The sequence below is a fragment of the Lissotriton vulgaris genome, chromosome 8 (assembly GCF_964263255.1).
Source record: "Lissotriton vulgaris chromosome 8, aLisVul1.2, whole genome shotgun sequence".
NCBI classification, from domain to species: Eukaryota; Metazoa; Chordata; class Amphibia; order Caudata; family Salamandridae; genus Lissotriton; species Lissotriton vulgaris.
The window spans coordinates 333,217,370-334,218,674 of NC_141696.1; the positions used below are offsets into that span (position 1 = coordinate 333,217,370).

At 44.9% G+C, this 1,001,305-nt stretch overlaps 1 protein-coding gene and 1 long non-coding RNA gene across 4 annotated transcripts; both read right to left on the bottom strand.

Annotated features, from left to right (window-relative positions):
* Window positions 1-86,720: 86,720 nt before the first annotated feature.
* On the bottom strand, window positions 86,721-873,032 carry F5 (coagulation factor V). Of its 3 annotated transcripts, XR_015299279.1 has the most exons (26): window positions 872,576-872,844; window positions 789,842-789,936; window positions 743,453-743,575; window positions 728,393-728,605; window positions 693,602-693,760; window positions 671,136-671,357; window positions 589,944-590,109; window positions 573,756-573,900; window positions 540,571-540,673; window positions 511,208-511,419; window positions 489,361-489,505; window positions 486,437-486,649; window positions 380,478-382,563; window positions 311,330-311,504; window positions 298,366-298,602; window positions 264,659-264,878; window positions 259,244-259,423; window positions 251,400-251,516; window positions 232,880-232,951; window positions 214,044-214,138; window positions 183,104-183,259; window positions 175,947-176,091; window positions 142,512-142,660; window positions 97,272-97,454; window positions 88,469-89,869; window positions 86,721-88,370 (listed from the first exon to the last, which is right to left on the bottom strand). XR_015299279.1 is itself a non-coding variant. In XM_086934096.1 (25 exons), exons 1-25 carry the CDS (start codon window positions 872,722-872,724, stop codon window positions 89,726-89,728), a joined length of 5,901 nt encoding a protein of 1,966 aa, XP_086790222.1. In that variant the 5' UTR covers window positions 872,725-873,032; the 3' UTR covers window positions 86,721-89,725. The 3 variants fall into 3 exon arrangements, 2 of the variants coding, with proteins under 2 accessions (XP_086790222.1, XP_086790220.1); XM_086934096.1 differs by having other exon boundaries at window positions 86,721-89,869; window positions 789,842-789,933; window positions 872,576-873,032; XM_086934094.1 differs by having other exon boundaries at window positions 87,097-89,869.
* Window positions 822,459-827,404, bottom strand: LOC147697016 (uncharacterized). The gene is made up of 3 exons (XR_015299132.1): window positions 826,634-827,404; window positions 825,156-825,989; window positions 822,459-825,109 (listed from the first exon to the last, which is right to left on the bottom strand). It is a non-coding gene; the product is annotated as an uncharacterized LOC147697016 (long non-coding RNA).
* Window positions 873,033-1,001,305: the final 128,273 nt, after the last annotated feature.

Sequence of the window (1,001,305 nt, forward strand, 5' to 3'; positions counted from 1 at the left end):
TCGTACAACTGGCTCCCATTGACTTCTATGGGAGTCGGACCGAACCGAGTCCGACAGCATACGGCTGCATCGTACTCGCTCGGTCGGACTGCAGGGGACCGGAGCGGTCAGAAAACACCCCGGATCCGCATCGGTCGGAGTGCTTTCCGACCCAAATCGGAATTAGCCCCTATATAATGATACTCGATCTTCAGTTGTAAGATTTATATTTTGCTTCTTTTACTCCCATACCCCCTCTCCCGATGATATTGGTAAAATTGTAAACAGCTTTCTCCTTTGCTTCATGGTCTATATTCTCCCTAATCTCATATTAAACATGTTATGACTATTGCTTACTGTTTGTCGTTTTTATTATTAATAAAGCTTATTAAACATAAAAAGACATTAATATGGCACGTTATAGCATTGCACTGAGAAGTACATATTAAAAGTGATAGTTTTGTAAAACTGGTAGTCTCAACTCACATTTTTTAAAGTGCTTTCATGTGCTATAATGAAGAAACAAGAGTTTAGGTGAAATAAAGAATTGCTTTAGATAACGCAATTGAATTGGGAAAGCTGCAATTTACCCAGGTTTTCTGGTTCCACCTTGTACCAATTGTAGCATCCTCTCAGCAGGATACCCACTAATGACTATGCCACACACGGAGCTTAGTAATACTCATCTTTATTTGTCTGTGTGTAACTGTGAACTCAACATTCTAAAGCAGCCTTCACTGCAATACACTCTATTCATTACGTCATAGCTCTATGGAGTTCACCAGGAACCAAAATTGTTCCGTCATTGTTAAGTCTCAAAACACTACATCACCCCCTCTGATAAATGAAAACTAGTCACTTTTCCAAAAAGATACACACATATGTCTGACCGTGCTGTGTGAAGTTGAGATTGGCCAACTAGGCCTCGACAAATTTACTCACCCACTCGCTGTGGCGAGTCATATTTTATCAGGGCCAATTTAGCGACTACTCGCCCCTTCTGGCAAGCTGACAAACAGGTGGAATGTTCACTCACAAATTGAAGGAGCATTAAAGGTGCCTTTAAACTTTGTTTTTATCTTGTCACATGAATTCTGTGTTTAGAGACAGAGTTCAAAAGTCAAATACTTTTCTTTCTCTGATTGCAAAGTGAACTGTCTGACAAAAAGTGTGAAATTAAAGGCTGTAGGATGTCAAGTTTTATTCTTAAACACATTTAGGTAGCTAAAAGTGAACTACACAAACATTTAAAATACATTTCAGTAGTTATGAAAGTCCCTGTTTTGTAATCTCTGGAAGATAATGTTTTTTGCATGTCGTCTTCGGTCAGTATATGTTTTCATCCTTTGTTTCTGACCCAAGTCCCTCATATAAATAGCATTCTAATCTCTTTCTGTCTGATTGGTCCACTGGGGTTTCTTGGTTGTCATTGCTCTGCCAAACATCAATGTTGCCGGACTTTCACTGGCCATCGAGTGAGGTGTTGACGATAAGCTTGCAAAGTAGATTTCAGTATGGCTGGAACACCTCTTTTTGCAAAGATGCCATCCAGTCTCTCAATAACTCGTTAGTGAGTGGTGGATGAGAGATCCTCAATTAAAGAAAATCATGAGTATTTGTCCAGTCACAATCAGGTGATATCCATTGTCGAGTGAATCGAAATAAATCAATGGCTATTCTCTCCCAGGCATGCTTTGGCAGTTCTGATATGTTTAAGGTGCGTTGAGTAACTTTTGTATATAGGCAGTTGCATAGATGACAGGCCTTTAATTCCTTCTCAACACACCCGTCTCGGAGAGCTCGTTTCATTGCAACAATTCCTTTATGTCCTTTGTGGGTGATATCAATATTTCTTCCGCAGACTCTCCGGAATCAAGATTCTCGACCCTTGCAATATAACTCACTTTTGAGTTATGGACAGCTCATCTTTGACATTTCTGTATTTTTGATATTCACTCTCACTGGTGAGAGGTCGAGTGTGCCGGTTCCAGGATTGATGTGAAATTATATCATTTAACTTTAGGCTGTGATAATCTGGGCTAACAAAATGAATGGTGTGTTTTTATTTTACAAAGAAGTTGATATAAAGTTCAGCTGACTTGGATGGACTCGCATAACCTTGAATGGACACTCTGGAAAAGTAGTCAGCCGGGTTCTGATTTTTTCCTGGATGATGCACATTGTTTTAATTGTACTCTTGTAGTCGTAGTCCCCATCATTCAGTGCGAGCAGGCAACTTTGCCTTTGGATTGCCAAATAGTGTTAGTAAAGCGCCGGGAAACTCTGTGGAATAGCCGTGCGCTTTACAAGTGCCCAGTAACATAACATAACATTACATGGTCTCTCATCTGCGTAAAAGGCTTTCCATACAGGAATACATGGAAGTGTTCACATGCCCACACCATGGCTAAACTTTATTTCTCAAATTGTGAATATGCACGTTCGGTTGGAACAAACTCCTTCTTGCATATGCCACAATATGCCTTAGAGCACTCTGGTTTCCACTGGGCTGTGCAAGGATAGCACCTAACCCGATTGGGCTAGCATCAACAACAACCTCTGTATGAAGTTTCGGATTGAAATAAGCCATTTCAGTAGCGTTCTCAATGGATGGATTGACTTTTTAAAAATTATTCTCACATTCATGTGAGCACTGAAATAAAGCATTCTTTTTCGTCAACTCTCTCAATGGAGCACTTACAGTGACAAAGTGTTTTATATATATATCTGGAATATTAGCTGGCTGTGCCAAGAAATGAACACACCATGGAAGCATCTTGTGGGGCTTCAGGTTTTGACAGCGCTTGTACTTTGGCAGAACCTGGTGTCATACCCCCATCAGAAAAGATATGGCCAAAGAACTTTAGCTTTGTCCAATGGAACTCACATTTGTCTGCATTCAAAGTCAACCCTGCTTATGCAAGTAAACAACATACTTGTGAAAGAGCTTTATCATGTTCTTTTTTGGTAGCTCTGAAAAACGCTGTAATGGAATGCATATGTGAGAGACTGTATGATATTTCAAATTATGTCATGAAACGGTTCTGCAGCAGATGACACACCAAAACATACCTGCATGTCCTTCTCATTCAATTGCCTTGTTTGCCTGATGCATGTCAAGTCATATGTTTACCACTCCTTCACTGTTATTTTTGGCACTACCATGATGGGAGAAACCCATGGCGTTGGACCAGTTGAACGCTCACTGATATCATGCTTAAGTAACAATTCAAGTTATTTTTCAACAGCATGTTGTAAATGAAAGCAATTCACCTTTGTCTCTGAGCAGCAGGACCCGGGCACTACTCCTTGGGTGCTGTGCCCAGTGCTGCGGTATGAAGATTCTCTTTAATTTCTTCTGGTAAGCAAACAAATGTTTCTTGCATCTAGTTTGCATTTCTTCAGATGTTTCTGTATATTTGGTTACACCTGGTTGACAGTGGCGGCTGATGACATTTGAAAGTGGCGGGCGTAAAAGTTTCAGGAGGAGTGTCCTATGGCGAGCGAGTTTGGAAGGTTCTCCCCCAAGGGAAATGTAAAACAAAGAGAGGGCTAATGGTGCATTTTCAAGCAAATTTGAGAAAGCAAGAAGATTTATAAAGCAATTGTGAAAGTGACGGAACCCGACCCACTTAAAGCCCTACGTTAGTTTACACCTTTTCTGTACTATAAGCCACATACACTGTTATAGGAAAGTCTCTCACATCACTTTTGTACTGTCCAATCCTAATACCTGGAAAATTGCACAAATGGATGGATGGATGAATGGCCACTCGGCCACATGAGTTCTCAGGAGGAAAAGATGCAAGGTGAAAGGGCCTGCTCCCACCTCATTTCACCCCAAGAACAGTGCTAAGCGCCCAAAGGTTAGTGATTTGGAACAAGTCTGATACGATACCTGGATTCGGAAGTTACAGCTCAATTAAATATCTATAAAAAAAAACTGTATACTTTTACTCACAGAGATATCTAAGGCACTCTATAAAAATTGTCCCCTTATAAGATAAGTGTATTCTTCTGTAAATGCGATAACTGATATAAAATAAAACAGTTGACCTGCCAATACCTGCAGGGAAATCGAATCGCAGGCATGCATTATATAAGTAGAACAGTTCATTGGGTCAGGAATATAGGACAGGGAACATACAGGCGATATTTGATGTTTTTAAAGTGGAAGTGATTGTGTACATTCATTTTTAGCTTCTAGACACTGTTTTATCAACACTACAAATGTGCCTATTGCTATATAAAACACCCCAACCTGGGAACTGTAAAGGCCCATTAATAGTGCCTCTTTAGATGCTACTTTCAGAGCTCGCTATGGAAGCACCTCAAGGGGCCTACCAATCCAGACATGTACAAGTCATTTAGTGTGCACACGGGCCCTGGCCGTACAATTAACTCCATCTCGTTTCACAATTCTTCGAGTATCACCCATAAACTAGCCCCCCTCTTCACAACCCACTGCAGACATCTTTTGTATTTAATGTTACTGCTTGCAGTGGACCTCTGTAAATCTGTAAAGAAAAAGGTAGGATTATATGGTCTGGGAGAAAAAGGGGAAAATTGAAATATATACGAACATGACCAACTCTAACTATACATTGACTAAAATAAGCTCTGTTGGGCTGTCCCTATGCTTGGAAATATCGAAAACAATCTACAAGAGATACATCTATTCACATTTTGTTTATTGTTTTCTCTCATCAATTATTTCTCTCTTCTTTTTTAATAATACATTTATTTTTGTAAATGGTAATACAAGTCACCATAATTTTCTCTGTGTCCATATGTACAAAACAAATCATAAATAATGCAACATCGATAAGATACTATTAAATGTGCAAATTTGACATAACTTGTGCTTAAAAATACAAATACATACAATATAACAATGTTAAATGTGTTCTAATACCATAATCACAAATACTAACCTCACATCCAGTCATAACATACCAAACATTCTCATACACACATCACATCACATTCATTATTTTCCAACTTAAAAATGGCTTTCAACAGAAAAAACTCATGGTGAGAATCCTTCTTTAGTATCCATGGTAATGCCGCTAGCTGGAAAAAAGAACAGGTCAACGCATGTTTCAGTGGATACCTATCATTCAATCCACCTCGTTCAGGACTGCTTGCTTTCTTTAAGTTAATGCAGCGGAGGTTGATTGGGGAATCAATTGGTGTATATATCTGGGTGGCTTCCTTTATTCAAAAGCAGGCCCATATATACTTCAGACGTGTCCCATTGGTCATAGGGTGTCCATCTGTTGTTAGTACTTCCCCTTTTCAGATCTCTTATGTTTTCTTTGATTTCTTTCGTATTATCTAGCGTCACAGTAGTTATATGGGTAAATTGTGCAGCTATGCTTAATCAATGTCTGTCATTTAGCTGTTAATTTTTCGCAACCTCTGAATAACGCATGACGCTGCCCAGACTCCCGACCGCGGACTCGCTATGTAAAGACAGAGACAGAGATGTAAATCTGTCCCACAGGCTTTAAATTCACAGCTCGAATCAAAGGAGGCGATATTTATCAACAAACATATGACGTGTGTGCCTGACAAGTATCTCAACCACAGAGTACACAGGAGGCACATAACTGGTTCCAGTAAGAGACAGATGCTACTTAACTATGCACAACATTTCGCTGGCCTCTATACATCAAGACTCAGATGGCCATAACCCCACTCAAAGTCTCAAACATGTGTGTCCTATTCGTACCACTGTGCACCAGCATAATGCACCGCCTGTTAGTAACATCAAGGGCCAATTATGTCTCATCCCAGCTCCCTCAATGCATGTAGCACATGTATATAGTAAGATTGTGTTAAGCCGATTAAAAAATATCGCTTTACTGTGGCTAGAAATTGTCAGTTGCTGACTTCTGCCATCTAATCTATACAGTGTTTTGCATAAGGCTGGGTCTAAACTAGGGTGGTATGGTGAGCAAAAGAACAATGGAGTTAACCTATATTTCTTGACTGGAGCTGAATGTTTATTTTGTTCCGCCTTTCGTTTCTTTTGCTTTCTCGTCCTAAGTGCGCCGAGCATGCCCATAGGTGGGTCCCGGGTTCACTCTGCTACTGAGGGCAGGGTCAAGACTGATTTACATATTGCTGGGTATAAATTGGGGTGGCATGGTGAGCACAAGAATGATGGATTCAACCCAGATCTCTTGACTGGGAATGAATGTTTAATTTGCTCTGCATTCCGTTCATCATTTGTGTGTCTTTTGCTTTCTCGTCCTAAGTGCGCCGGGTATGCCCAGACCTCTGTCCCGGGTTCACTGTGCCACTGGATCCAAGCTAGCCTTCCTGATGAGGGGTAATACTCCAAAACTGGTCCCAGGATGTTTTCTTCTGGTCAAGGGAGAACCTGGCATGACCGTTTGGACTGGACTGTTCCCATGAGGAGCAGGGTCAAGACTGCTTTGCATATGGCTGGGTCTAACTGGGGTGGCATGGTGAGCAAAAGAACAATTGATTTAACCCTGCTCTCCTGATTGGGGGTGAATGTCTGATTTGTTCTGCATTCCGTCCATCATTTGTGTGTCTTTTGAGAGCACATGAATATACAGCACACATATATAGTAGGCTTGTGTTTATCTGATTATAACACGTTGTTTTTCTGTGGTCAGAAATTGTCAGTTGCAGACCTCTGTACATTGTTTTAATTGAGAAGACTTGCTTCTCAATAGCCAGTGGTTCTTAACATTGTGAAGTGCAATATGCTGATATATAATTACTCTAATATCCAATCATTTTAATGACAATTGCTGCTAGATACATATACACTGCTATTAGTAGTATGCATTTTACTAAAAAGATGCTTTATGCACCCATCCTACCATACACCTATCTATCCATTCAACCTTCCATTAAGAATCTAGCCACCGTTCCATTAGGGATCCAACCATGAATCCACCTCTTCCAGCATCCTGTCCATCCATCTTGTCACCAAGACTATATGTTTGACCCACCCATTTACTCATAAATTCATGTCATCTCTCCATTCACCAAGTTATCATCCATCCAAAATCCCATTTGTTCTTCTCTGCATCTATCCATCCATCCCTTCCTTCCTGCATCCGTCTAGTCGCCCCACAACTTCATCCATCCATAACCCACATATCCATTCATTCACCCATCAGCACATTTGCTCATTCATTCATATACCCATCCATCCATCCTCCTCAAACACATTAATCGACTCACCCATCCATCCACATCACCAGTCATCCATCCATACATGCATACCTGCATGCATGCATTTACAACCCCTTCCATCCAACCGCCTTCAACCCACCCATCCAACCACCCTTCATCTATCGATTAATCTAATATTCAGTAAATGTATCCATAATTTACTTAACTGCCTACAAGACAAGCAAATTTGCGAACCCATTCATCGAACCATCCATTTGCACAATTTTCCTGGTATTAAATGCAGGTTTGGATGGTAAAAAAGTTATGTGAGAAACTTTGCTATAACAGTCTATGTGGCTAGCAGTACAGAAAAAGCATAAACTAACTTAGGGCTTTAAGTGGGCCGGGTCCCGTCACTTTTACAATTGCGTTTTTTAACTTGCTTTCTCAAATTTGCTTGAAAATGCCCTATTTGCCCACTCTTTTTTCACCCGAACCCATCTTATGACGGTCGGGCCCTCTCGCTACACTTGCTCGCCACAAGGCACTAATACCGAAACATTTACGCACTTTCAAATGTCATCAGTCACCACGGCAATTGTTTTGTAATTTTTTCACCAGATTGATCTCTGCTTGGCAGCACTTGTAATTTTCAACTGCTTCACAGCAGCCATAACTGTGCTTTGACTCTACATGCATTAAACAGGGATTCGTACTTCGATGTCTGCACACATGGCATGCACAAGCAGTTTGCTTGGACCACGGCAAACTCTCTAAGAGCGCACTGTCAATCTTCAGGTCTTATCCCCTACCTCGTCACCATTGGCAGCATTTTCCCAGCTAGGATACCCACCAGTGACTACGCCACACACAGAACTTAGTAATACATGCCTTCATTTGTCTGGGAGTAACTGCAAACTCAGCATTCTAAAGCAGCATTCACTGCAATACACTCTATTTATTAGGTCATAGCTCTACGGAGTTCATCATGAGCCAAAAAGGTTCCATCATTGTTAATTCCCAAGACACCACACAAATCAGCCAAGAAAAGGGTTGCTATTTGTCTTTCCGTATATTAAGGTTTTGTTTTTACCTCTTAGTTCATTTTCTGCAGTTTTTAATTACAGCATGAACTTGTCCCAAAGGATGAGTGCTTTAAATGAGCACCAGTTATATTACACACAGTATCATGCATTGTTTAAAGGCACAGGGAAATTAAGTGAAGTGCCCAGAACCACAAGATGGTGAGCCAACACCAAGACTCAAACCGGGTTCCCCAGTTCCAAAGTCGGCATCTCTGACAGTAATGCCACATCCTGGGTAGATGGGTGCAAGGAAAAGCTGCATGAAAGCTCCTCTTGTGATGGTCTTGAGGTTCCAACAGGACCTTGATCTGAACAAGCCCCAGGCTTCAGGTGCGAGCTTCCAGTAGCTCGCCCACCTCTAAGCAGCACCATCATCTCCCATTTAACTACCAATTTGCACAATCCTACTCAGGTAGCGCAACCAAAATTTGACTCCCTCATTACCTCCAAATCTACACACAGCACAACCACCTCGCTGGTGACTTTCCCCATAGACCTGAAAGCCCTTTTGCTCTATTGATATAAGACATTGCAATCAACTCTTGGCGAAGACCTCTGCACTACCTCAAACATTTTACTGCTGTATATACACACCTCTTAATCATTTTGTTTTTCTGTAATCTGCCTTTTTTGTAATTCTTGACCATTGTAATTCGTTTTGGTACTATTTTTTAATTTTAAAGCATCTGTAACTTTCAGTTTAACACAATATTTATATTGTAAAGTGCTCTAGCACCTTTGGGTAATGTTCACGCTATATAACCCTCTCAAGTGTTCACAAAAGTGATGGCCACCGGTCACCTCCCATCGTCAAAGGGTGGAAATACCAATTTATCTCTACCTCGATGACTGGCTATTGAAGGCAGGCTCACTACCGTCAGTCATAGATCACTTCCAGATGACAGCAAACCGCCTTACATAGTTGGACTTCTCGAACATTGAGCTGAAGTCACACCTGACTCCTTTGCAGATGCTTCTTTTTAGAGCTGGTCTGAACACGGTGCTGGTCAGGACCTTTCCTCTGTTATAATGAGTCCAAGACATTCAGGCTATAAATCTGAAGTTCAACCTCGGTCCTGGATGTTGGTGTGAGCAGCTCTGAGATTTCTTGACCTGTGATCTCATACATGCTGCTTGTCCACTTCACCAGGTGACATGCAGTCTCTGCATTGGGATCTGAAGTCACAGTGGGCCCAGCACCAAGGGAACCTGGTGGACATCATCCCGGATTTGGAGAAGACTTCAAAAGATCTACAGTGATGGCTGCTCCCCTTCATCACCCGGAGCTGACATTGGTGATGGATGCATCACTGCTGCATTGGGGAGGTCATCTAGGAGAGGTGCAGATTAGAGGGTTCTGTTCTCAGGCAGCAACCTAGCTCCACAGAAATTGTTTTGAGCTGTGGACCATTTGCCTGACATTGAAGGCCTTCCTGCCCCCATCAAGGTAAGGCTGATGCAGGTTCTCACGGACAACATTACTGCCATGTGGTACTGCAACAAGGAGGGTGGAGTGGGATCCTGGGTACTGTGTCACAGGCTCTGATCCTCTGGTATTGACCGGTGTGTCAGGGGATTTCTTTGATCATGAACCATGTGTCAGGACCTTTAAATGCAAGGGCAGACAAAACCAGCTGGCGATGCATGGTGGATCACTAATGGCAGTTACATCTGGAGGTGGCATGGGTCATCTTCCGACATTGGGGAGATGACATCACTGAGAACCCTGGCTGAATCTTTTCATCATTGTGGGGAATGTGTAGTGTCATAGCTTCTGGGTGTATGAGAGTTCTCTCTAGTAGATGCATTCAGGGTGGAGTGGAGCTTGAGACTCCTGTATGCCTTTCCACTACTGCCTCTCCTGCTCAAGTTCTGAAGGTAAGAAACGTCGGGGCCAACTCTTCCTGGTGGCTCTGCACTGATTAAGTACATTGTGGTACCCAGAACGTCTGTGCATGACCATCTGTCTTCTAATCAGGCTACCACTTTGGGAAGATCTTCCATTGCAACAGCAGGGCAGGGTTCTGCTACTGAACCTTTGCAATCTATATCTCCATGCATGGGGATTAAGTGATGGCAATTGACTGCATTTGATCTACCACCTGAGATTGTAGATTTCATCCTTTCTTCCAGGTGCCAATCCATGAAGTCTCTTTATGCCGTGCACTGGGACAAGTTTGTGGCCTTATGTGAAGTAAGCAAAACAGACCCTTTGCAACTGAAAATATTGGATTTTTGTTTCTTTTATTTTGGTCCAGTAAGATCTTGCCGTGGGCACTATTGAAGAGTATTTGTTGGCACTTGTGGACTACATCACCTTTTTTCCAGAAAAACTAATGTTTGGGACCAGGGAGGCCTTTCTGCAAAAAATCATGACTCATTTTCACTTTGACCAATCTATCACTCTCCCAACATTCTTTGCTCTGCCTCTAAAAGAGGAGGAAAGACTCCAAAGACTGGATCCCAAAAAGAAATTAACGAAAGGTAAGATGATGCAGGAAAGGACTGTTTTAATCAACCAGGGCCAAAGCGAATTCCACTGCATTGGCATGCCAAGTGCCCTGCCCTTGACATATGTCAGGCCATGACAAGTGCCTTGACAGCCAGGTCCGATGGGAAGGGAATTTCTCCCATTCGATCATAGAGAATGTTTTGGTCAGAACCCACTCCACAGATCCTCCACCTGGGAGGTATTGCTTTGGTATATATTTTAAAGGTGAGGAATTGGTAGTTATAAATATTCATCAGAGGACCAAGGGGTATATTTACAATGAAATGGTGCAGCACGGTGCCGCAAACAATTTTGCTGTGCCAAGCTGCGTCATTGAAAACAACACAAAGATGTGCCGTATTTACAAGAATGCAGCACACCCTTGTGTGGTCCCCTTTATTACATACCAATAAACTCCATGAATAGGTTTATAAGAGATAATGCTTCACAGATAAGAATCCAATGTATGTGATCAAGTTAATATATTTTTTAAGTTTGATGTGACAATATTCCCACAACTGGTATTCGAACTAGGGCTCTTCTTTCATTTGCTCTCCCCTTGTACAGACCTTAGTAAATATCTTTTTATGAAAAATAAATTCACTTACACAACCTGACAATGGAATAGAAGGTAATCATAATCAGGTGTTCTTAATTGATCAGTGTGCTCTTATCAAATATCGATAGGCGTGTTAAAGAAATAATTTTAAAATACGAAAACTTTATCACCGCTCTCTTTAGAGTAAGCATGGCGTCAAATGAACTCAGAATATATAAACAAGCGGAAATAACCCATTCTTTCCAGTACTCTGATAAATAATGGATGTCATCTGCCTGATGTTTTGTATATATGCAATATTGTATATTGAGATTTGTGTATCTGCATGTGTTTTTATGGAGCGTTGTAATATATTGTGGTTTTAAATGTGTGTATATATGAGCTGTATTTTTTAGCCCTGAAGAAGTCCTGAGACGGGACGAAACCCATTGGCTACTCTTGAAAGACTTAGGGGCAGATTTACAATGTCTGGCGCATCCCTGCATATCTGCAGGGATGCGCCAGTTATTGTGCACCATGGCTCTGCCACCATGGATGCGCCGCATTTACAATGCGGCGCACCATGGGGCAAAAACTGACAGATGCGTGACGCATCTGTGCCGTAAAGGCAGCGCATGCTGGAGTTGTGTTGCAAGCACGATGCAGCTCCAGCAAGGCTCTGGGGTGCCCCATCTTCACAATGCGGTGTCAATCCTTACGCCTGCTTCAAGCAGGCGCAGGGTTTGACACAACATGGGCTAAAAGTGACTGAGTGAAATCTTGTAGATTTCACTCAGCCACTTTTAGGAGGCGTTCCTGCACCAGAACGCCCCCCGCGCAGGAACGCTTACTTCTGGCGCATTGCTTTACAATGTGACGCATCTCCCAGATGCGTCACGTTGTAAATACCCCGCAGCATGGCGCTGGTTATGCGCCGCCGCTGCGTCACAAATGTGATGCAACAGCGGCGTAAAAGAGGCGCAAGGGGCTTGTAAATCTGCCCCTATATCTTTGAAAATAATTAAGGATTTGAAAACTTAAACACACGTCTCCATGGAACTATTTGTGACTTGGCTAAATGAGAAAATCAAAACTTTAAGGAAAATTGCAATCATTGGATATAGTGAGTGCTGATCATTTTATTGCTAATGTATGTGTGTATCTTTTCCCTACTTGGGGAATAGGAGGCTTTTGCCCCTGATCTTTGCACCACTTAGGTAATATCCCTACAGTGTAACAAGTGCGGTATTCTATGTCTAAGGTCTCTTTGTAAATCTCTCACCCTTGTGTTCTCCCTTGCACCAGCGCACAAACAGCAGCCATGAGCCACGCAAGCACTCTTGCACCATGGTGCAAGGCTGCCTGAATTGCAGGATCAATGCGTTTGTGCAGGAAGGAGCACCTTCCTGCCCAAAACACAGTCATTAATGGCATGTTGCTCCTTCTATGTGTGCTTCAGAATGCAGCACACATAAAAAGAACAAAAAACAAGGAGAAATAAAAGTATAGCTCCTTCTCGGCCACTTTGATGCCTCCCCCAGGAAAGGCATTCGTTTTTGGCACTGCCTCAGATTTACAGATCCTTGTAAAACAGGGGCAGCGTTAATAAGCCATGGATGTTGCACGGGAACACCCCCAGCAACACCCATGAAATGCCCCTTTGATGCAGAATACTGTGTGAAAGAGAGCCATATTTACAAGACAGCCTAAAGCCACGCAAAGTGGCTTTGTGTGATCTTGCAAATATGGGCCAGCACACAGTGCCACCAGAGCATCAAAAAAGGGTTGCTTTGATGGTGCTAGGGGCTTGTAAATATGCTCCATGTTACTTACCTTTGCTTTTTCTACTGGATACCTTATGTAGTCACAGATTCTCCTCGCTGCCCTCCCATTTCCCCGTTCTGTGATGTGGTCTTCTTTTACCATCTAAAAAGGTCACAATTCGAGATCTGCACATGTTTTGTGCTACATGTCCCAGAGCGTGGAAAGAGTGAAGCTGGTCAATGCGGTAGCACATGGCGCCACCTATAAGCTAACAAGAGCACAGTTATGAAAACTCCCAGATCCAGTCTTGTGGCTGGGGGATATCCTAAAGGCAGAGTTGAATTGGGATCACAATTCGGCCTGGGCACCCCAAAAAAGTGGCCAACAAGTCCCGGATCAGACACGTTTTTAAAATAACCCTTGGCTAGTCTCAGTCAGCTGATTTTTAGAGAAATGTTTGATAAATTATGTTTTTTAAAGCTAATAGGGCCAGAAACCTTGGTGAAAAGTAGAAGCACTACATTTTGGCTGGGCGAGTGAGGTGAAATAAAGTGGCCCAAAGGCAAAACTCCTGATGTGGCTATTTTTGCCACCTAGCTGTTTTTTTAACCGCCATTACCAGTATTTTAATGACCCGGTCGTTAGGAAAATGAAGTAAAATCACGTAAAGCTGGTATTTTCTACTGTGATCAATACGTACATTAAACAATAAACATAAAGTGAATGCAGTTTAAAATGTGGTCTAAAGCTGCTATAATGATCCATGACAGATAGTTAAAAACTAAACAAAGGCAGAAAACCATTTTAAGAAGGAATACAGACGTTTTTATTATTGTATAAAGAATCCTCTTTTATTATTATTCTAGCCTTTGCAGACTCTTAAAGCATGAGCAAACAGAAGGTTATTTTTTATTGTAGTTTTAGGTGAACTCAGCCCAAGGCCAGTGTTCAAGTTCAAGTTCAAAAGACCTTTATTCGAATTCCTTAAAATTCATAAAAGTACCGAACATATATCATCAACAACCATAAAGTAATTAAACATACAAATAGTAATTAAAAATCAATATACATGTGACATACCTTTTTATGCAGTGACAATACAATATATATATTTTTAAGAACAATATGCTAATTTCCATGATAATACTAACAAAGCTGATTTATCATGCTCATGGGTTTTCCATCATTTTGCGTGCTCGTATGGCCAGTCTTAAAAAAGAACTGACACGAAAAGTCAGTTCATCACTATCCAAGGCAATTAACATGTTATATGAGTCTTGGAGTGTCAGTGGTCTGGATTTTTTAAAATACGGAGTTAAAAACCATTTGATATACACAGAATAAAATTTACAGAAAAATAAAAAGTGCAAATCATCCTGAATGCTCACGCCATCACAGGGACATAAGGTAGAATCAACACTATGACAATGTCCTAGTGGAAATGACAGCATAAATTTTACTGTTCCTGCCCTTAAACGAAACAACAATGATCTCTCCCAGCTAGTCATAGGCAGCGAGAGATAGGGCGGTAAGATCGGTCCACACAATCCATTGCCTATATATTTCGTTACAGTTGATTTTTGTGATTCGCTTCTGAGCCTTTCATTATTGTAAAGTGCATATAGCGCATTCTTAACCTGAACTTTGTCCTGCAATTCTATAGTTGTGGGATCATTAAACAAAGTTCCTCTACCAACTTCATTCAAAGATTTTAAAACTTCAGACAACCATGGAATTCTCATTCCATGGTCGCTATTTAGACAGTCCTTTATAATATTCTGAGTAAGAGCAGCAGCTTCATTCTGCCAGATTCTGATCCAGAAGAGTGCCGGTCTTGCTCTAATAAAATCACTAATATATGGAGTGTTTAATTCATTATGACAGATGAAGGTTGATGAGGAGATTGGTACACCCAACACTTTCCTGCAGAAGCGATTCTCCTCACTTTGAATGCATGGACTGTTTCTTGATCCCCATACCTCTGCTCCATACGTGGCAACAGGTGCGCACTGTAATTTAAAAATCTTTAAAATAGCCCTAGTGGCACCTATTTTCTTTGGGCGAGGGAGACTTAAAACAGAGTTGTTGGCTTTCGAGAACTTGCTCGTGGCGTGGGCCATATGCCCACTCCACGAGCCGTTCGCAGCGAAAACCAGCCCTAAATATGGGAATTTAGGGACAGATATCAATTTATCTGTGCCTAACTGTATAGTATTAAGTTTCTTTTTGCCAGGGCCACAGGACATGATAAAAGATTTTTTGAAATTAACCTTTAAATCCAGATCCTCCATGAACTTAACAAAACTATGTACAAGCAGACGAAGGGCATTTGGAGTGCGGGCCATTAGCACCGCATCGTCTGCATATAAAAGCACTGGAAGTGGTTTCCCTAAAATAAATGGGACATCTGTGGTAACTTTATTCAGACAGGTGGATAAGCCATTAATATAGATGATGAACAACAGCGGTGCTAAAACGCACCCCTGTCTCACCCCCCTTCCTATCTCAATGGCTCCTGATACCTCTCCGCCCATCCCGATACGTACCCGTGCTCTCAGGTCCGTATGGAGATAGGCTAAGAAATTTACCAGAGTGTCATCAAGACCATTAGTTGAGAGAATGGACCAAAGCTTTGATCTATTAACAAGATCAAAGGCGGACGAGAGGTCCATAAATGCAAGGTAAGTGGGGGAGGAGCGGGCAACACTATATTTGTCAATTATCAGTTTTAAGTTTAGGCATTGCTCCACTGTTCCTACCCCACTACGGAACCCCATCTGACATGGATCTAAAAAGTCAGTGTCATTCGCCCAGTCCAGTATTCTATGAAAGATTATACGACCCAATACTTTCAAAGTATTGTCCAAAAGGGAGATAGGGCGATAGTTCGCTGGATCAGACCTATCTCCCTTTTTGTAAATAGGGACAATGATACTGGTCGCCCAAGTAGTTGGCATGGCTGTTACTGGTAAACTGTTAAAAACATTGAGGAATATGGGTGTCCACAAGTCAACATCATATTTAATGATGTCAATAGGGAGACCATCTGGTCCAGGTGCTTTATTTCCCAGGCTCTCTTTTATGGCTGTTCTAACTTCGTGCTCTAAAATTAATAGACCACCTGTTTGGTCAGGAATAGGTGGAGAATACTTCTCTTTAGGGGCTGCATAGATGTTAGAAAAATGGGTCTCCCATGCAGCACTTGTTATATTACAGCTGATTTGGGTAAGTTTCTTTCCCATTTCCCGTGTTTTTCTAACAGCTGACCAGAATGGGCCGCTACCACCCAAGTTTGCGCTGATTACCAAAGAGTCCCATTGGTCGGAAAGTAAATTGGCCTTCCGTTCTGATATTTTAGCTTTGTACTGTTTCCTAGCTAACTGAACAGTTGTTTTACACCTAGGTTTCATAGAGAGGGCCTTTCTTAATTCTCTATTTGCCAGGGAACATGCCGAATCGAACCACCTTGGCTCTTTACCTTCTGTGGGTAGTGGAACAGACAAAAGGGTTTTGATGGCTGAACACAAGGTTTCAAAATCAGCAATTAGTTGGTCATAGTTATTACTTAAAACTTTACAAGAGTCAATCAACTGTGGATATAACAGTTGTACATTTGTTAAAATAGCCTCACAATTCACTCCCCTCCATTTTAACCGCAGGCCATCAATTGATGGGGTAATGTCCCTTGCACCATTTAGATTTTCAAAAATCGGACTTGGAGCAAGATCCAAAATTACAACCAGTGGATTGTGATCGCTAAGGGGTGTTTGTAAAACAGAAGTTTCCACTATACAATCTATTAGCAGTGGTGACATAAAAACATAATCAATAGTCGAACTACTGTACCCACCAATATATGTAGGAGCATGATGGGAATCATATTTATGTCCTACACTCAAAGCATCATCTAAATCAAATTCAGTGAGTAGTTTGGATAGTTCAAAACCCCTACGCTCTGCCGGGTCAAAATAAGTTTGATTAACAGATCCAGCACTCAATGCTAATTTTGCGTTGAAATCACCCCCTATTAATATACATGACTTTTTGTCTACTGCAAGGGAACATTCCAAGTGTCTTAAAACTTTAGATAATGCCAAAAAGTTCTTGTTCGGTACATGGTAAAAGTCATTATTATAAAAATTTATTAAATAGATTGTGGTCTTTGACTTCAACTTATACTCAAGAATCTGGATGTTGGGGTTTGCCGGACCATCGTATTGCAGGTTTTCAATTGTGCCACCTGCAAGAATCTTGATCCCGATGAAAAGACCACCCACCGCTCGGCCAAAACATGGTTTTGGCGATGTTAAACTAAAGCAGTGATAGCCCTCAATATACAGATTACCAACAGCCCATGTTTCCTGAAACATAAGAACGTCCGCATCATTAATTATCTTAATCCATGCAGGGTCCGATAGTTTGGATTCTAATCCTGCAACATTCCAACTTAAGATTGTTAGCCCATGAGTGTTGCGATGGTTACCTGGCCTAACCCTAATACAACTACTCCCTACTTTTTCAGAAATAATATTAACAGCTGCGGGTTGATTGTCGTCAACAGTCATTAGTTCCAGTATTTCTTCAATATCAACCATAGCCTGAGCATGTACAACCGGAACCTCTAGTATATTAACTGTAGTTAGTCTATCGGTATCTTTTGTTGGCATTATATTCAGTCAGTCCTGCTCATCTATGTTGGAAAAATAGTCAAAACGATTATAAGTAGGGATGTTAAATGTTGACCTCGCTTCGCATGATGGTTGGAATGGATGAAGGTCAGAGGCAGGATAGGATCTATCTCTATAATAGTTAACTTGCTGCATGTTTGGGAGTTGAAAATGGTGCGGAGGGTAACTGGGGGATATTAACATGGGCATCTGGTTTGGCATTTGATTCCGCCAATTGTTATGGCCATTCAATGGACCAAAGTCCTGATTTTGTAAGAAGAGCGGCGATTTGAATCTTGCACCAAAATTCAAATCTTGAAAGGTGGTAATGGGATTGCTCTCCATGACTTGGTTCTGGGGTATCAAATGTCTATAGAAGTACCCTAAAGGAAGGAGTGTAGTGTTGAATTCCCGGTTTGAGGGTGATGGGGCGCTTGCTAGTGTTTTCTCTGCCCACTGTGGGTTTTTAAAATTGATTATAACACAGTCACCCTCAAACTTTTTCCTGAGTGGGCCTATCCAGCCCACCCGCTGAGTATTAATAATTTCTCTTGCACCTTCTATTGGGAAATTGCAATTTGCAATTAACCAATGTAGGGTTTTATTTTTAAGAGATGTGGGAGTTTCTTCTTGGTCCTTCCTTAGTTTGGATACATTAACTAGAACAAGGACATAAGCCCCGCATTCTGGTGGTAAATTAATGCGGGAAGGAGCGTGTCTAGATGTTTTTTGTGGTGGTTGGGCCTGGATGGAACCACCTCCAGAGTTTAGGGCTGGCCCACCGTAGGGACATTTACATGTTTTGTGATATTATCCTTCCTTATTACAGGGGCTGCCTTGTTACATCTCGCTATTGGTTGACTGACACTTATCCCCTTCAGTGGTGCCAGGGGAGGTTTAGGTAGATTAACTGTGTTTGTAGATAATACCTGAGTAACATTCTAATCGGGACCTGCTGCTTTATTAGGAGTAGGTTGACTTATATCATTTGCAACGGTTACTTTAGCTAAGCTCTTAATTGGCCTGGTTAGTTCTGCTAGATGCTTTTCTATCCGGGTGAGCCTGCTTTCGATAGGGGATAGATAAATACCAAGAAGTTCACCCAGTTTTGCCAATATATAGTCATTCACTAATTCAGTAGGGTCGATCATTTTACCATCTTTTACTGCCAACCCTTCCATGTGTTCCGTTTCTTTTCCTTTCCCAGCCTCATACTCATGACGATCATTAGCTGTTTCCACAGTCCTGCTTATATTTGAGTTGGGGTTAGTACTGGTTTCTTCCCCTTGGTGTTTACTGACCCTAGGGGCTTTTGACGAGGGTGCGCTTTGGTTATGGTGTAATTTTTTTTTTAATAGCACCCTCACGTCTGCCCCTTACTTCCCTAGCATTCTCTACTGATATAATTTCAGGTGAGGGAGTCATATGTAGGTCAGGGGTCTTCTCCAAATCTAGGCTAGTGTCTGTGTCGGAGTCTATCAGGGGAATGGAAGCAGATAGATTTACTTCATTGGGGATGGTATGAATATCAACACACGTGTTCAGTAAAGATCTATTATTAACAGCTAAAACCTGGATAGGAGTAGTAGCAGAAGCAATAAGTCCCAAAGAAGAGCGTCTTGCATGAGCAAGATCTTGTGAGACCCTACGTTCCAAAAGTGATATACCCTGATTTATGGCATCATTGGCCTTGATTATAAAATTATCAATAGGACCTGTTTTGCTAACTTTACTACTACCCCCGGCAGCTGCAGTTCTACTGCGACTTCCCCTTGGAGACATATTTTGTATTTTACGGTAGGTAGGAGTAAGTAGTAACTATAGTTATTATCACCTCATAGATCGAAGTGTAAGAACTGCGGCGATCAGTTTACAGGTTAGCAAGTGCCTGATGCCTAAAATAATATATACGTGGTCCCACAGTCTATGAAACAGCAGCAACAAATAGTTGGATCTCCCGATCCAATAGTCTTTAGAATGGTTGGCTAAACACAGAGTCAATCAAAAGAGGACTACCAAATACCTTATGGTGATGGCAACGTTAGGGGACTGGACCCGTCCCGTCCACCTTCGGCCGCTGACGGCCTAAGACGGCCCGCCCTCTGCCCGGGCTCAGCGCGGCGTCACCCGCGCGCGTCCCGCGACGCGGGCGGTGTTCCGCTCTGATAAGCGCTGTCGGGCGCTGCGTCAGCGTCTCTGGAGCGCCGAGGTGCCGGGGCTGCTGGGGGTTGTAGTGCTGCGCTACGCTGGCCGTTCCCCTCACGGCAGTAATAAGGTGATATTGGCCGTTCCCCTCACGGCTGGATTGACCAGGGCGTCGGCCGTTCCCCTCACGGCACACAGGTAGGTTTTCCAAGGCGTCCCCACTCCCTGTTCGGTGCTACGCGCTGATAAGCGCTGTCGGGCGCTGCGTCAGCGTCACTGGAGCGCCGAGGTGCCGGGGCTGCTGGGGGTTGTAGTGCTGCGCTACGCTGGCCGTTCCCCTCACGGCAGTAAGAAGGTGATATTGGCCGTTCCCCTCACGGCTGGATTGACCAGGGCGTCGGCCGTTCCCCTCACGGCACACAGGTAGGTTTTCCAAGGCGTCCCCACTCCCTGTTCGGTGCTCCGCGCTGATAAGCGCTGTCGGGCGCTGCGTCAGCGTCACTGGAGCGCCGAGGTGCCGGGGCTGCTGGGGGTTGTAGTGCTGCGCTACGCTGGCCGTTCCCCTCACGGCAGTAAGAAGGTGATATTGGCCGTTCCCCTCACGGCTGGATTGACCAGGGCGTCGGCCGTTCCCCTCACGGCACACAGGTAGGTTTTCCAAGGCGTCCCCACTCCCTGTTCGGTGCTCCGCGCTGATAAGCGCTGTCGGGCGCTGCGTCAGCGTCACTGGAGCGCCGAGGTGCCGGGGCTGCTGGGGGTTGTAGTGCTGCGCTACGCTGGCCGTTCCCCTCACGGCAGTAAGAAGGTGATATTGGCCGTTCCCCTCACGGCTGGATTGACCAGGGCGTCGGCCGTTCCCCTCACGGCACACAGGTAGGTTTTCCAAGGCGTCCCCACTCCCTGTTTGGTGCTCCGCGCTGATAAGCGCTGTCGGGCGCTGCGTCAGCGTCACTGGAGCGCCGAGGTGCCGGGGCTGCTGGGGGTTGTAGTGCTGCGCTACGCTGGCCGTTCCCCTCACGGCAGTAAGAAGGTGATATTGGCCGTTCCCCTCACGGCTGGATTGACCAGGGCGTCGGCCGTTCCCCTCACGGCACACAGGTAGGTTTTCCAAGGCGTCCCCACTCCCTGTTCGGTGCTCCGCGCTGATAAGCGCTGTCGGGCGCTGCGTCAGCGTCACTGGAGCGCCGAGGTGCCGGGGCTGCTGGGGGTTGTAGTGCTGCGCTACGCTGGCCGTTCCCCTCACGGCAGTAAGAAGGTGATATTGGCCGTTCCCCTCACGGCTGGATTGACCAGGGCGTCGGCCGTTCCCCTCACGGCACACAGGTAGGTTTTCCAAGGCGTCCCCCAAGGCCAGTGATTATATGAGCACCAGTCACATTACAGAAGATCAAATTAATTTTTATTTTAGGCCTTGGGCAATTAAGTCATTTGCCCAAAATCACAGGCTGTTGAGCTGAGGTTGGGAATATAACCTATTTCCATATTTCCATATTTCCAAATTCGGCAGCTCTGACTCTAACATCACATCCTCTCAATTTTTCTCTCTGAGAAAGGTGCCACACTTCGAGGCCTATGCGGACATACACCCCCCTCCACCAAGGCCTGAAAGACACTGGAGCAGAGGTGCAAACAACAGGATCTCAGAGAGGCCGATTCACATAATCTTTCCCCTCCCCAGTCAACAATAGGCTCAGGGCAATGGGCTGGCTGGGGTGGGGGAGTCGGGTGGGGGAGTCGGGGGGGGGGGAGGGGTGGTGGTAGAAGAAAAGCACAGACCTGCTGATGCTTCAGGGGAGCTGAGGTGATGGTGCACCAATGGCCACCTAACCTGCCCCCAGCCAGGCGCCTCAGTTTAACTGCACAGCGGGGGAAGTAGGACACTTCTTCTGAGCATCTGCTCTGGCCCCACTGACCTAGTGATGTTGCTGCAAGCTACCCACACCCAGCCTGCCTGCCCATGATGCTGACCCCACATTACAGTGGTCTGGTGGGGAAAAGACAGTAAGGCTCTGTGGGCCGGTGGACTGAGCTCCCAACAAAAACCAGCCCACAGGTGACCCTTAGGCACCGGCCCATCAGCCAATGCCCGACTGCCTGCCTTCCCAATCCGATGCCCTCTAAAGGTGATGAATCTGTAGTTAAATAAAGTATCCGCTAGAAAGAGTGTTATGGAAGATATGCAACTTGTTCTACAAATGTTTCCATGTGCATTAATGTTTGGTTTTCACCCCCATAAGCGGATAACATCATTCAGGCATTTTTGCACTGTGCTACATACATTTTGGATCACTCTAACTCTACAGAAGTCAAAATTAGCAGTTATTGTATTACTGCTCATCTTTTCCCAGCAGTCAAGCAGGCTTTGCTGGTGGATGCTTTCGCTATTTGGAAGGTTCTTGCCAGAGAGCTGTCTCAAGAATGGAGTCTCACTCAAAAAGCAGCTGGAAGCATCCTCACAGGCTCCAGGCCGCTCGCTATACACAGGACAGTGGCGCCTCTGCACTTTCCTTAGTGTCTGTTAAGGTGGTCACTTGAGTGAGTGGCCTGGGAAGCAAAGGGGCTTCAAATTCTGGGAATCCGTGTTAAATCTCCCATCTCTGAACACCACTCCATGGTGATAAACTATTTGTATCATTAAATTATATGGTTCAAAGAACCCTTGGCTCAATATGTGGTTTGCTTCAAGCCAGAATGGCCCATCTTTAAAGATCCTCAGTTGAACAAGGAGCGGCAAAAGAAAGGTAGTGAGAAGGTATAGTGCAGATCAATTGCTGGTAATCATCACTAGTGAGATTCTTCCCATTACTCTGATTCCTCCTTCCTTGTTCTTATGACTATCGCAAGCCAATCCTTTCATCGACGTGTCTGTCGCAATCAGGGACAATGTTAGCAATACGTGTTCCCTGATACGGTTCCTTCTAGAAGAGGAACATGGTGGAGATGGTAGAGTTTCTGTTTTGATTACTTGAAGTATAACAGATGTTCTCATGACCGAAGAGGTATTGTGGGTCACACCTGCGAAGTAAGGACTGGGACGAAAAAAGAGCAGTATTTTCTATTTTATTGGTAAATAATCGATCAACATTTCTATTTTAATATTTCTTCAGTGTTGAGCTTAGTGGGTTAAATTGCCCAAAAAACACAGGTGAACCCAGAAATGTATATGTATCTGAAATCTGGTCACAAATCTAAAGTCAGCAGTGTTTCTTAGCCCAAAATTCTCATACAGTTGACAAAGTAGAGAAAATTAACTTGAACAAAGCTTTGTACCCATCTATGAATATACAACATCACTACATTTCTCATGCTTATCCTATTACAAGGCCATAGACAATGCACTGTTTTTCCTCATTTGTTTTTATTTTCTGTGGCTAGAATTTGCAATGTGGAAACAATAAGGAGGACCCCACTCTACGTAGTAGAGGACGGTGGGGAAATTGTCATTAAAGAAAGAACAGGCGTCCAGGTTCGTGGGACAAGATGTTGTCTCTTGGTACGGAATCAATGGGTATCACTTACTATAAATGAGGGTGTTTGTTACCCTGAGGAAGGCAAGGCGAGTACACAACTATTTTAGCATTTTCAATCAGTACTGCCAAAAATTCTGCTGTATAGACATATTTGGTATTTACAATAACTTAGGAAAAATTGCACGTATGTGAATTTCAAAAGACAAGTACTAGGGCATTGACAAAGTTATGGGCTGTTAGTTCAAGTATCTATAGTCAAAAACCGTACATTTACTTAACAACTGCTCCCATACATGGGAAACTCTTAAATTAAAAAACATATATCAACTCAAACGTTTGGTCACAGAATTAAATTTTATTACACATTGCACAATGTAAAAAACATATTAAAAACATTTATCCATAAATAAGATTATCACAATGTTAAAAAGTCAAAGAATCACAGGGTCGACGCGGCGTTTCGGCTTTTTTCTAGTATGCCTTCATCAGGACAGATTCTTGTTTATCCAAATGGATCTGATTATCCATGTGGTTTGAACTTTATGGTTCTACCAGGAGTCCTTTTTGGTGATATGGACCTCGGTGCTTCGCTTCGCTAATATTCGCAAAGTTGCTCAAAGTTATGGGTGAGTTTAATTTCCGCTCCTTTAACTCATGCTTGTATTCCAAATATATCTGCCGTGTATTTTACTGCCAGGAGGAGCCACCGTTCTGTAATTTAGGATCCGGGTTCCCGTGGGAACTGTAGAAAATTAATTATGGACCTCAACCTCTTTCAATTAGGTAAGGTTAGTTTCTTTGACATCTTCCTCTGTCATTAGTTGATATCCGTGATTTGTTTGTCGGCCTCCTTGCTCCTTGTTCCCTGGCAGTCCTTTCCTTCGTTCACCGCACAGCGTTCTGTACAGAACGGTGGCTCCTCCTGGCAGTAAAATACACGGCAGATACATAGCCCCATCAAGGTAAACTTTCAGACTATTTGGAATACAAGCATGAGTTAAAGGAGCGGAAATTAAACTCACCCATAACTTTGAGCAACTTTGCGAATATTAGCGAAGCGAAGCACCGAGGTCCATATCACCAAAAAGGACTCCTGGTAGAACCATAAAGTTCAAACCACATGGATAATCAGATCCATTTGGATAAACAAGAATCTGTCCTGATGAAGGCATACTAGAAAAAAGCCGAAACGCCGCGTCGACCCTGTGATTCTTTGACTTTTTAACATTGTGATAATCTTATTTATGGATAAATGTTTTTAATATGTTTTTTACATTGTGCAATGTGTAATAAAATTTAATTCTGTGACCAAACGTTTGAGTTGATATATGTTTTTTAATTTAAGAGTTTCCCATGTATGGGAGCAGTTGTTAAGTAAATGTACGGTTTTTGACTATAGATACTTGAACTAACAGCCCATAACTTTGTCAATGCCCTAGTACTTGTCTTTTGAAATTCACATACGTGCAATTTTTCCTAAGTTATTGTAAATACCAAATATGTCTATACAGCAGAATTTTTGGCAGTACTGATTGAAAATGCTAAAATAGTTGTGTACTCGCCTTGCCTTCCTCAGGGTAACAAACACCCTCATTTATAGTAAGTGATACCCATTGATTCCGTACCAAGAGACAACATCTTGTCCCACGAACCTGGACGCCTGTTCTTTCTTTAATGGCTAGAATTTGCAAGACATAATATTTATTTATTTATGTATTTTATTTATTTTAGAGGTTTTATATAGCGCAGGCTGGACCCAGGGGTATCAGAGCGCTTTACATTTTTGAGACAAGAAGGTCAATAAGACAGGGAACATACATAGCACCAGTGTATATATACAACATATAAGTCTCCTCCTGACAGATTTCAAAATGATAAATATGGGAAATAAGCACACCAAAATGTGGAAGAAATGATAATCAAAAATATCATAAGGCACAAATTGAAAAGAGAGCCAGAAAAATTGCAGAGTCAGGATAGGGAGGTTAGTGGTCAGTTAGGTAGGTAAGGAAGAGAGAGGGAGGGACAGAAGTGGGTGGGGTTGGAGGGGATGAGGGCTGAGGGTGGACAAGGGAAGGGGGGTGCAAGGAAAAGTGAAGGTGGTAAACAGGGATGGGGAAGTGACGAGGAGGAAGGGCGAGTAAGGCTGATAAAGAGAGGTGAGGAAACTACTTCAAAAATTGCACCTCGATCACTTGTGGTCTGAAACCGACCCAGATGTCTTTCCTTCCAAGAATGTATTAAAAAAGCTATATTGGGAAATGATAAATAATGCCACATTGGTCTCCAGCCAATCCCCTGCCTTGACATCCCAGTTCTTAGAGATAAAAACACTTCCTATGTTTGAATTGTTCTGGGATTTGATCTCCAAGCCTCTAGATAGGAAATTGTTCTTTCAGTTCAGAGTTGGCACCCTACCCCTAAACGCCTTTACTGTAAAATGGTCCCCCGATAATGTTAGCACATGCTCTTATTGCAAATCCCATGCAGAAGATACTTTGCACTTTTTATTCGTATGTCCATTATACGCTGCCCCAAGGAGCAGATGGCTGAAACCTGCATGCAAAAACTTGGGCACAAGGAGGTGCCTCGAGGCTTACAGGGTCCTGAAATCAAACTGTGCCCCTCAACTTGTAATTGCAGTCGCCAAGTTCCTGGGTTGGGCTTGGATAATACGCACACGCACTTTAAAACCCCCATGATCTACATGAACTTCCATTGGACTGTGATGATTCTTTTTAATGACTAATTTTTAAAGACTTATTCGCCAACAAAGCAATATTGCATGTTATTTAATATGTTTTTTACTGTTAGATTAGTATTTATTATGTTTAGATAGGGATGAAAGCTTTTATGACAATGTTGTCGAATAAAGCATTTAAACTTGATAAAGAGAGGGCGGATGTATCTAGGGTCGGTCAGATGTGGCCGGTGGAGGAGAACAGATAGGGAGTAGGGTCCCGAGTATTTATTGAGGAGATGTAGTTGGAGTTCTTTTTTGAAGCTAGAGTAGGAAGGGTTGCAGCGCAGGTCAATTGGAAGGGCATTCCAAACGCAAGGCGCGTTGTCAGAAAAGGATTGTGACTGAGTGTTTTTCTTTTTTAGAAGGGGGGGGATAAGAAGGAGGGTGTTAGTACTTCTCAAGGAACGGGAGCCGCTGGCTTTAGTGAGTTTGTTAGCGAGGTAGGTCTAAGTGTTCTGATGGAGAATTTTGTGTGTAATGCAGGCTGTTTTGTAAGTGGACCTACCTTCAATGGGTAGCCATTTAAGGGTTTTAAGGGCAGGGGAGATGTGGTAGAATCGTTTGCAGTCTGTGGTAAGCCTAGCTGCAAGGTAAAGCACAGATTTAAGAGGTGCTATGTGGATCTTGGGCATTCCGGTGAGAATGGCATTGCCATAGTCGATGCGAGAAAGAACAAGGGATTGGACTGCTAGTTTGAAATCATCAATAGGGATGAAGGGCTTAATTTTCTTAAGGTGGCGGAGAGTGAAGAGGGCTCCTTTGGCAGAATTGTTGATGTGTACCTTGAGGGTTAGGAGGTTGTCAAGGGAGATCCCTAGTGATTTGACTGAGGAGGACAAAGATAAGGAGCAGTTGAGGGCATTAAGGTCTGGGATCCAATTCTGAATGGGGAGCTGGTTATTTTTATGGGAAAAAAGAATAATTTCAGTTTTTTTAGGGTTGAGTTTGAGGTGGTTAATGTGGAACCAGGCTTGAATCTTGATGAGAGTGTTGTTGAGGTGAAGGATGTCAGCATGAGTTTTAATCTTATAATAGAGTTGGGTGTCGTCGGCGTAGAGATGGTAGTTGATCCCGGCTTGTTTAAGAATGAGTGTGAGGGGTTCCATGAAAAAGTTAAAGAGAGAGGGATAGAGGATGGATCCTTGTGGAACTCCTAAGGAGATGGAGGTAGGGTTAGATAGGCAATTTTGGACTTTGATTTGTTGAGAACGGTGTTTTAGGTATGAGACGAACCATTTGTGTGTCGTACCATTCAGGCCGAATCGATCTCTGAGAAAATTGAGTAGAGCAGAGTGGTTAACAGTATCAAACGCTGCAGAGAGATCAAGGAGGATCAGAAGGCTAGATTCGCCATTGTCAAGTGAGTGGTGGATGTCGCCAACAATGTTTAGCATGGCGGTTTCAGTGCTTCATCCTTTCCTAAAGCCAGATTGGAAGGGGTCTAGTAAGTTAAAGTGTTCAATGCGTCTATCTAGTTGGAGAAGGACACATTTTTCCAGGGCTTTAGAGAGAAGGGGAAGGTTGGAGATGGGACGAAGGTTATTGAGGTCGTTTGGGTCTGCCAAAGGATTTTTGATAATGGGGGTGATTTGGCCAAGTTGGCCAGTTGCAATGAAGTGGGGACACAGCCGGTGGCAAGGGAGCTGTTGATAATAGAGGTCCAGGAAGGGGTGATGATGTGTTTAAGGTTTTGGACTAGTTTGCCGGGGAGAGGGTCTTTGGTGTGGGAGGAAGGCTTGAGTTTGGTAATGATGTTAAAGGCGTCTCTTTCAGTGACTGGCTGGAAGTTATGCCATGCGGCATTGTTTTTAGGAAGAGGATTAGGATTATTGGAGTCCAGGAGATTGGAGGGCAAGGGGGGGTGAGGGAGATCAGAGTTGTGATGGGTAGTGGTGAGTGCAGGTGGAGTTGTGATGGAGGGGGGATATTAAGAGAGATGTTCGGAATGGCGGTAGGGATCGCAGTAGAGAGGAAGGATTGCTCAATTTGTCTAATTTTGTCTAAAAAAAAGAGAGCTATTTCTTCACATCTAGTCGTCGAGGTAAGTGAAACAGGGGGAGTGGATGCAGTTTGATTGCGCATTATGCTGAATAGTTCTCTGGGCCTATTCTGTGCTCGATATAGTTGTGTCCTGAAGAAGGAAGTTTTTTGTCTAAAGATGTGTTTTTTGTAGGACGATCTAGCAAGTCTGAGGTGGGCCAGGTTAGAAGGAGAGGGGTGCTGTCTCCATAATCTTTCCGTCAGTCTGAGTCTGCGTCTTTCATTTTTTAGCTCTGTGTTAAACCATGATTTGGAGGGGATATTTCTTTGTTTTTTGAGTTTGAGAGGGGCTAGAAGGTCGAGGGTATCAATGACTGCTTTGTTATATTGTTCGGTTAGTTCATTCGTGTTAAGGGAGGGAGGGATAGCGAGAAGTTGGGCATGTAGTTTGGATTCAAGTAAGTCGGGAGGGATATGACTGAGATTTCTGATCAGTTTCATTGGTTTACTAGTTTTGGTAGGCGGGGGGGAGGCAGAGGTAGTTATTGAGAACAGGATAAAGTGATGGTCGGACCAGTCAATGGGAATGATATTAGATAGGAGGGCTAGATCCTTGCAGGTAATGATAGCATCAAGAACACCAATTAGTCATGAAGTAATTTTAGGTATTGTTAAATGAACTATATGAGTGAGAAAAGTTGGGTATGATTGATTACTGCATACAGTGCATCTATGAGACAGATTGTATTGTAATTGTATTTATATAGCACTTACGACCCCCTGACGAGGGGTCAAATCGCTTTTTCGGCAAGTATCACGCTACCCCAGAACCCATAAAGGCTTAGTGGTGAATTAGTATAGTGAAATATGAAATTAATTTGAGCGGTGGATATGTTAGTCTGTTATTTGGATTAAGAAGGATAGTGGAGGGAAAGAATAGAGAAAAGGTTTCCATTTATATAGCACTTGCTACCCCTAAATTAGGAACTGAAGCGCTTTTAGGCAAGTAGCACGCTACTCCTGAACCAAAATAAGATTAGTGGTGAATTAGTATGGGGAAATATTAAATTCATTTGAGCAGTGGACATGTCAGTCTGTTATTTGAGTCAAAAAGGATAGTGGAGGGATGGAAGAGGGATGGGTTTGCATTTATATTGTGCTTGCTACCTCTAATTTGGGGGTTGAAGAGCTTTTTGGCAGGTAGCACGCTATTCTGGAACCCAAACAGGATTAATGGGGAATTAGTAAAGGGAAATGTGAAATTAATTTGAGTGGTGGACATGTAAGTATGTTATTTGAATTCAAAATGAATAGTGGAGAAATAGAAGAGGGAAGGGTCTAGAAAGTTTTTAATTCTTTTTTGGAGTTCATACCAGCAGGAGGGGCTATAGGATGAGTTAAGAGGAGGTCGAGGAGGAAAGGAGGAGTAAGAGTGAAGTTTTAGAAAGGTTCATTTGGGAGATCTGAATAGTAAATTAGATATAAGATGGTGCAAGGAGGGGTAAGGGGGAAGAGTCTAGAAAGGGTTATTTTGGGGATCATAGTAGTGGTTTGGGATGAAAGAGAGTGGAGGTAGAGGATAGATTGATAAGGGGAGAAAGAGGGCAGTGCATTGGACAGAGTAGTAGAATGAGGTTTGAGATGGGTCAGAGAGTTGAGGTAGAGAATATATTGAGAGCGGTATAAGGTGAGAAATAGGGTAGTGCATTGCCGAGAGTAGTAGAATGAGGTTTGAGAAGAGTCAGAGTGGAGGTAGAGGATATATTGTGAGAGATATAGGGTGAGATATAGGGCAGTGCATTAGATATGCTGAATTAGAATCTAAGTAATAAATATAAACATACATAGGTACATAGAAGGTATATATATGCCTAAGGAAGGTAATATATGTAGAGCAAAGTTACATTTAATAAACTCAGACTTTCAATTGTTGTTGTACTTTAAGTTAATTTGTTTGTTTTTATTTTTTGCTATTTAATAGTGAAGCAATTGTAGATAAATAGTTATGATAAAAGATTTAGGGCCAGATGTATGAAAGTATTTTGCATTTACAAAAAGTGTGAATCGCAAAATTCTGCCATTTGTAAATGCAAAATGGCCTTTCCTTATGTATGAAATGCTTTGAATTCACAATTTAGGCAATCGCAATTTTTTGCAATTACCTATATTGCGAATGCAAATAGGGAATTGCAATTTGTGAATCCCTAATGCACATGCAAGAAGCCTTTCCTAAATGTGAACTGTGCATTTAGGAAACCCTAATTACCATCAACTTCAAGTGGTAACCATGTGCAAATTTTGAAAAAGGCTTGGATAGAACTTTGTCTATACCTCCGAGAGCATATTCTACTCCTAAAATAGGAGCATCCATGGCCTTTTTAGGTAACATTCCCATAGCTGATATCTACAAAGCAGCTACTTGGTCCACGCCACACACATCCACCAAGCACTTTTGTGTGGATGTAGTAGCACAACAACAAGCTAATGTGAGACATGCAGTACCAAGAACACTTTTTCAAACAACTGCAACGCCCACTGATAAGCCACCATTTTGGAGTGTAGTAATGCAGTAAGAATAAAATGTTTACAACGTTTAGAACATAGGAGTTTAGGCAATGATTAAGGGAGAAGAACTGTCTAAGAAAGTAATTTTGACATGTTAAATAACAGAACATTTGTGATTTGTGCACTTGGGCTTCGGAGCTCAGCCATAACGTAACAAGCTATTTTTTGTGGGTTTTACTGCCTGCCCAAAATTTTCTGCATTTCCTGAGCCTTTGTGCTTGTTTTTGACATTTGCCCACTCTGTCTACTCCTTACGGTGCGTCATCTCTTGTCTAGATTCCTGCACTCATTCCCATATGGTTTAAGTGCACCTTCTTGCTGAAGCCACGCATAGTGATTATCCTGGAGATTCCTCACTGTATCTCTTCATAGTGTCTCACTAACGCAAGGTGAGCAGTAACACAGCCGCATATCCAAAATAGAGTGTGACTCTCCTTCCCTGCCACATTTGCTAGTAACGCTACCCCTGTTGTGAAAAAACATTCATCTTCTGAGCAACAATTTGGTGGGAGGACACTTTCTACCTACTGATTTTGCATGAAGTATTACGATACTACCTGGTCCTATGTGCCTGTCATGGTTTCATTTTCAGTGGGGCGCTTCTGGATGTACCCAGTGGCTTGAGGGGTATATTACATACTCTTTGAGAAGGTAAGATATTGTAAACAATTAGTATCATACTAACACATATAACTATCTAAACAAGTGTGAGAAGTTTGCCTGGTATATACCGTCCACTAATTAAAGTGGGCACCCTGTACCAGTCCAAACAACCCTTATGGCGATTTAAGAGGTCAAAGATAACCTTAGAAAGTATCCAAGTGGTAGCTGTGGAGAGCAGCCTTCAGGCTTAATCTTGAAGGAATGTTAAGCAGCTTGTTTTACCAGAATGCAAATTGTATTGGTTAAATGAAAGGACAACCAGACAGTAGTTATAAAAAATATGTATTTATAATTATAACACACTCTAAATACTTCCCAGTATCTGCTACATGCAGATAAACACAAAGCACACAATCCTGTAATACAGAAACATTCGTAAGTAGCGCTAAAACACAATGGGCTCCAGGGGGAGACCAAACCATATGCTAAAATAGTGGTATAAGAACCACAACTCGAGTCAAGACAGTGTCTAAAGGATGTAGAATCACCAAAGGTGAGTAAGTAGGGACCCCATGGAGGATGGGTGCAGTGTGAGAACACGATCGAGTGTTCCGTACAATTCTATGGGAAAGTCGCAGTTGCAGTTTTAAAGTTTAAGGACCCTTCCCAGTGGATTACGAGGATGCCCTTTGGATCATAGAAGGTTGAAGAGCCACCCCACCTGCGGATACTGTAGTACCAGAGTTACCTATCCCAGGAAAGCCGGGTGCATCAGGCTCAATGGAGGACTTCAAGGAAGAGCCACTGCTGGGAAGAAGTAAAGTGTCAGTTGGAAATCAAAGGTGGATTCTTGATGAAGAGTACCTGAAAGCAGAGGGAACAGAGTCTGCGTCACTCAGGAGTGACCAGGGGCTTAGTACACAAATTCCCACCAATGTCGGAGCTCCAGTTGCGAAGACGGGGTTCTTGACTCTGCACCCACAGAGACCTAGAGACATCAAGGATGACCAGGAGGCGGATATAAGCTGTCCCACAAAGGATGTTGAGTACTGAGGGGTCGGTGGCCGGCGGGAGCACCAACACGCCTTGGCGAGGGCAACCCACGCAGGTAAGGGAATGCTAGGGTTCGAACCAGCGAGGTCCAGAAGACTCACCAAAGCAAGGGGAGTCAGGGCAAGCCTGGAGCAACCAGGGGAGCCCATGAAAAGCAAAGTTGACCCTTAAGAGGACCCAAGAGTCGGAAGGGGACCTCAAGCAGATTTACAAAGCAGCAGCCCAAGGAGCACTCAGTGCGAGGAGGCCGGAGTTCTTAGGTGGAAATGTTGCCAGAGGTCAGGGCTATTTAGAACCCAGTGCACTTGTTTTGGAAACGCCAACAGGCATATGCACTTGCAAAAGTACACAGTGCACAGGGGTACGGGTATTGCAGCCCCCACAAAGGATTATTATTATTATTATTCTGACCTCAAACTTGGTGAGTGGGCAGCTCAGACCTCGAGGGACTTGGAAACCCGCCTCCTGTGTTGCTGGAGCCTTCGGAGTCCATAGGAGCTCAGGAGCAGCATACTGCTCAATTGCAATGTGGTGCTTGCGGTTGCAGGGGAGTGACTCCTTCACTCCAAGGGAGATATTTATTTATTTATATTTATTTATTTATTTATTTAAAACATTTGTATAGCGCAGCTGTCACCTAGCAGGTATCCTGGCGCTGAGAGATTACTCCTAAGATAGCAAATATCGGGAGACTGAGAGCGGGTTGTCGAAGAGGGAATTAAGGAAAAAGCCAGGTTTTAGTCCTGATCTTCAGTTGTACTTGATGCTCCACAAGTCCTGCACGGAGCCTGTATAGTTTCCGGGCACAGAGGATGCTTCAGACTGAGAGGGATATGACGTCGGGCCTAAACGAAGTCCAGCAAAGTCCAGACGGTCGAAGTTCAGTGGTTTTTGGTTCAGAATCTTGTCCACATCGAATCTAGGGTCCTACAGCCAGGTAAGCTCTTTTGTACCCAAGGGAGAGGGCTGGACAGATTCAGGGGGCTCTCCCAGGGGAGGGTCTAGACAGTGGGGAGGTTACTCCGATGTCCTTTGTCCAGTTTTGCACCAGAGCAGGAGCCACAGGCGCCCAGGACTTGTTTGAACTGGACTATGCACAGGGACACCAAATGGGCCCCTCATTCAGACTTTTGGTCGCTGGCAAGCGCACCCACCCAGGCCTAATACACTAAATCCTGTCGGGAGGTGGTCACATCTCCCTGTGACAGGATGCCTATTGTTCTGCCTTCCCCTGCTCGAGCTTGGCTCAGCAGCAGGAGGGCAGAAATGTGTCTCTGGTCGGCAGCAAACCTTTTGGACTGCCCGGAACTAGAAGGCTGGTACAGGGAACACCAGGGACATCTCAAAGCTCGTTTCTGAGGGGTGGAATCATACATCCCACACCGGTTACCTGTGTGGGAGTATGATTCCACATTGTTTGATACCAAACACAATAGGGTTACTTTCAGCTAGTTAGTTAGTTATCACGCGGTCGCATAATGCCATTCTATATGTCGAAATGGCTGATGCACTGATAACCCGTGAGAATGGACTACCTAGGCTGCAGGGGTGTCCTGCTCGTGCAGGGACACTCTCTCACTTAAAATCAAGCACTCTGACTTTAGGATTGTTAAGGCCTGCCACAGGGGTGACTTGTAGGTTTTAAGTGCAGTGACCCTTCGATATAGGAAACCAATATCTAAATTAAGAGGTGCATGCACCATCTTACACAGGCTGCAATGGCAGGCCTGTAGTTTCATTTTGCATGAACTCTCATGGGTGGCATAATACATGCTTCAGCCCATTCGAGGCCTCTGGGGTACCTATGCCCTGGGTACATGGGTACCATATACTAGGGACTGACAAGGGTACCCCATTATCCAATCTGGAGTGTTCCTAAGTACATGACATACCATTTTAGGGAGAAAGCAGATAGATTGGGGTCCTGATCAGCAGAATTCCAGTCAGACTAGTAAAAAACAGTGTAACGTGAACGAAAAAGTGGGGGTAACAATAAGAACCAGATCCTACTTTCCTACAACAAGCATCCTTGTGATTGCTAACTATTGTTATATCATGAGCATTTGCCATGGATAATAATGGTCATTATTTTAGAATACATAGAAAAACACCCTTGAATTCCTAAAGTGATGTGTATACTTGCAATGTTGATTCATTTTTTCTTTCTTCTTTTGATTTTCTAGAACGACGCTGGACCCACCACACACACGGGCCACCATCTTTTTGTCCATCTTGTTTCTTGACTGGCCAGTATATTTAGTATTTATAAACACTGCTAACAGAGTGACTAATACTTTGGGTTCTGATGAATGCACTGGAACCCCTTTTGGGGACCACCTGCGGGCAGAAACATGTTGACCATTGAGAGGGGTATATTTGGTTTCCAAACCCGGTTCTCCTTTTAAACCTATCCCAGTGGACCTACGGAATAAAGTAATTTCGGCCCCCTGGAGATAATTTTAACGATCACCACACACTGTATATTCACTTGCACTCTGTCCCTCACTGACCTCATTCCATCACTAATCAAAACACCTCTGCTCCTCCCAAGTAGGGGAGTTGTAGCCCGCACCATGGACTTCTCAGTCCAGGTGTGAGGATGGGACCCAATGATGAAGCATGTCACCCTTGGGTGAGTGAGGGTTCTCGTCCTAAGAAGGATCTCTCCCTTTTGAGCAAATCCATTACACACACGTTTATCAAAATAGGAAACAGCTTGGGCTATGAACTAGCTTCTAGCCCATATTGTATGATGACGCCAGGCGTACTTAAGCGTGAGTTGCATGTTAAATTGGGAACAGTCCGCACCTGGTTGGACCAATTCCTATATCCCCAGTGTGAATATTATGCACTTAGCTAACAACATCAACTGGGTAACAACAATCATTATGCAGTGGCGGTTCCTCCGCAATGACAGAAGAGCGTCGCCCCCCCTGCCAGTCTCAAAAATTGAAAAATAAAACAGGTTTTCCTATCTTTTTATTTTTTAGGTTCTAAGGGTGGGGGGAGTCTTAAGGGTGGAGCCATTGCGAGGGCAGTGACAAGAGGGAGTGGTGGGCACTGCTATCAGTGAGCATGTCATTTGGCCAGCCGTCTCGGGACAGATAATTTAATTTGTAGGAATTTTTATTTGTAAAACATGAATCAAACTAGGGAGCAACAGAGTGCTGTACATCATGTGGGGTGCTAGCACACATGAGTGAGTTCTTTATGTTTCGCATTTTTTTAAGCACAGGGAGATTAAGTTATTTGCCCAGATTCACACAAGGTTGAGACATATCCTGAAGGCAGGATTGGAACCGAGGTCTCCTCGTTTTAAAGTCATCCGCTCTAGCTGCTTTGCAGTGTCTCCTGTGTGATGATTCAGTAGATGATGCTTTCAGTGTGATGATTCTGTGTACTTTTGAGGATAAAGTAGTCTTTCTTGCTATGCAACGCATTGCATATGGGGTGGAATGATACGTCAAACAATCAGCAGCATTAGGTGAAACAGAAATACTTCCGTGGGTGGGTCCAAAGCCTACTCTATAAATGTTGTAAAGAATAGGTAACAATATATATTGCCGAAAGCTTTATTATCAAGTCAGACATAATAACGTTTTTCTTTAACTGGATGAAAAGGTGGAAGTAAAGATTCAAGGCCTAGTTAATCACGCAACAGCAGCCAAAGATGCTTGATAATACCTACATCCTTTTGACATAAATCTACAATATACATGTTTGCTCAACTTCAGATTTGCTCTGAACCTCCCAGATAAAGTGAAGAGTTTCTAAGGATGTTGATGAGATTGAGCTGCTAGAGACACTGGGGCTGGATGTAATATGGCTAAGGTCACTGAAAGGAGCATGAGTCTTGCAAAATGGTGCCACTTTTGCTGGTTCTTAGTAAGTATTGTGTCTAAGTCAAGCAATGGTAGAGATTCTTCATTGATATCAAGCTTCTCATTATCTTCTTGTGGAGCGATTGACGCACTGCCATAACACAAAATGATGCCCCACCTGTAGAGTATAAAGAGGGGCCCTTGAGTTGGCGGTTGATGCCGTCCTATGGTGGTCTGATCGCTGAAGTCGTAATATGGCGGTTGGATGCCGGTGTGGCGGTCCCAACTGCCACTGCACCTCCACCATGGATTTGGCTATCAGAGGGACCACCGAACATGTAATTAAGCCTTTTGGCTTTATTATGTTTATGTCAAAAGTAATTTGCAATGAATTGATGAACTAATTATTGTGTAATGTATATGACAACATGTATACAAAAAACATTGTGGAACACCTGAATACTCACTTTTGATCTATTAAAAAATTGTGTTATGCTTGGAATCACTATTTACTTTATCTTTTGCAAGAGTCCAGAAATAGCACGGTACAACGCCAGAACCTTTGAGTGATGGGGAAAATATCAGCTGTGGGTCAGCCAAACTGCCCACCTGGGTGAGCTGCTCCTAGTAGTGGTGAAACACAGACCCCGCAGGATAAAGCCTATGGCTATATGTGAGATATATATATATAACAGTCTTGAAGGACCCTCATCAGATTCTGCAGAGTGGCACCACCCGAACGGATGGTACTTTGCAATATTTGGAGATCATGGCTGGCTGAGCGTTCCTCTCTGTATGCTGTAAGGAACCATCTTCATGATGATTCCCTTCAAGGTACAAAATGTTTCGTGGACATGAGCCTATGGTTTAGACAGCTGTCCTTACAACTTCTAACATATTTGGTTTTTTAAAAGCAGACTTCTAAAGTGAGAGTTTGTTTTTGAAAAGCAAACAATCAAAAAAAATAATAATGACTCTGAGCGTTTTCTGCCAGAGTATAAGAGTTATTAGAACATTGGAATGTTGGAAGCTACGTTGATAACAATGGAGTAGCTCAGGGGCTTTTAATGGCTGGTATAAGCCCGGAGCTCCTACAGTCCAATGTTTTTTTGACCACAGCTCTGGCTGTGAACAAAGGCTTCAGGGAGCCTGAGGGGATTTCAATCCCCTCGCGCCCCCTAAAGCCTTTGTTTAATTTGTTGGAACATTCTGCCCTCTAGTAGCAGAATGTTCTAATAGCCTTATAGCCCTTCGTAGCTGGGCTATACCTGTTTTTAAAGTTCCGCTCCCTTGTTAAAGGCCCTTGCCTTCACCTCAGGCCTTTAACACTGGAGCGGGCCTTTAATAGCAGGTATAGCCCTCTACGGCTGGCTATAAGGCTATATTATGTCTTACTTTCCCTGACTATCAGGTTTTTCCTGAAGAGGACAGACAGGAAAATACCATCAGGCCATGCACCCAAATAGAGTAAACACTGTAATTGCTTTAATCGGAAGGCTCCATCTCAGTCAGGCAGTTAAAGGAAGCTTTCTGTTGAATGTGCCAACAGGATCTCTGTCGACTGAAAGCTGATGGTCCTCCCAACCCTAAATAGGGTGGGTAAGCGATTAGGGACTCAATTACAATGAACTGGTGTAGGGCAATGCCCCAAGTCTTTTTGCTTTGCTGCTGCTCAATGCCTATTCAAAGGGGCAGGAATACACAGTATTTACAAGATACGGTGCATTCCAGTCCTTTCTGCCTGCACACAATTTGGTGCCAAGCACTAACGCAGACACCTCTGCACCATGGTGCAAGGGTATCTGCGTTGTTGAAAGGATTGTTTTCATGCAGGAAGGGACACCTTCCTGCACAAAAACAATCCATGTAGGCTATATCCTCTATCTATTAGAGGAAAGTATAGGGAGAAATAAAGATTTTCCCCTCTTTATGCCTCCCCTCGGGAGGCATACAGTTTTGACACATTTCCAGGTTTACAGATCCTTGTAAATCTGGGAATTACCCATGGGGGTTGCATGGGAAAAAGCACTGCAACAACCATGGAACGCACCCCTGACTTGTGCTGCGTTGCCTCATACTGAATCTACGAGGCCATGCCTCATAGATATGGGTCTGCAATCTGCACCGCTGGAGCGTCATGAAAAGTGTTGCACGGACTGCGCAAAGGGCGTGTAAATAAGCCCCTGCGTTTGTCGGACAGGGTACTCCATTGCTTCTGTGAAGGAGTAGCTTATCCACCAAAAGCAAAATCGCCCCCCTTAATTAATTATCTAGCATTTTCCTTGCAATCTATTTGAGAAACTGCAGGGCATATTAGCAGGAACGGCGTTAAAATTATCGCCATTTTGAGCGGCAGGAAATGTTCACACCAAAACATGGGCTTCTATGGGATTCTCAAGGGCATATTATCAAGCCCATTATCGCCGCTTTATCAGCAGTTTCCTGCCGCTAAAGAAGAGATAATATTAACGCCGTCCTTGATCATATATTGTGCTAAAGGTACGGTCTTTTTCAAGTTTAGAAGGGGTCACCATTCGTAGCAGCATAGACGTTTTTAGGGCTCGCGAAGCGAAAAGCCCTGTTGTATGGGGTTTGAAAATGGACCTTGAAATTCCACGCAGTGCGTGTGCATTTCCAAGATCCATTTTGATTGGGCTTTGTGTGCGTGCTGTTTTTTAACAGAACACGCAATAGGCCATAGGCGGTTTTGTAGCTCCACCTATGGCCTATTGGTGTCTGTTACGTGCACCAAAGCCCATGTGTCTTCAATTATCACGGCCTGACACGGCCGCGATAATTGAAGACATATGCCTGCAGTGGCGTGCGCGCGCGCACCACTCCTGTTTTTTTTTGGGATCCATTTCACGGCGAAGCGCTGACGTCTTGTTTAGCTTGCATTTAGGTAGCACTCCTGATTTTTCTGTATTCCCTTTCTGGGCCTTTGGGTCTCTCCCTTTGTAGAGGATCTTTACACTTTATTGTATTCTCCCGTGCGTTTCACTCAGGTTTCACCAGTGTTAGCGCAATGATGCCCCCTCCGTCTTTCAGAGCGTTCTGCAACTGGCCAGTGTATTTAAACCTTGCCCGCCGACTGCCTAGCTGATCCGGCACACAACCGGCTCGCATTCTTGTGTTTTGGAGTCTACAGATAGGTAAGCTCCCCGATCCTCGGGACCTGGGTAACCGTAACCTTACTTTTCTCGGCGGGACACTCCTTTTTACTTTATTCCATTTTTTTTCCTTTATCGTTGCTACCTTTGTTGCCCCTAGACGGAGGAGTGTCCACTCGACCATATTTCTTGATACTGCCCTTCTACTGCTCGGCGGCCTTATCAACCTGGCCTTGGACCGGCATTCATCATAGCTGTCTGTCTCTCCAACAAGTGAGTTTTCCAACTTTAGGGATTTCTGGCCTTCTTCCCCTGTGTGGCGCTTTCCCTGCATCATTGTTGCATACTGCACTTAGAAGTAGAAGTGCTGTTTTCTTGTATAGTGAGCGCTCTTCTTAGTGATATCTTTCTACATAGACATCTCGTGACTCTGTGGAGCTGTTTAGATTTGTTTTTTACTATGTTCATTGGCAAACCAGCCACATGGGCTAACCTTCCAAAGTTGCAGATCACAGGAAACAGAGTCTAACTAGGAATTCTTGGAAACTTAACAAATCAAGCTTGACTGGAGTCTACAGATATTAGGGCAGCATAGTCAGAGCAAAATGTATACAGCATCGCGTTCTGTCTTGGATCACTTCCCCCTCGAGTGGATGAAGTAAAACATGGCAGCATCAACCCAGAAGACCTATAAAGACTCCAAAGAGCACCCTAATCCTTCTCCAGTGAAAATCTCGTCTTTGGAGTTGTATCTCAGAGATGTAGTTGTGACCTGTTCTTTTCAGTTCATCTAGGTTTGCTGCACTATTTTAACCAAGCCCAAAATAAGACATTTCACTGTACAATAAACTCTGTATTCAGTCAAAGGTTTACGTTATTTACTGTGGCATTCTGCACCTGACGTTCTATCTCACTTCCTTCAACCAGGTCAAACTGGTCAGGTGACTCTGCTGCCCATGAAGATTTAAGTGAACAAAGGGAGTTACTTGGTTATCTATTTGGAGAGAAAAGTACCATATGGCCCTAAGACGCAAGCTCTGAATGACAGTTCCCACCAGATAAACTCTCTGGTAATCACTGACTGCTGCAAAACAAGCACTAACAAAGCCAATAGGTATTACCTGACCTTTAGGTTTGCTGATCCTTTTTGGCGATCTGTTCAGCATAGACAAAAAAGAAAAAAAATCTTGTTTTGTGATACTTACCAGCATCAATAAAAACAAAAGAATGGCTACTGTAATCACCTACACTTTACACATTCATTAACTCGTGCACATGTGTGCCAAGTAGAAGCTTTTCCAAGATGGTGAATGCTAATCTTGGAAAAGTAAGTTAAGAAATATGCACGAACCCACATCAAAGAGAAAGAAGCGACTTGAAAGCAAATAGCAGATTCTGGGCCCTTAAAAAAGACCAAAATACGATTTATCTAAAAACAAATGTGATGGGGAGAGGCAGGTGAGCAACAGAGAAGAGGGTGGATGGAGGGTGCCAGCAAGTCAAAGCCACCAAGCAGCAGGTACATGCACTCCTATGGTGTGGTGAAGAATAAAGGAACACAATAGTTCTCTAAATGTAAGCAGTGAAGTGAAACAAGGTATCCAATCAAAGGATGGCAAAGTAGATATGATCCCGGTAAGAGACAAAAACAAGAAGAAGAAGGAAAGCCATCAGATAGGAAGCAGGAAAACTTTATTGAAAAGAAGGACAACCAGTGATAATCAATGAGCTGACCTAAAGCTCACTGCATGTGCTGGTATAGTACACAGTGGGCCTTCAGCAACAGATCTAAAAGCTGTCTGAAGGCTAACAAGACCGGTAGCGCCTCCGTGTTCCAACAGCAGACTCTGATGTAAGCGCTAGCACCTCTGCCTCCCCAATCTCACACTGTGAACACGATTATTACTCGTCCCTGCTCTGATTTTCCATACGGAGGTAAGCGGGAGGCCACTGTGATCCAATACCACACTCTAGCGCGCGTGGGCCAACCCCACCCCCTCTGAGTGAGAACACCGAACAGCGCGGGTGAGAGGAAGAATGGAGACATCTCCAGGCGCTATTCACTGCTGGCTAGGAAGGGGGCCTTCTAAAGTGCAGATGTCACAGTGAACGACCTCCACCCGCTTTTTCGGGATCTATGACACCCCCACCACCCTCTACCCATCCATGCGTTGTGTATTGATTTACGGCTTGTGGTGCACTGGTACATTAGGCCAGGGTCTTAATGGGTGGATGAAAAGCGTGTACAACCTGGGTATCACGTTTTTAAGTGCTTGTGGACTGGCTCCACTTTTCATCCTAAGGAGACAGACATGAACCTTTTCATTCAATAGATGCTGATGAAAAGCCATTGACAATGTAGCCCAGGTTCACTGTGCGAGCAGGGCGCTGAGCAGTCACACTGATCCCTGTTAGAGTGATGTGAGTGAGGTCTGAGTGTATGAGATGCACATGGCATAATATGGAAAAATTGCTCAGCGAGTGAATGTGCCTGCGGATGAGAGCTGTGCACAACCTGTGAGCCATAGCGATTATAAAGAAACTAAACTCGATTTCTTTCTTCAGACGTTGATAAAATAAGTATCTCTGGGCAAGAATACACACATTTTTGCCTAGAACGCTGCAAAGATAGAGTTGCTGTCGCTGGTGAATGTTTATTATTCCATTCTTGAAACCTCTGACCTTCTCACAAGTTCCACCTGCTCTTCTGTTTTTTTACAGCTTTTATCTGAAGAACATATGATTTGTAAAGTCGTATATATTTATTAAAAGCTGCTATGAGATTGAAATATACTTGATTCATTCCTTTTGTTATGTATGATTTTAGACTATTCTCACAAGTGTGACTCGCTTTTCTGTCTTCACACTTTTATCTGATGAGCGTGTTATTTTAATGAAGTGTGTTTTTAGGTCTCGCGCCTAGCGCGATACACTGCGCAGCGAGAGTCAACCACACACACACACACAACCACACACCCACACAACCACACACACACACACAACCACACACACAACCACACTCACACGCACACACACACACAACCACACACACAACCACACACACAACTGACACACACACACACCACTCACACAAACCACACAACCACACACACACAACCACACACACAACCACACACACACAACCATACAAACACATCCACAACCACAACCACACGCACAAACACACACACAAAAAAACACACACATAAATACACACAACCACACCTAACCACACACACAACCACACACACACACAAAAGCCACACACACAAACCACACACAACCACACACACAACCACACACACACAACCGCACACACAACCACACACACAACCGACACACACAACCATACAAACACATCCACAACCACAACCACACAAACAACCACACAAACAAAACCACACACAAAAAACCACACACATAAATACACACAACCACACCTAACCACACACACAACCACACACAACCACACACACACAACCACACAACCACACACACACACGCAACCACAACCACCACAGTGCTCCATCTGAGAACGATGGAGCTGTGTATTTGCTTCCCCACCTCCCTGACAGCTATGACTGGGGAAGCCTGAACTGTACATGTCGGGCAGGCCATAAGCAAAATACTAGTCACCCTGACATGCGCAGTTCAGTCAAGAAACCCTAACTGCCGGGTGCCAATAAACAGCACCTACTAGTAAAACAAGCATTGGCATCGCCAATATGTCTAGTTTTTATCTATCTCCCTCACTTACTTTTTTGTATTTGTTCACCCCCTCTGTGTTTTCCCATTGTTCAATTGTAATAAAAAAAAAAATGTAATATATCTTTCCTTCCCTCTACATGCCAGCCCACCTCCCACGCCTCTCTGTCATGGCATCCCCTAACAGTGACAATCCCTCTTGTGTGCATATCTCTGTCTGCGTGTGTTTTTTGCTGTATCCGCGTTTCTGTATCTGTGTCTGTGTGTGCATCTCTATGTGCGTGTTTCTGTCTCTCGGTGCACATCTCTGTCTCGGTGTGCGTGTCTACATCTGCGTGTATTTTTCTGTGTGTGCATCTCTATCTCTGTATGTGCGTCTCTATATGTGCATTTGTCTCTGTAAGTACGTCTCTTCTCTGTGTGTGCATCTTTGTTTCTATGTGTGTCTGTCTCTGTGTGTGCCTCTTTACCTGTGTGTCAGTCTCTATGTGTGCGTGACTGTCTGTGCGTCTGTGTGTATGTTTCTATGTGCGTGTCTGTCTCTGTGTGCTTTTGTGTGTGTTTATCTCTATGTGTGTATCGGTGCATGTGTCTCTCTGTATGTTTGTCTCTGTGTATATGTCTATTGTTAGCGTCACTGACAATATAAACATGGCATGGGAACGCTATAATACACATACTTACTCCACAGATATATGCAAACCTGCCATTCCCTAACACACACACTACACAAACCAGCAAACATATCCAGCTAAATATAAACAATGCCAAATTCTCTAACTCTAACTAATGCGAGACCTGTTGCATTGCAAATGCTTGTTCTACCTTAGCCTGGTTTCAACTTATGCAGTCGTTGGATTGGGTCGTGGGTAGATTGTGAAGAATTGTGCGCATTCCAGTTTTAAACCGCTTCAGCTGATAAGATAAATCAACTGAGAGACACAAGGCATGCTTGGCAGCAAAAACAGGCACTCCTAAAGAAAGAATGCAGTTCACAAAGAGAGACTTCAGTTTAGTTTCACTGGAAGTAGTACAATGAGCCTCCTGGCTAGTGGAGACTTGTGAATGAACCACCGCAAACATGAAACTGCTACCCTGATAAATAAAGTCATTCACGCTGTGGATGCTTTGTCATAGGGGGAAGGGATTTTCTATAAACCATTTGATTTCTAAATGTAAATTCAAGCAAATAGTCTCTATAATAAAGCTACTCCTATATTTAAATATAAATGTATATGTAAGTATTACAGATGTGCAGTTGCGTCACTGTAAATATAAGGCTGACGTCACATTTCAAATGTAATGCAAGTTTCGTGCCCATAAGAACTTTGCATCCTCGACTAACTGGCACTTGAACAACAATGTCTTGGGGGTGTGAGGGCACACAGAGGGGCTGCAAGGGGTGGGAGGCACACAGGCTGGGGATGGGCCATGGTGGCACAGCAAGGATGGAAAGGGTAGAGTGGAGAACTTTGGGACTGTAGAGGCTTAGCAGGCATGGGGAGGGCAACACACACGGGAAGGGGGAGGAATGGGGAGGAATGGGGGATAACACAGGGGCAGATGCAGGAAACATGCACACCGACAGCAGGCTGCAGAGGTACACAGAGGGGCTGAAATAGAAGGGCATGGCGTCACATGTGGGGTGGGGGCAGACAGAAGGAGTGCAGAGGGGGCCCATAGAGAAGCTGTGGCGGGTACACAGTGGCTGAAGAGTCAGGGCACATTGAAGAATGTGGGGGAAGCTGAAGGCACACAAATGTGCCAGCATGAAATGTAGGTTATACATACAGGTGCCGCAGGGGTGGAGCAGGGTGGCACACAGAGAAGCGAGTTACGCCCAGCAACATTTGTCTACAGAACCTCCATCAGACATGATAACACACCCCACCATACTTCCTCACTAACACACGCTATCATATGTCATCACAACCAGCATAATGCATCAACAAAGCACCATAATATGCCAATATGTCCACCTTCATATGTGTATCCACCCACCATAGTATGTCAGCACACCCATTGTCATAAAGAAACACACCCAAAATAAGATACAACTGCATACTCAACGTTGAATGCCTACACAGACTCAAGTATATGTCCACGTATGCCCATCAATCACACAGCCAAATATGCTTCCATACAAACACCATGTAATGCCATCCTAACAGCTACCACAACACACACAAAACATTATAATCCAATTTAATAAATCCACACCCAAGAACATATGTACATACACAGAACTTTAAATACCCACGCAACCCCAATCACAGGCCTGTACTACCACCAGCATATGCTAACACATCTGCCACCGTACATCCAAACATCCACTACTGAAGCATGAACATCCAACATTATACAGAAAACACAACATCCCATATCAACACACCAACAATCATGCAAAAAACACAACCACCATTTAACAGTGCCATACAATGTCACTCCAAAAACGTAGCCACACACCCTTTTAAAAATGTACAATCCTGATCAATGGTTCTCTCAAATGCATCTAAGTTTAAGTTTTCTCAAGTTATAATAACAGGAGTGTGATTGAAGGCTGATTTATTACGGAGGGTTGTCACGCAATCTGAGGTAATATTTACAAAAATTAATTAAAAAAGAAATTCCCCAAAAAATTAAGTTGAAAGGGAGTTGAGGATGATTTATATTTTTCTAGTAGATTTGCGACAAAAACGAAAAAGTTCAGAAATTTCCAAATTAATGTGCTATTTTTATCTCGTATCCCAACCCCTCTGTTAGTCAACTTTAACTACCATTCCCAGCATATAGGTTTTGGTATAGGGTAATCAATTCAAACAAAAAGTAACACATTAAACAATGTAAAAAATAATACACCAACTCTCCACCATCACAAATTCCTTCACACAATCAACCACATACATGCCAACACTCCAGATTCAGACTGGAGAGTATGGATTTCAAGGCTAGTCTCCTGCCTCGTGATTTCTGCATACAGAAACCTGATTCGGATTGCCGAATCATGCATGACGTGATGGTAACAAGGCAGCTTGAGCTCTGAAATGATCTCCCTGCCACCTAGTAGTTGTAAATAATGCAGTGCTTAATTTGAGCCGGTGGTTCCTGGTGCTCGGTACCGGCACTTAATTGTCAGCACCAGCACTTATGACAGTCTGCACATGGTGGCACTGTCAGTCGATACGGACAACAGCATAATAAAGAGCTGTTTATTAATTCAAAACACAATTAAAAAAAGACTAATACCTGCCACCAAGGATGTTTTTATAGCTTTGGGGGCCTGGAATCGTCACACTTTTAAGAGTGCGTTGATTAGTAGTGTGTTGGTGCTGTCATTGGCACCTTTAGCAGAGACAAACGGTGGAGCAAGCTGCAGTGGCCTCCTCACGAGGGCCGTGGCAGTTATTTTTTTTAATCAAATTAAGCACTGGTCAGTATACCCTGATCCCACCATAAAGCTGTTGGTTTAAATGGAGGGTTCGGTGGACCCAGAGGCGAGGACTCTGGAATGGAATTACTTTGCCTGCCCACGCGCTGCGTAAAAGTATTCCTCAGCAGGCTTCAGCCGACAGTGACCGGTTTCCTGTGACTCAGTCGCTGGCCGCGCGACACAGAGGGGAGCATGGGCGAGACAGCGTCCTAGTCCCACACGTCGCGTGAGAGGAGCCTGCAGCGCGCCAACCCCCTTCCTCACCAACGGCCAATGGGAGGGCACTCTCAGGCGGGGGCTGTTCCCGGGGGGGTTTATAGCTGGCCCAGCAACGTTGCTCGGTCTTTCCTGCCGCGTCGGTTCCCTGGGCTGCTCTGCGCTGTTCAGGCGTCGTCGGGCATCGTCTTTCGTCCGTCGTACCTCGTACCCAGGTATTTGCTGCTGTCTCGCCTCCCCCCGGCCTCGTCCCTGGGCATGACCAGGTCGCACGGGGCCCCAGTGGTGATTACCACGGTGGGGTGAGTCGTGGCCAAAGTGCGGTCTCGACCGCATGGGCAGGTGGGCGTTTGAGCACGTCGAGTTGCTCCTCCTTTTAGAGCAATGGGACCACATGTAGTGGCGCGCCCTCGGGTCTGGGGAAAATGAAAAAATGCCGTCGGTTTTGGGGCCCGTTTTGAGCGCGACGCGAAAGGCCTTGCAGGACAACACGGCCGTGGTCTGGGGGTTGCGACGAGGTTAGTCCCCCCTCCCATGTGGGCCAGGTCCTTGATAAAGACGTGCTTTGCTCATTAACATGATACACATTGGACTTGCTGTCATCGACGGGGGCCTCCTCCAGAGCTGTGGCGGAGTCACAGGGCGATCTGGAAGCAGATGGACAGTAGGGGTACCTCTGCGGCAGAAGGATACAGTCTAAATACCTCTGCCTGGCACAGTAAGGGTGCCTGAGCCAAGAACCTGGAGCCGAGGGGGTTCCAGGAAACAGCGTCGGCGCCCCGTTAGTCCTTCGGGCGGTCGGGGGGCCTAGACCGACCGGGGGTGTGCCTCATCGCTCCGCCCTGACAGGGGGGGCGGGAGTACAATGAAATAACGTGATAATTGACTGCACCGTCAGAGCATCGACTCGCCGTGCAAGATGGCTCCTTAGGCATGCGGGTCAGCGAGGGGCTGCCGCATTGGATCGCCTGTAAGATGACCCACCTTATCAGCTACTTGTTGTACGAAATAAACCTGCACCACTGCTTTCCCACAATTATGTCTCACGAGTTTCCTTGGTATGTAAGTGTTAACGTGCGCAGTGTGGAGCGAGTGCTGGCGGTGTGGGCACTAAGTCGCTGGCCGCGCGACACAGAGGGGAGCATGGGCGAGACAGCGTCCTAGTCCCACACGTCGCGTGAGAGGAGCCTGCAGCGCGCCAACCCCCTTCCTCACCAACGGCCAATGGGAGGGCACTCTCAGGCGGGGGCTGTTCCCGGGGGGGTTTATAGCTGGCCCAGCAACGTTGCTCGGTCTTTCCTGCCGCGTCGGTTCCCTGTGCTGCTCTGCGCTGTTCCCACCCTATCCCTGACCCAGCGGCAGAGCTGAGGGCGAAGTTGTGAACTTTTAATGGTCATGTTTTGTGTTGCAGGCGGAGTCACAGGGCGATCTGGAAGCAGATGGACAGTAGGGGTACCTCTGCGGCAGAAGGATACAGTCTAAATACCTCTGCCTGGCACAGTAAGGGTGCCTGAGCCAAGAACCTGGAGCCGAGGGGGTTCCAGGAAACAGCGTCGGCGCCCCGTTAGTCCTTCGGGCGGTCGGGGGGCCTAGACCGACCGGGGGTGTGCCTCATCGCTCCGCCCTGACAGGGGGGGCGGGAGTACAACGAAATAACGTGATAATTGACTGCACCGTCAGAGCATCGACTCGCCGTGCAAGATGGCTCCTTAGGCATGCGGGTCAGCGAGGGGCTGCCGCATTGGATCGCCTGTAAGATGACCCACCTTATCAGCTACTTGTTGTACGAAATAAACCTGCACCACTGCTTTTCCACAATTATGTCTCACGAGTTTCCTTGGTATGTAAGAGTTAACGTGCGCAGTGTGGAGCGAGCGCTGGCGGTGTGGGCACTAAGAATATATGAACTGGCATTATGTAAACTGCTCCTTCAGGCCACTACACAACATTTTTTATCACACTCTCTCTGCCTGCCATAACTCTTTCTCTGTGCTCAAGAAAAATACAAACATCCCATGAAACCCAGCAATAACTGCTGGGAGAAAAAATATGTCTCAGAGAATTAAACTATTATTTTGTTTTAGCTTTGGAAAACTGCAAAAATAAAATGTTGATGTGTGTCATGCACTTCAATCTCTCCCTCCAAGAATGACCTCTGACATCAAAGGTCAATGCTTTGTCCATAATTCTTGGAGGGTGAGATTAGAGCCTTTGACAGGCCTGACATTGACTTTTTGGCACTTTTACATAGCGCAAACAAACAGAGTTTAGAACTTTACGTTTGTTTGTGCTATGGTATCACACTGCCGAAAATGAAATGCTGATTGTGCGTCACCATTCATACCTGTAAACTCGATTCAGGCAGATTTTCTCTTATTCAATATAAGTCAGAGGTGAAAATACATTCCCCCAGCTATTTTTTAAATCTCCCACTTGCCTATTCTAAAATCTAGGCATGTATGCAACCCATCTTCCTTGATACCTGCACCCACCCAACATCATATGATAACACACCCGCAACCATACATTCTTCACCTCAACATCAGCAAGAATGCCTTAACATGTGCGCAAAAACAGTAGAATAAAACACACCCCATACACCCACACATAGTAACATACATCTATAGATCCAACATCTAATGCCCACCGTCAGAGAGCTCTACCCCACAAATATACACACCATTATATAAGCACTTTCATATATCCAAGAACACATGCTCACAACCAGGGGCATTATGAACCCCCTCCCCATCCCCCGCTTTAGCTTCTACTGGGGGTCGAGTTTTTGATGGGCCTCTTCTGTTTGCAACTCAGTAGACTAAGGGCCGTGATTAACATGAAAGGGTGAATGGATAAGGGAGTGGTTGTATGAATGGATGGATGGATGAGTTAGTGAAAGAGTGCATCGATGGATGAGTGAAAGGGTGGATGAGTTAAAGGCTGCATGGGTAGATAAGTGACATGATGGATGAATGAGTGAAAGAATGGATGGATGAGTGAAAATGATGATGGATGAAAGTCTGGAAAGATACCTGAATGGATGAATGAAAGTATGAATGGATAGTTGAGTGAAAGGATGGATGGATGGATAGATTGATGAGTGAAAGAATGGATGGTTGAGTGAGAGTGAGGATGGATGGATGAAAGGGTGGATGGATGGCTGAATAGATGAGTGAAAGTGTGAATGTATGGATGAATGAAAGGCTGGATAGATGGATTGAAGGGTGGGTAAATGAGTGAAATAGTGGGTGGATGGACGGATGGACAAATGAATGAAAGGATGGAGTGATGGGTGAACGAATGGATGAGTGACAGTGTGAGTGGATGGATGGATGAGTGAAAGTTAGGGTAATGGATGAATGGACAGATGAAACGTTAGATGAATGAGTAAAAGAGCAAATGGAAGGATGATTGTGAGAAAGAATGGATGGATGAGTGAAAGGATGTATGGATGAGTGAAAGGGGATACATGGATAGATGAATGGGTGCACGGTTGGATTGAGTGTAAGGGTGGACGGATAACTGAGTAAAAGGATGGGTGGATGGATGAATGGATGCACGAAAGGGTGATTGGAAGAGTGACAGGGGGATGGATGGATGGATAAGTGAAAGGGTGGACAGATGGATAGGTTTGATGGAAAGAATGCTCAAAGACTGAATGATGAATGAAAGAATGAATGGATGAGAGAATGAAAAGATGAAATGGTGGCTATTAATTGGTGGATGGCAGGATGAATGGATAGATGCTTGGATGAAGGAGACAAGTGAGTTTTTCTGCGGAGGGTCGGAGGTCGGTGCTTTGGTCCAAGTAGGGGGTATTTTAATTTCCTAGCTACTCCCTTGCTAACAACCATAACAGAGCAACATACACTTTATCATATGCCAATACAAAATCCACCATACATACACACAGCCACTTTTTACTGGAGTTATGCACTGTGATTACAAGAACTATTTCAGACAATCATACTTCCTTTATCACATTTACAAATATAATAAACGGTTGGTTAAGACATATTACACTGCCACCATCATATACCCATACAACTGCAGTTATGCACTTATATAACTAGAATTATACATCTAGAAACACACAATTGTACAGGCACACATATGTCCACACTATCTCCAATATATATTAGTACCCCCCCAGCATGCATCCATACTGCCACCATGAAACAATGAGCATTGAACAACTTTCTCTGATCATCATAGAACCTATTACACCCTTAAAAACACATTCAATTAATACCTAAACACTTCTCATCATAAGTTTAAACAAGTAATAAGGGGTGGATGGGAAGGTAATTTAATATTGTGGGGTTGGAACACGACTTGAAGGTCGAACCTTATGAACATTAACTATTTAGTCTCAATGGCAAAACCACTATAAACGTATTTGTCAACCTTGACATCCTTTCAATTCTAGTTTTCTTTAAGGAAATCTGTCTGTCTGTCCATCTATCTTGCATATTAGCAGTTGCCACTGTGTAGTTATAGGTAGGATTGTGTTCCCATAGGATATGGAGTTTTTGGTTTGCTAATAACTTAGGTGCCGTTTGACAAATCTTCACCAAACTTTCCACAAAAAGGTTAAGTCAACTCCGCTCCTTCCTGAAATGTTTTGTGGAGTCCATTGTTTTGTGGAGTCCATCAAAAGAGGTGGAGAAAACACGTCCCTGCTATGCACAGTTATCTCAGCAATAATTTAATTGCAAATGTTGCAGTGATATGATCGATGATGTCCCAGAAAATGTCACGAGTGATGTAATATGCGCTGTAATTAGCAGTGCATGGCGAGGGCATGGATTATAGTTACCTTAGGGCATGAGTAATAGTTTTCTGAGGTAACTATAACTGGTGAATTACTGTGGTTTTATTGAGTGTCAAACATTGCGTTGGTACTAAACATTTCACTGTACAATACCATTACTTTAACGATTGGTTTTTAAGTGAATTCCTAGGGCTTTCGTTAATATAAAGTAAAATTTTGTTACCATACGCAAAGCCAAGCATCCGCCATGCAGTGCTTTGTGCCACACATGGTGGGGGCTAAAACGCCATGCTTCCAAACCCCCCCCCCCCCCCCCCCACCCCCAGAGGCAACCAACCCCAGTCTGTGCACGGCATTCAACCGTGTACAGCAGTGACTTGACCACAGGACTGGCCTGTGACCAGGACCTCTGGCTACGCCCCCCATCCACAAGAAGCCAACCCCATGCTGTGCTTGGCCAACAGGCCCTGTGGCCAACCCACCTGAAGGCATCCACCACCCCCTCACAGGCTGCCAACCCCACGCCACACTCAATCTTTTCTGACATGGCGTAAAGTTGGCCTTTGGGTCCCGAGAATGCCATCGCCTAGAGCCAAACTCAACAAAAAGGGAAGAGGGCTGGCTGGCCTCCTACCTGAGCCTTAATAGGTCCCGGGGACCCATCCCCAAGGCCAAATTCTAAGGGAAGGGGATACATGCATTCCTCCTTCCCAAGCCTCATCAGGCCCTGGGGACCCCATCCTGGGGCCAAAGTCAATTAAGAAGGGGACAGGGCAGCGCAGCCCCTCTCCCGGAGCCTTATTAGGCCTCGGGCCCCCATTACTCGGGCACGTATTACATAATAAAGGGAAAGGGGCCCCCCTCCCTGGCCCTTCATAGACCTCAGGAACCCATCCACTGAGGCCTTGCTTCATTATAGGTGTTGTCCCCTCGTGTCACCCACAAACAACACATTGCGGGTCGTGGGGGGCAGCCCCAGGGCCCTCGCACCCGCAGCCGGATCTCTGCATCCCCAGCCGGCTCTCCACGTTGTTCTGGAGCCAGCATTGCTCCTGCACAAAGGGGCCAGCTAATTATGCTTTCTCCCTCTGGGTGGGAGAATCTGTGCGGGCAGGCAAACAGAATATAAATGTACTCCCAGCCAGCAGGCCCATTTTTTAATCTCCTGCCGGCTGTGAGCAGACTTAGTATTTTCTTCCATTTGGTGAGAGATTTAAAAATGCACCAGCGAGACAGGAGCAAAAGCATGTTTCTGTGACAGCACTAGTGTGGGCAGAGAATCTAATGTGTCACACAGTAAGTGAATCAGCTCTGGCGGATGCAGTTTCCTGGGCCTTTTTAAGGCTTGGGGAGGAGGCCACCCTCCCAAATTATGCACATTTATGCTCTCGGTGAGGGGTCCTCCGTGCATAATTAGGTTCAGGGAGGGGGGCCACATGGCCCTTTCCCCTTTTTAAACCATTTTTTCCCTGGGGGATGGGGTCCCAGGGCCTCATTAGGCTCGGGGAAGGAGGGCCACATGCCCTCTTCCCCTTTATTAAAATGGAAGTCTGAGGGATGGGGCCTCTGGAGCCTTATTAGACTTGGGGAGCGAGCATGCGCCCCCATCCCCTCAAGTAATATCTGCCCCTCCCCACCCACTTATTTATTTATTTTATTTATTTTAGGTTCTTGTAGAGCGCGTAGTCACCCTCGAGTATCCCAGCGCTGAAACCTCGGACTCCTAAAGGAAGGGGCAGGGAGAAGCTACAGAAGTATCAGGGGAAAAGGAGGGTTTTGAGGGATTTCCTGAATCGTAGGAGGTTTGGTTCAGCTCTGAGGCTCGGGGGGAGCGCATTCCATTTTTTGGCTGTGTTTACTGAGAAGCGGCGGCCGCCTATGCGGGCCTTCTTCACCCTGGGGACAATGATAAGGTTTCCCAGTTCTGATCGGAGCGCTCTCGTCGGTTTGTATGGAGTGATCCAATTTTTCAGAATAGGGGGGCCGGCGTTGTGCAGAACCTTGTGGGCTAGGCACAGGGCCTTGAAAGCGACTCTTTCCCTCACGGGAAGCCAATGAAGTTTCTTCAGAGCTGGTTTGGCTGAAGTTCTTGCAGGGGTGTTCGTGAGTAGGCGAGCTGCGGCGTTCTGGGTCTTTTGCAGTATTTGGAAAGTGGCTTCTGGTGCTCCAAGGTATATGGCGTTGCTATAGTCTAGCCTGGATAAAACTAAGCCTTGGATCAGCAGCAGACGGGACTGGGGTGGTAGTAAAGGGAGCACCTTTCTGCATGATCTGAGTAGGCCATAGCAGATGCCGGCTGTTTTCCTAGCCTGTGTCCTGAAGGAGAGAACTGTCTCCAGCCATACTCCCAGACTCTTAACCTCTGTCTTGGGAGTAGGTGGTTCACCCATACAGGCGGGCCAGAGGTTGAGGGGGAGGCTCCTAGTTTTGTGGCCTAGGAGCAGGATCTCTGTCTTTGACCCATTTAGTTTGAGGTCAGAGTCACTCATCCATTGATGGACGTTGGAGAGGCAGTCTCGTAAATTGGAGAGCTCTAGCTTGGGGTGGGAGAGTGTCACCACCAGCTGGGTGTCGTCAGCATAGCTGACGATGGTGACTCCGAATGGTGAAACCAGCTCCTCCAGTGGGGCCATGTACACGTTAAAAAGTGTGGGGCTCAGTGAAGAGCCCTGAGGCACTCCGCACCGGAGGGGGATAGAGGGGGAACGGCTTTCTCCTTCCCAGACCTGGAAAGAGCGCCGGGAGAGAAAGGATGTGAGCCATTTCAACGCGCTGTCTTTCACGCCGATGTTATCCAGGCGCTGGGTTAGGACCTGGTGGCTGACAGTGTCGAATGCGGCGCTAAGGTCTAGGAGGACCACTGCCACTGATCCTCCCGTGTCGATGATTTCTCTTGCCCTCTCTACGGCAGCAAGGAGGGCGGTGTCGGTGCCCTGGCCTGGTCTAAAGCCTGTCTGGGAGTTTTTGAGGAGATGGTTCGCTTCTAGAAAATGAGATAGCCTTTTATTTGCAAGCTTCTCCGCGACCTTGCCTATCCAAGGGAGGAGCGAGATGGGTCTGTAGTTGGAAAGGTCCGTGGGGTCTAGTGAAGGCTTCTTGAGTAGTCCTTTGACGACAGCCTCCTTCCAGCTTTGTGGGACTTCTCCTTGAACAAGCGAGATGTTGATGAGGGCAGTAAGTTTCGCTATGATGGTCCGAGTGATGTCTTTAGCGAACCGTATGGGAACTGGGTCACTGGGGGCGCCGCTTTTAGTAGATGCTAAAGTTGCTGCCACCTCCTCTTCGGTGACTGGTCCGAATGAGGCTAAATGAGGTGCATCAGGATTAGCAGTGTAGTTCCCTAACGAAGGGGGTGAGACCTTGGCTTTTTCTGCGGAGGCAGAATTGGTAGCAGGAAGGGAGGAGAGGATTTTTTTAATTTTATCGTCGAAGAAATTGGCCAGGTTGGTACATTTTTCTTCGGCTGCTTTGGGGTCCATGGGTATCTGCGGGGGGGCTGGAACGTGAAGGAGCTCTTTGAGGATAGAGAAAGTCTCTTTAGCTGAGCAGGAGGAGTTCTTTATTTTTTCCTCATAGAAAGAGCTTTTTGCGTTGTGGAGGGCTAGTTTGTAAGCTTTCATGGCTGTTTGATAAGCATCTTTCTCCATCGCCAATTTGTTTTTCCTCCATGTACGCTCTGTCTTTTTGCACTCCTTCCTTAAAATGTTCAGGGGCGGAGTGTACCAAGGAGCATGGTTGATCCTTTTTACATGCTTAAGGGAGCTGGTTAGTGGGACAAGGCTGTCTAGGGGGTTGGTGAGCCAGCTGTTGAATTGTCTGTCGGCGGTGTTAGGGTCGGTAGAGAGGGGATCAGTAGATTCCCGTAACCTCGCTTCCCATTCTTCTGGTTTTAACTTGTGCCAACGTCTAGTTTGTATCCTAGTTTTCTGTTTAGGAGCAAGGGTGGGCTGGAGGGACCAGTACATGGGGACCAGTAAATGGTCAGTCCATGGGAAAGAAATGGGGTCTTGGGTTTGGAGGTTCCTGATGTTGGTGAAGACTGGGTCAAGGAGCTGTCCTTTCTCGTGGGTGGCTTTGGAGTTCTGAAGCAAGAGGTCAGCTGACATAAGGTCTGCTAGAAGGTTGGCGGCAGCGTTGTCCGCCGGGTCTAAGAAGTGAAGGTTCAGGTCCCCTAGGAGGAGGAAGTTAGGGGTTGATATTGTTTTTAGAAGAATGTGGTCCATCAGGGTGCTTGAGAAATCACCAAGCGAGCCTGGCGGTCGGTATACCAGGAGTCCCGATAGAGAAGTGGTTGGGGAGATCTGTAGGGTGAAATTACAGTTCTCACAGTCCTTGACCGTGCCGCCGCTGATTCTGCAGCTGAGATGATCTTTATGGAGAATGGCGAGCCCGCCACCTCTTCCGACCGGTCTGTTCAGACAGCAGATTTGGTAACCGGGGGGGGTTGCATTGACCAAGTCAAAGTCGTTGTTGGGGGTAAGCCATGTTTCGGTCAGAAACAGGGCATCTAGCGAGAGGGTTTGGGTGAGGAGGTTTATCTCGTGAGAGTGCTTCACCAAAGACCTGCAGTTAAGGAGGGCGAGTCGAAGCGTTTGGCTAAGTTCCGTGGCTTCAGGGGTGTCACAGAGAGTGCATCCTGTGAACGGCGTGTCCTCTTCAAGGATGAATTCACACTGTGGATGTTTTTTGGTATTCCAGATTCGGAGCGTATCCGAGGAGTAGGAAATGCGGTTCTGTGAGTTGGGCATAGTGGCTAGGTCTTTGGCGCGCTGACGGCGCGCCCGCTGCGCCCGTCCGCTGCGCGTACGGTGATTGCACATCTTTAAAGTGTAGAGAAAATGTGCGGGTGGGCGTGGCCTCAGAGTGGGCGTGGCCTCTCTCCCTCGCCGTCAATGGCGGCAGAATTGTTTGTTTCCTGGCTTAAAGTTGCAGCGAAGGGGTCGCTGTTTCGGCGATTCTGGCCCCGCTCCAGTGGTGGCAGACGGGTGAGTGAGTTTTAAAATACACTAATTTAGGCAAGTTGTGACACGGAAATACAATTTTTTAAAAATAGGTGCTAGTCTCCCGGCTTCCGCCTCAGGAGGTGACGAGATTCTGGTTTGTGGCGCTGAAGGCAGCGTTTATATACAATGCTCGGCGGGTGGGCGTGGCCTCAGAGTGGGCGTGGCCTCTCTCCCTCGCCGTCAATGGCGGCAGAATTGTTTGTTTCCTGGCTTAAAGTTGCAGCGAAAGGGTCGCTGTTTCGGCTATTCTGGCCCCGCTCCAGTGGTGGCAGACGGGTGAGTGAGTTTTAAAATACACTAATTTAGGCAAGTTGTGACACGGAAATACAATTTTTTAAAAATAGGTGCTAGTCTCCCGGCTTCCGCCTCAGGAGGTGACGAGATTCTGGTTTGTGGCGCTGAAGGCAGCGTTTATATACAATGCTCGGCGGGTGGGCGTGGCCTCAGAGTGGGCATGGCCTCTCTCCCTCGCCGTCAATGGCGGCAGAATTGTTTGTTTCCTGGCTTAAAGTTGCAGCGAAGGGGTCGCTGTTTCGGCGATTCTGGCCCCGCTCCAGTGGTGGCAGACGGGTGAGTGAGTTTTAAAATACACTAATTTAGGCAAGTTGTGACACGGAAATACAATTTTTAAAAATAGGTGCTAGTCTCCCGGCTTCCGCCTCAGGAGGTGACGAGATTCTGGTTTGTGGCGCTGAAGGCAGCGTTTATATACAATGCTCGGCGGGTGGGCGTGGCCTCAGAGTGGGCGTGGCCTCTCTCCCTCGCCGTCAATGGCGGCAGAATTGTTTGTTTCCTGGCTTAAAGTTGCAGCGAAGGGGTCGCTGTTCCGGCGATTCTGGCCCCGCTCCAGTGGTGGCAGACGGGTGAGTGAGTTTTAAAATACACTAATTTAGGCAAGTTGTGACACGGAAATACAATTTTTTAAAAATAGGTGCTAGTCTCCCGGCTTCCGCCTCAGGAGGTGACGAGATTCTGGTTTGTGGCGCTGAAGGCAGCGTTTATATACAATGCTCGGCGGGTGGGCGTGGCCTCAGAGTGGGCGTGGCCTCTCTCCCTCGCCGTCAATGGCTGCAGAATTGTTTGTTTCCTGGCTTAAAGTTGCAGCGAAGGGGTCGCTGTTTCGGCGATTCTGGCCCCGCTCCAGTGGTGGCAGACGGGTGAGTGAGTTTTAAAATACACTAATTTAGGCAAGTTGTGACACGGAAATACAATTTTTTAAAAATAGGTGCTAGTCTCCCGGCTTCCGCCTCAGGAGGTGACGAGATTCTGGTTTGTGGCGCTGAAGGCAGCGTTTATATACAATGCTCGGCGGGTGGGCGTGGCCTCAGAGTGGGCGTGGCCTCTCTCCCTCGCCGTCAATGGCGGCAGAATTGTTTGTTTCGTGGCTTAAAGTTGCAGCGAAGGGGTCGCTGTTTCGGCGATTCTGGCCCCGCTCCAGTGGTGGCAGACGGGTGAGTGAGTTTTAAAATACACTAATTTAGGCAAGTTGTGACACGGAAATACAATTTTTAAAAATAGGTGCTAGTCTCCCGGCTTCCGCCTCAGGAGGTGACGAGATTCTGGTTTGTGGCGCTGAAGGCAGCGTTTATATACAATGCTCGGCGGGTGGGCGTGGCCTCAGAGTGGGCGTGGCCTCTCTCCCTCGCCGTCAATGGCGGCAGAATTGTTTGTTTCCTGGCTTAAAGTTGCAGCGAAGGGGTCGCTGTTTCGGCGATTCTGGCCCCGCTCCAGTGGTGGCAGACGGGTGAGTGAGTTTTAAAATACACTAATTTAGGCAAGTTGTGACACGGAAATACAATTTTTTAAAAATAGGTGCTAGTCTCCCGGCTTCCGCCTCAGGAGGTGACGAGATTCTGGTTTGTGGCGCTGAAGGCAGCGTTTATATACAATGCTCGGCGGGTGGGCGTGGCCTCAGAGTGGGCGTGGCCTCTCTCCCTCGCCGTCAATGGCGGCAGAATTGTTTGTTTCCTGGCTTAAAGTTGCAGCGAAGGGGTCGCTGTTTCGGCGATTCTGGCCCCGCTCCAGTGGTGGCAGACGGGTGAGTGAGTTTTAAAATACACTAATTTAGGCAAGTTGTGACACGGAAATACAATTTTTAAAAATAGGTGCTAGTCTCCCGGCTTCCGCCTCAGGAGGTGACGAGATTCTGGTTTGTGGCGCTGAAGGCAGCGTTTATATACAATGCTCGGCGGGTGGGCGTGGCCTCAGAGTGGGCGCGGCCTCTCTCCCTCGCCGTCAATGGCGGCAGAATTGTTTGTTTCCTGGCTTAAAGTTGCAGCGAAGGGGTCGCTGTTTCGGCGATTCTGGCCCCGCTCCAGTGGTGGCAGACGGGTGAGTGAGTTTTAAAATACACTAATTTAGGCAAGTTGTGACACGGAAATACAATTTTTAAAAATAGGTGCTAGTCTCCCGGCTTCCGCCTCAGGAGGTGACGAGATTCTGGTTTGTGGCGCTGAAGGCAGCGTTTATATACAATGCTCGGCGGGTGGGCGTGGCCTCAGAGTGGGCGTGGCCTCTCTCCCTCGCCGTCAATGGCGGCAGAATTGTTTGTTTCCTGGCTTAAAGTTGCAGCGAAGGGGTCGCTGTTTCGGCGATTCTGGCCCCGCTCCAGTGGTGGCAGACGGGTGAGTGAGTTTTAAAATACACTAATTTAGGCAAGTTGTGACACGGAAATACAATTTTTTTAAAATAGGTGCTAGTCTCCCGGCTTCCGCCTCACTTGTTTTTTTTTGTGGAAATGTGTGGGAGTCCGTGACAATTTGCAGCAAAACGTTTTAAAAAAAGGATTTCTGGGCCCAGGCGTTCTCCCTCCACCAGGCCTAGGGGTCAGGGTATCCCTACCCTGCCCCCTATATCGTTTTTTGTCTTTTATTTAGGACTCTGGCCTTAGTCCCAAGTCCTAAGATGGCTGCCACCACTTCCTTCTTGATGTGGTGGCAAACAACCATGTCTCGATAGGAGATCTGTTGGTTCTACGTAGGATCCGCGTCCCTAGATATACAATTTCTTTCAGCAATAATTGCTCAAAAGCTACTGAACCGATTTATACTGAATCACCAAAAGCACTTTTTCTGACCATGAGAACGTTTTTTGGGACCCCCCCCCCCCCCCCACTGTCTCCGCCACAGCATGAGGGATCACCCTGAATCACTATACAACCATAGTTAGGGCTACTGCAGATAGGAATCCCTTGGATTTTTCACCATTCATAACTTTGTACCCATGTGACAAATCTCTAAAAAACTTGGTAGACCTATTCCCTTTTCGATACTGGTGGAGTAAGGAAAGTTTTGTGGTGACTACTCAAGGGGAGGGTGGGGGCAAAGATAAAAGAGGGGTCCCAAAATATGCTTGGGCACCTATGCATTTTTCCATAGACTTTGTACTCGCGCAACCTAGCGGGCATAGGACCAGTTGGATTTCAATGAAATCTGGCAGGAATACACATTATGGTATGCAGACTATGCGTTTGGGTGCTATAGGTAAGTATGGAACGTAGGTTTTAAGTCATAAGGTATTTTAACTTAGTGATATCTGTTGCCGTGGTACTATCATGGATATTATGTACCACGATACATAGCGATGACAAGCCATCATGAGATTGGCTAAAGACTGCCTTTGCAAAAAGTTAAAAGCAGACCTGTTGCTGTTAGGTATACTTTAGCTGCGGTTCTCATTTCGCCCTTAGATATAGGTAAATATTAGGTTTGATATTTTCCCTTACCAATTTTCATTTTTTTAAAGTGGTAATAGGTATTTATACGTTTCTATATTTTTTTTTTAATGTACGGAGTACCATGGTACTGCCTTGGGAGTACTGCAGTAATTTAAAAGTTTAAAAAAAGATGTTAAAAAATTCAGAATAAACTGTACTACACTATATTTTACAAATATAGTGTACTACAGAGTTTTTTCAAATTTTAAGATAAATAAATCTTCAGAAAAAAAGACTATGGGGTACCGTGGTAATACCAAAAAATTACTGAGCTATTTAAAGCATTTTTTTTAAAAAGGGCAGTTCTCCCTAAACTGCTCGCATATTTTTTTCTAAAGCATACATTTCTTTATCGATTAGCTATTATCACTTTTGTGAAGTGGTAATAGGTAGGGAACAGAAATAAAACCTAATACATATCTATATATAAGGCCCTGACCCAGAACGCAGTGAAAGTGTGCTGAAAACTACATGGCTGCCTTTTATGTTTTGTAAAGACAGCCATTAGCCGATTAAATACCGCTGTTTTGATCAGCATGTACCTCATTATACCGCGAAGTTACCGCGGCACAATATATACTAAAGTATTTTAACACAAATCTTTATCACTATTTGCACTATAAACACCTAATGCTCACTTTCACACCACTCCAATTTAATTCACTAGACTGTACGTCACTGCACTCCAGGCTAATCCACTGTATGCAACTCCACTGCATGCTAATCCACTGTATGCCACTCCACTCTACCACACTACTCCACTCTAAACCACTTCACCCTACGCTAGTACACTAAATGCCACTCCATTCTATGACACTGCAGTGTATACCGCTACACTGAATGCCCCTCCACTAGAAGCTAATTTACTCTACATTATTCCACTGTACACGACTCCACTCTAGGACAGTACACTCTATGCTGTTCCAGTCTATGCCACTCCACGACACTACAGTATACAACGCTGCACTGTACGCTATTTCACTCTATACAACTCCACGTATGCCACTTCAGTTACCAAACTCCATTTTATGAGACTCCACTATACAGCATTACAGTCTACACCACTTCATTCTACGCAACACTAATGTATACCGCTCCACTGTACCCTACTTCAATCTAAGCTATTCCACTGTACAACCCTAAACTCTACCCTACTCCACTTTAATGCTATTCCACTACTCGACACCACTGCACTCAATGTTAACTATAATTTGCCACTCTACCATGCACTGTGCTGTTAGAAACGTTGTCATGTGAGATTTAATAAGTGTTATTATGACTGCTATGATTTCACATTTAATAAGTTATATAACATGCAAGGGTATAAATAGTGCACGGAGAAAGGGTGAGTGATTGTTAATGTAGTGTGGTGAGTGATGCAACAAGACTGTGTATGGAGGTGTGCGACTTAAAGTAAATTGAAGGTTGTGCGTAAATTATAAATGTAAGTTATAACTGGTGATCAGCAAATTAGAAATTTAAGAGTTCTATAGTTTAAGTTAGGTGTTAAAGAAAGATTAAAAAAGATTTTTCCTAGCTATAGTTAAGCTTCAAATAAATATCACTATAAAAAAACAGAAGTGAAGTGATGGTTGCAAATTAAAACACAAAAAACGCTGATAAGGACTACAATCCATAACACGCAAACCATGACTCGCACAGCAAATGCAAATGCAATACAGTGGTGGTTTGACGCAGGGCCTGGTCTTGCATCTAATCTGTCACAGGCACACAACCTAGGTTGCACATAGCCTTTGCCTGTTCACAGTGTGTTTGGCTGCACCAGATTCATAAATCCTAAGACCACAGGAGGATACACGGATCCTAGGGAGGGTACTTCATTTAAGAATCCTACAATAAAAACAATAAAAATATTTTCTACATTAATTTTATTCCAGGAGTCATTTCTTCAGGGGTCTGTCACATCCAAGGCGCACCCACTTAGGCATTTTTTGTATTTTTCCGCTTTAAAAAATAAATACAGACGCACTTTGTTTTCAGTCTGTATTTATCTGAAAAAATCTGTAAAAATGGAAAGCCAGGAGCCTTAGTCATAATCTATATAATGTACAACATGTATGGTAAAGAAGCCAATCTTTATTAACATAGGAGGTTGACCTTTACAAGGCCATCGTCTCCCTCACCCTCCAACATGTTGCATGCCATGGTGGGCGAGAGTGTTGTTTCTACTATCATGCTGTAGTCATATTAGACACCAGCAATACCTAATGTCCATACTCAGGTAGTAACCCCATCTCACCCGGAGGTTGCAGCCCCAAGATCATAATGGCCGGATTGACGTGTAATGAGCAACCCGCTACTGACTGCATAAAAGCTGATGCTTCTAATAGATGGTCAATATAAAACCAGCCCACCACATGTGGAGAGTGTACCTTCTTCCCTCCCAACACCTGTACAATGTGTCTGGAAACATTTTGTGGAAGTTTTTTAGATTCTGATACCACCCCGTCATGACCTTTAAAGATAATACCATGTTTTAGGCAAAGAGGATACCTATTCACCCACAGCATTTCCCACTTCTACGAGGACACCTCACTGCCCAAATGATATACACATCATAATTTGCATTTCCACTTCTCTTATCACACTGATGAGTTAAGAAACTGGAATAGATTAGAAATATTGCCCCTCTTGCCCTGGTATGGAATGATGTGATTCATTTTTCACCTAGAAACAGCAACCTTGATCTCTGGCTGCATAACCAGCACCTTTTAACATGTAGTTTCAGGACTTTTCAGATACCACCTATTTGACCACAGGTCCCCATTGAGAAACATGTTGGATATCTTCCTGCAATCATCAAATTTCAGTTTCTGGAAAGACATGCCCTCAACTGCTGTTCTGAAATAAAGGTTATTGTGTCTTGGTGTTAAAAGAATGGAAATGATGTAATCATATATGTAAATGATTTCTTAACCTGTGTCCAATAAAATGAATCTGATTAGGCTGTACTGCATGTTTTGGAGTTTGTCTGCAAACATAAATATTGTATATCCAGAGATCCCAAAAGTAATGCCCTCAATGGCTCTGTCTGAACAAACTCTCGGGACTAGGTGCTCAATCGCCAGGATGACTGGTAAGTGTGACAAAGGACATCACTGCCTAGTGCTTCTATGGAGAATAACAGGCATTGAAGACACTCTATCAACAATAAGTGAACAAATGTTTGTGTTACTGCACATCTAACATTTTAGATCTGCCTCTCTGTGTAATATCATGCTATGAACTTGTATGCTTTCTTTGTCTAGAATATTATAAAGGATGTGCTATTTGGAGAAGAACCAAGATCTTTGAGGCTTTTTCGCTTGTTGCTTACAGAGGCTTAGATGCTGGTGGTCCTTTCTGTATTTTGATCTATTTACTATTAATGTGTTTATTTATAAGATATTCTGTGCTTGTTTAATTTATTAACGGCAAATAGCGTTTTGCATTAGTATGATTTTGGTTTTATATCTAATTATTTGTATTAGTTAACGTTTGTTTTTTATAATATATCTATCAATGCATATATCTACAAATACTTAAAACTGGAAAAGCCTTGTGCAGGTTTTCTTAATGATATTTGAACAGTCGTTAAAGTTCAGGATTCTCCCTTTCCTGTCTATTGACCCGCCTTAATTAAGGGTGGAGATGCAACAGTTTTTGACGGAGAATGCTGGCAATGACTAATTGCTGCTAATTTGGAGGCTGATTAGAGGATCATTAGGCCCTTAGGAGAATCTTGAATTGTGGTTCATGGGCAGTTCAAACTGTTAGGAGGGGTAGCGATGGTTCAGACATTGGGAGTCTGCTGAAGGTGGTGTTCAGAAGGTTAAATTGATATTAATAAGGTAGTATGTCCTGTGTGGTGTGTTTTGCAATGGTTGTTTGTGTGTTTTGGCGATTGCGTTTGTATTGTATTTTGGGTATTGTGTCATGCGAGGTATGTGACATGTTATGGTCTATTAAAGAGGGTGCATTGTTAAATATTGTTGATTAATTATTTGTTTTGACACTGTGCATTTCAAGTGAAGATATTTAATTTATTTTGAATAACGCAAGTTAGATAAAGGTGCTTTGGAAGTTTATAGGTTGAGCCAGGTTTAAATATAATAAGTTGAAGCTTATAGATTCCTGAATAGTCTGGTTGTGAGTGAGCACTAATTAATAGTGTAATAGTGGTAGTTTATTCTCTGCACAAGGGTAAACTATACTGATTTCAGGTTAGATAATCGCTGGTTGAATCATAGCTCAGTATGTATATGGTTGGATAGTACCTTAAAGAACAATTTCCTTCTTGTGGTAAATTCGATTTCCGTCATGTTCCTTGATACACAGACACAGGTTTTATTGTTTTTGGTACACAATTTATTATGCTTGCACTGAAGATATTGTTTAGTGATTACATTGGTGTTTTATTGCATGGAATATGGTTAATTTTGTTTGAAATTACAAAAGATGCAAATCTGAGTAAATCTAAGAAGAACTCACTGACAAAAGTGCAAGTTCCACCACCAGTTAGAAGTCTGCATCACAAGACGTGTGTAAGTTATGGCAATGAATACTTGCTTATGGCTTAGAGTGGCACAAAGTTACTGTGATTAACAAAAATTTAACATTTCTCATACCAGTGCGGTTGAATTGGAAAAACGAGCTTACATTAGATGTAGATTAATTGGTATAAAATTGCAACCAAGACCTGCAAAGTTTGAAGCATTGAATGAATGGGATTTGGTAGCCAATACGAAGTAAAACAGAAATTGTTGAGCAGCCAAGTTGGTGAGGCTGTGTATGATTTGACAGATACTAGGTTGTGTATGTTGCAAAAGGCATGGCGTACTGAAGTGCTGAAAACAGTGGGACCATTTCCTCTAAATGCCAATGATGCACCAAAGGGCAAATCTAAATACAATGAAAATGATAAAAACTGTGATTTGGATGAAGAAGATGAGTCGATGGAAGGATTGTTGACTGTGACTACTCCTGATAATGAGGTTGATAAATTGGAGTTAAGTCCAGAGAATGGAATGTCAGTGTTACAATTTTCACCAAAGAGTAGGACAACACTTGCTTAGGATGGTGCTTTAACAAGTAAATTTAATTTGCAACATATTATTGATTCAAAAGCTGATCAAAATAGGGTTTTGAAATTGACTTTTGATGAACTGGTGAATTTAAATTTGAAAGCCGGAAAGTGCGCTAGTTGTGCACATGAAAATCTTGAAAGTGTGTATGACATCTATAATTGAGCAAATAAAAATAAGATGCATAAAGGGACATTCATACAGTTGGGAGCAAATTTAAATTGAATTGCGGAAATGATTAGAGATTAGTAGAATATGGAAATGTACAGAAGTGAATGGATTTCAAAGTCATTAAAGAATCACATAAGGAGATTTATGAGTGACTGAGTGTGATACTGTGGAAGGAGAATTTGTGCATTGAAAATAGGTAGTAGTGAAGTGACCACATGAAGAACTGTGTAGGAGTCCACCTAGTTCTAAGCCTTCAACAGTAGTGATGGAAAGATATTTTGAAATGTTTGAACATTTGAAGGAAAAGTTTGCAGCTAAACCGGTTAGCAGGTGAAAAATCACGAGAACACCACAAAATGCAGATGAGTCAGTTCATGCATCTTATGAGAGAGCGATGTTGATTTACAGGCAATACAGTGGAATGGAAGATCCGGAGAAGGGAGGCGCCTCTGGTTATGTTTCAGCTTTTGTGTTGGGTTTGCGTTCAAAGTTGAGTTTGCAGCTTCAGCAGAGTGTAATGTGTTGGCAAGCAAAGCGTCTCTTTGAAATCTTAGCCTATACAAAATATTGAAGTGATTATTGGAAGTCTAAAAAGAAAGCATCAAATGAAAAATCACTGGTGACACAGACTGAATTATTTCAGCAAGTGGGGCAAGCATTAGCACATCAGGGAGGTACCCTGCAGTTTAAGGGTGTGCCAAAAAATTGAAGTGTTTTTCAAGGTAGAGGTTTCATTAATAAAGTCAAAGTCAAAGTCAAAGTCAAAGTCAAAAAGCTTTATTTCGATAAAATTTCATTATCATAAAAGCAAGTTAAAAAAAGATTTGGTAATTAATAAAATTAGTAGCACATATCCAGTTAATAACAAAAAGTATGACAATTACTAGAATTTATATTATTTAAAAAGAAATTAAACAGAGTATTTAAGCTTTCTGGCTCGAATAGCCCAAGCCCAGAATAAAAATTTAGCTAGGGCACAGGCATAGGGTACATAGCTATCCGAAACAAGTATCCTAATTGCCACATCATGGCTCCTGGTTCCCAGTTGCCGGCACAAGTTCTTCAGCCACGCCCTTCTTGGATTGGCATATTTCTTGCAGACAAATAAGAAATGGGCCAATGTTTCTGGGTGGGCTAAACATGATGGACACAGGTCAGTTTTGTCTGTGCAGGATTTCCATGTTTTGGTGAAAGTATTCAATGGCAAAGTACCCGTTCTAAATTTAAAATACAAAGACCGGGCAAACGGTTTCCCGATTATGTCTAGGTAGGGTTCTCGCCTAGGACAGTCTTTAAACACCAAAAAGTCCTCTGTAAGCCTGCCAATGGATGTGCTAGAATGCCTTTGGGAGCAAATCCAATCCCGATAAAGGTTTTTAAGTACTTGTTTTGGAGGAGAGGTTCTGCTTGACCAGGAATCCAATAGGCCCAAGTTCGACAATAAGGTTTTCATGTCTGTTAGCCATTTGACTCTGGCCCAGTGTGGTGACGCCATTATTTCTTCCAGACCTCTGGCGTAGGCACTAAGTTCCTCTACCCGCCAAATACGGGCCCATAATAGGAGAGGACGAAATTTCGCGATTTCGCCAATCTGGGTACAGCCAAGGTCCAAAAATAAGGGTAAAAGTGGGGTGCTTTGAGGGAGGGACATTATTTGTCTACAGAAATTGTTCTCAGATTTTTGTAGAGCTTGAGAAGATGCAAAGCCCCAAAGTTCAGCTCCATAAAGTGCAGAGCTGACACCCTTGGCAGCGTAGATCTCTAGGACTGTTCCTATTGGTTTGAACGAACTGGAGCGTTGCTCCCTCAATAGGGCACCTGTGATCCTTTTATGGTTCAGCAGCATCTTATCTAGATGGGGAGTCCAATCCATTTTGTCTGAAATGCGTATCCCTAAATAGTCAAATACTTTTACCCTTTCCAGGGTCTCGGTGTTTAAGATAGGGGGACGCACTTGCTGTTTAGGGGGATTGAGGACGAGGTATTTTGTTTTATTGGTGTTTATAACCAAGCCCCGGTCAGTACAAAAGGATTGGAAATTGTCCAAGAGTTTCTGTAGTCCCATTGGGGTTTTAGAGATTAGGAGCGTGTCGTCCGCGAAGAGGAGGGTCGGTATGCGTACCCCCGCCAGGGATGGTTCGTCGGATGGAGATTTAAGTAAGTGCTCAACCACCCCATTGATGTACAAAGAGAAAAGGGTGGGAGCCAGAACACATCCCTGGCGGACCCCTCTCTCGACCGGAATACAGCCCGTTTTCTCCCCTCCAGAGCCCCACCTAATTTGGGCAAAGCTGTCCTGATGGAGCCTGACTAGTAGGGATAGTAGATACTGTGGGAGCCCCATGTTGGCCAGAACCCTCCATAGCAAGTCCCTGGGGACAAGGTCAAAGGCAGTCTTTAAATCGATGAATGCGAGATAAAGACTGCCCTTGCCTATCACTACCACCTTCCAGTAAATCATCATAAGCCTGAAGGCCTGCTCTATCGTTCCAGTGCCTACTCTAAAACCGGCCTGAAAATCGGTAAGTATTTTGTTTTCATCTACCCAGTTGAGTATCCTGAGTAGAATAACTTTACTGACAACTTTTTGGCTTACGTCTAGCAAGCTAATCGGCCTATAATTGGACGGATCATCCCTTGGGCCTTTCTTGTGGATGGGAACCACCTCTGCCCCCTTCCATGACACTGGAATGGGGGCACCCCTACAGATGGCAAGAAAGAGGGAGTGGATTAATTTGCCCCAATTAGCACCATCGGATTTTAGCAGGTCCCCGGGGATGCCATCTGGTCCTGCAGCTTTTTGTGGAATGATGGAGTTAATAGCATATTCTACTTCCTTCAGTGTAAAGTCAGGATCACTAGGGAGAAGAATATAATTAGTGTAAGGAGAGGATTGGACAGACCCTCTTCCATTCAGGTCGTTATGGCAGGAATAAAGTTTGGAAAAATGAGCCTCCCATACCTGGCCCGGAATGTTGCAGGTTACAAGGTCGCTATCCGGTCTGTTTCGTGCCCTTATGGTGTCCCAGAAGGATTTAGAGTCTTTTTTCATACTGGCTTCCTTAAGGGTTAGCCAGTAGGCATCCTCCCACTCCCTTTTAGCTACCTGTAGGGCCTTTTTATGGTCTCTTCTGGCAATTTGGATTAGTGGGGGGGACTTCCCTTTGACTGCCTCTATTAGGCGTGATTTGGCCTTCCTGCATGTTGCCGAATACCAATCGTGTTTGCCTTTAGGTTTAAGTTTCTGTTTCCCTGAGGGCAATTGTACCCAAAAGAGGTCCCCAATGGTTTTTACAGCAGCTTCAAAAATAGCGGTGGCCTTGTCTGCTGCTATAGTTAGATCAATAGAGCCAATTTCGTCTTGCGTGCCCTTTACCACTTCGTCTATTGTGGATAGTTTGTCGGTGTTACACATAAACTTGCTCCACTTTAGACGCCTGCCACAAGTGGCAACAGTAATCCCCTGTGGGCGGCTTAGAGAGACTGGCAATACTTCAATGTGCCAAGGATTTTTTAAGGATAGGGAGAGTGGGTTATGGTCGCTCTCTATGGTATTGGTAATAACCATGTCGTTAACATGGCTCCAGAGGCCCCTATCCAGCAGAATATAGTCAATCCGTGTGCATTGACCAACTCTGTTAAATGTGGGAGCACCCAGGAGGTCAGATCGAGTGCGACCGTTGGCAGCTCTTAATCCAAACTCCAATGTAAGTGCATTTAGATGGATTGCACTGCGAGTCCAGCGCTTGATAGGTGGGATAGAGAGGGTAGGAATACCCCATCTACTATCCTCTTCTCCTAGGTCTGGTATTCCTTCTAGGGGGAGTGGTTCATATGTACAATTAAAATCCCCTGCTACTAGGATATGTCCAAGTCCACTCTGCTCTCCTAGCTGAGCCTCAAGCTCCATCATTGTGGGTGAAATGCACCCATTTTTTGTTCCCCTGATATAGACATTATAGAGGTCAACAGTTATACTTCCCCGTAGGCCCAGTAGGGAGACACCAAGAATATCCGGTGTTCCTGCCTTCTTGGTAATTATCCTGCAGTTGAGCAGGATACTTATCCAAATAATAAGCCCCCCCGATGGCCGCCCCTTCCCTGCCTTGGATTTTACTGCTGGTGCAAAAAGAGTGACAAACCCCACCCGGTGCAGTGGTTCAGTGGCCCATGTCTCTTGAAATATACAAATTTTATGGGCATCAACCAGGGCATTCCACTCCGGGAGGCCTAGTTTCCTTGAGATCCCAGCAAGGTTCCAACTAAGGATTTTTAACTCGTCATGTGCTGAGTTTCCGTCTGGGATCACAGTACATTGGGGGTTAGATGAATCTACACTGTCCCTAATTAGTGTAGGTGGTGACACCTCTGGGTTTGTAGGGAGAGATGTACCCAGCACTGCATCCTTCATAGCAATATTAGCATGAGGGAGGTTAGTATCTAAACCTCCCTTAGGAGAAAGTCAATCAACCTCATCCAATACACAGTACCTATTTGGATGGGCAAACTGTGTATAGGAGGGGTTAAAGGACAGGGATGGAGACGGATCCTGCCATGGCTGTTGCCATTGATGATTAGCAGTGAGTGGTGGCTGAGGAAGTTGTTGCCACTGCTGGGTAGGTTGGAAAAAAGGTGGTAAGGGGTGGAAAGGTTGTTGCCACTGGGGGCCAACATGGTGCGGGACAAAAGGTGGAAAGTTAGGCGGCTGCTGCCAGTGGTTAGGGGCATATTGGGGGGGACGTACAGGCCCTTGATTACTTGGAATAATTGGCCGGTGGAAGTTGGGTCTTGTCGAGTTGGGGAGGAAGTAAGACAAGGGGAGTGGTTTAATCTGGGTGGCGGGACCGCTGTTAGGTGCATTACAGATGAAAGTCGCAGCCCCCACATCCCTAAAATTAACAGTAATTACATCCCCTGGTATTGTTTTCTTACTCCTACCCACCCAATCCCCTCTACGCACAGTAAGAATTTCCCCACTCATGCTACTAGGTAGTGGTTTGTGTATTTGGAGCCACTGGGCACATTTATTTCTTTTTTTTTTTTTTTTTTTGGAAAACCTTTATTGAACAGTATGTGCAGACAAATACGGGCCTACAACCCTCAGGCCGGCCTCGACAATAATGGTCACATCAGCAAGTAATGGCAACCCCCAGCGGCAAAGCGATAGAACCACATATACGTCAAGTCACATCCAACGAAGTCATGCCGCTAGGCAACAGGATGATGAGGTTTAATTTTAAAATAAAGATCCAAAATAAGTCCATAGCAACAGGTCCGGAAGGAGATGAATCAGGGCAATGCAGTTAGGACTTATATAGGGCAGCAATCTCAAGGAGGACTAGCAAACATTATCCAAAAGGCAAGCGATCGCACTCAATGGAACCAGGATAGTTAAAAGCATAGCAAATGGCGATCTCAAAACGCTACCCAAAAGCACCCACTCCCCCCACAGACCCAAGAAAGAAGTGATGAAAGAGCTAGCCAGAAGAATAAGTGCAGGAGGAAAAAAGAGAGGAGGGAAAAAGAAAGAAAGGAAAATGAGGCCCATAGAAAGAAAAAACCAACAAGAAGATATACCCCCCACCCTACACACATGCAGAGGCTACGGCCTACCCCCCCCCTAGCAGAGTGTCTGTCGCCCCAAAAGAGTACCCGAAATATAGACGAAGATAAAGAGAAAACTAAGGAAAAGAATAAAATGTCACGGTTGATCGGAGGAGGGCCAAGGATTAATGTAAACAAAACATAATCGATACCTGCGGCCACCCAACCCCCGGCCCCAACCTAACACCCATACAACTTGTACCTCCAGCAATCACAAGTCCCAGTCTCAGTCTTATATGTCCCGGTGTGCAGCAAGAAAGTCCCCATCCTCAGCCTTGTCCCCTTCGAATCCGTAGTCCAATCGAAACTAGTCGCAGCGCAGCCAGTATGGACGAAATGGACCACCTTGGAGACCATCGGGAAAGTTGGGGTGCAGGAGACAAGGCAAACTGGATCGTTGCTTGACTGTAAGGAACCAGAGGACGTACCATCGCTAATCCACGGCTAAAGCTCCAGGGGGCAAAACGGTGTATAGGTTCCAAGATAGCAGCCGGCCGGCGCACAGAGAGCAAGTCCAGGAGGGCGCTCGGCAACATGGCACCCGTGAACAAAGCAAATGGGCGAGGCGGCGACGGGGACCCGAGCCCCGGCAGCACAAGAGAGGTAACATCGTCAGACTCCTCCAGAAAAGGACCGAGGAGTACCTCAGCGGGTTCTGGGACACGTCCCTCCGCCACCGATCCGCACCCCAATTCGGGCAATCCACCGACAGTCGGCTCTGGGTATGGCTTAACGCACCGCTCTGGAGAGTCATCTTGGCCATCCAACAGGGCCCCATCGAGCTGGGCCCCCAGATCGGTAGCAAGAGCACGAAAGTCCAATCTCAGGTCCCCCAGTGCCGCCAGGATGTCACAGAGCCTCAGCGGTGGATAGAGAACGGAGGGTGCTGCTGTGTCCGCCATCTTGGGTAATCTGCCATGGAGCGCCTTCGGGATCAAGCCCCCGGCATCAGCCATCGACATCAGACAAACCATGGAACCTCTGTGAGGCCCCGGTGGTGCAGAAAACGTGAAGGCAGCCAAATATGAAAAGGCAGGAATACTAGGAGCAACTGTAGCGCTGGGAGACCCACCGGCAGGAGCAGGGCGCCTGTTGCAGAAGATGGCGACCGCCGCTACAAGCTGCAACAAAGAAACAATCCCGGACCCTCGCAGCCGGGCCGGGATACATGAAGCAGGAGCCGGCAACAATGTTGCAATCGAATCGCGCTGGGCTGCTGGCAAGGAGAAGGCTGCTACGAAAATTACACCAGCGCCGAGCTCCGAGGCCGGTGCCCCCGCTCCTCCCTCTCCGCAGTGGCCGCCGCTGTCGCAATTGCCTCCGGCCGTCCCCACTAACAATGGCCCGGCCGCTCCCTCTGCTGAAGGCCGGAGTGGTGACCGGGGTGGAACTCCGCCCTGGCAGCTCCGTTTCGGACCGGGGACACTGCAACGTGGTCAGGAGAGCAGCGCCGGGAAACGTGTTGCCAGGAGGCACAGGATTTCGAGCAGGATCTCAGCGAAGGGCGCCAGGGCCAACGGAGCCGAGGAGCTAGGCGGCCATCTCGGCTGCAGGCTAGGCTCCTCCTCGGCACATTTATTTCTTAACTCTACATAGGTCTCTTTGACTCCTTCCTTCAGTGGGGGGACAGCAGTCAACACAACCACAAAAGGAGAAACTTCTGGTGGCAGACTAATAGACTTATAGCGGGTCTGCCTTGGCTTAGGGGCTTCAGAGTTATTGGTAGAGTGAGAGGCTAGGATATTCGTAGATTTCCCATTAGGATCCGTGATTTGGGAGGTGTTAGATTTGGTACCAACGGCTAATTGCTGCACGGATGAAGGATTGCTCACCGCTTTTGTATTGGAGATAGGTGGCGGTTGAGCAAGGTTGATCCCTGAATGGGGAGAATGTGATGCAGCTTGGTCCTTGGAAGACGGGAAGATTTTCGCTTTATCAGTTGTGGACTTAGTGACCTTAGCTGACAGTTGGGGATTGGGTGGTAGTTCTCTGTACCCTTGTTGCTGAACAGGCCCAAGCTCATTAATCTTGTTGGGCCATTTAGTATTAATGAGCGATGTTAGTCTATCGAGTTTAGAGATCAAGGGTTTGATTTGGGCCGCTATTGTAGCTTCAAGATCATGCTTGAGGTCCGTGACCATGTTTTCGACCCAGCATGGAATGCCAGGCGCTGTGTGTGGAGTAGGTGTTACCAAATTATGGTTACTAACTTTGGTTTTGGTCTTCTCCTTAGGTTTAGACTCCTTAGTTTTGGACTTAGTCACTACTTTTGTGGGGATAAAAGTAACCTTTCCCCTGGAATCACTGGGCACGTGAGGGGTCGACTTGGCAGTTAACCCATCCAGGCCCGGCTCCGTCTCTCTGGGTGTCCGACAGGCTTCTAGGTCTGGGGTCGCCTCCAGATCCACAAAGGACGGGTCCGACTCCGAACAGGTAACTGACAAGTCGACGGCACTCGGTACTGTAACAGTGCCTATGGTGGTCAAGGGCAAGGGCAAAGAGCAATTGTTCGAAGCTTGCTGAGAGGGTGAATTTGCATTTGCAAGGGAGCCCAGGGAAGAGCGCTTGGCATTCATGAGGTCCAGGGAGACTCTTTTCTCTAGGAGTACAATGCTCTTGTCAATTGTCTCATTTACCCGTGAGATGAAAAGGTCAATGGGACCAGTCACTTGTGCTACCTCCGTAGCTTTTTTGGTACAGCTTCTTGTTTTGTGCCGCATGGTTGGCGTTGACAATGAAAATGCTATACCAGGTATTGGATGGCTGTGGCCTCAAAGAAGGCTAAGTGACAATCGGCCTACCTGGATGGTGGTTTCAGGGCGATAAGACAGGGATTCAGGGCCTGGCCGTCCTCTGCCGTCCTTGAACGGCCTTAAACGGCCCGCTCTTTGCCCGGTCTTCGCCCCGGCCGTTGCCCCGCGCGCGTCCCGCGTGCGCGTTGGACTGCACGAAGTTATAGGAGGGACAGGTGAGGCGAAGGGGGCGGGAAGAGGACCAGCTGCGGCCGATCAGCGCCGCGCTGCACGCTGGTCCTCGCAGTCCCGCCTCGAACAGAAGGGTTGATGTTAACTCCCTGGAATCGCGTTGGTGCTCCTGTGCACTCCGAGGTATCCTTGGGCAGATTGGTCAGCAAAAGTCTTGCCTTCGAGCGGCACCCGCAGAGCAGGGGCCGCGAGGCGTGGAGATTTAAGCAGGCGCTGGAAACAGGGAAGAAAGGCTAAGAGGCAAGCAGGCAGCGCTCTCAGCGTCCCAAAGGCAGAACCCACACTGCTCACACACCGCTAGATCTTTATCGGTGGAGGGGGCGGGAAGAGGACCAGCTGCGGCCGATCAGCGCCGCGCTGCACGCTGGTCCTCGCAGTTCCGCCTCGAACAGAAGGGTTGATGTTAACTCCCTGGAATCGCGTTGGTGCTCCTGTGCACTCCAAGGTATCCTTGGGCAGGTTGGTCAGCAAAAGTCTTGCCTTCGAGCGGCTCCCGCGGAGCGGGGGCCGCGAGGCGTGGAGATTTAAGCAGGCGCTGGAAACAGGGAAGAAAGGCTAAGAGGCAAGCAGGCAGCGCTCTCAGCGTCCCAAAGGCAGAACCCACACTGCTCACACACCGCTAGATCTTTATCGGTGGAGGGGGCGGGAAGAGGACCAGCTGCGGCCGATCAGCGCCGCGCTGCACGCTGGTCCTCGCAGTCCCGCCTCGAACAGAAGGGTTGATGTTAACTCCCTGGAATCGCGTTGGTGCTCCTGTGCACTCCGAGGTATCCTTGGGCAGGTTGGTCAGCAAAAGTCTTGCCTTCGAGCGGCTCCCGCGGAGCGGGGGCCGCGAGGCGTGGAGATTTAAGCAGGCGCTGGAAACAGGGAAGAAAGGCTAAGAGGCAAGCAGGCAGCGCTCTCAGCGTCCCATGCTAACAATGGTATTGTGAGATGTGGAGGTTGTCACATTTGTGCTACAAAAGGGCATTGGAATAAAAATTGCTGATTTAATGAAAAGACATATGCTAATGAGACTCAAACAGTGCCTCAAATGAAACCTATGCAACAGAATATGATTCCAGTGGCACAGAATGGGGTGATGCAGTCATGGTCCCAACCAGTGGTGGCTGGTCTTAATGCGCAAATGGGGCGTTGCCCTACTAGCATACGCGAGAAGAGAGAGAGTGAATGTATACACTGTACACCATGTGGAGCAACTTTAAGCACTCACTCACTGCTTCGTTCTAAATCCGAAACAAATTCAAGGTTTTTTTAAAAGGAAGGGGTGAGGTCAAAGACGAGTCCTCCTGCGCATGTGCTGGCCGGGGGCGAGAACTATTGCTCGCCCATGAGGCACACTCGAAGAGAGCGATGTCAGCATGATGGGAGTGGCCGGAGAAAGCTGCAATGATTAACTTTTAAATAGGGCGCCTATGTCGTAGCCCAGGCATTTTCAGCCGAGCGCCATTGAACTAAATGGTAAGGGGCAGGGCTGGCCAACATCGACAAAGTGAAGTGGGTGGCAACAACTTGAGTACTCCCTTCATGTGTGCACTACTGTTTATGCCTCCTGATTGGACAAAGGAAGCTGGGAGAATGGGCTATGGAAGAGTTTGTCTCTACGCAGCTCCGATTTCATTTTCTTGATAATCAGCAGGCAGCAGGCCGTTTGTCGTTCAGGAGGGAAACCCGCATTGGTGCTCACAGTATTTACTGCAGTAGTCCCACAGTGGAATGCTCGGGTGAGAGAACACTTCCGTTTTTATTATACATACAACTACGGTTCACCTGTGCTAATTCCGTCAACTTCTCACAAGTGTCTTGTAGTTCACATTACATCATCCTGGCTTGAGGGACACGTGAGGTTAGCAACCTAGGTACTAGTTCATAGTACCTGGGTTTCATAGTGTCATAGCCTGAGGCTGTTGAGCAGGAATCGCAAGCACCCCCACCTGGGGGCACCGGAGGCCGCCAGGCGGCAAACTCAATGACAGCCAGGACTTCCATTTGCAGGCCAAACTTGATGACAAGTGGGTGTGAATTGTGCCTGATTCAGGAGTTTGTCCTCACAATTTGCAACAGCGAAAATCATTCCCATATTTCTCAAGCAAAATATTATTTAATGAGCCTGGATGTAGTCAAAATTATATGTAAATCGCATGTGAGTCCGGGAGGGGTAAACCTTAATACAGCGCAATTACTCAGTCTCTTAAGTGCATGTGAATAATTGTCGTGGAAAAGCATTGCCTATTATGCTGCTGGGAATTGCTGACCCTGCAGTGTGACCCGCCATGACCTCAGGTGAAATTTGGGGGATTATTTACAGGCCCCTTGCGCTGCTGGTACGTCACTTTTTCCCACATATAAAAGTGACTCACCGACAGCGCAAGGGGCTTGTAAATAAGCCCCTTAGTATCAGTGATTGAGGTGATCAGTTTAATTACATTACATGCAATATCTTGTTATATATAGCGCTTAACACCACACAGTATTCTGTATAGAAGCGCGGTAAATGGGAGCTGTTGATATAATTGATAAGCTATTAACCGACTTCGCAAGGGCGTAAAGATTACCCTGGTCCTGCTGGAGATCGAACTTGTTGGTATGACAGATGTATCAGTTACACACACTTACATACTGATTGTGTCTCCTGTTCCACTAAAGCACAGGTGATTTGTATTGTATCTGTGTATATAACCCATATAAGTAGCTTAAAAACATATATTGTCATCCATCCATTGAGATTAAGGATTTTATCAGGGGTTGAGACTTGAGCAGTCGCCATGATCTAAATATATTGTGGTAAATATAATGTTCACATTTAGATTTTTCTAAGCTAGACCTGCAGCCCATAGAATCATTGGAACAATTGAATAACTCCGAATGTAGTATGCCAACAAAGGCTTCTGGCGGTAGAAAGGGAAGAAAGAGTGTGAAGACGGGGTTTTTCCTCAAAAGAAAATCTGTTAACCAGAAATTACAGAGGTGACAGAATAGCAGCTCAAGGAACAAGTTCACACAGACATTTTTTCTTTTGTGCAAGCCACACTTCAAGCAAGAACAGACGCCAGGCAGTAGTATGATGTCACTTGTCATGTAAAGTTGCCTGATGTATTATGCAGTGTTTGTTAATGCTACAGTGATTATGCCTGCTTTGAAAGGGAATGCTTCAGAAATAAATAATATAATATAAGCAAAGTACAATGAACGCTACGATCTCTTGGTTTGTTTCTGTCAGCATTTTGGAAAGTCTGTCAGCATTTCCTCAAAGTCAAGCGCAAAGGGAAATATATATGTAAATAATGTCCTGAGAACATAACTAAATCACTACAAAAAAGTAATTCCCAACTTTTACGCCTCGCCACTTTCAAATGTCACCAGCCACCACTGGTCCCAGCCTCATCTGCTTTAGTACAAAATGTGCAGAATTCTATGTCAGGACCGGAGGCTTCAGATTATGCTATATCTTCCTTCGCTTTATTAACATAAAGACTCCACAGCAGCTTAGGAAAAGATATAATAAGAACAAAAAATGCTTTAAACATAAAGCATTGACGTAATGTTCAACAAATCAAACAACAACTCCCAAGAGTCTCTTTGCATAACAATAGTCCATAGTCCTTCCACTCTGTCCATCATCACTATATAACCGGACTTCTCATCATCTTCCTCCTCTTTCTTCGCTGCTCCCGCAGCCAGATAAGTGCTTTTCCTATATTTTTCCCTTTTTCAATGTGATTGATTGTATTGTGTACGATCGTTGGGGGGACTCATTGCATGGTTTATTCCCTTACAGAGTCCCCAGTTGCGGGAACGTTCTTCATTCCTACGCGACTTTATTTCCCACTTGTGTGCGGTGTGTACATAGACCGCCAGGGGGCGGCCTGTCGTCTCGCCGACCCTTCGGCGCGCCTCCGCAGTGCCAGGAGCCGCGCCGTGGAGTCTGCTTGCGCAGGAGCCAGCCCTCGCGTACCCCTCTGACACCTGGTGCCCCGGGTCTGTAATTTTCCTACTCTTGACGCCCCGTTGGGGTCTGTATGGCGGCTCGGACCGCGTGAATCACCTTCGGGTGTCCTTTGTGCACCTCTTTATCTAAAGTGTGGCCTAGCGCGCTTGAGGGGTGCGAAGACCCGGTCCCGGCGAGGAGGGTCTGCGCGCTTGGGGGTTGGTGCAGCCCACCTGCCATGTCAGTTGGCCCAAAACGTGATCGCAGCCGCTTGGCCTGCCCACATTCGAGAACTTTCTCGGTTGCCGCCCTCTTGGGTGCCCCACATTTTCCCTTGGTTCCGAGATGGAAGGGGAATACGAGGAGGAACCCTGCCCCTATCTGCAGGACGACGAGTTCTACCAGGCGGTGGACAATTCCATCTACCGCTGCGTGACGGAGGTGGTAGGCCCCATGGAAGACCGCCTTTCCGCCCGCATCGTGGAAGAGTGCGCGAAGCTGGCAGCGGCGCATGTGCCTCCGTCCCCCGAGCTCCCGGGGACATCCGGCGGGTTGCCACCCGCCCCGAAGAGGCCTTGTAAGGAGGGGCCGTCATTGGAGGCCCAAGGTGTGGACAGGGGCGCTTTTGAGCGTCTTCGTGACGCCTTCCTGGCTAAGGCGACAGCGGTGCCCCCTACACCCTTGGTGGATCCTAGTGCTTCAGGGGACGTGTCTACGGCCCCCGCCTCCCCAATCTATGACTCTCCGGACACGGATGACGACGGGGAGTCGACCCGATCTTGGCTTCCGGCGCCCTCTGCCAAGGAGATGCCCCGGGATGAGTCGGGCATGCTAGACCCGGACGAGATAGTCCACCCCCGGTCCGCAGCCTGGGCACCGGGGGAGACGGTGGCGAAATTTGTCGCGGGCAGGCTGCGCAAGCCCCTGGAAAAGGAAGCGAGGGGTTGCCTACGTGGGGAGTGCCCTCGGCCAACTTTGGAAGGGAAAGTGGCCATGACCCCAGAATTGGACCCCAAGATGGCCACCTTCCTGGCGAAGTTTATGAAGGACCCCAGGAAGGGGATTGACCGGTCCTGGCGGGCCTGCCAGGACAAATTGTTAGACGCGGTCGGGCCCGCCACGAAGATCCTCGACATGGCGGAGGAGGCTAGAGCGAATGGCACCGCCATTTCACCGGAGGTGCTCTCGAATTGGGCCCAGAGGGTGATTGTGTTCTTGGGCAACGCCAACTGTGCCCTGTCAACTGAGAGGCGGCGTTCGCTCCTAATCAAGCTGGACCCGAAGTTGGGGGACCTGGCCTCGTCGGAGGCGGGTGCTGTGGCCCAGGGTGGCCTCTTCGGCGAGCCCTTCATCAGGGAGCTGGGCAAGTTTGTGAATACGTTCACGTCGCTGGATAAGGCCCAGTCTAGCATCAAGAGGGTGTTCCACCAGCGTTTCTCTGGAGGGGCTGGTCGCGGTAGGGGCCGCGCGATCGGCCATGGTCAACAGACCAACAACAAAGGACAAGGCTCCGGAAGAGGTCAATACCAGACCTCTGCCAACTATACCAACTTCTACCCCACCAGGGGACAGCGCTTCGGCGGCAGAGGGTTCAAGAAGAACGCCGGACAAAGAAATGCCCCCGGTAAGTGTACTTTGTTTGGATCAGGTTCCAATTGGGGGGCGGCTGGCAAGCTTTTACGAGGAGTGGGAATTGCTCACTGCCGACGCTTGGGTTTTGCAGACTCTACGAGGTTTCCATATCGAGTTTTACGACCAGCCCACTCAAGCGAGGCCCCCGCGCCCGATGGTTTTTTCAGAGTCAGACGCGCAATTGATAGACGGGGAGATCTCGGACTTGCTGCGCAAGGGAGCCATCCGTCTATCAACGCGCCACCCGCATGGGTTCCTCAGCAACGTCTTTTTAGTGGACAAGACGGATGGGGGCAAAAGACCTGTGATCAATCTCAAAGAGTTCAATGGGTGGTTGGTCTACCATCACTTCAAGATGGAGGGGATCCACCTCCTGCGAGACGTGATCCTCCCTCGGGATTGGATGGTGAGACTGGATCTCAAGGACGCCTATTTGGTCGTCCCCATCCACCCCCCTCATCGTCGTTTCCTACAATTCCTGTGGGACGACAGGGTGTTCGAATTCACCGCTCTGCCGTTCGGTCTTTCTTCGGCCCCGTGGTGCTTCACGAAGGTCCTCCACCCGGAAGTGGAGTTTCTCAGAAGTCAAGGGGTCCGTATGCTAGTATACTTGGACGACATCCTCCTCATGGGGCAGTGCCCAGAGGTACTGGCGGGGCAGCTGCGTCAAGCTGTCGGCTTGCTCCAGAGACTGGGGTTTGTCATCAACGGCTCCAAGTCGGTTTTGGTTCCCACTCAGCAGATCACCTTTTTAGGTTTCGTGGCGGACTCGGTACAGGCGGTCTTAAGCCTGCCGGGTCGGAAGGTCGCAAAGATACGACACCTGCTTCGGCAGACGATCGCGAGGGATCGTACGTCCCTGCGCCATATCGCCAAGGTGGTGGGTCTTCTCTCGTCCTCCATCCAAGCGTTTTTCCCAGGCCCACTGCACTACAGGGCTCTCCAACGCCTGAAGGCGCAACATCTGCGCCGTGGGATGAGTTACGATCAGTGGGTTCCCCTCACGGACGAAGTGAAGGAGGAAATGTCATGGTGGCTGTCTCACATGGAGGCATGGAATGGTCGGGCGATCTTCGGTTCGGCTCCGGACCTGATCATAGAGTCCGACGCCAGCAGGTCCGGCTGGGGCGCCCGGTGCGGGGATTTTTCCACCGGCGGCGCCTGGTCTTCAGAAGAACAACATTTGCATATCAATTGTTTGGAGCTCCTGGCGGGCTCCTTCGCAGTTCGTTGTTGGACCAAAGATTCGGTCAAAGCTTGTGTCCTGTTACGGATGGACAATATTTCGGCGGTTCGCTATGTGAACCATCTGGGAGGTCCTCGGTCCCGCGCCTTGGCGGACTTGGCGAAGGACTTCTGGGATTATTGCCTGTCTCGTCACATTGCGGTGACGGCGGAGTATCTGCCGGGCCAGTGCAATCAGGTGGCGGACTGGCACTCTCGACATCTCAGGGACGCCAGCCAGTGGAAACTGCATCCGGAAGTCTTCCGGTGGCTACACTCCCTCTGGGGCCCCTTCTCGGTGGACCTCTTTGCGTCCCGTCTCGACCACCAGCTGCCGCGGTTTTACAGCTGGAGGCCGGACCCTCTAGCGGAGGCCACGGACGCGTTCTTACAGGATTGGAGTCGGGAACAGTCGTTTGCGTTTCCCCCGTTCTCCATGATCATGCGAACAGCGGCTCAAATACGCCGCCAGGGTGCGGAGCTGGTGTTGGTTACGCCGCTCTGGAGGTCTCAAGTATGGTTTCCGGTTCTTCTGGAACTTTCTTGGGATTTTCCAATCCTACTCCCCCTGTTTCCTCTGCTCCTGACAAATCCGGATCAGGAACCGCATCCTCTCGTCATGCAGAACTCTCTCCGCCTCGTGGCGTGGAGGCTCTCAGGAGACGCTGGTCGCTCCCGGGCCTTTCGGGGTCGGTTGAGCACTTGCTCTCCAAAGCATGGGCCGAAAGTACGATGAAGCGTTACAGATCCGCTTGGCTTAAGTGGATGCATTGGTGTTTACGAAGGGATCTGGATCCCTTGGTCGCAGGCCTCGTTCCCGTGCTGAATTTCCTGGCGCATTTGGCCGACAAGGGCCTAGAGTATAGGACGATCAATGCTATTCGATCGGCGATTTCGGCTGGCCATGACAACATCGATGGCCATCCAGTAGGGGAACATCCTTTTGTGTGCCGGCTTCTGCGAGCTATCCGCCTCGCGCTGCCTCCGGAACCCAGGTACTCCGTCCTTTGGGACGTCAATTTGGTTCTGAATTTGTTTCTGTCGTGGCCGGCCAATTCCTATCTGTCTCTTAAAGAGCTGTCGGCGAAGTTAGCCATGTTGTTATGTTTGGTTTCTTGTAGGCGCGTCTCTGACGTGCGCGCGCTGGATGTCTCTGCACGCATCTTTTCCCCGGATGGGGTTACTTTTACAGTAGGCCGACGCACGAAAACGTCGTCGCGTTCCATTTCATATCCAGCTTTTCTTGACACTCCTAAGTTGTGTGTCGTGCAATGCCTCAAAGCATATGAGGACCTGACCTTGGATCTGCGCCCTCCGGGCGAGCGTCAGTTGTTGATTGCCCTGCGGAAGCCACACAAAGCTGTCTCCTCCCCCACTATTGCTCGGTGGGTGCGGTGGGTCATGCAAGAAGCAGGCATCAATACTTCTCTCTTTGGAGCACACTCCGCCAGGGGGGCCATGGCCTCTAAGGCATTCTCGGTGGGTGCTCGTCTGGAGGACCTAATGCGAGCGGCGGATTGGTCCTCGGATTCCACCTTCAAGAGGTTTTATTTTAAGCCGGTGGTGGATTTGGCCCAGTTGGTGGTAAGTAAGCTTTGAACTAGCATAATCTGAAGCCTCCGGTCCTGACATAGAATCGAAATTTGCCTAGCTTACGTAACGGTAAGTTTCAATTCTATTAAGGACACGGAGGCGAGGATTATCCCACCCAGGCTACAGTGGTGTCTCTACCCACCCGTATGGCAGTAAGTAAAGCGTTTTCCTTTACATTGTCGGTACTGTGTTAATCACTGAATGCTCCTCGCCTTGTTGTCGCATTCCTGGACCACCTCGCTGATGCTGTTCCTTTTTCGACAGGCAACGACGGTGCTAAACAGGACCAATGAGGCTCAAGAGTGATCTGCGCGAAGAAAGAGGAGGAAGATGATGAGAAGTCCGGTTATATAGTGATGATGGACAGAGTGGAAGGACTATGGACTATTGTTATGCAAAGAGACTCTTGGGAGTTGTTGTTTGATTTGTTGAACATTACGTCAATGCTTTATGTTTAAAGCATTTTTTGTTCTTATTATATCTTTTCCTAAGCTGCTGTGGAGTCTTTATGTTAATAAAGCGAAGGAAGATATAGCATAATCCTCGCCTCCGTGTCCTTAATAGAATTGAAACTTACCGTTACGTAAGCTAGGCAAATTTCGATTCAGTGTAGTTCTAAAGCACTATGCATAAATAGTACAGTAGAGTTTTCACAGAGGTTTCAGTTTCAACAAATTGCAGATCATCCTGAAGTGAGACAATCAGTGAATAGTAATGTATTTCCACAATTTGCAACTACCCTCAAAGTTTCACAAGGACTAAGTCAGGCACAATGATGGTGCCTACGAGGGAAGGAGGACTATATGTTTGGTGCAGACTTAGGGGTAGACAGGAATGGCCCATTTGTAGAAGGAGATGTTAATGGTCATCCCGTATTATTTTTGCTGAATACTGATGCCACCGGATCCACTGTTAGTCTGGTGGAAGTTTCTAACCTACCCTTTTCAGTAAAAGAACTACAAGTAGTATGCACTTCAAATAAACATGTGGCTACAAGTAGGCAGCAAATGTTTCAGTAAAAATGGGTGCAAGCCATAAAATATCATACATTGATGACTAGTGAAACCAGTCTAGTAAACCAGTTGGGTCATGACCTATTGCGTAAATGTAATTTTGTTTTTCAGTGTACACAGGATGGTGTTTACATTCAAACAAAATATCCTGATTTTGACTTCAATATGATATCACAAGAATTGAGAAATAGTATATTCTAAGTTCTAACTAGATTTAAGATGCACAGTGAAAAAGTGGATTTAAGATTATACTGAAAAAAGTTGGGCTTAATAAAAAGGCAGAGCCAATACACATTTCTATGAAGACAACTGTTGGGTTGATTTTGGAAATGATGGGAACAGGGCAGACCAAACTACCAAGCCAATTCTTCACCAGAAAGGAGACAAGCTACCGGGGACCGGTTTCTGACATTTCTGTTCCCATCATGCACTGGGACAGGAACAGACTAATTTGCATATAGCCAGGTTCTGAGCTGGGATGGTGCAGTGAGCTAAAAAACGGTGATGGATCAAGCCCTGATCTCTTGACTGGGTAAGAGTATTCTGCATCATTCAGAAACTCTGTCCATCACCACCCCCTTTTCCAAAATCGACAACTGTTGGGTTTCCATGCATTTCCCAACATAGACTTTCTCGTGAAACTGAGAAAGGGATTGCATCTGTGATTGAAAGGATGGTAGAACAAGGCATTCTAAGGAAGTTATGGGGAGCCCATGTAATTTACCTATAATGGGTTTAAGGAAGTCTTATGGAAAATAGAGAATAATTTAAGATTTAAGATTCATCAATGAGATACTAGTTTTATGTTGTCCTGTAGAAGTGAATCCAGCAGTGATTTGATTCATAAATTCCAGCAAATGCAGAGTGGTTCAAAGTGATTGATTTGTGTTCCACATTTTTCACAATTCCTCTTCATGAGGATAACCAATAATGTTTGTCTTTCACATTCAGAGGTAAACTCAATGTTTGGTCGAGGATCCCACAGGGGTATATATCATCTCTTTAAATGTTCTTCCAAATATTTCAAAATGGATTTGGAATCCTTAACCACATCGCTGCTGCACATTTTCCCCTCCGGTGCTGAAGACTTCAGATTTACATCGTTTCATGACGAGCTCAGCTCGTCATCAGCACAGCTCCACTGTGCCTCATGACGAGCTGAGCTCGTCATGAGCATGGAAAGGGTTAAAGGTATTTTGCGAGTCAGTTGTGAAGCAACAGATAGATAAGTTGATGATTGGTACAAACACCAAACAGGGCTAAAAGTTGGACATTATTGCATTATGGAATAATTTGACTAATAATGGGCATAGAGTTTCTTCCACAAAGTTACAGTATTGCAAGACAGTAGTTTCTCACCTGGAATATTACACTCAGAGAGTAGTGAAGATGTCCAAAGATTGCAACTCAGTGATTCTGAGAAACAATTACAGATGGGGTAAATTATATTGATCATGAATGCGCTGGTGTAACAGAATAATGTACCTAGCCAAGACCTAATATTCAAGATGTACCACTCAATTTGGTTGGTTTTGTTTTATTTGTGGATAAGTTCATGTTTGAGAGATGTCCAAGAAAGTTTACGAGCAGCATATGCAGGTTGCACATTGACGTGTATTATGAGCTAGATATTTGTGATCCTTTTGTTATTCAAGCCTATGTTCTATTGTTTATTAGAAGTGATGTACTTGTTTAATATCTTAAATGCTCATTATTATGAATTTGGATCATTGCTTATTTCCTGATTATCTACATTCTGCTTTCCGCAATAATGATATTATTTGGATAAATCTACAAATACTGAGAATCAGAAGGGCCTGGAGGTGCAGGTTTTCCGAATCATTTTGATTGAGTGTTAAAATTCAGAGCTCTCCATTTTATGCCCATCGACCCTTCTTAATTAATTAGGGGTGGAATGTTGACACAAACACACAGCTAAATGTTTAGTTGTGCTCTTATCTATTGTGCATCCTTTTACTCTATACTGGAGGGCAATTGTTAGTCTGCAATCACATCACTACTCTATTTAATTAGGAATTATAGTGGCATTCTTTCTGCCATATTAAGGAAGTCTTCCAAGAAGCGGCAATCTACCTTTGTGACTCTTGTATATTATAAAAAACTGTCCATTTAGCAAATTAAAACTAAGGACATCAGTACGATGCTGTGCGGTCGGACCGCAGACCACTATCATGGTGGTCAGGAGACTGCCCGACAGGCAGTCGGCCGTCCGACCGCCGCATTACGATGTGATTTCCGTGATGGCAGTTGGAAACTGCTCCGTACCATGGCAATTTGTGCTGGGTCCATTGAAAACGGCCCCAGCACAAGCTGCTGTGGTATGGTGCACCTGCATGCACAATGTGGTGTATGGCACATGGTGCATGGAGTTGTGTTGGGGCCCACGAGGGACAGGGGCCCTGTTTGGAGCCCCCAAAACCTGTTTCCGACAGCCTTATCATGGCGGTCCATCTGACAAGAAAGGGCTGTCAGAAAGAGGCATGATAATCCCGATGGCAGTGCTTGGCTCAGCACCTCTTATCGGGACTATGATTCTGACTGCCGCCCGTTAGGATCTGAGGTCCTGGCAGAGGTGGCGGTCTTCCCTCCGACAGTATGTGGTCCGACTGCAAGCATTGTAATCCGGAGGTCGGGCCGAAGGGCTCTCGGTCGGTCGGACTGCCACAGATGCCGTGTCGGTGGCAGTCCAACTGACATCGAAATCAGGTCCTAAGTATTTCATATAAAGAGGGATCATATGGGACATCCACCCCAAAAAATTGTAGTGTCCTGTCTATAGTCCTCTTTGTTCAACTGCCTCATTTAGAGTGCAGGGTAAAACAGAGTTCCTGATGACAGAGCTATACCTAAAGCTCCCATTGGGAACCCTCATGCCACAGTCCTAATGCTGATGGATATTAGGTCAAAAGCATTGTCCAATTTAGGACAGCCCTGCCAATGTTTATTTCTGTCCAGAACTACCAGAGGATTCCAAACATTTAAAAAATCCTAAAATGACCCCCCATGCTGGGAGAAACCTACCACAAAAGGGGCATTGGTAATGTTATTCCCGAGGATGACACTAACATTGGAGTTCTCCCAGAATAGAATAAATGATGGAAGTTCTGCTAAGACAGACCTGTCAGCCCGCTCCATGTACGTGGGAGCCATTTTGGGGGTAAAACTTCTGCAAAGATGGCAGCCACAGGTAAACGGTGTCCCAAGTATTGAGCTGCTTAATTGTAAATACAATTTGAATACGCCAAATATCGTTTACATTTTTTAACTTGACATTTGTGAAGTCTGGCATTTCTAGACAGCCCTATTACTACATCTAAGTACCCAGGTTCTTGTTAAAACCATTTAGACCCCATAATTTTACTGACAGTGGCCTTGACCTGCCTCACCTCCTACAACACAGTTAATCGACAGACTTTGCTCCATGAATTAATGTAATTATTGTGGGTCGTACTTAGTTATAAAAAAAACACTTTATTTATATGTTGCATCTCCAACTTCATGGCCGGGCTTTACAATGATTGTACATGCTTTAACCCCGTCCTTTATTTGTAATCCTTGTCAAACGTCCATCATGTACAATCGAATGTCAGCACCGGAAATCATCCTTCCAGTATTTGTCATTGCTTTTCCATTTCATATGATGAGCATAAAACACTACGTTAGCACACTGTGAATACATTGCATTTGGTGTCTTGTTCGACAAAATGTTTTTACATCCATTAAGCAGGTACAATTGGAGACAAATATCACACAGAGCTCAATAATACATAAGTACAGGAAGTATATTGCATTTAGAACCGTTATGCACATGTTTTGTCATTATACTATTTTTTTCAGTTTAATAGATTTTTATTAAGTTTTAACAGAATACAAGTAAAACAATACAATAATGAAGATGTACTATTTTTAACATGAAGAAAGTCCCACATAAAAACCTATAGCACACCAGTATATAAAACGTTCTGCCTTGAACATAAAAAGTATTGACAGGTAGGGAATGCATAGAATTATATAGGCTAAAAGCGAGTGGCGAATCGATGCAAACCCTGTAACAGAATTGGTAATGTGTTCTTGTATAAAAATGTAATAAAACATGTTGAAATAAAAAAAATATTAACATTTCCGTCACCCTCTTTTCAGTGGCTTTTCTATAAAGTAAAACGTATTGTAATTTATAAATTGGCCCAGAAACTGATATGTACACGATTCCGCATCATCTCAGGAAGATCTACAGCTCGTCATCCACATTAAAAAAACGCATTATGGCAAGGTGGAAAGGTGGAAATGAGTAAGACAAAAGTATGTCAAAATAGATGGAAATTCCCTGATCAGAAATAATAGATTCCTCTCACTAGTTGAAGGTGCTCCGGTGAGACATGGTGAGTCATATTAGAATAATTTATCAATTTCATAATCAGGAATCTTTAGAAAATGAATATTAACATGCTGCGTTTGCGCCGTTTTGCAGATATTTCTGCAGTCTCTGTTTTCACATGAAACAAATTCAGGACTTAGTCCATGTAACATTTATATATTGCAAGTTATCTATTGAAGGAAATATTTGAGGCCAATATCTATCAAATGTGCAAAAAATACTATAGCAAAATGTATACTGTATACTTTTCAGTTTTACAAAGAATAATTCCATATATTCGAACCCCAGGTGATGCAGTCATTTTATCTCAAGTGACTTTTAACTTCTGTCATGCCTTTGGCTGTATTGCAAGTGACTGAACCAGATTTCCCTTGCCTCTCAGGAGCGGCTCATCCATGAGAGTGGAGGATCGCCGCCCCCACCTAAAAAAATGCCCCAGAGCAGCTAAAAAATAAAGTGGCAATAATGTTTATTTATTACCATTTTATTTTGAAGCAATCCATCCTGATCCGAGTGTCAAGACAGGGCAGGCCAGTGCTGCTGAGCGGCAGCAGGGAGCTGTGCACATATGTTGAAAGTGCGCATGTCTCTTTGGGCGGTCGTCTTGCTACGACAAGCCTGACATGCGCATTTTAAACTTCTCTAACCCGTGGTTAGAGAAAGCACTGGCCTCCAGTGCTCTTAGGAGTGATGCGAGAGGCAACTCCCTCCAATCCTTGCACATCTCTCATGCTGAGAGCAGGGGCGCAACACCCATTGGGCTCACCGGGCTTCAGCCCCCCCCCCCCCCTCGTTTCTGTCAGCCCGGGCAGAGACAGCTTCGCGTGCTGGTGCTGTAATTGCAGCCGTACTCATGTACTTCACAGGTCTTTAAAAGACCGTGTAGGCTTTTGTTGTGTTTTCATCCCTTTTTACAGCTGCTCTGGTTACGGCTGGAAGAATTAGCCCCCCCAAATCTTTTTCTGCCCCCCCCTGATCTGGAACTTCCAGGAGCGAAGTCACCTGAGCGAAGAGGACGTCGTGTGGCTCGTGCCTGTCCAGATGTTTGACGTTCTGGTGTCTGGTGCGTCACTTCCGGCTGGGAATCTGTGACCAGGAGCCATCCCCTGCTGTGTCTGGCCGGACCTGTGGTGCAGCAGAGTTTAGTGTAGTTAAATAACAAAAGTGCGTTACGTTGTTTAAGAATGTGGAGAAAAAGCAACGCAGGCCAAGACAGGGTTTACAGCGTAGTTAAAATGACATTCGAGTCAGATTGCAAATGTAACTCTTAAATAGGAAATGGAAAGATGGTAAATGAGGTAACTTGCACTAAAGGAAAACAAAGCCTGAATTAGATCTAGGCATTCGGATGTTCCGTCACAAATGTGACGGATAGCCCGCCCACCTTACTACAAGTGCAGCATTATGATGTAATGATCTTAGAATAAGGCGGGAGGGCTGTCGGTTACATTTGTGACCGAATACACTCACCTGCCAAGCTCTAAATCAGGCTCTTAGGCATTAATGAAATTAACAACATTATCTTATCAACATTTTGGATTAAAACAATCCTATTAAGTGGTGCAATGTTGACGAAGTCTCTAAAGTTTCACAAAAAGACACTAGATTTCTGGTATTCTTTGCGCACAGTGCTGCTTTTTTCAATCTTCCCAAATGTATTTTCCAGATAAAAAAAATACACAGCCATTAACTGATTAAAACAGTTTCCTTTTCAAGTTCTGTTACTATCAATGTTGAGGTTCGAATACATTTTCCATGTTGGAACAGCGAAGAACTGCTGACGTTGTTGGTAACTGTAGATCTTGGGGGTGAGTCTGAGTTAGGTCTGCCAGCTGCACTAAGATGGCGGCCACCAGTCCTAGTGCTGTTTGCTGAAAGGTCAGGCTAGGGTGATAATCACCCTCATGTTGATTACTCATAACACAGGTGGATGGCAGGTGCAGCCGAGAGCTCCTGCATCCATTTGTCACGGTAACCCTGGGGCCTTGTTGCATGTTATGGATGTATGAGAAAAGTGGAGCTGTGATACATGTCCCTGAAGGTCTTCAAGAAGTCAGTAGATATAGGGATGTAAGGCCCTATTAGACATCGCAGCCCATGAGTTCCAATCTAAGTGCAATGCTTTGGTTCCATGTTTTGGGAATGACTCGGATGAACCGGGAAATTATAGGGGGGTGGAATCGGTTCTTGACGTGTCCTTGGCTGTTCTCATTTCCAATGAATATCTGAAAGAAACATGACAGAGTAAATGTGTTACAGAATGCATTTGTCACCATTGTTAATTGATGCTTTTTATGCAATATTATTTGTATTGTTTCAGGGCAAGTCCTGATTAATAATGAGGGGAGAGGGCAATTAACTACAGTTATTACCCAAAAGCACCTGGGTAAAAGTGATAGTAGCACCTTAAGCTTCAGCCAACACACGCAGTCCTACACTTAAACTGTCCACATCTTCTTCATGCTCTGCATTGTCACTGAACTCAGTATGAATTATAATTAGCCGATACCCTAATTCTAAATATTGTTTGGCCGAGCAAATCTCAGCATTCCAAGGCAATTACATTTTTTTTTTGGGATTATTGCTGTTTTCAGAATGTGTAGATAGAACCTTCAGCACTGTATTCTCATTCTCCTATGAGGTACGTTTTACATTTTCTTTGATGACTGATGTGCCTTACTATCTGTGATACCTCGTTATTTGACCTCGACTACGGTTTGGTTATGAGCCTGCGGCTATTGTTTGTATACTCTGTTCCCAGGGTAATTTAGACATTCCTTTCTGCGCGAAGGGGAAACCTGAATCATTTTTGAGATACATACATACTGGAAAAAGCTCTTTTACGATAAAACGGTGACCAGAGACCAATACTGGTACGAGTTAGTTTTGCATTCTTCATCATGATCGGATGTTTTCCTGTAAATTAAACATGCCATCACAAATTCACAATCTGGTGCTTTTTAGGTCTGGCCTCGAAACTGCTTTAGTAGTTTTTCTAGGCTCGTGTGTTCCAGAAATATCATAAGAAATATATACGTCATTAATATTTTGCATCCACCCCACTAACTCCCCCACAGGATACAGCATGGAGCAACGGGTCAACCCACTCCAGCCATTGGCTCACTTCACTGCGAGTCATAAAACGTTCTTTGAGCACCTGCGCACATTGACCCAACAAATAATCCAGAAGGGTGGGTCGTGCTGAATGGGCTTCCTTTTTACCAGTGACTGGTAATAGCAATGCACATCCAGGGGTCTTCACATACAAGACTTTCACTGAAAGATGCAAAAATGACGACCAACATCTGAAGCCAGCATTGGGATGTTTATGTAGCCTGTAGAAATTAACCACAAGTCAATAGAGTAGCAAATGCAAAAATGCAAAATTATATGTTGAAGGCACGACATCTTGCAACAGCCTGCAATAATGGAGCTTCGTGAAATACCTTTCCGGTGCCTCTACCTGACTTTTGGGGGGCAATTAGTACTACTTTAAGACTGCAGATTTGTGAAACAACGTTCAATTATTTGAATGTAACCCTAGAGGTGTCAGTAGCAGGGTCTAGCATTACTACATCTTTGTGAAAGACATTTCAAAAGCTTTGATCAGACTCAATTGCATCTAGAAACAACTTTAGATACTGCACTTTTGTGAAACACCATCTATTTTGGGTTTGCGAATGCTTGTTTAATCAGTCACTCAAACCTTAGATATTTGCATAGTCTCCAGCCTGCATAAATTCAAAGTAGTAACGTTCTAACTATACTTAACAGAGAAAGGGCAATTTTTTTCTAGTACTAAGATACCTCTGGGTGATCTGTAGAGCTGCACTTACAAACAAAAAGATACAATACCTAAATAAACAATACAACTAAATATTAAATAACACAACAGGTTTGAAAACCGTTATTTGTTGTAGAAGGAAGTAGATCATGCCCATAGTGGTCTTCTTCAAAGAAATGAAATAAAACAAAAAAAGTCTATTGTGCCACTGGAGCCAAGGGCCAGATGTAGAAAAAGTCAGTTTTCGATTTTCTAATTGCAAATGTTTCGCGACTGCATTCACGGTCGCAAAACATTCCTACATACCAGTGGGACTCGCTATTCGGAAGAGACGCCCTTAAAACGCCCCCCTTACTAATAGCAACTTGCAAACCCTATTTTGCAAGTCGGTAATATACTGACTCGCAAAATAGGGTTTTCCTAGGGGATGGAAATCCCTTTAGTTAAGAGGGTTTGACGATTTTACAAACTCACCCTACAGATCTTTGTTAAAGTTTCTTCTGCAAAGCTCCTTGTAGCCCGTGCTAGAGGTGCTAGTCAGGAGTTGGAGATAGGCACTAAGCTGGCATCAACCATTGTTGGCACTAGGCTACAGCAGTTCAGTAGGATAAAGGTGAACCTGAACCACAGCAATGTGTATTCAGATGTGATGTTGAAGAATTCTCCTCTCACACATATCTTCATACCTTTCTTCAGGGACATTGTAGACTCTGCAGAAAGCAGTTAAAATGGCTTCTACCTGCACCTCCCAAAAGACATATGATTCCCAGACATTCCCAGCACCAGAGCAAAATCCTCATGGCTCTCTAGGAATGGAGTGTTCCAGTGGCTTCCTTTGCCCAAATGTCGCAACCATCGGATCATCTCACATCCAGCTCTGGTTCTGCTCCTAGCTCTTTACACAAGTCTCAGCAGCTTTGTATTGGCTTGAAATCTGTTTCTCTGATGTCTGCCCACCACGCTCTCCTTACTACAGATGTTAGGGGGGCCATTGCAAGCACCCCTTCCATCATCAATTAGGTCATCATGGTCTCTTCCGTTGGGGCTGGAGAAAGGAGAAGATCTTCACTTTGTGCAACAAACCACACTTCTTAGTCTGCTGTGGTTTCCACTGCTTAATCACAGCAAAGACTACCAATCCTCCACAGTAGACGCACTCCCATTGTCATAAACTGGCATGCGGAGATACAAAGCAAAGTACTCTGGAAAGCAGTGCCCCAATGTGCAGTCTAAAAATCAGCAAACGAAATTCAGCAAAATATGGGTGCCACCACACAGAAAAGGCAGTTTCTCACAGTGCAGAAATTGCACCGGATGCATGGAAGTTAAATGCCATATATGGGCTGCAGAGTGTATGTACATCACCAATATATGTGACAAAAATAGATGACTTCTAGGATCCCATTGAATTCTGCCTGTACTACAGTTTAAAAGAAGTGCAGCAAAACATGAAGTGGAAAAGTGCCTTATCCATGTAAAACACGTTTTTATATATTAAGTCACCTATAAAGTGCGTCTTCTAAGTTGGTATTCCCGGCTTTGTAAAGCGCTCTGATATCTGCAAAGATCTTGTTCGCGCTATATAAAACTTTCAAAATAAATAAATAAATAAATAAATGAGGCAATGGGAATAGCTATGGGAACACCTGTGAGGCATAATGTTTTAAGGAATTGGTGGACAGGCCTTTGATAGCTTGGGTATAATGAGCAGCAGGCCATCCTGGGACAAGGGTGAGACTTCCGAGTTGCGAAAGGCAGCAGCCTTATGTTTACACAACATGAAGGCTTTAGGAAGCTGCCTGGAAACTTTCCATACTCTATTGTTTTTCTGCTTGTCATTAGTTGTTCATCACTTCCCATCCCCTACCTTTGTAATATTCCTTGATCTGTCTTAAATGCTACTTATAAAGTGCCCTGTCACTCCAGACAGAGCATCCTGACACTATCTCAGCAAAATAATCACTCACTATCAGGGACAATGCCTATTTAGAGTTCACAAAAGGAAGAAAAGGACCTCATCAACGGAGGTTTAAATCAACTGGCTACACAACTCATCAGGTGCCGAAAAAAACCAGGTTGTTAGGCTTTTTTTAAAGACAGCTTCATTTTCCATTAATCTCAAAGAGCAGGGGAGCAGACACCAGGCCTTAGAGCCTAATGATGTAAAAGATTTTCCACTTCTGGTTTTAAGCCTAAAATTATGAATTCGTAACAGATTGGTGTTAGAAGATCTGAGAATCCTTTGAGTTCTGTGACTCATAAAACGATCTGAAAGGTATTTCAGGCCTGTGAAGTGGAAAGCTCTGAATTCCAAAGTCAGAGATTTAAAAATAACCCGCTTCTGCATGGGTAGCCAGTGCAATTCCCTGAGCCCCTGATAAACTGAGCGTTTGCGGGGAATCCTAAGAACTAGTCTTACTGTGTCATTTTGGACTAGTTGAAAACTTGTAAATGCTAGACAGTGCCTAAATACCTGCTGTTGGTGTAGTCCAGCCTTGAAGAAATAAGCGCAAAAGCTTCTGTTTTTCTCACCGCAAGTGGGAGAAATTCAAAAAACCTTTTGAGAGATTTATTCACAGAGAAGCATGTGTCAGATGCTCATAGAACTTGAGGTCGAAAAGACAAGGCACCATCACATTTGACTCCTTCCACTTCCACTTGAGGTAAAGAGGGCATTAGGGGGTTGAGCCCACCAATCCCTTAGGGAAAACACATCATTTTCTCTAAACAGAAGTATCTTGTTTTTTCCACATTACATCCTCTACTGTTCCTCAGTCATCTGACCCCTTTGCCTGTTATGCTGACCTTACTCTTTGGATTTATTTTTGGCTGTATAGTATTGCTACGACTTTCTTATTTCCGCTTCCCAACTCAGAAGAGCCCTGATCCGTTACTTCATTCTTGGACTTACTGGCTTCCCTACCATATGACTTAGGTTAACTGTGGACCGCCTTTCCGAAGCTAGTAAGTATACCTGTGTACTATTCACTTATTGTGAGTGTTTGGTGCTTCTCCCTGATTAGTGACTCTATTACTAGAGTGTCTACATTTATACCCATGCTGCAACCAGAGACGTAACACCTGAAAGAGCTGTGCAAAGAAGATCTGGGCATGCGGTCTTTCTTTCTCTCCCTCTATCACTCTCTCTCTTTATCCTCTCTCAGACGAATTCACCTTTCCTTTTGATGCTAGGCTTTGACTGGCATGTCCTCTTCGGTAGGGACATTCTAGTGAGTGACGCACATTGTTGTTATAACTCAGCAGATAACATTTGCAAAACCTGTCACTGTGTTCCTAACATATAAAAAAGGGATAATCTAAATATTTAAAATTGGTGCCCTCAATGTGGCAGAAGGCATAACAGCTGTTTTCACTGTTGCTTGGGAAAATGCTAGAGAAGCCAATCAAATCTTTTTCCACTTAATTTTTAAAATCTAATTCCATGGTAAAAACATATTTTTCTATAACTTTAGTGGAAAGGTTGCTATGTCAAAGTGTACTTTAAGCTAACTGCGCCAGAACTGGCTGAAAACCGGTTCTGCAACTCATCATACCTCCAGAGCCAATCATATATTCGAGGTTGAGTGATGACTTTGCCTGCCAGAGGACTATCGCCTGACCTCTGACCCCATGAAGGCAGAAGTATTAACAACAACTGGCCACTTAGGTGGAAGTAGCCATCTGAGAAGAGTACAGCACAGCTGACAGAACAAAGAACAGCCTTAAACTTCTTCTTTTGACTAGCTAATCCCAAATCGGGCGCACAGAATCTGCTTCTATTTATGTCCTGAGGCCTCCTAGAGCCTTTGGCTCCAACCCCAGAAGAACGGAGAGCCTGTTCTAAGCATGACAGAGGGGAAGAGAGCTTATTTAATGTTGGAGTGGCTAGGAGCCTGGCTGCAGCTCTTGGAGAGTGAAGAAGGGTTCGGCCATCCTGAATTTAGTGCTTCTGGGAATTTTTACAGTAAAATAAAAAGAAAATTGGCATTGGGTATGGAAGTAGCCAGGGTCGGGTAGGGAAATTCTCCAGTCACTTGTAAATTGCCATGATAAGGTAGGAGTAAACACCACCTACCTAGAATTTAGCTGGACCTGGGAAGACTACATCTGAAAAGGAGGCCTTGCTGGAAAAAAGACTACACCTGACACTTGCTCGTACCCAGGGACTGGAACTGTGTTCAAATGGTCAGGTGGCTGAGAACGTATTTATCTGCTTCGGGGACACCAAAGGGAGAAGTACCCTTGGCTCCAAGTGGACTCAAATGACCACAAAAGACTGGACCCTGCAAAAGCCCTGGATTGAGAGAGAGGGGTGCAGGATGGAAGAGAAATAACTTTTACAGCAGTTAGAGAAACGAGGAATTTAATCATTTTCCACCCCTGGAGCACTGGGACAAGATGCTGAGGGTTGCCTAGGGATGTCACAACCAAGATGGGTAGGAAAAACAAGGTTATCCATTTTGGAGGCTTTTGCAGCACTGAAAACAGGTTCAGCGCCACCTCAAGGTAATGGTATCTGTTTCAGAGGAGCCCTGCCTTGCTATAGCTTTTAGGTGTGCCCTGCCGCAGTATTTTGAGAACCAAAAACGTGACTAAGTCCAAAGGTAAAACCTTGGCCTAGGGTGAGGCAGCAAATCTTTCCCAGCAATGAAGCAACTACATTTGGAGCGTGATGATGATGACATTACTGACTTCAAGAGACCCTACATGATCTCAGCCTTGTACCTTTCTGGCTGAATGATTTTATATTCTAATTCAGATACTAGGTCATAAAGTAAAAACGTTGACCATGACTATATGCTTGCTGTACCCGAACTTCACTCCACTCCATCATGATCAGCCTGATATATTGCCTAGGTCCTGGTCAACTGCTGTTTTTTTAATGGTGCTCTGCTTTTCCTACAAGCTTTTTACCTTTTAAACTTAAAAACACACATATTGCCAATCCCCCTTATCAAATTTGACTGATTTTGCTTTTTTTTCCCTAATCACTTTTTTTCTAAATTGGTTTGGGAATTTTATTGCATCGTTTTCTTGACTTTAAAATTGTTACACTGCTTGAAGTTAACATGAGATTCTCTGGAGATTGCTTACTACTTGTGCCATATACCTAGCAAGGGCTGAGCAGGTATTTCCTGATAACTGCATTTGGGCCTAAACAGATTGTGTTACTAAGTTGGTGGGGTCACTGCCTCCCGAATTAAAAACCCAATTTAGGACACTAAGTATATATGATTAATGTAAGTACTCTACTGTTATTCTTTATGATCCATCATCTTTCACATCATCTGTGTGTATACACTTAAACTGATTTACATCCTATGTACCTAGTTAACATTGCTATGTACAGTATTTCTTGTGGAAATGGGTTGACGTGTGTGAATAAATAATAAAAAAAATACCTAAGAAATCATTTTGGCTTGCTGAGAGATACTCTGAAATTGGAACAGCTTATAGTGCATTGAACCCCTATGGCGCTAGCAGAATGGGCGTAATCTTTTCTACAAGCCCATTATCACTTTAATTCTTTTTTTCACATTGTAATGGACAATTATAATACTTACAATGAGGAAACCATGACAAAAATCATACTCAAAAAGTGAACCTAAATGCCCCGTTACACTGTAAACTTGACCATTTAGAGCATAAGTGATGGTGTTACATTGGCTCAGGTTTTGGAGGCAATGTTTCTTTGAGACACCAAAGAATTATAAATAGAACTGTGATTGTTACTGGTTTTTGCTACATTTTAACAAATTGTAAATTAGCTTTTTACATGTAGTCATCTTGTCAAGTCCCTCACTTACTTCATTACCACCTTTCCCTTAGAACTATAACTTTACCTTTTCCATTGAAGTGGATTCCTCTATATAGGGTTTCCAGTCTCTTCCGTTATCACTTGAGGCAATGGCAAAGTTCTTGAGAAACATTTCTGTTGTCAAGGACTTAGCACCTTGTGTTATGATGCCCGTAATCCTCTTGGGGTGAAGAAGATCAACCTGTAGCCACTGTTGGTTGTTATTTGACTATGACAACAACAAAAAAAGACAATAAAACTTTTGTTTAAAATGTATGAGATGAAAGTCAATCCTACTTGAAAAGTATTTAAAAGTATTTAATTCTATAAATGATTCGAAACATTAAAAAAGAGCAGTACAATTTAAATGGATATGACCAAGAAGTAGAGGAAAAACTGCAGCGCTTGTGGTGCTAAAATCATTAAGTGCAACTTTCCACACTCCGCAATATGTCAAGAGCACATCAGAAAGGTATGGAGCTTCCTTATTTCAACATACCTGTGCCTCTCTGTGTGCCTTTGGGAAGTCCCCATCCTTCTCTGCTCTCCACACAGTCGCCAGTTCACACTTTTTTGTTTTGAATTAAGGATCTAAACACATCTAAAGATTGGATTCCTCATTACTTTCCACTGAGACTACACAAAAATCTAAATGGAAGTAAATTAACATGGAGTTCAGTAGGCGGCACACGTCAAGGCCTTCTTTGTTTTGTCAATCTGTGGTTGTGTACTTCAATCACTTCTCCAATTAGGGGAAGGGCGCTTTTCAGCACAGTTGGCCAGCACAAAAGATTCCTGAAGTGATTCAGTAACCATTCATTTTGCCATGGTATGCACTGTCTGTGCCCCTCCACTAAGGTTAACCACAACAAGAGCGTTTAGCGAACTTGGAAATCGCTGGAATTATGTAATCTCCGATCGCTACTTAATCCCTTTTTGAAGGAGAGAAAAGCTTCTGTCGATGTAACAAGACATGCCTATATGGCATTTTCACTGAAAGGCAAAAAAGTTGACCTTTCAGTCATAGCTGCCAAGGTTTCAGATTGCCATATGTGACATTTTAAAAATGTGAGTGAAATTATGAGTGACATTTCAACGACTATGAGGGACACTTTCTCACGAGCAAAAATCATGCAATGAAGACGAGGGAACAACTGTAATAACAGCATTGCTGGCAGTTTCAAAACCCACAATGAAATAATCATCCAAGAAGGCCGAGAATGATAAGTGATGTTGCTTAGACATCTTACTCTAGTCTTCAATACATCACTTGCTTCCGGTTTCAAAGTGTGACAATGGATGTACGATGTTACAACGCATGCTTTTAGCACGCATGCTGTAACAACGCGGTTTTTATTACGCATTCTTTTACAACGCATAATACAAAGGGGTGTTGGATAGTGAATATTTTAATTTACTATTCCAACACCAGTCCCCGTTGACACTAGGGAAGGTGTTGGATAGTAAATTTAAAGTATTCCCTATCCTTGAGCGCCCCCCAGAGTCATGCGTTGTAATAGAATGCGATTTAAAAACCGCGTTGTAATAGCACTGCGTGCTAAAAGTTGCGTTGTAAACGACGTTCCCCACTAAATATAGATTTACCTTACACCTCACCTGTATCTGAGTCAGTGTTACCTCATTAAACACAGACCCGGTTACAATACTTTTGTTTCCACATTTAGTTGCCACTTACTTTTATCTTGCTGTGTACCAATTTTGCATGCATGATGCACGTGCTATAGATTACTATAGTGACTGACACTGTGGACTTTAAAATCACTTACTTAAAGTTGTTCAGAGAGTGACGACCTGACTGGTCACTGCACTGCTGTGGCCCAGCCTGCGTCGATGTGCACTCTGCCTCTTCACCCAGGCTGCTGGCCACTAGAGTCGATTCGTCCCGGCCCGGGCCGCCCCCCAGCACGGCCGCTCGCAGTCGCTGGCGGCCCAGCTGACATACTGCCGGCTCAGCTGCCAGGTGCCTCTTGGAGTGTTTTGCGCGGCGCGGCCGCCCGCCGCATTCGATCATGCCTCTTGCGCGGCGGGCGGGGGGCGGCCATAAGAGTCTATTTTTATTTATTTTATGCATTTTTGTATAGCGCGGAATTTACCTGAAGGTGTCAGAGCTCACAATAGGAACAGTATTGATACACGAGGAACAACCACAATGCCACAAAAGCAAACGCCACGCCACAGGAGGAACAAAGTGACGTGTGCATGCCACAAATGCGCACAAAGTACAAGCAGAGGCACAGCACTGCACCAAATGGAAGACACCCAAAACACAAGAACAACCGCCATTCCACATGAGGCAATGGCGGCACCCGCGCATTAAAGCAAACAAAATAAAATACAAGAGGCAGCAAACGACACACCACACGAGGGAAAGTGACGTGCGCATGCCACAAAGGAGCACACAATACAAGCCGAAGTACAACACTGCAACAAGTGTCAGACTCTCAAACCACAAGAACACACCGGCAATGCACCCCCACGGTCATGCAGAACAGAACCCCCAACAATGGAAGAGACAGACAACAGAGAGGGTGCGAATCAAACCTGGAAGTGTCTCCGAAGGAGGAGAGCCCAGAGGCCAGCCCTGAAGGCCTGGGAAGAGGTCGTGGCCCGGGAGACTTGAGTCTCGGGAAGCACTCCACTGAGAGTCCCCCGCCGCTTCAGCCAACTTCCACTGACTTCCTCCCAACGTGATGGCATCCAGGTAATTAATCCCGACCCCCATGATGTGCCACAATTGACCGACAGCAGTATTGACTGCTGAGAGGGCAGCCCCTCCCCAACCCCCCTGGAGCTGAGAATGTGTGAGTCACTGTAAGCCCGGCACCACGCTGGCGCCACAGGCAGCCACAGGCAGCCACTATTGCTGCATTGTTTTCAGGCAGCTGGGCCGGGTGAGATACACTGTGGCGCTCTCAGCCACTCCACAGAGCTGAGAGCACATGGTTTAACCATTTGGGAACTGACAGCCCAGCAAGCAGCACGTCTCTCGGAGCTGGCAGAGAGCCTGCACAGGTGCCGCTGGTGGCGCGCGCTGGCAGGTGCCCAAAATGCGTGACAATGCATTTCAGTGCGGTGATGCGGAACACCGCACTGAAATGCGTGAACGTCACACCTGATGCGTGATACTTGATAGGACTGTTCAGTACTGCCCTTCCTGGTTCTATCTCACATTTCAACATACTAAAGCACTAATGAGTACTCTCGAGCATAGTGGAGTTAGTCCTATTCACAGAGTGTCTGACAGTTTTAACAGTCACCATTCAAGCTACTGAACAATCACCTTCTCAGTAAAGAAGTGTTAGAAATTGGATTTATGGATGGTAGAGATATGCACCCTGTCCAAGCAGGAGGCACAATCCAAGTCAGAGTGAGACACAAACACACCCTAAATTAACCTGTGCCCACCCCATAGTAGCTTGGCACAGAGCAGTCAGGCTTAACTTAAAAGGCAATGTGTAAATGATTTGTGCAGCACTTCAAACAGTAAAACTCTGAAAACACCACACAACAAGATACCACACCTTGTTAGAAAAATAGTCTTAATTTAATGAACAAAACAAGACCCATAAGTAGAACCGGAATTATGATTTTTTAAAGAATAAACTGAAATGTAGTGCTTAAAAGCAATAAGTGCCACCCTGGACTACCTAGTTGTACTAGACTGGGTCAAATCCAAAACTTCAGGCCGAGTGCGATGAAGCATGGGTCAGTCACAGGGACAAGCCTTCCCCTGCTGAAAAAGGCCTTGTTTGCATCGATGCCGAGATGCGAGGAGCAAAGGAGGTGATACAACATCAATGATCCACAGGATGTAGGTGATGCGTTGGCTCCGAGTCAGGCAAAGCTGAAGAGAATTGATGTGCCGAGCAGACAGCGATGCGCTGTGGTCCATCTTCGTAATGGCAGCGATGCATCCATAATTGAAGAGATGTGCTGGTTCTGAGTCCTTTGAGTCAGGGATGCTGCGTAGATTTGGCTGGAACAGCACTTCAGATGAACTTCCAAGGGTCCAGGACTGGGTTGGCACCACTTGGCAGGGTAGACTCACATATGGCAGAGTACAAGCCCTGTGGCAGGGTGAGGTGAAAGTATTTGAGGTCCCTGAGACTTTAAAACAGGAGCAAGCCAGCAAACACTTGGAGTTACTCTGAGTTCAAGTGATGCAGGTCCAGTCCTTCTCACCCAGGCAGGGGAACAGGAGGCAGACGGGCAGCACAGCAAGGCAGGAGTCCAGCAAAGCAGAAGTCCAGCAGAGTGGCAGTCCTTCAGCAGCACATCAGTCCTTCTTCCTGGCAGAGTCTTCACAGGCTCAGAAGTGTACAGAAGTTGTGGTGTCTGAGGCCCAGTACTTAAACCCAATTGTGCCTTTGAAGTGGGAGAGACTTCAAAGATATGTCTTTGAAGTGCACAGAGACCCTGCCCTTCATGCCCAAGCTCCAGCCTCACTGCTGATGGTTATGCACCGCTTTGTGTGGGGACAGGACACAGCCTATTTAGGTTTAGGTGTGAGACTATTTCCAGCTCCTGCCTCCCATCCTGACCAGGTTGGGCCAACATTATTTGCTTGGCCCATCAAGTCACCCACTTTAGCTCCCTTTGTGTAGCTGTCTAAAGGGAATGTACAAAGTACATACGTGTATTCAGTCACTGACAGCGGACACCAAACGGCTAAAGTAAAAAAATACAATCTTTCTATAGGTGCCATTTTCAGAATCACAATTTAAAATCGGACTCCACTGTAAGTTGTGATTTTAAATTGTGATTCCAGCCAGAGACACCAAACTTGGGGTCCATTCTCATCCCAATTGGAAATTACACTTATAAAATGAAATGAGGCAATGCCAATGTAATCCTATGAGAGAGATAAGCCTCGCAGTGGCGAAAAATGAACTTAAGAGTTTTTCACTACTAGGACATGTAAAACTTATAAGTACATGTCCTACTTTTAAAATACACTGCACCCTGCCCTTGGACTGTCCAGGGCCTACCTTAGCTGTGACTAATATGTATTAAAAAATATGTTTTGGGCCTAGCAAGAGGTTTAATTTGCAAGGTCAACATGGCAATTTAAAGCTGCACACACAGGCTCTGCAAAGCAGGCCTGAGACAGGTTTACAGGGATTACTTAAGTGGGTGGCAGAATCAATGCTGCAGGTCCATGTAGTGCACTTGACTGGGGACTTATAAGTAAATGAAATATGCCAATCGAGGATAAGCCAATGTCACCATGTTTTAAGCAATTTAAGCGGTGGGCACATGCACTTTAACACGGGTTAGCAATTGTAAAGTGCCCACAGTCCTATAGCCAACAAAAACGAATTCAGCATAAAGGGTAGGAGGAAGGCAAAAAATATGGGGTGAACCTGCAGAAAGGGACAATTTCAACAATAAACAATATCAATCATGATATTCGTAAACAGTGGAAGAATCCACATGCTCAAAAGGAGTTGTTAAATGTATAGCTAGTTCCTTTACACTATGGCATTAGCAGAATATGGAAACACTCCGAAAATCGAAGCAGTGACCAGAGCAACTTTTTGTTAATGACGTAAGCCTGCATCTGCTGAGCAGCAACGGGGGCAACGAAGGTCTGCTGCAGGGAAATAGCGATTGAGTTGTGCTTGAGTCAAATAGGCTTGATGAAGAACAGAGACTTTCATACTGTTAAAGCGGACATTGCGAGAGACTTGTTGGGGGAATTTCAGGGCCAATCTGTGTCATTCAGCGCCCTCCGGAAGTCGCCTTCCCATTTGCCCTGCTCGCTGACAAGGGAACACTGGTGAGTCCGTGTTGGAGCATAGACACTCCCTATAAGGATGCACGAGCCAGCGAGTCAGCTCTCAATCACATGGGCGTCCGCAGGGGAGGGCAAGGGGGTGCGCTTGCCCCCCCCTGGATCGCCGGTCCCATTCCTTTTATCCTTAATGTTCATGATTACAGCAGGCTGTTCCCCTGCGAGAAGCCCCAGGAGTTTAAATGTTCTCTCACTTCGGGCCTTTCGCAGTTCTCTTTGAAATCTAAAGGCTGCAGCAGCCCCTCCCTGACCTCGAGCAGACTGTGGACAGGCCCATTGTCATTCTCTCTGCTGCTGATCACCACATAAAGAATGACAATGGGCCGTCTGCCTTTAATTTGCCTTGAAGGCGACTGATGAAGTTACAATTTTGCCCCCCCCTGGAAGGCGAGTGACGAAGTTAAAATGTTGCCCCCCCCTGGAAAAATTTCTGCGGACGCCCATGCTCAATAACAAAAAAACAATATTCCTTAGGCGATTTATTTACTTTACAGTTGAAGGATTGTCACTGAAGTGAACATGAATTTCAATTCATCAAGAGAAAATACAAATAGTGAATCATTTGCTTTTATTCCATCATCTTCATTTTAAATCATAACAATATGTATATACAATATAAAACAATCCACTCTCGGCAACAAAATGGTATACTGTTTCTTCAGTTGATCAAAATATATACAGTACCAAAAGACACTTTTGTAAAGAATATGGACAGTATTTACATATCTTCCATATATATACACAGTAATTTTGTACAAACTATATACAAAATTCCTAATCAATCAATGTTGATACTATTTACAAAGACGTGTTGTTGCGTCGACGTTTCGGTCTCATACAGTATAATATAACGAGACCATCATCAGGACATGGGTTGCACCATGGACCTATAGTGAAGTAATATAGATACAATCACTACTATGTTTGTACAAACTCTTGAGAATAAAGTCTAGACTGTCAGCCCACACCAAACCGAATGGTGAACAAATAAATAAATAAAAGGTGCCAACAAATGTGTCCAGGGACTAAAATGTCCTATTTACAATAATTACACAGTGGCCATGTCCCAAAACGACATGCACCCACACCCAAATATCAAAGTGAAACAAGTAGTGCAGTTAAATCCATACTCACTGAAAACCAATGGGAAAAACTCTTATCCTATTGGGAATATAACAAATAATAAGAATATATATATTTTTTGTCTGAGACTAGTATGCAGAGCAATGGCCAACATTAACTTGTATGCAGATAGCAGAAGGAAGCCATACCTTAAGCAGTGGTGAGTAGAACACAACACCGAGGGCATTTAATTTAGCTCCGTCGTATCTGTACCAAAAACAGAATCACGAAGGATAGCAAGACATAAATCAACGAAACGGCGTAATGTCAGTAACTAGAAGAACCGCAATATAGCTTACCAAAGTGCGAGTGAAACAGCACACTACTTGCAGTCTTTGTCGGTAAAAACGCGAACAGAGTCTAGCGTTTTCCCAGGATACCTAGCTCCGGGTCGCGATCACGTGGTCAAACGTGCTGCGTCATGGCAGCCATTTTGGGATAACCAAGGACGCCTGACCCTCCATTAGGATAGTATTCAGGAGTCAGGCAAGACGTCTCCAGATCATATGGTACATGTGACAAGATCACAACAAAGTATAGCCGGTCATGTAAGATAGAACAAAATTCGTCATGTAGAAGATTTAGAGAAAACAAACCAAATCCATAACAGCTTTTGGTATTGACACCACGATCCCACAGGATAACTATCAATACAACTGTGGTATGTCAATGAATGTATGAAATTCGGAATCTCTATCAAGTCGCAATAGACAGGGATCATATAAAATGACCATCCATTGGCAGATGCAGAAATTTAAAGAAGCCATTATATAGCTATACATAGTATGCAGAAATCAGCGTAGAGTTGCCAGTACTTGCCACTCAACAAAATAATTTAGTCCCTTGGACACAGTATTAGCTGACCAAATCCACCTATTTTCTTTCTGTGTAAGCAGGCGGTCGATATTACATCTCCGTTTTGACTTTTTAACATTTTCTAGAATACACCATTGCATATCACATGGCAAATGTTGTTGTTGTAGATAGTGTTCAACTAATGGTGCTGCTTCTACTTTACATCTAATTCTTGATTGATGTTGTGCGATTCTTTTTCTTATCTCTTGTGTGGTTTTGCCTATATAATATAGGGAGCAGGGACATAGCATTTTTAGTTAGACAGTTCGTATGATTTCTCAAAGTCCAATTTTTGCCATTTATGCAGCAGGTTTTTGTTATTATTGTGGTTTGACATGCAGTACATGAACCACAGGGGTAGTGTCCCACTATGGGAGGCAAACCCCAGATGATTTGGATGGTATTGACAGTCGGTTCTTTGTAGGCTTTTACTAAGTGGTCTCTTAAGTTGCGTGCCCTTTTGAACGCAAAACGTGGTAGTGGTAGCTGACGTTCGATCTTATGGATCAGATGTCAATTTTTTGGTTATGATTTTCTTAATACGGTTGGATTCTGATCCAAAAGTCGTGACACATGTTATCAGATCATTGGCAGTGTCTTGTTTCTTTTTGCCTTCCAGTAATGCCTGTCTGTCGTAGTACCTCGCCCTTTTCATTGAGCATTTAACTAATCTGTAAGGGTACCCTCTCATTGCTAGTTTAGTTTGTAGCACTTTTGCTTCTGTAAAGTAATCACTACGTTTGGTGCAGTTACGTTTTATCCTTAAAAACTGTCCAAACGGTAGGTTATCATGTAAATTACGTGGATGATGGCTTGTGTATTTAAGTAGCGTATTGCGTGCTGTGGGTTTTGTAAAGAGACTAGTTGCTAGATGTCCCTCATCATCCCAGATTTTAAGATCCAGAAAATTGATTGATTCTTTATCATACTCCATGGTGAATTGTAGGTTACTGTTTTGTAAATTCAACCATGCATGGAAATCCTGTAGTTTAGATAACGGACCCTCCCAAATCAAGCAGACGTCATCTATATATCTTAGATATTCTAGAATGTAGTCCTTAAATGGGTTATTGTTGTAGATTGCCTGTTCCTCAAAGGCAGCAACGTATAGATTGGCTATATCAGGAGCGAAAATAGCCCCCATTGCGACGCCCTTTATTTGTACATAAAAGGTGCCATTGAAGATGAAATAATTGTCATTTAATGCAATTTTGGCACATTCAGTTATGAATTCAGTTGGGACTTGGTGTGGACGTGGTCTATTGTTCAGAACGTCTGTGATCACATTAAGTGCTTCTGATTGGGGTATGTTAAGATAAAGACTTTCAATGTCCATAGTGACTAGGACATTGGCTTGTCTGTCATATACTTTTCCCTCTAGACGATTTATAACATTTGTGCTGTCTCTGGTATATGATTTTGTAAGTAATACGTCAGGCTTTATAAAATGATCAACGTATTCAGCTAGGGGTTGGAGTATCGATTGACAACCTGCTACAATGGGTCTGCCAGGTGGTTTTTTTATCATCTTTATGCACTTTGGGTAAAGTGTAAAAGGCTGGGATGGAATAATCATTTTTATTGAGATAGTCAAATTCTTTTAGATCTAACCAACCACCCTCTATTCCTTGTTTGGTAAGATTCTGGATCCGTAATCTGATGTTATCCGTAGGATCAGTTAGTAGTTTCTTATAATGTGAGACATTCTGTAGTTGTCTAATGGCTTCGTCATCATAGTAAGCTTTGTCTTGAACAATAATGCTACCCCCCTTATCAGCCGGTTTGATGATAATATCATCGCGGCTGGCAAGAGTTTTTAGGATCTCATGTTCCTCCTTTGAGAAGTTATATTTAATATATCTTCTATCATCAAACATTTGGTCAATCTCATTAAGTACCACATTTTCAAAGGTAAGTAGATCTTTGGGCATTAAATTAGTTGCCGGATAAAATGTCGAAGGGCAACGTAGACCAGTAATTGTTTTTTCAGGTGGAGGGGCATTATGAAATAAGCATTTCAGTCGTAATGTTCTGAATAGTCTGAACATTTCTACTTGTGTGTCAAAACGGTCATTCCTACAAGTAGGTATGAACGAAAGACCATGACTTAGTACATCTATTTCTTTTTTACTCAATACATATCTAGACAGATTGAAAATGGGTACTACTTCTAGATTACAGTTATCAGGATTCGTAATTCTAGGAATAGTAGTCATTGTTAGGTCAGTGTTTTCCGGGTTATCTACCACTCGTAGTAGTTGTTCCTTGTCTGTCTGAAGCCTGGTGTATATTGGTTCCTGTACCAACCCCGTCATGTGTTGCGTGTGCGTCCTCTCTGTGGGGTCCGGCCTCTCCCTAAAAAAGGAGCAGGATTCTGGCCTCTACCAAATCTATATCCTGAAGTGCTAGGTCTGTCAGTGTTATTGTCAGAGCTGGAAGACCCTGTCTCTGAGAAGTTAGTATGCTTTGGAGCCCAAGACGTTTGATTGGGAGTAAAAAAGTCTTTTTTCAGGTATGGATAAGTGCGATCTCTGGTGTAATTTTTTATATCCTTTTGTAACTTTTCAGTCTTTTTTAAGATGTTTGTCCTTTGAAAATCAGCAATTGTAGTTTCTAACTTCTTTAGAAAGCCTTGGTTATCTGTACAGTTACTATCCTCTAGCACTTGCTTTTCCAATTCCGCTATTTCTTTTTTCAATCTGTCTATATGTTTTTGGGCAGTCTCAATGCTCAGGACCATCCAGCTCCTTTAGCATTTGTTTGATACGAAACTGAATCCAACTTTGAAATCCTCGTCTTCAACAAATATCACTGGAATATTACGTACCTGTAAGCCTACAGGAATAATATTATTGTTCAGACAATCTGTCAAGAATTTTGCGTGTAGTTCGGTTCTTATAAGTTTTTTATGTAGTCTTTCTAAATTATTCCTTAGTGTTGTCTGTTGTGTGTTTAACCCTGTATTACCAGGTCGGTGTCCTAATAGAGACGGCCCTCCTGCTATCTTAGCAATATAATCATCTGTATACGTTAATGTTTCAAGTTCAGACATTGATACAAATAAATTATAAATGTGTATATACAAAACATAAATAGTTGGCACCTATTTACAAAGCAAAATACTAGACAGTATATTAGGACAGACTAATCAACAAATATATCAATATAAACCACTTTTTCAAAAAAGGGCCCTTGCAGACAGCGCCTGCGCATATATATCAGAAATTCAATAGGGCGACCCAATATTCCCAAGGAACTGGGTATATTCAATAACTGCTGGGAGTGTGAACTTGTACAGTGATTCCCCTATAGCCACGATGGGGAGACGCACGGAAAGGGGTGCCCCTGCGCCTCCACTATAGTCATAGTACCCCATATTGTTGTGTATCTAGTACCAAGACTGTGCTCAATTGTTGTGACTTATAGATCTACTACAAAGGGTTGGTTTAATAGACATGCCGGTTAGTCGGGATGGGCGGAGGGAGGGCTGTGGGAGGGTGGTGCAGGATGACCTATTATTGATTTGGTTTTATGATGTAACATACGGTGTTGGCTCAAATACCCTGGAGATTGAGTTGCATGCCTCACAAACGGAACCGATTGATTGCTTTTTTGTAACTTGGATTGGTCACCATGTACTATTGTTGTGGTAAGAAAATAATAAAAAATATTTTTTTTAAAAAATGGATGTTCAGGGTGAGGAATCGGGTGTTATTGGGTGGCGCCATAATGGGTGTAGTGATGGAGAATTGTACCAGGAGAAGTAGAACCTCTGAGGGTCCCCTTCGCATGCCATAGTCATGTCATTTTACCTGTGCGTGAGACGGGGTGCCTGATTATCTGGCCGAATCGTGTCGGGAGAAATTGCAGAAAGGTGTAAACAAGTAGAAACACCACCTCACAGGGCCCACTGCAAACAGCGGTGCACCTAAACTGATTGAAGTGGTGAACCATTTAGTAATGATGGGTAGTGACCAAACAGTTAGTGGCAAGGTCCAAGAGTGATATAGTCCTGTTTTTCGACATCTGAGGTGTACCGGGCTCGGCTGTGAAAGAATGAGGATTAACTCAGCAAAGTCTCTGCTCTGGTGGTTTGTGAGGTCATAGCCACACAGGTTTTGAGCGAAGAACTGGCAGATGTTGTGGTGTATGAGTCGAAACAGGTGCATTGATTGCTTGTGTCTAAACATTGGGGAGGTAGACTAAATTAGAGTGTATGCTGTTTGAAGAGTGACTAGCGACAGGGTCTGGGACCCCCTGGTTGGAGTCGTTTGATGAGGCAGAGTCTTCATCTGAGCAGATGATGTTGGGGCCACCTTCACCAGCTGAGATCGCAGTTCCGGTCCCCAGGATGGCCGCTGCTTGTTGAGTCCGTTGGCGATTTTCAGATATTTGTTCCAGTGCAGGGCACTTCAATGGTGGGGACTTTAAGGAGGGTCTCCGTCACGGACAAGTCTGTCAATTCTGCCCTGTTTGGGAGGAGCAAGGGGTCCTCTTGCATCCGCAGCAAGGGAAGAAGCATGGTGCTTGTCGGCCCAGTCCCATGCTTCTTTAGGACTGGTGAAGAAGAGGGATTCACCATCTGAGAGGATCTTGAGATGAGCCGGAAACAACAAGAAGCATTGTCTTCCGAGGCACCTTTTAACCTCCAGAAATGAGATACATTGTCATTGTACCACTTGGGTGTAATCTGGGAACATCATGATGGTCTTGTCTCTGGCTTTTAGGGTCTGGTCATTTTGGCAGCTCTTAGGATGGCATTACGGTCCTTGAAGTCGAGGATCTTCACCAGCATGGGTCGCGGAGGGGCGCCCAGAGGGGGGAGTCACGCCAGTACTCGGTGATCCCTCTCCAGGGAATAGAAGGGGGTGAGGTTTGATGCAGAGACAAAAAACTTGAACCAGGTTTCCAGAAATGCCAGCCAACTCCCTTTGGCAGACCTAGGATTTGTATATTGCTCCTGCGAGAGTGTCCTTCGGTGTCCTCCGCCCTCTAGAGCTTCCGCACACGATCATGAAGGTCTTGAAGAGCCTGTTGATTGTCCATGGCTAGTTGGTGTAGAGAGGCCAATGTTTTTCCCAATCAGTGGCTCTACCTACAAGTTTTTGGTGTTCATCACATAAAAAGCTCAACTCTGCCACAAGGGAGCAGAGTTTAGTCTCCTTAGATATCCAGGAACTCTCTATGGCAGCTAGCAGTGTGTACAGTTTGTTAGTTTTGGTGCAGGAAGGTACTGCGTCTCCTGGCATCGGGGTGTCTGCTACCACAGTTGTCAGGTCGCTCACCATGTGCGTTTGAGGCGGCAGTGCTGAGCTCAATCTACCCATAGTTGGACTTCGTGGGCTCCCGGTAGGAGCAGAGTCCTGAGCTGCAGCGAAGGGGTCTATGTGGGTGTCCTCCTGGGGCAACGGGAAAGGAGAGAAGGAAACGGCACCACTCAGCCCCTTCTGGTAAGCGGCAGGTGGGAGAATGCACTGCGTCTTCTGGGACGGCCTTCCCTTGTTACGAGCAACGCCGAGTCGTTCTCCCTTAGGACCGCGCCACTCCGAGGGGCCTTGTCACACGCCCATTGCGGGAAATGTCTGTCATGCCGTGCTCACGTGTTAGCTGCAGCACTCCAATCTCAGCACCAACATAATCCAGGCCGGTTACCCCAGGGCTCCACAGCTTTGTCCAGGAGGTGGTGACTCCTCCCCTCCACCTCGTCATTTTGTTGCCCAAACAGCCTTGTGGGTCTGGTGGTTAAGACCTGGTTGCAGAGTGTAGGCCGCCGCCAAGTCTGTGTGCAGGAGCTCCTGGGACTTGCAGAATGGCAGCCAAGTGCAAGTGTAGGGGCGGCACGTCATCATAGCGAGCTGCTGCATTCACCAGGCCGAGGAGTAGAATCATGGCAGATGGCAGGGCCGGTGGTATGGAGCTCTAACGGTGAGCGTCCATCATCTTTGCCTGTTAAGCCATGCTGCTATTGAATGTTATACATAAAGTGAGGTTGCTTACTGGTAGGACAAAGCCGTGCTGTAGAAAGATTGTCAAATCACCTTTTTGGCAAATTACATACTAATGATCCCCATTTTATTCATATTCAATTTTTTAAAGAAGAAAACTCACATTTTCTTTTTTTCTAAAACCATGACACGAAGCACATTGAACTCCTTACCACTGTTGGAAATCCTATGACACAGACCCATCTAGGTTAAGAGGTGTATACCATCAAAGCATCGCTGGGCATGTAAAACACCCTCCCTTATACCTACATGCCTCGGTTCTGTGGTGCGGGTATGACAGTCATTAACTATACATTTACAGCTCTAGTTTTCCACTATCTTTAAGTCTATAGATGTTCAAATTAGTTTGTTTTTTTGTTAAACAATTTTTAAATCAATCATTGCAGTAGTTACAGAGTATTAATGCAAGGGAGTTACATAGCAACTCTCATATTATAACCATACAGCCGCAATTGCGATGTCAATCAATGTAAACTCAAATTAGATTTTGATATTTGAGCTACTGTGATTGCTTGGTTTTCAGCAGGTTTCCTTGTATTCAAAGGACAACAACAAACATCAAAGTGCAGTTAATATCTTGGCTTACTAGGTCACTCCTAATCACACACAATTTCCAAATAATGTTTAACACAGTTTTGATTTCAATAAATGTTTCCAAAAGTGAGGTTCTTTGCACATTTCTAACTTCAAAGTTCCCTAAATTGATTTGAGGTACATATCAATTAAACAGCCATGCAATTAACTTTGCTAGCAATTTCACTGGGAGTCCCACCACAAGTTATCGGGCTTTTCATAGAATCCTTGACGTTTTGAGGACCACCTAGCACTGTCAAAAGGGACGCTACTGTGTTCTGCATTTAACAGGATGCTCAGTATTTAGACTGAGATTGAAAGCTGGTGTCAAAAGCCCACTTGTTTCTCAGAGTAGCTCTGTCAAGCAGTCCAGAAATAGCTTAAGGGACATGAACCCAGGTCTACCGCCTTTCATGTAACGTGGCGCAGCAATAGTGAAAAAGCCTAACATCATGATTTAGGATAAGTTGTTTGTCAATTACATCATTGATGGCACTTGACACTAATCCTCACTCCTTTGTGCAAAGGTGACCCTGCACTGTCAAGGTTATGATTTGTACTGAAGTTACATATTTAAGTACAAATCCCTAAGTGAAGACAACAGCACATGGGTCGGACATATGAGATGAGCGTTTTATAGTATAGTAAACACTACATGTGCATATTGCTGGTGAAATATCACTTGACCCCTTGCTTGCAGCTGCTTTTAATTGGTTGTTACTATTTGTGGCAAAAACACATTAAGGTAATTAAGTAGATATTGGTTTGCACCAAAACCTATGGTCTCTCCAGGCTTGCTCCCTTTACATACAATAACTGAGTAAGGTACATGAGTGGGAGGGGGGCACATTTACTTTTATAAATCTAGTCTGACTAACAGGGGGCAACAATATATTTGGGGGGATGAAGAGCAAATTTGCTATTCTATCTCCAGTGGGACAAATAATAGGGAAAGTAGATTCTTTGGGGGAGGGGGGCAGGTGATGATGTTTACAATTGTAAGTCTAGTCTGATCAAAAATAAGGAAAGTATATTGAGGGTAGGGTGGTATTAGGGGGTGTCATATGCACTTTTCTAACTCCAGCATTAAATATACTGGGGAATGTGCTTGTTGGAAATCGGGTTATTAGTTGTCTGGCCATCACAAGTAATAGGCCCACAATTGTCCTCACTGGGAACACTCCATTGTAGTGCCTAACTCTCATAGGGTAGCGAAGTGGAGCAGTCCAAGGCCTACTCAAGGGAGGTGGTGTGGGCTAGAAATTCGTAATCACTGGCATGCAACAATAACACTCAATACATGATTGTCCAGTGAGTAGTTTTTCTTTAGAAAAGGAGTAAATGTTTTTTACACACACTACTAAATACCATGCAATAATTGACAAATATATACATAGGCAGATGGAAAATACTGTATATGACATGTATCCTAACCTAAAGAAGTCACACAAACATATCAAGCAAGTCTGTTGGTGTTCAGGGGCGGCTCTAGGCTCATGGCGGCCCTGGGCAGGGAGCGTAGGTAGGAGGCCCTGGAAGAGGGGGTCCGAGTGGGGCGGAGCACGGAGGCCAGTGAAGAGGGGGGTCAGGGTGTTTGGAAGTTGAACAGAGCCGGAGGCCACCAAATCCCTGCCAGAGGCCGCCACACAAATATGTATCCATCCTCAGAGGATTATTATATTAAGGATATATATTGGTCTGGTGGCCCCTGGGGTTTGGTGGCCCTGTGCAGGTGCACAGCTTGCACATGCCTATGGCCGCCCCTGTGGTGTTGTCAGAATTGAGAAGAATAAACCACGTTAAAATATTCATTGTGCATCTAAACATATATACTGTGAGCAGTAGTCATTGACATCTTTATGGGAACCAGTAAGCATTTAAAATCCTTATGGTGAACCAATAAAGTATTTGAAATCAATTATGGTGAATCAATAAAGTAGCTGAAATGAATAAACCTCGTGCCTATGTGCTTTTTACACATTTTATACCATCAAACTGCAATAATAAAAAGAACCCCTAGAGGGCGAATCAAAACATGTATTGCTTTTAACCACCTTTAGACCTTAGAGATTGTGATGCATGTAACCATACACATAGCCCCTAGAGGGTACAACACTCCAGGCTGTGGAGCAAAATCTCCAACCTCGAGGATGCTTGAAAATATACAGAAAATCCAGGGGTGGTGATGGTTTGTGAGTCCGCCCAATTTACGGTGGGGAAATCCATTTGAGTGGAAATGCAGCATCCTTCCGAGTTTTTGGGTGGTAGCTCGGTCGTCCTGGGACTACAAAAAAGGAAGAAATAACATCAAAATGCAGGCAAAATGGCCTGGCTGTGCAGGGCATTGAGACGCTCCTTCAGGATTGTGCATATTATAGTAGCGACTCTCCTGCTGAGCCGAGGAGAGACGCAAAGGTTTTCTTTTGTGCCTTTTTTTTCCAAAAGTGGCCCGTGCCATGTTACTTCTGCTCAGGGCGCCTGGTCCCACCCAGACACCTGACGTGCATCAACAACATTAGAGAGCAGCCGTTTTTCTTCCATTTTCGGTCCGGGCTGGGGTGCTGCTGGGGGAAATTGTAGTGGTGAAAGAGCAGAGATGGTTAGACACTTCCGGAAAGAATACCGAAGGAGAAGGGCTCCGACATAGGAGATAGTACTCTGTGCCCTAATCGGCATGGTATAGCGACACGGCTAAATTTGAAGTTTTCCCCTCATCCTCTGAAACAAGGAGTTTGACAGCACACAAAGGATCACGAGATAATACCTAATCCTTTAATTAAAGCAAGTGGGACATATTCGCCAGTATTTGGAACCACATTAATAGAAACATCCAGTTTTGGAGCCATTGTAGTAACAAGATACGATACCAAGCCCTGAAGAAGCCCGTGTTGGGCGAAACGCGTAGGCTGTGGATTTTGGCTGTGGATTTAATGACACACAATAAAAAAGCTTGAAAATCATGTCACCGATTGGAAAACTATTACTCCTGTCATCTATGTTGATTTATATGTATGGCATTTAAAGCTGCAAATAAGTACTGATACGCTTTACCTCTCCATTGTTGTGCTAAACAGAGATGGTTAGACATCGTTTTAGTTACTTGGCTCCTTGGTGGCACAGCGGAGTCAGAGTCAGTTGAGGTCTTGTGCTTTTCATGGTGAACATTTCGCGGTAGTTGGGCTGTGCGCTGTAGCTCCTACAGCGAAGCCGCGGTCTAGGACCGGTCTAGGACAGGTCCTTGAAAGGGAATTCAGAGGTGGCCAAAGAGCTTGTATAGCAATGATGCAGTGTCTTCTTTACCTACCATTTGTTCGCCCTGGTCTCCAGTCAAAGGGAAGATGAGAGAGTAAGTACATGAGGACTCCACGTGACCGGTAATGGGTTCGGTCTCGCCCATGCCACTACCTCCTAGAATACGCGTTTTTTTAGGAAAACGGATGCCCCTGTGGTGATTGGGGTGGGGGCGCTAGGTCCGCATTATGCAGATCAGTAAATCAGACACAGGCACGGTTACTGGGGATAGGCAATGGGCCCAGAGCACGTGCGCTCGGCCCCTTTTATTGACCAGGGTCATGTGCTCTATGACGCCTGGTGGTGGGTGGGTGTTAGGTGCATTGTTACAGCAGGAACTCAGACACTAGACCGTGTCTTCCGTCAGTACATCCCTCCCAACCTTAGTTAAGAAAATTACCCTAACTAAAAGTCCAACCTGTGGGAAAGAAAATAGTTCACACCAAACTCATAACTTAAGTCACGACGACACCCACGTTGTCTTCTCCACTGCTGGTCACGTAAATTGCTGGCAATGTTGTCTCTTCTTGCCTTGGCAGACTTGCAGCTTGTAAGTGGGCTCTACAGTCTCTCTCGCTCTGTTCCACATCCTGTGAGCGTGCAGCCGTATAAATATATATTGAGTCCCAAGTGTGTTACTTTTCACGGGACCGTCCTGGTCAAAGTGCTTGGTTCAAACTGGTGTCTGTTCCTGTCGGGACCTTCAGCTGCAGGTTATCCCTCTCACGGATACCCCTCTCTCGTGGGTGTCCCCTCTCACTGGACGACCCGGAGGCCCTTCTGCCAGGCTTCCACTGGACCGGTGGGTATGCCGCCTTGCCTCTTCAAACATGTTGAAGGACGTCGCTACGGGTCCTCTTCTCCGTGTCCGAGTTCCACCTGAAAGGGTGCTGTTGGCGCTGGTTCCGTTTTGTGCGACCTTCAATCCTCCAGGATCTTCAGCGCGAGCTTCAACAGTCCGTCTCTCATTGGGGACCCGCTGCCACCAGTGTCCCGGAGGCCTCTGCCCCTGGATTTCCGCGGCCCTTATGTCCGTTCCATCCCAGAGGTGGGTGTTGCCAACAGACCGGCCTGCTCGCTTCTGTCCTTCCTGGATGACTGTCGGGTTCGCACGTGGATGCTTGCTTCCAATGATGTTACTTGTATCCCGGTCGTGCAAGTGGACTGTCGTGCACCTCTCACGTTCTCCTCGGTGTTTCCCCTTTTGAGTGTCGTAGTGTCTTGGTCCACACTCCTCTTGGTTCTCTTCTATCCTCTTGTCTTCCTGTCGTCGTGCTGCTTAGACTTCTTCTCCTTCTCCTTTTCTCTTTGGTGGTGGCAGACGTGCCACACAGACCTTCTCCTTTTCTTCTCTTCTCCTTTGTGGCGTCGTGTCACTCCTTCTCCATCTTCCTTTCCTTTGGTGGCGTCGTGCCACTCAGGCTTCCTCTCCTTCCTTTTCGCAACGCGGTCTGGTCACTTTGCTGTCTTCCTCTTCCTGGCCAGACTTCTCCAGGCAGCCTGCACTCCGCCTGCTTCCATCCGGTCTTGACCTGGTTCACGGACACTGTCTTCTTTCAGTCTGTGACTGGACCGGTCGTTGCGATCTTCTCTTTTCAGACTTTGGAAGTTGCGTTTTGGTTGTTGAAGTTCGCTTGTCGCTGATCGTGGACTGTGTCTTGGTGTTCGAACTTCCTGGACCTCTTGCCGGTCCACTCTGCCGATGCTGGCAGGCTATCTTCGGTCCTCTTGCGGGATACTTGCTGTGTTGTGGTTCGTTGACCCTTGCTTCGGTCACCTCCTTTCGCTACCCCCGGTGGGTCGGCTTTTGGTGCGGCCATCTGGCTGGCCGGCTTCTTGGGTGCGTCACATGTGTGACCGTCCGGGTTCTTCGTGCGACCGTCTGAGGGGTCGGCTTTGTGGGGTTACCATCGGGGTGGTCTTCTGCGTGAGTCCTCACGCTTTGCTGTCTTCTGTTTGGTCGCTGTTCGCTCCGTTCCGGTGCTGTAGCGTTGGCGCGCTTTTGTCCGCGCTCTTCTTGTGCTTCTTTGGGTGCGGAGGGTTACGTCACCACTCCTTGCTTCTTCGTGTTCAGGTTGCTCCCGTTACCTCACGGGGTGTGTTTCCTTTCGTTTGGGGACCCTGGAGCAGTGTCGGCGGTTGTCGCACTTCTTCTCGATGTCGCACTTGCCTGGTGGGGAGTCTCGGAACCACTGTACCTTCGTGTGGTGGTGCTCCTTTACTTTCCTCCGGCAGCGGTGACAGCCTGTGGCCACTAGGCGTCACCGTGCTTTCCGTTGGTGTGGCGTCAGTGCTTCTGAGGGGCTGCGCTTCTACTCCGTCGTCCTTCTTCTGGTGCATGGAGTTTCTTCACTCCTTGCGCTGTCCTGCGCAGTGCCGCGTTGTCCTGGTGTGGCTTCGTTGTCGCTGTGTGGCGTTCCTCTTGGGTGGCAGCGTTCTCTGGTGACCTGTCACCACTGTTCACCACTTTGTTCATCTTGGGGAGCTCTGTCGCTCCTACACGTGTGCTGTATGTAGCTATTGTGCCACCTTGGCTTGTTGAAGGCTTGTTTTCTGCATTTGCTGCAATACTTGATAATGTCCACTAGGTGGCAGTGTTGCACGTTTCAACATGATCCTGGCTAGTTCCTCCCACACTGCAAGCTCTGTGTGCTTTTCACGTTTGGCCCAGCCGTGTCCTGGGCCCATCCAGGCCTGTCCCCAGACTGGGGGTCCAACATTCCCTGACCAAGGGCGAGCGCAACCCCGATGGCCGCCCCTCAGGGCACGCAGGTGCATAGATCACCGGGGACTCCTCCTGACTGCCGGTGAGTTTAAAGTTCCTTTCCCATTCCGCTAGGGCTTTGTGTGGAGGGACGCTCGTGCCCTTCTTGCTCCCCCTGTGATCATTTGATGTGACGGAGGAAGAGGGGTCATGGCCTACGCTGCTCTGCGGTGCTTGGGGCTTTGTAGCACACTTCTAGGCGGCGCTGGCCACATGTAGTCTTTTCCCTAGTCCCCTGCCCCTCGCAGCAGGCCCTTTCAGTTCACGGCTGCGGGGGAGGAGGGGGGTTGCACAAACCAGCTGCTGGCCGCACGCTGGCCTCACCGCTCCTTTGCTTACAGCGGGTGGGCTCCGCTTTGCTTGTATAGGCACCCGGCAGCTCTCCACATGCTGCTGGCCTTCCTTTGGATATTTACCCCACCGCCGCAGCCTCCACTCACACACGCTGCGCGGCAGGGACAGAGGACGCTCCTAGCAGGCCGCGGGTGGGCTCCGCTGGCCTTTCTTCATTGCGCACTGTTGTGGCGGCTTTTAAGGTTCATAGCGGGTAGGCTCCGCTCTGTGTTTTCGGCGGCGCCGGCTTGCGGCCGCCACTGTCTCTGTTAACACCATTGCGGGTGGGCTCCGCTTTCGGTTTTTCTCACATTAGGGGGGTTGCTTCATGCTTGCGCGGCCCCTCGGGCACCTCTCTCCCGCCCGGGCTCACCTCCGGCCTACGGGCCTTATCGCTTCGCGGGTGGGCTCCGCTTCAGTCTATATGCATGAGGGGGGGTCTTTTCTGGTTTGTGCGGCCTCCCAGGCTCACCTCAGGCCCACGGCCTCTTCAATCGCTACAGCAGTGGCGGGTGGGCTCCGCCGTCGCTCCCTTCCCTGGGGCACAGTTGCGGCCGGCGCAGGTGGGCTCTGGCCGGTCCACTTCCTCGTCCAGCCGGCTCGAGAGGTGCGGGGTGGGCTCCCGGTCACCGTCTCATTATCGTATCGGCCCGGGGCTCAGCACACGCCCCGCGAGCCTCTTGGCGGCCGTCGCCATTCACAGGGTGGGGGGTGCCCTTCTAGGCGGGCAGCTCTCTCCACCTTTTCCCACGATTTTCTTCAGCTGTGGCACGCGTGGCACAGCTTCCGCCTCGTCGCCATTGTGGTGATTGGGGTGGGGGCGCTAGGCCCGCATTATGCAGATCAGTAAATCAGACACAGACACGGTTACTGGGGATAAGTAATGGGCCCAGAGCACGTGCGCTCGGCCCCTTTTATTGACCAGGGTCATGTGCTCTATGACGCCTGGTGGTGGGTGGGTGTTAGGTGTATTGTTACAGCAGGAACTCAGACACTAGACCGTGTCTTCCGTCAGTACAGCCCCCACGAGCAGTTTGGGTCTCAGTTGGCGGGACTAGCTCAAGTGCTTCACTGTCCTGGTCAGTCTTTCCGTTCAGTTTTTGAGCGCATTAATAACTTTTGTTATTTCCTGCCCGGCGCAAATGATTTCATGTGTCTCCAGTTCCCTGGGAAAATGTTTGGGGGGGCCTTGTTGATCTATGATGAGTCTGTACTCATTACAGTTTATGGTAAGCGTTTGAGAAACATATGGCTAGCCAGGGCGGCAGGCAGCCAACATTCCTTCGTCCCCAGAAGTAGAGCATTTCCAAGGTGCATCTCCTGTGCAATTCTTCCTTGTGGGGCGGGCCGCGGGCAGAACTATTCAGACAATGTGGTGGGGCCCTCGCATAACTAAACGGTGCCTGCTGGCCCTTGGCCAGTGGACGATTTCTATCTGCTGCTGCAATTTCACATGCACAGTGAGCAAATTCTTTTAGGGTAAAGAGCTGCCGAACTTGGGCACTGCACCCCCGGGAAGTTCAAGAGGGTGCGAGGTCTTACACTGTTGTGGGTCAGATTAGGCGACCATTGTGTAGACAACAATGCTACGGGGTCAACGCCTCTGCTCCCCTTCTGCCGTGGGACAGTTTCCTGGAAAATAAATCATGCGGCCCCTGCGTAACCCCAGCTTAGAATGCTCTAGTGTGCAGACAACAATAAGCATTCTTGAGAATGTCTACACCACATATGTCATTTAGTGATAGATTGTTGGGCAATGGGTGGGGCTGTCAAAAATCAAGAGCGTCTCACTGAGGTGGAGGTCCGTACAAAGGTGTGTAGGGAAGGAAAACACAAAGGAAAGCCCCAACAATTCATAGGTAGGTAAAGGCATAAATGAAACATTGGTCTCCTGCACCTGATATGGATTAATATGGGAAGGTACAGGGACGACTATTTCATTCATTTATCTACAGAGCAGTATAAGTTATTTACTATTGGTTTGTATACTGCAGGGAGAGGGGCTCAATCATTTTCACCCCAGCCAATATAAGCATAGTGATACACACTTTCCAGATTTGCCCTAAGTCCCAGCCTCATTTTGTTTAAACTCCGCAATGTGAGAAAGACAACAATGGACTTCCAAAGGTGCTGCAATGGCCTGCTAATGCTAGATTGCAGCATAAAGTTACCGGTGTTAAAGTTTCTCGGGTGGTTTGGTGCGCGGCACCACCACTTTGTCACCACTGGCTCTTGTGACAGTCTGCCAGTAGTTGGCACTGTCTGTCTACCCATGAGATGACCGTTTCAACAGGCATTGAGTAATTCAAGTCTTTGAAATTGCTATTGCTGTGTTACTTTAATGGTCAATATCAACAAGAGAGGTAGGGCATAAATAGGCACTCCTATACCCCAATAAATCTATATTAAACAACAAAGGAGTGACTGTGATAACAAAATGAACTAGTGAGGTTTAATATTAATCTGCTGTGTGTCGCAAATGTGATCAATGCTCACACACGTGCGTGCACACAGCGAAATCTCTCTAACTCCCTATGCACGCCCTTTAGGGTCCTCCTCTAGAGAAGAAACCTGGTGGGCTTAATGGTCACCCAGTGTGAAAAGGAGGGAAAAAAACCTTATTTGTTAGAAGGACCCTCACTCACCACTAGTTGGTGACATGCTTCATCATTGGGTCCCTGCTGGGGTGACCGAATGTCTCCCCAGCGTGCTACAATGCCTGGTTACAGCGGAGCAGGATGTGGTGAGTGCAACAGTGCCCAAATTAGGAGGTGACTAAACGTGAATGTGTAAGTGTATTAAAAAAAGCAGAAGTTGTGCCTTTACAAAAATCTTTAATAATGGCCAACCTGCATTGGATAAAAACAAAGTGGGCGGACTCCCCAGGTTCTAAGTTAAGGAACCGGAGTCCTAATTAGAATCAAACATTGGTCAACATGTTTCTGCTGTCAAATTGCATTTAGCTCAGCATTCTTCAGGGCCTAAGTAAAAGTCCTCCAGTGGTGTGCGCGCGCTAAGGCGTACCCTCCCGGGAGGCTCTAAATGTGAAAAATATAAACAATATATACAGTGTGGAATAACCCGATGGTTTCCGTAAGTAACCCACTACAATTTCAGTAGGGATATGAAAAAATCCGGTAGGGAGAGAAAAGACAAACAAAAAACATACATGAGGAGAAATTACATAGTTAATTTCTTCAGTGAGATGCAGTTTTATGAATGTGCAGGTATAAGCGTAATACTAAATTCCTATCACACCAAATGTGAGGTGCTGCCCCAGACTCTGGCTGTGGGTGCACACAGATTAACTTGAATGGCCGTCCATATAGTGGGACCGGTGTCAAGTAATTGCTTGGCTGTAAAGTCATGGCAAAGAATTGTGCTAATCGTTTCTCAGTCGTGAAACGTTAGGTAAAAAAATGCAGTGCTTTAAAGATGTTTTATATTAGTCTTTCACAAAGAGTAAAATCACAAAACACGGAGCTAACAGGAAACTCCCCTCTAATGGCGGGAGAAATACGAAACAAACACAGTTCTCATACAAAGTCTTGGAAACTCACTTCCTACGAGGCATTATCACGCCCCTTCGGAACTGACAGCGTGGGACTTCTTCACGCGGTGTACATCTAATGGAAGAAAGTGGCCCGCAGGAGGTCAGTACGGGTCAAATATTCAAAGGATCAAAGGTTCGCGGGGGGCGGCAGAGAGAACTTACTTGGACAACCGCGGCTCCCCTCAGTGTACCTGCTCTCTCGGCTGCTGTCTTCCGGGAGTACCGGAGCCAAGGAGAGATTGGCTTAAAGGCAATGCTGCTGATTGGTTGGGCGGGCCCTCGTGGGTAAATGACGTTTGTCGGCATAATGGTGGGCCCAAACGCCTTAAAGTTGCAAAGACCCGGAAGGTAGTTATAAATACCGGATCGAACCCCGGTTCTAATACAGATGTATCGCGGGTTAGATCGCCCTCGAAAACTGTAAAATGATCAGATTATTGCTGCTAAACGGGTGAGGAGGAAATGGCTAATTTAGAGCCCTATATGACGCTCTAGACGTCTTCAAGTTCATCAAACCCAAGACAGTGCATGATTGGCTGGACGGGCCCTCGTGGGTGAGTGACGTTGTGGGCTGAATAACACGCCCAAATGCCTAGAAACTACGGGGACCCGGCAAAAGGTTATGAATGCCGGTTCAGACATAGATGTAGTGCGGGTTTTTTTGCCCACAATAATTCTAAAATGCTGGGCTCAGTGTTACTAAAACGGGTGAATGTGAGATAATCAATTTAGAGCCCTGGGTGATGCGCTCAGACGTCACAGACCCAAGAGGATGTTCAAAATTAAAAGAAATTATAGCTAGACCCGCCCTGATTGTTGGTAAATCGAAAGGATGATATTCCCAAGGGAAGTCAGTTTTCCAATAATAGAACAAATATGGTAATGATTGATTTCTACATCAGGCAGACTAAAGGAAAGTAAGCAAGAGCGTAAGGCATGCAATCAAGTTTGGAAAGACATACCTGCTGTTATAGGAGGGTGGCTGTCCCCTAGTCAGGTAATATTAAGACATGGACAAGTGGGTTCGTCACCTCAGAGGGAGAATGTGACACCCAGATGGGTGTTGTCATCTGAGGACGTATGTCAGCCTATCCGATGTTAGCTATGTCTCTATGGATGGTAGATTTAAATGGTCCCAGGTTGGTACTCAGAAGTAGTAATCACAGGCTAGGAGACCCAGACAGTAGAGGGTGGTGGGAATGCTATCAAGCTGTAACACCTCACTTTAACACGCTACCCCATGGTATCTCATAATTGAGGCCCGTTTTATTGGTGCCTAGACGATACACCCAGCGTTGTTCCTTCTCAAATATTGAAGATTCTGAACTATTTTCCAGGTGCTCCAGGATTGTCCATTCTAAGTCATTTGGTGTATGATTGGTTTGTAGAAAGTGTGATGTCAATTTAGTTGTTGATTTTTTACACCGTATGTTGCTACGATGTTCGCATATTCTGATTTTTATGCGTCTAGTTGTCATCCCCACGTATTGTAATCTGCATCTGCAGGTAATCAAATACACCACATTCGAGGTGTTACAATTTGTGTAGCTGCGTTGTTCCCAGCGTGTGCCATCCGTCAGATCGAGGAACTTGGTGTGTGAGGTGAGATGGCAGATATTACAATTCCCACATGGGTGGTGTCCTGTAACTGGTGGTAATCCCCATGCGTTGAGAACACTCGGTGTCTGGTAGTTGTTTCTTTCTTCCCTTGGTCGCGTGTGGACCAGGGAGTCCTTGAGACTCGTAGCCCTTTTATATGAAAAAAGAGGCTTCTGCCAGTGTGTTTTATTGCTGGTAATGATTCTCCAGTTTCTGGATATGGACTTGCTCACTGCATTTGACAGTGGGTTGAACGTTGTCACACATGTTAAAGGGATTTCACCATTTTCTGTTGGGGGGTTATCTTCCAACAGAACATCCCTTTGTTGGTTTCTGGCCCTCTTTTGACTTTTATTTATTATCCCCTTCGGGTATCCTCTGTTTTCCAATTTGGCAGTCAACGTGTTAGCTTGTTGTTTGTAGGTGGATAAGTTACTGCAATTCCGCCGTATCCTCAAATATTGCCCATACGGAAGATTTTCGCGTAGGGCCCGGGGGTGGTAACTGGTGAAATGCAGTAAATTATTTTTTGCAGTTGGCTTGTAAAAAGTTTCGGTCTCAAGCCAGTTGCCTTCCCTCTTGATGGTTACATCCAAGAATGTTAGTTCATCCCGAGAGTGTTCATGGGTAAATCTCAGGTGGTCATTGCACGTGTTGACCCAGGAAAAGAACTCTAAAAGTGTGGTCTCATCTCCTTGCCAGATCATAAACACGTCGTCTATGTAACGTCGCCACACGGCGATGTTATTGCCGTATGGGTTCCTTGGGTTCAGGATGTGTTTAGACTCAAAATCGAAAGCGTAGAGCCCTGCCACCGATGGGGCGAATGTGCTACCCATCGAGGTCCCTGTTGCTTGTAGATAGATCTTCCCATCATATTCAAAAAAATTGCGTTTAAGGGCGAGGGTGGCACAGTCCACTACGAAATCGCGAGTTGTGTTAAAGTTCCAGACCGCTCCATCTAATGCTTCCTTGACCACCTTAATGGTCTCATCCTGCGGGATGCAGGTATACAAGCTCTCGATGTCCATCGAGACAAGGAAACAAGAGTCATTGGGCAAGGTGATTGTGCTGAGTAAAAATAGGAAACGCTTTGTGTCCTTAAGATAGGTACTGGTGGATTGCACAATGGGTCTTAGAAAAAAGTCACAATATTGTGAAAGGGGCTCCAAAAGTGAGCCCAATCCGGAGACAATCGGTCTCCCAGGGGGAGGTAGAACATTCTTATGTGTTTTCGGTAGCACGTAAAAATATGGTACTCGTCCCTCAGATGTTGTCAGGAAATCTGCCTCCTTTTTAGTGATCCAGCTATCCCTTTCTGCTGTTGACACAAGCTCGCAGATTTCATCTCTCAGGTCATCTGTTGGGTCCACTGCAAGGGGGATTTAATTGACGACATTACTAAGAAGTCGTTGACACTCAGTTTCGTAGTCTTTTTTATTTAGAATCACGATCCCTCCCCCCTTGTCCGCACTTTTGATGATAATGTCCTTGTTCTTTTTTAAGGACTGAATGGCCTTAAATTCCTCAGCGGTTAGGTTCTTAAAAGGGGTCGGTTCTTGCAACTGTTCCACTTCCTTAAACACAGCTTGCTCAAAGGCCAAGATCTCTGGTGTGACCGTGTGTGGGGGTGGTGTGAAAGTCGATTTGAGTCTGAAATCGGTATCACTTTCAATCCCTTCCGCTTGGTCATTCTCAGTTGATTCAAAGAAATTTTTTAAGCGCAATTTTCTAAAAAATTGGCTCAGCTCGCAATGGAGTTTAAAGCGATCAAGCTTTGGAGTAGGGATAAATCCTAGTCCTTTTTCCAAGACTCGTGTTTCAGGTTGGGAGAGGTTATGAGAGGATAAGTTAACCACTAGGGTTTCGCGTTGCTGGGCCCCGGTCTCTGGTCTAATGATGTTGTGTTGGTTAGATCCCCTGTTCCCTCTTGCATGTCCCAATGTACTTGGTTGGAGCCTTTCTGCCTCCCCCGGTTTCCCCGCCTGCCTCTGTCCTGAAAAGGATGCGGGTATCCTTGGGGGTTGAAATGTGGGTATGGCATGAAATGTGGGTTCCAGCCCATCATGGGAGGAAATGGTGCCTGAAATGGGTTGGGATGATACGGGCCCATTGTTTGTTGAGGGAATGGTGCTCTCCAATTTGGTGGGTGATATTCGTTTGGAAATTGTTGTTGCCCTCGCCCTCGTCCTTTGCCTCTGCCCCTCCCTCTAGGTCTTTTCCCAGTGCTCTCAGAGCTGGAGCCACTGGTATTAGAATCCACTGAGGTGTCGGAATTGTATCCTGCACTCGTAGCAGGACTGAAGTCAGGAGTAGAGTAGGGATAGACTTTGGCATAGGACCATCTCTTAAGGTCTTTCTGTAGCTTTTGTTATTTGGATTGGGCCAGGTTCTCTTTGAACTCATTCTGCTGTTTATTGAGCTCATCGAGTCTCTTTTTGTACCCCGTAATAGTGGTTTTGAAATGGGCTTCTGTGGTCTGTATTTCCACCAGTAGGGCATCAGAGAGGCGCAGTGCGGTTTTTATAATCAAAATGCCCCAGTCTCGTGTACAGTGCCACGCTATCTGTGCCCACTCTTTGCGAAAAACTGCATCCTCAAGGAATATTCTAGGTGCATTTGCTACTAATAACCCTTTTGGTGCTGCGTTGTTATTTAAATATTCTTTTATCATAGTACCATGCAGTATGGCCCTAATCCTGCTACGTTTCAGTTCACCCAGTTTTTCCCAATCCCCAGTCTGCGAGATGGCATGCACCAATAATGGGTCGGAAAAAAGGGAATCATCCCCTAGTATAGCTTCTGCTTCCTCCCTCGTAAAAGAGAGACCCTGATCCTCCATGTTATGAAGATAATACTGTGACACTGCAGCAAATTGTTATATTTGCAATAAAAAACAAAAGCAAAAAACTCTCACAGCTGCACGCTGCTCAGTAATGGTCAATATCAACAAGAGAGGTAGGGCATGAATAGGCACTCCTATACCCCAATAAATCTATATTAAACAACAAAGGAGTGACTGTGATAACAAAATGAACTAGTGAGGTTTAATATTAATCCGCTGTGTGACGCAAATGTGATCAATGCTCACACACGTGCGTGCACACAGCGAAATCTCTCTATCTCCCTATGCACGCCCTTTAGGGTCCTCCTCTAGAGAAGAAACCTGGTGGGCTTAATGGTCACCCAGTGTGAAAAGGAGGGAAAAAAACCTTATTTGTTAGACGGACCCTCACTCACCACTAGTTGGTGACATGCTTCATCATTGGGTCCCCGCTGGGGTGACCGAATGTCTCCCCAGCGTGCTACAACGCCTGGTTACAGCTGAGCAGGATGTGGTGAGTGCAACAGTGGCCAAATTAGGAGGTGACTAAACGTGAATGTGTAAGTGTATTAAAAAATGCAGAAGTTGTGCCTTTACAAAAATCTTTAATAATGGCCAACCTGCATTGGATAAAAACAAAGTGGGTGGACTCCCCAGGTTCTAAGTTAAGGAACCGGAGTCCTAATTAGAATTAAACATTGGTCAACATGTTTCTGCTGTCAAATTGCATTTAGCTCAGCATTCTTCAGGACCTAAGCAAAAGTCCTCCGGTGGTGTGCGCGCGCTAAGGCGTACCCTCCCGGGAGGCTCTAAATGTGAAAAATATAAACAATATATACAGTGTGGAATAACCCAATGGTTTCCGTAAGTAACCCACTACAATTTCAGTAGGGATATGAAAAAATCCTGTAGGGAGAGAAAAGACAAACAAAAAACATACATGAGGAGAAATTACATAGTTAATTTCTTCAGTGAGATGCAGTTTTATGAATGTGCAGGTATAAGCGTAATACTAAATTCATATCACACCAAATGTGAGGTGCTGCCCCAGACTCTGGCTGTGGGTGCACACAGATTAACTTGAATGGCCGTCCATATAGTGGGACCGGTGTCAAGTAATTGCTTGGCTGTAAAGTCATGGCAAAGAATTGTGCTAATCGTTTCTCAGTCGTGAAACGTTAGGTAAAAAAAGTGTAGTGCTTTAAAGATGTTTTATATTAGTCTTTCACAAAGAGTAAAATCACAAAACACGGAGCTAACAGGAAACTCCCCTCTAATGGCGGGAGAAATACGAAACAAACACAGTTCTCATACAAAGTCTTGGAAACTCACTTCCTACGAGGCATTATCACGCCCCTTCGGAACAGACAGCGTGGGACTTCTTCACGCAGTGTACATCTAATGGAAGACAGTGGCCCGCAGGAGGTCAGTACGGGTCAAATATTCAAAGGATCAAAGGTTCGCGGGGGTGGCAGAGAGAACTTACTTGGACAACCGCGGCTCCCCTCAGTGTACCTGCTCTCTCGGCTGCTGTCTTCCGGGAGTACCGGAGCCAAGGAGAGGTTGGCTTAAAAGCAATGCTGCTGATTGGTTGGGCGGGCCCTCGTGGGTAAATGACGTTTGTCTGCAGAATGGTGCGCCCAAACGCCTTAAAGTTGCAAAGACCCGGAAGGTAGTTATAAATACCGGATCGAAACCCGGTTCTAATACAGATGTATCGCGGGTTAGATCGCCCTCAAAAACTGTAAAATGATCAGATTATTGCTGCTAAACGGGTGAGGAGGAAATGGCTAATTTAGAGCCCTATATGACGCTCTAGACGTCTTCAAGTTCATCAAACCCAAGACAGTGCATGATTGGCTGGACGGGCCCTCGTGGGTGAGTGACGTTGTGGGCGGAATAACATGCCCAAATGCCTAGAAACTACTGGGACCCAGCAAAAGGTTATGAATGCCGGTTCGAACCCCAGTTCAGACATAGATGTAGTGCGGGTTTTTTTGCCCACAATAATTCTAAAATGCTGGGCTCAGTGTTACTAAACGGGTGAATGTGAGATAACCAATTTAGAGCCCTGGGTGACGCGCTCAGACGTCACAGACCCAAGAGAATGTTCAAAATTAAAAGAAATTATAGCTAGACCCGCCCTGATTGTTGGTAATTCGAAAGGATGATATTCCCAAGGGAAGTCAGTTTTCCAATAATAGAACAAATATGGTAATGATTGATTTCTACATCAGGCAGACTACAGGAAAGTAAGCAAGTAGCATAAGGCATGCAATCAAGTTTGGAAAGACATACCTGCTGTTATAGGAGGGTGGCTGTCCCATAGTCAGGTAATATTAAGACATGGACAAGTGGGTTCGTCACCTCAGAGGGAGAATGTGACACCCAGATGGGTGTTGTCATCTGAGGACGTATGTCAGCCTATCTGGTTTTAGCTATGTCTTTATGGATGGTAGATTTAAATGGTTCCAGGTTGGTACTCAGAAGTAGTAATCGCAGGCTAGGAGACCCAGACAGTAGGGGGTGGTGGGAATGCTATCAAGCTGTAACACCTCACTTTAACATGCTACCCCATGGTATCTCATCATTGAGGCCCGTTTTATTGGTGCCTAGACGATACACCCAGCGTTGTTCCTTCTCAAATATTGAAGATTCTGAACTATTTTCCAGGTGCTCCAGGATTGTCCATTTTAAGTCATTCGGTGTATGATTGGTTTGTAGAAAGTGGGATGTCAATTTAGTTGTTGATTTTTTACACCGTATGTTGCTACGATGTTCACATATTCTGATTTTTATGCGTCTAGTTGCCATCCCCACTTATTGTAATCTGCATCTGCAGGTAATCAAATACACCACATTCGAGGTGTTACAATTTGTGTGGCTGCGTTGTTCCCAGCGTGTGCCATCTGTCAGATCGAGGAACTTGGTGTGTGAGGTGAGATGGCAGATATTACAATTCCCACATGGGTGGTGTCCTGTAACTGGTGGTAATCCCCATGCGTTGAGAACACTCGGTGTCTGGTTGTTGTTTCTTTCTTCCCTTGGTCGCGTGTGGACCAGCAAGTCCTTGAGACTCGTAGCCCTTTTATATGAAAAAAGAGGCTTCTGCCAGTGTGTTTTATTGCTGGTAATGATTCTCCAGTTTCTGGATATGGACTTGCTCACTGCATTTGACAGTGGGTTGAACGTTGTCACACATGTTAAAGGGATTTCACCATTTTCTGTTGGGGGGTTATCTTCCAACAGAACATCCCTTTGTTGGTTTCTGGCCCTCTTTTGACTTTTATTTATTATCCCCTCCGGGTATCCTCTGTTTTCCAATTTGGCAGTCAACGCGTTAGCTTGTTGTTTGTAGGTGGATAAGTTACTGCAATTTCGCTGTATCCTCAAATATTGCCCATACGGAAGATTTTCGCGTAGGGCCCGGGGGTGGTAACTGGTGAAATGCAGTAAATTATTTTTTGCAGTTGGCTTGTAAAAAGTTTCGGTCTCAAGCCGGTTGCCTTCCCTCTTGATGGTTACATCCAAGAATGTTAGTTTATCCCGAGAGTGTTCATGGGTAAATCTCAGGTGGTCATTGCAAGTGTTGACCCAGGAAAAGAACTCTGAAAGTGTGGTCTCATCTCCTTGCCAGATCATAAACACGTAGTCTATGTAACGTCGCCACACGGCAATGTTATTGCCGTATGGGTTCCTTGGGTTCAGGATGTGTTTAGACTCAAAATCGAAAACGTAGAGCCCTGCCACTGATGGGGCGAATGTGCTACCCATCGAGGTCCCTGTTGCTTGTAGATAGATCTTCCCATCATATTCAAATAAATTGCGTTTAAGGGCGAGGGTGGCACATTATTTGACCCGTACTGACCTCCTGCGGGCCACTTTCTTCCATTAGATGTACACCTTGTGAAGAAGTCTCACGCTGTCTGTTCCGAAGGGGCGTGATAATGCCTCGTAGGAAGTGAGTTTCCAAGACTTTGTATGAGAACTGTGTTTGTTTTGTATTTCTCCCGCCATTAGAGGGGAGTTTCCTGTTAGCTCCGTGTTTTGTGATTTTACTCTTTGTGAAAGACTAATATAAAACATCTTTAAAGCACTACACTTTTTTTACCTAACGTTTCACGACTGAGAAACGATTAGCACAATTCTTTGCCATGACTTTACAGCCAAGCAATTACTTGACACCGGTCCCACTATATGGACGGCCATTCAAGTTAATCTGTGTGCACCCACAGCCAGAGTCTGGGGCAGCACCTCACATTTGGTGTGATATGAATTTAGTATTACGCTTATACCTGCACATTCACAAAACTGCATCTCACTGAAGAAATTAACTATGTAATTTCTCCTCATGTATGTTTTTTGTTGGTCTTTTCTCTCCCTACAGGATTTTTTCATATCCCAACTGAAATTGTAGTGGGTTACTTACGGAAACCATCGGGTTATTCCACACTGTATATATAGTTTATATTTTTCACATTTAGAGCCTCCCGGGAGGGTACGCCTTAGCGGCGCACACCACCGGAGGACTTTTGTTTAGGTCCTGAAGAATGCTGAGCTAAATGCAATTTGACAGCAGAAACATGTTGACCAATGTTTGATTCTAATTAGGACTCTGGTTCCTTAACTTAGAACCTGGGGAGTCCGCCCACTTTGTTTTTATCCAATGCAGGTTGGCCATTATTAAAGATTTTTGTAAAGGCACAACTTCTGCATTTTTTAAGACACTTACACATTCACGTTTAGTCACCTCCTAATTTGGGCGCTGTTGCACTCAACACATCCTGCTCCGCTGTAACCAGGCGTTGTAGCATGCTGGGGAGACATTCGGTCACACCAGCGGGGACCCAATGATGAAGCATGTCACCAACTAGTGGTGAGTGAGGGTCCTTCTAACAAATAAGGTTTTTTTCCCTGCTTTTCACACTGGGTGACCATTAAGCCCACCAGGTTTCTTCTCTAGAGGAGGACCCTAAAGGGCGTGCATAGGGAGATAGAGAGATTTCGCTGTGTGCACGCATGTGTGTGAGCATTGGACACATTTGCGACACACAGCGGATTAATATTAAACCTCACTCGTTCATTTTGTTATCACAGTCACTCCTTTGTTGTTTAATATATGTTACTTTAATGCCTGGTGTGCACATAATAAATACATTGATGTCGCGAGTGACCGTTCTAACCGGTGTGCAAGAGCGGGCGGCGATACTGGCTTTGTAAGTGCAATTTTGTTATGCTCTCACTGCCTGTTTTCTAATAGGGGGTCGCTTACCCAGCATTTTGGAGCCCACCGTCAGCAGAGAAGATGGCTCGCAGGAGAAGAGGCATGCACATGGCCAGAAGGATCCCCCCGCGCCGTGGTCCTGCCCGCACTAGGAGTTCCCTTCATTGAGCGAGGGTTGCATGTATGGCAACGTGCCCAGTGCAGAATATTGCCCAGCATTTCGTTGCAGATGGGGTTTTCTCCAGGTTGCGTTGGTTTGAGGGTGTACCGGACACAAAGGCTGGGGTGGTGGCTGAATATGGATTATTTTCACAAGGGACAGGTCTGTGCTGTCTCTAGCAGGGGGGTGTATCCAAATACCAGGGAATGGGTCTGAAAGTAGTTGGCAGATTAGACGCGGCACGGGCACGTCTACAGCCGGCTCAAGGGAAACACTTGTGCATTCATACTCTCTAGGAAAAGTGTGTCACACAATTTTGTTACCAGGTGGCACTGTCTTGCTGTTTACATTCAGTTGATGGTGTGTTTGGCAGGTGGGAGCCTACCGTGAGGACGGTGGGGCAAACTCGCAGCAGCAACACATTGTTTTTGACACAAAGGTTTGAAGTTAGTTGTTGTTTAGTATAGAGACAAGCATACTGCTGGTGGCCATGCAGGGGATATCCTTATCATGAGCGGAATCACAGCAAATGTAAAAATACCTGGCGAAGCAAAGGCCTGCCCGAGTTTGCCTGGGCCTACCATTGTTGACTACGGTTGCTCACTGTGGTTAATGCAGTGGTGTAGTTGAAAGTCCATGGCCTACTAATGCTAATCCCAGCATCAAGTTTACCTGACTAAAACTACGAATATAAATTGCAGGAACAAACCTTGATTGCTTGATTTTCCTGTCCATTACATGTCGCGAGAGGCGCACCGCGCCAACATGGACTCAAGACAGGTTGAGGAATGATGCCAGCAGGCATGGTGGGGGCCTTCTGTGACAGTATGGTAACTAGGTGAGAGGTGTATGCAGTCTCCTCTGTGGTGTGCCTAGTTTGCTACTGTGGGTGTGCGATTGGCACATAAAATTTACACTGCCCCTGGGATAAGCCCTAAGGTTCGGCCTAGCTACCTAGGGGGTGAGTAGGGGTTAGCTTAAGTGTGTACTCCCTTCTCCTGACTAGTGGTGGGTTCGGCCAGGCTCAGGTGCAGACCTTAGCCAACCAGAAACTCCACTTATAACATGGGTAGAGAAGGCCTAGGAGATGTTTGCAGGAAATCTAAACTGTTAGTTCTGGGTGACCTTAATGCTCACTTTGATGACCCTCTAGATAAAGATGCAGCTGACATATGCATGGAACTGCAATCGGTTCAAGTTGACCTCAAAAATAAAGAACCCTCACACCAACTAGGGCATCTATTAGACCCCGTATTTGGTAACTGGCTGGGAGTGTATACTACTGATCCCATACCCATACCCTGGTCGGATCATTATATCATTCCCATCTCAGTCCAACTTGAAAAAACTGAGCTCTTTCGGCAGCTGTCTCTGCGGTATAAACGCAGGAAATGGAAAAGTTTTTCCTTAGATTCCTTCACTCAAATTGTCAAGGATGAAGGTCCTCCGAAAGGAGCTGACTGTGAGGCTGCCAATGAAAGCTTGAACAATATTGTCACAAAGGCTCTGGACATTACAGCCCCTAGTCGCACCATGCCCAATGCTAGAAGGTCTCAGAAAAGTGCTCCTTGGTTCGGACAAGATCTACAGACCATGAAAACGGCCTGCAAGAAACTTGAGAGAGCCTGGCGTTATAAGTTCTGTGCAGACATAAAAACACAGTATAAAACTGCACAGAAAGAATATAACAAAGCCGTCCGCCTGGCAAAAGCTGAGCACTATAACATCCGTATTACGGAAGCTGGCAACTCCTCTAGGGAATTATTCCAAATATATAAGGAGATATCCATAGTGGAGACGTCCTCCTCTATCCAAAATGACTCAGTGGAATCATGTAACAACATAGCTCAGTACTTTGCCGGTAAAATAAGTAAGATCTATACCAGTTTCTCTAAACAGGGAGCCCCGGCCGCAGATTTCGTTGAAAATGAGAAAAGTGTAAACACACCGGCCTGTCTCAAATCTTTTGAAGTCCCTTCCTATGAAATGCTATCTAAGATGTGTAACAAGATCAAGTCGGGATCGCCCAGAGATCCGGCTCCTCCTAAAATATTAGCTGAAGCTTTCTCAGTTCTGGAACCTCACTTGAGGCACTTGTTACTAACTTCCTTCTCAACCGCTTGTCTCCCGGAGGAATGGAAACAGGCTATAGTGCTACCTATTAAGAAAAAGCCCAACATCAGTGTGGACGTAATGGATAATCTACGTCCCATATCCCTTCTACCGTATGTCGCCAAGTTGGCAGAAAAAATCGCTAACACCCAACTGATGGAACATCTGGAGACCTATAATGTTTTCCATAAATCCCAGTCGGGTTTTAGATCAGGGTTTTCAACGGAGACAGCCCTCCTGAGGGCCACAGAAACCCTACGTGAGGGAGCAGATGAGGGAAAGACAATGGCCCTCATCATGCTTGATCTCAGTGCCGCTTTTGACACTGTAGCACATTCCATCCTGCTACAGTGTCTAAATAAAGCCGGAGTCACCAATAAGGCACTGGGATGGCTGAAGGCTTTTTTGCTTGACAGAAGCTTTCAAGTCCAAAGGGGGAGCTTTCTCTCCGATAGGGTGAGGCTGGAGCAGGGGGTGCCTCAGGGCTCTGCCCTGAGCCCTACCCTGTTTAATCTATATATGGCCCCATTGGCAGAGGTAGTGCAATCGTTCGGCGTGGAGCTTGTCTCCTACGCCGACGACACGCAGCTCCTTATTTCTCTGACTCAAGCCCCTTCCAAGGAAGCTGATAATTTCAATGTCTGCATGACTAAACTTGCCACTTGGATGAACGACCACTGTCTGAAACTGAACGGGACTAAGACGGAGGTCCTCATCATGGGAGGCAACGAGGCTAAATGGACGAATGAGTGGTGGCCCAGCTGCCTTGGTCCTCTGCCCTCCCCATCCCGAGAGGCGAAGAACTTGGGTGTATGGGTGGACAATAAACTGTCCTTTGACAGCCACATAAGAAAAACGGTGGGCAAATGCTTTGGGGTAATGAAAACTCTGAACCGTACCCTTGACTTGTTACCTATTAATTCCAGGCGTACCATGACGCAAGCACTGATAACGTCCCGTATTGATTACGGAAACGTGCTGCTCATGGGTACATCTGAGAAAAATATTAAAAAGCTTCAGGTGTTACAAAATTCGGCAGCTCGCCTGGTCTTAAGGCTCCCTCGGCGAGCTCCATCTCGCCCCTCTCTTGTAGCCCTCCATTGGCTGCCCATCAGGAAGAGGATTGATTTCAAAGCTATGCTGTGGTGCCATAAAATAATTCATCACAGAGCTCCGGCCTACATGTCGGATTTGGCGACTGTCTATGAACCGAGCAGGTCGCTTAGATCTAAAGGTATGGGTCTGCTCAGAACCACACGTCCCAAAAAGGCCAGAATGGGAGGCAAATCCTTCCGGACTTTGGCGGCCAGGAAATGGAACCTTCTTCCTGCGGATATCAGGATGGAGAATAATGAAATCCTGTTTAGGAAGAAACTAAAAACCTGCCTCTTTACTTGGTGATGGGTTTTTTTCCTCTACTCCTTCTTACACTCTCTCCACAGCGCGGGGACACGCCGGGAGGCGTCACCAGGCGCTCTACAAGCTCCTTTAAATTAAATTGTGGAAATAAGATGTAAAGTAAGCGGAGGATGCTTGATGAAGTTGTTAGACCTGCTATTAGTTATTAAAAGAACTAAGTACTATGAACTAGTCATTTGTACTCAAATCATAGGACACACGTTGTTCAATACACACACCTTGGACAGGACTGCCCCCCACCCTCGAGCAAAGGGAAGTAAAACATTATATGGATTGATTGTCACGCTCTTGCAGACGGTGGTTAGCTCGCACACTTGGGTGTTCTGCTGAGTTTGGGGGCAGGTTAGCATGCTTCATCTTGTCACTTCTCTGTCAGAGCCAGCAGACCCATAGGGTGACAGCGCGCTCAAATACACGTCATGTTGGAGGTAGGTCCAGGATAAAAGGTTGTACTGGGTATCTTGCGAAGGGGCACATCTGGTTGGCAGTACATAATTTTAATGTACAACCGGGTTTCTCCTCATTTATGTTAGATCCTGGTTATTTGTTGTTTCCGCAAAATTTGGGACAGGTTAACAGGACTCATCTTTTCGCAGTGAGTTTGATGTTTGGTCGGGTCAATTGACTGAGTACAGCCATTTTCGCTTGGTATATCTGGGCATGAAGGAATGCCAGGCAAGATTCTAGCAAAGGCAGTTAGCGGGACTTATGGGGTAAGCAATGTATTATCTCACTGGCAGGCCGCCATGCAAGGGGACCATGTACCTAGGTCACACACATCAGGCAGAGGTGCCCAGTGGAAGCATGGGGGTGACGGCACAGAACAGGACACTGCACAGGTTAGACGCCGGCGAATTGTGGCTGCACTACTGCACATGGCAAAGTAAACCTGGACTGATTCCCATGCGGGGTATGGTGATGGTGGTCCCTACCTCTTTTCTCAGGATCACTCCCTGTTGGGCTTATCTAACGATCATCTTAATGGGCTTAAATTTACAGTCTCTCTGGTCTCTGCCATACTGTGAGTAGGTCAACAATGGACTTTAATAAGTGCTGCAAAGGCCCTCTCATGCAACATCTAGTTTACCAGTGCTATTTGTACCATCATTAGCACCAGCAGCAGCTCACAGGGGTAGCAGTAAAGCTTCCTTTTATTTCACCTGGGATTGGAGCCGGCAATGTCATCAAACTTTGCAGCCTGAAACTGATTAGGCAAAGACATACCTGTGATGGTGCAACGGGCACTTAGCTGTAGAACCAGCTAGTTTCAACATAATACTGGTATACCATCAGTGAAAAATGTAAGGTTGTGGGCTACATACGAATAGGCACTTTCTGTCAGCTGGGGCGTGAGTGTGCCATTCCCAGGACAGTGCAGGTTACCTTGTTAGTGCTGATATTAAGGGGATGGAGCACTTATACAAACAACTACCAGAGCACATTTTGCAGTCACATGTAAGGTTAAATTGATTATATTGTTGACAGGCTACCAGTTGCTTCAGTTAAGCGAACTTACCTTGGGAGTTGTCAGCGAACATTCGGACTACAAGGTTGGTGGTTAGCTGCTTGGCAGGCCTTTTAGATGTGGGTTTCTAGCTCAGGCACTCCAAGTATGGGTTATAGTGCCTAAAGTCTGCCCTGGGATACAAGTTCACAGGCAGGTGGAGCAGCTGAACTGGAAGGGGCTTGGGTTTGAGTGCTGGTCACAGGTTCAGATCCGGGTAGGTCCACTAAGCAGTTCATCCTCTGAGGTCAATAAAACGAGTACCATTTAGTTGAGTAACAATATCATGTGCATATTCTCCCACTGTAGCCTTGGCTGGGAGCCAGGCAGGTTGTGGAAGTTGTCATCCAGTGAGTGTGCTATGGTCCATAGGATTGGGGAAACCCCTGGGTCTAACACAAATGGCTACATAGTATTAAAGTACACTTGGCTTTCCCAGTATTCAAGAAAGAGCAGGTATTTATACTTGGTTCCCCTCTGGTTCACACTGTCCTGTGGGCTCCCTGGTATACTAGCAGAAGTTTGGGAGGGTAGGGCGTCACCTAGGGAGCTGACTGACTGAATGCGATGGACATACTTCGACAAGTGCTATATACAGATAACTGGGTGAAAGAGGAAGTGAGGCGGGCTTGTTAACTCTTCCACCCGCTTTGCCACTTCTTATCAGGAGTGGCTTGTCAAAGGTATTGCTCATCAGCCAGCCAATGTTAACATTGAACCAACACCAAACTATTGGTTTTAGGACATCCTGGGCGCATATACATGGAGGGCTGGGTGAGGCGGGTACCACGGATACTGGGTCCCCTTTCCAGTTGCAGACCCAGCAGGACATGCTAACAGGTGGGGTGATTGGAATCCCAAGGCATTTAAGGGGACAGCCGGCCGTAAGCCACCCTGGGAGGGGTGGTGTAATTGTGCAGGCACTGGAACAGCTTCTGTAGAAGCAGTGGCCTGGTTGGGGCGGGGGGTGTCTCCCTTCTCACCACGGGGGTCTGACAGCTGGGAGGCAATGATTTGACTTTCCAGAGTAGGAGGGTCCTGCTGCCAGAATTGAATTCCCCCTGGTGTAAGTTGTGCATCCATCCCTGAACAGAGGGGTTTTGTTTTATCAGTCTAAAGTCCACAGGGAGTTTAGAAAGGATGGGGGCTCCTGTCCAGAAGGGGCATCTGGCCTCCGGTCCGGTATGGGCTTGGACTTGTTTTGGCTAGACCTGGGAGAGGCCCAGTAATCAGCAGGATGTAGTTAAAGATGCCTACCTTGGTGGGGGGCCCTGGTTGTGACGGTGGCCCCCCCGAGAGCTGTGGAGGAGTTACAGGGCGATCCAGAGTCTGCAAGGTACAGAAGGCTACTACATGCTGCAGCACATTAAGGGGGCTAAACCAAGGATACCCAGGGATGTCTTAGCGTGTCCCCTGGAAGTACGACGGCGCCCCGTTAGTCCTATGGGCGGTTGTGGGCCTGAGCAACCGGGGGCTGCCTGGAATGCTCCGCCCCCTTTTGGGGGGGTGCGAGTAAGTGCGTGGACCGGTGGTCCACTGATGGGAGGGGTGGCCCCTCCCAAAATTGGTAACCACCGAGTGGCGATGGCCACGGTGTTATTTGGCTCATCAGGCGGGTAGGCGGCATAGGGGCTGGCCTGCCCTTGGATCGCCCGTAAGATAACCCACCATGTTGTAATATTTGTTATGCAAATAAACCTGCAGCAAATTTCTTCACTAACAAGGTATCTTGTGGTTTATTTATGTATGTTGCTGTATGAGAACTGAGGAGTGTTGCCGATATTGGCACTATGCTAAGGCTGCCCGGGGAGCCAAGGAGAGGACCCTCCAACAGGGCGGCTGCCTTAGTGCCACAGGAAGGCACATTAGTCAGCACACTAGTTCCCCCGGTCTAGGGACCAGAGGGTCAGTCGGCTGTGACACTTCTGGCCGTGGTGGGGGAGGACAGGGGTTCAAATACCCTCCCCCGCCCATGGTGCAGCCTCTTGTCTGCTGCCCGTCTCGTTGTTTCCCGCTCTACCGCTTACCCTGCAGACGGCCAGAGGGTGGTAAGGGGAGGGGAAGAATCTAACTTATTGTTTTGTGTTGCAGAAGGAGTTACAGGGCGATCCAGAGTCTGCAAGGTACAGAAGGCTACTACATGCAGCAGCACATTAACGGTGCTAAGCCAAGGATACCCAGGGATGTCTTAGCGTGTCCCCTGGAAGTACGACGGCGCCCCGTTAGTCCTATGGGCTATTGTGGGCCTGAGCAACCGCGGGCTGCCTGGAATGCTCCGCCCCCTTTTGCGGGGGCGTGAGTAAGTGCGTGGACTGGCGGTCCACTGATGGGAGGGGTGGCCCCTCCCAAAATTGGTAACCACCGAGTGGCGACGGTCACGGTGTTATTTGGCTCATCAGGCGGGCAGGCGGCATAGGGGCTGGCCTGCCCTTGGATCGCCCGTAAGATACCCACCATTTTGGCATATTTGTTATGCAAATAAACCTGCAGCAAATTTCTCCACTAACAAGGTGTCTTGTGGTTTATTTATGTATGTTGCTGTATGAGAACTGAGGATTGTTGGCGATATTGGCACCAAGAGATATGCCTGGGGGATGGTGTGCCCAGGCTAAGAGAGGAAAAAGGAGAGAGGATCCCACGCACACCCCTCTCTCGGCACACTTTATTTTGTACCTTCTTTGCACCGGGCCCTGGCCCACCCCAGAGGAATTTACCGGACATGCAGCAGAGCCCCACGCTCTTGGTAGTAGAAAATGCTATGACTTGGGCCCTGTTGAGGCGATTTGGACAAACCTGGGCTCGTTTTACTTCTGATGGCGTGGTCTAGCCACAACGAGTAGTTTCAATAACACTTCTAACCTCCAAAGAGGTGCAGTTCTTCAAAGAGCTGGTCTTCCTGCTTCCCTGTGCCAGCTCTCCTCTTGATCCTTGTTTCTGGGGGCAGAAAATTCCAGGGCTTTTCTCCAACTGGTCCTCAGGGAGTTTAAGGGGGCCAGCCTCACTGGCATTTGGAGAGACCCACTGGTCTTGGAGTCAACTGGGCAGAGTCTTTGGTCCTGAATGGGAGTCAGGGGGTTCCTCCTTCCAGTTCTCTATGGTAGTCCCAGGATCCAGTAGCAACGCATGGAAAAGTCCACAGGCAAGAGAGAGCCTTTACCCTGTGTAAGAGTTTATAAAGGGGAGAGGAAGGTTCCAGAAGACAGGCACCCCTGGCCAATACTAGGACACCACATCATTCTCCAGCCCTGTCCCAACACTCCTGCCCAGCATGCTGGGACAGTCCAAGATAGTGTATCCAGGAGATACTGCTCACATCGGATCCTGGGGTTTCAGTCCACCCCTCACTGATATCACTGTCAGGGACTTGCGTACTAGAACTTAAAAGAGGGCCCCTCTCTGGGTTGGCTCCAGTTGACTGGGCCTCCTCCTTTGTTCAGTGGACTTGGGCAGGCCCATCCACTGTACACTGTGACAGCTAAATGATTGATGGAGATCATTTCGCCCCACTTCTTTCCTCCCCCGGAGTTGGGAGAAGTACTGCTAATTGCGCCTTTTGTGGGGGCGACCTTTGTTCCTGCTGCTTGAGAAGATGTAATTAACTGGGCACAGTAGGGTGACACAAGGCCTGGACTCTGATCTTGAGCTGAGACAGGGAAATATGAAAATTCCAAATGGTCTCCGTAGGCTAAGAGGACGTGAAACTACACTTTAAGGCAGTTCCCTCCCTATGTGAATAATGGGGTGCCACTTCAGTTAAAACAGTAAAGCACACTGACTTTCCCTATTAGTGTACATAATCCTCATGAGGCCTATACCAGGTGAATAACTAATTCGGCAGAGTGCCCATTGCTCCAGGTAACCTGTGCATTGTTACCAGGCTGTGCATAACAATAGTCTCCCACATGCAGCCCACACATGCATGTACATGCGTGTGCACACGAGTAACCTGTCAAGTGCCCTTTACCCTTGCTGCATCTCCGCAGCATTATCTTAAAAGGCGGAAACTGGTGGTAAACATGAGCAGTCCATTTGCCATGTGATTACAGCGGGTGAGAAACCGGTAGTGAGACTCACTCATAGTAAAAAGGCCAAAACCCGGGTGATCAGAAGAGCAAACACTCTGGGTGTACTGCAAAGGCAAAACCCAGCACAGCAGTGCATAAAAGGGGACGTTTAAAAAAAATGCCATGATACCCTAACTCTGATTTTCTTTATTTGTCTGTCTAGCAATAAAAATGTTTAGTTAAAGGGCAACGTTTAATAATCAATACTACCCCTTAAACATGTTCTTTATTCAACCATTGCTCAACTGCAACACGCAAGTAGATTATGGAAAATGTTCTACCGCTGCCCAAAATTTTAGATGCCTATCAATAGATACTGCCAATATTTGCAAGATGGTCACAGTCTTTCAAGCAAAGTTTTATGACTTGTGTGTATTTTTGTTTCATAAGGCCAGGAAAATGCTCTATATATGAATAAATAAACAGATTATGGTTCCTTTCATAACTGTAACACTTAGGTAATTAATTTTTAACCTTTCTTGATGAAAGTTACAATAGTCCACAAAATGTTGTGGTGCTGTAGCAATGTATTCTCTGCTCAAGAACATTCCAGCAGAAACCGCAATAATTGGTGTATGCTTACTTGATATGCAGACTTGCTGTGCACCACCTGTGGGACAGTCCTTACTTTAAGTCTAGAAGTTTAATCATTTAATTCAACATAAGTTTTTTCCATCAAACTGTTGCTTCAGATACTTCAAAATCCTTGAAACACTCCATGCTCCACTCCAATGCATTTCAGATACCTGAATTGCTGAAATCTTCAATTTATTGCCCGAAATTCATTTCATTGAAGCAACATTGTTTACCCATTTTTATGCACTTGTGTAATGAATCAAGCATTTTCATTGAAACAACTCATGTTGAATTGAATTATTAAACTTCTGCACTTGAAGTATACATTTTGTGCATCAAGCATTTAATTTGGGTAGGGGCTGTCCCCCAGGTGGGTGCGCTGCAAGTCAGCATACCAAGTGCGATATACAGCATGTATTGCTAGATATGAATAAAATATTTGCATGTGCAATTCATATGCTACATGTGTTTCAAGACACAGCGTTTATGTGTATCAAGATCTATATGCTTAAAAGATATCTTGAGGAGACACGGCAGTCCACTTTGGCAGCAGTAATGCTTTTTAGTTCCTTCCAAGCTACGTATAGAGGCACCACATGACTAATGCACCGTAGAAGGCAGGTTACTTGACCCTCAGGTCTCAAAGATCCGGGGCCCGATTCACAAGGGTAAACTTAGACGTTTGGTCTAAACTTAGACCAAAAGTCTAAGTTTACGATTTGGGGAATATTCCCAAAGTCGTACATTTAGACGTTTGGTATAAAACGTATAAACTTAGACCAAACATCTAAGTTTACAACGTTGGGAATATTCCCAAAGTCGTAAACTTAGACGTTTGGTCTAAGAAGTCAAAACTAAGACCAAATGTCTAAGTTTATGACTTTGCCGTTTGGTCTAAGTTTAGACCAAATGTCTAAGTTTACCTTTGTGAATCAGGCTCCTAGTAAGCAGTAACAATGGCAAAACAAAACTATACGCACATGTGATTTCCACTCTGGTGACAGTGACCAAAGTCTCAATAATCTACACTCAATTAAAAGAATCTTCACTTTTCATTACTGTAAATTCTTAGTGGTGGAAAGTATTCCTTTAGACATTGGTGTATGGGTTCACACGAATCCGAACATAGAATAAAACAATTTATTGTGAAAGTTCACTGTGTCATTTCAAGGTAGCTTTAAATGTTCTAATTAGAGACTATCTTGAAATGGCTTAATGGTCTGAGAGCCAGCTCTATCCCTGAAGGTTTGTTCGAAATAGTCTACTGGTCAAACTTCATTCTCCTTTCCATCTTTGTGCAGTGTGTTTGATTTTTTGCGGGCTAACATGTAGCATGACTTTTATGAACGAGCCAATAGTAGGTTAAGTGTAAGGAAATCTACTCTACTAAATGGTAAAAATACAACATTACAAACTTCTGTTTTGTTTTTCTGCTACAGGGTGTGATGTAAACAGGTTTTCTTACTGTGAATAATTAAAGTGTTCCCTTTTACCTTTGCTTGCCAGGCGTTGACAGACTGTTGCTTATTAAGACGCGCCAGAGGTGGCTTCCATGAATTATACCATGAGGAATAATAGGAAGAGGCAGTTATCTGTTCATCTTTGATTGTTCCACTTTCCATACCCAGGGGTAGGAAGCAACCTGGTAAGGAAATAAATATATTTAACATTACATTTCCACATTACACAGCAAAAACATCTATGCATCATCAGCTGTTACTGCGATAAGTAGATGTAAAGACCATTTTTATATGCAATAATGCAAAACATGAAGATGTAAAGATTAACTTTCGGTGCCATGTAGACACTTACCACTACATAAAATCATACCAAGCCTCCCAACATATGTGATGTGGCTCCTAAAGGAAACCGAATGTAAATCATTGAATTCCTTGGATCTTAATAGCAATAAATGAGGAATCTGTTGCTTCCGTTTACGGTGGCCTGGAGGTGGGGGACTATGGGGCTGGCGCAATTGAGACATAATCCAGTGCCAAACCTCCTGTGGGTTGGAGAAAATAGAGGATCTACCATCCACCTCGATGCAGAGTCTTGCAGGGAACAAAAAAGCATATGTCACTCCTAGCTCCTCCAGTCTCTACTTGGTGCTTAAGAAGAAGGCTCGTTGACTTTGCACCACTGCTGTAAAGTCCAGGCAATTCGGCAATCCATTGTTGTCCACATGGAAGGGGCCAGATGTGAGCGTCTGCTTCAGAATGTAGTTGCGTTCTCTACAGTGCAACAGACATGTCACCACTGGGTTGGTGCACCCCCTGGTGAGGTGGTGCATCAGGACTTTGTGCACCCACTCAAAGGCACAATACTTGGAAATACCCTCTGGAGCAAACACCTCCTGCTGCCAGTCCTCGAGGATAGAGTTCATCCACGAGCAATTTATCCGCTCAGGCAGCCTGTATGAAGATGGCTCTGTATATACTACACCAAAGTAAGGTTTAGTGTGCACATAGTCCAGTGGATCGCCAAAGGCTTACAGAGGTAAAAGTAGATAATACCTTACTCTCTATTTGAGATAGTGTGTGCGAGCAGTAAGGCTTAATCAGAGGGTAGTGTTAAGCATTTATTGTACACACTAGTTTGTAGTTGTTTTTTATTTTCAGAACCAAGGAGGACTTGGTGCAGATAAGTAGAATTGTACTTTTCAAAACAGGTTGATCAAAATAAGCAAGCTGGATGAAATTGGATTTGTTACAGGTTTGTAAAACATTTAAAGACAATAAATATTTGTAATTACTTTGTGATTACTTTTCAGATCACTCTTAAGAGTACTTTTTAAATCACTTTTTCTACTCAGTGTAATATGCCTAGATATCACACTGGGACATTTCCTAGACAAAGGTAGGTAAAACACTTTTGCATTAAAACACAGTTGCTTGCAGGAAAATTATGTTATCGGTTTGCAGGTAAACAATCAGTCTTTGGGGTTGAGGTTCTGGGTGTAGAACAAGGGTGCACTCAAGGATGCACTCAAATAGCACCCTCAGCGACACTAGAGTGGTCGGGTGCAGAGAGCTGAGGCCAAATATTAGCCTATGGGACTAGGGCGCCGTCGGTTGGTGGATACTCTCGGGCAAGTCACAGGGTTGAGGGGGCAAAACTCCTAGGGTTAGCTCAGGGCAAGGAGGAATCTGAGCTAGCACCCAAGGGACACTCACAGCGGCACAGGGGTGGCCGGGTGCAGGGTGCTGATTTGGCGTTGGGTGCCCTGTTGGTTTCAATGGGAGATCTCCGGTCGGAACAAACACTGCAGGTTCGGGCAGGGAGGCTTCCTGGAGGCGACCACCATTTGGAGAGGTAAGTTGGGATGCATGGGGTTGCCTGGAAACCCTCAGTTGGCCCACCCAAGGCCATGGAGCGTCGGGTGCAGGGTTATCTTTAGGCGTCGGGTTTCTTTACCAATTCCGGTTCGGGGGGACCCTCCAGATAGAGGCTGCAGGTGTCGTCGGGAGGCTTGAGGTAGGTTAGGGATCACCAGATCCCAGGTCAGGTTCACTGAGGGACCTCCTCGTGGTGTTGGGCCACTTGAACTCGGGCCGTGGGCGTCGGGTGCAGACTCACAGATTTGGGTGGGGCCAGACTCTGGTTCTTGAGCAAGTCCGGTGCTCACGGGAGACAACGTTTTTGTAGGGAAGGCAGGGTAGGTCCTACGGGTTCTGTGGGGCTGCTGGCTGCAGGACACACCGGGATTCTGCTGGAGCAGGTCAAGGTTGGGACAGACTGTTAGGGCTGGGGCCAATGCAGTTGGTGTCCTCCTCTTCTTCATTCAGCACGGCTCTTCAATCCTTCTTCTTCTTCTTCTTGCTTGTTTGAGGAGGCAAGGTTCGGGTGGCCCCTAAATACTAAATTTAGGGGCATTTCAGGTAGGTACAGGTTGGGATCAATGGTTCCCTTCCTTGGGGTGGGTACACCCCTATTATGCCACCCTGCAGTAGCATACTAGGGGGCCTGGGTACCCCCATCTTCAAGATGGTAGGGACTGAGAGTTGTGTTTCGCCTCGCCTCCTCCACCTGATGGGAGGAGTTGGCAAAGGTGGGCACACCTTTCCTATCTTGTTTTCCTGCCGACTTTCCCTCCCAAAGTGGGGTTAGAACTGGTGGGAGTCAGTTGCTGGGAGCACCAAATGGTTGGTTCAGCTCAAAAAGGCAGCAATCCGTTAAAGCTTGCCCTTCGTGGACCCTGCCCATCCTGGGGGAGGAGGTTGGGGCCTCTGCCCAGAATGTGCTTTCGTTTCAGCACCCCGAGGGCAGGAGGCTCTCGACCCAGAGGTCCAGAAACATGTCTTGGGGTGGCAGGTGGTAAGCGGCCACTCAGCCAGACACTAGAGTTAAGCCGTTTTTCAGGGTGCATCTCTAAGGTGCCCTCTGAGTTTATTTGGCATTAAATCCCACACTGGCATCAGTGTGGGTTTAATGGGCTGAGACGTTTGATACCAAACTTCCTAGAATTCAGTAAAATGGTGCTGTGGAGTTCGTAATGACAAACTCCCAGACCAGCTACTCATTATGGCATTACTGCACTTACAATGTGTAAGAATGGACTTAAGACACTGCAGGGGTACAGACAGGGCTCATGCACCTGTACCCTGGCCAGTGATTCAGTGCACCCAGCTAGAGGGGTATCTTGCCTATACCATAAGCAGTTGGTTTTAGGCATGTCACACAGCTATGTGTGCCACGTCGACTCTTCATTTTCCTCTGCACCAAACATGCAGCCTGCAAGGGCAATGTGTGTGTGTTAAGGTACAGGGCCTCTAAGTGTGGCACAATACCCATGGCACCTTTTACAAGGCACTTACATGTGGCCAGGCAGTTACCAATTGTGGGTGCAAAGGTACAATTTTAGGGAAAGAACACACACCCTGGGTACCTGATTAACAGGAACTCAGGGCACACGTAGTAAAATAGAATCAAACCTCAGGCAAAAAGTGGGGGGCAACAATGCAAAAAGAGGCACTTTCCAACACAACCCCCCCTAAACGAAAGAGAATGAGACTAACCTTTCCCTAAAGACTCTTCATTGTCTAGGTGGAATAACCTGGAAAGTCCATCTGCATTGGCATGGGCAGTCCCAGATCTGTGTTCCACTGTAAAGTCCATTCCCTGTAGGGAGATGGACCACCTCAAAAGTTTGGGATTCTCACCGTTCATTAGCATTAGCGATTTAAGAGGTCTGTGGTCAGTATGAACTGTGGAGTGAGTACCAAACAGGCATGGTACCATAGCAAAGGCCTCACTCTCAAAGGCACTCCAACGCTGCTCCCTGGGGAGTGAACTCATGCTTATAAAAGCAACAGGCTGGTCTTGGACATCACCACTGATCTGGGATAGGACTGCTCCTATGCCTTGCTCAGAGGCACCAGTCTGCACAATGAACAGCTTGGTGTAGCCTGGAGCTTTGAGAATGGGCGCTGAGCACATTGCCTCTTTCAGGGTGTCAAAACCCATTTGAAAGCTAACTGTTCAGTTTATCTTCTTGGGCATTTTCTTGGGGGTAAGTCTGTGAGGGGTGTCACAATGGGTACCCTTTCACAAACCTCTTAGAGTACCCACTCAAGCCAAGGAATGCCCTGACTTGGGTCTGGGTAGTGGAGCCTCCCAGTCCAGAATAGCCTGAATCTTGGGTTGTAAGGGTTGCACTTGACCTCCACCAACAAGGTGGCACAAGTAATCAACTGTGCCCTGTCCTATCTGGTATTTGGATGCCTTGATAGTTAGGCTTGCAGTTTTCAGGTCCTGTATAACCTTCCCCCGGTGTACCAGGTGATCCTGGGACATCGGTGGAGCTAAAGACAGCAATATCATCAAGATATCCTGCTCTAAAGGTCTTCAGCCCAGCAAGGACTTGATTCACCAACCTTTGGAAGGTGGCAGGGGAATTCTTTAAACCAAAGGGCATAACAGTTAACTGATGATGCCCATCAGGTGTTGAGAATGCAGTTTTCTCTTTGGCTCATGGGGCCATGCCATTTTGCCAGGACCTTGCAATTAAGTCAAAGTACTAAGGAATTTGGCTACACCCAATTTATCTATCAGCTCATCAGCCCTGGGTATGGGGTGAGCATCTGTCTTAGTGACAGAGTTGAGACCTCTGTAGTCCACACAAACCTCATCCCTCTCTTTAAAGCCTGGGGATGGGGTTTGGGGACTAAGGCCACTGGGCTTGTCCAGGGACTCTCAGAGGGTTTAATAACCCCTAACTCCAGCATCTTGCTGACTTCAGCTTTGATGCCCTCCTTAACTAGGTCAGATTGGCGATAGATTTTGTTTTTGACAGGTACACTGTCTCCAGTGTCCACATCATGAGTACACCAGCGTGTCTGGCCAAGGATTAAGGAGAAGAACCCAGCATACTGCTGTAAGACTAGCCTACAGTCATCCTGCTGTTGGGCAGTGAGGGTGTCTGAATAGACAACTCTATCCACTGATCCATCTTTGGGGTTGCAAGAGAGGAGGTCAGGGAGAGATTCACTCTCTGTCTCCTGATCCGGATCAGTAACCATCAGCATGGTTATATCAGCCCTGTCATTGTAAGGTTTCAGGCGGTTTACATGGTTTACCCTTTTGGGTGTCCTGCTTTTGCCCAGGTCCACCAAGTAGGTGAACTCAATTTTCATTTCTAAGATGGGGTAAGGTCCACTCCATTTGTCCTGGAGGGCCCTTGGTGCCACAGACTCCAAAACCCACACCTTTTGCCCTGGTTGGAAGTGCAGCTTTTTGGTCATGCCAGTGTTTCTGGGACTCCTGTTTGGCCTCAAGATTTTAAGAAGCTTTTTCCATGCACTCTTTCATTCTAGACCTTAGGCCTAGCACATAGCCCATAATATCTTGTTTTGGTTCTTGGAGAGGCTTCTCCCAGCCTTCTTTAACAAGACAGAGTGGTCCCATAACAGGATGGGCAAACAGAAGTTCAAAGGGGGAAAGCCCTACTCCCTTCTGAGGCACCTCTCTGTAGGCAAAAAGCAAGCATGGTAAACGTACATGCCATCCCCGTTTTAGTTTTTCAGGGAGTCCCATGATCATGCCTTTCAATGTCTTGTTGAAACTTTCAACAAGACCATTGGCTTGTGGATGATAGGGGTAGTAAACTTGTACTGCACTCCATACTCATTCCACATGTTTCAGGTATACAGACATGAAGTTGGAGCCTCTGTCTGACACCACCTCCTTAGGAAGCCCTACACTGGTGAAGACACGAATGAGGGCCTTGGCTACTACAGGAGCTGTAGTAGTCCTAAGAGGAATTGCTTCAGGATACTAGTGGCATGATCCACTGTCACCAGTATTAACTTATTTCCTGAGGCTGTGGGAGGTTCAAGTGGACCCACTGTGCCCACACACCCCCTTTCAAAGGGAACCCCAACCACTGGTAATGGAATTAAGGGGGCCTTTGGGTATCCACCTGTTTTGCAACTGGCTTGGAAGGTGACACAGGAGCTGACAAACAACTTTACTTTGAGGACATCTGGGGCCAGTAGAAATGGTTGACAAGCAGGTCCCAAATTTTGGTTTTGCCAAGATGCCCAGCTAGAAGGATGTCATGGGCCAATATGAGTAATTATTCTCTGTACATCTAAGGCACTACCACTCTCCTGGTGACACCAGTGTTGGGATCTCTGGCCTCAGTATACAGGACTCCCTCCTCCAATAGGCCCTGTGAGTTCCACTAACATCTCCCTTTTCATGTACAGCAGCTTGCTGTCTCAGGCCTTCAAAAGTTAGACAGGACTGCTGCCCAAGGTACAGATGTTCCCTAGTGGGTCCTCCTGGGCCTAAGAGCTCAACCTGGTATGGTCAAGTTTCATGGGCTCAGTTCCCTCTGGGGCGGACACGCCCTCTCCCTGAGGAAAGGGGTCCTGAATTTTTAGCTGTCTAGAAGCTGGTTCTCTAGTCTTCTTGCCTTTTCTCTTGGAAGGTTGGGCCATTCTTGTAGGCCCGCACTTCTTTTTCACCTTGTGTCCTGCTCTGTGCTCTAGTCTTGACACACAATCTCAGGGATGTCCGTCACTGCTACATGAGTTTTCAATTTTATCTCAGCCCATGCTAAGGTCTCCAGGTCGTTCCCAAGCACACAGGCAGCTGGAAGTCTTGGAGACACCACTACCTGTTTCAGGCCAGTAACCTCCCAGTCTAATGTTACTATAGCCATGGCATGGTCTGTAGTAACACTGTCAGGGTTGGTGACTGGATTGGTTTTTCCAATCAGGTACTGCTCTGGGAAACCAGTGTATCTCTCATGGTGGTGACACTGGCACCTGTATCCCTCAGGGCTTCTATTCTAGTCCCATTAATCCAGGGGTATTGCAAATACCTTTTCAAGTTGGAAGGCCACACAGCTAAAGTGGCAAACTCAACTTCCCCTTCTGTGACTAAAACAGCTTCAGTGAGTGTGAACCCTGATTTGCTCTGGGCCAACTGTTGATCCCATCTGGAAATTGAGTAAACCATTACTAACTGGAGTAGAGCTAGGGGGCTTCTTGTCAGGGCAAGTAGCATCTCCATTCCAATGTCTTACAGTTGTAACACCAGGCTTTTTTGGATCAAAGTTTTTCCCTTTGTACCTATCAGTGGTCTGGGAAGAGTTCGGGGACCCACCCCCCTGAGCAGGTTTTGGGGCCCTTTTGAAGTTTTCACCCCCTTACCCCTGGGGAGGTTTGGTAACCCCTTTCTTCTGGGTACCCCCAATGGTTGTTTTTGTTACCCTAGTCTTGACCCAGTGGTCTTCTTTCTTTCCCAATTCTTGGGGAGAAATTAGACCTAGGTCTACCAGATGTTGATGCAACTTTTCATTAGTGCAATTACTTAAAATGTATTCCTTCATAAAAAGATTTAAAAAGCCCAGTAAAACCATGCACATTATTTCCAGTTAACCATCCATCGAGTGTCTTAACTGAGTAGTCTATGACATCAACCCAGGACTGGCTCTAGGTTTTGTGAGCTCCTGAATCTAATACTATATTTCTCAGTTGTGAGCCCAAAGCCCTCAATCAGAGTGTTCTCCATGAGATCATAAGATTCAGGTTCTGCCCCAGTAAAGGCCAGGAGTCTGTCCCTGCAGTTACCTGTAAACAGTTCCCAAAGGAGTACCCCCAGTATGACTTCTTCACTTTTCTCATTTCAGACCATCTCAAAGGCTGTGAACCATTTGGTGATGTCATCACCTTCCTCAAATTTGGGGACAATCCCTTTGGGGATTTTGGGATCATAAGATTGCTCTCTGTCCCTATTTTGTAAGCTGCTGCCATCATTGATGCGAGCTAGGCCCATCTCTGCTCTTTCCTTTGCTAGAGCCAGGAGTCTGGTCTCTAGGTCTAATCTTTTGCCCAACCTCGTTAAAAGGCTGGTCTCTTCATTGAGGCTGTCCTCAACGGCCTCAAAAGTACCTGATCTACCTTTATGGGATCTAGGTGCTGTGAGTAATATTCTTGGAGTCAGGGACACAGGGGCACTGTCCTACCTAGGAAGTGGGTGTTGGACCGTATTCTCATCCCTCCACTTCCTTCCCCATCTGAGTGATCCTAATCTTGTTCAGATGGGCGGTCCTTAGCATACCCTGCCAAGGGCTCTTGGATATTTTGCTTGGAGGGATGGGACCCCACTACAATGTTTTTGAGTTTGCATAGAGACCTTAACTCTCTCATCCCTAGACGGAGACAAGGGATGAGGTTGAGTTACTCAACCATGTTCTCTAAGGGCCAGATGCATCAAGCAATTTTTGCCTTCGCAAATGGCCGATTCGCAAAAAAAATGCATGTCTGATGCAGCAAACCCTATTTTGCGATTCGTTAACCTGTTACCGAATCGCAAAATGGGTTTGCGAGTCGCTATTAGGAAGGGGCGTCCCTTCCTAATACCGAATCGCATCAGTATGCATGAATGTTTTGCGTCAGAAATGCAGTCATTTTACCACCTACCCTAAGGGACCCCTTCCTCTTTATGAATGTATGTAAAAACATTTTCTAAGAGCAGGCAGTGGTCCCAAGGACCACTGCCTGCTCTTAAAAAATGAAAGGAAAAGTTTTTATTTTCCCTTTTGTAAAGCATCCTGGTTTCCTATAGGGAAAATGGTCTGCTTTACAAAAAAAATAAGATTGCTTTATTTAAAAGCAATCACAGACATGGTGGTCTGCTGACCCCAGCAAGCCACCATCCCAGTGATTTTTGCGATTCCTAGGGGGTTGCAAATTGAAACCTACCTCATTATTATTCATGAGGTAGGTCATTTGCAATCCCCAAGGAATTGCAGAAAGTGGTAAACACATTTTCATGCATTCCTTTTTGCGATTTTCTAATTGCGAATCGCAAGGTTTCGCAATTAGGAAATCGCAAAATGCCATTTTTTCACTAATAGGTGGGATCTTTTTAAGAGACCTAAGAACATTTTTTAAACCCTCTTACCCCTAACTATCATAAGTCTTTATTTTCTAAAAAATACTAAAGGGACGTAAACAAGGCCCTCACCAGACTTTTAGAAATTTTGGAAAATTGTCAATTCAAAAAAACTCTGAATTCTAAAGACAATTTAAGAGTTCTGCCATGTGATTAGGTGTTGACTAAGTCAGTCCAACAAATGCAAAGTTGGAGACCCCACCGCTGTTCCACCAATATAGGAAGCTGGCTCTGTATATAATATACCAAAGTAAGGTACAGTGTGCACAGAGTCCAGTGGATCCCCAAAGGATTACAGAGGTAAAAGTAGATAATTTCTTACTATTTGTAGAAGTGTGGGCGAGCAGTACGGCTTTATCAGAGGGTAGTGTTAAGCATTAATTGTACACAATCAGGCACGAAATGATGTCACACACTCACAGACTGAACTCAGACCAATTGTTTGTAGAAAAAAATATTTCTTTAGTTGTATTTTATTTTTAGAACCAAGCAACATTTGATACAGGTAAGCAGAATTTTACTTTTCAAAACAGGTTGATCAAAATAACCAAACTGGATGAAATTGCCTTTCTTACAGGTTTGTAAAACATTTAAAGACAATCGATATTTGTAATTACTTTGTGATTACCTTTCAGATTACTCATGAGAGTACTTTTTAGATTACTTTTTCTACTCAGTTTGATATGCCTAAATATCAAACTGGGACATTTCCTAGACAAAGGTAGGTAAAAAACGTTTGCATTAAAACACAGTTGCCTAGGTTTCCATACAAACACAACTCAACACTAAGAACTTTTTCAGAGAAAAAACAGACAATGCAATCTTATGGAGAAAAATGAGGCGATCAGTTTGCAGGTAAGCAATCGGTTCCACCAGGGTCAAGAATGCACTCAAAGAGCACCCTCAGCTGCACTAGGGCGGCTGGGTGCAGAGTGCTGAGGCCCAATGCTAGCCTATGGGGTTAGGGGGCCGTCGGTTGGTGGCTGCTCTCAGGCAAGCCATAGGGTTGAGGGAGCAAAGCTCCTAGGGTTAAGCTCAGGGTAAAGGGGGATCTGAGGTGGCGCCCAAGGGGCACTCACAGCACCACAGGGGTGGCACAGGGCTGATTGGGCGTCAGGTGTCTTGTAGGTTTCAATGGGAGATCTTCGGTTGGAACAAAAACTGCAGGTTCAGGCAGGGAGACTTCCTGGAGGCCACCACCAGTTGGAGAGGTACGTTGAGATGCAGGGGGTTGCTTGGACACCGTTGGTTGGGCCACCCAAGTCTGTGGGGCATCGGGTGCAGGGGTGTCATTAGGCGTCAGGTTTCCTTACTAGCTCCAGTTGTGATCAGGGGTACCCTCCAGATGGAGGCTGCAGGCGTCGTCTGGAAACTTAAGATAGATTGGACATCACCAGATCCCAGGTCAGGTTTGCTGGGAGGACCTCCACATGGTGTTGGGTCACTTGAACTTGGGCTGTGGGTGTCGAGTGCAGACTCGCGGATTCAGCAAGAGTATGGTGCTTGAGCAAATCTGGTGCTTACGGGAGATAAAGTCTGTGTAGGGAAGGCAGGGCAGGTCCTGCAGGTTCTAGTGGGCTGCAGGACATGCCGGGATTCTGCTGGAGCAGGTCGAGGTCATGACAGGCCGGTAGGGCTGGGGCCAAGGCAGTTGGTGTCTTCCTCTTCTTTCAGGTAGGTACAGGTTGGGACCTATGGATCCCTTTTTGGGGTGGGTACACCGCCTATTATGCCACTCTCCAGTGGGAGGAGGGCATAAGCCTCTCTCTGGTTGGCTGGTTCCCCCCATCTTCAAGATGGCAGGGACTGAGTATTGTGCTTCGCCTCTCCGCCTCCACCTGAGGGGTGAAGTTGGCACAGGTGGGCATACCCATCTTGGTTATTCCGCCAATTCTCCCTCCCAAAGTGAGGGTTTGAACTGGTGGGGGCCAGTTGCTGGGAGCAGAAAATGGCTGGGTCAGCTCACAAAGGTGGCAAGCCTTTGAAGCTTCCCCTTTGTAGACCCTACCCATCCTGGGGAGGAGGCTTGGCACCTCTGTCCAGGATGAGCTTTGTTTCAGAGACCCGAAAGCGAGAGGCTCTCAATCCAGTGGTTGAGAAACATGTCTGGGGTGGCAGCTGGTGAGCAACCACTCAGTCAGGACACTAGAGTTACAGCGTTTTTCAGGGGCATCTCTAAGATGCCCTCGGAGTGCATTTTGCATCAAATCCCTCACTGGTATCAGTGGGGTTTTAATGTGCTGAGCAGTTTGATATCAAACTTCCCAGTTTTCAGTAAAGCCATTATGGTGCTGGGGAGTTCGTAATGACAAACTCCCAGACCATATACTCTGTATGGCTTTACTGCACTTACAATGTCTAAGAATGGACTTAGACGCTGTAGGGGTACAGGGCTCACGCACCTGTCCCCTCACCAGTGGTATAGTGCACCTAGCTAGAGGGGCGTCTTACCTATTTTATAGGCAGTGGATTGTAGGCATGGCACACAGGTATGTGTGCCATGTCGACTTATAATTTTTTTCTGCACCAAAACTGAAAGGGCAGTGTGTGTGTGTTAAGGTACAGCACCTCTAAGTGTGGCACAATATGTGCTGCAGTCCTTAGAGGCCTTCCCTGGTCACAGTTCCCTTGGTACCCATGGTACCTTTTACAAGGGGTTTACATGTAACCGGGGAGGTGCCAATTGGGTGTGTAAAGGAACAGTTCTAGGGAAAGAACACAGACACTGGGTACATGATTAGCAGGAACCCAGGGCACACATAGTCAAAGAGTTTCAAACATCAGGCAAAAAAGTCACGAGCAACCATGCTAAAAGGGGCTCTTTCCTACACAGCCCCACTATTCTGATATTTTTTTTCTGTCCCTGCCCCCCAGGTCCTCTCTCTGGGCCTCCAGTATCTGAACTCTGCCTGCCAGTTCTCCCAACACCACAGAGTGATTTTTAACATTAGGGGCCAGGTCCCCCAGATCAGACCCCACCTGTTTGATCCTTTCTGTCATTTATTGGTGATCATCGCACAGAAGCTCCAGATCCAGCACTAGCGTATCAATCTTGGCCTCGAGGAAGTCTTTGGTGGATCTAATGGCAGCAAGGATGGCATCTAGTTTGGCTTCAGAGGGTGGGGTCACTGCAGGAGTGTTGGTGGGTGCCAGACCATTCGAGGGGCGAGCAGCAAAAGTCCCCATTTTAGCATGATTTGTTCTCCTCATAGTCAGGGCCCCCATTGAGGGGGGATTGAGTGATAGCAGGCAGAGTAATGTCCCACAGGGAAGCGCAAATGAGGCCCCAGCTGCTATGGTGGGGTGCTCGACAGTGCTATGTCTGCGCAGGTAAGCCATAGTAGTATCCAGGCGATCTGGCCAAAAATGTGCCCTGCTCAATGGCCCATCCACTGCTGAGGGTTCCCACACACCGAGATGCTGCCAGCATGGATGACCCACAGTGTGTCCGGTGAAAGCTGGGGTGAGCACTCACAGCGTGTCACATGGATGGGACTCTCTCACACAGCGGTGGATTAGATCTCCGGCAGCGTTGCTGCCTTTTCGCAGGAGGTTCATAGTGGGGAGCCCCAGAAGGTGTGTACGCATTCCCTCAGTATCTCCTATGGCAAGGTGGGTTGCAGTTTAGTGGGGCCAACACAATTCAGGCCCAGCGGCAGGACATTGGGTCAGGCCACCGCAGTCAGGTAGCACAGTGTCCATCACCATGCCTTCTGGATCACTCAGAAAGCAGCAGGGAAATGAGGCGTGCAGTGCTCGGCTACCTGGGAAACTTAGCAATGAGCTCCCGCAGTGGCGGCAGCCAGTCACGTCAGCATTTTTTAGCCATCTGTGCTGGTGGCCACCATCTTGGCCTAGCAGTCTAGGGACGGTGCTAAGGGATCACCAGCACTTTCCGGGAGTCCCAGAGAAAGAGGCATAGGAGGGTGCCAAGCGTAAGCACTGCAATGCGGTAAAAGGGTGGGGTGCCACAGACGACAGGATGGAGTGAGTTTCCTGGTGCCAGTCAGGGAGCTCTGCTAGAGCACACCAGGCAAGGTCCGCTCCCTACACTGATGCTTTAAAAAAAGACTATATTGTTTTTTACATTGTTAACAGTGGGTTGTTCATTTTCACATACAATACGGTATTTGGAGAGTGGCAGTTATTGCCCGTATAACTCTTCATGGGTACACTTACCAGTTCGTTTCTCAAGGGGTGTTTCAGTCACTTAGGCACAAACCATTTTATTCGGGCAGTCTACAACTCTGCTTTACAGTACTCACTGCTTCCCGGCTATCATACGCTCCGATGTACCAATACAGCATTGTAACTCATTAATTCAACAGTTAACCCACCAACTTCCCTGGTGGCAGCTTTAATTGGGCCTGGTTTGTCCTGTGGATCCTAACAGTTAACCCACCAACTTCCCTGGTGGCAGTCTTAAGTGTGCCGGGTTTGTCCTATGGATCCTGAAGTGCAATGGAGTTTTCTGGGTACGGCTGTCCAGCGTTTCGACTGGGCTCACGGATTGACTTGTCCAGTCCCCTCAGAGCAAGCTAGTCTACCACAGGTTAGATAGCCCCTTCCCTCCTAAGCTTCAGCCTGCTACCACCTTCCCGTTCTACCGCTCTCCTCCACTGATGTTTACATATATACAATCATCAGTTTGGAAGTCACACTGCAAAGCCACCCACAATACTTTGCTTCCAGCGGATACACTTGATGAGAGACTATCAACACAGAATTAAACACATGCTTCACCTTACAGCACTTTACTCCTTCTTTGTCATGTGCTTAGAATATGCCCGGGTAGAAACACCACCATTTTATTTGCTATTGTTTCTTAAGTTGCCTTCTTCCTTTCACGATGACATTTGACGAACATTTGCTTGCGTTTCTGTGCAGGATAATATTACTGTACAAGGGATAAAGTTATGTTGTTGCTTATTATTGTCTGGTAGGCGACAAAGCTATCACAATAGGATAAACAATAACGGCCTGACTGGGCTTCGGCATGGCAGCATGGGTGTTATTAATATATATACAGAATTGCTTCCCTTGTTTAAGTCAGAGGAGCATTTGGCTGACACCGCGAGGTTGCTGCATGATGGAATTCCAGCTCAGCTAATTCCTGTTTATCCCTGCGAAGAGGGATTTCCAGCTTAGGACCAAGAACGGCAGCCTGATGACACTTACCCACAGGTAATAGAGGGTTCGATCACCCAACAGGGATTTGGCAGATCACCCACCGTAGGCAAGCTTGGTTAGGAAGTCCTAGGTAGCAGAAAACTATAACACAGCAGTTTTATGCCAGCATATATTCACTGTTATAGCACAATGGTGGAATCGTTCATCTTTTTCATTATTCTCATAATGCTAATTAAGCAGTTCTGTTTCATTCTACTGATTATCGCAGCACACATATTCTATAATGGAATCACAATGATTCAATAAATATTGAAATGCCTTGCTGAGTATTTCTTGTATATTTCTTTGGGTATGCATGAGTAACCAAACAAAAGGGTTCTAGATCTGTTACCAAGATATCCTTGGTGATTCAGGGTTGTCATTTTCTGATGTTGCGGAATCCATCTGTTGCCTGATTGGTTTGGGGTGCCGGGGGTGCCGATGGTGCACCGTGAGCTAGCAGGACTACATGACAACATATCCTGAGGGTGTACACGGCATCAGTCTGGTATAATACTGACGGTTATCTTGTCTAACAAACGCACAGTTTTACCGTGGAGGTATAAGCGGCACCACATGCTGCTGCCAATGTTTTAGCTTGGGCTCTGATTACATGGATCGCCTGAGTAGTTTTCTTTTGTATACCAAAAGACCCCTACGCACCTGCTAAAGGGAGACGTTCTTGGTGTTTGGGTAAAATCCTCCTCAGCTGAGTAGGTAAACTCTTTGTATTGGCTGTAGGTTGTTCAAGCTTGAACCTTTCAAAGGATTGCCCCATAGTGGGACCCTCTCTGAATTAGACATATTCTTATGGCTGACCCAGCAGAACTAAACGTACCTAAAAACTGAAGACATGCAGTTACTCAGAAGCTGCTACAACATGATCTCACACTTATGGGTTGGAAAGTTACCTTTGTGGTTGAGGTTCACTAAGCATTTAGGTCAGAGGTATTCTATTCATAGGTTACATTCCCAGCAGCAAATGACTAATTAAAGCTGTTCACACTTACACTGCAAGTGATGCTCCAAACAACTATACAGCGTACGAATCTTTAGAAATACAATTAACTTACCAAGAACATAAAAATTAATTTGAAGGCACCCTATCACACTTTATAGAAGAAGTTAGATTAGATCCCCTTAGTATCGAGGGAGCAACGCGGGCAGTATTAGCTGGTTACACGCTACATCCAAATATAGCAAATATGACAACACCGCAATTTCACAGATTAAATATAAGTCTGGTCAAGATATATAGAAGTCTGACAGTTTGTTTTGTGAACAATGACAGTAAACCCTGTGACGGCTGCTCAAGCTGTACTACCACAGTTGGGTACACCGTGCATAAACCCACAAATGACCAATGCAGTTCTGGGTAAAGTTGCCATCTGATGGAAGGAAATTCTGTCATGGATTGCACAAAAAAACAAGTCAGGTTGAAGCAGTATTTCCCCATATGGGACCCCAGGAAAAACACAAAATACTTACAGTATGCTTACAAATAGGGATTGCTCCCCCAGTAGTGGACTGCACTACTGGGGGTACAGTCTTTGCTGCAGTATATACCAGAACTAATGGTACACCCTCATTAGCTGTTTTACCAGAGTTTCTTAAACAGATTCAAAATGAGTACAGGGCAGCCCCTGCCCTGGACTTGGGGATGAAACTGATGGGAAATTTTGCAGCAGTATCGTATCTGCCATTATATTGCGTAACATTAAAGGGGAAGTAGCAGTATTTGCTATACACCAGAGCCTTAAGGATTTAACTCTGGGAGAACAGGAGCGCAAATTACTTAAAATTAGCGAAGAAACTTCCGCAACAGTGGCTAGAGATCATTTGGGAGCCAGACCTAGTAAACCACAGATTATGAGTAATTCTGAAAAGGATAACTTTGTTTAAGTGCCCGAATCCTCAAAGAAGAAATGGGATAATAAAATAAAGAAATGACTAGCTCACAGGGCAGATCTCCTGAACAGAAGGCCACTGAAAACGCTATAATCTGCATAACCTTGATAATATTAAAATGCCTGACAGGTATCAGGATACTGATACATGTTCATCTTGTTCCTTTCAGGATTCATCCAAATAATGCTCGGAGAGAGGTGGGTGGTCAAAGCCCAGATCAGAAGAGTATGTGAAACCGAAGGACTCAAAAAACTCATCTGACTACATAATAAAAAAAGGAAGAGAAGCCTAAACTGTCTAAGCCTCAATTCAAAAAGAAGAAGGCAGCTGGACTCAAAGTCAAGTATGCCACAGATATTGAGGACACTGCTTCCGAGCGGGGAGTGGGCTCTGACTATGCTGGACAGCGCAGCAGAATCACAATAGTTTGCCAGGACCTGATGGAGTGTCTGGTGGCAGTAGCGATGAGAGACTATATCCAGGTGGAACCACTGGATATGAGGGTAAGCATTGTTTAAACAAAAAACAACTCCAATTGCAGGGGAATGCACGATGATATCTTAATGTTCTCTTTTGAGAGAACTTGGTTTCGGCTTAAATATTCTATTGACCAAAAAGGATTGGCCACATGAATTAGTGATAGATTGCTCAGTGGGAGAAATTTTACCTGGCTTCTCCTATCTTGTTTTAAACATGGTAAAACATTCATACGCCAAGGAGTGGGTGTTAGCGCCAGCTCCTGCATTATACCAAAGCCATGTGAGATGGGATAATGGTTCCCCTTATCATGTAATAACTGTGAGGTCAGCCCCGCAACCTCAAAGACAATACCCCATTAAAAATTAGGCTAAAAAACAAGTTAGAGAGATCCTCACACAACTTGAATACCAGGGTGTTTTCCGTTATGAAATCAGACCATTCATATTGTTTAGTGTTAGATTACAAACACCTGAACACAGCTACATGGACATTCATTGTACAAAACCTGCATAGCGTGGCACTAATGAACAACATAGTGCGAAAGAAATACAAACCCACATTAGATATCTCAAATGGATTTTTCTGCCAAAATTTGTAGCACCCAAAAGCAGGTATTTGACAGCATTTAGTGCTCTCGGTCTTCAAAAACAGTTCGGTCAATTAGCTCAAGGGTATAAGAATAGCCCTGAGCTGTTCTCAGCACATGTCACAGAACTTCAGCAAGAATTTGACAACTAGGCATTGTCCTATATCGACGACTTAATTTTGATGAATGGTGACCTTTCTGCGCACTTGACAAGAGTAGATCGCATAGTTCTAGGATTTACTCACTTGGGCTACATCGGTACATACACAGTAGGCACATTCCTTTCCGACAAGGGTCCACCATTCGCCTCTAATACTTACAAAGACACAATGGGAAAATTGGGTGTGACCATGCGTTACTCCTCCCCCTATCATTCCGAGGGAAATGCGGTAGTGGAGAGGAAGAATCAGGACTTAATGCAGTCTTTACCAGCTAGGGTAATAGGTTCAATTCACAGTTAGTCCATCAATAAATGTGGGGTCCAGAGAGCCTTCAACAATCTGCCTAGAAAATCCCTGGGTGGTCGGTCTCTTTGGGGTTAAGATTTGGGTACCAGACCTCGACAGTCCCAGTACAGTAACGGCTGAAATACCATTTGACATCAATGAATGTTTGGCTGTTTAACGGAACCGGGCAGCTTACGGGACGCACAGACTAACGTCCAAGTAAAACATACTGCCACTGGTGAAGTGAAGGAAGCAGACAAGAAATAATTTAGGCCATCTTACAAAAGCGCCTGTACCTGGCCTGGCTGTGGAAGGTACCAGAACTGTATTTTTACCACTGTTTGCTGACTGCAAACACAAGAGATTTGTGTCAATAGATGTCATCAAACCACATTATGTGGCCATTTCTACACAGTAGGTCACGCTGGCTCCTGGGTGATTACTTGTTTCCTCTCAATACCCTGCAGGGAGTCCATTTGGAAGCTATGACCAGCGATGAAGCTTCTTCTCCCTGGTTGGGGATAGCTCATCATGAAGTGGCACTTCTACCTGCTACATCAACAACTACCATATAATCAATTTGTAGGGAAACACGTATTTCAATTCTGAAACCTAACAGGGATGGTTTTTACATCAACACACTACAACTAGAGTCAACTACCATTTCTTCACAGCCTCCAGAACTGCCAAAAATAGATTGAAAAGCCTCAGGCTATTTCAACTTTGATGACTTTTCTTCGGATTCGTCTGACCCATCTCTGCTTCCACCCCTACGAAGTAGATTGCATGCATTTTATTTTTGGCTGATGAAGACGGTCTTTGTTCTTCCATGGCTATACCAGTGGATTATATATTTTTTTACTTTTCCTAGTTCTTTGAATTCTCTTTGTGACAGTCTTTTTCCTGCTTCTGAACAGACACTATCTTCCAGAAAGCAATGCTGTACAACTGGTGAACTTGGTTTTGGCACCACATTTTTCTTCACGCAATGTGCGAAGAGACCTTTCCCTGGTGAACATTTCTGCTGTTCAGGTTCCTGACTCAATTGTTTGGGATAGGCTATCATATGATATATTTGGTCCAACTATACTTTTTCACATCTCATCAAATGACATTATCATCTCTAGTACTATTTCAGGTGATTGGGACATTGATACAGTGCACGAAATGCTAGAAGATCTAGAGTATTCCACTGTATTTAACTCTGAGGCTATGCATGATAGCACGACTAATAATTATAAAATGTTCTGTTTTGAACATTATGGTCACCACTTATTGCATAAAGCAAGTACTCCACATGCAGTATTTAATTGCACACAATGGGAACACTGCCTTACACCACCACGGGGTAGTTCAAAAGCATCTGCACATACGTTTGTGTATTTTTCTGATTACAAAACAACAGACCCCGGGTCTTATTATTATAGGCTCACACCATCAACAGGAAAGAAAAATATGTTCCCTGATAGAGAGCTGATATATTCTGAAAATTTTCCTTCTCAGTTGTCCACACAAGGGTTTGCTTTTAGAGAGACACTGTTGATATACAATCTGTTTGGAGAACTAAAGATTGCCCAGTTCAGTGGAACTAGGCTTTATTTAGAGCATGCCAGATAAAACATCAACTGATTTTCGTGAACGAAACTGTGCAGCAAATATTGTAGTTTGGCCTATTTAAGATAAAAGATTTAAATACACCAAACTTTCCCACATTTGCACATTTTGCGAACTGGCAATGGTTCACAAATTACACAGAGGAAGCGTTAGACACCATGCTTCGCAACAGTTCATACAATTCTTCAGGGACAAATCATGAGGGATGGTTAGTGTAGCTATTAGATACTAATGGATGTCAGACATGTTTCCTAGGTAACACTCAAGGGTTTAAGATCAGTAGGTCCGACCTACGTTACAAGCAGACACAGCACTCGGGGTTGCTAACAACTCACAATGTTGGGAAGTTATGTCTAGATTCACTAAAAACCTCTACATTGTTTCAGGTGAAATACATGTCTCTTCTTTCTAATGACATGGGACTACAGGCCTTTTTTATTAGGTCCCCGAAAGCCACGTCAAAAGCACTTACTGCAATATACAACAAAGTGTAGAAAGTTTTACAGCAGGAAGCTGCTGAGAGACTGCACAAAATTGACAGGGCAAATTTAGAAAAGGCTCTAGCAGTAGTTGATAATGATATGACTACATTGTCCACTAGGACATACTCTCTTGGTAACATTATGTCGTCTGCAATAGATATCATACAGAATGACGTGTCTTCTTTATAACATGGGCAGTCACAGGTTAGATAGATCGTGTTACTAAGCTGGACTATTCAGACACTTCATGCCTGTCACATACCATGGTGACACCTTAATGCCACTAGCTTGTTTTTACCTTATAACTTAATGAAACAGCAAACCATCATGGAAAGAAAGGACGAAACGTACACTATTTTACACATGGAGAAGTTGGAGAAACTACCAATTACTATTGCAGAAATACCTCTGTGGCTTTATTTCTCTGCCAATTCCGACATTTCACTTCCAATGCTGTTTACAACACCATCATGTATGTAATTTAATGTTCTGATTTGTTACCTTTGCCTCAAATTGTAAAGCGCTCTGATATCCTTCGGGATCAAGTTAGAGCTATATAAAACTTTATGAATAAATACAAGGCGCTAGAAGAAGGATCTGTGCACAAGTCATGGATATTACCTTTTAGATACTGGAGTAGGAAGGGTGAAACTAAAGTTTTTCTTAGTGGGACTGACTGTGAGAGCACTTTAGGGCATTCCTTGGTATGTAGGAAAGTTTAGCTTCATGGTGCATGCAATGTGTCCTTCACACATTTGTCCTGCTATCTGAAGGATTCTCCAGCTGCTGTGATCCGTCAACTTTCAGAATGCTCTAGAATGGGAGTTATTTGATGTTGAATGATCAGAGCTGCGGTGGTATGAAACCAAGCATTGCCTATCTGGTTACAGTTTCTGCATTTGTGACTTGTTTCACACAAGTACTGTTTCCACCTGCCTGCACAGTGAGGGAGGCGATGCTATGGCCTTTGATAAAGCTTTTGAATGTGCACTTTGATGCTTTGAGCAGACTGAAAGCCTTATTATTCTAGAAGGATGTGGCCTTAACATCTGCAAAGGAGATGTTTGAGCTCCAAGTCACAAGGTCTTCTTCTGAGACACAGCTGCTAGCCCACACTAATTTCCCCCTAGATTTTGGGGAACTTGTGCATCTTATTTTTAACATGTCTTGTCATGCAGGAGTAGTTTTTAGTTTCACATCAATTGACTTTAGGTTGGTTAGCAGATTCCAGACAGTCTTCAGAGTTATACCATCATCCATACACTTGGTGCTTAGAAGCGTTTTTTTAGATCATCTGCTGATCCTGTTCCTGATGGTTGGGAACGCAACAGGTTCAACCTTTGAACATAGAACTGCTGGTGGGCTCCCCTAATGACTTATTTGTAGCGATGTCCTTCATGCTTGCCCTTGCTTTTGAACATATTTTACAAACCCTACTGGGATGCTTCAGCTCCTGGTGATCTGGATATTGGCTTCGCTTCTGCGTATTCTGCACTGGCTGTTCCTCCTTTGGCGGCTGCTGAGGGGGGTGGATTGGAACACATTTGCTCTATGGATCTGCTCCAATGGGGGTCTCTGGGAACATCGTCTGCGGTTTCTGGGAACAGCAATGTTTTGTCTATCTCTCGCAATGCATAAACAATCTGCCAGTTTCGAGTCATGGGAATCTGTTAAATTCGGCTTTGTTTTTATATGCTAAATTGCTTTTAAATGACTACTTTTTTAAATGATTACTTGATTTTCATATTTTAACACCTTGGCTTTCGCTATGCTCTTTACTTAAAGTAGCACAATGCTCTTTATCAAGTCAAGTCAAGTCAAATAGGCTTTATTTCGACATAAAAAATATCTTAAAAAGCATACATACATAGTAAATTCAATTTTAAACATTGCTAGATAAAAAGCATAAAAAAAACCCTTACGTACTAGGAATCAACGTTTTTTTCCTACAATTTCTGGAGGGGGAATTATATAAATTACCTAAAAAAGATAGGCCGAAAACAGACCATAAGTTTAAAATCATGATTAAACAATTTGCCTAAGTCTTTTTGACCGAATCCGCCATGCCCACCCAAGATATTTCGCGGTGGCGCATGCAAAAAATGTGCGAGAGTCTGTAAGTAGTATTCTTAGTGCCACGTTGCAATGTCTGGTGCCCATGGTGAGACACATTGGTTTAATCCATTTCATGCGAGAAACCTTGTAGGCAGGGCACTCAAATAAAAAATGGGGGACAGATTCACGGCGCTGAGGGCAGAAGGGGCACCATGGAGCAGTCTGATATGGAATTTTCCAGTGACATGTGAGCTCCATTACAGGGAGAAGACCTATTCTAAATTTAAAGTACAGGGATCTTTCCCAGGGGGCAGAGATAATGTCCAAATACAGTTCTCTGATGGAGACATCTTTAAACTCCACAAAGTTTCTGGTCGATTTACAGGTCGTTGTGGAAGAGTTTCTTTTGTTTGCCACCCATGACCAATAGAGATGTTTTAACGTAGCTTTGGGCGGGGCTGACTGCTGATGCCATGCTTCTTCCAGTCCCAGGTTGGCAAGTAGGGCCTTAATGTCCCTTAGCCATTTTATTTTTGCCCGACCTGTGGATTTGATTATCTCCCGAAGGCCATCCGCATAACTTGAGAGCTCTGGCACTCTCCAGATGCGGGCCCACAGTAGCAGGGGGCGTAACTTTGCTTGATCTTCAATCGCCCGACAGCCCATGTCCAGTTGCAGTGGTAGAATGGGAACAGATGGACCGAGAGACATTAAATTTCTCAAGAAGGTGTTCTCAGCTCGAGTTAGCTCTTTCATATTTGACATCCCCCAGAGCTCTGCCCCATAAAGTGCTGCACTTACTCCTCTGGCCGAGTAGATGTCCATTACTGCTGCTATTGGTTTTGTGGAAGCTGCTCTCTGCTCTTTCAGCAGGACCCCAGGCACTCTTTTCAGGCTCAACAACATTTTGGTCAAGTGACAGTCCCATTTCATGGAGTCCACCAGCCGGATGCCCAGGTAGTCGAACATCTTGGTCCTTTCCAGTGCAACGGGCCCCAGTGTTGGAGGGGGGCCGAGTTTTTGCGGGGGGTTCAAAATGAGATACTTTGTTTTATCTGTATTTATACAGAGACCTCTCTGCTTGCAAAAATCGTCAAAACCAGAGAGAAGCTTCTGGAGGCCCATTGGAGATTTTGACAGAAGTAAAGTATCGTCAGCAAAGAGCAGGTTAGGGATTAGACGACCTGCCAGACGGGGCGCATCTGCTGGTAACTTGGTCAGGAAGTCCACCACCCCATTTACATAGAGGGAGAATAGGGTTGGGGCAAGTACGCAACCTTGCCGCACACCTCTATTCACCTCTATTCTTCGGGTCTTTTGACCATTTGGCCCCCAACGTATTTGGGCGTAATTATTTTCATGGAACCTCATGATCAAGTAAAGCAAGTAGGGTGGCATACCAAGGTCACACAGTACCTTCCATAGGTTGTTTCTGGGTACCAAATCAAAAGCCGTCCGGAGGTCGATGAAGGCCAGGTATAAAGTACCCTTCCCAATCGTGACGACCTTCCAGTGGATCATGAGCAGCCTTAGCGATTGTTCCATTGTTCCTGTGCCAGCTCTGAACCCAGCCTGGAAGTCTGAGAGTATCTTGTTTTCGTCTGCCCACTGCTGAATTCTAGATAAGAGGACCTTGCCCGCTACTTTTTGGGAACAATCTATCAGGCTGATCTGCCTGTAATTAGCTGGGTCGTCTCTTGAGCCTTTCTTGTGCAGGGGGACCACCTCGGCGGCCATCCAAGAAGCAGGGAGGGGGGCCCCTGCCATGGCAGCGTTTAATAGCGATGCGATTAGCATACCCCAATCACCTGTGTCTGCGCGAAGAAGGTCGCCAGGAAGGCCATCGGGACCAGCTGCTTTGCGAGGGACCAAAGATTTTATAGCAATTTCAGCTTCTTTCTTGGTAAATAGACTTTCCTCGTAGTTCCCATCACCTCGGAGGATCTGTGGTAGTGGGAAGTCCATCGCTTCTACTGCAGATGCTGTGTACAGTTTTGCGAAGTGAGAATACCACAGATCTTCGGTTATATTACATGTGATGACAGTGTCTAGGGGTCTGTTTTTCTTCCGCAATAAGTCCCAAAAACCTTTAGCATTTTTTTCTACACTGGCGGCACGGAGTTCCTGCCAAAAGGCATCTTCCCAGTCTCTCCTTGCTGCCTTTAACACAGATTTGTAGCACTTGCGTTTGGTAGCTATTAATGTTGCATCACCGCTCTTTACTGCCAGTATTAGGGCTCTCTTACCAGCGCGGCACTCCGACGAGTACCAGCCTGATTTGCTCTGTCGCTTGTCAAGGTTTTTGTTTCCCTTTTTTAGTTTAACCATGAACAAGTCCCCAATCGACGACGAAACCTCGCTAAACATGGCTGAAATCTTGTGCGGGCTGGGAGGCTGACTTTCCAGAAGTTCACAAGCAGCAGCAGTAACGGCTCTGATGCAGGATAGTTTTTCTTCATCGATAGCCACTTTGTCCCATTTTAAACGTCTGAGGCAATTTGAGGGGACCACACCCCCCGATGACCTTAGCTCAGATATGTCACGGGCTCCACAAGATGAGCCGCTGTCCCGCCACCAGTATATTAGGGATAATGAGAGTGCATTATGATCACTATCCAAGGAAGGTAGAACTATCATATCCTTCATGTGGGCCCACAAAGGAAAGTTTAAAAGGATGTAATCTATCCTAGATGAGTGACCCACCCTATTGTACGTGTGTGCCCCCGCTAGGTCTGACCGTGTTCTCCCGTTAGCTGCTCTCAAGCCGTGCTCTAGTGTGAGGGAATTTAATTGAACAATTCTAGGAGTCCATCTTTTGACAATTGGAAGATCAAGGGACGGGACGCCTCTCCTTGAATCTTCGTCGTGCAGGTCCAAAGATTCGTCGGTCAACAGGGGCTCAAATGTGCAATTAAAGTCCCCCATAACCAGAATTAGGGAGTCTCCACAGCACTCCCCTAAGGCTGCCTCCAAGGCCATGAGGGTTGGTGACGAGGCCCTCCCTGAAACTCCGCGTGTGTAAATATTAAAGATCTCCAGCTTTTCAGCTTTCCTTGGGCATATTACAGTGAGCCGCATCAGGTCTGGGGATTTTTGGGGATGATGGTGTACTCTCCAACCTAAAGATATATCAACCCAGACTAGGAGGCCTCCAAATGGGTGCCCTCTTCCCGATACTGGGATACCTGCCGGGACAGAGAAGGTGGCGTAACCCACTCTATGCCTTGGTTCCACACACCACGTTTCTTGGAATGCACAGACTGCGTGGGGCTCAGTGAGCGCCACCCAGTCCGGGGCATCCAACTTGTTATTTAGACCTGCCACATTCCAGCTGATGGCTTTCAGGGTAGAAAACTCAACACGTCCAGCTTCCCCACCCTGTGCACCTAAAATTTGTACTACATCCATGGACTCAGTAAACTCAGTCTGATAGCCTGTGGAAGAGGGGATGGGGGGGTTGGGCGCGGGTTGGAGCGCAGGGATGTTAGCAGGTGGCGGGGAGACCCTCCCAGCTATGCTTGGTATGATAACCCTAGGTGGGGGGGCGTTTATAACCACTTTATCACCAAGTCACCAGCCCCAACCCTGGGATGGGGCTGCTTGAGTCGGTGTCCATGCCCTTGCTCTAACATCCAAGGTTGGGTAATGCGGGAACCATGCGCCTCTACCCCCATCCGGCAAAAACTTCTTGTGCCCCGATGAAGGGGGGGGGACGATAAAAGTACCCCAGGTCCCTAGTTTGAATGTCGCAGAAGTTATGATGCGACTGCTGGCTGCAGATAATACCTGCCGCTCTAGGATCGCTAAAATTAATCAGCACGCAGTCCCCAGTTAGGTCCTTACGTCTATTGCCGATCCACCCCACACGACGAACATAGGCTATTCTGCCATCAATGTGCCCTGGGAGGGGTCTGTTTGCTTTGAGCCAGGAGAGCGTCTTGTGTTTGAGGTCAGAATACAGCTCACAAGAACCCTCTTCAAGCTCCGGAACCCCAGTTAGAATTACCACATACGGTTTACAACCAGGGGGGAGGCTAGCATTGGGTGTGTACCTTTTTGCCCTGTCTGTTGGTGTTTTAGCCGGGGATTTAACTAAGGGTTTGGCTGGGGGTTTAGGCGCAGCCTGATTGCCAGGAGTGGAAAGGGATGGAGTTGTGTTTCCATTCAACGTGGTCGGCAAATTTCCTGCTGCTTTAGAGTCGGACGCTATGGGCTTAGGATTTGGAGCAAAGTTAACCTTAGGGGCCTTAAGCGCTTGGGTACAGGGTTTTTTCTTTTGGCGGCCCAAACTGGGCTCAAGACTAGGGGTTTGTGGGGCAAGGCTGGTTCCAGAGTTGGTTTGATGTAACTGAGTGGCCTCCCCCGGTGCAGGCGTTTTTTGGCGAGACATTGACTCAGAGGGAACTAAGGTGACAGCACCACTCCTTAACCCACCATTTTCTTCGCCCTGCGCCTTGGAGTGGAATTTAACCAGTGATTTCACAGCGTAAAAATTATCCAGCATTGACTGCTCGAGGGTAGCTAGTTTACGTGTGAGACTGTCAATCTTATCTACAAGGGGCATCACCACGGACCTGATTATGTTCTCAACATCTAGATCGGTATGCACAGCCTGGGGGAGTGTGGTGGTACCTAGAGAAGCCAACGGGCCTGATGTGCCCTCAGGTACAATATCTCTAGTATGGATGGTAGGGGTTTTTGGATGTGGGACATGGTTTATAGTGGTACCCCCTTTAGTCGCATTGTGCCTACTTACTTTACTGTGCGGCTTTTGAGAGCCCCCCCTGCGAGGACTGGCAGGACGCTTTCTCTTCTTGTGTGTAACTAGTCCTGAAGCTAGTTTCCCTAATGGGGTGGTTTTTGGAGCCACTGCTAGGGATGTGCTGGCTTCGATAGGTACGACTGTGAGAGGAAGATTTGGGGCTTCGTTGGACAGCGCAGAGGGGCTAGGGGCATTGTTGGTCTCGGAATCAAGATCATAATTTTGTGCCCCAGGCGAAGGGTCAGTAGGGTCGGGTGGATTAGGGTGTGTTGAGTCATTAGCAATGACTGGTACAGTGGTAGTTACCCTTTCTAGGCTTGCCCTAATCCGACTCACTCTCTCATCAATGTCCGGGGAGTCAATTACCACCAATGGTGTGGTAGGTACATTTACAGGGCTGGGGGCTAGGGCAAGGACGCCCAACGATGAGCGCTTGTGAGATAGGCCCCTGGAGTCCCGGGATAATCTTCGTTCAGCAAGGATTATCTCCTTTTCTACAATGGAGACAGCCCGCGTTATGAATTGATCCATTGTGCCTATGACAACGTCTCCCGCAGCTTTCCTTGATTTGCTTGCTCTGGTGCCTGTGGCCATGCTCTTGTAAGTCACGTGCCTGCTTAGCAGAGCCAAGAGATGTGGCCCGGCCCGGCCTCTTCTGGCCCCTGATGGCCAAAGATGGTCCCGCCCTTGTCCCCGGCTTCTCCCGTGATGCTCCTGCGTGCTCCCGCACAGCGGGATAGAGGCGTTCTTTTGTGGAGGCGTGAAGCGAGGGGTGGGAGGGGCAACAGGTCAGCAGGTGTGCCGGAACGCAGGGGCTCCTGGTTAGTGGAGTCCCTGCAGCGGCAGCGCTGATGGATAGAGCGTTTCCCTGCTCCCTCAAGTCCTTCCTGAGGGCTGTGAGCAAATGTGCTCCCAACAGCCTCACGAGCCAAGACTGCGACGCGGCACCCGCAGAGCGGGTGCAGCTAGTTGTAGCAAAGGGCAGCTACAGCAATGTTGGCAATATCGACAGCGATCGTAGGAAGACGCCGGTAAGCCCTCGGCGTGTAAGTGTCCCGCTGGATTGGAGGGTTCTGCTCCTTTTTCACCCTCTGAGCGAGGGGTGGGAGGGGCAACAGGTCAGCAGGTGTGCCGGAACGCAGGGGCTCCTGGTTAGTGGAGTCCCTGCAGCGGCAGCGCTGATGGATAAAGCATGTCCCTGCTCCCTCGAGTCCTTCCTGAGGGCTGTGAGCAAACGTGCTCCCAACAGCCTCACGAGCCAAGACTGCGACGCGGCACCCGCGGAGCGGGTGCGGCTAGTTGTAGCAAAGGGCAGCTACAGCAATGTCGGCAATATCGACAGCGATCGTAGGAAGACGCCGGTAAGCCCTCGGCATGTAAGTGTCCCGCTGGATTGGAGGGTTCTGCTCCTTTTTCACCCTCTGAGCGAGGGGTGGGAGGGGCAACAGGTCAGCAGGTGTGCCGGAACGCAGGGGCTCCTGGTTAGTGGAGTCCCTGCAGCGGCAGCGCTGATGGATAGAGCGTGTCCCTGCTCCCTCGAGTCCTTCCTGAGGGCTGTGAGCAAACGTGCTCCCAACAGCCTCACGAGCCAAGACTGCGACGCGGCACCCGCGGAGCGGGTGCGGCTAGTTGTAGCAAAAGGCAGCTACAGCAATGTCGGCAATATCGACAGCGATCGTAGGAAGACGCCGGTAAGCCCTCGGCGTGTAAGTGTCCCGCTGGATTGGAGGGTTCTGCTCCTTTTTCACCCTCTGAGCGAGGGGTGGGAGGGGCAACAGGTCAGCAGGTGTGCCGGAACGCAGGGGCTCCTGGTTAGTGGAGTCCCTGCAGCGGCAGCGCTGATGGATAGAGCGTGTCCCTGCTCCCTCGAGTCCTTCCTGAGGGCTGTGAGCAAACGTGCTCCCAACAGCCTCACGAGCCAAGACTGCGACGCGGCACCCGCGGAGCGGGTGCGACTAGTTGTAGCAAAGGGCAGCTACAGCAATGTCGGCAATATCGACAGCGATCGTAGGAAGACGCCGGTAAGCCCTCGGCGTGTAAGTGTCCCCAATGCTCTTTATGATTTTAGTTTTTTATGGCTATTTCACCCTATGTTTTAGCATAGGTTTGACAGCTTTTATCATCTCACATCCAAGGAGTGGGTGTCACATGGTTAGGATAGGCCCGGGTAGAAATGCCACCATTTTATATACTCATGTTTCTAAATGTGCCTTCTTCCCAATATTCCCTTCCTATATATCAACCTACACTTAAGAAAGGATTATGACACTGACCAGGGTACCACCCTTTTCCTTACTAATTCAGATTCTGACTTGGGTTTATGGCTTGTCATGAGATGACTTCATGTTTTCATATATGAAAAAAGACACATAACCTGATTTGCTCCTCTTGTCAGCTAATACTCCAGATAACAGAGCGCTTAGTGCCTGTAGGGCTGAACATCACTACAGGTGTTGGCTATTTCCTTTGACAATCAGCCACGATGTAGGTGGGCATAAAGACTATCTGCGTGCTCTGTCCCCAAAGGTCTTACATATTTTAGAGGAAGGTGCTGTTAGTGCTCTATAATAGTAATCCATATTTGTAAAGTGCAAACATATTAACCCTTTAGGTTTCAAGGCACTGGGAGCCATCGGAGAGATTAAGTGAGCTACTGTACAGAGTCACATGATGCTGAGCTGAGCTGCTGCCGGCGCCAGTGATTGAACCCAATCCCCGCGATCCAGAGTCAGCTGTTCTGGTCGCTGCGCCACATCTCTGCCATTCTCACCTCTCCCATGCTCTCACCTTCTGTACTCAGGGGGCCTAGTTTTCTGCTACTGCCAGATGTCTGAACGGGGTATCTGGAGGTAGGACTTCTACAGGCCTGCTGTGATCTGGTTGCCACTGCACCTCATTAGTTTGAAAGCCAGACCCCTACTGACTACACATCCAGCCTGTGCTATTAGTACATAGTTTTGCATTTTGGGTTTTCACCTCACAGCTTTACAAAAGGGATTATAAGAACCAACGGCAACATTTATCAAAGAGTTGCGTAGCCCCTGTGCCACGCAACAAGGTGCAAGAGCAACACAACTCTTAAGATAGATTTATCAAGCCAGCAAAGGCCACCACATTTGCTTTACTCTGTTCCAAGGAGGAATTTCCCGGGTGGAGCAAGTGTGTTCCCACATATCCACCCATGGATTTTAGCGCATTCCCAGATTTACCATTACTGATAGACCTGGGAATGAGTCAAAATGCTACGCATCCCCAGGGGGAGCATTAACAAGGAGAAATATCTCTATTTCTCCAGGTTTTTTCCTCTTTCTATGAGTGCTGTATTGCCACCAGGATTTTTTTTTTGCAGGAAGGTGTCCCTTCCTGCACAAAAACAATCCTGCTTACAACGCAGACACCCTTCCACCATGGTACAAGGGGGCCTGCATTGGCGCTAGGCAGCACATTGAGCACCAACGCAGGGAAAAGACAGGAATGTGCCGTATAATGTTAAAAACAGTGCATTCCTACCCTATCATGCAGTGCAGCAAGGTGGCATGCTGCGCTGCATGATGTTTTTATAAATATGCCCCTAATTTCCCCAATCTCTGTGAGAGAGAGTCTAGGGGAGACCTGTTTCTCTGCTCAAGGTAAAAAATAACTATCTGGCTGGGTGACTGTGCCTTGATCACTAAGCAAGGTCCTGTCCATGAGAGGCATCTCAACTTGTATAGACTTTTCTGAAGACTTGCAGCCACTGTCAATACTTACCAACCTTTCTTCTGTACACCAGGCTTTCAAGCCCTACATCATGAATCCTAACTTCCCCACTATCTTAATGCACCACTTTTACATTTTAAAATGGTGAGCACCAAGTGTAGGAGGACACTCCTAGAGAAAACCTAAACAACAGATTGTACCACAGACCTACATTATCACTATATGGGATTGTTTGTTGTATATTCACCATCTTCTAGATCATAGGTCTTCAAACTGTGGGGCGCGCCCCCTGGGGGGGCTCAGCGTCCCCTCAGGGGGGGGCGCGCACTCCACCTTACCACTTCACCTTTAATTATTGCTTCCAGGCGCCAACGCTCATTAGGCTGGAAGGGCTTCAGCCCCTCCTTCGTGTCTCAGCCCTGCGGGGCAGTGTCTGGAGTTTTTCACAGGTCTTTCACAAGACCATATGCATATTTACATAGCATTGTGAACTGGTTGCAGTGGCAGTTTGTATTCTGGTTTCAGTATCCCCTGGGCCCCCATTCTGCTATTACTTACTTTTGACAGCAAGGCGGACTTCGGATGCAGAGCCATTGTGCACATTCATTTTTACAAGGAAATGGCAAATGCGAGTCTTGGAAATCCACTGCTCTCCTTATTTTTATTTTTTAATACTTTTTATTGCAGTTTCAGGTACACAGTGTTCACATGTTAAATTTGAGCGACATATTAGAAAGTGGACATTATCAAAGCCTGAGCTGGGAGAGGATGGGGCTGCACTTTGCTGACCTACCAGCAGCCAGCTTAATCAGCATTCTCTTGAGGCACCGAAAGAGCAAGGATTTGTCTCAGGTGGCAGCTATGTGAAGTTGTCTCACCTCAATGCAACAGAATGTCCAAAATTGTTTTGCTCACTAAATATGCGAAAAACTGCAAAATACGGTTAATGCAAAAAAAAAAACACTGAAAATGATCAAGGAATGGGGACATAGAGCAGGAACAATGGTGGTGTATAGAAAAAGAGGGGGAAGAATAGAGCAGAGAGTAAAGGTGCAATTAGAGCGAAATAGAAGAGAAAGGAGGGGTATGGGGCAGAAAAAGAATAAGAGGAATGGGAGAGAGAAGGTAAGAGGGTGACAGTGAGCTGGGAGGTGAAGCATTGAAACATTAAGGGAGGTTAAATGGATTGGAAAAAAGAGCGATAGAGGGCACAAAGGGAGTGAGGTGAATATGTGTAAATTGTAAGACGGAGAGAGAGTTAAGGCAGTGACAAGATATTAAGACCATGGAGGGAGCCCAAAAGAGTGTGAGAAAGTGAGAAAGAAACAGCAATAGAACAAAAGAGATAGACTGTATAGGAGAAGAGAAGAAAGGGTGAGCGAAAAGTAGGAGGCAGAAGGGAAAGACGAAAGAAATAGGGGAAAATAATAAAACATATGGGAGGAGAAACAATGATGGGTGTAAAAACCTTAGTTTGAAATTACACAAATGTTGGACTTTGTAATTATTCCCCAGCTTCTGAAAATACAACAATTCTGCTGGAGTGAAAAACAAATTGCACATTTCTACAGATTACACAGGTCTGCCATTTGTCTAGAATTCAGACAGGCCAGAGACCTTTACATAACCATTCAAATAATCAGGAAGCAAAGACGTGGATGTACTAGTGAGTCAATTGAAAGGGACAATACAGGACCTGGAACAGATAGAATGCAAGTCATTTAAAATGCACGATAACTTGCTGCCTTACTGAATTACTGCCAAGGCTTTAATTGCTTGGACCATCCCTGGACTTTGGTTTAAGATAAAAGGGACACGTGCGTCACTCCCAAAAGACTACTCTAAAGGCTCAAAATGTTCCTTTTATTACTACTGGTGCACACTTCACTACAAACACTTGCAAAATCCACTCTCGCAAAGGAGGGGCTAACGTATACATCTTTTCTACCTCTTTCCATGGTTGTTGGACCTATTGCAACCAGCTCCAGCCCTACATGGAAAGTAAACATAACACCTGTTGACATCAAAGACTTTCAGAGAATTTCATTCCACAGGATAATTACATCAAATAGTTTAATGCCCTAGAATTTCTGCAAAATTATGCACTAACGGTCTGGAATTATGTCTAATTGTAGGCAGAAATCAGGCATTCACTGATAGAGGCCAGATAGCGCACTGGCTTCCTGTGTAGGACAGCTACCCCGTGCCACCTTGATTGTTACAAAGAACCAGTATATCACACACTCCAAGAACCAAACTCCAAGCAGAATACCTGGAAATGAAGGGGATGGTCTCAGAATACTGAGCGCATAAATTGCAAGAAGGAGACCAAAAGATGGGAGACATTCTAGGACTCTCGTTGCTCACTTGGGGCAACCTGCCTTGCCAATGAAAGCATTCAAAACAATATGTCTGTAACCTGATCATGAAACTGAGTGAAATTTGTGGTGTTCCCTGGAAATACTAGTAGGATAGATGCATGGGGTTGCCCTTTCCCATCTCACTGAGGGATGGCTATGATTTCAAATTGCTTACGACATGGGCTCCGCAGGAGGGAATGGCCATCAATGATGCAGAGTACCAGCTTCCAGAACTTTTTTGTCAGGTGGTGGTGGGGGTGGGGGGACTCGATGTGTAAAAAGTTTATGATGGGGGGGGCTCAGCCAACAAAGGTTTGAAGACCTCTGTTCTAGATAGACAAAATTATCCGGAGAACTATGATATTTCTCTATGTGAGATACGCGCTTACTAATGAACGGCTAATTAGGTTATTGGTATTGTGTGAAGTCCAGGATTCTGTTTCTTCTCACCTTTTCTAGATGCTATGTGCATGGACCTTTTAAAAGTGTTTTCTTCACAAAGTGTCTCTGGTGAGATACACTCAAATATTTAAACACTGCCCGGGTTGCGCTCGCCTACTCAAGCGCCTGCAGGCACGATCATATATCAAAGGTCTCACCCCAGGCACCCCCTATGACTCACGCTTCTTTCTGGGCACGCAGGATACAATGTGTTTCCCACTGTCCTGGGCCTTGTAATGGGCTGATTTATTGAAGTGCTGTTTATAAAGTGCACTATTAGCTGAGGCTGTCCTTGCGTAAACTGTAGCAACCCCGCAAAGTATGTAAGAATGTTGTGGAAACCATCTAAACCTAAAACTTATTCTCTACAAACACTCCATGCAAACTCTGCATATGCCCTTTATAAATAGTACTACTGCAACTGTGGAAAAAGTCACTTCGAATGCACAGATGATAAACTACTTCCACACTGACAGGACAGTCAAAGGGCAAGAAATATCTGAAAACCCAATAAATGCTTACCCTGCATTTCACAGCCTAGAAATTCCAAACGTAGTGTCGGTCTGTGGTAGCTATTGGTCGGGTATACTCTCAGGTACCGAGCCGTGATGGGTGGATCAAAAACATTCTCTTTTATACTAGATGCATCTTCATTGCCTTGAAAGACCTGTGTGAAAAAAATGAGCAGTGCTATACCCTTCAGCTGATTGAGAAGTCAGGTATATTTGCAAGAAAATGTAGCACAAAGGATCTGTACAAGGCGGTACATGATGGATCGTATGGTGCCAGAAGTATTACGTTAATCTATACCTAACTGATAGTTCTACTAGAACTTGATGTTTTAAGATGTTCATATTTCAGAAAAGAAAGACTACTATAAACATTTGCATTTCAGGTAAGGTTAGAGAAGAGTCCCAGTGTGTAGGCTTTTCTTATAATTGCATGCATACTTGAACAAACTCGACAACAGAATTTTGAATTAACTGTTTTCTGCCCAGACACATTGTCACATTCTGGGTAGTATATTCACCACTGCATATATGATCTTGCTGCATATTTCCCTGCTTTTTGTAAGCTTTAATACCGATCCTCTTTTTGTGCCTGGTTTAATCCACCCCATTCCCTGTCCTACTGAGTTAATTGTATTCACTTTTTTTTTACACATACCATATTACTGTCCTCATTTTTAATAATGCAACATTGATAAATAGAAACGGTCGGGTCATGGTACACATTCACCAGAACGCTCTTAGTTGATCAAGGTCCAATTAATTTATGATGATCTTCATTACATTAAGGGCCCGATGTAGGTAGGGCTTTACCGATCGGTATCGGCCGAAAATACCGATTTTTGGCCCTTACCGATCGGTAAACAGCCATCGAGATGTAGGGAACCAAAAACAGAACGAATCGGATAGAAAACCGATTCGGAATGTGTACCGAATGTGAAAGAATCCGATACGTACATACCGAAAATCGGATATGTAACGAATCGGAAAAACACCGATTCGGTTACAAAGACCGAATCGGTCCATGTACCGAATCGTTAGTGACACCGAATCGGAAAATCACCGATTCGGTCCCACTACCGAATCGTTAGTGACACCGAATCGGAAAATCACCGAATCGGTCCTACTACCGATTCGTTAGTGACACCGATTCGGAAAATCACCGATTCGGTCCCACTACCGAATCGTTAGTGACACCGATTCGGAAAATCACCGATTCGGTCCATGTACCGAATCGGAAAAAATACCGATTCGGACATGATCCGAATCGGAAAACATGCCGATTCGTATGAATCTCCGATCGGGAAATTCCCCGATTCCGACAGTTGGGGAGATGTAGGGAGGCACAGAAACACCGAAATCGGCTCAAAATCGGTAGAATTCACTCGGTATTTACCATGGATTGCAATCAGGTGGTAACCAACTCCAACCCATATAAACAGTCCCAAAATGCATTGCAACTTGCAGGATGGCAGCTTTCTATGTCATTGCGAGGCGGCTACGGCTACAGCAGGAAGGACTGAGGGAATGGCTAAGAAATGAACAGGTCTACAGACAGAGGATAACCCTGTTCATGCTCACTGAGGCTGAGATCCTACAGAGATACAGGCTGGACTCTGACACCATACTTGAGCTCATCAGGGACCTTAAGCCATACTTGGACCACCACACCCCAAGGGCACACGCCATCCCTGCGCACGTCCAGGTGCTATGCAGCCTACACCTGGTAGCGTCTGGCAGCTATCAAAGTGGAGTAGCAGCAGCAGGAGGGGTGAGCCAGAGCAGCCTGTCAAGGTTCTTCCACATATTCCTTGACGCCATGATAGACAGGATGGACCAATACATCTCATTCCCTGCAACCCACGCAGAACTGCTACAAACCAAAGCGGACTTCTACCAGATGGCACACTTTCCCCAAGTCATCGGTTGCATAGATGGCACGCATATTCCGATTTGCCCACCAGCGGACACCGAATACATATACCGCAATCGGAAATCGACACACACCATCAACGTGCAGGTGATCTGCAATGCCAAGTGCACCATCACAGACCTGGTAGCAAAATTTCCAGGGAGTACCCATGACTCCTATATATTCCAACAGAGCGGCATATATGCACGGCTGATGGCTGGCGATTTTGGAGAAGGATACCTCCTAGGTGAGCCACATCATCAGACCCCCATAACACATAGTAGGTAGGTGTAATACATGTATGCATGTGTCTAATGTGACCCCTTTCTCTTCCAGGCGACAGTGCATATGCCCTCCGCTCATTCATACTCACCCCCTACCTCAACCCCTCCACACCCAGCCAAAGGAGGTATAACCGTGCCCACATACGCACCAGGAATGTTGTTGAACGGACCTTTGGCATCTTGAAAAGTAGATTCAGATGCCTGCACAAGAGTGGAGGTGCAAGGCAGTATACCCCCATCACCTGCTGCAAGATCATAGCTGTATGTGCAATGTTACACAACCTTGCGGTCAAGAAGGGCACTGAGGTGGAGTTGTCTGACTACGAGGACTATGACGACGACGAAGCTGTGCCACTGACACAGCCAGCTGGGGTGTGTACGCCATGTGATGGCAGATACAGACGTGAGGAGATCACTGAGAACTATTTCTGACTGAGTACAGATGCAAAGACAGCTAAATGTTGCTTGGAAAATAAACTTTTTAATAGTGATGCACCACAGTTACATCACTGAAGTGCATAAAAAAATGGAGTCTGTCAAAACAAATAAAGTCCAGGGTTCTGGTATGATCATCCCCCCTTGCCAGCCTATTTTTTGGCCCGCTTTCCAGACCCACTGGGGTGTCCCTCGGCCCCCTCCGAATGGCCAGCAGCATCAGCGGAGCGCCTGGTGCTCCTCCTTGGCTCTGATGCAGCGCTGGCCGGGCTGCTGCGGCTGCTGCTGTCACCAGCATCACCCAGGTCCAGGGCAGGATTGGAGGCGGCGTTTGATATTAACATGGCCTCCATGGCCGTGGTGATCCTGGCCATCCCCCTGGTCAGCTCAGCAGTATGCTGACTCTGCACCGACTCCTGATTTGCGCTACGATGGCACAGCTGTGCAGTCGCCGCTGCAAGGCGGGCCATGGCCCGGTTGAGCACCCGGGCATCCCTCCTGCGCGCAACCTCATGCTCCTCCTGCCTGGCAGAGGAGTGGGTGATGGCAGTGGTCAGCCTGCCCAACCCTGCTGCCACCTCCTTGTTGCTGTCCACAACAGCCTGGAACCCCTTCACCAACTCCCCCATCTGCAGGTTGTGCTGCAGGAGCTGGCGTTGGCAGGCCATGGTGGATCTGGCCTGTTGGCGCTGGATTTTGACCATCTGGCCCTCCAGGCCCAGGAACACACTGCCCTCCCGTGCTGGTGCAGCAGTGGTGGTGGTGGTGGTGGTGGTGGTGGCACGGCGTCTGGCACTGCTGCCTCCGGCCTGCTGAGTGGGCTGGGGTGCCACTGGTGGTGGTGTGGTGCTGGCCGGTCCCGGAGCCCCTGCTCCCAGGACAGGTAGGACGGGTGGCAAGGCCACGGTTGTGGCAGGAGCTGTTGTCGGCGGAATGGTCTGCCTTGTTGGGGAGTTGTATGGTGAAAATTGCAAGGGGGGTGAGCTGGGCAGTACTGGGGAGTGCACTGCCTGGAAATCAATCACCAGGACTCCCTCCATTCCAAGCCCTGGGGTGTCTCCTTCCTCATCCTCTTCCTCCTCCTCCTGGCCAGGCTGGCTGGTGCTCGGCCCTGCCACTGCAGTATGTGATGTCGAAGCTCCCTCTGCTGCCACAGTGGTGCCGCCTGATGGTGCCCCTAGGTACAAAGAAGCATTTGTAAACTGAGTGCCGATGTATTACAGTCAGTACAATTATGGCATTCCACATGTCCTTGCATCTCCTTACACCGTGTCACACTGTTTCCTGTCTTGTGATTCTGCACTGACATATTTGGCTAACTTCTGCTGACTACATGTACCATGATGCTTGTCTCTTGTATGTTGGTGACAGTACAGTGCTGGTGTTTGCCTATGCATTGTGTCTAATGGGGAGGTGTCTGGTAGGGTGTGTCATGATGCGCATGCTTCTTACCTGTAGCTGTGGCCATCGCAGTGCTGTCCAGGGTCCCGATCCCTACAATGCTCTCCCTCTCGATGGTGCTGGAGACAATTTCCTCCAGCTCGGTGAGGGGTGGCGCCGGGTTCTTGCCTCCTCCGGTGAGTCCAGCCTGCCTTTGGAGGTCGGCCAGCTTCCTCTTGGTGAGGCTGCGGAGGTCATAGAACCTTTTCTTAAGTTCCTCAATGGACCTGGGGGTGACTCCAGCAGCATTGACCTTCTGGGCGATGTCTGCCCACAATCGCCTCTTGGTGCTGTCTGGCACGTTGAGGGACAGCTTGCCAAAGAGCTGGCGGTGCACCCTCACCACCTCCTCAACCAGCACCTGTAGTTCTGTGGTGGTGAATTTGGGCTTCCTCTTTTGGGAGGACTTCTGGCTTCCTGCCTGATCTGCCATATTCTCTTGCTCCTGCTCAGTCTGCAACCTCCTTCTCCCACTGCTGCTAACTGTGTGTTGGGCTCAGGCAGGCTTTCCAGAAACTTCTAGAAACTTCTTAATTGGCTGCACCTGCCAGGGTTGCCACTCCCTGTTTGGGTGGGGGAGGGGGAGCCACCTCATTGGCTGAATCGCCTATTGCCGAGTCTGCTTTTACCGATTCGGTAAAATCCGAATCGGTAAAATCCGATTCGGTATTATCCGATTCGGTAAAAGCCGAATCGGGTCATGCAATGCATTCCTATGGGCTTTTTCGCCATGGGTCTATGATTGCCGATTCGGTTTTTACCGAATCGGCTTTTACCGATTCGGTATTCGCCGAATCGGAAATATCCGATTCGGTGGTAGCCGATTCTGTATTTTCCGATTCGTTGTTGGCCGATTCGGTAATTTCCGATTCGGACCGAGCTGAATCGGAACGTACCGAATCTCATTACCGATGCCGACCGAATCGGTTTTCAGTCGGTATTTTTTTCCTACATCTCGTTTTCCGATTTCAGAATACCGATTCGGCCCGCCTCGGTATTTTGAAATCGGAAAATCCCGTTTACCTACATCGGGCCCTAAGTTCTTCCCTTCCTTGTCATACTTATTACTAGATGAGGATAAGCCTTTTTCTGACTTCAGCATTAATTTAAAAAATATTAGCCATTATTTGAAAATTTTTTACATTTTAGTTTCTTTCAATTGTGTGTGTAGTATGACATATCACTACGCCCTCTGTAACCCATACCACACAGGGACACAGACCATACCTTAGATTTGTGTATTTTTCCGCACTGGAATAGGTAGCTGTGTGTGTTGAAGACATGCAAACATCCTTACAAGCTAAATGCTGCTTCTGTCTTGGACTGGGGAGGCAAAAGGGATTCATGAAAATCCACAACACAACAAACCACTTTCTAAAGGAAAATAAAGTTTTCCATTTGGAACATGTATTGTCGCAAACCTCTATCCATGTTTTAATTATAAAGCAGTACCATCTCCTTCTTCTAGTTCCTCTCTCTCTCCTTCTAAAGCAGTCGATAGCAGAAAACTACACAAATTGTATATGTCTTTTAACATTGTCTAACAAATGTATGCTCTTTCCTGCTTGTAGTTCCACACAATAATGTTTCGTCAATGTGTGTCATTTAATTGCAGTACAAAGGTCAGCTATATGGATGTTACCTAATAAACCCATTACAGCTTCATCCTTGCATGAAATGTGTAATTTTGTGATAACTTGAAGTGTTTCATTTGTTTTGACCTAATACACCTGGACATGTCTAACAATTCATCAAGGAAGGTTTGCTTTAGAATGTATTTTCCTTGGTGTGGTTGTGCTGAAACAACAATCTGTTGAATCAGTGTGATGAATGTAGTACTTGATTGCTCTTTTAACAACCACTGTATGTAAGGATATTTGGGTCACATTATGGAGGTATTTACAAAATGTTGATTTAATACAGTCCATAAGAAGAATGCTATATAGACCCTGAACTTTCTTACATATTAAGGCAAACAATCTTCTTGCCAAATAATAATCTTTTATGATACTAGGAATGCTAACTTGAATGAGACATAAATCATACAAATTCCACAATGGCACAAAGGAAATTGATGGAATGTTGCAAGCCTTCTGCTTCTAGCTGTGCAAGCTTGAATGCTGACCTAAGTTTTGAATGATGTTGATGAGGTCCATGTGAGTGTATTATTAAGCCAGTCCTCACTAAAAGCCATCAACTTCTAATTTGGCAATAGGTTTTGTCCAAATTATGATGCTAATATATATATGGTCTTGGAGGCCCACATTTTCCCTCTTTCTTATTAGAAAGTATGTTGAATCATCAGTCTCCGTGTTAGCAAAAGGGAGCAAAGCGAGAAGTAACAACACTGGGTAATGGCAAATTAGCAATTTGTATAGCCACTGATTTGTATTATGCATGCAATATCATATTGACAAGCATTGCATGCTTGCCGTGCACTTCTGACACTCCCAATCTCTTTTTTTCATTGTCTTATATAGTTTGTGTACAGGATTCTCCCACGTCACCCGATTGATTTGAAGTTCCTATCCAAATCGGACATGTTCAACACATCTGCAAAAACTGCACTGAATGTGGTGATGCCTAGAACCAAATGTATTTTCATATGTATGTGACGTAAAAATGCATCTTCAGAAATTTAATAGCAACTTTTAAAAAACATTAACATATGCATTGGATGTTTTATGGTCACAGTCATATTGACTGAAAGTAGCTTTACCTTGCACCAGCACTCCAGGAGTCAGTAGTTAAGACAGCGTTCTGCAGGCTGGACATTAAGAAGCCTATTATGTTTACTCGCCCTCACAGTTACACAAGATACTACTGCGACCACCATTAGTCTAGAGGATAACAGTCAGTCAATTTGTCAGTCAGGTCGACTCAAAACAAAAAGTGTACTTATTTACACAGATGTGTGCATGGACAGAGAGGGCCATTGTCTTTTGTGATATGGCTACTGTCACAGGCAAAAGAAGACATCAGTGTGGAAAACAATTTTTTGAGAGCCATGTGCGAAATAAACAGATACAAAAAATGTTGATTTGCGATGGCTACTTAGCTGAAAGTTTGAGTCATAAAGCTGTGAACATTCCTACTGACCTTTTTGGATGTAGTACTGTTGCCTTTGAACAACACCCAGTGTCTTTTGTCATTGGTGTAGGTAATAAAAAATTCTGTGACATACAAATGTTTGAAAATTTGCCGTGCTCCTTGAGTTTGGATTCCAGTGATAAGAACCGGCTTTAGGAAATCCACCTGGAATAATAAGTGCATTTGTTTACAATGATTGATCAAATACTTTTACAATTATTTGTATTGTTTAAATAAAAAGGCACAGTGGAATCACGTTAGATTACAATAGAAATAATCTGCATTTTATATGAGTTACTATTCTATTTTTAACTTTTCACAATTTATTTTCTTAATATTTATTAGTAAATTATTTAAAACAAATATACAAATTGTACAGCTACCATTAGGAAATCTATTCATTAATGAACTTTGCACAATGCATGAAAAGGTCACAGTCGTATTCCCTCATCTTGCTCATTGAGGAAAATGTCCTGGGAAGGGTCCCCTAACTTTCAAACAGACCTAGTAATCTACTTCAACAATTTTTATAGTTAATGACAAAAGTCAAAACTTTGAACCTGATTTACAAAGAGTATTTTTAGCCTAAAGACCAACTGTCGTCTGTAAATGGAAGTAAACCCTGCATGCAAAAGTTCTACTCTGTTTACAGAAAATTTAGAATTGACGCAAGCCATCAAATGAAGAGTGCATCATTTAGTCACAAGTGCATAATTTACACTCTTTTGAGTGTAACTTCTGGGATTCCCCAAGGATTGGTTAGGGAAATCCTATGGAAGTTTAGTGCACTCCCACAAAATGATTACATACAAAACCAAATAAATAAATCATGATAAATAAATGAAAAGGACTGTGCCCATGAATTCCTTCTTGACGTGATACAATCAACCAATGGTTGGGATGGAAGAAGTGACTTGCTGCTCATAATTCTTGCATCTTGCTCTTCCATATATTTGATACTGGGAACACAAAATGTGTTGAGCACTGGTGTGGTACATGGAAAACAAGGGCATTTATGTAACTATGAAAATGGGCTGATGAGCAAGGGGTAAAGCATGGGTCCAGAACTAAAGTACCAGCTTGGCGACGACTAATTTGTCAATGACAGTACATTATCATGTTTAAGAGATTAGGAGAAAGAAGCCTATATTCAGAGTAAGCACTAATGTTGGTTCCTCATGTAAAAGAGCAACAAAATCTAACATCAAAATACTCCTCTTGTTTAAAAACGCCTTGCAGGTGATGGAGGAATTGGAGCACTATGTGATGTGGATGACAGGACTTTCAGCACAATTTGGAACTGAAATTTTGAACAATAACTGTACCCATCAAGAATATCAACAATCTATAAGCTTAAATGAGCAGCCAGACATCTTATTGCTACTACACCAGGGTGTAGGTCATGAAACCATTCCATTGGATCCTCCCTCCCACTGAGGAATGCAGCTTCTGTGACCCGCAGTTCAACTTGAGTGGCTGAAGCCTCCACAGGACAGAAGAACTAAAACTGATGGTTTCAAAAGAAGACATAGTTCGCCATTTATAGCAGAGGCCACATCACTCCCCTCCTCCCCCTTTTTCAAGCATGATGAGTGTCTGTCAAGCTGAGCTAAGCCAGCCTGACAGACATTCAGCATGTTTTGGTCAGGCAGTCAGGAGTTCTAACTGTGCTAATACACAGTTGCCTGCCAGCGTTAACCAAGCTTTGCTGGGCTGAAGATTTCACAGCCCTGAGGGCGTGACCTTATCAGTCCAGAAAAGTCATGTGGCAGCCTCCTCTCATGACAAGGGAGAGTGTCACAATAGACTCAAACCTGATTGCTTCAGTTTTAAGCTCTGAAGGTCCAGCGCTGGCTATATATCAATGTTGCCTTGTCACAGAGTGAGGTGGGGTCAGCAACTCTCGCTGACCCCATCCCACTCTGTGATGAGTTAGAGAAGGTACTTCTCTCATTGGCTGACCCATGACAAGGTCAGCCAAAGAGAGGAGGCAGCAGGATCTTCTGTCTGTCCCTTACTTACCTCCAAGCCTTCAGAAACCACAGAGCTTTCTGTTTTTCCACCTGAGGGTATCGCAGTGGCCAGATATGTGTTAGTTGAAGGCTGGGTGTGCATGTGTATTTATGAATATCTGTGTATCAGCACGTGCATGCTTTGAATGGATCTGGGCGCATGTATTGCTTGTGAATGGTGGGTGTATGTACACGCGCTTCTAAATGGAGTGGAAGTGAGCCTGCATGTGTGTGCCCACCCCACTACTCAGTCACGTTACAGGCTGCCACTGTTCAAGGGAATGTTGCAGTTATCTAACTGATGTATTGATTTTTTTACATTTTATTGCTTATTTTATAAACTAAGCGGTTTATCTTCGCATTCCCTTTCAAAGCATGATCACATACTGACTGATTTTTCAGTTTCCTTCTTTTTGTTCTACACTTTATCATGTTTGATATGTTTGCCCCTGATAATCTGGTTTTTCATGGTTCTTGTATATATTATAGACATATGCAGCCATAATATTTACCAGTTAAAGCCCTTATATCTGGCACATGCCTCATCATGTTCATTTTTAACAAGCTCTGGCAAAGCAATTTGGCTCATTTTGGGTACATGTGTTTTTAGCTGTAAGGGCCTATGTCGTGATGTAGTCAGTTTGAGTGCACAAGAAGAATATGTATATGCACATACATACAATTTCAAAATGTGCGCACACACATACACTCACAACACATATGCAGTCAGACAATAAACATACAGGTATATGCAGACCCTGCTGGATGCTGGGTGGATGCATTGATGGGATGGTGCTCCAATGGTAATATTTCAAGTACTGAAAAAGGCAGTTTACAAACCTACAGCTGGAGTAGGAGTTTTTTCTATCTTTGTATTTATGTAGTATTAAGTTTGTTTAACATTATTTTTCACTTTCCTTTTATGTATTTTTTTTAAATCCTAAATTTCCTTTCGGGAAAACTCTACCATGCCCACATACAGGAGAAGGTTATTAACACTAATTTTACATGTGCAAATACATACAAAGGGTCTCCATACCCTCTCCATACCCTCATTCAAGGGGGTGGAGTCTACATCTAGGTGTACATTTCCATTTGGAAATGGTGAATAATCAAAAAAGTGGATATTTATATCAAGGTGTAAGAGAGAAGATCTAAACAAGTAGCTCTACACATGCACATTTACTTTTGTGATCCTAGCCTCATGTTCAAAGTGGTGCAAATGTGTACAAATGTTCTACAATGAACAACAACATGAATGCACATAGTATGAATGACCTTTTGAAACTTCTTACTTGCACTGCATATTAATTTAACATTGGAAATACCCTAACTCATTATATTTAACAAAATAAAAGAGAGTAGGCCTATTCACAAAGGTAAGTTTGCATTTGTAGATCTCCTCATGTGTGGTCCCAGACCTACACCAAGGTGTAAATCTATTAGATGTAATTTACCATCTATTTTTGTAGATTTGCACCTAGGTGTAGACTTACCAGTCTCCATCCCCTCAATTGATGCCCACAGCTGAATTTATAACCAAAAAGTTACTATTAAAAACTTTATATCTGTTTGTGGAGATCTCCACCACTGTATCTTCCACTGTATCTTATTACACAAAGTAATAATGGATTTTAAGTAAACAATGTCTAATTAAAAATTAATATTAAAATATTGAACACATTTATTTAACGCCCATTCATCTAGGACTGCCACAGTAACAAGGGACAACATACCTGCACTAATTTACAGTTTAACAAAATTTAATTTTACTTTAATAAGTACTGGATAGTAGCAGGATCCAGGTAAGTATATACCAATATTTCAAGCTAAACCCAAAGGAAAATATATTTCTTGGTAGGTACCAAAGGTATGATTAAAAAGAAGACAAAACTACGGATGAATAAGGGTAATATGGATCAACCACCTTTAGTGGCGCCACAACAATCTAGTACGTCTTATCAAGAACTCCCTCCTACTGACGTTGAGTCCACCCTGATAGTATCATCTTAGCAGGGTAGATGAGGTTGCCTATGAAGAAGAATGCCACAAAATACAGGTGAGGCTTCCTCATCCAGTCTAAACTGCATTGTTCATGTGATCATTGTTGCAGGACTGTTGAATAACCTTAAGCACCATCTTATCTTTCTGTGGTCTTATGATTTGTTATTGGAGAACGTGCAATGGTTTTGAACTCTAACTCACACTTGGTGATATACTGCGTAACATTTGAGCCTTTGTAGTCTGTAATGCTAATGCAGTAGATATAAACATGTATTTTCTGAATTGCAATTGTCTTATTTGTATGTGGGTGTGTGCTGTTTTAGCCTATCTCTCCTTAAACCCCTCCTTCAAGCTACCTTAACCCCCAACCATTTTGCCGTAACTATTCCCATTTTACAAATTCTACCCCTTGTCCCTCCCATGTTTACTACTAAATTTTTGTGTGGAGATGTCAGGCATCAAGGTGGAGATCTCTGTATAAACAACATAAGAGATGCAGAGAGCTCTATCTGGAGGTTTGTGAATTGAAATTTGAAGTACCTAAAAGTATTACTTTCCATATTCAAAATAGCTTTTGTGAATAGGTCCCTGGGTTTTCTGTCATACAATATGCGGAAAATAAATATTGTAAAGTGACAATTTTGGAAGTTGAATTTCCTGAACACACTGTGATTTTTGCTGCAGATTGATTGGATTAAAATTAATCAAAATGATAACAAAGCCACTGTAGTTTGCTAGGAACTTTACAACTTGCATTTCATTAAGTGTGACTTAACAGCAGAGTTGTCCACAAGAACAGTTGTTACAGAATGAGTGGGCTTTGGCTATACCCCAGAGAAATATTTTACTCTCTTACTTTATAAGCATTTATGCAGTGCATGTACACCAAATGGTATCTTGGCGCTAAATAACAGAACTACCACACCGCACTCACAATTTTAATCATAGGCCTGTTTGAAAAGCCACGTTTTTAAAGCTGTCTAAATCTGATTTAGCAGGAGGACATCCTAATTTCAGCTGGCATGGAGTTCTATATTGGAGGGCCGAGTGTGGAGAATCTAGAACCTCCAAGACTTTTGTTTTTAAAGGGGGAATGTTAAGAAAGTTCAGGTGAAAAGATCTTAGATTTTGGGTCGGTGAGTATTTTTGAACACAAGTTGAGATGAAAGTTGGACTGTTGCCATATAAAGATGTAAAAATAATGCAACCAGTATTAAACAGAGTGCACTGTTTCACCAGGAGCCAGTACAATTCCCACAAAAGAGGGGTAATGTGGAATTTTGTAGGTTTTTGATAAATTAGCCTGGCCGCCTGTTTTTTTACCACTTGTAGCCTATGGTTAAGGCTTAAGTAGGGGGAGTTTGCAGCATGCCTGAATAAAAATACATGTATTTAGCCTGGCACCTAAAGGCTGCCAGGGCTCTAGGGTGCACTCTTAAATGAGTAAACTCTTAGTAAGCTTTCAACATTCAACTTATTCTTTATTCCATTATTTATATGTTGTGTTTCACCTATGCATCAAACATATTCAAATAATATTCATCTTTTTCAAAATTAAGTACATCGCATCACAGTCTGATCAAACAGAAAATACAATATAAAATACATCAACCCAATGCATTTCGGGACCATTAGGCCCCTTCGTCAGGGGTCTACGTAAACATACATAAGGGAAAAAAGGTTAGTAAAGAAGAAAGAAAAATAAAGGAAAAAGAGAACAAGAAACTCGTTACTCTCAATGCTTAGAGGTTTCACAGTTATTTTAACACTGAATCATTTGCAGTTTCTTAATTTAATGAGATTATTTCTCTCTTCATTTAACTTTGGGAGCTATTTTACTGCACAAAGTGAGTTACATTCACATTAGTTTATTTGAGACATATGATTAAATGAGTGCTACGCTTTATGTTAAGCCTGCCTACCGTTATTCAGAAGTTAATCTTGTTGGTATGCAGCTTGCCTTACGAGCCTATGTGTGGTACGTCGGTCTCGCTTCTGTGCTCAGGACAAATAAAACTTTTCTCTTAATGAAGTATTGACTACGCCTTTCTTCTCTTTGTATAACCAGCTCACAACAACCTGCGGTCCTAGGCGTGGGCGCTTCGGTTCCGCAGTCTGTGTTGGCAGCGTGGTCGATATGCTCATTCAGCACTCTGTCCTGCTGGGTTCTGTGCTCGGTACCGAGCTCGGTACCAACAAGATTAACTTCTGAATAACGGTAGGCAGGCTTAACATAAAGCGTAGCACTCATTTAATCATATGTCTCAAATAAACTAATGTGAATGTAACTCACTTTGTGCAGTAAAATAGCTCCCAAAGTTAAATGAAGAGAGAAATAATCTCATTAAATTAAGAAACTGCAAATGATTCAGTGTTAAAATAACTGTGAAACCTCTAAGCATTGAGAGTAACGAGTTTCTTGTTCTCTTTTTCCTTTATTTTTCTTTCTTCTTTACTAACCTTTTTTCCCTTATGTATGTTTACGTAGACCCCTGACGAAGGGGCCTAATGGTCCCGAAATGCATTGGGTTGATGTATTTTATATTGTATTTTCTGTTTGATCAGACTGTGATGCGATGTACTTAATTTTGAAAAAGATGAATATTATTTGAATATGTTTGATGCATAGGTGAAACACAACATATAAATAATGGAATAAAGAATAAGTTGAATGTTGAAAGCTTACTAAGAGTTTACTCATTTAAGAGTGCACCCTAGAGCCCTGGCAGCCTTTAGGTGCCAGGCTAAATACATGTTTTGCTAAGTGTTGCAGGCACTAATCAAAGGTAGCACTCGTACCGGATTAATCTTGTCAAAAATATAAATACAGAGTGCAGTACCCACACTCATACATTGTGAATAAAAATACAGACACAACCTTATGAAATATGAGAAAGTGTTTCCTGTAAAGGTGAAAATCACATGTATATGTTATTGAGATGCTTAACAACAATAGACCAAGGGACTCTCCACACTAATTCATCAACTTAATATAGATTCACACAGAGTGGCAAGGAACCGCAAAGACCGACGGACACGTTGTTTCAGCAAAACTTCTTCACCAAATGGCAACCTGCCACGTGGAGTCAATCCTCTGATAAGCTGTCCAAAGGTGCGATAACAGGAACCGTCACTGTCACTGAAGGATTGTTCATTTTTTTAGAGCAGATGTATGAAATTGATGTAACTTAGCCCTTTTTAATCTAAATAGATTTCTTATTTAAAGGGCTATAGAACCAGAGTTTTGGAAGCATAATATGTGCTGGAAGGTAACACAATGACATAATTAGATGCTGTACTTCAAAAGTGCCATTTAGATGCTTAATGGTCCTGGAAAAGAGGCTCAGAATGTAAGATTTTGGCCACCCTTTCTTTTATAGAAGATTGTTGGACCTGACCCTTACCCACAAACTATTTGCTTTCTTCCTCCCATTTTTGCTGAATTCGTTTTTGTTGGCCTCAGGACTCTGGGCATTTTACCATTGGTAACCAGTGATACAAAATGTATGTGCTCTCTACCTTAAACATGGTAAAAGTGGCATTTCCACAATTGCCATATTTACTTTACCTATAAGTCCCCAGTAAAGTACACTAAATGGGCCCACGGACTGTAAATTAAATATGACTAGGGGGGTGCATTATTGTGCCACCCACTTAAGTAGTTCATTAAACATATCACAGGCTTGCCATTGCAGAGCATGTGTGTGCAGTAAACTGCCATGTCAACCTGGCAAGGTAACCCACTAACTATGCCCACACCTTCCTTTTTAAAACATACAAATCACTCCTAAGGTAGGACCTGGACAGTCCTCCAGGGCAGAGGTCAGTGTATTTAAAAAGTAGGACGTGTACAAGGCATAATCTCTCCAACAGGTTAACATTGGGATTACCTTATTCAATTTTATAAGAGTAATTGCCCAGTTTGGTGTCTCTGGACTCACAATTTAAAATCACAACTTATGGTGAAGTTGGATTTTGAGTTGCAAGTCTGAAAATGCCACTTTTTTTATTTTTTTTTATTTTACATTTTTTAAAACCTTTATTTGAAAAAAGTGCACACAGCTATTCAGCCTGACATCCCGGAGGCAAGGCAGCAGAACTAAGCAGGAGAACAATAGTGCAGGAATCAATGTCACAGTACAGTGAAGGTTGATTTTATTTTTTGTCGTTTCATAGAGGAACATAGAGAAAGAAAAAGAAAGAGGGCGTCAGAAAAGACGCAAAGAAAGTGGCAATGGAACACATGAGACCAGTGAAGCGTCGTTAGAGGGGCAGGGGGGGAGCACAGGGAGCACAAGCATGGAAACAGGAGAAAAGGTCAGGAGAAAGGAGGGGAGAGAGGAAGAAACAGGATAATGTTTACAACGTGGTACAGTTGGTGTCACAGGCTATGGCGACATATGTTCCTCCAGTGAGACAGGTTCCGGGGGTACACAAATGTCTCCCCTGTATGCATTCCAGGCCCCCCATACTTTCAGCCACTTTTTGGGCTTACCCCTGGCAACATAGACCGTCTTCTCCCGGAACATACACCAATCCATGTTGGCTTTCCACTGCACCACCATGGGAGCTACTGAAGCTCCCCACTTCTGAGCAATATCACGTTTAGCCACCATGTTGCCAAGGGTCACCCACTGCGTCTGAGCCACATTGTGGTCCGTCGGTCCCCATATGTTGAGGAGGCACCTCCTAGCCTCCGCATCTACCACTACCCCAGTCACCTCACCCATAATCAGGTGCACACGTCTCCAGTAGGAGGCTATGGCGGGGCATTCCCAGAGGATGTGCATAAAAGTGGCAAGGGCACCACAGCCACGGCAACAAAGTCCGTCGAGCGAATAGCCCATATGCACAAGCCGGGGGCCGGTGACGTACACCCTATGCAGGATCTTAAGCTGCACCAGCCTGAGACGGGAAGAGATGGCAACCTCCTTAGGGGAGGACACCGCATTCTGCCAGTCCTCATCATCGATTTCCAGCCCATCTCGCACCCACTGATCACGTAGACCCAGGAGGAGGTCAGCGCGAACATTAATAAGCTTCTTATAGGACAGTGAAATGGCGCTGTCCGGCATGTGGCCGTCCAGCACCCTGTCTTCCAACGGGGAACTTTCCGGGATCGCCCCCTCCTCCGGCTTGGCAGAAAGCAATGCGTGGCGCAACTGGGCATACCGGAAAAATTCCGAGGTACCCAGCTGATATTCATCCTGCAGCTGGGAAAAGGTCTTAATCTCACCTCTCGATAACACATCTTCCACCCTAGAGATACCTATAAGGTCCCACTTATCGAAACCTTTGGTGTGCCACAACTTGCCCAGGATATCTGAATCGTACAGTGGGGTAAATCTAGTGAGCCTGCCTTGCCAGCCCTGCACCTTGGTGATAACCCTCCAAATATGGACCGCAGTTTTCGTTGGGCCCGACATCCGCCTGTCCAGAGACCTCGAGTAAAGCGCCCTATAATAATTACCACCACTCAAGAGCCACTTATCCATCGCGTATCCAGGGTTATTTTACGGACCATAAAGACCGTGATTGATGGCCGCTAACTGGGAGGCCCAGTAGTATCTACGCATGTCCGGTAGCGCTACTCCCCCATCGTACCACGGAAGCGTAAGCTTCGTGATAGCGATGCGGGGCCCGCCATCCCAAAGCAGGGCGCGTTGAAGGCCCTCGATCTCCCAGAAGTATCGGGCGGGAACCGGATCTTGAGTATTCTGCAGGGCGTACAAGAACCTGGGTAAGGACATCATTTTAAATAATGCCGCGCGCCCAAGTAAGGAAAGCGGAAGTTTGCGCCAACCCTCGACATCTCGCCGGAGGGGGAGAAGAGGGGGAAGCAGATTGTGTTCATAGCGCGCCTTCGCATTGCAAGAAATATAGATACCTAAGTACCTAAAGCCCTGGCTGGCTACCTGGATGCCGCAGCCTTTGGGGAGGCGCGGTGTGTCCCCTTTCAGTACGTACAGGGAAGACTTGGCCCAGTTAATAACAAGGCCAGAGTATCGGCCAAAAAGCCTCAGTACGTCACATGCCACAATAAGTGACGTGCAGGGGGAAGTGAGGTAGAGCAGAATATCATCCGCGTAGAGAGAGACTCTGTCCTCGAAACCAGGGGTCCAGCTGATACCATGTAGATCCGGGTGAGCCCGCAGCAAGGCCGCGAGTGGCTCGAGTGCGAGCGCAAACAAAAGCGGCGACAAGGGGCAAACCTGTCTGGTGCCCCTGTGAAGAGCAAAAGTCGCCGAAACACGGCCATTAACAGCAACGTTAGCCAGCGGTTCAGCGTACAAGAGCTAAACCCATCCCACAAACACCGGGCCAAAACAGAGCTTCGCCAACACTGCCCACAGGTAACTCCACTCGAGAGAGTCAAAAGCCATAGTGGCGTCTAAGCACGCAAGGACAGCCGGCTCCTCAAGGGTATGGGCCCTAGCCAGGGCGCCGTGAAGTCTACGCAAGTTAAGGGTAGTGTTGCGGTGTGGAATAAAGCCCGACTGGTCCGGATGCACTAAGTCGCCGATAACACCAACCAGACGATTGGCGAGTACCTTGGCGAGAATCTTAGGCTCAGCGTTCAGGAGGGAAATGGGACGGTATGACCGGCACAAATCCCTCGGCTTCCCTTCCTTATGGATGACCACGACAGTGGCCAACCTCTGGTCAAGGGGAAGTAGGCCATTCTCCCATGCCTCCAGGAACATACTGCGCAGGTGTGGGGATACCACATCCGGCCTGATCTTATACAACTCAACTGGGATACCATTTGTGCAAGGTGCTTTGCCCGGTCGCAGTGAACGGATCGCAAGTGCGATTTCATCAACAGAGACGTCCCTGTCCAGGTCATTGCGTTCTTCGTCCGACAGGCACGGGAGATCGACAGCTGAAAGAAATACTGTCGAATCTGTCTCAGACCGGTCCGAGACAGAGGTGTAGACGCCTCGAAAGTAGTCAGCGAAGGACTCAGCAATGGCACTTGGATCCGTAACAACTCCGTCCTCCCCCAATATCTCAGGCACAACACGGCTAGCCCTCTCTCTCCTATCCAGCCAGGCCTGCAACTTCCCGGCCTTGTCGCCAACGTCGTAAATCCGACCCTGCTGCTCTTTAGCTAGGACAAGGGCAGCGTCAGTAGCAAGAGCACGGTACTCCGACTGTTTGAGTGAGAGATCATGTAAGAGAGCGGGATCGGGCTCAGCCTCCAACTGGGAGTCCATCTCCATGATCTCCGCCTCGATGCGTACCAAGTCAGCATCTCTAACTCTACGGACTTCCGCTATAAGAGCAAAAGCCTCGCCCCTCAAAACTGTCTTAAACGCCTCCCATAAAGTTGCGGCCGACGTAACCGACCCCTCATTTTCAGTGAAATAGAGATCGATGGCCTTGGCTAGGAGATTACGAGTTTTGGGATTGCGGAAGTACCACGGGTTAACAACCACCGGCCGTTCCGACCTGATAATATCAAAATCAAAGGAGACCCACAGCGGGGAATGGTCAGAAACACCCCGTGCCAAAAAACGAGCCTCAGAAACAGCAGGCGCGTGAGCCGCCAATGTGAGGACGTAGTCGATTCTAGAAAGACTACCGTGGGCGCCAGAGTGGAAGGAATAGTGACATTGTGAGGGATGCAAGAGCCGCCAACTATCTACAAGCCCCAGCGTCTCAAGGAAAGTTGGCAGCTACAATTGGGAGCTATGGAGGTCTTTAGGCGGATGGCGGTCCAAAGAGCCGGAGCAAACCGAGTTGAAATCACCCCCCACAACCAACAACCCAGCAGGCAAATTCAAAATGGCGCCACCAAGGTCCTGGAAAGTGCTAGACTCTAGGCCCGGGGGGACGTAAACTGAAAGTAATGTCAGGGCACGCCCTTCCCATCGTCCCGCCACGGCAGCGTACCGCCCCCTCTCATCAATCACAGTAGTGTCAATCTCAAGCAGAAGGGACGTACGAACAAGGACACCCGCCCCCGAGATCCCGAAGAGAACCCTGAATGGGCCACCATTTTATACCCTTTATGATTAAGCGCCTTACATGTATTGCCAACCAGGTGTGTCTCCTGCAAGAGAACAACATCCGGCATATGTCGTTTAATCAATTGAAGCACAACCCCTCTCTTAATACGGCCACCCAACCCGTTAACATTCCAACTGAGAACTCGCAGTTTCCTACCCCCAATCGTCGTGACCCAGGCCCCACCCCAGCAAGCCTCAACAACAAGTGAAACAGATCAGTACACACAACCCATTGCCTAAAAGATAGAAAGAAAGAATAAAGAAAGAACAAACAAACTTCCCCACCACCACCCCCCACCCTGCACCCCTGCAGCAGACTAAAAAGCCCCCCCAACCAGCAATGTGCCTGTCGCCCCATAAACTAATCTACAAAAAGACCCTAGAGGAGTGAGGAATCTCCGCAACCCCCTCCCGCCACCCTCCATTAAAACAGAAGAAACAACAAGAACGGAAAAGCTTTGGTATTAGCAGTCACAGACGTCAGGAACACCAACCGCCATAATCGGCGCAGCAGAACCTAGTCCTGGAGATCAAGGCCACCAGTTGCACCTCCGGAGCGCTCGTTGTGCTCTTCTCGACGTTGCGGCAAAGTATCCAGCCAATCGCTCGCATTCTCTGACACATCGAAGAACAGGGCTCGGTCCTCGTACTCAATCTGTAATTTGGCAGGGAACAGCATAGAGTACTTTAAACCCATATCTCTAAGGCGCCGTTTCACCCCCGCAAAGCTCTGGCGTTGTCTCTGAACAGCCCTAGTGAAGTCCGGGTAGAAGTGCACCTCAGAGTTCTGAAACTTAAGTGGCCCATGTCTCCTGGAGGCTTGAAGGATCACATCCCGGTCTCTAAAGTTGAAGAGCCGGGCAATGATGGGTCTAGGTGCAACACCCGACCTCGGAGGGCCGGCAGGTATCCTATGAGCCCGTTCCACAGAAAAGAAGTTACTCAGTCCAGATGGTGCGAGGTGTGTCTGTATCAAGTCCTCCACAAAAAGGTCCACTGCCGCCTCTTCCGCTCCCTCCGGTATACCGATGATGCGAACGTTCTGTCGCCTTGCACGCCCTTCAAAATCCTCCAGCCGTTTGGAGAATTGATTGTTAACCGATCGTAGGGTCCGGACCTCCGCTTGCAGGTCCGAGACGTCGGTAGTCAAGCTGGAGGTCTTAATATCAAGGGATTTCACCCTATCATTGGTCTTTCCCAGGTCGGCCCTGATCAAGTTGAGATCGATGGCCAGGGTGTCCACCTTATGAGTCAGGACCTCATGTTGCTTTTGCATTTCAGTCCTACTGCCCACGATGGCCCCCATAATATCACTCAAAGTGGGCTCAGAGCCATCAGGCGAGCCCGCGCGTTGCGAGTCTTTAGAAGGGGCCACCACAGAGGGCGAGGTCCGTTGCTGGGCATAACGGTCGATCTTGTTCAATTGTGTCTGAGTTGTCCTCCGAACGCCTATGTTCGTCGTCTTGTCGGGGTCTCCTCTGCCAGCCATGTTGAACCCAAGGAGAACAAAGGGGCTACACAGCCCGGACAAGGGAAGCAGATGTGCAGACCAAGGGCGAAGCAAGCAAGTAATCCAGGCCGACAGCAGGCGACTCCGCAGCTACATGCACTTCGCCAGCAGGGATCGGAGACCTCCACTTCACATTCCAATCACGCGGCACGATCATCGGCCACCCATGGGACAATGGCGCATCCCTGGCACAAAGTTCAGCTCGACGTAACTTCATCTAGGAACAACGGATTTGAAAGCGGAAAGCAGTTCCTGCGTCCGCGACCTCTCACCAATCGAAATCCACTAACGTGGAACAGGATAGCCGGCAGGATATTTGCGGAGGGTCGGAGGGTCCGCGGAGCTCCAAGCTTACGCGGCCATCTTGCTCGCCCGCGAAGCTCCTCCTCGAAAATGCCACTTTTAATAAGTTGGTATTTTCTTACTTTAACTGTTCTCTGCCTTCTGCCTGTCTCTGAACACGCGTCTGGGGTGGCTGACAGCTGGGCTCTGTGCATCCCTTCCAAACAGCTATACACAAATGGAGCTTAGGCCTGACTGATGGGCTATCAACATCCTGACGGGCCATCCTGGGCAGATGGATGGGAGGAGCTGACACTTACACTTGAATAGGCTGTGCCTGCCCACACACAACGACCTGCATACCCCCTGTAGCGAGTCTGGAGCCAGGACTCCTACTTCCACAACAAGATCACAGACATACACAGCGGTTTCAACAACCAACCAACGCACACCACGACCGACCAGCCACCCCCGCCCACCACCACCCTCCACGCCTGGACCCCGATCAGCACAGAAGACACCATCCGCACGATGAACTCAATCCACTCCGGATCACCAACCGACCCCTGCCCCCACCACATCTTCAACAAAGCCGACGCTGTCATCGCACCCCACCTGCGAGACATCATCAACACATCCTTCGACACCGCCATCTTCCCCGAGAGCTGGAAACACGCCGAACTCAGCGCTCTACTCAAGAAACCAACAGCGGACCCCACCGACCTCAAGAATTACCGCCCCATCTCGCTTCTCCCGTTTCCAGCCAAAGTCATCGAGAAGACCGTCAACAAGCAGATGGCCGCCTTCCTCGAGACGAACGGATCCCTCGACCCCTCACAGTCCGGCTTCCGAGCCAAACACAGCACCGAGACCGCCCTCATCGCCGCCACCGATGACATCCGAGCCCTGATGGACAATGGAGAAACAGCGGCCCTCATCCTCCTAGACCTCTCCGCGGCATTCGACACGGTCTGCCACCACACCCTAATACGGCGCCTCAGCAACATCGGAATCCAGGACAAGGCGCTGGAATGGATCATCTCCTTCCTCGACGGAAGAACACAGCGAGTCCGCCTACCACCGTACAAGTCAGAGGCCTCCGAAGTCATCTGCGGCGTCCCCCAAGGATCATCCCTGAGCCCCACCCTCTTCAACGTCTACATGAGCCCCCTCGCGGCCATCGTACGCAAACACCACCTCAGCATCATCTCCTACGCCGACGACACCCAGCTGATCCTCTCCCTGACCAACAACCCCGCCGCCGCCAGAGCCAACCTACACGAAGGGATGAAAGAGGTAGCCGAGTGGATGACGACCAGCCGCCTGAAACTGAACTCGGACAAGACGGAGGTCCTCATCCTGGGCTCCTCTCCCTCCGCCTGGGACGACTCCTGGTGGCCTCCCGCCCTGGGCACCGCACCCAAACCGACAGACCATGCACGAAACCTGGGCTTCATCCTGGACTCCTCCCTCTCCATGACCAGGCAAGTCAGCAGCGTCTCCTCGGCGTGCTTCAACATCCTACGCATGCTACGGAAGATCTTCTGGTGGATCCCCACAGAGACCAGGAAGACCGTCACCCAGGCCCTCGTCACCAGCCGACTGGACTACGGCAACGCCCTCTACGCCGGGACCACCGCCAAGCTCCAGAAGAGACTCCAGCGGATCCAAAACGCCTCAGCCAGACTCATCCTCGACATCCCACGATCCAGCCACATCTCCGGACATCTGAGAGACCTTCACTGGCTCCCCATCAACAAGAGAATCACCTTCCGCCTCCTCACCCACGCACACAAAGCCCTACACGACCAAGGCCCGAGCTACCTCAACAGCCGAGTCAACTTCTACGCTCCCAAACGCCACCTCCGATCAGCCAACCACGCCCTCGCCACCGTCCCCCGCATCCGAAGAGCGACTACAGGAGGACGGTCCTTCTCCTACCTGGCCGCCAAGACCTGGAACTCCCTCCCGTCCGACCTGCGCCTGACCCAAGACCACCTCTCCTTCAGGAAGAAGCTGAAGACCTGGCTGTTCGAGCAGTAGCGGCACCCCCCCCCCCCCAGCGCCTTGAGACCCTACGGGTATGTAGCGCGCTTTACAAATGTCACTGATTGATTGATTGATTGATTGACATGAATGGCAGGGACTCTGTGCACTTCAACAGCCTCTATTTGACTTCTCCCCCAACTTCAAAGGAACAACTTTGTGTAAGTACTAGACCTCAAACATCACCAATTCCGTACACTTCTAGACCGGAGGACATTCCTCCTGGAAGAAGGACTGCTGTGCAGCTGAAAGGACTTTCACTGTGCTGGACTTTGCTGGACCCCTGCTCTGCTGTGCCTGCCCTGCTGCCTTCCATGCCTAGGAGTGAGAAGGACTGGGCCTGCATCTCTACATCCCCAGAACAAAAGTGACTCCAAGGGCTTCCTGGCTTGCCTCCTGTTCTGAAGTCTAAGACACATCAAAGACTCTCCATACTACAGCACCAGGACTTTGACAACAGTGAGTCTTGGCCTGACAACTGGTGCCAAACCAGTCCTGTGCCCTTGGAAGTGGGTTTTTTGTGCTGTTCCCAACAAAATCCATGCATTGGCCGGTCGGAACCGACTCATCTCCTTTAGTGCCGAAGCATCGCCTGCTTCAAGAACATTGCAGCTGTGCAGCCCCATGATGACACATTAGTTTTGTCTGAAGAAGTCGCCGCCCACGCATCTCGATTTGAACAGCACAGAACTGATGCATCGCTTGCATCCAGAGTAAATGACAACACATCGCCTCCACTGCTCCATGATTCTGATCCATCGACTGTGCAACAAGGAACTTTTCAGCGGAAAAAGGTTGATCCCTGTATCCAGATCCGCTTTCCGTCGTGGTCAGCCTGAACATTTGGAGTTATCCCGGTCAAGCTTGAACCAATCCAATCCAAAAATCTTTATTTCGGTCGTTTAGACCATAAAAGATACATGCAAATATATACAACAATATTAAAAAATCGATTAGTTAAGATACATACACAGGGAGCAGCACAGTTCATGTCATGGGAATAAATTTAGACAATATATTAAAAGGCATTTACCAACAGAAGCCATAGGTTACAGTGGGGCAATGGCAAGGACATTCATTCTATGTTGGTTTATCCTTAACCAACTTGGACCTAATACGCCACATGGCAAGGAGAAATTTTGAAACTGAAAAAACAATGTGGGGGGAGGGGTCAGATTTCAATATTCTGTAGGATGTCAAACAGTTCCTTATAGCCATGTTCCTGCATAAGGGCACCAACCAATATTTCCTTGGGGATTTATAGGTGGGGCAGAAAAACAGAACATGGATTTCCTCCTCATCACACAGGTTGCAGCCAGGGCATAGTTTATCCCCTCCATTGGTCCATTTACTTGTGAAGGATTTAATAGGTAGGGAGCCAAACCGCCACTGTATAAACAGCTTTCTTGCCATGATCGGATAGATAAAATCCAAAAAAGTTTCAAATTTATAAGAGTTTTTGGATTGAGTAAAACAATGAGTTAAAGTGCCAATGTTAAGTGCAGTCATGTGGGATACAAGACTTTGTTCCTTATATACTTTCACTAGTCTTTTCCTGGAGACCTTATTACAACCAATTTCTGGAGTCACCCACAGATCTTTAAAGCCAAGCCTAAACAATTCTTTTTTAACAAAGGCTAGCCAGGGGATCTTGTCATTGTGGTTTAGATTCATAACATGTACAAGATCTTGCCTATAGTGACTAAGCTCCATTGTTGACCAGAGTCTATGCCAGAATCTTATGGGCATGGATTTGAGATCCTCCCTGATGGAAGGTAAGCCTAGGTCAAGACGTAAGGGAAGCAGGGGAGTTGCAGTTGGGAGGGCCAAAAGACGCCTCATAAAGCTATTTTCGGCACTTACCAACTCTGTTGCCGCTTGGTGCCCCCAAAGCTCGCTACCATAAAGTGCAGCCGGTTTCACTTGCACTTTATACATCTCGACTGCAGGAGCTATAGGTTTATATGTTGAGGTGTTAGTAACCTTTAAAATAGCCCCGGAGAGTTGAGAGAGCCTTAATCGCGAGCTTGCGATCTGTGGGCCCCATAAGAGGTTCTCTTGGAGGGTTACACCCAAATACTGAAAAGTTTTAACCCTCTCTAGGACCGTAGAATTTAGGGATGGGTTGGGTCTGGTTGTAGAAGAGGGGTTGAAAATCATATATTTGGTCTTCCCTGCGTTTATCTCAAGGCCGTGCTGCCTGCAGAAGAGATCAAAGCCATCAAGGATTCTCTGGATACCCATGGGTGATTTGGAAAGCAGGAGGGTGTCGTCAGCAAACATGATTGCTGGTACCCTCCTGCCTGCCAAGACTGGGGCGTCATTATCCCCAACATTAGCTAAGTGTGAGATGACGCTGTTCACATATAGGCAAAAAAGAGTAGGGGCAAGGACGCAACCCTGCCTAACACCCCGGGAGACAGGAAACCTATTTGTCAGTGCTCCGCCCCGCCCACAGCGTACCTGGGCGAAGTTACCCTGGTGCAGTCTAATTATAGCCTGGAGTAAATTAGTGGGCACTCCCAACTCCTTCAAAACCTCCCAGAGCTTTCCTCACGGTACCAGGTCGAATGCTGACTTTAGGTCCACGAACACCATGTACAATCTCCCGCCCTCGATGGTCACCATTTTCCAGAAAAGGAGAACTAGGCGGAAGATTTGATCCATGGTGGACGTATTTTTCCTAAAGCCAGCCTGGAGAGGACTTAGGATTTCATTCTCCTCCATCCAGTCCATCAGTTGGTCCAGTAGGAGTCGCGAATAGATCTTCTGGGGGACATCTATCAGGCTGATCGGCCTGTAGTTGGATGGGAGCAGAGGACAGCCCTTCTTGAAGATAGGGACTATCTCTGCCCCCAGCCAAGTGCAGGGGATCGCCATGCCACGTGCAAGTGAGTTAAAAAGGATGTGAAGGTAGGGCGCCCAGATCTCTGGATGGGACCTAAAAAGGTCACCAGGTAATTTATCAAGGCCGGGGGCCTTATCCATCGCTAAGCCATCTATTGCGCTTGTCACTTCCCCTAGCGTGAATTCCAGAGTATCTCCAGGGAGAGAGAGGAGTGTTGCAACAGTGGCATCAGTATTCTCAAGGACATCTGCATAGAGTTTCCCAAAATGATCTTCCCATATTTGTGCTGCTATGTTAGGTTCAACTGCAGCTTTGGGTTCCCCTGAGCCAGTAGTAACCAAGGACCAAAATCTTCTTGAGTCCCTGGTTATTAGGGCTACTGAGAGGTCCTGCCACCTGTCCCAGTCCCAATCTGACCTCACGCGAGCCATTGTGTCTTTATACTGCCGCCGCAAAGTGGACACCCTGGTCCGGGGTAGACCCTCTTTGATTGCATTGATAAGGTCTGCTTTGGCCTTTCTGCAGTCAGAGTTATACCAAGTAGATGTTCTAGTATTGTGCTTGGGCTTAGGCACCTCTGGGTAGAGGACCTCTCCCAATGCTCCCACTAAATCTTCGTGAATAGAGGGTAGGGTTTTCTGCAAGACCTGGGTACTAGATAGACTAATTAGTTGTTCCAAGGCCTCAAATTTGGGCAGCACCAGATGATAAATTTTCCCAATATTTTCTTCCGATTTGAAAAATTTCTGCCATCTCACCCTACGCCTGTTTGAAGTTAGTACCAAATTTCCCCGTTCATCTCTTTCCTCTGGGGGAGGGGGTCCTACAGGTTCGGGGAGAAAAGCCAGGAAGAGTAAGAGAGCGTTGTGATCACTATCAGTACGGGGGATTATACTAAAATCATCCACCTTTGGCCATAGACTGGTATCAACAAAAATGTAGTCCAGTCGTGACTCGTGATTGGGTCTATTAAATGTGCACTTAGAAGGGGTGTCTGAAGGGGTGCGTCCATTGCAAGCTCTTAACGCAAAATTAAGAGTTAATGACATTATTTGAACCGCAAGTGGAGACCAGGATCTAGGGTGGGGCGAGTGACACACTGGTATACCCCAGTAGTCATCTTCTGTGGTGAGGGCCCCTTCCCTCAATCCCTCTAGGGGCTCAAAGTGGCAGTTAAAATCACCGCCCAATACCACCTTGATGTCTGTCGGCAACTGGCCCAAAAAAGACGCAAGATCTTCTAATGTGGTGGACTCCGCCGTTGGTCCTACTGGGCGAGAATAAACGTTTATTATTGCTAACTTAGGGGCGCCCTTCCAGTTTAGTAAAACGCACTGGATGTCTTGAGAAGACGTGGCTATAGTTTCTGCTTTGCAGCCAATATGAGATGCTATCCACACCGCCAACCCACCCGAAGGCCTCCCCTTACCATTCCAGGTAGCATGGATTTCAAATATGGCATAGCCAGTTTTAAGGACCGGCTCCCTCGCCCATGTCTCTTGAAAGAGGCAGATATCACTATCTGTTACTAAGGAGTCCCACTCTTCCGTGTGTATTTTGTTAAAAATACCTGCAACATTCCAAGATAGTACCCTCAGGGCTCTAGAAGGAGTGTGCAAATTAGGACCCTGTCCCCCTGAGGTATTACTACCTCTACATGCATTTGGGATGGGAACCCCTAGAGGGGAGGGTATACTATGATTAGATATAACTGGGAGGGGTGGGATCGTACCATAAGGGTCTCCTGACAACTGGCAAGGGGAGTTGGCACCGGGAACGTGGGAGTTTCCATACGGACCACTTAGGGCCCTCTCTGCAGAAAAATATCCAGGAAAAGACCCCAGGCGTCAATCACAAGAGTCCAGGCCAGATAGGACTCCAAATCTATTATTAACTTCCAGAGGTGTAAAGGGAAGCAAATGGTCCATCCCCCCTGATTGAGAAAAGTGATCCGTACTCCTATAATTAGTGCCATAGCCCCTTTGTGGGACAGGTTCCCACCCATGAGCATTCTTTAGGATCATGGGGCCTGGGTATGGAGGGAGATAGTGGTTAGTCTGTTTTGGACCGTTAATCCCAGTCGGGGGCAAGGGGGGCCATGGGCATGACATGGGGGCTACTAAGGCTCTAGGGTAGAAATAGGTGAGATCGCACGGCATAATTGATTTACCTAGGTTCCCCGGCATCCAGCTCAGAATATGCCTGACAGCTTCTGGGTCCCTAAAATTAATCACAATCAAGTCACCATCTATATCTTTCTCCCGCCCCCCTAACCAGGAAAGTCGGCGCACATGCACTATATCCCCATTAACATTTGCCGGAAGAGGTCTATTTTTGGACAACCAGTACATGGTTTTGTTTTTGAGTTGCTCTGGACCTTCTCGCTTATCAGGGTCCAGGGTGGGCACACCCGTGAGCACCACTACATAGGGTAGTGTTTCTGGAGGAAGTTCAACCTGGGGGATCCTACGTTTAAGTATGTTGCTAGAGGATACCCTCTCTCCCGCCGGGTGGCTTGGTCTTGTGGCTGTACTATTTCCACCCTTCGAGTTTGTACCATTCTTATTCGTGGGAGCTCTAGAAGGAGTGGCAGAGGTTGTTGTACCTAGGGGAATATGGTGCGCTGTTTTAATCGGAAGGTTAGGCATGGAAAATGGGGCTGTTGTGGTAATGGTGGAAGTTGTTTGGGCTGCCTTGGCTAGATTGGTAGATGTTGGATGGGGCGCGTTAGAAGTAGAGGGTTTTGAGGAATTAAGCAAACTGTCAGCAGTCAGAGCTATACTAGATGTTACAGGGGCCTTCTGATTGACTGGTCTGTTAAAATAGCCTGTTCCAAGTTCCCTAGCCATTGTTCAATGGCCAATAATCTATCTACAATAGGGGAAGTGAGCGTCCTGAGCATTTGCCCAAGGAACTCCAAAGTAGGGGCAACTGGGAGAGTGTCCTCCGGAATTGCAGTTGGAGGGGTAGTAACTAGAATAGGAGATGATGTTTCACTTGCAGTCACTGTAGAAGTAGTGAGTCTAGTACCTGCAGCTGGTTTGGAAACAGAGGCTGCACCCCCCCTTTCCCCTTGCCAAAATCAGAGTGGCTAATTTTGCCCTTATGTGTTGTACCCCCCTTCCTCATTCTCTTTTTGGGCGGAGGACCAAGGATTACCTGGGCCTCAGTTTTCCTCAATTGGATTTTAGCTGTGGTTTTTCCCATGAGGATAGGAGCTGGCGTAAGTTTCTGGGCTACATCAGAATTGCAGGGTAGTGGGGGAGCGACAGTGGGCGAATTAGATAAGTCCCCAGAAGGAGGTGGTGTAGAGGTAATATCCCTAAGAAGTTCTGGGATACCCTGGGATGTAAAGGGATCCTCAGTAATAGGGGACACCTCTGTACTGGGTAGTAAAATATGTGGGGACGTAGCCATGGGGGGTCTTGCCTTATAACCCTCGATAGAGCGTCGACGCTCCACCCTCCTCTCGGGCTTCTTCTTTTTCAATTTCTGAGATGGACTTCTTAAAATAGTTATCTAGGGTACCCTTGTTAGGATTAGCCCCCACTGTCCCAGGAGAGGCCATGTCCATTTGGCAAGAGGATACAGAACTGTGATGGTTATACAAAGGTAACTATCCTAGAGTAACCTAGCCAACAATAAAAAGGGAACTTTACTAGCACAAGATGGTAGGTCAAAAGCACAGTGGAACACTTAAGCAGAATATACACAACAATGTAGACCGTGGCAAGACCGGATATAGGTTGTACACATGAGTGAAAGGGACGGGGCCCAGCCCAGCCTCACCAGCCACTTAACGGCCACACAACGGCCCGCTCTTTGCCCGGTCTTCGCCCGCTTTCTCGTCCGCGCGTGTCCCGCGTACGCGTTCGAGGCGGGGTTGAAGTAGAGGAGGAGAGAAGGGGGCGGGAAGAGGAACCAGGTGCGCGCGATGGACGGCGGAAGCACTTCTGGACCTCGCAGTCCCGCTCCCTATGCAGGTGGCTTAACAATCACTCCCCCAGCCGAGGTGACCGAGGCAAAATGCTCCCAGGTCACTAGGAAGGACTGACACAGGGCTCCGCAACAGTTTGTGCCCTTAAGACGGCCAGAAGCAAAGTCCGATGTCCCTCACGCTGCACGAGCGGCTCCCGCGCCAGCGGGGGCCGCGAGAAGTTTTAATGCTTCCAGGAACAACCAGGGAGGTCGGAGGGAGAAGGGGGCGGGAAGAGGAACCAGGTGCGCGCGATGGACGGCGCAAGCACTTCTGGACCTCGCAGTCCCGCTCCCTATGCAGGTGGCTTAACAATCACTCCCCCAGCCGAGGTGACCGAGCCGAAATGCTCCCAGGTCACTAGGAAGGACTGACACAGGGCTCCGCAACAGTTTGTGCCCCTAAGACGGCCAGAAGCAAAGTCCGATGTCCCTCACGCTGCACGAGCGGCACCCGCGCCAGCGGGGGCCGCAAGATGTTTTAATGCTTCCAGGAACAACCGGGGAGGTCGGAGGGAGAAGGGGGCGGGAAGAGGAACCAGGTGCGCGCGATGGACGGCGCAAGCACTTCTGGACCTCGCAGTCCCGCTCCCTATGCAGGTGGCTTAACAATCACTCCCCCAGCCGAGGTGACCGAGCCGAAATGCTCCCAGGTCACTAGGAAGGACTGACACAGGGCTCCGCAACAGTTTGAGCCCCTAAGACGGCCAGAAGCAAAGTCCGATGTCCCTCACGCTGCACGAGCGGCTCCCGCGCCAGCGGGGGCCGCGAGAAGTTTTAATGCTTCCAGGAACAACCAGGGAGGTCGGAGGGAGAAGGGGGCGGGAAGAGGAACCAGGTGCACGCGATGGACGGCGCAAGCACTTCTGGACCTCGCAGTCCCGCTCCCTATGCAGGTGGCTTAACAATCACTCCCCCAGCCGAGGTGACCGAGCCGAAATGCTCCCAGGTCACTAGGAAGGACTGACACAGGGCTCCGCAACAGTTTGTGCCCCTAAGACGGCCAGAAGCAAAGTCCGATGTCCCTCACGCTGCACGAGCGGCTCCCGCGCCGGCGGGGGCCGCGAGAAGTTTTAATGCTTCCAGGAACAACCAGGGAGGTCGGAGGGAGAAGGGGGCGGGAAGAGGAACCAGGTGCGCGCGATGGACGGCGCAAGCACTTCTGGACCTCGCAGTCCTGCTCCCTATGCAGGTGGCTTAACAATCACTCCCCCAGCCGAGGTGACCGAGCCGAAATGCTCCCAGGTCACTAGGAAGGACTGACACAGGGCTCCGCAACAGTTTGTGCCCCTAAGACGGCCAGAAGCAAAGTCCGATGTCCCTCACGCTGCACGAGCGGCACCCCCGTACAGCAGTATCTTTCACACGGCAAGGTTGTGATACAGACCGCACAGCCAGAATTCGCTCATCACTCTCCTCTTTAGAGCTTGAACAGATGTCGCCCCAGTTAGTGCTTTAAGCTCTTAAGCACTACAAAACAGTTTATTCTTTAAAAATTCATAACTCCGGGTCTACTTATTGGACTTTTGTTGTTTTGGTTATTTTTGTGTGGTATTTTTACTGCTTTACTGGTTTAAGTGTTGCACAAATACTTTATGCATTGCCTCCTAAGTTACGCCTGCTTGTTCTGTGCCAAGCTATCAGGATTGATCACAAGTTAATTTAGGTTGTGTAACTAACTTACCTTGACTAGGATTGAGGTCCTTACTTAGACAGGGTGCAGATGCCTGCCAAATAGAGACCCCATTTCTAACCTATGGCTCATGCATTACTTTAAAGCTAAGCTAAAGAATGTTGACAGAATATAGCAGTCTAAGTATCGTTTAGCTAGAGGTTTGTAACTTTAGAATCCCACTTTCCGAGATTAACTTATTATGCCTAGTACTTGTTACCCATTCTACTTTGCTACACTGTTGAACATTACAAACACCAGTCACCAATGATTCCAGATTTCCAGTTTATCACATTGGTTCAGGAAGAGGCACCTACCATTATTCTTATTGCAGCTGCTCTTTCAACAACTTGCAAGCAGTGGTGTTATAACAGAGTGGGGTGGTGAATGGTCATTGATGCCATCTCAGTAAATTTACAGGGGGTTCTGACAATGCTGTATGTCCATCTCAAAGCAAACTTGTTAGCGTAAATGTAACCCGCCTTTGCCATGTTTTCTTGATCATGCTAACTTGGCATCACCGGATGGGCCTACGTCTTATCCTCCGATGAGCCACGTCTTAATACAGGAGACAAGCAATTTTTAAAAACCAGCTTGCTAAACTAATCTGTCTACATTTGTATTACTTATGAAAGCCATCTACTTTCCCACAAGCCCATCTAGGCACCTGCTGGTTCATTTGGTTGCAATGAGATTGATACTAAAACTGTGTGTGGTGTAGTAAGGTATATATTTGAGATCTGCCTCTTATCTGGAGCCCTGCTTTATTGCTGATATGTGGCGGATCCTCTTCTTGGCAAGCTCTGTGATTCACAGAATATTGACTTTTCTCAGTACTCTCTTCTAGACTGAAAAACATTAGATAGATTTTTCTTCCACAATGCAAACACTACTTCAAGAGCACTCTACAAAGTAACCAAATGTTGGCTGTGGCTAGAGAGGGAATGTAGTAGTGGTAGGTTCATTTATGCATATTGGAGCTCATTTTCAGTAATATATTAATGAAAGGAATTCTACTAAACTAATGGTAATTATAGGTAGCATATTATACACCCCAGAGTGCCAGAAACTATAACTTCAATTCCATATAGTTTTTGATGGGGACAGCATGTGTTCTTTAAAGCTTTTCACAACTGACAATGGTTTGTTTTGAACACAGACCTACAGAACCATGGTATCTCAAAATAAACTAAACTGTCCTTTGAACCTTCCACCTCCGGATGGATAGATTCTATCCAGCTTCAAGTGGTATAGTTTTATACCATTTGCCACTGGTGATTGGTTCATGTAAATATGTGACATGGGAACGGTTGCCTCAGCCCTACTCCAGGACTGTGTGTCTTGTGTGTACTAAACAACCACATGCATTTAACACATCCATAAAATTACACATGCTTCAGAGGACAGACTAGAGAGCAGTGTGACTGGTAAAGGAGTTTCCTCTCTCTCTTTCTTTCATGTAAAGGAATCTGTCAATTGGATTTGGACTTGACTTCAACACAAGAAGGTAGGGCAAATGTAGACAGGGTCACTTTTAGCTGCCGCTGGGATTGTAAAAAATAAATTCGTAAAAAAAAAGGAATAAATCTTAGTTCTCATTATTGTATTTCTCGTCATTGCACACCAGCACAGAGGCTTGGAGGATGATCATAGGTGCGAGTAGCAGGAGCACACCATGAAACGCAACCTATGCTGCTTTACACAGGGTAGGTAGTTGTCTTCGTCCTCCAGGTGCCTGTAGTTCACGGTTAGCCACATTTAGGACTGATTCCAAAAAACAGGATTGTGCTGACAGATGCATCACTTCTTTGTTATTCCTACTCCTTATAGAGAGGAATAAAAGGTACAGCAGGGTTCAGGAAAACATAATTCAGGTTGTGATGAAATCCTAAGTGATATAGCCACGCACTAATAAGGGGAGATATATACCATAAATCCCACTCACTTCTTTATAACCTAGGCCTTATCTTCAATAAAATACAATTTCAATGTTGTCCCTTTTGTAAAAAAATGGTAATTACTTTTTTACGACCCTTCACACATCCCAAAAATGTTTTCTTCTAATCAAGAGCTCTGCACAAGCATGCCTATCACCAGTTAGTGCTGGTGAAGGGGCACCCTTGTGATGAAGCATGCCATCTTTCTTACAGAGCAACATTTTTTTAATGTATCATCGAACTTTAAAAAAGTAACATCAGCGACTTTGGAATGTACAGAAAATGTTTTGTCTTTACAAATTAGAACCTGGTGGTCTTGTTTGAATTGTTTGTTAACTGGACATCTAAACCCAATAAACACAATAGGAATAGACAGCTCTCAAAATGAACTCAATACATCATGTATTACTTGATCATCCTCAACTGTTCACGGGATGCCTTAGTCCTCTGTTACTCTAAAAAGATTTCTGTTCCCGCAAGAAACATTATGCATGGACCTAGTTTGTTGTTTAATGCCAAAAGTCATTACTTTCAGGGAAAAAGTCTTGTCTGTGATAAATAGTGACTTGAAAGAAGAAATTTCCACCAAGAACAGTGTTATTGCAAAATAAAAATAAATGTTATTATGAGTAAAATTACTGCCATCAGAAGCACTGCGTACCCTGTATACAAATAATGAAAAATCAAAAAAGAAATAAATGGAATTATTAACGTATCTCAGCCACTGCAAATTACTCAGGGCTGCATCCCTGGCCATCATTTCTGTTCACCATGCTACCTCAGCTTAGAGCCGGCCATATGCAAATCAGCCTTGATGCTGCTCCAATAGGAACAGCCCAGCCCAAACTGCCAGGCCAGGTCCTTTATGAACCGGAAAACAACTATCCAAAGACTGGTTTCGTCCTAATTGGGTCTCTTCAATCATGTGCAGCTTGGTTGTAGTGGCATAGTGAGCACAGTACCCACTTCTAGTCATACCTGTCACACTTAGGGCGTTACACTGAAAATACACAAAACGGATGGATAGAATGTTTCAAGTAATCTCAGCCACTGGTCATTACTGAAGCTGCATCTCAGTCCATCTTTATTTTGCCCGCCATGTCATGTCCAATTAGACCCAGCCACCTGTAAGTCAGCCTCAATCCTGCTCGAATAGGAAAGTCCAGCCCAAACTGCCAATCCAGGTCTTTTCTAAACCAAACACACAAGCATCTCAAAACTGGTTTCCGACTAATTGGCAACTCTTCAGTCAAATGTAGCTCGATTCACACTTCTCGGCATATCCGTGGCATTTGGGGCATGATAGTGAACACATAAAAAAACAAGTATTAGAAATACAATAGGTCTAGCATTTTTTTGAGTTACAGCTATTGGCACAGCTACCAGACAGAAATTACCACTTTGCAGGTGCTGAACAGAGCATTGATCCGTGAAACGGCCTGAAAGCCTAAAACGATGCTGATACACTACAAAATAAAAAGGTAGACCAGGATGACAATGAGGAACCGCGGACTTATTGGGATGCCCAACGAAAGCAAACAATGAGTGAAATCGCCTGGGCGTGACCCAAACACGCAAAGGCGGGAGAATCAGACTCAATGCACCAATAAAAACCCTGTATTTCAAAATGGCACAACAACAAACAAATGGCAATTCTTAGGCATGCCAAAAGGCAATAGAGGAGATAACAACAGGTCTTGCAGACAGCGCATGCGCGCTGCCTAGGCTCGACCTAATGACTGGAGTAATACTTTAATTAATCTCATCCACTGGTAATTACTCCCAGTTGCTGGACTGCTCTGAATGAACATAACATCATAGAGTTGACACTGAGAAACAACCCTGCCTTCTTGCCCCCATTGCAGCCTAACCTGGGATGTTAACTGCAAAAGAAAGAGTGAACATGAATACGCTGTTGCAGATGGGAAAGTGAGCTAAAGTCAACCTTTTACAAAACTACAGAGCCTTTCTATCCCCCTAGTGAGTTGTGATAAATGAATATTGATTGACTGATGTTACTTTAACTCTTATTCATTTAGTTCTAATAAATTAGGAAGAAGGCGTGCATCATCCATGTAAAGTAGTATGGGGATGAAATCCCTGACTAGCCTAGGTGTGCCATAGCCTCTGGCCCTTGTTGGTAAAGCACTGGGAGGCTCCATTCTTCCCCTATCGGTAAACAACAGGGGTGGCTCCTCCTAAATGGCGGAGGGGCATTGCTGTGCCTGAGGCGAGCACTGCAGATTTTCAATTACATTTTATTTTGCCACCAGCTCATGCTGTGAAGCACAAGGGTGGGGGCAGGGCTCAATCCTGCGATTGCAGGATGACTGCTGCCCCTGCCAGTGAGCATTTCAGATTGGCTGGCTGTCTACAGCCGTACTATCCAACATGCATACTTTAGACCAAGCAATCCAAGGGCTGGGAAACAGCCGGGGGTTTGCTGGCACAGGCCCTCAGCCTCAAAATGAGGGCTGGTGTAGCCTGCTTCAACCAACCCTGGAGCTGCTGTCATACTGAAAACGAGAAGGTTCGCCAGACACTGATCTGGACAGCCTAATGCAATGCTCTAATCACTCAAAAGAGTGTAACTAAATGAATCTTTGGTGATTAACAATGAAGTTAAACAAATCAATCAATGAATAAACAAGATGTATGGACAACATTAGAATAAACGACGTGAAGTTCTCGCTTTTTTCAGTAGGTTTCTTTATAGGAAATCAAAAATTATCCAAGGAAAATGTTCAAAGTTCACATAATCCAGACGTGGAATGTTGAAACAAATCTTCATAAACAATTCAGCTTAAAAATCCCAATGCATTTCGGGCTAAAGGGACAGCCCTTCATCAGGGGTATCTGGAAAAACAATACCATATTTCAATGTCTTCGTACACGGACCGTTGCAGAGATAGCTTCCGCATTTCTGACCACGCCAATATCGAGTCCCTGGTACGCTGTTTTCAACTTAGTCACTGGTGAGCTGCTTAATATTCCTTTTTAAACCTACACATCATGTTTAGTCATTTCCTTTTACCCTCATGCATTGATCGTTTTTTTTCAGTGCGATTTTCCTCCCCGAGTACGCCCCACACTGTGCTTCCACGTACTTCCACGTAGAGCGTTTAGGTAAGCCCCCGCTCGACTATGCACTTACTTCACTTCTGTAAATTTGTGGATATGCGTCCTCTCATTTTTGACGCTCTTCTTTGTTAGACTCCATATTTATCTCGGCTACTTTTTGGCTGACCCTCTGGCACCGTGATTACGAGCGTTTCGCTCTGCTAAGTAAGTCTCTCCACTTATATGCCAATCTTCCATAGCCTACACTTCTAAACACGTGCATGATATTTTACCTACTGGCTTTCACTCATTTTTGCGCCTATGTTCCACTGAGCACCACCATGTTGCGTTTGTCAATTAAGGGGCTGATAAAGTTTTTTCACTGTCTTTTCACCCGTTTTTTGCACTCCTTTGCTTTCTATTCATCTAATCTTATTTCAATCCTTGCTTACACTTCACTTTCTATGTCTTCCTCGAATCCCTTTGAGCTGATAAATTGTCTGCAGCCTACGTACTTTCATTGAAATATGGTATTGTTTCTCCAGATTCCCCTGATGAAGGGCTGTCCCTTTAGCCCGAAATGCATTGGGATTTTTAAGCTGAATTGTTTATGAAGATTTGTTTCAACATTCCACGTCTGGATTATGTGAACTTTGAACATTTTCCTTGGATAATTTTTGATTTCCTATAAAGAAACTCTACTGAAAAAAGCGAGAACTTCACGTCGTTTATTCTAATGTTGTTCATACATCTTGTTTATTCATTGATTGATTTGTTTAACTTCATTGTTAATCACCAAAGATTCATTTATTTACACTCTTTTGAGTGATTAGAGCAGTGCATTAGGCTGTCCAGATCAGTGTCTGGCGAACCTTCTCATTGTATGAATACAGGCTTGCAGGGCCTTTTCCTTTTGCACGCAATTGTATATACTGTTCGAAATTGGATTTAATGTACTACCTTCCCCTTTGATTTTCATATATTGAGTGCATCTAGGTTGTTTTTGATCTTGATGTCATACTGAAAACAACATGAGTGCAGTTCCAGGTTTGGCTGGATTTGCATTCCACGAGCAGGAACAAAGTCTTTCCCTTTTCCCTTTCCTCCTTGAGGACCCAAGGATCGCCGGTAGAGAAGTGCCACACCAGACGGGAGCTGCTGCAGCATTTATGGAGAGTTGTGCACCATCACGCCCCACCATATTTTGTTACCGATAGCCATAACTTGAAAAACATATTGGGCCTAAATTCACAAAGGGCCTTTGGACTTGAGGTGGAGGCCCCGCAGTCGTGGGGGAGTCTTCACACTTGGGCAGGAATCTCTGCGATAAGAATTCTCACTGCAGAGAATACACACTGAGTGTTGGGCCTCTGCCATGAGTGCTGGGGCATTTATGAATCAGGCCCATTATGTTTGAGATACTAAAGATAATTCAGAAGATATTCTCAAACTTGGGTAATGATAGCTAAAAATTTGTGTTGGTTACTTTCACAGTAATTACCTCAGTTTTAAGAAACTGCAGTAAAACCTGAAAAGCCACTCACCAATGGGGTTCTCGAACCAACAATAATGGCAAACGATCGTGACATACCTGAATCCAGGGAAAGTCTGTCTTATTCATTTCCGTACTCCAAGCATTGTAAGATCCACCGTTATTTAGTCTTGCCAACTGAGGCTGCCATTTGTCTATAAAGTCAAAAGAAAATACCTTTAGTGTGAGAAAATTAAGAATGAAAGGCTTGTTGCTCACATTTTGATGGGCTGATTGTCTGTCCACTTTTTCAGGTAAAAAGGAAAGTACCGGATTGTGCATTTCAGCTATGAGATGTTGGGTGCTCTAATGCAGATAATGGAGTGGCAGAGTACCAATAATGGATGATATGCATTTTCTGCTCCATCATTCCATTGTACAACATCCATCCACAGTGGGATGAACGCTTAATCACCCTTAAGCCTCCTTACATGGCCTATGCCAGTGTTTGAGGGCCCCTTACAATGTCATTTCCCTCGCCTGTGGCTTGGGTCTATAATTCAGGAGGAGTGCCTCTAATGGCTAATATAGCCCACGGCAGTGAGCTACAATGCTATATTGTAATCTTTCTTGAAATGCTGGAAAAAAGATGCATTTTGAATGCCTGACGACAGACAATTAATTACATAAACTGCCTGGTGGTGGTATATTTTTTTTTAATACAAATTTTATTTGGTTTTCCTGATACAGTCTGGGCCATAGCCCTACAAGTACCTGTAGGAAATAATATGAGTCAGGAGTACCATAGCATTTAAACAATTGCAAATCCTACGAAACTTGCAGGTGGAACAACATGAACACAGTGCAGACAGTTCTAGATCCCAGTGACAGTATAAAGGTTACATTTGTACAAATACAGACAGTTACATAGTATGGAATGATTCGTTCAGTAGTCATTTGTGCGAGTGGCAATTCCTTTCAGGGGTCTAAAGATGGAAGGGGAGGTAGATCTATACCATGATACGTCGCCCAACTGGCCCATACTTTCCTATGTTTCTGGGGGCAGCCACGGGGCCAAAACACTGCAATCTCCGCACCCATACATCTTTCCAGTTCTGTCTTCCATTTACCTATGGTCGGAGGAGATGTCCCCTTCCACAGCTGGGCAATATTGTGTTTGGCGATGGTAAGGGCCAAAAAGACCAGATGCTGTTTGTACCTGTTGCCCCCTACCCCGTCAGTGCTGTGCATGAGTAAGAGTCTTGGGTCGAGCGGGAGCTCCCATTATAGTATGTTGCTTAGGCAAGACGAGACCTTCCGCCAGAATGGCTGCAGTACAATGCAACTCCAGACTGTACTTAGGAATGCCCCTTCTTCCCTCTCACATCTTAGGCATTTAGGGGACTGGATAACTCCCATCTTCCAGAGTCGGGATTGTGTGTAATATGCGCAGTGTATATCCTTAAATTGTATAAGGCGGTAGCGGGAGGACACAGCTGCGCCCCGAGGGCTGGCTACGGCTTCCTCCCAGTCATAGTCTGTCAAGTCTGGAATATCATCCTGCCATGATCTCTCGTCATGTTAAGTGTTGTTCGTGTATGCGTCTTCAACGTTTGATAAATTTGCAGGATTTTATGTGACCCCAGGTCCCCCATTAACAGGTGGCCCTCAAGAGGGTGGAATTCTGGTAGGGTTTCTACAGCATGAATCAAGGGGCCCAAAGCATTGTGTAATTGGAAATATTTATGAAAAGTCCTATGTAGCTGAAATTCTTCTTGTAGCCATTGGATTTCTAGGTGGTGCCCTGCATCACGTCTCCAAAAGTGGATATTCCCACCAAGTCCCACTTACCTAAACCCATCAGGGCTTTCACCTGGCGTAGGTATGTGCCTTGCCACAAATGGATCGCCTGGGTCAGGCTGCTGCGGCACCCCATCTGCCCCACTGAGTACTGCCAGAGCCGGATCACTGTTCTGCTTGCCGGGGGTAATACATCTAGGCTCCTTGAGCTATACAGGAGCTGAAGGAGAGGAACTCTCTCCATTGCCGCATGTTCCAGCGCAAATGCCGGGTCGGCTGGGGAATTATACCACAATTTGTTTATTATAAGCAGATGAGAAGCAGCATAGTATGCCTACACATCTGCTGCTGCAATACCCCCACAATACGTAGATTGTGCGCACGTGTGTAGCGCCACCCCGATCGCCCCACCATTCCACAGGAATTTATTGTGTATACCATTGATTTGTGCAAACCAGGTTCATCGTATTTTGTAAGGGAAATTTTGTATTCGATATTTCTAGGCAGAGTCCATTTTAAAAATCGCAGAGCGCCCATATAATGAGAGTGGAAGGGAGTACTATATTGTTGTTTTGTTGCCCAGACTCGTAAGTAGCGGGTTGATATTGTGACATGGCGAAATGAAGATGCCCAGATATTTAAAAAACCCAGTCACGTACGATAGCTGCATCGCCCAGGCGTCCCGTCCTTGGTCCCCACATACCAGAAAAGGCACAGATTTAGCAGGGTTAGTATGGTAGTTTCTCCAAACTCTCTGAGGATTCGCAGTAGACGTAGTCCCGGGATCCACGAGTCTGGCAAAAAGAAGAGGACGCCATCTGCATGTAGCGCGATGTGATCTGATCTCGACTGGGACCATTCAAATCCATGGAGTACCGGGTCACTACGAACCCATGCTGGCAAGGGTTTCATCGCCAGGGCGAATAACAGCGGGGACAGGGGGCAACCCTGCCTCGTGCCCCTAAAGATAGGGAAGGGGTCTGAGCGAAGTCCCGCTATGCGAACCAAGACCGTTAAATTGGTGTAAAGCAAACAGACTTATGCTAAAAACCGCGGGCCAAAATTAACCGCTTCAAGTAATTGGAAGAGGTAGACCCAACTAAGAGAATCAAATGCTTTGTCAATGTCAACTAATAATATAGCCGCGGGGCGACAAAGCTCTGGGGTCATTGCCATGGCCTTATGCACCCATCGGATGTTATGACGGGTGGCCAGGTGAGGCATAAGGCCTGATTGGTCTGGGTAAATTAGGTCTGATACGCAAGGCCACACTCAACTTGTCTGTTGTAATGGGCCCTCCAGTTGGTCTTGCATGTGGTCAGTAAGTCTTCGGGGTGGAATATCCCTGAGGAACTCAGCTATCTGAGCCTCTGAAAGCTACTCACGATGCTCATATAATGCGGAGAAATGCAGCGCAAATTCCTGAGTCACCGTTTCTGGAGATGAACACAGGACATTGGCGTAGCGCAGAGTAGGGACAGCAGCAGGGGATTTGTAAACTTGGCATAGTCTGTGGAAAATTTTACTCTCTTATTCCCCTCTTGGGTAGATCCGGTGCTGCAACGCCATCCAGATCTCTTTTGCTTCACCCATTAGATATTGCTGTATATTTTGTTGCACCTGCAACAAGTTGCGTTAGAGAGAGGGCCTGGGTTCCAGATTAAGTTACGTTGCCAGGGTCTCTTGGAGTGACTCCAGGTCAGCCAGCTGTGCTAATCGCATGCGTTTCTCTTTAGTACGATAGCTGATTTCTGCCCCACGGATTGTTGGCTTCCCAGAGGATACCTTTGGATGGGGCTGAGTCTACCTTAGTATGGGGCTGAGTCTACCTTAGTGTCTAGATATTCAGAAACTACCTTAATTAGCATGTCCTGAAAATCTGGATCTCGACGATGCCACGAGGACATCCGCCACCTGAAGGGGGTCTACGGGAACAAGTATAAGGTTTGAGAGTGACTGGGTAATGATCTGAAAGCCTTCTTGAGTGGTGGGATACATGTGAAAACCTATAAATGTATGCGGGAGGTGTAAAAAAGTAGTCCAGTCGGGACTGCGAGTTATGCACCTCTGACATAAAGATGTAACTTCATTCTGCAGGATGATATTCACACCAGATGTCGGCCCAGCCTAATGTAGAGGTAAGGAGGTTCAATCTGGAGAGACCTACTAGAGAGTGGCGGTCCGAGTTATGCTGTCTGACTAAAGGAGCCATGGTGCCGTCCACCCAGGAGGGACAGGCACTCCAGGAGTTCCCCCCATAGCCTGGCGATCTTGTCGACAAAGGTATTCCCCAGTGTTGGGGGTAGGGGGGAGCATAAATACTACCAATTGTGATATGTTCTCCATATAGCGTGCCTGTTAGTATGATGTATCAGCCTCCTGGATCCGCCCAGTGTTTTGTGTGCACGAAAGGGACTCTTCGGTGTATAAGAATGGCAGTCCCCCGTGACCCCCCTGGTGAACCCTGCATGATATATAGTGGTGTACCCAAATCTGGCCAGGCAAGCGATTTTGGTGCCAAGAAGGTGGGTCTCTTGCAAAAGTATGTCGGCCTCGTATCTCTTGGCCTGGCGTAGAACCGTGCCCCATTTAATTTTATTGAGTAGACCCCTAACATTCCAGGAAACCACAGTAAGGTCCTCAAGAGCGGATGAGCCTGTCTGTGCCATCATCCTATATCTGTGAGATCACTGTAATTAATGCGTCGTAATCTAGATAATGAGTCTGCACGTATGAAAACAATGAAACTAGCCCCATAAAAAAAAGAACTAGTTCCCCCTGTACCCCCTGCCCCCACCCGATACTGCCATGAACAAGGAGCATCGGTCGCAGCGTAGGACGCTCACAGCCACCAACAGGAGGGTCCAGGTCCCCTCCGCCAAAAGTACCCAACCCACCCACAAATCATTAACAGAGCACAGTGAAAATGTCTAGGGCCAGGCAGCTCCACGGCCTGGCGTCCACGCCAGTATAGTGGTCAGTGCGGAACAGGATATTCACTACATAACATATCCCTAGGGCTAATGGGATCTGCCAAATAATGCCAGTCTGGCAAGTTCAGGATGTGCATACTGGACTGGAGGAGCACCTATCTGAACGGGATCTGTGCTGTCTCTTTGATTTGGTCCTTCTGGATCTGTTCCACTGCGAGCCCCGGGATAAGTCCGATTCCAGCGGCGGTGGCGTATGCGATTTGAGGTACGTTTGTTCATCCATTCAGGTGAAAACAGCCTCCAGGGGTGTCAAAGAAATGTGACTTGGAATTGAATATGACTTACATCCGGGCTAGGTATAGAAGAATTTAATGCATGTTAAGGCCTCGTAATCTATGGTTCGCCGACACAAAGGACTGGCATTGCTGTTGCATCAGGCGTGTGTAGTCGGATAATACCATTATGGGCCTTGAATCAAAGAGGAGTTTATCTTTGTGTGATCTAGTGAACTGCAAGACGGCATCTCGATTTGCATAATTTAGCAATTTAGCAATCACCGGTCTCGGACTTTCCCCAGGGGGTGGTTTCCCCAGTGGGCCCTCTCCACCACGAAACTGGAAGATAGCATGTCCTCCAACATGAGATCCATGAGCCACAGGGTAACAAAGCGGGTCATCGAGGTACCCTCACATCCCTCTGGGAAACCAACAAGGCGGAAGTTGTTGCGCCTAGCACGTCATTCTGCATCTTCCACCCTGGAGGCTGGTGTAAGCGAGCAACTATGCGAGAAAGCACCACCTATAATTTAGACGCTCCCGAAGGGAGCCGGTTTCCTTCACATGAAGAAAGGGGCCCGGCCTTCCCTCACAGGACGCATTAGACATGAATTACACTTGTGAATCATCCCCAATGAAGAGTGGAACCCCCTCTTGTTGTCAGTTACCTGTAGGAAGGGAAACTTACCATCCTTCTATACATCAGCACCTGACTAACAATAAATTACACTCTCCTTCAGAAATGACAAACAAATGAGACTAATACACACTGGGGTCTCTTTATTACATGATGATAGAGTGACAAGAAAAGAAATAACGGAATATTATAGTAAGAAGTCACCAACACACACACACATATACATATACAACCTAGAAGCAAATATATGATTAGATACAATAGGCCAACTTGGAACACCTCACCATGATCTTGGACATGTTTGCATCAGCAGTCGAGCTCGTCCTTTTCACTCCCTTTGGCCTGGTCTGGACTCTCTGCTCCACAGCCGCAAGTGCACGTCTGCACCGCTCTGCTTTATCAGACTGCCATAACTCACTCTAACCGACCAAGAATCTCTCCCTTCACTAATATATAACACAGTTTCTCATCGAAGTCTCTAGCAAACTCCGCCCATGGTTCCCACTGAATTCCTGTACCAACTGCTCTGGGACAGGGACAGACTAATTTGCATATAGCCAGGTTCTGAGCTGGGATGGTGCAGTGAGCTAAAAAACGGTGATGGATCAAGCCCTGATCTCTTGACTGGGTAGGAGTATTCTGCATCATTCAGAAACTCTGTCCATCACCACCCCCTTTTCCAAAATCGATTTTGTCCACACTAAGTGTGGGAGGGTATACTCAGACGTGAGTCCCTTGCTCATTACACCATCAGGATTCAAGCAAGCCGGGCCGACGACGGCTGAAATGCCAGAAACCAGTCCCCGGAAGCTTGTTTCCTTCCCAGTGTAAGAATTGGCTTGGTAGTTTGGTTTGCCCTGTTTCCATGATGCTCTGGGACAGGGACAGACTAATTTGCATATAGCCAGGTTCTGAGCTGGGATGGTGCAGTGAGCTAAAAAACGGTGATGGATCAAGCCCTGATCTCTTGACTGGGTAGGAGTATTCTGCATGATTCAGAAACTCTGTCCATCACCACCCCCTTTTCCAAAATCGATTTTGTCCACACTAAGTGTGGGAGGGTATACTCAGACGTGAGTCCCTTGCTCATTGCACCATCAGGATTCAAGCAAGCCGGGCCGACGACGGCTGAAATGCCAGAAACCGGTCCCCGGAAGCTTGTTTCCTTCCCAGTGTAAGAATTGGCTTGGTAGTTTGGTTTGCCCTGTTCCCATGATGATCTGGGACAGGGACAGACTAATTTGCATATAGCCAGGTTCAGAGCTGGGATGGTGCAGTGAGCTAAAAAACGGTGATGGATCAAGCCCTGATCTCTTGACTGGGTAGGAGTATTCTGCATCATTCAGAAACTCTGTCCATCAACCCCCCTTTTCCAAAATCGATTTTGTCCACACTAAGTGTGGGAGGGTATACTCAGACGTGAGTCCCTTGCTCATTGCACCATCAGGATTCAAGCAAGCCGGGCCGACGACGGCTGAAATGCCAGAAACCGGTCCCCGGAAGCTTGTTTCCTTCCCAGTGTAAGAATTTGCTTGGTAGTTTGGTTTGCCCTGTTCCCATGATGCTCTGGGACAGGGACAGACTAATTTGCATATAGCCAGGTTCTGAGCTGGGATGGTGCAGTGAGCTAAAAAACGGTGATGGATCAAGCCCTGATCCCTTGACTGGGTAGGAGTATTCTGCATCATTCAGAAACTCTGTCCATCACCACCCCCTTTTCCAAAATCGATTTTGTCCACACTAAGTGTGGGAGGGTATACTCAGACGTGAGTCCCTTGCTCATTGCACCATCAGGATTCAAGCAAGCCGGGCCGACGACGGCTGAAATGCCAGAAACCGGTCCCCGGAAGCTTGTTTCCTACCCAGTGTAAGAATTGGCTTGGTAGTTTGGTTTGCCGTGTTCCCATGATGCTCTGGGACAGGGACAGACTAATTTGCATATAGCCAGGTTCTGAGCTGGGATGGTGCAGTGAGCTAAAAAACAGTGATGGATCACCCTGATCTCTTGACTGGGTAGGAGTATTCTGCATCATTCAGAAACTCTGTCGATCACCACCCCCTTTTCCAAAATCGATTTTGTCCACACTAAGTGTGGGAGGGTATACTCAGACGTGAGTCCCTTGCTCATTGCACCATCAGGATTCAAGCAAGCCGGGCCGACGACGGCTGAAATGCCAGAAACCGGTCCCCGGAAGCTTGTTTCCTTCCCAGTGTAAGAATTGGCTTGGGAGTTTGGTTTGCCCTGTTCCAATGATGCTCTGGGACAGGGACAGACTAATTTGCATATAGCCAGGTTCTGAGCTGGGATGGTGCAGTGAGCTAAAAAAACGGTGATGGATCAAGCCCTGATCTCTTGACTGGGTAGGAGTATTCTGCATCATTCAGAAACTCTGTCCATCACCACCCCCTTTTCCAAAATCGATTTTGTCCACACTAAGTGTGGGAGGGTATACTCAGACGTGAGTCCCTTGCTCATTGCACCATCAGGATTAAAGCAAGCCGGGCCGACGACGGCTGAAATGCCAGAAACCAGTCCCCGGAAGCTTGTTTCCTTCCCAGTGTAAGAATTGGTTTGGTAGTTTGGTTTGCCCTGTTCCCATGATGCTCTGGGACAGGGACAGACTAATTTGCATATAGCCAGGTTCTGAGCTGGGATGGTGCAGTGAGCTAAAAAACGGTGATGGATCAAGCCCTGATCTCTTGACTGGGTAGGAGTATTCTGCATCATTCAGAAACTCTGTCCATCACCACCCCCTTTTCCAAAATCGATTTTGTCCACACTAAGTGTGGGAGGGTATACTCAGACGTGAGTCCCTTGCTCATTGCACCATCAGGATTCAAGCAAGCCGGGCCGACGACGGCTGAAATGCCAGAAACCGGTCCCCGGAAGCTTTTTTCCTTCCCAGTGTAAGAATTGGCTTGGTAGTTTGGTTTGCCCTGTTCCCATGATGCTCTGGGACAGGGACAGACTAATTTGCATATAGCCAGGTTCAGAGCTGGGATGGTGCAGTGAGCTAAAAAACGGTGATGGATCAAGCCCTGATCTCTTGACTGGGTAGGAGTATTCTGCATCATTCAGAAACTCTGTCCATCAACCCCCCCTTTTCCAAAATCGATTTTGTCCACACTAAGTGTGGGAGGGTATACTCAGACGTGAGTCCCTTGCTCATTGCACCATCAGGATTCAAGCAAGCCGGGCCGACGACGGCTGAAATGCCAGAAACCGGTCCCCGGAAGCTTGTTTCCTTCCCAGTGTAAGAATTTGCTTGGTAGTTTGGTTTGCCCTGTTCCCATGATGCTCTGGGACAGGGACAGACTAATTTGCATATAGCCAGGTTCTGAGCTGGGATGGTGCAGTGAGCTAAAAAACGGTGATGGATCAAGCCCTGATCTCTTGACTGGGTAGGAGTATTCTGCATCATTCAGAAACTCTGTCCATCACCACCCCCTTTTCCAAAATGCACCTGGTCCCAAGGCCACTCCTCAGGGTAGCTAAGCCTTTGTTATGACCTCGGCCCGAGATGAGCACATTCCTTCGATAAGAACCGGTCCGCTCTGGTTCATAGGTAGCGAATAACCTATTGAGACTAAAATATAGCCTCTCACCTAAAAGTGTTTCTGAAGAATCATGGCAGAAAAGAACATGGCGTTTCTGGAGTATGGGCCTTTAGGGCCGAAAAAGAGCAAAGATCATAGCAAAAAGGCATAAGATCATGTCAAAGCAAGTAGGCAAGCCCTGGCAATGGGTGAGGTAAAGTCGGAAATAATAGAAGTACCACACATGTGCAAGTAAATAGCAGAATGTACTGAGATGGTGGTAAGCAACAGTCCTCACCAGGCCAATAAGTGCATATATCACCGCCACTACACCAACCAAGGGTGGGATGTTGAGCCAAAGAGAAACAGGTTTTTCACTAGTGTGTACCATACTGACAGTATCTGTGAGTCTCCCGGAGATTGTGTCTGGTTCCAGAGGTTACAGCTAGGATGAGACCAGCACAACTGCTGTGCAGCATGGTTGTAAGCAAAACAAAAAAAGCTCTATGATGCAGCCAGCATCGACTGTATCACATTTTGTTTACACTTTCAGCACGGTTACACAGCACAGTTGACCTGCTGTACAACATGACTAAAAAGATCTGACACCACCAGTAGATATCGCAAAGGAGAGACCTACTGGCATTGCCAATGCTTACTTTTTCAGTTCTCAATTCTACATTAAGAACGTTTGCTGCAGTGTTGTGTAGAAAACAAATGGGTTGGAGAATATTTTTTTCAGATTTACTGTAGTTAGGGGGAAGTGTGGGAATTTAGTTTTGGGGTTACCAATTCCTTGGTCTCTTGGGGCTTTACGCTTTCATTGGCAGCCTTGCCTTTAGGATCGTGCTTTAGCTGCTCAATCATTTAACCTTAAACTACATGTTTTGGGCTACCTGCTACTAAACAGATAATCTGCCAATGCATAAAAGGTAAGATACCAACCACCTTGTGTGGAGGGACTAGATCAATGATGGTATGTCAGTCCGATAACCAATAATAAAAAAGAACAACAATACCAGTGAAGCTTTCAGTTAAAATGCAAGGAAACTAGTTCTTTTCATATATACACTCCAAATATATGAATGGACCGAAACAATCCTAATACTCCACACACCCGTGGGGGCCCTGGCTCCTTGCAAACAGCACAGTATGAACAAAAACAAACTCTAAACTCGTGAACACGCACACTGGCCATCAGTCCTACCCACATACATGGGTGGCACTGTGCATGCACACATGGTGAAGTCAACTTCCAAAAACACTTTCAGTTTATCGGCGCCATACAAATACAGATAATGGCCTAGGCACACACGGCCTAAAACCATGTTGGGGAACACCAGGGAGAAGTCACAATACTTACACCGGGACAGTGACAGCTGTAGGGCGGGAGAGGCAGGGAGTGGTAAGGCCAGCAGGAATCAACGCTCTCTGCCACCCGGTGCCCTATCCTGTGGTTCTGATCTGGTTCAGCACGTGCAGTGCCTCCGCTTCTCCTTCTCGCGCTTCTCCTTAGGCCTCCCAGGTCTATGACTGCCACTCGGGGGTCGCTGAATGTCCAGGAAGCCACTTGGAGGCACAGGCAGAATCAAGACTGCGGCGCAGGGTTTTGCTGGTACGCCCTCCTCGCTGTTCACGCGCTCGGGTTTGGTGCCCTTGGCTTCAGAAAGCTGCATCTTCTTCGCCAGATGGGGATGTTGTTCCCGGGAGTGGGGGTGCGGCTCCTGTAACTGGGGGCGTGGCGGAGGCGGCTACCAGGGTTGTGGCTAGAGCTGCTGGGAGTATGAACTGGCGGGTGCGATCTTCGCTGCTGCCTAGTCGGCGGTGAGCGTTCCGGACAGCGCTGCATGGATGTACTGGGCAGTTCGGAGCAGAGGAAGAGTTGGTAAAAGAAATTTGATCCGTCTTCGAATTTTAGAGGGTGAGACAGAGGAAAGCGACCAAATACAATTTCACGCCGGCATTTGGTGTCCTAGGGATGGACCCTTGCATTGTAAACACTTTCAGTATTGCTCGATGGCGCCTTGCGAACACTTTCCTCAACGTTAATACCAACAGGATGAACTGCACAAAGCAGACAAAATAACACTGTACTTGGTACTTCTGCAGACAAACTAATGCTCACATTGGTTTTCTAAACAAAATAAACAAAAACAGGCGAGCAAAAAAAAAAAAAAATAGAACCACAAAGCATTTCCCTTGCGGGAGCGAGCAGTGGACCATCTGTTTGAAAGTTAATTACAAACAAATGGTTTCAAAGCTCGCTCCTGCAAGGGAATTGCCAAACGTGCATACGTTGCCATTGAAAGCAATGCAACGCATGCACGTTTTAGGGCCAAAAACTGAATCGATTTTTAAAGGTCTCCTCCTCCTATGCAGCACATCCGCGCTGCATAGGCAAGACCTAAAATGGCATGTTGAGTTTGTAACATGAAGTGCATTGTCGCACATTTTGTGTCCATATAATGTGAATGGGCATTTTCTCATTACTGCTTATTCGTGCACATGGGCAAAGAGTCCCTTCAGAGCCTCCCCATGTAACCTCCACCATAAGAAATGCTGGTCCTGTGAAGGGGAAGTGGCATTTATTGACTTTCTCCAGAGGCAGTCCAGGTTCCACCTGTAGTCAAACACTTTAATTGCTCCCCTCTCTCTAGCAGATGTGCTAACTCATAGTCATGGCACATCTGCTGGAGAAAGTAGGACCAGGGTTAATGAATTTTGGTGTGGCCCCTAACCCAGTACTGGTTCTCGTCCATTCTCTGATGATCGGTCCACTGAAACCTTCCCCTCCCACCTAGCTTTGGGCTAGTGTTCGGTCACCTAACCTTCTCATCACGGACCTCTGTCCCTTTTCCGTTACCCCAGTGCCTGGTGACACATCCATATAGGAGGTTTTTCCTAGAATTATCTCATCAACTGATGCCAAGCAAGGCCAGGTCACAACCCCACCAGTTACATCCCTTAAAGGCAATCTAACAAAAATAGGATGCTTTTTTTCTTACTGCACCTTATTAGCAATCAATTGGACTTGTTTACTGACTTTGATGGTATTCATTAAAAGCAACATCAAATAGGGGAATACAAGTGTGTGCCTTTGATTCAAACAGGTCACCTTTGTGGGTCATTAAGCAGAATCCAAGGCTATACTTTTGGGTTTATGAGGGATGCAAATACAGTTTAGAGGTAAAGAACCCTGGCACAACAAACAGTGCCTTGATCTGTCTATAAACAGGTCATCCCAATGTAAACATGTATCTTAAAAACCATACACAGGGACCTGATCAGTTCCGTCAACTTCAGAGGAAGCAGTGGTTTACAGTGCAAACAGACATACTAAGAATCATGCTCCCTGCAGAAACTATCATTGCAGCCTCTATTTGGCTTCCTTACAGAGGTACAGCAAAGGTTGCCACAGGATGAAATAGTCCCAATGGCTGAAACTGTTCGGATCATGATATTCTAGGCAAAAAGGCATGTTTCTCTTCCTTCATAAGAAGAGGATTGGATTTGTATCTTTCTCCAACACAATGCTTGAGGGCTGCCAGTTTTTTAACAATTAGACAATTGTTCGACTAGTTGTGCCTTATGTCATCTTTCAACTTTCAGCATCAGAACATCATAACAATACTATAGAATCCACATACGTTTATGGAAAGGCATCTAGTTCTTTGTCACTTCAGTTAGAATATGTTAGTATTATTCCAATTATATGGTTCTCATTTAATCAACTGTGGGACAATGAAAGGTGGAGTGGATCTGCCAGAAGTGAAATCTGTTATATGCAAGCTGTACACAAATATCTACAGCAGACATGTCGCGCAACGGAAGTCCCTTCGCACGGACCGCTGCCTTACGAACACAACCAGTTTCCCTTTAAGGAAAACGGGCTGCATTGAAAAAAAAGATTGCTTTATTTAAAAGCAATCACGAATATGGTGGTCTGCTGACCCTAGCAGGCCACCATCCCGATGATTCCTAGGGGGTCGCAAATTGAGACCTACCTCATTAATATTGATTAGGTAGGTCGATATGCGACACCCCTAGGAATCACTAAATGAAACTCTTGGAGTTTCATGCATTAGAAATAGCGATTACCTAATTACGATTCCCAGAAAATCGCAATTAGGTAACCGCTATTTCTAATGTTGCTACACGTGGCCCTATGTAAATAACGTTTGTAATTTAATTTATTCTTGTAATCATAGTTCTTCCTCCATAACTTATATATATATATATATATATATGTATATATATATATATATATATATATATATATATATATATATATATACATATTACCTACTGGCGGTCGCTAGTAGGTATTATAGTTAGGACCAAGTTTCCATAGGAAAAGCAGTTTTTGTTTTGCCAATAACTTTGGCGTCGCTTGATGAATCTTCACAAACTTTTCAAAAAACATCCCCTTTCTGGTTCAGCTGCTGTGTTGAACGTTTTGGGGTGATCCATCAAGCGGGCACCAAGAAAAGAAGGGGTTGCCAAAAATGCATATTCCCCATGTTATGTCCACGGGGATTTTTAATTTTTTGAACATGACTATAGCCAGAAGTGCTGAACCGAATTACCCCGAATTTTCCAGAAAGCTAGATGTTGGTCCAGAAAAAGTGCTTTTTGTGATTTGGTGTAAATGCGTCCAGTAGTTTCAGAGATATTAAAGTTTTAAAAATATGGATATCTGGGGATGTGAGTCCTTGCAGTGGACTTGCGGATCCTACTGAAATTTGATTCACTGCCAACAATTCAATCAGAAAGGAAAGTGTTAGGGTATGCAGAAAGTCCCGCTGTTCCTGGTTGCCCTTAGGAACTCCCAGCACGAACCTCCTGTCCTGATAACCACCATCTGGAGTCAAGAGGTTTGTGCTGGGAGTTCCTAAGTGCAAAGAGGAACAGCAGGACTTTCTGCAGACCCACTGGGGTGTTTAATGATGGATTTTGACATCGTAAAGCACCTCACGGAAGGAACACTTTGGCACTTCAGGTCCCAGCAAGCTTTGCAAACTGCTACTGGGCGGGAGCTAAGAACATTATAAAAGTGCCCATCATGCTCTGCGTGTGTCTTTTATCGCGCCTTTGAAAAAGTGAACGATTTCACGAAACGCGTCAGGAAATTGTATCCCTGCGAGGTGCCGGCTTTCCTTGTTGTAGCTTCCAGAATAAAGACACAGAAAGAAAACCTACCTGTGTGTGGCTGGTCTAAGGGGGTAACTCTTTTGAATGGATATATATATATATATATATATATATATATATATATATATATATATATATATATATATATATATACATGCATCCTTGTATCACTGTATACCATCAACATTTTAACGCAAGTAAAAAATGACGTTTACCACTTTTATATCTATTTCAACAAACTACATCTATCAGCTTGGCCCCTTGTAATGAATATCCATCTGCACGCTTGCTTCTTCACCAAATTATGCTGTTCCCTAAAAGTCTACCACTGACTGCTTACTGAAAGGCCTCTTCTGATTAAAAGTTATGATCTTACTACATTCTTGTGTCTAAGTCCTTCCACTTTGTCAATACTTGTTTTGTTTTCCTATAGTTTTTTTTAAACATCATTGTAGGAGTTGCCAGGCCCTAGCCAGTATGAAAATAGACACTAGCACTGAAGGGAACTACTCTGTATGTGGATATACTCCTTGTGAAAGAGCAGAATGCCATCACTCAAAGTGAAGGAAGTCAATGGCTGAATTAGGCTGACCCATGTTGTGTACTGTAGCAGGCAGAAGAAACATAAAAATTATACAACAAGGGACCAATGGATGAAGAGAGCAGGCTGAAAGCCAGTAATTAGGCATTATATATCTCAGATATCTAAACATGGACGCTAAGGATCCGCAAACCCTACCGGTCTCGAGCCTGCGATCTGATTGGCTGTCAATACTTCAAACCAGGCAGTGTTGGCAGCCATCTTGTGTCTCGGTTGAACCGAGTGACAAGAAAAAGATAAAAAAAGATAAAAAAATCAAGAAAACGGGGCAGGGTAGAAACACACTAGGTCTGCTGAGGGGGTCCCACAGGGGCCGCCAGAGGCAAAAACAGCATTTCTCTTTTTTAATTTTCAGGAGGAATTGGCGGTGGAGCAAAAAAATACAGTCAAAAATTTTAACTACTGGCAGATTGTGGGTATTTCTGGTGTGATGAGTCTCACTGCTGGCAAAATCATGGCAAATCTTAAAAGTGATTACTCGAAAAGGGGAATACTACACCAAATTTGTCGCTTAACAAAGCTAAGTTCTCCTGTATCTTTTTTACTGAGAATACCACACAGGTAACTTAGATTGTACGTGAGCGCACCTTCGAAGTCTAATGCTTTTAAGTAATTTAATTAAAAAAGGTGCTATAAAAATGCACAAATTGGCAAAGTTGTTCGTTTTTTTCAAGTGGCAAATCCGAAATTTCGATATTTTTAAAGTTGATTCACCAGTTTCCCACTAAGGAATGCTTACTTCAATTTAAAATCAAAGGCCATTTAGGATTCTACATTTTTGTGACGCAAACGGTTGTCGCTGGGGAGCTGCTGAAAGTTGAATAAAAATAGTGAGCACAACCAGGGGCGGCTACGAGCAATTGGAGTGTTAAGGCAAACGGTAGTGTTGTACGCCTGTGGCCATGGATTTAAAGGACAGGAACATACGGATCCGGGTGCGTGGAAGGAGAGTCAAGGGTGAAGAGGAAGGCAGCGACCTCACAGGGCAGCCGGGGCTGGCAAAGCTCTGCAGAAGGCGCTGAGGAGCCGCTGCGGGCTGCTGTGAGTGCGTCAGGATGACCCCGGAGTACTGCTTGCACTCCCTGCTCATGCTCATCTTGGCCAATGCCAGCAACTGGCTGTAATTTTAGATGTCATCAGTGATGTCACTGACCATTTCATGAGTGATGTTATATTATATGATGTCTTCAGCAGTGAATTGCGGGCGCGCAGCTAAATATAACAGCTGAATTTCACAGGTTTTGAACAAGTGAAATAGCCTAATTATAACGTCCCAGTAACCTTTGTTTTTTCTGTGAATTTCTAAGGTTTTTAAATGCTAATTCTTAACTATAATTATCTGTAACCTGAAATCTCTCTCTCTCTCTCTCTCTCTCTCTCTCTCTCTCTCTCTCTCTCTCTCTCTCTCTCTCTCTCTCTCTCTCTCTCTCTCTCTCTCTCTCTCTCTCTCTATATATATATATATATATATATATATATATATATATATTTATATATACTTCCTAAAATAAACAGGTTTTGTCTAACGCCAGAAGTAAAAATCAGCCACTCTGTGTATCACCATAGATGGAGGCTTCCCAAGGCAACCAAGGATGAAAATACTCACCTCGGCTTCTCTGTCCCTTGTCCAAGTAGATGGTACACTAAAAGGTAAACTTATTTTTTTTTTAAAGTTCTAAGGCCCTGATTTTGAATGGGTTGGAGTTCTCTGTTCACCTGCACAAACTCCTGATTGCGTAGTGTTAGACCTGTCAGCCTTAGGGTGGTCTTCCCCAAAACCTTTTGCCTTCACTCCTTCGGATTTGCTGAATTCTTTTTTGTTGGCCTTAAGACTCTGCACACCTTCCCAATCCTCACTAGTTCTTAAGTGCTTGTGCTATCACCTTTAAAAATGGTGAAATTGGCTCACACCCAACTGGCACATTTAATTCACTTGTAAATCCCTAGTAAAGTAGTACTACTGGTCCCAGGGCCTGTAGTTTTTTAAAATCATTTATAACATATTTTTATTGCATTTTCAATTACACATTGCAATAAAATAATCTTAGCACTTTACAATATCAAATTCAACCAGGTCTTGACATTGTCACAGATGGAGGAAGTGACAACGTTACATCCACAAATACATATTACAGAATTAAATGTATATTCCTCTATGCCCCCAATTGACCATTACTGTACAGTATGCCTCCAATCCTGAAGGGGGTCTATGTAATATCTCTGATCACTGTGCATGTCTACCTTGTTATTATACCTACTCTGTTGCCTTGCCCCTACCGTCAGTTACACCCTCTAATAATCCACCCCGTTTACTCCTGGACCTCAGCTTACAGTGCAGGATCCACCACTCAATTGCAGTACTTTGTAGGAACATTCAGAGGAACACCCAGGGCCTATAGGTTAAATGCTACGAGTAGGCCTGCAACACTGATTGACCCACCCACTTAACTAGCCTTTTAAAAACGTGTCCCAGACCTGCCAATGCAGTCTATGTGTGCAGTTTTAAACTTCTATTTCATCCTGGTAAAGTAAACCTTTTGCCAGGCCTAAACCTTCCTTTTCAATATATATACGTCACCCCTAGGGTAGGCCCTAATAGACCATAGAGCAGGGTGCATTCAATTTAAAACGTTGGCCATGTACTTATTACGTTTTTCATGTCCTGTTAGAGAAAAACTCTCAAATAAATGTTTCACTATTGCAAGGCCTACCTCTTTCATAGGATAACACTGGGTTACCTTTTTACATTTAATAAGTGATATCTTTTTTATTGGAAGTAGCTACAAAATAATGTTTGGTATCTAAGAAATTGTAATTTAAACCCCTCTTTGATGGTAAAGTAGGATTTGAAGACACAATTCCGAAAATGCCACTTTAAGAAAGCTGGTCTAACTTAATGTTCCACCAAATGTGGAGGGAAGCGCTGCAAACCCTTGCGAAGCCTCGCAGCACAACTGCCAGCCTCATTAGAATCGACTCCATGATGACTCGCAAAGCAATGACTCGCTGACTGCACACCAAGGACATAAGGTACAATCCTCAAAGAGCCTAGCTTGGTCCTGTGACCAGGTGCCCAGTCCCCCACGGTGGGCCTGAACTTGTGACTTTGTCCCGGTCATCAGGACCAGATATTCTAAGTTGGCGCTTTGTGTCATTTGGCAGTACTTTTAACTAGACCTTTAAAATTGCATATCTATAGTTCTGTTGATTGGATTTTTGTTGTTTTGGTCTCAAATAATTGAATACATTTTTACTCTATGTCTCTAAATTGGTTTTGGATTTTTCTTGTGTGGTGTTTTCACTTTTCCGTTTGTGTGCTGCAGATATACTTAACGCATCACCTCCAGGTAAACCTGGCTGCTTTTTGTGCCAAGCTACTTCAGCACAGATTAATGTAATGCCTTTTTTTGATTCACATGTGGCTGTTGCTTGAGAAGAGATCACCCAACCACCAACCCAATTTCCCACACGCAGGGGCTGTAATTCTGTAGTTAATTGTATGTTTTGCACCAAGTAATCATTAGGTGCGTTAAATACCTCACCCTTCTTTACATTTTGATAGGTCACGCCTGTCGATTTAACAGGAAAAAGTGTATAGTATTTATATTTTGCACTTTCTCCTGTTAAATTTCGACAGGCGTGGCCTATCAAAATTTAACGAAGGGTGAGGTATTTACCATACTATGTGAATTCTGGTGCATTAAGGACCAACATCTGCATGTTATTCCCCAATATTGAATAGTGCGCCCGCTGCCTTCCACACCCTACTTTACCACAAGATGGACACTGAAGGCTGCATTGCTTGAGATACGTCTACATCAATATCTCCACAGAGAGCACTGAACATGAGGGGCACAGGGGCCACGATTGTACACTTTGCTTATTTGAAAAGAAAATTGCAATACTGGCCCTATGTGGGTAGAAAGAGCCACTGTACAGGTCACACCTAGTGATTGCACTATATGTTGCAACACCAATATTGGCAATGACATAACAGTAGAAAGTAAAGGACCCGAACTCACCAACGTAATTAGATGCCGTGATTTGGCTATTTGATATTGCGCCAGTCATCAGGCCCATTGGCAGCTTGCATTCTGTGGAGAAAACATTATGCACATTATTTGTCAGACACGCCTCCTATTTATTATAAAGCAGTTCATAAACATGTTTCAAATTATAATTGCTTAATGCTCTAACATTGGTTAGACAACTGCTTCCCCTAACACAAGAGAACCTCATGCAATGCACAGTCTCACCCCGGATAACTCCATTCCATGCAGGGCTGAATTTAAGACAGCATTCTAACAATTGCTATTCCTCGATGCAAACTTTCTACATTATGGTATTACCATACATGTTTAGTATTTTTACAGCTATAATTTCATTGGATAAAGGCAAAAAAAGATGAAAAGCAAATGTACGAGTAATGTTCGATTTGGCATACAGCAGGATACCATTTGATAATTATTTTTTGCTTTCCCTAACAAGCATTTGCAATGCAACCGGTCTCGCATTTGCAAAAGTTTAAGCTATTGGCTTGGTAAATGACAATGTCTTCTATTTATGTGTTTTGAAAACCTGCAAGCAGTGTATAAACATGCACTTAAACACATAAATAAAAGGTATTGTCATTTATATCGCCAATAGCTTAAATTCTCGCAAATGTGAGAGCTTTTGTATTGCAAAGGGTTGTTTTAATGGCAATAAGAAGGAAAGTCTGATGGCTTCTACATTTCCAAATGTGGTGCGCAGAGATTAACTCTTCCTATTTAGCCGAGATACCACCACCACGGACCACTGATGATACTCAGGTAGCTGACAGATGGAGTGTACAATTAGACTTAAACTCTGTGATTCCCAACAACACTTGCAACAAAACCTTCAGGTGAGATGGCAGACTGGGGTGGTGGAGGGGAGCAGAGTTAGAGGTGCTGAGGTTACTAGATAGTGGAAATGAATATCGTGGTGTGACCGCCCTTGGGGGTAGCGATGTTGAACAAGTGTGGTAGATGTAGTACTTTTATTGAGGTAGTACTAGGCATAAAGGGCAACATGCATGGAGGGTGGGTGTCATCTACTAGGGGGCAGTACAATCTTTGTGCTATGATGGCTCTGTAGAGTGTATGCACAATGATGCATTGGCCCCCGAGGGTGGGCCACCGCCATGGGGAAGGAAGCTTAGCACTGCTGCGAGAGTCAAAGCTGCAAGCAACAGAGTTACCCCACTCCCTTTTGGGTGTGTGTCTGCGTGGAGCAAAAGAGGAGCAAATCTCGAGTTACATGGGGCCGCTGTGCTTCTGCACCAAGGTGGCAGAGATGCCTTCTGAGCCTGGTGCACGGATTTCAATGGCAGCGGCCTTAGGGAGCAGAGTAAAAGGGGTCCAAGAGTGAGCAGCGCATGCACTGCAAATCTATGCTTGACCTAAAAACAGTGAGGGGCAGAGAGAGGGAGGGAGAGTGCTTGAGATGGGGGAAGGGGGTGCTTCGATGGGGGTGGGGGGCAGTTGCTCACTTAACCCATGCCTTAAAATGTCTCTTATGGGACTTATGACATCGGATGCATAGCGCTGTGGAAATGAGCCTTTTTAGGGGACCACCGGTGCAGGGGTTCACCCTTATCTGTCCACTGGTCTTTAAACCAAACAAAATAGAGATTGGCACTTAAGCTGGAATATCAAATAACAAGTTTATTAATCACTCATGAGTGGGACTTCATCAATTCAACACCCTCGGGCACTGTATGAGATAGTACATGGAATACAGAAACCAAGGGTCTTATATACCCTGTTTGTTGCACAGTAAGCATGGAGACTCAAATGGAAAGCAGAAGCTTACACAAGAATAGCTATCGACTAACATGGTCAGACAGATATCACTTGGTCAGCAAAGTTGGAGGGGAGACAGAACTGCTTACATCAGTTGAAATAGCCTGACAGTTACATTCTAAAACAGGTGCATTCTAGCAACTACAGGCCTTTCTGAGCTTACACAGTGCTCTGGCTCAGTACTGAAGGATTTAACTACAGTTGATGACTCAAGCAGAATAGAAAGGCAGGCAACAGTGAAGACGGGAGAATCACATGGCTAAAAAAATGGGTGCCACAACTAAAATGGCTTCAGCTTATGCTAACGGTAATTTCTGCACTTTCCACAGCGCTCTTGTATTGGTCTTTAAAATGCGTCCTCACCTCCTTTTAGGCAAGCAGCTTCTTCAGGGTTTGTAGACACAGAAGTCTTGCACACAGAGCCACATGCAAAGGGAGTGTCTCTGTTCCACTCCCTACACCAGAATACCCCCACCCTGCCAGCAGTATACCCCCACCCTGCCGGGGCATGTGGGCGCTGGCCCCTTATACGAAAGAATTTCAATCCTGCTGCGAACTCAGTACACGTCTGGTGCTCTGAACGCCAGAAAGTGATTCCCCTCCCGCGGAGTGATACGTGAAACGAAATACTGGTAATGTCTTTATAATATGTAAATACACAAATGGGCTTTACGTGAACCCATGCTCTCGTCAGATTGTAAGATCTACGCGTGACTGACTGTGGCCCAGCCCTTCAGGGGCACAAGGCTATTGCGAAATCTTGTGTCACTTCTGAGTGCTATTTAGACCAGCCTGTCGCCATCCTTTAGATTTTCACTGACTCCGTCCCATCCCTGCAAGTTTTTCATCTGCATCATCCGCCCCATATGGAAGCCTCTATGTGTCCCTATCTGTACCAGCCCTGCCAGCTTTTCAAAAGCACCACCCGTTTGAATGGTCTCTGGATTTCCCCAGGCCCGAGATGAAATTTTATGAATGGACACCCTCCGTCTGCCCGGAGGCTGTAGGATGCACTAGAGTGAGACAGCCTGAAAAGGGCGCACTTGTGCAGCGCACACTCATGCACCTCATAATTTAGTTTTCTGTGCAAACTCTTGTTTGCACAGGGAAAGAAATGTAGCCATTGTTTTGTAATGTGGGCCTTAGTTCTCATTTAGAGGTTGGTGGTAATGGGAAATCAACAAAAAGCTGACAAGTGCCCCGTCCTACCACCTCTTGTTTCCCCTGCCCTATTTAAAAGTGAAGTGAACATGGTTTTCAAGATGAAGGAGCTACCACCTGCTCCTTGTCAGGAAAACTGTTGCACAGACACACTTATTAGGGAGGCACCTCCAACGCTGTTCACTCTGGTGTTTTTGTCCGTCCGATTCAGCCATGCAAACAATGGCAGTCTTGAATAGAGCAAGTCCACTACTGTCCTCCATGCACTAGGAGGAAATGTGTGATTTTTTTTTGTAGAAGGTGCCCTTATCTGAGAGTCTGTCTTTGTCATGAAATAAAAGTTCTATTTCCCCCGAACCTGATCTGACTATGGAGGCAGGAGTCAAGGGGACACAGGCTTACAGCCTGGTAGCGAAGTCTAGATATGATGGGTGAGCTGTAGTTGTGCAATTAGGGGAAGACTCAACCCCTGAAATTGGATTCCCCTGCCAGAGCAGGAAGAAGTGTTTTATCGCATGGCCTGTCCCCAGAGGAACTGGTGGACAGGAGGGTGGCAGAGAGGGAGTTTCAGCTGCAAATTGTCACATTAGAAATGGAGGAAAATAAGGCTGAAAAGGCCTTGGAGGAGAAAAAGTTGTAACTGCCTCACAAACTGAGTCTTAAGGAGCTGGACATCAAGGCCAGGCAGGTGAGGTCCTGCAGCATTGGTGGCAGCATATCTGTAGTGTCTGAAGGTCCACACACCCAAAGATCTGGTGCCCAACTATGTGGTAGGGGAGGACATAAACAAGTGGCTTGCCGCACATGACATAGCTCTAAAGGGACACAAGATTCCAGATGAGTACTGTGGTGATGGCTTGTGGATACACATGCCTCCAGTGGGGAGGGACACACTACTTACACTAGCAGTATAAGACCAAACCATATATGCCCCCATGAAAGCCATACTTGTCACCAAGTTTGGACTAACCCAGAGAAATACTGTATCAGTTTTAAGGACAGCTAGAAGATGCAGAATCAGTCTTGGGTGGACTGCTTGGATTATGCCAGCAATGCACTGAATGGGTGGATGCAGGGCAGCAAGGTTAATGATTATGTTGGGCTGTATAACTTAAGCTGTATAACTTAATCTTGAGAGGGTATATGCTTAGTACATGTTTTCCAGAGCTGCACCAGCACCTGGTTGACAGCAAGCTGCCTGATCCAAGGAAGCTTGCCGAGTAGGCGGACTTCTGGGTCAGCACCAGAGTGTCCAAGAAGGTACCTGGGAGTGACCCCAAGAAGGGTGGATTAGGTTCTCCCCCCAACAGAGTGAGGGGTATGTTAAAGATGACCCAGACAAGTCCCAGAGTAAGGGGGTTGGGGGGGGGGGGGGAAGGAAAGAATTCTCATGGCCCATCTGAGAACAGGGGGATGGTTCTGGTGGGCGGTGGCCCAGGGTGCTCCATTTCCAACCCCACTGCTTTGGGTGCTCCCAGTTAGGACACAAGCAGGGGAATCTGTCCAAAGAAACCCTTCACTGATGGGACTCCTACAGGGTTGAGAAATGTGGCCCTAGGGGTAAGTAGTCCCCAGGGGCGGATCATGAACCATGCCATTATCTCCTTTAGTTGGGAGATAGACTCAGATGGCGAGCATGTGATCCCTGTGTGTGGGAGTCGTCACTTCTACCAGGTCAAAGTGAATGGGATCCCAGTTTCTGCTCTGAGGGTCACCGGAGCTAGTCAGACCATGAAAATGAAAAAGCTAGCTTCTCCAGGGCAGTACACCAAACAGTACCTTGATTTAATCCTTTTAAAAATGCTTGAATGAATCAAAGACATTTTCAATCATCAACTCATTTAATCAGTTAAAGACTTAAAAAGTTTTAATACAAGACGTTCAGTAAAAAAGTCCTTTCCTACAAAGCATTGTTGCATATTGCAAGGACTGCAGATGAGAACGCGGAGATGAAAAAAGCAGGAATGAGATTTCATACACTTGTGAGAACGGAGGTGGGTAGGCAGGAGGAAAATCATGATTGGGAGCTGGAAGAAGGAAGTGTTGTGAACCATTTTAGGACACTATTGTAAATTTCCCGATTCATGCCCTTATATAGGTATAAATCACTATGTCCTTATATAGGCATAAGAACCATAACACTATTTAATCATAGCTCATGCAGTCCAAATACGGCAGGGCTACTTCCACTAGTTCCGAAAATCTACAACGATTTCTTGGAAAACTCGGCTTCAGCAGCTAGGGACTTTCCCTTGCTCGAGAACTGACTTGTCCAAGAACTCATGGAGTTTTCAAGGAACTGAGAGTCTTTAATGGCATTATTATGTTCACCTTTACGTCAAACTCGGCAACTTCAAGGTATAAATATGCCCACACTTGCCTTAGCAAACAAATAGTGGTTTGGAGCAGTTCGGCTATCTACTTGCCCGACGCATCCTGCTACAGCAAGTGCCGAAGGAAGCCGACCCTCCAACAGACGCACTGAGGGAGACGCTGTCTTTTCTCCTGCCGAGAAATCCAGTTCCAGTGTTTCCAAGCTACCCTTGCAGGTTGCTGGGAAATCGATCCCTGAGCCTGACCTTCTTCATTCCAAACTAAGGTACGGAGCTGATTAGACCCTAAGAGAAATCTTGGACAGATTCTTGGCAAAAGAATACTACATTTATGCTACACCTCACTTACTTCTTCCCTCGTACTAAGCTTAGGTTAGGTACATCGGGGTAGGTGTATTTTAGAAGCACCAGTTGAGAAATTTTAGTCTCTGTTATTTATGTATGTATTTATCTATAGTTTAGGAACCATACAATGCTCTTACAGTATTATTTTATTCTACTCTTTATACTGTATGCATTATATTTTACAACCAGTTTTACGATTGTAGCAGTTCATTTCTTATGCTTGAGAAAGAAGACTGTTCAATAAAACCTTTTTATTCAACACGCCCGTCTATCTATTTCTCTGCACCTCTAGTGAAACGAAGCATGCACGATTGACTGAGTGAAATATCTATCTATTGTTTCCACGACTCTGATGATCAGTTTTATTTTGGGGAAACAAAGTTGTCATGGTTATGCGGTTGTCAGAAACTAATCCCTTCTTGTGAATTCGAGAAAGTTTCTAGTGACCTCTGTGCTAGCTGGCACTCACAATTAAGTCTAATATATTTGATAGAGACCTAGTAGACCTCAGTACTACGTCTAACCTATAGGATATATTATTCCAATGCACAGAGCCTATTGGGAATATAAGAACTACACTACAGAAGAGAGTTGGGGAGGAGTGTAAGCGAAGTATGTATGTTCAGTTAGGGAGGGAAGGTAAGAATAAAAGAATATAACAAGCAGCAGCTGTTTTGAAGTGCTTGTGCTGGCCTCCGCCTTGCGGGATCGAGCAGCGGCAACGCAAGAGCCATATGTTTTCAATTAGCACGCGCGCCGCTGCTCGCTCCCGCAAGGTGGATGCCAGCACAAGCACGAGTGTGCTTGAAAAGGAGCAGACAAATTTCTAAAGGTCATCTCCTTGGGCAGCGCACGCGCGCTGCCTAGGCAAGATCTAAAAAGGGTGGGAGCCACGTGTCAACATGCATGTGGGTAGCAGTCAGAAGAGCCATTGTAACACAAAGTGGCATAAAACTGAGTAGGACGAAACATCGTATTTATTAGTTTTTGGTTTGTTCAACGTTGAAGGATACAGTGTTCCAAAATATTGTGCACCTTATCTTTATTTCCTTGAAACTTGCTCTGCAAACTTTCAATAAACAATGTCGAATAACGACAACACCGAAACCGGTGGATCTGGAAATCATCAACCAGGTCTTGACACCACAGGGTTTAATGAAGAAGACGTGGATGCTATAATCATCCCAGAAAACGTAAGGAGTCATATTTGTCATAGAGGCACATGAATATCGGCAGACAGAGGTATTCTATTCATGGATTGTCTTTCCACAAGCAAATCCAATAACACATGTGTTCCACTTCTATAAGATAGAGGAACATCCAGCGGAATACGTTCGTTTCGAAAATTACTCAAATAGAGGCAGTAGTACCCGATAGTACTCCTCATGAGAAACACAGGATTATTACAATCTGTTTACCAATGGGGATTGCACTACATGTAGAGGACTGTGACACTTGGGGTACAGTCTTTACTTCAATTTACACAAAAACATACGGTGTCCCGTCTATGGCGGTGATACCAGGCGTACTGAGACAGATTCAAAGTGAATACGGTCCAGAACCAGCCTTGAATCTTGGTATGAAATTACTGAAAGATTTCAAACAAGTCTCAGCTATTTTATTAGCTAACATTAAAGGTGAAGCAGCATCTGTGGCAATCTGCCAAAAATTAAAAGAACTTGATATTACTGAGCAACCGTATGAACTTGCCAGAATTATTGAAAAATCCTATGAAGAACTAGAAAGAGATAGTTTGGGAGGGAAACCTGTAAAGCCCGAATTAACAGAAAATCCTGAAAATGTTTTTTATCAAAAACAATCTAACTACTCCTAAAAAGAAATGGGAAAATAGTAGACAGTCACTTCTTAAAGAGACGCACTCTCAGTCCAGAGGTAGATCTCCTCAAAAGGAGCACTCTGAAAAGAGGTATAACCTTGGAAATAGGGATAATTTAAGAAAACCTGATAGATATCAAGATACTGATACATGATCCTCTCGTACCTTTCAGACTTCCTAGCATAAATCCAAAAGAAGAGGACGATCAGAACACAAAGAACAATGCGTGAAGTCCAAAGACGATCAACACGTTCCAAAAAAATAAGAAAATTAAATTCTCCAAAAAGAAGGTATCAAGTATTAAAATCAGACATGCCGAGGATCTTGAGGACACAACTCAAGAACGGGGAGTGGGCCCAGACAATGCTGGACAGCGCAGCAGAGGTTACCATAGCTCGCAGGATCCTGAAAGGTCATCTGGAGACAGTGGATCTGAATGAATGCATTGAGGTTGAAACTGCCAACACCAGGGTTAGTGTACCACGTAAGTTATATGAAGTAATACTCCGGATAGAGGGTGACATAACTAGAAAAATAAAAGCACTCTTTTGGGAAAAACTATCTAAGGGTTATGACATCCTTCTTGCTGAAAAAGACTGGCCACCTGAATTTGTCAGGGAGTGCCCACATGGCGAAGAAATCATTATGCCAGCCTTCTCAAACCATATTCCTATTCATAAAAAATACACCTATGCCAGAAAATGGGCTGTGCCCCAGGCTCCAGCATTATATAAAAATCATGTGGGATGGGATGAGGACTCTCCTAACCATAAAATCCAGTTAAAAAATCAACCTACTGCTCAGAGGCAGTACTCAGTAAAGCAGGAAGCTAAAAAACAATTCAGGGAGATCTTAGATCAACTTGAATACCAGGGGGTGATTGAAACATGCACCTCGTCCATGAACAATCCTTTGTTTCCTGTCTCCAAACCAGAGAAATTATATCGTCTAGTTTTGGATTACAGACATTTGAACTCTTGTTGCAAAACCTTTGCAGTACAAAAAGCACACAGTGCAGCACTGATGAATAACATTGTTCGCAAAAAATACAAAACGACATTAGACATTTCAAACGTTTTTTTCTGTAAAAATATCACACCAGAAAGCAGGTATTTTACCGCTTTCTCAATAATGTGGACACAGCGTCAATTTTGCCGTCTCCCTCAAGGATTCAAGAATAGTCCAGGGTTATTTTCAGCCAGAATAACAGAGTTAATACAAATGTATGATGATGAGGCATTATCTTATGCCGATAACATATATCTTACAGATGATGATTTGGACAGACACTTGAACAGGGTGAACACCATAATACTTGGATTCGCCTCTGAAGGGTATGAATTCAACTTTAAAAAATCATGACTTGCCCACCTCAACGTCCTATTCTTGAAGTACAAACTTTCAAGTGAAGGCAAAAGCCTAGCAGCCATATTTTTGGAAAAATGTACGCTGCTCCAACTTCCAAAAACACTGAAAAACTTACAGTCAATTCTAGGATTCCTAAACTTTGGAAGAACTTACATTCTGAATTACGCAGAAAGTGTTAAACCTCTATACGAACTAATCAAACCTGATTTCAAACCTACTAATTGGACTCAAAAACACACAGAAATTTTGCGTTCAGTACAAACAGACATGTTTGCGCTCGGCTGACGCCCAAACTGTTATAAAAGATGTGCGAGTCTTTATCGGCACATACGCAATCGGCACGCTACATTCTGACCAGGGTCCTGCTTTTAGCTCTAGGGCTTACAAGGAGGCCATGGCCAGCTTGGGCGTTGCATTGCGATTTTCAACTCCATTCCATCTTGAGGGAAATTTGGTTGTGGAGAGAAAGAACAGTGACATAAAGCAATCTATAACAGCTAGGGTATTAGGTTCGGGTGATGGGTGGGTCAAACATCTAATAAATGTCCAACATAGTCTTAATACCCTGCCAAGAAATTCTCTGGGTTGAATCACTCCACAAGAAATTCTTTTTGGTACTAAAATGTTGGTTGAAGATCTCGATGTCACACTTCAATGGTGGAACAAAAACCATTTGATATCAAAGATCATGTGGCTGTTTTACAGGACTTAAATGAAACAAGAAGAAGTCTAAGCAACACCAGTGAAAAGCCAACGACAACTGAAGAAAAACCACCTGTCCCAGCAAGACCTGTCTGGATTCCAAAGATTGGGGATCTGGTCGGGAAGAAAATAGCAGACAAGAAAGAATTTGGGCCTTCTTACAGAAAACCAGTACCTGTACTAGCAATCTACGGATCAAGAACATTGCTATTGCCTCACCTTGCTGGAAGAAAGGAGAACCGGTCTGTATCAATTGACCTGGTAAAACCACACCATGTGGTCGATAATAAGTAGTAGGCCCAGTGGGCTCCCAAGATGTAGCAGACAACCAAATCTTGCTACTATCCAAGAGGTTCAAACTGAACGATTCATCACCGTTGAAGATTCTAAAGTAAGAAAAGAAGGACTATGCAATAAAGGCATGGAACTTGTGCCTCTTAAAACCCAAATAACAGTTCGTCAAGAAACTCCCGTCTACAATGAAGTAGCATCTGACTATACAAACATGTCAAGGTAACAAGCAACTCCAGCGATTTCAAAGAATCCGGATGCAATACCAACTATTGACAGAACTGTCTCTAGCTATTTTATTAACTTTGATAACTTTTCTGAGGATCCCAGTGAACCTGAAACTACGCCAGCAAATAAAACTTTCAAGGAAAAGTTAACTGAACTTGGTCAAGAGCTTGCAAAAACATATCTGGTTTCACCATGGGTTGAATTTTGGATTGGATTAGGTGTGTTTTATCTCCTTCTATGGCTCATTCTTGTTTTAAGTTTGGGAAAGCTGATAGATGGAAAACACATTAAAATGGACACAGCAAGTAAAAACATCAACTTTCTACTGAAGCCACACAAATCATCTCATCGTGAACAACGAGACTTGTTATCAGTGGACATCACAGAGGTTCCTCTACCTGGTGGAATAGCTTGGGATACAACTGATTATGACATTTATGGCCCTGTCGAGCTGCTGAAAATTCAACACCAATTGAAGGTTTCCTTGAGAGATTTTGTTTCACCCAGCACATTCTCTGATGATTGGTACTTTGAAACTGTTAATAACATGATGGCAGAATTTGAAATGTCAGCAAAATTTACAAAACATGAATACTTAGAAGGTTCATCAAATAATGAAGAAATTTATTGTTTTAATCATTTTGGCCATCATTACTTGCATAAATCTGCAAACCCTAGAAATGTTTTAACTTATAAACAATGGGAACATTGCCCAACACCTCCAAAAGGTAGTTCTAAAACATTTATTAGAACATTTCCATATTTTACAGGTTTTATTTTTACAAACCCAGAAAGTTTTTACTTTAAAAATATTAATAAAACAGGCATGAAAAGTATGTTGACAAATACTAAACAAATTTATTCTGCGGCCTTTTATGCTCAATTGTCCACCTTAGGCTTTGACGTTTGGAAAGACAACATTGAGACAAAAACTGTTTGGGGCACAAAAGACTGGCAGGTACAAGCTTTAGAAGCATTGTTCAGAGCCTGCATCATCCCAGAACAAATACTGTTCTTAACTGAAACTGTTCAACAGACATCTTGTCTTGGCCTGGCTAAGATAAAAGATTTAAACAAACTGTCCATACCTAAGCCAACACCTGATAGTAATTTAACCTCAGGTGAGGAGGTAGACATAAATCATATTTTTCTACAAAACAGAACACATCCTGAATGGAAAAAATGGTTAATCTGGCCCACAGACACGAATAACTGTCAAGATAGATTCCTGAACAAGACACAAGGGTTCACAGTAACTCTGCCAAGATATATCCAAAGAAAACATCCAGGGATAATAACAACTTATAGTGTAGGAAAACTATGCCTTGAGTGGCTGCAGAGATCCACACTTCCAGAAATAAAACAAAACTTATCTTTGCTTAAAGATGGCGTTGATTTGTGAGAATTCTTACTGGGACCTTGTAATTCACGTCATAAACGTTTCATATATGCCGGTATATACGCTGCATACAATGAAGCATGGAAAGTCACGCAAATGGAAACAGCTGAAAGAATATGATAAATTGACCGTATTAATTTAGAGAAATCACTCTCTGTAGTTGACAATGGGTTAACAACTCTGTCGTCCAGAATATTTTCTTTGGACAGCATTGTATCCTCTGCCATAGACATAATGGAACAGGACTTGCTAATGTTACAACATGGCCAGTCTCAATAACCTTATATAATGCTGTTAGGATGGACGTTGCAAAACCTTCGCTCTGGCTATGTGCCTTGGTGTTTAATCAACACTACGTCATTGTTTACTGCATATAACCTTACAGATAAACAATTCGTGTTGGCACAGAGGGGAGCAGACTATACGGTGCTGAGCATAGAAAAACTGGAGAGATTACCATTGACCGTTTCCGAGAAACCATCAGTTGAATGAATAATACATGGTACCATCACGATACCAGTGACGACTTTCCAGTTTCAGTATTGCTTAAAACACATACCAGCAGGCCTGTATAAAAGGTTGGGTAAAGAATACATTAAGTTGACCTGGGATTTACCATACACACACAAATGTTGGAGTGGGGGAAAGGAGGAATTTCTTAGTGGTAAAAATTGTAAAAACTCACTAAGCGATACACTGTTATGTCAAGGTATTAATTTACACGGAGCCTGCGATGGTTCTTCCGATAACCTTTCTTGCCACCTGCAAGGTTGGCCCACAGCGGTGATAGATCCAATTTTTAGGCAGCTATCCAATGGTAGCTACATTATGTTAAATGATCACAGCTGTTGTGGAATGATGCCAGGAACAGGCTATCTCGTTAGTGTGTCAGCCAGGGTCACTTGTTGTATGCAAGTATTGTTTCCTAAAACCAAGACAGACGGGGAGTCGCCACTATGGCCTTCACTGAACATCTCTTCCATACAAATTGATACTTTAAGCAGAATGAAAGCCATTCTTTTGCAAAAAACTGTGCCACTGACCTCGTCAAGAGAGATGTATGATCTGCAAGTTTAAGGTCCTCTGCAGAGATACATGCATTATTATCAACAAACTGCCCAATACATTTCCCAGAAATGTTCGGTCGTATCTTTAACATGTCTGATACCAGCGGTATTGCACATGTATTTAAGACGATTTTTTCAGGACTGTTAGCACCCTTTGAAGCAGTCCTGGGCATTTTTCCTAACTTCGTACACTCGGTGTTCGGCGGCCTGCCTTTCATTTTGGGACTCGTAGCAGGGATACTATTTTTATTCCTCCTGCTCCGTTATGGCAAATCCGGCCACCAGCGATACCTAAGTCAGCATGGAGAATGCGCTCCAGGCCATGAGGTATCGTGACAGAATAACACAAATCCTTGGCTTGGCTCGTTTGAGAGATCTGAATACCACATGGTTCCTGTCATTCAGACCAATCTGGCAAGATTGCATCTTACCTGTTCTATGGTGCGTGCTTTGTGGAGAGGAATGCGTGTTAGATATCTGTCTAACACTATCATCGGCTATGCCAACGGATGTCGACGCATTACTGGGTCTGGTAACGGCTCATGTGTTGTGTTGCCCCCAACGGCTACCAATCCTGATGACAGCATTTATTGAGATCTCACCGGCAAATCCAACTGGAGGTGAGATACGTGGACCGACAGGCACACAGGTATCTTCTGCTATGAGCATTGCTAATGCGGCTGACGCTGACGGCGATGCTTCCCATCTGTGTACAATTGACCATCTTAATGAAGTAGTTGAACTTTCATCTACTGTGGTAGACTATTTCTTTGCCAGCCTGGATGACTTAATGTTTTCTCCTGACACCGAGAATAACTTTTGAAATTAGCTCACAGCATTCTTTCGAACTCTGAAATTCGACCTTCACTTTTTTTCAAAGCAAAAGCTTCCAAGTTTGGAACTCTATTTCACTACAATTTTATTTTGACTTTTTTCCAAAACAGACTGAACTTTGGCACAAAGCAATCTGCTTAAAGTAGAATTATTCTTAGAGAACAAGAATTCTTTGACTACTTCCTAGAAACAATATTGACCTAATGCACAAATTGAACTAGCTTGTATATTCAGCTATGGGATGGTCTCGACCTTTTTTCTGTATCTAGAGCCATTTCATAAATGTAAATTTCGTGATTCATTTGGTTAGCATTGCTAATATCATATCATATGCTTACAATGAAATCATTGCCCTTAAATGCATACTGTACAAATGCTCATTTTGTGTATGACCATTTTTTTTATACATTTCATGTATTTTTAGGGTGGGATTGTAGAAAAACACATGCTCTAGCTTTTATGTTTAGTACTTATCTTAGATGAACATGATAACGTGGAGTGGGTGGATGTTGTGAACCATTTTAGGACACTATTGTAAATTTCCCGATTCATGCCCTTATATAGGTATAAATCACTATGTCCTTATATAGACATAAGAATCATAACCATATTTAGTCATAGGTCATGCAGTCCAAATACGGCAGGGCTACTTCCACCAGTTCCGAAAATCTACAACGATTTCTTGGAAAACTCGGCTTCAGCAGCTAGGGACTTTCCCTTGCTCGAGAACTGACTTGTCCAAGAACTCATGGAGATTTCAAATAACTGAGAGTCTTTAATGACGTTATTATGTCCACCTTTACGTCAAACTCGGCAACTTCAAGGTATAAATATGCAATCACACAGTGGTTTGGAGCAGTTCGACTATCTACTTGCCCGACGCATCCTGCTACAGCAAGTGCCGAAGGAAGCAGACCCTCCAACAGACGCAGAGAGAGACGCTGTCTTTTCTCCTGCCGAGAAATCCAGCTCCGGTGTTTCTAAGCTACCCTTAGGGGTTGCTAGGAAATCGATTCCTGAGCCTGACCTTCTTCATTCCAAACTAAGGTATGGAGCTGACTAGACCCTAAGAGAAATCTTGGACAGATTCTTGGTAAAAGAATACTACATTTATGCTACACCTCAGTTACTTCTTCCCTCGTACTAAGCTTAAATTAGGTACATCGGGGTAGGCGTATTTTAGAAGCACCAGCTGAATACTTTTAGCCTCTGTTATTTATGTATGTATTTATCTATGGTTTAGGAACCATACAATGCTCTTACAGTATTATTTTATTCTCCTCTTTATACTGTATGCATTATATTTTACAACCAGTTTTACGATTGTAGCAGTTCATTTCTTATGCTTGAGAAAGAAGACTGTTCAATAAAACCTTTTTATTTCTCTGCACCTCTAGTGAAACGAAGCATGCACGATTGACTGAGTGAAATATCTATCTACTGTTTCCACGACTCTGATGATCAGTTTTATCTTGGGGAAACAAAGTTGTCATGTTTATGCGTTTGTCAGAAACTAATCCCTTCTTGTGAATTCGAGAAAGTTTCTAGTGACCTCTGTGCTAGCTGGCACTCACAATTAAGTCTAATATATTTGATAGAGACCTAGTAGACCTCAGTCCTACGTCTAACCTATAGGATATATTATTCCAATGCGCAGAGCCTATTGGGAATATAAGAACTACACTACAGAAGAGAGTTGGGGAGGAGTGTGAGCGAAAGATGAATGTCGAGTTAGGGAGGGAAGGTAAGAATAAAAGAATATAACAAGCAGCAGCTGTTTTGAAGTGCTTGTGCTGGCCTCCGCCTTGCAGGATCGAGCAGCGGCAACGCAAGAGCCATATGTTTTCAATTAGCACGCGCGCCGCTGCTCGCTCCCGCAAGGTGGATGCCAGCACAAGCACGAGTGTGCTTGAAAAGGAGCAGACAAATTTCTAAAGGTCATCTCCTTGGGCAGCGCATGCGCGCTGCCTAGGCAAGATCTAAAAAGGGTGGGAGCCACGTGCCAACATGCTTGTGGGTAGCAGTCAGAAGAACCATTGTAACACAAAGTGGCATGAAAGAACTCTTGAATTTCAATGCAAACCATAATGAGTTATGGTCAAAAATTCAAAATCCAGTAATGGAATAATTATTTGCCCAAAAATAATTTTTTCAATTGGCTGATGTGGGAGGAATAAAAAAGTTAAAAAAAAATACTTCACAATGTACAGGAATGCTATAGTTAAAAAGTAATTTATACTTATGCTAATTCAATCATTGTAACATAGTATGATATACCAAATTCAACAATCATATATTACAAAACTCACAGCACTCAAGGAGGAAAGGCACTGATTTAACTCCTTGCAACAACAAAAAAAACTTGAATTCCCACTTCATCGTGTTCATTGAGTCCCATAGTGAAGGAATCAAACCAGTGTATCCATTGACATCCTCTTAGATTTAGCATTAGTCATTTCTCCACCTCACAGGTTCAGTTGTACCTGCTCCAGTACTAACCACTGTATGTCCTCCACTCTGTGGATAATCATGCGGAATTTTTCAGCAAAAGCATTGCGCATCAGAAATGGCTGCAGAGCGGTAGTATTCTCTGCCTTGCTCTTTGTTGTGTTTAGGCCCACAAAAGGCAATTTACAGTGGCACATTATAAAATAGATGACATTTATGCTATTGAAATTGGTGTGGCTAAGCAGTTCCAATGTAGTGTCTCCATATTCCAACTCTTTGGTTTCCATGCATAACTAAGACACTTTTCAGATGCCACATTTATAACATTTATAATGGCCTGGCAAAGGTGGGAGATTCCAGTGTGAATGGATGATAGACTCTTCAGAAGAAGGAAGAAAGGACCTAAAACATAATGGCTAAAGTTACAACCCCTCTTAAAGGCAAAGGGCAGCTAGCTGTTCAAGTTCATCTTTTACCAGATTCCAGTGTTAGTTGATGACCTTTTTAATTGCATTAGTTACTTGCATTTTAATTGCATTAAGGTACCCCCGTTCAAACAAATTGTTGATCAAGTTATCTGATTCAAGGAAATAGTCTGATTTTACAGCACAGTTGCGTCTTTTTTTAACAAAAAGCCTACATGAGAGATTTTCCGGTAGGCTATGTGTGGGATGACTGGAGTACCCAAAAAATGTGGTACATTCCATGGGTTCATGGTAAATAGCGACATATAATGTCTATAAAATTCTATTCCCTGTTACTGTAAGTCTTAGTGAATTGTATGTCCCCTGATTGCTTGTTTAGCCAGTCCAGAAAGGAATTAAATATTGTGTCCATTACCAAATCATCAGCAAGCTGCTCCATGGCATTAACTTATGTCATGGAAAGCTCAGGCTTCGGTCTTCTTGTGTATTTGATGTCACTTGGAAGCTCTTGTTGAAAAGCCTCGGGCTACTTGTAGTTACTTTCTATAAGTCTATATGTTTAATGCAGGTTATATATGACAGAAGAAGAGAATATATTCTATATATTACTGCTACTGTAGAACAGAGACACCCGCCCAGTCATATACCAGCGGTGGTAAAGCTATGTTTATACACAATAATATAACCCACCGTTTAGTATGTGGGCATATTCACTACGACACCTGCAATGCTTCTGCTTAGATTACATTGCTTACATTTAAAGTACTGCTATATGCTGCAGTTTATGATACTGTGAAATTGGTTTTGCTCTGGGATGAATTACCTTACTCTAGACCAGGAGAAAAAAACAAAAGGAACAGCGTGTAAAGTTAAAAGATGACAGTTTGCTGGCTATGGCAAAAACACTATCTCAACTTTTAGAAACTGGTCCTGACAGCACAACAAACGTGCTCCGGTTTGATGAAACTACATTACACCAGCATAGATTGGATAATTGCCCATCAATTTTTTATCAGGAAGTGTATATATGCACTACCAATTATAAATAAGCTCAGATTTGGTGATGGCACCAGTTGTTTAGCAGTCAAAGCGCGGGAGTTGCTTCCAAGCATAAAATGGACAACATTTCCTATGTTGCGGCAAAGTTCATTTTAGTCATAAACAATAAAGACATGGCATTACCGTAGTATATCAAAGAAAAAAATTCGACAGTAGAGCAACGCATACTATACATCATCCAAAACCCTAACTGCCCAGACGCGTTCGTAATTTAAAGTTTCTACGCAGGAAGAGAACACATTCTGTAACACACCACGACCCAATGACCTAGGGGGAGGAAGTGAAGTAAGGGACAGTATTTCAAAACACCCAAAAAAGCCTAACAGTATTGGACACACCTCTTGGGACACATTTATCCTGAGTCCCCCATGTAACACGGGGTGTCCCGGCGTGTCCCCTTAGCGCGGGGACACGCCGGGAGGCGCCACCAGGCGCTTTATAAACTCCTATAATAATAATAATAATAACACACCCATCAGGACACACAACTATGAAGGCGGACATAACAAATATGACCTCCGGAACCATGCTGTACACGCTACCCCATTCAAACTTCAAATCACAGTCAGCCTCCCAAGCTTGTCGAGTCACTGACACTCTTGAAGATGCCTTGAGCTGCCGCCACCTGTTTAAAGACAAACTTTTCCCCCTGATTTTACCATCTAAGCTGAGTGGAATCGGTCAACATCGCTTTAACTCTAGACTCTCATCTGCTTCTTCCCAAATCTGACTGCCGCACAACTTCACATCCTGGTTGTCGGGTGAAAGCTATTGTGGCGCCTGTTACACAGTGGCACCACAATAGCATCCTCATCCTCATCCTCATATTTGGTTGCACATATTCCTTTCAGGTGGGGTCTGAGACGAGGAGTGACATCACTGGCCTCAGCACCAGTACAGAGAAAGAGGGGTAACTCTGACCTTCAGCCTAATGCCACACTCCATCTGCCAATCACAGCAAGAGGTGCTCCAACATGTGACCTTCCCATAGAATGGGTCCTGGACCCCCACGGAACATCACATAGAAGCTGTCATTCCCGATCCTAGTTGGCTCCGGCCCTGGAAACATTTCACAGTTTAAAGTGCATTTCTTTCCTGCTTAGACAGTTAGGTTAAAACTTAGTAATGGCTTCTGGGCTGTTAAGGGCAAAGGAACCTTTTGTGTTCAATTAGACAAATTAATATAGTATAGAACTGCCTAAATCACATCACGTCCTTACCAGAGCCCATGATTAGGAATGATGCCTGCATGCCCGCTTGCTGAAATTCTCCTACTTCTGTATCCAACAGCCAGGTACCAGCTTTTGAGGGTCTCATTTTCAAAGACGCAAAGGCACCTTTAGGAGAAGAAAAAGTAGAACAAATAATTATGAGCAAAGAACAAGAACTCAGTCCTTATTAAATCATGGTATTGCTATTCACAAACTTAGAAGCCGTTGAAAAGACCGTCCTTAACCCTATAATGATGACAATGACGTGACTTTTTGTAATCAATATGAGTTGTGATAACCTTGAAGCTCTCCGGATAATATACAAGGATGCCACATAGCCCGAGAGAAAGAATGGAATTGGCCCCTGCTCTATTCTTTTTTCAAGGAGATAAAGCTTCAGATCAAAAAGCACGAAGGGGGGGCCTGGTTTCGGCGCTGATGCAAAATGGCGGATCCCGTTTGAGCTCCGCTCGGTGGCGGAACTCGTTTCTTCATATGAGCCGTCTCTCTGCTACCTTCACATCTCAAAACACCGGGAACTTTCACTGGATGATGCTGTGAACATCTGTGCTTAATTCCGAGCACTTCCTTGCCCTGGTTATCTGCCTAGCAGCTCCGCTCCTTTCTCCTCAAGTTGCGAGCGACCACCATTTTGGGCCGTTGCGCTCGCATTCTCAACAGCCGGTAACTTTTCTTATCTTTCTCTTTTATGCAATGTGACCCTTTTGCCGGCGGAATGTTATTACTCACAGTACCTCAGGATATATTACATTAAAATGACTACTGCTCTCTACTATTCGACGTGGGAAAAAAGCTTTCTATCTTCATGCAGCCTGCCATCCTATTTCTTTACTTATGCTACCTAATATGCAGGCATGAAGCGCAACCTCTTCTACGGTATGGCTCACCATGGTTTTTGATTGCAGTTTGATACTATTTGTTGTCATTCGACTTTATTTTTGACTGTGAGCATACTTATCCTGTGACGTGTCTTTCTCTGAGACCCCTCTCAGGATTTTTTTCTTTTTTCCCGCAATCTCCTCCTGATATTTCTTTTCTTGAAGTACGTCTTTTGCGCTTATACTATTTTTGAATGACCTGATTTCTGCGCAACAATTTGGGCTGCGCTATTTCCAGTTTTTAATTCAGATAGCCTTATTTTTTGGCAAGGGACGTGGGCGGCCGCCATTATTGGCCGCTGAGCTCACGTTTCCATACTATATCTTTTTGCAGCAGGCTGTTGGTCTGTTATTTTTATTATGCCTGCGTACTTCACTGTCCTCATTAACTAAGAATAATCCTTACATCAGTGTTTTTTTTCAGAGGAACATATTCTGCACATATTTTACAATACCTTGTTTTCTTCATTACAATGGCCAATGATTTCCATTCTACTAGGTCCCCTACCACAGGCACGAAACCAAAGAGGCACAAGAATGATCCACCGTCACTTATTCAATCCTCATAGAATCCTGTTCTGGACTCTATTTTGGATGAGGTGCAAGGCCTTCAACCCTTCATGACTGCCACAAATGAAAAACTGAAACAAATAGAAGATAGATGGATTGTGATGGAGAATAAAGTCTTGGAGCTGGAACAACGAGCCAGTGACTTACAGGATATTTCTACTAAGATTCCAACACTTGAGCAGGAAATTCATAAACTGAAACTCCACACTGAGGACTTAGAAAATCGTAATCGTCGTAACAGCCTTCGCCTTTATGGCCTTCCGGAAAATGTTGAAGGCTCCAATATGGTCGTGTTCCTTCAGAAATTTCTTCCTGAGCTTCTCAATCTTCCTACTTCTGGATCTCCCCTCAATATACAAAGAGCTCACCGTTTGGGTCGTCTCGCTCCCAATCCTACCAAACCACGTGGTATCATTATGCTCTTTTTGGAGTTTACTGAACTTATGACTGTTCTGAAGGTTGTTAAACTAAAACGCCAAACTCAAACGCCGTCTCCTCTGGTCCGGTCATAACATCTTTATTTCCCAAGACATCTCTAATGCAACAAATGCTCGCCGGAAAGAGTTCCTTGCTCTAAGTCCTCAAATGAGACATCTTAACATTCAATATGGCATACTCCATCCATGCCTCTGCAAGATCACTCATGATGGGCGGTCCCGTTCCTTTGATGATCCTGGAAAACTTAAGCTTTTTCTTCAATCATTCTCTTCCAATGGAATGGACACTAACATCTGTTTCGTTTTTATCTCTTTGTATACCTCTAATTGACTTATCCAGATTATTTTTCTTAACTATGTTGCTTTACTTTTTTGCATTATAGTTTTGTGTTTCTTGCCTTTGACTTTGCTCTATTGTTCTTTCTTTTTCTTGTTTCTCTTTTCTATATTGTGCTCTTTTTATGGCTCTCCTTTTCTTATATCTCATTCGTCTTCGTGTGCTCCGCCTTGCTCCGCGCCACTATGCTCCCTCTTCATTGTCTTCTTCTCCTCGTTCAGGTCTGGCTGTTCTGCTTTGATCTGTTTGTTTGTTTGTTTGCCTCTCCTTATTCTATCCCTTCTCTCCTCTCTTCTTTCTTTTTTTGCTCTGTTTTCCACCTTATGCCCTTTTTTTCTAGCTTTATATATTTTCTCATTGTTCTTTTTATCTATTACTTTACCATTTGCTTCTTACTGTCTTCCCTACATTTTTCTTATCCGTTCTGTATTGTTAATTGTATCTGCATTATTCCAGGTGTGTGTTGACAAAGTGTGCTTTTCCCTACCATTTTTCACTTATAGATTCTCTATGTGGTGTGTTTTTTTTGTAGATATATTCCTGATGCGTATTACCTCCGTTCGTGTATTACCCTCCTTTCCCTCCAATATGTGTAAGTTTGTTACGTGGAACGTCCGTGGTCTTGGGAATCCAGTCAAAAGGCAAAAGGTACTATCCCATTTATCTAAACTTGGTTCTCAGATATCGTTTCTCCCAGAAACACATTGTACTGAGGCGGAATCTATTAAGTTAAAAAGGCAATGGGTGAGTCAGGTCGTTTATTCTTCTGCTTCGAGTAAGAAAGGGGGTGTAGCTATTCTGTTTCATAAATCATTATCAGTACAAATTTTATCTACACAAAGTGATGATGATGGACGTTGGGTAATGGCGAAGATTGAGATGCAAAATAAAACTCTGGTTTTACTAAATATTTATGTCCCTGTAAAACCGGACCCGACATTTTGGCACAACATTAACATTTTACTTTCTTCTGTAGATTGTCATAATATTATTGTTGCTGGTGATTTAACCAATGGTTTGATCCATTTTATGATAGATTATCTACCTGCAAGTTTAACCCTGATAAATCTCATAAAGCATTCCAGTCAGCCATTGCCTCTCGTTCCTTATATGATGTTTGGATAACTTGTAACCCTGATTTGCTTGAATATACTTTTTTTCCAATGTACACTACACTAGATCTAGAATTGATTATATTTAGTTAGTAAATCCCTGCTTCCTTCTATTCAATCTTCTGACATTGGTTCTATTTTTATATCTGATCATGCTCCCGTTCATGCTGTACTAGATCTATCACTCACATCATCTCATTTTAGTCGATGGAAACTTAATAATTTTCTATTATCTGACCCTGTTTTTATTAAAGAGTCTACCTCCTTTATTAATGAATTTTTTAGTTTAAATAATCCAGCAGACACATCTGTCTCTAACAATTGGGATGCTTTTAAGGCCTCATTTCGTGCCTTTACCATTTCAAATGTCTCAAAAAAAAAGAAAACCACAAGAAAAAAGTATGGTGATCGATTACTACACCTTAAACAATTAGAACATACATATTTCACTTCTAGATCACCTTCTGCTCTTCATAACTTGATTAAGGCAAAATCTGACCTTAATAAATTAGCTACGATCGAAGCCTGTAATGTTTTGCTTAAAATAAAATCTAAATATCATGGAGGTCAAAATAAAGCAGGTAAGATGCTTGCCAACTATTTGAAAATTAAATCTGATTGTAAAAATGTTGGCCCTATCATTAATGAATCTACTAACAAATTAGTGTCATCTGATGAAGATATTGCCGAGGTTTTTTATAAATACTATCAATCTCTGTATTCTGATGACACTTTTCCCACTGAACACAATTTGGATTCTTTTTTCTCTGTTCTCCCAGCCCCCCCGCTCTACTTGATGAATTTAATGCATTAGAGAGAGACATCTCATCTCAGGAGATAACTAACGCTATTAAATCCTTAAAAAAATCCAAAGCCCCGGGACCTGATGGTCTGCCTGTTGAATTTTACAATACATTTCTCTCCATTCTTGTTTCCAAACTTTTGACACTTTTTAATTCTTTTATTGCAGTTGCCAAAGCCTCTGGCTCCTTCCTGGATGCCTTAATCATTATAATTCCGAAACCAGATAAAGACCATTCCCAATGCAAAAATGATCGTCCTATATCTTTAATAAATTATGATTGCAAAATTTTTGCCAAGATTCTTGCATCCCGACTTGAAACAGTAATCCCCTTATTAATTAAAACTGACCAGGTTGGCTTTCTGAAAGGTAGATTAGCATCCGATAACGCTTGAATGTTTGCTAACATTATCTCATATGGCAAAACATACAAGTCACCCCTTGCAGCCCTGTCTTTAGATGCCGAAAAAGCCTTTGACCGTATTAACTGGCAGTTTATGTTTGCTACTCTCCAATGGTTTTGTTTTGGACCCTCTTTTATTTCTCTTACTAAGCTATTATATTCTGGTCCTCGCGATAGTATTTTTGTTAATAATCACTTTTCAAATTTGTTTTCCCTTTCCAGAGGTACAAGACAGGGATGTCCACTCTCCCATGTATTATTTATCCTATGCTTGGAACCATTCCTGGAATGTATTCGTGTTAAATCACTGATTACTGGCTTCAAATATAATTCTATAGAAACTAAAATATCTGCCTATGCAGATGATATATTGATTTATGTGTCTAACCCTGTTGAATCACTCCCTAATTTTATGAACGAAGTCCACTTGTATTCCAGTATTTCTGGATATAAGCTAAACCTCTCTAAAACTGAAGTTCTACCCCTGAACCCTTTATGTTACCAATTCATGTTCAAAGATACCAATTTTGCCTGGTGCCCCTTGAAAATCAAGTACCTTGGTATTTGGTTCTCTTCATCTCTTAATGCTACACTCAAACATACATTTCATGCTTTGCTCACTTAAATTTTCCTTCTCCTTTCATGGTCCCCCTTATTCCTCTCATGGTGGGGCAGATTGGATACTATTAAAATGATGATAGTCCCTCATGTTCTTTACACAATATCTATGCTAACCCTTCGGATCCCCCTTTCTTATTTCTCTCAAATTAACTCAGCCTGTATAAAATTTTTGTGGAATAAGAAACACCCATGAATTGCTCTTCTGAAACTTATTCGCCCCAAGGATGAGGGTGGTGTTCGCTTTCAAAATTTTAAAGCATATCACTCGGCTTTCTTGATTAAGCAATCCTTTGCTTTATCTTATGATTTTGCTGACATTCCTATTCATAGATGGATTGTTTTTGAACGCTCCTTGCTAAAATATTTCTCATTTTAAAATGTCATTTTTATGTCTAATAGTACTTTTCTGTCACATAACCTTATTCTAAAGTATTCTCAAAATCTCTTATACAGCACATTTTTTTTAATGGTTTTACTCCATTACAATGTTTTCTATCCTCTACTATATGGTATAATAAATCTCTTAAATATAAAGGCAAACCTTTCTATTACAAACATTGGACAGAAAAGGGAATTAATTATGTGTACCAACTACTGTATCACAATATTATTATCCCTTTTTCTGACTTACAAGTGCAACACCATTTGTCTGACTCTTGCCTCACTGAATATACCTTAATCTCCAATGCTCTACAATCACATCTAGCTACTTTTGATATTCCAAAACATTCTCCACCTCTTATTCCCACCACTCCGTTATTTCTATTGTTTCCAAAACACAGACCTAAAGCTGCTCTTGTATATAACTTGTTATTATCAAATTTTAATGAAAGACCCAAATCCCCTGTTGAAACTGTTTGGGAAGATGATTTGTCGACTTCTTTTTCTGTTTCGACTTGGGATAGGATCTGGTCTAAGTTATTCAAAGTTTCTGCTGCCGCTCGAATTACCCCGTCTCTGTATTTTATTTATAATACAGCTATTATTACACCTGTTTGTATTTCTAAATATTCTTCCTCCTCATCTTCACTGTGCTGGTCCTGTTTCAATGCTACGGGCACATTGAAACACCACTTTTATGAGTGTTCTACTGTTTTATCTTTTTGGAAATCTGTTTGGAATATTTGCGTGTCAATTTTTTAATTGCAACATTACATTATCGCTACTAAATGTATTTCTAGGTTCTTCTTCACCGGATGTTGCAAACTCATCACCTGTTTCTCTGTTATTTGACCTTTTTCTTACATTAGCTTTAAAGTAATATTATCATCTAGGAAAGACAATTCTAAAATATCTTTAGTACTTTGGTGGAATTTCATATGTGATGAACAGAGGATTGCCACTGCTTCCTCTGTGTCCCTTTCTCAAAAAATTAAATCTGATCTTTTATGGCTACCTTTTACGACATATCTTTCTACTCATACTCCTGTGCACTAGTTTCCTTTTCCTTTTATATTTACTTCTTTCTTTTACAATTTTTGATATTTTTCCCTTCTTTTCCTTCCCTTTTCTTCCTTTCCTCTTTCTTTCTTCTTTCTTTTCTTCTTCCTCTCTTCTTTTCTTATTGTCTGAATCTCATTATTCACTATATAATTTGACTATTATTTGCATATGGATTTTTGCTATATTATAATGTTTTTTATTTCATGATTGCTTTCACCTTTGTATTGTTCTGTTCTGACAAAAAGTTTTATTAAAACTTCTTAAACAAAAACAAAAAATGCAAGAAGGGGTTAGTCTACTTTATTTAGGAATAATTGAATATGAAAGCAAGTATTAACAACAGGTGCACATTTAGATTTGTATAGCACATGTAAACACATTACTAAATATAATTTAGTGATGTGACTTTTCGCTAGGTGGCAGCATAGGAGAACAACAGCCATATAAAATGTATAATTTCCTTTATTTCGAAATTAGTTGTCCTTTTTTGGCACGAATGACAGACAACACAGGGTCTAACAAACAACATCTTCTGTAGCCACACATTCTGCACATTTCTCAATCATTGCGACAGAAAAAGTTTTTTTTTACAATCAATTAAAGCCCTTTTGTGAGTTAGAAAAGTCTTTCCACCTCGCAAAAGGTAGTTTGAGATTCATAAATTAGGAAGAGCATGAAAGAGGAATCCACTCCTATTTACGATCCGTAATGAAACACATTTTGTGACCTCAATTGTGGGTTGGTAACCGTTGATCATATCGTGACTCCTGAGCTGGGGTGGCATTGGAGCGGGCAGGGGTTCACTGGACCACTGCCTGCTGCCCCCGTTGTCTTTCCAAACTGGAGACAAAAAAATCAACACCTGTTTCTTTAAGTTAGGAGTACCAAAGCAGGGACAGAGGTCTGCTGTCCCTTGCAGGCCGCCATTCCTGTATTAACAACCAATTACAGGTGGTCCCACAAGGAGAAATAACTACATGATTAATATTCATTAGGGCATTTTGCAAGCCTCTGTGAAGGATCATGTTGCGACGCCACCTATTAAAGCATAGGTCCCATTACAAAATGACAGATATGTCATAAAAGGTCAATTGCAATTTGCACCCGCTATTTGCTCCCTGCCTGTACATACATACGATCCACAATTATGAATAAGGCTCTCACCGAAATCTTGCCTGTTTTCTACAGCCCTCCAAGTGCTAGTGATTTCAGTAAGTGAAAGTGCTCACCTGGCAGCAAGGGGTAGGCACTGTGCTGGGATTCATGAGTTTGCTTTTCGATGAAGGTCTGTCCATGGAAGTGAACGACGTGAATGTCTTTGGGCCCGCCCATGTTCAGCAGGTGCCACCGCACCAGCTCGTTGGTGTACATCTTTAGGCCTTGCAGATTGTAGATGATGCCATTAATAGCTGGAAATAAACAGACACAACAGTATAATCTGGGGAAAACGAAAGGTACATCTACATTCAAAATGAAGACACACTATGGCACACTATGTCACTGGAGTTAAGCTATTCCTGGCTGTTGAGCCCTAACTAGAGTGAAACTGGCACTAGGGTACTTGTGTTCCACTTCAGGGTGGATCACATTGTTCTGTCCCCACTGGAGCAGGGTCAAGACTGATTTGCACGGCGGGAATTGTGTATCACATGGATTCTTTCCTGTTCCCCAACGGAAGAGGAATGGATGCATTCTATCCAGAGGGTAACCTCGTTCAGTTAAACAGGTTAAGAAAACAAAAATATTGGGAAATCTGGGATGACTGGGTTGAGAAAAACTTCACTTTAAATACACACTAGTAAGTATCACATATATAAAACTGCACTTTGGGCTCTTCTTATTTTTATTTGGTTTTGGATTGAAGGGCTCTTTCTCTATTAATTCACTACTTTTTCTTTTATACCCTGTCTTCAGTTTTCTGTTATTTGGTCCAATGATTATCAATATGCTAAGGAGGCTGCTTCGATGGTTTGGCCACTACAAAAAGCGCCTTGTCTAAAGAAAATTCTAAGATTTGGTGTCAACCTAAAAGCAAGAGGCTAAGTGTTGACCCGGAGATAAATATTATCTCTCTCTCCCTGGTGGAGTGACCGGATATAAACAATATCTGCCTAACCGGTTCGGTCTAAAACAAATATAGACTGATTTGCCTATAGCTGTGTCCCTACTGAGGTGACACGGTGTGCAAACTAACAATGGATTGGAATGCGGCCCGAGTAATTACCAGAGGCTGGGATTAATTCAAGCATTCCATCCATCACTTTTGTGTATGCTTTAGTGAAATTGTTACTAGGGCATGACTTTCTTCTGTCTCTTTCACAAATAAAGCAGTTACTTTTACAATAAACAAGTTAACTATTGAGGGTTGGCTAAATGATAAGACAATCAAGACTTCACTGAAAAAGGTTTCCAAAAAATGCCTTAATGAAGAGATTTGGTAGATATTAAAAACACTGTATGTATAATCCCACCCTACTATACTTGAATGCATTTCAAAGCTGTATAATGCATTGGTCCTGCTTTTGCAAGCATTCCTCTTTTGTTTTGCACTTCCCTTCTCTTCCCACACCATACATACTTAACTTTGGGTAGGAACTTACAAAGCGCACCAAGGACATAGCTTTCTGGAGCTAAACAATCAATGGCCGTATTAATACAGCTTGCCTGTAATATAGCTTCTGTATAGTATTTGGTATATGAGGTTTTCAAGATAGCTGGTGTTGTCTCTCTCTCCTCAAATTCCCCATTTTGATATTTGAGACTAATTATGCTGCTGTATATGATTTTAGAGCTGTACTTTTTTAAGTCGTAATGACCTAAATAAAGTTTTCAAAACTGAACTGAATAAAATCAAAGCAGTAAATACATTATTGATTAAAGTGCCAAGTTTTCAGCTACTTTTAATTGCTCTGGTAGTTTCTCATTCCTTAGTGCATTCTTATGGGCCTACTTATAATGGGTTAGATTTTCCACACTCCTGGAATAAACAATACTCACGATATTGGTAGGTCCTAGAGATAGGAAAATATGGCCTATATTCAGGCCAATAATTTTCCTTAATATTTTCACATGAAGATTTCGGCTGTTTTCAGCAGTTGAAATTTCCTGGTGAAAGTAAGGATCTGAGCGGCGTTCCCTTGGATCTAATAACTCAGCTGGGGCCTGACCTGCTGTTAAGAGTCCCATCGGAAAGAACAGGCCACTGTTAATGAGGGCCCAAGTGTGATAATCACAGATCCAACCTTTTACCGAAAAGCTTTTTATTTTTTTTACAAAAACAAACATGTCATATTAACTGTGGTAAAATGATATATATATATAAATGGTGGTATGACAACAACAGTTGTAATGTTTTTGTTTCCAAGGTTTAAAACATTTATCATAGATATGGCCTGGGTATCCGATAGAATCTTGGAGACAAACCATATGAAGATCTGCCCAAGGGTCACTTCTGAGGACAACCCAATCCTTCTTTCTTTTAAAATTAAGACAGGTAAGCAGCGACCTCTGCCTTTTTCATTTCCTAGATATTTATTTTCAAACACGGATTTCATGTCAAAACTTAAGGTACAAGAATTTCTGGAAATTAATATTGGCTCAACCTCACATATTGTGGTTTGGGACTCCTGTAAGGCAAGTATTAGGGGCTTCACTCAACAGTTTACATTGAGACAGAATTATGAATGGATAAAGGAGACAGATAAAACTATTGCAAGCATACTTATAGCAGAAAAACAGTTGGCTGAAGCACTTTTACAGGGTTCAACGGAGGTATAAGATTTGGGGTACATCCTAGTTGATCTTAAATCTGCTTTAAAAAATACACTAAGGGAAAAAAGCATCGCGAAACGGAACAAATATAATTTATCCCAGTATGAGGGTGGTTCGAAAATAGAAAAATATTAGCATACAAAGTGGCAGACGAAAAGGCAAAAACTTTAGTTAAGGTCATTAAAGGGCCCAATAATGCGATCTATAAAAGCCCCCAGCAGATACTTGAAGAATTGGCTAATTACTATAGGGACTTACATACCACGGAGAATCGACCATCATCTGATGATATCTACACATATCTGCAAATTAGCCTCTTGAATCATATCGAGGATGAACAATTAGATATGCTAACTAGCAATATTACACTGACTGAAATTAAATTGGCAGTGTCTGCCTTACCATCAGGCAAGGCGGCTGGAGAGGATTCAATCCCTCTGGAGCTGTATAAGAAATGCATTGATGAATTAGCCCCTCTATTTAGCATGGTAGCCGGGAATATTGGATCTGGAGGAAAAGCTCCTAAGTCATGGAATATCACGCAGATCGTATTCTTTTTAAAAGAAAATAAACCAACTGACGAGTGTGGGTCATATAGACCCATATCCCTTATAAACACCGATGCGCAAATATTCGCTAAAATATTAGCAACTCGCCTCGCACCGATAATGCCTGTCCTGGTGTCTCCACAACAACATGGGTTTATTTTAGTTAGGGATACCACGACCCATGTAAATACGGCCATTTGATGTAGCCAGGATTAGGTCAACCCCACTCGGTATGATATTATTAGATGCTGAAAAAGCATTTGACCGAGTGGGGTGGGACTATCTCTGGGCTACATTAAAAATATTTGGGATTAAAGGCCAGTTTTTACAGTGGATACAAGCTTTGTATGACCATCCTAGTGCAAAAATTACCTATACAGGGTTGCAATCGAAAATATTTTCTATACTGTGGATACTCGTCAAGGATGCCCTTTGTCACCTTTATTATTTGCCTTATCTATGGAGCCATTTTTAGTTTCCTTACAAAATCAATCACCAATAATCCCTTTTGTCTCAGGTTTGAATTCTCTTAAAATAACTATGTACGCAGATGATATTGCCATATACTCAGTAGATGTAGGAGAAGCTATGAAAGGGATCATTTTAGAGGCAAGAAGATTTGGGGCCGTTTCAGGCTATAGATTGCACACAAATAAAACCCAAGTAGTGGTGAACTATAAACCATTGACTTCGATACAAGGAGTCTGTAATACTGCTACTTATCTGGGGATTAAAATCTCTGCTAAATTAGAAGAGATAGTTGCATTAAACTATGAAGTACTACTGAAAGAGACAGTTATCTCATTAAAAAAATGGCACAAGGTTCCTCTGAGTATAAGTGGACTGACAAATTTAATTAAAAAGATCCTTCCTAAATTTCTTTATTTGTTTTGGTCCATTCCTACGGGTAATAATAATTCATTTTTTAAATGCTTAGATGGTATATTTAGCAGCTTTATTTGGGGCTATAAAAAAGTGTGTGGTGCAATTGAATTATTGAAACTTCCATTTAGTCAAGGGGGTCTTGATTTCCCAGATTTCAAACTATATTTTTGGTCAGCTTTTCTTGGACGTATGCGTAGTTTAGTAAGCCTTAGCAATAATCTTTTCTATTATGTATTTATGCTAGGAGAAGAATCTAATATGGTTCTATACAGAAATAATGATCCAAACTACTACAAACGGGTCAAATTCAAGACTACACGAGATACTGTATCCATTTGGCGGGCTATCCTCAATAAATATAAAGTATCGATCTACCACCCCAAATTTCCCTTATGGGATAATCCAGCTCTTCTGGGAATTTTCCATGATGGGGTGGGAAACAATGGGCCAATTCGAGTATTGAAAGCTTAGGGGATCTGTATAAATCTAACGGGTTCTCAACATTTGATAAACTGAAGCTCACATATAATATGCGATTAAAGTACTATCAGATTCGTGATTATTTTATACGTAATATGAAGCTCATAGCAGTATTGGACTCTGATATATAGGATTGCATTTATTTGCTAAAAAATAAATCAATGATTAGTGCTGGATACAAAAGTTTAAATTCTCATAAGGAAGATGACCGTGGGAGACTAGCAGCACGATGGAGTCAGAAAATGGGGACCAACATCTCTGCTAATATTGTCTCGTCTGCACTTAGTGGTATTTGTAAAGCAGTACACACTGCTAACTTGAGATTTCAGCAGTATCGAACTATTTGCTCATTATATTATACTCCTGAACGAATAGCAAAATGGGCATTAAATACTTTTACTAGTGATCGGACTAGGTGTCTAAAATGTGATTTTTCTGCAGCTGATCTGCAACATATGTTTTTTCAATGCCCAGCACTAGGAGAGTTCTGGCAAGGGGTCGCTAAAATTCTGTCTCAAAAATTGGGTAGACCTATATTTCTTACAGTACTGGATGTAATGTTGGGTGGACAGAATAGAGACTCTAACTAGAAAGACTTAATAATAATTCTATTGGCCTGTGCTAGAGTAACTATAGCCTGGGTTTGGATCTCGCGGAGCCCACAGGTGGTGTTGGAGTGGTGGGGCCTCGTTAAAGAAATATATATTATGGAACTTGCACTTGCTAAAGCCATGGGGATCCAATCACTTTGTAAATTGGAAAAAATCTGGGGAACATTTATGTAAAGATTTGTTTTATTTCTTATCTTCCTTCTCTTATGTTAAATGATTGTATCTATATTTCTTTTTTTTTTAGGATATTACGATGTAATATAATTGTTTATTACCTATCGGTTTATTACTATGACATCATGCTAATAATAAAAAGAGTTAAAATAAAACAAAAAAAACATTTAATCACCATGAAACTTGTGACACTTCTGAGCATCGGCTGCTTCCACCGCTCTCTCTGTGCATGTATTTTTGGATTTTCTTTCAAAGTACCAGCTTTTCTCCTCATCAAAAGTCATAAAGAGCAGAATAAACTCCCTGGCGTCCAAAGGCCTGTTGTCGAACTTGTCAAGTGTCCCATTTCTACAGATCAAAAGGGGACCGATTAGCCCTGAATGGATATCTTTTTCCTGCAAACAGACAATTAACAAATTCAGTTAATAACGGAGAACATAATTGAACTTTGCAAAGGGGGCATTAATATGCTTTCTGAATGTTCATATAGGATTTTATGTATAACATTTGTTGATAACACAGGGCGATTACATCTGGTCCCGAGGCAGCTTTAACTTTCTGTCAGAGCTAATGTCGTCCCAAAATGAAATACAGAGGGGGCTTTGGGTCAGCCTCCTTCAGCCATTTTCTGCTTTGGATCAGCCCCTTCCATCAACACTTGATGCAAGTGTCATTCACATTGTAGATCAGCACACAAGGCTTTTTTCCCTTTACTATCATTGCACTGGCTATTACGTGAATTATTCTGCCAACAGAGGGCTCACCTTGAACTACATGGACAGTGAAATGTCCGAGCACTGCAATGGAGGTGCCTGCTTTTATCTATGCCACACTACACCTAACTTTACACCTATTCCTTCTCTGACTCCTACCCCTAATGCTACTGTTATCACTACTTCAATTCGCACTATCACAAATCTATTTCCCATCCCTAATCCTAGTCCTACACTTTACCTATTCGCTTCCCCCACCCTCCGCAACTCTTACATGTACTCCTGGCTCTAAGTCCCATTCCAACCCTTATTATAACCCAAATGCATACTCCTAATGTTTGCCTCTTACTCATACCTCTCTCTATATACCTATTCTTACTTCCACCTTTATTTCTAATTACTTCTAATTCCACCCTTACACCTGTTTAATTCAATTTATTCCAACACTCACACCAACTCTTACTCCCACCTAAACATTCTTGACTTTCACCAGTGAGAGATATGCCTTTCAAATACATTGTAACAAACCAATGTGTTGTTGATCCCGATGCTTAATGTGTGCCGGTAATTTCCGGTGCTCGGAACCAGCACAAAATTCCCAACACCAGCACTTACGATAGTCTGCCACATAGGGGTGCTGTTTGTTTTATTTAGAGATGAACATACAACAGTCGTTTATTAATTAAATATACAATAAAAATTACTAATACCTGGCACAGCCATTCTTATAGATTTGGGGGCCTGGAATAGTCTGGAGTGCCACACTTGAAGGAGTATCATGTTTGTAGGGTTGTTTGTACTCGGACTGGCAGCGCTTGCCATGACAATGAGTGGTGCAAGCTGTAGAAGCCTCCCGACAACAGCCATGACACAGATATTTATACAAAGCACTGGCTGATCCTGTGTTTTGAGAGGACCACTGGGTATTTGTGGCTGTGCTTAAATAGAGAGGCAGAAGTTGAGGAGGGGAGGAGTGGACAGCCATTGCATGATATCCTACACTGTCTTGTATAGCCCCTGAGTCCAGCCCTTTAGCATCTGGGAGAGAAGAGAAATTGATATTCACCAGCTCTCAAAGAAATGCCCGCGCTGCAATAGAGGGGTGGAAGAACAGCTGTCAGAAAGGAAAAGCTTCAGTCTTGCTTGTGGCTCTCCTGGAATTTTATTTAACCCTGATGGGAAATGCTGGTCGTATGAGGAATTGAACAGGATTTTTAGGTCTTGCATAGATATAGCATGTGCTGTCTCTTCCAAACATATTATTTACTGTTAGTGAGCTTGGAGCCACCCTCCCATTACTTAGCATTGATGAGCTTCAAAGCCATTCTCGATTGCTTGCTTCCTGCTGGTCAGGTCTGCGGTTGGCACTTTCGTCTTCTTGCATGTGACCCTTCCTTAGAGTATGGCCCAAGTCCTTGTACCCTTACACTACTCACACTTTTGCGACCTAGTGTTTATTTTTTGTTGAGCCACTCTACAGAGTGTATCTTTCCTAGCTGGCTCTTTCGTTTGCTTGTTCCCCCTCCCTCCATCCCATTGTAGTGCCCCTTACCCTTGTTTATTTAGCTTTCACCACTGTCTGCAACTGCATCTGGGCCCCATCCTTACTGTGTTTTTTTTAATAATTTTAATTTGCCTGAGTTTATGTTTTTAAGGCGTGATGATGAGGGGACCTTGCATATGTTTGTTTATTCTGAGTTCAAGCACACTCTCACATTAAGGGGAATGCTTGCCTGCTATACACACTCAGTCACATTCCATTTTCTTTGAGATAAGAAAATGTGCTTCTAAAGCTCTCTTCAATTGCAATGTTAAGGGGAACATTTCTCATTCATCTTTTTTGCAGGATGTTTATGCGTTACGCAGCTTTAAAGGCCAGTGATCTGCAGATAACGAGACTCTGCATTGCTCTGTGGTTTGTTATGTGCAGGGCTGTGGCATTTGAAGCTGGGAAACTCCATTCAAGTCTTAGAAGCACCACAACTTCTTGTGACTGTGGTGCAAATAAGCTAATGTGGACATGTAAAAAACTGAATAATCCAGCCCCCTTAACATTGAAAGTGAAAGCAGAATGGGAAGCCCATTTTCTTATCTCAAACTAAAGGAACCTTGCATGTGAGGGCATGTTTATTTACCATTATTTCACCTCAGGCAATGCTGCCTTTGAATTGTTAAGTTAGACAGCATTAAACAATATTTGTAGCTGCATCTCACCACAGCCTAAATTCTATTCCCCTCGAACAACCATGTCTTTCAATTATTTTGTTAGACAGCTTTAAACAATAGTTGTGACTGCAAAAACACAGGAATGTGTGCAAGGTGCATGGGAAAATGTTACCCTTCACTTATATTACCTTATGGGTTTCCAAAACGAAACCAAGAAGACAACATTTACATTCAGCTTTAAACCTTAATTCCATCTCGAACAATCCTGCCTTTGATTTGTTATGTTAGACATCTTTAAGCAATTTTTCAACCCCAAACTAAGTTTTATTCCCCTCAAATAATGCCGTCTTTCAATTATTTTGTTGGACAGCTTTAAGCAATAGTTCTGACTGCAAAAACAAAGGATGTGTGTAAGGTACAGGGGAAAATGGCACCCTTCACTTATTTTAGCTTATGGGTGTCCAAAAAGCAACAAATAGGAAAACATTTACATTCAGCTTTAAATATAACTTTATTTCACCTTTGACAATGCTGCCTTTCATTTGTCAAGCTAGACAAGATAGATACATTTTATTGCACAATTAATTAAAATCATTGCAGTTGATACAAAAGAGCCTAAAAGCAAGTTCCAGTCTCTATTAAAACAGGAGTTCATATTAAAAGAAAGTTCAGGACTGGCATCGCTGAGATTCATGGCAATCGTCTACAGGTAAACTAAGTATGATCTCAGACATGGATTTTACAAAACGGGCGGCCATCTGAGCTAAGTCACCCTTCATGCACTCCTCTAGGGCCTCTTGACATGTCCGCACATTGAGGATGCGTCAGATTGGACGCAGCAAAAAGGTTTGCAAGGGGCGCAAGGTCTTGCAAATGCATAAGACATGAATTAAGGTTTCTTCCCCGTTCCCGAAGAAACGGGATTGAGAGTCTTCCTTATACTTCTGGCCATACTTGTACCCCATCAAGGGGATTAGGCCAAAGCGTAATCTCATTAAATGAGGTTTCACTGCTGGCTTCAATGAAGATGACAAATAGTGTGGTGGTGTTTCATGAGCATAGAGTTTTGAAGCCCAGCTACAATGGGAGACATTTTTCACATCAAGTCCATCATGTTCCACTGACAAGCTCTTTGCTTGTTTGGTCAGTACTTTTGCGACCACCCCTGTGGGTAGCGAGCTGGCCCATATATATTGGGCTTCTAGTGCATCCAAGCACTGCGTTAAGAATTGAGTCCAGGTGGTTCTTGGGTTGTTTAGCAGGGACCAGATGCAACTCTTTAGTGTGAGTTCACAGAAATTTCCTAAGTGTATCTACAATAGACAATAGATATACTGATGTTTTAAAATGTTTTAACTGTCTCTTTTTAAACTTTTTGATTGAATATATTGATTGTTCATGCACATGTCACTTTACAAATCATCGCCTTGACGATATGATTTATGACTTATTATGTATATATTTATTATGTACATATTCCCTGTGATTGTCTTCTTTTTTATATTTTGTGTGTAATCTTTGAATTGTATGCTGTGTCTTTTTATGATTTTCAAAAATCGAATAAAAGTGATTGACTGACTGACTGAGTTCACAGTCCATTTTAGTTTTGAGCAGTAGGCAATAAATCTTGCTTTAATGATCCAGTGTTGGGATGATGGGCTAAACTCCATAAGAAGTTGGGTGTGAGAGGTCTTGATTCTTAAGAAGGCCCCATCTAGGCAGCGAGCCACTCCTTGCATTGCAGCAATATGCGGAGCCAGTCTTCTTCTGCGATCTATCCAGACTCCCAGGTACTTATATGTGGCCACTACCTCTACTGATTTTCCTTCAATATACCAGAAGTGCTTTCTTGCTCTTTGTCGTGAAACTATCATCACCTTGGTTTGGTGATGTTGATCTCTAAAACGTTTGTTTTGCAGTAGGAGGCCAAAGAGCCTCTGGAGGCCCACCTGGGTTTGGTCGTGGAGAATCGTGTTGTCTGCTTATTGCATTGATTAAATTTTAATAGATGCGATTCTGGTAGGAAATGCTCGAGAGAGAGACAGCCACTGGGGCAGGTCTGCTAGATACAAGTTAAAGAGTAGAAGGGCAAATATGCATCCTTGCTTTAACCCTCTGTTGGTCATGTTTTTATTGGTTGTTGACCATCCAGAGTAGACTCCTATTTTTACCCAGGTTTCAGTGTACAGGGCGATGGCAGCATTCAATAGGGATTGTGGAATGCCCCAGTTCTTTAATTTTCCCCGCAGTCTGGGGCGAACAACGCTGTGGAAGGCTTTTCAGAAATCGATGAACCACAGATATAGCGATTTTCCTTATGTATCGAGCATGCCCTCAATCATGTGGGCTACACAGATCAAATTGTCTCCAATGTGGCAGCCCGTTTGGAAGCCTGTTTGAGTAAAGGGTATTAGTTTATGGTCTTCCACCCAGGTAGTCAATTCTTGAAGTAGAGCACTTGCATAGGCCTTCCCTTCGACATCAAGGAAGGCAAGCATCTGGTAGTTATGGGGCTGGAACGGGGGCCTTTTTTGTGGATAGGGACAAGGAGAGAGCCTGGCCAGGAGTCAGGGATATGCCCACCCATTCTGCTTGTCTCGAAAATGGTGGCCAAGAGTGCGGCCCACTTTTTATACCTTTGTTGATATGACATTTGGGCCGGGCGCCCCTCCAGGGCACATTTTTTTTAATAAAAAGTGTGACTTAAGTTGGTGTGATCTTGATGGTGGGCTCCAGTCTGATGTAAGAGTTAATATGACTAGAGCTAAGATGGCTAGGTTAGTTGTTTCTAATGAGCTCCACATAGAGTGGTACGATGTGGGCCTCCCATTCGGAAGGTGAGATGTTTGTTACGGTTGGTAGTTGGGCAGGTCTGGCACCCTTATTTACCCAGCTCCAGAATCTCCTTTGATTTTATTATTTCGTGAGCGGTTTTCCAGAGATGTTTTTCTTTCACCCTCTGAAAGGTGAATCTTGCCTTCCTGTAGTCCTTGCGAATGATCGATCTCTCCTCTCGTAGTGATTTGTGTTGAGTGTCGTTGTAGGCGCGCCTGCGCAGTAAGTGGTTTAGTTTGTGTTTGACGGTTATTGTAGTTTGCTTGTGCTCACTAACGAGGAGTGATTTTGGGGTGGATTTGTGAGGCCTTTTAGCTATTTTTGCGGCTAAGTTTTCTCTAAGGTTCACCACTGCCATTTTTCACGAAGTTGCAGTCAGTTGTCATTAGACTCTTGATTCAATTTGTCTAGGAAATGGTCCACCTTTTCTTCAATTATGTCCTGATGGTCCAAGGTCCACCGTACATTTCTTACAGATTCCAAGTTGACTTCCTGCCTAATCAGCTGAATTTCTGGGCGGTAGTACTGCTGGAATGACACTTTGCACATAAGAACTGCATGATCCCTTTCTGGTGTGGGGTTTAGCAAGAATTCCTGCACTAGATGGAAATGAACGACAGATCCATATGTAGTCCAGAGTGGCTATTCTGGTGGGAGATACGTGCGTGTAAGCAGCGGGCGAGTCCGAATCAAGTCTTCCTTTTAAGATGCAGAGGCCTAGTTGGTTTAGGTAAGCTGCCACCATTATCCCTTGACTGTCCTTCCGTTGGTACTGGTGCCTTATGTCCGGGATGGCCCACATTTGATCGTCCAGTGAAGTTGGGGAAGAGGAGTCCAAACCAGTCTCCATTAAGTTTGCATTAAAATCTCCCATAATTAGCCACATATTGTTAGGATAGTGAGAGAGAAGGTCTCTCACAGCAGGGAGCATTTTACTCAAGGTTGCCTCCCACTTGATTTTAGAGGGGTGTAGGGAGATGCAGCCGAGGATCCTTGTTTGTTGTATATAATTTTCTAATAGCTGTGTCTAGGTTTTGAGAAAAATATAATCTCCATGCCCTTTACAGAGTAACAAAACCTGTAAGGCCAGGTTGTTTTTCACTGAGATGGACACTCCTCCCGATGCGTTACCACCTGCTTTGGATGCTATTGCATAGGATTCATAAACTGTGAAATCCTCCCAGGCGATGGTTTGCAAGGACAAGTTTCTTGTTGGGAGATGATGCCATAGCTATTAAAGAGAGAGGTAGTTGTCCTTTCAGCTTTTTCCCTGGTTAGTCCACAGATGTTCCAGGAACATATTTTGAGGTGGTAAGCGACATCCTTATAAATGTTGTATTCAGCCGAGGTGCTGACTGCTTCACCCTAGGACCTGGGAAAGCCAGGAACAGTCTTTGGAATTCTGCAGTTTAGGTTTAGGAGCACACTGGCGTGGGCCTCCTACTTTGGTTGTAGTTATTTGCAGCACATTCTCTTTCCAGGACATTGTTTGAGCTCTTGCTAGGGAGCCACATAGGACTGAAGTTGGTGGCTGCCTGGTTGTGTTGCTGTCGGTCACGTTTTTGTTGTTGGACACCGTTAGGGTGTTAAGAGCTCAATCCTTTAAGAAAGCCTGGTACTTAGCTGGAGCCGCAAAACTAACCTGAATACCCCAGTCACGCAAGTGATTTTTGTGCTTCATTAACTACGGGCTGTGCTGTGGCGAGCAGCGCTTTGGTAAAGGCTTAGTTTTTGCTCTGTTTACGGAGGTCAATACTTGTTTTAACTTGCCGCACATTCTTTTATTTGGGGAATCTGGGGGGAACCTTTTTTATATTAGAAGTGCATTATGCTTTACAGGAAATCTTTTTAAAAATTGAATTTGCGGGGTGTATTGGCGAGGAATGATTTTTACGTGCAATATTTCTGCTGCTATGTTTTTAACTTAACTGGAGTGTGTTATACTCCTTAGCCTTCCTCCTTTTTGCACTTCCGAGGCCATTCCCGTCCAGCAGCCATATTGGACGTGCCTCGCACCTTTTGCTGGCAGCGCTCTAGTCGCTGCACGTTGCACGCCCCATCAGCCAAACACTTCTTAACAGGCTGTGCTGGGGAGAGCAGTGCTTTGGTAAAGGCCTAGTTTTTGCTCTGTTTACGGCGATCAATACTTGTTTTAACTTGGCACACATACTTTTATTTGGGGAATCTAGAGGGAACCGTTTTTATTTTAGGAGTGTGTTATGCTTGGCAGGAAATCTTTTCAAAAATTGAATTTGTGGGGTGTATTGGCGGGGAATGATTTTTATGTGCAATATTTCTGCTGCTATGTTTTTAACTTAACTGGAGTGTGTTATACTTAGCCTTCCGCATTTTTGCACTTCCGAGGCCAGTCCCGTCCAGATCTTGGATGTGCCTCATGCCTTTTGCCGGCAGCGCTCCAGTTGCTGCACGTTGCAATCCCCATCAGCCAAACACTTCTTAATGGCCTCTCCTCGGACACGCAGCGGGCGCGCGCAGTGGGCGTGCCAATGGCGTGCCTAAGGCAAGCCCGTCCGCACCAAGTCAGTGCCCAGGACCAGAAACGCTGTCCGTGAGGGGCTTGCAAGCAGTAAGAAAATCTACTTAAACAGTGAGTTCCTTATAAACTGTAGACCTCCTCCATGCCCCTCACATTGCAGCTGTTCACCGCTTTGTCATACAACGTTTGTATGTCTGGATTGCAGGTTTAGGCCTATATGTGAGCCTTTTTCGAGCACCTTGTCTATAAAATCACCTAGGCCACCATCCATCAAAGCTGCCCTGATTAATGCTAGATCAGTGAGGAAGCATTATGTGGATATTTTTGATCTGGTATCTGATCACTCTCTGGGCTTTCTTTTTATTACTGAAACTTGGTTGGATATTTCATTCAACCCCATTGTCATGCTAACTATTCTTGCTGACTATAAACTACATCAGGCCAATCGCCCAGTAGGCAATGGAGGCGGCCTCACTATTATGTATAGAGCTAATTGGGCTCTTCATAGCGAAACTTCCAGCCTCTGGGGTGAGTGTGAAGCTTTGGATTTTAGTGTAAACCTTTCAGCCCATTACACATTGGGTGGGTCCCTTATTTACCGTACCCCAGGTATGCCAAATGTTTTTCTTAAATCATGTGGAGACGCTATGGCAGAACGAGCTTTGCGTTGCTCTCATTATTTGATTCTTGGGGAAGTCAATCTTCATTTGGACCATCAGGAGGCCTCTGATTCTGCTGCTTTCCTTGACTCACTACAATCGGCCCAACTAATCCAATAGGTCACGTATCTGACTCACCAAGCGGGTCATATTCTTGATCCCATTTGGTCAAATTTTGCGATTCAGGTTGATAAACCTTTACCTGTCTCTTGGTTCGGCAATTTCCCGATGTTTTTTTCTTGGGAAACCTTGCGGTCAGCTCAGTCGGCTGGATGCCATCGCCCACTGGTCTATAGTAAAATTGTCCCTCACCAGTTTATCAGCTCCTTGGCTGCATCTAGGCCTCCCCCCAAGATAGCCTGGAGGTATGCATTAATGGGTTAAAAACTTGGATCTCAGACTCAGTGTCTGCTCTTGCAGTTCCCTGTCAACCCAAGTTGACAAGAGACTCACCCTCTAAACCATCGTTTTCCCATGATTTGAAGGCCCTTAAACATGAATGCAAGGTTTTGGTGAGGGCGTGGCGTTCCAGTGGCTATAGTTCCGTGTCCAAACTCGCACTTAGGGCCAAACAAAAAAGCTATTTGTAGCCACCAAAAGCCTCTACTATGCCTCACAGATTGCCTTGGCTAATAATAATTCGAAGGAAATCTTTGCCATTGTTCAAAATGTTATGTATGGCCCCTAGCGCACTGCCGCGAGCAATGCCAGTATCAGACTCCTGGTGCAACACTCTTTTTAAGTTTTTTGTGGACAAAATATGTAGCATCCAAGCTACTTTCTCTGTCCCGGCGGAAGGACTTACAGCTTCCTTGTCTGTCCATTTGATGGCTGGCACGTCTAATATGCTGTCAACTTTTGCGCCAGTAGATTTATCTGATACGTTAAAAATTCTTAAAGCCTTGAAATCTGGCTCTCCTAATGATCCTTGTGCTGCCAGACTTCTGGCCGCTGCTGCGGACACTATTAATCCTAAAGTCAACCAAATCATCAATATGTCCCTCCGCGAGGCCACGGTCCCAACGTCTTGAAAGCAGGCACTGTTTCTCCCTCTTCTTAACCCCTTCGCTGCTCATGACGAGCTCAGCTCGTCATGCAGTACACTGGTCGTGTGCTTATGACGAGCTGAGCTCGTCGTGAACAATGGGGATCCTGCAAATCCAGCGCAGGAGTAAAATCTCCCTAGCAGCCAAGGTGTTAATAAGCCGTCTCTTGATCCATCAATACCCGGGAACTACAGGCCAATCTCGCTCCTGCCGAGTCTAGCTAAGGTTTGCGAGAAAGTAGTCACTAATCAGATTACTAACTTTGTTGAGGCATTCAGCCTGCTGCATCCGGCTCAATCTGGCTTCCATGCGGCCTACAGTACAGAATCAGTCTTGGTAGAGGTGACCGAGGCAATCAGAGAGTGTTTGGATGATGGCGGGAGGGCAGATTTGGTTATGCTAGACCTCTTGGCGGCATTCAACAGAGTGCCCCATTCCCTGCTCCTTAACCGCCTCTCGGAAATTGGTGTCACTGGTTCGGTCTGGGGCTGGATAAGGTCCTTTCTCGAAGCTCGAACACAGCAGGTTTGGCTTCCTCCGTGTGCCCCGGAGCCTCAGCAGATGGCAATGGTGTTCCTCACTGGTCATCCCTTAGTCCCCTCTTATTTAACATCTATGTTACTCCGCAGGTTCTGCTAGCGGAATCATTGGGGGCTAAGGTGATGGCCTACGCTGACGGCACCCAGCTTTTGTTTTCTTGGCGAAGGGACAATGAATCTGTCCAGTCTTAGCAACACTGTCTTGCCTCCGTTTTCCACTGGCTGGCCCAGGCTCAGCTGAAGTGTAACGAAGGGAAGTCAGAGGTTCTCTTGTATGGGACCTTTCCGGTCGATTTTGGAGGAAAGCTGTGTCCCCCTGGCTTCCACCTGCCTAGTGCAGGGAACAATATTGCTAAAAATCTATGGGTCTGGTTCTCTGAGAATCTGAATGTCTCCACACAAGTTAAGAAGCTTGTTGGGACGTGTTTTGGCACCTTGAACGCCCTGGGAAAGTGTCTTCCGTTTCTTCCAGGACCTGCTAAAGAAACGGCGGCCCGCTCTTTCATTTTATCTCGCCTGGATTACGCTAATGGCCTGCATGTGGGCATTCCTGGTTACCTCTTAAGTAAATTGCAGGTTGTCCAAAACTCTGCTGCCAGACTCCTACTAGGCTTGTCCAGTAGGTGCAGTGTGCGTGCTCATGTGCGCTCTCTTCACTGGCTTCCTGTTGAGGCTTGAATTCAATTTAAAATGCTTTCCATCACCCACAGGACCCTCTATGGCAGGGGCCCTAGTTATCTTCAGAAGAGATTTGTCTTTTACACTCCTGCTAGACAGTTGCGCTCCTCTTCTCAACTTCTGCTCCAGACACCCAGATTCAATCGTCAAAGGCTGGGCGGTTGTTCACTTGTCAGGAAAGCCAGCCTGGCCTGGAATGCTTTGCCCTTGGCATTGCAGAGCATTCAAGATCTTGTGTTTTTCAAGAAAAAGCTTAAAACTTTCCTCTTTTAGTTGACCCTCTGGTACCCTTTGTCTTTACCTCTGCACGCGCCGGGACACTCTGTCGAGTAGCTGAGCGCAATATAAATTTATTTAACATAACATTAGGGCTGCAGCCATGTCTTTGCTGTAGAAGGTTACTTCCGAGGCCACGTTTATCTGGCCCTGTTCTGCGGCGACAAATGCCACACTTTCAATATCAGTTGTTTTTATACTTTCTAATCCCGGAAGGTACGAGCACAACTTTAAGATGTTTCCTCTGTTGAGGGTGTCCCATTTCCCTAGACAGCTTTAACCAATATTTGTGACTGCACCTCACCCCCAGCCTAAGTTGTATTATAAACTTTACTGTGCCAAAAAAAAAGCTTCAAGTACAAACCTTTGCTGTGCTTTTGAAAGCAAATAGCATTAATTCTTAGCTCAAACATTAAGTATCGCATTTGGGGAACTGCTTGCCTGTTACACATACACTCTGTGGTATTTGGTTTCCTTTGCAATATCAAAATGTGAGTCCCACCTCTGTTCACTTGCAATGCTACAAGGGAAATTTCATTCTTCTTTTTTACATGTGTAAGTTACCTAATTTCCACCACTTCCATCAATCTAAATAAAATAATTTCATAAATTTAAATTAAACAGCCCTTTCCACTAAACACAATGCGTATTTACTATCACCACCGGAGATGCCTGGCTGCACCTTGGGATGCCCAGTAAAGGGACCATCTCACAGGGAAAGCCAGGACGGGTTCCCCAGTGGTACAGCGCTGGGACGCTCCAGGGTAACCACGCGCTCTATAAATCCAACATTCATTCATTCATTCATTCATATTACCCATTATCCACCATACTTATTAACTACCAATTCCCATCCGATTCTCTATATTAAGCACTGCCAACCACCTTATAAAAGTGCAGTGTTCACTATATCATAGTACTTTTTTAAGACAACCTTTGTTCATGTTGCTACTTCCCTTCCATTTCACATTTTGACTCAAAGCTCATACCATCACTCACGCACTATTAAATACCAAAAGAATAAAGGCTGTTTCATAGCAATTTAGGATAAAACGTTAAACATACTGTACAACAACAGTGCTGTACAACACAGATAAAGTAAACTAAACCAATACCTCTCACAGAGGTAGGACCTATTAGGGTTGCCAAGCTTGTTTTTACCTGGTGTGATGCCACCTCATTCACCTCTGTTACTTTTCTATCTTATTGGGAATGCAATGCTCACACTCATCCAGTGGCAGTGTTCAGTGAGCCGGGGATGGAAAGTGAAAGTTGCTTTCAGCCTTGGTCAGTGCTCCTACCTGTTCTTTCCTCCAGCTTGTTTAAATTGAAATTCAAAAATGTATCGCACAGTTAATGAAAACACTTATAGATATAACAAATAACACTTTTTCCTTGTTTTTATACAAAAGTTACATTTTAGTTTCTCTCACAGACACGCATGATTAAAAAAAAAATTCTATTATTTTCCATCATCAATCAGTTACAGAACACCAATGCATCCTCTTTTGGTTATCCCTACCCGCCTCCCTGCCCACATTTCCACGCCCTTGTGCCATCCTCATCATACATAGCGTTATCCAATAGTATACTTTGTAACCACCCCTGTGTGTAACTTGAAGCCTTTCCCCCTCCCTTCCGTTCCCCTCCCTCCCCAGTGTGTCGCGCATTGGTCATCCTGTCCAACCTGTAGTTTGCATCTGTACTTCAGTGAAGCTATTCCTAATGTGTGCTCCTGAAGCTCGCTTTCCGCGGTCTTCACTCTGTCCTTTAATTTGGAATGGTCCACCCGTAATAGGCCCAGACCTGTCGCCTCTTGCGCAATGTCTTGTTGTAGGGCTGCACGAGAGTCTGCAATGGCCGCCAAGATTTGATCAAACTGTAGTTGTATGCTAGATTTGTGCTGAGTTTCCTGTATTTCCAGTTCAGTTTGAGACTGGGGTTCAGTATCCGACTGCTGCTGCATTTCCTCCTTTTTCGCTCTTGGTTTGCCCATGATGATAGTTACTTAGTGGTAGCGACGAAGGTTTATACTCCTTCCCCTCTTTTGGCGATATCAGCGGGGGCCAGAGATCTCACCTTCACAGGTTCGCCTTGAGTGTCCGGTTCCCAGCCTGCTCTCCTATGATATACCAGTTCGGTTCAGCTCCTCGTCGTCAGTCAACACCCTGCTATGGCCGCCTTCTGAGCGCAGCGTCGCCTGGGCTGTGGTCAGAATGGTGCTGTCCCACCGCTGTTCTTAATCGACTGTGAGGTGCTGTGCAGCCCCTGCCCGTCCCCAGATCATGCAAGTCTCAGCCTCGGTTCTCCCACCACTGCTGTGCTTCATACCTCGGACTTCTCAGAGGTCCCGTAGCCAGACTCTGCTATGGTGTTGTTTCCCAATGCAGGCAAAATGGCGTCCCGAGTCCCGGGCCTCCAGCTAACGATCCACGATAAGGCCCCCTGATGCAGCGGATCCGATGTGTCGGTCCCTCTTCCAACCCACTGCCGTTATCACTCTCCGCCAAGCTCGCGGACCGCAACAGTCCCGGGGTTCCTCGGCTGTCTTCAGTGCCTGTGGTTTCGATTTCCACCCTAGTTCGTGCACCAGGACCAAGTCCGCAGCTGCCTTCTTGACCGCAGAACCCCCCGGGAGCGAACGTCTCGATTCCACTCGTCGCAGGCGCAGCTCCCCGGCAATGCCAGTCTGTCCGCGTTTGGGGCGCCAGTGTTCGTTCTCCCCTCACTGCTGTTAGACCTCCACCTAGGGCCACCAGGCAGCGTGGGTCACGACCTATGGCTCTAGCTACAAGCTCCCTGATCTGTCGCTCCTCGTGTGCCCCTTCACCACCAGCCGTGTGCCGTTCCCTCCTCTGTACGCTGACAGAACCGTCTCAGCCCCCTCAAGTCCCGACTACTTCTTTTTGTTGGTTAGGACGCCGCCATTTCCTCCGTCCTTCCAGCCTCCTCCCTCGTTCCGCTCAGCTTCTCGACATGCGCGATTTTCAGCGGTTCAGGACCGGTTGTCTGCTCTGACTTGGTCCTCTTACTTTGCTCCGTCATCCAGAGGGGGGTCGGGGTCCAGTTTTTTTACTTTTCAGGATGTTTACAGGGTTTTCTCAGCAGAGCTCAGCGCTCACGCTGCCATTCGCATCGGCCTCCCAGCCACGCAACTCCTCACAGACACGCATGATAGATCATTATCCATTAGCAGAAAGAAAATGTTATAGCATAGTTTATAAATCGAAGTACAAAACCGGCTAGTAAAGTGTTGTTCTCACTCAAACAGAGATGCACAGCTTCTTTGAAAATGTTCAGTCCACTCTGAATGCTCAGTGGTTCTCAGTGGCTCATGTGAACTTTTGTGGAGGCGCTTGTTCTTGACGTGCATTGGTTGCATCACTGTACAGTGGGGATCTCTACACAAGCAGTCTTTATGAATGGCAGAACAATCAATTTCAGCTAACAGTAGGTGATGACATGTATCTGCCAGAGGTGCGCGGGATGTATGCAAAGGGTACTAAGCTAGGTAGATGAACAGATATGTTCATGCTGAGATCGTAACTACTGAATCACCTAGATAAGTAGAATGTCACAATCTTGTGATTCACATAGAGGCCACATTGAGATAATCACCTTGGGTTTTTCAAATTGGGGCTAAAAAAAGGTGTTGGCTATCTTCAATTGTATCTGAAGTAACAATGGAAAATAACGCTCCAAATTCTGAGCTTATAAATGTAGATGTGCTGCTACATGTGTAAGCAACCCTCTCCATGCATGACTATTTTTGTGGACTTCTCAGATATAATACAGGGAAAATGCTACTTACCAGTATGCATCTGTTCTTGGCATGTAGAGCTGCGGAGTTACACACTGTTGCAGATCACCATCTAGTGTTGGGCCCGGATGTTTGCACTTGTTTTTGTCCTGGAAAGTTCTTTGGAAGTCACAAGATAGGTGACTCCTTCTTTGGATCACATTGCGCATGGGCATCGGCTCCATCCTCAGATTGTTTTTTGCCATTAGGGAAATGATGGAGCTTTGTAAGAAAAAGGAAGGATGTCCATGTAAACTGTATCTAATTAAGATAATACTGGAACAGATAAAGGTAGCCGGGGAGGCGGGTGGGCGTATGTAACTCTGGAGCTCTACATGCCAAGAACAGATGCCTACTGGTAAGTAGCATTTTCCGTTCGAGGCATATGAGCTGCAGATTACACACTGTTGCATAGATTATATAGCAGTACCCTCTGTGAGCGGAGACCACCAGAATCTGTTGCAGTAGTTTGAAATAGTGTTTTGAGTAAAGCCTGGCCCAAAGTAGCTTGTTGTTTAGTTTGCACATCTACACAATAGTGTTTTGTGAATGTGTGCTGTGTAGACCATGTAGCTGCTTTGCAGATGTCTTCTAAGGGAATGTTCCCTAAAAATGCCATTGAAGCCCCTATCTTTCTTGTAGAGTGGGCTTTAGGAGGAACAGATAACGCACGTTTAGCTTTGTGGTAGCAAATTTGTATACATTTGACAATCCACCTAGCTATCCCCGATTTTGATATAAGGTTGCCTTTGTATGGTGGTGAGAAAGACATGAAAAGTTGTTTGGTCTTACGAAAGGGTTGTGTTTTCTCAATGTAATATAGCAATGCTCTTTTGACATCTAAAGTATGAAGAGCTCTTTCTGCGACTGTTAGTGGCTGCGAGAAAAATACAGGCAGTTCCACAGATTGATGAGGTGGAAGGGAGAAACGACTTTAGGAAGGAATTTAGGATTAGTTCTGAGAACAACCTTATTATGATGCATCTGCGGGAAAGGTTCCTGAATGGTTAGTGCTTGTAGTTCGCTAACTCTTCGTAGAGAAGTAATAGCTCCTAGGAAAGCAACTTTCCATGTTAAGAATTGTAGCTCATATTTATGTAAAGGTTCAAAGGGAGGTCCCATTAGTCGTGTGAGAACAATGTTTAAATTTCACACAGGTGAAGGTGGTGCTCTGGGAGGAATTATTCTTTTAAGGCCTTCCATAAAGGCTTTAATAGCAGGTACTCTGAAAAGTGATAGATGCTGTCTATTTTGTAGATATGCTGCCATGGCAGCAAGATGCAGTCTAATAGATGTATAGGTTAAGTTACATCTTTGGAGGTGTAGTAAGTAGCCTAAGATGTGTTGCATAGACGCATCTAGGGGATTGATATTGTTGTTGTCACAATATATTACAAAGCGTTTCCACTTGGCTGCATAGCACGCTCTAGTGGTTGGACGTCTAGCTTCTTTAATGATGTTCATGCAGTCAGGAGGAAGGTTAAGGTAACTGAATTTTAGGACCTCAGGAGCCAGATCGCAAGGTTGAGCTGAGCTGGGTCCGGGTGTCTGATCTCTCCATGGTTCTGGGTTTAAGAGGACTGGAGATTGGTATAGGTTTGGTGAGGTACTACGGAAAGTTCCAGCAATGTGGTGTGCCACGGTTGTCTGGCCCAAGTTGGAGCAACTAGAATGAGGGTTAGGGAATGTTGCTGTAGTTTACGCACTACTAGTGGAATGAGTGGGAGAGGCGGAAAAGCGTACGCAAATCTGCCTGACCAGTTTATCCATATCACATTGCCTTTGGACAGTGGGTGTGGATATCTGGCAGCGAAGCTTGGGCATTTGGCGTTTTCGTGGGTGGCAAAGAGGTCTATCTGAGGTTGTCCCCAACATCTGAAAGAATGGTTGAAGAACTTGTGGATGAAGTTCCCACTCGTGGATCTGTTGTGTCTGATGTCTTAACAGATTTGCCATGGTGTTTTGTACTCCTGGAACATGTTGGGCTAAGAGGAAAATGTTCTGAGGTATCGCCCACTGCCATATGCTCTGTGCTAGCTGAGAAAGTTGCAGAGAGTGTGTCCCGCATTGTTTCTGTATGTAGTACATTGTTGTCTGTGCGGACCCTTGCCTGATATTTGCTTTTGGGAATGCTTTTAAGGCTAAGAATTTGGCTATTAACTCCAGGTGGTTGATGTGGAGTAACTTTTGTTGTGGTGTCCACCTGCCCTGCATGATGTGTTGCAGTAGGTGAGCTCCCCAGCCGCAGAGAGCGTGAGTACGACCGTCCATCAACACTAGATCTGTTAACTGAACTTGACCTGGTTCCATTGTCGTGCTAAGCACTCTTGAAGGGGACACATCTGGAGTCTTGCATGAGGCACTATGAATATGCAAGAGGCCATCATCCCTATGAGTTGCATGAACACTCGAGCTGGAAGGGAGTGTTCAGGTTGAAATTTTGTGAGAAGAGCTTGCATGTTTGCTATTCTGACAGGAGAGGGGTAAGCTAGCTCTTTTGAGGTGTTTATTGTGGCATCAAGGTACTGTTGTATGTTGGACGGTTGCAGTTGAGACTTGGTGTGGTTTACTGTGAACCCCAGGTCGTGTAGAAGCTTGATAGTAGCATGGGTGTGCTGTACACACTGGCCGTATAAGCTGGCTTTTATGAGCAAGTAGTCGAGATATGGAAAGACGTGAATGTGCTGTCTTCTTAAGTGTGCTGCCACTACTGCTGGGCACTTGGTAAACACTTGTGGTGCTGTTGTGACTCTGAATGGGGGTACTTTGAATTGATAGTGCTGACCGTCTATTACAAACCTTTGATACTTCCTGTGAGCTGTGTGAATGGGAAGGTAGAAGTAGGTGTCCTTGAGTTTTAGGGTAGCAAGGAAGTCGTTTTGTGAAAGGAGAGGAAGGACCTGTTGAAGTGTGACCATGTGGAAATGGTTTGATAGTATGTATATGTTTAGGGGTCTGAGGTCTAGAATAGGCCTTAGAGAGCTGTCCTTCTTTGAGATAAGAAAGTACAGGGAGTAAACTCCCTTGTTTTGTTGGTGCAGGGGAACTGGTTCTATTGCATTTTTTGTAAGAGGGATATTACCTCCTGCTTCAACAGTAACAGATGCTCTTGTGACATTGGACGCTGTTTGGGTGGTATGTTTGGGGGGGTAGATGTTAGTTTGAGACAGCAACCTGCTTGAATTATTTCTCGCACCCACCTGTCTGATGTGAAGTTGTTCCAGACAGGAAGGAATTGTTGCAGTCTTCCCTCAACTGGAGTGGAATGGTGTGGGGGAAGTGGAGGGAAGTCATTGGGTAGGGGTGGAGGCAGATCAGGAGTTGTTAGTTTTACCTCTGCCTTTTTTATTGTTACCCCTGTAACCAGCTCTTTGATAGCCCCTAGTGAAGGTGGATTGGCTAGGGGTTTTGTAAGAAGTGGAGGGGCTATCTGAGGAGTAGCCTCTGGTGGTGCCTCTGTAGGATGAGCGACAAATGAGGGTCTGAGAGCAACTGCAAGGCTCCCATAGATTTAGCTGTGTCAGTATCCTTTTTCATTTTCTCAAGGGATACGTCAACATTAGGGCCAAATAGGTGTTGCTAATCAAATGGTTGATTGAGGATGGAACTATGAACTTCAGGTTTGAAACATGAAATACGTAGCCAGGCATGCCTACGCAAAAGGAAACTGGTGTTAATTGTCCTTGAAGCAGTATCTTCCACATCTAGGGCACAATGGATGGAGGTATTGGTGATAGTTTTACCTTCATGTATAAGTTCATTGGCCCTATTCTTGTATTTGTCTGGGAGATGCTGCATTATGGATTCCAGCTCATCATAATGTGCCCTGTCATACCTTGCTAACAGCACTTGAGTATTGGCGATGCGCCATATGTTTGCTGCCTGTGACGCTGTTCGTTTTCCAGAGGTGTCAAGGAGTTCAGACTACTTATCTGGTGGGGGGCCTCACCTGATGTTTGGGAATTGGCAATTTTTCACGCATTGGAGATTACAAGGGAGTCTAGTGGTGCCGGCCCCTAATGTAGACTGGATCTGTAGGGGCAGCCTTATACTTTTTCTCGATCCGGGGGTTGAGGACTCGAGCCCTGACTGGATCTTTAAATACTTCTTGTGCATACTTAATGACCATCTTAATAATGGGTAGAATTGAAGTGGACCTTTGTGTGGTGTCGAAAGTGTCCATGAGAAAATCTTCCTCCACTGGGTCTGTGTGTAGGTCAACCCCATGGTATTGGGCAGCCTATGGACAAGTTGGTTAAAGCCCATCGTGTCCTCTGGGGGGAAGGCCTGGAGGTGTATATATCATCCTGAGGAACCTTAGGGACGTCTGGGATGCTATAATCGTCGCAGGGGTTAGGGGAGTCAGGAGGAGTAGAGTTTCCTAGTGGTTCATCAGCACCTCCCCCTGTATCATCAGAGGTGTTATCCACATCATCGTCATCTTTTACTGAAGTAGGGGATGGTGTAGGAGAGAGATGTGGTAGGGGAGGAGGTGGAGATGGAGGAGGAGAAGGAGGAGGAGGAGGAGGAGGAGGAGGAGGAGGAGGAGGAGGAGGAGAAGGGTTCCTTAATGGAGAGTTTGCAATGGCTTTCTTTTTAGAATGAGGAGCCAGTGCAGGCGCATCTAGTGGTCACTTTTTGGAGCTAAGAGCCAATTGACGATGTTAGACCTGGGCTTACCAGTCTACATAGGGTAGCATAACACAGAGTGGCGAGACCTATCCCCAAAGCAATTGTGTTGTACCAGCGTCACACTCACACAGTAAGCCGGCGTCCATCCACTAAAAATGACGCTACACCAGATTAGAAAAATACAGTTCGCTTTATAAAAGTTCTCTAGAAAGTCTTTCCCTGGCAGGCATGGATTGTTTACATATAACAAGCACTTTCACATTTGGTTTTCTGGTTTCAATATGACTTCTTCATTACATTTGATTTTCAGTACCTTGGTAACTATTGGTAGGAATTCACTAATCCCCTCAATTGCTATAACCTTAGATCATGGCTTTGATGACCTGAATTTTATAAGTTAGCCAGAATTCACAACCACCTCAACTCCCAGAAGCTAGAGGGACAATTCATGAACATTTGGGCACATTCGTTACCTCACTTTTTATAATCTCAGACATTACATATTCAGTAATTGTATCACTTTCCTCCCCTCTCTGCGGATACGTATAGGCAGTAATTTTCAGCAAGACCCAATATTTGAATAGTTTGTTTGCAAGACCGATAACAGATGTACTTCAGAAAGGTTCCAGTCAAAGTACTACAAGTAGCGCCTTATTTCAGTTCAGGGTATCCGTTTTTCCAATATTAGGCTCCCCTGGTCTATTGATTAGCTCGGGAGAGGTGTGGCGCCGCAGCCAGGGTGACTGACTCCGGAATCTGGTGATCACAGTTCGATCCCCAGGGCCGGCTGCAGATTAGCCCAGCACCATGTGACTCTGGGCAATAGCTTGCTTAATCTTCCCGACGGCCTCCAGCGCCTAGAGACCCTTACGGGTGATTGTGCGCTTTACAAATGTGGATTATTATTATTCAGACATCCCCAAAGTACATCTCCCTCGCCACTCTTAATGAAGATGCCTCGGTGTCAGTTTCCTTCCCCAGCCCCGGATCCCAGCTTACTTGTGGTCTTCGGACTGAAGTTCAGTTATTCCGGGCAGCCGGCAGGCTACGCGTAAAGCACACACTTCTCCCTCCCCAGCTGAGGCCAAAGCACTTATCGGGCCTACGCGGGGAAGGAGACACTTCCGTTGACAGAGGAGGCAGGACTGGGTGAGGCCCACCAAGAGCCAGTTCCTCACACCAAAGCAGCTGTGAGAGAATGAGTCTGCGCGCGGGAAGCGCGTCTATGATTCGGCGCCGCCTCCTCAGAGTAGCTGACAGGAACTCCTCTGGGCCTGCGCCAGGGGGGGAACATGATCCGTCGGTGCCTCCCCCTCAGCGAAACATCCACAGACGCGGCAGCTGCACCGCGCTTAGTTCACCTCTCGCTCCCCACCTCCGGACGGGGACTCTTCACTCCTCACCGACTATCTCTTCTCGTGGGCCCAGGTCCGATGCTGCCAGACACGCTAACCCCTCCCCACACTACCACAGAACTTCAATTATTCTGTTGGAAAGGAGGAACTCCACAGCCTGTCTCCCTACTCCACCGGGGAGTTTGGAAGGGTTTCCAGTCCACCACCCCTCTAGGGATTCTACAGCTGGGCGGACACTGGGGGAAATGACCGAGGGGTTTTCCTTCCCTAGCTGGCCCTTAGGACAGTAAGCTCTCCTGCGGTGCGACAGTGCAGCTCCGGTCAAGCAGTTTGGGCCGCACAGTTACTCTGGTGGGGATCAAGGAGGATAATAGCTCCCTGCTAGATCCCGTTGGTCATCAGGACACAGTTCCTCAAAGTGATAGTTTGGCAAGGTCAGGTCTTGAGGCAGGGGCAAGGAAAGCCACAGGGAAGCAACCCCAAGGAGAAGTCAATCCCACTAGCGCTCTAACCCCCTGAGCCACAGCCTATACTCCAGCAAGTTCTCAGGTCACACACCAAAATGGCCGCCCAGGTACCGGCCTTTTATACCCCTGGACCCCAAGGTTCCAGAGTGGACCAGAAGGTTCCAGAACCTCTTCACTAGTCTATGGGCCAGTCCCTGAGGTAAAATTCCTTGTCAGCTGGCAGCCACCATTTTGTGTCTCTGTATTCACCACTTCTGAAAAGTGCGACAAGGCCTCAACAAGTTATAAGGACAAGGTAGCACCTAACCCCCAGGACAACACCAAAAATCTCAGTGGACATAAAAAGGCGAAAGGAGTTAGGAGGCAAAAAGGGAACAAAAATAAATAAATAAATAGAAGGGACTACCCAAAGGGCTGACGGGTCTAACACGCGTCCCCCCCAGCTGAAAGTGGGGAGAGCTACCCAACCCCTTGGGAGTTCTCATCACTAAGGCGGAAATACCTAGAGAGACCGTCTGCATTGGCATTGTCCACTCCAGGCCGATGTTCCACCCGGAAGTCCATTCCCTGTAGGGAGATGGACCATGTCAACAGCTTGGGATTTTCTCCCTTCATTTGCATCAACCAACGAAGGGGCCAGTGGTCAGTCTGAACCAGGAAGTGCAAGCCAAACAGGTATGGCCGCAGCTTCTTCAGAGCCCATACCACCGCAAAGGCTTCCCGCTCAATTGCACTCCACCTCTGTTCCCGGGGAGGCAGTCTCCTGGACAAGAAGACAACAGGTTGATCCAGACCCTCTTCGTTGAGTTGCGATAACACTGCCCCAATGCCATGCTCTGATGCGTCCGTTTGGACAATGAATTCCTTAGAAAAATCAGGGGCTCTCAGGACTGGAGCCGCACACATTGTTTGTTTCAAGGTGTCAAAGGCTTGCTGACAAGCCTCCGTCCAGACTACCTGTCGGGGTTGCTTCTTGGAAGTGAGTTCAGTTAGGGGTGTCACATTGGTGCCATACCCCTTCACAAAGCGACGGTAGTAACCTGTGAGGCCCAAGAATGCTCGGACCTCAGTTTGGGTCTTGGGGGGCTCCCAGGCCATGATAGCCTCAATCTTCGCCTGGAGGGGCTGCACAGTTCCCCTGCCCACCAAGTGGCCTAGGTACATCACCGACCCCTGCCCGACCTGACATTTGCTGGCCTTGATTGTCAAGCCAGCCTGTTTCAGGGCCTGGAGAACAGCTTGTAGATGACACAAGTGGTCCTTACAGCTGCTGCTGAAGACGGCAATGTCATCCAGATAAGCAGCGGGGAAGACCTCCATCCCAGAGAGGACCTCATTCACCAGCCACTGAAATGTGGCAGGAGCGTTCTTGAGCCCAAAGGGCATCACACAGAACTGGTAGTGGTCCTCAGGCGTGGAGAAGGCTGACCTTTCCTTTGCTCCATCTGTAAGGGAGATCTGCCAGTACCCTGAGGTAAGGTCAAAGGTACTCAAGTATTGGGCAGCTCCCAGCCGGTCAATGAGTTCATCCGCCCTAGCGATCGGATGAGCATCAGTCTTGGTCACTGAATTCAGTCCCCGGTAATCCACACAGAACCTTAGTTCTGGAGTGGTGCCCGGTGGGGCAGCTTTTGGCACCAGAACCACCGGACTGGACCAGGGACTACTTGAAGGTTCAATCACTCCTAGCTCCAGCATATTAGTGACTTCGCTATGAATGCTGGTCTTCACCTTATCAGACAGCCGGTAGGTTTTAGACTTCACTGGTGGACTGTCTCCTGTATCCACATCCTGGGTACACAGGTGGGTCCTTCCCGGGATAAGGGAGAACAGCGAGGAGTACTGCTCCAAGACCTGTTGGCAGTCCCTACACTGTTCAGGAGTGAGGGATGGGGAGAGAATCACTCCCTCCACCGACCCATCCTTTTCCTGAGACGAAAATAGATCAGGGGGAGGCTCACTTTCCTCTTCCTCTGCTCCATCAGTCACCATCATCAAGATGACATTGGGCCTCTCATGGTGGGGTTTGAGGCGATTGGCATGGAGCACCCGAAGGGGCTGCCGGGGGGTCTTAAGATCCACTAAGTAAGTGGCCTTACCCTTCTTCTCGATCACCTCAAAGGGGCCTGTCCAGCGGTCCTGGAGGGCACTCAGTTCTCCAGGTTCCATCGCCCACACCTTCTGGCCAGGCTCCAACTCCACAGGGTGAGCATTGTGGTCATACCACTCCTTCATCACTGCTTGGCTGGCTTCCACAACTTAGCCATTTGGCTCCGGAAGGCCAGCATATAGCTCACCACATCCTGGGGAAGCTTCCTGGGAGTCTTTTCCCATCCGTCTTTCACCAGGCTGAGAGGTCCTTGTACAGGGTGCACATACAAAATTTCGAAGGGGCTGAAGCCCACTCCCTTCTGTGGCACTTCCCTGTAGGAAAACAACAGACAGGGTAGGAGGACGTCCCATTTCCTCCGCAGGCTCTTAGGCAGACTTCTGATCATGCCTTTCAAGATTTTGTTGAACCTTTCCACTAGACCATTGGTCTATGGATGGTAAGGAGTGGTGAACCGGTAGGTAACCCAACACTCCTTCCACATAGCCCGCATATAAGCTGACATGAAGTTGGTCCCCCTGTCGGACACAACTTCCTTGGGGAAACCCACTCGGGTAAAGATCCCCATCAGGGCCCTAGCCACTGCAGGTGCAGTAATGGTCCTCAGAGGAATTGCCTCTGGGTACCGAGTGGCGTGATCCACCAGAACCAGGATGAACCTGTGACCAGCTGAAGTTGGTGGATCAAATGGCCCCACAATGTCGATGCCCACCCTTTCAAAGGGGGTGCTAACGACAGGAAGTGGTTCCAGGGGAGCTTTCAGCTTTACCCCTGTTTTCCCACTGGCTTGGCAAGACACACATGTCCGGCAGTAAGTGTTGGACGCCACCTTCATCTGAGGCCAATAAAAGTGGGGGACAAGCCTGGCAAAGGTCTTGTCCTGACCCAAGTGTCCTGACAAGGGTATCTCATGAGCCAGTTCTAAAAGAAAGGCTCGGTAACGTTGGGGAACAACCAAGGCCTGTGATGAACCGTGCACTGGTGCCTTGGGTTCACTATAGAGGAGTCCATCTTCCCAGTAAATGTGGTAGTTCCCAGTAACGTTACCTGTTGCCTGGGCTTCGGCCTGTTGCCTCAGTCCCTCAAGGGTAGGGCACTCCATCTGGCCCTTACAAAATTCCTCCCTGGTGGGCCCCCCCTCCACATGCCATTCGGCAGGGATTGGTAGGTTCTCCAGTGAGACAACATCCCCCTCCGCGGACTCCAGGTCCACCACCTCAGGTGGCCTATCCATCTCACGAGGCTTGGATGTCGAGGCAGGCTTCCCCTGTCCTCGGTTCTTTCCCTTCCTGGCAACTGGCTGTGCCTTTGTTTCAGGCTCCAGCCCTGGCGAACTTCGCCTCCGGGTAGTCGCGGACCTTGTGCTGGCACAGGCCCAGTCAGGTGTACCCAGCATCTCAGAATGAGTCCGGTATTCCACCTCCTTCCAAGCATTGTGCTCCATATCATTCCCCAACAGACAATCAACTGGCACGGCAGGGCTTACGGCAACTCGTAGTAGACCTGCAACCCCTTCCCACTCAGATGGAACCTCGGCCACCGGGTAGTGACCCATTCTGCCGTCAGCCATCGCGGCGGGGTGGAGTACATGTGGAATCAACTGCTCTGGAGACACCAGATGACTCCTTACCATAGTCATACTGGCTCCTGTGTCTCTCAGAACTTCCCCTCTTTGGCCATTGATGGTGACCCACTGCCCATACTTAGTAGTATTTGGGGGCACCTGGATCTTAGGAACCATCTCCCGATCTCCCAGGGACACTAAAGTGACTCACGCCCAGTCCCCCCCTTATCTAAGGGCAACTCCTCCCCGAGCACTACACTAGCTACTCCCGGGGCTTTTCCTCCAGTGGGAGGGGGTGGTCTCTTTGGGCACTTGACATCACCTTTATAGTGCCCAACCCCACCACACTTATAGCCGCGGACAACCCTTGGCTGCTGACTATGGTCAGGATGAGGATTTCTTGGCGGGTTAGCCTTGGGAATGAATCCTGTTCCACTTCCCTGGAAACTGTTTTGGGGGCCTCTTGAGAACTCCCTCTTTTTATCTCCCCCCTCTTTCTTCTGGGGAGCGCCCTGTCCGGTCCTTTGGGAATCCCCCCCTGGTCCCCTTTGAGGACACCCGTGTACTAGCCCAGATGTCCGCCTCCTCAGCAAGCTTCCGGGGGTTGGTCAGCTTGCTGTCCACCAGGTGTTGTCGCAGCTCGGGAAAACATTTCTCGAGTAGGTGCTCCTTGAGGATAAGATCATACAACCCCTCGTAGTCCCCCACCTTGCTGCCTTGCACCCAACCCTCTAGGGCCTTCTTTGCATAGTCCAGGAAATCCACCCAATTCTGTGTAGCCAGTTTGTGGCTGTTCCTGAAATTTTGTCGGTACTTCTCAGGAGTCAGCCCAAACTTTCTTATCAGCGCCACTTTCATGGTGGGGTAGTTAGTCTGCTTCTCCGGTTCTAGGGCCAGAAGCGCATCCCTTCCTGCGGGAGGCATGTATTTATACAGGCCATCCCCAAACCCCCCCCCCCCCCCCCCCCCCCCCCCCCCAGTCTCCAATATCCCATGGGCTCTTAGCGAGACCTCATAGGCAGCCAACCATTTCGCAATGTCGTCCCCTGCACTGTAGCTGGCGACTACGTCTTTTGGCAAATAGGGTATGGGCTCCCTGGCTATCTCTTTAGGTTCGCTGCCACCAACAGGAGCACTAGGAGTCCCTATTTGCAGGGCCTTGAGGTCTAACTCCTTTAAACTCAATTCATGAGCCACCCTCTGTTCCTCCCTCTCCTTCTCCATCTTAGCTAACTCCCACTTCAACTGCCTTTCCTCTCTTCGGTCAGCTAATTCTGCTTCGGTTAAGCTCCTCACAGAGACACTGCTGCCCTCCCTTGAAAGTGTCCTAGGACCTTGTAATAGGTTCCCCCTTTCGGTTTGGTACAATTCATCCACTCCGATGACAGTGTCCCTATCCCCCTCTTCTTCCTCCTTCCCCTCCGGGTGAGCTGCCACCCATGCTCTCAAGCTGGTTTGGAGTTCCCCCTTTTTAGCACCACGCTTGAAAAACACCCCCTTACTTTGACAGAATTCCCTGAGTTGGGCCGCAGTGTAGGTCTCCAACTCTTCCAAATCGAATTCCATTTTGCCACAGGGTCTCTGACAGTCACTTGGAAGAAGTCAAGAACGGGCGATAGTTAAAAGCTACCTCCACCCACCACCAGGAAATAATTTGGAAAACAAAACTTTTAATTAGGGAGTCCGATAGGAGAAACCTCCAGGTGTAGGCATGTGGTACACACAGCGTTACTACTAAGTGGACGCAAGCACAAGCTCTAATCCCACCACTGAACACCAATTATGTTAGACCTGGGCTTACCAGTCTACATAGGGTAGCATAACACAGAGTGACAAGACCAATCCACAAAGCAATAGTGTTGCACCTGCGTCACACTCACACAGTAAGCCGGCGTCCATCCACTAAAAATGACACTACACCAGATTAGAAAAATACAGTTCGCTTTATAAAAGTTCTCTAGAAAGTCTTTCCCTGGCAGGCAGGGATTGTTTACATATAACAAGCAATTTCACATTTGGTTTTCTGGTTTCAATATGACTTCTTCATTACATTTGATTTTCAGTACTTTGGTAACTACTGGTAGGAATTCACTAATCCCCTCAATTGCTATAACCTTAGATCAGGGCTTTGATGACCTGAATTTTAAGTTAGTCAGAATTCACAACCACCTCAACTCCCAGAAGCTAGAGGCCAATTCATGAACATTTGGGCACATTCGTTACCTCCCTTTTTATAATCTCAAACATTACATTTACAGTAATTGGATCACTTTCCTCCCCTCTCGGCGGATACGTATAGGCAGTAATTTCCAGCAAGACTCAATATTTGAAAAGCTCATTTGCAAGACTGATAACAGATTTACTTCAGAAAGATTCCAGTCAAAGTACTACAAGTAGCGGCTTATTTGAGTTCAGGGTATCCGTTTTTCCAATATTAGGCTCCCCTGGTCTATTGATCAGCTTCCTTCAGACATCCCCAAAGTATATCTCCCTCGCCACTCTTAATGAAGATGCCTCGGTTTCAGTTTCCTTCCCCAGCCCCGGAACCCAGCTTACTTGTGGTCTTCCGACTGAAGTTCAGTTATTCCGGGCAGCCAGCAGGCAACGCGTAAAGCACACACTTCTCCCTCCCCAGCTGAGGCCAAAGCACTTATCGGGCCTGCGCGGGGAAGGAGACACTTCCGTTGACAGAGGAGGCAGGACTGGGTGAGGCCTCCCTAGAGCCAGTTCCTCACACCAAAGCAGCTGTGAGAGAATGAGTCTGCGCGCGGGAAGCGCGTCTATGATTCGGCGCCGCCTCCTCAGAGTAGCTGACAGGAACTCCTCTGGGCCTGCGCCAGGGGGGGAACACGATCCGTCGGTGCCGCCCCCTCAGCCAAACCTCCACAGACACGGCAGCTGCACCGCGCTCAGTTCACCTCTCGCTCCCCATCTCCGGATGGAGACTCCTCACTCCTCACTGACTATCTCTTCTCGTGGGCCCAGGCCTGATTCTGCCAGACACGCTAACCCCTCCCCACACTACCGCAGAACTTCAATTATTCTGTCGGAAAGGAGGAACTCCATAGCCTGTCTCCCTACTCCACCGGTAAGTTTGGCAGGGTTTCCAGTCCACCACCCCTCTAGGGATTCTACCGCTGGGCGGACACTGGGGTAAATGATCGAGGGGTTTTCGTTCCCTAGCTGGGCCTTAGGACAGTAAGCTCTCCTGCGGTGCGACAGTGCAGCTCCGGTCAAGCAGTTTGGGCCGCACAGTTACTCTGGTGGGGATCAAGGAGGATAATAGCTCCCTGCTAGATCCCGTTGGTCATCAGGACACAGTTCCTCAAATTGATAGCTTGGCAGGGTCAGGTCTTGAGGCAAGGGGCAAGGATAGCCACAGGGAAGCAACCCCAAGGAGAAGTCAATCCCAATAGCGCTCTAACCCCTTGAGCCACAGCCTATACTCCAGCAAGTTTTCAGGTCACACACCAAAATGGCCGCCCAGGTACCGGCCTTTTATACCCCTTGACCCCAAGGTTCCAGAGTGGACCAGAAGGTTCCAGAACCTCTTCACTAGTCTATGGGCCAGTCCCTGAGGTAAAATTCCTTGTCAGCTAGCAGCCACCATTTTGTGTCTCTGTATTCCCCACTTCTGATAAGTGTGACAAGGCCTCAAAAAGTTATAAGGACAAGGTAGCACCTAACCCCCAGGACAACACCAAAAATCTCAGTGGACATAAAAAGGCGAAAGGAGTTAGGAGGCAAAAAGGGAACAAAAATAAATAAATAAAAAAATAGAAGGGACCACCCAAAGGGCTGGCGGGTCTAACAGACCAGTTGTAGGATCTTTCACAAGAGTCTTGTGGGTAGGATCTGGTTGAAATAGTTCCTCTGTATAAGGCAGATCCTTCGGTGTCGAGGTCTTTAGCTCTGAAGGTTTTTTCGGCACCGACTCTGTAGCTGTTGTAGGTTCTGTTGGCTTTGAACTGTGACCTTTTGCAGTGTCTTTGGCTGGCGGAACGTGTTCCGAGGCCTTTTTCGGCCCCGAGGCATGGGAGTCGGGCCTTTTGGTGGCAGTTTTTTGCTCGGCTCCGAGTGTGTCTTCGGTGTCGAGGAGCCGGTGCCAGACTTCGGCGCAGAGTGCTTGGATGTCAAAACAGCGGTCGACGTGGATGAGGAGTAGGGTGGCTTCTTTTTCAATGCCGGTAGGTGTGTGTCGGCACCGGGGGCAGGCTGACTCAAGCCCGGGTCGCCTGAAGGCTTAGTAGGCTTCTTTACCGAGCCCAAAGGCGGGGCATGGGAAGCAGTATCTCGTGTGCACCCGGGCCCGAAGGCGAAGGTGTGACTGAAGCCTTTTCCAAGGGTGTCGAGGAAGGGTCGGGGTCGACGTGTGCACTTACGACCCGCTGTGCCAGAGTGATGTCCTCGACATCAGAGTCCTTGACTTCGGAGTCGCTGACGTCTTCTTCGGCCTGCTCCTGTTCGGGTACGTCGACGCACTCTTGAAAGTTGTCGTTAGGGGATCGAAGATGACGAGCGAGCCATGGTCCATTGAGCTTGTCGGTCCCAAATTGTCTTTTCGGAGCGGAAGGAGGCGCAAGCTGAACAGAGCTTGGTCTCATGCTCCGGTGAGAGGCAAAGGTTGCACACCTCATGGAGATCGGTGTGGGGAAACTTCAACCCACATTGTGGACACTTCTTAAATGGCGTCCTTTCCATGAGCTAGAGGATAAGGCCTAGGTAGGCCTGAAGGCCTTCGTCGATGCCCGGGATCAAAGACGTCGAAGTTGTTAAGACTCGCGTCGATAGGGGAACACGTTTGAGGCAATACAGTCGAAACGGGTGAAGGACTGCGCGCCAAAAGTAGAATCGGTTCCACACCGGAGCGCAGTAAACACATCTGATCCCGATGGCATAAAAAAAATATTCTGAGCATGGAGTTGATGCCCATGCGCAATGTGATCCAAAGGAGGAGTCACCTATCTCGTGACTTCCAAAGAACTTTTCAGGACAAAAACAAGTGCAAACATCCGTGCCCAACACTAGATGGCAACAGTGTGTAATCTGCAGCTCATATGCCTCGAGCATATACTTACATTCTGCTAATGGTACCTCTTCTAATGCCCATATTTTTTGAAACAGTAGTTGGCAAAGCTCTTAACAACATAACTAACTTTCATCGAATACAATTTGATGTATTCCTCCAATGGTCTGGAGGTATTGGGGCAATACACATTATTGGTGACAGAAGAGGTTTACAGACAACAGTTCTGGGCTCTAGAACAGTTTTTATTTTCCTGTCACAACCAATGAAGTGACTAACCAGAACCAATCACATTTTTCACATCCGGTGTATGGACCTTACATTTTTGATATTTTTTTTACTCCCACACAATAAATACTTAAAGTTGAATCAATATACTCTGCATTTGGACATTTAATTGTGTAGATGTGCTGGGTTATATTGATTTGTTAGAGCTATGGGAGGTAGAGAGCGGACAGCAATTCAAGAGGGATAACATTCTACAGGCCACCTTAATACTCATATTGCCTATTCCCTGAAATGGTCTATATGCTTATAAACCAATTTGGCTATAGTTTTAGAGGCACAGGTAACTTATGTTGTTTCTTTGGTGTTAGAGCTGCAAGTTAATTTAAAGGAGACAGTGACGATGTTGTTTGAGCTAAGATGGGGTAATGGTTCGAGTGCCTTTAGCAGACATATGATTTGCCCAACTTAATTGGGTCTAAGCTCCCTTTAGACAATGATTTGGGGTTTAAAAGTATTTTATTTTTATTGACAGTTAGGAGGTTTGTAGAGTTTGTAAAGGTTTAGAAACTGATGCAGGTCTGAAATTATCAAATGGGCTGACTGTTGTACTATGTAACTACAAGTTCTGTGACACTTTAATTAGAGCAAACCAGAATTGTGGTTTCAGTCTTCAGCAAAGGAGAGGGTGTTTTCAAATATTGAAATTAAATTGTTGATCTTTCTTTAGAGAGTTTTGTCACCAGTTTGACAGTACTCAAATATCAGCCACAAATGCCTTGCTTGGGTAAACGTGAATTTGTTAGTGCTTAGAGGGTTAACATGCATGGATCCATGGGTCCCCTGAGCTGTACGTGCCATTTCTTGATTCACAGGCAGCATGGAGTTCCAATCTTTACTATCCTCTTGCCTATGTTTCCATATCTCAGACCCCACACAAACCAAATTCTGAATCCTAACATCAACCCCAAATTTTGACATGACCATAGCCCTTCAAGCACCACCAATTCTACCTATAATCCTATTTCCAGACCTAACACTAACACTAGCATGCTGAAAACCAGTAATAATGTCAACATGTTTTCAATGTTAATGAAGCGTTTTCATATTCCCTTTTATTCATTTTATTTTTCTCACAGGATCTCATTATGGATTGCCCTGTCAAACCGATAAGTCTGGTAACTCTTGTTACTGGCCAAAGTGGAATTACTCCGTCTACAGATTTACCATGGAATCCCATGTTTTTCACATGTTCGAACCAGGGAAAATCTTTGGGAGAAAAAGTGAGTGAAAAGGAGCAATTATGAAATCAATCTGATGCGCAATAGCCAGCCCCCCCCCCCCCCTCCCCCCTGGCAATTCCAAATTGCTAAGGGGACCCTCTGGGTACAGCTCAATACCTATGGGGATGGATTTAACAGTTGATTTTTCAGGGCACTCTTAATGATTTCATATTATATTGTTTTATTAACATATAGTAACAGATACCCATTCAGAGAAATTGGTGAACTGCCATATAATCACAGATCATTAGTGTGGAGATGGTACCATAGCAGGTAAGCATGGATGGTACACACACTGAATCCGAAAGAGGGTGCAGGAACTTCCAAGAACTGCCCGCCAGGTGATGGCCGAGCTAAAACAAGGACTGGACCGTCAAGGGACCCTTCCCTGTTTACTCCCATAAAATTAAAGTTGAAATAACTTAAGTTCCTACCTACAGTTGTTAAATATCGGCATAGTCACAATGCTGAGTCACGAACGTTTGCAAATAGTCTTTCACTTCAAATATTGGTGTAGCTGTGTTAGTAGAGTCATCAAAATGAGAAGGGCAATTTTAAGACCTGAAAAGAGTTTGGCCCCGAGTCCAAATCAGCGTAGACAAGCACAGGTTTGAGCACACTCCTTTCTAGCCGTGTTTTTCATATTTTTCCTCTTTGTTCAAAAATATAATTCTAATAAAAAAAAATATTGCTATAATGATGCTTGTAAACCTTCTATATATGTATGGCACCACTGATGAATTTACAATTTTTTTGTGAGAAATCCATTGACATGCATTTTCCTGAATAATTTTATGCAGTACAAGTTATTTATATATTTACACTCCCAGTTCTTGGTTCCTTCTAGGTCACTTGCTGTTCAGGGTACTTCTATGTCTATGTCTACACTGATATGTTCATGCCTACCCTTGGCAAAAAGGCATAAGTCCTATAAGCAATGCAGGAACAAATACCTATAGATCATTCGTGGCTAATGTGAAAGTGCCTCGGGTATTCTCACCCTGTCACACTCGCTCCCTTTTAATATGGTTGTGTAAACTCAAGTGAATTGCTTTAAGAGAGTTGTTAGGCACTGATTGACTTTTTGACAATGGCAATCACATTACACTGATGAACCTCAAATAGGGTTAAACATCTGTGCAGGATTAGTTTTTCTCCTACAGCTGCCTTTGAATGGCAAAGTCATCTTTTGAGATTGAAATCTTTATTTGAATAAATAACATTAAAATACATTTTGAGGCAGTGAGTATTATATAATAAAGAACTAACACAAGTCTTCAAATGGGGTCAACACGTAAAATGCTTTTTATTAACAGTCTTTACTATGTTCGGTTGTTTTTAGAGAATTCCAAGTATATTGACAGTGCTATACAAATATTATAAACAGGAATGTTCTGTTCATTTCTACAGTATAATGCTACGTTCACCAAGAAATGGTTATCTAAGAAGTTGGGCTAGATAGATTTAAAGTGAACTTTATCAACCCTGATCATCATCCCCGAGTTTGTGTATTAATATTTCAAGTGTCACTATTTCTTTAGATTATGAAATCTTTCTGCACTGCTTTTCAGCAATAATATAGGGGAGGCTCTAGAACGCCCCATATCACCATAATCAGGTGGTTCCTCATGTCGAAGGAGATAACTCTGGTTATACCCTCTTGCCGGCCGTCATGAGTCTTGGTAGGCGTGTGCTCATGACAGCCGGGAGCCGTCCGAATGTTGCCGCTCCTCCCACGCGGTGTTTATTACCCGCCTGCGCAGGAGAATAAATCAGTGGGCGGAGTTCGGGCGGCTCCCGGCAGTCATGCGCACACATCCACCGTTATTTATGTCAGCTGAGAGCAGTCATGAGCACCGCAGCATCACACCCACCCCCTAGCCCCCCAGCACTGCAGCGGAATTTACGCCACGGCGAAGGGGTTAAACTTTAGAGGGAGTGGGTTTGTATTTTGGTCTGGGAAAATATTTTGCTTCTAGCAGCATATCTACACAGGTATGTGATTTTCTCACCATGTTCACCGCTGAGTAGTAGGTCCATGTTTTGCATGCTGCCCCGTTTGCCTCCGGTCCAGAGCGCCATGTTGGATACCACAGGTAAGTGTGGGTGCCTCCTGGTTTCACAGCATTATCTTTACGAAGCCACTCGGGTGATTCATCTTCATAACCCCTTCCTTCAGAAGCTTTTTCATATGAGACTCCATGAGCATGCACAGAATAGGGCCTGGAGGCCAAGTTTTTAAAGTGCACCTGAAATAAATAGAGCATATGAGCTTACTATTGGGTGGATGTAGATCACAACAGCAGATTACAGAGAAATAGGATAACCCGACTTCCGCTGGGGAATCTGGGTATAGAAAATAAAGAAAGCAAGGGGGATCATTGGGATTATTTTTTTAATCAAATATCAATAATATATTAAGAGAACACATTCTACTACAGGAGCAGAATAATAGCGGATTTCTGTGAATTATTCTGTACGTCAGCATGCACAGAATGGGACCTGGAGGTCTCAGTTTTTGAAGTGCACCTGAAATAAAGATAGATTTGACATTAGTGCCAGTGATTGTAATGTGTCGGTGTCGAGAACCCGAAACCACGGGCTCAAATAAGTGAATAGTTAATCCCCAGACTGGAGTCTCCCAGTTCCAGCATAATTCCTGTATTTCTGTTGAGAATTCCTCAACTCTGCAAGCAGGGCAAGCAGTCTTAATTGATGCTTGAGTTAAGAACGTGTGTGTCCTCATTAATCTTCTCTCATAAACACATCCGGGTGCTGAAGTGGAGGATGCGCTTTAATGACCAGGCACTCAGTGGCATAACAATGTAGAATTAGGAAAGAACGAATCTGGCAATGATGAATGTAAATCTAGATTTTATAAATAAATGAACAGTCGAAGTGGTCATCAATGGTCAGGTATATCCTTTACAACCAACCATTTGGGGGTGCATTACTCCCTAGTTTAAACCTGTCAGTGGGTATATTATATAATGAGTATCATTTCTAAGGCTCAACTACAGACAGCTTCAACGATCTATTGGCAATCCTGTTTTTTCCAGTGTATAACATATGCTTAGGGTGGGCTTTGGGTTAGCTCCTTATTCAAGATTGGATGGCTTTATTGTCATGCTCAAGTTTTTAGTTTTGATTCAATGGCTTTCCTCCAACCTACTTGTGTTTGTCCTGTCCAGGATCGAATCAATCTCCTAGTGTTCTGATTGCATGAGTTGTATCCTTCACAGCTGACTTGATGGGAAACTTTTATTAATTTTACATTTAGAATTATATAGGAGTGCATGTGTTTCTTTGCTCTCCTCTGCATGTTCCTGTGCTCCACACCACTGCATGTTCTCTTTTCACTCTTGGCTCCTGCCCTCACTCCCTGATGTTTCCCATCAAGCTCCCTTCTGTGCTCCCTGTAGACAGTTGGCTCTTTATATAGTGGACCAAATGAGGGACACTTTGTAAAAGGTATATAGGCAACCCGCCGATTGGTTTACAAAGGCACAAATGCTAACCCAAATGCTCTCTTTTGCTGTAGTGTGGGCGAGCAGTTAGGATTATCAGAGGGTAGTGCTACGCATTTATTGCACACAAAAAAGCTGTAAGTAAGACACACCCCCAATACCAATTTGACACCATTTGATAAAAATAACACTGATTTTTATATGAATTCAGATACCAAGATCATCGGAATCAGGTAAGTACTTTTCGAGGTATGAATTTCTACAGGTTCAAAAGTTCACACTTAGTACAATTTCTGGAGCGGTAATGTTATCCTATGGGGGAAAAACATAAATTGCATTCAAGCACTTGTAAGCGACTTACGGGGCCCTTCTCCTGGACTTAAGATGAGTATATGGCAAGGACCAAGGCAACACCAACAGGTCAGAAGAATGAGCCTGGAGCCACGAGGGCTCCACCTTCCGAAGTCCCGGTCCCGAGATGGGGGACCGGGTGAAGCGTGGTGCGAACTCCCGCCCCGGAGAAGCAGCTGGTGAGTGGCGCTGCCGGGGAGGAAGGCGGGGGAGGAGAGAGCACCAAGAAGAGCCCAGGGAGAGTCCCGGTGAGTGCAGGGAGCGCGCCCGCATTAGTTCTTGAGCGGCCCCCGCCTGATAGGGGGCCTCTCCACCGAAGGGGCCACATTTGGATCTTCTGAGCCTGCGAGGCTCCGGGGGCATTTGGTGACTTTGAGTCCCCCCCAGGGAGGGACTCCAACGACCGGGCATATTTCCTCTTGAGCTGCGAAGGCTCCAACGCGCCCTATTTTTGTTAAAAGGCCCCAGTGGGGTCCAGAAGGCCCATGAGTGTTTTAGGAGCCTGAGTGCTCCGACGGGCATTCCTTTTGTTCACGAGTCCCCAGAGGGGGGATTCCAACGTTGGGCACGTGTTATGCCAGAGCCTGTGTGGCTCTAACGTGTGTAGAGTACCAGAGCCTGTGTGGCTCCAACAGGTGGCTATGACTTGTGCATATGTGTTTGTAGAGCCTGTGTGGCTCCAACGATTGGGCGCAGTTCTGTTCTAGGGTCAGTGAGGACCCTGTTGACTTTTTGATTCCCAGCTGCCCAGCAATTAGTGGGCAGCTGCACCGTTTAGGTCTTGTGATGTCTTCAGGTGCCCAGCAAGTAGTGGGCACCTGCAACGTTTAGGTTTTGCGCCAGTGGCGCACCCCTGATTGGCGCTGCATGGCAGCGCGCCCTGACATTCTGGACACAGGGCTCTTTAGTCCCTTTATTAGATGGGGGCTGGTATGTGATTTTATTAAGGCGCAATGTGATTATCTATTTGATGGTAATTGCCTAATGTAAGTTTTGCGCAATGTGATGTGGTGCTAGGAAATGTAATGTATTTAATATGATTACGCACCTGATCTTACACCTCTGAATGTTTTTATGCATCATGTGTTTTTGCGCTATTGAGTTATGTTCCGGCACCTCTGAACGTTTTTATGCATCATGTGTCTTCCTTGATTTTACACCTCTGAATATGTTGGTTGATGCATCATGTGTTTTTCCTTCCCTGCACCTCTGAATGTGTTTTTGATGCATCATGTGCCTTGTTATTACACCGTTGAATGTAAGTTTTATGCATCATCTGTTTTTCTTTCCCTACACCTCTGAATGTTTTTATGCATCATCTGTAATGTGTTCTTGCTTATACCCCTAAATGTATTTTATACTTAGGTGGTTGTTCTTTGTAGTACAGGTGGACCTAGTGAGGTCCTGGTTCTATGCGTGACAATCTCCTAAGGTGTTTAGGGTTGCGTAGGTGGTACTTACCTGTTCCCAGTAGTTACTGGATGTGATTTATAACTGTTATTTTGTGCTATACTTATTCTAAGTTCTAGAAGTGCTATTTCTAAAAGTGTTGATTCTGACAGTGGCCCATGTGGCCCTGTCCTGTAAATAATCCCTTGTGAATATTGCCTGTGCCAGTTGGCACAATGTACATGGATGACTTCTATCTGATATGTTTTTACAATACAAAAGTTATTTTATAATAACCTTGTGTGGAGTTCCTTTTGTGGTGTGCCTAGGATGTTGTTGCTGTTGTGTGCAGGTGCAAATGCCTTACACATTGCCTCCGAGTTTAGCCTTACTGCTCGTGCCAAGCTACCAGGGGGTGAGCAGGGGTTATCTTGGTGTGTGACTCCCTTGCCCTGACTAGAATGGCGGTTTCTGCCTAGCTTTGGCGTCAGCCTTAGCCAACAAGAAATAGCCAGTTCTAACATCAATATATTAAGAGAACACATTCTACTACAGGAGCAGAATAATAGCGGATTTCTGTGAATTATTCTGTATGTCAGCATGCACAGAATGGGACCTGGAGGTCTCAGTTTTTGAAGTGCACCTGAAATAAAGATAGATTTGACATTAGTGCCAGTGATTGTAATGTGTCGGTGTCGAGAACCCGAAACCACGGGCTCAAATAAGTGAATAGTTAATCCCCAGACTGGAGTCTCCCAGTTCCAGCATAACTCCTGTATTTCTGTTGAGAATTCCTCAACTCTGGAAGCAGGGCAAGCAGTCTACAGACAACGCTGTTATGCAGTGTCTGTAATTGATGCTTGAGTTAAGAACGTGTGTGTCCTCATTAATCTTCTCTCATAAACACATCCGGGTGCTGAAGTGGAGGATGCGCTTTAATGACCAGGCACTCAGTGGCATAACAATGTAGTATTAGGAAAGAACGAATCTGGCAATGATGAATGCAAATCTAGATTTTATAAATAAATGAACAGTCGAAGTGGTCATCAATGGTCAGGTATATCCTTTACAACCAACCATTTGGGGGTGCATTACTCCCTAGTTTAAACCTGTCAGTGGGTATATTATATAATGAGTATCATTTCTAAGGCTCAACTACAGACAGCTTCAACGATCTATTGGCAATCCTGTTTTTTCGAGTGTATAACATATGCTTAGGGTGGGCTTTGGGTTAGCTCCTTATTCAAGATTGGATGGCTTTATTGTCATGCTCAAGTTTTTAGTTTTGATTCAATGGCTTTCCTCCAACCTACTTGTGTTTGTCCTGTCCAGGATCGAATCAATCTCCTAGTGTTCTGATTGCATGAGTTATATCCTTCACAGCTGACTTGATGGGAAACTTTTATTAATTTTACATTTAGAAATATATAGGAGTGCATGTGTTTCTTTGCTCTCCTCTGCATGTTCCTGTGCTCCACACCACTGCATGTTCTCTTTTCACTCTTGGCTCCTGCCCTCACTCCCTGATGTTTCCCATCAAGCTCCCTGCTGTGCTCCCTGTAGACAGTTGGCTCTTTATATAGTGGACCAAATGAGGTACACTTTGTAAAAGGTATATAGGCAACCCCCGATTGGTTTACAAAGGCACAAATGCTAACCCAAATGCTCTCTTTTGCTGTAGTGTGGGCGAGCAGTTAGGATTATCAGAGGGTAGTGCTACGCATTTATTGCACACAAAAAAGCAGTAAGTAAGACACACCCCCAATACCAATTTGACACCATTTGATAAAAATAACACTGATTTTTATATGAATTCAGATACCAAGATCATCGGAATCAGGTAAGTACTTTTCGAGGTATGAATTTCTACAGGTTCAAAAGTTCACACTTAGTACAATTTCTGGAGCGGTAATGTTACCCTATGGGGGAAAAACATAAATTGCATTCAGGCACTTGTAAGCGACTTACGGGGCCCTTCTCCTGGACTTAAGATGAGTATATGGCAAGGCCCAAGGCAACATCAACAGGTCACCTTGGGTGGCACATGGGAGGCAGGGTGCAGAGGTGTGTTTCAGCGTCAGGTGCCCTGTTCACTTCAATGGAGAACGGTCCGGTTGAATAGAGGCTGCAAGCTGAGACTGGGGGCCAGTTCAGGTGAATCCACAAGGGGCGATGTATTTGAGATGCTCAGGCATGTAAGGACACTATGGGTCCACTTCTCCTCAGGCAGTGAGGCTTAGGTTATTTTAGGCATTGGGTTCATGCTGCAGGAGACACTCACGACTGAGGGGGTCTGCACAAAGAGGCTGCAGGTGGCAACTGGGGGTCCAGTCAAGGAAAACCCAAGGATGGGCTCTGCCTTTGAGGGTTTCAGGACCCCATTGGCACAGTCACCTTCCACGGACTTAGGCTTTGAGGAACGGGTGCAGAGGTACTTTGAGGTTTTCAGGTGGGAGCGTTTGGAAGCTACTCAGTCTTGGTTCTGCAGAAAAGGGGCAAAGAGGACAGTTGAGCCAATGTTGGTCTCAATGTCCCTGAAGTCCTTCGATGTACATGTTGGTCTTCCTTAGTGTTGGTGTCTGGTCTGGACACAACAAGCCTTGCTTGTTGCAAGGGGTCCGGTATCCCAGGTGTTGGTACTGTGCTTCTCTGGTCAGTCCTGACATCCCCTCACTTGGAGGGAGGGCAGATCGGACCTGTGGGAGCACAGCGACATCTTCCTGGGCAGCTGCAGCATTGATAGTTCCGTATGGTGGCAAGATAATTAACTGGACCTTGCTTCTTTGGTGCCTGCTGCTGCCGGGGAGTAGCTCCTCTAATGCAAGGGAGTGCTCTGGTGAGTTGCAAAGCACTGGCAGCCCTCTGGGTCTCTTAGAGTTTTCACAGTGACAGGACGAGTCGGTTTCTCCACGCGGGTCGGTGCAACAGGCAAGCTGGGAGGGTTGGCGCCAAGTAAGTAGTTGGTCCTATGATCTCATGTCAGCAATCTTCTTTGACCATTCCTTATTTGTGTCTGACAAAACTGTAGCCCTAGAATCAGGGGCGCCACCTAAATACTGTATTTAGGGGTATTACAAGGAGTGCCGGGCAGTAGCCAATGCACTATCTACCTTTAGGGTGACTACACTCTCTACATGACCACTTCTTGTGGGAAGTGGGCATAACCCTGCCCCAGAGGACCTAATTCCAGCAAAAACCAAGATGGTGAAAATGTCCTAGTTTTGTGCTCTTCGGGCAGCCCACCTTAAGGGTGAACACACCTACTGACTTGCTGATTTTCCCACCTGTCCTAGTGCCATATGGGCCATGGGCACGGGGTGGCATTCCCCGTCTGTGGGAAGCCAGGGTCACAAATCAAAAGTGGTGGAGGGCTTTGAAGCTTCCTGACTTGATATGCAGTTTACTAGTCATCCTGCTTGGAGTAGGTGACAACACCTCCTACCAGAGCAGGCATTGTTATCGACCTCAGAGAGCATAGGCTTTCACCTCCAGTGGGTCAGAAATGTGTATGTGGTGGCATGCTGGACAGGACCAGTCAGCCAATACATTAGAAGTCAGTAGGTTTTCATGGGGTACCTCTAAGGTACCTTCTGGGTACATGTATTGATAAATACATCACTGGAATCAGAGTGGGTTTATTCATACGAGGTTTGTTACCATACACCTTAGGTTTCAGTGAAGCCATTGTGTTGCTGGGAAACTCGTTTTGACCAGTGCCAAGTAAATATGGCTTCCCTGTCCACTTGCTTTTTTTTTTTTTGGTATTTGTAAGATACAAACAACACAGACGGGAAACGTTATATAGGTTACCAGCCTGGAAGCGTACAGTGTAAAGTGGTACATGTCAAAACAGCTTGGCTGGATCCCCCTTTGTTGGTTATATGTTGGTGGTAGGAGAAGGATATAGAAATATAGAAAGAAGAAGAGGAGAGTAAGAATAAGTGCTTAAGAAGGATAGGACAATAGCAAATCAGACATTACCTGGCATGCGTGATGAAGGATTCATATAAGCATTTGGTACAGAGTACATTCAGTAATTACAGTTTCTTTCCCTGAGTTGGTTCCCCCTCACCTCACCCCTGTGTTCATCGGGGTATAACCCCGTTATGGTTCATGTTATCTTATGGAGGCTCAAATGGGATCAAGTGCTTGTCCAAGGTTTCCCATAGGTTTCTGGAGGAGGCTTTCCAGGGAGAATATCTTAGCTCCAGAGTGTCCGCTCCTCTTAGGTAGGTGATCCAGCTGAGCCATCCTCTGTATGATATTTTGGAGGTATCTTTCCAGTTCGTAAGTACTAACTTCACCGCAGCAGTTAGTAGTAGGTCCATTAGTTCTCTTTCACCCTCTGTGGGGAGATCGGTTCGGATAAATGCTGCGGTGAGTGACGCAAAGTCTCTTATTATTTTACAGTTGAGCGATTTGTCTATGAAGTCAAACACTTCCTCGCAGAAACCCTTGACAGTCGGGCATAGAAAGATGAGGTGCTCTAGGTTTCCCCTGTCTGTGTTGCAGTTCCAGCATGTGGGGCTGTCTCTAAGGCCAAGTTTGTGTGGTCGGTCAGGGGTTCAGAATAATGTTTGCAAAAGCCACAATTTAATTTGTGCTAGCACTGGGGTGATCTTATTGCTGGTGGCGGAAGCCCACAGGGTGGTCCACTCCCGGTCGTTTAGGGGGGGTTGTGTGCTGTTGTTCCAGTATTCTTTTGTTCTGTTATTGATATTAGATGGTTGTGGCCTAAGGGGTTTTATATAAGAGTGAGGCTTGGTGTCCCAGTTTGTTTATATTTGTTACGTATTGGAAGATTGATGGCCGGGTGCTTGTTGTTTTGAATTTTGTTATGGCTGTTTTAATCTTTAGGAATCTATAAAGGTCTAATTCTTCTATGTGGTGGGAAGCTTTCAATTCAGCGAACGTCATCGGTGAGGCGTCCGTCTCAAGTTGATAGGGGTGCAAAATGCCCTTTTCTATCCAAGTGTCGAAGTTGAGCCTTTTCCCCTTGTATTTTATGCTGCTAATCGCCCATAGGGATTCAGATTTGGACCCTTTAATGCTGACCTCCATTTTTTTGTCTAATTTTAGGAGTGCTATCTTGGTGTTTTTCAGTATTGTGTTGTTAGCAAGTAGGTGTGCATTAGCCGTGAGTAGGGCTAGTTGGTTTAAGTTATTCAGTATGGCCTTTTCTAACTGTAGCCACGTTGGTGAGTATCCTGGTGTTTGCTCTTTCCATTGTGAGCCTTGCATGGCCAGAAAGGCCAGTTGGAAGACTTTAAAGTCAGCTAGGTTCACCCCTCCTTGATTTTTTGGCCTTCTAAGTTTCGTCAAGCTTATCCTTGCCTTTTTATCTCAACATTGGAATTTGGTACATATTTTGTCTAGTTTCTGAATGAATTTGTCTGTTAGGAAGATTGGTAGCATGCCTGTAATGTAGTTTACTAGAGGGGTGATCATCATTTTTAGTGTTTCGATTCTTCCCCACCATGTCATGAATTTGGGAGACCAGGCTTCCAGCTGTTTCTTACTTTTGTCTAGTAGGAGTTTCTCGTTGTGTCTTAAAGTGGATACCAGGTCTGAGTCGAAGTATATACCAAGATATTTGATGTGATTTGTCTGCCACGTGAGTCCTGAGTTTCCCAATATTTCCTTAGAGCAGTGAATATTAAGCGGCTTACACTCCAACTTATCGTTATTCAATTTGTACCCTGATAATTCGGCATATTCACTAATTGTGGATATAAGCGCTTCCATTGAGGTCTTTGGTTGCTGTGTCATTATAAGTATGTCATCTGCATATGCTGCCACTTTGACTGTCGTTTAGTTGATAACCACCCCTTAATGTTCTCATTGAGTTTTATATCTTGGATTAATGGCTCTGGGGCTAGGAGGAAAAGCGCGGGTGAGAGCGGGCACCCTTGTCTTTCTCCTTGTTGGAGTGTGAATGGTTCAGAGAGTGAGCCGTTTATCGTGGTATTTGCCCTTGGTGACTGGTATAGGGCCATTGTCATCTTGATGTACTCCTCTCCTAGGTTAAATGCATGCATGCACTGCTCTAGGAGGGCCCATGTTACTTTATCAAAGGCATTCTCTGCATCTAGTGAAATGGCTACTGCTTGGGTTGGGCTCTCTGAGGCTTGTTCTAAGACGTGGCATAGCAGGCGAGTGTTGTCGCTGGCCATTCTGTATGGCATGAAGCCTACCTGGGTGTTGCTTATCAATTTTGACAGTATCTTGTTCAGTCTTGCAGCTAGGATCTTGACATAGATTTTGCAATCGGCGCTGATGGTGCTTGTTGCAGGCACTGTGACCCTTGTGCTCTTTCAGTGGGTCTCCCGGAGCCCCTCTGTGCCTTTAAAAGTATCTATAAGGACTTTACTTCTGTTTGTGTTTTGCCCGCTTTTTTGTGGATGCCTGGTCCTCTTGCAGTGTTTTCCTTCCCCTCGTTTACCAGTGGTGCTTTACTTTAGAGGGTGTAATTACAGGAACATAGCTCTTCGTAGTTTGCGCCGGAGTAGCGTGGTTGGTTTTCTCTCTAGCCTTTGGTGCGCTGCACCCTTTTTGGTTCCCTCCCTTCGCTGTGTCACTGTTATGTCCTTACTTGCGACTTGGTTGCGACTGAGGTTGGAGGGGCTCGCTTCTGCCGGCGTGCCCTGCAGGGGTTACTGTGGGGTTATAGTGGGCCCCTGGAGGTCACCGGGCGTGGTTCTAGTCCGGGTCATAGGGGCTCAGTTCGTCGGTGATCTGCGAGCTCTCAGGCTTTGTGATGCCCCCATTCAGTGCCTTAGCGTGCAGTAGTTTGATCGATGTTGTTTCTGTCTGGCGTCCCCTTTACTCCTGTCCCCTTGCACCTCTGGTGTGTTTGGTTAGCTTGCACGTTTTGTCTTCCCTTTGTCAGCCTTTGTCCTCTTTTCCTTCGCACTGGTGCTCCTGTTTGCTTTCTACCCTGACCGCATCCACTGTCTTGGTTACTTGGTTCCTTGGTCTTTAGCAGTGCTCTTTGTTGTTATGGGAGCATTCCAACGGCGGATGTGGCACCAGTGTCTCTTGGCTTTTGCAGTTCACCCAGGCGGGCCCCCGTATAAGTGGGAACGGTGTAGAGACCAGACCTCCGTAATCCTCTTGTCATGATTCCTCTGTTTTTTTTAATATTTCCCTTTTCTTCCCACCTTCGTTAGTGGTTTGGCCCAGTTTCCAGAGTTCGCTCAATCAGGGGGAAGGGCTGGCACGCAGATGATCTCGTATCGCTGACCGCGTCTAAACTCCCCTTCCCCCGCCTCCTTCTGCATCCCAGTTCTACCGTTTGCGCAGGGCATTACCTCTGTTTTACTTATTAAAGAAAGCCGGATTCTCGGTTACTGGCCCTTTTTACTTGGTGTCGTCTCAGCAATCTGGCAAGTAACCTTTCGGGGTTGCTTCGGGGAGTTTTGGTGCCTAGGCGCTCTTGTAGCACTGATGACGCCTCGTCTTCCCTAGCCCCGCCTCCTTCTCCTTCTGTACCCCTGTTGCCTCACTGTCTCCCCTTTTTTTATATTAAGGATTCTCCGAGCCCGTAGCTACCGATACTGCCCCTCTGTAGTGGTCCTAACTCACAGGATTAGTTCTCTCTTACTTGGGCTAAGTTGAGATGCCTTTGTAAGGATCTGGTGATGGGCACCATCTTCCTTCTCTTCAGCTGAGTTTTCCTGATATCACTTAGAACTCTTCTCCTGTGTCACTTGGAGCGTTCGGCATATCCCACTCTGTGGCGGCATGCTTCCGATTTTGGCAGATGTCTTCTTTAGGTCTTGCTATTCATGTGTTCTCATTGTAAAAATTAAATCGCTATCTCCGTTCTGACGCGACGGCTCGATCAGGCAGCCATTAGCCTCTGCCATCCAAGCCACGCCTCCCTGTCCACTTGTACCATCAGTAATTGAACTGGACAGCAGAGGAGCATATCTGTTCATGAAGGTACGTCCTCACGGGTAAAACAATGCACCCTGCCCTAGGGCTGTAAGGCCTGCTGTAGGGGTGACTTACAATTACATGTAGCCTTAGGGGACATGGCACAGAGGTTGTGTGCCATGTTGTGTTTTCACACTTTAGAGCACCTTGTCATGCAGCCTGCAGTGGCAGTCTGCCTGAGTTTTAGTGCTTGGTCCCTTAGAGTAAAAGGAACAATTGATGAGCGGAATGATAAGCACTGCACACATTCACCCCCATCACAAAGATCTGGGTTGAATCCATTGTTCTTTTTCTCAACAAATCAATCTTGACCCTGTTCCTCATGGGAACTGTCCAGCCCAAACTGCCAAGCCAGGTCCTCCATGGACTAGAAACAAGCATCCTGGGACGGGTTTCGGGGCATCACCCCTCATCAACCAGGCTAGCTTGAATCCAGTGGTGCAGTGAGCATGGGACCCATGCCTAGGCATACCCTTCCCACTTTGGGCAACAAAAGCAATAGGAACAATTGATGGACAGAATGCTGAACAATGCAAACATTCACCCCCAGTCACAAAGATCTGGGTTTAATCCATTGTTCTTTTGCTCACCACGCCAACCCAGTTTGAACCCAGCCATATGCAAATCAGTCTTGGACCTGTTCCTCATGGGAACAGTCCAGCCAGAACTGCCAAGTCAGATCCTCCATGGACCGAAAACAAGCATCCTGGAACCAGTTTTGGGGCGTCACCCCATATCAGATAGTCAAACTCGAATCCAGTGGCGCAGAAAGCAAGGGACCGCGTCTGAGCATACCCGTCCCACTCTGAGTGACAAATGCAAAAAGAACAATTGATGGACAGAATGTTGAACAATGTAAACATTCACCCCAGTGATCTGGGCCTTAATCCATTGTTTTTTTGCTCCCCTTGCCTGGCCTGCCAGTTCAAGCTGGACTGTTCCAGCATCTGTCGAGACCTCTCTAGTTACAGGGACAAAAAGCTAAATATTATCCCCTTAAGTGCTGCGTGTGGGCGTTGGCCGACGGCAGCACTACCTCCCCAGTGCTGCGCACGACCATTGGACGTCCATTCAGCACTAGTCCCAATGGACAGCGCAGCACTGGGGAGGGATATTTGCGCCGCATCTATGAGGTTATGCACTTCTAGTATTATTATTATTATTATTATTATTATTATTATTATTATTATTATATGGGCTCACTTATTCCCTGAGTCAACTTGGAAAGGCTGACAGATGTGCCTGGCTGTTGTGCTACTATTTAGGGGATGAATCCCCAGGGTTATTTTGTACCCCAAAATGTCCTATTGATTAGAAAGAAATAGGCCCATTATGGTAAAATGGCAAAAAAGGCAGACTGCATTTGTTAGTTTTAAATAAGAACATAATTCACCCAGTGATCAAATACTTGGAAATGTGGCTTTCAGATGCGGTTGCAACGTTACGAAAAAATGTTTTAATCTGATCAGTTCATGCGTCTCTTGAAGTTGTGTTTTTAATTTATTTTTGAGAAATTGCTATTAACTCTGAGGACAGTAAATTGAATCAAAAACTATATTTTGATACAATGTGATATATAGTCCAGCATTTTTGAAAATATAAACATTGCTTAAGAAAAACTCTAAGGCCCTGAGATACAAAGACCCTCTTACGATCGAAAACCCTACAGATTGTGGCCTGTCTAATAAATATTACATTGGTCGTTCACAAAACAGTATTGCATTAGCAAAAAGTTATTGGGAAAATCACGCCAGCTTTTTAGCAAATGGAATTATAGTACATCAGGTTCTACTGTTTTTAAACTACACTCGTAGATATACAATTGACGTACCTGTATAACATCATCAACTTCTGCTCTGATGACAGGTCCAAGGATGCCCAGATGCTCCTCATATTCCCCTTGAGTCTTGGGTCTTTTAAAAGTACTATCCGTGTAACGCCGAAAAATCACCTTTTTGTATAGGCTGAAGTTTGGATCACTTCTAGCTCTTTCATTTCCAAGTGAGCTACAATATAAGAAATAATTTTATATAATTTCAGTCAATAATGATTCAAAATGAGTTTGTAAAGTTGCAAATGATAATATCTAGGAATATGAAGCCTACTTCACTGTGATAATAAAGTGTCATTTGTGGACATATGCTAAATGCAAAAGCCAAGCCAGCAAGGTAGAACTTAACACCAGTGTTGCATCTTGACAGTAAAGTTACATGTCTGTAACAATCGCTATTTTGGCGAGTTTTCACATGCTGTTGAAATATGAATTTAAACAGGGGCGGCTGGTGGATTTTGAAAGTGGTGAGGCGAAAAATCGTATCCTAGTATAACGAGCAATCGAACCCGAACTGCAAAATATGGATTCAAATGGTGGCTTTTACACCACATATTTACTGCAAATTGTTGCAAACACGGGGTCCAAATATAGCATTTTAAGGCACAAGAAAACATTAGAAACATATCAAAAATGTGCCCAATCCTCTAATTGGTTTGGTTGCAAAATGACCACATCTCTGCCTCTGTACTGCATTATTTGATGAAGTCATCAAGGCTCACACCGTTGGTAAAACAATGAATACTGTCCATTGCTACTGGAAACAAGATGTGGCTTAACAGCCTTTGCAACTGCCTCATAGCTGCCAAGGTTTCAGATTGCTATGTGTGACATTTTCATAATTTCAGTGTAATTATGAGTGACATTTCAATGACTATGAGTGACACTTTCTCATGAGCAAAAATAAAGCAATGGAGACGAGGAAAACATATAATTATCAGAAATTACTACGATTTGAGCAACAAGAAACTAAGAAGATCTTAAAATTGCCACAAAGCACCAAGAATTGAAGGACACTAGTCTAACTGACATGGCATACAGACTAATGTCATAATAAGAGTTGTTTTGTTTTTTCCATTCTGCACTATAATCCGCTTACAGTAATGCCTTTAAAAAGAATAGTCTGGGTTTCTGATGTGTATTCACTTGTGGCTAAGAGCTGCCAGAACTCACAACAGCCGTAAAGTCTGTCAGTTGCTGGTCATGTTACACATTATCTCCGGGTAAGATGAGGTATAAGTGTGAGTTACAACTAATCCACTCCTCCAGCTCAAAATGTATGCATTCGTCCATACTTGCACTTGGTAAAGCACCACAAAGGCTCTACCAGGCCGTGCTTACATACTGCTTGTAAAAAAGTAAAAACTTGTCCCCTTCTCCACTCAGATCGTTTGACTGAATGGTTTCTCCTTGGAGAGACCAGGTGGAACACTTGGTGTCTCTGTGTTCTTTTTATTACGTTTCCTCTCCCAGATGGAAGAGAATTAATTGTAATCCAACCTGAAATGGGAAATAAAGAAAATAGATTTACAAATAACAAGGGTGGGGTCTATGGAGGGGTTATGTGCAGTTGCTGGAGGTCCAGGTTTAGGTTGGAGATTATAAACAGGATTCATGGGCGTGTTCTGAGGTCGATGGTGGGCTCTATTCACCGGTAAGTGGAGGGGAGGGAAGTCCGGTCCCACCAGCAGGATTCAGCACTTAGCAGTGGTCACTGTGTGTGTGCAGGGTCTAGTGTGAGCAGTGCTGAAGTCAAGTGCGAACTTTGGGAGGGGGAAGGTGTTACTGGGTCCGGAGCTGCTCTGGCCGGTTTGAGTCTGGTCTGTTCTCTGGCAGTTTGTATCTGGAGGTGAGGGGTATTAGAAAGACCTATCTCCCGCCCTCCCCCGAGGAGGGCCTCAGGCCTGTTTATGAAAACACACACTGTGACCTAGGACGTGTGCAGAAAAGCACTAACATCCTGTAATGCTGACAAACGCTTCCGACACCCACTTAGAGGCACCCCGCTTCTCCACCTCAGAGCTCGTGTTTGCTTTGTTCGTTTGTGGAAAGGGCTTCGTTGTGTGTTTTTTAAGACTCGGACCTTGTTCCCAGTTTTAACAAGAAATCTGGGCAAAGGACGTCATGATGGAGTTGGGCGATTACGTCATGCAGTATAAAGTGCATATTGTCGGTTAAAACGGATATCTGGTTTTTTTAAATCTTTCATTCCGAGTAACCCTGGATATGCACCTTTTAATTTGCAGGCTGTTGATTCTCCTTCATGGCGGTGCTGCGCGCGGGCCCCTGCTAGTGTCCCCCATGGTGCTTAATCCCACTTCCCCGGTTTATTACAATGTTGTGTAGCGACATTTCTAATGTATGAAAGGTCTGAATAACAAAACCTACATATTTGTAGAGGCGGAGGGAGAAGAAACAAGAACAAGCGCTCGCCGCTTCACATTAATGGTAGATGGGGGCTTATTGGGTGGTTGAGAATGGAGCTATAGAAATTGAAAAACAATTAATTTGATGATGCTTAACACAGATTTGCCAGTGACTTGACAGATACGGACCTTATTTAGGGTCCTAGCTATTAGCTGCGCAGTAGTTTCAGTGGCACAGAAGCTCAATGATGTAGGATGCTGTACCTATATGTCGATTTTACTGCCTAATCTGAAGGTGCACATTCCTCTTGCTTGACTGGGGTCCGACGCCCCCTTTCCGGCGCCACTCGCTGCTTCTGCAAGCTTTTCAGAAGTATTTCACACACACCCTTACTCGCTGTACAGCATGGAGGTGTCCCTGGGCTTTTGGAATTCATTTATCTAGGGTCTACATTTACAGTGGAAAAAACAGATGACCCCTGGTCTGTGCAGCTCCGCTCAGATGACGCAGGCGCACAACGCTTTCCCCACGAAATCAGCTCTGCACGGGGCCTGAGGGAGCACCCAGTAAACTCAATGGTGTAGGACGCTGTACCTATGTGTCGATTTCGCTGCCTAATCTGAAGCTGCACATTTCTCTTGCCTGCCTAGGGTCCCACGCCCACTTTCCGGCGCCACTGGCTGCTTCAGCAAACTTTTGGCAAATATTTCACACACACCCTCCCTCGCCGTACAGCAGGGAGGTGTTCCCGGGCTTTTGGAATTCATCTACCCAAGGGGCCTACATTTACAGTGAAAAACAGATGACCCCTAGCCTGTGCAGCTCCCCTCAGATGACACAGGAGCATGCTTTTCCATTAAATAAGCTCTGCCCGGGGCCTATGGAGCACGCAGTAAATTAATGGACCCTGATTGTTATCTACGCCACTCACCAGGCCTGTACAACACCACCATGACAGGGCCTCATCGATCGCAGTCGCACTCTAGTCCCATTCACAGCCAGGTGACAAGTCTCGCACTTGAGGCTTACCTTTCTCTTTATCACCTTAGTGCTGTGAGTGTGACTGTCCTCCTCAACGTGGCTCTAGGACCTCCGAGCAGGACTGCAGCAGTGCAGAGTTGCAAAGACAGGAAATGCTAGATTTGGTCTTTGGACTCCTCCCCCAGATCCCAGCAACCAATTACTTGCAAAACAACAAGCAAGTTACAACTGTTGCTGGGTCTGGTGGAAGAGGCAAATGTGACTGCCACACCCCCACACATCTCGAAACCTGCCGGACTGCCCCGCCCACAGCCATTGGGATTAATGGAGGGCCTCCAACTCCTCCCTGGGCCAAGCTATTAACGCCCCAAATCAGGATGTTGTTCTGGCAGTGAGACACAGGCTGCACTCACCAGTGTGTCGTCACTGCCCTGCTTTGTAGCGCCAGGTCGAAGAAATCTTCTCCCAGCCAAGAGGAGGCACAGAGCAAGGGCCATCCTCCCCCACCCCTTAAGAAAACCACTGATTTGCCCATGTTTGTCAGGAGCAGCCAACCAGCACAATTTTTTGCTGCTAGCTGCTCAGTGTTCCATTAGGACTTTTTGGTTAGACCCCCATGGGTGGCAGGGCGACGCCCATCTCGCCCATGTACACCAGCCACCCCTGAATTTAAATGTGGGTAATTGACAAGATGAATTCAATGAGGATGAATTTATAAGTGTAATAAGTTTAATAAAAAAGTGTGTAATAAACTTTATTGTATAGTTAGTAAAAACCATTACAAAAGTAGAAAAAGGAGCAGCGGTTAAAATAAACGATCGATGTGCAAGATTACATACAAGGAACGTCAAGTGCCAAGTCAACTCATTATATATTCTCCATTTACTTGTTGTGGAACGGTGAGTGAAACTCATCTTCCATTGACTGGCAAAGAAGAAACGGCAGGTCCAAGTCTTGCGCGACATTAATAAAGAGAAAAAAAAAAAACATTCAACCTTGTGCGGTAATGCCTCTTTTGTTCTCAAAGTTCGTGACAAATTTGACTAATCTGCAGATTAATTGTGGATCCGCTGTACACAAGACTTGTATGACAGCGGCGTGTCATTTTGGCACAAACTCAGAATGCTTACGAAAACGCCCCTATATCTTACTGAGGGAATTCATAAGAACTGTCACAAGGAGGTAATCTTTTCTGAAAACACAAGAATAATTTGATGCCACATCACAGGGTGAGCAGAAATACAGGTAATGAGTACCACAAAGGTTCTCTTTACCACAAAATTATTAAAACACTTATACAAGTTCCAGACATATGCTCCAAGCCCACCAGTTAATAAACAATAATCAGTGGACATAATTCACAAAGGTTTATCTGTGATGTACTTTTTGAATTTAGAAGTTAGGCATGAGTACTACAAGGTTAAATCACAGCAAAATCTTTGTGAATCAGGAACAATATCTATTAAGAATCTATAGAGTGATAGCATAAGGAGTATTAGGCCTTATAAAAAGTGAACATATTCACAAATGCTCTTCCAGCTGACCCCCAGCACACCCAGGAGTTTCCGATCTTTAAAAAACTTCTCAAAACTTTCCTATTTAAACAGCGGATTTAATATCTCTGTACACGCATGCCACTGTTCACCTACACGCCAGGACACTCCAGAGTATTAGTGCGCTGTATAAATCTTTCTATAACATAACATAACATAACAAAGAGCGGTCAAGAGATACATTTGACAACATAAAAAATTCTAGGGCCACGATTTACTAAATCTTTACGCCAGCGCTACCATGGCGCAAAGCAGTGCACTCTATTTACTACCTAGCACTAAAGGAATTTTGCGATAGAAGGTGAACCTTTCACAGCTCCAAAAAGTCTTGATGGTGCGTTGCATCAAAGGGCGCTACTAAGACGGATCAACACAAACAGCCATATGTTTTGATGCCAAGTACGATCAACTAACATAGCAGGATTGTGCTATGGACGCCTATTTGAAGCAGACGCAAAGAAGCAGAAATGTGTTAATATTTTTAAAAAACGGATGCACTGTATATGTGAATCAGTGTGCAGGACACATCCAATGCCTGGGATCCTTCTGAGTTTGTCTACGCATAAACATTTTTACTGAAGGGGCATGTCTACAGAACAATTCGTATGCTAGACAATGCATTCGCAACTCTGCACCATGGTGCGAGGCTGTGCACTGTACAATGCTTCCTGTGACAGGGATGACACCACTAGCAATCCTACCTTTCTAGGTTTGGTGTTGCAATGTATTTCCCCCCAGCACAACAGATTCCGATGCTGTGCTGCATGGAAGATTAGTAAATTTAGGACTAATACTTAAATGCACAAAGACTCAAATGCAAAGGAGGTTTACTAGAATAATAGAAAAACCCAGAATACACCTTCAATAATCATTCTTGATGTGTTTTTTTTTTACCAGGTTTGACCTTACCTTTACTTGCAAATGGTTGGGAATACACCTTTTTAAAATCTGCAAATAAATCCAAGCATGAGCTTTCCTGTTAGACAAATGCATGGCTTCCTTTGAATTGCCCATACAGTATGACGCACAATTCATATATATATACACACTAAGAGGGAGAGAGAAGCAACTGCCTTAACATACCCTTAGCTGCCCTATGTATGATTCTACAACAATGAGAGGGTACTCCTACCTTCTCTATCCCCTACCTGGTGGTTAACAAAATGTGTAGGATACTCACCCACAGGTACCACCCATGGCATGCTTCATCGGAATCTCACCCACTACGCCTTGTGTGAGTGGGCGTACTCGTTGCAGATTGTAAGGGGAGCACTTATGTTCTAAGGGATTTATACTAAATGGTTAAAATTTCCTGCTGGTTCCTCTATACTCTTCTTTATTTTGGGTACTTTTGGCAAGATTAAAAACAAAATAGAAAGGTGACTTTATAAGAGTATATTATGACCCACAAGTCACAAGTCGATATGTTTCAGCCCTACTCTAAGCTCCTCTGGGTTATTTTGGGTCATTGGGCTTTCTTCAGGACCATTCTTGTCCCAAACCCTTTAGAATAATGATACATTTTACCACCTTAAACAACAATAGTTTGGACTATTCACACTTCTGCAAGCATGCATGTACACACCATAACTGGGTATTTAATCTGTCTACAACAACCCGGCTAGTAATCAAGGCTCCATAAGGTCTCTGGAGGAGGATGAGCTTTGTAGTCACAATTCTTCAAGAAATGCACAGGATGTAGTTCCTGTCCTCCGAGCCCCGCGTGCGAGGAAATACCCTGTCATGGTTTGTGCCACGGGTAGCACCTCTGTGTGAGGATCCTACAAAATAATATAAGAGATTTCCAGGTCTTCTAGTAACCACCCGGCAGGAGATAGAGAGGGCAGGAGCATCCTCTCATTTTGATAGAAGCACAATTCAGATAGTCACATTGAATGAGATCAAGATACATGCCTCCAAGTTCACTGATGGAAGGTTTAGGGTACAGGACCTGGCTTCTGAACTTGTTAAAGATATCCAGCCTGTGTGGCCACTCCCCGTGGTGGCTCTGGAAGGTGGAGAAGGATTATACTGGTTTTGGAGAATGTCAGCTTGAAGATTACTAACTATATCAGCAGTATCTGTGGAAATGTGTAAGAAACTTCCCTGACTGTTCAACCAAATGTGTACTCGTGCAGCTCAACGTCTTTTACGACTCAGTTGTGGTTTCCTTGAAGAACTTTGTAGAAGGAATCTGCTTTCTGCATTTCAAACACCTGGAAGTGAAAAGTGATCTGCAAACGTATGGCTATAAGCAATGCTTAATTTGTGAAAGAATGCTTTGTGATTGCTGTTGTGGGCCAGGAGGTCTTCTTGGGGACTCACTGTCCTAGGGAGCACTGCTTTGAGTGGAGGGGCTCCTTCCACATTGCAAGGAAAGCTGGACAAGGAAGTCAGTGAGGGCCGCATGGTCGGACCCTTAGTGGATTGAAGGAGCACTCCGAGGTGGTGCCAGGAATGCTGGACAAGGAAGTCAGTGAGGGCCGCATGGTCGGACCCTTTGTGGATGGGCCTATGGTTGATTTAATAGGGTCCCCCAGTGGGGTAGTGCCAAAAAAGGAGAAGGGGCAGTTTCGCCTCATACAGCATTTGTCGTGGCCCGAAGGTGGCTCTGTAAATGATTTTATGGATGAGAGAGTGACCACGGTGTCATATCCATCAGTTGACGCAGCCATATCCCTTTTGGTGACCGCGGGCGCAACGGCGATGATGGCAAAGTGCGACATTAAGTCAGCTTTCCGGCTGCTTTCAGTCCACCCAGATGATTGAGGCTTACTTGAGATCCAGGTTAACGGCCACTGGTACGTGGACAAAGCACTGCCGATGGTCTGCTCCATGTCATGCGCACTGTTTGAATGTTTCAGTACATTCCTACAATGGTTGTTCACGGAACGGACGGGTCACCAAGGAGTAACGCACTACCTAGATGACTTTTTCTTTGTGGGCACCCCAGGCTCCAAGGACTGCCAGGATATGCTGGACAGTTCCAAGAGATCATGGGTGAGTAGATAGGTCACCAAGGAGTAACGCACTACCTGGATAACTTTTCTTTGTGGGCACCCCAGGCTCCACAAACTGCCAGGATGCGCTGGACAGGTTCCAAGAGATCATGGGCGAGTGGGGTGCTGTTGGCACCAGAGAAGACAGTGGGGCTGTGTACGGCACTGTACTTCTAGGAATTGACTTGGATTTGGGGCGATGGAGGCTTGCTTACCAGCAGATAAACTGCAGCAAAGGTTGGGGCTGCTAGCAGATATGTTGGCACAGCAAAAGGTCACGGTGACGGAAATACAGGTGCTACTGGGCCACCTGAATTTTGCATGCAGAGTTGTGCGTGTGGGGAGGACTTTCTATGGGCGACTGGGCAGGGCTTTGTTGGCCGTATGCCGCCGCGTCACCATGTAAGGCTCTCAGCAGGAGTAAAGGAGGACTTGAGGATGTGGCAGTTCTTTTACAGAACTTCAATGGAGTGCCAATGACGAGTGGCAGGGACATGGTCTGGTATGCACAGATCTTTTCAGGCGCAGCAGGGAGCGAAGGTTTTGGGCTGTATTGGCAGGGAAAATGGTGTGCGGAGTGATGGCCCCTGGAATGGCGGGGGATGGTCAAAGCATAGCTTTCCTCAAATTTTTCCTGCGCTTAGTAGCAATCTCGCTTTGGGGGGACTTGCTGGTCCACAGGAGGGTGACGTTCAGGATAGACAACAGGGCAGGGGTGGAAATTGTGAATCGGCAGTCTGAAAGGGATGCGCAGGTTCTGAAGTTAATGAGAGTGTTTGTGCTGGGCTGCTTGCGGCATGATATTGCCTTTCTCGCAGTGCATGTGCCAGGGGTGGACAATGACATGGCTGATGTTTTGTCTCATTCGCTGTGGGGGAGATTCCGTGGGTTAGCCAGGGACACGGACAAAACCCCGACTAGCATGCCGCCGCATTTGTGCTACGTAGTCAACACAGGATGTTGCAGCTGGTTCTAGGGTCACTGTCACACCCCATAAAGGTGGCGTACACGGCGGCTTGGGAAGTCTTTGTGGCTTCGGGGGCAAGGAAGTGGTTTTCAGCAGCACCGTGGGTATGCAGGGATGACTGGGAGCTTTGTACATTTTCCACACTGATGTCGTGGATGTTTGCGGGGGCTTTTTGGGTCTCTAAATTATTGGGTTCAAATGGGGAGGCTGTTTGTTGTGTTCCGAGGTTTCCCTCCGGGAGAACAGGGAATGTCTGTGGCTGAGAAAATTAAAAACGGACCGGAGTAGGGGGGGGCGATGGGTCTCCTAACAAGCAGATGAATCGAGCTTGACCTGCCCCTTTTGGGTGGGGGTTGAGATGGAGGGCCCTGGCACCAGACGAGGTGGGTGTGCATGCATGCAGATGGGCGGGGAAAAAGGGTCATAGCTATTGGCCGTATTGAGGAAAGCCCTGTTATTACTGGGCTTGGATGGTAAATGTTTTGGTGCCCATTCATTCAGGATTGGCGCTGTGTCGGAGGCGAATATTCGGGGTTGGGGGCGAGGGGACATTATGAGGTTGGGCAGGTGGTTGTCTGACTGCTATAAGCATTACGTGCCCAGCGCTCCCAGCCATCTTTAGTGCGGTTGTGTATGTTTACCTATTCTCATTCATATTTCTCGTTTCAGGTTCGGTGATGGGTATCCTCGCCAGGGATATGTCCATATGGATTGTGGGCCATTCGTATGTAAAATGGGCCCGGGTCCAGGCCCGCTCCAGCTATTTTGGGGAGAACTTTGGATAACAAAGAACTGTTTAATGTTTGTAGGAAAGGGAAGGGGGGAATGCTCTGGAGAGCGCTGTTGGAAGTACTGAACGGGATGTTGGTGGCTGGTAGGTGCCCGGATGTCCTAGTTACTCACCTGGGGGAAAACGACATGGTCACGGAGACAGGTTGTAGCACTGATGAGGTGCAGGAAGCGGGGCTCGGAGGTGATTAAGCGGCAATGGGCAGGGTGTGCACTGGTGCGGACTGAGTTTGTCCCGTGTCGGGTGTGGAGGGGTGCGGTGAACCCCGCTGCAGTGGAACAAGGCCAGGAGGAATGTGAACGAGGAGATGGTGCAGTTTTGCCGCCATCTGGGCTTTTCCAGAATCAGGCATAAGGATATACGTTATGACACGCCAGAATTTCGGGGCCGACGGGGTAAATTTTTCACGGCTCGGTATGGACCTGTATCTATTGGATTTGAGGAAAGTGCTGGCCAGGATATTGGGTGTGCACAGAGGCTGAGCAGGCATCTTCTGGGGGGCTGTGAGGAGGATAGGCTAGCTAGGGGGAATGGGGGGCAGGGAGTTAGGGCAAGGGGGCAGGGGGGGAGAAAAAGGTGGAGGCAGGGTACTCGCCTACCCTCCTTACTTTTCCTGGGTGGTGGGGCTGTTTGGAAGTTGGCCAAGTTTGGCTGGAGGTTTGTAGTTTCTGGTTAAGTTTGGGGAGTTTGTGAACAGGAGCAGGGAAAGGTTAAGCAGGTTGGCAGTTTACATTAGAGGTTCGTTCGTTACAGTTGCAGGAAGGCAGGTAGGATTGTAGGTCATGGGAGGGTAGGAGTTGTAAATCATATGCTTTAAGATTGTGTAATATGTATTGTTATTGGAAATTATTTATTGTATGTTGCAGAGTGGAGGTTTATGATGTGGGGATCGTAGGGGTGGGGGGAGGAAAGACACAGGGTCAGGTAATTTGATGTATAGAGAGGTTTTAGTTTTGTATGGCAAAGTGCCAGTGTTAATAAAATTGTGATATGCACCTGTTCCAATAAAGCAGCCTTTTACACACACAAATGGTTGTCAGTGTGGCTTGCCCCCCTTCCCTCCCAATTGGGGGCGGGGGATTTTAACTGCAGGCTTTGTTCTATTACTAGCACCTCTGTCTGTGACCCCCTGGGTTGCAACAGCAAAAACTATTCTCAATTTGAGCATAGTCCTTGCGACGACAATCTTAACACATTGATTAGTAAGCACTTACTTCTATTCGTATTAGAATTTACTGGCACCCATCTAGGTAAACAGACAACCTTTCAAGGTAAAGGTTCTGGGAGCCTAACAGACTTATAAATATAGTCACAAGGTTGTTGATTCCTTGATCATAGACAACTGTTTAAGTGACCACAAACTACTTTCTCTGTGGGTAAAACCCAGCCCTCCATTGCCCATACTATGTTGCCCATAGAAGCGAATCGTTATAAAGGTATATGCCGCAAATGGGCAGAAGTGGACCCAAGACTTTTCTAATTGATCTGACAAGAACAAATGGGAACTAGCAGCTGACATGTCTAGAAGATTAAATAGATCCTGTCTGTACAATGAACGAGTTCAGTGAGATAAGTATCAGTTTAACTGAATTGCTAGCGCCGGCACCACCGCAAAACTTCAGAAAAAACTCCAACGCATCCAAAACGCTTCAGCCAGACTCATACTAGACATCCCCCGCACAGACCACATTTCTGGTCACCTGAAAGACCTTCACTGGCTCCCCGTCAACAAGAGGATAACGTTCCGTCTCCTCACCCACGCACACAAAGCCCTCTACGAACTTGGACCCGACTGTCTCAGCACGCGCCTTTCCTTTTACACCCCCACCCGCCAGCTGCGTTCCTCCAACCAAGCCCTCGCCGCTGTTCCGCGCTTCCACAAAGCCTCCATGGGGGGAAGATCCTTCTCCTACTTAGCGGCCAAAACCTGGAATTTTCTTCCCATCCACCTCCGCCTTACTCAAAACCACCTAGCATTCAGAAAACAGCTTAAAACCTGGATATTCGATAATTAAACCTCCCCCCCTTCCTCAAGCGCCTTGAGACCCTCTGGGTATGTAGTGCGCTATATAAGTTTTTTGACTTGACTTGACTTAACCCACACAGGGTTTGCCTCCCCCAGAAGTTGTTTGATGGTGCCTGTTCAATAGCACATATAAATCTTATTTATGCCCTTCAGAAGGTATCTAGGGAGGAGGGAGAAGTGAAGTTGTGCAGATGGCTGTATAAACAGGCAATCAGTAACAGAAAGTTAGCTGTAACACAGGACACATTGGAACAGCTCTATGAGACAAGTAGAAATAGCAACACCCGACCCGCCTGGAAAACAGTTAATGCCCTTTTCCTTGGAAACTTCCCACAACACCGTCTTGAATATCACCATCCCACAGCATAAGTGAGTGGAGCACTTCTCCATGCTATATGATAGTGGCTCGATTTCAGACAATTATTCTAACTCCTCTGTCGATACCCTGCAACCCAGTGACTCGTAGTTAGCTGTGATTATCTTAGAGGAGGTTATTTCAGCACTAAAATGGTGTGCTAGAAATAAGCCCCCTGGCCCAGATGTATCATTTATACCAATATACCAATTTATCTTTTTAAGGACTAGGTTGATCTTTGAGCCTCTCTAATTGTTAATTTCCTAAGCAGTGCAATGGTCATAGGTCCACCCAAGTTTTGGGCAAATTCCATCATCGTACAAATCTTTAAGAAAGGCGATAGATCTGACACTCGGTGCTATCTACTAATTTCTTTAATCGATTCTACAGCGAAAATACTTGGTAGGATTTTTCTGGATCACCTAGAAGGTTGGATTGCTGAAAGGCACGTTTGTTTCTGCAGTCGAGTATGGTTTCAGGAAGGGAATTGGAACCATCGAGCAGCGCCTGAACTTGCATCTAATTATCAGCAAATAAACACTGGCCAAGAATGGCTGTTTGCATTTAATGTTTATGGATTTGAGTTCTGCATCTGATTGTGATAACAGAGGGCAACTCTGGGTGATAATGTTAGAAATGGGGGTAGAGGCAGCACTGGTTGAAGTTTTAGCAAAATTACATGAAGATGTGACAGGTTGTATGGATCTATTGTAAATGCACCCCACCAATCAGGATCAATCATGGGGTGAGACAGGAGTGAGTACTCACCCCATTTCTTTTTTGCCTGTACATTAATAAGTTAAGCTGGATGCTAGCTTATCATTTGTGGAGGCAGATGTGCCGAGAGTGGGGTCTAGAGGCATTCTCACACTTTTATATGCAAATGACTGCGTATTAATCTCGAGAAAAAGCTATGGGGTTGCAGAGGCTGTTTGTTAAATACGTAGCTTTTGTGAGCGATCTCGGCCTCTGGACTAATATTGCTAAGTCACATACTGTGGTCTTCGGGCAACCATTAAGCAACTCAAAATTATAGTTCATTAATGAAATCAAACTTTTACGTGTCTGATCTTCTACATATCTGTGGGTACCTTTCAACCCTAAATGCTCTTGGTTACATCTTATGATGGTCAGAGAGCCTCAATTTGATAAAACAAGTGAGCAATCTTTAGGTTTACAGGTAAATTGGGATCAAAACCCTTGGATGCTATGATCAACATTTATAAGGCCTGGGGCTGTTATGTTTGTTCATATGGAACAGGAATATGGGGATATGCCAACATTTCAAGTTTACAGGTTAGGGAGAATGTGTTTATGAGGAGATTATTATTTATTCCTACTAGTTTATCCACCTACGTCTGCCATACTGAACTGAACTTATCCTATTAAGAGAACTGTGTTAAGATAGTACCTCTCTTGTTGTGGGACTCTATCTGGTCCAAGCAGGAAACTCTGCTGAATCAGGACATAATCCCTGACTGCTTAAAGCTGGATCACGTCCACCATGTACTGAGGCTACAGTATGTTAAGGAACAATGTATTTTGCTGGAGAGGCCGAAATGTTTTTCCACGTCACACAATATGAGTAACCTATCAAAACAATGTTTAGAAGATTAACTTTATTCAAAGCAAGGAAGGAAAAGGGAAAGTCTAGAATTTAGTCAAAAGAGTGTGACTGCCCATCATTTAATAGTAATGACTGTCTATATGGAGCCCTACTTGAACCTTTTACTGCATTACTATCAACATTTTTATTTGCTCAGATTGAGATTCAACATATCACATCTATGAGTTTCATATGCCAGACATACATAGATTGACCCAGCTCTGGAGCCATGTGACTCAAATGCAAATCAATATATGTATCATTTCCTTTTTTTTGCCAACTGTACGCTGTGCCCAAAAAATAATATATTTTACAATTGCTCAGGTCCTTGAATGTGTAGACCAGCCCTGCTTTATCTGTAGCTGTTACAACCTGATTATAGCTGCATGATGGTACATATGTTTGTTTTTGCTGCAGTTAGACTGATAAATATGATAGGGAAATGATACTTTGTTGCACATCACTATACTATATCTGAATTCTGGAATTTAAAATGATGATATTAAATACCTATTGTTTTATGGTGATATTGCTATTATGTATTACTGGACTTTATGTATTGTGCACTTTTATGGTTTATATAAGTCGAATAAAGACTTTTTGATTTGATTTGTAAAAGAATAAGTGCAGGGGCCTAAGGCTCTGCTCAGAAGCCTGCAGCCAGGGCTATTAGATATCAGTGCACAGAATAACAAGTCTGTGAAGTCTTAAATGCACTTCTTGCATCTTTAATTCACTACCAGTCATTCCCTGCCCCTTCATCTTATTCCTGCATACTCACTTTTTGACATTTGTTTTGTCTTTCTCCTTGGCCATTTTTTCCCTGTGTTTGTTTTTTCCTCTTTGTTCTCGGTCAATGTCTGGTGAGGAAAAATGGGCGCTGGTCCCCAAATATGTGTGCCAGTGGACACCACCTGCAATGAAATTAAGCACTGGGTACCAGCCTTTTTCAGATCTCCTGGCATCAAAACATGGTGTTCTGGATCTTGTGTCTCCCTCCCTATTCTTTCACTATTTTAGAATTTGTTCGGAAGGATGTAAAGCTACATGTATAGTAAAATATGCAAAGGTTGATACAGTATGACATCTCTTTCTGTAACCCTGTCCCTTGTATGTGCTTTCCATCCCATTAAGGAGGTGTCTGTCAAATTGGTTTGCCTTGGAATTTCCAGGTGAAAAGCAGCTCCCTTTGGCAGGTTCTTCAAATGACATGACCTGGTTAAGGGCTGGAATGCACCGAGAGACAGAGCCAGCTTGTCCTCCCAGCTGCCGGACTAGAGATGCCACTGATCTTCTTGGCACCAGAAAAATGCAAGACACCATGCATCCCAGTAGACATGTGATATGGCGCACATTTGGATTGTCCATCCTTTAAAGACCGAGACATTTTAAATGGATATGAGACGGTTTCTGCTCTGAAGGATTCATACTTGTGTCTTGCGTCTAGAACTGCTACCATGAAGTTGATTTATTGAACTGGGAGTGATATTGACTTGTCTGATTGACCTGCCAGTATAGATGGTGGGGAGTGGCTATTGTTGTTTAGAAGTGTTAAAGAGTTTCTTGAGGAGTTGAGGCTTTGTTGATACATTTCTTGAGGTAATGATAAATTACATTTTTTTACATTTTTAAGTGTGTGATGATAGGCCAAATAATAAAATGTCATATTGTTAGTGATCGTCAACTTCCTAGAAACTTCAGAAACTGTGGATTTTTCATTTAATTTTAGATGTGAATATGGTCTACTACAGACACTTAATCTCCTTGATAAAGTTGAGAGTAGATCTAATGGTAAAGAGCCAACTTCCAGCACTTTTCTTTCTTTATCTATGTATTGGCTGGCTGGGGGCGTGGCTTGCACGCCATCTGGAGAGGACGGATTTCCCGTGAGCTTCGCTCAGGACGGAAACGCGGATGCTGTGAGGACCTTTCCTGATGTTTTTCGAACAGCTTTTTTGGGCTGCAGTGAAGCCGGAAGGTGGGCAGATCATGAGGAGGCAACTGTGCAGTGTCTCCTGACGACGGAACGGCGGATATTGGTCCGGGTAATTTGAACCATCTACTCAACTCGGGCGGCCGCCATTTTGTTTGCCGATCCCGTGAATGTCGTCCTGCATCTGCTTTAAAGCCTCATTTCACCTTGCCTAATGCTGGTAACATCGGAGGAATACTTTGGCATGTCTATTATCTTTTTAAACAGTCTTTTACAGTTTTTCCGTGCCAAATGCATTTTGCCTCTCGATTTCTGATGTCACAGCAGTTTCTCTGAGGAACTATGGCCGCCATTTTCAGATTTCTGCCTGTGAAGTGCTCTGCTTCTTTCTGATTATCCCCATTCACATGTGTTTGAGAGAACTTACTTGATCTTATTTTTGCTGGTGTCCACATCCCTTGCCTCCCATGGTCTCTTGCTTCCTGCTTACATATTGGGAATGTTTTTCTTTTACTATGTGAGGAGATCACGGCCGCCATTTTAAGACTTGCTAGGTTTGGACTTCATTTTGCCACTACTTACTTCTTCTGACGCTAAGATCTTTAAAGTGACATTGCCTTTACGACATATCGCCTTTACTTGTGCTGGCTTTAATAGATGCTCCCTTTATGTGCTGTAGTTTTTCTTGACACAGTATTATTTGTTTTCTTTTTGCTATTCTCAATCCAGTTAGGGTATCAGCACTCAAAGGCAGTGCATTTTTTGGCTGCTCCTTTTTGTCGCCTTATTTTAGCCACGCTTTGTATGCCCCTCTTACTGCCTAAGCATTTCTAAGCCAGTTCAGTCCTTACAGTCACATTGGATCCTGCTGTTCTCTGTTAGTGCCCACCAGCTTCCAACGTGCCTGTGTAGGGCATTTTGACAGGTTTCTATTACCATGGCAAATAACTCTATCTCTCCAAAAATGTCACAAACTGGAACCAAACCTAAGAGACCTAAGAATGACCCGCCTTCCCCCATTGGGTCTTCTTCTAATCCTGTTTTGGATTCCATTCTTGAAGAGGTGCGTGGTCTCCAACCTTTTATGTCCGCTACTAATGCAAAACTTCAGCAAATTGAAGAGAGCTGGGTTGTCATGGAGGGCAAGGTTTTGAATCTGGAACAGCGTGTGAGCGATATTCAAGATGTCTCAGCTAACATTCCAATATTGGAACAAGAGATCCATAAACTCAAACTTCACACAGAGGATTTGGAAAATCGTAACCGTAGGAACAATCTGCGCGTTTATGGTGTTCCGGAAAATTTGGAGGGGTCCGACATGGTGTCCTTTATACGGAAATTTCTTCAGGAACTCTTGGATCTTCAACCAGCGTCGCATCCTCTTAATATCCAAAGGGCCCATCGTCTTGGCCGTATTAATTCCAACTCCTCCAAACCACGTGGCATCATTCTGCTGTTCCTAGAATTCACAGAGTTAATGTCTGACCTGAAGGCCGCCAGGATCAAGCTGTTGGAGGGAGAATTTTTAGCTGCACAGCTATCCAGGGACACACCTGTCACCTGCGCAACATGACCCCTGTGTGGGCCCTGCTGTTTAGAAGTTACAGGCCTCAGTTACGTTGCCCTGAGCACTGCCATTTTCTCTTAGCTTAAGCAGAAGCAGAAAGCAGGTCTGACCCAAGCTTCACCCAGCTGCTCTTGTCTGCAAAGCTCAGCACCCCTGCCAGGCCCCACATCATTGTATATTTCGCACACACTGTAGAAGTCAAGTTCCTCTATAAATCTTGCAACATGCCCCACGTCCCCCACCTAAGCCATGAATAGGATAAGGGAAGTTCCCACCACAGCTACGTCAAGCAAGATATCCGATAAACTCAGGATAACTGTGGCGAAATATTATCGCAGACTGCCTGATTGACACATGAATAGAACCCTTCAAAGCAATAATAACACATTTCTGATTAATGACAAACTTCCAGTCAGAATGGCAGGAACTCAGTCTAGGCTAGCATACGTGCCACACAATTACGAGAAGGTAGTCACATCTACACTAATGATGGGAAAGTCACCAGGCAGGGGCGTGAGAGGCGATAGAAGGATATGTGGTTCGAGGTGACGTAATATAACGTGACCATAGGCCCCTCACCCCTGAACAAGTATAAAAGGGTGGTCCACCAGATTATCGTTGAACTACTCCCCGTCAGCACATGGGTGGCGGACAAGAGTTTTTCCCAGGGGTTACTCGAGATAGCCCTTGTTTCATGTACTTAGGTTTCATGTACTTAGATTCTGCTCCATTGTATATTCTGCTGTAATGAAATGCTTTTTCCTTGTTGCATTTAAAGTTGTATTCCATTATTTGAAATGTTATGCTTTCTCTGACTTTGTTTTATCTCCACTGCATTTGAAGGTTTTTAAACTTATACTTTCAGGACATCATACATGCAGTGGTGAGTGTGCCCAATAATATGTGCTTAACCTCTTCTATGCAATATGCCTCATGCCTCACCAGTGTTCTTAAAGTATAGTCTCTCTCTCTCATAGCAGCTGTAAAATGTACTTTGCAAACTCAAACTGGTCCATGTGACTTTCAAGAGAATGCTGGGTACAGGACCAAGTACTATGTGGATTTTATGCTATCACTGATTATTTCTAGAAGCTGTGTCTTCAAATAAATTGTACAAACTCCAAGCTTCAGTCTCCAAAGCTCATATGCTTGTTTTTTTCCTGTTTTAGAGCAAGAGGTCCAGGTCTGCCCCGGTGCAAATTAAGCCGTCCTATTCCCCTTAGTTCTCACTCACGGTCTCGCCAGCGCGGCTTCTGAAACCTGCTGCACTGAGTCCCCCTGGCCCCTCGTGCCCCTAATAAATCATCCCCTCCAACAAGTGGTGACCTCGACGTGATAATAAGGAGTTAAACTGACAGGATGCAGCTGGTTCCTAAGGAGGAAGTGCTAAACTGCTAAACGACTCTGCAGCCGTCCTGCTGGACCATTGAGAGGGGAGCGCAGCTGAAGGGTAAGCATACATAATATTGTGTCTGCCCACCGCTGCGCTATCTCTCTCTTGGGTTCGGCCGAATGGTGTGCTTGTTGTGATGCAGCAGTACATCTGCCAATGGTCCAGGCTTCCTGTCTGTTAACCTTGTTATTTGATTCCGCGCAGAGGAAGGGATTGTGTACTAAGTGGAGACTGAACCTGACAGTTGGGTAATTACTGAGATACATGTGCCTTTTGTTGCTAAAAACAGCTTCATGTTTATACTGTTTCTTTTGTGATTGCTAAGAAGGATTGTAGCAGTCGAATTGTCAAGGCTTATTCTATATTTACTCTTAAGCGCGGTGCCTCTCTAGAGGGAGGGGACCTTTAATACATCTATTAGGCTTTTTTTTAAGTGACCCTCTGAAGTTTCAGGGAAGGAGGACCGCACGTGGCAGGTCTCTCAGCTTAGTGGAGCCTCTCCACAGGGGGAGGGCCTTTGATACATCTGCAACAGGGTGTCAAGGAAGGAAAGGGTTGCGTCTAGCATCTTTTTCAGTATATTCGTGCAAGTGATCCTCTGTTTGATAGGAGTGACAGAGACGAGGTAATCTCTCATGTCAGTAGTCCATGAGAAAGAAGGAGTTTCAGCAGGTCCGATTAGCTACCGTGACCTTTGATCTTTCCTTAATTTAGCGGCGATATCCCCTGCTGTGTGTCCAGGGAAGAGTTCTGTGCGGGACTAAGAAGTTTATTTACTCATATTGTAGGCATTATATTTTCGCCAAGCTAAACGTGATTTATTAATTATTGTTGGTACGCCTCACATGTATAAAGAACACTCTAGCACTCTAATGGCCATAGAGCGTGATTTATGAAAAATAATTGTTAAAGTGTTTACATTTTACTTTCCTCTTTTTAGATACCTGTTTAGGCACAGACCTGCATGTTAGCGCCTAGTGTTTAATGGTGAATGTATTTTTAGGTTCAGAGAACAAACTTGTGTGATTCTTACTGTTTTCATGGTCCTTTTTTGTTGGGAGTCACTGGCTGGCACAGAGGCTGACCATAGCGAGACTATACTATACTATTGATATATAAGCACATTGTGATTGTTCATCTTTCCTTGACTAATTATAAACTGTGAGCATCGAATTTCTGTTTATCACTGTGGTGTCTGGCCCCGTACCAATACTATCACTTAGGGGGGGGCTCGCTAAGTAGGGACTGCTGTGCACAACTGTGATGTCTGGCCCCGTACCATCATTATCATTTAGGGTGGGGGCCCGCTAAGTAGAAGCTGCTAATATATTTTGTGACCATCATTTGAAGACTGTTCTTTTAGCGAGATTCAATAACTAGGGAGATTGTAAATGCATTTTTGTGTATCCCATGTATGTTGATCTGCCACTGGCTAGCTGAAGAGAGTCTATAAGCTACAGCATTTCGAGTTGTCACACAGATATATATTGTATTCCTTTTTTCTTGCTGCTGCTCCCCTGTGTGCATCTGGCATTCAGGATTTCCCCTTCCCTCTACAAGCACTGCAGGCTCACGAGGGAAGTCTCAGGGAAGTGCTCTGCGTTATTTTTAAACTACAGATCGTTTAGAATAAATAAGAAATGTTTCCTTTTTAACTGCATTCCACACAAATGAATAGAATACATGACTATAGGACATACAAAACGACACACGCCATACACGTGCAGGTTTTTATGACAATACCGGGATTAGAGATACCAGTTATTGTGACATCATTGTGGCCTCGTCACACTCTGCATAGCAAGGTCCTTGAGGCTTGTTTTGGTAACCACCCTAGTGCCCTGCACTTTCCAGACAATTGCCCAGAAGGTATTTACAACGGTCCAGAAAAGGAAGAAGTTAGAGAAGCATTTTATTCTGTCCTTATAGAAGCATTGGGTGATGAGCTTGTGGTAAACAGCCCCACCCCAGAAAGCAACTGACAGGAGGTCAGCCAGATGTCCGGTACATATATGTACATATAACAAAGAAAGTACAGATGAGCTATAGGGGACAACAAGTTGAGGTAGTCCTACATATATTGAACAATAAAATTGTATCAGTGCAGAACGTGAGTGCACAAACTCATAGAGAATTTAACAGAAAGGAAATTTCCTTAATATCTAGGGCATGGGACTTGTTGGGAATACCACTCACACAGGGTACTGAGATAAGGGCATCCACATTGCATCTAGTGAAACTATGCCTCCCAGTGCCAACGTATACATCCCCCACTGATGACACACAACTTACACTCCAGTCAGTAGGTAGTGTAGTAAGTAACGAAAGTCCTGATACTGCTCACCAGTGTTCACTCACACCGCCTCCTCCAAGCACCAGCTGCCCGGAGGGGCAGGAAGAGTCACAGGATACCCTCACTCCACTAGGCTGTGAGCATAACGCCCACGGGTTGCATGACCAGCTGCAGCAGCAGCCATCACCAAGACTCACAGAACTGTTACAAAGACACCCTTCTACAACACATTATCCAGAAATGTGGGCGTATTTACAAAGCCGCATGCTAAAAGGAGATTAGTTTCGCCACATTCATTGCCACAGATAGCCTACCTCAAAGATAACTCGACTCTAGGAGATGAGCAGATAACCCACACAAGATCCAAGACTACAGATTACGGTACACATAGTGAACGGCTGTGTTGTTGCCCTTTCTGAGGATACAGCAACATCCCCTGAGTCTGTCTCACCCCTGACATGTACAGTCATTTTGACGCTAATCTCAGCCCTAGGAATTGACATAACATACTTGCAGCAGGTAAGGCTGACAATAATACCCGGTGGCGTTGCACACTTACGCCAGCCTACACACAACACAGAAGGATAATGTCAACACCCACAGTACATCCACCAGCCTATGACGCAGATGACTTTAATTTAGGACAGGGTATAAAGACTGACATAGAACTCTTATCAGATGTCCAGGCAGCCAGAGGCCATGACGATGCCTCAGCCCCAGACATCTCAGATAATTCACAAGATAGTATTTCAGAGAGTACATTAGGCCAGCTATCCCTAAGTTCGCAAAGTCCAATACTGCAGGATGCAGCTTCAGTAATGCCAGGTCAAATTCACACTCTATTTGCAGCCCCCAGCAGGAAGAAAACAAAGAGAGCCATGAGGCCTCTGGTGCTTCACAGCACAGCTCCTACATGACACTCCCCAGACTCGACAGCCCAGCACCCACTTCCCTCACTGAGGATCACGATACCCCAAGAACAAGAACAAGACATTATGGCCCATTCCGATTCCCAAGCCACCAGCATTACAATACACAGAGTCAGTATAATGAGTGGCAGCCCCTTAACACAGGTCCTAAAAGAGAGGAAGAACACCTGCTACAATTCGATGAAGTAAAGAAAGACAGCAAACAGTATCCCTCTGAGGTAGTAACTGAGGGAGACATTAGCAGGAATAGGACAGGAAGTGACCTATGCCAAAGAACAGGTAAAGAAGTAGGGGACGTGTCACACACACAGTACTCAGGAAGCCCCACAGAAAATACAGTAGCACTCCAGCAACTGTCATTATACCTAGCAAGTATAGGGGATAGAATGACTGAGCAGATGGGTGCAAAGAAACAGCAAGCACCAAATGAAGTAGCTAGTAGTGTGAAGGAGGTAGAGCCACACAGTGGTGGAGTCCAATGTATCATGCCACAGCAAGGGCCATGGATAGACTCACATCAGGAAGCACAAAGTGTAGCCCCACCACAGATCAACATAGCAGCTTCTCTCACAGCCAACTTAAGTGTGCCCCAAGCTCCGTCTACAGTCATTAATTGTAACACTCAGGTGACACGACCACCTATGCCTCAGACATCACCTCCAGTGGTTACACCACGTAGGCTAGAGAGACCACAGCTAGAGCGAGACAATTTGGATCTGCCAAAAATGTGCGAACAGGCAGAAGAGAGGAGAAGGCAGAGAAGAAGAGAGATAGAAAGAATTGCAGTACTAGGTGACTATGGGCGACTGGATGACGTCCAACAGGAATATGATGCATCAGGTACAGCAGGTCTGCACACCGCCAGATTTGGAATACTGCACCACATGACCCTTGACAGGCCAAGACCGCCACTGATCAATGGTCTGACGCCAAAAGAGATAGTGATACTTGGAGAAGGGAGTGACCTTTATGTCAATCCATTCTCAGATAAATTGGCAGACTGGACAGAAGCTAATGCATCTCGAATGAAGGTTTGGCCCAGAGAGGGTTCCTTTGAGCCAGATGAAATGGCCACTGCTGAAGAATGTATATTGCAGTGAAAAGGAAATGACGATTGGAACAATACCTACATGCGCGAAGGCCTAAGGGTCTGGAAGAAATACGCACGCAGGTATTGTCACACAAGACCCACAGGGGTAACACACCAGCTGCCCAAGGAGGTCAATGACCCCCCTACCTCAGTAACTTGGTCCCTAACGGACAAAGAAAATTTAAAGAGAGAACTCCCACCCCTCACGGAGGGTGCGGGAAAGTGGATAGAAGCCTTTGAAAATGACACTTCAAGTGTGTCATTGGCTATTTGGGATATGAAAAGTCTACTCACATCCCTGATTGGAAAGGATGCAGAGGATATGTTTTCACGCATCAACACAAGGCTTTGCACCACTAATTCAGAATTAGATGGTGATCCTTTCAATAAAATAAGATCAGCGCTATGGAACGAACTGCGCCAGAAGTTTCCAGATGTCTCAGACATCGGATCTCTAATGTCACAAATAAGGCAATTAGCTATTGAGAACACAACTGCTGAATTAGAACAGCAGAAATTAAAGAAAAGAAAGACTCTTGATGCAGTTAGGCTAGATACACCAGTGAGTCAAGTGACTACTGTCACCAATGTTTCACAAAGTGCCTTAAAAGTGCCAGGAGGTAACACACAGGTAACACAACATCAGATACAACAGGTACCTCAGCAACACATGCCTGCGTACAAAATGGTGCTCCAGACACAAGCCCCTGTATCACAAGGAGCTTCAGTCCTGCCCCCCATTGATTTGGTTTCACAGGGCACCATCCAGCAGCACAAGGCTGGAGGCAATTCAAGTCAGGATAAACCCACAGACAACTCTAGTGTGTCCCTTGTTGTCATGTCTCACAAAGATTAGAGTGGACCCAGTTGTGAATGTCATGATTAACAACAACACGTATAGTTTTTTGATTGACACAGGTGCCACATTCTCCTGTACAAAGGAGAAGGGAACTGCCCATTTCCAACTAGAGCATAAACACACTAGATTTCTCTGAAAAGATATTAAGGGTCCCTTTCACAGAACAAGTACGAATAGAAATAGGAGATAAAGTTATTGAGGAGCGTCTACTTCATGCACCACAGTCCACGTGATCTGATGGCCAAATTAAATATGAAAGATAAGAATATGTTTCAATGAAAAAGGCACAATGCCCTTTTCGATTCCCAAGTGTGCGCAGACTGTCAATTCTATGTTTGCATTTTTGTTTAGAAATAGATGTTATGTGAATGGTCAAATATAATTCACACTGTATATTTCGCCAAATATTGCGAAATTGAGCAACTAAATAAAATTATTTATTCTTACGTCCCAAAATTCAGCAGCAGCTGACACAGGCACAAGAAAGATATAAAATGATGGAATGGAATGCACACTAGTTGCATCGCATTTCCTTTCAGATGTGGACATGAGATCATGTGCTGCTAGGCCTATTGAGCATTTCATCCTTCTAAGGTGGATTCAAGAAATACCTTGAGTTGGGGACAATAGAGATCTGCTGTTTATCATAAATATACCATTCTGAGTGAACATGTGCATTACAAATAAGCCATCTTTATTTCTATAATACGATACGTATATTTTACATATTGCAAATAGAGACAGCACATGTTTTCAGATATTAAAAAGAACTGAAAAGACAACGCGGTTGTTTTTTTTTATTTTCGGACCGCGTTCACAAGTAGCTTTCCTGGCCAAGTGCATATTCTGGGCATAGAGCCAAACAGGAAAAAGGCTTCCTGTAGTCGACAGTTACCAATAAGATTGATGAGAAAGGGAAAAGTATTGTGTAATAATACGTTGGTCTATGGAAATGAGCAAGAGAAATGAGTGGCCCAAGATCACACAGTTAGGTGAAATAAATAGTAAGGAATATGTTAAGATGGATGAGAGGAGATAAGGAATAGGTTTTCAGATATGCACAGCTGTACAGTAGTTACTTCACACAGCCCCAGTGCTGGGAAAGTAAAAGTGAATACAGATATAAAGTAGATTTCAATGTTAAGAGGACGTATGCAGGGAGAAAGCAATGCTCAGTATTAAAATGTTGTCAGACTGAAATGTGCGGATTTTTGAGGTGGTCGTATATCCGAATTATGAATATGAAAGCAGTAGCCAGAAGGCCCGGACATGCACCATCTCTATCCCCAGCACAAACTGACTGTGCCCCCCATTCTGCTTGCCCAAAATACACCCTCAACAGTGCAAGAAGATACATCATGCCCATACACTATTGGTAATACACAGCACTATGATATCGTTCCGCAGCTGCACCTTAGAGAGACACAGAGAAGTGCCCCACCTGAAGAAAAAAGTTGAGGAAAGAGAGGGGAGGACAACAGGATATTTCATATTTTATTTTGCAGACAGACAATGACGGGAAAGCCTGTCATGCCACAGGCCCTTCTGCAAATAGCACTCAGTCAGTTGCACCTTCCTACACAGGCCTCTTGTGCTATCATGTCCACAACTTTGCAGACAGAGTGGTTCATCCCTAGTGCACATGAACAGATACAACCCTTTGTATCCTTTTTAGGGTCCTTTTTAGAGCTCCACATTAACTATGTAGACATGATTGACAGATGCCTAATAATAAGACACATCATGGTGGTGGTGTGCCCCTTTTTCACTATGGATTTAAGTTGGACCATGTGTCCATTATGACGCAAAGGCCGCAGCTAACTTCCTACTTCATGAGGTCATATGTCACTGAGGATTACTGGATGCCGTTGCAGTGACCCGCAGTGACAGTGACAGTCATTTTTCAGACATCTTTCTTTTGAATAACTGCGACAAATGTTAGGCCTGTTCAAGGCCAAGATCAGTAAGATAAGTGCCACGATTGGGAAGGAATGGCTATATTGCCTTCTCGTTGCTCTGTCTACACTTAGAAACACTCTCAGCTCTGATCATCACATCTCATCGGCTTGTCACTGACAGATCAATGAATATGGTTGTTCTCTCCACCAGACTTAAAATAAGATACTGGGCCCTCTTCTGATATTATAAACGATGAATCATTGTTCATTTATGTGCACTAATGCGTGCTCCAAAGTTCCTTTCCATCCAGATATCGAAGAAAAGAACAAGGGTCCTATCTCTGATGAACTTCCGCCTATCTGCTTTGGGACACACATCTTTGTAACGGAGCAGTCCGGAAGTGGAGAGACCTTAAATTCAACGAACACTTGCAAATGAACTTTTTGAGGTTCCACTCGTCACCATCCAAGATCTGAACATTGAAGACATCATGTACCCACAGACTTTACAGGAATGTGAAGATCGTGTGATGGCCTACGGACTGAGACGCAGCAACAGAACCACCCTCCATGTCAAGATTTTAATTAAAAAGATATGTACAGCAATTATTTTCTTTATTATGTTTATAGCTTCAGTAACAGCATTCCACTGGTTAGCAGTGCGATCTGAGAGAGAGAGAGAAGTTACTAGCAATATTAGATTTGTAACGACCACAGAGCTTCCCATGCACAAGACACTTCCTGCTAACAAGCAAACTGGGATAAGCACCAGTAGTAACTATGACACCTCTGTGCCTATCTTGACACCTTCTGTACCCCATGCTGACCCTACAGGAAGGGACTTGACACTCGATATCATCTTGATCCCTACTGTGCCAGGTACCCCAAGACGATCCCGCCAAAATAAAAGAAGTCTTAGACATAGAATGAGTAGCGAGATAGTGCCAGTTAGATATACATAGCATACCCGACTTATGGCAGACTGGGTTAGTAATATCCAAGACACAGTTGTTTACACCTTCAACCAGCACTCCATGCCTGATTTTTCCTCCCAGCGCCCTGGTGTGTCAGTACAGAATGATGGTACCCATAACGCATTGTTAGATAACATGTGGTACAGAGACATGAGGGAGGTGGGAAGAAAAGCTACAAATGAGTCATGCTTTGTATGTTCTCACATTCCACACGCTGTAGCCACAGATGAATTGATCTTTCCTAAAAAAGTCCCACCACCCACAGCCAAATGTCTTTTACACTTGTTTCTTTGCCGCATACATGGTCAGATACAGCTCCACTCAGCAAAAGTGGATGATGCATTTGTAAATACAACAGAGTGGGATGACAAGTATGAGAACATTTAGGGACATCACCAATACCTTGGAAATAGAAAGGAGAATGGAGGTTTACCGTGATATGAAAGTACCTGCCGACATAATGCAGGATTGGGAAGATCACTATAAGAAACTAGGGTACTTCACCTTCCCAACACCCCCATCGAAATGCCACTCACCTGAACATCACCGATGTAACCATACCCATGACACAAGCCCTTGTCAGTGTAGACCTATTCTGCACCTGAAGGCCAACATTTATTTCGACAATAAGTGGAATGGTCCACGTGACTTAATATGTAAGGCAGCATCCTTGGGTAGCACAGCTATAGGACGAGAGCACAAACATAATTTAAATGTAGAGATAGAAAGGGAGTGTGATGAGATATGGGGTAGGGAAACTAGAAGATACACGTCCAGTGAGGGTACACCATACACACAGGAAAAAGAATACAAGCTAAAGTCTCCTCTCCTTTGCTTCCTAGGTAATGGAACGGTACCTGTGGGCAGGAATGCCAATTACGAGAGCACTAGTACTAATTCGGACTCGAAGTACAGCACGTCCATCCTCATTGGCATCTATTGGATATGCGGAGAAAATCTGTATCTGCAGCTGCCTCCCCAATGGCAAGGACTTTGTTCTATCTTGACGATGCATGAATGGCATCTCGTCGTCCCAGCAGCGGACATTTCCCGCATCCACACACACCCAATGGCAGGTGATGTCACCCTGCCCCACCACCGAAAGAGAGAAGTCAATAAGTACTCCTCAGATGACACATTCCATGAGGTTCCGGAAGATTTCAATGATGCTGAACTTTTCTTTGGGGGAGTTATCCCCATGTTCCAGACAAAAGCCAATGCTCAATGGCTCCAAGTAACGAGATATGAACTGATGCAGCTTGCTAACAACACCCGTGATGGGTTCAACGCCGTGAAAGAAGAACTACAACTTTTGAGACTAATGGTTCTGGAACAACGCTATGTTCTAGACCAGTTAATTGCGATGAATAGTGGTGGTTGCGACAGAATGGGAAAATAGTCCTGCTGTGTCTTCATTTTGGCCGATGATGCTGATAACGGAACACTTACAAAGGCCATTGAGGACTTGGACAAGTTGGGGAGACAGATGCCTGAGGATGGAAGTGCAGAAGCAGATGTTTTAAGTAATTGGTCCAACTTGGACTGGATGCCTTCATGGCTATCTGCAGTACTAAATTTTATAATGCCTATATTATGTGTGCTTGTAGTTGTGTAATTTTGAACACAGATTATGTTGCATTATGTTAGAACATTAAGGTCTAAGATAGTTGAGATGAACTACACAGGTACACGCATGGGACAAGGGGAAGATGTAGAGATAGCAGTGCTGAACATAGAGCGTACAATCCCTGACCCTCACTTAGCGCAGGTCCCCTCTGAAAGTCAGTACCTCCCTATGAGACCATGTGTAAGAGATTGGACCAGAAGAGGATTTAGGAACAAATTCTTCATAAACTCGCCCTGGCCACCCCCCATCTCCAGCTAAGTATGCAGTTTGAATAGTGTTTAAAGATGTTTGATTAAGTTCAAATTTCGAACTTGAGGGGGGAATGTTGGAGGGAGAATTTTTAGCTGCACAGCTATCCAAGGACACACCTGTCACCTGCGCAACATGACCCCTGTGTGGGCCCTGCTGTTTAGAAGTTACAGGCCTCAGTTACGTCGCCCTGAGCACTGCCATTTTCTCTTAGCTTAAGCAGAAGCAGAAAGCAGGTCTGACCCAAGCTTCACCCAGCTGCTCTTGTCTGCAAAGCTCAGCACCCCTGCCAGGCCCCACCTCATTGTATATTTCGCACACACTGTAGAAGTCAAGTTCCTCTATAAATCTTGCAACATGCCCCACGTCCCCCACCTAAGCCATGAATAGGATAAGGGAAGTTCCCACCACAGCTACGTCAAGCAAGATATCCGATAAACTCAGGATAACTGTGGCGAAATATTATCGCAGACTGCCTGATTGACACATGAATAGAACCCTTCAAAGCAATAATAACACATTTCTGATTAATGACAAACTTCCAGTCAGAATGGCAGGAACTCAGTCTAGGCTAGCATACGTGCCACACAATTACGAGAAGGTAGTCACATCTACACTAATGATGGGAAAGTCACCAGGCAGGGGCGTGAGAGGCGATAGAAGGATATGTGGTTCGAGGTGACGTAATATAACGTGACCATAGGCCCCTCACACCTGAACAAGTATAAAAGGGTGGTCCACCAGATTATCGTTGAACTATTCCCCGTCAGCACATGGGTGGCGGACAAGAGTTTTTCCCAGGGGTTACTCGAGATAGCCCTTGTTTCATGTACTTAGGTTTCATGTACTTAGATTCTGCTCCATTGTATATTCTGCTGTAATGAAATGCTTTTTCCTTGTTGCATTTAAAGTTGTATTCCATTATTTGAAATGTTATGCTTTCTCTGACTTTGTTTTATCTCCACTGCATTTGAAGGTTTTTAAACTTATACTTTCAGGACATCATACATGCAGTGGTGAGTGTGCCCAATAATATGTGCTTAACCTCTTCTATGCAATATGCCTCATGCCTCACCAGTGTTCTTAAAGTATAGTCTCTCTCTCTCATAGCAGCTGTAAAATGTACTTTGCAAACTCAAACTGGTCCATGTGACTTTCAAGAGAATGCTGGGTACAGGACCAAGTACTATGTGGATTTTATGCTATCACTGATTATTTCTAGAAGCTGTGTCTTCAAATAAATTGTACAAACTCCAAGCTTCAGTCTCCAAAGCTCATATGCTTGTTTTTTTCCTGTTTTAGAGCAAGAGGTCCAGGTCTGCCCCGGTGCAAATTAAGCCGTCCTATTCCCCTTAGTTCTCACTCACGGTCTCGCCAGCGCGGCTTCTGAAACCTGCTGCACTGAGTCCCCCTGGCCCCTCGTGCCCCTAATAAATCATCCCCTCCAACAAAGCGACGTCTCCAGTGGTCTGGTCATAACATCTTTATCTCACAGGATCTTTCATCGGCTACGAATGCTCGGCGCAAGGAATTCTTGAATCTTCGACATTTAATGCGCCAACTGAACATTCAATATGGAATCCTACATCCTTGTTTCTGCAAGATCACGCATAATGGCCGTACCAGATCTTATGATGATCCGCAAAAATTCCACAATTATCTTCTGAGTGTCTCTCCTTCCAATATGGACACTGCTAACTAATGTTTTTCCTCCTTTCTACTTTAAATTGTAGCTCTTCTATTCTTTCTGACCTCTTTTGATCTTTTCCTTTATTCTTGATCTGCTTCTTGAGGTTTTGTTCTCACATCCTTGTGTCTTTCCTTTCTGTATATGTCCTTTTCTTTGGTAGCTCATGGGTTGAATTCTCTCTTTGGCCTATCTTCGCCTCAGATGTTTTGGTTGCTCTCTTTTTTTCCGATCAGGCCTTTGTGCCTTGATCTGTTCACTTTTTCTCTTTCTTTCTTCATCTACTTTTCCTCTTTCTCTCTTCTCTCTTTCCCTCTTTCTTTTTGGTTTCTTTGCTTCTTTTCCCAGTTTCAATGCTATTCTATTCCTAAGCGATCTCTACTTCTATTTTTGTTCTTCATATTGTCTTTTCTTCTATATATGGGTTTCTTTGGTCTCGATATTGTGAGCGTTTTGGGAGTCCCCTTTTTCAATTACTTATGTATTTTTTGTCTTCCCTTTTGTAGTGATCTCCTTGCCATGTGTCTGTTCCATTTGTCGCCTATCCTCCCCTCCTATCACCATGTGTAACTTTGTCTCTTGGAGCGTGCAAGGTCTTGGTCATCCTGTCAAGCGTCAAAAGGTATTGTCTCACTTATCTAAATTTCATTCACAGGTTGTTTTTCTTCAGGAAACGCATTGTTCTGATGTTGAATCTCTTAAGCTCAAGAGGCAATGGGTGGGCCAGGTTGTGTTTTCGCCTGCTGTTCACAAAAAGGAAGGGTTGCTATATTGTTTCATAAAGCTTTAAATGTTCAGATTGTTTCTTCTCAAAATGATGATGAAGGACGTTGGGCAATGGCTAAGGTTGTCATACAAAACAAGACGATGGTACTGCTTAATATATATGGTCCAGTCCGTCCTGATCCAAAATTTTGGAAAGATATTAAAGTTCTGATTTCATCTATAGATTGCCCCTATTTTATCGTTGCTGGTGATTTTAACCAATGGTTAGACCCTTTTTCTGATAGATTATCATCCAGTAAATTTCAACCTGACAAGTCCCATAAGAGTTTCAATCTGCCATTGCTTCTCGTCCTTTATACGATTCATGGAAAATGTGCAACCCGGATTTGCTAGAATATACTTTTTTTTCTAATGTCTACCACACGCGCTCAAGAATTGATTACATTATGGTTAGTAAGTCTCTTTTGCCCTCAATTAAAAAGTCTGTTATTGGTTCTATTTTTATTTCTGATCATGCTCCTGTGTACATTACCCTAGATCGCTCCCTTATTTCCTCTAAATTTAGTCGTTGGAAATTTAATTCTTTTCTTTTATCTGATGCCATTTTTATGAAAGAGAGTGTAGAATTTTTTAATGAGTTCTTTTTCTTTAATAATCCCTCGGACACCTCCATTCCGGTTACTTGGGATGCTTTTAAGGCTTCTTTTAGAGCATTTACTATATCCTATGTTTCTAAAAATAAGAAGCTTAATAGACAAAAATACGACGACCAACTTAAAAGGATTAAAAGCCTTGAACATTCCTATTTTTCCTCTAAGTCCTCCTCTGCTCTTCAGGAGTTAATCCTCGCCAAAACAGACCTTAACAAAATTATCACCAATGAAGCTTGTCACACCCTTCTCAAAATTAAATCTAAATTCCATGGTGGCCAGAATAAAGCAGGGAAAATGTTGGCAAATTATTTAAAAATAAAATCCGAACGTAAAACTGTTGGTCCTATCTTTAATGAATCTCTTAATAAATTAGTCACTTCCGATGAAGATATTGCCGAAGTATTTCATAATTATTACAAAGCCTTATACTCTGATGACACACATCCCTCTGAAGTGGAGTTAACAACATTTTTTGAGAGCCTCCCAGCTCCCCCTTCCCTTCCGATGGACTTTGCTCTTTTGGAACGGTAAATTACTCTCCAGGAAGTTATTACAGCCATTAACTCTCTCAAAAAGTCGAAGGCCCCTGGCCCTGATGGTTTACCTGTTGAGTTTTATTCCTCTTTTCATTCTTTTTTTGCACCTAAACTCCTTCAATTATTTAATTAATGTATTTCAGATGCCAAAGCCTCTGGGTCCTTTTTGGAGGCTCTCATTGTCATTATTCCCAAACCTGATAAAGACCACTCACAATGTAAAAATTATCGCCCCATATCTTTAATTAATTATGATTGCAAAATTTTTGCTAAAATCCTTGCATCTCGTCTAGATTCTATTATTCCCCGTTTAATTAAAATAGACCAAGTGGGATTTGTGAAGGGTAGACTTGCTGCTGATAATGCTCGCCTGTTTTCCAGTATCATTGCGCATGCTAAAAATGTTAAAGTCCCATTGGCGGCCCTATCCCTGGATGCTGAAAAAGCTTTTGATCGTATTAATTGGCAATTCATGTTTCGTACCCTCAAATGTTTTGGTTTTGGTCCATCTTTCATATCCTTGGTTAAACTTCTTTATTTTTCCCCCCGTGCCAGTATTTTTGTTAACAACCAATTCTCTAGATGTTTTCATTGACTAGAGTTACAAGACTAGGCTGTCCCCTTTCCCCCTTGTTATTTATTTTATGTCTTGAACCTTTCTTAGAAAGTATTCGTTCCAACTCTAATATTACTGGCCTTAAGCTCTCCTCCACTGAAACTAAACTGTCTGCTTATGCAGATGATGTCCTGATATATATGTCCAATCCGGAATCCTCCCTTCCACATTTTTTGAATGAGGTTTTTCTGTACTCTTCCATATCAGGTTATAAGCTCAATTTATCTAAAACGGAAGTTCTACCCCTTAATCCAATCTGTTTCCAGTACATGTTTAATAATACTGATTTTGCATGGTGTCCTTCCAAAATTAAATACCTTGGTATATGGTTTTCTTCCTCCCTAAAAGACACCCTTAAATTAACCTTTGATTCACTAATTCAGAAAATTCAATCCCTTCTTCAAACTTGGTCCCCCTTATTCCTATCTTGGTGGGGTAGATTGGATACCATCAAAATGATGATTACCCCACATGTTCTCTATACTGTTTCCATGCTCCCTTTGAAAATTCCCAAATCCTATTTTGCACGCATTAATTCTCTTTGTATAAAATTTCTGTGGAATAACAAACATCCACGAATTGCACTGCACAAGTTAATTCGACCTAAACATGAAAGTGGTGTTTGATTTCCTGATTTTAAATCATACCATTCTGCTTTTTTGATTAAACAGTCCTTTTCCTTGGCTTATGACTTCATGGATAACCCTGTGCCTAAGTGGGTTCTCCTAGAACGCTTCCTTTTGAAAGATTTCTCATTCCAACATATTGTTTTCATGTCAAATTGCTCTTTTTTATCCAAATATCCCATTTTGAAATATTCCCAATTTCTATTCCAAACTGTTTTTTCTTCTACTCTATCCCCTCTTCAGTGTTTCTTGTCCTCTGTGGTGTGGTACAACAAATTCCTTCGATACAAGGGCAAATCATTTTACTTTAAACACGGGAAAGAAAAGGGTGTCCTATTTGTGCATCAGTTTTTTGTTGGTTCATCCCTTATTTCTTTCCCAGTATTGCAAAATGTATTTCATTTGCCTTCATTGTTTATTACTGAATATACCATTATAACATCTTCCATTCAATCTTACTTGTCTTCCTTCTCCTCACCTGATTCTTTTTCTTCCTTCACCCCGACCACTCCATTGTATCCTTTATTTTCTACTCAACTACCTAAAGCTGCTCTTGTTTATTCGATTTTGTTATCTAATATTTCAGAACGTCCTAAATCAAATGTAGAGACTGTTTGGGAGACTGACCTTGATGTCTCCCTATCTGTTGCATTGTGGGATCGTTTATGGTCCAAACTTTTTAAAGTATCTGTTGCTGCACGTATTACGCAATCTTTATTCTTTATATATCATAGAGTGGTTATTACCCCGGTTAGTATCCATAAGTTTTCTCCAGTTTCCTCACCATTATGCTGGTCATGTTCCAAGGAACCTGGTACTCTTAAACATCAACTATACGATTGTTCCCCTGTTTTATCATTTTGGACTGAAGTATGGAATATCTGCATGCCTATGTTTTCTTGCTCCTCCCCATTATCTCTATTGAATGTGTTTTTAGGTTCCTTATCATATGATATTGATATTGTATCTTCTTCTGCTAAGTTATTAGACCTGTTTATTGCTCTTGCATTTAAAGTTTTTTTATCGTGTTGGAAGGATAATTCTAAGCTATCTGTCCACACTTGGTGGAACTATGTTTTTGATGAACACAGAATATCTATTGCATCTTCCACCTCTGTCCCCCTAAAAATTAAATCTGATCTACTGTGGCTTCCCTTCACCTCATATCTTTCTTCCAACCCTCCTCCTTTATTGCGTGCTATTATTCCCACGTAGTACATCTTGCTCTTCTCTTTCTTTTTTCTTTTTATTCTTCTACTTCTTTCTTTTCTTTTCTCTCCCTCTTTTCCTTATCATCTCGTTCACTATTCTTTTTCCCCTCCTTCTCATGGACTTCTTTATGATGATTTATGTCATTTAATACTATATTCACATGTACTTTTCCCTAATTATTTATGACATGTCCTTCGTATTACTTTTCAAATGATTAATAAAAATTTCCTGAACAAAAAAAGAAATCTATGTATTGGCTGTTTTGGGATTGAGGATGGGTCTGAATTATTCCTTGGGTCTAGTCCTTCAAACCATAAAGTAGAGCAAAAAATGTAATTTCCTTTTTAGTAAGTGGGAGCACACTATGATTTGCTTTTCCAGAAGAATGCAGAACTCCAGCTCTGGTCTGACCAATTTAACTGTCTCAACCTCTTTTGAGGCACTGATGGTGGAGGCACACTATTCACACCCTTAAGATTTTTGTGGCCTATGGACACACTTTGAAGTGATTTACAATACTTCTCCCTACCTATCTCTCTGAAGTAGATACCAGGCGGCTTTGGTCCTGCAGCTTATTTTGGAGTTAGATCTACCCCCTTCTTCATGATTCTACTGGATAATTACACACATTGCCAACAATCCTCTGGATGACACATGTTAAGTGAGCACACAATGCACTACTTCAGTGAATTGCTTTCTGCCTTTTTCTGTCACAAGGCAGAGTCACTTTCCCCAAAAAGATGCATTTCTTTTTTGAAAAATATATTTCCTGTCAGAAATTGCTGGGAATAAAATGCTGAAACACAAAACAGTTCAAAAGAGAAAGATTACCTTACATTTCGGAAGATTTCCAGGAAGAAAAAGCTAAAAGAGGCTGAGCTCAGTGCACCATGATCATATTCACAGCACCTGAAAAAATATCTGAATCAATTGTCACTGACAAAGCATGATGGGATACTCTTATTATGTGCTTCTGTAAAGGTATAATGTTATCTTTACATTAGAGTGTGAGTGCTACAACCTGTTTACCTACCTTGATCTTTTTATCCTTCATTTGTTCTGTAAAAGGCTTGTGAAGAGTTCTCCTTGTCACTTTTACTAAATTAGTGACATATTTAAATTGGGAGTGGCTAGTTTTTAGGCCACCACAGTCTACAGTCAGGCTACTAATATCATGTTTTTGTTTTTAAAATATCACTTCTTGAAGTAACAGTATTTAATAAAAATGTTTTGCGAAATAATGTATTCCAGTATCTTGTGAATGGGCAGATCTAGTCAGTATTTATGAATATCTATAAAAAAGAATAAGGAAGTAACAGAAATCACAAAAAAGTAAAATCAACTTTACAACGAGGACCAATCGCGCACACCGGAGTTTCAGGCGTGGTTGAGAGACGTGCATGAGTGGACACTAGCTGAAGAAGTACATATGAAGAAAAGTTGTAAAGATGAGAAGCTAGAAGAGGATGTAAGGCTCTGGAATGAGTTATGCCGTGATTTATTGGCTGAGGGCTCCCAAACAAATATGCAACGCAGAAATGTATGGGGAAATGATGTGGGATCTGAGGGAGGAGATGAGGAGGACAGTGAATAAAGTGAAGCGAATGTTCAGTATAGGCCACAGGAAAATGGGGAGGGGGTAGCAGAGGGCCTGATGTCTTGAATCATTACCACTTTAATTATTTTGTATGTACTGCTCTTGCTCACTGCTATATGCACAATCATGGTTATGCTGTTGAACAAGTTTAAATAAAGTTTATTTTAAAAAAAACTTTAGACCAACAGAAAGCACAATAAAACTAGTAGTAACATCATTAGATGCAAACATTCAAAAGCTTTTTGGAATGTACTACTGGTCAAGCATAAAAGTAAGAATGTTTAACAAAAAGAAACATTTCAACAAAAGAAACGTGGTTAACAATAACAGCCCAAGATAAAGAACTGATTACTTAAGGAAAATAAAAAAAAAGATACATGCAAATTCTGGGGTGGAGGACAGAAGCAGGAAACAATCCAAGGTAGCAAAGTGCAATACTCTACACTGTCGTAAATTTCCTAGGTTGGGTACTTGCACTATTGGCCTCTGGAATTTGTAAGTAATTGAATAAGCTGAAGCATGGATAGTAGTGTTTCCCCAGTTCTTTTCATTTGAACTGGATTTTTGTTTTTCTTGTCAAAACAAATCTTTATGTTTTTGAATTTTGTCAATTTTGTAAAACCTACTATCCCCAATAGATATAGGGGTTACCACCATTATTAGGGAATCAATCTTTCACATAAACCACCTAAGTCTGTTGAAACACCAACAATTGAAAATACAATTCAGGACACAAGAAAGGGCAAGAGCAAAATGATAAAATAATCTCAGAACAAATACTAGATCATAGTCAACATTTACATAATCCATACTAATATAATAAAGAGAGAGCCCAAACCTTTGAGGCGGGTAATCTCAGGAACCACAGCACCAATCACAACACCCAAAACAGCGTTAGAAAGGGCAGTTGCAGCAGAAGGACATAGGCTATGCAGACGCCCACCATATACATTTAAAAGGTAAAAGAACCGTGCCAGCAAAGTAGTCCCTTATGGGCGTGTCTGCGTTGTGCTGTGGGCGTGTGCTGTGGGCGTGTGCTACATTCCCCTGTACCCCAAAACCCAAACATAGCCCTGAACCCTAAAAATACCACTGTACCCCAAAACCCAAACCTACCCCTGAACCCTAAAATACCCCTGTACCCCAAAACCCAAACCTAGCCCTGAACCCTTAAAAAATACCCCTGTACCCCAAAACCCAAACCTACCCCTGAACCCCAAAAATACCCCTGTACCCCAAAACCCAAACCTAGCCCTGAACCCTAAAAATAAGCCTGTACCCCAAAACCCAAACCTACCCCTGAACCCTAAAATACCCCTGTACCCCAAAACCCAAACCCAGCCCTGTACCCCAAAAATACCCCTGCACCCCCAAACCTAGCCCTGAACCCTTAAAATACCCCTGTACTCCAAAACCCAAACCTACCCCTGAACCCTAAAAATACCCCTATACCCCAAAACCCAAAACCCAAACCTAGCCCTGCACCCTAAAAATACCCCTGTACCCCAAAACCCATACCTATCCCTAAACCCTAAAACTACCCCTGTACCCCATAACCCAAAACTGTATCTGAACCCTTAAAATACCCAAACACCCCAAAACATATACCTCAGTACCCAAAACATATACCCCTATACCCATACCTACCTTATCCAAACATTAAAAAAAACATGCTTTTACCATTCATACATTTACAACGAATTTCAAATGTAATGCCATGCGTTATAATGGCATTGCGGAGTCATGGTACTTTCGTAATCAAAGTATGCGGAGTGATGGTATGCGGAAAGAAAGTTGCGGAATAATGGGTGTTCACCCTCCCCCGGTAAGTACATTGATGGCACGGCGGCCCACATCTCCAGCAACATACTCATGTTTTTTCACCACCCATTTGAAAAATACACAGGTCTCTCTCATTGATGGCCAGCACCGACATGCACTTTTAGACACACCTTCCGCCACAAGTTATAGAATTGCGAACTTTAGAGCTGGGGGAGCTACGTTCGAATCTCGGCATCAGCTCAACATCCTGTGATGCCAGGCAAATCGCTTTGTCTCCCCGTGCCTACCACAAATGAATGTGTTCTTCTGTAATGTAAATTGTGCTCATGCCATGTTGTCGAGTTCGCGCTATATAATATTGCAAGGAAAAATAAAGTAGGGAAACTCGAGTTCACACACTACTGAACGCGCACTCATAAGTGCATCAGCAGTGCATTATGAATCGGAGCGTTTCACAGGCCTGTCACAGATAACAAGTGCTATCAAAACGAAATCCTACACAACAATATAGTACTGGCTGGCAGCAATTCTTACCCGGACAACGTCGGGACGGGCTGCTAGTCAGATATATGGTGACTGATTGCCAAGAATTTATCAACAGAGTCATCAATATGCTATAGACTTTAGTGCACAACTTGCCAAATGATTTAGGCTCAGCCATTGGCATATTTCACCAACTTAACGTCCATTGATGATCTATCCACCATACTACCTTTGATCCATATTGTGTATCGAAAGGACACAGCCAGTAGGCTACATCATGTGTTAGATGTCAATTCATAATCTATCCAATGTACTCTCTGATTTCTGTAATGACTTAAGTTAAAGTAATGCTCCATCTAATTGTAGGTCATTCCAGTTAAATTGCCATTTGTAAAGTGAAGTTGGGCAGCATTTTCAAGTTTAAATGACTGCTCATGTGGATGTCGGCTGAACGAACCCTCTTTTGCTGTGTTCTACTGTTTGAGGGGTTGGTTTGAGGACACTGCTGGTTCTAGCAGCTAAATGAGCTCCGGTTGGGCGTATAATCTGGTCAAGTTTATTAATTTAATTCATTGCGCATATGAAGAAAATATGAAATGATGGAATGTGCAACCTCTGTTTTGGAGTGCTTGATCCCCGGAATTTCCTAGTGCTTGTTGGGGATAAAGTAGGAAGAATAATTCAGCTCGCATACACCATGCCCATCTCCATTCTTGAAAGGGCACTGCCTGTGGCTGCCCTGAACATTAGTAGACCTCTGTAAATATGGACGCAGAAGGGATGGCAGGGGCAGGAAACAGGTTTCAACATTGTGGCCTGCGGAGAGGCCATTCTGTTTGTGCCTCCGAGGGCCGGTTTTAGGGATGGACGACCGGGGTCCATGCCCAGGGCATCAAGCTTCACAGGGGTGCAAGGAGTGGTCTGCATTAAGGTCAGCAGAGTCCCTGCCTCTGGCTCCGGGACCGGTACAAAAGGGGGTGGTGATGGAAGGAGCATCTGAATCAATCAAACACTCACACCCAGTCAAAAGATCTGGGTTTAATCCATCACCGTTCTTTAGCCCACTCTGCCACCCCAGTTCAGACATGGCTATATGCAAATCAGTCTGACCCTGTGCCTCATGGGAACAGTCCAGCCCGAACTGCCAAGCCATGTCTTCCCTGGACCGGAAACAAGCTTCCGAGGACCGGTTTCTTGCATTCCAGCCGTCTTCAGCCCGGCTTGATTGAATCCAGTGGCAAAGTGAGCAAGGGACTCACATCTGAGCATACCCTGCCACACTTATGGAGGCCAAAAGTAGTACAAAAGGGGGTGGTGATGAATGGAGCATCTGAATCAATCAAACACTCACACCCAGTGAAAGGATCTGGGTTTAATCCATCACCGTTCTTTAGCCCACTCTGCCACCCTAGTTCAGACATGGCTATATGTAAATCAGTCTGACCCTGTGCCTCATGGGAACAGTCCTGAAGATTGCGGCCTACGCCTCCGTGATGCCCGGCTGTTGAGTTGGCACAGTGCCCGAACTGCAGTTGAACAACATCGGCCTGAGGTGGTGGGGTCGACCGGTCTGGTTGACTTTCACTTTTGATTTGGCCTTTCCCTGAGGGAGATTCGATAGCAAGCGGCCCCTTAGTGCCGAGGTCGGCTATTCTCTGCTACATCCTAGTGTACCTCCTCACCGCTTTGAGACTCTCGCTTTGATACCTGGTGTGTGCCCTCCTGAGTGACGCTGGGCCACGGTCCAAGGTCCTGGACCGCCATCTTTCTACCTAGTCTATCTGCCTCACGTCGGTCTGTACTCCGCAATGGCGGGGAAACCAGAGGGTCAAAAGCAGAAGCTCAAGACAACCAGGCGGGGTGGCTATACCCAGACCAACAATATGGACCGTTATGCCTAAACTAAAGGATCTCCTAGCGGACCGGGCAGATCGCTAGAGGACACTAGAGATGTTCCGACTTTGGCAACCGAACCGACCCTACAAGACGTTATGGCCGCCATAGATGGGATCAAGTCCTCCCTTGGGCAACAAATGGAGACCCTCGCCCATAAACTCGACACTGTGGCGATCGATGTTAATCTGATCCGTACGGACCTGGCAAAAACTAACGAGAAAGTCAAGTCGTTGGACATTAAGACCTCCAGTTTGACGAGCGATGTTGCTGACCTGCAGACGGAGGTCCGCAATTTGAGGGCCTCCAATGATCTCTTCGTTCATCGTCTGGAGGATTTTGAAGGGAGGGCTCGGCGGAACGTTCGCATTATCAGTGTCCCGGAGCAGGCAGAAGACTCTGCAGCTGACCTCTTCGTCGAAAACTTGGTTGTTAACCATCTTGCACCCAAGGGACTAAGTAAATTTTTCATGGTCGAGCGGGCCCATAGAGTGCCGGGTGGTAGGCCAAAGGTGGGTGCCCCACCACGGCCTATGATCGCAAGGATTTTCTACTTTCGTGACAGAGACGCTATCCTGCAGGCTTCGCGGGTGAGTGGACTTACTAAGTTCGAGAACACTACAATCAACTTCTACCCAGACTTTACCCAATCTGTTCAAAGGCAGAGACTTGGTTTCCTGGGGGTTAAGAGGAGACTGCGTGATATGGGCCTAAAGTACGCTATGCTTTTTCCGGCCAAGTTGAGAATCGAACACGCTGAGCACACTTATTTTTTCGATCGGCCTGATGCAGTGGCCGACTGGCTTGACACTCTACCGAACCATCCTGCTCCAGAGGAACAATCCGGAGGGGCAGAAGGTGGACCGATGGAACAGGAATAGACACCTTTGCCTGGTTTCTGGGGTCCCCCAGTTGGCCTCGAAATGTGGTTCGCTACTATTGTAATATGAATGGTTGTGACATCCGGGGGGGTTGCGGGGCTATTGCTGGGTCTCTTTCCTCCTCTGACTTACTTTTTTGTAGCTTAGTTGATGTGGGGGCGACAGGCACACTGCAAGTTGGGGTGGCTTTTTAGTCTTATGCAGGGGTGCAGGGTGGGGGGGTTTGTAACGGGATGTTGGTGGGGGGAGTGGGGGGTTGTTGTTGGGGTGTGTGTTTGTTTTCCTGCAAGGCAATGTATTGTTAGACTTTCTGATCGAAGTGCTGGATTCTCGTTGGGGTTGGAACTTTCACTTTCGGATGGGGGGGTAAGGGGCTGAAATTGATGAGTTGGAATGTGAATGGGTTGGGGGATAGGATTAAACGCAGGGTAGTGCTACAATTGTTGAAATGTCTTTCCCCAGATGTAGTCCTTCTTTAGGAGACCCACTTGATAGGTAATACTTGCCATGCCATGAATAGAAAGGGGTATCGTCTGGTTGCCCATGCCGGGTTTTCCTCAGGCTCAAGGGGGGTTGGTATTCTGATTAAGACTTCTCTCCCATGGAGATCGATGCAACGGTCCTAGATGACAGGGGGCGCTATGTCGCTCTAACGAGTAGGTGGGAGGGTCGAATCCTTTCCCTGGTTTCCGTTTATGTCCCCCCTGGCCTACAGTCTACTACTTTCGCGGACTTGGGGTGGGTGGTCCTCGCTCTCCCCGAGGGGTCATTGCTATTGGGTGGTGATTTTAACGCTGTTGCTTCCGGTATGGCGGATCGGCACCCATCTAGAGATCTTAAGGGGGCGCAGAACTGGCTTCATGATTTCATTGATAATCTGGGCGTGGTAGATTGTTGGAGGTTGTTGCATCCTGTTCAGCGGCAGTATACCTTTCACTCGGGCGCACATGGTAGCCTTTCTAGAATTGATTATGTTTTGGTCCCGGCTGCACAGGCGCTTTCTGTTACTGAGGTCAAACATCTCGCTCGGGGGATCTCTGATCACTCTTCACTATGGCTCTGTATGGGGTCCATTCCTGGGACGGAGGGTCGGGTAGCCCTGATCAACCCATGGTACCTCCGGAACCCTAAAACTCATGCGGATCTGGTGAAATCTCTCGATCACTATTTTCTTGAAAATGATGGTTCAGTTTCGTCGGCAGTGTCCCTTCGGGAGGCTTTCAAAACTGTTTTTAGGGGCCAGGCCCTGTTGTTAATCGCAGGTGTTAAGAAACGGAGAGACAAGGAGGTGGTTAAGATTGAGGCGGAGATGGCGGATCTTGAGCTCGGCCTGGAGCAGGAGGTTACGCGTGCTAGGACGCATGTTTTGCTGCTCAAGCAGTTGGAGTATAGGGCGTTGGTTACTGACGCAGCTAAGGCAATGAGTAGAGAACAGCAGGGACGGCTTTATGACGTAGGAGATAAAGCTGGCAAATTGATAGCGTGGCTGGATAAGAAGGATAGGGCTAGTCGTGTGGTGCCCGTGATTGAGACAGCGAGTGGTTGCCGGGTTACTGACCCTAAAGAGATCGTTCAGTGTTTCGCAGATCACTTTCAGTCAGTATATGCCTCTGTGTCGGATAGGCCGGAGGAAGATTCACATCTATTGTTGCGTGATATTGCTTTACCGTGTCTTTCTGATTTGGATAGGGAACATATGGATGCTCCAATAACTGCAGACGAGGTGGCTATTGCGATTTGCTCCTTGCGTTCGGGAAAGGCTATGGGTCCTAAAGGCCTGCCTATTGAACTTTACAAATTGCGGCCTGACAAGATAGCGCCCTATGTAAGAGATATATTTTTGGAGTCTCAGGAGTGCGGTTCTCTACCCAGCGATCAACGTCTCGCGACCATTGTGGTGATTCATAAGGAAGGGAAGCTGAGAGACAGGTGTACATGCCGATTTCTCTTTTGAACGCTGAACCTAAGATCCTTGCAAAATTGCTGGCTAACCGCTTGATCACCGTTATCAGTGAATTGATACACCCGGATCAATCCGGTTTCATTCCGCATAGAAATACTGCTCTGAATCTCAGGCGTCTACACGGCGTTCTCGCGAGAGCTGCGACGTTGCGTGAGCCAGCCGTCTTGGCGTCATTAGATGCCACGATGGCTTTTGATACCGTGGAATGGCCATACTTATGGGCCGTGTTGGCTAAGTTCGGGTTTGGACCTGGTTTTATTGTCTGGGTGCGGCTTCTCTACGAAGACCCCCTTGCTCAAATTGTAGTGAATGGTCGTGTTTCTACTCAGTTTAGTCTTGGAAGAGGCACTCGTCAGGGCTGTCCCTTGACTCCGTTATTGTTTGCCCTAGAACCCCTGGCTGCGTGGATCCGATGGGAACCCTCGATGAAGGGTATTCAATGGTCTCCTGAATTCGAGGATCGCATCTCGCTCTACGCGGATGATATATTACTGTATCTGACCTCACCCCGGAAGTCATTGATGGTTCAGTGCGATGTCTTGGCCTCCTTTGGTAGGAATTCTAGTTTGATTATCAATTGGGCGAAATCCTACTTATACATTCTCTCTGGTGATGTCCCTCTTCTCCCACGTACCTGCCCTATTCAGGTGACTCTGACGGGATTTAAGTACCTCAGTATCTTTATCTCGTTGGATCCGATGGCCTGTTATGAACAGAACCTTCTCCCACCTCTGGCTAGATTGAAACAGGATGTCGCGGGTTGGCGTAAACTTTCGCTTTCGCCGCTTGGCCGTGCGGCCCTATTTAAAATGATGTCTTTGCCTCGTTTTTTGTACGCTCTACAGAACTCTCTTGATATTGTCCGAGCTAGCTACTTTTGTGCTGTAGAAGACCTTCAGAGGAAGTTGATATGGGACGGTAGACCTCATATTGCTCTTGCCAAACTGACGCTCCCCTGGTATGACGGGGGAATCGCTCTCCCTGACATCAAACGATATTACTGGGCTGCTCAATTGGGTGCCATCAACCATGGTATGTATGGTTCTGTATTAAATCCTGCTTTCGCTATGGACAGATGGCTGCTGCCCGGGGGCAATTATTATAGGGTGCTCTACTCAAAATCGGTGGTCAAAACTCTGTCGGGGCCTACAAAGATGGCGGTGCGTACGTGGCAGGACGCTAATACTTCCCTGGGGTGGAAAGATCGTTTAACCTTAGCGGCCCCGCTCTTCAGTTCGGACAGGCTTGGGAAGTTATGGAAAACCAAGGGGTTCGATAGATGGGTGCTTATCGGTATTAGTAAGGTGGGCGACCTCTGGGTGAAGGGCCAGGTGAAATCATTTGAGATGTTAAAGTTTGAATTGGGTGACACAGAGTACTTTCGCTACGTCCAGGTTCACCATGCTTTAACGTCGGTCTTCACTTTGGGTGAGGTGATTCCGGAGTCGTCCCCACTTGAGGATAGGCTGTTGGATGGCCATGTCCCCGACAGCACCATATTCCTTGTTTACAAGAAATTAATTAATAATAGGCCTGATCTCCTGCTACATCTCCGGGATTTGTGGACCCGTGATGGCCTGGAATTGGATGATGAGGACTGGCAATCTGCGATTTCCTCTCCCAAGGAGGTCGCAATTCCAGCTCGACTCCGACTGGTACAACTTAAGATCCTCCACAGAATTTACGTCACAGGCCCCGTTTGGTCCAGATGGGCTTTTCTGAGAAGGGATTATGTAAGCGAGGATGTGGGCAGGTTGCTACCTTTCTTCATATTATTTGGGAATGTCGCGAGATTGCTGCTTTTTGGAATGGGGTCCATGAGGTCATGAAGGAAGTGACTGGTGTTGCTCTCCTGCCGGAGGCAAGACGCTGCTTGTTGAACGTCTGGGAACCTACGGATTATAATGTAGCTCAGACTCAGTGGGCATCCCTGGGGGCCATGATTGCTAAGTGAGATATTGCTCAGTTGTGGGGGTCCCAGAGGCCTTCTACTGTGGACTTATGGAAGGAAAACATGGATTGGTGTATGTTCAGGGAAAAGGCTGTGTACCTAGCCAGGGGCCGTCCCCGGAAGTGGTGTAGAGTGTGCGGACCTTGGAATAGTTATCGTGGAAATATATGTATACCACCCGCAGTCGATAACATTGATGCTCCACCTTCCCCCTGACCCATGCATTTTGACCATTTTATTGTATTGTTTTTACATTTGACCCTTGTCCCCATCCCCTTTCTTTATATCGAATGCTGTTCAGTGTATTTTTCCTCCCTTAATTGAACTGACACTTTGTATAACATGTTTCATGCCTTGCTTGTTCGCATATTTCAATAAAAAGAAACAACAAAAAAAAAGCTGACAATTCATTTGCAACTGTGTGCAGCACTGGGTGTGAATTTACAGATGTCACACATGTTTACTCCACAGCCACGGGGCTGCCTGGTTCCCTCTCCTATTACTCTTGCCATTGTAACGGGGAGGCCTTCCATGTTCGTTGCACGGAAAACACAGGCCATATGACCGACTCGTAAAGAAGAGAGGCGGTGAGTGACGTACACATATGTGTACAATGTAATACTGTGAAAGGCCACATGGACCTCTAGATTTACTCAAACCTTGAGACTGTCGCCAGGTTCAGCCTGCGTCCTACTCGAAACACATCAAATGCGCAAGCCAGACAGCCTATAGCACCAAGTATTTCCTGGAGTTGTGTGGTGCTTGCAAAGCACATAGTTGAACTCACAAACATGATCATGGAGAGGGGTTGAGATGTGCAGTGGCATGATCTCACACACGACACAAGGGTTGAGATCATTCTATGAGACCCCCCGTGCTGCCGGGAAGGCCCGCTGCCACATCACTTCCGGTCCATGTCCCGCCTCCACACAGCAGCTGCTGCCAGCAAGCCTACCCCATCGCAGGAGAGGGCCGGGGGGACTCGGGCCCTCCGGCCTCCTGTCTACCAGACCCCGGAGCTCCCTCTGGAACAGAGCTGGCCTCTGCTCAGATAGTGCTCTGGGCAAAACCAGAAGAACGCACGGACACTGCACAACCGCTAGTTCACCGCCTAGAGTCTCCAAGTCTATCAGGGGGCGCTAGTTCCAAGTAGACAACAATACGCGTGAGCATCCCACCCTAGTGATAACCTTTAGAGCACACACAATAAAATGAACGGCGTCTAGGAGCCTGGAGAACAGGTGACATTGACGAGAACGTAAAATGTACATGCAGAATTGCAAATGGATAATTCTGCACAGAGATTGTCCATTTGTGTCAGCCTGCCCCATGAGAGTTCACATTTATCATGAGAGGCTTTTTCAGTGCCACCGGGACCTGGCCCACCTGAGGGCTTAAATTCAACAAAGCGCGGCAGAACGTGCTCTGCTTTTTTTTGGGCTGAAATTCGCGTTGGGTGCGCTAATCTTGCCAATTTGTAAAAACAAAATGCGTTTTTTGGCCCTGGGGGTACTTGTGGGATCCCCTGAGCAGGCCTAGGGGGTCAGGGTGTTTCTACACGGCCCCTTTTTCTTTTTTTTCACCTTTGTTTCCCTGTTTTCTTGTGACTCGGTTCTACCGAGTCACAAGATGGCCGCCAACACTTCCTGGTTTGGAGTGTTGACAGCCAATTAGAATAAATCTCATTGTCTGGAGGGTCTGCGGATTCACCGCTCCTCTAAATATCGAAACTTTTATTTTTTGATTTTCTCAGCAATTACTGAACGAATTTACACCATTTAAAAAAAAGATTGCTTTCTGAACCAAGCACTACCTTTTTGCTAAATTTGGTGTAATTCTGTTCAGCAGTTCGAGCTGTAGCCATGCCTAAAGTTTCCTATGAGAAATTCATTTTCCAACCTCTTTTTTTAAATTTCTCAGGAACTACTAAACGTATTTAAACCATTTCACAAAAAGAGTTCTTTCTGACACAAGCGCTACTTTTTGGCAAATTTGGTGTAATTCCGTTCAGCAGTTCGGGGTGTAGCTATGTCTAAATAACATGGAGAAAACACGTTCTGGGACCCCCCTTTTTTCTCGGCCCTACACTTACTGAATCACCCCGAAACTTTCAGGATTGGAGCTGACCGGAACGCCCCACTAGTTTTGCAAATTTTGCGAATATATATATATATATATGTAGACTGACGAAGGCAGCACGCCGAAACGCGTTTGTGGAGGGTGCCTGCAAGAAATAAATAAACCTGCACTTTTCGAAAAGTAACCCCCGAGTGCTGTCGTCTTTCTCGCATATGAGGAGGAATTGGAGCGTGATGATATATATATATATATATATATATATATATATATATATATATATATATATATATATATATATATATATATATATATATATATATATATGACTTCCCTTCGTCTCACAAGTTTCTATAACACGCTCTCAGAAATCCAAAAAACGCCAGAAATCAGCAGAGTCCAAGGGTGTTTATTGACACCTTACTACATGTTTCGGCTTCCAAGAAGCCTTGATCACGTAAGTTTGTGCATAGCATGTGTACAACGTAAATACTTTACAAAGAACATAAACAAAGGACTCAGGTCGCAAATCGAAAGGCAAAAAGTTTGTCGGCCATCTTGGAACGGTCAAATGCATGCCGATCATAAGGTGTTGTCAAATAATGCACATTACGAACCAAAAGCACATCAATTGTGAACATATACATGAATTGTATAATCAATTAATCATAGACATAATTGTAAAGTCCATATGTAGCATGCTGCCACCATAAGAGATGTCAATGCAAACAACGTGTAAAGGTAAACACGCAAGAGCAGATTCTAACGTGAAAGGAATACAAGTCACGTATCATATGAGGATAATATATGTCAGTGATGTCTACTGACGATCTCTGTGTAGCCATGCTGCAAGGTGACAAAACAATGTGTATATGAATAAATGTCTCTGTCACTGCAGAATGTGATCTCAGAGTGACTAACATGCAAGGCAAAGATATGCTGGGTAATGGACAAATGGAAATGAGAGGTGTGTCTCAGCCCAGCAGCAGAAATATTCAAACACCAGGGGGGCGCCCAATATGGAAGAGGAAGATGAAAGAAGGGCGGCTGCCCAACTATTGTTTAAAAGAAAAAAGACAAATCCCGGCTCCTCCATTGCAGCCAAATCTGACCCTCCACAAACAATTAAAGACAAAATTAACAAACTGGAAAAACTAAAAAGAGGGGAAATTTCAAAATGGTGGGAGGCAATCTCACTGCAGAATTATATTGACCAGGAGATGGTCCCCAGAGGACTTAGAATCTTCACGACCCCCACCTACGAAGCCCCTAATCCCGAGATGCTGGCGGAATGGTCGGAAAACTCAGCAAACAGTTCCAGGAGAATGCTAGAAATTCTAGTAAAATACGCCTGGATAGACAGGGATGGGTTACTGAAGGAAATTGCTGAACTGATGGAAGACATCAAGAAACATGCTGAAGATGACACAGTAACCAAACTGGTCGATGATATGAAAGATCGCCTTAAAAAATACAAGGAGGACATTAAAGCTCGCAAAGAGAGAAAATTAGACCGTGATTACAAAGATTACGACACAGGTCGCATCCTGTCATGAATGATGTAATATGTGACATCATTAGCAGTGGATTGCGGGTCCGCGATATATAGTTAGTGCAACTAACTATATATGGAATTTCAATGGTTTTGTGCAAATAAAATAAGGTTTTTTAAATGCTAATCCCTAACTATATATGGTCTATAACCTATGGTTTTTTCAGTGAATTTTCAAGGTTTTGTAAATGCAAATTCCTAACTATATATGGTCTATAACCTATGGTTTTTTCTGTGAATTTCATTGGTTTTTTAAAAGCTAATATCTATAGCTGTAAAATATATTCTTTATTAAGTGACGTATCACGTAGCCCGTGAGACGCCTCATGATGCATCGCATAACCGTGACGTATCGTCTCTGCAGCGCAAACCAAACCCAAAACGTAAGCGCGCCAGAACACTCTTAAAATTATATATATATTTTTTTAACCTTAATTAGACAAAATCCACACGTGCACATATCACAAACGTTCAAAAAACACAATATGTCGGACTCCCGTTACGCTGCCGGTTAGCTGCCCGGTTAACGTACCAGAAAGCACCTTTACCGCGAAAAATCGCAATTTTTTTTTCTTTTGCCCCGCAGGGAACTTTAATAGCCCCCTCATCAATCCTAGGGGTTCAGGAGGGGTCTGCCTTACCCCTTTCATTAATTTACACCTTTTTTTTTTCCACCTCTTGTCTCTCGATCCTACCGAGAGACAAGATGGCGGCCGCTCCGGACTGTTTACAATGTTGACAGCCAATCAGCTACTCCTCAGACTCCCGTTACACTGCCGGTTAGCTTCCCGGTTAGCTGCCCGGTTAGCTGCCCGGTTCGCTTACCAAGACGCGTCTCTACGGCGAAAAAATCAGATTTTTTTTTTTTGGGGGGCCCCGCGTGGCTCTATAATATCCCCCTCATCAATCCTAGGGGGTCAGAAGGGGTCTACCTTGCCCCCTTTCCTTCATTTCCCCCTTTGTTTTGGCCTCCTCTTGTCTCTCGATCCTACCGAGAGACAAGATGGCGGCCGCTCCGGACTGTTTAGAATGTTGACAGACACCGGAGAGCCAATCAGGTTCGCTTTGCAAAGTTCCGATACGCGAAAAGTTCGCTAACCGGAGCGCTACCCGGAGCGCTGTTACAGATATATATCTTGTTTTAAACGTTAATTTCTCAAAATCCACTGAAGCACATATATTGAGACCTAGCAAAGGCACATCGGGCTAACAGTCCCTACAATTTTGCCAAGTTTCGTGGAAATCCATTCAGCCGTTCGGGCTAAAAGTGAGGCCAACCGCCCTATGGAAATTAACATGGGAAAAACGTGTTTTGGGACCCCCCTTTTTTCTCGGCCCCCCCTTGACGAACCCCCCCCAAATTTCCAGGAGCTGCTCAGAAACAAAATGTGCCATTTTCCTGAAAATTTCAGCCAATTCCGTGCACAAACGCCAAAGTTATTAGGCATAGAATTTTCAAAAGTTCCATAGAGAAAAAATCCTAACTATATATACCTACTGGCTATCGCCAGTAGGTAATATATATATATATATTTTTTTTCAAACAAAAGAGGCGGCACAATCAGGATATTTTCTTAAGCCTTTTTAATCAAGACTTCACCCCACCAACGCGTTTCGGCCACAACTGGCCTTGCTCACGGTCCGTGAGCAAGGCCAGTTGTGGCCGAAACGCGTTGGTGGGGTGAAGTCTTGATTAAAAAGGCTTAAGAAAATATCCTGATTGTGCCGCCTCTTTTGTTTGAAAAATTTTTCCTGGGTCAGGATCCGACCCCTGGGAGGAGCACACACTGCTGAGCGCTCTCGCATGGCCTGTGGATCACTTTGTGTAAAGATATATATATATATATATATAATATATATATATATATATATATATATATATATATATATATATATATATATATATATATATATATATATATATATATATATATATATATATATATATATATATATATATTTATATAAACAGAATACCATTTCAGTTTTGCGATATATTCTGCTCCAGCCAAGGGGGCAGTTCGGATGGCCCTGCAGCACCAAGAGACCCGGATTATCATTGGCAACCGTCGTTGTTCACACAGCGATTCTTTCACTCGGTTTGGACGCTATGCAGAATGGCTGTCCCTGCTGACATTTCCTGCTAGGACGCCGAGTCAGCTGCGGTCCGAGGGGACACAGGGAGGCTTTGACGATTTTGACAGCATTTCCTGGGGTCTTCACTACCTACCTGCACTATCTGGACAAGCTATTAATCCACCATCAGGCACTCCCCACACCGCCGACCCAGATGCACTCAATTGGTGCATTCTGGGAGTTGAAGTCCGGACATTCATTCCGGTAACCAACAGGTGAACGTAATCAACCGGGTCTGGAGTTTCCGGATCTATAAACATTAGTATGCAGGACTGGGACATTGATGTGAAGCATTACCTCGTATGGTTGGGCGCTGAAGAAAGCTTGTATGCCGAAATGCATTCGCCACCATTACAGACTGCTGCCAATTAAAGCTTGGCTTTCCCTGTTAAACCCCCTATGGCCTCCGTTTCTTCTGTTGTGGAGGGAAGTTTTGCGATATATATATATATATATATATATATATCAACAGAATACCCTTTCAGTTCAATCATAGAGTTGTTATGGTTAACGTCCTCAGGATCGGTTTGAAGATTATGTTCCACCTCTCAATCTATCCAACAGCTGGAAATGCCGTTAAGGCACAGCACGTTGAACGGATTAAGCGAGGGACGTATGGGAAGAGGTTTAGGGGCCAGGAAGGAAAGGAAGGGGACAGCAGGGAGGGAGATCTGGAAAAGACAGAAAGAGAACAACAACTCATGAGTAACTGTCTTTTCTCACTACTGAATACAATAATGACAATTAGACCTAATATTGACTAAGTACCTGTAAAGAAAAAGAATTCTTCAGGGGAGAGATAAATGATGCCAGAGGTAAGGATATAGGTGCTGCTGCTATAACATAAGAGAAGACAATGACTTGTAACCTCCTGTATACCAACATTTATAATCTTAGTCACCAACTAATATTCAGACCATGACATACCCCTAGCTCACTCCTTGTGGGCTTCACAGGGATCGAGAGTTGAGAACCACTCCAAATCAATCCCTGTTAATTAAAGGAGCAAGAGACACAGGGATTAAAACAACATCCTAGTGGAACACCTCATCATCATCACAATGCAAATAATAATTGAAGCCGCCTCTATGTTGAAAGCACACAGAAACGATCACCGTTCAGTTCTTTCTCCCATGTACTGTACTTCAAAAGAGGAGCCAAGTTTTTCCCCCACAAAAGTATGTGAAGCAAGAGCACAATGGTTTAACCTCCGTGGATTAATCACCATCCACAACACCGTCGGCCGACAATACCGACCGGGACAATCCCATAGAACCAAGGAGGGACTTAAACCCTCGAAAACCACGAGTGAACAAAAAGCCCTGGAAACCTCCTACAGGACTCAACAAGGAAGTTCAAATGTCAAGACTTAAGCTGCCTAGGTGCAAGCACCCTTACCACACCAGGAACGGCTTGCAGAATAACGATCAGATCGGACCGGAGAATTCCCGATGCTGAGCGCTGCTCCCAGTCTTCCTTATGCTTCCGCGATCGTCCTCTCGCGAGAATGCAAAGGATCATGGGAGCGGTAGTTCTTTTGCCACGCCTGCCGGGAATTGTAGTTCACCCGCGCAGCGCGAACATGACAAGAGTGACGCATAAATTATGCAAAAAAAGAAGCTGAGAACTCTGGGTAGTTCTCAAGTTTAGGAGGAAAGCAGCTCCTGTAAACAGCTCCATCAGCACCAGCCACTCTCTAAATTTGCTCACCTCAAATGTCTGGATTGGATATGTAAACCCTCAGACAAGGGAGGAAACGTTTTCCTAATGTCTTGTGAATTTTACACCCAAGAGGCACTTCAACAACTATCAGATACAGAGTGTTACTTGAAGATAACAAAGGATGAACATATCATAAGCATTCACAAATATCATGAACTCATCCAGAAATGGGCCGATAAACATATGATCAACGACAATGAGTTCAAGTTCCTCACATGTCCATATCCAGTAACAGCGACTTTTTGCCACTTGCTGAAAATCCATAAGGACGCCACTAGACCACCAGGGCGTCCAATAGTTTCTTCCATTGGCTGTCTAACCGAGTCCATGTCCCAATTTGTTGATAATTTTTGGGCAGAATGTGTAAGGATGTTGCCCTTTTATTTACCTGACACTACCCACTTCATCAGAAGCATCATGGACACCCCATGGGAACAAGATATGGCGATGATAGTGGTAGATGTGACCAGTCTTTACACTGCAATTGAACATACTAAGGGCCTACAAGCCATACGTTACTTTTTGTAAGGGAGGTCATTACAGTTAACTGAACACAATGAAATGTTGATTGAATTCACCAATTTCTGTTTGACAAACAATATTTTCCTTTTTGAAAAACAACATTATCGCCAGGTACGGGGTACCGCCATGGGCACCTGCTTCGCCCCCATCTAGGTGAATTTATTTGTGGGCTGGTGGGAGAAGCAGGTAGCCTGGGCGGATAAGTACAGCAAATGGGTCAGTTGCATCATATCATGGTGTAGCTATATCAATGATTTGTTCATTTATGGAAAGGTCCACAAAGTGATGCAGAAGAGTACATCAGTGAACTGAATACAAATTCCCTAAACCTACACTTTAGCGGGCATTTGTGCCAAACAGACGTTTCTTTCCTAGATCTTAAAGTTTATGTACGTGAGGGTACGATCTGCATCTCCTTATTTAGAAAGAAGCCACCAAAAAACCCTTTACGACAGTATCCCTTATGGGGAGCTTTTGCGTATAAAAAGAAACTGCAATAACATAGACGATTTTCATGCAGCTGCACAAGAAGCAATAGATAGATTTAAAGCACGTGGCGAATGCCAGGACATATTGCTTAAGACTTTGGCTACGATTGGGAAAATTCTGAGACATTGCCTACTAAGGGATAGGGAGAGGTCTAATAACGGTGAGGATGACACAAGTCGGTTCATCACTACCTTTTCTAATGAGGCAGGTATTCTGAGTAAAATCTTATTTTGTAACTGGCATATTTTGAAGACTGATCAGGTAATAGGTAGGACAATCCCTGATTACCCACAGATAACATTCAGGCGCAGTAGATCACTAAAAGATGTATTGGTCAGGAGCCATTATGAAACAATTCCATTTGTTCCTAGAATCAGTAAAGTCACAGTGTTTTTTCCATGCTCTAAATGCAAGGCCTGCAAAAATAGTTCCAGAGTCCTCTCATATACAATACCAGGCATGAAGGGTGTTAAACTGATGAATACGTTTCTGACTTGCAATACCCCATTTTGCGTGTACTGCTTTGTATGTCCATGTGCTAAACATTATATTGGCAGTACCATACAGCCAACGAAACGGAGAATCCTGGAACATGCCAGAGCAATTGTAAATAGGGATTTTTCATACCCTGTGATGAGGCAGTTTGTCAAGTATCACGACAGCAATAGGAATCTTTTGAAGTTTTACTGCATAGATCACATTCCTGCCAGTGATCGCTGCGGAAACCGCAAATTGAGATTACGTAGACTTGAGTCTAGATTCATTATTGACATGCAAACTGTCATTCCAAAAGGTTTAAACACTGAAGAGGAGTTATCAATTCACTTAAACTGAAACGGTTCATGATGAAGTATGATGATTGGAGATATTTTGCTAAGCGTTATCTGGTTAGAAGTACATTTTTTAACTGAACATTGAATGTCTGCAATTCACATGAATGCGTCTGCTGGTCTATAAAAATGTTCTAATATAATCAATCATGTTAAGAGGCACCTGAAAAATGAATAAGAGGTTCAATTACATTTTTTCAAAGGTAGAGCTTGGTGGCATGCCCATTCAGGGCACAATTATTAATTATTACAGATCCCAGAAGGGATTGAGCTATTGAATGAGAATCACATTAATGAATTGTGGTTAGCCCATACAGGGCTCAATTTTGTGACATGGAATACGATCCAGACTGGGATTTTTTGTCAAAGAGTAGAATGAGTTATTTGACAAATCTTGATTTTTATGTACATTTACAAAAGATTATGCAATACCAAATAAGAGCTTGATAAGTTTGAAGAATGAACATGTTTAAAGATGGAGCCTCTGTTTGATTCACTGTTCACGGCGAAATCCGTGTTCTATGTTAATGAAATTCGCGCCGGAAACATTGCGAGAAAGCTAGATAAAATGGCATTTATTTTTGTATGCACTTCGTACACAGTTGGAAGAAGGCGCGAAAGCCGAAACGCGTACTGTGTTTGTTTTCTTTTATGCACAAATAAATCATCGGGTATATGACTCTGCGAGTGCGGCCCATTCTTTTCTTTGTCGGGAAATGAAGCTCTGAGCAAGATATATATATCAAAAGAATACCCTTTCAGTCATAGAGTAACGCATAAATTATGCAAAAAAAGAAGCTGAGAACTCTGGGTAGTTCTCAAGTTTAGGAGGAAATCAGCTCCTGTAAACAGCACCCTCAACACCAGCCACTCTTTAAATTTGCTCACCTCAAATGTCTGCTTTTTTCTCAAACTCTTTAGCATAGGATTAGCATAGTGCCATCCACACCGAGATAAAAAGGGACAAGTCTTTTGCCATTTTTACAGCAAAGGTTTTAAGCGTAGTGCACAGTGCCATCCATGCCGAGCTTTAAAATGACAAACTCCTTTTACCACTCCAGGAACAGTATTACAGCTGTCCCTTTCTATCTCGGCGTGGATGGCACTGTACCGATCCTATGCCTAAAGACTTTGATAGAAAAGCTGACATTTGAGGTGAGGCGTTTCATCTCTTTGCCTGGTCTCAGATATGCGGGCAGGGAAGGAGGTAAAACTATTGCTTCTGCATTACCAACAGATCCCTGCGTGCAGCAGCAATGCTGGCTCATGCAGGAGACGGAGAGACGGCTGGCATCATGGAGACCTTGAGTATCCCCAGCAGTCCCAATGCTGCACACTATGTGTCCTGGGTGAGCTCCAGGATAAGAAACAAAACGAAATCCTGAGGTCTAAATAAGAATGGTATATAAAGTTTGGCAATGCCACTACTATCTCTTTTACATATGTACTATATGAAATGCCAATCAAAAACCAGTGACTAGGCCCAACAAAAGTATCTTTGGGCATTTCCCTTTTAAGGACGAAATCCCTCACTCACCAAAGGTGACATGCTTCATCATAGGGATTATCCTCCCAGAGAAAAAAACTAGTTTCTCAGGGGGCTACAACCCCCTCTCTGAGAGGGAGGAGCTCAGGGATGTTTGGAATGTTGTCTAGGATGTACTAAATCCACAAATGAGGAGCTAATAGTAAAATACATTTCGTGAAAAACCATGAAGGATGTGAATTAAAACTAGCTTGAGGGCGTCCCAAAACCTTTTTATTATAGGACGTACTCGGCTAGGATTAAAAAGCAGTGCACAAGGAGTCTGGATTCAAAACCGCGGTGGTGTGGAAAAAATTACTTGGTCAACATGTTTCAGCCATAAACACCTGTATGTGGGCTAGGCTTTCATTAGGACCTATGATGCTGCTGCAAAAAGTGTAAATAGAATAGGATACAGAGACACAATTCTTTTTGGTGTGTCAAAAAATAGAGGAAAAAGTTATCTACAATCAAAAACACAAAGTACATTTTTCAGTGTCATGATTACTGGAATACCTAGACACAGGTGATGTGGCATAAAATATTTTTTTTTGTATAGAATAGACTTACCCGGAACTACTGGGTAAATCACGACCCCTCCCCCTGGCAACCGCTCAGGAAAAAGGCACTGCTCTGCAAAAAAAACGGTGATGAAGGTTTATTGTGAATAACACGTCTTGTTAACTTCCAAGAAAGAGAAATGAATATCTATATGTGTATGTACCAACACGTGTAAATCACACCAACAAGCGTATCTATAAATGTAAATGTACAGGAATTTATATAGCGCAAATCACCGAGCGGAGATAACCCCGGCAGGGTATCCGCAAGGTGAAAGCCAGGCATCCCGCTGCGAGGGGCCGTTGTGGAGATTAATCAAGCTATTGCCCAGAGTGTGAACCCGTGAATCGAGTAGGCACCTGAGCGAGAATTGTCGAGTCCATGGACATTTTTAGGACTCAAGACCCCGCGAGCCGGGAATTGAACCCTGGTCCCGGGCTGACCTCTGCTTCCAGGTCTGCCTCCTCTAACCAGTGAGCCAAAGTCTCATGTGAGGACTGTGCAAGGATAACTTAAATCAAAAAACTCAGAACGAGAGTTGCACCATTTGACATTGCATGATATATGCATATTGATTGCATTGAGGTGCATAACAATGGTCTAACCAGCGTGCTCTGATGAGATCTCAAACAAAAAATATATACAACTGTTTTCTAACAAATAGTGTTAAAGTGGCTTGCTGAATACGTAGCTGACTGCACAGTTGTACTGAAAGGGTACTAGCATATAGTGCAAATCAAGCGTTATCTGTAAACCACGGACTTCAGAAAGTTCAACAGAAAGTTCACAAAGAAAACTGAAAAGAAAAGAAACTATGCCAGCGACAGGCGTCAGTAAAAATTCCCGTATGGTCACAAGATCAGAATGGCAAAGTCAAGACGCCGAGTGATCAACTTGACAAAAACAATTATAATCATGGCAGAACAGCAGGGCAAGGCTTATCTATCCATCGGTACCTCGGCGAAGAATGAGCCTGAAGCCGGAGGTGACTCGAACCGGAAAGGCGCCTCTGTTTTAAAGGGCTGATCTTGTAATGGCAGCCAATCCCATGCATGGATGCTGCGATGCCCGTCTAAACGTAAAACTACATGGCTCATGTGAGATAAGATATCCACTTTGTTGAAACCTCGCGCATGTCTAATGTATTTAAAATGGCCTTTAACGCATGCGCAATTGCGTCTCGTGGTAGTGCACTCTTGTGCGCAAGCGCAATGGCAAATGTGCCTAAGCGATGTGAATAGTAGCGTTATATTATACATTAATGAGTGGAAACACACGATGTAGGATGAAAACATCGTTTTATGTGAAAGGACACAAAAGATACATAAAAAGAAAGTCATTGTGTCAAAACCGAACCAAAAACAAAAAACCACAGAATGAGGACATAGTGTGGCTGCCCTGGCAAAACCAATATTTAGGTCTCTAATTAATCATTCTTAATAAAAACCTAGCAATGGGCTGCAGACAATGGCTTTATCCATGTTCAGAAATGCGTTTGTGGACAATACTCACTAGGAAACTAGCTGTAGATGTTATGTGCGATATAAAACAAAGTTACATTTACATTTTAATTCAGATCAAGGGGTTAATGCTCATAGAGTTGTGACCATCTTGATTAGACCTTTACAGTAATAGCCACGGAATATCGTCATTCAGCCCTCTGTTATCAGTCTGAAGTTTATGCACCCACCATTGTTCAGGTCTGAACAAAAAAGAGGTACATCAGTTACATGGGACGGAATGAACGGTTTCTCCAAAACCGTCCATTTCAGATCACATGGACTATGTTTCACTGTAAAGAAATGATTGGTCAATTTTGTAGATGACTTGCCACAACGGATGGTGCTCTTGTGCTCAAGGATGTAGATTTTCACCCTACGAGTGGTCATCCCTACATATCGCATGGGACAACGGCAAGTGATCAAGTGAATGAGGTTGTCGCTGTTGCGATTGGTATGACATTTAAGAATCCAAGGTCGTGGTGATCCAATGTCGATCTCTTTTGTCACGGATGTATGGGAACAGGCTGCACAGGAGCTGCATGGAAAATGTCCCTGTACAGAAGATAACCCCCATAAGGAATCCTGTGTATCTCTGTTGTGAATGCGAGGGGGAGTATGTATCAAGTGATCTCTGAGATTGCTGCTCGGCTTAAACGCAAAAAGAGGACGTGGTAATGACACCCCTCCATAAGAAATGTCTTTGTGTCCAATCACTTACCTTAATTTTTCAATTAATCATGGCTGAAAGTCTAGGTCTGGCTTTCAATGAGACGACAGTACAGTCTCTTTTTGATACACCAAGTATAATCGACACCGTCAAAGGTGCTGTAACAGGTCAAGGTGATGATTGGACAAAACTTCTAGTACTCAAAAAATCACATTCACATGTGTTTATACACGGAGCAATAATGACTGAGTACCTTAGAGGCAACTGTGCACCCACTGGGCTGACTGTCACCAACGCTTCTAGATTATTCTTGGATGACGAGACATTTCTTAACGACTGGTCCTTGATAGCCTGGTGGTGCACTCGTGATTGGCTTATTCTTATTATTAAAACTGCCAAACGAGTCGCTGACACTATACTGATTGAAATACAGGCTTTAGAATCTCAAAATAAAATCACACTTACGGGTCTCTCTTCAAGAAACAGAATGAGGAATGTAACAAACATAATAAAGAGTTTGAAGCCTCTGTATTAACATCCAAGCTCAATAAATTAAAAAAATATCTTGCACGTTTCTCCATGGAGAGGGTTTATCCCTACACCAGTGCTGATTATGCACCCCCTGGATACAACCAACAGGGTCGGAGTAAGGGGTCTAACTATTCAACTTCAGGCAGCGAAGGTTGGTCTAGCAACTCAGATAATTCTAACCAAGGAGATACACAAAACAGAGGTAACATCAGAAGAGGTAGAAGCAATTGGAGAGGACAACGTGGTGGTCCCCAGTTTGTACCTCCCCCACAATGGTGGACACCAGGTCCTTTCAACTATCCTCCTTTTCCACCACATGGACAGATTTTCGGTACCCCCGGAAACTCAAATAAATCCCAACCAGCCTCTTTTAGGGTATGGTCGCGGCAGGTCCAGAGGAAAGAGGCGGCAACATTCAACTCAGGTCCACTGGACAGACAATCCACCATTCCGGTCGACGCAGGGTCCAATGGAACAGACAGCGGAACCAAGCTCTGAGATAGCCTCGTAATCAACTTGAGTGCCAAGATCCTGAACCCTGATGAATTTTGCCTTCTCAATAAGGGTTTGGGTTATAATTAGCTGAGCTAACTATAACTTACACCCCCACAATGCACTGCTTATGACCTCCCTTATTAAATTACTCATGACATGGTCAGTGACATCGTTGATGACATTATATGTTTGTCTTTGTTGGAGTACTCTAATTGCACAAAACCCCTTCGAGTGCAAGATAATTTGAGGTATCTACTATCTATCTATCTATCTATCTATCTATCTATCTATCTATCTATCTATCTATCTATCTATCTATCTATCTATCTATCTATCTATCTATCTATCTATATGTATGTATGTAACACTTATCTTAATTATACTTACCTTAGATAGGCTTTGCATGTGTGGTAAAAGTATGCGTGGTAAAGGGACATTCATGGGAAAAATTAACATGTTAAAAACTAGCATGGTAATTGGCTGCATTGTGTCGTCATACAACTCATATGATAGTGGAGTGTATCTAGTATTATACAGTGGTAGTATTTACTACTATGCCATGTGAGTATGTAGAGGTTGTGGTGCAAAGAAAACTTATGTGGGAAAATACAGATGCCACAAATCTACAACATGTGCTGAGCTGAACTTAGAATGATATCATGCCCTGGGTGAGTAGGAGCTGAATTGCAGTTTTAAGTGTAAGCCTGCCTAGTGTAGACCTTGCCCTCCCATGTAATACTGCCTACTGTGTGCTGCTATGTCAACCCTGGACGATGCAAATAAATGCCTACCCTTTACAGTTCAAGCTGCTACGCACTGACGCCTGCTGTAGAAAGCGAATGTACCTGCCCTATCTCACTAGTTGACTCTGTAGTGGATGTGAAGTGACATATATATGCTTATTGCTAATGTATGTTTAAAATGATAAATAAAATAAAAAAGTGTAAGCCTGACTAATCATGTAGCAGTTAAATAGCCCAGACAGGCCAGAAATACAGTAGCCGTCTGTGACCACACATTGAATAATTACTTTTGTAGCAATCTGCAGAAACAAAATTCAACTTGTCTAAATATAAAATAAGGTGACCTGAGAATCTGAAAATCCAAGTTGTAAATAAGTAATTCACTGATAATTGAAGTGTTATTATGACACTTAGGATGAAATTTTGGGGACAAGAACTTTGAACAATTACATACATCACCATTATGTAGAGGAGGTTAATAATATGCATTTTTATTTTCTGCCATTTGCATATGAGTTTAATGGGTGGAGGTACTGTTAAAGTCGTAGTTAGGATTTAAAGATAAAAACTTATCTCCATATTGTCATTCGCTCCTGTGGAAAATACTATAGAAAGTGTATTCATCCAAAATATGTTCCATTGTAGAAGTCTGGTGGATCCTTCCTCATCAAAGTTCATCTGTGTTAACGCTTCCAAAACTAGGAATCAGATTTGAACTACACTGTACTTTTTCCATGAAGTGTGGGGCCCATCCTGATTAGAGTTTAGTTTCTGATGCTACTTTTGTGTTCCTTGGAACTCTTTGACCTCTTCCAGCGGAGTTTTCGGAGGCCTCAGGTTAGTAACTAGCTATGGACAGATAGATGGATCGATCTGGAGTACTTTCACCTAATTCACCCTGAACTGAATGGGGTACCTATAGGCAATAATCAATTTAATATGACCTAATGTAGTATTATATTGTGATGCTAACAGCCTTGAAATAACCCTCAGCTGCCAAGCCACAGGGGGCGAAACACATGTTGGCTAACATTAAGGACCTATAACTGAGATCCAAAAACTGAAACTTTAAAGATGTAGCTCTGGATAATGACTGGACATACAAAAATAAAATATCTCTATGAAACAATCTATACAATGATAGATTATTTCCATAAATGTGATACCTACTCAATTCAAATATTGTCAAGCGTGTATACTTTTCAATGCAGCTGTCTAATATTGATTAAACAAGTATACATACATTTACTATTTTGCAATCATTACAGGGCCTGCATCTTTGTTTAAACCCTAGTAACTTAGTTAAAGCCTGTACCTTTCAATATAGGTTTGGGGCCTTAAACATAGGATAATTGTCAAACTCAGATAACATATTTAGGTGATTTAGCCACAGGTAAGAATATGGTGAAGCACCCCTAAATCTACATTGGAGTTTAATTGTGGGAACCTTTATACCCTTTAGTCTATTATTGTAACAGCATTAGGAAAATTAGGACTTTTAATTACATCAGCAACATTTTTTTTTAAATTGAGAGTTTTGCATTAGACCACATAGTCAAAATTAGGTGAACCTTACACAATGTTTTATTTGGGGTGGGTTGAGCACAAAAGTGCTTGCTGGAGACAATTTGGAACAGAAACCATATTTCCGGAGGCATCTTCTACTCAAACCTGTCACCTGAGAGGTATTTTAGTGATTTTTAGACACAAGGTTTGCCCTCACGTTCAATTTTCACTTGAAATATAGCAAACTGAATTTTGCAAAATAAAATGTTTTGATTTTGCATAGCCAAAACGGTATCTACCTTATATTCACAATCTATGTTGTGCCGCTATGACACTAACAGACTGCTGCAGCATGGTTAGTCCCTTCTCACCACTGTTATCAATTGTTACCAACATAGCTCTTTCATTCTGCCATATTTTATATTAATACCGGTCCACTAGCACATGAAACAGGAAGTACTGCTTTGTTCTTGAAGCCGTTTTTGAGGGACTGGTTCCATAACTGCATTCTAGGGTGTGACTTGTACTTAACCAAGAAAGGCTCTGGTAAACAGGTGACAGGACCTTCAGAGTGCAAGCACCTGTACTTCGGAATGCTTTTAACACAACGCATGCACAATGCGAAAAAATACCTAGAGTATCTCCAATAACAGAAGACCTGGTTGTTTGCTGATTGTGCCATACTGTCCCTTGTAGGTGTAATGGGCTGAAAAGGTTTTGTCTTACGGTTACACAAATCACCTCTGAATAAGAATGGTTTATAAAAAAATAAATGCATTACAAATCATAAGCTACATGAGTATTTATGAGGATTTCTTTGAATTCTGGGTCATTATTAATGCCCTTTAAATATTTTAGAGATGAATAGTGAGAAAAAGCACGCATTGTTTTAATATTCTGAGTTATTGAAGTGAACAGCTGTAAAGCGTGAACACAGTTTGGAATTGCGTTATCTCTTTTTGTAGACATATGCATGCATATATAATTCATATTTCTGAAGTACTGCTTAGAGTTTTCTTTTATTAAGTTTCAAGTTTTATTTGAACTCTATAAGTTTGTAATTACATGCCAAAATGTAAAACCGGACTAAAGGCGTTAAAAAGTCCCAAGTTTTCCCAGGCAAGGCCACCATCACCATCTACAACAATGGGATCATCCTACTCCAATCGACAGATAGGAACCTTAATCTACTCGACAACCTGTTCCCCACCTTCATTGAACATATCTCCAACATGCGGCTCCCCTTTCCTAACTCCTCAGACTACTCAACACCCTCTACTTCCAATCATCAATCTAACCGTTCACAACATCTGAGCGACACACTCCTCTCCTTTCCTCTCAGCGCCGCAGTCAGTCACCAATCCGTGGTAACTTCTTCCCCACTCTCCTCACTCATTGGCGAAGCTCACTCCTACACCCTCCATACCCTCACCCCCCTAGCCCACACTTCACACTCGCTGGCGAAGTTCACTCCTACACCCCCATACCCCCACCATCCCTAGCCCACACCTCACACCTCCTTCAAGTCCGTCAGAACCTACCTCCCCCCTGATCCCGCCCCGTGACAGGACCATCTCCCTCTCCCGCGCTGAGGAAGATCACTCCCCGTCATACACTCTCCATACCCCAACCCTCCCTACCCCCCATCTCTCACCTCCCACGAATCACGCAGAACCCATCCCCGCCCTTTTTTCTCCCATCCCCTGTGACAGATCCATCTCCCACCCTATCTCTCCCTCCATTCTTAATCACCACTACCCCACTCTCCCAACTAGTCTCACAGAACACACCTCCACCGCCCTGTGCATATCTCCCACGCCCCGCAACATGACCAACTCTCACCCTATCTCCCCCCCCCTTCTCACTCCCCACTACCCCACTCTCCCGGGCAGCCCCACTGAACTCACCACCTCCCCTACCCTAACCCGTTTCCGCTATCCCCCCCATTCTTAGCCCTCACTATCCTAACCTCACCCCCACCTGCTCCGGCCTACACTCATCCCCCAACTCACATGCGCCGCCTTCCACCAGCGCCATCACCTACGCTACCAACCTCCTCCCTTCCTCATCCACGCTCCTTACTCACAAACTCTCTCATCCATCGAATGCCATCCCTCCTGCTACGGCCACAGAGTCCTCTAATCCATCGAACGCAATCCCTCCTGCTACGGCCGCAGAGCCCTGCACTGGCGCGTGCACACCCCGCCCCAATCAGTCAATCGCTCACCCCATTGCCCCACTCATCCACGCACCCACTGCTCTCAGCCCCAATACCATCCCCAATCCAACCCTGGACATGATCATTTCCACCCTCCTACAAGTCAAAGAAGATCTTCACACCATCAAAGAACTTCTTCTCGCACACCCCAGACACCCACCACTTCCGTGTCCAACAAGTACACCAACCGCCCCTCAAACCTTTTCACTCATCGCTCCCCGCGTTGGCCCTCTATCCCTGATCGCAAGGCCACTGATCGCCCCCGGCGCACCCTAAACCCCCTTTCTGAGCGAGACTTATACACTCTACTCCGTTCATACGGCCCAGGTCCCACTAAACACCCACCCACCACACACCTTCCCATACCCACGATCCTCACAAATCCCCTCAGGCCCCCCACACTGAGCAACAGAAGCTCCGTCCCCAGTAACCTCAGAAAAGTCCCCCTCTCCCTAGATCACTCGTCCACTCCCCTCACCCCCAGACTAAAGTGTATCCTGCTCAACTGCAGATCGGCCCCGAGACACTCCTCCGACATCGCGGATTTCATCTTATCAATAGACCTCGATCTAGCCATTCTGATGGAAACGTGGCTAACTGAAGCCTCCACACCTATAATGGACATACTAGTCCCCCCCAACTATCACATTATTAGACTGGACAGAAATGGCAAGACGGGCGGGGGAATTGCATGCATCTATAGGAGCAACCTCGCTGTTACTAAAGGTCCCTCCCCCTCTCTCACCTCCTGCGAACTCATCTGCCTCGATATTACTAGCGAGGGCAAACCTGTATGCTCCCTACATGTCATCTACCACCCACCTGGGGAGAACCTCACCTTCTCCCAACAACTCATGGACACGATATCCACCAACGCCGGTCGACAGATCACTCAAATCTACTTGGGAGATTTCAACCTCCACTGGAACAACCAGAAAGACGCTGTGGTGAATAGCCTTAAAACTTTCCTCAACGCACTTGACCTCACCCAAATCTGCAACCGTCCGACACATGAAAAGGCTCTATCCTCGACCTTATCATCGCCAAAGAAGACTCTACCCAGCTGGAGGCAATCCAACCCTGTGACTGGTCAGACCACCACATTATCACCTTCTTCATCAACGAAAAGGTCAAACTGAACCCGGCTCAACTTACCAAAATCAAGATCTGGAAGAGGGACATGAAGAATCTTAACCCAAACTCCTTGCCTGCCTGCTTCCCCCGGCGGGCGTGTCTGATGTTCATTCTCTGACCGACCTCTACCTAGACACTATGACCTCAATAATCAATGAAGCCGCCCCCCTGCAACTGAAAAGAGTCTCCAGCAAAAACTCGAACCCATGGTATGATGGTAGACTCAATGAAGACAGACGTGCTATGCGCATGGCAGAGCGCACATGGAGATCTGACCCCTCAGCACTGCACCTTAAAACGCTTAAGAACAAGAGAAACGCCTACTTCCGAAAAATCAAACGCTCGAAATCAGTCTTCTTTAGCCAACAGCTGGACCAAGCAAAAAACCGACCAAGGAAGCTGTTCGAGTTAGTCAAAATCCAAACCAAAACTCAACCTCCACAACCTAACATCTCAACAAATGATATTCCAAGCTGTGAGGACATTTCTACTTTCTTCAAGCAAAAGACCGACAATATAAGATGTGATCTCCTCAAAGATGTAAGTCTATACTCCTGCTCCATCTGCATAACTAACACTCAACCTAAAAACAACGCTTCATGGACGTCCTTCGACACCTATTCTGAAGAATCAATTCACTAATTGCTCGGCACCTTGAAGCCCGATAATCACCTCACAGACCCACTACCTGCCAATGCTGTTAAAGCCCTCACCCCCCTGCTCCTTCCACTTTGGACTAAAATCATCAACGGTTCCCTTCAACAAGGACTCATCCTAGACTCCCTCAAGATAGGGCAAGTCACGCCTATACTCAAGAAACCCACAGCTGACCCGGCCGACCTAAACAATTACCGCCCCATCACCAATATCCCCACTCTGGCCAAATTGCTAGAAAAATGCGTTCAACTCCAATTGACAAAACACATTGATCAGTTTGACCTCCTCAACCCTCACCAATCAGGATTCAGAGCAAAAACGGAAACGGCTATGACACACATAATCGATGACGCCCTCCAAATCCTTGATCACAATGAGTCCTGCCTCCTCATCCTTCTTGATCTCTCCTCAGCATTCGATACGGTCAAACACGAGAATCTACTGGAGCTCTTAAAGACCAGAATGGGCATATCCGGGACTGTTCTCAAATGGTTCACGTCCTTTCTACACAACCGGTCTCAGAAGTTCAAGATTAACAACGCACTGTCCTCACCTGTGCCCGTAACACTTGGCGTCCCTCAAGGTTCCTCCCTATCCCCCACATTGTTCAACCTCGTCATGGAGCCACTCAATACCCTGCTTCAAGCATCAAATGTACACTTCCATATGTACGCCGATGACACTCAACTCTACCTCAAGCTACAATCACCGGAAGACATCAAGCTTTTGAACGCCACACTAAGAAACACCCAAGCATGGCTGGCCGATAATCACCTCAAACTAAACGCGCTGAAAACTGAGTTCCTTCTGATCTCACCTCCGGCGAAAAAGGCCATCACCCAAACCTGGCTCACTCATCTAACCGCACTCAATGTCCAACCCACCATCGTGGACTCTGCGAAATCCCTTGGCATCACACTTGACTCCAATCTCACATGCAGCAGCATATTAGCAAAGCAACTAAAGGAGCCAACTTCCAAATCAACACTCTGAGAAAACTCAAACCCTTCCTACCACCCAAGGACTTCCAAACTGTTGTACAAGCCCTAGTCATTCCTCACATAGACTATGGAATTGTGGCTCTCAGCGGGCTGCCCCTAACAACAACGGCACCACTAAGAGCCTCGCTCAACGCAGCCGCGAGACTCATCACTGGCTCAAGAAAACACTCGCATATATCCCCTGACTTAAAAGCCCTGAACTGGCTGCCTTTTGAAGCCAGAGTTCAGCTGAAAATTGCCTGTATGACACACTCTGCCGTGCACCACAAGTCACCCAACTACCTCACTAACAAGCTGACTGTATCAGGAGGCTCAAGATCCAACAGAAGCACAAAAAACCTCCTCCTGAAACCTCGTAGATTCCGGAAGGAAAAAACATACAAACCCTCCTTCTCAGGAATGGCACCTAGGATCTGGAATGCACTCCCGCCAGAAACTAGGCTTATCCCCTCCACTGCTCTCTTCAAGAAAGAGGTAAAAGCCATCCTTATGGCTAAGTTTACCTGAACACTATTGTTACTGGAACATTGACATTATACGGCCCCTATATTATCGGCTACCTGAGTGTTTATCTGTGTTATACTCTTTTTTGACTGCTACTGGATCAAAGCCATTGCACGGACTCTATATTATTGGTTTCCAGTTTGTTTACTAGGGTTTATACTTTGACCTGATTGCTCTACTATCACCTGCTAGGGTGCTAAAATCTTATTCGATCGCCACTGGAGCAAAGACACTGCACGGCTCCTATTTTTTTTGTTTCCTGATTGATATTAGTGTGTATACTCTTATGCGATTGCTACCCTACCTTGCAACCCTCCCACTACCGAATATTATAATGTCTCCAAGAATTTGTCTACCCCACCTCCTGTTTCTGTAAAGCACTCTGATATCTGCAAGGATCTTGTTCGCGCTATATAAAACCTTAAAAATAAATAAATAAATAAATAAAAACAATTGCATATATTTTTTTGCAGCTTGTGGAAGGATGGCATTTTTTCAGAAATGGGCCAGAATTAAGCATGGGAATGGACTTTAAGAAGAAATGAGATATGAAAGAATGGTAGAAGAATAATGGAAAGGGTGAGTAAAGTAAAATATCATACTCATACTCCTCTCAACAAAGAACATACTTTGCATAATGTTACTTCAAGATGGGAGCGGAAAGTGCAGTTTTAAGGTCTTCATAACTGCTGCACAAATACGATTACATTCACATGAAAAGTATCAAGATGTGTTAGCCATGTGCTCTAAAAAACGAATGTTCATTATTGAAAATATTATATTCCTTTGGAGACAACATGCACAACGTAAATTAACTTCCTGACATACTGAAAATTAGCCACCTTTTTCTCACAAGCAGCTTCACACTTAACCATGTTTGCTTATCAATAAGACATAAGAAGATTTTTCAGAATGAATGTTGTTGTATTTACTATTCTAAAATACATTTTGAATTCTCCACCTGATCATGTTGTGTGAGGTGAGCTTATATTAATCACTTTGGGGCTCACTCTGAGTTTGATGGAGTAGGATGTCACTGCAGTCATCTGCCAAACCCACCATTCCCCACACTCATTTTGAGGTGGAGGAGCCATCAGTTTTCCAATGGCAGAACTTTGCCTAGAAGACCTACACAAGTCCTATCCTACCAATGATGGGGCTCCATAGGTGTTTTTTTTCCTGCCTAGAATAGACATGGTAGGCATGGCAGACACGGGCAGGAAAAGGGATACAGATGTGTCTGATGCACCGGGAGACTGTACATCTGGGACATTTGTTTGTGCTCTACAGTGAGACATCACTGCATTGAGGTTTCTTTCTGCAAAACAAAAAAGTTGTGACATGTTTGAAGAAAGTGCTATCGACATGGTGGGGGGACATTTCAGCAAAAATTATCACTGCGGAGGTGCAGTTTTGTGAACTGCTGTCTGACTCCACTACCTTGGCAGGTTAGCATTACACATGGAATTTAATTACCCCATTCACCTTTGTGTACTGGAATTCCTTTGTTTTAAAAACTTAAAAATGCTATAAAAGAAGCTAATCCTGAGCATTGAGTGGAATATAAAAAAAACAGGCCATTTCCCTTAGATAGGATTTTGAAAATGGTGCCCTTTATGTTTGCAATTTGTTCTCTAAATAGACATTTTGCTAGCAAAACGAATGAACGCTGTAAAGTAAGGTCTATTAAAACAAGACAAAGAACATTTTCATACCTTTTTTTAAGTCCTGTGTAATCCCAAACTATCTCTTCTGCTGCAATGTAAAATATCCTCTTCTTTCCTTTGGTGCTCCGGAGATATCGATCTGCTATTTCACCGGCGTTCAGTAAAATCTGACTTTCAGTTTTCGGGTCCATATCATATGGCTCAATGAGAAAAACACATTCATAACTATAATCATCATCATCATCTGCATCACTGTTGACCGTATCGTAGTTACCAATATTTGGAATATATTCAACATAGTCTTCTCCAACAGGAACGCCTATTACAATGGAGGGTTTCAGACCACGTGGTGAGAACCCTGTTTGATTGAATTCACTTTGCATAGACTGATTAAAATTGCTTGGCAAAATTGTTTCATGAACTCTATCCATTCCCTCTGTGTGATTAAGCTCTCGCGAAATATTCATATGATCAAGCCCTTTTCCTTCAAGTGGGTCTGTCTGCCTTTTTGGATTCTTCTTTTTCTTCCGTAAGACCTTGCTGAAAGTATCAGATGCACTTTTAACTCTCTTCCTTTTCCCCCTTGATGGCTGTTTTTGGTTTGAGTCCGTAGCAGAAGTTGTTTGATTTCCCTGAGGTGCATCATCTTTGCTTGGAATACTTCGTGAAAAAGTCAAGGTGTCCTCCACCGAGTCATCATAGTCATCCTCCGCTAAGTCCAAATCATTTGTCTTATTTACAGTGTCTGTTTTATTCCTTTTGTAAATGAGCAGTGAATTACCCTGGGAGACCTCTGCTGTCAATGGGCTGGATGTAGAAACAGAGTCATTCATAACATGGTCAACACGTAAGCCATGTTCTAGCTTATTCTGAGATTCTTCAAATTGTGAAACATTACTTGATTTTGAAAAATTTCCTTCTGCCTTTTGCCAATCCGTAAAAACAGCATTGCCATCATGGTCAGATTTATCATTGTCCCCCATTTCATTTGGCAACTCTTCAAATGTTTCTGAATAATTTCCTACACAGTCATTACACAGTTCACGATCAATATATCCAGTTTTGGTAATGTTATTTGAACCATGAGATAATGAGTCTTCTGGTGCAGAGTGCCATCTATCTGTAAATGGTGTTGGTGAATCAAAACCCCTTTCTGAAACCTGATTAACATTTTCAGGCTCTTGGACAATATTAATGATTTTAAGCGGTTTGTCAATGTCAAGAGTGGTGGAAATGAATGCTGGCTCTTCTCTAGGTTCTTTTAAGCCAACATGTAAAGAAGCCCCTTCCAGGTCTGTGGTGTTTTTCCATTCAATTTCATTTAATACATCTAGAGATCTTTTATTCAACACTAGAGATCTTGTTTTTAAATGAACACCCACACTCTGAATTGTAGTCTTGTTGGTTTCTTTACTGGTATAATTTTGAACTGTATTATTTACATCATCACGTGAAAAGTTGATGAAATATTGAGGATTTGTAAGGTTTTGCGATGAATTATCATCTTTTGACAATGCCTCCTCCATTTCTGTTACACCACCTGTATTAGGAATTGAAGTATCTTTTTTTTCTAGTTTTGCAGTTTGGTTTACAAAAGCGAGAACCACGATGGGGGCATTCGTAGCATTCTCTACAGAATGAACATGATCTTCTTGAAAGTTGGAAACCTGTGTTATAGAGCTAGTTTTCTCATTTGAAATGGAGCTTGCTCCGTCTGAGTTGTTTTTCAGAGTCAATGACTGATTAAGATCATCGGTCTGCGATATCAGTATGTCTTCAAATTCTAAAGCATTTAATGAGTTGGTGACAAACGCATCTTCTTCGTAAAAATCAGTAAGATTTAGCAGATCCTCTTTCTCTAGTGCATAATGGTTTTTAAGGGATCGAAGATTAAGTGTCTCTGCCAAAAGGTCATCGTAGGTCAAATCCTCTGAATCTGTGCCTCCGATAGTTCTCGTTGCCATTGTGCCAGTCTCTACTTTATTTGGCTCAGTTAATACAGAGAATAGCATTTCATTATTTTCATAGCTTTCATCATTGTACTCATCCTCAGTTACACATTTTGCATCTTTGAACTTTAGCTTCATGTCTTGATTTTTCTTCGGGGAGTTCAGAGCTCCTAACATCCATACTCCTATATAAAACACAAATAAATTGACACATTGACTAATGCTCGTCATGCCCTGGAACGTTCAAGAAAGATTAGTCGTTCAGGTTCATATTAAGGTTCTGTAACAAATCCTGGATTCAATGAATCCACAGCCTGCCAAATATATAAATCCCCTTAAAAATTCTCAAACATATACAGTATTTGCCAAAAGCCATCTTCAGTGAAAGAAATCTGGAGTTCATTTGAATTGTTAAGAAAATGTTACAAGTGGTTCTCAAATCACTTTGTTGTTAGACTGGGTATTGCTAAACTAAAATGCAGAAACTGGGTCACTAATTGGTATTAGAATCAGAGTTTTAGGCAGATATTACACAAAGGTCTAATGCATTTTTCTTATGACATAAAATGGTTTCACTTTGGAAAAATTCTGATTTGCAAATATAAATGAGCAGTAGCATCGAGTTATTTATTTCAGCACACAATTTAAAAGATTTAATTTGCTTAAACCACAATTAAAAACACAGGTTATTTGCATCACAAACATTGCTTCGGGGTAATTATGAGTCCCAAATGTCTCTAATGATCTCTCCATTGGATATACGGTGAGTATAGACAATTGTGCTAACAAAATGATACATTCAATCAAAGGAATTATTCTATATATTCCATAATGTGACCAACCTGGAACACATCGAAAAAGCACCCTTTGCAGAACTTCTCATCACTGGGGAACATTCTTTAAAACAATACTTCTACTTTTAAAATTGTCACAAACAATGTCACTCATCTTCCATGCTAAATCCTCACCCAACTGCCTTTTTCTGGATGCTTAAACATGGAAATTAAGAAATCTTTAAATAAGAAGGATGCATGAAATTGATAGATTCCTGGCCAGCCTCCTACAACAAGGAATATTTACAGTTGCTTACCTTGGAAATGACAGACCTCAAACATATTTTGCTTTACAACAGAAGTGTGTACAACAATCTAAGGCAGACAGACATTATTCTGATTAGTGACCCTAAGCCTCCTAGAGGGTGAGCATATAATCATATTGTACATTTTGTGCATTGCACTTACGACCTGTGTAAACGATCTCAAAGACTCATTATTCCTATCCACTCCTGACTATGGTATGTTTCCAAGATGACCCTTGTGTATCTTTCTTTACTTTCCTACCATGCTGCCCTGTTGCACTGAGGCTTGGCTTCTTAGTTTCTCTTTGTAATTCAACAGCCACTGGTCGTGGATAGCATGGAAGGCTAGGGATCTGGCTTTACAGTTCTTGCTTGTTCAAGTCTATACACCAAGAAAGCTGCTTGATCTAGGTTACTGAAAAAAGATAATATTTCCTTTTTGTCAAAAATACCAAAATGGAGATTTTTCTATCTGGCATGTGAAGAGGATGAAACAGTGCTCTTTCAGTCTCCTACACCTCAGAACAAAGCAACAAAGTTGTCCAACCAAATGCAGGAAAATCGATCACATTCATACCTGCTTCAGAATCATTTTGTTGGCTCACAGACAAAGCCAATAAAATATTCCGAGCCTCATGTTGAATGCAAAAGGTGTTTTGTCAAGAATACTCAGGGGATATGCAGAATACCATGAGGAACCTCAGATCCGGTAACACACAGACGACCTGCTCCTAGAATCTCATTGAGAAACCTCAGATCCGGTAACACACTGGCTACCTGATACTAGAAATCCAAGGAGCAGGCTTCTCAGAGATCAATATAAAAGATACTGGATGCCCAAGGGACAACCTCACAGAGGGGCCGATTCACAGAACAATTCTGAGATAAAATCCTAAACTTACTACTTTTGGTATTCACAGAAGACATTTAGTAGTAGTAAAGCTATATGCAAATCAGTCGTGACCCTGTGCCTCATGGGAACAGTCGATCCCGAACTGCCAAGCCATGTCTTCACGGGACTGGAAACAAGCATTCTGGGACGGGTCCAAATCCTCAAATTTTAGTAAATGTTCTGTCAAGCCTAACGGAAGACGGATTGACATGTTCAATTAACGCCGCTCGATCCGCCATCCCAGCAGGACATGATTCGGTAGATGGGGCTCAGATTGCCAAAAATCCTTCTCTTTGGAGACTACTTTATTTATTTGTTTATTTATTTGGGATTTAAAATGCGCATGGCTGCCCCAGCAACAAGGCGTCCCAGCGCAACCAGAAACTAAAGAGAAAAGGCGAGAGAGCCCAGCCTAGCAACTAACATTTGAAAAAGGGAATAGCCAGGTTTTTATGGTTTTGTGAAACGCTAAGAGATTGGGCATAGCTCTAATGGGCGCTGGGAGCGAGTTCCAGAGCTTTGCCGCTAAATAGCGGAAGGAACGCCCCCCTGCCCTCGCTCTCTGGACTACGTAGGGGGATTCGTCTATCTCTTCCCCAGAACTGCGTTATGCGGCGCTTTGGGATATTAATTTGGTATTGAAACTTTTGTTGTCATGGAAACTAAACCGGTTCTTGTCCCGGAAGGATATTTCGGATAAATTGGGATACACTAAGTAGGCACACCGAGACCAATACCCCCACGATTTCTTATCCAGCTTTTGCAGATTCTCCGAAACTATGTGTAGTGAAATGCCTTAAAGCATACAAGAAGATGATTGAGAAAGTCCCTCCCGCAAAAGACAACAGAAGTTCGGAGCTTGATCTAAGTGCTCGTACTGGGGTGTATAAAGCTAGTTTGCTCGAGAGCTATGAGGGACCTAGGCCATTGATGGCTTTATAGATAGTGCAGCCTATTTTGAATTTAACCCTCTTTCTCACCGGAAGCCAGAGGAGTTGGTTAAGTAGGGGTGCAGAGGGTGTTCTGGTGGGGACGTCGGCAACAAGACGGGTGGCAGTGTTCTGCACAACCTGGAGTTTGTTGAGGGAGGCTTCGTTAGCTGAAAATGGCATTACAGTAGTCAATTCAATTCAATAGAGACTTTATTTCGGTTTTGTTTCACACCATAAAAGTACACATAAAAATACATCAAAAATTTCATTTTTAAAACTCATAATCACATAAAAAAGAGACATAATACGTATTTCATTAATGAGTAAGTAGACAAGATCAGCAGTAAAGTGCAATTAATACTGGGTTTACAACATGATATAAGATCTTTCAATAAATGAGCTCATCATCCTTCAGAGGTATAGAATCACTGGTCCTGGCAATTTCTCAGTTTGACAGTTAATTCTAAAAATTCTATTACATGAAGAACACTGTCACTGTGCAAAAGCTGTAAATACATAAGTGCTGGTCTTATTTGATTAAAATTAAGTTTTTTTAAAAGAGCAACAAGGTAACGTCTGCGCGTGTCTTCATAAAACCTACATAAAAATATAAAATGCAGCATATCCTGTGGAGACTTCCCGTCGCAGCCACAGGGAACAACAGTTTTATTAAAAATAACCGACTTTGGTCTAATTAAAAGATGATGAAGAATATATTAAACCTGAACCTCGTCTACAGAAATTTTTCATGAGAAGTAAAGGTGCATGTTAAATATGGTTCCATAGTGTCACAAGTTTTTAACATAACATATTTCCTAATATTAGGTTTCTTGAGCTCCTCCCCTTCTCTTTGGGCCCTCCTGTCCATATGAAAAGCCTGCTTGATTGCTGCCACGTCTCCCTTTACAATCCCGCAAGGGTTTTCAAAGAAGTTCAAACATCCAAGCCTTAAAAAGCAAGATTTCAGGTATTTTAGCCAGGGCACGCACATTGCGTTGTCCTGAGACACAAGGTCTTTCACAATCAGGTGGGTAAGCGGTATATCTTGGTTTAACCACAATTATACCCAACATATCAGTGGTCTTAGGGAAAATATATCACATAGGTACTGAGTCCCCAATTCTTCGTGTACCGCTAAATTCGGTGTGCTGGCCGGAACACAGAGGAGACGTTTTAGAAAATTGTTTTCAGTGACCTGTAACTGTTCTCCATTTACGTAGCCCCATAACTCGCTACCATATACAGCGGTAGCTATCAATTTAGCATTATAAAGTTTCATCATTGCAGTATTTGGCTTCTTCCCCAATTTCGTTGCAAAGTTAAAGATAGAGGCATTTACCCTTGTCATTTCCCCTTTCTTTCTAGCCAGGTGAGGGCCCCAGCTGAGCTTTGTGTCAAATACGACACCAAGGTATGAAAACGTTTGAGTAATGGGGATCAGAAAATCATCTAGTTTAAAAATAAAATTCTTTTTCGGTTGTCGGCCAACATGCATGATATATGATTTGGAATTGTTGACCAATAGGTCTCTGTTAGTCATAAAAATATTAAAAGCATTCAAAAGCGACTGGAGACCCTTTTCCGTTCTAGAAATTAAAACCGCATCATCTGCGTATAAAAGAACTGGAATGCCCTGCCTGCCAACTCTGGGGCAGTCAGATTGTACCTCCTGTAAAGCAGCATCTAAATCATTAATATAAAAATTAAAAAGAAATGGGGCCAGAATGCAGCCTTGGCGCACTCCCTTTTTAATGTTAAAATTGCCAGTGGTTTCCCCATTTGTTGAGTACCTAACATTTGCACTGGTGTTACTGTGCATGTCCACCAAAAAATCAACAATCCCTATGTCCACACCTTACTCCTTCATGATCTGCCACAGCCTTCCCCTGTTAACACAATGGATGGCTGATGACAGATCCATGAAGGCAAGGTGGACGGTTCCCTTCTGCACAACAGTGTATTTACTCAATATAAGAAAAAGATTAAGGCATTGGGTTATGGTGGAACGGCCTCTACAGAAGCTATATTGGGAGATGGACATAATATTGTTGTCAGTCATCCAATTTGACATTCGCTGCAGTAGGATCCTCCCCATAATCTTGACCATGGAATCTATTAATGAGATTGGACGATAACATAGGGGGCTGCCCTTGTCTCCTTTCTTAAACACAGGGACGATTGTTGATAGACCCCAGGACAAGGGACAGCCCGCTATAGCAGCTGCATTAAATACAGCTACCAAGATGGGTGCCCAAAAACTTGGATCTGATTTGTACAGATCCGGGGGGATTCCGTCAGGTCCAGGGGCCTTCCTAGCTGTGAGTCCTTCTATGGCGTCCATTACCTCACTTATATCAAATTTAATTATGCCTCCCCTGACATAAGGTGAAACATCAACTGTTACAGGGTCCACTGAGTGATACAGTTGTTTAAAATGAAGTTCCCACTCCTCCTTAGTTATGCAGGAATCTAGACCATCACCCGGGTCTTCTGCCAAAAACGGTCTATTAACTAACGCCCAGAATTTAGAGCTACAGTTTAAGGTGGAGGGGTCAAGTATCTTGTCCCAGGCCTCTTTTCTTAAAAACTCCTTATGGGATGCAATAACAGACTTATATTCTTTCCGACACAGTTTTACATCCTCCTGATTTCTCGGAGTAACTGACAGAGCTAACCCAAGATTATGTGCAGCTTTGGAACAATCGTGATTAAACCACCCAGGTCCCCCTTTCACCAAGTTCTTTGCGGGGACCATCATCAGTTCAGACTCCTTCTCCAACAAGTTTTGATATTAAATTAGGACCTGCCTGGGATCTCCCCCCTCATATGTACAGTTCGTAATATCCTCAGTACATTTATCCACAGTATTTTTATATAGTAGATCTGGGCTAACCATTGACCATTTAAGTCGCCGCCTCCCATCTGTTGTACACAGCCTACCTGAGCTACAGTTCTGTTTTTCCTTTTTAACCCAAGGACCCTTCAGTCGAATTATTAAAGGGTTATGATCACTAAATCACTGTGCTCAATACTGAACGAATCCAGAAAAGTCTGCATCGTCAGTGAGACTAACATATGATCAATAAAAGTGCCCCTTCCATGGCCTTTAAATGTAGGAGTATCAAAGCATTTTAACGGGTCCCTGAGTGACATAGCCAGTGAGAGGTCCAAGTTGTTCATTAGGTCATTACAAAGTTCCCCATCCACTGTATGTTCCATATGTAAACCACCCAGGCGCTCACAGCGCAAGTCTGTTAAGCATTTCTTCAGGGGATCACCACAGGGATGCACATTAAAGTCACCCATAATCATAAGATTATGACTAAAATCCTTCATAGAAGTAGTAATAAAAGAATTCAATACAGATATTTGATTAGAGCCTGCACTAACATTAGTCGCATTATAAAAATTCACCAGACCAGTCAGACAGTTTTCTCCATTTAAAACTAAACCCATCACTACAGAATGCTGTGATTCAATGATACGCATTTTACAAGGGACTAAAACAGAAACAAAAATCACAAGTCCCCCCTTTGGTCTGCCTCTTATTGATGGTGTAGCTGGCACGTAAAAATTACAGTAGTCAAGTCTATTTAGTATCAAGGCTTGCATTAACGTTTTCTTGGTGGATGAAGGTAAAAGGGGAAAAATCCTTCTAAGAAGGCTGAGGATGTAGAAGCATGCACCAGCAGTGTTATTAGCATGTGCCTTAAGAGTTAGTTTGTGATCAATTCTGACACCTAGGTTCTTGACTACTTCTTTAGGGGCAGGGGCAGGACCAAGTTCTTCCGGCCACCAGGTAGGTGACCAGCGTGTGACAGCTCCTCCAAACAGCATGATTTCAGATTTCTCAGCGTTAAGTTGTAAAAAGTTAGCCCGCATCCATGCAGCGATGGATTCCATGCCTTCTGAGAAAGTAAATTAAATATTGGGTCTATTTCTGTCAAATGTGAGGAGGAGCTGTGTCGTCTGCATATGAGAAGGGGTGAAACCCAGAGATCTCATGAGTCTGGCCAGAGTGGTGACATAAATATTGAAAAGGGTCGGGCTCAAGCAGGGGCCCTGTGGGACCCCCTTAGTGACTTTAGTAGTGGTGGATTTAATGGTTCCCAGAGTGACAGTCTGCGTTCTGTCAATCAGGAAGTCGGTAACCCACTTCAGGGCCAGCCCTTGAACGCCAATATCCTGAAGTCTATCTAGTAGAATCTGGTGGGAAATGGTATCAAATGCCGCTGAAAGGTCAAGCAGCACCAGAAGTGCTGCTTGACCCTTGTCCAAGGCCATACGGATGTTGTCAGTAACCTCAATAAGAGCGGATTCGGTACTGTGTTCGGCCCGAAAACCAGAATGTGAAGCGTCTAGATGGTTAGAGGTTTCCATGTACTCGGACAGGTGTTTGTTGATATGTTTTTCAATGAGCTTGGTCTGCAGGGGTAGTAGAGATATGGGTCGGTAATTCGATAATTCAGTGGTAGGAATCTTAGGGTTTTTACGTATGGGTATTACTTGTGTGTTTTTCCATGCTGAAGGAGACAACCAGAACTCAGGAAAGTATTAAGAATAGAGCAAATGGGAGGGGCAAGCTGGTCAGCAAATTTGGCCGAAATCTTGGCGGGGATGATGTCTAGGGGGGAGCCGGATTTGATAGTCGCCAGGAGGAATATGACTCCCATAGGGCTAAGAGGGGGAAAGGAGTGTAGTTGTGAGGGAATGTGGCGTTTGTCAGAGGGGCCTATAGTGGTAGGGGAAGAAATGGCATTGGCAGAGATGATATTCTGGTAAATGGTATCAATTTTTTTGGGTGAGATAAGATGCAACACTATTGTATAGCGACTGAGAAGGAGATTCCGCAGTATCACAGGCACTAGGGTTGGTGATCGACTTAACTATTTGAAATAGAGTCCTGGAGTTGGTTCCAGCTTGCTCCAATTGATGAGCAATATGGATTTTGCGCACATTTTTGATGTTTTGTAGTGTAGTTCCTATATTCCCAATAGGCTCTGCGCATTGGAATAACATAAACAGCAGTGTAGACGTAGGACTGAGGTTATCTAGGTCTCTGCTGACTATGTTAGACTTAATTAGTTTTTGCCAGCTAGCTCAGAGGTCACTAGAAACTTTCTCGAATGTTCAGGAAAGGGTTAACCGTCCTGATTTAGACAAGAAGGGATTAGTTTCTGACAACCGCATAAACATGACAACTTTACTCCCTCAGAATAAAGAGTGTATCTCTAGAGTCGTGTGAAAACAATAGACCGCTATTTCACTTAGTCAATCGTGCATGCTTCAGTTTCACCAGGATGCAGAGAAATAGAGAGACAGGAGTTTTCAATAAAAGGTGTTATTTTATTGAGCAGTCTTCTTTCTCATTCAAGAGAAATGAATTGCCACAATTGCAATAATTATCATAAAGTAAAGTGCGTACAGTAAAAGTAGTATTATGAAATAATACTGTAAAAGCATTGATATGGTTTCTTAGCCATATGATACTTTAAAATGGATAAAATATATACATACATAAAAACATTGACTAACAAACTCAACTGGTGCTTCTAAGATACGCCTACCCCAATGTACCTGACCTAAGCCTAATACGTGGGAAGGAGTAAGTAAGTTGCAGTCTTAAGTTAAGTTAGGTTTTGCCAAGTCTCGGAATCAAGAATTCTCTCTAAGGTTTTAATCAGCTTCGTACCTTGGTTATAGAATGAAGGAGGTCTTGTATCTCGCTTCTCAGGACTCGATCTCCCAGCAACCCGCGAGGGTAACTGGAAACACCGGAGCTGGATTTCTTGGCGTGAGAAAAGGCAGCTTCTTCAGCGCGTCAAAGGGGAAGGGCGGCTTCCTCTGGCTCTTGCATCAGCTGGGCTTCAGATAAGTAGATAGCCGCTCTGCTCCTCACCACCGTGTGTTTGCTTAAGGCAACGTTGGTATATTTATACCTGAAAGGTGCCGGGTTTGACGTAAGGTTGGACATAAGACGTCACTAAGAACTAACAGTTCTTTCTGGACTCCAGGAGTTCTTGTGCAAATCAAAACAAGAGCAGGGGGGATTCCCGGGCTGCTGGAGGCTTGGTTTGTTTAAAGAACGAGTTGTGCTTTCTGGGAGTCTATGGGAGTAGCCTTGCTGTGCTTTGGATTGCATGGGCTATTACTAAATATGGATAGGATTCTTATGCCTTTATAAGGATACTATTTATTATAACCACATAAGGGCATGAATCGGGAATATCGAATTAGGGTCCTAGATAGAAATACAACACCCACTCCACGTATTAATGTCCATCATTACTAAAAATAAGCAATATTAAACATGATGCATGTGTGTTTTCCAACCCACCCCAAAATAATAATTGCATTCGAAACGGTGTATGGTTTATACACGAAAAATGAGTATTGGTACTGTACGTTTTTTCAAGAAGGTTATCATTCAGTTAAATGCATATATATCAGCTGAACGAATTGCGAAAATTACAAATGAAATTTACACATGAAATGGCTCTGTATACAGAAGAGAAGGTCGAGACCATTTCATCACATATTATTTATCTGATAATGTACATGTGCTAGAGGCTGAGGTAAAATATTGTCTCTAAAAATAGAAGCTCTGTTCTTTAAGAATAGTTCTACTTTAAGCAAAGTATCATGTGCCGGAAAAAATTTAAATATTTTGAATTGAAAGAAAAATAATTTTGCTTTCAGGGGAAAAAATAGTTCCAAATGTTTTCAGTTGCTTTGTTTAACAGAACTGAAGGCCAAATTCAGAGTTCAGGGAACGCTGTGTGCTTGTTGTTTTTTAAAGTTATTCTCGTTGTTCAGGGGAGAACATCATATCAGACAGGCTTGCAAAAAATTGGTCTACCGCATCAGGTGAAAGTTCGACCAAGTTTGAAAACACTGCAACCGTGCAGTTCTCTGCGTGATTGCTATCATCGATGTTTGGATCAGCAATGCTCACAGAAGGTTGTACCTGTTTGGTGCTGCTTTCCCCGCAACACTTCGGACACAGGTGGCTGCGAATTTCGGGATTTCCGGACTTTGAGACCCGATATCTGGCACACTATGATCTAGAAAGACGGGTTGACATAGGCTTGTAGAAGACTAATAGAATAACTGAACTATCTGAGTTCTAACATATATAAAAATGGATATATGACAACATACTCTTCCTCCTCACTGAAAAGCTATGGGAAAGCTAGATGCATGATTGACTATAACAAAAACTTTACAGATATTTCCCTCGACCATCTAGTATACTTATCTAGAAGGACGCCCCTGCCATCGTTTGAACTGGGACATCTCATGATCCCGTACTAAGATTTATCTTTTGACTCTCTTTCCAGGAACCCTCAATATATTTAGACTCCCCACCCTTCTGTTTGTGGATATTGTTGTTTTTTCTTCGGCCCTGATGAAGGTGATATAAATACAAAGTCACCGAAACGTACGTAGGCCATCTCTGCACATCTGAGAGATACATTCCAAGAGAAACAACTAAAAGAAAGCTCCAGAAAAGCAAGAGGATGAAATAATGTCCCTTACATGAAAATGACCATTTGGCTCAGATCAGACCAGATGTGCCTCTCTTTTCTCTTTCATGTTCTTTTGAAAAAGTGTTATGTGTGAGTTAGTGAGCGTGAGTAGTGTGATTGCTTAGGTGGTGCACAAGATAAGAATGAGTTGTGATTACAATTTTATTGTGTCCTGTTTTGTTTGTGGGGGTCTCGGACTTTTGACATTTATAGTAAACTATTGAGAAATTTTGAAATCAATCATGTCTATTGAAAAATGAACTGTTCTTCCTTTTTTATGTACCAAAAAAAAGTCAAAAAAAGCTTTTATACTAAAAATATGAAAAAATACTTTTGTAGAAAATAAACTCAAATCACTTGACAAATATCATTTATGTTCTTATTCGGTTTTGTGCTGTCTAGATAATAGATTAATATAGAGCTATTGCCATATGTAAATTTATTGGGTTTGACAAGAGGTTTCTCTTACAGTTGTTCTTGTTCCTTCCCCCTCCTCTTGAACCCTAAAGTAACTAGGGGGTGCCTTAGCTTCACAGCTGCTTTCCTCTCGTACTTCACCGCCACCTACTCGTAATGGTGAAGTCTCAACGAATGCCGTCATCAGAATAGGTAGCCGCTGGGGACAACACGTTGCATGAGTCGTTACCAGACCTAGCAAAGTATCGATATCCATTGGTACTGCTGATGGTAGTGTAAGACAGACGTCCAACACGCATTCTTCTCCGCATAGCAGACATCGAAGCACAGCTAAGATGCAATCTTGCCAGATTGGTCTGAATGAAAGAAGCCAAGTTGCACTCAAATCTCTTAGCCGGGCCAATCCAAGGACCTTAGCGATGCGGTCTCGGTAGCGTATTGCTAAGATCGTTTCTTCCATTGTTGCTGGAGTCTTGTCTGTGGATTGGCTTGCCATATCGGAGCGGAAGGAACAAAAATAAAATTCCTGCCACGAGTCCCAAAATTAAAGGTAGGCTGCCAAAGACAGAATGGACAAAATTCGGGAAGATGCTCAGAACTGTTTCAAACGGTGCTAATAGTCCCGAAAAAATTGTCTTAAATACATGTGCCATGCTACTGGTATCAGACATGTTTAAAATTTGGCTTAACATTTCTACGAAATGCACGGGGCAATTTGTCGATAAAAGGGTATGTATCTCTGCTGCTGTCCTTGCAACTTGTTCTGTTCCCTGTTTTTAGGATCTGCTTCAGTTGATATTGATATTGTTCCTTCTAGTGTTAGATTATTGGATCTTTTTATTGCTATTGCGTTTAAAGTAATGTTATCTTGTTGGAAGGATAACTCCAAATTATCTGTTCTTACTTGGTGGAATTTTGTATGTGATGAACATAGGATTTCTATTGCTTCCTCTTCTTCTGTCTCCTCTAAAGTTAAGTCTGATCTTCTCTGGCTCCCCTTCTCCAACTATCTTTCATCACCCCCTTCTCTCTGATTACTGGGCCTGTATATCTATTGTTTTTCTTCCTCCCCTCTTCTTTCTTACCCTTCCTTCTTTCCTCTTCTCTCTTCCCCTCTCTTTTCTTACTCTCCTTCTATCTCTTCTATCTCTCTATCCTTTTATTTTTTCTTTTACAAATGAACCGTTATTTTGTAACTTTTTCTTTGCATCACATGTGTATCACTTGGTTCTACTGTACTATTACATTATCTTTGTATTGTACTTTCTTTAAACAAATAAAAATTTCTTAAACTGAAAAAATTTGGCTTAACATTTCTACGAAATGTACAGGGCAATTTGTCGATAAAAGGGTATGTATCTCTGCGGCTGTCCTTGCAGCTTGCAGATCATACATTTCTTTGGATGAGGTCAAGGGCACAGTCGTCTGAAAAGAATAGACTTCATTCTGCTTAAAGTTTGGATACAATACTTGCATACAGCAAACGACCCTGGAAGTAAGAGTCACGAGATAGCATTCTCCTGGCACCATTCCACAACAGCTGTGGTCATTTATTAAAACGTAGCTACCGTTAGAAAGTGGTCTGAAAAATGGTTCTATCTGTGTTGCAGGAGTGCCTTGTAGATGACATGAAAGGTTATTTGAAGACCCTTCGCAGGCTCCATGCAAGTTAATACCTTGACACAGAAGTGTACCGCTTAGTGATTTTTTACAATTATTACCACTAAGGAATACCTCCTTTTTCCCTTCACTATAACATTTGTGTGTGTAAGGTAAATCCCAGGTTGATTTGATGTATCCTTTACCCAACCTTTCATATTGGCCTGCTGGTATATATTCTTGGCAATATTTCAACTGGAAAGTTGTTATCGGAATTGTAATTGTTCCGTGTATTATCCATTCAATGATAGGTCTCTCTGACATTGTCAATGGTAATCTCTCAAGTTTTTCAATGCTCAGAATCGTATAGTCTGCTCCTTTTTGTGCCAAACTGATTTGTTTATCAGTAAGGTTAAAGATAGAAAATAATGATGTTATGTTGATCAGACGCCATGGCACGTAGCCTGAACGTAGGTTTTGCAACGTCCAGCCTAGCTGTACAATAGAATGCAATTGGGACTGACCATGTTGTAACATTAGTAAGTTGTGGTAAATAAATTAATTACCCTGTCAGAATTTCTATACATTAATAAGGATTATTCATATAATGAGAGGCAGAGTCCGTGGTGTCCGATTCAGAAGGGCTTTAATTCAGTGACTCGAGTTACTGGAGAATCAGGTTCCATCACCACTAGGGATCAGGAAGGATCGTCATCTGAATCTTTATTCACAGAACACATATATATATATAGTTAAAACATACATTAACCTGGATAGAGAAGGCAGAGCGCTCCAGGCGGAGCAAGTAAAAGAGAGATAAGAGCACGTGGGCGAGAAAGAGGGCGTGTATGTAGGCGTACACGTGGGTGTTCACTTGATGAGTCATAGGTGTGTCATAGGTGGGTGGATACATAGAGGGGGTCTGCATGGTCAGCAGGAACCTTTACCCTACTTGTGCACGCAAAATTGGTCATGACGTGGAATTGAAGTGTAACTGGGGAAAGCTGGGGGGAGCTGACTTTAGTGCTAGTAGAAGAGTCTGGGATGTCAGAACGACCTGCACCTCTGACATTATCTGATATCGTGTGTTTGGAGGATGTATTGTCTGACTTAAAGGTCGCTGGAGAAAAGGCTGCTCATTACTAAATGCTAGTGTGTGCCTATATGTCTTCGTGCATTGCGTGGGGCCATGGACTTTCTATGGATGCAGGTTCAGTAAATCACTTGAAATGAGACAGAAAGGCTAGGCCCTATCTTCTGCAGGCGGAATATGTTTACCCCTTTCGTTAGGCAGGAATGTGTTTCTGTGGAACGGAGCAGATAACTGTAGGCAAAAATACTGTCTTTGGCAGACCAGGCTGGGCACCTTTCGGCTGAGCAGGAAGTAAGTGAGAGGTCAGGGATGCATAACTATTCTGCAGTTTTCAGAGTCACAGGAGGCTTGAAGCCTGGATTCGGGTCCTGGCTCAGCTGAGCCACAAAACGAGTTCATCTCGACTTTTTAAACGTGTACCATGTAAATGCATTGGCAACATAGGCCTCAGTGCAGAATTAACGTTTCATTCATGGAGGGCCTGATAACTGACATGCTAACATTGGACAGAAATGCAGAAGCATTATTATTACAGGCATGAGAAGGGAATTGCATGATGACATGGACATACACGGGGTATATGTACATACATAGGGTGCATGTAGGGGATACACTGGCCACGTAAAATTTCTATTTCCTCATTCCCTCCTTGTCCCCTACTGTGCCCTTCAGGACACATCTATATTCATGATACCATATATCTGATCATACAGCATCATTTGCTCGTCTTTTTTCTTTTGTACACGTGGACGTGGACGAGGAATATAGGCAGTGGCACACAAGCCGCAAATCGCTGGGCCACATTGCAGACAGAGACAGCAACTGAATATCACGAGCAGTATCAGTCCTAGGATGGACAACACTGTCCAACCCCATCCTGATATTACACTCCAGAGCCAACCAGACCAAGACCATGGGTCTTGATGCATTTCATGAGCTATCTTGTGGAGCCTGGTTATTGCTGAGTATACGGATGGTGCGTTATTAGGAATAAACACACAACAACTGGAGCCGATCACTCTACAAGCCCCGCCCCTATCTGCCAAGATGACGTCAAGAACAAGGCGGTTCTGAAGAACAACAAGTCTCATAGCAGACTGCTCCTCGGTCAAGTTACCTAAAGCAGAAGTAGTCTCATTCACTACTGCTTCCAAAGTTCTTGTTAACCTACGTATGAGTTTACTGTTTTGGACGGGACCTACGAACCAGAAATATCCCTTAATGAAATCCTTATATTGTTCCCAAGCTGTCTCAGTCTGATCAACTACTGGGGAATCGGTCTCCCTCTTGTGTCTAACATGTATTAATCGTGAATCTCGATGATAACGGGATGGAGCTAGAAAAACAGGTGGCAGTAGGAACGCTATAAAACATGTCCCACCCCAGTCTAAGGGCAGACGTACATAGGCTGTCTGACCGCAAATGAAATAGGAATGGCTGGAAGCTTTGAAAGTAGACTTTCCTTTATCATTGAACTAGACCACAGTATTACAATCACTGTGTCCTAAGTGCACTGAACCTTTCTTTCTAACGCATAATTCTCCTTTTACTGGTAAGACTGTTATGAACGGTGAACCTGTATTTGTCTCAGACTGGACATTCAGAAACATAAGGTTAAGGGAAACATTTCCTTGTTCATACACCTCATTTTCTAGATCAGTTCCTTTCCTTTGGGGAAAACCATCTTTGTCTGGGAAACATGCCTTATTCATTACTATATTCAAATCTCCCCAAATCCATTCACTCTGGGAATCTGTGAATTTTCTGTCTTGTGATGATATTAAAGCAAACCATGCTCCGCATGAACCATTGTGCGAAAACGGAAAAGGAAAGAGGGGCAGAACTCCCTTCACTTTCTGATAAGGTGGGAGTCGGCCACATACCCAACAATTCGTTACATTGCTGGTCTGATGAGAATGGTGCAACATGCTAATAAAAGTATTGTTGCGCAGTGCTAGTCGATATGACAATTCATGGGGTGGCAGATCACTTAATGTGTGCTCTACAATGTCGTTAAAGGAAGAATGTATATGTGAACCAAGAGGAGGAAAGAAAACATGTAGCGTCAAGCTTATACATATAACCAATATACTTAAAAAAAACATAATGATCAGAGTTACTACGCATCTGCTGCGTAAGTTTTTGCAGTATTTCTCTTTCCTATCTCTCTGTCTATTATTCGGATCTACGATCTTATACATGTCAGGAACCTGTCTAACCGATTCACCACAGGGTGGACTTAAACAATTAAACGCTGTCTGACTTACTAGACCGTAGCTTTAATTTGTACTCCTGTTGCAGAGTTTTTCCTAACAAAGGGAGTTTAGAGTCACTGGTTTCTGGGCAGTCCTTAGTTTCGATTACAGTTCCGTGTCCATGGAATCTTTTAACGTGTTGGGCATGGATCCAGCCCTTCCTTCCCTCGAGCTTGACGGCGGTCCTCGTCGTCAGCAGTACTAACTTCGGTGCTCGCCAGCGGGGCTCGAGAGGACTTGAACGATCAAAGTTCCGTATAAATACAGTATCACCGGGAACGATGCAATGTTCTTTAACTTCGGTGTTGTCAGGGAAGGCGGCGGCAACCTGTGAACGACAAGAGAGGAGTGCAGACATCAAAGAAGCCAGGTAATCTGTCAGCATATTACTGTCAACATCGGTTATCCTCTTTGGCATAGGCGTACCCCACATGTTCGGTGGTCTACCAAAAACCACCTCGTAAGGGGACAGCCCTGTTCTGGAATGAGCTACCATACGCATGTAAAAGAGGGCAACCGGCAAGGCTACCATCCAATCCACGCCTTTTTCTGCACAGACTTTCGCTAATTTTGTCTTAAGTGTTTGGTTGTGTCTCTCAACGAGTCCGGCTGCCTCTGGGTGTCGTACACAATGGAACTTCCACTGGTACCCTAACAGAAGAGATACCTGTTTCATTAATTCAGAGGAGAATGGCTGACCGTTATCTGAGTACACGACACGGGGCAAGCCGTACCGCGGAAAAAATTCTCGAACCAACTGCCTGGCAGTGGTCACGGCAGTGTAATCTGGGACTGGGTACGCTTCTGTCCATCTAGATAGTGCACATACAACTACGAGGACATATTTGTATCCTCGACATCTGTCCATCTGAATATAATCCATCTGGAGGACTTCAAAAGGGTGGTCAGGAGGATGAAATCCACCTTGTTCCACTGGAATACCTTTGCCTGGATTAAACTGGCAACAGATCATGCAGGTACGCACTTTCTGTTTTGCTGCTGCACGCAGGTGCTTGTTGAACCAAATATTCTGTAAACTGTCTAGCATAGCCTTCTCTCCTAAGTGTGCAGGACTATGTGCTGTATTTATGATGACTTGTACCATGGAGTCAGGAAGAAACCATGTAGCTTTGCCTTTTGTCATCCAACCCTGGTCAGTCTGGACCCCTCCCTGTTCAGTCCATTTCTTTATTTTGTCGGAAGTGGCATGTGTCTGTATGTCGAGTACATCTTGTGAGGGATCCCTGACTGTCATGCAATTTGTCAGTGATGGTACTTTTGTCCTTGTCGTGTCTGTTGGAGTGTCTGTTGGAGTCTGGGCTGTAAGTTTAGCTGTTCAATCTGCCAGGTCGTTACCCTGGGAAATGATGTCAGTGACTTTAGTATGTGCTTTGCACTTCATGATGGCTATGGCTGTAGGCAAGTGTATTGCATCTAACAGAGCCTGGATAAGGGGACCATGCTGTATTTTGGCCCCATGAGAGGTCAGGAAACCTCTCTCTTGCCATAAAACTCCGAAGTCGTGAACGACCCCGAAGGCATACTGTGAATCTGTGTATATGTTTACTTTCAAGTTCTTGGCTCGCATGCAGGCTTGCGTCAGAGCGATGAGCTCTGCTGCTTGGGCTGACAGTGTGTCAATTCGATGTGTCTCTATAACTTCAGTATCAGTGGTCACTGCATATGCGGCCACTAACTCTCCTGTGCTTGTTCTCATGCATGAACCATCCACATAAAGTGTCAGGTCTGGGTCTGGTAGTGCAATGTCTGTCAAGTCTTGTCTTGGCTTCGTCACTGTATTAATTACTTCCACACAGTCATGTGGTGCAGTGTCTGCTGTGCTTGAGGGCAAAAGTGTAGCAGGCTTCAGAGTATTACATTCTCTGATCTCTATGTGTGGCTGGAACAATGTCAGTTCATATCCTGTCAGTCTCGCTACAGTCAGATGTTGTGTCTGAGTCCTGTTCAAGAGAACTTCCACTGAGTGTGGAATGTTACAAACGTTTCAGATAAAAAACATTTCATTATTAAAAGAAGGTTAATCAAAATGTGCAAGGTGCCGCATATAATGGATATAGCGTAGTTTTTAAAGACTTTTTCTATGTTTCATGATGCACTTTAGGAAACTACTAACAAAATAACAGACATTCACTGTTTCTAGCATTTGCAATCTTAAAAGAGCAGGTCTGCACTGTCTCAATCCCCAAGATTTGAGTATCGGTAAAAGCCAGATCTTTCTATGGGCTTGATGGTATTTGCAGAGCAGGATCACATGCAAGTTCGACTGCACTGATAAACCGTCACAAGGACAAGGCGGCAGTATAGCGTCCCAACAATTTTGTGACGGAAAAGTGACCAGTCTAAAAAAGGTGTTTAGCCTAAATCTTGTAATTAACATTCTCTCGTAAGTTGATATTTGGAGTTCCAAGTACGGATGAATGACGAAGGCTACTTGGATCATGTTTGCGTGGGTCACTGCTGTTTTTAGCGAGTTGGATGCGAGTCTTAACGATTCCAGGTGACTTAGTGCTTTCTGTTTAAGATCTTTTTTTGAAATGTCCGTAATAGATGCCGGGTCTAAATAGTAATTCTCAAGGCCTAGATCATTAAAAAAATTCCTAACATATAAAAGCCACTTTATTTTTGCAGAATTGTCCATACTCATTGAGTCTGCAATGATAGCTTGTGTCAGAGCATTTTTGTTTGACCTCCAAATGCGGCGCCACAACATCAGAGGTTCTATTTTAATTAGATCCTCTAGGTAAGGGATAGCTAATTCTAGGTGCATTGCGTAGGTTGAGGTGCCTTTGGGGGTAGCTAACAAAAATCTTAAGAAGGTGTTTTCCACCTTCTGGATGGGACTGATGTCTGTATACCCCCAGACTCCTGCACCATATGTTGCAATTGCCTGGCATTTGGCATTATAAATCTTGAGGAGCTCTACTGGTGGTCTTTTGCCTAATCTCTGAGAGAAAGTTATTAGAGCGGCAATTGATCTCCTGAATAAAAGTGCCCTAGTGTTCACTGCTTGCTTCCATCTGAGTTGATCATCTATCATGACCCCCAAATAGGGATAGTGGGGGGTACGTTCAAGCTTTTGGTTGTTCAGCAGTGTGGGATATGTTCTTTTTTGGCCTCTGCCAGCTGTCATAACGAACGTTTTTTTCACGTTCACCTTTAAATCTAAGTTGCCCATGAAGGACGTGTATCTGCTCACTGCTTTCTGGAGTTCTCTGGGAGTTCGTGCTAAGATAACGGCGTCATCCGCGTAGAGCAGGACAGGGATCAGGCGGCGATTTATGCGTGGGAGGTCCTGGGCCCCCCTCAACATCTCCTCCTCCAGGCCATTAGTGTAGAGTGAGAAGAGGAAGGGGGCCAGGACGCATCCCTGCCTGACCCCGCGCCCAACGCTAAACGGGGACGTCAACTCTCCGTTTACGCCAAGGCGTACTCTGGCTGTCGCCCCGGTGTAGAGCTCTCTGAGAAAATCTAAAAGGGGTGGGTCTACTCCCAATTGGGCTAAGACCTTCCACAGCTTTGTGTGTGAAACGCAGTCAAAAGCTGCGGAAAGGTCGACAAAGACCATGTATATCTTGGTAGGGATGGCCTGTGTATATTTCCCCATTATTAGGGTAAGGTTGAGGACCTGCTCTAGGGTGCCAAAGCCTTCACGGAAGCCGAATTGGATATCCGAAAATATGCCCCGATCCTCAGTCCACTGCTGGAGACGCTCTAGAATCACTCTCCCCACTACTTTCCCGAGCGAGTCCAGCAGTGATATGGGCCGCTAGCATTTTACATCTTGCCGGTCCCCCTTTTTAAAGATGGGGACCATTATTGATTTTGTCCAAGAGGTTAGAATTCCCTCACTCGCTGCCGCTGTACATACTCTAGTTAAAATGGGGGCCCAAAGGTCTTGGTTGCTTTTAAAAAAGTCCACCGGGACCCCGTCGGGTCCTGGTGCCTTGCCTGATTTGCTACTCTGCAGGGCGTCTATGAGGTCTGAAATGTCAAAGGGAACCAGAATAGGATAATTCACCTTGGGGAGTGGGGATTCTGTTGGTAGGGTGTTTTTAAAAATTTCCTCAAAGTGGGAAACCCATGTGTTCTCGTCGATAGCGACTTCTATTTTCGGGGTATCTTTTTGTGTAAGGTATGGGGTTCTGACTGTACGCCAGAACAGCTCACTGTTTTTTGAGACTGCGCCTTGGTGGAGATCGTCCCATAGTTTTTGTTTAAGTTGGGCCGTTCTCAGCTTTCTTTCCCCTGTATATTGGCGCCTCAGGAGCTGTATCTGGGCCGCGTCGCGTGGGTTATTTTTAAGTGCAGATTTTAACTTTGATCGGGCCGCTGTGCAGTTATGATTAAACCACTTTGGTTTTATAGCGCGGTTTGATTTAGATTTTGAAGTAAGTAGGTCCTTTATGGCATCTAATATTAAGCTAAAATTTCTAAGGACTTCCTTATGGCTAGTTGTAAGATCCAGGCATTTCACTATGTTTGGGTAGGACCGAGTTATTAATTTTTTCATTATGTGAGATGGGTTGATTTTGGCCCATTTGATTGTTAGTCCATTACGTTTACCAAGCTGGATCTTGTTCTGCGTGAGGGTAGTCACCATCTCCAATTTATGGGAGGCGTTGGCTGGCATAGACAGTGTTATTGTTAAGGCTGCGTGGTCGCTAAGAGGAGTGACAATGACCTCAAAGTCTTTAAGTTTGGTCATTAGGTTTTGGGAGAGAAATATAAAATCTACTGTGGTCTTATGTCCTCTGCCCACATAGGTCGGACTAAATTCATTCGGGTCTGCTTTTAGATGGTTGGCGATCTGAAGATCCAGATCTGATAGAGCGATGTTAATTATATTTCCTAGTTTAGTGTGAGCGAGGTGCGCTAGTGGGACGTTGAGTTCGTCCACTATCCCACAGCACAGTAAATTAGGGGCTGTGCAGGGGTGGAGATTAAAATCACCTCCCCAAATTAAATAGGTTGCCTTATTTGCAGGGCTCCGGTGATGAGCTTGTTTCAATTTGTCGGTTAGGGTAGTAAGAAGAATTATGAAGTTTTCTTCCGACAAATTGTTATATATGTTGGTCAAGATTATTGTATCCTTATTGGGAAGGATTAGTGATAGGATTTGGTGGTTATCATCCTGGGAGAGTGTAACCACTTTATTGAGGGGTAAGGAGTTTGAGATGTAGGTTGTAAGCCCGCCTTTTGGTCTGCCCATTATACTGGTTAGAGCTGGGACGTTATAAGTTTTATAGCCTTGTAGGTGTAGTTCTTCTACAGACCATGTCTCCTGGAGACAAATTATTTGGTATGGGGTTAGGAACTTCTGCGCAGAGCCATCCTCGATTTTATTTCGTAGGCCCGCAATGTTCCAATAGGATGCTGTGATAGATAGAGTGTCGACACCAGATTCTGCTTTTAGGGTTATGGGATCCTTGTTACCAATGGCTTGGGAGGTGATAATGGACTGTGACGGGGAGGATAGTTGGATGCCAGTGGGAGGGATTACTGTTGATGGTCAGTCGACCATTTCTAGGGCGCTATACCTATTGTTTAGCGGGATGTTATGCCATGGGTCCCATCGTGATTGATCTCTATGTGGGGGCCATTGTGTGTAAGGTCTTCTGTCGTCCCACCTTCCTCCCTGGTGGCGTTGTCTCACTGTGTGCCAGGAGTAGTCTGGCTCGTAAAGGTTAGGAGGGCCATGATATCTGATGTTTAATTGGTCTTCCTGCCTGGGGAATGGGACGGACCAAGGAGGTTCCTGCTCCTGTATGTATCCGTCCACTTGCCCAAAGGGATAAAAGAAGGAGAGTGACTTGATCTTAATTCCTCCATTTGGGGTAATGTCTTCCCAGGCACAAACATAATCCGCTATTCGAGGGTCCTCGAATGTAATTGTTATGCAGTCCCCAGGAATGGTTTTTCTAGTGTTGCCCACCCACGGTACCCTAGCTACAGATCTGATTCTTCCACGCCAAGAGGATGGGATTGGGCGGTTGGTCTGGAGCCAATGCTGGGCTTTATTTTTTAGAGACCAGACCGGTTCTGGGGTAAGGTCTGTTAGTTCAGGAACTCCAGCCATGACCACCACATAGGGTGAGGCCTCAGGGGGGAACTCTGCTGGGAGTCTTGGGGGACCAGGATTCCTCGCAGTATTTCTCTTGGGCCTATCCGCAGGTGTTTTTGGTGGTACGGGTGGAGGGGGTAAGGTTTTCGTTGTTGTTTTATTCATATTTTTCCCTGGGGTTTTATTGGCTGAACTACTAGGTGCCGTCGGGGTCATGGCAGTAGTAGCAGCCGCTGCTGGAGAAATCAAAGTGTTTGTCTGTTGTGAGTTGCTGGTGGAACTTTGGGCTGCTGCTGTTTTTGTTAACTTGGTCGAATTAATGGAGTTGTTATTATTGGGCAGATTTGGAGTAGTTATTCGGAGGGTCTTTTGTTGTGGATTGGGCAAGGATGGATTGGCATTAGGTGCATTAGTATTACTTGGTTTTTTACTGTTATTTCTGCCCGGTTTTTGGGGACATGGCGGAAAAGATGGCTGTTGATTTTTTAAAAATTTGGAAATTTGCGATTCTATAACTGTTAACCGATGTTCTAGGGGTAGTAATGCATGTTTGACTACATTGGCTATGCTAGAGAGAGTTAGTTCCTGGGCCTCAACAACATTCAAATCCACTTGGGGTTGTTTAGTGGGGTGAGGGTCCAAGACTATCGGGGAAGGTGGTTCCTTCTCTACCTGGTGGACTGATGCTAGAATCTCAATATGTGACGCCCTATCATCTTGGGTTTGTGGGATGGTTGGTGGTATTGTCAAATTTTCTGGTGTTGTGGGGTTTCTGGGTACCCTTTTTTGCTGATTGCTCCCTCCCTCCTACCCCTTTCTGCTCTTTTTTCTGAAGAGGAGATTTGCACAGGTGTTGTTGGAAGCAGTACTGGAGTTTTTTCTAAATCAAAGCTAAGTTGAGAGTCCGCTAGCTGAGATACTGACAGATCTACTGTATTTGGTAGGCTGCGTCTCTCTCTAGTCAGCGCCAACTCAGCATTTGAGGCTCCTAGTGCTGGGGATCTGGCTTCCGTAAGATACCTAGTGAGGATCTTTTTGCGAATGCCAGATCTAGGGAGACCCTTTCTTCGATAATAGATATGCTTTCGTCTATAAGAGTGTTGGCCTTCGCTAAAAAGTCATCCATGGGGCCAAGCAATTTGCCCGCTGCGCTGGGGGCTTTGGTTTTAGTTTTGTTCCCTCTCGTAAGGACCATTACTATTGCTATTGAGTTGTGGGTCTGGGGTAGTGCATAAAATGAAACAGTGGGGAAGGAACAGATAAAAATATAAATAACAGGGGGGTGGCCCAGTCCAGTCTCTACCAGCCTCTAACTGCCTAAAACGGCCCGGTCTTTGCCCGGGTCTTCGCCCCGGGCTGCGACCCGCGGCGCGACCCGTGGCGCGTTAGAGACTGGCTAGATATGGAGGAGGGAAAGAGGGCGTGGCCTCCGGGGGAAGAGGCGCCGGCTGCAAAGAGCGGTGGTTTCTGGGCCTCGCAGTCCCCCGGTAGGCTTTTCCAGGGCACAAGCAATGCACTGCAACCTGGGCGGGTCGCGCTGAGAGCGAGGTGGAAAACTGCCGATTGCAGTAACGCTCCCACCAGCCGACCTCTACCTCAGGGAATGCGGTTTGGGACTTGGACAAATAAAGCAGTTCCTCAGTTCAAGGCAAGTGAGCAGGTCAGTGAGCGGCACCCGCGCAGCGGGTGGTGCGAAAGGTTTTGTAGCAGCGTTCAATTCAGTGGGCGTGGCCGCCGGGGGAAGAGGCGCCGGCTGCAAAGAGCGGTGGTTTCTGGGCCTCGCAGTCCCCCGGTAGGCTTTTCCAGGGCACAAGCAATGCACTGCAACCTGGGCGGGTCGCGCTGAGAGCGAGATGGAAAACTGCCGATTGCAGTAACGCTCCCACCAGCCGACCTCTACCTCAGGGAATGCGGTTTGGGACTTGGACAAATAAAGCAGTTCCTCAGTTCAAGGCAAGTGAGCAGGTCAGTGAGCGGCACCCGCGCAGCGGGTGGTGCGAAAGGTTTTGTAGCAGCGTTCAATTCAGTGGGCGTGGCCGCCGGGGGAAGAGGCGCCGGCTGCAAAGAGCGGTGATTTCTGGGCCTCGCAGTCCCCCGGTAGGCTTTTCCAGGGCACAAGCAATGCACTGCAACCTGGGCGGGTCGCGCTGAGACCGAGATGGAAAACTGCCGATTGCAGTAACGCTCCCACCAGCCGACCTCTACCTCAGGGAATGCGGTTTGGGACTTGGACAAATAAAGCAGTTCCTCAGTTCAAGGCAAGTGAGCAGGTCAGTGAGCGGCACCCGCGCAGCGGGTGGTGCGAAAGGTTTTGTAGCAGCGTTCAATTCAGTGGGCGTGGCCGCCGGGGGAAGAGGCGCCGGCTGCAAAGAGCGGTGGTTTCTGGGCCTCGCAGTCCCCCGGTAGGCTTTTCCAGGGCACAAGCAATGCACTGCAACCTGGGCGGGTCGCGCTGAGAGCGAGATGGAAAACTGCCGATTGCAGTAACGCTCCCACCAGCCGACCTCTACCTCAGGGAATGCGGTTTGGGACTTGGACAAATAAAGCAGTTCCTCAGTTCAAGGCAAGTGAGCAGGTCAGTGAGCGGCACCCGCGCAGCGGGTGGTGCGAAAGGTTTTGTAGCAGCGTTCAATTCAGTGGGCGTGGCCGCCGGGGGAAGAGGCGCCGGCTGCAAAGAGCGGTGGTTTCTGGGCCTCGCAGTCCCCCGGTAGGCTTTTCCAGGGCACAAGCAATGCACTGCAACCTGGGCGGGTCGCGCTGAGAGCGAGATGGAAAACTGCCGATTGCAGTAACGCTCCCACCAGCCGACCTCTACCTCAGGGAATGCGGTTTGGGACTTGGACAAATAAAGCAGTTCCTCAGTTCAAGGCAAGTGAGCAGGTCAGTGATCTTGTGTAAGAACAGACAATGCTGTACCTTCTCGTTCAGTGACAAAAAGTGTAAAAGGCTTGCTGTAACAAGGAGTCGCTAAAACTGGTGCTTGACATAGAGCTTTTTTCAGTTCTTCAAATGCAAGTGTATGTTCTTGTGTCCAAGGGAGGACAGTCGAAGACGCTGCCTCCTGTGTTGTTAACTGTATGAGTGGCTTGGCTAGATATGCATACTGGGGAATCCATTGTCTGCAGTAAGAAGTGAGGCCAATGAAGGCCCGTACTTCCTTTTGTGTCTTGGGCTGTGAAAGATTTGCAATTAACTGAATGCGGTCTTGTGTCAGTTGTCTACCCCTCTTGGACAGCAAGTGTCCAAGGTACACCACTTGCTGTGCACAGAATTGCAACTTTGAAGGGGACACTCTGTGCCCCTTGTCTGCCAGAAAATATAAGACTGTCAGTGATGCATGTTCGCAGTCCTTTTCTGTTCGTGCTGTGATCAGGATATCGTCCACGTATTGGAGCAGTGCGGTGTTGGCAGGCATGTGAATACTGTCTAGTTGTCTTTTCAATGCTTGACTGTAAATACTAGGACTTTCTGTGAATCCTTGAGGAGCCCTCGTAAATTTAAAGCTGCGTCCATTTAAACAGAATCCGAAGAGGTATTGGCTCTCCGGATGTTTCGGGACACTAAAGAAGGCGTTCTTTAAATCGATTACAGTAAAGAACGTCGCTTCGGAATCAATTGCAGTCAATAATGAAGAAATGTCTGGAACCACTGGGTACTGGGGTATTATGCATTTGTTCAGTTCTCGAAGGTCAATAACTAGTCTGTAGACTGGTGGTGCATTTGGGTCAGTTCGTTTAAGAATAGGAATGATAGGTGAATTACATATATTTGAGTCAGTTTCTACTACCACTCCTTGTGCAATGAGTTCGTCAACAATTTTCAGTAATGCTACTACGGCATCAGGTGGTAACTTGTATTGTCGGATTCGTGGAAGTACTACTCCTGGTTTGAGAGTGACACGGTGTGGCGTAATGTGCATGTAACCTACGTCAGTTGGACCTTGCGCCCATAAATGCTGTGGTACATTCTGGAGTCTGGGATCAAAATCTCTCAGCACATAATGTCCTTTGAAATCACATAAAAAACATTCGCACTCCTTCCGGAGAACAACAAATAACTGCTCCTAGTTCTTTCAATGTCTTTATACCAAGCAAATTTTCTGGGCATGACTTAGTAAGTAACAAGTCTGTGGTACGGGACAATGGACCGACTCCTAAGGAAACTGGCTTTGACACTTTGTTAACAATAGGCTTTCCTGAAAATCCCAGGGAAATATTCTGTGAGCCTGAGAGGGGTGCCCCTGGAACCTCGTCATGACTGATGGTAGTTCTGCTCGCCCCTGTGTCAATCAGAAATTTTCTGTCTTCTCCCAATACACGACTATGTACATAGGGACCCTCTTGATCTACAGGAACCTCAATAAGTGGCAAGCCAACCTCCCTCTCTAGGCTATTTCATGAGTACTTTTGATATTCTGGATAGTCTGACTGTGCGTATTGGTACATTTGTTGCGTGACATGTTGTGTGGCAGCTATTGGTTGTGGTGTAGCTACTGTCTGTTGCGTGTTCTGTGGCGTTTGCGTGTTCTGTGGGGTGCTATTCTGTCTGGAAGGATGCGGTCTTTCTTTTGTCTTGCCTGTGGCTATATTGTGTTTCAGGACAGTGCATTCATTTACATAGTGACCTGGTTGCTTGCAATAATTACAGTTCCCTTTAACAGGTGCCATGCCCTTTTTATTCCCATTAGCTGGTACTGACTGTGCAACTAGCACTTTCATTTTCGTATCTTTCATGGGTCTCTTCTCATGTTCCTGTTCCTCTCTAATTCTGTTCTGGTGGTATTGTAACATTTGCAACATTTGGGAAGGGCTATTTGCTTGCCAGGTACTCTCAACCTTCAGTACTCTATTTTTGATCAGGGGTAAGGAATTCTCGACTAATTTCCTCACAAAAAGATGTGGGTACGATTCACTACTTGGTTTAAGGCCACTATTAATAGTAAAACATTTCTCGAATCTAGAATAAAAATCACTGGTGTCTTCATCTTGTTTCTGTTTACAGGCTGAAATAGCATCCCAATCTTCCTTTTTAGTAACCAATAATCTCGGCAGGACCTGTATCAATAGTTCAGGTAGTGCTTTTGCTTTGTCCCCAAGACCAACACCAGGGCCTCGGAGTTTATCCTCATCTTCCAATTCTGTCCAATTTATCTTTTTCTCTCCCACCTCCCAGTCTTTCTCTTTAAGCTTTTCATAAATGCCAGCTGGCAACAGTACCTTTAATAATTTAATGATGTCAGTGTATGTGTAATCCCCTATACGGAGAATGTCTTTTAATTCACGGTGGAATCCCCCTGGGTCTTTATCATGGCAGGGCAGCATCTTTTTCATTTCCAGTATTTCTATTTTCGTCAAGGGTGTGTAAACATATACTCGTTGAAGCTCATTCGTTGCATTTCTAACGGGATGCACCTCTCGTAGGGGGTTCTGTCTGTCTATGTGTAAGATCTTTCTGTTGTGGTGTGGGGCAGGAATCAGGTGCGTGGTCAGAAAAGTCAAGTACTTATGTCGTTGGTCTAGAATGACATTAATTAATTCGTTACCTAGGCCTATCCATCTCTCTAGGAGTATATCGTCCAGTAATTTATATAAAGGACCGGGATCAGCACGTTGATTCTCGTACAACGTGATCAGATGTTGAACCATGTAAATACCAGCCAAACGCTGTTCTTCCAAGGGAAGGCTCAAAAAGGTCTGAGCCACTACGTCACTGTTATATATGTTAGAATTAGACGCCCATTGAACGGCTGACCGGGCTAGTTCCTGTTCGTGTATGGTGTGTGGTCTATCGCACTCTACTCGTCTTTTCAGTGCGTTCTCAGTAGCTTGGAACAGATGTTCAAGAGAATATCTTTCTGGTATGGGAGGTCCATGTTTGCTGTAATCGAGGCCCTTGGGCCTGTCAAATTGTCTTGCCCTGCCTACATAATTCATTTTATCCACCTCCTCTGGTTCGGACTCAGCCTCATCTGAGGCTAAGTCATCCTCTTTCTCGTCTGGCTCTTTCCTGTGTAAGTTTAGAATTTATTTACGTATTTTCCTGCACATGCATTCTATCTTTGACTTTGTATCATGTTTACAGGCAGCTATATTGTCGCTCCATTCTGTCATACCTCTAGTTACTCCTTTATTTGGTTGGTCTTGTTCCCTGATCAGACAATTAACTACAAAACGTAAAAGTGCGCGTTGAACCTCCACTTTTCTTTGTGCCATGGCCTCATGTATACTTTCAGGTCCCTCCCCGGTTCTAATGAAGTGGTATATTCTGTCTAAATTGTCCTTCATGCCTGGTAGTGTGATCAGATAGTCTGCAACGCGTCTTAATCGTAGTGAGAACATGAGCATCGGGCCCACACCTGGTACCGGATCGTATATACAATGTGAAATCGTTACATTTTGTTTATGAGGTGATGCTGTCATTTTTGGCGTTTGTTGTAATGCTAATTCTTGTAGTGCTTGTGATGGTGGCGGTGTTTGAGGTATGTTTGTGGCCCCCCTCCCACTACCCCTTGTCCTGAATCGTCTTTCACTGTCAGTGTCACTGCTGGTGTGTGTTGATCCTGTGATGCGGGCGGAGGGTGAAAAGGATTGTTAGGATTGTTGCCAGGAGAAGTAGGGGGAGGAGGAAAACCTGCATTAATATAATCCGGGGCTGCCTCCTCTAAATAAGAGGAAAGAAAAACCTCAGCTTCTGTCTGTTTATGCCTACGTACTTTAGTCGGAATCAGTGGTGGCGGCAAATTACTGGGTACTTCCGGGGTCACTTTAGCTAGTCCTTCAGCGAGGACGGGATACATGCCTTGGATAAGGGAATTTCTTTTTCTATCTGCTTGTTCTGCCTTGACCCGTTCCCCTTCTTCCTTTAGTTCTTTTGCACTGGCTTTTTCTGTTGCTTCTTTACTTCTCTCTGCTTTGTGGAATTCCTTCTCTGCTCTCCTACGCGCTTCTTTACGCCATAGCTCAATGGCATCTTTCTGGGACTGTCTAACTTTCTTTTTCCATAGTGCTTCCTCTACTCTCATGATGCAATCAGCATCCCATGTTCCTGAGGCAGGCCATCTATATTTCTCTTCCAAATCCTTCGTGTAATCTACCCATAAGTCCAAAAACAGTATGGCATCTAGCCCGTGCTTCTGGTACATAAAATGACCAGGTGTGTCTCTGGGTGGGACGGGGACTGCCTCTTCGAGTATCCCTTTCCTGGTCCCTATCTGACGTAATTTCGAAAACAGTGGCATGTTGAAACTAACTTGAACGAAAACACCATATACACAAAAATAGACTGGAAACAACCATTCACGCTACAACATTAAAACATTAAAACAGATACATCCTAACTAGTACATGGAAATAAAAAACATGATCCTGAGAAACTGTTTACTTTATGCACTGAAAAACAGTACAGCCATACCGGTCTCATAAAGAGACACGTCTTTACCGTGTCCACCGAAATGGACACATCCTTACCGGGTCTGTGTACCCAGACCCGTCTCTACCGGGCTCAAATAAATTAACCCGTCTCTATGCGTTCCCAATAACGGTACTCACCGGGAAGCAGAACTGAAGGCCTCGGACACTCGATACTGCGTGACTGCTACTGCTGCGGCCGCTGTTGCTGCTGCGCATGCGCCTTGGAACGGGTGGGCCTCGGGATACCTCGGACCTTGCTCTCTCACGACTTGGGCTCTGGTTGGGATGGTCCGCAATCCTCACCGCCTCTTGTGGATGCCTGGTCGCAGTCTCCGTCTCCTCCATGGGCCTGAGGGAGTAGGCAGGAAGTCCCGCTGTCGTGTACACTTGAAGTCCGTCACGGCTGTAGAAGGGGTCAGGGGCTGGACCTACATCGCCGGCGCGTGGGGAAGGGGACTGGTCCCTGTTCGGGCGCCAGATTAATGTGGTAAATAAATTAATTACCCTGTCAGAATTTCTATACATTAATAAGGATTATTCATATAATGAGAGGCAGAGTCCGTGGTGTCCGATTCAGAAGGGCTTTAATTCAGTGACTCGAGTTACTGGAGAATCAGGTTCCATCACCACTAGGGATCAGGAAGGATCGTCATCTGAATCTTTCTTCACAGAACACATATATATATAGTTAAAACATACATTAACCTGGATGGAGAAGGCGGAGCGCTCCAGGCGGAGCAAGTAAAAGAGAGATAAGAGCACGTGGGCGAGAAAGAGGGTGTGTATGTAGGCGTACACGTGGGTGTTCACTTGATGAGTCATAGGTGTGTCATAGGTGGGTGGATACATAGAGGGGGTCTGAATGGTCAGCAGGAACCTTTATCCTACTTGTGCACGCAAAATTGGTCATGACGTGGAATTGACGTGTAACTGGGGAAAGCTGGGGGGAGCTGACTTTAGTGCTAGTAGAAGAGTCTGGGATGTCAGAACGACCTGCACCTCTGACATTATCTGATATCTTGTGTTTGGAGGATGTATTGTCTGACTTAAAGGTCGCTCGAGAAAAGGCTGCTCATTACTAAATGCTAGTGTGTGCCTATATGTCTTCATGCATTGCGTGGGGCCATGGGCTTTCTATGGATCATTAATTCACCAAGCACTCAAATTCAAGTCCACTTAGAGTTCACAAAGTAAGTAAGCTTCTTCAGATCTTTTCTTTATTCGGTCATCAAATTCAATGGAATTCTTGAACAGCAATACAGCCAACACGTGTTTCGTCTAGTCTTTGTTTGACAATTAGACTTCTTCAGGGCTGCAAGTAATTACAATAACCTATGTTTAAGTTTATAATATCAGCACTTATGGCAAACCACAAATTTATAATACTAACATAGTTCAAAATTATCTCTCAAAGTAACCGAACCGTGTAACATAGAGAAAACGTAAAAATTGAAGGAAGTCCCAAATACCAAGCGTGAAAATATGAATCACCACAGCGTAACAGAATATTTCGCCAAGTCGGCAGTCCAAAGTGTGAAGCCCAACAAAGGGTAGCTTCTTCAAATATCTACAAGCGAGGAGCTACTTCTATACAAAAACGGGGGGTGCAGGAGGGATGGCGAGATGTAAGATAATGGATTATTTGGGAAGTAATCTCTCATGCTCAATAAGACAGCTGTATGCAGAATTACAAGCTTACAAAACTGATGACAGAGAGAAATACAGCAATAAATGGAGAGAGCAGGTAAATGCACGACCTGAAGACTTACAGATCTCCTTAGATTTTGGTAGAACTATTTTATGCTCTGCTACACTCCAAACCCAACACTACAAAACAGTTTATTCGCTATATTATACACCAGCCAGAATAGCTAGTTGGGGAGGCTCTACGGGAATAACGTGCCCAAGGTGTAATTCAGCACAAGCTAATATAACACATATGTTCGTACAATGTCCACAATTATACACTTTAAAACTGGCAATAGAAGAGTTTCTAGAGAATTCACTGGATATAAAAATTAAATTATCTGAGGAGTTAATAATCCTGGGGGTAAGCTCAGAGGAAAATATAACCTACCCAGAATTTTTATTCATGGCCACAGCAGTATACAGGATAATTGTCGCAAAAGCATGGAAGGACAAAACTGCACCGTCATTCCAGACCTGGGTTGCAAGACTATTATCTACGTATAATCTGGAGAGGGCTATTTATGACAGAAAAGGAAGGAAGGCAAAAGCTATGGGGTGTAAGATATGGCTTCCTATTGAACAGTGGAAGAATAGGAAAAATGATCTGCGGCAATAATTGAGAAATGTGTTGAATATATAAGGTTAATAGACATGTTGTATTATGTGCCATATTTATGTCTTTGTATTTTAGTACTCTAAATCTGCATATTATTATTATTACTCAGCATTACAAATCTGTATTTGTTATAAAAGAATATGTAAATGCATAAAAACACACTGGTTGTAACAGAAAAATGGGGGGGGGGAAAAACTTCTTGAATAAAGATATTTAAAAAAAAAAAAAAGGAATTCTTGAACAGCAATACAGCCAACACGTGTTTCGTCTAGTCTTTGTTTGACAATTAGACTTCTTCAGGGCTGCAAGTAATTACAATACCTATGTTTAAGTTTATAATATCAGCACTTATGGCAAACCACAAATTTATAATACTAACATAGTTCAAAATTATCTCTCAAAGTAACCGAACCGTGTAACATAGAGAAAACGTAAAAATTGAAGGAAGTCCCAAATACCAAGCGTGAAAATATGAATCACCACAGCGTAACAGAATATTTCGCCAAGTCGGCAGTCCAAAGTGTGAAGCCCAACAAAGGGTAAAAAGATAAATCAGGAACGTAATAGAACATACCAATAAATATACGACCCAAATATTCAGCAATCCTCCGTATTAATGCAACCTCATCTGTCTGAGAAACATAATACCCAATTCACAAGCCATTCTCAGGGGTTCAATGGTGATTACAAACACAAACAACTAACTTAGCAACTCACCCAATAGGGTACAAAAATCTCTTGTAGCACGTCTTAATACCATCACCATCACATATATGTAGAGCAAGTAGTAACCTCAATTCTCAATAGTGTAGTTGTAACTGCAAATTAAACATAACAGAAGTAACTTAACCACTCTCCTGGCTCTACCTGTACAGACGTCGGCAGACCCCCCTATTGGAAAGCGAACGGAAGGCAACCATTAGATCCTTTCCGAACCGCCACATTCATGACGGCATCCGTTTGCTAAATCTCAGAAGCCCACAGACCCCCATTGGAAACACATTGGATGCAACTAACAGACTGTCAGCGCTATAAGAAACGTCCAGAGACCCCCATTTAGAGAACTTTTGAGGATAATTTGCAGGTCACCTGCATACCTCTCTCCTAGCGCCTGCAGCAAGTAGTCTTTCAACAAGACAGGACTATTTTTACAGCTCAGAATCCGAAACTGATACTAAAATAGCAGGACACCGATCCAAAGAGAAAAAAACGAGTAAAACACAACAAAGTACCCATTTCTCCAAGACAGACCGTCCTACACTTCAGACTACTCTATCCTCCCTTCCTGTGAGAATCTGCACCATCTTTTTTATCCAGGTTCATTTGGATACCCACATGGCTCCCTGATGAAGGCCCTCAGCCGAAACGCGCGTAGATGTCATACTTAGCCATGTTTTTATGTACAGTGTGTTAAAACAAGCTTCCACACAGCTTTCAAGCCAAAATCATTATTTGAAATGCACTGAATTAAACTAAGGATACAATAATATGTATATATATGTAGATCAATAATCACATGTATAGTGGAGGCATGCACACGACAAAAATTTGTAATAAAGTAATGATGTTTTTTACTATAATGATAATCTAATAAAATAAAATCCTTAATTTTGTACCATGCACTACGTTTCCCCATAGTATTTGCTGTCTCTTGTCCGCCTATGTCCTTCATTTAAAACTAGTTCCTAATCTCTTTTCTCTCAAATAGTATACCTATCCCGAATTAGGAACTCTAGTCGGGGATACCCCTTCCTTTTTACAAATAAAAATCACTATTTATACATTCCCCTTACCTATTTGCATGTAGCTTTTCTAAATCCAAAAGTATAAGTCCCACGAAGTAATTCGTCTTTCACTGTATTTATACCTGCCAAATGTAACAAAGTATAATTTCCAAGCATCTAACTGCTATTGCTCAAGGAATAACAGAGTATTAACACCTTTACATTCGTAAATGTAACTTATCTATTCACCTGCATGGAGTAGTCTCCAATCTTATCGTTCATCCGTAATTCCGCGTGCTACGCGGGCGCCATCTTGTAGTGGCTATAAATAGTAACCAAACGCGTGCGCCATCTTGGAACGGTACCTTCGTGTCGAAACACGCTATCTCATCAACCCAAGCTAATCTAATCTTCACTTAAGAATATCTTATAGGTTTGTTTCAGTATCCTCATTAATAACTAACTTGGAAAAAGTATAAATAAAAATTACGAGTGACTACTCTTTATCGATCGATAACACCAGTAATATTCCCGGAAAGTTAAATTATACAGACACCATCTAGTAATGGCTAGATTAGTTAGTATCCTCATTATTATCTAACTTGAAATGTAAATAAAGGTTACGAGTGACTACTCTATCTTGACAAATAACAGCAGTACTTGTCCCCAAAAAGGTTAAAAATTACGAGCACCATCTTGTAACGGCTAAATATAATAGTACAAGCCTTAAACTCAATCAAAACATCCAAACTATAATAGTAATTAAACACTCACTGCATAAGGGTAAAAATAACAATACCAGCTAAATAAGCAGTATGTCCTCCAATCTTCTTTCCTAGTATAAGTCCCATAATTCACACAGCTCTCAAACCAAATACGTATACACCATATTCCCCTGTTGGAATGGCTTGTTACACGGTAAAGTACCGCATATAAAACCAAGATCAGGGCAGATTGGCATGAGGAGATAGTATAGGGAGAAAGAGAAATTAAGAGCATCAGTAAGTAAACACAATTATGACAAATTATATATATATAATTCACAGATCACTGAATTACATTTTTTAAAAGGAAACAGCAGTAAGGACAAGAAAACAATCTTCATCTATCATCTCCTAAGAAATATTCAAATTCATGATCAACATTCATCCCTAGTTCTACGGCTTTCAGTTTCATTAGCCACATCACTTCTCTTCGTCGCAGAGCTAGTTGTCTATTTCCACCCCTAGGCTCTTGTTTCACATGATCAATCCCATGATAAGTAAACAAATGCTTTTCTTTTTCTTGGTAATTTCTGACCATATGGGAAGCTATAGGATAACGGGTATCCCCTGTCTTGAGAGCTCTAAAATGCTCAACTATCCTTTCTCTCAGTTTCCTGATAGTGCTCCCAACATAAATCTGCCCACATGAGCAGGCTATAATGTAAACTACAAAAGTAGTATCACAGTTAATGAAACAATTAATACAATACTAACCAGTATCATTATAATTGAAGCTCTTGACTTTAGGTCTAGCCCATCTACAAGGACTACACCTGCCACATTTGTAAAAACCTATTGAAGTAGCAGTCAGCCAATCTGGTTCAGTTTTGCTCATAGGGTAACTAGGACTAATACAATTAGACAGTGTCCGTCCTTTTCTAAAAGTCAATTCAGGTCTATTTCCAATAAATGGAAAAATGTCTTGATCCATGTTCAATAGATGCCAATGTCTATTCATAATACTGTACAATTTTGCACTATCAGTACTGTAGTTAGTAATAAATCGAATTCGCATCTCTTTAGTACTGACCTCACCAGTTTTCTTACTAAGTGTATTGGCTCTCTTTAGTTTCCTTGCCCTTGATACCGCATCCTCAACAGTTTTTTTCTGATAACCACGTTTAATAAACCTTGTAGACAGATCTGCGAGATTAGATTCAAATTCAATGTCTCTAGAGCAATTGCGTCTTGCCCTCACCATTTCACCATAGGGAATGGCTTTGATTTGACTATAAGGATGGCAACTATCAGCATGTAACACCGAATTGCAACTAGTAGGTTTTCGATACATTCGTGTACACAGTTTCCCATCCTCAATAACGAGTTCAATATCTAAAAACATGATGCTGCGAGTATCATAATGAGTAGTAAATTCCAAGTTCAGCCTGTTATCATTCAGATAATCAAAAAAGCCCTTCAATTCATCAATTGTACCTGTCCAGATAAGCAGGCAATCGTCAATGTAACGCCCCCAATAGTGGATGTGTTGCATCCATTTAGTACCTGATGGGCCCCAGATCCTCTCCGCCTCGAACCACCCCATAAAGAGGTTCGCAAAGGACGGAGCGAATCTGGAACCCATCGCAGTCCCAAGGCGTTGTCTAAACCATGTACCATCAAATAAGAATACATTATTTTCCAGAACCATTTTCGTCATTGTGAGAATCATCTGATTGTGGTCATAAAACTCAGCTGCTCTGTTACTAAGAAAGAAATCCAGTGCATGGATTCCTAACTCATGGTCTATGTTCGTATAAAGTGATACGACGTCTAACGTCACCAGTATCATCCTCTCATCCCATGTCAAATCACACATTAAGTTCAAAACATGCTTAGTATCTTCGATAAACGAAGGAAGATTTCTAACATATGTCTGTAGAAAAGTATCGACATATTGTGAGAGGCGTTCCGTTGGCCCTCCAATCCCTGAAATAATGGGTCTTCCTGGTGGTTGTGTTCTAGACTTATGAATCTTTGGAAGAGTGTACATGCATGGTGCTTTAGGTGCCACAACCTGTAAATAGAGATACTCATCATAATCCAACAATGTCAATTCGTACCAACTCTTCAGTTGATCATTGATAACCTTAGTAAGAGTCTGAATTGGATTGGCATGCAACTTCTCATAATATTTGACATTATTAAGCTGAGAGTAAACCTCTTCTTTATAGTCTACAGTATTAAGAACCACCACATTGCCGCCTTTGTCGGCTTTCCGTATTGTGAGTTCAGAATTGTTCATGAGCTCCTTAAGTGCCACCCTTTCACCAGGAGTAAGATTATCCTTATATCTCATGGGCCTAGCAGAGCATCCCGTATCAATGATTTTGTCAATTTCCATATTAACTGCTTTAAAGAAAGCATCAATGGTGCTACTTGACGAAGTTTTAGGTGTCCATTTAGATTTTACTTTCAAACCACTACCTTCACTAAGAAATCTATCTACCTCAAAGTCATCAAGCAATTTGTATACAGTGACTGGGTCATCCTCCTTTTCTGTTAGTGAAAGTAATAGCTGAGTCTCTTTCAATTCTTGAATGGTAATATTGCTCAATGGTTTAATTCTTACAGGTTTACTTTTTTCTGGTACATTAGCAAAGAATTTCTTTAGTTTGAGTCTCCGCACAAATCTAAATAGATCGATTTTAGTAACATACCAATCATTCATAGTCATTGGACAAAAACCCATCCCTTTACCAAGTAGACTTTTCATATCATCAGACAATTCAAATGAAGACAGGTTCACAACTTCAATATCATCAATATCAGCATCATCACCTATCGCTAGGGTATCGCATCACCTATCGCTAGGGATGAACGATAAGATTGGAGACTACTCCATGCAGGTGAATAGATAAGTTACATTTACGAATGTAAAGGCGTTAATACTCTGTAATTCCTTGAGCAATACCAGTTAGATGCTTGGAAATTATACTTTGTTACATTTGGCAGGTATAAATACAGTGAAAGACGAATTACTTCTTGGGACTTATACTTTTGGATTTAGAAAAGCTACATGCAGATAGGTAAGGGGAATGTATAAATAGTGATTTTTAAATATGTTTTGGTGCATCATCAGAGAGTGGTTAAGTTACTTCTGTTATGTTTAATTTGCAGTTACAACTACACTATTGAGAATTGAGGTTACTACTTGCTCTACATATATGTGATGGTGATGGTATTAAGACGTGCTACAAGAGATTTGTGTACCCTATTGGGTGAGTTGCTAAGTTAGATGTTTGTGTTTGTAATCACCATTGAACCCCTGAGAATGGCTTGTGAATTGGGTATTATGTTTTCTCAGACAGATGAGGTTGCATTAATACGGAGGATTGCTGAATATTTGGGTCGTATATTTATTGGTATGTTCTATTACGTTCCTGATTTATCTTTTTAACCTTTGTTGGGCTTCACACTTTGGACTGCCGACTTGGCGAAATATTCTGTTACGCTGTGGTGATTCATATTTTCACGCTTGGTATTTGGGACTTCCTTCAATTTTTACGTTTTCTCTATGTTACACGGTTCGGTTACTTTGAGAGATAATTTTGAACTATGTTAGTATTATAAATTTGTGGTTTGCCATAAGTGCTGATATTATAAACTTAAACATAGGTTATTGTAATTACTTGCAGCCCTGAAGAAGTCTAATTGTCAAACAAAGACTAGACGAAACACGTGTTGGCTGTATTGCTGTTCAAGAATTCCATTGAATTTGATGACCGAATAAAGAAAAGATCTGAAGAAGCTTACTTACTTTGTGAACTCTAAGTGGACTTGAATTTGAGTGCTTGGTGAATTAATGTACTGTTATTAGCCATCCTTTGGCTATTATAAGAGTCTTGGTGACAGACTCTTGTTCACTTTGAGCACCTTGTTACATTTATGATTTGATTGACTTATACACGCTGTGCGCTCCATGTAAACTGTCACCTTATTGTGTGGCTTTCTATGGATGCAGGTTCAGTAAATCACTTAAAATGAGACAGAAAGGCTAGGCCCTATCTTCTGCAGGCGGAATATGTTTACCCCTTTCGTTAGGCAGGAATGTGTTTCTGTGGAACGGAGCAGATAACTGTAGGCAAAAATACTGTCTTTGGCAGACCAGGCTGGGCACCTTTCGGCTGAGCAGGAAGTAAGTGAGAGGTCAGGGATGCATAACTATTCTGCAGTTTTCAGAGTCACAGGAGGCTTGGAGCCTGGATTCGGGTCCTGGCTCAGCTGAGCCACAAAACCAGTTCATCTCGACTTTTTAAACGTGTACCATGTAAATGCATTGGCAACATAGGCCTCAGTGCAGAATTAACGTTTCATTCATGGAGGGCCTGATAACTGACATGCTAACATTGGACAGAAATGCAGAAGCATTATTATTACAGGCATGAGAAGGGAATTGCATGATGACATGGACATACACGGGGTATATGTACATACATAGGGTGCATGTAGGGGATACACTGGCCACGTAAAATTTCTATTTCCTCAAAGTCTTGCTCTATTATATCAAAGGCAGAAGATACAATACTGTCCAGTGAATATATTCTGGAAGACAGAGTCGGTAACCCATTGTCCACAACAGAAAGTGATTTCTCCAAATTAATACAATCAATTTCTCGTATTTTTTCCGCTGTTTCAATTTGCATTACTTTCCAAGCTTCGTTGTATGCCGCGTATATACCGGCCGCTATGAAACATTTTTGACGCTGTTTGCGAGGTCCCATTATGAAATCTCGCAAGTCAGCACCTTCTTTAAGTAAAGTCAAGTGTTGCTTAATTTCAGCCAGTGTGGATTTCTGTAGCCACTCAAGGCATAATATCCCTACACTGTATGTTGTAACTTTCCCTGGATATTGTCTTTGGGAATATCTTGGGTCTGGCCTGGTCATTTTGAATCCCTGTCTGTTGTTCAGGAATCTATCTTGACAGTTGTTTGTGTCTGTGGGCCAGATCAACCATTTTTTCCAATCAGGATTTATTCTGTTTTCTTGAAAAATATGGGATACTTCTATTTCCACATCTGTAGTGCCATTACTATCAGGGTTGGGCTTTGGAATAGACGGTTTATTTAAGTCTTTTATCTTAGCTAAACCAAGACAAGTAGTTTGTTGAATGGTATCATTCAGGAATATTATTTGTTCTGGGATCATGCAGGCTCTAAATAATGATTCTAGACCTTGTACCTGCCAGTCTTTTGTTCCCCAGATGGTTTTTGTTTCAATGTTATTTTTCCAGAATTCAAAACGAAATGTAGACATTTTGTCATAAAAATTCTCAGAATAAATCAATTTAGTATTTGTTAACATTGTTTTCATTCCTGTCTTATTTAACATTTTAAAATAAAACGTTTCTGCATCACTGTTGTTAAACCCTGAGAAGTATGGAAATTTCTCAAAAAATGTCTTTGAACTTCCTTTTGGTGGAGTCGGACAATGTTCCCATTGATTATAAGTAAAAACATTTCTAGGTTGTGCAGATTTATGCAAATAGTGATGACCATAGTGATTGTAACTATAATTCTTCGTAATTTGATGAACCCTGTAAATAATCATGTTCTGTAAATTTAGCTGACATTACTAAATCTGACATCATATTATCAATATTTTCAAAGTCCCAATCATCAGAAAAAGAACTTGGTATCACAAAGTCACTTAAGGAAACCTTAAACTGGTGTGGATACTTCAACAGTTCAACCGGGCCATATATTTCATAGTAAGTTCTGTCCCATGCTATACCACCAGGTATTGGATTGGCTGTGATGTTCACTGATGATAGTTCTCTTTTCTCGATGTGAGAGGATCTTTGAGACTTTAGGACCAAGTTGATGTTCTGACTTGCTGTGTCCATTGTACTATATTTTCCATCAATGAATTTACCCAAGCATAAAACCATGATGAGCCAAAGCAGGAGGAAAAGTACACTTAAAACAGTCCAAAATTCAATCCATTGTGAAATCAGATATGTTTCTTTTAGTTGGTGAAAAAGCTCAGTCATTTTTTCTTTGAATGTTTTTGTTGCTGGCTTGTCTCCATGTTCACTTGGATCATCGGAAAAGTCATCAAAGTTGATAAAATAGCCAGATGCAGTTCTGTCAATTGGTGGGATCGCTTCGCTTCCGGATTTCCATTGATCTTTGCATTTTCTTTTGTTACGTTTGTACATTCTGATGCTACATCGTTGTAGATTGGTGTATCATCACGAATTGTTGCAATTTGGGTTTCAAGAGGCACCAGTTCCATGGCTTTGTTGCATAGTCCTTTTTTATTTACTGTTGGTTTATCGAATGTGATTAGTCTTTCAGTTTGAACCTCTTGGATTGTAGCAAAGTTTGGTCTTCTGCTACTTCTTGGCAGTCCACTGGGCCTACTACTTATTATCGGCCACATGATTGTGGTTTCACCAGATCGCTGGAAACAATTCTGTTTTCCTTTTTACCAGCAAGTGGCGGTAATACTACTGATCTTGTTCCGCTGACAGCTAAGACAGGTACTGATTTTCTGTAAGAAGGCCCAAATTCCTTCTTCACCGCGATCTTTTCTCTGACCAGATCCCCAATCTTTGGAATCCAGACAGGTCTTGCTGGGACAGGTGGTTCTTCAGTGGTTGTTGGCTTAGATTTTGTGTTACTTAGACTCCTTCTGGTTTCATTCAAGTCCTGTAAAACAGCCAAACGATCTTTGATATCAAAAGTTTTTTCTTCTACCACTGAAGTTTGACGATCCAGATCCTGGATAATCATTCTAGTACCAAACAAAAGTTCATACGGACTGAAACCTTTTAGAGAATTTCTTGGCATGTTATTAAGACTACGTTGGACACTTATTAAATGTTTGACCCACCCATCACCCGAACCTAATACCCTCGCCGTTACAGATTGCTTTATGTCACGGTTTTTTCTTTCTACTACTGCATTTCCCTCAGGATGGAAGGGAGAAGAGTACCGCAATGCAATGCCCATGCTGGTCATGGCCTCTTTGTAAGCTCGAGAGCTAAACGCAGGACCCTGGTCAGAATGTAGCAAGCCAATTGCGTATGTGCCGATAAAGACTGGCAAATCTTTTATAACAGTTCTGGCATCAGCCGAGTGCTGGGGCCACATCCAAATGAATCTCGTGCAGGAATCCACTGCGACCATCATATATTTATAGTTGCCATCCCTTTGTAAGGGACCACAGTGATCCAGGTAAACACATGCTAATGGTTTATCTGAGATTAGAAGGGGCGTCTGCGCTGGTCGTTTTACTGTTCATACTTTCATTCTTTGGCATATTTCACATTCTAGAACATAATTTTTAGTTTGTTTTCTCATGCCCGGCCACCAATATCTCTGTTTTAATAACGATGTTGTGGCGGAAATACCAGCATGTGCAGAAGCTAGACCTTCGTGTGCCGCTAAAATAAGTCCTAATCTGTGTTCCATGTTTGGAATTGCCCTATCCCCCACTCCAGGGATTCGAGCAAATGGAACATTATTCGCATCAATTATGTATGAGTACTTTACTGGAAAGCCTTTCTGGAGTGTTTTTCTATCATCTTTTACTGAAGCACTGACAGCTTGCATTATATCGCTGTCTATTTTTGTTTTTGACCGTGTGATAGCAGCTACGGAAGCCGTTTGCACAGCTGCCTTTGCGGCTTCATCAGCCAATGAATTCCCTGCAACGTGCACGGAATCACGTTGATGACTCAGAGTATGTATCACGTGAGTCTTTTGTAGTTCTTTCTGTAAAAGAACTGCTTGTTCCCAAAGCGTTTTATGCTTGATTGTGCCACCTTTTGCATCTTTGAATCCGTTTTGAACCCAGTTCTGCAAGTATTCATTATAAGATTGAACGCAGTAATATGAATCACACACTATTAGTGTGGGGAATTCGTGATCGGTATTTTCAAGCGCCATCTTAAATGCCAAAAGTTCCGCTCGCTGAGCTGTACAATCTCCTAGAGATTGGGTTCTAGTGATCAGTGGTCTAAATTTACCTTCGTGCCAACGACCTTTAACTATCGCGCACGCAGCACTATATGCTTGTTTGCCCCCAACTGCGGGTTGTGCTGATCCGTCTGTATATAATATACAGCCGTAATGTTCCAGAGGCAGGATTTCGGTCGGCAGAGGACATTCGTATTCATATTGGAGAAATTCTTGTGTTTTTAAATTAGGATCAAATTCGTATATTACGTCTGTTGCAGCAAGAGAATTAACCCATTGGATCCATCTCGGATGTAGAGCTTTAGCATTCGGAATGCTTGCCCTTGTTACTGCTTCTAGGGCAGGTACTGGTGTAACGATTATTATACGTTTACCTTGTGCGAGGGCTCTTTCTTTTGCTACAGCAGTTTGAACCGCTGTCAGAATTTTTTCTGTAGAACTAAATTTCATTTCAGCTTGAGTGTACAAATGTGATTTGTAAGCTATAGGTACCGTTTCTCCCTCATTAGAGGTCAGGTATGTGAATCCGCATCTTCCTGGGATGACTCGGATGACAAGGTTGCGTACGTTTTCGCGTGTTTGCAGTTTTGTTTTAGTTAACATTGTATTCAAGCAGAAAAGGGGAATGAGGCTGCTAAGGCCGCACAGAGGGTCAAGTTCCTACTGTTTTTATGGTGTGGGTGCAAATGGTCTGGGATACAATCCCCTAGATCCCAACATAAAACAAAAAGGCATTTGTTTTATACATCAAAATTCACAAGTTGACCTTGCACACCAAAAACAATATAATGAACACAATATTAGTGCTTAGTAGACATTTGTCTTGTCACAAGACAAATGTCTACTAAGCACTAATATTGTGTTCATTATATTGTTTTTGGTGTGCAAGGTCAACTTGTGAATTTTGTTTTAGTTAACATGTCTGTCTGTAATGATCTCAAAATTTCTGTGTGTTTTTGAGTCCAATGTATTGGTTTAAAATCAGGTTTTATTAATTCATAGAGAGGTTTAACCCTCTCTGCGTAATTTAGAATGTATGTTCTACCGAAATTCAGGAAGCCTAATATTGATTGTAAATTTTTCAGCGTTTTTAGTGCTTGGAGTACTGCACACTTCTCTAGGAAGTTGTCTGCCAGGCTTTTGCCTTCACTTGATAATTCATATCCTAAAAATAGGACTGTTAGATGGGCAATTCTTGACTTTTTAAAGTTGAATTTGTAACCCTCTGATGTGAACCCAAGTATTATGGTGTTCACTCTTTTTAAGTGAGTCTCCAGGTCATCGTCTGTAAGATAGATGTCATCGACATATGATAATGCCTCATCATCATATATTTGTAGTAACTCTGTTACCCTTGCTGAGAATAATCCTGGGCTATTCTTGAATCCCTGTGGGAGTCGGCAAAATTGTTTTTGCGACCCCATTATTGAGAAAGCGGTCAAATACCTGCTTTCAGGTGCAATGTTTTGACAGAAGAATCCATTAGAGATATCTAATGTTGTTTTATATTTTTTGCGCACAATGTTATTCATTAGTGCTGCTCTGTGTGACTTTTGTACTGCAAAAGTTTTGCAGCAGGAGTTTAAATGTCTGTAGTGCAAAATTAGACGATATGAATCATATGGCTTGGAGACAGGAAACAAAGGATTGTTCATTTGTGAGGTGCATGTTTCAATCACCCCTTGATATTCAAGTTGATCTAAGATCTCCCTAACTTGCTTTTTTGCTTCTTGTTTAACCGGGTACTGCCTTTGTGCAGTGGGTTGATTTTTTAACTGGATTTTGTGGGGAGGAGAGTCCTCATCCCATCCTACATGATTTTTGTATAATGCAGGGGCTTGGGCCACTGCCCATTTTCTTGCAAATGTGTATTTTTTATGAATTGGGATATGATTTGAGAAGGCAGGCATAATCATTTCTTCACCATGAGGGCACTACCTGACAATATCTGTTGGCCAGTCATTTTCAGCTAACAGGATGTCATAGCCTTTAGAAAGATTCTCCCAAAAGAGACCTTTTATTTTCCTAGTTTTATCTCCCTCTATACGTAATGTTATTTCATATAGTTTATGGGGCACGCTAACTCGCGTGTCTGCAGTTTCCACCTGAATGTATTCATTCGTGTCCACTGTCTCCAGATGATTCATCAGGATCTTGCGAGCTATGGTCACTTCTGCTGCGCTGTCTAGCATTGTCTGGGCCCACTCTCCGTTTTTCAGTTGTGTCCTCAGAATCCTCGGCATGTTTAATTTTAATACTTGCTACCTTCTTTCTGGGAAATTGTGATTTTTTACTTTGATGAGCAGGTTCTTTGTCTTTGGACTTGACGTGCTCTTCCTTGTGTTCTGACCGTTCTCTTCTTTCCGATTTCTGTGAGGAAGATCGAGAAGGATTGAGTGAGAAGGATCGAGAGGGACGTGTATCAATATCTTGATATCTATCAGGTTTTCTCAATTTATCCCTATCTCTCAGAATATATCTCTTTTCAGAGGGTTCCCTTTGGGGAGACTTGCCTCCTCGGCCAGGAGATCTTTCTCTCCGTTGAGGAGACCTTCCTCTGGACTGGAATCGTTTTTCCTTGGGAGTGGATTGTTTATTACCCTCTCAACTCTTTTTCGGAGTTTTTAGATTATTTTTAATAAATGTTTTTTCAGGATTTTCAGTTAGTTGTGGTTTTACTGGTTTTCCACCTAAACTATCTCTTCCTAGCTCTTCATAGGATTTTTCTATGATTTTAGCAAGTTCAAATGGTTGGTCTGTTATATCTGTCTCCTTCAATTTATGGAGGTCCCTTGCCAATTGAACGAATTCTCTATGTGCCTTTGTTAATTCTTTTAGTTTAACCAGAAGTTCTTCGCTCAACATTGTTTCAATGTCTGGGTGCGTTGTGTAGCTGGCTAGAACCGGCCACGTGGCTCCTGGTCTACCTAGTGGACCATGCCTGGTGATGTGATTTTGATGTTTTAGGGCGCCATTAAACAAGAGCCGGTGCTCTTGGTAAGTTAGTGGAATTTCAACTTCCTCGAAAGGAAAGTATTCCTCTGGAGCTTCCGCTATTTTGTAGTAGTGGAACTCATGTGTTACAGAATGTGCTACTGGAAAGTTTATCCAGGTATAGAATACTTCTGTCTGCCGAAATTCATGTGCCTCTACCACAAATATGACTGTACCACCTCTTGATGTTAATCCATTTTCTATAAGTTTTATAGTTATGGTTTTCCTTATATTTGACTGGGATGAGTATTGCATCCGGGTCGTTCCCTTGGACAAGTGTGTCCTCCGCTATGAGTTGAGCTGCTAGTCTAATTCTTTCCCTTTCTTCGTCACTTTGACATTTTTATTGACTGAAAGTTTTTGTTGCAGATCAAGTTTCAAGGAGACAAAGATTAGGTGCACAATATTTTGGAACACTGTATCCTTCAACGTTGACTTAACCAAAAACTAATACATAGGATTCTCATCCTACTAAGTTCCGCGGATATTAGCCTTTTACCCACTCCAGACGTCTATTGGAGTTTTTACGGGAAAAAGGGGTCTGTGTGAAAAGCACGACTGAGTTACTCTAGTGTCTTGTGTTAGATTATCGCCTTACCAAACGTTGGGCGCCATGTAGTGTAGTTCCTATATTCCCAACAGGCTCTGCGCATTGGAATTACATAAACAGCAGTGTAGACGTAGGACTGAGGTCATCTAGGTCTCTACTGACTATGTTAGACTTAATTAGTTTTTGCCAGCTAGCTCAGAGGTCACTAGAAACTTTATCGAATATTCAGGAAAGGGTTAACCTCCTGATTTAGACAAGAAGGGATTAGTTTCTTACAACCGCATAAACATGACAACTTTGCTCCCTCAGAATAAAGAGTGTATCTCTAGAGTCGTGTGAAAACAATAGACCGATATTTCACTCAGTCAATCGTGCATGCTTAAGTTTCACCAGGATGCAGAGAAATAGAGAGACGGGTGTTTTCAATAAAAGGTGTTATTTTATTGAGCAGTCTTCTTTCTCATGTAAGAGAAATGAATTGCCACAATTGCAATACTTATCATAAAGTAAAGTGCGTACAGTAAAAGTAGTATTATGAAATAATACTGTAAAAGCATTGATATGGTTTCTTAGCCATATGATACTTTAAAATGGATAAAATATATACATACATAAAAACATTGACTAACGAACTCAACTGGTGCTTCTAAGATACGCCTACCCCAATGTACCTGACCTAAGCCTAATACGTGGGAAGGAGTAAGTAAGTTGCAGTCTTAAGATAAGTTAGGTTTTTGCCAAGTCTCGGAATCAAGAATTCTATCTAAGGTTTTAATCAGCTCCGTACCTTGGTTATAGAATGAAGGAGGTCTTGTATCTCGCTTCTCAGGACTCCATCTCCCAGCAACCCGCGAGGGTAACTGGAAACACCGGAGCTGGATTTCTCGGCGTGAGAAAAGGCAGCTTCTCCAGCGCGTCAAAGGGGAGGGGCGGCTTCCTCTGGCTCTCGCATCAGCTGGGCTTCGGATAAGTAGATAGCCGCTCTGCTCCTCCTGTTTGCTTAAGGCAACGTTGGTATATTTATACCTGAAAGGTGCCGGGTTTGACGCAAGGTTGGACATAAGACTTCACTAAGAACTAACAGTTCTTTCTGGACTCCAGGAGTTCTTGTGCAAATCAAAACAAGAGCAGGGGGGATTCCCGGGCTGCTGGAGGCTTGGTTTGTTTAAAGAACGCGTTGTGCTTTCTAGGAGTCTATGGGAGTAGCCTTGCCGTGCTTTGTATTGCATGGGCTATTACTAAATATGGATATGATTCTTATGCCTTTATAAGGATACTATTTATTATAACCACATAAGGGCATGAATCGGGAATATGGTCCTAGATGGAAATACAACAGTTTTTGTGATAGGATGTTAAAGCAATTTTGTAACTCAATTTATCTTGTTCTCTGTGAGAGAATCACCAAGTACGTTCTAATTTCTTGCACCAACTCTTTTCAGTACGTAGAGCAGGAGAATACCAGTCAGAAGGAATGGATTTAGGGGAGTTTGTGAGAGGCTTCAGCGGTGCTGCCTCATAAAGAACGTTGGTGATGATGGTGTTAAAATATGATAATTGGTGTTCTACATCGTAGTTAAGAGTGTCTGTGTCCCAGGTTAGAAAAGAGGACATAAAGTGGTCAGCCTTGATTTTGTGCCAGGGTCTATACCATCTGTCCGTGTGGGATATAGGAGTCGGGGAGGTAGTAGGACTCGTCAGATGAAAATTAATCAAGGAGTGGTTGGACCAAGTCAGGGAAGTGTGACCTCACATAAGATATTCTGGGAGTTGGAGAGGATGAGATCTAAGGTGTGGCCAGCTATATGGGTGGGGTCATTATTAATTTTATGGAAACCTAGAGAGGCCAGGTCCTCTAGACAGACCGCAGCTACATGATTGGAGGCATCATTGCTATGAATGTTGAAATCTCCTAGAAGTAGGAAATTGCGGGTAGCAATTATATGGGGGGAGATAAATTCCAAAAGCCATCTGATAAAGTTATGTAGCCGGCCCGGGGGTCTGTATACAAGGGCCCCTTTCCAACTACGTTGGGGGTGAAGATCAAGCCTGAAAATCAGGCATTCAAATAGGTCTGTGCAGAGCTGGTCAAGGATGGTGACGGATATAGAGTCCTTATGGATTATAGCAACACCTCCACCAGCTCGTACCAGCCTATCAAGTCTTTGGATGCGGAAGCCGGGTGGGAGAGCCATAGCAATCGCCGGGATAGCAGAAGGTTTAATCCAGGTCTCTGTGAAAAATCAAATTTCAGGGTTTTTATCGTTTAAAAGATCCCATATATTGGTGGCGTGTCTGGGGAGGGACCTTACATTGACTAAAAGGCAGTTCCAGATATTAGTATTGGATGGGTTGAGGGAAGAACCAAGGGGAGGTTTAGTGTGAGGGACAGTACCTATGTTGGAAAAGGTGTCAACAATAGAGAGGTTAGGGGTACCATTAGTATCCGGGGAAGAGGTACCCTGATACTTGAATATTTTACATGCAAAAGGCCCTTTTGATACGCAGCCAAATTAAGTCGGCAACCCACAAGGGGCTGGTCTAAATCTAAGCAATAAGTCTCTAGATTAAGTGCGCCTAGTATAGATAGTAGGTGAAGTGTCTGGATATAACCTGCCAGGGGGCCTGGCTCCTGGCGACGACCAGGCACAGACGGGCGCAGACGGGCTTGCCTTTGGCGTGCCTTCAGCACGCCGTCAGCACGCCTGCTGCGCACGTCCGCTGCGCGTCTCGCCAAGCATTGGATTAAATAGGTTAGGCCACTAGACTGTCAACCTCCTTTCCGGTCTGAACCGGAAATGCCCCGGAAAGACCCGGACATGCCCCAGTTCGCTCCCGTCAGCACTGCCTCTCTCCACTCAACGGGCGAACCCGAGTTGGACCGGAGAGGAGTGCTTGTAAGGCGGCGCGGGGTAAGTAAGGAAGTACAATATTAAAAACAGAGATTAAAATGAGGACAAATTAGCAGGTTGAAATATAGCTGCAAGTACCTGGTGTTCAGCGCGTCCCTTCAGTCTTGACATTGAATAAAAATGTGCCTAGCTCAAGTGAAGGTAAGTTTCAATTCTATTAAGGACACGGAGGCGAGGATTATCTCACCCAGCAATCAAGTCAGATGCAGACCCGCCCGTACTGGAGTAAATAGTCTGTTTTCATATATCATTAGCATGGTTAAACTATGCCACAGAGTTTGCGTTTCTTGGTTTATCAGGTTGAAGTTTTGCATGACTGACATATCCTACTGCTGTATGAAGATCATGGTGGAACGGTCACTGACGCAATGTGTCTTTGCAGGAAACAATGGGTCTAAACAGGACCCACGAAGGAAACTGTTGGCGTGATTTGTGTGAAAAAAGTGGAAGAGCACAGTAACAGAGGACTTTGTTGACCCCTGCTCATGGACACTGAAGAAGGACTATCAAACTCTTGTGGGCTTTTTCCTTAGTGTTCATGGGAAAAGAAGTTTTATGGCTTTAATGGCTGCTGAGTTGTTAAATATTTGATTAAGGTGAAGAAAGAAAGCAAAATCCTCACCTCCGTAATCTTCATAGAATGAAAACTTACCTTCAGCTAGGCAAATTTCATTCTCGAAGACACTTTTTTTCTCTGATATAGGACCAACATGCCATCCCAGCCTGCCACAACCACCGCACCTTGGGTGGGATGCCCATAAAAGGGCATGTAAATAACCAACCAGTCATTTGCCGTATAAGTTGATAGGGCTGGCCTTTCTGGCATCATTGTTGCAACAGCTCATTGTCTAGCTATCCCCAAATGCCATCTGTATCTTCCAAAAGTCGCGTCCGAAACTCCTCGTCATATCGCACCTACGCCCAACTCTTGAACGTAACCTGAGCCTTACGCACTACGTTGAGTTATTTAACAAAAGCTACGCACCCCTTAGGGCACTTCTCACAATAATGCTTGCATAAATGAGAAAGGCAGCTGTCCAGTTCTCAATATTAACAGGCATCCTAGGACTGAGACACAGCTCATGCTCCGCTTCTTTAAAGCATTCCTTTGCCCTTACCTCCCGATGCAGGAGCTTAAAGATCCCCACATGCAACCCTTTTCAAATACGTTCTTTCGTAGATAAGATTAAATGCGCTCCCAAAGGTGTTGCAATACCCATGTAGGGCAGCCTGTTCCTTCTCACATCCTTACTTTACTTCTAATTCTCTTGGCTTTTTTTTCTGTTCCCTTCCTCCATTTGTATCTCTTGTGACTTAACAATCACCCCCTCCTTCACACACCCACAGTCAATGCCTGTGCCCTGATATTGCACATATTTCCCCTTTGACAGACAAAAGATTGCTTCCCCATGTGCTGGCATGGCAAACCCCACCTTCCACCCTTTTCTCAGCAGTGTCCCCCACACACCCATACCTGGCCTCAAGTTCAGGGCCTGCACCAAAGTTGTCTGTCCGAATGCCAGTCCTTTCTCTGTCTGGCTGGAAACTGCCCTTGTTGCTTCCATAGCCATAACAGGCCGCAAAAACACAAACACTTATCCTGCTATTAGAGTCACCCTGACCCCGCCGTACTTCCTGAGGTGCTGACCACTACGCGTTCTCATTCGCCTCATGTAAAAACTCTCCCTCTTCCATCTTATCCTCACCATAGTGTAGCTCCCTTTCTTCCTCTCCACACACTCCTCCACTATCTGCACTTGTGCCTAGCACCTCACCGTCACCCACACCTCCATCACCAAACTGCACATCATACAAATCCTGTGAAGGCTCAAAATCCTGCAAGGTTGACACATATTCTGACCCTTGCCTCTCCACCGCATGGCCCGCCCCCACCGTACAGATGCAAGCTCCGACTTTGGACCAGGGTCGCCAGGCAGCACCAGCCCCTACTGGCTGAACGGGTACCTTCTTCGCTGCCATCCCTGCCTGACCCACCTGGCTGACCATAGACAGTCCCTGACCTGCCTGTCCACTGCTAACAGAGGGTGGGTCACACACCAAACCCACCTTTCCGGGCCCCCATCTTGAATAGCCTACCCTCCACCCAAACCATAAAATGTGCCCTAGGCGCAAAAAAACTATCCTGACTACCCCCAACCCATGACTTCTACCAGAAATTGCAAAACCTGGGGAGTATCATTCCACCCGGGCTAATTGTGCAGTCACTCTACCAGACAAATCACTGGCCACACACCTACCATCACCAATGCTAGACCCCACCTGCTGGCTTCCCATTGTCATAGGTCCAGCTAGGCCACAACCCACCACATGCACCAACAACCCGGCCTGACTGCAGCTCAACATTGCTCCCTCTCTTTCCCCCTCCCTCTATGCATTCACATGAGGTAGAGTGCTTCCCTGGGACAGGCGCTGCATCTGCGAGTTGGAAAGATCCGTCAGCAGGCCATGCTCAGCACAGGCCACGCCCCACCACCTGCCCATCACAATCCCCGTTGCGGCACTACAGAGTGCGCCAGCTGACGACGGACCAGTCAATGTCTGTCCTGCAAAACACTGGCCCGCTGCACTCAGCACATTGCTCGCGGACCAGGCTCCTGTACCACCTCAATGACAGTAATCCTCAGCTCCATCACAGCTACTGGCAGAGGGCATGCAATTCCCCAGCGAGTACGTTCCTTGCCAGACCTGGTGAAAGCTCCAGCAAAGGGTCGGATTGGGATCACAATTTGGCCTGGGCACTGATGAAAAAGTGGCCCAGATTCACAGGGCTTGGCCCACATTCACGGGGCGTGGCCAACATTTGCGGGGCATGGCACACATTCACGGGCGTGGCCCACATTCGCCGGCATGCCCTTTCATGGAACACACAAGGAATGTAAGTGGGAGGATATTGTTTTTGGGAAGGACATAGGGCCAAGGTGACAATGTCCTACAAGCTGAGCAACTGAAAAACAGCAAGGCCCCTTTCTATTACAAAATTATTCCCCAGCCCTACAGCACAGGAGCACCTGAAAAACAGCGAGTCCCCCTTTCTAATACAAAATTATTCCCCAGCCCTCCAGCACAGGAGCACCTGAAAAGCAGCTTACTATTACAAAATTATTCCCCAGCCCTCCAGCACAGGAGCACCTGAAAAACAGCAAGGCCCCTTAACATTACAAAATTATTCCCCAGCCCTTCAGTGCAGGAGCACCTGAAAAACAGCATGCCCCAAATTACTCAGCCCTCCGCAGCCCTTCACTGCCTCAGGGCAATGGCCTGGCAGGAGAGGGGATAAAGTAAAAAATACAGCTGCTGGGCCATCCATGGGAGTTGGGGGGGGGGGGTGGCTAAGATGGTGAAAGTTCCCATCATTACCTGGCCCCCACAGAGAGACCCATTCTTCCTCGCCCACTATTCCCTGAATGAGAAGGGCTGTGGGTGAGGTGTTAATGCAAACACTGTTTCTGGGCTGCTTGGGCTCCAGCGGGCCGAGGTGAAAATGTCTCAAAGGCCTGAGCAACACCTGGCCCCCAGGGAGGCCGATTCTGGCACACAATCACCCCTCCCCAGCCCACCATCAACAGGATTGCTTGGCAGGGCAGGGGGTCAAGGAGAGACCACAGCTGATAACCGCTGAACGGCCTCCCAGGGAGGCTGCTTTCCTCTCCCTGTCAGTGCTCTCTGTGGACTGGGAAAGAGGCAAAAAAACGGCCACAGAGTGCACTGAGACACCGCCCCTTCGGCCCGTGCCCAAATGCCTTTAGTGCCAAGCCGCCCCTGTCCAACAGCCTGCACCATGCAAAGGGACCCCCCCGGCTATCATGAAGAAGCACTGGCCTTGGGCACGATAACAGCCCTGGAGCCTGCAATAAACACGCTCTGCCTCCTCCCCCTTCCTGCAGCACATCATATCGGCTTGCAACGGCTGGCCTGCCGCACTGCCTACGAAACCTTTCACCTAAGAGACACCACACCTCGCCTGTTGCAAAGGAGACGCACAGGCCATCACAGCAGCTGCTACACCAACAGGGCTGGACCTCCACATTAACCCCCTTCAAGGCTCCAACCACCAAAAGGTCTGCCATTTCTGCAGGACAAGCCTTGCCAGGCGTACCCCTTCACCGACATAAACCACCGTCTCAGTAACTAACCTCTAGAACTTGATCTAACCACAAGAGATTGCGAAAAAACACATGGCAAAACTAATAAATCCTAACACTCTCCCTTTCAGCCGGGATGCACCACAGACTAAAATGGCACCCAGCAGCCACTTGTTTGAACCTAAGCTACCACCTTGATCCCACAACCAATCATGGTCACCCTTTGCCCTTGGACTCTACCACCCGCCTGAAGATCCCAGAGGAGGGGGGGGGGAGCTAGGGTATCACCCCTTCAAATCCCCCATTCGTAAAGCAAAACTCTTTCACTCAGATACATTTGGTGCAATCTTGGAATTACCCGCAGCTATGTGAATGGACGTCATTCAGGAGTCGCAGATGCAACCCCTGGCACTGCAGTTGCGACCCCTGGACTTAGGCAGCACCAGGAACAGAGTAAGCAGGACATTTTCGTCTAAAAATAAAAGCAGCTTTGCAATTCCAAACGCAGTTACTGCACACTTCTCCTGCTGGGGACATTTACACTCAATACTGTTTTAATTAGTCCCACCAGCTAAAGGGGTTGCTAAAGTGTTGCCTAGCAACACGCCCTTAATAGCCTCCTAGGGCAAGGCTCCACCAGGTAAAAACATACTTCACCTGGAAGATTTGAATTGAATTGGATTGAACTGGACAGCATTGAAAGACGTTATAAAGGCTCCTGTCGGTGGTCTGTGCCAGTCATCCTGTGCTGCTAGAAACCAGCTGTTCATTTGGAGCCTTACAGTCACTGTAGGTGCTTTCATTTTTTTCATTTATAATAGTGGCTAGGTTTTGATATTGCTAATATGTGACATGTTCATGTTTTAAATTTGTTTAGGTGTGTTATGTACTTGCCTTGTGTGTGACACTTAGGGTGCCATTTTACTGCAAATAAAACTAAGTAGTGAAACATTGGTAATGTGTTCAAGTTCACAAAGAGCCCCGTCTCTCTCCACTGGGATCAATTTGAAACAGCATGTTGCTTTCAGGGCCTTGAAGGTCTTCTTTTTACATGTGTTATAGGTTTAGAAAACCTGATGTTGCTGAAAGTGTGTCACATTAATGAGAAATGGTTGGGGATTCCCAGGGGATTGTGGGCAGAGTTGCATCATCATCTACGTACAAGCAAAGGTAATAATGTGTATGATGGCACCACTTACAAATATTAACATATTTGGTGGAGTTTGTGTGGGAGGAAGACTAAACAGGCCTTTTGTTTTGTAGTAAATTCATTTTGCAATTCAAAAGGTGGTTACCAAATCGCAAAAAGGGTTTAGAAATAAATGAGTTTGTTGGAAGTGCGTGTTTAAGGAGTCCCCTCAAAATTGCAATTCGCAAAGCCATGTGGCCATGTTTTGTGACCCACAACTGGTCGTAAAATCACTGAAAAGTTACCGATGCCCAAGTTGGGTGGTAAAAGGGAACGGATCTTCTTGGGAAAAATTCCCCTGTATGAATGCCCAAATAAGGTTTGTGGAGCAAAGACAGTGGCGCAGGGGACCACTCCCTATACTCAGATGTAATAATAATAACAATAATAAAGAAAATGTATTTGTTAATCGTAGCCCTGTTTCCTTTACATAAAATAGATTAAAAAATCATTAAAAAAATATGTAAAAAGCAATTACAGTCATGGTGGTTTGCTAACCCCAGCAGGCTATTATCCCTGTGATGGACACCAATTGCAGTGAGTTGCTATTTGCAACCTATTGCAATAGTAACAAGGTGGGTCGGGTTGCGACTCACTCTGAATTGGAATAGAATTTGTCATACATCTGGCCCACTGAGTTTTTTATACATTCAAAGGAAAAATGCATTAAACTTTAAAGTGATTTAGAGGGCTGTTAACGTTGTCTAATTCTTAGAGCACTGTAGATGTTGTTATAACTGGTTAGCAGACCAGGCTGCAGACATTGATATGCTTAATTATTCATAAGTGGTGTAAAAGGAGCTATTTCTCTGTGATGGTGGCTAAGTAGTAGACAACAGTCTAATGGTGTTGCTTCACTTTTGCACTCAGTGTGCCAAATCACTGTCAAAGGTTTGGTGGCACGCCCTGCTGTCTTTGCTGGTTTACGTTGCTGGATCATTGTGGGTCGATGGATCAACAGCCACCTTGGGGTCAATGGAGCCTACTTGTCAGGTTTTAGAGTCAGCCATTGCAGAACACTCTGGCAGTACTGTGCCTGGTACAGGAGCCTGGTCCGCGTACAGTTTTCACTTCTGTTCATGGATTTCCAGTTACTGCCAGGCTAGACTGCCTTATGAAGTCTGTGAGAGCCCTGAACAGCAAATTACATGTGTTGGAGAGCAACACACTGCTAGTAATGGGGCCAGGCCAAAAGTTACAGTTATCTTATGTAATCCAGGCACTTGGGCATGTGTAAGGTGCCTAAGATGCTTATGGTCTTAGGGTCTTCAGCTTCTTGTGGAGCTCAAGAAGTAAGGAGGAGGCTCTAATGTGTTGAGGGAGGTTGTTATATGTCGTCGGTGCAATGTAGGAGAATGGGCAACCTCTGGTTTTGGTTTTGGTTTTGCGGATACAGGGAGTGTGTGTGAGTGGAAGTGAGGTAGAGCATAGGTGTTAGTGAAAGTGTATACGGCTGTTCAAGTATTCTGATCCTATGTTTTGTAAGGCTTTGTATGTGTGTGTGAGGGGTGTCAATTGGCTATGCTTGTGCATGGGGAGACACTGAAGTTACCTGAAGTGTGGTGTGATGTTGGTACGGCATGGGAGGTTGAGTACGAGTCTTGCGGTGGTGTTCTGGATGGTATGGAGTTTGTGTAGGAGTGGTTTGAAGATTCCAGCATATAAAGTTTTACTGTAGTCCAGCCTGCTGGCGATGAGTGCTTACGTGACAGTCCATCTGGCATTCTGAGGCAACCATTTGAAGATCTTTCGCAGGATGTGGAAGCATCAGGTGCACACTGCACTGACTTAAACCGGCATATTGAGCTGGCCATCTAGGATGGACTATGGGTGTGGCTGTTGGGCCTAGCTCTGGCAGCTGCCAGATGGAGTCCCATGGGGAGGTCTTGTTGTCAAAGACAAGTACTTCCGTCTTTTCAAAGTTGTGCAGTTGGTTCACATCCAGTCTTCTATCATTCTCATCTAGTTGCTGAAGTTGGTTCTAGAGACTGTTGTGTTGTCCATCAGACAGAGGATGAGTTGGGTGTCATTAGCAAGAAGATGATGGTGATGTCTTGTAATCGGATGATGTTGGCGAGCAGTTTCATGTATATGTGGTATAGGGTGGAGCTGAGGGATGATTCATGTGGGACTCTGCATATCAGTTCTTGGTCTCTGATGTGAAGGGTAGCAACCTGATTCTGTGGTTTCTTCCTGTGAGGAAGGAGCAGATCCATTTGAGAGCGTATCCTTGTATGGTAATCTTGTGGTGGCTTCTGATGAAGGCCTTGTGGGAGACAGTGTAGAAGATTGCGGAGAGGTTAAGCAGGATGAGGGCCGCTGTCTCTCCTCTGTCCAGGATGATTCGAATTTCGTCAGTGGCCGTGATGAGTGCTGTTTCGTGCTGAGCTTCTTTCTGAATCCTGATTGAGTGATGTCTGGAAGATGGTGAATTTGAGGTGGAGAGAGAGAGAGAGAGAATGTGGCCTAAAGGCTCGGGCAGTCGACCTCGGAGCTGGGGAACCGGGTTTGAGTCTTGGTAGAAACGCTCATCATTCTGTGATTCTGGGCAAATCACATAATATCCCCGTGCCCAACAAAAATGAATGTATCCGTCTATAACGTAACTGGTGCTCATGTTAAGCGCTCTGCTACCGTCCGGTCTAGTTTACGCTATATAAAACTCCACAAAAAAATAAAAATAAAAAAAGATGTGGGTTGTGGCTATTAGTTGCTAGTCAATCAGAGGTCCCAACTACCCCCACATAAACTTTTCTTACTTTGCAGGGCCCTTATGTATGGTGGGTCTGGTAGTGCCGTTTGTCAACTCCACTCAATTCCACTGGCCATACTTCTCAGAAAGCGGACAATCTTCTTGGTAATAAGGCAGACACTCCACTCTTCCATAGTTATTTCTTGTAATGATTGTCCCGTCCCTTAGTGGTTGATAAAAAGCACTAAACTTGTGGGGATGGTCCATTGGGAAACTTATTCATTGCCAGAAAGAGGAGCTAAGACTAAATGGTTACTGTCCAATTAGAGTTAAGCATCAGACTAAATGCACTGAATCTTGCCATAAATAGGACATGAGGTAAGGCTTGAGTCCGAGCAGCCTTAATGTGTCACAACTCTGTAGTGAAGTGTGCCACCACCACTAGGGCGGGTAGAGAGTAATACATGTAAGACATTCAGTTTTGGTTACACAGCTAGAACTGCATGAAACTCACCAATCCTTGTGATGATGTGGGCAAATTAATAAAAGGTATTAGGCAAACCCAAGAAGTGTGGCATTTTGCATGGTGGCTTTACACCAGTGTGTGTTTATGTCGTTCCTTCAGAGCCACAATAGTAATAAGTTTCCACTGTGACTGTGTCACATTTTCATGTTTCTACTGTACCCGTGTGTGATGTTGCAACATCTTACATTTGACACTGAGTGACAATTTATGACCACAGGTGTGAAAAAGTATAAAGATGAGCATTACATGCATGGGGGGCAGTAATTGGACAGTGAGGGCTCTAATTGGACAGCATAGCATGAGCCTTCGGCAAATGATGGCTGACCCTGGGTGTGTGCTAGCTATATTATTATTTATTATTATTATTATTTATTTTTATAAAGCGCATAGTCACCCGGAAGTATCCCAGCGCTGAGGAACCTAAGAGACATGACTGAGGACTGAGTTAACGGGAGGAGCATAAGGGCTAGGGGAAAAGATGTGTTTTTAATCGTATATCCCTGACATGGTAGCAACTCTATTGGTATATATTAAATAAGTAGCATAAACTTGTACCTCCTCTAGCATCTTAAGATTTTTTTTTATTATTCCTGAACATATTATTTAATTTTGCACATACTGTAATTTTCTATTTTGGTGATGTCACTTCCTGTATGTCATGAGAGGCAGGGTCTATGACATCACTACCTTTCATGTCACCAGCAGTGAGGTTATGTGATGTCACTTTGTGGTGAGATGTATTTTGGTGAATCGATGTCCGTAGCTATGTGCAAAACAAATAAAACTGTATCTGCCAAAATACAGGTTGTGTGAAAATATTGTATATGAATCCATAAATATATGTATTTCAGAATATGCTTCCTATGCTTCCTATGAACAAAAAAAACAAGTTATGCAAAAACAAGGTAAGCGTCCCTGCAAACTAGTATCAATGTATTAATTGATCCGAAAATACCGGAACCTTGTAGAACAGACTAGGGAACGAAACAAAAGATTCCTCTATAAATAGTATGCGGGGAGATATGTATTGTGACAAATGGGAAAGGATCCATACGCAGAAGGAAAGAAATGTTTGATAGGTGCAGAGGCAGAAATAAAGGAGACCAAAGCTGTGTTGGTGGTATAGTAATAAAGTAGAAACATTTGTTAAACAAGTTAAGTGACTAGTGTGAGAAAATAATCCCAGATAGTACAGTACCTAGTGCAAAACGATGCTTAAGTTATTCTCCAAAATTATATATGTCATCTCCTACAGATGAAAATTAAACCATAAGTAACAATTATAATTGTCAAAGCAACATCTTCCTTGGCTACAATGTACATGTAAGTGTTCGTTTACATGCTATGCAGTTACCATTGAGCATAACACAATTCAATAAAGATTCTTAATAGAGATCTAAAAAATATTTTGCCCCAAAACAAATTATTGTCCGTACATTACTTACAAACATATGTCTGTAACCTAAACAATCTACTTTGTACAACTGCATTCAATATAGGTAAGACCAATGGTCTTCAAATGTCCTAATGCCACACCCCTCCCCCCGCAAGTAAAAAAAAGTCATTGGGCCTCAGCCCTCAATTTTTCACAATTATTCTGTTAAATAGGCAATGTGTTTTGATACCCTTTTTACACATACTTCCAGTCAGGATATAAATAACAAAATATGTTATTGATCACCCAATACAAAGTGGCCTACTATTACTCATTTATTATCACGTAAAACAAACCACAACCTTGCCCAGTTACGGTTGGCATGATTCGCGGGTGTGGGTCGCGCGGAGGTTCACACAGTGGGGGGGCTTACCTCTAGGTTCACGCACCATCTCAGTTCCTGGCCGGGTCCCGTGGAACAGGAAGCAGGCAGCCTCCCTCCCCTTCCCTAAGCCAATCACAACATTGCAATGGCAGCGTTGTGATTGGTGGGGAAGGTGCCCAGCCAGGCGCCTATGGGGAGGCCATTTTCTCCATGTAGGCTGCACGCAGCCTACATGGAGAAAAGGGAGAGTGTGCATGACTGGTTTGGTCAGCCCCAGAGGAAGTTTTATCATTTTATGTTTCTGCTTCTCGCACTGCGAGAAAGCAGTGGGGCGACACTCCTCTGCCCTAAAGGAGGAGCCGCACCTACGTTTGACCAGACCCTGCCCCCCTGAATCACTTAAGATCCCCCCCCCCGGGGCTGGCCCCCCGATTTGAAGACCTCTGTGTTAGAGGATAGGGTGTTTTCTAAATCCAGACAGCCATCTTTTGTTATACCATGATCTTTTGTTAGACAAAAGGAAGGTACTTAAAGCAGATATGGGGGCGACATAGCGATAATGAACAAGAATGGTTATCTACGGGAAATAAATTAACAGCTCTGCGACAATCAGGCTAACATAAAATTGAGTCACAACCCCTTGGTATAGGTGAACATAATTACTGAGCAAAAACTTAAGGTATGAGATTCATGCCTCATCATAAGTTGTGAATTTAAAAACTTGCTCAACCCAGACCCTAATGCCCCATATATATATGGGATGGGTCGAGATCAGACCTCAACAAATTACTCCTTGACAACAATAGAAATGATGTGAATCTTAGATTCACTAGTAAGATAGATCCCGTGGAGATGGATTTCTTAGATGTCACAGTCAGGGTTGTGGAAAGGGAAATTGTAACAGACCTTTACAGGAAACCCACTTCGGGGAATAGCATTTTACATGCTAGAAGCCATCATCCTAACAGCTTAAAAGAAAGCATCCCATATGGTGAAATTTTAAGGGCAAAAAGAAATTGCAGCACCAATGATAACTTTGAAAGGGCACAAGGTAACATGATTCAAAGGTTTCGAGCCAGGGGTTACTCAGACCAGACACTTATGACAGCGAAAGAAAAAGTGAAAACAAGGAATAGGGCATCACTTTTAACCAAGAAGGTTAACAAACATCTTGAGAATTCTGGGTCTAGCAATGTTAGGATGATAACATCATACAATGTTGAGGCAGGCAGCATACGAGGTATCCTCAAGAAACATTGGCACATAGTGAAAAGTGATCCGACCATTGGGAAACTGATCAATAGTTCACCACAGGTTAGCTACAGGAAGGCACGTTCTCTACAAGACATGCTTGTCAGGAGTAACTTTGAGAGCCCAATAAAAACGAAACACTGGCTCAAAGAGCAAAAAGGGTTCTATACATGTGGCAAATGTAAAGCCTGTGCTACCAGCCGAAATGTGAAGTCCTATTTACTCCTTACGGGAAAAACTGAGAGTATAAGCAAATTCATGAACTGTAACACCGATCACTGTGTTTATGTAATTATGTGTCCATGTTCTAAGCTCTATGTAGGAAGTACCATCTTCCCTATGAAAAAGAGGATCCTTGAGCACATGCGTGCTATCAAAAATGTTGATTTGTCCTATGCAACTGCAAGACATTGGCTTCGTGTTCACAACAGTGATGTTAACCAATTTTCCTTTTTTGGCATTGACAGGGTCCCAGCAAAACCCAGAGGGGGTAACCGTCTCAAACAACTACGTGTCCTGGAATTCCGCTATATCATCCGCCTGGATTCGATGAACCCCTTTGGTCTGAACGAAGATGAAGAACTGTATGTGCATATTGGCTAAGACCCTATGTTGAGCCGAAAGATCTGCCTTTACCCTGCACCAGTTTTAACTGTGTCCTTACTCCCTCTGTTACCCAGATCCCCCTTCGTTGGTGTCTGTGTTTGTCCCCCCCTTCCCTCACTAACCTGCTCAGAGAGGGCTATCTCTGACACAGGTGGGTAAATGACATCTGTACCCTTATATCTCAAATGGGTTCTGAGTTACCTTACTTGGCCCAATCTGTCTGAAATGTCTGGTTTTGTACTATGATACAATCTATCATGTCTAATGATATGTCCCCTATCCGAATGAGGGTATCCGTGCTAATACCATTGATTTTATTAATTTTTCACATTCACACCATTGTGCTTGTCCTTGTTATACCTGGCTAGGTAAGCTTTCAGACAACACAGGGTTCACCTTTTAAGCTCACAGGGCTGAAAGAAGTATTTCAGTTCCTCACCCTTTAATTTTGTTTACTTTTTAGTTGGTTTGAAATGATTTCTATATAACGTTGGGAACTCCCATTATATATAAAGGGGTATTTCCCGGTCTTACCTTAGATAGAGAGTAGGTTCGGCTGCTTGAATTGTTATGAACAACCTAGACTACCAATTTGAAGTACTCACGACATTATTATTTGGCCACTTGGCCGTGATTTGTTAAACTTTCAACGTTGTTGTGAATTAGGCCACTTGGCCGTGATGGTATGGTTTACAGTACTATGCGAACCAAATGAAACTATGATAGCTTCAAACGGTCTAGAAAAGGTTTAAAAGCATTTTTGAAATGACATGCTTGTTATGTGCAGTGAAAAATGAACTGCTTTTTTGGCATATAAGTAGCCCATATTTTGTCGTACACAATATTGTGTAAAATTACCATTAACAGTATAGTGATTTAATTTATACCATTTAATCTGTACCCTGTATATATTTAACAAACTGTTATCATTAACTCTATTTTATGCTTTGAGACCGTTTTGGCAGAGTCTGTCTTCTACCTCCATGGTAGTTTACTTAAAATGTAGTTCCAAGTAATGGAGCAGTCCTACCTCTATTTTCTTTAATGTGTGAAACACTTTGTGCATAAAATGGTGATTTTGTTTACTCATGGTTGGCTTTGGAAGAAGACCGTTTGGTCGAAACGCGTCGCCATTAAAAACATCTAAAAACACAGACCCTGGAGTGCGAGTCTCTTTGTGTGGTTCCGGCGTGGATGTTTGCTGGGAGCCCTTTCGGACATATATATATATATATATATATATATATATATATATATATATATATATATATATTCGCTTCCCGAAACACCAAAGTATAGGTGAAAAACAAGTTTGTTTTTCACCTATACTTTGGTGTTTCGGGAAGCGAATATTGACAGCCGGCTGGTGGCTGGAACAAGACCGTCCGCGACAGCAGGCACTCTGCAACCAGCGGTGGTGGAAGTTATATATATATATATATATATATATATATATATATATATATATATATATATATATATCACGTTCACACTGCTGCTTGAACGACCCTCAACCAGACAACGCTGATGCCGTCGGTAGCAGCAGCCGCTACCTTAATGCTGTAAGTACTGGATCCCACCAATAGAAGGAAGCAGAGACGGCACACCAGGAAACCTTGCACAAAACCCTTTATTGTGCACTCGTTAACCCAAGACGACGCGTTTCGGCGTAAGCCTTTTTCAAGTCCGAAACGCGTCGTCTTGGGTTAACGAGTGCACAATAAAGGGTTTTGTGCAAGGTTTCCTGGTGTGCCGTCTCTGCTTCCTTCTATTGGTGGGATCCAGTACTTACTATATATATATATATATATATATATATATATATATATATATATATATATATATATATATATATATATATATATATATATATATGTATATATATATATATATATATATATATATATATATATATAGTGCCAAAAATACATAAGCCTAGATTATTTCCCCCAGGCAGTCCAGTCATTGCAACTATTGGCTTGCCAAAAGAACACATCTCTGAACGTGGATCTCTATTTGCAACCATTGGTACAAAACCTTCTAGCATAGGGGGCGTGGCTTGGACGGCAGTGGTAATGGCTCCCTAACCGGGAGCTCCGTAGTGCAGGAGAGCGACTGCAGCCTTTATCCCAGTGATTCCCTGCAGTAACACGATCGGAAAACATGGAACCCGATGTCTAACATCATGAGGTGCCCTCTGGTAACCTGATCTGCGATCGTAGATACCTATCTACAGACATTCCTCCAGTTTTTGGCTGACCACGCTCTGGCATCGGGAAACCTCCAAAATGTCGTCGCCCGGTCACAGAGTCCTAACCTGACATCGAGTGTTGGACCCAATACTGCAGCCAGCAAACACCCTCCACACGACCAGGTGAAGGAGAGGAACGCCTAATCAACACCACAGATCCCCTACGAGGTGAGAAGAGCATATAAAGCTGCCGCTGCAGCCCAAAATCGGCCCAAACGTGCCTGACCCCAAAATGGCGGCAGCCTCGCCGTTACGAGATACTTTAATACTCTGCTACTAACAAAGTGCCTCGCTCCTCACATCCACCACCCTACGGTGAAACCCTTTTACCACCATAAGACCCCCTCAATCTACTCAACACGAGGAGAGATGCCCTGCGAGCGGCGCTGACGGGCTTACATGCATCAAAGGTCTGCCCCGCACCTCGCGCTTTCCACACACAGGCTGAGACGCTGACCACCAAAAGCCCCTCGCTGCCTCCACACCGCGGGGAGAAATGCCTCATATCCAGCGCTTGCAGGCATTTGAGAACTGAGGATCTGCCCTGTGCCTCGCGCTCATCGCTCTACAGTATGTGCCCCTGCCCACCACAAGACCATCTCACCTGGAAAGAAGCCCTCTGACCTGCGTTTTTAGAGAGCTGTGCGATGTTCTTGCCTCCAACCTGCCATCCAGTGATTTGCTCGTTACCAACCTGTCTCCCCTACGGCTTACCGCACTCGCTTGGGTCGTCCGACCAGTCCCCTTATTTTGTGAGGGACCCTGGTGAGGGACCAATGATGTTACCATAATCTTAGATTCTTACCCCAGCTCACGAGGGGGTGCCAAATATTCGAGATCTTATTCTCCACACCATCGTACTCTAAACGAGCCATAGAGAATGCCGCTTTGAGCCAATCCTCCCTTTGCGGGGGTAAGGGGTCTTTCCACCTCTTACACACTTCCCTTCTGGCCAACAATATCAAGTACAATAATAGACCCTTATCTTTCTGCGAGAGAGTCTGACTGAGGCGACCATCATCTCCAAAGAATACCAATTGCATATTTAACTCTATGTTAGTGTTTAAGATGTACCTTAGATTGTCGCCCACCTCGGTCCAAAATCTTGCCAGGGTTAAGCCCTCATAGAAGATATGTAGGTCATTTGCAAGAGGTGCAGCACATCTAGGGCATTTGGGGGTGGGATCTGGGGCAAACTTTGCTATTTTTGCAGGGGTGTAGTAAAGTCTATTGATGACGAAGAAGTGTTTTTTTTTTAAACAGGCAGGTTTGACAGATCTATATAAGGTCTTTAATGAGGATATATACAAAGAGTCTGCTGAGGGCCCAAATATGGTTTCCGTCCACACTGCAGCAGAGGCAGTTGTCTCCTGGTCCTCGGCCTCCAACAAACTGTTGTACCACATAGAGATTTCCTTATTCAATGGGCGTGTCCCCTGCAACATATCTCCGATCCCTCTGTTTCCGCTGATTACCCCCTTTTCTGCCTCATACCAAGATGTTAACTGTATGTACTTAAATCTTGAGAGTCCCGGGCCAATCTTTGCCCTCAGGTACTCCCAAGGATATATCCCCCCGGAGTCCAATAATTCAGACCAGTTTCTGATACCTGCCCTCTTTATCGGTAATGCCAAGCTATCCTGCAGGCAGTCCGGGGTTTTTGGTGCATCCCATACAGGAGCGTGTTCAGAGTAGTATCCTATGCCCCAACTGCGCCTGAGCCTGCACCATAGCTCTAGAGATGCCCTTATGATCTTCAGTCGCACCCTCTTGAAGAACCTTGGTGATCCAAATTTATACAGAAAGGCCTCACCGTCTCCTCCTCCTTCCACCCGCACCATTTCACCCAACAACCTCCCCCAAGCTGACTCCCCTGGTTTCACTAGCAGCATCCGTATGCTTTTAAACTGGAAAGCTGCTGCGTATAGCCTTACATCTGGGAGTGCTAACCCTCCCTTTTTCAATCTGCGTCTGAGTTTTTTCCACGCCAGGCGCACCCCTTTATTACCCCAAATAAAACTGCTGATCTTACTCTGTACTTTTGTCAGACTTTTACTCGAAAATGTTAATGGGATTGAAGAAAAGAGATAGGACAACTTGGGGAGGATAACCATCTTTACTAAATTCGTTTTCCCATAGATGGTCAGTGGGAGATTTCCCCATCTATTAAACAGACTATCGATTTCCTTTACCACCCTCTTTAAGTTCAACTCGGGAATCTTTTCGATTTCCTTCACTACATAAATCCCCAAGTATCTCATCTCTTCACTTACTGTCCCTGGCCACTCTAGGTTCCAACACATCACCTCCGTCTTTGATCTATTAACAAGAAACCCAGAGAGCGATCCAAACTCACACATACACTCCTCCACCCTTGTGATAGCTGTGTCTGGATCGCTTGTATACAGTATCAAGTCGTCAGCATACAAAGCTATTTTTGAGCTGTATTGTTCTGATCTGAATGGGAGTATTGATTCCTCCAATCTAAGCATCTGGGCTAATGGTTCCACATACAGATTAAACAAAAGAGGTGATATCAGGCACCCTTGCCTAGTGCCCCGCTGAATATCAAAACTCGCAGTGAGGAACCCGTTTAGGAGTATTCGAGCAGAGGCACCCTGATAACAGTTCTGCAGGGTCTGTATAAATATTGGGCCAAATCCCATAGCCTTCAGTACCTCCCATAGATAAACCCAGCTTACTCTATCGAAGGCCTTGGCCGCGTCGACAGCGACTTTGGCCAAGGGTTCTGTCCTCCGGATAGCCAGATCAATGTTGCCTATAAGGAGCTGTGTTTGTTCCTGGATAAATCTACCTGCGACAAACCCTTTCTGGTCTGGATGTATTAACTTCGGCATCAATTTGGCCAATCTCCCTGCTAAAATGCCCATAAAGATCTTATAATCAGCATTTAGCAGGGAGATTGGACGGTAAGAGTCTGCCTTTTTTGGGTCTTTGCCAGGTTTTATTAACAGAACTATTGTTGCCTCCTTCCAAGTGTTGGGGACCTTCCCAGTTAAACTAAAGATGGAGTTAAAGGTGTCTTTCAACACTTCAAAGAGCTCCGGTTTAAGATGTTTATATATTTCACTCGGAAGTGCATCTGATCCAGCGGCTTTTTTATTCTTGGAATTATTTATCTGGGCCGCAATCTCCTCTAACGTGAAGGGGGCATCCAAGATGTTTTTACTTTCTTCTGAAAGTACGGGAAGTTGTTTGTTGCTAAGAAATGACTGAATCGAACTTGGCAAGGGGGCCAAGTCTTCCCTGTATAGTTCTGTGAACATAGAGAGAAGACAGGTCTGTATATCCTCGATCTTACTTGAAATGACCCCGCTAGCATTGATTTTAAGTTCTTTTATGTCATTCCTGGCTCGGTCAGATCTGGCTTTCCATGCTAATAAGGCGCTGGCCTTCTCCCTATATTCGTAGTTCTGCATCCTACTGGTGTCCCACTGCGCCCTACATTTAGCTTCTAATCTCCCTCTGTATTCTGATCTCGCCTCTTCCAGCTTCCCCAAGATCTGGGAGAGTTGCTCCCGGTCCCCGTTGCTAGCACCGTCTCTTTCTCTCTCCAACCCACTCATCTTCTCTTCAATAGCCTTCAGTGCCCCGGCCTCGATCCTGTTCTTATAACAGATAATTCCGTGGAGTTTCCCCCTGAGCCAGGCCTTATAGGCGTCCCAAACTACATCAGGTGTTGTAGAACCTGAGTTCAGTGAGAAAAACTCAGAGGACGGGGCCTGTACAGCGGCTATCACCTCTGGGTCCAGCAACTTGGCCCTATTAAGGGTCCATCTTGTTGATTGCCGCTGTATCTCCTTTATCTGATATAGGCAATGTAGAGGTGCATGATCAGACAAGTGACTCGGGCAAACTAAAACTTCTCGTATATTTGCCATTGAGCCTCTATCTAAAAAAATATAGTCGATCCTAGATGAGTGACGGTTCTTCTTGCTATAGTAAGTGAAACCCTTCTCGTCTCCTTTTATTCCCCTCCACATATCAACTAAGTCCATATTGTGTAGCATATTAACTAATGCCCGACGTACCTTTACCGCTCTTTCGTAATGGCTTAAGTTAGATCTATCCTTTAGGGGGTCAATCAGAACATTAAAGTCCCCCCCTATCACATATGGTGGGGGATCTAGCATCAACACTGATTGTAATTTGTGAATATAAGCTGGATCGTCCATGTTTGGACCATAGAAAGAGGCGCAGATCATATTCTGGTTATCAAACGCTAATGTAACAGTCAACCATCTCCCTGAGGAGTCAGACTGTACTTTTTTTTATATTACAGGGCGTCCCTTGTTTAATTAGGACAGCGACCCCTCTGTTTTGGGCTGTTTGTTTTGAGACCCCAAAACACTTTATCCACGCAGTCTTTGAGAAGACTGAGGTGCTTTCTTCGTAGCTCAGGTGTGTCTCCTGTAATAGGCAGATTTGTGCGGTTGATAGGTCCAGATGTTTGAGGATTAACCTCTGCCTCCGTGGGCACCTTAAACCGTTAACGTTCCATGTGACAAATATTAACCCTCTATTGTTTGAAATCACACCTGCCATCTCCCCTTTTTCCTACGTGAAAGCATCAACCCTCTTTGAGGCAAAAGTAGGTATAGATATGCAGAAGGTTCTGATGAGGTACAATTTTTTTCATTTTTTCCCCCCACTGCAACCCCACCACGTGCTCCCCCCCTCCCCCCTCCTACCCAAACCTCCCCCCTCATAACCTGTGCCCTCTCTACCTGTGAGGAACCCTCCCTACTAATAGGCAAAAGCCTATTTAGCCATCCCCCCCCCCCATGGAGCGACTACATCGTCCCGATTGGTTGCTTCCAAATTTCTTCCTACTTACGCTATGTTTTTGATTAACAGACAATTTTTGGACTGTCTTAATCCTGATTTATTGCTGCCCCTGCCCCCCTTTCCTGTCTCTGATGTTAACTATGAGAGCGTCAGCTTCCTCTCCTGTCCTGATATGGTGCATATGGTTGTTCCACATTACTCTCAACTGAGGTTACTAAGCTGTCTGCGCAAAACAAGGAACTTAAGGAAGACATCGAGCGGCTGGAGAATTATTCGCATTGCAACAATATAAGAATCTTGAATGTGCCAGAGTCCATGGAGGGAGGTGATATCAAGGGGTTTGTGATATCCTTACTGAAGGGGACAGTATTAAAAGACACACCAGAGGTGGATTTGTCGCACGATATACAGAGGGTACACCGCAACCCTTTCAGGAAAAATCCTACAAAACAGAAACCCAGAAAAATCCTGGTGTACTTTCTGACATATTCCATAAAAGAGCAGATTCTCTCTTCCGCACTAAAAGAAAGCTCCATACATTTCAACAGCTCCAACCCCTTCACCTTCCATATAAGATCTGATATATCACACATCACCGCAGCAAGGCAGTGGGAGTTGGGCAAAAGGTTGGAGGAGTTGAATAGCTTAGGAGCCAAGGCGCAGTTAAAATTTTCGGCTCAGTCGAGAGTAATGTGGAACAACCATATGCACCATACCTGCGACCAACCTTAGCCACCCAACCATGTCCAGTCGCTAGATACTAACCACTAGCCTCTAGGCACAGCCCAATAAGCACCGACCTCCAGCTGTGTCCTCCTGCCAGATCTGTGCACTGCTGACCTTCACCCTCCTGCGAACAACCTCACTCCGACGCCAAGCAGTGATCCAATAGAGAGTTGGGGTCTCACCTGCCAATTACAATACTGCCCGAATCATATTCAAGCACACTTTGGCTAAATACAAAGAGTGATCACCGCAACTAGAAGACACTCTCATAGGTCCTACGACAATTTTTACCGTCATAACCTCCACCGCCACTCTATTCTGCTACAATGACGGGCAGAGAAGAAAGAAATCTTACCAAGAAGGTGACACCAGACCCGGTGATTTCGGATTCCCCCATTAAGAACAAAACGGACATGGCGGCCACGATGGAAATGATCCTTAAGAAACTGGCAGACCTCCATGATCTCTCTAAATCTACCAAGGCTAACACTGACTCCATGCAGCTCGAGCTCACAGCGATTAGAGCCGACATGAGCGCACTGAATACAGGACTGGGGGTGGCTGAAACAACGCATTAGCGACGTGGAAGACCTATCACGACAATCGGCGACAAAAATCCAACGCCTAGAGAATATCACAACGCTGAGTTGGAGGATCGGAACAGAAGGGGGAACATTAGAATCTTTGGCGTACTGGAGAACTCTGAAAAGGACGCAGATTCATGCGTGGCCTTCCTGGAATCATGGCTCCCCATGATCACCAAAATAGACTTTCCGCACGGCCTCGAGCTGGACAGGGCACACAGGATCCCCACCTTCGCTAGTAAACACACTAAAGGCCCCAGGCCGTTGATATGCAAACCGCTCAGGTTCCAGCACGTCGAGATGATCCTTCAATATGCAAGGAAAAACCACTCCATTCTATGGGAAGGCCAAAGAATCATTTTCAAGCAGGACTTTTCCAAAGACACGGTGGAAGTTCGTAAAGGTTTTCTTAATCTCCGTGACAAACTCAGATCCAAAAACATCACCTTCTCCTTCGCAGGCCCCGCTAAATTCAAGATCATGATAAATGGCCGCCCCAGATTCTTCACGGACCCCAGAGACCTAGCGTGTCACCTCGAAGACCACCCTGCACAAGAAATGGATCAATCAAACGGACTCGCCAATAAGAGGAAAACGACAACTCTAACCCCTCATGAGGCAGCACATTTGACTAACTGACTTCCTGCTCTAGCCCGATTGTGGTTTGCTGTCTGCGGGCTCGAGATGTGCCTGACATCAAGAAACTCTATCCTGTTGTCAACCCTCCAACCACGAAGTCCAACATTCTGCCTGAGTGTTCTCCTGTACTGTGAGTTTATATACTAGGACGGTTGGGCCACTTCTGTGACTTTAGGAATCGGGTTTTGATTTGGAGTCCTGCTAATGTTCTATTTATGCTGTTTTGGTTTCAGCTACTGTATTCTTTTTATATATAGTGTGTCTACCGAAACCAAACAGGCTCTGACTACCTAGCCCCATAGTTCATATCAACACCATATCAATACCTAGGTCTGGGTAGCCTAATAGACTCATTATTTTGCTCAGATACTACTTAGAGCCAATGTGCTCACTCGATAGGATCCAATCTTAGCCCTACCAATCGATTTGGTTATTGGTTCAGATGACTTTATATATGGTACTCCGGTTCTTGCAGCGGGACTTAATCATGCCCAATTGCTTCCAAAACTGGGACTGTTACTATGTTATTGTTACTGTTACTCCTGTTCTGCCCAGCAAGGTACTGCCGTCGTACTCCCTACATACGTATTTGGGGGGAGGGGAGGGAGGGGGTGGGAGGGGGGAGACACTGGGTGAAATTGGGAGGGAGGGAGGAACAGGGGTTTAAGAAGATTCAGAGATCAAGAGATGTTACCTACATTTTGTACTGCCTTTTGCTTATATTTGTTTCTTGCAGGTACAGCATTCACTTTTTCTGCACCCCCACCTTTTGCTTACTTGCTCTATCATCCACCCTTTACTTAAAGTTGCATCTCCTTACACTGAATTATGCAGGCTATCCACACTGAATACAACGAGTCAAGGTCTGCATCCACCGCCCAATCCGCGCGGGCAACTCACGACACCCTGCACACCAAGCGTTTTTTCACCAGCTCACTACTTAACGATTAAGGCTCACACCGATGTCTAGCGCCAAATCATTAGCAGACGACCTTAATATAATCTCCTTGAATGTCAAGGGACTTAACCACCCGGTGAAAAGACGGAAAATATTTGAATACCTCGCTAAAACAAAAGGGGACATCATCTTACTTCAGGAAACCAAGCTGTCAGAGGAAGACTTGCGTTTTCTGAACATACACTGGTCGTCACACGTACTGAGCTCCCCTGCGACACACAAAAAAGGCGGAGTAATTACTCTATTAGCGAAAAAATCCAACTTGACACTAGTCTCACACACTCATGACACGGAGGGAAGACTATCAGTGACCCACCTCCTAAGGGAAGATGACCCCATACACGTGTTGAACATCTACGGCCCCAATTCTGATGACCCTGAATTCTGGGACTCGGTCTCTCGCTCAATAGAACACATTCCACAAGACGACCTACTGATAGTGGGGGCGACTTCAACCTACCACTGGACCCATTATTGGACAGACAATCCAAATGCACATTCCACTCTTCCCGTTCACATGAAGCCCTCTTACGCCTTTGCGAGCGATACTGCCTAAAGGATTCCTGGCGCCTCTAAAACCCTGATGGGAGGGACTATTTCTTCTATTCCGCCGCACACAAATCATACTCGCGCATTGATTTTATCCTAATTTCAAGCTCCTTCACACACCTGATAGAGGAAACTGAAATAGCCCCTAAATTATTATCTGATCATGCCTGTATCTGCACCAAACTTGCTGGATCCCGTTCGATCCTTCCCCCTAGAAGATGGCGATTTAATGAGGAAACCCTATCCGACCCCACCAACAAATTCCTCATAGCAAACGCCATTGAAGAATATTTATTATTAAATGATGTTCAGGACACTGCACCTAACACCTTATGGGACACACTTAAGGCCACGATCTGAGGGGTCATCATCAATATCAGAGCCAAAGCTAACAAAGCATTAAATAAGGACCTAGAACAACTGGAACAACAGATCGGGTTCCTAGAGTCCCGCCACAAATCCAATCCCCTCGACGCCACGTCTCTAGATCTATTGACCAAAAAGAAATATGAATACAACACCATCACTAGTAAAAGAGCGGGTGTATGGATCAATCGTTTCAATGCCCTAAAATTATGTGAGGGAAACAAAGCAGGTAAACTCCTTGCTTCCTACCTCAAACATAAACAGAAGCTAACTACCATTTCCTCAATAAAAGACTCCTCAAACCAGACAGTCCAAAATCCTAGACCCATTTAAAGCCTTCTATGAAGATCTCTATAAAAACGATAAACCACTAGACATGGCAGCCTGCACCGGCTATCTCGAGTCCCTACAACTCCCCAAATTGTCAGAAGTCGATAAGTCTCAGCTAGGGTCCCCCATCACAAGCGCAGAGATTACAGCAGCCATCAAAACATTGAAGAGCAATAAGGCCCCCGGGCCAGACGGCTTTTCTGCGGCCTTCTACAAAGCCTTTACTAACCAACTCAACCCCGCGCTCCAAACACTTTTCAATTCCACAGCAACCAGTGGAAGCATTTCCCCTTCGATGAGTGAAGCCACGATCATAGTTATCCCCAAAGAGGGGAAAGACCCTCTCCAAACCAAGAATTACCGCCCCATCTCTTTGATAAATCTTGATTGCATGATTTATGCCAAAATTTTTGCGAACAGATTAAATTCCTTCCTCCCAAAACTGATTAGCCCGGCACAGGTGGGTTTCCTGAAACATCGGATGTCGAACGACAATACCAGACTACTGTGTCACCTACTGGAGAAAGCTAAGAACTCTCCCTTCCCAATGGTAGCGATAACCTTAGACGCTGAAAAGGCCTTCGATAAGGTTTCATGGTCTTTTCTCCAACAATGTATGCATACTTTCAACCTCGGCCACTCCTTTATCAAAATGGTGATGGCCCTATACTCCTCCCGATCAGCTAGAATAGCAATCAACGGTACCCTTTCCAACCCGTTTCGACTCTATCAGGGCACCAGACAGGGCTGCCCGCTCTCCCCAGCATTTTTCCTCCTGGCCCTTGAACCCCTCCTAACTGATATCAAGAGTAACGAAGACATAGCGGGCGTCTCTTTCGGAGACACTCAGGTAAAGTTAGCAGCTTACGCTGATGATATCTTAATCGCAACAGAAGATCCCGCAAAATCTATTGCTGGACTCATGTCCTCAATCGGTAAATACTCAACCCAATCAGGTTATAAATTAAATTAAGACAAATCCGAAGTCAAACCCCTAAACGTCCATACCACCAAGGCGGTCCTAGGTGACTAGGGACTAGCATGGCAAACGGATGTTATTAAATACTTGGGGATAGAATTTACTGACACCCTTCTGAGCACACTCAGACACAATGAAACCACTACCCTTGCCAAAATCAAACGACTCCTTGACGGTTGGTCCCCCCGTTTTATTACATGGTGGGGTCGGGTGGAAACCATAAAAATGATGGTATCCCCTTTAGTCAACTATCTCAGCACAATGCTACCCCTTACCCTCTCCAAAGACTTCCATAACAAGCTGGACAAAATGCTTTCCTCCTTCCTTTGGCAGGATAAAAAAGCCAGAATTAGTCTGAAGAAACTAAGTATAGATAAAAGCCTGGGAGGTGTCAACTTAGCGGACTTTAAGCTATATCAAGCCGCCTTTCTGGCCAGACAGGGTTCATATTGGATAACTCCACAGACGGACTACACCCCGGTGTGGCTGACCGTGGAAAGATCCCTTCTCCAAGGCCTTGACCCCTCCGCCCTTCTCACCATTAAACTTCGCCCCACCCTTGGCTCAGGCCCCATCTTTAAGAATACCAAAACGGCCCTACTTCAAGTGAGCAAACACCTACCACACCAATTCCGGAAGTCAAAATGGGAATCGCTCTGGCAGAACAACACCTTAACATATAAAGGGAAGCCACTGCATAATACAACATGGATAGCAAAAGGTATACACTTACCTCACCAACTCTTTGAGGGCTCGTCACCGCTCTCCTTTAGTGAACTACAAAATAGATATCAACTCCAACACATAGAATTCTATAACTTCTTACACGTCAAAGTAGCACTCACAAAGGCAGACTTGAGTGATCTCACCCCCTCCCTCCCTGGCTTCCTCACTACGCTCAATAGACTTGGCCATCAAGTTTCGAGCATCTACAAATTAATCCGCCCACAAAGGTCCACCTTAACTAACTCCCTAAGGCTATTTTGGGAATCTTATTCGTCCACACCAACTTCAGAAATAGAGTGGGCCAAAACTTGGGAATCCACCACACGACACAAAATCAGCTCTACTCTCTCCCAAACTAAATTCTGGCTACTCCACAAAGCCTTTTGGACACCTAAGAGGCTCTTCCTACATAACATTAGGGACGACGATACCTGCTGGAATTGCAGAGAAGAAGGTGGGGACCTCGAACACTTAATATTTAAATGCCCATGTGTCACTACCTACTGGGACAGAATCTTTGATTTCATCACCAAAGTCTTACATATCTCGCTCCCAAGAGACTTCTCAACCCTCGTGTTGGGATTTACCAAAGCCGTCACACTTAATGATAATGACAAAGCCCTACTTGACCTACTACTGACGGCGGCGGTTAAGATCATACTGAATAATTGGAAGGACACTAGTAAAGCCTCTTTCCCCCATTGGCTTAACTGGATCTCCAATCTCAGAGGAGCCGATAATATATCCCTTGCCTCTACCCCTTGGCGCCCCCCACATAGGAAACTCTGGACCTCACTGGATGAATACTTTGACTTACACAAGCTGCCATGATTGCCTGTTGAATTTTCGCGCCACTTCTGTAGACAATCAGCCAGTATCACCTCAAGGTTAATCTTGGTGCGCTAATGCTAGATTCTATTCCCTACAGGATTTCATAAACCTCTGACTCCAGGACTGTTGTTAATATGTTAATATGATAATGTGTGCTTTCTTGCAGACTTACCTTCATATCAGTGAATTGATGCAACGTACTTATGTATATTTTCTTATGTATATTTTCTTATGTATATTTTCATATGTTTCTTTTATGTACACCACCATTGTGTACTCTTTTATATCCTTTATGTACCCTTTTACTTTGTGTTTATGACTGTATTACATGGCTTATCACTTCTTAAACTCCCAATAAAAATTTGTGAACTTAAAAAAAAAACCTTCTAGCATATATATGGGATATGAAGGATTTGCTAAACAAACTACTTGACATTATTTGGTCATAGGGACTTACTTTTGTAACCTTAGATGTTTTTTCTCTATATACAAGTATCCCCAAAGACAAGGGTTTTTAAGCATAAACAACATTTTATATCATCCTGACATGCAACATTATTGGAACACACAAACATGCTGGTGGACATGACCTCCATCATTTTGGAGAACAACATTTTCTACATGATGGCCAGTGATTCCTGAAATTCCATGGGGTGACAATGAGATCCAAATGTTCTCCTTCTTTTGCCAACCTGTACATGAGTTTGGTTTAAACAGATACACATTTGTACACATGACTACCCAGATCTGACAGAGCACGTTATACTGGGAAAGATTTATCAATTATTTAATTTTGATTTGGAGTGGGAACGGGGATTCTCTTCTAAGGTTCATTCAATATTTTAACGATAATGCCTTTAATATTTCATTTACTCATAATTGTAACAGAAAAAGTAAAAAACAATTGGATTTGGAACTCCATGCCCAAGGGGACAACATTTGCATCAAAAATATATAGAAAACCTATTGCATGTAATTCTATACTGCATGCTACAAGCGCACATCCTAAGTCACAGATCCACTTCATCCTCTTTGGGAAAATGACACAGTTGAGTTTAAACTGCAGTCTTGATAGAATCTTTGGCATTAACTTGCTAAAATTGTAGGAAAGATTTTTGGCAAGAAGCTACTAAAGATGTTCTAAATATGGCAAGACAGAGAATTATTAAGATAAAGCGCAGTGCACTAGTCACAAACAACATAATAATTCGGAGAGACAATTAACATTTATAACACAATCAACTAGCCATAGTGCATCAATATATGGCATATTGCAAAGGGCTTGGCATTTACTGGGTTTGGTTAACACTCTTTCTGCTTTCTTGCCACAGAAACCGTGAATAATGCACAGCAGGGGGTACAACATTAGGTAGACTGCGCTGTCATAGCATGCTACATTATCAGACAACAAACGCAGAAACCACTTGGCTGACACCACCAACAGGGTTTCATAAATGTGTTTTTTGTAACATATGTGAGAATTGAATTAGACAAAACTACCAGCTTCCAGTAAAATAGAAAAAGAGAATAGTAATTGAGACATTTTAAAAACTGCAATACCAATTACGTAGTTTACTACATTATGTGTCAAAGCAATCTGATATCCATGGGAGTATACTTTCATTGAAAGAGAGAATACAAGAACATGTTAGGGCATTAAAAAATAGTGATAACAACTATCCTCTTCCCTCACATTATGACAACCAACATAGATCAAGTGAAAATCTGAAGATTCACTTTTATGCCATTGCCTAAATGAAACCTCATCCAAGACGGGGTAACAGAACAATGGCCCTACAAGAGTTGGAAACAAGTTGGATAATTAGGTAAAGAGCTGGGGTCAAAGACCTGAACCAGGATGGAGAACTACTTGTATTCCTAACAGATTTAACACAATTGTACAAAGCACATTGCACACTTATTTGATTTTGTATGTTTTTATTGTTCAGTAGTTAGTGTGAAATAAAGATGTTATGCTTATAAGCCATGTTTTGTGTGTGGGAGAAAGACTGATCATATATGCATGTGAACTGCAGTGGGCAATGATACATGCAGATATCTTGTATGTCACTGATGGGTTCCCCAAAAAAGAAAGTTGGGTTGTGTGTGGGGTTTTCTGGAAGTCAATTGTGTTACGGCCTAAAATAAGATGCATTATGTGCACAGAAGCGTTGTTGGGGTTCACAGATATTATGCCTCCACGATACTCACCTTCTACAAGTAGATTTAGAAGCACTAAGATGGACATGGGGGGGACAAATAGTGGGCACTAGTTTGTCTATGCTAGCTAGGGGTACTCCCGGTGTAGGTGGCCCCTATAGCCCCCTTTCATAAATTGCAGTCACACATAGATCCCAAAGGTCATTGCACTTTGCAATATGGGACGTGGAAGGGATCCGCCTGTGTATAGCCAGGTAGACAGTCAAAATATCGAGTTGTTAATGTCGATGTACCATATTATCGAGTCCAAAATATCGATGGTAAGAAATTTCGAAAACAAAAATATCGTCGTAGAAAATATCGATTTATGTGTGTGTCAAAAATATCGAAGACATGAATTTCGAAATCAGTAATATCGATGCTGAAAATATCGATTGTCAAAAATATCGATATGTAAAAGTGATGTTTTAAAGTATGTTAAGTAATGATCTACTTAAATGTTGTTTATATATAAGGTAATTTTTACATTTAATTTTATTATTTTTAGTTAGAAGTCTAGGAGCGGGATGTAGAGTTTATAGGGGATAAGGGTGGGTAGTGTATTAAAAAAGTATAGTGTAAATATGGAATAATAAATTTCGCATTTGAAGTAAATTTTTAAATTTGCGAAATTTTAATCAAAATATTTAAGAAAGCGAAATTTTAAATAAAATTATTGAGTATTGTTAAATTATTTGTTCTTTGCTTTTGGATATATATTATTAAATTGTGTAAATATATCTAAATATTTCTTTTTTTACTAAATAATTGTATATTAATGTTAGGAGCGGGATGTAGAGTTTATAGGGGATAAGGGTGGGTAGTGTTTTAAAAAAGTATAGTGAAATTGTAAAATTTTAAATTTCGCATTTCCTTTAGATTTCAAAATTTCGATATTTAAAAAATATTTTTGGGAGTAGTCGAAATTTGATCGAAATTTAGGGAGTACATTAAACATTATGATTAATTTTTGTGTATGTACAAAAAAGAATTATAAATATTAAAATATTACATTACATTTTTATAATATTTGTACAATAAATTTAGGAGCGGGATGTAGAGTTTATAGGGGATAAGGGTGGGTAGTGTTTTAAAAATATATAGGGTAATTATATAAATTAAAATTTCGCAATTTCATATAAATTTGCGAAATTTCTAAAATTTAAATTAATATTTCGAATTATGCGAAATGATATCGATTTTATTCGAATATAGTACTTATTTTTTAAGTTTGCTGTTGTGTATGTACTAAAATATATTTGTAATTATACTATTTTTATATATTTTCTAAAAATATTTGTCTAATTATGTTATGAGTGGGATGTATACTTTCAAGGGGATAAGGGTGGGTAGTGTATAAACAAAGTATACTCTAATCATAGAAGTAAACATTTCGCCTTGTATTTCATTTTAGTTTCGATTCGAAATTTTATATAAATATTATTTAAATACGAAATTATGAACACTATTATGTTGCTGTTCTAAATTGAGGTATTTTGTGTATGTAGTAAAATGAATCAAAAATATATAATGTAGTAGATATTAAATAAATAAATGTATCATATTTTTAGGAGTGGGATGTAGAGTTTATAGTAGATCAGGGTGGGTAGTTTTATCAAAGGTACATTTTGTGCGTTTAGGGTCTGTTTTTTGTGTATGTGCGAAGGGGTATTTTAAGTGTTCAGGGTCAGTTTTTGGTTTGTGGGTGAAGGGGTTTTGTAAGGTTTAAGGTTCAGTTTTTAGTTTGTGGGTAAAGGGGTATTTTAGGTTTCAGGGTCAGTTTTTAGTTTGTGGGTAAAAGAATTTTGTGAGGTTTCAGAGTCAGTTTTTAGTTTGTGGGTAAAGGGGTATTTGTAGGTTTCTGGGTCAGTTTTTAGTTTGTGGGTAAAGGGGTATTTTTAGGTTTCAGGGTCAGTTTTTGGTTTGTGTGTAAAGGGGTATTTTTAGGTTTCAGGGTCAGTTTTTAGTTTGTGGGTAAAGGTGTTTTGTCAGGTTTTAGGGTCAGTTTTTAGTTTGTGGGTAAAGAGGTTTTGTGAGGTTTCAGAGTCAGTTTTCAGTTTGTGGGTAAAGGGGTATTTTTAGGTTTCTGGGTCAGTTTTTAGTTTGTGGGTAAAGGAGTTTTGTGAGGTTTCAGAGTCAGTTTTCAGTTTGTGGGTAAAGGGGTATTTTTAGGTTTCTGGATCAGTTTTTAGTTTGTTGGTGAAGGGGTTTTGTCAGGTTTCAGGGTCAGTTTTTAGTTTGTGGGTAAAGGGGTATTTTTAGGTTTCAGGGTCAGTTTTTAGTTTGTTGGTGAAGGGGTTTTGTCAGGTTTCAGGGTCAGGTTTTAGTTTGTGGGTAAAGGGGTATTTTTAGGTTTCAGGGTCAGTTTTTAGTTTGTGGGTAAAGGTGTTTTGTAAGGTTTCAGGGTCAGTTTTTAGTTTGTGGGTAAAGGGGTTTTGTGAGGTTTCAGAGTCAGTTTTCAGTTTGTGGGTAAAGGGGTATTTTTAGGTTTCTGGGTCAGTTTTTAGTTTGTGGGTAAAGGAGTTTTGTGAGGTTTCAGAGTCAGTTTTCAGTTTGTGGTTAAAGGGGTATTTTTTGGTTTCTGGGTCAGTTTTTAGTTTGTTGGTGAAGGGGTTTTGTCAGGTTTCAGGGTCAGTTTTTAGTTTGTGGGTAAAGGGGTATTTTTAGGTTTCAGGGTCAGTTTTTAGTTTGTTGGTGAAGGGGTTTTGTCAGGTTTCAGGGTCAGTTTTTAGTTTGTGGGTAAAGGGGTATTTTTAGGTTTCAGGGTCAGTTTTTAGTTTGTGGGTAAAGGTGTTTTGTAAGGTTTCAGGGTCAGTTTTTAGTTTGTGGGTAAAGGGGTTTTGTGAGGTTTCAGAGTCAGTTTTCAGTTTGTGGGTAAAGGGGTATTTTTAGGTTTCTGGGTCAGTTTTTAGTTTGTGGGTAAAGGAGTTTTGTGAGGTTTCAGAGTCAGTTTTTAGTTTGTGGGTAAAGGGGTATTTTTAGGTTTCTGGGTCAGTTTTTAGTTTGTTGGTGAAGGGGTTTTGTCAGGTTTCAGGGTCAGTTTTTAGTTTGTGGGTGAAGGGGTATTTTTAGGTTTCAGGGTCAGTTTTTTATTATAGGGGTACAGGGAAAACATAAATTAAGATTCTATTTAAATTAAATTTATTATATTAAATTAAATTTAATGATATTACATTATTCATTTTTTAACATTTGATTTTTTATAGTAATTAATTATTATTTAATGTCCTGCAGTTACTTAAATTAATTGTTAATTGGAGTTGGAAGAGTAAATTTAATATGTTCTGTGTCCTGCACTTACTCTAATTAAATGGTGATTGTATTTCGAATTGTAAATTAATCACGGTTTTTGAGAAGCAATTACCTAAAGTAAATGGTTATTGGAGTCGGAATATTTAAAATTTTAATTATGTGTCTTTCAAATATTGATATTATATGTATATGGGTGTATGAATAATAATTGTTATAACTTCAGTGTATAGTATGTTATTTATTTACATGTGGTATATAGAAATAGATAGAACATTACAGTTATAATACATTTGCAAAAATACATAAAAATGATTTTGTCATAGGTAATACAAAATAATGACACCAGTTTTCTTTCCTGTAAATTTTTTTATTCAACACTTGAAATATACGAACATATATACATTTTATTAAGCTATCTTTGGTATACATATAAACAAAAATGTAGGACAATGTTCTTTTAATAATCACATTTTACAGTAATTTTCTTGACAAGTACTTTTAATTTGTAGAGAAAAAATGGTTAGTTCACATAATGCAATGTATGATATTATACATACATAATACTATTATTGTTTCTTAATAAAACATCAAAATGTGTAATGAAAAACATAAGTCACAAATTTTTAATACATATAGTGATATACTGATGATGATATTAACATATGAACACTTTTAAATTTATAATATAATATAAATATCCTAATTAGAACATGTACATCATCATCAATGATTCTTTTAACATTACAATATTCTTATGTATGATTATTATTATTAATAAATACGTTTTAATAATAACAATTTTCACATATTAGTCATATTGTAAACAATTAAATCTGATAAACAAATACAATATTACACATTTAGTTATATAATAATTTTAATAAATATTACATTAAATATTTTTATATTTTCATACTTAATGTAATAAATATTAAAAGTATGTAATATATAATTAATATACAGGCAAAAACATTTTCTATTCACAATATACTATACAATTTTTTTAACATTACACATAATTTCGAGCCATATATATAACAATAATGGACATTTATAGTAGTACTTTTCACAGTTACATATAATTTGGATCGTTTATTTTGTAACCACTCTTTGTCTTTTTGCGTTATTTTGGTAAAGGGAAAGCCGCGGTTGGAAGCAGGTTCACTTTTGAGTAGGTACGAATCTACTTTTATATTGTTAAAGTATTGTAAATTAAAATTAAAGGTTATATTTTGTTATTTTGGGGTTGGTAATTAAAGTATGACTATTTACATATAATGGAGTGGAATCAATACGTATTTTCGTTCACGAATTTTTGAGCCATTTAAAATAGTTGGAGTTAATGAGTATGTGGTATAATTTAATTAAATTAAAAATAAATAGGAATGTTATGTTTATATATTCTGGGATACTCGTTAGTGTTATGTCGGTGGGATTGTTTAGCTGTTTTTTTTTCTCGTATTTTGAAACAGCTATTTCCGTTTCCGATAATTTTTTTTTAAGGGAAAGGAAGTGTGTTTCAGTTGTTAGAACGGAGATGATTTACATTCTTCCTTTATATTTTGAGTTCTGTGAAATATTTTTCACACTTTAAGATAACAGTCATTATTTTAAATGGCATTTAAATAGTCGTTTAATTTGGATGATGGATAGTTTTTGCAGAGTTAAAGAAAACATAATTAATGATTTGTTGGATTAAGTCTTTGATATTTACACATTGTATTGTCGGTAAAGGATTATCTTTATGATGTTCTATTTAAAGGTAAGTTAGAAATTTATGTTATTTTATTTGGATGGAAGCAGTTTTTAAAAACAAATATTGTGATATAATAATATATTTATTTAGTCTTTTTAGAATAGTGTTAAAAAAAAATTAGACTAAATAAATATTTTTGTATTATATTAAAATATGTGTTTTTTTACATTAAGGATATTGTTTGATCTCTATCAATTAATTTAGTTATAGCAATTAGTTCAATGTTTTGGCTATCATTTTTAAATATTCCAGTCCTCTTGTTGTAGGATATAGTTGGACTTGCTGTTGAAGATATAATTACATTTGAGCAGTTTGTCTAGAGAGTTTTGGTTTCAGTTGTATGACTGATTGCTGCATACGTAGTTCCTGAAAGCTTTGCTCTTTTTGTATAGCTGTTACTAGCTTGTGTAATGTGGGTGTTGTACGTCCAGTAGAAGAGAGGAAGGCATTGTGCCAACCTTCAACAGCATTGTTCGTTTTTGCCTCTTGGTTGAGTGTTGGTAGATAGACATTCCACCAGGGAATTGCAAATTTTGGCTGGCGTCTGTGGCCTGACCTATGTAGTCTTCCTACCCAGTTGTCCTCAAAGTAATCTAAAAGTGGGGCGAGTCTTTGCTAATTTTGGGTGTAGAAAGGACTTTCAATTAACAAATTGTAATGTTCGGCCACATCAGTTACTGGTACATATGCCAGAGCAATGAGATGTTTGATTTGGTATGCAAAAGTTATATTTGTTGCATACTCAACACTAAGGGCAGATTTTTGTAAATGTCTCCAGAGACATTGATTGAAATGAAAATAACATCCTTGAATGGATGTGTGTGGGTAAGTTTTCAAAATAGAATTAATCATAGCTTGCTCGAAGTCTATGATGATTTTCATTGGGAAGTAGTCAGAACTTTGTTCCTTTATTTTTTGTAAGATTTCTGAGTAAGTTGTGGCTTGTTTGTTTGGTAATAAACAATATATGAAGGGGATACAGGTATTATGATATTGCCCATGAATTGTGTATAACTGGTAGAAAGGTTTTGGGCATATAGAAAAAGTACCATCCATCATCCAAGTAGTACTTTCAGTTAATTTTTTTATATTGTTATTAGTTGCAAACATGATTATTCTTTTGTCCTTGCTATGATTATCATAAAATATAAATGGCTCGTCATTATGAGTAATTACAAGCTCTGGCGGAATTATGACTTCTTCAAAAGTTTTAGGAGTTGGTATATTGGGTCTACTTGCTTTTTTTGTTCTTGCTATTGTTCTTTTAATGGTAGCAATAGATGGTAGCTGACCTCTTGCTTCTTTGGGAACTTTAGGTAGTAATTCTTTCAGAATTACGTTGGTAGGTAGTTCTGATCTGGTACTTAATTCCTTGATATTTTCTAGAGTGGATCTCACTTCTATTTCCGAGATGTTTGGTGGGTGATTATGTTCAGTGGTATTTATAACACTAGTTTCCCTTGTTGTAGCACGGCCATAGCATTTATTGGAGTAATATTTTGTACACTTCCAATTCACTTTAAGGTCTTTTTGTTTCTTCTGAGTATAAATGTAGCCCATATAGCATAACAAAAATTTGCCTTTCTGAGATGTAATAAATGTTGCATCATCAGTCATTCTTGACTTCTGGTATCTAGAAAAGTTAATATACAAATATTAATACATTCTGAAATGTATAAAAGATTTTAAATAAAGCTAGTATTCTTCTAGTAATTTACTTACCACCAGTAATGTTCTATTTATCGAAAGTAGATGCTTGTTCAGTTAGATGTTGTTCTTCTATTGCCACGGTCTGTTGAGAAATAATTAAGTATGTTATAGGAAAAGTTACAATTTGTTTCTTGGTAACTTTTGATTTACGTTATAACGTCTCTAAAAATAGTTTTGTTTATTTGAATTTAAAAAGAGAAATTTCCAAGATTATACTAACAGATGCATAAAAAGAGTCATTTTTATTTCTAGTACATTCTATAGAGTTTATAAAGACTAGTTATGTTTTATTTATGAACTTACCAAGAGAATTATAGTAGTAGCAGAATGTTTGTTCTTTGATGTGAATTATCTGTTTTCTGTACCTTTGAGTTCTGTTTAGAGAGAAAGTTGATGAAAATTACTAATGCGTTTATATGTAATATAAATAATACACATTTGTTATAAAGCATTGTTACTTAATTGCTAAAAAGAACCGGGGATGATACATGTATTATGAGTAAAAGCACAAAAAAACATATTTAAGAACAGGAAGATTATACTAACAGATGCATAAAAAGAGGCATTTTATTTCTAGTACATTCCATAGAGTTTATAAAGACTAGTTATGTTTTATTTATGATCTTACCAAGAGAATTATAGTAGTAGCAGAATGTTTGTTCTTTGATGTGAATTATCTCTTTTCTGTACCTTTGAGTTCTGTTTAGAGAGAAAGTTGATGAAAATTACTAATGCGTTTATATGTTATATAAATAATACACATTTGTTATAAAGCATTGTTACTTAATTGCTAAAAAGAACCGAGGATGACACATGTATTATGAGTAAAAGCACATAAAAACATATTTAAGAACAGGAAGAAAATATTTTTTACACAGCATTGTAACGTTTTTTCCTCAAAAAATTCTGGCTTCACACTATGTATTAAGATTTACAGGCTAAGAAACAAAGTATAGAGTTTTAAATTAGGCCAATAATTGGCAAAGAACGTTAAGTAAATGTTAAACATATGTAGATACCTTTTTTAAATTTAAAGTGTCCTGTATCTTGAAGTTGAAGTATAACTTGATTTGTTTGTAGAGTCTGTTTAAAGGTAAAGTACATAAAGAAATAACAAATTAGGTTACAAATCTTGGTCTATAATTAATAGACAAAAAAATTAGAATTTATTAACAGAGCTATATGATTACTTACTTGTAGTTTCAGGACGAATTTTCTTGAAGAGAAGAATATAGATGGTGCTCCCAAAATTGGCAGTATGTGGTCACGAAGAATATTTCCTGCAACTTGTATGGCTGTTTGTGATTGGTTTATATAGTCTATGTGTAATTAAGTTTGCCATCTGATTGGTCAGATATGTAAAGACGAGTTACTATTGGTTAGTTTGAATTTTTTTTAAGTAAAACATTTAAGATATATCTTCTTATATAGTTTATGTTGAGGAATTGAAATGATATATTTATGTAAAAAAAAAGTCTTGTAATAAATAAAGATTATGTAAAATGAGTACTAAGTATTAAATAAGTATGTTTACAAAGAGTTTATATACAAATTTCGTCAGTTTGCGAAAACACAATTTTGTACACTAAATGTTACTTAATAATTTGAAAATACATTAGTGAAGTCATTAGAAATGTGTGTATTACTTAGAGAATAGATTTATTGGTGTTATATATAAAAAATGGAGTATAATTTAGCTATCGATATTTTGATATTGACGAAAATAGTGCTATCGATATTTTTGTATTCGATATTATTGTAGTGTGGTATATGTAGTATTGAGTGCCGATATTATGGTATTCGAAAATAATGCTAACGATATTTCTGTAGACGATATTTTTGTGCATCGATATAGTTTGCTCGATATTATTGTAGTTTTCATGTTAAGTATAGGGTGTCGATATTAGTGCTATCGATATTAGAGACTCGATGTTATAGTAGGTCGATTTTTTAGAAATCGATAATCTGTCAGTGATTCGTATAGCCAGTGTGCCAGCTCGCAATGTTAGACTGGTTTAGTTCCTAGATTTTATCACACCATTTTTGTTAATTATTGGGCCCATGGCAGATATGGGGTGGGGACTACAATATGGTGTTTAGTAATGAACTAGACAGATCTCTCCCACCAATATAGTTTTTAATGAGAAAATGCATCTGAAAGATAAAAGTGTCAACTGCGGCCATCTAGTCGCGCAAGACTGGGGCAAAAATCTTAAAATTATGGCTGACCGCAATAGAGTGAGGTCGGGATACAAGACATTGATAGTGCCCAGTCTTGTCTAACCTTCAGGCTTACAGGAATTCTGAAGAAAAATGCCTGAGAAGGTAAAGTTCAGGGAGGCAAGGCAGCCAGCAGTGTCGCAAGAGAAGTGTCGTCCTCAGGGAACTGTTGAATTAAGTGGCAGTGAAGATTCCTACGTTCAAACGTTGTCACTTATTTGGTAGTCAAAAATCTTCTTAAGGCCAGATATCCTTCCTGAGAGGTTCTCAAGAACAGAGGGGCATATTACCAGCAACTAGCGATAGTTTTTGTCTCTAACTTATTTAGAGACAAACATTATCGCCGCAAATCGGCGGTTTTTATCGCAGATAAACCTTGCTATTAGCAAGGTTTATCGCAAATGCGATAAAAAACGGCCGCAATGCATGAATATCGCTGAAAAGTCAGCGATATTCATGCATTATCGAGCAAATGCTCTTAGCCATGTTATCCACCTCCCATTGGATAACATGGCTAAGAACTGCTCAGGGCAGGTGTTAGCTTTTGGAGATATTCGCGCTTAGCGTGAATATCTCCAAAAGTTGGTAATAGGAGATAGCGATGTTAGGGACTGTTTCCAGTCTCTAACATCTTGGCACGCCCACTTTGCATGTCATTAGTGATAAATATCACTGACATGCAAAGCGGGGCCCAAGATGGTCGCTATCTCCTATTAGCTGTCACTAACTGGTGTTAGCGACAGCTTGGTAATAGGGAGATAATTTTATCTCCGTTTTCTTGGCTTTTAAAGCCAAAAAAGCAGAGATAAACCCCCTTGATAATATGCCCCAGAATTTGCTGCAGCATAAAAGAACCTAGTGGGACCTCCTGCACATTTAGGTCAACCGACAATGCACCTCAGGTGAATCAGTGAGCAGGTAGGTCTTGGTCTTCTGATGGTTCTCAGGCCACTTTATAGTGCAACATTTTTTACATCCCATATTTCAGGGGTTTGCCTGTTTGGGCACCTTTGGAAAACACATCTAAGGGTCCAGGACTGGCTGGTCACCAGTTGGAGGGCAGGACTCACTCTGGCAGGGGCCAGGTGCCGGGTTAAAGGTTATTGGAGCATTTGGTATCCCTGAAGCTCAGAGCAAGCGGCCTGCCAACTGGCCTTTGGGTCACCCTGGTAGTCATGGGTTCAAGCAGCAAGGCAGGCCTCAAGCAGTAGGGCAGTTCTCCAGAGGTACAAGGCAGGCTTCAAGCAGGAAGGCCTCCATCTGACAGCAGCACGGAGGTCCTCTGGAGTACAAAGAAGGCCTCACACATCAGGGCAGTCCTCAGAAATTCAAGGCAGTCATTCTGAGTGTCTTCCATAGGTCCAGGCGAGAACTGAAGAGCTGGTACGATGGTCCAATATATACCTGATGCCAGTCTTTGAAGTGGGAGAAACTTGTAGACTTTCTCCCATATCTGGTTCTGGAAATTTCCTTATTTCCCCTACCCAGGCTCCATGAGGTCTAGGTGATGAAAAGCTAGTGTCAAGTTTTGAGTGACTGTGATGGAGGGAGCCTTTTGAAATGTAAGTGGGGCAGGGGGCAGCTTCGTCCCTCATCCCGGTAGTATGGTCCATCCTGCCAACACATAGCCCACCTCTGCTTCACTGCCTGGGAGGAATACGCAAAGACCAACTGACACTATATTCACAGTCATGGGTCCCAGGACACAGGATGCAGGCACCAAATGGTTAGGACAAGACATGCCAGTTTTTGTACAAGTAGCATTTTCAGAATTGTAACTTAAAATCTGACTTTGCCATTAAATAGAATTTTAAATTACATTTAGTTTCAGACTACGAATGACTTTTCTCCCTCTTCCCAATCAAAAGTTAGAACGAATTCAATGTAATAAGGTACCCAATATCATCCTATGGAAGAGGTAGGCCAAACTGTAGTGAAAAACGAATTTGGGAGTTTGTCACAACCAGGACATATAAAAATGAAAAGTACAGGTCCAACTTTTTTTTTTTTTTTAAAACAGATTTTATTGGTAGCATGACTAAAATATAGCGCGTAATGCTCTGAACACCAGAGACAATTACTAGGGCAAATGATCAATAGCACATCATGCAAAAATTTTCTTACGCGATACGTCAGAAGGAAATTGTAAACAAAGAAATGTCCATTAGTAAACCCCTCTGCCCCTATCCACCCCCCTCAACTCCCCCCCCCCTCCCAAGCGTGCTGCTGCCTACTCTGCCCGTGCCATGCCAAACGCTGCATATTTTAAGCCAGAACAAAGGCCGTAGGGCCATCAATCGTACTGTAGGGCCTCCTCCTCTGCGGGTGGGTCCAGTTCCAGGCCCCGGTAGTCCGCCCACCTCTTCCAAATTTTATAGTGCTTGAGGGGGCATCCCCGTGCGACATAGACAGGCTGCTCCAGACCCATACAATAATCCATACCATTCTGCCAGGCCGTGACGGTGGGGGCACGAGGTGCCTTCCAGGATCTCGCTATGTCCCTTTTGGCCAGAGTCAGACCCAAAAGTAGTAAGTGACGCTTATATCTATTGCCCCCAATTCCAGCCAGAACATGAAGGAGAGCCAGTTTGGGGTCCCTCTGCAACTCCCAGGCCAGCACCTCACTCAAACACCGGAACACTCTGTCCCAAAACCTCTGAAGAGCCCCACAGCCCCACACAGTATGCAGTAGCGTGCCCACCTCAGAGCTGCATCTAAGACATGTCGGGGATGCAATCAATCCCGCCCTCCACAAGCGCTGTCTAGTGTAATATGTACGGTGGAGGTATCTGAACTGTATCAGTCGCAAGCACGTGGAGACGGCCGCACCCCTGGGCCCCTCCAGGGCCTCAACCCAGTCTTCCTCGTCAAGCTCCCCAACATCCCGCTCCCATTGGGACCTAAGGTGGGCAAGATCTGACGCGCTATGGTGCACCAGCGTCTGGTAGATACGGGATATCTTTTTGTCCGGCAATTCCCCCATAAAGACCTTGGCCTCAATGGGACTGAACTCCGGCAGGTCTTCCACGTCACGGATGTACGGGGCAAGAGCATGCCGGAACTGAAGGTACCTATAGAATTGGGTATGTGGCATGTCAAACTCCTCCCGCAGCATGGCAAAAGATTTGAGCGTTCCCCCGGACATAACGTCTCCAAGTGTGGAAATACCTATCATGCCCCATTGCCTAAAGCCCACCAGGGCCGCCAGTTGCGGCAATCTACCATTCTGCCACAGCGGAGTCTCCAGGGTCAGGACATTCCACCACCCCACCCTGCGCAGGGCCTGCCGCCAGATCTGGAAAACCACGCGCGTGACGGACGGCAACGATCCCCGGAGGGGCGCCGAGTACAACAACGTATGTAGGGAGGCAGAGCCCATAAGGTATCGCTCCACCGCGTATGCAGGATCCCCCCTGTCCGCGTACCACCAGTCGTTGAGTACAAGGAGGTGCGATGCTTGATAATATGATAATAAGTCAGATGTGGCAAGACCCCCTGTGTAGGTGGAGCGGAAGCACGTCCGCAGCGCAACTCGTGCCGCGCCTCCTTCCCACAAGAAGCTGCTCAAGGCCGCATTCAGGCGTCGAAACCAAGTGTGCGGGACCAACGCCGGGTGGTTCTGCAGTTGGTACAGTAGACGTGGGAGCGCGACCATCTTAAAGATAGCAGATCTACCCTGAATGGACAGCGGCATTCTGGCCCACACCTTGATATCATCTCGCGTACGATCCCAAACCGGGGCGATGTTGCGCTCCAGGGCCACCGCGGCATCCTCCGTGAGGTATACCCCGAGATACTTCACCCCTTCAGCCGTCACCTGCAGCCCATCGGCCCACTCACCCAGAGGATGCGGACCCCCTAGAGTCCAGAGTGTGGACTTCCCGGGGTTCATATAGAGCCCCGAGGTTTCTCCAAAAATTTGTAGGATCCGCAAGATACGAGGCCCAGAGCGATCCAAGTCGGAAAGAAAAAATAGCACGTCGTCGGCGTATAGGGCTATTCTATCCGCCACCCCCGGTGACCACTGGAAGCCCCTCACCTCGGCGTCGATCCGCACCCACGCCGCCAGGGGCTCCATTGCGAGCGCAAAATGGTATGGGGATAGGGGGCACCCCTGTCTCGTTCCCCTCTGGATTCGGAATGAGCGGGAGACACCCCCGCCGACGCGGACAGCCGCCGTCAGGTCAGTATAGAGGAGGCGTATATAGGCCAGGAAACGGGGACCCAGATTCAGTCGACCCAGGAGAGAAAACGGGTACGTCCAGCTCAGAGAGTCAAACGCCCTATCCATGTCAGCCAGCAGTAGCGCTACTCTCTCTTCCAATCCCCGCCAGGCCGAGATCGCCACCTGGGCTCGCCTAATGTTATGCCTAGTAGCCCGCTGGGGCATGAAGCCGGCCTGGTCCGGGTGTACCAAGTCCGTAATGTGCGGTTTGAGCCTGTTGGCGAGGGCCTTCGCCAATATCTTGGCCTCTGTATTGAGAAGGGAGATAGGCCTGTAGGACTCGTGTTTCTCCGGGGGGCGTCCTGGTTTCAAAAAGACTACCACCTCTGCATGTCGCCAGTCAGGAGGCAGCAGGCCTCTCTCCCGGGCCTCCTCAATAACCGGCCGAAAGTGGGGCGTCAACTGGGTCGCAAAGTGCCTAAAGAATTCGCAGGGGAACCCGTTCGGGCCCGGCGCCCTGCCCGGATTCAACTCGCCCAGGGCAGTGGCCAGTTCGTCGTCCGTCAGAGGCCGGTCCAGCAGGTCGCGGACCTCATCCGACACGGCCCGTGGCGGAAGGTCATCAATAAATCGCTGCACCATGTCAGCCGCCAGGCACTCCCGGGGCGCATAGAGGGACTCGTAATAGGAGGCGAAGCTGCCCGCAATCGCTCCAGGCTCCAACAGTGGCTCCCCATCAGGGGTGACAATCTGAGGCAGAGGCTGTGCATGTCTAATGCCCTGACACAGGCGATGTAGCATTTTGCACGACTTATCGCCCCATTGATAAATGCGGCTCTGAGTGGCCAGACAAGCCTGGCGGGCCTCATCTAATAAGATCGAGGTATATTGCTGTTGTGCCAGTAATAGTCTTCGCCTGAGCAGCGCGCCATCGTCCTCCCGACTCCTACGCTCCAGGTCCTCCAATTCCGCTTCCCGCCGCACCAGGTCCTTACGCTTTTCCCTCCGCGCCGCTGAGCACCAAGAGATATCAATCCCCCTCAAAGTGGGTTTCATGGCCTCCCACAAGGTCGCAGGGGATGCCACCGAGTCGACGTTGGCGGACAGAAAGTGAGCTATTTCACGGGTAAAATGGGCGCGGTACGAAGGCTGAGTTAACTGCCAGGGCGACAGGCGCCATCTGAATGGCTGTCTAGGACGCCCAGTGTCAACCACCACAGAAATCGGAGAGTGGTCAGACAGTGCCCGTGGCAAAATGTCAGCGGACATGAGCCTACCTGCCATCGCTCGCGGGAGAAAAATGTAGTCCAAGCGCGAGAACGAGTCGCGCGCGGAAGAGAAGTAAGTAAAGTCCCTACGCGCCCCGCGCTTGTACCTCCAGGAGTCAATCCAGTCCAGCCCCGTGACCAGTGCCCGCAGACGCGATGCTTGCCCCTCCCCTCCCACCACCCCGCCTGCAGCACCCCGCCATCTGTCGCAGGAGACATCCATGACATCATTCCAGTCCCCCCCAACAATTGACAATGCTGTCGGCATATCGACCCAGAGGGACATCAACTTCTCCACCAGGGCCCATTGCAGCGGGGGCGGAGCATATACACTACCAAGAACAATCATCTCACCACCTATCTCGCCCTTCACAAAGATATACCTGCCCTGCGCGTCCTGCCACGTGCGCCTATGTGTAAATGGAACCCTCCGATGAATCAGTATGGCCACCCCCCGGGACCCTCTCGCGAAACCTGCATGATATGTCTGTGTAAAGCCATTGCGCTGGAGGCATAACGCCTTTGTGCCTAATAAATGGGTTTCTTGAAGGAGCAAGATGTCGGTTCCCCTGCCTTTGGCCCATGCGAACACTGCCCCTCTCTTCACCTTATCTAGCATTCCTCTCACATTCCAGCTCAGTATTCTAGTCCCACCCGGACCTACCCGAGGGCCCCCAGCATCAGACGACATTGGGGTTTCGGCATAGAAATCATACAAGCCATAACGCAGGCACCAGCAGCAATGCTCACAACGGATCGGACGCAGCACACCCCCCCCAGACCCCACCCCAGAACCAAATCAAACTCACACCCCAACAAACCCCCCTCCACCCCCACCCCACACCTCTCAAACATGGAAGCACCTGTCGCGGTCAGGGAGTGGTCCCGGCCCCAACGGGGAGCCAGGGAGCACCCCTTCCAATGGATCCCCACAGCACAGCCCATGTCAAACTAGGCAGTGGCCCCTTCCCAACTCTGAGTAAGCGTGGCTCCCAGCCAAGCTAATACACCCTGGTCAACAAAAAGGGAACAAGCAATCAAGAGAGCAAGAGTCCATGTCCCCCAACAGTCAGGGCACATCCCCGGAAGCATTCTGCGTGGCCTCATCGTTGCGAGTGCTGGACCGTGACTTCGAGCTGCGGTGTGAACGGGACCTGCCTCGGCGCCTCTGCTGACCGTCCGGACCCCTGTCGGAGGGCCCCCCAGTCGAGGAATCCGATTCACCACCCCTGGCAGTATTGACGCGCACCTTGACTGTCTCATCTGTCCATTGGAAAACGGCCTCCGGGGTATCAAAGAAAAGGGTACGGGACTGGAAGACAACTCGCAGTCGCGCCGGGTACAGAAGGGCATACGGCAGCTTCAGGCCCCGAAGGCGGGCCTCTGCCGCTGTGAAGGACTGTCTCTGCTGTTGCACCAATCTCGTGTAGTCCGGGAAGATAAGGATAGGTGAGTTCTCATACACGAGCTGACCCTTCGCCCTCGCCTGTTTCAGGATAGCGTCTCTGTCGGCATAGTTGAGCAATTTGGCGATCATGGGGCGAGGGCGTTCCCCCACCGGGGGCTTCTGCGTCAACGCTCGATGAGCCCGCTCCACCACGAAGCAACGAGAGAGGGAATCGGCCGGCATCCACCCTTCCAGCCACTGTGTCAGAAAGCGCTCGGCGTTACCCTTCTCGCAGTCTTCCGGAAAGCCCAGGAAGCGAAGGTTACTGCGCCTGGCACGTCCCTCCGCCTCCTCCGCTCTCGCCACTAGGCCCTGTTGTGTCCGCTCAAGTGCCACGACCCTCTTCTTTAGGGTGGTCATGTCGTCCTCCACGGCCGAGATGCGCGTCTCCGCTCCAGTTATGCGCTCCACAGCGTTGCGCAGGTCTTGTCGTAGGAGCATAACGTCTGCGCCAACCGCCCCAATCTTGGCATCTAGGGCGTCTCTGGACTGCGTGATTGCGGCCAAGAGAGCAGCATTGTCAGGCGCCGGTGGCTGCGGCCCCTTGGCACCTGCAGCCTTGGTGAACTTGTCGATCGGACCCTGTTTGCCCTGGCTTCCACTGCCACCCCGGGTCATGGTGGACCGATGTATGGGCCCCACTCGGCCGTCCGCAGCCCACACCCCTCCGCTGTAGGTCAGGATTCCCACCCTATGGTCAGGCGGCAACTGCCTTGCCCCCAGTCAGAGACCAATTGCGGCAGGAGAACGCGAAGGGGGGAGAGCGGGGCCCCCCTCCACGCCAAGGACTCCACAAATGTCCGGCCCGAGGCCCGAGTCGACCCCCGATGCGCCGTGGGGACTCCGGTCACACTGGTGGTCCCACTATCTGGGCACTCAAAGTCCACTGCAGCTGTCCGTGAGCACCGGCCCTGTCCACCTCCCAGTGACGCGGGAACCCACCGTGCAGGGAGACAGGCAGATGTGGGCCCCGGGGCCCGATGCGACCCCCGATCCGCCGAGCAGCACCACACCTCCTCCACCTGTCCACCCCCGGAGTCCCCCTCTGACCTTTGCTTGTTGCAGCCTTACAGCTGATCCCTGGTAGGTGGTCTCCAAGGAAGCGCCGCTCTCCAGGGCCGGCAGCCCGATCTCCCGCAGGCAAGATGGCGGCCGCACCCTCAATCCTCCCGGCCCTCTGGATCTGCCAGGTCAGCCCCGCAGCCACCACTCGCAGCGTTGTCCCTCTGGGGCCGGCCCTCTCAAGTCCGGGGGCCGCCTGCACACTGGACGCACTCGGAGCCGGCGTTCAGGATCTCCGCACACCGCCCCGCCCACTCGGCGGGCTACTGCAGCAATCGAGGCCCCGGCTTCTCGGGCCTCACCACGCTGTCCAGCTCGCCACCTCTCCGGGGCACCGCGCCGTCCGATGACACCGCGCGGGCGGCTCCGGCAGCAGCAACAGGGGGACCCGATGTCAGGGGGTCAGACCCAGCCGTCGGGAGACGAAGTTTGTGACCAGGGCAGGATGCACGCAACAGGATGGTGTTTGGCTGGTCGGAGCTCCGGCTCTAGACGACCGCCATGTCCCAGGTCCAACTTTTTTAACAAAACGCGCTGCCCTATGGGCTGTTTAGGGCCTACCTTGGGAGGTAACTTATATATATTAAAAAGGGAGGTTTAGGCCTGCCAAAAGGTTTATTTTGACAGGTTGAATTGGCAGTTTTAAAACTGCCCTACAAGCTGCAATGGCAGGCCTGAGACATGTTTTAAAGGCTACTTAAGTGGGTGGCACAATAGGTGTCCACTAGTACTATTTAATTTACCGGCCCTAGGTACATGCTTGTACTACTTTACTAGCTACTTATAAGTAAATCAAATTAGTTAATTGGGCGTAAGTCAATTTGACCATGTTTTAGGGAAAGAGCACAAGAACTTTGCACTGGTTAGCAGTCCTAACACCAACAAAACCGAATTTAGAAAACAAGAGGGGTGTAGGAAAAATGTTTGGGGATCACGCTACAGAGAGGGCCAAGTCCAAGAGTTTTCTATAGTTCTTAGTAGGTAATGTTTTAATGTAGTTCCATAATCAAAAAAAATTATGATGTTGGTGATACATGAATGTTTCTGATGCGGTTTGCATGGAAAGTACCATGTGCGTGTTGCTGCTAGGTTTTATAGAGTATTTGATTATTAAGTGTGAATTATGTTTTATTATTCATCTGGAAGCTGAAAGAAATTTATATTTTTCATGTTAAAAATCAAATAAAGACCTATTTAAAAAAAAAAACTAGGCATGAAGGAACAAAGTTTGACTCTTCTGCAATCACTCAAGCTGGTGACGAGAGAAAAAAAACTCTGGTTTGGAGAAAATTGAAGGAGAATATTTATAACTAGCAGCCCGTCCCGACCTTGTCCGGGAGCAACAGGCTTCCCCGACCCCCGCCCGCCCCGACATTGTCCAGCAGCCTGGGCCTCCGCCCGGCCCATCCCCCACCTGCCCCATCCCCCGCCTGCCCCGACCTCGCCTGCCCCGACCCCCGCCTGCCCCTACATGGGTCCCCTTACCTCACCTGCCGCTCCTCCCGCCTGTCCGCTGCTGATATACTGCTTTAAATATGTCTGTTCTTCTTTGCAGAGGTGTACAGCTGACCAATCCGTTCTACAGAGTGTACATTGGCTGGGAAAGCTTACATCATAGCTAATCTTTTTGGCCTAGAGGTGTGTTAATGATTGCTGTTTCACCATAAAAACACAGGATCATTCTCTTTTCTCCTGCAGCCTGTGCCCCTGCCCAGCCCGTCCCCCGCCCCGCCCGTCCCCCGCCTGCCCCGACATGAGTCCCCTTACCTCAGCCGCCACTCCTCCCGCCTGTCCGCTGCTCGCACCGCCGCTGGCCTGTCCGCTGCTCCTCACGTCACCGCTCCTCCCCCGCGCCATGTCCGCCGCTCCCTTACCTCAGCCGCCGCTCCTCCAGCCTGTCCGCTGCAAGCACCCCCGCTGGCCTGTCCACTGCTCCTTACGTCACAGCTCCTCCCCCGCGCCATGTCCGCCGCTTCTCGTTGCGCCGGCGCTACTTCGGAGAGACAACTTTTTTTTTTACTGTAAATTTTTTAAATAACGTCAAAATTATATAGCCTATAACCATCTACACACCTTGACGATTCCAACGGTGTATCGGGTGTGTGGATTGGCGCTGTGGTTCCCGAGTTTACCCGCCTCAAAGGCTGAAAGTTCTTCCTTTATTATAGTAGTATAGATTATATTGTGGCAGTTGAAGATGGCAGTTTTACTCAACAAAAAAACGTTTGCTACTGTTTCCTTTCACCTTCCAGCAAACCAATGATGGACAGAATGCTGACAATGCAAACATTCTCCCCAGTCAAAAGATCTGGGTTAAATCCATTGTTCTTTTGTCCACTACGCCCCCCCCAGTTTGGACCTAGCCATATGCAAATCAGTCTTGACCCTGTGCCCCATGGGAACAATCCAGACCGACCTGCCAGGCCAGGCCCTCCATGGACCGGAAACAAGCAACCTGGGACCGGTTTCAGGGTATGTCACCCTTCTTCAGCCAGGCTAGCTTGAATCCAGTGAGAAAATTACAAAAAACAATTTGATGGACAGAATGTAGATCAATGTCTTACATTCACCCCAGTACAAGGATCTGGGCCTAAATCCATCGTTTTTTGCACTCCACACCACCCTGGGTCAGATAATGGCTTTATGCAAATCAGCTCTGACCCTGTGCCCCATGGGAACAGTCCAGTCCGAACTACAATAGCCATATCTTTCCCAGACCGGAATCAAGCATCCGAGGACCGGACCGGTTTCGAGGTAACACCTCTCATCAGCCCGGCTAGCTTGACTCCAGTGGTGTGGAGGCTCTGGGACCCACGTCTGAGCTACCCCAGTACACTCAGGGAGAAAATTACAAAAAACAATTTGATGGACAGAATGTAGATCAATGTCTTACATTCACCCCAGTACAAGGATCTGGGCCTAAATCCATCGTTTTTTGCACTCCACACCACCCTGGGTCAGATAATGGCTTTATGCAAATCAGCTCTGACCCTGTGCCCCATGGGAACAGTCCAGTCCGAACTACAACAGCCATATCTTTCCCAGACCGGAATCAAGCATCCGAGGACCGGACCGGTTTCGAGGTAACACCTCTCATCAGCCCGGCTAGCTTGACTCCAGTGGTGTGGAGGCTCTGGGACCCACGTCTGAGCTACCCCAGTACACTCAGGGAGAAAATTACAAAAAACAATTTGATGGACAGAATGTAGATCAATGTCTTACATTCACCCCAGTACAAGGATCTGGGGATGCCCAGACGTGGGTCCCAGGAACTCCACACCACTTGGAGTCAAGCTAGCCGGGCTGACGAGAGGTGTTACCTCGAAACCGGTCCGGTCCTCGGATGCTTGATTCCGTTCTGGGAAGGACATGGCTTTTGTAGTTCGGACTGGACTGTTCCCATGGGGCAACAGGGTCAGAGCTGATTTGCATATCGCCATTGTCTAACCCAGGGTGGTGTGGAGTGCAAAAAAACGATGGATTTAGGCCCAGATCTTTTGACTGGGGGAATGTGTGACATTGATCCACATTCGGTCCATCACTTGTTGTTTTTGCAATTGCCGCCCTAAGTGCGCTGGGGATGCCCAGACGTGAGTCCCAGGCACTCCACACCACTTGGAGTCAAGCTAGCCGGGCTGACGAGAGGTGTTACCTCGAAACCGGTCCGGTCCTCGGATGCTTGATTCCGTTCTGGGAAGGACATGGCTTTTGTAGTTCGGACTGGACTGTTCCCATGGGGCAACAGGGTCAGAGCTGATTTGCATATCGCCATTGTCTAACCCAGGGTGGTGTGGAGTGCAAAAAAATGATGGATTTAGGCCCAGATCTTTTGACTGGGGGAATGTGTGACATTGATCCACATTCGGTCCATCACTTGTTGTTTTTGCAATTGCCGCCCTAAGTGCGCTGGGGATGCCCAGACGTGGGTCCCAGGCACTCCACACCACTTGGAGTCAAGCTAGCCGGGCTGACGAGAGGTGTTACCTCGAAACCGGTCCGGTCCTCGGATGCTTGATTCCGTTCTGGGAAGGACATGGCTTTTGTAGTTCGGACTGGACTGTTCCCATGGGGCAACAGGGTCAGAGCTGATTTGCATATCGCCATTGTCTAACCCAGGGTGGTGTGGAGTGCAAAAAAACGATGGATTTAGGCCCAGATCTTTTGACTGGGGGAATGTGTGACATTGATCCACATTCGGTCCATCACTTGTTGTTTTTGCAATTGCCGCCCTAAGTGCGCTGGGGATGCCCAGACGTGGGTCCCAGGCACTCCACACCACTTGGAGTCAAGCTAGCCGGGCTGACGAGAGGTGTTACCTCGAAACCGGTCCGGTCCTCGGATGCTTGATTCCGTTCTGGGAAGGACATGGCTTTTGTAGTTCGGACTGGACTGTTCCCATGGGGCAACAGGGTCAGAGCTGATTTGCATATCGCCATTGTCTAACCCAGGGTGGTGTGGAGTGCAAAAAAACGATGGATTTAGGCCCAGATCTTTTGACTGGGGGAATGTGTGACATTGATCCACATTCGGTCCATCACTTGTTGTTTTTGCAATTGCCGCCCTAAGTGCGCTGGGGATGCCCAGACGTGGGTCCCAGGCACTCCACACCACTTGGAGTCAAGCTAGCCGGGCTGACGAGAGGTGTTACCTCGAAACCGGTCGGGTCCTCGGATGCTTGATTCCGTTCTGGGAAGGACATGGCTTTTGTAGTTCGGACTGGACTGTTCCCATGGGGCAACAGGGTCAGAGCTGATTTGCATATCGCCATTGTCTAACCCAGGGTGGTGTGGAGTGCAAAAAAACGATGGATTTAGGCCCAGATCTTTTGACTGGGGGAGTGTGTGACATTGATCCACATTCGGTCCATCACTTGTTGATTTGCAATTGCCGCCCTAAGTGCGCTGGGGATGCCCAGACGTGGGTCCCAGGCACTCCACACCACTTGGAGTCAAGCTAGCCGGGCTGACGAGAGGTGTTACCTCGAAACCGGTCCGGTCCTCGGATGCTTGATTCCGTTCTGGGAAGGACATGGCTTTTGTAGTTCGGACTGGACTGTTCCCATGGGGCAACAGGGTCAGAGCTGATTTGCATATCGCCATTGTCTAACCCAGGGTGGTGTGGAGTGCAAAAAAACGATGGATTTAGGCCCAGATCTTTTGACTGGGGGAATGTGTGACATTGATCCACATTCGGTCCATCACTTGTTGTTTTTGCAATTGCCGCCCTAAGTGCGCTGGGGATGCCCAGACGTGTGTCCCAGGCACTCCACACCACTTGGAGTCAAGCTAGCCGGGCTGACGAGAGGTGTTACCTCGAAACCGGTCCGGTCCTCGGATGCTTGATTCCGTTCTGGGAAGGACATGGCTTTTGTAGTTCGGACTGGACTGTTCCCATGGGGCAACAGGGTCAGAGCTGATTTGCATATCGCCATTGTCTAACCCAGGGTGGTGTGGAGTGCAAAAAAACGATGGATTTAGGCCCAGATCTTTTGACTGGGGGAATGTGTGACATTGATCCACATTCGGTCCATCACTTGTTGTTTTTGCAATTGCCGCCCTAAGTGCGCTGGGGATGCCCAGACGTGGGTCCCAGGCACTCCACACCACTTGGAGTCAAGCTAGCCGGGCTGACGAGAGGTGTTACCTCGAAACCGGTCCGGTCCTCGGATGCTTGATTCCGTTCTGGGAAGGACATGGCTTTTGTAGTTCGGACTGGACTGTTCCCATGGGGCAACAGGGTCAGAGCTGATTTGCATATCGCCATTGTCTAACCCAGGGTGGTGTGGAGTGCAAAAAAACGATGGATTTAGGCCCAGATCTTTTGACTGGGGGAATGTGTGACATTGATCCACATTCGGTCCATCACTTGTTGTTTTTGCAGCTTGAATCCAGTGGCACAGTGAGAAAGGGACCCACGTCTGGGCATACCCATCCCACTTTGGGCAAAAAGTTTTAAGGCTCACAAATGATAGACGGAATGCTTACAATGCAAACATTCTCCCCCAGTCAAAAGTTCTGGGTTAAATCCCTAATTCTTTTGCCCACTACGTGACCCCAGTTTGGACCAAGCCATATGCAAATCAGGCTTGACCCTGTGCCCCATAGGAACAGTCCAGACCGAACTGTCAGGCTAGGCCCTCCCTGGACTGGAAACAAGCATTCTGGACCTGTTTCAGGGTATGTCATCCTTCTTCAGCCTGGCTAGCTTGAATCCAGTGGAACAGTGAGCAAGGGACCCACGTCTGGGTATACTTATTCCAAACTGGGGTGGCGTAGTGAGCAAAAGAACGATGGATATGAGTTGTAAGAGAATGTGTTTCTCTTTTTCTTTAGATGTTGTAGTCCTGAGGAGAACCCTGGTATTCAGTGGGTTTGAAACGCGTCGACCTTGGGTTTTTCAAGTCAAGCAAACGTGTATAAATTTCATGTGAATTTTGGTGCACTGTAAATAATTGTCGGTTCATTGTGCAAATTGTTAGTGCATTCTCTTTTTGTGCACCTTGTATTTATTTTGTTGTTTGGCTGATTGTGCTAAGTTTCAACCCTGGTTTTACCTTCTTAAAGAAAATGAGCTATTTCGGCCTAACCTGTGGGTGATCTGTTTGTGGTGTGGAGGGGTCCTTTTTGTATGTAATAAATGTGGAATGGGTATAGGAGAGCATTGAATGAATGTGGTGTCTTTGCATTTTGCATTGTGGATTGGGATTAAGTGTAGTTTTGTATTCAAATGTAATAGTTTATGTTGATGTATTATCCGAAAATAATCTAAATAATCTTGCAAAATATATGAAGAATTTGAATTGATTCAGTAGGGGACCTGTGATATATTTTCATTGGTACCAGTTTATATGAGTATGGTAAGTAGTGTTCAGTACTGGCATTTGTTTTGGTTTTGGTTATATGGACTCAGCCTTACTGAGTAGAGTCAAGGCCCTTGGGTGTTTCTTGACTAGTGGGCCTGCAGCACTGATTGTGCCACCCACATGAGTAGCCCTGAAAATGTATCTCAGGCCTGCCACTGCAGTGTCTGTGGTAGTTTTAAACTGTGTCGCTGACTCACTTGCCAGGCCCTACCCTTCCCTTTTCTTACATGTAAGGCAACCCCATGGGCAGGGTGCAGTGTATGTAAAAGGCAGGACATGTACTGATGTGTGTGTGACATGTCCTGATAGTGAAATACTGCCAATTTTGTTTTTTCACAATTGAAAGGCTATCTGTCCCATAGGATAGAATGGGAGATACTTTGTAACATCTTATAAGTATAACTTCTCATTCGGACAAGATAAAAAATAAAGCTTAGGCTCACTGAACTCAGTATTTAATAACTCATCTTTTAGTAAAGCTAGTTTTTAAATTGTGTGTTGGAAAATGTCACTTTTAGAAAGCGGGCATTTTCTTGTTTAACCATTCTGTGTGCCTCTGTCTGTTTGTGGATTGACTGTCTGGTTTTGGAGTGGCAGGGGCTGGGATGTGCATTCACTGTAGACAGCCACTGGGGGGTTGAGGTGTGTCTGGACCTTCCTGAAGGACTCGGAGCTGTGCTAAATAGACCTTGGCTGCATTTAGAATAGTGGGAGGAGTTTTCCTTGCACCTGAATGGGGCCTGTCTCCCTTACACAATGCTGTCTCCACCCCCTGTGGTCATACTGCACCAGTGAGCACAGAACTGGTTTGGACTGGGCTCAGAGACCCTTGCACAAAGAGAACGAAGACAAAATGGGGTATAAGTAGTAGACCTTAAACCCCAGAACTGTAGATCACTTCTGGACTCAATGAAATGAAATGGAATGAAACGTCAACTTATAAAGCGCGATTGCTGCCTGAGGCGTCCAAGCGCTAGCAGTGAGCTGCAAAAAAAAGAAATTGCTTAAAGGCAGAAAAGAAGGAACCTTTGACAAGGAGAAGAGCTGAAGAGCTGTGAGGAAGAGTACTACCCCTTTGCTGTGTGCTGTATGGGATTGGCCTGCAGTTGCTGTTTCTGTCAAGGAAAGGGCAAAGACTGGAACTTTGCTGTGAACCTGCTCAAAGAAGAATCTCCAAGGGCCTGTGTGTGCTGGCCTACTGTTCAGAAGTCTCAGGGACATAGTTCACTCCCAGTTCCCCTGAACTCTATTGCTGAGAGTACTAACCTGCAGGTGGTGCAGATTTCAATGTTGGGCCTCTGGAGTTTGTTCCTGCTGTTGGAGCTGTAAGAAACCAAAGAGAAACAAGAAAACCTGTCTCGGACGCTGTCAGCAATGCCGCAGTGATGCTACGACCTGCACCGAGGCCAGGACACAACTCATGAAGTGAACAATGCACCTCCCGGCCTGCACCACAGCTCCGACGCCCTTCCACGCCTGCCAAAGCCTACAGTTGTCGGCATTTCCTGACACCAGTGCTCGCACCGACTCAGTCATCGCTAGCACCTGCCTCCTGTTATCGCTGTGCCAATAACCACTGAGGGGGACTCCACGAACTCGTCGACTTCGTGCTGGCACCATAACCAACGCCTCACTATGGACGCAACCAACCTCCCCTGTCCTGGATTCGACACATCACCTCCTCGTGGACAAGATGTCTCGCCTCCCCTGTGCCAGCCAGGGAGCTGGCCTCGAGCTCAGCACCAACGCCTCACCTTCACAAGGCTGTGCATCGTCATAGACTTCATTTCCAAGGTACTGTTTGTTTGGAGGTCCGTGTGACTCCGTGCCGGACGACGTGTACCTCTCCGTTGGTGCTGCACTTTGGATTTATTGCTGTCACGATGTTGTAATAGCCCCAGGTAGAGCTATTTGTTTTCTACAAGCTTTATTCTTGAAATTACTATTTTTAAAGTACTATTTTACTACCTGTATGTTGGATTTTTGTTGTTTTGGTCTTTTTGAGTTTAGATAAAGATACTTTATTTTTCTAAACTGGTGTGGTGTCTATTTGTGGTGTTATCACTCTATAACTGTGTGTTTTAAGCACAAATACTTTACCCATAGCCTTTGGGATAAGCCTGTCTGCTCAAGCCAAAATGCCAAGGGGGCGAGCAGGGGTTATCTAAAGTGTGTATGTCCCTTATCCTGACTAGAAGCAATGGTTCCTATTTGGACAAATGTGCCTACCTCTGCCACTAGAGACCCTCCTTTCCAACAGATACTAATGATGAGGATGTGTAAGAGAGATGAAGGGTGAACTTGCACTTCGGGAGCCCCAACAATGTGAGAGAAAATAAGACACACAACTGAATGAAAGATGAGTGAGGTAGGGCTAAGGAGGAAGGGTAATTACCAGAACAGTAACATTTAAAAGGAAGGTTGGATGAAGTGCTATTATTGAGGAAATTACTATCATGTAGTAACAAGAAATGTTCTGCCATTAAACTGCAGCACAATTTGCATCATGTGCAAAAGATAGCAGGAAAAGCATGGTATAAAGTGTGCTTTGGAGAATTCTTTCCGTGATAGCAATGAGAAAAATGTGGTGAAATAATGAAAATAGGGTGGAAATAAATCACTAGAGTGCAAGGTGATTTGAGGTATGACTGTTAAAATGCTAAAGGACTAGGGCTCTCCCTTTACAATAGTGTCAGAGTGTGGTGAGAGCACTTCATTACTTTTGGAACTTATTGCCACCTTGTAGTTCTGAAACGGGAGAAACACGGATTTTGATAATCACCATGTTAACACTTTCTTGACCGAGCGAGCCACTCCCTTACTGTTCCTTTTCAATATGAAAGTGTGCACACATGTCCCTCATTGTCCTTATTGAGCATGTCTTATTCCACTGGAATTATCTGTATTGCTGGTAAAATTATAACATATGGGTACGGTGTCACTAGGCACTTCAGTATCACTAGGCACTTCGGTATCTTTTTACTATTCATTTTAAATTAAATAATTTTAATGTTAGGTAGGGAGACTCCTCAGGCTGATCCTTTTAATCTTAAAAATACTTGATCCATCTGCTGATCAGTTACAAATGAGGAATTTCTGCGTTCCTGGCTGTCCTTAGCCCATCTCCAAAACCCTTTCGGTAGTTACAGGCATTTGCTACCACTCACCACCATTCTCTTACTTCCACGATTACAACATGTCTCATATCCTAGTGTGCCAAGACACCTCCTTGTGATGCAGAAGAACGTCTCCTACTATTTTCATATCCCTCCTTCTCATGTGCTAATACCTTTCCCATTCTCATTTGTCTCCACTTCTATACTACGTCATGCCCTCTCATTATGACCTACTACTTCCCTCTATTTACTAACATCGCCTCAATCTAAGGCTAGTCCTGTCAAACACATTTCTCTTATTTAAAAGCTCTTTCTGATGCAGTGTCTTTGGTTTTCGGTTTGCTTGCATCATTTGATTGTCCCCCTTTGTGTGCCTTTGCCAGGGAAGGATTAACAATTTACATTCCTCTCCTGAAATTATCCATTTTGTTATGCATCCTTCCCTTACCTCCTCTATTCCCTTAGACTTCTTACTCCCATTTCAGTCCTTGCCGGGTACTGCCACCACCACTGATCCAATACACTTCAGCCACACTGATAAACAATAAACAGTGCAAAGGCTTTTGCTTCATTTTTGCAGCAGTGCAAACCCTATCATACTATGAGCATGCTGGTTTGTGAGTGGCTGTTGGGGGAGCATGTTCAACATAAAAGTTCAAGTACTTACCAAGATTGTCCATTTCTACAGTAACACTTTCTGAATCCATTGGAAAGATGTTGAGAATGTCTTCGTTCCTTCCTTTATACTTAAAGGAGTGGCCAGCAATGTCTATTGCTAGTATATCATCCTGAGCACCCATAGTGGTTATGTGCCAGCGAATGACCTCATCGTGGCAGAATATTAAGGTTTCAATGGCCTGATGCATGTAGCCGTTGATTGCTGTAAGGTAAATGAACAGGTTAAAACATGTCGTCCAAGCTCTTCTCAGTGCACATTTTCATTATAGAGCTAAACACATGAACTCAATTTGCATTTGGAAAATGTCGCTGCAATTCACAAAAAAGCATTGAACATTGCAAAGTAGACACTGCAGAACTCTGCTATTCAAGGGAAATCGTTGCTGCAAAGCACTGCATGGCCTTCACTTGTGGTAAGCATTCCCCAACACTGGGGGAATAGGAGGACGTCTCTCAGGAAGCTGAGCCCTCTCTCTGATATCAGTTTTGCATTCTGCCAGTCACTGCAACATTATGACTCTTGTTCACTGCGCGAGAAGCAAACTGTTGTAAATTGTAATGCTGCCTGTGAATCCTGTAAGTCCCTGTTCCTGGTTTTGGGGCTAGGAGAAATTATGTTTTCAGAAAAAATTTGTATCAATAATATTCATGAAGTAGGTCGTATGTACCTCAGTGTATACACTCCTTTTTAATGGGCAGCGTTAGTTCGTCGATAATTGCGCCAAGGTCGGAGTGGCCACAGAGGTGTAACGGTATTCTACTATGACAAAACGTCTTGGTGCACCATCTCCGACGTTGGTTTACAGATGGAACGTTTTTATTTATATGCGAGAATAAACACAGAAGAGGAAAAACTACATGCTAATTTGATAGTGTTCTTGTTGCGTTCTTAATATCTACAAATAATTGTCACGAAAGACATAGGGTAGTGAATAGCCAGAAACTAGCAATCAGTAGGTAGGTAGCAGTTAAATTAAAAATACAAATCATATACATGTAGTCTTTCCATTTCCACTATCTACTAACCTGCGGTATCCTCGCATTCGTGTGAGTTTTCTCCACATTCTTCTAAATGCAACTTTATCTGGAAATAAATCAGCCAATTCCTTCTCTCACATATTTAGGAAAGCAGTAATTGGTATCTTCAGTAAAGGAATATTCACAAATGATTTGAATCAAAATGGATAGAGGCCAGACCGGAGGGAATAACTGACAATTTAACGTAGGCAAGAGAGGTACTTTATAGTAAAGAGCTAAATCTCGAACAACTTGAGAGCTGGAAGAAGTGAATAGTGCAAAAATGCATGGGTGAAGCGCAATGTGAGCCTGAGAGAGTGGTGGAGTGTGGCTGCTGGGGTTGAGGGACTGAGGTGGAGCAGCAGCAGATAAAGTGGAAAGGGTGTCTCTGATATTGGTGTCCTTTGGGGTGTGTGCGTACTGAACAGATAATATTATTTAAGTATTTTGCTGAAATGTGTAGAGGTTGCAACATTTGTGGTAAAATGTGAGGAATTGATTATCATTTTGGTTCCTTTCTTGGCCTCCTTGCCAACGTTCTTTGTCTTTTCTTTTCATACTTACATGGGATGGATTATTTCGGTATTGAAATTTTCGCTTCGTTTTTCAATGAGGATGGATGCAGTCTTGAATTTTGAATGCGTAGGCATTACATGCGTGGTGAAATAACTTGTTATTTCTGATTTAGGATAAAATCCTGTACAGGCGTACATGATTTTTTTATTTTTATTATTAGCTGTCAATATTCTGCATGTCCAATTCAGATTGTGAGGGTCATGGAGGGGAACATGATGTGCCCTGTTCACATTGGATTGCAATGAAAAACACATGAATATAACGTTTTAATACGAAAACCCAATATGACTGTACTAGACACAAGATGCGTTCTGCTTTTTCTGGGCACGTATTAAATCAGTAGTAAAGTGCTATATCTCTCTTATCTACATTTGATATTGATTGAAAACAATGTTCTCTGGTTACCTTGCCTCTCTCTTTTTTTGGGAGGGGGAAGGGGCAATTGATTTACTGCCCTTTCTAGCATGTGGGAGTTTGCTTATTAGATTGGCAGGGTATTATTGTGAAATGGATTGTTGTTTTTTAAATTGTCTATATAAATATGCTTCAAGTTGCCTATGTGAAATGGTGTTTGGTTGAGGGTCTTGGATGTGAAGTTTTGTAATTTATAATAGATATGTACTTTTATAGATGTATGTTTTACATACTGTCTTTGCAACCTTTTAGAAGTTCATTATTAAACTAAATATGTTGCTGAGGCTGTATTTTTAACAAAATAATTGGACTTACAGAATTCCGAATGGCCCTCAAGACCCGGCTGTTCGATTGAGCCTCTGGGGCCTGCAAGTGCCTGGTTACACTATCGGGTAATTAGCGGCCTTTAAAAATCCTGATTGATTGATTATGATTAACGGCATGGAGAGACACTCAAAAAAAATCTAATTTCTGTATTTTTTATTTTAAAAATTAATACAGATAGGCGGTGCTTATTTGAGCCTGTGGAGTAAATGATGACAATGTACGTCTTGTTAATCAAAAACTGGAAAAGCTGTGGGCATTGGTCCTTAGCAAGAACATCCCTGGTGGTGGTGCAGAGTATTACAACTCTACATGAAGTCCTTACTCACTCAGACTCACTCGGGTCCCTGTAAATTGTAAATCAACGTTTTGCGGGTAATATTATCAAGTGCTTGCATTACAGAAGTGTCCTTTTTATTTTGTAACAACTATCTTCTCGTTTTGTCCCAATCATGAAACAAATGCTCAAAGTGGAAGGAAACATGCATTGTTTTGGTACAACCAGTCCACAAACTCGTCATTTTCTAAATCTTAACCTTTCAATAGAAAGAGTATAACTAAATAAAAAAAGATGGCACTCACTGTACAAGACATTGGAGCTGTAAAACTTTGATTCATCTTGCTTTAAAATATCTTTGTGGAACTTCTTCATGTTTTCTTCCAGATACCAACTCTTGTTTTCATCAAAGACTGCAAACACAAGATGTTGTTCTAGGTCTGCCTTTTTCTGAAAAATAAATTATGTTTATAGATTAAATATAAGCATATCATTCTCGCGTCAAAATCAATGCAAATATTATATGGATTCAGACGCTAACAATGTATTCCTTTAGAAAGTAAAATTAATGATACTCAAGGTGTGCGGTGTTTAGTGCAGTTGAAACATCTATTAATATCTGCACATCACCCACCTCTTTTATGTTTTTCACTGACCAGCTGAGGGAGGCACTGGCAGGGATACTGGAAAGGGTTGTGGAAGGCGAGATAGGGGTTCCTAGGAGGGGAGACTGGCTTTAGTAGGGGAGCACAGAGTTGAGTGCTATCAGATAAAGCAACCATGCGTTTACTTTCTCTCCCAACTTTTTTAAATGGCAGAGGGCCCACACGCAATATCGTAGTCAATGGGCACAGGTCACTCTGCAGTGCAGTTGTGTGATACCACACTCTGCTGTGAAGTTCAACTGGGGCAAGCGGAATACCTCTGTATCCACTGTGCTTTCCTCCGTAGCACAGTACCTGTAATTCAGCTTTTCTCATAATTTTGTGTGACAAAGGATTAATCAAGGTAATCCATCCCTCAGTTTCAACGAGAGTGATTTAGGTAGATGTTGACATTCATCTCCTGCATCCAGGCATGACAAGTAGTCAGCTACTCTGCACATATGCCTATGCCCTGATTACAAGTTGGTCAGAAAATGGTAACCCCTGTTCAAATCCCTATTTGAGCAGAGGTCGTATTATTAGTTGTGCTTATTTTATTGCACCCAGTAATTTTTGCACGTGATAAAGTCTGCAACATCTGTTAAACTTCGTCCTGTAAAAATTGATGCAATTTAAAGGTGGAGAAAATGCCTAGTAGATACCTGGAATTCGGCTTTTGGTGCAATAAATACTAAAATCCACAAGCTATGCCAGATTTTCAAAGGCAAAACTTAGAGTAGGAGATAATTATCACACTGATGAAACACGAATCCAAAGGTATCATATTTTATCTGGCCACATAATCAGGGCCTTAGGCTTTTGTGCAGCTTTATATAAAAGATACCCCACAAATCTAATAGTGCAGAGCATTGCAAAGCATCTAGACGGCAGAACTAACAAATACATGCACAGCTCCTATATTAGGAAAATATTCCGCATGTTCCCAGTGATCACCAGAGCGGGCTTTGAAACCCTTTGGGTCTTATTCACAGTTGGGCAGAGCTAAACCTTCACCAAATGTTGGGGATATCTCTTTATTGTCTTTTTATTGAAAACCATATAAAATACATAGAATTACATCCAAATATCCATCCTTTACGATCCGTCCATTGCATTCGAAGGGGCAATAAATAACACCAATTAATCAATACACAACAGATATAATAATTAATACTTGATATGCAGGAGGATCTTAAAACACATTATCAAACCGTAAAATACAATTTTGAGACTTATATCTACTGCCACAAAAATAAAAATAAACTTATCAAATGACATGAAGTATACTATCCATGTTAAAATACACGGTTCTAAGATTCATAGAAAGAAGGTCAGATTGAAGGGATACAGCAGAATCTACACTAAGTTTAGAGATCACAGTCAAAGTGCAGTCCCCAGATCTTCTAAAATTTCTTAGGACCTCCAATTCGTGAAGCATAGGTTTGTTCGTTTCTTTTAACCTTACCCATTTTCCAAACCCATTCAATTTTAGATAGAATTAAATCTGTTCGCCATCTTTGAAGTAGCAGTGATCTGGCGACAGCCATGCCAATATATAAAAGTTTAGTCAGCTTCACGGGTAACTGCAGATCTGGGTCATACCCCCATACTATCAGACAATCGTTAGACCCGATTGATATCAAGCATTCTGTTACCAGATTCTCAAAAATATAGTTCCAGAACTTCTGGATCAGGGGGCATTCTAATATTATATAAGTCCAGAAGGCTGCAGGATGACTGTGGCACCGGAAGCACTGCCCCGATTTATTGGGATAAACCTTGGCTACAAAGCAAGGGGTCCTATACAAAAGCCACTTGCTAAAATATAACATCCTTCTCCAGTTAGCCCCTGGCTGAGCTAAAATTTAAATTACTAATTGTAGACCACATATTTGCTGTAATTTCCAAATCTTCATGTTTACCACATTTTGTTATAGCCTTGGCCTCCAAATCTAATTAATTAATTTTAAAATGTAATTAATTTAATTGTGGCAAAACATTTTTCCAATCCCCCGGCTTAACTACCCTACCTTCCAGCAAGTGGTAGACTGTTTCTGGCCACCAATCTGAAGCAAATCTAGTTTGCTAAAGAATTTACTAAGGATGTTATATGACCCTAGGAGGAGGAAATCGCCGCGGATTAATTGAGACATTTCGCTTACATTCATCCATCTATCATTCCGGAGAAAATCAGAAAGTCTCTGAAAAACGGCCTTGGACCAATTTTGTGTAATTAAAATTGGATCTCTAATACTTGCTGGCACAAGAAAATCAGTTATTGGGGTTGTGACATTAACAACCGGGATGGAATACCATCTAAAAAATGCCTGGCGTTTTATGAAAAAAACATTGTAAACACTTATATCTTACTAATTTAGGAGATCTAAATATTGATAATGGGCAGTGGATCTTATTTTCATTACATATTAAATTCATAAAAAGTTGATAAAAAGACCAGACTGTAAACCCTGCTTAAATCTAGACATATATTGTGCAAAATAGTATTCCCTCAGATTGGGGAGGGCTAAGCCGCCATCTTCCAATTTCTCATATAAAGTGCTAAGTGAGATTCTGGGAATTTTCCTATCCCATAGAAATGGTGTAAACATTGACTCTAATCTCGTGAAAAAGGAATTCACTAACACACAGGGAATTGTTGAAAAAAGGAAATTAAACAGAGGAAGCACCGACATTTTAATCAAAGTGACCCTTCCTAAAATGGTTAAAGGGAGAGAATTCCATCATGTGAATAAGTCCTGGACTTTTCGTAGCAATGGGACGAATTTAAAATCATAAAGATCCAAAATAAATGGCGAAAAATAGACCCCTAAATACCTCTTGGGATTCGAATTCAAGCACAGAAGAATGTCAGGGTGTAAAACCCTAGATGCACTTCGCACAAAATTATTTCTGTTTTTCTTTTATTAATTTTGTAGCCACCGAACGACTCATAAAGATCAAAAATCTGGAAAGCTTTTTCCTGCACTTTCTCCTCCGGCTTTATAATAAGCATAATGTCGTCAGCGTATACTTTAACTTTCACCATGGTGGGAACCGGAGGGCAAATATCCCCATTATTCCTGATGCTATCGCAAGGGGCTCAATGAAAAAAGCGAATAGCATTGGGGATAACGGGCTTTCCTGTCTGGTTCCCCTTTTGACTTTTGCTTGGCCGACCTGAGTGGCATTGATAATAATATTGGCCTCTGCGTTCATGTATAATTTCTCAACCTACCCTGTAATTTTGGAGGGTATGCCAAATTTAGTTAAAATACAAAATAAAGTCTCCCAAATAACCAAATCGAGTGCCTTTTTGGTGTCTAAAAAAAGTACTAATGCTGGAATTTTCCGGGTCTCATAGTAGTCCAGTACCTCCACTAAAAAATGCTTATTGGTTCCGAGCTGCCTCCCGGCTATAAAACCATTCTGATCAGGATGAATTAAATGCGAGGCGCTCTCATTAAAATGATTGGCTAAGAGTTTAGTAATTAATTTGTAGTCAGAATTTAAAAGTGTTATTAGGCAATATGAGTTAGGGTCCTCACTATTTTATCTTTCTTTTTTAAAAAACTGACTACATTCCCTTTTCTAATGAAAGAGGTATGGGTCCTCCTTCCAGAATTGAATTTGCCAATAAAAGGAAATAATCCATATTTACACTAGCAAATGTTTTTAAAAACTCAGCAGGGAGGCCATCTGGCCCACAGGCTTTACCATTCAAGAGGTTTTTGATTACCCTCCCAGCTCTTCTTTTGTGAATGGTCTCGCCATGTTACTTTTTTCTAAGTCTGTTAAGACTGGTAACTAATTTTCCTAGAGGAAATCTCCCAAAGCTGACATACCTATAGATTGATGTTGGCCATATATCCTCTCATAATGTTGTACCATGATGCCTCCTACTGCTCCCAAATCCTCCAAACGGGCACCTGAAGTGGAACATCTCAATCAAACTATCTTATTGCTTACAGCCTGTTCCCTTGCCTGTCATGCCAGAAATCTGCCTGTAAAATTGCTTTCCTCACAAATCTTTTGCCTATCCTTCTGAAATAGGGATTCACTTTTAGCATATTATTTATCTGCAAAATTCAGTTTAGCCTGATCCAGCTGTCGACGGTACGCCAAGGAGGGGCTAGAAAGGAATCTATCAAGAGACTTTGCACTTTTTCCTCAAGTTTTTGTTTTTCCTCCTTCCTACTCCTTGAGTTCTCCGCGTCTTTAGCAATAGCAAGCCCTCGGAAAAAGGCGTTAAACAAATCCCAGACCACATACAGTGGAGCTGAGCCATGATTTCTGATTTAATAAAAGGGACCAAATTTTCCTCAAATAAGTATTGTCGATTTAGCTGCCATATTTTGGCGGTTTTCTTGCCTTCGCCCAGTTCCAACTCTAAAATAACCAGTGCATGAGCCAAGAGCCCACTCTGAAGAAATTTTTGTGACTTAAAAACCAAAAGCCTGGAGATAAGGAAAAAATCGATATGAGAGAAGGTATGGAATCTCCCAGAAAAGCAGGTATAAGCAATTTCAGTGGGAAATGTGGCCCACCAAGGGTCAACTATATCAAGCATTCAGCTATAGCTTTGAACCGATGTAAAAGATTTTTGCTTTAGCTGTTTTTTTGCATTGGATGAGGAATTCATTTTTGGATTCATTAACAGATTGAAATCCCCCCCCCCCCCACAATTATCTCACCTGACACTTGGACTATTGAAATAATTCCTCATATGGGGTGGGATTATCCTCTACTGGGGCATATAAACTAGCGAGCGTCAAAGATCTGTGTTCAAGATTGCAGGTGACCCAACACCATCTTCCACTTTGACCACTCGCCGAATTAACTATCTCAGCCTTAAATTCTTACTGAGAAAAATCGCTGTGTCCCTATGGGCTGCAGAAGATGAAGAGACACCCCTATACGCAGCCCAAGATTTAAACATTGAAAAATCTGCTGTTTACCCTGCTGGAATATGGGTTAGGGATTCTCTGTCTTAATCCAGGCCTCAATGGCCCTCATTTTCCTCTTATTATTAAGACCATTTACATTAAAAGAAACCACCTTCAGTAATTCCTTATTTCCCATTTATCTTGTTTCCAATTTGTCATGTACGATAAAAGAGACACCCTTCTATATTCTCTGATAGATTAAAGAACAATTTAGAACTCCCACTTTGACACACAATATACACCTCGAGGCACGCAAGATAACTCGTCCCCCTTCTTCCTCCCTTCTTCATTTCTAAATAGCGATGGGCAGATGTATAAAAGTAAAAAATATGGTTTTAATTTTTTCCCACATGCTCCCTTTCCACCCCGTGTTCCCTCCCTTGACCCATTGTCGCTCGAGCAGATGGCCGTCCTTGCTCAAAGCCAGACAACCTATCCACCCACCCTTCTACTGGCATAATGACTTAGTGCCTAGTGCTGCTGATCAGCCCTCTCCCCCCTCGACCATCCCCTCCCCTCACCTTCTTGAGTAAATGAAAAGCAACATATTAACAGTATTTTGGCATCAAAAAAGAAAAACAAACTAGAAGAAGCAATAACAATCCACTATAAAAAGTAGCTCTTTGCCTTTCCAAGAAAAAGCCCCCACAACAACCTTACTGAGGACTAAATTAAAGCCATTAGGGTTTATCCATAGATATCTGCTGCAGTAATTCCTGTGCATCTGGGACACTGCAAAAGATTTGGAATCTATTCATCTTCAGCTTGCTCTGCTGGGCTATCATTGCTTGCGCCGCTTGTGCCTTAAACAAATGTTACATTTTGACAAATTCTTTCCGCCTTTTTGCTGCGGAGGCTGACAGGTCTGAAAAATGCGGCATACTGGCACGTCTGCCGAGGAAAATTGTCTTTGTTGGAGGGAGGTGTGCTGGAACACGATGAGCTCTCATTATCGTCAGACCCCCATTAAATTCTGGGAGAACATTTTTCTTTATGAATGAGTCAATCCATTATAGCATCTGTTGACCATCAATGCACTCTGGGATGCCTAAGACTCGCAGATTTGAGCGCCTAGAATGGTTCTCTAACTCCTCCTGTTGAGGATATACCTTCAAATTTAGAGTGCTGTTGACATCATTGCACTCTTAATATGGCAGACGGGACATCCCCCACTTAATATCAGAGGTTCTGCATCTGCCCAACTCTAAATAAGACTTTTGTTTGGTCTATATGTGGATTATTGGAGGCACCCCTAATAATCAATTCAATGTATTTAAACCTACTCGCTAGCTGTGCTTGAACTGTCTTCCAAGAAGAACTGCCTAATGTCCCCAAAACACGTTCAGAAATTAACTATAATTTCCGTCCTTACAGCTGGACTATTGCGTTCTGTTAAATCCACTCCTACATTGCCTTTCACAAAGCCTTGAAGAACATCTTTGGTTGCAAGCATTACTGATTATCCAGCACCGGACCAGCGAATAGAAGTGACTTACAAGTTGCTTTTGAGTTTGCAGATGTGGGAAATTTGACAAACACTGATTGATGTTCAATTGGTGCTATATAGTCTGGCAGATAAGACATCTCTCAGACACTGGCACATCTTCCAATATTTTGTGGATGTGGCAGATCTGGCACAAGGTAAATCAACCCCTTAGTTTGCTAACATTAGATATAAGTGTCCACTCGCACATGAAATATAGAAAGTTGCTTCTCTGTTCCACAAACCCAAAAGAAAATCTATATTAAAATGTTGAAAAACTTAATGACAACAATGCTTAACTGAACATACAAGACATCCTGGTCATAAACTAGATGGGAAAATAGGTTACAGTGAAAAGCAATTAATCTTATAAGACTCACAAAGGCACAGTGTAATAATAAAGAAATAAACACAAGATCTAACCACACCACAGAGAACATCCATTGCCTCCTAAGCATGTTATAGACCTTTTTTTATTTTTGTATATACAGATGAGTCGACTCTGACAACTTTAATGCAACAGACTAATGGCAGACATGAAAGTGAAGTCTTTGTTCTAATATGAATGTCAACAAAGTGTATTATCTCATTCAGATGCAGAAAGGGCCAAGACCATCTGAAAATACACGATGGCATATAACTCTCACACCACCTCACCCTCACACAACCTCACCCTCACACACCCTCACCCAGGTGCACGCTCACTCACCCCCACCCTCACACACCCTCACCCTCACTCACCCCCAACCTCACACACCCTCACCCTCACACACCCTCACCCTCACATCCCCTCACCCTCACATCCCCTCACCCTCACACTCACCCTCACACACCCTCACCCTCACACACCCTCACCCTCACCATCACTCACACTCTCACCCTCACACACCCTCTCACCCTCACACACCCTCTCACCCTCACACACCCTCTCACACTCTCAACCACCCTCTCCCTCACACCCCCTCACCCTCACACACCCTCACCATCACATACCCCCTCACCCTCACACCCCTTCACCCTCAGACCCCCTCACCCTCACCCCCTCAGACCCCTACACCCTCACCCTCACACCTACTCACTCTCACAGCCCCTCACCCTCACACCCCCTCACCCTCACACCTCCTCACCCTCACACAACCGCACCCTCACACACCCTCTCACCCTCACACACCCTCTCACCACTCACCCTCACACCTACTTACCCTCACACCCTCACCCTCACACCCCCTCACCCTGACACACACCCTCACACACCCTCTCACCCTCACACACCCTCACACACCCTCACCCTCTGACACCCCCTCACCCTCAACCCCTCTCACCCCTCACCCTCACACCCCTCACCCTCACACTCACTCACCCTCACCCCTGTCACCCTCACCCTCCCTCACCCTCACACCCCCTCACTCACCCTCTCACCCACCCTCACACACACCCTCACCCTCACACCCCCTCACACCCCTCACCCTCACACCCCTCACCCTCACACCCGCTCACCCTCACCCCTGTCACCCTCACCCCTGTCACCCTCACCCTCCCTCACCCTCACTCACCCTCTCACCCACCCTCACACACCCTCTCACCCTCACACACCCTTTCACCCTCACACACCATCTCACCCTCAAACGCCCTCTCACCCACCCTCACACCTCCTCACCCTCACACCCCCTCACACCCCCTCACACCCCCTCACCCTCACACACCCTCACCCTCACACGCCCTCACACACCCCCTCACCCTCACACACACCCTCACCCTCACACACCCCCTCACCCTCACACACCCTCACATCCCCTCACCCTCACCCCCTCACACCCCCTCACACACCCTCTCACCCTCACACACCCTCTCACCCTCACACACCCTCTCACACTCTCACCCACCCTCTCCCTCACACCCCCTCACCCTCACACACCCTCACCATCACATGCCCCCTCACCCTCACACCCCTTCACCCTCAGACCCCCTCACCCTCACCCCCTCAGACCCCTACACCCTCACCCTCACACACACCCTCACCCTCACACCCACTCACTCTCACAGCCCCTCACCCTCACACCCCCTCCCCCTCACACCTCCTCACCCTCACACAACCGCACCCTCACACACCCTCTCACCCTCATACACCCTCTCACCCTCACACACCCTCTCACCACTCACCCTCACACCTACTCACCCTCACCCTCACACCCCCTCACCCTGACACACACCCTCACACTCCCTCTCAACCTCACACACCCTCACCCTCACACCCCCTCACCCTCAACCCCTCTCACCCCTCACACCCCTCACCCTCACACCCACTCACCCTCCCCCTGTCACCCTCACCCTCCCTCACCCTCACACCCCCTCACTCACCCTCTCATCCACCCTCACACACACCCTCACCCTCACACCCCCTCACACCCCTCACCCTCACACCCCTCACCCTCAAACCCACTCACCCTCACCCCTGTCACCCTCACCCCTGTCACCCTCACCCTCACTCACCCTCTCACCCACCCTCACACACCCTCTCACCCTCACACACCCTCTCACCCTCACACACCCTCTCACCCTCAAACGCCCTCTCACCCACCCTCACACCTCCTCACCCTCACACACCCTCACCCTCACACACCCTCACACCCCCTCACCCTCACACACCCTCACCCTCACACACCCTCACCCTCATACACACCTTCACCCTCACACACCCCCCTCACACACACCCTCACCCTCACACACCCTCACATCCCCTCACCCTCACCCCCTCACACCCCCACACCCCCTCACACACCCTCTCACCCTCACACACCCTCTCAAACTCACCCACCCTCTCCCTCACACCCCCTCACCCTCACACACCCTCACCATCACATACCCCCTCACCCCCCTTCACCCTCAGACCCCCTCACCCTCACCCCCTCAGACCCCTACACCCTCACCCTCACACACACCCTCACCCTCACACCCACTCACTCTCACAGCCCCTCACCCTCACACCCCCTCACCCTCACACCTCCTCACCCTCACACAACCGCACCCTCACACACCCTCTCACCCTCACAGACCCTCTCACCCTCACACACCCTCTCACCACTCACCCTCACACCTACTCACCCTCACCCTCACACCCCCTCACCCTGACACACACCCTCACACACCCTCTCACCCTCACACACCCTCACACACCCTCACCCTCAACCCCTCTCACCCCTCACCCTCACACCCCTCACCCTCACACCCCTCACCCTCACACCCACTCACCCTCCCCCTGTCACCCTCACCCTCCCTCACCTTCACACCCCTCACTCACCCTCTCACCCACCCTCACACACACCCTCACCCTCACTCCCCCTCACACCCACTCACCCTCACCCCTGTCACCCTCACCCCTGTCACCCTCACCCCTGTCACCCTCACCCTCCCTCACCCTCACTCACCCTCTCACCCACCCTCACACACCCTCTCACCCTCACACACCCTCTCACCCTCACACACCCTCTCACCTTCTCACCCACCCTCACCCACCCTCACACCTCCTCACCCTCACACACCCTCACCCTCACACACCCTCACACACCCTCACCCCCACACACCCTCACCCTCACACACCCTCACCCTCACACACGAGTCACTATACTAATAAAAAAAACGGCATCAGCTGTATTGAGTGAAAGTATAGTTGACCCAGCAGGGAGATGGGCTATCGCTAAATTTAAAATCAATGGACTGGAATTACCTTAGCAGGTTATTACGGCCCTAATTTAGATGATCCTGGACCGCTATATACTTTGCTATCTCACTTGACAGACACCAGTGACTATACCATCTTAGGAGGGGATTTTAACATGGTTTTAAACCCAAGTAGTGACTCCACATCACACAGAGCCACATTAAATACACAAAAATGAGAAGAGCACTAAGACAATTAATGACTGATATAGGCTTAATAGATATTTGGAAGGATATGACCATCAAGTCTAAAACTAAAGGTGGGAAGTTTACTTTTCATAACAAAAAATGGGGACATAAGTCAAGGATTGACTTCTTCCTAGTCAGAACTATAGTAAGTAGAAACACAAGACAAGTCAGTCGTGCCCCTGAACATCTGGCAGACCACTAGGCAGTTATTCTAAAAATAACGATTAATAATACACAAGAACTAAGAAGATGCACTATTAATCGTGCGCTATTATTGGATGACAATATAATTGAAAAGTTAAAGATGGAAACTAAGGAGTTTTTTAACATCAACCTAAACTCTGCCCCAATCCAAATAGTTTGGGACACATTTAAAGATTTCTTAAGGGGGGTGATGCTAGCTATCTCTTATACGCAAACAAAGAAAATAAAAGAGGAAAGAAAAAATTGTCTCAAGGGAGATCAGGAGAACGCTACACTCTTAATTAATCTAACCTCTGCTAAACATGAATTAGCCGATTTCTTGAAAACTATCATAAAGAAGAAGTGGGACGCTAGTAAACTGGCAAATCACGAATATGGGTGGGGATTGTAGTAAACTCCTTGCCTGGAAAATAAAAACTGACCAGACAAGGAACTGGAAAAACGATATACGATGCCCAGACACTAACAACATAGTCTCAGAAGACGCTGAAATAGAGGAGGCGTTTGTCCAGTTTTAAAAAAATATATATACGGAGGATATGATTATGGAAGATACCATTGCGGAAAAATTCTTGGCAGAAGTGTCCCTCCCTACCCTTCAACAGGAAAATAAAGAGTTAATAAATCGCCCTATAAGGTTAGAGGGAGTAACCCAAGGAATTAAATCCCTAAGAAAAGGAAAAGCAGCAGGACCTGACTCCATTCCAAACGAAATTTATGATGTACTAAAGGAGGAATTAACACCTATCCTTCTTCAACTATTTAACTCCTCCTGCACAGATGGTGAAAACCCTCCCATATCCTGGTAAGAAGCAACAATAACAATTCTTTTAAAACCCAATAAAAACCCTCGTATATGCGAATCCTATCGACCAATTTCACTCCTGAACTGTGATCATAAAATCTATACACAAATTATTACTAAACGACTAGATAAAGTAATAGGACCTCTTATCCATCCTGACCAAAAGGGTTTTATGAAGGGGAGACAGCTTAGTGAGTTAACCTACGATCTGATTGGCGCCATAGACATGGCACAAAGATACAAGTCTCCCTTGGCGGTAATGACATTTGACGCCGCCAAGGCATTTGACCGAGTTAACTGGACTTTACTATTTAAAGTACTACAATCTTTTGATCTGGGTGAAAAATGCTTGGCAGAAATTAAGGCCATATATAAGAACCCCTCAGCTAGAATCCTGGCTAATGGGAAGCTAACCAGAGCAATACAGATTGGTAGAGGGACCAGACAGGGCTGCACCCTCTCCCCATTACTTTTTAATATGTACATCGAACACTTAGCCTGTAAACTAAGAACCTCTCAGAAAATCATCCCCTTTACTTGTAATGGATGGGAGAAAAAAAAGGGTTATATGCAGATGACCTAATTGTTTTTACAGGAGATTTGGAAAAGTCCTATTCAGAAATCTGGTTAAAATTAGAAAGCTTCGGAAAGGTTTCAGGATATCTCCTCAACCAACAAAAAACAGAGCTATTAAAATGGAATACAAGTTTTTATAGTGCCTATGAAAAAAAGGAGATCAGATATTTGGGAATCCAGATAGTCCAAAACATAGATAAAATTGCGCAAGTTAATTTTGACAGAGTAACAAAGGAAGTAAGTTCCCAATTACGCTCCTGGGGGGCTTTGGGTCTTTCCTTTCTTGGCAAATCTAATTTAGAAAAATTGCACTTCTACCAAAATACACATTCTTGTTCAATAACATTCCACTGGAGTTTCCAAAAATAGGGTTCAGGAAAGTCCAGGGGCTTTTCTCAAGTTTCATATGAGGGAACAAACAACGGCAGATTGCACTCAAGAAATTTAGAAAGAAAAAAGAATACGGAGGGATTTCAAGCCCAGATGTATACCTGTATATGTGCGCATTCCAATTAAAGAATGTTTGTCAATTGATGTTGGAGGATTCAACATTTTCTACTCTATTTAAAGCCCTCTCTAGAGACTGCACTCAACAAGTGTTATCTTCTAAAATTTGGGCACCCCAAGATCATGATAACAGTGGCTAAATTCTGGTCCCAAGTAACTTGAATTTTAAAAATACCATATTATAATGATATCAGCCCAATTTGGGACTCCCCCGGGTAGCCATTATGTATGACAGACGCTTTGGCGACCCCCTTGAGAAGATGCGGGATTAACACCTGGGGACAACTCATAATTGATGCTGAACTTGGCCACACTTAACTGAAATCACCGGAAATCAAATCTCAAAATTGAAATATTACCAGTTGTTGAGCTAGACAAGAGCAATAGAAAAAGAACTAAAAGGGAACTCGAACCTGGCATTTAGGATCTGCTCACATGGTAACAAAAAAGAAGAAGTAGCAGAGTGGTATTGGTTGCTTTATCACAACGGAGATGAGGAGCAGGCTGCATTTACAGAAATATGGAAGAAGTCTTGCCGGCTGAAGACCTGGAAAAGACCGGGCAAGTATCTATGCTTCTCCTTTGGACAAGTGTAAACGCTGCTTCTTTAAAAAAACAAAAACCTTTTTACAGTTCATAAGGCCTATTGGACCCCCACAAGCTATTGAAAATGGGTAACCAAGTGATCAAGAGATGCCCCAAATGTGGGGAAGAAAAAGCTACTGAGGTCCACATGTTTTGGAGCTGTCCGGTTATAGCTGCATACTGGAATAAAGTGGGTAAGACCATTTCTGATATTATAGGGTTGGAAACAAAAATAACTATTTTAACAGTAATTTTTGGGGTGCTCCAGAGGGAAGCAGATGAACGAGCATTTACAAAAAAGCATAAAGCACTTCTATTTATCTTGATCTTATTAGCGCATAGAGAGCTTTGTATTAAATGGATATTACCATGCTCCCCTACAGATGGAGAATGGATTCGATCCATACAGAGAATAGCTATGTTGGATCAAGCTAGTAATTGCTCGAAAAAGACTAAATTCTGGGAAATTTGGGAGGCCTTGCCCGAGATAGCGACGGTACACAAATAGCTACACTTAACGAACAATGGGAAAAGGACCCTGCTTTCTTTAACTCTATCTCCTCTTCTCCTTTCCTGCCCCCCTTTTCTTTTTCTTTCCAATGTTTAATATGTTCTGATTTTATACACATGATTTCCAAACCTATGATTAAATAATATGCAACAGACAACTGTCCAGGGGACGGGTCTGATTGGCCACCCTCAGAGGAAGGGGGTCATACTGGCCGCTAAAAATTCAGGATCAAGGTGGAAACCTCGACAAGTGGAAGAAGGTGCGGTTCTGGAGATACAAGGTATTCTTACTCCCCCGTGGGGGTGTAACCAGACCGGTAATTAAAAAAAAAAACATTTATCCTTTATACACTTGGAAGGGTTAGAGACACCAAATCTTGAATTATTGAGAATATTATATTTAAATGAGGACAAAGGAAATTAGAAGAAAAAAAACATGGCATAGCATAACAAAACACAACAAAACATAGCATAGCATAACAAAACAAAGCATAGGATAGCAAAACTAAACATGGCATAGCATAACAAAACAAAGCATAAGATAGCAAAACAAAAAATAGCATAGCATAACAAAACATAGAATAACATAACAAAACATAACATAACAAAACACAACAATACATAGCATAACAAAACATAGCAAAACACAACAAAACATAGCATAGCTTATCAAAACACAACAAAACATAGCATAGCAAAACAAAACATATAATAGCATAGGAAAACATAGCATAGCATACCAAACACAACAAAACATAGCATAGCATAGCATAATAAAACATAGCATACCAAAACAAAGCATAGCATAATAAAACACAAAAAAACAGCATAGCATAACAAAACATAGCATAGCATAACAAAGCATAGCATAGCAAAACATAGCATAGCATAACAAAACACAGCATAGCATAGCATAGCATAACAAAACAAAACATAGGATAGCAAAACAAAACACAGCATAGCATACAGCATCACTCAGCACCACCACAGCATCACTCAGGGGCACCACAACACCACTATGCGCTACCACAGCATCACTGAACGCCACAGCATCACTAGTTCGCCATCACATCCCTCAGCGCCACCACAGCATCAATCTGTGCAACCATTGAACAACAACTGGTTCAAATAAGTTCTCTCAATGTTTCAAGCTTTATTACAAATGTAACAAAAAGATGTTAATATTTAACTTCTGTTCTTGTATTTTCGTCACAATAAAATACACTGAACATAATCTTCACAAAAGTTATTTACAAAAGTTTAAGCTATTGCCATTATAAATTACAGTAACTTTTATTTAAGTATTAATTATTAAAAATATTTAAAGCCATTGTTATTTGTAATATCAATACATGTAAGTCACGTAAATACAACACATATTGCATTACAAATGCTATAGGTGTCACATTTTCGAAAGTTATAACTATTGGCATTGTAAATGACAAAGCTATTCATTTCGCTATTCTTAAAAACAAAACATAAATTTAAAAAAAATCATTTAAAATACCAATAGCTCAAATTTTCCTAATGCGGAACCTATTGCATTGCGAATGCTTGTTGTAAAAGCAACTGTTCCATATCGCCCCTCAGCTTTGTTGTTTAACATGTCGGTGCAATGTCCCGCGATGTCTTGCTTCCTATGTATGTGCATTTTAAAATATTAGACCATGGATGTCTTTATGGTCTTATATCTGATTTTGGACTTACGATTTTTTACCTATTGATCATTTTCCCAATGTAGTCTACTTAGCAATGGCAAAGAATGGCTTTTACCACATGGCACAAGTTTCAGCTGGTAAAACCCTCATGCAGAATCTTAATCTCACTAAATTCAATCTCACTGCCTGCGAGAAATTGTGGCCAACCAGTGCATATGCCAGTGCCACACCTTTTATGGGAGGTAGGCCATACTTACAAGTAGGAATACTGGGCGATATGTGTTTTCATCAGGGAATCTCTCAAATTCACATGCCTCCACAGAACAGATTTTGTGTAACCCCTTCTATGCTGATGACGGCCCCCGTCCGTCATGCAGTGTGGTGGACGTGTGCTGATGACGGCTGGGGGCCGTCATGAACCCGCCCACTTATTAAAAGCGCCGCACAGGCGCAGATTTGCGGCCGCGCCCAAGGGGTTAAATCAGTTCTAAAATATGTCATATATTTCACTCACTTTATAAACTGCAGTACAAAAGGGGGTGGTGATGCAGCAGAAACAAACCTTCGTCTCATGGAGGCATAAGAATTTGAGCATCTCCCTGGTGAAAGCACATCTTGCTTCCATAAGAAAGTGCAATGATCTTACACCCTCATGGCGCCTACCAGAATAGGAGTAGTACATGGAATAAAGGCAATAAAAAGTTTAGAACAAATCAGTACAGAAGAATAAGAAAAGAACAAAACTATTAAACAGCCTAAGCTTGAATATTGGAATAACACTGCATTCAACAGGACAGTACAAGTTCTGATGAAATTTATTTAACCTTTAAGCTACATTTAGCAAGGAGATGCAATATGAAATGCATTTGCAAAGTATGTTACATGTTGCTATTCTACACATACAAAAAAGGAAGGTAGCAAGAAACAGCAAAAACAGACATGAGAAAACAAGCTTTATGCTGTAAAAAAGGACCTATTATAAAAAAAACTATTAGGATATCGTATGTGCTGTTTTTTGATTCAGGAACCTGCTCCAGTAATCATTCTGAAAATTTAATTTGTGCAAAGTGCCATACGAAGTAAAGTAAGTTGCCCAGATTTCTTTTAATGTTTCTAACTCATCACTTAACATGTATATCACTCATTCACCAGGGGGCATACATCAATCTAATTATAAAGTACTGCTTTGGATAAAGACTTTTGCAAACACAAAGCAACGTTTGAGAAATCGTATGTGGTAAGGTTTTACGAAAAGATTTAGCCACATTTTCTGTACGGCGTCATGGAGATTCCTGGTCAATTTTCTGAGTTATCACACATTCCACCCAGTCCCTTCGCAGTTTTGCCTTTTCCGTTTGGAGAGATGAGTTTCCTTACATAGGACTATGTGTTTTGGAGCCCAAGTATGTCAGGATATTTTCCTTTGAACATACTTGAGAACTACTGACATAGAGATGGTTGAGCTACTCAAAGCTCGAGCCAGGCTCAAGCCTGAAACATGGCTCTGGCTCAGTTCGTCATGTTGGAACCTTGACCCATAACTAGTCAAACTTTCATGTGGCTTCTGTCTCCCTGCTCCCACTACCCAAGATGTGGCGTAACGGCCGGGATTGCTAAGCAGTTTTGAGTCTTGCGTGGACCCATTCAATCACTTAATCAATCATAGCATTTGTAAAGCGCACTACATACCCGTGAGGGTCTCAAGGCACTAGGGGGGATGCTGCTACTGTTCGAAGAGCAAGGTCTTGAGGAGATTCCTGGAGGTTAGAAGGTCTGTGGTCTGCCGTAGGGGGATGGGGAGGATGTTCCACGTCTTGGCAGCGAGGTGGGAGAATAATCTGCCGCCGGCAGTCACTCTTCGGATGCGGGGGATGGTGGCGAGGGCGTGGTCTCTGGAGCGGAGCTGGCTGGCGGGGTGTAGAGGCTGAGTCGTCTGTTGAGGTACGCTGTTCCGGTGTCGTGGTTTGCCTTGTGCATGGGTGAGGAGCTTGAAGGTTATCCTCCTGTTGATGGGGAGCCAGTGCAGGTCTTTCAGGTGGGGTGTGATGTGGCTGCGGCGGGGGATGTCCAGTATCAGGCAAGCGGAGGCGTTCTGGATGCGTTGGAGTCATTTTAGGAGTTTGGCTGAGGCTCCTGCATAGAGTGTGTTGCCGTTGTTCAGTCTGCTGCTGACGAGGGCCTGGGTGACCGCCTTTTAGGTTCGGTGGGGATCCACTTGAAGATCCTGCGAATCATGCAGTGTTGAAGCAGGAGGAGGAGATGGCGTGGACCTGCTTTGTCATGCAGAGTGTGGAGTCGAGGATGACCCTTAGGTTTCGTGCGTGGTTGGTGGGTGCAGGGGGTGCTCCTAGTGCCGTCGGCCACCAGGAGTCGTCCGAGGCCGAGGGGGTGGAGTCGAGGATGTGTTTCTGGAAAAATCACTTAAACTCCCTCAAGTATATACAATGAATGTGACTGTGTGTAATGTATTTAACGCACATATAAGGTGCGCCACTATCTTTGGGTCCAGTTCACGCAACATAAAAATTGCAGAAAAAGCACAAAGAGGTAAAAACAAAGCCTTAACTTAAGGAACAACAAATAGATATCCATATCCTGGCTTATTTGTACAAAATTAAACCAGAAACCCTAGATAAATCGCAACTTTCCTGCTTAAATTGTGTTATCTTAGACAAAAATGTTATCTCCACAAAACTCTTCTTCTTTATTAATGCGTATGAAAGCACTTTCAAATATGTGAGTTCAGGATACCAGTTGGAAAAAAACAATTTTGCTTGATTTAATAGACTATATTGCTGCTCTATAATAACCTGGGCCATGTACAGTATTTACATAACATTTGTCTTGCCTCTTAGTGCTCTAATGGCTCATGTTTAAAAACTATGGGCCGATTTACAAAGGCAGTCTAGTCTGAGAGTCTAACTTTGCGACTCTTGGTATTTACAGAGGTCATTTTTGAGTCGTATCTTTACATCCACAGTCGGGCCAGAATCTTCAGCTTGGGCCGCACTCTCTGCACTCGGCCCGTACTCTCCGCACTCGGGCCGTACTCTCTGTACTCGGGCCGTACTCTCCGCACTCGGGCCGTATGAAATGCAATCAATGGGCCGGAATGCAATTTTTACAAAAAGGAACATTAGGAACGTGTGATAAATTGTAGAGAAGGTCATGAAAATCAGTTTGGGCAGGGAAAAGGGTGTTTACTCCTTTGCATCATGGAGTACACAATTTTCACTCCCCTCAGTGTTGACTGCAGTGTCATAATGATGTAAAATGATGTAAAGGAATGTCACTAAATATATTGATAAGGACATTTTATAGAATGCAACCAACTAAACCTTTACAAGGGTGAGCAACTTTTAAAACCATTTTCAAAGATGATTTAGAATACTTAATACCTGTAGTTCTTGCATAAGGGTGTCTAGTGTTACAGAGCCAAGACAGACGGCACTGGGCAGCACCTGCACCCCTGTAGTCGTGGATAGGTACAGGACTCTACAGCCCTCGAACAGTAATGTCCTTGCCAAAACAGACAAGCATAGAACAGTTTGCCACTTCTCCAACAGGTGATTAGCTTGCCAGACAGTGAAAGCCTTGGGATACGAGTGATCGGTCTCAGATCTGTAAACTCCTCTTTGTCTGATCAGCTAGGTGCTGCGTTTTCCCATCATCAAATAGGCATAGCGATCACCAAATGTGCTCCATTAAATAGAGATTACGGCTCCCTGCAGGAGAAGTCCCAGACGGGCCCTCTAGGAAGTGGCCATCATTCTCTGGGCCCAGCTCTGCCCTCAAGACAGTACAAATTCTAAAGTTAAACTAACCATTCTCCCTCCATTAATGCCAAAAAATCAAGATCATAGCTATCAAATTCTCAAAGTAAAGGGCTGCACAAACATACTCTTAGGTTTATCCCTTTCACCTGGATCATTAAATAGATGCACATGCCCTCTTGCTCAGTTATTAATCTATGCCATGTACCATTTCTAATATGTACAGAGATCTATCATCTCCACGTAGTAGAGATATAAGGGAAATTGCCAAGATTTCTAAACCACATTAACCAGTTAATGAGGAAGAGATTGATATGCCTTTATGCCAAACGGATATCATGGTGCTGGGTTGCAGATGGGGCAAGATGACCAATTTCAAAGAGCCCTTTTCAAGGGTAAAGGCTCAATCCTTGCAAAGAAGATGAGGAATTAGTGAATAATATTTAACTTTGATCTACTCTTCTTCACTTTAAATGAACACATTCTCTTAAAAGTAACCAATTAAAGCTACACATGATCCACAAGATGTTAATACTGCTCCAAATGAACTATCAGAAGGATGAGACCAAAGCCAAATCCTGGTACATCTGGATTATTGAAATTTGAGTTACATTTACCCCCCTGCCCCAATAAACCTAATGATAGACTGCAAGTGATAAGGCCAGCAGCCCAACTGCTCCTCAATTCAATAAAAATTAGGCATAATCCTTCCCTCCCATTTAAAGCCCTCCATGGGTTTATATCGAGTAAAAGTGTAAACCTAGAGATCCCCTGCACCATTCATTAGGCATTTGAAACAAAGGGCTTAAATATTTTAAGAAACTAGCCCATTAGAAAACTAAGATTTGCATGTCAAAACATGGGTGCAGATCCCATGGAGGGTAGGCGAGTTCTATATCCAAGGACATTCTAATATGTCCCTAACTCCACTGCCAAATTGCCTACTCCTACCAAAACGTTTGAACATAAAATGTATTTAAAAAAATATTTTACTTATAACTGAGATATTGAGATAATATCACAAAGTAAAGCTAAATGATAATGCCACTATAAGTACCCCACTTAAATAAAAAAAATGTTAAAAAAATAAGCTCACCGGGTGTCAGCCACACAGTTGTGGGAAAGGAAGCAATTCCTTTTTGTTAAATAACCCTCACACACTCTAATAGTGTCATGCTCCATCATCGGGTTCACCCTGACTCTTAAAGGTTAGGGTGGGCTCAACCACATCTGAGGGAGAACTTAGAAGAATATGGCCAGGGGGTTTAAAGATTAAAATTCCTCCTGTGGGGATTGGTATCCCTTTATTAGCTGAACCGTAGGGGATATTAAAACTAGAAAAAGTATATGTGGGTCGTCAGGAGATGATGGTCCTAGGACCCTAGTGCCAAAATGTTTCAGTACGTTAAAAATGGGCCATCTGGGTCCTGGACTTTCGTCGGGGCAAAAATAATGAGGTCATCCCTGGTTCAATTAGTTTCAGGAATTTCCTATGTCTTCATTTTGTAGAGGGCAAAAAGCTGCACCTATACAGGAAAAGGGGAAACAGATTACTTATCTCTTCTCCTGTTGCGGCATTGCCGGGAGATGCGGACCAAGTAGGTGTGGCAGCGGGGAAGTACCTTTGAAGTTAGTCTGACTACAAGGCTGCCCCCCAGAGCACCGCAGTCTCTTAAGACGAGTTTATACCTCCAAATCAGGAAGGAGTGAAAACAATACCTGAAACTAATTTAACCAGGGAGGACATCATTATTTTTGCCTTGAAAAAGTCCAAGAACCAAATGGGCCATTTTTAATGGACTGAAACATGTTGGTAGTAGGGTCATAGGATCAACACCTCCTGACCACCCACATATACATTTTCTAGTATTAATATCCACTACAGTTCCGCTAATAAAGGGATACCAGGACCTGCAGGAGGAATTTTAATCTTTAAACCCCCGGCCAGATTCTTCTAAGTGTTTCCTGAGATATGGTTGAGCACACCCCGACCTTTAGGAGTCTGGGTGAACTCGATGATGAAGCATGACACTACTAGAGTGTGTGAGAGTTATTCAACAAAAAGGAATTGCTTCCTTTCCCACACCCAGTGAGCTTCTTCTCCCTACCATTTTTTGATTTAAGTGGGGTACTTACAGTGATATTGTGTTGACTTGGGAGGATATATCCCCACCAGGAACCCTCTCCGCCCTTCTGGGGCCGGAGAAGTTTTCTTCTCCCAGTGGCTATAGTTTACAAACAAAGATAAGCTCGACAGGTGCCTGAACTGACTATGGTGGACTTAAGCAACGCACAACCTGCAGTATATGTCTGCCACCTCCCACCTCATATCATATATCTGCTGACCGTTCAACCATGGACAGCAGTAGGGCCGTCTCAGTTCCCACTTGAGCCTAACTGATATCTTTAGACTTGCCCCTGTTGCTACACTAACGCTTAGCTGGACATAGTTAAATTTCACCCATGCATAGGTAGCAACATAATGGGCTGATGCGAAAGAGATGTTTGTTCAGTAAACAAATTACTCAAATAAATAACTAAATATGATACTATCTTACCTGCAGCTGCCTTGTGTTTACTGTCAAGGTCTTACAAATCAGAAGTTGTCCAATAAGCCCAGATGCAATATCGCTGGTCATGTCAACAGCACTATAATATGGCCTTGTCACACACTGGGCATCATTTTGAGTTGGCCCATCAGTGTCATGAATATACCACTCATAGGTAAATGTTTCTCCTGGCTTTACTGCATGCCTCTGTGTACTGTTGTCTGTAAGAAAGAATATCAGTTTTCAGTAAAAAAAAATACAGAAAGCATGGCAACTGAGTCGTTGATGACCAGTAAACAAAATGTTATGCTATTAAATCCTACACAAGATGATTAGCCTTCAGTGTGTAGGAACAGGGCCTAACCTAGAGTTGTTGTTGTCCTAGGCAAGCATGCAGGACTCCCCATCACACCTCATCCTTATTGGCACAAACATGTGCAAAGCTGAACAAAGAACAAATACAGTTCCATTTTCACCTAGTGCAAGTCACATGCATCTCCCGCACATTTAGGCCCTCATTCTTACAGCTGTAGTAATCCAATGAGGTAATACAACCAAGGGTTAAAGCAATGCTGAGGGGCTTCTACCTGGTTCAGTATTACTCCCTGTTCCCAGTACTAGAGTATGGAATGGGGAAATGTGATGCTACCACTCCGTTTTCCTCATTCAAAACTCATTATCATGCAGTTGTTCCACATGCAAATCTCACCACTTTGGGCCTGAATCACAAACTACACTTTGTAGTGAGTTTTGTAGTACTACAGTAGTACTAAACAGTTGACTGCAAAGCGCTTTTCACAAACTAGCCTTTTGTAATTAGTACTTTCACTTTTGAATAAGCTTACTATTCTGTCTTTATAAACTGCTCTTTTGTAGTGACTTACGTTTGTAGTAGCTTATATTATTTTCTATGGGAGAGTATTGTAGTACAGTGGTTGGTTATGTGTAGTGCTGGATTTACTACAAAAGTAGTAAATGTACTCAAAAGTGTAAACGTACACAAAAGTGTAAGTTACCTGTGTAACTCAGGATTGTTAAGTAGTAACATATGTCCAGGGAAACACCACTGGGTGAATTCTGAAATTTCATGCCTCTTGTAATACCTATTTGATAGCATACTCCTGTCTGCAATGTGGACTATGGAATCAGTGTCCTACAGGGTAATTGGGCTTAGAACTCAATCAAAGAGAAAACATTTGAAAGCAAATGACAAGTTAAATGGTTAGCACTACCCTAACATTTTACAACTGAGTTCTGACATCACAATGTATGTTGCCAGAGTTAGCAGCCAAGGGGAAAGACTGATCAGAGCAGCTGTTTAAGGAACAAAACAAAATGTTGCTTTTCATTCTACTGCTCTGTTTTTCTAGCTGTATAGTGAAATACAGAAAGGAGATATTTATGGAAACATTTTAGTTTTTTGCACTTCTGTAATTCTAGAAAAGTTAGAATTTTTCTGCATATTTCTACACATTCTGACCAACGTTGCCTCTTATAAAAAAAACCTGCCTTGTATTAAACTTATTCGAATATATTTTTGCAACAAATATCTAACTGCTTTTTTGATGGTTTAATATTGCAGTAGAGATTCTATTTGTATTATTTATGTTTGCAAATATGCTGTCTTTCATATGAAAAAGCTATGCAGCAACATTTTACATGGTTGTGGAAAGGCGATGGTGTGATCATGTCTTATAAGGAATAAAGTACCCCCTGAAGTACTCGATAAGGATATTACAAGTCAGCCCAGAGATCCATGACCTTACAAAGGAACTCAGTCTTCGGCCTCGTTCCTCTACATGGTCATGGAAATCCTTGCGACTTGCAATATCCTTATAATGTACTGCAGGGGGTACTTTATCCCATATATTAATAAAGCCATAATCAGTGCCCCCTGTTGTCGCATCATACCAGACAACTTCTAAGCATTTAAGTAAAATAGTTGCTATATGCTTTCCCCCAGTGCTCATTCATTTTGCAGAGAAAAGATGTGCATCTTTCTCTGGACTCAGTCTTGTAATCTCTTATCCTCAAAATGTCATTATGTAGAACCACTGTGTAGTGGTAGTTTGGACCTAGTTACCATAGGAAATAAATGTTTTGGTTTGCTAATAACGTTGACGTAATTTGACGAATCCTCATGAAAAAGTCCATTCACTTCAGCTCCTTCCTGGGAAGTTTTTGGGGTGATCCATCAAGCGGAGGCGCCGAGGATAAAAAGAGGGGATCCAAAAAAGCAATTTCCCCACTCAGTTCCTATATGGAATGTTAGACACCGCCACAGCTAAAACAGCTGGAAAATATTTTACCAAATTCAGCAAAAAGCTAGATCTTTGCCCACAAAGTGCGCTATGTTTGTGATTTGTTGCCAATCCGTTCTGTTTTGAGAAATTAAGGTGTGCATCTTTCTCTGGACTCAGTCTTGTAATCTCTTATCCTCAAATGGGCATATTTGTTTCAGAACGTGTTCACACTGCATCTGCAATCATGACAATTGCACAATCATTAAAAGGTTTACATTCATGAGTTTCTCCAATGTAGTTTGAATGTTCTATTTAAATGTTTGATGCTCTTCACTGTCAGGGTACAGGTGGCTCATAATCAGTCGTAAACCTTCCCTTCAAAGTGTCTCACCAAACACTAAGGTTGAGGTTCAGCAAATCATCACCACTTTATTACTGCAGAAGATCCCTGTGGAAGGCACTTGAAGTGTGAGAAAAAAGAAGTAAGGTGATGTAGGCAGAGAGACAAACGAGAGAATATTGATGAAAGCCAGAGAGATGGGTAGAGAGATAAATGAGGTAGAGGCAAGGGTAAAGTTTTAGCAAGAGGCAAGGTAGAGAGAGATGAGATAAAACAGGTTAGATATAAGGGAGAGAAGAAACAGTGAAAGAGAGGGAAAGCAAGGGAGAATTAGAGAAAGAGGCATTGCGGACAGAGGGAAGTGAGAGTAAGCTAAAGGGACATAGACAAACCATTCCGCGTTGAGTAAAGAACATGGCATGATGAGAGAGACCAAATCTTACCGGCTGAGGTAAAAAGACATGTTGCAAAGTTACAATTACTCATTGCCTAGTTGAACTTCATTCCAATGGTAGTTAAGCTAGAGTGTTGTTTCTCGGTGAGGCTATGGAGACAAACAGCGGTGGTGACACAAACAAAACTATGTTTAATGTGCCCTGGAATGCTTCATATCTCTTATGTTGCTCCAGAAAATGAACCAAAAAGGTCAGCTTTTCCCAACATGTTACATATAAATTCTTGCTGCTGTGTACTTTCTTTCTGGAGGAAAAGTTCTCATTAATGTTTGCAAAGAGGCTGCACTCTTGCTAATAATCATGGGAATGTTTAAAATCTATTCCATACTTAACCCTAAGGCCCTGTTTAGGAGCAGTCCATTAATATCCCCATTATTTCTTTGCACCGGAATTATGATTACCAAGGGTCGTTAATGCAAGGGACGCTTGGGGACCCAAATTTTTGTTTTTATTATCAGACTTAACCTAGAACAAGAATGACTAAGGCTGAAAATAGGGAAAGAAGGAGGAATATAAAGGCAGACAATCGTGATAAAAGGAACAAGCATTGGCATAGCCAATAGGTCTCGCCTTTGGGAGCTATATAGTGTTTAACCATGCAGCACTTTATCCTGGGTACTACAACATCTACTGTTACTTCATGTGCAACTGGTGAACGGCTACACACACCCAAGTTTGGACTTTCTTGCTAGTTGATGAAAACTGGAAATGCAATTCATGACCAAAAAGGGCAAGTCTGCAACCTAAAAGAAATTAAATGATGAATAAAAATAATGTTATTAAAATAATACCTTTACTAAGTGCACCAGTCGGTGATGCAATGAGAACAAGCACTTTCAATGCAATAGGTCTCGCATTTGCGAGAGTTTGGGATATTGGCATTGTAAATGTTAATGTCTTTTATTTATGTGTTGCGGGTTTTCAAAACATATAAAAAAGTCATTGTCATTTACAATGACAATAGCTCAAATTTGGTAATGTGAGACCTATTGCATTGCAAATGTTTCCCAATATTTGTTCCCTTGTAGTTCCGTGAGTTGTGGGTCTGGTTCGGTTGTTCCAAACCCGTTCGAATAAATTCATCAGAAATAGACGATTTTGGTGTCAGCAGACCGCAAATCACGAGTGTAGCGTGTATGAGCGTTTTCGCATGAATCGATCGATGAGAACACTCCGTATTCAAGGATTTCGTTTGAACCTTCGGGTTCCATTTTGTGTACGGCAGCCATTTTGTATGGTTGCCCTCACATAGGCTGAAGACTACGGCCGAACGAGTCCTTGAGACACGTATGTCTTAGCTGACTTTTGAATGACCTGGCCGAACTGACTCCGTGCTCGAGGCCGACCTCGCTGAGCCAGTTCCTTGTTAAGCAGCTGGTCAGATAAAGATCAAAGAGTAGGGCTGGCCCGAGTTTATGGTACACTGCTCCCACCTTTCTATCTCACTTCCAATCTGTTTCTGTTCCTTCCTTTACAACATAATCACTGATTTGGGTTGAGGGTTTATGATGGGTTTGTCCGGCCTGACTGAACAGGATAATAGAATGTGCTTGGTCATTTCTGGTGGGCTGGGCAACGGAAAATGGGATTGTCGTCATACGCTACTTTCAAAATGTCACTCTGCGATTGGTCAATTTGTATGAACCCAATGCTAATTTGAAATGTTGCTTGAAGCTTGATTTTTGGCATAAAAGACCATGCTCCGCTCATTGAATTTGTGCAGTCTCTAGCGAACCACCCGTGTGTGCTTCGTAGATCTCTGTTCCTGGTTGCAGCCAATAAACTTTGGTCCTTGACGTCATCAAGAAGTATCCTGTGTCTCTGTTTGCCAAGACAAGGGAACTCGAAGGCATCAGGCGTTTTCCCTGACGCCCCTGGGTTCTAAAACCCGGTCCAAGCCCGAAGATTGTGGAGAGCTTCTTGTGAAAATTCTGGAGGAAGGCCAACCACTTTATCGACCCCTGTATGTCGGCGTGGTCCGAAGGTCTTTGCTGCGAGGTTCCCCGCTTTTCGACGGCTACGAAGGACTGCTGCCCTGACTGTCGCCTTGTCTTGGAGCCTTAGACGATTTGTAGAGCGAGACGATTGACGGGTCTTCTGGTGACGCCATCGACATTTCAGTTAAGTATGAGTGGAGCGTCTCCTAGTCCTTAGTTTGTTTTTGGTATCCCTTTAGTGGATCGCTTTGATTTGGTACCTGCAGGCCCCAAAGCCAAGGGACTCGTGTATTCGCGAGATTATCGTTTTGAGATTTCCCTTGTAGTTAGAAGCTAGACTAGTGAGCAAGATGCCTGGTCTTAGCAGACTTGGAAAGATATTTGGTTGTGGTTGTTCTAAGGATTCCCGGTTAGAGGATTCGTGTCCGGTTCCTCCAATTGGAACTCCTACATACGAATTATACGTGAAACATGGTGTGGGCCCTATTAGTTATAATGAGATCTGGGTAAAGTATACGAGAAAAGACGGTGTCCTACAGTGGCCCCGTTACGGTAGTTTTGAAACTGAGATTTTAGACAATCTCGAAGTGAAGTTGTTCAAGAAGAAAGCCCGGCCGGCAATGTTTGACTCCTTCCGCATATGGCGCAAAGAGGCCAAACAGAAAGAAATTAATCTAGCGCAGAAGAATAAACGAGAACGAGGTATGTCAATGGTACAAGCTGCTGTTGTGTATAGGGATAATGAGGAAGAGCAAGAGAGCGAGCAGATGCTTAGAGTGAAGAAGTTAGCGGTAAATAGATGCTACCCAGTTTTGCCGCCTAAAGAACAGGAAGACAAGAAAGATCTTGCGAAAGATCCTTTAATGTCACATCTATTGAGTTCACCACCCCCTTATGCACAGAGTGCTACGGCACCACCGCCACCAGTTGTGGCTGTGCAACATCCGGTTGTTGTGCCACCTGCGATTCCTCCACAGCCAGCTCCTCTTCCGTTGGCTGCTGTTCCTTTGGCGCAGCCTCCTCAGGGGCCGCCAACTTTGCCTCCCCCTTTGTCTGCTACTCCTACGCTTGTCTATAATACTCCTCCTGTTCCGACTTTGGATTCTTCTACTATTGTTCCGTCTTCCCTTATTCTTCCATCTTCTCCTACTAGACAGCGAATGACTGCTGCTTTTTCTGGTTTCTTTTCTCCTTTGTTAGGACAATTGGGTATGTCTCCTGTGAATGAGCAAAGACAATCACGTAGTCAGTTGCCTGATACAGATGAACGTGCAGTTTTGGATCATATGGCACGTAGATGGGTTACGTATACCTCCCAGTATGATCTTGAGGGTATTATGGATGTTTTCTGGCAATGGAAAGCACCAAAGCAACGGTACGTCTTTGAAATGATGTGTGTGTTCCTCCATGAACAATGGATGGACGAAGTGGGTAAACCTCCTGAAGAATTGTATCGATTGCGTTCCGAGTTTGCGAAAGGGACGATTGTGAGTCTTCTTGACATTGAGAGAGCAATTGCGACGTTGCTGTCGTTTCGTATTAATTCTCCTTCTGAGCAGTTGTTTGAGCCTGATTCGTCGGTTAGGAGAAAAGCGCGTCAATATCCGATGCGTGAGGTTCCTCTGGTATGGAAGGAAGCAGTACAGGCTGATGCTGGATTGGGTATTGTAGCTGCGCCTGTGCAATTTCAGCGAGTATGGGTACATGTTCCTTGGAAGCGTGTTGAAGTTTTAGCTATTAAGCAGTCTTTACCTGATCCGCGCAAAAATCCGGCGGGATATTATAAAGAGCTCACTCAAACTGTGGGTTCGTGCATCATGACTTTAGCAGATATAGACATGTTGTTTGGCAATGTTGTTCCACAGCCTATCTGGAACGTGATTCGACATACGGATCATGATAATGAATTGGGTGATACATGGGTTAATATTGTTGCTGCGAATGACAGACAAGTTGGAGGTGCTAAACCTGAAGAAATATTTGCTCAACTCCCTGGTAGGATTATTAATTTTATGAAGACTTTGATGCCCGAAGTGCATGTTAATTGGGACAAGTTGTCTGCATGTAAGCAGAAGAAAGACAAGACTGTGTCTGATTTCTTCACGCGGTTTGAAGAGACTTTTGTAGATCATAGTGGTCAGGATATGGCTACCGAGGGTGGCCAGAGGTTGTTCGTCGACAAATTTGTACATAATCTGCTTCCCGAGTTGTGCACTAAGTTGAAGGATTCCGAGAGTACTTGGGCAGTCTCTACGCAAGCGCAGATTTTAGCTACGGCTCAGTACTATGAGAATAGGCGCAAAGATGAGTTAGAGAAAGCGGATAAGAAGACTAAGGAATTGAAGACTAAAGTTCTTCTACAACAAGCTTATCCACCCCGTACTAATAGTCAGCGCGATTATCAGCAACCTCAGCAATAGTCGAGAAACTCACAAAGGAACAAGTCTTCTCAACAGTGTTTTCCGTATGGGCCTAATCAGTGTGCGTATTGCAAAGAAGAGGGTCATTACAAAAATAGTTGTCCGGTTTTGTTACAGCGCACAAATGGTGTTTCTGGTGTTAGAGGTCGAGGTGCTCAACAAGTGCTTAGAGGTAGAGGTCGCGGACAGAGCGTACGTCCTTTGCCTCCACAGAACTCGATGAATAGTTTTGATCAACAGCAAGGTTCGTCTGGTAGGACAGCACAGTACTATATGGATGATTCCTATGTTGAAGGTGACGAAGTGCACGGTAATGATTGTTAGGACAGCCATGGACAAAGAGAGGGAGTTGTTTCAGTTCCAGTAGATCAGAATGGACCTTATGTAGAAGTGATTGCATCAGGTGTGTCAGAGCCTTTTCTACTAGATACTGGTGCTACAAAGAGTTCAATTATGCACTCTAAACTCCCTGGCTTACCTTTGTCTGGCTTTGATAATGTTTCTGTAGGTTTTTCTGGTGCCCCCGTTACAAATCCAATTTCTGCTCCATTGTCTCTTTCTGTTGGTCCTCATAAGTTCGAAGCACCCTTTATTTTGACTACAGGTTGTAATGAGAATCTGTTGGGATTGGATTTATTGAAGAGATTGTATGCGACACTGTATTGTTCTCCGTCAGGAGTACATCTTACCTTGGGTGAGAGAGTGATCTCTCCGATGTACCTGTCGAAAGACAGACTTCCACCTGAATTGTCCTATTTACCAGATTCATTGTGGGCTACTGGTCCGAATGATGTGGGCCTCCTGGAAATTCCTCCATATGTTGTGACACTGAAAGTGAATGCTAACTTACCGCGCATTCCACAGTATCGTATCTCGAGTGATGGTGAGCGTGCACTTTTAGCGATTATTTATGATCTGATCGAAAAGGGTGTTATTGAGGAAACAAGAGGTAATGTGTGCAATAGTCCCGTTTTGCCTGTTCTGAAGAGAACTGATTCTTCACAGCCTCCAGTATATAGGTTTGTCATCGATCTTCGCGAAGTAAACAAGATTGTTGTTCAACAATTTCCTGTTGTGCCTGATATAACTGCTTTGTTGACTCTGATTCCGGCTACGGCCACATGGTTTTTGGTGATCGACTTGAAGAATGCTTTCTTCAGTATCCCGATTGCCATGGAGAGTAGGGACATCTTTGGATTCTCTTTAGGAGGATGAAGTTTCCGCTTTAAGCGCACTCCTCAAGGTCATTGCGAGAGTCCATCCATCTATAGTGAAGCTTTGAAGACACAACTTGATCTGTTGGTTTTACCTGATGGTGCAGCCCTTATCCAATATGTTGATGATTTGCTAGTTGCCGCTGATACTGAGGAGATTTGTAGAGATGCCACTTTGTCATTGTTATGCCACTTGTCTGATTTTCATCACAAAGTTTCTCTCTCCAAGTTGCAATATTGTCGACAAGAAGTAACCTACTTAGGTCACCTCTTATTGAAGGAGGGAAGGAAATTGACCCCAGAGAGAATTCAAGCTATTGCTAAAATTAGTGTGCCTACGACACAGAGAGAAGTACGTGCGTTTTTGGGTATTACGTCGTACTGTAGACAATGGATTCCTAATTTGTCTTTGTTAGCGAAGCCTTTGATAGCACTTACTGTTAAGGATACTCCAAATCCTATTCCTTGGACTGATGAATGTCAGAAGAGCTTTTCTGAATTACGCAATGCGTTGTGTTCGGCTCCTGTGTTGGGTACTCCCGACTACAGTAAGCCTTTCACATTGTATGTCCACGAGAGAGAAGGATGTGCATTGTCAGTGTTGACTCAACAGTTTGGCGATAAGCAACGTCCGTGTGCTTATTTTTCATCGACTTTAGATCCTGTAGCTAGAGCGTTGCCGAGTTGCTTGAGAGCTACGGCGGCATTGGCTGTTTCAATTCGACAATCTGCTGGTTTAGTTATGGACAATGCGTTAATGGTTATGGTCCCACATGCAGTGGATACCTTGTTGAACCGTACAAAGACACAGCATTTAACTAGTGCTCGGTTGTCTGGTTACGAGTTGACGTTGTTAGCGAGTCATGTGCACATTAAACGATGCAACACGTTGAATCCAGCTACGTTGTTGCCAATTATAGTTGAAACAGATGTTGAAGAACAGCATGACTGTTTTCTAAGAACTGAAGTAGAAACGAAAGGGAGAGTAGACCTTAGGGACACTCCTATTCCTCAGTGTGATGGTACTTTGTGGGTTGATGGTTCGTGTTTTAAGATGCCGAATGGTGATACGACTGCAGCATATGCTGTTACGACTTGGCATACGATTGTTGAAGCTGCATGTATCCCACATAATTCAGCACAAGCAGCAGAGTTGATTGCATTAACGAGAGCATGTGTGTTGGCGAAGGGAAAACGAGTGAATGTGTATACTGACAGCAAATATGCCTTTGGCGTGGCTCATAGCTTTGGACGTTTGTGGCGGGAACGTGGGTTCCTGACTTCGCATGGAACGAAGATCCAGCATGGACAGTTGGTGAATGAACTCCTTGAATCTCTTACTTTGCCATTACAAGTAGCGATTGTCAAATGCAGTGCCCATAAGAAATTTACGGATGATGTTGGTCGCGGAAATGCGTTTGCGGATGAAGTTGCGAAAGAAACTGCGAAAAATGTGATGAGTCGAATGTAAGTTGCAGGTCCGGCGAGATGGGTTCCAGAGAAGAGTATGTGTGAAGATACGATTGAGAGTGTGAAATCCATTCAAGCTGAAGCTACAGAGAAAGAGCTTAATGAATGGAGAGAAAGCAAGGGTAGATTGGACTCGAATGGTTGTTGGACTGATTTGTCCGAGCATCAGAGATGGTTGTTGCCTGACGCGTATGTGCTTCCAGTTGTTAAAATGGCTCATGGCATGGCACATATCAGCGTGAAAGGGATTTGCAAGTTGTTGGCTCCGGTTTGGCAGAATGCGGGAATTCCAAAATGTGCAGAGAATTTGGTCAAGAACTGTATGGTGTGCTTGATGTACAATCCTGGTAAGGGAACTCCAACACCAGCTGGTCATTTTGCTCCTCCTATGTATCCGTTCGAGGCTTTGCAGCTAGATTTTATCCATATGGAGAGATGCAACAACCTGAAATATGTTTTAGTGGTTGTTTGCTCCTTTTCTAGATGGGTAGAAGCTTATCCCCTTAAGGACAATACTGCCTTGCCCACAGCGAAAGTTCTGATAAAAGAGTTTTTCCCTAGATTTGGAATGCCGAGAATTATCTGGAGTGACAATGGGAGTGAATTTGTGGGTCAAGTCATGAAGAGAGTGTGTGAGGGACTAGGAATCCGGCAGAAATTTCATGCTGCAAATCACCCCCAATCAGCTGGTTTAGTTGAGTGCTATAATGGCACCTTGAAATTAAAATTAGCCAAAATCCAAGCGAGCACTGGTCTACAGTGGCCAGATGCTTTGCCTTTAGCGCTTTTGTCAACAAGAATGACTGTGAATTCGAGAATGGGTCTGAGTCCGTATGAAGTGGTCTTTGGACGCCCAGCGAATATTTGGGGTGTGCCTAGACCAACTAGGTTTAGTGAGATCGAGTACCCTGTGTTGCTTGATTACTTGTGCGAACTGACGACTAAATTACGTGTCTTACACCAATAGGTACACGATAGCCTACCAAAAGCTTCTGAGGATCCAGGCCACGCTATTGAACCTGGTTCGTGGGTCTTCATCAAAAATTTTCAGCGGAGCAAGAACAATCAGCCCCGCTGGACAGGACCCTATCAAGTGCTCCTGTCTACACGTTCGGCAGTTCGAGTACAAGGCAAGAGAAACTGGATCCACGGCGTACACTGTAAGCGAGCACCATTGCCCTTACCGTACGATAAGTGGGTCCAGGAGGGACTTCCAGACTCTGAAACTGACACTGTTTCACAATTTTTGCCATTTAGTGATGCTCGTCTGATTGGTACGAACTCTGAGAAACAAAGTGACAATCTTTTACAAGAAGCTGTGCCTCCTTTGAATCGATTGAACACTATTGAGCCTGAACTCCTGTTTAAAGATCAAGAATTGCCTGGAAGAAGCAGCTATAATTTGCGACCGAGAGTCGTGGACAAATAAAGCACAAATAAAGTTTTTATGATTTTTCTGTTTGCAGGTTAACTCTCCACCGAGGATCTACTTATTTTTGTTTTTCGAACCGCCATCCGGGTTCAGCTGTAGGGTCGCGGTTGCCGAAAGTCTTTGGAGTGCAAGCCTGAGACACTAGGTCGAAGGTTCTGGTTGGCCTAAGGGAGTTGCCCTAGGTTGACAGAGGCATTCCTTAGCATAGAACACCCTACCATCGCGAGCAGCATATTTAGTTTAGGATGGATTTCTTCGAGTTGGAGAGACCTGCACGGACAATGATTTTTAGAAAGAAGTTATGCAAATTGATCACGAAGAAACGTTTTATAATACCGTGTTTGTTTTTGTTATTGAGTTTAATGGTATTCATAATTGGTTATGTGACATTTTTTTTAAAGTGACGTTTAATCCCACTGTGCAACCTACACCTCCACCTACTATTTCTTCTCATTCTTTTCATCCTTTGCCTGAACACGAGGTAGTTAGACGATTGGAATTCGCCAATAATTCCTTTATTCAACTTTTGCACCAACACCAGTTAGTAATGAACACGACAAATTGTTGGATCTGTGGTCTAATGCCCCATACGACCGATAAGGGTATTCCGTACTTAGTTTTGCCCTTCAGTTTAAATGGTTCGATTTGGGCTTATAGAACGATGTTTATTTATGCCCATAGTGTCTATCCCTTATGTTCACCGAAAGACAATCCGAAGAATAGTGCTGTTGCTAGAGGCATAGTCGACATGGTTAAAGGGACTAATGCAGTTGACACTATTCCGACAGATGAGAAGCAACCATATAGTGGTTGGGATATTACTGGATATGGAGTTAGTCTGAGTGTTAACCAGCGAGCGAAAAGTTCTCCACCGATTTGGATAGTGCCCCATCAGGGTCGCTATTGTGTGCAGGGTAATGGCAAGAATCCGAGAGCTCAGTTAGGGAAGAGCGTTTGTACTGATACTTACGTATTTACGTCCCAGTCTTCCCCAGCATTTTTAGCTGCTAAGGGTACCTACTTTGTTTGTTATGACAAAGTGTATACATGGTTGCCCCCTGATTTTTTGGGCACATGTTTTGTTTCTTTCCTGTTGCCTCCCACTTTTACAGCTGCGGCAGATTACCATAAGACGAGAGTTGCTAGAGGTGTCTTTAGTCAAGAAGACACTGCAGGGCAAGAGTTAGGAGATTTCTTTAAGGGTTTTCTGCCGTTCTGGGGACCGATGGCTAACAGCAGGAATATTCGCCAGTTGACGAGAGTGGTTGAGTCCACCATTGTCGAAACTGCTGGTGCCCTTAGTAACTTGACTGCTGAGCTCCAGTCCGATAGGCTTATCTCACTTCAAAATAGAGTTGCCCTGGACGTCCTACTAGCAGACCGAGGTGGAGTATGTAAACTGATTCAATCAAGCTGCTGCGTTTTCATTCCAGACAACGCTCCATCAGTTTTCCAGGCCATTTCCAAGCTACACAAGATCTCCGATTCTGTCCATTTGGACAAAGGAGATTGGTCATTGATGAGATGGTTATGGGGATTGATATCCACTTGGGGTTGGAAGATTTTGATGGTCATTGGAATGGTCTTAGCTATCCTTTTCATGTTCTGTCTCTGTGTACAGTGTGCTCCTGCTATTTGTGGCCTCTGTGCTACTTCGTGTGCAAGGAGACCTGTCCAGAGAGAGGTACTAAGTAATAGGATGATGCTACAGCAACATATCAATGATCTGATGAATATAGAATCTATAGATCCAGATTCAGATTAACATGGGTTTGAATTTGTTGCCTATGTAAGGGCAAAAGGAGGGTCTGTAGTTCCGTGAGTTGTGGGTCTGGTTCGGTTGTTCCGAACCCGTTCGAATAAAGTCGTCGGAAATAGACGATTTTGGTGTCAGCAGACCGCAAATCACGAGTGTAGCGTGTATGAGCGTTTTCACATGAATCGATCGATGAGAACACTCCGTATTCAAGGATTTTGTTTGAACCTTCGGGTTCCATTTTGTGTATGGCAGCCATTTTGTATGGTTGCCCTCACATAGGCCGAAGACTACGGCCGAACGAGTCCTTGAGACACGTATGTCTTAGCTGACTTTTGAATGACCTGGCCGAACTGACTCCGTGCTCGAGGCCGACCTCGCTGAGCCAGTTCCTTGTTAAGCAGCTGGTCAGATAAAGATCAAAGAGTAGGGCAGGCCCGAGTTTATGGTACACTGCTCCCACCTTTCTATCTCACTTCCAATCTGTTTCTGTTCCTTCCTTTACAACATAATCACTGATTTGGGTTGAGGGTTTATGATGGGTTTGTCCGGCCTGACTGAACAGGATAATAGAATGTGCTTGGTCATTTCTGGTGGGCTGGACAACGGAAAATGGGATTGTCGTCATACGCTACTTTCAAAATGTCACTCTGCGATTGGTCAATTTGTATGAACCCAATGCTAATTTGAAATGTTGCTTGAGGCTTGATTTTTGGCATAAAAGACCATGCTCCGCTCATTGAATTTGTTCAGTCTCTAGCGAACCACCTGTGTGTGCTTCGTAGATCTCTGTTCCTGGTTGGAGCCAATAAACTTTGGTCTTTGACGTCATCAAGAAGTATCCCGTGTGTCTGTTTGCCAAGACAAGGGAACTCGAAGGCATCGAGCGTTTTCCCTGACGCCGCTGGGTTCTAAAACCCGGTCCTTCACCCTGGGACTGAGAGCAAGGAACACAATCATCCTAGAAAGGTCACACAGTCAAACATTTCTACTTTCAACATTTTTATTCCACCAAAACAAAAAGTATTTCTTGTATTTACTTCTTCGTCGGGAATAAGTATGTTTGTATTTCTCAAATGTGTGCATAACTGATGTTACTACTTTACTGCCCATAAATCGCGTTCTCTTGTAAGAGCCGCCCTTCTCCCAGGGGCGGCTCTAGGCTCATGGTGGCCCTGGGCAGGGAGCGTAGGTAGGGGGCCCCGGAAGAGGGGGTCCAGGTGGGGCGGAGCACAGAGGCCAGTGAAGAGGGGGGGGTCAGGGTGTTTGGAAGTGGAGCAGAGCCGGAACCTGCCAAATCCCTGCCAGGGGCCGCCACACAAATATGTATCCATCCTCAGAGGATTATTATATTAAGTATATATATTGGCGTGGTGGCCCCTGGGGTTTGGTGGCCCTGTGCAGGTGCACAGCTTGCACATGCCTAAGGCCGCCCCTGCTTCTCCCCAGGTCTAACAACGGGAGCTCTGGGAACATGTTCAACAAACCACAGCAAAGCTCTGCTTGAAGAATTGTAAAGGAGAGGCTCCTTTTCTGCCATTCTCTGCAAACTGTAGGCAAAAGAACAAAAACGATTTGACTGTTTGCTTACAAGATGTAAGACAAAAAGGGTTGGATCATATAATGTTGAAAACAGCTGTGGTGCTTCGCCGCTGGAGAGGACCTTGTGCCTTAATCTGTTTTCGATGTTCCAGTAGCGCTGAAACGACTGAGAGGATAAACCGGAGAGCACAAAAAGTGGAAGACAAAGAGGTGAGTAAGACACTGCCCCTTGGTTCGCTCGAGCAACCCCCAGTCTGGTGAAGGGACTGCTGTATGTCTTTGAAACTGGCATGTATTCCCCTGACAAGTCTATAGTGTTGAGGGTTTAAGGGGCACTGCCCACGGTCTCTATTGATTAAGCCATTGTGGTTGAACGCTTCTCAAAGACCTCATCTACCCCGCTGCGCAGGACGCACTTTAGGAGGGAGGCTAAAAATACAAGCCCCAAAACGCCCTGACCAGCTAACGACGAGGCAGGAAGCCTCAGCAGCATTCCAGTCGGACACTTAAAGAACTCATCTGCCTCACAGGACCAACAGCATATAAAGAGTGTTGCCGAGTATGTTGCCACCTGTCTTGTTAAGTTACCTAAAGGCCAGTAAAATGAGAAAATACAACATTTCCTAATTTTTTAAAGAAAAACAAAGTGAAAACCATCCCAAGATCACTCAGACTTTTCAAAAACATTCCTAAATTAAAACGAAAGTGAACCGAAGCAGAAGTTCACTGGCTAACACAATTACGGAAAACTCAGAAAGAATACATATTTAAATATGAAGCAGTATGTGCTTCTCTCACCAGTACACAAGCTTTCACCCTCCCTTACGCTAACAGCAAATCCGCAGTCTCAGGACAGGGTCAGCCCACCGGAAATCAGAGAAGGAAACAAAACTAAACCAGTGGTGCGCGTGCACCACAGAGGAGCAGGGCCGGGAATCGAAACTAGTGGTGCGCGCGCACCACAGAGGAGGGAGGGAGCGCGGCAGCAAGGCGAACGCGCGCTGTTGTCCGTAATAAACACCGATGGGAATGGACGTTGCAAAGGCGGGACATGCGCCAATTGCGTGCCTTTTTTTTAAAAAAAAACACGCTACAGTCAATGCCTGCCGGCGAAAGCAAAATCACACACACAAGCGTGTGGTCAGCTTTCGAAACCCCCTTACAAGAGAAGAGGTCTCGCGCTGCGCGAGTACTGCTGCGCACTGTAACGCTAGGAGCAAGACCTAAAAACTATATTGATTAATGGCAGGAATGACATGATGCATGTTACTTGATTATTTTTACAGCTACTTTCTGAACTGTGCAAGTAAATGAGGGATGAATTTGTCTTATTTTTATAGTTTCAATATGCTTACTGTAATTTCGCATTGTGGTTAATAGTCTTTATTAACCAAGGTTTACAATGTGCAGTGCCTGGACAGAGCTTAAAGGCGCTCTTTTCAACTTATAGTGTGCCATTGAGTACTTAATTAATGCATCGACCTACCTAATGCATCACAAAACCTAAAATAATTCAATGAAAACGGTCTAATAATCATAAGCTAACTTCCGTAGAAAGCCCGGAGCACTTAATGGTCTTGGGGCGTACTCGAAAACAGTCACTACATTACATAACAATTTTTACTAAAAAGTCATGAAATTTTCAGGCTACATCAATTTGAACACAACATATCTTATCATTAATTTCAGCTGTCCCATATTATTATGCTAGTTTCACAGATATATTCTTAATTTTTCCTTAGAAATGCTTGCTGTTTCTAAAGTGTTTGAAAAAGTAATTTCTGTACTTGATCAACCTGTGAAGTGGCAGGCAAGCGTATTAAATTAATAGGAATACCACACATGTCCAGGACTGGAAATAAGGTATAAGAACGACAAGCAGTGAGTTCACAACAGTGTCTATAGGACATACAGCTGACAGATGAACACTCACACTTTGGACTTTTTAGACAGCGGAGCACAAATAGAGGACCTTAGTTGAGAACAAGCATTGGTGGGATTCAGGAAAATAATTTGGTTGGTGGCAGAAGCAACACAGAGGAGGAAGGGAAACACAAATGTAGGGGGTGCCTAAGCAATATGATAGAAGGTCGGGTGGGGGGAGGACACCAAAGCAACACAAGGAGGTAGGGGGACACCAATGCAACACGAGGAGGGTGGGAGAGGTAGAAAAGCAACATGGGCATTGTGGTAAAGCAATACGAGGGTGTGGGGGGGAGCAGAACTATAATGGGGGAGAAGAAGGACGCAGGGGGGATGAAAACAACATGGAAGGGCTGGGAGAAGTACTATGGTGACTGACAGTAACACAGAGAGCACAGAGAGAGAAGTAGACGAGGGAGACAGCTTGAAAGCACTCATGAAGTACTCAATAGGGGGGACAAATACAATATTGATACGGTGGGACACACATAAGAAGCAGGCAAATGAGTGACAACAAAGTCAACCAATGGCAATCAATAAGTGGGCTTCCAAGCCCCTCCATATTCTTGTTAAGTCACAATATGCCTCACACTTTCCAGTGCATGTGCTCTCTAGTAGGCTAGTATTTTCCTTCGACTTTACTGTTCTCAGTCAGTGTGTTTGGTTAGGAGTATGTATTAAGCTGCTTTACACTGTTCATCTAACTACATGAAAAAATAACCACAGGAAAGTGCTACAAGAATTGTTGAGTGGTACTTAATCATTGAAGGGCCTACCACAACATGACAACAAGTGGGATTCAGGAATGGAAGCACCTTCTGAGCTACCTCCAGAAGCAGAACTGGGATACATGTAAACAATGAGTATGCGCTGCAAGACTACATCTAATTTCGACCCATGAACACATGACTGATGGCTATAAAGTCAGACAAAACTGTTACCCTTAAGTTGTAAGAAAACACAATCTCCCACTTAAAATGGGGTTCCCTTAGAACAGCAAATGAGGAGTCATCATGTACTGTAAGCATTTGTTAAATATGCAGGCAACTGGTGGCAAGCTAAACTCAAGAGAAGTTTTTTTTTCATGGGGTTTTATATATATATATATATATTGTTCAGATTGAACTGTGTACTGAAGCACACCTGGATACACTCAAGGGCGATTAGCTCCGCTTTACAAATCCTGTTTTGCTATTATTTGAAATATGTCAGAAAACATTTTCTTTTGTTAACAATGTGGTAGCTGCTGTAATCGACACCAGAAATTCACAGATCAGCTTTTATGCAAAAGCAAGACCTGACCAGAGAAACCTTTCAGTTTGAGGCTTACCTAGAAGAAAACACTTAAAAGGTGCCTGGGCGTTATTGCTGTGCACCACAAGCATCTGTTTTAGTACAAGCTCTATTATGTTTTAGCAGTACTATCTTTATGGTTCATACATGACCACCTGCTTTACAAACTTGAATAAGAAGCATGTGTAAACCATTCAAAGAGTTTGCCTATGTTCCTGAATTCGAAATGTTTTTAAAAAGGCCTTGGTTGGCAGTCTCATACATCTAACTGCCCAAACTAAATTTGCAATCGTTATGGAAAGTGTTTTCCTAGTGTTAATAAATATGTTATAAGAGGGGGAGCATTAGCTATAAAAAGACTGAGCTTGGCCAAAGTGCAGGGCGGTACAGAATTCCAATGTTTATTAATCTTTCCAATGCTCAACTGGAAACATTCAATTTCAAGATTGGACACTGCTTTTACGCAATGGAGATACTACTTCACTAAATTAGGCACCGATATAAAGCATACAGAGTCCTGGCAGCTATGGGATGCTAAAAAGCAACGAGGACCAGCAACTACCCCACCAAGATAACTCAATGACAATATAAGACCAAAAACATGACACACAAGGCCGGATCTATTTTTTCATTTAGCTACTAAATAGGCTTCATCCATAAAGATTTTGCTTAGTGGTGTGGCTTGCCCTTGTAACAAGTACTCTTAACTTTCTCCTGTATTGCAGGGGCAAGCCAGGCTCTTTGTACTGGTTGGCACTATCTGCGAGAATCAAAAGGAAGTTATCATCGATTACTTTGCCATGAGCACTATATGATATAACATCATCAATGTAAGTGAATATTGTTAAAATCAGTCAGGGTCTACACTGTTTCTAAGATGTAATTGCTTTTTAATGAATGTATTTGATGTTTTTGCTCCAGTAATATATATGTCACTGTTTTATTGTATCATATAGTTTGACTTATTAGTTTGAGTCTCTATATGATTTTTATCTATGTTTAATTAAATTTATAATTTTTTAATATACACGTTATCTTTTGGCAATTCTTCTTCTCCATTGGTCCCAGCATGTATGGTCACTTATTGTGGATGGCCTAGGTTTTTGAATTCATATGTTCCTTTGTAGCAACACACCGACTAAAAAATATAGTTAGCAAGCAAATAGTGAGTAAATTAACTAGAGTCTGAATTTTTATAAAAGGGAGGGGACAATGTAAAGGGTAAAAGTTGAAAGCGAATACAGGTACAAGAGAAAAGCGCCAAACCTGGATGGCTGCATTAATCAACATGAAAAGAAAGCGCCAGTGTTGACCGACTACATAAAGTGATGTATTACTGGCTCCATTCAACTGGCAGGTCTTACATTTTATTAGGTTGGGTCGCACACCAAAAGTAAAGACCATATTCCGAGCAGGGAAACTTATTTTGGAGGACGTCATCTCCTTTAGACAGACGTCTCTCAATACTTTGGAAGATGTGTTACCAGCCTTCCGGTTGAGTGTTCTTTGTCGTGTCGCGGTCTAGTCCTCCTTCGACACGTGACACCCGTGGGGTACGCCGGGAGTGACGTGACGCGGCGGACAGCCATTCTACGACCGCAGCACAAGGGACAAGACGGCTCTCCCTGTTACCACAAAATAAAGAAGTTAAACTGTACGCACGTGTCTGTCCTCATTACTGAGGGGGCAGAATTGTATTCCACAGTGGCAACGAGGCAGAGAACCCACTGCTCACCTCCCCGCCAAACATTCATCATGGAGAGCCGGCACATACACGGCTGGATCTACCACCCAGCCAGCCTGCAGTGGAGAGGCAGGCAGCCCAACTCACCTTCCTTGGGCGTCGGCGCGCTAATCAGCATGCGCTTCCTGTCCTTCCAAGTTTCCTAAGCTGCAGCTGCCACCAGTGAGGCCGGAAGACAGGTTGATCCACACCGCGCCCTAAGCAAGTGGGCCATGCCAGGGATTCCTTCCCTTCTCCCCTGCTCTGCTCCGCCGGCAACGCGACGCCGGCACACAGCGCACCTGCACCCCTGCTCCATCGCCCGCAAAGGGCCAGCGGCTTCTGTGAGTACCCTGCAGCCGGCGTCCTCTGCCTGCAGACATGCATGCCCGTCTCCTAGGATACCAGCCAGCACCCTACACAGCACCACTCCGCACCTGTACCCGTAAGCAAGGCGCCCCCCCTCCTACGCTGCTCACGCCATGTGAATACAGACCTTCTCCTTAACGAACCCGGTCCCATTTCTCCCCAAACTGGGGGAACCAGCCATGAAGTGGGCCGACTGGAAAGGTTACTTCCTTAACTACCTCTACGCACTGGAAGACGAGGGGGAAGAAGAGTTCTCCAGTAAGAGCAGGAAGAAAATCCTCCTGCATAATTTGGGACAGGAAGACCTGCGCGTCTATGAAAACATAGTGAAGAAACCGAGAGCTTCCGCCAACGATAATGTCTTTCAACATGCTCTCGATGATCTGGATGGCCACTACCAGCCTGTCATTTGCACAGCCATCGACCGGTACAAGTTCTTCCAACGCAAGCAAATCGAGTTTGAAACAGTGGAGGACTACATGGCAGCCCTTAAGAAACTAGCCATCAACTGCAAGTCTGGCACCCTGCACGATGACCTTATCAGAGACCAAATCATAATGCACACACCCCCATTCAAGAGTCCAAGACAAGCTCTGGGTCAATGGAGAAGAGTTCCTCCCCGAGGTCATCGCAATAGTCAAGAGGGCTGAGTTGTCCTAACGGTGCACACTTGCTGTCAAGAAAGAAGAGTCCCGCAAGCAAAACGCATGTCCACTTCTGGCTCGGAACCCAACAGGCAACCCATGCTCAAATCAAAGGGACCCAACCACCCTTCGGGGGATCGGCAAGGAACCTGCCTCAGATGCGATCGGAAGTGCCAGGGGTTCCATGTCAAGTGCTCCTTCTGCGAAATCACAGAGCATTTCGGAAAAGTCTGCAGACGGAAGCCCAGAAGCACCACCATCAAGTACATGCAACAAGATTCTGACGGCCAAGACGCAGCAAACCAATCTGACCAGGAGTGCATCCTGTGCATCGAACGCAACATCCTGGGCGTCGGCAGTATGCTCAAAACAAAACCCTCTTGTTTACTACTGATCAGGGGTGTCCAAATAAATATGGTAGCGGACTCCGGCTCCCCATACACGATCATCCAAAAGGAGATATGGGACGCAGACTTTGCCCCCTTGGTAGGAGATAACCTTCACCCCACCGACATTCACCCAGTCACGTATACAGGAGAGAAGATCTCAATGGTGGGGTTCCGGCGGCTCCCATTTGAGTTCAAAGGCAGACACACCACAGCCAAGTTATACGTCGCACAGAAAGGTCCTTCCGTCCTGGGGTGGGCAGACCAGGGAGCGCTGGGCATTCAACTCAACCCAGGCGGCAACACCCAAGTACTTTTAATGGACGATCCATCCACGACAGCCTGGTTAAAGTAGGAGTTTCCCCCAGTTTTCAACGCAACAATGGAAAACTGTCCAAATTCATGCACAAGATCATGCTCAAAGAAGGAGCAGTGCCAGTCTCCCACAAGGTCAGGAACATCCCGTTCAACTGCAGAGACGCAGTACAGCTGGAACTGAAATTGCTGGAGGACGACGGCATCATTGAACCAATAGAGTGCGCCGAATGGCTTGCGCCTTGAGTGGTGGTGCGCAAACAGTACGGAAATATTTGTTCATGCATTGACCTCCGAGAACTCAATAAAAACATAATTGTGGGCAAGATCTCATTGCCCAAAATAAACGAACTACTAGCACAAACCAAAGGGGTCAAATGGTTTTTCACCATCGACCTTAAAGCTGCATATTAACAAGTGTCGCTACACCTGGCGTGCAGGAAGCTCACCTTGTTCATTACGCCCTTCGGCTGTGACAGGTCCCGACGGTTGTTCTTTGGCCTCGCATCCGAAACGGCTGTGTTCCAAAAGCTTATGCACGCACTATTCAAAGACGTCCACAGAGTTCTCTACTTTCAAGATGACATCCTTGTCATTGGAAAGACCAAGGCCGATCACGACCGCATCCTGCACACCGTACTGCGCAAGCTGGCAGCAAATGGTCTCAAGGCGGAACTCAAAAAATGCAAGTTCGGGTTACGCAAAGTGACTTACCTGGGACACAAAATTAGCGATGCAGGCATTTCTCCGAAGGCAACAAATGTGGAAGCCATCATGTCTGCACCATCTCCACAAAGCAAGGAAGACGTCCGCTAATTCCTGGGCCTGGCGGAGTTCTACAGCAAGTTTGTCAGGAACTTCGCCACAAAAACGCACAACTTACGCCAACTGCTCAAAGACAAAAGGAAAATGCTACTTACCAGTATGCATCTGTTCTTGGCATGTAGAGCTGCAGATTTCTAAACTTTGCATTAGACCGCCACCTGGTGCTGGGCTTGGATGATTGCATGTTGTTGTCGTCTTGGAAGAAGTCTTTTGTAGTCACGAGATAGGTGACTCCTCCCTTGGACGATAGTGCGCATGGGCATCGGCTCCATCCTTAGATTGTTTTCGCCATGATGGGAAATGATGGAATTAGTAGAAATAAAGAAGGGATGTCCATGTGTATATCTAATTAAGATGAAACTGGAACAGATACAGGTCCCGGGGAGGTGGGAGGGCATGTAGAAATCTGCAGCTCTACATGCCAAGAACAGATGCATACTGGTAAGTAGCATTTACCGTTCGAGGCATATGAGCTGCAGATTCTACACTTTGCATCGATTGTGCAGCATTGTCTCCCCTAGCGGTGGTCACCTGTATCCGTTGCAGTAGTTTGAAAGAGAGTTTTTAGGACAGCTTGGCCTACTGCAGCTTGCTGCTTGGCTTGCACATCAATACAGTAGGGTTTAGTGAAGGTGTGTGTTGTAGACCATGTTGCTGCCTTGCAGATGTCTTCTAGGGGAATGTTCCCTAAGAAAGCCATGGAGGCTCCTAGTTTGCGTGTGCTCTAGGAGGAACTGTTAATGTACGTTTTGCTTTTTTGATAGCATATTTGTATACATTTTACAATCCACCTTGCAATTCCAGCTTTAGAGATGGGGTTGCCCTTATGTGGTTGAGAGAAAGCTACAAACAGTTGCTTTGTTTTGCGAAAGGATTTGGTCCTATCCAGCCGCGGTCGGTAGTAGGAGCTCCTGCAGGGCGGTGACGTGGGGAGGGGCAGGGTGGGGCGTAGTAATGTATGGATTACGGAGTTTAACAGGTATGTAGTGCATGCAACGAAATTCGTTTTATGTATTCATATGTTTACTTACCTGTTAAACTCCGTAATCCATACATTACTACCCCCACCCTGCCCCTCCCCCTCCCCCGTGACCGCCCTGCAGGAACTCCTACTACCGACCACGGCTGGTCCTATATATATATAGTAGAGAAGAGCTCTTTTAAACGTCTAGGGTGTGTAGAGCTCTTTCTGCTACAGAGTCTGGGTTTTGGAAAACTCTACAGATTGGTGTAAATGAAACGTAGTTATGACTTTTGGAAGGAATTTAGGATTTGTTCTGAGAACCACTTTATTACGGTGTAATTGTAAAAATGGTTCCTGTATAGTGAAAGCTTGAATCTCACTAACTCTCCTAAGAGAGGTAATAGCTATTAGAAAAGCTGTTTTCCATGTGAGGAATTTCAGTTCACATTCGTGTAGAGGTTCAAAAGGTGGTCCCATGAGCCTTGTAAGAACAATGTTTAGGTTCCACACTGGAGAGGGTGGTAACCTGGGAGGAATTATTCTTTTTAATCCTTCCATAAATGCTTTAATAGCAGGCACTCTAAATAAAGACAGATGTTGTCTATTTTGTAAATATGCTGCAATTGCTGCCAGATGTAGGCGTATAGATGACTATGCCAATTTACATCTTTGTAAATGTAGAAGGTAGCAAATGATATTTTGGATGGAAGCATCTAGGGGATCAATTTGGTTATTGTTGCAGTGAATGGCAAATCTTTTCCATTTAGCAGCATAGCAAGCTCTAGTAGTAGGTCTCCTGGCTTCTTTAATGATATTCATACAGTCTGGTGGTAGGTTAAGATAACCAAACTCTAAGACCTCAGGAGCCAGATCGCCAGATTCAGTTGGCTTGGGTATGGATGTCTGATGTCTCCATGGTTCTGCGTTAGCAGGGATGGTGTCAGACGTAGTTTTTAGTGTGGAACTAGGGATAGTTCTAGCAGTGTTGTATACCACGGTTGGCGTAACCATGTGGGAGCTACTAAAATCAGTTTGAGCGACTGTTCTCGTAGCTTGCGCACTATTAGTGGTATTAGTGGTAGTGGCAGAAAAGCGTACGCAAATCTGCCTGACCAGTTCGTCCATATCGCATTGCCCTTGGACAGCGGGTGTGAAAACCTGGTGGCGAAGGCTGGGCATTTTGCGTTTTCATGTATGGCGAACAGATCTATGTCTGGGTGACCTCACTTGTGAAAGAATGGTAGAAGACCTTACGGATGTAGTTCCCATTCATGAATTTGTTGTGTCTGTCGACTTAACAGATCTGCTATCTGATTGTGAACTCCTGGAAGGTGTTCTGCTAACAGATATATGTTTTGTGGAATGACCCATCTCCAAATGTTCTGTGCAAGCTGGGACAGCTGTAGAGAGTGTGTCCCCCCCTGTTTTTGTATATATTACATGGCTGTCATGTTGTCCGTCCGGATTAATTCCACCACAGCAGAGAGTGATGTGTGCGGCTGTCCACCAACACCAGTTCTGTTAGTTGTCCTTGAGCCTGATTCCACTGGTGTGCTAGCCATTTCTGTAACGGACGCATTTGCAGTCTTGCATATGGTACAATAAATATGTAAGATGCCATCATGCCTATTAGTCTCATAAACACTCTGGCTGAGAGAGAGTTTTGATGTTGAAACTTTGTGACTAAGGCTTGAATGCTCTGTATCTTTTCTGGACTGGGATACACTAGAGCTGTAGACGTGTTTATTGTAGCCCCTAAATATTGATGTACATGAGAGGGCTGTAGGTGTGACTTGGTGTAGTTGATTGTGAATCCTAAGTCGTGCAATGTTTGCATTGTCTGAGATGTGTGTTGGACACATTGATTGATAGACTTGGCTTTTATGAGCCAATCGTCTAGATATGGGAAGACATGTATCTGTTGTCTTCTGAGATGTGCTGCTACTACTGCTAGGCACTTTGTGAACACTCTTGGTGCAGTTGTTACCCCGAATGGAAGGACTTTGAATTGATAATGCTGCCCTTCCAGTACAAACCTCAGATACTTCCTGTGAGAAGGATGTATAGGAATATGGAAGTAGGCGTCCTTTAGATCTAGTGTTGCAAGGAAGTCGTCTTGTTGCAGCAATGGGAGCACTTGTTGTAAAGTGATCATATGAAAATGATCTGAGTGTATATAGTGATTGAGGGGCCTGAGGTCGAGAATTGGTCTTAGTGTCACATCCTTTTTGTGTATTAGAAAATACAGCGAGTAAACCCCTGTTCGTTGATGTTGTAAATGGAACTATTTCAATTGCGGCCTTTTGAAGTAGTGATAGGACTTCTTGTTTGAGCAGTGTAAGATGTTCTGCAGACACTGGACGCTGCCTGGGTGGTATGCGTGGAGGGGTAGCTGTAAGTTCGAGGCAGTAGCCATACTGGATAATTTGTCTCACTCACCTGTCTGTTGTGATGGAATTCCAGACAGGTAGGAACTGTGTTAGTCTGCCCCCTACAGGAGTGGAGTGCTGTTGGGGGAGCAGAGGGAAGTCACTATTTTGTGGTGGAAGAGGTTTGATTATTGTTGTTACCTCGACCTCTTCCTTTATTGTTGTTGCCTCTATAGTCCCCTCTAAAATAACCTTCACTTGAGGATGTCTGTGTATTGGATTTGAAGAAAGCTGTATTGTCTGCTCCAGTCTGTTTGGAGCCTCTTCTATAGAAGGAGCCACGAAAGGAGCCTCTAGCTTGTGTGGATTGCAAAGCTCCCATAGATTTGGCTGTATCTGTATCTGTTCTTCATTTTCTCAAGTGCTGTGTCTACCTCTGGTCCAAACAATTGATGTTGGTTGAGTGGCTGATTTAAGATGGTAGTTTGCCCTTACTGCTTAAATCCTGAAATGCGTAGCAACGTATGACGTCAAAGTAGGACACTAGTGTTACAGTTCTAGATGCAGTGTCTGCTACATCAAGTGCGCACTTGATTGAGGCATTTGAAATTAACTTGCCTTCTTGTATAAGGTCGTTTGCCTGCGCCTTATATTGGTCGGGCAGATGTTTTAGTAGTGTCTCTAATTGATCATAGTGAGCCCTGTCATATCTTGCAAGGAGGGCTTGTGTGATAGCTATACGCCATGTATTGCTAGCTTTTGCAGCTAACCTTTTGCCTGAAGCATCTATCACCTTCGATTCTTTATCAGGGGGTGGTGCTTCACCTGATGTCTGTGAGTTTGCTCTTTTTCTGGCATTTGACACGACTAGGGAATCTAAGGGTAGCTGTCCTTTAATGTAGGCAGGATCCCTAGGAGCAGGCCTGTACTTTTTCTCAATTCTAGGGTTTAGAATGCTAGCATGTACAGGATCTTTAAATACTGGAGCATGTTTGATGACCCCTTTAATCATAGGCTTTTGTGATTGTTCAAACGTATCTAATAAAAAGTCTTCCTCTGCCTCATCTGAATGCATGGTAACCCCATCATAGATGGCAGCCCTATTCAGTAAGTGGCCACAACCAATATTGTCTTCTGGGGGAGAAGGTTTAGATGGATATGAATGTGGGTCAGAAATATCTGGCACATCTTGTGGGTTTGGGTACTCCCAATCTGGATCATCAATAGGGTAGGGAAAAGGCTCATCTGGGTCTACCCCTCCCCCTATGCTATACTCATCATCATTTGGAGGTGTATGTGGTGAAGAATGAGGAGGAGAGTTTTTTAGGAGAATTTTGAGGTGAAATGTTAAGGGGAATAGGAGATGAAGGGGAATGAAGTATAGGAGAAAAAGGGTGCATAGGAGATGTGGCTGAGTCCTTCTTCTTGACAGGCACTGCAGGTGTAGCTGCTGTGTCTGACTTCCTCTTCCTGTGTGGTGTAGTGGATACATGACATGTCTTTGGGTCAATGTAGATCTTCTTTTGTAGAGGATCAGGTTGGAAAAGGTCTTCTCCTTGCGGAACCTTTGCCGGCGCCAAATTTTTCAGTTCCGGGCATGGTTGCTGCTTGTCTTTAGCCTTAGGAGTTGTTACTGTGTCCTTTGGCGTATATTTCGGCACCAAAGGTATTGTTTTCGGAGTCGTAGGCTGTTTCGAGGGCTTGAGTGCATCGGAATCAGGCCTTGTAGGTTTTGGTACCAAAGATATTGGCTTCGGAGTAGAAGCTGGTCTCGTCAACCTCGAGGTGTCAGACGCTGGCTTCATAGTTTTGTCTTTTGAAGTCGACTGTTTCGGAGCCGGGACTTCTTTCGGTTTCGGTGCCGAGGGAGCTGGTGGGATCGACAGATGCAGCTTGCTTGGTAAGGAGCTACCGGAAGGCTTGAGTATTTTCTTCGGAGCCGGGCTCGATGGCGGGGCTTTCGAAGTGTTTTTTCGGTTGCGATTTGGGTGCTGGGTAAGGGGCAGGGGGCAGTAGTACTCACGCGCTGACCCGATGGTATGGAGTCATTAGAGTCGTCTGCCCCGGATACGATTTTGAGATTGTCTGAATCTTCTTCGGGGACGAGCAGAACTTCTTCGTCGAAGATATCCACCGGTTCCGGTGCCGATCTCTGCATGTCGTGTTGACGGGCCCTCCGATCTCGAATGGTCTTCTTGGATCGAAAGGATGCACAGGCTGTACAGCTGGATTCGTCATGTTCTGGCAATAAGCACAGGTTGTGATGGTCACTGAGTGGAAACTTTGCACCACACTTGGGGCATCTTTTGAATGGCGTCCAAACCATGAGGTGTAGGCCTCACGGCGTGGATAGGCCCAACGGCCCGGGTCGACGACCGGAATCGAGCTGATGGAGTCGAGTCGACGTTTATCGATATCGAAAGTAGTTTGGTGAAGTTTGAATACGTTTTTATGCGTCGAAGAACTTGAAAAGTAGATTTCGAACCAGAGTGGAAAAGTTTAATCCGAACCCAGTGGCGGCAAAAAACAATCTAAGGATGGAGCCGATGTCCATGCGCACTATCGTCCAAGGGAGGAGTCACCTATCTCGTGACTACAAAAGACTTCTTCCAAGACGACAACAACATGCAATCATCCAAGTCCAACACCAGGTGGCGATCTAATGCAAAGTGTAGAATCTGCAGCTCATATGCCTCGAACATTTCTTTTCCTGGTCCGTGGAGTCAGAAGCTGAATTCTCCACCATCAAAAGAAAAATTTGCGGGGCGATTTCCTTACACAGATTTGATGGCGCCGCACCCAGTGTGCTGACAACAGGTGCCAGTGACAAAGGGTTGGGAGCGGTCCTCACCCAGAGAGCGGAAGAGGGTACGGAGACCACTGTGGCATTTGCCTCACGCTCCCTCACCTCCTGTGAAGAGAGGTACAGCATGATTGAGAAGGAAATGTTAGCAACCATTTGGGAGATGGAAAAGTTTTGCCAATATCTGTGGGGGTCGAGATTCACACTGCGAGCAGACCACAAACCCCTGATCAAAGTCCTCACCTCCAGTTGCAACATAACAGCCACCCCACACATTGCGAAGATGACGTTGCGTCTCTTAGACTTCGTGTACGATGTGGAATACATCCCGGGTCCCCAGAACAGAGTGGCAGACTTCCTCACCAGGGCATCGGCCATGGAAGGGGCAGTTGAAAAAGTAGGAGTTGGACAAGTACAGAGTGGCGTTCCTGACAGATCACGAACACACTATCAGTGTCAAGGACTGGGCAGAAGCCTATGCGAAAGACTCAGAACATTTATAAGTCAAACTGTATGTCACACGCAGTTGGCCATAAAAGAAGCACACGAAGGGAAACGTCAGGAAATACTGGGAAGTCAGAGATGAACTTTCAATCACTGATGACTCAGTGTTTCTGCTGCGAGGAGACAGAGTGGTGCCCCCAGAAAAACTAGTTGACTGCATACTCCACATCCCCCATTAAGGCCACCTGGGCATCATCAAGGCAAAAAGAAGAATTAAACTACTATACTGGTGGCAAGCCATGGATAATCAAGTGGAGAGATAATACAGTTACCGCAACCATCCATGTACTATAACAGAAATAAATAATACTTCCACATGGGTATGTTTGTGAGAAACACATTATATATATTTTTTTAATCCACTAGGTTAGTTGGGACATTGTACATAGCAACAGCTAATGACCAAATTAATCACAACAAATAAAGCAAATTTCCTCTTTCTTACCTCGTTGATCCATGGGGTACGTAGCTCCTTCCATGGCCTTTGATATGGACACTCCATGGGGATAAATACTGTAGGGCCTAGAAGCCATATTTCTGAATACTATCTGTCGACAGAATATTAAAGAGATAAGTTTAGCATATCAACGAAAGCCTCCTTTTGATATTGCATCAACTTGTGCAACTCGCAATATTAATCTGCATATAAACATTTTGATACCTAATTGCGAATACGTGCTCTTAGATGGCAGAGACTGAAAACGTCCTTGCGTCTAGGCACCTTGAAGAAATGCCAAACAAAGGAATAGAGGAATGGCTGTATTTATATGGATGAGCAGATTAATCTGTGAGACAAGTTATGAAGTGCCATGTGCTTTACAGTACTTCTGGACACGTTGACCAATGTATGGTAGGGTAGGGCCAACATTTTACTCCCAATGGGCAGTAATAGTTAAATATTGAATGGTAGTGTCAACATTTTACTCACAATGGGTTTTAATAGTTAAATATTGAATGGTAGTGGTGACATTTTACTCACAATGGGTTTTAATAGTTAAATATTAAATGGTAGTGGTAACATTTTACTCACAATGGGTTTTAATAGTCCAATATTGAATGGTTGTGGTAATATTGTACTCACAATGAGTTTTAATAGACAAATATTGCATGTTATTGCTAACATTTGACTCACAATTAGTTTCAATAGGTAAATATTGAATGTTATTGCTAACATTTGACTCACAATGGGTTTGAATAGTTAAATATTGTATGGTAGTGGAAACATTTGACTCACAATGGGTTTTTACAGTAAATATTGTGTAACAGTGCTAACATTCGACTCACAATGGGTTTCTATAGTTTCTATAATTTAGACAACTGTTCTAATTTTCATTGGTGAAACCAATATGAAGTAATATTTCATTCAGTAGTAGTGTACAAATAGGGGTCTGTAATTGTTCGGAAGGTTTATGATTTGATTTGATTGATTTGAACATTTATTTAGTGCATGAATGCCCAGGGGCCTCTAGGCCCTGGTACCAGAAAATCCAGAAAGGTTGCTGATAAAAACTGTAGAAGGAAATATTAGTTAGTGAAGAGCCAGGTTTTTAGCGATTTCCTGAAGGATAACAGCATTGGGCTGTACATTATGCCTGCCAAAAGCGAGTTTCATTGTTTAACCGTCCCGAAAATGAAGCTTCTTCCACCCCAACAAGCTTTCCTTTATCTGGAGGTGTGTAGGCATTTACTATGTGCAGATATTAGGTTCCTGGAAGGCACATACCAGATCAGATGATTCTTCAGATATTAAGAATTGGGATTTAAATGTAATCCTCTTATACACTGGGAGCCAGTGCAAGGATCTCAAACAGTGGGAGACTGGCTGGGATCTTGGAATATCCAGCAGCAGTCTGGCTGCCGCATTTTGGAGACGCTGTAGCTTTTGTAGATACTGCTTTTGGATATTTATGTACAAAGCATTACCATAATCCAATCTGGGCAGGGCTAATGCAGTCACAAGTGTTTTTAGGGTGTCAGGCGGAATGAAAGGGCGAACTCTCCTGATTATCTTTAAGATAAAAAAGATTGTAGAAGTGAGGGTACAGATCTGATTTTTGAAAGTCAGATTGTCATCAAAAACAAACCCTAAGTTTTCCACCTTCCGCACTGGAACTGTAAGGTTTCCCAAACTGGAATACCACTATCTGGATGACCAAAAGGAGGAATCTGTACCCAACAGGAGAACCTCCGTCTTTCCACCATTCAATTTTAGGTAGTTGGAACTCATCCACTGGTTGACCTGAGTCATGCAGCTATTAAATCGATCTGCTGTCTCGTCAACATTACTGGAAACTGACACCACTATCTAGGTGTCATCAGCATAAGAGACCACTGAGAAGCCAAACTGCCTGATAATTTTAGCCAGAGGAGTAACATAGAAATGTAACAGCGTAGGGCTTAAGGACGAGCCCTGTGGCACGCCACAAGGGAGTGTGAATTGTTTGAATGAGAAAGCTCAGGAATCTACTGACTGAACCCTGTCAGAAAGAAATGACAGCACCAACTTAAGAGCGGTGCCTCTGAATCCTAACTCTGATAACCTGTTGGCCAATATTTCATGTTTCACTTTGTCAAAGGTCGCCAATAGATCTAGCAGAATCCGGGCGTCCTTACCACCCACATCCAAAATTGCTCTTAACCATTAAGCAGCATGACGAGGGCTGTCTCAGTGCTTTCCCCCTCCCAGAAACCGTATTGTGATGAATCCAAAAGTTCCATGGAGGAAATGAAAGGTGTAAGTTGTGAATTTAGTATTTTCTCCTGCACCTTTGCCGGGAAGGGTAGTCTAGAGATAGGTCTAGAGCTGCCGGGAACGGCTGGATCAAGATTGTTTTGAGAGTGAGAATCAAGGCTTTTCCAAACATCAGGGAAAATACCTGAGCAGATGATCTCTTTGAAAAAAAACAGCTGTTCACTGGTGATTTCAGGAATAAGCTGCAGCATTTTGAGAGGGCATGGATCAGATGGAGCCCCCGATTTGGAAGTCCTTACCACCTGAGTAATATGTTCTGCGGGGGAAGGGAAAAGGAAACAAACAGATTAGATGGGGAGGGAGATGTGACTGCTGGAGAGTTTCCAAGTAGGGTTTCGTCACTGTCCCTAAAGGATTTATACACTGTCTCTACTTTGTCCTTAAAAAACTGTGCCAGTGAATTGCTAAATTCACTGCTCTCCATCCTAGGGGGCTCTGGTAGTTTGGCTAGGCTTTTAACTGTCGAAAAAAGCTCTTTACTGGAATTCTTCGCCTGCAAAATGTTTGCTGAGAAGAATTTGCTTTTCTCTTCCATTATCAATTTCTTATAATCAGACACTGATTGTGCGTATTTTGTTTTTTCTGTTGGGCCATAGTTTGCTCTCCACTGCCTTTCCTTCCTTCTACAGATTTGTTTCTGAGCTCTTAGTTTGTCGGAGAAGCAGGGTTCTGATTGATTTTCCCTCATAGTGGGCAAGGTCTTTACATGTGCTAAAGGGTCAATCCAGCTTTAATCCAGGTGGAGAGCCTATGAACTGCACTATTAGCATCTGTAGTGAGTTTGAGCTTTGAGCTAGATAGGGACTCTTGTAAGGTAAGTGGGTCGATGTTCTTCCAGTCACGACCTTTAGTTACAATGGGGGGATTATGAGGTCTTGGAGAGTGCTGATCAGTACTCACGAACAACATTATGGTTTTATGTTCTGACCAAAGGATGGACAGCACTTCTGAGACCTCCATGGATGGATTTGAAGTAAATATGCCATCTAAGGTATGTCCTGCGTCGTGTGTGGCATGCTCAACTATCTGTCTCAAGGAACAACTAGCCATTGTATTGACTAGCAAAGCTGTACCACGGTCCTCCAGTTTTTCTAAATGATAATTGAAGTCCCCCAACACTGAGAAATCAGCTGTGTCAATACTAGATTCATTGAATGGACTTATGTAATTCACAAAGGTGGTTCTTGAGCCTGTGGGTCTGTATAACAAAATGCCCTTAAAAGTATCGTTTTTGCTTAACGTAATCCGAACGATAGAACTTTGCAGTTTGGAGTGCTGCCTGCTGCAGACCCAAAAACGGACAAATTGTCTCTGAAGATAATTGCTAGCCCCCACCTCACTTTTCTACTCGATCTGCTATAAGAATCAAATAGCCTGCTGGAATGGCTAAGCCCAAATTTGGGTTGGAAATTTTGGCCTCCCAGGTTTCGGTGACAAATGACAAGTCCAGCTTATATGAGTCCACCATCTCTGCAAATTCTATATTGTGTTTTATTAGGAACTGTGTGTTCATGAGCATACCCTGGAACACCTCCGTACCTCCTGGTTTAGGATGTCTATGTGGGGTTTACAGCAGAGCTAGCTCTGATCTTGGCAAAGCTCAGGTGTAGATTACACTGGTCACATTGCTTGGGCTCACTCTGCAGATATAATAGGGAGCACTTAGAATTTTTGACTACAATAGTTAGGGTCAGTAATTCATCCCAGGAGTATTTATTAGTAGACCCACCTCCTGGAATGAAACAGGCAGGGGTTGTGGCACTGGGCATGGTCCAGGCGCAGATGAGCTTGCCTTAGGCGCACCAGCGTGTCCGCTCAGGCATATGACTAAATAGGTGGTTGCGTTGGGAGACTAGACCGCGTACCACCCAGAAGTGCCTGCGGACACTGTAAATGACTGGAATGAGTGTATCTGATCTCTAACGCCCTACGCGCAAACAGCACTAGTTGCGATGGAACAGGGCTGAGACCTGACCACCAAAAGCCAGACAGGTGAGTCATGCTGTTTTAAACGTTCCACAAGTGCACAGAGAGGCCAAAAGTGCAAATGTGCCAATTAATCCGACCAAAATAAAATACAGTTTGTAAAATTGACATAACTGCAACGGGGCATAGTTTTTAAAGTCGTTAGAAGTTTAAAAATAGTATGCCACCCTAGGGAAGTAAGTCTAGAGCAGCCGCTGCAACCTTACCGCTAGTTCTACAGGTGTGCATATCAGGAAATGCACAAGATCATCCAATCAACACGTTTTATGGAGGCATGTCATGAAAAGTCAAATTCTTCATAACATGTCCTCCATGAATAAATGGCATATTGTGCCTTTTTTCAAGAAGCATGAGGCACCTCATCTGAGATGCAGAACAAAGGTACCGACAATTAGGTTATCACTTGTAGGTAGCTGGGAAAAAAATATTTTTCACTATGAAGCAAACCACAAATTGAGCATTGCAAATACGTGAAAAGTATAAACTGCAAATCGTAGGGAGATATTTTGGAAGTTCTGAGTGGCACTTTAGTCATCTGGATTTTACGCATCAATGTGTTCAACAAACGTCACCCACACCATGTAAAAATCAGGAACCGAGCATTGGATGTTAAGGATCACAAATCATTAGCAGTCCTGCCAAGTATCACACATCAGGCGTTAGACTAATGCATTTCAGTGCAGTACTCTGATTTACCATGCTGAAATGCATTGTCACATGTTATGCTGTGTGACACCTGGCACTGAAAGTGTGTGCAGCGCGCCACCTGTGACATGCGCGTGTTTTGCTCCCGCAGGTTTGGGGTTCACATCTGAGCTAAGGCTGCTGGCAGTGGCAGCCTCACTCAACTGCTGCAATGTAAATATCATGATTGTGATTTTGATTCCCCATTGAATGGCTCTAACCATCAACCTTACGTCTTCATGGGGTACGTCATACCCTGCTGCTGGAGCAGGGAGTTTGTTTTGGGAGGTAGCAGAAGGCTCCTGGTTTGAGGGAAGCGCCGCAAATAATCATGGCGCCGCTCACAGCGCTGCCTGCTGCAGCTCGCACCTGGTCAACGTGTGCTGTCTGTCAGTTGTTAATACCACCGTGGCCGAATTTTATTGACGGAGAGGAGTTAGTGAAGGAGCGGCTGCCAAAACAGTCTGCCACTGGACGCCCCGCCCGGGACTCACAGAAGTCAGGACAGCGGCTTAGACAGACTATTGGAGGTAGGCCGGGTGGCAAACATGAATTGCCGCGTCCCGCAGTGGCTCGTAGCCTGAGCCTGCCTGCATACAGCCAGCATTGCACACCAGAGTTGCTGCCTGCAATTGAAAACACAAAAGCGCGAGGCCAGAATTAGTTAGCGTTATGGGAGCCCAGTCTACTGCCTCTGAAGTTGTCCAGGGTCTCATCAGCAGGCACTTGACATGCATACCTGGATGATGGTAAAACAATAAGTTGATAATGTGATGTGGATACATTCAGGTAGAGTCATGATGGGTCATTCACGTATTGAAGGACCAATAAGCAAGGACAGCCACTGATCCTACACACTTTGTAGCATTGCTGAGTGCAGTCTTGAGGCAGAGATGCAAACTCGAAATGCTAGGGTATTTTCACATCGTGCACAGACAGGTTGTAAATGCGCTCCACACTGGGATTGGATACAGTTAACACTTCGTTATTCGTAGCATTTATTCAGTCTAAGTAACCTTGCTGGCGAGTGTCACTCATAGTCGTTGAAATGTCACTCATAATTACACCGGATTTATGAAAATGTCACACATAGCAATCTGAAACCTTGACAGCTATGCATCAGAAAGAAGGTAGACATGGATTTGCATCCAAATAATTTGCCTCCAGACTAAACACGTAAGAAAAGTTTATTTTTCTCAATACATTTCTCAATATGCATGTGTGTTGTTAGGTACATCACACACACAAATTTTTTTTTTAAAGTGTTAAACTATTTCAAAGTGTAGTATGGAATGGTACCTTCTTGTACGAAACCTATGCTTTATATCATGCACACACCATTTCACTTTGGTGCAAGGGGATGTAGTGAGGTTCCGTGATTCTGAACCCGTTCAATAAAGGTCGTCGTATCGAGACGATTTTGGTATCAGCGGACCGCAAATGACGAGTGCGGTATGTACGAGTGTTTTCGTCATAATCGATCAATCAAAACACTGTGTATTCAGAGATTTCGTTCGAACCCTTGTTCCATTTTGTGTACGGCAGCCATTTTGTGGTTGCCCTCACATAGGCCGATGACTGCGGCCGAACGAGTCTTTGGGACACGTGCACCTTTAGCTCACTTTTGTGTGACCTGAATGAACTGACTCCCTTGCCCGAGGCTGACCTCGTTGAGCCTGCTCCTTGTTAGGCAGCTGGTCAGATAGAGATCAAAGAGCAGGACATTGCTGAGTTTATGGTACATGCACACACCCTTCTATATTGCTTCTCATCTGTTTCTGTTCCTTCCTTTATGGCCTATTTATGGTTTGGGTTGAGGTCCTTTTTATTATGGGTCTGTCCGGCCTGTCCGGGCAAGAATGTTGGATTTTTTTGCCTAGTCATTTCTGGTGGGCTGGACAACTGAAAGTGGGCTTGTCGTTATGCGATACTTGTGAAATGTCACTGTATGATTGGTTCATTTGTAAGTAATTGATGCTAGTCAGGAATGTGATTTTCTGCATAAAAGACGATGTCTCGCTTTACTAAATTGTGCAGTCTCTAGCGAACCACCCGTGTTGTGCTTCGTAGACCTCTGTTCCTGGTTGCAGCCAATAATATTGGTCTTTGACGTCATCTAGAAGTGTCCTGTGTCTCTGTTTGACAAGACAGAAGAACTCGAAGATTTCGGGCGTTTCCCCTGGCGCCGCTGGGTTCTAAAACCTGGTTCTTCAGTTGTCGCCCAACGTGGGGCGACTTCAGCGGTCCCGGTCCAAGCCTGAAGATCGTGAGGAGCTTCGTGTGAAAATTCTGGAGGAAGGCCTGCCACTTCATCGAACCCTGTATGTCGTCGCGGTCCGAAAGTCTTTGCTGCGAGGTTTCCCGCTTTCCGACGGCTACGAAGGACTGCTGCCCTGACTGTCGCCCTGTCTTGGAGCCATTAGACGATTTGTAGAGCGAGACAATAGACGGGTCTTCTGGCGACGTCATCGATATTTCAGTTAAGTATGAGTGGAGCGTCTCCCAGTCCTTAGTTTTGTTTTGGGTATCCCCTTGGGATCTTTGATTTGGGACTTGCAAACTCCAAAGCCGAGGGACTCGTGTATTCGCGAGGCTGTCGTATCCGATATTCCCTTGAAGTTTGAAGCTAGACTAGAGAGCGAAGATGCCTGGTCTTAGCAGACTTGGAAAGATATTTTGTTGTAGTTGTAATAGGGATTCCCGATTGGAGGACTCGCGTCCGGTGCCTCCGATTGGAACTCCGACCTATGAACTCTATTTAAAACATGGTGTGGGCCCTATCACGTATAATGAAGTGTGGGTTCGCTATACTAGGAAGGATGGTGTCCTAAAGTGGCCCCAATATGGTAGCTATGATACGGAGATTTTAGATAATTTAGAAGTCAAATTATTCAAGAAGAAAGCCCGGCCGGCGATGTTTGACTCTTTCCGCCTTTGGTGAAAGGAAGCCAAACAGAAAGAAATTAAGTTAGCAAAGAGAAATAAAAGAGAGAGAGGTGTTTTGGTAATGCAAGCTTCCATACAGTTTAGAGATAACGAAGAAGAACAAGAGAGTGAACAGTTGCTTAGGCATCGTAAAATGGCGATTGATAAAGGTTATCAAGCTTTGCCACCTCAGCAACAAGAGGCAAAGAAAGACCTTGAGAAAGATTCTTTGATGGCACATTTGTTGAGTTCGCCACCCCCTTATGTGCAGAGTGCTACAGCACCTCAGCCACCTTTAGTTGTGCAACCTCCGGTTGCTTTGCCACCTGTGGTTCTACAACAGCCAGCTCCTCTTCAATTGGCTCCTATTCCTTTGGCGGAGCCTTCTCAAGGGCCGCCGACTTTGCTACCTGCTTCGTCTCCAACTCCTACGCCTGTATTATCTACTCCTTCTGCTACTACTCCTATGCATACTTTGTCTCATCCCATTTTTCCTCCTGTTCTGTCGTCACCTCCTCTTTCTGTTCGACAAAGAATGACCAATACTGTTACTGGTCTCTTTTCTCCTCTCTTTGGGTCATTGGGTATGACCCCTGTTTCAGAGCGTAAACAATTGCGTAGCCAATTGCCTGGTCCCGATGAGCGGACAGTGTTGGATCATTTAGCACGTAAATGGGTTACTTATCCTTTGAAGTATAATTTTGAGTCTGTTATGGATGTTTTCCGTCAATGGGAAGCACCGACGCAGAGATATGTTTTTGGGACAATGTGTACTTTCCTTCGTGAAGAATGGGAAGATGGTGATTTGGGACAGTCTCCGCCTGAGATGTTCCGTGTACAGTCTGAGTTTGCAAAGGGAACTGTAGTGGGTGTTGATGTTGAGAAAGCAGTTGCGACATTGTTGTCATTTAGGAGTGAATCTCCTTCTAGGCTGTTGTTTGAGCCTGATTCTTCAGTTAGGAGAAAGGCGCGACAATATCCGATGAGAGAGGTTCCCCCAGTTTGGAGAGCAGGAGATGTTGCCGCTAATCCACCTATTCCGCCTAATTTTCAGCGTGTTTGGGTACATGTTCCATGGAAGCGAGTTGAAGTTTTGGCCCTTAAGCAGTCTTTGCCTGATCCACGTAAAACTCCTGCAGGGTACAATAAGGAATTATCACAGACTGCAGATTCATGTATTATGAACTTAGCCGACATAGACATGTTGTTTGGGAATGCAGTTCCACAGCCTATATGGGAAATGATTCATCATACGGATCATGCGCAAGAGTTAGGTGATACATGGGCTAATATTGGTGCTACAGATGCTAGACAAGTTGGTGGTGCTAAACCAGAGGCTTTAGTTGCAGAACTCCATGGTAGGATTGTTAATTACATGAAGACTTTGATGCCTGCCGTGAGTGTCAATTGGGACAAGTTGTCTGCATGTAAGCAGAAGAAAGACGAAAGTATGTCTGACTTTTTCACTCGGTTCGAGGAGACGTTTGTCGACGATAGTGGTCAGGACATGAGTACGGAAGGTGGTCAACGGTTGTTCGTTGACAAGTTCGTGCATAATTTGCTTCCAGAGTTGTGCAATAAGTTGAAGGATTCTGAGAGTGTTTGGGCTGTTTCTTCGTCAGCACAGATTTTGGCTACTGCACAGTACTACGAGAATAGAGATAAAGATGAGAAAGATGAAGCCGACAAGAAGACTAAAGAGTTAAAGACGAAGGTTCTTTTACAGGAAGCGTATCCGCCTCGTAATATTCAGCGCGATTATCAGCAACCTCAGCAATATCACAGAAACTCGCAGAGGTTCGAGTCTTCTCAGCAGCGTTTTCCTGTAGGCCCTAATCAGTGTGCGTATTGTAAAGAAGAGGGTCATTTCAAGAATAGTTGTCCGGTTCTGTTACAACGTACGAATGGTGCTTCTGGTGTGAGAGGTCGAGGTGTTCAGCAAGCTCCTAGAGGTAGAGGACGTGGTGTTTTCCCTCAGAATGCGCGTTCCTTGCCTCCACAGAATTCAATGAATAGTTTTGATCAGCAGAATGGTGCGTCTGGTAGGACGGCTCAGTACTATACGGACGACTACTATGTCGAAGGTGAGAATATGGATGGTAATGATTGTTAGGACAGCCATAGACAAAGAGAGGGAGTCGTTTTAGTTCCAGTAGATTAGTGTGGACCTTATGTTAAAGTGATCGCATCAGGTGTGTCAGAGCCTTTTCTGATGGATACTGGTGCTGCAAAGAGTTCTATTAAATGTAAATGTAAATGTAAATGTATAGGCATTTATATAGCGCACTACTTACCCGGAGGGTCCCAAGGCGCTTCGACCGCTGCGAAACCCTTCCTGGCTTCTCTGAGAGATGGTCCCTTAATGGGTATCTCCAGGGTGAGACCAGGCATCCCCGGCGGTCTGGTGGGGCCGTTAGTGAAGATGAGGCAAGCTAATGCCCAGAGTTGCCGAGTGTGATCGCTGATCAGAGTGGGCACCGAGGCGAGAGAATTATCGAGTCCGCTGACCCTGGTCCAGAAACCTGCCGCGCCGGGAATCGAACCCTGGTCCCGGGCCGTCCTCTGCTCTCGGGTCATGCACTCTAAACTCCCTGGCGCACCTTTGTCTGGCTTAATGAATGTTTCAGTAGGTTTTTCTGGCGCCCCGGTTACTAATCTGATTTCCTGTCCGTTGTCTATTTCTGTTGGACCTTGTGAATTCGAAGCACCCCTTATTCTGACGATAGGTTGTGGTGAAAACTTGTTGGGATTAGACTTGTTGAAAAGATTGTATGCATCGCTACATTGTTCTCCTTCAGGAGTACAGCTTACATTAGGTAAGAGAGTGATCTCTCCGATGTATTTATCTGAAGATCGACTTCCAGCTGAATTGTCTTCTCTCCCTGATTCTGTTTGGGCTACTGGTCCTAATGATGTGGGTCTTTTGGAGTTTCTGCCATACGTTGTGACGTTGAAAGAGAATGCTAGATTGCCACGTATTCCCCAATATCGGATTTCCAGTGATGGTGATAGAGCACTTCTGGCGATCATCTATGATCTGATTGAGAAAGGTGTGATTGAAGAGACGAGAGGTAATGTGTGCAATAGTCCGGTTTTGCTTGTTCTGAAACGTACAGATTCTTCACAACCGCCTGTATATAGGTTTGTGATCGATTTTCGCGAGGTGAATAAAATAGTAGTAGCGCAATTTCCTGTTGTTCCAGATATCACCGCTTTACAGACTTTGATTCCGGCTTCAGCCTCGTGGTTTTCGGTGATTGACTTGAAGAATGCTTTCTTCAGTATCCCGATTGCCGTGGAGAGTAGAGATATTTTTGGCTTCTCTTTGGGAGGCCGAAGTTTCCGGTTCAAGCGCGCTCCTCAAGGCTATTGTGAGAGTCCATCGATCTATAGTCAGGCTTTGAAAACACAGCTTGATTCGATTGTTTTACCTGATGGTGCTGCCCTTATTCAGTATGTTGACGACTTGTTAGTTGCGGCTGACAATGAAGAGATTTGCAAAGAGGCTACTTTGTCGTTGTTGCGTCCTTTGTCGGACTTCCATCATAAGGTGTCTCTTTCGAAGTTGCAATATTGTCGACAAGAAGTTACCTACTTAGGTCACCTCTTATCGAAGGAGGGAAGAAGATTGACTCCAGAAAGAATTCAAGCTATTGCGAAAATGAGTGTGCCTACGACACAGAGAGAAGTGCGTGCTTTTCTGGGTATTACATCATACTGTAGACAGTGGATCCCTAATTTTTCTCTGCTTGCGAAACCTTTGATTGCTCTTACTGTTAAGGATACTCCGAATCCTATTCCTTGGACTGACGAATGTCAGAAGAGCTTTTCAGAATTGCGAGATGCGTTGTGTTCGGCTCCTGTGTTGGTAACTCCGGACTACAGCAAGCCTTTTACACTCTATGTGCACGAGAGAGAGGGATGTGCATTATCAGTTTTGACACAACAGTTCGGCGATAAGCAACATCCATGCGCGTATTTTTCGTCGACTTTGGATCCCGTAGCTAGAGCGTTACCGAGTTGTTTGAGAGCTACAGCGGCAGCGGCTGTCTCTATTCGACAGTCTGCTAGCTTGGTGATGGATAATACATTGATTGTGATGGTTCCACATGCAGTGGATACCTTGTTGAATCGCACCAAGACACAGCACTTAACTAGTGCTCAGTTGTCAGGTTATGAATTGACTCTCTTAGCGAGTCATGTGCATATAAAGAGATGCAATACATTGTTGCCGATTTCAGTTGAGACAGATGTTACTGAACAACATGATTGCTTCCTTAGGACAGAGGAAGAAACGAAAGGGAGAATAGATCCTAGGGACACTCCTCTTCCAGATGTGATGGTACCTTATGGGTTGATGGTTCGTGCTTTAAGCTTCCGAATGGTGATACGACTGCGGCATATGCTGTTACGACTTTGCATACGATTGTTGAAGCTGCACGTATCCCACAAAATTCAGCACAAGCAGCAGAGTTGATTGCATTGACAAGAGCGTGTGTGTTGACGAAAGGGAAACGAGTGACTGTTTACACTGATAGCCAGTATACTTCATGCATTTATTTTTATTTATTTTGAAAGTGTTATATAGCGCAGACAAGATCTTTGCAGATATCAGAGCGCTTTACAAAGGAAGGGGTACAAGAGGGAGCATAGTTGCACAGGTAAGTCATTAAAGCTAGCAGTACAAAAGGTGGGGGCAAAGCCAATCATGTAAATCAAAAATACAAGTAATACAAATAAGCAATGGGGTCAAACAAGTAATACTGATCGGTGCAGAGTCTTTAAAGATACCGAAATGATAGTTCAGGTGTATTTAGCCATGAGGATAGCTTTTACTTCTTTCTTAAAGAGTGTAGTGGAAGAGATGCGCCTTGTTTCGGGAGGTAGTGAAATCCAGATCCTGGGTGCCATTCTTGAGAAGGAGCGTTTATAGGTTTTTCCTTCCGGAATCTTCGTGGTTTCAGTAGAAGATTGTTTGTGCCTCTAGTGTTTCTAGCGCCGCCAGATATTGTCAGCTTCTGAGTGAGGTAGCCGGGTGAGTTCAGGTGTACCGCCTTGTGTGTCAAGCAGGCGATTTTCAGATGTATTCTGGCTTCAAAAAGCAGCCAGTTCAGCGATTTCAAGTCAGGGGAAATGTAAGAGTGCTTTCTTGACCCAGTGATGAGTCTCGCTGCAGCGTTTAGAGAAGCTCTTAGGGGTGCGGTAGTGGTTAGGGGGAGACCGCAGAGGGCGATGCTGCCATATTCAATTCGAGGGATGACTAGTGCTTGTACTGCTGTTTGGAAGTCTTTGGCAGGGAGGAATGGTTTAAGTTTCCTCAGGGTATTGATTTGGAAGTTCGCTCCCTTAGTTGCCTTGCTGATATGTTGCTGCATGTTGAGACTGGTGTTGAGTGTTATACCTAAAGATTTTGCTGAGTCCACGATGGTGGGTTGGACATTGAGTGTGGTTAGGTGTTTAAGCCAACTTTGAGTAGTGGATATCTTCGCTGAGGGTGAGATCAGCAGGAACTCTGTTTTCAGCGCATTGAGTTTGAGATGATTATCGGCAAGCCAGGATTGGGTGCTTCTGATCGTTGAGTTCAGGAGCAGAATGTATTTGGGGGATTGTACCTTGAGATAAAGTTGGGTGTCATCGGCGTACATGTGAAATTGTACATTGGATGCTTGTAGCAAGGTGGTGAGAGGTTCCATAACTAGGTTGAACAGAGTCGGGGATAGGGAGGATCCTTGGGGGACGCCTAGCGTTACAGGTACTGGCGAGGACAACAGGTTGTTGCTCTTGAATTTCTGTGACCTGTTGTGTAGAAAGGAAGTGAACCACTTGAGAACAGTTCCAGATAAACCCATTCTTGTGTTTAGTAGTTCGAGTAGATTCTCATGTTTAACGGTGTCGAATGCTGAAGAGAGATCAAGAAGGATGAGGAGGCAGGTGTCATTCTGGTCTAGCATTTGAAGTGCGTCGTCAATTATGTGGGTCATAGCAGTTTCTGTACTGTGACCTGCTCGGAAGCCTGATTGATGAGGGTTGAGGAGATCGAAATGTACAATGTGTTTAGTCAATTGTAGTGTGCGCATTTTTCCAGCAGTTTGGCGAGAGTAGGAATATTGGTAATGGGACGGTAATTGTTCAGATCAGAAGGGTCGGCTGTAGGTTTCTTTAGTAAGGGTGTGACCTGTTCAACTTTGAGGGAGTCAGGTATGGTTCCTTGTTTGAGAGAGCTGTTGATAATTTTAGTCCAGAGTGGGAGAAGCAAAGGGGTAAAGTCTTTTACAGCATTAGCAGGAAGGGGGTCCTTGAGGTGGTTGGATGGTTTCAAGGTGCTGAGCAGTTTGCCAATTTCTTCTTCAGAGTTTGGTGTGGCTCATAGTTTTGGACGTTTGTGGAAAGAGCTTGGGTTCCTGACTTCGCATGGAACTACAATTCAGCATGGTCAATTGGTGAATGAACTTCTTGAGTCACTTACTTTGCCGTTGCAAGTTGCGATCGTGAAATGCAGTGCGCATAAGAAAATGACTGATGATGTTGGTCGTGGTAATGCGTTTGGAGACGAAGTTGCGAAAGAAACGGCGAGAGATGTGATGAGTCGAATGTATGTTGCGGGTCCGGTGAGATGGGTTCCGGATAGAAGCATGTGTGAAAATACAATAGAGAGTGTGAAGTCCATCCAAGCTGAAGCAACAGAGAAAGAGTTGAATGAATGGAGAGAAAGTAAGGGTAAATTGGATCCGAATGGTTGTTGGGTTGAGTTGTCAGAGCATCAGCGATGGTTGTTACCCAATGCGTATGTGCTTCCAGTGGTTACGATGGCTCATGGAATGGCTCATATCAGTGTGAAAGGGATTTGTAAGTTGTTAGCTCCAGTATGGCAGAATGCAGGAATTCCTAAGTGTGGAGAGAATCTGGTTAAGAATTGTATGGTTTGTTTGATGTACAATCCTGGTAAGGGAACTCCAACTCCAGCTGGTCATTTTGCACCTCCGACGTATCTGTTTGAGGCTTTGCAGCTAGATTTCATCCACATGGAGAGGTGCAAAAACTGAAAGTGGTTGTTTGCTCTTTTTCGAGATGGGTGGAAGCATACCTTTTGAAAGATAATACTGCCTTGTCCACAGCGAAAGCCCTTATTAAGGAATTTTTCCCTAGGTATGGATTGCCGAGAATGGTCTGGAGTGACAATGGGAGTGAATTTGTGGGTCAAGTGATGAAGAGATTGTGTGATGGGTTAGGAATCCGCCAAAAATTCCATGCTGCAAATCACCCCCAATCAGCTGGTTTGGTAGAATGCTATAATGGCACCCTTAAGCTAAAACTAGCCAAGATTCAGGCGAGCTCTGGTCTACAATGGCCTGATGCCTTGCCGCAAGCACTCTGTCCACAAAAATGGCTGTGCATTTTTGAATGGGACTTAGTCCGTATGAAGTGGTTTTTGGTCGCCCGGCAAATATATGGGGGGTGCCGCGGCCAACCAAATTCAGTGAGATAGAGCACCCTGTGTTGCTTGATTACCTTTATGAATTGACGGCTAAATTGAGTGTTTTGCATCAACAGGTTCATGATACCTTGCCACAAGCATCTGAAGATCCAGGACATGCTATCGAACCTGGCTCGTGGATCTTCGTGAAGAATTTCCAGCGGACTAAGAACGAGCAGCCCCGCTGGATTGGTCCTTACTTGGTGCTTTTATCCACACGTTCAGCAGTACGAGTGCGCAGTAAAAAGAACTGGATCCATGGCATATATTGTAAGAGAGCACCTTTGCCTCTGCCGTACGACCGGTGGGTCCAGAAAGGTATTCCTGACTCTGAGACTGAAACCGTGCCTCGTTTTCTGCCCTTTAGTGATGCACGTTTGATTGGAACGAACACTGAACGAGAAAGCGACGATCTTCTGCAAGAAGCTGTGCCTCCGTCGAATCGTTTGGATACTTCTGAACCTGAGCTTTTGTTTCGAGAACAGACATTGCCTGGCAAAGAGCGTTATAATTTGTGACCCAGAATCGTTGGACAAATAAAAAATTAAATTCTTTCTTTGCTGATTTTTAAGGTTAAGCTCTCCTCCGAGGAACTGTTTTGATTTTTGTTTTTCGAACCACCATCCGGGTTCAGCTGTAAGGTCACGGTGCAAAGTCTTTGGAGTGCAAGCCGAAGACATTAGGTCGACGGTTCTGGTTGGTCTTTGGGCGTTCCCTGGACTGACACACGTATTCCTTAGCACGGAACACCCTACCGCCGCGAACAGCACGATTAGAGGATGGAGTTTTTCGAGATGGAGAGACCTGTTGAAAGAATGAGCTTCAAGAGCCAAATATATACTGTAATGAGCAGGAAACGTTTTTTGATAATATGTTTGTTTATGTTGTTTAGCTTAATGATGTTTCTAATTGGATATGTGACATTCTCTTTTCAAGTGACGTTCGTACCCACTACACAACCTATGCCTCCTCCTACTGTTTCTTCGCATTCTTTTCACCCTCTGCCCAAACATGAATCTGTTAGAAGACTGGAATTCGCTAATAATTCCTTTGTTCAGCTTCTGCACCAGCACCAGTTTGGTGTGAACACGACTAATTGTTGGGTGTGTGGTCTTATGCCTCATACTACCGATAAAGGTATTCCTTACCTGGTTTTGCCTTTTAGCTACAATGGTTCTGTGTGGGCATACAGAACGATGTTCATCTATGCTCGTGAAGTCTACCCCCTATGTTCTGTGAAGGATAGTCCGAAGACTAGTGCTCTAGTCAAGAGTATAGTCAATATGATTAGAGGAATTAGTTCCTATGAGACTATCCCGAGAGATGAGACACAAGCATACATTGGTTGGAACGTGACTGGATATGGAGTTAGTCTGAGTGTTAACCAGCGAGCGAAAAGATCCTCTCCGATTTGGATAGTGCCCCATCAGGGACATTATTGTCTGCAAGGTAATGGCAAGAACCTGAGAGCTCAGTTAGGGAAGAGTGTTTGCACTGAGACGTATGTTTTTGCGTCCCAGTCTTCCCCATCGTTTTTAGCAGCTAAGGGTACCTATTTCATCTGTTACGATAGAGCGTATACATGGTTGCCCCCTGATTTGTCGGGCACATGTTTTGTCTCGTTCCTGTTGCCTCCCACGTATTCAGCTGCGGCAGATTACCACAAGACGAGAGTTGTTAGAGGTGTCTTCAGTAAGGAAGATACTGCGGGACAGGAATTAGGAGATTTCTTGAAGGGTTTTCTGCCATTCTGGGGACCTATGGCTAAAAGCAGGAACATTCGACAGTTGACGAGAGTGGTTGAGTCCACCATAGTCGAAACTGCTGGTGCCCTTAGTAACTTGACTGCTGAGCTCCAGTCGGATCGTCTTATGACTCTTCAGAACAGAGTTGCGTTAGATGTCATACTTGCAGATAGAGGAGGGTTATGTAAATTGATTCAATCGAGCCGCTGCGTTTTCATTCCAGACAACGCTCCGACAGTTTTCCAAGCCATTTCCAAGCTACATAAGATCTCCGAGTCTATACATGTGGACGAAGGAGATTGGTCGTTGATGGGATGGTTTTGGGGATTGTTATCCACGTGGGGATGGAAGATTCTGATGGTCATTGGGATGATCTTAGCTATCCTTTTCCTGTTCTGTCTTTGCGTACAGTGTGCTCCTGCTATTTGTGGCCTTTGTGCTACTTTGTGTGCAAGGAGACCTGTCCAGAGAGAGTTGCTAAGTACTAGGATGATGCTACAGCAACATCTTGATGATCTGATGAATATAGACCTGGATTCAGACTGACATGAGTTTGGGTTTATTGCCTATGTAAGGGCAAAAGGAGGGTCTGAGGTTCCGTGATTCTGAACCCGTTCAATAAAGGTCGTCGTATCGAGACGATTTTGGTATCAGCGGACCGCAAATGACGAGTGCGGTATGTACGAGTGTTTTCGTCATAATCGATCAATCGAAACACTGTGTATTCAGGGATTTCGTTAGAACCTACGGGTTCCATTTTGTGTACGGCAGCCATTTTGTGGTTGCCCTCACATAGGCCGATGACTGCGGCTGAACAAGTCTTTGGGACACATGCACCTTTAGCTGACTTTTGTGTGACCTGAATGAACTAACTCCCTTACCCGAGGCTGACCTTGTTGAGCCAGTTCCTTGTTAGGCAGCTGGTCAGATAGAGGTCAAAGAGCAGGACAATGCTGAGTTTATGGTACATGCACACACCCTTCTATCTTGCTTCTCATCTGTTTCTGTTCCTTCCTTTATGGCCTATTTAATGGTTTGGGTTGAGGTCCTTTTTATTATGGTTCTGTCCGGCCTGTCCGAGCAAGAATGTTGGATTTTGTCTTGTCGTTTCTGGTGGGCTGGATAACTGAAAGTGGGCTTGTCGTTATGCGATACTTGTGAAATGTCACTGTATGATTGGTTCATTTGTAAGTAATTGATGCTAGTCAGGAATGTGATTTTCTGCATAAAAGACGATGTCTCGCTTTACTAAATTGTGCAGTCACTAGCGAACCACCCGTGTTGTGCTTCGTAGACCTCTGTTCCTGGTTGCAGCCAATAAACTTGGTCTTTGACGTCACCTAGAAGTGTCCCGTGTCTATGTTTGCCAAGACAGGAGAACTCGAAGACTTCGGGCGTTTCCCCTGGCGCCGCTGGGTTCTAAAACCCGGTTCTTCAGTAGGTTGCAACAATGCAGCCCAAAGTGTGCCAATCCTAAAGCAGATAGAGCAACAGTGCCATATATAATAGATATGGCTTTATCCTGCTCTCTCCCTTTTGCGAAACTTTGGTTACTGCGCTGTGCGAAAACTTAGTAAATATAAATGACAAAGAAAGTCAAATAGGGTTATCTATTCTGGCTCTGTAGATCAAGTAGCTCAAAAAACAACTACTAGATCAGTGGCAAAATACAACAAGAACAAGAAAGTTAACTATCTGACCAATTCTCTATTTAAGCAGACCATCATCTCTGAAGATGGTGTTTAAAACAAGGAAATTGTGAGGAAGTGATGTTATTTCATTAAAATAAAACGGAGACAAAGAATGCATATTCACTTTACCAGTGGTCCGAGTTCATCCGCTGGCTCACTCAGACAAAAAGCAGGGAATAATATATATTTGCACCACTTATTCCTGAGGTCGCAACAACAAATTCTCTGGCCTACACACAAATGTATAAATCACAGATTCCATGTACTTGAAACAAATCACTTGTTTTTGCTGATAAAACTTATCAGGCACTACCATTGTGGTAGTCAGTGCATATTTTGCCCCACAAGGACAACAGAAAGTAATACATTTGCAAACCATAAAATTTTGTTAACCAATTAACAAAATTACATACTCTTGTCAATCAAATTAGTCATAAATTAATATTCACCTTATGAAAGAATGGCTTGATATAATCCAAAGCGAGTCAAATTGGCAAATACAAAGACAAGTTACTTAAAAATTGCCATATGCAAATCAAATGAGATTCAGTTTCAGTGGAGGGGTTGGGGTGGTGGGAAATTCGCTAAAGCTATGCTAAGAAGTCTAATCAATTGGGGAAAGTTCAAGCAGCAAGTGTCACCAAATAAAGCCTTTTAAGCAGAACCAAATAAAGGTCAATCGGGAAAGGATTTTGTCTCCTCTATGAGTGGAAAAATATAGCATAGGGTCTCAAGAGGGAGAGAGGGACATCTGCTACCGAAAAAGCAGATGGGAGCACCTGAATCCAAAAGGTACACATAAATAATCTGAATCTAACTAGCTCAGCAATGTACCATTAAACATAGTTTGCAAAGGGAAGTACAACCCCCTACAGTTCCCAAGAGACTGAAACAATCAGAATACAGTATTTGGTCGATTAGATGTCTTTCCTCCCTTTCCCATACATCACACAAAGATAATTTACAACTGCACAACCTTCAGATGATATCCCACATAGGATGGAACATCATGGTCAGGCTGATCCGAACACATGTACCAGAAACCAATTTATTCAGTTACAGTGAAATGAATGACAATAACATTTTCACATAAAGTTAATCAACTAAACCTATTCACTAAGTGAAACTACTGTAGTTTAGCCTGGTTCCTGAATTGAAAGAAAGGGTGAGAGCACAGTTGTCAGCAGCAAATATTTACCTGTGGCCTACATCAACTATGAATAACTTAGCCTAAACATACTTTAACAATGGTTGTTTATAACACGAAAATCACTTATCTATGATCAAACTTAACATGGAAATCACACTTTAGATATATGGATATAATGTGCATTAATAAAATTGTTTAAGCACAACAAGAAACAGTGAGACTGCATCACCATAAGCTTGAGCAATTGTAGCACTACTTGTAGTACCGTAGAATATTTAATCTGGGTGGCCGGAGTAGTGTCAGAGAACTCCTCTCCAATTGAGATGCAGGGCTTGATTTACAGTCTAGTGATGGGATACTGCGTCACAAACATGACATTTATCCCATTTGTCTTATTACAAGAGCTGCAGGATATTATGAACTTGCAATATGGCGGGCAGGAAATTGCCACGTTTGCGACAGAGTATCCACCCACCAAACTCTAAATCAGACCAATAGTATTCAAAGCGTTTCTGGTATCCAATGAAGGGGTTGCTCAGCAGAGGAAGGAGGCAGCCACCCATATGCTCTCCGAGTTGGGAAGGGGGTCCTCAAGGCTTCTATTGTAGTTGCAAGCGCACCCAGACATACCATCAAAGAGTCAAATTAGACTGTAACAGCAATTATACTTTAATTCTCAAGTTCTCTTGTGGAGGATGTTCTAGTCAGCCAACACGTATTTCGTCACTTTGTATTAATGCAGTGACTTTTCCAGGGCAAATCAGCATAAGGAATAAGGGCAGTATTAAGCTCAGCTGATCCTCAATTTAGAAGTAAAAACAGGAAATCACTGGAACTACTGAAATGGTATCCAGTCCCACATTCAAATCTGGCTGTTGGCTGCATATAAAGGAGTTTGGGTTACTTTATACCAGTGTGCCTACACACTTGTGGACTACACTCACAGCCAAGAATATGATTTCTTATTTTTAGTTTAACTCTTTTAACACAGGTTTATTCAATGACTTTAGAGGTTCACCTTGACATGGGTTGTGGTTAATATATGAGGTGAGTACTCACCCCCTCCAACTAAAACCCCAATTACTTACATTGGTGTCGAGGATTGGGATGGAAGACATTTTGCACCACTAAGTGATTTAAGTTAAAATCAAAAATCCCTTCTGTCATCCGATATCAAAATCAACTTCCAATTGACATTTTATTTTTAATTTCCCATTTTTCGATTCAGGCATTCTATTGCTTCCCTCCAAATTTTGCACCAGTGATTTTTGAAAGGATGGAAGCGGATCCAAGCAGCATTGGGAGCATCAGCATAGCAGGTCTGAGGAAGATGTGTAGAGAAAGATGAATAAAGTTGGCAGAGGGATCCAAGAAGGGGAATACCCTGAGAGCATAGGAGGGTACCCACCTCCTACTGTTCACCACATAGAAGCAAGGCGTTGATGAGGCAGAGGAGAAGGTACATCACCTGCATTGTCCAGAGTAGGAGGCAGTGTGTCCTCTGCAGTCTGACCCAGTCAGAGCGAGGACATACATGCAGAACGAAACCTGCATTTACCACTGGCTATCCTTGCCCTGGTGGAAAAGCAGATGGCATTTGAGAAGGGAAGACCAGCCATAGCCCTGGAGGAGAAGAAGACCATGCTGGTCCATGATAGGGGCCAGCTAGAACTGATCCTGAAGACCAAGAGGGACTCTGAGTCCATTAACAATGGTGGTAGCTACAGGGAAATGCCTAAGAGAGGTAAAAGACCTAGAGCCTAGCTATGTGGTGGGGATCACATTGAAAAGTGGTTTGCAGCATATGAGATGGCCGGGATGCACGTTGTTAAAATGCATGCTTTTACCATGTATGCCTTTACAACGCAGGTTTTTCAGCACAAGTCGATACAACGACTTGCGTTGGGGGGTGCTGGATAGTGAATAGTTTAATTTACTATTCCAACTCCAGTCCGCGTGGATAGTAGGGAAGGTGTTGGATAGTAAATTAAACTATTACCTATCCTAGAGCGCCCCCCAGCGCAAGTCGTTGTAATGACTTACGTTGAAAAACTTGCGTTGTAAAGGTACTGCTTGGTAAAAGTTGTGTCGTAAAGGATGTTTCCCAGATGGCCCTGCATATGCATAGAGTCCTAGAGCCGGACTGTGGTACTAGTCTGTAGAAGCACATGCCATTTGCTGGGGGAGATACCCCATTAGCCCTAGAGGACTTTGACCAAATGAGATATGCCTCCATGGAAGCCCTCACCACAAAGGTTGGTCTGACCCTTGACAGGTATTGCTTAACGTCCAGGGATAGCCAGAAGTAGTCAAACAAGACATGGGTGGATTTTGTCGATTCTTTCAGTAAGGCACTGGATGGTTGGGTGAAGGGCTGCAAAGTGAATGATTTTGATGGATTTTATCATTTGATTACAATGGAGCAGATAACGAACACTTGTTTTACAGAGTTGCATAAGAATCTAATTCACTCCAAGCTAATTGTACCCTGAGAGCTTGGGAATGAGGATGACTTGAGGATCAGCACCAGATTGTCCAAGAAGATACCTAGGGGTGGACCACAAGAGAAATAGGTCGGGTCTCCCTCAACAGAAGGATGGGGGAGCAGGGAAAACCAAAAGAAGTTGTCTAAAGACTGCCAAAAGAAAGCCCCAGGAAGGGAATCCCATTCCTCTTCTGAACATAAGAGGGGGTGGTTTAGTGTCAAGAAACACATGGAGCCTTACAGCCCCAATGGTATGACTGTTTCAAGTCAGAGCACAAGAGTGCGTATAACATTTTATCCAAAAAGAAGTAACCCCCCCACTGGTAGTCCTACACCAGGGATTGCAAGTTTAGTACTAGGGAAAAGGTTACCCCAGTTAGCTCAGGGTGTAGTGCAGAGGTTACCTTAGAGTTCATTGATGACAGAGAGATGTATAAAGCTCACATGCATGACAACACTAAGAAGAAGAGATAGTGGCTCACCATCAATGGTCAGAGGATGGAGGCTCTGAGAGATGCAGGAGCCAGAATGACTACTGTGAGATGTCATCTGCTGTCTTCAGAGCAGGTTATCACTCATGCAGTCTGCCAGTCTGTGACAGCAGACAACCATGTAAGCCACTATCCTGTGGCTTTGGTTCCCTTGGAGTGGGATTGGGTCTCTGGTTCTCTGAGAGCAGCTGTGAGCCCAGCAATACCTGTAGACTGTCTGCTTGGGAATGACCTGGGGTACACCATTTGGAAGGAGGTGGAGCTCAGGTCTCATCTGGAGATCTTGGGTTTGTCTGAGTGGGAGATTATGACCACAAGTTCCATGGCAACCCAACAGGGGAGTAGGAAGGACCTGGAGCCTGAAACAGTGGCCCAGTTGCCTGCCTGGAAGTGGAGGGGCAGGGGGCATGGAAAACCTGCCCTGGAAGTTCCCATGGTCCTGGAGGAGGCTGATCCTGAGGGAGCGGCCCCAGAACTTACGGGGCAAGATATTGCTGCCCTGGAAGACTTGCCTGAGCTAGCTGGGTGGCAAGCTGCAGGAGGACCATCCCCAGGAGAGTTCTGCAAGGTGCAGAAGGCAATATCTAGGGTGATCAGCACATTTAGTGGGACAATAAAATGAATGAAATGAAATACGGATTTGAATAGCGCAGGTTATCACCCGTGAAGGTATCCAGGTGCTGTCCATAGCCACAGGGAGATTAAGTGATTTGCCCAGAATCACAGGATGCTGAGTTGAAGCTGAGACTTGTACCTTGATCCCCAGCTCCAAAATCGGCGGCTCTGGCTGTTAGGCCACATCCTCCCCTATTTAGGCCACATTCTCTCCCATGACAGGGACCCAGAATGGTCTCCTGTCTAGTAAGCTGAGGGTACCTGAGCCTGGGTCATCCAGAATATGTGTTGTCCCCCAGTGCTTTACAACCCTACTACTGGATTTGGCTCATGAGATCCCCTGGCAAGACATCCGGGGTAGGCAAAACCTTTTATTGTCTGGTCACCCAGTTTTATTAGACCCAGATGAGGACTAAATCAGATGCATTCTGTAGGCCATGTGTAACCTGCCAGGCAAAGGGTATGTCAGGGGTAAGGCATAAGGCCCCCTGCAATGTTTCCACCTGGTGGGAACACCGTTTGAGAGGGTTTGTTTAGATATTGCTGGGCCTCTGCCTGTGGTGGCCAAGGCACAGGTGGGGATCTTCGCCCAGAAGGGTTTCCCCCCCAAGGAGTTGTTTCAGATAGGGGCACAAACTTCACTTCTGTCTACATGAATGCCATATAGGATGAGTGAGGGGTAACCTACAAGCAGCTGCGGCCGCTGCAGGTAAGAGCAGTGGGCAGTGAGGTCTGGTGGGCGGGGGGGGGGGGGGGGGGGATTTCTACGGACGATGACAAAGGAAAATGTATTATTTATTTAATTTCCCCTCATCATCGTCTGTCTAAATCCCCCCTCCCTCGCCGGGCCCCACCGCTCTTACCTGCAGCAGCCGCGGCTGCCTACAAGGTCTCTGCACCAGATCATCCCCAAACAAATTTATGACTAAGCACTTCCGCTTTGCAGTAGAATACCCCTGCATAGTGGTCTTCCATTAAAATTTCAATACACACTACTCGTAATTAGAGATACCCAAACTCTGTGACCTAAGGTATTAAACAGTTAATTTCATGAGGTTTTGATATCTAAGCTGGCCCTGATCCTGTATACGAAGTTCTGTCCTGATGGGGAGTTTTTGTGCGGTGTAATGACAGTTTCGCAAGCGCTGAGAACCATGCTCATTGAAGTTAGTTTGAGCTTGCTCACTGTACATGTAGCTAAAGGTTGCGGAGAAAAGGCATAAGCAACTATCACTGACCAGCTCATCCATAATGCATAATGCATGGACTGCATAGACTGTGGGAGCGGGTCCCTGGTGGCACAGCTAGGGCATTTTGAATTACCTTCGGTGAGAAATAAGTTGATGGAGGGTGTCTCTCATCATTTAGAAGTACTTCTAAACAATTTGGGACTTCATCCATTCATGTGCCTTTTGATAACTCCTGCTCAAGAGTTCTGCAAAATTGTTGCAAGCAGATGTATCTGACTGTGAAAAGACCAGTTCAAGATCTTTTGAGCTAAAGTTGGCAGCTGAGGTGAGTGAGTTCCTCCCTGTTTTTTCATGTATTACATGACAGTTATATTGTCAGTGTTCACCAGCACTTTTTTGTTTTGAATGTGTGTAAAACACTATGAGTTTCAATTGTGTTGCTGTCAATTACTGATACAGTAAGCAGGGTCACTGTTCCTGCACATCCCTGTGTGCTGAACAGTCATGTTGTTCAGATGCGTTCCCCAGCCTGTGAGTGAGGGACCTGTAGTTGTTGCCACCTGCAGTTTAGGGTCTACAAAAAACCAACCTTGTGGCAAATTCTTTTTAGTCTCCAATGCATGTCTATGCTGAATGTTGGCCTCTACCAAGACTAGATTTTGCCATTTACCAGCCCTTTGTGAGAATTGCTTGGACAGACATTTCTGGGTTATACCCGAAGTCATGCATATGGTAATATGGTTATGCATGAGTTTATCATCCCCAAAGGTTTCATTGTTATTATTACAGTTAATGGAAGCAATGTCTGAAAAAGAAAAAGCAGCTTTTAATTAAAGTGCCATCAACCTGTCTGTGTTTGGGTAGACTTTTCCTTTTCTTAATATAGCCCTTATGAAAGTGTGAATTTGTTGTGAATCGAGATGGGTCTTTTTTGACACTCACTGTGAATCCTAACCTGTGTAGCAGTGATACTGTTGCATAAGTGGCTGGTAGGTGATGCCCTTTATATGCCAACTTGCAGCCCGTCCCGACGTTGTCCGGGAGCAAAAGGCTGCTTCAGGGCCGCAGCCCGTCCCAACGTTGTCCAGGGGTCCCCTGGAGCGCAACCGCCACCTTCTGGACCCCAAATCAGCCGAACCGCCACCTTCATGGCCCCAAATCATGCGCACACAGTTCACCGCTCCTAACGGGCCACTCCTCCCCGCGCTTCACTTAGCCGCACACGTTCCGCCTCCTCCCAGCGCTCCCGCGCTTCACCTACCTCAGCCCGACTTCACCGCTCCTCGTTCCGCCTCCTCCCATTGCTTCAGTCAGCCGCACACGTTCCGCACCTACCTCAGCCCGACTTCACCACTCCTCATTCCGCCTCCTCCCATTGCTTCAGTAAGCCGCACACATTCCGCTCCTCCCCGCGCTTCATCTATCTCAGCCCGACTTCGCCGCTGCTGTCCGCCGCTCCTCCCTGCGCTAGATGATGTCAGCACGCAAGTCCACATTGTTTGCTCACACGGCCGGCGCTACTTCTTAGGGACTACTTTTTTTATTGTTGATTTTTTAAATAACGTTTATTATTTTTTCTTATAGCGTATGTCCATCTACAGGACCCCTCCTTTTCAACGGGACCCCCCCTTTCCAACGCTGTATTGGGTGTTGGGATTGGTTGTGTACTTTTCGAGTTTACCCGCCTCAAAGGTTCACAGTTCTTACTTTATTAGAGTAGTATAGATTGTCCAGATAACACATGGATTACACTATGTCCGAGATGCCCTGCGACCACCCTATAGTCTTTGTGAATAGTCTTATTGCTGCTGTGAAACTGAAGGGGAGCACCTTGCATTGATTGTATTGGCTAGTAAAAATACATGTTAGGTAGCATTGATGCACCAGATGGACAGGAATGTGGTAGTAGGTAACCTTGAGGATTGAGGATTGCCATGTGGTCTCCAGCGCTGAGCAGAGGAATGACATCCTTCAGTGTTGTGATGTAGAAATGTTACAATAGGATGCAGCGGTTGGGAGACCTGAGATTGAGGCTAGGCCACAGTTGGGGATAAGGTAATATAGCAATTGCATTTCTAGTCCCTGCTGGTGCAGGAGTATGGGTTTGACGCCTCCTTTGCTGAGCTTGTACTTCTTCTCTGAGCTGCTGCTGGTGGATTAGACTGATTAAATAATACGTTGGTGTTATGTTTCGTGGTGTGGTCTGACCTCAAAGCAGTATCCCTGCTGCATTACAGATAGGTCTGACTTGCCTGAGGTTATTTCCTTCCATTGAGGAAGGAATAATCCAATCCTACCCTGTTGTGTGATTAGCGATAATTACCAGCAAGTCACTCTTTTTGGCCCTGATTCGACTGGTGTGGGTGCTAACCAGAGCTCTGTGGTCGTGTAGCTGTCTTTGCACCGCCTCTTGTTTTTTGATGGTGAAACCCAGACTTTGAAGACTGGGTCTGGAGCATGCCCATGTCCTGGGCATTATCAGTATCCTTTTTAATTTTAAACGTCAGGGCCATATAGATGTTCCCCATCAAAGGGGGCATTTATGAGATTGTGCTGCAGCTTAGGGCTGGACCCAGACATCCTGAGCCATGACTGCCTGTACGGGATCACAATTTCATTGACATCTTTGGAGGCAGTATCTTCTGTATCTAAGACACACCAGATGTTGGCAATGGAGATGGTCTTGCCTTCCTCAAATTTTCTGGAAGTTGTGCTATCTCCTCTGAGTGGTATCTATCATACTTTGTGAGGAGCCCCACTGAGTTGGCGATAAATCATTGTGTTGCAGCCCCAACTGCCACATGTTTCCCAGTGGCATTGATAGTCTGTCTCTCCTTGTCTGGAGGCAGAGTTGCTCAGTGCAAAAGCACTCCCCCAAGCAGTATGCACCACCAGAGATAAAGGAGACCCAAGACCTTTGATGTAATTGGGGGTCCTCTAGAGCTGTCTTGCACATTCCTTCTGAGGTGTGACAAACCTAGACTTCAATGGTTTATTGAAGTTTTCTGTCACACACCTAGACATGCTTCCCAGCATATGGCAGGAAACAGAATAAGTGTTCCGTCTTGATAGAGTCTCTACAAGGATTCCTCTCTAACTCTACTAGTTAGAGCCTAACTTAATGGACTTCCCATTGAATGGTGGTATGATGTGCTACAGTGACATCACAGGGTGATGGCTAAGACTCCAAGGTTGAGTCATCCTGAAGGTCAGCGTTATACTTTTCCATGGGTCATCCCCCTCATGATGTAGCCATGACTGGTCATATGGGTGCTGGGTGATATCTCAAATATCCTTATCAGAATCAGAGATTGTGTGGTGAGAATCCTCAAGTGGGGTTTACACAACCTCCAACTGGAGAACCACAAGTTCACCAATGATATGCATGGAAAGCTGCAAGAGCATTACCAGAAGGCAGAGAAACTGCACGACTAACCACTGAGGCCCAGCGACAAGTAGTGCGTGAATAAGAAGTATCCGCTTTACATAATACGATCTCTCCCAGTCCCTAATAACTCCCAGAACATGTTTGGCCACAGGATTGGTTGTTACGAGTGCATGCAGCCGTCTCATATTAGCCAATGGGCCAGCAACACTCCAGTTTTGGGCAGCCTTACATATTACAATACTGATCACATAAAGGTCTGGTGACAACTGCACAAGACCTAAAATACACCAAGGGCTTCTTTCAAAACTTGCAATTTTAAACAACTTTGTACAGGGAGTCAAATTAGCTAACATTACCTACGCCTATTCAGTGTGATGTTATTTCAGTGCATTGATGTAACTCCTTTATCCTGGGTCTGGTGAAATACACATGACAATGCAACATGGCACAATCTATATTTACAATTTTGCACTGAGCAATGTAGTATGTATGTGTTGTGGTAGGGGAGGGCTGTCTTGACCCATTTGTAGCATTTCTTCTCTTGATCAATGCTTCTTCACTCACTCAAAAAGTAATAAACAACACATTAAACTCTATGAGGCTTAGTCCTAAATGTAAATTTACTATGAGTATATATATACATGTGTTCATTTACTCTTACGCTATGTAGTAAATGTACTACTTTTGGCTATTCATCATTTACAAGTGTAAATTTAAATCCCAAATTGGATAATTCAGAAGACCTCCCTTTTTTTGATATTTGTAAATGTAAAAGTGCACATTTGTTACTATTAGTAGCTTTTCACATGTAGTTGGAAATTTCTGTCACCAAGACGGAGATCTCTATCCGGTAAAGTATAGAGAAAAGTGAAAAATGTTTATTAAACATCAAATAGTGAGTATATATAATTTTATGTTAAATATTAATTCAAATTAATTCCATATATTTAATGTGCAGAGCGGAATAGAAAATGCTGCAGCACGATTAATGTGATTTTGAAAAAAAATGTTTTTATTTAAATATATTATATTAAAATTATTTTGTAAAACATTTATTAATAATATTCCCAAATAAATAAAATGTTTATATTTGTTGATTATGTATTAAAATTAATAAAGTTATGTATAAAATTGAGTTAAATTAATGTAAAACATTTTTTGATAGTTATTTTTACATTTAAAAGGGGTTATTAAAATATTGTATTTTTTATGTATATGTACTTTTTTGTATCAAAAATTTATATATATAAAAAGTCCAAATAAATTAATTTATTTTAACATTATTTCCTATGGAGTGCTATTTTAAGTCCCTGCTTTCATTTTATCCTATGTAATGGTTGCTGCAGGACCAGTGGTTTTGGCACATGTTGCAGGACTTACTCCAAGTATGAGCTGGAGTACATTTACCATTGGGTTTGTTCCTTTTTGGCAGCTTGTGAATATGAATGGACTTACTCTTGTGGACGGGTGCGTGTCCCTCCTAAACTCTTCCCTACACCCCTTCTTCCTTCGCACTCAACACCTCCATTATTTCCCATTGTCCAGATACTCCCCCTGTCCCTCCAACATTTACTTCTAAAACATAGGTGGCATTTGCAGAGATCTCTCTACAGAAATGAAAGGAGAAGCGGAGATGTAGACCTCCGTATGTAGGTCAGTGAATAGTATTTTGTATTGAGTAGCAGAATTGCAGTGCTAGTAAAAGTACAATAAAATGCAGTTTGTGATTAGTCCCATAAGTGTCTGCAAATACACAATGTATTGCAGAATTTATATATTTATTGATAACCTAAAATTACTTGGATTACTTCAGACTTTCATTCATCTTTACGCAGAGTATATAAAAATTGAATTAAATCTTTCCTTCATGTTGTTCGTTGATGTCTTCCTATTTCCCTTTACCTAGTTTTGTGTCCACATGAAAGCTTAGACCCCCTTATATGCTAGTTTATCGGTATGCTCAGCCAACCCATCACATTATTTGTGATATAAAGTTTGTTTAGTCCATTTCGCTGGAAAAAATATCAGGGTACAAAGATGTTTCATTCATTGCTGATATCGAAACGATGCGGCTGAATATAGAAAACATGTTTATTTTTATGTTTGGTATTTGTACGGGCAGGTATATTTTATATCCTGAATTAAGACATTTTAAGTGTTTTATTAAGTTGTATGTATAGTGGTAAAGGTTTTTCCTAACCTAATCAAAAAATCTTTATGAACCTTTGAACAATTAATGAAATTGTTCTTTGTAAGGAGCTCTAATACCTCTTAGTTTCATTAGCGTTGTTCAAAAAATGTCAACCAATTGCGCCCAAATTAAGCCTTAGGATGTGCTTTTGCTTATGCTTAACGTTGTTACTGTTTCATCATGATGGGGCTGTTGAAAATAGATATTCTAGTCCCAGTAAGCCTTTTGTTGTGTAAAATACATAGATATCGCAACATGCTCGTTGTCCTGGAAATTATTTTGTACAGTTCTCGTATATATGGGCTTTGGTGCAGTAGCCCCTTTTCAAAGCTCCAGATGTGAATAAACTAGCATTGGCAAAGCCAATAGAACTAACCTTGCAAAGGCTCTACCTGACTGTATTACATTTGGGCTTTGACAATGATTTTTTCCAATGACTTTTTCAAAAGGAAACATTTTTTTTTTGTATAATGGTATCAAAGAAATAACTTTTTTAAAAGTGTTAGTTTAATGTTCCGAGATAGCAGGTGCAATCTTGGGGCAGTAACTTAAAAACATTTGTGTGAAGGCAAATTAGAGAAAAAGGAGTCCACCATTAGCAAACTGTTGCTGTAGTGCCTTCCAAAACTGTAATAAACTATTTGTTTTTTTATTAAATGATACCCAAAGCTAATGGAAAAACAGCAATTGAGGGTTGGTGGGGTAAGATAGGGAGGCACAGTCAAAATTAGAGTCGGTGTAATCGGGTGTGGCAGAGCAATGGAGGCATTAGCGGGGTCAATACGATTAAAAAAAGGTGGACAAAGAGGGTTGGGTGAAGAAACGAATGAGCTTGGGGAGGTGGAGGGAGCTACCCAAAAAATGTGAGAGGTGAGGAATTGAGGGGGGGAAACAGCACACAAGGGAGAGAGCAATAAAACACAAGAATTCCCACAGAGCACAGAAATAAAAGAAATAATAGTCCCCTGAATGCAAGCAGTAGAAGGATACATCCAATCTGACAGATGATAACTAAGCTGGGAAGGGACAAACACAAGAAGAGGAAGGAAAGCCATTGAATAAGAATCAATAATAACAAAGTTTCCAGGAAATCCAACCAATTATAAGCAAACGACGGAAGCAAAGCGCAGTGTAAATACTGGTACTGTCCACAGTAAGTTTTAGAAAACAGACAGCTAAAAACTGTAGGAGAGACTTAAAAGACTAAAGAATTTATGCATAGAGATATAAATACAAGCTTGATGATCCACATCACCAATTGGTATTAACATCCTCCTAAAAAACGACCAGATATATGTCATTACAAAGAATTGCTGGAACAGAGAGTCCATAATTATGAAACCCTCACAACAATTAATTTCCTAAACTTGAAATCCACTACAATTGTAACCCATACAATGACCATGTATTTTCTCCCCTAATCCTAATCATTAATCTAAGATAACCATCACGTTGACAGTGGATCACCTATCTCAGCCATCTGCATAATCAACATGCTTTTAGTACCATATATAAACTCTAACCTTATCCAAACCCAAAGATTATAATCTCTATCCTAAATCTTCCTTGTACTCATTAACCTAAACCTACTAAAACCCGAATCCTTATCTTAAACTATTCCTGATTCTCACTAATGTCTACTCTTAAACTTATCCAAACCTTCCCTTTTTTACAATGAATTGCTAATTAAAAATGTTGTGCAGACTTTATTTTTTCTATTCATACCAGAGCTTATCTGTCAAGCTATTCTCTTGTGACATGACAAATTATATTATATTACTATTCAAATCCAAATACTAGATAGTGAGAATAAATCAAATCAAGCTTTCCACTACCTGATGTTAGCGCTGAATTATCACTGTCATGCACAAGGACAATATCTTTAGTAAAGCTTGTGAAAAGCATGTCACTTTTGACTAACCCGTAAGTCATACAGTTATATTAAGTATGAGCATCTAAAAATAATTTCAGACCTCGGACACAGAACCTCAAACATTTATGTGCATTTTTAAACAAGGCTTCTCTTCTAGAACGAATTAATAAAAGCACATGCTCACTGCAATGGAACAACACCAGGTATATATATTCCCCAATCTAGGGCCGTGTAAAGTGAAAGAAATGACTCCATATCGGAGCAGGAATCAATGCATTAGAAAGAGACCAAAACTTAATGGCAAAATTAGATTGTTACAATTCTTATTAAAGAATACTATGGTTTCCTCTAAGGAAAATGGGCTACAATAAATACTTTATTTAAATGCGGTCACAGATATGGTGGTCTGCTGAACCTCACAGGCCACCATCTCTTTAGTGAGTTGCAATTTCTAACCCACCTCATGACTATTGATGAGGTAGGTTGAATTTTGACCCACTCTGAACAGTAATTTAGCAAATCAACGCATCAGTACACAGGTTGGTCGCCAAAATCCTGTTGGATTTGCAAGAAGTTAGTACTTGATTTTTGTCATTTTTTGTTAATCCACTTTTCATACAACTGGCCCAAGTCATGACATACTCCTGCCAGAAATAGTGAAGTTAGTAACTCTCCTAATAAACTAGAGCTTCAATTTCTGTGGGGCAATCCAAGCATGCTTTGCATGGTGCCAGAATTGGCCGCATCCCACAAACTGAGGTTTCCCGATAAAGGACCTTCTCATGAAATACTATTCCTAGACCATTTTTAATGTAGCATTGAACATAGCAGTCATCATACATATCATCCTGTTCAACTTCAAACATCAATATCATACACAAAAGCCAGAGTTAAACCTAACATTAGTTTCAGTTGTTGTTCTGGCTCCAATAGTCACTTCAAGATTAATATTTCAAATTGAATACTGTTGTGATAGTCTGTTGTACATACCTTAATTGTGTCTTTGACTTGAGCACTAATGACAGGACCCAGAATCCCCTTCTCAGAAGACTGTTCAACACGCTTCGTAAAGCTATCATCAGTGTACTGTCTATAGACAACCTTTTTATATAGGTTTTTGGGTAGAGATTGCGTTCTGTTGAAGAAAAGCACAAGTTGAACAATCTGAAAACATTATTTTAAATGTTATCTTTACAATAGGTCTAAAGGCTCTGACTTTGGAGACATATCAGAAGGACAGAAGGAGGTGTAGGATACGAATAGTTATCAGAGGCAGCTTATGAGGGGACCTGATGTTTATTGTAATTCTAGGACACAGCACAAAATGATTCTGCAAAGATAAGTGGCAATGAAAATTGCACTCTGTTATATCTGTAATAGCCCATTCAGCTTTGCTTTAGGTGATCTCTGAATGAGCACCCCCTGTGATTAGAAACAAAGGGGTGAACCCACTAATTTACTGTGTATTGCAGCAGCTGCATTGCTTTGCTGCTTTGCTCTAGGAGAGAGCATTTTTTGCAAATCTGCTGTCTTCTCCAACAATGGCGCTGTTTGAGCCTGTCTGGAACACACCAACAAACCTTTACAACATAGTGCAAAGGTGTGTATGTGTGTGATATGTCTAGCATAGGTTTTGTATTGGAAGGCTTTCCTTCCAGTACAAACTAATATGCCTAGGCATACTTCAAAACGTTTTCCATATTGGAGATCTGCTATACCGTGCAGCAGACATACTATGTGGGTCAAGTTTGGAAAAGTTAAAAAATGTGTCCAAATTAACTTCTGCTTTGAGTCAACGCAGAGCAACGCAAAGGCTTATATGAGATTTACTAAGCTATGCAAGGCCTGCTTTGGTTGGCTTTGCATGGCTTTGTAAAGAAATGTAAAACAATGCAGCAGCTTGCGCCCCATTGCCTCATGTTTCTTAGTCGTAGGTATTTCTTTTGGTGGAAAATGGGCTTTCCCGTGCATCTACCAATGAATTTCATGCAATTCCAGATTTACTAAGGTTTGTAAAGCTAGATTTTTGTGAAATCAGTATGTCTACCACAGAGAGGCGCAACAAGGAGAAATATGTTTATTCTCATTAGTTCCTCGTTCAATGCATTCTGCATCACACGGAGAGAGAGAAAAATGTCTCTTTGGATTGTTTTTGCCCGTAATGGAAGCACCATTGTGCATGGCATTGGAATGTAAAAGCTTTATCATCACTTGGCACCGTGCTGAGTCCATTGTTGTGATTTTTCACCAGAACAAAGTGTTGATAAATCTACCTTAAAGTTCCAAGAAGTGAGCAACCTTCTTTTGAACCCCTTTTGAACACAACCTTTTTTAAGTGATTGGCCTTTTGCTTTTTAAGTCTCTTATGATTCGAGTTGTCATCCACCCATGAATCACTTGTTTATTTCAAGTTATTCTAGACTCTGTTACAACAATTGCGCCTAACAAATGAGGTAAGCAAAACATCAGTCCAACACATGCTAACTATTCAAACGACTATGAGTATTCAACCCTACCTATCGTTTAATGTCGAGGTATGAAAGATTTTTATTAATACGTTTTAGGTTGGGTACGTCTTATCACTTAGTCACCTGTCCTAAAACAACTGACTGGGCAGCGATTTTACCAACATGCCCTTGTGATAATGATTCTTTTCAATCTCCAATCCATACAATCCTATTCTTTAAATTCTATAACGAACCAAGAAGACGTTGGGTGACCCCAATTTTAAAGATTATGGGTTTCCGTAGATGCTGTCCCGCTTTTCTTTCTCTCCAATTTTTGGAAGAGGAGTGCATTGCAAAAGATATATATTTTAACAAAAAAAAAGTGTCCAGAATTAAATCAAATATAACAAAAGGAGCAATGATATGGAACCGATACACAGCCCCACACAGGTGTGTATAAAAAGCCCTCACTCACCAACCTGGTTGGTGACATGCTTCATCATCGGGCCCCACTGGAGAGGCCGAGTGACTCCCCAGTGTGCTACAACGCCAGTAATACTGCGGAGCAGGTTTATTGCGAATAGACGTGAAGTGAGTGAATTAAAGTGATAGTGATATTTAAAAATGTCTGCAGTGTATCAAAAAAAAGATTTAATGTTTGATCACCTGGACATATTAAAAATGAGGTATGGGAAATACGGCCAAAATAAATTGTTTGGTTATTTCCAATATCTTATTAGTCTGTTATTTTTGCAAAAGATATAGCAAATTTCTGAAGTTTGTTGTCAGACATAGGCCAAATTTAGAATAGGTTTGTTAAAAATTTAATTTTTATATTATTATCATGTTTTAGACTGATTTTAAAGTGACCATCTTTCTGTATATCATATAAAGTCAAAACTCTCAAGGAATTATCATCTATATGTTATTAGAAATATACATTGTAAATATGTATTTTAAATGTCAATCTTCAGATGTACTTTTATGTTTTTTTCACATATTTAAAAAACCGAATAAAAAGTTTTTGACTTGACTTGACTTGACTCTGTCAGCATTATGCAGATTCACTTTTTATTAATCCATTTACACAGGAATGCATTTGTTAAAGTTTTTTTAGTTTTAAATGGCTTTTTATTGAGCCAAAATAAAGCATAATAAAGCATCGCAGTACAAAGTATATGTAACAGGTAGACCAGTCACGGATTGTAAGCACGTGTCCATATAGCGCTAAGGAAGAATTGGCATAGGAAGTGGTTATTCGATAAGAGCGAGATGATCCAGAAGAGGCACGTGACAGGCTATTTTGGCCAACAATTTAGAACAAACCAACCCCACAAAACCCCTCCGCCCCCCCCAGCCAACCCCCCACCCTCCTCCGCAACCAGTGAGCCATACGTTAGAGGTCCATTGTCTATGGATCAGAAAGAGATATGCCCTACACACCCTTGAAGTGATTAGGTGCCAGTCGCCGGATCAGTAAGGCGTAGCAGCCGTAAGTATTTCGGACAGGTAATTTCGTTGAATTCTTTAGACAGCAGCAATATGAATGGTTGCCAGACCTTCTGAAATTTGGCTGTAGTTTGGGAGAGAGTAGCCTGAATACGTTCCATGCCCAAGGTGAACCAGAGTTTGTGTAGCCACCCTGTGTGAGTGGGTTTGGACGCGGACCCCCAAAGCGAAAGGATATGTTGCGTGGCAGCTTGCATGGCGATGCCAATCTGGCGGCCTCGGACAGACTTCAGGGGGAAGGTAAGTGCGTTGGGTAGCCCCAGGATGGCGTATGCGGGAAATCGAGGGATCTCGGTGTCAAAGGTCGCATCAATGTCGTCTAAAACTGAGTCCCAGTAGCCCCGGACCTCCCTGCAGTCCCAGAGGATGTGTGTCAGAGTGCCCTGTTCCCCGCAGCCCCTCCAACACAGGTCGCTCCTAGATGGGTTCTCCTTGTGAAGCCTGACTGGCGTAAGGTGCCAGTAGGTCGCCAGCTTCACAGCCGATTCTCTGCCTGCTGTATTGCGTGTGGTATGTGATGCTATGTAGTACACTTGGCCCCATTCTTTAGGTGATAGTGTTCTGCCTAGTTCGGTTTCCAATCTTTTCTGACCAGCGGGTTTGTGTATCGCCGTTGGAGGTGTGAGCATTTTATATATATCAGAGATCAGGTGGCGATCAGTGTCTCTGGTCAGGAGCCATTTCTCGAAAGGAGTCATGGGGCGCCCCACCAAGGTGACAGTCGCAGAGTCAGTAAGCCAATGTCGCAATTGAAAATTTTGGAAAAGGTGGGGGTTAATGATGTCATAATTTTGTTTGATGTTTGAGAGAGTGAGGAAGCCTTGTAGATCAAAGAGATCCCCAGCGCATCTGCATGCTGTGCCCCGCCATTGTGTGAAAGCCCGGGGGTCGTTACCCGGAGGGAAGTCTGGGTTATCTAGGAGTGGGGTAAATGGAGAAGGAAAGGTGGTGAGGCCGCATTTGACGGCCACCGCATCCCATACCTTGGTGACTGTGCGGGTAATGGGAGAGTTGGTGAGGTATGTTGGTCTATGCTTTTTGGGCAGAAAGGGGATCGCCCACAGGGATCGTTGGGCCATGGCTCTGTCTTGGAATAGCCACCTCTTCTCCGACTTGGGTCTATACCATTCCACTAGGTATCTGAGCTGCGTGGCGTGGAAATACTGTAATAAGTTGGGGACCCCCAGGCCTCCCTCATCTGGACCAGCTGTTTGTGAAGTCGCGCCCTTTTACCCTCCCAAATAAAGTGGTGCAGTGCTGCTTGAAGATTGGAGATGGTGCCTTTCGGGGGGAATACTGGGAGAGTCTGAAAGACGTATAGGATTTTGGGCAGGGCCGACATCTTCACCGCCGCCACTCTGCCTAGGAGGGACAGAGGCTGTTTAGACCATCGCGTGAGATCCACCTTAATCTGAGCGGTAAGAGTCTTGTAGTTAAGAGCCACTGTCGATGTTGTCGAATGGGTGAGGGTAACCCCTAAGTAAGGGAGTTCCGTGGTGACTTGGAGGTCACAGCCATAGTCAGAGGCCGTGGCGTGCAGGCGGGCATTACCCCCCAGTGGCAAAATTAGGGACTTTCCCCTATTGATCTTGAAGCCTGCGACCGTAGCGAATGTTTCCAACTCCATTAGGAAGGCGGGTATCGAGTGGGTGGGCCGGGCAAGAGCAGCTATGATGTCATCAGCGTATAGACTGATGGTATGTGGTTCGCCCCCGAAGGTGACTCCAGTAATGTCAGGGTTGTCTCGGATCCTCTGCGCCAAGGGTTCGATGTAGAGGGCAAACAGAAGGGGAGAGAGTGGGCAGCCCTGTCTCGTCCCGCGTTGGATATCGAAGGGGTCTGAGCGTATCCCGCCCAGTCGGACTCGGGCCTGCGGTTGATGGTAACAGCTGGCTATCCAGGAACGAAAGCGGTTGCCGAGTCCGAAGCGGAGCAGTACCTGTTGTAAGTACGCCCAGTCAACGCGGTCGAAAGCCTTCTCCGCGTCGATGGCCACGAGCGCCGTGTCGGAGTCCTGGAAGTGTGTTTTATCTATTAGATGTAGCATTCTTTTAGTGTTGTCGCTACATTGGTGATTGGGCACGAAGCCCGATTGGTCAGGTTCCAGGATTCCGGGTAGGAGCGGGCCCAAGTGAGCTGCCAGCACTCCAGTGAAAAGCTTGAGATCTAAATTCAGTAAGGAGATCGGACGGAATGCCGAGCAGTGGGTCGGTTTTTTGCCCGGTTTGGGCAGGACGATCACCTCAGCCGCCAGCATATCAGGGGGGATAGAGCCCGGACCTTCAAAGGAATTGATGAGTCGGGTAAGGACAGGGGCCACTAGGTGGCTGAACAATTTGTAAAAACCCGCTGAGAAGCCATCTGGGCCTGGGGATTTCAGTGGGCGAAGTCTGGATATAGCCACTGTGACTTCCTCTAATCGAATGGGAGCATCCAGCGTATCCGCGCTGGATTGGGACAACTCCGTAATGGCTGCCGAGGACAAATATGTGTCCACCTCCCTAAGGGGTGGTGCGTCAGCTTTATACAATGAGGCATAGTAGGTCCGGAACTCGTTGGCTATCTGGGGTTCCTCAGTGAGAGTGTTCCCAGAGTTGTCCGTGAGGTCTGTGATTCTTGTGCAGTGGGCTTTGGCTTTGAGGGCGCTGGCCAGTAAGCGTCCAGTTTTGTTGCCCCCAACGTAGTATGTGTGTCGGAGGCGGAGTGCGGCAAATTCCGCCCTATCTGTGTCAAGGGAGGCCAGTTGGGCCCTTGCCGCTTTCAACTGTCGCCAGACACGTGGGGCGCCAGTGCGACTGTGGACTCTCTCCAGTTCCTCGACCTGGGTTGTGAGTTCGGACCTCTTCTCCCTGTGATCTCTAGCTTCCCCGGCCGCTATAGCAATGAGCTCCCCATGGACCACCGATTTCAGGGCTCCCCAAAGGGCTGACAACAACACTTCCGGTGTGTCATTATTCATCAGGTAGTCAATGATACAGGTGTTCAGGCGCTCACGGATCGCTGGCCTTTGCAGCATGGTTTCACGGAGCCGCCATGTACCACGAGGGCGGGAGGTGACAGGGGCTGTGATGGTTAGCTCAATGGCCTCATGGTCCGAGAGTGCCGCGGGGACAATGTCAACATCGGCTACGTTAGGCAGCAGCTCAGACGATCCTATGAAGTGGTCTAGCCTGGCGTAAGTGCGGTGGACATGGGAGTAGAAGGTGAATTGTGTTGCGGTAGGGTGTACAGTGCGCCATATGTCCACCAGGTCTCTCTCCCGCAGCCAGTCCGCCCCAGCGGCGGTAATAGCGCCTGTATCCCCATAGCGGTGTCCTGATCTATCTTTGGTGGTGTCCATGACTAAGTTAAGGTCCCCCCCGACAAGTAGGAGTGTGTTAGATAATTGAAGGGATTCAGAGAGAGCGTTCTTCAAAAAGGTTTCCTGGCCTGTGTTGGGAGCGTAAACCGACCCAATCGTGAGATGTAAGTCTCCAAGTTGAAAGGAGTGTGCGAGGAGACAGCCCTTAATTTCCCTGATTTGGTCCCTACCTTCCCTCTAAAGTGCCTAGAAATCAGGATGGCCACCCCAGCTTTCTTGGTGGGAAGGAAAGAGAAAAATTGTTGGGGAAAGGCACGTGAGCGCAGTCTGTGCCAGTCCTTGGGCAGCAGGTGGGTCTCTTGGAGTAGGCACAGGTCCTCCCCAGAGTGTTCCAGGTAAGAGAGGATCGCCCGCCTCTTAATAGGGTTATTTAGGCCTTTGACGTTAAGTGTTAGTATCTTCAGTGTGGGACTAGCCATTGTTGTAGAGGATGGGTCGAAGTGCGTTATAACGTGTGTGTGTTCCCGGCCTAGATGTACAACGTTGTGGAAACATCTGTGGTCTGAGGTTGGGCAGTAAGGCAAAGAAATAGAGTCCCATCAGTCCGTTAGTATCAAATCCCCCCTGGCACACTGGTTCCCCCCCAACTCCCCCCCCCCAACCGTCCCCCCACCACCCCCCTTGTACCCACAACTGTTCTCCATGAGACAAGGATACTGTCAACAATCCCCCTAACTCCCGCTCCCACCCTAAGCCCCAACTCCCACGTATGTGTGGGTATAGTCCCAGTCCTGTCAATTCGCACATGGCTGTGGTGAAGTCTTCCAGTCGTGTCGTGGCTCGTGGCGGACACTTCGGCCCCCCGCCCGAAACCCATCCCCCTCTCAGGGGGGAAGTAAGCTAAGAGTGATCTCCCAAGTGTTGCAGCTGTCAACCTGAGGAGGAGGTCTCTTTGGCCACCTCTGCAACCGCCGTGGTGCGCTCCTGAGTGATAATAGAGGCGTTCGGCCTCAGGTGGTGTGAGGGTGAACGTCTGCGGTGCACAGTTTGCCATCCATTGTCCCGGGGCCTTCTGGACGGGCTTAGGGTCGGTTCATCCACATCATGCTCAAGGCCCAGGAGGGCGCATGTATCCTTGAGCGAACGCAGTTGGTGTAGTTTTCCGTCCCACTTGAAGATGAGACGGAACGGGTGACCCCAAGAATACGGAGTTTCATGCTGCCGCATGAAATCCGTCACCTTACGGAATTCCTTGCGTTTCTGCAGGGTGATGGCGGATAGGTCCTGATAGAGGGCTATGGAGTGGCCCTGGAACTGAAGAGGCTGGGCTCGTCGCGCCTCCCTGAGGATCCGCTCCTTTAAGGGGAATTCAGGCAGAAAGGCTAGTATGTCCGGTGGTGGCCCCGAGGACCGTCTGGGCAGTCCCACTCTGTGAGCCCTGTCAATGCGTATCTCGAAGTCCGCCGCTTCCCCCAGAACGGACCGGAATAGAGTCTGTAGGTAGCCTGTGACATCAGATCCTTCTGATTTTTGAGGGACCCCCCGGACCCGTATGTTGTTCCGGCGGGAACGGTTCTCGAGATCCTCCGTATGGGCCTGGAGGTCCATTTGCTGGTCAGTGAGACGCACAATTTCCTGTTGGAGGTGTGTTATTTCCATACTCCTGGACTGATCCGCCTCCTCAACCGCCGCCACTCGTTCCCCCAGGCCCTCCACGTCTCGTCGGAGCTCCCGGACCTCGCCCGCCACTTCTTGCTTCAGGGATCGGAAGTCATCCCTTAGGGAGTTAAAAAGTGTTTCTAAGAAAGTTCTAGTGATGGGTGATTGGTCCTCCGTTGGTGCAGACGTCTGCTTTGCAGTCGGGGGGGAAGGAGGGTCCTTACTGGGCTTGGACTGTGTTTTGGTCATGAGCTCTGGGAGCGTTTGTGACCCTTTCTTCGACCGCTGCCCCGCCATTTTGTCTGTAGGACCGTAACAGTCCCTGGTGTCGGAGTGCGGTGGTGATGCGTGGGTGTGCGACTAGCAGGCCCTGGTGGTTAGGCCCCTTGATAGTGTTGGGTGGCGCGGTGAAGTCTACTCTGTCGCAACGGGAAGGCGGTGGCCCAAAGGACTTGTTTAGGGAGGTACCTGGCCGTGGAGCTATGTGGGTGACGGTTATCCAAATGTGCGTTGGAGGGGCCAAGTGTCGAACCCTGTGGCAACGCCCATCGGCGGGGACCAGGGTAATTGTGGGTCCGTTCCACTTGCGGCGAGCGGTCCGTGGCGAGACAGACGAAAATGGAAGGCCACTGGAGCCAATCGCCGGGGGCTCGAGCGTGCCCCCCGAGGTCCGTCACGATGCCCCCACCGCGCTCCTCACCTGTGCGTAGCAGTGTCTTGTGGTGGTACAGGCATGGAATGTCAGCTCAGCTCCGGACCGATGTCTCTCCCTGGCCACTCAGCGCTCCTTAGCAAGAGGCGTTGTCACAGTGCCCCTCGTGAGCCAGGGTAGTGCGCCGCCGGTCCAGCGATGCCACAGTGGCTGCGTCGTCAAGGTTTCCCAGGTGGTGGGGGCCGGGCCTCGGGATCCCGCTGGCCGTGCTTGTGGGTGCTTCGGTGGGCCACAGGAGCAGTGCGGGGCTGCGGGGGTAGAGCATGCCAGCACTTACAGGGCCAGCGCAGCCGCCATGTTCCGATCGCCGTGAAGCGTCTCTGGTGGTTTCAGGCATCCACCCGGTAAAGGCGATGTTGGTTAGGGCCTTGAGAAGGCCGGCAGGGTGCAGGTCGGGGGAGTCGCTGCAGTGGTCAGCCGCGCCTTTGTCCGGCGGTGCGAGGCCCCAGGCGGACAGTCCTTAGAGGGCGCGTCCAGGCCCAAAAGCCGGGGAGTCGATTTCCGTGACTCCCGGCTGGCACACGGTGCTCCGCCGGGCGTGGCTCTGGACCGGGGGTGTCCCGCAGGCGGGAGCCGGGACCTCACAGGTGGGCACGGGCGTGCCGGGGTCCCGTCAACCAGAGTCTCAACAGGCTGCAGGATCTCCGCAGGACTCCAGGGGTAGAGCACGCCAACTCTCACAGGGCCGCGGCGGTCGCAATGTTGTGGCCGCGGCAATCAGTCATCGGCTCCCCCAAGCTCCGGCACGGTACCAGCGGCAGTAAGCAGGGCACCGGACGGCGCAGCAAGAGTCCGGCGACAGGATCAGCCGATTTGGGTGTGACAGGGAGATCGGGCTGTGCAACAGGGCGCAATTTGGCGGGATCGGGCAGGGAGCCTCCGGGACCTGCGACCGATCACGCCGCCATCTTAGCCACGCCCCCTGTTAAAGTTTTTTTGAAGTTTTTGAATTATCTTCAGTTCCTTTCCTATCCATAACATGATTCATGGAGTTAAGCATACTACTTGCGTCCAAAAGATGTTTTTCCACCTCTTGTAGGAACTAGGAGTTTTCAAGAATTGTCAAGTATGATATACACATGTTAACATTCACAGACATACCATTGTGCGCCTGAAACGCATTGGTGCAATACATAATCTACTAAATATGTTTAAAGATTCATATTACGGAAAAGAAATATATAAGGCGGTTCAAGAACTTCAAAAAACATTTAAACATATTCATTTATGTAACTGGAAAAATTGGGGAACAACTGTGTATTTCTTTATGCTGCCTGAAAAAGCAATAGGTGTTGCAGGCAGTACTGAAAAGAAACTCAATCATGTTGTAGATGATATTTCTGCCCCCTGTCTTTTCGACCTATGAGTGGGTGAAGTAATGATACTAGGCTGAGGTAAATGCTGTAAATCACGCAGGGATTTCCTACAAGTATCAGCAATCTTAAACCGCATCCATCCAGGAACACACTAAGGGGCTTATTAGGATAGCGGATTTTCCGCATCCTCTGGGCCGGAGGAAGCCACCGCCTGCCCGGAGGATGCGGAAAATCCGCTGCAGACCCACCAAAGACCCACCGCCACATTAGGATGGCTGGTGGGTCCTGGTGTCAGTCCGCTGCTTTTCCGCCGCGGTTGACTTACAACCGCAGCGGAAAAGCTCCAATATGGCGGCGGTGTCTCTCAGACACCGCCAGCCATATTAGGATGGGTTACAAAACATGCTTTTCCGCGGCGAGTTTTCCGCCGTGGAAAAGCATGTGGAACTTCACTGCAGGGGCCCGTTGCGGGGGCCCTGGGTGAAGGGGGGTTGAGGGGTGCACATGATGGGGTACCTATGGTACCCCCCCCCCGCATTTGTATGCAGTAATCGGCAGGCACCGCACGGTGCCTGCCGCTTTCTGCATACAAATGCAATGTATGCATTTTTAACATTGCGGCGGGTGCAGCTTGAAGCCGCACCCGCCGCAATGTTAAAAATAGAGGATGTGACCGCCATGGTGGCGGTCACATCCTAATTGCACAGGAGGGAACTCCGTAGGCCATGCCGAGGTTCCCTCCTACTCTGGGGTCGCGGACGGACGCAAGTCCGTCCGCAATCTTAATGGGCTCCATAATGCGATAACAGGAAAGAAACTAAACAGACTGAACTCTTGCTCTGATCTCTCATGGAAACAATGGGGACCATCTTTGGTTAAGATTAAGATGCATTGATGGATGTATATGTTTTTGTGAAATGAAACTGTTCTAATCCTGCTACACTTTATAGTACAGAATCCTTCCATCACCCATAATGTAATGGACAGGCCTGCTATGAGGACCTGCCCTCAAAGCTACATATGATTAAAATATGTTTGGCTAGATCTGGTCAGAACCCTGCTATGTTTGCAGGGCACTGAGCTGTTTATACACTATGGAAGTATTGTATATTGCAGTCAAGATATATCACATGGATTTTTCCACTAAAAGTGAGCATTATCCATGTCTGTTCAATTATGAATTATGGGCGGGGGGGTTTAACCCCTTGCATGCGCCGCAAATTGTACATAGTTACATAGTGTGCGGGATTCAGACGGCCCCCAGCCGTCGTGAGCACACGCCCACCGTGACTCATGACGGCTGGGGGCCGTCATGAGCATTCAAGGGGTTAAGTGTTCGGTGCAGTTGATAAATATGCAATGTGGCGGCCATCTCATCTACATCTTAATTGCCACACAAGCTTACAACTCCTGAGGCAGAAGCCAGGAGCCCACGTTTTTAGCCACTTACTTTGCATTTTGTCTTTAGTTTGAAAAGTTCACACACTCTTTTTAAATTGCTTGGTTGATCTCAGCTTACCTGACTCAGACGTCTAGGAGCTGATCAGGGGACGCTGGGCAACACCTCTGACTGCCGCCGATAACCGCCGCCATTTTGGAGGTAACGTAGCGGGCAGCGGGCTAGTTATTGTGCACAGTGAGGGATAAAAGACGCCCTGCACTGCTCGCGCTCTTAATTGCTACACAAGCTTACAACTCCTGAGGCGGATCCCGGGAGCCCACGTTTTTATCCACTTACTTTGCATTTTGTCTTTAGTTTTAAAACTTCACGCACTCTTTTTAAATTGCATGGTTGATCTCAGCTTACCTGACTCAGACGACTAGGAGCTGATCAGGGGACGCTGGGCAACACCTCTGACTGTTGCGGATAACCGCCGCCATCTTGGAGGTAACGGAGCGGGCAGCGGGCTAGTTGCTGTGCACAGTGAGGGATAAAATGAACACCCCAGAGTGTACGTGCAGCGGACGCGCACAGCGGGTGTGTCGACGGCAGGCCAAAGGCAAGCCCGTCTGCGCCCGTCCGCGCCTGGCCTGGGCCCAGGGCCTGGACCCCTGGCTCGACGACAAATAAAACAACCAATCCATCTACGCAAAAACAAGCAAGTAAAACAGGGAATTATAACTACAACTCCGACTTTCTGAAGGCTCTTAATAACACTCAAACGCCCAATTGCACTAGAGCTCTCATTATTACGGATCCCACAATCTGCACGCACTGCGGATTCCACTTCACCCCTAATCATGATGTTAATGCACTGCATGATGGAAAGCAAATAACCCCCCAATCTAAATCATATACTATGACAAGCATAAACTGCAGCTCGCTCCTCAAACACAAAGCTAATATTTTTGATCTACTTTTTAATGACCAACAGGGTGCGGTTTTTCTTACAGAAACTTGGCTCCATGGGAGCTCAGGCCCAGACATAGCAGTAGCTTTACCTTCCAATTATGCTATATAAAAAGTAGATCGAACTGGAAAAATGGGGGGTGGCATTGCGGTAATATTTAAAAAAAACTTCAGCTGCACTCTGGAGCAGCTACCCATTGCTGCATGTGAAGCTGCACTATTCAAACTTACTCTCCCCCCCAAATTTACTTACTCGGGAGTATTAGTCTACCGACCCCCAGAATACCTTGCCAATTGGATTCCCACTTTTATGGAAGCTAACTCCTCTTTTGTCACCAATACAGCTAATTTCACAGTATTAGGAGACATTAATCTTCATCTGGAAGACTCTACCTGCAAAAACAGTGCCAGATTTATTTCCGACATGGCTTCCCTAAATCTAGAACTACTCAATTCCGGTCCAACCCATACAGCCGGATATCTTTTAGACCCCATTTTCTCTAATCTTAATACAATCACCTGCACCCCAGCTCTACCTACAAGTTGGTCTGACCATTATCAGATAAATTTAACTCTGACCACCATATCTGATAAGAGTACCGCAAGTAACGCAAAAGAAACAGGGGAAGCACTGAGAAACTGGAAAAAGTTAGACATTGATAAATTATATGAATGTCTCGATGCCAACAAACCAACCTTAGAGCAAAAAGTCGGTCCTCTCGCTGATACAGTGCAAAACTGGCTTTCAAAAGCCATTGACACCTGCCTCCCCACTATAAAGCATAAAAGAAACGTCCACCGTCCTCCGGCGCTATGGTATAATGAATCTTTAAAAATAATAAAAACTAGCTGTAAGACCCTTGAAAGAAAGAGGAAGAAAGACTATGCCCATTCTTCCAAACAGGCCTATAAAATAGAGCTGAGCAAATATCACAAACAATGTAAACAAGCTTGCGCCACTTTTGTGAAATTAACCATCTCAAAGGCGTCAAATTGTGCAAAAACACTGTTTAACACAGTAAAAGAACTCGTGGGCTCGGACACCCTAGCCGAACCACCAATATTGACCCAAACCAAATGTGAGGAATTGGCAGCCTTCTTTATAAATAAAGTTGAAGGAATATACCAAGAGATTGTCTCACAAGATAATGTACATGATATCTCAATGAGTTCAAATACAACTATGTTAGTGGCACCTCATCTCCCCTCTAAGCAAGAACACAGTCAAAACGGTGATGACTACTTCCTAACTGACTGGACCCACCTTACAATGGAAAATGTGGACGCACTTCTGAAATCCATTTAACCAGGATCACCAAAAGACCTACTTCCAGCCAACATTCTCAAGCAACTTAATCATTCCGCGCTATAAGTTCTAACCCACCTTTTAAATGCTTCAATCAAAGATTCAGTGATTTCCCCACATGGAAACATGCCATGATTCACTCACTATTAAAAAGCCCAATGCAGACCCAGCTGAAACCAAAAACTATCGTCCAATATCATTGCTTCCAATTCTATCAAAAAATTTAGAAAAACACATTCCTACATCTGACACAATATATAACAACAGACCACCTACTTCACCCATCACAGTCAGGTTTCAGAGCTGGCTTCTCGACCAAAATCACTCTCTTAGGGGTCACAGAAGCAATCCGTCAGAATTTAGATAGAGGAGAAACGGTGGCGCTCATTCAGCTAGATTTGAGCGCCGCTTTCGACACCATATCACACACTGTGCTCATAAACACACTGAGCACAATAGGAATATGCGGAACAGCTCTCAAATGGATTCAGGAATTTCTTTCCAATAGAACCTTTCAAGTTTTCCCCCAGAACGCTTGCTCCAAAACATACTCTTTTGCACATGGAGTACCAGAAGGATCCATTTTAAGCCCACTACTATTCAATCTCTATGTAAAACCTTTAGCGGAGCTGGCTGAAAAATCCGGGCTGTCAATCTACTCCTACGCAGATGATTCGCAAATCATGTTTTCTCTATCTGCACAAAATCCCAATGATACCTCCACACTAAAGACAGGACTAACTAACATAGCAGCCTGGATGCAGTCTAACTTCTTAAAACTAAATGGAGAAAAAACAGAGGTACTAATACTGGGAAAGCACAAGGATCTCTGGAGCCTACAACACTGGCCAGATAAATGGGCACTTTCCCTACCCCTACATCACAAGTGCAAAATCTAGGCGTATTCCTCGATGACACCTTGAGTATGCACGCCAAATCAGTAAAAGTCGCAGCCACTTGTTTTTCCATCATCACATGGCTGAGGAAAATCTGCTGGATGTCACCAGAAACAACAAGAAAAACTGTAGTCAATGCCTTAATCACCTCCCGGCTTGACTATGGAAATGCCCTTTATGTAGGCTCAACAAACATATAATCCACAGATTACAGATGGCCCAAAATGCTGCAGTCATACTTCTATGCAAAGTCCCAAAAAGAGAATCTATCTCAGCATATTGACGTAAACTACATTGGCTGAACATTGAAAATCGTGTGAAATTTAAAACACTCACCTACATGCATAACATTAAATCTGGAATGGTCCCTAACTACCTCTGTACTTTGGCCAAACCATACATCCCATTCAGAAATCTAGGATCAGCCTCCCAAGGCCGTTTTGTGGTCCCTAAATACAAACTGGCCCATATGGGAGGAAAATCCTTCACATATTTAGGGCCATTTTATTGGAATTCCCTCCCAGTCTCACTCAGAAATGAAACAAGCTACTCCAATTTACGTAAGTTGCTTAAAACCTGGTTATTCGAAAAATAAGATGCCCAGGCGTTGCTTTGTCACGGCTTTTCTGTCTGCGCCGGGAAACGCTTTCTGGGTCGCTGATGCGCAATATAAATTCAAATTCAATCTCAGAAATGTAGAAACTAATGTTTGGCCATCTTTGGCCACAGTGGAAGCAAACTTGGAAGTATACGAAATCATGTCTAACATCTTGAAACATTATATAGCATCCAAGCACAACATGATGTTCATCTTAGAGGAATAGAAATTAACACTCCAGGATGGCCACGCACCACTTCTGTCTTTGTCAATGATTTCAATACCAGCTGCAAACGAGCATTGGCAAAGTGAGACCAATTGGCTTTGCTGCAGCTTATTGTCTACTTTTAATGGCTTACAAATTAATGCAGCTAAATAAAGTGGTTACGAATTCAATGTGACATTTAAGTCCTAGAATAATTCCATATTTGCATTTCGATCCTTAAAATGCATAATTTGTCTGGGACTGGCCCCCCTAATTTGAAAGAAGTCAAGTAAGCATTAAAAATGTCAAACGTGTTGTAGACACTGCAAATTCAACACGTGATCTAACTTGTATTTTTAGCAAAAGGAACAGGGATTGACTAGCACTATAGCAAAATGCTAATTTAAATCTACATGGGAGCAATGGACACTACCAATACAATTGATAGTTTAAACATCTAGAAAACAGAGGGCCCAATTCACAAAGGTAAACTGAGATAAATGTCTAACTTTAGGAATTTCGGTATTCACAAAGGGCATTTATTAGTAGTAAAGTTAGAGTTTTGGTCTCAGTTAAACTTCAAAACAAAACTTAAGTTTAATTGAGACAAAAGCTTAACTTTACTACCCGTAAATGCCCTTTGTGAATACCAAAAGTCGTAAAGTTAGACTTTTGTCTCAGTTTACCTTTGTGAATCGGGCCCAGAGTTTCAGAGACAGAAAATCAATGACTTCTCTATAAACCAATGCAGAATATTCTATAGAGCTCGACCTTTTTCATTAAATAGGAAGTTCAAACAATCACAAGGGAACTATGCATGCAAGAATATCTAGTTGCATTGAGCTTATTTAACTAGAAACCAATACTCTGCTTGTTTACCTGTCAGCGCTCTCAGATTTCTGGAAAGCATAATTCCAAATGACTTCCTCAGCGGCAATGAAGTAGTCCCACAATTTGATATAGCGCCTCTCTTGGAAAGAAATTCTTCGTACTACAACATCTTTGTTGTCGCATAATGTGACGTTGAGGTAACCATGCATTGCAGCTATATGGTAAACAAACGAAATGGAAACATTAGAGCGAACTGAAGGCACAATGGAAGCATGAGCTAAGAGTTAATATGAAGTTATGCATACCCATCATCCACGCAGAAGAAGTGGTTCAGTACAGATGGAACAGGTCATAAGCAGAAAGGTTGGCACTATTCCACTTATAATTACAATCCTTCAGTACATTTCACAGTTCATCATCCTTTGGGACACACTGCCAGTACCAATGACTGAAAATGATAATTATTTAGCCCTTTCAGGAAACGGCGATGGTTTTGGTGTCCTGAAACTACTTTAGGAGAATCTTCTGAAGTGATTTCTTATGAGACTGTAGCAAACTGGCCTATGGAGGCTGGTCTACCGATAGTAGCTGTTTTTTAACTTTCTGTGTGTGTCTATTTCAATTTGATCACTAATGTGCCTTTGCCACACGTCATTTTTAGGTCTCGCCTGATCCAGCACATGCGTTGGTCTGGCAGAGACATTTAGTAGCTGCTTTTAAAAGTGCTATTTTCCCGGCGACCAGCTTGCTAGAACGCACACAAGAGCGCGCGTGCATGCACGTAATAGCAAGCTGGTGGCCGGCAAGGTAGCACTTGCATTTTTTTTTTGTTTTTGTGATCGTACTAGGCGCATTTGCCGTGCGTGCAGACAACTCCTGCTTCTCCCCCTTCCCCACCTCCCGCACGACCAATGCTTGTTTAGGACATGAGCCATGACCCTTCTACGACCGGTTCCACGCTCTACTTTTTAATTTTTTTACTAATAACATTTAAAGTACTGGTCCTGTTACGTGGACGCAGGCTTGTGACGCAGTCTTGGAGATGCCATGAAACGAGATTACATTCTCTCCAGTGTGCTAATACCGGAACAGCTGATCAACCAGCCAGTTCTGAGCACAGCATCCGCAGATGTCAGACTCTAACACCGCCCCCGCCATCCGCTACCATGGAAAAAGAACAACGCCGCTCACTAGAAAGCCTTCCTCCCGTAACATGGTCCACCAGCTGCTCACTGCCACGGCGAGAGCTTGACTCTGCCGTGCTGTGCTGTTCTGCTTTTCAGGAAGTGCGCCTTATGCCCTTGTGCCTCCAAGTGTGTCTGTGTGTGAGAGAGCTTACCCCAGCCGTCCTGTAGTGATCTGTTTGTCATGGTGTCTGCCTTGTGTCACTGTGTCTCCGAGTTAGCTGGTATCCATAATTCCGTCTTGAGAGGAAGCTGGCCCCGCGTCCTTTCACTTCCCTAAATTTCCTAATTTCTTCTCTTCCTCTTTTCTAGCCTACTCTTCGCTCCGTATTTAGCCTACTTCCTGCTCTACCTACTTGCAGCCCTCTCCCCCGCCAGTCCATTCCAGCATGTGCCCTCCACTGATCCTCCTAATGGGTATGGAATACCCACTGCTTTCCAGTGTTACATAACAAACCACTTAACCGGAGGCACAGTGCAGAAAATAACAAGAGCCGCGGGAGTGTCGAGCAACGGGCATAAGTGCAGCAGCGAGCGCCGAGCCCATCTGCGAGCATTGTGCGTGTTAGCGAATCTCGGAGCGGAACCAAAAAAACTTGTGATTCTGAGCAAATCAGTTCAGCTACGTGGGCCATAGTTCCAAATATGTTTAATGGAAGTACGTCAGCACCCACTGTTTTAGTTCTGTTTATAGCTCGTCTTGTTTGAGGGAGCGGCAGTAATTATAATACTAAGACCAGACTGTTTGATGCATAAGGTTAGCTTTTTGTGACAACGCAATCTTTAAGAACACCGTTGTTTATAACTATGATGGAGACAGACGAGGGCTAGCCTTATTTAATATTTATTTATTATTGCAATTTGTAAAGCGCAACGTATGCTCGTAGGCATCTTGGCGCTGTAACTTCAGTTAAAATCTAAGAAGGCTAGCAGGCTGTCGTTGATGAAAGGGAGCGTGCGCGTTACTGGTCAAACAGCCACATCTTCAACAGTTTCCTGAACTGGAGAAGAGAGTGACTTGATCTAATCATTAATGGAAGCGAGTTCCAAAGTTTGGCTGCTGTAACCGTAAAACGTCTGTCTCCCCCAATTGACAGTCCTTGTACGCGGTACCGTTAGTTGATGCAGCGTCACGGATCTTAACTGTCTAGTCGGATGGTAAGCAGAAAGCTGCTCTTTGAGAAACTTCGGCCCTTGTTTGTGAAACGCTTTGAATGTCAAACATAGCGTTTTAAATTTAATCCGATTTTTAATCGTTAGCCAGTGGTAGCTTCTAATTATTTGGCTAATCGGTTTGAATTTAGTGGTTTGCGTGTGAGACAAAGTTGAGCTTCTCATCAAAGGTAATACCCAAATTCCTGACCCTTGGGACTGGATTTGGGAGAGGTCCAAGATATGGGGGCCGCCAGACTGACGACCATGACGGGGAAATCTTCCCAAAGATGACTACCTCCGTCTTCTCAGAATTAAGCCTAAGGCAGTTAGCGTTCATCCAATCTTTAATCGCCAGCATGCCTTCTTGGAAGCGTGCAGCTACCTCTTCTCCATCATTGTTAATGGCGAGCACAAGCTGAGTATCATCAGCATAGGAGGTGAGGCTCATCTGGTAGGTTTTAATAACCCTTGCTAAGTCCGACACATAGATGTTAAAAAGTGTCGGACTTAGCGATGAGCCTTGGGGAACTCCACATGGTAGCGCCAGTTCCGCCGATTTAAATGGTCCTAGCGTTACAGCCTGTGTTCCACCAGATAGAAAAGAGGCAAGCAGATCCTTTGCTCTGGATTGAATGCCCAAATTTCCGACACGGTCAATCAGAATGGAGTGATTGACCGTGTCGAAAACCGCAGATAAGTCCAGCAGTATAAGCATTGCTGTCCCCCCTGATCCCTGATGACTCTAATGTCATCAGCGGCTTTAATAAGAGCCATCTCCGTGCCGTGGAGCTTGAGGAACCCAAACTGTGAGTCATCTAACAGGTTGTTTTCTTCGATGTAATTGGACAACTGACTATTCATTGCCCTCTCGAGCACTTTGGCTAAAAACGGCAGGCTGGCTATTGGTCTGTAATTCTTCAACACGTCTTTATCTAAGCTAGGTTTTTTGAGTAGAGGTTTTAGAAGAGTGTTCTTCAGCATGTCCGGGTAAATCCCTGATGTAAGTATCACATTACAGACTTGAGTAATGACTTCGCTGATGGAATCCATTACAGGAGGGTAAACTTTGGGAGGGCACGGATCTAACGCCGATCCCGTTTTTATAAGTTTCATGAGGTCCATTATTTATTCCTCCTCCAGTTCTTTAAATTGAGCTAGTGAGCAGTCAAGAGGTGTAATATAAGTATTGAACATAACAGATCTATCACTAGCTGAGAACTCTGCGTAAATATCATTTACTTTGGCGAAGAAGAAGTTAGCCACGGAGTCACAGAGAGCCTTTAGTGCATGGACTCTGAGGATGAGAAATTATTGTTTGTTTTTTCTAGAATAATTTTGAAGTGTGCGGTCCTGCATGTTGTGTGATCAGCAGCAAACAAGTTATTTTACGCTCAGAACGTTTTTTCACTACGATCCATCACAGTTGACACATTATTTTTATGTGCAGTGCCTGTGTGTGGCCTTCAGCCGTTCATGCTACCCATGCGTTCATATGCTACCCATTTTCCTATGGATGAGCAACATGGTGTTTAATTTTTTTGTTCTTGATGAACAATTGCCTGTCATGAATTGCTTTGCCCTTTGTATATTTTCCTTTCCTGTTGATTCTGGGGCAGTAAAAATTGTCATGACACAAATACCATTGCTAGGACTTATACACAATGGGCAGGCACTAGATCCAGTACAGTTGAATACCCCAAAGGGTTTAGCATTTCAAAGGGATCCTCGAGTAACACATTATTACTGGACACGGTTTGTAGTATTACAAGATCAGGGGTCTAGAGATGGTTTCCTCAGCAGTCTTGCAATCCATGAATGCTTGAATGGATTGCCTTTTGTATCTGTACTAAATCAAGCATTGACATCGCTTGTGGTTGTTGGAAACAATTCATCACAGTGCTCTTGGGTCACTGACAGTGGACCAGAATCTCTATCACAATTGGTTAATGAGAAATGAAAGTCCCGAGATGTTTGTACCATCTGGCAGATTACCTGTATACTAGGCTGCTGATGGGAAAGGAGAGACCCGCAATCGTTTTTAAGGTTGATGGGGTTGGTGGAGGGTTTCTGCAGCTGTTTAGTAGCTGTACTCCAGGAGGTGGTCTATTGACTTCCGGCACAAAAGCCTGCAACCTTAGCAATGGCTACCTCGTTTTCTCTCAGCGCACGTGATTGATGTGTACATCAGAGAAGTCGGGTCCATCCTCCTTTACAGAAGGACTACTCTCCTCTGGATTTCTGTGGTCAATTGCCAGGACTACTCCCAAGCTAAGGAACAAGAACCCTTTGTGTTACCCTACCTGCTTCCCATCATTCACTCAATATTCCTACAAACCTGGTAAATCTAAAATAATAAAGAAAAAACTTACCTTACCGTCACACCTTTTCTCTGTCTCTCCTCCTTGTCCCTTCACACCGCCGGAACAGGAAGCACATTCAGGCGCCCCTAAGCCAATCACAACGCTGCAGTGCAGCATTGTGATTGGTCTGAGCGCTGTGGTTTGACGCTCAGCCAGGGAATGGGAGCCTGGGCATGTTCTTCACTCAGTCTGTATTGCAGCCTGGGTGGAGGACATGCAAAGCGCGCATGACTGTTTGCGCACTTACAAAGTGTGCTCACCACTCTCACTGCTCCTGTCATCAGAGAAGCCCCCCCCCCCCCCACAAAGCTGCAGCAGCAGGAAAAAAACAAATGATAATAACCATGAGTTATTATTATGTAATTTTTTCTTTATTTCACTGCTGCAAAGCAGTGGGGCGACGTTCCTCCGCCTTAGCACATAAGAGATATAGTCCAAGCCTGCCCTTGACACACGAAGAGAAAAGTCTGTGAAGATGCTTTTCATCTTTATTGTTTGGCACCCACATTTTTGAACACTCCAAAGTGATCCACCTGGCACTTGACCGTTGGCCAAACTGCAACTAATTAGAATTAGAGCTGAGCTATATTTAAGCAATTTGCAGAGCTATGATGATCTATACCTTTGACTATTGTTGGTGCTTCCTACTTCTTGACCTGTTCAAGTTTGGGACCAAGCCATAAGTTCTGCCCATGGCTCTGCTGCTGTCTGACACAGTTGGCTGGGAGATAACGCGAAAGTAGTGCCACCTAGCCAGCACAAGGATACCAGAGGAGCATCAGGCAATACCTTAAAGTCCTGCAGAAAACCCTATATCAACCACAGTAAAAACGTGTATTCTTAAATGTCTGCTCTCCAAACTCTAATTCAATCCTTAATCCTCTCTGGATTGCACTAGGGAGCTATTTTACTCACTGGCATACCAAAATGAAACTTGACGCATTAAGTGTAGTATTAAAATCACCAGCAAGACTTATTGCAAACACGAAAAGAGCAGCGACTTCTTGCCTGTCCCAGGATCACTGAACTGGCTCCCAGTAGAGAAGTGCTGCATAATCAGGACGGTGTGCATAAATTGTAAAGCCATTCACAATAACTCACTGATGTATCAAGTGCAGAAATTACATGGAAAAATAGAAATTCCGGAAACAAAGGAGTGGTGTGCAGTCATTTAGAACATACCTATGTAAAAATGTATGTTTATGATTTTGATGCATTTTTTGGACAATTTTTTTCTTCAAATTTTACTGTGCTCTGACATTGTCTGGATGTGATCAATGCTATTTAAAACTCCAAATAAATTAACAACTAAAGTGCAGGTGATCTGACCTTAGATCTGGAGAGAGTGGAATGCACGGCTGCTCCTCTGCACCACCAAGTAACTTTCTGGATAAAGTGTCAATCACACTGCCCTCACTTCATGACCCCAGGTACCCTCTAGCCTTCAGCTGAGCTTAAATTGAACATGGGCCCCACCAATCCAGATCTTGAGAAAGGAAGAGTGTCCCAGATAAGCTCTTGGAAGTGGAGCTCTGTGCTACCTCTCTATATTAGAATCCAAACCTCATTGTCGGGATTGCAAAGTCCACTGTGAGAACGTTGGACAATCCAGGCTGTGAATATGAGTCTATTCATTGGTGGTGTGCCCAGTGGTGTAGTGAACCATGCAATTCAGCAGCTTAAGCGGAGACATCACTAGGCCCTATAGCTCCGGTGAACTGAGTCCCACTAAAAAAGGTCATTCGTTGTTTATAGGCCTCTTCTGTCTGCATGTCTTCAGGAAAAGTGCCCATAAATAATACAGTTAGGGAATACCACGACAGAGGGGTGTTGGAGGTGGGCTGTAATAAAGCAAACTGAGAAAGAGAAACAATAACATTTTGACAATAGTGGAAATCACAGAGAGAGACAAGTTGAACAAGCATTGGCATATCCAATAGGTCTCGCCTTTGGGACCTTGTAAGTGTTTAGTTATCCAGCACAATATCCTTGGTGCAAGAACATCAACTGTTGCATGGCGAAACACTTATAAGGTCCAAAAGGCGAGACCTATTGGCTACTAACCTAGTGATGGTCAAACAGTCCTACTACAAATGGCACATTAGTACTCAAAACTTACACTTGGGGAACCAATCACTGGGGTGAAAACCCACACTCTCCCCTTCTGCACACACAAATGCACATGTAGGTGCAACACATGGGCCTCTCACAAGCCACAATAAGCAAATGTGTAGACCCACCTCATGTGGCCCCTCACAAGACAAAAATAAATAAATGTATAGGCCCAACTCACATGGCCCCTCACAAGCACCTTAAGCAAACGTTTAGGCCCAACTCATACCGCCTATCACTAGCAACTCTAAATAAATGTTTAAGCTCAACTAACATGCCCTATCACAAGCAACTTTAAGCAAATGTTTAGGCTCAACTCACATGGTCCATCACATGTAAGCAAATGTTCAGGTTCAACTAAAATGCCCTATTCCAAGTAACTTTAAGCAAATGTTTAGGCTCAACTCACATAGCCCATCACAAGTAACTCTCAATAAATGTTTAGGATCAACTAACATGCCCTATCACAAGCAACTTTAATCAAAGGTTTAGGTGCAACTCATATGGCCCCACACAAGCAACTGTTAGTAAATGTGTAGGCACAACTTACATGCTAAAATCACAGTGCAACCCAAAATAGCATAAGAAATACTATTATAATATTCAAGCATGGCCAAAATTAAATACACTTAGGCAGTCAATAAGCTTAGCACAACCTTTTTCAAGCCCATAACTAGCATCGCAAAAAACACTTACGCAAACAGAAACTCAAGAATAAAATCCACCAAATCTCAGACACATACTGATACCCAAAAATATGTGTGCAGCAAATCCTGACTAGTACATACTCTTAGTCATTAAATGAAGCTTGGCATAAATGAAAATACTCGGACAGACATTTACTGGCATCAACAAATGCCACATGGCATTACAACAAATTCAAAGATAAGATCCAAATGCCCCAGTGAGCAACTTCTCCCCAGAACTTACTGTCAACAACAGATAAGCAGTTGGAGGGCGTGGCTTAACCAGCCAAAATGGCGGACACAACTCTGTAATGCTACGCTCACCAGCCCAACAATCAGCAGCCATCTGTGCCTCAGAAATAGCAAAATGATGACAGAATAATGTGATTGGTCCTATCAGCCCACAGCCTGCGTCCTGACATATTCGGATCGGCTGTGACTGGCCCAGCAGAGCTGTACACCCGTAGACAGCACAGGGGCTGATAGCATGAACTGAGAGCATGACGGAGGCCTAATTGCCCAAAATCAAGAGGAAACCGTCTTGGAGCTGCCCAGTAGGCTGTCAACATATTCACCCCCTGCACACTAGTAGCCTTGCAACACCGTCGTGCTGCGACGGATTCTGAGGCCAGTACATCGGAGGAGTGGTGGGGAACCTGATGCTGAGGGCCTAATAGTGACTGGCCACCCGCGCCCTGGCTGTGGCGCTGGAACCGTGCAAGAGTTTGCACCAAGAGACAGGGTGACACTCAGTGATCTGGGGTGACTGTGTACTCCCTGATGAAGTTATGAGTCCCAGTCTCCCCCACCCTCAGAAGGAACAGAAAGAGGAGGCAACCTTGGCCCACCACCTGCTCTATTGAGAGGCCCTTGGTTGTGACCGGTGGGAGGAGTCAGAACCCATGGACTCAGCGAGATCAGACGGGACTAGGGTCCTGCCTCCCTTGCCTCGCCCCTGCTGGCGTGCAGGCAAGAGCATCGTCCCGGCCTAGCCCGAGACAGAGATAGCCAGCCTGTGTTTGGCGCTGGCTGGACCCAGATGCGAGACACCAGCCTTCCCAGAGGAACGGATGATCTGAGATCCCTAGGTGAGAGGTGGCGTGGGCGGGGTAGTAGCCCACAGAAGGAGAGAATACCCCAGCGCATCCCAGGCCTTGCTGCATGCCAGCCATCCAAGGGGCACTATGAGGGACTCCCGCTGAGTTCTGTTTTGCAATCCCTAATTGATGGGGCCACGGCAGACATTTGCTGCCACGCACGACTGGGGGACTAAGGAAGAACCTCACTTGGTGATTGCATGCCTCAGATGGCGCATCAGCACCAAGATCATGGCGCGCGCCCAACCCCTTCCTTGCCACCACTTGGGGGATCAATGCCAGACCGAGCGCCCCCATGGTGCACTCCCAACAAAACTGAGTTGGTCTGCACGAGCTTCCTAACAAGCTCACTGGAACTGCTGTGGTAGCCCACCATTCTAGGGTGCCGGGTGAGACCCCGTCCATACATCTTGGCACCATCCTCCTTTGACATAGTCAAGACCCCTCCATCTAGTGCAGGCCCCCTTATGATTTGAGGCCTTGACCGACTGGTCCCCGCTTGCTGAGCCTGGCTTGGGGGTGCCCGCTGGTTACTCGACTCAGGGCTCACCCCTGCCCCCTGGTGCAGGCTGCGCGGACTCCGGCAATGCCTGCATATTGGGGAGGTGGTGATCTGACAGCATGGTCTGCCCGCCAGCCCCGGCAGAACCACTTGCTAAGACAACTGACCCCCACAAGAGAAGAGCGGATTGACCCATACCATCTCAGAGAAGCTGGACAGGGAACTGGCAGCTATTGAACTTTATGAACTCAAAGAGGGGTGGGAAGGAGAAACAAAGCCAAGTAAAGACAGTTAAGGGAAAAATAAAAAATCTTGATAAAACTGCCCTCACTCACACACAATGGGTGTGACATGCTTCATCATCGGGTCTGCTTACAATACGCCCCCGCGTAGCCACATAGGGGGCGGAGAATAGGGTGGGGCAACACTAAACACATGTCACAAAACACATAGGGACAAACACAAAAGTGACTCACAATAATCACAGAGAAGAGTGTTACCGTTTTAAGACAGGGTGACAGATTGACAGAATAGTGCAGCAAGGAAGTGCTCATTAAAACTGGCTCGTGGATACCTGTAGAAACCCTTTATTAATAGGTTCCCGGCCAGGATTAAAAATAGGTGAGGGATGACAGTGTTTAGGCAAGAAATTAAGATCCTAAAACAGTCCTCCTTTAACCCCTTCGCTGCGGCGGCTATTCCGCCGCAGCGCTAAAGGGGCGGGGCGGCCGCGCGGCCGCCGCATGCTGGTGACAGAACCGCTCCGTCACCAGCTACAGTTGAGCTGTGCTGGTGACGGAGCGGTTCTGTCATGACCCGCCCCGCTCTTTAGAACGCCCGCGCAGGCGCGAAATCAGCGCCGCGCAGGCGCGGCGGCCGGGCCATGACGGAACCGCTCCGTCATCAGCACAGCTCAACTGTAGCTGATGACGGAGCGGTTCCGTCATCAGCATGGAAGGGGTTAAACTGCGGTGGTCAACATGTTTCGACCGTCTTTATGTGTCCTCTCTTTCGTGGGTCACTGCGATCTTCGTCAGGACAGTCAACCTGTCCCAGTCCTAGCCCACCTCTTACCTCACCTAGGCATATTTAGAGGTAGCCCACATGGAGGAACTTCCATCAACATTGATCAATATTACTATGAAAAGAAGGGGAGAGAATATAAAAAACTTTCAGGATGCATCTACCCTTGATGGTATCACATATTAAAAGATGTGTGCCACATTCTGTGTCCCATGACACTGTATGATCTCTAGCCCTTGATTCCCTCCTATCGCCCTAAATAGGCGGATTTGTTTAAAGCGGAGCAACTTGCACGTTCACTTCTTTCTGTGGAGTTATATGCCCTGCGCTCCGTTTCTCAACCAATAAAAAAAATCCATCACGTGTTACACTCGCACAACCTACAAACGTGATTTCTGCGTGCACATACTTCAAGGATATGCTATCATGTCCCTCTCATTCCGTTCATAATTCACATACACATATCTCTCGTGATCGTTATTGTAACCCCCTGTAACCCGCTAAGCTGAGCAGATGTACAAAAGAGTCTTACCGAGTTTATTTTGTCATAAGGCTCGTATTGACGTCAGGCGGGAGGGTTCCCAAAGAACACAACCTGTGTTCAGAAAGAGAAGATGTGGCACTCAAGGCAAGTACATAAAAGTCACCATTCACCTTCATTATCTACAACTACCCATTAACTCGAAACATAGAAAGTGCAAGGATCAGTCTATTTCCTCGGTACTCCACGGGGGACTAAGAACAATCAGATAAAATCCACGGCATTTGAACTTTCTCACAATGGAGAATTGGTTAGGGTACCTCGCTGCCAACTTCATGCTTCTCCGGGCCAATTAGCGAAAGTTTGCTGACTGGATTACAGATGGAGAGAAAACCCTGGCTACTCTGTACCCACTAAGGACAACCTTTCCGCCATCAAAGACTTGCAGACCTGAGTATTACAATTGGAGAACAGGGCAGAGGACTTGAAGGGACACTCCCGTTGGAGCAACATTCGCCTACTGGGTATCCCGGAGGGTGTCAAGGGGTCATATCCCCTCCCCTAACTGGACTCCTGATTTAGATGCATCACTCTGGCCTCCAACCTCACTGCCTTTTACTTCCTGGAAAGGGTGCACCACCTTCCAGCAAGGTGCCCACCCCTGGGCTCCCCCCGTATCCCATGCTGGTGAAATTGCTTCACTATAGGGTTAGAGATACAATAATTCTCTGTGCGCCAGGCAGGCTGGGCCTCTTCAAGTGAAATACAAGACTGTCATGTAGTTTCCCGATTACACACATGCCCTGTTCTGCACCAATGATCCTGGCGGTTAAATGCTGTCTCCGTCAACAAGGCAGTGCAATACTCTCTGCTATTCCTGGACCACTTCAAGATAATCTCTGGTGGCACAACAGTGTTCTTCACAGTCCCCAGGGAGGCATGCGACTGGGCAGAGCAACATGGGGGTAGCTCAATGATGGACCTTGCTGACTGTACGGCGAGGGCGGGCAAACCACAAGGCAGATGCCGGAGAAAGAGACAGTGTAGAGCATGGCAGGACCCCCTTCCTGGGTCTCGTCCGCCAGCTCGTCCAACCTGGAGCAGGTCACTGCGAACCGTTGGAGAGCCATCCAGGCAGCAGCAAATTTGCTTTCCAACCCTGATGACGAAAAGATACCCCATTTGTTCTCATCTGAGGAAGAATCTCTCCACTCTGATAACACCAGTGTCAACTCACATCTCCCTTTGACTGTAACTCTCTAGACAGTGGACACTTTCATTTAATGTAAGGCAAAGAGCAACAGACATTGGACCACAAAGCGATGCTGCACTCACAACTGTTATCTCCCAAAAAAAGTTAGGTGGAAGGATTTAGATTTGGCAAGGTGTGCACTCCCTGTAGACGCTCTCTGCCTAAAAAGTTACAAACTAAGTTAGGAAAAACAGGTAAACAAAGCAATCAGAGGTGCACTACTTCTACAATATCAATTCTAATTCCAAATATGTCTGCAGAGATCCGGAAGTATTTGGAAATCTTCTCTTCATCATCAATATGCATCAAAAACCAGCCAACGTGTTTTGTCCACATACTTGTGGACTTCTTCAGGGCACAAGGAACATTTAGGAGATATCGATCGTCGTCCAAAAGTCAGATTGCTAGGTCTCTTCATCTATGATCATTGAGAATATTGTGAATACTTGTAAAAGTCCATCCAAAGGGCCAAACATGAGAGGTCAATCATGAATTATCCGATGTCTTGAGGAAATATAAATTTTTGGTCATGTTATGTTCCCTATCGTGTACCCCACCGACTCCATGTATCAAGTTTAAAGTACATGTAACTTCCCTCCTGTGCCAGCCATGAAGACGCAAATACATTTGCGTCCAACGTTAATATGTCTTCTTTCAGACCCACCCTGAATGGGTTGAATAGTCCGTTCCTAAGTATGCCATGCCAACGTCTTTTTGTGGTGTACTTCTACGTATTTCCAGCTCTAGCTAAGTAGGCCCTGAATTTCTGCCACCGAGCCTCTTTTCTGGCTTCTGACTCCGAGGGTTTCAGCCCAGGCTGCCTCTGTACCCGTGAACTCTGACTTACTTTCAGCGCGGCCCCTCGCGCTCAGCTCAGCCTGTTTTCTGCCAAGACTGACTTCAACCTTCGAATTATCTGATCTGCTCCTCGAAAATGCATTCCTGCCTACTAGTTTAAGTAAACATCCTCCCAGCTGCAGAACCAAAGGGCCGGTCTGTCTCTGTGCAATTAATTCAAGTAAATCATAGCCTCTGTTACCATGCTCCCATGGAAGGCCCATACCCCCACGCTTCTCATGCAGACACTCAGGCACTTATACACGCACTCTCAGTCAGTATAGAACGACTTCTGCCCCAGAAACCTTTCCGCCCAGATAGCTTAGTTCCTACAACATCAGATATCAGATATGATAAAAGTACAAGTTGATCTGACATGCCAGACTTCTGTCTCTTTCCGTCAGTTTGAATGTCAAATCCCCTGCACCCTCCAGTTACACGTCATGCACCCGTCATGCAGCTGCGCGCGCATCCAAGTTTCCAATTTCTGCTGACATTGCTACATTTCTGCTTAGTGCCACCCACTTGTGTCACCTATCTGTGACGTTTCTAGCACACACCTCTAGTTCACGCCTCTTGATTACGTACTAGTACCACGTGTATACTGTTATCTTGTCTTCTCTCAGCTGTTACGCCTCCTGCACTGTTGCTTATGACATGAATTAAGTATATAAGCTATGTACTGTTAATAAAATGTAGCGCTCTATCCCTTCTGACACCCCTGTGGTGGTCAGAATCAGATATCCTGGTCATGACCATTCCTTTTTAAGGAATAAAACCCCTAAGAACTCTAACACCACGGACTCTGTCTTTTTTCATTCCGATTGAGTTATTATTGATTAAGTACTTACCTGCATAGAAATTAAGAGAGTAAATTATTTATTTACGTCATTCTGGCGCCCGAATAGGGACCCCTCCCCCACCTCACGCGCCGGTAGGTGCGTTGCAAGCTCTGTCCCCTGCCATCAGTTAGAAGGAACCTACGCGTACTGGCAGGATTTCCTGCATCTCCCTCTGACCCACGGAGGTGACGAAGACTGCGATCAGTGCCCAGACGAGGCGGTGAGGAGTGCGGAGGATCCCGACCAGAGCCTAGCCAGAAAGAAGCAAGGTCCGAGGTGTCAAGAGGCCCACCAGGTTTCCGAAGTTTTCCGAAGTTTTCCGAAGTTTTCCGAGTCGAGTCCAGTCGAGTTTCCGAGGCCTTCTGTTTCCGTGCTTCCCGGTGAGTACCATTGCTGGGTCGTATCTAGACGGGTTTGGGTACACAAGTCCGGTCTGCACTGTTTTTAGGCAGTGTATCTGTACTGTTTAGCAGTATATCTAGTATTCTGAATTTTTGCACTGTTACACCAGTGTATCTGTACTGTTGAGCAGTACATCCAGTATAGGGGATAGTCATCTATGTCTTAAATGTTTTTATGTGATTAATGTCGTGGTATGAATGTGACTGTTTAAATGTGCATTATTGTGTTTCTCGTATAAACTAGCTGTCAGCAGTATTAAGGAGTAAGGATTGAGCATTCAGTAATAAGTAAATAAGATGCCGTTTTTCAACAAGTTAAAGCAGATAGGAACTAGGAAAGGGATACTGGAGGAAGAAATTCCTATTCCCCCTAGGGACACTCCAGGTAATTTTATGTATCACAAACATGGCATAGATGCCATATTGTATCTGGACTTATGGGCCGATTACACCAAGCATCTAGACGAAAGACACAGATGGCCCACTACCGGAACATGGGATGCCGAGTGCATCATGAAGGTAGAAGAAGCATTATGGAAAAAGAAAGCTAGACAATCTCAGAAAGACGCCATAGAATTTTGGCGTAAGGAATCACATAAGCGTGCTGAGAAAGCACTCCGTAGAGAAGACAGACTTAAAGAATCAGAAAAGGCCCAAGAAAACGAATTAGTTACTGAAGGGATCCGAGTAAAAACAGAACAAATAGACCGTGCCCGAAATAATCTCGTAAACGGTATGTATCTCGCGGCCGAGGGTTCACCTGAGGCCCTATCAGAAATACCGAAAAACTTACCGCCACCATTAGTTCCAACTAAAGTAATGCACAAAACTACTAGAGACATATTCCTAAATTCTTATCTAGAAGACGTAGCACCAGCTTACACCAATTTGCCTGTTCGTGCCCTACCTCCTTACAGGGATGGGGGTGGCACTCCGCCCCCAGATCATGTTCCGCCGGTACCGCGACAGACCTCCCCCGCTCCGCCAGCTCCGCCACTTCCCACACCCAAAATTGAATTACCGAAACAACGTCTACCTGATCCTACTAAACGACAAATTCAAGTTCAGATACAGACTCCGCAAGGAGATAATGCCCAAGCATCCGCTTCAGGAGGTGCGACTGCGGGTCTTCGGACCCCGCCATTAACACCCAGATTCAATATCAGGGACATGCAGAGTCCTCTCACGTTCAAGTCACCCCGCCTTGATGCATTCAAGGAAAACATGTCCGTTTGCAGATATGATCCAGTACCCGGAAAAGACGATCTTATGATATTGGCATCACTACGGTTAAGATCTGCCACTGATATCTTGCTATGCTATGTAGGAATGAAGGAGCGTCTAGATAGAATATATGAGTTTGTTCAGACAGGAAAAGACCCTGACAGTATCAAGGATGCCATGGAGAAACAGAAAGTTGACGTTCAAGCACAGATATTACGATTTTTCATAAATTGTCTAATAAGAGAACGAGACAGGCCCGAGACAGATCAGAGTGAGTTAGATGCACTAAACAAGTGGGGTCAAAATATAGCCGATGGAAAGCATGACAGGGGGACTTGCATAGCCAGTATGTACAAGAAAATTAGAAAAGCAGTGATAGCAGTACACCAGAAAGAAAAAGCTTCCTCCGAGGAGGAAGAAGAAACTGAAGAACCAGAACGAGCTACAGATACTATAGCATATGTAGGTAAGGGAACTTACCTTAGGAAAGGCATCCGTCCGGAAAGCAAGAGAGTTTTTCTCTCTGCTTTAACGAATCCGAATTCTTCTGAACACCAGTTCCAGGAGACTGATAAAAGACTACGAGAAAGAATGGGGTACCATGTACTCAATTCAATGGATGAACAAGAACTAGCCCGGTCAGCCATATTATGGGCCGAAAACCCAGACATGTATAATGATGATACCTTAGCACAGACGTTTCTGAACCTTTCCCCAGACGAGCAGAAATTAGCAGGTGTATACATGATTCAGCACCTTCTCATCAAGTACAGAAACCATCATTCTGATCCAGGTCCCTTACACGAAACATTAGAAGCACTACTCATGGATAGATGGAGAGGTTTCAGTACCAAGTTAATACAAATAATCCTAGAACAACGACATAAATATAACACCTTTATAAGCTCTGAATATGTTCCGGCCCCACCTCTAGAAAGGAAAACGTACCACATGCAATGCGGTAGTGGCATTGAAAGTCAGAACCCCTTACGAGAAGTACACCCAGTTATGGGTGCAGATCACGCTTTGAAACGTGTATATGTACACACGCCACTGACTAAGTTAGAACTGTTAGAAATGAAGAAACTGGTTCCGTGTCATGATAAAGACCCTGCAGGTTTTCACAGAGAGCTTAAGGACATGTTACTGATGGGGGATTACACGTATGATGATATTATGAAAATGTTAAAGGTACTGTTGCCCACGGGCATTTACGAGAAATTAAAGGAAAAAGAATGGGAGGTGGGGGACACAAAGATTGCATGGGCAGAAATAGAAGACGAAGAAAGTAAACGGATCCCAGGGGTAGGCCTTGGGGACAAGACTAAAGCATTACCCGGTTTAATAGTACAGGTTCTGCCACGATTATTGACAACTAGAAAGGAAGATTGGGACGCCATATCGTCCTGTAAACAGAAACAAGATGAAGATACTAGTGATTTCTATTCAAGATTCGAGAAATGTTTTATTATTAATAGTGGCCTGCAACCAAGTAGCGAATCATACCCGCACCTTTTTGTATCAAAATTAGTCGAGAACTCCCTGCCATTAGTTAAGAATCGAGTGTACAAAGTTGAAAGTACTTGGCAGGCAAATACGCCATCCCAGATGTTACAGATGCTTCAATACCATCAGAACAGAATTAGAGAAGAACAAGATCAGGAACAGAAACGCATGAAGGACACGAAGATGAAAATGTTAGTAGCCCAGACGGTCCCAGCCGACGGTCAGAGAAAGGGTGGGACCCAGACAAGTCACACTACAGCTCCCGTTAAGGGAGCATGCAATTACTGCAAGCAGCCAGGTCATTATGTACATGAATGCCCAGTTCTGAAACATAATATATCAACAGGTAAAACTAAGGAAAGACCGCATCCGCCTAGACATGAACATGGTCATCAACAGACCTCACAGAACGAACAACCAATGCAGAACACACAGTCTATGCATGCCTCATCGCACACAGCACAGACAGTAGCGGTACCACAGCCACAGCCCATTGCCGCGACTCAGCAAGTTTCGCAACAGATGTATCAGTATGCCCAGTCTGCATATCCAGATTACCCCCGATATACATGAAACAGCCTAGAGAGGGAAGGTGGCTTGCCTCTTATTGAAATTCCTGTAGATCAAGAAGGTCCTTATGTACACAGTCACGTATTGGGAAAAGACAGAAAGTTTTTAATTGACACAGGGGCAAGTCGCACCACAATCAGTCATGATGAAGTCCCAGGGGCACCCCTCTCAGGCTCACAGAATGTTTCCCTTGGTTTTTCAGGACAGCCCATTGTAAATGAAGTATCGGAACCAGTACCATTGGCTGTGGGTCCATTATCACGAGTTACAGATTTGTTACTTACGAACTCATGCCCAGAAAATCTGTTAGGAATTAAAACACTGAAGGCTCTAGGAGCTATAATATGCTGTTCCCCGGAGGGGGTTAGACTCTTTCTGAGGGATTTCAAGGGTCATTATGTTTTGAGAGAATTTGATGTCAGATTGAAAAATGTACCAGATCACCTATGGGCAAAAGGCCCAGCTGACGTAGGTTGCATGCATATCACTCCATACCGTGTTACACTCAAGACAGGTGTTGTTCTACCCAGAATCAGACAATACAAGTTACCCCCCGATGCTGTAGTGGAATCATTGAAGAGCTCATTGCCCAGGGAGTGGTCGTAGAGACCGACTCCAATACTTGTAATTCACCCATCATTCCAATTCTTAAACGTACTGATCCCAATGCACCGCCAGTATATCGGCTGGTGATTGATCTTCGAGAACTGAACAAATGTATTGTACCACAGTACCCTGTGGTCCCTGATATCTCTTCCCTATTGACTGCTATTGATTCAGAAGCAACGTTCTTTACTGTAATTGATCTCAAGAACGCTTTCTTCAGTGTACCTATTGACCCCGACAGCCAATATCTATTCGGATTCAGTTTAAATGGACGAAGTTTCAAATTTTCCCGCGCACCTCAAGGATTCACAGAAAGCCCCAGCATCTATAGTCAAGCACTGAAAAGACAACTAGATTGTATTCAAATGCCAGTTAACACCGCTTTATTGCAATACGTCGATGATCTGCTGATCACCGCACGAAGTGAGCCCGAATGTGAACAAGCATCCTTGACAGTTTTACATTTTCTGGCTGACCAGGGACACAAGGTATCTCCTTCGAAGCTACAATTCTGTGTTCAGCAAGTTGTGTACTTGGGTCACTTGCTGTCCAAAGTGGGGAGACAGCTCACTCCCGATCGCATTCAGTTAATTGTAAATATGCCACGACCCCAGACACAAAAGGAAGTGCGGGCCTTCATAGGCCTCACCTCGTACTGCAGACAATGGATTCCTCAATATGCATTTCTAGCTAAACCACTCATCCAGTTAACGACGCAGGAGGCAGCGACTTCGACTGTCCTCCCTTGGACTCAGGAACACACACAAGCCTTTGAGGAATTAAAAAAAGCATTATGCCAAGCACCAGTTTTAGCGACACCATGTTACAGCAAACCGTTTACTCTTTTTGTCACAGAACGTGATGGTACAGCATTGTCTGTCCTCACTCAAGACCAAGCAGGTTCACATAAGCCTTGCGCTTATTTTTCAAGTACATTGGACTCAGTAGCACAGGCACTCCCTGCATGCTTAAAGTCAGTAGCTGCAACAGCGTTAGCAATAAGACAAAGTGATTCAATTGTTTTAGGACATCAGTTAACAGTACAAGTTCCACACTCTGTAGAGGTTCTGTTAAACAGAACCCAGACTCAACACTTGACTATAGCACGACTGACAGGTTACGAACTAACACTATTCCAGCCACACATAGAAATCAGACGCTGCAGTATCCTGAACCCAGCAACACTGTTACCTACAAGTATGACAGATCCAGCCCCGCATGATTGCATAGAGATCATTAATGCAGTAACAAAGCCCCGACGAGACTTAACAGATGTTCCATTGACAAATCCAGACCTGACACTCTATGTGGACGGTTCATGTATGAGAACAAGTACAGGTGAATTAGTGGCCGCGTATGCCGTGACCACTGAAACTGAAGTTAAAGAAACACACCGTATCGATACACTGTCTGCTCAAGCGGCAGAGCTCATTGCTCTGACCCGAGCCTGTATTCTAGCTAAGAACAGAAATGTCAACATATACACTGATTCCCGTTATGCGTTCGGAGTCGTACACGACTTCGGCATGTTATGGCAGGAACGAGGTTTTTTGACCTCCCATGGTGCCAAGATCCAACACGGTCCCCTCATTCAAGCACTGTTAGAAGCAATACATCTGCCCTCAGGAATATCCGTCATGAAGTGTAAAGCACATACTAAAGTCACAGATTCTGTTTCCCAGGGTAATGACCTGGCAGACCAGACAGCAAAACATACAGCACTGACTCACACCCAGACAACTGATGTGACAAAGACAATAGTACCGACCAAGTGTATGACAGTTAGGGATCCCACACTAGATGTAATCGATATTCAGGCACACGCTACTCCAGAAGAAATAAAGAAATGGACTGAACTAGGAGGGATCCAGACAGATCAAGGTTGGATGACAAAGGGAAAATCTACATGGTTTCTCCCTGACTCTATGGTTCAAGTCATGATAAATACAGCACATAGCCCAGCACATCTAGGAGAGAAAGCGATGTTAGACAGTTTACAAAATCTTTGGAACAATAAACACTTACGAGCAGCAGCAAAACAGAAAGTGCGTACTTGCATGATCTGTTGTCAGTTCAACCCAGGTAAAAGCGTCCCTGTAGAACAAGGTGGATTTCATCCTCCCGATCACCCTTTTGAAGTCCTCCAGATAGATTATATCCAGATGGACCGTTGTAGAGGATTCAAGTATGTCCTTGTAGTTGTTTGTGCTCTGTCCCGCTGGATCGAAGCATACCCAGTCCCAGATTACACTGCTCCGACCACTGCCAAGCAGCTGGTTCGTGAATTCTTCCCACGATACGGTTTGCCTCGTGTCGTCTACTCAGATAACGGACAGCCATTCTCGTCCGAGTTAATGAAGCAAGTTTCTTTACTGCTAGGATACCAGTGGAAATTCCATTGTGTCCGACATCCAGAAGCCGCAGGCCTTGTAGAAAGGCATAACCAGACACTAAAGATACGCCTTGCAAAAATATGTCAAGAGAAAGGGGTCGACTGGATAGTCGCCCTGCCAGTGGCACTATTCTATATGAGAATGGTTGCCCATTCGAGATCAGGGCTATCCCCGTACGAAGTGGTTTTTGGTAGACCACCGAATATGTGGGGGACGCCCATTCCGAAAAAGATTACTGATGTTGATTGTAACATGTTGACAGATTACCTTGCCTCCTTGATGTCTGCACTCCAATCATGTCGTTCACAGGTTGCCGCAGCCTTCCCTGACAACACTGATGTAAAGCCACACGATGTCCGTCCTGGTGATTTAGTCCTGGTACGCAATTTTGACAGGAAGAGTCCGCTGGAGCCCCGCTGGAAATCCCCGAAGACCGTTCTTCTCACCACAAGGACTGCAGTAAAAATAGAAGGGAGAAAGGGGTGGGTTCACACGAGTCATGTGAAAAAATTCTTTGGACTGAAACCTGATCGAGACTCGTCCACCCCCATCAAAGACTGTGTTGAGCCACAAGACTTTACAGAATCTGAACGAGAAAAAACTCCCCAAGAAGAGTACCGTATGAAACTCCGATCTAGCAAGTCAGACAGTTTAATTGTTTAAGTCCTCCCCTAGGTGAATCGGTTAAATAGTTTCTGACATGTACCCCCTAGATCGAGATAGAGAGGGAGAATATAAGAAACGTGCATATTGTAAATCACTCCGTAGTCACTGTATAGTGACACTAATAATCATGTTTATTCTGAGTATCCTAATTATTATTGCTAGTATTCTGCTACCTATTTACTGGCCTATTTTCAAGCGTGAACAATCTGCTTACAATGTATCTGCTGAACATTCTTTTAGTGAATTGCCTCCACACGAGCTTTCTTACAGACTTGCGCTGCGCAACAACACATTCATTAGTATGTTACATCACTCTCATCAGACCAGCAATGCTACCAATTGTTGGGTATGCGGCCGACTCCCTCCCCATCAGAAATACCAGGGAGCCCTGCCTCTTTTTCCGTATCCATTCTCGCACAATGGCTCCTGCGGTGCATGGTTTAAAATAATTAATTTCCCTTTGACTGTAACTCTCTAGACAGTGGACACTTTCATTTAATGTAAGGCAAAGAGCAACAGACATTGGACCACAAAGCGATGCTGCACTCACAACTGTTATCTCCCAAAAAAAGTTAGGTGGAAGGATTTAGATTTGGCAAGGTGTGCACTCCCTGTAGACGCTCTCTGCCTAAAAAGTTACAAACTAAGTTAGGAAAAACAGGTAAACAAAGCAATCAGAGGTGCACTACTTCTACAATATCAATTCTAATTCCAAATATGTCTGCAGAGATCCGGAAGTATTTGGAAATCTTCTCTTCATCATCAATATGCATCAAAAACCAGCCAACGTGTTTTGTCCACATACTTGTGGACTTCTTCAGGGCACAAGGAACATTTAGGAGATATCGATCGTCGTCCAAAAGTCAGATTGCTAGGTCTCTTCATCTATGATCATTGAGAATATTGTGAATACTTGTAAAAGTCCATCCAAAGGGCCAAACATGAGAGGTCAATCATGAATTATCCGATGTCTTGAGGAAATATACATTTTTGGTCATGTTATGTTCCCTATCGTGTACCCCACCGACTCCATGTATCAAGTTTAAAGTACATGTAACTTCCCTCCTGTGCCAGCCATGAAGACGCAAATACATTTGCGTCCAACGTTAATATGTCTTCTTTCAGACCCACCCTGAATGGGTTGAATAGTCCGTTCCTAAGTATGCCATGCCAACGTCTTTTTGTGGTGTACTTCTACGTATTTCCAGCTCTAGCTAAGTAGGCCCTGAATTTCTGCCACCGAGCCTCTTTTCTGGCTTCTGACTCCGAGGGTTTCAGCCCAGGCTGCCTCTGTACCCGTGAACTCTGACTTACTTTCAGCGCGGCCCCTCGCGCTCAGCTCAGCCTGTTTTCTGCCAAGACTGACTTCAACCTTCGAATTATCTGATCTGCTCCTCGAAAATGCATTCCTGCCTACTAGTTTAAGTAAACATCCTCCCAGCTGCAGAACCAAAGGGCCGGTCTGTCTCTGTGCAATTAATTCAAGTAAATCATAGCCTCTGTTACCATGCTCCCATGGAAGGCCCATACCCCCACGCTTCTCATGCAGACACTCAGGCGCTTATACACGCACTCTCAGTCAGTATAGAACGACTTCTGCCCCAGAAACCTTTCCGCCCAGATAGCTTAGTTCCTACAACATCAGATATCAGATATGATAAAAGTACAAGTTGATCTGACATGCCAGACTTCTGTCTCTTTCCGTCAGTTTGAATGTCAAATCCCCTGCACCCTCCAGTTACACGTCATGCACCCGTCATGCAGCTGCGCGCGCATCCAAGTTTCCAATTTCTGCTGACATTGCTACATTTCTGCTTAGTGCCACCCACTTGTGTCACCTATCTGTGACGTTTCTAGCACACACCTCTAGTTCACGCCTCTTGATTACGTACTAGTACCACGTGTATACTGTTATCTTGTCTTCTCTCAGCTGTTACGCCTCCTGCACTGTTGCTTATGACATGAATTAAGTATATAAGCTATGTACTGTTAATAAAATGTAGCGCTCTATCCCTTCTGACACCCCTGTGGTGGTCAGAATCAGATATCCTGGTCATGACCATTCCTTTTTAAGGAATAAAACCCCTAAGAACTCTAACACCACGGACTCTGTCTTTTTTCATTCCGATTGAGTTATTATTGATTAAGTACTTACCTGCATAGAAATTAAGAGAGTAAATTATTTATTTACGTCAGTCTCCTGCTTTGTTGGATTCACATCGCTAGCAATATATATATAAAAAACAGCCTGTGTGTTCACAGTCCTTATCGATGAGTGAGAGAGAGGGAAACATCCGCCCCATATCCAACACTACAATAAGTGTGGATCTCTTGCAAATGTGGCACTCCTTGCGGTTTAAAATGACAACAAACTCTCATTTGACCACATGTCTCAAAGCCTCTGCCTTGAACAGGCACCTGCCGTCACACTGATACTGGGCGATTTTCATCATGGCCGGCAATTATACCATGGACTTTTACGGGCTCCTAGAGGCATTGTTGGTACAGACATTGCTTTCTATCTTCTCTTCCCCCATGATACACTAAGGTGCATTGTATTTGTTTATTTTGGGCAAATCGTTAGTTGCGATAGACTCCCGGTATTTCCCTACCCACTTACAGATGTTTACGCTTACCATCTCTTCCCTCATCATCCTATCACGCAGGGGGGGAGATAACACATGCCATTTGAGACACAGGCAAAGATATCACTCTGCAGGTGCATTACACCTCAAGCTTACACCACCGCAAACTACTCATGGCTTCCACCTCTGACATGCGATACCTTACCCTCAACATCCGTGACATGCAGACCGCCAGAGAGCGCTATGCTGTTTATTCCTACATCAAGAGACAGAAGGCGCAGATAGTCTTTCTGCAGGGGACACACATTACATCAACGGAACTAGATAGTTTTCACAGGCGCTGTGGAGGCAGACTAAGTGCCACCACATATTCAGCATACACACAGGACGAGTTAGTGTGGGTTTGCGCCCGAGTCCCCTACCAAGAAACCAACAGAGAGTTAGATAAAGATGGGTGTTATGCCCTATTGGAGAGTAGATTGGATGGCCAACCCGTCCTCCTGGGAAGTATCTACACTCTCAGCATTGACCCGGGAGCAATCTGGAATACTATTTCAGCCACACTTGCTTGCAGCACAGATTTACTGCGGATCCTGAGAGGTGCTTTTAATTGCGTATTGAACCTATCATTTGATCGGTCACATCCCTCGCTACCTCGGTCCCCCCAACATACACAGGCAGAACGCTTCCCAGCCTGGGTACACCATTGGGCCATTTTAGACATGTCGCTCTCACATCACCCCTCGTCCTAGCTCTACTCTTTTTACACAATCTCTATGTACACCTTAACCGCTTTCTCTGCTCCCTGACATTGGTATACATACTTCAGCATGGAGACTATCTAGGCAGGATAATCTCTGATCACGATGCACACATTATGGATCTTAAGAGAACACCCATCCTCTAAGCCGGCCTGGAGGCTGCTGCGGGACTGCCTTGAAGACCAGGTGTTCCGAGAGAGCAAGGGGAGTGCATCTGGTGATACTTCAAAAAGAACCACAATATGACATCCACAAGGATGCTGGTGTCGGGTGCTTCTAAAGTGGTTGTCTGAGGAAAATGCATCCAACAGATAGCTGGAGTCCATAGGACCCTTAAGAGACATAAAGAAGGAGCTGAACTCACCCTGGCAGACCTTAGTTAGGCCGCGGACCATGACCCCACCCTCACCTTGCAGCTAGCAGACTCAATTCTCGCCCATGCGGCCCTTCTGGGGAACCTGCTTCACTATATTTTCACAGCCTCTGCTGCCAAAATGCATCAGGAGGGAGATAGGCCCAGCCGACATTTGGCGTGGCTCGCCCATCAGGGCTCGGTGGCTCACCGTGTCACCGAAGTCGTGATGATCAACAGAGTCACAGTTCGAGCTCAGGCTCACATTTTACAATCCTTCTATGGATAATACTCGACTGCGCACCGTGGGACTCACTAGTGGAGTGCTTGGACAGCTTCCTGGCTGGTATCACACTTCCCCAAATCCCAGCCTCCACGAAGACTGCTTTGAATGCGGACGTCACAAGCGCAGATGTAAAGCAGGCGATCTGCGACATTCCCCAAAATAAGACCCCTGGGTTAGACGATCTGCCCCTTGAGTACTATCACACGTCTTCATCTCTCTTATCGCCGGGGTTGACTTCAATATACGGAAAGGCGCTGAGAGGTGGCGAGCCTCCTCACTCCCTGTGCGAGTCCTTCCTGGTCTCCATCCCAATGCCAAATAAAGACCCTACACAGTTAGCCTTGTATAGGCCCATTATTATACTTGAGTCTGACTACAACATATTAGGCAAGATTCTAGCTACCCGCTATACACAGATCCTAGCGGGTCTAGTACACTCTCATCAGAAGGGCTTCGCCCTAGGTCGAAGCACCTCTCAGAACCTTCATAGTCTCTTCCAGGTACATGATCCAATACAAGGAAAGTTCCTGCAAGCAACATGCCTTATCCTAGATTTAGAGAAGACGTTTGACACCCTAATCTAGCGCTACTTGTTTGTTTCCTGAGGGGGTCTACACTCTTAGCCTACACCAAACTATTGTACACCAGCCCAGGGTCTCGAGTTCGCATGGGTCGCCTTGTCTCGTCCCCATTCTTGGTGCACTGAGGGGTGCGCCAGGGCTGCCCACTATCCCCCTTATTATTTGCTCTTGCTATGGAGCCACTCACCATACGATTGAGAGGGGAGGGTCGTGATTGGGGCATCCCGTTAGCAGACAGGACTCACGCAGTGTCTCTATACATGGACAACTTACTCCTTTACGTTCGTAACATAACAGCTGGCCTGGCGTCCATCCGGAGCACATTGGCAGAGTTAGCCTCCATGGATGAGCTCTGAGTCAGTTGGAGGAAATTGGTCATGTATCCGCTCCACCCTAGGGCGGTGTACCTTGGCGCCACCCACCTCAAAAGGCAGAGTCAGGGGCCCTGTTATTTAGGGGATCTGTCTTTATCATTCTATCGGTGATCTCTACAAAGAATACATCTGCAGGGCCCTAATGGGCATTTAGTCTTTAATACAATTCCGCCACACCCTACTCTTGGCCCCCATTGGCAGGATTGCCCTGGCTAGGATGATGGCTCTACTGAACCTACTTTACTACTTCGTGAACCTCCCAGTAATCTCCTGCTTCTTCTTCAAGGAGCTGGACGCCCTCCTCAGCACACTCATTTGGGGGTCTGGTTTACAGCGTATAACCCTGTCCAAACTGCAGCTACCAGGTGATCGAGGGGGCCTCAGAGTCCCATCTTTTGAGGCATACTTCCTGGCAGCTCAGTTGCAATGGTTGGACCGCTGAGTGGTACCTCGGCGAAGCTGCTCATAGGCAGGACCTTTACCGGTTGAATTCCCCAGTTGGACCAGTGAGCTGTGAGCAATCGATCGCAGAGTGAGCGAGCGTCAAGAGTAAGTGGCGTTGAGGGAGCTGCGTGCTGCTGCGAGAGAGCCGCGCCTGCTTCCACTCCCGTTGACAGCCTCCCGGCTACTTGGCTGTTGCGTGTTTATCTAGGTTCCTGATCGATACTGCGAACTTATGCCCCTATTCAGCTATAAATCCATTTATTCCCTATATTGGCATAACCGTTCAAGTGCGATATTCAGAAAGTCATCTCTGGCCTCACAAGAACAGAGCCACATTCCAGAATAGTTTCTGCCACTTCCTTTGCAACCAATTAGTGCAATGACAGAGCAGAAGTCACTATCTGATATTCCTAGATTAACACTCCGAGTTCTTCAACAAGATAAAAACTCAGCAAACCTGGAAATCCCCGCTTGCTGTGTTTTGATTAGTAATGGAACTCTAATGAGCAACTGATAGCTATCACTTCCTAGTGACATCTTTAATTGACGTCTTATGTCCAGCAAACTTGCGTCAAACCAGGCACCTGTCAGGTATAAATATTACCAACGTTGCCTTAAGCAATAGCCTGTTGCTGCAGCTAGTGTCCCATTGCTGCTGTATGCTGTAAGCAGTACGCTGATGCTGCAGCTGTCCCTTTGGTGGTGAAGCTACTGATACCATTATCGCTGCTAAAGCGCGAACGATGGTGTGGTGAGCTTAGGAGCTGAACAGCCGTCCCTCTGCGAAGAGCCCAGCAGATGCCAAGCTGCCCGCGGACGCTGTCCCCCCCCCTCCTCCTCGACGCGCTGAAGAGAGACGCTGCCTTTCTTCTGCTGAGAAATCCAGCTCCAGCGTTTCTAGTCTGCCCTCGCGGGTGACTGGGATACCGAGTGCCTCCTGAAGGAGATACCAGACCTCCATCATTCTATTCAGAGGTATGGTGTTGACTAAACCCTTAGAAGAGAATTCTTGAAGCAAACCTTGGCAAAACCAACTTAACTTAAAGCTACTTACTTACTCCCCTTCCACGTGTTAGGCTTAGGTCAGGCACACTGGGGTAGGCTTAGTTAGGAGCACCAGTTGAGTATTTTAGCCTAATGTATATATGACTGTATATATGTTTTATTACTTTTAAACCATTGTATGGCTAAGAAAGCATATCAATGCTTTTACAGTATTATTTCACAATACTTATCTTACTGTACTATGACTCAGATTTAATCTACAACCCAACACCCAATAGGGGAAACCGTAGACAGCCTTTTTTAGGGAATCGCGGAGGGGGACGCCCCAGAGTCCACTTTCAGGGCCAACCGAGAGGGAATTACCAACCACAGCACCATCACCAGCAGGAAGATCCGCAATTTGTGCGCGAAACCAGAAGCAGACAATATTGGAAACAGGGCAATTAATTCCAATTTTCAACTTAGCTAGTCTAGAGTTAGATGAACATAGCACCAACCTGCTATCTAAAGGACTATCATATGTCCCACACTCTAATGTTAACTTATTTGAGCTATACTGCGATATTATTTCGTTTTTTCCTAAAATCTGTCTAAAAAAGTTTTTCGCAACAAATCCCATCATAGATGAAGAACTCCCCAATATAAAACCTCTTTACCTCCCATCAACTTTCTGCCCGGGCCTAGAACAACTAGGACCGGAGGTAGCAACCTTTGAACTAGTTGTTCTAAAGAAATTAGACCAGACCTTAAGATACATCCCGAAACCCGTTTACAATCTGAAAAGGGAAGAACATCAAGCCTTAATATCACTCTCTGGAAACAAAGATCTCACCTTTAAAGGGTGTGACAAAGGAGGTGGTATAGTGATCATCGACACATCGGAATATGAAATCAATATGCTTAAAATGTTAAATGACCCGACATTTTATGTCCCATTAAAATCTCACTCAACGATAACCTTATCTAAGAAAATTACGTCCTTAACTAAAGCTGCCCTGGATGATGGATTTATCAATGCTAAAGAGTTTGATTTTCTGAACCATCATCAAGGAAAAATTGCATGTATTTATGGTCTACCCAAGATCCATAAAGACACCAGTAATCCCCCCTACAGACCAATAGTCTCTACAATAGGGACAGCAACTGAACCACTTTCGAAATACGTAGATAATTATCTACGTCCATTTATCCCTAAAATAGAATCCTACATACGCGATACAGGCCAAATGATACAAAAGATTGAAGGAATCTTGTTCAATTCAAATAATGAACTATTAGTTACAATGGACGTCGAGTCTTTATACAGTAATATTCCTCTGACCGACGCAATACGAACCACAAGTTGGTTTATTGACCTACATCAGATTCCCTGCCCCAAAGAATTTTTACTGGCCTGTTTAGAAATTGTACTGACCGATAATGTATTTGAATTTGGTACTTATGTATATCGCCAGATCAAAGGTGTCAGTATGGGAGCTTCAGTAGCTCCATCCATAGCTAACATCTTCATGGCAGCATTTGAGAAGGAATTTATCCACAATGAAGTAGCCCCTTTTTTTGAGTCGATCTCCCATTGGTCCAGATATATTGATGACATCTTCTTTATCTGGACCGATAGGAGAGAAACTTTACATGAATTCCTTCAATGGATAAATGGAGCAAACTCCAACTTGCGTTTTACCTCCCATATAAGTAACGAGAAAGTGGAATTTTTAGATATTGAAATCAAAAACAATGCAGGAAACCTAAATGTAGACCTACACATAAAGCCTACTGCAAGGAATACACTACTTCATTACCGCAGTTTCCACCCGCGGACCCAGAAAAGTAGCATCCCTTTTTCACAATTTCTACGTGTCAGACGTAACTGTACAAACCTAAATGACTTTGATGCACAAGCTGCAATAATGAGAACTAAATTCATTGAGAGGGGTTACCCCCACCGTTTAGTAAGAGATTCTTACAAACGGGCCCGGTATTATGACCGAGATTGCTTGTTAAAAACAAAAACTCCTAATCCAAATGAACAAATAGTCTGTATAACAAGACACTCAACCGTAAATGAAAAAATAAAACACGCCATAAATTCGAACTGGCACATACTAAATAGCAACTGTACCAGTGACCAGAAATTAATGAAGCCTCTTTTTGCCCATAAAAGAAATAAGAATATAAAAGAATTTATTGTTCACTCCCGTTTTAAGAAAAACAACAACGAAGAAGTTCTAAATCAACGATCTATTCTGACTAATAATCCTCTAAAGGGAACTTTCCCCTGTTCATCATGCAAATCCTGTAGGAACATTCTATCAGGCGAGGAATTCGAACATAATGGCCACAAAACCAAAGCTAGGGAAATGTGGAACTGTAAATCGAACAACGTTATTTACTTTATACAATGTCCTTGCCTCCAAGGATACATAGGAGAAACTGCGAGAATGATTCAGACACGCCTATGCGAACATCGCTCAGCCATAAAAACTAAGAAAACTGCATGCCCCATGGTCATGCACTTTTTGGACAAAGGACATGGTGCTGGTGACTTCAAATGGAGAATCCTAGAAAAAATCCATGTCCCTGATTCTAAAGGAGGCATGACCATCCGAAAAAAGAGAGAAGTTTTCTGGATTTTCGTTTTTAATACCTTTCGACAAGGCTTAAACAGCGAAATTCCGTGGGAACATGCAATCTGCTAAGAGAATAAGTCTACTAGAAACGTAATAAATTTAATTCCCACAGCATATATATTTAAAATTCCTGATTTTCATATATTCATATCTATCTACAGAGTTCTATAGATGGCTATGATCCTAATAAGCCATCTTGCTTAAACTTATATATATTTCTCTATTTTTATTTTGACTTCCCCACTCCTGGCTCTATATGTACCTATAATTCTTTTTGCCCACCTGACATCTCAAGCATAATAAGTGAATGAAGCATTTTTCTCATAATAGATTTACCTTTTAACCTTACCGATCTGTTTCTTAGAATATATACACCAGTAATCACCTTTTTTCTATGATTAGTGAAGCTATAGACGTAAAGTCTTTCTTCTATGCCTATAATATACTCAACAGTAATCAGTTATTTTCCAGGATTGGTAAAGTCATAGACGGAAAGTCTTCCTTCCACCTGTAAAATCAAACTCAACAAATGTGAGGACTCTAATTTGAGATCTATGCTAGATTCCGCGAACGTTAGTTTGTCAATAGTTGAAGCCCATACCAGATTCTATATACGCTATATCTTTAACTGTTAGAATCTATTCCGCTAACCTTCGCTCTTTGAATCCTAGACTAAACCCCACATAAATGTAACGCAAATAGTTGTTAGTCAACTTGTAACCATGACAACTGTTAGAAGCTATTCTACCAACCTCCAATCATGGAGACTTAGGCAAAACTCCGCGGAAACCAACCACTAATCATTAAAGCTCATAAGAAACTTTACATAAATCAAGCGCCAATAGTTGATAGTCTACTTGTAACCATAACGACCATGATAGCTGGTAGAAGCTATTCCACTAACCTCCAATCATCGAGACTTAGGCAAAACTCCGCGAAAACCAACCACCAACCACCAATCATTAAAAGCGCATAAGAAATTCCACATAAATCAAACGCCAATAGCTGATAGTCTACTTGTAACTATGACGACTGTTAGAAGCTACCCTACTAACCTCCAATCATTGAAGCTTAGACAAAACTCCGCAAGAGCCAACTACCAATCACTAAAGTTATTTAAAAACTCCGCGTAAGTTAAACGCTAACCATTAGTAAACAACTTGTAACCATGACACCATGAACGGAAAATGAGACGAACTAAAAATAATTGACAGGTGTCGAAGATATATACCAATTAACTTGAATATAAATACAAGCTCAGCAAGAAGTTAATCAGCCATCATTTTCCCGCGCATTTTGTCGCCGTAAGACGTATCTACCCGCCGCTGGACATCGGGAGCCCTGCCGTCTATCTTCGGGTGAGAGTTTAGTCTAAAATCGGTATAAATAGATTACTTACGGCGAGGTACAACATTCTGTTCTCCTCATGTACTCATTTATATTTGCAGGCAGGGAGATCTTTTAACTTTGATCCTGCATTTGCAAGAACTAAGCGATCCTTTTTGCCTGGGAAATACGAGTATCAAATCTTTTAGGTAAGATACACTGTTCAAATAAAGACATGTTAGAACGCTTTAGACGTGTGAAACCTTAAAGAATCTTTGAGGTTTCAGGCAAATGAGAGCCAAACAATAATATTCAACTCACCCTAATTTTTACCTATATTTTTCCTTTAGGCAAACTAAGTTGCTATTGAAACAAATACTCCTCTAATGGGACAACTCCTAGAATAAAAGCTGTTTATCCAAGATGTTAAATAATTACTGACAAAACTTATAGGTAAGATAATTGCCTTCGATATCTTCCAAACAATTGCACTCTGATAAAACAGAAAGTAAATATCCTGTATGTCTCTTTATACTCCACAATATTAGAAATCGAAATTACCGCTGGAAGAATCTATCATCAAAACCATCCATTGCGTATCGATATAAAGGGTTCCAGTTGGCGGGCAGTAATCATTTTATTACCAAATCAACCAGGTAAAAACAACGTAATATGCCCGTCCTTTATAAACGCCGCTTATCCGATCACTCGAAAAATTCAAAAGCTTGTCTAAATTCAGTTTTCCTTCTTTATTAAGTTTTACCCATACTGGATGCTGGATCACAATAAAGAACTTTGAAAAAAACGCCTTAATAAAAGAATAATACTTTTCTACTAGTAAGTACCACTCGATTTAAACTACTCTCCTGATCATAGCGCTTTAATTTAGTTAAAATGCTTGAGCACAGATCTTAAAAGATCAGATTTTGTCATGGACTTTCCCTATCATATGCACGTAAATAGGAATACCAGGCATATCGTGCATCGTTGACAGCACAGCAATATGCGAACCGCTCAGACAGCTGCTAGACGTTTTTTTAATAATAAAAAAATGAACACAGCGTCCCCCACAAAGTCATCCTGAAGCCAAAAGACATTGTCATAAATAATTTGTCATAAACTCTTGGCACATATGCCCATCAATGGCATTCTACCTGTGCTATTTACCCGGTCTATTCACCTTGAAAATCCTCCGCTGTATGAACAGAATACCGCAAGAAAATGACAATAGATTAACGTTAACTAATTCATGTTTTATGAACTATAGCTGCTAAAAATGTGATCTTTCTTATTGTTAGACCTTGTTCTTATTTATATGTAACTGCGAAACGATGTAATTTTATATTCTGTATGCATTTTTCTATCCATAGATATTACGTGGCTGCTCCAGGAAGAAGGCGCTGGCCGCCGAAACGCGCGTAGAGATTTTATTTTTATGCCACTTACTCTCTCTTTTGATTCATTAATTTTTATGTATTGCTGTCCATGTTATATATGTACTATGAATTTTTAATCTTGATTGCATGTTATATGAATGAACCTTTTTTACTATGTCTATTGAAAAATAAAATTGTGTTTTTTTAGCTAGCTGTAGTCATCTCTTCATCAATTCGTGTCATTACGATACTCCAACCCTTAAATTACCTAGGTTGTTACCTTTCATTCGTACTTTTTATCATAACAAGTCTTGCAATTGTGGCAATACATTTCTCTTGTACGAGAAGAAAGACTGTTCAATAAATGTTAACCCTTTATTGACACACGCCCGTCTCTCTATTCTCTACATATTGTGAAAGTAATCTGCACTAACCTGACTGAGTGAAATACATGTCTATTGTTTCACATGACCCTAGAGATTGACTCTTAATCTGAGGAGCAAAGTTGTCATGTTGCACGGTTGTTGGAAAACTGAATCCCTTCTTGTCTGTGCCAGGGAAGCTGATCACTTCCTATGCAGAGAAGAAAGTTTCCAGTGACCTCTGAGCTAGTTGGTAACAAACCCAATTAAGTTTAGCATAGTCAGTAGAGGCCTGGAAGATCCGCACTTCTACGTCGATACTACTGTTTATGTTATTCCAATGCGCAGGGCCTAGTGGGAAACTAGGAACTACACTACATGGCGCCCAAACGTTTGGTAAGGCGATAAACTAACGCAAGACGTTAGAGTAACTCAGTCGTGCATTTTTCACACAGACCCCTTTCTCCCGTAAATACTCCAATAGACGTCTGGAGTGGGTGAAAGGTTAAAATCCGCCCGAACTCAGTAGGAAGAGATTCCTATGTAAAGCTCTGGTTTATTCAACGTTGAAGGATACAGTGTTCCAAAATATTGTGCACCTAATCTTTGTCTCCTTGGAGACCAACTCTGCAAAACCTGCATTTATAAAAAATGACAGACAGTGAAGAAGAAAGGGAAGCAGTTAGACTGGCAACCCTATTAATAGAGGAGGACTCGAGTCTCCTACAGACAGACCCGGATGCTATTATCATCCCGGTCCACTTAAGAAAATCTATAACGTTAAAACTTATAGAGAACGGACTGACACCACAAGGTGGTACAGTAATTTTCGTGATAGAGGCTCACGAATATCGGCAGACACAGGTATTCTATTCATGGATAAACTTTCCAGCGGCAAACGCTACAACAAAAGAGTTTCACTATTACAAAATAGAGGAACCTCCGGAAGAGTACGCTCCTTTCGAGGAGATTGAAATTCCACTTAAATTTCAAGAGCACCTGCTCTGGTTTAATGGCGCCCTAAAACATAATGATCACATTACCAGGCTCGGTCCACTAGGTAGACTAGGAGCAACGTGGCCGGTTCTAGCCAGCTACACACCACATCCGGACATTGTAAAAATGTCAAAGGAAGAGCTGTTAGTACAGCTAAAAACACTAATTAAAATACATAGGCAATTAGTGCAATATGTAATGCGGACTGCAACAGTCCAGCCAGCTGTTAATGTACCACAGCTGACCCCTCATCAGGGGAACACTAATAAAATTACACCACAGAACATACAGTCATGTCTTGGTAAAACACCCGTAAAACGGGAACAAATTCCTTTCTGGTTAGCACAGAAAATCACCCAAATAGAGGCAGTATTTCCTGATACTACCCCTATAGAGAAACACAGAATCTTGACCATCTGCCTTCCTATGGGAATCGCACCACACGTGGAGGACTGCGACACTTGGGGTACAGTCTTTGCTTCCATTTACACAAAAACACACGGTGTTCCGTCTATGGCGGTAATACCAGAAGTGCTAAAACAGATTCAAAATGAATACGGTCCAGAGCCCGCTTTAAATCTTGGTATGAAATTACTGAAAGACTTCAAGCAGGTCTCGGCTATATTATTAGCCAACATAAAGGGAGAAGCAGCATCTGTGGCGATCCGCCAGAAGTTGAAGGAAACAGATATAGCAACCAGTTGAGCTTGCCAGAATCATAGAAAAATGCTATGAAGAATTAGGTAGAGACAGCTTGGGTGGAAAACCAGTAAAGCCCCAACTGCTCGAAAATCCTGAAAAATTATTTATTAAAAATAATTCAAACACTCCTAAAAAGAGCTGGGATGGAAATAAACAATCCACTCCCAAGGAAAAAGTTTTCCAGTCCAGAGGAAGGTCTCCTCGACGGAGGGAAAGAACTCCGACTCGAGAACACCAGTCTCCCCAGAGGGAGCCCTCTGAAAAAAGATATAACCTTAGAAATAGGGATAATCTGAAAAAACCTGATAGATATCAAAGTATTGATACACGTCCCTCTCGATCTTTTCCACAGAATTCGGAAAGAAGAGGACGGTCAGACCCAGGAGAGCACACCAAGTCCAAAGACAAGGAACCTGCTCAGAGTAAAAAATCTCAATTTCAAAAAAAGAAGGTAGCCAGTATTAGAGTAATCAACCATGCCGAGAATACTGAGGACACAGTTGAAAAACGGGGAGTGGGCATTGACAATGTTGGACAGTGCAGCAGAAATCAGTATAGCTCGCAAGATCTTGATGAGTCATTTGGAGACAGTGGACACGAATGAATACATTCAGGTTGAAACTGCCGACACCAGACTTAGCGAGCCCCATAAAATATACGAAATAACATTGCGTATAGAGGGTGATAAGACTAGGAAAATAAGAGGTCTATTTTGGGATAAGCTCTCAAAAGGCTATGATATTCTGTTAGCTGAAAAAGATTGGCCCCCGGAGTTTGTCAGGGAGTGCCCTCGTGGCGAAGAAATGATTATGCCTGCCTTCTGGAATCACATTCGATTCACAAAAAATATACTTATGCAAGGAAATGGGCAGTAGCCCAGGCACCTGCATTATATAAAAATCATGTAGGATGGGATGAGGACTCACCTCCTCATAAAATCCAATTAAAAAGTGAACCAACTGCCCAACGGCAGTATCCTATTAAGCAAGAAGCTAAAAAACAGGTCAGTGAGATCTTAGATCAACTTGAATACCAGGGGGTGATTGAAACATGCACCTCTCAAATGAACAATCCTTTGTTTCCTGTCTCCAAGCCAGACAATTCATATCGTCTAGTTTTGGACTACAGACATCTTAATACATGTTGTAAAACATTTGCAGTACAAAACTCGCATAGTGCAGCCCTAATGAATAACATAGTTAGGAAAAAATATAAAACGACATTAGACATATCTAATGGTTTCTTTTGTCAAAACATTGCACCGGAAAGCAGATATTTGACCGCTTTCTCTGCATTTGGGTCGCAGAAAAAATTCTGTCGACTCCCACAGGGGTTCAAGAACAGCCCAGGACTATTCTCAGCTAGGGTAACAGAGTTACTACAAATATATGATGATGAGGCATTATCCTACGTAGATGATATCTATCTCACAGACGACGACTTGGATACTCACTTGAAAAGAGTGAACACCATTATACTTGGGTTCGCAGCAGAGGGTTACAAATTCAACTTTAAAAAGTCCCGAATTGCCCATCTGACATTACTATTTTTAGGGTACGAATTATCAAGTGAAGGGAAAAGCCTAGCGGACAACTTCTTAGAGAAGTGCGCTGTACTCCAAGCTCCAAAAACGCTGAAGAATTTACAATCCATTCTAGGTTTTCTGAATTTCGGAAGAACTTACATTCTAAATTACGCAGAGAGGGTTAAACCTCTCTACGAACTAATTAAACCTGATTTCAAACAAATCAATTGGACTCAAAAACACACAGAAATTTTGGGATCACTGCAAACAGACATGTTAGCAAAAACAAAATTAGAGACACGTGACAACACACGTGATCTTGTAATCCGAGTCATCCCAGGAGGATGCAGATTCACATACCTGACCTCTAATGAGGGAGAAAAGGTACCAATTTCAATTAAATCTCACTTGTACACACAAGTAGAAAAAGCATTCAGTCACACAGAAAGAACTGTGAAAGCAGTGCAAATTGCATTAGCAAATGAACGAGAACTAGCACACGGCAAACGGATTAATATCCTTACAGCGGAATCCGCCTTCGAAGCGCTATTCAGCCCAGTAAACCTGCCTACAGTGTCACTGGATCCGAAATGGATGCAGTGTGTAGATTCTCTAGGAGCGGAAGACGTGAAATACTATTTCGCTCCGCAATTTAAAGAACTGAATGATTTAGAGTATGAAGAAGAATATCCTCTGCCAATCGAACTTCTGCCTCTCCCACAATACGCCTGTATAACCTATACAGATGGATTTGTACAGCATTTCAACGTAGAGAGCAAATCCTACGATGCAGCATGTGCGATTGTTAAAGGTTGTTGGCTGTGCGGTAAATTCAGACCGAAAGTAACAAAAACTGAATCTGTAAGAAACTGTTCGGTTCAGAGAACTGAAATCAGATGTTTAAAGATGGCGCTCGAAAATGCAGAACGTGAATTCCCGACACTTATCGTGTGCGATTCTCATTTTTGCGTCAACTCTTACAACAATAAATTGCATAGGTGGATTGAAAACGACTACAAAGATGACACAGGTGCCACAATATAGCATAAATTGCTCTGGAAACAGGTAGCTCTTTTACACAAAGAACTACAAAAGACTCACGTGATTCACGCACAGAGTCTTCAACGTGATGGCGTTCACGTTGCAGGGAATTCATTGGCTAATACAGCCACAGCGGAAGCAACTAACCCGGCTTCCGTAGCCACAAAAAAGCGTACAGAAAAATACATAGACGGGGAAACCATGCTGGCAGTAAAAACAACCGTAAAAGGCGACTGTGCAGCACTACCCGTGAACTATCCACTCAATTATGCATACGTAATCGATGCAAACTCCGTTCCTTTTGCTCGAATCCCTGGAGTGGGGGACAGAGTAATTCCAAACAGGAGCAGGAGGGGCTTCCTCTTACTGGAAGCACACATGGGGTTGGGTCTGAGACACCAAACTATTAAGGATTCTCTGAAAGAATTACAATCAGAGTACTGGTGGCCAGGAATGAGTATAGATATTCAATGTTTTGCTCAAAATTGTGAAAACTGCAACAGAGATCGCAGTAATGTTATGTTATGTTATACCGGGGTTTTATATAGCATGCGGCTACTCGAAAGAGTGTCCCGACGCTTTGAATTGCACACTAATCTCATAACACAACAGGGAAAGAAAATAAAAGGCAGAGAAAAAGGAAACGTAATAGGGCCAGAAACTAAGAGGTAAAGAGCCAGGTTTTGAGCCCCTTCCTAAAAGCCAACAGGTTAGGAGTGCTGCGCAGGGGCACAGGCAGTTTATTCCATAACTGAGGCGCTAGTAATTTGAAAGAGCGACCTCTGATGCGAGCTCTCTTCACACGAGGAACCGCAGCAAGAAACAAGGATTCTGACCTGAGCGACCTGGCGGGATGGTAGAAGGTCAGCCTTTTCTGAAGGTATTTTGCTCCGGAGGCGTGCAAGGCTTTGTGTGCCAGAGTAAGAGTCTTAAAAATGATCCGCTTCCGGACAGGAAGCCAGTGCAGAGCCTCCAGTAGGCCCGAGGCTCTGGCACGGCGAGATAGTCCAAAGATGGCACGTGCTGCCGAGTTCTGGACAACCTGTAACCGTTGGAGCAGGTATTCTGGCAGGCCGAGATAAAGGACGTTGGAGTAGTCAATTCTCGAGCCTATAATCACCTGCACCGTGATCTTCCTGTGTTCCTCCGATAGCAGGGGAAGAAACTTGCGTAGCATCCGGAGCAAGCCAAAGCAGGTGCCAGTGAGACCGATTACCTGTGAGCGTAGTGTGAGGCCATTGTCGATCTTAATCCCAAGGTTTTTTGCCACCTGGGACGAACTTGCTGGTGGAAACATGTTCTCAGGCCACCACACTTTCCAGTCCGGGTCCGAAACGCACCCAAAAAAAAGGACCTCGGATTTATCCGAGTTGCACTTGAGGCTCTTGTGTTGGAACCACTGAAACACAGCCTCAAGGCAACCCTGGATCCTACCTCCATCGAAGTCCGCACCCCTCTCACAGGTGAAGAGGAGCTGGGTGTCATCGGCGTAGGAAACGATCTGAGCCCCGAAAGACTCCGCCAGTGCCGCCAGAGGGGTCATGAAGATGTTAAATAGAGTTGGGCTCAATACTGAGCCCTGAGGAACTCCGACACCCAATGGCGACATCTCGGCGGAGCAAGCAGAAGCCCAGACCGTTTGTCGATGGCCTGCCAGAAATGATCGAAACCACTGGAGCACCGTCCCCCGGAGACCAATCTCTGAGAGTCTTGCAAGAAGACCCTCATGGGGGACGGTGTCAAAGGCCGCCGACAGATCTAACATCACCAGCATCGCTCTCCCACCCGAATCCAGCACCTCCTTTATCACCTCCGAGACTTCCAGGAGAGCTGTTTCGGTGCTAAGATTGGCGCGGAAACCCGACTGGGTGGGGTGCAGTAGGTCGTGGGACTCCAAGTAATCGGCAAGCACCTTATGCACATGCTTTTCAATGACCTTCGCAAAAGCCGGCAGGAGCGAGATAGGTCTATAATTCGCCAACACCTCCACATCCAGACCAGGCTTTTTAAGCAGGGGAATAATCATAGCCTGCTTCCAGGACTGGGGAACCACACCCTGTGCAAGAGAACAGTTCAACAGGGGGTTCACGAGTGGATTAATGACAGTAGCCATTTTAGCCAGAAATTTTGCGGGGCAGGCATCCCGAGGGGAACCTGATTTAAGCCCAGCCATCAGGTCAAATGAAGCAGTCATCGAGAGAGGAGGAAAGGCTGCCAGGGCCACACCTGCGTTAGGCAGGGTAACAGCGGCATTCTCCGCCCGACCGGGCATCTCAGGCTCCAGCAAAGGGAAGGAGTCCTGGATCCGTTGGATCTTAGAGGTGAAAAAGTCCGCAATCGCCCTGACCCAAGGCGCAGGAGGGGGAGTCTGAGTTGGTGCCGCGCGTGAAGTAGTAAACTCCCGCACAATGGCGAAAAGCTCCTTACAGGAATTGGAGGCAGCTTCAATTTTTCTCGCGAAATAAGCCTTCTTCTCCGCGAGGATGTTCCGATGATAAGCTTTCGCCAAAGACCTGTAGGCGAGTTTCGCTGACGCGTCGTATTTCACGCGCCATGCTCTTTCCGCTACCTTGCATTGCCGACGTGAGGCCGCCAATGCTTCCGTAAACCAAGGGGCAGATGCACCTTTTTCGGGTTTGCGGAGGGGTCTCAGAGGAGCAAGATCATTAAGTCTCTCTGAGAGCCAGGCCTGCAATCGCTCCACATCCTCCTCTAAATCCCCCGTTAAAGCACAGGGATGGTCCGCGCAAGACTGTGCCAGCAGTTCCGGGGTAACCCGGTGAAGTGCCCTGAATCCCACGGAAGTCTGCCGGGGGTCACCGGAAGGCTTCCTAACTTCCGAGAAATAAAATTTCACCAGCCTGTGATCAGACCAAAGCACCTGGATAGGAGCCAGCATCTCTATGGGGGTCGTAGAGAAGGTCAAATCTAGAGTATGTCCCTTCTCATGGGTCGGTCCAACATGATAGGGAACCAGGCCCAGAGGGGCTGTGACATCCAACATTTTAATGGCGTCGGCATCCGATTCCACGTCCATGTGGACATTAAAGTCCCCGGCAACAATACAATGCTCCGACGTGAGTAACAGGGAAGAGGTCACCGACTGGAACTCTTCAAAGAAAGAGCCCGTGGGCCTTGGCGGCCGATAAACTAGAAGGCCCTTCATCGATTGGTGTGGTGAAAGGACAATGGCAAAGGCAAGGGATTCGCAATCCTTAATCGTGTCCGAGGGGATGATGGTACAGGTGGCCATTTTGTTGACTATTAGTGCAACCCCACCTCCACGCCCCTTTGGCCTGTCCTGCCTAAAGATGTTATACTCGGGCGGAATAGCAGTGGCAATATCTGGGTTGGACGCCTCGCCGAGCCACGTCTCGGTGAGCATCAGAAACAAAGGTTTTTCTGACTCCAGCAGATCAAATATATCCAGAGCATGCCGGCCAAGAGATCTTGTATTAAGCAGTAGGCCCAGATGTTTAGCGCTGACCGCCGCCTTCTGCGGCGCACCGACCAGATGTTTCTGCGGGCGGCAGCCACACTCAGGGCAGCAATGCTTGCCCTTGTGGCGGGCAGGAAACACCGTACGGCAGGAGCCATTGATATGCTGCCAGGAGCGAAGTTCCGATCCCGAGTAGTGGAGCATAATGCTCACAAACACAAGCAAAATACGAAATGAAAAAGCCCAGTCCTGCCCGTCGCCTCAAACGCCTCCGGGACGCTGACGGGCGCAGACGGGCAGGACTCTGGCACGACTCCGACTAAGCGACGGCGTCCCGCTGCGCGATCCCGCTGCGCGGGAGAGGACGACTTTAAATAGGCGTCTCCCACATCCACTCGAGCGTCGGGACGCTCCAAGATGGCGCCCGCGCACACACACACTCACCCCAAACAAAGATGGCGCCCGCAAATGATTCAGCCCCGGAACCCGGACCCGCCAAATGGCGGTGTGTTTTCCAAAATTAAATGCGGGTGAGGGGACAGGAGCCCAGTGGAGCGGCGATTAAAATCAGGGGTTTAAAGAACTTAAGTAAACAGAGATAGGCAAAGGGAGCTTTAAAAACACCAGTTGTCCGAGCTAGATGTCAGCGCGACCTGCGCTCGTGTAGCAAAAAACAGGCCAGTGTAGTTTCAGGATCCCTGCTAGACAGCATAAGGCGGTCTATCTGCGCAATCAAAGAAGAGAAGCGCGTCCCATTGTACACAGTTAAGGCTAAACACACTTAAATAATGTAGCCTCCTGCGCTCGGCTGACGCCTAGAACTGTTATAAGAGAGATCTGCGAGTCTTTATCGGCACATACGCAATTACCATGTTCCATTCTGACCAGGGTCCTGCTTTTAGCTCTCGAGCTTATAAGGAGGCCATGGCCAGCATGGGAATTGGGTTGCGGTATTCTTGTCCGTCGCACCCCGAAGGGAATAGTGTGGTAGAAAGAAAAAACCGTGACATAAAGCGATCTATAACAGCGAGGGTATTAGGTTCAGGCGCTGGGTGGGTCAAACATTTAATAAGTGTCCAGACTAGTCTTAATAACTTGCCAAGAAATTCTCTAAAAGTTTTCAGCCCATACGAACTATTGTTCGGAATTAGAATGAACATTCAGGACCTCGATAGTCAGATGTCAGTGGTACAAGAAAAAACAACAGACTTTGACATCAAAGATCGTTTGGCTGTTTTACAGGAACTGAATGAAACAAGAAAATCCTTAAGCAACATAAAGTTAAAGCAACAGCCAGATACCACTGACGAGGCACCACAAGCAACAGCCCCAGCAAGGCCTGTCTGGATTCCAAAGATTGGGGATCTAGTCAGAGAAAAGATCGCGGTGAAGAAGGAATTTGGGCCTTCTTACAGAAAAGCAGTACCTGTCTTGGCAGTCACCGGAACAAGATCAGTTGTACTACCGCCCCTTGCTGGTAAAAAGGAGAACAGAGTTGTGTCTATCGATCTGGTAAAACCACAAGCATGTGGCCTATAATCAACAGTAGGCCCAGTGGACTCCCAAGAAACAACAGAATACCCAAACTTGCAACAATCCAAGAGGTTCAAACTGAAAGACTAATCACATTCGATCAGCCTGCAGTGCACGGTGAAGGACTATGCAATAATGCCATGGAACTCGTGCCTCTTGAGACACAGATTGTAACGGTTCGTCAAGAAACACCAGTCTACACTAATGTGGCATCAGAAAGTGCTACGGAGAGACAGATTGAAAGAACAATCCCATCAATTGACAGAACTGCCTCTGGTTATTTCATCAACTTCGACAACTTCTCTGAAGATCAAAACGACACCGAAGTGATGCCAGAAACAAAAAAGACTTTTAAAGAAAAAGCAACGGAACTCTTTCATCAACTGAAGGAAATCTACCTTATTTCACCTTGGTGAGAGTTCTGGTTCGGTCTAGGTGTATTTTTCCTCCTGCTTTGGCTCATCATGGTACTTTGTTTGGGAAAATTCATTGAGGGAAAATATAGTACAATGGGCACAGCAAGTCAGAACATCAACCTAGTCCTGAAACCACACAGATCATCCCACGTGAAGAAAAGAGAACTGTCAACAGTAAATGTCACAGCAATTCCAATACCTGGTGGGGTAGTATGGGAGAAAACAGACTATGAGATATATGGTCCGGTCGAAATCCTGAAGTATCCTCATCAACTGAAGGTTTCCTTAAGTGACTTTGTAAAACCTAGTACATTCTCTGATGATTGGGACTTTAACAGTATTAATGACATGATGTCTGATTTAGTAATGTCAGCTAGATTCACAGATCATGATTATTTACAAGGTTCATCTAGTTATGAGCAGTTATTCTGCTACACACATTATGGTGATCACTATTTGCATAAATCTGCACAGCCTAGAAAGGTTTTTATGTATAATCAATGGGAACATTGTGCTACACCACCTAAAAGCAGTTCTAAAACATTTTTTGAGAAATTCAAATACTTCTCAGGGTTTAACACCAGTAATGCAGAAACGTTTTATTACAAACTGTTCGATAAAACAGGGATGAAAACAATGCTGACAAATTCTAAATTGATATATTCAGAAGCATTTTATGAAAAAATGATGACATTTGGTTTTGATTATTGGAAAGATAACATTGAAACGAAAACAATTTGGGGTACAAAAGATTGGCAGGTACAAGGCCTTGAAGCACTATTTAGAACCTGCATGACACCAGAACAAATGATGTTTTTAAATGACACAATACACCAAACATCCTGTCTTGGCCTAGCTAAGATCAAAGACCTTAAAACACCGTCTATTCCAAAGCCAATACCTGAAAATATAACTGCAGATATTGAGTTAGACGTTTCACAAATTTTACATTTCAACAGAACACATCCTGATTGGAAAAAGTGGTTAATCTGGCCTACTGGCACAAACAACTGTCAAGATAGATTCCTGAATAAAACACAGGGGTTAAAAATGACCAGACCAGACCCGAGATACTCCCAGAGACAACATCCAGGGATAATAACAACATACAGTGTAGGGAAACTCTGCCTTGAATGGCTAACATCATCCACACTGGCTGAAATTAAGCAACACTTGTCTTTACTAAAAGATGGTGCTGATTTGCGCGATTTCATTCTTGGACCACGCAAACAGCGTCAAAAGCGTTTCATAGCGACCAGTATCTATGCTGCTTACAACGAGGCTTGGAAAGTCAAACAAATTGAAACAGATGAAAAAATACGAGAAATTGATCGTATTAATTTGGAAAAATCACTTTCTGTAGTGGACAATGGGTTAATGACTCTGTCTTCCAGAATATATTTGTTGGACAATATTGTATCCTCTGCCTTTGATGTGATAGATAGAGACTTGCTAATGTTACAACATGGCCAATCTCAATTACGTTCTATTATACAATTAGGCTGGACGCTGCAAAATCTTCGTTCAGGCTATGTGCCTTGGCGTTTAATCAACACAACGTCATTATTTTCCATTTTTAACCTTACTGATAAACAGATCAGTTTGGCACAGAAAGGAGCAGACTATACAATTCTGAGCATCGAAAAACTTGAGAGATTACCATTGACAATGTCAGAGAGTCCTGTCATTGAATGGATAATACACGGAATTATCACTATTCCGATAACAACTTTCCGATTTAAAAAATGCCTTGAATAAATACCTACTGCCAGTATGAACGATTGGGTAAAGGTTATGTAAAATTAGAATGGAAATTACCATACACACATTCTTGCTATAGTGACAGCGACAAAAATGTATTTCTTAGTGGTGACAACTGTAAACATTCACTAAGCGGTATACTTTTGTGTCAAGGTATTAATTTACACGGAGCATGTGATGGAAATTCTAACAACCTTTCATGCCACCAGCTAGTCACACCTGCAACTCAGATAGAGCCCTTCTTTATGCAACTTGCAAACGGGAGTTACATTCTTAGAACGGATCACAGATGTTGTGGCCTTGTGCCAGGGAAAAGTTATCTAGTAAGCGTAACATCCATGGTCAAATGCTGTATGCAGGCATTGTTCCCGAGTGGGCCTGCAGACACAGTGACTCCCATCTGGCCTCGTCTGAATCTCTATTCTATACGAATTGATACTTTAAGCAAAATGAAGTCTGTGCTTTTACAGACAACAGTGCCTATAACGTCATCAAAAGAGACGTATGATCTTCTAGTTGCAAGGACAGCTACTGAAGTTCATGAACTTTTATCAACAAATTGCCCCGTGCATTTCGTAGAAATGCTCAGCCAACTCCTTAACATGTCTAGTGCCATAGGCATCCCAGGCATATTTAAGACGATTTTTACGGGACTGCTAACACCTTTTCAAGCAATTTTGGGAATCGTTCCTAATTTTGTTCACTCTGTTTTTGGCGGCATACCACTATTTTTGGGACTCGTCGCAGGGATTTTATTTTTGACCCTCCTGCTTCGTTATGGCAAGCCAAAGCTCAGACATAGCTCCCATGGGAATGGAAGAGACAATTCTAGCAATGCGCTACCGGGACAGGATAACTAACGTCCTTGGATTGGCCAGGCTGAGAGATCTAAACATGGCCTGGTTCCTTTCATTCAGACCTATATGGCAGAACTGTATCTTACCGGTACTTCGATGTATGCTATGCGGAGATGAGTGCGTGTTGGACATCTGTCTTTCACTTCCATCAGCAGTACCAATGGACGTCGATACTTTGCTCAGTCCAATAACGGCTCACGCATTGTGTTGTCCCCAGCGGCTACCAATCCTGATGACGGCATTCGTTGAGACTCCTGTACTACGACTAGGTGGTAACAGTGGAGCGAGTGACAAAAGCAGCATCACCCAGGTACGACCTTCTGTGAGCATTGCTGATCCTGACTATGATGACAGCAATCATTCTCACACCTGCCAAGTTACAGCACTATCGAATTTGGTTGAACTGTCACCTGATTTTGTAGAGCAATTCTTTGAGAGCCTGTCTGATACGATGTTCTCACCCGTACAGAAACAATAACTTTTGAGAAGCTTTCCGACACACAGCGTTCCCATGAACTCTGAATTCGGCATTCAGTTTTGATCAACAAAAACTGCTAACAGCGTTGGAACTCTATTTCCCCGTTCAAGCATTAATTCTTTTGAATTGGACATTTTTTTAGTATTGACCTTTTTTTTGGCACGAACAATTCTTTGCTTAACGTAAAAACTATTCTTAGAGAACAGAAGTTTAAACTTCTATTTCTAAACACATCTAGAGACATAACAAACTTACTTCAGCCTCTAGCACATTTATTGCAATGCATTTATATGTGATGATTTATCTCGCCCTTCTTCTGTTTCAGAGATATTTCATGTGTAATTCTTTTTGCATAATCGTTCATTGATTTCATATGCAATAATTTTTGAATGATTTCTATGCTTCAAAAAACGTACAGTACCTACATTTCACGTATTACAATATACGCCTATTTCAAATACATTTATGTATTTTGGGGTGGGCAATGTTACACATGCATCCTATTGCTCTAGTTTTAGTAATTTGATGGACATGAAAACGTGGAGTGGGTGTTGCGTGTTTATCTAGGTTCCTGATCGATACTGCGACCTTATGCCCCTATTCGGCTATAAATCCATTTATTCCCTATATTGGCATAACCGTTCAAGTGCGATATTCAGAAAGTCATCTCTGGCCTCACACAAACAGAGCCACATTCCAGAATAGTTTCTGCCACTTCCTTTGCAACCAATTAGTGCAATGACAGAGCAGAAGTCACTATCTGATATTCCTAGATTAACACTCCGAGTTCTTCAACAAGATAAAAACTCAGCAAACCTGGAAATCCCCGCTTGCTGTGTTTTGATTAGTAATGGAACTCTAATGAGCAACTGATAGCTATCACTTCCTAGTGACATCTTTAATTGACGTCTTATCTCCAGCAAACTTGCGTCAAACCAGGCACCTGTCAGATATAAATATTACCAACGTTGCCTTAAGCAATAGCCTGTTGCTGCAGCTAGTGTCCCATTGCTGCTGTATGCTGTATGCAGTACGCTGATGCTGCTGCTGTCCCTTTGGTGGTGAAGCTACTGATACCATTATCGCTGCTAAAGCGCGAACGATGGTGTGGTGAGCTTAGGAGCTGAACAGCCGTCCCTCTGCGAAGAGCCCAGCAGATGCCAAGCTGCCCGCGGACGCTGTCCCACCCCCTCCTCCTCGACGCGCTGAAGAGAGACGCTGCCTTTCTTCTGCTGAGAAATCCAGCTCCAGCGTTTCTAGTCTGCCCTCGCGGGTGACTGGGATACCGAGTGCCTCCTGAAGGAGATACCAGACCTCCATCATTCTATTCAGAGGTATGGTGTTGACTAAACCCTTAGAAGAGATTTCTTGAAGCAAACCTTGGCAAAACCAACTTAACTTAAAGCTACTTACTTACTCCCCTTCCACGTGTTAGGCTTAGGTCAGGCACACTGGGGTAGGCTTAGTTAGAAGCACCAGTTGAGTATTTTAGCCTAATGTATATATGACTGTATATATGTTTTATTACTTTTAAACCATTGTATGGCTAAGAAACCATATCAATGCTTTTACAGTATTATTTCGCAATACTTATCTTACTGTACGTACTTTTTATCATAACAAGTCTTGCAATTGTGGCAATACATTTCTCTTGTACGAGAAGAAAGACTGTTCAATAAATGTTAACCCTTTATTGACAAACGCCCGTCTCTCTATTCTCTACATATTGTGAAAGTAATCTGCACTAACCTGACTGAGTGAAATACATGTCTATTGTTTCACACGACCCTAGAGATTGACTCTTAATCTGAGGAGCAAAGTTGTCATGTTGCACGGTTGTTGGAAAACTGAATCCCTTCTTGTCTGTGCCAGGGAAGCTGATCACTTCCTATGCAGAGAAGAAAGTTTCCAGTGACCTCTGAGCTAGTTGGTAACAAACCCAATTAAGTTTAGCATAGTCAGTAGAGGCCTGGAAGATCCGCACTTCTACGTCGATACTACTGTTTATGTTATTCCAATGCGCAGGGCCTAGTGGGAAACTAGGAACTACACTACATGGCTACCGGGCCAGGAGAGCCCCAGTGGGTCCCAGCGAGCCCCAGTGAGCAGCAGTGAAGCGGCAGCCGATGGCCAGCTGACGGCCGCTAGGAATCGCGGACTCGGAGGCGGTGGGCAACCGGGAGCTGTGAGCCGCCATTAGGACGGGGGTGAGTCAGAAGTGAGAAGGCGGACAGCTGGCAGCTGGGGGTGGTGTTAGAACCGGCGAGTGATTGCACCCGCACCCGTACCAGCCCCCACACCAGCCCCGCCCACGCACCAGCACCCGCACTCGCTCCCGCACACAAGCATCCGAAGCACCCGAAGCCCGTCAGCTCGCCGAGAGCCAGAGAGCCTGTGCGACCCCCGAGAGTCCGAGAGCTGAGAACTGAACTCAGTGGCAAGCTGGGTTGTGTCGCGCTTGCAGGAGCCGCCAGCTTTTAAAAACTCCGGGGGGCGTGGATAAGATGGCGGCTTAGGTAGACGTGTTCTGCTGAGGCTCCCCGTCCTCGTTCCCCTGACCAGGCCTAACAGCAGACCACCTCGCCGCAAAGCCCCTGTGCCGACAGCCAACGGTGAGTGGGACACCGCCCGGGCAACCAGAAATCCCGGCGAAGTTTGAGAGCGGAGGCGCAGCCCACGAGACGGCAGCGCCGGCCGCTGCCAACCGGAGGCGCGAAACGATGGCCCGGCTCCTGGAGAGAGGGGAGCAGACGGGCCTCGCACAGCGGCTGGGAAGCTGTGCTGCCAAGCCAGAGGTTTCCCCAACAGGTGCTGCAGACCTCAGACAGCGGCAGTTAAAATTCGGCCGCGGGCCCCGGGGGTGCAGCCCACGAACTGAGGCGCCCAGCGCAACGGCGCCGAGAATCACCTGAGGCCCCGGCTTGGGCCTACCGGGCCGAGACGCAACGGCAGAGAGCGGCATACTGCCACCACAGGTGAAGGTGAGGAGTGCGGCGAAGCGGACCAGAGGGCATCACCCCGGGGGGCGGACACTCGAGCCCCGGCGCTCATCGATCCTGAGGTGACGACGCAGGGGCCCTGGGACACACAGCCGCGTCCTGAATAGCGGCACCACAAGGCCTACAGCAGCTAGGCCAAGCACAGAGGGCAACAGATTCGCCCTTTCGGGCGTGCAAAGGAGGCGGCCTCAGAGGCAGAAAGAGTGAGACAGGGGGGCACAAATCGAGCCTCCGGAGGGTGCCCCAGACATCACACCACGACGCAGTGGGTGGCCCCGCACCGCGGACACTGGCCGCACGCCACCACTGCCACCCGGGGACCACAGGCTGAGAGAGAAACATAAAGGGAGCCCCATGGAACCTCCAGGAGGTGGAGGGAGTTCGGGGGGCCTCAAACGGGCCCCCGGAGAGAGTCCTCGGGCAGACCACTGGTTAACACCGTGGGGCAGCGAACGGCCCCGCAGCAAGAATGCCGGCCACACGACAAAGCGGCCGCCCCGAGACTGCACCAGGGGGCGGAAGACAGAGGGAGCCCTCGAGACCCACCAGCGGAGCAAAAGGTGAGAACAGACCCTGCTACAGGGGAAGCGGCTCGGGGAGCATACCACGGGCCCCTGGTGCTTGGCAGAGGCCTTGGGCCGCGGGAGCGGGTCGCGGCTACCGAGATACGGAGGAGACGACTGCTCAAGAGAGCCACAGGATAGCATAGTCCGGGACCCTGGGCCGAGGGGCACGCGACCCTCACCGAGACACAGCGCCACCTCAAGGCACTACTCCCCCTCCCCCATTGCACGCCCGCCATAGCTTGACTGGGGCCGCGCAGGGGAGCGCGACATAACCAAGGGGCAGCTGGATCTGCAGGGAAATAGACCATGGCTTCCTCCAACCGAAAAGGGGGCCGCACCATCCCTGAAATGCTGGCCAAAGGGACCTCTAAGACCGACAAGAGCCCAGACAAACCGGCTCAGGCGCCGCTCCTAAAGGAAAGGACCGAGATGAAGGGGAAGCCTCGGCGACTAAAGCGTTCATGGAGGCCCTCTTCGCCTCTCTTAAGGAAGACATCCAAACCCTCAGACAAGAAATGGCAGGGGACTATAAAGAACTCTGTTGTGATGTCGATGACCTTGGGGAGCGGGTGGCCGCGACCGAGCTCTCGGAGCAGGCCAGAAGCGAAGAAGTAGAACTCTTGCGGCAGGAAATCATCAGGCTCAACGAGCAACAAACGGACCTCCAATCCCACACAGAGGACCTTGAAAATCGTTCAAGGCGCAACAACATTCGGGTCCGCAATGTGCCCTCCAAAGCAGAGGGGGACGACATGACAGGGTACCTACTAAGCATGGGCGGAAAATCCGTTCCGCTCGCGGATTTTGCGGATTTTCGGTAAATTCGCAATCCGCAAACTCTCGCGAATTTACCGAAAATCCGCAAATTCGCACGCAGCGGATTTTTTTGCTTGGTGATACAATATTGCGGCGTGCGGCGTTCACTTACCGTCATTCAGCGTTTGCCGAGTTGTTTTTCTCGATATTTTGAGAGTGCTGCGCCATTTTGGATCTTGCTGTGGGATCCCGCAGGAGTTTGGCGACGCATCGCGAGAGTTCGCAATTGCGAACATGTAGATGTGGCGGGCAGCAACAATCTCGCAGTCGCGAAATTACAAAATTTGCAATTCTACACAAGAAATCCACCAGCAAGCAGCATAAACCTTCGGAAAATGATGGTTTTTATCAGAATAACTCCTCAGGTTGACATTTGCCTGCACTTTTGGATTAGAAATCAACTTTCACAAGTAAGTTTGTTTGGGGAATTACAGTTGCTGTTCTGCAGAAAAACATGTTTTTGCAAAACTGAAAGCACTCAGCAGGTGCAAAAGTTCACTCATCATTAGTAACCATTCCCTGTAGTGCTTCCTGAGGGGTTCCTCCAGAGTTCAGTTGCCTATGTTTGTTTGGGGCATTACAGTTGCTGTTCTGCAGAAAAACGAGTTTTGCAAAACTGAAAGCACTCAGCAGGTGCAAAAGTTCAAACTCATCAGTAGTAACCATTCCCTGTAGTGCTTCCTGAGGGGCCCCTCCAAAGTTCAGTTGCCTACTTGCAACTATTCTATGACCCTGCTCTGACCCTCACAGCAGGCTCATAGAATAGCCACAAGTAGGCCACAAAAGTCCTGGGGAAAAAAATTGCACTGCAACAGAAAGCAAATTACAGATAAGGAAGCAGGTGCCAGACAGGAAGTTTAAATTCAGTGACACATTAATCAACCCCAAATTAATTCATGTCAGTTGAAGCAGGGCAGGTGTGCTTGCTTTTCCCCCCATAATCTACAGTGATGAATCGGAGGTTGGCAGTGATGTACCAGAGGGTGGCATGGGTGAATCAGAGGGTGGCAGTGGTGAAACAGAGGGTGCTGTGAACCTGTGATGATGAACCAGACATAGAAACAACAAAGTTGCGACCGTTGCGAGCCGACAAGTAAGTTCGCAATTGCGAACTGGTACAAAACCCTCGCGAACTGGCAGAAACCCTTGTGGACACACAAAAAAAAAATCCGCAAATTCGCGAGAATTCGCTGATTTTGCGGATTGCGAGTTCGCAAATACGCAAATTCGCGAACGCCAGATTTGCAAAATTCGCCCAGGCTTAGTACCTACAGAGCCCATTCCGAACTGTGCTCGACGAAAGCGAGGACTTTGATATCCGTATCGATAGAGCCCATCAGGTGGGCCTAGTTCGTCGAGCTCAGGGTCCCCACCGGACATCCTGGCGTTTCTGCCCGACTACCCCCTCAAGGAACGCATACTGAAGGCGGCACGTCTGAAACAGTTTCTTCGCTTTCAAGGTCACACAGTGGAACTATTCCAGGACCTATCGGCAATTACCCTACAGAAGCGGAGGGCATTCAAAATAGCTAATACCTTCCTCCGCAACGAGGGCGTCCCATACTCCTGGGGGGCACCCCTTTCGGCTAATCTTTAAATGGAACGGGGCCTCCACCAGCTAAGATCTTTGCGGCACACTTGCGCCCTACTGGGCATTCCACACGAAGGGGATCAGCCAGATGACAACGAGGGGAGGCGATCGTCCGAGGCCCCATCCAGATCCCCGCGGACGACTGGTGACGGCTGGCAGAAGGTGCGACGTGGGCGGCCCTCCAGGAAAGGCCTTAAGCAGAATCCAGAGACAATGGAATAAGAAAAGGCCGCAGCGACTCAAGAGGTCTCCAAGGACACCGGCGCTGATTTATGAGACTGAGGCTATGGTCATACTTAGCTAAGTTGTAGCGACACGGTTGGGGGACGGGATGGGGGGTCTCAGGCAGCCACTGCCACACAACCCATACATTCACTAATTCACCACAGGCCTGGACAGACTTTACATAGGCCTGGGACAATGTTTACCAGTTGGGGTTTCATGTTTGGAGGGGATGGGGTAGGGGAGGGAGAGGAGGGAGAGGGTTGGGGGGGGCTCCGGGGATGTGCTCAGGTGTGTTCCATCCCTCCAGGCAGCGAGTTCAGGAAGGGTGGGCGATTTCACGTTAGAACACTGGAAGAGAGTGACTAGATACATAATCCCTCATGGCTGAAGAGTCCATCCAGCTTTTCACCCTTAATGTTAAAGGGCTAAATAACCCAATCAAGAAGAGGGCGGTGCTCTCCTACCTAGAAAACTCCGGGGCGGCAGTGTGCCTCCTGCAGGAGACACATTTACTAGCTAAAGATTGGCACCGCATGAGGTCCAGGGCCTTCCCAACCCAGCTATACTCCTCCACCACAGAGAAAAAAGCAGGAGTAGCCCTGCTTTTTGCTAAACATTTCAAAGGTCGGGTGGGGGACAAAGTGGCGGAAATCAAAGGCAGGCTCTTAGCCCACACAGTTCATATCGGGGGCCTATCGATCACGGTGGGGTCCGCCTATGCCCCCAACACCAAGCAGGAGGCGTTTCTTACAGGGGCACTCTCGGAGGTTTTGGGTACTAGCTCGAGACACATACTGATTGGCGGGGACATAAATTTGGTCATGGACAACGAAAGGGACCGGTCAGGTCGGAGGTTCGGCGAATCCGGGTCTCTCTCTACTGAAGGGAAGCGCTGGCTCGCCAGCAGGGGGTTCTTGGACACCTGGAGGGAAACCCGCCACACAGCCCCAGGATACACCTTTTACTCTCATGTGCACCGTACATACGCCAGAATTGATCATTTTCTTAGCTCCACTGACCTGGCCCCTATGGTGCGGGATATGGAAGTTTCCCCGGCGGCCATATCAGACCATGATGCAGTAGTGATGTGCTTACAGGTTCCAAGACTGCAAACACACAAGGGTAAATGGCGGCTCTGAGAAAATCTGCTTTCCGCAAAGGGGTCACACAGCAGCTTAGTCAGAGCATCACGGACTATTTAGGCCAGAACGACACAGGGGAGGTGGCAATGTCGGCGGTCTGGGGAGCTGTTATCAGAGGAGAGCTGATTGCACTTTCGGATGCAGACAATAGGGAAAGGAAGGAACGCCGCCAGGAGCTGACTGCACAAGTGCTAGAATTGTAGAAAGCGCACAGCCGGACGGGGGCCCCTAGGATCTGGCAACCAGGGCACAGCTGGGCGAGCCTCGACCTGGATCGGGCGGAAAATGCGACACTGTGCCTCAAGCACACGTACTACATAGGGGGGACAGGGCGGGCCGCTTACTCGCCAACAAACTCAAAGCAAAAACCGTCCGAGCTAAAATCCCGATCATCCGCGAAGAGGGGGGGCGAGAGCTCAGAGACGACAACCATATTGCGGAGGCATTTAAGACATTTTACGCCACACTCTACAAAGCTGATCCGGCCTCTGATGCTGAAGCGGGAGTAGCATACCTAGAAGCAGCTAAGGTAACTGCCCTCAATGAGGTAAACGCCCTAGCGCTCGATGCCCGCATACAACTAGACGAAGTGGTCTCCACTATCGCACGCCTCAAACCGCTTAAAGTGCCCGGCCCGGACGGATTCTCTGAGGGCTTTTATAAATCCTTCTGCCTCCTCCTGGCCCCGGTACTGACAAAGCTGTTCAATTCTTTTCAAGGTCCAGGTTCGATCCCTCCAGAAATGCTAGAGGCCGACATTATTGTCCTACCAAAGCCGGGCAAGGACAAGACCCAGTGCGCGGCATACCGGCCAATCTCTCTCCTCAACCTAGACTTAAAGCTGTTCACGGGGATCCTGACCTCGAGGCTGGGCCCATGTCTCCCAGGCATAATAGAGCCAGACCAGGCGGGCTTTATTCCCTCTCGCCAAAGCGCAGATAACACCAAGCGCCTGCTACACGTGATCGATAAGGCACACTTCAACGCCAGAGATGCGGCCCTTCTGTCAGTCGAAAAAGCATTCGACAGGGTTGATTGGATCCATCTCGACCGGAAGTTGCGAGATTTGGAGCAGGCGAAAGGTTCAGGGCTTGGGTGGCGAGCTGCTACACATCTCCCCAGGCGACGGTTAAGGTGAACGGTGCGAGCTCCAAGCCATTCGTCATATGCCGAGGCACGAGGCTCGGCTGCCCGCTCTCATCCTTGCTGTTCGCCCTCTATATAGAACCTTTCGCCCAGCACGTACGGGACAACCAGGCCATCACAGGCAGTAAGTTCGGGGGCAAGGAACACACGATAAGCCTATACGCGGACGACATCCTGGTCGCCGTGGACAACCCCAGGGTCTCGATACCAGCATTCCTGGAGGAAATGGATCGATTCGGAAAGGTGTTGGGCTTTAAAATGAATGTTGGTAAATCGGTAATTCTCCCCCTGGGGTGCAACACCCACCAGGCCAACAGAGGCTCGTTGAAATTGGGAGGACTGTCCACACAAACGGCACTCCCATACCTGGGGATCGAACTAACGCCCACAACAGCCCAAACAGTGGAGCTGAACTACACTAAACTTCTCACGCACATCCAAGAGGATATTCGGAGATGGAGACAACAACCGCTTTCGTGGCTTGCTCGGATAGATGCAGTCAAAATGTCCCTGCTGCCAAAAGAGCTGTACCTATTTCAAACCATTCCGGTCACCCCTCCGATAGGCTTGATCAAAAAGCTGCAGGACATAATACAGCACTATGTATGGGCTGGTAAACGCCCTAGAATGCGGCGTGACCTGGTCACGCGGGCCCCCGCGGAGGGGGGGTTGGGGGTCCCAGACTTGTGGCGGTACTTTCAGGCTACACAGATGTGATATCTACTGGAGTGGTCCAGGCCGACGTCAGAGAAGCGCTAGCTATTCCAAGACAGGGCCATGGCTGGGATGCCGCTCTGGAAGATTCCATTCCTGGCACGACCAGATAGACCAGCATACATTAAAAAATCACCCATCACCAAGACACTTCTCCAGGTCTGGGATGCGGTAGCGGTAGCAAGAGATCTCACGTCCTTCCCCTCGCCCATGACGCCGCTATTTGACAACCCAGCGTTCCCGCCGGGAATGGTCCCTGGTTCCTTCCCGCAATGGAGACAGACGGAGTGCAATTCAGCTGGTCACTTGTTTGACCCGCAAGGCTTTATGGCACTGAAGGCGATACAGGACGGATACTCCATTGACAAACTGTAAAACTTTCAATATTTTCAGCTGCGACACTGGCTCACCCGTAAGGATGTCATACCACACGTAGGCCGCTCTCTCAAACCATATGAAAAATGGCTCCTCGCCAAATCCTCGGACAAGCGGGCGGTTACGGAACTATATAGGATACTGACCCCCCCCCCTGCCAACAGCTAAATCTGCCGGACAACAACGGTGGGAACGAGAGTTGGATCGCACGCTCTTGAATAACGAATGGTAGGACGTCTACTACCAGGCGCTCCACACAGCTCGTAACATAGCCAGTCGAGAAGCAGCGGTTAAGGTAGCATACTACTGGCACTTGACGCCAGAGAGGCTACACAAAAGCAATCTTCCTCCAGCAATCTTCCTTCAGCACAGGACCCCCTGTGCTGGCGGGGCTGCGGAAAAATAAGGACCATGCTCCATCTGCTCTGGGAATGCCCGACGGTGCAGGAATACTGGGAGGAGGTCCTTCGGGACGTAGATGGTTGTTTTGAAAAGGAGATTCCCCGCTTCACTGCATACGCGATCCTGGGACTGCCCAACAAACTCACCTTTCGACTTAAGTCCATTAGGGGGCGCCAAATGGGGCTAGCACTAGGGGCGGCTACGCAACATATCCTTTCACTCTGGGGCACCCCGTGGAAAACCACACACATAGGGTGGCTCCACTGACTATGGTACATAATGGGAATGGAACGGATTCAAGCATCTCTCATGCAAACTTCAGACACCTTTGGGGAAACATGGGCACCCTTAATCTCCCTGTTGTCACGCGAATTCTGTGAGCTTACTTGCCCAAAGTATCTCAAAGTCCTAAGACTAGTTGACGAGTTCCATAGACCGCCTGGAGACAAAACACGAAAGGTTTGAGGAGGGTCCATTCGTGTGCCACACACCTACACGGTGAAACACACCCGGAAGGGGAGAGGGGAGGGAGGGGGGCGGTTCCAAGGAAAGGGTAATTGGGGTTAGGGGGGTCTGGTTGGGAGGTTGGGTACGAGAGCTCTTAGAGGCAGTCGGTTGCTGGGCGGGACTCACGCCCTCTTGCACGAACTCATGGCATCCTGCTCCAAGGATCGGCTTCCGGACGCTAAACGTGGACCGTGGGGCTACAGACGCATATGGTGCTATGACTGTCTGATTGTTGCAATGTTGTACCTACATGTAAATGTAAATGTATTGCGACTTATATAGCACACGTATCACCAGAAGGCATCAAGGCGCTTGCCTTGGGAACCCGTCCTGGCTTTTTCCCTGTGAGATAACCCCTACTGGGCATCCCCAAGGTGAAAGCCAGGCATCCCGCAGCGGGTGGGCCGCTGTAGTGGAGATTAAGCAAGCTATTGCCCAGAGTTGCAGCGTTGGACCCCATGATTAGAGTAGGCACCGAGGCGAGAATTATCGAGTCTGTGGACATTATTGGGCTCAGGACCCTGCCGCGTCGGGAATTGAACCCTGGTCCCGGGCCAGACCTCTGCATCAGGGTCTGACGCTCTAATCAGTGAGCCACACTCCTCCACATGTAAATGAAAATAAAAATAAAGTTGATAAAAAAAAACCAAGATGTAAATAAAGACACGTGCAACTGTGAAAAGAAAAAAAAAAAAAAAAAAAAACCTCCGGGCAGTCAAGGCTCCAAGTAAACCACTGGAGCTGCCTCGAATAAGAACGCGGCGGAAGCCGCCACTGCCGCCGGTACCAGGAAGTTTTGTCGCCACAAGAGCCTCAGGAGCCGTTGTAACCAAACACGTCAGGAACCCGCTTCAAATCTAATCCAAATGTGGCATGATAAATTATAAATACATCTAAAAAACACTAAAGCGGCAGGAGGAAAAACACTACAAAGCAGAGGTCGCTTTGGGGACTCGCTCATTTTTCGAGCCAGCGAGCAAGCGAGGCCGTGACCCAGCCCTGCTCCCGCTCCTTAACCAACAACCAAGTTTCACAGTAAGGAGTAATACAAGCCCCAGAAATTGAAAGGTCCACCCACGGCAACTAGCAAGTTCGAACTCATTAACAAAGAGACAAGAAATATAAATCCCCCATTTATTTACCCGGCCAGATTCTTGAGCAGGACTAAAAAGAACGCACGGTCCCGACTTTGGAAATTAGATCAGGGAAAATGCGCCAACCCGTGGAAAGTAAAAAAACCCAAACAAAATCAAGGAAGTCAATTGCGGATGCTAAACCACCATTGGAAACAGGGACCCGGCCAAATTCGAGGGAGAGGTTGGTTTCAGCACCAACCCCGGATCAAACATCGGACTCCAGACGGAAAACCGGTCTCTTAAAATTTTTTACCTAAAGGATCCAATGGCGCCGATTTATGCACCAACAGTTGAGGCTTGCAAATTGCCAAGCCCCATTGCGCCTCAGAACGCTCTTTCTCCACGGGCCAAAAGCCTTCAGAACTTGATGAGCGACCAATCAGGGTCCTCACCCCCTTCAGCGTGTTTGGTTCCCTCACCTCAGGGTAAACTGGCGTTAGTAACCGCCCAAGTGCACCATTTCAACACTTGTGCAGCCACAAACGGAAAAACATGAGAGGCGGAGTTATAAAGGACTCCATAGACAACCCCCCCAAAGGATAACCGGTTGATCCAGAGTAAAAGCACTACAATCAAGGTGTTGGCTGAGGCTAATGACCACACAAAGGCAACCAAGGGCTTCAAGGAGGGAATCACTGGACATAGTAACTTATCTAATTCATTTTGTCAAGAAGGGGATCCATGGCTAAAACCCCTTTTTCTATCAAACGATTCCCAACTCGAAGAACTTACTGAGAGAATAACCGAGTATGTCGACTCTCAAGGGAGAGCCCCATGAACAGAACATGGTTTTGAGGATCGCCATTTGAGTTCCGGCATGTTGGTCTCAACCCCCTGTTGTATGAGGCTAAAAGTGACCAAGGAAAAATTTCCATAAATGACTGCATCATTATGCCAATAAACCAACTTCATCCTAACCATTCCGCACCGATTTCAATCTCATTGGGGTGCACATCCGACTCAGAGCTCAAAGATCCAAGCAATCTCCAAATAGACCAGCCAACCACGCCATGGTTTCAATCCTTGTTAAGCACTCTAGATCAAGCAATAAGGGTGCTGAACTATCAATCAAACAAAATGGAGGTTCAGATTGACCTCATTACTTTAGTGGACGGCCACATTTCGGGTATAAATGCAAAACTGCACTCACTATCATCGCTTCTAACAAATCGGGGGAAATCAGAGGCTAACATCAGCCTAAGCAAACAACAGTGTAATTGCGGATGTGGAAGCATACTTGAAAAGCTAGCAAGCCTCCCGGCTATCCTGATGGACATTTTAGGAGAGGTAAAACAACCCCGCAGCCATTGTCAGGTAAAAGAAACTAAACTCAACCTGGACAAGTCGCTAACGGTCAAGAGTAAGCACACAAACGGCCCTACAAGAAGAAAACCAATAACGGATCAAGAACACACTTCAAAGGTAGTCGGTTTAGGAAAATCAGCCTTAGACATTGAAGAAACACTGCTTTCCCAAAAATCCTTTACCGAGGACAAGCCTACAAAGAGGCAAAGGAAAAGAGCAAGGAAGGCCAGGCTAAAGTATAAAAAAAAAAAAAAACACAGACCTTGGCAACATCTTTCCCATATTTAAAACTAATATTCTCCATGAAAACAAATCAAAATCACTGACTGGTTTACCAGAGGGAGTGGAGAAATACACCGACCCATCAGATAAAGCAATTTAATCAAATTCACCCAGGGAAGAAGGCTCCAGTCAAGGAATTAAAAACATCCCTATTCAATTACACGGAAATACGAGTCCATCCCCAACCATAGGGTAACAACCTTCAAAGGGAAACAAGATTGGACCAGCAAAGAGAAGTGCAAGAGCAGCGTCGAGCAAAAACGAAGCCCATACAAGTGGCTGGTTATGGTGGCTGCGAGCAATCCGAACTTACACTAGCTCCGGCAAACAAAAGCACGGGCACAAAAAGAACACCCAAAACGGGGTCCTACTAGGACACAATAGCCAGTAGTGTACAGTCTACAGCCACAACATTTGAAAGAAACCCATACGAAATCCCCGGGGAAATAGCAGTAGCGGGAACTAAAACCGTACCAACCCCCATGCGAGTCACAGTTTTTGAAAAGGAACGTAACTGTTTGCTAATGCAAAGGGAGTCAAGCACTGATCCAACAAAGTTATCTAACGCAGGACCAACACAAAAAATAATAAACACAGTTGAGGCAGTACCGGAAGAGCAGGTACAACAAGTGACCTACATAAGGCGCAATAGCATCCAACTCCACAACTCGTTATTTCCCAAAGCAGATTTAACATCAAAGGAGCTCACCCAACTTCCAGAGCTGTTTGAGATAAAATTAACTTTTATCCCCGAATATCCAACTAAGGGGCCGCAGGACACTCTCAACCGAGGTAACCTGCTAAAGCTATTTAATGAAGCATCAGCCCTAAAAGAGATAACTTCCCAGGACCTTTACTCCGTTGAATTTCAACTTAACGAAAACAATGCGGCCATTGAGGAAACCGTTACAACTTGGGCCTCAAAAGACTTGGTTGAAAAGATATATTCTGCAAGACCCAAGTTTGAACCATGGGGCATTTCAATCATACGACACAAGCGCCCAAGGTATCCCTATCCTTTACAAAACAGTACGTGTTACCAAAAAAAGGGAAATGGAAGTATAGGACGTCAAACCACCTGTCTGCGAGGTGCTCGGGCCTCTTCGCCAGCACCATCAACTGTAAGGATTAGGGCCTCCTCGTCTGATATCCCGCAAGCAACTGGTCATCACGACGCGGACAAAACGGATTGGTCTTGGATACCCAAGGTTCTGAGTAATAAATCTACCTAACACTGACCCAAACCTCTCCATGGCAATGCATAACAAGAAGCTCCCTCAGAATGCAAAAAAGCCAACAAGTGTTTCATTTTGCTCATGGAATGTGCATGGCTTCCAAGAAATGGCGCACGATCACGCAACACAAGTTTTTTTCCAACACTAAGACGTAATTTTGATCCAGGAGTCATGGAAATTAAAACCCACCTCAATCTCAGGATTTTAAAAAACTCCATATATTTGCAGAACGCCTCTCAACTTTTGGGCACCCACGCGGTGGATTATCAACCTATGCAGCCCAAAAATATAATTGGTTATCATAAGAGCTGGACGTGGGTTTAAATTGGGCTCAAGTGACCAGAATCACTGAAACCTCGCCATCCGGGACTCAATTGTGGCAACTTTTAATATTGAATGTCTATATCCATCCAGACAGAAAATCACAAAAGGAGAAATATGCAAGCCTACTATCATTGATTAAAGTAATGCAAAAAACCTATTCGCAATGTCCACTGTTCATCTACGGGGACTTCAACAGCGCTCTTACTGGGAAAATACGGAGAAGGCGAAGACGTCAGCAAATAGCTGTGAAAAGAAATTTGCAGCCAGCTTAAAAGAATTAGGACTGTCAACCTTGAACAGCAATACAAAGGGGGACAGACCGGCAGCCGTCACATACCTGAGCGGCAGGGTCCATTCAATAATTGACTACACTATTGTAAGTGACGAGCTAATTCCTGGCATTGATTCATTCAAAATAGAACCACGAGTAGAAAGTGATCACTTCCCCCAAATAACAAGTCTGAATATCGCTCCCACCTCGGCGCCCAGAATGACCTCTCTTCTACACCAAGCTTCAAAGTTTAACCTAAAAAAAATAAAATGGTGTGGAGAAGGGTTGGGCAAAATTGAGGCTACTGTGAAAGCCCAGATGGACAACCTAGGGACCCAAAAAGAGGAGGAGCGAGTATTCAACTGGGAGCAAATGATTCTGGACCTATTGCAAAAGTTCCCAGCAAGGGCGGGGAATCAGAGTAACACTAACTATAAGAAGGAGCCTTCACATTTTTTCACTAGTTGATGTGTGAAACAACTTGTGATTTATACATTTTTTCCTTGACTGTCATTTGGAAATGTTATTCACATTTAAAATAGAAAGAGAAAATTGCTTGTAATTTTAAATACCTGGTGATATACAGTTTGACACCTCCTGATTAATGAGAATAGGGGGGTCACAGCAGAAGAAACAAGCACAGGATATTCTTTCTGCAATTAATGAACTGATATATAATTGATGCTTTATAAGTGGAGGGCACCCCTGCCTTTCTTTTCCCTCTGTGCTCCTGTTGGAATACATACTGACAATGGGGCCAGGTCCCTACCTCATCACCTGACTGTAAAAAGCCATTCGAGGGCCACCGGCTACCTCACTCACCTCACTCTGCCATAAATAGCTGGATGAGTGTGGAAGAAGTGGGAACGGGTTCTCAAATTCCCATAGAAAGTCTCCCGCAATATGCGGGTAAAGAACATACAGTTTTTATAATACACAGAGCCTACCTCAGGCCCAGCAGCTGCATTGTTACTTCCAAAACACACAATTTGAGTGTCCCCGCTGTCAGGCCACGGACACCCTGCTTATGCATATGTTATGGTCGTGCCCAGCCCTTCAGGACTATTGGCGCACCTTACATGCTGCACTCCAGGAGGTCACGGGACTCCCAGATATAACCAGGTAGGAGTCATGTTCCCTTATCATTTTCAAGAGGAAAAAGCAGCACAAAGTGAAGAAGCGGTTCTCAGCCCTTGCATCATTACTGGCCAAGTGCACTCCACTGGCGCTCAGCAGTAGCCCCTTGGAGAGAGGCATGGAGAAGTGCATTTTGCAAATGGGGCACTGTGGAAAAAGAATCCATTTGCTACGAGGAAGTCCGACAAATCTGCCGGAGGCCTACATCCCAGCAGGGGGCTGCTCTCCTTGTATGTTTCTGGCAACTGGGCGGCATCAATGAATTGCCTAAGTAACTCCCTGTTATACGCTGAACGTCAGACCGGAACCCCTGCCTCCCCTCCATGAGATGGGCCCACCCTAGCGCGATAACAGATGTTAATCCTCCCCTTCCCTCCTTCGCGAGCACAACCCCCTGACGCTTTTCACAGATCAGCCGTTCTCAGAACCACTCACACCGCCAATGCAATCACCTGTTAGCATGTCCGCCCCACCTGCCTATTTACCCACTCTTATGCCCCTCACGACATCGACCACATCTGAGGCAAGAGGTAGACACCAACCTCCTAGTTACAAACTGACTCGATGCATCACAGAACACTAGAATATAAATACGCCATGGCCTCAATATGTAACTGTCTGCGGCCTCCCTTCTTTCCTCTATTCATATGCTGTTAACCTTCATGGATCATGCACTGCTTGATTCGGTTCCTCCATTTATCTATTAAAACCTAATAAAAATGTGCTATATTCCATATCTTGTTAAGTTGTACACTGTTACTTTAAGTGAATGGTCTTGTTCAGCTGTCTCTTACTTTATGATGTCATCTGTATCTTGTACATGGTAGAATGTTATGTTTCAACACTGGAGAAACTGGAAGCGCTGAAGATGCTGGCAGATGATGAGTTGTGTAGGTTTACTGAATAAATCTCCTTTCACTCATTCAATTGAGTCCTGGATTTACTACATATTTTTGGCGACGCGGGCCTACACAGCTGAACCCATGCATCCATCTTCAATTTTTTTTTTCAAAAGGATTTATCCACTTCAAGTCATCTGCCTCAACTGTCACTTGCCTCAAGACATTTTCAACTCTTCAAACACATCTTCTAAACTCAATTCAACCTCAACTATCTTTTAAGATCATCTTATCTTCAAAACCAATTATCAACTACTACTTCACACCTCCAGATAAGTGATTTTATTATTATTTCCTCTCCACTAACGTTTTGCAGCGTATCAATTTCACAAACGTTGTGTGTCTGGAACTGTGACTTTTTCTTCTAAAATACTGAATGAAAATTTCATTTTTTTCATTCTACCTGAATGAAAGATCAAGACGTCTGCTTATTGTATTTTAAATATACACTCTAGCAAGAGCGAAGTGTAACGTATCTGGAGCGAGATCAGGAGAGCATGTAGCTGTAGCGCTAAGGAACTTGCACGAGTGTTTACAATATAAGCGTAAGCTGTGCGCGTGTACCTGCAGCGCGTAGGATCTCGAGCGTGATAGAACAGGAGCATCTGGGGCGTGATCTGCACGAGCGAATCTTGTACGTGTACTGCACGAGCGAGTTGAACTGCACGAGCAAATCTGGAGCGTGAACTTCACGAGCTAGTTGAACGCTGATGAACACGAGCGAGTTCAGCGCGAGGCAACACGAGCCAGTTAAGTTTGTTATCTCCTAGCAACGTGACATCGTCATTACGCTCACATCCACACGATGTATTGTTTCTTCTTGTTTTTGCCCATTCTTCCTTGTTTTGGCAATCACTTGTCAATTAACGACGCAACAATACGAAGATTCGTTCCTTTTTCAACCACTCTGATTCCATTGTTTCCTTTCCCACGCTCTTCATTCTTTTCATCAAAAGGGGATATTGTGACTTCATTATTATTGTTCCATCATTTTTCTTTTTTTCTCTTTGGATTGTCGAGTTCTACATCAGTAATTCCATTAACAATACTTACCATTCTGCTTCAAATGATGCTCTATTTTTATTTTTTTACCTGTATTTAAAACAAGCCATTGTTTTAATTTTTTTTTTAAGGTTTCTTCTTTTTCTTTAACACAGGGAAGGATGTTAAAATAAGTCTATCTACTATAAAGGAATGCAACACGTTTGAAACTGTGAAGTATAAATCTACAACATGTTTAAAACTGTAAAGGATAAATCTTTCCACTTCAGAGAACAACACATTTGAAATGTTGTTTCACCTATTATACATTGTGTGTTTTTATTTACAGGTTATTCTTCTGCTTGTTGTATTTTATCTTCATCATGTCTACTTATCAATCTATCAATGCTCCTCCTGCTTTCCTTGATTCTCCAGGAGATCCTCTAGTGAAGTGGGATATTTGGTTTGACGCCTTTGAAACTTATTTAGGTGCCATTGGAGCTTCAAGGTATCGTCCCGAAAGGAAAAAATGCCTTTTATTGCATTCTCTTGGTTTTGAAGGTAGATCCATTTTTAAACATTTGCCTGATCCTCCTGTAGACTATGAAGTCATTGATGAGTATCAGACTACTATTACTAAACTTAAAATAAGGTTTGATAAGAAACCTAATTTAATTGTGCTTAGACACAAATTTTTTATGAGGAAGCAGTCTGAAAGTGAGGATGTTGATTCTTATTTTTCCACTCTTAGGAAGCTTGCTTCTGTCTGTCTTTTTGAAAACTTTACAGAACAATTAATTTGTGATCAATTTGTTGGTCATTGTAAGGATAAACAGACTAGACAGAAGTTACTCACCATGGACAATCCCACTCTCGATGAAACTATCAAAATTGCAAAAAGTATAGAAACCTCTCATATTTCTCTTAAAGAATTAGAAGACAAACCAGTAGATAGTATCACTTTTGTTGGCAGTTCCAAGAAAGCTAAGAATAGATCTATTAAGACTATGAACAATCCCTCTCCAAGATTCAAGGACAATCCCTCTCCAAGATTCAAAGATGGTGTGCCTGTACCAAACAACATTTGTTTGCGATGTGGAAGTTCAATTCACAGCAAAGGTTCGAAATGTCCTGCTATAAATTCTATGTGTAATTACTGTAAAAAAATAGGACATTTTGCTACTGTTTGCTTAAAGAAAAAATTGCAAAAGAAAACCATAGCTTGTGTTTTAGAATCAGATAATGACTCAGACACTGAAACAATCTCTATTGTTACTGACCATATAGAGACTGACGACACATCAATACCTCTCACTGGTGATCCCTCTACTTGTGTAGATCCTATTGTTGAAATATTTGTTGGTGATAAGAAACTTAATCTTTTAGCAGATTCAGGTGCAAGGATCACTATGATTACCGAGGAACTTTTTCATGAAACATGGGGTGAGAGGGTATTGTTTCCTCCTGACAGAAAACCTATTTCCTATGAAAAACGTAGAATTGCTTTGTTAGGATTTTTCGAGGATTATTTAGAGTTCAAAGGTAGGAGAATCAGGGGAAAAGTTTATGTTTCTGTCAAAGGACTTAACATCTTAGGATGGTTTCATCAGGGCCTTTTGGCATGCAGCTTAGACCAGGGATGAAGGAACAGGTTTTACTTGTTTCTTGTGAAGAAGAGAACACAAGGTGGGTTAATGAGTTTCCTTCTGTGTTTAGTGATCAACTTGGTAAGATCATTGGTTTCAAACACAAAATTATTGTTAAGGATGGTGCAACTCCCATTAAACACAAACTCAGGAGTGTCCCTTTTAGCATTAAGGAAGATCTTAATAAAGAAATCACGATGTTATGCGAAAAAGGAATTATAGAACCTACTTCACTGTGGTTATCTCCTCTTGTTGTCGCAATAAAGAGAGATGGAAAACTCAGGGTTTGTGTGGATCTTAGGTCCTTAAACAAGGAGATCTGGGTTGACTCCCATCCTCTACCCAAAATTACAGATCTTTTTACCAGTATCAAAGGTGCAAACATCTTTTCAAAATTAGACCTGGCTAGTGCCTATCATCAAATAGAACTTCACCCTGAATCACGATCACTAACAGCTTTTGTGTCCCCTCTTGGTACGTTCCGCTACAAAAGGATGCCTTTTGGACTTGCTTCAGCGGCCTCTGTTTTTCAGAGAGTTATGCAGAACTTATGGAGAGATGTTGAGGGTGTTCTTGTCTTTCAAGATGATGTCTTAATTTATGCCAAGGATGATGAAACTCATGATAACATTGTTAGGAAGGTCCTGGAAATGTTTAAGAAAAGTGGAGTTGTTCTGAAAACAGAGAAATGCAAGTTTAGTTGCAGTGAGATTGAATACCTTGGTCACTTACTCTCTTTTGAAGGGATAAAACCAAGACAAGGATTAATTGATGCTATCATGAAGGCACCTGTACCTAAAGACAGGGTTGGAGTTAAGTCTTTGCTTGGGTTGTTGGAATACTATTCAAGATTTGTCCCTGGGTATGCGTCAATAGTTAGACCCATTAGTAATCTGCTCAAATTTTCCACAAAGTTTTCTTGGACAGGTGACTGTGATCGTGCTTTCATGGAAGTGAAAGATATTTTAAAGAAAGGTGATGCGCTTACCCCGTTTGACCCGGATTTGCCTTGTTTTATAACTGTAGATGCGAGCAAAGTGGGTTTGGGAGCTATTCTTACTCAACGTTCTGGTGAAAGAGAATTTACAGTTGCCTTTGCCTCCAGGGTTCTTAGGAGTGCTGAAGTTCAATACTCTGTAATAGAGAAAGAATTGTTAGCCTGTGTGTGGGCTATTGACAAGTATCAACCTTATGTTTGGGGTAGACACTTCAATTTGATCACTGACCACAAGCCATTGGTGTCTATTTTGTCTGCTGGTCCTAGCAAATGTTGTACACCTAGGATCACAAGAATGGTGACTAAATTACTTCAATATCAGTTTGATATCAAGCACATTTCTGGTGGTAAAAACACTTGTGCAGATTTTTTGTCACGTTTTCCCCAGAATGATGGTGTGAGTGAAGGTACAAGTTTCCATGATTTGAATGATGAAGATGAGGAGGATTGTTTTGTGGCGTCAATAGATGTGCCCATTTTAGCTGTGGGGTCTGAGGAAGACTGGAGAGAATCTTTGTTAAAGGACAAGATGTTGCAAGAAGTGTTCAACTTTGTTAAAAATGGGTGGCCCAAGGAGAAGTCCTTGTCTTCTGTGTTACAACCTTATTGGAAGGTTGAGTCTGAAATTTCAATTGAAGATGGTTTAATAGTGAGATGTGATAAACTGATTCCACCTCATAGTCTCAGACCTACTACCATGAAGGAGGCCCATGAGGGGCATTTAGGGATTTCTCTTACTATTCGTCGAGTGCGACAGGATTTTTGGTGGCCAAGCATGGACAATAAGATTTGTATGTTTGTTGAAAATTGTCCAGTGTGCTCTTCATCTGAGAAATCACTCAAAGTTGTGGTTCCACCTTTGTCTCCCATTGAGTGTCCTACCAGTCCTTGGGTTAAAGTGGGAATTGACATTATGGGTCCTTTTGAAGTTTTACCTTTGGGTATGAGATTCATTATTGTCTTGATGGATTATACATCCAAATGGCCTGAGGTTAAGGTTGTAAAGGAGGCTAATGCTTCTAGTGTTATCAAATTTCTCAAGGAAGCATTTTTGAGAGAGGGGTTTCCTGAATTTATCATTTCAGACAATGGGACTCAGTTTGTCAGTCTTGAATTCCAATCGTTTCTTAAATCTTGTGGAATCAAACACCTTAGGAGCTCACTCTATTATCCACAAACAAACGGTCTTGTGGAAAGAATGAACCGTGTTGTGGGTGATTGTATTAAGTGGGCAGTCGAGGGAAGGCATGATGTTTTTGCATCCATTGAAAGTATGCTTTGGTTTTATAGGACGACACCGCACTCTTCCACGAAGGTTTCCCCCTTTGAAGTGTTAAGGGGGAGGAAAGCTAATACCAGTTTTCGACTGGATGGATGTCTAAATGGTCTCATCCCTTAGTTGATGTTGAGTCTGTTTTAGAAACTGTTAAGTCTAATTCCACTTTAGCGCAGAATAAGGAAAAAATCTGGTTTGATCAAAAGAAAAATGTCAAGATGGTCACGTTGTGTGTGGGGGATTTTGTTAGAATAAAGAATTCTACTCACACAAAGAAAGGGAGGAGTAAATATAGTGAACCTATCAAGATTGTGAGAATTGGTGGAAATGCTGTTCAAGTTGAGGGAGGGTGTTGGTGGAACATTTCAAAAGTTGTAAAAGTTAAAGAAAATCTTGCCTCTGGAAAAGGTGATATGCATGTCAACAATATGAATTCCTCTCGTAGGAAGAGTACTAGACCCATTAAGTTGCCTTGTAGATTTCGTGATTAGGCACTGTCTTTTATTGATCATCGTTGTACATTTGTTTTATTTTTCTTCTCTCCTTGAAATGTACTCTATGCTTTTATTAGAAATGTACTCTATTTCTTTTTATTTTTCATTTTAATTTTTGTTTTCTTTTAGGAAGAAAAGGAGGTATGTTATATTCCATATCTTGTTAAGTTGTACACTGTTACTTTAAGTGAATGGTCTTATTCAGCTGTCGTTTACTTTATGATGTCATCTGTATCTTGTACATGGTGGAATGTTATGTTTCAATACTGGAGAAACTGGAAGCGCTGAAGATGCTGGCAGATGATGAGTTGTGTAGGTTTACTGAATAAATCTCCTTTCACTCATTCAATTGAGTCCTGGATTTACTACAAAATGACATATAAAAAAAACAAATTAAGCACTCTAAGAGTCTATTGCTAGAAGCCAGTTGACTTGAAAAGGGTGAAGCAAAAATCACTAGTCCCAAATGCAATGAGAGCTGAGAAACTCCCTCCTATCGTGTCAAACTGTCTCTCTTGACCAAATAAAACCCAGGGACCCAGCGCTGGTGCTCTTGACTTCTCACTTAGTACCGTTGTAGTTCTGCTACAGGTAGGAAATTGTTCCAGCAGTCGCATGTTTTAGCTCCCAGCAGCATGCTAGGCTTCAAAAACTGCTTCTCACCTTATATAATCCAGGCACCTTAGCACTCCTCCTAGAGGAAATCAAACCTCCATACTGTTATGTTTATTCCTCTCAACTGTGTTACCTGCATATGTGTGTACCGTATCGGTCTCGCGACCTGCCTTGCGCTGTCTCTCCGGCTGCGAGCCCATGCCTGGGGTTCTATGACGTCCAATGCCATGCATTCTGTGTTAGAACCTTGGGCATGGGTGGCGGTTCAAGGGACATTTGGAGCCGAACCTCTGTACCGAGAAGACACCCTCATTGGTGTCAGTGGCATTCTTCAATAAAGACTTTTCAATTTACCTGCTGTGTGCCTCCAATCTTTACACATACTTCTTGTTATGCAGATGTAGAACTCTGTGGAGAATCGCGCACAGCAGACTCTGTATGAGACACACTGTATAACAATGCTGCTGGCATGCCTTAAGTGTTTCCGCTGCTGTATCCAAGTACACATTCTAGCAGATGTCACAAACTCGGACAAATCAGAAAAGAGCTCCAGCACACGCGTCTTCCACCAGATAAAAATGATGATGGCTCACACACCCGTGGCTTCCTCCACTCGTGACTGCACCTATCACACGCTCGGAGAGCAGTGCACAGCAGCCCACGTGGGCCTTTTCAAATACTGCATAGGATCCTTGCACTTAACGGTAAAGGACACACGCTCCCCACCCATCTGAGGCATCTGATAGCCTTAGATAACCGCGCATTTTGCAGCCCCAAATCAAATAGCTCGCCGGTCTGGTGCTCATAACAACTGGCTCATTGAGAAATTCGGAGATAATCACCCCTCAATGCCTCCCAGCAGTCACACTTCATGCGAGGGTAAAGGCTTCACGTTTATCTGTTTCAATTTCTCACGTGCCGGAAAGTTTTCACATGCTGCCAGCTGACGCTATAAGTTCCTCCCAATGAACACTAATAATGGTGTATTAAGTCCTCAAGCAGATGATTACACTTACTAGCAGTTCACATGTAATGTGAATGCTTCTGCATGTTCATCCGTGAACAGTGCAACAATTGCAGCATAACTCCTGCTGGCAGTTCATTTACTATAAATCAGCATATGTATGAACTTAAGCAAGCCAGATGCTCTTTTTACTACAGTTGACCACAGGCTGTCTGATGTCAGAGACACTGGTGGGTTGTTCGACACCCTTCATGAAGCTCAGGAATTTTGCTATCAATACTCCAAAGCTGCGAAAAAGAACTCTGGTGCAACTCTGTTGCACGCTCAGGACATTCCGGATTCAGGAGCAAGTGCAGAACTGTTCGGTACTGGCTAGTTTCCTGTGCAATGCTCCTTTACTGTGATTGTAGTCGCTGCTCACCACATTAAAGTGTACGTGTTGCAGTTCCTCACAGTGGCGCCCTGAGGGCTCCGCAGGCTTGCCGCCACAGAGGTGCAAAGATGTTGTTTTGTTGTGATATCTTACGGGGTTATGGCGGGGTGTTGCCCCCTCCCTGGTGTGGGTGCACATTTATTTTGTTTCTCTTGGGGGCTCATTATCTGGGTTTTCAGTTTGGAGTAACATTTTATAGTTGTGATGTGGGACGGGGTCTTACCCCCCCATGCTTGGTGGGGCGGATGGGTGGGGTTTGGGATTGTTGGTTGAATTTGTGTCCTACATTTGATATTGAATACACTTTGTGGTTTAGCTTATTTACTGTGTGAATAGGAATGACAAATATTTTCTTTGCATTGGATTATGGCTAGTAAAGTTTTGGCGGAGGCTGATGTGTCTCTGATATCTTGGAATGCTCGAGGTCTTAATAATGCTCGCAAATGTAAGCTTGAAGTACCGAAAATTATTTACCACCTCCCAATTATAGTTATATTCACAACCAATCCCTTTCCCATTACCAATAATCAGTCGGTTGGTAGTGTAGAAGGTCCAAGCATTTATTATAACAAACAAAACTCTGCCAGAGGAGCTCTTTGCGACCTAACCCCACGAGGTCCGCCAAGAAGACTGCTGGCACACTGTCAGGACATCACATATATACAGTTGCATTTGCAGAATCATGGCCCAAGATGGAAAAATACAAGCTGGTACAGTTTGGTACAGAAAGGAAACGCCATATATGGCACACAAAGCACTCTTGGTTTAGCTCACCCTAGATTAGCAAGGTCCGACGGGTGACTCCCTTCTGCCAGGTCCGAGACAGTCCGCCCCGCACCCTTCCCGGAATGTGCTTATCAGGCCTTCTCCTGCTACCTACAGCCTTGACGGGCCTAACGAGCTGAAACAGCAATTCTGCAACAGTTGGGCTATTTCTCAGGACAACGAATTTGGTGCAGGGAATGAATGGGGTCTGTTAATGTAAGGCTTCGAGCGAGGCCAAAAAATGGCGTCGGTCGAGTCAAGAGAGTGTAAAATGCGGAGAGTGGTGCCAGCTAGAAATCTAAAATACTGCAATTTGGATTTATGCTAATGTTTGCGCGCGTATGCTAAAATATTTAGATACATCATGCTAATCTTGATATATCGATTATAGATACTGTATAACCGAAAATCGATTCCGGTTCCTCAAGCTAGTGACGAATTATTTACAACTCCACCAGGTAGATGTCGCCCTCCTAGAGGAGATCCACTTGCCTAGGTCTGCCACCCCATTAGTTGCTGCTGCCTGGGGGTCCCATAGATAATTTGCGGGTTTTAGCTCCTATGCCGGAGGGGTCGCTGTGCTTATCCACAAGAGACTACCCTTTCACGAGGAGGAGGTACACAGGGATGAGGGAGGGAGATACGTGTTGGTTAAGGGTTGCAGGCTGGAACACTCTTTACTTTTTGTCAACGTTTATGCCCCGAATGTAGAAGACCCTGAATTTTTTAACGATGTTTATTCACATATTCTTTGCATGGGGGCTGATTATGTTTATTTGGGAGGTGATTTTAATTTGACACTTTACCCGGAGCTGGATAGTACTTTGTGCGCTGCCGCTGCTAAACCGTGTGCGAGGCGCGCCCTTTGTGGTGTGCTCGAACCGTTGTATCTGGTGAATGCCTGGAGCCACCACTCGGGCAGTGTCTTGGAATACAATCACTACTCTGCACCCCATAACACTTGGACACGCCTTGATTATTGGTGCCTCTTGGCGGCCGCGTTGCTATGGCTCAAGGATGTTAAGCATTTACCACGTACATTGTCTGACCATTCCCGGTGTTGGTACAGTTGCGTATTCCTAGGGCTGGAGGGGTGGAGCGCACATGGCGGTTTACGGACATGGCCCTACGAGACCCTGTTTTTGCAACCGAGCTGGGGGAAGCTATCGTGGAATACTTCCAACTGGACGTGGGCAACGTTGACTCTAAGGCCACCCTTTGGGAGGCGTTTAAAGCGTACGTTTGGGGTATCTGTATTTCCAAGCATGCTGGTGTGCTTCGGTCACTTCGCCTCTTGCTTGGACAGGTGGAGGCCAAGCTCCGGGACCTTGACAGTAGCTCACATGAATCAGACTCCCCTGTTACGCTTAGGCGCGCTTCTCTGCTAGCCGAGTTAAACGAAGCCACGGATAGAGAAGCAAACTTTCTGGGTAAATACACCGTAGCTCGCAGATACAGGGAGGGAGAAAGGCCTGGCAGGACACTGGCGCGGCTGATGCAATACACTTGTAAACCCACATACATAGCTGCATTGACAGGGGATTCTGGGGAGCGGATAACTGGGAATGTGGGGGTGTTGCGGATGTGCTGAAATATTATATGGAACTATACACCTCTAGGACTGATTCAACCCCGGAGGATTGCCAGGAGTACCTTGATGAAGTTTCCCTCTCATGGCTGGGCAGGGTGCATCAGGCGTTCCTGGCTGAACCCTTCACGAAGCACTGGATGGCGCTAAAGCACCTGGGTTGGACAGTTTCACGGGCTTTTTCTATAAAAAGTACAAAGCTCTGTTAGACCCTCATCTTATTGACGTTTTCCAGGAGGCGGTGGATAAGGGGATACTTCCACCCACTCTTAGGGAAGCGGTCATAATTCTAGTACCCAACCCAGTAAAGACCATTCGAAATGCTCCTCATATAGACCTTTGTCGCTATTGAACTTTGACAATAAAATCTTGGCAAAAGCAATTCCCATCAGGCTTGCACTAATTACAGAGCAACACATCTCCCCAGCGCAGTCAGGTTTTAGTCCACACAAATCTACGGCCCTGAACACACGCACACTGTTCACCACTCTTAATAGGCTTGAAACTATTTTACCGGCTGCAGCAGTGCTGTTGCATGCCGAAGAGGTGTTCAATTCACTGGAATGGCCTTTCCTATATACCACTATGCTCTCCTTGGGGATCCCTGAACGGTTTTTGGCGGTGATCAGATTGTTGTACACTCAGCCGATGGCCTGCATCCGCCTCAATGGCACACGGACTAGGACATTCCCCCTTACCAGAGGGACGCGGCAGGGATGTCCCCTGTCCCCCCTCCTTTTTATATTGGTGGTAGATCCTTTGGTGCGCCATTTTCAGAGTAAACACAGCTACCGTGGCCTACAATTCAAGACAGGACAGTTGTTGCTCACACTTTATGCTGACAACATAATATTATATGTGCGGCACCCTGATGAAAACTTACAACAGTTGCTTGGAGAGGTTACGCGATATGGCACCTTGTGAGGCTTGCACATAAATTGGGGTAAATCTGAGGTGCTCCAGTTGACAGATGCGGTTTGCGCCAGAACCGTAGACTACCCATTAGCTTGGTGTGACGACTCAGTTAAATATCCAGGTGTCCATATTCATAGGGACTGGGACCGTGTCTTACAATTGAACTATGGCCCGGTGGTTGAGAAGCTTGGACACAACATAGAGCGGTGGTTACGACTCCCCTTATCCATGGCAGGCCGAATAGCCATAATAAAAATGGTGATGTTGCCACAGTTTTTGTATCTTTTTACAAACATCGCAATCCCTCTTTAGAACAGTTTTTTCCAGATTGCGTACCTTGCTTGGGAGGTTGGTGTGGGGTGGGAAGCAGCCTCGGGTTGGATGGGATACCCTGGTGCTGCCATATGAGAGAGGGGGATTTGGCGTACCGAACCTGCACATCTACTACTTGGTTGCCAAGGCCAGTTTTGCCCGGCACTGGTATAACACGGATATCCGGATCCCATACTATCGGCCCGAGGCAGACCTGGCACTCTCGGATCAGCTACATGCACTGCTGCCACGTGGGCTCCCTCGGGATCAGCGTGACATTCAAACGCTATCCACTACGAGCTGGGCTTGGAGCAAGCTGGCAAAGGTGACTGGCATGAGTGCCCTGTACTTGCACGCACTACCCTTGGCTGGTAACAGTTGGATACCTATCCTGCATTAAGTGCTAGTTAAATGTACTCTAACTAAATTCCGGTTACACAGCTTTGGGGACTTGTTCCCTGGTGGGCACATATTCTCGCGCACGGAGGACCCTCAATTTCAGGAGGCCACGGTTTTAGACCACTTCGTGCTTGTGCATGTACAGAAAGCGCTCCGTGCCCACATTGAGAGCTACCCATAGGCGCCGACTGAGTTTCCTCTTTTAACTGGAGTTATTAGTGGAGGGGACGGGACTCACCTGGTTGGTAGGCTGTACAAGGGAGCGATAGGATTGTTGCCGAGCAGAGACACGGCTGTGAGGGCTGCCTCGGAAGGCGACATTGGACAAACTGATCTTCAATGGGGGCGTTGTTGTGAGCAAACGTGGAGGGTCTCCCCGAACCATCGTCATAAACTGTTGCATCTCAAGTTTCTGAGGTGGCTATATCTCACCCCTAGTAAGCTACACCGCATTGACCCATCACGATCGGACGCCTGCCCGAAATGTACAGCCCCACATGTGGACTTTGCCCACATGACTTGGACGTGCCCCAAGTTGGAGGTTTATTGGACATCCATTTTCAGCGAGCTGTCTAAGATTGTTGAACTGGACATCGCGCCATCACCTCTCCTTGCCCTACTGGGGCATGTCCATGACCTTTCCAAGCCCCGGCGTTGCTTTGTCGCGATAGCGCTCCTGCTAGCCAAGCGCAAGGTGGCCATTAATTGGGCGGGTACAACTAGCCTCACACTTCAGACATGGCTACACAGCATGGCATACTGCAACACCACCAGCGATACATATGCTCAATTGCAGCAACCGGCCTCTAGACCGGTGGATATCTGTCAATCCTTGTTAGCATACCTACAGCACTCTCAGGAGCCCAACGATACACTGTCACAGGCACCACAAGCATTGTAGGTTCAAGGGACATAATGGGCGCTGTAACATGCTGGTAAATATGTTGTAAAGGGCCACTGTGTGGGCGGGTAGCCACTGCGTGTTTATGACAATTACTGTACGGTCCACACCAAAAGGGTGGTCATCGTTGTACGTCATGAGCTATCTGTTGGACATGTACTAGCCACTGGAAAACGTTCCGCTGTTCTGTTATGTACCTTTTATGCTACCACGGACCGTGTACATTATGACTGTCTTTCTTTCTTTTGTTTTTAGTTTCTGTATGAGGTTGTTTTTTTTTTCTCTCGAAAAATGCAAATAAAGAACGTTTTTTACAAATAAGAGACACTGGTGGGGTTTCGAGGGAATTTCTCAATGGATCAGGCTTCTTTTACCTTTTCTCTTAGATACAGTAATAAGTTCACATTGTTTCTTGTAGACGTTATCTTCCTTGTAAACCCTTTTCATGCGTAGATTCTTTCTCCAATCGTCGCTATTTTAATAACGAAACATACAACGTCATAAGCAGGAAGTCAAGTATCCGATAATGTAGAAAATAGGAAGAAGATTTATTGTGTAGGATAAGTCTCGGTTACAGGTAGATAACATGGTAATTGCATAGCCCACCAGGAGCAGCATCCTTGCTGCTCAGCCCACTCACACCAACTGACTCATTCCAACCAAGCCCACATCAACAATCTATTACATCACACTCACACTGGTTGAGCAGCAGGGAACTGGTAACTAAGGAGAGGATGCATGGCAGCAAATCAAGATACCACACATGCATTTTATCCAACCTGTCTTTCAAACACAATCTGCGTATTTCTGCCTGCATAGTCATTTTGGTGGTAGAGATTCGATGGTAGGAGAGAGTGTATATTTCCTTGTATAAACTGTCGGATGTATTGAATGACCTTACTCAATATACTGTTGTGTCAATAAAAGCTGCATGAAGGGAGGGTGGAGCTGACCGCTGAGGGGAATGGCAGGGCCCCACCAGAGCTCCATCGGTGCAGGCCTTTGTCACAGCATTCTGCAGGTGTACCAAGAGGATGAGACCCGATCCATATCTCCACACCGGAGTGCTACTGCCCAAGACTGGATAGGGGTAATTCTGCCTGAAAGGACTCTCTTTGACTTGGGTTTTTACCTAGACTCTCAGTGGTTTTATACACCGTAGACTCCATGTTACCCCACAATCTATCTCCTCCTTCTCCCTTAAGTCTGATGCCCTCTGTTGGTCATGCACCAGCTTACATTGTAATCTTAAACACATGTTGTTCTCATGTCCCACCATGTTTGGCATGATGCCTGGAGACAAATCAATCATATTTTTCACTCACTTCCGTTTAATATTTATGGGCTCTTTAGATATTCAATGTGATCTGTCCCATCACAATAAAAAAACGACTTGATCTTTTACTAGCTATTGTTTTCCAACAAATCACCGCCAACTGGAAAAATGCATCAAACATTTCCATGAAAGCATGGTGGTATGCATTTTGTTTTCATCATCGACTAGACAAGCATATACAATTTCCACACTTGGCATTCACAATAGAGAAATTATCTGGCAATCCCTCACAAATCATCTAAATACAGTTTGCTCACTGTCTCACATTGATCCTGTCTCAGATCCTGTGAGTATTAAACCTCCTTGAATTTTAACATTTCACTTCTATTTAAGTAATTCACATGTCACTATTTATTACTCATTTATGATAATTCTTCCTTCCCCCACTCCTCCCTCAAAAAAAGAAAAATGGCCAAAAATAGAAAATTCTTTCCTTTTGTTTTTTTAATGTTTTCGCCTCTACTTTTTATTATTAAAACAGTTTACCTTTTTTGCATTTAAATGTATTGTTCAGGATGATTTATATATTTTCTTCTGCTTGGAATTATTTATACTATGTATTATTATTTAAACTTTTTGTTCCTCAATAAAGCTTTTGAAACTGTGGAGTCTCAGTGGTCCTAATACAAGCAGCCAAGAGGGAAGCAACACACGTGGTTAAGTGATTAGACTTCCTTGAATTCGCGTGTCGGCGGGGCACAGGGGTCTTTTGCTCACCAGCTGACCAGACAACAAAGCCTCAACGAAGGTACCACTAGGACAGGAGAGATCTCCGGCCCAGCGCTAACAATTGGTACATAAAGGTGACTGCTAGGTGCAGTCGATGGAGGTCATACTGCATTGAGACTCAACCCGTTACAGCTTTAAGCAAACAACTGATCATGAATCCCCACGCAAAGCAAATTACCTTGTCACTGAGGGCTGGACCATGATAGCTTCCCAGCCCAACTACTCCATGCCAATCAATGCATGTGGGAAGGATCCCCAGGTTTAGCACTACCTCCCAATAAAGCTAGGGGGGGCGGGATTGTGACAGTGCTTAATTTGAGCCGGTGGTGTCCAGTTGACACAAGCACTTGATTGCTAACACCAGTATTTATGACAGTCTGCCACAATGTGGAGCTGTCTGTTCAATATAGAAATGAGCAGAACAACAGTAGTTTATTAATTCAATATACATCAAACATTAATAATGCCTGCCGCCCAAGCCATTTGTATGGCCTCTGGGATTTGGAATAGTCTGAACTGTCACACTTGTAGGAGTGTGATGGTTAGTAGTTGTACTGGCACTGTTGTTGGCATCCCTGGAAGGGGCAGTGGGTGGTGCAAGCTGCAGTAGCCCCCATGAGGGCCCTGGTACTTATTGTTCTACAAAATAAGCACTTGACTGTCCAATTCTGGCATGCCATGACCCCACCCGCCCCAGTGTGATCATCACTACTTTCTTGCAGGGCGAAGCTAGCGGTGACAAAGCGTAAGAAGATCCCTTCAATGTCTCACTAATAGGATTACGGGGATAGTGCACGACACTCTGCCTACTGCACCCATAAGGCTAGGGATAGCCTGCTATGAGAACTGCACTACAAGACAAGTGACAACCGGGCCCAACAGGCGTACCTCTTAGTTCAATCCGAAGGCAAATAGCACTTATACTGTGCAGAGCACTCTCATCCAATCAGCCACAGTAGTGGTTGATCTGATTGCCAACTTAATCATGCCAAAGGCTACTTTCTCAAACTGATCCCAGGTAGCAATTAAAGCACTAGGGCTATCCATTAAAGGGTTGCAAGGGTGGAGTTATAGGCCACGATCTTAGTTTAACACGCATTAACTGATTGAAAAATTAGGAACAATACATAACACTCCTCACAGCTTCAAGTGTGCCCATTCAACACTGACTGGATGATGTGGGACAGTGGGACTGCTCTCTCATGCCATCCCTATTCACTGTTAGACACCCCAGGGGTACCTAAAAGCAATGTGATAAAAATCTTAAAATAATCTCCCTTAATGTTAATGGCCTTACCAACCACATATTTACTATTTGGGGAAAGGCGAGGTGAAGCCGATGACTCGTACTTCAACCATAACTACCCTGGGGTCCCACCTTTTCAGATGGAAACCAATTAACCTAAAGAATGTAGGGATCTTGCTTAACCTTGGCCTCTGTAATATTATAGAGGTTAACATGATCCCCTACTTGCTAATCTCTGATACGATATGGAACAATGGTCTGCTCTTAACATAGCTCTATGGGAAGGGGCAAGTTAATAAAATAAATTTAGCACCCAGAGTCAACTACATATTTTAATGCTCTCTATAATGATACAAAAAACTTTAGGCCCTTTTTAGGTCATGTTGACCGAAATAAAGTTATTTTTTTTACTTTGATACTAAAAAACACACTCACAGACCATTTCCCGCATGATCAAATTGTTTCTCTGGGGGGAAGAAACGTTGGTTGAAATGTTATACACCAGCACAGAATTCGAGAGCCTCAGATTGCTGCATCCAGAACTTTCCTGGCTATTTTCTCAACTGGCAACTCAGTTACTTTTTCCATACCCCGAGAAAAGCCAAGATGGGTCTCTTTTGAAGATAAACTGCTGGTTAAACGTGGGCACTGATTCACTTTACTCAAGGGATAAACAAAACTAGTCACGGCCCGCCCTGTTTGTGGGCCACATCTTATGCATGGCAGAAGGCACACCGCTTTTTGAAGGAACACGAAGGGCTAAATGAGGGTGCTCCATTATAGTGTGACTAAGATAGACCAACTGCTGACGGAATGCAGGATAATGTCTTTTGCAGAAGCATACACCTCACAGATGCTCTCGTCACATCAGTATTGGAGGTATCACTAGTTATCACACTGTCTTACTACTACCTTGGGTCCACAACCTTTAACCCTTCTGAAAGTCCCACAGAGCATTTACCTACAAACATTGGGTACTTAAAAGGGAACCGTTTTGGGACTATATACAATCCTAATTGAGTCCAATTTCTCATCCCCAGCACAAACTCAGTTTAAACATTGGTGGTCATTGATTACTCCTAGAATAAACAGGTGATGACTCATTGGAACTCTTACTGCATCACAATAACACCTAAGGCATGCCGGATTAATCTTGAATACTAAACAATCATACATAGGTGGCATTGATCCCCTTACAGATTAATTCGGGTGATGATCTCTGGAAATTTACCCTGGTGGAAATGTCATCTTACAGACAGTGATATCATCCACATAGTGTGAGAATGCCAAAAATGAAGGTTCTATTTGGAAAGTATATGGACAGAAATGAAACCCCTGTCTGGGATAAAAGGGAATTTAGTGGACCCAGTAGTAATGCTTCATGATTTGTCACCATACCCAGAGATTGCCACTCAGTCTGGGCGATGGTTTATCACAGCTTTAGCAGCCATTAAAATGTGCTCTCCATTTTTGGAAAACTGTCACCTTACGAACTGTTGAGATATGGCTTACAGAAATGTTTTCAATGGCATTTTAGAGAGAGTGATGCAAATAACAGATCCTCCGTTAAGACAGAGGAGTGTCGCCCCACTAGTTCAAATGCCTCTAGATGAAAAATAAAATGGCACAGACATTATTACCATTTTATTTTTCATTCAGTCGGCAAAAAACACCTTCCCAAGCCGAAGTCTCAGGACGGGGGGTGGGGTGGCTACTGACAGGCAGCAGCAGAGAAGAGTGATGGTTTGGGCCCTCTAAAAAGAGCAAGTCTTTTTGCCCAGCAGTCTTGCACCGACCAGCCAGACATGCACACTTTAAACCTCTCAACCTGGCTATCTTGGACAGCTGGGTTGAGAACGAGCAAAGGCCTCAAGTGCCCTTTGGAGCTCTAAGAGAGCCTACTCCATCCAATCCTGGCACTGGCCTCATGTTGGTTGAGAGCATCACCAGGATTGGTTAGGGCAGTTGCTGGATCCAAGGAGTGAAGAACAGCAGGACGCAGCGTGGAGTGCAGCAAGGTAAGTATGTTAAATTTCATTTTTTGAAAGTGTAATACCCCTAATAGCCGACTTGCATTACATTACCATTTTAAAGTTAAACTTTTTAACTTTAACCCCTTGGGCGCGGCCGCGATTCTGCGCCTGTGCAGCGCTTTTAATGAGTGGGCGGGTTTATGACGGCCCCCAGCCATCATCAGCACACGCCCACCACGGTGCATGACGGATGGGGGCCGTCATCAGCATAGAAGGGGTTAAAACGATAATGTAATGTATGTAGGCATGAATTTAGTTAACATATTTCTGCCCCCATTTGACGCCCCCCTCTTCCCCATAGCTGGCAGCCGCCGCTGGCGTACACAAAATTGTTGACAACTTGTTTCTTCACGCATACCTGGTGTATGTTTTGATACTCCATAAAAGATTAATTGCCAAAAAAAACTGCATGAAGTGTGTTCCAGCCTTCTTAGATCTCATATAAACATCTACACACATAGCACAACTGACAAATTCACTGTAACAGTAGCAGAGCAAATCTTAGGACCGGTTGTACCACAGCTACCTCTTCTCACAAAGGACACAGCGGAACTACACTCTCCAGCCTAACATGCAGGTACACCTGTAACTAACTGCTTTGAACAACAGTTTCAGCGCTGAAGAACCACAGTCAGGAGTGCTATTGCACGCTACACAAATACTAGAAAGCAAAACAAAATCCACTAACACACACCTAGAAAAGAGTCAACAAATAAGTAATCAGAAACGACAGAAATGTACTCATGGGTAACATAATTAGTAAAAACAATGATGTAGATTGTTTACCTGTGTTTGCCAGGGGAAGGTATCTTACCTTGAAGATGCTTTGGCACAAGAGAGGATATCAGCCATCTTCCAGGCTGGCTGACAGTCATGTTTGCTGTGGTCGATGCCCCTGCAACAAGGCCTACGACTGCAACTTTGTGAGTATTACTTTCCAGGACCTGGCCATTAAAATGGATGGAGAACAGCTCTGGCTTGGAGCTCATTCCAAGGAAATGCCAGCTGATGTTGTCATAAGCGCACACTTCAGCATCTGTAGAACAAAAGGCAATTTTTTTTCCAATAACAGAGGACAGCACAGGAAAGCACCATCATTGAGATTAAACAATAAATGATGACAAAATTAACACCTACAGTAAATTTGCAAAACATTCATTGTTTAGTTGTGCATATCATGGAAAAGGATTCCTGTCAGACATGCAATCGGAGAAATAAAGATAAGCACTGGGCCACATCATGAACAATGATGATAGGAAGTCATGGCATTTAGATATCATAGTATTCTTCTTCTAACAGGTACATGGATCCAAAACATTTCATAGCCCTCATAACTGTCTACCTTACAATGAGAGCATATGATACATAGAACTCTGAAGACATCCAATAGCACTGCAGTGAGCTGGACTACCAGAGAAATGCTCATTCTGGCCAACTAGGCCCTAGTAACCTTAATAATGTGACTGTGTGGCACGTTAGTCCTAGAATGGAGGGGGCGGGGTTAACTAAACAAGGCGCCCTAATTGTAGAGTCAGTTTCAAGAATATCAATCGTTCAAGTCTGTGGATAATTTTCTAGCTAGAAGTAATAGAACTGTCATAGTAGTGTAAAGCAGTGCTTCATTTGAGCCAGTGGTTTCCAGTGCTTGGCATCGGCGATCAATTTTCAGCACCTGTTCTAATGACAGTCTGCCACATGGTGGCACTGTTGTCTAATTTTGAGTCGAGCACAATAGTTGTTTAACCATTCAGTATACATTAAAAAATTAATAATACCTGACGTCTACACCATTCTTATAACTTTGGTTCTTTGGAATAGTCTGAATTGTCACATTTGTAGGAGTGTGGTGGCTAGTAGTTGTGTTGGAATTGTCATTAGCAGCGCTGGTGGGGCAATAGGGTGGTGCAGAATGCAGTGGCCTCCTGAGAAGAGCCGTGGCCCTTACCTTTTTTACAAATTAGCACTGAGTGTAATGTTACTGAAATATGAATAAGTTGTGGCATGCTCTCCGTAAAGATTGCTCACATACTTACTGAATTAGTATGGAGATAGCAGATTTAAATAGGCTGGTCGCAGAAGCAGTGCTTCAGTGACTGGACTATGACTTTAGGATAAACTTAATTGAAAATTTTATTGTTCAGCCCATTAACTACTCAACATGGCTGTCGGAGCATGCTGAAACCAACATAAAGAGGTTTATTAATGCCATAAAAATGTAATGTCATAAAAATTATGTTGGTATAACTGTGGACTCTGGTGTTTATTACTGGACCTGAGTGCTGAATTGAAACTTCGCTCTTGGCGGCATTGATTTTACTGGTTTTCTCTGCCGGCATCGCGCCACCCCTCCAAGGGTGTTGGATCTCCGGAAGGAGTTGCTATGAGAAATATATATATATATGTATAGTACAAGGATATCTTTCATCAGGGGGTTCTCAGTGACATCAAATAAATAAGAACAACGTTCAAGCTGTCTCTGATGTCACTCAGAACCGCAAGGAGAAAAACACCATGTCATTCACTTTTTCACCCATCTATATTTTACTTTTATATTATGTATGGGCTCCAAAATCATCCGCCCCTGCTCTTAATTGATACGCCGGGGCAGAGAACTAATGGGAGATCCAGACGTAACACTACCTCTCCTCTTAGTCCCACCTGGCCCCGCGCCATCCACCCACCACTCTTTATACCTTTTCCTCCCTTCCCTCCAGAAGCTGTACTCCCTGCTCTCCAGTGCTACGCTGATAAGCTCTCTGAGATATTGATCCGTTGATGTATGTTACAGCAAATGGTGATAGACATTGGGACCTACTGAAAGTGAAATTACTCTTTCTCCGGTATTGCTATCCCTAGAATTTGACTACAGGGGTTCTTGAGCCCTTGCTCCATGGGGCCCGGATGACCGGATAGTGGGGTAAGATTGTGAGCTGGTATCACAAAGTGATACACTTGTAAATAATGTCGCTTCACGTGTGCAGTGTCACTTTTTCACCAATCATTCAAATGTTTTATGCTGATGGTCATGTCTCCATATCTCAGATCTACATAACTTAAGAGGTCTTAAAATCATATTTCTATTCTGTTACAGGTACTTAGGGGCCTGATACATGAAAGGTTAACAAAGGTGACCCTTTTGTTAGTAGCAGCGTACTAGTGTATATTTCCATACCTGGATCCTGTGTTTCCATCAATCAATCAATCAATCAATCAATCAATCAATCAAGAACATTTATAGAGCGCGCTACTCACCCATGAGGGTCTCATGGTGCTGGGGGGGCCGGTCTGCTGCTACTGCTTGAATAGCCAGGTCTTGAGTTGCTTCCTGAAGGAGAGATGGTCCTGGGTCAGACGTAGGTGGGTGGGGAGGGAGTTCCACGTCTTGGCAGCCAGGTAGGAGAAGGATCTTCCTCCGGTGATGGTTCTGCGGATCCCTGGGACAGTGGCGAGGGCGAGGCTGGCAGAGCAGAGCTGGCGAGTAGGTGTGTAGAACTTGAGGCGGTTGTTGAGGTATTTGGGCCATGTCGTGGAGAGCTTTGTGTGCGTGGGTAAGGAGCCTGAACGTGATCCTCTTGTTTACGGGAGCCAGTGCAGGTCTCTCAGGTGGGAAGAGATGTGGCTGTGTCGGGGGATGTTCAGGATGAGTTGTGCCGATGTGTTCTGTAGTTTAACTGTGGTTCCAGCGTAGAGGGCGTTCCTGTAGTCCAGTCAGCTGGTAACCAGGGCCTGGGTGACAGCCTTCTGCTTTTGGTGGGGATCCAGCGGAAGATCTTACGGAGCATGCGAAGGGTGTTGAAGCAGGAAGAAGTAACGGCGTTGACTTGCTTGGTCATCATGAGGGAGGAGTCAAGGATGACTCCCAGGCTGCGTGCGTGGTCTGTGGGCTTGGCGGCGGTGCCCAGAGCCGGGGGCCACCAGGAGTCGTCCCAGGCGGAGGGGGATTGTCCGAGGATGAGGACCTCCGTCTTGTCTGATTTCAGTTTCAGACGGTTGAGCTTCATCCATTCTGCGACGTCCTTCATTCCTTCCTGGAGGCTTGCTTTGGCGGTGGCGGGGTCATTGGTGAGGGAGAGGATCAGCTGGGTGTCGTCTGCGTAGGAGATGATGTTGAGGCCGTGTTTGCGTGCGATGGCCGTTAGGGGGCTCATGTAGACATTGAAGAGGGTAGGGCTGAGCGAGGAGCCTTGGGGTACGCCGCAGATGATCTTGGTGGCCGCAGCGCGGAAGGGCGGGAGACGGACTCTTTGAGTTCTGTCGGAGAGGAAGGAGGGGATCCAGTCCAGGGCCTCTTCCTTGGATCCCGGAGGGGTGGAGGCGGGTCGTCAGGGTGCGGTGGCAGACTGTATCGAATGCAGCCGAGAGGTCGAGAAGGATGAGGGCGGCAGTTTCCCCGTTGTCAAGCATGGTCCTCATGTCATCGGTTGCTGCGATGAGGGCGGTTTTGGTGCTGTGGTTCGCTCGGAAACCGGACTGCGACGAGTCGTGGGAGCCGTTCGTTTCAAGGAAAGTGGTCAGCTGTATGTTGACGGTCTTCTCGATCACTTTTGCGGGGAAGGGGAGGAGCGAGATGGGGCGGAAGTTCTTGAGGTCCGTGGGGTCGGCGGTGGGTTTCTTCAGGAGGGCGCTGATCTCTGCGTGCTTCCAGCTCTCCGGAAAGGTGGCAGACGCGAAGGAGTTGTTAATGATGTTCCGGAGATGGGGTGCGATGATGGAGTCGGCCTTGTTGAAGATGTGGTGTGGGCAGGGGTCGGCTGGGGAGCTGGAGTGGATGGTGTTCATCACGTGGGTGGTGACTTCGGTGTTGACGGGGGTCCAGGCGCGGAGGATGGTGGAGGGGGTGTTGGTTCGGTGGTTGGGTGCGTGGTCTGGGCGCCGAAGCTGTCGTGTATATCGGTGATCTTGCGGTGGAAGAACGTGCTGAGTGAGTCGCAGAGGTCATGCGATGGCGTGATGTCGTTGTTGCTGGCGCTGGGGTTGGAGAGCTCTTTGACGATGCTGAAGAGATCCTTGCTGTTGTGGGTGTTGTTGTCCAGTCGTTCTCTGAATGATATTCTTTTGGTGGTGCGGATCAGCTGGTGGTGTTTGCAGGTGGCGTTCTTGAGGGCTGTCATGTTTCCTGTCTACTGTTCATGGCGCCAGGCTTTCTCGAGGGTGCAGCAGGCTTTCTTTGAGTCTTTGAGGTCGTCGGTGAACCATGAGGCTTTCTTGCTGCCGGGATTGCTTAGCGGGGTCTTCAGTGGTGCAAGGACATTGGCGCAGTCGGTGATCCACTGGGTGAGGCTGCGGGCTGCGTCGTTGGTGTCCGTGGTGTTGGTAGGTGGGTTTTGGCTCAGGGACGTGGTGAGCTGGTCGGTGGTGATCTTGCTCCAGCGTCTTCAGGGAACCTGTTGCGGGTGGTGGTGAGTCGTGGTTTTACTGAAGTTGAAGTGGACGCAGCTGTGATCGGTCCAGTGTAGTCTGGTGGAGTAGCTGAAGGAGACGTGGTTGCTGGAGGAGAAGACTGGGTCAAGCGTGTGGCCGGCGTAGTGGGTGGGGGTGTTCACCAGTTGCTTGAGTCCGAGGTTGGATAGGTTGTCCAGCAGGGTGGTGGTGTTGTTGTCATTGTTGTTTTCCAGGTGGAAGTTCAAGTCCCCTAAGAGGATGTAGTCAGCGGAGGCGAGGGCGTGTGGGCTGACGAAGTCTGCGATGGCTTTGCTGAATTGTGTGTGTGGTCCAGGGGGTCTGTAGATGAGAGTCCCTCTGAGGGTGGTCTTGGGGTCGTGTGTATCTGGAAGTGAAGGTGTTCGGCGGCGGTGAGGGCGTCATCAGAGTTGGTCGTGATGCGGATGGTGTTCCTGTAGACGATGGCGATGCCTCCTGCGGTTTGGTTGATGCGGTCCAGCCGGGTGATCTTGAAGCCGTCCGGGATGGCTATGGCGATGTCGGGGGCTGAGGAGGCGTTCATCCAGGTGTCCGTGAGGAAGGCGACGTCTGGCGATGTTGTGTCGAGGAGGTACCAGAGTTCGACGGCGTGTTTGTGGACGGAACGGGTATTAAGCAGGATGCACTTGAGGTGGTTGTTGTTGGCGCTTGGTCTGGCGGGTGCGGTGCTGGTCCGAAGGCAGGTGAATTTGCAGGCTTGGCAGGTGAAGGGTCCGTGGGAGCGTTTCGGGGTGGTACGGTAGCAGGCAGGTGATCGGCCGGTGTTGAGTGCGTGGAGGGCAGCGGCGTCGTATCTGAGGTGGGTCGCCTGGCTACATCGGGGGCCAGGGGTTCTGGGCACGGTCCAGGCGCGGACGGGCCCAGACGGGCTTGCCTTCGGTGCACCTTCGGCGCGCCCGCTGCGTGCGTCTGCTGCGCACCCGCTTCATGGCCTCCATATGAGAGGGAGGGAGGAGCAGCTGGGAGGTGGGAGCGGGGCGGCCAATGGGAGAGAAGGGAGGCGGGCCGCAGGGGCTCAGCGGCGGGAGAAAAAACGGTGGGAAAAAGACGGCGGGAGAAGGGGCGAGGGTCACAGAGGGAGGGGGTATGACAAGAATGGGCTCAAGAAGGGTGAGAGCACATTCTGAAGAATGCCACCTGCTGGCATGGACAAAATGGAATCCACTCAGGTAGTGGTAGTGGTCCCTACAATGGTGGGGAGCACACAGTGTTGTTTTGAATACCCCTCACACACCAACAGGCCCCTTGGTGTCATGCTTCACCAGGAAGGCTCATGAGGCCATCTAGCCTTAGTTTATAAGTCTTGTTCTATGAACGCCAATTGGGCGCAACAGACTACTATATTGAAACACTATTAGGAACATTACACCTATAGTTAATTTAAAATTTTTGTAGAGTTCACTTTCACACCTACACCACATGTGAGTAAGGTGAGGAGAGGTGTGCATATCCTCGTCCTGAAGAAGGAGTTTTTACACTCCGAAACATGTCGACGCACTTTCTGAGGTTGATGTACCTTAATACACAGTAGCAACCTCACTCTGCACCCTTTTTAACGATACCAGCCGAGGGCTTAATAAATTTAATTTTTCATCCTACGAGCCAGGTATCTTTTAACCATCACATTTCACAACCTCACCACTCACACTTATTTTCCCTACACACACCAACACATAGTACACTTCAAGTGCTCCTACGCAGTCGTGAGTCGTAGCACGCCGCATCCCGTAGAGGGGTGCGAAGACCCCAATGATGAAGCATGACACCAAGGGGCATGTTGGTGTGTGAGGGGTATTCAAAACAACATTGTGTGCTCCCCACCATTGTAGGGACCACTACCACTACCTGAGTGGATTCCATTTTGTTTATGTAAATTGTCAGGGGAGACCGAATCCACTTTCCCTCTCCCTCCCTCCTTTGTTATACATTTGACCTGCTGGCATGGGCCACCAGCCAGAAACAAGTTGATAGTACAGTGGTGATGGGGTACTAATTCCACTTACCAAGTGACATTTTTATAAAATTTAAAGGTCTGTTTAGGATGTCATATTGGTTTTAGTCTATTTAGATCACGTGTTGCTTCTTAGGTAGAAGTGCCACCATAACTTCAAGTGTAGGCCCCCTCTCCATCAAACCGGGTTTTTGGAGAGCGTGGTGTGTCCTATGATGAGGCATAGCACCTGGTGGTGTCTGAGGACATCCTGTTACATTTTTGTACATGTCCAATAGCAGATTGGTTTGAGTAGCAGCATGAGGTATATGTAATAAGCAAAATACAGTCTTGGGTGGCTCTGTTGTGTTTAAAAAAAAATCCCAGCCTGAGCAGCCGGGAATTCATATATGATTAGCAACAGTGGGTATCAGTTTGGTTATCCACTATTACTACATCATAGCAGTGAATTACTGTGTTTAGATTCATTTAATGACGCTAATTAATAAATTAAAGTTATGTCCTGATTTGGTTGTATTAACCTGTCAAATCGAAATCAGCTTCATTCTCAATTGGTCGGTTGCACTGTTTCTTTTGCACTGCTAAACAGCCACCATGATTTCGCCCTCTCTGTGACGAATCTTGGGCTCCTTCATAAATGCCCGAATACGTGTTTATTTTCTCAGCAAACATCAGTGTTCTGACAGAAATGCTCTGAATGGTGGTCTTCATGTATGGACAATGTATCTTGCCTTAAATGTTAGCCACTATATTATCTATATCCAACTTAAGTCCCTAGGCAACACAAATAGATGTGATCAGACGACGTTACATGAAAACATTTAGGCTATGAAGGCAAACACTGAGGTCTTTGCTGTAGATATGCCAGAATGCTGGATTTAATTTCAAGAAGAAATGACCCAGTAAGTAATTTGCTACCATTAACCATTTAGAAATATAGCAATGTATAACTCTTCAGGATGATCTCTGGGAAACCACATAGTTCATGAATCAAAGCCCAAAACAGAAATGAAAGCAACTAAAATGTGCAGATATGTGGTAAAAAAAAAAGTTGCATGTCACAATGTTGCAGTCGAAATATTGTCCTACAAAAATACTGCGTCCACAATATCGACTACTACTATATTGTCAAGGTAAGTACATATAGGTAAGTTTAGATTTATTATTTTGAGGTACAAATCTCCCTAGCTTAACAATATTATGATTATGTGGCACTCGTGGATGAGGGCTGCTTCAAGATGCTTTAAAAAACAACAATGCAGCCAATTTCATTCTCTGAAGTAGTTAATACAGAGTATGCGTGTAACAAGAGGGAGAGAGAGGACTAGTTAGCTATTCCGAGTCCCCGAGGGTTTATATGTGATTAAACAAAGAGGACTAGCTTAAGTTGACCAAAGTGTTACAGTACTCAAATTAGTTCTGTCACGGGCACCTTGTTGGTGTATTCATGAAGCCCTCACCCACCAACCTAGTTGGTGGCATGCTTCATCATCGGGCCCACCCAGTGACACCTACTATGTCCCGGGTGTGCTACGACGCTTGATTACAGCGGAGCTGGTATATTGCTGAGAGTGCAGTGAGGTTGGGTGAGTTGTGATTTAAAATTGCTTGGTGGTGGTCCCAGTACCCGAGGGTAAATTAAATTTTAATAACTGGGCCGTCACCAGCGGTTAAAAGTAAGGCTACAGGACGCGTGAGGGTGGCGAGTTACTGCCCCCTGCATCCTTCAGATGGTCGGCATGTTTCAGCCAGTGCCTTAGAGTATTCTGGCTTTCCTCAGGACCGTTTTTTAAAAAGGTGTGGTGTGATAAAACAGACTTAGTGTTGTGGTACAGACTATGTGATACACTCACTAAGGTGTTTTTCTATATGTGAGAGGGGGATTCCCTTCTCATGCATACGCTTTGGGTTATTAGCCAAGGCTTCCTGGAGGGAAGCGGTAAGGGGATGACCAGTCTTTCTGGCCAGTGCCTGCCTTGTACCTGTTGTCCCGCCGTCGTCCTCCGGCGGGACAACAGGTACACATCTTTATAAATCAGAATTGTCAATTTTCTATCTCAGTATTTCTGTCATGTTAGAAATTTGACAGAAATAGTAATAGTCTTATTTTTCAGTTATAATTTTTGGTAGCACAGAATAATAACACAGTAAATAAACAAATATATTCTAAACAGTCAGATAATTTTACCTGTATTCCCCTTTCATTTTCCTAACATAGAACGCACCACATTTTCACCTGGAAACCAAACACAAATTCTCTCTGCAATCTGTGAATTTGGAAAGTTCACCTTTCCTTCAGTGTGGTTATGAGTATTAGAAGACCAAGCTATCACCAAAGAAAAAGGTAGAGGTTCATCAACCGCTCATTACTCATTTGATCAACAGGCATATTCATTTCTGAATGTTTTGATTGGTGTTTATATAATTGGATAAATACCTTAATAACCCCTGATACATCATGATCCTAAGAACCAGGGAGCTAGCCTCATAACAAAAATGTTGACGAGTTGATAGCAGACTGTGTATAATGTGTTTATGTAATGTTTTGGGGTTTTGTTCATCAGAAAAAAATATTGAATTCTGGCCTGTGTTCTCTAATCTAAATAATACAAGAGCTACACCACAAGGTGTGTGGTTGTCTATTATTAAGGAATAGATATAAGGCAATAAAAATGCAAAACAAAATGAAACAGATTTTAAAATAGGATCAATTCATAAATAATACACATTTTAATGCCAGCTAATGTTGCATTTATCAGCAAACCCGTTATAGAACCTAGATATAGGGGAAGTAGCTCATTTTACAGTGATGATCACTGGTAAAAAAAAATGTGAGGTTGTGATGTTTAACATTTTGTTTTGGCCTCTACCTTATTACTACAAACAGCACCAGTTTGGAAAAACACCATATATTAACTCTCGATGTTAATCGGCTACAATACCTGTATCATTATATAGGAAGAGCTATGTTTGAGCCCACCCATCACTAGGAAGTTCTGAAAAATAGTTCAATCAGAAAGCTGTTAAAAAAGAAAGAAGTTCGAAGGTGTCAGTAGCCACACTGGCTCAGCTACGGGCCTCTTTGACTTTAAAATGACCTGTTTGACTTTAAAATGGCCTGTCTGCATTAAATGGGCAGGCAATGAGTAGAGAAGCAGGGGTGAATGGAAATGTGGACCTTATTAGCTGAGAATAAATATGACAGAATAGTCCCCAATGTAAAATCACTGATATTTGCACAGTTATGTCATCTCACAAGGGGGCATGCCAGCCCAAGTAGATTATTTCAAAATGGCTGCTCCTTAACATGAGGTAAGGTAGTGAGTAGTATGGCCAGGAGAGGGAAGCAAAGGTAAAGCTAGCTGGAATCACTTGGTCCCCAAAGCAAGTATGTTAAGACCCTGAAGTGGCTGGAAGGTACAGATATGTGCCACAGCATATTCTTGTTGTGAAAGTTAAAAGAAATGTGTCATTCTAATGGAGGATCTATAAGACTTCCAAAAGGCCAATAGACATTCAAAGATTAGGTACTCACTAGTGAGGGAAAGGAGAAAGAAATCAAGGATCAGGCCTAGCTGGAATCAACGACTTTTCTGACCTCCAAACCATTAAAGTGACTTAAGAGAAGTGCAACGGCAAATTCTTTGCTTCTCATACTAATTTTGTGTGAATCTTTTATATTAAGTTGATTGTCATTGATTTACATCAATTTCCAGCAGGGATCATCATACACCAAATGTACAATGTTGTGTATTTAGGAACTACACGAATCTTTTATATGTTTCCTAATAATACCTTTAATTCTTATCGTTATAACCAAATGTATAGATCAAGTAAGAACGCTCCTACTTCCTAATGTTAGTAAGGGAATATTTCTATGTTAGTGTGAATAAAAAGAAAATATGTTTATCTAATACCTAACAAACACGTGTCATTTAAATGCTTTTGAGACCTGACCATAGCTTGAAGAGTATTAGAATAATTTTCCCTTTACACATTCAAGATAGCCTTGGGGATGGAGGTACCTTAAAATCTGGTCAAATAAAGTCAAATTCAAGATTGCTGACAAAATAGATTTCCAACTAAGAAAACTAATTTGTTCACATATGAGCTATAAAAAGAACAGGCCATTATGAGCTTTTTATCTTTAACTAGCAAGGATATAACTCTTCCCTCTCTCTTACCAATAGAATGGCTTAAAATGTGATGATTGGACCTCCTGTTGATTATTACAGCTACCACTCTTGTATGGTATGCATTTATCTAGCCGTATAGTCCACTGCCGCATGTTATACTGTTTAATAAAGGTCCTGAACTTGAGTTATAGCGAGCATCAGGCGATGTCCTATAATGAGGGTGAGGGCTTTTAACAACAGGTATAGCCAGAAGCAGAAAGGCTATAAGGTTATTAGAACATTTCACCCACTAATAATAGAATGTTTTAAATTAAAATTGGAGAAACAGAAAGAAAGCCATTGGAATGTTAGAGCAGAAGGCTTATACCAGCCATTATAAACCCAGAGCCACTCCATTGTCTTCAATGGAGTGCTCAACATTCCAATGGTCTAATATAGCCTTATAGCCCGCCATAGCGGGCTATACTGGCTATTAAAGGCCCGCTGCAGCGTTAAAGGTCCGAGCCGAAGGCGAGGGACTTTAACAAGGCAGCAGGACTTTAATAGCCGCTATAGCCCAGCTACGAAGGGCTATAAGGCTATAAGAACCTTCTCCCACTAGAAGGCATAATGTTCTAACAAATTAAACAAAGGTGTTAGGGAGCGCAAGGGGATTGAAATCCCCTCAGGCTCCCTGAATCCTTTGTTCACAGATAGAGCTGTGAACAAAGAACCATTGGCATGTTGGAGCTCCCGGCTTATACCAGCCATTATAAGTGCGGAGCTACTACATTGTTTTCAATGGAGCTTCAAACATTTCATTGTTCTAATATAGCCTTATAGCCGGCCGTAGTGGCTATTAAATACCAGCTCCAGTGTTAAAGGTTCCTTGGAATTTGAGATCCTTTTCTGACTGACAATAGATTTAGTTCAGTAATTACAGCCTTGTCTTAAGAGGTATGTAATCACAAAAAGCTGAAGCCACTGTGCGATAACAATAAAGTAATACATTGCTTTGTTGGATTTCAAGTGTGACATGGGTTGTGCAAAATGGACTTGTATAGGAAGAAAGCACTTAGAGAGCAATGCGTTATGGGAGCAGCTTATGCTTTAAGAGTCAAAGTCAGGGTTATACAGCATTACATTTATAACAAGATAAATGAGTAGCTATCCTATATAATGGAAAATCACTGAATGATAGATAATATACTGTGATTATTTATGAAGGGTATGCTAACTATGCAGTAATATGTTTACAGTGAAATATGTGAAAAACAAGATGTTGTTATTGAAAGACATAGTAACTATGGTGTCAATGACAGTTCTGATGAACTGAAACATTATGGAGATTTTCAGAGTAGAGTTTTTTTTTGTTCAATAAATTTATTAAATTTTAAGAAACAAAAGAAATAATTAAATAGAATATAGAGTGATACAAACAAAATCCATTGGTGCATTAGGCATCTTCGAATGAAGAACAACTAAATCCAGCGAGCAATATAATTGTAAAAAAAAAAAAAAGAGAAGAAAACCATGAGGGGAATGTCAGTGAAACACAATCTTCGTATACGGTATCACTATTAAGAATGAAAGAGTAGAAAAGATGATAGCAAAAAGAAGAAAAGAGAAAGAAACAAGCATTAGAAATGCAATCGGGCTCGGATTTATTTGAGTTTGAGCTAATGGCATTATAAATGCCAATGTCTTTTTGCCATGTGTTATGGAGTGTGTGCATGTGGTGTGTAGTGGAAGTATGTTGGTTGAATTGTAATTTTACCAATGGTGGCATGCTGTGCTTTATATGAATATGTTTAAAAGTAAAGTGTACCATACTGCGATTGCTTGGTGGAAAAGTGCACTGCCGGCTGGAGGTGTGTGTGCCTGGTGGAAGGGTGCACTGACGGCTGGTGGGTGTGTGCTTGGTAAAAGCGTGCACAGATGGATGATGGTTGTTGGTGTTTGTGCATGGTGAAAGCATTCATTGACGGCTGGGGGTGTGTTGTTGTGTGTGTTGTTTTCTGTGTGCTGGTGAGTGTGTGCTGGTGAGTCTGTGGGGGTGAGCCTGGGGAGTGAGTGTGGTGGTGACTGTGTTGTGTTGAGTGGTGACAAGTGTGTGGTGTTGAGAGACTGAGGTGTGTGGTTTGTGTGTGCGTTATGTGTGTGTGGTGTTTTCTGCACACTCACACACTGCCCCGTAACATTCACACACTGCTCACCCGCACACTCCCAATGTCACCCTGCATAGTCACACACTGTTTACCCTGCACACTCATTCTGCACACTCACACAATGTGCACCCTGACACACTGTCTCTGCAGTCACTCTGCACTCACTGTCACTCTGCACTCACTGTCACTCTGCACTCACTGTCACTCTGCACTCACTGTCACTCTGCACTCACTGTCACTCTGCACTCACTGTCACTCTGCACTCACTGTCACTCTGCACTCACTTTCACTCTGCACTCACTTTCACTCTGCACTCACTGTCACTCTGCACTCACTGTCACTCTGCACTCACTGTCACTCTGCACTCACTGTCACTCTGCACTCACTGTCACTCTGCACTCACCGCCACTCTGCACTCACCGCCACTCTGCACTCACCGCCACTCTGCACTCACCTGCACTCTGCACCACTCTGCACCACCACTCTGCACCGCCACTCTGCACCGCCGCACCGCCACTCTGCACCGCCACTCTGCACCGCCACTCTGCACCGCCACTCTGCACCGCCACTCTGCACTCTGCGCCGCCATTCTGCGCCGCCACTCTGCACCGCCACTCTGCACCGCCACTCTGCACTCTGCACCTCCGCACCGCCACTCTGCACTGCCACTCTGCACCGCCACTCTGCACCGCCACTCTGCACTCTACGCCGCCATTCTGCGCCGCCACTCTGCGCCGCCACTCTGCGCCGCCACTCTGCACTGCCACTCTGCACCGCCACTCTGCACCGCCACTCTGCACCGCCACTCTGCACTCTGCACCGCCACTCTGCACCACCACTCTGCACTCTGCACCGCCGCACCGCCACTCTGCACTCTGCACCACTCTGCACCACCACTCTGCACCGCCACTCTGCACCTCTGCACCGCCACTCTGCACCGCCACTCTGCACCGCCACTCTGCACCGCCACTCTGCACCTCTGCACCGCCACTCTGCACCGCCACCTGCACCGCCACTCTGCACCGCCACTCTGCACCGCCACTCTGCACCGCCACTCTGCACTCTGCACCGCCACTCTGCACTCTGCACCGCCACTCTGCACTCTGCACCGCCACTCTGCACCGCCACTCTGCACTCTGCACCGCCACTCTGCACTCTGCACCGCCACTCTGCACCGCCACTCTGCACTCTGCACCGCCACTCTGCACCGCCACTCTGCACTCTGCACCTCGGCACCGCCACTCTGCACCGCCACTCTGCGCCGCCACTCTGCACTCTGCACCTCCGCACCGCCACTCTGCGCCGCCACTCTGCGCCGCCACTCTGCATCGGGTATTACTAGTAGCGGAGAGGAGAGAGTGCAACCAGCGATGGCAAGAAAATAGGAGGGGCGGGGGGAGAGTAGAAAAGAAGGGAGGAGGTGAGACGAACTAAGAAAGGAATGAATTGCACACTTAGGATGGCGAGTCTCTTTATACAAGCTGCAGCCAAAGTGCAAAAAAAGGTATGTCAAGGATTTACAACGAAGTGCAACATTAAAACACACACAATGTGTTCACAGCCTGTGTTTTTTGCAAAGTTCGGTCTTGGCCTCAATTACGAAACCAAAAAAAAAACAATACCCTTAGGTTTATCATTGATTCTGTGACCATGTACCAACAGGTCAATGACATCACCACATACTTTGTCACCTAAAATCTCATACGAGTAATCGATCTATCTGGTTCCACCCAATTAGAGCAGTTTTGAACTGTTTTACTTTTAGAACAAAACATGCCCGTATAGGCTGTATAAGTGCTCTTTGGTGGAACTACAAGAAAAGCCATACTATTAAAGTATGCCCTGAAGGGCAGAAAGAGGGCTTTGGGGTATAGTAAGATAATGGGAAATGCACTTCAGATGTACTTAAGGGCAATATTGCTGCTGGGTGGAATCAGATGATAGAAGACATCACTCAAAAAATTGAACTCTTCATATTAGTGAAAATGAGAGCACCAACTTGACCTAAAAGACTAGCTTGCAAGGTTAATAGATGAAACTAGTGTAGCAGGAGTGTCCAACATACGTCCAGGAGGGACAGATTCACACCGGAATTATAAGATAGCCATGGTTTAAGTAGGTGAGTTTCACTGGGATACACTACATGTACATTTATTTTACATGGATACCCTGAACTTCTGGCAAAGAGGATGCCTTTGTGGACCTATACTGGGCACCAAGGGGCTAGTGGAAAGGTTTATGAAAAAGGCAAAGCAGGGGAAACAAAGATCACTCTCTCTTCACACCTATTAGTCTGAGTAAGTCAAAGTGCAGTTTGAAACAGCAAAGATAGGCGGAGGTGCCGGAAGCCTGACGGAGAAAATAGTTACTGGAAAGAAAACCTATAAGGCTGCCCTTTCTTCAAGAAAAGTACAGGAACTGCACTTAAAGATTTTCAAAGGGTATTTGAAAGTTACCCTCACTTTTCTTTGATTCAAAGTGTTTATTGAAATACTTCCACACATAACCACACATTCCAAAAACACTGAAAGCCACCTTTCTGCTCTCCTCCATCACAATGCACCCTTGTCCATACACGGTCCAGCTACTGTGTGGGTCTGGGGTACGCAGGAGGTGAAAGGTCACAATGCGAGGGGATGTGGGTTCGGGTCCCCAGTGAGAGCGAAACCAGGAAAGCAAAGAGCAGGCTGTTACCTGCAGCGCGCAGGCCGCCCTCAGCAGCCGAAACCCTGCCGAAGAATGTGTTTAAATGTTTGTGGTGGGGAAGGATTCCTTCTGTGAGGGAGAACGCATTTGGAAATCACACAGAAAAGCTCTCACAACAGCAGGATCTGGGCTTCCGGAAAGTTTGAGCGACTTTTGAAAGCGCTTTCGCCTCGATCACTGGCTGCCTTCCTCACCCCGCCCATGAAAACTGTTTATATGAGGTTACATCTGAAATGGGTTCACTGCCTGAGATCAGATGCCGGCCTGGTCGTTTCAAAAACTCAGGGTTAAGAAGACGGTACAAACAAATAACGTTATTATATATATGCTTCCGCGGTGTCTTCTGTCATTCGTGCCGGCGATCAAAGGCGCGCTCTAGTCTGGCCCCCCCTGCGGGGTCTTCCGTCCACATCTGGCTTCACAGCGGCCTGCACACCGCAGGCAATTTGTACTCCCTCCTCGACTTTTAATAAGCGTGACCCTGCAGGAGAAGTTTATCCAACTGTTAAATGGCAGACAGGGCCCCAGCGTGCTGTGAAACTGTCCTGATGTGCTCTGGGCAGGAATAACACCAGCGGCTCACTTATTCCTGTTTTTACTGAGATGTTACTTTATGGTCCCTTTCCCGGCCTGGCATGCAGCAGCTGCGCGCTGAGCGCTGCTGAATGGTGAACGCGCCCGGCCATCTGCATTCACTTACGGAGGCACCCTGACAGCTCCTAATTATAATTAATGTACTTCTTTGCGCGAGCACGAACGAAATATGCCCAAAATGGCGGAACAAAACTACATTTACCCTATCACTTCAAGCCTATTAAAACGACAGCACAACGAACACGAATCACTGGCCAGATGACAGAACACGCAAAGGAATGTGTGGAATTTGTCTCGGCAAAAGCCCTAGGAGATACTTTTTTTTCTTCTTTAACATTAGTTCTCGAAACTCCTCCCACTTTACAGTGGGGAGGAGTCCGAGCCCTAAAAAGAGAGAGGCAGAGGGGGAAAGAAAAGAAAAAGGCAGGAGAGAAAAAAGGGGAGAGAAGGATCCACTATCGTACTACAAAAAAAAACACACCACACAAATAACAAACAGCAGTCAATTCGATGATACAAAAGGATACTGGGTAACCAAGCCCTTCGAGGCTAAGTCCATGTAAGTGTCAAGAGCTCTCCAGACATTACTAGAGATAGTAGGAGTAAGACAAGCCACGTCAACTGAAATGTGTGCACTTCGTAGAAACGAAACCCATGCCCACCACGTATGATATGACACGGAAGAAAAAGACTTCCATTCCATAAGTATAACCTTAACAGCAACTGTCAACAACAGATCTAATAGTTGCAAATCTAAGGTATCTAAAGGCAAAGGCAATCGAGAAGCCAAGGGGCCCAAAAGGACTATAGGAAAGGAGAGCTGAAAGTCGGTATTAAAGATTAAAAGAAGAGTTTTGCTCACATATTGTAAACTTCAAGACGGAAAACACAGTGATACCAATCTAGAATCTAGAAATCCCTGGCAACATAGATGTGTTCCCACCACTAACAGAACTTTGGAAAGTAACTGTTTTCAAACATTCAGTTCAAAATGTGGTCTTGCATATTGAAAGTGTTACTGTACAATGATGTACTTAGAAAATGTATAACACCCAACCTTACCATGGGAAAAAATATTTAGACGCTTAGAAAGGAGCACAGAACCGAAAGTTCAACCCCTGTCAGCTTTCAATGGACGAAATTTCCACCAAGAATGAATATTTGTCCTCAAAATACACTTATCGGAGAAAATGATTTATTGAAATTGTGCATGGAATATCATGAGTTGTGTGTTCAATTACTATGAATAAGAAGTAATACCGTCCATTAAAAAAGAGTGCTGAACCATTACAATTGTTCTTATTGGCATAATTAATTTACCCATAAGTCCCTTGTATATGTTACAAGATGTACCCAGGTCCTGGGCGTTAAGGCAGGGTACTGGGTATTTAAAAATAGGACATGTAGAAATGTCATATTATGATGTATTAAGATGTCCTTAGAGCAGAGGTCTTCAATCTGTGGGGCGCGAACCCCAGGGGGGTCGTGGAGTCCTTGGAGGCGGGTCGCAGATTCTGTCAGGGGCATGCAATTCCTGGCGTTGGGCTGATCGAGGGTGCTCATGGCGGAGGCCTAATTCACACCGAGGTGTGAAAAACATCAAAGGCTCATAAACAAGTAGAAGGTCTTTTAAAGACATGTCAAGTACTCGGGTGTGGCTGTGTGTGTGTGTCCCTGAAACGGTTTTAGCCAGGCTCACACACACGAGCTGGGGGACGGGGGAAAGTGGGTGGGGGTGGGGTCTGGGGGAGCAGGCTGTAGTGTAGCCCTTTGAGTATAATGGATGTTGCGCGCCTGGAGCTGTGGGTCCCGTGACACGTCCCCCCTCCCGCCCTCAGCAGGGAGGCACAGAGATGCCCTTCCTGGAAAAGAAGGAAGACGAAGCTGAGATATTGACCCCCCCCCTCCCCCCCATGAGAGAGGCACAGAAAAGGTGGGTGGATGAATGATGGGTGGATGGATGGATGTAAGGATGAAGGATGGATGGATATGTGAAACGGTGGATGAATGATGGGTGGATGGATGGATGAAAGAGTGGATGGATGGATGAAAGGGTGGATGGATGGAAGGATGAAAGGGTGGATGGATGGAAGGATGAAAGGGTGGATGGATGGATGAAAGGGTGGATGGATGGAAGGGTAGATGAATGAAGGATGTATGGATGGATAAAAGGTTGCATGGATGAATGATGGATGGATGGATGTGTAAAAAGATGGGTGGATGAATGATGGGTGAATGGATGGATGAAAGGGTGGATGGATGAAGGATGGATGTATGGATGGAAGGATGAAAGGGTGAATGGGTGAAGGATAGAGGGATGAAGGATAGATGTATGGATGTAAGGATGAAAGGGTAGATGGATGAAGGATGGATGAAAGGGTAGATGGATGGAAGGATGAAAGGGTGGACGGAGAATGGATGGATGAAAGGGTGGATGGATGGATAAAAGATTGTATGGATGAATGATGCATGGATGGATGTGTGAAAGGTGGGGGGATGAATGATGGGTGGATGGATGAAAGGGTGGACGGCTAAAGGATGGATGGATGGAAGGATGAAAGGGTGAATGAAGGATGGATGTATGGATGCATAAAAGGTTGCATGGATGAATGATGCATGGATGGATGTGTGAAAAGGTGGGGGGATGAATGATGGGTGGATGGATGGATGGAAGGGTGGATGGGTAAAGGATGGATGTATGGATGGAAGGATGCAAGGGTGGATGGATGAAGGATGGATGTATGGATGGAAGGATGAAAGGGTGGATGGGTGAAGGATAGATGGATGAAGGATAGATGTATGGATGTAAGGATGAAAGGGTGGATGGATGAAGGATGGATGGATGGATGAAAGGGTGGATGGATGGATGAAAGGGTGGATGAATGATGAAAAGGTGGATGGATGGAAGGATGAAAAGGTGGACGGATGAAGGATGAATGGATGAATGGCAGAATGAGTGGATGGATGTATGGATGGATAAAAGGTTGTATGGATGAATGATGCATGGATGGATGTGTGAAAAGGTGGGGGGTGAATGATGGGTGGATGGCTAGATGAAAGGGTGGGTGGATGGATGTATGGATGAAAGGGTGGATGGAGGAAGGATGGATGTATGGATGGAAAGATGAAAGGGTGGATGGATGAATATTTGGATAACAGGTTGCATGGATGAATGATGGATGGATGTGTGAAAAGGTGGGTGGAGAATGATGGGTGGATGGATGGAAGGGTGGATGGGTAAAGGATAGATATATGTATGGATGGAAGGATGAAAGGGTGGATGGATGAAGGATAGATGTATGGATGTAAGGATGAAAGGATGGATGAAAGGGCGGATGGATGGAAGGATGAAAGGGTGGACGGATGAAGGATGGATGGATGGATGAAAGGGTGGATGGATGTATGGATGGATAAAAGGTTGCATGGATGAATGATGGATGGATGTGTGAAAAGGTGGGTGGATGAATGATGGGTGGATGGATGGAAGGGTGGATGGGTAAAGGATGGATGGATGGATGGAAGGATGAAAGGGTGGATGGTTGAAGGATGGATGTAGGGATGGAAGAATGGATGGAAGGATGAAAGGAAGGATGAAAGGATGGATGGATCTGTGAAAGTGTGGGTGGATGAATGATGGATGGATGTGTTGAGGTCTAACAGGCGCATTTATGGTTGTCAAAAGTTGATGATGAGGAATACCAGTTTCTAGAAACTTTTGTCGGAAGGGGGTCCTTACGCCTAAAAAGGTTTTACAAGGGGGTCTCGGCATCAAAAAGTTTGAAGACCTCTGCCTTAGAGTGAGCCGGCCAAAAGCTGCATTTCACTGGGGCAGGAGTAGATGTAATATGAAGTAAAACAGAATACATATTAAAACTACTAACACTGTACCTCTTAAATGGTACTAGCTAGAAAATAGTTAAACATAATTTTTTAACAGACATTAAAAATCCAATTCAATGGGGAATTTGCATTTTTGATAAATATTAAAGAAAAGTAACATTTGGAAAGATATTTTTCCCTGCCTGAAGTTCTTGGAGGCTAAACTGCATTTGATCTCACTGACACGGATAAGCATTTGAATAGGGGACAAAAAGCTTTAAAATACTTCCGAGGAGGAAATAATAAGCGGACCTGAATGGGTAGAGATGACTCCTCTGAACCCTGCCGAATATGCAGGGTGGAGGCTGTGAGCTTCCTTTTTGACATTACAGTCTCAAATCCTGCTTTAGATGTCTGCTGGATGTACATATAACACTTTCGAGCACACTTGAAAGGTAAAATGCAGAGAACAGGATTGCAAGACAGTTCCTGCAAATCCGCTGTGTTGTTGCTGTTGAACCCTGCTCTTTCTCACCAGACTTCTGTCTCTGGGTTGTACATATAACACTGGGGGCGCACTTGAAAGGAAGGCAGAATGGCAAAACAGTTCTTATGTTTCAACTATCTGGTTGCTGGAAACCCCTACTTTTGTTCTATCAAACATCTGTCTCTGGATTTATTGTGGATACAGTCACTGCCTCAAACTGGATTTTAGTATTAGATATGAGAGGACACTAGGATATAGTACATTCCCCACACACCCCCAGCCCTCAGAGCCAAAGCTGAGTGTAGCCGAAGACTTTCATAATCTAAAAAAGGCCCAAAGTGGTTAGCGTTGGCCGCAGGCACTTTCACTCTATTGGTTAGGGTGTGCCCAGGAGTCATTTCCACCCACTAGCTTGTGCCAGGCATAAATCTGGCATCTCCAGGCACCCACTTCAGAACATTTCCTGGACCTGTGGAAAACAGGAAAGAACTGGATCTACTGGCTGTGGCCTGAAAGGAGCCTTGAAGGCGGAACGCCTGAAGATGCTCTTGCTTGTACTCTGGACAAAGAAGTGGATGCAATGGGTAAAAAGGCTGACCTTCCGTTCAAGCTACAAGAGGCCTTTCCTGCAACTGCCCAGCTGACCATTGGCCACTTGACATAAACTGGGTCATCTGGTTAGCCTCTGCTTGACACACTGAGTTTTTAGCAGCCTTCTTTGGGGTTCATGGAGGGCTTTAGAAGTGTAGTTCTGTGGTAAATTGGGACTCAGAGTACTTAGGGCATGATTTTGAGTTTTGCAGAGACAGGACTCTGTCACAGAGGTGACAGAGTACCCCCCCATCGCCAACCTGAAGGTTTGCTTGCCTCATTTACAGTCAGGTGGACCATCAGTATGTTGTTAGCAGTGACTACTCTGCCTCTGATGGTGGCATACACCTCCAACAGTATGAGGGAGTAAGGGTTGTCTAAGATTTTGCCATTTGTCCACCTGGCCTATTTAGAGTGAGAGAACAAATGGCAAATTTTCACTGTCTATCACCGCCAGGTAAAACCTGGTGATAAGGGGCAATGAAATCTCTAAAATGACCCACATGCCTTGAGAGAAAACTCCAATGGTGAGGAAGGTCCATTTTTTATTTATTTTCAAAATAAAATCCAGCTTTGGAATGCTGTTTTTGAAAATAATTTTTTCAAAAATTGTCAGTGTGCTGTACGGCTCCGTCACATTAATAAAGCTGTCTGTCAAACTTTCAATACATTGACAGAAACCACCATGATGGCAGTTTCGGCAAATGCAAGGGTTTCCATTGGGTCAGTGGACATCTCTAAGTTTGCCAGGCTAGTACTTCCTCTAGGCAATGGAGTACTTCACTACATTGCACCTGATGGAATAAATCGTGTCCACCAGACTTTAAATAGGGCCTAAATCAGAAGGTAAAACCTTTAACTAGGACAAATCAGGTTGCTGTATCTGATCTGAGCTCCATTTCGGTCAGCCTGAAATTGCACGTAGGTCCCAGTCTATCGTGGCCTTCGACTGTCATAGGCACTTTGTGCTTTTTGGCGCTATTCCAACTTAAACTTACAAAATTCATATCTCCAAATCCCATTATTGGAATTTTGTCATTTTGTATTTTTACATTTTACTCTATATGTCTAATTCGGTTTGGGATTTTTATTGGACTGCATTTCAACGTTATTACTGTTTTCAAATTGCATAAATACTTTACACAATGTCCTAGGTTAAGTCTCTCTGCTCTGTGCCATAGCTACCAGGAAGTTGAGCTCAGGTTGATTTAATGACTTTGAGGGTTCACCCTGACAAAGATTGTGATTATTCCTTGAGCTGAGTAGTCACCCACCTCAAATAATAATCCAATTTATTATAGTTGCAATTTAAGTTTCTACACTGTGACCATATTATAGTGCAGAATCCTACACTGCAACTATTAAGAAACAATTCACTTGTGCATTTACACCTTTTCATAGGTTTTATGATAAAAAAGTATTGCCTACCTGGTATGGTTCCATTGATGTACCCATTAATTGCGTACATTGCTGATCCTTGTTCAATAGATGCTGATTTTTGCCAGCTTTTACTTTCATCAAATACTGAAAACATGAGCACAAATTCTCGGTCAAATAGTTTCTGTGATCCATCACTATTCAGGCTTCCTAGGCAGGAAAAACAAAAAGAACATAAATAATTTCAAACAACTGAGCCAAAAAGACAAATTAATGAGTCTGTTTCTTCATGATTTTACTTTCAATAATTTTTATAATTAATCCATACGTATGTTCCATCTCCCTTAAGTCTGTATTATAAATATCATGAATGGTGTTGGTTTCTGAAGGCAACTCTGGTACTATGATCTTTTTGGTTCTCGTAGCTTAAAGGTTTCTGTCAATGTGCTCTGTCCCTTTCATGTCCGGCAAGACAGGAACCAAGAAAGGAAACAGTAGTCCTTCCTCTTAGGTTGGGATCCAGGTGCCCTTTGGAATTCTTGTACCTCCTTTCTTTCCTGCCCAGTGTTTGTCTCCCACTCCATGCACACATTTTCCTCCCTTTCCTGCCAAGCGTTTGTCTCCCACTTCATGCACACGTTCCCCTTCTTTTCCTGCCCAGTGTTTCTCTGCCATTTCATGCACAATGTTTGTTTCCAACTGAGGGCTTCAGTTGTAAATTCAGAAACTTTCCCCCATAGGTGTACCATTTTTCATGGGTGTAGATTTCTGAATTCTAGGAATTTACTAACAATTGCAAGAGTTCTCCTGGACACTTGCGGCAGACACAGGTGCCAGGAGTACTCCTAGAAAGCATTGCAAACTACATGTGTACATGAGAGGGGCTGGTTGCCTACACAGTTTATGTTTATGTTTATTAATTTATATAGCGCTGAATCACCCATGAGGGTATCTCGGCGCTTGGGACTAAACATCATAACAGTGCCAGTGAATGATTAAAAAAGATATGTTTTTAACATTTTTCTAAATAGGATCAGATTGGAGCAGGCACGTAAATGTAGAGGCAGGTGGTTCCAGAAAATAGGGGCCTTGTAGGAAAAAGCTTTGGCTCCACTACGTGCTTTTTTGATCCTTGGAACAGTAATCAGTAGCTCTGAGCTAGATCTAAGAGAGCGCATAGGAGAATAGGGGGTCAATTTGCAGGTCAGATATACAGGTCCCAACCCTCTGAGCGCCTTGTAGATGATACATCCTATTTTAAACTGTATTCTTTTTATGATAGGGAGCCAATGTAGCTGATTTAGGAGAGGTGCTGATGGTGTTCTAGCTGGTGCATCAACTGTAAGGCGAGCAGCAGTGTTTTGTACGACCTGTAATCTCTTAATAGCCGAAGTGTTTGCTGAGAACAAAAGGGCATTTCAGTAATCAATCCTGCTGAGTACCAAGGCCTGCATCAGGGTTTTCTTAGTAGAAGCGGGCAGAAGGGGAAAAATCCTACAGGTGTACTTGTGTGCATGAGAAGGACTGTTTGCCTGTGTGAGAAGGACTCTTTGCAGGCACAATTGTATAATGGGTACAACAATGCATGCACAATGTCTTTGCATGTGTGCAACTGCAGTTTTTTTCATATTATTTCTCTATAGAGGAAATAGCGTTCCCTCAGGTAAACGAACAGTGGCGGCTGCTCCATTAGGGCGTCGGAGCGCCGCCCTCTGCTTTCTCGCAGTGCGAGAAGCAGAATATAAAATTGTATTTGAAATTCTATTTTATGTTCTGCTTCTCGCGCTGCAAGAAAGCAGACATCAGGGGTATGACTAGTTGGGGGAGGGTGGGAAGCGATTGCCCGGTTGTGGGCGGGTTGGGGGAGGAGTAGCTTCTGCCATTCTGGTGCCCTGACTGCTTGGTCAGCCCTGCGGCCGACCAAAGCAGTCATGCGCACTCTACATTTTCTCTATGTAGGCTGCGTAGCCTACATGGAGAAAATGACGTCAGTACTGGTGCCCGGCTGGACGCTGTCCGGGACTCAAATCAAATCAAAAATTACTTTATTCGGTTTCAGTTAGGAGAAAACCATAAAAGTACATACATATACATTAGTTACATTTGTGACAGTTAATACATATATTAAAAATATTTAATTCCAGGATTTTTAAATGACATAAGATGCTCATTTTGTTCTAGAAAAACCTAAGGGAAATAATCAACAGGTCAGAATTAAAAATACATCAGTTAAAGATTACTCCTGTGTTGAATACTAAATTTTAAAAATGTTACAATATTCAGTGCCGTACAATCAGATTTCATGAGTTGGAGAACTACTAAGGCGGACCGACATTGGCGTAAACCTAGATTTTTTAAAATTGGAACTAACCAGTGTTTTCTAGGATCAACATAGAATTTACAGAAGAGGGTTAAGTGTATTAGGGATTGGGTTGAAATGTCATCACAGGGACAAGGGGATAAAAGATTCGACCAGTCATTGGTTTTTGGAAAGGTAACCAGTCGATGAAAAAAGTTGAACCTAAAACGGGTCAACAAAAACCTGTCATAACCAGACAAATTCCATGTTAAGTAGGGCTTTTAAAGGTTTTCTTGGCACTTATTCTATTTGTGTAGGATTGTGATAGTATTTTTCCAAACCCAGATCATACAGAAACTTTTTCACATAGCGAATCCAGTCAATCTTGGTGGAATTATCAAGTGCAAGCCAATCCTTCAGCAGACTTTGGGTAAAAATTAATTTGGATGATGACCAAATTCGGTGCCATAACAGAATTGGCTGCATCTTGATGGTATCAGAAATGTAAGGCAAACTTAATTCTATATGGCAAACGAAGGTCGTAGTGCCTTGCGGAACAGCAAGGAGAAACCTTAAAAAGCTGTTCTCCACTTTTTGAAGAACTTCCACCTGTGCATAGCCCCACACCCCTGCTCCATACATGGCAGTACTAATACATTTTGCCTGGTATATGCAGATCATCTCAACCGGAGGTCTTTATCCTAATCTCTGTGTAAAATTCACTAACGCCATGGTTGATCTTAAAAACAAGAGCTTTCTAGCTTCTATAGCTTTTCTCCAGGTGCCTTTTTCATCTATTAAAATTCCAAGATAGGGGTATGTAATTGGAATTATCAATAAAAATGTCTCTCCTTTTTTTGATTTTAACTCCTGAGCTAATTATAAAAGTTTTTTTAATATTGATTTTTAAATCAAGATTAGACATCAAGTCAGAGTATTTATTTAGTGAGCGTTGGAGTTCCAGAGCAGTGCGGCTGATAATCACGGCATCGTCCGCGTAGAGAAGAGCGGGTATCGGGCATTTATAAAGTAAGGGTAGGTCCTGGCACCCCTCCAACATGACTTTTTTCAAGACCGTTGGTATAAAGGGTAAAAAGAAAGGGGGCCAGGACACAACCCTGCCTGACACCCCGCTCGACCCTAAACCGCGCTGTCAGCTGTCCTCCTGTTCCAAATCTCACTCTAGTCGTTGCGTTGGCATACATTTCACGAAGAAAATTGATTTAAGAAAGGTCAACCCCCATTTCTGTTAAAACGCCCATAGTTTTGAATGGCTTACGCAGTCGAAGGCAGATGTTAAATCTACATAAGCCATAAGGAGCTTCCCACCTTTTTCGCTTACGTATTTACCCATGATTAAAGTTAAGTTTAAGACTTGCTCAGTGGTGCCCATACCATCCCTGAATCCGTATTGGAGATCCGATAATGTTTTATTGTCATCCGCCCAGTGTTGGAGGCGTTCTAATAAAATGCGCCCAACAACCTTTCCCAGGGAGTCTAATAACGAGATAGGGCGGTAACAAGAAGGACCTTTTTAAAAATAGGTACAAGGATGGGGAGTGACCATGAGTCTAACAGTCCGACTTTACATGTTGCCTCCAGAACTCTAAGCAGGATCGGTTCCCAAAGATCGTTATTAAATTAACAGAGGTCGACTGGGTCCCCATCTGGCCCTGGAGCCTTTCCCCCGCTACTAGCGAGTAGGGCTAATTCAACTTCTGCCAGAGTAAAATCTAGAACAAAAAGAATGACTGGAGATTTAATGTTCACACCATTTGCTCCTACTTGATACTTGGCTATCGACGCACTAACATTTTGTCCAAAAATCTGAGGAAAGTGTTCCACCCAAGATGTTTCATCAATTGCCATTTCAATTTTACTAGAATCTCTAGGTTCTGAAAGAAATGGGGTGTTAATTACTTTCCAGAAAGCAGTGCTGTCTTTCATTAAACAATTCTTATGGAGTTCCGCCCATAATTCCTGTTTCAATTCAGTTTTCTGAATCGAATTGCAGAATAATAAGCTTTCCGAAGGTGAATAATTTCTTGCTTATTCCTGACTGGGTTGTGGAGAGCGGTTTTCAGGTTCGAATATGCTTTGGTGCATGCATTATTAAACCAGCCTACCTTGCTTATCTTGTTACCTTTGGGTTTGACACATAGGGCTTCCCTTACAGATTTAGTCACAACCATAAAATTGTCTAAATTCTCCTGAGGAGTAGCACCCTCATCTAAACAAGTATTAATGTCATTCTGAGAATTCACAACAACCTCTCCATAATCTTGACTGGATCAACATGTTCCCACTTAAGTGAGTAACCGTTTAATCTATTCAAGACCAGATTTTCCTCACCATGTGATCTCATTTGACAAATCTTATCCCTCCCCCTCGGGAGAGAGAGAGAGTAACAGAATTCGGAAAATGGTCGCTAAAAGCACAATCACGTGTTTTAAAATTCAGAATAAGTGGTGCCGCCATACTGGACAAAAAGATAAAATCTATACAACTAGAGAAACCTCTGCCATTGAAAGTAGGAATAAGAGGGACTATAGGTGACGTTAGTTCATTTGCCTAGGCCAATTGGAGAATAATTAAGGTCTCATTTAAACATGCCCCACTCTGGTTATGTATAAAATAAGTCAAATTATCATCTTCCTCTTCTTGTAAACCACAAATGATATTGTCATTGTGGGCACACAGGGAAAGATTAAAGTCACCCCCCCCAAATAATAATAGGTCTTTTCTTTTGATATTTATTTTTAAGTTCCAGGAGGGTGTCGCGTAACTCTTTGAGAGTATTAATCAGCTGGGATTGTGGTAGATTATTATAAAAGTCAACTATGTGGCCGACCAAAGCAGTCATGCGCACTCTACATTTTCTCTATGTAGGCTGCGCAGCCTACATAGAGAAAATGACGTCCCTACTGGTGCCCGGCTGGGCGCTGCCCGGAATCACACTGGCTCGCAGGACGGGCGGGAGCAGAGGCATCGTGGAACCCGACCCAGGAGGAGAAAAGTCCAGGACTACCTGCAGCAGCTCATGGGCGAGCGGACGGTGAGTGGCGGCTTCTTTAGGGGGGGGGGTGATACTTTATTGTAAAGAGTGAATTGTTGAAGAAGATCTACACTGACGCCGCATGCAATTCCCCCCCCAAACCCCCGCCCCCCCTCGTGTATTGCGAGCTGCGAGTTGAGGCCGTCATTCTATGCTAACTTTTGAGATTGCTCAGTAGGTAATGATTTTACGTAAGCAGGTTTGGAGAAGGCCAAGGTGGGGTCTTGGCTCCTTGTCAAAAGGTTCCCGCCAGATTAAAGAAACACCAAGCAATCGATTTGTAGCTGCACCACCTGCGTTTACAAATATCTGTTGTCACCGGAACTAGCTATTGCGCTTGGAGAAACAAAAGTAAAGTTCACCCATGGTGTGTTTGTTTGTTTGCTATTTGGTGCTGCTTCTGGTGTTTTAAAAAAAAAATGTGCGTGAAAGGTGGTGTGTATCTAAGCACTGAGATTAGTCTTGTTAGTTCACGATGGGAATTTTCCCCAGGAATAGAAAGTGATTTTTCACTTTCACTGCTCTTCTGCACACTGCACGCAGATTGGGCATCATTATAGGAATTCACTGATCTCCTCAGCCGCATTTCTTTGTTTTGCTAACAAGTTGCCTTTGTGATCACGCTGTAGTTTAGGGCCAAATTAACCATAATGATGAGAAGGGGGTCTTGGAGTCTAGTGTGTGTTTGGGGGCGGGGGGGGGGGGGGGCGGGTAGCACTGTGCAGACAATTATGCAGCCATTTCATGCCATTAAGACCGCTGTTTTAGTGCAGACAGGAAAGGACGCATACATAATACCCGTCCATTAAAAACTGTAGAATTTATATTTTACGCATGTAGGTGAATAAGGTTGAAAACGCAGAGCATAACCCATTTTTCTTCCCTTGCCCAGCCTGCCTTCCCTGATGTCTCATGTCAGCTTGGTGGGGAAGTTTTTTAAAAACCAGGGGTTGCATTACGCAGAAAAAATATTATAGAGTCACAAACTTTTACCCTTTTTGACAAACTAGATTTTGGAGATTGGAGGTTAGTGGGTTTTTGGTGCCTTCCGTGGAAGTACAGCTCGAGATTTATTTAAAGTCTTGTCACAGTAGTGCAGTGCAGAGCACAGATTTCTGATGATTAGAAACGTAGCTTCCCTCTGCAAAGACCCACATATAATTTATGATATTAAATTAAATTACATGTGCTATTTACACATTTGGAAAAAATCCCCTCATTTACAGCTGCCATTGCAACAATAAGCGCCCTGCTCTCACCTGTTGCATATTGATTTGCAGCTGGCCGTGCTGTTGTTTGGGAGGGAAAAAGGGGGGCAAGCGCACCGACTACCATTTTGTGTGTGTAAAAGGCCGCTTTATTGAAACAGGTGCACATCACATTTATTAAACTGGCAAACCGCCTTACAAAACTGAAACCTCTCTAAACATTGAGTTACCTGACCCCTTTTTGTTTTACTCCCCCCACCCCTACGATCCCCACATGATAAAATCCCCCACCCTGCAATATACAAACATATAACTCAATTACATCATAATACTATCCAGTTTTATCCCCTACCTCCTAACTCCAAAACCTCTCAAGACCTACAAGTCCTATTTGCCTTCTTGCAACTGTAGCGGTTACGCTTTCCCCGCTCCCATTTCCCAACTCCCCAAACTTCACAAGAAAGTACAGAACTCCAGCCAAACTTGGCCAACATCAAAAACAACTCCGCCACCCAGGGAAAGGCGGAGTTTAGGTGATTACACCGCCTCCCCTTTTTCCTGCCCCCCACCCCCTCTTTTTTGATGCAGAAAATGAGCCAACCCCCGGCCCCCACTCACAGCGCACCCCCAATAAACGGGCCTCCCTGACCCATGCAACCTTAAACCATTCAGGATTGAGACTCAGCTTACCACCAAATTAGCTATCCCGTGCTTGCCACTTGGCCCTCTTCACAAACGAATGCTCCACCATCCAAATCAACACGTACCGGGATAAGAACCCATTCCCGACCTGCACGAGCAACAATTTTCAATAACTATGCCCCCACAACGTCCCCTTGCGCGTTCAAAAGCACTCCGCTGCGCACTTAACGCCGATACCACTGAGGATCATCGCCACCGACGCGTAATGTCCCCCCGGCCGCACCACCGTCAATGCGCTTCTGACGCCGCCCCACTCCGAAACCGGCGCGTGCCCTACCGACTGCTATCCGCCCTCCCGCCCTTGCCTGATGCTTCCATCCCGCTAACCCCCCCGACACGTACCACCCTGCCCGCAAAAACCGCGGTGTCCCCCAGCACATAAATTTCCGACACTACCCCCATGTGCTTTGCCACCAGAAACTCTAGCAGCCCCGATATCCGCTGCTGCTTGTCTGCCGGCAACCATGCCTCCGGCAAAACCCGCGTCCAACCAATACCCAAATATTGACCGCGCCATGCCGGCCCCACTGTCTTTGAATTTCCAACACTGGCACCTCGTGCCATGCCTCCATCACCTCGAGCCGCCTCAAAATCTGCCGCTGCTTGCCTGCCGGCAACCGTGCTTCCAGTAAACACCGATACCAGCTCAATACCCAGAATTGACAGCGCCGTGCCTGGCCCCACTGTCTTTTGAAGTTCCAACACTGGCACCTCGTGCCTTGCCTCCATCCCCTTGAGACGCCTCAACATCCGCCGCCACTTGTCTGCCGGCAACCGTGTCTCCAGCAACACCAAGCCCAGCTCGATACCCAAATTTGACAGTGCCATGCCGTCCCCACTGTCTTTTGACTTTCCAACACTGGCACTTTGTGCCTTGCCTCCATCACCTCCAGTAAGCACCGAGACCAGCTCAAATCCAAAATTGACAGCGCCGTGCCTGGCCCGACTTGTCATTTGAAGTTCCAACACTGGCACCTTGTTCCTTGCTTCCATCACCCCTAGCAGCCTCCACATCCGCCGCTGCTTGTCTGCCGGCAAACGTGTCTCCAGCAACACCGAGCCCAGCTCAATACCCAAAATAGACAGCGCCGTGCCTCGCCCCATTTGTCTTTTAAATTTCCCACACTGGCATTTTGTGGTTTGGCTCCATCACCTCGAGCCGCCTCAACATCCGTCGCTGCTCGCTTGCCGGCAACCGTGCCTCCAGCAACACCGAGACCAGCTCCTTACACAAAGGTGACAGTGCCGTGCGTGGCCCAACTGCCTAATCTGGTGCCAATGGCACCCCAAGGACCTCCGTGATCTCCTGAAACCTGTCCAGTGCCACCTGGCAGTTCGTGGAGTCCGGGGCCACGCCACAAAAAAGAGTCATCCAGGTAGGGCTGAAACTCCCTAGTGACCCGTTCGTTCCGTAAAAACCATTGCTGGAACCTAGGAAACCTTCAACAACGCGCAGGACCTCGCGCAGCCCATCGGCAATGCCTTGTCCACCTACCTAATGAACAGACATATGGCAAAACAATACTCCCCAGGAACTGGGCCTAGTCAAAGACCATAATAAAAAGTGGTCCTTAGGGAATTATTTTAAAGTTATTTTTACCTGTCAACTGTGTCACCATAGTGAACAACATTCCATAACGCTCCAGGGATTATTATCAAATCAAAATGTTGCAGTTTGCATAAGATACCTATGAGCATATGGCACCATAGTGAACAACATTCCATAACGCTCCCGGGATTATTATCAAATCAAAATGTTGCAGTTTTCATAAGCTACCTAAGAGCATATCTTACGTACATCACCAATATTAAGCCATATTTCATTCATGTCTGGCGACTCAAATATCCACAGCTACCCAGGTTTACCATGTGCGGTGTTGTTTGACCCTTTTCCCCACACTATATGGTCAATATGTGCACATTCGCCATATATACATTATTCCTCCCTTATATACCTAATCCCAATACCATGCTCAGTAGTCTTGTACATGGAAGAGTGTCATAGCGCCGACGTTTCGGTCTCACCATTATTTCCGATACCCTCGTCAGGACAAGTGTTGCACCATGAATCTATTGTAAAATCACACATGTACGACCAACAACATATTTACGACCAATCCCCTAAGAACATGTATATGTATTGTCTGCCCACACCAAACGGAATGCCCCCAAGCGCATATTCATAATGTCCCTGCACCTCTTCCACTCCCAAAGGGTCTCGCGTGTACGAACACCACTACACCATCACAGATTCGCGGAGTCAAACGTAACCCAGGTCTCATACGGCTGTCCAATCAGTGGTCCCGCACCATACTACTAGGTGAAATGCACACTCCTCTAACATCCATGTTAACTCCTCATTACTCACCATCACGACTGGCAACTAAGACCTAAAACATCTGTTCCTAAAAAGGAACCAAAGTCCGTCACGGCAACCACATGAAATTATACGTAGCCTCCTACTGCTGTGTAACCATGCACCAATCCGTATATCTTACCTTCCGCCTCTCTTTTAGCAGAAACTAAAATTGAACACATGCACTCAACAGTACCGATATTCTATCGTGTTATGAGACCTTAGCGAACCCCATGAACGAATCAAACTGTACTTACATCCCCTGTACTTTGCACGTGCAACCTCGCAAGGAAACATAAAGTGACAAACTAAAGTAATGATCGAGTTCCGTGCATAGCGCTGTACAACCCAACAAACCCCCAGCCACGGTAGAAACTTACAGACGCATGGTTGCCTAAATCAGTCCTCCTCTCACTACACTCGCTTCAACAGTCGAGTGCTTCGCTGGTGCGGTGCAGCTACGCTATGGTCGCTCCTGCGATTACGTGACCCAACTGCACAGCAAACGTGTCTGCCATAATGGTATGGAGTCTCATGCCTGACAGGGGCGTGGCTTGGGCGCCGATGGCGATGGTCGCCTGAGAGCTCGGCTCCGGGACTGAGCCCGGGATTATCCTGTTAATCGGAGGCCGCGGGGCACCCTGACCCCCGCAAATCGTCGCTCGGCCCAACTGGACCCCACTGAGACGCCTGGCACGGCCTGGACGGGTGGTGATCTGCCCGAAACACGAAGTTTGTGGTCCCGAGGAGAGCGACCCAATATGGCGCCCGGACCCCTTTGTCCCCTTGGACGGGGCCATTAGCCTGGATGAACGTCGCTGGTCATAGCGAGCCCTCCGCTCTTGTGTTTTCCTGGAGAGTGAGGAGCTGGACTTTGCCCTGCTGAGACCCTGGTATTGGTGAATGCGCCCGGACGATCGGAAGCTCCTACCATAGTGAACCCCGGCACGCGGACGCCTGGAGGTCCTGGCGGTGGTGCCGACCCCCGACGCGGCGCTTGGCTGCATCCCCCGATTGACCCGATCCCATGGGAAGCACAACCCCCTGGCGCCACAAAGTCTCCGGTGGTGTGGGTGGCCCTCGCTCCGGATCCTCGTCAACCAGACGGCCCTGCCCGGCCTGGCGCCGAGTGTCTCCGCCTCCTCCTCAGCGCTCTCAGACGACACGGTGGTGGCGCGAGCCGAAATTGTGGAGATCCACCTGGCCCTGGAGAAGAGGATCACCGGCCTTCACCCCGAGGGCCTCCATTCGGGAGAGTTATAGTCGGCGCCCGCACTCGGTGGCACCTTTATCTGAGCCCACACTGTGCGCTTCCCGCGACATGGGGAAGCCGAGAGGGGCCAAGGGGCCCACCCCGGCCGCCTCTGACTCGGAGACCCCAGACAAGGAAGGCAGTGGAAACCCGGGGGACGCTGGTGGCGCGCCGCTGCAGCAACAGTTTGATCGCGTCCTGGAAGCGATTGCGACCACACGCTCGGCCCTTCAGCAGGACATTGCCCAGGTGGCGACGAGCCTGGGCCTCCTCAGGGCGGATCATGGCAAGCTGTCGGACAGGGTCAAAGAAGTAGAAGGCTCGGTGAAAACCTTGGAGCCGGCGCAGCGAACCTTGGCCGCGGCAATGAAAGATGCTCTAACCCGGATTTCTGCCCTGGAACAGCGAGCGGAGGATGCGGAAGGCCGTAACAGGCGCAACAACATCCGAGTGGTAGGCCTGCCGGAGAAGATCGAGGATGGCGACATGGTGGCCTACTTGGAGGCCTGGCTCCGAGACACGGTGGCCCCGGAGGGCCTATCCTCTTTCTACACCCTTGAACGAGCTCATAGAGTCCCAGCAAGGCCACCGCAACTGGGCCGTGCGCCGCGTCCGGTGGTGGCGCGCCTCCTACATTTTCGCGACAGGGACCTCATCCTCAATGCCGCTAGACATAATGGCCCCTTCAAGGTGGAGAACAGCCAGGTGAACATCTTCCCGGACTACACCTATGAAACCCAACGCAGGCGGTTCTCATTCTTGGCGGTCAAGCGCGAGCTCCGGAGCGAGGGCATTCAATACTCGCTCCTATTTCCTGCAAGGCTCCGCGTCATTGTCGATGACAAGACTCAATTTTTTGATACCCCGGAGGATGCCTGTAACTGGCTTGAACTTTATAGAGCTGGGAAAGATGGCTTCGCCTCCACATCTCAGACAACGGCGGAGCCGGGTCAGCGACGGCGATCCGCGAGGGTGCGGAGTCGCCGGGGCCGTTCAGGCGGCCCTTCTACTGCAGAGACATCGACGGAGCGGAAAGGTGTATTGGAGGTGTTGTCTGCACTGTCTGGTTCACGAGAGGACGCCATCGCGGAAGAAGAGAACCCTGGAGACGAGGGGGCATCGACGGACTCGGAGAACTCGGTGGCAGATAGCACCGGTACACCGGTGATTACACCAAAATCGGTTGAGGACCTTCTTGATGGACAGGGTTGACGGGGTGAGCTGTATCCTTTTGGGTGGGGGCCCGTAGCGGGGGTGGCGGGAGCCGATGGTTCAGCATGATCACAGGAGAAGCGGGGGGTGGGGTGCCTTGCCTTTGCCCCGAGGGTTTCCGTTACTGTTTGGGGCTTGCTTTAGTCCTGGTAGCCAGGGCATCGAGGGCCCACTGCCACCGCCCAGCCCGCACCTGGCCCTTAAGGCCTTCCTACGGTGGCGACCGTAGGATTAGTTTGGGACGAGGGGTTTCCTGAGGGCATGGTTTGGATGGGAACTAGATGGAGTTATTTGGGTCCTGTTCTGGGGTGGGTGGGCAGGGGTTTGGGTAACGTAAGATTTGTTAAGTTTTGGTTGGGGGAAATGGCTGCCATCAGTGTTGGGGGGATTGTTGTTTGCCTTTTGCTGAGACCCAGATGGGGAGACTTTGCACGGACAGTATGGGACAATGGCTGATGTTGCTAATGTGAAATGTATTACTTGGAACGTGCGGGGGCTTCATACCATGTCTAGGCGGCACAAAGTCCACGCTTATTTAGTGCGTAGGGGAATACAAATGGCGCTACTGCAGGAGACCCATCTGAACAAGGCGGAGGGGGCGGCGCTACAGCGTAGGTGGAGGGGACAGGTCTTCTACACGTCGTACTCAGCGTATGCCAGGGGGCGCTAATCTGGATCCGGGCTGGGGTTCCCTTCCAGGTCACGAACTCAGTGGTAGATCCAGAGGGGCGCTACGTGGCCATCTCTGGTACTCTGGGGGGGAGGGACCTGAACGTTTGCTGTGTTTACGCACCTAACATGGACCAGATTGCCTTCCTTTCTAGGTTATCGGGCTCGCTAGCCCACTTTTTCACGGGGCCCCTCCTGCTCGGTGGGGACTTCAATTCAGTGGTGGATGTGGAGACCGATCGCTCGCACCCGCCCCTCCCTGATTCTCCAGTCCGCCGTGTGGCCAAGGGCCGTAGGGACTGGCAGACACGGTGGGGTTTGACGGATATTTGGAGAGCGCAACACCCCGGCGCTAGAGATTACTCCTACTTTTCGGGCCTTCACGAGTTGCACGTTCGGCTGGACGGGTTTCTTGGCTCGACTGAACTGGTTTCAGCGGCCGTCCGTTCCGAATACTTGACTAGGACCATTTCGGACCATAACCCCCTCCTGCTGGCCCTTCGCTGGTTTCCGGGGGCGCCGGCGGTGCCCACCTGGAAGTTACGCCCTGAGATCCTCGAGGACATTGTATTCAGAGCGGACTTAGGTGATAAGATCGAGGAGTATTTCGCGTCCAACGGGGGCTCTGCGAGCTCGAGAGCACTGGAATGGGACGCTTTTAAGGTGGTGGTGAGGGGTTATTGTATCACCAAGAAGGTAGGTATGAGGCGGGTTATCCTCGATGACTTGGAAGTGGCCGATCGGAGGCTTCGGGAGTTGGAACTCCGCCGCCCCGGGCACCCTGAACTCCAGGGACGCGCGGCGGAGGCGAAGGAGGCGGTGGCGGCTGAGGTCGAACGGCTGCGCTGCTTCGACTGCAAGGCCTACACGGTTCGGTCCCTTGCAGAAGGGGATAAATCGAGTGCATTGCTGGCATGGCTGGCTAACCCTACGCGCCAGACCTCACTGACGACATCCATGCGTATGGCGAACGGGACCATGGTGCACACTCAACCGGAGATTTTAGGCTGTTACCGGCACTACTATGACCAGTTGTATCGCAGTCGTGCTGCCAAAGACCCTGACCTTCTCGAGGACTATCTGAGACCCCTAGAGCTCCCGGTGGTGGAGCCTGACGCGGCGAAAGCCCTAGGTTCCGATATTGAACTGGGGGAGATCCGCAGCGCCATTAAAAGGATGGCGCGGAATAAGACCCCAGGGCTAGACGGTCTTCCTGTGGAATTTTATGCGACCTATGCCGACCTCCTGGCTCCGAGACTGGTGATTGTTTATAGAGAGGCGATGAGGCTTGGCCGACTGCCTGGCTCGATGCGTGAGGCCCTGGTGGTTCCCCTCCTCAAGCCGGGGCGAGACTCAACCGATCCGGCGTCCTACCGTCCCTTATCGATGCTGACGGTCGATTATAAGATTCTGAGCAGCATCTTGGCCTCGAGACTGCTGGGCCACATGGCCTCCCTAGTGCATGAGGACCAGGCCGGGTTCATCCCCAAGCGCAATACAACAATGAACATCCGTAGGTTGTTCCGCTTGCTGGGTGAGCCGCTAATGGATGCTCCGTGCCCAGTGGTCCTGTCGGTGGACTTAGAGAAGGCGTTTGATAGCCTGGAATGGGACTACCTACACACGGTGTTGCGACGGTTTGGCCTCGGTGAGGGCTTCATCAGATGGACCGCGGTCTTATATGCCTCCGTGTCGGCCAGGGTTCGGGCGGGCCCATTAATTTCCTCGCAGTACCCGGTAGAAAGAGGCACGAGACAGGGCTGTTCGTTATCCCCACTTCTCTTCGCGCTGGCGGTGGAGCCCCTCGCAGTGCTACTCCGGTCGGGGGCGCATTACAGTGGTTTCTGGACCCCTTCGGGCCCGCACCATGTTTCGTTATATGCCGACGACCTGTTGCTCTTCCTTGAGGACCCAGTCGAGGCCCTACGTGGAGCTGAGACGGCGCTCACGGCGTTTGGGGCGGTCTCGGGCCTACGAGTGAATTGGGCCAAGACATGCCTTTTCCCGGTTCGCAGAGGCACCCCTAGTCCAGTCCTCAATGGAGAACTTAGATGGGAACCTGACTGCTTCAGGTACCTGGGGGTGTACATCTATCATGATCCATCTGACCTCCTGGACGGAAACATCACCAGATGCAGTCGAGCTCTACGGGGGAACCTGGACTTCTGGGCTACACTACCGCTTTCGTTGGCGGGGCGGGTCGCCCTCCTCAAAATGGTGGCTCTCCCCCGGCTGCTGTACTATTTCCGGGCGCTGCCAGTTTGGATCCCGCCAGCCACCTTTAGGCTCCTACGGTCGATGATGACCGGATTCCTTTGGGGCTCGGGCCGCCGTAGAGTAGCCCTTAAGACCCTGATGAGGCCGAAAGCCGAGGGTGGACTTGCGGTGCCGGATTTTGAGAAATACTATCTGGCGGCGCAGCTCCAGACCCTCACCCAGGAGATTGCCAGGGAATTCCGAGGCCCGGAGGACAGGAGAGGTACAGGGATGGCCAGGCATGTCTTATCCTTCATAGCTCTACGCCAACGTTTGACCTTACAGGACCTGACGTTGGAGGAAAAGACCATTCGCCTATGTTGGAACCGGGCTCACGCCAGGGGCCAACTGCGGATACCGTATGCGCCGGAAATACCATTGGGGATGCTGACGGCCTTGCCCCATGGCGGGGATTGGTCACGATTGGCGGACTGGGAGGACGCGGGGTTGCAGTTGGTGGGGGATCTTTATGAGGCTGGGGTACTCTTGCCCTTCCAGGAGCTCATTGACCGCTTCGAGATTCCCCCCGGAGACTTCCTGTTGCACTCGGCCCTGGTCCGTGCGATCCAGGCGCATTGGAAAGGCGGACAGGAGGAACCTCCTACGTCTCCGGTGTGCCAATACGTCATGATGTCTGCGGGCACGGTGAAAGCGGTCACCTGCCTCTACGGTAGATTGATCAATGAAGGGCTGACCCCCCTTACGACCCTCAAGGACCGTTGGGAGGCAGACATAGGCAAGGAAATCCCAGACGCGACCTGGTCTCAGCTAGTGCGGCGAGCTTGGAAAGGGACGCGCCACGCCCGTTTTCAGTTGGTCCACTATTATGTACTCCATCGGGCATACCTGACCCCGGCGAAAATCCAACAGTACTTCGCCACGGGCTAGGCAACCTGCCCCAGATGCCCGGCCCCAGAGGCAGACCTCCTCCATATGTTGTGGGCCTGCCCGGGTCTATCCTCCTACTGGGTGGAGGTGGAGAAGACCCTGACGGAGGTGACGGGGAGACCCCTATCGGTTGATGCGGCGGTGGGTCTGTTGCATTGGTTTCCACATACCCCCAAAAACAAAATTTCCAGTAAATGTATTGATTTGGGGCTTCTCTTGGCCAAACGAGAGGTGACCAGGAACTGGAAGGCACGAGCTGGTCCGACTGGGAGCAGGTGGCATAGCAAACTATTGAAGTGGGCGGCGGGGGAAAGCACGCTGAGATACCAACTGGCTGAGAGACAACGTAACGAAAAAGCACAGGAGGCAGCGCTGGAATGGGAGACACTAGTGCAGGCCCTCAGAGACTATTGCGCCCCAAGCGACTCTGATAGTAAGATAGCAGCGCGCCCTGAGTCCCGATAGGCGATGGTGTTATCTGTTTCTGAGACGCTCATCTTGGGTCCTCTCACGAATCGTATTGCGGCTGCTACCATACACTGATGGCGGGGTTGGGTGGGGGAGGAGTTTCTTTGCAAGTTAGTGTTTTGTGGGTGGGACTTTCTTTTGGGTTTGGGGGCTTGTTTAGAAAAGCAGATGACGGGCAGTGGATTATCCGGACCAGCCTTTCGCTCCTGCTGAACCCCCACTGGATTTTATCGCCCGACTTTTGAACTGTGGGCTGAATGATCGTGTATAAAAACGTGCTGCGGGGGGTGGACGGGATGTAGTCGATTGATTTCAGTGTATTTCTGATGCTGGCCATATATGTAACAGTTTGCTGATTCCTGCAATAAAAATATATTTCAAAAAAAAAAAAAAAAATGGAGTCTCATGCCTGACTTTGGCTCTAACAAAACGGGCACGTGGCTAATCGCCCCAATACCTTTCCCCTTTTTGGTCTGCACAGATTTATAGCGCGGGGATGCCTACGGGTCACCAGGCGCTCTAGAAATCATAAAATAAAATAAATAAATAAATATCCCCAACTTCTCTGCGACAACTTTGGACCACCTTAAAGGCATAGAATTACTGTTGCCTTTTATCCCGTCTAATGTCTCTATTCCCACCCGAAATAGAGATCTCTTATGTGGTTACATGACCAAACCTCGCACAGGCGATTAACACAAACTCCTGCCCGACCTTGCGAGCCACCACCTCGGTATAAGCAACCTACCCACTGCTACCCACTCAGGGGTACTCATGATCCCCAAAAAACCCATTTTCTGTCCCTTAATAGCCGCTTGTCGAAAAAGAACACTAACCATAGCGCCGCGTCCTCCATCTGTAAATCTCGCGATAGCTTATTCTTGTATATATTGGAACTAACATGTCGGGAAAGAAACATACCACAAACTCCTGTCCAATGTAGTTCAACATCCGACCATCGCTTTGCATAACCACAGGACTTATTTATTTTTATTTCTGGCGATTTTTAAAGCGCGCAAATACCCTGGGGTGTCTCGGCGCTGTAGTTGCAGAACTCTCCGGAGGAGGGGGGGGGATTAGGCAGGGAACAACCATGTCTTTAGTTGCTTTCTGAAGTTAAGAAGGGTCGGAGCGATCTTAATGTTTAGAGGAAGTGCGTTCCACATTTTGGCCGTGGCAACAGCAAAGCGTTTGTCGCCCCAGTTGGCCCTTCTTGTACGGGGGACCATGAGAAGGTGCGCTGAGGATGACCGCAGAGTTCTAGTATGTTCAAGCGGTCGGAAGGCTTTTCTTAAGAATAAGGGTCCTTGATCGTGAATGGCCTTATATGCAATGCATAAAGCCTTAAACTTGATGCGGCTCCTCACCGGTAGCCAATGTAATTGTCTGATGTAGGGGGAAACTGATGCAAATCTCGGGATAGATAGCAGTGTTCTGGCGGCAGGGTTCTGGACAGTTTGCAGTTTATTAAGAACCTTTTGTTGTGTATTGAGTAACAATGCATTGCAGTAATCAGTTTTGGAGAATACTAATGTACTGATCAAGGTTTTACCTGCATGTGACGGAAGGTATGGGATTCGTTTTTTTATCCTTTTTAGTACGTGGAAGGAAGAAGAAACCACAGCATTGACATGTTGCTGGAATGTCAATTTGTTATCGAAGATAACGCCCAAGTTGCGTACCTTCGTCACAGGTTCTGGCGGTTGTCCCATCTGGTGAGGCCACCATTGAGGGGACCAGGTGGGTTGAAGCCTCCCGAATGTCATCACTTCTGTCTTATCAGAATTGAGTTTAAGACAGTTGGATGACATCCAGGAGCTTATTGCCTTCATTCCCATTTGGAAATTGGCTGCTACTGAGATTCCGTCATTATGTATCGATAGCCCCAATTGGGTATCGTCAGCATAGGTAGTGAGGGAGATTCCACAGGATTTTATGACCCTCGCCAGGTCCGACACATAGATATTAAATAGTGTCGGACTTAGCGAGGATCCCTGTGGTACTCCACATGGCAAGGAGAAGGTCTGGGATGTGAAATTGCCTAGTTTCACTGTTTGTGGACGGTTCGACAGGAATGAGGCCAGGAGGTTTTTTGCTTTGCATGTGATTCCTATGGCTTCGACACGGTCGATCAAGGTGGCGTGGTCGACCGACTCCTCCATTATTCCCATATCTAGACAACATATTGTCTCAGCTAACACAACCACCTCGTTCTATCTAAGAGCGACTTAAGCTTACCATTGCTGCCTGCGTAAGGACCATCCAATCCCCCCGGTAGACTGATTGTCGCAGGTTGCCAATCTATCTTACCCTACTGGCCGAATACGTTGAGGTTCCCAGAAAGCCTGATGTGGTAATGACGAACTCCTATGCTAGAGATAGTACAAGTGTGATTAAGCGTGTATAAGGAAAAGCACATGACAACGAAATGAATATCCTTGGCCCCAAGGACATGTAAAGCTTGCACGTGAGCATTCCACAATTGTAGCCCCCAATGTCATCCGCATTGTCTTATAAAAAGAGGCGAAGCCCTCCCCAAGTCCCCAGCTGAGTTGATTGGTAAATGTGCAAAGATTGCATTTGCGGTCCACTATTTTATCTTTGATACCAAGACTAGTCAAGTATTACTCCGTGCCCTTGCTCCATGGCTGCTGACGATCCCCAAGCCGCTGGGGGCCCTGTGGGTGTGAGGGACTGGCGAGCCCGCCTGGGGCCTTCTTAATCCCCAAGCCGCTGTGGGCCCTGTGGGTGGAGGGACTGGCGAGCCCGCCTGGGGCCTTCGTAAACCAGCCGCATCGAGACCCTGGCGTACTCCGGGCCTGCTGCAGAAAGTACAGCCCTCCCTTCTCCTTGGTGCCGCCGGGCCGCCCCAAGCCATACCAAGTCTGGAGCTCCACGCCGGCCGACCCCCTGCCAAAGAAAAGGTACTGCTGGTGTACTGGGACCCTGAACCGCGTGCCCCCCCTCACCCCGCCCCCCTTTATCCCCCTGACCTCCTCGTACCCTCTCCATATTAACCCCCCTACCCCCGCTCCCCTCACCCAATCCCCCCGGTAGACTGATTGTTGCAGGTTGCCAATCTATCTTACCCTACTGGCCGAATACGTTGAGGTTCCCAGAAAGCCTGATGTGGTAATGACGAACTCCTATGCTAGAGATAGTACAAGTGTGATTAAGCGTGTGTGAGGAAAAGCACATAACAACTAAATGAATATCCTTGGCCCCAAGGACTAGTAAAGCTTGCACGTGAGCATTCCACAATTGTAGCCCCCAATGTCATCCGCATTGTCTTATAAAAAGAGGCGAAGCCCTCCCCAAGTCCCCAGCTGAGTTGATTGGTAAATGTGCAAAGATTGCATTTGCGGTCCACTATTTTATCTTTGATACCAAGACTAGTCAAGTATTCCTCCGTGCCCTTGCTCCATGGCTGCTGATGATCCCCAAGCCGCTGGGGGCCCTGTGGGTGTGAGGGACTGGCGAGCCCGCCTGGGGCCTTCTTAATCCCCAAGCCGCTGGGGGCCCTGTGGGTGGAGGGACTGGCAAGCCCGCCTGGGGCCTTCGTAAACCAGCCGCGTCAAGACCCTGGCGTACTCCGGGCCTGCTGCAGGAAGTACAGCCCTTCCTTCTCCTTGGTGCCGCTGGGCCGCCCCAAGCCATACCAAGTCTGGAGCTCCACGCCGGCCGACCCCCTGCCAAAGTAAAGGTACTGCTGGTGTACTGGGACCCTGAACCGCATGCCCCCCCTCACCCGCCCCCTTTTATCCCCCCGACCTCCTCGTACCCTCTCCATATTAACCCCCCTACCCCCGCTCCCCTCCCCCGGCGAGCTCCCCCCTCCTACCCATCTCCTCCACCGGCACCCCATGACTCGAACCCTCTAAACCCTTCCCGCTCCCTTCCCCTGTCCTCTTGAGTCTTATCAATGCATCAATGCTGGGGAGAACCCCCCCCGCATGGCCCCCATCACCGCCCTTTGGTTCCCCTCCCCCACCCTACCATGTGGGAACACCCCCCCTCTTTCCCGGCCCACCAGGACCATCCCACCTTGCGCCCCCCTATGCACCCTCCTTGCCAGCCTTCCTGTCCCCCTCTCTTGCCAGGCAGGTGAGGGGCTCTCCTGACTCCCCTTCTGTGGTGGGCTGCCTCCCCTTGTCGACATCCCCGGCCCTTTTTCCCCCTACCCGCCCCAGTTCCCTTCAAGCTCTCCCTCCCGCTCCTCCGATCCTGAGGCCTGCGCTCCCACCCCTCCCGCCCCCTTTCCCGCCCGGTGCACCAAACGCCCGGGAGGCCCCGCTCACCGGCAGAGCCTTCCCCACCTCGCCAGCCGCGCCAAGGCGGCCGCAACACCCCTTCGCCTCGCTGCCCGGTCACGGTCTCCTGCCTCCCCGCCCTCCCCGCAGATTCCATTCCCAAGGACGGCTAGGCGCCACTGGCAGCGCGCCTCGTCCGCCCTCCCTGCTTCATTTTTTTCCCGCACCACCTGTCACAACCAGGGCCGTGCTCCTGCCATCCGCGCAACCCTGTGACACATACCTGGGAACGCGCAAACTTCTGTGGCGGCGCGCAGGCGATGGCCGCCGCCGCCACGCTACGAAGGCCCGCCTCGCCCAGCAGGGTAGTGCCTCGAGGACTCACCCCTCGCCAAGCCCCCCGACCTAAAACTAGCGAAAGCTGCCCAAGAAAAGCCTGACAAAGAGCTCCTGACTAAAACGTTCCCAGCCACCAGGTCTCAGTACCTAAAATGGTGGCTGGGACCACTCGGGATCGCTATTTATCATTTGGGCTGCAAAATTCCTTTTGGGCTGCTTTTGGGCTATCCCCAGCCAGCCCAACGCGGCAAAATGGCCGCTCGCTTGTTCTCCCCCCTTCCCCCTCCCAAATCTGCCCAGGGGGCAGACCTCGCGGCTCGGCTGCCCCCCAAACCCCCCTTCTCAACACCAGAGCAGTTTCGCGGCAAAGCAATTCCTGCAGTGTTGGTGTATTGTTTTTTCTGTCTCTCTCCCACCTCTAGGCCTATTTTATTTTCTGGAATGCCCTCTGCATGTAGTGACCTCTGATCTCAGTCGGTGTTCGACCAACAACATTCTTGTCATGGGGGGGGTATTCAATCTGAGGCATTACAAGAGGTTAACAAGTGATGTCTCTCCCCCTTAATCAGCCTCCAATAAAGCTGTGATTTGTTTGCCTGTTTGGCCAGGAGAGTTCCCCCCCGAAGGTGTGTCTGCAGTGTTCCGTGAATTACCCGGCGTGCACCTTTGTACTTGTGGGTTGGACATACTGTGCTTTTGTAAGTACCAGTAGTCATATTAGTCTTAACTTATTGCTATGGTTGGCTCTCCATTACCAGCGCTCAGATGAGAGCCGCCATAGTTCAAGCTAAAATGGATGGGCACGCCTGGGCGATAAACATGCATGTTGTCAGCTAGTCCTTTAGGCGAAAACACTATTGCTAACTGTCCAAATTGATAACTATTACAGAAAAGAATTGTATGTCTTTTCATTCTGCGCAGGCTTCTGTGCTCTCGACTTGTCTTGTACGTCTCAAGTGCTGTTTTTAGGTCGAGTAATTTATTACTCGAAACTATTGTGTTGAAACCAACTCTTAAAACCAAGGGCTTTGGGAGACGGATAACGCACAGTGCATGTGCCCGTGCACGCGCTTTTCTCCCGAGCCTCAGCATCACACTTCAAAGGAATTCCTTCTGCTCCTTATCTCCTCAGGCACTTAGCGTCTACGTGTGTCTCCCAGGCTCCTCACAGTGCCATATGTCCTCAGGGCATCACACTTCTAACGTGAACGACCATCTGTTCCTTGGAATGCTGGCATGGTTGCCCAGTGCTGCCTGATCTTCTTCAAAGGCAGCTTGTAACCCGAGCTGCCCTCTGTCTTTGCATTCTGAACTCTTTCTTGGATTTCACACACAGTCCATAGCGCTTCCTTCTACCTTTCACCAGGCCCACACACACACCACTAGCCATCAGTGCACGCTTTCACCAGGCACACACACACACACCACCAGACATCAGTGCACGCATTCACCAGGCATACACACAACCGGCCGTCAGTGCACACTCTCACCAGGCACAGACACCATCAGCCATCAGTGCACGCATTCACCAGGCATACACACCACCGGCCATCAGAGAAACACACACACCACCAGATATCAGTGCACGCATTCACCAGGCATACACACCACCGGCCGTCAGTGCACTCTCTCACCAGGCACACACACACACACACCACCAGCCATCAGTGCACGCATTCACCAGGCATACACACCACCGGCCGTCAGTGCACGCTTTCACCAGACACACACACACAACACCAGCCATCAGTGCACGCTTTCACCAGGCATACACACACCACCGGCCCTCAGTGAACACTCTCACCAGGAACAGACACCATCAGCCATCAGTGCCCTCATTCACCAGGCATACACACCACCACCATCAGTGCACGCATTCACCAGGCATACACACCACCGGCCGTCAGTGCACTCTCTCACCAGGCACACACACACACACACCACCAGAAATCAGTGCACGCATTCACCAGGCATACACACCACTGGCCGTCAGTGTACGCTTTCACCAGGCACACACACACACCACCAGCCATCAGTGCACACTTTCAACAGGCATACACACCACCGGCCCTCAGTGCACACTCTGACCAGGCACAGACACCGTCAGCCATCAGTGCCCGCATTCACCAGGCATACACACCACCGTCGTCAGTGCACGCTTTCTCCAGGCACACACACCATCAGCCGTCAGTGCACGCTTTCACCAGGCACACACCACCAGCTGTCAGTGCACGCTTTCACCAGAGACACACACTTCCAGCCATCAGTGCACGCTTCCACCAGGCACACACACCACAAGCCGGACAGGCACACACACACCACCAGCCATCATTGCATGCTTTCAATCGGCACACACACACCACCGGTCATCAGTGCACGCTTTCACCAGGCATACACACCACTGGCCGTCAGTGCACACTTTCACCGGGCACAGACACCATCAGTCATCAGTGCACGCTTCCACCAGGCACACACCACCAGCCGTCAGTGCACCCTTTCACCAGGCACACACACACACCGCCAGCCATCAGTACACGCTTTCACCAGGCATACACACCACCTGCCACCAGTGGACACTTTCACCAGGCACACACACACACCACCAGCCATCAGTGCACGCTTTCACCAGGCATACACACCACCAGGCGTCAGTGCACGCTTTCACCAGACACACACACACACACCACCAGCCATCAGTGCATGCTTTCACCAGGCATACACACCAAAGGCCGTCAGTGCACGCTTTCACCAGGCACACACACACACCACCCGCCATCAGTGCACGCTTTCACGAGGCATACACACCACTGGCCATCAGAGGCACACACACCACCAGCCATCAGTGCATGCTTTCACCAGGCACAAACACATCACCAGCCATCAGTGCACGCTTTCACCAGGCACACACACACACCACCAGACATCAGTGCACGCTTTCACCAGGCATACAAACACACCACCATCCATCAGTGCACCCTTTCACCAGGCACACACACCACCAGCCATCAGTGCACGCTTTCACCAGGCACACACACACACCACCAGCCATCAGTGCACGCTTTCACCAGGCATAGACACACACCACCAGCCATCAGTGCACGCTTTCACCAGGCATACACACCACCGGCCGTCAGTGCACGCTTTCACCAGGAACACACACCACCGGCCGTCAATGCACGCTTTCACCAGGCACACACACACACCACCCACCATTAGTGCACGCTTTCACCAGGCATACACACCACTGGCCGTCAGTGCACACTCTCACCAGGCCCAGACATCATCAGTCATCAGTGCATGCATCACTAGGCATACACACAACCGGCCGTCAGTGCACGCTTTCACCAGGCACACACACACACACACCACCAGCCATCAGTGCACGCTTTCACCAGGCATACACACCAACGACCCTAAGTGCACTCTCTCACCAGGCACAGACACCTTCAGCCATCAGTGCACACATTCACAAGGCATACACACCACCGCTGTCAGTGCACGGTTTCACCAGGCACACAAACACACCACCAGCCATCAGTGCACGCTTTCACCAGGCATAAACACCACCGGCCGTCAGTGCACGCTTTCACCAGGCATAAACACCACCGGCCGTCAGTGCACGCTTTCACCAGGCACACACACACACACCACCAGCCAACAGTGCACGCTTTCACCAGGCATACACACCACCGGCGGTCAGTGCACACTCTCAACAGGCACAGACACCATCAATCATCAGTGCACGGTTTCACTGGGCACAAACACCACCAGCCGTCAGTACACGCTTCCACCAGGCACACACACCACCAAACGGAAGTGCACGCTTTCACCAGGCACACACACCACCAGCCGTCAGTGCACGCTTTCACCAGGCACAGACACCATCAGCCATCAGTGCACGCATTCACCAGGCCTACACACCACCGGCCATCAGAGGCACACACACACCACCAGCCATCAGTGCATGCTTTCACCAGACACAAACACATCACCAGCCATCAGTGCACGCTTTCAACAGGCAAACACACACACCACCAGACATCAGTGCACGCTTTCACCAGGCATACACACACACCACCAGTCATCAGTGCACCCTTTCACCAGGCACACACACACACCACCAGCCATCAGTGCACGCTTTCACCAGGTACACACACACACCACCAGCCATCAGTGCACACTTTCACCAGGCACACACACACACCACCAGCCATCAGTGCACGCTTTCACCAGGCATACACACACACCACCAGCCATCAGTGTACCCTTTCACCAGGCACACACACACACACACACCACCAGCCATCAGTGCACACTTTCACCAGGCACACACACACACCACCAGCCATCAGTGCACGCTTTCACCAGGCACACACACACACACACCACCAGCCATCAGTGCATGCTTTCACCAGGCATAGACACACACCACCAGCCATCAGTGCACGCTTTCACCAGGCATACACACCACCGGCCGTCAGTGCACACTTTCACCAGGCACACACACCACCGGCCGTCAATGCACACTTTCACCAGGCACACACACACACCACCCACCATCAGTGCACGCTTTCACCAGGCATACACACCACTGGCTGTCAGTGCACACTCTCACCAGGCACAGACATCATCAGTCATCAGTGCACGCATCACTAGGCATACACACCACCGGCCGTCAGTGCACGCTTTCACCAGGCACACACACACACCACCAGCCATCAGTGCACGCTTCCACCAGGCATACACACCAACGACCCTAAGTGCACTCTCTCACCAGGCACAGACACCATCAGCCATCAGTGCACACATTCACAAGGCATACACACCACCGCCGTCAGTGCACCGTTTCACCAGGCACACAAACACACCACCAGCCATCAGTGCACGCTTTCACCAGGCATAAACACCACCGGCCGTCAGTGCACGCTTTCACCAGGCACACACACACACCACCAGCCAACAGTGCACGCTTTCACCAGGCATACACACCACCGGCGGTCAGTCCACACTCTCAACAGGCACAGACACCATCAGTCATCAGTGCATGGTTTCACTGGGCACACACACCACCAGCCGTCAGTGCATGCTTTCACCAGGCATAAACACCACCAGCCGTCAGTACACGCTTCCACCAGGCACACACACCACCAAACGGCAGTGCACGCTTTCACCAGGCACACACACCACCAGCCGTCAGTGCACGCTTTCACCAGGCACACACCACCAGCTGTCAGTGCACGCTTTCAACAGGCACACACACACACCACCAGCCATCAGTGCACGCTTTCACCAGGCATGCACACCACCGGCCGTCAGTGCGCGCTTTCACCAGGCACAAACACACACCACCCGCCATCAGTGCACGCTTTCACCAGGCATACCCACCACTGGCCATCAGTGCACACTCTCACCAGGCACAGACACCATCAGCCATCAGTGCACGCATTCACCAGGCATACACACCACCGGCCATCAGTGCACGCTTTCACCAGGCACACACACACACCACCAGTGCACGCTTTCAAGAGGCATACACACCGCCGGCCGTCAGTGCACACTCTCACCAGGCACAGACACCATCAGCCATCAGTGCATGCATTTACCAGGCATACACACCACCAGCCGTCAGTGCACACTTTCACCAGGCACACACACACACCACCAGCCAACAGTGCCCGCTTTCACCAGGTATACACACCACCGGCTGTCAGTGCACGCTTTCACCAGGCACACACACACACCACCAGCCATCAGTGCATGCTTTCACCAGGCATACACACCACCGGCCGTCAGTGCACACTCTCACCAGGCACAGACACTATCAGTCATCCGTGGACGTTTTCACCGGGCACAAACACCACCAGCCGTCAGTGCACGCTTCCACCAGGCACACACCACCAAACGGCAGTGCACACTTTCTCCAGGCACACACACCACCAGCTGTCAGTGCACGCTTTCACCAGGCACACACTACCAGCCATCAGGGCACGCTTCCACCAGGGACACACACCACCAGCCGGCCAAGGCACACACACACCACCAGCCATCATTGTATGCTTTTCAACAGGCACACACACACACACCACCAGTGTACGCTTTCACCAGGCATACACACCACCAGCCATCAGTGCACACTTTCACCGGGCACAGACACCATCAGTCATCAGTGCACACTTCCACCAGGCACACACAACCAGCCGTCAGTGCACGCTTTCACAAGGCACACACACACACCGCCAGCCATCAGTGCACGCTTTCACCAGGCATACACACCACCGGCCGTCAGTGCACACTTTCACTAGGCACACACACACACACCACCAGCCATCAGTGCACGCTTTCACCAGGCATACACACCACCAGCCGTCAGTGCACGCTTTCACCAGGCACACACACACACCACCAGCCTTCAGTGCACGCTTTCACCAGGCATACACACCACCGGCCGTCAGTTCACGCTTTTATCAGGCACACGCACACACCACCAGCCATCAGTGCACGCTTTCACCAGGCATACACACCACCGGCAGTCAGTGCACACTCTCACCAGGCACAGGCACCATCAGTCATCAGTGCACACTTTCACCAGGCACACACCACCAGCCGTCAGTGCACGCTTTCACCAGGCACACACACAGACACCACCAGCCATCAGTGCATGCTTTCACCAGGCATACACACCACCGGCCATCAGTGCACGCTTTCACCAGGCACACACACACACACACCACCAGTCATCAGTACATGCTTTCACCGGGCACAAACACCACCAGCTGTCAGTGCACGATTCCTCCAGGCACACACACCACTAGCCGTCAGTGCGCGCTTTCACCAGGCACACACCACCAGCCATCAGTGCATGCTTCCACCAGGCACACACAGCACCAGCCGGCCAGGCACACACACTGCACCAGCCATCAGTGCATGCTTTCAAAAGGCACACACACACCACCAGCCATCAGTGCACGTTTTCACCACTCATACACACCACCGGCCGTCAGTGCACACTTTCACCGGGCACAGACACCATCAGTCGTCAGGGCACGCTTACACCAGGCACACACCACCAGCCGTAAGTGCACACTTTCACCAGGCACACACACACACCGCCAGCCATCAGTGCACGCTTTCACCAGGCACACACACCACCAGCCATCAGTGCACGCTTCCACCAGGCACACACACCACCAGCCGGCCAGGCCCACACACACCACCAGCCGTCAGTGCACGCTTTCACCAGGCACACATACCACCAGCCATCAGTGCACCATTTCTACAGGCACACACACCACCAGCCATCAGTGCACACATGAATTGTTTTTTGTTTTTTTTAATTTTTGGAAACCTTTATTGTGCATCAAAAGCTTACAGGTACGGGCCCACAACCATGCAGGCCGGCCGCGAAATCAAGTGGTAGCACTCTAGGCAAAATCAAAACAGCTCAGCAGTCCTTAAGACGAGGAACAGCAATTATCCGATGCATCGCATACTGGAGAAAGGGGAGGACCACTGAGGACAGGATAAGTGAGGTTAATTTTTAAAGTTATAGGTAAGAAGGATCAGACGCAGTCACTTCATCGATAACACATGGCGGGCAATGATCCAGCGAATCAGCAACAAACTAAGCAACAATATGAGGATCATCAGAAGAGCTTGAAGTTAGGAACAAACAGTACAGTAAATACTGGTCAGCACCCGCCCCATGATCGTGGAAACATCCTGACTAACGGTAGTGGAGAGACCAACAGCGGAACAATAAACAGCGCTGCACCCAACCACCAAACTGACCCAAAGGAAAAAGGAAAGAATAAAAAGAAACAAGAGAGAAAGAAGAAAAATAAGGCCCATAGAACCAAGACGAAACAAAAGACCCACCCCCAAACACCCCACCCAGCACACATGCAGAGGCTACGGCCTACCCCCCCCCCTAGCAGTGTGCCTGTCGCCCAAAAACCGAGTCCAGAAATATAGACTCAGAAAAGAGAAAAAGGAAAGGAAAAAGAAGAAAGGAGATGGGAGAAAAAAGAACTAAAAACTGATGGGAGAGGAGACATGCAATCAAAACAATTTGCTCCCACCCCCCACCTGTGTACAATTGGAATTTACGAGAAGAGGAAGTCTCTGCAAAGTCAAATACAGGAACATGATGAGGGAGCAATCATACTTGTACAATCCAAAGCACGCCAGTTATCCATGCACGAAGTAGTAGTCCGCCGATGCAAGTGATCTCAACCCTGTCCCTGTCTATCCAGGGCCATAGACACGGAGTGCACATTGAACCAGAAGCGGGCAGGCCAGGAGTGAAACATAAGAATTCCAGGCCATGGAACACGGCACCAGTCCCGATGGCCTTGGATCGGATCAGCCAGAAAAAGCAGCAGCAACAGAAGGCAACACGAACAACGCCCCGCTGACCAAGAAAAAGCACTCGCTCCGTCAGGACAGACATCGGATCTCGGCTCAGCAGGGCAAGGCGAGCAATCGCCGGGAGTCACGGCAAGGCAAGCCCAGACGGACCCCGGCCGGGGTCCCTCCGTCATTTCCACTCCCCAGAAGCGCTCCCGGCAGAACAAAGCAATGGGCGTCCAGACCTCCAGACAAGCGACGGCCATAATTTCTTCAGCCCCGGGGAAAGTCCGTGCAACACAGTTCAGCGGTTGGTCCGCATCCGTGGGGGGCGGCTCAGCGAGCCCGTCAAGAAAACCATCGTCCGGCCCAACGGCATTCAACATCATGGCCTCACGCCAGGAACTCAAGGCAGCGAGGACGTCGCCAATCGTAGGATCACCCCTACAGTATTCAGCAAACGTGCCATGCGGCAGGCCAGTGTTCCCGTCAACGACGGGTCTGAGATACAGGGCACTGGCCGCCATCTTGTCAGCACGGCGAGGGCACCGCAAACTCCAGCCCCGATCCGGCGGCCAGCGGGGTCCAGCGAGAGCCAGCCGGGGACAGTCAACCGCGCCAGTGGTGCAAGGAAGCGGGCCACCAAGACATTGGAGGTAGTCGGCGCCTCTGGCCCATGGACGCCGCCCGCCGAGTCCGGGCGGAGGGTTTCAAAATGGCCGGTCGGGAGACAAAGGGGAGACGCGTCTCCCATGCGGTCAACCCCCGTCCGAGGGATGCGGCACCCCGCCACCAGGTCCCGCCAGGTCCCGGGACCACCAGTCCGGGTCCGGTCAGTAGCCACCGGTCCAACCGCACAGTGGCCTCTTAGTTCGGCCCCTCTCCTCAACCAGGGGCCGGCGCAGGAACTTCGTTCCAGTCGGGAGCCGCAGGCAAATCCAGGCCCGCCCGCCTCGCAGGCTCCGAATCGAACAAGGGCACAGCTCAGGATCCGCCGCACCCAGGTGCATCCGGAGCAGATGGTGAGTATCAGCAATCTATCATGGTTCTGTATTTCCTCGAATACCTCTTCTCGGGGCAGGATAGGGCGCAGGATTAATAAAACAGGCGAGAAGGTCGACGGAGCCGAGCTACAACGCGGCCATCACGGTCGCGAGCTTGGCTCCTCCCCCCCACACATCAATTGTTAACGCATCCACAATTAACTATTGTAGCAATCGCAGTATGGCACACTTTACTTTTAAACATATTCATCTAAAGCCCAGCATGCCACCATTCCCTCACACTCAGCACCCTCACACACTCTGCAATGGAAAATACACTCCAAATACCACTCAGTGCCACATAATTGCACGCCACATAATTACACTGCACTCAATGCAACATACACTTCAAATACCACTCAGTGCTACATAATTTCACTCCACATAATTACACTGCACTCAATGCAACATACATTCCAAATACCACTCAGTGCCACATAGTTATATGCAACATAATTACACTGCACACAATGCAACATATACTCCAAATACCACTCAGTGCCCCATAATTACACACCACATAATTACACTCTACTGAATGCAACAGACACTCCACACAATACCACTCAGTGCTACATACTTATATGCTGCATAATTACACTGCACTCATGCAACATACACTCCAAACAATACCACTCAGTGCCACATAATTACACGCTACACAATTACACTCTATTGAATACAACATACAATCCCCAAACAATACCACTCAGTGCCACATAATTCTATGCTTCATAATTACACTGCGCTCACCGCAACATACACTCCAAATACCACTCAGTGCCAGATAATTACATGCCACATAATTACACTGCACTCAATGCAACATACACTCCAAATAACACTCAGTGCCACATAGTTACACGCCACATAATTACACTGCACTCAATGCAACATACACTCCAAATACCACTGAGTACCACATAATTACATGCCACATAATTACACTCTACTGAATGCAAAACACACTCCACACAATACCACTCATTGCCACATAATTATATGCTACATAATTACACTGCACGCAATGCAACATGCACTCCAAATACCTCTCAGTGTCACATAGTTATATGCAACATAATTACACTGCACACAGTGCAACATGCACTCCAAATACCACTCAGTGCCACATAATTACACACCACATAATTACACTCTACTGAATACAACATACACTCCAAATACCACTCAGTGTCACATAATTACACGCCACATAATTGCACTGCACTCAATGCAACATACACTCCAAATACCACTCAGTACCACATAATTACACGCCTCATAATTACACTCTACTGAATACAACATACACTCCACACAATACCACTCAGTGCAACATAATTATATGCTACATAATTACACTGCGCTCAACGCAATATACACTCCAAATACCACTCAGTGCCACATAATTACACGCCACATAATTACACTGCACTCAATGCAACATACACTCCAAATACCACTCAGTGCCACATAATTAAACTCCACATAATTACTCTGCACTCAATGCAAAGTACATTCCAAATACCACTCAGTGCCACATAATTACACGCCACATATTTACACTGCACTTAATGCAACATACACTCCAAATACCACTCAGTGCCACATAATTACACGCCACATAATTATACTGCACTCAATGCAACAGACACTCCACACAATACCACTCAGTGCCACATAATTATATGCTACATAATTACACTGCACTCAATGCAACATACACTCCAAATTACACTCAGAGCCACATAATTAAACACCACATAATTACACTCTACTGAATGCAACACACACTCCACACAATACCACTCAGTGCCACATAATTATATGCTACATAATTACACTGCACTCAATGCAACATACACTCCAAATTCCACTCAGAGCCACATAATTAAATGCAACATAATTACACTCTACACAATGCAACATACACTCCAAATACCACTCAGTGCCACATAATTACACACCACATAATTACACTCTACTGAATACAACATACACTCCACACAATACCACTCAGTGCCACATAATTACACGCCACATAATTACACTGCACTGAATGCAACATACACTCCAAATACCACTCAGTGTTACATAATTAAACTCCACATAATTACTCTGCACTCAATGCAAAGTACATTCCAAATACCACTCAGTGCCACATAATTACACGCCACATATTTACACTGCACTCAATGCAACATACACTCCAAATACCACTCAGTGCCACATAATTACACGCCACATAATTACACTGCACTCAATGCCACAGACACTCTACACAATACCACTCAGTGCCACATATTTATATGCATCATAATTACACTGCGCTCAATGCAACATACACTCCAAATACCACTCAGTGCCACATAATTACACGCCACATAATTACACTGCACTCAATGCAACATACACTCCAAATAACACTCAGTGCCACATAATTACACAGCACTCAATGCAACATACACTCCAAATACCGCTCAGTGCCACATAATTACACGCCACATAATTACACTACACTCAATGCCACATACACTCCAAATACCACTCAGTGCCACATAATTACACTGCAATCAATGCAAAATACATTCCAAATACTGCTCAGTGCCACATAATTACACGCCACATAATTACACTGCACTCTATGCAACATACACTCCAAATACCACTCAGTGCCACATAATTACACACCACATAATTACACTCTACTGAATGCAACACACACTCCTCATATTACCACTCAGTGTCACATAATTACACGCTACATAATTAAACTGCACTAAATGCAACATACACTCCAAATACCACTCAGTGCCACATAATTACACGGCACACAATTACACTCTACTGAATGCAATATACACTGCCCATATTACCACTCCGTGCCATATAATTATATGCCTCATACTTACACTCTACTCAATGCAACATAAATACACTTTATCTATCTGTCTATCTATCACCCTTCTATCTGTCTATCTGTCTATCACCCTCACTCTATCTATCTATCGACCTCACTCCACCCATCGCCCTCCCTCTATCTATCTATCGCCCTCACTCTATCTATCGCACTCACTCTATCTATCGCATCACCACAGCATCACTCAGCACCACCAGAGCATCACTCAGCGGTACCACAACATCACTATGCGCTACCACAGCATCACTGAACGCCACAGCATCACTTGTCGCCACCACAACTTCACTCCGCGCCACCACAGCATCAGTCTTTGCAACCATTCAACAACTGGTTCAAATATGTTCTCTCAATGTTTCAAGCTTCATTACAAATGTCACAAAAATATGTTAATAGTTCACTTCTGTTCTTGGATTTTCATCACAATAAAATACAATGAACATAATCTTCACAAAAGTTATTTACAAAAGCTATTGCCATTATAAATTACAATAACTTAAGTATTAATTATTAAAAAAATAAAAGCCATTTTTATTTGTAATATCAATACATCTAAGTCACGTAAATACAACACATATTGCATTACAAATGCTATAGGTGTCACATTAGCGAAAGTTAAAACTATTGGCATTGTAAATGACAAAGCTATTCAATTCACTATTTTCCAAACCAACACATAAATAAAAAATTTGTCATTTACAATACCAATAGCTCAAACTTTCCTAATGCGAGACCTATTGCATTGCAAATGCTTGTTCTCATTGTGTTCGCTCGCTGCTGTGCTGCATGACAATAATTTTACGCCCCACCACTTTCAAATGTCACCGGCCACCTGCTCTACACCCCCACTTATATTTAAAGTTGTCTATGCCCATTTTCGCCTGGCACATTGATTTTATTCCTGCCCTTCACAAGGGTAAATATCTGATCGTTTTCCGAGGTAGAATATGTCAGGAAAAAGTCTGTGTACATCCAAAAAGAAGCACATTTGCTGTTGTTCAGAGCTTTCCCACCCTGTAATGTCTGCTTCCCCTTCCTTTATGTGATTTGCTCATAACAAAAATGTTTGAGTATAAAATCGCCTTATGTGACATGCAAAAGTGTTTTCACAGGCTAATAACCAGAGTAAGATAAGCTTAGAGGTAAAAATAACTTTGTGAAAGAGGCTTTTCAATGTGTGTCTAGATTTTTCCCCCATGAATTTTCTGCACGGTGATATTACACATTCACTGCCAAGGCAATGCTTCTCACCTACATCTCCGCAATCACTATCTACACAAAGCTTTGCATCCACTCACTATGTGCATAGTGCCTAACGACTGACTGCCTGCTGAGTGAAGGACGCCGACCACTCACAGTGGAATGCAGGAGTCTTTCCATAAGCTGCAGCTAAGAACAAGAGGCCAATAGAAGTTCATGACTTTTACAGCCATTTCAATTTGTGAAAGGTGTTTGTTGTTCCACTGAAAAGATGGTAACATGTAATGAAAGGTAACTCTGCCTTGCCCTGAATAAGACCTCATTCCTCCAAAGAGACAGATCGGAAAATTCCCAGAGAGGAGTTGCAACATGAGAATATTACCTTTTTTGCATATCAGCAAAGCTCCAATCAGTCCTGAATTATAATCCTTCACCATGTTCTCATGAGAGTAGTAGCTGTAAGTGAGACAAACAGGGTCCTCTTCTCTAGGACCACTGTCCTCTGAGATATCCCACACGTAGGTGTACTCTTGGCCTGGCAGCACTGTGTCATCCTTTTTGTCTTCAGGAAATGTGTTGTCTGCATAAAGTGATCCTGCAAAGATGAAACATTAACAAGTGTTGACAAAGTCCACAAGTCTGCTTTTTAAAAAAAAAAATCCTCTTCATTGATTGTCATTTGTTTGTTGTTGAGCATCTACCTCGCTTAGTGGACGCAAGGCACTGGACTAAAAGATTAATGAGTGTTGGTGTGAAAGAACTAATATGTTCCGAAAATCACTAGCAAAGCATTCTCTTCAAAAGGTTTACTATCCAAATCTGGAGAGATAGACAGTCACTGTTAGAATGGCTGTTTTTGTTAACACGCCCCCTATCTACCAGTTCCAAAACAAAAGAAAAAAATATAAAGGTATCACTCCTGGAACTATTGCTGCTTTCCTCTTACTGCAAACAGAAGCCAGTTTCGCTAGTCTATCCAACACGAATGAGTAAATTAACAGTGCACATATGAACAGATTTTGCTAGCAAACATGTTTTCATAAACGGTATATTTCTACCAGACGAAGTGATCCGGACAACAATTCTTGTGATAATGCACGATAGCTTAGAAATCTTTGCTTTTTGCATCATCATTTTCTTATATTTCTCATAAACGTCAATTAAATAGTTAGAAATATCACTGCACTTTTAACGACATCCAGATACTCAAGGAAACTGATTAGTATTACTAATTTCTACGCAGTAGATAAACATAAAATTGAGCAATCTATCAAAATTATTTTCATATTGCAAATTAGCCATGTTTTGTGAAAAGACATTCAGTTAATACCCGGAAACACGTTGTTGCTGGAGAGGTCCTGCATCAGCACCTTAAGATTTCACTTGGCTACTCGTTACAAGTAATCTGTATCATTTTGAAAGTATAATCATCAGTTTAAAAGGACCAATCTCACATGAGCGAAACATACTCGTTTCGGGTATTTAGGTTTGATACTGAAAAATATACATATATACACATAGATAGTTAGGTTAACTTAAAACATCATTTTATTTCAAGACAGGAGGCTCTATTATGCAGTCTTTCTTCCTGCTTCATTTTGTACAGCACTTACAAGAACATGACAGCGCCCAAAAACTTGCACCCATAGGCTGGACGTTTGTAATGCAAAGGACATCCGCACCTACAAATAGTAGTAGCCATAAATCTTTTCCTCTTTTCTTGCTGCATTACAAAAAGCAATTTTTTAACATTAGATTGTAATTTACTGTAAATGTATTGTTTGTTTGGGGTTTAAACTGAAGTATTGAGTTATTTAGGTCAATGTCACACAGGTGTCTGTTTACTTTTGAGGCTCTTTTGCAAATAGTTACTTTGTTTTGAGTCTATTTCACAAAAGCTTCTTTGCGTGATAATTGACTTTGTTTCAGGTGCTGTGGCTGATTTGTATATTTAAGGCCATGTGTGAGCAATTACATTGTAGCAGCTGCTGGTGAGTTTTGCCTGCATTTATTTCATGGTAAGACACATTATATTTGCTACAAGGGGATGTGGGGACGTGCTTATGACTGATTTGCATATAGCCAGGTTCTGAGCTGGGATGGGGCAGTGAGATAAATAACGGTGATGGATCAAGCCCTGATCTTTGGACTGGGTAAGAGTGGTCTGCTCAATTCAGACACTCTGTTCATCACCACCCCCTTTTCTGAATCGTTTTTGGCCACTATTGGTGTGGCAGGGTATACTCAGACATGAGTCCCTTTCTCACTGCTCCATCAGGATTCAAGCAATCCGGGCCGAAGACGGCTGAAATGCCAGAAACCGGTCCCCGGTAGCTTGTCTCCTTTCTGGTGAAGAATTGGCTTGGTAGTTTAGTCTGCCCTGTTCCCATGATGCACTGGGCCAGGGACAGACTGATTTGCATATAGCCAGGTTCTGAGCTGGGATGGGGCAGTGAGATAAATAACGGTGATGGATCAAGCCCTGATCTTTGGACTGGGTAAGAGTGGTCTGCTCAATTCAGACACTCTGTTCATCACCACCCCCTTTTCTGAATCGTTTTTGGCCACTATAGGTGTGGCAGGGTATACTCAGACATGAGTCCCTTTCTCACTGCTCCATCAGGATTCAAGCAAGCCGGGCCGAAGACGGCTGAAATGCCAGAAACCGGTCCCCGGTAGCTTGTCTCCTTTCTGGTGAAGAATTGGCTTGGTAGTTTAGTCTGCCCTGTTCCCATGATGCACTGGGCCAGGGACAGACTGATTTGCATATAGCCAGGTTCTGAGCTGGGATGGGGCAGTGAGATAAATAACGGTGATGGATCAAGCCCTGATCTTTGGACTGGGTAAGAGTGGTCTGCTCAATTCAGACACTCTGTTCATCACCACCCCCTTTTCTGAATCGTGTTTATGAAAGCAGCTGCCTGGATTTATGAGAATACTATTTACAGTAACACATTTCTTTCTGTGTGCTTGTTTTAATACATTATACCTTTTTCAAAGAATATATTGTGGCGATTAATTACCTGTTGTTTGCTGCTTAAAATTGTTGACTTGTTAGGACCTGTTGTAAATAATCAGAGTGCCTAAAACTGAGTTTAATCAGTGGCTGTCCTATGTTGTTTAACTTTTTAGAAAAAGAATCAGAACAAAACAAACAGTGTTACCACACTAACACAGTATATACAATTTTTGATAAAAATGCAAAAACCCAGGGTTTTGTGTTGTCTGAAATGTTATTATTTGTTTTCAAGACAAAAAAATGTAAATGTAAATGTGTTTCGATTTATATAGCGCAACACTTTAACCCAGGGGTCTCAAGGCGCTTGCTTAGGGAACCCGTCCTGGTATTCCCCTGTGAGATACCCCGGCCGGGTATCCACAAGGTGAAATCCAGGCATCCCGCCGCAAGGGGCCGTAGTGGAGATTAAGCAAGCTATTGCCCAGAGTCGCAGAGTGTGACCCCGTGAGTCGAGTAGGCACCGGAGCGAGAATTGTCGACTCTGTGGAATTTTGAGCCCGAGACCCGCCGAGGCGGGGAATCGAACCCTGGTCCACGGCCGATCTCAGCTTCCGGGTCTGCCGCCTCTAACCACTGAGCCACGCTTCTCCACGAAAAGTATATTTTTATAACAGAAAAGATAAACATTCATCTAAAATAGGGTACATACATAGATACAAAATGGATATTCAAGGTATCGGTTGTTTCCTCCTTTGATCTATCCAAATCATAAGTCCAGACTGCTTAAACAAAATGATACATTGATTTCAACTCAAAATCAGAAGAAAATCATAGATGACATAAAATTCAAAAATGCAGAGTTGGACTGAATAGTCGACGTTTCGGTCTTTTTGGGAGTTTCTCATAAGACCATCATCAGGACAAAAATAATTCTATATACAATAAATGACCCTTTTTGTTTGGTTAGAGACACGTCACTATAATATTCAAGACAGCAGCAGCGCTTTCAATTGTGGCGTTGATGCGAGGCAAAGAAATAAATCTTTTTATGCCAAAATTTTACTCATATTATATACGGGAGTGCTGCCAACAATTTCTGACAGGATGTCCAAATTTGGTTAATTCCAGAGCACTTGTATATTTTTCGAATCTTGATCGTAACCGTGCCAAAACTCCAAACGAATCAGGTTAGGGCTTACTCGTTAGGGCTTGAATCGTTGCTCCTGCCGTGGCACAATCCAAACCCTGGATGGGCACCGGGATGTGCAGCAGCGTGCAATACCTAGGTACGTGCTCCAATCAGAGCTTCTTCGATGAAGCCCCTCGGCCTCCTTCCCTTTACAAGGAGTGGTGCTCACTCGGCGGCTGGTCTGCCGCTTGTAACATCCCGCTCACTGGGGTAACCACAAGTTGAGAGGCACACAAGCACGAACCAGCCTTTCCCCATTAAAACTTTATTCGGTACACGCGGCTTAGAATCTCAGTCCGTGCTGCCACAGCATTCTGCCTGACGCTTTTCGTGATGAAATCACTTCCTCAGAGGCTCTTGGAGCAGTGCTGGCCACACCCATTTGATCCCTTATACGTATATTTCCGCATTTCTGGGAGATGTAGTCCATCTTTACAGTCCTTGAATCGTTGCTCCTGCCTTGGCACAATCCAAACCCTGGATGGGCACCGGGATGTACAGCAGCGTGCGTGCTCCAATCAGAGCTCCTTCGATGAAGCCCCTTCCCTTTACAAGGAGTGTGAACAAGGCTCCGTTGAGCCGAAACGTCTTTGACAGTACCTCTGCAATAAAGGAAAAGCAAGAGCCCATCTGGTCCGTGTCCGAGTTTCATTTGTCGGCTGGCAAGACTCGTTGCAGCGCAATACGAAAGCGGTATTCCTAATATATATATATATATATATATATATATATATATATATATATATTTTTTTTTTTCTGAAGTTGCCCAACGCTTAAGGACGCACTCCACAGCAATGTGTCCACAGGACAATTTTATTTGGAGGGAGCCAGCGCCTACATGCTCGCATTCCTTCGTGCCTGACCGGTTTCGGAGCCCCCACGCTCCTTAATCATAGGTATGCTCTGCAGTTGAACAGCTTTCTCTGTGGCTTTCACTCCAAACCAGCATGCTTTTATTATTTCCTGCCCTCCAGTGGGCTTGCATGCTGGAACTTGTAGTTTCTTTCCGCAGAATACATTTTCCCTTTCAGTAGGTTCTTTTGTATTTTCTTTGGGTCTTTCTGGAGTGTTCTAAAACCGCCTTGCATGCTGGAACTTGTAGTTTCTTTCCGCAGCATACTTTTTCCCTTTCAGTAGGTTCTGTTAACAAATGCAAAATTATGTAAAGTATGCTGCGGAAAGAAACTACAAGTTCCGGCATGAAAGGCGGTTTTAGAGCACTCACCTGAGAGACAATACTGACGATAAAAGCCCACTGGAGGGCAGGAAATAATAAAGCATGCTGGTTTGGAGTGAAAGCCACAGAGAAAGCTGTTCAACTGCAGAGTCAACAATACACAATACAAAGGGTGCAATGGCTTCTAAGGTTTTTTTGGTCTGGGGATATTTTTTAGACTATAAAATGCAGATTATCAAAGGCTATCTACATTTTGATCGTTCTATTGCAAAACTATAGAGCTGCAGCTTTAGGAGGTATGCAAAGGATTTGAACCTGCATAACAGAGCCTCCTGTTTCGAACTAAAATTGCAGATTCTCCCAGATAATATTGAAGGAGCGTTTTGATTTTAGTAAAGGCAAATGAGGTGCATGTAATCCCACCTCTATTTGTTAGCCCTCCCTTTGGCTGATGGTAATACATGTGTTTGATTACTTTTAGTGCCAATCTCAAATGACCAAAGAAAATAGATTCTAACTGTTTCTGTGTTTTCTGTTTGTCATTTTTCTTTTTGTTCATCGACTATAGACTCTGACCCATCAAGAAAAGAGAAAATGGTGACTGGGCTACGGTTATTTATAGATTTTGTTTGTGTTAATAACACCCTGCCCAGGGTAGCATGATTATGGGAGTTGGACTGTTCTTTTAGACGAGAGACTGCATAATATTCACATGCTTTATCTTTAATATAATCAGAACTCTCTTTCAATATGAGCAAGGAGAATCCGCAATTTTCTATGGAAGCGCGCTTGATCAAGAGCGTGTTAATGCTTCACGATTTTAGCTAATCTCATGATTTGTACATGTAGCAGTAGTTGGGCTTCACATGAATCATGTCAATGTAGCCTTTAATTACGCCTTACCAAGTCTAACATCCAGGTATGTATTATATGTTTTAGGAAGTCTGCATTGTAAGAAGATTAGACTACTCTATAGCCATGTGATAATATCATCAATTTTTAACGGAAACCTTTCCTAGTCTTGAGTAGCACTGAATGCTGCAAGCAAACCCATCCGAAGCCCAAGGTGAAAATAGATTCTTGTTCACCATTGTTCTTGAATGCAGACAATCACTGAAGTTTGAGTCCGTTTTATGTTCTACCCCAGTGCATCTTAACCTGTGGTCCAAGGATGCCAGGTGGTCAGTGAAGCCTACTCAAGGGGTCCGCAACAGTTTTACCAAATTAAATAATAATAAAAGGAATAAACAAAAAATAATTGAGTATATACAAATAAAGAAGCACAGTTGAAAATGTAAACTTTTTCTATATTTGATTAAACAAAATATTTGAATATTTGAGCTTGTGTACGTGTATACTTATTTTTGTATTGTTGTGTATTAGATTGAGTTTCAAATCATAGATACTGCCTAGGCCAGGAATCCTCGACTCCTAAAAATGACTCAGTGGGAGTATTTTGAATCACTGATGATTCAGTAGGAGACAACAGAACTCAAAAAGTTAACAACGTCTGGTCTATCCAATGTTCAGAATTCAAACATTTATTTTTTATTTTGTTTCGATAGGCTTTAGGGGTGGAATGAATACTTTTGATGTGCATTTTACAAATTATGCAGGAGGGAACATTCCCATAGCTAACCAATAGTGTAGAGGGCGATAGTGTAAATGTAAAAATGTAAATTGATACTTGTATAGCGCACTACTCACCCGCAAGGGTCTCAAGACGCTTGTAGGAATACCGCTGTGGAACCCATCCTGGGTTTCCCTGTGAGGCGTCCACTCCTGGGCACCCCCAAGGTGGAGGCCAGGCATCCTTAGCGTTGTGGGGGCCGTTGTGGTGATTAAGCAAGCTATTGCCCAGAGTTGCAGAGTGGGACTCTATGATTGGAATAGGCACTGAGGCGAGAATTATCAGGTACGTGGAATTTTTTTAAACATTTTTTTAGCCCAAGACCCGCCAAGGTGGGGAATTGAACCCTGGTCCCAGGCTAGTCCTCTGCATCAGGGTCTGCCGCTCTAACCATTGAGCCACATAGTGCACCAAGTGCAGCATCACCGTTTGCCCAAGCATGAGAGGGGCCCCTTTAACTCGATTACTAGCTGTTGTTTTAAACTACCAAACCTGAGGATTGGAGGGCCTTGTTACATTTTTTGCTGTATGACCCATTTTATCTTTTCTAAGCCATTGATTGACCCACCTCGCAGACCAGTAAAGCGAAAACTCCACTAAACATTTCATGATATCAGATACAGTGTCTGACAAGCAAGGTAACAAAACTGGATGAAACACACAGGTCACGTGTCTAGAAACTGCTGAAAGGTGCCACCACAACCCGCAAAACAGCAAATACGGGTGCCAACCAGGGGGATACAGCATGAATACAGTTTCACTACTCTCAGTGCCAGCTAGCTTGGCGAAGGGGGATTTTTGCGACATGACCAGCAGAGAAGGAATGGACGTTGTATCTATATGATAAAATACTGGAGGAGGGTTTTCGGTTTTTGATCTTCAAACTGTCCACTTGGTCAGGTGACTCCTTGTTTTAATCTTCAAGCAATCGCCTGAACTGGGCATTGATGCCTTGGGTATGACTTGTTGTTGATGTAACCCCCACACTCGAATTCTCTGCTCAAGAACCTTCAAGAATGGCCCTCCCTGTTTTCCTATCTATTGTTCGGTAATTTTCAGGCCTATCGCTTGACGACTTCATTAAGACTGAAAGTCTGACATTTCAAACAGCAGAATTTTTGTATCTTATTTTTTGAGGGCTGACTATTACTTGTTGATGTATTTGCAGCTTGGGGGTCCCAAAAAGAAGGGGGTCGTTACTGACAGAGGAAAACCATCTGTGACCAGTACTTCTCGAGTCATTCTGCCAATTCTGATCTATTCTTCCACGTGCTCTACAAATATCAGGAAGCTAAAAAATAATCCTCAGCTCAAATTATACACATTCATAGATTTGATTTTAACACCCGCCACTAACGCTAGAAAATCCTCATTTCACAAATCGGGGACCCGAGGCTTAAAGTCTACAAAGAGTTTCTTAAATGCAAACACTCAGTAGTACATACACATTAATATATGGCACCACCGGATCATTCCGAAACAAGATAAAAAGTACTCAAATGAAAATTTCCCTTTTTAGAAAATTTGCATTTCTTTTATCAACGTGATCAAAGTATTTAATGTTACTGACCAAGTACTGGGCTGGAAACACATGCATATCCTTTGAATTTCAAGTGATGTCCAAACTGAATGTTTCATTTATCAGTTTATTTTTCTATTTGCAAATTTTGTTTGATGAAAAAGCAAAGGTCATTTTTTTCGACACTATGGGGTCATTAGGATTGCAGACGGACTTGAGTCCGTCCGCGACCCCAGAGTAGGAGGGAACGTCCCCATGGGCTGCGGCGTTCCCTCTGTGCAGATTAGGATGTGACCGCCAGGGTGGCGGTCACATCCTCTATCTTTAACATTGCGGCAGGTGCAGCTTCAAGCTGCACCCGCCGCAATGTTAAAAATGCATGCACAGCATTTGCGTGCACAAAGCGGCAGGCACCGCGCGGTGCCTGCTGCTGTGTGCACGCAAATGCAGGGGGATACCATAGGTACCCCCCATGTGCACCCCCCACCACCCCTTCACCCAGGGGGCCTGCAATGGGCCCCCGAAGTGAAGGGCCGTATGCTTTTCCACGGCGGAAAAGCTGCCGTGAAAAGCATACAAATGCAGACATCCTAATATGCCTGACGGTGTCTGATATTTTTACAAAATGGGGTAACCCTGTGTCCCTCAGAACCTGGGTATATGTGATTGACAAAAAAGTGGTTCTGTCGGGTAATGTACAATCTCTTTGGGTTAGGCTAAAGATAGCTCTAAAACACAAAACAAGCAAAACTCTCTGATATCCAAAGTTTTTATATATATTAAAAAGACCAATGAAACAGTAAAATGGAATTACTTCATTCCACTACATTACTAACAAACATAAGTGCAGTGACTGTGGTGATTTCAGTGACAAATGTGAAACATGTAGTGACACTTATATACAAGAACGTTAAATCAATACACTTTGCAACAAAGGGAGAGGGGAAAGGGTACAACGATATGTTTTTTTATCGTTTAGTGGCCAGTTTCATCAAAGTAAAAGTTCCAAGGAAAGCAAGGAATTATTGTCCATATTCCTGGAATTATCTTGGCCAATGGGCCCCCGAAGTGAAGGGCCGTATGCTTTTCCACGGCGGAAAAGCTGCCGTGGAAAAGCATACAAATGCAGACATCCTAATATGCCTGACGGTGTCTGATAGACACCGTCAGACATGTTAGTGCTTTTCCGCCGCGATCGGAAGGCGACTGCGGCGGAAAAGCTGCGGACAGTTTTTCAGACCCACCAGCCATCCTAATTTGGCGGTGGGTCTGTGGAGGCTCCGCAGCGGTTTTACCGCTTCCTCCGGGCCGGCGGTGGCTTCCGCCGGCCCGGAGGATGCGGGAAAACCGCAATCATAATTAGCCCTTTGTGAGAGAGCTTTGATTCTCTTGAGCACTGGACCGTCGGGCAGGTAATTTTTTATATACTGCAAATTACGTCTGGATTTACATTTGTCTTATGAATGAGAGATAACATGTACTATAAACACCTGCAATTCAGGGATAAACACACAGTATGATGTTGTGGTGCAGCTGACTCAGGATCTCATTTAAAGTTCAAAGGAGCAAGACACCACTGTAAATCAGCAGTACTCCATACTGTTTACAGTGGGGGTGCTCTTTGTTTACACTGGCTTCTCCAGTGTAAACCTTTGCCCTGGTGGCCACCCGGAAAGAAGCATCATAGAGACAGCCTCCCCAGCTTAGTAAGTGCAAGATGATTGTCACTCAATTTTCATGGCCAACTCCCTGCTTGTTGGGCCCATTTGTTTTGAGAGTTAATTTTCTCAACCCCAAAATTTTTTGCTAATTGGGAGCTTGAAGATGGTGCCCACTTGGCAACCTTTCGGTGCTCTGAAGGGAGTTACCACAGTGGCAACTCTCTTCACAGCATTGAACCTCCGCCGGAAAGACTGGGATCTCTAAATAGGGCAGACAGACCTCACAAGGCTGGATGAGCCCATAGCCTCCGCCTCCTGGCAAACTGGCAGGTTCTAATGGGCCTACTAATTGTTTTTGATGGACTGCAGAGTTTTACTGGAAATCAGTTGATTATTTAAGGGAAGGCTTAGACCAGAAAGCTGTACATGAAACGGATTTTAGATGAGTTTTCACTTCGAATTATTGGCATTCCTAGATTCTTTTATTTTACTGAGGTGCTGTTTAAAAATAAATAGTACTTTGAATTGAGGTAATTTTGTGCACAAAATATTTCCCTGTAATGCTGTCTTTTGACTTGTAGCTCAACAAGTATTCAGACATATGCATCTCTGAAAATGAATTCAGTAGTAGTGTTGGACGTATAACTAACCCTAAGGAAATTATTTAAACGAGGTAATTATTCAAGCAAAAAGAGATTGGGATAATATATATAGTTTTGCTTCATGATTAATTCATTTACATCTATGTTGGTAACAGAAGCAGCATTGCTGCACACCTATATACGGTTTATCTGCAGTCAGCTGAGAGAGTTCACTGTCGGACCTTACCAGTCAAATGCTTATTAACTTCCTCTTGCAGCCACAACACGGGTAGGTTATTTTCTTGGTGGAACGCATTTTAGTTCTCTCCCTTTATCCCCCCTAAACAGTTGCAAGCTCCCAGACAATAACCCACCAGTAATCGTTCTGAAGCTAATACCTACCCTCCTAGGATTTAATCAAGGGAACAAATGCCAAAGATGATATATTGTGTGCTTGATTGTCTTCAACACAGAAAAAGTGTAAGGAAGCGGTATGATATTAACTATATTAAGTATGTGAAACTTTACTTAGAGGGTTTAGGCTAGAAAGAGCAAATCATGACAAAGCCAGATCTGATTGTCAGTATACTATGGATTTCTGATCTATTTGAACCATAGGTTTGATGCTGATAATCGTTGATGGAAGCAGGGAGTTGAAACTCTAGGGAATGAGGACGTTTTTTGTAAAAATTATGCTGTTCTGTAATAATTACTCCATCTACAAGGCTAGTGTGATAGCCTGCACAGAGGTGCTTCCATAATAGAAGCTCGAATCAGGAAGAAGCACAAAGGGTGCTTTTATACCCTAGATGGATATATTTGTGTCCTAAACTACTTTTTGTGCTATGTTATTGTATATTAGAACATTGGAATATGGAGCACTCCATTGAATACAATGGAGTGCTCCGTGCTTCGACGGGCCGGTAAAAGCCAGCAGAGCAAGTCAAGTCAAGTCAAGTCAGAGAATTTATATAGCGCACTACATACCCATAGGGTCTCAAGGCGCTTGAGGAGGGGTGGGGAATTACTTGTCAAATATCCACGTTTTAAGTTGCTTTCTGAATGCTAGGTGGTTCTGGGTAAGTCGAAGGTAAGTGGGAAGTGAGTTCCAGGTTTTAGCTGCCAGGTAGGAGAAGGATCTACCTCCCATGGTGGTTTTGTTGATGCGGGGTACAGTGGCAAGGGCTTGGTTGGATGATCGTAGCTGGCGGGAGGGGGTGTAGAAGGACAGTCGTGTGTTGAGGCATTCTGGTCCGATTTCGTAGAGTGCTTTGTGTGCGTGGGTTAGGAGCCGGAAAGTGATCCTCTTATTGACGGGAAGCCAGTGGAGGTTTTTCAGGTGACCAGAGATATGTTCTTTACGCGGGATGTCAAATATGAGCCTGGCTGAGGCATTTTGGATCCGTTGGAGTTTTTTCTGGAGTTTAGCGGTAGTACCGGCGTAGAGGGTATTTCCATAGTCCAGTCGGCTCGTGACCAGAGCGTGGGTGACTGTTTTCCTAGTTTCGGTGGGGATCCAACGAAATGTTTTTTTCAGCATGCGAAGAATGTTGAAGCAGGATGAGGAGACGGCGTTGACTTGTCTGTTCATTGAAAGTGAGGAATCCAGGATGACGCCCAGGTTACGAGCGTGGTCTGTCGGGATGGGTGCTTTTCCAAGGGCTTCTGGCCACCAAGAGTCGTCCCATGCGGAAGGGGAGGTACCTAAGATGAGGACTTCTGTTTTATCCGAGTTCAGTTTCAGACGGCTGTGTTTCATCCATTCGGCTACTTCTTTCATTCCTTCGTGTAGGTTAGTTTTGGCGGTGCTAGGGTCATTGGTGAGTGATAGGATCAGTTGAGTGTCATCCGCGTAGGAGATGATGTTGAGGTTGTGTTGGCGGGCGATGGCCGCGAGGGGGCTCATGTATACGTTGAAAAGGGTGGGGCTGAGTGAGGATCCTTGTGGTACGCCGCAGATGACTTCAGTGGCCTCTGACTTGAATGGTGGAAGGCGGACTCTCTGGGTTCTTCTGGTGAGGAACGAGGTGATCCATTCTAGTGCTTTTCCTTGGATTCCGATGTTTCTGAGGCGCTGTAGAAGGGTGCTATGACAGACTGTGTCAAAGGCTGCGGAGAGGTTGAGGAGGATGAGGGCGACTGTGTCTCCATTGTCCAATAGAGTTCGAATGTCGTCTGTTGCTGCGATTAGGGCGGTCTCAGTGCTGTGTTTTGCTCGGAAGCCGAACTGTGAGGAGTCGAGGGATTTGTTGGCTTCGAGGAAGGCGGCATGCTGGTTGTTGACAGCTTTCTCGATGACTTTGGCCGGGAATGGAAGGAGCGAGATGGGGCGGTAATTTTTGAGTTCGTGGGGTCCGCTGTGGGTTTTTTCAGAAGGGCGCTGAGTTCAGCGTGTTTCCAGCTTTCCGGGAAGGTGGCGGAGTTGAAGGAGCAGTTGATGACGTCTCGGAGGTGCGGTGCTATGATGGAGTCTGCTTTGTTGAAGATGTGGTGAGGGCATGGGTCTGTGGGGGATCCTGAGTGGATGGAGTTCATCAGGCGGATGGTGTCCTCAGTGGAGATTGGGTTCCAGTCATTAAGGATGTTCGAGGGGGGTGAAGGTCCAGCAGATGGTTGGGTGGGTTGGTCTCCGGGTTGGTCGTCGAAGCTGTTGTGGATGTCTGCAATTTTGTTGTGGAAGAATGAAGCTAGGGAGTCGCAGAGGGCTTGAGAGGGGGTGATGTCGTTAGAGTTGGCCGATGGATTGGTAAATTCCTTGACGATGTTGAAAAGTTCCTTGCTGTTGTGGGCGTTGTTATCTAGTCGGTCCTTGAAGGCGGTTTTCTTGGCCTTTCGGATCAGTTGGTGGTGTATGCGGGTGGCGTTTTTGAAGGCGTCCTTGGTGCCGGTGGTTGGGTCTTTTTTCCAGGCCTTCTCAAGGGAGCGGCAGAGTTTCTTGGATTTCTTAAGATCATCGTTGAACCATGAGGCCTTCTTGCTGCCAAGTTTGCTATGTCGTTTTTTCAGTGGTGCTAGGATGTCGGCGCTGTTGGATAACCATAGGGTGAGGTTGGTGGCGGCTTGGTCGGGGTTTGAGGAGTGGGCTGGGGGGTTTAGAAGAAGCGATGAGGAGATCTGGTCGATGGTGATTTTGTTCCAGTTTCTTTGCAGAGTTGGTTGGGGGTGGTTGTTGGGTTTGGGCTTGTTGTAGGTAAAGTGAACGCAGCTGTGGTCAGTCCAGAGGAGAGCCGTAGTGTGGCCAATGTTGTTTGAACAAAGGCCTTTCGAAGCCCTAGGGGATTTATAATCCTCTCGGGCTCCCAGAGGCCTTTGTTTTATTTGTTACATTCTGCCCTAACAGAAATTGAACCACAGTTAGTGACGCTAGGATACAAGTTGGTAAAAAGAGAACTAGCGAAGGGATGGAGGAGGGACTCCACCTTCTACTGCTCAGTGGGCGAAAGAATTAGACAGATGCATGATAGCATGATAGCTGAGAAAGAAGTTTTCATAACCCGGGGATGCACCAAAGAATGGGACAGAAAATGGTCCAACTGGAATGCTTATTGTGGTGGCATTTGCATATCCACAATGGTAGAATTGGCATTGCGTAGAGATATGAACAGAGATGTACACAATTAACATAGTTGTTTTGATGACCTCCGTAAAATGTATTAATGATATGAGTAACCAGTCAACTTACTAATCGGCAATGTTTGTATGATTGTCTTCAATTTCAATTAAATTTTTTTTAAATAAATAAGGTTTTGCCACAGATGCTATACAATCAGCTCAATGGGCATATGTTTGGGGGGTGTTTGCGGTGTTACACCCACCTAATAAATATATTTTCTGATAAAAGGTTGGGTACAAATGCTTCAGTTGAGTATAGTGAGGTGTTTGTCAGGTGTCACCAGAATTCTTTACAAAAAGACAGACAAAAACGCACACATCCTCTCTACTCTCAGCTTTTAAAGTCTTAACAAATGTTGGTTATTTTACTAAGTAGTGTGTTTTCTCTCACTCTGCACTGGTCTCTCTTTCCAATGCCCCCTTTGCAACTCTCATGCGCCCTGCTTGTCTTATAATGTATTTTAACATTATAGACACTATAATTGTTGGGAAATCTGAAGCTCTCCACCGCCCACCACCCCCTCCCACCCCTGAACGAGCTACGCTGCTGTGGAGCTCACAAATACTTTCAGACCTACACTTTTCTAACTTTGTGTATTCAGGTCTCAAAACAAATAAACTGTTGAAATTTCAAAGGATCAAAAGTCAATCCTTTACTTAATGACTTTGCCCTCAGTGCAGCAGAGAGCTAAACTCATGATTCTCTGCATTATTCAGGAAGCTTACATAGGCAAAGTAATCTGCCACACTTACAAAGGCTTTTTTAAGCTTGTGATCTAATATCCAGCAGCCTCAGGTTTAAGTGGCAGCCTAATTTCCATAACAGGCATGGGGTAAAAAGCTTGGCTCCCTTCTCTTGAACCCTGTAATTCCTGGCCACTCTACCCTGCTGACCTATTCATCTTTAGTTATAACCCGAATCCCCGACTCACAAATCATCAGATGGGAGTTCTCTAGGTACAGGCAAGGCCTCGGGTATCGCACTGTGGCCACTAACTGAATCAGTGCTGTGAAGTGGCTGGCACAAGATGACTTGCACGTGCTTCAAATAACACTTAAATAGGTGAAGTAAATGAATGACTGACATTGCTTACATAAAAGGAATGTTGCTTACCTTCTGATCTCTTGCTGTATGCAATACCTTGTGGATGAATCGTTAGAGGCTTATTTGCCATGTTTTTAAAATGAACCATCAAAATGTCACCAACCTCAGCACGAAGGGTTGGTCCAAGTATACCTAAAAAGAGATTAATAAATATATGTGAGCTCTTTGCTAGTAGTTTGCTTTTTTTGGTGTAACCAGTTTACAGAAACTGCTTACCTATTATATTGATAGATGCAGACAAAGTAACAAAAACATGAAAGACTTTATATAGTAACCACATAGGAAGAGCAATAACATACATCTGTCATGTGTAAACACTGTGCAGACAATTCACAGAAGAGGAAAGAAGTAATCAAAGGTAATTGCCTACAAGAAGTCATTTCATTATTGAGGGGCCCATAAGAACTGAAGTCATGGCAGCTCGAAGTGTGCAGTATAGTGGTACCAGCAACTGTACATCAACACCGAAGCCTACAATGGTTTCACCAACATACGATAAGCATGCTACTCACACTTTGGGACACAGGGACAAAACCACAGACCCCGTCCCAACAACTTATCTGAATCCTTCATTATTGCCTGCTCTGCAGCCAGATATGAAGCCATATTCATGACCTGCTTACAGACAAAGCTCCAGCTATCATGGCACTCATTGTGACATGCTGCAAAGATGCATCAGTACCAATCATCTCAGATATCCTCTAAAGGATTATAAGATCCTAACCAAGATGAGAGACAGCGAAAGAAAAGCTGTAACCTTGTCTGAGGTTCTATCTCATCCTCAGAACTCCAGGCTCCTACTTTTGATTCTTTAGAATAAGTATTGATGCATCACAAATACTGTAATCTCTTTTAAATTCAAAATATTTTACCACCCTGCCAAGAAATGCTACCCCACTTTCCAGAATTACATCCTTGATAGCGTATAGTTCATAATTTCCATCTTGAAGACAGCTTTCATCGTGGGAGGCATGAACACTGGTGCAGACGAAACATCCAGCATCCGCACACAAGAAATGACTGATCTTTTTTTCAGCTTGTGGACCAATCAACCTAAAAAGGAAGTTGCAGTTTATATTTCCTGCTATCCTTGGTTATAAACTCAATATTTGTTCTTTTCTCATTGATCTAATGTCTTAATCAAAGTCTGATCAACTTCTATATTGAAGATGAGTTCTATATAAGGTCAAAGTAGGAAACAGGTATGATGATGGTTCCCCCTTGTTGTCTCAAACTAAATTCCACTATTCAAGTTTTCACAAGTTCTACCAGGTGGGGAGAAGTGCTCAATGCTTGCTTTTCCTGATAGTCCTGGAGAAATTAGAAGTTACCCGAAACAAATGGTCAACAGGGCTCAAGTCGTTTTACAGATGAGTGGCTGCAAATGAAATGTCACCGAATAACACTTGAATGGAAATGGAAGAATTTCCAAATGCAAGCAGGCCAGTGTGAGTGTAAAGTCTATGCTGCTATATACAAGTATATGCGTGTATATACAGACAAGCCTGAGAAAGGGTAAAAAAGACTACTTTGAAAAACAACAAATTCTACTACTAAACTCTTCAGAATAAAAAAACACCCATGACCCAATCTTCTTGAGTGCCCATTGAACCACTATGAAATGAACGGATGTTGTTCTTTCACAACAAAACCAAAACCTAATCGATGTTAAGAATATTGGTCTCACTTACTGGGGTTACAGCAAGTCAGCCACCCAAACTCTTGCTTTCTCGTGGTGCTGTCCCAGAAATATTCCTGCTTTTTTAAATTGACCTTGAAGTAGGATAACAATTCCTTGCATGTTTGACATGACTACAAGGAAGCAACCCAGTGGTCTCCCCTTGTAATGAATTATGCATATAATTTCAATATAGATTTTCGAAAATTGCTAGCAATACTACAAATTGTCACCATTCTTTTTCTACACTGGAACACTATTTTTTTTGGCCACACTCCGTCCCCAACTTCTTACATTATCATTCCACAGCTGTTCTTCTTTTAGGGCTGCTATCCTACTTAGTCCTGAGGATTATTTTGTCTAAGTAATCCTTGGTAACTGAAATGTCCACTATAATAATTATCAATAGATTGCCTTCCTCATCTCCTACTAGGACTGTAAACACAGACCTAGGAGTTGGCTATGACAATTTATTGCAGCCATTGAGTTTTAATCAGGTACGGCTATCCACTGCGGCACTGTACTTTTACTCGCAATTTTAGCACCCTGGATTAAATTGTTGTATGAATTTGTACACTACAATTACCGGTGTCTATATAGTTATTTACCAGAGTATACTTATTTTCAAGCAGGTAGGCATGTATTATACAGCCATATAGTCTAGGAATTATGCGAATCCACAAGTCCTTTACTGGCACAATTCATTTATTTATTTATTTATTTAATTTATAAAGCGCACTATCACCAAAACGGCATCCTGGTGCTATTAACTCAAGATAAGAAGGGACAAAAAGATATACAGGAACCAAACAAGCCGACTAAATTTTAGGAAACATCCAAGTTTTAAGTCTCCTTCTGAAGACTCCCCATGTTCATATTGTCCAAGATATAGTCTTATCGACCTGGGAGAACCACAGTTTTTGTATTGCATAAACATTATCCAATTTTTAAGGGATGTCCCCGCTTTTTGCATCATTTAATTTTTTGAATGCCCAGTGTTGTGGGGTGATAAAAACTCAAATACTGGAATAAACACATTGACTCTTTTTGGCAATGAAAAGACAGTATTTACTAACTGTGGCAACAGGGAGAAAAACAATACAGACTGCGCATCAGCCCTGCTTGGGCTATATCTGGGGGTTTTCTCAAATGGCTGTTCACAGACAGGCCTTTTTTATGCAAATCAACACAATCATTTATTACACATAGTAAATAATAGCTGACTAGCAAGTTACAGATTTAGGATGGAAAAAAACTCAAAGACATCTGACCTCATAATCCTGAATTCTGGACTAAACCAATACACATTCTTCATTATACTTCTGACAATGCTTAATGCTTGTGCAGTCTTTGGCCTATGAATGTGTGTGTGTGTTTCATAGTAAATGCATTTACTGGAAATGTTTGCAGGCATCACTGTGTGCCTGAGACCTTCGTGTGCTCAGAACTTAGTTTATTCCCGCAACCATTGTTTAATCAGGCTCCTGTGGGCTCTGGGCTAATTCGATTATGCACCCAGTGTTTAATCAGGCCACAATCTGCGTTTCTTCCCTACACCCATTGTTTAATCAAGCACCTGTGTGCTCTGGGCTACTTCGATTATGAACCCACTGTCTAATCAGGCCACAATCTGTTTAGAGGCACTGTGTGTGCAGAGAGACTTCAGTGCTGATGTTGTTAGTGCTTTCAAGTATGTTAGACATGAGTTGGCCTTAACTCAAAACTCTTCAAAGTTTCCTATTCCACTACATTTTTAGTGAACTTTTCACCTTGGTCGTGTCGGAGTGGGAGTTGGGTCTGAACAGGTTTTTAACCACGAACAGTTGTGTGATTTCTGCTAGGGCTTAATGTTGTGCAACATTTTCATGCTTCATATTTTCTAGTGCGTTAATTTTTTACATTTCCTACAACATTAGTGAGTTTGTCCCACTAAATTAACAATCATGCCATCCTACTGGAGAGCCACCCATAAATTCATGGTTCATATTTTGAATATGAGCAGCTTCTCCCCTTTCAACCAGACACTGTTGAGACCGAGGATTGGTGGCAGTATGGCTATTCTCAGATACACAGACCTTTTTATATGTACATGGCGGAGAGAATGCCTACCGGCTCGCCCCTATAAATGGTTGGTTAGATCTCTATTACTGAAGTCCTTGGGCTTTAATGCTGGAAGGTTCACCATCACATGACAGCTTGCTCTCTCTTCTTGACGAAAATGCTTCCTGATTGTCAATAGAAGCAGTTTCAGCAGAAATGAACTGCCACACTGGTTGATAACAAAGGATAGAGTGGGTAATCTGCTGTAAGGTGGGGAGAAGCAGATCCTCCTTTGTCCTGCCAGCCTAAGTGGATCGCCCTCCAGAGTCTACATGACCCCTTATTTCTCTCACCTTCAGCTCTCTTACAGACTTAGTGCCCAAGTCAATACCAGTCTGAAAGACACAAAACCTAGGAAGACTGCTTGACCGTGACATTTTAGTCAAGTCCCAAATAAATCAACTAATCAAATAAGTCTCCTGTTATGTTTGGCTATTACTAAGAGTGCTTCCAAATCTATAAGCAACTCAAAAAATAGTTTCACTCCTACTTTACCTTTCCTTTACTATGTTGACACTAGCTACATGGGATTACTCACTTCAACACTTTCCAAACTCCAAGGAACCCAGAACAATGGGTAGTGTTCTTGTCTGGATTTTGTTTGTGACTCACATTTCTAAGTCTTTTTTATGCACCAGATGTCTAAGAGGCAGAGCTTCAGGGCATGCTTAATGTGTGCTTGGTGAATCACGTCTGCCGAATGGTGCTTGCATGGTTCAAATATAGCACATTTTTGTTTTCACTTTAGCTTAGCTTTCACAGATTCAGAGTGCTAACTTTTCGCTTCCACAGAGAGATGCTTTTGATGATCTGCACATCAGGGAATTCCAATTTACAGGGTTCTCAGACTTTATAATAGGCTTGACACTATTTTTGCAGATAAGAGACACAGAGCGCTGCCGCCAACCATACTGGAACCTCAGCTTACATAATATGGTGTTCAGAAGTGAAGACAAGAGTGGAGAGGTGCTGGTGCTACCATAGGATGTTCTAAGTGATCCAGACAATAGAGATGGGGCTGCAGTCAAAGTAGAAGGTATGCACAGGTTTGGAGCTCCTGCTACCCGGAGAACCAACCCCCCTCCGTGCATCCTTATGTGTAACAGCAAATTTAAGCAGAAGGAAGAGATCATCGACCAGGCTAGAAAGACAGGCATTGTCGCTTTTGAGGGTGCCAAGATTTTACTCTTCCATGACCTCTCACATATCAAGCTACAGAAAGGGAAGTCCTCCATCCCGGTTACTGACGTCCTCATACAGATAGGACCACAGCTTTAGGCTTATCTTTCAGTGGGAGGGCTAGACCTACCAGTTGAGGTGTATACTTGGACTGAACGAGCATGATGACTTAGGATACTGGATACTGGATGGTCGTCCCTCATAAGATAAGAAGACATAAACTCAAAGTGGTAGAGAAGCATGAGAGTGGAGGACCCTGCTTCTGCGATTGAGGGAGAACCCACATGCAGCCTAAGCCATGCATGAAAGACTGCTTGAGCAGCATCAGGGATCGCTCCTATTTGAAAAAACACCATGGGCAGAACTTAAGAAGCTCAAGGTCTTGGACTTGAATCCTAGGCATGCAGGGAGGAAACAATGGTGTCGAATGGTAAGGAGACTCTGAACCCAGACTATGATGACTATGAGTCTAAAAGTAATGTAGTTGCAGTTCCAGACAGGAGTAGGGAAGAGAGCAAGGTTAGTTTAGTTCAGTTCTACACAGGTTTTAAGTTGGAGCTACTGGCTAAATATGAGTTCTAGAGCCATTTACACTAGGCATCCAATCACTACAGAAAACACAGAGTAGGAAAGACTGCAGAATGGAAGCAGCGGCACCTTACAGCCACACCAATGGTGTGAAATGGGCCCTACTCTGAATTTGATTAACCTCAATTTACAGAGCCTTACCTCCAGCTAAGGAAATGGTAATACTGTCCTTACTGCATAAAACAAAATACAATATCCCCCTAATCAAAGAGACCCACTTACTTACGGGGGTCAAAAGGCTTCCGAATACAATAAAAAAAAATTCCCAAGGCAATAATTCTCTTTGGATCATGGCGAGAAGTGTGGGATAGCTTATATTGTCCAGCTCCTTCAATCAATCAATCAGGGATCAGGGATATATCGAGCGCAGCTACTCACCCAAAAAGGGTCTCTAGGTGCTAAGGGGGAGAGGTAAGGGGGGGCGGAGTGAGAAGGAGCATCCTTGTCTGATGTGGCAGTGGCGCGGTAGATTGAGGACTAGTCTGGCGACGGCGCTCTGGATGTTCTGGAGTTTGCGGGTGGAGTTCTTGTTGATTCCAGAGTACAGCGTTGCCACAATCCAGTCTGGTGCTGATGAAGGCGAGAGTGACTGTTTTCCCTGTGTTCAGGGGGAATCCAGTTGGAAGGTCTTTCGGAGTAGGCAGAGGTAGCAGGAAGAGAGGACGGTATTGATCTTACGGTCCATTTTGTGTTTGGTGTCCAGGATGATTCTGAGGTTGCGTGCGTGGTACGTGGGGGCGGGGGAAGGGGTTCCTGAGGGCGGGGGTTACCAGGTGTCATTCCATGTATCATGGGGTGGGCCCATGATGAGCACCTCGGTTTTGTCCGTGTTGAGTTGTAGGCAGCTGTTCTTCATCCATTTGGCAACTGCTTCCATTCTGTCTTAAAATTGTCTTAAAAGTTGTGTTTGGTGGTGTTGGGTTTGTTGGATAGGGAGAGGATGAGTTGAGTGTCGTCTGCATACAATACGATGTTGAGTCTGTGTGATCTGACGATGGATGCGAGTGGGGCCATGTAGACGTTAAACAGGGTCAGGCTGATGGAACTCCTTGTGGGACTCCACAGGTGGTCGGTGTGGGTTCTGAGAGGAAAGGCGGGAGTCTGACCAGTTGCGTTCTGTCGAAGAGGAATGAGCGGATCTAATGGAGAGCCTTGTTCCGGATTCCCACGTCGTGGAATGTGCAAGCTAGGTTGCAATGAGAGACTGTGTCGAAGGCTGCAGAAAGGTCCAGGAGGTTGAGGGCCACAGTTTCTCCTCTGTCGAGGAGGGAGCTGATATTGTCTGTCGCCGCGAGAAGGGCAGTTTAGGTGCTGTGATTCTTCCTGCAGCCTGATTGGGAGATGTCAAGTATGTTGTTTTCTTCTATGAATGCGGCGAGTTGACTGTTGACTGCTTTTTCCACAACTTTGGCCGGATATGGGAGATCGGTCTAAAGTTCTTGAGGTCAGTGGGGTCTGCCAAGAATTTTTTCAGGAGAGGGTTGATCTCGGCATGTTTCCAGTCGCTGGGGAAGGAGGCGGTAAAATGAGAGCGGTTGATGATTTGTTGAAGCTCAGGCGATGATATCTGCAGCTCTGTGGTAGATGTGGTGGGGTCACGGGTCCGTGGGAGCCCTGGAGTGGGTGGTCTTCATGGTCTACAGGGTGTCTTCGGTGCTGAGGGCGGTCCAACTGTCTAGTGTTGGCTGTGTGGTGCTGGGGACGGTGAGAGAGGGTTCCTCGTGGGGGTTGTTGTCATCGAAGTTGTAATAGATGGTCTTGATTTTGGTAGTGGAAAAAGGTGCTGAGTCTGTCGCAGAGGTCCTAGGAGGGTGGGATGCCTGTAGTCTTCCTGTTGGGTTGGCAGAGCTCTTTGATGATGCCTAAGAGTTCCTTGAGTTTATGTGCGCACGTGGAGATTCTGTTCCTGGAGTGCTTTCTTCCTTGAGTGTCTGATAAGTTTGTGGTGGGTGGTGGTGGCTGTTTTGAAGTTGTCAAGATCTGCTGGGGTTTTGGAGCTCCTTCCAGGTGACCATTACGTAGGCGGGGTAGGAGGAGATGGTTATGGTTTAACCTTTAGGCCTCTAGCAAGGTTCAGTCTTCTAACCTCAACGGACAAAACAAGACCTTCTTGACCTGCATTATCCTTGAGATATTGCACACATCTGACAAATCTGACATTGGTGGGGACTTAAATCGGGTTATGGACAACACACTCGTCCCCTCAGCCTTGAGGTCTAGCCAGCATGGAGCAATTTTTGGGGGTGGTGTACGTGGTTCCTCAGCCTGCTCCTCCACCTGCTCGACATCTGAAGAGCATAACGCCAACCAGAGAGAGACCACACCTTCTCTGCATCAAATAGAACATATGTACGATTGGACCACTTCTTAGTGTACACATCACTAGAACACACAATCACCATTTCAGAAACAGGAAGTGTCTTTTACTGGCAAGTCCCTCATCTAAAAATACTCAGGAGACTTTATGACTCCCTCTTTAATACGAAGCAACACTTGACAGAAATCCAAGCAGTAATTCAACACTTCTTTAACACTTAATGATAATGGCAAGACTATACTAGACATGCTCTAGAACACCTTAAAGATCATTGTAAGGGGGCCCTACATAGCCATTCCACTAGACTAAATATGGCCAGAAGACAAAAAGAGGATCCCAAACCAAGGGGGTTATTAGGATTGCGGATTTTCCGCATCCTCTGGGCCGGCAGAAGCCACCGCCGGCCCGGAGGAAGCGGAAAATCCGCAGCGGACCCACCAAAGACCCACCGCCACATTAGAATGGCTGGTGGGTCCTGGTTTCCGTCCGCAGCTTTTCCGCCGCGGCTGGCTTACAACCGCAGTGGAAAAGCTCTAATATGGTGATGGTGTCTGTCAGACACCATTCTAATCAAAAGAGGGGAGGTGGAAAACGGATCCATTCATTTTCCAGGTAGATATCAACTAATCAACGGGGAAGGATCACTTGTCCTGCTCAACCTTGAGTGTACAGGACTAGCAAGGGGTGTCCCAGTAAAAAGACCCTCATGCACGTGATGGGTAAGGTGGGTTTCAGAGCGGTATATCTTGGTTCTCCGCTTTTATTTCACGTGAGTGCATAATCATGAGGTCTAGTTTCGTTATGCAGCCTCCACCCGGAGGTATTGTACCCAAGGTTGGTGCAGTAGTGAGCCAGAAATAAAAACATTGGTTAAAAAACCAGAAACTCAGCAAAAGGAAATTTTATTCAGTCTGGTTTATGGTCTGGTGAACTCTCTGGTAGTGCAGCTTGTTAACTTGATGATGAGTTATAGTTGCACTAAGAGTCATACAAATAGAAAAAGGGGGGGGGGGGGAGGTGACTACAAATAGGTCGACATGTTTCTGCCTTGGCTGCCTGGGTGCTAGGACTTACGGGCATTCATCAGGACCAATAGTGAGTGGAGTGAAGGATTAAGTAGTTAAAGTGCTCAAAGGTGTAAAAAGGAAAAAGGTTATTGACCTGTTCCTATGTTTGGAGGTCTTATGGTACCTGTAACGAGTAAACACAAGTTTGCAACACTCATACAGGGAAAGGGGGATTGGGGGACACTCGTTAAGCAAATTTGCTTCTCATGTTTACCAATTGGTAAGCTATAAAACAACTATAAAATGACAATACTTTACATGACCGGTTATTGTTTGCGGCAATGTCAACTCTCTCTAGTGATTTCCTGTCTCATACAGTCGGCTATAGCATGCTTCTAGGTGAATCAACATGCATATCTTGTGGACGAGTGTGGGTTTCACTCGATTTGTGTAGCAATATTGTGCGCATATAAACTGCTACTAATTGTGGTGGTTTCTATTTTTCACTCATTCCACTGTGGAGTATACATAAATCACTTTGTGGGTGACATATTCCTTGGTAGTGCGTATTTTCTAGGTGAAACACAGTACTAATTGAGGAATATACAGCGCAGTGCAAAGTATTGGGTTCACATGCGTGTGGGGAGGTCGGCGGCAAAGTGACCGTCAACGTGTATTACATCCTTTCTTTACCTCGCGCATAAAATATGCACACTCCCTTCGGTGGTAGAGCTCTTAGAAAGGGCTACGGGAAGAAGAGAGAGGGGTCCGAAAGTTAGAAGGGGCACAGTTTTGTACTTGCGGTTTTCTGGTGGAGGCGTTCTCTCGGAGTTGCACGATACCTATTGCGCCCGTTCTTCAGCTTCCCTCTGTATGCGCTGTGCTGCTCTTACCGAACCGGAAGCAGTTGGTATCGCTTCCGGGTCGTAATAATGGGCGTGAAATGATCGGTTGGGAGGTATTCTATTGGTCTCAGCCCTGTGTTTACGCAACTATGGTAACCAGGTTGTATCAATCACGGTGTTGCGCATCGGTTTTAGTTTGGGTGCTGTATTCTACAAATCCTCATGTTCGTATCGTTTTTTCGAATTGGGGAGGCTGGAAATAGATACAGTGAGGGCATATATGTATTGCTTCTTCCTTTCGTGGGTGTGAGTGTCTCATTGGGACGCAGTGTAATTTCTCAAGAACAGAAATGATATTAGTTATATTGCTTGTTGTTGGTGGTTGGTCTAGTCTTAATGCCGAGTAATCACCTTTTTACTAAAGACAGCCAGGGTATATTATCATTCAGTCCTTCACTGTCTGTCTTGAGTCTATGTACCCATCTCTGTTCTCTTTCGAATAGGATTTTCTCCGCATTATGGTCTTTATTTGATAGGGTTTCCAGAATCACCCATTGTAGGTCATGAACAGTGTGGCCCTTCTCTAGATAGTGTGAAGCCATTTTTGTTGTGCTTTTTTTACATTTCACGTTGCTCCTGTGCTCACCAATTCTTTGTTTTGCTTTCCTGCACGTCATCCCTATGTACTTAAGTTTGCAAGGGCATGTGATCATATATACAACATGCGTCGTGTTGCAATTGGTATGATTGTTCAATGTCCATTTGAAGTGAGGTAGGAGTTGAATTTCTTTTGTTGGTCTTGTGAGATCACAGACAGAGCACGAGCCACATGGATAGTGGCCTGTCACTCTTGGATTACCCCACAAAGAAACATTGTCTCTTGGTATTTTTGCCGGTGGTCTTGTGTGGACTAGCATATCTTTTAAGTTTCTGCTCCTCTTGTTCGCAAATCTATGCTTCGGCCAGGTTAAATTACCTGATGTCAGTATGCGCCAGTTACTATTGACAATCTTTTTGATATTGTTTGTCATCGGGCTGTATGTGGTTACACATGTGAGGGTTTCCTCTTGTGAAGTTTTTGGGATGCTGTCCAGAAGTGCCTTTCTATTCTGGTTTCTTGCCCGTTTCTTACAGTTGGATATGATCTTTCTTGGGTAATCTCGGGCTTCCGGTTTCTTGCAAAGATCGTTAGCCTGTGATTTATATTCTGAGATATTGCTGCAGTTACGCCGTAACCTGAGGAACTGGCTGTAGGGTAAGTTCTCTCGTAAAGGTCTTGGGTGAAAGCTCTTAAAGGACAAAAGACTGGTTTTCGCAGTGGTTTTGAAAAAGGTCCTAGTTTGAAGGGTATTTGCTTCAGCATAGACAGTGACATCCAAGAAGTCAATACTCGTTTTGTCTGCAGTATAAGTAAACTGTAGGCAGGCATCCTGTTGGTTCAACCATTTGTGGAAATCTGTCAAAGTTGCTTGATTCCCTCTCCAGATAACAAAAATGTCATCAATGTATCTTTTCCAAAACAGTATACATTGATGATAAGGATTGTTAGTTTGGTTTAAGATATAGGTGTCTTCAAAAGTACTCACATACAGCCCTGCCACGCTGGGGGCAAAGGTACTGCCCATCGAAGTCCCGTGGCATTGCAGATACAGGGTGTCTCTGTATTGAAAGAAGTTCTCCATGAGAGCCAGTCGACAACATTCCAGAACGAAATGTCTGGGAGTTTTATACATCCAAGTGGTGTTAAAAAGTATGTTTTCAAGAGTTTCCATGGTTTTCTCTTGCGGTAAGCTAGTATACAGACTCTCTACGTTGAACCCTACAAGAAGCATAGTGTCTGGTGAATAATCTATGTGCTGTAGGTGATTCAAGAGATCTCTAGTATCTTTTAGATACGTGGGAGTTTTCTGCACAAGTGGTCGTAAGTATTGATCTGCAAACTCTGAGAGGGGTTCAAGGATTGAACCTATGCCAGACACAATTGGGCGTCCTGGTGGTGGTATCCGCCCCTTGTGGGTCTTAGGTAATGAATAGAAGTAGGGGGTACGGGGTGTAGTGGTCCGTAGGTAATCCCCTTCTTTTTTTGAAATCCAGTTGTTAATCTCTCCTTCTTCTACCATCATTGCGACAGTTCTCTGGAGTCTGGGTGTGGGGTCTATTGTTAAGATTTTGTAAAATTTGTCATTTGACAGTAGATCCATGCACTGTTGATGGTATCCTGTACTTGTCAGTAGAACAATCCCTCCGCCTTTATCGGCCGGTTTTATGACAATGTCATGGTCATTCTTCAGGGTGTTCAGTGCCTGCTGGAAGGGTTTCCGTACATTATTTGTTATTTCATCAATGCCCTTAAAAACTGCTTGTTCAAATGTCTGTATTTCTATGGGTATCTGGAAGTTCAATGGGCAGAAGGACGATTTTTTTCTCAGGGTTGTATCCCCTTCATTGGTTTGGGGGTGATCTTTCTGGAAAAACGCTTTTAGTTTCAGTTTACGGCAAAACTCAGCCATCTCGCACTTTGTTTTGAAAACGTCTAGTTTTGGAGTAGGAACATATCCCAGGCCTTTGTTAAGTACACTTGTCTCTTCCTCTGACAGAACTTTGTCTGTGAGATTCACGATGAGGGATTCGTGGATGTTCCTGGATTCGTGGGGTTTGTAGATGTTCCTGTTTTCGCCTTGGTCACGCTCCTGGTCTGGACTTGTCTGGTTTGGTCTGACCAAGTTACTCCTCTTCTCCGCGTTCTCTCGGATGTCCGGCCATTCCCTAAAAAAGGAATGCGTTGTTGGAGATTCTGCCCTCCCTGCGATTGCATTTGGTGGTTCATCATCTGGGGGCCTAGGAAGTATGGATTCATCCAACCTTGAAAATGTGGATTGGAAGGTTGGAACGGCATTCCTGGATTGCCCATTTGGAAAAAAGGGGGGCGCCAGAAATTGCGTCCACGGCGGTTGCCTCTTCTGTTCTGCTGATTATGTTGGGAATTGCGAGAATTGTAATTTCCTTGGTCCGAGTTGGTACTGGAGGTACTGCTGTCTGAGCCACAACTGGAGGCATTATCATCCATATTGTGATCTTTACTACTGTAAGGATGTACCTTTTCAAGAGAGAATTTCTTGAGTTCTTTCGCTAATTTCTGTAGCTTAGTCTGTATCAGATACTCATGAGATTCACTCATTTCTTTATTTATTCCATCCAATTTTGTTTTATATATGGTGATGTTGACCGTACTGTTCATTTTCATTTCCAAGACTTGAATTTTTACCATCAGTTCGTCTGTCAGTCTGGTAGCTGTTTTGATGATTAGGACTAAATAGTCCCTTGTACATTTCCATGAAATGGTAGACCAGTCTTTTCTGAATGCCAAGTCCTTCAAAAAAATCCGTGGCGCATTGGTGACCCAAAGTCCTCTGGGTGCCGCGTTTACCCTCAGATACTCTGTCATTATTATTCCGTCAACAGCAGTTCTTACTTGTTCCTTTTTTAATTCTGTGAGTTCATCCCATTTTGCCGAGCTGGAAAGTGTTTGAGTGAGGTCACTGTTCGCAAATCTCACCGGTCTAGCGAGTATTTCATCAATCTCGTCGATAGAGTATCATTGTTCGATGTTATTGGCAGTTCGTGTGGATTCCTCTGATCCAAGTGTTACTGAAAGCTCCCACAGCTGTGCGCTGCTGTCAATATTCTAATCAAAAGAGGGGAGGTGGAAAACGGATCCATTCATTTTCCAGGTAGATATCAACTAATCAAAGGGGAAGGATCACTTGTCCTGCTCAACCTTGAGTGTACAGGACTAGCAAGGGGTGTCCCAGTAAAAAGACCCTCATGCACGTGATGGGTAAGGTGGGTTTCAGAGCGGTATATCTTGGTTCTCCGCTTTTATTTCACGTGAGTGCATAATCATAAGGTCTAGTTCCGTTAAGCAGCCTCCACCCGGAGGTATTGTACCCAAGGTTGGTGCAGTAGTGAGCCAGAAATAAAAAAATTGGTTAAAAAACCAGAAACTCAGCAAAAGGAAATTTTATTCAGTCTGGTTTATGGTCTGGTGAACTCTCTGGTAGTGCAGCTTGTTAACTTGATGATGAGTTATAGTTGCACTAAGAGTCATACAAATAGAAAAAAGGGGGGGGGAGGTGACTACAAATAGGTCGACATGTTTCTGCCTTGGCTGCCTGGGTGCTAGGACTTACGGGCATTCATCAGGACCAATAGTGAGTGGAGTGAAGGATTAAGTAGTTAAAGTGCTCAAAGGTGTAAAAAGGAAAAAGGTTATTGACCTGTTCCTATGTTTGGAGGTCTTATGGTACCTGTAACGAGTAAACACAAGTTTGCAACACTCATACAGGGAAAGGGGGGTTGGGGGACACTCGTTAAGCAAATTTGCTTCTCATGTTTACCAATTGGTAAGCTATAAAACAACTATAAAATGACAATACTTTACATGACTGGTTATTGTTTGCGGCAATGTCAACTCTCTCTAGTGCTTTCCTGTCTCATACAGTCGGCTATAGCATGCTTCTAGGTGAATCAACATGCATATCTTGTGGACGAGTGTGGGTTTCACTCGATTTGTGTAGCAATATTGTGCGCATATAAACTGCTACTAATTGTGGTGGTTTCTATTTTTCACTCATTCCACTGTGGAGTATACATAAATCACTTTGTGGGTGACATATTCCTTGGTAGTGCGTATTTTCTAGGTGAAATACAGTACTAATTGAGGAATATACAGCGCAGTGCAAAGTATTGGGTTCACATGCGTGTGGGGAGGTCGGCGGCAAAGTGACCGTCAACGTGTATTACATCCTTTCTTTACCTCGCGCATAAAATATGCACACTCCCTTCGGTGGTAGAGCTCTTAGAAAGGGCTACGGGAAGAAGAGAGAGGGGTCCGAAAGTTAGAAGGGGCACAGTTTTGTACTTGCGGTTTTCTGGTGGAGGCGTTCTCTCGGAGTTGCACGATACCTATTGCGCCCGTTCTTCAGCTTCCCTCTGTATGCGCTGTGCTGCTCTTACCGAACCGGAAGCAGTTGGTATCGCTTCCGGGTCGTATTAATGGGCGTGAAATGATCGGTTGGGAGGTATTCTATTGGTCTCAGCCCTGTGTTTACGCAACTATGGTAATCAGGTTGTATCAATCACGGTGTTGCGCATCGGTTTTAGTTTGGGTGCTGTATTCTACAAATCCTCATGTTCGTATCGTTTTTTCGAATTGGGGAGGCTGGAAATAGATACAGTGAGGGCATATATGTATTGCTTCTTCCTTTCGTGGGTGTGAGTGTCTCATTGGTACGCAGTGTAATTTCTCAAGAACAGAAATGATATTAGTTATATTGCTTGTTGTTGGTGGTTGGTCTAGTCTTAATGCCGAGTAATCACCTTTTTACTAAAGACAGCCAGGGTATATTATCATTCAGTCCTTCACTGTCTGTCTTGAGTCTATGTACCTATCTCTGTTCTCTTTCGAATAGGATTTTCTCCGCATTATGGTCTTTATTTGATAGGGTTTCCAGAATCACCCATTGTAGGTCATGAACAGTGTGGCCCTTCTCTAGATAGTGTGAAGCCATTTTTGTTGTGCTTTTTTTACATTTCACGTTGCTCCTGTGTTCACCAATTCTTTGTTTTGCTTTCCTGCACGTCATCCCTATGTACTTAAGTTTGCAAGGGCATGTGATCATATATACAACATGCGTCGTGTTGCAATTGGTATGATTGTTCAATGTCCATTTGAAGTGAGGTAGGAGTTGAATGGCAGACAATTTGGGACTAAGCTACTCTATCGACGAGATTGATGAAATACTCGCTAGACCGGTGAGATTTGCGAACAGTGACCTCACTCAAACACTTTCCAGCTCGGCAGAATGGGATGAACTCACAGAATTAAAAAAGGAACAAGTAAGAACTGCTGTTCACGGAATAATAATGACAGAGTATCTGAGGGTAAACGCGGCACCCAGAGGACTTTGGGTCACCAATGCGTCACGGATTTTTTTGAAGGACTTGGCATTCAGAAAAGACTGGTCTGCCATTTCATGGAAATGTACAAGGGACTATTTAGTCCTAATCATCAAAACAGCTACCAGACTGACAGACGAACTGATGGTAAAAATTCAAGTCTTGGAAACGAAAATGAACAGTACGGTCAACATCACCATATATAAAACAAAATTGGATGAAATAAATAAAGAAATGAGTGAATCTCTTGAGTATCTGATACAGACTAAGCTACAGAAATTAGCGAAAGAACTCAAGAAATTCTCTCTTGAAAAGGTACATCTTTACAGTAGTAAAGATCACAATATGGATGATAATGCCTCCAGTTGTGGCTCAGACAGCAGTACCTCCAGTACCAACTCGAACCAAGGAAATTACAATTCTCGCAATTCCCAACATAATCAGCAGAACAGAAGAGGCAACCGCCGTGGACGCAATTTCTGGCGCCCCCCTTTTTTCCAAATGGGCAATCCAGGAATGCCCTTCCAACCTTTCAATCCACATTTTCAAGGTTGGATGAATCCATACTTCCAAGGCCCCCAGATGATGAACCACCAAATGCAATCGCAGGGAGGGCAGAATCTCCAACAACGCATTCCTTTTTTAGGGAATGGCCGGACATCCGAGAGAACGCGGAGAAGAGGAGTAACTTGGTCAGACCAAACCAGACAAGTCCAGACCAGGAGCGTGACCAAGGCGAAAACAGGAACATCTACAAACCCCACGAATCCAGGAACATCCACGAATCCCTCATCGTGAATCTCACAGACAAAGTTCTGTCAGAGGAAGAGACAAGTGTACTTAACAAAGGCCTGGGATATGTTCCTACTCCAAAACTAGACGTTTTCAAAACAAAGTGCGAGATGGCTGAGTTTTGCCGTAAACTGAAACTAAAAGCGTTTTTCCAGAAAGATCACCCCCAAACCAATGAAGGGGATACAACCCTGAGAAAAAAATCGTCCTTCTGCCCATTGAACTTCCAGATACCCATAGAAATGCAGACATTTGAACAAGCAGTTTTTAAGGGCATTGATGAAATAACAAATAATGTACGGAAACCCTTCCAGAACATCACAAGATCTGAACAACAGGCACTGAACACCCTGAAGAATGATCATGACATTGTCATAAAACCGGCCGATAAAGGCGAAGGGATTGTTCTACTGACAAGTACAGGATACCATTAACAGTGCATGGATCTACTGTCAAATGACAAATTTTACAAAATCTTAACAATAGACCCCACACCCAGACTCCAGAGAACTGTCGCAATGATGGTAGAAGAAGGAGAGATTAACAACTGGATTTCAAAAAAAGAAGGGGATTACCTACGGACCACTACACCCCGTACCCCCTACTTCTATTCATTACCTAAGACCCACAAGGGGCGGATACCACCACCAGGACGCCCAATTGTGTCTGGCATAGGTTCAATCCTTGAACCCCTCTCAGAGTTTGCAGATCAATACTTACGACCACTTGTGCAGAAAACCCCCACGTATCTAAAAGATACTAGAGATCTCTTGAATCACCTACAGCACATAGATTATTCACCAGACACTATGCTTCTTGTAGGGTTCGACGTAGAGAGTCTGTATACTAGCTTACCGCAAGAGAAAACCATGGAAACTCTTGAAAACATACTTTTTAACACCACTTGGATGTATAAAACTCCCAGACATTTTGTTCTGGAATGTTGTCGACTGGCTCTCATGGAGAACTTCTTTCAATACAGAGACACCCTGTATCTGCAATGCCACGGGACTTCGATGGGCAGTACCTTTGCCCCCAGCGTGGCAGGGCTGTATGTGAGTACTTTTGAAGACACCTATATCTTAAACCAAACTAACAATCCTTATCATCAATGTATACTGTTTTGGAAAAGATACATTGATGACATTTTTGTTATCTGGAGAGGGAATCAAGCAACTTTGACAGATTTCCACAAATGGTTGAACCAACAGGATGCCTGCCTACAGTGTACTTATACTGCAGACAAAACGAGTATTGACTTCTTGGATGTCACTGTCTATGCTGAAGCAAATACCCTTCAAACTAGGACCTTTTTCAAAACCACTGCGAAAAACAGTCTTTTGTCCTTTAAGAGCTTTCACCCAAGACCTTTACGAGAGAACTTACCCTACAGCCAGTTCCTCAGGTTACGGCGTAACTGCAGCAATATCTCAGAATATAAATCACAGGCTAACGATCTTTGCAAGAAACTGGAAGCCCGAGATTACCCAAGAAAGATCATATCCAACTGTAAGAAACGGGCAAGAAACCAGAATAGAGAGGCACTTCTGGACAGCATCCCAAAAACTCCACAAGAGGAAACCCTCACATGTGTAACCACATACAGCCCGATGACAAACAATATCAAAAAGATTGTCAATAGTAACTGGCGCATACTGACATCAGGTAATTTAACCTGGCCGAAGCATAGATTTGCGAACAAGAGGAGCAGAAACTTAAAAGATATGCTAGTCCACACAAGACCACCGGCAAAAATACCAAGAGACAATGTTTCTTTGTGGGGTAATCCAAGAGTGACAGGCTACTATCCATGTGGCTCGTGCTCTGTCTGTGATCTCACAAGACCAACAAAAGAAATTCAACTCCTACCTCACTTCAAATGGACATTGAACAATCATACCAATTGCAACACGACGCATGTTGTATATATGATCACATGCCCTTGCAAACTTAAGTACATAGGGATGACGTGCAGGAAAGCAAAACAAAGAATTTGTGAACACAGGGGCAACGTGAAATGTAAAAAAAGCACAACAAAAATGGCTTCACACTATCTAGAGAAGGGCCACACTGTTCATGACCTACAATGGGTGATTCTGGAAACCCTATCAAATAAAGACCATAATGCGGAGAAAATCCTATTCGAAAGAGAACAGAGATGGGTACATAGACTCAAGACAGACAGTGAAGGACTGAATGATAATATACCCTGGCTGTCTTTAGTAAAAAGGTGATTACTCGGCATTAAGACTAGACCAACCACCAACAACAAGCAATATAACTAATATCATTTCTGTTCTTGAGAAATTACACTGCGTCCCAATGAGACACTCACACCCACGAAAGGAAGAAGCAATACATATATGCCCTCACTGTATCTATTTCCAGCCTCCCCAATTCGAAAAAACGATACGAACATGAGGATTTGTAGAATACAGCACCCAAACTAAAACCGATGCGCAACACCGTGATTGATACAACCTGGTTACCATAGTTGCGTAAACACAGGGCTGAGACCAATAGAATACCTCCCAACCGATCATTTCACGCCCATTAATACGACCCGGAAGCGATACCAACTGCTTCCGGTTCGGTAAGAGCAGCACAGCGCATACAGAGGGAAGCTGAAGAACGGGCGCAATAGGTATCGTGCAACTCCGAGAGAACGCCTCCACCAGAAAACCGCAAGTACAAAACTGTGCCCCTTCTAACTTTCGGACCCCTCTCTCTTCTTCCCGTAGCCCTTTCTAAGAGCTCTACCACCGAAGGGAGTGTGCATATTTTATGCGCGAGGTAAAGAAAGGATGTAATACACGTTGACGGTCACTTTGCCGCCGACCTCCCCACACGCATGTGAACCCAATACTTTGCACTGCGCTGTATATTCCTCAATTAGTACTGTGTTTCAACTAGAAAATACGCACTACCAAGGAATATGTCACCCACAAAGTGATTTATGTATACTCCACAGTGGAATGAGTGAAAAATAGAAACCACCACAATTAGTAGCAGTTTATATGCGCACAATATTGCTACACAAATCGAGTGAAACCCACACTCGTCCACAAGATATGCATGTTGATTCACCTAGAAGCATGCTATAGCCGACTGTATGAGACAGGAAAGCACTAGAGAGAGTTGACATTGCAGCAAACAATAACCGGTCATGTAAAGTATTGTCATTTTATAGTTGTTTTATAGCTTACCAATTGGTAAACATGAGAAGCAAATTTGCTTAACGAGTGTCCCCCAATCCCCCTTTCCCTGTATGAGTGTTGCAAACTTGTGTTTACTCGTTACAGGTACCATAAGACCTCCAAACATAGGAACAGGTCAATAACCTTTTTCCTTTTTACACCTTTGAGCACTTTAACTACTTAATCCTTCACTCCACTCACTATTGGTCCTGATGAATGCCCGTAAGTCCTAGCACCCAGGCAGCCAAGGCAGAAACATGTCGACCTATTTGTAGTCACCTCCCCCCCCCCTTTTTTCTATTTGTATGACTCTTAGTGCAACTATAACTCATCATCAAGTTAACAAGCTGCACTACCAGAGAGTTCACCAGACCATAAACCAGACTGAATAAAATTTCCTTTTGCTGAGTTTCTGGTTTTTTAACCAATTTTTATATTTCTGGCTCACTACTGCACCAACCTTGGGTACAATACCTCCGGGTGGAGGCTGCATAACGAAACTAGACCTTATGATTATGCACTCACGTGAAATAAAAGCGGAGAACCAAGATATACCGCTCTGAAACCCACCTTACCCATCACGTGCATGAGGGTCTTTTTACTGGGACACCCCTTGCTAGTCTGTCAGACACCGTCCGCCATATTAGGATGGCCTGTTTCAGATGCTTTTCCGCGGCGGGTTTGCCGCCGTGGAAAAGCATGTGTAACTTCACTGCGGGCCCGTTGCGGGCCCCCTAGGTGAAGGGGGGCTGGGGGGTGCACATTGGGGGTACCTATGGTACCCCCCTGCATTTGTATGCGGAAAGCGGCAGGCACCGCGCGGTGCCTGCCTCTTTCTGCATACAAATGCAACACCTGCATTTTTAACATTGCCGCGGATGCAGCTTGAAGCCGCACCCGCCGCAATGTTAAAAATAGAGGATGTGACCGCCAGGGTGGCGGTCACATCCTAATTGCACAGGAGGGAACTCCGCATGCCATGCGGAGGTTCCCTCCTGCTCTTGGGTCGCGGACGGACGCAAGTCTGTCCGCGATCCTAATGAGGCCCCAAGTTGGGTTCTCCCGCAGACTGCGATCACCTTGCTACCACTAGTGTGAGCAGAGTTCCTGGAAAAACACATAACAATTGAAGAAGAGAGCTCCAGTACATCATGCCCTAAAATAGACAAAGCAATAGGACTTCGCACCAATCTTGACCAAATGTTTGCAATAACTTTCGGGTAACAGGCTCCCTCATAAAATTAATGCTCAAAGCCTCCATCTTGGTAATATACCAAAACTAGGGAAGGACCCATTTCTCTGTGCCTTCTACACACCTGTTTCATTAAAATTAAAATGAGATACATACAAGCTGTTCCTCCACATTCAGAAAAAAAATTATCTGCAGAGTTCACAAGCGTGCCTTATTCTGCACAATGGTTACCGAAGTGGCATTTCAATAGGTCCACTGGCCTTACCTTAATGAGGTGCGATCAATTATGGGTTTTAATTAAGGCATGGAACAACTGCGGTTACAAATCCATGCCAGCAACTGTGAGGGTTAATGGCATGCACTCCCCCAGAAGGGGACACAGAAGGGATACCCACTCTCTCCGATGCTCTATGCACTCTACATTGAGCCAATAGTGGAGAGAGTGAAAATGAAGGAGATAATCATAGGAGTCAAAATCCGACCCAATACACATACACTCATTAAGAACACTATGTCTTTGCCCCCTTTTCAGTCTCTTTGAAGTCTCCACTGTTGCTACCTGAGGAAATGAAAACGTTGTTACTGCCTAAAGTTTTAGCTGAAACCTCCAAAAATCAATTACCATAAGCATCCATCTCCCATAAGAACAATGGGACTACATTCAGCAACACTAGCCCTTACAAGTCACCCAATAGGTCACATATTTAGGAAGACATATTGCACCCTCCCTATCGATGACTTCTAAATCGTACTACGCAGTACTATGCACTACGCAGAGGTCATGTCTGCTACCAAAAAAGGCGAGCAATCATTGCACAAAATAGGACTGTGAGGGTTAGGCCAAATAGCGGTAGTCCGGATCACCATCCTGTCCAAGATCTTATTGCTGTTCATTTACTACCACTCTAAACCTCTCCATCTACTCTCCGGAGACTGCAACAGATCATAGAGTAGTTCATATTCGCAGGGGTAAACCGTGGATGGCCACAAAGGGTAGCCCAGCATCTTGTGACTCTAAGCAATAGCTCGCTTAATCTTCCTGATGGCCCCCAGTGCCGGGACACCTCGCCTGAGGTAGCTACGCACTTTACAAATGCTGGAATTCATTATTAACTGGGATACTCAAGTCTCCCTCATCTGAGTGCCCGTTTGCCCACTGCCACCGGCCCCGGGGATCGAACCTTGAGCCCCTGTGTACCAGAGTCAGCCGCCCTGGCTGTTGCACCACACCTCTTCCAAATATAACCAACTAATAGCAAGCAGGGTAAATTTGCTTCCTGGTTGACTGGCACAGGAACTAGTTGGAGAAGTACTATGTCGCTTTATTCACCAGGGGAAATTGAGCACTCATATCGGGAATATACCTTGGCTTCCATTGAAGCACGCCCCGGGGGCGTATATTTCTCACCCATGTCAAGACTCAGATTAGCCGTGTGGAACTTGGTAGTGATGTGGTAAGGACAAACCAATTTTCCTTCTTCCCTCACGCATATACACAATAACTCAGCACTCTTGCTGGCTTTTCGGGGAGAAAATTAAGCTATATGGCAGAAGTAGGGGAGTGAGCACATAGATGCTTTGTTTGATGAAAATAGAATAAAGACTTTCAACCAAATCAAAAGGGATTTTGATACCCCGGAGAAGGAGAGAATTCACTAATACCAGATTAGAAACTGGGTATTACAGAGGCCAGTTAAACCCTATGCTGCTAGAGACTTCACCCACTTTGAAAAATAGCTCCTATTAAAAGAGAGTGATAAGCAAATTATTTCTGAAATACACCGAATGCTGCTACAAAAGAACATGACTGACAAATCTCCCAGGCAAAAACGATGGGAGAAAGAAATGGGAGGTTTAAAGCACACACGGATTGGGAGGATATACAGTGTGTTATGTTGTTTTTTATTGATTTGTATAGCGCACTAATCACCCAGGAGGGTATCCAGGCCTATGGGCAGGTGTGTAGGTGTGAGGTCCCCAACGTGCTTAACCAAAGAGTCAGGTCTTCAGCTTCTTCCAGAACTGAAGAAGTGAGGAGGAGGATCTGATCTGTTGAGGGAGGTCGTTCAATGTCTTGGGTACGATGTAGGAGAATGAATGACCTTCAGTGTTGTTTTGCATATGCGGGGAATGTGTGCTAGTGAGAGTGAGGCAGAGCATAGGTGTCTGGTGGGTTGGTAAAAGGGTATGTGGATGTGCAGGTATTCTAGTCGTGCGTTGTATAGGGCTTTGTATGTATGCGTGAGTAAGTTTGAATTGGCTACGCTTGTGAATGGGGAGCGAGTGAAGCTTCTGGAGGTCCGGTGTTATGTGTGTGCAGCGGGAAACAGCGCTTGTAACGCAGTCTCCACAATGCGGTACCATTACAACGCAGTTGTTACAACAACTGTGTTGTTACCATGCATACCATTACATCGCAAGTCATTACTACGACTTTCTGTAGGGGGCGCACTGGTGTTTGATTTAGAATCGAACACCTTCCCTGCTGTTGCACAAACTGGAGTCAGAATAGTAAATAATACTATTCCTAACTCCAGCACGCCCCTAAAGCAAGTCGTAGTAATGACTTGCGATGTAATGGTATGCATTCTAACAACGCGGTCGTTGTAACAACCACGTTGTAATGGCATGCGATGTATTCACATGAGTTGTAAGGGCATATATTTATGTGCAGCTTGGCAGATCGAGTATGAGTCTTGCAGCAGTGTTCTGGATGTTCTGGAGTCTGTGTGGGAGCTACTTTTAGATTCCATCATAGAGAGTGTTGCCATAGTCCAGCCTGCTGGTGATGAGTGCCTGCATGAGACAATCGCTGTGGTACTCCGCATATCAATCTCTTGGACTTGGATGAGAAGGGTTTCAGACTGACCCTTTGGAACAAATCCATGTGAGAGGAGAATCTTGTATGGCAATCTCGTGGAGTCTTCTGATGAGGTTGTTTTTGGAGACAGAATCAAAGACTGCAGTGAGGTCGAGCAGGAAGAGAGCCATTGTTTCTCCTCAGTCCAGGGTGATTTGAATATCGCCAGTGGCTGAAATGAGTGCTGTCTCGGTGCTGTCGTTCATTCTGAATCCTGATTGAGAGTTGTCTAGAAGATGGTACAGTTTCAGGTAGGTTGTGAGTTGCTTGTTGAGGGTCTTCTCAATCACATTGTGTGGATAGGGGAGCAGGGAGATGGGAAAGATGTTGCTCAGTTGAGTTGGGTTGGCTGTGGGCTTCTTGAGGATGGCATTTATTTGTGCAAGTTTCTATTCGTCTGGAAAAGTGGCAGACATGATGGAGGTGTTGATGATGTGTGTCAGGGTGAAGCCGATTGGTGATGTTCATAAACTGTAGATGTAGTGGGGGCATGGATCCATTGGGGCCCCTGAGTGGATGGTCCGCATGATTTCCACTGTGTCGTTTCGGAAGAGCATTGTCCATTCGGTGAGGTGTCCGTCAAGCTTGGTGGTGGGTAGGTTAGCAACAAGTTTTCTGGAGTATGATCGGTGTGCAACTTTGCTGTAGATGTTTGCGATTTTTCTATGAAAGAAATTGGATAAGATTCTCACAGAGTTGTATGGAGGCAGATATTTTGTTGACAGTGGCTAAGGGCAAGATTAAATCCTTGAGGATCGAGAAAATCTCCTTGCATCTGTTGGAGCTTCCTTCAATGCGGTCCACTAGTGCTTTTTTCTTGGTGCCTCTCATTTGCTGGTGATAGCGTCTGAGTGCAGCTTCGTAGGTAGTTCTGTCTATGGTGTTGTGGCTGGCTCGTGTATTTTCTTTATAGCTGTTTACAGAGCTGTTTGATGGCTCTGAGGCCTTCTGTGTACGGGCTGTGGCCTGCTTGTTTGATCTAGGGTTAGATTGTAAACCCAATGCACTCACAGTAGAGAGCTCCTTGCAAGAATTGTTTCTTACTGGTACTGCATTCCCAAAAGGGTACACACATGAGATCCAAACAAATCAGAACCCTGCTGGCGCAACTGTGGGTACACAGGTCCCTTCATTCACTTATTATGGCAATACACAAAGCGGACCAAATATTAGAAGGAGGTCTAGGATAACATAGACACTATATTTGACATACAATTCCTTCGGTTCCCAGCCTATACGTTCCGTGGCCTTTGTAACAAACAAACCAACCACCCCTGCTCCATAGGGGCAAATTGATGGCTATGGTCCTTTGTGTAGCAAAAAGCATAATAACAACTCTGTGGCGCAAGGACACCAATCCTGGCTTCATTCCATGTGGGAGGTACTCGGCTAGAAAAAAATCCCCATGACAATAGGAGCATCCCAGGGCAGTTATGAACATGTCAGGCACCCCTACATAAGTTTCCTCAGGAGAGCATTCAGGAAACTGACTTGCCCCAAGTACTTGAGAGTACTTTAGCTCACTACAATGGGGTGGATAGATGGTAAGACCCTGGTAATACACTTTATATGTGTGTTCATATATTGCATTTAAAGCTCCTCTTCCTACAATTGAAAAAATGCAGATTAATAGTTTGCCTGCTTAGCATGCCAGGTCACCTCAGAAGCCTGGCTGCTCCGGTGACTGGTAAAGTACAGTTAGTCCATTAGTCCGGCCAGCCAGAAGGGATGTACATAGGTTTGAACTCTTTGTCTGTGATCCCTGACCCCAGCACAACCTGGTGAGGGCTGGGTGAAGTGTTGCATTGCATTCAGCAAAATCTTGGCTAGGCCTCTGAGCCTTCGTGCCCCCAGGCACCTTGGGGCATTGGAATTGGATTCAGCCACTGTGACACAGTGAGAACACAATGCCATGGAGCAGGACTCTTCGCCCGCTGCCAAAGGCCTTGCAAACACCACTCAGGAGAAACTCAGAAGGAGTGCAGCTTGCACTGGGTACCTCGTGTGCCTGGATGTTGGAGAGCGGGGATGCCGAAGAAGTGGCTAGGTGCACTCATTCCCTCAGTGATAACACTGCTGCAGTCTGCAGGAAGTTCACCCTGCTCTCGTCGTTGCCTGAGCTTGTGGTTGTGGGACAGGGAATCACAGCGCATGGTGAGCTCTTTTCTGACCAGTAGCAGCTGTCGACTACTGCGGTAGCCCACTACAGCTCAGCTTGCGGTCCCAATGGAGGCTGCCAAAGAAGTGCTTAAAAAGTGTGCAAAAAGTGCCAAAGAAGACAGAAGGCAGTGACAGCAACCTCAGTAGCAGTAGCTTGCACCAGCACCGCTGGATTTACAGGTGTCAAACTCACTGAAAGTGGTGAATGTGGCAGTGGTAACTATTCCTTTAGCACTAAAGATTAATGGTCATAACCACATCTTGTTCCTTGTTCCTGGTGAGATGAGCAATTGAAAGGGTTGCCAGGCGGTGCAAGGGGAGAAGAGGGGAGCACAGACTTTGACCACTGTTGCTTAGGGTTATGAGCACATATTGCACGTATTAATTGAAGCCTAAAAGAGTATGCTCTCATGACAGAGACAGATCAAATAAAGCGAAAACTACATTCAGCTCAACTGTATATCCAATATTGTCCAACTTTTTCTATGGAAAATGTGTAAGCTTTCAGTTGAAAAAATCGAGAATGCTACTGGCCATCTAAGAACCATGCTTAATTTCCTTCTTCATTATAAATGGAAACAAAAGATCAGGAATAAGGAGGGAGTTATCACTACTAGCAAACTATTGACTGGGAAAGGAAGAAAACGTGATATATCAGATAGGAACACAAATCTAAGGAAAATGGATGACTTCTTTCTGCATTTGGCTAACCAACCTTCCCAACATGATTATTCACAGCAACTAAAACATTCAGCATGTGAGAAAATGAGCATCGCAACGAGGCCTCACAAAATCATACAACTTCTAAAAAATAGGCAGCAGAGGAGATGGACAGGGATCTCTCCAACTTAATGCCTCAAGCTGAAAACAAGGGAAGGAAGTTCTCCACTTCGACTGAACTAACCTCACCATAAAAGAACCACAGGGACCTCTCATTTATCTAATATACCCTAAACCAAGTGTGAGTGGTTACGTCCAGGTGCGTAGCTCCAGCGGGGTGTTTCACCCCCCTAATAAATGTATTTTCTCATAAATAGTTGGGTACTGCTGCTTTCAGTCCGGTATAGCGAGATGTCTGTCAGGTTTCACCAGGAACTTATACATAAGCACAGACAAAAATGCACACACACACACACTCTCTCTTCGCTTTGAAAGTCTTAAAAAAAGTCAGTTATTTGACAAAATATTGAGTTTTCTCTCACATAGTACCTATCCAATCCACATTTGTCTCCCTATACACTGCCCTTTCAGCCCCTCTCATGTGCCCTTCTTGGCTTATAATGTATTTTTCAACATTATATGCCAGTGTGATTGTTGGAAAATCTGAAGACCCCCCCACCCTCCAATCTTACTGATGAAGCTACACCCCTGGTCGCGTTTCTTGGCTTGCACTCTTGGCCTTATCACGAGGTCAACAGCCATCCCTCGATATGGCCTACTCTACTTAATTCAGTAAATAAATCAGAGATGGCTGTTGACCTTGTGATGAAGTTGTGATGCTGTGCCCTTGCAAGACAAGAGACGGGACCAGGGGCGTGGCTTGATCAGAAATGATTGCTACTTAACTAAAATCTAGTTCATTAAACCCCAATACTAAAGCAACTGAAGCAGCAGGGAGCCTGAAATTATTTCAAATCTTTACTAAGCAAAATTCTAGCACACTCATGCCTGATCCAACCCCACGGTTGGAGAATATTCTGATTAAGACACCTCCTCAACTCAAACTCAAATTAATCTTAACTCAGACTCGCTCAACTTTATAACTGGGGCACGAATTCAGCTGCATCCCACTGGAATAGGCAGACTTTACACAAATCTAAACAGGGACAGGTCCTACGCCATATAAACATAAATGAAACCTTCTAAATAAGACATCAGACACTTTCCTGGCCGCAAGAGCCAAAATAACAAGGAGCTGGTACAGCAGGAGCAAATGGTATCAGCACAAAATCAGACTTCATTTCTAATCCCTCAGCCTCACAATACTCAGGAATTTGGGTCACCAATACCTAACTGTTTGGAAGGAGGACCATTGACACATGAGCCTCAAACTTCTTCTTACAAACAAAATACCAGTCAAGAGATCCTTAGAGGGAATTTCAGTGAGCTACTCGCAGCCCACTCTGATCAGCAACATCTTGAGTGTACACATATACTTCCAATCAAATGTATCAAATGTGACATGTTGCCATCAAAGGAATCTACGTTGGTTACAAGAAGCTCCATGGAAGTGGCTAACTTAGTTCTCTCAAAAAAGTTCTCAAAGCCCAGGGAATACAATAAATACTCCTCTTCCACAAATACACCTGGATTCTCTTCTTCCCAAAAACACAGAAACCTCTAATATTAAAGCTAAGAGGAGAAAAATTGCTAGCGCGCATATGGTCCATAAACCAATTCTTATCAATGCACTTGGGCATCCTACAAATAACCTCTAACAACACAGCTGAATTATCTTGCAGACAGTTCATGAAAATCCCACTGAATTCCATTATAAGAGATTGGACCTGGTTAGTCCCAGTGCTAAATGAAGACAGCATGAAGAATGTTCAGTCTAAACACATAATGAAAATTAATATGTGTTCCTGGAATTTGGGAGGGATGTCAAGATTATAATAGGAAAAAGAGATAGCACGACAAAAAAAGGCTGCACAGGAAAAAAAAAGGATTATGGTTAAAAGCCACTGGATCAATTCAGGTTGACAACAATTACAAAAAATATATATATATGTGAGCAAGGGCGGATGCCCGAAACGCGTCAGATTTGGATACTCATACCTAAATAAAACTCTGTGCCAAAAGAAACGCTGGACTTGCGTGGTTTTCTCTGTTGTCCATTCGGCGTGTTGAGAGACTGCAGCTGATGGATTTATATATATATATATATATATATATATATATATATATATATATAAGGTCAGATGCTTTTTCAATGCATTTTCCGAAAAAAGCCACACGAACACTTGGATCTCCCAACAGCCTTTAATCTGACAGTTTTCAGGCAAATACTCGCCCATACATATATATATTGTCGCTCCAAGGTTGTCCACCTTTGAGTAGCACACGAGCAGCAGCTTGATTTATGTGTATGTGAGGACGGTGGATCCGGTTGTAGATGCCGCTCCATAATGGATCTGCCTGGCGCGTTTCGAAGCTCCATATGCTTCTCTTCAGGGGCTTAAACGGAAGCGGTGTGCGCAACCGCTAACCCACTTCTCCATTTTCCATATGACACATCCACCAATGGGAGGCTCAAATGAGACTGTCTATTATGGGAAGTGTGGTGCGGAAAGCACACAATCAAGTCCTGTATGGACCCCGCAAGTTGGCCCGTCCTCGATCCCGTGTACGGCTGCTGTTTCACTTCCGTGACCCCCAAGGATTACGTGGTGGTGCATACTCCGCGGCTGGACGGCCGCGTATAAGTTGTCGATCCAAGGTTGTCCACCTTTGAGTAGCACACGAGCAGCAGCTTGATTTATGTGTAGGTGAGGACGGGGATCCGCTTGTAGATGCCACTCCGTAATGGATCTGCCCGACGCGTTTCGAAGCTCCATATGCTTCTCTCCAGGGGCTTTAACGGAAGCGGTGTGCGCAACCGCTAACCCACTTCTCCTTTTTCCATATGACACACCCACCAATGGGAGGCTCAAATGAGACTGTGGATTATGGGAAGTGTGGTGTGGAAAGCACACAATCAAGTCCTGTACGGACCCCGCAAGTGGGCCCGTCCTCGATCCCGTGTACGGCTGCTGTTTCACTTCCGTGACCCCCAAGGATGACGGGGTGGTGCATACTCCGCGGCTGGACGGCCGCGTATAAAAAAGATTATGGTTAAAAGCCACTGGATCTATTCAGGTTGACAACAATAACAAAATATATATATATATATATATATATATATATATATATAGATATATATATATATATATATATATATATTTTTTATTTTTATTTTTATTTTTTATTTTTTTTGTACATTGTATCGTCAGATTAGGGGGACCGCCATGGGCACGTGCTTCGCCCCCAGCTATGCGAACCTTTTCGTAGGCTGGTGGGAGAAGCACGTGGCCTGGGGGGGGACCAACGAACATTGGCTGGACCATATTATGGTTTGGACCAGATACATTGATGATCTGTTTGTCGTCTGGCGGGGCGACAGACCCTCGGCTGAGAGGTTTGTGGCGATGCTAGAGGACAACAGTCTCAATTTGAGATTCACCAGCGTGATAAGCGACAAATCAGTCCACTATCTCGATCTTGAGGTGTTTGCGGCAGGAGGCATCATTCAAACTAAGCTCTACCGCAAGCCAACGGCAGGAAATGCCGTTTTGCACGCTGCCAGTCACCATCCCAGATCTATGGTAAAAAACATTCCTTACGGTGAACTTTTGCGCCTGAAACGAAATTGCTCAGAACACGGTGATTTCCTACAGGCACAAAAAGCGGCAGTCTCCAGATTTCTAGAGCGAGGCTATTCGAGAACATCACTTTTAGAGGCCTCCAAAAAAGTGGAACTCATAAATAGAAAAGATCTCCTGGTGGACAAAAACCTGAGAAAGACAGTGGAGACAAAACCTGTGACTAGAATGATCACGACCTATAATATGAGATCGAAGGAATTGGTCCAGATTTTTAACAACAATTGGCATATTCTGAAAACAGATAGTGTCCTGAAGAACAGAATACCGCCTAGACCAGCGATTACATATAGGCGTTGTCAATCCTTAGGTGACCATCTAACAAGGAGTCATTACAGGGACCCCCGAAACCATCCAGATCCAAACCTATCCAGGGTTTCTACCCCTGCATGCACTGTAAAGCATGTAAATACAGTCAGAAAAAGATCAAGTATGAGGGTAGACCTAATGACCCCGACCTACAAGAACCATCAACAAATTCCTGAACTGTAATTCGGAATTTGTGATATATTGTCTTGTCTGCCCGTGCTCCAAGAGGTACGTTGGGAGCACGATCAACCCAGCAAAAAAGCGCATCTTGGAGCACATGCGTGCCATCACCAATAAGGACAAAAATTACCCGGTGGCACGCCATTTCGAAACCCACCATAACAGCAACAGAGACTTACTATCTTTCTATCTCATAGATCAATTAGGAAGATAGGAAAGAGGTGGGGACAAAATTAGAACTCTCAGGGCAATGGAGTCGAAATACATCATCGACCTCCAAACCATGAAGCCGGTGGGTTTAAATAATGACGAAGAACTCTGGGTACACCTGGATTAAAATCATAATGGGGTCAACTGTAATCATAAGAATAGGAAACATCTAAAACAAAATTAAGATACCATCATCTGCCAACCCCTCCCGTACGCTTTGTGTTCATTTGATTATGAAATCAGTATACTTGGACTAGGGAGTCCAATGCCCATACAGGGCAAGATTTAGAAAAACAAGAAAACATGCCCATTCAGGGCATTATAAATAAGTGACTTGCGCGGAGCACGTACAAAAACGTAGAGAAAGGTATCGAATACACACGGTGTGCATACATAGAATGTTAATGTATATCAATTACATACAAATGTTAAACTTTTTAACAATCAATATAGAAAGTTATGTAAATATTTGTATTATACTCGCACGTGATGCTAACTCTTGACATCTTAACAATTCTAAAAATGTAATGTTTTTCACACACCGAGCTTTTGTGTATATATATGAACTAATTGTTTTTGCTATATGCATACCTGTCCTTTCTCCAAACAAGTCATACATTTCACAAAAAATCACATGGGGTTTCCCCGTTGTCTTTAACTGCACGAGCACTTTAATAATCGCCATTCTCCGTGTACTAATATGAAAAAACTATATACTTGTACACTACAAGATGTCTGCTACAATTCCAACAAGCTTTTGGTTTAGTCCTCTTTTGATGGTAATGAAGAGGTGGAGATATAATGGCGTGTTTTGTTATTCACATTGACACTGAGGAAGCCGTTTCACGGCGAAACGCGTTTGTCTTTTTATGGGGTAGGGGGTCTGCCAATAAATCCAATGAAGTATCACCAGCTTGGAGTGCCGTCTACTTTCTTTTGAAAAAAGCGAGCGTGTATCGATCGATATATATATATATATATATATATATATATATATTTATATATCTTACCTACTGGCGGTCGCCAGTAGTTAGTTATAGTTAGGATTTTTTTCAATGCAAAATCTCAAAATTCTATTTGGCATAAGTTTGGCGCCGGTTGACGAATCTGCCTTAAAATTTCCTCAAATTTGCCTCGCGGAGCTCCGGTCCTTCCTTGAAAGTTTGGGGGGGATTCGTCAAGCGGGGGCCGAGATAAAAGGGGGGTCCCAAAATGTGTTTTTCCCATGTTAATTTCCATAGGGCGGTCGAACTCACTTTTAGCCCGAACGGCTGAATGGATTTCCACCAAACTAGGCAAAATTGTAGGGACTGGTAACCCGATGTGCCTTTGCTATGTCTCAAGATATGTGCTCCAGAGGATTTTGAGTAATTTAGGTTAAAAAAATATATCTATCTATAAGCGCGCCCCGGTACGCGCACCGGGGAGCGCACCGGGCGCGCCTCGCGACTTGCGCAAGGAAAGCTGATTGGCTCTCGGGTGTCTGTAAACATTCCAAACAGTCCGGAGCGGCTGCCATCTTGTGTCTCGGTAGAATCGAGACACAAGAGGTGGGAAAAACAAAGGGGGAAATGACCATAAGGGGGCAGAGTAGACCCCCCCTGACACCCTAGGTTTGATGTGGGGGTCATAAAAGTGCCCCGCGGGGCAAAAACAAATTCTTTTTTTTTTTCGATTTGCGCGCCCGGTACGCGCACCGGGGAGCGTACCGGGGAGCGTACCATAGGGAAAAAAGAATGAGAGTTTTCAAAATTTTTTGCATTTTTTTATAAATTGAGGTAGATCTAAAAAGAACTGTTTTTTTATTCTTTTTGTTGTTTTATTTTTTTATTGTTTTTTGGAACTTTTTTTATTTTTTTGGCTTTTCTGAACACTTTTATATTTTTTTTGTATTTTTTATGGGGAGAAACAAAAAACAGGGAATTGTAAATGGCTCAACAGGAGCAATAAAAAAAAAATCAGGAACATTTAGGGTTTTCTTGGACACTTATGGTTATCACCAGCAACCATGATAAGTTCGATACTTTGCTCACCATAGCAAAGTGTCTTGTTACAATATTTGGAGTGGGTTGTTTTGATGTTGAGGGTCTAGACGTTGATGGGGGTAGCTTACTGCAGAGGTCCCTTAACTCTGCATTAGAATAATTGTTTGGATGCAAACACATCATGTGGCGAATCATTGTATGATTCCCGAAGGAATACTTTTTGTTAGGGTTCCCCCTGGACAACTGAGCATCACAAATTAAACAAGTCACCTTTGCAGCGTTGACTTTTTTAAAACCCCTTGGGATTTTGAAGAACTCCCAAATAAAGTGCTCTTTTGGTTGGTAGGGCTGTTTATTTTCAGGCAGGAATTCCCTTCTCTGTTCCTCCTCTTCATCATTCTCCTCCTCATCCTCTTGACCACCAATGTAATCTTCTGGTGGTCTTTTAGATGGTGGTGGTGGTGGTGGTGGGGCAGATCCTCCAGCTGCTGCTGCTAATGTAGCCATTTCAAACTAGTAAAGAGTAGCGATAGAACTCCAAAAAGGTCTTCCTCAGTCAAAGGACAAAGTCAGAATAAGGAAAAAAGGTGGGGGCTTTCATCATTTGGAAAACAAAACTGTTCTGGACCAATGAAAAGTGTTATTTTCAAGTCACATGACCCAGGCTTTCATCATTTGGAAACCAAAACTGATCTGCACCAATGAAAAGTGTTATTTTCAGATCACATGACCTGACGCGCTTACGCTACGTGCCCCGGGGCGTGCGGCGTAAGCGCGTCGAGACGTTATGTGATCGTATGCGATCGCGTGCTTCCGGGTGCGCTTACGCAGTTCGTCATATGACGCATCACGCGACTGCGCGAAACGTCATGATGTTTTTTTCGTTCGCGGCAATAGCGCTAACGGGAAGCTCCCCGGTACGCGCCCCGGGGTGCGCAGCAAAATTGCGCTGACCGGGGCGCTCCCCGGTACGCGCCCCGGGAGCGCTCCGTGGCAAAAAAATAAAAAAAAATTTAAAAAAGTAAAAATATAAAAAATATGATTACATAATTATACAATATACCATTCGTTATATTGTATATTCGTTGACCATGTCATGAGTGATGCAATATGGGACGTCATCAGCAGTGCATTGCACGCACAAGTTATAGTGAGTCCAACTAACTATAACGTGGGAATTTCAATGGTTTTATGCGAGTAAAATTTCCAGATAACTATAACTGGTGTGAAACCTATGGTTTTTTCAGTGAATTTAATAGGTTTTTTAAATGCTAATTCCAAACTATAACTGGTGTGAAACCTATGGTTTTTTCAGTGAATATATATATATATATATATACATATACAGCAACAGTGAAACTCGCCCATGACAAACTGTGCATCTATTTATTCAATGCTTCTTAGAAAGGCAACTCAAAAAATTATGGAGTCTTATTAATCCCCTGGCCCACAACCAGCCAGTGCTAAAAAAAAGTAATATATCCCATTAAATAACTTTCTTCAGTCAGTATTGAATAATGAGGCAGATAACTGTTCCCTAGCTTTAGTCACTTCAATTTTTAACAAAGCAGGGACACCTATTGACAAACAAAGAAAACATAACCAAGCACCGCAGGGCCCAGAAGTATGAAAAACTGATAAGCAGAGTAAAATAATTATTCACAACAGGAACAACTAGGAAGCCCTGCGTTCAAACAGCCTCCCTGCAACACTCTTCAAAGTAAACCCGTCCTTCTGGTCAGTCAGCTCTCTAGGTTTTTCAAATAACCAAAATATCTAGCTAACAATCGCTGATTCTGTGGATACTATGTCGAATCATCATTGCACCTTTTGTGCACCTGCTCGGAGACAGGAGAGAATTCGGCTCTTAAACCCACTATTCAAATTGCTCAAAATAAGAACCTGCCCTCATGCAATCAAGGTTCCAACATCCAATTGAGCTGCTGATTACCATATTTCTAACTTTAATAGAAAAGAAAGAAAAACATCTAAATCTCACAGTTATGGAATAAAATCTTCAGCAGCAGTCATACAGACCCACTCTGTGAGCTGCTATGGGTGACCACATGACTCAATTAAAAAGTGAAACTAGCAAATAGTTCACAATTGCAGTTAAGAATCAACTAATCTAAGCCAACAAGGAAGACTGATAGACAGTTTCAAACGTAATTAAGAAACATCTGAAGAACAAATTTCTGCTGAAATCTGCCTTGCTCTTTTGCTTTATACTGACTGCCACTTTAGCCATTGGGAATGAATGGGGTAAAGAAGGATAAAAAGACCAAGTTTTGCATTTTAAAGCTCTTTTTATATTAGATGCCTTCTCTCCTCCTTATACTGCTCCTTTCAGTTTTACTTGGAAGTGTTATAACAACTCTAGAAAAGATAGGATACAAGAGTTATTGATAATTATTGTAACAGCATAGTGGGAGTGGGAGTATGTGCACTCAAGTACACCCACTTCAACAACACTACTTTATTGCATTAATGGACTTTTTAATGTAATTTACTAACATGTCACAGGTTATTTTAAAATTCCTTTTCTTCTTTTTTGGGTAAAATCATTGTTTTTACAATGGTCTTTACACCTACTTCAAATGTGAATGTATTGTAATGATCTTGATTATTTCAACAATATATTGAAAACATTTAAATTAATTGATCAATTAATGTGCATTCATTCATGACTACAATGGGGGTGGATAGATTGCAAACATTTGTGATCCACTTTTTAATTTAGTGGAACTCGGGCAACACAAGAACGCACTTGATTCCAAGGATTGGTAATTGGACAATGATGGTTGTAGTTTCCTTGTTGAGCGAAGCAACAGTGTACTTATCACGTTGGACCTTGGTAGGGATGTGAAGTGAGGGGGAGTTGAAAATGAAGTTCAGCTAGGGTGAAACTTAAAATGTAAGGAGGATCCCCCTTGCTTGTCAACCTATCCTCGCTGGCCTTGACAACATTGTGGGTATCAATATGCTTAAATATTTTCATGCTACAATACGCTGTTCTACGGAAGGTGTGTATGTTATTTTGAATGACAGTTACCCAATGGTTGAGAGGACCTGTCTTATCAATAAGGATGCCGTTCTGGCATCCCTTCCTTGTACTCTGTAATCAGATACTGAAGTGGGTCAAATGGTTATTCCACTTGTGCATATTCAAGTAAGGGAAGGTGTCACACTGCCTCGTTTGCCACAATACAAAATATCCAGAGAAGGTGAAGAAGCATCAGAACACATTGTTCAGGATTTGATCAAAGTGGGGGTATTGAAAGAAGTCCCCTATAATATTTGCAGTAGCCCTATCCTTCCTATTTTGAAAAAAGACACTGACTTGCCGGAGGTTAATGAAATTGTAGTGCCCCAATATCCGGTACTTTCTGATATCACAACCCTACTTACTATGGTCCCTCCCACTGTCACTACATTCTCGGTGATCCACTTGAAAAACGAATTTTTCTCAATACCCATTCACCCTGAAAGCCATTATCTGTTTGGATTTACATTGAAAAATAGATCCTTCCGGTTCTGCATAGCCAGCTCTACAGGGCTATACAGGGAGTCCTAGCATTTACAGTCAGGCATTAAAAAGACAGCTTGATTATTTTCCGGTACCAAAAGAAGTGGCCCTTATCCAATACGTCGACCACATCTTGTTAGCTGCAGATACCCCTGAGCAGTGTGAAGAAGGAACACTGTTATTGTTATCATTTCTTGCCTCCCATAATCACAAAGTCTCGCAAAAGGAATTGCAATATTGTAGATAGAAGGTTACCTATTTAGGTCACCTCCTGTGCACTCACACCAGATCGCATTCAGACCATTTTAGATACTCCTTTGCCCCGTACTCAGAAGGATGTCCGTGCACTGATTGGCCTTACTTCTTTTTGTAGGCAGTGGATCCCCAGTTTTTCGCACAGTATTAAACCTTTGTTGGCCCTTTTGACTAAAGACACTCCAATGCCCCTCCCATGAACTGCTGAATGTCAGAGTGCCTTCCAACAGTTACGCCAAGCTCTTTGCTCTGCACCAGTATTAGGAACTCCAGACTACACTAAGACTTTCACACTCTATAAACACGAGAGGGAAGGTTGTGCTCTCTCGGTATTAACACAGATATACCGTGATAAACAACGCTCTTTTGCATATTTCTCATCTGTCCTTTACCCAGTCGCTCATGCGCTGCCTGGATGTTTCCGAGCGGTGGCAGCAACGGCTGTATCTATACGTCAGAGTGAAGGAATAGTTTTGTCACACAAACTGCTTATGTTAGTACCCCATTCAGTTGATGCCTTACTAAACCAAACCAAAACACAGCATTTGACTAGTGCTCGCTTGACAGGATATGAATTGACACTTTTGGCCCCCAAAATCACATTGAAAACTGACACTAAATCCTGCTACACTACTACGATTTCCAACTACTCAGGCTCAGTCCCAAGAACCACATGACTGTATATTCTCAATGAAGAGCAAACAAAGGGTTGTGTTGACCTACAGGTTACTCCTCTCTCTATTGTTGATGGGGAGTTATGGGGAGTTATGGGTTGATGGATCATGTTTGAAATTACCTGATGGCACTATATATGCTGCCTATGCCATCACGACACTTCAGACAGTGGTCGAGACAGCTCTCATCCCACAGACGTCAGCCCAAGCCGACGAACTGATTGCACTGACGAGAGCATGTGAGCTTAGTACAGACTTTCTTGTCAACATTTTCACCGACAGCCAGTACGCATTTGGGGTGGCACACAATTTTGGCTGCTTATGGAAAGAAAGGGGTTTCCTCACCTCACATGGGACACAGATAGTGCATGGAGAATTAGTGCATAATCTTCTTACTGCTCTAACCTATCCTAAGAAAGTGGCAATTGTTAAGTGTAGTGTACACAAGAAAGTGACTGATAAAATAGGAGCAGGCAATGCCTTTGCGGATCACACAGCCTATGAGACCGCAATGCAGCGAAGCACCACATCTATGTATGTGGTTAAATCACAAGCTGAACGTTGGCATGATGCCAAGCAGGAAGAGCTGGACATGCAACAATCTGCCTCTGCTGACGAACTAGACCAATGGTCTAAGGAGGGAACACTGGATGATGAGGGCTGTTGGAGGAATAGAAATATGACCAAATGGAGGTTACCCACAGCATACTTATACCCCTTGATTAATATGGCACATGGGCTGGCACATGTTGATGCATCCTCGATGGCAAAACAACTCATGCAAGTTTTAGATCATCCCGATATTGTCAGCACTGCTAAAAATATAGTCCAGTCTTGTCTGGTCTGTCTCCAGAATAATCCTGGAAAGGGAACGTAAACTCCAACAAGAGGGTTTGCGGCACCATCTGCACCTTTTGAGGTCCTGCAAATGGACTACATTCAGTTTGAGTGCTGTAATAGTCTGAAATATGTCCTAGTAGTGATTTGTGCCTTCAGTAAATGGGTGGAGACGTATGCTACGAAGGATAATACAGCTCTCACAACAGCAAAAGTTCTCTTAAAGGAGTTCTTTCCCTGCTTTGCCGTTTGTCGGGTCCTATGGAGCGACAATGGACCTCACTTCATTGGGCGAGTTGTAGAATATGTCATGAAAGCAGAAATTTCATGCTGCTTTTCACCCACAGTCAGCAGGCCTGGTGGAGCGTTACAACTCCACCATGAAAATAAAATTGGCTAAAGTACAGGCTTCCACGTCTTTGAAATGGCCTGATGCACTGCACCTAGCCTTGCTTTCTCTCAGATCGATACCACATACACGATCTAGCCTTACGCCACATGAGATTGTCTTTGGGAGGCCCATGAATATTTGGGGGGTCCCTGAGCCTCGCCCTATACATGATGTTCCCCACATGTTGATGAGTGACTATTTGTCCCAGTTAATTGACAGCTTGTCTTCTATTTATCAGTAGGTGCGGGAAGCTCTTCAAGACAGGTCGCAGCATGATGGCCATGATCTGCGGCCTGGAGATTTCATCCTAACAAAATTATTTCAACGGACAAACTGCTTAGAACCTCGCTGGTGTGGCCCAAAGCAGGTCCTCCTTGCTATCAGACCTGCAGTCCGAGTGACCAACAGGAGAACTGGGTCCACGCCAGACATTCCCGAAAGATTCTGCATACTTTTGTGAGCCCAGCTGTACTGACAGATCACCGCGACATTCTGGTCACCGAGAGAGGACGAGCTGCGCCACCTAAAGGGCCTGAGGAAGTTTCCCCGGCCGATATGATCCCTGGTGCAGCTAGACACCTACTTTGATCCAGGAAGAGAAACACTTCATCGCAAAAAGAGACTGTTTGAGCCAATGTCCTGGGTGGTTAAAGCCAGACTACAAAGGGGGTAGCCTTTTAGTGACTACTCTTCTCAACGTTAGTGAAGAAACAAACGCCTGCCCAGGACCTTAGGTCATCATCTATTTTGTTGTTTGTGGATGAGATGAACATACCTGAGGAGAAATCAAATGCTGGAAAGATCTATAGCGGCTGCACAATGTTTATTACTGGATTGACTTTGACTGCTGTCATCATTGCTGGGGTAATGTGGTTTGTGGAGGAAGTAACTCCAGTTCGAAACTTATTGCCTGCTACTGCTCCTGTCCTCACAAAACATTATTACTTCACTCTTCCCTATCATGAAAAGAAGCATCGAATTTCAATCTCAATAACACTTTCATACAAATGTTGCATCATACTCATAATGCTACGAATGCAGAAGAAGGGAGAAACCCCTCTCATTCCCCTGCTATTTTCACATAATGGCTCTTGTAGAGCCTGGTTCGCACTGATGTGGGCCTCTGCTGTTAGTAATATTGCTCCACTGGATGTAGGAAGACTTAATGTACAGTTAAACAAGGTTTGTTACCCTGATGACGAAGGCTTCCCATAAGCCAAAGGAACTGTATGGGAAATGGAGGAGTATTGTAAGGGAAATTCCTCCGCAATCAATGTTTTTCCCAACACTCGAATGGCCAAGGGTAACGGGCCACCTGTTATCGCTGTTACTAGAGCCCAAGCAAATCTTTGAGTGAGCAGATTTGGCAGTATCCCAGTGGGAAAAAGTGGCTGTACTACAGTATTGAATATCACTGGAAAGAACATAGCAGTTTACTATCCTCACATAACACTTATTTAATTTGTGGAGGTAAAGGTTACTATCATCTACCAATTGGATGGCTGGAATATGCTATGTGTCCTTCTTGCTTCCCCCTGAATTCTCAGCACCTGCATCTTATCATAAAGATCAAATATTGTTTAATGACATTTCATTGAACCGATTCAAAAGAACTATAAATAATGATGAGGTGGATCAAACTGACACTGCAATACAGCAATATGTTGACTTTAATTTGGGACACTTTTACTTTGTTGGTGCAGCTTTGAACAGTAGGAAAATAAGACGCTTGACCCGAGTGGATGAGGCTGTGACTAATCAAACAGCAATGGCTCTTGGAAATATTATAGAAGAACGCCAAATCACGAGAATTGTGACTTTGCAAAATAGAATGGTTTTAGATGTAATCCTAGCTGATCGTGGTGGAGCATGTTGCATTATTGGGAGTAGTTGTTCCATGTTCATCCCTGACCACGCCTCTTCTGTCTATGATGCCATTTCCAAACTGCATAAAATACCCACTGAGATACATCAAGACCTAGGAACAGGGACTTGGACTGGATGGTTCTGGAGCTTATTTTCTGTATGGGGTCTGAAATTATAGTCGGCCTTATTCGTAATTATTGCAATTATCTTCTCTTGTTGTTTATGTATACAATGTGGAGCACTGCTCTGTTCCCTCTGTATTTCCACTTGTACTACTTGTGTACCATCTAAAACGAATGTTCAAAATGCAAATACCCGTTCAACAATGGAACAAGAAATTTGTGAAATTATGTTAATTGATATTCACGATGTATATCATACCCCTTAGAAGGGACCAGAAAAGGTCTTAGCTTATGCTAAAAGGGTCGTCTGTGGAAGCGTGTATTATTTTCATTAGCATAAGCAACAGCTATTTTGGCTGTGGTGTCCATTTCGTTTCCTTCATAATTCTTTCATCCTCTGCTGTTTGCCTTTTTACCCTGCTTGTGTCATCTATTTTAGTTGACCTCTTTCGACATGGCTCAGCAATGTACGTGTTGGGGGGTTTGTAGCTGCCGGTGCACCTGGTCTTAGATGTTATCTGTTTACTGTTTACTGCCACCATGAGCATTCCTGCTCTTCCTCCCTATTTGCTGACCAAGTGGTCATCATCTGCCCTTGTTTGCTGATAGCTATTTCTAAACTTGTTTTTTCCATTTCTGTCCAACAAAGTTCAGAGTACCTCCTCCTACAACACTTGAGAGTGTTGTGTGGACGTGGTCCGGTTCTTGAGTGATTAATAAACTTGTTGTTTTACTCCAGCTCCAGTGCCCATCTCTCTTTTTGTTAGTCTATGGACCCGAGGACGAGAGGGTGACCCTGCACCAGTGTGCTCACTTTTGGGTACATTTTAAAAGGGTGCTTTTATCCAATCATGTCCAAAACACAATTAATGGACACTCCTGAGACTACAAGAGAAGCATAGTCAACATTTGAAATCAATGGAATTCCTGTCTGAAGGACATAGCGTGATAACACAGGTAGATATGTATGTTCAAAAACAATACTTGTTCCTCTGCTCTATAAGGTCTTTAAAGAAGCAACAGACATGGGTGGTAAATGGTTTCAATTTACCAAAGCAAATGTTTCTATCATAACTAAACCTGCTAAACATGCTTTTTATTACATGAATTATAGACTAGTCTCACTCATAAATTCAAAAATAAAGATTTTGGGCATAGTGCAGACTTACCAAATTAGGAACATTATTCCCTGCGTGATACATATAATCCAAGTGGCAGATCCATCACCAAGACATAATTTGAGAACGCTATTATGGAAGATGACCCGGACCAGGACATAGCCTTTTTAATAGATGCCGAAAAAGCATTTGAAAGGGTGGAGCTGACGTACCTCCTTCGAATATTGTGGAGGGCAGGACTGGGTCTGAGTTTTGTAAACAAAGTAAAATAATTTTACCAAGAACCCATGGCCTCTGTCACATGCAATGGCTTTTCATATGCTCCATCCCCTATCTACAGAGGCAAAAGGCAAGGAACAGCTTCTGTCACTACTCCTGGCATTAGAACTATCGATGGTAGTAATGTGCAAAATGTGAGCAGCGAAGGAAATACCTACAACTGCCAGGGATTTGTAACTCATCCTATATGGCAATTACATGTTAACAATAGCAAACCCACAAACCTTGATGTCAGTATGGCTGGATGTCATATCCAGGTTCTCTGAGTTTTCAAGGTAAAAAGTCCGTCTGGGACAAGTGACAAAATATACCCACTAGAATTCTCTATCAAAAATACCTTGCCAGTGGTATTGCCAGAGTAAAATATCTTGGCATATTAGCAGAATTGTAGTGGATAAGGTAATGTCTTTGTGGCATGATATTTTCATTATCGTGCACAGCAAAGGTCATTAAAATTATGGTCACACTGAGGTTCAGTTATGCATTCGGAATGCTCACTCAGCACATAGCCCACTCTATCTTATCAAAAATTGAAGAAGAAAGAAAATCTTTTGTTTGATATGGTGTAAAACCCTCGCTATGCATGACAAAAACTGTAGGCCTCAGTGTCTGCAGGGGTTTCAAATGCCCAAATTTGAACTATACTAAACAGCTCATCAATCTATTGAACTGGGTATAACTGTCTTGGGTAGTCATTGATATATCTCCAAAGACCCGACAATGGGATGTTGCAAGGTACACAATTATATGGAATATAGCACATACATCACTAAAGCTGAATTACTTCTTGCATTTATAGTATAATGCTCTTATGACAAGAAAGGGATGCCAGATACTCTGGCCATCCTGCATTACTAAGGAAATCCTAATTATACAACACATTTTACATGGGGGTTCAGTAAAAGTCTTCGCTACAACAAGAATTCCAGCTACACCCAGAACAACAGTGGAACTACATCCAACTCATGCTGTCTAAGGCAAATTGCATTACCATCTGGCTGAATTAGTTAGGAAGTGACATGTATTCCTGCCTGTATATTTCTTGAAATTAGAATTAATAAAACAAGCACTCCACCCATTTTTGGCCTCCACCACAATGACCACATTAAGCCCCACACTGGAGACTCTTCATTCATTCCCAGTCAAAAAGAGTCACATTTTCAGTATAGTCAATCCCTTGGATTCATTTCAAATGTAATATTTCAGCTCTGTCTTTCAAACATATCAGTTCGGTAAAATAAGTGCCATGTAGCTGGAAAATAGGAAGAATTATTTTCAGTGCCATAAGATTTTGTTCTGTGCTATTCACGATTAGTTCTGTTTTTCTTAGCAACTTGCTGCATAACTTTTTATTTTAGAGTACCTTATGTGACCTTCACTCCTATGTTTGAGCGTCATGCATGAAAGATTTTGGGCCAGATGTATAATAATATTTTTGGTCACTGGTAAAACTATTCAGAGATTGTAACTGAAATACTGCTTTTAGCAATGTACGCAAACCATTTTAGGAGTCTGTAACTTTTACACAAACCAGCAGGCCACCATCCCTTTAAATTGCAAAAAACACAGTTGATGGACAGAATGCAGAACAATGTCTTACATTCACCCCAGTACAAAGATCTGGGCCTAAATCCATCGTTTTTTTGCACTCCACACCACCCTAGGTCAGACAATGGCTATATGCAAATCAGCCTTGACCCTGTGCCTCATGGGAAGAGTCCAGCCCGAACTACCAAGCCATGTCTTTCCTAGACCGGAATCAAGCATCCAAGGACCGGTTTCTGACTCGGGGTGAAAATTGCAAAAAACACAGTTGATGGACAGAATGCAGAACAATGTATAACATTCACACAGGGTCAAGGCTGATTTGCATATAGCCAGTGTCTGACCTAGGGTGGTGTGGAGAGCACAAAAACGATGGATTTAGGCCCAGATCTTTGTACTGGGGTGAATGTAAGACATTGTTCTGCATTCTGTCCATCAACTGTGTTTTTTGCAACCATCCCTTTAAAGGCAAACAATTGTAGTTAAGTTGGATACTGACCCACTTCAATATCGACTTTTGAAGAAACCGAGCTATCAGGCAGTGGCGTAGCTAGGTGGGGGGGGGGGGGGGGGCGTTGGGGGCGGTCATCCCCAGGCGGCACTATTTTAGGTTCAGACAAAGGCATTCAGATAAGGCTCGGCTTGCTTTCGTGGACGTTCGGGGACGGGCAGAGAAGAATAGGACTCTGACAATGCACTCCTCTTTTTTGTGCTGGCAGCTGCCCCTCCTCTCTTTCTATTAATCCCTCTCTTTCTGTCTTGCTCCTCACTTACTGAAAACCATGACGTGAAGAAATGGTTCACAGCCTCTCTTTCCTTCTTTCATTTAGTTGCTTCCCTATGAAATGGATCCAAAAAAGAAAAACACTCTTGCGGGAAATGCCCTTTTTCTAACATTTTTCTATCCCAAAGTGCAGCGGGATGGAGAGAAATAGAAGGTTTTAAATATGAAAAATAAATACATAACTAAATAAAGCAAGACAGAATGGTTGCAAAGTGGCCAGATTGGTTGTATTCACATCCAAATACATCAGCCTCACTTTACAGAGTTTCCAGTAAAGCGCTACTTTTGTTTTCTTGTCTTTCTTTGAACAGCATTGTTGTCCCCAGGTGGGGAAGTGCACCATTCCTGGAGGAGCAATACCTGGTTGATGGGTGGATTGGAAAACAAAATGTGAACCATGGCTCTGTGTTTATGGGTGTGGTCTTTTTAAACCATGCTGCTTACGTTTTGCAAGGATATATGCAATGGACATTGAAACGGTTCCCTTCAGGACCCTGTAGTCATGTCCTTAACTTTTCAGGTAAAACCACTTGCTGATTTCTGAATAGTGCGGGAGAGATCGTTAAGGTAACCATGTTGTTTCTGCTTACATTTCACATGCTTTACTTAATCTTGCATTCCCTATGAGTGTTTGCTTTTACTTTGGGGGGGGGGGCATATTACGCTTATCAAGTGCATAATTTGAATTGAGCCACCTCCAAGTGTTTATAGCGGGCACAATTCGGTTGTAGCTGGAGGCAGTGCGAGTTTCTCTCAGTGGGCCAGTATGGTATTCAGTGGGGGAGAGGATGTGGCACTATGGCCAGAGCTGTCGAATTTGGAACTGGGGAACTGGGTTCAGCCTTCAAGGCCAGTCCACCAGACCATTCTACTGAGGGAGCATATGCCCATGCTAGAACTTAGAAGGCCCCACTAGAACTTAGAAGTCTTAGCACAAGCAGGTGTACCCTAGTAGTGTCAATTGTGGGTTAACCATGAAGGCCTGTCCAGCACAATCCATACTGAAGTTCATCTCCAGTCTTGCGAGCAGCCCTACGAAGCAGCACACCCTAGAGCAACAGTGATCCAGTCACTGTGACTCTGTCACTGAGGTCACATGAACCTTGAGCAGGTTAGGGCGGTGCAAATAGTGTGACTGCACTGGGTACCTATTTCGGGTGGGTGCGTAGTGTATGAAAGTATATTATGGTTTAAAAAAAACTTGCTGCCTCCTTCCTGACCTCCAGCAATGTTCAGAAAAAATAAAAATGTTGTGATAACTTCGGTGATTAATGTTCTTCCTAGAGAGAGATCAGAGTTTTGTCTAGTGGAAGGGTTGACTCCTGGAAAGGTAGCACAGAGGGTTAATGTGTCTGCTGCAAAGAAAATGTACCATGCAGATCACAAAGTGCACTGCTTTAATGGGGGGATCATGCTGAATGGTCATTTAATGTCAGCTGTAGATGATGGATCCCTGAACAGTGTCCTGTATGTGCATGTTTGCATTGTGCTGAGGGGATTACCAGGTAATTGTTCACTTAGCACTCTGATGGATGTCACATGTGGTTTTTCTGAGTCCCCAAATAGATCATGCAGTCTGTGTGTTCTCTTTTGCACTGCCAGTCACCAGTGTATTCAACTGTATAGCCTTAGACCGTGTCATGTATGTGCATGTAACTTGCATGATCAAGGTAACTATTAGCGGCAATACTATATGTGTCTTGGACCTCTTTCAAGTGCTCGCCGTCATTTTTTCCCAGCACCCCCCCCCCCAGGAGTGGCAATCTGAGGGATAGCCCCGGGTGCCACAGCTCTAGCTGTGCCTCTGCTATTGGGACTTGGGTTGGTTAATTAAAAATCTTTACTGCTCTCAAAAATATTGGTCACAGTTTGTGACCAGTATTTTGTGGCCACTAATTCATGCATCAGGGCCTATATTAGTAAATTTTAAAGTATGTACTGTGACAATACTAAATTTGACTCTACAAGACTGCTATTGATTGCTGACAAAGGTCCTCGGCACAAACTGAGACTTTGTGCTTACCTGAGATTGCAGGAGCTGGAATCTCTTTCACAAAGTCCACTTCAAACTCCCTGTAGACCATTTTCTTGAAAATAATACTTGAACTGGATTGGCTTCTTTGTAACCATAGAAAAAAACAGAAACATAACAAAAATATTATTGCATTTGTTATTAGGTAATAAATCCAAAAGTGTAAAAACATACAAAAGTGCAAACAAAGATTTCTGAAGCAGCCATCGCCTCATACATTTAAGGGATTCTGTGGTTTAAAAACACCATTCAAGTAAGTTGCAACACCACAAAGCCATGTTTGGTCCAAGAAGGTCTTTTACACTAATTAATGGCAGCATTGCTAGATATTTACAGTGACCTTGCAACTGTAAGTCTATTTAGTCCTGTGAACATATCCCCACAACAGTGTAATATCACATGGGAGTAGGTCCCACGCAAGGGAATGAGTGGTTCAAGGTTTGGTACATCTCAAAAACGTCAGTTTGGGGCATTCCCAAACTTCCCTTTGTACAATTTCCCATCATAGAACTGGCCAGAGTTATGCTCCTGCCCAGGGCTGCAGTTAATCTCTTTACCTGGTGGTGGGTGGCGGGGGTGAGGGGGGGACAGGGGGATCCCAACTTAGGACTGCCAGGGTAGGGGTTTGCCCTGCCCAAAAAGAAAATGTTTCCACCAGACATGAAAGAAATTAAAAATGAGCAACTGCACAAAGGACCAGTTTCCCCTAAGGCAGAATTAATGTATGCTACAGTTCGTCACTGGGAAATAACAATGAGAAAAAAGTCACATGGCTTTCCCATGTCCATGCCTGGACAGCTGTGACTTCCACAGCTTTCCAAATGTATGAGCGGTAAGTTTTTAGAGTAGTCCAAAGTTGTAAATCATGCAGCGGGTTACTGTAGTAAGGAGGTCCAGGCAGGTAGGTTATAATTCCGGGAGCTTTAATGTAGATAGGCACAAGTAGGTAAGATCTTGTTCAAGCAGCCCCACCAGGAGCAGCTTGCATGCTGCTCAGCCCATTCTCAACTGTCACTTCCAACCTCTCGGGCACCCAACATTTCAAACCATCATCACTCCAACATTCCGTGAGCACACACACAAACACACTGGCTGAGCAGGGGATGTAAAAGGCATAACAAGAACATGAGTAGGATGCTACTTATCCCCCTTTCTTACAAAATGGAAGCAAAGGTCCTATACCTAAAAGATATGTAGCAATAAATAACCCAGTGCAGAAAGGAATGCAAATGCAACAATGAAAGTAAGGTCAGTAGACTACAGAAAGGAGCGATCTCGGAGATGGTAGGAGGGAAACTAAGTGGAAGCAATGGGTAAGTATACACAAATATAAATGAACCATAGTCTCCAACAATGAATGACAAAAGAGAAGAAAACAGTAAACATGCGAAAGAAACGACAAGGAGCAGAAAAACATAGTTGCACCAAAGACTACTCCCAATAACACCCATAGGCCAGGCAGGCAAGCAAGGAAGGAAAGACGAGGCACGAAGCGAACTGGACACAAGACTGACACCCAGACACCTGAAGAAGAGAGGGAGAGATCTCCTCTTGAACAAGGAAGAAAGAGAAAAACACTACACAGGAAGAAAAACTAGAGGCAGAGGAAGAATAACAAACAAAGTGTACAGTTCAGGTTCCAAGGATGAGACAAGATAGAACATCACAAGGATCACTGAACTCATACGAAAACAGAGGGGAAGAATAAAAATACAAATAGGTGTTATTCAACTTCGCTCACTATAATAATGATTATAAAATGAATATGAGAATAACGTTGGATGTACTACAATGTAAAATGATGTAGGCATGACATTTTAAGAAAATTACAGCAAATGGGACTGAGACCCATTATATGATAGCCCGTGTAGGGACAACTGCTGTGTAGAGGTCACATGTATGCTGGAGCCGAGTTATGATCTATCTTTGTGCAGCATGTTCTGTATGAATCAGCTTGGCTAAACTTATGTTTTTTACTGACGACAGAGCAATTTACAGTTTCAGAGCAAAATGAGTACACTTACAAAACAAAAATATTGATGTTGGAGTGATTATTCAGCTTGATTTAGGAACATTTATTGCTGATGTTATGGCATAAGTTAATTGGCACTTCCATGCTGCTATAGCAATTAGTTGACCACTAATGTGGAAGCATTTAATCAATTATACTGATAGTTTTATTATTGACCCATTACTAATATATAACTAATCTCTTAAGTCTGCCTTTTGAGATTGGTCTGATCTATCCCTTTCCCCCAAGCCTACAAGATAGGCCTAACTTGAAGGACACCTTCATGACCTTAGGTTGTGGGGTCTCTACCTCTTTGCCTTTTCCCATGTTCCCCTTTTTTTTAAATGGATTTTAAGTCATATTGCATGACAATTTACCTTCTTGGAAGGTTGGGATGGAAAAAGGAAAGGGAGTGGAAAGTACTTTATAAGTTTAACACTTATGCACTATGTAAATGTGGGTGTACTTGTAAAGCGCACTGTGACTCCAAGGAGTATCCTGGCGCTGAAGACCGCTGGGGAACCCGTCCTGGTTTTCCCTGTGAGATGGTCCCTTTCTGGGTATCTCCAAGGTGAAACCAGGCATCCCTGGCGTCTGTGAGGGGCCGTTGTAGAGATGAGGCAAGCTTAATGCCCAGAGTTGCCGAGTGTTTTCCCTGGTTAGAGTAGGCACCGAGGTGAGAATTATCGAGTCCGTTTGACCCTGGTCCACGACCCTGCCGCGTCGGGAATTGAACCCTGGTCCCGGGCCGTTCTCTGCTTACGGGTCTGCTGCCTCTAACCAGTGAGCCGCGCCACTCCACTATGAAAGAACATTGTGCTAAATGTAATTCTCAGGTTATTTCAAGCTTTCTGTTTATTTCACCACTAACACTCCACTCTTTCACATAACCATACCACTATCTGCTTAAGTAATTCATAAAGTTTACCTTGGTAATACAGGTGTTTCCTGCTTACTACCTTGGCAGGCAAATCTATAGCTAGCTGATCTCATCAAACTCACTACTACATCCTACATTTTCCATTTTTCAATCTATGGTTTTAATATGGGCAGAGAGTGTATACCACACTTTATACAATGCCATCTCAGTCATTCATTGGTAGACTGTGTACTAAGCTTTCAATAAGGAGCACAAGCAGCATTTTCACATTGATATCAAATTTGAGGTACCAATTAGTATAGGCCTATCTGATTCAGCTAATATAGCATGTCACACTGAATCAATCTTAAAATATGGTATTAAAGTCTGTGATCTACAAATATAGCACATGTTGCTAGCCTATTAAAATGAAATAATGATTCCTGTTTGGAGACATCTGCCCGCATTAGTATGTGATCCAGTAATCAGGGCCAGCTTAACCCTGCTGATGTCACTTTTTGAACGTTTTAGTGGTTTTTGACATTTATTTTCATTAGTCACTATGGGGCAGATGTATCAAGGGAATTTATAGTCGCAAACGCTGCGATTCGCAAAAAAGCAGCGTTTGCGACTAAAAATTCGGTAAATTAAATATATGAAGAAAAATGTATAGCCAAATTAAGGAATCGCAAAATGTGCGATTCCTTAATTTTGCGTAAGCATTTAAGGAATCGCAAATTGCGATTCCTTAAATGCTATACATCCACCATTTCAATTTAGCAATTTTTCCTTAAGAAATCGCAAATTACCACCAACTTCAAGTTGGTGGTAATTTGCGAATTCTTACAGAAATGCACTTTTTTGCATTTCTGAAGGTGCCATGAGGCGGACATACATGTGCGCCATATGCGCACACATGTGAATTTCAGGGGTGCAGCAGGGTGTTCTTAGGACACCCTTGCACCCTTGAAATTATTCTCAATTTGCGATTCTCAATTTGTGAATCGCAAATTGAGAATAACTTCCCATTCATTCCTATGGGCCTCCTGGCCCATAGAAATGAATGGGAAATTATTCCTTAATTGCGAATTCGCAATTTGCTATTCGCAATTAAGGAATAATAAGAAATCGCTAAAAAATTGAGATTTTTTAGATACATACCATTTTGCAATTCTCAAATAGCGATTCTCAAAAAATCGCTATTTGAGAATCGCAAATAAGGTATTTGATACATCTGCCCCTATGCTTTTACAACAATTCTAAAGACCCCTTTATTCAATGTCCGCAGATGCTTCCAATTAAGGTGCTTATAAAGGATCTAACATTAACCATCAACTGATGAGGTTGGTAACAAATGGAGTCACCAGGCTGATTGTATAGATCAGTATCTTATTGGGTCCTGTGAGTGAATGTCTTGAAAACTATTTGTGATTCCGTTGTCAATGTTCATTGTGTTAATCGCTGATATTTGTTGTGTGATGTCTGCTCATGATGGTTGGCCATCACTTATAGTGCTAATGAATATTTGTCTCAGTTCATCCCAAGCTTGAGGTATATCTGCTTTGAATGCTCCCTCTGGTTCTACATATGTAACATGTCCCCTTCTAGTTCAGCCCAGTACTTAGTTTACTGTATCCATTTCTGTATACTTTAGCTGGTTATTCTGGAGAAGTTCGGGAGAGTGTTGGGCCTCCGGGTGAACCCAACGAAGTTGAAATTACTGCCACTGGAGGGTTTGACGAGCCATGCAGTGGACACGCTACCAGAGGTGGGCTTGCCCTGGGCATTGGACCCCCTAGATATTTGGGGATCAGGCTGGCACAGTTAGCTTAAAGGTTCCTGGAGCCCAATATAGGCAGAGTGGTAGAAGGAATTTTGGGCTCAGTGCGATTCTGGAGGGACTTGCAATCATCTCTTATGGGAAAGGTTGCATTTACGAAAATGGTCATTTTACTGAGATGCTTGAATGCACTGCAAAATTCATTACATAAAATTCCGCCCAGTATCTTGAAAGAACTAGACATTCTGATGACGGACCTGCTATGGGGTCCCAAACGCAAGCATCTACGTTTCTCAACGTTACAGAGACCCTGGCAAAAGGGTAGGGTGGATGTCCCATGTATTGAACATTACTATATGACCGCACAACTACAGCATTCGATCCACTGGCTAGATGACCAGGATAACTGGGAAAAAAGACTACTGGAGGGGTCACATGAGGGAGGCTCCCTTCCGGAGTTATTAATGAGAGATAGAGGAGTTACCGGTGCAGCTTTGTACCTTAATAGACACGTCGTTACGTTTTGAGAATCCACAATCAGAAAAGTGGTGAGACATGCCCCATATGCACCTGAGGTCCTCCTATGGACCATCTCAGGATTTGCTAAAATCAAGGAATCAATGTCGGTCTGTAAACTGAAAGAGGGAGGATGTGTGTCAATGGGAGACTTATACCACAGGAAAACACGGAGGCCTCTTTCAAGCTCGGCATTGGACAATACCTACAATATGCAAAAATATTGCAGGTGGCCAGGGAGCTATGGCCAACATTCCCAGAGGAGCCGTCGGTAAGGAGAACTCTACAGGTGATGCTGAATATGGCGCAAGGAGAGCATATGATAACCCACCTCTACAAAGCAACCCGCGAGGACCTACCAATAAAACCGCTCCCACTGCAGGCAACATGGGAAGTTGCGATGGGTGAACATATAACAGAGAAAGACTGGGATAGGATCAATGAAGGGGTAAAACAGGGATGCTCAAATGCCCGCTTTAAATTAATATAATATACTATGTCCACCAAACCTTACTCCGAAACTCATCAGCAAAATTTACACAGAGCGAACCAGTGAGTGCCCCAGATGCCGGGAGATAGAGGCTGACTTCCTGCATGTGGTGTGGACATTCCCAGATGTGGAAGAGTTCTGGGAGGAGGAGTTGCAAAAATTAAGAATGGCCTCGGGCTGGGTGGTCCCAAGGGAGGTGCGGACAGTAATATTGGGTCTGCTCTCAACACCAAAAAACAAGAAGTTAAGCAGGAAATTTGGGAACCTGGGCTTAACAATGGCAGGGCGAGGCATTGCAGTTGAATGGCAAAAACCAACACCCCCGAAGCTTGAAAGATGGCTGAAAGACATGTGTGAGTGGGCAATTGCCGAGAGAGTAAGAATGACACAAGTTAGGAGAGATGAAAAACTAGTAGATGACCTCCAGACATGGTCGGCAATGATAAAGGAGTTACATCCCTCACCAGCAGGGAACTCACAGATCTGGACGAATAACTCACAGACATCATGAGTACACGAACGAAGGAAATTGGAACAGTAGACGCATCACATAGATGACAAGAAAATTAGTTGTCCAACAAGGGGGGTGGGCGGAGATAGAGGGATAAGTTGTCATAACATAGATATTGGCCGGAAACATTTACATTAAAAGGAGCTTAGAAGAACTTAGTAGCGAGATTAAGTGTAAAAATTGCATTGTCAGAGTATTAGGCTGCAACATGGAACACGTATAAACATGTAAAAAGGCTTGTGGAGAATGTACCAATTGGAAGAGATAATGTATAGTCTATGCTCATCAAAGATGTTACATGTACCTTTGTTTCTTTCTTTTTTCTGAAATGCCAATAAAAGTTTAATTTAAAAAAAAAAACTATTTCTGTATACTATGAGCAGTGGTGGCTTTTCCGTTCATGGAAATGTTTCTTATTGTAACTCATAAAATAAAGTCTATGTATTTGGAGCCTATTTTTCTTTTTTTTTGGCCATGCCATTAATCTCACGAGACAGACTTATGGCTTCATATTCTGTAATCTTATATATTATTCTTGTTATTGTTTTCCGGTATGGGGTCTTAGTCTTCCAATCTCATGTCATGTGATAAAATAAGGAATTTCTCTGCTGTCATCTCTGACATGCTATACTGGATTTTATGTAGATGCTTGCTAGTTTTCTTGGTGTCATTAATGTCCTGTGGAGGTAATTAAATTGTATGAACTTCAGGCGTACATTTCTGTAAACTGCAGAGAAGTTCCTCAATATGTGCCAATTTTCTTCTGAGATGTCTTTCCCCATGTTCCTCTCCCATTACTCCTTAAGCTGAGTTACAGGTTGTTTTGGGTTGCCCATGATTCCTCAATATAAGTCTATCACTGCTTTCCTCCCAGATCCAATAGTTAGAATGTCTGTATTACTGGAAGTATGAGAGGTTCATTACTTCTGTTCTTTCAGATTTTATGTATTACTAGCTTATCCGTCGCGCGTTGCTGCGATCTCAGAAGAAAGGAAATTCAAGGAAACTCGTTATGATAACATTCAATTTACATTGTGTCATTTTTGTTGAAACTGATTCATTTTAATATGGAAAACATTTTAAAGTGTTGTTTTAATTCTGTTCATTTATTCGAGTGCTTGTGGATACACAGTATTTTTTGTTTTTCCGTCTGGTGCATACACGAATAAATCAGAAGGTTTTCTGACGCGTGAGATGGCCACATACAGTTGTCCATGTGAGAAGCACGGATTCTCCAAATCTAGTGCACACACTTGCAGCGATTGTCCTTGTGCTTTGTTGATGGTCATTGCAAAAGCGAGTCACACTGGAAACTGGAAACGTTCAGTATTGGAAAGATTATGAGGGTCCTGGGGGGCCGATATTTAACATTTTTTTGTTTTTTTGCTAGAAACCTTCGCGGGAGTGTACTCAACAACTTTTAACAATTTTTTATTTATTTTTTGCCAGAAACCTTCACTGGAGTTTACTCAACTTCCCAAAGCTTCATGCCGATCGGATATATGGTGTAGTAATGCATACAGGACAAACAGACATACTTTCGTTTTTATATATATAGATAGTTGTCATTTCCTATAGGTCAAAAATTTTCAACTATACTTTGGAATGGATTATGTGTTCCTTCCTAGTACAATTTCTTTATGTTAGCTCTACCTATATTATTCCATTTCTCTAGTATCTGTTCCAACCCCCTGAATCTTCCGAATTTTAAGGATCCTTGTCTGCTCCCAGCGCTCTGAGACCTTCGGGTGATTTACGCGCTATACAAGTGAAATGAAATGAAATGAAATGAAACTCTGCTCTTTGCAGGCCTGGATGGCTCTCTAGTGGAATCTCTGGTGAGTAAGCAGTCAATGCATGATTCCCCTGGTGGTACTGTACCTAGCAGCTCATGGTCACCTTCACTAATCTTAAGAGTCTTGCCTTATGGTCTTATTTAGTAAGCTTTTGCCATATCTGGTTACTGGGATCAGAGTATAAGTTTAGGTATTAGGCTTCGTCTAGCAATTGTCGGTCATCTATTTATCTAACCATTGAAGTTGAACCAGCATATGAGATTGCTCAAAATCAGGTGCCGCAAATCCTCACTCTTTGATGGGTAATTGTATTTTGTAGAGTGCTACTCGATGAAGTTTCCCATTCCATAGCAAGTCAGCGATTAGTGCATTGCAATCTTGGAAAAAAGATTTTGAGAGGAGAACCGGCATATTAACAAAGTAATTCAGATGTAGCAGTAAAATAATAGTTTTAATACAGGATATCTCTACTATAAACTAATAGTGGAAGGTATTTCCAAAATTCTAACTAGCCCTTGAAAGCTCTGGGGTTCCTGTTTAAATTACCTTCTATAAGCTCTAATTCATTATGATATATGTATACCTCAAGGTAACGGAATATGTACCGCTCCCATTTAATGCAGTTTGTGTTAGGTACATTCTCGCCTTGTTTGGCTCCCCGGTTTCAAGGGGAATAAATATGTTTTGGAACAATTCATTAACAATCAGGAATCATTTCTGAAGTAGGTCCAATTGTCAATCACTGTTGAAAGATCGTGATCTATATTTCCCAGATACAATAATACGCCATCTGCATAGCAAGAAAGTATGTTGTCAACCCGGTTCAGTTTTATACCACCATTTGCATCTTGTTATGCGTAATTACTGCCAGTGGTTCCATTATTAACGTGAAAACTAGTTGTGACAGCAGTCTTTACTGTCTAGTTTCTCTGTGGATCCGACAGGGACCCGAGATTTGTTCTACTGTTCTTACCCTAACTATTTGAGAAGTATATAACTAGCATATCCAACTGTGCATGTATTCTCACATCCCTAGTCATCTTAAAACTGTAACTGTAGACATATAGTTCTAGCTTACAATGTCAAGCTACAAAGGCATTTTCGATGCCTATTGACAATACTGATGATTCTTGGTACATGTCTGGGGCCAACTCCAATATGTGAGCTAGGCGTCTGGTATTGGAAGATATATTGCGGCCTTGCACAAACCCACTGTGATCTGGGTGCTCCATGTTAAGGGAGGGAGCACAGTCACTAACTGATTAGCTAGCACTTTACTAAGTATTTTGCAGTCAATATTTATCATTGACAAAGTTCAGTACAATGTTGTGTCCTGGGAGTCTTCGCCAGCTTTCAGCATTGAGATTACCAGCGTCTCTCTGGTTAACGTCGTTATCTCAGCTTTTTCAATGTAGTACATTTCTAATAATTTGGGGCTTATTATGTCTGCATATGTAATATTTCACCAGTAGCCCGTTGGATCCCTAGGATTTTCCCAAGGCTAGTTCAGAGATTGTTTCTTTATTTGTTTTAGTGGCAGAGCTAACTCCAAGTTATATATATATGTTGTAACCGTGGTGATGTCCCTTTATGAGCCCATAGATGTATGTTCAAGAGGCTGATAAATCTCTTAAGAAAAACTCCTTGAGGGTAGTCATTTCAGTTTGTAAAATCCTGCTCAATAATGACTTTGTAATAGATGTTGTTGGTGTAGTATGCCTTAAACTGTATTGAATTGTATTAATAGACACCTGCAAACCTCTTGGTAGCAGTCCATGAATACTGTCATTAAGCAGCATATGCATCTCTCATTGACACTAGCTGATTGGGAAGGTCGCTATTTATTGCATGTGATTAGGAATCAACGTTAGATTGATTTTAATATGTGGATCAAATACGTTATGAATGTGGCAGATTGAACTGTGATGTATTTCTATTTTGTTGATAATAAATATGGCATGCATGAAATGTAATAAACCTGAAACTGAGAACAGAAAAATAGAATGAGCAGAAGGGACCTAGTATTTTTAATGCAGCAGGAGTAACTCAAACAGGTCCCATTAGAAAAAAAGCATTTGCAATGCAATAGGTCTCGCAATATTAAAGTTTGAGCTTTTGGCATTGCTAAATAATGCAATACCAATATCTCAAACTTTAATAATGCGAGAGCTATTGCATTGCAAATGCTTGTTTTGTTTTTAGCTTGGAGATTGGTATTGGCGATTTAGCAGCTGTGATTCATTCAGCAAGACTCAAAATGAGTGTGCCACTCCTAGGATTAGAATTCAGCTCTTTAAAGTGGCAACAATGGGCAGTCGTTATGAGACAGACAGATTCCAATAAAGGACTTTTAGAGTGGGTGGAACAGTAGAAGAAAATAAAGAAAAGAGGTTGTGTGAGAAAAAAGGGGGGGGGTGCCCGGATAGAGAGAGAGGAAGGCTGGCAGTACTGGCAGTTTGTTTGTATATAACATTTAATAGCAGAATGGTACGGTTGTAAACGATTGGCAATAACAGGTCATACTGTTATCTGGTAACATTCATGTTATCAACAGCAGAAGGATGAATGGCTGAGTCTACACATGCAGGATTTAAATGTGTCACTTGTGGGTTACACACCTATGTGTACAGCAATAAGCAACTTGGTGTAAGAATAGCTAGAAAACGAGGATTACTGGGGAAGATTCGTAGAGGACGGGAGACAGAGCCTTGGTCGCCGGGAAAGAGAGGGAAAGTAAAAGAAGAAGAGAAGGAGCGACCAGAAAAGCAAAAGAAGTATGAATGGGCAGATGCAGACAAGAGTCAGACACATGAGACAGGCGCATGGGCACTTGAAAGTGAGATTCAGAAAATAGGCAAGTAGAAGACACAGGAAATATTACTGGGGAAATGGTATGGAGTCTAGGAGAGCTGGAGAGGAAAGAACTAGAACAAGCACTAGCACAGCCAATGTGGCTGTGAGATACTAAGGGAGATAGGAAGCAAAAGAAGTCTTCCTTCAAGTTCGACTGAAGGTCTTTAATAACATTAACGTGTATTTTTAAGCAGTCCTCAAAATGCCTTGCCATGTGGGTTCAAGATGACCAGATATAGGTCATATATTGAGGATACCCTCATAAGATATAATTGCATGCAATTAAGGTAAATTTAAGTAATTTACTTTAGTAGGTAGGTTGAAAATGGTTCTGCCAGCATGAATCACTAAATAAAAAGTTATGTTTATGCCTTCCTCTGAGATCAAGAGCAGACACACTGCTTAACTACAGCTACGTGCCCCACTGTGCATTGCCAAGCGCTTTGAGGTAGTCCCAATTATTAGCAAGGCCTTTTCTTATCCTCCAGCCAGCAGCCAGTTGTGTTCGAGTTTTCGATTGGCCACATTAACCACATCCCATTGGCTGATCCAAAGACTTTTCCTTTCAAAATGGCTAAGTCATGTTTTGTGGCTTCGTTGTTGACACACATTTTCGCCGCCTTCTGTCAACACCGGCTAATGAAAAAATGCATCCCTTGATCTTCCGAGGCGGCCAATGCAGGCCTATGGATATTGCGGCGAGGTAGCTCAGTGGGTTTAAGGTACTGCTGCAGCGAGATATGCAGAACAAAGACGTCCTCCCAGTGGGGACATAATTAGTAACCCTTGCGTTTACAAATATCTTTCATTCAAACACTAAACGCCAATGTGAAGTTCGACATTGGCTTGGGAAACAGTGGATGTTTAGACATCTAAATTGTAATTGGTGAAGTAAAACGAATGTTAAACATAGAACAATTGTATACACGGGCACAGTCTGCGCTGGCTCCATTGATCAGACGCTCAAGTTGCTTCCTGGCACAAAGCGCCCAGGTTCACTTTGCAGAGAAAGCGGCAGCCAGGGTCAGAGGCCGGTCTGTGCATCCTTATCTACAGCAGGCATTGCTTGGCTCAGGGAAAAGGTTGGACAGGAAGAAAATGCTTGTAGTTATACAGCACTCTCTGGGGAGGGTGAGGAGTAAAACGACCTCAGCTGTAGGTTTGAGCTCCATCTGAACGTGCACAACTTTTTATTTATTTAATTTAACAAAGAAGGGAACTATTTTAAGCCACCAGACATTTATTTCATATTTCCAGGCCATAAATTTGGTTAAATGACTGGTTGACTGGCGTTAAAACTCAATGACAGAAGAGACCTCTGGCACGATCGATACCCCGATCAATTCATCTTCAGACGGGTATATGGAGTTACTCACAGCAGGCTTGCTGCCTCCCCAAGCCCCGGCATCCAAGACAGCTTGGCAGCAGATCTAATGTATCTGGGGGAGATGATTTCTTACATTTCTTAGTTAACAAGTAAAGTGATCGAAAAAACGAAAGCAATCGCTTTTGGAAGCAGAGAAAGCCACGAATGGTGAGCGCGCCACAGCCAGCCATATGGTTTCAATTATCACACCGTGTCTGGGCACGATAATTGAAACCGTATGGGCTTTGGTGCGCGTAACAGACATCAATGTGCCGTGGGTGGAGCAATGCACCTGCCTTTGGCCTATTGCGTGCTCGTTTAAAAAAACACGCACTCAAAGCCCAATAAAAGAAAACAAAACTAAAAACACACGCACAAGCATGAGCAATTCCAGGGTCCATTTCGGAACCCCGGACAAAAGGACTCTCGAGCAGTGCTGTGCTCTGCAACGCAGGGCGCAAGCCCTAAAAAGGCTATTTTGCTGTCCATATCAGATATATAATGAAAATCTACATTTCAATAGTATAAAATATCTTAATATTTTGTCAATAAGAACTATGTCATGAGCTTGGATAAGCACTTTCAAACCAACTTCGGGATGAGTCTCTCTAAACAATGTAATGACTCATTATACCCCTATCATTTTGAAATAGTTTTCACTCATAACGTAAGGTCCTGAAGAAGTTGGTTGTAAACAAACCTTATCCACTGAAACGTCCGTTGTCCTGACTTACTGGATCCCCAGGAGGCAACATAACCATGGATATTAAATGAAATGTTTTCCCCATGAGTTGAATTTTATATGCCCTTTCAAACTAGGTGAAAAACATGTGTGTGAAGTATGAATGTGAGAGTGTGACAAGTAAGGGTGTGATGTTTTGTGAGTTGGTTGTGGTATGAGTTTAATCACAGTATAGGGGTGTTTACATATAATAATGTTAAATGTTTTACGAAGTATTAAATTATGAATCACTGATATAAAAACAATTATTTTGTATAAAAAATAAGAAAAAGAAATGTTAATGTATTTTGAAAATGACTTTTACTCTTGGATAAAATTTAAAAAAATGCATTTTATAAATAAAAACCAGTAATTGTATAAATAAAAGCAATGCTGTTTGTTGATGTATTGACATAGTGAAGGGATTGCCCAGGGAGCTTATTATAACCGCTGTCGAAGAGATACAGGTCGAGTGGGTGTGCTCTTTGAGAGTGTTGTTTCAATTTCTTACTGTTCTAAAGCCCTTCATAACAAATCAATGCCATTGTAGTCTATGGCAGTGCCCAATATAGGCCAGTGACGTTGTCAGTGTCATGGTTTCAGGGGTTAGTGTCTCTGTCCCTGCGTGAGAGCAGCTGTCCATCATTCACAGGTGGACATCAAGAACATCAATGCCAAAAACATGGATTGATTTACGAACAATGAGTGTTCAAAACGTTAAGGCAATGCATGTCAGCGGCTTAGTTCCTCTCTTACTTCAAGTTTTACTTAATCTTTCCTTCCTCAAGCATTAGCTATTGAATCATGTTGTGTTTCTTTCTGTATTTTTCCCCTTACATACTCTGAACTGTGCAGGTGTTTATGAGGGGTTTTGATTGAGAGCTCTAACACTGACACGGAAGCCAAAGCAAAGTGCCTTGCCAGTGGGTTGGCTCCTCTGCAGAGCACACAGAACAATGGTCATGTATTCCAGTGGTTATTGCAATTTTGTGAAAATGTGTGTGAAGGGGGTTCACAGATGGCAAAGTATTTACAAGGCAAAACAAAAGTAACTAAATTGCTTAAATGGTAGTGAGTTCAGTTTATGTTGGAAGTGGTGAAGTGATGCAAGGAAGTGCATTCAGGGAAGAGTGAAAAGAGGGTTCTGAGGAGGAAGAGAGGTGTTTGAAGATGTGCAGATCTATTTTTCATTTTTTTTCTCTGATGAGGATCCAGCTGGACCCCATGTTTGTCCATTAAGCGTGCCTGCGTTGCTATATAAAAGTCGTACCAAACTTTTACGCCCCGACAGTTTCAAATGTTACCAGCCGCCACTGTTATAGTGAACTCCCTCTTTGCCCTATTTAGGCTTGGATCTCCTTAGGCACAGAATCTTGAGCCCCATTTCAACCATCACAAAGCCAATTTTTTCTGAGTATGTCATATTTATCACTGCAACTATGCAACAGCATTCTAGCTGCTCATTAAGCTGTAACAGTCAATTAACTGCCATCTGCCATAGATAGGCAAATAGTACATCTGGTGCCCTGTGACCTGGCTCCTGCTTTTTTATATTTTGTCTATGTCTCTGGCCGAACCTTTTGTAGGTTGCCTCACTGAGTACTCTGAAGACAGTACCATCTACTTGCAGGGTCCATTATATGCACTTGCAGGTATCTGGAACGTTGTACACCTGTTTGCTCCTCCAACTCGCTCAAGTTTTGGTGGAGGTGGTAGTGTGCCGGCTGCATAATGGCCGCCACCTAGTGAGGGTCAGCTGGCTGAACCGAACCTCCACAATTATCAGGCGGAGCAGGCAGAGCAGGCGGACGCCGAGGGCTTCGGATGGAGGGGATGGCCACCTGAACGTCCCGGCGACTGACAGCCCCGATTTGGGGCCTAAGAATCCCGCCCCAGTGAGAAAAGTCATCACCCACCACCACTGTGGGTCTCGCCCTGCAGAACAAGATGGCGGCCTCGCTCCTTGCGTCCTGAAGAGTGCTGCCCAGACGGACCACTGCAGGGGCACCCAGGTGCAGGTGTCTCCCTACGAGGCTGAGGGGAAGATAGCGGAATCGATGATCAAGGAGGGCCGGTGCGAGCTGCGGACCCGTGGTTGACCGAGAGCTGAAGAGCCTCCTGTGGGCTGATAGGGGCCGCTCCGCCATCCGGTGAGTCTGTGAGCCATGGGGCGGGAGTGCCGGAGTTAGCAAGAAGTACCCATACAAGACGAGGAGCAGCGCTAGTACAACAGCGATGTGGAGGGAGTTGACCACCCATAAGACTGCCTCATCCCTGGGTGCAAGGAGGTGGAGCCAATGAGTCTCGAGGGTATGGAGCTGGTGGTTGGTCTAGGCGCGGAGCGTGACTTCCTTACATTGAGCCTGACTTCCATTGAGGGACGGCGGAGCACAGCATCCCAGCACTGGCCTGAACCACTGTGAGAGCGGCTATGTAGGGGGGACAACAGTGGAAAGTGCCAGCAGGCACTACCCCCGTAATTAATAAAGTGCTAGAATCATCCCCTTGCACTCACTAGGCGAAAGGTGGCCACTCAATAGCGCTGCAGGTGATGAAGTACTGAATTAGAGGTGCGCCTCTTGAGAGTTCCCCATCGTGTGCTGGGCACTGTGGGGAAGTGGAAGCTGACAGTCTGGTCTGGGAGATGTATAAGCCACATGAGTAACATGCAACTTTAGTTAAAAGGGCCCAAGATCAGTGGCAGGAGCGGCTAAACAGGCTAATTGCACCCGGAGGGCGCACGTCACTGGGGCCTGCCTGGACAAGGCATAGTGAGTAACACGGAAGTGCCTGGTTGGTCAGTGTGAGACAGGACTGCATCAGACAGGTCTGAAAAGGCGAACATACGTTGCAACCCACAAAACGTGGGACAGTGGTGGTGTAGCAAGTGTGGCGGTACCTCGGGACGTCCTCCCGGTACGGAGGTTAGGAACAGACACCATGGCAAGACGAACACAAAACAGCCCAAACTTTCTTTTGAGCAGTGCAAAACTCCTCGAGGGGGGCTTCCAGCTGAAGAGGAACAGTCTGTAGCAGCCATGTCCTCCGCGCAGCTGCAGGAACCCAACATTCATGAAAAGTTTACTGAACTGAAGCAGTCACTCTCTAACATAGACCTCAAGATTGATTCTATACCAGATCGACTGGACCGGCTCAGGGGCACGGTCTCGAACCACAATGAGCATCTCACGGAGCATCTCACGGAGGTCAAACAGTACAGGCTGGTGCTGGAGGATGAGGGCACCGCCACCCGAGAGAAGCTGCTCCGCATGGAGAAAGTATTAGAGGTGATACAAAATAAATATGAGGCTCTCGAAGCGAGATCGTACATTAACAATCTGCGCATAATGGGGATACCGGAGACCACAGCCATGAACAGAGTTGAGGACTATGTAGAGGAACTGCTTAGGGCACTTTTTGGAGACTCTCTCTCACAGGTCTGCTTAGTAGAAAAGGCGCATAGATCCCTGGTCCGAGACCACCGCCGGGAGCCCTAGCCAGGACAATAATTGCGCGCCTGCTGAACTATAGGGACCACAACACCGTACTGCGCAGAGCCCGAGACCTACAGGATACGAGGTACCAGGGGAACATGGTCTCCTTTTTCTCCGACTTCACTTTAACGGTCCAAGCGGCAAGGTGGGAGTTTGTACCTGTGAAGAGATTATTACAGCAACAGGACATTAAGTACTCGCTCCTCTACCCAGCAAAACTTCATATATTCCACCAGGGCAAGACTGTATTCTTTTCTGAGCCTAAGGCGGCCACCAAGTTTGCGTGTTCCATCCGAAAATCTGTATCTGCTGAGCAGCTGAGCGGAGAACCTGAGGGGAGAGGCCCCATGGAAGAAAAAGACTGAGGCTCCGAATGACTGGCAATGAGCTGGCACGGTGATGATGCACCTTCTGGACACCCCCTACCCCACCTGGCGCATGGGCCTACCTCCTTTGCTGTGGCTCGCCTAAACTGCCTGGGGGTGCTGGGGGATCCTTCCCCTCCCAAAATAATCCTGTCCACCCACCCAGCACACCGCCGCTGGGTGTTCCCGAGCACCTAATGCCTCCCACAGGCATGAGTCCCATGGATGTTTCTAATGTTAGCCGTTGTGGGCCTATTTTGTTGCAAGGGTTTGGCTGTCAGCCATGTTGCGGGGCTTAAGTGGGTGGTGGGTGGATTGGTTGGGTTAGGTGCACACCTTGTGTACTGTTAGGCTGTTTGTGTTTTTTTCTGCTCCTTTCCCTTCCCCTCCCCTCTCTGGCACTTCCCCAACATCAAACAGAGGCGTAGAGGTACCCGGTGCACTTCGACACATGACCTAGGGAATGGGTGATTCCACTGACGAAGCGGGTGCGATAAGAGTAGTGACTTGGAATGTGCAAGGACTGAATGATTGTAGTAAGGTTAGATTGGTTGCCGCATATCTCCAAAGACTTAGGGCGGACATCTGATTTTTACAGGAACTACACCTAACTAGTAACACCTGGTGCGCTTGAAGACGGGCTGCATGAGAGGGAAATTTGTATCAGGTTACTCCAACTATGCCAGGGTCACAGCTATAATCCTTAGAAAGGGGCTTCCCTGGTAAACACGCGATACACTTTGCCATCCGCAGAAGAGGTATGTAATTGTACCAGGGAAGATGAGAAGGAAACCGGTCAGGCTTGTGCCGGTCTACGGTTCGAACGTAGATGACCCACAGTTTTTCAGTGAGGTCTGGAGGCTGATGGAGTCACTTGGATCTGGAACCATCCTGTGGGGGAGAGATTTTAATGTAGTCTTGGATGCGGGCATTGATAGATCTGGTGATTCTCGCCGTCCTCACCAGAGAGCTGCAGAGCAGCTACGTACAATCATGGAAGATCATGAACTGGTAGATGTCTGGCGACGCCGACACCCATCTAGACGAGAGGGTACTTGTGTTTCCACAGCAGGCCCGTCATGGTCCAGACATGATTATTGGCTTGCGTTGCGGGATATAGACACATGGTCACTCACTTATCCTGATCTCTCTCTCTTCATGCCCCTGTGCTGCTCAAATATAAGTTGCCAGACGCAGCAAACAGGCCTTTCAGCTGGAGACTCCCTGCAGGCACACTTCGTGATCAGGTATTCATGGAGTCGATTTGAGCCAACATAGCGGAATATTTTGAACTAAATAGCAGAACGGTGGATTCGCCATCTGTATTGTGGGAGGCCTTAAAAGCGGTAATCCGGGGTAAGTGCATTGCCAAACAAGCAGGTGTGCTGTTCTCGCTCAGGGGAGATCTCCAGCGTCAGGTAGGGGAAATTCGTGAACTTGAATTGAAATATGTCTAATCCAACTCCCCAGACACCTTGAGGTACATCAAGATGAAAATTGCGGAATTCGAGGAGGCTGCACAGAGAGAGACGTATTACCTGGGCATGGAGGCAAGAGCACACAAATATGGAGACGGGGACCGTGCTGGGAAAAGGCTGGCAGGCCTATCAAAATAGCCCTGGGCCAGCGAATATATGTGTGAACTGCGCAGTGATAGTGGTAAGGTGGTCCCCGGACAAGCGGCGGTGCAGGCTGAGATGCTCTCATTTTACACCTCTCTGTACTCGGCACGACAGACGGAGGTACACCCGAATCTGCTCCCTATCTTGAATCGATCGAATTGGCCTGGTTGAGCGAGGGGCATCGAAACTATCTTGATGAGCCTTTTGAGGAGAAGAAGGTAATTGCAGTGTTCAGGCTATGCCTGGAGATAGGGCCCGTTCTACAAGGAATTTGCGCCGCTCCTTGTCCCACATCTCCTCAACATGTATGAGGAATCACTGAAGCAAGGTATTCTACCCCCCTCTCTGAGAGAGAACCTAAGAATTATTTTCCTCAAACCTGATAAGGATCCGCAGTTGTGCGACTCCTACAGACCACTCTCAGTGATAAATCTGGATAACAAGATACTTACTAAACTGCTGGCATCGCATTTGCTCCCTCTGCTGCCTGCGGTTGGACCAGTGTTGCTTCGTGCCCGGGCGGAGCACATCCCACAACCTCCGTACATTCTTCGCGGTAATGCAGGAAGTCGACAGTTCTCTCCCCGCTGCAGCCGTTTTTCTAGACGCAACCAAGGCTTTTGACACCTTGGAATGGCATTCTCTGTTTGAGCTTCTGTCCCGTATCGGCATCAGTCCCCTATTCCTCAAAAAGATCGCATTGCAGTGGCGAAGTACGGGGAACATATTTATGAGGTATAGGCCCTGCTAACGGATGAGGCTATTGAACTTTCCTCTTTGGTGGCCCTGCTGGGGTATGTCCACAGCATAGCAGTAGGGCACAGGGATCTAGTGGCCATGTTCTTGCTTCTGGAGAAGAGAAGAGTAGCTATTTGCAGGGGGAACGTCTCAAGGACGCAGCGTTCTGCCATAACCAGTTGTCTAATTACTGGGAGTTAATGCCTGCACAGTCTCAACCCAAAAACACATGGGCGCCACAACTGAGCTATCTGGAATCCTTATCTCCTGACAGTGGCGACAGTACATCAGTGGATACATAGGCACTGCGCACTGGTTACACTGGACAGCCATGCGCATGCCAAGGCTTCTGCTGAGGCAAGTGAGACTTAACTTTATAAGGGCCAGAGAAGATCTCTTCCAACCCGCCTCACCTCCCCCCTTAACCCCCCTTACCCCCCCCTTTTCTGATCCCCCTCCTCCTGTATGTCTTCCTTTAGTTTTTTATTTTTAGATTTCCTTTTTAGGTCTTGCATAGAGCAGCGCATGCGCTGCCTCTACAAGGCATCAAGTAATCTGCATTACTGCTGAAACTCCACCCATTGCATTTGTCTTTGTTTTGACGCTGGCCATTGGTGGAATCTGGCATTGCTGTTCTTATGTTGCTGATTGTTGGCTTGTGGGAAGATACATCCCTTCCTTTTTCTTCCCTTTCTGGAGGAAGCGGCATGGACCAACTACAGTTAACTTATGCTGCTGGCTGTTATCTGCTTAATTAGTTGTTTTTATTTGCTGCTCCCATTTCCACATCTAGCAGCTTCCTAAACTTACCCGACCCTATTTATGTATTTACAGCCACCTCCTTGTAGCGTTTGTTATACTTGTTTGTCTCTCTCCTTCGAGATCTCTGTTCATTTATTATTAAGTGATACAGCAGACGTCCAGGCGCGAACCCTGTTCTCTAGCTCCAAAGTCGGCAGCGTTACATGTTGAGCCACGTCCTTGGTTCGGTTTTCTGCACCCGTTTTTCAGTTAGTTTCAGATGCTACATTTATTAATTGTAGGCTGCATCGGGGTGACCTTAGCTAGGACTGGGACGGAAGAGTTGGCGAGGAGATAATAAGATTTTTGGCTATAACTGAGTAGTTAGATTTCGCTGCATATTTACTACTTTGGCACCCTCTGCAGCTAAAACAGCAGAAGCACCAACCCTGCACATCTTGTAAAAGCTCAGATCAGTATCAGGGTAGCTTCTTTTGGTTTCGTAAGGTTCTGTTTACTGTAACACGAGGACTGGCGCAAGAGGCGACAGGGCTAGTGGACAGTGACGGAATACCAAAAAGAGGCGAGCTGAAAACATGGCAGACTCACCAAGGAAAGGGCTGTAAATGCTACCACCTATCTGATACTTAATCTAATCTTTGTAAGCCATGGAGCGCATATCAGTAACTGCTCGAGGAGAACGGCACCTCAGCAGCTGTTTAGATGCCTGCTCTTCCTCAATGAACGTGCTCTCTCATTAATCATGTATATCATACACAAACCCTCTGTGTTAGTTCTTTGGCCCGCGTGCTGTGACACCCCGTCGTAACATTTAGAAAAAGATTCTGATATGTGTTGTGGTGAAACCTGGGCAAAAAGGAATGGTGGTAGGAGACAGGATGCATCATGTGTATGGAAGTGCAACATTTTATTACGCGAGTGTTATGTGGTCAGCGGTCTAGTAGTTGGGTGGGTGGAGCCAGCTGGGGTGGAAGGAAAGAGGAGTGTGGACAGGATGGGGTTGGTTAGAGTAGGGACAGGGACAAGGAAGGAAGCATGTAATAAAGCTCCTATATGAATATATCTATACTTGTCTGTAGTCATTGCAACGATACGACAACTGGCGACGAAGGTGGGATAAGCACTCTCACTGCTCACAGCAACCCTGCAGGAGCGCCCTGTCCCGAGCAGTGTCCACAAAGAAGAGCGCTGCTGTGAAAAGCGGAGCTGCCGCCTGAAGTGAGAGGCCAGCAGCAGGTGATCCTGTTCCCCAGTCCGGCGACTGTGAGGGAGCCAAGAGGGGCCGAAACAACAAACACTGAGACGCTCGAGCGAAGGAGACCCTTTCACGCCAAAACCGCGACTCACGCCTGATGCGTGTAAGTCGGCGCGCCGTGAAAGAGCAGAGGTCGGGAGCCCACTCCGACTCTGCCTGCCGCCTAAAGTCATCAGGAATTACACTGACGGCCAGCGTCGCTCACGGAAGGCCGGCGGACCCCTGCCAGCAAGCGGGGTGCAAGCGGAGCTTGAGTGGCGCGCGACCTCGCGAGCTCACTCCCGATGCGTGAGGGTTGGCCACGCGACGCCGAGTGAGCGCGAGATGCCAAGAAGCAAGGTAGGAGCCCACCCCAACCTTACCTGAGCGCAGTAGCAGAGACACAGAGTGTGGAAGCCAGGAGAAGTGTTGGCCCTTCCTGAAATCGACGGCCGGTGAGTCCCGATTGAAGTAACTGTGGTCTGAATGAACAGCAAGAAAGTATTATGTGCAGCTAGCAACGGCGGCCATCTTGAAGGCAGGCAGTCTTAAGGACAGACCCCTTGGTCATTGTGGGGCGGCCATCTTAAAGTCAGGCCTAGTGATTGGCCAGTGAGAAACGACACGCACGAGCTACAGAGAAACATAACAAGCGTGAGGCAACACGAGTAACCAAGAATAAACAAGCACGAGCAAAGTCGAATAGACATTGAAAAAAAAGGAGAAAAACAACCGTAATTAACCAACCAAGGCAACTGCGAACGAGCAGCGACAAGCCGATCAGAGTCAGAAAAGGCGGGAAACACGTGTCACCAAGATGGTGACCCCAGAGACATCCCCACAGCGAAACGAAGTCAAGCCCATCACTGCAGGAGTGTCGCACCTGCGGGCCCCGGAACCTTTAACACTGACCACAGGAGGGAGCATGGGCCCCAAGTGGCAAGAGTGGCTTGAAGATTTCGAAGACTACATTGAGGGATCCAAAGTAACTGTTGATAAAGAGAAATTGATCGCCCTCCGCAACCTGGCAGGTCGTGAGATAAGCAAACTAATCAAAGATCTTCCCCCTGCAGACGCAGGGACATATGACAAAGTACGTGAGGCGCTGAACAAAAAATTCCTCCATAAAAGAAATGTGGACTATGAACGTCATGCGTTTCATCAAGCGCGCCAAGGAAAGGACGAGGCGATGAGCGTATTCATCCCTCGACTGCGGCGATTATCGAGACACTGTGAATTCGACACCTTTTCAACAGATGCCGCCGTAAAGTCACAAATCATAGATGGGTGTCACTCGGAAACCCTCAGGAGGCGGCTGTTAAGAAAACCCCATGAACTAGACGACATTGAAGAAATGACTCGCGTCTATGATCAGGCCGAGGAACATGCCACCAACATTGAAACAGGGCGCAATGTGAGCCATGAACAAGCGCGTCGCGTCCAAGCCAAAGGCAGCAGTCGAAGAAGCTCGAAAGACAAGCAATGGAGACCACGACCGTCGTTTCATCAAAGACATCCAGAGCACAGGAGGCCAGAACCTGGGCGGAGGGAAAGGAGACCAGAAAGGACGAAAAGATGCTACAGGTGTGGATATGATTATCCCCATGTAGATGCCTGCCCTGCCATGGGTCAGAGATGTAGGAAATGTGGGCGGACGAACCACTTCGAAGCGATGTGTGGGGACTATCACAAAGAGAGGCGAAGCGAAACAACGAGGTCGTCTCGTTCTGACACCAGAAAACATCCCATAAGAGCTGTTCAAGGAAAGACCACTGTATCCTCAGGCTCGTCACATTCCAGCCGAGAGTCGCGCAGATCTCGATGGGAGCGTAGGTCACCGTCTCGGGACTCCAGATCATCATCCAGAGAATCTGAATATACCGTTGAATACGTGAACATGATCGCAGATCCCGACCAACTCAAGAAATATCCACGTTTGGATATAAAAGTAGGGAATCATGACACTAAATTCGTGCTGAATAGCGGGGCTTCGCTGAACTATATCCCAGTCACAGAATATAAGAGGATGAGCCCTAAGCCTCCACTAACTTATGCACCAGTCCAAGTCTTCACTTGGATGTCCAAGAAGCCACTTCAATGCTTGGGAAAATTCCCAACAACACTCAAACACGACACCATCACCATACCGGCGGTCATACATGTCATCAAGGGCCCAGAGGCTGACTGTCTACTCAGCCTACCAACTGCAGAGCGTCTCCGCCTTGTTGAAATCCTCTTTAAGGTCAGTGATGACCAGGACATTGTCAGCAAGTTTCCAAGACTGTTTCAAGGGCTATGGAAAATGAAGGGATGCCAAATACATCTACACATCAATGAACAGATCAGGCCTGTGGCACAGCACCCTTGACGTGTACCATTCCATCTCCAGAAAGCTGTCGAGGATGAACTTAATGACCTCCTGTCGGCAGACATCATTGAACGGACGGATGGTCCAACCCCATGGGTATCGCCAGTGGTCATCGTACCAAAGAAAGGCACCACTAGCAAGGTGAGACTGTGTGTTGACATGCGATTACCCAACACTGCAATAGAAAGGGAACGCCATCCTGGGCCGCATCTAAGCGACATGATCTCTGCTTTGAACGGGGCGAGGGTGTTCTCGAAGCTGGATTTAAACAAAGGCTATCACCAGCTGGAGTTGGATGTCAAGTCCCGTTACATTACAACATTTGCAACCCACTTAGGACTCTTCAGATACAAGAGACTGAGTTTTGGTGTTTCATCAGCCGCAGAAATCTTTCAAGAGGCAATCCGGCAAATCATTCAACATATCCCCAACACTCTAAATTACAGCGACGTCATCCTTGTGTATGGCTCCGATGTCCGTGAACACGACATAGCACTTGATCGTGTCTGCCACGCCCTGCTAGATGCAAATCTGACATTAAACAACGATAAGTGTGAGTTCCACCAGTCCACTTTAAAATTCTTTGGCCACATTTTCTCGGGCGCAAGGATGAAACCTGATCCGGACAAGATAGAGACTTTGAACAACACCAAGAGCCCTCAGGATGTTAGTGAACTCAGATCGTTCTTGGGGATGGCCAGTTACTGTGCCCGTTACATAAGAGACTATGCGACTATCAGCCATCCTCTTCGCACCCTTACCAAACAAGGCCAACCGTTTGACTGGACACCCCAGTGTGAACATGCGTTCCGAGAAATCAAGCATGCAGTAGAGTCTGCTGACAACCTCTCGTACTTCAATCCGAGACGGAAGACTGAAATCACTGTGGATGCCAGCCCGTGGGGTTGGGGGCTATCTTAGCACAATATGACAATGACTCTGACCAGAGACGCATTGTTGCCTATGCCAGCCGCAGTCTGTCCGATCCTGAGAGGGCATACTCGTAACCTGAGAAAGAGAATCTTGCTGTGGTTTGGGCATGTGAACATTTTCATTTTTTTATCTATGGCAAGCACTTTACTTTGATCACCGATCATCAGGCGCTAGTCACCATCTACGGCATCCCCAGATCCAAAATGCCTCCGAGGATTGAGAGGTGGGGCCTGAGACTTCAAGAATATACGTTTACCATTGTCCACAAACCCGGGAAGGCGGAGAACCCGGCTGACTACATGTCCCGACATCCTCATGCATCATCAGACTCCAACCCCTCTGTTGCCGTGGAGTACATCCACTTCATGGCTGACCAAGCACTGCCACCTGCCATTCCCATGGAAGTCATCCGAGAAGGCACTGCGCAAGATGTTATCTTGCAGAAAGTACTCCGCAGGATTCAAACCAACCGGTGGAGACATGATCCTCAAGAAGAAGACATTGATCCGGCTGTCAAGCAGGAGATGCAAGCATTCCGACACGTCTCTGATGAATTGTCTGCTACAACGGATGGAATAATACTACGAGGTCAACGGATTGTGGTCCCTGGTCAATTACGGCAAGGCGTCATCAACCCTGCCCATGAAGGCCACAGAGGAGTAGTATCGACAAAGCGAGCCCTCAGGGAACGCGTGTGGTTTCCCCTCCTCGATCAAATGGTAGAGTCCACCCTGAAGGATTGCCATCTGTGCCAGCTGACCAACAAAGGTGATCCACCGGCCCCGCTGCAAATGACCACCCTACCCAGCGGAGTATGGCAAGAACTCGCCATGGATTTCTACGGACCACTACCTTCTGGCAAATACGTAGTAGCCATAATCGATGAATACTCACGATTTCCCATCGCGCAATTTGTGCCATCCACAAGTGCCTCTAGCACTCTCAAAGTGCTGGATGAAGTGTTTGCAACATGGGGTGTCCCCAGAGAGGTGAAAACGGACAATGGACCTCCATTCAATGGGCACGAATTCAGTGCGTTTGCGAAACACCTAGATTTCAATCACCGAAAAGTTACACCTCTTTGGCCACAGGCAAACAGCACTATCGAAAGATTCATGGCCACGATCAAAAAGACATTCCAGCAAGCCACGGCTGAAAAGAAAGACCTGCAAGTGGCTCTCAACGAGGTTCTCAGACCCTGTAGTGACCGTGTTTTTGGCTCTATTTCTGAGTGATGGTGACTTTAAGCTTGCTACCATCCTAGATCCTTATTCTTAGCTTGTTTTGGTCCTTTTAGGCCTCTTTTCAGACCTAGAAGCATAAACTAGAGGATAGCTGCTTTATATGAGGATAGATCCCTTATTCCTGACTCTAATCCATCTATTGCCTATTGGCTTTGACATAATTATGTGTCCTTTCATCATCCTACCTATAGTAGAGGGTGGATCCTGTAGTCCTGACTTTATATTACATATTGGTATGGTTTGTGTATGTATTATGATAGAGTTAAGTCCTTTTCGGGCCTACAAGGCCCAGAACTAGAGAGACTCCATTTTGCTTCCTGCCTCTGCAGATTGAGATGCTTGCAGGGTAAAGGTGATGTTTTAGTTATGAGGTGTTGTTCACTTGGAGAGAACCGGCCTTGGCCGGCCCTTATCGGTAGACTGTATTATTCTTTGTGTCGAAGACACCACAAAAGGCCGGCCGGCTGGGTGTGTGTCCTTGACGCGGAGTGGTGCAGGGATCTGATGGGCGGCAGGCTGATGACTGGAACTTTCCATGAGGAGAGAGCATTCCATATTAGTGAAGTGCAGAAGAGGCGGAGCAGTCAGTTGGAGTTGGGGAGAGCAGTGAGTTGGTGTTTGGAACAGAGAGCAGTCAGTTGGTGTTTGGAACAGAGAGCAGTGAGTTGGTGTTTGGAACAGAGAGAGGTCAGTCGGTTCTTGGAGTGAGAGAAGTCAGTCAGTGAGTTGAAACCAGAGAGAGAGCAGACAGATGATTGCTGGAGTTATCAAAAGCAGTTGTGAGCAGATGGTGTTTGGAGCTGGAGAGAGAAGGCAGATGATGTTTGGAGCTGAAGAAAGCAGTCAGAAGTAGTTACTTATCAGAAGGAGTTGTGATCAGCTGGAGTCTGGAGTGATGCCTTTTGGAAGAGACTGAAGTTATATCGTGGATTAGTCTGTGGGAGCAGCTGGAGTGAGTTGGACATTGGAGCTGGGATAATCAGACAGAGTGAAGAAGCTAGTGGAGCGAATGGTTATCAGAGCGGCAGAAACTATATCATTAGACTGAAGCGGAAAGGTGAAGACAGTTCATGGGGGAGAGGAATCCAGTGCAGAGTGATCAGCGCAGATGAATGTCCAAGAGTGCAGGAGAGAATCTGAGATGAGCCAAAGCACAGACGAGAGAGGAACCCAGATGACAGCTAGAGCAAGACTTCATACTAATCAGGTGATATCTGTCCTGTCATATTAGTGCCCATAAACATTAATCTTGTCTTTTATTTCCTAGGCTAGATTCCCCTACTGTATTGCTAATCCTTTTTCTTTCAGCGGTGTGCAGTATAATCCATTCCCTCTTTAGCTATCTACAGTCCCTGGATGTGTTATAGTAATAAAGCTTTCCATTTTAATAAAGAGACCCCGCAGATCTGTGTATGTGTCTATTCCCCTTTTACTTTTCAGGCTATGTGTTATAGTGCAGTATTATATTGTTGATATTGTTAGTGAATAAAGGAACCCCAGTTCTTAATGAACAGCTGTGCAGATGTTGGTATTACAATAAAGTTAACCTTTCTTCTAGTCAGATGCTGTTATGTGAACGGATGCGACTCCCGTCCAGGTAAATGGTAACTGAATAATGAGGGGGAGAGGAGAGCTTGTGTTTGATAATACCTTTCGCACAGTGTGATTTGGCCATTCTTGTGTACCACATAAAATATATGAGACATCCCTAGTAGGTATTAGATGTATGAGAGAAACTTCCCAATAGAGAGAGAGAGAGAGAGCTGAAGGTATTCATAGGACAGAGATTGCCACTAGAGAGAGAGTGGCATTAGTGAGAGCACTGAGTGTGGTCAGTGTGTAATGAGATCGCCACTAGGGAATGTGACGTTAATGAGAGCATTTATTGTAGTCAATGTGTATACCCACAGGATTGTGGCTTGTGTATGTATGAAATAGTGAGAGCACTGGGAGGACACAGTGTGTATGTCGCTTGAGAGAGCACTGATTGTGGTCAGTGTGTAATGGTAAGTAATTGGAACTGCCCCCTTCACTATGAGTAGGAGGGTAGCATAGTCTGGGTCTGAGTTGCCGCAAGACTATAAGGTATGAGTGTGGTGTAGGGCATGGACGTCCTTAGTAATCAGTGAGTATTCCTAGTAATCCCTATAGATTTAGTGGTGTTTCTGATGATATGAGCTTGTATATTGCTAATTCCCCATCCTTAGGTAGGAACACAGATACCTGTTGTAAATAGGTCCTAAGGAGGGAGGTGGTTGCGTTTCAGCTGGGTTGGTGGTGTCTTGGTGAGCTGATTCTATCTGGTCCGAAAATCCGGTCGTTACAGACCCTATAGGACAACTCCTCATTCAACCATCGGAAAGTGCCCTGCAACGCTGATGCTGGGGCGCCCCATGAGAAATCGCATCCCGACCTGGGAAGGGGCCTTGCGAGCAGTGTCACCAATCCGCAGCCATCTAGAAATGATGGTGACTGATAAGTGCAACAAAGACAAAATGAAATCATATGCCGATGCCGAAAGGAGAGCGAGATCACCATCCTTGCATGAAGGAAATTACGTACTTGTCAAGCAAGATCAACAAAGAAAAACTGACTGTCGATTCTGAGATTAACCTTTGCTGGTTACCCAACAGAAGGGCACCATGCTAACTGCGGAATCTGATCAACGGTGAGTCACCAGGAATGTGTCGCACTTTAAGAAATGTCCTAGGGACATGAAGGGACCTTTGATGAATGTGACTGAAACACTCATTCCGGAAGCGTCGGACCAAATTGACCAAGAGAGTAAGGGTCCGCTGAACGAATCCCTGATTGATGAGAATCCTGGAGTCATGGCGATGCGACCCCGCCGAGACATCCAGCGACCCAAGAGACTCATTGAGGAGATATGACTCCGCACACTGTTCTGTTTGTTTTATTAAGAAAGGGAGAGATGTTATGTGGTCAGCGGTCTAGTAGTTGGGTGGGTGGAGCCAGCTGGGGTGGAAGGGAAGAGGAGGAGTGTGGACAGGATGGGGTTGGTTAGAGTAGGGACAGGGACAAGGAAGGAAGCATGTAATAAAGCTCCTATATGAATATATCTATACTTGTCTGTAGTCATTGCAACGATACGACAGCGAGCAAAGTCTTTCCTTAGAGCCCAGTCCTCCTTTAGTTACAGTTTCCTGATTTAGTTAAGTTTTTACCCGAGATAGGTTTGCTCACGAGTGCTAGCTGGTGGTGAAAATGTGTATGCCTTTGTTCTCGCACGTTACCTGAACCTGAATGGTATGCTGCAGTCTTTTTTATGTGAAATAACTTAAATGGGTTTAAAGTCTAATTTTAATGCAAAAAGCCACTGCAGAGAACTTTGCAAATGATGAGCAGTAATCATTGTATTCATGAGAATTATGTCAGAGGGGAAAAAATCGTACAATTTCTCACACCCTAAATCACGTCCTAAATTCCTAGTCTTTAGTTGTTACCATGAACGTTGTGTTAAAAATGCCGAGCGAATCAGTTAAACTTACTTGCTTTTTTATTTTGTAAGTATTCAAAACAACTCTTGGCCATTGTTGCTGGTTCTAATTGTCATATTCTGAATACATACAGTTACACGCATTGCTCTGGGTTCTTAATAAAGGTGTTTTAGGATAATGTTTAGTTTAGTTTAAGTTTATTGCTTGATTATTTAAAATCATTACAAACCCCCCCCTAGCTAAAAAAAAAATACATCTGCACATGCAGCTAAGATTGTTATTATACGAGCGAAATAGAAAAAATTGTACAATAAACAGGTTTAAAATTCAGTTACATCAGAGAAATGATGAGTATGTACTCCCAATTTAAGGTATGGGGAAGGTATTTCACAAGATTGTATTTAGTCAGTAACTGCTTCCAATAGGTAACTATGGACAAGTTTCATATATTTGACTCCTCTACAGGCCAGAATGCATGATGAACCCTCCAGCCAGCTTATCACTGCTTGTCTGCTAGATCGAATGTTCAATTTGATGAAAATCGCCTTTAGGTACTGTCTCCTTTGGCTTAGCATGGCTGGACAAGCACATAACAAATGGATCAAGGTTTCTTTTTTGAATCCACATAATCGACAAGCTTCAGTTTTAAAAGCTGGCATCCATGAGTGAGATAAGTCCTTGGAGTCATGCACACCCATCCTGAACTTTAAAAAGCACATCTTTTAAGAACTGAAATGGGCAGACAAATAGGCTTGTGGCTTTGAAGTCCTATATGAGTTTATAACTGTCCATCCGTGTGGCGACGTTTACTATTTTGTTAAAAGAAACTCTATCCATCGTATTGTCCCATGCTGGTTGAAGTTCAAACATGGCCAGGGAGGTACTCAGGAAGCTCCCCCAAGAGTTTGGCATTTCTTGCTCCTTCTGTGACCTAACTTCCTCGCAGCAGAGTCTGTTCAATGTGCCCACTTCGGATGATCGGAGAGTGTGGCAGAATTGAATAAAGTTGCTCATTCCCCTGTATTTTTGATCCTGAAGCCCAAATTCCAGTCTTACCTGGGCAGGCGAGGCGCATTTTGGCAAATCAAAAACCGATTTGTAGATTTTTGACTATAACTCTTTCTGTAAATGCGAATCTTCGCCACACCAGGGAACCAGGCCATAGGACAATCAGGCTGGATTTGGGCAGCCATTACTTTTAACAGATGAGAATGGTTTGGGAAGTCCAGTTTTCTCCGCATTAATCTGTAAGCATAGATCAGAGACTGGGTCTTTGCTCCAAGAGCCAGTTTGTGTTCTTTGTGACTTGTACCCTGCCCAATTGTTACACCCAAGTATTTGTATGAGGTTTTTTCTTCTACATGAGCCCCCTTGACCATCCATTTGAAGTTTAGTTTTCTACTGTCAACTAGGCGGACAACTTTTGTTTTATCTTTATTTATCTCCAGCTGTTCCGTGTCCAAGTAGAATGCCAGGTTATTTATTGATCTCTGTAACCCCACTGGGGTTTGGCTCAGCAAGACTATGTCGTCTGCATATTGGAGTATTGCGAGTGGCTCATTGGCCAATTTCGGCGGGTGGCAGTCTGGGTTTTCAAAGTGTGTGGCAATATCTGATAAATACAGTTTAAAAAGGCTGGGGGCCAAAACACAGCCTTGTTTCAAACCGCCTTGAGTGTGAATACTTGCGGTGGTGCTCAGCCCATTTCCCAGCTTGACTCTTGTCCAAGTATCAGAATACAAAGTTATGATAGCAGAGAGGAGTGCGTTTGGAAGGCCCCATCTTTTGAGTTTGTTCCATAAATGACCCCGGCTCACTCTATCAAATGCAGATTTGATGTCCACTAAACAGGCAAAGAGGCGGACTTTCCTTCTTTGCGCCTGTTCCGTCAAGAGGGCTAGAGTTGCGAGATTCGATTGGGTGCCCATGCCTTGCCTGAATCCTGTTTGGAATTTAGGAATGATGTTGTTTTCCTCCATCCAGGCTTGTAAATGGATCAGTAGGCACAAAGCATATAATTTTGCCTCCACGTCAATCAGAGAGATTAGTCTGTAGTTCCCCGGCTTGCCGTGATCTCCCTTTTTGTATATGGGGTGGATGATAGTCCCCCTCCAGGAAACTGGGATATTAGAAAACATGTAAATCTCATTGAAGACTGCGGTAAGGATTTCCGACCACATCTCTGGATTGTTCCTGAAAATTGCGTTTGGTATTCCATTTGGCCCAGCCGCTCCCTCAGACTTTATTTGATTTATAAGTCTGCTTAGGTCTTTCGCGTTAGTCAGGGGGCTTTGTTCATTGAAAAACAAGTTCAGATGGAATGAATTATCTTTTGATGTAGCGTAACTGGATCCGGCTTGAGCATCCTTTTGGTCATGGTGTGGCCCCTGGAGTGATTGTTCGGGACTCCTCGTGGGTTTGTTGAACAGGGTGTTTACGTGGTCTGTCCAAATTTCTGCACCGATTCCTCCCTCTTTCTAAAGTGTTGGACCAGCTGTTAATGTGTTAATGATCCCCCCAAAATCGCTGCTGTTGGGTTTTTTGCTGGCTGTTAATAGTTGTTGCCAGATTGATTCTTATACGCTGATTTTGCTTTTCCCAAGTTCTTTCTGTAAGCACTCCTTAGTGTTTGCAATTTTGTTTTTTCTTGCTTTAGGCCCTTTTCTCCCTCTCGGGATAGGCGTCGCACTTTTCTCGCGATCTCTCTTTTGCGCATTTTGAGATCACGATTGAACCAAGGCTCCCTTCTGAGGGTTTTTATTGACCCCTGTGGATTGGAAACCGGGAAGGTTTGAAGCAAGAACTCAGCCAATTGCTCCCAATGGTTTACGTGCGCCTGTTCTTGTACTGGGCCTTGGTTCTCATTAAAGGCCTTTACTTTCTCCTCCATGGATTGTGGGGCCACTCCTCGCCATTTTACTTTGCGCAAATTGAACATTTCTGGCTGCTGCATGATGGCATTGCGCTTTTGAGCAATTTTTGTTCTGTTCTTCAGGTTCAAAGTCAACAGCAGGTGGACGCTTTCTGCTCAAGGAATTATTCTGAAGCTGTTTATCTCTGAAAACAGATTAATGCTAGGTATTATAAAGTCTATTGTCAAGGCGGCTTTTCCGCTCAAGTATGTTGCCGGAGGGGGTGAATCCCACTTGGGTTTGCCATTCATGATTATCAGGTCAAGTGCTGCTAATTTGCATACAAAGTCGGACGCACCCTGTGGAGCTTTACTGTTTCTTCCCCATTTGGACGCTAAAAGATTGGTGTTAAAGTCGCCGGCGATCACCATGTGGGAATTTGTATGGCTTTTCTGCAATGCATTTATTCATTTTATTAGAGTTACGTATTTTCTATTCTGCTTCTTTCTCTCCGGATGGATATAAACATTTATTAGAAGGAGTTGTGTGATTTGTTCCTTACCGGTTGGTTACCTTGATCACTTGGATCCAGTCTGCCGCTGCGTCTATTTCTTCTGTTTCCCAGTTTAACTTTTGAGTTATAAAAATTGATAAGCCCCCTCTCGGATGACCATAGTTTGAATGTCTTTCTGCCAGGCAATGATGTTCAATGAAACCAGGTATTGTGGTTGCCCCCATGTTCCATGTTTCCTGAAGCAAAATTATTTGTTGTTGCATTAAAAAGATTGCGGTATCTTGATCTTGGCCCATGTCCCCGAAGCCATGCACATTCCATGAACAGAGTGAGATGTTAACTAATTCGTTGTCTTCCCTTGCTAATTCCGGTATTTTTCTTCCTTGGTTAGGAGTGCTTATCATTCAGCGTTTTTGAGATCCAGGCCCAGTCCTTGATTTCCTGTAGGCTTCCCCCGGTAGTACCCAGACCTTCGCTTTTGGGGTGCCTATTCTTTTGCAGGGGCGGTGTCGGTGAGTTAGAACGTGCTCCACGTAAGCATGTGGGCTGGAGTTTACCTGGGCTTTTCCCTTTGTTTAGTTTGTTGAGAAAGGGATATGGATACCTTGGACGTTGCAATGCCTTAAGCCTGATGCCCCATGCCTCGAATCATCCACTCATTGCTGCAATGTTGTCCACCAGGTCCTTGGACGACCAAGTAGTCAGCGACTCCTCTAACCCCCTACCCAGGGTTTCCTTGAATTCCACCGAAATTAGGTCACGCGAACGGATTCCTTTTAGTTCGGGGATTTCGTGGAAGAGTCTCAAAAGGTTTCCCCTGTTGAGCATATCCTGGATGCCTTTTGATGAGTATTCCGGAATAAAAGACAGCTTCAATTCACACTCGTCAAATTCGACTTGCTTTTCGGATGACAATGGTGCACATTCGTTCCTTCCCCCTATTCCTGTGAAGTTTAGCGGCAGTTCTTGCCTGCTTCCTTGTTCATACTCTGCCGGGTATTGGCTTCGTATCTCTTGAGTGGCGCTCAGTGGGCCTGATTTTTTTCGGGCCGACATCCTTATTTGTTGATCCGCTTGCTCCTGGACTGAAAGCTTGCAGTGGCGATCCTTTCCCTTATTGTTACAGCAATTGATTTGGAGGGGATTTGAGAGATGGTTGTCGTTGTGACCTCCGACCTGTTATCTGGGTGTTGCTTTTGCTCTGCTAAGTTAGGCCCTTGATGTGTCTCTGCTTGTTGGAGTGCAAATTGTTGACTACTTTGTACTTTGCCGCCCCTTGGATTCCTGCTTCCCGATGATTGCTGATTTTTTATATCTAATGGTTCAACCTGTAGATTGTCGTGTAGTATTAGCATCTTCGGTTGTTGCACGGCCAAGGTTATTTTCCCAGTCGCTTTGTCTTCAATGGTTGGGCTTCTGGTTCCATGCTTGTTTTGGGGAGCAGTATGAGGTTTTGCCATGTGACTAAGACCTTGACTGTTTGTATAGGAGGTCTGCGAACAGTGTGCTTGGTTTCTTTCAGCACTTCCTGCCTCAGATGAGGAGAGTGGCGTTCCATTCATTTTCGTGGTTGGTTTTGCTGCAAAGAGAGGAAATAATTTGACCGGGGCAAGGCTTGGTTGTTTGTTATATTTTAGCCTGGCCTTCCTTGCGTGCTTTCTTTCCCATTTTGTAGTTTTACCTCCCGCCCTTGTTGTTGTCTGTAATGCCTTTGTTTGATCTTCGCATTGACTTTGATTTATCTCCGGTTCTGATTTCAATTGTGCCTCATTGGTATGTTATGGTTCCTCGTTTTTGGCTTTGGGGAGATGAACGAATTGCTCTTGCGCGATCGATTTTTGGGAGATTCCTTGGATGTGAGTATTAAAGGACTGTTTTGCTGCCCCTAGAACATCTTTTAGGAGTTCCGGTAGTGTTGCCAGTTTCTTTATTATAGGGCTTCAACGGCATGAGGCTAGTTGATTATTTGAGTCTCTTAGCTGGTCCAGAGTTCCTTTTTTTGTTAATAACGCTGTTATTACGTCTAGTTTTTTTTTACTCCAGAAATGTGATTGCCATAAGATTGTGGAGGTCAATTTGAACATCCATTTTGTTTGATTGGAAATTTAGTACTTTTATGGATTGTTCCAGGGTGTGGATCAAAGTTTGGGCCCATTGCATGTTTTGATTGTCATCGTTATTTTGAGCCAGGGCTGGTGAACCAGGGCTTGACCCATTTCCGGAAGAGATGGTAATGGGTGATGAAAGGATTAATTGTTTGTTTGTTATAGGACTGTGGACATCCTCCTGTAGCTCTTTCGAGTTGGCGTCTTGTTTTCTTTGAGGATTCAGGGGGGTTGACGAAACCAAAATGGCTCTTCTTTGTGGTGTTCTTTTCTTTGGGCTCGGGGTACGTTGATCCTTTTCCTGTCCCATCCCTTCTAGTGACTCCAAAATTTCGATTTACCGATCAGCATTTCCTATGAAGCTGCGCTTGCTGCTGATTTTATTAGATCGATTTTTTCCTCCTTTGATCATCTTGTATTAACTCGGCACTGTTCCTTGTTTTCTGGGGGAGGTTTGCCGGCGTTAGGATTTACAATAAGTGAAGGATCGATTTGTCCCTGAATTGATCCATCTAGAATGGACTGAGGATTTCAGCGCTCTCCGCTTGACCCAGTAGGGGCCTCTAGATCCAATAGTTCCGTGGAATCTCTGATATTGTTTCTGATTTTGTAGTAGTTTCTTTATGAGCTTCGGTTGACTCTTCGGAATTTGGTTTAGGGGGTAATCCTGGCGTTTCTGGAGCGGCCTGGTGCACCTGAGCTCTTACTGGTACCAGTTTCCTGCCGTCTATATGAGCCAACTGATTCTCTGGTAATATTTCTTTTGGTGATGCGGTGGCCAACATACCTGAGGTACCTCCAAAAAAAGGTTGTGTTTTGGCCGGCTGAATTGGGGTTGGCAGCAGAACAAATTCCTTTAGGGGGGTGTACATTGCCACCATGGGGTCTTTTAAGAAAAATAACTTTTGAATCACTGTTTGCTGGACCGGTTTGGAATTTAACTTTGTTGGTGGGGTGGGGACTGAGACCAACCTATCCCTGTGGCCAGCTCCATTTTCGCTGGTGCTAATTTGTGAGAGCTCCTCTTCTTGTGATTTCCGTTTAGGTTTTTTGTTTTTGTTTCCTAGTTTCCTTCGCGGTCTTTGTGTAGCCCCCTGGCGGATGGTTCCTGATCGCATCTGTGCGGAATCGTAATGCAATGCTTTTTGGCGCACACCCAGGGGCTGACAGACGGGCGTGTCCTTTCTTAACTTTCACTTGGAGGGGTGTTTTCCTGGCACTTATTGCCGGTTTCTCGCAAGGGGTACTAGTTTCTAGCACTAGTTATTATAGCTTATATGTTACAGCTTTCCCCCCTGGGAGGGGTGTGTTTTTTCTCGCTCCTCCCTGCCACAGCACCCCTCCAGCTACATGGGTGAATTCCCGATATCTTTTGTTTGTAGTGAGTAGGAGTCTGGAGGGAGTGCAGAACCCGTTACCTCTGGTTTGTGCCCAGCACCGCTGTTGCTAGTGTTGCTAGTGTTTCTAGTGTTTCCGCTTCTGTGCCTTTGCTACCGCGTCTTTTTGCGGCTTGCTCCCACGCTACTCACTCTTACTCCCTACTTCTCCTCCCTTGTTGTGAGTGGCGGGTACCAAAGTTAGGGTTGTTGCTTAATGGTCGCTTGACGTTTGGTGCTTGACGCTTTGGGGCTTAATGATCTCCAAAGCAGCAATGCAGCAAGCAGGAATGCGTCAGGGGGAGGAGCCCGCACTGACTGGCACCGTGGGATGGATTGTCTGCTAGAGAGACAGCTCACTGGCCACAAGCACTATCCCAGGTCGCGAAGTTGAGGCGCACGGGGCTCTACTTGTCGATCTCTCACCTGGCTGGCTGAGCTGGCTGGCCTCCGGTGCCACGGCTGACACTGCTGCTACTGCTGGTATATGCTGACCGCTTCTCCGCCTCTTTGTGGCTCTGTTGCTCTACTCCGCTTCGCTCTGCTGTGGGCTTGCAGACCCGTGCTTTGAATACTGATAGAGCAGTCCAGAGCGGTCCTGGATTACACCTTCTCTCCGTCTCGCTCACGGGAGCTGAATAGGCGTGATGTGATACGAGTCTTGCGGAAGTCAATTCTGCCCCTCCGTCATCCTGTCAACCTGTACAGAGCCGAGCGCCGGGCGCGCTGGGAATCCCTATGCCTTTGGATATCTAGAGTAACAGGAGGCCTTGGGGGAGGCTCGGGCGAGAATGCGGCGGGAATGCGGCTCGCACTCGTACTACCCGTACTGCCCGCTGCCGCTGTAGCTCCTCGCTTCCTCGCCTCTTGCCTCCTCGCCTCCGCTGCACACTCCCCGCACTGCCAAAAATGGCGACTGGCGTTCTGGCGTTCTGCTCCGCTCACTCACTCGCTCTACTGCAAGGAGCAGAACACCAGATTCTTCCAGCTTTCTGATGTCTAGTGCGTAACCTCCAGCCCTGTTTGCTTCACACTTGTGTGTAATCTCTCTTGACTGTCACTGCCCTCCCGCTGATATTGTCATCGCCCTCCTGCTCATGCTGTCACCACCCTCCATCTGATACTGTCATTGCCCTCCCACTGATGCGGTCACCACTGTGCATCTGATACTGTCACCACCGTTCTGTTGATGATGTCACCGCTTTTCATCTAATAATGGCATTGCTCTCTTTCTTATGCTGTTACCAACCTGTTGCTGGTGCTGTCTCTTCCCATCTGATGCTGTCACTGCCATCATGCTGATGCTGCCACAGTCCTGCTACAGATGCTGTCACTGTTCTCCATCTGATCTTGTCATTGCTCTCATCTGATGTGGTCAACACTGTGCGTCTGATGCTCCCACTTCTACTGATGCTGTCACTGCTGATACTGTTGCGGCTCTTCATCTGATTATGTCACTACTGTGCATCTGATAGTGTCAATATCATACTGCTGACATGGTTTCCGCTCTAGTAAATGACCATGCCTTTTATTTATCAGTTTTTCAAAACAACACATGAATAAAAGGAATTGTTATTTACAATGTCAATACCTCAAGCTCTCGTAAATGCAAGACCTATTGCATTGCAAATGCTTGTTTATTAAGGCCAGCGAGGAGCGCCGGTGTCATTTCGGAGAGATGGCTGCTGCAAGAGACAGTGGGACTCTAATGACTCTGGTCTCTCTGCCCAGCTATGTCACCAAGGATTATTGATTGATGACCTGCACTGTCTCTCTGTTCTGGTTTACTCATAATGTTATATGCTTGAGCCACATACTTGTTCTGACTTTTTTGTATTTTTCTGAGAAATTCAATAAAAAGAAGTTTTAAATAAATGAACTCTCTCAAGTTTTCAAATTCCAAGTCAAAGTAGCTCATCCAGTCCAAATCTAGTTTGCGTTTTGAAAAAGAAAGTCCTATTTACACAATATATATCAAATCAGGACTACAAGTCTCACCGAACAAAGAAATACATAGAAAGAATTTGGACTGCAGGAGTTACTCACAATTGTAACTGGGAAACGTGAGACCTCTGTATCCCAACTTCCATCTTAGACATGCACTTACTTCTGCACTAATGAAAATATAGGACCGGGGGGCGGAGCTAGCCGGCGAGAGGAATGGCCGCCTAATCTCGCAGCTCCGCCGTGTGCAGCCCTAAATATCCTAAAAAATCCTCTACAGCAACGTTCTGGGATCAGCCCTTGCCCCCGCGACCTGCCTGGAGTGTGGGGGGCAGTCGGGCGTTCCGGCGGCGACGAGTGTGCGGCGCCACAGTGGACTGGAGGAGTGCCGTGTATCAGAGGCACTGGGCCGCAAAGCAGCGGGCTGGAGTTCCGCGGGCGTCCGGGTGACGTGACACGACGTGCGGCAGCGGCCGCCGCGAGGCATCGGTCTATTGACCCCTCTCCCATCCGGAGCACCGGGGACACATTGGCAGCGTACCTGAGGCTGACGGCCCACCCGCTGCCCCTCCGCAACAACGCCCAGCGGTGCAAGTCCTGGGATACCTCCCCCCTCCTACCGAACCGCTGCAAGGGGACGAGGAAGGAATACGCCCCCCCCCCCCCGAGGTACGGCTGCCAGGGACCCGACTTCGGCTCCGAGCATTGACACAGACTTAAAGACTATGCTGCTCTCTATGGAACAGGGCATCCAATCCAGCATCTCGGCCCTGGGGTCCAAGATTGACGCGATGTCCTATAGGATGGATCGGATGGCAGAGCGGCTGGACAAACACGCCGAGAGGCATGATATGGCAGAACGCAGGATGACGGAAGTGGAGGAGACGCAAACCGATCTAGATACGGCGCAGAAGAAGATGGAACGGATGATGCGGACACTGCAAGATAAAACCGAGGGTTTGGAAGCGCGTTCTCGGCGTTGTAACCTACGCATCACGGGCCATCCGGAGACTACAGCGACGGGCCCTATGGAGCGCTTTGTGGAACAGCTTCTCGTGAAACTTCTTGGTGACGGAGTGTTCTCACATATGTTTACGGTGGAGAGAGCACATAGATCGCTGGCGCCCAAGCCTCCACGCCCTATTATAGCGAAACTTCTCAACTATAGGGACAGAGACACTGCACTCCGTTTGGCACGCACAAAACAAAACCTACAATACGAGGGGTCAGCTATCTCCTTGTACCCGGATTTTACGGCTAAGGTGCAGGAGGAGCGGAAACAATTCATACCGCACAAAAAACTCCTGAGGGAGATGGGTCTGCACTACGCGCTGCTGTATCCTGCTAAACTACGGGTCAACAAAGGAGGCCAATCTCACATCTTTACGGATCCTAAAGTGCTGCAGCAGGCAAATGAAGCGGTGGTCGAGGGAAGCGAAAGGAAGCTCGGACAAGAATCAAGAGGGCGACGACAGCGACAGCCGCTTAGATGAACAAGACTGAACTCTGTCGGTCTGGGTTGCCCTGCTGACCGCCGGGTATACGAGGAGTGGACTCCAGATTCGTTCTCGTGGTGGCCCACTCCAGGTGGGGTGAAGGACAACATGGTGCATCTTCTGAGGACTGCAGGTCAAACAGATAAGTGGTGGGGAGGGGGAGGGGTGTATGGGAGGAGGGGCGGTTATGATCGCGACTTCTGCGCACCCCCCCTGTCCAGGCGCCTGTTGGGTTACGCCGCATGATTTGTTCTAGTAGATGTTGGGGGCTGACGGAACTGGGCCTGGGAACATTTGCTGCTTAAGGACCTGGACATGTATCTCACGGGGGCACTGTGACACTGCTTATTGTTAAGATGTTGAATGTTGCACTGACCGAGGGCTTATGTGCACGGCGGGAGCGGGGAGAAAGGCAGACGAGCGCTCTGAGACATAGGTAGAGACTATGACATTTGGCTACCTAGGCCCCGCGCGTTCAGCACACTGTTTTGTTGGTTAACTTTAGTTGAGGTGGGATCTCTGGGGAGTGGGGTGGGTACAACACTGTCGGACCGGGTTGGGGTGGGTCTGCTGTGGGTGGGGGGATGGAGGGGAATGCTTGGGGGTTTGCTGTTTCCGGGTAGGGGGGGCAGGGTGGGAGGAAGGGGAGGACGGGGGCTATTTCCTGAATGTTCGCTGCATCCTTTGAATGCTGCGTGTGATGTTAGTGGCATGAAGGTACTGTGCTATTATGTGCCCTCAATTAACTCCGATGGCTAGTGCCCAGGTGACTAACTTGAATAATCCTCCTGATACCTTAAGAGTGTTGACCTGGAACGTCCGGGGTCTTAATGACCACAGGAAACTGAGGAAAGTACTCCACTATCTACAAAGACATCAGGTAGATTTGGCCCTCATTCAAGAAACCCACTTACCACTCACGAGCGGGATACTACGGCACAGGGGTCTGTTGGGCAACTCTACAGTGGCAGGCTACACTACACACTCTAGGGGCGTCTTGACATGGGTGAACCTACGCTTCAAATTGGTCCTCCATCCACTTAAGGCAGATCCCGAGTGCCGCTACCTAATCTCGAGGTGCGAGGGTAGGGGCCATGACTTAATAGTGGTAAATGTATATGGCCCGAACTATGACTCCCCCGATTTCTATGCCCGCTTGGCCCTTTGTTGTAGAACATACGCCTCGGCGCACATGCTCTGGGGGGGTGATTTTAACCTAGTCCTGGACCCCGGGTTGGATAGATCCTCTGGTCCCGCGCGAAAGCCAGCTGCAGCAGCGGTGACCCTACAGGCAGAGCTGCTGACTTTAGATCTAGTGGATGTCTGGAGGAGCAGGAATGCGGGCAGGGGTGGGTTCACTCATTACTCTTCCTTTTATGACATACATACCAGGATTGATTACTGGTTGGCCTCTCACTCCATCACCAGCCAAATTGTGCAATGCTCCGTGCTCATGCGAACGCTGTCTGACCACTCCCCAATTCTGCTAGTCCTGGCGACGCCGAACCGCAGGATCCCCCCGTTCACCTGGCGCTTCCCTCCATATGCCCTATTGGACGATACCTTTAGAGGGGAACTGGTGGAGGAAATAGACGTCTTCTTTGAAAAGAACCTAGGCTCGGTGGATAACTTCCACACGATATGGGAGGCCTTCAAGGTCTTTATCCGCGGGATAGCCATGGCCAAACATTCCAGCGTGCTGAAGGCCATACGACAGCGGCTACGTACTTTGGAATCCCAACTAGCGGACCTGGAGACGAGACTCCTGACTGACCCTGACCCCACTTTGGCGGATAGGCTGCGATCCCTAATCTCAGAATTCAATTAAGAGGCGGACAGGGAGGTCTGTTACATGGGGAAATACGCCTCAGCGAGGACTTACGGTGAGAGTGAGCGTCCTAGCTCACTGTTAGCCAGACTATTGCATGACGATAAAAAGACCCCCCGTTTGGCGGAGCTTGAAACTCCGGGAGGACACGCAGTCACGGCGGAAGTGGACATTCTCTCTACTTTCCGCGACTACTATTCGGACTTGTACACTACCAAGACACACGATCTAGAGGCTGACATGGACGATTACCTGGAGCATATACAACTACCATTCTTAGCGCAATCAGACAGAGAGTTTCTCATGTCACCGATTCAAGCAGACGAGCTCTCTGAGGCCTTAGCCTCCATGCGTGTCCACAGCGCTCCTGGGATCGATGGATTGACAGTAGGCTTCTATAAGGCCTTCAAGGACAAACTTTTCCCACACCTGTTGTCCCTTTTTGACGAGGTATGCGAGGAAGGCAGCATGCACAGCACTATGAGGGAGGCCCTCTTGGTCACCATACTGAAGCCGTGCAAGCCCCCTGGTGTCTGCAGTTCGTACAGACCGATTTCACTTCTAAATGTGGACGCTAAACTTTACGCCAAGGTCCTGGCTACCCGACTGGCCCTTATTGCGCCGGAGGTGGTTGCCCCAGAACAATCCGGTTTTGTACTGGGACGGAACCAGTCCTATAACATACGCACAGTACTGGGCACCATGCAGCATGTGCGCCAGGATGCGAAGGCTGTCGCAATCTTCTTAGACATGGAGAAGGCGTTCGATTCCGTTGAATGGCCGTTCATGCTGAGGGTCTTGCGTCGCATGGGGCTGGGTGAGCAGTTTTTGCAAATGATAGGCGCCCTGTACTGGAGATCGGTAGCTCGGGTGCGACTAGGAGATCAGGTCTCGGACCCCTTTCCCATCAGCAGAGGCACGAGGCAGGGCTGCCCCCTGTCCCCGTTGCTATACGACCTAGTCGCTGAACCACTCGCGTGCGCACTACGGGAGTACCATTGGCATAGGGGGGTTTGCTTTCCGTCCTACAAAATAGTCATCTCGACATATGCGGACGATACGCTACTGTACGTACGGAATCCAGAGTTCAACCTGTCCCCTGTTCTCTGGGAGGTAGTGCGCTTTGGCGCCCTCTCGGGTCTTAAGGTTAACTGGGAGAAGTCGGTGCCGTTCCCACTGACCCCGGTGACGGATCGCTTTGAAATGGAATACCCGTTACACTGGTCGACAGACCCGGTGCGGTATCTTGGCATTAAGATTCACACTGACCTGGAGGTACTTTTCTCTGAGAACTATGGGGTGGCTTTTAGAAAATGCGAAGAGGACGTGGAACGTTGGTGCAAGCTCCCGCTTTCCCTGATGGGCCGCGTGGCCATCATGAAGATGGTGATTCTCCCGAGATTCTTATTCCTATTCACCGCCGTACCCATAATTCTGTCAAGAGCCTTCTTTCGGAACCTAACAAAACTTATGACCCGCTTAGCTTGGGGGGGTGGACAGCCGCGCGTCCGGTGGAGCACTCTTACACTCCCGTGCGAGCTGGGAGGACTGGGTGCGCCTGACCTGGAGAGATATTATAGAGTGGCCCAGGCCACGCACCTGCACACATGGATTCATGGTGACAAGAACATCCAGCACGTATGGTTGGAACGGCTTTTCGCGGAACCAATCCCGCTCCCGGCCACGGTCTGTACTCCAGCTGATCGTAGGGTGGGTGTATTGGACTCGATAACGGCCACAAAGCATGCTTGGAATGCCTTACTGCAGGCTAGGGAGGAAGTACTACTGTACTCCCCCGCAATGGCGGTGGAGTGGCTACAGTGGCTGGCCCCCATCGGGGACGGGAACGTACTCCGAGCACTGCATGAGCTGGGGCTCAATACTGCGGGAGATCTATTTGAGAATGGTAAGGCCAAAACGAGGGATCAGGTTGTACAAGGAGTTGAGAGCCCAACACTCTTGTAGAGGTTCCAGTTTCACAGACTTAGAAGTGCCTTGAGAGACGTTCTAGGGCCGGACCTGGCAGAGCCGTCAGATATTCCGGAGCTCTCGTACGTCATAGCGACAGCCTCCCCACGGCAGTTGACGACGCATCTGTATAAAAGCATTGCCTCCCACAGAGCACTGGAGCCTTCCAAGGCCCGATTGGCTTGGCAAACTGACCTCGAGACGGAAATAGATGACTCGATGTGGGCATATTGTTGCGCCAATACTAGAAAGGTGTCTCTGAACGGACGACACAGGTTGGTACACTTTAAATTCCTACAGAGAGTGTATTATACTCCTGAACGATTGCATCGTTATGGCCTCAGACAGTCCCCGGAATGCGAGCGCTGCCATGCTCCGGTGGCGGACTTCCTGCACATGGCGTGGAGCTGCCAAAAGATATACGAGTTCTGGGAGGCGGTTATTTCGGAATTGAACGAGGTATTAGACCATGAACTACGATGGACCCTGCTCTGGCACTTCTGGGCTATTCAAGGCCACTGCCAGTGGCGTGTAGGAGGTTGGCGGACATGGGACTGTTGTTGGCGAGCCGTACGGTGGCGCAGTGCTGGATTAGAGGGCCGACCCCGACCAAAAAACGTTGGGCCAGGGACATGGTATATTGCTGCACACAAGCAGAACACTATAGCGAGCTCCTGCCTCCCACCAGCAGGCAGAAAAACTTCTGGAGCTTATACACCATCTTCAGAAACACCAGGGAAGATACGGAGGACACACAGCGGGCGGGAGGGGAGGATATACAATAACGGACATGCACACTATGCACCCTAAAGGCCTCAATCGGGGAAGGGATTGCTTTGAATGGAGGGATGGGGCGATGGCTGGGTGGAGTGTTGAAGCCTGGCTGTCCTGGGGCGAGGGACGGACGATACTACACAAGGGGGGCTCCGCGGGGCGGGGGTGACACTTACCCGGCCTGTTCAGAAGGAGGTACGCCAGGGACGAGGGAGACAGACACCAACACGAGACGACACATGGCACTGCATACAACAGGTGGGTTAGCGAACGAGTAGGGCAGCAAGAGGGAGGGGGGTATGGGGAGTTCTATGGGGGTTTTTCTTCCTTGTTTGCCTCTGAAGGGAGAGGGAAGCTCACTGTAGGGGGGGTTTTAAAATACAAAATACACCTGCATTTCTAGCTCTACAGCTTGCGGCCTACATAACCTACCCTCTGTAAGTGTAAAGTCACTATCATGTTGATGTCGGAGGAAGTTTGCGGTTGGGCAGTCCACTAGCTGGTGCTGATGCGCCGCCGTACCCCCGGGTTGACGGCATCAGGCTTTGTACTTCGCATGGACTGTTTACTGTTTACTTGCATCATTTCACCTTTATCGCATCGCCGGCCCGGGAGGTTGTAGGCGGAAATCTGTGTATGACTGGAATCATGTTAATAAAGGTGTTAAAAAAATATATATATAGGACCTCAGCTTCAATATATGACAGAGAACATTTACAAATAACTCACACAATAAGACCCCAACACCACATCCCTCCTGGACAACCTCCACAACATAGAACTCCGCCAGATCATGACTGAGCCCACGCACTCAGCCGGACACACACTCAACCCCATCTTCACCACAGGAAACGCCATCACTTTCAGCTACACCATCGAATTCCCGTGGACATAGCATCGCTGCATCCCTTTCACCTTCAGAACACCCACATCCACAGAACCCAGCACCTGCTCCCATGTAGAAATTGGACTAAAATCACTAACGACCAGCTCACCACCTCACTCGGCAACTCTACCCCAACCATCACGGACAACGGCGACCCCAACTCCGTAGCCGGAACCTTGCACAGATGGATCTCTGACTGCGACAACACCATAGACCCCACTCGAGAACAACAACACACACGCCAGGAAAGCCAGCTGGTTCACCACTGAACTCAGAGAGTCCAGACGCACATGCCACCGCCTCGAAAAGGCCTGGAGGCCTGGAAGAAGTTTTAAATAAATGAACTCTCTCAAGTTTTCAAATTCCAAGTCAAAGTAGCTCATCCAGTCCAAATCTATTTTGCGTTTTGAAAAAGAAAGTCCTATTTACACAATATATATATATCAAATCAGGACTACAAGTCTCACCAAACAAAGAAATACATAGAAAGAATTTGGACTGCAGGAGTTACTCACAATTGTAACTGGGAAACGTGAGACCTCTGTATCCCAACTTCCATCTTAGACATGCACTTACTTCTGCACTAATGAAAATATAGGGCCTCAGCTTCAATATATGACAGAGAACATTTACAAATAACTCACACAATAAGAACCCAACGACACATCCCTCCTGGACAACCTCCACAACATAGGACTCCGCCAGATCATGACTGAGCCCACGCACTCAGCAGGACACACACTCAACCCCATCTTCACCACAGGAACGCCATCACTTTCAGCTACACCATCGAACTCCCGTGGACATAGCATCGCTGCATCCATTTCACCTTCAGAACTCCCACCATCCACAGAACCCAGCCCCTGCTCCCATGCAGAAATTGGACTAAAATCACTAACGACCAGCTTACCACCTCACTCGGCAACTCCACCCCAACCATCACGGACAACGATGACCCCAACTCCATAGCCGGAACCTTGCACAGATGGATCTCTGACTGCGACAATACCATAGACCCCCCTCGAGAACAACAACATACACGCCAGGAAAGCCAGCTGGTTCACCACTGAACTCAGAGAGTCCAGACGCACATGCCACCGCCTCGAAAAGGCCTGGAGGAACTCCAAATCTACAGAAGCCCACAACAACTTCAGAGCTGCCACCAATGCCCACACCAAATCATCAGAAATACAAGAAAGAAAGCGATCCAAGACAGAATCTCCACACAAGCGCACAACAGCAAAGAACTCTTCAGCATCATCAAGGAGTTTGTCCAACCTATCAGCGAGTCTACAGACATCCCTCCCTCACAAGACCTCTGCAACAAACTCAGCACCTTCTTCCACCACAAAATCAAGAACATTTACGATAATTTCAAGAAAGACAGCCAACACACAGAACACTCACCAACCACCCGACACCTTGAAGCCAACCATTGATAGCGGGACAGCCCTCACCACCGAAGACACAGTGAAAACAATGAAGTCAATCCACTCGAGCGGCCCCCACCACATTTTCAACAGAGCCGCCAACACCATCGCCCCCATGCTTTGCCACACCATCAAATGCTCCCTCGCGAACGCCTCCTTCCCTGTGACTGGAAGCACGCTAAGATCAAACCCCTCCTGACGAAACCCTCGGTGGACCCCACTGACCTTAAGAACTACAGACCCATCTCCCTGCTCCCGTTCCCAGCGAAAGTCATCGAAAGAGCCATCAACAACCAACTCGCCACCTTCATTGAAGAGCACAACATCCTTGACTCCTCCCAATCCGGCTTCAGAAAGAACCACAGCACGGAAACCGCCCTCCTAGCTGCAACAGACGACATCTGCTCCCTCCTGGACAGAGGGGAGACAGTAGCCCTCATCCTCCTCGACCTTTCAGTGGCCTTCGACACATTCTTTCACCGCACCCTAACACGCAGACTTCACGATGCAGGGATCCGGGAAAAGGCCCTCGACTGGATCTCTTTATTCCTCTCCAGCAGAACGCAGCCACGTCAAACTCCCTCCCTTCCTCTCGGACCCCACACTGACCACCTGCGGAGTCCACCAAGGACCCTCCCTCAGCCCCACATTGTTCAACATCTACTATCTACGCTCGCCCTCATCGTGAGAACCCACAGACTCAACATTGTTTCATACACAGACGACACCCAACTCATCCTCTTCCTATCCAACAAACCTAATGCAGCCAAAAACAACTTTCAAGTCGCTAAATGGATGAAGCACAACGGTCTACAACTCAACATGGACAATACAGAAGTACTCATCATGGGCCAACACCCCGATGCCTCCAATGACACCCGGTGGTCCCCTGCCCTCGGAAGCCCGCCCACAACCACGGACCACGCCCGCAACCTCAGAATCATCCTGGACTCCAAACTCCTAATCGACCGCCAGATCAACTCTGTCACATCCTACTGCTTCCACACCCTCCTCCTACCAAGATCTTTGTGAGGGTGGGTGTGCAGCGGGCCGGAAAAGCAGGCGAGGAGGCCGTATATAGTGTGCGATAGTGGCTGTTTATTGCAGATAGTCACAGAGTAGGACACAGGGAAAACAAGGAAGACTTCAGGGTACGGGATCCACTCCGGGTCTTCGTTACAGCTTGCTGTCTTCGTGTGTTCCAACGGCGGCTCCGGTGACGTGGAGGATCCACGGAGGGCAGGAAGCAAAAGAGAAAACAAGGGACCGTTAGTCCTATCCTAGTCTCAGGAACTCTGTAACGCTCACCGTCACCCGGGACGTGTTGTGGAAGGGACGAAAAGAGACAGTGAGGGAAGGAAGGTATCGGGAAGTAGGAACACGGGTCGGTAAGAAGAAAGGTTGTTCGGTCGGGACGTGAAGGAAATGGCGGGGCATGCAGTGGGGTGCTATACAACTATAATACAGTGCAGGGGACGTGATTCTAAAGAGAAGGGGAATATTGTACAGGGACTTTACAGGGGACTCCTAGTGAGCAGAAAAATAGGAAGGTTTAAGGCACTCACGCGGTCCGCCGTAACTCTCCGTTGAGTTACGGCCGCTCTTCAGCCACCTCCTGTGGACTCCACCACTCTTCCGTCCACTCGTCTGCTTCGCCCATCTGCTCTCCGTCTCCAGCTTCTTCTCCTTCACGACCACCAGTCCGAGGTTCCTGCCACAAATCTCCGACGGCGTTCACTTCTTGGTTCTCTCTTTTATCCTGTTCTGTCTCTGCCACAGGGGCGGAGCTTCCGGGGTCCGCGAGATTTGAGTCGGTCAGACCCGGTGTTCTGGTTGGTCCCTGTGGGGAAAAGAAGGGCGTGATTCTCTGGGCTCGGGTTGGCGTTTCGAGTCTGGTCCTTATGGCGGTGTTTGGAGGCCGGGGATACAGTCCCGGTGGTAGCGAAGGAGGTAGGTTCGGGGAAGGGCGGTGTTCATGTCGGGGTTGCCGGGACGTCGTCTCACATCCCCTTTCCCTAGCTGTCCTTCTTGTAGGGGAGGGAGATGAAGGGTATCTCGAAAGGAAATCCGCGTTGCCCTGATCGGATCCTTTCCTATGTTTGGTTGTAAAGTGGAAGGGCTGCAGGGAGAGAAACCATCGGAGGACCCGGTCGATCTGACCTTTGTTCCGGGCCATCCACTCCAAAGGGGCGTGATCGGTGTAGAGGACAAAGTCTCTGCCCTCCAGATAATATCGGAGATGGTCCACCGCCCATTTGATGGCTAGGGCTTCCTTTTCCACCACGGCATAATGTTTTTCACGACGAAACAGCTTGCGGCTTACATAAAGGATAGGCCTTTCATTACCCAGGGGATCTTTCTGGGACAGCACCGCCCCTAACCCATGATCGGAGGCATCCGTTTCTAGGATAAAGGGTAGGGAGTAGTCGGGGGGGACCAAGACAGGACTCGAGGTCAAGGCTTCCTTTAAGTCCCTGAAGGCCTGCCATGCTTCGGGAGAGGGGTTCCGTAGCTTCTCTTCGGATCGGTTTGATTTTTTTAGCAGATCCGTCAGGGCTGCTGCTCTCTAAGAAAAGTTCGGCACAAACTGTTGATAATACCCGAGAAGCCCTAGGAAGGCCCGAAGGTCTTTTTTTGTTTGAGGGAAGGGAAGGGCTCGAATAGCAACAGTTTTGCTTTCTTGGGGTCTTATCAAGCCATCTCCCAGAAGGTACCCCAGGTATTTCACTGTCTTCGCCGCCAGGGTTGTTTTGGCGGGGTTAATGGCGAACCCAAAGGATCCTAGGGAGGAGACAACGTCAAACAGATGCTTCAAGTGTTGGGGCCAGCTGTCGCTGAAGATAATGATATCATCTAAATAGGCGCCGGCGTACTGTGAGTGGGGTCTCAAGACGTGGTTCATAGCACGCTGAAATGTGGCTGGGGCGCCATGTAGACCAAAGGGCATGACTAAAAACTGGTACAACCCCTCAGGGGTGGAAAAGGCGGTCTTCTTTTTGTCTTGTTCCCTGAGAGGTATTTGCCAATACCCTTTGCATAGCTCCAGGGTCGATATGTACTTTGCCTTTCCTATCCTCTCAATCATTTCATCCACCCGGGCAAGGGGTAGCTGTCGAAGGTAGAGACCTTGTTGACCTCCCTAAAGTCTATGCAAAAATGGACTGACCCATCTGGTTTTGGCACAAGGACGATAGGAGAGTTCCAGTCGCTAACTGAGGGCTCTATGATTCCCATCTTCTGCATGTCCGCTATCTCCTGTCGTATGACCGCTCGGCGGGCCTCGGGAAGTCTGTAGGGCCTCAAGCGGACTACTTTTCCTGGTACCGTTTCTATTGCATGCTCGGTGATGTTGGTTGGACCAGGAGAGGAGGAGAAGACTCCTTTCAGAGGTGCCAGGAATTCTCGTAACTCCTGGGTTTGTACGGGGGTCAGTTCCGGATCTAAGCAGGAGTCAAAAGAGAAAGGAAGGTCGTCGGGGTTTCCGTATAGAACTGGACGGGGTCCTTCCCATTTTTTTAGCAGATTTACGTGGTATATCTGGGAGGTTCCACGTATAGGGTCTATTTCTACCTCATAGGTAACCGGGGTCACCTGTCGGAGGATGGTATAAGGCCCTTGCCACTGTCCAAGAAGTTTCTGGTCAGACGAGGGCATCATGAGGAGTACCAAGTCGTTGACAGCAAAGACGCGGGACCTGGTGCCCTTGTCATACTGCTTCTTTTGGCTGTCTTGAGCGTTCCCCAGATTCTGTCTAACTATGTCCCGGATCATGGATAGGTGTGTTTTCAGATTCTCGAGGTATTCGGGGAGCGGACGTGTACGATCCGGCTCGGCCTCCCAGGCCTCCTGTGCCATGTCTAGCAGGGTACGAGGGGGACGCCCGTACAGTAACTCATACGGAGAGTAGCCTGTGCTACTCTGGGTTTTGCAGCGGATGGCGAAGAGGGCCAAAGGTAGCATGTCCTCCCACCTTTTTGCTTCTAAGCCCAAGAGTTTTTTTAGGGTCTGCTTTAGGGTGGCGTTATAGCGCTCCACCAATCCGTCCGTCTGCGGATGATAGGCAGAAGTTCTGATTTTTTTATTCCAAGTTCAGCGCATACTCGTTTCATCAAGGCAGAAACAAAAGGTGTGCCCTGATCGGTCAGGATTTCCAGGGGAAACCCTACCCGGGAAAACAGGGAGATCAGGGCTTTGGCTATCGTTTGGGTAGTGGGTTGGCGCAGGGGTATGGCCTCAGGAAAGCGAGTGGCATAGTCCACTATGACCAGGGCATAGCGACACCCGCTACGGGAGGGCAAGAGTGGTCCTATGATGTCCATCCCTATTCGGCTAAAGGGGATGTCTATGAGAAGGAGGGGTTGCAAAGGCACTCTGGGAGGTCTATGTCGGCTGTTTTTCTGGCATACAATGCATTCACGACAATAGGTTTTGATCCTTTGATACACCCCGGGCCAATAAAACTTCTCCAGGACGGTTTGGCTAGTTTTCTCATCCCCGAAATGACCCCCCAGAAGGTGGCTGTGGGCCAGGAAGAGGAATTTGTCCTGGAAGGGACCTGGGATAAGTAGCTGTGCGTTCTGTTGTGGCCCCCCTTTTCTGTACAGCAACCCGTTTTTCTTAAAGAAGTAGGGATCTACTTGCAAGGGGTCTTCATGATCGAGGGCTCTTCCCCATGCTTCCTGAAGAAGGGGATCCTCCTGTTGGGCAGCTCTGAACTCCCTGTTGGTCTGCCACGGGTGGTCTTCAGTAAATGTGGGGTAAACGCTGACGTATTCTTTCTTCTCTTTTCTCTTCTGGCTTTTGGTTTTGTGGGGTTTAGGAACCGTCAGTGGGTGGGTCTGTCCCTGGTACGGAGCGTCCTTCCACCACTGTGTCAGGGAGTCCGATGTGTCCTGGAGAAGCATAGGTCGTCCCGGATAGTCACTCCCTAGAATGGCTTGTTCGGGGAGAGCGGGCACAAGACCAATGGTGAGGGAAGTTCCGGGGTCATGCCGATGCTGGACACGCACCTGGGCAGTGGGGCAGTGTTTGGTGTCCCCATGGACACACTGTATGGCAACCATCCCCGTAGGACTGACTGGATGTGCCAGGTCTTGAGGCCTCAGGACGCTCTGACGACAGCCGCTGTCGGCAAGGGCCATTAGTCGTTGACCGTCGATAGACACCGGACAGTGGAATGCTGGTGGTGTGGTCCCTGGAGGGTTGCACAGATAGTTCCTTACAAGGCCGACCTCCATTGGTTCTTCCTTCTGCGGGCACATCCGGGCGATGTGTCCGAACCCACCACACGCATAGCACTGGGGTCCGGGATTAGGGGGTCGGAATATGACCGGTGAAGGAAACAGGGGGGCAGGTTCTGGTCTTCGATTTGGTAGGGGCCGGAGAGGCCGTGACTGTCCGGCATTCGGGGCCCGGTGCGGATGTTCCTCCTTGCCCCGCTGGAGTTCCTGTGCTCGACTAAATGCTGAGGCTATCTCAATGGCCGTTTCCAGGGTGAGTCTGGAATGTTGCCTCACCCAACGCTGGGTGGCCGGATGTAAAGAGTTCAGAAACTGTTCCAAATAGATCTTCTCAAGAATGTTATCCTTCGTGGAGGTTTCTGGCCGGAGCCATCTGTTTGCAAGATCCCTAATCTGAAACGAGAGGGCCCTTGGATTCTCTTGGGGCCTCTCTTTTGCCTGTCGTAGCTTTAATCTATAGGTGTCATCGTCAATCCCAAGACGTTCCAATATGCACCGCTTGATATCCGCATAAGGTGTGGTGCCCTGTATGTTGGCCTGTTGGTAGGCTGCTTGCAGGTCGCCTGTGAGAAGGGGACCCAGATATTGACCCAAACGGTCCACTGGCCAATTGGCTGCTTGGGCAAGTCGTTCGAAGTTAGTGAAGAAGTAGTCCGGGTCTTCTCCCGGGACGTACTTCTGCAGTACCACAGAAGGGAGGGAGGCTAGTGGTCTCTGTTGACCCAGGGCCGTTGTTAACTTCTCCATGGTTTGTTCGTGGACTGTCCCTTGACCCTTCAGGACGTCGTGAAGCTGGCCCCTGTCGTCTTCGGCGGTCTTTAGGAACTGCTCCATCAGTTTACCGAACTGTTCCTGAGATTCCGCCATCTTTCTAACAACGGCCTCCATGCTTCCGGCAGATCCCACTTCTGACACCAAATGTGAGGGTGGGTGTGCAGCGGGCCGGAAAAGCAGGCGAGGAGGCCGTATATAGTGCGCGATAGTGGCTGTTTATTGCAGATAGTCACAGAGTAGGACACAGGGAAAACAAGGAAGACTTCAGGGTACGGGATCCACTCCGGGTCTTCGTTACAGCTTGCTGTCTTCGTGTGTTCCAACGGCGGCTCCGGTGACGTGGAGGATCCACGGAGGGCAGGAAGCAAAAGAGAAAACAAGGGACCGTTAGTCCTATCCTAGTCTCAGGAACTCTGTAACGCTCACCGTCACCCGGGACGTGTTGTGGAAGGGACGAAAAGAGACAGTGAGGGAAGGAAGGTATCGGGAAGTAGGAACACGGGTCGGTAAGAAGAAAGGGTGTTCGGTCGGGACGTGAAGGAAATGGCGGGGCATGCAGTGGGGTGCTATACAACTATAATACAGTGCAGGGGACGTGATTCTAAAGAGAAGGGGAATATTGTAAAGGGACTTTACAGGGGACTCCTAGTGAGCAGAAAAATAGGAAGGTTTAAGGCACTCACGCGGTCCGCCGTAACTCTCCGTTGAGTTACGGCCGCTCTTCAGCCACCTCCTGTGGACTCCACCACTCTTCGGTCCACTCGTCTGCTTCGCCCGTCTGCTCTCCGTCTCCAGCTTCTTCTCCTTCACGACCACCAGTCCGAGGTTCCTGCCACAAATCTCCGACGGCGTTCACTTCCTGGTTCTCTCTTTTATCCTGTTCTGTCCCTGCCACAGGGGCGGAGCTTCCGGGGTCCGCGAGATTTGAGTCGGTCAGACCCGGTGTTCTGGTTGGTCCCTGTGGGGAAAAGAAGGGCGTGATTCTCTGGGCTCGGGTTGGCGTTTCGAGTCTGGTCCTTATGGCGGTGTTTGGAGGCCGGGGATACAGTCCCGGTGGTAGCGAAGGAGGTAGGTTCGGGGAAGGGCGGTGTTCATGTCGGGGTTGCCGGGACGTCGTCTCACAATCTTCAAATGGATCTCCCTCGAACACAGAAAAATAGTCACACACATCCTCGTCACTGGCAGACTTGACTACGGCAAAGCACTCTATGCCAGAATCAACAAAAACCGCACGCAAACTTTAAAACATCCAAAACACTGCCGCCAGGCTAATTCTCAACCTGCCACGACACTGTAACATCACCCAACACCTGCGCACACTACACTGGTTCCCCATCGAGGCAAGAATCACCTTCAAGATTCTTACCCACGCACACAAAGCCCTCCACAACACCGGATCAACATACCTGAATAACCGACTCACATTCCACACACCCCAAAGGACCCGACGATCAGCCCTGCTCTCCTATGACATGGTCCCTCGCACCAGGAAGTTCAGATCGGGAGGCCGCTCCTTCTCCTTTCTCGCGGCCAGAGCCTGGAACGCCGTCCCACTCCACCTCAGACAGATGACATCACTCCCCAACTTCACGAGGGACCTCAAGACATGGCTCTTCGATAGACCTCCTCCTTGATGGACCGGACCCTGCACCTCCACCCCCCCCCCAATTCCACCCGGCGCCTTGAGACCCTTACGGGTGAGTAGTTGCGCTCAACAATCCCACGATTGATTGACTGAACGCTGACAGCATCCTAAGATGCTGTGCTGAGTTGCATGAAAGGGAAAAAGCAGGACAGTGCCATTGAAACTAAGATATGGGGCTGGTGCACGCTCCCACTGCTCTGGCAGAATTTAGGCACCACAGTGAAAGGGTGTTTGCATGGTGTCTAGCATATATGTTGTACTGGAAGATTAACCTTCCTATTCACAATAATATCCTTAAAAATAGGCATTGGGTGTTGGCAGGATGGGTAATACTGCCAGTATAAGTGGAGTGGAGCCGTTCCCTGCTCCACTTACATTTCAAACGAAAGCCTCCATTACACAAAGGAAGTAGACACCAGGCTTTTTTCACCTTAAAGCACTTGGAGCCTGGGCAGGAAGGAACTTTCTAGAACCAGATGTGGGTGGTATCTAGGATGTCATCATCACTTCAAAGGCTGGCCCCATGTATACATATTGGACCCTCTGAACAACTCTTCGAAATACGCCTAGACCTGTGGGAGAATTCAGAAAGACTGCAGTGTACTCCGGAGAACAGCCCTGATGCTTGAAGCCTGCCCTTTTCTCAGAGGGACCTGCTGCTAAGGACTGCCCTGCTGCTTGAGTCCTGCCTTGCTGAATCGGAACTGGATCATATTCTCGTCCCCAGGAAGTCACGAGTGACTGCAAGGGTAAGTTGGCTGATCTCCTGTTCTGACCTACAGGGATACAACAGGCTCCAGAGTCCTTTCTGCAACTGCCCAGCTGACCTGCTTCAACTGGACCTGCCTGAGCCCTGCTGGCCTCTGTTAGAATGAGTGCCTGTTCTGCAAAAGGGGCCTCCTCAGGTCCCGGGCCCTTGGCTGGCATCAGAGTGCACTCTTCTGCACAGAAAGGTTAAATCCTGAGGTTTTGGGCTCTTAGCAACCTTGAACGGGCCCGTTCTTGCCAACACTCTGCCGCCTATGACAGCCGCCAGAGCAAAGTTAGAGGGAACCCAACTCTTTGCGCTACAACGACCGATAGCATAGACCGGCAACACAAGATCTGCACTTCATGCTACAGCATGTACAGCCCACAGTAACAGCCAACGCAAAGCTCCAGCTATGACCATCTGCGCCTCCTAACTGGATCTTCGCACTGCAGTGACGACCATCTGCGACGCATAGCCTGCTCTTCGTGCTACAGCGACAACCACCCTCTACACTTTCCCTCCTCCTCACTGCCTCCTCCACCACGAACTGGACTCTTTGTACTGGAAGAAGTTATCTTTTTCAGCAGGACTAACCTGGTCCCTGTATTGGGCCCGCCCTCCAGCGCAGTCAGTCTGAACTTTTGGCTTCCCCCGGTCTAGTGTGACCAGATTACTGCAAGTGGCATTTTGAGCTTTTAGGCACTTGACTTACCTAAATGTTTTACATCGAATATCTGCCATTCTACTTATTGGATTTTTGTCATTCTGGTCTCATTTTATTTAGTAAAATTCACTCAATGTTTCTACATTTGTGTGGGATTTTCCTTGTATTGTTCGTTCATTTTATTACTGTTCGAGTGCTAAATAAATACTTAACATACTGCCTCTAGGTTAAGCATGACTGCTTTTGTGCTAAGCTACCAGAAGGTGAAACACCAATTAATTCAGTGAATTTTGTGGTTCACCCTGACAGAGATTGTGGTTGTTGCAAGAGAAGGGACTTCAGCCTTCTAGCATCTGTTATATACTTAGCCTAGTGGTATCTAACTGTGCCTGAAAATACTTTGAAGACTACGGTTTCTATCCTCACATCTATGAGTTTATATTTTGTAAAATCTGCAAAGATCATTTTATTATCCTTACAGGATAAAAGGTAGTATTTACTCGACATGGCTTTATAACACGACCATAATCTAGGACATTTAATATACCTTTTACACGCTTTCAAATAGAATGTATGTTTTTAAAAATGTGTATCTCATCTGTGAGCATGAAATAATAAAGGTAAAAATAATAATAATAATTCTTTATTCGGTTAATCACAAAGAGAAACCATAAAAGAAGCAAGTAACATAAGAAATTCATACATACATAGATTAAAAAGAAGACCATTTCATAAAAAACATTTGTGCAGTTTAAGCAAAAGGAAAAAAGGTGATTTTGTTTCAGAGAGTCTTTGATCATTAAATCGTTTTCTTTTACTTTTTCCTTAGTGCAGTTTGCTAAAGGTTTTTTCTATGGTTCAAAATGCATTTTAAAAAGTTTAAAACCAGGTAACAGACTTCTTCCGACTCTAAGGTTTGCAGTCTTAGAAAGGCTGGTCGACATTGTCTGAGGCCCCATCGCCTGCACAGCGGAAGTATCCAATATTTTCTGTGGGGATGATAAAATTTACAGAATAAAATGACGTGGATGTTGGATTGGGTAGATTTCGCGTCGCAAGGGCATGGAGGCAGGTTTGGGTCCCAGGCTTTGTTTAACGGAAAGGCGACCAGTCTGTGAAAGAGGTTCAGTCTGAGCCTGGTAAGTAACATCCTCTCGTATGTTTTAGTGTCGAGAGTAAGATACGGTTGAATGCCAAACGTTTGCTGGACTGTGTTTGCGTGAACCACTGAGGGTTTTACTGACTCAGATGACAGTCTTAGTGTTTCCAAGTGCCGTAGTGCAAGTTCCTTGAGTTCCTTTTTTGGGAGAGCTACCAGTGATTCTGGATGGAGGTAGTGTTTTTCAAGGCCAAGGTCGGTGAAAAAGTTTCTGACGTAGCTAAGCCACTTAATTCTGTAGGCGTAGTCGAGTGACATTGTGTCGGCCACTATCGACTGTGATAGTGTGTTAGCTTCCGACGTCCAAATACGCCTCCACAAGAGTAGTGGCTGAATTTTAAGGAGGTCCTGCAAGTAAGGAATTCCCAATTCCATGTGGGAGGCGTAATTTGATGAGCCTTTTGGGGTGGCAAGAAGAAATCTTATAAATCGATTTTCGATTATTTGGAGGGCTCCGACGTCTGTGTGACCCCAGATCCCTGCTCCATAAAGAGCTATCGCCTGGCACTTGGCATTGTAGATTCTTAGGAGTTCTACTGGGCGCCTCCTTCCCAGTTTCCGAGAAAAGGTCTGCAGGGCTGCTATTGCGCGCTTAAAATTGTGACATCTCGCCTCAACTGCTGGTTTCCATGTTAGGTTGTCGTCAATCACAATCCCGAGGTATGGATATTGTGTGGCGGTCTCCAAAGGCTGACTATCGAGGAAGATGTTTTTTTTTCCTTTCTTCCCCCTCCCTGTGGTCATGACAAAAGTTTTTTTTACGTTAACCTTTAGGTCCAGGGAGTTCATAAAGGTGGTGTATCTATTTAGAGAGTACTGAAGTTCACGTTGGGTTCGGGCCAGGATGACGGCGTCATCCGCGTAGAGGAGCGCTGGAATCAATCTCTGTTTCATTTTTGGGAGGTCCTGGGCCCCTCTTAGCATCGCCTCCTCCAAGCCGTTTGTGTAGAGCGAGAAGAGAAAGGGGGCCAGGACGCAGCCCTGCCTAACTCCTCGCTCCACCCCAAATGATGCCGTCAACTTGCCGTTCTTTCCGAACCGTACTCTAGCTGAGGCCCCGGAATACAGCTCTCTTAGAAGGTCCAGCAATGAGGGGTCCACGTTCATCTCTTTTAAGACTGTCCATAGTTTGGAATGTGCAACGCAGTCGAAAGCGGCAGACAGGTCTACATAGACCATGTATACCGTCGATTTCTTTGCGTGCATGTATTTGGCCATTATGAGGCTGAGATTAAGTGCCTGCTCAACTGTCCCAAGACCTTCTCTAAAGCCGACTTGTAAATCCGAGATAATGGACTTTTCCTCACTCCACAGTTGCAGTCTCTCCAGAATGACCCTTCCCACCACTTTGCCAAGGGAGTCCAGAAGGGATATGGGACGATAGCATTTTGGGTCCTGTCGGTCCCCTTTCTTGAAGATGGGGACCATGATTGATCTGGTCCAGGAGTCCAAGATGCCCTCGCTAGCTGCTGCTATACATACTCTTGTTAAGATAGGTGCCCAAAGCTCCTGGTTGAACTTAAAAAGGTCCACAGGCACGCCGTCCGGACCCGGGGCCTTTCCGGTTTTGCTTTTATCCAGAGCCACCAGAATTTCTGTGATGTCAAAAGAAATTGGGATTGGGTATTGTACTTCGTTGTGGTGGTGAGGTGGATGATCTGTAATTACTTGGTTTTTGAAAATTTGTTCAAAATGAGCTATCCAAGTTCCCTCATCTATTGCCACCTCTATCTTAGGAGAGTTGTTGTCCGAGAGGAAAGGGGATCTGATCGTTCTCCAGAAGTCCTTACTATTTTTTGATAGGGAGCTCTTATCTAGGTCGTTCCAGAGTTTCTCTTTCATTTGTTGTAATTTTAGTTTACGTTCCAGCTTATATTTCCTTCTCAGAAGTTGGATGTGGCCTGCGTCCCTTGGTTTTTTATGAAGGGCGGGTTTTAGATCAGTTAGGGCTCTCGTGCAGTTGTGGTTGAACCAACCTTTCCTATCCATGTGATTATTGGTTGTTTTCCCCGTAAGTAGTCTCTTGGCTAATTTCAGTATTTCTGCAAAGTTCGACAGGACCTCGGAGTGGTTTAAAGCTGGGTCCAGGCAGTTAATGATATGCGAATATGCCTGTTTGACTAATTGTTTTGTGAGTTTTTGTGGGTCGATCTTTTCCCATTTTATAGAATAGCCATTTTGTTTGTGCAGTTGTAGATTATTTTGGGTAAGGGCAGCTGTAATGTCTGTAGCCTTGGATCTATGTTCTGATAGGTGAAGTTCGGTCTTTAATGCATGGTGGTCACTTAGTAGATTGTATATTACTTGATGGTCTGTGACTTTTGCGGCAAGGCTATAGGACAGCAGGATGTAGTCCACTGTTGTCTGGTGGCCTCTAGCTACATAGGTTGGGTTAAACTGATTTTTCTCAGCCTTCGGAGAGTTGGAAATAAATAAGTCAAACTCTGAGAGAGTGTTGTTCAGGGCGTTGCCGGATTTGTTATGGATGAAGTGAGCTAGTGGGGCGTCATTATCGTCCACGAAACCGCAAATTTTGGTGTCTGCCATTGGACACGGGTGTGTGTTAAAATCCCCTCCCCAGATGAAGTGGATCGTTTTGGAATTGGTCTCCCCATGTTGGGGGGATCTTAGTCTCTCCTGCATGTTATCGATGAAGGTGAGGAAGTCGTTTTCCGCTAAGTTGTTGTAGAAATTAGCGAGGATGATGGTATCTTCATTTGCAAAGGAGAGGGAAAGTATCTGGTAGTTGGGGTCGGTGAAGAGGTTAGACACTTTTAGATGGGAAAGAGTGTTTGCAATATAAATTGTTAAACCTCCTTTGGGTCTGCCTATTGGGCTTTGAGTAGCGGGTGAGAAGTAGGTTTTATACCCTAGTAAATGTAACTCTGAAGTTGCCCAGGTTTCTTGGAGGCAGATTATTTTGCCTTGCTCTAGGAAGTTGACTGCCACAGGATCGTTGATCTTGGTTCGGAGACCCGCCACATTCCAGAATAGTAAAGGTATTATATGTGGGTTCTCTTTCGGGGCAGAGGCTGGTGAAGTTATGACGGGGTTGTTACTTTGGGAGGAGGAGTGTATCGAGTTTGGGGTAATTTGTTCTAAATCCCTTGATGGTCAATCCACCATTTCTAGGGGACTGTATCTGTTTGTTGTTGGGATGTTGTATCAGGGGTCCCATCTAGGTGGAGCTCTGCGGATCCTCCTCTGTTGTTGGTATCCCCATTCTCCGTGATTTTCTCCCTGCTGGCGTTGGTTGACTAATTGCCAAGGGTTTTCCTGTTCCCTAAAGCGAGAAGTGCCATATTGCCTATTATCGGGGAAGCTTAGTTGGCGCTGGGATGGCTCGACCCAGGGGAAAGCAGGGTCCTCGAAGAAATTGCTATTTAAGAATGAGAGGGGTTTAATTCTTATACTTCCCTTAGGATTTGGGTGTTCCCAAGAGGTGATATAGTCTACCACCCAAGGGTCCTCGAAGGTGATAATGATGCAGTCCCCTGGGTATTGTTTGCCACCTTTCCCCACCCACGGAGTCCTGTAGAGTGAGGAGATCCTACCATGGCAGTTTGGCGGCATGGGGCGATTAGTCTGCAGCCAATGGTGAACTTTGTTTTTTAAGGACCACGGCGGTTCCGCCGTATTTGGAGGTAGTTCGATTACTCCAATCATGACTGCTACATAGGGAGCGTCCTCGGGAGGAAGCTCCGTATGGAGTCTGGCTTCTCCAGACTCTTTTGGGGGATTTTTTTGGGCTGGTTGAGAAGAGGAGTTGTGTACCGGGGTTTTAAGGGGAGCAGTTTTTCTGGGGGCTGGTTGTGGTCGAGTAGTTGTGGGTGGTTGCGTTTTGGTTTGTTTTGATGTAGTCGGACCTGCAGTGGTAGGGTTTGGTGTGCTTTGGGTCAGGGTGGCTGGAGGTCTTGGAATGGGGGGGAGGAACAGTGGGTGGTACTGTCTGTGAAGTGGTTGTGTGGGGGATAGAAGGTTTTGTGATGCTGCCCAAAGAATTAGAGGGAGCGTTGTGAGAAGAGTTTGCGTTCCCTTTCTTCTTTGGGGGGGGGCCCTGAGAGTGTTGTGGAGACGGGATGAGCTTCGAAATCTGTGTCTCTAGCTTAGTTAGCTTTAATTCTACAGGTCGTAGTAGTTGTTTAAAGATTTCTGTTATCTTCTCTAATAGTATAGAGTTTTCCGGGTTTTCCGGAGCCTTTATGTGTGGTTGCGATGGCGAATCCAACAGAATAGGTATGGATCCTTCCTGTTGGTCTTGATGGACTATTACCGTCGCAAGTACTTGCTGTGGTTGTAGGGGAATTAGTGGCGAGGTTAAAGGAATCTGAGGGATATTCGGGGGAGGAGCAATGTTGGCTAGTATAAGATTATTTTGGGGGAACTTGTTTTTACTAATCGCTCCTTCTCTCCTTCCTCTTGCTTGTATGTCTTCCAGGGGGGATGTCTGGGTAGGGGATTGAGGTGGTAGCTCTGGGGTTTTTTCCAATTCTGAGGCTAACGGGGAGTCTGCAAGGTCAGAAACAGATAGGTTTACGTTGTTTGGAAGGCTGCGTCTGCCTTCTTGCGCGATACCTGGCGCTTTTTTGTTTGCAGTCGGGGCGGGAGTTTTGGCTTCTGCGAGATTACCCAGGGAAGATCGCTTGGCAAATTCTAAGTCCAGTGAAACTCTTTTTTCCATGAGGGTGATACTTTGGTCAATGAGTGAATTTGCTTTTGCCAGGAAGTCGTCCATGGGTCCCAGTAACTTCCTGGCACTCCCTGGAGCGGGGTTTTTTTGTTTAGAGCCTCTTGTGGCTACCATCTTATAATACTATGAGATGATGAAGTGATGGATGGTAGTTTTCGTGATTTGTGATAATATGAGTTAAGTGGCGATTGTGAAGAAGGGTAGGTGAAATACCTTACAGTAGATAGGGCTTTGGCCGATCTCCCGGGCTCGCCGGGCCTCGAACGGCCTCAAACGGCCCGCTCTTTGCCCGGTCTTCGCCCCGGACTATGCCCCGCGCGCGTCCCGCGATGCGCGTTGCTGGAGTCGCTTTTATGTTGTGCTTGATTATAGGGGCGTGGCACTGGGAGGGGGCGCGGCTCACGCGGGAAGAGGACCAGCTGTAGCTGTTGTTTGCTGGTCCTCGCCGTCCCGGGGCCGGTGCCTCACCCTCCTCTGCGGCCACAAGGTCTCCTAGGGCTTCCCCACGATTCAGCAGCACTTGGAAGGGTTGTAGGCTACTCCTGTAGCGGCAAAGAGAGTCTTCAGAAGCACTGACAAGTTACGAGTGGCACCCGCGAAGCGGGTGCCGGGAGAAGTTATCTCGCTGTCCTGGGGGCGTGGCACTGGGAGGGGGCGCGGCTCACGCGGGAAGAGGACCAGCTGTAGCTGTTGTTTGCTGGTCCTCGCAGTCCCAGGGCCGGCGCCTCACCCTCCTCTGCGGCCACAAGGTCTCCTAGGGCTTCCCCACGATTCAGCAGCACTTGGAAGGGTTGTAGGCTACTCCTGTAGCGGCAAAGAGAGTCTTCAGAAGCACTGACAAGTTACGAGTGGCACCCGCGAAGCGGGTGCCGGGAGAAGTTATCTCGCTGTCCTGGGGGCGTGGCACTGGGAGGGGGCGCGGCTCACGCGGGAAGAGGACCAGCTGTAGCTGTTGTTTGCTGGTCCTCGCAGTCCCGGGGCCGGCGCCTCACCCTCCTCTGCGGCCACAAGGTCTCCTAGGGCTTCCCCACGATTCAGCAGCACTTGGAAGGGTTGTAGGCTACTCCTGTAGCGGCAAAGAGAGTCTTCAGAAGCACTGACAAGTTACGAGTGGCACCCGCGAAGCGGGTGCCGGGAGAAGTTATCTCGCTGTCCTGGGGGCGTGGCACTGGGAGGGGGCGCGGCTCACGCGGGAAGAGGACCAGCTGTAGCTGTTGTTTGCTGGTCCTCGCAGTCCCGGGGCCGGCGCCTCACCCTCCTCTGCGGCCACAAGGTCTCCTAGGGCTTCCCCACGATTCAGCAGCACTTGGAAGGGTTGTAGGCTACTCCTGTAGCGGCAAAGAGAGTCTTCAGAAGCACTGACAAGTTACGAGTGGCCAAAAGGTAAAAATGTACAGCACCAATTCGGTAAAAGTTGAAGTGAGTCTAGTAAAAAAAACTCTGCTTTTTCTAGTCTGATTTGTTGATTGTCTTAATTTAAACAGCATGTGCATGCAGTTCGTTCTAACGACATCAAGAATTGTAATTTGGCCACCAGAAATTTCACAGACCCATACAATAACACAGCCAAACAATGGAGCTCCTTCCCACTGCCATACTTCAATATCTGGTTGCCCTGGGGTTCTTTTGGGGTGGTCTCTGACATCTATAGTTTACTCATCAACTCCTCCCACTAAAAACCCTCCAGCAATTCGACTGCACTGTTGTGGCAATTGCTGTTGGGTTAAACATATTCACCCGAGGAGTGGGCGACCAGCCTGAATGATCATGGCAGAGCCGTCAGAGTCCTGTTCCAAATTTCTATACTTCACAACTGCTATTGGTCACCCTGGAAGCTCAAACTAGCCAAGCTGCTGCCCCATGACCGCTGCTGGAACTGTGCTTCGGACTGCTGTGACCTGTACTATATCCTGTCGATCTGCCCAAGGCTTAAGGACTATTGAGAAGACATCTGGTTCCTGCTCCGTCATCATAGCCCCTACCTTCTCCCCTCATCTTACCACCCTGCATGACCTCCCTTATCTAACGACACAGGAACACCAGTGGATAGCGACCTCCCTTGCCATGGCTAAACTCTGTATTCTTTGGCACTGGAGACAGCCAACCCTGCCCATGTCCAATGAATAGCAGATAGAATTTCATAGGAACCTCCTATAAGTTTAATGATAAACTCAACACCTTTAATGCCATTTGGGCCCCTTTCTAGTGATGGATGAGGCTGTCCCGGTGTGAGATCGTGACATGCCAGTTTGCTCTTCCCAGACTGCTGGCACAACCTCTACCCTAGGCGTCATGGTCTTCCTCAGTGCCCTGACCGACCGGCTGGATTACAGATTTCATGTACCTTTTCCTGGGCTCCTCAGGCTCTCTCCTCCCCCCTCTAATCGACCCTGCCCTTTTCTGAGCATCCGTACTGATGACCCCCAGTTATTCCTGTTACCCGTTATTCTAGCCACCTAGTCGCTTAGTTCTATGTTCCTTTAGCAAAGGTGCATTATTGTTGCATTTGCATTTGAATCGATTTGGATATAACACCTATGCTACGGCATTGTAGTGTCTCTACTATATTCTTTTATGCATCCCTTATATAATGCTGCAAGCCCATTTGTATTATAACTTTTTAAAACCTCATAAAGAAATATTGCAAAAATAAAAACACAAGCAAACATTTGCTTTTATTACATGAAGTGTCACTCTCAGGCCTCCACCACCCAGGATTACATACATTTTCCATACCCGCTTAATGCATACTGTATGTCATCTTTGTACGGTGAGGTGGCAAGACCACTTAAGTGTATCATCAAATACGTTTCCCAACTGGGGGTATTCCTTAAAATACTTAATTAATTTGACCAACCAGGGCTATGCGTTTTTTTTTTATGAGACAACTATTTTCTGTATAGAGGATTAATTGTCAAGTTTCTTCATTACACACCTGTATCTAGTTTAGAATCCTTTAAAGGCTTATTGAATTGTGTGATATTAAAACAAAACCATCTACATACACAAGATGTGAGATTTTTTTAGAGCTTTGCTTAATGCGAGGATCTCTCCATTGCTTCAAATGCTCCTGGAAAATGAGCCTTATTGGATGAAAATAGCAAGGCGGCAAGCATGCACCACATCCAAAGTCCAGTCTCAGGAGGTTATTTATGAGATAGTTCTTGAGAATAAGAAGTTCAACCTGAAGGGCTAGGAGTGAAATTCAGCTATTAGAAACAATAATGGGTTAATGCCCCATGTTTTAAGCATTAGATATAGTCTTGCTCTAAGTGATCAAAATCTGAACTAAAGTCAACATAGCTTATGTGCAAACGGGTAGATGTCTCTTTAATCACATTTGATACAAAGATGATTAAGGTTGTTATGTTATCCTTCAAGAACCATTTTTACGAAAACCAATATGCGCACATTTCAGTAACTGTTTACCTACAACTCATTGTATTAGTTTATCCAGAAGCAACATAGCAAAACATTTTCCCTCAGCATGTAAAAGAGGTATAAATTGAAAGTTACTTGGCAACTCAGGTGGACCATGCTTACAAATTGGGCGTAAGTCAGTTACTTTCTAGGACGGTGGAATAACTGCATAACTCATGATGACAATGCTCAGGTGCAGTCAAGGTTGCCCTAACCCAGCAATCTTGATCTAGCAGAAGCAATGCTAGTTTCCACACTTCCTTTAATCCACTGGTGACCATACAAAATATATTTATGCCTGTCAGCAATAGAACGGGTGAAAGGGAATAGGACATGAGAGAGTGAAACACTGGATATGTTCACATATTAGTCTGTTAGAATTTCCATAACTACCTTGCAGTTCCCTATTTCTACTATGGCATATTATATTCCATTTGACAGACTCTGTGTAATCCACTCTCTATGTTAGTAAAAGCTCTATAAATGCAGTGAACTGAAAAATAGGATAAACCTTTGTAATAAACACACAAAATCACAAATTCCTTTACAGATAACTACCTTCAGTGAATTGTAATCAATAATGTAACTAGAATGAGTAGCAAGAAACATTTCTTTGTACTTTCTTTCTTGACAATATGCATTCTCTTTCTAACCTCTGACAAAACATTAGAACCGTACATGGTATTAGTAATATTAAAAAGTATGTACAATATGAGGATTTGCTAGTTCCTCTCATGAACAAATGCACAATCTCTCTTGCACTCCAGTGTGCTAGAGTTAATTATCCTTGGAGGAATACATCCAGTATTATTGTGCAAATTAAAGTCTAAGTCATTGACCTCAAAGGTTATCTATAATTCTTCTCTAAAGTGAATAAGTGCTTGATAACTCCAGATGAAAACGCAATGAATTCCAGTCTCCTGGCAACAATGTTCCTGAGGCCTCAGTTAAGTATCACGACTCCCTCACAAGGAATGCTTTTAAACATGAGGAATGTATACTCAATTTATCTCAGAAGACCGCGCCCCTTGCAAATTCATATGAGAGTGTTATGTGACTCTGGGAAATATATTTTGTCTTTTCTCTGCTATGCATAGTACAAGCATCACAGCCACAAAGCTTGACAACAAGCGGTGCCCACACTCGGCGTGTACTCCTGGCCTCCTCTGCAGTGGAAAACTAGAGCGCCTCTGGCTCTGTAGTCTGGAGGAGCACGTATTTTGTACATCCTGCATACACAGCTGAGCAGGGTCACAAATCATGGCAATGACTTGAAAACATTTGTTAGGGAGATTATTTGGCTCTAGTGCTCTAGAGGGAGATGGTGATAAAATTATTTTTCCACTCTAGGGAGAAGTAATTTTTCTAATAAAGTTACATTTATTGTATCTATTAATTCCTTTCCATTTGTACTTGAACGTAAAGTTTACATATATGTCTCCAATTCATTAAATGGAATTATATAATCTGGTTCAGTTTTAAATGTCCTTAAACCTTGACTAAAAGGTTTCCAAAACATTGTAGTACCCTTCATAATGATATCAAACATTTTAGTTCACAAGCTTTTATTCTTTTAACTTTAAATTTGGAATTCAGAAATCTTTTATTTCTTGTAGAGTGTATTGACTTGGAGTCTTGCACAATACCAGGTTATCATTTTACAACTTGTGTCAAATATCTTCTACAGCTTCCTTTTACCTTTCTGCTACTACACTAGAAAACATCCCTAGTGATTCTGTCCTTCTTATGTTAACAGCCCTTAGTAATCTCCTACTTGATCACGAGTTAAGAGACCAAGGGCCAGATGTAGGTAATCCCAATTTACCTATTCTCAAATACCAAATTTTAATGATTCGGTATTTAAGAATAGGTAAATGGGATGTAGATACATTTTCGGTAAAAATTACCGAATCGGTAAGATTCGGTATTTACCGATTCGGTAATTGCCATTCATTCCTATGGGCCTGAAGGCCCATAGGAATGAATGGCAATTACTGAGTCCATAGGAATAAATGGCAATTACCGAATCGGTAAATATCGATACGGTAAAGTGGGGGAAACATTTAAGGGTGCCAGGGTGTCACTTTGACACCCTGTTGCACCCCTGAATCGTGCTTGTGTGTCGGTAATGGCCGAAATTCGGTACTTTCCGTCCGTTACCGACGGGTATTGGGCCACCTACATCTGGCCCCAAATACCAAACACATGAAGTGAGACCACATGATTGAATATTACTAGGCTGAGATAATCTGACACAATACCATTTCAAAAAACAAATTATTTCTACATTGTTCTATAGTCTATGGAATCTGCCATCTAACTGTACTACTATTTTGTTTTAAACTGTATTATTGAGGTTGTATTGGAACTAGTGTTTTCACACATCCTCAAATTTCTTTTGCCCTTGTGGTGCTTATTTTTAAAATAAAAATATTGAGGTGGGGCTGCCTAGCATAGGCATGGCCATGCCCCCACCCCTAGTAAATGGGGTAACAGTCTTTCTGAACCCCACCCCGGCGCAGGTGGGGTAATTACCTACATGTGTCCCCCGTGGGGGGCAGAAAGCCCACTAGAGGCCAGTAAGAGTTTATTTATTCTAAACAATATATAGGTTTGGTGGCTGCCCACCATGGGCATGACTGTGACCCCCAAAAACAGTCTTTCAGGAGAGCAGATGGGGTAATTACTCCCCGATCTGCCCCCAGGGGACATAGAGCCTACTAGATGCAAGGGATTTTAACCCCTTGCATGCTTGTGATGGCCAGGAGCCGTCACGCGTCACGGTAGGCGTGTGTGGAGGACGGCCCCTGGCTGTCCAAATCCCGCCCACTAATAAAAACTCCCGCACAGTGCAAAATTCGCCGCGCACGCATGGGGTTAATGTATCGGTGGGTGCTGCCCAGCATTGCCACGCCCATGTCCACAACCCAAGCAAATGGGGCAACAGTATTTCTTCCCCCCCCCCCGGGTCTGATGGGGTAATTACCACCGATCTGCCCCCGGGGTGGCAGAAAGCCCACTAGATGCCAGGGAAAGTTTTCTTTATAAAAGATATAGGGATGGGGACTGCCCACCCCGGGCATGGCTATGCCCCCACCCCAACCAAATGGGACAACTTTCTTTCTTTACCCCGGTGGCAGATGGAGTAGTCAACCCCCCAGAAAGCCCACAATACACTAGGGATTTTTTAAAATAATAAATAGGGGTGGGGGCTGCCCAACATGGGCATGGTCATTCCCCACCCCAAGAAAATGGTGCCACAGTCTAACTGCCCATCCAGGGAACATATGGGGCAATCACACCCGATATGCCCCCAGGGAGAGCAGAAAGCCCACTAGATGCTAGGAAAAGTTTTTAAAGAACAAAATATAGGGCTGGTGGTGGCCCACCATGGAAATGGCTGTGCCCCCACCCTAACTAAATGGAGCAACAGTCTTTCTGCCCCTCACTTGGGGGACAGATGGGGATTACCCCTATCTACTCCACGGGGCAGAGAACCCACTAGACACCAGGGATTTCTTAAAATAAAAATATTGACGTGGGGCTGTCCATATGGGCATGGCCTTGCCCTCTCCCCAGGTAAATGGGGCAACAGTTTTTCTTGCTTTACTTGGAAGCAGGTGGGGGAACTACCCCCAATCTGGCCCCCGTGAGGACAGAACGACCACTAGACACCAGGGAAAGTTAGGGAAGTTCCACCTGATACCAGGGATTTTGCCTTTGTGGCAAAAGAAAGTGGTGTGGGTGTTGCATTCTGGCACTAGCCACACCCCACCCCAAAAAGGACAAACCGGTCTCTCCTCCCCAGAGGCAGATAGGAGGTGTGCCCTCAATTTGCCCCTGGGGGCAAAAAGCCCACTGTATGGCAGGAATATAATGTGGTGGGTCTTGCCAATCCTAACATCAGGCCTCACTCTCACCCCTAAAAGCTCAAAAGTCTTTCTGTTCCCCTGTGGACCAAAGCATCCCATCCTAATGGCTGGTGAGAGGACATTTGATTGTTTTGGGTGTTGCTTTGACATATGAGCCAGGAGAGTGTGGCTAACTCCCAATAGTGTCCCACTTGCAATAGTGAACAGCTGATCTTTTAGGGCTTGTGTAGGCTGCCACCTGGAGAAAATGTACCCGACCCAGACAGTTCTGAAACTGAAACATACGGGGGAGTCCAGGGTGGTGTGCTTAGCATGCATCCCACCTCATTTCCTTACCCACAATGCCCTGCAAGCCTCAAACTTAGACTAAAAACACATATTTTCCTCACATTTATGTGAGGAAAACTTCTGGAATCTGTGAGGAGCCACAAATTTCCTACCACACAACATCCCCCCAAGTCTCCCGATAAAAATGGAATATCACTTGTGTGGGGGGCCTAGATACCTTGACACAAGATGCCCTAAAGTGCTATGTGGGGAGATCCGCAATAAGGGTAGCTGCAGAATTTAAGGCCATGCTGGGTGCCACCCATGGAAACCTACCAGCCCCAGACATTTTGTTAAAGTAGACATCCAGGGGATTCTAGGGTGGTGTGCTTTGCATGAATCCCAGAAGGTTTTATTATCCAAAATGCCCTGCAAACTTCAATCTTTGCCTGAAATCATGCATTTTCCTTACATGTCTATGATGGAAACTTCGGAATCCACAGGAATCCACAAACTTCCTACCACCCAGCATTGCCCCACTTCTGCTGATAAAAACGTTACAATGCTTGTGTGGTTGGCCCTAGTGCCTTTTGCTGGCCATTGTATCGCTTCAGCTTCGGTCCCTTTTGACAGCACTGTCTCTCCTCAGTTTCGGTTGCAGAAACAGGAAGCACCCAAGCTCCCTCCCCTAAGCCAATCACAACACTGCAATGCAGCATTGTGATTGGTCTGAGCACCGTGCTTCGGCACGCAGACAGGGATAGTGAGCCTGTGCATGTTCCTCGCCAGGCTGTGTATAACAGTCTGGTGGGGAACATGCAAAGTGTGCATGACTTTTTGCCGACCCAAGACAGCCGGCCAAGCAGTCATGTGCACTTGGAGTGTGCAAACCACTCCTCCCCTGTGCTACCAGCCCCCCCACCCTACCCACCCCACGTAGTGAAAAATAAAATGATAATAACGAGGTTATTATCATTTTATTTTTCATTTCACCTGCTCTAAGAGCAGTGGAGGAGCCGTCCCTGTGTATCCATGTTGTGTTTTGGGTCATTTCCTGTTGCTGGCACTATGCCTACCCACTTTTTATGTAAAGGTATATACCCAGGCAGACTTACAACACAAGTCTGCCTGGGTATATACCTTTACATAAAAATTGTTTTCCCTGACCCAGGAGTCATATCCTAACCAGGGGGTCCTTGATACCTACACAGTACTATGCCTACTCACACAAGTGAGGTACTATTTTTATCAGAAGACTTGGGGAAATGCTGGTTGGAATGATGTTTGTGGCTCCCTTCAGATTCCAGAACTTTATATCACAGAAATGTGAGGAATATTTTTTTTGTCAACATTTTATGCTTGCAAGGGATTCTAAGTGAAACAACCTGGTGAAAGCCACAAGTCACCCCGTCCTGGATTCCCTTAGATGTATAGTTTTAAAAAAATTACAGGTTTGCAAGGTTTCCCTAGGTGCCGGATGAACTAGTGCTCAAAATCCACAGCTACCCAGTTTGAAAAAAAGGGTTGTATTTCAGTGGGAAAAAAGTGATGTGTCCATGTAGCTTTTTGGGACGTTTTCTGTCACAGGCACCAGGTCTACCCACACAAATGAGGAACCATTTTTATTGGAAAACATGTGGGAGAATATAACAGTAGAATATTTGTTATCGCCAATTGGATTTTGCTGCATTTGTGCCTTCCACATGCAAGCCAGCGTGTACAAAAAAAGACATTTAGGGCCAAATGTACTACCCTTACATTTTGCGACTCTCAAACTCCGTCGCATTGAGACTCGTAATTTGCGACTCGCAAAATGCATGTACTACAATGTCAGAGACACTGCTAGCGATTCTTAATGGGGTCACAAATCGCATGCCTCATTAATATTCATGAGGCAGGTGCAATTTGCGTCCCCATTAGGACTGGCCAGCACCCACAGTGATGGTGGCCTGCTGGGGTCAAACAGACCACCATGTCTGTCACTGCTTTGTTAATAAAGCAGTTTTTCTTTTTTTAATGCAGCATTAGGGTCAAGGACACCCTTACTGCAAAGTGGGTTAAGCATGTGGGAACTCATTGTTTTCTGAAAGAGACAGAGAGACTGCTTGATGGTTGGAGCAATTGCCATGCACAGGGTGTGTGTGTGTGTGAGTGTGGGGTGGGGGGTTTGAAAGATGCAGACCAGACAACCTGCTATTTGGGGCTACAACTATCATTACTGCAGCATGTGCAGCTGCATCGGGGGCCATGAATGTGGAAGCTCGCAACACCTTGATTAAGGGAAGTAGTGTTTTGGGAATGTTTGTGAATAGCAAACTAGAGAAAATCCGCACCTGTATGAATGCGAACCCCTACAAGTGCAGATTTACTTATTTTTTTCATTAATTTTTGTAACTGCACTTCTTTACCTCATAGATTTACATCTGCAATCCCTGCTCCTTTACTGTATTTCCCATTGAGAGTATTCCTTATTTCCATATTATCCAGATTAAAGTGAATCGTTTCACGCATACTTTTCATTCCCTTACTGTAATTTTAGTCTCCTCCCTCTATTTCAGTATTTTCGAGTTTGTGGTCTAGTATCAAGTTAGAGTGGGCCACTCTTTTTAATTATTGATGTATTCTCCTTGCCATGTTAAGTTTTGTGCATGTTTTAGGTGCCATGGTTGTATTTTTGTAATATGCTCTAACAAAAAGCAAACAAAAAGAGAATACTTTTCTTTGATTTGTTAAAATCATAAAAGGGTGGAACATACCACCATGTGGTAGACAACGTCATATAAAAGTGAATCATACCCCAGTGTACTGGGCAGCATTACACAAATGTACATAATGAGTAAAAACAGAAAGTCAGTTTAAAATGGTGGAACATGCCCCTGTGTGCTGGGTGACATTACGCAGGTGTACATGCTAAATAAAAACAGAAAAACTGTTTTAAAAGGGGGAAGGGTGGCCCTCGCATCAGAAGATTGATGCCAACGACTGTTATGACAAAAATGCAGCACGCGATAGAACTTGTGCTTGTGTGAGCGTGTCAGTCCCCCCTATCTCAAATAAGGTGCTTAAAGTGACGTAGAATAAAAGAGAAGACGGAGGAAAGAAAACTGCAAAGAGCGTCAAGAAAGGTCTATGGCCGGCTGTAATATGTCCATGATTCCCAGTTCCTATTTTGCTGCAGCCTTCTTTTCGAGCTCTTGAGCTGCGAATGTCAGAAATGTAATTGTTTTGCAGGAAAGTTGGATCAATGAGCACCTGAGGCATTTTATCATGGCCGCTCTACAGGTCCTGACTTGTGTTTCTCTTAGCATTGGCCCCAGGAGGATCTTCCTTAAATTGTGTTGGGCCGGGCAGATACATAATAGATGTAATAGCTACCCTTCTCCCTTATCACAGAGGCGATAATCCAGTGATGGCTAAGTCCGAAACCATTTTGGGGTGAGGTCTTTGGGCGGGATCAACCCCAATCTCAGTAAACTTAGTTTTCTCTTATAGTGAAGTGAAGCATTCTTGTAAGTAAGGTTGTTGTTTCAATTGAGTGTACGTTGGCATCACCATCCAAGCATGACTTTTGCCAGCCACTAATGCTTTATCCGTTTGCATCGATACTTGTTTAATAGCTGTGTTAGTAATTTGTTTAAAAGCGAGGTATGACATTGGTGAATGCCAAGCTTCCTCCAGATTTAGCTATAGTAGCGCTGGCTTATTGTGGAATTGTTCTGCCTAGCCTGTTTTTTGACCTCCTCCCAACAGTGATAAGCTAGTGATTTGTCTTCAGCTTCCCTCGTTCGCCAGTAATATTTGGCCAAGACACCTTCCAGACCTATTTGCGCCATGTCTGAATTAGGGTGGTGGAGTGAGTCAAAGAATGATGATGGATTAAACCCAGATCAGTTGACTGGCGGTGAGTGTTTGATTTGTTCAAGCACTCCGCCCATCATCCCCTTTGGTATCGCTTTGTTCGCCCTGAGTTGGCGGGGTATGCCCAGACGTGGGTCCCTTACTCACTCTACCACTGGATTCAAGATAGCCTTGCTCATGAGGATTATGATTCCGAAACTGGTCCCATGATGCTTATTTCCGGTCCAGGGAAAACATGGCTTGGCAGTTCGGGATGGACTGTTCCCATGAGGCACAGGGTCAGACTGATTTGCATATGGCCATGTCTGAACTGGGGTGGTAGAGTGAGCTAAAGAACGGTGATGGATTAAACCCAGATCAGTTGACTGAGGGTCAGTATTTGATTTGCTCAAGCACTCCGTCCATCATCCCCTTTGGTATCGCTTTGTTGGCCTTGAGTTGGCAGGGTATACCCACACGTGGGTCCCTTGCTCACTCCACTACTGGATTCAAGATAGCCTGGCTGATGAGGATTATGAATCCGAAACCGGTCCCAGGATGCTTGTTTCCCGTCCAAGGAAGACATGGCTTGGCAGTTCTTGCTGGACTGTTCCCATGAGGCAAAGGGTCAGACTGACCTACATATGGCCATGTCTGAACTGGGGTTGTGGAGTGAGCTAAAGAATGATGATGGATTAAACCCAGATCAGTTGACTGGGGGTGACTGTTTGATTTGCTCAAGCACTCCGTCCATCATCCCCTTTGGTATCATATGTAATGGAGGGCAGAAATTTTGCTGCTACCACCTTTAGAAGGTGACTTGTTGAACATCTGCTTAGTTTTTTCTGTATGGTTTTGAAAGCGAATTGTAGTTGTTTTGATTTTGGGTTTGCCAAGGTCTAACTGATGTTTGAAGTTTAATTGGCTATCTAGTAGGACGCCCAGGTATTTATATTCATCCACCTGTTTTAGGGTGCTGGAATTTATCCTCCAAACAAATTTTGCGAGTGCTGGAAAAGCATTGGATGTTGGATTTTTGGAGGTTTATAGTTAAATGAGCTTTTGAGATATACAGCACAAGTTGTGAAATAATCCAAGAGGAGTTTGAGAAAGTAGCACAATATTGTCCACATATTGCAGGCTCACTATTGATGTTTTCCCGAGTTTCAGTGGGTCATCCTGGATTATACGAAAGTTGCTCTCTAGGTCAGCAGTATAGATGTTAATTGGCTGGGCGCCAATACGCATCCTACCTTTAGCCCATTTGTTGTTGAAAATTTCTTTGTTAGGCGCTGACCATCCCCTTTTTTTATTTGGACCCAGGTATGCGAGTATAAGTTGATGATTGCTCCCAATAGGTTGGGAGGGGGCACCCCAAGCTTTCATTTTGGACCAAAGTTCGGCTCTTGGAACTTTATCAAAAGCTGCTTCAGGATCTAGAAAGCATGTGTAGAGGATGTTAAAATTGTCAATTGCTTTCTTAGGTAAAAGGGTTAATGCTGATATAGTTGTTAGGGTGCCTATGCCAGCCCAGAATCTTGTCTGTGTTTTTGGGATCATGTTTTTACTACAGACCCAGGTCTCTAGATCAACCAGTAGGTTGGATGCATAGATCTTAGCCTCAAAGTCTATTAGGGCTATTAGCCTGTATTTGTTATGGTCTGAACGTGTCCCTGATTTGTAACTCGTTTGAAGGATGCTATCCCGCCAGGATTCAGAAATGATCCCGGTCCTTAAGCTGTTGTTAAACGAGGGGGATAAAAAACAGGACCAAAATGTGGGATCTTGCCTAAACAGAGCGTTCGGTAGGCCATTTGGCCCTGGAGCCCCGTGCGATCTCAAGTGATTTATTATGGTCAGAACCTGCTTTGGGTTATCTGGGGTATTTCTTCTCTTTACTCCCGAATAGCTAGTTCACTACTTTCTTTTTGGGTTTCCCTGCTTGTAATTTGAAGTTTGATTTTTGATTGCTTTTTTAGATGCGTTGCTAAGGCTTCCACTGATGGCACATTGAAGCTAGTGGCCTGACATTTTTGCGTGCCGGGGCTCCCGGCTTCTGATTTCGTTTTCGAACTGAGAGTCGGATTGTGCTTTGTTGGAATATTAATTATGCTGTCTGTGCTCATGTCCAGTGTGGTGTTATATGTTGCGTCTATGTGGGCTCTCCAAGTTTGGTCTGTCATGTCTGAGTTAAACTGCCGATGTTGCCGTTTAGCAGGAGATTTATTTTTGCCCAAAGCTGTTTTGAATTTCTCAGCTTGCTAGCATGGAGCATGGTGGTCTCAAGGTTTTCCTTATATATTTGCTTAGCCACCATGATTTCGCATTTTAGCTCCTTTTTTTAACCCTTTAGATGCGAGCAAAATTTTCCTGCAGTGCGCGAAAATTTCACACGTGCGCAAATCAGACGGCTCCCGGCCGACCGAAACACACACCACGATTGACGCTGGATGGCCAGGGGCCGTCCGACGCATCCAAAGGGTTACATTTTCTATTGTTGTGACAGTTGGAGGTCCTTTGTTCGAAATGACCCTAGGTGCGTGTTAGGGTGTGTTTTTATTGCCCGTATTTTTGGTGTAGACCACTGTCCCCCTCCATTTCTTGTTGTTTTCTGGGCTCTGTATTTGATTTGGTATCTTTTATTGATGTTCACTATGAAAGTCTCCCAAGCCTTTACAGTCTCTTGATCTTCTACTGGGGGTGATAGCAATGAGCGGCATGTCTCCATTAAATTGGTGATGTTTTTTTCGTTCCAGTTTAGTCATTGTAAGTTGAAGAGTTGTGTGTTCCATGTTAGAGGATTTGCCTGCTCCGACTCTTTTGGGATGATAGATAGTGTAAAGATTTGGGGATAATGATTGCTTTCAACCCGTTCCAGATGTGGAACTCTGTTATATGGGGAAATAGATCGGGGTCTACTATCGTAAAGTCTATTGTATTGTAATATGCTCCTTAGTAGTACTTAGACCTGTCCGGCTTGCTTCCATCAACAACGGGACAGGCTTTCATGGTGTAGTGTAATTAGTACTGCATTTCTGAAAGTAATTTGTATTTATGTACTGTTTCACTTTCACAGTACACACATCTGTTATTGTTGTGCACTCTGTCTCCCAAAGAGTTGTAGGATTGTTTTCTACCACAAAAGCTGTCACTTTGTGGTGCCAGATAACTCCTAAGGTGCAAATCCATCTTGTTCCCATTACATTTAGCCTTCCTAATCCTAGATAGATCTGGAACGGCTTTGTACTTTATATTTGTGTGAGTAGTTTCACCAAAGTGTGTATATCGGTGTAAGACTGCCAACCTTCCAACAAAGAACAAAACACTATATGAGAATATGGATTATACAGTAGGTAGTGTGGGAGAAAGTTGGGAGGGGGCCGGGGCTGACAACAGACAGGGGTGTCAAGCGAAGATTATTAGGGATGGACAGAGAGCAGAGTGGTCAAGCTGCCAGTGGGAAAGGGTGTTCACAAGAGGTGGAAGTGAGAGCTCTAAATTGTGCTTCTGCACACTGGTGCTTATACTGTCATGCGATGATGATTAAAAAGCTTTTCAGTTCACTGCAGAAATAGAGATTCGATGGCATCTTTAATCCACAGAACACAGCCATTTTCTGATTTCAAATCTGGAAATGCTGGTGCTGTGCATGTTCTATAGGAGGACCTACTTTGGTTGCCAAGTATGCCAGACAGCAAGAAATTACAGTGCTGCAAATTCCACCGAAAAGTTTCAAGGCACTAACGATACTGACTGGACTGTGATGGGATATGATGCTGCAAAAGAGGGCCATAGAAAATCGGGTGGATTTTATAATTTTATCAGTAAACAAGAAGCAGTTTTCTCTACACATCTGACAGCCACTGACCGACATACTTGGAACTCTGAAAAAGATTAAAATTTAGTGAGCACGCTACCTACACAAGGGAAATGCAGTCCCGGACACACTGCAACAGTTAACTGGCCACTTATCACCTGTTCATTGCTGTTATGAGTTGGTAAAGAGGTTAGAAATGTTTTCAGATGGTCTTACTATCCATAATGTGTGTAGTAAAGGGAAAACAAATAAGTGCCTATTTGAATATATTTCAGGGTGAAATTAATGTTAAGGGAATGCTTCACAGTTTGAAGGTAAATGAAAATCCTCCAATTTCTAGAACAAAGTCTATACCTGGAGAAGAATCACCATATGCAACCTCAGAAATTAGAGAATTTTCAGTTACCACTGAAATTTTAACAAGGCCCTGATTCTTTGTCATGTTTGCTGATATCATTTTTTTATATTGCAGTTTTCTCAAAACATATTTAATTTCAAGATGGCAGCAAGAAGGTAGGAGCACCTCAAACGGGTACAAAGTCTCTTTTTATGATATTATGTATTGAATCTTAAATTGTCTCCTAGTGGGATACTTAGACATTTAATAATAGTGTATATATTCTTTAATAAAAGTGTCTACATGCAGGTTTTTGTTATACTGAATACAACATTGTATACATTTTACACAAACAATTTTACTCTTGGAAGATCAAAGGACAGTGCTAATATAGTGTATTTGAGGCATCTTTTAAATGGGGTCTTAGGACACTCAATGGTAGTGGCTAGTATTCTGACTGGGTACAGTTGTGTACAAATAGTGTACCAAAGCACACAATATTCCACTACAATCAGGTAAACAAGTTACTTAATTTGGCCCCTTGGCTCCACAGAGTTGCTAAAGGTCAAGCAGCACGTCTAGGTGTTACTAGGAGTTACAAACACAGATATGACATGCATCTGGAAATAATCTATAAATTCGATTATTTTTCGGTGCTTTCTGTTCAAAGTATAACGTACTTTATTTAGCAGGTGAGTGAATAGGTAATTAAAACTAAGGTACATTCACAAAACGAAAAGGAGCGATCAACTTCAAGGGCAGACGTGATTCTAAATGCATTTATAGCACAGAAGTACCATGATATTGGCAATCTTTGAATATGGGTCAATGTTCATGTTTGGGAGCTATCAGCTGTCTTTGGGTGTGGCAAGTGAAGTCACTACAGTGTTTGCAAATACTGTCTCATTCAAGAGGATAAAAGTGTCCAACATAGGAATTAATTGTAGCAATATATTTACATACATTGTTGCATACAATCTTCTATGGCTCAGGGTACAAACGAGCCAGCTTAATGGGCTGAAGTCCCAACTGTTGAGTTTCCAGTCAAAATGTTTCAAAGGCCTTTGGTCCAAAATACCTACCAACAAACAAGATTGTCACTCAAGTTGCACAATCAAAGTGCAAAAGATTTTGGATGTCCAGTTGTAGATGATATTGGAAATCTGTAACTCAGTGCCCAGCCAAATGGCCCAACTGGTCTTATAGCTTTTAGAACAAGGCAGGTGTGGTAGTGACTGACAACCACTACGTATTGGTACCACATATTTGGGGCCTCTCACTCAAAAACAGTCAGAATGGGATGTGGACACATACTGGACCTTAAGCTATCACCAAGCCCAAGATACACTTGGATGTTTGGATTAAGGATCTGCTGCAACTGTAAACTGTGACACTTCTGGAACAATAACGGCTAAGAAGAAATTATTCCAGAAACAAGGTGACTTGTTTCCGGTTAGCTGAACACAATCGATCAAAATGGCAGAAGACATAAAGCCATATTTACAGTTTGGCTGAGAGTGTACTGCATCATGATTGTGGCTGAGTCCCCTGTTTCCCAAACTGCCAGAGGGCCCTTTCTGTTTTGAGAAATGGGAAAACCAGCTTGTTTCTGCTCGCGGAGCAGAATGCAGCACATGTAGAAAGAGGCCAAAAGGAGCAGTAATAAAGACATTTCTCCTTGTTACGCCTCACCTTGGGAGGTGTGACATTTTGATGCATTCCCAGATCTACCACTGATGGTAATTGTGAGAATGCATCAAGATCTATGGGAACGACCACGCTCCACCCATGGAACGCTTTCCTGGGTGCAGAGTAACGCAAGGCAGCGATCTGCTCTGCCTTGCGTTATTCGAGATTTATCAAGCCATGCAGGTCCACGCTAGGAGGCCCTGCGTGGCTTGATAAATCATGCTTATGTTTTGTGTCACCTTTGCGCCCCCATGCATGGCACAAGGGCTAGGCAAAACCTTGATAAATATTGCCCTATGTTCTTAGTCTGCCCCAGAAAGTTACCCTCTTAAGTCTCCTCCCTCTTGGGAGCAGCCTTGTGAAGCAGCCGAGGTCCAGCTCAAGAACAGGAGGGTTGAAGGTTGACACTAGATACAATGTAATCCATATAATAAATATAAGCAGTTATCTTATAAAAAGGGAAAAGTCTTTGAAAAGGCCAAATAATTATTTAGCTATATAAATACACAAAGCATAAATAGAAGCGAGCAAAAGAAATCAAACAATTCAGGAAAACAACTAAGATTCACAAATGTATAGAAGTAACAAAACTCAGCACCAAATCTATACTTAAAATGCACTGTTCAAGAGCACTAGCTGATAGGGACTGCGGCACTGTTCAGAATGTTACTTATTAACAAAGAGGATTGACCCTGCCACCTAAAATGACACTCCCGCTGTACTGTCCACGATCATTAGCTGACCGTGATCAGGAGTGCAATCTTGAATGTGTACAGCCAGCAGCGGGGTATTTCTTCATACATAGAACTGCATTCTCTAGTAAAATGCACTTAAAGGGACAGTGGGGCATAAGTATACAGAAGAAGGCACGCTGGCAAAGTGCACATGACGGAGCAATGGTGCATAAATATGCAGAAGGAGGCACTCTGCTAAAGTGAACCCAATGGGGCCATGTTACCTAAATAAACAGAAGGAGGCTCCCTGCCAAAGTGCACATAACGGGGCAAAGGTGCATAAATATACAGAAGGATGCACATAACGGGTCAGAGGTGCATAAATATACAGAAGGAGGCACCCTGCCAAAATGCACATACTGGGGCAATGGCGCATAAATATGTAGGAGGATGCACTTTGTCAAAGTGCAAATAACGGGACAATAACGCATAAATACAGAAGGAGGCATTCTACTAAAGTGCACATAACGGGGCGATAGTGCATAAGTATACCAAAGCATGCACTCCGTCAAAGTGCACATATGGGCAAAATGCTGTTGAAAGATGCAGAATACTGTATTCTGCTAAACTACACACAATGGAGATGTACTTCTTAATTATACAGAAGATTGCGAGACTGCCTATGCGCTACACATAATGGTGCAGTGCTGTCTAAATAGACAGAAGACTGCACTACAGCCTGTTCACGACACATAACGGTGCAGTGCTAACTAAATAGACAGAATACTCCACTACTGCCTATGCACTATTGCCTATGCACTACACATAACATTGCAGTGCGGTCTAAATATACAGAGGACAGCACTACGGCCTATGCATTATACATAATGGTGATGTGCTGTCTAAATATATAGAAGACTGCAGTACTGCCTAAGCACTATTGTGAAGAGCTGTCTAAATATACAGATGATCGCACCCCTGCCTATGCACTACACAAAACGGCACAGTGCTGTCTAAATACACAGAAGACCGCACTCTCCCCAAGCGGCCTCAACAGAGCAGCACTTCTCGAATATACAGAAGAGCTTTCGAAAGGGTTAGTGCACATAATGATATAAACGCACCTAATATTTTAGTGCTACCTACATTTACATAAAAGTGCACTCTTGTGAAGTGCACCTAGAGTGTAGTACGCCTTGAGTAAATGCTGCATAAGTGTACCTAATGGCACAGTACCTCTTAAGTATAAAAGGTGTGTGCATTCCTACTACTAGTTAAGTGTATCTAATGTCATCGAGCTGCCTAAATATGCAGAAAAGTGCATTCCTTTGAGGTACTTCCTATAAACAAGAACATATGCATTTCTGCCTAAGTGCGCAGAATGACGCGGTACTTCTTGGACATACAGAAGTGTGCGCCCTGTCTGGGCGCAAATAAGGCGCGGAGTTGTAAATAAAAACACTGGGCTGTCTAGACATATGGAGAGCGTAACCCTGCACAACACCATTACACACAACAGCGCAGTGCTCACACAGCACTACTGCCTCAATGTGCATAACGGTTCCATGCCAGTACACAAGAAAGTACGGGGTACCTATGCAGCAATCCTTGAGTCAGCTGCTTCAAAACTAAACAAAACGACGGATGCAGACCAATGAAAATGTACAAAAATAATCATCGTTACATCCTTTAACGTAAAAGTATCATTGGAGTTCCGCACCAATTCTGCCCCGGCAAATCTGTGGGGTAATATTAAACCCAAAAGTCTGGCGGTAAACGAATTCTGTCCACACATCCAAGCTCTCCCCGTTTTAAGCTTTTTCACTGCATTGACTGGAAATGCTATTGTAAAATGTGACTAAGTTTAAGTTTTTGAGGCGTCACAAACACCTTCAGACGTGTGAAATTGTAAATAAACGATTAAAAAGTCTGAACTTGTACATCATAAATTACACCCTGTGGTTGCTTGATTTTTTAAGTAGTTGTATTAGCCTTTATAGAGAAGAAAACGTAAAATAAAACCACAAAAAAACCCGTGGATAGACTTTTGGATTTTGAGGGATGCATACAAATGCCCCTCTTTGCATGGCGTGGAAATCTACCTACGTCACAAATTTTCATATCTACGCCTGTCCCTCCATGCAATTTCCTGATAATTGTCAACACATCAGACAATTCACTAGATTAAACCTGGCAGTACTGTGCTTTAACTCCCGTCATATATTTAATTTTTCTCTCCACAAGAGGAATACCTAGGATTGTATCACCAACGCCTGTACTGGCTCAGAGCATGGCGCCTCATTTTATTTTGCGACTGCAGTGTCTGAAGTGGCCCTGATTAATGCAGACGTTTTCTGTCTGTGTTTTCGACCTTCGGAATGCACCGCTTGGATGGAAACAGCGCGCAGTAATAATGGTCTCTCTCTCCATCCGAACTGTGCTATGTGCAACTCGTGCGCCAACTGGGTGAAATTCCGAGAGTAAATATGCAAACCCTGTGCTCTGCTATTTCAACAAAACAAGCACTCATCTCTGTGCCGACGCAGCATGGCTGTTGGCGACACTGCCCCCTTTTACTGTTGAGAAATGATTTTGCCTATGTAATAAGTTCATGCTTCCTTCCCCTTTCCACCTGGCAAGGAAGGGACATCTACATTTTCCAGAAGATTTACGTGCATCTCCAGGGTGGGAAACATCTTCATGGCTTGATCATGAACAGCTGTGCTGGAAGGGAACAGTGCAGTGATGGGCGCGCTCGTCTGTTTTTCCTCTTGTAGTATCCAAAGTGCATACATTTAACTCATAATTTCACCGAATTAGTGCATGAACTGAGGGAACACAACTCGGAAACAGTAAGTAGTGAAAGCCTCTCTCTCAATCTGAGCTTCACTGTCTGCAGCCCATACATTAACTTGGAGAAATTCAAAGTTAAATGTATGCCTTGGTGAAGACACTGAATATAGGCGTTCTGCTCTGAGTTGGTTTAGCGCACATCTTCAGGCTAGGGCCCAAATACGGTTATGAATACCCACACACTCGTGAAGCTGAGCATGTTTCCAGGTGTATGTATGCGGGCCACAACCAATCCCTTACCTACATCACATCCATAGCCATGTTTTTTAAAAAAAAATAAAGCCAAGGGGGTTGATTAACAAAGATGTTTATGTGAGTTTGTGACAACCTTGTCGCACTTCTTAATTTCCAGAAGTGATTCTCATCTACTAATGGAAGAAGGGTTTGTGGATCTTAAGTGTCCCACTGGAGTATTTACTTCAATACTAAGCTCCATCGAGTCTTACAGGTTTTCCCACAGGTCACTTTTAAACTCACCTAAATTGAATGTATGTGTGCACAAAAAGCGTGTGTCTGAGTTCCTGTGTCCATATTTACCTCGCTCATCTCGTGTTTGATAGGGAGAGGCTATGTATTATCAGCCTGACCTCTACTCCTCCCCAGTTGTTGACAAAGGTTAGCTGACTCACAATGGCGTCTAATCCTTGTCTCTTCGCCCTCTGCCCCAAGCGCCCCCTACCATTACTCTGCGCTGCCCAGGGGTGTATCTAAGGCCCCGAGCAGGGTCAGGCCCCCTCTTTACCTGGTATGGCCCTCCTCCAGAGGCTGGTAGCTCCAGTCCACCATCACGGCGCCCACGTAGCGCTGACGCAGGGCGGCTCGCGCAGCTGAGGGCAGCCCGCAGAGGGCCACCACGAGGAGCAGGAGCGCGCGCGGGCCTGAGGCAGCCATGGGGCTCCGCGGATTCAATCTCGGGCTCCTCGTCTGGCAGGTGCACGCTGTCTGGCCGCTGCCTGCTGTACCTGTGAGGCGGCAAGGTCTGTGGAGGGACGTCGTATCTGAGCCCTGCGGTGCCTGCCTCTAGTGGAGGGAGGCTCCTTCCCGGACGCGTGGGAGGGCGGGAGGCTGGTGCCTGGCGGTTCTTCACTCTGTAGATAGCCCTCCTCGCAGAGAAGTGCGGCCCGTCCTCCTCCGAGCAGCCAGGCACCGAGCCAGTGTGTGGGCTGAGGTCACACTGAGGTGCTACTCTGGAAGTGTCTGTTTGTTCTGACTGTGCTCTACCTTTGTGAACATGGTACGAGCCAAATTAGATTTGTTTTCGTCATACCGGTATGATTTGTCAAATTCCCACCGTCAGAACTATTTCCCCACTGCACGTCAAGTTTGAGGTGGGTGAGGCTACACATTAGGATGGAGAATCGAGAGGAGGGTCTGGCTCGGCTCTTAGAGCCCGTACACCTGCCGAGCCCTGAAAATGTTAGCTAAGTAAATATTACAACAAACATCGCGTAAAATATAACAAAGTCTCTTAAAAATTAAAAAAAAGCGTATTGACGCGGTGAGCTTTGACATTAAGCACTGCACTAAGAACCATTTATTAAAAGTGAGTGTTTTAAACATGAACAATTAGTGAACTAGAAAAAACAGACTGTTGTCATTTAAACCCCGCATGTTGCACAGATTATTATTAGGCCCGCTAGAATTATGCAATTCCGTGGCTTTTTCTGCATAATTATGGATGTGCCTCACAATCCGCCATCTGTTGCATAATTGGCAGATTTGAGCAGTTTCTAGCTCAAATGGATCCAAAAGTTACAAAAAATATGGTGACGTGCTCCCGCATAGTAGAAGGCCCTTCACGAAACGGTTCACACTGGTCATTTTTTACTTGCTTATTTTTGACTTTGGTTGTTAAACTAATATTGATGAGGTGAAATCCTTGACAAAATAATGAAGTAACTCTATAAAGAAAATGTGGCACATAATTTTCCTTTTCTTGCAGCCGATTTTGCTACCAAGTTACTTAATTTGAGGCTCCCTTATTTCCAGTGGCCCTGATTATTATAGAGCAATAGGTTTTTGACAACTGGTATTCTGTTTTTAAAGCATGCTTCTAGTAACTTAAGTGCAAGTTTAGATTTGGGATTCTGTATTAAAAATTGAAAAGTTTAGGAAATACCCACTTGATGCAACTTGAGAAAATCACAGTCCTATTTAACTTGGAACCTAGATAATTGTATTATGCGCATTTACCTTTGAAAGTATTTTCTTAAACTATAATATGTAAAGGAATTTGGTTATCTGAAATATTTGCCTAAAATCACCCAATTTAAGCGGGGAAGCCACAATTTATCCAGGTTTTTGGTTTCACTTTGTACAAATCAGCCACTAAATGGGTGTTTCATTTTATGTTAACGCTTTGTTTTTACCTCTTTTAGCATTTGTCTGCAGTTTTCATATAGCGAGGACTCACCCTGAAGGTATTTGAGAACTTCACATGACCACCAGTTACACTACAGAAGGTCATGTTCATTTTCTGAAGACACAAGGAGATTAAGGCCCTAATTAAGAGTGTTGCGGTCATCCAACTCACGGTGGCAGTCTCCCAACAGCCCAATTACGACTAGTGTTCAGGAAAGTTGCCAGCAAGGGAATTCGTTCGAACAAATATTTACCAGGAATAAGAGTTGTTATCTGCTTTACAGTTATCACAATTTGTTAGACAAATTGTGATAACTGTAAAGCAGATAACAAATTAGGTTGGGTCAGATCTATTATTATGACCAACACTCCACTCTGATTTCTGCTAAATATTTGTTCGAACTAATTCCCTTGCTGGCAACTTTCCTGAACAATATTCTATGCCCGTGCCCGCAAGGGTTTATTGGGTTACCCACAAAAATACTTTTTCCAATTACAGCTAGGGCAGTCGGGCAGCCCTGGGACCGTTGCAACCGCCAGGGAATTGTCGTTACCTGGCGGCTGTGTGGTGGACCTAAGGCAGCAATATGCTTGGCGGGACTGCCGTGGTCCTGCTAATTATATTGCAAGTATCCTCTCCGCCACGGTTTTCATGGAGGAGAGCCCGCCATGAAAACCGTGTCGGAAAGGAATCAGCTAGTACCTCATGCCATGTAGATGCACACGGGGGGCACAACATGTCACCCCCTGTGTGCATGAATCCCAGTACATGCACAGCATGGACTGCAGCAGTCCATGTCGTGCAGGTTCTACCTTTGACGTTCCCATTGTAGTGCTTATTTCATAGGCACCACCCTTAGAACGCCAAAGAACGGCCCACCAGACCAGGAGAAAACTACTGATTTGGCAGGCGGTTCGTATACAGGTTTGGCGGTGGCAGGAGCGGGGTTGTCCCACACCACCAAACTCATAATGAGGCCCTTAGTGTTTTGCCCAGAATTTCAGGATGTTGAAATGATACCAAGACATGAACCTGGTTCTCTAGATCCAATGTCAGCAGCTGTGGCCATGACATCACATCCTTGTTAGAGGTAGGGTGGCAAGCAGAAGCACTTTGTAAGCTTGGCTTTGTATAGGCTTAAGCTGACCCTGAGCCAGGCTTTAGGCTCGAGCCTGGCTCAAGCTTTCAGTGACTTGCTCCCTTCAGCATCACTGGAGATGGAATCCCCTTCCACAATGCACTCTTGTGCCTAGTGCTTGCTGTAAGTCTCGCTATGCAGTGAATAACACATGGCATATCTATTCTTTTTCAGGGCTTAAAACTCCTTGTTAGGGCATTCACATGGGAAAGGAAACAAAATGATGCATAAGAACTGGCATTTTTTGATAACTTAAGTAGATGGCAATGGTGCCTCTTTATCATTGATAATTGCGAAATCATTAAACATCAAAAAAAGCGGGCTGTGCTTCTCACCTTATGACCACAGAGTGGGGGAATTCTTGCCAGAGTATGTTATGTGCATATCAGCTTGAATTGCAACAGACGGCATTGTCTGCCAACCTTTCCAGTCTGAATTACAGAGGTTCTTCACTGGTAACAAGCAGAGACAGCACACAGTGTTATTATTATCAAAGTACTGTACCAGTCCGACCACAGCAAATAAACCATCCACCACCAACTGAACAGACATGGAATAACTGAAGAGATCTGCCCAATGCCGCTGGCCAACACACTGCAGGACCAAACAAGCTACAGACTATGACCACTTCTTAACATCTCACAATGACAATCAGATATGGGATTATATAAACAAATATCTCTCTACCATTTCACACTTTAACCCATTCCTGCTCAGGGCTACTAATTTCGAACAACATATTTCAGAATGGACAGACTCTTGCACGAACCAGCTTAGTTGACCATGATGATAAGAAATACAATAAAGGGACCTGCAGGGCTCCTAAAAGCTGTCCGCTCACTGAAAATCATACTTTGCGGGCCTGCCTCTCACGCTTCTTCATCTGTTACTCTGTTAAGCACTGAACATAACATGATAATCACACCTCGGTGGTCCTCCAGCATGACACAGAAACACTTCCCACACAGGATCAAACCAAAGACAACACACTTCCATCTGCACATCCTACAAAGTGTAGCATGCTACCTATGTAGGCAAGCGCTTCAGCGCCCCACGTAGAATTAGTAAACACTATATAAATATTACAGTTAAATACAATACAATTTATCCTAGAAAGGAAGAACCAATGGTTGTGTTGATCTGTGATTTAAGTGCCTGATCTCCAGCAAATACATTTAACTTACTGAAATGGCCCACCAAATCTCCCTGAATGGGAGTTTTCAAAGGTTATCAAGTTTACAGTTCGGACTCTAAATGCGTGACGTGTAAGAGAAAGCATGGCTTCCGGTAACCTGGGTAAAACCTACAAATTACAGATTTGATTCCGGGCAGAGCAAGCTTAGGCCTTCATTCTCCGGAGGTCGATGAAACGTCAATGTTTGAGTTATTGCGACACCCTTTGCTTAGGCTGATAGGAAATGGTGGAAATACATCCATAGGTAAAATACCAGATACTTTTTTTTAAGTAACCTTGCCTTCAAATTTATAGACAAAGCCAAACATTGCTTATCACGGCTTGTGCTGGCGTTCTGAAGGCCTTGCAAGAGAGATGCCAGACAGATAAGGCAATGTGCACCTTCTTAAAAAGCAGAACTACAAATGCCTGGCCTATCCCAGGTAAAACGATGCTGCTATACAGCCTCAGGAATTACTTGCCTGCAGGATTCTGGTTTTCCTGGGTTGTGCTATTACGTCATTATTGCACGTTCCAAAAGTTAGGTTCGGGACGTGAGCAACGTATCAATGCTGCCTGTTCTCTCATTCCAGGCAAAACTTGGAATAGTGTGTTTTTTCTAGTACACATTTTGTCAGTTTATTTAATAGCAAAATCTGTGTTTTGAATGAATACCGCATAATCAGGGAAATCATACCACACAAATTGTAATCTCAATCAGGTGCAAACTTCTGTGTGCACCCAAATTTGGAATATTGCAATCACACCTCCTTGTTGATTTACATTCTTTGATGTGGTTCTAGGTTCTCTTAGGGGTAGACCAGGAGCTGTCTTCTGTAATTTCTGCCAAAACTGTCTTGAAGCAGGGCTGTCTGCTTAGCCCAATATTATTTTCTTTATATATATATATATCGTATTTACTATCTCAACTAGGAAGAAGTAATGGGAACTGCCTAGAATTGGTGCCCATCATCTGTCCTGCTTGCCTTATGCAGATGGCATAGTTATTCTTGAAATTACACCAAGGGGTCTGAACAATCGTTTGTCATCCCTTCAGCACTTTGTTGTTTCCTATTTCCTGCAAATGAATGTTTGCAGAAGTAAAGTTTTATTTTTTAAGGGGAAAAAACGTTGAAAACATGGAAACTACTGGTGGTATATTGGTAAGGAGAAATTGCAGATAGTAAAGTCGTACCCCTAGTAGGGAAAAATTATACCCAGTAACCTGAATGATAGCGATCATATATAATATCACATAAGTTCAGTAAGGCCCTCTCACAAGCCAACTGGCTAAGGGCATTCTACAAAGGGGTTGGTAATAGGCATTTTGCTCACTTACTTTCTGTCTTTCGAGCAAAAATTAATTCAACTTTATTTTATGCTATAGAAACTATTGACATCGTAAAGAATGACTTCTGAAATAAAACTGAAGGCCACATATTTAGGAAATGGTGTAATCTTAGTTCTCCTGTAACGATGCACGCTTTAAGACTAGAATTTGGGTTAAGAAGGACTTTTTTGCAAGGTTTGGCAGGAGCAGTGCAATGGGTTAGAGTAGTGGCACGAATTTCTTAAGGAGTAGTTTGTGTAAAGACACTTTCGTATTAAAACAAGAAAAGTCTGCATGTTATAGGAATTTTTCATATGCATTAAATCTATTTGAAATAAAGCAGGAAATGTTATATACTTGGTCAATTTCAAAGTTAAAACGTTTTTAGAACATGCTTCTAGTAACATAAGTGCAAGTTTGGATTCCAGAATTCTGTAGTAACATTAACAAGCATTTGCAATGCAATACGTCTCGTAATTGGGATACTTTGAGCTATTGGCATTGTAAATGACAATGCCTTTTATTTATGTGTTTAAAAAACCACAATATTAAAAGGCATTGTCATTTACAATACCAATAGGTCATAGTTTTTAAAAGGCTAGACCTATTGCTTGCAAATGCTTGTTCTCTTAGTTTTTGTTTATAAATGCACAGTTCATTTTGATAATGTGGAATATTAATCCCTTTTATGTATTGTTATTTGGACGACTTTGAGCAATTTTAAGTTTACTGAGTGTCTCTCTCACATCTGCGTGAATTGCATTCATGGGAGACCTTTTTCATACTGTCTATGATGGGATCGGTGACTAGCGCTGTACTTTGTGGTGACGCTGTATTAACATTGTGCTCTGTGCTTAGCGCTGTGGCTGTACGCCTACACTGCATTATTAGCCCTTAAGCGCCCGTTTTAATTAGCGCTGTGCCTGTGTGTTTAGACGCCCGATTTTCATTAGCGCTGTGCCTGTGTGTTTAGACGCCCGATTTTCATTAGCACTGTACCTTGCTGACGCTGTGTTTGTAAAACGACCTGCTGGTCCATTTGCTGCCCCTGCCTCACTTTCACTATCACCCTCCATTTTGCTGGTTGTGGTTTCCTGGACCGCCCCTCCTCCCCGCTACCGCCTCCCAGCTGCTGCCCCTCCCACGCTCCGCCTCCTCCACCCTCCATTTATGGCCAATGTCTCCACGCGCTTCGGACACGCCGAAGGTGCGCCAAAGGTAAGCCCGTCCGCGCCTGGACCGCGCCCAGCGCCAGACCCCCTGCCCCTCGCGCTCCCCAGCCCCCCCGCATTACCTATGATGCCGCCTCCCTCCTAGCCCTTGACCCCGGCCGCGCCCCCACCTGCGTTCAAGCCGCTCCTGGACACACCCATGGACCCTTCTCCTGCTACTCCTGCAGATTCAGCGGCACCGACAACATCTCCGCCACGACCACAACACAGATTCCCGACCCCAACCACCTAGAATGCATCCTTCTCAACACCCGCTCGGTCCACAGGCACGCCATTGACCTTTGGAACCTACTAGACACCATTTCTCCTGACGTCGCCTTCCTAACGGAAACATGGATGAACGCTTCCTCCGCCCCTGACATCGCCATCGCTATCCCTAATGACTATAAGATCACTCGCAAGGACCGCACCGACCATACAGGAGGTGGAATCGCTATCGTCCATAAGAAATCAATCCGCATCTCAACCAGCTCTGACGCCAACCTCGCTAACTCCGAACACCTTCACTTCCAGATCCACATCGACCCCAAGACCACACTCAGAGGCACCCTCCTCTACAGACCACCAGGACCCCGCGCAAAATTCAGTGAAGACATCACGGACTTCATCACCCCACACGCGCTCCCCTCCAAAGACTACATCCTTCTGGGAGACCTCAACTTCCACCTTGAAAAGATCAACGACCACAACACCGCCACCCTCTTGGACAACCTCGCCAACCTCGGACTTAAACAACTGGTCACTTCCCCCACCCACATCGCAGGTCACACACTCGACCCCATCTTCACCTCCAGCAACCATGTCTCCTTCAGCCACACTACGGATCTCCTCTGGACTGACCACAGCTGCGTTCACTTCACCTACAACAAGCCGAAACCCATCATCCACCTCCAACCAACTCTACAAAGAAACTGGAACAAAATCACCACGGAGCAGATCTCCACATCACTCCTTCAAACCTCCCCAACCCCATCTTCTAACGCCAACGAAGCCGCCTCCAACCTCACCCTTTGGTTATCCAACACCGCCGACACCTTAGCACCACTGAAAAAACGTCAACACAAACTTGGCATCAAGAAGGCCTCATGGTTCAACGATGACCTCAAGAAGTCCAAGAAACTGTGCCGCTCCCTTGAAAAGGCCTGGAAAAAAGACCCATCCACCAGCAACAAGGACGCCTTCAAAAGCGCCATCCGTACTCACCACCAACTAATCCGAAAAGCCAAGAAAACAGCATTCAAGGATCGACTTGACAACAACGCCCACAACAGCAAGGAACTTTTCAACATCGTCAAGGAATTTTCCAACCCCTCGGCCAACTCCAACGACATCACCCCCTCTCAAGCCCTCTGCGATTCCCTAGCCTCTTTTTTCCACAACAAGATTGCTGACATCCACAACAGCTTTGACAACCAACCCGGAAGCCAACCCACCCTACCATCAGCTGACCATCCTCCCCCCGTGAACACCCTTAACGCCTGGAACCCAATCTCCACTGAGGACACCATCCGCCTGATGAATTCCATCCACTCTGGATCCCCCACAGACCCATGCCCTCACCACATCTTCAACAAAGCAGACTCCGTCATAGCTCCGCACCTCCGAGACGTCATCAACTGCTCCTTCAACTCCGCTACCTTCCCAGAAGACTGGAAACACGCTGAACTCACCGCCCTTCTGAAAAAACCAACAGCAGACCCCACCGAACTCAAAAACTACCGCCCCATCTCGCTTCTTCCATTCCCGGCCAAAGTCATCGAGAAAGCCGTCAACAACCAGCTCGCCGCCTTCCTCGAAGCCAACAAATCACTCGACCCCTCACAATCTGGCTTCCGAGCCAAACACAGCACTGAGACCGCCCTCATCGCAGCAACAGACGACATTCGAACACTACTGGACAATGGAGACACAGTCGCCCTCATCCTCCTCGACCTCTCTGCAGCCTTCGACACAGTCTGCCACAGCACCCTTTTACAACGCCTCAGAAACATCGGAATCCAAGGAAAGGCACTGGAATGGATCACCTCGTTCCTCACCGGAAGAACCCAGAGAGTCCGCCTCCCACCATTCAAGTCCGAGGCCTCTGAAATCATCTGCGGCGTACCACAAGGATCCTCACTCAGTCCCACCCTCTTCAACGTATACATGAGCCCCCTCGCGGCCATTGCCCGCCAACACAACCTCAACATCATCTCTTACGCGGATGACACTCAACTGATCCTATCTCTCACCAAGGACCCCAGCACCGCCAAAACTAACCTACACGAAGGAATGAAAGAAGTCGCCGAATGGATGAAACAAAGCCGTCTGAAACTGAACTCAGACAAAACAGAAGTCCTCATCTTAGGTAAATCCCCCTCTGCATGGGACGACTCCTGGTGGCCGGAAGCCCTCGGAAACGCACCCATCCCGACAGACCACGCACGGAACCTTGGCGTCATCCTGGATTCTTCACTCTCAATGAACAGACAAGTCAGCGCCGTATCCTCCTCCTGCTTTAACATTCTTCGCATGCTCAGAAAAACATTTCGCTGGATCCCCACCGAAACAAGGAAAACAGTCACCCACGCTCTAGTCACGAGCCGACTGGACTACGGAAACACCCTCTACGCAGGTACCACCGCTAAACTCCAGAAGAAACTACAACGAATCCAAAACGCCTCAGCCAGGCTCATATTAGACATCCCACGCAACGAACACATCTCTGGCCACCTTAAAGACCTCCACTGGCTACCCGTTAATAAGAGGATTACTTTCCGACTACTTACCCACGCACACAAATCACTCTACGACATCGGACCAGATTGCCTCAACTCTCGACTGTCCTTCTACACCCCCTCCCGCCAACTTCGCTCTTCCAGCCAAGCCTTCGCCACTGTACCTCGCATCAACAAGACCACCATGGGAGGCAGATCCTTCTCATACCTGGCTGCCAAAACATGGAACTCACTCCCCGCTTACCTTCGCCTCACCCAGAATCACCTAGCCTTCAGAAAGCAGCTTAAAACGTGGATATTTGACAAATAATCCTCCTCCCCTTCCTAAGCGCCTTGAAACCCTCTGGGTATGTAGTGCGCTATATAAATTTTATGACTTGACTTGACTTGAAACAACACGCATGCGGTCTTGTCCACAAGCGAGAACCCAGGGGCCAGCAGTGGTGACTTTTTTTTTCCAGAAGTCCTTTTAGAGCCATCGGAATGTGCACGGTCAGACACCTCGGAACAAAGTTACCTTAGGGATAACACAAGTCCAGTTTTTGGGGGGTAGGGGGCATTTTTTTAAAACGTTACATTTTACTGCTATCTCACCTACCACTTTTCGTATCTCTTCATCAGTCCATAGGTTTAAATTACATTTTAAACTAGGCTCAAGGTGAGTATGTCCTAAACCAATGCAGTACAAAATACTTTCTTAATCGATGGGCAGTGACTAAAGGCAAGGAGTTCAAAGTCGAAGATCAGGGTCTCTGAAGGAGAAAATAAACTTTGCCAAATCCAAAGCAACTTTGTAGCAAGGGAACTGCTACTAACATTAGGGAACTACACAACTGAGGTATACATCTACCGTTCCGGGGGAATTTTCATGGACAAAACATTATACAAGAGAAAACGAAAAAATTGGCAAAAAAGAAAGGCAACCCTAACAAAATATTAAAGACAAACATTTACAATGCAATAGGTCTTGCATATTGCAATGCAAATGTTTTTTTGTTCACTAGCACCCCTTGCAGCACTTTCACATTTATGGATGCCGCATCATAGTGCCAACTGTCACAATTCAAAATGTAAATTCTTGTGCGTAATTAAGGATTAATTATTCAAGTTGCTGATCGAATGAAGGGCAGAAACAGCCCTTCATTCAATTGTAGATGAATGCATCTAATGTTCTAACATTGATACCCCTTGTATAAAGAAATGGGCGTGCTAAAATTTTATTTAACAAAGCAATACAAGCGACAGCAACTAATGCGCCTTAGGAGAGAATGAGCAAAGAAAAGCAATGTGTTGTGAGCTTTCTTTCTGAGCTCATTGAGGTTTGTATGATTTGGAGGGGGGTCTGCACTGACGAAATACCCCAGCAAAGCACAGCAATTTTATTTAGTGCCACCTAACCTCCTGCAGGTAAACGACCAAAATATAGAACCCAAAATATAGAATGGACAGAATATCGACTCCAAAATATAGATAGGACAGAATATCGAATTATCAAAATATAGTTAGTCAGGATATCGAATTTGGGGTAGGAAATATGGATTTCCATAATATCGAATTTAAAATATCGATTTCCATAATATCAAATTATTTTGTGTGTTATGTATGGTAGTAAATGTGTTAAAATTATGTAATCATTTTTTAATGTATGTTTAATTGTTTTAAAGTAATGAATGTTATGTAATTTAATTTTTGCGTAATTTAATTCCATAGCGGGTTGTGGGTTTATAGGGGAATAGGGTGGGAAGTAATTTAATTATAATAAATTAAATATTAATTTTTATTTATATGTATTGAAAATTAATTGATTGATAATTAATTATGGATAATTAATTTTTATTAATTGTTAATTCATTTGTATTTGATTAATTGATAATTATATTAATTGTATTATTTATTTGGAGCAGGTTGTGGGTTTATAGGGGAATAGGGTGGGAAGTAATCTAATTGTAATAAAGTTAATATTTATTTTTATTTATATGTATTGATAATTAATTGATAATTATTGATTGGTAATTACTTTTTATTAATTGGTAATTCATTTTTGTAATTGGTAATTACTTGTTATGAATTGGTAATTATTTGTAATTAATTTTTTATTGGTATTGATAATTTAATTTAATTTTAATATTAAATCATTACTTTCTCTACTGTTGCACTCACTGGAGTGGGAATAGTAATTTTTATCCCCCCCCCCCCCCCCCGCTATCCACGCTTTCCCAACTGTTGCACTCTTTGGAGTGGGAATAGTAATTTTTACCCTCCCGCTATCCAAAGCTTTCCCTACTGTTGCACTCTCTAGAGTGGGAATAGTAATCTTTACCCCTACGCTATCCAACACTTTCCCTACTGTTGCACTCACTGGAGTGGGAATAGTAATTTTTACCCTCCCGCTAGCCAACGCTTTCCCTACTGTTGAACTCTCAGGAGTGGGAATAGTAATTTTTACCCCACCGCTATCCAACGCTTTCCCTACTGTTGCACTCTTTGGAGTGGGAATAGTCATTTTTACACCTACGCTAGCCAACGTTTTCCCTACTGTTGCACTCACTGGAGTGGGAATAGTCATTTTTACCCCTACGCTATCCAACGCTTTCCCTACTGTTGCACTCACTGGAGTGGGAATAGTAATTTTTACCCCTACGCTATCCAACGCTTTTCCTACTGTTGCACTCTCTGGAGTGGGAATAGTAATTCCCCCTCCCCCCGCTATCCAATGCTTTCCCTACTGTTGCACTCTTTGGAGTCGGAATAGTAGTTTTTACCCCTACTCTATCCAACGCTTTCCCTACTATTGCACCCACTTGAGTGGGAATAGTAATTTCTTCCCTCTCACTATCCAACAAATTCTCTACTTTTTTTACATTACATTTATAATTTTTACATTTTAAGCTTTTTTACATTATTTTAAGTAGGTTTTATTTAATTGTTTTTGATATTTAACTAATTTTATATTATTTTTAATACATTTAAAAAATCCGATATTTTAGTAACTATATTTTAACATTCTATATTTTGGATTCGATATGTTAGTACTGACCTGTTTGTAGATAGGGATTCTATATTCTGTACTTCTATATTTTGGAGTCGATATTTTGGGCATTCTATATTATGTCCCTTGATATTAAGTCACTGAACCCCTCCTGCTCACCTAGATCCACCTGTCGCTTACACTCATGCTCCTCCTCCTCCGCGAGCGCCTCGTCACGCCAGCTCTTCTTTGGAAGAATATTCATTCTGATTGGTTTGTAGCCTGCTTTTACCTTAGCCAAGCACCAACATGACGGAGAGTGCGTTGTAGATTCGCTGCAAACAATTGCAAACAAACTTATGCATTCCACAGGAGTCAGAACACACATGATGTTTCGATCAATGTTTAAGCTTTTCTTCTACAAGCGGTCGGCGTATATTATCACCATTACAACTGATTCACTATCCTTCCCATTGAGGACTGTACCCCCCCCTTTCTCACGTGGAGGAAGTAATTCTAGCCATTAACTTTGCAAGTTGAGAACACAGCAGGTGCCTGTAGGAGAGTAGAATCTGCTTACTATGGTTACCCCCACTTTTTGCTGGTGTTTCACTGTTTTTTGACTTTAGTCTGGCTGGGGCCCTGCTAACCAGGACCCCAGCCTAGCTGCTTTCTCTCTAAATTGATTGCATGTACATTAGGTACACTCCAGGTTGGTTACTGGGTTACCCTTGTGACTTCCTAGTATATAGTACCTTAGGTACTAAGGGCATAGGTACCCCAGAGGCCTACCAGGGGCTGAAGCATGTATTATGCCACCCCTGGGAAGCCTTCCAAAATGGCACCACAGGTCTGCTACTGCTGCCTGGGGAAGGTGGTGCATGCACCCCTTACTAAGATATAGGCTACCTATATCTACCTTAAATGACAGACACATATCCACTTATAAGTCACTCCTATGACAGGCCTTAACAATCCTGAAGGCAGAGTGCTTGGTTTTGTGTGAGAGGGTGCCCAAGCATGAGCTGAGCACCTCTGCATCTTTCCGAATCACTTCTCTGTAGCTGTTCTGTGATACAGCCATATCATATACTCTTAAGTGCATTATAACCTCGCGGTAAATGCTAACTTTAGGATGGGTGCATCAAAACATGTTGTGTTTGATGTCAAACACTTTGTAATTCTACCCCCCTCCCGCCAGTCCTGGCGGCGGGGGTAAAATTCCACCCTTCTAGAGGGAGAAGACATGTACACACTTACTTAAACGGTAATAGTTTTAAAGAGCCCTGGCATCACAAAATGGATGCCACAGACACAGGTCTGACCTCCTGCTGCTGGACGAAACTCTGGCAGAGGAGGACTGGACAATAGGTTTCCTGTCACAGGGAGGTGTAACCACCTCCCAGACAGGCTTTAGTGTATTGGGGCTGGGTGGGTGCGTTCATAGAATGCTTTTTCAGACAGGGCTGGGGCACACTTGGTGTCCCTATGCATACCCTAGTTCAAACCGGTTGCACCGGCACTCAGCCCCTGCTCTGGCGAGAAACTGGACAAAGGGAAAGGGGTGTAACCACCCCAACCCTGGGTCCTCCCATAGGTGGGACCCTGGAGTAAGTCCAACCCCTAAACTTAGTATAAGTATAGGAACCCAGTCCTTATGACTTTAGATTACCCTGAACGAAACTCTGCAACATATATCCTGGAACTTCGACATTCTATTTCGACTTGAAGACAGAAGAATCTCCCTTGGGGTCAAGGAGGGACTCAGTTGTTGAAACAGGCAACAATGAAGCATCTTGCCGGTCTGCATTTCCAAGGCTCCCGCCGGAACCCAAAGGATTTGTGACACAGGAAACAGACTTCCAGACATCTCCAAGGCCGACACGAGATAAGCTGAGACCTGTAGCCATCACGAGAGACATGGGACTGGAACTCCTGGACACCATGCACATTTGCTAGTGCACCTACTTCCCAAGCGCTCCCGAAGTTGTGCATTGGGCTACTCGTAGTCCAAGCCCTGAGCACCATCTGCACAGAAGATTGTGGGCCTACACTCCACGAGTATTCCATGGGCCCACTTCTAGCATTTCTGCTCAAGGCCCCTTTGCGATCTCTGGTCCATTGACTGGTGGGTCCACACAAAGGTAACTCTTCTGTTTCTTGGGCTTTCCTGGTTCCTTCAGATGGGCCCTGACTCCCCTCCAAAAGGGGAGTCCTTCAGACCTTGCTGGTCTGCACCGAAGCCAATCTTTGCTTTCTGCGTGGGTTGCTGTTGCCACGGCTTGTTGGGTCCACTCCGGATACCGACACTGCAGCACTCGACATCCTTTGTCGGACAGCTTGAATCCAGCTCCTAGTTGTCGTTGACGCCTCCTGGTCCTCGTGGCTGAAGAGTCAAGCTTCACCTTCTTCACCTGAAATCACCGACATTGGTTGGCATCCTCTCCTTGTCTTCCTGGTCAGTGGCTAGTGACCCAGACTCTGTCCCCTCTGCTTTCAGGTTCTTCAGATCTTCGATTCACCCTTGGATCCATCTGGACACTTTCCACTTGGTGGCCTGCAGCACTTCTTCACAGCTCGCCATAGGAAACGACGACAAAACCCGACACGAAAGGACACCTATGCACCCGGCTTCCCTGGGTGAGGTAACATGAGTACTCTGGTGCTCCCGTGGGTCTTGACTCTTGAACTGTCCAGTTCTCAAGGGGTATGCTCCAAGTCCACCCCTAAGTGTCCATAATCTGTAATTTTCCAACCGCGACTTTCCCCATAGAAGTTAATGGTGATTCGCGTTTCGTTCCTTGCGGAACTTCGTCAGGGCTTCTTAATTTCTTGAGAGTCCCATAGAGCGATCACAAAGTCAACATAGAAAGCCTCCAAAGTATGGCTAGATCACGTTCTATACATCCAATAAGTAACCCTTGGTCAGAATACCGGCCAAAAAAGCAGTATTTCAACTGAGATAAATAAGTGGCGGGCTTATATAACCCCAGACAGTGTTTAATAGAATCGCCCATCTACATTCATCCTCCCTGATCCCACCGCAGTGGTTCCTCAATAATAACCAGCTCAAGAGGCCCTTCACACATTCCCTTTTCAAGAGTTAAGGGCTCTCTATACTATGAGGAAATTGAAGACATCAAAAAAATGCAACTACCGAACATCTCTGATAAGTGTTGATACTTGATGACCAGAGAAAGGCTTCAGAGCCTGAAAGGGTAGACAATGTGGTGGATGCAACTGAAGGAGAAGAGGCCAGTGGTACCAATCCACAGGACACAGACTCTGAAGTTGACCAGGGAGGTGACAATGACCTAGACCTGGAGAACCCAGCTAAACATGGGGAAGAAGAAGGCCAAGATGGCCCTGTCTTTGTCCCCTCAGAAGAGTTGGTGGTGGGCCCAGAAGATCCAGATCACCTTCAGTGGAATCTGATCATTCTGACTCATCAGTAGGAACTTCTGTTTCCTCTCATAGGAGGGTCAACTCCCAGGAGAGGAGAGAGAAACAGATGGAGTTTGAAAAAGCCAAGATGGAGATAAGGAAAAAGACTGTAGCCTTGGAAAGGGAGTTCCTAGACCTTGAAAGACAAAGGGAAAAGATGGGACTAGAGTCCAATGGTGGCAGCAAGGTCCCTAGTGATAGGTATAGGTCTTATGACCATAAAAACTTAAGCAAGATTGTCCCTCCCTACAAGAGTGGGGATGACATCCAAAAATGGATAACTGCACTGGAGAGGGCCTGCAAAGTACAGAAGGCAGCCCAGGGAGCAGTGGGCAGCAATCTTGTGGCTCTCCTTTGCAGACAAAGGTAGAGACAAGATCCTCACTGTCAGAGAAGAAGATGATGATAATTACAAAGTCCTGAAGAGTGCACTTATAGATGCGCTTGGCCTAACCACTGAGCAGTATAGGATACAGTTCAGAGATACCCAAAAGGCATAGACACAGGACTGGGTTGATTTTGTTGAATGTGCTACTAAGGCTCTGGAGGGCCAGATTACTGGGCAGTAAAGTGTGTGGTTATACAGGATTGTATAACTTGACCATGAGGGAGCAGATCCTTAATAACTGTCAGAATCAGCTGTTGCATCAGCACCTGGTAGACTCTGATCTGATCTCTCCCCAAGAATTGGGAAAGAAGGCAGACAAATGGGTTAGAACCAGGGTGAAGCAGAAGGTACAGGACCAAGGTGGTGGCCAGAAGAAGCAAGATCCTAATAAGGGTGGGGAAAAGGGTAAAGTTCAGAAGTCTTCACAAGGCCCCCAAAAATCTTCTACTGTCTGCTTCAAGTGGTGGTTCTCAGCAGAAGGGTGTAGTAGGGTTAACCCTGGGTATTGAGATGGGCTCTGGCCTGGTCAGAGTTCCAACCCAGGCTGTGTTAGTCTGTGATGGAGGCATGGATATGACCTCCTCTGTAAGTCCCAGTAATCTGAGCAAGTACAGACAACAGCCTTTAATAAATCAAAAAGAGGCTTTGGCCTACAGGGACACAGGAGCAAGTGTCACAATGGTGACACCTGACTTTGTGGACCCTGGATAGGTCATACTTGATGGGATATACCAAGTGACCAATGCTAGCAACTGCCCTTGCAGTTGTTAATTTATCCTGGGGAGGGGTAACTGGCCTTAAGAAAGTTGTGGTTAGTGCAGACCTCCCTGTTGAATGCTTGCTTGGCAATGATTTAGGTCACAGGTCAGAAAGTCTAACACTGAACAGGCCATGGATCCTGGAATAATGGACCAGGTGCCTTCCAAGAAAAGGAGCAGTAGGGTTAAGGGAGTGCCTTCCCCCTGACTCAGAGTGATGATCAGACTTGAGGGAGCTGATTGAGAGCCTGAAGAAGGAACTGTCCCAGAGGAGCTTGAGCCTGACCAGGTTGAGTTCTTCGGGACAGGCGGCCCTTCCAGGGCAGATCTGAGTCAGGAGCAGCTGAGCTGCCCTTCTCATGAACCCCTCAGACAGCAAGCTGCTGCTGAGGCTGCTGGGAATGCTAGTGGCACCCATAAGATTTATTGGGATGATGGACTCTTGTACTCAGAGAGTAGAGACCCCAAGCCTGGTGCAGCCAGGAGGTTAGTTATACCTCTAAAGTTCAGGGGCTTCCTATTGACACCAGCCCATGATATTCCTTTAGCAGGACACCAGGGCCAGAACAAGACTTGGGACAGAATTGTCCCTCACTTTCACTGGCCCCACATGTCAGAAGACACAAAGGAGTTTTGTCGCTCCTGTGTAACCCATAAAGCCAGTGGTAAGGCAGGTGGCACTACAAAGGCCCCCCTGATAGCACTACCTGTGGTGTGGGTTCCCTTTGAGAGAGTGGGGATTGACATTGTTGGACCAATGGATCCTCCTTGGACCACTATCACTATAGCACCTGTTGTGGCAAGAGCCCTCTTCGGAGTGTTCCAAGAGTGGGTTTCCCTAAGGAGGTAGTATCTGACAGAGATGCAAACTTTATGTCTAGCTACTTGACTGCAATGTGGAAGGAGTGTTGAGTGAACTACAAATTCACCACACCCTATCACCCACAGTGCAATGGTTTAGTTCAGAGATTCAACAAAACCTTAAAGGGTATGATCAAGGGTCTCCCAGAAAAGCTTAGGCGGAGATGGGACATCCTACTACCCTGCCTTTTGTTTGCATACCGGGAGGTTCCTCAGAAAGGGGCTTGGCTACAGCCCTTCTGAACTTCTGATTGGGCATCCTGTAAGAGGCCCACTGTGTTTGTTTAAAGAGGGATGGGAGTTACCTCTCAAACCTTCCAAACAGGGCATTGTGGGCTATGTACATGGTCTCCGCTCCGCTTGGCTGAGTACATGAAAAAGGCAACTAAAAACCTTGAGGCTAGACAGGAATTACAGAAAGCCTCATATGACCAAAAGGCTGTACTGACTGTTTACCAGCCATGACAGAAAGTGTGGGTGTTGGAGCCTGTGGCCCCAGCAGCTCTCCAAGACAAGTGGAGTGGACCCCACACTATTGTTGAACAGAAGGGAGAGGTTACCTATTTGGTAGATCTTGGAACTCCCAGGAGCCCCCATAGGGTGCTTTATGTCAACAGACTGAAACCATATTTTGACAGGGCAGACATGGGCTTGCTCATGGCTACTGATGAAGGACAGGAGGAAGAGAGTGACCCTCTCTTCCCGACCTGCTCTCTCTGAACCCAGATGATGGATCAGTAGATGGAGTAGCCTTGGCAGGCAGCCTCACTGATCAGCAGCAAACTGTTTGCAGACACGTTCTCAAACAGTTCAGACATATGTTTTCTCTGACTCCAAGTCAGACTACCTGGTGCACTCATGAAGTGGACACTGGGGACACAGGGGTCTGCCTGTTATAAATACGATTTGCAGGCAACCTGATCATGTCAGGGACTGTATCAGGACTGAAGTCCAGAAAATGTTGGATTTGGGAGTTATTGAACCCTCAGATAGCCCTTGGGCTAGTCCAGTAGTCTTGGTACCCAAACCTCACACTCAGGGGGGTAAGAGAAAGATGAGGCATTGTGTTGACTACAGAGGTCTCAATGCAGTCACTAAGACTGATGCCCATCCAATACCAAGAGCAGATGAGATCATAGATATGTTGGCCTCTGCCACATTTCTGAGCACATTTGATCTTAAAGCTGGCTACTGGCAGATCAGACTAGCTGATGATGCAAAGCCAAAAACAGCATTCCCAACCCCTAGTGGACATCATCAATTTGTGGTACTGCCCTTTGGTCTGAAGAATGCACCTGCCACATTTCAATTGTTTGTGAATAAAGTCCTAACAGGCCTGGAAGACTATAGTGCAGCATATCTAGATTATATTGCCGTCTTTAGCTCCACCTGAGAGGATCACCTGGTCCACCTGAGAAATGTTTTGGAGGCCCTGCAGAAAGCAGGCCTAACTTTCAAGGCTTCTAAGTGCCAGATAGGGCAGAGTCAGGTTGTGCACTTGGGCCACCTTGTAGGTGGAGGCCAGGTCAACCATTGCAGTGCAAAATCCAAACCATCAAGGAATGGGTTGCTCCACCTACCCAGACTCAGGTCAGAGCTTTCTTGGGCCTGAATGGGTACTACGGGAGATGTGTCAAGGGGTATGGTTCCATAGTGACACCCCTGAATGATTTAACTTCTAAAAGAATGCCTAAGAAAGTTCAGTGGACAGTAAGCTGTCAAAAGGCATTTGATGACCTGAAGCAGGCCATCTGCACTGCACCAATTCTGCAAAGCCCTAACTTCTCCAAAGAATTCATTGTCCAGACAGATGCATCTGAGTTGGGGGTAGGGGTTGTGCTATCACAATTGAATGATGATGGTCAGGCCCAGCCAGTAGCTTTTATTAGCAGAAGGCTGACCCCTAGAGAGAAACGTTGGTCAGCTATTGAGAGGGAGGCCTTTGCTATGGTTTGGGCTCTGAAGAAGCTGAGGCCATACTTGTTTGGCACTCACTTCACTGATCAGACTGACCATAAGCCCCTCTTATGGCTAAAACAGATGAAGGGTGAAAACCACAAACTTTTGAGGTGGTCCATTTCCCTACAGGGGATGAACTATACAGTGGAACATAGACCTGCTAGTAACCATGCCAATGCAGATGGACTCTCCAGATATTTCCACTTAGAACACGAAGACTCACTGGTCAAGGTTAGTTTAATGTCCCTGCGTTTGGGCGGGGGGGGGGTTGTATAGGAGAGTAGGATCTACTTACTATGGTTAGCCCCACTTTTTGCTGGTGTTTCACTGTTATTCGGCTTTAGTCTGGCTGGGGCCCTGCTAACCAGGACCCCAGCCTAGCTGCTTCCTCTCTAAGGGCCCGATGTAGGTAAATCTTTTTTACCACTTCATAAATACCGATTCATACCGAATCGGTATTTAAGAAGTGGTAAAAAAGAGAAGGGCAGATGTAGGTAATTTTATTTAAAAAGTTACCGAATCGGAAGGAATCGGTATTTACCGATTCGGTAAATACCGAATCGGTAATGCCCATTGATTCCTATGGGCATTGAAGCCCATAGGAATCAATGGGCAAGGGTGCAGGGGGTGTCACTTTGACACCCTTTGGCACCCCAATTACAGGCATGTGTGCCATGTGGCACACATACATGCCCTAAGGGCATGTCTGAGTGTCACATGGCACAGGTGTGCATGCACAGATGGATTCGGTATTTTACCACCCAATTGGATTGGGTGGTAAAATACCGACTCCTAAAGGCCTGTGGCACTGTTTTCAGTGCCACCTACATGTGGAATTTACCGATTCGGTAAAATTACCGATTCTGTATTTTACCGAATCGGTAATTTTACCGAATCGGTAAAATTACTGATTCCGCAAAAAAAAGTCCCCTACATCTCAAAAGCCTAATAGCGGTCGGAAACGGCCAAAATTGGCCGTTTGCGACCGGTATTCAGGCTCCTACATCGGGCCCTAAATCTATTGCATGTACATTAGGTACACTCCAGATTGGCTACTGGGTTACCCTTGTGAGTCCCTAGTATATGGTACCTTAGGTACTAGGGGTTTAGGTACCTCAGGCCTACCAGGGGCTGAAGCATGTATTATGCCACCCCTGGGAATCCTTTCAAAATGGCACCACAGGTCTGCTACTGCAGCCTGGGTAAGGGGGAGCATGCACCCCTTACTAAGATATAGGCAACTTATATCTACCTTAAATGACAGACACATATAAACCTATAAGTCACTCCTATGGCAGGCCTTAACAATCCTGAAGGCAGAGTGCTTGGTTTTGTGTGAGAGGGTGCCCAAGCATGAGCTGAGCCCCTCTGCAGCTTTCAGAATCACTTCTCTATAGCTGTTCTGTGATAAAGCCATACCATATACTCTTAAGTGCATTATAACCTCGCGATAAATGCTAACTTTGGGATGGCTGCATCAAAACATGCCATGTTTGGTGTCAAACACTTTGGAATTCTACCCCCGCCATCCTGGTGGCGGGGGTAGAATTCCACCCTTCTAGAGGGAGAAGACATGTACACACTTACTTAAATGATAATAGTTTTAAAGAGCCCTGGCATCACAAAATGGACGCCAAAGACACGGGTCAGACCTCCTGCTGCTGGACGAAACTCCGGCAGGGGAGGCCTGAACAATAGGTTTCCTGTCACAGGGAGGTGTAACCACCTCCCAGACAGGCTTTAGTGTATTGGGGCTGGGTGGGTGCATTCATAGAATGCTTTTTCAGACAGTGCTGAGGGCACACTTGGTGTCCCTGTGCATACCCCAGTTCAAACCGGTGCAGGGGCACTCAGCCCCTGCTCTGGCGCGAAACTGGACATAGGGAAAGGGGTGTAACCACCCTCACCCTGGGTCCTCCCATAGGTGGGACCCTAGAGTAAGTCAACCCCTAAACTCAGTATAAGTATAGGAACCCAGTCCTTACGACTTTAGATTACCCCGGACGAAACTCTGCAACATATATCCTGGAACTTCGACATTCTATTTCAACTTGAAGGCAGAAGAATCTCCCTTGGGGTCAAGGAGTGACTCCCCTGTTCAAACAGGCACCATCTTGCTGGTCTGCATTTCCAAGACTCCCGCCGCAACCCGAAGGTTTTGTGACACAGTTCATGGACTCCCAGACATGTCAGAGGCCAGCACGAGATCCCAGCAAAGCTGGGACCTATAGCCATCACAAGAGACGTGGGACTGGAACTCCTAGACACTGTGCACATTTGCTAGTGCACTTACTTCCTGAGCTTTCCCAAAGTTTTGCATTGGGCTACTCGTAGTGCAAGCCTTGAGCACCATCTGCACCAAAGATTGTGGGCCTACACTCCACGAGTGTTCCGTGGGCCCGCTTCTAGCATTTCTGCTCAAGGCCCCTTCGCAATCCCTGGTCCGTCGACTGGTGGGTCCACACAAAGGTAACTCTTCTGTTTCTTGGGCTTTCCTGGGTGCTTCAGACGGGCCCTGACTCCCCTCCAAAAGATGAGTCCGTCAGACCTTGCTGGTCTGCACCGTAGCCAATCTTTGCTTTCTGTGTGGGGTACTGTTTCCAAAGCTTGTTGGGTCCAATCCGGATACTGACACTGCAGCACTCGACATCCTTTGTGGGACAGCTTGAATCCCGCTCCTGGTTGTCGTTGATGCCTCCTGGTCCTTGTGGCTGAAGAGTCAAGCTTCACCTTCTTCACCTGAAATCGCCGACATTGGTTGGCATTGTCTCCTTGCCTTCCTGGTCAGTGGCTAGTGACCCAGACTCTGTGCCCTCTGCTTTCAGGTTCTTCAGATCTTTGATCCACCCTTGGATCCATCTGGACACTTTCCACTTGGTCGCCTGCAGCACTTCTTCGCAGCTTGCCATAGGAAATGGTGACAAAACCCGACATGAAAAGACACCTATGCACCCGGCTTTCCTGGGTGAGGTAACATGAGGGCTCTGGTGCTCCCGTGGGTCTTGACTCTTGAACTGTCCAGTTCTCAAGGGGTTTGTTCCAAATCCACTCCTAAGTGTCCTTAAACTGTAATTTTCCAATCGCAACTTTCCCCATAGAAGTTAATGGTGATTCGCGGCTGTGTTTAGACACTGCACACATCCCCGGGGGTCCCCTGTATCATTACCTAGGGTGGTTCCTGGTGACCCCAGCGGTTCTAACGGTTCTAGGCCTTGTCCCTATGTCAGTCGTGGTTCTCCTACGACTTTCTTAGTATATGGTTTGTGACGCCCCTAGGGCTAATCATATATTGTGCTAATTTACTGTCTGTTGAATAAGTTTACTTGTATACTTTTGCCACTAGCCTCATAAAGAGACCAGGGGGATGTGTTTAGAATAAATACATATATTTTATATATACCTGGTGTGGTTCTCCTTTCATTTGGTCATTACATGAGATTATAGACTGGTAAAACAAGCTGCCATACATTCCTTCAAGACTTAGCCTGAAGGCTGCTCTCCACAGCTGCCACTAGGATAGCTTTCTATTAGGTTGTCTTTAACCTACCATCAATAAGAGGTTGTTTGGACTGGTGCAAGGTGTCCACTACAATAGTGGACAGCATATGCCAGGCCAACTTCTCACAGTGCCTCTGTAAGAAGTCACTTAAAAAAAAAAGTGATCAGCGAGTGCAAGGACTGTTGAAATAAAAAATAACAAATAAAAGAAAAGCTACAGCAGAAAGTGAGAAATTGAATCCAGAAATTAAAGAAGTCCTGTGGTTAAAATTCGGTATACAAAATAGTAATGTGCCTTTCCAAACTAGGCTCAGCCTTTTATCAGGAGAGGGAAGGGGCAGCTTCTATGCAGAGGGTGGAAAAAGTGAATGAAACAAAGTGCTGCTGCTTAAAGTGAAAGCACAGCATGTGCGTTGAACAAGGCAGAAGAGACGCCGTGCGCGAGCCAAATATCCAATCCGGGTGGGCGAGCCAGAAAAGAGACAGGGAGGGAACCAAAAAGCCTCTCTCCAAATGAAATGCGAGCGTTTAACATACAGTGTGATGCGCACAAGTGAAAGCGGAGGCGGAACTTCCACTCCACTTCCGAAAGCAACCCGTTGACCATAGATCTCGCAGAGCGAGCAGCGCATCGCTGCGACGCTATGCGAGACCTAAAAAGAGAACATTCGATGAAATAACCACTTCTTGCATCTTGAGAAAACGACAGAACTATTAGACTTGGTACCTTGATCCTCATATTATGCGCTTTTGATTGTCATTTCGTTTGAATATAATGGCTCTAAAATCTCTGAGAGCTGTTCAAAATGTTAAAATAAAGAATGTATGTAACTTTTGTAATCATGGTGTACAGGATTTTAACTCGTTGCGTGCTGCTGTCGGCCGTTGGTCGTCCCGAGCGCTACCTCGCTGGTGCTGCGCACGTCCAACGGCCGACGCAGCCCCGCCTGCTCTTTAGAACGCCCGCACCGCGGCGGAAAAACCGCTGCGGTTAAGGCGTTAAACATGTATTATTTGTCTGTCCAGCATTACTTATTCAGCGTCACCAGTTTCTTAGGCCTCTGATCTTAAAATGTAATGTTAGGGCATGAGAAAAAGCTCTCAATTTGCTGTCTTTTTTCAACAAATTAAATGTTTTGTTGGTGAGTTTTTACATATATATATATATTTTTTTACTTGTATTGAGTTCGTACAACATTAATGTAAAGCTATTACTTTTTAAAATGTTCTTTTGGACCGCATTCGGGATCCAAATCTTGAATAAAAAATGTAATTGAGGTGCTTTTGTAGACCTCATGAGAAGGGCATGAGGAGTTAATATTGCACGTGGCTCATAAAAATACCTAAAAGTGTGGCATTTCTTGGATATAGCCCTAACTAAGCATTAGGAGGTCCGAAGGTTGCAATAGGGGATAACATGGTTATATTGCACCTTTTCGTTCATTTCAGCTGCAAAAATCTGTTTCCACCCCCAACACAAATTTCACCACATTTTACTTCATAAAAATAGTGAGGGAGATAGGTTTACTATGTCTCAGTCTTCGAATATAGTAACTAAATATCCCCCCCACTGGTCGTATGGACCTTTGTCAACAAAGAGAAATAAGGAGCGATCATCTACATTAGTACAAGGACAGGTTAAATCATATATACCATTTAATTCAGTCAATTAAGATAATTAGTGTGAGTTAAAGAGTTTCATTTTTAGTTTTTCATCTATTTATTTAGTAGGTATTGATCTTTACATTTCAGCATTAAAAGTTAACATAATCCATCAATAGATATTTTATTAAAAAATAGAACACAATGTTCGTTAAAACACAGTTAATATCGCAATAATACAGCAAGCCTTTTCCTTAAAGAAAAATTCCATATTCTAAATTAAATTGAAATACATCAGAAAAAGAAGGTGTTAGTTCAGATACCCCTAAAGAACACTGATGAGAGAATCGTTGTACAAGTATAAAGCCTTTGTATAATAATCTGTAAAGTATTCTCAGCTCAAGTTATCAGCAGACAATTAAGCAAAACCTAAGTAAGGCAACCTCTCATGAAGAAAGGCATCAGAAATCAAGAGTGAGTCTCCAGTCAGAGAGTCAGGGAAGGAATCCTTAATCTAACTGCTAATGTAACTGCTTTGCTGCGGCGCACATTCCCCCACTGTGCGGGCAAATTCCACACGTGCACAAATCGGAGGGCCAACGGCCATCCGACGCACATGCCCACCGTGACATCAGACGACCGGGGGCCATCCGACGCATGGAAGAGGGTAAACAATCTGGGGCTTGTTTCAAGCACCTTGCTCAGCCGGTATGTCACGTGTTTTGATGCAGCGCAGTGTGCTGGCCCATATTTACAAGGCCACGCAAAGTCACCCTGCTTGGTTTTTCTTGCCCTTGTAAATACAGCCCCTTTTCACATATCACTTTGCCTGAAAGGGGCGTGCCATGGGTATTGCAGTGGGTGTTCCAAAGCAACACCCAGGGATTCTGCTGCATTCCCAGATTTACAATATTTCGCAAACCTTGGAATGAGTCAGGATCCTATGCCTCCCCAGCGGAGGCTTAAGGAGGCTCAAAAAGGAGAAATACCTTTATTTCTCCTCATTTTTTCGACTTTCTTTGCATGCTGCATTCTGCAGCATGCATACACAGAGGAAAACAACCACCAATGATTGTTTTTGTGCAGGAAAGTGTCCCTTCCCTCACAAAAACAATCACCCCGCAATGCAGGCACCCTTGCAACATGATGCATGGGTGCCTGCATTGGGGCATGGCAGCCAATTGTGCGATATCGCAGATGGAAAGCACAAGGATGCGTAATGTTGTAAATACGACGCACCACTGTGCTTTTAAAATGACACAGCTTGGCACAGCAAAATGGCTTGTGGTGCCTTGCCGCGTCATTTTGCTGTAAATTGAGGCCCACAATATTCTATGTTGCAACCTTATTTTGTTTTATCTCTTGAGCTATCCAATTGAAATTCAGCAAACTCCGGGGAATAAGCAAACCCCCCATTTTCACAAGATGCTACAATAGACTTTAAGACATTAGGCCTTGAAAAGTTACATTGTTGGCATTTTGTGGTCCAGGCAGTTCTTCTCATGAATCATTCTTCCAGTTGCCTCCTCTCCTCCTGTTAAGAACTCACTATCAGTTGTCTAATACAAAACAAATACCTATTCATGAGCTAACAGAAGGCTTCTGGAAAAACACAACTCCTGTAACAAAGGGGAAAGCATCACGAACAAACAACTGTTTAATGTGAAACAGGTCTTTCATTGTTAATGCATTATTTTTCAACATGACATCGACAGTTAGGCTAACTTAAATTAGCACTTTAATTTATTTGCAGGCCTATATATTTAAGTATGATTACTGATTAAAATGTTTACATTTTACACTTGATTTACTTAAAAGTAGGCTTTCCTTATTATTATTAAAAGCGTTTTTGTGTCAGGTTATTCAGTACTGTAACATTAAATAGGAAGCACTGACCTTGTTTTGTCTTACCCGGGGGAGAGATGGTTTGAGAATTAATCTACCAATGCCCAACCGTGTTAACCCTGGTGAGTGTTCAAACAATCCACCAAGAGGAAGCACCGAGGGGAAAGGAGGGAAGAAACTAGGTAAGTAGGGGGAGAGAAACCGCTCAAAACTCCCCTCCTATCGGTCTGTGTCCGCCCTTCAAGTGTCTTGTTCTTATGAAATTCTGTTTTTGTGCCCGGGTGTGTGGACTGGTACCCTGGATTTGCTGGATTCCTGAAAAAGAAAGTATTTGTTTAATCTGATCAACTCCTGGTTGTGCTTGCAATAAGGCTTTTTATTAATGGTTCTGAATACTTGGTGCTGTGAAACTATTGATGAGTAGGTTGCTAAGTACTCCAGATTCGTGGCATACTAGGGCAGAGCTTTGTAGAAGGAAGCAACTCAATTGGTGGGATATGGATAGGTTGTGGCTGGACGCTCTTACTTCAGAGCTGAAAGTCTGGGTTCACTGATGGTTCTCATTCAAATCTCATTCACACTATGGGTAATCTCATTCACACTAGTCAATTTAAAATGGATGCTGCCGCCCCCCACAGTCTTACCAATAGACTCTCGGTATTGTGTGGGTTGAGCTTTGGTTATACTCTCGTGCCTTGGAGGGACCAACCCTTGTACCAGCCTTGTTGCTGGTATTCAAATGGCCCCAAAACGTGCTGTAATGTACAAGTTCTAAAGTTAGGCTTGCAGTCTATTATCTGTGACTTTTTGCTTGCTTTCTATGTTCTCTGAATTGCCCAAACTCTCATGTGTGCCCTTAATTTGCACTTAGCTTTCTCTCCTTCCTCCTTTTAGGGTAATCGCGTTGGGGTCCCAACTAGAGAGAAATGCTAGTGGTGCTCAGGACCTGGATAGCTGATGCAGGTAAGTCAGGAGACTCTGGTGGTCTTCCTGCTGCGGCAGATGGATTGCCGAGCAGAGCGTGATCCGAGGTGTTGCTATTTATGGCTTTGCCATTCAAGATTGCTGCCAAGACTTCCGGGTCCCCTGTTGCTTTGGAACCACCTGTCGAGTGACTCCTACTCAGGGGCTGGGAGGGGTAAAAGCATGAGGCCGTAGTGTGAGTGGGCGTGTCTGTAGCGCACATGGATGATTCTGCAATGTGAGTGGGCGTGCTTGCAATGTGAGAGGGGATGTCTGCGGTGTGATTGGATGAGCTTGTGTTAGGACTGTGTCTCAGCGTGCTTGTATTGGGCGCGTGTGTAATGAATGTGCGTGTTTGAGCGCATGCAATGAGTTTGTGTTTTTCCCTTGTGGCCCCTGTCAGGCCCTCTTTACTGTGTGCACAGCGCCCTCGCAGCTGCGCGCAATAACAGGACCCGGGACACATTTGCTACTCTCCGCGTGGTCCGGACTAACTCCGGGACCACGCCTCCTTTATTTATAGATCACGCGGGCGTGACGTATCACGTCCGCGCTAGCGCACGGCTGCGTGCGCAACAACTAGACTGCGAGCATGCAGTCTCCGAACATTACACTCCTTTCAACCTTTATTAAAACAAAACCACAACAGATAGTTTTTTAAGAGTCACTACGCTTCATCTGAATAGGGAAAAACCATAAGTGGCCGGCAGGCCCTTTACCAGTCTGGTGATCAGGCGTCTCCGTCTCAGCCTACTGCAAAGTCCGCAAGCTGTGAAGACGGGGCTGGGTTTCTTCTCAACCCATAGCCTGCGGCCTCTCCTCGAAACAGAACTCTCCGTGGAGCGTCCTGTCGGGCTAGGGTTGGCGACAGCCCATCCCCGGATAGGTGGGGGCTAGCAGCGCTGGGCCTCGCAACGGCCGGTGAGTTCACCGCCGATCGGTCTGCGGTGCTTCCGTGTTCACTCTCCGGGGGACTGGTGTTGCATGCTGTTGGGCTTGGTGGCGCTCTGTCCGGTTCCTGACTGGATTGATCTTCGGATGGAACGGAGGCTCGCTTGAAGAAGGATACATTGCTTGTGACGGTTTCTCCGTCGCGTTGGGCTGTTACCATAGTGCCAGACCGGCGGGTGACTGTCCAGGGCGTGGGTTCAAACGGGAGCCTGAACTTGCTCCCTGGGTATCTGTCTCTCACATAGACCTGATCTCTTTCCCAGATGGACGACTCCTTGGCTCGGCACCTGAAACTGGCATAGTCATTTGAGCGCTTCTTGTTGAGCAGGGTTTGCCGGGAGTTTGCTTCGGTTGGGGTCCAGGTATGATGATGGGGTATAGTGTCTCTGACTATTCTGTCCATTGCTGATGGCCCCGGGGCAGCTGTGGTCGTGCGATGGGGTGTGAGCCGGTATTCCCTCAGGAACGTGTATATAGCTCTCTCCAGCGGTGCTTCTTCAGCGTGGGCAATCCGGATGACCTTGTTGAGGGTCCGCATAAACCTCTCTACCGCTCCGTTAGCTTGAGGCCATTTGGGGGTCACCTTCCGGTGCTGAATTCCCCATTTCTGGAGATAGTCGGCAAACTCTTGACCTTGGAAGGGCGGTCCGTTGTCGGTCTTTACCTGTTCTAAGATTCCGTGGGTGGCAATGATATTTTCAAACTTTGCAATTACTTCTTTGGCAGCCAGTGAGGATATAATTTCTACTTCCGGATATTTGGTAAGATCGTCGATGACAACGAGCATGTAGCGGCCATCCGGGAGGTGTCCAAAATCAGCGCTCACTCGTTCCCAGGGTTTTTCCGGGTTATCTTCAGTGATTACCGGGGGTGGTGATTCGGGTGGTCCTGCCGCTTGGCACCAGCGGCACTCCGTGACCATCTGCTCGACTCTTGTGTCCATTTCTGGAAACCACACCTTTGCCCTGAGTCTACTTTTTGTCTTCACCATTCCCTGGTGGCCACGGTGAGCCAGTTCAATTGCTTGTTGGGTCAGAATTGTGGGCATCACGATTCGCGGTCCTCTGAGGAAGCATCCTTGGCTGTCCACTGACAGTTCATCCTTTATCTTGAGGATGGTTTCCAGGGCACACTTTGAATCAGGTGTCCTCTTGCTTAGTGACGCTTGAAGTGTTTTCCAGTCGTTTTGTCGCAGGGCGTTTGCTACGAGCTGGAGAACCTCATCACCACGAGTCGCCTCTACGATCGTGTCGATGCTCATGGGTAGTGGTCGTGATCGCTCTAGGATTATTCTCACATATTCCTCTGTTTCTTCGGAATCTTCTTTCTTCTGGTTAGTTGCCACCCTGGGATGCCTGGAGAGGTAGTCAGCCGGGTGTGTTGCACCTGGCTTGAATTCCAGCTTGTAATCATACTCTTGAAGTTGAAGGATCCACTTCTCGATTCTGGGGGGAGGTTTGGATACTGATCCTCTGAACAGTGGAAGTAGAGGCTTATGATCAGTGGAGACAGTGAATGGATGTCCATAGACGTACACATGGAAGTGTCTGCAGGCCCAGTGGATTGCGATCGCCTCCCTCTCGATCTGAGAGTATCGTTGTTCAGTTTCGGACAGCGACCGGCTTGCGTAGGCGATGGGTGCCCAGTCTTCACCACCTTGGCTCTGTGTTAGTACTGCTCCTAACCCGTAGGGGCTGGCGTCCACAGCTATATTGGTTGCTTTAGCCGAGAAGAAGTAGGATAGGGTTGTGTTAGCTGACAAAGCCGCCTTGGTGTTCTGAAATGCTAGCTCCTGCTCTTCTCCCCACTGCCAGGGGGTAGTGGACTTGGTGAGCTCCCGTAGTGGTCTGGTGAGGTTGGACAGGTCTGGGATGAACCGCCCGCAGAAGTTCACCATCCCGAGGAAGCTACGAACCTCCAATGTGTTGGTCGGTGCTGGGGCCGCTTGCACGTCTCTCACCTTTTCAGGGTCGGGGGCCACTCCCTTGTCGGAGAAGGTGTATCCGAAGAAGCTGATTTTGTTCTGCAGGAATTGACATTTTTCCCGATGCAGCGTAAGGCCTGACTCCTTGAGCCTCTGGTGATGTTCCTCCACAGTGTTAGCGTATATCAGCAGATCATCGCTGACGTTCAGGACTCCTGTGAGCCCGCTCAGGACCTCCCGAATCGTATTTTGAAAGACTTCTGCGGCACTTGATATTCCGAAATTGAGTCGTCGATAGTGCCGGAGTCCTACGTGGGTGGAGAAAGTGGTAATGTATCGGGAGTCCGGGTGTAGGGGTAGCTGATGATACCCTGATCTTAGGTCCATTTTGGAGAACTGTGGTTCTGCGGTTTGCGAACTGGGTTCGATGGTTCCGAACCCGTTCAATAAAGATTGTCGAAAAAATGGACGATTTTGGTGTCAGCAGACCGCAAATGGCGAGTGTAGCGTGTCTGAGTGTTTTTGTATGAATCGATATAGGAGAACACTGTATTCGAGGATTTAGTTTGAACCTCCGGGTTCCATTTTGTATACGGCAGCCATTTTGTGTGGTTGCCCTAACATAGGCCCGATGACTGTGGCCGAACAAGTCCTTGAGACACGTATGCCGTGGTTGACTTCTGGGTGACCTGGCCGAACTGACTCCTTGCCCGAGGCAGACCTCGCTGAGCCAGTTCCTTGTTCAGCAGCTGGTCTGATAAAGATCAAAGAGCAGGACGTGCCCGAGTTTATGGTACACTGCTCCCACCTTTCTATCTCCTTTCCAATCTGTTTCTGCCTTTCCTTTACGACATAATCATTTATTTTGGTTGATGGCTTTATGATGGGTTTGTCCGGCCTGATCGAACAGGAAACTTGGGAATGTGCGTGGTCATTCTTGGTGGGCTGGACAACAGAAAATGGGATTGTATGAGATTGTCATCATACGCTACTTTCAAAATGTTACATTGTCATTGGTCAGCTTGTATGCACCGAATGCTAATTTGAAATGTTGCCTGAGTCTTGATTTTTTGCATAAAAGACCATGCTCCGCTTATTGAATTTGTGCAGTCTCTGAAGAATCACCCATGTGTGCTTCGTAGATCTCTGTTCCTGGTTGCAGCCAATAAACGTTGGTCATCAAGAAGTATCCCTTGTCTCTGTTTGCCAAGACAGGGGAACTCTAAGGTTTCAGGCGTTCTCCCTGATGCCGCTGGGTTCTAAAAACCCGGTCCTTCAGTTGGCGCCCACGTGGGGCTACTTCAGCGGTACCGGTCCAAGCCAGAGGTTCGTGAGAAGCTTCGTGTGAAAATTCTGAAGGAAGGCCAGCCACTTCATCGACCCCTGTATGTCGTCGTGGTCCGAAAGTCTTTGCTGCGAGGTTTCCCGCTTTCCGACAGCTACGAAGGACTGCTACCCTGACTGTCGCCCTGTTTTGGAGCCTTAGACATTTGTAGAGCGAGACGATTGACCGGTCTTCTGGTGACGCCATCGACATTTCAGTTAAGTATAAGCGGAGCGTCTCCTAGTCCTTAGTTTGTTTGGTATCCTTTAGTGGATAGCTTTGATTTGGTAACTACAGGCCCCAAAGCCAAGGGGTTTGTGTATTCACGAGCCTATCATTTCTAGATTTCCCTTGTTGTTTGAAGCTAGACTAGTGAGCAAGATGCCTGGTTTTAGCAGTTTAAGACACTTGTTTAGTTGTGGTATATCGAGGGATTCCCGGTTAGAGGATTCATGTCCAGTTCCTCCGATCGGAACTCCTACATACGATTTGTATGTGAAACATGGTGTGGGCCCTATTAGTTATAATGAGATCTGGGTAAAATATACGAAGAGTGACCGTGTCCTACAGTAGCCCCGTTACGGTAGTTTTGAAACTGAAATCCTAGATAACCTTGAGGTGAAGTTGTTCAAGAAGAAAGCCCGGCCGGTGATGTTTGACTCTTTCCGCATATGGCGCAAAGAAGCCAAACAGAAAGAAATGAAATTAGCGAAAAAGAATAAGCGAGAATGAGGTATGTCAATGGTGCATGCTGCCATTGCGTATAGAGATAATGAAGAAGAACAAGAAAGTGAACAGATGCTTAGAGTGAGGAAGTTAGCGGTACATAGATGCTACCCAGTCTTGCCGCCTAAAGAGCAGAAAGACGAGAAAGATCTTGCGAAAGATCCTTTAATGTTGCATCTGTTAAATTCACCACCACCCTATGCGCAGAATGCTACGGCACCACCGCCACCAGTGGTGGCTGTGCAACTGCCGGTTATCTTGCCTCCTGCGATTCCTCTACAGCCAGCTCTTCCGTTGGTTACTGTTCCTTTGGCGCAGCCTCCTCAGGGGCCGCCGTAGAGGCCTCAGGGGCTGGCTGTAGAGGAATCGCAGGAGGCAAGATAACCGGCAGTTGCACAGCCACCACTGGTGGCGGTGGTGCCGTAGCATTCTGCGCATAGGGTGGTGGTGAATTATTACGTCATTTATCTGTTTGTCATCACAAAGTTTCTCTCTCGAAACTGCAATTCTGTCGACAAGAAGTTACCTACCTAGGTCACCTCTTATCGAAGGAGGGAAGGAAACTGACCCCAGAAAGAATTCAGGCTATTGCGAAAATGAGTGTTCCTACGACACAGAGAGAAGTACGTGCGTTTTGGGGTATCACGTCGTACTGTAGACAGTGGATTCCCAATTTTTCCTTGTTAGCGAAGCCTTTGATAGCTCTTACTGTTAAGGATACTCCAAATCCTATTCCTTGGACTGATGAATGTCAGAAGAGCTTTTCTGAATTACGTAATGCGTTGTGTTCGGCTCCTGTGTTGGGTACTCCCGACTACAGTAAGCCTTTCACATTGTATGTCCACGAAAGAGAGGTATGTGCATTGTCGGTTTTGACTCAGCAGTTTGGCGATAAGCAACGCCCATGTGCGTACTTTTCGTCGACTTTAGATCCTGTAGCTAGAGCGTTGCCGAGTTGCTTGAGAGCTACGGCGGCAGCGTCTGTGCCAATTCGACAATCTGCTGGTTTGGTTATGGATAACATGTTAGTGGTTATGGTTCCACATGCAGTGGATACCCTGTTGAATCGTACCAAGACACAGCACTTAACTAGTGCTCGGTTGTCAGGGTATGAGCTTACACTGTTAGCGAGTCATGTGCACATCAAAAGGTGTAATACCTTAAACCCAGCTACATTGTTGCCGATTTCGCCTGAGACAGATGACGATAGTGAAGAGCAGCACAATTGTTTTCTAAGAACCAAAGAAGAGACGAAAGGGAGAGTGGACCTGCGGGATACTCCTCTTCCTGACTGTGATGATGCCTTGTGGGTTGATGGTTCGTGCTTTAAGTTGCCGAATGGTGATACGACTGCAGCATATGCTGTGATGACTTTGCATACGATTGTTGAAGCTGCACATATCCCACATAACTCAGCACAAGCAGCGGAATTGATTGCACTTACGAGAGCGTGTGTGTTGGCGAAAGGAAAACAAGTGAATGTGTACACGGATAGTCAGTATGCGTTTGGTGTGGCTCATAGCTTTGGACGTTTGTGGCGTGAATGTGGATTTTTGACATCGCATGGGACGAAGATCCAACATGGGCAACTGGTGAATGAACTTCTTGAATCCCTTACGTTACCATTGCAAGTAGCGATTATGAAATGCAGTGCCCATAAAAAGGTTACGGATGATGTTGGTCGTGGTAATGCGTTTGCGGATGAAGTTGCGAAAGAAACTGCTAGAAACGTAATGAGTCGAATGTATGTTGCGGGTCCAGCGAGATGGGTTCCAGAGAAGAGTATGTGTGAAGATACCATTGAGAGCGTGAAATCCATTCAAGGTGAAGCCACAGAGAAAGAGTTGAATGAATGGAGAGAAAGCAAGGGTAGATTGGATTCGAATGGTTGTTGGACTGATTTGTCAGAACATCAGAGATGGTTGTTGCCTAACACGTATGTGCTTCCAGTTGTTACAATGGCTCATGGAATGGCACATATTAGTGTGAAAGGGATTCGCAAGTTGTTGGCCCCGGTTTGGCAGAATGTGGGAATTCCCAAATGCGCAGAGAATTTGGTCAAGAACTGTATGGTGTGTTTGATGCATAATCCTGGTAAGGGAACTCCAACACCAGCTGGTCATTTTGCTCCTCCTACGTATCCGTTCGAGGCTTTGCAGCTAGATTTCATCCATATGGAGAGATGGAACAACTTGAAATATGTGTTAGTAGTTGTTTGCTCCTTTTCTAGATGGATAGAAGCTTACCCCCTTAAGGACAATACTGCCTTGTCCACAGCGAAGGTCTTGATAAAAGAGTTTTTCCCGAGGTTTGGAATGCTGAGAATTATCTGGAGTGATAATGGAAGTGAATTTGTGGGTCAAGTCATGAAGAGAGTGTGTGAGGGTCTCGGAATTAGGCAGAAATTCCACGCTGCAAATCACCCCAATCAGCTGGTCTAGTCGAATGCTATAATGGCACACTTAAGTTAAAATTGGCCAAAATTCAAGATAGCACTGGTTTACAATGGCCAGATGCCTTGCCATTAGCACTTTTGTCCACAAAAATGACTGTGCATTCGCGAATGGGTTTGAGTCCATATGAGGCTGTGTTTGGTCGCCCGGCAAATATTTGGGGCGTACCAAGACCAACGAGGTTCAGTGACCTCGAGTATCCTGTGTTGCTTGACTACTTGCGTGAACTGACAACTAAAATGAGTGTTTTACGCCAACAGGTGCATGACAGCCTTCCACAAGCTGCAGAAGATCCAGGCCATTCTATTGAACCTGGATCGTGGATTTTTGTACGTAACTTCCAGCGGACCAAGAACCAACAGCCCCGTTGGACAGGGCCCTACCAGGTGCTCCTGTCAACAAGATCTGCGGTCCGAGTGCGAGGCAAGCGAAACTGGATCCACGGATCCCACACTAAAAGGGCACCTCTGCCCTTGCCATAAGATAAGTGGGTCCAGGAGGGACTTGCAGACTCTGAAACGGAAGTTGTCCCACGGTTTATACCGTTCAGCGATGCTCGACTGATTGGAACAAACTCAGAGAAAGAGAGCGACAGGATTTTGCAAGAATCAGTACCTCCTGCAGATCGATTGGACACTACAGAGCCTCACCATTTGTTCACTGATCAAGAATTAGCTGGAAAGAGCCGCTATAATTTGAGACCGAGAGTTACGGACAAATGAATAAAGACTAATAAAATTTGATGATTTTTCTGTTTACAGGTTAACTCTCCACCAAGGATCTACTCATTTTTGTTTTTCTTGAACCGCCATCCGGTTCTTGCTGCTAGGGTCGCGGTTGCCATCAGTCTTTGGAGTGCAAGCCTGAGACACTAGGTCGAGGGTTCTGTTGGCCCAAGGCAGCCTTCCTGGGTTAGCAGAGGCATTCCTGAGCAGAATCAACCTAACACCGCGGGCAGCACATTTAGTTTAGGATGGATTTCTTTGAGTTGGAGAGACCTGTACAGACACTGACTTTTAGAAAACGAATATTGAAAATAATATCGAAGAAAAGTTTTTTGATACCACGTCTATTTTTACTATTGAGCTTTATGATATTTATAGCTGGTTATGTAACATTTTCTTTTAAAATGACGTTTAATCCCACTGTGCAACCTACACCTACACCTACTATTTCCTATCATTCTTTCCATCCTTTGCCTGAGCATGAGGTAGTTAGACGATTGGAATTTGCTAACAATTCCTTCATCCAACTTCTGCACCAACACCAGTTAGTGATGAATACGACAAACTGTTGGATTTGTGGTTTAATGCCTCATACAACCGATAAGGGTATTCCCTATTTAGTTTTGCCCTTTAGCTTTAATGGTTCGATTTGGGCTTACAGAACGATGTTTATTTATGCCCATAGTGTCTATCCCCAACGTTCACTGAAAGACAACCCAAAGAATAGCGCTATAGTTAAAGGCATTGTCGACATGATTAGAGGGATTAGCTCGTATGAGACTATTCTGAGAGATGAGACACTATTATTATTATTATTATTATGTATCTTATATAGCGCCTGAATCGACCCCCGGAGGGGTATCCCCGCGCTTGCCTTGGGAACCCGTCCTGGCTTTTCCCTGTGAGATAGCCCCTACAGGGCATCCCCAAGGTGAAAGCCAGGCATCCCGCCGCGGGGGGGACGTTGTGGAGATTAAGCAAGCTTAATGCCTAGAGTTGCAGAGTGTGAACCCATGATTAGGTCAGGCACCGAAGCGAGAATTATCGAGTCCATGGACATTTGAGCTCAAGACCCTGCCGCGTCGGGAATTGAACCCTGGTCCCGGGTCTGACCTCTGCTTCAGGGTCTGCCTGCTCTAACCAGTGAGCCACACTTCTCCACTAGCCTACATTGGTTGGAACGTTACTGGATATGGAGTTAGTCTGAGTGTTAACCAGGGAGCGAAAAGTTCTCCACCGATTTGGATAGTGCCCCATCAGGGCCACTATTGTCTGCAGGGCAATGGCAAGAATCCGAAGGCCCAGTTAGGGAAGAGTGTTTGCGCTGAGACTTATGTATTTGCGTCTCAGTCTTCCCCAGCGTTCTTAGCTGCCAAGGGTACCTACTTTGTTTGCTACGACAAAGCGTATACATGGTTGCCCCCCGACTTCTCGGGCACATGTTATGTTTCCTTTCTGTTAACTCCCACTTTTACAGCAGCGGCAGATTACCATAAGACGAGAGTTGCTAGAGGTGTCTTTAGTCAAGAAGACACTGCAGGACAAGAACTGGGAGATTTCTTTAAGGGTTTTCTGCCGTTCTGGGGACCTATGGCTAACAGTAGGAATATTCGCCAGTTGACGAGAGTGGTTGAGTCCACCATAGTCGAAACTGCCGGTGCCCTTTGTAACCTGACTGCTGAGCTCCAGTCGGATAGACTCATGACAATTCAAAATAAAGTTGCCCTTGATGTTATTCTAGCAGATCGAAGTGGAGTTTGTAAGCTGATTCAATCGAGCTGCTGCGTTTTCATTCCAGACAACGCTCCATCAGTCTTCCAGGCCATTTCCAAATTGCATAAAATCTCCGATTCTGTCCATTTGGACAAAGGAGATTGGTCGTTGATGGGATGGTTATGGGGAGTGATATCCACTTGGGGTTGGAAGATTTTGATGGTCATTGGGATGGTCTTAGCAATCCTTTTCATGTTCTGTCTCTGTGTACAGTGTGCTCCTGCTATTTGTTGCCTTTGTGCTACTTCGTGTGCAAAGAGACCTGTCCAGAGAGAGGTACTAAGTAATAGGATGATGCTACAGCAACATATCGATGATCTGATGAATATAGATCTGGATTCAGATTAACATGGGTTTGGGTCTGTTGCCTATGTAAGGGCAAAAGGAGGGTCTCTGGTTCTGTGGTTTGCGAACTGGGTTCGATGGTTCCGAACCCGTTGAATAAAGATTGTCGGAAATGGACGATTTTGGTGTCAGCAGACCGCAAATGGCGAGTGTAGCGTGTCTGAGGGTTTTTGTATGAATCGATATAGGAGAACACTCTGTATTCGAGGATTTAGTTTGAACCTCCGGGTTCCATTTTGTATACGGCAGCCATTTTGTGTGGTTGCCCTAACATAGGCCCGATGACTGTGGCCGAACGAGTCCTTGAGACACGTATGCCTTAGCTGACTTCTGGGTGACCTGGCCGAACTGACTCCTTGCCCGAGGCCGACCTCGCTGAGCCAGTTCCTTGTTTAGCAGCTGGTCTGATAAAGATCAAAGAGCAGGACGTGCCAGAGTTTATGGTACACTACTCCCACCTTTCTATCTCCTTTCCAATCTGTTTCTGCCTTTCCTTTACGACATAATCATTGATTTTGGTTGAAGGCTTTATGATGGGTTTGTCTGGCCTGATCGAACAGGAAACTTGGGAATGTGCTTTGTCATTCTTGGTGGGCTGGACAACGGAAAATGGGATTGTCTGAGATTGTCGTCATACGCTACTTTCAAAATGTTACATTGTCATTGGTCAGCTTGTATGCACCGAATGCTAATTTGAAATGTTGCCTGAGGCTTGATTTTTTGCATAAAAGACCATGCTCCGCTTATTGAATTTGTGCAGTCTCTGACGAACCACCCGTGTGTGCTTCGTAGATCTCTGTTCCTGGTTGCAGCCAATAAACTTTGGTCTTTGACGTCATCAAGAAGTATCCCGTGTCTCTGTTTGCCAAGACAGGGGAACTCGAAGGTTTCAGGCGTTCTCCCTGACGCCGCTGGGTTCTAAAAACCCGGTCCTTCAGAACCACTTCGCTCCATTTAGTTCTCCCAGGATATCGTCTATTGTGGGTGTTAAGTGTCGCTCCCTCTTCACTGCTGCGTTGGGTAGGCGCATGTCGACACAGATGCGGACCTGCCCTGGCTGTTTGGGTTTTCGCGCTACCACAATCGGCGACACCCATGGGGTGGGCCCGCTGACTTTCTCGATTATGCCTTGTTTCTCGAGGGTCTCCAGTTCTTGTTCCACCTTTTTCTTTAGGTGGAATGCTATTCGTCGATGCCTGAGTGCTACAGGCTGAATGGACCGGTCGATGTGTAGAGATACTTCTTTTCCTCGGAGACATCCAATACCCTGGAAAGTGTCTTCAAATTCTTCGAGGATCGTGTCCAGTTCTTCCTCCAACACCGCATCGCGAAGGATATCAGGCGGAGCTCTTCGGCTGTTTGGCCGCTCAGTAGCATCCCACTGCATTCTTTGGTGACGTAGATGGTTGACGGTGTCTTCTTGTCTTGGTGCTGTATCTCCGTTTGGAAACACCCAATTAACGGTATTGGTGTCTTTTGTCCATAGGCAAAGACTCTGATCTTGGCTGCCTTCAGCGCCAGTTTTTCTCGCAGCTGGTTGTAGACATTTGCCGCCATAAGTTCGATCGAGGCTCCTGTGTCGATCGTTGCTCTCACCTCTTGGTGCTGTATCATTATTCTGCACTTTGGGAGCCGCCATTTCTTCCTCTGCGGCTGGTCTATGGCAAACACATAGTGAACCGGATAGCTGTTAGCGTCGTCGTCCATGTCTTCACTCTCTGGGTCCTCCCTTACGGCATGGGCGGCTTCGGGCTTTTGCTTGGAGGAGCTGCACACTGATGCGAAATGGTTCATGCGCCCGCACGACCCGCATTTTCTCCCGCGTGCTGAGCAGTCTCGTGCCCTGTGTGGCGCAACTCCACAGTATCCGCATTCTTTTCGATGTTCTGGTGGTCTTCCTCTCCCGAAGGGTCGTTGCTTTGGCCGTTCGACATTGATTTGCTCGGCCATATTAACTTGCTCCGTCTTGACCGGTCTGTGGAGCGCTGCTTCCATATGCGATGCTCTCGCCTGAGATAGCTCTTTAGAACGGCCTAGCTTTAAAATGTCCGCTAAAGGTTTGCCATCCTCCTGGAGGATCTTCACCCTCAGGTTGGAGGAGTAGCAGCCTTGAATGATCTGGCCGCGAATTTCTTCTTGCTCGTCGCGGAAGCCGCATGTGCTCGCCAGTTCCTTCAGACGACCATGGAATGCGTTGAGGGATTCGTCCGCCTCCTGACGCGCCTGCCTGAAAATGAAACGCTCGTAGTCCTTACTGGCCATTGGCTCAAAATGTGCATTAAGCGCGTTGAGAAGCGTGACATAGGTATGAGGGGTGGCTTCCACCAGGGTCTTATAGATCCGATAAATGACTTTCCCCCCGAGATGTAAAAGAAGCGCCCTGCGCCGTTCCCTCGCCGTACCAGCTCCCTCAAAGTAGAACTGCAGCCTCTCCGTCCAGTCCATCCACCTAGGGGCTAGGGACGCGGGAGCTCCGTCGACGACGAACGGTTCGATGGGCGGAATGGTCGCCATGGTGCAGAGAGTTGGCCAACCGACGTTGTGTGGGCACGCAGGGGAGGGCGACGCAGGCCTGGCGCTCCTCCCTGTCCGAGCCGCCAATCGGGTCGTCGCGGAACGCTGCGGTCTGCTGCTGCCTGTGTTCTTGGCCTCGGGAGTGTGCACCCTCACGCACTGATGGAGTTGCCAGGAATGAGTAGGCCCAAAGCGCGTGGAACAGCGCAAGTACCTGGTTCAAGGAGTCTGGGCACTGTGGGGTCTTCGTCCAGCTGTGTGCTCGCCGCCGCGGGGTCCGCCTGTGAGGCCTTCCGGCACGCGCCGCCACATCCACGTGGTGCAGACAGCCTTCTCTGGAGTTGCGGCGTGCAAGGCTCGCATGGGCCGGGAGTGCCGAACATTCGGCAGCGGAGCAGGCTAAATAGTGCTCCAAGGCACTACATGGGCTCGTCTAGCCCTCGTCGCCATTGTAGGGCCCTCTTTACTGTGTGCGCAGCGCCCTCGCAGCTGCGCACAATAACGGGACCCGGGACACATTTGCTACTCTCCGCGTGGTCCAGACTAACTCAGGGACCACACCTCCTTTATTTATAGATTGCCCTGGCGTGACGTATCACGTCCGCGCTAGCGCACGGCTGCGTGCGCAACAACTAGACTGCGAGCATGCAGTCTCCGAACATGACAGCCCCCACCGCTCTTGTCCATAGTTGGCCATAGATGGGGGTAATCTCTCACGTTGACGGGTATGAAATGAGGGCCAAAGATTTATATGCTAACTTGGCACAAGTTTTGCATTACAATTATCTCGGTCGACTGTCAATGGTATGCCCCATAAGAATACAGTACAAACAGTTATTGTCTCGCGTTTGAAGCACTCTGTGCTTATTTATCAGCACATCTCAGCGGAATTGATTATTACGCTGCGTTCAATGCTACAAGCATCACCTTTGTTTCAAAACTGATTGTTTGACCCTGGAGCACAAAAAACGGAATTGACTATTCTGTTCAAACGATGATGTTAATGCAATATGGAAATGTATGAACGGTTCACCCCAATGTTGTGTTATGTTATGTTATTTAGTGATTTATATAGCGCACGGCTACTCGGGCAGAGTGTCCCGGCGCTGTACAGATCTGTAGGGAGAGACAAAGCAGAGACTGATCACACTAAAGGCTGAAAAGCCAGGTCTTAAGGCTTTTCCTAAAGGACAGGAGATTGTCCGCTTTCCTCAGTGAGAGGGGGAGCTTATTCCAGAGCTGCGGAGCACAGGCTCTGTAAGAATGACCTCCAATGCGCGAGTGCTTTATGGATGGAACGACAGCTAGAGCTTGAGTAGCTGAACGTAGCGATCTAGCAGGATGGTAGAACTGAACATGTTTCCTGAGATAGACTGCACCAGTACCGTGTAAGGATTTAAAGGTCAAGGTCAGAGTCTTGAAGATGATACGTTTCCTCACCGGGAGCCAGTGCAGTGACTCAAGGAGGGACGAGGTGTGGGATCTGCGGCTTAGGCCGAAAATGGCCCTTGCGGCAGAATTTTGAACAGTCTGTAAGCGAGATAGGAGGTACTCTGGGAGACCTAAATAGAGCACGTTGGCGTAGTCGAGCCTGGATCCAATCATTGCTTGTACAGTAGTTCTCCTATGAGCCTGTGACAGTAGAGGGAGGAATTTCCTGAGTATATGTAGTAAGCCAAAACATTGGCCGACTAGGGTAAGAATCTGGGGTTTGAAGGTAAGACCATTGTCAAATTTGACACCCAGATTCTTAGCGATCGCCGTGGGGGAAGAAGGAAGGTGCATATCTGCCGGCCACCAAGATTTCCATTGGATATCAGGGGAGCATCCAAAAAAAAGAATTTCAGACTTGTCTGAATAACATTTAAGCTGGTTCAGCTGAAACCAGGAGAAGACCGCCTCCAAACAGCTTTTGACAGAGTCACCTGCGAAATCGGAGTTCTTATCGCAGGAGAAGAGCAGCTGCGTATCATCCGCATAGGACACAATACGCGCGCCAAGGGTCTCCACTAGTTCAGCCAAAGGGGAGAGGTAAATGTTAAATAAAGTGGGACTTAAAACTGATCCCTGTGGCACTCCCACATCAAGAGATGGAACTGTTGCTGAAAAAGGTGGTGACCAGATCATTTGTTGGCGCTCGGAAAGGAAGGACTTAATCCAATTGAACACCGTCCCTCTAATTCCGGTCTCATGGAGTCTAAAAAGGAGCCAGTTGTGAGGGACGGTGTCAAAGGCCGCTGAGAGATCTAGTAATACCAGCATTGCCTTCCCTCCGCGATCTGTCACTTCCTTTATAGTCTCAGTTACCTCCAGTAGTGCTGTTTCTGTACTGAGGTTAGAGCGAAAACCTGACTGCGTCTGATGTAAAATATCATGGGCTTCTAAGAAATTTGATAAGGTGGAATGAACATGTTTTTCTGCGAGTTTGGCAAGGACAGGAAGCAGAGATATTGGCCTATAATTGGAGTGTTCTAGAGGGTTCAGATTAGATTTTTTTATAAGAGGGATGACATGGGCCTTTTTCCAGGCCTTTGGGACCTCGCCCGAGATAAAGGAGGCATTAAGAAGAGGGTTAATCAGAGGATTAAGAACAGGGGCCATTTTGGAAAGAATTTTAGCGGGGCACGGGTTAGAGGGAGAGCCGGATTTCAGTTTTTGTAGCAGAGCAAGTGAAGCCTCCAACGACAGAGGAGGAAAATCTAACAGAATATGGGTGTCCTGCGGAATGCTCATGGTAGATGAAAGGGGGCCAAGATCAATGACAGAGGCAGTGGACGGAAAAGATGCCTAGATGTTAAGAATTTTATTGTAGAAAAAGCTGGCCAGCTGATTGACCCAGAGTTCAGAGGGAGAAAAATTAGGGTTTGAAGCAGGGGGAGAAGTGAATTCCATAATGATTTTGAATATTTCCTTGCTGATGTTGCAGGCTGAGTCAATTCTTTTAGCGAAGAAAGCTTTTTTCGCCAATGTAATTTCTTTGTGATAGGTCTTAGTAAGATTTTTAAAGCTTATTTTCAGGGGGGCATCATAATTTTTTCACCACAATCGTTCGGCTTTCTTGCAATTTTTCCTGATCACATGAAGTTCAGTGGTAAAACAGGGGGCTGAGATACGTTGAGATGTTAAAGATCTGACAGAGATGGGCGCCAGTTCATCAAAGCGTAGAGCAAGCCAGGACGGAAAACTAGAGAGGTCATGCTCAAGGTTGCCGGTCAGTTGACAAGGATGGAGTGCCAAGGACTGCTCCAGCATATCGGTGCTGACACGATGGAAAGGGCGGGAAACCGTAGGTTGAGTGCCATTTTCAGTGCAGGCGAATTTAGAGAGACCCACGATATCAAAGTTTAACAGGAAGTGGTCTGACCACGTCACAGGGAGTGGTGGGTGAGATTGAATAAACAAAGAGGAGAAAACTTGGTCTAACAAATGACCTTTATTATGAGTAGCAGTAGAAAAATATGGTAGGAGATCAAACGTGTTAGTAACATCCCTTAATTTGACAGAGTCACTAGACTCAGGTTCGTCCATATGGATGTTGAAATCTCCAAGAAGAAGAAGATGCTTGTATTTCATAGCAAGAGGGGATAAAGTTTGATGAAGTTTGTCACAGAAAGGGCCCAGATGGCCTGGTGGATGATAGACCAAAAGGCGGGCACAGGAGTGGTGTGGGGAAAAGGATAGGCAGAAGCCAAGTGAATCAACCCCTGGAATGTTATCAGTTTCAAGTACAGAGCAGGTGTATCGCTTGTCTACTACTATTGCCACTCCTCCTCCTCTTCCCAGCTCTCGGTCTTTCCTAACTATATAATAATTAGGGGGGAGGGCATTGGAGATATCAGGACTGGAGGAGTCTCATAGCCAGGTCTCCGTGAGAAAGAGGCATGACTGCTTCAGATCTGAGAGTAGGTTGAAGAGGTCAAGGGCATGTTTACCAAGAGACCGAGTATTTAAAAGCATGCAAGGATGCATGTGGGCCTTCGCAGAAGTCTCCCCAGCAGTGTTAATCAGGCCGGAGGTGACACGTGTTGAAGGCGAAGTAGAAGAAGTAGAAGAAGACCATGCGCATAACTCACAGATATGGCTGACATTGGCAGGGTTACATAGATGTTTAACACACCCCGAGCTTATGATGTTTCCAAGCCTAAATAGAGTGTCACGGTCATAGGAAATTGCCCTCTCAGCGTTGCAGCCTAGATGTCTACTGTCCCCTGCCGGGCCGGGCGCCTCCGGGACGCGGACGGGCGCAGACGGGCTTACCTCAGGCGCACCTCCGGCGCGCATAAGGCGCGCCCGCTGCACTCGTCCGCTGCACGTCCTCGGAGGCATGCTGGACTATAGGGGCGGAGGCAGGTCACCTGACGCTAAACACTAGCGTGCCAACCTCCTTCCCCCAAGATGGCGGCCGCGCTAGAAGCAGCGTCCGAGATCGAGTGTGGAGTCAGGTAGATAAAACAATTACTCACACACGCTGTGACTTCTTCATTCAACACGCGCTGTGTAGACAATGCCCAAAGTCGGCAGAGGCTGGAGTCAAAACACACAAGCCACAATTTTAAAAGTGCAAGTAGCAGTAGTAAATCACGCTAGTTGCAGACAAACAAACATAATTTCAGCGTAAATTTTAAAAAGGAAGTGTGCGTGTGTGCAAGTTATATATATTATTATATATATATTCTGTGTTAAGGCTCTGTGCTCTAACAAACTGAAAATGGCCAATCCAAAACAAACCATTGGACAAATATTTTAAAACTAAGCTGGTGGAAATCATTTTTATAATAAGTGCACATATACAAGTTATTGCTAAATTAAAATTCCAGGTTATACCGCAGTGTAACATAAATGACAAGAGAAAACACTACTTGTTTATAGCTGCAACACATTTCAAAATACATTGGCATGAAGCATATATGCAAATGTGCAAAACGTCATATGCTGTTCATTACCGTTGCTGAGGGGGAAGAGGCATCATGACCCACCCAAACCCATCCTCTTGTGAGTCATTTCACTCCCCACACTTAACAATGCTGATCAATAGCATATTACAGTCTGCAAATTTGCATGTATACTTCATATCACACAGTCGGTAATATCGACTCCATATTTATGTTTAGGTTAGAGTTTCCTTTGAAAAAGCCATTTTTACTTTGCTTAAACTTTGGTCACATTTGCATTAAACTTTCCAATCAAATAGCATGTCAAATTTTGTTATGATACATTTTTATGGGAAATAATGGTGGAGTTAAAAGGGGTTGTATCCCATTTTAACTCCCAAATGATTTTTTTTTCTCCAATGCAGCAAAAACCGCTGAAAGGTAAGTACAATAAACCTCCAATGAAATTATAACTCCACTCATAAAAGTGCCTTTGCTTGGTTTGGTGTAAATTTGTTTTGTAGTTTTTGATACATTAGAGTTACAAAAACATATATGAGCGACTTCAAAGAGTTAAAATGTTACAATATCGTAACATTTGAAACATATTTTTGGATTTGCTTATTACATTAGCACTGTTTGACAAATTTCCTGAAAAACTGGCAAACATTTAGCATGTTTATCTTACTGTAAGCTTTTCAAATGTATGCACATCGATCAAGGAGGGGGGACATTAAAGAGGATGTCGGTAAAAAGGAAATCATTTTGTAATACCTGGAACATTTGAAGAACCTGCATGCCATTTTGTAAACCTCTAGCATGTTTTCTATTCTAATGGTATGTCAGTTTTCGTCCAGTTCCACGAAATAAGTCAAAATTGAAGGAAGGGCCAAAAAGTATTATTTTCTAACAACTTTGGCAAAGGTTAATACATCTGCATGACATTTTGCAAGCTGTTACATTGTTAGGCCGAGTCCAGAAATATCAAGTTTAATGCAGATCTGAAAATGGGGGCAGTGTTAGAGGGAAATTTCAAAAACTTTAATTTGCTCATTAACTTTAGTTGAGCATCACTGGTCTGCACAAAATTTGGCAGACACTTAGCATGTTAAGTATGCTCCTGATAGGCTGAGTTTCTTGCAAATCCATGGGGAGCAGAGTTAAAAAGGGATACAAAAGTGTTTATTAGCAAATATGATTGCCACTGCCTAATGGCTCTGCATGAAATTTGGTAGGCCATTAGCATGTTAAGCGCAATGCAGGGGTCTATGGTTCAATTAGACCCAAAAGATAGAGGGTCCAAAGGTAAAGCCGGGTCAAAAATCTTTGATTTGCAAATTTGTTCAGAAGCATTACACAGACTTGCACAAAATCTTGGTAGACTTAGCTTACTCCTGATACGTTGAATTTTGTGCAGATCGGTCATGCGGTTGTATGATTAAAGGGATTACTAAGGTGTTCATTTGCTAAAAACATTTACCAAATACACACAGAAGTCGACATAAATGTACATATTTAGCTTTCTGTTGCTCTGTCAAATCAAGCCCAGTGAAGGGAAACCAGGTTTCATGCAGATTTGACATGGAGGGCGGGGGAGGGGGGCAAATTAAAGTAAAAAATGGGTCAAAAATTGTTCATTTGCTAATTACTTTGACGAATCTGCATACAATTCCACCAACACTTACATCAAAGTGAACAGACTTTTTCCTTCCACAACATGGCGCAGGACACAAACTTGACCCCATCTTCAAGGCAAGTGACAAAGTCAAATACAGACATGCCACAAAACTCACCTAGACTGACCACACCATCGCCCACTTCACCACCGCAGAATCACCCTGCACCACCACCAGGCCCCCAATGTCTCCTTCCACAGCTGGAATAAAGTGACACAGACCCAAAGGATAAACGCCCTCAATACCACCCAGCCTAACCCTGCAACTAACCTGGAACAGGGAGTCCAGAACTTCTCCGCCTGGATCACCAACTCCTCCGACTTAGTTGCCTCCCATCAATCCAGCCAAAATGCGCAGATCCACAAAATAAGCCAGCTGGTACACACCAGAACTCAGGATAATGAAACTCAGCTGCAAGTAACTGGAGAGAAGATATTGCACCAGCGGAGACACCATAGACCGAGCCACCTTCAAAATCAGCCCTCAACAAACACCACCAAAGCTTCAAAGACGCAAAAAAATACACCCTAGCAAACTTCATCGAAGCAAGTGCCAACCACAGCAAGGAACTCTTCAGCATTGTCAGAGAATTTTCCTGTACACTGGCCACCGAGAACACAATCGCCCCTTCACAGGAAGTCTGCGACGATCTGGCGAACCATTTACACAACAAGATATCCACCATCTACAGAAACTTTGAACCCCAACCCACTGGCCTCTACAGCCCCCTCACTCCAGCGGACGCCACCCCGACCGGCCACTCACTGCATGGGAACAACTCACCACACAGAACACCACAGCCATCATGAACTCCATCCACTTGGGTGCACCCAAGAACCACTGCCCCCACTGCCTATTCAACCTCTGAAGCAAGGATATCAGTTGACAATTCACCACCATCCTGATGGCATCCCTCTCCACAGCCACCTTTCCGAACACAAGGAAACACACAGAAGTCAGACCTCTCCTCAAAAAAACCTCAGCTGACCGAAGCAAACTAATACCCCATCTCACTGCTCCCTTTCCCCACTAAAGTCTTCAAAAAGGCCTTCAACTGGCAGCTGACCGAACATCAGCAGAGAAACAACCTGCTTGACACCTCTCAATCCGGTTTGTATGCCAACCACAGCACCGAGACCACATTGATTGCCACCACTGATGACATCCACACCCTCCTCTACAGGGGATTATTGGCAGCCCTGATCCTCCTCAACATCTTTGCAGCGTTCAACACCATATCACAAAAAATTGTTTAGACTACCTCCCTTTTCCAGCAAGATATACAGTGGCCTTTGCGTTAATTGCATCCAGATTGGACTACTGCAATAGTCTATATTCAGGCACAACTAAACAGATTCTTCAAAAGCTGCAGGTGGTTCAACATGGAGCCGGTAGGTTTGTGCTGAAACTGCCACGTCGTTCCTCCTCCTCAACTGCCCTTGGTGCTTTCCATTGGCTCTCAATACATAAGAGGGTTCAATTAAAATTCTCTTGCTCACTTTTAGAGCCTATAAAGCAGTAGGGGCCAAATATCTAGTTTCCAGATTCATCCATAACACTACCTCTCGGACCTTGAGATCCTCATCTGTCAATCTTCCCAAACTTCCTTACTTTTGGTGTAAGACAAAAGGTGGCAAATCTCCTGTGGTACTGGGGACAAAGGCTTGGAATCAACTTCCCAAACAGCTGAGGTATATTGATTCCGAACCCCTTTTTAGGAAACTTCTGAAAACCTGGATCTTCACATCCTTTGATTCATTGTGCCACGCACTCGTCCGGTAATGTTTGGCTCTCTCCCTAATTCTGTTATTACTAACTCGGTTCGTATCCGCTTGGCTCCAATATGCTCCTTTGGGAGCGAAATTCGCACTCTACAAATACAATATCAATTCATTCATATCCGACCACACCCTCATCATGAGACTACACCACATCGGGATCCAGGGAGACACCCTCAGATGGATCCCATCATTCCTCATGGGTCAAACTCAGAGAATCCACCTCCTTCCCTTTGCTTTTGAACTCAAGAGGACCATCTGTAGCATCATTCAAGGTTCACCCCTCAGCCCCACCTTCTTCAACACCTACATGACACCTCTTGCCGACATCATCAGAATCCACTATCTCAACATCATATCCTATGTCAACGACACCCAGCTCATCCTCTCACTCCCAGCAGACACCACCACCACAAGGACCAACTTCCACAATTGCATGAAGAATATCGGCGAATGGATGAAGGCCAACTGCCTGAAGCTCAACACTGACAAGACCGAAGTGCTGATCTTTGGGAACTATCCCTCCTCTTGGAATGACATCTGGTGACTTTCAGAACACCTACAAACCACACCCTCAACCTTGACAGCAAGCTCACCATGAACCAACAGATCAACGCAGTCTCCTTCGCCTGCTTCCATACTTTCCGCAAGCTCTGAAGAATCTTCAGTTGGCTCACCATCAGCATGTGGCAAACTGTCACCCAAGCCCTAGTCACTAGCCGGCTGGACTACGGCAAAGCACTGTACGCAGGAACCACTACCCAACTCATGAGGAGACTCCAGACGAAAAAGAACTCAGCAGCCAGACTCATTCTCAACCTGCCCATATGGACTTGCATCAGCCCACAACTCAGGAACCTGCACTGTTCAGAAAAGATACCACTGTCCAGAAAAGATGACACACGCCTACAAAAGCCCTCCATAACCTAGGACTAGCATACACCAACCACTGCCTGAACTTCCACTGTTTATGTTTATGTTTTTGGCAATTTTTATAGCGCACAACTACCCAGGGGTGTCTCGGCGCTCAATGAAACAGTGCGATAGCTATGGCAGAATTTTTATGTGGGAAAAGCCAGGTTTTTAATTTCTTCCTGAAGCTAATGAGCGTTGAGGCTGTTTTAATGGAAAGGGGGAGTGCATTCCAGAGTCTGGCTGTGGATATCACGAAGCATCTGCCTCCCCAATTGACCTTATTTGTTCGTTGAATTTTGAGCAGGTGAGCTGAGGAGGAACGAAGTGTTCTTAGATTTTCTAGCGGACAGAGGGCGTCCTTGAGGAATTGTGGGCCTAAGTTGTTAACAGCTTTATAGGCGATACACAATGCTTTGAATTTTGTGCGACTCCTAACGGGGAGCCAGTGAAGCTGTTGGATATACAGGGAACTGGAGGTGAACTTAGGAATGCCCAGTAGGATTCTGGCTGAGGCATTCTGTACTAGCTGGAGCCTGTTAAGAACTTTCTCCTGGGCATTAAGAAGGAGGGCATTGCAGTAGTCTGTTTTGGCAAAAACCAGAGTACTGATTAAGGTTTTGCCCGCTGAAATGGGAAGGTATGGAAGAAGTTTTTTGATTTTCTTCAGAGTGAAGAAAGAAGTGGAGACTACGGAGTTAACATGATGGTGAAAAGTCAGTCTGTCATCGAAGTTAACTCCAAGGTTACGAACCTTGGTGACAGGTTGTGGAGGAGGTCCCATCTCAGTCGGCCACCATCGAGGGGACCAGGTAGGTTCCAACTTCCCGAATGTCATCACCTCTGTCTTATCAGAGTTTAATTTAAGACAGTTTGATGACATCCAGGAACTGATTGCGAGCATTCCTTTTTGGAAGTTTGCAGCGATTGTCACTCCGTCATTGTGTACGGATAGGACCAATTGGGTGTCAACGGCATAGGTCGTGAGGGCAATGCCGTAAGACTTAATCACCCTCGCTAAGTCTGAAACATATATGTTGAATAAGGTCGGACTTAGCGAGGAGCCCTGTGGTACTCCGCAAGGAAGAGAGAAAGTGGGGGAGGTGAAAGGGCCCATCTTGACTGCCTGTGATCGGTTGGCCAAGAAGGAGGCAAGAAGTTGTTTGGCCTAACCATCCAGAGACTTTAGCTCCGCATCCCTTGGCCTCGCACAGACACTGCACATCCGCCGAAGCCATAGTGGATGCCGTGCCTTCTCCTATCTCACTGCCAAGTCCTGGAACAGCCTTCCAGTCCACCTCCGGACATCACCCTTGCTGGTGGAATTCAGGAAGAGACTCAAGACCTGGATTTTTGACTGAGTCCAGCAATCTAGCACCAGGATTACCTCACGGTGAATAACAGCATTATAAAAATAATGATAGATTAATTAAAAAGTGTCTGTTTCTTAGCAATAAGAGATACATCCACTATCATGCGAAGTGTAGGAGGCCTTAATATTTGCCACTGAGAGTCACAGCTGCATTTTACATTTGAATCGAATCAGACAGAGCAGAAGCAAAAGTTCCTAAGTCTTAGAGTTCTTCGAGAGTTGAAGAAGAAGCAATTGGCACAGGGGAGACTATGGAACAAGGAAAAACACAAACAAAGATGTCATTGTTTGGCAATTTTTCTTCATATCGTCCAAGGGTAAAAAAAATCATATGTTAGATGGGTAACATGCAAACTCTGCAACCTTAAGTTGAGCACTCGATAGAGCAGTTTTTACTGCTTTAGTACTTTAACTATGAGAAAGCACCTGAAGGCGAAGCACATTGTTGCCAACTGTCCCGTTTTTGCAGGGACAGCACCGGCAAGTTGGAGACTGTCCTGGTTAATATTGTTGCAGAAACTGTTCCTCTTTATTACACACAGGTATGCACAGAACTTTCTATATGCAGCAGCCTTGAGCTGCAAAATGTCCCATGATTTTGTATTCACGTTAGCAACTATGGAAACATGAAAAATAAATTGAAAAATTCCTCTGTGACTAAAGTAAACAAGCTTTTGCAATGCAATAGGTCTTGCATTTTTTTAAAATTAGAGCTGTTGACATTGAAAATAATGCTTTTTACTTGGTATTTTTATTTGCAGTGGAGTCATTATATTTGCATAGCACTATTGCCAATGGTAGGAAAAAGCAAAAGTAAAAAAATTGTCATTTTCAACGCCACCAGCTCTAACTTTAACAAATGCAAGACCTGTTGCATTGGAAATGCAATCGGTCTCGCATTTGTTGGAGTTGGAGTTATTGGCATAGGAACTCTGTTGGCCTCATGTAGTACTGTCTGCACCCTGCAAAGTTAGAGTTATTGGCATTATAAATGGCAATGTTTTTTTCCTAGCCATGTTGCAGGGTGCAGTACTATATGTAACCCAAAAAGATCCCATGGGACCTCTTTTGGTCACATATGGTACTGCACCCCCCAGATGAAATGGTAAATCCACCCTACCCGTAATGCATTACATGCAAGACAGTACCACAAGTACATTCATATAGCTATGTCCATATATACAATTAGTAGTTTTGAAATGTGACGAAAGAATCATTATATTAATTCCGGATTAGGTTGTACTCTGTGTGGAGCTGATGAAGGGAAATTTATAGAAGGTCTCATATAAATGTGAGTAAAGCAACCACTGCCAGCCTTGCCTAGAACCAAGTGCAGGTCCTGCGTGAAGCCCGTTTAAGAAAATAGTGCTCTGAGTCTGTAATTAAAATCTAGGGAGTAACAACACATGTTTTCATGGGAGGTTACAAGAAGAGGCAAGGCATTACAAAGGAGGAACTACTAAGCCTATTGACCAATGAAAGCCTCTATTAACAAAGGACAGTGACAGGAGCCAAATAAAAAGATGAGCGGAAGTGGGCGGAGCTTTATGCCCATATCTTCTTTCTTCTTTTTTCTTTTTTTCGTTTTTCTTTTTGCATATCCTGAATACAGCATATCTCGAAGAGACAACGCAAGTGCTGCCTAGACGAGACCTAAAAAAGAGGCAAAAACACCTGTTGAGACAGAAACACCCCAAAAAATTCCTGGAGAGAATGTGGATACCTCCGAACCTTTGCATTTTGCTGCTTATAATGCTAAACTAATGTCTTGTGCAGCAAATAAAATACCAGAAATAGAAGAGAGATGATAGAAGACCACTAGAGAAAAAAGCGCAGAAACAAAAATAGTTTCCGGTTTTAAATGGCTATTTATCACTACACTTTGTGCGTGGTTTACTGAATAAGAAAAAAACATAAAACCATCCAAAAATGTATTTTGATAATCACCCACATTATTCCATACGCCGAGGCCCTTCTTCACACAGCCAAAGACCGTTAACATAGTGTAAGTGATTTCTTTCATAAAAGTTGGATTTAGGATATCATCAAAACCCTTGAAATTCGTTGAAAAAGCCACAGTGAAGGGAATTATGGTTTGCTTCCGTATAATAGCTTAACATATGTTTAGAAAACATCGGAAATCCACTTTAAAATGCAGTTAAAATAGTTAGACCTAGAATTACAAAAAAAACTCTTAAAATGCACCATCTTTGGTTAGTTCCACAATTCATACCTCTCTGCAGCACAAGAAATGATCTAAGATGTATGCAGTCATCTTCATGATGCAGAAAACATAAAAGGCTTTGGTTGTGCTTTCTCACAAGCAGCTCATCAGATGGATTCTAGTTCCATATTTCAATAAAATCATTCCACTGGCCAAATCAGGAGAATGGCTGATAGCAATAGACTTACTCGATCTGTATCTCCATGTCCCAATGTATCCCAGTAACTGAACTTGTCTCTGATTCAACATGTGGAGTGTCATTGTCAGTTTATAGTTCCTGACATATGGCCTCAGTGATGCTTATGAAGATCTTGGAACCTACTATCGATTCATATGGACGTGGAGGGAGTATTATTAAGTATCCTTGTCTGGAAGACTGGATGATTCACTTTCCTGTCAGTCAATCACTCCAGGACACTGAGAAGGTATTTGCTTGACTTAAACAGAATAGTGTGTTGATCAGTACAAAAGAGTATCAGATGAATTACTTGCAGTCCTCGGATTTCAGAGAAGCCAAATGTTGATGTTGTGTTTCTTCCAAAACATGGGACTCAAGCCTTGCTGTTTCATCATGTGAGGACACATGAAGCACCTATTCGGGGACAGCTGCATGCTCATGGGCACATAGTGGCACTGATATTCCTTGTGACCAGGGGGATATGGCACATCAGGCCTTCATGAACCCTTGCTTGGACTATTAATTAGACGGTGCAAATAAATCCTTGAATGAAGACAGAGCACCAGTGTTGGCTGGATCATCATCACAACCTGGTAGTGTGCATGTCATTGGATCCATCATCTCTTCTGACTATCTTGACAGATACCAATAGAGCGTGTTGTGGTGTAAAGCTGGACCAAGCAGTATTGCAGGAGAGATAGCTGATTAGGGCTGGATACCAATCACCCAGATGGAGGAATAGGAAGCAGTCGATCAGGAAGCCGTGGTTTTTGTGGACTGACAATGTGGAGCAAAAATTAATTTATCATCTCATTTTTCGAGATTTAGACCCCAGCTATGACTTCATGGGCCTAACATTTGACTGACAAGCATCTTCCTTTACTGAGAGTGGTAAACATAAAGGAAGTGACACTTCAGAGCGGATCTGCTAGGATAGGTGTTCTTCCCTCACTGGACCGCCTAATATACAGATCATTATTCAGTGAAATATGCCCCTAGTTCAGAGATCCCAGGCCATAACACCCAGAGTAATCTCCAGACATCACATAGAAGATAAAATAAGTTTGTTTAATTCTGCAGATATTCTCAAAAATAGGCTTGAAGGTTGGAGAAAGGGTTAATAGACGCTGGGCCTATAACAACTGAACTAAAATGCCTTGAATTTACTGGGAGAAAAAGTATAAATAGAGAATACATTGGGATAAAATGTGGGGTCAATGCCAAATGGAGGTGGGCAGGGGCAATGCTGCCACTGCCAGCTTGCCCTATTTATAAATTCCCACTGGATAAACAAATGGGCACCACTTCCATAGCAAGAGTCTCTTTGGTTAAAAAAATAAATAGTATTGGTCCACCTGCCATGCAAAGGCAGCATGCTGGATTCGTTGCTGCTTTTTGTATTTTCTGGTCACCAAAGGAAATAGTAAAATAAAAACACTAATTTCCCTGACACACTGGGAGGTTTGTTTCCCAACACATGGGTGGAATTTTTCTTGTCTAGGACTGCCATGGTTTACATGTTGTCCGTGAACAGCAGAAAAGCTGTCAGGCCTTCCTCCACCTTTACACTGGGTGGCTGCTTGGCAAACGTTTAGAAAGCCAACATACAAGGAGCTCTAAAGGGAGCGGGAGATGCCGGAGGTGGGCCGAAGGAACAAAATGTGTAATTTGAGGAATTTTGTAAGATGATAAGTAGTTACACAAAGGAACGATCAATACGTGATTTTTAGTGGAAGACTACACCCTGTAAAAGCCCATAATTTCAACTGCTTATCAAGTAAAATTATAAGTAGTTCTGTAATATGGAAAAGGGACTTTCATAAGTGACCACTATTACAGCCATGATGATCTCACATCTTGATGCTGTGGAGGTACGTCTAGTTTTTGACCCCTTTGTCCATGTAGGACAGATTGAACCAGCTGCAAAGCACCGGAAAGAGCATAAAACTGCTCAAGTCAATGATCACGTCCCAATGTTTGGCATTGGTGCACGAGTCCAAAGCTTGGAGTGTTTACCCCGGGGACACATGCAGTACTGCACACACAACGATGCTTATCTCTTTTTACAAACAGAAATCAGGGTTAATGTTCACCGTGGTCTTAGGCAAGGAACTCGTCAACGAAAATGTTTAAAAAAAATGTCCCACTATCCTATATTTTTTAACTTTCCACCACAATCAGCACGCGCCCTTTAACGCACGTGCCTACTGAACACTTCCGAACCATGACCTCATGTTCTCCATATTAAAATTCATTTTTCTGTCACCATTTCATCTTAATGGGTTAATCGCCTAATAAAACCACCGCCCGAGCTTGTCATTGGCCAGTGAAATGAATCAGTAATTTTTGGCCGTTATGAAAATAGATCAATCAATTTTGTTTTTATTTGTAGAGGTGCACTAAATCAAAATTGTGCAAACTAAGTGGTTTATTTACAAGCCCTTTGCGCCATGTTAAAAGAGACGCACCTGCGGCGCAAGGGGCTTCTAAATAAACCCCTACGTTCTACAAGTTGTGAGCTTCGCAAAACTTTGGATGTGGTAGTATTATCCTGCCAAAAACGTTACTTTTAAAACAACTTTTCCAGTAAAAAAGGTATCGTTGTGGGTTTTTCCTTATACAACACCTTTCTAGGATTTCGTCATTTTTTTTACATCACCAACTTAATAAAATCCAACTAAGCGAGTTTTGCCCAAAAATTCAACTATCATATTTAGTGGAAAGACATAAATCAATATGATCAATTATTCACAGCGTCCGCCTGTGAGACGAAAAGAATCATGTGAACTGATAAGCAGTACTGCAACTGGGTCCACCAGCACTTTCTTTTGCCCACTTGTACTCTCCAGACCATCCTGCGGGCGGCAGTGTGGATGAATAAAGTCAGAAGCCTGGACTCCTTCTGTCTTTATTGTTCTGCTTGTCCCCACCAGGCACAGATGTTATGTCAGTGGACGCCAGTGTGATGCTTCGTTGGACGTCATCACGCCAGCATTGGGTCATGGGTAGTATTAAGGGCTAGACTGCATATCATTTTATAGAATATAGAGGTGTGCCTCCGTCTGCTCTCTACCCTGCCTTTTCCTTAGCTGCAGAGTTGGTGCCCCTTTGCCCTGGGCATGCCTCAGTCCTTCTGCTGCCTGCTTCAGTCTGAACTGCCTAGCCATGGACGCTTACATTTTCAAAGGGGACATAAAGTATGGTCTGGAGCCTGGCCGAGGGTCACATTTATGCCAGCATAGTGTGGTCTGTTGGGGTGTAAGGTGGGTGGAGGTGAGGCTAAGTATGTACTCGGTTTGGATAGATAGTCGTGGATTTATCCTGAAGGTTTAATTCGGAAATGCCCTCTTAACTAAGTCGCTAGTCTCTAGAAGAGTAATAGATTTTACAATACTGAGACATGCTGTTTCTGAGTCACTAACCCTCTGCCGCACCCTGGGTTAAGCCTTATCCGCTTGCTATCACTACCTTTAGGAAGTCAAGTGCACAAATTGAATTGGAATGAAATAGGATCTTAAACCTTACATTTTCCTTAAATTTCCTTATCCTTTTAGTCTCTTATTTATAAACACTTGGGGGCATATGTACAAGCCCCTATCGCCACCACAACGTCACTTTTTCCAACGTTCTGGTGGCGATAGGGGCTTAGCCTTATTTACAAGGCAGCATTAAGCCACACAACATGGCGTAACGCTGCCTTGTAAATAAGGTCCCCTTCCATGCTATGGTTAGCATGAAAGGGGTAGAAAACGGGGGTGGAAAGGTCCCCCTTCTTGTACATAAAAAAAACAGTGAAAATAAAATGCAATTTTGTGACTTTCATGTGTGCTGCATGAAGCAGCACACATCAAAGTGACAAAATGGCATTTTAGGATTGTTTATGTGCAAGAAGGGACACCTTCCTACACATAAACAATCCTCCACTGCACATAGACACCCTTGCACTATGGTAGTGCCAGTGCAAAGGGAAACGCAAGGCTGCGCCATATCCTTTTAACTATGGTGCAGCCCTGCGATTCAGAAGTGGCGGAGTGAGGCATTAAGCCATGGCGGCTAACGCCTCACTCTGCCACTTCATCGTACATATGCCCCTAGGAGTGCTTCGAAACAGGCTCTGTTAAGAAAATGACTGCTATAAAAATCCTTGACAGAGATCACTCAACAAGCTGTGCAATTCACTGAAGTAGGCAGATACAAACAGCCGACCTCCGCCTTCAAACATAGGGCAGTAGGAAAGTTTTAGCCATGCCACTATGAGGCTTGACATTTAATCCTGTCTTTTCCACTTTGCCAAATGTACTGGCTGTGAACTCTGTATTTAAAGTATCGGCAGGTTCCACAGCACAGTGGCATTTCTTTGATGAGAGTATTCCGGAGTCTCACCATTGGAACCATTCACACGCCAGTTCTTGTATAATGAGCAAGATGGAAACTATGGAACCCTATGGCAAGTTTTTTTTTTTAATTCATCTCGGCCTGCTCTTGTGACAAGCTGTGCCCTCTTGAGTAATCACTTTCTGAACATATTTCTCTGCTCCTTTTTTTAACAGAGATAGGAGATGCTTTTGCTGCCATCATTGCTGCAGGGACTCGAAGTCCCACAACTCAGTTACCTAGGAAAAGGCGTGGCTGGTTCCAGTTTCTCCCAAGTTTCGCACTATAAATTGTTTTTTCAACTCTTGCGGCGCGGGCCGGGCACGGACAAATACTGGGCGAAGGGCAGGCCCGTCCTGTACCCGTCCGTGACAGGAGGAGCCAGGGTCCCCCGTTGGCTTTGTATATGAGCGCTGTTTGGTGCTACTGGCATGTCCTCTTTATACCATCCAGGTACGCACTTATTTTCTGCTCCTCTCTGCATTTCTTTTTCAGACTCTCTCGCTGGAGTGGGAATACATCCCCCAGCTTGCTTGTATTTGAGGAAAGGCTGTGGGTGTGTTTGGGGACCTTGGACTCTCGTTGCTTGAGTTGTTCTTTTCTTGTTAGAAATTGGGTTTCTAGTTTGGCAAAGTTATGCACCTTGTCCAAGCAGCAACAACAACCCTTTGTCAGAGTAAGCTAGATACACACTAAAAGATAACCTGTGCTCACCAACTGGTAGCTTGGTACAGAGAAGACATGCTTATTTAGGGAAGCAATGTGTAAAGTATTTCTGCAACCCACACACAATGAAAGCACCACACAAAGAATCAACACAGGTTTAGAAAAGTAGACAGTAATTGTTTTAATAAATCAAGACCAAATGACAAAAATCTAAAAAGTAAAAGTTGTTATGAATTTTTAAAGAATAAAAAGAGTTCTAGCGCTTAGAAGTAATAAGCACCAAAGGGGGCTATCTGATCAGGCTAAACCGGGGTAAGTCAATAGTTTGGGCTGACCGTGATGGATTGTAGGCTGGCTGTAGTAACCAAGCAGGTCCCAGTGAACAAAGTACCTTCTCCTGGTGTCAAAAGCGAGATGCGGGCAACATCAAGCGATGCGTCGAGTTATGCACCAATGTCGATCCCACCAGGTTTCTCTATGCAACTCCTTAGAACTAAGATCTAAAAGAGAAACTTGAAAAACGTCGGATCTGACCTCACAATCTTAGCTAGCTCAAATCCTCTCCACCCCCCTGAAGAACTGACCGATGTACAAGGGCTGACAAATCACTACTTTCACTCCATGAACAACCTTCTAGACAAAATGGACCCACTGCAACTGATAAGAACATCCTCAGAAGACTCGAAACCATGGTATGATGGGAGGCTAAATGATGACAGATGCTCGCTCAGAGCAATTGAACGACGCTGGAGAGACACACCCTCAACAGACCTCCTCAAACTTCTAAGAACATCCAGAAACGCCTATTTCAGAAAGATCAGAAAATCCAAAACCAATTTCTTCAGGTCTCAACTAGACCTAGACAAGAACCGTCCCAAAAAGCTATTCGACCTTATCAAACCCCAAACCAAAAGCCTACCTAATGTCATCAATGCCAGCCCACCCTCTCTCCCCTACTGTGATGAATTCACTGCCTTCTTCGCCTCTAAGACAGAATCCATTAAATCCAATCTACTCAAGGATCTAATTTCCATCTCAGACTTGAAAAAGAACCCATCTCTGCCCTTGGCTGGTGCCCGAGCGAATGACATCCCATTATTTAAACTAAAAAACAACGCAACTTGGCCCCACTTTGTCACGTACTGTGAGGACTCCATTTTAAATATGATAAACACGTTGAAGCCCTCCAATCACTTCACAGACCCGCTACTGGCGAACTACCTAAAAGACTTAGTTTGCCTCCTACTACCCAGCTGGACCAAGATCATTAACTCTTCTCTCCTTCAAGGATTCATTCCAGACATCCTGAAAACGGGACAGGTCTCGCCTATCCTAAAGAAAGCCACTGCCGGCCCTTCGGACCTAAATAACTACCGTCCGATATCTAACATCCCCATGTTAGCCAAACTACTTGAAAAATGAGTTAACATTCAGCTGAATAATCACATTGATCGATTCAACTTGTTGAACCAATTTCAATCAGGCTTCAGAGCAGGTCACAGCACCGAATCAGCCATTACACATGTATTAGACGATGCTCTCAAAATCCTAGACCAAAATGAAGCCTGTCTTTTAATTCTACTTGACCTATCATCAGCTTTCGACACCGTCAAACACGACAACCTGCTGGATCTCCTGAAACACAGAATGGGAATGTCTGGAAATGTATTTAACTGGTTTGTCTCCTTCCTCCAAAATAGATCCCAAAGATTCAAGGTCAACCAATCCCTGTCCAACCCCATGCCAGTCACATTAGGAGTCCCCAAGGGTCCTCCCTAACACCCACCTTTTTCAACCTGTTCATGGAACCTCTGACTGATCTTCTCAGCCTCTCCAAGATTCACTTCCACATGTATGCAGACGACACCCAAATCTACATAAAGATACACTCTCTAGAAGACATAAAATCGCTCAACACCACTCTTCAAAAAACGCAAACGTGGCTTGCCGAAAACCATCTGAAACTTAACTCGCTCAAAACGGAATTCCTCTTAATCGCCACCCCCGAACAAAACTCACAATATCCTGGACTGGATGAAGCACCTAACAGCTCTTAACGGACAACCGCTTATAGTCGACTAAGCGAAATCTTTAGGGGTAACACTAGACAATAACTTAAAGATGCAGAAACACATTAGCGCCTCAACAAAGGGAGCCAACTTCCACCTTATGACCCTGCGAAAACTGAAACCCTTTCTGCCCGCACACGATTTCAAACAAGCAGTTCAAGCCTTAGTAATTCCCCGGGTGGAATATGGAGCAGTAACACTATGCGGCCTCCCTAGGTCATCGACTGCCGCGCTAAGAGCTGCGATCAACTCAGCTGCAAGAATCATCACAGGTTCTAAGAGAAATGCTCACATTTCCCCAGACATGAGAGCTCTCATCTGGCTTCCGTTTGAAGCCAGAATTCACATAAAAATCACCTGTATGACACACAAAGCCCTCCACCACAACGCCCCACAATACCTAGCTTAGAAATTGGTGCTCTCCGCGGACAACAGAACCTCCAGGCGCGCCAAGACTCTTCTCCTACAACCTCAACGATTTTCCAAGAAAAAAAACTTCATTTTCGCGGAGGGCTCCGAGGATATGGAACGCCTTACCCAATGCAACAAGAATGAACCCTTTCACCAACTCCTTCAAAAGAGAAGTGAAAGCTATCCTCATGGCTAAATTCACTTGAACTCTGTCTATTCACTGTAAATTCTTTTTTGTGCTGTTCTTTGTAAATTTTGTGCCTTCTAACTATGACCTGTAAAGCGCTCTGATACTCGCAAGAGTCTTGTTCGCGCTATATAAAACCTTCAAAATAAATAAATAAAAGGGGATATGTCGATCTATTCACACTGCAGCAGCGATGATCTGCGGTTCCGATACCTTGGGCTCTTAAGGTGATGCTTTGGTTCCGATACGCACTGATTTTACTCCTGCAACAGGGTTGAGGTGCTGGTTCTGAGTTGATTTCACTGGTTTAAGTATCTTGTCCACTTCTAGTGAACTAGACACAGGAGCAGGGGTAGAGGCTGATATCCCTGAGTCTCATGTAACAGGAGGCATGCCAACAAGTCCCTGGAGATCAATTTGTTGAAAAATCAGAATCCAGCTCTCCTCAGCAGAGTCAGAGAGCGGCAGGCAGCAGGGCAGCACAAGAGAAAAGTTGGCCTTCTAGGTCAGCAGTCCAACAGAGTCTCAGTCCTTGATGCAGCACAATAGTTCTTCTGGCAGAATCCAGTTGTATGTCCAGAAGTTTCTCATTTGCTGCGGTCAGAGACCCACTACGTATAGCCAAATGTGCCTAGTGAAGTGGGGGTGACTTTAAGGATGGGTCTTTGAAGTGTACAAAGGTCCTTTGTTCCCAGTCCTGGCTCCAGGCTATCGGTAGGGGGTGATGAACACTTTGTGTGGGAAACAGGGCACTTCCTAGTCAGGCAAGTGTAAGTGTCAGCTCCCCCATCCCCCCTGCACAGGAAGAGCCATCAGAATACAGAGGAGTGCTCAGACACACCTAACCTTCCTGTGTTTGTGGCTGTCTAGATGGAATGCACAAAGTGTAGCGGTCACCCACCCCAGATGTGTACTGGAGACAGGCAACAAGCACACAGAGCAGTAAGAAAAGAAAACTGTCCACTTTCTAAAAGTGGTGTTTCTACTATAGTGATGTTAACTCTGACTTTAGCAGTAAAAAGGATTTGTCATTACAATTCCAAAGCTACAAAAAATGAGCAGCCGTTCCTTTCCAATCAGGAATTACAGCTTAAAAGTGTATTAAGGAAATCCCAATGTTAACCTATGAGAGTAGAATAAAAAGCCTTTTTAGGGGTTCACTGATGCACCGGTCCTTAAACCACCAAAGAAGAGATTGGCACAGAAGCTGGAATATCAAAATAACAAGTTTATTAACCTCACATGAGGGAGACTGCGTCAATACGGTACCCTCAGGCCACTGTAGGAGGCAGTCCATGGAGTACAGACACCCTGGGTCTTTTATGCCTAGTTTATAGCTGAGTTAGCATGTAGACTCAAAAAGAGGCAATACAAGTGTGCACATGAATAGCTATTACACATATAAGGACTAACAGAAAATACTTAGTCATCAAAGTAGGAGGAGTAGCAGAGTTGCTGACGTCAGTAAAAATAGCCTGACAGTTACTCTAAGAGCAGGTGCATTCTACCAGCTAGGCCTTTCTGAGCATGTGCAGTGCTCTGGCTCAGTACTGAAGGCGTTAACCGTAACAGATGACACAAGCAGAATACAAGGGCAGGCAATAGTGAAGAGGGAGAAAGCACATGGCTAACTAAAATGACTGTCAAAAACAAAATGGCTTCAGCTGATGCTAACGGCCATTTCAGCTAGTTTCCACAGATGGCCATTTTAGCATTAGTTGAAGAAATCTGCTATGAATTAATAGACGCATGGAAGTTATCCGGCACATCTGTCCTTACAATCCATTAATATCCTGATCCATTGCTAGGTGGGCATTTATATTCTAAACATTTTGTTAAGCAGGTATATATAAGGTATAGACAGGAGCACAAAGGGAACAGAGCAGATAGCTGGAGAAAATAATGGCTATTATATTACAAACAGTACTATCAATATTTTCCAACCCCAAGCAGAAAGCAAATCCCAAAGCCATCCAGTCCAATTCTAAGTTTCAGGGCTCCAATGTATTGCAGTGACCATCTATTTCAATATCAGAATAGCCAACAGCACGTCTAATATAATATCTTAATAAAAACCATTTTTAATAGACCTTTTCAGTATTCTTTTTATGAGGGCTAGGATATAACTTGATATGCTCAAGAGGCGGGCAGAGTAGTATTTATTAAGCTGCTGCAAAACGTTTCTCTTGCAGAATAAACATTATTCCAAATACTAATATTAAAGAAAATACAAGGATCATTACAAAAACAATTTCTTCTTCAGGGGACCAGGAAGACCAAACGGGGCAATGGGAATTAGGACGAGGAGCCGCAAAGGGCTGTTCCGCCTCAAAAATGGGACGACCAAAGGGGGGACAATGCTAAAAAGTACGTGAAGAAATAGAAGCCGCTGTACAACCAGCCAGAGGGAATCTTCTCCCTGTGTACGTCTGAGCCACACAGGCAGGCTCCTATCGTTCATCAAAAGTTATTTTCCAACGGTGGAGCTGCACAACTTGCAACTCAAGAAAACAATCACGGCCCAGTTTTCAGGGAAACATTTCTTTTTTCAGGATAGGGCAATCGCCCTCCGGGGCACATGCCCTCAGCGATCCTGTCCAGTGTCTCAGGCAGTGCACCAGTTTTCTTCACTTTAATCTAGCAGGCACCAAAGGCACACTACCCGTACCCTGAACTCAAGTCCTTCCCTAACTCCTGTATTGCTCCGCTGGTGCACTGCTCTTTTGTTGGGGCCACAGATTGTACCCCGTGTGCTCGGGTATCCTTTGATAACAAACAGAGGTGCAGACTAGCATGCACTTAAAGACCAGGACTCAGAGGCCTGATGCTGGGATATCTGAAGCAAACTTTGTTTCAAAGAGGGTCACCTCAAGCAAAAGCCTCCGTGCCGTCCTTGTTGGTCTGTGACTCTCTCAGCTGGGCATCAAAAACTTGATTCACACAAACAATTCTCCATCCTGATTTGTGACCCCATCTTTTGCCCTAGACAGTAGCAGGGGTACACACTTCTTCCAGTCTTCCACCTTCACTGCTATTATAGTTGCCAGCAACGCATGTGCTGGTTCCCTTCACCTTGGCTTCAAGCTGGACTGGCGCTGACTCCCCAGGCTGGTTCTAATGTTCGGGCCCTTCTAGCAATGGTTGTAAGGCAGCAGATGTCTATTAGTGGACAGAACAAAAAAATCTTTAGACAAGGCATACAAATAATCTATCAACAGAGAGGACAGTCTATTTCAAATAGACTTCTTTTGGCTTGGGGCACCCCATACATTAGCAAGGCACCCAAGAACCACTTCATCTATCTGAGAGTAAAATAAACCCTGGACCTATTAGCGAGTATAAAAGGAACTTTTTGGTGAATTGACAAGAGTAAAACGTTACACTATTTGAAGCAGCCGAGGAAGTCTATGTTTATTTAATAAATTCTGAGGGGAAAAAAGAAAACCAGTACGGACATACTCTAAATCCTTACATTTGTGTATTCCTATATTAATCATCGGAAGAACCTCAAGAAAGGGAATTTGCAGAAAAAGCATTCTTTTGTGCTTCTTGTCTTAACAAGCTTGTGTTTCATAAGTCATAACCTTTCTCTACTTGTACAGGACTGCAGACACTACTAAAAGGATTTTTGTTATGTAAAAACATGTACATTTTACACTTAGGATCATGCTCTCATGTTATAGGTACAGCGGGAAAATCTACAACTGCTAATTTAACAGGGATTCTTATTACATAAATAACTAACAAAACTTCAACATAGTGGGTACATGAATTTCTCCAGCCAAACCTATTGTGGCAAACAAACTCCTATAAAGCTATTTTTTCCTTCAAAATGTTTGCTGAGGTGTGAACTATGTAACATAATTTTCAAAGAAAAGAAACCCTATTCACCAGCTCTAATAAGGGCTGTCAGCTCAATTACACAGACTAATAAGAGACTAGTAATGCCTTTGCAAAACAGTACGTAGCATGAGAATAACATAAACAATGATGGTGTTCTCACCTGAGAATTTTAGAACAAAAACTACCCACACATAGTTTCCCTTTAAAGGTCAAATAAGGGATCAGCAACCTAGACTACTCATCCTTTCATCAGACAGGATGGGCAGCAACATGGCGTATTTTATTATTCATTTTATTAATGCTAACAATTTTAAAACAGTATTACTGAATAGCCAATTAAATGTCTCATGGCCATCCCTAGACAGCTTAGACAGGATCAAGAGAGTGAGAAAAAGAGAGAGAGAGAGAGCACATAAATCAAGAAAAATTACAATGTGTTACTTAATTTTAGTTACCATTAATTTGCCCAGGAGCTAATCTCCCTAATCTCCTCCCCCATTCGACAATAGGAAACCTGAATACAGGTGACTTCCTGTCGACAATATTTACCTGAGCAGGCTAGAAAACGTTAATAACCAACTACCAATCTCTTTAACAGTTGTACTAGTGTAACATGAGGGTGCATGAATGCAAACTGAATTTCATTGCCTCCTTATTGTAGCCCTTGCACAGTTATCTTTAAACTAAAAGCATTATTTCTATATACATGGCAGAGCTACGCTCTACACAGGGCCCACATACGTTACTACCTTTCCTTTGCGTCTTATGACTGTGCAAAACCTGCCTGGTCTTTTGCCAAAAATAATAAGCAAAGTTTCTCTTTCTCTTTGCACTATCATCCCTTTCTTCAGAATCTTTTCCGAGGTCGAAGTGCCAAAGCAAACCTATTGGAAAACACCTCCTATGTGGGCATTTTGCTGGTCTGCTAAATGCAGAACTCGACCTCTGCCCCTTAAACCTACTGTCTCATGTCTGTACAAGGCTATTTTCATGCAGCGATCACATTTGAAAGTATCTCTTGAGAAGCATTACTGAGGGACATCCACCCTGATTTAAAAGGTAGGATCTAACTTCTACTGTTTTTTTTAATACTTATTTTTATTTGTGTGTGGTGTGCTTTCTAGCAGTTTAGAGGCCAGCTGCATGTTCTGCACTTACTGCTGAAGCCTGAGATCAGTTTGAAAACAGCCCTGGGTGCCAGGACTGCCTTTAAAAAGGAAATTGTGCCCAAACTTGACTTTGGTGGTATGGGGCACTAAAAAATGAATAACCTACAATGTTTTGGCATATTAGGGACCCCCAGGGTCTCCCCTAGATAATCCCAGGGGTGGGGGTCAGAAATGTATAAGGTACCCCCTTATAAAATAAGTTTTTATATGCCTGGGTAAAGTGACAATTAACATTTCACGCCCCACATTGTGGTAAAGTGCTGCTCAAATTCATTTTTGTTGCTAGGAGCTTACATATTTTTCACACTAGGATTATTAGACATTATAAAGATCATAAAAAAGAAAAACTATTTTAGTGCAATTATTGTCAATAATTTGTTTTTGTATGTAGTCCTTTTTTTTAATAATGATCACTAACTCTTTTAATATTTCCACATATGAAAAGCGAGCTCATTCCTTTCCTTTTGCCTTTAAATGCATGTATTTATAACACCAAGCACAGAAGCTGTACTGAAACATAAAATAGTTTGTGTCACTTTTTAAAGGGCAGTAATTATTTATCTTCAGAACCGAAGATGTGCTTATGTAAAAAAGGCAAGAAGAAAGAAAGTCTCTACTATGAATCATTTCTCTTTTATAAAAAAAAAACTGTATTTCTAACTTCCAAAAATCAGCAGTTGTTAACGTATGTGCCTGCATGCTGTACTAATTTAAAACCTAGTTCCCACAGCTTTATCTGTAGCTTGTGACTCGCATAGCCATGTGTTGTTTACTCAGCAGTACTTTACGACCAGCTGGCCTCAATTTCTACGCCTTCAGAAGAAAAACCCTTTGCTGTATTGTAATGTCCTGAAAAAATTTGATCTCTGTCTGTTATGACAGGCAGCTTCCTCTCAGTCAGACAGCGTTAAACTGCTGTTTGAAAGCTCTTTTTTTAGTGCAGGGAATAAGCACAGTGCTGCCTATTTAAAACCCAGACATTCCAAGCCAGTACAAATCTATCGTGTTGTAATGTAAGAAAGAGGCGCCCTTTATTTTAGGAGCAACCAATTACTCAGACAATGTGAATACCTTTCAATATTAATATCTAAGGATAATGCTGTAACATTTTATATTGATTGTGGCAATATTTACACATCTATACTTTGCTACTATTTCACTTTTAATGGTAGCGTGCAGCTATTTAGCATATGTTATATAATTAATTCCTTGAATTTTAAAACATAATTCTTTCAATGACATTTGCAGAACACAATAGCGACAACAAATCAAATTGAGCTCATTCCAGACATTTTCAAGATGGGGGCCATACACTCAGAACACACAGAACTGCTTGTTAGGGAAAACCATCCTTACACAAAAAAACATAGTCACTACACACTAAAACAAGTACTTCACAAACTACATAGACACTCAAAAAAAAACAATTAACCAGAAATCTACACTTAGGACAAAAGCAAGAGACAGCCCAATGACTGTACTCAAACCAAACCATTTGTAAATACCAATTGTGAATCATATTTACAAATGAAAGGACTCTCAAAAAAAAAGGACAGAGATTACACCAAGACAAATAGACAGCCGAAAGACTGCCATGTGAAAAGAACACAGGCTCAAGGCTCAGATCTTTTTCAAACGTACACTAAATTACCAGTTGGGCTGGCAGAACACTGAAAGGCGATCTGCATCACCACTTATGAATTTTACTAAGTGCTCAGATCAGGATCCTTTTTATATATATATTTGTTCCTTAGTGTACTAGTTATCATGGAAGAAATACCATTTTTAAAATTCCTAAACCTATTTAGGTCTCCCCTCTAGAGGAATCAGCTGAGTACTTTCTAAATCCATATTGGTACCTCCAAAACAGCAACACTTTCTACGAAGTGTGCTAAGAGCAGGCATGCCAAAAATATATAATATAACAAAATGGGACTTAACTTAAATTGTACCATTCAAGAATTCAAAAATTAGAGAAAAATCTCCTCATTACCTGCCTTCATTTGCTGCAGCAAACAAACAAACAAACACACCAGAATCTTGGCCAAGCTATTCAAAACAAAAGTGTTGCTACTGCAACCTTACCAAACCAAAGTCTCCAGCTTCCAACTGCCAAGTTCTGAGTGACCTAACGTTCGTTTTGATACTCGCGCCAAAAAAGATCTCAGTCGGGAGCAGCCATCACCTAGAGCGTCAGATCAGGAAAACCGGAGAACACGTTGGTTTGCAAAGACAAAGGTTCTCCTCATGCATGGTACCTTCCTCAGTGGATTCCTGCCTTCTGTTACGACCGCACTCTTGGATGGCTGCGTCTCCAATGAGGTCCACGTCGGGTGCCAATTTGTAGAATAAAAAGCCTTTTTAGAGGTTCACTGATGCACTGGTCCTTAAACCAACAAAGAAGAGATTGGCACAGAAGCTGGAATATCAAAATAACATGTTTATTAACCTCACATGAGGGAGACTGCGTCAATACGGTACCCTCAGGCCACTGTAGGAGGCAGTCCTTGGAGTACAGACACTCTGGGTCTTTTATGCCCAGTTTATAGCTGAGTTAGCATGTAGACTCATAAAGACTCAGAAAGAGGCAGTACAAGTGCGCACATGAATAGCTATTACACATATAAGAACTAGTCCCAGTAAACTGCACACACAGACACAGCAGTGGCAGGCCTGAGACAGGTTTGTAAGGCTACTTGTGTGGGTGGCACAACTAGTGCTGCAGTGCAGGCCCACTAGTAGCATTTAATTTACAGGTTCTGGGTATATGGTATGCCACTCTACAGGGGACTTATATGTAAACTAAATCATCATTGCTCACCGCTGTTGCTGACATCGGGGGTGAGAGCCATCCACAGGAGCGATAGCGGACTCCATCTCCCAGGCTCCCCTGCCACCAACAGGCCACCCTACGCCCAGAGGCACTTTAAATTTCAGCGAGGCGTCCTGCAGTGCAGGAATCATCATTGCTCACCGCTGCTGCTAACATCAGGGGTGAGAGCCGTCCACATGAGCCATAGCGGACTCCATCTCCCAGGCTCCACCTGCCATAGACAGGCCACTCTACGCCGGGGGGCGCTTTAAATTTCAGCGAGGCGTCACGCTGCACGGGACGCGCATGGGATGTGCCGGGCGAAGCCCGGGCCAAGGGCGGGCCCGTCTGTGCACGTCAGAGCCTGGGCTGGGCCACCCCTCTTTTATCGCCAAGTTGTAAGTCCATATTAGAGGTAAGTGCATATACGCCAGCCTAAACAACTTTTATTCATCATGGGGAAGCGTTGGGGTCATCCGCCTCAACAGCCTGCCACCAGGAGTATTGATGTAACAAAAAGGAGTTTGGCCCACGCGGACAGAAGTGGGGTAAGGGCCCAATTAACTTTGCAACAAAGAAGGTAACCCACACTTCTAGTGGTTTAACACCATTCTGTTTACGGTGAACAGATAAACAAAACTTAATATGTTTATCAAGGCGATTATTTGCGCCGTTTTTATTTTTCAAATTTTGTAGAAAAATTGTATGTGTGTACAGAGAAATCACACTGCCATTTACATAATGACCAACCGAAATTAGCTACACAAATCATAGATTTACAAACATAAACAATATGAAAAACAGTGCGTGAAAAGTTTTATATATACAACAAAGTGAACATATATCATGAACGTGGGGAGGGAAAGATGTCAAATTATTTTTTCAAAAACATCAACAAACGCAATTAAGCAAACTTTTTCAAACCATAAAGCAATTATTGCCCAAGGAGCAGCCTTTCAATGAATCTGCATGAAAAACAAAATAACCTCTCGGAACAATGTTTGTAAGGTTATAGATTCCCAAGTGTTTTAGCGTGTTTCCAAACTGAGGACGTAATCCTGTTCGCCTACGCGTTTCGAGTTTGCAGGGTATCTTCACAAACTCTCTTCAGGGCCAAATGAATTCTTTCCCCTGTTTCTCAACCTATTAGTGAAAACACAAATAATTGCGGACACTCATTATAAATTGCTCTCCTAAGCCCACTCGTACCCTCTCTTATGTACAACTTAATATTAGGGAAGCATACCTCAGGGGACTTGAGGTAAAATCCGTATGTCCGGAATGTAACGACAGGATTTTTCGAGTCTGTGCGTTTTCTAAAAAGACACAAGTGGTTGTGTCAGAAAATATGCTATTGATGATTATTAGCCAGCTCATTATGACCGTAGAAGCAACCAAACAATTCCTACCTGGATACGTAATTCGGGAGGAATCAAGTGGATTCTTCAATTCTGTGGTCAGTGTTTGGCGTTAGTCCGATTCGCAACCTTTTTGTCGAGGGAGGGTCCTGCAGCGGACCGGTGTCCCTTAACTGATCCTTATCTTTATCTGCAAGTGAGAAAAGAAGGACCGGGCGCCCTTGTTTAGAAACACACCCGTTCGGTAGTCTATGGGTTGCGCGGCTCGTCTTTTGACAGCACGTACCTGCTAATGTGTCAGCATGTTCCACTTCCTCATTCCATCAGTTAGTGTGAGCGGCATACAGCTCCAACAGTCTCTCTAAGAGGCTCGCTGTTATGTAGCCAATCACGGGAGGAAAATTTTTGAAAACCATCCGTGGTGCATTGTGCGACCTGTAGTTGAATTACCTGTGAGTGAACTTCAAAGTCTAGAAATTTCACTCATTGAGTTAAGGCCCGTATTGATGGTGTCAAAGCGGAGTATCAGGTACGCCTCTTTGCGCAGGAGTGCTTGCTCTATATTGGGCGATCTATGTTGTGGATCTAATCCAGACAAGACCGTCCATTTGAAGTCCGTTTCTTTGTGGCTGGCAGCTAGAAAATGCTCCACCATTGGGGCGTTCTGGACTTTTTTCTTTAGTCTCGAGCGATGTTGCGTTATTCTGACATTTACTTGTTGACAAGTTTTACCTATGTACAATTTGTTGCACGCACACAAAATCCCGTAGATTACGTTTTTACTCTTACAGTTTGTATGTAAACTGTGTCTCCATTTGATGCCATTGTGGCAGAATTCATCTCCTTCTACAACATTATGGCAGGCCACACAAGTACCACATTTGTGGTGACCTGTCACCGGTTTCAGGTTCCATTTGGAAATGAGATCACTCTTGGGTTTGTGTAGAGAGCTGTCAGCTCTGATGATTTGTTGTCCGACGCTTGGATTTTTCCTCATTGCAAAAATAGGTTTTTGCAAAGGGAATTCCATCCCCTCCAATAAATGCCAATTGCGTAAGATGATTTGGCGAAACTTGTTTGTGTGCACCCCATAGGTAGACACACAGACCAGTTTCTCCAATTCTTTTTTATCCTTGATTGTTAGTAATTCTTCTCTGGGAGTGTATCGTGCTCTTTTCTTAGAGTGTTTTAAGAGTTTGTGGGGATATCCCCTTTTGGTAAGTTCTTGGCAGAAGTTGTCCGCATGGGTATCAAACTCCTCAAGTTCAGAGCAATTGCGTCTGATACGCAATAGTTGGCCATAAGGGAGGTTCTGTTTTAGACACTGTGGATGGGCACTCTTGTAGTGTAAAATGGTGTTTTTGTCTGTTGCCTTTTTAAACAGAGTAGTGGTTAACCTATTTCCCTTAGTGCAGACGGCCACATCAAGAAACGTCATTTTTTGATTACTGTGGTTGATAGAAAATTTGATGTCGGGGTGTCTTGAGTTAAGCCATTCATGGAAGGCTATGAGCTCTGTCTGGCTCCCCTGCCACAGGAGCCAGACATCGTCAATATACCTCAACCATTGTATGATGTTTGTGCTGTAGGGGTTGTCTTTATGAATGAACCTTTCCTCGTATTGGGACATGTACAACACAGCCATTTCTGGTGCGTATGGACATCCCATGGCTGTACCTTTGGTTTGGATGAAGAATTCATTTTCAAATTTAAAATAGTTGTTTTTCAGAGTGATGTGGGCCAGAGCTAAGATGAAGGCAGTTGGGACTCTATGTGGTCTTACACGTTGTTCTAAATACAATTCCATCACCTTAAGAGCCTCATCTTGAGGGATTTGAGTATATAATGAAGTGACGTCTAACGTCACCATCAATTGTGTGTCAGAGTCGAAGGTCATGTCCTGGATTTTATTGATGAAGTCAATAGTATCTCTCAGATACGATTTGACCTCAGGCAAGAAAGGCTTTGGTAGGGATGTCCATACGCACCAGAAATGGCTGTGTTGTACATGTCCCAATACGAGGAAAGGTTCATTCATAAAGACAACCCCTACAGCACAAACATCATACAATGGTTGAGGTATATTGACGATGTCTGGCTCCTGTGGCAGGGGAGCCAGACAGAGCTCATAGCCTTCCATGAATGGCTTAACTCAAGACACCCCGACATCAAATTTTCTATCAACCACAGTAATCAAAAAATGACGTTTCTTGATGTGGCCGTCTGCACTAAGGGAAATAGGTTAACCACTACTCTGTTTAAAAAGGCAACAGACAAAAACACCATTTTACACTACAAGAGTGCCCATCCACAGTGTCTAAAACAGAACCTCCCTTATGGCCAACTATTGCGTATCAGACGCAATTGCTCTGAACTTGAGGAGTTTGATACCCATGCGGACAACTTCTGCCAAGAACTTACCAAAAGGGGATATCCCCACAAACTCTTAAAACACTCTAAGAAAAGAGCACGATACACTCCCAGAGAAGAATTACTAACAATCAAGGATAAAAAAAGAATTGGAGAAACTGGTCTGTGTGACTACCTATGGGGTGCACACAAACAAGTTTCGCCAAATCATCTTACGCAATTGGCATTTATTGGAGGGGATGGAATTCCCTTTGCAAAAACCTATTTTTGCAATGAGGAAAAATCCAAGCGTCGGACAACAAATCATCAGAGCTGACAGCTCTCTACACAAACCCAAGAGTGATCTCATTTCCAAATGGAACCTGAAACCGGTGACAGGCCACCACAAATGTGGTACTTGTGTGGCCTGCCATAATGTTGTAGAAGGAGATGAATTCTGCCACAATGGCATCAAATGGAGACACAGTTTACATACAAACTGTAAGAGTAAAAACGTAATCTACGGGATTTTGTGTGCGTGCAACAAATTGTACATAGGTAAAACTTGTCAACAAGTAAATGTCAGAATAACGCAACATCGCTCGAGACTAAAGAAAAAAGTCCAGAACGCCCCAATGGTGGAGCATTTTCTAGCTGCCAGCCACAAAGAAACGGACTTCAAATGGACGGTCTTGTCTGGATTAGATCCACAACATAGATCGCCCAATATAGAGCAAGCACTCCTGCGCAAAGAGGCGTACCTGATACTCCGCTTTGACACCATCAATACGGGCCTTAACTCAATGAGTGAAATTTCTAGACTTTGAAGTTCACTCACAGGTAATTCAACTACAGGTCCCACAATGCACCACGGATGGTTTTCAAAAATTTTCCTCCCGTGATTGGCTACATAACAGCGAGCCTCTTAGAGAGACTGTTGGAGCTGTATGCCGCTCACACTAACTGATGGAATGAGGAAGTGGAACATGCTGACATATTAGCAGGTACGTGCTGTCAAAAGACGAGCCGCGCAACCCATAGACTACCGAACGGGTGTGTTTCTAAACAAGGGCGCCCGGTCCTTCTTTTCTCACTTGCAGATAAAGATAAGGATCAGTTAAGGGACACCGGTCCGCTGCAGGACCCTCCCTCGACAAAAAGGTTGCGAATCGGACTAACGCCAAACAGTGACCACAGAATTGAAGAATCCACTTGATTCCTCCCGAATTACGTATCCAGGTAGGAATTGTTTGGTTGCTTCTAAGGTCATAATGAGCTGGCTAATAATCATCAATAGCATATTTTCTGACACAACCACTTGTGTCTTTTTAGAAAACGCACAGACTCGAAAAATCCTGTCGTTACATTCCGGACATACGGATTTTACCTCAAGTCCCCTGAGGTATGCTTCCCTAATTTTAAGTTGTACATAAGAGAGGGTACGAGTGGGCTTAGGAGAGCAATTTATAATGAGTGTCCGCAATTATTTGTGTTTTCACTAATAGGTTGAGAAACAGGGGAAAGAATTCATTTGGCCCTGAAGAGAGTTTGTGAAGATACCCTGCAAACTCGAAACGCGTAGGCGAACACGATTACGTCCTAAGTTTGGAAACACGCTAAAACACTTGGGAATCTATAACCTTACAAACATTGTTCCGAGAGGTTATTTTGTTTTTCATGCAGATTCATTGAAAGGCTGCTCCTTGGGCAGTAATTGCTTTATGGTTTGAAAAAGTTTGCTTAATTGCGTTTGTTGATGTTTTTGAAAAAATAATTTGACATCTTTCCCTCCCCACGTTCATGATATATGTTCACTTTGTTGTATATATAAAACTTTTCACGCACTGTTTTTCATATTGTTTATGTTTGTAAATCTATGATTTGTGTAGCTAATTTCGGTTGGTCATTATGTAAATGGCAGTGTGATTTCTCTGTACACACATACAATTTTTCTACAAAATTTGAAAAATAAAAACGGCGCAAATAATCGCCTTGATAAACATATTAAGTTTTGTTTATCTGTTCACCGTAAACAGAATGGTGTTAAACCACTAGAAGTGTGGGTTACCTTCTTTGTTGCAAAACCAGGAGTATTGATAGCATGCTGGAAAGGTCTGTCAGCATCGTGTCCAACAAAATTGAACTGACCGAAAGGCGTCTCTCACTTGGCCTGGGGGCTCCCTTGATCGGTCCTGTTGTGGAGGCAGACAGTGTTGCAGATGGTGTTGTGCCTCCTATTTCTGGCTGTATGATAGACACTAACCGGTTCATTACCCAATCTAATGGTCTTATTATTGATCATGAGGCGCCTCCTGTGGTGCACGGCAATGGTGCTCCAACAGTGGCCCACTTATCAGATTTGGTTACTCTTCCATCCATTGTGATTCCTGAGGCTAATTCTGGAGCAAAACGTAAAAGAAAGACTACCAAACCCATTAGTGTCAAAAGGAAACAATCACTCCGCCTGAGTACAGCTCGTACTGCCTTGAGTTCCTGGATACGTGCCTCCCTTTCTCCCAAAGCGGTTGTAGTCTTCGCGGACACTGCTATTAAAGAACTATGCCCCTCCATCAGTACCCAGACCGAGCCCAGCCCTATTTCATTAGAGTGCAGTTGCCACAGAAAAGTTTTTATTAATACCATTGCAGTCACTGTACGGCTGGGTCAGAGATCTATTGGAAAATAACCTTGCCACTCTGAGGAAGCGACTGGACCATCTCAAACTGCTTTGTGCCAATTTAAGTTCTCATTCCACACCCAGTGAGCTTGTCAATCATGGGGGGACAGTTCGCAATATACCATCTAATAATGTTCAAAACTTTAACATCCACAACAGTCATCTACACCTAAATACACCCCACTCACTACATCAGGGGTCTCCAAACCGGTCCTGGAGGGCCGGATCCAAGCCAGATTTTTTGGATATCCCCATTGAGATGCATGTAGTAATTTTAAAAACCTGGCATGGATCCGGCCCTCCAGGACCAGTTTGGAGACCCCTGCACTACATACACCCCACTTACTGGCCCTTGTGGTACTTGTAGTAAAGAGTGTTTTGTGCTTGAGGCTAGTAGTATACAAAATAGTGCTATTAATAACGGAGTTGCTGAAAGTTTACCTGCTCAAATTTTGCCCAGCCCTCTAATTTCACCAGAGCACCCACCATTGCTCAGGCCAGTACTTCTTGGAGGTAGTAATTCCTGTGAGGGTGGTCCCGATTTCATGAGTAGACCAAATCTCAAGCGTAGCAGGGAGGTTTTAAATTTACCCCCTGCAGAATGTCCTTATGTTGTAGTTTTGGCAGGCGTGCCCCCTCTCAAGGCAGATCAAACTGAAACTTGGGCTCAACTGCGCAATAAGAGCGTTGACTGGTTGTCCAAATTGAAAGGTTTCAGGGTGCCATTAAGTAACAACATTATTATGGTACGTAGAGTTGATTGGGTGGGTCAATCCCCAAAGACTATTGAGGGGGATTGTACAGTTATCAATTTTCGCTATCCATCAGTGTTAAAATCAATAATAACGGCCCATGAGTTCCACTCTAATATTCCAACTTGTATTTGGGCCTTACCTCTGGGCTGTTTTTACAAGCCTTCTCTGGTGGTTCTATCCCCTGTTGTTCCCTCCATTCCCCTGCTTAATAGGTTCACGCCACTGTCTAGTCTGGATAACCAGGATTGACTACCTTCTTTGTCTGCACCACTTAAGCCCATTCCCCTTATAATTGCGGCCCAGTCTGGCAGCCTTTATCTCCCAACTATGTCTGACATTGATTCAAACATAAAAATATTGAGCTGGAATGTTGCTGGTCTGGCTTCTAAATTAAATCTATCAGACTGGCTGGAGTTAGTCCAAAAACAGGACATCCTAATGTTCTAGGAGACATGGACCACAAGAGAGCTATGCTTAGAGGGTTTTGAATGCTTTAATATTATAGCTCCTATTCCCATTTCGGGCCGTCCGGCTGGTGGTCTTTCTATTTGAATTAATGTCCTGGCAGGTGGCAGTACAAGGGTTCTTGGTAATAAAATGAACACATTTCAGGCTATAATTTATAAACGAGGGGTTTGTATTTGTTTAATTAATTTTTATTATAATGATTTGTTTTACATGCCAAACATGAATTTTATTCATTTGATTACATTTATTTCCTCCATTTGGAAGCCGAAGTGTTTTGGCAGACATGCAGGAATATGTTTAGGAGGAGATTTTAATGCTGAATTACCTAGTGGAATTTATCATGCCACTAATTCTAATAGTAAGGCGGCACCATGTAATAGGGGGGGTTTAATTGTCGAATCATTTATGTAATAATAATCTCCTAGATGTAATGGACATTGCTGCTGTTTCGAAAACGGCTGACCACATGGAACCAACGTAAGGGGCAGGGTCTGTGCTTCTACAATCGACTATATTTTTGTCTCACCTCGTTAGAAAATTGAGTTTTAAAAGCTGAAGTCATTCCCACTGTTCATGGGGATCATATCCCCATCAATCTAACTTTGAGACTTGCCCCATGCCAATTTATGGCAAAGAGTGTGGCTCAATGGACTTGTCTTCCTCCACCGATAATCTAAGACTGGCCTGGCAGGGCGTAAACAACACAGCTTTATTTGGCAAGATGGCTAGAAACTACCCAGAACTCATTGATATTTGTTTATCCATTAATGACCATAACCACGCAGTTCTTGATGCCTTTACTCAATTATGCAAAGGCATCAAAGCAATGCTATCTAGACCCATTAGGGAGTACAACCTGGCCCTAGATGGTTTAATCACGACTGTTCTGTTGCTAACAGAGACCTCCGTAGGGCCCTTGTCACCCAACCTAGAGATTGTGCCCTGATTAAAACATTGAGACAACGTTATAAGGACGTTGTTTCAACTAGAAAGGAGGAAATGGTTAAAGAACGCTGGGACAATCTTGCACGAGCTGTTATGCTTAAAAATGGGAATGATTTTTGGATGGCTGTTAAAGTTTTGAGGTCATTAGGCCAACCTTTGTTTGTGATTGACGTTAATATCGCTAGTGAGATATGGGAGGCACATTTCTCAAAGATCTACCCAGCCCAAGCCTCAGACAAGGTCGCCATTGAACAGCTAGCCACTACTAGGGTTCAGAATAATATGTTCGAAGTGGAGGAGGTAATTGATCAGAGCCTGGGCAATAAAGCCCCAGGCCCTGATGGCCGGCCCATTGATTTGATGAAAAATCAACCCGATTTCTGGGCGCCTTTGTTATTGAATGTTTTTAATAACTTATCAGTTTCTACCATACCAAAGACTTGGTCCACCAGCATTATCGTGCAGATTTTTAAAAACTGTTATTGGCCGATTTCCCTGATCGAAAATACGTTGAAAATTTTGGGGAGGGTATTATATACCCATATTCTTCATCCTTGTCAGTTGGGGTTTAGGAGCAAAACTGGCACCGTAGAGCAATGTCTCAACCTCAATTTGATTATCTGTAAATACACAATAGCTAAAAAAATACACTTACCTGGCATTCATGGATCTTACCTTGGCCTTTGACTTCATCAATAGGTCTCAGCTTTCGTCCATTCTTTTAAACTATGGCTTGAACGAGGCACTAGTATCTTTTTTAGCTTATTTGCATATAGATTTGAAAGCCAGGGTGCTGATTGGCATGGGTGGAGAGGTATCGAAAGATATCGAGGTCGGCAGAGGGGTCAGGCAAGGTTGTGTCCTGACCCCTCTTCTTTTTATTCTTTATATCAACGACCTTAATAAGACATTGGTAAAACTAACCCATGATGTCCCCAGTATCAACAGTAATTTACTCTCCGCCCTGCTGTACGCTGACGATGCGGTCCTAATGGGCCGCACCCCTAAAGCCTTACGTATCTTGGTGCAGGGCTTTGTTGATTTTATGGCTGGTTTGGACCTTTGTACTAATTTTCAAAAGTCATTTTTAATGGTGTGTGGGTCGAAAAAGCATTCTGATAACTATTATTTTAGAATCAGATAGTGTACATAGTAATTGCACTTTCCCTTACTTAGGGCTGGTATTTGCTGCCAATGGAGCGTGGGTTGATCATGTAGCATATAGCATGAAAAAGTTTTCTAACTCTAATAACATTATACTTGGTTTGCCCCAACCCAGGAATTCAGAGGTAGTATTGGCCTTTATTAAAATCTTTAAATTGCAACGTACCCCCATTGCCACTTGCGGCGCAGAAGTTTGGGGCTTTGGCAACTGTGGTAGCATTCAGGGGGGAGGACAGATTTTGCCGTAAACTCCTGGGTGCCCCTATTTCCTCCTCATAGTATGCTTGTCAAAGTGAACTTAAACTGCCATCTACTGAAGATTACATCAAGGCTAATCCTGCCCTATTCTGGCTTGCTCCCTGGAAGAAGCCTGCGGCTCTGCTTACCAGAGAAATTATAACGAATTGCCTTAAGTGTGATAGGGGCAGGGAAATACCTTGGTTAGCTGCTGTCCGGAGGAGCCTTATTTGTGTGAATTATGAGTATATCTTTTTAAACCCCACAGATTATGAAAGTGTAAGCAAGAAAACCCTGCAGAAGGCCTTATATACTCTCTGTAGTAAAACGAGGCACGGCACAGAGGCTTAAAAACCCTCTGTTGCTAGATACATGCTTAATGAGAACATCTCCCATTCTCCATCTAGCTATCTTTTAAAACCTATCGGCGGCTCGGAGAGGGGTCTGCTTTTTCGCCTAAGGGCTGATACAATAACATTCTTGCTATGTTTTCCTGTGGGGCTTAGCCCTAACCTTGATCAGTTGCTGTGTCCTTGTGATGGTCAGGGTAAACAATCTATGCTGCATTTCTTATTTGTTTGCAAGTATTATTTAAAATACACTAAATTGTTTTTTATTCCATTTTCCAAGTTCACACTCAAGACTTCTTGGTTGGTGGCCTCAACACTCGGAAGCACCCCCTAGTGCAGTCTCCTCGGCCCGCAATCTGGGTGTCCAATTTGACTCGTCCCTCAGTTTTGACGATCATGTGCGCATCACTGCAGGGTGCTGTTTTAACCTCATTAGACAGCTAAAGAAATTCTTCGACTTTCTCCCTATCTCTGCCAGGAAATCAGTTGCCGTGGCTCTGATCTTGTCCAGGCTAGATTATTGTAATGGTCTCCTGGCAGGTATAAAGAAGTCCACCCTTAAGAAGCTACAGAGCGTCCAGCAGGCAGCGGCCAGGCTCGTTCTTAAACTCCCAAGAAGGTCGTCGGCCTCCGCAGCCCTCAACACTCTCCATTGGCTGCCCCTCCACAAAAGAATCCTTTTTAAACTCCTTGTCACTGTCTTTAAAGCCACCAAGAACACAGGCCCCTCCTACCTTATTAAGCGCTTCCCACATTACATTCCATCGCGCTGCCTGAGGTCATCAGGAGCCAATCTGGTCACCATACCCAGGTTTAAGCTCAAAACGAAAGGTGGGAAAACTTTTTCATTCCTGGCGGCTAAGGCATGGAACGGCCTCCCCTTCAACCTCAGGCATGCCCCCTCAGAAAGCCTTTTCAGGAAACTCCTGAAGACATGGATATTCCCTCAGCCCGACTCTTTGGTCCTCGCAGCCATCTGATTCCTGTTCCCACCAAGTTGGTTTCTTCTGTTTGCTCAGTGCCAAGATGCTCCTTCCGGAGCGATAGTCGCGCCATACAAAATCCAATAAATATCAAAATATCAAATAAGGCAGTTTACAGTATGGTCATTGCACTGGAAGATGAAGATGAAGAGTTAACCTTTCGGGTTGGCTCTTTTTTGAAAGCAGCAGTGCGTGCTCGTATTTCAATGTGTACATCCTGAAGTCTGGTTTGTAATATTTGCTCCCCACCGCTTTTAACTTTTCATGCATACTTGATGAATTCTGCTTTGTTTTTTATATTTTTAACATACATTGAATTTATGATGGTCATGCTTATCAACTTTTTTAGATGTGACGTTCTCATCTCATTAACCCCTCTTTTACGGATTATTGTGCGGTTATATTGCTGCTATCTTGAATGTGCTTTTATGGATATATATTCTTTGTATCCAAATAAAGATTATTGGATTGAAATATTACTATTGTGTATACACCAATGTTACCATGTTTAAGGGTGAAGCACATGCATTTATCAGGAGTGGTAAAGTGCTCAAAGTCCTAAGGTCAACAAAAAGAATTAGTGAAAACAGGAGGTAAGCAGGCAAAAAGTTTGGGGTAAGACCACCCCAAAGATGAGAGGTCTAACATCTCTAATTTTCACCTTACTCCATTTCTTCTTATGGTCTCCCAGTGAAAGGCGCCACATTGGAAAGATTGTCTGAAACTATGCCCCTTAGCAGCCCATACAAACAGGAGGTGAAGAAGGTTACTGCAGGCTTCCCACTCCCCAGCTACTAGGGTTTGCTATGGGGGGAGCTACTTGACTAATTCAGCACATAATTCCACCTGCTTTCTCTCATCAGTTCAAGGGGGGCCACTCAACATGTAAGAGGGCCACTAATGGGGTAAGTGGGATGGATTTCTGCTAATAATCTTGGTTCTAATTTAGAAGATGATAGACCAGGCATACCCCACACAAATCCCCTACGGGTACTGCTCCTTGTGATGTTGTTATCCAACTCCCCCCAGCATGCACCTCGTATGTCATAGTCTTGGCGAATGTCCCTCCTCTCAATCAGAATGAGTTGGAAAACCATTGACCAGCCTTAATCATCAAGGCTGACTCAGCACAGAGGCTACAAATACAGGCCACACAAGAGTCATCAGCTCACCACGAGACTTGAAAGTGCTAAATTGGAAGATTGCGAAGGTAGATGAGAAAGTTGGGAATAAAGACTGGATTAAGATGGCAAACTCTTTTGATATTATTAGCTTCCAGGAGATGTGTGACATGTGGGACTTAATTACTCATTAAGATGGTTATGCCTCCTTTATCTCCAAAGCTATTCCTACCTCTCGTGGGAGAGCAAGAGGGGTTGTAATAACGTTTACAAAACTGGAACTTAACTACAAAATTGAAGTTATTACAACTAACTCATCCTCTATATTGGGTGTCCCTTTGTCCTTTGAAAACTAACTCAGGATCTTTTCCATTAATGCGTATAATGCTATCCATGGGAGGGTGTCAAATGAGGTGCTTATTTTTAGGTGCAAGTTTTTGAACGAATTTTCTTCTACTCTTCACTCTCTTTATATGGTATTGATACTGTTGGGTGATTTTAACTTGCACCCCTGCCTGAATTGCTATCTGTGTGATTTGTCTGATAGTGAGTGTGCAACTGGAGAACAAGCCCACCTTTTCTAAGCAACTTGGTCTTAGACCATAATTTGGTTAACTTGCTTAGTAAGAAAGTTGCTAACTTTGGAGATGGAGTTCCTACTTTTAAAGGTGCTGGGCCAAGGGCCATTATTGATTGTATTTTTGTCTCAGCTGGTTTATTTTCCTCCTTGTCTAAGTTCTCTGCGGAATGGAATATTCATAGGGGCCACAATCCTCTTCTGGCCGTTGTTCCTTGGGGGATGAACACTCTCCTCTGGGCTCTGTTTTTGTTTTTAAGGAATCAGTTGTCCTTAAAGACCAGTGGCACAGATTAAAAATTAGCAAAGATTATACCTGGGGAGTTTAACTCTGAGATGTTTTCTACTTGCCTGTCCAAATTGCAGATATATTTGGATGCGGGTGCCCCTGACGACTTCATTCTGTCTGCTTTGGATTCACTCTCTGGATATATCAAATTCACCCTCATGAAGAAGGGTTTGCCTGTATCTCCACCTCTTTTCAGTTGGTTTGATAAGAGTTGTTCCAAGGCACACAGGGAGTTGTTAGCTGTTTTAAAAAAAATGATACCTAGAGACAGAAATTAGGCAAAAAGGCTTAAGACTCTGCTGTAGAATTTACTGGGCCCTTACAGAATTTTCAATCATTTTACACTACTCATATATTCAATTGGTCCTCCGATGGATCTTGCTCTGTGCTGAAGGAGTTGGATATACGGGGAATGGACAGTTACCCAATGAGGACCAGGAATAGGATAACTGTATCTAAACGCAAGTTCAACAACTCATAGATACATTTATCCCAATACATAGATAACCCAATCAATGTTCATTCTCAAGGAAAGACGAGACAGCATAGCAGAATCAGGTTAAAATTAAAGTTTCAGTTATTCAATCGAAAGGTTAAAGAACATTTGCATTCGATAAAAAAGGCATACAACTCTGTGATCAATTAGTAAAGGATTTAAGGAAATATAAGACTCCCGGGAGAGTTAAGCAAGGTTCCAAGTAGCCAGTCCAGTTCTTCAAGACAGTGATCTGCCTCAGTTCGCGGCTATAACACCAAGAGTCACAGCGACACAACCTGAACCCTTCACCTGAAAATGTTCAATCTGCAATCAGGACACTGTCAGCAGTAACGAGTACAAGTTTGCAAAGTCTCAGAAACCAGTAGCGTAATAGCTCAAGGAAGCTCTCAAAAGTTCCAAAACAGCTCAAAAGCTCTTAGCTCTCACATCCTTCCAAAAATGAGCAATTATACTGGAACAGTTCTGGGGTGACACCCCTTGACATCACCTCAAATCTGTCAGACCATTCAGTTCATTGGTTAATCCGCAATAGGGTGATGTGGCAAAAAGAAGACACAAATACGGAATAATTAAGTGAATCAATTACACAGTTCCTTAGGTCGTGCAAGCAAATGACACATTGAAAAATAGGGCATTCAAAAGAAAGCATAAGGGTTCAAAAGGTCTCTTTCCCAAGCAGTTGTTCCAGAGTGTAACAAAAATTGTTGCAAGTGCACTGTGCATTCCAGGAGATGTCAAAGGAAACAGTGATCATTTAAATCCAACGTGCAATATTGAAAGAAATTCTCATACATTTGGAAAGGAACAGTCCATGACTTCACTGGAATGGGAAATGAGGACTACATGAAATATGTGCTAATATACAACAAGATCATGTTAATTTGTGAATTATACATTAATACGGAATTAGTATGTGAATTCAAAATATGACGGAAATACATTAGTAAAATTCCATTCTAATCATAATTAATACATGGCAATATAATGTACTCATAAAAATGTTTTTTGTTGTCAACATTAATCATGTAAGAAAATGCGTATAAATCTTTGTCGTTTATGTGTTATTTGACTAATCCATGTGTAAAATACATGCTAAAGAAGCTTCATTAGAACACATCTAAATATAGTCGTGTAGCACCTACTTTTCATTCATCATTTTCAGTGCACACGTTATGACATGAAATTACATTGTAATTAATTGTGACATGAAAACCAAACTTAATCATAATACATTTCTTTTAGTCTTATTAATGTTATATTCCTTACATAAAATCAAATCAATTAGCAATAAAATCAAAAACGTGAGATTTTTCTCCTACAATATTCTAAAACATATAAACAAGTGAAAACAGTGTTTCATGATTAATAATACCATCTATGCAAATTTAAAAAATGTATGTCTTGCCTATTTTTTGTTTTCTTCTACATGCTTTTACAATGCAGTAACTAAAATTCACTAATGTACACAAATTGTGTTTAGTATTTATACTTTTATGATTTTTATCTAAAAATCAAAACAAGTTTATATGTATGCATGTAACAGAGGAAGGAAATTCCTAAATCAACTAAACACTGGTTGTAAGTATGTGATAAGACAGACTGTAACTCAACAACCATTTGATTGTACCCTTTGGGGAAACAAAACCCAATCTCATAGATCACTCTCTAAAATATGATGTGGAGAGGAAGTTATGAAACCATCTCCTTCCTATCTCTTTTTCCTCTAAATTGGCAATATTTGATAGTGGTGGGTGAGCCGGTAAAGGCTTGAGCTAAGCTCGAGCCAGATGCCTGGCTCTGGCTCACCTCGAGGTTCTCTGGGATCTTCAAGCCCAAAACGAGCAGAGCCGTCATGTGGTTTACGTCTACCATCCATGCTTTAACCTAAAGTGCCAAGGATAAAGGACATAGTTTTCATTTTTAAAAGAGGTACGCATTTAGTGGCTGAATTGCATACTAAGAAAACAGGATACGTGATAAAACCTGGATTTCCCACTAGACCAAATTGTGTGATCCTAGGCAACTGTTTGTATTTCACTTTGCCTCCTTCTTCTTCATTATCGTCTATGAGAGCACTTTGAAAGACGAGTTCAGGATGTGTGTGGTACAAAACCTCCTATGTTTGATTTAATAAATTACAATGCTTCATATATAATAACTAGCTGGGCAGCCCAGAGAGTGCACATGGCAAATGACTTGAGTCTTGGTTCACCAATGGCATTGTTAGTGTGGGGCAAGGCCTGAATGTTTCTAAGTTCATGTTTGAAAACTATCACTTTAAAAAGTGCCTCTCACTACAGTGATATAATCTGATATACTCAGGTGAGACACTTGTGCATGTTAATAAAGTACACTTTTTGAATTTTAGAGAGATTTTTTCATATATTTACGTTTGTTGCACAATGCCGTTAAAATGAAGGTGTTCCTAAAGATAAGTGGCGCAGAACATCTTATTTTCTTCTTTACTTGAGTAACCATGTAAATAAATACTTGCTCATTTCTTTAATAGCTTTCTGAATGTTAGTGCATAGCCAAGTAGGCAGCAGCCCAGTTCCGCCTGTTCACCAGTGGGCTGCATGTAAAGGTCAGGAGGCATATTTTGAGCCCCCCCCGCACTTTTTTGTCTAAGTACGTGCTGCTGTGCACATACACCCATATTTATTTTTCATTGTATTTGTGCGGGAAATATTTCAATGTGTGTTTCTTCACACATATTGCTCTATAATTATGCATTTTATGCAACTGGTAATAGGTTTTTAGAGTACTTGTTTCCACTACGGCCAGTGCATGCATTTGTGTGTATCTGCACAAGTGTGTGCATATGGCTATTTGTGCATGCCTATGTGCACCTCTGTGACACTATATTTCCCTGTGTGAGGTGTATGTGTGTTCGTCAATTGAGAGGAAGACATATGAATTGAATTGCCTGGTTCACCTTGGTTCCTCACAACTCTTTTCTAAGGTACATAGTGTTGCACAGTCAGTCCGGGTATTAAAATGATCCATGCCAGGTCTATCTTCAGTGAGCTAGGATAGGCGGAAATTACAACCCGCTTTACATCCCAATAACTCCCAAACTCTTGAAACTCCTTCCTTTTTGATTCGATGCATACATTGGCCATATCGTTCACACCGAGCTGGCTCAGGGCAGACCTCAATGCCTGTTTGTATGGCCATCCACTCAATAGTGCTTTCTCTTAATCCATATTTCTCCAAGTTAAAACATGATTTTCAGGCAACACTGCTTGGAAACAGAGAGCATGGTTTGCCTCTTTCTGTTTCCGAGTTGTGCTGTCTGAAAATCATGCACTAACTCGGGAAAATATGGGCCTAAATGCAGGCACATAGCCTGAGTGTCATGGGCTCTTGTCATCTTAAAATAAACTGACTGAGTGTTTAAATTTCCCTTGAAGTGCTGGATGATTATTTGTGGGAAAGAGGAATAATCTTATATATATATATATATATATATATATATATATATATATATATATATATATATATATATATATGTATATTTTTTTACAGAGTTTTATATAGCACAAACTTGACCCGAATCGGGTATCAGAGCGCTTTACATAGCACCAGTTGCATTACATGAGGACACATACATTTTTAGGTCTCGACTATTATATCCCGCAGAAATTAATAGGCGAGTGTTTAGTAGTTGAAACAAACTCTTGATCAAGTGCGGATTACGTGCAGTTCATGTGATGCACTCGTGTGAGACGCGCATGCACGTAAAACCAATCAGCCTCGCACCAAACACCATCTGGCTCGTATCAGACTTCAGAGGAATCCGCTCTCAAGCCTCTCCCACCCCGCCATCAGACTTCAAAGAAAAGCGCTCCAGCTCCCCCCGCCCCCTCCCCCAGCAATGCCGGCAATGTTTACATTTAACTTGTTGCCTTCCCTCCGCTGTCATACTCCTAGCTGTCCTGCAAATGGTGTGCTGTATTTCTAACACACACAGTTTAGTAACCAAAGCACTGCCAAGTAATACTATTATCAGCTCTCGTCTTTTCTCTCACCCGTTCCCTTGCTCCCCCGCCCACCGCAATGGCAGCAGTTTCACTTTTATCAGCTCTAGTCTTTACTCGCTCCCGCCTTCCACACAGCATACTATTATCAGCTCTTGTCTTTCCTCGCACCCGCCTCACGTGCACAGCAGGCATTTGTTTTTTTTGTGTGCACCCCCGCCTTTCTCCCAAACCCTCGCAGCAGTTTCACTTTTATCAGCTTTCCTCTTTACTCGCTCCCGCATTCCACACAGCATACTATTATCAGCTCTTGTCTTTCCTCGCACCCGCCTCACGTGCACAGCAGGCATTTTGTTTTTTTCACGTGCACTCCCTCCTTTCTCCCAATCCCTCTCAGCAGTTTCACTTTTATCAGCGCTCGTCTTTACTCGCACCCGCCTCCCACACAGCGGACGCTTCCATCTCGCGTGCACCTACTCCCTTCTTCCATTTCCTTTTAGCAGTTTTATTTTCACCAGCTCCCCTGTCTTTACTTGCACCCGCCTCCCACACAGCGGACGCTTCCACCCACCACTGCCCCTGCGTCCTTCCAGACAGAGGCCATTTACACCCACTACCACTGTTTTAGCACTGTAAAAGTTTAAATATTTTAAAGTCTTAAAATTATAAATTCTTTAAAAAAAACATTTATTTAAAGACGCATTTTAGACAAGAGCGTGTGCGTGTATATGTGCGTGAGCATGCCTAAGTGCCTTTAGTTGTACCCGCCTCCCACACATCTGACGCTTCCACACGCCCACTGCCCCGTTTACGTTGCGCACTTCCCCACAGAGGACATGCCCACCCACTGCCACCGTCTTAGCAATGTAAAAGTTTGCATTTATTAAAGGGCTAAAATACATTTTTAATTAAAGTCGCATGACAGACAAGAGAGTGTTCGTGTTTATGTGCGGGAGCATGAGTCCATGCCTTTATTTGAACCCGCCTCCCACAAAGCGTACGCTTCACACGATCACTAACCACGTTTAGTACGCGTACTCCCACACAGAGGGCATTCCCACATGCTGCCACCATATTAGCACTTTAAAATGTTGCATTTTTTGAAGGTTTAAAATAAATGTTTCATTAAAGTCGCTTCACAGACAAGAGCGTGTGCATGTATATGTGCGGGAGCATGCCTCCATGTATGTGTGTTTGAGTGTGCACATGTGTGGGTATGTAGGAGTGCCTGCATATGTGTGTGTAAATTGCTAATGCCCTATATGTTTGTGCATGCTTTCGTGTGTGTATATTTATGTGCGTGTATAGGTTTGTATGTGCTGGTCGCTGCATGCATGTGTGTGTGTATGCATGCTTGTGTAGTTGCATACATCAGTGTATACGGCTGCAAGTGGATGGGTTTCCAAAGGTGTGCCTGGTCTGCGTTTGCATGTTTTTTTCTCATCTATGCTTGCACGTTTGTATGTCTCTGTGCATCGGTGAATTTAGAAGTTTTATTTAATTGCAATTAAAAGTCTCTGGGGTTGATGAAAGTTTTTGTTACTAAAACCGAGATTTGTGACTATAACTAACGGCGCATTATGAAGAACCCAATGCAGGAAAAACTCTACAAGCTTTAAAGGTTTACACTAAATTAATAAATAATCTAATTATTTTGCTACGTATTCTGAGACAAATAACATCTATCCCTACTTACATGCAAACCACCAACATTTCACTTGGAACCGAAACAAACGTACAAGATTGGATTCAACCTATAACCTGTAAAGATCGCTTTTCATGATACAGCCTGGAATTATTTCGCACTACTCCTTTACATTTGTGTACAAGTACACAAGGGAAGCACAGTTCATTTTCCTACATGCCCAATTATATTACATGTGGTTTGAAAACTCAACAGGGCTTAGTATGCTTGTTTCACAATATATAGAGCACGTGCATTAAGGAATTCTGTTTGCGAGGTGCAAGGTAATTTTCAAAAAACAAGCGCTTTGATTACATCAGGGGCTAGATGTAGGTAGAAAAGATTTACCGATTTTAAATGACCGAATTTTACCGATTCGGTAATTTAAAAAAGGTAAATCTATGGGTCGGACATGTAGGTATTCAAGATATGCTGGAATACCGAATCGGATGAATTCGGTATTTACCGATTCGGTAAATACCGAATTTCACAAGGGTGCAGGGGGTGTCACTTTGACACCCTCTGGCACCCCCAAAACAGGCTCAGGTGCCATGTGGCAGGCATACATGCCCTAAGGGCAGGTCTGCCTGTCACATGGCATAGGTGTGCATGCACACATGTGCATGCACACCGGAATCGGTATTTTACCATCAAATTGGATTTGATGGTAAAATACTGATTCGGTAAGGCTCCTGGGACTCTGAAGAGTCCCACCTACATATGGGTGGCTCAGATTTGGTAAATTTACCGAATTTTTATTTTACCGAATCGGTAAAATTACCGAATCGGTAATTTTACCGATTTGGTAAAATAATGCTCCCTACATGCCAATCACCTGTTTACCGATCGGTAACGGCCGAAAATACCGATTTTCGGCCGTTACCGACCGACCTACATCAGGCCCCAAGTATTTAATGAAGGGAAAAACAACTGCGTGGTTGTGCATTTTGTTACAGAAATACCGTTTCTACACTCTGTTGGTGCACATCTCTGTGTTGTTTTTTTTTTTATTTGCTCTGCTACAATTATTAATTAGCAAGTGTTACTTTGGAACTGACAACTGGCGTCATTGGTCACAAGGCAGACAGAGCCAATCTTATAGGGGTACCCACTCCCTTCTCCCTTAGCAGCAAGTGCATCCACCTTCTCCAGCTCTTCTGCTTGAAACAGACAACAGGCGCCAGTGGGCAACAACATAGACAGAGACATCCTGCTTGATGTGTTAACACTAAACTGACCCGAGGAGCCAGGAGCCGAGGAGCCAGGAGAGCACAAGCTCTCTCGCTATACAACTCTCTCTCTAACTCTCTCTCAACACACCTCTCTCTCTCTTTCTCTACACACCCCTCTCTCTATATATATATAAATATATGCATCTCTCTCTCTCTCTCTCTCTCTATGCGCATATCTCTTTCTCTCTTTACACACCTCATGTACTCTCTCTTACTTTCTCACTCTCTACACACCTCTCTCTACACACCTCTCTCTCGCACTCTCTCTCTATACAACTTTTATTTAAGTATTATTAAAAAACAGCCATTGTTATTTGTAATATCAATACATCTAAGTCACGTAAATACAACACATATTGCATTACAAATGCTATAGGTGTCACATTTGCAAAAGTTAAAACTATTGGCATTGTGAATGACAAAGCTATTAATTTTGCTAAGGCCTGCTTTGCACTACTTTGGAACCCAAGGCTAGAGTAACCAGACTTTAGTTGTTTTTCTTCTCGGGGATTGGGTTGCAGCGTGTAAGGTGAGACACCAAATAATGAGGAGCTTTCTCGTGTTCAACCACTCCGCTTTGCGAGTTTTAACTGCATCAGTGACTGGAGAAGCCTCGCCCGTGGTCTGAGTCCAAATAAACATCAGCCTTTCACTTTCCTATATTATATTTTGTTAAACAGCGTCCATACACGGTTTGCAAACTTCTCACAATTTCCGGTCTCCCTCCCATGCCATAAATAAAACACAGGGAAACTGTGCTGTTCATCATTGCAGAACGTTTTATCAACAATACTTTTTTATTGGTATCCAACCAGAGACATTTTGGTATGTTGCATCTTTGACAAAGTCCATATGGAGCAATCGTCCTCGCAAGACTGACATCCCAGAGACAAGGGACCCAGGTCAGCTGTGAAACAGCATCCCCCACTCTGCCTCATTCCGCCTCACTCCACCTCACTGTTCCTTACGGTGCCTCATTCGACCTTATTGTGCCCCAGGCTCTGTACATGGGCTCAGCTGTGTAACAGCATTACCCACTCTGCCTCATTCAGCCGCAGTGCCACATCATTATTTGCAACATAATTACACTGCACTCAATGCAACATACACTCCAAATACCCCTCAGTGCCACATAATTACACGCCACATGATTACACTGCACTCAATGCAACATACACTCCAAATACCACTCAGTGCCACATAATTACACTGCACTCAATGCAACATACACTCCAAATACCACTCAGTGCCACATAATTACACGCCACATGATTACACTGCACTCAATGCAACATACACTCCAAATACCACTCAGTGCCACATAATTACACGCCACATAATTACACTACACTCAATGCAACATACACTCCAAATACCACTCAGTGCTGATCTGCTGCTCTCTTCTATCCCACCTCCTTCTTTAGCTCCCTGTTCTCTTCTCCTGTGCTGATCTGCTGCTCTCTTCCACCTGCCTCCTTCTTTAACTCCCAGTTCTCTTCTCCTGTGCTAATCTGCTGTTCTCTTTCACCCTGCATCCTTCTTTAACTCCCTGTTCTTTTCTCCTGTGCTGATCTGCTGCTCTCTGCTACCCCGCCCCCTTCTCCAAATCGCTGTTCTCTTCTCCTAGTGGCGATCTGCTGTTTTATTCCACCCGCCTCATTCTTTAACTCCCTGTTCTCTTCTCCTTTGCTGATCTGCTGCTCTCTTCCACCCGCCTCCTTCTTTAACTCCCAGTTCTCTTCTCTTCTCCTGTGCTAATCTGCTGTTCTCTTTCACCCGCCTCTTTCTCTAACTCCCTGTTCGCTTCTCCTGGGCCGATCTGCTGTTCTCTTCCACCCGCATCCTTCTTTAACTCCCCGTTCTCTTCTCCTGTGCTGATCTACTGCTCTCTTCCACCTTGCATCCATCTTTAACTCCCTGTTCTTTTCTCCCGGGGCTGATCTGCTGCTCTCTTCCACCCGCCCCCTTCTCCAACTCCCTGTTCTCTTCTCCTGTGCAGATCTGTTGCTCTCTTCCACATGCATCTTTCTCTAACCGCACACACACATACATAAAACCACACACACACACATACAACCGCACACACATAACCACACGAACACACACAACCACAACACACACACAATCGCACACAACCACACAAAAAAACAACCACACACACAAAATCACACCGAACCACAAATACAACCACACCCACAACCACACATGCAACCACACACAACTGCACACACAACCACACACACAACCACACACACACACACACAACCACACACACCACACACATCTATCTATCTATCTCCCTCCCTAACTCTATCAATCTATCTGTCGCCCTCACTCTATCTGTCACACTCACTCTATCTGTCGCCCTCACTCTATCTATCTATATGTCTCACTCACTCTATCTATCGCACTCAATCTATCGATCGCACTCACTCTATCTATTGCCCACACTCTATCTTTCGCCCTCTGTATCTATTTATCAATATATCGATCTATTTGCCTCACTATATCTATCTATCTATCACCCTCACTCTATCTATCGCCCTCACTCTATCTATTGCCCTCACTCTATCTATGTATCTATCTACCTATCTCCCTGACACTATCCATCACCCTCACTCTATCGCCCTAACACTATATCTATCTATCTATCTATCTATCTATCTATCTATCTATCTATCTATCTATCTAACTCACTCTATCTATCTCCCTCACTCTATATATCTATCCATTGCCCTCACTCTAGTTATCTATCTCTCACTCTTTATCTATCTATCTCTCTATCTCTCTATCTATCTCCCTCACTCTATCTATTGCCCTCACTCTATCTATGTATCTATCTACCTATCTCCCTGACACTATCCATCACCCTCACTCTATCGCCCTAACGCTATCTATCTATCTATCTATCTCCCTCACTCTATATATCTATCCATCGCCCTCACTCTAGTTATCTATCTCTCACTCTTTATCTATCTATCTCTCTATCTCTCTATCTATCTCTCTATCTCTCTCTCTATCTCTATCTCTCTATCTATCTCCCTTACTCTATCTATCTATCTATCTATCGCCCTCACTATATCTATTTATCCATTGCCCTCACTCTATCTATCTCCCTCACTCTATCTATCTCCCTCACTCTATCTATCTATCTATCTATCTATCCATCACCCTCACTCTATCTATCGCCCTCACGCTATCTATCTATCGCACCACCACAGCATCACTAGGGGCACCCCAGCATCACTCAGGGGCACCACAGCATCACTCATGGGCACCACAACATCACTGAGGGGCACCACAACATCACTGAGGGGCACCACAACATCACTCAGGAGCACCCCAACATCACTATGCGCTTCTACAGCATCACTGAACGCCACAGCATCACTCGTCGTCACCACAGCATCACTCAGCGCCACCACAGCATCAATCTGTACAACTAATCAACAACTGGTTCGAATATGTGCTCTCAATGTTTCAAGCTTTATTACAAATGTAATTTTTTATTAATATTTCAATTCTGTTCTTGGATTTTCGCAACAACAAAGTACACTGAACATAATCTTCACAAAAGTTATAGTATTCAGTATTTAAAAAAAATAAAAGCCATTGTTAATTGTAATATTAATACTTCTAAGTCACGTAAATACAAAACATGTTGCATTACAAATGCTATAGGTGTCACATTTGCAAAAGTTAAAAGTATTGACATTGTAAATGACAAAGCTATTAATTTCACTACTTTCAAAACCAACACATAAATAAAAGATTTGTCATTTACAAGACCAATAGCTCAAACGTTCCTAATGCGAGACCTATTGCATTGCAAATGCTTGTTTTGTTAGGCACGGGGAGATTAAGTGATGTGTCCAGAATCACAGGATGTTCAGCGTCATTGCCGAGACTCGAACCAGTACCCCAGATTCAAAGTCGACCACCCTAGCCGTTAGACCAACTCCTCTCTACACACACACACATCACCTTACGGAGCCAACCCTATTACCCTAACAACCAGGGTAGTTAAATATCAACAAATAACTATGGTTCACTCGGGACAACCTCAGCTGAGCAGGACTGAGGCTTTACATATGAATCAAAACATTAAGTAGTAGAAATTGAAAGGATAAGTAGGCCAGACACATAGGGGGGAACCCCAAAACACCATAGGTGTATTACCAATGAAAAAGAGACCAAAAGAAAAACTTTATGCCCAATATCTCTCTACATCATAACCCATGACCATTACAGGATTTATTGATAAACTACGAATAACTAAAAGTTGAAAAAAATTGTCACAACAGGATTTTAATAAAAAGAAACCCTCAAATGTAACAGATAATGCTATTACAAACATATACAGAGCAATAGACTGGCACCAGTTCGACAAAAGAACAGTCTTCATTGCGTCCAACGAACAGCTTCCGTATTCTAGCTATCAAGCCTTTTATTTTATTTTATTTCTGACCAAAAGATACCCGCAACTAGATTGGTGCGTGAAACCCTATTTTGGCTACATAAAGTTTGGATTTACCTCCAGTCATGACTCATCCTTTGGCGTGAATGCGGTTTTTAATGCCATTTTAAAGTTGTTGTTCGCTATGAATGAACAATTAAAAAACGGTGGCTCCAACAAACACAACCAATATCCTTTTGGTATTTGTCCTAAGGTATTAAAAGGAGGGATATCATCAAGATCCCCCGTTTTAGACACACAGTGTGATCTATAAGGAACAGAATCCTAGTAACTTCTTTACGTTTTAGAAAACTGTCCGGAAGAAGGTGAACCTGTGTCTACTCACCAAAACGCTGCGTCGACCTTTGTTTTCTAATGAGATGGTGAATTGTTTTTTAATATGTAAATCTTTTATTCTTGATTGTATTAATGAATAGAATACATTTTAATGGTATCATTTAGTTTGTTGACTCATTCTCTGTGTTGGACTGATGTACTCTGTATTTTTTATTGCATTATATATTTTTTTGTCCTGTTATTGATTTTAAGTACCTGCATGATGGTTTGGCATAGCTCTGAAATAGCTGTGATTTCTAGTAGGGACCTATTTGTTTTTCAAGCATGGCTCTAACAGCCCCAACACGATTCAAACTATTAAACGGTTGACCTATACATCGTGCAGCAAACAGGCTCTTCAAAGTTCAGAAGTATGTTCCTTTAACATGCAGAAACATTTGATCAAATTGCTGCGAGTGACTTTATTTTTATTTTTTAGAAGAAGTATTTTGTATAGATCAACTTAGAAGCAGTCCTGCTCTACCCTCCTCCTGCACCTACAAGCAGATGCCATTAGTAAAACAAAAGGCAAGTCAGTTATTTGTTACCTCTATGTAACCTCGGTAATTATACATAGGGCAACACTACAGTCCATTAAATCAAACAAAAGGGGTGTTTGTACAGTACACTACTAGAACTTCTGTGTGTCAAGGGGCTTTATTGTGGAATACTGAAAAAAGGAAGAAAATGAAATTTAAAAAAATGGTGTAGGATTACACGATTTGATTCAACAGGGAATCTGGGATAGATCCTAGGTTTTCCTATTTCACATTGTGCAATTCAGCCACTAGATGGATATTTATTTCTATCCTATCTCAGTTGTCTCTGCTGTGTCTTCAATTATTGGCCCATGAGGTTACAGGGGCAGGGTCCATTATATTGTTTTTTTGTCCTGTTATTGATTTTAAGTATCTGCACAATGGTTTGACATAGCTCTAAAATAACTGTGATTTCTAGTAGGGACCTATTTGTTTTTAAACCATGGCTCTAACAGCCCCAACACGATTCAAACTATTAAACGGTTGACCTATAAATCGTGCAGCAAACAGGCTCTTCAAAGTTTAGAAGCATGTTACTTTAACATGCAGAAACATTTGATCAAATTGCTGCGAGTGACTTTATTTTTTAGAAGAAGTATTTTGTATAGATCAACTTAGAAGCAGTCCTGCTCTTCCCTCCTCCTGCACCTGCAAGCAGATGCCATTAGTAAAACAAAAGGCAAGTCAGTTATTTGTTACCTCTATGTGACCTTGGTAATTATACATAGGGCAACACTACAGTCCATTAAATCAAACACAAGAGGTGTTTGTACAGCACACTAATAGAACTTCTGTGTGTCAAGGGTCTTTAAAGTAGAATACTGAAAAGAAGAAAGAAAATTAAAAAAATTATGTGGGATCACACAATTTGATTCAACGGGGAAGCTGGGATAGATCCTAGGTTTTCCTATTTCACACTGTGCAATTCAGCCACTCGATGGATATTTATTTCTATCCTATCTCAATTGTCACTGCTGTGTCTTCAATTATTGGCACATGAGGTTATAGGGGCAGGGTGCGAGGCAGAGGACACCTGTAGACTTGGCTCATGTAGGGTTCAAGCTGAACTCGAGCCAGGTATCTCGCTACAGACGTCAATAGCTCGCTTAACTCTTGGGCTGATGTGGTTTGTATAACAACCATTACGTCCCATAACACCACCAGCCGCCACTGGCAAAATAACACTGGACTGTGATGCGGCCCGAGAAATTCAAGCATTCCATCCACCACTGTTTTGCATACTTCAGTTTGTCACTCTAAGAGGGATGGGTATGCCCAGACGTGGGGCCCATGCACACTGCGTCACTGGAAAGCAAGCTGTACCCGGCTGATGAACCCATAACTAAGGCGAAAAACTGGTCCTGTGTTGCTTGTTTTCCAATTCAGGTCGGACCTGGTTTTGCAGCTCGGGCTGAACTGTTCCATTTGGAGAAAGGTCAAGAATGATTTGCATCAGAGGCTGCCCCCGAAAATGGGATAAAGTGTGGGGATTGTGGGTTAGACATAGAGGACTGTAATGGAGGAGAATATATTTAATTCTAAAATCAAGATGAGCCTGTTGCCCCAAGGATGAGTAACTGAAGGACACACATTCAAATAATCTGGAACCGGGATATGTGGGGATAAGTATAATGATAACTTCTTAGTATAAAAGCCTGTGAATGATTAGAATGGTCCGTGGTTGTGATATTGTAAGATGCATTAATGTATTGAATACAATAAAAAAGAATCAACAAAAAAAAGAATGATTTGCATATAGCTAGGTCCAAATTGAGGTGGCATGGTGTGCAAACTAACTATGGATTTGGATGCGGCCTGAGTGATTACCAGTGGCTGAGATTAATTCAAGCATCCCATTCCCCGTTTTGTGTACTTCAGTGAATAGGATTGCCTGCATAAAAACGGTTCAACCTTAATCTTCCAAAAAAGGTTGCCTATCAAGTTTGATATATAAAACAATGGTTTAACTGTTGTCAATTGTATTTGGGGAAAATTGATTGGAAATCTCCGGATGCTGTAAAAATTACAACATGTTGCCATCAAGTGGATACAAACAAGTATTTGCACGGAGATGCAGGATGGACCATGTCAGCTCGAGCATACGCAGGCACTCTATAAATAAAACAAAGCTGGCTTATAGTGTGTGCACATTGCACCAACAATTAAAACAAAAGCCGGGTGCCTCAAATTGAGAAAATTCTAAAAAAGCCTCCAAAGAAAATATGGAGGCAAATTCAAAATTTAGAGTGAATCTATAAAAAGGTGTAGTTCCTATAATGGAAGTGGACTACAAAAGAATTAGAAAAAATAGTTGGTGGAAAAAGAACAAAAAATTGAGGGGCCAATTGAATCAAAGGCTCATATTGCTGGGATCTTAAACAGTGTTAAAAACGCCACATTATTGATTGAAATATATTAATCCAATATGAAATGTAAAATACAGAAATAAAAAAAACTAATTGATCAAAAAGTCAAATAAATGCAGCTTGTCTCCTGTCCTCTACTGTCTCAAATCAATGCGCAATTGAGTCCATTTTTTCAATCTACAGTAGTTCTTTCTGTTACAGTAAATTCGACTTATCCCCGCCTCTGGGCCCATTATCACGTGTTCAATAACTTGGCAGCGTATGCTCTCTGCTGTGTGGGGTAGAAGCTGGAAACGTTCGGACAATGGTGCACCTATAACACCACAGTTGATACAGCTCTGATGCGCAAACTCCGGGTCTTAACTTTTTGGGTTATCTGACCTAGATAGATATTGTCACATGGGCACCAAACAGCAAACATAACGTCTCTAGTGTTACAATTAGTAAACGTGTCTAGATTGATTTTAACATTATGATGCAAAAACACTTTTGCATTGACACAGTACTTGCATGCCACACCATGACCACATTTAAAATGACCTATGAGGAAAGCTAAACCCTACAGTGATTCAAGGTGGATTTAGATGGTAGAGGTAAGGCAGCTCTCACCAATAAATACTTCAGATTCATACCTCTCTTAAATGAGAACAGGGGGACTTCCGTATGGTCTTCATTCAGATTCCAATGCTTTAGTACAATATTTTTGACTTCATTACTGGTGGGACTAAATATACTTGCACAAATAATACGATCCAGATCGCTATCTCATTTGAGAGGTTCAAGTAATTCCCTCTTGGGTTATGCCAAGCCCTCTTCCTTGCTTGTTTGCTAACCGTTTCGTATATCCCCTTTCAATTTGCCTCGCAATAAGAAAATCTGATTCCTTAAAGTAATCCGCCTTTTTGGAATACACAAAACCTGACCAATGTGCAGATTATCGCTCAAATTCCTTGGATGATGTCTGGTATATTTTAACAGGTAATTTCTCGCAGTATGATTTCTGTAGAGTGGGGTATATATCTTGTCTTCTACCATCACTCCTAAATCTGGAAATGGAATTGCTGTGGAATCATAGTTGATAGTAAATTGAATGTCGGTCTGCAGACAGAATATATAGTTTTAAATATCGAGTTGCACAAATATGGAGTCAGAAATATCATGACTGAGAAACATCGATAGCAAGAATATCATGGCCAAGGAAATAGACTTAAGGTAAGTAATATCGATTTAAAAAATATCGAAGTGTTTAGTATCATTTGCAAAAATATAGTTGTTAAAAATATCGATATTTTAATTAAGGTTATGTATTTTAGTATATATTTTAAATGTATTTTTTGTATGAGAATTGTTTATATTTTTTAATATATGTGTTACATTTTTAGTAGTTATTAATTTTTCTGTATTTGAATTTTGTATTTTTTAGTTCCACAGCGGGTTGTGGGTTTATAGGGGAATAAGGTGGGAAGTAATTTAAATATATTAAATAATGATTATTTTTTATTTATTCATATTTATTTGAGATTTTATAGTGTTAAATGTGTAAATTAATCTATAATTCATTATTAATTTGTTGTTAATTAATATTAATGAATTGGTAATTATGATAATTGTGTAATTTATTTTAGGTGTGTGTGTTTTGGTGTTTATCGGGGTAAATGGTAGGAAGTCATTTTCTTTATTGATGAATTAATAATTGGTTGTTTATTAATATTACATATGCATTGGTAATTAATTATGGTAATTGTGTAATTAATTTTAGGTGTGTTTGGGGTTTATAGGGGTAAAGGGTGGCAAGTATTGTGTGTTTAATAAATTGATATATATTTGTTAATTAATGTTAATTATTTGATATTTATTTTGGGTTATTGTTTTTTTGTGTGTTTTTATTTTTAAAGGAGTGAAGGTTGAGTATTAAATACATTTTACTTACTTCATAATTATTTATTTAATAGTAATAGTTTTTAATCTTAAAATACGTTTTAATTGTGTAATGTATTATTTCAGTGTAGGTGTATGTTGTGGAGATTATAGGGTTAAAGTGTGGGTAGTTCATTTTTATCAATTTAATTTTTTATTACTAATATTTTTTAAGTGTTTTGTTATTTGTGTGGTGTTGTAGGGTAGGACATAAAATAAATAAGTTTATGTATTAGGGGGCCGATCAGGATCGCGGACGGACTTGCGTCCGTCCGCGACCCCAGAGCAGGAGGGAACCTCCGCATGGCATGCGGAGTTCCCTCCTGTGCAATTAGGATGTGACCGCCACCCTGGCGGTCACATCCTCTATTTTTAACATTGCGGCGGGTGCAGCTTCAAGCTGCACCCGCGGCATTGTTAAAAATGCACGCATTGCTTTTGCATGCAGAAAGAGGCAGGCACCGTGCGGTGCCTGCCGCTTTCTGCATGCAAATGCAGGGGGGTACCATAGGTACCCCCCATGTGCACCCCCCACCCCCCCTTCACCTAGGGGGCCCGCAACGGGCCCCCGCAGTGAAGTTCCGTATGCTTTTCCACGGCGGGAAACGCGCCGCGGAAAAGCATAATTCACTGCCCATCCTAATATGGTGGACGGTGCCTGAGAGACACCGTCACCATATTAGAGCTTTTCCGCCGCGTTTGTAAGCCAACCGCGGCGGAAAAGCTGCGGACGGAAACCAGGACCCACCAGCCATCCTAATGTGGCGGTGGGTCCTTGGTCAGTCCGCTGCGGTTTTTCCGCATCCTCGGGGCCGGCGGTGGCTTCCGCCGGCCCCGAGGATGCGGAAAAACCGCTATCCTGATCGGCCCCTAAATGTTTTTGTTTGTAAAAAATGTCTAGTTTAAAATATTTATTTTTTGAAATGTATTTATTATTTTATATAATATTTGTAGGAATTTGTTATATGTAATTATTAATATAATATGTTTCTTTTTATATACAAAATATACTGATTTTATAATTGTTAACATTTATAAATTTATTTATTTTTATAATATTTTTAAATATTTATTTAGTTTTTATTTTTGAACTGCTTGGAGTGTGACTATTGAATTTATCCCTACTCTATCCAACACTTTCCGCACTGTTGCACTCTGCGGAGTGGGCATAGTTATTTTAACATCTACGGTATCCAACACTTTCCCTACTGTTGCCCTCACTGGAGTGGGAATAGTAATTTTTACCACTCCGCTATCCAACACTTTCCCTACTGTTGCACTCACTGGAGTGGGAATAGTAATCTTTACCCCTCCGCTATCCAACACTTTCTCTACTGTTGCCCTCACTGGAGTGGGAATAGTAATTTTTACCACTCCGCTATCCAACACTTTCCCTACCGTTGCACTCACTGGAGTGGGAGTAGTAATTGTTACCCCTCCGCTATCCAACACTTTTTATACTGTTGCACTCACTGGAGTTGGAATAGTAATTTTTACCCCTTTGCTACCCAACATTTTCCCTACTGTTGTACTAATTCGAGTAGGAATAGCCATTTTTACCTCTTCACTATCCAACACTTTCCCTACTGTTGTACTCGTTGGAGTGGTAATAGTAATTTTTAATCCTCCGCAATCCAACACTTTCCCTACTGTTGCACTGAATGTATTGGAAAATGTAAGTTTAAATATGTTTTAATAGTTTAATGTTTTAATTTATTATGGAATGTTTTTATTTTATATTTTAAATTATCGAGATATATATATATATATATATATATATATATATATATACACACATATATTTAAAAAAATGTTTTAACTTAAAATAAATTAAAATAATAGTTTATTGTTTTAAAGTAAATATATATGTTTAAATTATTATGTGTGTGTTTATCTTTTTTTAATTAAGTATATTTTGTTAGAGTGTTTATTACATATATTTAATTTTGGTAAAACCAATATTAATATTTAATACATATTTTATATGTATATTTAAATCGATATTTTTTATATCTATATTTTTTATGTCATTATTTTTGTACTTACCTGTTTTGGTATGGGAGTCAATATTTTTCTAGTCTATATTTTTTCATCGAAATTTGTGACATTGATGCTGTATCAGTGAACCCTGAATGTCACTTGATAGATCATTGAGCCCTGTATGGAACTCACATACTCTGGCCTATGTGCCTCACCAAATAAAGAACACATCATTTATTTATCTTTCGCAATATCAAATGTTTTCCAGTAAGGGATTATTGGATCGAAAAACGAACTTTCCCCCAAAATTGGGCTTGAACAGGTTAGCTAATTCTGGAGCAAACCCTGTTCTCATGGCCACACCCTTAGATAGAAAATTAAACTGATTAGCAAACTGAAAACGAACTTTTCCCCAAAATTGGGCTTGAACAGGTTAGCTAATTCTGGAGCAAACCCTGTTCTCATGGCCACACCCTTACATAGAAAACTAAACTGATTAGCAAACTGAAAATAGTTCTTCTTCCTCACTGCTATCTCAGTAAGCGCTAGTATGAACCAACTGGCTACCTGTACTGGTTGTTCACGCGTATCTGAAAAACACAAAATTATTCTCATGGCTTCCTTCAGGGAAATAGAAGTACAAAGGGACTGAATGTCCATGATCACCAACATATCAGTAATGTCATCAAAATCAATACCTTCAATCAAGTTTATAAAAACGCATGCTATTTCTTATATAGGACTTAGTCTTTGGTATCCAAAGTTTTAAGAAAAAAATCAATGTTCTGACACAGGAGTTTTAAAATAGATCCACATCCTAACACTATGGGCCGTCCTGGAGGGTTTTGTAATGTTTTGCATAATTTAGGGAAGGTGTATATCACCAGGAATATCAGGTGGTCTTTATTTAAATATGCATGCTCATTTTTTGCCCAGAAAGCCAAGTTTTAAACCCTTTTGTGTGAGATCTACTATTAACATTTTTATGTTACTAGTACTGTTCCAGGATATCATTGATGTAACCATCAGTATTTTGGATCACAATACCACCCCATCTAACCACTGATCTAATTACAATTTCAGAGATCTTTTCTAAGACACGCATGTCCAGCTTTAGTTATATTGAAGTGCATGTAACATCTCTGTTTATTTAGGGAGTCAATATTCTTCATGAACATTTTCTCAAAAGTCAAAATCTCAGTGGGCATCAAACGGGAGGGTAGATTAAAGGATAAAATTGGTTGCATCTTGATTTGACTGAATAAAATTGCCTGCATAAAATGGTTATACCTAATCTTCCAAAACAGATGTTACAATTCATGTTTGATTTAAAAGGAAATTTGTTTTAACTGTTGGCACAAAGGAAAGCCCATGGTTTAGGACCAGGATACATTATATTTAGAAAGATTAAATATAGGTACCATTCCTATTCGGAGGCTGTGAGCTGTATCCACCAAAAGTTCACTGTGTTAACCTAATGGTGGGCTCCTTTACTACTTACTACTAATCCTTTGACGTGCTCGAAAAAAGCTTTTCGTTTACACTTTGATTTGTTCTTGATTGGTGAGTTTTATTAGTAAAGCCTCCTAATGTGTTTCTCTAAATTGTGGTTTTCGCAACAGTGGTTAATTTGTTACTCAATAGTATAACCACCTGTTGAGATAAAGTCACCATGCAGGCCGTAGATCCAAAAAAAAAGTGTTTCTTCAGCAAGTAGATTAAAGGACCACCAGTCCAACAGCAGCTCAGCCTCCAACTGGCTCTCAGTTTTGTAGTGCTTAACAGATAACTCTTTAAGAAAGGAACACATCTCATGAGATACAAATTGCACCCCATTGTCAGTGATAAGGCATTTTGGCACCCCTTCTCTGGAGAATTCTTCGGAAAGAAATTCCATCACCATTCCAGTGTTAACAGAAGGAAGGTACACACTTAGGGGCCCATTAGGATCGCTGACGGACTAGCGTCCGTCCGCGACCCCAGAGTAGGAGGGAACCTCCGCATGGCCTGCGGAGTTCCCTCCTTTGAAATTAGGATGTGACCGCCATCCTGGCGGTCTCATCCTCTATTTTTACTATTGCGGCGGGTGCGGCTTGAAGCTGCACCCGCCGCAATGGTAAAAATGAATACATTGCATTTGTATGCAGAAAGCGGCAGGCACCGTGCGGTGCCTGCCGATTTCTGCATACAAATGCAGGGGGGTACCATAGGTACCCCCCCATGTGCACCCCCCTTCACCCAGGGGGCCCGCAACAGGCCCCTGCAGTGAAGTTCTACATGCTTTTCCACGGCGGAAAACCCGCCGCGGAAAAGCATTGTTTAAAACCCATCCTAATATGGCTGGTGGTGTCTGACAGACACCGCCACCATATTAGAGCTTTTCCGCCGCGGTTGTAAGCCAACCGCGGCAGAAAAGCAGCGGACTGAAACCAGGACCCACCAGCCATCCTAATGTGGCGGTGGGTCTTTGGTGGGTCCGCAGCGGATTTTCCGCATCCTCCGTGCCAGCGGTGGCTTCCGTCGGCCCAGAGGATGCGGAAAATCTGCTATCCTAATGAGCCCCTATGTTACAAGCCATTTCGAAGAGTAGTCAACAAGTAATAACACATAGCGTTCATCATAGCCCAGCAATGTCCAACCCCAATTTGGACCATGGTTCAACAGGAATCTCAACTGATGACAACTGACCTGTATTTGTCTTCTTACATTTGTTACTGTTGGCACATTCCCAACAATCTTTCACGATTTCCTCTATCTGCCGATCCATACCTGGCCACCAATACCACTCACGGACCCTGGCTTTGGTCAAATACCCGCCTAGATGTCCTTAATGCACTAAATTAATCAGGTTACTCCACAAACAACGAAGTGGTATCATCCTTTGTCCCCTCAACAGTTACTCTTCAATTATATCTCTCACATTCATGAAACACTTTAACCCCTTGGGTGCGGCCGCGATTCTAAGCCTGTGCGGCACTTCTAAAGAGTGGGCGGGTTCATGATGGCCCCCAGCCGTCATCAGCACACGCCCACCGTGCTGCATGACGGACGGGGGCCGTCATCAGAATGCAAGGGGTTAAAGAGTCTGGCACATCTGTCAGCCGGCCAACCCTTGACAACCCAATTCTTCAGTTCTTTCCAATCCTTGTCTTCTTGGCATGCCTGGGACCACTCATCAGCATCAACTGCCGAGTCACACACCCACGTAACTAAGGAATCTTCAACGCCTCCACCCTGTTGATTTAAGGGCATCCTAGACAAACAGTAGTAGATTTTTTTAACCTGGCACATATTCCACTCTGAAGTTGAATTCAGTTTATCCTTCCATCCACCTCTTGATGCGTGGAGACAAATTCTCAGCATCTCTACATGTAAAATCTGACATAATGGCCGGTGGTCTGTTCTAACAAGGATGGATATACCCCACAGGAAGAACTTAAAATGGTGAATTGCCCAGTACACAGCCAACGCTTTGCGTTCTACAACAGAATACCTATCCTCAGCACCACAGAGTGAGTGGGAAACAAACACTACAATCTTTGTCTCCCCATCAACAACTTGGGACAAAACTGCCCCCAAGCCACTCATGCTAGCATCCGTTGTCAGCACCGTTTTCTTGCAGGCATCGAAGTGTCCAAGAGTAGGCATCCTTCCTAAGATTTTCTTGATGCTGTCAAAAGAAAGAGCACACTCCCGCGAGCACACAAACTTTGCATTTTTTTTCAATAATGATCTCAATGGTAAAGATAAACTAGCAAAATTGGGGAACATTTTTGAGCAAAATTCAGCTAGTCCCAGGAAAGATCGTACTTGGTCTTTATCCAAAGGTACAGGTGCTTTCACAACACTCTCAGCTAAGTCCAATTTGGGACTGATCCCCTCTCCCGGCATTGTATGTCCAAGATAACTTAACGACGTCACACAAAACTTGCATTTTTCTTTCTTGATCACATGTCCTGTGTTTTGTAAAGGAGAAAGGACTTCCCGTAACTGCTGGTCATGCTCATGTTCATCTTGACCATAGACCAAAATGTCATCCTGGAAAATTAGCACCTTATGTAAACCCTCTAGTACCTTGTCCATGACCCTTTGAAAGCAAGTGGCTGCTGAAGCGATCTAAAAGGCATACGGATGAGCCCGAATGCACCCACAGGTGTCACGAACGATGTAAGATGCCTAGAATACAGATGAAGAAAAACCTGGTGGTAGGTGGAGGACAAGTCCATTACACTGAACAATTTTGCACCTTTTATTAGAGCTAGAGTAAACCATTACCCGTAGGCGCTCAAGTAGCTCCGCATGTTGAATGCGTGCCTCCTGTAACGCCTCCTTTTTAGAGGGGCGCGAACCGTGTTCTATTCAGCTGTATTGAGAGTGTCTTCTATGGTCTTAAGGTGGTTATGTATCTGCTGTCTGGCCCCTACTGTGGCGCCAATGACAATACCGGTTTTAAATGCATCCCACTCAATGAGGAGTGAAGACGCCAAGTTGGCATTCTCACTAAAGTAATTAGTGATTGTAGAGCCAATAGTGGCGTGGAAAACAGCGTCCTCTAACATATGTGGTCATAACTTCCACATAACTACTGGTGTGGGAATCCTACCCCATGTTAACACTACTTCCAATGGGTTATGGTCAGAGAAAGTCTTCCCAAGGTATGTGGTGTGAGTCACTTGGGCTGCTATAGAAAGGAAGCAGAATATTCTATCTAGTCTTGTGTGCAGTTGTTGGGCAGACAGTAAAAGGAGTATTCCCAGCCATAGGGAAATAGGAAACAACAAGATCAAATTCTTGCAAGGTGAGAACCTAATTGCATATTCTGTGCGAGATAAAAACATATGCCCCTATTTGAAAACATTTCCTTCAGGGGCTTATGATCCATCTTGATTTCAAACTTCCTTCCCTTAAGAAACATCTTCAACTTGTGCACACCCCAGAACACACCTAGCACCTCTTTTTCTATCACCAAATAGTTAAGCTCTGCATCCCTCAAAGCTCTAGATAAATAAAATAGTCCTTTCCTTCCCCTTTTTCATAAGAACAGCTCCTAAACCCTATGAGCTTGCATCTGTAATGATGTACGACTCATCTCTCGGGTGCAACATTCAAACACCACTTCACACAGTCAAATTATTTGCTGCATTCCTGACACCAGATGAAGGCTCTACCTTCTTTATCAAATCCCTCAAGCAGCACGTTTTCTCCACACATTTTGCCACAAACCTATTATAAAATTTGGCATTTCCTAAAAACTTTACCAGTTCATCCTTATTTTGCAGTGCATGAAGTCTACAAATAGTATCCACCAAAGCAGACTTTGTTGTGATTCCAGACATCATTACCACATGTCCCAAATATTCAATCTCCTGGACGCCAAACCTCCACTTCTCTGCTATTAGCGTCAGGCCAGCATCACATAGCCTGAACAAGACTTTCCTTAGCCTTCCATTATGTTCCTACATATCAACTCTAAATATCAGAACATTGTCCTGATACCTTGAATCATTCAACGATCACCTCCCTCCCCCTCCCCCCATCCCCCCCCCACCCCCAAGCAGAATGCACTCCATCGCCCTCTGAAACACACAGGCGGCTGAAATCAGTCCGAAGGGAATTTTTAGGAACTTGAAGGTGCCGAAGGGCATTACAAACGCGGTCAATTTTTGGGACAGAAAGTGCAACTGTATTTGGTGGTAAGCAGATGTTAAGTCGAAGGATGAGAAGTGCCTTGCACCCTCAAGAGAACTCAACATTTCACTAATATTGGGAATGGGATAGTGGTCCTCCACCACCACAGCTTTGTTGAGTTCCCTCAAGCCCACACAGAACCTGGCATCTCCCATGGCCTTCTGAGCCATGACAACCAGGGACAACCACTAATACCATTATTGATAGGTTTTTCAAACTCAGTTCTCATTTCTTTCACCAATTGTGGAACACTCTTGACTATGGCAACTTTAGGTGAAGTATTGGGTTTGAGCTTTATGACAACCTAGCTTATTGGCAAATATCTCCAGAAATTCTCTTGTCCAAATCTCCCCCCTTCACCCCTTGAAATGGGTCTGACTGGTTGTATTTCTTTAACACAAACATATGGGGTCTCATTGCTACTCTATTGTGCATTGCATGCGTGGGTTCAGATACCATCCTTGTCCCAAAATGTGAAGTCCATAGATAAGGCCACACAAGGTCCTGAGATAACAATCCTGTTTATTGTGTACAGCTTCAGCAGAGGCCCCATCCACATCGAAGTGTGAAAAGCAACTGACATAGAATCTAAACCATGACAATCCACATTAGCAACCACCCCACATTCCAGATCTCTACATCATAAGGTAGATACAGAATAGCACACAGACACACTGAATTCAGGGAAATGCTAGTGAATGGTGATATTTTTCTCTTTCTAGGTTGCTATTTTGTTTATTGGTCCCGAGGATGCCCCTTTCAAAATAAGTTTAATAAGGTCGAAACATTGATGAATACTCTAAGACTGATTTTGATTTTGTACATACCATACTCTGATTCAGAGTTGTGTTTTTGAAATCTATATTCAGATCAGCCCCTAGTTTCATATATATGCTTTGTATATAACACTTGCGCAGTTTAGTTCACTCATTCACCTTCCATGCATCTGTTTCCTTAAGCACCTTTTTGTGACGGTATGTGTTTGTATACTTTTGAGATGTTTTACAGTGAATACATTTGATTTAATATTTTGTCAAAAGTAATCCCCTGACCCCCTAGGTTTGATGTGGGGGCCATAAAAGGGCCCAGCGGGGCAAAAAAAAATAATTTTTTTTTGATTTGCGTGGGGGGAGAAACCCGGTACGCGCACCGAGGAGCGGACCGGGGAGCGTCCTATGGGGAAAAATGAATAATAGAGTTTTTTAAAAATGTAGCCTTTTTTAGAAATTGGAGGTAGTTCTAAAAAGAACTGTTTTTTTTCTTTTTTTTGTTGTTTTATTTTTTTATTGTTTTTTGAACATTTTAAACTTTTTTTGGGTTTTCTAAACAGTTTTATATTTTTTTTGTATTTTTCATGGGGAAGAACGAAAAAACAGGGAATTGAAAATGGCTCAACTGGAGCAAAAAAAAAAAAGAAAAGAAATAATTAGGGTTTATTGGGGCATTTGTGGTTGTCCCCCAGCAAGGACAATGAGCTTAACTCGCTGTTCTCCGTAGGAGATGGTCTTCCCACAATATTTACAGATAATTCGGAAATCTGCAAATCGTGGCTGAATGCAAGGCATCGTCTCACTTTCCTCTGGTGCCGACGGAGTGGGTTGCTTTCTTTTTGAGGTGGTGCTTGTGGATTGGGGAGGGTTACTGGCCAGTTCCCTCATCTCTGCAGCAGACTAGTTTATTGGATTCTTGCGCTGCATGTGGCGAATCATCGTGTTGTTTCCAAATGAATATTTTTTATTAGGGTTCCCCCTAGAAAGTTCTATGCCACAGATTAGGCAAGTCACCTTGGCTGCATTTACTTTTTTCTTCCTTCTGGGATCGAAAAAAACTCCTATATAATGTGTGGTGTTGGCTGGTATGGGGTATTTTGTTCTTCAAGCCATCTTCTCCTCCCCTCTTCTTCCTCCTCCTCCTCCTCCTCTTCCTCCTCTTGTTGACCACCAATGATATCTTGTGGTGGTCCTCTTGGTGGTTGTGCAGATGCACCAGCTGCTGCTGCTACTGAAGCCATTATAAAGATCAAAAAGGTACAGAGAGGTACAAACAGGTCTTCCTAAGTCAACGGACAAAGTCAGAATAAGGAAAAAAGGTGGGGTCTTACATCCTTTTGAAAAAAAAAATTTATTGAACCAATGAAAAGTGTTATTTTCAGGTCACATGACCAGGAGCATCATCATTATGAAACCAAAACTGTTATGAACCAATGAAAAGTGTTATTTTCAGGTCACATGACCCGACGCGCTTACGCTACGCGCCCCGGGGCGCGTCGCGTAAGCGCGTCGGACGCCTACGTTGCGCGATCGTATTCGCTCGAGTGCTTCCAGGTGCGTTTACGCCGTGCCTATCACGCGGTCGCGGCTATGCGATACGTCACAATCATGTTTTCGTTCGCGATATTGGCGCTTACCGGGGCAATTTGTAGGGACTGGTAGCCCGATGTGCCTTTTCTTTGTCTCAAGATATATGCTCAAGTGGTTTTTACGAAAATTAACTTTCAAAAATATATATTGGGCTATATATATGTTAGAGCCCAAATGTAGCCCAAAGATGGCCACCAGAGACAAAAAAAACAAGTGTAGCCCAAATATCAGCCAGATGTAGCCCAAATATAGCCCAATGACAAAATGTCCCAGAGTGTTCTAAAGAACAACTAGAGCGCTAACAGTTAAGAATTAGCATTTAATAAACCTTTGAAATTCACTGAAAAAACCATAGGTTTCACACCAGTTATAGTTAGGAATTAGCATTTAAAAAACCTATTAAATTCACTGAAAAAAACCATAGGTTTCACACCAGTTATAGTTAGCTGGAAATTTTACTGACATAAAACCATTCAAATTCCCACGTTATAGTTAGTTGGACTCACTATAAATTGCGCGTGCAATGCACTGCTGATGACGTCACATATCACATCACTCATGACATGGTCTGTGACATCACTCATGACATCACTGATGACACCATCCTTGTGACAGAGTGACAGACCTCCTTTCACTGTAATGTAACCCTTGAAACACATATTCAAAAATAGAAAGTAAAATTTATTTAAAAAAATGGAGATAACCATATCAGTTACAACAACCAATTCAGTAATTCCACCATCTATATACACATCTACTCATTCACAAACAGTTCAATATACTCACTCATACATATACTCAATCATATGTAGTGATACACCTATAAATCCTGTTACACATCGACAGTCATCCAAAAGTTACTCACACACATACTCACACATGCAAATAAACAATTGAACATCCGTTTATTTGCATATAGAGCTATACACACACTACCACCTTACTTCTATTGAAATGTAAACATATTTATTCTCTTAAACAATCCCTTATAGAAACACATACTTATTTAAACAGGAACTCTTACAATCTCTTACTCTCACATATACTCACTAATATACATCAATATTCACATATACAATATATACAATATTAAAACGTATGTAGTTACTGATAGACACACTAGTGAGACAGTCATTCACTCAGTAACACACACATATACACACTAATTCACTCATACAGTCCTGCACATATGCTGTCTTCAAAACACATACAAACAGTGAGTCAGTCAATCATGCATCTATGTGCTAAGTAATACCCCCACCAAATCATATAGACACTCATACTGATACTAAGAAAAACATCTAATAACCCATGTACATACACATGTAGCTACTCGCCAACCCATGCAGCCACTTATACACAAAGTGAAACCCTAATACATATATTTAAAAATTTAAACATTACTCACTAATATTTATTTTTCAGAAAGACACACATTCACTGGATGGTGTCATCAGTGGTGTCATCAGTGATGTCATGAGTGATGTCACTGACCATGTCATGAGTGATGTAATACGTGACGTCATCAGCAGTGCATTGCACGCGCAAGTTATAGTGAGTCCAACTAACTATAACGTGGGAATTTCAATGGTTTTAGGTCAGTAAAATTTCCAGCTAACTATAACTGGTGTGAAACCTATGGTTTTTTCAGTGAATATATATATATATATATATAGTTAATTAAAAAAAAAGGGTTAAAGCTGTGTTATAGTTAGGAAAACTGTATTTATTCTTTCAGTACAAACCCAAATTAAACAATACAAACTTTAGAAATTCTAAACCTATAGTTCTAAAATTTAGAAAGTAAGCACCACTTTCAAATTACTAAACGTTGCGCACCTCTGTACATGGTCTTGTCACATCACTCACCACACTATATTAACTATAATTCACCCCTTCTCCATGCACTAGTTATACAATGGAAAATGATAGCATTCATAACACTTAAGACATCTCAAATGACATGATTTATAAGAACAGAGTGCAAGGTAATAGTCCAGCAGGGCACCAGTCCAGCAGAGTGGCAGTATTTTCAGCAGCACAGTAGTCCTTCTTCCTGGCAAAATATTCACAGGTCCAGAAGTATACCGATGAGATTTTGTCTGCGGTTCCAAATTTATATCTAGTTATGCCATTGAAGTGTGAGAAGCCTCTAGAGGTTTTTCTTTGAAGTCCCCAGGCATCCTGTCTTCCCTGTCCTGGTTCGAGGCTAACTACGCGGGACAAACAGCCCTTTGTATGGAGGCAGGACACAGCCTAGTTGAGTGTAAGTAGGGCTGTGCCCAGCTCTACCCTCCAATCCTGTTTGTTATAGCCGAACCAGGAACACCTAAGCTCTCTCTATTGTGTGAGGCTGTCTAGGAGGAATATACAAAGTCTAACTGTCAGCTACACCAAAGCATGTGACCCAGAGACAGTCTAAAACCACGAAATGCCAACTTGCTAAAAGTGGCATTTTAAAAACTAGTTTAAAATGTTACTTTACCATAAGAGGCGATTTTTCATTTCAATTTCAAAGACTCCATATATGAACTGGTTACCTGCTTCCTTTTGGAAATTACAGCTTATTAACAATGGCGGCTAGTGAACTTTGAAAGAGGTGGCGTGTACATTTGTACCTCGAATCAGAGCAAGGCTGAAACTCTAAAGGAGGGTTTAGGGTGTTCTGTCTTGCAAGAACATTTTGAAAAAAGCAAGGCCAAATGCAGTATTTTACTGTATGTTTTTTACATAAATTGGCTAAAAATCCAAATATGCTGAATTAAATAGTCCAGTTCTTTTTGAGGTGTGGCAGGCAAGTGCAACGTGTTGGAGCTAAAAAAACCCAAAGACAATTGTAAATAAGCATTGGCATAGCCAATAGGTCTCGCTTTTGGGACCTTATAAGTATTTAGTTATGCTGCACAATATCCTTGGTGCAACAACATCAACTGTTGCATGGCTAAAAACGTATAAGGTCCCAAAGACGAGACCTATTAGCTATGCCAATGCTTATTATTAGAGTACCTACCCCTCGCCCAGTGTTATCTGAATACTGACATATGTCTGATGTGGGCGCCCTTGTACTGTCACCCTACAAGCTCGCACTGTGGATTATCGCTCGCCACTGCCTTCCTGTATTGGCAGGTCACGAGGTTGCATACAGACGATGCCAACTCAGCCTTTCGTCCTTTTAACACTGTAAATGGGCTGCGATAAAAATTGGAAAATGGTAAAAGCTGCTCTGTACAAGTTACTGTTGTAGAAAATAATAGAAGTGCTTACGCCTGTTTGAAAACATTCCTAGAACAGTAAATATATGCTTGAGAACAACTGCAGTAAGATCAAAGCCTGCTTGACAGTGCATCGTAATATTATATTTCTCTCGTTGGCCATGTACTCTACGGTGTGCTGCGGCTCCTGTCTGTGACGGACTTCAGTCATTTTTGCTGCAAGCAGAGGGTGTTTTCCCTTAAAAAATGGTGGGGCAAAATTTTTTCTGTATGTTTCAAGCTTGTCAAATCTCTTTTGGATCATCTAAATGAAGGGTATCGTATATGGCAATAGGAGAATACACTTTCAAGTGACTGACAAGTGCTCAGTGTTCGAACAGGAAGACACCAGAAGTTGAATCCCGCCACCACATATGACCAAATTGTGACACTAGACACACACCTTTAGGAATATGTTAAATCCAGCATTAAAAGCAGATTCCGTGAGACTGAGCTGTTAAGACTGTTCTTTAAATAAAATACACACTTGGCGCAAGAGAGCGAGGAAGACTGGATATGAAACGTGCTTCACATTCAGTTGAACTCCTACTGCCCAATATTGACTGAACTTGTAATTCTTACAGTATAGCGCTATGAGGTAAACCTGAGTAGACTTGCAGCGCTTTATAAATCTCCTAAACAAAGGACTTCACTTTCCTGTGCTGCATTTCTCTCATCTGCAGAAACCGGAGAGTGCTTGCATATGGCTGAATGACCAGCACTGAATACTGTCTGCACCCTGATATTGGATATTTACATCTGGAGAAATGACCCATGCAGGGATAGTTGGTGCATTCTTCTCGCGTTGTACATCCTCTGTTGGTCTAATAAAATTAATCTCCGTCTCTATATTGTAATTAGTAGCGGGCGCCTGATTATATACATGCAAGGGTGTAATACGACCTATTTTACTAGCCAGGTTAAATCCCACATGCAGTTAATGCAGCGCCTGCAGTTAACGGACATGTTATCGCACCAATGACGTGCTGCGGGGCGGCTTTTATTAGGAGGAGTTAAGCAGAGGAAATGGTGAGACACTTGAGTTCAAGCATGACACGCTCTGACGTATAGTAAACACTCCGGCGCTGGCAACTTCACCACGGAAATAAAGTGTGGCCAACAAGGCGTTGACTAGTGCTGGACTAAGCCGCTACCAGGTGCATTACAATAATAAATCAGCATGCCTTAACTTATGCAGAATTTCTTAGATCAAAAACACCACAGGCTGCGGTGGCTTAGACATAAAGCAAGGTTACATGCTGTGCACGCAGCGCTACTAACCATTGGATGGGCGGGCATAAGCAAAATATTTGATAATGCATAATCCAAATAAATTTCACTGCTGATGAACTATGCGTCATTTAAATTGAAAATTATATACACCAAGCACAGGGGTTTGAGGCTTTAAGATACTGCACCTATCCACTAGTGTCACGTTTGTATTTTTAATTTTTAGGTGCTAGGGACAGGAGATCCAGACCCCTAGGTCTCCTTGAGACTAAAAAGTCTCAAACATACGGAATTTAACACAATGTCCAGCACTCTACAGAAGTATAAAGGATCTATTTCTATGTGGTATGATAAACAAGAAAAAAACAATGTTCTTTATGGATTCTACACCATAAAATCACAGCATTATATTCAGCAATCCAGGTGAGTCAAGAGTCTTCAGTGGTTGGGTAGTAAATTCTTTATTCGGTTCAAAAGTGCATGGATTCTATCTTCGTAAAAACAATGTTGTAGCCGGTGCCTACGCGTTTTGTCCAAACGGACTTCTTCAGGGCAGGTAATTCAATGTCTTTATTCAGTCTGCCGTATCATCTAGGGAGTTATCTGCGAGTTACTTTCTCAGCAGGCTTACACAAGCATTGTGTTAAATATCTTGTAATTGGTAAGTATTATCTTTTCGTTGGGGATCCCGTATCTTTGAGAAGTGTCTCATGATGTCTTTGGTAAAGATTTGGACTGAGCCGGGTTATAGTAGGTCCAACTCGTTGTTTTAAAGTGTGGATCCCGAACTCCGTGGCATCGTAACCGCATCCGCTTGGCAACCGAATAAAGAATTTACTACCCAACCACTGAAGACTCTTGACTCACCTGGATTGCATGAATATAATGCTGTGATTTTATGGTGTAGAATCCATAAAGAACATTGTTTTTTTCTTGTTTATCATACCACATAGAAATAGATCCTTTATACTTCTGTAGAGTGCTAAACATTGTGTTAAATTCTGCGTCATTTAAATTGACATCAGTACCCACGATATTAGTCCGTTGTGATTCCTGAAAATACAATTGTCAACAAGAAGCGCAAGCAACAAGCCCAGGAGTTGTGTGCACGCGCAAAATAAAAAACACGTGAGTGGCGCGCGCAAAAGAAGGAGAGGCCAGTGTGCTGAAAGCTGCCGACTGCGATTGCACGCGCGCAAGAACGCAATCGCTAGTCCGTGTAGCAGCACTTTTAAAAGCCCTAACTAAATGTCTCGCAGCGCAGCACATGTGCTGGCTCAGGCGAGACGTAAAAAAAACACGTGACAGTGTGTAAATCATGCTGTACAGTTTTAAGAGCACAGTGGCTTGGGCTAGGTTAATGAAATATTTAGAACAACACAAACGAGAAATGCTCAGCTGATAATGTTGTGGTTTTTACCTGTAAGGCTACCTTAGGTGGCTCAGTGAGCTAAACTCTCGCTGCTGTCATCTTTTGCAGATCAAAAGTTTGAATCAGGACACAGCAGACTCACACCATCAGCCTTCAGGGATTAATAAACTGGGAATGAATTGTAAAATGGTAGGCACTGGTAAACGTTGGGTGGCCTGTATCATACAAAAAGGTGGTCATAATTAATTAACGGAAAGTGTGATACAAAATACTGCATTCACTGTTGTGTTGCTTATTTATTATTACTGTTCCTTTAATCCTTCACATTCTACTCATGTCACTTCTGAATGTGGAATGTTACATATGTCATGTACTTGCATTGCTGTGTAAGTGTCAGTTATTCTTTGATACTGAACTTGCTGGATTACTTCTCATATGCTCTTCGTTTGATTAAAGCATCTATCATAAATTACTTGGATTTCCTCATCATTTCACTGGCGACGGGATTCGAAGAGCAGAACCTACGTGGAATACCTCATTTAAATCAATTTTATTGATTTACTTCATCTTTATTGGAAGAACTTTAAAAAGGACTTAAAGGAACTCTTTGGACTTCTATCTACATTGGAGATCATTCCTGATAAGTATTATCATTTTTTTTTTAGGATTATCTTTCGTGTTGAGCATAATTATTCTTATTAATTTGAGGCGAAAAGTGAAAGGTGCTTTAAACAACTAATTGGCATTTACTTCATCGTTCCCTTCACAATTTGATAATATACTATTGAATTGGGAATTGAAGAAAGAAGCGATTTACCGTTTATTTTTGCCAAATAGCGTTGTTTGAAAGAACTGTTGTCTTTCAAGAAGCGTTGCAGTTACTTCAGCGCGTGTGACAACTCGCACCACAGCTCGCTCGAAGGCTCGCACCATATCCAAAGGTAAACAACTCCTCTTCGTTCCTTCTTCTTCAGTGACGTTTACCCTACGTTGCGTGGACAACTACGTCGTTCCGCCTTGGATTCTGGGTAATCACGTCTGACGTCACACGTTGCAGCGGCCATTTTGATAAAACTTGAAGTCAGATCGCGGACTTCTCATGAAGGGAACAAGCGTCTTTTGTTGTCACGGTTTCACGTTGCAGACGTCTCACGAAGGTACAAGCGTCTTTTGTTGTCACGGCGGATTACCTTAACGGTGATTCGCACACCTTCTTTGATACATCGTAAAGAAGATTACTTTCACGACGAATTACCTCACGGCGGATTACTATTAACGGTGATTCGCACACCTTCCTTGACACATCGTAAAGAAGATTGCAACGGCGAGTTACCATTAACGGTGATTCGCACACCTTTATTATTCCTGACATTTTATTACATTATAGGTGTATGAATTTTTAGCGATTTTTAATTAACAAGTTTAATATTAATTGTGATATTGTGATATTAATAGAAGTATTAGTCCAGCATTTTCTTACTTAATTTTTTTTAAATTATTGTAGCTTTAGGTTTTAATCCAGAATGACTCAACCCAACTACAATATTAGTCCTCCTCAAGCATTTTGGGTTTCTGGTAATGAACCACCACTTAAATGGTTGGAATGGAAACCCTATTTTTGTAATTACATTGATGCATTAGATGAGGATGGAAAAATGTCTCATGCTCAGAAAAAGAGACTTCTTCATTCTTTAGGTCCTGTTGGACTAAAAGTTTATGAAACTATGACTAAACCATCCTTTCCTGGTGATTTAAATGTTTATATGTTAGCACTTTTACATTTAGACACTTATTTTGCTCCTAAGGTGTGTATTGGCGTAACGAGGTATAAATTTTTCTCTAGAAAACAGACTAAAGAAGAAAATATTGATCATTTTTTAGCTGATCTGAAGAAATTGTCTTTGGATTGCAAATTTGGTGTTCTACAAGAAGAGTTAATTAGAGACCAAATCGTTATGCATTCATACAATACCTCCATACAGGATAGGTTATGGATAAATGGGGATTCTCCTCTTGATGATATTCTTGCCATTGCACGCAAGGCAGAAATGTCTGGCAGATGCGCCAATGTGATAAAAAATGATAATAGTACAATGACTAACGAGGTAGTTTGCAAAGTTAATGCTACTGATAAAAAAAGATTTAACTATAGTTCTAGGCAGTCTTTTAGTTCTAACAACAAGACTTCCTCAACTAAACATCCTCAGTCCTCCTCAAATTTTAAACTTAAATGTTACAGATGCAACAGTTTAGACCATTTGGCTGACTTCAAAGGATGTCCTGGGTTGAAAGCCAAGTGTTCTAGTTGTGGTTTGAAAGGTCATTTAACGAAAGCATGCAATAGGAAAAAGAGAAGTAAAGTAAATTTCGTGAATGACATTGATGAGGAAGAGAATTTTGAAAATGATGTTGAGGATAATCTAGTGATGAATGTTCACGATAAGTTAGTATTAAGAATAAGAGATGAAGATATGGTTAACAAACCTATTTGCACGATGAGTATTGGTGGTGTAGTTGTAAAAATTTATGCCGATTCGGGCTCACCTTACACCATTGTTAATGAAGAAATGTGGAAATCTTCGTTTATCCAACATGTTGGAGAGAGATTATTACCATCAGATATCCACCCTGAAGGTTATTTGGGAGACCCTATCTCCATCTTGGGTTTTCGTTGGTTTGTTTTCAGGTTCAAGGACAGGGAGTGTAGAGGGAAACTATACATCTCGAAGAAAGGACCACCTGTTTTAGGGTGGTTCGACCAAAAACAGCTCCACATTATCTTGGATCCTAATAGTAAAGAACAAGTCCTAGTAGTTGACGATTGTTCTATTGTTACGGATAGCATTTTGAAGAAATTTCCAAAAGTTTTCAGTAAAACTTTGGGGAATTTAATTGGTTTTGAACATAAAATCATATTAAAGGATGATGCTTGTCCTAAGGTGCACAAGTGTAGAAATGTGCCTATTTTAGTGAGAGATGAGGTCAGTAAAGAATTGGACAAACTTGTGTCTACTGACATCATAGAACCTATTGAAGCGAGTGAATGGGTTTCGCCAATTGTTGTCGCAAGACGTAGCAATGGCAAAATCAGGTTGTGTGTAGACCTAAGATATTTAAACAACAACATTGTGGTTGACAAATTCCCACTTCCCAAGATCAATGAGATGGTCTTTAGTATTGGAAATGCTCAATGGTTCTCTACCATAGATCTGTCATCTGCATACCACCAGATTTCCCTTTGCCCTGATTCAATGAAGTTCACGTCTTTTGTGACACCTTTTGGTTGCTTCCGTTATAACGCATGCCGTTTGGCTTAGCCTCAGCGGCTGCTGTTTTTCAACGGCTTATGTACCAATTATTCAAGGGAGAAAAGGGTGTCAGATTTTTTCAGGACGATATTCTAGTTTTCGGAGATGATGAAAATGAGCATTTATCAAGGTTACATAAAGTTTTGAATATCCTTGAAAGTAAAGGCCTCACTGTTGAACATTCCAAATGTAAATTTGCTCAGAAAAGTGTAACTTATCTAGGCCATATCATTGACGCTGAGGGAGTTAAACCCAAGCCCTCTTTGGTTTCAGCAATCTCCGAGGCTCCTGTTCCTACAAGTAAAGATGACATCAAGTCATTCTTAGGAATGGCTGAGTTTTGCTCTAAATATGTTCCTAATTTTGCGAGTGTTTCTTACAATATTCGGCAACTTTTAAAAAAGGGTGTGAAATTTGAATGGTCAAAGTCTTGTGATGAAGATTTCATGAATATTAAGAACGCTATTGCCCAGACCACTGCCTTGCACAGTTTTGATCCTTCTTTGGAAAATGTAATTACTACAGATGCAAGTAACAAAGGTTTGGGAGCTGTGTTGGTGCAGATTGATGAGAAGGGGAAGGAAAATGTTATAGCCTATGCATCAAGATCTCTTTCTCCTTGTGAAGAAAAGTACCCTATTATAGAAAGGGAGGCTTTGGCTTGTGCCTGGGCTCTTGATCATTTTACATCTTTTGTGTGGGGTAAAATGTGTTTGTTACGCAGTGACCATAAACCATTAGTAAAGATTTTGACTACTGAAGGGGTTATTAATGCTTCTGCTCGTTTAGCTAGGATTTCCATGAGATTACAGAATTTCATTTACAAGATTGTTTATGTTCCTGGCAAAAGCAATGTTCTTGCGGATTTTCTGTCAAGGATGCCCGTGATGTTGGAAGAGGTAGACAATAATGATTGGAATGAATTACAAATAGCATATGTTCATGATGAAGGTCTTTCAGCATTCAGCAGAGAAGAGTGGAATAATGAGTATTTATCTGATGAATGTTTACAAAGGGTGATTTCCTACACAATTGAGGGTTGGCCAGATAAGAAAGATCTTTTGGATGATATTTTCAGACCTTTTTGGGAAGTCAGGTCTGAACTTTCTGTTTCCCAGGAGACTTTATTGAGGGGTGAAAAAATCGTTCCTCCTAGTGGTTTACGTGAGGGCATTATTGAACTTTGCCATGAAGGTCATCCTGGTATTGTGAGATCCAAATCTTTAGTAAAAAACTTATTCTGGTGGCCTGGTTGTGATTCTCAGATAGAAAAGATTGTTAGGGATTGCGTCATTTGTGCCTCTGCAGATAAAACCTTACGTACTTTTCGTCCTCCTATGTTGGAGTGTTCCCCCCCGATTCATCTTGGGAATCTGTTGCTGTGGATATTATGGGTCCCATTCAAGATCAAGATGGTTCTCATCGTTACCTAATAGTCATCATTGATCTGTTTTCAAAATGGCCGGTAGTTAAGATAGTAGAGAGAGCAGATACTGATTCCGTTTTGAGTTTCTTGGATGAAACTTTTGTTACTGAAGGCATTCCTTCTTGCATTCTCACTGATAATGGTGTTCAGTTCTTGTCTGTTAAAGCGAAAAGATATTTTAGTAAACTTGGTATTAGGCATAGAACAACATCTCTTTATAATCCAGGTGGAAATGGAGTTGTAGAAGGCTTTAACAGGGTTTTGAAAAATACTATTCAACTTTCTAGTAGCAATAATTTGGATTGGCCAACTCAGGTTGGGAAAGTTGTTTGGAATTATCGTATTACTGTAAATGATTCTACTGGTATTTCTCCATTTGTCTTAATGAAAGGTAGGAACCCACGTTCTAAAAGTATTCCTACTTGGCTATTCTCTGGAGAAATTGAACCCTACTCTAAGGATCTTGTTAAGGCACGATTGGTACAGGTACATGACAAAAGTAAAAAATATCATGATTGGAAGCATGGATCTAAAGAAGTTAGGATAAATGTTGGTGATTGGGTTAGAATAAAAAAACCTTATAAGGTACAGAAAGGTGAATCTACCTTTTCTGAACCTTTTCAAGTAATGGAAATTTTAAAGAATTCTGTTAAACTTAGCAATGGAAAAGTTTGGAACTTAGGTAGAGTTGCCAGATGTAATCCTTGTAGTTCTTCTAGTCCTAACACTTCTTGGAAACCAGAAGATTTAGATGTTGAAAGTTCTGATGTCAATGAAAATTCATTTGACAATTCTAGTGCGAATCCTGGTACGAGTTGTACGCCTGATTCTAATGTAAGTTCAAATGTTAATATTTCTGAAAATAGTGATCTACGGTCTTCTAACAACATCTCTGAAGATTCTGTTTTCACTCCTGAGGACAAGGTTCAATCTACTAGTGGAGATTCTTCTCTCCGCCATTCCTCAAGGAAGAAGGTGGTGCCTTTGTGGCTTAAAGATTATATCACTAATAATAGTTAACAATAGTTAGTATTTCTCAACCATTAGTAGTAGTTCCTCCCAATTCCTTTTTTTGTTTTTTTGATTATTAGATAGGGGGATGTGTTGTGTTGCTTATTTATTATTACTGTTCCTTTAATCCTTCACATTCTACTCATGTCACTTCTGAATGTGGAATGTTACATATGTCATGTACTTGCATTGCTGTGTAAGTGTCAGTTATTCTTTGATACTGAACTTGCTGGATTACTTCTCATATGCTCTTCGTTTGATTAAAGCATCTATCATAAATTACTTGGATTTCCTCATCATTTCATTCACTCAGTGTTTTCCACACAGTCCCATTTTAACAAGTGGATGATACAAAAATGGTGATCTACATTCCTGTTTGCCAGCGGCTTCTCGAGTAAAACACAGCTAGAAACCCTTTTTATACGTTAAAATCACATAAACGTTTTGTGAACTACTTAGGAAAACAGTGTATACATTTGAATTGCTTATTGTCTATTGCTCTTAGTAAAGTCCCGTGCCTTCTGCACTGAGCTGTCTAGCTCCGACATTCACAAAAGGGCAAACAGCTCCAAGGATAGGGTTAGAAGGGCAATACAGAGACACCACGAAGACTAGTGGGTCGGGCCTCTGGCCTAGCAAGCGCTGTTGTAGTAATGAGCTTGTTTTTTGTTTAAAAAACGGGGAAAATTAAAGAAAGAATCAATGAAATGTCTACACAAAAAACACTGATAGCAGTGTGGCCAGAAACGTGATGATCCCACTTATTTTTGTAATAATTCAGATTTTGAATATACTGCAAAAAAAACCATGTTTTAGCCAAGTATTGATTTTCACAAAAATGATAGTGGAATATGTGCATTGTTTAATGAGTGAGCTTAGGCGTGGCTTCGTGAATGCCACTGGAAGCGTCCACTCATGCAAAGGCTGCTGGAGAGTAAATAGCAAGGAGGTGCTAAGACATTGGCTGTGCAAGAAAGGTTTGGAAGCAGGAATGGAGTCTGGATGTTTTACTGTGTTAATGTCATCGGCTATTTACACGTATCCTGTTGTAAGTTTAAAGACGTGCATGCATGTTCACACAGTGGTCAAACCTTATATCGTTTGTCTCTGTGCAGAATACCTGTGTCTGAGTCACAGAAGTGTGTATGTTTTCCTTGATTCCAATACGAAGCAAATGGTCAGAGGCCTGTGCTGTACAACAGTTGCTTGTGCACGTGTAGAGTGAAACAACACATTGCATGCTTTCAGTACTGTAAACTCTCTCTGGAAAGTTCATCTATCGCTTTTAAGAACATTCTCTTAAAAACGTAAGACACCAGAAAATCACAGCACTTCTCCTGCAAAGGGGAGGGGCATTGAAGCGAGGCGTGCGCACTTGGCCAAGCTAGAGGAAAGCCATATGGCGCCTGTGCTCATGCCTGTGCGCGTAATCGCACGCTTAAGGCCAGGAAAAGCCTCTGGTGGCACTTTTAAAAGCCACTTTCTAAATGTCTCGAAGAGACAGCATGCGCTGTCCCAGGCGAGAGCCTAAAAATGGTGGCAAAGGTTTTTCCTCACAATTTTCCTTAAAAACGGTGTAAAGAGCTGTATGTAAAACAGGGAGTAAAACAATGCTATTCCACATCACATGACCCATCATTTATCAAAAAGCAAATTTTTCCATCTTGTTTCTTCACAATGGGAATGTGAGTCATATTTATGACTGAATTGTTTTTTTGGAAGAGCTTAGCCAGAACAGCTGGAGCTAGCACTCTTATGAGCACACCTTGAAGACAACAGCAACAAAAACACAGCTAAAACCGACTGCAGGCAAGTTGACATTGTCCCAGTGCAGCAATAAAACAAAATTCAATAATAGTAAACAATATTCAGCAGTGGGCAGTGGAATGCATTTTCAGTTACTGTTGAAAGTCACCTTAGGTTTACAAACCTCCTCAAATAATTATCGGTGCTCAAGAAGCTGTTAGTGGTAACAGAAATAGTGGTCACCCACCTGCAAAGGATGTCAGACCTTTCTTATAGCCTTTCTTTTTAACCATGCCAATATTGGAGTCTGAAGCATAGGTTTGTCTATATGTTTATCATAGCACCAGGCAGGGTTAGAAAGTGGGAATACACAGCAGTAGTATAAAAAAAGAAAGACAGATACCCATTTAAAAGCAGATTTGTAGATAGTAAAATCAGAAAACTTGGATAAATCATAGCTTCTCAGCTTAAATTGTGTGAACTACTGCATATATTTGAATTCACCCAAAATCTTTTTTCTTCACTATTGGCATATGAAAGCACATTCAAATATCCCTGTTCAGAAAGGCAGCTTAACAACCGAATATGATTTTATAGACTATAATGTTTCTCAATAATAATCTGGGTCACATACAGGGTTTTACATGCCCACTGTCTCGCCACTAAGTTCACCAAAGGTTCATGTTTGAAAACTATCACTTTTAATAAGCATTTCTCACTACAGTGCCACAAAAAGACGTATTAAGAATGCCCAAGCTTCCATATGTTAAAGAAATACAATTGCTTTAGTTCTGAGGACACTGTAGTATATTTACATGATGTTTGTTGTATGATTTACAAAGCAAATGTTATCAGGGTTCGTCTAAAAATGAACAAAAATGCACTGACTGCAACACGTTTGTTTTTGTTCCAGTGGAACAAAAATGCACTGACTGTACCACTTTTTTTTGTTACAATGAAACAAAAACAAGCGTGGTGCAGTTAGTGCATTTTTGTCCATTTTTAGATGAGCCCTGAAAATATTTGCTTTACACATCACACAACAAACATCATGTATATATGCTAAAGTGCCGTAAAAATGTAAGCAATTGTATTTCTTTAACATATGGAAGCTTGGACATTATTTATACGTCGTACAAGTCAACTCACAGGCATACTCTCCGACACACACTACGCCCACAATTAAACATACATATATCCATAGAAAAACTCGTGTGCACACACTCAATATTCCAGTATTGAAACTTACTTATATGACATGCTCTGAGCTGCAGTTACGCTTGACTGGTGCTGAAAATCATGAATTCGCACCTCCTGCTTTGAAGACCTTGGAAGCAGACAGCACAGCTTCCGATTTTTTAAATTATATGCTCAAGCCTCTGCCTGGCCAGAAGTCATAATAGGGTTGGAGATCGACCCTCCTTCTCTAACCGGACTTCTGTTAAGGCATACGAGCATCTGATATACAAGCCCCACCAAAGTTCCATTAGGTGACATGCTGTACAGCCCAAGGTTTGTGAAACAGGTCAGCTATGGTATAGGTATTTGTTGGTCAGGCTGTAAAAGCCAAAGACCTCACGAATGCACACCAATGTGCACCATGGAGCCCCCTCTGGTGTTAACATAATGTTGCAGCTTTTTACACAAAATCAATCAGTAAGATAGTTAGTTTTCATGTAAAAACTGGAACATGTGTAGCAAATATTTAAAGAGGTGGGGGGCACCGCGCCCACTATTGGAGTGCTGCCGCTGCCTATTAAGTGTAATAAGGTAACTCCAATGTTATCCTATGGGAGACGTAGGCTTTGCAGTAGTAAAACATGAATTTTAAGTGTTTTCACTACCAGAACACAAGAAACTTAAAATCAACTTAAAATCACATGTCCTACATTTTAAATGCATTGCATTCTGCCCATGGGGCTGTTTAGGTCCTACCCTAGGGATGACTTAAATGTTTAAAAAAGGAAGTTTTGGATCTGGAAAAAAGGTTTAATTTGCCACGCTGAAATGCACACACAGGTTGCAATGGCAGGCCTCAGGCATGTTTAAAGGACTAAGTAAGTGGGTGCCACGGGGCGTGGCTTGTCCACCGACAAGCATGGACGCGTGAGCTGAGAGCTCCGCGATTGCCTCAATACTTATCCTGCCTTACCTGTTGCCCCGGTGGTGCCCGCGGCTCGGGGAGGCCCCCTGGGACTGTGTGGATCCCCGTGTGCTGCCCGGAGACTGTGGGCGTGGATCGCCGACAACGGCGGAACAGAGACTTTTGCCAGCCCTCTCGGAGAGCGCCGGCCATCTTGGTGAGGCCTGCGCTGAGATCCATATCCCCGGCCTTGAGTGATTGGAGGGCCGCTGCGGAGGAGCGGGCCATCCACGGCTACGGCTGCGCCTGGATCCGGGGCGCCGCACCTACCGCTGCTGGACTGAGGCGGGGTTGCTGCGGGCTGGACCGTGGCTTAAGCTGCCAGCGCCGGCAAATCGGTGAACTTTGGTTGTTGGGGAGCGCTGCACGCGAGAGTTGGTGGAGCCGTGAGGAAGCCAGTGCAGTGCGTTGCACTGCTGTGGAGGTGGCGGCCGCCTGGGCGCTGGAGGGTTCGGCCGGCTTGGAGAGGCACGTCTGCCCCCGGCGGAAAGACAAGACCACAACGATGGCGGTGACCCATCTCCCTGCATGACTTTTGCTGCCACCAGAGAACTGCGGTTGGTGACCCCCGCGGTTGGTGAGGTGGCCGGAGGGGGAACAGTGGTGAGTGGGCCTGGGTTGTGGAACGCCGGCGGACTTTCTCCCCCCCCCCCCAGCCTGAGGAGCATCATCGCCCGAGTGTACCCTTGAGTTGACGGCGCCGGAGAGAGCGGCAGCGCCAGGGCACCGGTGCATGCTGCAGAGAACACATGCATTTTGCTGCTACCGGGGTGCCGCGCTCTGAGACCTCCGCAGCTGGCGGGGTGGCCAAAAGGAGAACAGTGATGAGCGGGACTGGGCTGTGGCGCGTTGGTAGACCCCCCCCCACTCGAGTGGCCGGAGTCGGAGACACTGAAGGCGCCTGGATGCCAGGGCGTGCAGCGGGGGACACGGGACCGGCGCCCCAGCCAGACCAATTACCGAGAGGTCGGGAGGCGACATGAGTGGCGACCTGCGGTGACTGGGGTCAGCCTGGTGTGGCTGAGGTGAAGATAAACTGTGTTGCTGGAGATACTGCCCGACCGGAATTACCCAGCCCCTTTTAGTGTTTGGGGACCTGTCTGGCTGCGCTGATCTTGGATAGTGGTATCTGGTCTCCTGAGCTACACACCTGCGATTGTGCCAGGCTAGCAGGAGAGTGATCAACGCAGTTGGAGAACGACTGGCGTAAAGTGGCAACGGTGGACCGCCCGTCCGGACGCTTGTGCCCCTAGGGGCTACCGCGGTGAGCTCCCGCTTCACGGCCATTCTGAACAGTAGCGGGGACCTGGGATAGGGGAAAACCACGGCCAAAACCTGGGGTGGCGCTCCCTGACCCCACTGAGGGACTACCGGAGGGTCAGGATCAGGATCCGTCTGGAGCACCGGCGGCGAGGTTGCAACAACAGCAGATGGACCAAATACTGAAGGCCATTTCGGACGGAAGGAAGCATTGCGCCATGACATAGCGCAGGTGTCGACAAGTTTGGGGCTGTTGAGGGCAACCAATGGAAAGCTGGTGGACCGCGTCGAGCACACGGAACTTACCTTGAAGGTGCTAGAGCCGGCTCAAAAGGCGACCGATGCAGCAGTGGGAGACTTGCTACGAAGGGTGCAGCACCTGGAGAAAAGAGCCAAGGATGTCGAAGGGCGTAATCGGTGCAATAACATACGGGTGGGCCTGCCCGAAAAAGTTGAAGGGGACAGTATTATCACCTATTTAGAGGCCTGGTTGCGAGATGTGGTAGCTCCTGATGGCTTGTCGCAGTTCTACTCGTTGGAGCGGGCCCATCGGGTGCCGGCCCGTCCGCCAGCTCTTGGCCGACCCCCGACCTGTGGTGGCACGCCTATTGCACTTCAAAAACCGTGACGCTATCCTGCAGAAAGCACGGACAATGGGCCCCTATCGGGTGGACAATGACTGTCTCCATCTACCCGAATTAATCCTATGAAGTCCAGCACAGCCGATCTTCATTTCTAGCGGTCAAGAAGGCCCTCCGCGACGAGGGCATACAGTATTCTCTTCTGTTCCCGGCTTGCCTGAAAGTGATGATCGATGGCAAGGCGTCCTTCTACAGTACACCGGATGATGCATGGAGCTGGCTAGAGACGTATCGAGCTGGGACTGGTGGTTATAGGGGAAAGGAGAGGACAGCAGAGACCCAATCGAAGCCCGCAGAAGCCGATGGACTAGGAAACGTGCAGCGACTAGCCAGACGCCGTCGACGTCTCAGACGGAAGTAGAGCGACGGGCGGCCCTTCAGGCGGTCTCCGCCTTATCGGGAGCGGTGGCTACTGCTTCGTTGGTGGACTCAGGATCTCAGCGGGGATCGGAGGAGTTGGTGTCAGAGGGCTCTGAGGAGGGCTGCAAGAACGTGCCTCATGTCACCCAGAGGACTGCTGATGGCCTCCTGGACGAATGACCATTTCTTGTTCCAGGGTGTATGCAGTAAGAGGGTGTAATACTAGCAACAGCTTGTGATGGGAGAGGGCGCAGGTGTGAGTGTAGGGTCACTGGTGGGGGGGGTTATGCCACTGCGCCACTGCCTAGAGGGAGGGGAGTGGCAACTGTTTTTGGAGGGGGGCTCTTCTTGGACAGGGTAGCGATGGGGGGGGATTTCATTTAGGAGGCTCAGCACGGCTGGAGAGGCAGTACGACCGTTGTTCGGCTCGTCTCGGTGTAGAGCTACTCCCTCGACCTCACGCTAGTTGTGAGACTCTGGTAGCTACCAGAGAGTTCCCGTTATTTGGGATTGGGTTTGGATGGGTAACTGCGGTTTAGCACCTGTTCTGGGGAGGGGAGGGATGAGAGTTTGTTGGGGATGTTTTGGGCTCAAGGGGACTATCAGTGTGCCTGCTAGGCTAAGGAGGAGATTGTTCTGTTGTGTGCTCCGATATGGGGACCCGACTTGGGTTGAAATGTATCACCTGGAATGTGCGGGGGCTGAACTTCATGACGAAACGTTACAAGGTGCGTGCATATTTTGTACGTAGGGGGATTCAGGTGGCCTTTTTACAGGAAACTCACATTGACCAAACTGAGGGGCGGGCACTGCAGCGACGATGGAGGGGTCAACTGTTTTATACCACTTATTCTGCATATGCAAGGGGGACGTTGGTTTGGGTGAGGTCAGGTGTTCCCTTCCAGCCTTTGACTACAGTGGTGGACCCAGAGAGGAGGTTCGCGGCAGTTATGGGGCGACTGGATGGGAGAGATGTGGCATTATGTAGTGTGTACGCCCCGAACGTGGATCAGTCCGCTTTCTTCTCACGGTTATCTGAGAAGCTGGCGTCCTTTCTGACGGGCACGGTGTTTTTGGGGGGTGATTTTAATTCAGTCACTGATATAGACTTGGACCGGTCCCATCCCCGTTGGCCCAGTCTGCGGTTCACCGACTAGCGATGGTAAGGTGGGAATGGCAAAGCACCTGTGGCCTCGTTGATGCCTGGCAAACACACCATCCCATGACTAGAGATTATTCATTTTATTCAGAACCACATGATTTGCATGTACGACTTGACAGTATTTTGTGTGCCCCGGGAGCTCAGGAGTTGACTTACCATTGTGAGTATTTAGCGAGGACAAACTCAGATCACAACCCTTGTTTGATTACGGTACAGTGGTCCAAGCAACGGCAGGCGATCCCCACGTGGAGCTTGAATCCTGTGACACTGGAGGACCCAGTTTTTAGTGCCGAGGTCCGGGACGGTATTGAGCATTACTTCACGGAGAACTCTGGGACGGCATCGAGTAGAGACCAGGAGTAGGACGCTTTTAAAGCTGTAGTGAGAGGAGTGTGCATCTCGTCCACGACGGGAGCTCGCAAAACATTATTGCGTGATATAGAGCAGGAGGAGGATCGCCTGCGTCAGGCAGAGAAGGATAGCCATGCGCATATAAAGGGGCAGGAGGCAGTTACTGCAGCGCGCGAAAAAGTGCTTGTTCAAATTGAACGGTTACGCTGTTTTGATTATAAGGAATACTTGGTACGGGCTCATGCAGAGAGGGACAGAGTGGGATCCTTACTGGCTTGGCTGGCCAACCCGGCGAACCGGAGTACTCCGATTTTATCACGGACTACGGCGGCTGGGGTCTGGTTCATTCACAGAAGATTAATGATCAGTTCCTGATCTACTACAC

Coding starts and splice junctions, on each gene's coding strand:
- F5 (XM_086934094.1), bottom strand. CDS start 872,724: ATGGCTGCCTCAGGCCCGCGCGCGCTCCTGCTCCTCGTGGTGGCCCTC. Junction 573,901..589,943: donor AAATCTGAGAGCGCTGACAG/GTAAACAAGCAG, acceptor TTTCTTCAACAG/AACGCAATCTCTACCCAAAA. Junction 311,505..380,477: donor TACACAGGACTTAAAAAAAG/GTATGAAAATGT, acceptor CTTATATTGTAG/CTCACTTGGAAATGAAAGAG.